General features: G+C 42.9%; 3 protein-coding genes across 13 annotated transcripts; 1 reads left to right on the top strand and 2 right to left on the bottom strand.

The window, feature by feature from the left end:
* Window positions 1-3,357: 3,357 nt before the first annotated feature.
* Window positions 3,358-6,724, bottom strand: C9H3orf80 (chromosome 9 C3orf80 homolog). The gene has a single exon (XM_033959190.1). The coding sequence runs from the start codon at window positions 6,506-6,508 to the stop codon at window positions 6,002-6,004; it is 507 nt and encodes a 168-aa protein (XP_033815081.1). The 5' UTR covers window positions 6,509-6,724; the 3' UTR covers window positions 3,358-6,001.
* A 62,589-nt stretch (window positions 6,725-69,313) lies between these two features.
* CARD8 (caspase recruitment domain family member 8) lies at window positions 69,314-158,618 on the top strand. Of its 4 annotated transcripts, none has more exons than XM_033959578.1 (17): window positions 69,314-69,400; window positions 80,102-80,133; window positions 86,933-86,980; window positions 90,486-90,524; window positions 102,456-102,503; window positions 111,498-111,548; window positions 116,283-116,326; window positions 116,423-116,472; window positions 119,353-119,609; window positions 119,706-119,953; window positions 123,213-123,347; window positions 126,729-126,867; window positions 137,550-137,603; window positions 140,882-140,953; window positions 154,190-154,465; window positions 157,830-157,934; window positions 158,563-158,618. In XM_033959578.1, exons 1-16 carry the CDS (start codon window positions 69,360-69,362, stop codon window positions 157,883-157,885), a joined length of 1,590 nt encoding a protein of 529 aa, XP_033815469.1. In that variant the 5' UTR covers window positions 69,314-69,359; the 3' UTR covers window positions 157,886-157,934; window positions 158,563-158,618. The 4 variants fall into 4 exon arrangements, with proteins under 4 accessions (XP_033815469.1, XP_033815472.1, XP_033815471.1 ...); XM_033959579.1 differs by lacking the exon at window positions 69,314-69,400 and adding an exon at window positions 69,500-69,541; XM_033959581.1 differs by lacking the exon at window positions 90,486-90,524.
* Window positions 158,619-242,410: 83,792 nt separating this feature from the next.
* On the bottom strand, window positions 242,411-1,035,697 carry LOC117366801 (schwannomin-interacting protein 1-like). 8 transcript variants are annotated; one of them, XM_033958698.1, is made up of 11 exons: window positions 1,035,584-1,035,697; window positions 782,595-782,659; window positions 775,477-775,557; window positions 751,915-752,065; window positions 390,378-390,977; window positions 276,438-276,556; window positions 262,466-262,583; window positions 258,092-258,289; window positions 252,608-252,731; window positions 247,090-247,183; window positions 242,411-243,102 (listed from the first exon to the last, which is right to left on the bottom strand). In XM_033958698.1, the coding sequence occupies exons 1-11, from the start codon at window positions 1,035,695-1,035,697 to the stop codon at window positions 243,051-243,053; spliced, it is 1,716 nt and encodes a 571-aa protein (XP_033814589.1). In that variant the 3' UTR covers window positions 242,411-243,050. The 8 variants fall into 8 exon arrangements, with proteins under 8 accessions (XP_033814589.1, XP_033814591.1, XP_033814594.1 ...); XM_033958700.1 differs by lacking the exons at window positions 751,915-752,065; window positions 775,477-775,557; window positions 782,595-782,659; window positions 1,035,584-1,035,697 and adding an exon at window positions 482,057-482,282; XM_033958703.1 differs by lacking the exons at window positions 751,915-752,065; window positions 775,477-775,557; window positions 782,595-782,659; window positions 1,035,584-1,035,697 and adding an exon at window positions 391,833-391,953.
* Between the last annotated feature and the right edge of the window lie 56,158 nt (window positions 1,035,698-1,091,855).

The raw sequence follows: 1,091,855 nt of genomic DNA, 5'->3' as shown, positions 1-1,091,855 counted from the left end.
CCTTAGCCTGTTTCTGTATTTCTTTCTTTCTGTCTTTCTTTTTCCTCGGCTGTCCACCACCACCCCTTGCCTGCTTCCCCTGTCCATTCTAACGGATGCTAGAATATGTGTCTGTCTTTCTTTCTGTCTCTCTCCCTCCCGCTGTCTGTCTTTCTGTCTGTCTCTCTCCCTGGCCCCCTTTGTCTCTCTTCCTGTCCCTGTGTCCTTCCTTTCTTTCTCACTCCCGCTGTCTGTCTGTCTTTCTTTGTATGTGTCTCTCTCCCTGCCCCCTATGCATCAGCAGCATTTATTCCCCCTCACCTCCCTGTGCAGCAGCCACAGCATGTCCTTTCCCCTACCCCCGTTTCCCTTCCCGCGTTCTGGCCTGCACATTTTTTTTTTTAATGCCAGCCTCTACAGCTGAAAATAATCTGGATATTCAGTAGCAGTATTTGATCAGTGGCTGTCCGCTGAATATCTGGATAGTACAGTGAGGTGCCAAAAGCATAGATATTTAGCTGCGATCCTGATAACTTATCTGGACAGGTTTAGGATTAACTTTGTGCTAGACTATGCTATTTTCCTGATAGTCACCTGGATAACTCATGCGGGCATAGATGGCCAGGTCAAAGGCAGGCCTTCCCTTGGTGATCAGGCTCTCAAGCCCATGGCCTTTTTTGTCTGCCCTCCACCGACATCCGCCTCAAGCCGCCGCGGCCTGCCCCACTCCCTCCTCCCCCCCCCGGGGAAGCTTCATGCGTTTCCGCCACGGCTTCGGCAGCCTCCTGTCTGCGGGCCGGCTGCCCATCTGTACGCACACATCTGCGGGAGGTGGAGGAGGCCGGGGTTGCGCGGAGCAGCAACAGCAGCAGCTTGGCCGTGCAGCCAGCGCTAGGCAGAGCCAGGATCGGGCATGGACCTTGCGCCGCCCGGGCTGGCTCCTCACTTCGCTCATAGAGGCAATCGGCGGCTGGCTGCAGTCCCCGGCCCACTTTAAAAGTTCATTTTTTAGATCAAAGCCGACGCCGCAGCTCCTCTCTCGATCCCCGCCTGGTGCAGTTCAAGAGAGGAGCCGCGGTGGCAGCTTGAGCTAAAAAATGAACTTTGTCAGGTAATTGCAAGTGTTGAAGCCCCCTGCGAGAGAGAGATGGTGGTAAGCACGCATGCGCACTCTTGTGGCCACATCCCGACAGATCAGGGCTCAAGGAACATGGGATAAGAGTGCGCATGCGCGCTTAGCATTTTATTATTATAGATAAAGTATAACAAAAGAAAAAATAAGATGAGAAAGAAGAATGTAGTCTGTTCTCACCTAATATTACTATGAGCATAGTCCGTAAATAAGGGGGAAAGAAACCATAACCAATCAAGGGAAGTTAAATTAAGAAATATACAATGGGAAATTACAAAGTTCTATTGGATTAATCAATGTAGCCTGGATAGCGGATGTCACGATTGGGTCTAGGGCTCTTAAGGCAGCCTTGCCTTCCACAAAATACTGCAATTGATCTAGATCATAGAAAATATATCTATTTGCCTGATAGGTAATTCAACATTTACAAGGAAATCAAAGTTGGAAGGTAGCTCCCAAACTTAAAACTGACTGACGATAAGTCAATAATTTTTTTTGTCTGGACTGGGTCCACTTTGAGACATCAGGAAAAATGGCTACTGTATCTTGTGACCATAGAATTCAACATTCTCAGTTTTGTAGAATATACGAAGAACTGCATCTTTCTCTTGCATAAAGACGAAAGTCACTAATAAAGTAGCCCTTGCTGTGATTTCAATTTGTGAAGATTCTAACACTCCGGTGAGATCCAAGTCTCCGGACTGTAATGTTGCTTTATCTTTTTCTTCTTTTAGTCACCTCCACTCCTTGAAACATAAACTTTATTCATACATATTTATCATGAACCTGACAGTAGAGAACCTCTGGTCTGTATTATCCCAGATATCATCTATGACAACTACTTTGTTAACACAAACCTTATATATACAACTAGCCAGTTGTAGAAAGTGGCTGGAGCCCAACTTGATGTCAATTACCAGAAACACCTATTCTAAGCTCCACCACAGCTGCCAGTTTGGGAAGCAATCTGATGATAGCAATAATTGATTACCGTATTTTCACGCATATAACGTGCGCGTTATACACAATTTTACAAACCGTGTACAACCTTGCGCGTTATATGCGTGAGCGCGTTGTATAAATTTTTTTTTACATCGTTCCCTCCCCCCCCGACGTCCGATTCACCCCGCAGGACCGCTCGCACGCACCCGCACCCCCACCCCGAAGGACCGCTCGCACCCCCACAGCCTCCCGACCCCCCCATCATGTAGAAGCCCCTACCGTTGTCCTGCTGCTTCCTCTTCCGGCGGTCCCGGCCCTTCTGTGAGCCCTGCGTCTGCGCTGCTTCCTCTTCCGGCGGTCCCGCCCTTTCTCTGATGTCAGAGAAAGGGCGGGACCGCCGGAAGAGGAAGCAGAAGGACAACGGTAGGAGCTTCTACATAATGGGGGGGGGTCTGGAGGGGGTGGGGGTGTGAGCGAGCGGTCCTTCGGGGTGGGGGTGCGAGTGCGTGCGAGCGGTCCTTCGGGGTGGGGGTGCGAGTGGTCCTGCGTGGGGGGATGAATCGGACGTCGGGGGGGGCATCAGGCTTTCAGGGTGGGGACAGGACTTCAAGGGGGAGAGGAGAGTCGGGGCAGGCGAAAGGAGAGTCGGGCGGCGACGGGAGAGTCGGGGCGGCATGCGTGGTATACGGGTGTGCGCGGTATATAAAAATTTATTTACATAAATTACAGTTTCCCGCGCGCTATACCCGTATGCGCATTTTACACGGGTGCGCGGTATATGAGTGAAAATACGGTATTTGATGTTTGCAGGTTTGGGAAGAAGGGGAGTGCTTCTGTTACATGTCCTCTTCCCTTTTCTTTCTAAACTGCATAAACAAAGATTGAAATTGAGTATCTTGCTTGCAATCTGTTTGTTGTGAATACACCCTAGTTTGTGAGCTGTCGGTTTAGCACGTTCACTGTACATCATTTTGAGTACTAATTGAAAACCGAAAACCATGACATTTAGAAGCTCTCAAATGCAATCAACAAATATAATTATCAATTTAAATTCAATAAAAGTATCAGTGGTTTACTGTTAACATGCAACCAAAACCACCATCACTAGGCTTGACTTATTGCCTTTGTTAAAATTTCATACTTTTTCACATTGGCAAATTGATGCATGTAGCCCTTTCATTAAAAAAACCTTATAGCCTGATGGAGACAGGTGACCTGCAGACAGTAGTTGAACTAACATATATCCAGACTTCTGATTGTCACTTCTCTTAAATGTAACAACATTTTGCTTTGCTGTACCACCTAGACATTAAATACTTACTACATACATTCAAAATATTTGATGTATACAATCAAACTCACAAAATCCAATAAGTAAGCCTCCAGAAATGATTGCACAAGTTCTTTATTTTGATTTTGGAATCTTTGGTCATATTTTCTTGTTCCATGACAGACCATAGATCATTCTGTTCTCTCCAGACAGGCATTATTCACACATAATTACCCTCTGAATAAGCACTTTGCTAGTTTTTTTTATTAAGGATCCATTAAACTTCCTGTTCCTGCACTTTCAGAAATATTTCCTTAGCTAGACTTTTGACTCTAATATAACAGAATAATATTGATCTTTGCAGGGAATCAGGATCTCTAGAGGCTATTCTGCCCCGGTTTTCATCATCACCTTGCCCCAGTACCTTTTGACTACAAAATATTTCCCCTTAATAAGCATATTTAATGTTGAAATTTTCAGGCACTGTGGGATAAAATTTCAATCTACATGATCAAGCAGCTGCATAGAAAAGCAATGTTCAGGGTGTGTTCACATCACAAAACTGAAATACCATACTCCTGGTTCCCTCTTACCTCTCAAATACAGGCTTATATGAGTTGTATTAGTAACTTTGAGCACATCATCTTTAACCCTCTAACTTAAAAATAAATAAATAGCTTATGTAGGGTAAAATATATTGTAACCTAAGCAAGAGTTAAAACATTTTCAACTACCTAATGTGAGGTGAAACTTGGAAGAGGGAGTACCTTACATTGTTTAGGAAATGCAACATCAAGATTCTTGTATAGCTGGTTTTGAAATTAAGGCACTTCGAAAATAACAAGACACTAAAAAATGAGTCTGGACTGAAATTTTTTTTTTCCCTTGTTTTTGATTATCAGTACTAAGGATTTAGATACCTCCAACAGATCTAAATAGTTGGAGTTGGGATTTGAATTTTAGATTTTCTATTCTTCCTTATACCTAGCAAAAGATATTATTTTTTCAACATTATTTTTGAAATTTATGCTAGAGGTAAAATCACCCTACAGTGTCTGCCTCTTTCTTAATCCTGTTTCTTTGGTTTACTGATGATTTGTATTGGATTCAGCATTTTCTAAAGCTTGCTTTTTGAGTGCCTTAGTTTTGGTAGAAAGTGCTGAATGTAAAACATTAACATTAAAAGATAACTATCATTTTCATCTTTCTGAAAATTGACTCTGGGGAAAATGAGCAAGCATGATTTTATTATAAAATATAGTTCAGTATTGCAGACACCGAAGAATATTTAGCCCTCGTCCATTCTTTTGTTTCTCCCTTTGGAAGCATTACTGGGAGCCATACATAAAATGGTACATTTAATTAGTTGCTGATTAAATTTTACTGCGATAAAAACAAATTACTTATCTCTTTACATCTGAACATTAACATTTTTTTTTAATTTCTCAAAAGATTGTGCGTGTTTAAAACGGATAGATATGACTTACTTCCAAAGGCCCCAATTTCCAAAAATATGTAAATAAAATGAGTGTAAATATTCTCCCAACCCTATTTTATCAATATCAAAGGCGTTTCTTTTCCATGCCCCACAACAAGAATTAAGTGATCTGGAAGAACAGTCGGTGTCGAAGTATCAGAAGCTTAAAAACAGATTTGTCCCTATTGCATATAGTGCATCTTGTTCGTTTGTGGCCTCTAGGATCGTTTCGCACAACATTCCTGGAACTGCAAAGGCATTTGCTCTTTACTTCCGACATTCCTTTGCAAATGTATCTTTTTTTTTTCTTCACGTCTAAAATTTATAAAGACACCTTATAGAAGTGTTTCAAGTGATTAGTCTGTGCATTCAAACTAGAGAGTTTATTGTAAAACCGTATATGGTCTAATCCAACTTAGTATGACCTCTGGTATTCATAGGGACATCAGCAGAAAGTCACGTGACCTCCATTTGCAGAAATTTAAAACTCCTGCAAAACTGCTACAGCTCTGCGAGAAAGAACTCGCAATATTAAAAGATAGCATGTAAAGAGCAAATTGGCTCAGGCAGTCTACCTACGCTTGAGAGTCTTCAGTGTTGCCTAGATGAGGAACAGAAATTCCCTTTTAAAGCTAAAGTCAAATTTTCGTTTCCATTCCCCCAAAGCACAGAACAGTTTATGAAGCAGGCACTTGAGATCAGGATCTCCAGTAAAGTTTCACCTGACTTGCAAAAGGTTCCTTGTAAGTTTAAGTTTTCTCATCAACTCAAGTGGAAGTATTGCAGAGCAGCTTTGAGGGGGCACCATGGGGCAAGGGAGGGAGAAGCAGCAGCAGCCGGGGATCCTCTGGGGTCAACCTTTGGAAGTTCAGATTTTCTCATCAACTCAAGTAGAAGTACCATGAAGCAGCCTCGAGGGGGCGCCATTGGGCGAGAGAAGCTGGAGGGAGGAGCAGGAGCAGCCGGGATCATTTAGGCTCAGCCTCTGGAAGTTCAGGTTTTCCCATCAACTCAAATGGAAGTACTGAAGAGCAGCCTCAAGGGGGCGCCATTGGGCAGAGAAGCAGCAGCCCTTGGGAAGTTCAGGTTTGCCAATCAACTCAAGTGGCAGTCCGCGGAGCAGCAGAAGCCGGGAATGCTCCGGGGTCTGTGCATGTGCGGATGGAGAGGGGACCATGCCCTTCCGTGCTCCGCCTCCCCCTCAGCTGGGCGCCGCCGCCCCCTCTGTCCCCGAGTCCCAGGAGGTCGGCGGAGCGGCGCCCAGGGTAGCCCGCAGTCCCACGGACTCCTCGTAGGTGGGCAGGTACTTGACCTCGTCGTAGCTGGGTAGCTGCAGGAGGGGGGCCGGGGCGAGCGCGTGCAGCTCGTGCTCCGAGAAGCGGCCGCCGTCCAGCAGCGAGTCCTGCGAGCTGGCCGTGGTGTTGAGCAGGGCCGGCCCGTCCTGCGGGGGCCGTCGGCGGGGGCCGTAGCCGCGGGGACTGGGGCAGATGATGCGCTGCAGGAAGTAGCCGATGGCGAAGAGGACGAGCAGGATGAGGAGCCCCGAGAGCTTGCGCACGAACCAGCCCACGTTGTCCAGGAAGGTGTGGAAGGGCAGCTTGCAGCAGCGGATCTCCGCGTGCGTGGCGTTGCCCGACACGCAGCAGCCCTCCTTGTCGGCGCACAGCAGCTCCCCGCACGTCCAGCCCGCCGCCCGAGACCCCGGCATCCTCGCGCCCGAGAGGCCGCGGTCTCACGCGCTGCCGCAGCGCTGCCTCGCGCCCCTGGGGCTGCCTCGGCCGTCCATCGGCCGGCACGTGCGCGGGCTGCAGCGAGCCCGCCCTCGCAGGGGTTAACGGCGCCTTGAGCGTTCTTTAATCTACCTGTCCCCCTTTCCTTCATCAACTGGAAGACGGAGCCGCGTGGAGGTTTCTCTGCTTAAGTGATTGGCTTTTGCCAGTGACCGTTATTGAAATCTTCAGTTGGACGCGATTAATTATTCATGAGAAACCATTTAGCTGACGCGATCGGCTTTAATGCAGCTGCTCTTCCATTAGGCACTGATTTACTACTTTCCCAGGGGTGGGCTGGGTTGCTCAAGTCTCTCGGTTCTTCAGGGAACTTCAATGATGAGCTCCAAGTTCCAGCACAGACTTAAATAAAAAGCAATTTTCTTGTTCTTTTCCCAATCGCGAGCAAAAACCAGTTCTTAACGCCTACAAATCTTGATTCAACTCCTTGTTGCTTATACATCACCTGTATTGCTCTAGAAAGATAGTTTAGATTTAATATCTTTACATTAATTTTAATAGGCTTTTGGGTTGTTCTTCTGGTGTTCTAAAATTAAAAAAAAAAAAAATCCCCCAAAAAACATCGTTTGGGGAAATTTATTATGTTAAGGTACAAGCACTGTTGCAGGCAGAATTTTTTCCCACCAAAATTGTGATTTACTCAGCTGTAAAAGTGATACACGGCGCTAACAGAATGTATGAAAAAGCCTGGTAGTGATTTTTGTAAGCTGAGATGATGTTTCTTTAGAGAGATCTTTGCACCCTTGAGGCTCTTTACAAAGAGTGCTTTATATTTGCTGAAGTTTTCTTCCCATGACTTATTTCCAAAATTCCCTCCTCATTCCCAGAGAGAGGAAGTAATTACAGCAGGGTGGAAAACTCTTAATGGCCCGAGACCACCATTTTGCCTGGTTAGATAAAACAATCCAGATAAGTGTCCAGTCAAACAGTCTGACACATCGCTGCTAGTGTGATCCCACATATCCTTAAAAGCAGCGCTTCCCAAACTTTTATCTAAATGACCCCATTTTCACATGACCCCGGATAGTGATGAAGACAAAATGAGATTGCTCTCCTCCTTTACTTATCCAAAGCATGAAATGAAGCAGTGATGCTAACAGTGATTGTACTTTCTCCACCCGCCCAGAGGACACACGTTACCAGCATTCATTCAACAGTCTTGTTAGTTCCCTCACCATGCTCTTTCTGCCCTGCCTGAAGGCTCCGATTCTATATGTCACCTAAAATATCAGCGTTGACTATTATACAGGGTGGTCCACGGAAAAGTAGCCCGCCTCCGACGATAGTATGACAAGATGAACGAGCAAGTGGATTGTTTTTATTCACTTCCCCACAAGTTACAACAGATGGTGAAAGCGATCACCGTTTGCCCTTGCACCTTTTGGCACATCGGATCATGTTGGCTGATATTGCCTGCACCTCTTCAACGGTGATGCTGCCGATAGTGTTCATGATGTTTTCCTTGAGTTCATTCAAGATATGTGGATTTGTTGGCATACACTTTGTGCTTTAAATTTCCCCACAGATAAAAATCGCATGTGGACAAGTCCGGGGAACGTAGTGGTCATAACCCCTTACTCACAGTTCGCTCCTCTATAAACAGTTCATGAACCCGTGCCAATGAGTCGCGTGAGGTGTGGCATGTTGTTACATCTTGCTATAAAAGGCAGTACATTTTTTTTCTTCTGGTGTGGTTTTGTTCCTGGGTATTTCCTCGAAGGACTTTTGCGCATCCTTAATTGATCTGCTTCGCACATAGCCTTCCACAATCACTGTTCCAGGGAGAACGCCATCTTTCTGCCACCGGTATTAGAGGTGGGCTACTTTTCTCTGGCCCACCTTATATAAAAGTTAGATGCAGTGTATAGAATCTTGCTTAGTGCCACCTAAGTGGTGTTTGGCATCACTAGGCATCCTAACTTTTATGTGCCAGGGTTTTCTTGGCTTAAATGTCTGCACCTGTGTTAGGCGCACAGTGGTGCATAAGGCCTAGATTCACTAAACTTACTGATCTGGATTGTTGGGTGATTCTTGGCCGATTTTTGATGATCGACCGATTCACTACAGATTCTACATGCAAATGATCTGATTGGACGCACGCCCTATAGTGATCGAAACACATGTGCAGAGTATCCTTGTTACGCATGTGCTAGCTCTTCGCCCTTGTTACGTAGTTAGTGGTCGGGGTTTATTCCCGTACGTCATTGGCGGCAAGCTCAAAGAAAGGGGGAGGGGTGGCTGCAGTTTACTTATGCTGGCCCGACGAGTTGGACATTTTTAAAAAGGAATGATTTGTGACCAACGCAGTGAATTATTTTGTGTAGCCAGATTATCGAACAGAACATGCTTTAAACCCGCGGGTTAAAACCAAGGGCTTGCAATGCGCTTTTTACTGAATATATAAAAAAGGAATTCTTACGCATATGTAAAAAAATGTTACAGTTTTCATTTTGATGGTTTTATATGGGTTTGTTAACTCGATACTGATATTTCAGGGCAGGAGAGTCGGCAAGGATAGTAAGCGACTGGTCCTCAGCAGTCGCTTCTTTTCAGATCGGCAAACCCAATCTGTGTTTCTTCTTCTGCTTAGTGAATAGAAGGCTTCCTACTTTTGCATGCCATTCTCCTCATTTGCATGGATTGGATCGTCGGGACACGATCGGAAGGTTTAGTGAATCTAACCCCAAGTCAAAAACAGGAGCCTAATTCCAAAACATGCCAACTTTTAGGTAAGCTCTCCTGATAAGGTGCCTAATTTTTAGAGAACCACACCCATCACGTTAGGACCTGTCAATTAATCCCAGTTAGCAATTATGAGGTGCCAATTACTGATCTGCACCGATTAAGCCTATTAATTAAGTTAAGCACATACACTGGCTAGGCACACTGATGTAGCTGTCTAACTTTAGGCAAATTTTATAGAATTTTCCCCTTAGTGTCTCTCTGAAATGCACTACCCAGCTTGTGTTGTCTTCTTTACTGAGTAGACCAGTGGTGTCCAAACTTTTTTCAAAGAGGGCCAGACTTGATGAAGTGAACATGCGCGAGGGCCAACCATTTTGCCTGACATTTAAAATTAAGTACAAATGAACTATTTTATGTAAACTTTATTGCAAACGATTTGAATTACAATTCTAAACAGTAGTAAAATCACTCTGCCTTTCATATTTAAAGGCCAGATGAAAAAACAACAACACAGGATGCTGAAATATATGCCAGGAACAAAGTGATCAAATAAATAAGAATTGCAAGCTGAACACTAAGCTAGGAACATTACTAGAAAAGATACAAAAATAAAAAAAATAAAGTGCAACGCAAAAAAACATGTCTATCACACATCAAATGAATATAGCAGTAAGGCCCAAAAGTCCCTAGAAACAGGATAAGGAAGGACGCACTGTTATCGGAGGTCCCGGTGCCGCCCCTCCCCTTCTACCTCTCGGCGCTGCTTTCTGGACTTTTTTTATTACATTATATACATATATATGGAATTATATGAAGCAACAGGGCTTTATGGATAAAATTGCACTTACTAAAACAGGAAGTAGACCTCCTCGGTCAACTCTACATGGGGCTACAGGTGGCTGCGTGGTGAGAGAAGGAATGCAGATTTCAAATCCTTCTGCATTCCCGCGTCGTAGGCGGCGCCAGGCACATAGAAAAGAGCGGGGGCGGGGATGTGCGATGGCTCAGACACAGAGAAAGACATTGATCAGCCGTGTCTCTGGGGGCCGTATGGAAGTAAAGGACGGGCCGCAACTGGCCCGCGGGCCGGACTTTGGACATTACTGGAGTAGACCGTCTTGTCTTTGATACTTCTTGCTCCTGCTAATTCTCCTGACAATACAATGTGGAGTGGCATTTTAGAAAGAATGTACAAATTGGGACTGAGATGCCCAGGTTGGAGTATCTCAAGGTCCACTAGTGTTTTCGAACAAGATTTGCCGATGTAGAGTCTCTCCTAAAAATACATGGAAAAATGGGTGTTTTTTGCACCAGTTACGTGTACCAAGAGCTTCCACTTTAGAATCATAAATGTGTAAGGCAGGGGTGTCCAATGTCGGTCCTCGAGGGCCACAATCCAGTCGGGTTTTCAGGATTTCCCCAATGAATATGTATGAGATCTATTAGCATACAATGAAAGCAGTGCATGCAAATAGATCTCATGCATATTCATTGGGGAAATTCTGAAAACCCGACTGGATTGCGGCCCTCGAGGACCGACATTGGACACCCCTGGTGTAAGGTGATCATGAGCATGTAAAAACGTTTATATCCTGAAATAGCAACAGAAATGTTTGTGACAGAACTTAAGCATTTATGTTGACTATTTAAAAAACACTGCTACCCAAGACTTAACTGTGGTAGGTGATCCCACTTCCCATATATGATGGTTCTGGCTGGAAACCCTGGGAACAAGGAAAAGAGTGCACTCCCTTCCTCTTCATATTTTTCCTCCCCCGCTTTTCCCAAGTTCTAAACAGTAATTATTCCTTTTCAGTTTTCCACCAGGATATGTTTCTTGTCTATGGCGTAGTAAAGGTGAGCAGTGCCACGCCGCGCGCACCCCCTTCCCTTTTCCGCGCCTTTTTAACTTCTCCAGTGTGAGGGAGAGAGCGCCAACGCAGACAGCAACCTCGTGCCGGGGAAGTAGAAAAAAAGATACGGAGGAAGGCAAGCGATGCATGCAGCAAGGAGAGGAGTGGGGAGGGGAATGGAGAGAAGGAAGAGTCCCGTGCCCTTAGGAAGACTGCACCTGGGGCGGACTGCCCCCCCCCTTTACAAGGCCTCTGTTTCTTGTTATGTATTGATGTGGAATGTCCTATGATCCCCTTCCTCATGTTTTTATTTGCAAACTGATAGATTTTTTTATTTTTATTAATTAAATCTTTATTGATTTTCAATTTAAATGCAAGTATTAACTTGTACAGAAAGCAATAATAGTGAGAACATTAAATATATTTGAAATTATGATTCAAATTCATAATTCAAAGATAACAAAATTAAGGTTCATAGTCAGTGGCGCGCAAGGCACCAGTGCGCCGACAATCCAGCGCTGACAATTCAGCGCAAGAAAGAAGCATGCTGCCGGGGGAACCCCCCACACACACACTTTAATGCATAGTGTTCGCGCTGCAATTGGGGGGGGTTCAACCCCCCACATTGTAGAGAAAACTAAACATTTTCCGATTTTTTTTTTTTAGGAAAAGTTCCATTTTCTTTATAATGTGGGGTTGCACCCCCACACACCCCCAACGGCAGCGCAAACACTATGCATCCGAGCTCTTTATAAATGTTTTTTGGCGGCGCGCTTCTTTCTTGCACTGAATTGTCAGCGCTGGATTGTCGACGCGCGATTATCCCGTCACCCAAAATTAAACTATGCTCAAGTCATCATCTAAACTGATAGATTTTTGTTGTTGTATTTGCAGTATATCAAATAAACTGAACTTGAGCATAAACATTTATTTTTCCTAAGCAGTCCCAGCATCTGATATCTTTTGTCAGTTTCATATTTTAGGGGAACCCTCTCATTGGTCGATTTGACGTCTCTCTTGCCTTTCTTTGGACTGTTTGTACCTCAAGGCGAGTTGGTGTTCTTCTCTATTGTGCCAGATTAAGGGGGTGACCACCCTAATTTCTCCAGTGGAAAGCTGCTTAATAGGAGCACTTTTCTGGATCTTAGGTAGCAGGTGCAAATGTCGATGTCGATCTTTATGGACCGGACATACATTTCCCCTTCTGAAATGAGGAAAACTGTTATTTTTTTTTAGGCTCATACTATGCCCCTGTGCCAGATACACATTTCTCAGTTTCAGGTTTGTATATCCTGACTTTGTAAAATCAGGATTTAGATATTTATGCAATATAAATATCTAAGGGGTTGATATTCAAAGCGATTTAACAGCCAGCTCATGCTGCAGGAATTTCGTACCCATTTGCTTTGCATGTACACAGCATATGAGGTAAACATGCAAAAAATCAAAAACAGGCATGCCCACTCATCCCAGCCCAAGTATTACTCCTCTTCACCCCTGAAAAATTGCACATAAAATATACCGAAGAAAGGAAATAAATACTAAGGTTTTAATACATCATAGCTCCTATATTGATAATCAATTTAGGCCCTCTTATACTAAGCCGCGGTACCGGATTTCTAAATGCTCTGACGCTCTTAAAAATTATATTAGCATCGGAGCAACTTTGGAGTATTTAGTGCTCCGGGCCGCAGTAGAAACCTCTACCACAGCTTAGTAAAAAGGGAGGAGGGGTGGGTGTTAATGTTTTTGTGACAGTTATGTAGGTTTCATTATAATCTACCAGGAGCTTTGGATTGGAAATTAAATGTTCTCTTAGGCTTCTGTGGCTGATGTCTCGCCTTGAGACTCAGACAACAGCAACAAACTATAAATGATTTAAATAAATAAACATCACATTGATTCTTTCCTTTCATAACCTAAAATTACTGTGAACTATTTGTTTTACGCCACACAAGCTTTAGGTGCAGAAACACATAATTTAGGACCTCTTGGATGGAGCCAATTAGTACAGGCTGCTGTAATATGTAACTGCCCCAAAGCCCATAGGGATTTAAAGGGCTTCTGGGCTTTTGTCACATGACAGTCACTAGCGTGACTTCGTAATGGACACTCGAAGTTACAGGGAAATACTTTTAAAACCAATCGGAGGAAATATTTTTTCACTCAGAAAAGTTAAGAGGTTGTGACAAGAGCGGATAGCGTAGCTGGTTTCAAGAAAGGTTTGGACAATTTCCTGGAGGAAAAGGCCATAGTCTGTTACTGAGAAAGACATGGGAGAAGCCACTGCTTGCTGTGGATCAGTAGCATGGAATGTTGCTACTCTTTAGGGTTCTGGAATGTTGCTACTCCTTGGGATTCTAGAATCTTGATACTCTTTGGGGATTCTGCATGGAATGTTGCTAGTATTTGGGATTCCGGAATCTTGCTTACTCTGAGATAATGGAATGTTGCTACTCCTTGGGTTTTGGCCAGGTACTAGAGACCTGGATTGGCCACCATGGGAATGGGCTACTAGGCTTGAAGGACCATTGGTCTGACCCAGTAAGGCTATTCTTATGTTCAGACTGTTAGCTGGCTTCCTGGTTTGCTTTCTGTGCCAATAGGTATGTGAATTAGACAGTACAGTATTAGGAGAAAGCCCATCTAGTCTGCCCATGTGTGGTGTAGACCCTCCCTGACCTCAAACTTTTTTTCTCACATCCTCATATCTTAGCTCTGGCGTTCTTTACTGTGTTTTCAACTGGGATTCCATTTCAAGGACCCAAAACCCTTTTACTCAGTACTGGCACACCACGTGTTCAAATTTGCTATGTAAGCGCTTATCTAACACTGTCACTAAACACCAGTGGAAATGCTAGCAAAAATTTCTGTAAACCTTTTGAATGTAAAAGAAGTTTTAGAAAGTATTTTGCAGTGTTCGTACGGGTAAAAACCTAGAAATAAAACGCCTCCAAATACCCTATACAACCTACCCTAAAACTCCTAGGAGTAACAATAGACAGATGCTGCACAATGCAGGCCCAAATCAACAAGACCACCCAGAAAGCATTTCTAACCATGCACAATTTTAAAAAAGTCAGAAAATTCTTCGACAAAGAGCAATATAGGCTAGTAGTCCAATCCCTAGTACTAGGTCTATTGGACTACTGCAACATACTCTATCTGCCTTGCCCTGCAACAATGATAAAACAACTACAGACAATCCAAAACACTGCACTCAGATTAATCTACTCACTGAGAAAATTTGACCACGTCACCGCGGCCTACCTGGACTCACACTGGTTGCCAATGCAAGCACGAATTCAATTCAAACTATACTGTCTATTATTCAAAGCAATAAATGGCACAGCCCCCAATTACCTAAACAACCGCCTGTACCAAAACGCCACCACTAGGCAAAGAAGAACTAAGACCCCTTTTACCTACCCCCCACTCAAAGGCACCCAGCGCAAGAAGATATTTGACAGTCTGCTGGCGACGCATGCAGCGAAACTGGACCACACTATCTCCAACCTGCTGATAACAACAAACGACTACAAATATTTTCACAAATAAATCAAAACCCACCTATTCAAAAAATTTATACAGATGGCTTAACCCCAACCGGACCCCCCTCAACGCAACTCCCCCCTCTTCCCCCCTTCACCAGTTCCCTTCTCTTTAGCCTCAAGCATGTCAACTGCTTCCCTAACGGTATATATACTGGATCTGCACTATTTCCCATTTGTGCAGCATCTTGTAGCTCTTGAAATATACAGCTCCATTATTCTTGTAACTTCTGGAAATGACCAGAACTCTCTCTGTAATTATCCTGGAAATGTCCAGTTGTCTCTTTTGTAATCCGCCCAGAACTGCAAGGTTGAGGCGGAATAGAAATCATTAATGTAATGTAAAAAAAAAAAAAACAAACCCCAAAACCCTCAAATATCTTCCACAGATAGCAAAAGACAGGTTCAGGAGGGGATTTGTGTGATACTATGAAAGAGCTCAGATTACATTTTACACTTATCCTATGACAGTAGTTTCTAATCTGGCATCTATGAAACCATCACAAGGGCATTCAGAAAACAGCAAACCACTGAGAAAAAGAGAAGGCTGACCCTGGCTTTGAGGAGCCCTGTTCTAAGGCTGCTGCTGCTGCCTGATCCCATGGTGCTCATACCAAGAGAGGAAGTATGCAGCCTCCTTGAGACCACATCTGTGCACAGAAAAGGAGAAACATGTAATTGGCCACTGTTACAGGGATCCTGAAGCTTCTGAGAGGAGGTAGGGAAGAGTGAGGAGGTTGATGGCTGCCATGATGAGCCGAAATGGTCACGGAGAAGAAGCAGGGATGATCACCACCACCATGCGCCTGAACAGCTAATCATTGCCACTAGGAACCTGAAGCTATGCCAAGAAAGATGAGAAAATTGTACTGTAGCCAGTACCATAATTAGCTGTTGCTCTGTATGACCTCTTCAGGATGACACGTTCTCAGGTACTACTGCATGGGCTCTGGTTGCTCTGATGATATGGCAAATAGGGTGAAAAGCTGTCTGCCTGGGGGGGGTTGCTTGGTGGCGGGAGGGAGTGGGCATCCCTCATGCCGATCTTCAATTTGCAGGGGGGGTGCGTTTATTCTGCGCATGTGCCTATCGCCATCACCAGCGATGGGCACATGCAAATTTAGCAAACCTTGGCTACTCTTCGCCGACCTCATTTGCATGCACGGTTTTTGGAGAATGACTTGCCTTTTTGAAATCGCTACAATAATGGCTGCGACAGCGGGCTATCAGTTTTTAATGCAAAGTTTTGAGAATCTAACCCTGAATGAGTATTGTGTTGTTGGAGGGAGGCACAGGATGGAAGAGGCCTTCAAGAGCAACAAAGCAGGATAGAGAGCACTTTATGAGGGACAATGATAGTAAGGTAGAAGAAAGAGAACTGAGCAGCAGGGAGTTGGAAGGTGCTCAGGAACAGGTCGCTGGTGAGGGGAAGCAGCGGGGATAGTACTCCAAAAATGAGCCATGGATGCCAGCACTCACAAAAGGCCTGGGGGAGTGCAGGAGTGACAGGAAAGGAGGGCACATGGAAGGGATATGGCAGTTAAAAGTGGAAGAAACCAAAGGTAGAGGGGAGAAGCAGGGAAAGAGAGCTTGCCCTTGAGAAAGGACCATGAGTCAAGATGAGGAAAGGCACTCGAGAAAGGGCATAGAAGCAGGGCAGGATTAACCAATAGGCCAAGTAGGCACGTGCCTAGGGCCCGAAATGGTCAGGGAGGCCCAATGAAGGAGGGCATCAACATTGTTTTTTCCAAATGGCAATGGGCCCCTCCAGCATCGATCGGCAACGCGGGCCCCCCCAATCAGCAACGCGCCCCCCCCCATCGACGGAAAGTAAGACAAGCAAGCAACGCGGGTAAGAAAGGCAACGGGAACTGTAATTGTGCAAGTGATGCTGCTTGCCCAAAGCTTCCCTCTGATGCAGCTTCCTGTTTCCGCCTGGGCGCATGGTGGGGTAGGGGGCCCAGTGTACTTGTGTGCCTAGGGGCCTTCGATGAATTAATCCTGCCCTGCATATTAGCCAACTTTTCAAAACAGTTTCTCTGGTGTTCACTGCGCACAGAGTCTGACACAGAGTTCAGTTAAATTTTTGTTTACATATTTCTATTTCTAAACTGCACTAATCTGGCTCGCTTAGTTTTTCCAATAGGTGTATTGATGTTCTAGTGGCCACCACAATGTTTGTGGCATTGCATTTTGGACCCTGGGGAGGAGAGGGATAGGGGAATGCAAAGAAAGTAAGTTAGAGTTCATTTTTAATGCCACAGGAGATGTGGGATGCTACAATGTGCCTTCCCCTCTGGCATCTATTTTACAAAAGGCTGCTCCCCATGACACCAAAACCTGGCTACGCCTTTGGTGCTAACATTACAAAATGTTGCAGCCTTCTCTGGATAGTATTGATATTCGTTTGGCCATCTTGTGTATAAAGGTTTCCTGCCCATTCCAGGGACTAGTTTAATGCTGCCTTTACATAAATTCTGGTGTCATTTTCAGGAGGTGCAGTTAATAAAGGGCAGGATCCCTACACAGTCATCCCACCCTTTAAGGATGACCCTGCTATGTGTGTGCTAGCATTTTGTTTGATAGAAAAAAAAAAACCTGTTCCTTCATAAATGATTCTCCAATACTTTACCCAACCTCCAAAATATCCAGCGTTTCCCTCCGTAGAATTACAAATTGTTAAACATAATCTCATATATTTCAAATATAACAAAATGTGGCCTCAGGTACACCTCCTCCATCCTTAGTAGTGTTCAATATCGGTGGGAATACCGGTGTTTTCATTCCTCATTGGCTCACATTCTTTTTTTTTTTTTTTTAATTATTTAAGTAAACTTTTTTTAAACTTTTTTATCCACCGTGCTCTTTTTAGAAATTTCCTTGAGATTATTTTATTTAAAAATGTTCAAATAAGTTATATACTTAGCTTATCATGCTACTAGGTTACATGTATTGGAGAGTTGTGTTATATGATTCCCAACCATAAATGAAACAGATTTAAATAGTGCCATCTTTAGTGTGAGTACTGTACCTCCATAAATGATGGCATGAATTCTGAAACAGCACAGAAGGAGAAGTTGCCACTATAATGAAAAGGCCCGATGCGAAGAATGGATGTCTGTACCACACAAAATCATACCACTTTACAACTTTTAGAAACCTTTTTTGGTCAAATAATGGCATTGCAATTAGTAGACAAGAGGTACTTTGCAGTTATGTTTGTGGTTAAATATATATTATGTCATCACCCCTAGGGAGTGAAGAGAGACAGGAAATGAGAACTGAAATTTATTCAAGAAGTCAAGGCTTGTGCACAGAAACAAACGTACTGAATGCTGAACCTCTGCAGCAGACGGAGTTATCAAGCTGTATTAGGGCCTTATGTCATATTATTTGCCCATTAATGTGTCTTAAAGGGCCCTAATGTAGCTTGTTGTGTCCTACTGCAGTGATATTACAAAGGAATCCAACGAAAACTACAGTATCACCAGCCAAAACAAAAACCAAACTGCAGACTCCTATGTACCAGATACAGGCAATGTTTATAAGAACATAAGAAGTTGCCACCACTGGGTCAGACCAGAGGTCCATCACGCCCAGCGGTCCATTCCCGTGGCGGCCCATCAGGTCTGTGACCTATGAAGTGGTTCCTGACCATTTCTGTAACCTACCTATACATCTATCTGTAACCCTCAATCCCCTCATCCTTTAGGAACCTATCTGACACGGTCCGTGTTTCGGAAAACACTCCTTCCTCAGAGGTCCATGGTTGCTAAGGTATAAAGTAAACCACAATAAAAGGTATAAAACAGCTGTCTGTATGGTATCATTCTCCACTTAGCAACCATGGACCTCTGAGGAAGGAATGTTTTCTGAAACATGGACCGTGTCAGGTCCCTTGATTTGTTATAAGGTGGTATTTTCAACTGCATAAAATATTTGGTATAATAAACATTGCCTGCATCTGGTACATCGGAGTCTGCAGTTTGTTTTTTGTTTTTGCTACTGCAGTGATATGACACTGCAAGATACACAGTAATGAGATGCAAAGCATGCAACTGCATGTAAAGCAGCTCATTACTATGTAGAAAACCATAACCAAGATTTACCTCTCAGGGTCTGGACAAACCCCAGTGCTGAAACAGTCTACATTGGAAGTTTACAGGACATCACATGCTCCAGCAAGGGTCGCTACTTAGTCTCTTCTGCTAGTTTCTGAGGCAGAATGCAGCATAGACAGGATTTTTGAACCCTGTGTTAAGAGTAATTACCCCCTTCTTCCACCCAGAAGTGACTCCACCAGAATAATGGAGCCTAAGTTACTTTGGGAGAAGAAGGCTACAGCTGTGCAAAATGAGGGATCTCCAGTGACAGCATCCTCCACAGTGTCTGAAATAATTTGGAAACCTATGGCCCCAAAATTGTGAATGCTGGCACCCTGGACAAGAGTTTTGTTACACTATTCTGATCATGTTACACCCCTCCTAATAAAATCACTTGGGCTACCAAATACCCATAGCATCACTTACAAAGCTCACATTTAAAATGAAAACTACATTTCCCAGGATTCCATGATAGATTAATTATTCCTTACTGCTCACCCAGAACACTGATCCAGCAATCAATACCTTCTGAATGTTTCCTCTTCTATGACACCACAAGAAAAAAAAAAGATCTCAGTTACTACCCTAAGTCTGTGGAACTCCCTCCCACTGTATCTACGGCAGGGGTGTCAAACTGAGGCCCGCAGGGTAATTAAATTTGGCCAGTGGGTACCATATTTTTCACTCCATAAGACACACTTTTTTCCCCCAAAGTGGGTGGAAATGTCTGTGCATCTTATGGAGCGAATATAACAATTTTTACACCCCCCCCCTCCCCGAGAACTGACGACAGCCATTCAGGGAGCGGTATGGGGCCAGACTGGAGCACGAAAAGCTCACTCCTGCTTTGTGCGCTGCTGGCCGCAAGATACGAGGCAGCCATCCAGCGAGGGAGGTGCAGGAGCGTGGAAAGCTTGCTCCTGCCGATACACCACTGGACCACCAGAATTTAAAAAAAGGTCCATTATGTGATTGAGTGAAAATCATTCTTTAAAATTTCTCAGTGTGAGTCTCTTCACGTAGATTCTACGGGAAGAGACCCACACCAAGAAATTTAAAACAAATCTAAAAACATTCTTATTTAAGGATGCCTACGATCTGTAAGTTCCATTAGAGATAGATAATCAACGAAGGAGGAGCATAACCCCCCTCCCCCACCCTATTGTGCTTGCCTTTATTGTTCTATCCGATTACAAATTGTATTTCAACCCCCTTCTCCACTTGTATATATGTGTTTGATATTGTTTACCTCTTAGTTATGTATACCAATAGATTTTAATATTTTATATTCTGGTTTTGTACAACTTTTTAAGCGGTATATCAAATTTTAAATGAAACTTGAAAAACTTGATATGGAGAAGGAATTTTTGGAGTGGAGGAGCACCCTAACGGTTAGTGCTGTGGCCTGAAAGCCAGGGGAACCAGGTTAATGTGAATGTTAGGAATAGAAATAGAATGTTAGGAATTATCAGGAAAGGAATGGGAAACAAAGATGAAAATGTTATAAAGCCCTTGTATTGCTCTATGGTATGGCCACACCTCAAATGCTGTGGGCAGTTCTGGTCACTATATCACAAAAAAGATATAGCGGAATTAGAAAAGGTACAGAGAAGGGCAATGAAAATGATAAAAGAGATGGGATGACTTCTCTTTGAGGAGAGGCTAAAACAGCTAGGTCTGTTCAGCATGGAGAAGAGACGGCTCAGGGGTGATATGATAGATATCTATAAAATAATGAGTGGAGTGGAAAGGGTAGATGTGAATCGTGTGTTCACTCTTTCCAAAAATACTAGGACTAGGGGGCATGCGATGAAGCTACTAAGTACAGAAGAGTATTGGTTAACAGGGTCTCAGTTAACCAGGACTTTCACACAACCGGCAAAAAGAAATTACCAGTGGAAAACAAATGTCCCCCGAAGCACTATCGGCAGTGTCCTGAGCAGTGGCGTACCAAGGGGGGGGGGGAGGTCCGCCCCGGGTACCAAGCCCTGAGGGGGTGCTCCCGGTCCGGTCCAGTTACCCCCCCCTGCGCCGGGTGTCGCGTCTGGAAACAGCCTGCAGCAAGATCGCGATGCCAGAGATCTTTGCCTGCTTCGACTGTTTCCTCCGCCACGGTCCTGTCCCTCCTCTGATGTCAGAGGAGGGGCGGGACCGCGGCGGAGGAAACAGCCGAAGCAGGCAAAGATCTCTGGCATCGCGCGATCTTGTTGCAGGCTGTTTCCCCAGGGCAGTAGCGTACCAAGGGGGGCGAGGGGGAGGTCCATCCCGGGTGCCGCCTTAGGGGGGGGGTGCACAGCTGGCCCGGTCCCTATCGCGCTCCTACCCTCCCAGCGAAAGCAGCATCGGCGCCATTATCGAAAAAGGTAATGGCGCCAGGCCTTGGAGCACCAAGGCAGACCGCTTCTCCCCCCTCCCAGCCGAAACCCCGCTGACCATCCTATCTCTCCCCCCCCCCAAGTGAACCTTTCCGACTCTCCCAGCGAAAGCAGCAAACCTCCCTCCAGTAGCGTCGGCTTTATCCTCCCTCTGCCGCATCACTGATGACGTCATCAGTAACGCGGCAGAGGGAGGAGAAAGCCGCGAAGGAGGTTTGCTGCTCTCGCTGGGAAGGTCGGAAAGGTTCACGGGGGGGGGGGGGAGATAGGAGGGTCAGCGGGGGTTCGGCTGGGAGGGGGGGGAAGCGGACTGCCTCGGTGCTCCATTACCTTCTTCGGGCAGCAGCAGCGTTTACAATTCGCTGCTGTTGCCGGCTTCAGGCCTTGTTCTCTGCCGGGTCCTGCCTACTTCCAGTTTTCATGAAGACAGGACCCGACAGAGAGGAAGGCCTGAAGCGGGCAACAGCAGTGAATTGTGAATGCTGCTGCTGCCCGATGAAGTTCAGGACATCGGGGAAGGAGCAGGGAGAAATCGGCTGCTGGCTTGGGGGTGAGGGTAGGGAAAGAATCGTGGAAGTGGAGAAATCGGCACGATGGCTTTGTGCAGGCTAGGGGAAGAGAGAAAGAAAGGAAAAAATAAAGAGGGGGGGGCCAGGGGGAGAGAGAAAGAAAGGCAGAAATAAAGAGGGGTCAGGGGGAGAGAGAAAGAAAGGCAGAAAGAAAGAGGGGGACCAAGGGGAGAGAAAGAAAGGCAGAAATAAAGAGGGGGTCAAGGGGGAGAGAAAGAAAGGCAGAAAGAAAGAGGAGGGCCAGGGGGAGAGAGAAAGAAAGGCAGAAAGAAAGAGGGGGACCAAGGGGAGAGAAAGAAAGGCAGAAATAAAGAGGGGGGTCAAGGGGGAGAGAAAGAAAGGCAGAAAGAAAGAGGGGGGCCAGGAGGAGAGAGAAAGAAAGGCAGAAATAAAGAGGGGAGCCAGGGGGAGAGAGAAAGAAGAAGGATCAGAAGAAGGACCAGAGACTCATGAAATCACCAGACAAAAAAGTAGGAAAAATGATTTTATTTTCAACTTAGTGATCAAAATGTGTCCGTTTTGAAAATTTATATCTGCTGTCTATATTTTGCACTATGGCCCCCTTTTACTAAACCGCAATAGAGTTTTTTAGCGCAGGGAGCCTATGAGCGTCGAGAGCAGCGTGGGGCATTCAGCGCAGCTCCCTACGCTAAAAACCGCTATCGCAGTTTAGTAAAAAGGGAGGGGGAATATTTGTCTATTTTTGTATAGTTGTTACTGAGGTGACATTGCATAAAGTCATCTGCCTTGACCTCTTTGAAAACCCGCGGAATATAAATGATAATTAACATTTTCTCTGCGTACAGCGTGCTTTGTGTTTTTAAAATTTTATTGTTGGTAGATCATTTTGACTTGGCCACAAAGGTAAGGGGGAGAGAGGGAGGGGAACTGCTGAAAGACATCTAATAATCCTTGCAGGCTTGACTGCAGGGAATTATTTTTGTAAAATCATGTTTTGTTATGTGACTGGCATTATCTAGACTTTAATTTCTATGAATGAATAGAATGAAAATGATATAAAATTACTTGCTTGTTTTTATGTGCGTGCGCTGAAGGAAAGTGGAGAGAGAGTGGGCTGAGGATGCTGAAGGGAAATGGGGAAGAGAGTGGGGAGAAGACGCTGATTTATAAATTGACAATTGTACAGAATATTGTTTCTTTTTATACTTTAATATAAACAATTCAAGGCTTGTGTGGATGGAATCAGGTGGTTTGCGGGGATGGGGACCGAGCTTACGGGGATTAGTCCAATAAAATTGTATTTTTTTATATCTCATTATTTGTTTTATTTTTATTTGTTAATTTATAAAGTGGTGATTGTTATGTATCAGTTTTTTCAAATTTACATCTACTGTCTTTATATTTTGCACTGTATTAGAGGACATGTGTTACTGTTTTTTGTGGTGTTGCATTGTATCCAGGGTCTGGTTTCTTGGCGGATCAGTTTAACTTTTGTCTACATATTTCTATTTTTAGTTTGTGATTATTCCATTTTGGGCGAGGGTGTATCTCTGTTCTGTGTGTATGAAAAAGACATAGTTTTCAGTTGGCATTGACTACAGGACCAATTGACTGTGCGGGATCTGGCTTGTTTAGTTTTACAATGTATGTGTTGGTGTTCTAGTGCTCACTGCAGTGTTTAAGATGCAGCCTTTTCCTAGGTACACTCTTGTGGTGCGATATGTAGATTGGTACTAAAAATCATATTTTTCATATAGACGGGGGGGGGGTGTCAAAAAATGATGGGCCCTGGGTGCCACATACCCTAGGTACGCCACTGGTCCTGAGCCACAATCCTCCTTTCTTTCCTCAAGCCCAAAAGTGGCAGAAGCAGGTGGCGATCCTGAACCTCGCTCCTTTCTTCTTTACCCTTCCTTACCCGAGCACAGCTGGTCAGCAGGAGGCAGCCTCAAAACAGGCTGCTCACGACCAGCCCCGGTAGGGCTTTTCCTCTGACGTGTCACTTCCGACACAACAGAGGAAACTCCTTGCCAGGGCTGGCTGTGAGCAGCCTGTTTTGAGGCTGCCTCCTGATGACTAGCTTGGGTAAGGAACGGAGAGAAAGAGGGAGCAAGGGAGTTCGCGGCTTAGGACCACAACCTGCTTCTGCCACTTCGGGGCTTGAGGGAGGGAGGAGGGCTTTGCGGCTCAGAACCGCTGCGGTGCTGATGCGTAGGGGTGAAAGGGAGGGGGGGAATTGAGTGTTTGACAAGGTTTCTAACACTCTCAATTAACTGGAAAAACAGTTATCTGGTAGCCACCAATCCCCGTGGGTGCCAGATAACTGAGATTGTACTGTAGTAGATTTAAAACAAACCGGAGAAAATATTTCTTCACATAACATGTAATTAAACTTTGCAATTTTGTTGCTGGAGAATGTGGTGAAATCAGTTAGCTTAGCGGGGTTTCAAAAAGGTTTGGATACTTTCCTAAAAGAGAAGTCCATAGGCCATTATTGAGATGGCTTGGGGAAATCCACTGCTTATTCCTAGAATAAGCAGCAAAAAATCTGTACTTGGGACCTGGGTTGGTCACTGTTGGAAACAGGATACTGGTCTTGATGGACCTTCGGTCTGATCCAGTATGGCAACTCTTATGTTCTTATGTATATCAAATCCCATCCCCTTTTCTTTCACATCGGAAGATGGAGGATATGGAGAATCAGCTGAGGAAGAATAATCTTAGATTCTTTAATTTTCCCATCACTGCTGATTTCTCTTCTGGATTTGGCCTAAAAATATCTAAATGAAACATTGGGACTGGACAATAGTGAGAGTTCGTCAATTGGGAGACAATCAAAAGGCATTGGATTTGGAATAAATTACACAAAGACTGATTTAAATAGTGACTTTTGCACTAGAAGATTAATCACTAGAGGATTGATTTAGCGTAGTACAACCTCTTTTACTAAGGTGTGCTACGCTAACCACTAATGCGTCCATAGGATAACATGCATGTGTTAGCGTTTAGCATGTGTTTAGCGCGCGCTATAGCGCACCTTAGTAAAAGAGGGGGCTAGTGTTACTTTTATATTTCACTTTTTACCGCACTTTGATAACTCCCCCCTACCCCCTACCCCCTCCTGCCAACAATCTTATTTATTTATTTATCAGTTGTAGGCTGTGTTTAGCAAAAATACACTTGGCTGCCACCTAGTGACTGCAGATAACATGTACATGCTAGGATGATGCAAAATAAATAAGACCTCAGCATCCTATACCCACATCACAGATGGGTTAAAATGCTGTTCACATGAAAAAGTTCCTTCACTCATATATAGCTCTTGATTACAAAATCTCTTTTTATTTTGTAATCAGGGTGATTAAAACCTTTTTCTAATGGGCAACCATTATCTGTTTTCTGTCTGATGGCTGATTATAAGTTAGGAGGGGGCCTTTGAAAAGTCCTTAAAGAAGATCCTGAATATATGATTTTCTGTTCTTGAAAAGCACCATGTCTAAATAGTTAATCAGTTGTTATTTGCTTTCTTATGAAAAGAGAGAACAAAAGAGTGAACCCTTGCATAAAAAGAAGATTGCCTGTATGAATTCAACACAAAGAAACATGTTTCAAGAAATCAATTACTGCCTAAGGAATTTCTGCTAGAAAGACAGGCTCACTATTAATTGGTGGGCTGGGTGCAGAGAGTGCAGTCTCGAAATAGACTTCCTTGTGTTAGAACAAAACCTTACACATTAGAGGGCTAATTTGCAATGACTGACAAATTTGAATGCAGACTTAATCTGCATTTCTTTTGAGTAGGTCTGAAACTAAGTGATTGTTTTATGAAATATCTATTGGTGTCCAGACCCACTGAGTTTATAATATATAATTAACTATTTTCTGACTCTTAGATTAAGTTTCAAGTTGATTTTGAGAGACAGAAGCCAAACATTAGCAAGAAGATGTACATGCTTGAATTGTTTTATGAATTATTGAATTCATGTGACTACAAAAGCAGGGCAAGTACGTGTGACGGTTATGGGGGGGTCATTGTGATCGATGGTGGCCAGGTTTCCTCATGCTTAGTGTTGTCTGTGGCTGTGCATGGGATGGTATGTGCCGTTTGGAGGTGGTAAGCAAGTTAGAAAAAACCCAAAATTTCCTCCTCTTTTACAAAGCTGCGCTAGTGTTTTTAGCGTTGGCCGTGGCGATAAGGACTCCAATGCTCATTTATTTATTTAAAACACTTGTAGCCCGCATATTAACCATCTATGCGGATAACAATGATACATATATAATTAAAACAAAACATTACATAATAAAACAGAACATAGCAGATTATTAAAATAACAGCATACAATAAACAACATACACATATACCTTAAAATAAAAAGCCAAGTAATTACAAAGTAACCAAATATGAATTCCTATGAGCATTGGAGGTCTTACTGCCACTGCTGGCGCTAAAAATGCTAGCAGGGCTTTGTAAAGGAGGGGGGTTGTGATCCAAGAAGTATCCTGCTCTTAAAAGAAGAGAGAAGTAGAATGGGTACAAGTGGATCGATTTTTCACTCTGTTAAAATTTACAAAGAGCTTCTTTTATGAAGCTGCGTTAGTGGCTTTATCACACGCACCTTTTAAGCGCGCGCTAACCCCCACACTAGCTGAAAAACTACCGCCTGCTCAAGATGAGGCGGTAGCGACTAGCGTGGCTGGCAAATTAGCGCGCGTTAAACCGCTAACGTGAATTCGTAAAAGGAGCCCAAAGACTAGGGGGACACTCGATTAAATTACAGGGAAATACTTTTAAAACCAATAGGAGGAAATATTTTGTCATTCAGAGAATAGTTAAGCTTTGCAATGCATTGCCAGAGGTTTTGGTAAGAGCAGATAATGTAGCTGGTTTTAAGAAAGGTTTGGACAATTTCCTGGAGGAAAAGTCCATAGTCTGTTATTGAGAAAAACATGGGGGAAGCCACTGCTTGCCCTGGACCGGTAGCATGGAATATTGCTACTCCTTGGGTTTTGGCCAGGTACTAGTGACCTGGATTGGCCACCGTGAGAAGAAGCTGCTGGGCTTGATGGACCATTTGGTCTGACCCAGTAAGCTATTCTTATGTCATTATGTTCTTATGTCTTCTCTCATATCTGGCAACCTCAGGGACCACCGCTGTCTCCAGTTTAAAAAAAATATTTTTTTGTGTGTTCTCTTGATTTTATTTCATTATCAGCAGATAAAACTTGGGTATTTTTCATATGTTGACAATATTTTTATTTTAGTTCCATTATCATCTGGTCTAAATCTTTCTTATTCAATAATAGCCACTTGTATTATTAAACTCAAAAACTGGACCTTTATCTCAGATGATAAAATAGAATGCTAGCTAAATCAAAGTACTTTGGTTCAATAAAATTCATGAGACTTTGCCAGCAACCATTCCAATTAGACATAATGAAAATTTAAATATAGATAAGTCAACCAAAGTACTTGGTATTATTCTAGATTTCACATTATCTTTTGAATTTCGAGTCAATCATCACTTCAAAAACATTTTTTTTTTTCAAATTTAAACAATTAGGTACATTCGCTTATATTTTTATGAAATCATTTTAGCATAGAAACATGATGGCAGATAAAGACCAAATGGCCTATCCAGTCTGTCCTTCCGCAGGCTGCCCATCCGCAGAGATCCCACGTGCCTATCCCAGGCTTTCTTGAACTCGGACATAGTCTCTGTCTCTACCACCTCTTCTGGGAGACTGTTCCACGCATCTACCGCCCTTTCTGTACAAAAAGTATTTCCTTAGATTACTCCAGAACCTATCACTCTTAACTTCATCCGTATGGTTAGACCAGAGTTTAACACCATATCAACTGGATTATTATAATGTCCTTTGTCTTGGTATTTCAGCTAGATCACAGTTCTTCAACTGCCGGTCCGCAGAAAATTTCTGCCGGTCCGCGCAGGGCCGGCGAGATCAAGTCGGCAGTTAAATTTCCTGCCGACTGCGGTTCCTCCCGACTAATGTTCCTCCCAGCCTCAGGCGATCAAGACAGGCTGCCAACGTCGGGGCCTTCCCTCTCTGAGTCTCGCCTGTTCGGAAACAGGAAGTTGAAACAAAATAGGAGGGACTCAGAGAGTGAAGGTCCCAACGTCGGCAGCGTGTCTTGATCGCCACCCCTGCCGAGTTGCTGAAGAGGGCCGCGGGGAAGTTGCGATTAGACCGGAGAGAGCTGCAGATTCAGGTGCAGGTGGAGGGAGATAGTCAGCGTGTGCGAACAAGATCCTGGGGAGCATTCACAGTGACTGTCTCCCCTCCCACCAGCTCTCCAATTTGCCAGGGAAGTGATTTACCGGCAACTTCCTGCAGGCAAGTACCGAGAGCTGCTGGAAGGGGAGGAAGCCACTGTAGGAGGCTGGGAAGGTCTGGAAAAGGGAGAGCTGTTACTGGACTTGAAGGGAGTTAGAAGGAGAGATGCTGCTGGGAGGGGAGGAGGGTAAGGTATGGGAAGAGAGTTAATGTTGGATAGAGGGAGGAGGGAAGAGAGAAGAAGGAGAGATGCTGCTAGGAGGGAGGAGGGAAAGGGATGGGAAGAGTTAATGTTGGATAGAGGGAGGAGGGAAGGGAGAAGGAAAAAAAGGAAGGAGGGTAGGGAGAAAGAAAAAAGGAAGGAAACAGCTGGCAGGGAGATTACAGGAGGGGAAGGGGGTCAGGGTGGAATGGAGAGATCAGATGAGAGAAAGGGGAGAGAGAGGAATGAGAAAGTAGAGAGACATTGATGCTGGAAAGGGGGTCAGCAGAGAAATGAGAGAGGGATAAAGATGCTAGATCTGGTGTAGGAGAGATAAAAATGAAGAAGGCAGTGAAGCTGGAATGAATGATGTAAAAAGGAGAGAGGAGGATGGACAAGGAAGAGGGGCATAGAAAGAAGTCAGATACATATGGAATGGGGAGAGGGCAGACATTGGATGGAACAGGCAGATGCTGGAAGGAAAAGAGTGAAAAGAAGATGAAAGCAGAAACCAGAGACAACAAAAGGTAGAAAAAAATAATTTTATTTCTATTTTGTCATTAGAATATATCAGATTTGAATTATATATCCTGCTAGAGACATAACTGGGGACTGCAGTATTCTGTTAGCATGATATTTCTATGTAGCATTCTATAATAACTTGGCTTGTTCAGTTTTCTTGATAATAGAGGAGATATATGTGAAGGGGAGGGGAGACAGGGGTTTTGTTGGTCCGTGCTCTGTATATTTGTATTTATAAAATCACAATTGTTCAGAATATTGTTTCTTTTTATACTTTAATAAAATACGTTCAATATAAAATCATAATTGCGGCTTGTGCAGATGGGATCAGATGGTTTGCAGGGACCGAGCTCGCGGAGATGGGGCTTAAACGGGATTTTTAAATTTTAGTCCTAGTAGTTTGCCGGTCCACAAAATAATTATTTTATTGCTGCTGATCCACGGGTGTAAAAAGGTTGAAGAACACTGAGCTAGATTACAGAATCATCTTCAATTTTTACAAAATACAGCAGCTTGTCTAATTTTCAAATCAAGTAAATTTGAAACATGAATCACCATGATTGTTAAAATGCTCACATCCTATTTAAATCCTGTTTTTTTTTTTAATATTTGACATCCTGCATGGCTCTATTCCAGTACTGTATATATATTATTCAATTGATTCACATTCTATTGAATGATGAATCGATTGGAACTAGCTTATCCATCATGTAAAGGGATTTGCTTTAAAAGAATATTAGATAATTACTTTAAGAAGAAAGATTACTTATTTTGTAGAGGGAAAATGCAGATGTTTCCTGATATATCTAGAGTTACCCAAGCTAGATGTAGACACTTTTTTCAGCTTAAATCAAGAGTTTTGGCATTGGGAGCTACTTTTTTCTTACAATTTCTCTCCAAATGTTTGATTTCCTTTTCAGACACATATGTCTTCTTTGAACCAGATCAGCTGGAAAGATTGTTATCAGATAGGGAAACTAACTCCCCCTTTTACAAAACCGTAGTGCGGTTTTTAGCACTGGCTGTGGTGGTAACAGCTCCGAATTCTATGAGTGTTAGAGCTGTTACCACCACAGCCGGCATTAAAACCGCACTACAGTTTTGTAAAGGGGGGGGGGGGCGGGGGAGTTAAGTAGTTTAATCAGTAGGTTCGGTTGAAAGATCGCCTTAGGTCAGATCAGATTTTCTTTTAGTATTATTATTACTATGTTATTTCCTTTGATTTTCCTCTGTTCCTCTCAGATGTGGACTGAATGTTTCCTGAGTGCTTTCAAATAAAAGAATATTAGAAAGCTCTTTCCCCCATCAAATGATCTTTTCTGAAATAATTTGCCATTAACTGTTAAACAGTTAGCTCCTTGTGTAAAAGTCTAAAAACTTACCCCCTCCTTTACAGTGCCAGCCGCAGCGATAAAAACTCTGACACTCATAGGAATACTATAAGCGTCAGAGTTCTTACCGCCGCGTCTGGTGCTAAAAATGCTAGCGCGGCTTTATAAAGGAGGGGGTCAGCTAGTCAGTAAATACTTGACCAAACGTTAGCCATGATCAATTTGTATTATTCTGTTAACCTATTGTTTATATTGTGTTGCTATAAAATGCAATGATTGATGCTTTGGAGTCCTTTTTGCGCCTCACTTTGTAATTGTCCACAATAAATTTCATCTTGAATTTGGAAACCCCCCAAAGTAGTCAAACGTGCCAGGAAAAGATCCCGTTGTTGCCAACGAGAGTGGTTGTTCCATCCCCAGGGGCGTAGAGATGAACATGCCACAGTATGTGTACTGCCGTTCTCCAGCTCAAGATCCCATGTCCTGTGTAGAGCATCTCTCTTACTTTTTTGCTACCCTTTAGGTGTTTGGTATCTCCTCTTCCCTTTCCTAACAAACCCCCCCCCTCACACCCTCCAAGTATCCAACATTGTTCTTTCCCTCCCACAAGGATGTAATTCTATAAAGAGATACCTAGTGTTAGATGGCAGGAATACATGTAAATGTCTTCTTATAGAAGAAGTGCATACTTGTCTGACGGGTGTGATAAATGGATGGAGCATGCAGATATGCATGTAAATTATAGTACTCTATAATTTAGATGTGCTTTCGCTGGGCATTAACACTGGCTATAGGGCTGGTGAAAGTTATTGCCCCATAAATACTCATGTATGCATGTTTTCAGCCACTTTCACTAGTATTCTAGAAAGAAAAGTAGACACTTACTTTTCTCTATAGAATAGGCTTGAAATAGATACCTGCTTACATTTTTATCCTAGATGCTCTATCGTAGAATTACCCACCATTCCCCAGATTTGATATAAGTCATCCAAATATGGGCAAAGAGGGCACTAATTTGGACTTGTGGGAGAAATTCCATAAATGGTGCCTAGATTAGGTGATGCCTAACTGAAAAGTAGGGGCAGAGAATAGACGTGGTTGATGTAGGCAAAGCTAGGCGTCTGTGTTAGGCCCTAGTATATTAGACCAGAAAACCCCTGGCCTAATGTAACAGATGCCTAACGCCTAAGCCCACTTAGGGGCTTCTAGGTGGAATTCTATAAACAGCACCGCCAACAGAATCCTACAAGTTAGGTGCTTGTAGGAGCTGTACATCTGCCTAAACACTATTCTATAACATTGTACGCACCAGATGTCTTGGGTGCATCCCAAACGGGGCCATGGCCATGGGGGGGGGGGGGGGGGATGGATGGGGGAGGGGCATTGAAAAAATTTAAGCACAGTGTTAAGAAGTTCTGGGTTGTGCACTCAATTTGCACACCAGGATTTATACCAGGTTTCAGCAGGCTTAAGTTTTCACCCTCAAAATTGGGCTTGAGAATTGGCATTAAGTGCTGTTGGCATTAAGGGCACTTGGCTCTTTTCTTTCCAACTACCAAGTTCAAGTTAAATTTATTTAATATACCGCAAATATTAAATCCAAAGATAAATCTAAGATGTTTACAATAAAAGTTTAAAATAAGTAAATATAAAAATTAAATACGGTAGGGAACAAAAAACTACTTCAGAAAACTTCTTAAAACAGAGTTATTTCTTAATGCATTTTTTTAGAAATTTATTTTCATGTTTGTTCTTATGCTGAGCTTCTTACATGATTATCTGAGGATTATTCGTTCACATTAGTTTGATTTTATTTGTTTTATTGAATTATGTATGTAAAGATATGTAAACCATTTAGGCTTAAATGGTATAGAAATTTTTAAAATTAATAAATAAAATAAGCACAAAACATAAAATGCAGTTAAACAGTTGAACCAACAAAGAAATATGAGGAAAGGAGGGAATTGATAGGTTACAATAAAACAAAAAAGGTGGGGAAATGGAAGGAATGAGCAATATGGTAGGGGAGAAAACTGAAGTTTGTTCTGCCCACATTAGTTGAGATAAAGCCAAAGATGGAACTTTAGAGAAAGGGTACCTAGAAAATTAAGAATAGAAAGCCAGGGAGAAGGAGTATGCCTTTTATTGTGTCTTGAAATTCGCACCCAGCATTGTCCCGATATGCAGACTTGTGTGTCACCTGTGCCTATTGATATTAAAGCTTGCTTATGCACATCTAGTAGACCACGACATCCTCATACAAACCCTAGATGCAATAGGGATTACAGGAAAAGTTCTAACATGGTTTAAAGGATTCCTACAATCCAGAACTTATAGAGTAAAAACAAACAAAGAAAAATCGGATCCCTGGTCCAACCCATGTGGAGTGCCACAAGGATCTCCCCTATCTCCCACACTTTTCAACCCATACATTGCCTCCCTAAGTTCCTACCTAGATAAACTAGGAATTACTTCCTACAGCTACGCAGATGACATCACCCTACTCATCCCCTTCAACCAACTTGAACCATCCATGATAGGCACAATCCACGAAACACTTGAAACAGTAGCAAAATGGATGAAAGAACACAAACTAAAACTCAACCCGGACAAAACAAACTTCATCCTCCTTGAAAACTGCAAAACCCCAATCTTGACAAAGATAGAAATTAACTCATTCTCATACCCCATACTTCCCATGCTAAAACTCCTCGGAGTGCTGATAGATAGAAATTGCACCATGCAACCACAAATCAATAAAATTATAAAAACATCATTCGCCACTATGAGAAATCTCAGACAAGTCAGAAAATTATTCAAAAGAATACAATTTCAACTGGTAGCTCAATCTCTAATCCTAGGCCTAATAAACTACTGCAACATTTTATATCTCCCCTGCCCAACAACAAAGATAAAACAACTCTAAACAGTACAAAATACAGCTCTAAGACTTATCTACTCTCTAAAAAAGTATGACCACATCAAGGAGGCCTACCACGACTCACACTGGCTCCCAATTCAAGACAGAATACAATTCAAATTCCTTTGCCTACTCTTCAAAGCCATAAACGGAAACAGCCCTTCCTACTGGAACAATCGACTAACTCATTCCACCTCAATCAGACACAGGAGAACCCACACAATATTCGCACACCCGCCAACCAAAAAGATCAAACGAAAAAAAATATATGATAACCTACTGGCCACCAGAGCAGCGAACCTGGACCGTCAACTCGCCAAACTGCTGACTTCAACCACAAACTACAAAACTTTCAAAAAAGATACTAAAACCTTACTCTTCAAAAAACACATAAAACCAATTATCATTCTACCAACAAATCTCCAAACTCCACAAACACCTACTTCCTCCGCCTTAGCAAATTAGAAAACCTTTACCATATAAGATCATGTATTAAGATCATAACAATTCTTATGTAATCCGCCTTGAACGGAAAGGTAAAGGCGGAGTAGAAGTCACTAATGTAATGTAAAATAACGATACTCTTAGTGCTTAAACCAAGATTCCTTAAACATAAATTAAACTTTAAGTTCAACAGACATGGTTCCTGGGGGTGAGATGGATTATCACACAGAGGGAACGGGATTGGATATACTCCCTGTCTGCGGTTACAATCCAAGGGGAAGGGGTAAAACTTGGACCTCACGGACCTGACAGACCTCGCGGATCTAAAACCACACGTCCTTAAAAATCTGAGGTCCGTGCCACTTGTAGTTTCTGGCTGACAGACCTCGATGACAATTTAGCTCTGACGGATCCTAATGCTTTTCCCTCCCTATGCTGAGACTAGTGGCAAAACTTTTGCCTTGAGGTCTGTGCCACTTTTAGTCTCAGCATAGGGAGGGTAAAACATTAAAATGTCAGAGCTAAAATGTCATAGAGGTACTTTCCCCTAGCTTGGAATACTTACATATAGACTCCCAGTGAAAGATACCGTACTGAAGGTGGGTAATTACTCCATTAAACTTGCACAAAATTTCATGTTATCTTTGCTTAATACAACGAGCTGATGAGGGCCGTGCACAGCTATGGGTAGTTGAGGTGTGAAGGACTATTAAATGTATATGGGGAGAGAGGCCATAAAAAAAGAACAAAAAAAAAACATTTGGAGCATTGAGATTAAGCAGCAAATTTCTGCATCTCAATGGCCACAAATTTGGTCTTGGAGGATGAGATGTACAGTATCGGCATCTATGAGGCAAACTTGATTCTTTTTGATGCATAGAGCGTTTTGGACCCCTGTTCGTTTACAAAAGTTATATAGCTCTAAGTCTAATAAATGCTGGCATTGTAATCTGGAAGCAGGGACACTTGATCATTTAATTTACCATTGTCCCTGTATAAGATTATTTTGGAATTCAATTTGGACTCAAGTAAATTGTCTATTAGAAAACCATGTTGCATTATCCTATGATACTATTCTGTTTGGCATGTCTATGAGGCAAAAAGTCAAATATCAGCACATAATAACAAACTATTATTAATCTTGACTGGGGTTGCTATTCAGCATATCATCAATAACTGGAAAAATTATACTAATCTTAATTATACATTTTGGTGGAATTTGGAATGCCATATTTTCAAGATGGAAAGAGCAATTGCAATACAGAAAGGGAACTATAATAATTTTATAAAGATCTGGGGGCCATTGGAACGATATTGTAAGGAGTAAACATCATTTTCCTTTGATGAATATATGTACACATTGGGGGGTGGGAGGGAGTTTTTCTGGAAATTTCACTATATTATGTGTTTATATTATATTTATGATATAATTGATTATAATATTTGAAAGAAGGTGGGTGGGACGGGATATAATTTTTATGTTTTTAGAATTAAAAGTGTGATTGTTGGTACTAATGATATATTCCTGCTCGCTTGCTGTAAGTTTTCAAAATGAATAAAGAATATTAAAAAAAAAAAAAAATCCTTTAGCAAATTACAGGGAGGTTTTAAAACCCGCGACCCAGCTTGCTTGCATTTCAATGATGGATTGAGAGGGAGGGAAATGCATTAGGATCCGTCAGTGACTTCATTGCACGGACCTCAGATTTTTAAGGATGTGCGGTTTTAGATCCATGAGGTCCGCGTTTTACCCCTTCCCCAATCCAAGCAGTTTACATATTATTTACTTGTAACTTGTACTTGAAACAATGAAGGAGTGAGTGATTAGCCCAGATTCACAATGAGAATCAAACCATTAGGCTACTCTTCCACTCAACTCGCAGCTTATTGTTAAAACTTGTGATATGGAGCACTGACTAGGGTAGGGTGGCATGGTTGGGGGAGGGGAGATTCAGGGGATTGAATTTGAGAGAGCTATTGTGACCAGGAAAGGGGTGGGGGTGGGAGTGGGGATGCATGATTCTTCCATAGCAGCTGTGAAGGAACTGTACGAGTGGGCATGGATGAGAGAGACAAACGGAGGGTATAATTCTGAGAAATGGGAAGGAAGAAGGATACATAATGTATGGAAAATGCATGTTTAAGTTCTGTGAATACTGATGCTCATAGTTATAGTATGTTAAGCTGTTTGCATTATTGTGGCATAATGCAACAATTTTTAATAATTAAAAATTTAAAAATAGCTCACTCCCATTTTCAGTTATACATGCATTTTGGAAACAAGATGGGTTGGCATCTGTCAAAAGCAACTATCTCATTTTGCAAAAATGTCTGGTCTGAGCAAAGTTTCTCCTGCACTCAAGAAAACGCTTACACATGCTGGCAAATCCTTCCCAGACTAGGGCTTTCCTCAGGCTGCTTAGACTTGGATGATGTCCCAAAATTAAAGCTGTTTTATGTAGCAGATTAAAAGTACATTATACAGTTGGATTCACTAGGGCTTTTCTCCAGTTCTGTGTCTATGGGAAAGATTTTGATGAATCATCCTCTTGATGTGAAATGAAGTTACAAAGACTATCAGACTTCATGAACGATAAACAATTTGACAAACATGCTTTTATTTCAAGTGATCTACATACTCAGAAGTCTCGTCTCATTCTTCCTCTTTCCCCTGTATTTGTCTATAAGCTTCTCGCCTGTTCAAGAAGACCTTCTTCTAGCCAGAGAGGTATAGCTGGATATTGAACTAGAGTGGTTCAGAATTTTAAACTAAACTAAACCTTAAGTTTGTATACCGCATCATCTCCATAAAGATAGAGCTCGACACGGTTTACAGATAATTCAATAAATGAGGGAAGGACATAATAAGAAATTAGAGGTTAAGAAGAGGATAGCTAGCTTTACATTTTGAATAGATAGCTTTACGTTTTGGAGAAAAGCCAGGTTTTCAGATGCTTTCGGAATAATTGGAATGAGCCTAGGTTCTGCAGCGGGGCAGGGAGGTTATTCCAAAGCTCAGTAAATTTGAAGAAAAGGGATTTCCCTAATTTACCTGCATACATGATGCCTTTTAACGAGGGGAAAGATAGTTTGAGTATGTGAGCGGATCTGGTAAACATAGAAACATAGAAACATAGAAATAGACGGCAGATAAGGGCCCACGGCCCATCTAGTCTGCCCACCTTAATGTCCCTCCCCTACCTTTGCCCTGTGAATAGATCCCATGTGCCGATCCCATTTTGCCTTAAAATCAGGCACGCTGCTGGTAGTGTCAGGTCTCAAAGAATTCCAAGATAGTGGGATTAGGGGAGGAAGAATGTCATGTAGGATCTTGAAAATTAGGCAGGTACATTTAAAAGTGAATCCTAGAAATTTTACCAAACTTACACAAGGTAAATACTAAGGTTAACCAATCTCAGACTTCAGAGCTAGTCACTTTATTTATTAGATATGTGGAGAGCCCTTGTGCTCTATCATTGTATTTCAGTGTATTTCATATGTAAACGGAGTATTTTCCAGACATTGAGGTCTTTATGACTCTGGTGAGACCTCATTGTGTACAATTGTGTACAATTCTGGAAGCCGCATCTTCAAAAAGATATAAAAAGGATGGAGTCAGTCCATAGAAAGGCTACTAAAATGGTGTGTGGTCTTTGTCATGAGGTGTATGAGGACAGACTTAAAGATCTCAATCTGTATACTTTGGAGGAAAGGCAGGAGAGATGTTTAAATACATACGTGGCATAAATGCGCTTGCCTCAAGTCTCTTTCATATGAAAGGAAGCTCTGGAATGAGAGGGCATAGGATGAAGTTAAGAGGTGATAGGCTCAGGAATAATCTAAGGAAATACTTTTTTACAGAAAGGGTGGTAGATGTGTGTTAGAGATGGTGGAGACAGAGACTGTGCCTGAATTCAAGAAAGCTTGGATAGGCATATGGGATCTCTTAGAGAGAGAGAGAGAGAGAGGATAATAGTTAATGTGGATGGGCAGACTAGATGGGCCATTTGGTCTTTATCTGTCATCATGTTAGATTCTGTACAAACATAAGGAAATTCTTCTTCACCCAGAGAGTGGTAGAAAACTGGAATGCACTTCCGGAGTCTGTTATAGAGGAAAACACCCTCCAGGGTTTCAAGACAAAGTTGGACAAGTTCATGCTAAACTGGTGAGACTGAACTAATTTGGAGCACTGGTCATGACCTAGGGGCCGCCGCATGAGCAGACTGCTGGGCAGGATGGACCACTAGTCTGACCCAGCAGCGGCAATTCTTATGTTCTTTCTATAATAAATCACCCAAATGATATAAAAAAAAAAATAACCAAAACCAGGGACTAGTTAGATAGGGTTTCCAATTTCATACTGAGAAAAGGCCTCAGTTTCATCCAAGGATACTAATCACCTGGAAAAACTCTATGATTGCTAGACAGCTATCATAAGAATAAACATCCTTGGTCTACAAAAACTCCGTTTTAGCAATTCAAGTTAGTCAGTCCATTTTCAAAACACTTCATAATATAAATAGTGTAAAACAGGAAACCAGCACTTATCTATTAGAAATTTCTCTTTCCACTGGTGTCGGTAAAAAAATCACAGCAGTTGTAAATTCTCCTCACGGTGCTATTATAGTTGTAATGCACAGGAGAAACAATTCAAATTCAGAATTCCCGACAGAGACCTGTTTCGCATAGTCGCTGCATCAGGGGAAATGATTGAAAAAAGGAGCTACCGCTTCACAAATTGTCTTCAAGGAAATGGCGACTCGGCATCTGCAGGTTCTGTGTTTTCTATGAGCTTCCAGCGCAGGTGATCGAGGCCAGCAGCGTGCTGGACTTTAAGAATAAATGGGATACCTATGTGGGATCCCTACGAGGGTCGAACTGGAATATCGGTCGCTAGGTATAGACTTAAGAGGATGGGTCAGTAGGGTGGGCAGACTTGATGGGCTATAGCCCTTTTCTGCCGTCATCTTCTATGTTTCTATATGTTTTTATTTCTGAAATGAATAAATGATGAAGATGGGAAACTCAAGAGTTAGAGCAGGGGTGTCAAAGTCCCTCCTCGAGGGCCATAATCCAGTCGGGTTTTCAGGATTTCCCCAATGAATATGCATTGAAAGCAGTGCATGCACATAGATCTCATGCATATTCATTGGGGAAATCCTGAAAACCCGACTGGATTCCGGCCCTCGAGGACTGACTTTGACCTGTGAGTTAGAGATATTGCTTTGCTATACCATTCTTCTAAGTTCTCTACTGTGCAACTATTTCATGTTGATATTCTTAGCAATAGGAGGAAATATTTTTTCACTCAAAGAATAGTTAGAAGCTCTGGAACGTGTTGCCAGAGAATGTAATAACAGCAGATAACGTAGATCAGGGATCTCAAAGTCCCTCCTTGAGGGCCGCAATCCAGTCGGGTTTTCAGGATTTCCCCAATGAATATGCATGAGATCTATGTGTATGCACTGCTTTCAATGCATATTCATTGGGGAAATCCTGAAAACCTGACTGGATTGCAGCCCTCAAGGAAGGACTTTGAGACCCCTGGCGTAGATGGTTTAAAAAAAAAATGTTTGGACAAGTTCCTGGAGGAAAAGTCCATAGTCTGCTATAGAGACAGACATGGGGAAAGCCAGTGCTTGCTCTGGGATCAGTAGCATGGAATGCTGCTAGTATTTGTGTTTTACCAGGTATTTGTGACCTGGATTGGTCACTGGAAAAGGGATACTGGGCTAGGTGGACCATTGGTCTGACCCACAGGTAGGCAATTCCGATCCTCGACAGCCTCAGGCAGGTCAGGTTTTCAGGATATCCACGATGAATATGTATGAAGTGGATTTGCATGCACTGCCTCTTTGAGATGCAAATCTATCTCATGCATATTTATTGTGGATATCCTGAAAAACTGACCTACTTGGGGCTCTTGAGGACCGGAACTGCCTATCCCTGGTCTGACCCAGTATGGCTATTCTTAGTAAATAGGGGCTTTACTGCTATTTCCTACTCTTAATGCTTGCAGATTGCAAAAGCACTGTAATATCTGACACTGAAAGGCAGCATGACAGCTGGAAAACTTAGCAATAGTTTTGTTGACCTGTTGTAATAAAATAGCCTATAGTTTTACTCCAAACCACAGTATTTGAGTTTAGTGCAGATTTTCTCATGAAGCAATATGACCTCACTCTTTGCTCATGTACATTTTAACCCCCAAATCAGCCTCCTTCTATTATTTATGGCTAAATATAGAAGCATGATTTCTCCTTTTTCTCAATCCTTTTTTTTTTTTTTTTCACTACCCACTCAAACTGTCTGAGTCAGAAACCCTGAGAAAACGAGGTTCCCATGTGGTCAGGCCATTTACTGGCAATGTTACTGTTTCTGCACACACTTCTCAAGGTTATTTGCAACACGAGGAGGTGAAATGATGTCTGTGCATGAAAAATGTTTCCCCTGGAGACCCCAGAAGCCAAAATTGACACATTGTCGATAACCTCCTGTCTTAAGCTACGAGAATGGTAGACTAGATGGATTGCACAGGAGGACAAGGACACATCCATTGGTGAGGAATGTGGTGATGTCAGACACTTCCACAGTGCAACATTGGTTGTTTATGATGTCACTAGAAAACAGCTAGTGAAAAATGTTCTATGCTCTATGGCAGTGATTCCCAACCCTGTCCTGGAGGAACACCAGGCCAATCGGGTTTTCAGGCTAGCCCTAATGAATATGCATGAGAGAGATTTGCATATGATGGAAGTGATAGGCATGCAAATTTGCTTCATGCATATTCATTAGGGCTAGCCTGAAAACCCAATTGGCCTGGTGTTCCTCCAGGACAGGGTTGGGAACCACTGCTCTATGGCAGGAGTAGGGAACTCCGGTCCTCGAGAGCCGTATTCCAGTCGGGTTTTCAGGATTTCCTCAATGAATATGCATGAGATCTATTTGCATGCACTGCTTTCAATGCATATTCAGTGGGGGAAATCCTGAAAACCCGACTGGAATACGGCTCTCGAGGACTGGAGTTCCCTACCCTGCTCTATGGTATTTCAGATATTTTATTTTTGAACAGTAGAAGCATGAAAAAATTCCACGTGGATTGGTTTCCCCAGAATCTGCTATGTCAGTTCAGTTCCAACAGCTGCTGCCGGTGATGCTTTTATTTATTTATATGGACTTATTAACTGCCTTTATGAAGGCATTCATCCAAGACAGTGTACAGTAGGTACGGTTTAACATATAACTTACAATTTTGTTAACAGCATAACAATAATAAAATGACTAAATAAATACAATCAATGAGGTAAACTTTAAAACGGCCTATTGAAATCCAGTAACAGGACTAAGATGAAAGAGTATCAGAATTGTACATATGTAACAGCACCTCTGGAAGAAAGCCCTATTCACTACGAGACTACTAAGACTCATCAGGCCTTACTTTCATCAACACCTTTTTGTCCTAATTGTACAGATGATGATTCTACCCCAACAGGATTACTGTAATTCCATCTACATGGGAATCAACGCCACCCTAATCCACAAAATGCAGCTCATTCAAAACACTGCAATAAGACTCATATTCAAACTGAAAAGATACGACTCGGTCTCCACCTGTCTCAAGCAACTCCACCGGTTAACCATCTCATCCCAGATAAAATTCAAAATTTCCTGCATCATACAGCGCATACTCTAAGGAAACTTGGCCGCTCCACTCATTCACCTATTCACCAAGGCATGGTCCACTTCATGTAGAAATCTTAACAGGTTACAACTCAACCTCCCACAACAAAAAACCTCAAGTACAAACGAATATTCCACTCCATGCTCACCTTCTTGGGCGTGAAAACTTGGAATGACCTCACAGATACTGACGGAATGGAATCTAACTACACCACATTTCGAAAGAAACTGAAAACTCTTTTCTATGACAATTGAACTTCTTATGAAATTAAGACCAACATCCTTGCTGCAATACCCTCCACCATCCACGCCTCAAATCGCCAACCAAAGATCTATGACTAAAGTAATTCTCCCATACTGAGAAATGTCTCCCTACCTTTCAGGAACCTTATTCTTCTATGTTTAGCTTAATCCCATCGGCTTTTCCCTTTAAATTCCCCTCTTCCCCTCCTCGATCCTTTGTGTTGTCTTTGCTTTTACTTTTTTTCCTCTCTTTTTCTCTTTATTCACTGAAAGGTGTTTTTTTTTTTAAATTCTTTATTTATTAATTTTAATACAATAAACTCAATACAGAACATAATTAGTATTGAATATACTTCATAAAGTTACTAAACTAATAAGAATAATACATCTTAGCAATGCTACAATTAGAATATTCCCATTCCCTATCTCACCCCCCCCCCCTCCCAAGAGACCTGGTTCCAAAACCATAGTGATTAGATAGTTCTTTCATAAAGCTTCTTTTTTCAATTCAATATACCGTAACTCTCCCATATGCCATTAAATTTTGGCCATTGGTTAGTTAAAAGGGCCAAGAGTCTATATTTTTCACACATTATTCCTAAACGTTCCCTTACATCTGTCAAAGTAGGTACATTTAACATACTCCATTGCTGAGCTAATGTCAGTCTAGAAGCTATGAATGCCAAGTCCAAAAGTTTAGATCAAGAAAATGTTAAACCTTTTATTCTTACTCCCAGCAATGCCCTTTCAGCATTAAGCTTAAGTGGGGTCTGAATTAGTCTGCTTACATACTCGAAAACTTGCTCCCAAAACTTCTGGACCCTTTGACATTCCCACCACATTTGATGAAATGTACCTCTTTCACCACATCCTTTCTAACAAATAGCATCACTCTACTTGGTACATTTACTAATTAAAACTGGGGTAGTGTACCAACGTACTAGGAGTTTAATAGCATTTTCCACCAAGGTGGCAGCCCTGGCTGAAAAAGATGTGATACAATTACCCCCCACTCATCTATTCCTTCCCCAGATCTTTTTCCCATGCTTTCATATATGATGTTTTGGTTGCTTTATCTTCATTTATAATTTTATATAACCAAGAAACACCCTTTTGCTACTGGTTCTCCTAATCTTTTTTTCAAATTCAGATTTCTTTAGAATTCCATTGCTCTTCGCCTTATATGTTAATATATAATTTATTTATCTGAAGATAAGGGAAAAGATCTCTCATGGTCCTGAATATCTATAAAGGCTTTTACCTCACCTTCTTCAACTAGTTGACTTAAACATGCTAACCCTTTTGCCTCCCACTTCTTAAAAAATTCCCCCCTCCCTACCTGGTGTAAAGTCTTGTGCATATAATATAGGGGAGAAGAAAATGCCTTTTTCTCTGCCTAAAAGTTTTTTCCTAACACTTTTCCAGATTTTTAGGGAACATTTACTGAAAGGATTATTTATATTTGTTAAGTCTTTTTCTCCCAACCATGGGAAGTATTTCAGTTTTCTTATACCATCTTTCCCATCTAACATTGCTTGTTCTACCTTTACCCAAAGCTTAGAAGATGAATGCCATTGAACTATTGCTCTCAATTGTGCTGCTTGATAATACTTCTCCAAAGAAGGTAAACCTAATCCTCCTTCCGCCTTGGACTTAAACATTGATTGTTTTCCGACCCTTGGCCGTTTTCCTCCCCATATAAATTTCAATATTATTTTATTCCATTTTTGAAAAAATTGTTATTCGCTGAAAGTTGCCTTGAGACTGATTAGGTATTGTGTGACACACAAATATCAGATTAGATTAGATCTACACCCCTGTCGCAGGCTTCTTGTTGAAGCCAAAACACGGACCATGTGGGGTCTGAAAGGATATGCAAGATAGACTGATGTTTATTTGTACATATGTTGTATTCAATAAATGATTACACTCAATTCCATCTCAGGTTGATGTGTACAGGGGCATTTTTCTTAAAGCTGTACATAGTTTCAAGTTTCAAGTTTCAAGTTTATTTATTCTTGATGAATCGCCTATATAAATTGCTAGGCGATGTACAATGAAATAACATGTATTAATAAATGAAACAAGTACAATATTAATAGTGACATAAAAACAAATTTGTTGTTAGTTAAAATATAACACACTTTACAAACTGATTGTAAACCTAATTTTAAATTAATGTATGGGTAAAACATACAAGACATGTGTGGTTAAGTGGGGGAGTAGTTACAGTTTTTGATAGATGAGAAGAAAAAACATAAAAGGGAAAAAACAAAAGGTGGGTAATAATGGTTGTTTAAAAAAAAAAAAAAAAAGTAAAAAATATAAAACTCGGTGATGGTTATAAGATTATCATTTTTTTATTAGTCCTAAGCTCCATACGCATCTTTAAAAAGAAAGGTTTTTAGCATTTTTTTAAACTGTGTTAGGTCTTTTAGTTCTCTAATGTGTTGGGGTAAAAGATTCCAAGAATGAGGGGCAATAACTGAGAACATGTCTTGTCTTCTAGTTCCTATCATTTTGATAGAAGGCACTGTAAGGAGATTAGATGAAGATGAACGAAGTGAGCGTGTTGTATTATATGGGATAAGCCATCTGTTAATAAATTGGGGTTCATTAAAATTTAAAGCTTTGAACACCAAAAACAGTAATTTGAAGGTGAAACGATGGCTTATAGGAAGCCAATGGGATTTAATCAGCAGCGGAGTAACGTGGTCGTATTTTTTAGCTTTGTAAATTAGTTTCACAGCGGTATTTTGTATAAGTTGCAGCCTTCTTTTTTCTTTTTGAGTTACATTTATGAGAAGAGAATTACAGTAGTCCAATTTAGTCATGATTAGGGAATGAATGAGAATGTTGATGGATTCTGGTTGTAAGAATTTTGTAAGAGAGCGAATCAATCGAAGTTTATAAAAACATGATTTAACTATATTGTTAAAACATACCGCCGAACTTAAAAGAACTGAGATATATCTTTGATTTAAATACCGTAATACCAAATAGCTTGAATGAAAATGTAGAATGGATGTCAGTGACAGATTAAATATGTTGGTGCTTTTATAGAATGTTAAGATCCTGTCAAGTATATTCCCGGTATATTCGAGAAAAATACCCGCATCAGTTATATGCTGACATTGGTGATGACTTCAAGGGGTTACTTTAAGAGAACACAAATTTGAATGCTACGGCCATTTTATATAGAATGGCGGCAGCTTTCATATTGAGAAGCAGACAGGTTAAACACCGATAGGTAAGAAGAAGCTTCTTCAAATTAAAATAGTGAATGTATAATGATAAATAGGGATGCAAGGACCTCATTTTAATTGATATACTTTTGTTGCAGCATGACCATTAAAATTATATCCCCAACGCAATTGAAACGCATCAGAAGGGGTGTTGCTGTGTGATAAGCTAAGTTAAATTTATTATATTATAAAAAGCAGAAAATAAATAAAATAAATGATAAAGGATTGATGAAGATTGGAGCCATTAGCGAGTTATGCTACTCATATGGTAATCTGAGAATCCTTGTGAGAACAATAAATATATTATGTACTAGTCATTAAGCCCGTTACATTAACGGGTGCTAGAATATATGTCTGTCTGTCTTTCTGTCTCTCTCCCTCCCTGGCCCCCTTTCTCTGTCTTTCTGTCCCTCTCCCTGCCCCTGTGTCTTTCTTCCTTCTTTCTGTCTCCCTCCCTCCTGCTGTCTGTCTGTCATTCTTTCCCTGCATTTCCCTGTGCAGCTGCAACAGCATTTCCCTCCCTCTCCAGGTCCCTGTGCAGCAATAGCAGCATTCCCCCCTTCCCTACTCTTACCACGATTTGGCCTGCTCCTTTTGGCCCCTCCCCTTCCCTTCCCACGGTCTAGCCTACTAAAAGGGCCCCCCCTTCCCTTATTGTTTTCCACGCAGGCAGGCCCAGCTTCTCCCTGCACATTACCTTTTTTTCATTCTGTTGCCCTCCCTCGCGTGGCTGCCTGCCTGGTCCCATTGAGCGGCGAGCAGCTCGAGTCTTTTTTGTTGGCGCTTCCCTGCCCGCCCCGTGGTTTGGCCTGCTCCAGGTGAGTGTCGCGTCGGCTCTTCTCGATCCCGCCAGCGTCGGAAGCCTTCTCCGATGCTGGTGCGGCTCATGAGAGGAGCCGACACCGCGATCTTGTGGAGAGCAGGGAGTCCAGCACTGGCGGCCAGTCCTGCCGGCGAGTGTAGGGTAGGTTCTGGGAAGCAGTAAGGCTGGGGACTCACGCATTCGCACTCCTGCAGCCACGGACCTACATCTCACGGATCAGGGAAAATGGAACATGCAAGTAGGAGTGCGCATGCGCGGCTAGGGTTTTATTATATAGGATTGATGATTGATTGATTAGGTCTGCTTTATCAAATTGTTGAATAGCCATATTGAAGGGTGACTTCTGGTGTTAGCCACACCCAGAGTGATGTAAGGCAGCCTAAAGTGCCTACAGAGGCATGATTCTGGCAGGTACCTTGAAACTCATTTTAAAATGTCATTTCAATGGCATTTTGTACCGAGTTTTGGCACCTACTGGCAGCTATAAAATCAGCACCGGTTAGAGAATCCAAATCTTAGTCCAATGATTTGCCACTTTTTTTCATTTGGTTGGAAAAATATGGAATGAAAAAAGTGGAAAATCGCTGGACTAACCCCCCCCTCCCCCTTTTTACAAAACCGTAGAGTGTTTTTTAGCACCAGCTACAGTGGTAACAGCTCTGATGCTCATGGGAAATCTATGAGCATCGGAGTTGTTACAGCTGTGGCCGGTGTTAAAAACCACACTACGTCTTTGTAAACGGGGAAGGTGGAGGTTAAGTGCATAGCCCTCAACGGACACTGCCCCAGCTTTGTTGGATGGGCTGAGAACTTTTCAGCGGCCCCTCGTATATAACATAAATATAAACTCCAAATAAAAAAATATTTTACTATAGCAGCCATTATTGTAGCATCACATACACTTCTCCCTCCGTATTTGCAGTTTCAGCACTCGTGGTTTTGTGGTTTTTGTTTTGATGGCTTTCCCCCTGCCCTGGTCCCGTGCCCACAGCAATAAACTTACCCCCCTCTTTTACTAACCCCACTCGTCTACGAAACAGCGCTAGCAGTTTCTAGTGTGGGGAGCTGCGCTGAATGGACCGCACTGCTCCCGTTGCTCATAGATTTCTTATGAGTGTCGGGAACAGCGCGGGACATTCAGCGCGGTTCCCCACGCTAGAAACTGCTAGCTCGGTTTCGTAGAAGAGGTGGTAAGGTGTTCTAACCAATTATCACGCACTAAACGCTACTGTGTCCGTAGACTAACATGCACATGTTAGCATTTAGCGTGCGCTAAATTGATTAGCACGCGCTAATCGGTTAGAGCACATTAGTAAAAGAGAGCCTCACTTTTCCCTGGCCTGGCTGTCAGACAGCACGCTGTTCCTCTTGCCTTTGGCTTGCAGAAAGCTCTGATTGTCAAATACCTCTTCTAATTGGCCAGCAGCTGTCCCTGGCACCACACCCTTTGTCATGGTAACCTACTTGATGGACAGATTTCTCCTGTTGCCTCTTTTTCAGTGTAGGAGGGGGAGGGAAACACTCTTGCATCTTGATAGGGTACTCGTGCAGTCAGTCAAGCTATCCCCTCTTTCAATAGGACAAGCCTCTCATCCCTCCCTCTTCCTTCTTGTCGCGGAGTTAGTCCCAGAGTGCTGACATCTTATAGGCTAGGGTGGCTGCCAATTGGTGTCATCACGCCCCTTCCAGCTCTGGCTCTCTGTCTCTGATTGGCTACGTCCAAAGAGCCCGCGTCAGCTCCCCCGCCCTGCCAGCTCCCAGAGTGCAGTGTGCGCACGGTGAGGCAGGTTTCTCCTGGAACAGGGCTGAGGTGCACGCAACAAACAGCGAAGCTTCCTCCCTCCCCCTTTCTCCCCTTCTGCGGCACAAGGGGGAATTAGAAACAGTCCTCGGACTTTTAAACAGCTGCTGGTAGGCACCGCCGAGACGAGAAAAATAGAAAGCGTGGCACGGATCACTGAGGCGGGTAGCAAAGAGTACAAAGCTGAGCAGAGTCTGGGCAAGTACATAGAACTAGTTATTCACAATTTGTCTGTATTCGCGGGCCGGCTCTGCCCCTAAACCCCGTGAATACGGAGGCAAAAATGTATATCGTAATTGAAAAATGTTCATCAGGTAAATGTTACAACTAGCAAATTTGGGGCCCTTTCACTAAAACACAAAATTTAGGTTTAACGTATGGGAAAATCCCACATTAATATGCATTAAGCCAAGATTTTCCATAGCAGTATTTAGGCTTTTTAAATAATGTTTTGTTTTTTTTACAAGTCCCACAGCACACAGGACTTTCTGCTTCCTATTTGCTTTGATCCCCTGATTTCAACCCACTGCTCTAATCATCAGGCTACCCCTCTGCTTTGCTTTGATGTGTCTTTGCAGAAATTGTTTGAAAGTAAATTAAAAAAACCAAAAAGGCACTTGCTAAACCATGCTAAACAGGTTGCAGGTGAAAATCTCAGCCGCTTGATCTCTTTAGGATGGTAAGTAAAAGGCAAGATAATAGGAAGCAGGAGATCTCTGAAACACCAACTAATGCACATCAGCTTAAAGGCAAATCAAAGCTGAAGATTTATCTTCATTGCTTGATGGGAATTAAATCAAGAAATTTTAATAAGAGTTGAATGTCTTGATTTAATTCTCAAAAGATGTCAGTAAGGACTCTATGAGTGTGTCTATCAGCTAATCACTACTAACAGACCAAACCACACAAATACCAAATGTCAATTGAGGAGTAGGGACGCTCTCAGTGTGAGGTTATTAGCGACGGGAGAACAAACTCCAGCGCTTCCACTACAAAGACGGAGGTGAATCACCCCGCCTGCACACCATCATCGGGCGTCCCTAGTGTACAAAGCAGGAGCTTCCCTCCCAGCCGGTTCTGCTCCAGCCTTAAGATCCTGATGAAGGGTTTCACCCGAAACCGGTTGATCCAATGACTATTCTGGTCTCCTGCAATTCTCATTGACTTCATTTGGCTCGCTTTAAAAGCTAAGTTGGCTGTGGTTTCATTTTGTATCTTGGGGATTAGGCTGGGGAGGACTCTATGAGTGGGTTTTCAGTGTGATTCACTCTCTCACTAGTTCACTGTTTGTGACTTATTTATTGTTATTAATTCTGCACAGTTGATTTTGCACACTAGGGACGCCCGATGATGGTGTGCAGGCGGGGTGATTCACCTCCGTCTTTGTAAGTGGAAGCGCTGGAGTTTGTTCTCCCGTCGCTAATAACCTCACACTGAGAGCGTCCCTACTCCTCAATTGACATTTGGTATTTGTGTGGTTTGGTCTGTTAGTAGTGATTAGCTGATAGACACACTCATAGAGTCCTTACTGACATCTTTTGCCTTCTTTTTTGTATCTTTTTAAGCACCTTTTGGCAAACGTATAGGAGTTTATAGTTTAGTTTGATTTAATTCTCAGCAACCAATGAAAATAATCTTTCGGTTTTAATAAAAAACAAGCAAATTTTATTAATAATAATAATAACAACAATAATAAATGTACCACACCCTTTTTACAAAATCACGATAGCGGCCGGCGTGCTGAATACTCTGCACTGCTCCTGACACTCACAGAATTCTATGAGTGTTGGGAACAGCACAGAACATCAGCGCGCTGCTGCTATCGCCATTTTGTAAAGGGGGGGGGTTATTTATATACCGCAATACCTCATGGTTCAGTGCGATTTACTATAAGAGGTAAGAACTATAAAACACAGCAAATTAAGAACATAAGAATTGCCACTGCTAGGTCAGACCAGTGGTCCATCGTGCCCAGCAGTCCGCTCACGCGGCCGCTCTCTGCTCAAAGACCAGCGCCCTAACTGAGACTGGCCCTACCTGCGTACGTTCTGGTTCAGCAGGAACTTGTCTAACTTTGTCTTGAATCCCTGGAGGGTGTTTTCCCCTATGACAGACTCCAGAAGAGCGTTCCAGTTTTCTACCACTCTCTGGGTAAAGAAGAACTTCCTTACGTTCGTATGAAATCTATCACCTTCATTGAAGAATTGTTAACTTATCTAGATTATACATATTTATCAAACATATAAGTTTTTAACAATCTTCTAAAAGCTTGGTAAGAAGAGGATTTTGAAATCAAACTACTAAAACTTTTGTTCCATATCCCTGCCTGGAAAGATAAAGTTCCATTAAAAAATCTTTTGTATACACAGCCTTTTATTAAAGGGAAATAAGGTTGTATTATGTGAAGAACGTCTATTTTCTACTAATTCAAAATGGTCTAGTAGGTAACTTGGTGTAAGACCATATAATGTTTTATAACACATACAGGCAAATTTCAAAATGACTCTCGCCTACCAGAAGCCAATGCAACTTTCGATAATATGGTGTTACGTGTTCAGGAGCAGCACGGAGGATTCAGTGTGGCTCCCTGTGCTAATAACCACTATTGCGGTTTAGGAAAAGGGGGGGGGGGTTCATTAACCTTTAGAATAACTTTTCTGCGTACATCTAAACAATTAATACGTCCTCACACATTTTCCCCAACCTAATCGTTTGGTCCTACCCATATCATACCCCTTTCTTCCCTTGAGGAAACAACAATTTGTAACTTTTATTCCCTAATGTCCTCTCCTAATGTTTCTTAGTTCGTCTGTATTGTCAATCTGTCATAGCCCTTTGAAAATTGTTAATGTAAAATAACTTGTTTTACTGTTTTATACTACTATCCTTTTTACTATGTAATTCGCTTAGATTTAATAGGCGAACCATCAAATTTTATTAAACTTGAAACTTGAAACTTGATTAGGAATACAAAACTCAGGCCAAATGAGAAGGATTAGAGAAATAAAGGAAGGAGAACTCATCTTTGATTTCAGCTAAGATCAAATGCAAGAGCTCAGTTACAAACCAAAGGAAGTCATCTCGTAGCCTTTTAATTATTATTATCGAACAATATAGCAAATTAGTGGTGTTGAGAAGTTAACTCTCTTTTTGTGGAGGGAGACTTTGGGCGGTAGACCAGAGTGTTCTTGCTAGTGTATGGGATATAAGAATTTTATCAATGAAATTTAAGGCCCTCGTGATTTGAACTTTGAATGTTAACAATCCTATCTTAAAGGTCAGGGCTGCCCAAGTCCGGTCCTCGAGATCTACTGGCAGGCCAGGTTTTCAGGATATCCGCAATGAATATGCATGAGAGAGATTTGCCTGTATTGCCTTCTTGGTATGCAAATCTCTCTCATGCATGTTTATTGTGGATATCCTGAAAACCTGGCCTGCCAGTAGATCTCGAGGACCGGACTTGGGCAGCCCTGTTATAGGTTATTCTACGTATGCAATGATTTCTGAGGGAAGAGTACTTTGTAGGCTCTAATAAAAACAATTGGAGTATCGGCAATCTTTTACAGTCGATAATCAAAAGCAGTCACCTTATTTCTTGTGAAATAATTTCTTTTCCTTTTGTTTCTAGTCCTGCAAAGTAACCGCACGCTTAGATTACTGCAATCTACTTCTAATTGGTCTCCCGCTGTGCCATCTTTTCCCCCCCCCCCCGTGCAATCTGTGCAAAACTCTGCTGCACGATTCATCGTCTACCAACCTTGCCACACCCATGTCACGCCTCTCCTTCAATTCAAGTTTCAAGTTTATTGGTGCTTGATATACCTCTTATAACGACCTAAGCGGTTTACATTAAAACATAGTTTTTTAAAAAAATGTATTTACACGGGTGAGGGAAGACAAATTCTTTAAAGATAGAGGGAGAGACTTCACCGGAGGGAAACAGCAAGGGTTACATCGTTTACAAAAAAAAAAAAATGGACGGGGCAGGGAAAAACAAAGTAGGGTACAGATATTCATTTAGTTAACTGGCTCCTTGTCCGTCTTCGGATACAGTTCAAGCTCCTATTGCTGACCTACAAGTGAGTTAATTCTGCTGCCCTTCAATATCTCTCCTCTCTCCTTGTACACCTTCCAGAGAACTCTATTCTTCAGATAAGCCACTCTTAGCTGTACCCTTTTCCTCCACTGCCAATTCTAGACTTTGTTCCCTTCATCTAGCTGCCCCCTATGCCTGGAATAAATTACCTGAGTTTGTCCGTCAAGACTGAAAACTCACCTTTTTGATACAGCCTTCAATCCATATCCCTACTCCCCACTGCCCACCAACCCAGCCAGCGGATTAACTGTTCCCCTTAACTGTATCCATGACATCCTGTTTGTCTTGTCTGTTTAGAATGTAAGTTCTTTCGAGCAAGGACTGTCTTCTTTGTGACTCTGTACAGCGCTGCGTACGTCTGGTGGCGCTATAGAAATAATTCATAGTAATAGTTGTAGTGTGAAGAGTTTCAGTCTTTGGGAAGCAAAGCTGAGATTGTGATGCCATAATGCCTCATTCCACCAATAAGAGCCAACCTCATCAGTGATGTCACAATGGCTTGATTGTCCTGTACTCCCCTCTGCCCTCCAACCCAGCCAGCAGATTAACCTTTTCTCTTAACTGTATCCATGACATCCTGTTTGTCTGTCTTGTCTGTTTAGATTGTAAGCTCTTTCGAGCAGGTACTGTCTTCTTTGTGACTCTGTACAGCGCTGCATGCATCTGGTAGCGCTATAGTTCATAGTAGTAGTAAGTGTGAAGAGTTTCAGTCTTTGGGAAGCAGAGCTGAGATTGTGACATCATAATGCCTCATTCCACCAATGCCTAAGAGCCAACCTCATCAGTGGTGTCACAATGGCTTGATTGTCCTGTACTCCCCTTTGCCCTATCAGCAAATAAGTTTACTGAACTGAAGAGAGAATGCATCCCTATTTTTATCGTGCAGTAACTAGGCATTAAAATATGATTTTAACCAAGAAAACTGAACAGCTATGAACTACTAGAACTCAAAGTGTAGTAATACAGAGGCAATCTAGACCATAGTCACTTGTTTCATCCGAAGTACCACTTCATATCTATTACACGTAAAAAAAACTAGGCCATCAGATTACAAGTCTTTGCTTCTCCTTTAATCTTAGGGAAGAGATACTATTACTACTATTAATTATTTCTATAGCGCTACCAGACACACGCAGTGCTGCACAGTCACAAAGAGTAAGAAAACAGTCCCTGCTCGAAAGAGCTTACATTCTGGGATGCATTCTCTCTTCAGTTCACTAAACTTATTTGCTGATATCAATAATGGGCTGCTCTCTTAGAATTTAATAATATTGGTTAGGAACGAGCTATCTTATATATTTAATTTTCTCTGTGCAGTAATCAAAGCTATTTCAGTCAATTGAGCAGCTTTGAACAACAAAAGCACAGGATAGCAATGTAAGATCTATTATCTAATCAATAAAATTGAATTGCCAGGACACTTCACCATTCACTGCTTAGACTAGTTTTTTATTGTGAAAAGTAGACAGTAGTGCAATCCAGAAAAACGAAGAAGTTTACAGACCCTGCCAGCATTAGCTGCCTGAGTAGAATATTCTGAAGGACTATCACAAAGGTTAGGTAAGCAGAGCAACTGCTTTGCATGGCAAGCTGAGGGAGAATTGCCCAGAAATCCTGAAGAAGGAGAGCAAAAAAAATCCCTCACGAGGAGGAACCCAAGTACTTCAGAGCAGGGATGGGCAAAGGATTTTCCACAAGTAAGAAAGACACTAATGATAGTCTGTTAATTAGTACTACAAATGCAAAACACTAGCACTCAAAAGCATAAAGGCCAAAGGACCTAATAAAGTCCAACAGAGGACAGGAAGGTCCCGACACAGGCAGGATCCGTGTTTCGGCCCAATGCCTGCCTCAGTGGTCACAATTTCTGTTGGATACAATGCTGAGAATGAGTAACTAAATGGATGGGGCTTTTGTTTCCCTCTTATCTATGCTGCCTGCTCAACCAATCAAATTCAGAGCAGTGCCCTCAGGGTCTTCAGGGGGTTGGGTGAATCCCTTGAAGGGCCTGACCGCATCCCACTGAGTCTTATAATAGACTGAGTATAAACCACTGAGTAAAAACCTATGCCAGTTGCTTATGAGGAGGTGCTGAAATGTTCTCAGCCCAGCCAACCAGCTTCCTAAATTCTGAATGCTATTTTGCCACGGTAACTGAAAAGAGTTTTATATTATTTCATTAAGTGCCAATTTGCAGAAACAAAATTCTATGTTTTGACATTGAGATCATTGATTGAACAATATCCTTCTTGGTTGGGCTGAGAACTTTTCAGCACCCCCTTGTAATGCTCTTTAGTAAACACGAACTTCAGTTTGCAGTGCACGTGAAACACTGGAGGGTTAAGTGATGTGCCCACAGTCACTAGGAGCTAAAGGGGAAGGGGTAAAAAGCGGACCTCACAGACCTGACGGACCTCGCGGATCTAAACCCGTACGGCCTTAAAAATCTGAGGTCCATGTCGGTCCGTGTCCGTGGCGCTTGTAGTTTCTTGGACCTGACGGACCTCGTGGATCTAAACCCGTACAGCCTTAAAAATCTGAGGTCCGTGTCGGTCCGTGTCCGTGGCACTTGTAGTTTCTTGGACCTGACGGACCTCGTGGATCTAAACCCGTACAACCTTAAAAATCTGAGGTCCGTGTCGGTCCGTGTCCGTGGCGCTTGTAGTTTCTTGGACCTGACGGACCTCGTGGATCTAAACCCGTACAGCCTTAAAAATCTGAGGTCCGTGTCGGTCCGTGTCCGTGGCGCTTGTAGTTTCTGTCGCTGACAGACCTTGATGAGATTTTAGCGCTGATGGATCTGTCTCAGCATAGGGAGGGAAAAGTGTTAGGATCCGTTAGCGCTAAAATCTCTTTGAGGTCTGTCAGCTACAGAAACTACAAGCGGCACGGACACAGACCGACACGGACCTCATATTTTTAAGGCCGTACGGGTTTAGATCCGCGAGGTTCGTCAGGTCCGCGTTTTACCCCTTCCCGAGCTAAAGTCGGAATAGAATTTGCTTTCTTGGTTCTCAACTTTCTTGTTAAATCATTGGGCTACTTGAGTGAATGATATAACTCAGAAAAATTATTTGCTATCACTTGCTTAGGAGGGCATTAAATGTTGCCAGCCATCAGCGGAAGTTTGTGTGGGTGTGCTGCCTGATTGGATTTTTTGCGACTTTTATATTTATTCAGTTTTCTATACCATTCTCCCAGGAGAGCTCAGAATTTATTCAGGTACTCAATTGGTTTTCCCTGTCTGTCCTAGCAGGCTCAGAATCTATCTAATGTACCTTGGGCAATAGGGGATTAAAGGGGTCTTTTACTGTGGCGCACTAGCCAATTTAGCACATGCTAAATGGTAACGCAACCATTAAATCATTTAGCGCGCCTTAGTAAAAGACCCCTTAAGTGACTTGCCAGGGTCACAAGGAGCAGCGTGGGTTTCAACCCAGAACCTCAGGGTGCTGAGGCTATAGCTTTAACCACTGCACCACACTCTTCCAAGGCAGCCAAGGACCCATTAAGACCCCTAAGGAAGGCATTTTTAATTTTGCCAAAACACAGTTCATGTCGGGTCACTTGTAATTTTATATATTACATGTTTATTTTACTGTGGGTCACTTGTGACTATATATATCCTATGTGGATTGCTTTAGAAGCTTATTAAACTACAACTGGTACCTCTGATCCTGTGCCAGAATTTTTGTTGTTTTTCTGTTTCATTTCTCTTGTGTAACCCTTTGGTGCTTTTTGCATTTTGCATATATAACCATAGAAGGGAAGCATTATTCAGAACTGAGGTGTTTTAAATGGTGTATTGAACTAGCATGTTTTACTTTCCAGCAATTCTCGATCTATAAATATTTTTGTCAATCTTTTATCTTAATTACCTGTTCCTGGAAATATATCTAATGATAACTATACTGAAAATTATTGCTTCCAGTCTTGCAAAATCAGAAATCACTAGGGAAAACAAAGTCAAGCCGATGTTAGAATGCAGTGTGCAACCCCTAAAAGGATCCCAAATGCCTTTTTGTAGCTAAACTTCTGTTTTAGAACACTTATCAATTAGTTTAATATTCTGAGGTTAAGTGAAAGGTGTTGTATGAATACAGAGCTAGATTATCTGTGTTGGATACAGTGTGGGTGTATGTGCAACCACAAGTATTTTGGCTAGACTTCCATGTTAGTTGAAAGAAAATGGGCTACTTAAAGCTACAATAATAAACAAAAGAGTCTATTATGAAAGAAATGGGAATATTGATTCCAACAAGAATATCAGGGATCAGTATATGATTCTTGGTAATGTTAAATGCTGCCCTCATAAAAATAAAACAAAATCCCTTTACATCTCCCTACAAATGAGCTGGGTCCATAAATAATTTATTGGCTATTGACAATGAGGCATTTCACTTGGCTGATGTATTTTAAGAAGCACCAACCGTCGCTATAATTGAGGAAAAGTCCTCCAGATAACGATTTTTTTAGCTAGTTAAAATCAGGAGAAGGCAGAAAGGATAGATTCTATAACATTTTGTGATGACTACCTTTTTTTTCTGTAGCAGATTAATGACAGAAGCGTGTGAAGGTCAGAGCTTCAGAGGTATCAGAATAATTTGGGTAATGTAGACGAGTCATCAACATGATGAAGCCGTCTAACATCTTTCAAGAAATTACTTGAGTTCATTTTGTACAGTACAGTATATATTAAAACCTTATGCAATTTTGAAAGCACTGTGTAAGGTTGTGTTAATGAGGAACTGTCTCCACCTGCTGGACACAGTCAGAAATGGAGAAAGAAAAAAAGCAGGCTCCCCCCCCTCCCACTAGGAACACAATAGGACAACATGACATGTATGAACATAATAGATATTTACAAAAATGTTAAAGATATGATGAAGATAGGAAACTGAACTATAATATATTAGGAAGAGTATAACTAGATTGGGAAGAATAATCCAAATCATAGTTACCGGATGCTAAGGTCCACCTTGGGGGTCAGCGCTCAAGAAAAAGATCTGGGTGTCATTGTGGACAATACGCTGAAATCTTCCACCCAATGTGCAGCAGCAGCCAAGAAAGCAAACAAGATGCTAGGAATTATTAGAAAAGGGATGATAAACAAGACTAAGAATATTATAATGCCTTTGTATCGCTCAATAGTGCAACCTCACCTTGAGTACTGCATTCCATTCTGGTCTCCTTATCTCAAACAAGACAAAGCAGCACTAGAAAAGGTTCAAAGAAGAGCGACCAAGATAATAAAGGGGGTGGAACTCCTCTTGTATGAGGAAAGACTAAAAAAGTTAGGGCTATTCAGTTTGAAAAAGAGATGGCTGAGGGGAGATATGATTGAAGTCCACAAAATCTTGAGTGGTATAGAATGGGTACAAGTGGATCAAGTTTTTAAACTAAACTAAACTAAACCTTAAGTTTATATACCGCATCATCCCCACGGAAGTAGAGCTCGGCACGGTTTACAAGAACTTAAAATGAGAAAGGGTTGGAAAAGGTTTACATAAGTTTGTAAATCGAGTGGAGAAGTAAGGGAAAATAAATTACATGTTAGAGAAGAGCCAGGTTTTTAGTTGCTTGCGGAATAAATGGATGGAGCTCAGGTTCCGCAGCGGATAGTAAGGTTATTCCAGAGACCTGTGATTTTGAAAAGAAGTGATTTTCCTAGTTTACCTGCATGGAGAATACCATGAAGGGAGGGGAAGGATAGTTTTAATTTATGGGCAGTCCTGGTGGAGTGAGGGCACGAGGAGTTAAAAGAAAGTGGGATTAGGGAAGGAAGGATGCCGTGAATAATCTTAAAATCCAGGCAAGAGCATTTGAATTGGACTCTGGAGATCACTGGGAGCCAGTGAAGATTGGCCAGGAGTGGGGAGACGTGGTCAGATTTACGTTTTGCAAAAATCAGCTTGGCTGCCGTGTTCTGAATAAGCTGGAGTCTACTGAGGCTTTTTTTTGTTAAGCAAATGGCATTACAATAGTCAAGTTTGGAGAGGATGATGGATTGGACAAGGATGGCAAAATGTTTTTGGCGGAAGAAGGGTCTAGCTTTCCTTAGCATGTGGAGGCTGAAAAAGCATGATTTTGTCAAGGAGTTGAGGTGGTCTTTGAGAGAGAGAGAGGAATCGATAATGATGCCGAGGACCTTGCTTGAGAACTCAAGGTGTAAGGCAGAGCCTGAGGGCAGTGTGAAGAGGGTGGGCAGGTGTTCTAACTTTGGGCCGAGCCAGAGTAATTTTGTTTTTGATTCATTTAGTTTCATCTGTACCGAGAGGGACCAGGAGTGGAGTCTCCTTATGCAGGATATTATGTTATCGTGGAGGTTGGTGAGGTTCTGGTCTGTTTCAAGAAGGACAAGGATATCATCGGCGTATGTGTATATTGTTTCAAAGGGGGAAAGCTGGAAGAGCTTCAATGAGGACATATAGATATTAAAAAGGATAGGGAAAGGGGTGATCCCTGAGGGACTCCGCAAGAAGGAGACCAAGGGATGGACATGGTGCCATTAGAGTTGACAGTGTAGGAGCGAGAGCGAAGGAAGTTTGAAAACCAGTTAAGAAGGGTGGAATCAATTCCTATCTCGGAAAGTTGATAAAGTAGTATGTCGTGGTGGACGACATCGAAAGCAGCGGAAAGGTCGAATTGTAACAGAACAGCGAATTTGTTTCGAGAGTGTAATTGTTGCACCTTTGATATTAGGGAGACAAGGAGGGACTCGGTGCTGAAGCTGGGTCTAAAGCCATGTTGGTAGGGTAAGAGAATGGAGAATCTCTCTAGATAAGAGGATAGCTGGGTAGCGACTATGGACTCAAGCAGTTTGGTTAGGAGGGGGATGTTTGCTATGGGGCGGTAGTTCGATGGTGAGGAGGGGTCGAGATCAGCTTTTTTCAAAAGAGGGGATAAGGCAATGTGTCCCATTTCTGTAGAGAACAGGCCAGATAGTAGGGCAGTGTTTACAAGATTGGTGAGGGAGGAGATGGCCTGCGCAGGAATGTTATCGTACAGGTATCAAGATTTACAAAGACAAGAGGACATTCAATGACGATACATGAAATACTTTTTTCACTCAGAGAATAGTTACAGTAAGCTCTGGAATGTGTTGCCAGAGGATATGGTGAGAGCGGTTAATGTAGCTGGCTTTAGAAAAGTTCCTGGATGAAAAGTCCAAAGTCTGCTGCTGAGATATGGGGGAAGCCACTTTTTGCCCTGGATAGGTGGCATGGAATGCTGCTACTATTTGGGTTTTTGCCAGGTACTTGTGACTTGGATTGGCCTCCGTGAAGACGGGATACTGGGCTAGATGGACCATTGCTCTGACCCAGTAAGGCTATTCTTATGTTTTAAGAATTATCTAGGATGAGAGTACATAAGGCGAATATAGTACCGTTGCTAGAGCTATTTTAGGATGCATGTAAATACACAATACTAGTTGAAATGGTTAACCTATTTAGGACGATATAAATATAGAATACAGTCAAACCTTGGTTTGCAAGTAATGTGGTTTGCAAAACACTCTTGCATATCTTGCCTCGCAAACCGAGCATTGACTTGATATGCGAGCCCCCGCCCCCGAGAACCAGCATCGCCCTCCCTCCCTGACCGCCAAAACCCACACCTTGAAGGAGGGGTTCTGAGGCTTTTTCCTTCATCCTGGGTTTTTGATATGCCTTTGAACATTGCTTTGCTGGAGACTGGTATATTTAGTACTCTTGTCTTTTTCACCATCTAAGGAGTGTGTTATTTTGATATAAGGGTGTTATTATTTGTATTCATTTTCCTTATGAACTTGAGTTTGTTGGTCTAATGCCTGAATGTAACTCACATTGAACTAGTACTGAAAAAGGTGTGAGCAAAATCTAAATAACTTGTCAATAAGAAAAAACAAGGAAAAAGAGCCATGGTAGACGCACATCCCATGAGTGCTTAATTGAGGAGAAACCAGGAAATATAGAAAGGACAGCTGTTGTCCGGAAAGTAAATGAAAGCTAGTGACTTCGGCTGCGCTCAGCATCCAAAGGAAGAGTAAACTACATGAAATCTGTGAAAGCAAGGACCCAGATAGCAGCTGAGTATCACAGTGGATGGAACTGCACAGCAATTGCCATAAATAAGTAATGGAAATCTCTCCACATTAGGATATTTATCAGTTCAGAAGCAGGAACCTTCTGGGAATCAGATCTTGTGGTGAAGTGATAGTGACACTTTTTTTTTTTTTTTTCTTCTCACTGATCAGATGATTTCCTGATAACTTTGAATAAAATGCACAGCTCATCACAAAGAAAAACCGCAGCAGAGCCCATAAAATGAACCTGATTTTCTTCTTAATTTTACGAGGGGCTGCTGAAAGGATCCCAGCCTAACAAAGTTGAGGCAGTGTGCATGGAGGACTTATACACTTAAACCCTCTTTTACTAAGGTGTGCTATGCTTTTTAGCACACGGAAAATATTAGTACGCACTAAACGCTAACGTGTGCATGTTATCCTATGGATGCATTTGCGGTGAGTGCACACATTGATTTAGCATGTGCTAAAAGTGCGCTAAAACGCTTATCGCACCTTAGTAACAGAGGGCCTTAGTCCAGTGATTTTCTACTTTTTTTGTTCCGTTGGAAAAATATGGAATGAAAAAAGTGGAAAATTACTGGACTAAGTTTATATCTTTATTCATTGTGAAACCAAAAATAAGTGCAACATATTATACAATCATATTGCACTATAATAGCACCTAAATTCAATCAAATTGTAATTTATGACAAATACATATATCACCCCCATTTTCATATTCAAAAATTACACTCAAATTAAAGGTTAAAAATATTTTCCAACCCCCCTTCCCAACCACCCCCACCTTGGATGTGCATGGTCAAGGGGCAAAATCAACAACAATCATTCTTTGCAATATTTTGTCAATGGCTCCCAAATATTCAGAAACTTCTTATAATGTCCCTGTTGTATAGCCATAATACGTTCCATTTTAAAGACGTGACACAGAGACTCCCACCAAAAGGTATAGTTTAATCGATCCCAGTTTTTCCAATTCCTTAAAATAAGCCATATGGCAACCCCTGTCATAAGAGAAGTTTGTTATTGTGAGATGATATTTGACTTTTAGCTCTCATTAAAGTGCCAAATAGCACAGTGTTTTTTGGGGGACTAAGTTTATAAACCTCAATGGAGACTGCCCCAACTTTGTTGGTTGGGCTGACAGTGGTGTATTAAGGGGAGGGGAGAGCGAGGGGGGTGGTCCGCCCCGGGCACCATCTTCCTCAGGGTGCTGGCACCCCTCTTTCTCTCCAACCCCTTTCCCCCTCCTCTCCTGCCCGGCGTGTTGCCCTTCCCCCATACCTTTTTAACTTTGGTGTGAGTTGCCACCGACTTGCTGCCTGCGTCAACTTCGGCACTCTCTCTGATGTCACTTCTGGGACCTGTGCCTAGGGAGTGACATCAGAGAGAGCACCGAAGCCGACGCGGGCAGTAAGTTGGTGGTAGCTCATTCCAAAATTATTATTATTATTATTTTTAAATTCTTTATTAATTTTCAAGCTTTGACAGTGTATTACAATTAATATAACTTTAACAGATTACATAAAATACACCATATTACACACATTTTTAAAGAAAACATCCATTTTCCCCCCTCCTCCCAATTATTAATATAATAAATCATATTATTTATTACAATATTATATTTAAATATTTTTAAACTCTTCCAAATACTTCCCCTCCCTCCCTCCCCCGGATGTGTAAGGAAATCTAAGAAATAAAAGATATATCTCTAGTATTGTATGTTAACAAATACAGTCAACGGGCTCCATACTTTATTAAATGTATTTCTAAGACCCAAGCATTCCGCATTCATTCTTTCATATTACACACACTTTCCCACCAGAATGTGTAGTTAAGTCTGTCATAACATTTCCAGTTCCTTGTGATCATGTGGTTGGTTATTCCTGTCATGATCAATAAAAGATGGTTCTTGTATTTATCCAAAACAGACTTTACCTGTAACAACGTACCACAAATTATGGTTTCATAAGATAAAGGAATAGATGATTCAAGAATAATATTTATCTGTCCCTAAATTGACCTCCAGAAATTAAGTATCAGTGGACAAAAATATAACATTTTTTTAATATAATTTTTTTTTTAGGTATCATTAGGCCTACATTATGCATCAGGGAATGTATTGGATCCTCCGAGCTCATGGAGCATCTCCCAGACTGGCTATATTTGGAATGGAAAATTATGTCCCCTATGCGATTATCCCATGTATTAAGTATCAGATTACCAAAATATGCTTAGAACAATGTAATTCTATTGGATACATGGAAAACAATTAAATTTATTGACAAACTTACAGATGTTTCTATAATTAAAGCTACTTTACAGTCCTTATGGTTAAACTCTAAGATTCAAGTAGGCGGTGCTGGGATCGCTTGGAAGAATTGGATGCAGGCAGGAATTTGGACATTAGATGATGTTATATCTGTTTTTATTATTGTTTTAAGAGTTTTTTTCCCCTCCGGTGTGGTACTCTTCTCCTGTTGCTAAGGAAACCAAGGGGAGAGTCATCAAGCTGTGTTAGAGCTTTAAGTCATGTTATTTGCGTGTCATGCTCAGTTCTCTCGCGCTCAATTGTCTTGCGCGCAAATGTCATTGTGCTCAGTTGTCTTGCATGCAATTGTCATTGCGTTCAATTGTCTTCATGCAATTTTCCATCTTGCGCACATTTGACTATGAACCCTTAACACAACTTAAAATGTCCTAATACAGTTACATAGTAAAGTAATGCAAAACATACAAATCAATATTATGTAAAAACCCTAACACAACTTGTGCACATCACAAGTCATGTGATAGCCCATAAATCAAGGTAAAACATGGGAGCATGGAGAAGGAAGTGACGTCATCGTGGCTGATGGCAGCCTAGAGAGATAGCTCCGCGGACCCCCGTGCTGATTTTGGCTATCTTCGCGCGATTTCGCGTGCCTGCACTGCATATTAACTATAATTCGATTGTGTAGCTGCTTTGCTGTGTTTCGATGACGACGCGAAAAAAACAAACCGACATAAAAGCATTTTCTTCCCCGATCCCGAATGGGCCTCCTAAGCCTAGCTCAAAAATGGCGCCCGATCCGACCGCGGCTGCGGAGGGCTCACATGTCGATGCAACGTTGCCAACTTTACAAATGGAGATGCGTGGCTGGTTTCAGGAATTAAAATCTGAAATCTCTGCAGTTCGAGCTGATATCCACGCTGTTGTTGCTGAGCTAAAACGTGAGGTGGGTGAAATCGGGAATCGAGTGGGAGAGACAGAGACTGCAGTGGAGGCACATGGCTCTGAATTAACACACTTGAGAGGCAGGATTGCAGCGCTAGAGGAAAAGGCTGATGCAAGCACCCTAAAGATGGAAGATCTGGAGAATCGCTCCAGACGGTGCAACCTTCGCTTTCGGGGTGTGCCTGACACTGTTTCTGACTCTCGCTGCATGGAGGTGATTGATCACATATGCATTCAGGCTCTGGAGTCCGCTGGTTTACCTGTGGAGGTGGGGAAACCATTGCTGGATAGGGCTCACCGCATCCCTGGCCCTCGTGATGTGAACCGTCCTCGTGATGTTGTGGCCTGTTTCCATCGCTATATGGATAAAGAACATGTGCTTAGGGCGGTGCGGCGCTCTGGGGGAACTGTTAAATGGGAAGAAGCGGACATTGATGTCTATCCTGATATAGCTCCGGCAACCCTGGCCCGCCGTCGCACATATAGAGACTGTACCCGTATACTGCAGGAACACAGTGTTCGATATAGATGGATTTATCCTATCGGATTGGCTTTTACACATGCAAGCAAGACTTACACTGCAATAACTGTGGCGGATGTTCAGGCTCGACTGGTGGAAGCAGGTTTGATGGCAGCTTCAGAAATGGCTCCACTTCCTCAGAGGTCACCTGTGCTCAAATCAGGAAGAGGGCTGGGATGGCAGAGAGTGGCTAGATCGGCTGCAGCTCGTCGCCCTTTGGAGGCGGCCACACCCTCACCCACTTGAACATTTGTATTTGTGCAATGTGCTTTAGAAATTTTGTGCTGTGTCTGTTTTTTTTCTTCTCTTTGCTGAGCGGCTTTTGTCGCGAAGATTGTTTATAGGGCTTGTTCTGGGGGTCCCTTTGTGAACTGTTTCTCTACACTTCCTGTACCGTGGTTACCAGGTGCTTTGGTGGCTGGACCATGGGGGGTATTGTTGGGGGGTTGGGGGGTGGGGGGGGTGTTGGTGCTGGGAAAAGTAGTGACCGAGTGCTTTCTTGTATGATTGTATGGAAGTGTGTTTGTATAATGTTTCTCTTAAGGTTACGATTGCAGGGGTTGGTTGATTTGGCTGCTTTGGAACTAATGGTTGATTTGGTAATGAAGTGCTTTTTCTTTTCTGGTACAAATGGATAAACTCACTTTGCTATCTTATAATGTACATGGTCTGAATTCTCCACAAAAACGACGCTTGTTATTTAAAGAAATGAGCCGCCTGAATAGTGCGGTTGGATTTATTCAGGAGACCCATTTTCAATCTCATTATGAGAAATTGCTTACACACCATAACTACCCACACGTTTTCCTTTCTTCTAATAAGGTCCGGAAAAAGACCCAGGGGGTGGGCATCTTAATTCATAAACGTGTCCAGGTGGTATTGAGAGAGGTGGTGCGGGATGTTGAGGGCCGCTACATATTGGTCAAGGCTGAGCTGGATGGCACCTTGTATAGTTTGCTGAATGTCTATGCCCCAAACGCTGGTCAGGGGGCCTTCTTTACATTGCTAGAACGTGTGCTGTTGGATCATGTAGAAGGTACTCTCCTTGTGGGTGGAGATTTTAACCTCACTTGCTATCCTCAGGAGGATAATTCAAATTCTTCCATCCGCTACGCTAGAAGCGACAGAAGAGCTTTGCTGCGCTTCCTGCGTAGACATGATTTGATAGATGTGTGGCGTTATTTACATCCAGGCACGCGAGATTACACATTTTATTCATCGAAACATAATTCATATACTAGAATTGATATGTGGATGCTGCCTCGTATTGCTCTGCCTCGAGCCCTGGCCTCCAGTATTGAGCCCCGGGTGTGGTCAGATCATGCTCCTTTGACTCTGGAGTTACAGGTTGGGCAGGTTAGAGGCGGCAGTCGCATGTTGCGTATGAATGACTCTTTGTTGAAAGATCCCAATACCTTGACTCTTTTAGAGACTGATGTCAAGGAATTTTTTGTATTCAACGACATAGCTGGCATTAATGTTGCAATTCTTTGGGAAAGTTTTAAAGCTACCCTTCGGGGTTGTTGTATCTCGAGGGGGTCGTACAGAAATCAATGTCGAGTGGCTCGCAGATTAAAACTAGTGTCCCGCCTTCGACGCCTAGAGAATGCTCACAAGAGAGCCCCGTCGGTGGCTGGGGGGGTAGCGCTGACGGAGTGCCGGAGAGATTTACAAGAACTTGATTTAGAGGGCATGGCTTGGGCCCTGCAGAGGCGGAAACAACGGTTTTTTGAATGGGGTGGTAGGGCAGGTCGCTTGTTAGCTGCACAGATCAAGCAAACTCAAGCACAACATTCCATAACTCGGATTCGTAATGACTCGGGTCAGCTTTGTGTAGATGATGGGGACATCCATCAGGCTTTTTTATCCTTCTATCAGACTCTGTACACTCCGGAAATTGAAACCACGGAGGGGGAGATAGATGCTTTTCTATCTAGCGTCACCTTGCCTTGTTTGGCGGAAGTTGATGCGGAGTGGCTCTCTTCCCCTATTCAACCCGCTGAGGTGGTAGCGGCTATACGCCATTTGGCTGCTTCCAAAGCACCGGGTGTTGATGGCTTTTCCCCCCTGTTTTATAAGAAAATGGAGGCCCATATAGTCAATCCTCTGACTAGATTGTTTAATTCTTTTTTGGAGGGGGATTGTCTGCCGTATTCGTTTCGTCAGGCAGCGGTCTCCCTTCTTCTCAAGCCTGGGAAAGATCCCCTCCTTTGTGGGTCTTACCGCCCTATCTCATTGTTAGGAGTTGATTATAAGCTGTTTACCCGTATTTTGGCAGTCCGGCTGCAACGTTTTCTTCCTTACCTAGTTCATGGAGATCAGTGTGGCTTTATTTCAGGGAGGCAACCTGGTGATAATATCCGAAGAGTGTTAGATCTTATTGGAGTGGCCCATCAAGATTCGGTTCCGGCAGTCCTGTTATCAGTTGACGCTGAAAAAGCCTTTGATAGGGTTTATTGGCCGTTTATGTTAGCGGCCTTGAAGAAGATGGGCATTTCGGGTGCTTTTCTACACTGGGTGACTTTATTATATGCTGCTCCGGAGGCTTGTTTAAGAGTTAATGGAAGATATACTGCTAATTTTATGATTCGTAGAGGAACTAGGCAAGGGTGCCCTCTGTCACCGCTGATTTTCGCGCTAGTCATGGAACCTTTAGCAGCCTCTATACGTGCGAATGCTGATATTCAGGGAATTGTGGTGGGTGGTGAAGAGCATAAGATTTTATTGTATGCTGATGATATTTTGTTTACCTTGACCCACCCGCATCGTTCTTTGACGGAGGCGCTTCGTGTTTTGACTACGTTTGGTGTGGTGGCTGGCTTTAAAATTAACATCGAAAAATCTGAATTGCTTAACGTTTCCCTTCCGGACTTATTGGTAACGGACTTGCGTGCTAGGTTCTCGTTTCGATGGGCGGCTAAATCCATTAAATACCTTGGTGTGCGTATATCTCGAAGACTTACTGACCTTTTTGAATTGAATTACCCTCCGTTGCTAAGAACTGTATTTGCTGATCTAGATCGATGGGAGGGGTTGAGATTGTCTTGGATGGGTAGGATTAGTGCTTTGCGTATGAATGTGTTGCCTCGTTTTTTGTATCTGTTCTCCTGCCTACCTCTCTCAATTCCTAAACGGTTCTTGCTTAGGCTACAAAGGCGGGCCTTTGCTTATATCTGGACACGTAAACCCCCTAGGGTGCGGAGGGAACGTATGTACTGGGACAGGTTACATGGGGGAATGGGTGTCCCTGATTTTTCTACATATTACTATGCATCCCAACTGCAAGGACTGTTTCATTGGGCATATCCCTCCCAGCGCTGGGTCTCACTAGAACAGGCCTTACAACCTACTTACCCTTTGGCAGCAGTGCCCTGGCTGTCTTTTGATATCCTTCGGGATCTGCAGACTGGGACATCTTATGGGATGGAATGTACTTTGCATGCATGGAGCAGGGTTAGACGAGCTTGGTTCCCACGTCAGCGCTATTTTTATGCTACTCCCATTAGATTTGCCCCTGATTTTCTGCCTGCTAAAGATACTGGGATTTTTCGGCGTTGGGAAATGGAGGGTCTTAGGGTCCTAGGTCAGCTGGTAGTGGGTGGACAACTGGTACCCTTTGCTGCCTTGCAATCTATATATGACCTCCCCTCGACTGATTTTTTCGCCTATGTCCAACTTCGAGATTTTATGGTGAAGAGGGTGATCCCGGAGTGGGAAGGGGCAGACTCTGCTTTTTTACAAGTTTTTAGGATGGGATCTGGGGTGGGCCTTATTTCACGTCTCTATAGGGCTCTTTTATACACTAGACCACAGGCCCACACATATGAACATCGTTGGGAACTCTTGCTGGGGAGGGCCTTGGATTATCGACAATGGGACTGTCTTTATGGTACACTGCTGAGAGTCTCCTTGGCATCTCCCTTAGTGGAACAGGGATATAAGATGCTATTTCAGTGGTACCTCACGCCAGAAAAGGTGCACCGTTTCTATCACTGTGGGAACGGGCACTGTTGGCGCAATTGTGGGTGTTTGGGCTCCTTTGGGCATGTGTGGTGGGACTGTATTAAGATTGTACCTTTTTGGAAGATGGTTCAACGACTGCTGATTGATGTGTTACGCTTACCCATCCTATTGCGTATGGAAACATTTTTACTTAACTATCCTTTGGGGAGTTTGGATGTGGATCAGAATCATTTTGTGGCCCTGGTTGCTACGGCAGCCAGACTTTTAGTGGCTACATATTGGAAGCGTGACTCTTTGCCTTCTCGTACTGAACTGTTACATAAGATTGACCAAATTTACTTGATGTCCAAATTGACTGCTTTAAATAATGATTCCTGTGGAACGTTTCATCGACAGTGGTCTCGTTATAGCTCCTGGCGAGGTTTACTTTGAAACTTTTCTTACTTTTCTTTTTCATCTTCCTTTGTTTTAGGCTTATATTGTATCACTCGGTGGGGGGGGGTGGGGGGATTCTGTTGTTTCATATGGGCAATGTACTTTTGCTGTTGGCATACTGCCTGTGTACTGTTTTCATTTTGTTTAATAAAATCTTAAACTTCAAAAAAAAAAAAAAAAAAAAAAAAAAAAAAAAACATGGGAGCATGGACTGAGATATCATAAGTTGCTGACAAAATACTGAGTGGCGTGGAATGAGTACATGTGAATCGCTTGTTTACTCTTTCGAAAAATACTAGGACTAGGGGACAAGTGATGAAGCTACTAAGTAGATAGTGCATAGGAATGGAGGGGAAGAGGAGAGAGAGGGAGGAGATGGTTCACAGCGATGGGTATGGCAGGAAAGAGAGAGAGAGAAGAAATGCTTCTTATGGATAGATGGGAATAGGGGAGAAGAAAGAGGGAGGACATGGTTACACATGGATAGATGGGAAGGGAAGACATGTAAAAGTAGATAGATCTTGAGAAGAAAGCAGAAAAATGGAAGAAAGTTGAATGTTAAGTTGTTTTTTTAAAAAAAAATCTTTATTGATTTTCAAACTTTGACAGTGTAATACAATTAATTGAACATAAAATACTGCATAAAACGCACTATTAAGTACACAAGTAATACATAAAACAATCATTTTCTCCCACCCTCCTCCCAATTATGAATACAATAAAACATATTATGTGACTACAATATTATAATTAAGTAATGTTAAAAGTTAATGCCAAAGATGGATGCAGAATTTACTAAAGAGCAATCAGGGATACGAGTTAATAGACACAAAGCCAGAAAAACTATAATAAATACTGGAGAAAACTGGCCTGTATAGGTAACTAACCTATGAAGGGTGATCAAACAGATTCATAAAAAAGCTCAGAGATACGAAACTCTGAAGGGAAGGTTGTGAGACCTCCCTTGGAAAAAGAGTTTACCTTCCAGTCATAGTCCTTTTAAAAAAATCTTTGATCACTCCTTCAAAGGTATATATGAAAACTCATTTCTAAGAACTTCAAAAAGATTGTGTCCAAACAAGGTACTGCATTTCAAATTGCGAATGTCACTGCACCTGTGGCAACTACTAAGCAATTTACTTAGCTTGTATGCAGGATTCAGGGGGTCCCAACGCGGCCCCGTTTCGATCCCTGCTTCAGGGGACCCGAATATGATTACTCTTAGGTTCCTATATCAAGATCAAGGTCACCACGTCTCAGCAGCGAATCTTCAGCTGCATGTCACACCAGAAATTCGTTTCCACCTTGATCTTGATATAGGAACCTAAGAGTAATCATATTCGGGTCCCCTGAAGCAGGGATCGAAACGGGGCCGCGTTGGGACCCCCTGAATCCTGCATATTGCAATATGCATTTATGACCAATCATACATGCCTTTTGAAATAGAATACATCTATCCTGTCCAAAAACCCCACAAGCTGCTGCTTTACCAAATAACACCAGATTCCACCACTTGACAATTCCATAATGAACCTAAAAATAATAAGATGGCAGGACCAGAAAGATTTAACAAGATCTTTTGGTTTCTTACAAACTCTTTTATCGCTGTTGCTCTTGTTTGTTTTTTGTGAAATGATTTTTATTGATTGATAATGCAGCCATGTTTCCATCTCTGTCTTGGAAGGGGGGAGGGGCGGAGAGCGGCTCTTTCCTACCACCTAATTTCTTTAGAGGACGCCGGCGCTGCGGAAGAGCAATAAAACACTTTCATTTTCTCCTCTTTTCTACTCCCCCCCCCCTCCTACACCTGTATCCCGCTTAGTGTGAGCGAGAACGAAAGCATCACCCGCGGAAGCAGCGGCAGAATGACGAGCAGCGACAGCCCTAAGCGAGAAAAGGCGCTGAGGTGAGGGGGGGGGGGGGGTAATAGAGGGAGCGCTGGGACGGGATGCACACGGCTGGCAAAGTCGCGCAGAAACGATGAGGTGAGCGCGCGAGCGGGGAAGGGGAGGCGCACTTCTGGCAGGATGGAGGGGCGCGTGGCCAGGTATGGCTTCTGTTTGTGCGGGGTCCGCGCGCCGCTCGGAGAGGGATGGATGGATAAGCGCGCGGGCAGCGGCGGCTCTTGGAGGCCACTCGCCGGCCGGGGAGGCGGTGAGGTGAGCGCGCGGGCGGGGAGTTTGGTTTCAGGTGCAGCGCCTGCATCTGGAGGCCGTTCACGGCACTGTAGTGAGAAGAAGCGATGAGACGAGCCCCTGGGCAGGGTTAAGACAAGCTACCGGGTGCTGAAGAGGGGCGCGCGGCTGTAGCTGGAGTCCATGTACTGCCCTGCACGTGCAGGCGAGGAGATGATGCGCGCGGGCACCGAGAGAAGCGCGCGGCCAGGCTGCTTAGATCTGGGATTCACAGAGAGAGCCGATGAGACGAGCGCTAAGGGATGCTAACCCCGTCCTTTGGAGCCAAGTTTTCAAAATTAGGTGCAAAAACCCCACAGAAATGACTCCTCCCCGGACAAGTCGAGTTTATTTAATAATGGGCTCCTAGAGAAGAGCAGATGCAAAACGTGCTGCTCTGAAGTCGTGGTTATCAGTTGTTTGAGTTGGGCAGCTGCCAAGAGCAATGGCTGGCTGCAAGATGCAGCGACTTTGGTTGGAAGCGTTTCCTGTTTGTGAAGGTTAAAAAATACATTTGCTAAATACAGTAGTCATAGAAACATGATTGCAGATAAAGGCCAAATGGCCCATCCAGACTACCCATCCACAGTAACCATTATCTCGTCCTCTCTCTAAGAGATCCCCCGTGCCCAGGCTTTCTTAAATTCAGACACAGTCTGTCTCCACCACCTCTTCTGGAAGACTGTTCCACACATCCACCACTCTTTCTGTAAAAAAAAGTATGTCCTTAGATTACTAGATGGAAAAGCGGAGACTTAGAGGAGACATGATAGAAACCTTCAAAATCATGAAGGGCATAGAGAAGGTAGACAGGGACAAATTCTTCAGGCTGTGGGGAGCCACAAGTACAAGGGGGCACTCGGAGAAATTGAAAAAGGACAGGTTTAGAACAAATGCTAGGAAGTTCTTTTTCACTCAGAGGGTGGTGGACACATGGAACGCGCTCCCGGAGGCTGTGATAGGCCAGAGCACGCTACAGGGGTTCAAGGAGGGTCTAGATAAGTTCCTAAAAGAAAAGGGGATAGAAGTAGAGGTAGGTTATAGGAATAGTCAGAAACCATTTCACAGGTCATGGACCTGATGGGCCGCCGTGGGAGCGGACCGCTGGGCGCGATGGACCTCTGGTCTGACCCAGTGGAGGCAACTTCTTATGTTCTTACTCCTGAGCCTATCACCGCTTAACTTCATCCTATGCCCTCTCATTCCAGAACTTCCTTTCAAATGAAAGAGACTCAACTTATGCGCATTTACATCACATAGGTATTTAATCGTCTCCATCATATCTCCCTTCTCCCGCCTTTCCTCCAAAGTATACAGATTTAGATCTTTATGTCTGTCCCCGTATGCCTTATGACAAAGACCACGCACCATTTTAGTAGCCTTCCTCTGGACCGACTCCATCCTTTTGATATCTTTCTGAGGGTGCATGGCCTCCAGAATTCTACACAAAATTCTAAATGAGTCTCACCAAAGTCTTACCACTCTATGCACCCTAGCATCCTTCTAGCAATCTACCTATGGCAGGTTAGTGATCTTGAAACTATGTCTCTTCCCCTCCCCAGACCTTAGATTTATAAATTATACTCCATGTTATTGGTAGTCCTGAACCTAATTGTATATGAATTCTGGATAGTTTACTGAAGATCATTATCACTGCTTATGTGAAGCATCTTCCAAATTGAGAGAACCCAGTGAATTCCAATAGATACAATTTTATTTGGGGATAGAACTGTGGAATATTCGGGGTCCTTTGCAGCCACTAATATTTTTTTCATTGCTCTTGGTAGCTGATAACCACTTCTAAACGCTCATATTTCTAACGAGAGTAATATGATAATCAAACCAAGCCTTGCTTCTTCAAACATTTGCAAATCACTTGTACACCACATGTCAGTTCCAATTTTAGGAGCCCTTTTACTAAGCTGCCGTAAGCACTAACACGTGCTTACGGCAGGGTAAAAAACACTATTGTGGGGTGCACTAAGGAGAGAATGACACGGGGACAAATTTTTCCCCGTCCCCGCGAGAACTCATTTTCCCGTCCCATCCCCGCAAGTTCTTTTCCTGTCCCTGCCCCATTCCTGCAAGCTATGTGTTCATGTTCACAAACTTCAAAATCATAGGTAGCAACATTCTAGAGCTCAGATTGTGATGTTATAATGCCTCATTCCACCAATGCCTAAGCTTTGTCCTCATCTGCACAAGCCTCAAACACTTTGAAATCCTAAGTAGCAACATTCTAGATCTCAGATTGTGATGTCATAATGCCTCATCCCACCAATGCCTAAGCTCCATCCTCATCTGCACAAGCCTCAAACACTTTAAAATCATAAGTGTCTGAGGCTTGTGCGGTTAAGGCAGAACTTACAGGAATGGGACAGGGAGTCACTTAGGAACTCTATGAGAACCAGGAGCAGTGCGGAGCATTCACCGTGGCTCCCTGTGCTAATAACTGCTTTTGTGGTTTTGTAAAAGGGAGCGTTAATTATTTTAATTCCCCTTATACAAAGGTGATTATCGCGGCAGGTTGCGGTAATTGCTCTGACACCCATAGGGATCAAGTGGGTGTCGGATTGTTTGCTATGAGGCAGTCGCGTGGTAATTGACCGCACCATTAAAGACTAACTCCCTGTTTTACTAAGGTGCGGTAAACGTTTTAGCACGTTTAGCGCACGCTAAATCTACACACATGCTAACCGCTAATGTGTCCATAGACTAACATGCACGTGTTAGCATTTAGCACATGGTTAGAACATGCTAAAAAGCATAGCACACCTTAGTAAAAGGAGCCCTAATTTAAAAAAAAAAGTAGGTACCATGAGATGCATCACTCTACACTTCTTCACAATGAATTTTAGTTGCCAGACATTAAGACCATTTTTCTAACTTTTGCAGATCCTTTCTCATGTTTTCCACTCCCTCCGGGGTGTCCACTCTGTTACAAATCTTGGTATCATCCGCAAAAAGGCTAAGCTTACCATCTAACCCTTCAGCAATGTCGCTCACAAACATATTGAACAGAATAAGTCCCAGCACCAAGCCTTGAGGCACTCCACTACTCACCTGACCCTCCTCCGAGCGAATTCCGTTTACCACCACCCTCTGGCATCTGTCCGGCAAACAGCTTCTAATCCAGTTCACCACCAGAATCATAGAAAGAGAGACAAAGCCCCTAAGTCATTTGGGGGGGGGGGGGGGTAATTTTATAAGTGAGGACACACTTAAGTAGTACACACATACTTTTCTCTTTGTGGGTGCCAGTGAATTTTCAAAACAAAAGTGTGTGCCTACTTCCATTTGAAAACATTACCTCAGGTAAAATATGCAGTTTTACTTTTTGGAATGTACAAATTTTCTGGATTATTTTATTTACATATTTTCAAAAGTATTTGTATAAATGCAAACCCCTCCCTAACTCTGCTTCTGAGAATGTATCTACCTAGGCCAGGTAAAGTTAACGCATGTACAGGTTTTATGCATGTAATGTTTCATAGATCAGATGCAAAATTTTATAAGCACTCATTTCCCACATTAAACATTGTTTTCATGCATTAGTGGCTTTTAAATTTGCCTTCTTTGTTCTTAACATGCTTTCATCATTTAGTATTTGTTAATCTACCAGCACCAGTTACCTGCTTTGAACCTTTGTAGGAATTAAAGCAGGATAAAAATGCATACATAACATAACTCTTAATGGATACATAATCCTCAAATATATAATTTATACATTTTGGCTTGGTGATCTTCAAAAGCCAATTGTATGAAATACTACCTCTATATCTTCATGTTTAAGAGATTCAAAATACATCATCATAAGAACATTGAACAAGGAAATTCAAATTCCCCTTCAGCGATCCATGAAAAGAAGCAAAATAAAGAGCAAAGAAAAACATAACTAATAAGGTTAATGATTAGTCCATAATCTGCCAAAAGATCTCAGTAAAATTAAGAACCAAGAAAAAGATATTTAATTATTGACCATAACCTCTGTCTGATAATGCTCTTATCTCTTTTTTTTCCTGGAAAACACCTAAATTATTGAACCCATAAAAAGAACTTGGCTTTTGTAAAACAATAAATGTATTGTATAACCACATTCAAATCTTGCTCAGATACAAGTGAGACCAACAAAGTGTCTGTGTATTTCCTGTGCTGGCCTTTGCAAAAGGACTATTAATGTAGAGTTAAGCATTTGGGTGACTGGCCATTACCATGTCTACCTCTTGGTAGATAATGATTTTATTTGTGCCATCAGCAGCAGTGTGTAATACATATCCATGAAGTATTTTTTTAATGGATTTCATAATGACATAATCTCCAGTTCGGAAGAGCTTAGGAGGCACACATTCAGATATCTGCATTGATTCTCCTGTTCACGCTCCCACAGATTCTGTATTGGTTACCCAAAGTTGGGCATCCAGATTGGGCATAGATGCTGGATGTGTGCATAAACTAATTAGTCAATTAAGTGCTAATAACCAATTATTGATGCAAATTAGAGTCAATTGGTACTTAATTAGGAGTTAAGTACATATCTGTCCTATGCCCTATCCTATAACATGCACGTTTAAATTTCATAGTGTACAGCTCAAAAGGGGATGTGGCAGTGGGAGGGGTGTAGGTAGGTAAGTACTTGGATTTATAAACCCAACTGCTATCAGTGGAGTGCAAGGATTTGCGCCAGGTTTCAGTTGGATATGGGAAACTATGCTAAGTGCTATAATGACTTCTAGAGAATTAGGGCCAGATTCTACAAATGGCGTCGCTATTGGCGGCCACCTAAGAAAAGCGCAGCCGATGGCATGCCATTCACGTGATAGCACCATTTGCAGAATCATGGCTTGCGTGAAAGGTAGGCGCCAGGAATGCAGGTCAGGATTTTGAAGGCCTATATGTACAGTGCCTACCTTTCACGTGATTCATGTCCAAAGAGGTGCCTAATGGCATTTCTGGCACTGGCCATACCTACTTCAGCTACCTCTCCACACTCAAAATTTCACCTAAAGTCCAAGAAATAGTCTGCCCGTTCGGCTGACATTGCTGCCTGGATGTCCTGCCGTCATCTGAAACTAAATACCATGTTTCCCCGAAAATAAGACACTGTCTTATATTAATTTTGGGCCCAAAAAACACACTAAGGCTTATTTTCTGGGATGTCTTATTTTTCCATGAACAACAATCTACATCTATTCTTGAACAAAAACGTACTTTTATTCAAATACAGTCATGTCACCATCTTCTGAAACATCATCATACTATAACTTTACAAACCGTTTTTCCATGTACAACAATCTACGTTTACCAGTATTCATGAACAAAAATAAACAGTTATTAAAAACATAAGATTTGCCGCTGCTGGGTCAGACCAGTGGTCCATCTTGCCCAGCAGTCCGCTCACGCGGTGGCCAGTGCCCTATTTGAGTCTAGCCTTACTTGCGTATGTTCTGTTCCAGTAGGAACTTATCCAACCTTGTCTTGAATCCCTGGAAGGTGCTTTCCCCTATAACAGCCTCCGGAAGAGCGTTCCAGGTTTCTATCACTCTCTGGGTGAAGAACTTCCTTACGTTTGTACAGAATCTTTTCCCTTCTAACTTTATCGAGTGCCCTCTTGTTCTCTTCACCTCGGAGAGAGTGAACAATCTCTCTTTCTCTACTAAGTCAATTCCCTTCAATATCTTGAATGTTTTGATCGTGTCCCCTCTCAGTCTTCTCTTTTCAAGGGAGAAGAGGCCCAGTCATGTCATCATCTTCTGGAACATCATCAAAACTCTCCAAACAACAAATTACATCATGAATTTCTTGTGACTCCATTTCATTTACAACCATTGGCACCAATCTCTCATGTCTAGCAGTAGAGCTTCCTTTAAATGAACACGTCTTGTCCATGTAGCCTTCAACTGTCAGTGATTTTATCCCATGAATTCTTCACCCAAGTCACAACCTCTTGCAGTTTAGGCTTCACAAAATTTTCACACTGATTTCTCTCCATTCTATTTTCAATGTAGTCATTAATTTCAATGCACAAATGGCCCTTGAATGGCGTGTTTATTGCAATATCAAGAGTCTGGAAATAGCCAGCCATTCCAGCGGGAATCATTATTTGATCTATTCTTCTCTCTTGAAGGAAGTTCGTCATGTCTTTAGCACGGTGTGTGCTGGCTGAATCTCAGACTAGCAGACCTCTTTAGCTGCCTCGCAAAACAAGTGGCAGCATTAAATTGACCCACTTCCTTATAATTGCTTGTGTGCACCAGGCCTTTTTCAGTTTCAAGATCATAAATGCCTGAAACATGTTCAATCTTATCCTTCTTGCCCTTGGCGATGATTAGAGGTGAGGCTTTATTTCCATCCAGACAAATTGCCAAAATACAGGTAACACGTACACTTTCATAACAAGTAGAGGGAATGTAGATTGAGGAGGCACGCCGTTGATCAATAGTCATTTGGGTTCCTTGGCCCATAAACACTGCAGTTTCATCCATAGCAATCATGTTGGAAAGTTGGTATTTTGAAAAGTCAATGCCATTAACAAAGGTCTTGTATTCAAGGGCATGTTTAATAATTTCAGCATCTTCTAGCTTAAATATTTTTGTCGATCTTCTTACAGACAGTTCTTATAGCTGAAGAAAGCCATCCAGCCAGTGTTGTGATGCTTTGAATTGTTCTGAGGATGTTTCTAACGGTGATGCCATTGCAAGGGCAAATGCTTGAATATCAGCCCTGCGGCCAACCAAAGCCCTTGCTCTCCTGTCAGCAACCCATTCACAGATCACGTCTTCCAGCTCAGGAAATAATGGTTGCCAACCTGATCCATGCTTGTGCTTCTTAGCATTTCCGTTGGATGTCTGTTGACTGAGGTTATCGTATTCTGCTTGCCATTTTCGGACCATTCGGATATCCAACTTATTTTTTCACAGACAGCAATAAGATTTTTGCCCTGGGAGTCCTCCATGATTCCTTTCTTGCACTCCACAGAATAGCTCTTTCTTTTTGCACTCATCTTGTCTTGGGGGGGGGGGGGGTCAAAATATTATTTCCGCAGAGTGGTGGGAGCTGTGCTTCAAAGGATGCCTCCCAAGGTTATGAGACACCACTTCAAGTGCTTCAATATAGTGGGGGACTATAGAGCCCATGTCCTCCTGAGGAGTCTTCTTGGGGTGTGTGTGCAGACTTTATTGCTCCCTGGTGCCCTTTACCTGAAAGTGCTACAGTAGAGACGACAGACTGAGAGCAAGTTTAACGCTGCAGAGGCAGCAGATTGAAATGGAGCTGCACTGGCAGTGGATTCTAGGACCCTGAGGCAGCCACCAGAAGTCCCGGTTTCAGGCCGTGCTGCAGCTGCCCTAAGCAGCTGAAAAAATTTCTTGATCCGCTCCCTGTGCAGGAAGCAGGAAAGCACATCACATACTACATCCATCACAATCTGGATTCAGATCCAACCATAGCACAGAAACTCTACTGATATCACTATTAGACATTGCACGACAACACCTCAGCAAAGGAAACAAGCTGCTTCTCATTCAACTCGATCTTTCTGCGGCATTCGACCTAGTTGACCATCACACACTACTCCAGATATTAGACGCAATAGGAATCTCAGGTAATGTTCACAAATGGTTCCAAAGCTTCCTCAAAACACGAACATACAAAGTCAAATCAAAAGAGCACATATCCGAACCATGGTCAAACCCATGTGGAGTACCACAAGGATCACCATTATCTCCCATATTATTTAACCTCTTCATAGCATCCCTAGGCATAACCCTAGATGCCCTAAACACAGTATCATTCAGCTACGCAGATGATATAACTATCCTCCTACCCTTTAATATTCAAGACCCCTTATCCACAAACCACCTGAAAATGATAATGGAAACGGTAGAAAAATGGATGTCAAGTCATAAACTAAAACTGAACTCGGAAAAAACTAAATTCCTACTACTGGAAAGGGAAAAAAAACCTTCTCTCACAGAACTAGAAGTAAATACAATCAAGTACCCAATGCAAAGCACACTCAAGATCCTGGGAATTCAACTAGACAGAAACTGCACAATGCAGTCTCAAATCCACAAAATCATCCAAAGAGCATTCTTCACAATACGTAACCTAAGAAAAATAAGAAAATTCTTCAACAAAGATCAATACAAGATATTAGTACAATCCCTAGTACTGAGTATTGTAGATTACTGTAACAGCCTATACCTATCATGCCCAAATTACATGATAAAACAATTACAGACAGTTCAGAACACAGCCCTCAGAATCATCTACTCACTAGGCAAATATGACCACATCACCAAAGCATACCTAGATTCACACTGGCTACCAATAAAAGCAAGATCCCAGTTCAAATTCTACTGTCTACTATACAAAGTAATACATGGAACAGCACCCAGCTACCTAAACAACAGACTACACCGTAACCTCTCACACAGATTAAGGAGAACTCAGAGCCTATTCACTCACCCCCCTCTCAAAGGAACCCGACGAAAGAAACTATATGACAGCCTTTTAGCGACACAGGCAGCAAAGATCGATACTACCATCACCAATCTACTGACCAAATCAATAGACATTAAAGCATTCCGAAAAGAAATCAAAACTCATCTCTTCAAAAAACACTTCCCATCATCATAACCTCACAAAAGTATTAGAAAATGCTCTCATGACTACCCTAACACCACCACCAGCAACACCCGAATCCGAACAGTATTATCTCTATTCGTCTAAACAGCAGAATCCGGACAATATTATCTCTATTCGTCTAAACAACCTATCACTATCTAATATCTACTACCAATTTATCCTGGAAAAGTCCAGAACAACAATTGTAACTTAACGCATTCTTGATTATATGTACTGCAATGCTACTGGAAATGTCCAGTCTTCTAACTTGTAATCCGCTTAGAACCGCAAGGCACAAGCGGAATAGAAATCACTAATGTAATGTAATGTAATGTAATTTTATTGGGCAGTAAGGTTTAAATTCTGTTGGCGCCCGCCGCCGGCACTGTTCCCTCTAAGCTGAGCAGGAGTCCTCCACCCACAGTCTCACCAATAGAGGGTGCTGTTTTACTGTCACATTTTTCAATTGTGAGGGACAGGCAAGTTCTGCAGGACTCCAGGGAACATACCTGTCCTTAGCGACTGAAAATATTCCACCCCCTAGTGGTAGCAATGCAGCTGGAGGACACCTGCTCAGCTTAGAGGGAACAAGGCAACCAGGACCCGCGCAGGTTGGAGGCACGTGCGGCTGCTGTAATTGCCTTTCCGGCGCCAGAGACAACATCCGGGACCCGCGCAGATTGGGGGCACGTTCAGCAGCCGCAGGGAAACCCGTGCGGCTGCTGTAAGTGATTTTCCGGCTGTTAGCGGTGGAGACAACATCGCAGGTTGGAGGGGGCTGAGTTGCGCTTCTTTCATCACTAGGGCTTATTTTTTAGGGCAGGGCTTATATTAAGACCGTCCCCGAAAATCATGCTAGGGCTTATTTTTGGGGTAGGTCTTATTTTCGGGGAAACACGGTATGACCAAGACTGAGCTGCTCCTCTTTCCTCCTAAACCCTCTCCTCCTCCTCCTCTTTTCTCCATCTCGGTAAATAATACAGTCATTGTTCCAGTCTCCTCTGCTCGCGACCTTAGAGTCGTCTTCGATTCCGACCTCTCATTTTCTACGCGCATCCAACATGCTGCTAAGACCTGTCGCTTCTATCTCTTCAATATCACCAAAATTCGCCCCTTCCTCTCTGAGCACACTACCCGGTCCCTTGTCCACACTCTCGTAATCTCACGCTTATATGCATATATGCAGCTATGTGTACACTTGCACATGTGAATTGCAAAAATGACATAAATGCAAAGGGGTATTCACAGGGTTGGGGCATTAGGGCGGCATGGATGGAACCAGCATTTACATGTGCCACTTACAGAATGCTGTAAGGTTACGTGCTAAAATTCTTCATTTAGGCATGCATATTTATACTTGCTATTGACGTAACATAAGCGGACGCTTCTAAATGTAGTTGCCTACATTTATGTGCATAACAGGTATTTACATCTAATTAATGCCAGTAATTGCTTGTAATTGCCAGTAATAGCTTGTAATTAGCACCATTATTGGTGCTAATTAGTTTGTTAATTAAATTTTGTGTGCAAATCAGTTATTGCAGGTAAATTTGCGTGTGCAATTTTCGGCGACTTTTATAGAATTAGGAGAGTCTGCTTTCATACATTCACTTGTCTCTTGTTTAAGATGTTTGCAATGCTAACTGTTTGAACCTCACATCTATAATTAACAGTAATTGGAGTAATTGTTCTAAGAGCATTATCTCACCCTGGGGTTCATGTTTAAGAAGAATTTCCTGATGAATGCACTAGAGAAAGAAAGCAGAAAGCTCTGAATGTATTCAAAGTCTGGATGTATTGTGTTTCAGTGAAGAAGATGCCAGCTGCTTGGGACAAACAGGTAATTCAGTATTTACTGTGGGGGTGTTTTCTCACTAAGAGTCATGAAATAGGAAACGCTCTACAAGTTCTGTGAACCAACATAGCTTTCTTTTCAATTTTAATATTAATTATGATCTTAGTTTTATTATGACACTGATGCAAGTGTTACCAGTATGCTAATTAAATAATAGCACTCCTAGTGACAAAAATTATGATAAGACAATGCCAACAGCTGCCTAAAGTCAAAGCAAGGAGAGCTGTCTCACAGTGCCACTTGCCAAGATTGTGGTTTCAGGAAGAAGATACTAATTTTAATGTGTTTTCCTAAATGACCAACTATCCTGTGAGTGTTTGCCCTATCTAGATAATGCACTATCCTTGCTCCACCCATGCACTGGCCCGACCCTATCTAGATAATGCACTACCCATGTTCCACCCATGCACTGGCCCGGCCCTATCTAGATAATGCACTACCAATGTTCCACCCATGCACTGGCCCAGTCCTATCCAGATAATGCACTACCCACATTCCATCCATGCACTGGCCCGGTCCTATCCAGATAATGCACTACCCATGTTCCACCCATGCACTGGCCCGGTCCTATCCAGATAATGCTCTACCCATGTTCCACCCATGCACTGGCCCGGCCCTATCTAGATAATGCACTACTCATGCTGCAGCTACACTCTGGCCTGGCCCTATCCAGATAATGTACTTACTACCTGTGCTCCACCCATGCACTGGCCTGGCCTTTAACTAGATAATGTTGACATGATCTATAAGGTCAGAATATCTCCACATAGCTGTGGCCAAGAGAAATATCTGGATAACGGGGAAGTTATTGACTTGATTCAGTTTGTGTTGGACAGTATAGAAAGAATAACTTTTTTAAATTCAGTGGTGGTTTGTCCATTTTAAGTGTCATGAAAGAAACTTAAGCCCTTCCAAGAATAATAAAATGGTCTTGTTAGACGTCATTGTAACAATTTATGTTGTCTTCCTGTTCAGACATGATCAATAATGACACTGGAGAGAATAATACTTACTAATTAAAATCTAAACCTTTATAGTCCATTATCAGCAAGATATCCAATATACATTTAAAAACTGGTCACCTTAGAATACTGAAAAGCAGCTGAATCCATGAAAACCTTGAAGCTCAAATGTTCAATACAATTATAATAACAATGTAAATTAAATATTACAGATTGAGGCCATCTTTTGCGCTGTAGTTGTTTTTCTGAGGCTGGAAGGATTACTTGAGGGCTACTTATTGGAACCTTGTATTATGGGCTCTAAGAGGGGGGTATTATCAAGTCAGGTTATTTTTACCACAAGTCGAGTTATTTTAGCACAGGATCTCATTACATAAAATGGGGCCCTGTGATAATATAACCCAACTTAACAGTAGCCCATGTTGATAACTTCTCAAATTTAGACACCAGGTCTTGCTCTTAGAGGGGTGGGAGGATGAACCTCCCCTTCCCCAAGGTGCTGTGAACCTCTGTAGCATCCCTAGCCCTGGCTCCCTTTGACAGTCATAATTTTGTTTAAATTCATCGGCCTTGTTTTCAAGGTGTTCCGAATGGATGTTTCACAATATCTCACTGACAAATTGGCTGCTCAAGAACATTTAAAATGTCTAAGATCTTCTCAATGGTCTTTGTTGCAGCATTCATCTTTAAAGTTATATAAACTCTCTTCAACTAGAAATTGGGCCTTCAGTATATAGGTCCACTTTTGTGGAACTCCCTATCCGATACGGTCAGAAATCTTAAGGATTATTCTATGTTTTCCAAAAGCCTTGAAAACCTGGTTATCTTCCAGTAGTTTTGGAGCTTTCAGATTGGATATTTTCTCAGTTGAGATGTAATGTTGGCTGAATTATTAAATATTATATTTTTGAATTAGTGGTTTTTTGTTGGTTTTTTTAATTTAATATTGTTGTTTTAGTTATGCATTATATTGTTTATTATATATACTTCATTTTTGAAAACCATCTTAAAACTGCATAAAAAATTATTAAATCAAATCATATCAAATTAAATAGAAACCAGGGACCATCTACAGAGCAGAACCATGCACTCTTATTGAGCAATGGGGCTGGCCCAATGTGGGTACAATCTGAAACTTCATACACCTATCTGGGGTTGTTTGATCCACTGTTAATTTGGCTGCTGTATCCAGGGTGCAATCTGACCATTAGGTTTCAGTCTGCTGGCTCTGCTTCAAAGCCAATTAAGTGATAAAGGGATAAAAATCTTGGCAGCTGAGACTCACAGAGACTTTTCCCCACTTTAAGACAGAAAGTGCTGGGTTAACTTTTGAGATTAATGAGCAGTTAGCACATGCTAAGGCCCTCTTTAACAAAGATGCGCTAAGCGTTTTAGCACGCGTTTAGCGTGCGCTAACCACTAATGCATCCATAGGATAACATGCACACGTTAGCGTTTAGCGCGTGATTAGCGCACGCTAATATTTACCGCACGCTAAAAAGCATAGCACACCTTAGTAAAAGAGGGGGTAAGTGTAGCCACCAAAATAACAGTCAATGGGGATAACAAAGCTAATGTGGAATGGGGTGGAGAAGTAGTTACTGTATGTAAGAGTCAACATGGCAGTTAATATGGCTCAATGCCACACGAACAGGTGTAGCTAACTGCATAAGTGCCTTGATTGTTCAGGATGAGGGCCTAGTCTGCATGGACGCTTGGGTGCTCACATGTTCATACAGAATGCCAGTGTACATTTGAACACCCAATATTAGTGTAGATGTAGGTGGACCTATTTACACTTGCTGTAGACCTGGCCTAAATGGGGTTACTTAAATGTCTGCCCATGCTCTGTCCATGTGAATGCCCAACCTCCTTACAAATTTGTGCTATGCTATTTGACCTTTTTATTTGTAGAATACCACTTAGGAGCCTCAAATATAATTTCTGCAGGTAAGTATACACTTAGGTGCCCAAATGTTAGTATTCTTACATTTAGTTGCATAGTTGACACTTAAATATAAGCAACTTGTTATAGAATTGCCATATTAATGCGTAGTAATCAAATTGTCTAAACCAGTGTCTCTCAAACAGTGTTCCATGGCACAGTGGTGAGCCCCAAAGAGATTCCAGGTGTGCCACGAGAGATTCCAGAATTTTACTTTATTTTTAAAGATTTCCATCATAAGTATACACTAGAACAGATGACATGTATGTCACGTACGCAAGAGTCTGTCAATGTTATGAGTGTCTGTGTGCATAAGGATACCATTGCCCAGGCAAGCATCATTCTTTGACATGATTGATCCTTGAAAACTAACAGCAAGTAATTTTATTTTTACTTTTTTATGCAGTGGTTATCTTAATTTGAGCAACAAAGCAATCTAGGCTTTGTTACCATTTGGATCTTCTTACCTTTGCGAACTTGGATTTTCAGCTCTGTCAGAAATTAAACAAAAAAAAAAAAAAGAAAACAACTGCCGATGGTGAACCTTACTGGGTTAGACCAACGATCCATCAAGCCCAGTAGCCCATTCTCACAGTTGCCAATCCAGGTCACCAGTACCCGGCCATAACCCAAAGAGTAGCAAGTTTCAAGTTTTATTTGAGTTTGATGAATCGCTTATTTAGTTTTACTAAGCGAGGTACAAAATCGATAAAATATAAACATATACCGTATTTTCACATAGATAACGCGCACATGGGTATAGTGCGCGAAAAACACAAATTTATGTACAGAAATTTTTATATACCGTGCACACCCGTATACCGCGCATGCTGCCCGACTCTCCTTTCACCCGCCCCAACTCTCCTCTGGAGACCCCGACTCTCCTTTCCCCCGCCCCGACTCTCCTTTCCCCCTTGAAGTCCTGTCCCTACCCTGAAAGCCTGATGCCCCCCCGACGTCCGATTTACCCCCCCGCAGGACCGCTCGCACCCCCACCCCGAAGGACCGCTCGCACGCACCCGCACCCCCACCCTGAAGGACCGCTCGCACCCCCACCCCGAAGGAGCGCTTGCACTCCCACCCTGAAGAACCGCTCGCACCCCCACCCGAAGGACTGCTCGCACCCCCACAGCCTCCCCCCCTCCCCCATGGAGAAGCTGTCTACCTTGTTTCCGGATGCCAGCGAGCCCAGCTGTTTCCTCTGCCTGCGGTCCCGCCCCTTCTCAGCCCTGCTGTGCTGCTTTTTCTTCCGGCGGTCCCGCCCTTTCTCTGACATCAGAGAAAGGGCGGGACCGCCTGAAGAGGAAGCAGCGCAGCACAGGGCTCTGAGAAGGGGCAGGACCGCCGGCAGAGGAAGCAGCTGGGCTGGCATCCGGAAAAAGGTAGACAGCTTCTCCATGGGGGAGGGGGGAGGCTGTGGGGGTGCGAGCGGTCCTTCGGGTGGGGGTGCGAGCGGTCCTTCGGGGTGGGAGTGCGAGCGCTCCTACCGGGTGATGAATTGGGCGTCGGGGGGGGGGAACTATGTAAAAAAACTTTTGTACAAAGCGCTCACGCGTATAACGCGCAAGGGTATGCGCGGTTTGTAAAAACCACGTATAACGCACGCATTATATGCGAGAAAATACGGTATTTAGACATATAATTTAAAATTTAAAATAATGGGTTAAACAAACAGACTTACAGACCAACTAATACAAAAGGTAAGAGGGAACAGAACTACAATTCAGTATTTTTAAAGTACAGAGGAGACCCATATATGGAAAAAACAATAGGAAGGGAAAAGTGCAATCAAAGAAAGAAACAAATAGAAAGATTAAACATAATTTAAAGGTTAAAAGCGTCTTTAAAAAGAAAACTTTTTAAATTACTTTTAAAATGACTCAAATCGTTTTCCACTCTTAAATGCTGTGGCATGGCGTTGCAAAACTGCGGTGCCATCACGGAAAACATATCGTGTCGTCGTGTCCCAATAACTTTCAAAGAGGGGACGTGAAATGCTATAAGGGATGAGTAATTTATCAATAAATTGAGGTTCATTAGTAGAGAGGGTTTTGAATACTAAAAGTAAAATTTTGAAGGTGATACGATGGTTAATTGGAAGCCATTGAGATTTAGTCAGAAAAGGTGTTACATGATCATATTGTTTACCATTGTGGATGAGTTTAACGGCAATATTCTGAATTATCTAAAGGCGCTTTTTTTTCTTTTTGTATGATACTTATTAATAAAGAATTACAATGGTCGAGTTTTGCAATGATTAAAGAATGGATTAATATATTTAACAATTTTGGCTCCAGAAACTTGGAAATTGAGCGAATCGTTCGTAGCCTATAGAGCAGGATTTAACAATACTACTTATGTGATCGTGGTAGGTAAGTTTATCGTTGATGATGACTCCAAGTATTTTTAATGAAGTTACAAGATCCAAGTGAATATTATCCAGAGTAAAAGAGGCACTCAAGTTTATTCCCTTTTTCCATGTAAAGAGTAGAGCTTTTGTTTTCTGTATGTTTAAGGCTAGCATGTTGGAATTTAGCCATTGTCTAACCCTCTCAAGCTTTTTATTAATCTCAAGTATTTCTTCTTTATTTTCTGGATTTAAAGGGTGTAAAAGTTGGATATCAAACTATGGACTTTTCCTTCAGGAAATTGTCCAAACCCTTCTTAAAACCAGCTACGCTATCCGCTCTTACCACAACCTCTAGCAATGCGTTCCAGAGCTTAACTATTCTCTGAGTGAAAAAAATATTTCCTCCTATTGGTTTTAAAAGTATTTCCCTGTAACTTCATCGAGTGTCCCCTAGTCCATATATAGTCAATATAGGCAGAGAGTTAAATTTTTTAACATTTTCTAATGGTGGTGTGCCTCGTGATTTTTTTCATGAAACAAGTGTGCCTTTGCCCAAAAAAGGTTGAAAAACACTGCCCTAGTCTTTGTAATTTTTGACAGAGTGAAAAATTGATCCACTTAGGTGGATGATGAAATATGTGTTTGCTTGTTGACTATCGAGCTGCATTTTGTGTTAATTTATGCACTCTAAAAGAAGCATATCCATCGCATTGATTAGCAATTCTGTTCCATTTTACTTTCACCGTTGTTACCTATACAGAGCTTAAAGAACTTTAAATAAATAACCCTCTAATTTTTTTGTTGGTTTTGCAATTTTATAATTTCAATTATATTGTGCTTCAAAAAACATTTACTCCGTTTAGTGTGCTGGAGCTAAAAAAGTTTGAAAGACACTGCTCTAAGCCTTAAGTGAATAAGAAACTGCTTGGAACACATGCAACAGAATACATTGAGTTATCATTTATGGGCTTCTTAGCATTTAGCATGCTCTAATTCTGTTAGCACGCTATGCTTTAGTGAAAGGGCCCTTAGCACCCTGAGGTCCTTGTGTCTCTGGGCAAGTCATTTAATCCTGCATTGCCCCAGGTACAAAATAAGTACTTGTATACTGTACATGTGTATACTTGTATACTTTGAATGTGTAACCACAAAAAAGGCAATATACAAGTCCTATCCCATTTCCCTTAATGATTTATTAGTAGTAATATCATTAGATACAAGATAGGACACTTAAAAAGCAAGAATTTGATCTTCATCTTAATTTCATGGGAATTCAGTACAGAATGTAAAACATGCATTTAAAGAGATCTTGTGTCATAAGAGTGCTTATATTTTGCATGCAGTCTAACCCCCTGTTTTATAAAAGCCGGCAGTGTGGGCCGGCGCAATAAATGCACTGTCGCCCATAGGAGCTGAATGGGCGTCGGAGCATTTTCTGGGCGGCTTTGTAAAAGGAAGCCTAAATTAGATATGGAACTCCAGAAAATTCACGTGATTTTATGCTCTCTTCCTGTTTTATCTGTTTAGAAAATAGTTCTTCAGAATCTGAAGATACCAAGGAGGAATGTCAATATGGTAAGTAATGTGGGGGTAATTCTATAAAGAAGGTGCTAAAGTTTAGATGATAAATGTGGTCTAAATGATTAGAATACCAGCAGATAAGTGCATTTAGGTGCACCTGTGTAAATATCAAAAATCTATAAATATGTACATACCTTACATAGTGTGTATTTTACAAGTATGTATGAGCAGAGACTGAGTGGGACTCACTCACACAATTACGCCAGCTTTAAGGCTGGCGTACTGTAAGTGCTAATGCCTAAGGAGGAAATTCTAGAAACGGTTCCTAAATTTGTAGGCGCCCTACCGGTGCCTAAGTTAATGAACAAATGCCATTTAAAACAGCAAAAAAACGACACCATTGAAGCCCTTACCAGCGCCTAAATAATACGTGCCAGAATCACACCTACATAGGCGCTTCAATTTAAATTTATGTGTGCAAATTTAGGCAAGGGATCCACACCTAAATTTTACACTCAGTGCCAAAATGGAGACATGGAAATGGAAGGGTCATGGGCTTTCCTCACATTTAGACGCTGAATTATAGAACAAGGGGCATCCAAGTCTAAGGGTTCCTTTTACGAAGGAGCCGCGTTAGCGGCTTTATCACACGCACATTTTTAGTGCGCGCTAACCCCTGCGCTAGCCGAAAAAGTACCACCTGCTCAAGAGGAGGCGGCAGCGGCTAGCGCGGCCGGTAAATTAGCATGCGCTATTACGCCCGTTAAACCGCTAACGCAGCTTCGTAAAAGGAGCCCTAAGTTTAGGTTTGAGAATTTGCACCACGTTCCCGTTCCATGTTCCCATTATGGGTGTGGCTAATGCTAGAAATGGCATTAGGCTGTCTAGGCGCAATTTATAGTAGGTATTTTATCTGCATTTTAACAAACATTCATCGTCTCATTCATTTCATTTTATATTGTGGGATGAGACCTCAGTGGCTGCTTCTGTACAGAATAAATCTGTTATAGCACAGAACTTCCAACGTAGCTGGCCTCCTCATTGGTCTTGTCCCCTACTCTTTCATCTAGGTAAACTTTTTAGATATTCAGTATTTTCATGAGATAAATTAGTGAATAACTTAGCTTTCTTTGCTTGAGTGCTTAAACGGGACTCCGACATGGAACCACATTTCACTAGGTTGTTTCAAGGAGATGTCCCGATAATCAGACCCGCTGTCAGTCTTGTAAAAGATTTAAGACTGACAGCGGGTCTGATTATCGGGGCATCTCCTTGAAACAGCCTAGCGAAACATTTAAGCGCTCAGGCAAAGAAAGCTAAGTTATTCACTAATTTATCTCATGAAAATACTGAATATCTAAAACGTTTACCTGGATGAAAGAGTAGGGGACAAGACCAATGAGGAGGCCAGCTATGTTGGAAGTTCTGTGCCATAACAGATTTATTCTGTACAGAAGTAGCCACTGAGGTCTCATCTCACAATATATAAATGAAATGAAATGAATGAGACGATGAATGTTTGTTAAAATGCAGATAAAATACCTACTATGAAATATCGAGGTATATTAGATGTTTTCGTAATTCTCTTCATATACAAATAAATGAGGATATTTACACTGATAAATTAATTTATAAAGAACCTCATTTAAATTGGACTTTAAAATCAAATTTTCCATTAAAATTTAGAGGCGCAATTTATCACAGAGATAGGCGTCCGAAGTGCAGGCCCAGAAAACGCTGGCCTACATTTCTGGAGCCTATCTTCCGTAGAGGCACGATTCTCTATAGGTGGCTGCTTTTTAGGCGACTGTCGATATTGATAACCTATAAAGAATCTGGGCCTAACTGCTTACTTACAGTTAGATCTGTCAATTGTGCATGCTAAGTGCATGGTATTTATTGTTTTTGGAGGGGGCATGTTGGGGGTTGATTTATTTATAAAAAATTTTTTTTTTTTTGTAGTTTGTGAACACAGTGTAATACCCATCACAATATTATTGGAGAGAGACAGTTGATTTGATGCTATCCTCTTCTTTATACATTTTTTCTTGATTCATTAGTTGATATTTAGCATACGTGTTCTTTTTTTGTACTTGATACATATAGGACTGAATTCTATACCTTGCGCCTAAAAAATTGGTTATGAAAAAAACTTGCCTAAGTGATGTTTTATAAAACAGCACCTAAAGTTAGACACGGTTTATAGAATAGCGCTTACGCCTGGGAGCTGCGCATAACTTTAGGCATATTTATTCATCCCAGCGGGAACATGGTGCAAATCCTCAAATCTACACTTACCCCCTCTTTTACTAAGGTGCGCTATGCTTTGTAGCATGTTATAAATATTAGCATGCGCTAAACGCTAACACATGAATGTTATCCTATGGATGCATTAGCGGTTAGCGCACACATTGATTTAGCGTGTGCTAAATCCGCGCTAAAACGCTTAGCGCACCTTTGTAAAAGAGGGCCTTTAGACTTGGATGCCCTATATTCTATAATTATGTGTCTAAATGTGAGGAAAGCCCTCAGTCTGCCCCATGACTCTCCCATTTCCATGTCTCCTTTTTGGCACTGAGTGTAACATTTAGGTGTGGATTTACACACATAAATTTAAATCCAATTAACACTGATAATTGCTTGTAAAGCCAATTTTTAGCACTAATTGGCTTGTTGTTTAATTAAGTTGTGCATGCAAATTGGGTGCACATCCAAATTTGCTTGTTCAACTCAAAGTACTATAAATAGAATTTTGGGGATAATGATTTTTCTGTATTTATAGTTTGTGATTCTATATATTTGTGAGCTACCCAAGATCTTTTTCCTTTCTTTTTTTTTAATTTATGAAAATTTTCATTTGAATTAAAACAAGGAAACACATTGAAAAAAATATAAAGGAAAGAAAACATCTTATACATGTTAAAATCTCTTCACTGGCTGCCCTCTAGAGAATAACATGGGGAAGGGTTCCCACGGTAAACTGTGGCAAACCACTGTTAGTCCACAACAATGGGAAAAAATGTGGCCAGTTTACAGTGGGAATGGGAATAAGGCCTTCAACCACCCTGCAGGAGCGGTAAACAGCCTTATTCCCATGGCAAAAAAAAATACACCAGGGTCAGTGCAGCATCTTCTCCACAGCTCCCCTCATGCCTATCTTACCCGAACAAGTAGGCCACGCCATGCTGAAAAATCTTCAGAGGCCTGCTCCGAGGCCTTCCTTCAGCTGATAAGCCCCTCCTTGATGTAACTTCCTGGCATTGGCAAAGAAACAGCTGGCCAGTTCCCAAAGGCAGATGAAACTTTTCCTTTCTTATTGAGTGATAGTCCCAGGTGGAACAGAGACGGAGCCAGGGTGGTCCTAAGTTATCTGAATGTTACGCATATAGTAAAGTGAATATTGCTACTATGTGGATAAGCTCTGGTGCTGACCACCTTATCTGGATATTCAGCACCAGCCACTATTCAGATAGTATACATTTCAATTTGTTTATTAATTGTATGTGTTCTTGCTTTAATGTAATAATGACATATGGAATGTGTTATTTTTTTAAACAAGGAGATAAAAATTCTGGAAGTTCCTCAGAAAGTGAATCAGGTAGGTCTTAATTAGAGAATGACATGATGGGGGGGGGGAATTGCTCACTGCGGGCACGGGGACAAGGCCATCCACCGCCCCATGGAGCGGTGAATGGCCTTGTCCCCGCAATCAACAGAGGGAATGCGTGCAGTCACCAATCGCACATGGCCTCCCTCCCTCCTTCCTACCTACCGAATCTATCTCCCTCCCTACCTCCCCCTTATCTTCACGGCGCGTTAGTAAAGTAAAGTGTGTGTGTCGGTGGAACTTCTGGTTGTGTCAGAGGAGAAGCTTCCGCCCACACACACGCGACTGCAGGCAGGCTCAGCCGACTTCAGAAAGTCACTTTACTAATGCGCTGCGAAGGTAAAGGGGAGGAAGGGAGATTCTCGAGCTGCGCAAAGGGTACTGAAGGGTGGTGAGGTGGCGAGAGGGAAAGGTGGTGGTGAGGAAAAGATGCTGAAGGGAAAAAATGGGAAGACAGAGTGGGCAGAAGATGCTGAAGGGAAATGGGGAAGACAGAGTGGGCAGAAGACGCTGAAGGGGACAGTGGTCATGGGGATGGAGCAGTGACAGGGATGGTGGTCATGGGGACAAATTTTTTCCCCCTGTCATTCTCTAGTCTTAATTACAATATTTTCTGACTTTTCTTCTTTGTGGCATTGCTTTCTATCTCTAAATAAATGCTAGAATAATAATGAATATGCATGAGAGAGATTTGCATATAATGGAAGTGGCAGGCATGCAAATCTGCTCCATGCATATTCATTAGGGCTAACCTGAAAACCCGATTGGCCTGGGGGTCCTCCAGGACAGGGTTGGGAACCACTGTTCAAGATCTAAAGTACTGGGTACAGTGTACAGCAGGGGTCCCCAAAGTCCCTCCTTGAGGGCCAAATCCAGTCGGGTTTTCAGGATTTCCCCAATGAATATGCATGAGATCTATGTGCATGCACTGCTTTCAATGCATAATCATTGGGGAAATCCTGAAAACCTGAATGGATTTGGCCCTCACGAAGGGACTTTGGGGACCCCTGGTGTACAGTTTTATTATTTTTTATATACTGCCTAACTGCTGAGACAATCCCTGCAGTACACATTTAAAATGCAAAAATAAATTAAAATCAGGAAAGAACTCCTTTCAACAAATAGGACAGACCCAAAAAAGAACCCACTCCACAATCTCCTAAGTCAAAATTAAAACAAAATAAAACCTTAACTCCACATCATCCACCATATGCTGACCTGAAGGGACTACAAAAGTTTGACTCAAAAAAATAGGCCTGTTTCTAAAATGGAACTAACATTGTTCTGCTGCTTTTTTAGATGCAGGACAATGATATGTTTATATAAGTATAAATTGATAAATTTACCATATAATGTTACGTTTTTTATTTTGAAGCTTGAGTTGGTACATTCTTACTTACTTACATTTTGTTCTACGTTAATACCGTTCAAATACTTGAAGGGTATTAATGTAGAACAAAATCTTTTCCAGAGAAAGGAAAATGGTAAAACCAGAGGACATAATTTGAGGCTGAGGGGTGGGAGACTCAGGGGCAATGTTAGGAAATTCTACTTTACGGAGAGGGTGGTGGATGCCTGGAATGCGCTCCCGAGAGAGGTGGTGGAGAGGAAAACGGTGACGGAGTTCAAAAAAGCGTGGGATGAACACAGAAAATAATATTAAATATTGAACTAAGGCCAGTACTGGGCAGACTTGCACGGTCTGTGTCTGTATATGGCTGTTTGGTGAGGGATGGGCTGGGGAGGGCTTCAATGGCTGGGAGGATGTAGATGGGCTGGAGTGAGTTTTGACGGAGATTTCGGCAGTTGGAACCCAAGCACAGTACTGGGTAGAGCTTTGGATTCTTGCCCAGAAATAGCTAGGAAGAAAAAAATGTAAAAAATTTTAATTGAATCAGGAAGGGCGGACTGGATGGACCATTTGGGTCTTTATCTGCCGTCATCTACTATGTTACTATGACTCTGACTCCACCCATAACTCCTTCCAACTCCGATTCTACATCCCTGAGCCTAACTTTGAGCAATCTATAAAGAATCCTTCCTCCCCCCACTCCCCCCAGGAATCTAACCTATGAAGGAACCTAAGTGCTTAGGTTCTGTTTTAGAATAGTAGCATAACTGGCTGTCAACGCACCTAAAATGTAGTCATTTGCACTTATGTCAGCTGTAGAATTGGTGTAAGTGTGCGCTCCTGATTGCTGCAGAGACATGTTCAACTTATAGATTCTGTAAGTTACACATGGAAGCAGGAATCCTACCCATGCTCCGTCTCTGTGCACCCTCCGCTTGTAAATTTACACTGCGTTGGATAAATAGATATTTGCAGAATAATCCTTAGGTGGCACATTAGCGTTTACACATACAACCCTAAATACCGGCCACTGATGCAGCTTATTTGCAAAACACGGTACCTTTTACTAAGGTGCGCTAAACGCTAATGCGTCCATAGACTAACATGCGTTAGCATTTCACGCGCGCTAATTGGTTAGCACGGGATGGCTGTTATGATATGCCCCAATGAAATATTAGATATGAAAGACGATCAAGATAAGTCAATTTATGTTCAAATATATTTTATTGAGCTCAAATGGGAACACAAAACAGTGCAAAGAGAACAGCAAACAAGCTCAAGGTATATCAGTAACTTCAACATACAGGTAGTCAACACCCCAAACTAACCCCCCCCCATTCCCTCGGTCCTCCTTCCAAAGAAATACAGTTAATATACAGGAGTAGTACCACAAAAGAGAGAACAATATACAAAAAAGAAATAATTATAACAGTAGAAAAAGCATCAACAATTAAGCAAGCGGCTACGTGCCAAAGGCATCATAGTATTCCCAAAAGGTTCCCAAGTGTATTGAAAAGAGCGTCCTGGGCGAGCGGAGAAGTCAGAAACATCTCGCCGCTCCCATAGCAGCAGAGTAATCATCTGGCACCGCCAAAGAGAGTAATCTGGCGCCTCGCTATCCAGCCATTTGAGCAAGATGCATTTCAATGCAATAAGAATTGTCCATTTAAGGAAAGCTGCAGTCCCCCGTATACAGGGGGAATAGTGGGGATCAGCTCCAAATAATATCAAAAAGTTGTTATTTTTTGTAAAAGTGAGCCCATGAAGATAAGTTTTGGGATTATCTCTTATGATGAAAAAATATACAATGGACTTATGAGGAGCTGAGTGAGTGCTAATAGAAAAATCACTGGATGACACTCACATTCTGATGGGCCACAAAAACAGGATATTTTGGATGTATGTGATTTCTTTTCCTCTTATCTAAAGTGGCTATTAGGCAGAATCATGGTCATGGAAATTAAGCAATGCATACGCTACATGTTACTTGGTAGCTAACTCAGTGTTGCATAATTAAGTTGACTGAAACTTATTTTTGGCTAAGAAGACAATGCAGTCTTTCTTCTTGGGAGGAGAGAGAATCCTTGAATGTTCCCATCCCCCTACTATTAAAATAGCTTTGTCCTGGCAAGTAAGATAATGGTGCCCTATCAATTTGTGTTCAGAAGAACCTCTAGTATTTTCCCCTTTGGAATAATCCCAATCTGGTAAAGATTTTATGAACTTTTTAAAACTGTGTTTCTATTGAAGGCCTACAGTTGAGATTATGTTTTGATGCACTTCTTCAATCTGAAATTGACAAGTCATCCTATTCAACCAAAGGCTAAAATTTATTTACTCAATTTTCTATACTGTTCTCCCAAGGGAGCACAGAACGGTATACATTAATTTATTCAGGTAATCAAACATTTTTCCCTGTCTGTCCCAGTGGGCAATGGGGAGATTAAGTGACTTAAAAAATCTTCTATACAGGAATGAGAAAGAAAATCAAATCCAACTCCTATAACTTTCTCACTGGTATTCAAGAAATAATTTACTTATGCCACTATTTCATTGAAAGTTTCATGCACATCAATTCTTATAATAATAAATAAGGGGAGAGCTTCAGAACCCCGTGTGTAATGATGTCAATTACTGCACTAGAAAGGGAAAATGGTGTCAGAAAAATCAAAACTACTTAGCTTGTAGGTAGAATGTTCAAAGTATAAGTAAATTATTTCTTGAATGCTAGTGAGAAAGTTATAAGAGTTGGAGATTAAGTGACTTACCCAGGGTCACAAGGAGCAGCATGGATTTGAATCCACAACCTCAGGGTGCTGAAGCTGTAGCTTTAACCACTGCGCCACACTCTCCAAAACTTACAAGCAGTATTTCTATATAGCAGATTTGACAGTCTAGCAGCTGAAGTAGTCCTGGTCTTAAAGGTAAGAGGCATACGCTATTAAGATCAAACAAACATCGTTAAAGTATTCCTTTTCATTACTCTCACCTCATTTCCGCATTCTGCATTTCTGGCTACCTAGTGTCTCGCATATTGGGACTTGTCTAGGAACTCTGTTGACAGAGTAAGGGGAAAATGGGACAGTGAAAAATAATTCTTACATAAAAGGCAGAGAACAATCATGTTTTCTAAAACAATTTATAAAGGCAGCCAGTACTCTTTTGGAGCACTAGACATCTATGTGCAAATATTTCAACATAGCAAAAACATTGTAAAGATTGTAAAGCAGCCCTCTGGAGCTAAGGAAGTTTGCCTACCTCCTATCCTTGAATGTAATTTGTTTACAACTACTACTGAACAAGGCCTGAGCTAAATCCAAATAAAAACATTTGTATTAACCATGATAAAATAGCACAATATTTCTTTGGGTCGATATTCAAACCGATTCAACCTGCCAGACTGGCTCCTGGCCCGTTAATTGTCTGTTCAGGGTTAACTGCTCATTTTCAGTAGAACTTTACTGGTTAGCCCTGCTGGAAAAGTCTGGTCACTGCCTAGCACAAAACCGGCTATCGTAGGGGCATTCTGGGAATGGAATCAGCACTTGGCTGATTAAGTACCATGTTTGACACCCCATCCAAGGTCACCACATAAAAAAGGACCGTAGAAGTCAGCATCAGTTTATGCCACGGGGTGGGTGCCTTGGGGAAGAAGGTGATTCTATCTGTCTGGATTGGAGACGCTTTGCCATCCTTTTGGGCTTGGAGGAATCGTTTACATGCTCTGCTGGTGCTGGAAAGGAAGGATGTATATCGTAGCTTGCGAAGAAAGTGACAGTTTCCTCGGATTTGGGATTCTTATCGCCATTCTCTATCGCCAAGTGCTCGAAGTGACATTTTGAATTCCTTTGAACCTCTCCAAGGCCTGAGCTCTCTTTAGCGTTATCACTGGGGCGCCTGGGGTGCGTGGGAGTCCCTGAACCTTTCTTCTGTGGTTTGCTTGTTTTTCAGTATTGGAGTTTTATTCCTAGTCCTCGGCAGTGGGATATAAGAGTCCAAGCCTACTGCTCTAAGGTTTTTCTTTGCTTTTAGATCGAGAGGTTTGGGGTGGGGAAGGTTTGAGTTGGGATTGTTGGATCTGATGCTTTGTATTTGGATTTGTCTAGTGTTTTCTATTTGTTGGTTGGATTTTTGTTGTTTGAAAAATAAAAATTGATTCAACGTAAAAAAAAAGGACCGTAGAAAAGTCAGTCCTATATTTATGTGATGTACCATTTAACTGGCTGTAGTTTTGCCGGCTCTGTAAACCCAGAAATTCAATGATGGAGCCCGGCATTGAAGTTTCAAGCATAACACCGATGGCAGTCAGCAAAATGCTGAGCACCACCTGCTGAATATCAGCCCTCTTATTTCTTTTTAATTTGTTCCAGTGATAATAGTGGTATAATGAGTCACTCATTGCACAGTAATTTTGCAGCTGAAATAATTTATTAAAAGTGTACCCTGCTTTCCTTGTTTTGCTTGACAGCTGTGGGACTGGTGATCCATAGAGTGTCAAGCGAATGCATCTCTCTCTCAAATCTGAAATAGTATCAAGACTTTCTTTTAGATGCTGTTTTAAGATTTGACTACAAAATAACAAAAAGGGAGACCCAATGATCCACAGTAAAAACAATCCAAAGATAAAAACAACAGACTGTGAATGTGGATGTCCTGAAAGATGATTTTTATTCGCTCTTCACAATAAAAATACAAAGTAAAAATTTTTTAAAATTTAAATTGAATCAGGTTGGGCAGACTGGATGGACCATTCGGGTCTTTATCTGCCGTCATCTACTATGTTACTATGTTATAAATCAAAGTCTGAATTAGTAATACACGTATGATTGTCCTGATGGACCCTACACGGTCCGTGTTTCGGCGAGACCGCCTACCTCAGGGGTCTGGATGAGGTAGGGTACAGAGATAAAAATATGAGCAAAACAATGTACGTGCCTTGAGCCTAAAACCTGAAAATGGCTTGAAACAAGCAGAGTGGCGCATAAAATCGCAGTCAGTGAATAAAAATCATTTTTCAGGACATCCACATCCAAAGTCTGTTATTTTTATCTTAAGATTTGACTATCAATCTAGACTAGAAATAGTGTGAAAATTTGCGATATGTGCTTTCATCTGGATGGATAAGTTTTCTCCAGTTTTCTGGGTTTGTAATACTGTCATCTGTGATCACAATTCAGTAGATACGTTACTTTGATGCATATGAAGATAATAGATGTTTGCTGTATTTTGACTCCTTCCTAATTGTGAACTATAACCCCCTCTTTGAATAAGGTGCACTATGCTTTTTAGCGCGGGATAAATATTAGCGCATGCTAATCACACGCTAAACTCTAATGCATGCATATTATCCTATGGACGCATTAGCGTATGCGTTGATTTTGTGTGCGCTAAACTCGCGCTAAAACGTTTTGTAAAAGAGGGCCTAAGTCTTTTTTTATTTTACTTCCCTAAGCTTTACATCTACTAAAATGCAAAACACCCATTCTGTCTTATGGGAAGTGTGTGGTGTAGTGGTTAGAGCTAGAACCTCAGCACCCTGAGGTTGTGGGTTCAAACCCACACTGCTCCTTGTGACCCTGGGCAAGTCACTTAATCCACAAAAATACCTTCCTTATATTCAATTTTCAAATTCTTAATTAGGAACAGTGATGAAGTTTTCTCATATCAGACTTATCCCCATTAATCACACATTTAAAGTTCTTTATAGAGGAGAGGCCTCAGATCTCCGTGCGTTGCCAGTGATTAACTATAAAACAGCACTAGATAGGGAACTAACCTCATCGGCACTCTCCCCCTCCTGCCTAATTTTAAGATGATGTATATCAAAAACTCTCAAAAAAACTGATAATGAACTTAGCTTCAATTAGGCAGGGAGTTCTTATGAGTTCCTATATCTCTCAGTTTCTGTTTTCTTTGCTGTGGTCCGTTCCTGCCGACGTAAAGCTAGCTGGCGTTTCGCTGTATAGCTGCGTCAGGTCAGTGGACTACTGTGAAAATAATGCAAAAAACAGCGCTATTAGAGTAAGACCAATGCCAGAATACTCCTCTCCGTACTTCTGCTTACTTGGCGAATGCATGAATGCTCAAAATGGCAAAGATGGCCGCCGCTTTGAACTGCCCAGTTTTATACTACTAACATATGACATCACATGGGAGGAGCCTGATTGCATCATCCAATAGTCTGAAAGGGCTTGCACCTACTATTCTTTGAATAGGAAACTGATGATCATTGTGTTAAAATGTCATTAGCCATAATGTTGTTCATTTCAAAGTCAAAAAAATATGTGCCACTCTGCTTTAGCATTTAGTCCCTTTGGCCTCTTCGGTGTCCAAACGGAAAATCTATTCCTGTTCTTTCTGCATGAGGATCTATCGCCTAGCTCCTCCTCTGGTTGTAAGTGGCACATGATCCAAGACCATACACTGAAATTCTGTGCAGACATGATTCGCTGACAAATAATGTTGGACCAAAGGTTCCTCAAATCTTCTACATGCCAAACTACTCCGATGTTCCCCAATCCTGGTCCGAAAAGATCGAGTGGTCTGTTCTATGTATAATTTCAAACATGGACAGACTATAACATACGACGTGTGCATGAAGTTCTATGTTTCAAACAGCAACTTACCCCTGTTTGAGGATGGAGAAAGTGACCTGGTACTTCTACTGTTGTCTCACAGGTCTTACATTTACCACATTTTGTATGTCCCCCGTGCACCTCTGTTGAATTGATTCTAATAACAGTGTCAGATGGACATAATATTTCTTTAAGGTTCCGTTGGCGACTGTATGCTACCCTCAAAGTTGTCTCTGCAAAGAGCGCTGTTTTTTTGCATTATTTTCACAGTAGTCCACTGCCCTGAGGCAGCTATACAGCGAAACGCCAGCTAGCTTTACGTCGGCAGGAACGGACCGCAGCAAAGAAAACAGAAGCTGAGAGATATAAGAACTCATAAGAACTCCCTGCCTAATTGAAGCTAAGTTCATTATCAGTTTTTTGAGTTTTTGATATATATCATCTTAAAATTAGGCAGGAGGGGGAGAGTGCCGATGAGGTTAGTTCCCTATCTAGTGCTGTTGTATAGTTAATCACTGGCAACGCACGGGGATCTGAGGCCTCTCCTCTATAAAGAACTTTAAATGTGTGATTAATGGAGATAAGTCTGATATGAGAAAACTTCATCACTGTTTCTAATTAAGAATTTGAAAATTGAATATAAGGGAGGTAGTTTTGTGGATTTAAGATTGATCTCTCTTTATCCTATATACATTGTTTTTGGTTTAAGTCACTTAATCCTCCAATGCCCCAGGTACATTATATAGAGTGTGAGCCCACTGGGTCAGACAAGGAAAAATGCTTGAGTACCTGAATGTAAACAACTTATAAATGGTATTTGTTTTGTTCTATTTCTATCATTTAAATTTCTCCAGAATTCTACTGTTCAACGGCTCCCCCTTCTGCTTCTATTCCTTTCTCTCCTCTCTTCTACCTTCCAAAGTATTTAGATCAATGCTGTCTTGTTAAAATGTTTATTTTCTTTTTATTTTTCCTCTAACTCTACTTTTCACTTCTCTATTACCCTCCAGGTACTTTAGTTAGATTGTGAGCCTTCGGGACAGTAAGGGAATTTTTCAAGTACCTTTCTTATTTCTAATCTTAATGTATATTTTCTGTAAACCGCTTAGAACCTAACGGATGTAGCGGTATATAAGAAATAAATTACATTACATTACATTACATATATAAAAAGCTATAAATGGTATATAAATACTAAAAATAAATAAATAAAATATTCTAACACAATCTATAGTTGTGCTATCAATATTTTATAGTTACAGCTATAAACGATATTTAAAAGTTTATACGGAGGCCCACAAATTTTTCAAGTGACCTTTCAAGTCACGGAGAGGGCTGGAAGAAGTGGAATCCTCCCTGGAGAAGAGCTTGCTGAGTGGAAGGGGAAGGGGAGCATTTTTGGCCCTTTTAATAACTTCAGAGGTATCAGAGGGCATCGTTAGGAAGGATGAGGCTGATAACCTTTCCTCTCACTTCTCCCAGTATCTGCCCTCTGAGGGATGACTTTGTGGGTGGATGGAAAGCGTGTACATTCTTCATGACAACCCCCCTTCAAATGTACGCTTATCTACCTTTTCAGCCCTTTTATTTTTCTCTCTCCTACCTTCTAATATTCTCATTCAATTCTTTTATTTTTTTTAATAAATCTTTATTGATTTTCAAGTAGTAACAGTGCATTACATATGAATCTGAACATATAACAAATCAAGAAAAGCACTTTGAACTTACAAATAAATGAAAGTAATATTTTCCCCCACCCCTTTACTTAATCAATAATAAAATGCAATTATTCTTCCAATAACCCATTCTTATTTAAAATAATACCCCATTCACACCCTCTCCCTCCCACCCTAGGTGTAAGGAAATCAGACAAAAATAAAAAGAGAAATGTCAACTATATAGAAGCAATAAAAGATGCCAATGGGCCCCACACCCAGTTAAATACATTACTATGCCCCAAGATTTCAGCATTCATTTTTTCATATTTGTAGCTGGAGCATAAGTTTGCCCACCAAAAAGGAAAGTTAAGTCGATCATAGTTCTTCCAATTATGTGTTATCATCTGTATGGCTATTCTCATTCAATTCTTACCCCTGTCCTTACTGTTCCTCTCTTTTGTCACATTTTTTTCAATCCCTTTCTTACTTTCATCCCCTCACCCAGTCCTGCACCCACACACATTACTGAGAGGAGAGGGCAACCCCCCTCCACATGCACACATTATAAGTGAGGCACAGCGGACACACACATACCTACCCAGCCCTGAAGCATAAGGAACCAAAAGTGCTTTTGCATATACTAATGCTGCCTGATTCACCGATTTGAATCGATTCACTGATTCACTTCACTGAATTGATTCGTTGTCTGAGAAAATCAGACTCATTGATTCGGTAGCACTCCACCGATCCTCCCGCCGTGAAACCTGACATACCTCTGAGGCCTCTTAAAACAGCGGCAGCGCTCTGAACAGGCTTCTTCGTGGCCTTCCCCGCCGGGGCCTTACCTCTGCTGCATCACTGATGATGTCGGTGATGCGGCAGAAGGAAGACCTAGCGGGGCAGGTTGCAAAGCAGCCCGTTCAGAGCGCTGCTGCTGCTCTAGGAGGCCTCGGAAGTATGTCAGGTTTCACAGTGGGAGGATCGGTGGGGTGCTGTTGCATGGGAGGGGGGATGGGTGGGAGAGGAGGAAAGCCACTAAGAGATCTTATTATTATTCTCAAATTAGTCATTCTGCTAACAGACCGAATACATTTTTTTTTCTGTTTTCCGCAATCTTACAACTTCTGATAAGGTTTCGGCCTCAAGCATTTCTCTTATGTCAGAAAATCTTGCTAACTTTTTAATGTTTATTTAAAATTTGATATACCGCTCCTGCATTTTACTGACCTAAGCAGTTTACAAAGGGCTCCTTTTACGAAGCTGCATTAGTGGTTTAATGCGCATAATAGCGCGCGCTAATTTGCTGGCCGTGCTAGCCGCTACCACCTCCTCTTGAGCAGGCTGTAGCTTTTCAGCTAGCGCAGGGGTTAGCGCACGTTAAAAATGTGCGTGCGATAAAGCTGCTAACGCGGCTTCGTAAAAGGAACCCAAAGTATCAAACTAAAATGAAATTAGGTAATTGAGAAAAACTACCCTATCTGTCCCGAAGGCTCACAATTTAGCTAAAGTACCTGATTAAAAAAAAATATGTAATTCATTTCCAAGATCAAAAATCAAAGAAATAGAAATAATGAAAGAAGATTAAAAAAAAATTAAAGGTAAAACAAATTTAAGAGAGAGAAAAGTCTCTGAAGCGGCCTGATAGCAAACAGTCATATTTTAGGGCAGGTCTTAATAAAACTCCCGGCACAGCCCACTTCACGGATCCGCCACTGGCAGAGCTTGAGAGCATCAAAGAAATGAACATTTCTAAACCATATCCAATAAAACTGTTATATGAAATAAATAAATCCAAATCAACACGAGTCAGTACAAATTAATGCAAATTAAGGCAGATTGCGGTCCCCATTCCATGATTCAATTCTGGAGAGCCATTTGAAAAAAATGTGCTTTTAGATGTCTCTTAAAATTTTGGAAATGGCTCTTCCTTCCTTAACTCTACTGGTAAATTGTTCCACAGGATTGGAACCAAGTCGAAAAATGCACTGTATCTTATTGTAAACATCCTGTATCTGTTCTCTTTGTATTATCCTGTATCCTACTGTTAACACTGTACTCTCTCTAGACACGACTTTCACTGTAAACCGCTTCGAACTTAGGGTATAGCGGTATATAAGAAATAAATTATTATTATTATTATTATTAATAAAGGTATTGAACTCCATGATCAGCAGCTATAAACGTAGCTTCTCCCTCTGTTACACCACACGGTGGCTATCCCTGTCTCTTTTCAGATCACCTCTAACATAATCAGGAGGACTGTTCTTTACATCCAGATTTTAATAACATATTAGGTACCATTGGTTTTAAATAATATATGAAATATTTGTTTTTATAGATGAAGAGTCTGAAGACGCATCAGCTGATAAGTCTTCAATTGCTACAGGTCAGTAAAGCCAAAAGGATCAGATGCAGTAATTAGATGCTGTTATTGAGATGGCTGTATCTGTTTGGAATGATCTTCCACTCCTTTTAAGGAGTTCCGGTTCACTCCAACTTTTTCGTAAATCTTTCAAAACCATTTTATTTGCTAAACACTTTGAAAATTAATTTTCCGAAACTTAGGGGGGGGGGTCCTTTTATCAAGCTGCGGTAGGGGTTTAACGTGCGTAGTACCGCGCAATAAACCGCCTGCCGCCCTAGCCGCTTACACCTGCATTGAGCAGGCGTTAGTTTTTTAGCCGGCCGCGGGGGTTAGCGCGTGATGAAATGTCCGACGCGCTAACCCCGCTAGCGGGGCTTGATAAAAGAACCCCTTAATCTTATTCTTTATGGTTTTTATTTGTTAAGTTAATTGTTGTAAACCGAGTCGAGCTTTCTTGGACTGATGTCTCGGTATATAAAGCCAAGCATTTGAAGCATTAGAATTTATTTATCGCCTTTTTGAAGTCAAACCTAAGCAATAGACAAAAATAAAAGCATTCAAATAAGTACAAAGTATGGCATGATATGCTATATTACAATGACACAATGATATAAACAGGGTATTACAGGCAATATGATTCTCTGACCTCCACACTTAAGAACAGCATATAAGCTTAAATTTAAACTTTTGAATTAAGGAGTCCCCCTCAGCGTGAGTTTGAAAGCTCTTAAGTGCAGCTCAGCAAATCCGCTCTGATGCTTAAAAAAGCAGAGCCGGCAAGCACAGAGCAGGCAATACTACTCCCGCCAGCCACACACCATCATTTAGGTGCTCCCATGTGCTTAATAAGTGCAAATTCAGTGTAAACATGTGGCCAGTAAATATATGGCACACCAGTAAGAAGGCAGGGAATCAACTGTCCTGTAATGCCTCGAATGCCTTAGCCCGCTGACCCAAAGACAGGAAATATAAATCTCAATCACTTGTCCCTCCGGGTACTTAACTGAATATACAATCCTGGAGTCACATAGGCCAAATCTTTTTTTAAGTTCAAGGCCAGAGATAAAGTGCAGTCCTGTTACACCACGGCTCAACCCAGCGGGGTTTCAGGGCCAAATCCCCTTCCTCAGGAACCGAGCAGGAAAAACACAGCTGTAGATCAGAGTAAATCCAGGCAGGCAAGGCAAAGGGGCACTGAATTTGCACTTAATAAGCACACAGGAGCCCTTAAATGACGGTGTGCGGCTGGCGGGAGTAAAATTGCCTGTTCTGTGTTTGCTGGCTCTTAAGCATCAGAGCGGCTCTGCTGCTCTTAAGAGCTTTCAAACTCGCACTGAGGGTGCTCCTTAATTCAAAAATTTAAATTTAAGCTTATATGCTGTTCTTAAGTGTGGAGGTCAGGGAATCTTATTGCCTATAATGCCCTAGGGCAGGGGTAGGCAATTCCGGTCCTCGAGAGCCGGAGCCAGGTTAGGTTTTCAGGATATCCACAATAAATATGCATGAGATAGATTTGCATCTCAAGGAGGCAGTGCATGCAAATCCATCTCATACATATTCATTGTGGATATTGTGAAAACCTGACCTGGCTCTGGCTCTCAAAGACCAGAATTGCCTACCCCTTCCCTAGGGCATACCCTGTTTATATCATTGTGTCTTTCAAGTACCTGATTTTTTCCTTTTGGGACATTTTTGTATGCAATATTACGTCATTACAAAACACGATAAAACATTTTAATGAACTACAAAGGGTATAGGCAAAGAAGAAGCACATAGAAAAGATGGAATAACAGAACTTAGAAAATAAGGGGAGTAATTTGAAGAAAATTTCAAATGAGGTCAGAACGGTGCTCGAAAGTTGTCTCATCTAGGGCAGGAGAGGATAAACATGTCTTGCTATAAGGTTATAGTATGTACAGTCAGTGTCACTCCTTGTGTGTGTGACTAGCAAGTTAATTGCTTCTTCCATTAAAGGCCTGGGTGAAGAGTAAAGCGTTCAACTACTTCCTGATGTAGAGATAGTCTTGTATTAAGTAAAGCCTTTCAGGGAGTGCATTCCAGAGTGTGGGGGCTACTGCAGAGAAGGATCGCTGGCGGGTATCACATTGTGTGATGTCCTTCGGAGAGGGTGGAGTTAAGAATACTTCTTGGGAGAACCTTAGCGACCTTGAAGAAGTAAAAATTGTTTACTACGGTTTGGTTAATAGCTTAAAAACTCACAAATATATAATCATACACATAAAACCGGAATCAATGACGATTGCCCCAGCAAAGGTTATATTACCTGGCTGGTACTCTGAGGATTCCTGAAGATCTACTTATTGCCTCTTAAGCTGTGCAATATAATATAATTACATATTAAAATTTCTCAATTCTTTAGCACTCTCCAGACCAGTAGAGGTTAACTTTACGAATGGGTATATATCTAATCATGACCAGCAGGTGGAGACTGAAAACAAAACTTTGGGACAGTATATCCTAGCCCCTCCTCTCTATTTCCCTCAGTCTTCTTTCAGTCTCCAGCAGGTGTTGATGTGATCTGTACCCATCTCCCTTGGTAGGGCTGTTGGAATTTGTTTATGGGGTTTATTGTCCCTGTTTTTGGCCGGACGGAGCTTGGGCGGACTCTGTTTGGGGGTTCGTCCGACCTCGGGGGTGTCAAACCCGGCGGGTCACGAGCGGGGTCCCTCCCCCCACTTCCTCCACCTCCCCACATTTTTTTAGAGGAGCCTCAGCAGTAAGCCTTGCCCCCTAAATCAAGCAAGGCATATTGCTTCGAGAGCCTGTGGAGTCTGTTCTGTAAAAAAAAAAAAAAAAAAAAATCCTGAGGTAGTGCTGGTCTGAAGGGTTGTTTCCCTTTAAGAAAACTGTATTTTACTGTATTTTTTCATGTAACCGGCACTTTTTTCTAGCTAGGTCGCGTATGGAGCAATTGTGCCCTTCTCCGGGGGAGTAGGACACAAATTTAGTCCAGCCGCGAGGCACTCGCGGCCGGCCTGAACTCGGCGGTTTGGGTCGGTGAGGTGGTGGAGCTCCGTCGGCAGCGGCTGCAGGCGCCCAGAGCTCCCCGCCGATGGTGCCTCGCGAGTCGGCAGGGAACGGTGGGGAAGCCCGGTCTTCTCTGTCCGCCCACGGAGGGAATCCCCGAGCCGCCGACGGTCGGGTTTTAGAGGATTCCCTCTCAGCTGATTTTTTGACAGCTGATGCCGGCTTGCCTGCTTTAGCGGCTGAGACTATTCAGGTTTCTCAGCCGCTTCAGGCTATGGAGGGAGCTTTTTTGGCGGGAAAACCGCCATCTTCTTTGTCTGGCCCCTCCATTTTGTCTTCCACCTCAGGTGACCTTCCCCCTGTTTTGACTATGCAGGGGCAAGGTTCTGCTGGGTCCCCTGCTGTGGCAGGGAGTCCCTTGGGACCCTCGGGGGGTTTTCCCCTGAATTTTTTCTTTTCTTTATGCAGAGCCTATTTTCAGGCGGCTGGGGGTCCCGGTTGCGCCCAGGGGGTTTCGGGGGGTGGGGTTTCCTCCGCGCTCCCTGCGGCTTTGCCTCTCTCGTCTGACGTGACGTCCCCTCCGCCGCCTCCCTTGTCCAAGCGTCCGCGGGTGTAGTGGGACGAGAATTTGTGGTCGGAGGAACGTGTCGGTCTGGAGGAGGACCTGGACCCTTCGGAGGAATTCCAGGACCCTCTGGAGGGGACGGAAGCTGGCGGCGGGTTGTCGGATTTCCCGTTCTCCAGTGACGAGGCATCCGTTGTGCGCCTTTTTCAGAAAGATGAGCTGCCTGACCTTATTCAGCAGGTTTCTTCGGTTTGGCGTTTTGAGGACGCGCCGCCGGGGACTCCGCGTGTGGGGGACCCCCTGTTACGGGGGATCCGTTCCGTTTCCCGCTCTTTTCCTATGCATCAGGATATTCGGGATATTATTCTGGAGCAGTGGAAAAAGCCGGAGACGCCGTTTCGGCTGGCGCGCAGCATGGCTCGCCTGTATCCCATTCCTGAAGGGGATCGGGCTACGTTAGCTTCGCCAGTCGTGGATGCGGTGGTCTCGGCAATTTCCAAGCGGCATACCGTGCCTGTTGAGGGCGGTTCTGCCTTGCGGGACTCTGAGGAGCGCAAATTGGAGAACATCCTTAAGCAAAATTTTCAGGTCTCTGCCTTTGGGGTCCAGGCGGCTATTTGTGGGGGACTGGTCGCTCGCGCCGTGTTTCGGTGGGCGGAGCGGGTCTTGGATCGAGAGTCTGACGACTGGTCTCTGGTGGATCAGGAGGTAGCGAAGATTGAGATGGCGGCCTCATTCCTCTCAGATGCTCTCTATGACTTGGTGCGGATCTCGGCTAAGTCTATGGCTTTTGGCGTGGCCGCAAGGCGTGTGTTGTGGCTGCGCGCTTGGGCGGCGGATGCTGCGTCCTAAACTAAGCTTACTAAATTTCCCTTTCGGGGGTCGTTTTTATTTGGAGAGGACTTGGATAAGTTGATTCAGACTCTGTCGGACTCGAAAGTTCCCCGTCTGCCGGAGGACCGTGCCCGCCCGGCGTCTCGGGGGGGTGCGGCCCGGGGGCGTTTGCGGGAATTTCGCAAGTATCGCCCTGGGCGTGGGGGGCTGCTTCTTTCCAGTCTCCGGGGTTTTCCCGGGGTCGGTTCTTCCAGCGCATGCAGCCCTTTCGGGGGGCCCGTCGGGGGGCAGGGAATCCCTCCGCCGGTTCCCCCGCTTCCCGTCCTGCGCAATGACTCCTTGCCGGCGCCCCCTTTGGTTCCGGTGGGGGGCCCGGCTGCGCAAATTTTTCCCCAAATGGGCCGAGATCACGTCCGATCAGTGGGTCCTTGAGGTGGTGCGGGACGGTTACGCTCTGGAGTTCACCCGCTCTCTGCCGGACCTTTTTCTCGCTTCTCCATGCCAGACTCCATGGAAGACGCAGGCTTTTCGTCAGACCCTTTGTGGTGGCCATAAAGGAGGGGACCTTTCGGCCCATCCTGGATTTGAAAGGGATCAACAGAGCTCTCAAGATTCCGTCTTTCCGCATGGAAACGCTGCGGTCGGTCATTCTGGCGGTTCAGCCGGGGGAGTTTCTTACGTCTCTCGAGCTGACGGAGGCCTACTTGCAGGTTCCAATTCGGGCCTCTCATCAGCGCTTCCTTCGCTTTGCGATCTTGGGGCGGCACTTTCAGTTCTGTGCGCTTCCCTTTGGTCTGGCCACGGCTCCTCGGACGTTCACCAAGGTAATGGTGGTCGTCGCGGCAGCCTTGCGGTCGGTGGGCATCCTGGTTCACCCCTACCTGGACGACTGGTTGATTCGGGCAAAGTCGTTGCAGGAGAGCTCCCGGGTTACGGCTCGGGTGGTGGAGTTTCTCCGGTCGCTGGGCTGGGTGGTCAACCTTTCCAAGAGTCGGTTGGTCCCGGCTCAGCGTCTGGAGTGCCTTGGGGTTATGTTCGACACCTCCTTGGGGTAGGTCTTCCTTCCAGAGGCCCGGGTGAGCAAATTGCAATCTCAGATTCGCCTGCTTTTGGCGTCCCGGGGTCCTCGGGCGCAGGATTTCCTCCAAGTCCTGGGGTCAATGGCGGCGTCCCTGGACGTGGTGAGGTGGGCGCGGGCCCACATGCGTCCTCTTCAGTATGCTCTGCTCCGGAGGTGGTCTCCCTGGAGGCAAGATTTGGATGTTCCGGTTCCCCTGCGAGGCTTGGCGCGCTGCAGTCTGCGCTGGTGGCTCCGGACCCCTCACCTGGTTCAGGGGGTGGGTCTGGATCTCCCGCGGTGGACGGTGCTCCTTACGGATGCGAGTCTCCTCGGTTGGGGGGCTCAGTTTATGGGCCACTCAGCTCGGGGCACCTGGTCCGCGGAGGAGGCCTCCTGGTCGATCAACGTGTTGGAGACCAGAGCGGTCAGGCTGGCGCTGTTAGCTTTCCACTCCCTTTTGCTGGGCAAGTCGGTCAGCGTCCTGTCGGACAATGCCACGGCGGTGGCTTATGTCAATCGTCAGGGGGGCACCAAGAGCACTCCTGTGGCGCAGGAGGCGGCTCGGCTCATGGTTTGGGCGGAGTCCCCTCTGCTGGACCTCTCGGCCTCTCATATAGCCGGAGTAGAAAATGTTCAGGCAGACTTCCTCAGTCGGCACTTTCTAGATCCAGGAGAGTGGTGTCTCGGCGCCGAGGCGTTTCAGTTGATAGTGCAGGCTTGGGGGCAGCCCCTGATGGACCTGATGGCCACGGGTGGCAATGCCAAAGTGCCCCGCTTCTTCAGTCGTCGCGGGGACGGTCTGGCCGAGGGTCTGGATGCTCTGGTCCAGCAGTGGCCAATGGAGGGGCTGTTGTATGTGTTCCCTCCTTGGCCGCTGGTGGGCAGAGTACTTCTTCGCATTGTTCACCATCCGAGTTTGGTGGTGCTGGTGGCGCCGGATTGGCCTCGCCGTCCGTGGTATGCGGATCTGGTGAGGCACCTGGTGACGGATCCTCTTCCTCTGCCTCTCTCGGACGACCTTCTGATGCAGGGTCCCATTCCCATGTTCGACCCGTCTCCCTTCTGTCTTACGGCGTGGCTCTTGAAAGGGGTCGCCTTAGCAAGAAGGGATATTCAGACAAGGTGATCTCTACACTGTTGGGGTCCCGGAGGCTTTCTACCTCTCGGGCTTATGTGCGGGTTTGGCGTCTATTTGAGGAATGGTGTCGGGCGCGGGGAGTGACCTCTTTTCGCGCTTCTCTGCCTATCATTCTAGAGTTCTTGCAGGATGGCCTGGATAGAGGCCTGGCTTGGTCTTCTCTCCGGGTTCACCTTGCGGCCCTGTCGGCCTTTCGAGGGTTGGTGTCAGGTCAGCGTTTATCGGCTCTTCCTGATGTGATTCGATTTTTGCGGGCGGCCAAGTTGCTTAGGCCTCCCCTACGGCCCTCGGTTCCCTCTTGGGATCTTAATCTGGTTCTCTCTGTTTTGGTGCGTCCGCCTTTCGAGCCCTTGGACGTCTGTTCTTTGAAGGACCTTACTTTGAAGGCGGTCTTTTTGGTGGCCATTACGTCTGCTAGGCGTGTTTCTGAGCTACAGGCTTTCTCTTGTAGGGCTCCCTTCTTGGAGTTTTCTAGGGAGCGGGTCGTCTTGCGGCCTGTTCCTTCCTTTCTGCCGAAGGTTGTTTCTCCTTTTCATGTCTATCAATCGGTGGTTCTCCCGGTCTTGGGTGGTCGGGAGGGCTCTTCTGAGCAACGGCAGCTGCGCAAGTTGGATGTCGGTCGGGTCCTTCGCTCTTATGTGCAGCGGACCCAGGAATTCCGGAAGTCCGATCATCTCTTTGTCCTCCTGGCTGGTCCTCGTCGGGGAGCTGGCGCTTCTAAGGCTACTATTGCGCGCTGGATCAAGGAGACGATTGCTTCCGCTTATCTTCTGAAACAGCAGCCTGTTCCGGAGTTTCTCAAGGCTCATTCCACTCGGGGTCAGGCGGCTTCTTGGGCTGAGTCGTCGCTCGTGCCTCCAGTGGATATTTGTAAGGCTGCGGTTTGGTCCTCCTTGCATTCTTTTGTTCGTCATTATCGGGTTGATGTGCAGGCGCGTCGGGACGCGGTGTTCGGTGAGCGTGTACTGGTATCGGCCCTTCGGGGGTCCCGCCCGTGAGAGGGACTGCTTTGGTACGTCCCATTCGTAAAGTTAACCTCTACTGGTCTGGAGAGTGCTAAAGAAGGAGAAATTAGGTTCTTACCTGCTAATTTACTTTCTTTTAGCTTCTCCAGACCAGTAGAGGTCCCCACCCTGTCTGTTGTTGTTGTTGTTGGGGCTGTTGCGCGGGCAGTTTTTGGTTTTTGCTGCGGGTTCTAGTATTTTTCTAGGGCCGGGGAGAATTGAAGAACAGCGGCTGTGGCTCGGCTGGCTTAGCTGGCGAGCTGTGGGGACATTCTTCCTTCGGGAATTTCTCCTCTGCATTTTCCAACAGCATTTTTGGGTATGTTATTTGTTACTCCTTTCGGAGTATTGTGTTTTCTCTCTGTTTTTTGTCCAGTTCTTGGTTCTGCTTGGCTATTCGGCAGACTGAGGGAAATAGAGAGGAGGGGCTAGGATATACTGTCCCAAAGTTTTGTTTTCAGTCTCCACCTGCTGGTCATGATTAGATATATACCCATTCGTAAAGTTAACCTCTACTGGTCTGGAGAAGCTAAAAGAAAGTAAATTAGCAGGTAAGAACCTAATTTCTCCTTATTTTAGTTCCATTTCCTTTGGGCAATTCTGAAGGTAAAGGGCCTTTTTCACAGATTGCTTCTTGTATCACAAAAGCAAGACAGACTCTGTATTGTGACGTCTGAAGCATTATAAATAGAACAAGTTATTCCAGTTGTAAGATTGTAAGTAACACCGGTAGCAGCAACATACACAGAAATCTGAGTAAAACCTCATTAAGGTACTTTGCCTTTGAAAATAAAACAAGATAAAGGTCTAATTCACTTGAACTTTTATTCCACTCATCATTATAACCAAGACTGCATCATGTTTGACTGCCTACATGATTTTGTCACGGTAGAGACTTGCCAACCAGTGGCCTGCACAGAGGGGTGCGTGTGGCCCTGGTCATCCTTTTGGGCAGACTGGACAGATCATGCATGTCTTTATCTTCTGCCATTTACTGTGTGTTATGATCATCTTAATTTATTTGATATGCCTCATATCCCAGTAGAATCTATGTAGTGTACAATAAGCCAAATATTATATACCTATGGGGAAAAAATAAGCTGAGTGGATAAGTTATTTGGATATTCTTACTAATAAAGTGACTGAATATACTGGGTAAAGTTTTCCAGATAGTTTTATACCTTTATCTGGATATTAGAGCAGCACTTTTTCTTTGGACAGATTTGACCACATAACTTTATCTAGCCAGTGCCCAAGTATCAGTGCCATTGATATAAAATTTAACCATACCCTGGAAATGCCTCCTACTCCACCTCTTTTTATTCAGGTACTTATTGTAATTTATAATTTTATGTAATTATATTTTATAGTTATCTTTGTTCATGAATATATTGCTTTTAGCTCATACACAGATTTTTTTTCCTAGCAAGAGAAGAAATTGAGAGTAGAATATTACCGGAACAGGCTTCGGAATCTGGTATGGTATGACCTTTCTCAAGCCATTCAACTTAAAGTCAGAAGTGTTTTGTAACTTTGGGGTCCTTTTACTAAGGTGCACTAGTGTGTCTTAGCGTGCGCTAAATGCTAACGCGTGGCAATACGTCCATAGGATATAATGGATGCATTAGCAAATGTTAGCATTTAGCACGCCTTTGTAAAAGGACTCCTCTGTAACTTTAGTAATCTGTTTTTGAGACAGGCGCTTTTTAACACATTTTTAAGTGATCTAGAAATGGGAACAACTAGTGAGGCGATTATTCAAAGTTGGTAAAACTAGGGGACATAATATGAGGTTGTGGGGTGGTTGATTTAGGAGTAATGTCAGGATGCCTGGAATGCCCTCCCAGTAGAAGTGGAAGAGATAAAAACAGTAACAAGGTTCAAAAATGCATGGGATTGACATAAAAGATCCATAAAGAGAAAGAGGATGGCATTGAAATAAAACTTAATATAGAGCCATTGGGCAAATAGATGATTATCATACAATTAATTCTTACAAATTGTTACTCTATTTAATTGCAATTAATTGCTATGTCATACTATCACACTTAGCACATATTGTATATGACTCCCTCATTCAGGGCTCCTTTTACAAAGGTGCACTAGCATTATTAATGCACGCACCAGATTAGTGTACGCTAGCCGAAAATCTACCGCCTGCTCAAAAGGAGGTGGTAGTGGCTAGCGCACGTCACAATTTAGCGCACGCTATTCTGCGCGTTAAGGCCCTACCGCGGCTTTGTAAAAGGAGCCCTCAATGTCTAGATGACTCTCACTAGACAAAATAAAATCTAGGAGGCCATTGAGAATCAGATCTTAGGACCTCCTATAACGTATGTGTTGTTTCAGGTCTGCATCCTGGGACCGTAGCTTTAATCATATATATGCACCTCCTTCCCTTCCCTTAAACTCACCACAAAACACTGACAATTGTCAATTGTTAAAACTGTTTCTACAGCTCAACAACTACTGATACTTTATTGCATCTTCTAATCTAAACACTAAACATAGGGCTCCTTTTATCAGGGTGCGCTACGGGGTTTAGCGCATCGGACATTTCATCACGCGCTAACCCCTGCGGCAAGCCAAAATACTAACGCCTCGTCAATGGAGGCGTTAGCGACTAGTGCGGCAGGTGGTTTAACGTGCGGTATTCTGCGCGTTAAACCCCTACCGCGCCTTGATAAAAGGACCCTATAGCGTCATTCACAATATGAATTCAGACAATAGAATGCTAATCCGCATGGCTCTCTCTGTATTTATCATGGCGTTATAATTACTCAAAGGATTGCAGCATTCTACCGTGTGTCAACGTAGGCGATGTTCCCCCGAGGAAGATCTATACGATTGAAACGCTCTTGAGAGGGAGTTTACAAATACAGTAAAACCTTGGATTGCAAGTAACTTGGTTTGCAAGTGTTTTGCAAGACAAGCAAAACATTTTATTAAATTTTAGCTTGATATACAAGTAAGGTCTTGCAATACAAGTACATACAGTATACACACATCACAACTGAGCCGATGGTTCTTCTCTCTCTGACGCTGCAAGAGTGTAGTGACTGTTCTAAATGAGCAAAGTCTTGCAATACGAGTACATACAGTATACATGCATCACATCATCACAACTGAGCCGATGGTTATTCTCTCTCTGACGCTACGGGATTGTAGTGACTGTTCTAAACAAGCGAGGTCTTGCAATACGAGTACATATAGTATTTTGTATTAAAGTTTTTGGGTTGTGAGTTTCCATGATTTCTTATGGGGAAATTTATCTTGATATATGGGTGTTTTGGATTACAAGCATGTTTTCGGAACACTATGTTTAGTGCTTGGAAGATGCAACAAAGTATCAGTAGTTGTTGATCAGTAGAAACAGTTTTAACAGTTGACAATTGTCAGTATTTTGTGGTGAGTGTAAGGGAAGGAGGTGCTTATATGATTAAAGCTATGGTCCCAGGATGCGGACCTGAAATAACAAATAGGTTATAGGAGGTCCTATGATCTGATTCTCAATGGCCTTATGATAAACCCAACTCCTAGATTTAATTTTGTCTAGTGAGAGTCGTCCGGACATTGAATGAGGGAGTCATATACTATATGTGCTAAGTGTGGTATTATGACATAGCAATTAATTGCAACTAAATAGAGTAACATTTTGTAAGAAGATCTGATTGCATGTTAATCATCTATTTGCCCAACGGCTCTATATTGAGTTTTTGTATGGGGTGGACAGGATGTTGTTTTGAGACCCTAGTTGCTGGTATTGAAACAAAACTTGACAGATCAACAGGTATGTTTGTTTACGATGTGCAGGAGAAGTGCTTCAATGGATGGAGTTCTGTGGTCTGTGTCCTATATAAGGGCAAGACAGATCAGGATGGACTGGAGTTAGCGCTGAGAACAGCTCCAGCAGTGGGGCAGAGAGGCCAGTGCCTGGACATGGGCTGACAATATATCTGGGGATAAGGCTGGCAGTACCTTAAAAATAAAAACCATTTACCACTGCCAGCTGAATATCTACGCCCTCATTTTTATTTTTATTTATATTCCACCTACAAGCCTGAAAGCTACTGAAGTGGAGTACATTTGGTCACAGTAGTTTTTCTGTCCCTGGAAGGCTCACAATCTGAGTTTGTACCTGAGACAATGGGATATGAAGCAGGCTCCTCTGGTCTAGAGATTGACACGGTGACAAAATTCATCACCGTTCCCGTCCCCACGGATAACCACAGGAAACCATCTTCATGTCATTCTTTAAGGAGAGAGGGAAGAATCAGAGTATAATTGGGCACAACCACTGACCCTCAAGCTTTGCTTTGAAGAATGCTGATGTAGAAGGACTGAGGTTGAAATAGATACTAGAAAATGACATGGGATTATTTCCCGTGGTTATCCGCGGGGACGGGAACGGTGATGAATTTTGTCACCGTGTCATTCTCTACTCTGGTCCTCAGCTTGCTGCTCTAAACATTAGGTTAGCCATCATGATAAAATGGATAGAATGACGCCCCTATGACTAGGGCTCTTCAACTTGGAGAGCTGATGAGAGATATGATCAGTGGCGTAATAAGGGGGGTAGGGGGGAAGTCCACCCTGGGTAACATCTTGGTGGGGGGGCGCCAGCACCCATCCTCCTCTCCGCCCCCTGTCCCTCCACTACTGCTTGTGCGTGCCCCTTCCCTTCCTTTTTAATGTTCCGGGTGCGAGCAAGAACCCCAACCTGCTGCTCGTGCCAGTGTCAGCTCTTCTTCTCACATCACTTCCTGGACCCAAGGCTAGGAAGTGATGTCAGAAGAAGAGCCGACGCTGGTGTGAGCAGCAGGTTGGGGTTGCTACTCGCGCCCGTAATGTTAAAGAGGTACGAGGGAAGGGGCGCATGTGGAGGGGGAGGGGGGATGGGGAAGGAGCGGATGGGGGGTGAGGAGAAAAGGGTGGGAGAAGAAGTTCCTGGAGGAAAAATCAATAAACTGTTATTAATTAGATAGAGTTGGGAAAAGTCGCTCTCCAGCTCTACCCATTAAGTTTCTCCATTCAAAGCATGTGCTTGCATAGCCCCCTCCCCCCATGCTCACTCACAAACTATTACACCTATCATACCCGCAGCTATGCTCTGTACTTTTCCCTGCTACATCTGGAGAGATGAAATAATGGGGGAGGGGGGGAGAGGGGGTCCTTGGTAGGGGGTCCCACAATATATGTTTGCCTAGGGCCCAATATTTAGTGCTAATTTATTAAATTGCATCCGTTGAACAGTTTCCACCCATATTTTTCCGCCTCTATGATTAGGACTGTTTTACAGAGTGTGGTATTATCATGCATAGACTACTGCAATTTAGTGCTTCTAGGTATACTTGCATCAGCATTGAGTGCGCTGCTGGTAGCCCAGAAATCGATTGTTCGAACTCTGTTTTGATTAAGAAAGAGTGATCATGTGACAGAATGCTATATATCTTTGTATTGGTTAAAATTAGAACATCAAATCCTTTATAAATTGCCGGTCATGGTGCATCTTTGTATACACAATAAGGTACTGAAACATTTGATGGATAGCATTCTGCCATACAAACCACAGTGCATGTTATGCTCGGTGACTCATGATGACCAACATATTCCGACAGTGAAACAGCTGCGGACAGCTGTGTCTAGAGCTAGCATATTTTTTGTGTGTGGGTCCTCGGGAGTGGAATAAGCTTCCGGGATATTTTCAACAGCAAACAAGTTTGTGTAGTTTTAAGAAAATGTTGAAGAAACACCTCTTCTGTAAGATGAAATATGGGCCCCGATGTATAGTTTTTTGATGCGAGGCACTGGTAGCCTCTTTGTAATTTTAGGAGGCTTTACATTATCACTGTTATGTTTTATTCGTCTTTGATTTATTGTACTCTATGTGATTCTGTGTGTGTATGTATTCTATTATGACCCACAGTGGTTAAAAGCTACAGCCTCAGCACCCTGGGGTTGTGGGTTCAAACCCATGCTGCTCCCTGTGACCCTGGGCAAGTCATTTAATCCCCCCATTGCCCCAGGTACATTAGATAGATTGTGAGCCCACTGGGACGGATAGAGAAAATGCTTGAGTACCTGAAAAAAAACTCATGTAAACAGTTCTGAGCTCTCCTGAGAGAACGGTATAGAAAATTGAATAAATAAATACCAATGCAAATGCTATGTTTCTCATAAATGAAGAACTGCTCTTCTCCATTGTATTTAGAATTTTATGGTCAGCATCTCTGCGAACACTGCATGGCTAAGAATGTAAGTTTTTTGATCCGTAAATAAAATTAGAATTTTTAAAAAAGTATTGCTGGCGTAATCAGTGAGTTAATATAACTTTTCTTTTTATGTCAACAGAATCAGGTGGAAAAACTGATACCCAGAAACATTTCTAAAGAACAGTTTCTGTAGGTATAATTCCCAGCATTTGAATTCTCCCCCCCCTCTCCCCTTTACTGTATTGCTGATCAAAATTGCACTGTCTAGATTGCTTTGTTTATGGACTTGTGGGCTTGCCTTCAAAAATTTTGGATTTTTCTGCATGCTGTTATGTTGATATCCTTCACAGCTTTTGATTTTGTGAAAAAGGTGAACTTATGTCTGCTTTTCTTTGTTGATGTTCTGTGGTTGATGAATAACAAGCCCCATGAAATATTTACACCTTGAAAAGAGGCAGTACCTGGAGGAAAGAAAAGCATACCTGCCAATTCCATTTTGAAATCCCTAAATATTGTTTCTCTTTGAAAATCAGCTTGCAGGTCGATATGTGCAAAATACCTGCTGGCCTTCAAGTCCCATGGGATGTTCGAAAACTGACCTCATAATGGTTTAGGCCTTTGCCTCCTTAACTGTGATTCCAGTAATACAATCTAGTGAACATGCCTACAATAGATAAAAGAAAAGGTAGATAGGAGGGTTACCAAAAACGCAAGGGAACTGAAAGAGAGGAGAACAATTCTCTGCCTTAGTCTTTTCCTGCATGGGAACCCTCTGTGGTACTTACTAGTAAAATGTTTACCTCAGGAGGCCAATGGACTCATCCTGGGGGATGGGTGTACCGTATTTTAACGCATATAACACGCGCGTTATACGCGTTTTTACCTACTGCGCATACCCCTCGCGCGTTATACGCGTGAGCGCGGTATACAAAATTTTTTTTACATAGTTCCCACCCCGCCCGACGCCCGATTCACCCCCCCCAGCAGGACCGCTCGCACCCCCACCCCGAACGACCGCTCGCACGCGCTCCCACCCGCACCCGCATCCACGATCAGAGCAAGAGGGAGCCCAAGCCCTCAGACCATTGCGCATGCTTACAGAGCTGGGAGCAGGGCAGGGCGGGCGAAAGGAGAGTCGGGACAGCGCACGGAGAGGCGGGGCAGTGCACGGAAAGTCAGGGCGGGTGAACGGAGAGTCGGGACAGCGCACGGAGAGTCGGGGCAGTGCACGGAAAGTCAGGGCGGGTGAACGGAGAGTCGGGACAGCGCACGGAGAGGCGGGGCAGTGCACGGAAAGTCAGGGAGGGTGAACGGAGAGTCAGGACAGCGCACGGAGAGGCGGGGCAGTGCACGGAAAGTCAGGGAGGGTGAACGGATAGTCGGGACAGCGCACGGAGAGTCGGGGAGGGCGAAAGGAGAGTCGGGGTGGCCAGAGGAGAGTCGGGGCGGGCAAAAGGACAGTCGGGCAGCATGCGCGGTATACCCGTGAGCGCGGTATACAAAAGTTTTTGTACATAAAATCGTGGTTTCTGCGCGCTATACCCGTGTGCGCGTTTTACATGGGTGCGCGTTATCTGCGTGAAAATACGGTAAGTCCCTATAACCATCGTGAGATCCCAAGGAGTGAGAAGGAGATGAGGGTCAAGCCTTAAGCCTACCCCCCCCCCTCTTTTACAAAGGTGGGCTATGCTTTTTTAGTACGCGCTAAACACTCGCTGAACGCTAACGCATGCATGTTATCCTGTGGACGCGTTAGTGGTTAGTGCACGTGTTGATTTAGCGTACCTTTGTAAAAGAGGGCCTAAGTTAACTTTGGAAGCCAAGACATGGCCTGACTGCCCCTACAGTGGACATTTGCCTATATTGCTGGTATTCTGAGCTTGTTAAAAACGCATACTATCAGGGTATATAAAATTCCTAAAAAAAAAAAAGGGGGTGTAGATGAATAATCAATAGCTAAAGCACTCTCTCTGTGTTGATAACCAAAATCTGACTTCCCAATTAAACTAATTCTATCCTGTACTGTTAATTTACATATGCTCAGAGACATGAAGCTCTGTGAGGAACCTTGTCCTCATCGAGGAGCTTACCTCCCAATCATTGCATATGACTTATCAGTGCAAGTTCATTGTGATTTTAAATGCTGAATGTCTCTCATGAGAGCCAGGAAATAAATAAAAAAAAAATTAGAAATAAGCCACTTAGCTCCAATTCAGGGGGTCCCGACACGGACCACGCTTCGATGTTTTCAGTGCAAGTTCATTGTGATTTTAAATGCTGAATGTCTCTCATGAGAGCCAGGAAATAAATAAAAAAAAAATTAGAAATAAGCCACTTAGCTCCAATTCAGGGGGTCCCGACACGGACCACGCTTCGATGTTTTCAGTGCAAGTTCATTGTGATTTTAAATGCTGAATGTCTCTCATGAGAGCCAGGAAATAAATAAAAAAAAAATTAGAAATAAGCCACTTAGCTCCAATTCAGGGGGTCCCGACGCGGACCACGCTTCGATGTTTTCAGTGCAAGTTCATTGTGATTTTAAATGCTGAATGTCTCTCATGAGAGCCAGGAAATAAATAAAAAAAAAATTAGAAATAAGCCACTTAGCTCCAATTCAGGGGGTCCCGACGCGGACCACGCTTCGATGTTTTCAGTGCAAGTTCATTGTGATTTTAAATGCTGAATGTCTCTCATGAGAGCCAGGAAATAAATAAAAAAAAAATTAGAAATAAGCCACTTAGCTCCAATTCAGGGGGTCCCGACGCGGACCACGCTTCAATGTTTTCCTCAGGGAACCCGAAAAGGATTCATTACAAACTTACGTATCTTTTTTGTTGTACCATCTATACAGAAAGATATGTTCTTATGTAAAGAGTGCTTTAGCTATTGGGTATTCTGAGCCTGGCATAACATATGCTCATTAGAATTCATAGGCAATGAATTGTTTGAGGAAGCCTGCATGCATAGGGCTAACTTGAAGTATGGCTATTAGTCCTTTCCAGTCACAAGCATTGACATTTCACCAATGATTTGTTTTTTTTTTAAAAGCTGTGTTCTGTTCCTGCGCAGGCTAAGGATAGAAGATGAAGGGACGTACCAATGCTCTGTTACTGGTTTGATTTTTGAAGTGACAAGGAAAGCCCATATCAAATATTCTGTTTTGTCCTGGAGCAAGTTTGCTGTTCATCTTAGAGAACCGTGGACTGTGGGAGGCCCTATATTCGATGTCCACTGTGATTCAGTCATGGGAGGCCCTGCAGCCGATGCCCAGTGTGATTCAGCCGTTCTTAAATCCATTCAGTTTCCACATTCCCTTTGCTTGCATGGTATGTACTTGCAAGATCTTTGCAATTAGGTGCTTCTTGGCTTATCATTGTGAGATGCATGGGTTACTGGAGCTATACTTGTTCATGTCTTTACAGATCACAAATCTGACCTTAAGTTTAAAGTGTTGCACATTAAAGGAATGGGTTCAGAAATAGAACCATCGGTTGACTACTCGCCAACACACGTCAAATGGCTTGTAACATCACTGTCTCCCGTGGGGCCAATCATGCAGAACTCGGAATCAATCTGCCATCACGGAGCCGTACTTCTGTACAAAGTTATTGACAACAATCCGTCATTATTCCGTGTGTACGTCATTATTAATAATAGCTCTTTTATAAAGGTAAGAGATTTTTGCATTGTGTTTTAGAGCAAAAATTTGTCTGTCAACCTACACTGGTTCTTGTATACCACAAGGCCTCATGCTGCAATTGGGAGGCCACCTGCCTATCACGCCAATGACCTTTCTTCAAATCCCACACTAGCATTTCTGTCAGGTAGCTAGCCTCTGGCCAACACAGTCATCCATCTACTTTTGGTTGGTAAATGATTACCTGGCCTTTGCCAGGGGGAAGGAGTTACTGGAGAAGGCATCTTTACCCCACAGCACAAAACGTCTACTAAGAAACCATCACATAAGTGGCAGCTCCCATAAGTCTTTCATAACTTGGTACTTGTGTACAAGGGTCTACCTTTCCCTTTATATCCACATATATGAGGGTACTTCAAAAAATTTTTGCACTTTCATATTTTCACGGGAAATGGTTGGGAGCAGAAGTGGTAAGAGGGCATGTTAGTAGGACACTGAGAAAAATCTATTACAAAACAGGGTGATTATATGGAAAAGTGATGTCATTTGCTTTTGAGATATTTAATAAATAGTGTTTAAAAAAATAAAAGTGCAGAAACTTTTTGAAGATTCCTTGGATATTAGTATAGTTACATAGCATTTGGCAAACCTAATTTGCATATTTTTGACAGGTGGCCATGCTCACTTCCGGTCACCCCAGCAAGTCAGGCGTGAGGATCTGTGCAAGCCACACCCACTCTCCACCGAAGCCACACCTCCAAAATGAAACCAAGTTAAAATGGCTGCTTCACAATTGAATTAATCGGCAGCACTTACATATGTAGATTTGTAAAATGGGGCAGCTACAGGTGGAAGCGACAAAGTCATAGAAGCTGTTAGATTTATGCCATTCATTTTTCAACATATATATTTGTGAAATAGTGTTTAAGACCTAGGCTGACACTCAGCAGTCTTCTATAATGTGAACGCTTAAATCGCATGGGGGGGGGGGAAATTCTACAAATAGCAATGAAAAATGGGTGCTGAAAAAAGTCATTGCTAAGCACTATTTTATAAGGGGCAAGCACCTTTTATAGAAAAGGATGTAGTGTCAATTCCTGTGCCTAACTTCGCCAGATTATGAATATCAGCTTGGATGGCTAAGTCCGCAATGGCTAAAATGAACCCGGAAATTCAATGTTGGTGGGCGGATACGGCTTCGGTATTGAATATATGGGTTCGCTACTGACTGCGGGAGGTAGCTATGCTGTCTCCCTCGGTTTGAATCAGCCCCATAGAAATTAACGAGGACATACATGGAAACCCAGAGACATTTTGACTGCCTGCTGTCAGTGTGAAACCTGAATATTCAGTGGCCAGGCATTGAATATCTGGGGTTTTCAAAGCTGGCCAGTCGATATTCAGATGTAACCGGCCATGGCATAGCGGCCAAAGATAGGCCTTCTTTTTATGAAGCTTTATATGCCCACTAAGCTGTGCCGCTTTTAAGCGGTCATATCCCTAGAACGTCTCACACACCGTAGGCTTGTTTTTTGGGGCTAACGGCATTTTCAGTGACAATAACCAGTTAAATGCCACTGAAAATGCCCAGTTAGCTTTTGAGATGCGAGTTGACTGGTCGGTAGTTGTTCCTAGCCGGGTAACTCGCGTTGAATATCAGCTGGAGTATGTGCAAGACTAACCCACTTGGGAGAAATTGCCACAGACCGACAGATATACAATCCATTTATTAGACACAAACCCCCTCTTTTACTAATGTGTGCTAACCGATTAGTGCGCTCTAATCGAATTAGCGCATGCTAAATGCTAACGCGTCCATAGACTAACATGCACGCGTTAGCATTTAGCGTGCGCTAATTCGATTATTGCGCGTGAATCGGTTAACGCACCTTAGTAAAAGAGGGCCATAGGGCCTGATTCTACAAATGGCACCTAACTGCGTCACCCGCTTGGTGTCCTTTAAAGAATCGCACCTCGCGGTGCCTAGGTGTCCTTAGACGTTGCTAGGTGCCATTGAGGTAGGCGCCAATATACCTGGCCTAACTTGCAGGTTTAGTGATGCCTAAGTTAACCACACCTGCTTTTCAGGTAGGCGTCGTTAGGCATCGGAGGGGCCTCAACTTAGGTGTCGCTAGGCACCATGTGGATATCTGCGTAAAACCTAAATTACTAATAAAAAATTGGGTTTTTTTTATGGCTTGGTCAATTGCAATGCTATTTAACTAATTATAAAACAATTTAGTCGCACACAGATTTTAGTTAGGTGTCGCTAGGCGTCTGTGATTAAGGTGCCCAGCGAGGCCTAACCTAGGTCCCATTTATAGAATCAGACCCATATTTCCCTCTCCTCTTTCTCACACACAGATGCATACGTATGCACAAAGGTCTCTCTTTGACACAGAACAAATGTAACTACCCACAATCACACAAACATCCTCAATTTCATGCGGTTCATAGACAACCCCGCGAAAGACAAAGGCGCGCGCCGACAACTGAGCACAAGACGGAGGCGCGCGCCGAAGAAAATTACAGTTTTTAGGGGATCCGACGGGGGGTTTTGTTGGGGAGCCCCCCCAGTTTACTTAATAGAGATCGCGCCGGCATTATGGGGGGTTTGGGGGGTTGTAACCGTCCACATTTTACTGTAAACTTAACTTTTTCCCTAAAAACAGGGAAAAAGTGAAGTTTTCAGTAAAATGTGGGGGGTTACAACCCCCCAAACCCCCCACAACGCCCCCACAATGCGGCGCGATCTCTATTAAGTAAAGTGGGGGGGGTTCCCCCCCCCGTCGGGAGCCCTAAAAACAGTAATTTTCTGCGGCGCGCACCCCCGCGCTGCGCTCAATTGTCTGGTCTCGCCTTTGTCCCGGCTCGCTTTTCACCTGACACCATTTCATGCACATACCCACACAACAACTCACTGTGACACAAGCTGATGATATCTTCCCTGTTACTAACATATACACACATAGTTTCAAACCATCTCCCAAATACACGCACAAATTAATAGCTTCACACATTCAAACCACCTTCTTCTTGCACACACATAAGCCACAGCCCTTGTCTCTCAAACACCTAGCCCCCATGTTTCTCTCTAAGTCTTTTTCTCATAGACAAGCACACACACACACACACACAAAATGTACTATTTGAAAATTAGTGCTCATTGTAAAGAGCAGCTTTGGAAATTTTGTTTACTTTCGTGAGAACACTATCTGAATCTTGGCTTTCCTAATACGTGTCACATTTAGGACGCAGGGTATTATTTGAAATCAATTTTGTTAAATTGTAGGATGTCAGGAATGCAATCAAGGGTGCTGTCAAGAAATTCATACAAATTGACAAGCCGCCTGCGTGTCAAAAATTATTGAAACACAGGACGAGGTACAGATTCACCAGTGAGCCAGAAGCTGAAATAAACCCCGAGGTACTGATTCACATCTAATTACAATGTCCTTCATGTTCAATATTTCTAAAACTTTACTTCCCAGTAAAGTAGCATTTCTAATACCTGATTATCACTTTTATAACAGTTAAGCCAATATAAACACAATTATTAGCACTGGTGTTTAATTTTTCAGTGTGATAAGTGGAGTACCATACGATTAGTTCCTTTGCTTTTCACCTTGTTATGTGCTACCGATAGAAACACGCGTAAAGTTTAAGTTTGCCTGCTTCTGCATCAAAGCACTATACGGACTTGCCCCTAAATACATAACTGACCTTTTCTCCTTCTCAGCCAACAGACACAAGAGAAGCTCACATTCCAACTTCGTTTTCCCTCCCAATTAGAGGTTGCAAACTGAAAAAACACCATGAACACCTTCTCTCACATCAAGCAGCATTATGGGGCAAAGATCTAGAACAATTGCTTTCACCCGCTATTTATGAGGAATTCAGGAAGCGTCTAAAAACACACCTGTTCCTAAAGTATCTAGACAACTGACCCACTCATCTCTTTCTCCTCAATAATGATTACCTTGTCCTATTAATCACTTTCTCCCCAACACTGGTTTTCTTGTCCTATTAATCACTTTCTTCCACCTCTCTTAAGTTCAATCAATTTGTACCTTCGCTTAATCTTTTGTAAACCGAATAGAACTTCACGGTACTGCGGTATATAAATTGTTGTTATTATTATTATTATTATGAGACCTTCTTACTATTCTGATCTCATATCCACTGTTCCCTCTAAGCCAGTGGTCTCAAACTCAAACCCTTTGCAGGACCACATTTTGGATTTGTAGGTACTTGGAGGGCCTCAGAAAAGATAGTTAATGTCTTATTAAAGAAATGATAATTCTGCATGAGGTAAAACTCTTTATAGTTTATAAATCTTTCCTTTTCACTAAGTCTTGATAATATTGTAATTTATAGCTAAAGAGACATATGAGCAAGAAACTGTTTTATTTTACTTTTGTGATTATGATAAACATGCCGAGAACCTCAAAATAGTACCTGGCGGGCCGCATGTGGCCCCCGGGCCGTGAATTTGAGGCCACTGCTCTAATCTGAGCAGGAGTATTCCACCTACAGTCCTGCCATTAGGGGGTGCTCTTTCACCAACACATTTTCAATAGGGAGGGACAGATAAGCTCTGTAGGACTCCAGGGAACCTGCCTGTAGTGGCTTAGCGAGGGTGCGCACGCGCCCCTTACCCGTACCTGTTTAACGTCTGTGTGAGCAGCAACTAACTTACTACCCGTGTCGGTGTCGGCGCTCTCTCCGATGCTACTTCATAGGCACGGGTCCCCGGAAGTGACGTCGGAGAGAGCGCCGAAGCCAAATCGGGCAGCAAGTTGGCGGCTGCTCATGCCGCAGTTAAAAAGGTACGGGGGAAGGGAAGGGGCGTGCACGTGGCAGGGGGAGCAGTGGGAAGGGAGAGGTGGAGAGGAGGAGGGGTTCCGGTGCCCTGAGCAAGATGGCGCCTCTCGACCCCCTCTTACTACGGCACTGCCTGCCTGACTCTAGTGATTGAACAAACACAAAAGTCTTGAAGAAGAGATGCCGTCAACCAGGATATATTCCGTCGAGCAGAAGTCTTTATTCATCTGGACTTAATACGGCCAGTGTTTCGGCACAAGAGTGTCTTTTTCAAGAGTCTACAAATATAATATTTAAATAATGCATCATAAACAATTAAAATTAAAAGCAAACATACAATATAAAAAATACATAATATGTTATCAGACAAGTACCAGAACAATAAAAGTTAAATAAGCCATATGAGTGATGTATTAGTATTATCATCATCTTCTTTCCTTTCAGTTGTGTAACCTGTTCTTGTATTGCATAATGTTTTTTTTATTTACATTAAATAAAGAAAACTTTTTGAACTTAAAAAAAAAGTTAAATAAATAATCAAATGGCAAAGCCTAATACAATTGAAAGTATAAAAGGTGTAAAAAGAATTCTCAAATTGCAAAATCTAAAAGCATATTCAAATAAAGGGCAAATTAAAAACACATTTTGAAGCATTACCTCCCACTGGCAGCATGCAAAGCTACGGTAGAAGAAAAGAGATTTCAAGGACAGTCTAAAAAGAGATTCTACCCGGTAGGAAATGGACGCCAAGTAAAGCAGAATATAATTTGTTCAGCACATAAAGTATAGTGCTAATCAAGAGTTAGGGGCACAATTGTGTGGAAAGTACGTGGAGGGGTGTGGGAGAGGCATGGGCAGAAGAGGAAAGGTGCTAGTGTCCCGTCAAGGCAGCATCTGGGCAGTTCACCCCCACCTTACTATGCCAGTGGATTTTATGTTGCTACAAGCTCTTTAGGGTTCATGAATTCCTTGTCGTCTCTCCCCATTCCTTCCTTGGACTCTGGAATCCTCCACCTCCCCCCAAGGATCCTTGGGGCCTTTGCTTCTTTAGTTTTAGAGGCTGCCTTCTGATGCAGGCTTCTACTAGTACCAATGTTCTACCTGTGGCCTTTTTTCTTTCTTTTTTTTAAGTTTTATTTAGGAGCAAGTGATAAATCTAGAAAACCCCCATCAAAGTCTACATATAGCCCAAAAATACAATAACAATCCAAAGTGCTACATACACAAAATCCTGTGACCTTTTCTCCATCTCTTCCTCTAATCCTATTCCACTATAACTGATAACTGATCTCTAGCGCTGTTAATAACTAGCTTCTAACCTTGTTAATTCTAATTCATTTGTAACATCTTTTAACCATTGTAAACCGCATAGAACTTCACGGTCCTGCGGTATATAAACTGTTATTATTATTATTATTATCCTGTTTCCTTTTTGTAACCAGCACAGGTCATCGCACCCTCCCTCCCCCACACCATGTGATAAGTACAAATTTTGACATCCAAACAGCATTAACCAGTAACCGTAACCAACCTTTAATGATGGAACAAGGGTAGAGTAAGAAGGTGCTGCTGTTGCCACATTGCATATCACTAGACTGGAAGAAGACCTAGTCCCTTGTCACCTGCCCCCTCCTCTCTTGCACCTTTTCCTCCAATTATCTGTCGTTCCTAGCTGCCTTATTTAAATTCTACAAACTGATTGAATTGGGGCTCCCATCCTGCCCCTCAATCAATTTTAGCCTTCCTTAATTTGACCCTGCCGCCTTCCCCATGCATGGGAAAAAAAGGGAGCCATGATTGGAGTCCCTGGCGGCCATGTTACCCATTGGCTGTCTTGACCTGCTTGTCCTGTTAATTTGAAGAAGCTTCAGTTTCTAAATTAACATTTTATTTATCTTGAGCATTTTTTTTACTGTAAATTTTGTAAATAGGTTTCACAGTTAAGGGCACACGTATTTAAACAGTTTTCTAACTTAATTTTTAGAATATTGAATTTATTGATGACTCTCCTTCAAAACTGAAAAATTATACTGAAGTCTTCTTTGAGCAACCAGAAGAATTCAAGCTATCTTTGACCGAAATGGATTCTGATGAGATTATTTGGAATGCAAAGCTAAGAATGTGTAAGTATTTTGTAGTTGCGGGAGACGACAATTTTATGTCAAAGGATTAATCGTGTTCACTGAAGCTACATATTTCCCCTATTGCACTTATCACTAATCAGGGCAGATGGCATGAAATATCAAGGGTGCTAATGAAAGGCATCTGTAGTACAGTAGTTTCTTTAATATACCTAAGTTCTAGGGGACCAAATTTTGTAAAGACTTCCATGGCTGGTGCTGATGCTGACAGGCCCCGATGCTCAAAAGGTTTCCATGTCGGTAAGACTCATTAAAGCAGTCTTACTGGCACGGGAGCTCTCTTCCCGATGTTGTAAAGGGTTCACCGTGGCTGCTACCAATTCTCATAGTAGCCACCGCGAACCCTATTCAAATGTATTACAAGGAGCTCATTAGTATTCTAATGATGCATGGATATCCCCCCATGTCCATTGAAATTTATCTGACAGCTCTGGAGCTGCAGGTTGCTGTTGTGCATTCACATAGCATAAACACAATAGCTACGCCCTCCCCCCACTAAAAAAATCCCCCCCCCCCCCGCAGTTAAGCAGGCAGCCCCTGCTCTTTCTGCTGGCTCATCTTGATTGTAGCTTCAGAGCTGTGATCAGCTGAGGGGCACGGGAATCCCTGATCAGCTGAGCCAGCAGGACTCCCCAAAGCCGCTGATCAGTGGCTCAGGGGCTTCCCCTGCCACTCAGCTGATCGCTGATCCTGATCAGCTGAGTGGCAGGAGAAGCCCCAAAGTCACCGATTGGTGGCTTCAGGGAGTCCTGCCAGCTTAGCTGATCGGGGATTCCCTTGCTGGCTCAGCTGATTGCAGCTCTGGAGTTGCGATCAAGATGAGCCGGCAGGAGGGAGAGCAGCAGCTGTGGCAGGAAATAAATGGATGGAGCTGACAGGGATGGGGAAGGGAGGAGCTGTGCCTAGCATTGTACTCTCCTGAGCAGGCACCAGGCACAGTTCCTCCCCCTTTTAACGGGGCTGCTCCACACGAATAGCATGCATATGTGTGTGTGGCGCATGAATAGCATGCATATGAGTGTATAGTGCTACAGCCTCAACACCCTGAGGTTGTGGGCTTAAATCCCTCGCTGCGCCTTGTGACATTGGGCAAGTCACTTATTCCCCCCATTGCCCCAGGTATACTAGATAGAGTTTGAGCCTGCTGGGACAGATAGGGAAATATGATGAATGCAAAACCACTTAGTGTTTGGAGGAGGCAGCCAGTGTGATTGGAGGAGGCAGCTGGCAGCCGTCCAGGAAGTATTTAAGGAGGTGATGATGTATAGGCCGCCCCATTGTATAGGCCGATGTAGGTTTTAAAACTAGTAACATGGGATGGCTTATCTAAGAGTTTTTAAACTTACATCGGCATTTCCTGCGGTCTTTATAAAGAGGCGGCCTATACAATGGGGAAATATAATAATGCAAAAACCAAAACCAAGAACAAAGACCAATGTGTCCTACAAAAAACTGAGAAGACAAACAAACAAACGATGTGGGATCAAGAATCTGGATAACATATTTATTCAATATACAATATCAATAGTCCCAAATGGATTCCTTATATTGATTGATTGACTTATTTGTAAATTTCACTGTAGATGTACAGTCTCTTGTCATGTAAACCGCTCTGAACTATTCTGGTACTGCGGTATACAAAAATAAAGTTATTCCGCAAGCAACTGAAAACCCGGCTTTTCACTAAAATGTAATTCTTTAGCACTCTCCAGACCAGTAGAGGTTAACTTTACGAATGGGTATATATCTAATCATGACCAGCAGGTGGAGACTGAAAACAAAACTTTGGGACAGTATATACTATCCTCCCTTCTCTATTTCCCTCAGTCTTCTTTCAGTCTCCAGCAGGTGTTGAGTGATCTGTACCCATCTCTCTTGGTAGGGCTGTTGGAATTTGTTTAGGGGTTTATTGTCCCTGTTTTTGGCCGGACGGAGCTTGGTCGGGCCCTGTTTGGGGGTCCGTCCGACCTCGGGGGTGTCAAACCCGGCGGGTCACGAGCGGGGTCCCTCCCCCCACTTCCTCCACCTCCCCACATTTTTTTAGAGGAGCCTCAGCAGTAAGCCTTGCCCCCTAAGTCAAGCAAGGCATATTGCTTCGAGAGCCTGTGGAGTCTGTTCTGTAAAAAAAAAAAAATAAATAAAAAATCCTGAGGTAGTGCTGGTCTGAAGGGTTGTTTCCCTTTAAGAAAACTGTATTTTACTGTATTTTTTCATGTAACCAGCACTTTTTTATAGCTAGGTCGCGTCTGGAGCAATTGTGCCCTTCTCCGGGGGAGTAGGCCACAATTTTAGTCCAGCCGCGAGGCACTCGCGGCCGGCCTGAACTCGGCGGTTTGGGTCGGTGAGGTGGTGGAGCTCCGTCGGCAGCGGCTGCAGGCGCCCAGAGCTCCCCGCCGATGGTGCCTCGCGAGTCGGCTTGGAGCAGTGGGGAAGCCCGGTCTTCCACAACCGCCCACGGAGGGATTCCCCGAAGGATTCCCTCTCAGCTGATTTTTTGACAGCTGATGCCGACTTGCCTGTCTTAGCGGCTGAGACTGTTCAGTCTTCTCAGCCGCTACAGGCCATGGAGGGAGCATTTTTGGCGGGAACTTCGCCATTTTCTTTGTCTGGCCCCTCCATTTTGTCTGCAACCTCAGGTGACCTTCCCCCTGTATGGCGAACACAGGGGCAGGTTTCAGCATGGACCCCTGCTGGGGCAGGGAGTCCCTGGGGACCCCCAGGGGTTTTTTGCCCCCAATTTATTTTCTTTCTTTGTGCGGACTTTTGGGGGTCCCACGTGCGCCTGGGGGGTTTCGGGGGGGGTTTCCCTCCGCGCCCCCTATGGCTTTGCCTCCCTCTTTTCGTTTGGCGTCCCCTCTTCCTCCTCCCTCATCCAAGCGCCCACGGGGGGGGCTTGGATTGCGAATTGGTGGGCGGAGGAGCGTGTTGGCCTGGTTGAGGACCTGGCTGCTTTGGCGGGCTTCCAGGATCCTCTAGAGGGGACGCCTGTTGGCAGCGGGGCGGCGGGTTTCCCGTCTTCCAGAGCAGATGCGTCCGTGGTGCGCTTTTTTATTCAGAGGGATGAGCTTTTAGACCTGTGTAGCAGGTCTCCTTGGTGCTGCATTTTTGCAGTGGCGCCGCCGGAGACCCCGCGTATGGGGGCCCCTCTGCTTCAGGGGGTCTGTCCTGGTTCCCGCTCTTTTCCTGTGCGTCAGGATTTGCGGGATTTTGTGTTGGCGCAGTGGCCTATGGGCGCAGTTTCGTTTGGTGTGCGCCTTGGCTCTTGGGTATCCCGTCCCGGAGGGAGGTAGGGCTACTTTAATTTCGCCAATGGGGAACGCGGTGGTCTCGGCACTTCCTAAGCGGCATACCGTGCCTGTTATGGACGGTTCTGCTCTTAGGGTCTCGGAGGCGCGTGCGTTAGAGACTCTTCTTAAGTATGATTTTGATGTCTCTGCCTTTGGGGTCCAGGCGGCTGTTTGTGGGGAGCTAGTCGCTCGCGCCGTGTTTCGGTGGGCTGAGCGTGTCCTGGATCGGGAGTCTGATGACTGGTCTCTAGTGGATCAGGAGGTAGCGAAGATTGCGATGGCTGCCTCGTTCCTCTCAGATGCTCTTTATGACTTGGTGCGGATTTCGGCTAAGTCTATGGCATGGCCGCGCGGCGTATTTTGTGGCTGCGCGCTTGGGCGGCGGATTCTGCGTCCAAAGCTAAGTTTACTAAAGTTCCCTTTAGGGGGTCTTTTTGTTTGGAGAGGAATTAGATGAGTTGATTCAGACTCTGACGGACTCGAAGGTGCCCCGTCTGCCTGAGGACCGTGCCCGCCCTGCGTCTAGGTGTGGGGCTGCCCGGGGGCGTTTGCGGGAATTTCGCAAGTATCGCCCGGGGCGTGGGGCTGCTTCTTTCCCGGCTCAGGGTTTTTCCCGGGGTCGGTTCTTCCAGCGCATGCAGCCCTTTCGGGGGGCCCGTCGGGGGGCAGGGAATCCCTCCGCCGGTTCCCCCGCTTCCCGTCCTGCGCAATGACTCCTTGCCGGCGCCCCCTTTGGTTCCGGTGCGCAAATTTTTCCCCAAATGGGCCGAGATCGCGTCCGATCAGTGGGTCCTTGAGGTGGTGCGGGACGGTTACGCTCTGGAGTTTACCCGCTCTCTGCCGGACCTTTTCCTCGCTTCTCCATGTCAGACTCCATGGAAGACGCAGGCTTTTCGTCAGACCCTTCAGCGTTTGCTAGATCTCGAGGCAGTGGTGCCGGTGTCCCCTACGGAGTGGGGCACCGGCAGGTACTCCATTTACTTTGTGGTGGCCATAAAGGAGGGGACCTTTCGGCCCATCCTGGATTTGAAAGGGGTCAACAGAGCTCTCAAGATTCCGTCTTTCCGCATGGAAACGCTGCGGTCGGTCATTCTGGCGGTTCAGCCGGGGGAGTTTCTTACGTCTCTCGATCTGACGGAGGCCTACTTGCAGGTTCCAATTCGGGCCTCTCATCAGCACTTCCTTCGCTTTGCGATCTTGGGGCGGCACTTTCAGTTCTGTGCGCTTCCCTTTGGTCTGGCCACGGCTCCTCGGACGTTCACCACGGTAATGGTGGTCGTCGCGGCAGCTTTGCGGTCGGTGGGCATCCTGGTTCACCCCTACCTGGACGACTGGTTGATTCGGGCAAAGTCGTTGCAGGAGAGCTCCCGGGTTACGGCTCGGGTGGTGGAGTTTCTCCGGTCGCTGGGCTGGGTGGTCAACCTTTCCAAGAGTCGGTTGGTCCCGGCTCAGCGTCTGGAGTGCCTTGGGGTTATGTTCGACATCTCCTTGGGGAAGGTCTTCCTTCCAGAGGCCCGGGTGAGCAAATTGCAATCTCAGATTCGCCTGCTTTTGGCGTCCCGGGGTCCTCGGGCGCGAGATTTCCTCCAAGTCCTGGGGTCAATGGCGGCGTCCCTGGACGTGGTGAGGTGGGCGCGGGCCCACATGCGTCCTCTTCAGTATGCTCTGCTCCGGAGGTGGTCTCCCCGGAGGCAAGATTTGGATGTTCCGGTTCCCCTGCGAGGCTTGGCGCGCTGCAGTCTGCGCTGGTGGCTCCGGACCCCTCACCTGGTTCAGGGGGTGGGTCTGGATCTCCCGCAGTGGACGGTGCTCCTTACGGATGCGAGTCTCCTCGGTTGGGGGGCTCAGTTTATGGGCCACTCAGCTCGGGGCACCTGGTCCGCGGAGGAGGCCTCCTGGTCGATCAACGAGTTGGAGACCAGAGCGGTCAGGCTGGCGCTGTTAGCTTTCCACTCCCTTTTGCTGGGCAAGTCGGTCAGAGTCCTGTCGGACAATGCCACGGCGGTGGCTTATGTCAATCGTCAGGGGGGCACCAAGAGCACTCCTGTGGCGCAGGAGGTGGCTCGGCTCATGGTTTGGGCGGAGTCCCATCTTCTGGACCTCTCGGCTTCTCATATAGCCGGGGTAGAAAATGTTCAGGCAGACTTCCTCAGTCGTCACTTCCTGGATCCAGGAGAGTGGTTTCTCGGCGCCGGAGCGTTTCGGTTGATAGTGCAAGATTGGGGGCAGCCCCTGATGGACCTGATGGCCACGAGTGGCAACGCCAAAGTGCCCCGCTTCTTCAGTCGTCGCAGGGAAGGGCTGGCCGAGGGTCTGGATACTCTGGTCCAGCCGTGGCCAACGGAGGGGCTGTTGTATGTGTTCCCTCCTTGGCCGCTGGTGGGCAGAGTGCTTCTTCGCATTGTTCACCATCCGGGTTTGGTGGTGCTGGTGGCTCCGGATTGGCCTCGACGTCCGTGGTATGCGGATCTGGTGAGGCACCTGGTGGCGGTTCCTCTTCCTCTGCCTCTCTCGGACGACCTTCTGATGCAGGGTCCCATTCCCTTGTTCGACCCGTCTCTCTTCTGTCTTACGGCGTGGCTCTTGAAAGGGGTCGCCTTAGCAAGAAGGGATATTCAGACAAGGTGATCGCTACACTGTTGGGGTCCCGGAGGCTTTCTACCTCTCGGGCTTATGTGCGGGTTTGGCGTCTCTTTGAGGAATGGTGTCGGGCGCGGGAAGTGACCTCTTTTCGCGCTTCTCTGCCTAACATTCTAGAGTTCTTGCAGGATGGCCTGGATAGAGGCCTGGCTTGGTCTTCTCTCCGGGTTCATCTTGCGGCCCTGTCGACCTTTCGAGGGTTGGTGTCAGGTCAGCGTTTATCGGCTCTTCCTGATGTGATTCGGTTTCTGCGGGCGGCCAAGTTGCTTAGGCCTCCCCTACGGCCCTCGGTTCCCTCTTGGGATCTTAATCTGGTTCTCTCTGTTTTGGTGCGCCCGCCTTTCGAGCCCTTGGACGACTGTTCTTTGAAGGACCTTACTTTGAAGGCGGTCTTTTTGGTGGCCATTACTTCTGCTAGGCGTATTTCTGAGCTGCAGGCTTTCTCTTGTAGGGCTCCCTTCTTGGAGTTGTCTAGGGAGCGGGTCGTCTTGCGGCCTGTTCCTTCCTTTCTGCCGAAGGTTGTTTCTCCTTTTCATGTCAATCAATCGGTGGTTCTCCCGGTCTTGGGTGGTCGGGAGGGCTCTTCTGAGCAACGGCAGCTGCGCAAGTTGGATGTCGGTCGGGTCCTTCGCTCTGATGTGCAGCGGACCCAGGAATTCCGGAAGTCCGATCATCTCTTTGTCCTCCTGGCTGGTCCTCGTCGGGGAGCTGGCGCTTCTAAGGCTACTATTGCGCGCTGGATCAAGGAGACGATTGCTTCCGCTTATCTTCTGAAACAGCAGCCTGTTCCGGAGTTTCTCAAGGCTCATTCCACTCGGGGTCAGGCGGCTTCTTGGGCTGAGTCGTCGCTCGTGCCTCCGGTGGATATTTGTAAGGCTGCGGTTTGGTCCTCCTTGTATTCTTTTGTTAGACATTATCGGGTAGATGTTCAGGCGCGTCGGGACGCGGTGTTCGGTGAGCGTGTTCTGGTATCGGCCCTTCGGGGGTCCCGCCCGTGAGAGGGACTGCTTTGGTACGTCCCATTCGTAAAGTTAACCTCTACTGGTCTGGAGAGTGCTAAAGAAGGAGAAATTAGGTTCTTACCTGCTAATTTACTTTCTTTTAGCTTCTCCAGACCAGTAGAGGTCCCCACCCTGTCTGTTGTTGTTGTTGTTGTTGGGGCTGTTTTCGCGGGCAGTTTTTGTTTTTTGCTGCGGGTTCTAGTATTTTTCTAGGGCCGGGGAGAATTAAAGAACAGCGGCTGTGGCTCGGCTGGCTTAGCTGGCGAGCTGTGGGGACATTTTCCTTCGGGTATTTCTCCTCTGCATTTTCCAACAGCATTTGGGTATGTTATTTGTTACTCCTGTTCGGAGTATTGTTTTCTTCCTGTTTTCCAGTTCTTGGTTCTGCTTGGCTATTCGGCAGACTGAGGGAAATAGAGAAGGGAGGATAGTATATACTGTCCCAAAGTTTTGTTTTCAGTCTCCACCTGCTGGTCATGATTAGATATATACCCATTCGTAAAGTTAACCTCTACTGGTCTGGAGAAGCTAAAAGAAAGTAAATTAGCAGGTAAGAACCTAATTTCTCCTTCTATCCCCCCTTACTCTTCTCTTCTATATATAAGTTCATGTAAACCTTTTTTTCCTTCTCTTCCTATATTTTAAGTTCTTGTAAACCGTGCCGAGCTCCACATCCGTGGAGATGATGCGGTATATAAACTTAAGGTTTAGATTAGTTTAGTTTAGTTTAGTTTATTATTATTATTATTGTTATTTATACTCTGTTTGGGACTGTTGCTATGGTTTATTGAATAAATAGATTTTCATCTCGATCCTTACTCCCATCCCATATCGTTTATTTGTCTGAGTATCAACCCCTTTTCATTACTAATAACTCAGTATCAACCCCTTTTCATTACTAATAACTCAGTAATGGAATTTACCCCCTCTACTAACGTGTAGTGCTGGGTTTTAGCGCTGGCAGCAGTGGTAACTGCTCCGACGCTCATAGGAATTCTATGAGCAACGGAGCAGTTACCCCCGCTTCCGGCACTAAAACCCACGCTATGCATTAGTAAAGGAGGGAGGTTAGTTTGGTACACCAGACTCCTCTCATGCACACCATTAGAGTCGCGTACTTTCCGGGCAGCTTCCATTGTTATTATTTTTATAATGATTAGATTCTTTATATACGGCCATTCTGTGGAACGATCAACGCATAATGACCAAAAAGAACCAGAGATGGGTGAATGCGGAATATATAGGAAATATTATTCAGTTTCAGGAGACAATAGCCCTTTGTCTTATTCCCACAATATTTTTTTTATTGCTTTTTCATACAAAGATCTGTGGAAATTCAGACTTCCAGCAAATAAAGTATTTTATTGTAGAAATTCAGAGTTCCAGCAAATAAAGTTTTTATTTGCATGTTTTAATACCAGCTCTGTTGTGATTGATCACATTTCTTAGCTATTCTGAATTGATTGATTAATTGCCGTCAAGTCAACGTTGACTCTTGGTGACCATATAGATTGACTTTCTCCAGAATGTTTTGTGTTCTCTTTGTAAGCGGAGATTTTTTAATGGAGCGTCTATTGTTGTTGTCATTGAGTCAATCCGTCTTATTGCTGGGTTGGCATTTTAAATTAATACATATTTCTTTATCACATTTACACTCATATATGACATTTCCTCATCTTTTGGATCATGCTGTGTTTCATCTCTACATAATTACGCGCTTAGAGGTAAATAATTGTCCAGTCTTCCTCTTCCTTATTAACACTAAATTAACTAACATGCACTAATGTGTTTCTGTATGCTATCACCATTAACACATTGAGGGCCATTTTCGATAGTACGATATTCTAAGTATGATTTGGATGTCCTGAGAAGTGCGAACAAAATTTGGATGCCGATATCATCTATTTTCAAAGCCACTAGATGTCCATCTTTTATTTATTTATTTTTTCTTAAATTGCCTATCTAACCCCCACCTTTTCCAAAACTGCGCTAGTGTATTTAGTGCTGGTCACGGTGGTAACAGCTCTGATGTTCATAGAATTCCTGTGAGCGTCAGAGCTGTTACCACCACAGCTGGCGCTAAAAACCAAGCTACGGTTTAGTAAAAAGGGGGGAGGGGGGGGAGTAAAATGTCTTAGCGACAGGACATCCAACCTTTGGATGTCTAACTTTTTTAGCCATTTTCAACCACAAAAACGTCCAGACCCAAGCCATTTGGACATAGGAGGGGCCACCAGTTGTACTACACTGGCCGCACAGACATGCCAGCAGAGCAGTGGGGCACTTTAGAGGGCACTGCTGTGAACTTCACACAAAGGGTGCCAAGTACACATCTCACCTTAAGCCTCTCTTAATATATAGTATCCCTCCAAAACTCCCCCAAAACCCACTATTCCCACCTATCATCCCAATAGCTCTTATGTCTGCAGGTAGCACCTATATGGCAGTACAGTAGGGTTTTGGTGGGCTTACACTTTCTGCCATAAATGTAGTGGGTAGAGTGGGATGTGGGCCTGGGTTCCCCTCTCTGGTTTACTACACCGTCCACCAGGTTACTCTAGACACCTGCTTGCTGCTCTACTAGGCTTTCCCATACCAGATTCTGCTGTTCTAGAGACAGGTATGTTCTGGGTTTTTTCAGATATTTGGGGGTGGGAGGGGGAGTCACTGTCCACCAGAGGAGTGTGTGTGGGGGGGGGGGTCATGATTTAATCCCTCCAGTGGTCATCTGGTCAGTTTGGGTACCTTTGTGGCACTTAGATGCTTCAAAAACAGGTCTAACTCCGTATGGTCTAAATTGCATCCTGGATGTCTTGGGATGTTCTATTATCACCGCAAGATGTCCAAGTGCTAAGCCCACCTAAAGACTGCCCATAACGTGCCTCCAACACGCCCCCTTGAACTTTGGATGCTCAGCGGGAAAAATGTCTACCAAGACGTCTAGTAAGTTGATTTCGAAAATCAGCACTTGAACGTCTTGGCGAGAAAAATGTCCAAGTGCCGATTCAGACCATTTTTGGGACATCTTTGTGTTTTGAAAATGAGCCCCATGGGGCCTGGTATAGAATAAAGTGTGCTAACAGTGTTAACACATACTAACACAGTGCATAAGACTAGCCAAACTGGGACAGACCTATGGTCCATCTGGCCCAGAATTCTGCGTTCAACGGTGGCCAGTCCAGGTCACAAGTATCTGGTAGAATGCCAAAGAGTAGCAAGATTCCATACTACCAATCAGGACTATCCCAAGCCAGAAATACATCCATGTGGCATGCTCCCTGGAGCTCCTATCCCACCCACTGCATTGCAGCCAAGCAGGGAAGGCAGTGGACAGCATAACTTTGCAGCTACACTGCCCGCACATAGCTCGCTACAGCCCTGCTACCAATCCCAAGGACAGCAGTGGTTTCCCCCATTTCTATCTCAATAGCAGGTTTTGGACTTTTCCTCCAGGAATTTGTCCTTTTTTAAACCCAGATATGTTAATCGCTGTTACCACATCCTCTGGTGATGAGTTCCAGAACGTAACTATTCCTTTAGTGAAAAAATATTTCCTTCTATTCATTTAAAAAAAGTATTACCATGTAACTTCATTGAATGTCCCCTAGTCTCAATAACTCTAGTCATAAAAGCAGCTGGATTGTGAAAATATCGTTGTTAGGCTAATGAACAGAGGACTTTCTGTTGCCTTAGTTTTAAATAATTGCATGCTTCCTCTCAAATTTTATTTTTACAGGTGACTGGGAAACACAGAAGCCTGTTGTGGATGCACCGAAAAACAGCACAAACTGTGAGCATTTTAAATATTTGAAAATCATTAGGCGGACAGTTTTCAAATGGGCTATGTGTACAGTCACCATAGTTTTCTCCGGGAAACCCCAGACCCATGACCCCACACTGTTTCTCCCCCCAGCCCCGCCCAGTTCTGCCTCTAGCCCTGCCCCTGTCCTGCCCAAGCCCCGCCCCCACAAAGCCTCCTCTTCTTCTGGACGAGCTCCAGCCACGTCTGGAGGGTCTGGAGCATGTGCGGATGTGTGTAATGTCATCCGCACGTGCTCAGAGGTCCTCTAGATGTGGCCAGACAAATGCCGGGTTTTGGAAAGTCTGTGCGGGAGCCTGGAAAGACCTCTAAGAAGAGGACTTGTCTGGGTTTTCCTGGATGTCTGGTAATCCTAGCTATTTGTACTTTTAACCTATGGGGCTGTGCATCAGTTTTGAAAGTGAATAAAAAGAAGCAATGAAAAAATGTGGGTGACACCATCCTTTTATCATGCATGAGGCATATACCCTCTCATGCTTCCTTTTATTGTCAAACCAAGCTAACAGTTTGGCTCTTATTTTGTTGTGTGAAGTCTTATATTGTTTAGGAGATCTTAGAAATACCAAGTGGGTTTTTTTTTCACTTTATGGATTTGCATTATATTAATAGGGGCTTCCAGAATGTGTCACATTGGTATGACTTCATGCTCTTAAAGCAGCAGTATACATTTACAACACCAATTTAATTTCTTACTGGTGTCTCAAGATAAGATAGCAGATCTCCTAGATGCTGGAACATCAGAAGAAAGGGTTGAAACCTTGCAATGTTATTGTTTTGCTGAGCAGGGTGGATGGCACTTTTCCCTCTGAGTGGGAGTCCTCCACCTACAGTCCTGCCAGTAGATGGTGCTATTTCACTATCACATTCTCAATACTGAGACACAGGCAAGCTCTGCAAGACTTCAGGGAACCAGAGTACTGAAGCCACCCCACCCCTCCATTGGCAGCAATGCAGTAGGAGGACTCCTGCTCAGCTTAGATGGATGGGGAAAGGGTTACGATTGTAAAATCCGGATCCATGGCCTCTCCCCCCCCAGGCCCGCCCAGTCCTACCCAGCCCCACGCCTAACCTCTATTTATTTATTTAAACATTTATATTCCGCTTTAAACCGAAGTGGTTCTTCTTGTGCTCGTAGCCGCGTCGGGAGGGTGATGCACGGATTCGTGTGATGTCACTGCGTTTCATCTGTTCATGTGCAGTTGTCCCTCCTGACGCAGTCCTGAATGGAAGCTTTTCAAAACTCGGAGAAAGTGCTGGGCTTTGAAATGCCATCCAGACACCTAGGCAGTCCTCTAAAAAGAGGACGTGTCCGGGTAAATCCAGACATTTGGTAGCTCTAGATGGGGAGGAAAAGCAGGATTTAAATCTGGACATTTGTCCATTCTTGGATAGGCAGTCATGATTAGCCTGATGCCACTGGCCAGCTGTGCTTGATTAAACAGGCAGAAAAGTGTTGTCTTAGGCCCTCTTTTATTAAGGTGTGCTAAAAAGCATAGCGCACCTTAGTAAAAGAGGGGGTTAGTGTCTTAACCCTTCCCTGGTTTTATCTTTACTCTTAATTTTTTTTTTTAAATTGTATTTACATTTATTGTTTTTACCCCTTCCCCCCTTACATATAATATTTTATTGGTAATTAATATTATGTTTGTTAGTTTTATAATGGGTTTGTTTGTTTTTTATAATTTTGGAACTTGTGTAATTCGCATTGGATTTGGACTATGCGAGGTAATCAAAATACTAAATAAACTTGAAACTTGAGGAGGATTCTTGGTTATTTTGTTACTGCAGCCTGATCCTAATCCTCGGTACAAAGCGTGTGAGATTTATTGAAACATTAATTGACTGTAAAACACTATTCCTGTTTTGATATATTATTTTTTACATTATTTATTTAGGAATTTCTGAATATACGGTCACCAGGTGTAAATGCATTCCTGTAGCAAGGAGTTCAATAAAATGCAATCTGTTAATTAAAATACAGCAAGTTTTAGGATATGGAGAAGTTCAAAGTCTCTGTGCAATAATCTTCTTACTTTCCAAAGCTATATGTGAACCCTGGGGGATGGGGTTGGGGAAAATAAAGCAGCAACTGGCAAGGTGTGCATGCCGGTGCAAATCAAACTTTTCATGTATTTGCTTTTGTGCAATTAAATGACATCGAAGTGCCGGAATCAATGGTTTACTGTGCAAAAACCCTTGTCCGGGCTCATCTGCTAGCTGGTGAAATGTTCTCTATTCATTTTTGTCTCAATTTAGACTGTGTGAGTTAAGTGCCTGCTCTCCTTTGAACAGAGGTACTCACCTCACCACTGGAGACAGCTGTCTCACAGTCGGGCGGACAGTTATAACAAAAGTGATGTTCCAGTTGCAAGTATGAAAGAATGAACGCGGAATGTTTGGGATATAGTAACGCATTCCAAATGGTGTGGAGCCCATTGACTGCATTTATTGAGTCACAAGAACTGTCATGTACCTTTCCTTTTATTTGACTTCCAGGGTGGGTGGGTGGGGGGGAGGGGAATGCATTATTGTTTGCTATACTTAATTATCTATATTATTGAAATTAAATAGGCACTTCTTCTTCTATTAATTATGGGGAGGAGGGTGGAGAAAATGATTGTTTTTTGAATTATTTGTGTTTTTAAAGTGCGTTCTGTGTAGTGTTTATGTTTAAATTCATTATATCCAAAAAAATAAGGCAAAACACTAGTCTAAGGGTTCTGAGAGTGCTGAGTGCAAAAAGGACACACCTGAACATTTTTGTTTGTGGGAGTTGGCTGGGGAGGGTTCTTTGAGTGCTTTTTGCTTTTTTCACACTGAGTGTTATTATTACCTGATTGTGGTGTAGCACTATTGATTTGATTTATGCACACGTGAAGCTACCAGTGATGGTGTGCAGGCAAAGGTATTGTCCTTTTGCCCTTTTGTGTGAAGCGCTGGGGTTTTTCTCCCTTCACTGATCCTCACACTGAGGTTGCCTCTATCACCTGTATTATTTATATTATTGTTGATTTAGTATTGTTATTCTATTCAGGTGTGTCCTTTTTGCACTCAGCACTCTCAGAACTAGTGTTTTGCCTTATTTTTTGGATCTTTTAAGTACCTGTGGCAAAGTTTATTGAGGAGTTACTTTGTTAAATTCATTGTATGGCACTGTTAACATTTGAAAATTAATAAAGATTTATAAAAAAAAAAAAAAAAAAAAAAGTATAACAAAAGTGAAGACAATTTTGCCATGTGTTTCTTAGGCCGTAGAAGGAGGAGATTGTCCAATTTTACAGAAGAAGAATTCGTCAATAAAAGAGCAAGACTGAATTCAGGTAGTATATCCTTACTATGTTCTACTTCTCAGAATGGTATTGTTCATACTGCTGAGAGGAATTCACTTAACATGGGGTTCCAGAAAACAGACTGGACAGCGGTCTACAATACCCCTGGTGCAGAATTTGTGCAGAATTCCTTACCCCCACCTCAGGACCCATAGAATTCCGCGCCTAGGTTTCAGTTGGCGTGAATCCTTGCGCCTAAAAAGCTAGGCGCTGTTCTATAAATGACGCCCGACTTGTAATGCTGTTTATAGAATAAGGCTTTATGTTCATTTTTTTTCTTGTCGATTTTTCGGCACCATCTATAGCAGTGGTCTCAAACTCCAACCCTTTGCAGGGCCACATTTTGGATTTGTAGGTGCTTGGAGGGCCTCAGAAAAAAAAATAGTTAATGTCTTATTAAAGAGTTTGAGACCACTGAGTTAAGGGGAACGGTTAATCTGCTGGCTGGGTTGGAGGGCAGAGGGGAGAACAAGACAATCAAGCCATTGTGACATCACTGATGAGGTTGGCTCTTATTGGTGGAATGAGGCATTATGACTCAAACCCTTTGCAGGGCCACATTTTGGATTTGTAGGTGCTTGGAGGGCCTCAGAAAAAAAACTAGTTAATGTCTTATTAAAGAAATGTCAATTTTGCATGAGGTCAAACTCATCAAATCTTTTCTTTTAGCTAAGTCTTAATAATATTGTAATTTATAGCTAGAGACATATGATCAAGAAACGGTTTTATTTTACTTTTGTGATTATGATAAACATACCGAGGGCCTCAAAATAGTACCTGGCGGGCCGCGTGTTTGAGACCACTGATCTATATAGCATTTGGTCCTCTTGAGCCTGAATCTGAGTGCTGGTCACTTTTATTTTTTTTTTTTTATCAGTGGTGTCTCTTGGTAGAAGCGTTTGGGAGACAGAGTAGGTTTGGAAGGAGCCAAAGTGACATTTTCATACATCACGCCCCTTCCACAGCACAGCCTCACCCCTGCCTTAAAAAGAAGCTTTTAAAGACACGAGAAGAACAGATCTCAATGGCCTTCAGCGAACCTTGTGTTTTGGACCACAAGCTCTTCAAGGGAGAATTGAGCTCACCTCTCTGACCTTTAATATCAATTCCCTTGGGACAAAGTCTGAATTTCAGAAGACAGCTCCCTAGTTAACATGTCTGACATGCAGGTTTACAAAATATCAAAAAAATAACAGTCTACAAGCAGAATATCAAAAAATATCATATAGCCACCAAAAGATATTCGTAAAGTAAATCCCGTTATCAGAGACTTAATAGAGCAGGTACCAGGATAGTAACGGAGATGATCTCCCATGCTATGCTAAATTGAAAAAAACTGCACTGGGAAGGTGTACTCAACTGCGCAGTGGTGACCTTTCCCGTACCAGAGGATATTGTTAAGATAAGTGCGGGTTTCCTATACTATTTAAAGAATTTTTGAAAATATTTATTTTGGTGAAATATTATTGATTGAACTTTAACGGAGTTTTTCTCTGACCGAGGATGTGTTTTCTATGACAACTTTGTACTTGTCATAGTAGTTTCCTGAGTTTGTTCTCAGGAAACACTGAGGTCTTTTCTCCGTTACTATCCGTGTTAGCGGTTTAACGCTCATAATAGCACGCGCTAAACTGCCGGCCACGCTAGCCTCTACCGCCTCCTCTTGAGCAGGCAGTAGTTTTTTGGCTAGCGCGTGGGTTATCGGGTGATTAAAAGTCACGCGCGCTAAAGCCGCTAACGCGGCTTCGTAAAAGGAGCCCTTAGTCTCTGATAACGGGATTTACTTTATGAATATCTTTTGGTGGCTATATGATTTTTACAAAATATACAATTTTTATACTGTATATATAAGTGATGTCATATATAATGCATAATTTGCAAAATTGTGTCTTTTATACATATACCATAAACACCCTAGTTATGCTTTCTAGTTTTTTAAAAAACATTTTCTTTTATAAAAGGATATTTTTTTGTTGCACATATTGTTTTGGTGTAATGATATATATTTTATAAAAGGCTCAGTTATCACTGGTGGCCTATACAAAGTTATGTTCCCTGTGTTCTGCTGAAAATTTACTTCTTGCCTAGCCAATCTGGGCACCTAACATTCCCCACCTTTTACAAAACCTACTTTTGACGAGAATCATATCTACAGAGGCACCTTAGAATGCCTAAGGTCAATTCTGGTGTTAACCACACCGACTTTGACCTTAGACGTTCTAAGGTACCTTCATAGATGTGATGAAGGTGCTGTTTTTCTAGGCACTAGTGGGCACCTACATTTTTAAAAATGATTTTTAAATGGCTTTACCAATTAAGTTAGATGTCATTTATAGAATATGGGCCTTTGGGCCCCAATTTATTATTTATTAACTTCATTTCATTTTAACATTTCTAGTCCGCTTAAACCCTAATCAGATTACAAATAACATATATAATAAAATCAAACATATATATATATATATACAGTGGTGCCTCACACAACGAACTTAATTGGTTCCAGGAGCAAGTTTGTTATGTGAAACGTTCGTTGTGTGAAACGCGTTTTCCCATAACAATACATGTTAAAAAAAATAATTCGTTCTGTAGCATAAAATATGCTAAGATGACATAAAAAAAGATAAATTTTTGGTTATTATTTTTATTTAGATACATCTAAAAACATAATTGTTTTTTAAAACAACACACATTTTTTAAATTTAAAGACAGACTAAGTAGAGTCTAATTTTACAGTGAGAGGGCAGAGTCTCAGCGGCAAAAACTGGGACTTAACTGTTCATTTTTTTTTTTTTTCTACCGTGTTTCCCCGATGATAAGGCAGGGCCATCAAATAAGACAGCCCCCCCTTTTTAGAAAAAAATGTAAAATAAGGCACCCCCCCGCAAATAAGCCACCCACCGATACCTGCGCTTACCCGAATCGGGTGGTACGGTGGGTGACTCCGTGTAGTCCCTGGCACCCCCGACACGATCGGGGCAAGAGGGAGCTCAAGCCCTCTTGCCCCCCCGACTCCCCGACACGATCGGGGCAAGAGGGAGCTCAAGCCCTCTTGCCCCCCCTGACTCCCCGACACGATCGGGGCAAGAGGGAGCTCAAGCCCTCTTGCCCCCCCGACTCCCCGACACGATCGGGGCAAAAGGGAGCTCAAGCCCTCTTGCCCCCCCGACTCCCCGACACGATCGGGGCAAAAGGGAGCCCAAGCCCTCTTGCCCCGCCGATTCCCCAACTCCCCGACAATATCGGGCCAGGAGGGAGCCCAAGTCCTCCTGGCCACGGCGACCCCCTAACCCCACCCTGCACTACATTACGGGCAGGAGGGATCCCAGGCCCTCCTGCCCTCGACGCAAACCCCCCCTCCCCCCAACGACCGCCCCCCCCCCAAGAACCTCCGACCGCCCCCCCAGCCGACCCGCGACCCCCCTGGCCGACCCCCACGACACCCCCAACCCCCTTCCCCGTACCTTTCTGTAGTTGGCCGGACAGACGGGAGCCAAACCCGCCTGTCCGGCAGGCAGCCATCGACGGAATGAGGCCGGATTGGCCCATCCGTCCCAAAGCTCCGCCTACTGGTGGGGCCTAAGGCGCCTGGGCCAATCAGAATAGGCCCGGGAGCCTTAGGTCCCTCCTGGGGGCAGGGCCTGAGGCACATGGTCGGGTTGGGCCCATGTGCCTCAGGCCCCGCCCCCAGGAGGGACCTAAGGCTCCCGGGCCTATTCTGATTGGCCCAGGCGCCTTAGGCCCCACCAGTAGGCGGAGCTTTGGGACGGATGGGCCAATCCGGCCTCATTCCGTCGATGGCTGCCTGCCGGACAGGCGGGTTTGGCTCCCGTCTGTCTGGCCAACTACAGAAAGGTACGGGGAAGGGGGTTGGGGGTGTCGTGGGGGTCGGCCAGGGGGGTCGCGGGTCGGCTGGGGGGGCGGTCGGAGGTTCTTGGGGGGGGGCGGTCGTTGGGGGGAGGGGGGGTTTGCGTCGAGGGCAGGAGGGCCTGGGATCCCTCCTGCCCGTAATGTAGTGCAGGGTGGGGTTAGGGGGTCGCCGTGGCCAGGAGGACTTGGGCTCCCTCCTGGCCCGATATTGTCGGGGAGTTGGGGAATCGGCGGGGCAAGAGGGCTTGGGCTCCCTTTTGCCCCGATCGTGTCGGGGAGTCGGGGGGGCAAGAGGGCTTGAGCTCCCTTTTGCCCCGATCGTGTCGGGGAGTCGGGGGGGCAAGAGGGCTTGAGCTCCCTCTTGCCCCGATCGTGTCGGGGGGGCAAGAGGGCTTGAGCTCCCTCTTGCCCCGATCGTGTCGGGGAGTCGGGGGGGGGGCAAGAGGGCTTGAGCTCCCTCTTGCCCCGATCGTGTCGGGGAGTCGGGGGGGCAAGAGGGAACCAGGCGGAGAGAGGGCAGTTAAGCGCAGTGCCTGCGCGGAAGGATGCAGCTCGGGCGACTTCGTTGTGTGAAACGAAGTTCGTTGTACGGATCAAGACATAAAGTTCGTTGTGCGCAGTGTTCGCTGTGCGAGGCGTCCGTTATGCGAGGCACCACTGTATTAGCCTTGGTGGCCTGATTACCCACTAGAGGGAAGTATTTCACATTCTATTAAACATTCTGTAGGCAAAGTGGATGTTATTCTACTTGCAGTATATCCTCTCTAGAATGAAACACAGCACTGCTGTAGTGCAGTTTTGTTGGTTCCTGTTTTTCCATAAAAGCATAGTCATGTAAGATATCTTTATCCCAGAAGATCCATTTACTCACTAGTTCTCGAGATCATGATAGCAGCAAATTTTTCTTCATGTGCCCATAATAATAATAATAATAATTTTATTCTTGTATACCGCCATACCCAAAAAGTTCTAGGCGGTTCACATTCATTAATTAAGGTCCGCGGTGATACACGGATTTACAAAATTTTGACAAAATTACAAAATTGTAACAAAAAATTACAGGCAATGAAGAGGGGGGGGGGGCGAGGGGAAAACTATAACTGAGATTTAGCAGGGGTAATGGTAAGACAGAAGGTAGGGTTGGTAAGCGATAGCGAGAGTGAGACCAAGTGTGGAGGGGGGGGGAGGAGAGGGAGCAGAAGGAACGGGGGAGAGTGGGAAAGGGGATAGTAGATGGTGCAGGATAGAAGATTTATTAAATAAACAGAATAAATCACTGACTAATGGTTCAAAATAATTATGATAGAAAAGGCTTTCTAAATAAGAACAGCAAGCCCCATGTCTGGTCTGTCCCTTATTTGAGTGGTGCACACTCGGTACTGGGAAGTGCTCTAGAAATAATTAACCCCCCCCACCCCTTTTACTAAGCTGCGGTAGAGGTTTCTACCATGGCCCGGAGTGCTAAATTCTCCAACGCTCATAGGAATTCTATGCACATTGGAGCAGCGTTGCTCTGGGCCGCGGTAAAAACCTCTTATCGCAGCTTTGAAAAAGGAGGCGTAATAATAATATAGTTACAGTTAACTCTGTTAACCTCAGTGGTGGATTTCCTGTTGATGAGGAGAAGGAGGTCTGAGTCCCAGGGTCTCGAGGAAGGCCGTATCTTGTCTTCACTCAGTACAGAAAACATCCGATTCCTCATAGGGCTCCAACGTAACTATACTGAGAAATTTTTGCAAAAATAATCAATTTTATTTGTTTAGGGGTCCTTTTATTAAGGCGCACTAACCGATTTAGTGCGCGCTAAAGATTAGCACATGCTAAATACTAAGGCATCCATTATATTCTAGCCTTAGCATTTAGCACGCGCTAAATCGGTTAGCGCACCTTAATAAAACGACCCCATAATAAATTTATATTTCACCAAAAACACTCACGACTCTTAAGTGCAATCTATTCCTATTTGCATCCATCCTTGCAAACATAAAAGCAATCCAGTATCGGTGCCAGTGGTCTCTCTTTACTTATACGTTTCAAAACAAACCCCCACCCCCCCCCTTTTTACAAAGGCGCGCTAAGCTCTTTAGCGCATGCAAAACACGCGCTAAACGCTAACGCTTGCATGTTATCCTATGGACGTATTAACGGTTAGCACACATGTTGATTTAGCGCACGCTTAGCGCACCTTTGTAAAAGAGGGCCTAAGCAGTCAAGTACATCCACTTCTACAGAAAGCCAATAGGAAACAATAATCAAAAGAAAGGAATAAATGACTCTTCTAGAAAATTAGGTAATCATCATCAAGCTCCTGCCCACAAAACCAAATAATGCAACACCATGGAGGGCTAAAAGAATAACTTTTTCTATAATGCCAGTGATCCTTTGACTTCTTTTCCCCCCGAGAGCCAGTGTCCCTCTTTGTTTCTTGGGTTTTTCCTGAGCTACCCAGTGAATTCTCTTTTCATACTCATTGGGCTAGATTCCCGAACCTGCCCGATCGGGATGGATCCATGGCCGATCCGGACAGGTCCAATGGATTCTTCAAAGTCCAATATGCAGATGGGGGCGATCAGAGGAACGCCCCCATCTGCCGGCATGGTGTGCGATCCCGACACATGAGTCTAGACCTGTCTGAGCTGCAACTTTTTTTTTTTAACTACTTTTTAGCCCAGCAAGCCCGTGGTTTTAACCCGCTTAAAACCACAGGCTCGCAGTGCAGGGAACGGCAGGAGAGATTCAGGGCAGCAGGCAGGGGAAAACCGGGTGGCAATTCAGAGCAGAGCAGGCAGGAGACATTGGGGCACAGCAGGGTGACGATTCGGGGCAGAGCAGGCAGGAGAGATCCGAGGAAGAGCATCAGAGCGGCAAGGCAGGAGAGATTCGGGGCAGCAGAGAGCAGGGCGTGCAGAGAGCAGGGCTTCTATGGAGCTGGAGAGTCGGAAAGACGTTTTCGACTGGTCCCCAGCGGTCGCTTCTTGGGTCGATCGGCCAGCCCAGTCGGTTTCCAAAATTTCATTGGTGAATTGCGTCCCTGTCTACTTTGCATGCATTTCTCCTCATTTGCATGCACGGATTCGAAGCGTAATGTAGGAGAGGTTAGTGAATGGGGCCCGAGGGAAATCTAGTTGCAAGGGAGTCGCAAACCGATCGGCACACGATCGGTTTGCTTTGTGAATCTAGCCCATTATCCTCTTGCTTGTTCTTGGACTTCACTCCTCAGTTATATTGTGCTTTTCTCTTCTGGGTAAATATTTGAATTGAAACTTCCCTTTATCCCAGGACAAGCAGGCAGCATATTCTTAACTGATGGGTGACGGCACCGACGGAGCCCCGGTACGGACAATTTTAGAGTGATTGCACTCTAAGAACTTAGAAAGTTCTAGTTAGGCTGCACCGCGCATGTGCGAGTGCCTTCCCGCCCGACGGAGGCGTGCGGTCCCCAGTTTCTTAGTTTCCGCGGAGCTAAGAAGATGCGTTTTTTTCAACGGCCGTTGAAAAATTTTTTCTCTTGCCTTCCCGCTCGCGTGTTTTCTTCTTGGAAGCTTATCTTCCTTTTTTTCTTTGTTTCTTTATCAAAAATAAAAAAAATAAAAAATTTCTTTTTTTCTTTTCTTATTTTCAGGTTCGCCCCGGCGAGGCCTGTTGCCACTATAGCAGCCTCCGCTTTCGATTTAGCGGAGGCCGTATTTACCTTCATGCCTCCTCAGCCAGGATTTAAAAAGTGCCAACGGTGTGCACGCCCATCTCCTTGACCAACCCGCACAATTGGTGCCTTCAGTGCTTGGGTCCGGATCATAGGGCTTCCACCTGCACCCGTTGTGCTACTCTTAAGAAGTGTACCTTAAAAAACAGGCAGCTTCAACAAAAACTTCTGTTCGGTGCCGCGATGGCTGATTCTTCGGCATCAACACCGACATTGGCGGCTTCTCAACCGGCACCCACTTCATCGACGCCGCATGACATCTCTCCGGCATCACACCCTTCAGGTAAGCCGGCTAAGAAGCCTTCCTCCTTGGAGCGTCCTCTGGTCGCTGTGGCAGAGAGTCCAGTCCTGCCGACCTCGAGGTGCCCCCGTAAACGCTCCGCCCCTATTGAGGTGAGTGCATCCTCCTCGGCCTCCTCATCCTCTGGGCGTCGAGTGGCACCGCAGGTACCGCAGAAAAAGAAAGCGATACCGGTGCCTTGCTTGGATGACTGTATTGCGGCAGTCCTTCAAGTCCAACTTAAAGAGCAATTACAGCAGCTCCTTCCTGCTCTATTGGCACCGAACCTTCCAGTTCCGGTCCGGTCTAAGCCGCCGGTACCGGCTGTGGAGCAGCCGCTATTGTCGGCTTCCACTCTTTCGGTTCCGGTCCATTCTGCCTCCTCGGCTTCCATGCCAGTATTATCTGTGGAACCGAGAGGCCTCCATCGGGCTGTTCAAACGACCGAACCCCCACTCCTGTCTGATCACTCCCGGCACCGGCAACCTCTTACTTCCCCAGGTACCACCTCTATGCGATCCGGGAAGTCAGTGCGCAAAACCCGGCATGCTGAACCTTCGACACCGGATTCCCGGGGTTGAGGCTCTCAGGTACGGGACCCTGATCTGTGGGATGACTCTGAAGAGCCTTTGCTGTCTGAGGATGAGGTTTCTTCAGCTGAGGAAGACCCCTCTCTGCGGGAACCTTCTTCTAAACTGGAACATTCCTCCTTTACCTCATTTTTAAAGGAGATGTGTGAGTCTCTTTCTATTCCTTTGGAGGCTGAATCTAAAAAATCTAAGGCTTTCCTTGAAGCTTTGGACTTTGATCAGCCTCCAAAGGAATCTCTTAAATTGCTCCTACATGACATTTTGAGGGAGACTTTTTATAAAAATCTCGAGACACCTTTAACCATCCCTAGTGCTCCTTGCAAGTTAGACACTTTGTACAAGGTCATTCCTATTCCAGGCTTTGACAAACCCCAACTCCCACATGAATCCTTGTTGGTTGAGTCCCTCTCAAAAAGTCTGTGGGCACTAGTGTCTATGCTTCTGTCCCTCCTGGCAGAGAAGGGAAGGCCATGGATAAGTTTGGCAAGCGTTTGTATCAGAATGCTATGCTTGCCAATCGATCCGGTAATTACGCATTTCATTTCTCCTTTTACCTAAAGCACCTCATTCAGCAACTGGCTTCCTTTGAAAAGTACTTACCTGACCGGAAACTCCCTTCTTTTCAACAATACACTTCCAGTCTGTTACAGCTCAGGAAATTCATGGTCCGTTCGATTTACAACATCTTTGAACTGACCTCGAGGGCTACTGCGATGGCTGTGGCTATGCGCCGTCTCGCTTGGCTTAGGGTTTCGGAGCTTGATGTCAATCACCAGGACCGCCTTGCCAATGCCCCTTGCCTCGGGGATGAATTATTTGGTGACTCTCTCGATTCCACCACACAAAAATTGTCTGCACATGAGACTCGCTGGGACACTCTGCTGAAAAATAAAAAGAAGCCTCCACCTGCTCGGCCCTTTCACCAACAATCTTCATATCAACGTCGCTACTCTGCTCGTCCCCTACCACCTGCTCCTCAGCAGCCTCGACAGCAGCGTCAACAGCAACGCCAACAGCCTCGTGCTCAACAGCAGCAACCGGTGAAACCTCCTGCCCAACCGAAGTCTACTCAACCCTTTTGACTTCATTCTCCAGGGCCTAGCCAGTCTTCCACCATCGTTCCTTCTGCCTCAACCCATAGGACGACGTCTTTCTACTTTCCTCAGCCGTTGGGAGATCATCACTTCAGATCAGTGGGTTCTCAACATCATTCGCCACGGCTATTCTCTCAACTTTCAGACTCTTCCCACTCAAAGTCCTCCAAAAGAGTCTGCTTTGAACACATCTCAGTCCTCCCTCCTTCTTCAGGAGGTCCAATCCCTTCTTCTTCTGAACGCCATAGAGGAAGTTCCTCTAGATCAGAAGGGGCAGGGATTCTACTCCCGCTATTTTCTGGTTCCCAAGAAAACTGGGGACCTCAGACCCATACTAGATCTCCAGGATCTCAACAAATGCTTAGTCAAAGAAAAGTTCAAAATGCTTTCTCTGGCCACACTTTATCCTCTTCTCACTCAGGGCGACTGGCTATACTCCCTAGATCTCAAGGAGGCCTACACTCACATCCCGGTCAATCTGGCCTCCAGACAGTATCTCCGCTTCATGATCAATCGCTGTCATTACCAGTACAAAGTGTTACCCTTCGGTCTTGCCTCCTCTCCCAGGGTATTCACAAAGTGTCTCATTGTGGTGGCCGCTTTTCTACGCTCTCACCATCTTCAAGTCTTCCCTTACCTGGACGACTGGTTAATCAAGGCTCCTTCATCTCAGGAAGTGCTTCATGCCACCAACCAGACCATCCTATTTCTCCAACTTCTGGGTTTTGAGATCAATCTGCCCAAGTCACATCTCATTCCCACTCAGAGGCTTCAGTTCATCGGAGCGATCTTGGACACTGCTCTCATGAGGGCGTTTCTTCCATCCAACCGCCTTCAGACTCTTCTTCATCTCTGTCAGCAGGTGCTCCCACAGTTTTCCATCTCTGCAAAACAAATGATGATACTCTTGGTCACATGGCCTCGACAGTTCATGTCACCCCCTTTGCACGTCTTCACCTGCGCACTCCTCAATGAACCCTAGCTACCCAGTGGTCCCAGGCGACGGATCCTTGTTCGCGACACATATCTGTGACATCGTCTCTTCGATAGTCTCTGCAATGGTGGTTGAAATCTTACAATCTCTCCAGAGGCCTTCTGTTCCATCTGCCTCATCATCATCTAGTCATCATCACAGACGCATCCCCATATGCCTGGGTAGCTCACTTGAACAATTTCCAAACTCAAGGTCTTTGGACTGCCCAGGAAAAGAAACATCACATCAATTTCCTGGAACTCAGAGTTTTGTTTTATGCCCTCAAGGCTTTTCAGCATCTCCTCTTTCCTCAAGTTCTACTACTTTGCACAGACAATCAAGTAGCAATGTACTACATCAACAAACAGGGTGGGACGGGCTCTCACCTGTTGTGTCAGGAGGCCCAAAAGATTTGGTCTTGGGCGACAGCTCGCCATTTATTCCTGAAAGCTGTCTACATCCAGGGAGAGCAGAATTCCTTAGCGGACAATCTCAGCAGAATTCTCCAACCCCACGAATGGACTCTCGATCCCATAACTCTCCAGTCCATTTTCGTTCAATGGGGCACTCCTCAGGTGGACCTTTTTGCAGCTCCTCACAATCATCAACTGCCCCAATTTTGCTCCAGACTCTACTCCCCTCACCGTCTGGCAGCAGATGCGTTTCTCCTGGATTGGACCAATCTATTCCTTTATGCAGTTCCTCCTCTGCCTCTCATGTTGCGGACCTTGTTCAAGCTCAAGAGAGAACAAGCCACCATGATTCTCATCGCTCCACGGTGGCCCAGGCAACATTGGTTCTCCCTTCTGCTTCAACTCAGTTCCAGGGAGCCCATACTTCTTCCACTGTTTCCTTCTCTGCTTACTCAGCATCAGCAGTCCCTCCTACATCCCAACCTACAGTCTCTGCACCTGACAGTTTGGTATCCCTCGGCTCATTCACTTCTTTCTCAGCCTGTCCGTTCTATTCTTGATGCTTCCAGGAAGCCGGCCACTCTTCAATGCTATCAACAGAAGTGGACCCAGTTTTCTTCCTGGTGCCTTCTGCATCATCATGATCCAACTTTGCTTGCAGTAGAACTCGTGTTGGATTATCTCCTTTCTTTGTCTAACTCTGGTCTCAAATCTTCTATCAGAGTCCACCTCAGTGCCATTACTGCTTTTCATGAACCAGTTCACGGAAAACCTCTTACTGCTCATCTCTTGGTTTCCAGATTCATGCGGGGACTTTTCAATGTGAAACCACCTCTCAAGCCCCCTCCTGTGGTCTGGGATCTTAATGTAGTTCTTTCCGCCTTAATGAAGCCTCCTTTTGAACCATTGGCCACAGCTCATTTCAAATTTCTCACTTGGAAAGTGGTCTTCCTTATTGCTCTCACCGCTGCCAGGAGGGTCAGTGAATTGCATGCACTAGTTGCCGATCCACCTTTCACAGTCTTTCACCATGACAAGGTGGTTCTGCGTACACATCCAAAGTTCATCCCTAAGGTTGTATCTGACTTTCATCTTAACTAGTCTTCTTCCCGAAACCTCATTCTCATCCTGGAGAACAGGCTTTGCATACTTTGGACTGTAAGCGTGCTTTGGCTTACTATGTAGAGCGCACTAAGCCTCACAGATCGTCTCCCCAACTTTTTCTGTCCTTTGATCCAAATAAGTTGGGACATCCTGTTTCTAAACGTACGTTATCCAATTGGCTTGCTGCTTGCATCTCGTTCTGTTATGCTCAGACCGGATTGCCACTGGAAGGTTCTGTCACGGCCCATAAGGTTAGAGCTATGGCAGCGTCTGTAGCTTTCCTCAGATCAACTCCTATTGAGGAAATCTGCAAAGCTGCTATTTGGTCCTCAGTTCATACTTTCACATCTCATTATTGTCTGGATGCATTCTCCAGACGGGATGGACACTTCGGCCAATCTGTTTGACAAAATTTATTTTCCTAATGGCCAACCTTCCCTCCATCCCTCTTTTTGTTAGCTTAGTCAGTTAAGAATATGCTGCCTGCTTGTCCTGGGATAAAGCACAGTTACTTACCGTAACAGGTGTTATCCAGGGACAGCAGGCAAATATTCTTACGTCCCACCCACCTCCCCGGGTTGGCTTCTTAGCTGGCTTATCCTAACTGGGGACCGCGCACCTCCGTCGGGTCGGAAGGCACTCGCGCATGCGCGGTGCGGCCTAACTAGAACTTTCTAAGTTCTTAGAGTGCAATCACTCTAAAATTGTCCGTACCGGGGCTCCGTCGGTGCCGTCACCCATCAGTTAAGAATATCTGCCTGCTGTCCCTGGATAACACCTATTACGGTAAGTAACTGTGTTTTTTGCTCTTCCTTTGTTGGTTACCAGATGGGTAACCAAATCCTGTAGCACTGTACAGATAAAAATAAAATACCACCATAACCATCGCTCACGTTAGGATTGGTGCAGCGATGCTGCCTGTGGCAGGTGCTAAACTTTGGAATGCGTTGCCTGGAATTTTGTGATATTGTGATGGGAGGATGAATTTTAAGAAAATGCTGAAAACTCAATTGTATGTTAGTGCTTTCCTGTGTTTTTTCTTTTTTTAAGACTACTGTCCTGCAATTGTGTTTTATGATTGTAAGCTTTGTAAACCGTATAGTTAATATATGGTATATAAATTTATAAATAAATAACAGGAATGTGTAGGGATAACCATGCCACAGCCAGTTCTGGAACAAACCAATGATTTTATGTTTTTAGATGATGAGACACATTGCACGATCACTGATCAGCAGCTGATGGACCTTGCCAAAAAGCTTGGCAAGGAGTGGCCAGTTCTTGGTGTCTCTTATCTTGGAATAAATATGAATGAGATTGAGCACATCAAGTATAAGAATGAAGAACTTACAATTCAGAAGTTTAAGATGTTGGCCCTGTGGCGTGAAAAAAGCCAAAAAAATGGAACAATAAAAAATTTGCATAACTGTCTGAAGGACCGTGATGATGTTGGATATGAACTCCTTCAAACTTTGGAAGGTACATCTGAGCGTTATACTTGATATATTAATGTTACTCCAAAACAGTCTGCCAGCAATCTGGTTTATTAAGTGAAATGAAAGAGAATATTTTAGAGCAGTGTCTCAAACCTTTTTTTAGCTCTGACACACTAAACGGAGCAAATGTTTTTCACGGTACATTATAATTGAAATTATAAAATTGCAAAACCAACAAAAAATTAAATTTGAGAGTTATTTATTTAAAGTTCTTTAAATGATGTACGAGTAATTGTAACAATGATGAAACTAGAGTAGAAAGAATTGCTAATCAATGCAATGGATGTGCTTGTTTTTGAGTGCAAATTAACTCAAAACGCGGCTCAATAGTCGACATGCAAATATGCATTTCATCATCCATCTGCAGTTATTCTCTCTTTTTCATTTTTAATTTCTGTCAGAGCTGAAAATCCCAGTTTCATAAAGATAAGAAGATTCAAATGGTAACAAAGCCTTTGTCAAAATTACTTGCTGTTAGTTTTCAAAGACCAATCACATCAAAGAATGATGTTTGTCTGGGTGGTTGTATTCTAATGCAAAATAAAAAAAGAAACGTACTGTATAATGGTTTAACAGAACAGCCACACTCACACTTAATCAAAAATCAATAAACACAGAAGCTAATGATAAGAGTGAGTAAAAAAATACAGAGAATAACAGGCCTCATCCATGTTTGGCTGGGACTATACAGTGTGGCTGTTCTGTTAAATCATTATACAGTACGTTTCTTTTTTGATTTTCCATATCCTTACGACTGTACCCATTTTTTAGTAGTTGTATTCTTATGCACACAGACTCTTATAACATTGACAAACTCTTGCGTACACGATGTACATGTCATCTATTCTAGTGTAAACTTAAGTATGGTACCGCTTCCTTTTACATGGCTAATAGCATCGTACAAATATAGTAAAAGATCTCATGCTCTGTTTACTTTTTCACCAGTACAGAGCTGTAAAAGCAAGAAATTTCTTGACCACACTAGCATTTCAAACGGCTTCCCACGATAGGGAATTTCGATCGATATTGCTTGGAGCTTGTCCTTATAAACATTTTAGAACTCAATTGAAAGCTTATCTTTTATCAAAATACTTGGTCAAATAATTTTTCCTGCCATCACTACATTGTCTATTGTTTATAATCTTTTGTAAACCGCGTTGAACTTATGGTTACCGCGGTTAAGAAGTACGATGTTATGTTATTCTGGAATTTCTCATGGCACACCCTGAATCTCTTCGGGGCACATCACTGGCACACAGTTTGAGAGACACTGTTTTAAAGCATTTTCTGAGCACCGTAGCTTCAAGTTTATTTAAAATTTATTTTACCGCCTAATCAAACCTTCTAGGCGGTGTACAAAAATGTTAAAAACCATCTACTAACTAAAATACAGTTTAAAAACACACAACAACACTAGGGCAAATACTAGCTTTTAAGGACTAACAAACTAACAAAAAATTAACAAACAGAGACAAGAAGGAAAGGAGGGCTGGAATTATAATATGAAAAGAAAAAGAAAACATGTAAAGGAGAAGAACAATAGGAAGGGGAACATCTTATTTAAGGATGCCTTTATTTTATAATATGCCTTTGATAGAAGTTTTTTCTTTTTCATTTACTAGTTTCATTCTTTATTCTCCTCCAAACCATTTTAAACCTTAAATGTTTTCTATCCTATAAAGAATGCATTTCTACCCTTTCTTTCCTTTTGTACCAGTTAGTCCGTATAATGATGTATGCTACAGTTTTGTTCATGTGATTTTATTTTCAGGGCACTCAGTTTTAGGGTTCCTTTTACTAAATGCTAACATACCCATAGAATATAATGGGTGCGTTAGCATATATCATGCGCTAAGTCGGTTAGTGCGCCTTAGTAAAAGGATTCCCCTTAATTTTCTACCTTGCTTAGAATCAGTTTTAGGGTTCCTTTTACTAAGGCGCGCTAACTGATTCAGCGCGCACTAAATGCTAACATACCCATAGAATATAATGGGTGCGTTAGCATATATCATGCACTAAGTCGGTTAGTGCGCCTTAGTAAAAGGATTCCCCTTAATTTTCTACCTTGCTTAGAATCAGTTTTAGGGTTCCTTTTACTAAGGCGCGCTAACTGATTCAGCGCGCACTAAATGCTAACATACCCATAGAATATAATGGGTGCGTTAGCATATATCATGCACTAAGTCGGTTAGTGCGCCTTAGTAAAAGGATTCCCCTTAATTTTCTACCTTGCTTAGAATCTTGGATAAGCGATGGAATCAAATTTTAATAAAACTTGAAACTTGACAAACAGAACTGTTTCGTAGCGATTTTTATGACATTTAGGGCTCCTTTCACTAAGGTGCGCTAGCGTTTTTAGCGCACGCAGGATATTACCGTGCGCTACGTGGCTAGAACCAACGCCAGCTCAATGCTGGTGTTAAGGTCTAGCGCACGCGACAGTTCAATGCGCGCTATTCTGCGCATTAATGCCCTAACGTACCTTAGTAAAAGGAGCCCTAATTGTGAATGTCCCCTGAAGAAGGCATGTCACAAATGACGAAACTGGGATCCTAGTCGGGACGTTTGCTTAATGGACTAATCTGATTTCATCTACCAGTTCAGGACTTTACTGCATGTATAGAGATTCTATTGGAGGTTAATTTATTTTATGAACTTTTTATATTAAAATGTAATAACCAGGTGGGTTAGACATCTCACTTGCCTTTACTTTGTTGTACTCAGAAGAAGGCAGCCATGCAGCTAACATGAAGCAATTGTTGTTATTGTATGTTATTGCAATGCGTTCGGCACACATTATTAGCCATGTTTACCGCAAGGCACACTCTTCACCTCTTTCCCTTCTCTGTAAAATGATTTTCTTTTAACACTGCACATTAGCTCCTTTTGGAGCATCACACTGACTGTTAATGCACATTAAAAAAACTCACATTAAACACCAAACACAGCTTAATAAATAAGCCCCTCAGTGCTTCTTGTGTTTTAAGACTAGTATTTCCACTATGCTGTCTTCAATTTTACTTTACAGCCAGCATTCGCATGACGGCGTCTTGATAAATACAGTTTTCTAGAGTGGTCCATACACCAGGTTATTTCATACCCAAAGATCTCTAAGACTCCTGACGCAGGCCGTAGGGCCGAAACATGTACATGTCGGGTCGAGTATTTTTGGAAGAATAAAGGATTACCTGATTATTCAGATGAGTTGAAAGACATCTTTATTCATTGCACCTTTTCTTATTGGACAATTCCACTTGTCCCTATTATTCTATCTGTTGTGGATTTGTTTCCCCTGTGTTTTGCGGTCTTTTTAAGTGACTACATTTTTTTAAAACTTTTTTTTGTAGGATTTTTAAACCAAGCATGTCTAGAAGACAACTGTGAAGGACCTTCATCTGTATAATAATTGGAATTCGTTGCCGGAGAATGTGGTGAAATCAGTTTTATAAAAGGTTTGGATAACTTCCTAAAAGAGAAGTCCATAGGCCATTATTGAGATGGTTTTGGAAAATCCACTGCTGCTTCCTAGAACAGGGGTGTCAAACTCAAATCACATAAGGCAGTGGTTCCCAACCCTGTCCTGGAGGACCCCCAGGCCAATTGGGTTTTCAGGATAGCCCTGACTTGACTTGTAACGAATATGCATGATGGAGCAGATTTGCATGCCTGGCACCTCCATTATATGCAGATCTCTCTCATGCATATTCATTAGGGCTATCCTGAAAACCCGGATGGCCTGGGGTTCCTCCAGGACAGGGTTGGGAACCAATGACATAAGGGGCCGAAATCTAAAACACAGGCTAAGTCGCAGGCCAAATTTTTTTATTAAGATACCCCCTCTTTTACTAATGCTAAGCATGGGCCCCAGCGGCGGCAGCGGCGGCAACTGCTTCGATGCTCACAGGACTTCTATGAGCGTCAAATCAATCACCGCCAGTGGCGGTGCCAAAACCCATGCTACGCGCCAGCAAAGGAGGGGGTTAGTCTTAGTAGAGGTATAGGGATACAACCTCTCCAACCCCACGCCAGCTATGTGTTACATACAAAATAAATAAAAAAGACTTTTCCTCTCTTTTTTAGGTCCTAGTTCAAGCTTGCTGTCTAACACCAGCTCTGACAGGATACACATTTCAAATCTGACATATTATAATCACAAATAGAAAATAAAATTATTTTTTCTACCTTTTATTGTCTGCTCATTTTGGTTTTGGGCCCAGTTTCTCTTTCAGATTTTTTTTCTATCTTCTAATTTTATTTCCAGTGCCTGCTGTTCATTTTTTTTTCTCCTCTTCTCTCTTGCTTCAGTCCGTCTCCAGGCAAACCCCTGTTGACCCTCCATCCTTCCCTCCCCACTGACCGCGAGCGAGCCCTAACTTGATCCGAAGCAGTGTCGGGCAGGCAGCACTCTGAACAGGCTGCTTGGCCTTGTCTGTCGAGGATTTCACTCTGCCGCGTTACTGATGACATCATACTGATGACATCATCAGTAACACGGCGGAACATGTAAAAAAGGCATATAAATCGGCACAAGCACTTTCATTTCACATCCACATTCTTGAAAATGAGTCTTCAATATGGTGGCAGTGTCTTTTTAGCATTCAAGATTGAAGACTCATTTTCAAGAATGTGGATGTGAAATGAAGGTGCTTGTGCCGATTTATATATATATATATATTTTTTTTTTTTTAAATTTAATCAATTTTCTATACCGTTCTCCCAAGGGAGCTCAGAATGGTTTACATTAATTTATTCAGGTTCTCAAGCATTTTTCCCTGTCTGTCCCGGTGGACTCACAATCTATCTAATATACCTGGAGCAATGGGGGGATTAAGTGACTTGCCCAGGGTCACAAGGAGCAGTGTGGGTTTGAACCCACAACCTCAGGGTGCTGAGGCTGTAGCTTTAACCATTGCGCCACACTCTCCCCACTATATATGCCTTTTTTTACATGTTCATTTAATGAACTGGTTGATCAGATGCTTAGTTTTTCTATTTTTCTTTCCTGCAGTTGTGTGGGTTTGATAGACACCTCGACCCTGAGGAAGGAAGTGAAACGTGAATTCAGGTCGGGAGGGGTGATCAATGTTTCTACATCTAAAAGATAAGATGAACAAAAGCAGAACAGAACGAGAAATAAACTTTAAATACTGCACTAAACCAGTAGAACGTATTTGCACCATATAAATATTGAGAAAATTGGTAAAAAATGAACAACGGATCAATGAGGATTTGAGCTGGAATCTTTGTTGCACTTAGGGCTCCTTTTACTAAACTGTGCTAGCGGTTTTAGCGCGCATTCCAATGCCGCGCACGCTACACAAATGTCTCCATTCAGCTGGCATTATTTTTTCCACGTAGCGCGGGGGTTAGCGCACTCTAATCTGCAGCGCGCGTTAAAAAAACGCTACCACAGCGTAGTAAAAGGCGCCCTTAGACCAGGGGTGTCAAAGTCCCTCCTTGAGGGCCGCAATCCAGTCATGTTTTCAGAATTTTCCCAATGAATATGCATGAGATTACATGCATGCACTGCTTTCAATGCATATTCATTGGGGAAATCCTGAAAACCCGACTGGATTGCGGCCCTCAAGGAGGGACTTTGAGATCCCTGACTCAGAGGGACTCTCTTCTCTCTGCAAAGGTCATTCATATTCTTCTAGGGCAGGGGTGTCAAAGTCCCTCCTCGAGGGCCGCAATCCAGTCGGGTTTTCAGAATTTCCCCAATGAATATGCATGAGATCTATGTGCGTGCACTGCTTTCAATGCATATTCATTGGGGAAATCCTGAAACACTGGATTGTGGCCCTCAAGGAGGGACTTTGAGATCCCTGCCTTAGACTGACTGTCTGAAGATCTGTTAGTTGTGACATTGGGATAATTATTAGTGAATGATTTGATATCGATTCCCAAGTGTATACTACAGCCTAGTGGTGGCTGAAAATAGGTGACACCTGCAGGCATAAGGGCTATTGGGGTGTTGGGTGGATATAGTAGGTTTTGGGGGAGTTTTGGAGGGCTGACCATACAATGTGTGGGGGTTATGGTGAAATGTGTACCCGGCACCCTTATTGTGAAGTTCACAGCAGTGCCCCCTGGGGTACCCTACCGCTTTGCCGGCATGTCTGTGTGACCAGTCCATTGAAAATGCTGGCCCCTCCTGTACACAAATTGTTTGAGATGGTTTTAATTTGGAAGTTTTTATTTTTCAACAATAGCAAAAAAATTAGGGGGTCCTTTTACTAAGGCATGCTAACCGATTTAGCGCTAAATGCTAAAGCACCCATAGAATATGAGTATAATGGCCACCTTAGCATTTAGCGTGCCTTAGTAAAAGGAACCCTAGATGTCTAGCTGGACAAAAACATCTGGCTGGGCCATTTTTGAAAGAAAGATAAAATGTCTTCCAGGTTCAAAAATGGACATTTTCTCCACTCGATATTTGGACGTTTTTCTCAAAACGTCCAAAGTCGGACTTAGACGTCCTATTGAAAATGCCTTTCCAAGGAGGAACTTAGCAATCTGGAAGCATTTTTCTAAGTCATACTCAGCAAACACTGAAATAATGTTGTCAGCGTCTTAAGTTTATTAATAAATATTTTTAAATAACTCAGGTTTTTACCAATAAATAGGATTCACTTCACATTTGTCACAACATTGCAATAGTATAAATAAATTACTTATAAATAAATATATAATATGTGAGTGTTTGACATTTGAGAGAACATTTGTCCAGTACAGCTTAGTATAAATTACATTTGTTCTTATAAAGTGGAATAACTTTATACAAAGGTAGTTTTCTCTAAAAAAAAAACAACCAACAAACTTACTTCTACCTCTGCTTATTGCAAAAAACTTCAGTACAAGGGATCAATCTGGTATTTGTTGTATATTACCCTATGGAAAATGTATTTCTACTATAGCACTATTTAATTAACCCTTTTACTAAGCCTCGGAAGAGGTTACTAGTGCTTTGGAGCATTTAGCGCTCTGGGAAGTGTTAGAAACCTCTACCATGGCTTAGTAAAAAAGGGCCTAAGACTTGATTTACTAAGAAAATTTTCTCATGAAGACAGAATAGGAATATAACTGCAAAAGGCAATTCTGTAAGATGCATCTGGGGGAAAATTCTACAAAAGGCGCCTAAAGATAGGCACCTGACTTGGGGGTCCATTTACTAAGGCGATCTAACTGATTTAGCGCACACTAACCGATTTAGCACACGCCTGCATCAACATTAAGAGCAACCTTCATCTTTGAAAGCGCCTGTGTGTGTAATAGGGTTGTCCAGAAAATACTAAAGTTGGAAAAACTTTGCAAATTGATGTTTTTCTCATGAATTTGTCTGAGCTTGATTAGAAACTAATTTTTAAATATTTTTTAAAGCCCATCTTGGGGTTCCTCAAAGCCAGTGATTACATAAAGCTCAGTTTTTCTTAAAATCTGCTATTAGCATTCTGGCTTACCGTATGGGCATCACTCAGCTTCATCAGTGTCCAAAATGTACACAAGCACATGCGTCATTGGGACATATGTTTTGGTTCTGTCCTTATATACTTCAGTTCTGGCTTCGTTTGGGATCTTATATTACTTCTTTATGGGGTCGGCGGTGGACCCCGACCCCTAGAGCGCTATTTGGATTTTATGATATTGCTTCTCCTAAAGGCCTTTCAGCTTTTGTGGCACGAGCCATACTACTTGGCAAGAAGGCTATACTGACACAGTGGCTGACCAGTGATGCTCCAACTTATAGTCAATAGAGATCACTGATGATCATACATGCATCCTTGGAACGTAGACATTTTCACGATATCGACATGGGACTGGACTGCAGATTTACCTTGATTTGGGAGCGCTTTTGGCTGACCCTTACTCCTATGGCCCGGAGTAGACTCTTGAATTCGTAATATGTTTATTCCTTATTTTATTGTGCTCAGGGATTTATGTTTGGCTTTTGTTAGGGGGGAGGGAGGGTTTGTATTGGTGCACCATTGTAAGTATTCTGTTGTATTTTGTTATGGATGTTTTTCATGCACATTGAAAATTAATATATTTAAACATAAAAATCTGCTATTATTTTTGCTTAATGGAGCAAATTTCTTGGTATTATAGCTATACCTTATGTTTTCACACTCGGCAATGATATTATTATAAAGATAATATATTTTACACTTTTAAAGGAATGTCTTGCTTCTCAACCTACAGTTCAAACTCCATTTATGGATCAGTTTATCATTTATCCAACCCACACTTAAATATATGCAAATTCACCAAATAAGGGGTCTAAAGGATAACTTCTAGATGCCTCTATTCAATAATCTTTCTTTTGCACATAAAGTGCTTTAAATTCTCAGTGGTTTAGTTTTTAAATTCATTTATTCTAAACATATAAACTATCACCTAAAACATAGAACTAATCCCCGTAATTAATAATGAGGTTGAAGGATTAGTTCTGTTTTAGGTGATAGCTTATATGTTTAGAATAAATGAATTTAAAAACTAAATCACTGAGAATTTAAAGCACTTTATGTGCAAAAGAAAGATCATTGAATAGAGGCATCTAGAAGTTATCCTTTAGTCCCCCTATTTGGTGAATTCTCATACTACAGTTAGCATGTGCTAAATCGATTAGCGCGCCTTAGTAAAAGGACCCCTTAATTAGCAAATTGGCTTCAGATATGAGCTTTAATAAGCTCATAGCTGAAAATAATAAAAATGAATTGGGTGATAGATGCCTACTACATGGCGCCTAACTCCAAAGTAGGCGTGTTTAGGGGGTGGAGATGGACTTAGGTGCTGCTAGGCACGATTCTCTAAAGCAGTGGTTCCCAACCCTGTCCTGGAGGACCACCAGGCCAGTCGGGTTTTCAGGATAGCCCTAATGAATATGCATGGAGCAGATTTGCATGCCTGGCACCTCCATTCTATGCAGATCTCTCTCATGCATATTCATTAGGGCTATCCTGAAAACCCGACTGACCTGGTGGTCCTCCAGGACAGGGTTGGAGACCACTGCTCTAAAGGACTTAGGTGCCTATAATGTAAGCCTTTAAAACCCTGGCCTACATTACAGGCACCTAAGTTTTAAATTAGGCACAATTCTGTAATAGGCGCTATCTTTTAGGCACTATTTACAGAATTTCCCCTCCTGTTGCTCACCAAAATGTGTAGAATAGTGACGCATATGGGATTGGCACTATTAATTGTTTTATATACGCATAAATGCTTGGCACTATTCTGTAGAGTTGGGGGCGCAACTTGCATGATGCGTAACTGAATGCAGGCCATAGCTATTCCATGTGCAGCACGACACATTTTGGTGAGGCAGCTTATGCCGGCCATTGACCTGGCATAAATGGTTGCACTTAAATTTTAGCACGCCAAAGCCACTCTGTGCATGGAATTTATAACAGGTTAGCGTTAGCTGCACCTCGGTGACCTTACAGAATTGGCACTAAGCACGCATGCCCTATTGTGGTGCCTTAAATTAGGCATCCCTTTATAGAACTGCCCCCTTAGTGAGCCAAGGCCTTAATTTTTCTGTAATTGAACTGTGCAATGAATAATTTTTCATCTGGCTGAAGGAAATTGAAGGAGAGGTAGAAACTTTGGCTTTTCCAGGATGGGCAGGTGTCATTTTGCAGGATGTTTTGTAGCGTTCATGAAGTTAAGCACCCTGGTGATGGTCTCAGCGCGAAGACGAAAGGACAGAGTAACCTCACAGCGCCTTTTCGTGGCACTGAATGACGACGAGGATGTTGGAGGCTTCTTTATCTCATATGGGAAATTCAAAGCCTGGAAATAAACATATGGTCAAATATTTCTGACTCATATCCAATGAAACATATTCATTTTATACAGTATAATTTTCAACTTACCAGTTAATAAATCTTTTTTTTTAACAAAATATCAGTCATTTTACTAAAATGCATTAAAATGCATTTATTCAGGTTATTCTCCAAACGATATTCAGGTTATTCTCCATCGATAATGGTGCCATTTGTAGACTACTTTGTGTACATCGATTTTCTTATGCAATAAGACAGGATTTTCTTATGCAATAAGCTCATATTTAATAAGTCAGTAAAATAAGGCTGTTTTTTTATTTCTAGGTCATGCGCTAATACCATTAGTATGGGGCAATTGCAATTAATGAATGCGAGAGCACTTATCGCCTATTTAAGGGGTGCTCTCATGTTAAGTCTGGGTTATTCAGCATGCACTAATAATGTGCTACCTGAATAACACTTCTAGACCCATTCTTTGCCCAAGGCATGCCCAATCTGAAAAAATATTTTTGAAAAAAATAGCAAATTACTGGAAATAAATGTAACATATTTTGGGGTAAGCATTTTCCCACACACTAAGTAAGCATGGATTAGGACTTAACACCCTTTAGTAAAAGGACCCTTATCTTAAGGCTGGATTCTACAAATGGCACCATTATCGATGGCTGCCTACAAAATGGACGCCGATTGCCTGTCAATCATGTAATGGTGCTGTTTGGAGAATCGTGGGTATGTGAAAGTCAGGTGCCGGAAATGAAGGCCGGGTTTTAAAGGCCTACATTTCTAGTGCCTGCCTTTCATGAGAATCGTATCTACAAAGGTACCTAAGGACACCTAAGGCCTCTTCCGGCATTAACCATGCCTGCAGTGGTCATAGGTGCCTCTTTAGTTGTGACAAAGGTGCTGTTTTTATGGTGCCTCCATTTTTTAAACATTTTAATTGACACAGTTAATTACTGCGCTGATTGAACCAATTAAAATGATTAAGTTAGGTGGCAATAGGGCGCCTACCAACTCCTAATGGCGCCATTTTGAGAATTTGCTTCTTAGTTTCTTGTTTATATTCAATACTATCATGTTTTTTACCATAGGGACCTCCCCAGCGTTACACACACACATATATCATATACATATATATATATACATATTTATATAGAGAGAGAAGTTATAATTGATTTCTCCTGTATAGCTCCTGCCATTTTTAGGATTCTTTTGTCTTTCAATATATTTTGTGTATAGACTCTGCTGTTTTAAATTAAACATTTGCATGTGGCCATCAAATGATTATTGTGTACTTAAATCCTAAGCCCCGAGTTACAGATGGCTGACTTAAGTACGACTCATACTTAAGAACACAGTCGCGGCTTCGTGTGATTTCATTGAGACGTATTTCCAGTGGCCTAGACTTCTACACTTCTCCTGCAGCAGATTCAGGAATGATGCACGGCCACATTAAGAACAGTGTGTGGTTGTGTGTGCTGTACCTTAGAAGGAACACTGGTAGGGACAGTTGGCCCTTTTGCCAGCTGGGAGCAGAGGTAAGCAGCAAGAAGCTTAAAATCTACAAGTTCTGAGTTACATACAAATCCGACTTAAGAACAGCTTTAAAAACATAACTTGTTCTTAACCCAGGGACTGCCTGTAGTTTATTTCCTCCAAAATGAAACCACACTGAAATCACAGCCTCAGTACTTACTGGTGACACACATGTAGGTTTGTAAAATGGAACAGCGGTGGAAGTTGTGTCCCTTTCACATGTAAATGCCAACACCTCCATGTGGAAGATGCTTCTGCTATAAATGCTGGCAAATACATGTGCATTCCTGCAGGTATTTTACAAAAGGCTCTGTGTTAGAGCCCTTCTAAAAATACCCCTAGATCTGAGCATGTCCTGACCTGAATGTCTTAATTCCAGCCTCAAATATGTGACACAAAGTAGTAATATAGGAAAAGGTTTCCAAAACCCACAAGAGAGGAATCCCAGTCTCTACATTCTATGTAAAATGGGACTCCATATGTTTTTGATCAGTATGAAGGATGGAGCACAAGGAATAAGACAATTATATTTTACAACACATAATAAAAAGCTTACCTCTATCATTTTGCCTATATCACTGGAAAGTGATTTATTGATATTGTACATCTCAGCTTTGTAGATGCTCAGGTCTTCCTGGATGGCCTTCAGGCATTTGTTCTGTTAGAAACACAAGTGTTAAATAATTGAGGACTTTTGAAGATGATTTTTTTTCGAAGAGAAGTAGGTTTCTTGTTATATAGTTTAGTGACGTACCTCATCAAAAGGAGCTTTGATTACTTCCAAGCAACCTTCATTCTGCAATGAAAAGTACCAGATGTTGCTTCATTTTTGTTATAATCATTTCACAATATTAAAATTTAATGTGTGCAGAAATCTTCCACACATACGTATTTTAAGTCCTTACTGTGGCTGATCCACTTTGTAGACATTGGTTTATTGTATTCATTTTATTTTTCATAAATTCTTTGAGATCAATCTCTTCATAAGTACAGTTGAATTCATGTGACAAAGTTTCCTGTAAAAAAAAAAATATATATATATATATGTGCAGTGCCATCTTAGGTCAGAAATAGGAATTAAGAAGTAGAAGTCATTGCAGTTCAATTTTCACCTGTATTTTAGAACAGAATCTGCTGACAGAGAACCTGATCTAAAATGTATTTAATAAATTTGTTATACACTTCACCCTTCTGATTTGCGCTTTTAAGACTCGCGACTTCGGTTATTCGCGAGTTTTTTAAAACCCGGAACTACCCCTGCCTCCCGGACCTCTATACAGCTTACCTGGTGGTGTAGCGGTGAAACGGGGCAGCAGCGCTCTTTCCTACGCTCCTGCCCCATGCAGAGCCGTCCACAAAAATGCCTGCTGTGAGTTCCCGTGGTCTCATGAGACTACAGCGGGAACTCACGGTAGCCATTTTTGTGGATGGCTCTGCATGGGGCAGGAGCGTAGGAAGAGCGCTGCTGCCCCGTTTCACCGCCAGTTAAGCTGTATAGAGGTCTGGGAGGCAGGAGGGAAGAGGGAGGCGGGGGTGGGTCAAAATTGGCCCTAAAAGTTATTCGCGTTTTTAAAAAATATTCGTGGGTCGGCTCTGCCCCTAACCCCAGCGAATATTGAGGGGGAAATGTAGTACCCTTCATACCAATTTATCAAAGCAGTTTACAATATAAAAAAATGATCACAATAGAAGAAAAAGACTGAAAACAAAGTACAGAACAAGGAAAACACACAAGGAAGGGAATGCAACTAGCATGACAATAACCATTATACTTTGCTAGGAAATCAGGGACACATTAGTAAAATTGATCATCCTGGGGTACTCCAACAAAAATCATATCAAAATTAGATCATAAAAGAGTTCCAGGTGAGTGCAGCTTAAACATTCATTAAAAAAAAAAAAGCATAAGAGCCAGTATATATGTCATGTATCTGGCTATGTTTCTAAGATCGCAAAGGTATCTGGCTATGTGCCAGGAGGACAGGACCCGGTTGGGGGGGGGGGGAGTTGGGGAAGTTTTTTCTTTTAGGGGTGGGGTTTTATTGTGGGGTGATGGTACTCTGTTGGGGGTTCAGATTGGTGGAGGAATGAGAGGGTGATCAGATCTGTGTGGGAGGGAGTATTGACCTGGTGGGGACGGGAGGATTGGAGCTTGAGGTGGGAGGATAAGATTGGGTGGAACATGCTCATAGGGGTGGGGTGAGCTGCCATGGCTTGCTAGGATTTATTGGCCTGTTACAAGCAATAGCAGATAACATACTAACAACGTAACACAGTAAATGACAGCAGATAAAAACTTGAAGGGTTCATCCAGTGTGTCCAAAAGTCACACGTCTTATAAATTCATGATTAAATTGACTTGTCTTCTTTGATAATTCTGGGACATAGACTGTAGAAGTCCGCCCGGTACTGTCCTTAGGTTCCAACTACTGGAGTTCCTATTGAAGCTCACTCCCACCTATCCAAACCATCTTGTCATTTGCAGGATACAGACCATAAAAGTCTGCCCAGCACTGTCCTAAATTACTGGAGTTTCTGTTGAAGTCCTCAGGCCATCCTAAATTGAATGTGGTGTATTTAGATTTTAGCAAAACCTTTGACAGTGTTACACACAGGTTTCTAATAAACTGAGTGCCCTCGGTATGGGTCTCAAAGTAAGAAACTGATTGAGTGGAAGGCGACAGAGGGTTAACAGAGATTACTTGGAAGAAAGGGATGCTACAACTTATGTGCCTCAAGGTTCAGTTGGGCCTGTTTGTTTTAACATTATTGTAAGCAATATTGCTGAAGGGCTGGCAGATAAGATTTACCTCTGTGGACGATACCAAAAACTGCAATAGAGTTGACACCCTTGATAGTGTGGATAACATGAGGAAATATCTGATCTGAAATTTGGCAGCTAAAATGTAATGCTAAGAAATGCAAGGTCATGCATCTGGGCTGCAAAAACCCGAGGGAACGGTACAGTTTAGGGGGTGAATAAATTTTGTGCACAAAAGAGGAGCAAGACTTGGGTGTGATATGTATGTGATGATCTTAAGATGCCAAACAGATTAAAAAGGGTGCATAGGGAGAGGTATGGCTAGTAGGATAAAGGAAGTATTTATGCCCCTGTATAAGACTCTGGTGAGACCTCATTTAGAATACTGTGTACAATTCTTCAAAAAAGATATAAAAAGGATGGAGATGGTCCAAAGGAAGGCTACTAAAATAGTTGGTGGTCTTCATCATAATGATTTATTATACAAGCTTTCACAAAACCATAAAAATACAAATGTAATAGTCCAACCGGACCCTACACAGTCTGTGTTTCGGCGAATATGCCTTCCTCAGGGGTCCAATTGATGTCAAATACACCAATAAAGAAATGGACTATATGCTTAAAGACAAATGCACTGTTTTATTCCATTTCTTTATTGATGTATTTGACATCAATTGGACCCCTGAGGAAGGCGTGTTCGCCGAAACACAGACTGTGTAGGGTCTAGTTGGACTATTACATTTGCATTTGTATGGTTTTATTGTGAAAGAGTGTATAGTAAATCATTCTCAGAACATCAGCATCCACAGTTCTTTGCTTTTATCGTTGGATTGATTCTTCTGTGGATTATTGGGTCTTCTTTTGTTGTGGTCTTCATAAGGCGTATGGGAACTGACTTAAAGATCTATATGTATATGTTGGAGGAAATGCGGGAGAGGGGGATGTGATAGAGATGTTTAAATACCTATGTAGCATAAATAGGCATGAGGCCAGTCTTCATTTGAAAGGAAACTCCAGAATAGGAGGGCATGGGCTGAAGTTAAGAGGTGATAAGCTCAAGTGTAATCTAAGGAAATACTTTTTTTAACAGAAAGGGCGGTAGATATGTGGAATAGTCACCTGGTAGAGTTGGTGGAGACAAAGACTGTCTGAATTTAAGAAAGAATGGTACAGGCACATGGGATCTCTTAGAGAAAGTAGGAGATAGTAGATGCTACGGATGGGCCATTTGGCCTTTATCTGCCATTCTGTTTCTCTGTTTCTATGAATTTCCATATATGGAACACAAACTGTGCAAGGCTGCCCAGTCTGTGCAGTAATGCAGGCCTTTGCTCTTATTGCACATTAATTTTTGCTGTTAATATGCAGTCAATTTAAACTTAATCAGCAAAAAGGCACTCAATATTGATATAGTATCCAATCCAAATATTCTATAACAATAACAGATTCAAACTTACGAATCCACATAATCAGAATACTATAATGATCCTCAGATGCGCCACTCCACGTTCAAACTTTATCACCACGTTAAGCTTGATGTGCAAAATCTTCCCTGGATCAATATTTATCAATCAAGAAGTCCCTATGCTGACCACATACTCAAGATAAGTTCATTTAATGATAAAAAAATAAATATTTTGTACATTTTAAAAATGATAAAAAGATACAAAAAATTAAAAATTAAATGATTGATAAATATTGATCCAGGGAAGATTTTGCACATCAAGCTTAACATGGTGATAAAGTTTGAACGTGGAGTGGTACATCTGAGGATCATTATAGTATTCTGATTATGTGGATTCGTAAGTTTGAATCTATTATTGTTATAGTCAATTTAAACTTGTCATACTGTAGTAAGAACATCCCATTGTCTTTATTGGGTTTATAATGGGCATTCTTATGCTTTACAACTAGTAAATTTCTAGGATACAATCGTAATAGTCAGCTTTATTTCCAACGGATTGTAAGGAAGGAAAAGGAGACACCTAAAGATGGCATATATCCCCTGAAGTAGCCGGTTTAGGCGAAACAGAAGGTCTTTTCTGTCTGGATTAGGAGCAGAAAGCCTCTCTTGAAATTTCATCTTTTCAGATGAGTGTATTTCATCCTTAATTGCGATTTTTTGCATTTTGTGCCTCTGAATATACTTACACAAATGAAACTGAGCTGTAGCCTTCATTACTAATGTAGTTAAGCTTGGGGTTCTAGTCACGAATTTATTACAGACTCATAGCTGCGATCATATATATTCATAAACAAGTCTTTGAAAAAACGCGACTATGAATGAATGAAAACCTTATTTATTTATATATTCGTACACGGAGTTTTTTTATAAACCCGTGATGATGTGTTGAGGGCTGGGCACTTGTGTAGTCCCAACCTCTCACAATTGAGGTTTATTTTTCTCCGTGTTATCATTATTGTTTTGTTCTTCTATGTGACGTCAATGCTTTTGTTGTATGCAGTTTGAATGAACCCCTGCTAATAACTATATTCAACAATACATACATTCTTATGCTTTAACATCACAATACAACCAGGCTGTAACAATGCAAACATTTCCTGGAAATCAGAACTAATTCTGAATAGCTAAACCGAACCATTAAGCTGTTCACAGCACACACTTTAGATGGAAGATCTTGATGTGTTTTGTTTTGTTTTTTTACCAACCATAATACATATTTACATACTTAGAGGTAAATTTTGTACAGGTTACCAAGATGCTACATTCTAAGCGCAAATTCAATATCGTCAATTATGTACCCAATTGCCATTACAGAATTCTAGCAGAAGTTGGCATTTGCTCACCAACTGGTTAAAAACTCATGTTTTAAAAAAAGTAGGCAACGTAATTGTGTCTAAGCAGGTGCATGTAAATTCTAATTAGTTCCAATTGGTGTCAATAATTGCTAATTGGCAATTATTGGTGCAGGTTGGCTTGTTAACAATAGCACGGGCAAATCAGCAATGCGCACAGATTGCGTGCACAACTTTTGCTGCAGTATATAGAATCCAGGGATAAGCATAAAATTGTGCATGCACTAGATTATAGAATGAGGTGGATATTGCATTTTTATTAACATCAGACTCCAGCGCAGAATATATTACATTGTCTAACCATGCCCGAGTGTCCATACACTGGAAGAATTTAAAAAGAGATTTATAAATGCAAGTTTAAGCCAGTTAATGACAAATGACTGAAAACTGTGATAGTTATTGATGGAGCGAGCGTTCTGATCAATGATCTTTTCCCATGTAATTAAGTAGAAAAGAATCCCATATAACGGTAAGGGATATATTCAGAGCAGTAACCAGAAATAGACTACTACTGATTGCTATACCTATGAAAAAAGAAAATCCAATCTGACCTCATAATAGGGATTAGAACATTTAATGGCTACTATATGCTAGAGAATTCAGCAAATAATAGTAATCTTAAATGAACATTAAAACAACCAATCATTGCTAGAGATCAATAGAAATCGTATTAATAGATATGATTAATCATAATGATGCGTAAATGAGGAATCTGTATTGTAAATAAGGAAGCCCGATGAATTGGTAGCTTCGGGGGCTGTCCTAATGAATGTGTGGCATTGTTGTGTTTCACCCCTGAGCTTGATTTCTGCTCCTGATTGGCAGGGGTGGGGGAAAATATGGATGCAGTGTGTTTCCATGTTCCCCAGCAGTATCAACAGGTATTAGGGAGGGGGGGGGAGCACATGCGAGGTTCCAGAGGGTTATATTATTGCCATGGTGATGACTGGTCTAGACAGGAGAGGCTAAAAGAAGGAAGGCATTTGTACAATGGTTTTCAGCTGAGGTTCCGTCAAAGTTGGCTTTGGGTTTTTTCTGCAGAACAGTCAATTACAGGCCCCCCTCCCTGAGGGGGAGGAGCAGCCACTGCTGTGCAAATCGCTTATTTTGCATCATCAGCTGTGGTTGTGTACTTGAACAAGGGCCAGGTAGGCCAGGTGTGGCCTGGATTTTGTAAGCGGTGCCTGCCAAGGCAAAACAAGCACCTGTCGCATGCCAATCACCGGCAGGTGCTGCTTCTAGAATCGCAGCTGCCAAGGACCCTAAGCGCCGAAAATGTAGGCCGGGGTTTTACAGACCTACATTTCCGGCGCCTAGGGTCCTTCCTGAATCATGGCTAGCATTGGCTACTGACGCTGAAGCTCAGTACTGCCCCCTAAACACGTCCATTTCCAGGCTTTGACATCACGCGCTATGGATCTAGGTGCTGGTCCGGCTGTTTTGATTTTTAATTATTTTTTAATGGCATGACCAATGATTGCATCATTGAGAACCAATTAAAACCCTTAAGTTGGTCACTGGTAGGCGCGATCCAGGTGCCTTACGGTGACTAAACGGCAGCTTTTTGAGAATCTGGGCCTCTGGCTATTGTTCTAATTTGCTTGTGGATCATGCTTAGGCGTTCCTAGGGGCATAGTTTGGGTGGAACACACAGGCAGATTTGCAATGCAGATGCATATATTATATGGATATACACAGGAAATGCCTATAAATTTACACCATCCATGGAGTATGTCCAAATGGGTTTGTGTGAATTTGTGCATCATCAGGACATAGATGTCTTTTAGATTTCTTATATAGATATCTCATTATAAAATTAGCTTCATAAAGACATCATCGTCACCCAGTGATGGGATTTATTTTCTTTTAATTATTTTTTTTGTTGCATTACTATTTCACTTTCCAAGTTAGGCCAGAGTTGCCAAAATTCTGTTTACAGTGTATAAAGCTAATCAAAATTAATTTCCCATTCCAGTGTTCCTCCTTCTGGGTTAGATATATTGGAATTCAGGCCATTATAGCCTCAGCGATAAATTGTTTAGAGCTAATTACCCAGATCTTGTTGGCAAACTCCAGAGCGACTTACTAATTTGGTCAAAATATAATTATACCTTAGCCTAGAAGGATTATTCTGATACAAAACAGATCTATTACTAGGGCTTTATTACTGATTTTATTTTCACAACTGAATTCCTTACTAATTTGCTTAAAAAATCTTTGTAAAAGGATATTGCAGCAGGAGCAGAATCAGACCCAGAGCAGTTAACAGCATCATACAGATTTAATTAGTATTCAATTAAAATAGTCCCTAGTGCCAAGCAACAACTGGATGAAAAATTTTGATTCCTGAAAAGAAAACCATAATGATTTTATAAAATTCCTTTCGTGACCTCTCTTAAATTTTGGGAAATCTAGCAGGAAATATAAATTAATAATAATAATAATAATTTATTTGTGTATACCGCCAAAGCCATAATAGTTCGAGGTGGTTTACAATGAGAAGTACTGGACACTCAGTGAAAAAAAATACAATACAAATAATCAAAAATACATACAAGATAAAAGGATAAAAGATTAAAAACAGTGAATCAGGTTACAAATTGATCAAACAACTGTGCTTTTACTAATTTTCTAAAAGTAAAATAAGATGGAGCATGCATAATATTATTACCCAACCAGTCATTCAATTGCCTGCCCGAAATGCAAGAGTTCTATCCAGAAATCTTTTAAAGCGACAAGCATTTACTGTTGGATAAGCAAACATATGGATTCTGCGTGTAGGCCTGTTAAAACGGTCTAGAAAAAAATGAGAGACCAGGTACTCAGGAGCCATACCAAATATTGATTTAAAACAGATACAGGAAAATTTAAACAAAACTCTTGCCTCCATCGTTAACCAATGCAGTTTCTGATAATAGGGAGTAATATGTTCCCATTTTTTCAAACCAAAAATCAGCCGAACTGCTGAATTTTGAATCACTCGAAGCCTTTTCAGTGTTTTCTTATATGTACCCAAATAAATAATATTGCAATAGTCGAGCATACTTAAGATGGAAGACTGAACTAGCAGACGAAATGATGCTACATCAAAATATTTTTTAATGGTTCGGAGTTTCCATAAGACCGAGAAATATTTTCTGACTAGCAAATCCGTATGTTCTTCTAAAGTGAGATGTCGGTCCAATGTCACTCCCAAAATTTTTATAGAATCGTCTATAGGAAAATCCTGACCATTTAAAGATATCAACGAATCTTTAATTTTGTCATTAGGGCTCGCCAGAAAGAATTTGGTTTTTTCAGAGTTAAGTTTCAATTTAAATTCAGTCATCCACAGTTCAATCTGGTTTAAGATAAAGGATAAGTGATTTTTTATCTCAGGAGTCAGGTTAGTAAGGGGAACAACTATAGTGATGTCATCTGCATAGATATAGAATTTCATTTTTAAACTTTGCAATAAATTCCCCAATGATGCAAGATAAATTAGTCCCGTGGAAGGTATTTTTATAACAGGGTACCCACGTGGAGGGGCATTTTCGATATGATGTCTAAGTCCGAGTTTAGACATTTTAAGAAGCGCATCCAAATATTGTGTAGAGAAAATGGCCATTTTAAAAACTGCAAAAGTCTACCTTTTGTTTCCCCCCCCAAATAATAATAATAATAATTTTGTTTTTCTCTACTGCCAACACCCAAAGAGTTCTAGGCAGTTCACAATTAAGAGAACTGGACAATCAGTGATAAGATACAGATTTGTAAAAAACATAAATACAGTTACTTAATCATCAGTCAGGTAAAAATTTTTTTAAACAAGTAGGTCTTTACTAGTTTCCTAAAGAAACATAGAAACATAGAATATGACGGCAGAAAAGGGTCATCGGCCCAACAAGTCTGCCCACTTTAAGAACCCGCCCCCTAAGCACTTCCTCGAAGTGAACCCACATGCTTATCCCATTTTTTCTTAAAATCGAGCACGTTGCTGGCCTCAATTACCTGAAATGGAAGATTATTCGAACGATTAACCACCCTTTCGGTGAAGAAATACTTCCTAGTGTCACCATGAAATCTCCCACCCTTGATTTTTAATGGATGCCCTCTTGTTGCCGTAGATCCTGTAAGGAAAAAGATGTCTTCTTCCACCTCAATACGACCAGTAACATATTTGAACATCTCTATCATGTCTCCCCTCTCTCTGCGTTCCTTGAGAGAGTATAGTTGCAACTTACCTAGACGTTCTTCATATGGGAGATCCTTGAGGCCTGAGACCATCCTAGTGGCTATTCGCTGAACCAACTCCATTCTCAGCACATCCTTTTGATAATGCGGCCTCCAAAACTGAACACAATATTCCAGATGAGGTCTCATCATGGACCTGTACAATGGCATTATAACTTCGGGCTTCCGGTTGACAAAACTTCTACCGATGCAACCCAGCATTTGTCTAGCCTTGGATGATGCTTTCTCTACTTGATTGGCAGTCTTCATATCTTCGCTGATGATTACTCCTAGGTCCCGTTCTGCAACATTTCTTGCTAAGGTCTCACCATTCAGGGTGTAAGTTCTGCATGGATTTCTGCTGCCAAGGTGCATAATTTTACACTTTTTGGCATTAAAACTCAGTTGCCAAGTTGCGGACCATTGTTCTAGTAAGTGTAGGTCCTGCGTCATAGTGTCTGGCACGGTGTTATTGTCCACTATGTTGCACAGTTTAGCGTCGTCGGCAAATAATGCAATTTTACCTCGAAGTCCCTGAGGCAGGTACCGTACAAAGATGTACAGTATGATGAGGCTTGACGGATCATATCGTCTAACCAAGATTGGACTTTGCCTGCTTGAAAGGCCAAGGTTCTTCTAGACATGTTTGCCTTTAGTTCATCTATCATTTTTGACCATTTTCAAAAAATAAAACGTCTATATGGAAATCACACAAAACAAGCCATTGGGACGTAGGAAGGGCCGACATTTTTAGTAGACTGACCACACAGACATTCCAGCAGAGCAGTAACTTCACATAAAGGGTGCCAGGTACACATCTTACCATAGCCCCCTTACATTGTATATTGAGCCCTCAAAAACTCACCCAAAACATACTGTACCTTACTGTATACCCCCCCCCCCCAATAGCTCTTGTGCCTGCATGTTTCACCTATATATCAGTACAGTAGGGTTTTGGTGGATTCACACTTTCCACTACAAGTGTACTAGTAAGGTGGGATATGGGCCTGGGTTTCCTTTTCTGCAGTCCATTGCACTGACCATCAGGCTACTCCAGACACCTGCTTACTGCTTTAATAGGACTGGCTATAACATCTGCAGCTGTCATACAAGAAGGTATGTACTGTTTCAATCACATCTTTGGGGGATGGGAGGGAGTCAGTGACCACTGGGGGAGTGTGGGGAGGTTTTGCTTTTATCCCTCCAGTGGCCATCCGGTCAGTTTGGGCTCTTTGTTGGCACTTATTCATGATTAACAACAGGTTTAGTCCTAAAATGTTCAAACTGAGCCCTGGGTGTTTTGGAAAATGTTTGATTATTGCTGCAAAACGTACAGATCATAAGCCCGCCCAAGTCCCGCCCAAAACATGCCCCCTTGAAATTTAGACAGACGGCATAGAAAACTGTCCAGAGAGAATAGGTTTCAGAAATGGTGATTTGGACGTTTTGGCTAATAAAATGTCAAAGTGCCACTTTAGGCTGCTTTTGGATGTGTTTGTCTTTTGAAAATGAGCTCCTTAGTCATCTATCTGGGTGCTACGTACGTATTTTATAAAGATGCATAGCTGCCAATGTGTCTTTATAAAATACTGAAATCCAAACACCGTGATCCAAAACGCTCAAGGCTCTGAACCATCCATCAACCAAAGGAAAAGGATAATTAAAAAAAAACCCTAATATGTCTAAATCGCAGAGTGCCGCGTTGAAGCAAGGGGGACGGCAAAAGCTAGAAGGATGCTAGGTTGCATAGAGAGAGTTATGGCCAGTAGGAAAAAGAAGGTATTGATACCTCTGTATAAGACTCTTGTGCGACCTCATTTAGAATATTGTGTACAATTCTGGAGGCCACACCTTCAAAAAGATATAAAAAGGATGGAGTCGGTCCAGAGGAAGGCTACTAAAATGGTATAAGATTGAGATCTTTATCTTTATACTTTGGAGGAAAGGCGGGGAGGGGAGATTATGATAGACATTTAAATACCTACGTAATATAAATGTACATGAGTCAAATCTCTTTCGTTTGAAAGGAAACTCTGCAATGAGAGGGCATAGGATGAAGTAGTAATCTGAGGAAATACTTTTTTACGGAAAGGGTGGTAGACACGTGGAACAGTCTCCCAGAAGAGGTGGAAACAGTGTCTGAATTCAAGAGGGCCTGGGATAGGCACATGGGATCTTTCAGAGAGAGAAAGAGATAATGGTTACTGTGGATGGGCAGACTGGATGGGCCACTTGGCCTTTATCTGCCATCATGTTTCTACGTTTGTCTACCATCCGTTTTCTAATGATTCCTAGCATCTTGTTTACCGCTGCAAAGGTCAGTCAACAGGAATTTCTTTTGGCACTGCAAAATCTTACTCATGAGAATCATTAAAAAAAAAAAAAATCCAGATCTATTATATTCTGGATCATCATCCCTGTGAGGGAATGGATGTGGCAAACTGGTTCCTTACTTTGTATTTAGTTGGTCTTGTCTTCTTACAATATAGATCTGTCAGTGAGTGAAGAATCTAGTTAAACATTTATCTGCCATTGAATTGCCTCTGGATCCAGTAATGTTTTCTAACAGACAGAGAAAAAGGAGAACCAAAAGATGATAATATATCTTTTGGTCCTAGCTATGTGTTCAGTAGCAGCCACTTGAAAATGAGAGCAACCCTCAGGCATTATTAATGAGTGACACTTAGGGCTCCTTTTACGTTGGCGGTTTAACGCGTGTAATAGCGCGTGCTAATTTGCCGGCCGCGCTAGCCGCTACCGCCTCCTCTTGAGCAGGCGGTAGTTTTTCGGCTAGCGCGGGGGTTAGCGTGCGCTAAAAAGTTGTGTGCGATGAAGCCGCTAACGTGGCTTCGTAAAAGGAGCCCTAAATTTGGGATGTTTGGATCATGGAAAAAGCTAATGCGAGCGATTAGGTAGAAAACATGAATATTCCAGAAGTCGGTGCCCTTTTCTCAGAAGCAATTATTTGTTTGCCAGCTGCCAGTGAACACGTAATTGCTCTGTCCGTAGGCATCGACATTTCAAAATTACCGAGGCTTCAGGCACGGGCAAACCAGTCTTATGCCAAGGGCCCAAATGTGCTGATTCGGTGGCTCCCAAGTCAGATTTTTACACTGGTAAGTTAGCTAATGGCTAATAGAGAAATGCGGGAGGGGGTCAACTGGGAACAGTGGTCTAGTAAGGGGGTGGGGTGGGGAGGGGCGGTCACTAACAATTGTCAATTTACACATAGGGGTCTTTTTACTAAGGTGCGCTAACCGATTTAGCACGTACTAAGATTAGCGTGCACTAAATACTAATGCGTCCATAAAATATAATGGGCACCTTAGCATTTAGCATATGCTAAGTTATAACGTACGCTAAATCGTTAAAAAGGACCCCTAACCGCATTTGTTGACTAGTTTCCAGGAGTTAACCCTGTTTTGATTTGAGTTGGCCCTGCAGAGCTGGTCATGATATGCTTTAAATCAGTCCACATAGAAGACGAATCACCTGCGTTCATTTGCTAACCTTTATTTACATGAATTCAAGCGGACAGGCATGGCGTCCGCTCTACTTTCAGAGAAAACAAAAAAAAAAAACCCTCTGTGGAGTGACGATGTTCCTAAATGGACTTTATTTGAAAGTGTCAAAGTTCCAGAGGTACACTGAAATCATCCACATAAAATAATTCCATCCACACAAAAATAAATCATCCACATAAAATAATTCCATCCACACAAAAATAAATCATCCACATAAGAGCCTTAAAGGACCTAGTCCGCTAGGGATACAGGACCCAACGCGGTCAGCGTTTCGACAAAAAGTCTTCTTCAGGGGGTCCCTGGGGGTCCTATAAAGGTGAGTATGTGGGAAACAATTGCAATGACTTTGTGTCGGGTTATTAAGATGTCAAATAGTAAATGGCAGCTTCTAGGAAAGACAGGACCCACCTACCTGTAGTTGATACAAGGTTTCAGCGGCATTGCTTAACAGTGTCTTAGAGAGGGCAAGACATTCGCTTAGCTCTACGTCTCTGCCCATTGGCTTTGCCAGTGTTCTGCCTTTGGCACGTGTGGTCAAATCGGTGATAATCAGTACCACAATTAGCCAAGAACCTAAAAAGAAATTGTAAATAAAGCTCATGTAACCACAGGTTTTAACTTAAAAACCCTCTCTGTAATTTTCTTCAGTACAGTTCTAAGCATTTATATCCTTTTGGGACACAAAAAAAATCACATTTCCTGGACGTGCAAAGGAGCTTACACCAAGAATCTGATCTATTGAAAGTTTTTCTAATAGGCACAATGGAGGAGAATACGCTTGAAAAATTAATGATCCCCCATACTTTAAATATCTGTTCCCACAGCTCAATGGTAAGTCGACAAAAATCAAACAAAAATCAAAGCATAATATGAATCTGTGGAATGATGCTGCAATAAGCATGCAAAAGGATGATCTGTTTATATAATCCTAGCAAAACTCACGCAGGAAACTGATGCTGCCGTACGGCTTGGCCATGATTTCCTGAAGGTCAGTGTGGTGGCTGGACTGCCTTGCAAGGAGTCTGGAAGGGTAGTATACTGCTAGGTAGCAGAATAAAACTTATATATGCTTCTCAGGATAAGAAGGAGGAGTTCCCCAAGCTGTCTCTCTTTCTGTACAACAGATACTCGGTGGTATGTGTCAATGTGAAACCCTGATGATACCGCTTTCAGGCTACTCACATTTGTTTTGGCCACTAAGTGAGGCTAAAAGGAAAGTCATTTCAAAGATCCAGGATTGATCCAGAAAACTCCCATGTAAATTTTGCAGAATACATTTATGAGTCTTTAGTGATTTTTTTTTTTAAAATTATTTATTTAATTATTTGTTACAATTAAATAACAAATATTCATGAATATCAACAGCATTACAGCATATAAAGTACACTAAATAGGCATAAAGAAATTCGTTTCAGGATGTATGGAAACCATTAACAAAGTATTGTAAAGATTAATTTGAAATTGTTTCCCTTATATTTATCAATTTAGGTGCAGGGAGGGGGGGGGGGGAAGTGATTATTACATGTTTTAAATGATAATGGAATATATGGGAGGGGGGATGGGAAAGGGGTGGGATGGGGATAAGAATTTATGAAATGTATCAATGATTGTTTTTAAGTGATGTTTTTATTGTTATTGTGAATGAATATATTTTAACACTTAATGTAATGTTGAAAATGAATAAAGAAGATTAAAAAAAAAAATAAATTAGTCATCAATGATCTAGTCCCCATTATAATGGTCGCCAGTTCCCAGTCCAAAAAAATTAAATCAAAATAATTAATCATTACCATCACGGACTGGCATAATTTGTAGCTTTTACTTGCTATGTCACACAAAAACCTCCTAAACAAACAGATGAAAACTTAGTGCTCCTTTGATGAAGGTGCACTATTGTTTTTAGCGCACGCACCGGATTAGCCAAAAAACTACCGCCTGCTCAAGAGGAGGTGGTAGAGGCTAGCGCGCAGGGCATTTTAGCGTGCATTATTCTGCGCGTTAAGGCCCTAACGTGCCTTTGTAAAAGGAGCCCTTAACCCTTTCAGGACCAAGGGACATATTTGTCCCATAACTTTAAAATCCTATAAATTTTGATTGGGATAGTCTACAGTTCTAAATTTGATATGTACGGATTCCATATGATGCTGCCTTTATGTAAACAAACTGGTTCCGACATTCATTCATTAGCGTCGTTGCCAGATTGACGAGAAGATTCACTTGCCACACTGTCCATAAGCCAGAAGTTTGATTTTTTTTTTTAAAAAATAATGATATTTCACAAAAAAAAAATCAATTTTTTGGCATCTGCAAGCCCTTTTTACCATAAAAATGTCGTCAAAACCACAAAAATTGGCCTACGATCCTTATGGTCCTGAAAGGGTTAAACGTTCAGCGTAGATTTATCCTTAATAAAATCTTCCAACTGGACTGGATCAAAACCCCCCCCACATATTTCTCACTTCCATACGAAATAAGGCACTTACATGGAAATTTTAAAAAGAAGGACACTCCAACCGCCGAGACCTTCGGCTTTAGCAGTAGGAACTGCCTTCTTTTAAGTTGGGTCTGTCTAGAGACATCAGGAAAAAATTATTACCCCCTTGGCCACAAAACAGATCTTGCTTTTTCACAAAATATAGGGCTCCGTTTGCTAAGCTGCGCTAGCGGTTTTAGTGCACACTTAGCGCACGCTACAATGCCATTCAGCTGGCATTGGTTTTTCCCGCGTAGTGCGAGGGTTAGCGTGCTCTAAAAACGCTACTGCAAGTGGAAGACACATAAGGTTGAGGTGTTTCAGGATCTCTCTGCCATTACTTTGCAATGCAGAAGGGAGTTTCATCTGATCGTGTTGGTCCTGAAGCAGAAAAGCCTTAGATATAGAGGCTGTTTCCATTTGGACACCTTATCACTATCAATGGAGTCCACAAGAAAGTGACCACAGTGGCGGAGGCAGGAAAGTTGCTGCGTAAGGAGGGGCTCATCAGTGCAGAGATGGCTCCAGGACAGCAGGGATCGCCGCAGTTGACAAAATTTCGATGGAGGGAGAGCGGGCCCAAGTCTCAGAGACCAGGCACTGGCGGCTGGGATATCGTGGAGCCTACTGGGAGCAACGGAGATGGACCCCCTATCTCATGAGAGGGCGAGCGAGTGGTGGTGGATCCTGATTGGCTGATTTTGGCCATCTTGAGACTGCATTTCATTCTCAAGTAAAAGGAGCCCATAGCTTCAAAAGGTTCATAGTCAAATGCGCGCAAGACAACAGCGCGCGGACAAACGGGCGCAAAGACAACTGAGCGGCAAGACAACTGAACGCCAAGACAACTGAGTGCAAGACATTTGTGCGCAAGACAATTCCGTGCAAATCATTTTCAGTAACAAGCACGAGCGGGACAACTGAGCGCAAGACATCTGAGCGCCGTCAAGTGAGCGCAAGACATCTGAGCTGAATTTTTTGTTGTGCTGAGTTATCCTTGCGCTCAATTGTCTCTCACACTATTATCTTTGCGCGGTATTATCTTTGCGCTGATTTGTCTTCGTGTTTTTGTCCGCGCGCTGTTGTCTTGCGCGCATTTGACTTGTCACCCTTCAAAATAGCCTGTTTCTCTAACTCTGTCTTGAAGGCCACCAGGAGTGTTGCTTATTTATCTATTATGTCTTTAGAAGATTCTAGAAACTGTGATACATTCAAACTATCTAGCAAAACTAATTTATCCATTTCGCCTTCTTCTACCATTTCGTCTTTAGTGATTTTTAAGAGTTTGAACAAGTCTTTCATTTTAACTTGTTGATTGGAGTTCAAACATTTTTTTTTTTTTGGGGGGGGGGGGGGGGAGAATAGCATTTGAAGATATTTTATTTTCACTTCCACAAATGTATAGGAAATACAACAAAATAGTTCATACAAAAATATCAAACTGAAGGTTTGCCCTGGGCACCCAATATCCTTACACCAGTTCTAGTTAGGACAGCAAAAAATATTGTCCTAAGTATAAAAATCACCAATATGTTTATATTTACTAAATCTCTTAATATAACGCTTAGTCTACAAATGAGATCAAAGTGGTTGCAATTTAATCATAAATAATGAAAATAACTCCATTAAAAATAGGAAAGAAAACAAAAAGAGAACCCCCCCCCCCCCACAAGATTAAAAAATCTACTTATGTACTCAATATGAATCGTTAAGCTCTGGAATGCGTTGTCAGAGGATGTGGTAAGAGTGATTAACATAGCTGGTTTTTCAAAAAAAGGTTTGGACAAATTCCTGGAGGAAAAGCCCATAGTCTGCTGTTGACAGACATGGAGGAAGCCACTGCTTGCCCTGGATCGGTGGCATGGAATGCTGCTACTATTTGGTTTTTTGCCAGGTACTTGTGACTTGGATTGGTCTGATCTGGTAAGGATATTCTTGCGTTCTTAATACTTTACAAAGCAATTGCCCAGATAACCACAGGGTAGTCCGGCCATTGTACAGATACAGCGCTGAATATTAGGGTATAAAAATCCTGTGGCATCCGGCATTTAAATCAAACGCTGACCACTGTGGCTGAAGGTTCATAGACAACTCGGCGAAAGACAAAGGCGTGCGCCGACAACTGAGCGCAAGACGGAGGCACGCGCCGAAGAAAATTACAGTTTTTAGGGGCTCCGACGGGGGTTTTTGTTGGGGAGCCCCCCAGTTTACTGAATAGAGATCGCGCTGGCGTTGTGGGGGGTTGTAACCCTCCACATTTTACAGTAAACTTAACTTTTTCCCTAAAAATAGGGAAAAAGTGAAGTTTTCAGTAAAATGTAGGGGGTTACAACCCTCCACACCCCCAACAACGCCCCCACAATGCGGCGCAATCTCTATTAAATAAAGTGGGGGGGTTCCCCCCATGCCCCCCCCGTCAGAGCCGTAAAAACAGTAATTTTCTGCGGCACGCGCCTCCGCGCTGCGCTCAATTGTCTGTGCGCGCCTTTGTCCCGGCGCACTTTTGACCTGACACCGTGGCTGAATATTAGGGGGGGAGGGAGTGTAGGGTATGTTTTTAAGGATGGAAATTACTTTGACGGGTCACCCCAGCTATCAATAAACTACAATACAAAATTTCCAGACATTTTTCTATCTTGTTTCTGCCCTTCACCTCATTTCCCCGCAGCTTCTCTCACTCTCCCAGAGGAATTTGAAATCCAGATTAAATAATTATCTCTATTCTTTTTATACACATACGTTATTTTTTCTTCAAGATTCAGTCCTCATAACTGTCAAAAATGTTTCTCAAAAGGTTTTGCAAGTTCTTTAGAGACCTTTACCCCCCTCCTTTACAAAGCTGCACTAGCGTTTTTAGCGCCAACTGGGGCGGTAACAGCTCAGACGCTCATAGAAATTCTATGAGCGTTGGAGCTGTTACCGCAGCGGCCTGCACTAAAAAATGCTAGTGCGGCTTTGTAAAGGAAGGGGTTAATTTTTGCTATCATCTCTTCGAGATTTCACTATCATCTTTTCTCTGTGGTCATTGATGATTTCTGATTTCTCTAAATTATCTTAATTGCAGATATTAATACAATTCTCCTCCTTTTGTTTAACTGAGTACTCATCTTACGCATAGAATTTTTATGTTCATACCATAGTGCCTCCGATTAATATCACAGTTGTGACCAATGTTCCAAATTGTTACTCTGGATGCTAAAAAGAGCTGTAAAGCTTATAAAATAATTTTTATAGAACAGTTGGACAGATAATAAAATGACAGAGTTATGGAACTTGGAATGTTTTCTTTAGCACCCTCTTTATGTGACCTTGAGCAAGTCTCTTAACCTGTTATATTCAAATTTTCTATCTCTTTGCATGTGACACAAAGAAGAGTTTCTGCATGGTCACTGACCTGAAAGCTTTTTGACCTGACAGACAGTAAGAAGAGGCAGTGTGCCCTTCTCCTAACATCTGACATGGAACCTATTATTTTTTTTTTTAAATCATTCCTGACACCAAAAGTCATATTTCTAGTGATTCAGATTTCTGTATAGAAAAATCCCGTTTACATAATGTCCGGGTACATCCATTAGCTCACTCCCAGCTTAGGTTAGTTCATTTGTTAAAGAAGTGCAATTAAGCTCCTGACAAGATAACTCATGTCCTTGAAAATCCATGTCTCAATGAACTGGTTAATCTATAAGTCTTCTGTCATTTTTAAAGTTTCTAATGTGATGTTAATGACTAGCTTAGCTGCTGAGTTGTTAATTAATTAAAATGGATTTTAAAAAGAAAATCTTTCTGTTCATCTCCTTCTAGCCTAAAAGAACGGTGATACAGCAGTTAAAAAAAATTAAGATAGTGGCACTGCCCTAAAATTGCTCTATCTGGGAGTTGATTCAGGAATGCATAAGGCAGTGGCATAGCGGGGTGCTCTCAGTCCCAGCCCTTCCTTCCCCATATTTCAGCGCCAGTCTGTAGACTTTTGACCATCAGCAGCGTCAGTTGCACATGCTGTCTTGGGTGGACCGGAAGCTTTCCCTCTGCAGGCGTCCAGCCTCTGCGGAGACAGGAAGCTGAAGCAGAGGGGAAACTTCTGGGACTACAGAAGGCAGCGTGTCCAACCGACTGATGCTGCTGGCGGCCCGGGGTTCGAAGGCAAGGACTGGAAGAAAGGAAAAAGGTCCACGTCCTTCGCGGGGTAAATTTTAATAGCCTTTGTGCTCTACTTACTTAGAAGTAAGGCCTTGAGGCTGTTAGCTTTGGCCTCATTAAGAGAAGTCGATTTTCGAACAGACTTAGCCAGCAGATGGCGCTGTGCTGAGCGACTGCTGGTGAGTCTGGAAGATTGGGCATAATTCTCAATATCTTTTCCTTGGGCAGAAAAAGCTAATGCCGAAGCTGCACCTTTTGCTTCCCCTCAGCTGCTGGGGGGAATTCAGTGGCTGCAAACACATAACGCAAGTCACTGAATCCCCCCCATTGCCCCAGGTACATTTCAGACCAGAGCTGGAGAGAAGAGCTGATTGACTGATGTTATTAAATAATTTTAAAGGTAGTTTTACTGCCTAAAAAGCTCTTAAGACCTTCTCTTGTCCTCTACTGACAGGAACCTTCCTGATGTGCAATAATGTTTTTCCACCTGTCTAGGGAAGTTCTTATATTTAAATGAGGCAGTGGGATGTGATTATCATTATCATCATTATTAGTTTAATCTTTCCTTATAAATGTATCTAGGGGTGTTGTTTGATTCCTCCTTCTCCTTTAGGCCCAGGATTAAGGTGTGTTTTTTAAGCTGCGTTTGCTACCGAGATTGCGTGAGTTTCTCTCAGTTGCCAATTTTAGGACCGTTATTACGATGATGATAACCCCGCTGGTTATTTTTGTAATTCTATTTCTCTAGGCCTGCCCAAATGTGTTTTGCGGGCGTTGCAGTTGGCACAGAATGCTGCTGCTGCACGACTCACTGCTTATGCTTCGAAATTTGACCCCATCACACCGATACTTCGTGCTCTTCATTGGCTGCCGATAGGCATGCGGATCGAATTGAAGGTGCCGTGTGTGACGTTCAAGGTGTTACATCATAATTGCCCGCAGAGCGTTCGTTCTTTTCTGCAGTGGCGTTGTTCTGTGTGGGAGTTACGCTCTTCAGATGGTTTACGTTTGGAAGTTCCGTCATTACAGATTGTTAAGGCTTTCTGGACATTGCAAGCCCATGTTTTCTGTGCGGGGTCTGTTGTCTTGGAACGCCCTACCCTTGTCCTTATGCCAATCCTCTACTTCTATGTTCACTCTACACACAGGGAAGGATTATGACAAAAGTCAGTCAAAGTATATATAATAACCAAAATAAGAACTGACTATGCTGAAAACTAGTGCACAGAGAGTAAGAAAGATTTATAAAGTATACTCAGAAAAGTGAAACTCTGAAGAGAGGGTGAAAACTCTCTCTTAGGGTAAGAGTTTACCGTCCAGTCATTGCATAATTGATTCAAAAAATCACTCTCTGAGAACTAGTGGAAATCATAAAGACTTGTTGTTATCTTGATATTTTTAAACTCAGTCCAGATTCAAAGGTTCTGAAATGTAATAAATCTCGCTGGATTTTGGTGCACTTATCTTATAGAGATAAACTTGTCACCCTATAACTTGGGTTATAGGGTGACAACGGGACATGTCCAGATCCCGCTGTTAATAGAATTACAATAATCAACCAGCGGGGTTATCATCATCGTAATAACAGTCCTAAAATTGGCAACTGAGAGAAACTCACGCAATCTCGGTAGCAAACGCAGCTTAAAAAACACACCAGATATCACTATCTTAATCCTGGGCCTAAAGGACAAGGAGGAATCAAACAACACCCCTAGAACAAGTTTATCTCTATAAGATAAGTGCACCAAAATCCAGCGAGATTTATTACATTTCAGAACCTTTGAATCTGGACTGAGTTTAAAAATATCAAGATAACAACAAGTCTTTATGATTTCCACTAGTTCTCGGAGAGTGATTTTTTGAATCAATTATGCAATGACTGGACGGTAAACTCTTACCCTAAGAGAGAATTTTCACCCCCTCTTCAGAGTTTCACTTTTCTGAGCATACTTTATAAATCTTTCTTACTCTCTGTGCACTAGTTTTCAGCATAGTCAGTTCTTATTTTGGTTATTAATCCTCTACGTTCTGGCAATTTAGGAAAGGGTTGAAAACTGTACAGTTTGAGTGCTTTTTGGGTGTGAGTCCTGTGACAGCTTGAGCAAAGGAGGTTTTTTTTCCTTTTTGTTTTGCTTTTATGCCGTTTTATTGTTCTTTCGTATTTTAACTGTATGTTTTATTTATTGTTACTTTGTATGTAAATTTTGTTCCCCACTTAGATTTGTGGATAGGCAGGTTATAAATACAGTCAAACCTCGGTTTGCGAGTAATGCGGTTTTCGAATGTTTTGCAAGACGAGCAAAACATTTTCGCAAACCGTGACTTGCAAACCGAGCATTGACTCGATTTGCGGGTCCCCCTGCCTGCGAACCGACATCACCCCCCGCCCGCAAATGCCTCCCCCCTGCGAACTGCCATCACCCCCCCTTGTGAATGCCCACCCCCCCTGTGTGAACGGGCATCCCCCGCCCGTCCAAACTGAAGGCTTACCTCCTATCTGGCACCGGCACGCAGCACCAACCCACAGGATGTGCCGGTGCCCGAAGATCGTGCTGCTTGCCAGACTGGGCCTTGAGCATTTGCGTATGCTCAAGGCCTTCTGGCTACCGCCTCTCTCCGAGATTCTCAGAGAGAACGAGAGCCAGAAGGCCTTGAGCATGTGCAGATGCTCAAGGCCCAGTCCGGCAAGAGGCAGCATCTTCGGGCACCGGCACCTGCACCTCCTGTGGGTTGGTGCTGCGTGCCAGTGCCAGATTGGGGGGTAAGCCTTCAGTTTGGGTGGGTGAGGGATGCTGATTTGGGGAGGGAGGGGCGGCGTTTGCGGGTGGGGGGCAATGCCGGTTCACGGGGGGGGGGGGGGTGATGTGGAGGTGCACCAGTGGCCTTGGGGGTGAGGGGGTCTTTTGGAGATGTGGTGGGATGGGGTGGAGCAGCACCAGTGGCCGGGAGGTGGAACCAATCAAGCGAGTTTCCCTTACTTCCTATGGGGAAACTTGCTTTGATATACGAGTAATTTGATTTACGAGCATGCTTCTGGAACGAACTATACTCGTAAACCAAGGTTCCACTGTATTTAAAATAAATAAATATAACTATGCTAGTCATGTCTGTGCATATGTGGACACGTGGTGCTTTCTAAGTATATTACTTGGCAGGTAAGTGTACACATAGGTGGGGGTGCACATACTGTATACATGTGCACACTGCACAGATTATAAAATCTTATAGTCTGGGGGAGAGGTTTGCAGCGATCCTACAAAACAGAAAGTGTCAATGGGAGCAAACTTGGGCATTCTGTCTTTCTTGCTTTGAGAAAGACGGGGTACATTTGGATTTGGTTTAAGTATCATAGTCCGCACTAAATCAACAAAAGAAATGAAACAAAATTCACACGCAGCTAAAAAAAACCCAACCTCCTCTCTCTCTAGAAATAAATATAGAGTGGAGGCTATTTTTTGGTTCAGTCAGTGTTTGATTAAAGTTTGCTTGTTGCTCTATCCTCTTTTACAAATTATAAACTGTTGGCTTTTTTTTTTTTTATACACTGCTTTCAGACCTGAAGGTTTTCAAAGTGGTGTGCATTCTGGTGCGGTAAAATGTTTCTGCCCCTGGAAGGCTCAGTCCGAGTTAATAGAGGGGTTAAGTGTTTGCATAAGATTACAAGAAGCTGCTGTGGATTTGAACTGGGCACCCCTGGTTTGTAGCTATTCTTCAGCTCCATACTGGTATAAAATGCTGGAGTACTTTTCATTCACAGCTTTTCTCTTATTCTTCCCCCCCCCCCCTCCCATGTGCTTCTATTTCTGGTTTCTTTTTTGTGTGTGTGTGTTTGGGCTCTCTTCTCTTTTCCTTGAGAGTTGTTTCTTCCCCCAGACAGGAGGTGGGAGAAATCTCCATCTTTTTTCTGTGTGAATCACTACATTGCAGGTTTGCTCCTTCTCTTTCCTCCTCCAGTTTTCTTAAAATCAATTCACGCATACACAGAGCAGTTCAGTTGCCCATTTGGTTTCATGTACAGGACTAATCTGTCAACATTTTTATTGCTAAAGGAGGCAAAAAAAGCCTGAAATGTTGCGAAAAGAATGAAATCTCTTAGTACTTTTTGTTTTCTGTTACACAATTATCCCTGGGGCTAAGATGTCCTGTGCGCTCCAATTTTGAACCAGTAGAGATGACATGATAATAATTTTGTGTTCTGGAATGTTTGATATTTATTTTATTTTATGTTACCATGAGTAGGCTTCTCGTATTATTTGTATTTCTACTTGTGAAATGTGATAAACATTTTGGGCTAAATTCTATCTCCCCCCCCTTTTACTAAACTGTGATATAGGTTATTAGCACAAGGAACTGCGCTGAATGTACCGCGCTGCTCTCAATGCACGTAGGAAATCTGAGCGTTGGGAGCAGCATGGAGCAATCAGCGCAGCTCCCTGCGCTAATAACCGTTATCGCAGTTTAGTAAAGAGGGGTAGGGTTATATATGGTACCCCAAAAATTGGCACTTAAAAGATGCTATTTTTTAAGCTGTGCTTCAAGTTAAGCGTGTTTATAGACTCACACTTATGCATGGAAACCGTAACTAACCCCCTCCCCTTTTACAAAACTGCCAAAGCAGTTTTTAGTGCAGGCTGGCGCGCTGAATGCTCTGCACGGCTCCTGATGTTCATAGAGTTCCTATGAGCGTTGGGAGCAGCGCAAAGCGGTTCATAGACAACCCCGCAAAAGAAAAAGGTGCGCGCCGACAACTGAGCGCAAGACGGAGGCGCGCGCCGAAGAAAATTACAATTTTTAGGGGCTCCGACGGGGGATTTTGTTGGGGAGCCCCCCCAGTTTACTTAATAGAGATCGCGCCGGCGTTGTGGGGGGTTTGGGGGGTTGTAACCCTCTACATTTTACTGTAAACTTAACTTTTTCCCTATAAACCCCCCAAACCCCCCACAACGCCCCCACAACGCGGCACGATCTCTATTAAGTAAAGTGGGGGGGTTCCGCCCCCCCCGTCGGAGCCCTAAAAACAGTAATTTTCTGTGGCACGCGCCTCCGTGCTGCGTTCAATTGTCTGTGCGCACCTTTGTCCCGGCGCGCTTTTGACCTGACACCGCGCAAAGCATTCAGCGTGCCGGTCTGCACTAAAAACCGCTTTTGCAGTTTTGTAAAAGGGGAGGAGGAGATGGTAATTTAAGTGTGGCCGTTTGCACCAATGAAAACATGGTTAAATACCTGCATCTAAATTAGGAGATATGATAGAGATCTTTAATATCTATGTGGCATAAATGTGCATGAGGCGAGTCTCTGTCATTTGAAAGGAAATTCTGGAATGAGGGGATGTAGGATGACAGTCACAACACAGTAGCTCAAATTTTTGTTAAAAACTAAGTTAACTCACCAGCTGTTCTGTGTGCATTACTGAATATGGAACTTAATAAATTAACAACAGGGAATCCTCCACTGAATAAGGGAAATGGAAAGGGGACTTGTATACTGACTTTTTGTGGCGTTGGCATTCAAAGTTGACATTCAAGGTGGTGGGCACTGGAGGATTGAGTGACGTGCCCAGGGTCACAGGGAGCAGCACTGAGATGTGATCTTACAACCTCTGGGTTGCTCTACCAGTGAGCAACACCTTCAGTCTGTCCCAGTATGGCAATTGTTATGTTCTTATGTGAGCTGAGTATAGGCCAATCAAGCCATTGTGACATCACTGATGGTTGGCTCTTAGGCATTGGTGGAATGAGGCATTATGACATCACAATCTGGAATGTTGCTACTCTTTGGCCTTCTGTCAGGTACTTGTGATCTGGGTTGGCCACTATTGGAAACAGGAAACTGGGCTTGATGAAAGGAGACTTGTATAATGCATTTTTGGCATTTCAAAGCTGGCATTCAAAGCGATGGGCATGAGAGGGCTGACTGACTTGCCCTGGGTAACAGGGAGCAGCACTGAGATTTGATCTCGCAACCTCTGGGTGCAGAGGCAGCTGCTCTACCAGTGAGCCACGCTTTCCTCCTGTAAATGTTGTGCCAACCATAGATCCATAAATGGAGGCAAATGTCACATCTTAAACCATTACATGATACATTGTATGTCCATTTTTTATACCAAAGCGGTTGAAAGACCTCAGACAACCAAGCAATATCCTCTATGTGCAAATTGCAACTGTGTAGGACAGTTTATCCTGGGTTGAAAATAAATCTAGTAAAAACCCAAACAAACCCAATACAACAGAACAATGTGTATATCTACAGAACATAGGCTCTCAATGACAAAAATATTTTTATTAGGGATATCTGAGTCATATCTCAAAGGGGACTTGTTCCAGTGGCGACTTCTTCAGGGGATTATCCAATCAGTCATATAGTGCCTGGAAAAGCTCACGTGACCAATAAAGAAAAATCCGACTGTGCACAGAAAACCAAAAGCATTCGGGCAAACTTTGAAGCTCATGAAAAAAAACCACTCACTCGTAAAGGGAAAAAACTCACTGCCCGCAGATCATGCCGTTTAAAACATGGCGCCAGCAGACTCTCAAAATAGACTCTCTGAGATTTTAAAACTATTGAACGTCATCAATGACGTAAAAAAATGACATTGGCCCTGCATTCCACCCCCCACCCCCCCAAGCAAGAGCTACTCAAGTAGCAATGTAAAAAAAACCAAACTGTTCATGAAAAATTCATAAAAGTTATAATGGATAACATCCATGAAAAAAATTCATAAAAAGGAACCTACTCTACAGAACTGTTTAAACTAGAGTGTAACTGGTGGATCCTGCGTTATTCACACTTACAGTTGTTCAGCTGTTTCTCCTCCACGATTGCTAGGAGACACAAGGTCGATAGCAAACCCGGTAAACTTGTCAAACTCATGAATGGCCTCCCTTCAGACAGTGGGCAACAGGTGGAGCAAAACTGCTGAACGACGCTCATTCCATCTGATATGCGAAGGGCGGGCGGTTTTTCCTACATACAGTTTATTGCCCGCACACCACAAAATGTACACCGCAGAATCAGATCTGCAAGAAGTGCTGTGTGTCGGTGTGTCCTGTTTATTGACCACTGGGTTCACCCCAAAAAAAGACAATTCCTCAGTCATATCACATGATTTGCCCTTTCCACGTCTGTAATGTCTGATCTTCTGCAAATCAAATAGTTATATTGGTTGTCTCGGTAACTTTTGAGCGTGAATTAGCTCCTGTGTTGTTTCGACCCTGAAGAAAGTTTCCTCTGGTGAAACATGCATGTCGGGAGAGGAGAAGAATGGACAACGTCACTCTTAAGTTAGAGCTAAGTGATGTTCCATTAATTTTAAAGTATTTAAAATTAGATAAAAAGAAAAAAACCCAAATGTGTTAATAAAAGGTGGACCGACGAAGAGATTTATGGCCAGGGGTATGTACCCTTATGGTGGTCTGAAGGTCCATACATTTGAATAACAAACTACAGTGTATGTCTGTAGAAAAGTTACAGAGACAACCAATATAACTATTTGATTATATTGAAGTCACAACTGAGGCTCTTCTTGTATGATATATGATCTTCTGCAAAGACACAGGGGTAGGTCACAGGAGGAGGTGGTAACAGCCAGTTTCAAGAATTCTTCCAGATTCTTCTCTCTGGTGAAGGCTACACGTAAGTTCGGTCCCCTGACAAACACGGTATGTTTTCATAATCAAAAAAACTCTGTGGAGTGACGATGTTTTCATAATCATCCATTTTTTTTCTGGAAGCTATTTTCAAGCATGTAATAATAATTTTATTTCTTATATACCGCTATACCATAAGTTCAAAGCAGTTTACAACAAGATACATGCAATGAGAGCAAGAGATGTAATGGGAAGAGAAAAGTCCTTTCAGGGATACAAATTACAAATGGAAGAGAACCAAGTTGGTTTGAATCAAAAGGATGTCTGTCAGAGATAGGGGTGCGGGGGAAAACAATTTGGGTGGAATACAATTACAAATGGGAAGAGCATGAGTTAATCTAAAATCAAGAGAATTGGGGAATGGGAGGGATGGCCGAGGGGGATTGGACAAGAATTGGGATTAGAATGTGTTAAAGAGACGGGTCTTCAGTGATTTTCTGAAACAGAAGTCAAAAACGTAGTCCAGCTGATAATTGCCAGAAGGCAGGTTGGATAGCTCTTACATTCAGCACCGACTGGGGATATTCAATGCTGGGCTGTTTATGGTGCCTGGCATTGAATATTGGGGGAGGGGGTTTGGCCACTAAAAAGTTAACTGGCTAAGCCAATAACCAGCACTGACCTGCTATTTATGTGGTCTGATTTGGCTGCTCAGCCCTGAAAATTGCCGGTTATCTTTTAGTCGCTAACTATGAATATTCAGCAGAGATAACCAGCAATTTCAAGCAGAATATTTGCATTTAAGTGTTATTTAACTGGTCAGCTCTATTTCCTGAATCATAGAAGCATAGAAAAATGAAGGCAGATAAAGACCATATGGCCTCTCGTGTCTGCCTAACCATGCAGTTTACCATCCCTGCTTCTCCCTTTGAGATCCAACCTATTTGTCCCAAGCTTTCTTGAATTCAGATATACTTTTTGACTCTACCACCTCCACCAGGAGGCCATTCCATGCATTCACCATCCTTTCTTTGAAAAAGTATTTTCTAAGATTACTTCTGAGTTTATCCTCTTTCTCCTTCATCCTATGCCCCCTCATTCCAGAGTTTACTTTTAATTGAAAGAGAAAAGCCTCACGTGCATTTATGCCGCATAGGTATTTAAACATCTCTATCATATCTCCCCTCTCCTGCCTTTCCTCCACATATTCAGATCTTTAAGTCTGTCATTATATGCTTTATGACAAAGACCACCAACCATTTTAGCAGCCATCCTGACTCCATCCTGTTTTTATATTTTTGAAGGTGCGGTTTCCAGAATCGTATACAATAGTCTAAATAGAAACATGATGGTAGATAAAGGCCAAAAGGCCCATCCAGTATGTCAATCTTCTATCTCCTATTCTTCCACATACCTTTCCCACACTTTCTTGAATTCAGACAGTCTTGTCTCCAGCACCTCTATCGGGAGACTATTCCATGTATCTACCACCCTTTCTGTAAAAAAAATATTTCCTTAGATTACGCCTATCATCTCTTAGCTTCATCCTATGCCCTCTTATTCCAGAGCTTCCTTTCAAATGAGACTTATGTACTTAAAATGTCTCTATCGTATCTCCCCTCTCCTGCCTTTCCTCCAAAGTATACATATTGAGATCTTTAAGTCTGTCCCCCTTAAGTCTTATGATGAAGACCACCGACCATTTTAGTAACCTTCCTCTGGACCGATTTAGAGCACTAGTCTTTGACCTGGGGGCCGCTGCGTGAGCGGACTTTTGGGCACGATGAACCATTGGTCTGACCCAGCAGCGGCAATTCTTATGTTCTTATGATTCCATCCTGTTTATATCTTTTTGAAGGTGTGGCCTCCAGAATTGTACAGAATATTCTAAACGAGATCTCACCAGAGTCTTATACAGTGACATCAATATTTCCTTTTTCCTGCTGGCCGTACCTCTCCCTATGCACCCCTAGCATCCTTCTAGCTTTTGCCATCGCCTTTTCAACCTTAAGATCATCTCATACTATTACACCCAAGCCCGTTTCTCTTTCACGCACAAAAGTTCTTCACCCCATAAACTGTACTGTTCCCTCAGGTTTTTGCAGCCCAGTTGCATGACCTTATCAATTTCCTTTGAAATATAACTCCAAACTTGATTTACAAATCTTAATAAATCATGAGAACCAGAAGGCATCAGATAAGTTCTCGACTCACAACTCACACAAATTCAGCTGTATCATCCTTCACAGCCTTCTCATTACACACGGTTCAGTTCAACAGCCCATAAGCAGGTTTAATTTGCAGCATTTCTCATGAAACCAAACATTTACAGGAAATATTTTTTTAAAAATGCACTTCTTCACAGTTACTGGATTCTAGGGTCCACCTTGGGGATTTGCGCCCAAGAAAAGGATCTTCTGTCCAATGTGTGGCGGCGGCCAAAAAAGCAAATAGGATGATAGGAATTATTTTAAAAGGGATGATTAACAAGACTAAGAATGTTATAATGCCCCTGTATCGCTCCATGGTGCGATCTCATCTGGAGTATTGCGTTCAATTCTGGTCTCCTTATCTCAAGAAAGATATAGTGGCACTAGAAAAGGTTCAAAGAAGAGCGACCAAGATGGTAAAGGGGTATGAGGAAAGACTAAAACGGTTAGGGCTCTTCAGCTTGGAAAAGAGACGGCTGAGGGGAGATAGGATTGAAGTCTACAAAATCCTGAGTGGAGTAGAGCGGGTACAAGTGGATCGAATTTCACTCCATCAAAAATTACAGACTAGCGGACACTCAATGATGTTACAGGGAAGTGCTCTTAAAACCAATAGGAAGAAATTTTTTTCCACTCAGAGAATAGTTAAGCTCTGGAACGCATTGCCAGAGGTTGTGGTAAGAGCGGATAGCGTAGCTGGTTTTAAGAAAGGTTTGGACAAATTCCTGGAAGAAAAGTTCATAATCTGTTATTGAGAAAGACATGGGAGAAGCCACTGCTTGCCCTGGATCAGTAGCGTGAAATGTTGTTACTCTCTGGGATTCCGGAATCTTGCCATTCTTTGAGATTCTGTATGGAATGTTGCTACTCCTTGGGTTTTGGCCAAGGCACTAGTGACCTGGATTGGCCACCGTGAGAATGGGCTACTGGGCTTGATGGACCATTGGGCTGACCCAGTAAGGCTATTCTTATGTTGCACACATACACAAACTCCAGCCCATACCATTTCCTCACCAATTCCTTGTGCTGCCTTAAAAACTCTCTGCTGTCCAGCTCACAATGATAGTCCTGGCGTGTGAACAGCAGGTGAAAGACGCTGCTCACACTGGCAAGCATTTGAAGAGGTAGGCAGGGGGGGCACTGAAGCAATGGAAAGAGTGGGGGATGCATAGTGTGGTGATGCAGGGTATCATCGTCCCAGGCACTAACCTCCCTCGCTTAGGTCACTGATTTGAACATGAAGTTTTTAATTAGATGCTGCTTTGCCACAAAGTCATTGAAAGATTGGCATTTTTATCATCAATGAAGGTTCATATCTGTATATCCAAGGATTCTTTAAAATTTATTTCTCTACGTCATTATTGGGAGCGGGGGCAGACTAGAGAATGACACGGGGAAAAAATCTGTCCCCATCACCGCCCCGTCACCGGCCCACCATCCTCTGCACCGCCCCGTCACCGCCGATCCCTTCACCGCCCCGTCACCGTCACCGCCATCCCTTTCACCGCCCCGTCACCGCCACTGCCATCCCATTCACCGCCCCGTCACCGTCCCCGCTGCATCCATATAAGCCTTTTTCCTTTCACTCCCTCCTTCCAATTTGAGCCGGGAACACTAGCGATCGCACGGTCCCCGCGGCCACTACCTGCCTGCCCGGTCGATCCTGGTGTTTGGCCGGCTCTCTCCCTTTTCCTCACCTTGGTTTGTGGGTTTTCTTTTTCGGCAACCTGCGCGCTTTCCCAGGGAGCCGCACACGCGCGGCTGCTCAGTGTTCGATCTTCTGCTCTGCTGCAACTTCCTGTTTCCGGTTGCGTCAGAGCAGAAGATCGAGGCTGAGCAGCAGCGGGTGTGCGCGGCTCTCTGGTAGCGTGCGGGTCGCCGAGGAGGAGGATCTGCGGACTGGGGTGAGGAGAGGGGAGAGAGCTGGCTGGACACTGGAATCGATTGGGCGGGCGGGTGTGAGCTGCGGGGACCGCGCGATCCTTCATGCCTCACTGCGGGGGACAAGACCATTCACCGCCCCGCGGGCGGTGAATGGCCTTGTCCCCGTCGCCGCAGCGACTGATAGTTTTCTTCCCCGTTTTCGGCGGGTGACCCGCGGCTAAAATGCGGTGGCCGCGGGTAAACCGCCACCGTGTCATTCTCTAGGGCAGACCAACAGTGATTTGGGCCACCGGTCAATAAGATTCATGCGCTCCTAACCATCTATCCAAAGCGATTAAACTAGATGGGAGCTAGGGGAGAGTGGTTCCTTCACTGCTGTGGACCCTCGAGAACTGCCCGACTGTTCCAATGGTCAGTCTACCCCTGCTTGGGATTTATTAACCACCTATATGAAGAGATTCACCCAAGGCACAGTGGTTAAAGCTACAGCCTCATCACCCTGAGGTTGTGGGTTCAAACCCACGCTGCTCCTTGTGACCCTGGGCAAGTCACTTAATCCCCCCATTGCCCCAGGTATATTAGATAGATTGTGAGCCCACCAGGACAGGGAAAAATGCAAACTGTTCTTAGCTCCCCTTGGAGACCTGTATAGAAAATTGAATAAATAAATAGTGTGAAAAGCTTCAGCCTCTGATAACCAGAGCTGGTATTGTGACATCACAATGCCTCATTCCACCAATGCCTAAGAGCCAACCTCCTCAGTGATGTCACAATGGCTTGATTGTCCTATACTTGGCTCACTTTTACTACACTTTGATTTCTAGAGTGGCTTTAACAGCTACAGCCTCAGTACCCTGAAGTTGTGGGTTCAAACCCCGCACTGCTCCTTGTGACCCTGGGCAAGTCACTTAATCCATTAGGTAGATTATGAGCCTGCTGGGACAGAGAAAAATGCTTGAGTACCTGAATAAATTCATGTAAACCGTTCTGAGCTTCCATGGGAGAACGGTATAGAAAATTGAATAAATAAAAGCATAAAACACAGTCAATGAGGTAAACCTGGAAATGTGAAATTGAAACCTAGTAACACATGGACTAACATGAAACAGCATCAGAAATAGATACATTTAACATCACTGTATAATAATCACAGAGTTATCAGACCAGTGTAAATGATAACCATAATAGACAGCATGGAAAAACATTCAAATGACATAATATGATGTCAGTCAGATCTTCACATTACGTTTGTATTTATAGATCGCTATAATGCCCCAGAAGGAGTTCAATGCAATTTACAATTTAGAAGAGCTTGGCCATGTCCAGGATTTACATTTTTTCATTAGGGCTCATGACATAGTTTGTATAGGCATATGATAATGGTATATGGTTTGAAGAGAAGATATTTTGATATATTTGTGAGCCAGATGTTTTCATATTTTAGTACGAGGGGTGGGGGAAGTATATGGGCTATTGAATAATGAAATGTATCAGCTGCTTTTGGAATTTTTTCCTCCTTTTCAGTCTGTATTTTCATGAATTGCAAAATATTTTTCACAATGAAGCTGATGAAGTGTCTTTATAGATATGAATAATATGCTGGATCTCTTTTTGTGGTTTTCAGCATTGGATTAATCATCTTTGAATGGATCAAATGTCAGTGTTTGTTCATTAACATTCACTGAGGCTCTTTTCATGAATGAAAGCCACGTCATGCAGGTTTCATGTTGACAACACAGCAGCTGCTTCCTGCAACTAGCTGCTGGCTGACTGGGAGTTATCTGGGAAGTGGACTTTCACAGAGAAGCACGGTTCGAAGGTTGGAATCGCAACACTGCTTTGCACATTTTTGAAGCTAGGAAAAAGGTCTGAAACTGATGTAGTTTTAGTGATCTTAAAGAAATGTTGCCTTGTGTTAGGCATTCATGCCCAAAACATGGCAGAACTGATACATAAATTCCTCTGGTTTGGGAAGTCTCGGCTTTACCCCCTTTTTGAATGCTTACAACAGCTATTGCTAGAGGATTTATGATTTAAAAAAAAAAATTGAACATGACATAGAAACAGAGAAACATGACCCATCCGGTCTGCCCATCCACAATCTCCTCCTCTCCGTATAGGCTAAGCCTCTTAACACTTGCACTGTGAGGTCATAGAGCTTTATGGTCATAGAAACATAATGGCAGATAAAGGTCAAAGGGCTCATCCAGTCTGTCCATCCACAATCTTCTTCTCTCCCTATAGGCTAAGGCTCTTTACACCTGCATTGTGAAGTCATAGAACTTTATGGTTATAGTAACATTGTAGCATGATGGCAAATAAAGGCCAAATGGCCCACCTAGTCTGCCCATCCACAGCATTCACTATCTCCTCCTCGCCCTATAGGCAAAGGCTCTTGACACTTGCATTATGAGGTTATAGAACTTTATGGGTATTGAAATATGATGACAGATGAAGGCCAAATAGCCCATCCATTCTGTCCATCCACAGCATCCATTATCTCCATCTCTCCCTAAGAGATCACACGCCCCGTCCCATGCTTTCTTGAATTCAGACACAGTATTTGTCTCCGCCACGTCTACCAGGATACTTTTCCACACATCTACCACCCTTTCTGTGAAAAAGAATTTCCTTAGATTACTCCTGAGCCCATCACCTCTTAACTTCATCCTGTCCTTTCATCCAGAGCTTCCTTTCAATTGAAAGAGACTCGCCTCATGCCACATAGGCCGTGCGGGCATTGTATTTAAATGTCTCTCTCATATCTCCCCTCTCCCGTCTTTCTTCCAGAGTATACATATTGAGGTCTATAGGTTTCCTCCCATATTCTTTATGACAAAAACCACTAGCCAATTTTGTAGCGGCCCTTCGGACTGACTCCATCCTATTTATATCTTTTTGAAGGTGCGGTCTCCAGAATTTCACACAGTACACTTCCCCCTCCATATTCGCAAATTCCGTATCTACGGATTCAGTTATTCGCAATTTTTGACCAAAAAATAAATTTTAATTTTTCAGGCTTTTTTTTTTTTTTTTTTTTTTTAGCTCTGTAAGCTCCCCCATTAAGCCTTACCTGATGATCTAGCGGGTTTTCAGGCAGGAGTGATCTTCCCACGCTCCTGCCCCATGCAGATCGCTCACAGGAAATGGCTCGATAGACTACGGGAGCTCAAGGCAGCCATTTCCTGTGAGCGATCTGCACGGGGCTGGAGCATGGGAAGATAGCTCCTGCCTGAAAATCCGCTAGACCACCAGGTAAGGCTTAAGTGGGGGGAGGGGGGGGGGCTTACAGGGCTAAAAAAAACTAGGGGAAGCTGGGGATAAGGGCAGAACCGGTCCAAATATTATTCGCGGTTTTTCCATATTCGTGGGCTGGCTGTGCCCCTAACCCCCGCGAATACGGAGGGGGAAGTGTATTCTAAACAGGGCTTCAGGGGAGACTTTTACAATGGCACTTTCACCTCTTTTTTTTTTGTTTTTTTGCCTTCCGGCCATTCCTCTTGTCTTTTCTTTTTGCACTAGAGGATAATTTTAAGAAGCATGTTCAAGAGTGATCTTTGTGTTCATCTCAACAACGTCTCCTAGCATTTCTTTCTTCTGTCAGATTCGTTTTGATACCATTCATTTTATTTTTAGTGTCGTAGGTCCCACATTAAGAAATAACCTCCTGCTTAATTTGTGCCTAGAACTATTTAAAGGAGGCTTGAAAGCTTACTTTTTCATCGATTCCTAATTCTTAGGCTGCTTAGGTCCGCTGCCACTAAGGTAAAATAAAAGACTCTAGACGCACGGCATGAGCTATCCTAGTGTATCGCAAACTGTGTGCCTCCTGAGATTTCAAGTGTGCCACGGCACACTGGGTAGGAGGAGAGGTGCTGGCTAACTGCCTACAGGATGTGTCTCTCGCGGTGAGATTCACGTCCTGTAGGCAATTAGTGGGTGCCAGCGCCTCTCCTTCTCTCCAGCCTTCTTTCCTGCTGCCACCCCCCACTGGTGTCTAAGGACCCATCTGGAGGGTGTTTGCACATGCGCGGAAATTGATGTCTGCGCACTTCCAGGTGCCTTGAGCCGCAGCCACTAGCTTTAGTGTGCAGCGGCTCCAGAAAGTTTGCGGGACACTGAGCTATCCAGTCAATATTCAGTCCATGGTGGTCATTGTTTTTTTTAAATGCAAGGTAGGCCTGGGGGGGGGCATGGGTGTGGGGGCTCACCAAGCTTGATTCATTTTCAGGGAGATAGAAGGTTTCAAGATTGTGGGGGGCGGGGGGATGACACACCCAGAAGCTCTGATGCTACTACCCAGACTTTACCCGAGCACAGCCAGTGTTCACACCGGGTCTCAGTTACTTTTCCTCCAGAAACTTGTCCAAACCTTTTTTTTAAAACAACTTACATTAACCACTCTTACCTCATCCTCTGCCAACATGTTCCAAAGCTTTACTATTCTCTCAGTGAAAAAGTATTTCCTTCTATTGGTTTTAAAAATATTTCATCGAGTGTCCCCTAGTCTTTGTAATTTGTAATGGAGTAAAAAAAAAAAAAAAATCGATCCACTTGTACCCATTGCTATGCTGTTATCGTAACTTTCCTATTTTATTGTAATTCTTTTTCCTCTTTTATTTTAAATTTTGTATTCATTGCAAACTGCCTGGATGGTGTTTTCTGATAGATGGTGTATCACTTGCTTCCTGCATGGGTATGGACTTTTATAAACTTGCCCACCCAACATGCTGGTAAACTTGGTCATTGCACAGCCTGAATGCAAGTTTACTCTGCCTGCACGGAAGTATTCCTGGGGGCAGGGCTGGAAGGGGTTTGGTGCATAATTATGAAAATTCAGGCATATGTACCCCCCTCCTTTACTAACGCATAGTGCGGATTTTAGCGCCGGCAGTGGCAGTAACTGCTGCGACGCTCATAGGAATTCTATGAGCGTTGGAGCCCTTACCTCCGCTGCCGGCCCTAAAACCCACGCTACGTGTTAATAAAGGTGGGGGTAAGTTAACTCTGGAAATCTGTTCAAAGCAGAACACACAGAGAGAAAAAAAAAATTCATGCATTTTTTACGCATGCATGCAGTTACCAAAAGACCCCTTGATGAATTTGACAAATCCAGGACAGTAAATTATTTGGAGTTCAGTGAAATACTATCTTCTGTTGCAAGACCGAAGCTGTGAAGTCCTAGTAGCTACATTTTGAATTGTTTTGAGGTAGTTTTTCACCTATTGGTTTGCTTTTTTTAAAAAATTTCTTTATTCATTTTAAAGCCATAAGTAAGTGCAAAATAAAATACAATCATATAATTCTCTAAAAGCACTTAAATACAATTACAATTATAATCTATGACAAAAAGATTATCACCCCCCCCATAATTATATCTAACAACTACACTCAAATTGAGAATTGAAAAATACATTCCAACCCGCCCTCCCACCCCCCCCCCACCCTGGACATGTATGACCAAAGGGCATAATCAGCAATCACTCTTTGCTTTTGAAGGACTCTTCGCATCACAGGTTAAAGTTCGATATTGCAGCAAGTGAAGTTCTGTTTTGCTTTGCTTCCTCTTCAGCCTTTCGTAACGCGAGAATCACCTGACTCTTACTGTTTTCAGTGCAAGACATGTTTGAGTCAGAGTGTGCTTATTCAAGCCAGCCTGTTAATTGGGATCACAGACACTTGCACTGAGAGGTTTGGTAAATGATGCACTTTCAAAAATAATGGAGGGATTCTGAACTTGAATTCACTTTCAGGTCCCTATCCTACAGCTGCTCCCCCACCCAAAGATTTCGATAATTAATCATGATCCTCACACGGACATCTAATACTATTTATTATTTCTATAGCGCTGAAAAGGCATACGTAGCGCTATACATTTTAACATACAATAGACAGTCCCTGCTCAGAAGAGCTTACAATCTAATTTAGACAGGACATTACAGGTTTGGGGAGATTAAGGTAGAGGAAATGATACAGTGGGTCTAGGTATCTGACATTTTAACATACAAAGACGGTCCCTGCTCAGAAGAGCTTACAATCTAATTTAGACAAGACATTACAGGTTTGGGGAGATTATGGTAGAGGAAATGATACAGTGGGTCTAGGTATCTGACATTTTAACATACAATAGACGGTCCCTGCTCAGAAGAGCTTACAATCTAATTTAGACAGGACATTACAGGTTTGGGGAGATTATGGTAGAGGAAATGATACAGTGGGTATAGGTATCTGACAGCAGTGGGTGGGAGTTAAGAGTTGAAAGTAGTTTCAAAAAAGTGGGCCTTTAGCTTGGATTTGAACACTGCCAGGGATGGAGCACGACGTATTGATTCAGGCAACCTGTTCCAGGCATACAGTGCCGCAAGAAATAAGGGATGGAGTCTGGAGTTGATAGTGGAAGAGAAGGGTACAGATAAGAGGGGCTTGCCCGATGAGCGGAGATTGGGGTGGGGGTGGGTGGGGGGAGGAGCAGAAGCATAGGAGGAGATAAGTGAGGAGAGATTTCAGGGGGGCTTCTGGTTCCTCGAGTCTGTGTAGGTGTCAGGACATATTGTTTTGCTTTGTCTGCAGCTGCTTTTTGCTGCCTCCCAGAAGCGGCTGCCCTAGGCAACTGCCTAGCCTTGACAAATGGATGGGCATCCTGGGAAGAAGTGGCCTGGTGGTTAGAGCTACAGCCTCAAGCACCCTGAGGTTGTGGGTTCAAATCCCATGCTGCTCCTTGTGACCCTGGGCAAGTCACTCACATCCTCCATTGCCTGAGGTACATTAAATAGATTATGGGACTGTTAGGGAAAATGCTTGAGTACCTGATTATAAACCGCTTAAATAACTTTGATAGGCGGTATATAAATTCCTAAAATAAATATGAATATAAGAAATCTATATTCTACATGCATGGACCACAGGTATGGAACCAATTACCTGAGCAACTGTGAGGGCTCGGTGATGTTAACTGTTTCATTCCAAATCCCTCCCCCCGTCTCATTGCATAAAATGGGACCTGTACCAAAATAGCACAACTTAGTTGTAAAATAATCCACCTTAATGGTAGCCCATGCTGATAACTTTCCCCTCACTATTTCATGAACAGTTTCCCCTAACTGAAATTCCAAAAGGGGAACGATTCGTGTATCTGCTTAATGGAAAATACAAATAAATCCTGCTGTCTTTAGTAGGTGGTACTATTCTCATGGTTCAATAGTTGTGCTTTGAAAATGGCAATATCCATTGGTTGATGGTTGACAGGAAAACAGCCACAAACTTACTGGAACTGTTTCAGTAACGCACTGAGCTGTTCTGGTACTCCGTGACAATTAAGAACCAACACGTGTGCTAATCACTAACACGTCCATAGGATAACACACACGCGTTAGAATTTACCGCGTGCTAAAAAGCATAGCGCACCTTAGTGAAAGAGGGAGAAAGTCTTATATACTGGGTCATTCCCACTAGGGACTCAATCCGGTTCACAAAGTTAATTAGAAAGACAGGAGAACAATGATTGGCCAGAAATTCATCTGTTACAGCCCCTTATTTATCAGTTAAGAATTTCTGGAAAAGATACGTCTTGAAAGTTTTCCTAAACAATGTCAAGGACGGAAGAAGTCTAATTTCTGAGGGGAGATCATTCCAGATTTTTACCATAAAGTAAGAAAGCCTACCCAAGGTTTTAATACTCCTAATGGAAGGGAATACTAATTTAAATTTGTGTATTCCTCTAGAGCAGGGGTGTCAAAGTCCCTCCTCTAGGGCCGCAATCCATTCGGGTTTTCAGGATTTCCATATGCATGAGATCTATTTGCATGCACTGCTTTCATTGTATGCTAATAGATCTCATGCATATTCATTGAGGAAATCCTGAAAACCTGACTGGATTGCGGCCCTCGAGGAGGAACTTTGACACCCCTGCTCTAGAGGAATGGGATTGTTGGGAATTGAAAGAAAAAGTAAGAATTGGGGAAAAAAAATCCCATATAAAATTTTAAATACAACACTGGCACACTTAAATTGAACCCTCCAATAAACCGGAAGCCATTGCAGTGTCCTCAGTAATGGAGTAACGATAATACTATTTGAGGTTTTGGTGACTTTTAAAGACATGTCTGTTTTAGAGGTATTTAGGGGAGAACTTAATTGTTTTGATTCCAAATATTTTTAGGGTATTGCAGAATTATATATATCTAACACCCTCCTTTACAAAGCCGCGCTAACGTTTTTAGCACTGACCGCGGCGGTATCAGCTCAGTCACTCATAAAAATTCTATGAGCGTCGGTGGTGTTACCGCGGCACTGCTTTGTAAAGGAGGGGGTAAATCTTTTTTTAGTTGATTAAAGATGAGAATTTAAGTTCTCCTTTTCTGCTTTAAGGATGATGAATGGTTGACAGAAATGCATTCGACTGTATAATTTAGGGTACTGAAAAATTGATGCACTCTAGGTTTTAATTTTGTTAAAGATAAAATTTTTCCTTCACCAGTTTTATGGATGATGATTGTATGAAGTCTATTTTTGGTGCATTTTATGTAATGTATGATTGTAATTTGCATGAACTGTTATTGTAATCTGCTTTGAACTCACAGGTTAAGTGGAATATCAATGTTCGTGTTAAATTAAATTAAATAGAGCAATACAAGTCTGGGAAAATGAGGCCACTAAGGTTACAACCATCTATAATGAGGAAAACCCTCAGTGAGAATTTTTGAGCCCCAGGTGGTGCTTCTGAGGATCTGGATACTAAGAGGTTGTAACTACAGAGGAAGTGATTCAGTGTATAATGAATTTTAATCACAGATGAATGTGAACAATGTTTCTATAACCATAAAATTCTATGACATCACAATGCATGTTTAAAGAGCCTTAGCCAATAGGGAGAGGAGGAGATAGTGGATGCTGAGGATGGGCAGACTGGATGGGACATTTGGCCTTCATCTGCCATCATGTGTCTATGTTTCTATCTCAAACTGTATGTTTAATTTGATAACAAATGATCATTTTATGTAGCATGTATAATTCTTTGTAATATATTTAACTCTATACAAAATTCTATGTAACAACATGTTGTCTTTAACCCGCCTAGAGCTCTAATTAATGAGGATTCGGTAGGATATATGATTACATATAACATAACATTTTCCTTCTTGCTGTGAATGAGACATGGCTAATTTTATTTCACTGAAGTGCTTTTGTCTAGAACAGCTGATTTTTTTTCTTCTTCTTCTTCTTAAAGATCATATCCAGAATTTCATATTTGTCAACTTTTTATTATTGAAAGACAAAGCCCGGGTCACTTTGCCAGCTAACTTGTCATATTACTAGTGACAGCAGAACAGTCTTCAGACAACAAAGAGGACATAAAGAGCCCGAAAGGTCACTATGCTTGCATGTTTTAAACTGTAATGCTGACAACTTGTGTCAATACAGTGAGAGGTTTAGGGATCCTCTTTCAGACAAGAGTACCACTACGGAGCAACTTAAACTGTCAAGACCAGGAAGGGCCATGAGCCTAGGAGGGAAAATTTCTGAGAATGTCTTCAATTTTTTTAACAGATAGATGAATTAGTCCAAGATTTGAGACAAGCACTAAAATGGTTGACTGTTGAGGCAGACAAAAAGAGATGCTGAGAAGAGAGGCAGGATATTTATTTCAGTTTCTTATATGCTACCTGAAAGTTATACTTGTGTTTTTCCGAAAATAAGACAGTGTCTTATATTAATTTTGGGTCCAAATAATGCACTAGGGCTTATTTTCAAGGATGTCTTATTTATTTCATGTACAACAATTATATCTCCCTTCCTCTCCTCCACCTCAATTTGTCCTCTTTCCTTTATTGCCCCCCCCCATGTGCAGCATCTTCCCTCCCTCTCACCCATTCCCTTGTGCATCTTTTTATCCCTCCCTCCCATCCCCATGTGCAGCAGAACCCCATTGATCCTCTTACCGATCCCCTTGTGCAGCATCTTTCTATCCCTCCCTCTCCCCTTTGTGCAGCAGAACCCCGCCATCCCTCCCACTGTGAGACCGACATATCTCCGCTCTAAGGCCTCCAAAAATAGAGGTGGCGGCAATGCTTTAAACGAGCTGCTTCATGGCCTTCCCTCTGGTGTGTACGCCTTTCAGTGCTATATAAGTGATCATTAGTAGTAGTAACTCAGGGTGAGTTACATTCAGGTGTATTAGGTATAATTGGACTCTCAATCAAATTTTATAACTGGGGCATTCACAAGGAACAGTAGTGAGATTTGAAACCAGCTCCCTTGGATATCAAGCCCAGCCTTCAACCACTAGGCCACTCTGTCCTTCTGTGGTGGTACTAGACCTATGCAGTGCTATGACTAAGAGCAGCAGATGTTTCCTACACCAATTGGATCACATGGTAGAGAAATATCTAATCTAATCTAATCCTTAGGTTTGTATACCGCATCATCTCCATGTTCGTAGAGCTCGACGCGGTTTACAGTAGGAGAAATAGAAAGGAACTACAACAGAGGGTTAGAGGTAGAAGTGTGAAGAAAATTTAGAGGACTTGGGATGCCAAGATATAAGAGTTTCCTTGATTCCTAAGTTGGAGGGAGACTTACATTTTTTGAGAAAAGCCAGGTTTTCAGATGTTTGCGGAAAACTTGGAGAGAGCTCAAGTTCTGAAGAGGGGAGGCAAGGTTGTTCCAGAGCTCAGTGATTTTGAAGTGGAGGGAGGTCCCTAGCTTTCCTGTGTGGGAAATGCCTTTTAGCGAGGGGAAGGATAGTTTTAATTTGTGGGAGGATCTGGTGGTATTAGGGTTTGAGGAATTCCAAGAAAGAGGGATAAAGGGAGGGAGGATACCATATAGGATTTTGAAAGCTAAACAGGCGCTTATCGGAAGCCAGTGGAGCTTGGCCAGGAGTGGGGAGACATGGTCAAATTTACTTTTAGCGAAGATGAGCTTGGCTGCGGCATTCTGAATCCATTGGAGTTTGTGGAGGTTTTTCTTAGTTAGGCTTAAGTAGATAGAGTTGCAATAGTCCAATCTGGAGAGGATGATGGATTGGACAAGGAGGGTAAAATGTTTTTGATGGAAGCAGGATCTAACTTTCCTCAGCATGTGAAGGCTGAAAAAGCATTTTTTTTTACCAAGGATTGGAGGTGGTCATTGAAGGACAATGTGGAATCAATGATGATGCTCAAGACCTTGCTCGAGAACTCAAGGTGCAGAGAGGAGCCAGAGGGTAGTGGGATGGAGGTGGGTAGGTGATCTAGTTTTAGACTGAGCCAAAGAAGTCTTGTTTTGGACTCATTCAATTTCATTTGCACATTGTAGGTTCATTATACAAGAGGATATGTTCTTAGACAGGTCTAAGTGCTCTGGGTCTGTTTTAGTGTACAGTAGAGAATGACACAGTGACAGAATTCATCACCATTCCCTTCCCCATGGATAACCATGGGAAACCAACCTCAGTCCTTCTACACCAGCATTCTTCAATGCAAGGCTTGAGGGTCAGTGGCTGTGCCCATTCATATTCTGATTCTCATGTGAGCCAAGTATAGGATAATGAAGCCATTGTGACATCACTGATGTGATTGGCTCTGAGGCATTGGTGGAATGAGGCATTATGACATCACAATCTCAGCTCTGGAATGTTGCTACTCTTTGGGTTTCTGCCAGGCACATGGGACCTCGGTCCTTCTACACCAGCATTCTTCAATGCAAGGCTTGAGGGTCAGTGGCTGGGCCCATTTATACTCTCTCATTAAAGAATGACATGGGGATCATTTCTCGTGGTTAACAACTGTCCCCATGTCCTCTATGGCAAATCTTCTGTTCTTATGTAAACCAAGTATAGGACAGTCAAGCCATTGTGACATCACTGATGAGTTTGGCTCTTAGGCATTGGTGGAATGAGGCATTATGACATCACAACATGAGCTCTGGAACGTTGCTACTCTTTGGGTTTCTGCGAGGTACTTGTGACCTGCATTGGCCACTGTTAGAAACAGGGTGCTGGGCTTCGGTCTGTCCAGTACAACGGGAAACCATCCCATGTCATTGTTTAGTGTCTATCAAAACCTCAGCCCTTCTACACCAGCATTCTTCAATGCAACACTTGAAGGTCAGTGGCTGTGCCCATTCATACTCTGATTCTTCCCTCTCTCCTTAAAGAATGACCCGGCGATGGTTTCCCATGGTTATCCACGGAGACAGGAACGGTGATGAATTCGGTCACCGTGTCATTCTCTAGTGTACAGTGAAGGAAGCTCAGAGCATGGCTAATAGTAGAGTCACTTCTCCTTTCTGTGGTGAGAACTTCATATCAGTGTCTCATTTTAGTAAACAGGAAAAAGAGGAGGGAATTGTAGACACCTTTGAATGTGTTTAGAAATTAACTCTTTGTTGCCTGCTACTAGAATCCTACTGTAAAAGTTTATATAAACATCTTCAAGATCCACACCTTCTTTTTAGAATACACTACCGTAAATCTGATCTCCTCTCTCATCATCTCTTGCTTAGGTTGCTGCACCCAGCTTCTTCATGTTTCTTCCTTACTATAGATTAGGGATGGACATTCATTTGAAACGATATGGGAAATATCAACGACAAATCCTATGTCGTTGCTTGTTATCAAATGAAAATGAGCAGAAAAAAATGTAAAGGCATTGTTTTCGCATTTGCCAATAATAGTGCACTCTCTTTGAGAGAGTGCACATTATTGGCAAAGAGAATGACCATAAAGGCATATACATATGTATTTGCTTATAAGAACATAAGAACTTACTGGGTCAGACCAATGGTCCATCAAACCCAGTAGCCCATTCTCATGGTGGCCAATCCAGGTCACTAGTACCTGGCCAAAACCCAAAGAGTAGTAACATTCCAGAATTCCAAAGAGTAACAAAGATTCTAGAACCCCAAAGAGTATCAAGATTCCATGTAGAATCTCAAAGAATAGCAAGATTCTGTAACCCCCAAATAGTAGCAACATTCCATGCGGAATCCCCAGAGTAGCAACATTCTGTGCTACCGATCCAGGGCAAGCAGTGGCTTCCCCATGTCTTTCTCAATAACAGACTATGGACTTTCCCTCTAGGAACTTGTCCAAACCTTTCTTAAAACCAGCTACGCTATCTGCTCTTACCACAACCTCTTGCAACACGTTCCAGAGCTTAACTATTCTCTAAGTGAAAAAAGATTTCCTCCTATTGGTTTTAAAACTACAGTGGAACCTTGGTTTACGAGCATAATTCATTCCAGAAGTCTGCTCGTAAACCAAATTGCTCGTATATCAAAGCGAGTTTCCCCATAGGAAGTAAGGGAAACTTGCTTTGATTCGTTCCACCTCCTCCTCCCCCCCCGGGGCTACTGGCGCTGCTCCATTCCCCCTCCCTTGAAGCCACCGACGCTCTCCATACCCCCCCGCGATCCAGCATTCCTCCCTGCGAATCGGCATCCTCCCCCCACTCGCGTCAACCCCCCCCCCCCTGAGCACCGAAATGACATCCCTTACCCCGATTGGGCACCGGCACCAGCACCACTGCAAAGGACATGCCGGTGCCCGAAGATCCTCCCTCTTCTGGGCTGGGCTGGGCTGGACTGGGCCGGGCTGGACTGGGCCTTGAGCATTTGCGCATGCTCAAGGCCTTCTGGTCTCTCTCTCTCCGAGATTCTGAATCTGAGAATCTCGGAGAGAGCGAGACCAGAAGGCTTTGAGCATGCGCAAATGCTCAAAGCCCAGTCCAGCCCATTACAGGCAAGAGGGAGGATCTTCGATGCACCGCCCAGCTAAGCACAGAAGAGGGAGGATCTTCGGGTACTGGCACCGGCATGTCCAGTGCATTGGTGCTGGTGCCGGTGCCCAATCAGGGTAAGGGATGTCGTTTCGGTGCTTGGGGGGGGGGATGTAGGATCGCGGGGGATGGGGGGTAGGATGCCGGATTGCTGTGGGGGATGAAGGATCGTGGGGAGTGGTGCTCGTAAATCGAGTCAAACTCGGTTTCCGAGGCGCCGATTTTGCGAATGTGTTGCTTGTCTTGCAAAACACTCGCAAAACGGTGCACTCGTAAACCGAGGTTTGACTGTATTTTCCTGTAACTTCGAGTGTTCCCCTAGAATTTGTAATTTTTGATGTAGTGAAAAAATCGATCCACTTATACCCATTCTACTCCATTCAGGATTTTGTAGACTTCAATCATATCTCCCCTCAGCCATCTCTATTCCAAGCTGAAGAGCCCTAACTTTTTTAGTCTTTCCTCATACGAGAGGAGTTCCATCCCCTTTATCATCTTAGTCACTCTTCTTTGAACCTTTTATAGTGCCCACTATATCTTTCTTGAGATAAGGAGACCAGAATTGAACGCAATACTCCAGATGAGGTTGCACCATGGAGCGATTCAGGGTGCCTCTACATCTTCGCCAAGAACCTTCAGTAGCTAAGTTTAAATCCAACCTTAAAACATTCCTATTTCAGGATGCCTATAATATATAATTTTAAGAGATTTTAACTTTTTTCCTTTTTTTCTTCCCCCCCCCCCTTAAGACAGTGTTTCTCAACTTGGTCCTGGAGTACCCCCTTGCCAGTCAGGTTTTCAGGATAGCCACATTGAATTTGCAAAAACTTGATTTGCATACACTACCTCCATTATATGCAAATTTCTTTCATGCATATTCATTGTGGATATCTTGAAAACCTTCCACCATTAACACCAGCCATAGACATGGTTGCAATTAAAATTTGGCACGACTTATGCTTTGGTGTGCAACTTTGCCATTATAGAATACTATCTTAGAGCCCAGATTTCTGGCACCTAAATTTTAACAGTCTACATTGAATTTACCTCAAAGTGTATTTTAAATGAGATATTCTGTTAGCAAATCTATAAGAGAAAGTTTGTGATAATCATACTACAAATAATTTTGGCAATATGTTTTGCTTTCTTTAACTGCTCCTTTTAACAAGAAAGAAATGATACCAGATCAAAGATAGCAGAAAACACATTTGATCCATGAAATGGACTGTATAATTTTCATCAATGCATGGTAGAGTGGGACCTGAAATAAGCGTAATACCGTGACTTCTCAGAATTGCATAATGTGAATAGATTCCCCAGTCCTGTCCACATGCGGTAAGACACAGAAGGTGACATCAGGAGGGAAGTGAAATGCTTCAATGAAAAACGTTAGTTCTTTTCTCCTCCTGTCATACTTTCATGGCAAAGCCTGAAAACGATTCTCCTACACTCATTGTTGAGAACCCAATTGAAACCAATGGTATCATCTGGTTAACTAAGCAGTAATTTCAGTGTTTTCCTGAAAGTCTCCAAGTTGCAAATACAAAAGTTGACTCATGTTATTATGTGCAGCAAATAAACTCCTCTGTGCATGGGTTTGTGGTTTTCCCGTCTGTAAAAACAGCACCTTAAACAGAAGGATTTCTGTTTTTTACTTAACATCAATATACTGTGACCAAAGGCTACAATCTAACCCTTATCCCAGCAATGCTGAATTTAAAAAAAGCTGAAATACTATGATTAGTAAATCCTCTGATTTTATGGTTCACAGACCAAAATTTCCAATTTTGTATTAAAACAAAGAAAAAGGAAGATTAAAAAATTAAAAAAATGAAGAACATAAGAATAGCCATATTGGGCTCAGACCAATGGTGCATCTAGCCCAGTCCTGTTGCCAAAAGTGGCTGATCCAGGTTGCAAGTAAGACCTGGCAGAAACTCAGATAGTAGCGAAAGGAGGGCTGGGTGCAAGGCGGGGGGGGCCATCAAGCAATACTCACCCCCCTGACAGTAGTAGCTCTGCAGGAACCCTGCCAGCCCCACTAAGACAAAGTCCTGAAGGTTGAGGTCTGTAAAAACGAAGGATGTCCTTTTTTTTTTTTAAATTGATAAGAAAAATGCCACTATTTTCCATGTCATCTTTAACCTTGAAACAAGGAAAAACGTGAATTTTTTCCTATGTTGTCAATAAATGCAGCCTGTTGTTTCATGGCCTTCACTATTGTATGCCCAATGGGATGCAATTGAACAACAAGCCCAATTAAGCTTTCTAATCAGCACTGATTGAAACATAGGCGCCTATCAAGAAAGTGCGATTCTGTAACAAGGCGCCTCTACAAATTTAGGTGGCCTTCAAAAAAATAGGCGCTATATATGTTAGGCGTGGGCGTGGCTATGCGTTAGACGCCTTCTTACAGAATCACTGCTCTTAAGCACCTAACTTTTAAGTGTGCCTAGAGCTGGCCTATTTAATGGGCGCCTCCAAAATAGGCGCCACTCGGCACCCCAGTTTTACTTGAATCGCGCTGAACAGTGCCTACATAGGCGCCTACCTTTTGGGCGCTTCTTATAGAATTTGCCCTTAAGTGCCAAAAAGTACCCCAACTGACGGGATGAATGCATGACCCTCCCACACACTCTCTTCGTGATCACAAGGCGTAACGAGATCTTTTCTATCTCCAGGCCCCAGCTTTGGAACTCGCTCCTAAATCATCTTAGAGAGGAACCCATACTAGGAAAATCTGAGAGTTTCCTGAAAAACCTTTCTCTCTAAGGATGCGTTTGAAACCTAAATTTACTTACCTCAGCACAGCTAAAGAACTGATCAGTTAATCATTCAATTTCCTCTATTTCCTTAACGATTTTTCCGGTCATGACCCCTTCCCTTTGTCTTCTCCTTTATTGCTAGATTTTCTTGATACTGTTGTAGTTTTTCCCCTCTATTCCTTTTGTTCCTGTATGCTGTCGTCCATTGTTTGTCTTGTATGTTTTTGTACCCTTTTTTTTTTTTTTTTTTTTTTTAAATTATGTACAGCACTTAGAAAGTTTTATAAGCGTTTTAATCAAATTTTAAATAAACTGTAAACTGTAATCACCAAACCCCCCCACCCCCAAAAGATGCGAATAAGACAGTGCATACCTGTCTCTATAAAAGGTGCCACCTGCAGGCATAAGGGCTATTGGAGTGATAGACAGGTGGGTAGAGTAGGTTTGGGGGGAGCTTTAGGGGGCTCACCATACTTTATAAGGGAATTTCACCCTTTATGTGAAGTTCACAGCAGTGTCCTCTAAGGTGGCCCGGTATTCTGCTGGCATGTCTGTGTGGTGTGGTGGTGGAAATGCAGGAAGGAGGGCATGGGATCCCCGCCGGTGGCGGCGCTTAGGCGGAGGAGGGGGGGCAGGAAGGAGGGCATGGGATCCCTGGTGGCGGCAATTAAATAGGAAGGGGGCGGGAGACCCGCGCAGTGCTACGTACCCCCAGCAAGGGGCTCACGTACCCCTAAGGGTACGCACACCGCGTGTTGTGAGATAGTGTTTATATGCCAAGTCTCCAAAGTATGCAAATTCTCTCATGCATATTCATTGCATCAAAGCTGGAAACTCAACTGGCTAGGTATGCTACTGGAAGAAAATTGAGAAACACTGCTACCAAAATTAACAAGGCCTGAACAACCAGCTTCCTAGATCTCTATGGTTTGGCTAGACAGTACCAGACCACCACCAAATGGCTAGTTTTCTGATGAGTTCTAGCCTGCTGGAACCAAACCATCTACGCCAGGGATCTCAAAGTCCCTCCTCGAGGGCCGCAATCCAGTCGGGTTTTCAGGATTTCCCCAATGAATATGCATGAGATCTATGTGCATACAATGAAAGCAGCGCATGCAAATAGATCTCATGCATAATCATTGGGGAAATCCTAAAACCCGACTGGATTGCGGCCCTCGAGCAGGGACTTTGAGACCCTGATCTACGCCATAGTCTGCAATACTATTAGTATGTGCTTTCTTTTGCTGTCTGTAACCTTAACACACTTCCTTTTGTCTCTCCTCTTAAGGGATGGGGGAGGCAGGAGGTTTCCTGGAAATGCATCAGCTTCCCAACCCTGTTCTTAAGAGTAATGAAATAAAAAAGCCCATAAGGTCCATTGGATCGTCCTGGAGACCCCACAGCCATCAATTTCCAAGACATCCATAATGATGTCTTTTTTTAAAATAATGAGCTTTATGCCTCTTATTGGTGCGTCTCATGTAGACTGTGCACTTTACAGAGTGGAGACTGTCTCTATTTTATGTATTGATATATAACAACATAAGAATAGACATACTGGGTCAGACCAATGGTCCATCTAGCCCTGTATCCTGTTTCCATGGTGGCTAATCCAGATCAGAAGCACCTGACAAAAAAACAAATAGTAGCAACATTTCATGCTACCGATCCCAGGGGAAGCATTGGCTTCCTCCATGTCTGTCTCAATAGCAGACTATAGACTTTTCCTCCAGGAATTTTTCCAAACCTTTTTTAAAACTAGCTACATTAACCGCTGTTACCACCTCCTCTGGCCACGTGTTCCAGAGCTCAGCTATTCTCTGAGTGAAAAATTATTTCCTCCTATTGGTTTTAAAAGTATTGCTGCGTAACTTTGAGTGTCCCCTACTCTTTGTAATTTTTGATGGAGTAAAAAATTGATCCACTTGTACCTGTTCTACACCACTCAGGATTTTGTAGACTTTAATCATATTTTCAGCCATCTCTTTTCCAAGCTGAAGAGCCCTAACCTCTTTAGTCTTTCCTCATCATGGCATATTCCTTGTAGCCATATAGAAACATTAAGTACATGACAAATATTATGATGAATTTTACATCATTTCTGAAACACTGATATTCAAAATGGTCTTTCAGATTATATTTTTGAGGTTTCAGATCACAGATGTTCAGTAATGACAATCAAACACCACCTCCCATGTTCAGCAAACACGACAATTGATGGAACAAATCTGGAGAAACAAAAGTGCCAGTCTGAAGTACCGTCACAAGTGGAAACAAGCTAACTTTACTAATGAGTACAGAGCCATGTTGGCAAGCAGCAGAGGAATGGGGTGTGTTTCTGGGCATAGAAACCTGAGGTCATATTGCCACTGTACAGAACCATGGTAAGACCTCACCTGGAGTACTGTGTGCAGTTCTGGAGGCCACATTACCGCAAAGATGTGCTTAGAGTCGAGTCAGTTCAGTGGATGGCCACTAGGAATATTTCGGGGCTCAAGGGTCTCTCGTATGAGGAGAGACTGAACAAACTGCAGCTCTACACTCTGGAGGAACGCAGGGAGAGGGGAGACATGATTGAAACGTTTAAATACATCACGGGTCGTGTCGAGGTAGAAGATGACATCTTTCTACTCAGGGGACCCTCGGCCACAAGAGGGCATCCGCTCAAACTCAGAGGAGGGAAATTTAGGGGTGACATTAGGAAGTATTTCTTCACGGAAAGAGTGGTGGGGCACTGGAATAAGCTTCCGGAGCAGGTGGCCAAGGCCAACAGCGTGCTTGACTTTAAGAATAAATGGGACATCTACGTGGGATCCCTACAGAGGCCTAGTAAGACACTCAGACTTGATAGGGCGGGTCAGTAGAGTGGGCAGACTTGATGGGCTATAGCCCTTTTCTGCCGTCACCTTTCTATGTTTCTATGTTTCTATAGGGTAAATCATTCTAAAGGGCACTAGTCAGTCACTATAGAAACAAGCTCTACACATTGTCATCCAGTTTCTTCCTAGACTTTTGAAAGTCAAATTAGCTTTATTTCACCTGCTAACCTTGTTGCATTTTCTTCAAAGCCTCAGTTGATCTGTAACCTTTTTCTTCCCTTGATTTTTTAACCTTATTACATCTGCCTTTCAGTGGGCCTGCTTCCTACATCCTTCCTCTGACAGTAATTGTTTGCGATAACTCGTTTCCTTTCATGCCCTCATGAGTCCTTTTCATTTGGTTTCAGATTAAGAGAGATATATTTTACTCTCTGTAACTTGTTTTGGTTTTTTTTTTCCATTTACAATGAGTCAGCAGACATTGGGTTCAGAGAGGAAGACTGAAATGCTGTAACAATGGAGATTATGTGATGATACACTATATGGCCCGGGCCCACATTGATTGACTTCACATGTTTAGAATAGATTTCCTGACACAAAATCACAGATATGCCGAAATGCGGGACTTCTTATTTACTTTATAATATGCACATCCTTTCTATTGGCCTGAAATAATTTAGAATTTCATTTCCACCTTTGCAATAAAATAATCAACATACAAACATTATAAACAAAACAATTATAAAAATATATCAATTACCTATTTGCTACAACTAGCACGGCAGCTTTATCTAACTGTATCATCCTGTGGTACAGTGGTTAAATCTACAGCCTCAGCACCCTGAGGTTGTGGGTTCAAACCCACACTGATCTTTGTGACCTTGGGTAAGTCACTTAGAGCTAGATTCACAAAACTTACCGAGTGTATACCGATGGTTTAACAATCATTTCCTGACCCGATTGTTCCCCGACCCGATTGGCTAAACAGCTGTGCGATCAATATCCAATCCGCACATGCAAATGAGGGGAAATGGCATGCATAAGTAGGAAGGCAGCGATTCAGTAAACAGAAGAAGTCACACTGATTGGGATGGCCAATCCAAAAAGAAGTGACTGCTGAGGACCCGTCTCTAACTGTCCCTGCCGACTCTCTCTCTCTCTGCCGTCCTGAAATCTCCCTCTCTGCCGCCATGCCTCTCTGCGAGCCCATGGTTTTAACCCACAGGTTTAAAGCGGGGCTGCACTATGGCGTGTTCTGTTCCGTGTGGTTCCAGTCTGGCTGCAAAGCGTGCTCTGTTCCATTGAAATGATTCCTGAAGTCCACTCGTGGGGCCAGCGAGTGCAGACGCCCCTCCCCCTTTCGTTTTGACCTCAAAGCTTGTGCAGAGCGCATGCGCGGATCGCATCTACAGGCAAAGAGGATGGTCTGCGCGCGCGTCTGGATCGCTCTGCAGCGATCTGTGGGGTCGCTGTGGGGCGTGCATCCGATCACTTCATTTGCTTGAGGTCAGCGAGTTTAGTGAATCTAGGCCCCCCCCCCCATTACCCCAGGTACATTAGCCCACCAGGACAGACGGGGAAAAATGCTTGAGTACCTGAATGTAAACCACTTAGGCTATAAATGATTTATAAATCATCATCCCTGTCAAACCCTTAAAAGCTCAGCTTCCCAAAGATCACTAGATATCAGATGAAAAGCTCTTGAAATTAGCAAACCATTTAATCTGAAGCCTCATCTAACAACATGGCAGAACGGGCGGGGTGCTTTAAAATGAGCTTTGTTAGGAACAAATATATGTTCTAAGCCAGGGATCTCAAAGTCCCTCCTTGAGGGCCGCAATCCAGTCGGGTTTTCAGGATTTCCCCCATGAATATGCATTGAAAGCAGTGCATGCGCATAGATCTCGTGCACATTCATGGGGGAAATCCTGAAAACCTGACTGGATTGCGGCCCTCAAGGAGGGACTTTGAGACCCCTGTTCTAAGCAGTTCTAAGCAGTGGCACCCTTGCCATGCATGCTTCCCTTTCCCTATACCTTTTTAGCTTCTCTGGCATGAGCGGCATGCCCACGTGGGTCTTGGCACGCTCTTTGACATCATTTCCTAGGTGCGGGTCTCGGACGTGACGTCAGAGAGAGCACCGATGCCGACACGGGCAGCAACCTCAAGCCGGTGAAGTAAAAAAGGTATGGCAGGAGGCAAGGAATGCGCACACAGCAAGGAGAAGAGCAGAACGGGAGGGGGGGGGGGCAGAGAGGAGGAGGAGGGTGACCGTGCCCTTAGGAAGACTATGCCGAGGCAAGACCCCACCCCCCCTTACTACGCCACTGGTTTGAAAAAATTGGTGTAGTAGGATAGGTACACTATGAGGGGCCGCTGAAAAGTTCTCAGCCCAGCCAACAAAGTCGGGGCAGCCTTCATCGAGGGCTCTACACTTAGGCCCAAATTCTGTAACTGGCGCCTGTTAGGCACCTATTTTGGAGGCGCTCAACTAGATAGGCGCCTATTTAAATTGAATAACAAGCTCAATTAAGCTTTTTAATGAGCAATAATTGAAAAGTAGGCGCCTATCAAGAAAGAGCGATTCTGTGACAAGGCGCCTCTAAAAATTTAGCTGGCCTTCAAAGGCGCCATGCCTGTGAGGTGTGGGCGTGGCTTTGTGTTAGGTGCCTTGTTACAGAATCTCTGCTCTTAAGTGTGCTTAAGTGCTTACATGGCCGCCTAATTTTTGGTTGTGCCTAGAGCTGGCCTATTTATTGGGCGCCTCCAAAATAGGTCCCGCTCAGCGTGATTCACTAAACACCCAATTTAACTTGAACCACGCTGAACGGTGCCTATGTCGGCGCCTAACTTTTGGGCGCTTCATATAGAATTTGCCCATTAATCCAGCGATTTTCCATTTTTTTTAGCTCCGTCAGAAAAATACGGAATGAAAAAAAGAGGAAAATGTTTATGTTTATTTGTATTTATGGACCCTCCTTCGGTACAACATCCTAGCAGTTGCCATAATATTGCTGGATCACTTTTATAGCCCTCGATGGAGACTGCCTCGACTTTGTTGTTTGGGCTGAAAACTTTTCTGCGCTCCCTTGAATAACGCAGGTCTTCCTCTGATGATCATAACGTTCTATAAATGTTGCTTAAAAAATAGTGCTCAGTGCTATTCTCCAAGTAGGTCTCAAAGTTATGCTCTGTTTATAACGGTTCATAGACAACTCGGCGAAAGACAAAGGCGCGCGCTGACAACTGAGCGCAAGACGGAGGCGCGCGGCGAAGAAAATTACAATTTTTAGGGTCTCCGACGGGGGGTTTTGTTGGGGAGCACCCCAGTTTACTTAATAGAGATCGTGCCGGCGTTGTGGGGGGTTTGGGGGGTTGTAACCCTCCACATTTTACTGTAAACTTAACTTTTTCCCTAAAAACAGGGAAAAAGTGAAGTTTTGAGTAAAATGTGGGGGGTTACAACCAGTGTTCCCGCTAAGGTGCGCTGGCCTGCGCTCGCGCACAAAATATTACATCGCAGCGCAAAGTTTCTCTTCACAGCGCACACACGCGTCGCAAAGGTAAGGGGAGGTAAGGTAAGGGGACGCATTGGGGGGATTGCACTTCCCCACAATTGCCATGCTTCGGTTCCTCTTCTTCCTTCCTTCCTCCCCCCCTCCCCCCACGGGACCCTGCGGCACCATCAACTCTTACTCCCTCTAATGTCGGCCCTGCAGCTCCAGACTTCCTCGCACCTTCTCCCCTCCCCCTTTGGATCGCTATTATTTTAAATGTTATAGCCGCGGAGCTGTATCCATCAGTGGAGATGTCTAACCTCGGCCTGCCCCGGAACTCTTACTGCAACAGTGACTTCCTGTTCCTGCCTAGACGGGCGGCTGCTGCAGTAAGAGTTCCGGGGCAGGCCGAGGTTAGACATCTCCACTGATGGATACAGCTCCGCGACTATAACATTTAAAATAATAGCGATCCAAAGGGGGAGGGGAGAAGGTGCGAGGAAGTCTGGAGCTGCAGGGCCGACATTAGAGGGAGTAAGAGTTGATGGTGCCGCAGGGTCCCGCGGGGGGGGGGGGGGGAGGAAGGAAGGAAGAAGAGGAACCGAAGCATGGCAATTGTGGGGAAGTGCAGAGCTGCAGGGAAGAGTGTTGCGGTACCCAGCTGGAGGGAGAAGGAAGATGAGGGAGGGAATTAAAGGAGATGCCAGGGCTTGGAGCATAGGAGGAAGGTATGCCAGTCTAAGGGAAAAGGAAGGGGGAGATGTGAGAGCATGGAGGGGGAGCGAAAGATGGAAGAAAAGGAAAGGAGAGAGATGCCAGAGAATCAGGGAAGGGGAGATACCAGACTATGAGGAGAGGTGTGGGAGAGGGAAGGCGAGGAGAGAGATGCCAGACCAATGGGGTGAAAGGAGAGATGGAAGGGGGAGGCATACAGTGTCTGGAAGGGGCATAGAAGGAGAGAAGATGCCATATAGGGGAAGAGAGACGGCAGACAGTGAATGGAAGGAAGAGAGTTACAAGAAGATGAGGAAAGGAGAAACCACAGAAGACAAAGGTAGAAAAAAATTTCTATTTATTTATTGCTTTAGGAGACATGTGTCACTGTTTCTGTGAAGCATTGTATGCAGAGTCCAGCTTCTTGCTGGTTCAATTTAACCTTTGTCTATGTATTTTTATTTTATCCCCCCTTTTACAAAACTGTGAAGCGTTTTTAGCACCAGCCTTGGTGGTAGCAGCTCTGATGCTCAGAATTTTATGAGCATCAGAGCTGTTACCTCCGTAGCTAAAATCCACACTACAGTTTTGTAAAAGAGGGAGGGGTTAGTTTGTGATTACATATTCCTTACTAGGCGAAGGTGTTTTCTGTGTTCTGTGTGTTCGAAAGACATGGTTTTCTGTTAGGATTGACGGTGTAGGATTGATCTGTGCTGGTCTGGCTTGTTTAGTTTTACAATGGGTGTATTGATGTACTGCTCACTGCAATATGTAAGATGCTGCCTTTTCCTAGGTACTCATGTGTGACGTGTGGTTTGTTACTAAAAATCATGTTTTTCTTACAGATGGGGGGGGGTGCCAAAAAATGATGGGCCCCGGATGTTACATATGCTAGGTACGCCACTGTATGTAAAGATACCAGAAAGCTGGCGTAGCAAAAACTTCTAAGTTTTGAGTATTTAACCCTCCCACAATCTCACGGGCACTCGTTTCAAGTTTATTGAGATTTTGATTTAAACGCAATATCAAATATTTTCAATGCGTATAACAAAAATAAATTTGGGGAAATAAATAAAACCATTTGAACCAGTGTTCCCGCTAAGCTGCGCTGGCGTGCGCTGGCGCACAAAATATTACATCGCAGCGCACACGTTTCTCGTCACAGCGCACGATCGGAAGAGGCGTACGGCAGATGGCAGGGCGGCGAGAGGAGAATCGGGCGAGTTGGCTCATAACTTGCTGGCGCCCGATATTTTTGGCTCACGGTGAAAAAAGTTTGCTCACAACACCCGCCCGCTTAGAGGGAACACTGGTTACAACCCCCCACACTCCCCACAATGCGCGCGATCTCTATTAAGGAAAGTGGGAGGGATCCCCCCACGCCCCCCCCGTTGGAGCCGTAAAAACAGTAATTTTGTGCGGCGCGCACCTCCACGCTGCGCTCAATTGTCTGCGCGCGCCTTTGTCCCGGCGCGCTTTTGACCTGACACCGTTTATAACATAGCTCTTGGAGCCGGGAACTACACCTACCTTAAGGCGTGGCTATTTACACCAACCGAAACGTGGTGTAAATCCTCATGCCTAAATTGCAGGAATGCCCCCAATCCTCCCATGACCCTCTCATAACCACATTCACTTTTTGGAACCACACATAACATTTACACACAGATCTCGCACCTTAATATACACTCATAAATTTCAATTATCACCAATAATTTCTTGTTAAGATCCCAATTATTGGTGCTAATTGGCTCATTTTTCAATTAAATTGGGTATGCACCATAATTCGGATTCACAATTTTTAATGTTCTTTACAGAATTAGGCTCTTTTACCCCCTTCCCCTTTTTCAAAACCATAGTGTGGTTTTTAGTGCTGGCCATGGTAATAACAGCTCTGACCGTACTACAGTTTTGTAAAAGGGGTTGGGGGCTGGGGGGAGGGGGGTTAAATAGCTAATTCAAGGCTCTGAAAATCAATGGCACTTTCTTAAAATTAATATTAGATTTAGGCCCAGATTCCGATCCGTGTCCGGGGGGCTGATTCACGAATTGCAAATGAGGGCGATGGGAATCATGCCCCCAACTGAGCGACCGGATCGCTCTATAGCGATCCCGATGCATGCGCAGACCATCTGTAGATGATCTGTACATGCTTAAAGAACAGCGACCTTTTTTTTTTTACTCTAACTTATTTTAAAATTTTAGTGAGCCCCGCAAACTTGTGGTTTTAACCCACTTTAAACCCACGGGTTAAAACCACAGGCTCGCACTGCAGGGGAAGGCTGGGGCAGAAGCAGGGCAGCGCTCGGGGCAGAGAGAGCAGGGGAGTCGGAGGCAGAGAACGCAGGAGAGTTGTGGCAGAAGCAGGGCAGCGCTCGGGCAGAGAGAGCAGGAGAGTCGGGGGCAGAGAGCGCAGGAGAGTCGGGGCAGAGAACGCAGGAGAGTTGCGGCAGAAGCAGGGCAGCGCTCGGGGCAGAGAGCAGGAGAGTCGGGGGCAGAAGCAGGGCGGTGCTCGGGTCAGAGAGAGCAGGAGAAGAGAGCTGGAAAGTCAGGGCAGACAGCAGGGAAGTTGGGGCAGAGAGCAGGAGATGGCAGTCGGAAAGCATTGAACGACTGGTCCCCAGGAATTGCTCGTTTGCTGGTCAGTCAGCCCAGCTGGTGTTGCAGTTTTTGGTTAGTGAATCCCTACCAGCCTACATTTAAATGTCGTTCCCCCTCATTTGCATGCACAGATCAGAGGATGAATGGGACAGAGGTTAGTGAATCGGGTTGGAGGGATATCGGGTCGCAAAGGGGTCGCAATCTGATCGGTACATGATCGGTTTGCTTGGTGAATCTAGTCCTTAATCGGCAGTCCAATGTATTTTTTTTTTTTTTTTTAGTTCAATAAAATTTTTTGACTTTTTTAAAATCAGAAAGAACAGAACATCCCCACGTCCACCAAGGCACCAACAAGAGCCAGATTTTATATATTTCTGCTTCATTCTGACAATAAGAATCCAACAAACCCCAGATTTTTAAAAGATATGGCAAACGCTTCCGTTTTATTGCAGCCGCTTCCTTGTACTTTCACGTCAAACAAACAGCATTGCACCAGGTGCAATCTGAACGTCCAGAACTAGGGTTACCAGACATTCGGATTAGAGAATGACACGGTGACAAAATTCAACACAGTTCCCATCCCCGCAGATAACCGCAGTAAACCATCTTCATGTTCATCTCTCTTTAAGGAGAGAGGGAAGAATCAGAGTATGAATGGCCACAACCACTGACCCGCAAGCTTTGCTTGAAGAATGCTGGTGTAGAAGGACTGAGGTTGAGATAGACACTACAGAATGACAGTCTCTGGTATCCAGAGCAGATATTATGATGTCATAATGCCCCATTCCACTAGTGCCTAAGAACCAATCACATAAGTGATATCACAATGGCTTCATTATCCTTGGCTCACATAAGCACAGCCACTGATCCGCAAGCTTTGCTTTGAAGAATGCTGGCGTAGAAGGACTGAGGCTGAAATAGACACTACAAAATGACATGGTATTATTTCCCGCGATTATCCGTGGGGACGGGAACGGTGATGAATTTTGTCACCATGTCATTCTCTAATTCGGATTTCCCCAGACATGGTCTCCTTTATGAGGACATGTCTGGGGGTCTGGACAGCTTTTCAAAACCCAGCACTTGGTCCGGGTCTTGAAAAGCTTCCATCTAGCAGCGACGTCAGGACGGCATTTATGCACGCGCAGATGCGACATGGTGATGTCCCACACATGCGCATGACATCATCATGTTACATCGGCGCATGCGCAGATGCTCTCCCGACAAGTGAACAGGTTGAGGGGGTGGGGCTGGGGCAGAATGGGGCATGGTTGAGGCGGAGCAGGGTGGGGTCGGGTGGGCCTGGGGGCAGGGCCGTGGCTCCAGATTTTCGTTACAGAAAATCAGGTAACCCTATTCGGAACTATTCTAGCAAGTCAAAATTTGCTGACTCGCTAAACCCATTAATGTATCAATCATGTCATTGCTGTGAGCTTTACGTGTTAATTCGTTGTTGGTTCGTTTCCTCCCACTTTAAAAAAAAAATAATTGTTTTCTATATTTTCAATGCTTTTCTATAATATAAATATTTCCCATTTTAAAATACTTTTAAAAACTTAAATCTTAAGCTTAAATAGATTTTAAATGCACTTATCTCAGTGGTCTCTCAATAGGGAGTCATGGCCGACCATTCTCCCATTAAGGTCACCACCATCCTTCTCGACCACTTTATCAAGGAAGCTTGGTCATTAAGTTGATTCTGTGGCAATCAGAGATACCAGAAATGCACTGGCTAAAAGCAAGTTGAGCACAGTGCAGAAGCAAGGAGACTCTGCCTGGGCCAGAGAAGACCGAATGTTGAAAGTAATGGCAACCAACTCTTCAGAAACCTCCTGTATTACATTAGACTTTTTGTTGAGTGCTCTGTCTGCTATGAAATGCATGAAACTAATATCCCAGAATCCAACAATAAATGGGATACCTATGTGGGATCCTTACGAGGGTCGAACTGGAATATCGGTCGCTAGGTATAGACTTAAGAGGATGGGTCAGTAGGGTGGGCAGACTTGATGGGCTACAGCCCTTTTCTGCCGTCATCTTCTATGTTTCTATGTTTCTAATCATAATTGCTCTTTAATGAAGCCAACTGCCTTTCTGTGCTGTATATATATTAAAAAAAAGCAAAAAAAAAAAATCTGTTATGGACAATCAGAAACAGCATGAATTTGAGCACATAACCTTTCTACTTGCAAATGTTGCCTGAAATCCTCGTCAATCCTTAGCTGAACAAATGAAAGTGCACTTGTGCAATGTCATACATTTCTCCATTTTTTAATTCTTCTTCTTATTTCCTCTTTTAAAAGTACTCAAAGATGCATATTAAAGAGTTTTTCCACTTAGCTTTAAAGGAATGGATCTACTGTTGACATGGCCAATGTTTCGGTGACTTCAGGGAAGTGATTCGAGTTCATTAACATTTCTTGTTTCATTCATGAAAATTCCTCAAAACATCATTTTTTTTGGCTGGGTTTTTTTTTGTTTTTTTTTTAAATTGAGTACAACACATGAAGGCAGTTGTCATTAAAAAGCAGTTATGAGTATTGTTGGATGCTGGGTTATTAGTTTTATGCATTTTGCAAACTATTCCCTATCTGCCATGAAGCATCTTTGAGGCTGGACAATGTTTGTTCCATGAGGTCTCCAGAATGAGGATCTGTGTTGAATCTCATGAACAGGAATTGAGGGAGCCTGATTTCAAATTAGTGCATATAGGGGAACAAAGTTGTTAATCTTCAGGCATTTCATCAGAAACTAAGGGGGCCTTTTACTAAGGTGTGCTAGCTGATTTTGCGCTCGCTAAATGCTTGCGCATTAGCACTTAGCGCTCGCTAATTCAGCTAGCGCGCCTTAGACCCCCTAAAAATTTTGGAGAATTATCGCAAAAGATTAAACCTGGGGTTTCTACATTTTCTTCTTATTACTTAGGAAGAAATGCTCAAGAAATACTACAGGAAGAGGTTATTAAGGTTCTAGAATTTTACATTTCCCCCCCCAACTAGAGTTTCTGTCCTCCATTGGGAATCCCTGGCAGAGATGAAGGAAATTCTGGGGAAACGCTGCAGGACTTTCCAAGATATCATCTGGCAGCCTGAATCTGATTGGCCTTTGAGGAATATCCCATGAGGAAATTCCCTCTAGCGATAAATGATCTTTACACTGGAACCTTATATAAATTTGCTCAACGGAGAAGTGTTTTAGATATATGTAAGATGTGAGGGTTTTTGGGTTTTTTTTTTTTGAAGGTTAAAAATATTTCTGAATCCTTGACAATTGTAGAGTATCTTAGAGGAGACATAGATTGTTTTTGGCCAAAAGGCATCATTAGCCTGTGATTTTTTCTATGGTATATGGTGAATGAAAGTAATACATAAGTATTAGTTTCAAGACCCAACAGAGCTTTTCCAAGAGACTTATCTCCAAGAATGATATAATTGGGGTGCAGCTGGAGGGAATGAGAATTCATTGACAACTAGTATAGCCCTGAGTAGTTCTTTGTTGATTTTTCTTATTTGTGATAAAAATATGATTGTTAGTTTATTTATTTTGTGAACCATCCTGAATGATTCTATTCACAGGGGTGGTATAAACTTCTATAAATCAGTCTTCCTTGTTTCTTGGATTTCCTCTATTGTGGTCTAACACAATTTATAATGTAATCGTTAATTTTCCTTGCAGTGCCTTGGATATATTTACATCTACTTTCTAGATAACATAAATGCTTCTCTCTTTTCCTTTTGCTTTCTTTATGAAGAATCAACTTGTATAATTCTAAAATATTATATCCTGAACCCTCTTTCCCAAGGGTTGGTTAATATGATTGATGTAGGTATGTCACCTTCCATTTTCACCATATCTACATAGTGAATATTCCTCTTAGCGTATGAGTGGAGACCTGGCCTAATGGTCAGAGCTGCTGCCCTCAAAATACAAAAAGTAGAAGGACCACAAATCATTCTTTGACGTGATTGGTCCTTGAAAACTAGTGACAAGTAATTTGGGTTTTATTTCTATTTTTTATGCATAGTTATCCTGACTTGAGCAGCAAAGTAATCAAGACTCTGTTACTGTTTAGATCTTCTTATCTTTGCAAACTTGGATTTTCAGCTCTGATAAACTTAAAAAAAAAATAGAATGACTGCAGATGGTGGATGATGAAATGCATGTTTGCTTGTCGATTATCGAGCCGTGTTTTGAGTTAATTTGCACTCGAACACCAGCACATCCTTTGCACTGATTAGCAATTCTATTCTATCTATTGTAGTTTCATCGTTGTTATGATTATCCATACATAGCTTAAAAAACTTTAAATAAATAACTCTCAAATGTAATTTTTTGTTGGCTTTGCAATTTTATAATTTCAATTATAATGTGCCACAGAAAACATTTGCTCCATTTAGTGTGCCAGAGCTAAAACGGTTTGAGAGACGCTGCTGTAGGTGCTGCTTTTCTAGGCATCTACCAAGGTGCCATTTATAGAATCTGGTCCTTGCTGCCTTTTGATATCTTTTGTGTTTTGGGGTAGATTGAATTTTAAAAATATCGATTGCTCTAATTTCACCAGCGTATCATCTCCTCCTCCTCAGTGGTCATTGCACTTCTTTTCCGTGCCACAGATCAACTTAAACTCTCTCTGATATACCCTAACCATCTCGTTCTCTATCTGTATACTGAACATAAACAGAAAAGAATCCCATCACTGCCACCATTATTGGAGCCACAGAATGCACATGACCCCTGTAGTCACAGGCTGATGATTTTTATGTGAACATAACATAAGAATTGCCATAAAGCCCAATATCCTGTTTCCAACAGTGGCCAACCCAGGTCCCAAGTACCTAGCTAGATCCAAAGTAGTAAAACAGATTTTATTCTGCTTCCCCCAAGCCATCTCAATAATGGCCTATGGACTTCTGTTTTAGGAAATTATCCAAATGTTTTTTAAACCCTGCTAAGCTTTTACCACATTCTCCAGCAATGAATTCCAGAGTTTAACTACATGTTGTGTGATGAAATATTTTCTCCGGTTTGTTTTAAATCTTCTACTTAGTAGCTTCATCGCAAATCCCCTAGTCCTAGTATTTTTGGAAAGAGTGAACAAGCAATTCACATCTACCCTTTCCATTCCACTCATTATTTTATAGACCTCTATCATATCATGATTGGCTCTACTATCCCAAAGGCATATCTACTATCCATAACCATATCTAAGAAACTAGAGCTGATGCGGTCTATCCAAAGCAATTTTCTGAATCAGCATCCCAAAAACCTCCAGGAACAGGTTAAAAAAAAAACCCACAAGGCACCAATAATTTGTTGTTGTTGTTGGCTTGTGTTATCTTTAAAAGAAAAGAGAATCCTTAGTTATTTCTGACAGCAGATATGGGATAAAATTTTAAAATATTACATAAAAAATGCATTCAAGGTCACATCTGAAGAATGGACCTCTGAGAGTCTCAGAAGCACAAGCACATCACTACTTGATGCTTTTCACGCTGACGCATTAAAAAGAATCGCAACCCTTATGCAAATAATCCAGTTTTATCCAGCACCAAATTGGCTATTGTAGTTCTACCTTACCTGATTGGCAGTTTGCAATTTTTTTTTTTTAATATATAATATTTCTGTATTGAGCAAACCAGTACACACATAACCTAACAGAGTAAAGGGACATCCATCAATCCAGGAAAAAACGCCCTACTGGTTTTCTACGGTGTATTCTAATGTATGTTATCGTATTGGGGTCTGGGTTTGTTATCGAGGGAGGTTTTTTTTGCCAGTGATACTGAAAACAGCTTGGATTTCTACTTTGTTAGATGCTGTTACGTTAGTATGAGGCTTTTATTGCTCCCTTTTAAAAGTACTTAGCTCCTGGGTTTAGAATGTAACGCACAAGCGAACAACATATATTTGTATGTTTTGAGCTTTGAACCCCCTAGGGTTGGTGTCCGTGTAAATACTTGTGTTTGATAACAGAGTTCTACCTTAGTAAAATCTAGCAGAGTCTGCCTTGACGCAGGGCAGATTATTGAAATGAATTGTTTGGCAGGATGCCCAGTGCTATTTTCAGAGCTATAATAACCTTGAACCATAACACACTTCTGTTTCCTGAGTTAGGAACACGTTAAACCAGGCTTTAAGAGAAATGTTAAGGCTGACTGGAAACCTTAGCCACCGGTGATGAAAATTGCAAGTGTTTCATTTCTCTAAGTGATTCCTGAAGTGATATTAGGAGACATGCAAATATTTGCATACTAATAATGTGGACCATGGAGAGTTTTGGTTAGACGTATCAGCAACATTTCAAACCACAGCGGGGGATTTTTCCCTGTGAGTGCCAGACAGCAATGCACAGTTTACATAACTGTTGAACATTTTTGTCTTCTCAGTTTTGCTTGCTTATCTCAGTTCAGGTACCACCGGTCCTCTCTGAGGTGTGATGAGTTCACCTACAAGGTGCTGATGAAGGCAGAATTGATGGAAAGAGCCGGAGGCAGATGGTGGCAACGGAGCAAAATCATGAGAGCAAATTTGGGCCACCACTTAATACTCTTCCAAAGCTGCTTAGATCCCACCCCCATTTCCAGCACCCCGTAATAGCTCTTAGAATTATTTATTCAATTTTCTTCACCATTCTCTCGGGGGAGCTCAGAACAGTTTACATGAATTTATTCAGGTACTCAAGCATTTTTCCCTGTCTGTCCTGGCAGGCTCACAATCTATCTAATGGACCTGGGGCAATGGGGGGATTAAGTGACTTGCCCAGGGTCATAATGAGCGGTGTGTGTTTGAAACCACAACCTCAGGGTGCTGAGGCTGTAACTTTAATCACAGTGCCACATTCTCCCTTAGATTCAAATTCTATACGTTGGATATATAACATATATACTTTTATGTTGGAACGTAGGTCGAGACAAAGCAGGGAATCGTGAGAAAGAACAAGCTCCGATCCCGCCTAGGGAGGAGCGCGGCCAAATCGGCCAAAGCCGGAGCGATAGGATGGGAGGGGGGAGGGGGAAGGGAGGAGAAGGAAGGGCCAATCAACAAAGAAGTGGGGGGGGGGGGGGTTAGGGGACAAGGGTGAGCGGAAGGGAGGTCGCTCTTTCGACACGGCGATCCCAAGAGAGAGACGCGGCTTCCCTTCCTCCCACCCTCGACTGTCCCTTCACGCGGCACCCGTTCCTCCCCCCTCGACTGTTACTTCACCTTTGCGGCCGCCTCCAGCTCCCGCGGCGATCATCCTTCGCATCCTCACTCCAACGGCTGTACGCCGATATATCGGGGACCGCCGCCCGCGGGGTGCCTGCAGGAAAGAGATGTCAATGAATCCTCTTACACAGTATTGGGACATGAATTGAAGTTCAATTGCAGAAACAAGCACATATGCACATATGTTTGTCTAATTATGTTTTTATAATTTTATGTATGTAAATTATGTAAGCAATCAATGGAGGAATAAATAACTATATTCTGTGATGAGAATCTTCAATAATTTTAAATAATCACAGCTCTAATTTGTAAATAAATTATGACACGAAACCTGGGTCGGGGGGACAGGGACCATAAGTAGAGAAAAACACAGAGTGAAATTTTTTTAAGCTCACATAACACGGTTCTTAAATTTTGTCAACGAGGTTTAACATTACCCACAACCACCTGGCGAAGATAAGTATATTATATACAATAGCAATTCACGTGGAGTGTTTTGTTTATACAATAATGGTGGTTTGGGGACGGTGAAGGCGATGATGGTCCCCTTGTTAACCCCGTTTTAGTGACATCACTAAAAACACTGGTTATAAGGTCTGAGCACTTCACATTTAAATAAGGATATTAATTAAGTCATAATTTATTTACAAATTAGAGCTGTGATTATTTAAAATTATTGTAAATTATGTAAACCATTTAGGCCATCTTTTACTAAGGTGCGCTAATCGATTTAGCACGCGCTAAACGCTAACGCGTGCATGTTAGTCTATGGGCGTGTTGGCATTTAGCGCGCGCTTATTCAATTAGCGCGCCTTGGCAAAAGAGGGGGATAGTTTTAAATGGTATAGAAAATTTAAAAATAAATAAATAAATAAATTTCACTGATGCCCAGAGCAAAGCTAAGGGTCTCGAGCTCTGGGCATCAGTGACATTTATGCAGGCATTTGTGCTTTTTCTAAAACTGAACTTCGATTAATGTCCCAATGCTGTATAAGAGGATTCATATTTAGCGTTTAATAGACTCTTGACGAAGGCATTATGGCTGAAACACTGCCAGGGTCGAGTCTATGCAGTGCTACTGTCAATAAAGTAGGTTTTGAACTCGAGTCCACGGCTGAGCGATTGACATCTCTTCCTCACAACTCCTTGCTTTGTCTCGTTGCTTTTGCTGTTTCTCATCAGGATGTGGGTGGAGCCTCAAAGCCTTTCTATTCAAAGATGCATATGATGTGCTACGGTAGGCTATTCATTCTACAGCCTGAGCATGGAATTGCCTATATTTATTTATTTACCCTGTATAATCTAAGTGGTTTACATTCAGGTATTCAGGCATTTGTCCCTATCTATCCTGGTGGGCTCACACTCTATCTAAAGTACCTAGGACAATGTGGGGGGATTAAGTGACTTGGCCAGGGTCACAAGGAGCAGCATGGGATTTAAACCCACAGGGTGCTGAGGCTGTAGCCACACACTCTCACACCCTTTGCCCTCGTCCCTCATGTTATTTCCCTTTGCTTCCTTTCCCATCAAGACATTGTAGTTCCTCCCCACTTCCCTCTTTCATTTTACCTTACTTTGTCCTTCTTAAGCTTCTCTTTCTACTTTTTTCCTTTCTGTGTTGTTCCCATTGATTTTATATGTCCCCATTACTTTTTAATTGTAAACTGCTCAGACATTTGATGTGCGGTATATCAAGATTAAAATACACTTGAAACTTTATATGTGTTTGAATAACAGAATGCTATCATTTATGAATGTACGTAGGGCATTCAATATTTTATCTACCTGAGTAGGAAAGAAAAGAGTTTAAAAAAAATGTTGTAGCTCCATACACTTCATCCACTTTTCCTGCAATGACTTTAATCCCCTTGAAAATAATTCTTCTGTTTGACATTCAAACCAGGACGTCACAGTTTCCTTGACGTCTTCATCGCTTGAAAAGCACTGTTCACAGAGATTTCTTCAAAACTCGGAACAGGAAATAATCTGAGGGAGCCAGGTTCAGGACTGTAGGGTGGATGGTTCAGCTGCTGAAACCCACGTTCTCGTGACATGTGCACCGGCACATTGTCTTGAAGAAGCAGCATGCCTGCTGTGAGCTTTCCTCGTCTTTTCTCCTTGATTGACTCCCACAAAGTATTCATTGTGTTAGCATAATGCTCTCTGGTTATGGCTGTCTTATAAAAATAATAATAACAGCTTATATACCACAATACCGTGAAGTTCTATGCGGTTTACAAAGATTAAGCAAAGGTACAAATTGATTGACTTTAAGAGGGGAGGAAGAAAGAGGGTTAATAGGACAGGAAATCCATTTTTGAGGAGAGAGTGATCAATAGAACAAGTTAATCGCTATAGAGGGGAGAGAGAAGAGAGGATCAGTTGTCTAGATACTTTAGGAACAGATGTGTTTTCAGATGTTTCCTAAATTCCTCATAAGTAGTGGGCGAAAGCAATTGTTCTAGGTCTTTACCCCATGATGCTGCTTGGTGCGAGAGAAGATATTCATGGTGTTTTTTCCGTTTACAACCTCTCACTTATGTCCTTCATCATCCCAGAAGACAGTTGCCAAGACTTTGCCTGCAGATTTTTCTGTCTTGAACTTTTTTGGGGGTGGGGATGACTTGTGTTTCCACTGCATTGACTCTGTTTTGGACTCAGGATCTCTGTGATAGACCCAAGTTTCATCTCCAGTCACTAAATGAAAAAAAATTCACTTGGTCTTCACAGAGCATCTCCACGCTCTCCTGACAGCACTGGAGCCTTGTGGCCTTCTGACATGGTGTCAGCATTCTTGGAACTCATCTTGCACTAACCTTGGACATGCCCAACTTTTCATGAATTGTTTTCCAAACTGTACCAGCTATTTGGGAAACCTTTATTTATCTGTCTGACAAAATTAAATCCTCGACTTTCTTACACTTTTCTGTGGAAGTTGTTTCCACAGGCCATCCAGTGTGAGGATCCTCTTCAATGGATTCTCTACCCCACTTAAACTGCTTGCTCCAAAATTTACTTTGTAGGATAATAGGGCAGACTCACCATAAACTGCAGTCATGCGTTCATGAATCTCCATTGGCTTTTCCCTTTGTGAGAAATTTTATCACTGAACAGTGCTCCAAATCTAGCAGTTTCTTACTTGATTCATACGAGGACTTTCCTGACATCCTGTCTCTTGGAATGTTAGACTCACACTGAGCCACAACTGTGCATAGTAACCATGAGACATGTCATAACATGCACACACTTGTTTCAACATGCTTGCTACTTTCTTTCATACTTGGGTAGATAAATTATTGAACGTCCCTTGTTATATGCTCATATCTAGCTGTGTGGATTTAATGTATATGTATTTAAAGTAGACGCTTATTGATTTTTTTTTTTAATAGAACAAGCTTAAAATAGATGCCATAACCAGGGTCTATAGTGGGCACCCCGTTATATAAGTATCTCAAAGGGTTTAATTTTATAAAAGGGTACCTATATGATAAGCCTATAAAGATGCCTATTTTATATAGGCAACTATGTGAAGTTATAAAATGGGCTTGTATAATTTGCTTTCTAGTGCACAAATGATTCTGCATAAATTTACATCTGTTCCACACACACTTTGTCCCTGGAATGCCTACAAGCAGATCATGTGAAAATTAACTACAGTCAAACCTTGGATAGCGAGTAACGTGGTTTACGAGTGTTTTGCAAGACGAGCAAAACATTTTCTTACATTTTAGCTCGATAAACGAGCGTTGTCTTGCAGTACGAACACCCATACATATACGCACAATATATGCGCATCACATCATTGATCGCGTCGGAACGTGATACATGCACCCGCAGTTCAAGTAAGCACAACATACGCCCATCTCACGCTGAGCGCGGCTGAACGTAATAAAAGCATCGCGCCCATTTCACCCGCAGTGAAGTGACTGTTCGAAACGAGTGAGATCTTGCAATACAAGTACGTACAGTGCTGTATTTTCTATTAAAGTTTTTGGGATGTGGAACGAATCATCCGAGTTTACATTGTTTCCTATAGGGAAATTTGCTTTGATATACGAGCGCTTTGGGTTATGAGCATGCTTCTGGAACAAATTATGCTCGCAAACCAAGGTACCACTGTCTTTTGGCATGCCTATTTTTTCTGTATGCATACACCCATGCAGTTTTATAAAGAGCTTGGATCTGTATTTAAAGCATGCTTCACTCACAAAAAATGCTTTATTGCCGTGCCTTGAAATTTTCATTCTGAGTCCTCTAGGGCTGCCAACAGGATATTTCTAATGAATATGTATGAGAGAGATTTGCATACAATGGTTGTATACAGTAGGCATCCAAATCTCCTGTGTTTATTTATTTATTTAAAATACTTATATCCTGCATATCACAATATCTATGCGGGTTACAAAATATACATACATAGATTAAAATGAATATCTCATGGTACATTTCCAAAAGCCTCTCTAAACAAGCTTTCGATATCTTACAAAAGGATAAAAACAGTGGAACTAGACGAATACTGTCAGGTAATATATTCCACATTTGTGGACCCACCACACTAAGAACCCTTGAACGAATTGTGGATTTGGCAGTAGCTCTCAAAGAGGGAACTCCCAACAAACACTGCAATTCAGAGTACAATGTATGAGAAGCTAGATACAGTACTATTAAATCCGAAATTGCCTTAAACACCAGCACCAGGATCTTAAACTGAATCCGCCGGGGAACTGGAAGCCAGTTGGTGGCCTTCAAAGACTGGGAGTTAAGGGGCTATGAGTTCCATTGGGCAGTTTGGGAAGCCCTGGCCTGAATTATCCAAGTGCTTCAGTTGGGTGGGAAATACAACTTGAAACTGGAAGAATATGTTAACGTAATAAGCAGAAGCCATGCCCCTATCTCCGTGCCTCATTTGACTGCACTAGTAAGCCGAGGGTTTCATTTTCACCCTTATGATAACATGGAACAGAAACCTGCAGTTGTTCTGTAACAAAAAGCAGAGCAGAGACTTATGTGGGAGTTTAAACTTCTCCTACGTCTCTGCTCTTCAATTTTTTTTGGGGGGGGATGTCCTCTACTCAGTGCGGGCAGCTGATATGGGCCTTCCTTGAAAGAACAGAATTGACATCATCAGGGCCTCTTGCTTCGGCTGTGTACTTTACAGGTTTTTTTTTTTTTCTTTCTTCTGGGTTTTTTTTTTTTTTTTTTTTTTAACTTAGGCATCTCCTGGGGTTTGAGGGATCCACCAGCTGTTCAATTTTTCCTGAAACAGAAACTCTTCCATCACTACAGCTCTGCAGTTTTCCCAGCCGGAATGACTGTGGAGAGGATTAGGGTTGCAAATGCCATTCTGCATAATTTACAAAAACATCAGAAACTGACTTCTTGTTAGAAATAAGGCCTACAGAGAGTGAAATCTCTGTCAAAATCTCTCAGAAGTGCAGCAGCGACGTGAGTGCATGTCACAGAATTAGCTGAATCTTATCGTATTAAGAATTGCCAACATTCAGCATCAGGTCTCCTGAAGCAGATCTTGAAACGGGGCCATGTCGGGACCCCCCCCCAAAAAATTGTCTTAAGATAAGTGCTCATCAAAATTGATTACCTTAGTGACTTTTTTTGCATCTCGTATACTGTCATTAGGAGATAAGCATTTTTCAGTTCCAAATGGATCAACATATTTATTACATCTAGTCTCAGAGAGTGTTCAATGCTATAAGAAGTTGCAATGACAGGCAGGTGAACTCCTTATGCAGGGTATCCTCATCAGTTTATCCGGTTCATAGACAACGGTGCGAAAGACAAAGGCGTGCCCAGACAATTGAGCGCAGTGGAGGCGCGCGCCACTCAAAATTACAGTTTTTAGGGGGTTTTGTTGGGGAACCCCCCCACTTTACTTAATAGACATCGTGCCAGCGTTATGGGGGGTTTGGAGGGTTGTAAAAACAGGGAAAAAGTGAAGTTTTCAGTAAAATGTGGGGGGTTACAACCCCCCAAACCCCCCACAACGCGGCGCGATGTCTATTAAGTAAAGTGGGGGGGGGTTCCCCCCCACATCCCCCCGTCGGAGCCCTAAAAACAGTAATTTTGAGCGGCGCACGCCTCCACACTGCGCTCAATTGTCTGGGCGTGCCTTTGTCCCGGCGCGCTTTTGACCTGACACCGTTTATCCTGTGGGGTTCCATATCTCTGAGCACTCAAATATTTTTGATCACTCTCTGTAGGCCTTATTTCTAACAAGAAGTCAGTTTCTGATGTTTTTGTGATATATGGTTTTCTGACTTTCTTTGATAACATCATCCCTGACCTTACCAAAGGAAACGTATTTGTAATTTAGCATAATTTGGCACAGAAGCCACTTCACTGTGCAGAGGTATAGCCCCTCCAAACAAACGCAGGGCAAGAGAGGAGCACAGCCGCTCTCTGTCTAGTGCACTAACGCTCCGGGAATAAGAAAACGAATCAAAACCGCTTGATTCTCCCTTGGACCAAAATGAGACCTACAACAAGCTTTTCGCTCCTTCCACAGGTTTCTAACTGCTTGACTCTAGAAAATGGTTGCAAAATGATTAGTTTTGAAAATAACCTCCAAATTTCAGTTCCCCCCAAATATGGAATAAAACTGTCCCAATACCTCGGTTTGTAGGAAGACATGCAAATTAATATGGAAAAATCCAAGAGATTATATCATCAATGCATAACTTGCTACCCTGTAAAATGTAAGACTTTGGGCTCCTTTTACGAAGGCACGCTAGCAGGGTTAACGCGTGTGACTTTTCATCCCACGTTAACCCCCCGCGCTGGCCTAAAAACTCCTGCCTGCTCAAGAGGAGGCGATAGCGGCTAACGCAGCTGGTGGTTTAGCGTGCGTTAAACCGCCAGCGCGCCTTTTGTAAAAGGAGCTTTTAAGCAAACCTTCTATCTGACTGGGAGACACTACTGTATCAATTTGAGTTTGTTTTTTTTTGGTATAGAATATAGCCTAACAAAAAATGCTTATAGAGGATGCATTTTCTGTCTTCTCTTCCATTAATTGAGTTTCCCAACACAAACTTCATAAAACAGTAAATTGAAGAACAGTGAAACACTACCTACAACAGAGGTGGGCAAGCTCGGTTCTCAAGGGCTGCAACCCAGTTGGGTATTCAGGATTTCCCCAATGAATATGCAGGAGATCTATTTGTACGCAGTGCCTCCATTCTATGCAAATAGATCTCATGCATATTTATTGTCTAACTCCATAGGGCAGCTATCGTATGCAAGACTAACAGTTAAACATTACAATATTTATATTAAACTATTGGTTTACCGCCTTGTTACAGAACATACTTTCACAATCATTATAAAATGACTTAAATAACCACATACACAAAATTACACAAGAGAGACCAAACATTCACACACTAAACACCCTTCCTTACATCCTCAAACCTGCAGTTGTCCTTATTCATCATATACAGTATCATTAGTTCCTTTTTCCAAAACTGCTAGATATATCGATGTGTTCATTAACTCCAGATCCCATGTTGAGTACAATAGCTTCCCTGTGGAGTTAGATTAGTAATTGAAGCTATAGATGGATATAGGTATCCCATATACTAATGAGGAGTTGATGCATATTTATTGGGGAAATCCTAAAACCCTGTCTGGGATGTGGCTCTTGAGGGCTGAGATTACCTACCCCTGGCCTATAGTCATGTTTTTACTGCCCAGTGCCAAAAATCAAAAAAATGGAATTGTCTAGAGTAGAATGTTTTAATTTTATTTTTAGTTTTCTTTATTGTTAATAAACCTGGGACTTACCAGGGTTGGAGGGGATTTGGTGGACTCACATTTTCTATCATGAATGCAGTGGTTAGAGTGGCTTATGGGCCTGGGTCCTCCTCTCTACTTAAGCCACCTCTGTGCAGCTCTGCTAGGCTTTCCTATGCCAGATGCCGATGTTCTGGAGGCAGGTATGTACATTTTTATTCTGATTTTTATGGTGGGGGTGGGGGAGTCAGTGATCACTGGGATTTACTCCACTTTCCCGGCCTCTTTGATTGCCGGGATTTGTTTGTTGTTTTATTAAATCCAGATGGCATACACCAAATACGATTTCATAGACCACAAGCAAGATCATGAACAAATAAGAGTTATCAACATAAATTCCATGTATAGAATATAGGGTCAGTGGCGTACCAAGAACGGGGTGGGGGAGCAGCCCATTCTGGGTGCAGGGAGCTGGCGTGGTTGCAAGTCTGTTGTGTGGCCGTTGGCTCCACCAGCCCCGCCCCCCTCTCTCAACTTCCTGTTACGGGGCGGGGGCCAGCAGAGCCAATAGCCGTGTGCGTGCAGCCTGCAACCGGTCCACACACCTTCCCACTGCTTGGAAGGGGGGGGAGGTGCTCCAGCCAGAGAAGAGGATGCTCTGCTCAGGTTATTGCTCCACCAGGTATACCATGGTAAAGGGTATAGATTTGTATTGGCTTTGCAGAGTATCTTGTCTGTCCGGTAAGCATTTCTTTAATTGAGTAGAGCCCTCCCTGAAAGAAAGGCTACCCTCGATGAGCTGTAAGCCTGAGGCAATAACCCACACAGGCATCCGCTGAGAGGAAATACTGTGCAACATTTCTATTTCTTCGTAAGCACCACATACTTTAAAAAAAAAAAAACCCTTATGCTGTCAGGAAGCAAAATTTCAACCAGCTTAAAGTGAAGCAACTTATTTCTAAGGTATTAACCTACCATCTTCTATTTGGATCATTCAGAATTTAAGTGAGGGTTAACTCAGAATTATGCACAAACCTTCCATAAAACTTACAACCTAATGAATGAGGTATTTATTATATATTCTGTCTTGCCTAATCATTTATTGCAAGCAGTGTCTCAATTCCGGCTCACAATTGTTTCCCACGTATTCACCTTTATAGGATCCCCAGGGACCCCTGAAGAAGACTTTTTGTCGAAACGCGGATCATGTTGGGTCCCCATGTTATCCCCAGCGGACTAGGTCCTTTAAAGCTTTTATGTGGATGATTTATTTTTATGTGGATGATTTCAGTGTACCTTTGGAACTTTGACATTTCAAATAAAGTCCATTTAGGAACATCGTCACTCCACAGAGTTTTTTTGGTTTTCTCTGGATTTTCTTCTTTGTGGATATTTTCGGGTCAATTCCTTTTGTTTTTCACACCTGTTACATCACAGGCTTTAATCCTAGTAAAGTCTTTTTATTTCTCTCTGTTTCTTTCATATATCACTGTCAATACACTTTTCCAAGAGCTGGCGCCTAGCCTAGTGCATCATAGTGGCTACTAATGCTGCCTTGGGTCCAGTCTGGACATTCACAAAAGTCAAGTACTCTCTGAATACAATTCCTTACAGGTAATCCAATCCTTGGAGACTGAGAATTGAACACAGTTTCCTACCCTGGGAAAACCACTGGGCTCTGGCTACTTATCTTAATACAATTTCTATTAAACTACAATACCATTGTATATACCCTAGTGAGAACAGAATCACTTTCTTCAGGTACTGTAGGCTCAGATGCCACTTCCATGGACCTCTCTTGGCTTGGGGCCTCCTTGATCTGTGCCACCCAGTGGCATAGCCAGTCAGTCAATTTTGGCAAGCCTGAGGCCAAAATGGGCAGGCATCTTTCTCCCTCCTTTCCACCACACCATCCCTCGCAGCCTACAGCCTCTCTCTTTCCCTCCTTCCCCACCCCCAAGCCTGCGCAGCATCTTCAGGTTATTGGCAATGGTTTCTACACACTGCTGGTGGCTGACCCAGAGCTGTCCCTCTGATGCAAAATGCAAATGCATCAGAAGGATGGCTCCGGGTCAGCTGCCGGCAGTATGGAGAAACCGCTGCTGGTGACTTGTAGCTGCTGGGTGGATAGGCCTGAGCCCAAACTGGGTGAGCCAGGCCCACCCAGGCTTGCCCTGTGGCTATGCCCCTGGTTCCAACTCAGGGGCATTTAGCAATCTCTCTACCTGAGTCCCAGCCCAAAGTGTGTTACGTGCAAAAACTTACAGCACTTTAGTGAGAGGCTCCCATAGGATGCTCAGTCTAGGCAAATAAATCACAAGCTTAAATTAGGTGTGTTTTAGCTGTGTAAAGGAGTGGATGGTACATGACCAGGTTCCCACAGGATCATTTCCTCACTGAGACCGAGAATGAACCACCTACTGAGTCAGAGGAGCAGTAAAAATTGGCCTTAGTGTGCCCTTATGAAGCGGGTATTTGTTCCCCTACTTTCTATGGCTTAATCCTCCCCTGTTTTTTTTTAACTTTTAGTTTTTTTTAGAATTGTATTTATGTTAATTGTTGTTTACTGCTTCCCTCCTTATATGTACTATTGTATTAGGAATGAATGGTATGTTTGTTGGTTTTTAATATTTTATATAACTTTGGAACTTATGTAAATTGCATTGGATTTGGACTATGCGAGGTAATAAAGAAACTAAATAAACTTGAAACTTGTCTTTCCTGAGTGCTAAGGCCATTTTTTCTGTGGCTGAAAAATGGTTGATTTTCCTGTTTACCGACACCTATTTTTGTAGGTGGCTAAGAGCTCACATAGCAATTTTGCGCTGACCAGTTAGCAAGCAGTAATGGAGCTGTGCTTATTTGCCCTGTCAAGCCCATTCTCCGTCCCCCAGGCACACCGCCTCTGTAGTAAAATAAAAAATGTTAACACACAGTTTGCACACGCATATTGCCATGCAGGGATTTATGTTCAACTTTGGGTGCAAGGATTTACGCCGACTGAAAACAGGTATAAGTGACAGGACTCAAACAGGGTGCGGATCCACACCATTCTACTGTATAACACTGGGCATCTTAAGGGAACACCCACGACTCACCCATGTACCTCCCATTGTTATGTTCCCCTTGCAGATCTGCATGGAAACAGGCTCTATTCTATAAATGAGCCTGCAAGAGTGTTTTTGCGTGGATCTTCCGTTTCTTCCCTGTTTTGGTACCTTGCATCTGTTAAAACACTGTTCTGTGCCAAATACGAGGGTGAATCAAAAATTAAAGGTAATTGTTAAATTATGCGATAACTGGATTTTTATGTTCTCTTAAGACTAAAAGCTACATGTAACATGCACATTCTGAACAGCCACCAGAACCCCCCCCCCCCCAAGGCATTTCTAGGGTAAAAAAAAACATTCCCAATCCATTAAACTGCTTGGAACTAAACTAAAAAGTTCCATTCAGTTTAAAATTATAAATAGACCAAGAGGATCAATACAGTGTTCTCCCGGTCATTCGTGGTCGGCGGTTCGCGGTCCCAGTCATTCGCGGTATTTTCCAACCGCGACCGCAGACCAGAAGAGGACAGCTGGAGAGGCAGGAGAGAGCAGCCGGAGCACAGGCAAGTGAAGGAAATCATTCACTGTATGCTCCGACCGCCTCTTCCTGCACTAAAGTCGGGCCTTACCAATCAGGAGCTGCGTGTCAAAGCAGCTCCTGATTGGTAAGGCCTGACTTTAGTGCAGGAAAAGGCGGTCAGAGCATACAACGAGTGATTTCCTTCACTCGCCGGTGCTCCGGCTGCTCTCTCCTGCCCTCTCCAGTCTCCCCCATGAATTTCAGGGGAGTACTGTATTGGTAATGCCACCCCAAAACACTCTGCAGCACTCTCCAACAAAAAGACGTATCATATGAAACAAATTTTTAATTTTTATTTTACATATTTTTACATAAAACTTTCAAGATAACTTTCTGGACACACCTGAATGTTAATAGCACATCTAAAAAGTTAATGTCAGATAATCAACATTCACAAAATGTTGAAAACTGATAAAAATAAAATATAGATATTACCGAAAACTATGATGTCACTACGAGGCAGGCATGTAGTTCTTGACTTGTATAGCACCGTCAATTACAGTTTCTGTGTTTAAAACTACAGTGAAGAATAAAAACATAGTCATGGTAAAATACTGTTTCAAATTAAAAGTCTCTAAATAACAAAACAAACAAACAAACAAAAAAAGACATAAAAATAAAAAACTCTCCAATATTTCTGCAGTTAAGCACTGTACATTCTTTTCTGTAGTAACATTTTATTAAAATGCCTGATATTTAGTGGCACAAGTAAAAAGTTAAAATAAATTAAGAAGCGGAGGCCAGTCACTGGACATGAAGCTTTGCACATTATTCAAGGACTAACACTGATTTTTCTTGTGCACCATCTTTAGCATCAGCGTTTGTACAACCACGGAAGCAAAATAAATTCTAGCTTGCTTTCTTAAGTTGATGGCTTTCCTTTATGACTTCTTTTTAAATTTTTTTTTCCTTTACTTTGCTGGCATTTTCTCTGCCATGTGCTTCTGCTGACTTTCAGCATGTCTGAAAAACAAAATTAAAGGACCAGGAAGTCAAAGATTTTGTCATGGTTTTTAAAAAAAAGGGTTAAAACATATTTTTTTTTCAATGTGCATATAGTTAAAATAAGAATGGGCTGGTTGGTGAGACTTTTTCTGTAGATTTATTTAGACCAGTGCAGCCCAAATGCATGACCTTGCATTTCTTAGCATTAAATTCTAGCAGCCAAATTTCAGACCATTCTTCAAGCTTCGCCAGGTCTTTCTTCATGTCATTCACACCATCCGGTGTGTCCGCTCGACTTCAGATTTTGGTATCATCCGCAAAAGAGGCAAATCTTACCCAACAACCCTTCAGCAATGTCATTTATAAAAATATTAAAAAGGACAGAACTTTGAGGTCGACCATCTGATGTGGCAGGTGCCAACCACGTGCCAGTCACAGACAGGCTCCGCTTACAGAATTGCGGCTAGCGAGGACCCTAGGCGCCGGAACTGTAGGCTAGGGTTTTACAGGCCTACATTTCCAACGCCTAGGGTTCGTGTAGAATCATGGCCAGCGGCGCCTAGTGATGTCATAGTCTGGCGTCACCCCTAAACACGTCCACTACCAGACTTCGGTGTCACTGGGCACCAGTCCTGTAGGGCGCCTAATTTCCTTTTCTTTTCAAATGGTTTTTAATGGTGCGACCAATTATTGTGCCACTTAAAACCAGTTAAAACACTTAAGTTAGGTGCCAGTAGGTGTGATCCAGGCACTTGCCTGCACCTAACTTTCAGCGACGTTTGCAGAATCAGGCCCTTAACCTTTTCCTATTGTGTGTTCCGGATGACGGGACATTCCAAAAATGACATAGACAGTGGATAAACAGTCTGGATGGACTAATAAAGAGCCAGGAACACAAAATATTTGAATTTACAGACTTATGACTTATTTACGTTATGTTTGCAAAAGGCGTAAATGATAACGGTGAATAATACAAAACTTTGCTAAACTAATTACGATTGGAACCAGCGTAACGTAAAATTTATTACGATAGGAAAAGGTTAATGCTTGAATTAGTGTGTGGTAACTTACTGTAGTGGCACCGCAGCACGTACTAATTTGTGGGTTAGGGGTTGGGAAAAGGGTTATGGCTAGAGACTAGGTGTGTGCAGTTTGTCTACAGCAAGGCTGCCCAAGTCCGGTCCTCGAGATCTACTGGCAGGCCAGGTTTTCAGGATGTCCACAATGAATATGCATGAGAGAGATTTGCCTGCACTGCCTTCTTGGTATGCAAATCTCTCTCTCATGCATATTCATTGTGGACATCCTGAAAACCTGGCCTGTCAGTAGATCTCGAGGACCGGACTTGGGCAGCCCTGGTATACAGTATTTATGGCATGCTATTACTACTGTTTGATAAATTTATTACATAAATGTTCTTAGCTTCAATTTTACTATGTCTAATATATATATTTCACTGATTGCCCAGTTCTTCTTTTTTGTGAACCGCCCGGATCTTTGTGGGTGGGCGGTATACAAGAATAAAGTTATTATTATTACTACTACCACTGCGCTGTACATTTAACACGTAAGAGAGAGTCCTTGCTTGACAGAGCTTACAATCTAATCAAAACAGACAAACAGGACAGATAAGGCAGTGGTTCTCTGCCCTATCCTAAGGACCCCCAGCCAGTTGGGTTTTCTGGATACCTCTAATGAATATGCATGAGAGAGATTTGCATATAATGGAGGAGACAGGCATGCAAATATGTCTTATGCATATTCATTAGGGATATCTTGAAAACCCAACTGGCTGGGGGGGGGGTCCCCTAGGACAGGGTTGAGATAAGGGATTAGGGAACTGTTTATGGTGGGAATGATTAAAACAGACAAGGGTACTTTACAAGTGAGTAGGAGTTAGGAGTTACAAGCAGCATCAAAAAAAGTGGGCTTTTAGCCTAGATTTGAATGCAGCCAGAGACGGAGTTTGTCATACTGACTCAGGAACTCTATTCCAGGCACACGGTACAGCAAGACAGAAGGAATGGAGTGTGGCAGTAGAAGAGAAGGGTACAGCTAATAGAGACTTACCCGATGAACGGAGTTCCTAAGGAAGGTAGGCAAAGATGAGAAGAGAGATACTGAGGTGTTGCAGAGTAAATGCACTTGTGAGTCAATAAGAAGCGTTTGACTCACAAGCTGCATGCGGAAACGGACGGGAAACCAATGAAGTGACTTGAGGAGAGGGATAATGCGAGTGTAGCCAGCACTGGTAGAATACATGTAATGCAGCAGAATTTTGAAAAGACTGAAAGGGAGAAAAACGGTTTAGTGGAAGAGGTGTGAAGGTGATAAGAGCGTGGATAAGTGTTTTGACAGTGTGCTCAGAAAGGGAGGGTTGAATTTTGGTAATATTATAGAGAAAGAAACGATAGGCTTTAGTGGTCTGTTGGATTTGAGCAGAGAGAGAGAGAGGCATCAAAGATGGACATGTCCGGGGGTCCGGATGGTTTTCAAAAGCCAGTTCTAAATTGCATCGGGCAGGAGGAAATCTGCGCATGCGTGGATGTCACATGATGTCACATGCAAGTGACATCGCCGCGTGACATCCATGCATGCATGGATTTCCTCCTGCCCGACAAGAGTGGGGGGGTGGGACAGGGATGTAACGGGGCGGGGTTGGTATGGGTGGAACTGGGCGGGCCTGGGGGAGCAGGTCTAGGGGTCCGGATTTTACTATAGTAAAAATAAATCTGGCAACCCTAGTCTAGGCCACACTGGCATCATAAACAGAGCAGTCAGCAAAGTGCTACCTTGCTAACCTCACAGAGGCAGTTATATGATGCAATCTGGGAACACAATACCACGGTACTGTTGCTTTTAACCTAAAGAATGTCTTCCCTCCATACTGCTAACTAGCATAATTTATTCGCTAATATCAACTTTATGATTCTATCCCTCCCCCAAAGTGGAAATATGCAACACCTGCAATCACAGCATAAGCTATCTCTCTCTCTGCTAATTTTGGGGCACCGACTGCGTAAGTGTGCCTTGCACTGGTCCTATTGCCCTGGTCCTATTGCCTTGCATCGGTCCTATTGCATAACTACTGGAGTTGCAGTTGAAAGCTCACTCCAGACTCCGACCATATCTTAATGTGTAATTTTAGGGCACAATTCCTGCTGTACAGACTGCAGTATAACGGAGGATGTTGAGAATATCAGGTAACTACTGTGTTTTCCTGAAAATAAGATAGTGTCTTATATTAATTTGGGGTCCAAAAAACACACTAGGGCTTATTTTCAGGGATATCTTATTTTTTTCCATGTACAACAATCATCTCTCCCTTCCTCTCCTCTACCCCAATTCTTCCTCTTTCCTCCCCCCCCCCCTTGTGCAGCAGAACCCCACCGACCCTCCCACCGTGAGACTAATAGACTTCCGCTCCGAGGCCTCCTAAAGTAGCAGAGATGGGAGTTGCTGAATTGACGAGTCTGATTTTTTCAGCAAATCAGGCAGCAATAGTGTCAGGGATGGAGTCAGGGAGTGTCAGGGGACATTTGGGGGGGGGGAGCGCTTCGGGAGTCAATCTTAACTAGGGCTTATTTTTGGAGTAGGGCTTATATTAGGAGCATCTTTAAAAATCATACTAGGGCTTATTTTTGGGATAGGTCTTATTTTCAGGGAAACAGGGTAAGAGGTAAAGAGCTATATCTTTATAACTGAAATCTACCAGCATATATTGCGAATGGATTGCTACTTTAACATCCCTGTCACAATTATACAGTGCTATTTTGAATTTTTGAATGCTGCAGTGGAAATTCAATGCAACTTCTGTGCTGTGTCTCTTTTTAACATTCTTAAATTGTCTCTAGTTTATATTCTTTTGTAAACCGCTTAGAACTTATGGTTAAGCGTGATGCTATGTTATGTTATAATATAATCATAAAAGGCCATGTTTAAGAAGAATGCAATTATAGTTAACAAGAATATACGTATCAATATGTTATTGAAAATACTGCTGACCTGGTCAAGTCTTCAATGTCCACCAGCATCGCATCCTGCTCCATGTGCAATTCATCTCGAATGAGGAGAAGCTGAACTAGTTCTTCATTCAAGCCTGCCAATGAGGAACAAACAAAAATAAGTAGAGAGCCCCAGAGCTGCCCTGATAGCTCTGCCACGTTAAAGACCAATGCCCAAACCCGGCTTCTGCTCGCCAGGCTGGTGATGCTGTGGAGGTGGCATTTGCAGTCGCTTAAGGGGGGTTTCAGTAATCATGCATTAAGAATCCATATTAGCTGTGGTCATTGGCCCCTGGCTACTTTGAGTAGGCCCCCTGCGCAGACTGGTTCTGCCTAGAGTTGAAGGCAAGGAAAAAAAAAAGGATCCAAAGCTGGACTCTGGTAGACTTGAGCAATTAAGGAGTCATGACTAATTTACGCCCTCCCCTTAACAAAGCCATGCTTGTGTTTTTAGCGGCGGCCACCGTGGTAACAGCTCTGACGCACATAGAATTCCTGTGGCTGGCGCTGAACACGCTTTGTAAAGGAGGGGGTTAGTGTTTCCGTATCACTGTAGAAGTGAAGTTTGCAATAAAATAAGAATGATGGGGACGAAGAAGTCCTTTTATTAAACTGTGTTAAACAATTAATATGGAGTTTACCACGCAGTAAATAATAGCACATACTGTATTAAAAAGGAAGCTAATTTTTCTCATTTTCTGGAATAATGTTCCTGTAATTAGTATTTTGAAAAAAATAAAAAAAAGGCAGCTAGCGCAGTAAAATCTTTTATTAGCTGTCTAATATAGGCAAAAGTAGGATCTGGGTGTGCCATGGGTGGGTAGAGGTGTGGCTGTGGTGACAGCTGGCATGCAGGTCAATACCATGCACTAGCTGTCATGCATGCTGATAGCACAGCTAAACTTACCCCCTCTTTTACTAAAGTGCGCTATGCTTTTTAGCGCGCATTAAATATTAGCATGCGCTAAACGCAATATCAGAATTACATTCTTCATTAGGTAACCAGATCTAGAACGTAACAACTCAGTGCTCAGGAGTCTTGTTAGAATCTTTCAAAATACAACAAAAAGTTGAAAAACTTGAAAAAGAAGTAATAGCTCATGGGAAAGAGATGGCAGTATGAGGAGCTCCTCATAAAGGAAAATGGAAATATGAACTTTAAGCTTGAAATGCCTGAGAGAGTTACAAGGCGACAGAACTTAAGGTTAATTAACTTTCCCAAATTAACCACGATTTCAGCTTTGGAACTGTTTAAAAGATATTTAGTAGAAGTTTTGAAGATACCTCAACATCTTTTCCAACTATTTTGAAAATTTACTATCTGCCTTCTGTAAAAGAAAAAAAAATCTGTTGAAGACCAACAAGATCCTGAATTTGATTCACTGGACTTTGACAAATATCTTTGAAAAGTCAGACTCTGAACCAAGGGCTCCTTTTTCTAAGGTGCGCTAGCGTTTTTAGCGCACGCAGGAAATTACCGTGCACTACACAGCGCGCTATGCTTCTAGAACTAATGCCAGCTCAATGCTGGCGTTAAAGTCTAGCGCGCGCTATTCTGGCGTTAAAGACCTAACGCGACTTAGTGAAAGGAGCCCCAGTGTCTTTAGGTACACTGTTTGTACAATTAGCCTTAGATCAGGGGTGTCAAAGTCCCTCCTCGAGGGCCGCAATCCAGTCGGGTTTTCAGGATTTCCCCAATGAATATGCATGAGATCTATTAGCATACAATGAAAGCTGTGCATGCAAATAGATCTCATGCATATTCATTGGGGAAATCCTGAAAACCCGACTGGATTGCGGCCCTTGAGGAAGGACTTTGAGACCCCTGCTTTAGATTCAGATAGGGACTGGTTACTAAAAATGTTTTTTAAACATAAAGATAAACTTTTCCTGAATCAAAATTTGTGTGTGTGGGGGGGGTTATAATATTTGATAAGGGAGAAGGCATGATATATTACCCTCTAAAGACAGCACTTAAGAGACATAACCTCTTACAACTGTGAATTAACAAAAATCTGAATTTTCTTTAGGAGCTAATTCAACAATTTTTCTCAGGATACTATCTTGGTGATAGCCCTTGCTCCCTGAAATCTGATCTACGGTTGCACTGTCAGGGTACAGAATTGATATTTTATTTATGGTAAGTGGCCATAAGTCATACTAACGGATCTTACTGGGGTACAAGAATGCTCCACTTAAAGGTGCAAGATGATATTCCTCATCCTGGAGCAGTAAGGATAAAACCTTTCATAACACAAAAGCCTGTAGTTTCTGGGCTTCCTAATCATGGGGTGTGAGGTGAAGCACAGTTCAACCATTCATAATCAGAAGAGTATAGCACACTCCAGTTTCATACGATTTCCTGAAAAGGGAAGGGTTGCAGCCGACCTAAGGGAGGAGTTCGTTTACTGTACTACAGACAGACAGACACAAAACCTTCAGCAAGCAGCAACCATGAGACTGAAAAAACAAAACCAAACCTGAAAAAGTACTGGCATGGAAATTTCTTAAAATTTTCCAGAGTGCAGTTAAAGTTTTCATTTTAAATCTTTATATTGAAAATTTTATATTATAAAATACAAATATAATAAGATTATACAGAATAAATGTTACAAACAAGGCCATGGGTGCTACCAGGTAGCAACAAACACCCATATATAAGAGAAGGAGGAAAACAGTTACATGAAGCCATAAGGCAGAAACAACAATATGTTCCTATGGAGACCCAGCAATATTATGGTGTTACCATCATCAAGATAAATATATAAGGTTAGCTTACAATGGTAACCAAGGAGTTGGAACGTACCAGACATTAATGGAGAGGATCTATATCGGATGGCGGTATATAAGAATAAAATTATTATTATTATTATAAGGGAGACCACATTTTTTTAGTTTTAAATTCCTTATTTGAGAGAGTATTAGCTTTACATTCAAAGTTATGTATCATCATTACAGTGGCCCGTTAAAGTTTTCTAAAGCATGCACAATTGAAAGTCGAGGATGATTTTAGGCTGTAAATAAGAAACAGTGGCCAATATCGAAAAGGACTTATGCAGCTGGCAATGGTGATGGTTGCATAAACATAGAAACATGACGGCAGATAAAGGCCAAATGGCCCATCCAGTCTACCCGCATCTGCATAATCCACTATCCCCTCCTGTTCCTAAGAGATCCCATGTGCCTGTCCCACGCTGTCTCGAATTCAGACACATTCTTTGTCTCCACCACCTCTGTCGGGAGACTATTCCATGCATCTACCACCCTTTCTGTAAAAAAGTATTTCCTTAAATTACTACTGAGCCTATCATCTCTTAACTTCATCCTATGCCATCTCATTCCGGAGCTTCCTTTCAAATGAAAGAGACTCACCCCATGTGCATTTATGCCACATAGGTATTTAAATGTCTCTATCATTATCATCATCATAATAATTTATTCTTATATACTGCCAAAGCTTCAGTTCAAGGTGGTTCACAGCAAATAAGAGATGAATGAACAATAAATTACCAGCATAAGCATAAAAATGTTCATATCTCCCCCCTCTCCCACATTTCCCCCAAAATATACATATTGAGATCTTTAAGTCTGTCCCCATATGCCTTATGATGAAGACCACTGACTATTTTAGTAGCCTTCCTCTGGACCGACTCCATCCTGTTTATATCTTTTTGAAGGTGTGGTCTCCAGAATTGTACACAATTTTCTAAATGAGGGGCATCAATACCTCATTTTTTCCCATTGGCCATACCTCTCCCTATTCTCTAACTGTGCGTCCCGATTTTAGGCAACAGTAGGCATCCTACCGCAATCTGGCAGCCAATCGGGACACACGTTTTCTAAAAAAACACTCAGGCGAGGAAGGATGCCTAAATTGTAGGCATCTGTCATGTGTCTGTAGTGCCGCGTAGGAATGCTTACGGATGACCAAAGCTTGGCGTGGGTATGGTTTCCTCCGGAAGTGGCCTTGGGTGTCAGTAAGCGTCCCTACGTGTCTCCGTAGGCAAGAGCCAGATGCCTTAAATATAGGCTTGTAAAATGCTGACTTGCATTTAAAGTGTCTGTCAAGAAAACTAATGCGCATTTAACATTTGTTGTTTTTGTTTTTATACATGATTATGTCTATTTAATAATTATTATTTATGAATATAGTTTATAGACTCCTGATGCAGGCCGGGTGGCCGAAACATGATCATGTCGAGACATTGAGTTACTTTGGATGAATGAGTTATTTTGGATGAATAAAGACATTTGGATTTATCAGATGAGTTGAAAGACACTTTTTGTGCACCATTCTGATTGGACATTTCCACTTTTGCTCTTGCTTGTCAAGAAAACTAGCCACGATTCTCCAAATGACGTTTTCTTATACGGCCTCCGAGATCGGCAACCTATAGAGCAGTGGTTCCCAAACCTGTCCTGGGGGACCCCCAGCCAGTCAGGTTTTCCAGATATCCCTAATGAATATGCATGAGAGAGATTTGCATACCTGTCACTTCCATTATATGCAAATCTCTCTCATGCATATTCATTAGGGATATCTGGAAAACCTGACTGGCTGGGGGTCCCCCAGGACAGGTTTGGGAACCACTGCTATAGAGAATCAGGACCTAAGTGTTTCCCCATCTGTTCCGGTGGGCTAATAATCTACCTATGGTACTTGGGGCTATGGAGGGTTAAGTGACTTGCACAGGGTCATAAGGAGCCGCGCTGGGAAACCTACAACCTCAGGTACTGAGGCAGCAACTCTAATCACTAGGCCACTCCGCCACTCTTGGCAGGATACATATGACTTGAGGCATCTAATTTGCACATTCCAAGGTATCTTTATATTGAAAATTTTATATTATAAAATACAAATATAATAAGATTATACAGAATAAATGTTACAAACAAGGCCATGGGTGCTACCAGGTAGCAACAAACACCCATATATAAGAGAAGGAAGAAAACAGTTACATGAAGCCATAGGGCAGAAACAACAATATGTTCCTATGGAGACCCAGCAATATTATTGTCAGCAGGGCTACCTAAACAGATAGCTTCAAATCATATAAATACAGTAGACTCTCTGTTAACCGGAACTCAAGCAACCAGCAAAAAAAAAAAAAAGAAATACTTTAATACTTTAAATAAAAATGAAAATAAAATCAATTTCTGGAGGAAATTTAAGTGTCAACTTGGCATGCAAGTACTCCCACGCTTTACCTACCACATGCCCGGTAGTTTGTCTAGAACAGTTTATGGTATGGCATAATATGGGGTATATTATTAGTCAGCCTATTTTCAATAGCAACTCTCAAGCAACCAGAAACTACAATTATCCGGCATCTATCAATCCCCATGGGTGCCGGTTAACTGAGAGTCTACTTGTATTCAGCGGTACTAAGTCTGATGTTTCAAATTATATGTTCTCAGTATGGCTGAATGTTAGCCTGGCAGTATTCAGAGGTTAATGTATATTCCACACTTGTCAATTTCATTCAAAGACACCTAAAAGTATATATTATTCAACTTACTTTCTATTTGTGAGTGAAGATCATTGACTATTACTTGTAGCTGCCCAATAGTCATATCTCTCAGGTCACTAGGTTTCAAACTCCTTTTCATCAAGCATTCACTTATATGAGGCATATGTGGCAACTGAGGACAAGTTGGAGAAAAGATTACACAAAACGTTAGTTGATAAGAACATAAACATTGTCATATTGGGACAGACCAAAGGTCCTTCAAGCCCAGTATCCTGCTTCTAACAATGGCCAATCTAGGTCACAAGTACCTGGCAAACTCCCAAAACTTTAAAACAGGTTTTATGCTGCTTATCCCAGGAATAAGCAGTGGATTTTCCCGAAGTCCATCTTAATAATGGCTTTAGGAATTTGTTCAAACCTTTTTTTTTTAAACCCTACTAATCTAACTGCTTTTACCACATTCTCTGGCACCACACGTTAAGTGCCAATCAGGCACTAGGGCCCTGATTCTATAAAGTCCGCTTAAAGTTAGGCGCCAATATCAGTGCCCAACTCAATTGATTAATTGGCTCAATCGGTGTTGATATTGGCATTCAACACCTCTCAATCAGCTTTAATTGACTCCATTAAAAATTAGGCACCTAACTCAAAAAAACTCAATTCTATAAATAGTAGGCATCCAGCCCAAAGGGCCTACACTAAAAGCCGGCATGGTTAGGAACAAATCATTGGAGAGTTGATGTCCAAGATGAAGACTTTTATTAAAAATTCGTAATCCACATAAAAAACAAGGACCCAATCCTCTGAGAAGTTTGGACCCCCAACACGGTCCGTGTTTCGACAATAGTGTCTTCCTCAGGGGGTCCAGAACAGTTCTGTTGAAAAAACACGTGGATAATGAACAAGTTCAAATAAGCGTGAATCCTGCAAATAAAGTGCACTGTGAGATAAACTCAATAGCAAGTGATTCACGCTAATTTGAACTTGTTCATTATCCACGTGTTTTTTCAACAGAACCCTTCGGGGTTCATAGATAACGGCGCAAAAGACAAAAGCGCGCGCCGACAATTGAGCGCAGTGCGGAGGTGCGCGCCACACAAAATTACAGTTTTTAGGGGCTCCAACGGGGGGTTTTGTTGGGGAACCCCCCCAGTTTACTTAATAGACATTGCGCCGGCGTTATGGGGGGTTTGTAACCCTTCACATTTTACTGTAAACTGAACTTTTTCCCTAAAAACAGGGAAAAAGTTCAGTTTACAGTAAAATGTGGGGGGTTACAACCCCCCACACCGCGGCGCGATGTCTATTAAGTAAAGTGGGGGGGTTCCCCCCACGCCCCCCCGTCGGAGCCCTAAAAACAGTAATTTAGAGCGGCGTGCGCTTCCGCGCTGCGCTCAATTGTCTGGGCGCGCCTTTGTCGCGGCGCGCTTTTGACCTGACACCCCCTTCGGGACCCCTGAGGAAGACAATATTGTCGAAACACGGACCGTGTTGGGACCAAACTTCCCAGAGGATTGGGTCCTCGTTTTTTTATGTGGATTACGAATTTTTAATAAAAGACTTCATCTTGGATATCAACTTCTCCACAGAGTCTTTGGTTTTTTTTCTGGATTTTTTTCTTCTGTGGAATTGTCAGGGTCAATTTTTTTGTTTCTGCTAGGAACAGATCATTGGCATGTTTTCAAGTTAGGCGTCTCTTTGTGAATTAGGTGCTGTTAGGCTCTGATATCGACGCATAACCTTAGGCAACCAAAAAATCCCCAAACCCTAACATAAACTGGGGACGCCTAAACTTTAGGATGCTGAGCGCTGCCTAAGCATGCTTAGTAGATGCTAAGCTTGATTCTATAATGTACGCCTAAGTTTTAAAGGATTAGTGCAACTATCAGCGCCTAACTTTGGATTGGCTTTATATATAACTAGTCTTTAAGCCCGTTACATTAACGGGTGCTAGAACATATGTGTGTGTGTCTGTTTTTATTTCTTTCTCTCTCTCTCCTTAGCCGCTTTCTTTCTTTCTGCCTTTCTTTTTCCTTGGCTGTCCATCACCACCCCTTGTCTGCTTCCCCTGTCCAACATTAGTCCTCCGTTCCTTTTTCTTCACTCCCCCTGTCCATCAGCATCTCTTTCCTTCTCCCCCTGTCCAGCAGTAGGCATCCCTTTCTTTTTTATCCCCCCATCTCCTTCTTATCCCTTTGATACTCTTACCTTGCTCTGCCCCTGATCAGAGGTTCCCGACAGCCGCCCAGTTGCACCCATTGGAAAAGTTCCCACTGCCGCATCCCACACCCCTCCTGACGCGGCTCCCGCTGTCCTTTCTGTCTGTCTCTGTCCCTGGCCCCCTTTGCCTGTCTGTCTTTCTGTGTATCTCCCTGCCCCTGTGTCTTTCTTCTTTTCTTTCTATCTCCCTTCCTCCCTCTGTCTGTCTGTCCAAAGCAGCATTCCATCCCCCTCCATTTCCCTCCCAACACACCAGTTCCCTGTGCACCTGCCCCTGTGTCTTTCTTATTTTCTTTGTGTTTCCCTTCCTCTCTATGTCTGTCTGTCCAAAGCAGTATTCCCTCCCCCTTCATTTCCCACCCCCCACCAGTTCCCTGTGCAGCAGCATTAGCGTTTCCTCTACCCCCCCTTCCCTTCTCGCGGTCCGGACTACAAACGTGGTGATTCCAGCAGCGCTTGCATCAGTCTCCACACGCTGCTTCGGGTCCTTCCACTGCCCTAATTTACTCTGGCATGTCCCTGATGACATCATCAGAGACGTGGCAGAGCAAATCAGGGCAGTAGAAGGGCCCGAAGTAGTGTGTGAAGACTGATGCACATGCTGCTGGAATCGCCATTTGGGCCCGCGGGAAGAGAAGGGGGTGGGCGGCAAAGGAGGAACGGAGATCGTCGTCTGGCTGCGGTCCGGCTTGTGGAGGCGATCGGCTGGTGACGTATTAGCGTGCATGCGCACTCCTTCGGCCACAGACCTACATGCGCACAGAACACGCAAATAGGAGTGTGCATGCGTGGCTAGCTCTTTATTATATAGATTAGAGCCTAACTTTAAACGCTCAAATGGAAGCTAGGTGCCCAAATAGGAAAAAATAGCAGTTAGGCATGCATGGGATCTGTGCACACACTTACACGTTAAACTTATAGAATACTGTACGTCGTGTGTCTAAGTGACAACATTTAGGTGCTAACATTTACACCAGCGTTTTACATAGGATATATGTGCTAGCACCTAATTCTAACTTAGGGATCCTTTTACTAAGGTGCGCTAGCGTTTTTAATGTGTGCAAACCCCGCGCTAAATGAAAAATACTAACGCAAGCTATATGGAGGCATTAGCGTCTAGCGTGTGTGCTAAAACCGCTAGCGCACCTTAGTAAAAAGAGCCCTTAAATTCTGTTTTTTTGGGTTTTTTTTATAAATCTTTATTCATTTTTAAAACTCACAATAAGTGTAACATAAAGTACAATCATTTTATACTTGAACATCACTTAATATATCATCAAATTTGAACTCTCATCAAATATTTCCCCTCCCTTATACCCAACAATTAATCATAAGCAAAAGAAATCATGAAATATTCCCCCCCCCCACACCCTAGAATCTAGGTGCCCAGATTTTGGGTGCCTGCTTTTTAATACCCTTTTCAGAATTGTTTATTTAAAGTTTGATATCCCGCTTAATTAATGTCTAAGCGATGTACAATGACAAATAAAAGTTTAAAAATCAGGGATATCACATACTAAATCACAGACTAAGACAAAAACATTATTATACATATGATAAGGGGGGGAATACAATAATTAATAGGATAGATTTACACACAGTGAAAGTACATTAGGAGGGGGATGACTTTTTCCCATCTTGCTCTGAAGGCTGGGAGATTCTCCTCACTGAGTATACTAAAACGTTTTATACTCAGCGAAACTTCTATTATAGAGAATAATTATGATCTGCATAGGCTGTGCAGTATAACCAATGAAACGTATAATTTACTGGGCTACAGTTAGCTTAAATTAAACTTGGCAGATGAATTTTTATATTTCAAGAGAATGCTAAAAATTAAATAGTAATTATATGCTTTTGGGCACCAAATGTTCATATTTGCATTTGTCAGTTCAGTTCTGAAATCGTCACGTAGCACTATCCAAAGACGCTGTCATAAGTTTAAATCATTTTCCTGCTAGAGATAATGGTTCTTTAATGAAACAGTGCAGTTTACTAGCAGTCTGAGAATGAATATGCAGATTTAAGCTGATAAAAAAATGATTTGATGCCACATTGTAAATGCTTTCATTTGTGTTTGCTCTTCTATGAATGTTATCTTATTTTTCTCATTTATTTATTTATTTTTGCTTTTCCTTTGGTTTGTGTTAATATACAGTAAAGAAATTTTCACTACAAAATTACAAATGAACACAATTTTCAGAAAATTAAAAGGTGCAGAGTGTAATTTTAAAACAGTGGTACCTTGGTTTGCGAGCATAATTCGTTCTAGAAGCATGCTCGTAATCCAAAGTGCTCATATATCAAAGCAAAGTTCCCCATAGGCCATAATGGCAACTTGAATGATTCGTTCCACTTACTTAGGTACATCTCTCCGACCCGACCCCCGAGCCGACACCCGTCGCAACCTGAACCATATCACTTCTTCTGTCTTCTCCCACTGCTGTCTTCCTCCACTTTGACACCCCATTCCAGGAACCGGCTTTGCTGCTCCCCCGAGGCCACCGGCGCTGCTCCCTCTCTTTCGCGACTGAGATCGCCTCCTCCCCCCCCCCCCCCACTGACCGGCCCTGTCCTTACCTGTGCGCCGGTGCTGAAAGTGCCTGCCACCGGTTCTCTGCTATGGAGGTGCGATTCTGGTGTCAATTTTTTAGGCTCTGGTAGGCGACTTGAAACTCAATTGAAGACGTCATTTAAGCGATGTTTTTTTTTATCGAGGCGGCTAAAAAATCAGCACCGATTAGAGAATTTGAGCCTCAACGCTAAATTCTACAGTGGGCCCTCATCTTTGAATATCCCTTTTAGAATAGCATTGAGTGCCAATTTTGTTCAGTGCCAATTTTTGATCACCACTTACCGAGTCTTGTTCTTTAGGGGAAATTTTATAAGTGGGTGCGTAATCTACAAATGCATCCAAGTGCCTATATTCTATATGGAATCCTAGTGTAAACGAAAGCACTTTGTTACAGAATTGCCTTCACATTTAAAAGAAAGTGATGGCCCAGTAAGTATAATTACTTTGAATATCCGTAAGTTAAATGTGCTTTTCTTGATTTAGATATATGTGTTTTGCACTGTTAACACTTGAAAATCAATAAAGAATTTAAAAAAGTATAATTTTCTTTAGTTAAAAAGCAAAAAAAAAAAAAAAAAAAGAAGCAGCAGCAAAAATAAATAAGCTGGTTTATTTCAACGTCTGCTAGAAAAAAATCTTAATAACACAAAAATCTTTTAATTCATTTCTACAATAGACGACTCTCTCTCATGCTTATTTCTCTATTGTGCAAAAATGCTTTACAGCTAATGACTCACAAGATCAGCTACTGGAGACTTCTTCCTGTTCTGCTTTTCCACCTCGACCTGCATTTTGGCCATTGGTTTTGCCATCGCCAGTGCCATTTTGGCTTCTGCTTGCAGCTTTTTTTGTCGGCTGATAAAATCCATGTCTTCTAAGGATTCAGACTCTTCTTCAGTAGTATCTCTGTCAGAGTAGGAGGAACTTTGCTTGCTCTGTAGAAACAAAAAGCCAACAGTACAATGAATTCTCATGATGCTCCATGAATAATGCTAGTTATTGACGCTCTGTCCTCTATAGTCACTGTATGATAACATCTAATATAATAAAACGCTAGGCCGCGCATGCGCACTCCCATCGCGTGCGTCCGTTTTCTGTGAGCTGTAGGGCACCGCAGATAGGAGTGTGCGTGTGCGCGAAGCTCTCTCTCTCCCTCCCCCCGAGGTGGATGTCGGCTGCGGCGGCTGTTGGCGGCCTGAGGCGTATGTCAGCGCTTGCTCTCTCTCTTCCTCCCCCCCCCAAGGCGGATGTCGGCCGCGGCGGCTGCTGGCCACGGCGGCTGTAGGCCGCAGCAGCCAAACCCGGAAAGCATTTTAACAGAGGTATGGGGGGGGGGGGGGGAGGAAAATACTGCACAGGGAAGTGGGGTGGGAGGGAAATGCTGCAACACACGGAAATGGAGGGGCAGAAAAGGGGTTGATGGACAGGGGAAGAGGTGCTGATGAACAGGGAAGGGGGCAGAAAAATGAAGACAGGCCTACTGCTGGACAGGGGGAGCAGGAAGGAGGTGATGATGGACAGGGGGAGGTAAAACAAAGGGAAAAGGGCTTCTGCTGGATAAGGTGAGCAGTGATGGGGTGGTGGAGGACACAGGGGAGATAAAAGGAAGGGAGAATGGACAGGGGGAGCAGGCAAGGGGTGGTAGTGGACAGCCAAGGAAAAAAAAAAAAAGACAGACAGAAATACAGAAAGCGGCTAAGGAGAGAGAAAAAAAAAATAAAGACAGACACACACACATATATTCTAGCACCCGTTAATGTAACGGGCTATAAGACTAGTTTTTTTTATAAAAGCTCTTTTCCTTTGGGAGCTGGAGGAGTAGCAGTCTAGTGGTTAGCCTGAGAACCCGGGGAAATGGGTTCAGTTTCCACTGCAGTTCCTTGTGACTCTGGGCAAGTTCAATTCTGGTTGCCGTATCACTAAAAAGATATAGAAAAGGTTCAAAGACGAGCAGCCAAGATGATAAAGGGGATGGAACTCCTCTCATACGCTGAAAGACTAAATAAACTAGGGCTCTTCAGCCTGAAAAGCAGATCGCTGAGGGGAGATGTGCTTGAAGTCTACAAAATCCTAACGGGTATAAGTGGATCCATTTTTTTACTCCATCAAAAATTACATAAGACCAGGGGGACACTCGATGAAACTGCAGGGAAATACTTTTAAAACCAATAGGAGGAAATATTTTTTCACTCAGAGAATAGTTAAGCTCCAGAACGCGTTGCCAGAGGATGTGGAAACAGCGGTTAACATAGCTGGTTTTTAAAAAAAAGGTTTGGACAAGTTCCTGGAAGAAAAGCCCATAATCTGCTATTCAGACAGACATGGGGGAAGCTGCTGCTTGCCCTGGAATTGGTAGCATGGAATGCTGCTACAATTTGGGTTTTTGCCAGGTACTTATGACCTGGATTGGCCACTGTCGAAACAGGATACTGGCTGGACCACTAGTCTGGCTACTCTTATATTCTTAGAATGTTGGTGATTGCATGTATTTTCTGTTGGGGTGTCTCAGTAACGGAGTTAAGCTTCCATTGATGCTGAGAATTGAGACTAACCTCTTGGCTTGTGTAAACATCTTAAATGTGTCTTGTTTCCACCTGACTGATTTGGTAAAGTATAGACCGTTCCAACTGATTATAGGGGTTTGGTTGTAGAAATATAGGTATGAGCTAATTGTATTGGGTCCCCCAGTTGCAGTATTTCTGTCCCTTTTTCAATTTTCATGTTAGTTTTATATTACATTTGTTTTCATTGATAAACCACACTGAATGTGTATACAGGAAGATGTTAAATCAACCTTTTGAAAATTAGAAAACGAAATACTGGGGCATTCAGAAAAAGGAATTATTTCCCATCTGTTATCAAGTTGTTTTTCTACTACTACTATTAATTATTTCTATAGCACTACCAGATGTTACATAGCACTGTACAGAGTCACAAAGACTCCTGTCCCTGCTCGAAAGAGCTTACAATCTAAACAGACAAGACAGACAAACAGGATGTCATGGATAAAGTTAAGGGAAACGGTTAATCTGCTGGCTGGGTTGGAGGGCAGAGGGGAGTACAGGACAATCAAGCCATTGTGACATCATTGATGAGGCTGGCTCTTATTGGTGGAATGAGGCATTATGACATCACAGTCTCAGCTCTGCTTCCCAAAGACTGAAACTCTTCACACTACTACTATTATTTCTATAGCGCTACCAGACACACGCAGCGCTATACAGATTCACATAGAAGACAGTACTTGAACGAACTTACAATCTAAACAGACAAGACAGGCAAACAGGATGTCATGGATACAGTTAAGGGGAACGGTTAATAAAAGATGATGAAATGACTGAGTGAGGTAAGTGATAAAACACAATAAACAGCAGCACACCCAGGCATAGGCTGCTTTGTTGTCTCAGTGGTAGAAGGGGAGGGAATGCACAGGAGATTACTCCTGTCAACAAATCCAGTCCTCCTGAGGACATGATGATCACCTGTGCAAGATACAGTTTAATGTACCTATTTATCAAACTTGTTTGCACAGTGCTTTCTGTTGCTGTGTCAAATCCTCAGTGATGACACCTAGCTGTCTATCTAACACTTCTTTTATATCCTGTTACATCAGTGGTCTCAAATTGAAACCCTTTGCAGGGCCACATTTTGGATTTGTAGGTACTTGGAGGGCCTCAGAAAAAAATTGTTAATGTCTTATTAAAGAAATGACAATTTTGCATGAGGTAAAACTTTTAATAGTTTATAAATCTTTCCTTTTGGCTAAGTCTTAATAATAATCTTGTAATTTATAGTTAAAGAGACATATGATCAAGAAACTGTTTTATTTTACTTTTGTGATTATGATAAACATACCGAAGGCCTCAAAATAGTATATGACGGGCCGCATGTGGCCTCCGGTCCGTGAATTTGAGACCACTGTTACATATTATTCAATTTGAAACATCATGCTGTCTTATGAAAAGTGAAAATGAATTGCTTCTCTATCGATATTGAACATATAAGTGGTTTTATTTTTACTACCTGTGTTTCCCTGAAAATAAGATCTAGCATGATTTTTAAAGATGCTCCTAATATAAGCCCTACCCCAAAATAAGCCCTAGTTAAGATCGACCCATGAAGCCCCTCGACTCCAACGCTGACACCAGTGGCAGCACTTTATCCCCCTCTCACCCATCCCCTTGTGCAGCATCTTTCTATCCCTCCCTCCCATCCCCCTGTGCAGCAGAACCCCACTGATCCACCATGAGACTGTTATACTGTACGTCAGAGGCCTCCAAAAACAGCAGTGGTGACAGTGCTCTGAATGGGCTGCTTTGCGGCCTTCCCCACTGTGGCCTTCCCTCTGCCTTATCACTGATGATGTCATCAGTGACACAGCATAGGGAAGGCCCTGGCGGGGAAGGCCACAAAGCAGCCCAATCAGAACATTTCCACCGCTGCTTTTTTTTTGGAGGCATTGGAGGTACAGTATGTCAGTTTCACAGTGGGAGGGTTGATGGGGTTCTGCCGCACAGGGGGGAGGGAGGGATAGAAAGATGCTGCACAAGGGGATGGGTGAGAGGGTCAGGGTTCTGCTGCACGAGGGATGGAAGGAAAGGATAGAAAGATGCTGCAATGGGAGGGGGGGTGGAGAGAAAGGAAAGAGGAAGAATTGGGGTGGAGGAGAGGAAGGGAGACATGATTTGTGTACGTGAAAAAAAATAAGACACCACCCAAAAATAAGCCCTAATGCATTTTTTGGACCCAAAATTAATATGACACTCTTTTATTTTCAAGGAAACATGGTATGTTGATGTATTTAACAGATCTCTGTCGCTGAGAGACCTTCTCTACTAAATTCAGGTCCCCGGATGACAGAGAAATGAACCTGTCATGCTGCGGGGAGAGGCTACACCTCCTTCTTTGAGAAACAAGCCTTTGGAGGTCAGCAGGATGGAATTTCAAAATCTTTAAACTAACCCCTAAGAAAAACAAACAGATTCGAAATGATCTTGGTTTAGGTACACTGTGAGCACTCCCTCCCTTCCCCCCGAAACCGGCCCTTTTAAAAGGACACACTCATTTCAGGTGTAATGCATGCTCATTGAAAGCCTATTTACTAAACCTACCATAGGAGACAGTGGCGTATCCAAGCTGGTCTCAGTCTTGCTATCATCTGCATCACTGTCTTTGTCACTACCACTGTCATTTACAAAACAAATCTGCAAGTTCATCCCACTCTGTAGTCTAGAAGAAAAAAAGAAAGGAAAGAGAACAGCATAATTACCCTCTGTTGCAATGTTTCAGATTTATTGCAAGTATTAAGATGGTTTGGTCTGTGAGCATGTTATATTCAAGTTTATTATTATTCAAGTTTATTAGGTTTAAAAAAATATATCTTTATTCATTTTTAAGCCATACTTAAGTGCAACATATTATACAATCATATTACATTATAAAAGCACTTAAAATCAATCAAATCTTTATGACAAATAAATACATCACCCCCCATATTCATATTCAAAAACTGCACTCAAATTAAAAAATTTAAAAACTATTTTCTAACCCTCCCTCCCACCCACCCTGGACGTGCATGACCAAAGGGCAAAATCAACAATCATTCTTTACAAAATTTTGTCAATGGCTCCCAAATCTTCAGAAACCTTTCGTTAACGTCCCTGTTGTATAGCCATAGCACGTTCCATTTTAAAAACGTGACACAGAGACTCTCACCAAAAGGTATAGTTCAGTCTATCCCAGTTTTTCCAATTCCTTAAAATAAGCTGCATGGCAACCCCTGTCATAATAAAGAGAAGCTTATTATTGTGAGATGATATTTGGCTTTTAGCTCTCATTATAGTGCCAAATAGCACAGTGTCGTATGTTAGTGCCACTGAATTTTCCATTACTTTGTTTACCTGATTCCAAATGGATCTCCAAAACTGAAGTATCAAGGGACAATAAACTTATTAGGTTTAAAAAAAAAAAAAAAAAAAATATACCGCCTATCAAGATTATCTAAGCGGTTTTACAATCAGGTACTCAAGCATTTTCCCTATCTGGCGGGCTCACAATCTAACATATCTGGGACTGAGTGACTTACCCAGGGTCACAAGGAGCAGCGCTAGATTTGAACCCACAACCTCAGAGTGCTGAGGCTGTAGCTCCAACCACTGCACCACAGACTCCTCCACACTCCTCCGTGGATGTGCTCCCAATGCACTGAATGTGTTTATCTACAATGCAAACTAGTTTCATTGCAAGAATGGTAAAGCATTCTTCAGTTGTAAGGGGATTTGGGATCCTGCAAGATACTTGTGACCTGGCCTTGCTACTGTTGGAGATACTAGAGAATTCAGACCTAAAAATATATCTTACCCAATGTAAAACTGTATAGAAAATGGGTAACAAGATGTACAAAGTTAAACTTTGTAACGCAACTTAAAAAAAAAAAAAAAAATTTCATTTTGGATGCTGAAGTCAGCCGCTACATTTTGAACAAATTCTTACTAAACTATCAAGGGCATTTTTGTTTCAATTGTATGGAGTTTCCATCAAAAGATACCACTTGAGACTGGAGGTGAGCATTTCATAACATACTAGATAATCAGATCACAGGACCTCCTACGATCTATATATCATTCTAGGTCCACATCCTGAATTGAGTATTATAATCATTTATGCTCGAATCCTCCCTCCCATCCCCTTAAATCAATTATCCACAAGTGCTAAACTCATTGCAAAAAACTTTTTCTAAATGATTCAATGTATATAAGGCAAACGCAGAACACGCCAAAAAAACATAGTTTTTAAGGAGAAAGGCTTCACTTATCTTAGGTGGAGCCAGCCACCACCAACGCTGGTATGTTAAAACTGCGTTACAAAGTTTAACTTTGAACATCTTTGTTACCCATTTTTCTATACTGGCTACTGTTGGAAGCAGGATACTAGGCTGCATGGACCATCGATCTGAACCAGAATGGCTATTCTTATGTTCTTTTGGATTTTTCCACTTTTCGTTTTGCACCTTCCTTTTTAGTAAAATATGCTAATTTTCTACCTTGTGTGGAGAGAGAAGAAAATCTCAGCTGCTGAACAATGGTAACACCAACTGACTGAACTTGGACCACATGTGTATTGAGTTCTAGAGGGAGCCATGATCTGTGCCCCTTAGCCCAAGGACTGCCACCCGGCTAGGGGGTGGGGGGGGGCTATAAACCTGGGGAACATTCTCAGGTAGCCATAAATGAAACTCGGAGCACTGCAAAGGACTAGTCCTGACAGAACTGGAAATGCAAAAGGAGCAAGAAGAAAACACATGGTCAGTCAAGCGCCTCCCAAAGGCGATCATTCAATGTTAAAGTGCTGAGCTCTCACTGCCATCTGCTGTTGAACTTTAAAATGACCATTTCTGCAATATTTTCCCAGCATCCTGGTTTGTTTCTTTTATACAGGCCTGTTTAACAAGAAGCAGCAGCTAAATGCTCGAATATTTTCAAACTAATTTTATAACTTTGCTACTACAAAGCATGTGTTATGCTTTTGCTTATCCTAAACAACCTTTAAAAAAAAAATTTTTGAAATTGCAAACTGCTGTGACTTTATCTAAGCCTAGTGGAATATCAAGTATGTAACTAAAGTAAACTAAGAAACAAAAGCTTTTAATAAATTATTTAAAAACTCCTTTCTTCCCCAAAATGCCAACATTGTAACTAATATTCCTATGGCTCTGTGATCTACAGTCATCAAATCTATATTTGGCATGAGGAGGGGGAAGATTTTACTCAGCAATTTTTTGCTACTCCTGTGGCAGTGGTTCCCAGACTTGCTCTGGGGGAACTCTAGCCATTTAGATTTTCAGGATATCCGCACTGAATATGCATGAGAGAAATTTGCATGTAGTGGAAGCACTGCATGCAAATCAATCTCATGAATATTTATTGCACATATCCTAAAAACCAGACTGGCTGGAGTTCCCCAAGATGGGTTTAGGACCCCACTTCAAATCAAAGCTGGGGGGATGGGATTTGGCACCATGAGCTTTCATTTACAGCGAGCTAGAGATTTTCCCTACAATCTCCTATCCCCCTCTCAATTCAGGTTAACAGATTTTTGGCATGTACTCTGGTATAGTGCTTCTCAAACTTGTTCTGGGGAATCAGCAGCCAGGATATTACTACAGCAGATCCTCAATATTCGCGGGGGTTAAGGGCAGAGCCGGCCCGGGAATTCTGAAATATCACGAATAACTTTCAGGGCCAGCTCTGACCAACCCCCGCGTCTTGGACCTTCCTCAGACCTTACCTGGTGGTCTAGTGGCGATGCGGGGCAGGACCGATCGTCCTACACTCCTGCCCCGTGCAGAGCCATCATCAAAATGGCTGCCGCGAGTTCCCGTTGTAGTCTCGAGACCACAACGGGAACTCACGGCAGCCATTTTAATGCCGGCTCTGCACGAGGCAGGAGCGTAGGACAATCAATCCTGCCCCGCGTCGCCACTAGACCACCAGGTAAGGTCCGGGACGCAGCATTTCTAAAAAAAAAAAAAAATAAAAAATTGTGAATAACCAAATCCGCGGGTACAGAAACCGCGGATTAGGAGGGGGTACTGTATTACTACTAATAATCATTTTATAGCGCTGTATATCAAAATACAGAAGAGATGGTCCCTGGTCAAAAGAGAAAGACAGACAAACTGGACAAGAAGGTGCATCCATATACTGTGGTCAGGTGGGGGAATTACAGGGGGAACGATAAGACAGATATTGGTGCTTAGAAGGTGGGTTGGAGTTTGGAATCGAAAGCAGCGTCAAAGAAGTGAGCTTTGAGTCTGGATTCGAACACTGCCGGAGACGGAGCCTGACTTATTGCGTCAGCCAGGATATCACTAATGAATATGCACGAGACAGATCTGCATGCCTGTCACCTCCGATCGTTAGGTGCCATCGACTCATGTTCGAGTCCTAGCGACATATCATCATCAAGTTTTCATGGCAGAATACATTAGTAGATTGCCGGGCCTTTCTTCTGCGCGGTATAAATTCGATGTTGTCACCGTAGTTGCATCAGATGTGATCCTCCGCCTCCAACACTGCCCCCACCTGCTGCTGCCCAGATGGGTGGTACATGGTTAGTCTGACATCTCCGCGGAAACCTGTCCGCCTTGGGAGGCCCTGCTGGTGGTGGAACTACCGATGGCATAGCTTTCAGCTTCACATAGGCGCTTTGATCCCAATAGCTTGACAAACCCATGTACCATGACTGGAGCACCTCCAATGAGGTCCTTTAAAACCCTTTGTATAAACTTAACATAACTGGTATTGCTGAGGAGAAAAGGTGGGTACCTGGTGAGAAACCCGAGGGAAGGTTGTAGTAGGGAGAGGAATGACATCATCCAAACAAAAGCACCAAGAATGTTGTGGAAAATCTTATCATTGGGAAAGCGATAGTGGTGGTAAATGCGTTGGAGCTGGAGATAGGCCGTACGGCTTAGGTCAGGGTCCCGCAAACTTTCTGGAGCTGCAGCCACACTAAACGTAGCAGCTGTGGCTCGAGGCATCTGCAAGTGTGTGGACGTCGCCATGATGATGTCACGCACATGCATGATGTCATCACATCGATGTCCACCCAGGCGCGAAGGCCTTCCAGCCGGGCCCTAAGACGCCAGTGGGGGATGCCAGCAGGGAAGAGGGCCAGAGAGGTGCCGGCTGACTGCCTACACGACATACATCTTGCCGCAAGAGGCGCATCCTGTAGGCTGTCAGCCGGCACCTCTCCTCCTCCCCAGTGTGCCGCGGCACACCTGAAATCTCAGGAGACACACTGGGGTGCCGCGGCACACAGTTTGCGAAACACTTGTTTAGGTAATCAGATCCCTTGGGGAGACGAGGAGATAGTGGATGCTGCAGACGGGCAGACTGACGGCCGTTTGGCCTTTATCTGCGGTCATGGTTCTATGTTATTCTTTATTCTTCCAAAAATACTCGACCCGACATGTACATGTTTCGGCCCTACGGCCTGCGTCAGGAGTCTATAGGTAATGTATAAAATATATAAGCGCAAACAAAAACATATCAACACAATAATAATATAATATATACTAATAAGAATATTAAACACATTCAAAATATTAGAAAATATAAAAACATATTAAGAATATTAAAAGAAACAACAATTTTTATATGTTTTTATATTTTCTAATATTTTGAATGTGTTTAATATTCTTATTAGTATATATTATATTATTATTGTGTTCATATGTTTTTGTTTGCGCTTATATATTTTATACATTACCTATAGACTCCTGACGCAGGCCGTAGGGCCGAAACATGTACATGTCGGGTCGAGTATTTTTGGAAGAATAAAGAATAACCTGATTGTCCAGATGAGTTGAAAGACATTTTTATTTGTTGCACCTTTCTTATTGGACAGTTCCACTTGCTTTTATTATTGTTCTATCTTGTGTGGATTTGTTTCCCCTGTGTTTTGCGTCTATGTTACCTGGTACACAGGGGTTTGTAGTGAGGGCTGTTGCGTTCATTTTTGAAAAAGCTGTACTAGCAATAAAAATGTGTCCTCTGTGGTTTGTGAAGTCAAAACAGGAGCAGAATGACAGTGAGGAGCGCTCATCAGCACTATGAGTCTGAGGAGACTTTGATTGACGAGCCATTTGTAGCAAGTGAGCGTCAGAAGATTTTTTTTTTTTTTTTTTCCTTTGCTGGTGGAGATGGCACAGCAGGAGTTGACTGAGTGAGGAGACAGGACTGTGAACTTTACAGACACTGTTTCAGAAGTTGAAGCCAGAATTAGTGCAGCCTTCATAGTTTTTAAACTTTTGGTTGACGAAAGTCAGTTGAACCCTCAAAACTGATTGTTTCTTGATGCTCGAGCCTTTGAATCACTGGGAAGCAGTCTTGAGGCTGCTGAATTGGTGCTGGTTCTCGCCGGGTGTTCTGAGAGCCCGTGGGGAATGGAGTGTGATGAACACTCAAAGCTAAAGAGCCCTCCAGTACCTATGAAAAGTCCTTTGTTTGGCACATTCCGGCCTGAGAGCCATTACTGAAATAATTAATGTGCTTAAAGTGCCTTCCAAACTGTGTGTGCGAGGGAGAGGGCCAACACTTCCAAACAGCAGTGAGGATGAAACAAGACTGGCTATACGGTGAGATGATGTCAGCAAGGCGGGAAGAGAGCAGAGCATCTCATCGGTTTAAAGAATGCAAGCAATCTAGAGCGGGCCATTCCGCATTTCTGGCAAGCACTGAAAATCAGTGCTTAACCTCTTAACGTCTTTTTTTTCTGCCCTAAATCCACCCTTGTTGCCACCCACTTTTTGTGCTCTTAAATTAGCGAAATCTCACGTAAAAAATGTATGTACTCAGCCCTAATAAAATTTCAAAGAGGCCAATTTATGAGTATAACTCAGAGTTAGGAGCAGAAATCCTTTGAATATTGGATCCACCATGTTTTAGCATTTAACTGCCATTTTAAAGACTTGAGACTGGACTCGGGAATTCAAGGTGTGATTCAGAGGAGAAATGGTTTGCTAGGACCAGAAGTCCACGTGCAAAGTTCTCACTGAAGAGGCATGCAATCCTCTCTGCAAAATCTTGTTTCACAAGCATACTGCTACGGGAGTTTGGATGTTTTGCAGAAAACGCACAAAAATCCAGGCCCATTTAACAATACTGCAAAACGTCTATTTTGGTTGTTTTTTTTTTTTTTTTTTTAAATGGCTATTTTTCAGATGTGCGTCCATCTTTATGAACCATTTAAAAAAACAAACAAAACCAACATGTCCAAAAGAAAAAAAATGCACAAAACAAGCCATTGGGATGTAGGAGGGACCAGCATTTGTAGCCAGACTGGCCACACAGACATCCCGGCAGAGCAGTGGGGCACTGCAGTGAACTTCACATAAAAGGTCCCAGGTACACATCTCACTATAACCCCCTTATATTGTATGGTGAACCCTCCAAAACCTACTGGACCCAACGGACCACAACACCAACAGCTCTTATGCCTGCAGAGGGATTTGAGAGGGTTTTTTAGAAGACTTACATGTTCCACCATTAGTGTAGTGGAATATGAGCCTGAGTCCTAGGATAAGCAGCATGAATTCTGGTTTTCTCCTTGGGATTTTGCCAGGTATTTGTGACCTGGTTTGGCCACTGGTGGAAACAGGACACTAGCCTTGATGGACCTTCACTCTGTCCTAGTATGACAACTCTTATGTTCTTATCTCGATGGTTCACTACATCGCCCATTAGGCTTCTCCAGAAACCTGCTTGCTGGTCTACTAGGACTAGCCATAACATCTGAAGCTATCATACAGGCAGGCATATACTGTTTCATTCATATCTTTGAGGTATGGGAGGGGGGTCAGTGACCACTGGGGAATGGGGAATGTGTGTCTGTGTGGGGGGAGTTCATGCCTTCATCCCTCTGGTCGTCATCTGGTTAGCTTGGACATCTTTTTGGCACTTATTCATTGTTAAAACAGGTCTAGCCCCAAACATGCAAGTTGCGCCCTGGACGTTTTCTAAAATGTTCAATTATTACAGAAAAACATCCACCATCAAAATCTATCTACAAAATGGGTTTCAAAAATAGTGAATTGTAAGGGTTTGGCAAGAAAAACATCTATCTGCCTTTATGCCACTTTTTTTGACATTTTTCTTTTTTAAAAAAAGAGCCTCACGGTATGTATAAAACCTTAACTACTATTTCAAAAGGAATCAAACACAAACATGCAGTAAATATAGATTAGAAACCATGGGACAATAGCTGGGATAAAAGCTCTAGAAAAAAAAAATAGAAAACAGAGTATTTGAATAGCATAGGTTCTATTTAATATAATTTTTCCACTGCACATTATTGATCTGTTTCTTTACATGAAGCATTGTAGCTGCATTTTGATATTGATCAATCTTTAATGCACGCATTAAGAAAAGAGAAACTCTTACCATGGCATTATGTACTGGAAAATGCTATGAGTCAGTTTTCAATACATTTGGAGCCCAGGACTTACAATAGATGAAGCCAAGAAAATTGCGCTGCCAAAAACCTGTGAAATATTTTACACCGTACCATAGAGAAGGTTTCGCTATTAATCGACTCTGAACTTCTTTCTGCTTTGGAGTGGGTTGCTTTTCCTCCCTTCTGAGTCAACTTTAGAAGGGGAGTCAACACATTTTGCTCTTTCCATATTTGCCTTATAAATCAAACACGCCCACCAAAATTTTCTTTAGCTGGATTGCTTGACGAATGGGAGTTAATAGTCCTTAATGCTGGAGGAGCATGATTATGAGCTGAGAAAGATCAAGCGTGTCCTATTTACTGGACATAAGATTGCAAAAAAAAAAAAAAAGATTGCCATCAACATTATCAGACTGCAATGGATACTGCTCGTGAGTCAGCTGTATCACATCACTGACCTCTGTCCGTAATTACCAAGTCTGAGGAATAAAAGATCAAGGCAAGCCCCCAGTCACATTTGGCTAAATGAGGCAATGCAAATTTAACTGAAAGCAATATGAAAAATACACATGGCAGCCGGTAAAGTACATGTTGCATCAAGGCAAACCAAATATTTGCATTTCAATCGCATCCTCGTGTGAAAAAGAACACATTTAATGAGCTGCATAATTAAGGAAATGTGCCATTATCCTTCTGAGCAATAACGTTGGCCCTCTTTTACAAAAGGAACGGTAGCGTTTTTAGCGCCGGCAGCGGCAGTATGAACCCTGACGCTCATAGGAATTCTATGAGCGTCGGAGTTCTTGCCGGCGCTAAAAACGCTAGCGCGGTTTTGTAAAGGAGGAGATTATGTCTGTATGTATTTTGTCTTGACTGTCAGCTCTTCGGATGTGTGTCTCTACGGTGGTGTGTGTGTGCCTGGTAATGCTTTAGAAATGAGCAGTATTCATAAACTAGTAGTGTTTAAGGGGTCCTTTTACTAAGCTGCGTTAGGGCATTAACACGCATAATAGCGTGCGCTACAATGCCGTGCGCGCTAGATGCTAACGCCAGCATTGAGCTGGCGTTAGTTCTAGCCGCGTATCACAGGGTTAGCGCGCTAATCTGCTGCGCATCTTAGTAAAAGGAGCCCTAAGGTGCGCTAGCTGTTTTAGTTCGTCATAATATTTAGCACGCCTTAGTACAAGGACCCCTTAGTTTTCTTATATTTATGTTGCTTATGTATATTGGTTTTAGTATTTCTTATATTTTGTACATTTAAATTTTTATTATTCCATTATGCTTTGCGCTATTTTTGCTGTACTCCAGTTGGAGTTAAGGGCTCCTTTTACAAAGGTGCGCTAGCGTTTTTAGCGCACACACTGGATTAGCATGCGCTAGTCAAAAAACTACCGCCTGCTCAAGAGGAGGCGGTAGCGGCTAGCGCGTGCTATTCCATGCGTTAAGGCCCTAACGCGCCTTCGTAAAAGGAACCCTAATTTTCTTGAGAAGGCTGACCTCCATGTGACAAACACCTTAATGACTACTTATTTTGGCCTAGGTATAAATGAGAACACCGCCACTAACCTTTTGCAATGTAGACTCTCAAAATTTCTGCGCAGAATCGTATTTATTTGTTTATTCTATATACAAATTCCCCCCCAGGAAAATATCTTAAAGAAAGTTCTATACACTATGGTGGCAAGCCTATCAAATTATGCCAAAATACGGGCACCCCAAAGTGCTAAACACAGCACCGACTCTATAATGATCTTAGGGTTTGCCTAAATCCAGGGAGCTCAAAGTCCCTCCTTGAGGGCCACAATCCAGTCGGGTTTTCAGGATTTCCCCAATGAATATGCATTGAAAGCAGTGCATGCACATAGATCTCATGCATATTCATTGGGGAAATCCTGAAAACCCGACTGGATTGCGGCCCTCAAGGAGGGACTTTGAGACCCCTGGCCTAACCTGTTATAGAACACTAGTACAAAGTAGCCTTGGCGCATCAATATCTAGGCGTGACTACTTACATCATGTCAATGGTAGGCAATAGTTACTGTGCTTAAACCCTTAACTTACTCTAAGTGCACCTTGTAGTGTGCATGACTCATAGTATTCTATATGTTATGCTTGTTGCTTGGTGGAATGCCCACAACATGCCTATGCTGCGTACATCTGGTAGTACTATTGTAGTATGGCCCACTTGCATTTGCGTGCTATGCAATATGTGTGCCATGTCTACAGAATAGTGCCTAGCACTTACATGTGTATTTGCCAATTAAAGGCACCGATCTCATGTGTAAGTACTAGTATTCTGTAAACACTGGCATGCAAAGGTGCATTCATTTAGGTGTACCTTATAGAATTGCCCTTATGAGGGGATGCTGAAAAGTTCTCAGCCCAACCAACCCACTTCCTAAATTCTGAGCGTTATTTTGCCACTGCAGCTTTATAGAGTGCTATCTTATTCCATTAAGTGCCAATTTGCAGAACGAAATTCTAGGGTTGCAAGGGAATGTTCTCTCGTGGTTCAAAGGGTTCCTTGGATCGAGATTCTATCATGTTAAGTCTAACAATCAGCTTTCCGTAGCTTGGAAAAACCCTTGCGGGGGTCCCTCAGGATTCCCCACTCTCCCCCACATTATTTAATGTATATCTCTGAGGTTTTATTTGAACAAACTGGGCTCTAGACTGTTTAGTTATGCCGATGACATTATGATCATCATTCCTTGTAATACAGCTATATCTCATATTACCCAAATAATTGATGGAATCATGGATGCAAGAATTTAAATTCAAATTAAATCACGATAAAGCCCAAATTCTTTGTTGCGTCTCCACCTGGAATTTTATATGAACCATCAATTACTATAGACTCAACACTCTATTAGATCAATCCAATGATTAAAATATTGGGAGTTGTTATAGATCAACACTTGACCATGAAAAAGTAAGTAGATGCTGTGATGCAAAAGGGTTATTATATATTATAAATCATATTTTGAGTTTCCGGCCTTTAAACTTTTAGTTCAGTCGTTACTTTTAAGTCTTCTCGACTATTGTAACAGTGTCTATTTGACATGTACCAAGAAAGAGGTGGCTAGGCTTAGACTGATTGAAAATACGGGAGTCAAATTAATTTATGGTCTAAAGAAATATGATCATGTGACTCCTTTCTACCTTGAGTTGCATTGGCTTCCAGTGGAGGCGCGTGTTTTGTTTAAGCTGGGTTGTCTTTGTTACAAAGTTGTGTATGGTATTGCTCCAAACTATTTGACCGATAGATTTTTCATAGCATTCCATAAACATAGGAGAGAATTACATGCATTGTTTAATTTTCCGTCTGCTCAAGGTGGTTAAGAGCAAGAAATCATTGGAACATAAACTAGCATTTCAGGCTGCTTTCTATGACAGGGAATTTAGGCCACTGTTGCGTAGTGCTTGCTCTTACAAGCACTTTAGAACTTTTAAAAAAATATTTAGCCAACTAATTTAAATCATCCTTAGGTTATGTTATTTTTAATCTTTTGTTCACCGCATTGGCGGTTTATAAGTACGATGTTAGGTTATGTGAACCATATCCAGGTCATTCTCTTCTTGGTTGGGCTGAGAAATTTTCAACATCCCTTTTATTTATTTTACAATTCTACAAAATTCTGACTACCTAATTTCTAATTTTTGCGAGGGAAGAATTTCTCCATATTTTAGCCTTGGCTCTGCTCTTCCCCGCCCCAGGCCTGACCCCCCCCCCCAGGTTTGACATTCAATCTCACTCTCCAGAATGCACAATCCACAGTTCTCTCTCCCTGCCCCTTCAACTCAGCTTAAAACCCTCCCTAGCAGTTTCAAGGCACACAAGGCAATTTATCTGCCTTCAATTGATGGTGGATACCTCCCAGCTTTTCTTCCTGCTCCCTTGTTTGCTTGTTTTTTCTCCCCTTGCACTCCTCCCCATCTCCCTATTCCCATTTTCCTTCCTTTCTTCTGTCCCCAGATATACAACTCCCCAGCACACATCCACTATTTCTTCCCCCTCTCCCAAGCATACAACACCAGCTCTCTTTCTCCTCCTATCCCATCTCTTACCCCCAACGTTGATCATAGCAAGAAGAAGAGAGCTGATGTGCAATGAGCTGCATATTTCTGCTCTGCTTTCAAGAGTCCAACTGCTGATTGTTGAGCAGGTGTAGATGGTGTGATTACTTTTCTGCAGGATGTTTGTTAATTTTATGTATGCTTTATTTATGTATTTGGTAAACGTATGCTATGAATATGTATGTGCAATGGGTAATCTGCTTAGATATAAGTAAAATATAAATGAATAAACTGTAAACTTAAACCTTATCTGGCTCCATGGTGTCTGGAATGGTTCAAATATCATATATACAGTATACTCAACTATAAATTGAGAAATTTTCCCCTCCCTCTCAAATTTAAAAAAACAATATCAGGGTTATCTTATTTATGAGGCCCTCACAAGAGCCAAAATCTCTCTCCCTCCAACATCTGGGGTCCAAAACTGTTCCCTCTCCTCCCTCTGGCAGCCTGGGGTTCAACTTGTTAATCCCTGCCACCTTTCCTGTGTACCTGCAAAAGTATTTTCCATAGAGCTGCAACAGTGCAGTGATCCTCCTCAGCTGCCTGCTTCCTGCCCTGGAACTCTTTCTTTCAGCCCGCCTCTTTTAATTCAACTTCCTGTTTGGCAGGACGAATCAGAGAGTGCTCCAGGCAGGAAGCAGGCAGCTGAGGAGAATCGCTGCACTGCCACGGCTCTATGTAGGGTTACCAGATTTTAGTTAAATAAAATCTGGACCCATAGCCCCGCCCCGTTATGCCCCTGCCCCACCCCCTCAACCTCGTCAGGTGGAAGGACATCTGCGCATGCGCGGATATCCTCCCAACGCAATCCCATAGAAGCAGCTTTTCAAAACCCGGACAAAGTGCCAGGTTTTAGAAAGCCATCTGGACATGCCCTCTAAAAAGAGTACATGTCTGGGTAAATCCGGACGTCTGGTAACCCCTAGCTCTATGGAAGCTACTTTTGGAGTTACATGGGAGGAGAGTGTGTGTGTGTGAGTATGTGTATGTGTGTGGGGGGAGGGGGTTGGCAGGTTGCTGGAGGGAGTGAGTAAGGGAACAGTTTTGAACCCCAGAGGTGGAAGGGCGGGAGGGAGTGAGGGAAGGGATAGAGGGGTACTTTCCCAGGTGAGGGCTGGAAGGGGGGCCTCAATCTTTGCATGGGTCACAGGATTTTAGACTATTTTTAAAGTCTAAAACTGCCCTTGATCTATGCAAAGGATCGGCCTATAGTTGAGTATATTCGCTAAGCAGTCAGGCCCAGGACAGTAGAGAAGGATAATAATAATAATAATAACTTTATTTTTCTATACCGCCACAATCTTGCGACTTCTAGGCGGTTTACATTCAAGAGAGCTGGACATTCAGCGAGTTACAATATGCAGATAGTCAGAGGAAATACAGAGTATAGAAATTTTAAGAAAGCGAAAAAAAAAATATACAGTTTGCTAAGAAATTTCCAAGTGGACCTGTTTGGAAACGGTCGCGAATTACAAAAACTACGGCGAAAATTACAAAATATACATTTTGTTAAGAATTTTCAGAGGGGACCTGTTAGGAAAAGGTCACGAATTTCAAAAAATACAGCGAAAATTACAATATACATTTTGTTAAGAAATTTTCAGAGGGGACATATTAGATGAAAGGTCCCGAATTACAAAATACAGTTTGATTGGGATTTCAGAGGGGGCATATTGGGAAAACGAAAAAAGAAAAGAGTGTTCGGTGAAGTTTTTGTTTAGGTTCGATATGCAGCTGTTTTTTTTATTTTCTCCTCTTGCTGTGATCAGAGAGAACCGCCAGCCTTCTGGCCCTTCTGCAAAAAACAATGCCGAAGGAGAATTCTCTACAAATTCTTCCAGATGGAGTAAGCACAGTCTAAAATGAAGGGGGGGAGGGGGAGGGGGAAGAGAACTATGAAATGTTTAAAACTATTTGTGATTTTTTTTTGCTTTCTGTATACTAGAGCTCTTACTACTGTATATTGCACCCGTAGCAAAACCATTCAGGGGGGGGAAAAAAAAATAAACTTTCAAAGTCTACTGCTGGTTATTCTTCACTTACCGAGAAGACAGACTTGGCTTTCCACTTTTACTACAGCTGGTATAAATTCCTGGACCATCATCAAAGAAACTTCCAAGAGCCAGCTTCTGCCTGATTGATTCTCTCTCATTTTTCTGGGCCTATAACACAGAAAACAAGCCTGCAATTTACATTCTTGCCATCGTATGAAATATGAAATGAGCAATCTCCCTTATTCTGTATAATCGAGGTAAAACAAACCCTGTTGGAAGTTGCGTCTGCACAGTGCTTCAGGGTCCACTTACACAAGCAACACGTTTAAAATAAATGAAAAATGAATTGTTACAAATGCGCTTTTTTTTTTTTTTTTTTGTACACATTAAAATTACCTGAAATTGCCCATAGGCTGCTCCTGTATCAACGATTCCATAAAGGTGAATACCAATGCACTATCATTTATGTGGCATAGCTGGATTTAATGTGATTAGCTCCCACTTGACCTCTGAATTTGAACTAGAAATGGATGTACTCTTTGGGATCCTGCCAAGTACTTGTGACCCGATTTGATCACTGTTGATGACAGGATTCCATCCTTGATTGACCATTGATCTAACCCTGACTGGCCCATCTTATTTATTCATTTGTTTATTTATCTAGCCCGTCCTCCACAAGAGCCCAGAAGGGGTTACAATAAAATAAATTTAGGTACTTTAGAACTTCCCTATCTGTCCCGAAGGCTCACAATCTAGCTAAAATACCAGAGTAACAATTATTAAACAGTAAAGATATAGCAAAATTCGTATGTTGGCATATTCTAGTGAGAAAGCTCAAGATGATCATATCTGATGGCCGCAAAGCAGCAAAATACCACATAGTAATGACTGTCAAACCCCCCCCCCCCACACACACACACACTAGGATGCTGCCAAAGACCTGCCTATTCAGTGACATGTGTTGCTTGCAAGTGCTATTCATACTGCTGTTATGCCACAGCCCGATTCCCAGGCACTGGTCAATAATGGCTGAACTGTCCCTCCCCAAAGTCCCCTATTATATATATTTCAGTCACAACCGGAACTGAGACTTCCCCAAGAGTGTACTTCTGGGGGAGGGGGGGGGGAGTCCTGGGCACTCCCAGTAGCTTACCTTTGTAATTTGATGCCATCACTGTCAAATATAAGGCACAAGGAATTGGCTGCTGTCCTTGTGCATGGGGATCCAGAGGTCCGACAGCTCCAGTTGGCCAGCATGGCAAAGGGTTCCAGTCAGTCAGTGCTGTACTGGTGCAGTTGCATGGTCTTCCCCCAGCCCCCAAAGAGGTAGAACTGTCTGCCTTGAGTCCAACTTGAACAGGCCTGCCACCTGACAAGACTGCTGTGCCTCAGCTTGCCCTTCTGTTCCCACTCCCCCATCCTGCCTTTTTTTTTTTTTCTTTCTAAACTGTATTTCCTGTCAGGGAAGAAACCGCATCAGTGTCCAATGGTTTGTCAGACCCTGGGGGAGAAGGGGAGTCTTACCCTGTTGATTGGCCCTGGAGGCCCCAACACAGCCTGACATACAGAAAGAAGAACCGTAGGTTGAGAGGAGGAACTAAGAGCCCTCAACCGCTAATCTTCCTGTGGTTCAGATCTGGGAGGGAATGCCCCAGTGAATAGAGCCAAAAGATGAAGTCTAGGGCTTAGGATGTCTCGCCCAAAAGGTAAAGAAATACTGGAATGTTCCCAGCTATACTGATCAGGCCGTTGGAACAAAAGATTTCTCTACTGCAGGTTGATAATTGCCTCTCTCATCTTTTGCACTGCGTTTTAAACAAAGCTTTAAATAACTACTGCTACTGGACCATAACATCTCCAGCTATGGCACGCCCAATAAATTAGTGAAACCGGTAATCTCTCTATGCATTTTATTTTATTTATAATTTTACATTTAAATATCAAGTATAAACTTGTACAGAAAGCAAAATTTAGGCCGAGAACTTGCTACAAAGAAAATGCAACATTTAACAAAGTACTAAAAGAATATGCTTAAATTTCAACTCAAGTCCTCCATTTATCGGATCCAAAATGTAACAAAAAGTGAGATTTAAATAGGTCATATATATAAAACGACTAACAAGACTAATTTAACTGAACTCAGGAATGTCCCATCATTTTCTCCTTTTATCTAGGGCTTAGCTCTTATCCTTTTCCAGTCATGATAACGACAGGAACGTTGTCAGCTGGAAAGGTTCAAAGAACACGTATTTTTGTGAAGAATAATACACAATACATTTGCATGGATGACGCAAGTAAAACGTCGCCCCTGAGGCTAACGCTCCAGGTTTTAACAGTGTAAATTCTCTACGACGCCTCTGGGCGTTTTATAGTTCTGCAATTTAAGGTTTGAAAGATTACTGAAGTTCCCCCATCTCCCTTTTCAGAGTGCCTCAGTAAAATGCACCTCCACACAAAAAAGGGCTAGACGCAGTAAAGGAATCTTCTCTCTGTGTTTCTATGGGGAAAATTTTTTAGTGCATTTGGAATAAAGGGAAACATTTCCACAGCTGATCTACTTTCTTGCAAATAAAAGCCATCTATACTTCTTTAGTTATATTGTCTGTAAAATATATGTTGTAGTATAAAGCAATTTATAAATGTTAGGTTAGATAACTGCTTTAAACAATATATCAATCACAATATTATAGTTTTAAGAACCTGAAATCACATCACCGACATTACTGAATCAGCCACATTTTCTGCTCTAGTTCACTGCCCGTTGCTTTTTACCTTCACCAGACATGGAGCATCTCTGCTCCCCCCGCCACAATATCTGCTTTTGCAGGACAAAACACTGATTCTTCGCCCCTTCTCTTGACTTTTATCTGTATGGCTTGAAAGGCCTTTCATTGATTTCAGGTTTTAGTGCAGAGATAGGTGACGGCAGTACAATTAAAAACATCAAATATTTAATCTGTTTTCCTAGCATCAAGATATTTTACACATTCACTGTGCGAGCTGACAGTTGAACTGATTAATTTCCCAGCAGACTGAAATTTCAGTGCTCCAATATTGCTCATACTTATGTGAAATAATTGGAAAAGAACTGAGACACATTTTGAAAACCACCTCAATTACTGAACCTCTTTGGTGATTAATATAACATTTTACTTCTGACACTTCTTATTACCCAAGAGCTCAAGGTGTGGTATATTTGATAAACATTAAATCCCAATTAATAGTGAACTCTATAAGAAGCTAAAATAAAGGCAGCCATAAACAGAGCAGCCCAAAACCAAAGAGTAAACCAAACACTCCCATGGAGTAACAATAGAACCCTCCCCCCAAAAAAACACAGGTTGGAATGATCAAACAGGAAATCCAGATCTTTATTGATCAAACATCCAGTCCCACAGATGTGCAGAACCTTGATTGAAGACAGACCTATATAAACTTGTATAGAGATAGACATTATATGAGCCATGTTACAACTAAATAACCTTCCACAGGGGTCATTGTATGTTTTTGATGCAAATCCATTTTGGCAGAAAACCAATGACTTCTTTGGCATCACCCATAGATGGGACCTCTGACTTCCATTACAGGAACAACCATGGAGATTGCGACTGACCTGTTCCGGGGCGACCATCTTCATCTGACTACACTGTAAGTCTATTTTGAAGCTTTTCTGGCTATAAATCTACAATTTTGTTCTAAAAATTCATGGAGAGATTTCTGTCGTGTACTGTTGACGAGATGGCCTCTAAAATTGCAAAAAAAAAGATGTGAATGCACTAAACTGGGAGAGGACAAGATGGCGGAGTCAGCACATTGAGCTGCCTCACAATTTACTTAAGCCATGGTGGGTGAGCTAAGAACCCCAGTGGTTCAGGTACTGGGACAGGGGACTGACCAATTGTCTAATCAGATCGACCATTTAGCGAACTTGCTTGCCAAAAATTCAACGCACCGAATTAGAGCAAAGGATCTCGAATGTGGAGGATGATGCACAGGACACAGGAACAGACCAGAAAGCTTTATAAGCATTAGTGCAGACTCGTACAGATAAATTGGAAGACCTATAGGACAGGTCATGAAGGGGCCAACCTTCACTTTATGGGCATACCTGAGACAGTTCCAGATGTGAATTTGTTGGCAGAGCTGGAGCAGTGGTTGGCAGAGGAGCTCCCCGCAAAAGCATCATTGGGTCCCACACATTGAGAATGTGTGAATTGTGTGGGGCCAAGGGCGAATCGAGATCGAAGGCCTTGTGTTGTGATTGTTAAGTTCGCTAATTGCTTACATAAAGTGAACATACTGCGGCAGTATAAAGACAAATATAATACCTTTAAGTGCGATGGGATTCTGGTTTGCATCAGCCAGGATTATTCAGCAGCGTTAATGGAGAGGCGCAGGGAATTTTAGTTTAGCCAGAGATTCTGGATATGCATTTCAATTAATCTCATTTCTGTATTTGCATAATTCTACTACCTTTGCTCTTAAGACTGCAAGTTCTTTCAGATTTCTGAACAGAAGATGAAGCCCCTAGACATAAACTGGTGATCTGCTGATGACACAAAGTTGTTCAAAGTTGTTAAATCACAAGAGGATTGTGAAAAATTGCAAGAGGACCTTGTGAGACTGGAAGACTAGGCATCAAAATGGCAGATGACGTTTAACGTGAGCAAGTGCAAAGTGATGCGTGTGGGAAAGAGGAATCCGAACTATAGCCATGGGATGCTGGATTCTATGTTAGGAGTCACTGCCCAGGAGAAGGATCTAGGTGTCATTGTTGAGGATGCTTTGAAATCCTCTGCTCAATGTGCGACGGAGGCTAAGAAAGCAAATAGAATGTTAGGAATTATCAGGAAAGGAATGGAAAACAAAGATGAAAATGTCATAATGCCCTTGTATCGCTCTATGGTATGGTTGCAACTTGAATATTGTGTGCAATTCTGGTCAAAAAAGATATAGCGGAATTAGAAAAGGTATAGAGAAGAGTGACAAAAATGATAAAAGGCCTGGGATGACTTCCCTATGAGAGGCTAAAGCGGCTAGGGCTCTTCAGCTTGAAGAAGAGATGGTTCAGGGGTGATACAATAGAGATCTATGAAACACAGAGTGGAGTGGAAAGGGCAGATGTGAATTGCTTGTTCACTCTTTCCAAAAATGCTAGGACTAATGGGCATGTGATAAAGCTACTAAGTAGTAGATTTAAAAGAAACTGAAGAAAATATTTCTTCACAAAACGTGTAATAAACTTTGGAATTCATTGCTGGAGAATGTGGTGAAATCACTTAGCTTAGCAGGGTTTAAAAAAAAAAAAAAAGACTTGAATAATTTCCTAAAAGAGAAGTCCATAGGCCATTATTGAGATGGCCAGGAGAAATCCACTGGTTATTCCTAGGATAAGCAGCATAAAATCTGCTTTACTATTTGGGATCTAGCTAGGTACTTGGGACCTAGGTTGGCCCCTGTTGGAAACAGGATACTGGGCTTGATGGACCTTTGGTCTATTTATTGAGAGCCCAAAACAGTTCTCTGCAGGGAATTGGGGAAGAGCATTGGTACACAGAAAACACCATCAATTAAAGCTGAACTAGAAATATGCTGGATAAACTTATAGAGGTATCCTGTAAAGCACAACTGAGAAACAGAATGGTACCCTGTACGTGTAGAATTTGGAAAAAGCAAATGCCAAAGTTTTGAAATGGCCTGAAGTTACAACAAACAGTTGGAAAAGAAGTTTAAAGGACCCCAAGCCGGAAGAGGTCTGGCCCACAAGGAGTAACTGATTTTTGGCTCAAACAATTGATATCACTCCAACAATACCTGGCAGGATGCAAAGATCAATTGGCCATCCATCCAGAGTTAACATCTCAATAGTAAATAACATTTTCAAACTAACTGAGCTCTGGAATGAGTTACCTCTTTCACTTAGAAGTCTAGGCCCCTTCATTTTATTTCGGAAAGCTCTGAAAACTTTCTTGTTTACTAAACACTTTGGAAACTAAGCCATTGTAGATGACATTCTTCTTCTATATTTACGTACTCTACTTACATTATTGTAAACGGAGTCGAGCACCTTTTTGGTTGAAGACCCGGTCTATAAAATTAAGTTTTAGTTTAGTTTAGGAAAAAACATTCTGTCACAGGGAGATCCAAGCAATGTTCCCAAAAATTTAAAGTCTCCTAACTTGCCTACCTACAATCTATATGCTGTTTACTGCAACGGATGCTGATAAAATATGTGATCAGATTGATTCCAAGAACATCATGGCACTTCAGCAGATGGGCATTAACAAGGGAGAACTGAAACAAAGGCCAATTAATGCTGAATAAAGCCATCATTGCCAGTGCCAACAAAAGCAGAAAACTCAATAAAGTACAGATTAACCATAAGAAAAGTATTTGATAGCATTCTGGATAATAAAGTGACTGGGAATGTACAAAATAAACCCTGGATTAAATGAGTTTGAGGGGGTGCTGAAAAGTTCTCTGCCAGACCAAGAAGAGAATGACATGGATATGGTTCAATCAATGATCTGAAAAAGAGAATGACACGGGAACTCATTTTCCCATCCCCACGAGTTCTTTTCCTGTCCCTGCCCCATTCCTGCAAGCTCCACCCTCATCTGCACAAGCCTCAAGCACTTTAAAATCCTAAGTGTCTGAGGCTCGTGTGGTTAAGGCAGAGCTTATAAGAATGGGGCAGGAGCAGCGACAAAACTCATGGGGATGGGGAGATTGAGTTCCTGTGGGGACAGGGACAAATTTGTCCCCTTGTCATTTTCTAATCTGAAACAATGTCATAACAAATTAAAACTTAACCCTGACAAAACAAATTTCATTCTACTTGAAAATGACAAAACTCCAACGTTAACTAATCTTGTAATAAATTCATTTTCATACCCAATACAACTTACTTTAAAATTGCTTGGAATCACGATTGACAGAAGCTGTAACATGCAACCCCAAATTAACAAAATAATAAAGACATCATTCATGACCATGAGAAATCTGAGAAAAATCCGATCATTCTTCGAAAAGAAGCAATTCCTACTACTGGTACAATCTCTAATCCTTGGGATGCTGGACTACTGCAACATACTATACCTACCATGTCTCGCGACCATGATGAAGCAATTGCAGACGGTGCAGAATACAGCCCTGAGACTTGTCTATTCACTAAAAAAATATGACCCTATCACAGAGGCATACCATGACTCGCATTGGCTTCCAATAGAAGCGAGAGTGAACTTCAAATTCTGCTGCTTACTTTACAAGGCTATCAACGGAGAAAGCCCAACTTACTGGAATAACAGACTAAATCAATCCTCCTCAATCAGACACAGAAGAACCCATTCACTATTCTATTACCCACCATCCGAAAATGTCAAACGAAAAAAAACTTTATGACAACCTAATAGCTTCCAAAGCAGCTAAGTTGGACAAACAACTCACCACTCTGTTATCTTCATCCACAGATTACAAAACCTTCAAGAAAGAAATTAAAACCATACTCTTCAAAAAACACGTTAAACCCATCCATCACAACAATCCTAACCCAACACCCAACACTCTATAAACCCTTAGTACTCTCTAATTTTTCTAGTTACCAAACATTATCTAAAACCCATAATTCTCCCTTAAAATTTTATCTCATCGTTTAATCTATCACTTCAAGTTGAAATGTAATTCTTGTTTTAGTTTGGATGTAATGCGCCTTGAACCACAAGGTAATGGCGGAATAGAAATCACTAATGTAATATAATGTAATAACACAGAATTTCGTTTCTGCAGATTGGCACTTAACGAAATAAGATAACACTCTTTTCAGCTACAGTGGCAAAATAATGCTCAGAATTTAGGAATTTGGTTGGTTGTGCTGAGAACATTTCAGCACCCCCTCGTACATCAAGGCCACCATGAAAATGTGGCAAAAAAACATATTCTATCTGAAATATAAAAAGAGACAGTTCGTCATTCCTACATTGTATTGCATGTAATCCACTGAGTACTCTTAACTTCTTGGGCTTTGGATTTAGTCTTCTAAGATGGTAAGAATCCAGAGGTAACATTATATTCACTCCCTCTTTTACTAAGGTCGATTTAGTATTTGCTAAATGCTAACGCATCCATAGAACATAATAGATGTATTAGCATTTAGCACGTGCTAAATTAGCTAGCGTAAAAGGACCCCTTATTGTTTTTATCTGACTTAAAACTGTATAGTTCTAGTGACCCCCCCAATTCTAATCTAATCTAATACAGCATTTGTATTCCACCAACTCCAACTTGAAGTTCAAAGCGGATCACATCTGAATGTACAGCAAAGGCATACCTTAGGACAGGGGTAGGGAACTCTGGTCCTCGAGAGCCGTATTCCAGTCGGGTCTTCAGGATTTCCCCAATAAATATGCATGAGATCTATTTGCATGCACTGCTTTCAATGCATATTCATTGGGGAAATCCTGAAAACCCGACTGGAATACGGCTCTCGAGGATCGGAGTTCCCGACCCCTGCCTTAGGAATTACAAAAAATAAAAAAATGCGTAAATATAAAATTAATCAAAAATTTTATTAAATAAAAAAGTTTTGAGAGAATGATGAAATAAAGAGTACAGTTTTTAAAGATTTTAGTTCGAAGGATAATGAATTCCCTAATTCAATTGCTTGGGAATGATCCTCTTAAATCATACTCCTTTAACTAAAGGAAAAAAAATAAATTAAGAAAGTCTCTTTAGCGAAATAATTTTCTGTAGTGAAAAATTTCTCAGATGACATCAGGATGACTTTTGGTCTGGGTAAAATATTCTAAGGCAACTTTCCTTAGGGGAAAATTGAGCAAAATGAAAACATCTCTCTGACTGGAAGGCATATTATATAAATATCTAGGAGGAGAAGGTACAGGGTATTAGAGGAGTTAAAATAGATATTGAAAAGTGCATTAACATCATGGAATAAGATACAAGCTATTAATCAGCTTGTAATTCCCATACCTTCACTTAGCTTTGGAACTAAAGACTGAACTCCTGAAGATCTTGAAAAACTTGATGTACGAATAAGAAAACTCCATGTCCACAAGAGGCTCCTTTTACCAAGCCACGTTAGGGCTTTAACGCGCGGAATAGCGCGTGTTAAACCTTAACACCAGCATTGAGCTGGCGTTTGTTCTGGAAGTGTAGCGCGCGGTAATTTCCTGTGTGCGCTAAAAACGCTAGCGCACCTTAGTAAAAGGAGCCCAAGGTCTATGTCTGGTGTAATTGGACACATCTAAATGCAGAAAGGGTGTGCACAATTTTATAATATTCTCTAAGCTACCAGTTCTATGGCGGGTGTACCTGCACATGCCTACAATGCAAAGTGCATCAATGCCAAGTTGTATAATGGAATCTGGATGCCCATATGGCATTATAGAATAGCTTCTCACCTTTGTGGCCATCAGGGCACCTAAAAGGAGATACCACTTACAAAATTGCCCCATTAGTGCCAAAATTCTGCTAAGCCTTTTTCTGCAAATACCTATTACTTACCTTGCATTTGTAGAAAGGAAGGGGGAGGAGCTATACTTTCCTACAGAATAAAACTCCTACCAGGTTCCCTGTTATACAATTGCTCTCATAGGCTTCAAAGTCTACCTTCTGTAGGAGGAAAGTTATAAACATGGGCTATTGTTCAGATGTTATTTTACAGTTAATCCCAGTTATTAGTAACTACGTTTCACTGCATAAAATGGGACCTATGCTAAAACAGCATGAGTTGGTGGTAAAATTACATGGTTTACTGGTAACCCACATTGATAATGCCCCTCCTTAATAACTTCAACACAACCACATATGTAACCCACATGGGGTTAACCCATTTACGATCTTAGAAAGCTTACTATAACTTCAATTGACTGTATCTGTAATTCTTTGCAAGCCGCAAAGAATCCTGGTCGATATTTGAGGGATATAAGAAATGGAATGGCATGGTATATGTAAGAGGTACAGAAGTAAAACTCAGAATTCATCTCTTTCGTTAAACTTGCACGAGCATTCCAATAAGCAGAAGGAATAATAGAATTTGCTAAACAAGAGAAAAACTTTTTTTTTTAAAGTAGATCTGCAAACATGGGAAAATAAGTGCAATTGCCCAAATATAGTGGGAAATCCAAAATGTTATTTCAGAAATTTGACAATGGAGTACTGAACTGAAATCAAAGGATATGAGACTGAAATAATCTGAGCCCAGGACAATGAATTACAGACAAGGTGATTTATAGAAAGCCTAAAAAAAAAAAATCCCTAAAAAAAAAAACACAACCCCTGTGAAAGTAGGGTTTACAATCTAATTTTGCCCCCAAGGCACTGGAAGGTTATGTGATTTGTCCAAGTTCATAAAGAGTAGCAGCGGGACTTGAACCTGACTTTTACTCTAACCTCTGTGAGGTGAGGAGTGGCCTAGTGGTAGAGCTGTTGACTCAGCACCATGAGGTTATGGGATCGATCCCAACACTCCTCCCTATGACCCTGGGCAAGCCACTTAGGGGTCCTTTTACTAAGGCGGGCTAACCGATTTAGCACATGCTAAATGCTAACGCATCCATAGAATATAATGGGCACTTCAATCATACCCCCCCCTCAGCTGTTTCTTTTCAAAGCTGAAGAGCCCTCTACCCTTTTTAGTCTTTCCTCATACGAGAGGAGTCACATCCCCTTTAACATCTTGGTTGCTCTTCTTTGAACCTTTTCTAGTGCCGCTATATCTTTCCTGATATAAGGAGGCCAGAACTGAACGCAATACTCCAGGTGAGATCGCACTATGGAGCGATACGGAGGCATTATAACATTCTTAATCTCGTTAACCATCCCTTTTTAAAAACAATTCCTAGCATCTTGTTTGCTTTTTTTTTTTGGCCGCCTCCTATTTTTTTTAAATTTACATTTTATTATAAGTTCTTTAGGTGTGTTGGTAGGTGAAACAATACAATATGACCATTTTCTCTTGAGCTCTGATCAGTTCAAGTCCAGCAATGTGCAAAGTGTTTATGTGATTTACAGTTTTTGTTCCACAAGGTTTCTACGTTGATTGGGTCGGAGGCATTCCCAGAAATCAATAAGAACATAAGCAGTGCCACCGCTGGGTCAGACCACAGGTCCATCCCGCCCAGCAGTCCGCTCCCGCGGCGGCCCAACAGGTCACGACCTGTCTGAATCACCCCTTGGTTTCAGTACCCTACGATCCCTTTGTCCCTCAGGAATCCGTCCAATCCCTGTTTGAATCCCTGTACTGTATTCTGCCTGCCTGAATGTTATAGAATATCTGCATTTGCGCATCTCTGACTGCCATCCGTTACTATGAGCATTTATACCAGCTTTTGGCAGGCTTTAAGCGCTCACACCCAAAGTTAGGTACGAGAAATGCGCAAAGCTAGCATTCTGTAAAGGGTATGGTTCATAACGGTGCTTAATGTGGATCATAGCAGTGCCTTTCTTTGGGTACTATTTACTGAATCTGGCCCTATGTTAATTTGCTGAGTTCTGTTTAATTCAGAGGGAGACAATAATTTAACAAGAATACTGTATTTGATGTCACAGCATGAAAACACTGATTAGGGGCTCCTTTTACTAAGCTGTGAAAGCGTTTTTAGCGCATACGGAATTTTAGCTCGCGCCAAACCCGTGCTACGCGGCTAGAACTAATGCCAGCTCAGTGCTGGCGTTAGCGTCTAGTGCATGCTAAAACCTCTAGCACACGCAGGAAATTACCGCGTGCTACGCTTCTAGAACTAACGCCAGCTCAATGCTGGCGTTAAGATCTAGAGCGCGGGGCAATGTAGCGCGCGCTATTCTGTGCGTTAAAGCCCCTAGAGCACCTTCGTAAAAGGAGCCCTAAGTTTCACTCGGCAGTTGACAGACCCTGGACACCAGGTTGCAAGATTCAGAGGAATGAGTCTGCCTGCAGTGGCAAAAGTGCCAGAATTCTTCAAAATACCGACCTTATATTATTTATGTATTTATTAATAATTTTAAAATGTATCTACCACATCAATACTATGCAGCAGGGCTGTGGAGTCAGTAGATAAATGTTCCAACTCCGACTCCTCAGTTTTTTGTACTTCAGACTCCGACTCCGACTCCAGGTACCCGAAATTTCCTCCGACTCCGACTCCACAGCACTGGTTAATTTTCAGATCGTTAAAATGGAATGTCAAGTTGAGAGAAATGAGCATTTTCGACACCACCTTCTTTTTGCTTTTAATCAAGGTTCTAAGGCCGCAGAAGCTGCTCGCAACATTTGTGCTGTGTATATAGTGGGTGCTATAGCTGAAAGAATCGCTCGTGATTGGTATGCCAAGTTCAAAAATGGAGTCGGTAGATAAATGTTCCGACTCCGACTCCTCAGTTTTTTGTACTTCTGACTCCGACTCCAGGTACCTGAGATTTCCTCCGACTCCGACTCCATAGCCCTGCTATGCAGTTCACAAAATTACATGCATACATATTAAAAATACTACAGCATGTTTCGACAGACCAAACACAATAAAACATTAACAGTATCATTATTAAAACCTTTTTTTGAAATTCATCCAACAAGATGGAAAGACAAAATGCCATAAAAACATTTACAGGACGGCAAGGCTTCCGCAGCAAACAGCATTAGCACATGAAAGCATCAACAAATAATTGTGTCTGCAACATTTTCTTAAAATTCAGTCTCCCATTACAAAACCGTGAAATTGTGCCTTGTACAGCCTGCCTCATAGAGTATGATGATGGTCTTTTAAGTCTCTTTAGATAACATTATAGGCTTCATATTAAAAAAAAAAAAAAATCTATGATCTTATGCAATTTCTGGCAGATTCATTCTCATGTAGGTTTTGTACCCTCTGGGGACAGCAGCCTTTAATTATCACAAAATTACTATATTTAAAGTATAATAAAATAACCAGTGAAGTTTATTTTAAGAAAGACAAACAACCACATACATGCCCAGCCCAGTCTTTAAAATTCTGCAGAGACAGCACAGCTGTCTAGGTTTTAAACCTGTACTAGTTAAAACCTGTACTAGGTTTTAACTGTGCAGTGCAGCGTTTCTCAGCTGTGTCATCTTAAAGAAGCCTGTAAGATATTCAGGTTATGCACATGTCATTAAACAGATAAATGTAAGGAATAAAAAAAAAGGTCTGAAAAGTTTAGTACGTTTGAAAGCTTCAGAGAACGGACAGGACTACGGTTTGAAAGAGAAGGCCTACATAAAATATTTTAATAAAAGGCTAAAATGACTTTCCTGGAGCAAAACCTTAATCTGTTATTTGTTTGTATCGTCTTTCTAGACGTGCTGTAACATGGGGTGTGATGAATGGCATTTGGCAAATCTTTCAACTTGGTTTAAAAAAAATTTTTTTTTTCCTTCCTAGAAAAACACTGCAATTGTGAGCAGTGAAAATAGTTCCTTTTGTTTCTTACCTTTTTATAATTCGCCACCACGTCCAATGTGGATTCTTGCTTGATGTCATCATCCATTTCATCACTGCCCAAACACATTCTTTTAACTCTTTAAATTCCCACCGAATGAATACGAATTACAACAACCCCAATTCACCAGTTAAAGCTTCTAGCAAGGTTTCTTTTAGTGTGGGGGGTTTTCCCCCCCATTGTTTAAGTGAAACAAAGTATCAGATGGAAGATCAAACTCTGCTACTGCCAATCCCTCTTCTGTTGACGCTCAGGAGCACTCTGCACTGTTTATTACCATCTCTGTCTCACTTTGGCCTGAGAACAGCTACCACTCTATGCAATTATAAACTGACTCCTTCCTGACACTTGGGCCTGTCGAAATTCTGCTCTTCCTACCATCAGCTATCACCTTCCTCCGAATAATTCCATCAGAACCCTGGCCAAAGCCTGCTCCTTTTCCCTAATAAAGTAAAATACTGCCTTCACCAGCTGATTATAGTCTTTCACAGAAGGGAAGCAGTTATCTTTCGCTGAACAACTGGAAATGCAGGATAAAAATAGACAGATGTCTGCCTTAGCAGACTTACAGAACAGCCTAGACGTGAAAATTAAAACAATGTGTCCTAAAAAGAGCAAAGGATTCATATGTTAAAGTCATTTAAAGTATTCAAGCTTCTTCCTTCTACCCACCTTCCTATTACACAGAAACTCTACGTGCGTGTTTATACTTAGGATGTTTGACTGTGGTTTAAATGTGTGCTTAGATGTAGGATTGATTGATTATGTATTGAAAACCATCTCAGAAAATGCTAGCTCTGTATTGTAACACCTTTACAGGAGCTCATGTAAACCGCTCTGAACTGACTCCCCAGTCATAAGTAGTGGTATGGAAGTTTTCAATAAACATGAACATATAATAGCTTTGTGTACTGTAATTTAAACATAGAAACAGAGTATGACGGCAGAAAAGGGCCGTCGACCCAACAAGTCTGCCCACTCGAATAACCCACCCCCCTAAACACTTCCTCGAAGTGAACCCACATGTTTATCCCATTTATTCTTAAAATCGAGCACGTTGTTGGCCTCTACTACTTGAAGTGGAAGATCATTCCATTAATCAACCACCCTTTCAGTGAAGAAATACTTCCTAGTGTCACCATGATATCTGCCACCCCTGATTTTTAGCGGATGCCCTCTTGTCGCCGTAGGTCCTGTAAGGAAAAAGATGTCTTCTTCCACCTCAATGTGGCCAGTAATATATTTGAACGTTTCTATCATGTCTCCCCTCTCTCTGCGTTCCTCGAGAGAGTATAGTCGCAACTTACTAGACATTCTTCATATGGGAGATCCTTGAGTCCTGAGACCATCCTGGTGGCCAATCGCTGAACCGACTCTATTCTCAGCACATCCTTTTGATAATGTGGCCTTCAAAATAGAGCACAGTATTCCAGATGTGGTCTCACCATTGGCCTGTGGCATTACCACTTCGGGCTTTCGGCTGACGAAACTTCTCCGGATGCAACCCAGCATTTGTCTAGCTTTGGATGAAGCTTTCTCCACTTGATTGGCTGCCTTCATATCTTCACTAATGATTACTCCCAGGTCCCGTTCTGTAACAGTTCTAGTTAAGGTCTCACCGTCCAGAGTGTAGGTTCTGCATGGATTTCCGCTACCAAGGTGCATAACTTTACACTTCTTGGCATTAAAACTCAGTTGCCAAATAGTAGACCATTGTTCCAGTAAAAGTAGGTCCTGTGTCATAGTGTCGGGCACAGTACCTCCGCCCACTACATTGCATAATTTAGCTTCATCGGCAAATAATGCAATTTTACCCTGAAGTCCCTGAGGCAGATCCCGTACGAAGATATTAAACAGGATTGGACCCAGGACCGATCCCTGCGGTACTCCACTGAACACCTCCGTTCACCACCACCTGAGTTTAAGATGAATTATCTTCAGATATAGTAGCGTTATTATGCCGGTTGGCTAAATAGCACATTATTGGCCAGTAATCAGCGGGAGACTGCTGGCTATCTCCCGCTGAATATCCTGTTCAGTGGATAGCCTAATGACCGGCTATATTGCGCTACATAGCCAGTCACCTCCGATATTCAGCGGCTCATCTTTAGCTGCTAAGACTTAGCTGGCCAGCTGATGAATATCAGCTTAGGGTTAGATTCATGTTTGTGATCGTGTACCGACCCGATTTTCTTCCGACCCGATTCACTAACCTCTCTGCTGATCATCCTCCGATCAGATCATGGCTTAGAGATGTACCTAGCGGTATTCAGTCAATGGAACGAATCATCCGAGTTGCCATTATGGCCTATGGGGAAAGTTGCTTTGATATACGAGCACTTTGGATTGCGAGCATGCTTCTGGAATGAATTACGCTCGCAAACCAAGGTACCACTGTATAGGGAATCTCAGATCATCAGCTTTGAACACCTAGCTATCTTGATTCTCAGATTAAACAATTTTCTCCCCCGATTCTTTATATGGTGCCCGTATTTGGGAACTTCAATTTGAGTGCAATTCCAAAATCCACAACTTAATTTGGCTAATGAGCCGTTAATGAGCAATATATGACCACTATTGATGTTAATTGGAACCAATTAGGATTTGTGCGTGCATTTGGCTGTGCTCTATTCTATAACACTTGGCACCTAAATCCCATAGTGCACAACTCAAAAGGGGATGAGGCCATGGGAGGGACATGGACATGTCGGGGATTTTCAGAAACGTTGTGCACATTGTTACAGAATCACTACTGACTTCCTCAATTCTTGTATAGTACCTCTGGACCTCCAATGATCAGTTTGCTGTGTACTGTATACAGAAGTCTGCCTGTCTTCTGCATTTTTAGTGAGGTAAGACAACATAAGAATAGGTATTACTAAGTCTTTTAATGGGGTATGGGGTCCATTAACTAATTTTATTACATTATAATTAAATTATGATTCTCTTTTGTTTCTGTTGGATTCTTTTACACATCCAGGGAGGGTTGGAGGGTGGGGGTGTTGAATATTTATTGGAAGAGTATAATTATATAGATAGTATAATATATAATATCATATTATTGTTTATAACAAGGATAATAAGGGGCAGAAAATTGCTTAAGGTTATAATTGTGATGATGATAATAATGTATTTTCATATAGTTTTTCTGATTCTTTCAATTGTATACATTATAAAAGTTTGAAATGTCAATAAAGATTTACAAAAAAAAAAAAAAAAAGAATAGCCTTAATGAGTCAGACCAATGGTCCATCTATCCCAGCAGCCTGTCCTCATGGTGGCCAATCCAGGTCACTAGTACCTGGTAAAACCCCAAAAAGTAGCAACAACACATGTTGACATCTAACTGCTTGGAGTACAGGTCAGTAATAAACTATTTAGTGAAAATAATCTGCAAGAATATGATTTTCTCATATTTACGGATGCATAAATAGCAAGCTAAGAACCATTTGAAAGTATCTGCGAGTAACGCGGTTTGCGAGTATTTTGCAAGACAAGCAAAACACTCGAGCAAACTAATTCGCAAACTGAGCATTGACTCGATTTGCGAGCCCCTTACCCGACCCCGGGACCCGGCTTTGTTGCTCCCCCGAGGCCACCGGCATTGCTCCCTCCCCCACACTGACCGGCCCTGTCCTTACCCGTGCACCGTCGATGTTGAAAGTGCCTGCCGCCAGTTCTCCGCTGGGCTGCTGCTCGGCCTTGAGCATCTGCAAATGCTCAAGGCCTTCTGGCTCTCACCCTCTCCGAGATTCTCATGAGATGGCCTCAGGGGAGCAACAAAGCCGGTTCCCTGGGTCAAGTTGGGTCGGGTGTCAGCTCGGTGGTCGGGTCGTATGGAACGAATCATCCGAGTTGCCATTATGGCCTATGGGGAAAGTTGCTTTGATATACGAGCACTTTGGATTGCGAGCATGCTTCTGGAACGAAGATAGGGAATCTCAGATCATCAGCTTTGAACACCTAGCTATCTTGATTCTCAGATTAAACAATTTTCTCCACTGAACATAGTCACTATTAGTCTGCTTCACAAAGGAATTGTGATCTTCTGTGTTAACTGACCTTGTTTCCCAGGCATGCAGCTGACTAAATGTGTCATTTCCCAGTGTTGCTAAAATTAATTTGTATTCCTCCTTAAGAGTGCTGCTTATTAATATTTTTTACACTAGGTTCTTGGTTTTTTTTTGCTTGCTTATATGCCTTTTTAAAAAGAGCACAATGCCTATTCTTACAGCTGCTATGCAAATTAGCGTGCACAACGTATAATTTTTAATGAATACTTCTCACACTCCCTCAACCCCAATCTCCTGACGACAGCACTCCTGCCCCCACCCTAAGACCTAGCCCCGCCCTTTCCAAATCCCACCGGGACATACCAAGGGGCCCAGTCTGTTTGTTTTTTTTGTAAGAATCATGTTATTTTGTTAGTTATTTTGTTAGGGGCCCACCTTCCCAAGGCAGCCATATGTCAGTTTCTGTGGAGTTCAACTATGATCTCTGGGTCAATGTAGCAGGTAATTCTCTCCCTTTGAGTAAGCATAGTAAATGATGGCAGATAAAGACCTGAATAGTCCATCCAGTCTGCCCATTAGTGATATTCATTTTAAAAAAATACATGATTTGATTAATTTGTCTCATCTTAGAAACTTTTGGGCCGTAGACTGTAAAGTCTGGTGTTGTCCTAGGTTCCAAATGCTGAAGTTGCCGTCCAAGCTCACTCCGGCCTATCCAACCATCCCATTGTTTGCAGGACATCTACCGTAAAAGTCTGGCCAGTAACATCCTCCTGTTCCATATTAGTGGAGTTCACATTGATGCCCTCCCCAGCCCATCCTACACCGAATCACCATATATGGGACACAGACTGTGCAGGTCTGTCCAATACCAGCCTTAGTTCTTTAATTTACATCCTTTATTTTCTAATTAGATATCCTCTATTTTTATCCCATGCTTTTTTGAATCCCATCACCGTTTTCCTCTCCACCACTTCCCTCGGGAAGGCATTCCAGGCATCTACCACCCTCTCCATGAAGAAGAATTTCCTAAAATTGCTCCTAAGTCTTCCTTCCCGTAACCTCAAATTATGCCCTCTCGTTTTACCATTTTTTCTTCGCTGGAAAAGATTTGGTTCTATATTAATGCCTTTCAAGTATTTAAACGTCTGTATCATATCTCCCCTGTCCCTCCTCTCCTCCAGAGTATACAAGTTTCAAGTTTTTATTAATATTTGATAAATCGCTTATTCAATTTGCTAAGCGATGTACAATCTTCTAAAAAAAAACAAAAAAACAAACAAAAACACAAACTAAGTTACAAAGAAACTAACAAAATAACATGATTCTTACAAAAAAAAACAAACATGAATCGGGGAGGGAAGGAGGGAAAAGTTACAATTCTTTCTTAGAGGGAATAAACAAAGAAGGAAAAAAACGAGAGGAAGGGGAGAGAATTAAAAAGCCTGAAACATTATATCATGTCCAAAGTTTAAATATTAAAAGCATCTTTAAAAAGATAAGTTTTTAAGGATTTTTTTTAAAGAAGTAAGGTCCTTTTCGTCTTTAATGTATTGAGGTAATGAGTTCCACAATTGAGAACCCATTACGGAAAACATATCGTGTCTTCTGGTGCCTACTATTTTCAGAGAACATAAGAACATAAGAAGTTGCCTCCGCTGAGGCAGACCATAGGTCCATCCTGCTCAGCGGTCCGCTCCCGCGGCGGCCCATCAGGCCCATTGCCTGAGCAATGGTCTATACCTATCTATACCCCCAATCCCTTTTTCTTCTAGGAATCTATCCAAACCTTCTTTGAAACCATTTAATGTTTTCTTGTCTACAACAGCCTCTGGAAGCGCGTTCCATGTGTCCACTACCCTCTGAGTGAAAAAGAACTTCCTAGCGTTTGTTCTAAACCTGTCCCCTTTCAATTTCTCCAAGTGCCCCCTTGTACTTGTGGTGCCCCTTAATTTAAAAAATCTGTCCCTGTCTACTTTTTCTATGCCCTTCAGGATCTTGAAGGTTTCTATCATGTCTCCTCTAAGTCTTCGCTTTTCCAGGGAGAAAAGTCCCAACTGCTTCAATCTGTCAGAATATGGGAGATTTTCCATTCCCTTTATCAGTTTGGTTGCTCTTCTTTGTACTCCCTCAAGTACCGCCATGTCTTTCTTGAGGTATGGCGACCAGTACTGGACACAGTACTCCAGATGCGGCCGTACCATTGCACGATACAGCGGCATGATGACTTCCTTCGTCCTGGTCGTAATACCCTTCTTAATGATACCCAGCATTCTGTTTGCTTTCCTAGAGGCTGTGGCGCATTGCGCCGATGCCTTCAGTGTTGCGTCTACCATCACTCCCAGGTCTCTCTCCAGGTTACTAACCCCTAGTGGTGTTCCCCCCATTTTGTATGTGAACATCGGGTTCTTTTTCCCCACGTGCATGACCTTGCATTTCCCCACGTTGAAGCTCATCTGCCACTTTTCGGCCCACTTTTCCAGCTGCGTTAGATCCTTTTGGAGATCCTCGCAGTCTTCCTTGGTTTGAGCCCTGCTGTATAGTTTGGTGTCATCTGCAAATTTAATGACTTCACACTTAGTTCCCGCCTCTAGGTCATTTATGTAGATATTGAACAAGAGTGGTCCCAGCACCGACCCCTGCGGAGTAACTAAGAGATTCTGGGAGGTCGACCGGAGAGGTCGAGAGGTATTATGAGGGATTAGCATTCTGGTTATGAATTGGCAGATGATGCAGTACTGTTTCCTCCCATCTTTTCACATTTCAGCCGGGAAGGCTGCATTCGGCATGCCTAATCCCTCCTTTGCTGACCTAAGTGGGAGTACAAGGCAGGCTGATTGGCAGTCATCAGAAGCCAATCACAGCCTCTTGCTCCCACTCTGCCTGCAGCCCTCCCTTTTGTTGGGCCCTGCTAATTAACAAAACTGGAGTGATATGTTCAATCTTAGGAGCACCAGTAATCAATCTTGCAGCTGAATTCATTAATAGCTGCTAAGGTCTACACCTCCATTTTGTCAATCCAAGGTAAAGCATGTTACAATAATCAAGTCTAGTTAACAGCAGTGCTTGAACCACAGAGCGAAAATATCCCGGTAGAAGCATTGATTTCAATCTATATAGGACATGCGGCTGTCCTGGTATGCTTGTGGATAGAATTTGAGTATGTACCGTAACTGTCAATTAATGGCATCTTTGATGTGCATAAGTGGTACATACCTCTAGGTGCCAGCTTAAAGAAACAAAATGATAGAAAACAACCTTTTTTATGTTGCAGCCCACTAGAGATGCTATCATCAGTAAGGGACCATTACTGGAAAAATATATCATCATAGTAACTCTTCAGTCAGAAAGTATATACTCCTAATTATTACTAAACGCAGGGAGACTGTGGCACAGTGGTTAAAGCTACAGCCTCAGCACCCTAAGGTTGTGGGTTCAAACACACATTGCTCCTTGTGACCCTGGGCAAATCACTTAATCCCCCCATTGCCCCAGGTACATTAGATAGATTGTGAGCCCACCAGGACAGGGAAAACTGCAAACTGCTCTGAGCTCCCCTAGAAGAATAGTATAGAAAATTGAATAAATAAATAGTGTGAAAAGCTTCAGCCTCTGATAACCAGAGCTGGTATTGTGACATCATAATGCCTCATTCCACCAATGCCTAAGAGCCAACCTCCTCAGTGATGTCACAATGGCTTGATTGTCCTATACTGGGCTCACTTTTACTACACTCTGATTTCTAAAGTGGCGCAGTAGTTAAAGCTACAGCCTCAGCACCCTAAGGTTGTGGATTCAAACCCACACTACTCATTGTGACCCTGGACAAGTCACTTATTTATTTATTTTAAAAATTTCTATACCGTTTTTTCCCAAAACGGTTTACAAGGAGTTACATACATAAAATATTAAAAGTCTATACAAAATTAAACATAAAAACAGACAAGTTCAGTCTTACATAAAATCAATTGCTCAGAGAAATGCATCAACAAATAACTGTGTCTTCAACATTTTTTAATCTAGCCAACAAGGCCATTCCATAGCTTGAATCCTACACAATTGAAAGTCATAACATTTGTTTCCACATATTTAGGGTTAGCCTTTGTTTTCAGCAATGCGGCACTTTCAGAACGCAGGGATCTTTGTGGTTGATAACGAGACATCACATTTTAAAACATTTCAGGCATCGTACCGTATAGAAATTGAAGACATAACATAATTGCTTTGAATTGAATTCGAAATGCAATGCAATTGTTGAAGATATGGAATAATATGTTCATATCTTGATGTTCCAGTTATCCCCCCCCCCCCATTGCTCCAGGTACATTAGATAGATTGTGAGCCCACTGGGATAGACAGGGAAAAATGCTTGAGTACCTGAATAAGTTCATGTAAACTGTTCTGAGCACTCCTGGGAGAATGGTATAGAAAATTGAATAAATAAATATACTCTGTAAGCAAAAGCCCATTGGGTTAATGATTCTGTCGACCGCCATAAATTCACAATGTTCCAATAATAAAGGTGTAAAGATGTACCTTCATATTTGTAATAAAGAGCCCAACTAACTCGCACTGAACTGGTGATAGTATAGTCCAGTGTTCTTCAATCACCGGTCCATGGACCAGTGCCGGTCCACAGGGCCAGCACATGCATCAGGCCCAAAACAGAGTTCTTCAACCGCCGGTCCACGGGGCGATCGATGCGGCGTTATCTTCGAGCCAGCTCCCTCTTCCTCACTGATTCGGTGCACAAAGCCACGGGCCGCGGCTCCTACGGGCGTCCTGCGCCTGAACCGGAAGCCTTCTCTCTGACATTGCAACGTCAGAGGGAAGGCTTCCAGATGAGGCACGGGACGTGCAAGGTGCAATTAGTACTATTATGGGGGCGGGGTCTGGGGTGGAGATTGGGAAGAGATGGGCGGGGTCTGGCCCACGACTTAGCCCAGTGTTCTTCAACCGCCGGTCCACGGGGCGATCGATGTGGCGTTATCTTTGAGCCAGCTCCCTCTTCCTAACTGATTCAGTGCACAAAGCCACGGGCCGTGGCTCCTACGGGCGTCCTGCGCCTGAACCGGAAGCCTTCTCTCTGACGTTGCAACGTCAGAGGGAAGGCTTCCAGATGAGGCACGGGACGTGCAAGGTGCAATTAGTACTATTATGGGGGCGGGGTCTGGGGTGGAGATTGGGTAGAGATGGGCGGGGTCTGGCCCACAACTTAGCCCAGTGTTCTTCAACCGCCGGTCCACAGAATAATTCTTTCATTTCTGCCGGTCCATAGGTGTAAAAAGGTTGAAAAACACTGGTATAGTCTATGCACAGAATAACAGATAATGTACTAAAGTAAATATATACCTCATTGTTTTCTACATTTGTATTAAGCACCGACGTGTTTTGCTATGCTGGCCTGCTACTTTTCATCAGTATGATTTCATGAATAGCCTGAAGGTCTGATGCTTATTCAGCAGTTCCCAGCAACCGTCGCCTTAGCTTAACATAAATCATTTTCAATGGCTTACTGTTAGACCAATGATACACTTTGCCTGGCTATTACAATAACTGACATTTATACAATCTACCAAGCATTTTCTAAATGGGATTAATACATTTAGAACAGATAATAAAAGCAATGTTGAAATAATTTATTACTGTGGTTTACACACTGTTACTCATCGTGGGATGCAGAGCTTGCTGTAGTCAGTAACCATAAAGCACAGTCGTGAATCAACCACCCCTCATAAGGGGGAGCTAATATTTGGTTCTACATAAAAGGTTAAAAGGTAAAATGTTTGGCTCAGTTCATGCAGCAATATTCCTGGGCTATGCTTCCAGTATTTTAGCATAAATTTTTGGCGCGTTGGCCTGGATTCTAAAACTGGCACCATAGGAAGGCACCCATAGGTGCTCTACCGGCGATTAGAAATAAATTAAAAGAAAAGTAGGCGCTGGAATCACATCTACACAGACGCTTAGTGGTACTGAACATCAAAAGAGGTGTGGTTATGAGCGGGGTTGATGCTCAGGGCCGCTAAGTGTGATTCTACATTGAAAGTAAGCCGTGAAATGTAGGCCGGCAATACCCTGGCCTACATTTCCGGTGTCCACCTTCGACGCAGGGCACGAATCTGAAAGTGGCGCCATAATCTGAGGGACACTCAACCGGCACCGTTTTTTCAGGCACCTACCAATTACAACACAACTTTCGGACTCTGGTCTTTCTGTGCCTAGTTTTTGCACACAAGATCAGCAATACATGTTTTACATCATGCAATGAACACCAATTTCAGTGTTGCCATTCTATTGCAGCTTAGTAAATAAATAGACCTATTAATTTGTAAAATTCACTGCATGGTTATTATGATCTGGCAAGTCTGAAAATACTTTTGCAAAGGTTTGCTGCTTTAGCTGAAAGGCTCTAATCTGTTTGTTTTCTGCCTGGAGAACTGTTTACTATAGAGAATGACATGGAGACACATTTTTCCCCGTCCCCGCTAGTTTTGTCACTGTCCCTGCCCCATTCTTGTGAGCTCTGCCTTAATCGCACATGCCTCGAACACTTATGATTTCAAAGTGTTTGAGGCTTGTGCAGATGAGGACAGAGATTAGGCACTGGTGGAATGAGGTATTATGACATCACAATCTGAGCTCTAGAATGTTGCTACTTAGGATTTTAAAGTGTTTGAGGCTTGTGCAGATGAAGACAAAGCTTAGGCATTGGTGGAATGAGGCATTTTGATGTCACAATCTGAGCTCTAGAATGTTGTTACTTATGATTTCAAAGTGTTTGAGGCTTGTGCAGATGAGGACAGAGATTAGGCACTGGTGGAATGAGGCATTATGACATCACAATCTGAGTTCTAGAATGTTGCTACTTAGGATTTTAAAGTGTTTGAGGCTTGTGAAGATGTGGACGGAGCTTGCAGGAATGGGGCAGGGAAAGGAAAAGAACTTGCCGGGACGGGAAAATGAGTTTCCGCAGGAACGAGGAAAAATTTTTCCCTGTGTCATCCTGTACTATGGGCTCCTTTTACTAAGCTGCGTTGGGGCTTGAACAAATGGAATAGCGCACGCTACAATGCCGCAAGCGCTAGACGCTAATGCCAGCATTGAGCTGGTGTTAGTTCTAGCAGCGTAACATGGGGGTTAACATACGCTAATCTGCTGCGTGCGCTATAAATGCTAGTGCACTTTAGTAAAAGGAGCTCTATATGTCTCTTTACAGTGTTTCATACATCTGTGGTGTGTGCTATACCGGTGGTTCAAAACCCAGTTCTTGGACATACCTAGCCAGTCAGGCTTCAAGGATATCCACAATGAACATTATGGTGATTCAGAGGCTGCACCAGCCAGGGCTGGCATTAGGGGAGGGCAAACAGGGCAGCTGCCCTGGGCCCCAAAGCTTCAGGGGACCCCTTGGTCCAGGCATCTTTTCCCCTTGTTGGGCCATCTCCCTTCCTTCCCCTCGCCTTAGCAGGTGCTTTTCAAAATCAGTTTTGGGGGCCATGGTGCGGCAGCCATTCTCACAAGTTTCACGCGGCTGCCCCAAAGTTTCTCCTCTGATGCTATCTGCCCAGGCAGGAACAGGAAATTGTGCCTCAAAAGGGGGCATCTGTTATCATAACAACAGAATTGTGTTGTTGGAAGAGAAGGTCTTGTAGAAACCACTCAAGTATGAAATGAGGCTACAGGGGAAGACCTGGAGGAAGGACAGTGCTCCTTGGCAGATACACCCATATCTGTGACTAAACTAAACTAAACTAAACCTTAAGTTTGTATACCGCATCATCTCCACAGAAGTAGAGCTCAGCACGGTTTACAGGAATTGGTATAGAAAGAAACTACAATGAAAAGTAGAAAGGCTTAGAAAGAGAGGTTTAGAGGGAATTAGTAAATCGATGAGGGAGAGGTCATTGCATTTTGGAGAAGAGCCAAGTTTTCAGATGTTTTCGGAAGAGTTGGAGGGAGGAAAGGCACCGAAGTGGGGTGGTAAAACTGTTCCAGAGTTCGGTGATCCTGAAGGAGAGGGAAGTCCCTAGTTTTCCTGTATGGGATATGCCTTTTAAAGAGGGGAAGGATAGTTTGAATTTTTGAGTGGATCTGGTGGTGTTGGGATTAGAGAAGTTCCAAAATAGTGGAAAAAGGGGAGGCAGGATACCGTGTAGATACTTGAAGGTTAGGCAGGCGCATTTGTAGTGAACCCTAAGGATTACTGGGAGCCAGTGAAGCTTAGACAATATACATGAGAGAGTGAATGCAAATGTATCTCATGCATATTCTTTTTCTTTTTTTTAAATTGTCTTTATTAGCAACTGCAAAGGGACATACAACCAGGATCAAAGTAATCATAAGGCACTGCTTATGTTCTTATGTTCTTATAAAAACATAGCAGGCAGAAAAACAGCACTGGAAAACTATGACAGCAAATGTTGCACGGTACAAGAACCCAATGGGAGGATGCCCAATTGACATTTTGAAATACCAAAGCCCCCCAATCAACACACACAAACCCCAAGCACTCGGCCTCAGACCACAACAATCAGACATATTTCTCGGGCTCAGGGGGCTCCTATGGGCCTCTGGGAGGGAGCAGTTTGTACTAAATGCAATCGTTTCTTGGGTACCCTTACACACCATTTTTTGGAATCTCATGCATATTCATTGTGAACATCTTCAAAACCAGACTGCCTGGGTGTGTCTTGAAGACTGGGTTGAGAACCCTTGTACTCTACAAATCATAAAAACAACAAAATGATTACAGCAACACCAAGTCAAAATTCATAATGTCATTTAAGCAGCTGAAATCAATGCCAAAATGTCCACTTGGATAGAAACTTATCTATGATCCCTGATATTTCTGTTCAGGTTCGGAAATGTTATTTTACACTTTGAAAGCTTTGTACAATCAGACCTTATTTTAACGATAATGCATTTCGATAATTAGGTTCAGTCACTCATACTAGGAATACTGGACTACTGCAATATTGCATATTTGTGACGTCTCCAAAAGAATTTTTATCGACTTAGACTGATACAAAACACCGCAGTTTGTCTAATTTTTAGACTACGAAAGACAGATCAGAAAGTCCTCTATTACAGAGAGTTAGACTGGTTGCCTTTCTGGGCGAGGGTGCTGTTTAAATGTGGATGTCTATGGCATAAGGCAGTGTATGGTATGGCTCCAGCATTTTAATTTCTCTAGTTCTTGACATTCTTTATGAATATTAAAAATATTTGATTTTCCATTGGTTAGGGATGCCATTACAAAAGATTTCACAATCCATATCAGGCAGCCATTTGGAATTCTGTTTTTCGCCGATTATTTTCCACTTCTTATGCAAATTTTAGAAAACTGCTCAAGGCTTATCTATATGATAAATGTTTATAATTGGTAATTTTTTGATTTGTTTAATTATAGCTCACTGTTTGATGTTCCGCTCCTCTTGCTTATTGTGAACCGCAAGGATCCACATGGTTTTGCGGTATACAAGTGACATGTTATGTTATGAACCATCCTGAGCATACAAATCCATTTTACAGAAGGAACATCACACTCTACACAGGTAAGTACCCAAGTGGTCTAATTTTTATACAGTGACTTTCTGTGGGTCCAACATTCAACATTATAAAAAAAATAAAAATGCTGCAATAGCAATAAGATAAAAAAATTCTACAAGAATACTAAAGAAAGAGCAAGTCTGGTTCTTGATAATTTTTTTTTTCTGAGTGAAAATGGATCAAGGCAAAGGATTTAAAACCCAGCATAAAGACAAAAAATAAAAAAAAAGCAGTAAAACTGATGAAAACACATTGCACCCTAAAATTTAGCACATTGCTTAATTTTTTTCACCAACGCAGTGTTATTTACACTTAGACTAGGACGTGCAATCTAAAAGGAGGTGGAAATGCTCACAGCTTTGGCTACGGTGCAGGGCAGAAATATAAAAATGGCATCAACTCATGTGTTATATTGCTGCTGTTAATCCTCCTTAGCCATTGCAATGATCTCAGAATTACTTTACAAGTAATTCTCCATATGAATAAGTATCCTCAAATGATGTAACAACCCATATGCATCACCAATTGGAGTCTTTTGGGCCTTTTAAGAAGTTGTTTATAAAATATACACTTTAGAGGTCCTTTTACTAAATAAATGTTCAAGGCCCAGTTAAACTTCATTAGAACCAGCTAAGGTAAGCCAAGCTTTAACTTTGCCTATACAAGAATCTTGTTTTGGAGGTCTGGTGGGAGCCAGACCTGTGTCTGGGCAACCTTGGAAGTAGCTGTATGTACGGTGGGTTTGAGGGCTGTGCAAAGTTTGCTTCTGAACTTAAAGACACATTATTCAACTAAGGCAAGAAGTTTAATTCTTAATGATTTACATTGAAGCTATGATTATTTATCTAAAATTCCAGTTCTTTACTTTTATTATTTTTTATTTTTGTCAACTTTCATTGGGTTTGGGAAGGGGGTTTAGTATGGTTCTTTTAATAAAGTTATAAACTAAATTTTAGGGGAGGATGGGGGGAGAGGACAATAGAGAAAAGGGAAGGGGGTAGGAATTAGGAGGAGGGTATTGAGAGATGTAATGGGTATTTTGGAAATATATTTTGAAAAAATGAAAGATATTTGATGGAAATTAATTTAATGACTATTTTATTGTAATACTAGTCTTTAAGCCCGTTACATTAACGGGTGCTAGAATAGATGTCTGTCTGTGTTTCTTTATCTCTCTCTCCTTGGCTGCTGTCTGTATCCTTCTGTCTCCCTCCCCCCCCAAGCAAAGCTGTCTGCCACCAGCACACATCTCCCCCCCAAAGCAGCCCCCTTTCCCTCTCCCTAACTATCTCTCCATGGCCCTCTTCTGTCTTCCCCACCGAGCAAAGCTGTCTGTCCCCAGCACACCTCCCCCCAAAGCAGCCCCCTTTCTGTCTCCCTATCTCTCCATGGCCCCTTCTGTCTCCCCCCAGCACACCCCTCCCCCCAAAGCAGCCCCCTTTCCCTCTCCCTGTCTCTCCATGGCCCCTTCTGTCTTCCCCCCCAGAGCAAAGCTGTTTGCCCAAGAACACCCCTCCCCCCAAAGCAGCCCCCTTTCCCTTTCCCTGTCTTTCCAGGGCCCCCCAGAGCAAAGCTGTCTGTCCCCAGCAAACCTCCCTCCCAAAGCAGCCCCCTTTCCCTCTCCCTATCTCTCCATGGCTCCCTTCTGTCTCCTCCCAGAGCAAAGCTGTCTGTACCCAGCACACCTCCCCTCCAAAGCAGCCCCCTTTCCCTCTCCCTGTCTCTCCATGGCCCCTTCTGTCTTCCCCCCAGAGCAAAGCTGTCTGTCCCCAGCACACCTCCCCCCCAAAGCAGCCCCCTTTCCCTCTCCCTATCCATGGCCCCTTCTGTCTCCCCTCAGCACACTCCTCCCCCCAAAGCATCCCCCTTTCCCTCTCCCCCTGGCTCCCGGTATTGATCCCCTTCTTACCCTCCCTCCATCCCGGCGTCTTCTGGCCTGCTCCTCTTCAAAGCAGCCTGCGATCGTGATGGCCGGCTTTAGCGAACCTAGCAGGCCGCTCTCCAACTTGGTAGCACGTTCCCTCTGACGCGATCCCATGCGTCAGAGGGAGCGTGCTACTGAGGTTGGAGAGTGGCCTGCGAGGTTCTTTAAAGCCGGCCACGATCGCAGGCTGCTCTGAAGAGGAGGATCAGCAGTGGTGGCGGCAGCGGCGAGTGATGGCGGGAGGTCTGTTCCCTGCCGAGGACGCGGGCAGGGAGAGAGCACAGTCGCGCGCCTTCAGCCACCGCACGCACCTCCAGCCCCTGCAAGCGCCGTGAGGTGTCAAATAGAATACTGCCACAGAAGCACACCTCACGGCACCAGGAATCACGAATTTTCAAGAGCGCATATTTTATTATTATAGATATTATTGTATATTTACTAATTTCTTCAATAAAAATGTTATAAATTTAAAAAAGACATATTATTCTTTAGTTATTGTGCCTAAGAGATAACAGGGCTCAGCAGTTGTTTATAATAAAGGGCTTTTGTTTCACTTTTTATTCTCGTCTGTTTTATGAAGGCCTCGTTCCCACACCGCACACACATATTACCACATCCCTTTACTTTGTGCTAACTGTGAAAATATTGTGGTTCCTTAAGAAGGTTCTGTGCTAGCAAGTAACACAGAGTACACTGGTTGTTAAGAGCTTAGGGCCTCTTTTACTAAGCTGTCGCAGCAGAGGTTTCTACCGGGTCCCAGAGTGCTATATGCTCCGATGTTCATAGAATTCTATGCGCGTTGGAGCAGTGTCGGAGCATTTAGTTCCCTGGGCAGCGGTAGAAACGTCTACCATGGCTTAATAACAGAGGGGTAGTTTAGTTAAAAGGCCCTTGATTTATCCTAGAAAAAATATTGTGTGAGAGGGAAAATAAAAAAAGGTACAGCAACATTATGAAACAGGAAAATAAATTATTTAACCTCCAGTTTACTATATAAAAAAAAAATAAATAAAAAAATGGAGGTCAGAAGAAAATTCCCATAGTTACTATAAATTATATTAATTGAAAACTCAACTGGCCAAATAGACACTATGAAAAGAAAACCTGTCTAGAGGCATCTCATGACAAAGTAAAATATGAAATCCAATTTCTTATCTGATTCTAGTGAGAATTCAACAAGCAGCTTTTTACCTCTCAGTTTGCAAATTAGAAAAATTACCTGAAATACCAAAATTTAAGTCCCATTAAGCAGATGTACTGATGATCATTTTCTTTGACTAAAATGGGAGATCATAAAGTTTTAGAATTGAGCTGAATTATCATTCAGAATTGACGATGCTTCCCTGGGGCAATTTTGATATAACTCTAACTTTACAAAAACCCCAAACCATACTGGCATAATCAGTTGCCGCTTCTTAGTTCATCAGAGAACTTGCTATATTTTTTAAACTGATAATATTTTGCAAAGGACAGCCAGACCATGATGTTCACACTTCCCTGAGAATTCTACTAAACACTCTGCTGAATGGGAAACTTTTTTGTAAAATACCTATAAGGATGCTCAGCAGTGTGCCCGCATTGGTTGTCACCCAGGGCGGAGCATCTCTTCTCTAGGCAGTACGGGGTGCATGGAGCGGTTATGAGGCTGTAGTCTGGTGGGCAAAGCTGTTGGCTCTGCCAGTCCCCTGTCCCAGAACAGGAAGTTGATATCAGAGAGAGTGGAGCTGGCAGAGTCAACAGCTTTGCACACCAAACCGCGGATCTGCGGCTTCTCCCTGTACCCTTCCTTATTGGCTATACCCGGGGCGACTGCCCAAACCTCCCTGCACTTGGTGCACCACTGAGGATGGTGGCAAATACACATTTTTGCTGGCATGTACAATGGTAGTAACTGATTTTACAGAACTATGCATCCTATGCAGGCCTTTACACCAGTAAATACAGGTGCTAATTTTGAAACATATTTATTTGCTGTCACTTAAAACATAAAAGTGCTGGATTTTACAAGACTGCATTTACATACAAAAAGACAAGAAGAGCCAAGGAAGGAGATGAGTGAAATAATTTTCTTTTTTTATATATACAGGTATATATATATTTATTAAAAAAAAAAAAATTAACCCCCTCTTCTACTAAACCAAGCGAGTGGTTTTAGCACGGGGAGCTGCGCTGAATGGCCCAGGCCGACTGCAGCTTCTTTGTCGTTGAAAGCCGCCGCAGCTTCTCTCTGTCGATCCTGGTCCAGTTCGAGAGAGGAGCCGGGGGTGAGGAAGGCCGCCGCAGCTATGTAAATTTTTTTTTATTTGAAAGCCGCCGCCGGGGCCGCGCATGCGCAATTGTGTTTTCGCGACAGATCAGGGAACACGTTTTTTTTAGTGCGCATGCGCGGCCTATCATTTTATTATATTAGATAAGTTAAATAGCACTGGTCCCAGTGGCACTCCACTGTTTACTCTCCTCCATTGAGAAAAATGACAATTTACCCCTACCCTCTGTTTTCTATCCGATAACCAATTCCTAATCCACAACTGAACTTTGCCACATATCCCATGACTCTTTAATTTTCTATGAGCAGGAACACATATTTTAGGGTGGGAGGGTTATGGGCGGATCTGAGGTACTCCTGTAAAATATTTGTACTTTTATAGAATAAGGGGAACCCATGCCTAATTTAGGCAACAAAGCCATCAGAGTGCGCCAAATCTCTGCCCCAGACCCCGCCTCCATAATAGTACTACTATAACTGTAATACTACTTTTTCCATTCATTTTTCATATATACACACAATATAATCTTATTAACAATACATAATGGTAAAACCACAAAATTAAACTACGCAAAGCACACTGTATGTTTCTCAACATTCATTCCTACCTGAACACCTGGTCATGGTCACACATTTAGAACACAGATAACCGCTATGCAAATACAGGACCAGAAACTAAAGTACTAGTATATACAAACAAAACCCTAAGATGCAAAACTCTGCATGCAGTACAACCCCTAGAGAAATAGAAACAAATGCCTTCCTGAACAGTGCAAAATATAGACAACAGATGTAATTTCTCAAAACTGATACATATCAATCACTAAATTGAAAATAAAATCATTTCCCCTACCTTTGTTGCCTGGTGATTTTGGTTTTCAAACCATCTTACCCAGTCTCTGGCTGCACGTCCTTCTGTCTGTGCTCTTAACTGTGTATCCAGGGCCACCTTATCAATTTGCTGTTTTTCTCTCCTTCAATTTCTGCCATGCATCTGTCTAGAGCAGCGATGGCGAACCTATGGCACGCGTGCCAACTGTGGCACGCGAAGGCCTTGCAGCTGGCACGCGCAGGGCCGCCATCAGGGCAGTACTACCAGGGGGTGCACAGGAGAGAGAGCTGAACGGGGACGATGGGGAACCCGCGGGGTTAAATATAACTCGAGCCGCGAGGCTCGTCTTCTACTCCGACTGCCCTGCCGCTCACACAGCCGATCGGAAATCTTCCCTGACGTCAGCGCTGACGTCGGGGAAGACTTCTGGTCGGCTATGTGTGCGTGGCGGGACAGGCAGGAAATAGAAGACAAGCCTACGCGGCTCGAGCTACATTTTGCTGAGAAAGTTGCTAAGATGGGCTGGGAGACAAACGGGGAACACAAAAGGGGGAGGGAGTGCGTTTTGGACACAAGGCATGAACTTGGGAGAAAGGAAGGGAGGGAAAGAGATGCTGAGGTGGGGGAGGGAATGGGTTTTTGGACACAGAAGGCATGAACTTGGGAGAGAGGAAGGGAGGGAAAGAGATGCTGAGGTGGGGGATGGAATGGGTTTTTGGACACAGAAAGCATGAACTTGGGAGAGAGGAAAGGAAGGAAAGAGATGCTGAGGTGGGGGATGGAATGGGTTTTTGGACACAGAAAGCATGAACTTGGGAGAGAGGAAAGGAAGGAAAGAGATGCTGAGGTGGGGGAGGGAATGGGTTTTTGGACACAGAAGGCATGAACTTGGGAGAGAGGAAGGGAGGGAAAGAGATGCTGAGGTGGGGGAGGGAATGGGTTTTTGGACACAGAAGGCATGGACTTGGGAGAGAGGAAGGGAGGGAAATAGATGCTGAGGTGGGGGAGGGAATGGGTTTTTGGACACAAGGCATGAACTTGGGAGAGAGGAAAGGAGGGAAAGAGATGCTGAGGTGGGGGAGGGAATGGGTTTTTGGACACAGAAAACATGGACTTGGGAGAGAGGAAGGGAGGGAAATAGATGCTGAGGTGGGGGAGGGAATGGGTTTTTGGACACAAGGCATGAACTTGGGAGAGAGGAAGGGAGGGAAAGAGATGCTGAGGTGGGGGAAGGAATGGGTTTTTGGATACAAGGCATGGACTTGGGAGAGAGGAAGGGAGGGAAATAGATGCTGAGGTGGGGGAGGGAATGTGTTTTTGGACACAGAAGGCATGGACTTTTGAGAGAGGAAGGGAGGGAAAGAGATACTGAGGTGGGAGAGGGAATGTGTTTATGGACACAGAAGGCAAGGACTTGGGAGAGAGGAAGGGAGGGAAAGAGATGGTTGTGTACACGGGGAATAGAAGAAAGGAGAATTTTTGGTCATAGGGAGGGAGTGAGGTACAGACAGTGGCATACCAAGGTGGGGGTGGGGGCGGTCTGCCCCGGTTTTACGCCCCAAGGGGGTGCACAGCTGGCCACCCTCCAGTGTTCTCCCTAGGCTGGCAAACTGCGTCTCTTTAGCCACTTGAGTGCCACCGCCGCCATTGGGAACAGGCCAGTGCCAAGTTCTCCCTACTTTTCCCTGTGGGGCCGACCAACTCTCGCCACCCGCGTCAATTCTGATGTCGGAGAGGACGTTCTGGGCCAGCCAATCGCTGCCTGGCTGGCCCAGAACGTCCTCTCCGATGTTAGAATTGACATCGAGTGGCAAGAGTTGGTCGGCCCCTTGGGGAAGAGAAGCAGGGAGAACTCGGCGCCGGCCTGTTCCCGATAGCGGCAGTGGCAGCCTATTCCCCAGTGGCGGTGGCAGCATTTTCCCAATGGTAGTGGCATAGGGGAGGGCAAGGAGAAAGAAAGAAAGGGGGGGACAGGGAGCCAAAAAAAAAAAAAAAAGAAAAAGGGCTGGGTGAAACAAAGAAAAATGGGGCACGGAGAGAGAGAGAAAGACAGACATACAGAATGAAAGGGGGTATGGAGAGAGAGAAAAAGAAAGAAGGGGGCAGGGTGAAACAAAGAAAAAGTTTTGGGAGGGAATGAGGTCTGGAGGAGAGAAAGCATACAGGAGGCTGAAAAAAGGGAAGAAATATTGGATGCACAGTCAGAAGAATAAAGTGCAACCAGAGACTGATGAAATTACCAAAGGTAAGAAAATGATTTTATTTTCAATTTAGTGATCAAAATGTGTCCGTTTTGAGAATTTATATATGCTGTCTATATTTTGCACTATGGCCCCCTTTTACTAAACCGCAATAGCGTTTTTTAGCGCAGGGAGCCTATGAGCTTCAAGAGCAGCGTGGGGCATTCAGCACAGGTCCCTGAGCTAAAAACCGCTATCGCGGTTTAGTAAAAAGGGAGGGGGAATATTTGTCTATTTTTGTGTAGTTGTTACTGAGGTGACATTGCATAAAGTCATCTGCCTTGACCTCTTTGAAAACCCGCGGAATATAAATGATAATTAACATTTTCTCTGCATACAGCGTGCTTTGTGTTTTTAAAATTTTATTGTTGGTAGATCATTTTGACTTGGCCACAAAGGTAAAGGGGAGGGAGGGAGGGGAGCTGCTGAAAGAGTCTACCTTGACGTGGTTGCAGGCTTACAAATCTTTTGGTCAAAGAGTGCGGCGACAGAGAAAAGTATGTGTGTATTCGGCCCATGAAAGAAATCATTAAAACATTATAAATTGCCAATAAATTGAAATGAAAACCAAAGGATTGTGAATCAAATTGATTCTCTGACAATACAAAGATTCCAACCTTTAAAAATGATGTTACATAGTTCAGGCAACTTTATAAAGAGTTTTTAGATACTAAAATCTTGTTATTAAGGTTTAATTGACGTGCTGGCACTTTGAGGAAATTCTTTGGTTTTGTGCGGCAGTTTGGGCACTCGGGCTCAAAAAGGTTAGCCATCACTGGTCTAGAGCATTAACTTTTAACAATCAACTTTCTCCCATTTTTCTGCTTTCTTCTCAAAATCTTCTTTTCCATGCCTTCCCTTCCCATCTATCCATGTGTACCATCTCCTTCCTCTTTCTTCTCCCCTACTTCCATCTATCTATAAGAAGCATTTCTTTTTATCTCTTCCCTGTCGCACCCATCACTATGCACCATCTCCTCCCTCTTTCTCCCCTTCTCTTCCATCCCTATGCACTATCTCATCCCTCTCCCATGGTCAGACATCTCTGTCTTCCCCCCTCATATGGTCTGGCATCTTTCCCCTCTCCTTCCCATAGCCTGGAATCTCTCTCCTCTCCCATAGCTTGGAATCTCTCTCCTCTCCCATAGTCTGGCATCTCTCTCTCCTTCCCTCCCTCTTCCCGAGGTCTAACATCTCTCTCCTCTTCTTTCTGTAGTCTGGCATCTCTCTATCCCCTCCTTCCCTTCCATTCTATGGTCTGGCATCTCTCTCTCTTGCTCTCCTTCCCATTCCAGTGGTCTGACATATCTCCTTTCTTTGAATCATCTCTCCTCCCTCCCAGTGTAACATTTCTCCCTCCCTCCTTTCCCTCACTATTACGTCCAACAATTCTCCCTCTTTCTTCCTTTCCCCATATACATCATCTCTCTTTCCCTTTCACGTCACAAACCTATGTCCAACAATTCTCCGTTCCTTTTCCCTCCCCACCAACAGCATTTATTTCTCTCCCTTCCCACTATTCTACCTGTGCAGCATTTCTCTTTTCCTCCTTTTCCTAAACCCCCCCAGCCCGTGCATTTGTCCTTCCCAACCTTATCCCAGTACATGCAGTATCTGTCTTTCCCAACCCACTGAGCATCTGTCCTCCCTGCCTTCCCAATGCCTTACCCCCTGCACCCAGCATCTCCCTGCCAGGCCCTGCACCCAGCCCCCCTCCCTCCCCATCAGGCACTGCACCCAGTCCTCTTCCCTCTCTTGTAAGACTCTTTACCCAGCCCCTTTCCTTCCCTTTCCTTCTTCCCCTGTCAGACTCTGCACCCAGCTCCCTTCCCTCCTAACTCCTGTCAGGCTCTATAGCCAGCCCCCCTTCTACCTTGCTTCCCTCCCAACCCCTGTCAGACTCTGTACCCAGCTCCCTTCCCTCCAAACTCCTGTCAGACTCTTCATCCAGCCCCCCTCTTACCTTCCTTCCCTCCCAACCCCTGTCAAACTCTGCACCCAGCCCCCCTCCTTCCCAGGCTCTGCAGTGCACCCTGCCCCATCTTCCTACCTCCTCCCAGTCAGTGGTAGCTGATTTCTTCTGCCGCTGAGTGGCAACCAGCAGGAGTGCGCTTTGGCACTGCCTGCTTGGCGCTCAGCGGCTTCTTTTATTGGCTCCTGCTTGCCGCTCAGTGGCAGAAGAAATCAGCTGCCAACGACCAGGTTAGCAGAGAGAAGGAGAGTGAAAAGCTCGCTCCTATCCGCTGCTCCCCTGGACCACCAGGGATCAAATTTTTGGGGAGGCCACGCCCCTGTGCCCCCCCATTCCGGCGCCTATGATTGAGGAAAACATCCAGTACTATCAAAACTTCTACCTGCTCAGTGCTGCATAGCTAATTTATAACTACAGAGTAACACAAAACATAATAATAATAATAATACATAGTTATACAATAATCTATAATACACATAACCACTATATTTTTTTAAATGTTATGAAGCATAGCATTGTTTTCATAAATTGTGTATGCCCAGAAAATTTCTCTGTAATCTTTATATACAGTATGTGTGAGTGTATATATACACACATAAGAGAGAGGTTTGAAAAGTTCAGTAAAAAAACAAGTTAAATATTTTTAAAAATTTCACAAAACTGATTTTTCCGACAGGATGGAAAAACTGGATACTCATTGGACTAAGTATACAGGCTGCGATGGAGACTATGTTGAGAAAGATAACTGGGTTGGGTTGGTTTTTTTTAAAGTATTTTAACTTGTTTTCTTACCAAACTTTTCAAACCACTCTCATACATACATCTATAAATGTACCCATACACACTTATACAGTAGAATTCCTATAAGTTTCAGAGGTCTTACCGCTGTGGCCAGTGCTAAAAACGCTAGCGTGGCTTTGTAAATAAAGGAGGGCCTTAATTAGATGTTAAAAGAAATGCATAAAAGTTTTTGAAAGACCTTTTAATTATGGTGGGCTTTAACACAGGTTGGCTAATGAGCTCTGCATGCGAAATGCCAAGCCACCCATAGGAGTAGAATGGGTGACTCACCAATTAGCATTCATTGCTTGGCAGCACATCTTTGTAAAAGGACCCATATCTCTCTCTCATCCTTACAAATAAAAATACATTTTGATGCTTCTGTTCTGTTTGGCATCAGAAGCTGCCAGTGTATCAAAGCTAACAGCATAAATAATACTAATGTAATCTCAGGTAAATAAATTCATAACACTAAGGGTCTCTTCTATCAAACAGAGAGCTGTGCTGAATGGCCTGCGCTGCTCCCGACGCTCATAGGAACTCTATGAGTGTTGGGAGCAGCACAGGACATTCATCACGGCTCACTGTGCTACAAACTGTTAGCGCAGTTTGACAGAAGAGGCTCTAAGTTTCCAGGTTCTTATAATCGTCTTATCTCCAATTTTAAAACAGGAAAAAAAACCAACAGATTAGTGTGTGCTAAATGCTTAAAAAGCTTTTTTGATCCTGAAAAAGAGAACGCGTGGCTCCACCCCATTACACCCCCACCAAACCAACCCCCATACAAACCTCGTCTCTTCAGGGCCATGTCTGAAGGGCATCTGTGCACCCGTGGATTTGACACGATGATGTCACATGCATGCGACATCACAGTGCACATGCATGCGACATCACAGTGTCGCATCCGTGCATGCGCAGATGCCCTCCAGGTGTAGCCCCCTGATCTCAACGCTTTTCAAAACCCGGACAAAGTGCCGGGGTTTTGAAAAGCCATCTGGACACTTGGAAAGTCCTCTTAAAAGAGGACCTGTCCGGTTAAATCCGGACATCTGGTAATCCTAAAGAAGCGCGTAGGTGGAAAATAGTATTTAGTGCGCTAAGCTTTAGTAAAAGGGCTCCTTAGTACAGGAGCGAATATCAGCAGTAGCTCTCAGAGAAAAAAATATGGAATGTGCGCTAAATAATATGTTTTCTATGTTAAAATTTTGTGCATCTAAACCAGTGGTCTCAAACTCAAACCCTATGCGGGGCCACATTTTGGATTTGTAGGTACTTGGAGGGCCGCAGAAAAAAATAGTCAATGTCTTATTAAAGAAATGACAATTTTGCATGAGGTTAAACTCTTTATAGTTTATAAAACTTTCCTTTAACAGTTTTACCTTATGCAAATTTGTCATTTCTTTAATAAGACATTAACTATTTTTTCTGCGGCCCTCCAAATACTCTATTTTTTCTGCAGCACTCACTCACATTTAAAGTTCAATATCTTTTCTTTCTCAAAACTGGCACATTTCAATCACTAAATTGAAAATAAAATCATTTTCCTACCTTTGTTTGGTAATTTCATCAGTCTCTGGTTGCACTTTATTCTTCTGACTGTGCATCCAATACTTCTTCCCTTCTTTCAGCCTCCTTCCTGTATGCTTCCTCTCCTCCAGACCTCATTCCCTCCCCCAACTTTTTCTTTCTTTCTCTGATTCCGTGCCCCATTTTTTGCTTTGTTTCTGGTTCCCTGTCCCCCCTCCTTCTTTCTTCCTTCCTCCGTGCCCCATTTTTTGCTTTTTTTTCTGGCTCCCTGTCCCCACCCCACCTTCTTTCTTTCTTTCTTCCTTCCTTCCTGCCTGCCCTCCCCCATGCCACCGCCGCCGCGGAATAGGCTGCTGCCACTGCCACTATCGGGAACAGGCAGAGATCTCCCTGCTTCTCTTCTGCACCGGGCTGACCAACTCTCGTGGCCCGACGTCAATTCTAAAGTCGGAAAGGACGTTCCGGGCAGCCAGGCAGCGATTGGCTAGCCAGAACGTCCTCTTGACGTCAGAATTGACGTCGGGGCACGAGAGCTGGTCGGCCCCGCAGGGAAGAGAAGCAGGGAGATCAAAGAACACGGTGCCGGCCTGATCCCCGATGGCAGCAGTGAGAAGGGAAGGGAAGCAGGTTTGGCACCACTACTCTAGACGAGCCGCACTCTAGGGAGAACAGTGGACCGCCCCCCCCTTGGTACGCCACTGGAGCAGCAGCGTGTCTGGCCGGCTGGTTCGTTCAAAGCCGCGGGCGGCGGCTCCTTGCGAGATCCGTGCCTGCGTCTGAAGCCTCTCTGATGTTGTGACATCAGAGAGGCTTCCGATGAAGGAGTGGATAGCGCAAGGAGCCGCCAACCCGTGACTTTGAACGAACGAGCCGGCTGCTGCTCCAAAAGGAAGAGAATGATGCCTCCAGACCGCGGGTCGCAAATAAAACCTGGAGAGCCACATGCGGCCCGTGGGCTGCGTGTTTGAGACTGCTGATCTAAACCAATCTGCTTCTCTATCAGTAGCAATGTAAAAATTCATATTACTGAAATACTGTGCCTAATGCATGAAAAGCATTCAATGATATTATTGACTTCATTAATGGCCATGCCAGAATTGCAAGCTTATTTCAACACAGAATATATAGTTGGCAATTGTCAAAAACCGTCCAGATAGGTCAATAACTAAAGGTTATATTTATTAACGTGCACTAATACTGTTTTCACGCGTTATTACTGACTAGGTTCCACTGTATAAAGCAATATGGCAGGGCATGAAAAGTAACTCCAAAATGTAAGTACATATTTTTAATCGAACAGTACAGTATTACCAGCAAGGAAGATATACTTTTAATAGATGCTCAGCATGGCAGGCTCTGTTTACTGCCTATTTAATGACTGCATCTTCTGCTTTAAGAAGATAATTACCTTTATGGAACTGCGTACGTCATGAAAAAAACACAGCTGTTTGTAGTGCAAACATCGTTCAGATGAAAACAGCCTCAACGTCAGATGGCCTCCACCACAACAGGCATGCAATTGTGAAAAAAATGTAAAGGAAAAAAACCCCCCAAACGGTCATTCGTTACTATTTCAATGAAAAGAGGCAGAAAGACTGCAGCGCTGAAATGTGAAGGCCTTTCTCTCAAAACCAGCAGGGAGGAAAGAGCTCTATATCTTACCTGATATGCACAGCTTTCCTGGTGTACCATCTCAGAGCATCATACAGAGAGCAGAAAGCACAGCTGGGAAAAAAATTACATGAGCTGCAGAGTTGATTTCTTTCTTTTTTTATTTTTTTCCTCCACCCCCCCTCTTTTCACAGCTTTGGAAGGAAAAGCGAACACACTTGCAAGGCAAGAGGCTTTCTGCAGATTAAAATGGATGCTGCCTCTGCTGTTCCAACCTGCGCAATGGCACTGCCTTCACCAGTGAGGAGCAAAGCAGAGCTGGGTCTCCTCTGGGAACCAAGGAAAGCTTAGTAACATCTACTCGGAACTGTGAGGGGGAGGGGACTCGGTACCTCAGTAACACAATCAACCAATTATATTATAGACACAAAGAAAAAGGATCAGACTGAAGCTTGCTTGACCTTCTGGTGCTGTATGAAGGCAGCTAACTGGTGTAGAAATACTCTAGCCCTCATTAAAGAGAAAGGCGCACACACAAAAAAAGCCAAGTCAGGGTCAGATCTTCCAGCTGAGCTTTTAGGACTGCTGGCATCCTTTCCCTTCTTACCTCAGCATACATGATATTGCTTGCAAAATATGCTACTGATATATGTCAGGGCTGCTGAAATTTCACTCAAACCTAGAAGCCACGCCAAATTCTTATTGGACAATCTTGGACCTATATAGGCTAATGGATGTGATTCAGTAGTACAGGACCTATGGGAGATTAGAAAAGCACCCTGTGAAAAATGGCTGACCTCTCCCTTACCCACCCATGTTTCCTCTTCTTTTATCTCTTTCATTTATGTATTCCCTTACTCCTTTCTCAGTCCTATCTCTTGATCTTCATCCTGCTGCACTTATCATTTTTTTTCACCTGTCCATCTACTCTCTCACCCATTTCCCCATGAAATTTTCAATCTGCAACTCCAATAGGAAGGAACAAAACAGCAGAAAGGATTATGGGAGGAAGATGCCATTGTGGGAATTCTTACAAGATTTGGCACTGATCTGCGAAACCAGCAGGTGGTGCTGTACCCTACATGGTACAGATTGACAAACACACAACAAACTAGCAAATGTTAACTCCTAGATCAATAGCCACACAAGAATGCTATGAGATTGTATTGGTTGCACTATTACAAACCTAGAGAGGATTAGTTTCTGTTATTTTGAATTTTTGTCTAAATTCTATCTATTTTATATAACTGTACGTCTTCACAACAAAAATGACATACTATCTTTTTTAAATAGGCTCTGCCCAATGATAAGCTTCAAGAACCAACCTTGTCATCATTACAGGCAAATAACATAGTCCAAAAGTTAATGATAAGGTTCATTTCCTTCATGTTCCAAAAAAAACAAATGGAGAAAGCATGCGAGAATGGTTCATGGGATACTTTCCAAAGTATATGAATGTGTGTCTTTGACAGTGTCCGGTCAAAAGCGCGCCGTGACAAAGGCGCGCCCAGACAATTGAGCGCAGCGCACGCTGCCGCGCCGCTCTAAATTACTGTTTTTAGTGCTCCGACAGGGGGGTGTGTGGTGGGGAACCCCCCACTTTACTTAGTGCTCCGACGGGGGGGGGGCGTGGGGGGGAACCCCCCCACTTTACTTAATAGACATCACGCCGCGTTGTGGGGGGTGTGGGGGGTTGTAACCCCCCACATTTTACTGAAAACTTCACTTTTTCCTTGTTTTTAGGGAAAAAGTTCAGTTTACAGTAAAATGTGGAGGGTTACAACCCCCCAAACCCCCCATAACGCCGTCGCGATGTTTATTAAGTAAACTGGGGGGGTTTCCCCAACAAAACCCCCCGTCAGAGCCCCTAAAAACTGTAATTTACAGCGGCGCGCGCTGCGCTCAATTGTCGGTGCGCGCTTTTGTCTTTCGCGCCGTTGTCTATGAACCGTCTTTGACATGGAGGAGAGAAAAGGATAGTTTGAATGGAGCAGTACCCAAATATTCTGTTAGTTCGGAAAGAATTATAAAATCAAATCAAGTGTCATAATATATCAACTTAAAAACAATTATGGAATTCATTTTCATGCATTCATTTATTGGGACTTATATACTACCTTTTTGAAGAAATTCTCCCAAGACAGTATTCAGCAAGAATAAGTCAAACCACCGTGAGAATGGACTACTGGGCTTGATGGACCATTGGTCTGACCCAGTATGGCTATTCTTATGTTCTAATATTCAAAACAACAGTACTTAGTATGGAAAAATATGTTACTGTACTTACAATGTCAACACAACACATACAAGGGTGTGCTGAAAAGTTCTCAGCCCAAACAACTTCCTACATTCTGAGCATTATTTTGCCACCATAGCTGAAAATGGTGTTATTTTATTTTGCAAAGTGCCGATTTCCAGAAATGTAATGCTAAGTTTTGACATTTTTTCAGATCACTGACTGAAGCATGTCAACGAAAAGTGTAGAATTTTCAAGTGTGGAACTTCAAACTGTCATGAAGTTCCTATTCCTGCAGAAGAAAACTCCAAAGGAAATTCATGAACGTATGATGCAAACATTGAGTGATAACTACCCATCATACTCCACAGTGAAGAAGTGGCATGCAAACTTTCAGCGTGGAGATTTTGAGACTGAAGATGCTGAAAGATCTGGGAGATCTCAAATGGTGCCAACTCCTGAAAATGTTGACCATGTCCGTGACCTTATTTTGGCAGATCAGCCAATATCAGCTAAAACAACAGCTGAGACCACTACAGATATAATCCAAGAGCAGCTGGGTATGCAGAAGCTGTCAGCCAAGTGGGTGCCCAAATGTTTCAAGTTGATTTTGCAGCATTTTCAGTGAGCTGGTGCCATTTTGGAATGACTAGTTATTGCTGATGGAACATGGTTACACCACTATGATCCCGAGACAAACCAACAGTCCATTCAATGGCAGCACTCAGGTCCTTTAAAGCCAAGGAAATTCAAGACCCAAAAGTCAGCAGGGAAGGCCATGGACAGAGTGTTTTGGGATCAGGAAGGTGTTGTAATAGCTGACTATTTTACAAGGGCCCCAACAGAATACTATTGTAACTTACTGTGCCAATTACAGGAAGCATTTAAAGAAAAAAGGAGTTCTCTTTTTGCAAAACAATGCACCTGCTCATAAGGCTGGCAAAACGATAGCTGTTTTGACGCAGTTTGGGTTTCAGTGCATAGACCTTATTCACCAGATCTTGCACCATCTGACTATTTTCTGTTTCCAAACCTTAAAAGGGTTTGAAAGGGTGACAATTTTCAAGTGATTTGGAGGTGACTACAGCAGCATTTCAGTGACAAGGCGTCCCAGAGTATTTTTGGAAGGGTTACAGAAACTTCAGACATGGTGTGCCAAGTGTGTTGAACTTATAATTAAAAAAAATAAATTTTAATTGGGAGATAGGTGCCTAGCTTCTTAGGCATGATTCTACAAAAGACAGGCATCTATCGAAAGGCACTTAGCAGCACCTAACAACAAAATAGGTGTATTCATAGATGGAGAAAGACTTAGGTGCCGATAGGCACAATTCTCTAAAAGACTTAGGCGTCTATATTGTAGGTCTTTAAAACCCTGGCCTACATTAGAGGCACCTAAGTTTACTTTAGCGGTTTAACATGCATAATAGCGCGCGCTAAAATGCCGGCCGCTCTTGAACAGGCGGTAGTTTTCCAGCTAGCGCGGGGGTTTAGTGCGTGATTAGAAGTCGCGCGTGATAAAACTGCTAACGCAGCTTCGTAAAAGGAGCCCTAAGTGTGACTGACATGCAATAGGTGCCTAACTTTAGGCCCCGATTACAGAGTCTGGCCTTAAATGTTTTGACTGTTCTTTGTTCCACTAATAATCTTATTTCACCATCAACTGTGATGAAAGAAAATTGAGTGTATAAGGGAAAACAGCTCAAATATTTTTCTTCAAAACATGAGACACCTCATGTGATTTACAGAGGGGATTGTCTTTCATCGGCAGTGATATATATTATAGTTTGTCCCTGTCAGAAATTGTACATTGGTAAGACAGAGCGCTCCCATAAAGCAGCACTTGAACATCACTCAACTATATGTAGTGTAGACCATCATGCTCTTTAGTTGATCATCGGAAGGAAGTACAACATGATATCAATGATTTAAAATAGACAGTTATTGAACATTTGACTTTAAATCAGGGTAGAGACAGCTCAACATCTGATTCAATGGGAACAAGACTGTATTTATTGATGATGAAGTCAAAAGCCTCAGGGCTTAAACCAAGAAACATAATATTTGAACCATTTTTTCCCTTATATACATAATTTTTTAAAAAAATTTTCAACACAGTTTAAGATTAGTGATATAAGAAAAGACAGTCAACACATATTATACTGTATATATTATTAACTTTTAAAATTTTATTAATAAAAAGTTTTCTTGATTTAATTTTTAATTCTGCTTAGGCCGGGTATTCATTTAAATATAGCTAAGATGTATTTTTAAGATTTACTTATTATATTTCGCAATCTTTTTTGGAGTGATTGAATTAGGTTTGCTCCTTTTTTAAATTTTGGTGATAATATACGGAGAACCATAAGATGTCACTATTACAGATTTCAAAGCATGGCTTTTACAGTTTAACCATAGGCTATCACTGTTTCACAGCATCAGATATTAGTTGGTAGAGCACAAAGCAATAATTAAGAAAGCTATGTGGCTTACTCAATAAGATTCATAGAATAATTTAGAATAAAGAATTGAAACATAACATAAACATTTATTTATATGCTGTAGGAATTCTATGTGGTTTACAAAAAAAAAAAAAAAAATTTAAAACAGTGACAATAAAATAAATGACCTAGAAATTACAAAAATTTCTTAAATAAGTAGGTTTTCAATAATTTCCTGAACTGCTGGTAAGAGACAGAGCTAACTAACAGATTAACTCTTTATCACAAGAAGCTGACTGAAAAGATAGGAGTCATTGAAAATAGCTCTTGTATAAACAACCCTTTACCGATGGAAAAGCAAACAAATTACAATTACATCTTGAGCGTTGTGAATTAATGAATAAAAAATGATCCACAAGTTAATCAGGTGCTAAACCATGTAAGACTTTATAGCATATACAACTAAACTTAAATCTGACTCTGTTTTCGATTGGTAACCAATGTAGTCTTTGGTAATAAGATGTGATATGATCTGATTTTTTCAGATTGAAAATTAATCCAGCTGCCGTGTTTTGTATGATGCAGAGTCTATGAAGATTTTTCTGATAATCCACTAACTGAACTATATTACAGTAATCCAAAATACTTATAATTAATGACTGTACCAACAGTCTAAAAGAAGAAAGATCAAAATATGGTCTAAAGCATCAGTATTTTAATTGATTGTGAGATTTTGATCTAAAATAACCCCTAGAAGCCTTATAATAGGATTAATTGAGTAAAAAATTCCATTCAAACGTATACTCCTCTCTATTTGGGAGCCTGAGACCCCCATGTCGATGGGCGGAATGTAACACGGGGCTGGTAGGGCCCTCGTGTCGCCCATCAGCTGGGGTAGGGGGGGTTAGTGGGGGGGGGGAGGAAAGTAAGTGGGGAAGGACTGGGCAGTGGGCCTGTCAGTATAGGGAATTTTAAAAAGATTGGTGGAAGGGCACGGGGGTGAGGTCATAAAGCCGGGACCCTGGAGGACTCGGCTCCTTCTGAGGTCCTCCAGAGCAGCTTTTCCCACCCGCCTGCCCATTGCTTGGGGACAGATGTTGGTAGCTCAGTGGGCAGATCTCCCGAGCTACTGGGTCATGGGGGCTCATTAGGTGATGAGCGTTGGGATGGCGGGGAGCCATGCCCGGTGGGTCAGGTGACCCAGAAAAGGGGCATGAAGGACATGCCACTCCTCTGACTCTTGCTGTGGTGGCTGGGTCGAGGGAGTTAAACTAATTCATTTGATAGTTCAGGAGGAGCTGTTTATATTATGTTAATAATGTTAATGAAGTTAAGATATGTTTTATGTGTATGGTTAATAAACTGAGCTGTGGCTAATTTTTACCAACCAGAAGACTGTAGTGTGTTTTTTTTGGTAAAGTTGGGGGGAGAGATATGATGGAAAGTGGTGAGTTTGAGTATTTAGGTGGACAGCGGGACCTATCTAGATCCCGCTGTTATTCTTTCTTCTTGCAAGGAGTAGCATAGAATAATTTTTTTTCTGTATTGAGTTTTAACTTAAATCCTGTCATCCATAATTCTACAGCTCTTCACGGATAGAAATATGGTGGGGATATGTGGAGAGGAAAGTGTGTTAAGCATGTCCCGTGGAATTATTTCTAAACCCTCTATGTGTGTGTATGGATATGTATCTGTGATTGGGAGAGTAGAAAGAGGGGAGATGAAATTTTGAAAGAAGAAATTCTCTAAATCAGTGTTTTTCAACCTTTTTACACCTATGGACCGGCAGAAATAAAATAATTATTCTTTGGACCGGCATCGGTCCATGGACCGGCGGTTGAAGAACACTGGGCTAAGTCGTGGGACAGACCCCACCCATCTCTACCCAATCTCCACCTTAGACCCCGCCCCATAATAGTACTAATTGTACCTTGCATGTCCCGTGCCTCATCTGGAAGCCTTCCCTCTGACATTGCAATGTCAGAGAGAAGGCTTCCGGTTCAGGCGCAGGATGCCCGTAGGAGCCGCTGCCCGTGGCTTTGTGTACTGAATCAGTTAGGAAGAGGGAGCTGGCTCGAAGATAACGCCGCATCGATCGCACCATGGACCGGCGGTGGAAGAACACTTTTTTGGGCCTGATGCACTTGCTGGCCCTGTGGACCGGCAGGAAAATTCTGTGGACCGGCACTGTTCCATGGACCGGTGGTTGAAGAACACTGCTCTAAATGCTGTGCTTCAGTGTATTAAAATTTCTATGATGTAGAAACTAGAAAGGCTTCTCCCATGGAAATGCATTAGACTTTATTTGTGGTGGTGGTAGTGGTGGAGGTGGTGGCTTATTTCTCTGGAACCCCTCCTCTGGTCCAGCCCATTTTCAAACTCAATAAGTCTTTTTACCTGTTGTTTTTCTGTATGCACATTCTGTTAAATTTCAGACATAAGAACATAAGACACCTAGCGGAAACAAGACACCTAGCGGAAGTTGAACGAGACTACTACCAGAGGCACTATTTTGAGGAATGTTACTGGAAGAATACTCCTCATTTCAAATATGCTCATTATGACTTCAGATGACAGAAATCCAAGTAGCTATACATACCTGTTTCATGCACTGTAAACGCAGGGAGCAGGTAGTGAATCATTGCTGACTGAAGAGAAATTTACACAGCTCTTTGCAATGTCTGCTTGTTCCTGCCCACAGTTAGTCATGAAATCTGATTCTTTAGCCTTAAGTTACTGTTTTGTGAAACCTGTGCTAACAGTAAAGCATTCTTCACCTACAGAGGATAAGCATGCCCGAACACCACTGCAATTAACTTCAGAATGCTTAAGCTTAAACAAAACAAATCACTAGTCAGAAAGACTTGATTTAAATCATGCCTTTAACATTATGAATGGATTAATGGAATTCATTTACCCCCCAAATTTAAACATTGCATGAATATACAGCCTCATGCGATATAATTAAAAATGAATTCTTATTTTATGATGAATAACTTTTGGACTATAATGTATTTTAAATAGAAAACTATCTATAGATAGATTTTTCCTAAAAACAAACAACATTTTATTTTTAAAAAATCCAATTAATTTTATTTATTTAAAAAAATTTCTACACCGCCCAAGACCTAAGCGGTTATACAAATAAAACATACATAGACAAAACAACATTATCTACTCACGCCTCACAGATGTCTAACTTGCTAGCACATGGCTAATAAGACTTCACTAAAATAGTCAAAATCTGAAACATCACTACCTTGTAAAAAGCTTTCACAAACAAATGTGTTTTTAATTGCTTCTTAAAAGACATCTTATCTTTTACATAGCCTCAAATATCCTGGTAAAGCATTCCATTTCAGAGGACCCGCCACAGAAATGGCTGTTGCTTGTGTATTCTTGTAATGAGTTTCATCAAGCACCTCTATTGATAACCTCATGGCAGATTCAGATCTTAACATTCTAGAGCGGTGGTCTCAAACTCGCGGCCCACCAGGTACTATTTTCAGGCCCTCGGCATGTTTATCATAATCACAAAAGTAAAATAAAACAGTTTTTTGATCACAAGTCTCTTTAGCTATAAATTACAATATTATTAAGACTTAGCGAAAAGGAAGATTTATAAATTATAAAGCGTTTTACCTCATGCAAAATTGTAATTTCTTTAATAAGACATTTCTTTAATAAGACTATTTTTTTCTGAGGCCCTCCAAGTACCTACGGTGTCAGGTCAAAAGTGCGCCGGGACAAAGGCGCGCCCAGACAATTGAGCGCAGCGCGCACTGCCGCGCTACTTTAAATTACTGTTTTTAGTGCTCCGACGGGGGGGCGTGGGGGGGAACCTCCCCACTTTACTTAATAGACATCGTGCCGCGTTGTGGGGGGTGTGGGGGGTTGTAACCCCCCACATTTTACTGAAAACTTCACTTTTTCCCTGTTTTTAGTTACAATCCCCCAAACCCCCCATAACGCGGCGCGATGTCTATTAAGTAAACTGGGGGGGTTCCCCAACAAACCCCCCCGTCGGAGCACTAAAAACTGTAATTTAGAGTGGCGCGGCGGCGTGCGCTGCGCTCAATTGTTGGCGCGCACTTTTGTCTTTCGCGCGTTGTCTATGAACCAGTACCTACATATCCAAAATGTGGCCCTGCAAAGGATTTGAGTTTGAGACCACTGTTCTAGAGGATATATAATGTTTCAATACCTGCTCTAAATACCACGGTGTTAACCCTTAGATCGATTGGTGAGCAATCATCAAAATTTTGTAATCAATTCTACTTTGAATTGGCAACCAATGTAGATTTTTCAATACCTGTGCTATATGCTCATTCCATGCCAGCCCTGTAATCATTCTCGCTGCTGCATTTTGCACAGCTTGGAGTTCCCTGATTTTGGTTTTCGCAATACTAAGCTCTGCACCACAATTTGAAAATCCAACCCGGACATCCTATTTCTCTCTCTTGACAGTATTCGTAGTTGAAAGAATGCTCCTTTAACAATTTGCAAAATATGTGTCTGCATAAAAAGTTGTGCATCCGCAATCACCCCTAATATCTTGATGTGTGATGCCATAGTGAAAACCACATCTCGTAATTTCAACTCCCCCCAACTTTAACAAGGTTTCATAATTTCCAACATAACATCATTTCTGTCTTTTTTTAATATTCAAAACTAGTTTATTATCATGCATCCATGCATTCATGATCCATGAATTTAAATTAAAAAAAAAATCCAATTTAAATTTAAAAAATCTGATTTTTAAAATTTTTTCCACTAATTTTTATTCACCCTGGCAGGCAGAAAGCAGGGACTCCTCACTACAGCGCTGTCCCCGACTTACATAGCTTTCTCTTCAGAAAGTTACATTAGAGGTATGGTTTGAGCTGGCTGGTAAGCAGTGGGTCAGAGTTCCTGCTCAATTCCGGCATATAACTGAAGGGGGGGGGGGAGGAAGGATGCCAGACACCACCTTCCTTTCGCTTCATATGCCATCCTCCTGTACTACATCATTGCATTTACACAGAGCACGGAGAGGATAGGTTGTTCAAGTTTCCAAGTTTATTTGAATTTAATATACCGCACGTCTTAAACCATTTGTGTGGTTTACAATCAATTAAAAATACTTCACTCAATTATGAAAGGAAAGCCATAAATACAAGTACAGAGAGTAGAGAAAATCTAGTTTTGATCTCAGTTCAGTTACCCTAGTATTTCATAAAGGGCTCTGCTTTCGAAGGTAATCCTTCTTCAGATCAGAAAAATCTGATCTGAATAAGGATTACCTTTGAAAGCTAATTAAAAAATATATTTACCCCCTCTTTTACAAAGGTGCGCTAAGCTTTTTTAGTGTGCGCTAAACACGTGCTAAAATGCTTAGCTCGCCTTTGTAAAAAAATAGCCTTTGTGCTTTGTTTTAATTTTTTTTATTACATTATTATTACTCTTACTAGTCTTTAAGCCCATTACATTAACGGGTGCTAGAATAGATGTGTGTATCTGTCTTTCTTTCTCTCTCCTTGGCCGCTTTCTGTCTGTCTGTCTTTCTTTCTTTATGTCTCTCTCTTTCCTCAGCTGTCCACCACCACCCCTTGCCTGCTCCTCCTGCCCAGCAGTAGCCCTTCTCCCTAACTTTTACCTCCCTGTGTCCAGCAGCACTCCTTCCCTGCTCCCCCTGTGCAGCAGCAGCCCTTCTCCCTTCATTTTACTTCCCCACTGTCCAGCAGCACCTCTTCCCTGCTCCCTCTGTCCAGCAGTAAGCCTTCTCCATTCCTTTTACTTCCCCTTCTGTCTAGCAGCATCTCTTCCCTGCTTCCCCTGTCCAGCAGTAGGCCTTCTCCCTTCCTTTTACCTCCCCCCTGCCTAACAGCACCTCTTCCCTGCTTCCCCCGTCCAGCAGCACCCCTTACCTGCTCCCCCTGTCCAGCATCCGGCTTCCTGGTCATTTGCGTCTGCCCTCCTCTTCAAAGCAGTCTGCTGAGGATCGCGGCCGGCTGTAGCGAACCTCGTAGGCCGCTCTGCACCTCGGTAGCATGTTCCCTTAACGGGTGCTAGCAGCCCTTCTTCCTTACTTTTTTCTCCCCCCCTGTCCAGCAACACCCCTCTTCTCTGCTCCCACTATCTAGTAGTAGGCCTTTTCCCTTACTTTTACCTCCCCCCTGTCTAGTAGCCCTCCTTCACTGCTCCCCCTGTTCAGCAGTAGCCCTTCTCCATTGGTTTTACCTCACCCTTGTCCAGCAGCACCTCTTCCATGCTCCCCCTGTCCAGCAATAGCCATTATCCCTTCCTTTTACCTTCCCCCTGTCCAGCAGCACCATTTGTTTCAAATTCCAGCGGTCTCTCCCTATCCTCCCTCTTCCCGGGGTGCCTGCAGCAGCACCTTATGTGGAGCTATCTCCAATGCTCACACTCTCTCTCTCTGTCCTCCTGCTCCAGGGTGCTCGATTCCCCCCCCCCCCCCCGAAGTTGATTGCTCGACTGCATGCGGCGGTCTTTCACTTCCTGCTTGTCTCCATGGGCAGCGTTGGGGTTTTTTTCCGCGTAGGCCGGCTTTCAACCGCCATTGAAACTGCCGTATGTGCTGCAAATAGAATATGGCCACAGAGGCACACATCACGGTGGCAGGGATCATGGCACTGTAAGTGCGCATGCGCGCTTCGGGTTTTATTATAGAGGATAAATCTGGTTGAAATGATTTGTTCTCACCTTTCTTACATTTATTAGCATTATCAAGGACTCCACTTAAAATTAGATGGTTACGAATTATAAATTTAGGTGGTTGTTTTTCGGCTAGCGAGGGGTTACTTGAGGGTACACAGTTCATATTTATCAGTATTTTCACACCATTGCTGTGTACCTTGTCTGCTGGAATCAAATGCTATTATTTTTAGGATTTGGCTCATGCCTTTTTCAGTTGTAACTTAATAGTAGGGATGTTCAATACCCACAGAGTTGGCTCCTATGTTCCTAATAAATCAACTGCATTTCTAATCCTGCTGCCTCCCCAAAACAATCTAGGGCTCCTTTTACGAAGGTGCGCTAGCGTTTTTAGCGTATGCACAAGATTAGCGCGCACTAGCCGAAAAACTACCACCTACTTAAAAGGGGGCGGTAGCAGCTAGCACGTGCTAAAACCGCTAACTCACCTTTGTAAAAGGTGTCCATAGTTTATCAAGGATTGATAGAACCCACACCCCCCCTAATAAAAAAAATCCCAGGTATATGGGGATTGAGGTTTGCTGATTAGAATATATATACAGTATATATATATATGTTGGATGTGTAACATTGAGTTGAATAAATCAAATCAAATCTTCCAAGGTTGGTCATTTGCTGAAGAGAATAGCTGCAAAGCTGAAGATATTTGCATGCAAGCGGAAGGCAGTAGACTTTTATTCTAATGGACAGACTAGGGTTGGTGACAACTTCTCTTAACATTCCACTGTATGTTTCCTGACAAATTAAATCCCAGTGCTTGCTGTGTTTTATTTCGCCTACCTTTTGTTAGAAGTCCTCCAGCTGGAGTGCTTTATTCATTGCAAATTAAATATTTGCAACTTAGCTCTTGTTTGCTGCTGCTGGCACTTTGTACTCTAGAAATACAAGTTGAATGAGATTTTAAACCCTGCTGTCTTTTTTGCTCTTCTCTTCTTGTTAAGGCTAATCCAGCACATAACTGTGCCCTCTTTCTGTCAGAGAAACAAACACTATGGCATTAAATCAAGAAGTCTATTCACTATAATAAATTTTCCATTCAGAATCAGATCCCCTAGCTGAGACATAGAAATGTTGCTTTATGGGGAAGCGTTTGGCTTAGTGATACTCAGCATGGATCCTGAACAAGAAAAAGTGTCTTACAGACCCCCAGATATTCCTATATTAATTCACTGCATTCTATCTGATTATGCTAAATAAAACACAGTCATGTTAAAATACCACCACCAGTCTCTTTGGGGTCCCTGCACGAAGCTGCAGTAAAAAGTGGCCTTAGAATACTCTTACGTGAATCTTTCCTGTGTGCTAAGGCCATTTTTACCGCAGCCCCAAAATGGCTGGTAGTTTTCCATTTGTTAATTGCCATTAGTGTGAGGCCATTTAAAAAAAATAACTTAATTGGCAAAATACCCTTACTAGCCTCAATAATTGGAAAAAAAAAAAATTTAATTGGGTGAGATGCCTATCGCGAGCTGCTTAGAACAGCGCCTAATGCCTAAGTGGGCGTTTCTACAGGCGAAGTGCGACTTAGACAACACTAAGCATGATTCTCCAAGAACCTAGATGCCTGAAATGTAGACCTTTAAAATGCTCACCTACATTTATAGCGACTTAAGTTTTTATATAGGCGCTGCTAAGCATGACTGTATTTTTTTTTTTTTTTTAATTTATTCAATTTTCAATTCCGTTCTCCCAGGGGAGCTCAGAATGGATTACACACCCTAAGAACATATAAAGCCTGCAAGTACCTTTTACATCCCCTCGACTTTCAGGTTAAACATACAACTTTGGCTAAGACCTTCTCTGCATTTAAAGTGATTTAAATGGTCCTCTCTTTTCCAATTAACTGGAATATTGACACCATTTTCTTTTCATGATCTACAATTTACCTTACTTTGGTACACCCAGTCTTACATTTTCCCCTTTAAACAAACTACTGTATTTCCCCATGTATAGGCCGTGCCTGTACATGGGTTTTACAATCTGAAGCCGTGGGTGTGGCTTCCATATATGGGGCGACCTATCTAAAGACATCGTAGATAAGCTGCCCCATTAGTAGAGCAGTCCCCCACAAGTCCCCTGTACCTGGAGCTCCCTTCTGGACAGCTGGTGGTTGCCTCCTGCTGTCATGGTCATGGTGCAGGGCAGGAGTGATGTTTTCAGCATCCAGCCGGTCCTGCGCTGCTTCCTCAATGCCTGCGTCAATTCTTACGAGTCCTAAGAGAACTGATGCAGGCAGCAGCACGGGGCTGGCTGGATGCTGAAAACATTGCTCCTGTCCTGCACCGCGGCCGCGACATGGCAGGAGATCAGCAAGGGAGCTACGGAGGGAGGAAGGAGGGGAGGCTATTCTCCAGCTGCAGTGAGGCCAGTTGTTTCGTGAGCTCCTCCAGCTGGATTGGGGAAATGACTATGCCCGACTTCCCCATAGACGAAGAAGAGGAGACTGCAGCGCAGCCGAGCCAGCCGCCATAGCGAGCAAAGAGCCGAGCGGACTCCAGATGGATAGTGAGCAACAGGCATCGTGTAATATGTGCGTACGCCTGGGAAGGAGACGAGGCTGTACGTATAGAGATGTATAGGCCGCCCCTCATGTGGTTTTAAAACTCTTAGATAAGCCACGGCTAGTAACATGGGGTGGCTTATTACAGATTTAACATTTTAACAATAATACATGTGGCCAGTGCATGAGATTTCAAGTTAGTACACTGGTTACACTTTCTTACTCTTGAGATTACCGTATTTCCCCATGTATAAGTCGCCCCCATGTATAGACCGCAGGAAATGCCAATTTAGGTTTTAAAACTCTTAGTTACTGCATATTCATATTTCTAACATTCGTCAATCATTGATATTGCAATTTTAAACCCCGCCTTTGCTAGAATAATTATTCATCAGCAATCAAGAGGATGTGACAGCCATGCATTTACTTTACCATTTTGCAATGTCAGTCGCATAAATCCTAAAGTTTATGCCAATGTGCTTGCAGGTGCACATCGCTCATCAGTCAGGTTTCATTCAAAATGTATACGTTGAATGAAATGAGAGCTACTCTTTTTCATTGAGAAAGTACACTGGTAAAGCACATCTGCTTTGTTCCACCAATTGTAGCAAGACAAAAAAAAAGCCAACAAAACTGACCCTAGTGTTCATGTCCGGTTCACATGAATACTAGGACCAGTTTTTGGGTATATTTATTACATTTGTTTTATGTATGCTTTATATGTTTTTATGATTTTTATTGAATAAATTCCTGCACCTTGTACATTCTACTGCAGTTTTGTTTTGGGTTTTCCCACCAATTGCAGCCTCAGATGCATTAAAGGATCAATTCAGTAAGGAGTGCCTACATTTAGGTGCCGAGCTAGTTTTCCATAATGACATGTTAATGCACCCATTCTGTCACAGAATACTAGTGTAAGCCATCATTCAAGTACCCAACGTTAGTCACGACCAATTATTTTACATCCATTGCTGGTGTAAATGGGCATGTCTAAATGCTGCAGTTGCAAATGGAAGTATTCTTATAAAGCACGTGCAAAAATAATGGGAACACTCATGACCTGCTAAAGCACATAATTGTTAGGGACAAGCCTAATAGAAAAAACTTCATCACTGTTTCTAATTGAAATTTGAAAACTGTAATTAATTAGAGAGGTATTTTTGTGAGTTTATGATTGATCTCTCTTCATCCTATATATATACTGTTTTTGATTAACACTCATGACCTGCCTATGCCCCTTTCATGGGAATGCCCATTTTGCAGCTACATGCGAGAACACGTATGTGCCCAGTTACAAGAGTAGTGCCTAAGCACCTAAGCTGGGGTTATTTTACGGTGCTGAGAGCATCAAGCCTCAAAGCTGCAGCCCAATGCTCATAGATTGTAGCCTGCAAGGCTGTACTGTCACCTCCAAGTTTCCAAGTTTATTAGGTTTTTATATACCGCCTATCAAGATTATCTAAGCGGTTTTACAATCAGGTACTCAAGTATTTTTCCCTACCTGTCCCGGTGGACTCACAATCTATCTAGCGTGCCTGAGGCTATGGAGGACTGAGTGACTTGCCCAGGGTCACAAGGAGCAGCGCGGGGTTTGAACCCACAACCCCAGGGTGCCGAGGCTGTAGCTTCAACCACTGCGCCACACACACCTCCTCCCTGATTACATCTCAATCACCCCTTTCATTTCTACACACACCTCACTTCCCATGAAAAAGATTGCCATTAGTTTCCCTGCCAATCCAGTAGTCTTTGAATAGGAGCGATCCCCAGTCACTCCTGCTTTAGTCAGGGCCACCTCCCAATGGCACCCCTAGTGGTAGTCTCACACTACTACCACTAAGGATCATGACTCTAAATATTCAACACTAAAAGTTATTACTGCTGAAGAAGGTATCACCAGTTCCTAAATGAAGGGTTCACATCCTTTTTCATACAAGTATACTTATTGTTGAATTTATCTGTTAAATAATCAAAATAACTTATTTTTGTCTTGAATTATGTCAATATGGACTCTCTCTCTTTCTCTTCCTCTCTTATTAGGATCTAATCATGCTTTTAATCATTTATTAAATTGTTCAAAATACAGACCATCCCATGGAGTTCACAAACTTTCCCAGCACTGTATAGCCAGTGATGTGCAATGAAGCAATATTTACATAGAACACCAAGAAGGAAACATTGGGAAATCTGGTTTATTCTTCTTGACCACAGTTCCCTCTAAGTAGAAAATGACACGGGGAAAAATTATGTCCCCGTCACCGCCCCATCCCCGGACCACCATCCTCTGCACCGCCCCGTCCCCGCTGTCCCTTTCACCGCCCCGTCCCCATCTCTGCCGTCCCCTTCACCGCCCCGGCCCCATCCCCGTCTTCAGCGTTTTCTCCTCTCCATCCCCCCACCCTCAGCACCCTTCATGCGGTCCAGCAGCTCCCTCCCACCGGCCAGCCGTGCATTTCCCTCCCTCCCTTCTTTTCCCTTACCTTTTCTTGTTAAAACACGCGTTTTCTATAAGGCTAGAAGCTGTATTACAGCCGGAGCCTTGAAGTCACGTCGGGTTGCCGGCTAGAAAAGTCTCCTCCGATGCAACCGGAAACAGGAAGTTGCGTCAGAGGAGACTTTTTCCAGTGTGCAACGCGACTTGACTTCAAGGCTCTGGCTGTAATACAGCTCCTAGCCTTATAGAAAACGCCCGTTTTAACAAGAAAAGGTAAGGGAAAAGAAGGGAGGGAGGGAGATGTATGGTCGGCCGGCCGGCGGGAGAGAGTGGGCTGCTGCTCGTTCACCACGCGTTCCAGATGGTTCACCGCCCCGTGCTACCATTCACCGCCCCACGGGGCGGTGAATTGCCTTGTTCCCGAACTTGCGGTGACTACTTTTTTTGGTCACTGTTTTGGCGGGTTACCCGTGGCTAAACGCGGCTAGCCGCGGGTAACCGCCACCGTGTCATTCTCTACCTCTAAGCCAGTGGTCTCAAACTTGAGGCCTGGGGGCCACATGCAGACTGCCAGGTACTATTTTGAGGCCCTTGATATGTTACCATTGTTATGGAACATTGCCTGCCAAACTGCTGTAACCTCACGCAAGCGCTTTCCTGCGTCTGTATGCGATTTTGAGGTGGAGTGAAGAGGACGATCGCGTACAGACGCAGGAAATTGCTTGCGTGAGGTTACAGCAGTGAGGTGGGCAACATTCCAGAACGTAAGGTAAACTTTGGAAGCATTGCAGCTTGTGCATGTGTATGTAATCTCGTGAACTCTCGCGAAATTCGGCACCTCTCCTGGCGGTGACTGCTTGATGTAAGATGGCAGTTGTGTCCAGTGCTGGAGGAGATGAGAGCTGAAGGCAGTTGTGGATGCGACCATCGGACACTTAAGACACACGTTTTCCAGGTGCAAGTTGGATATTGATTCTCCCCTCTACAAAAAAAGTCTAGAGGACAACACCAAAATCTTGTCTCTTGCAGTTGATACTTTAGAATCTAAATCGCAATTTTGCATGAGGTAAAACTCTTTATAGTTTATACATCTTTCCTTAATTGCTTCTTATAATTTCAGCTGTACATAGCTGAAAGCAGTGCAACATGCAGAAAGTGAAAAACTATAACGAGTTTTACCTCATGCAAAGTTGTCATTTCTTTAATAAGACATTAACTATTTTTTCGGCGGCCCTCCAAGTACCTACAAATCCAAAATGTGGCCCCGCAAAGGGTTTGAGTTTGAGACCACTGGCTTAACTGTAACCATGACATCCTGTTTGTCTTTGGGAAGCAGAGCTGAGATTGTGATGTCATAATGCCTCATTCCACCAATAAGAGCCAACCTCATCAGTGATGTCACAATGGCTTGATTGTCCTGTTATCCTCTCTGCCCTCCAACCCAGCCAGCAGATTAACCATTCCCCTTAACTCAGTGGTCTCAAACTCTTTAATAAGACATTAACTATTTTTTCGGCGTCCCTCCAAGTACCTACAAATCCAAAATGTGGCCCTGCAAACGGTTTGAGTTTGAGACCGCTGCTCTAAGCTACGCAAAAATCTTCTACCTACAATCTTGCCAATAGAGGGTGCTGTTTCACCATTACATTTTCAATAGTGAGGGACAGGAAAGCTCTGCAGGACTCCAGGGAACCTGCCTAGCAACTGAAAAACACAATATTAACTCCCCCCTACTGACAGTAGTGCAGAGGGAGGACTCCTGCTCATCTTAGAGGGAACAGTGCTCTTGACTCATCAATTTTGCTATTCCAGACTAACACAGCTAGCCCTCTGAAAGTTTTCAAAAAAATGTGCAAGGGCATGAAGATTTTTTTTACAAGGCCCTATGTTTACTCAAGTAATTCCCATTTTTTCTCTATCATAAATATCTGTAAGCATCAAAGCCAATGAGCATCTCCCACAGAGAAATGATTTATGTACAAAAAGGCCAAGTTGGGCAATCTGACGGGCTAGTTTGACACCTGCCAACACATAAATTTATTCTATTTAGGCCATGCACACTGACTTTAGAGGTTTGAACAGAGCTTAAATCAAACTGAGACAGGATTAGTGGGACTAAGCAATTTCATGACAAACCAAGTTATAGCCAGGCTTCAATTATCTATAAATATTTTAAACTTAGAAACAGCATAAAAGGAATGTCAATTCAACACAAATTCATTTGGACCTCCCTAAAGTAAAAAATATAAAATCAGCCATTGATCTTAGTTTTCAAGAATCATTTTCATTTATCCCACTAAACTTTTTAACGTAATCAGAAACATACATTGCAGTTTCCTGTCAAATGAAAGAGGCTCGACTCATGTGCATTTACAGTACCTAGGTATTTAAACGTCTCTATCATATCTCCTCTCTCCCGCCCCCGGGAGGCACAAAGAGGAAGATGGAGGCGGATAGTGGAGGAGGAGGTGGGCATAATAAAATTTCATGACCTCCCAACCACCACCACTTTGGGCTCAAGCCCCCTCCCCCACAATTGAAGGTCTGACTATGCAACTTCACCAGACACCTACATAAAATACATACAAACACAAAGGAAGTGAAAATTCCATGAGACATTCTTGGAATGCTTTCCCTGTTGCTATGTCTTTATCTCTGCAGGGTTGGACTGGTTTATAGTATAGTAATTCAGATGTGTATTTAAATTTTTTACTTGTAAATTCTACAGTGAAACCCACTGAATGGATTGTACAGCTTTCTAATGGATGTCATGTATGGTGATAGCTGGCATCTGAACCATGTAGTTTGCTACTGGTTGCTATGTGTATGACCTAGTGATGGAGAAAGCATGACCATACCCACTGCTCTGGTACACTGACATCATGTGGTTAAAATGTAAGATGAATCCTTTCAAGACTTGACAATGCCATCTAATAAATTCAGGGCTGCCCAAGTCCGGTCCTCGAGATCTACTGGCAGGCCAGGTTTTCAGGATATCCACAATGAATATGCATGAGAGAGAGAGAGATTTGCATACCAAGAAAGCAGTGCAGGCAAATCTCTCTCATGTATATTCATTGTGGATATCCTGAAAACCTGGCCTGCCAGTAGATCTTGAGGACCGGACTTGGGCAGCCCTGAAATAGATATATTATGACACCTTGTTCCATTTTATTACTCCTTCCAAACCAATGGAATATTTAGGAACTATTCCATTCAAACATTTCACCCTTCAGATTAGGGGAAGATATACACAGACACAAAAACACAGACTATACAGATATACACATATACAGATAAACACATATACATAGGCGCGCGCGCACACACACATATTCCACACAAGCCCCACTAATATTTGCAAAGAATTCACTGAATAACATATAGCATACTTCACTCACTTATTAAACTAATTTTACATAGTCAGGTCAGTGGATCTCCCCAAACCACCCGAGAACCACCGACCCCAGCAGAGAAAAAGTAGTGGTTTCTTTAAAGTACTAGGGAGAGAAAGAGTTACTTTGGATTTTTGGTCTGTATTACCTTCAAATAAAAGGAAAACATCAAGTCCTAGAATAGACTTAGGGCTCCTTTAACAAAGGTGCGCTAGCATTTTTAGCGCACGCACCGGATTAGCACATGGGCTACAAAAAAAAACCTACCGCCTGCTCAAGAGGAGGCGGTAGCGGCTAGCACGCGCTATTCCATGAGTTATGGCTCTAATGTACCTTTGCAAAATGAGCCCTTAGTAGATAAAGGTAGGTTGTTCACCCTCTCCAAGGTAGAGAGAATGAGAGGGCTCTCTCTAAAGTTAAAAGGGGATAGATTCCGTACAAACGTATGGAAGTTCTTCTTCACCCAGAAAGTGGTAGAAAACGGGAACGCTCTTCCGGAGGCTGTTATAGGGAAAAACACCCTTCAGGGATTCAAGACAAAGTTAGACAAGTTCCTGCTGAACCAGAACGTACACAGGTAAGGCTAGGCTCGGGGCACTAGTCTTTGACCTAAGGGCCGCCACGTGAGCGGACTGCTGGGCACGATGGACCACTGGTCTGACCCAGCGGCGGCAATTCTTTAAAAAAAAAAAAAAAAAATCTTTATTAAATTTCCAAATTTCAATTGTGCTTACAAATAATTCTTATGTTCAGATGCGGCCTATAATTATTTTGCATTGTACAACGCAGCTCTCAAGACGGCCATGTTCGTAACCAGCCATTACCAAAGAGACAAAGCTGGGATGGAATCTAAGCATTGTCGGTGGTTGAGAGGTGAGAGGTAGCTGGCAGACGCCTGACACATTCTGTACAAATTTATTATAAGAACATCCTTTACCATTCTTCCGCTAGATAGAGAAGCAGCCCTTGGGCTGCCTTGTAGCGGAGCATGAGGATAAAATACAACACTGAAGACCAAAGCCTTTGTGGTACTTGCTTATCACATTCAACATTCTGTTTGGTGGAAGCAGGAGTGAGACACTGAAAATTCAAGAGCAATTGCTGCCGAAGACTGATAAGTGCTGAGCTCTATAAAAGTCTGCATTGGGACCACTATGCACAGAAACTAATGCTTGTTCTTAGGCCTCTAATTACTAGCGCCTAAAGCACAGATTACACAGTCCTTCTGGGGACAGCACATAGTTTAAAAGGGTATACAGTATAAAGAAAGATATGGAATCCTCAGAAGAATTATCCTCTGAAAATGGATATTGGTAGACAGATTTTGGAGATAAATGGGAAACAGGATCTGCAAAAACGTGTCCCAGTACTTGAGCTGAGCTTGGGATTGTTTCTTGTACTCTTCTTGCCTCCCTCCCCCCATTTATATTTATTTTTGGTTTGATTAAAGGAAAAGTCTGGGAAGAATTGGAGGGGTTTTTTTTTTTTTTTTTTTTAAAATGCTTCTACCATGCAGAACACATTGGGGTCTTTTTACTAAGGCGCACTAGCCATTTTAGCGTATGCTAAACGCTAACGTGGCCATTATATTCTATAAATGCGTTAGCGCGCGCTAAACGGCTAGTGCACCTTAGTAAAAGAACCCCATTATTTGCTGAACAACTACTGTATATGACATGGAGGCTTCATTTGTTATACTCTAAATGGACAGCTGTTGGGCATGTTATATTGCGTTTATGCTTCTTTCTGCTCTCTTTTGTTGTGATGTTTTTACACTTAATAAAAAGACCTCTGATGTAACCTCCCTGGGGGGGGCGGTCAAGATGGCGGTGATGTGAGGAGCTGTGAGAGACGCGTTAAGATCTCTCCGCGTTTAGCTTTTGCCTGAGTTTATTTACCTCGTTTTCTTTATGCCTCCGAAGAGAAAAGGGGTGGTCAGGGGACCTTCCTCGCCGGCCCTGGCGTCTACCCCCCGGCAGCAAACGATGGAAAGCTTCTTTTCAGCTCTTCCAGCACCAGCAATATCCGGAGTAGAGAGCCCGGCGTTGGGCGGCGAAGAGAGGGAGTCGCTTGCCCTTTCGGGCATAGAAACATCGCTGTCTCCTCCGGTTTCCCACATTCCTCCGTGTCCAGCAACTGCTGGCGAACGAAGTGGCGAGAGACACCCGATCCCGGAAGTGGAGGCACGGGGTCTCCCGACGAGGGCACAGCGTCTGGAGACAGTTTGCTGATGGAAGCCAACAAGAGAGAGGGGGATTTGTCCTCTCCGACGGAGGTCTCCCTTCAAAGCATCTGGTCTTTACTTCAGCGGATGGAGTCAAAAATGGAAAAATCATCTGAAGAGGTAACAAAAATAGTGGAAAACTTGGATTCTTTGACTAAAACTGTGGAAATAATGAAAAGGGATTCTAGTGCTCAAACTAAGCAGATGCAGGAGGATATATTGCATTTACAACAATTTAAGGTGGCTTCAATTAAAGATAGTTTCCTTATAAATAAGAAATTGGAGCAATTTGAAAATTTTAATAGGCGTTTGAACCTCCGTATTTTAAATTTTCCTCAAATTCCGGGTATAATGCCTTTGGACTTATTAAAAAGATACCCGATTGAAAATTTAAAGATTTCGTCAAACTGTATTCCCCCTATAAATAAAATCTACTATTTACCAAATAAGAAGATACCCGGAAGACAAGAAGGAGAAAACGAGATTGAGAAAGAGATAAGGAGGAAAAATAATGAAGTAGAATTTGCTAATGTGACTGCTCTTCTTGAACAAACAATTACTACTGATACTGTTAGAGCTACGCTCTTAGTATCATTTGTTTTCGAAGAAGATGTGAATATGATTATGAAACTATTCTTTAAAAACTCACAGAAATTATTTGGGGAGCAAAAAGTTTGGATATATCCTGATGTCGCAAAGACTACACAAGAACGGAGGAAAGAATTTCTTTCTATGCGTCAAGATATTATAAAACTGGGAGCAACTTTCCTGTTAGCATATCCCTGTAAATGCTTAGTTAGGTATTTGGGAGTTAAATACACATTTTTTTCTCCTAATCACCTGAAGGAATTCTTGGATGTAAAGAAAATCATCAAGGACTGAGGGGAAAATAGAAATTATAGCTGGTGTTTAGAACATAAAGCCTAATCGTTTAATTTAAATTCCTCGTTAAATTTCTCTCAAAAAGTTTCGATTGACCATCCCCCTATTATGGTGGTCTAAGAAAGGAAAAATTTATTTTTATAAGTATGAATCTGTAATACTTCTGTATTGTTTTTCTTTCCTGTATTTAATGTAACAAGATGTATTCTTGTAAAATTTTGTTGAATAATAAAAATAAAATTTTTTTTAAAAAATGACCTCTAAAAAAAAACCCACCTAAAACCGTACAGCATGGTGAATATCTGTATTAGGAATGTTAATGTTCCTAAAATCCTGTACCATCACCTTTTTAGCACTTTGCTTATGTACAAGGACCCTTTCAACGTTTTCCATAATAAATTACTCTGATTCCACCCAAAATTGCTTAGAAGACATCGCATCCAATCAGAAGAAAGGATCACTGACGAGGACTGCATAAGATTATCAATGGGTCGAACAGAAAAAGAGTGTGTGTGTGTCTGTGTTTACAACATTACAAAAACGCCACAGTACAACAAGTTATGTCAAATAAAACTTATGGGATAATACAAATTGAAGCGATTAAAAATACTGACAAATAATGGTCATCACAAGTGATATCAGCAAAACAAGAGGAGGGAAAGATAAGGGTTAATTTGATCTGCACATTTTTAAAATTGAATATGCATGAGATCTATTAGCATACAATGAAAGCAGTGCACGCAAATAGATCTCATGCATATTCATTGGGGAAATCCTGAAAACCCGACTGGATTGCGGCCCTCGAGGAGGGACTTTGACACCCCTGACCTAGATTCTATCCTATATTTATTTATTCAATTTTCTGCACCATTCTACGAAGGGAGCTCAGAATGGTTTACATGAATTTATTCAGGTACTCAAGCATTTTTCCCTATCTCTTCTGGTTGGCCCACAATCTATCTATTGTACAGGGGCAGTTGGGGGATTAAGTGACTTTCCCAGGGTCACAAGGAGCAGTGTGGGTTTGAACCCCCTCACCTCAGGGTGCTAAGGCTGCAGTTTTAACCACTGCCCTACTCTAGGAATCAAAATGTAGTAAAGTGAGCCATTGTGACATCACTGATGAGGTTGGTTCTTAGGCATTGGTGAAATGAGGCATTATGATGTCACAATACCAGCTCTGGATATCACACTCCCCATGGGCACATGTGTATTTCCATGCCAATCTGCTGTTCCAGCCCCGTTTCGGCACCTTGCATCCATTAAAACACATTTCTGTGACAAACGTTGGGTGTGGAATTAGTGCTTAACTTTAAGCACCATTTATAGATTTTTCCCCTATGAACACATCTAAGTGAAGACAGCCTAAGAACATAAGAATAGCATACTGGGTAAAAACCTCCTTCTCCACTCAAAATTAGACTCATCACAGTGAAATTGGGATGGAAAAGTAAGTCATCATGGGCTACACACCTCGAGTAAGGTGTAAGGTAATTTAGAAATGTGTCAGCTCTTATACATCACAGGGCCAGTCTTAAGGGGATGCAAACAAGGCAATATCCCACTAAGAACATTGGGAAATTGCGGGATCTGAATACAATAAATAAATAAATAAAGGCACAGTCTGCTAGCAGGCTTTGAGGTTCCCTTTCAAATTCTGCCATCAATCCCAGCATGACTAACAGCAGCCCTGTGCATCGATGCAGTGATCTGCTCAAGTGTTCCAAAACCCAAGTGCAAGGGGTTTGCTTTATGATGAATGAGCTGTGCTGTTCATTTTTTGTTTATGCTGTCACCATCTGGGTTTTTCTTTTTTTTCTGAAAGCTCTGACTTTAATATAGCAGTCTTCTCTGCTGCCTTGATTATAACAGGCACAACAAGCTTCTGAGTCTCCAAGTAACGGAGTGGAATGTGTACTGTATTTGATTTTGTAATGGGTGAGCCCTGTGATGGGTAGTAGAGAATGACACAGTGACAAAATTCATCACCGTCCCCGTCCCCACGGATAACCGCGGGAAATAATCCCATGTCATTTTCTAGTGTATATTTCAACCTCGGTCCTTCTACACCAGCATTCTTCAAAGCAAAGCTTGCGGGTCACTGGTTGTGCCCAATTATACTCGGATTCTTCCCTCTCTCCTTAAAGAATGACATGAAGATGGTTTCCCGCGGTTATCCGCGGGGACGGGAACGGTGATGAATTTTGTCACTGTGTCATTCTCTAATGGGTAGAACTACAGGATTGTTTCACCGAATACTTCAAGAGAGTGTTCCAACAATATTTGATTAGGAAGCACGCTATATGATGGCCTCCTAGCCACACAAGCAGCACAACTCGACAACCAAATCTCCAATCTATTAACTATGACCCCAGACTACAAAACATTCAGAAAAGAAATACTCTACTCTTCAAGAAATTCCTGCAAATGACTTAATACCGCTAGCTCCTTCCCATTTCCCAATACCTTCCTGATTCCCCAAAGCAACCTCATCTACTCCTGATCTCCACTAGAAATTTACTCTTTACTTCACTAGTAACAACAATTGTGCTTCCATTGTTACCCCCTTTTAATTCTTTTGTAAGCCGCCTTACCCTTAACAACCCGAGAAATGTTAAAAGATCTACTACTTACCTCTCTAGTTGATCAATAGTTCTCCTATTGTAACCCCCATTTTATTAATCTTTTGTAAGCCGCCTTGAACCGCAAGGTAATGGCGGAATAGAAATCCCTAATGTAATGTAATATTTCCAAATAACTACACTGGAAACAAATATACGAACAAGAGAAGTAAAAATCCTCTCCTTTTAACAAAATGGCTAGAAATCCTGAGAAATGGAAAATAATGTACTTAATGCTTTGTGCATACAAAAGCTTATTTCATTAGTAATGCATATGCTCCACAGAGAATAGAAAGCTTTTAGTGAGCTATTAAAAATTTAGTGATTTCTTTTCATAATGTTTCATTTAATTCAACTTAATATTAAATTCATGAACTTGGAATTTTGAGATTAGGAATTAGGAATAAAAACACAACTTTGTTGGCATGTGATGGGTTTAAATTTTGGGTTGAGTCGAGTTCTTCTTTAGTCACTCTTGTTTACAAAGAATTGAAGCTGTTGAGCGCAGAATCAGGACATTAAAACAAACAAAAGAACAGTTTCTGTTCTTCATGAAGAAGAGAAAGGACTGGATGAAATGCCAATAAGACCTTGAGCATGTAAATGGCAATATTTATCTCTCCCAAGTCATGCTTTTCCCCTGCATGAAACAGGAACAGATATCATATATACTTGAATTTAAAAAAACTGAGATTTGGGGCCAAAAGCCCAAAAATGGGGATTTCAGTTTATATTAGGGTCAGCGCTGATCCATCCCCCTTCCGAACCTGTTGCAGGTCTCTGTTGGTCCAGCGGAGGCCGGGACAGGAGGGATCCCTCCTGCCTCCTGTCCCGGTTTATTTTCGAGATTATACAGTAATTTAAGGGGCCCTTTTATTAAAGTGCATAAAGATTTGCAGTTATTTTGGCTTAATGCATGACTTTACCCTAGTGGCAACTGGTGGGGGTGTTTCTAGCATTTCGTGAATTCAGATTATGAGCTAATGTTACCATTAATGCATAGTATCTGTTGACAGTTAAAATGGAAGCACCTGGTACCTCCTATTTAGGAATTAGTAAGTGGTCTCTCCTCTATAATATTACCAAAATCCGTCCTCTCCTCTCTGAACACACTACCAAAACGCTTATCCACACTCTCACCACCTCATGCTTAGACTACTGCAACGTACTCTCAGGCCTCCCGCGCACCCATCTCTCACCTCTTCAATCCATTCAAAATGCTGCTGCACGACTCATATTCCATGAGAGTCGCTATTCTCACATTATCCCTCTCAAGTCACTTCACTGGCTCCCCATCCTTTTCTGAATACAGTTCAAACTCCTCTTACTGACTTACACGTGCATTCACTCTGAAGCCCCTCCCCCCATATCTCTCTTCACTTATCTCCCCCTATGCTTCTCCCCGCAAACTCTATTCATCGGGCAAGTCCCTCTTATCTGTACAATTCTCTTCCACTGCCAACTCCAGACTCCGTCCCTTCTTTCTTGCAGCACCGTATGCCTGGAACAGGCTGCCTGAATCGATACATCATGCGCCATCCCTAGCAGTATTCAAATCCAAGCTAAAGGCCCACATTTTTTTGAAGCTGCCTTCAACTCTTAACTCCCACTCACTGCTGTCAGATACCTAGACCCACTGTATCATTTCCTCTACCATAATCTCCCCCCAACCCTGAGATGTCCTGTCAGATTAGAGTGTTAGCTCTTCTGAGCAGGGACTGTCTATTGTATGTTAAATGTACAGCACTACTTACGTCTTTCAGTGCCATAGCAATGATAAATAGTAGTAGTAGTCTCACATGAGCCAGTTAGCACACAGTAAGTGCAGTATGTTATCAGGATAATACTTCCACACCCATTCCCCACCCATGCTACTCCCCTGACAAAGAAATTTTGAAAAATTAAGTAACCCACATTTTACTGCAAGGTAATAGAAAAGCTACTGCAAAACCCCTTGATGTGGGTGCATGATAGTCTGTTTACATGCATTAACTAAGCATTAAGGACTAAATTGTATAAATGGCACCTAAAAATTAGTACAGCGTTTAACACCCCCCCCCCTTTTTATGAAGCTGCATTAGGGGTTTTTTTTATTGCTGGCCACAGCAGCAAAAGCTCTGACGCTCACAGATCTCCTATGAATGTTGGAACTTTTACCATCACAGCCGGTGCTAAAAAAATGCTAACGTGACTTCAGAAAAGGGGGCCAAAGTTAGGTGTGGTTTATAGAATAGCCCTGTTAGTAACCTGTCGCTAAAATTGTCTGTAGTATCTGAAGATTGGAGGATGGCCAATGTTAAGCTGATTTTTAAAAAGGGTTCCAGGGGTGACCCGGGAAATTACAGACCGGTAAGCCTGACTTCAGTACCGGGCAAAATGGTGGAAACAATTATATAAAATAAAATTGTGGAATACGTAGACAAACATGATTTAATGTAGAGAATGACATGGTAACAAAATTCATCACCATTCCCGTCCCCACGGATAACCGCGGGAAATCATCTTCATGTCATTCTTTAAGGAGAGAGGGAAGAATCAGAGTATAATTGGGCACAACCACTGACCCGCAAGCTTTGCTTTGAAGAATGCTGGTGTAGAAGGACTGAGGTTGAAATATATACTAGAAAATGACATGGGATTATTTCCCGCGGTTATCCGCGGGGACGGGAACGGTGATGAATTTTGTCACCGTGTCATTCTCTAATTTAATGAGACAGAGTCGGCATGGGCTCAGCCGAGGGAGATCTTGCCTCACCCATTTGCTTGGCTTCTTTCAAGGTGTGAATAAACATGTGGATAAAGGTGACCTGGTTGATGTAGTGTATCTAGATTTTCAGAAAGCTTTTGATAAAGTTCCTCATGAGTGGCTCCTGAGAAAATTAGAGTCATGGGATAGGTGGCAAAGTTCGGTTGTGGATTAGGAATTGGTTATCGGATAGAAAACAAAGGGACCAGTGCTATTTAACTTATTTATAAATGGTCTGGAAATTGGAATGACAAACGAGGTGATTAAATTTGAAGATGACACTAAACTGTTTAAAGTTGTTAGAACACATGCAGATTGTGAAAAATTGCAGGCGGACCTTAGGAAATTGGAAGACTGGGCGTCCCAAGTGGCAGATGCAATTTAATGTGGACAAATGCAAAGTGATGCACACATTGGGAAGAATAACCCAAATCACAGTTACTGGATACTAGGGTCCACCCTGGGGGTTAGCGCCCAAAAAAAGGATCTGGGTGTCATTGTAGACAATACGATGAAACCTTCTGCCCAATTTGTGGCAGCTGCCAAAAAAGCAAACAGGATGCTAGGAATTATTAAAATAGGGATGGTTAACAAGACTAAGAATGTTATAATGCCCCTGTATCACTCCATGGTATGACCTCACCTGGAGTCTGCTCTCCTTATCTCATGAAAGATATAGTTGCACTAGAAAAGGTTCAAAGAAGAACGACCAAGATGATAAAAGAGATGGAACTCCTCTCGTATGGGGAAAGACTAAGAAGGTTAGGGCTCTTCAGCTTGGAAAAGAGACAGCAGGGAGGGAGATATGATTGAAGTCTACAAAATCCTGAGTGGAATAGAAGAGGTACAAGTGGATTGATTTTTTCACTCCATCAAAAATTAGACTAGGGGGACACTTGATGAAGTTACAGGGAAATACTTTTAAAACCAATAGGAGGAAATATTTTTTCCACTCAGAAAATAGTTAAGCTCTGGAACACATTGCCAGAGGTTGTGGTAAGAGCGGATAGCGTGGCTGGTTTTAAGAAGGGTTTGGACAATTTCCTGGAGGAAAGTTCATAGTCTGTTATTGAGAAAGACATGGACTAGCACTGCTTGCCCTGGATTGGTAGCAAGGAGTTTTGCTACTCTTTGAGTTTTGGCCAGGTACTAGTGACCTGAATGGGCTACTGGGCTTGATGGACCTTTGGTCTGACCCAGTAAGGCTATTCTTATATTCTTACCAGGACCTGTGACTAACTTTAGGGATGAACATTTACACCAACTAAAATAATATAAATCCTTGTGCCTAAATTAATTGCAGATCCCACTTATTCTATAACCACATGTATAAATTGCAGGTATGCCCCTGATCCAGGTATGCCCTCTCATATGCTCCTTTTGGCTCTACATGGATCATGCACCTAAATATATGCACATAAATTTCAATTAATTCCAATGAGCACCAATAATTGTTTGTTGATATCTCAATTATCTGTGCTAAATGGTTTGCTATACAATTAATTTGCTCCTTCAAAATGGATGCGCAACTCATAGCACCATATATAGAATTGGGGGGGTAAGTGCTTAATGCATGTTAGTAAAAGGGACCCTAAAATACTATACTGACTAGCAGAAACTACATGTGTGCCTAAAATTAAATGTTCCAAAACATAGGCAGTCTTGTCTTGGTATATTTATAAAAATAAATAAATAAATTGCTGGCTATCAGGCCAAGTCTATCCATTAACTAGGCAACATATGAACATAAGAGTTGTCATACTGGAACAGACCAAAGGTTTATCAAGCCCAGTATCCTGTTTCTAACAGTGGTCAGTCCAGGTCACAAGTAGCTGGTAAAATCCCAATGAGTAAAACAGATTTTGTACTGCTTATCCTAGAAATAAGCAGAGGATTTCCTTAAGTCCATCCTAATAATGGCTTATGAACTTCTCTTTTAGGAAATTATCCAAACCTTTTTTTAAACCCTGCTAAGCTAACCGCTTTCACCATATTCTCTGGCAACGAATTCCAGAGTTTAATTATACGTTAAGTGAAGAAATATTTTTTCCGGTTTGTTTTAAATTTGCTACTTAGTAGCTTCATCACAGTCCCCTACTCCTAGTATTTTTTGAGAAGAGTAAACAAGCGATTCAAATCTACCCATTCCACTCAGTTTTTTATAAACCTCTTATCATATCTCCCCTGAGATGTCTCTTCTCCAGGCTGAAGTGCCCTAGCCGCTTTAGGGAAGTCATCTTAGCCCTTTTATCATTTTCATTACTCTTCTCCATACCTTTTCTAATTCCGCTACATCTTTTTTGAGTAGATGAATGTCTCTAATGAAGCTTCCTCCAATCTTTCTCCTTTTTGCTTTTGCAGCAAGAACATATTTAACCTGACTGATTTCAGCAAAGTCTGTGTTCTTTTGTGTTTGTTAGCAATGGAAGCCTAACATAGAAGCTGCAGAGTGGAGACGAAGACAAATGGATATAACCAGCCTTGTTATTTCAGAGCCCTATACAGCATACTCCTACTGAAATAACTGAATCAAATCTTTACTGAATCAAAGCTTTACAGTTCAAAGGAACAAAACAATCACATTTTCAGAACAACTGTTATTGATACACAATAGTGCTTTTGTGGAGATAGCGAGCAATGCATTATATTCTCTTACATATCACCTATGTCACATGGTATGTGTCAAAGCGTTAAAGCCCCTGTGTTTTAGAGTTCTAGTGGACGTGTCTTCAAGAAATATTCTGATCTTGCTCTATAGCAGTTGTTCTCAACTCTTCTTCTGTTGTGACACACCTGACAAATGGTGTTCATGTGTGCGACACACTGAACTCTACAATGTGAGTTGGTAGAAGGACAGAGAACTCAAAGGGGTAGAGGCATAATCTGGCCATCTCTCCTTTTCCACAGCCAGCAGTGGCAGTACTCATATTCAAAGGGATGGAGCAAGACCCCACATTTCTGGGCCAGGCTGGCAGTACTGGAGAAAGCAGGATGCAGCATTTCCAGCCTAGGTTGATGGAGGCATAAGTAGGTTTAGGATGCAGTTATTGCTTCATGGTGCAATCTCACCTTCAATATCGCACCGTATCTCAAAAAAGATATATACAATAGCAGAATTAGGAAAGGTTCAAAGAATGGTGATCAAAATGATAAAGGGGATGGAACTCCTTTTGTATGAGGAAAGGCTAAAGAGGTTAGGGATCTTCAACTTGAAAAGAGATGGCTGAGGGGGGATGTGATAGAGGTCTACATAATCCTAAGTGGTGTAAAATGGGTAAAAGTGAATCAATCTTTTGCTCTTTCAAAAACGAATAGTTAAACCCTGGAACTTGTTGCCGGAGGATTTTTTTTTTTTACAGAAGTTAGTATGTCTGGATTCAAAAAAGGTTTGGACAAGTTCCTGGAGGAAAAGTCCATAGTCTGCTATTGAGATAGACATGGGTAAATCCACATGCCTCAATTAGACACAAATTCCCCTTATTATATAACAGTGGACGCACATGTACAATTTACACATGGATCCCAATGCCTAAAAATATGCATATAAATTTTAATTGATGCCAATTATTGCCAGTAATTGACTATTAGCACCCAATTATCAGCACTAATTGGCTTGTTATTCAATTAAATTACATGCAAAAATTGGGCATGCTTCTAAATTTCCATGAACAATCTTTATCACCGTTTCTAGAATTAGGATGTATGTGCACATCTCCAGAATCTGCATGCAGGCATTTATACCAGCTCTATGGCTGGCGTTAAATGCATGTACCCGATTCTCACCTATTTTGTTAGTGTTCTATAAAGGAACATAGACATCTACTTTCCTTTATAGAATAGGCTACATTTAGCTATGCATTTATAGAATCACCCCATTACAAATCATGAGCTAAGAACATAAGAATAGCCTTACTGGGTCAGACCAATGGCCAATCAAGCCCAGTAGCCCATTCTCATGGTGGCCAATCCAGATCCCTAGTACCTGGCCAAAAACCAAGGAGTAGCAACATTCCATTATTTCAGAGTAAGCAAGATTCTAGAACCCCAAAGGAGTAGCAACATTCCATGCTACCGATCCAGGGCAAGCAGTGGCTTCCCCCATGTCTTTCACAATAACCGACTATGGATTTTTCCTCCAGGAAATTGTCCCAAACTTTCTGAAAACCAGGTACGCTATCCACTCTTACCACAACCTCTGGCAACGCATTTCACTCCACTGGCATTTTTCAGCAGACCTTACTGATACTATAATAAGCAATAAATGGAGACAGCCCAGCTTATTGGAACAATCGACTAATTCAATCCACCTCAACCAGACATAGGAGAACCCACGCACCATTCACACATCCTCCAAAACGTCAAAAGAAAAGAAACTGTACAACCTCCTATGCACTCGAGCTGCAACACTCGACCTCCAACTCTACAACCTATTGACCTCAACCAAAGACTACAAAACCTTCAAAAAAGAAATTAAAACCCTTCTATTCAAAAAACACATAAAACTAAACTAACTCAATCAGAAATGTCCCAAGCATCACCTGCAACTACTCCATATGTACTTCTAATACCATGACAATTCAGATGAAATCCTTAGCAACTCAAAGAAATGTACAAACTACTCCCTAAATACTTCTAATGTCCTGACAATCCATTTGTAATCCGCCTTGAACCGCAAGGTAATGGCGGAATAGAAATCCCTAATGTAATGTAATACTGCACATGCACAACTCACTTTCTGTGGAAGGGTGGATGAGGGGGGGGGTCATAGAGGAAGTGATTGGAGAAGAAATATGAAAGATGGAAGGGATCAGAAAAGGAGTGTGACAAAAGGAGTGCGGAAGGGAGAGGGGGGCAAAGAATTAAGAGAAGGAACACAAGAAGAAAAAAATAGAGAAGGGTGACGACAGACAGGTGAAAAGAAGACAGGCAGTTTTGGAAGAGGAAGACTGCAGGAAAGGAGATATCAGAAAGAATAAAGAACAAAAAGAAACAAGACAGTAAAATAAAAACCATAAGCATGTAATTTTAAATGGACAAAATGTATGCACTAAATATTGGAAAAGGAAATATTTAAAGGATTTTCTTTCAAAAAAAACGCTGTTTGTATATTATGCCATCATATACATGTGTGTTCCATAAATTGCTGAAAGAATCTCTCCTCCCCATCCCATCCAGAAAGCTTCCTAATCCTTGTAATGGAAAACCCTGAGGACTCACCTACAATTGCAAAAATCTTGCAAGACCTGCTGTTTTTTTTTTCCTGAATGTCAACACAAACATTAAACGTTGCTGGCATCTTTGCTAGCCAACATTCTTCGAAAGTCCCTATCAAGGGATGGAGTTGATGTTTTTGCATTAGTGTTTCCTTAAAGTGACCTTCTCACAAGTGTGTCATGTATCCATAGTAACTATTACAAGGTATACAGGGACCAGTGTCTAGACAAAAATACTTAGACCAATGACGTACCAAGGGCTGTGTGAATGGTGTGACTGTTCAGGGTGCAGAGATTTTTCCCATCTCCTCTCAAAGGTGGTGGCAAAGTGGGCGAGGTGGGGGGAGGGAACGCAGTGGAGTCACACAAGGTGCAACTATAGCTCAGACCTGACTCAGGCAGTGTAGCTCGTTTTTAAATAAGTACAACCACAGACCCGAGAGTACCGGATTTTTTTTCCCCCAGATTTATTCATTACTATTTAAATTTACAATGACCCTCATTTTACAAGCTCTATTTATGTTTGATCCATGCACAGACTGGCATTTAAACATTTACAGTATCTTGCATAAAAATCCAAGTCCCTGCATCAAATCCAAGGGTGTGATCTGGGCGTGTCTGAGGAAAGGCAAGAGCGTGGCAAGTTTATAGATGTTTATTCTCCATTTTAGCAGGGGACATACAGCCTAATTATATATAAGGCACTAAAAATTGCACCTGCAAATCTGGGTGCGCACCCAATTTATGCATGCAAGTTAATTGAATGAGCCAATTAGTGTCAATAATTGGGGATCTTAACAGGTAATTTGCAATTAATTAAAATTTTCATGCATACATTATATATGCTGTTCCAAAAATGGGATGTCACCATGGGAGGGTCAATGGATGAATCGGGAGCATTCTTGAAAGTTACATATGTGGTTATACGTAGAATAAGGGCAGATCTGCACTCATTATGAACATAAGAATTGCCATACTGGGACAGACCAAAGGTTCATCATGCCCAGTATCCTGTTTCCAACCCAAGTCCCAAGTAAACAGATTTTATGCTACTTATCCTAGGAATAAGCAGTGGATTTCCCCAAACCATCTCAATAATGGCCTATGGACTTCTCTTTTAGGAAATTATCCAAACCTTTATAAAACCCCGCTAAGCTAACTGATTTCACCAAATTCTTCGGCAATGAATTCCAGAATTTAATATTTTCTCTGGTATGTTTTAAATCCACAACTTACCCCCTCTTCTATAAAGCTGCGTTAGCAGCTGCTGTGCGGTAACAGCCCCGAAGCCCACAGAGATATAAAGGGCTTCGGGGCCATTACCGTATGGCAGCCGCTAGCGCAGCTTTGTAGAAGAGGGGCTTAGTAGTTTAATCACATGCCCCTAGTCCTAGTATTTTTGGAAAGAGTAAACAAAGTGATTCACCTCTACCCTTTCCACTCCACTCCACTCATTTTATAGACCTCTATCATATCACCCCTGAGCCGTCTCTTCTCCAAGCTGAAGAGCCCTAGCCATTTTTGCCTTTCCTTAAAGGGAAGTCGTCCCATCTCTTTTATCATTTTTGTTGCCCTTCTCTGTACCTTTTCTAACTCCTCTTTATCTTTTTTGAAATACAGCTACCAGAACTGCACACAGCATTCGAGGTGCGGCCATACCATACAGCAAGACAAGCGCTTTATAACATTTTCATCTTTGCTTTCCATTCCTTTCCTGATAATTCCAAGCATTCTATTTTCTTTTGAAAATCCAAAATACGCAACATCAACCAGCTCACCTTTATCCACATGTTCATTCACCCCTTCAAAGAAATGCAGTAGATTGGTGAGGCACAAGGATTAACAGTTGGTATAAACGGCTGCGCCTAAAGTTAGGTGTGGTTTCCGGGGCCAAGCACTATTTATATAATTGCGCTAAGCACTAATTTTTTTACATTGATTTTTTAGGCGCCATTTATAGAATCTAGTCCTATATGTCTATGTCCTAAAACAGAGTTTCTCAACTCGATCCTGGAGTACCCCCTTGCCAGTCAGGTTTTCAGGATATCCACATTGAATTTGCATAAACTTGATTTGCATACACTGCCTACATTATATGCAAATGTTTTTCATGCATATTCATTGTGGATATCTTGAAAAACTGACTGGCAAGGGGGTACTCCAGGACCGAGTTGAGAAACACTGCCCTAAAAGCCCGATATTGGGAGTTATGTCCGTTACCAAGTCATTTAGGATTTGGTTCCAGACAGCATGTGGCCCCTTTAATCCCATAGTGGATTTTGTCACTCCAAATGCCAGCCTTTAAATGTCAATTTCTCCTAATTTTTTTTTTTTTTTTACAATAGATTCTGTTCTGAAATACTATTCAAACTTGAGATACACTGATCTGCACGTCTTAATTCCTACCGCTATGACTTGTCTAAAATGGATCTGGACATAATTTTTATCAATTCCTACCGCTATGACTTGTCTAAAATGGGTCTGGACATAATTTTTATCATAGTAGAGCAAATTTTTTTATTTGAAACTTAAGGTATTAAAACTAAGATTTTCCTATCATTTAAGTATATTCTAATTATATTCCATTCTTTGCAAGCAAAATAATGTATGTTTATTTAAGGACAAGTGATCCTACAAACACCTGATCCCAACCTTAGGACCATGCATTATCCTTCATAAGAAATGGGGTAAAAATGTTCTATTTCTGAAAACAAATATAGTTTCACCCTTACTGAAAAATTATCACCGCCAACAAAAGGTGACGTAGTACGAGGGGTGCTGAAAAGTTTTCAGCCCATCCAACCAAGAAGGGAATAACGTGAAACTTACCAGTTATTCCACATAGTCACTGCTAAGTTCAACACACTTGGCACATCATGTTTGAAGTTTCTGTAACCCTTCCAAAAAAAAAAATACTCTGATATCTGGTCACTGAAACACTGCTCCATTGCTGCAATCACTCCCGAATCACTCCAAAATTGTCACCCTTTAAAACTCATTTAAATGTTTGGAAACAGAAAACAGTCAGATGGAGCAAGATCTGGTGAGTAGGGTGGATGGTCCATGCACTGAAACCCCAGCTGCGTCAAAACATCCATAATTTTACCAGCCTCGTGAGCAGGTGCATTGCATTGCAAAAAGAGAAATCCTTTCTGCCGTTTCCCTCTACATTGTTCTTTCAATGCCTCCTTTAATTAGCATAGCAAGTTTACAGTAGTATTCTGCATTAACTGCATGGCACCTTAGAAGAGAGTCATTACAACACCTTCCTGGTTCAAAAACACTGTGGCCATGACCTTTCCTGCTGATTTTTGGGTCTTGAATTTCCTTGGCCTTGGAAAACCTGAGTGCCGCCACTGCATGGACTATTGTTTTGTCTCAAGATCATAGTGGTATAACCAAGTTTCATCAACAGTAACTAGTCATTCCAAAAGGTTGGCAACAGCTCTCTGAAAATTCTGCAAACTTGGACGTGTTCATTCAAAATCGTTTCTTCTCAGCATTCAAACATTTGGGCACCCACTTGGTGGACAGTTACTGCATACACAACTTCTCATGGATTATACACCCCACACATTCCCTGGATATCTATAGAGTCCCAGCAATTGTTTTAGTTGATAGTCAGCAATCTGCCAAACTCAGATTATGGACATGGTCAACAATTTCAGGAGCTGACACCGTCTTAAGGCCTCCCAAGACCTTGCAGCATCTTTTCTCTCGAAATCTGAGAGTTGAAAGTTTGCACACCACTTCTTCACTATGGAGTATGATTGGCATTTGTCACTCAATGTTTGAAACATACATTCATGGATTTCCTTTGGAGTTTTCTTCTGCAGGAATTGGAACTTCATAACAGCTTGGAGTTCCACACTTGAAAATTCCACACTTTTCGTTGCAATGGTCCAATCAAAGATTTGAAACAATGTCAAAACACAGCATTAAGATTCTGCAAATTGGCATTAACAAAATAAAATAACACTCTCTTCAGCTATGGTTGCAAAATAATGCTCAGAATTTAGGAAATTGGGGAACTTTTCAGCACCACCTCGTAGCTAGTTTTCTTCATCTTTTTTCCTTCAAAGATGGGCTTGCCTAATGGATTCCACTGATCTTGTTCATGGGTCCTATTTCTCTTCTTGCTCCGATTACTTGCATTTTCTCTTTCGGGACTAAATTGCCCTTTTTTATATGACTATGGTTCCCCAACTTTAAAATTCTGCTCCAAACTTACTCCAGCTATATTGTCAGGATGCTGCTACTTCAGGTTATGAGGTAGACCTGTACAGCAATATTATCTGGCTTAGTTTTCAAATTGAGGTAGGGACGACTGATCTGAAAGCCCTTTCAAAAATGCTCAATACATGATCATCTTCTAAAAAATTGCATAAAACTCAAAATGTTTGAGTACCTGAATAAATGAATGTAAACCGTTCTGAGCTCCCTTGGGAGAACCCAAAAAGATAAGACGCAGCCAGATAATTTTGTTTAAGAACAATAAACAATACTTAACAGATTAAAGAGAACATATTATTGCTCTAAAATCATGAAAAGAGCAGCTTTTGTCAGATGTTATTTGCATTCAGGAACCCACCCATAAGCATTTAGCAAGGCTAGGTCGCTGTCATCTTTACACTCTGATCAATATTTAATCACTGTGCAGTTATGGAAGGAAGAAGAAAAAGATTCCACAGTAGGACGAAAACAATCTACACTGATAACTGCTACCATGAAATTTTGTGGAATGCATTTTATATATGTTATATATAGAATTACTCATAAATTATGTACAGTTATTTTTAAAACCTTATATAATAAGACCCCAGCATTTTTATTTAGATTACTTATCCCTTATTCTGCAAAGAGAACCTTACGATCAAGCGAACAAAATCTTTTATCTATTCCCTCCCTAAAAATCATTAATACAAGGAGACAATTTATTTTCTCCTGTACAGCACCGCAGACATGGAACGCCCTCCCTATGTTTTTACGGGAGGAGAAAGAGTTTGTAAAATTTAAAAACGAGTTAAAAACTTCCCTTTTTAGAGATGCATTTGCAGATTAATCTTTTAACTAATTGCTTTGCTTATTTTATTCTCCCTTAATGTCTTATTATCCTTTTGTATTTTCCTTTGATGTCTCCACTTTTCTTTACAAATTGTATTTCATCCCTCCTTACCTTGTGTTTAACATTGTAAATTTTTAGTACAATAAGTTTATTTATTAATTGTATGGACTGTTTTGTTACCCAACATATGTAACTTTTTAAATGTACACCGCTTAGAAACTTGGTTTAAGCGGTTAATCAAGCCATTTAATAAACTTGAAACTTGAAACTATGTGCAAGCACCATTTTCACAGCTGCAAGAGTATATAACTTCAGAAAATTCCAGATAAAAATTGGATTAAACTAAACTAAAGCTTGAATTTATAAACTGTTCATCTTTATGAGAATAAAGCTTGACTCGGTTTACAGTATGAGAATTTAAAGGAAGAGACAATAAAGAGGAAAAATTTACAATTTGTCGAATAGCCAAGTTTTAAAATGTTTACGGAATATTTGAAGAGAGCCTAGTTCTCTCAGGCACAGTTAGTTTAAAGAAAAAAGACTTCCCCAGTTTACTAGTAGAAACTATGCCTTTCAAAGATGGAAAAGGTAATTAAGTTTTTGCATAGTTCTAACCAGTCCATACTTTTTGGAGCTCCAAGACAAAGGAATTTGTAGAGGACAAATGCCAAATAAGATTTTAAAGGCGAGACAAGCACATTTAAAATATATTCTGTGGAATATTGGAAGCCAGTGTAGTTTATAGCGAGGAGAGGCGACAAATGCTTAAATTTACCTTTACCAAAAATCAGCCTAGCTGCAGTATTTTGGATCAGTTGAAATCTATGCAAGCTGTTGTTGGTTAGGTTAGAATTACAATAGTCTAGACGTGAGAGAATGATCGATTGAACGAGGACAGAAAAATGCTGCTGTTGAAAGCAGGACCTGACTTTCCTAAGCATGTGGAGGCTAAAAAAGCACTTTTTTTTTTTTTTTTTTAAACTAGGGAATTAATATGCTCGCTAAATGAGAATGATGAGTCAATAGGAGAACTCAATTTGTAAGGATGTCCCTGATGGCAGAGAAACAGAAGAAGGAAAATGATCCAGCTTAGGCCCGAGCCATAACAATTTAGTTTTGTTTTCACTTAATTTCATTTGCACAGAGACGGCCCAGGCTTGAAGTTTCTGTATACACTGGGTTATGTTTGTCGACAAATTAGAGAGGTTTGAGTCGACCTCGAGAAGGATAAAAATATCATCTGCGTAAGTATAAAAAGATTCAAGAGTGGTTGTTTCAAAAAAATTTCAGAGTCGTCATGAAAATATTAAAAAGAATAGGGGAGAGAGGTGATCCCTGAGGGACGGTTCATAGACAAAATCGCATGAGACAACGGCGCGCAAACAACTGAGCGCAAGGTTGATGGCGCGCTGAAGAAAAGCACTGTTTTAAAGGGTTCTGACGGGGGGGGGGGGTGTTGGTGGGGAACACCCCTATTTTACTTAACAGACATCGCGCTGGCGTTGTGGGGGGTTTGGGGGGTTGTAACCCCCCTTATTATACTTGAAACCGAACTTTTTGCCTGTTTTTTAGGGAAAAAGTTCAGTTTTAAGTATAATGTGGGGGGTTACAACCCCCCCACATCGCCAGCGCAATGTCTGTTAAGTAAAGTGGGGGGGTTCCCCCCCCACACCCCCCGTTGGAACCCTTTAAAATAGTGCTTTTCTTCGGCACGCCGTCAACCTTGCGCTCAGTTGTCTGCACTCAGTTATTGGCGCGCCGTTGTCTCGCCCGACTTAGTCCCATCACCCTGAGGAACTCCACATGAAGGTTTCCAGGGAGAACTTTTTGTATCGTTCATATAAACAAACACTGATCTTGTGAATTCCAGATATGAGGATGTATGAATCCTGCAAGGAAAACAATTGATCCCTAGTGGTATCAGGGGCCTTTTTACTAAGATGTGCTATGATTGGGCTTAGTGTGTCCTAACTTGGGACGTTCCCATGGGTTAAGCCCTTTCTAGCATATCCTTATAATGCTATAGTTTGGGTTCCTCTTTCCCACTTGTTCACATTAAACATCATCTGCCATTTTGCCGCTCGGTCTTCCAGTCTCACAAGGTCCTCTTGCAATTTGTATCTCTGACTCACACACACGTTTTCTACCCAGCTCATTTGCACGGGTAACAATCTCACCTGTGAACGAGGCTGCTAACCTTTGAAAAATCCTGTGGCTTAGCAGAATCACGGAACCGTTTCCTAGCAGAGGTGGAGACGGCAAAACTCTGAACAGAATTCAAGAATGAACCAAACAAACACAAAGCTTTCTTAAGGGCAGGGAGCGAGGGCACACACGGAAATTGATGAAGGTTGGGAAAGAAGAATGGGCAGATAAGAGAGAGTGCATCTGTTTAGGATTTCTTCTGGCAAATTACAGCATTTATTTCAACAGCACTTCCTAATGTTCTCTATAATCCTGCTCTCATGCCCCTCCATTCTTTCAAGCTGCTCTGCCACTCCTTTGGAGACCGGCCATGTCCCCATCCTGTCCATCTTTTTCCTGCCAGATGAAACATGCTGAGTGTTACCAATCCCTTCCTCATAGATTTTATCTGACAAACCACTTGCACGCGGTGTCACTGTTTGTTGCACTTTTCAATCTCTTCAATAGCTCTTCAGAACAGAGAAGACTAGAAGGGAATGAAGTATTTATTCAAGACGAGGCTCTAACCTGAGACCTTCAGTACCTTCGGAAAATAATTCAGCCAGGAGTCACTTCCTTATTAATGCACCACCACATCGTTAGACTTCTTAGACACTGCAAGGAACTGCTCTGTATGCTTCTGAATTTTTGTCATGACATGCAGTAAACTTATCTATCTACAGCAGGGGTGCCCAAATGGTCGATCGCGATCGACCAGTAGATCGCAAAGGCAACGCGAGTCGATGGAGTTGCCTTTGCGATCTTTTTCTCCCTGCTGCTTCCCCAAGCCAGGCCTGGCACGTACAAGTGCCGGACTCACAAAACTTCACCTCCGACATCAATTCTGACATCAGAGAGGAAGTTCTGGGCCAGCCAATCCCTTCTCTGGAAAACATTTTGTTCTACGTTAATACCTTTCAAGTATTTGAACGTCTGAATCATATTTCCCCTGTCTCTCCTTTCCTCTAGGGTATACATATTCAGGGCTTCCAGTCTCTCCTTATATGTCTTTTGGCGCAAACCTCCTATCATTTTCATCGCCCTCCTCTGGACCGCTTCAAGTCTTCTTATAACCTTTGCCAGATACGGCAAATTTTGTTGTGTACATTAGCACACCACCTGAAAAGGAAATATCTGAAAATGCCCTATTTCCTGAGCTAAGTCCAACTTCCTAGCACATTTAATGGACACAACCCTTTGTGAACATGTCTTGACTGATTTATTTTCATTTAGACTCCCATTCCTCTGCCTATTTAAAAATAATTAATTAATTGATTCAAGCCAATATGTCTTAATTATAAAAACATGTCAAACTAATCCCCAGTTTTACTAAGGTGCGCTAAGCGTTTTAGTGCTAAATCTACGTACGCGCTAACCGCTAATGCGTCCATAGACTAACATGCACCCATTAGCGTTTAGCACATGGTTAGCATGCGCTAAAAAGCATAGCGCACCTTACTATAAGGAGCCCTTAATATATGGCAAGTCAGCTATCCATATTGGTGTCAATTCTGAAAAATTCCCGAGATGCACTAAATGGTAATTTATTCATTGGTTAGACTGTGGCCATCTTTGTATCACCGTGCAAAAAAGAAATCTCATGCCAATTTGGGGGAAATCTGCCTCTGTCCTGCAGAGATTTGTTCCTCTGCATTATGTGTGAACACATCCAAAATTTCCAGAATCGGGGCCTATGCTTTTGGCATCACAGCACTCTTCAGCCTGTAACCAGCATTTCACCGGCTCTCGTGCAAAGCTGTAGGAAGCACCAAGGGCCCGATTCTATACAGGTTGCCCCCTCCCCCCAAAAAAAATCATTGCTGACCAGTGTGACGCTAAGTGCAATTCTATAAATGTTAGATGAACTGTACAGAATCACACTTAGTGCCGACTAAGATTTATTAGGCATTGCTAGGTATCCTAACTCTCAGATGCACCATATTTATGCCAGGGATTTCTTGGCCTAAATGCAGGTTCCTAAGTTAGGCGCACAACAGCTCCTAAGTCAAAAACAAGCACCTAACTTCAAAACATACCCATGATCCACCCCCTAACCACACCCACTTTTAGGTAGGCACTTTGGTCAAAGTGCTTGACTCTTAGGGAATCATGCCTTCCATGTTAGACACCAGCCAATTTCAACTGACATCAATTATGAAGAGTTAAGTGCAAGTTATCAGCACCAATTAAGCCTAACTACATCGGCTAGGTATGCTGATGCAGGTGCCTAACTTTAGGTGGACTTTATAGAATTTCCCAGTTAAGTGTATACTCATTCCTACTTCGTTTCCCCCCCCCCCCAGTTAGAGGTTGTAAACTGAAAAAACACCATGAACACCTTATTTCACATCAAGCAGCATTGTGGGGTAAAGACCTAAGATCAACTGCTTTCGCCCACTACTTATGAGGAATTCAGAAAACGTCTAAAAACTCAACTGTTCCTAAAGTATCTAGACAACTGACCCACTCATCTTCTTTCTCCTCCATAGTGATTCCTCTGTCCTATTAATCTCTTTCTCCTCAACAACGCATTTCCGGTCCTATTAACTCTCCTCTTCCCCCCTCTTAAATTCAATCAATTTGTACCTCGCTTAATCTATTGTAAACCGCATAGAACTTAACGGTATTGCAGTATATCAGTGGTTCCCAAACCCTGTCCTGGGGGACCGCCAGCCAGTCGGGTTTTCAAGATATCCCTAATGAATATGCATGAGAGAGATTTGCATATAATGAAAGTGACAGGTATGCAAATCTCTCTCATGCATATTCATTAGGGATATCTTGAAAACCCGAATGGCTGGGGATCCCCCAGGACAGGGTTTGGGAACCACTGCGGTATATAAACTGTTATTATTATTATTATTATTACTCCTCGCAGCTTAAAAACGGAATACCATGGAGCATACTGGTAATTTTTGAATATGTGAGTGATAAAATATATATGAAAAAATATTTTTATGGAGGGGGGGCATGTCTTAGGGCAGGGTTGTCAAAGTCCCTCCTCGAGGGCTGCAATCTAGTCGGGTTTTCAGGATTTTCCCAATGAATATGCATGGGATCTATTTGCATGCACTGCTTTCATTGCATTTGCCGCGCTGGAATTCGCTACCGTAACTTTGTAAAAGGTGTCCTAAACCAGTGTTCTTCAACCTTTTGACACCTATGGACCGGCAGAAATAAAATAATTATTTTGTGGACCGGCACTGGTTCGCAGACCAGCAGTTGAAGAACACTAGGCTAAGTCGTGCCCGTATCCACTCAATCTCTGTCCCAGACCCCGCCCCCATAATAGTACTAATTGTAACACCATTTTTTCCATTCATTTTTCATATATACACACAATATAATTGTATTAACAACACATAATGGTTAACTACAAAATTAAAACACACAAAGCACACTGTATGCTTTTTAACATTCATTCCTACCAGAAAACAGATAATCCCATGCAAATGCAGGACCAAAAACTAAAAGTACTAAAATTTACAAACAAACCCTAAGATGCAAGACTCTGCAAGCAGTACAACTCCAGAGGAAAAGAAACAAATGCATTTCTTCCTGAACAGACAAATCAATCACTAAATAAAAAAAAATAAAAGTATTTCCCCTATTGTTGTTGTCTCTCTCCCTCCATGTGCCTTGCCTTCTTGCCTGCCCCCCGGTGTTATCTTTGGGCCGGTCCACTGTGCGATCAATGCAGCGTCTTCGGGACGGATCCCTGAGTGCTGCATTGCACAAAGCTGTGGGCAGCGCGTCCTGCACCTCATTTGGAAGCCTTCCCTCTGACGTTGCGACATCAGAGAGAAGGCTTCTGGTTCAGGTGCAGGAGCCTTTTCCCACAGCTTTGTGCACTGCAGCACTCAGGGAGCCGGCTGAAGATGCCGTATTGATCACACTGTGGACTGGCGGCTGCAGAACACTGTCTTGGGCCCTGTGGACTGGCAGAAAATTTATGTGGACTGACACCGGTCCACGGACCGGTGGTTGAGGAACACTGTCCTAAACAACTTAAAAAAATTAAAAAATAATTCATTTGCTAGAAATATATATAAATCACAAATGTTACCATGCCTCCAGAATTACAATGTTTGATAATTTAGAACTATATTACTGCTAAACAACATATGAATGATTTCATTTGTGGTCACTTACCCTGCGGTGGTGAAAAAGAGTATTACATCTATACATATCCATCTCTAAAATCAAATATCTTAAAACACCAAATGTAACGACCTGCTCCCTTAGGACGTGCTTTGAGTAAATGATATAAAAATCTGTCACAGACTAAACACCTTGACTGAAAACCAATAGGTGCTTTGATGAAATTTACATTCAGTTTAATATCGTTGTATACAACCTTTGGCCACTTTTTTCTCCGAACAAAGTACACTGCCACATGCAATATACTGTGAATGAATTCCGAGTCATTACCTATCACTTGCCAAACTACAGCTAGAAACCTAACAAAGCAATTAGTGATCTTTTTTCTTTATCTAGGAATGATTGCACATGGGAAGTGACGTAATCAGCATTCACTATCAAGTACTACAAGATTTAAAAATCCCCTTTTGTCACTTATACTTTTTAACCTCCTAAAACTAAGTCCAATGCAATGCACTGCATTTAGAACATGTATGAGGGTTACTGTTCTGATGTTTTTTTTCTACATTTATTTTACATGACAAAATTTATTTTTAAATAATCTAGGGAATTCTACTTATGGCGCCTTGCCAATTTTTTGGCACCATATACTTCAGCCCTGTATGACTAGACTTTTTTTTTTTTTCACGGAATGAGTTTATTTTCCCTATTATCCAGTTCAGCGAACAAACCATATGTAACAAAACCATAAAATGCAAATTAGAATTCCACTATTAATTAACTGCTTGGATTTGTACAAGTCAGAAGGGGTGGGTTGCAGATTTCTCTCTCCCAGAGAGGAAATTTCCACTGAAAGAACTAAGGGTGTTTAAAAAAAAGGTTTCCAAACCTCCCCCCCCCAAAGAAAGTTTTGATGTTCCCCTTGTCTCTCTTTGCTCATTAACCAACATAACTCTCCCAAAGTTAAAATCTGGGCTTCACATGTTTTATTGCCAGAAATTTCCCAGGTGCTAAGCGTAAATTCAACATGGCAGTATTTAGGGCTTTATAAAAAAATTTTTTTTTTTTTTTTTGCAGGTCCCATTAGTGCATGGATATGCAAAAAAAAAAAAAAATTAATGCAGGAGCACTTACCTCCTCCTAAGTGTCCCCACATTAAGGTCTCCTTTTACTAAGGTGCGCTAGCGGTTTTAACTCTTAGCGCGCACTACATTGCCAAGCCTCCATAGAGCTTGCGCTAGTATTTTTTGTTTAGCGCACCTTAGTAAAAGAAGCCCTAAGTCTGAGTTATTCAGTTAGTGTATGCTAACACTTCCATACTTATTCCTCGCACAAGACATGCACCCTCTCCTCCCCACCCACCCCGCCCCACAAAAAATATATAAACAAAGCATGATTAGTGTGTGCAAACTGGCAAATAACCACAAATACTTTGGGAGCTAAGGGTGATAGGAAAATGTGTTATTCAATTCAAAATATTTCTATTCCCGGTTTTGATACTGCCTTTCTCCACGAACAAGGTATCCAAAGCAATTTAAAGTCTTTTTTTATTTTTTTAAGTGTAATCAATAAAATGTATAACTTATGGATCTGGAATGGCCAAGTCGTCGTCCCCTCACCTCTTTCTAACCCATCACCCACCCCATGATTACTAAAACCTCCCTTCACTGTACTCACGCTATTATATCCTCAGCAATAATGTTATTGATAAATAAAACACAGACACTTTATTGATGGTAAAATTCAGGCCGCAGCTTTGTTTATTGGGTCAACCAATAAGCAATGAACAATTGCTTCACCCCGAGCTACAAGACATTGCAATTTTACAGAAATCACAATTGTATTCCCCTGACCCTGCCGTATCAGCAAGAGCCTAGGGGGTGGCATGAATCTCCATGCCCCTCTTCCGTGCCACGGGCCTCAAGACATATTCGCTCACTTGAGCTCCCTTCCCCTTAACCACTCATCCCCAGATGAGCCTAGGGGTGTAGGCATGGACCGCCATGCCCCTCCCCTTACAGGGTCACCTGACCCGCGGCCTCACCACTCATCTGAGCTGACTGCCAAATACCCGCTCATCTTCTGATGAGCGAAGACCTTGTAGCTCGGGTTACCGCCACTGCGACAACCCTAAGCCCCCCAAATAACCCGAGCGAATCCTATATCCTAAGGGGAGGGTGGGCGGGAAAGTTGCCTCCAACGGACAGGGATGCACGCTGTTCCCCGGAGGCATGCAATCCCCTAGCACTCCTCCCATCATGCCCTACTTCCCGTTGCTCCACCCCTCCCTTCGAGGTGGGAAACCAAGTCCCTCCCTCCTACCTCCTATCCTGTTACCTCCCCTCATGCCCTTGCAACTGTCTCCACATGGGCGACTACTTGGGCCATCCAGCCCATTGTTATAGTCGCCCATCGAGACAAGCTCTTGGGCTCTTTTTAACTTATGGATCTGGAATGGCCAAGTCGTCGTCCCCTCACCTCTTTCTAACCCATCACCCACCCCATGATTACTAAAACCTCCCTTCACTGTACTCACGCTATTATATCCTCAGCAATAATGTTATTGATAAATAAAACACAGACACTTTATTGATGGTAAAATTCAGGCCGCAGCTTTGTTTATTGGGTCAACCAATAAGCAATGAACAATTGCTTCACCCCGAGCTACAAGACATTGCAATTTTACAGAAATCACAATTGTATTCCCCTGACCCTGCCGTATCAGCAAGAGCCTAGGGGGTGGCATGAATCTCCATGCCCCTCTTCCGTGCCACGGGCCTCAAGACATATTCGCTCACTTGAGCTCCCTTCCCCTTAACCACTCATCCCCAGATGAGCCTAGGGGTGTAGGCATGGACCGCCATGCCCCTCCCCTTACAGGGTCACCTGACCCGCGGCCTCACCACTCATCTGAGCTGACTGCCAAATACCCGCTCATCTTCTGATGAGCGAAGACCTTGTAGCTCGGGTTACCGCCACAGGCCTGTAACTTACAGGCCCCCCCCACCCAAAAGCAAAGCTGCGACCTCTGGGAATCCCAACAGTACAACTAATCCCCAGCAACCCTGTTAAAGAACAACCCTGGAAGGGAACCCACAGGAAAGAACCAGGTCCCGCAGAACCCCGGAAACAGTACCCGGAAAATTCAACCCCCCCCCCCTCGACACTGTCTTGGCAGCAATAGTCCGGGATGTCATGTCTAACAACGCCCCAGTAACAAGCGAGCTGAAATCGACTAACTAGAGCTTGGGAGGACGGCAAACCCAAACACACCAACATACCAGTGTCAAAACATGCGGCCCTAGACCCTGACATGCTGCAAGAGTCATGGGGAGTGGCGCAGCCAAACACGCCCCTATAACCAGAGTCACCAGAGCACGAGCGTGACTCCCTGCCGCCCCCCCGCTCAGTACCTGCCGAGTCACACGTTCGGGATAACTGCATCCCTAACTTGCCAACAAACCACGACAGAACCTGGGCGCAGCTCCCTGCCAACCATCCCAATCATCACCTAATGCGACACATCAAACAGAGCGTTGGAGAACCGCAAGCCGGGACATAACCGCAACCCAAACGCCCCCACGAACCAACATCCGGCGACCAGTACCCGGAAGAAGCGGCCCCCGACCCCAGTAACTCCTACTACCGGCAAGCTACCAGCGCCACCTGTCCCTGCTCAGCCTGCCCCCGAACCACATCCGTTCCCAAACTGCCCCCACAGAGATCCCCAGAACCCCCCAATCCTACCCCAGCCATGAATACAACAGCACAGCCCCGAACCAGCCCCCCGGATGTCAGCCAAATCCGGACGGTCCTGGCTCCCCCCCTGAAGTGCCCCAACAATCCCCGGGCCTGCCCATCTGGGAGACCCCCGAACTACCCCCCAGTCCAGCCCCAAACCACCCCAGACTTGCCCCCTCAAGGAGACCCCAAAACCACAAAGGTCCAGCCCCCTGGAGAGTCCACAGTACCACCCGGTCCTGCCCTCCCCGGGGAGTCACAGAACTCCCCCCCTGGTCCAGCCCCCGGGGGGTCCACCGAACCACAGAAGGCCAACACCCCCGAGGAGTCAGCAGAACCAAACCTGCCCCCCCCCTCCGGGGAGTCCACAAAACCACCCCGATCCAACCAAATAGCTTAGCCATCAATCCTTCTCTTCCCACCCCCTTAGGTACGCACCATCATGTACTGCTTCTTCAAATTGCAGGACTCCCCCTTGTTCTTACCATTTCCTGTGGCATAATAAAGCAGGTACCCAAGTATGCCCCATCATGAATCATGTATGCCCAATCTCTTCACTTGTTAGTATTCCAGTTATGGTTTAATCTTGGTACAACACTTAGTAGCTTAGGATAAGCATTCAATCAAAACAAAACAGGAATAACTGGAAACCAGAGAAACATGAAACTGGAGACCACAGAATCACCCCGGTCCTGCCCCCCAGGGAGTCCACAGAACCGCCCCAGTCCTGCCCCCCCGGGGAGTCCACAGAACCGTCCCGGTCCTGCCCCCCGGGGAGTCCACAGAACCGCCCCGGTCCTGCCCCCTCGGGGGAGACACCGAACCGCCCCGATCCTGCCCCCCCCGGGGAGTCCACAGAACCGCCCCGGTCCTGCCCCCCCGGGGGAGTCCACAGAACCACCCCAGTCCTGCCCCCCCGGGGAGTCCACAGAACCGTCCCGGTCCTGCCCCCCCCGGGGAGTCCACAGAACTATCCCGGTCCTGCCCCCCCGGGGAGACCACAGAACCATCCCGGTCCTGCCCCCCGGGGAGTCCACAGAACCGCCCCGGTCCTGCCCCCCCCGGGGAGTCCACAGAACCGCCCCGGTCCTGCCCCCCCGGGGGAGTCCACAGAACCACCCCAGTCCTGCCCCCCCAGGGAGTCCACAGAACCGTCCCGGTCCTGCCCCCCCGGGGAGTCCACAGAACTATCCCGGTCCTGCCCCCCCGGGGAGACCACAGAACCGTCCCGGTCCTGCCCCCCCCGGGGAGTCCACAGAACCGCCCCGGTCCTGCCCCCCCCGGGGAGTCCACAGAACCGCCCCCGGTCCTGCCCCCCCAGGGGAGTCCACAGAACCGCCCCGGTCCTGCCCCCCCCGGGGAGTCCACAGAACCACCCCGGTCCTGCCCCCCCGAGGGAGTCCACAGAACCGCCCTGGTCCTGCCCCCCCGGGGAGACCACAGAACCGTCCCAGTCCTGCCCCCCCGGGGAGACCACAGAACCCACCCGGTCCTGCCCCCCCGGGGAGTCCACAGAACCACCCCAGTCCTGCCCCCCCGGGGAGTCCACAGAACCCCCTTGGCACTGCCCCCCCGGGGAGTCCACAGAACCACCTGGACCTGCCCCCCCGGGGGGTCCACAATACCAGACCAGCCCAATCCCCCTGAGGGGAAGCCAGGCCACCAGCCAAGCCACATTTCGCTGCCACAGAACAACGCCATGTCCTGCGGTCAGCTGGCAAAAGGGGCATGCCACCGAAGCAAGGGCGCCCTTGTAGCAACCCCCAGTCTCACAGCAATCCCAGAACCGGAATAATGGCACTAGCCGCAGCTACCGCCGCGGCAGCAGACCACCGCCAGCTCCGGCGTTCCTGACAGCGAAGTAGAGAGGAGCCCCGGAGACGGCCATTCTCGGACTGGAAGCAATAATGGCGCCATTCGCAGCAACCACCATGTCTGCTGGCCCCCGCAGCCGTGTCAACCAGGGTCACCATCATTCACAGCACTGGCATTCCTGGCCAGCGCCCCACCAGAGAAGCAGAGAGGATCAAGCGAGACAGAGTCGCCAATTGCAGCAACCACCAATGCCACCGATCCATGTCGCCCACTGTGCCAGCCAGGGCACGGTCACCAATGGATCTGATACCCTGTCCAATGACCAACAACGAAGAAGAGATGATCCTCTGTGACAGCCACTGCCGGACCTGAAACAAAACCAAAAGAACAGCAGCAACTGGCCAATAGCACCCCATACCCACACCCCAAAGCACCCGCACCCGATGTACCACCCTTCATGGCCGTAGCCCCCCACTGCCAACCCCCCTTCAAGCCATCCCCCACTCCAACTAGAGAGGGCAGACCTAGCAGGTGTCCAAATGCATGCCCAGAGAAAAAGGGGGGAACCATGCCCTAAGGCACCGCGACAAGGGTACTAACTCCCCCAGCCCCAGGGAAGGACCCTGACCCCCTACCTAACGGACCCCAAGCCCGCGAGCAAGACCAGCGCCCACGAGCAAGAGCAGTACAGATCAGCTGGCAGGAGCCACCTGGCAGAAAACTCACTACTGCAGGGGACCTAGACAGCATCTGTGTCCCCGGGGCCCCAATCAGCCGCAGTCCAGCACCGGCTTAGGGAGCAGCAGAAACAGACGGGGGAGAGACCCGACTCAGAAGGGCTCTCACAGGCAAAGGCAGCGGAATGGCTGTGAGGTGAGAAGGACCAGCCTACCAACCTCCAACAGCACCCCAATGTCCGCCAGTGACAACGCAGAAGAGCAGGAGCAAGTGTCCCAATGTCCCCCACACCCGTCTCCCCCCAACCTGTCCCAGGAGAAGGATGAGCAGTATCCGCAACGCATGTTCCTCGGGGTAGAATCCCTAAGACGCAAGGCACCCCCATAGCATGGAACACCGCCCCCCCATCCACTGCACCCCCATAACCACCCTGAATGAGGAGCCGAAAGTCCTGCCATAGCGCCAGTACCAAGGCGTAGAAATGCAGCAGCACCCAAAGCACTCTCCAACACCCGCCTCAAACGCTCAAAAGAAAAACAAACAAACCCAAAACAACATCCGGCACGATATCGGCAGAGAGCAGGGCTGCTGGCACACCCCACGACCGCCCGAAGCAACACCCTTGCGCTAGCCCCTCCCCCCCCAGCACACGCACACCGCACCAGCCACCCCCCCCAAGCATGCCAACACGGCACAACAGTGGGATCGCGCCATGGACCCCCTGTCCTGGCCTACACCACCAGAGGAAGCCGAGCACGTGGCCCCAACGTCCGGCAAACACCGGTGCCGACCCCGTAAAACGAAAATTTCCCCCACCGCGCCCGTAGTCCGAACGCCGCACTACCCCCGAAGCGAGGACCCCCCCCGCCAGCGAAGAGGAAAACCCCGAGCACAACCCACGGCGCCAGACGCACAGCACAGGCCCCGCACACGAGCCAGCATGCTCAGGCACATGGAAAAGAGGCCGACCACGTCCACCATCATCCGGGAGCCCAAGAATGTCGCCACACCGCCCCAACAATGCGCAGACATGGTCCCCAAGCAGGCCCAGCCAAACAAGAAGCCCTGCAGAAGAAAAGGTAAGACTTACAAAGTAAGTTGCCTCCAACGGACAGGGATGCACGCTGTTCCCCGGAGGCATGCAATCCCCTAGCACTCCTCCCATCATGCCCTACTTCCCGTTGCTCCACCCCTCCCTTCGAGGTGGGAAACCAAGTCCCTCCCTCCTACCTCCTATCCTGTTACCTCCCCTCATGCCCTTGCAACTGTCTCCACATGGGCGACTACTTGGGCCATCCAGCCCATTGTTATAGTCGCCCATCGAGACAAGCTCTTGGGCTCTTTTTTAGTCAAAAAAAAAACAACAAAACAAAACAATTCATCAAATACAGTAATATATTAAAAATAAAACAGCTGTACTCAATGGAGCCCTTTCAGTACAATGCGGTACAGTTTTGCATGTATTACACATTAACATTAAAAATGAATGCGCAGTTAAGTGCAAAGCCTGTGCAGTAAATGCAGGTGGTACACCCAACAAATGTTATATATCTGCCCTATGCTGTAAATACACACTGCAAGGGTACCATCCTACCTGCAGTGCCAGAGTTGGTGCCTGCATCATATTCTATAGCAGGCAATGCAGTTCAGGAGCAAACATTAAAAAAAGAAAACAGATTTGCTGTGGTAGCACTCTATCCACACACATCCCCCTTATCTGATCCCCCCTGACATCCAAAGATCATCCCAACACCCCAAATGACTCGTTTTTTTGAAAATGATACAATAGCGGCCGCGACAGTGGCCCGTCGGATTTTACCGTGAATATTAGAGAATCTTTCTCTCAATGTCCAACTGCATCACGCTACGTGGCTTTTACTTCTTGCCAACCCCCCCTTCCAAAATAAACTAAAAACAAAACCTTACATATGGCAGCAGTTATACAGAAGCTAGTTTAGGGTGATGTGGAAATTTCTTAGTAAAGAGGTTAAAAACCAACCCCCCCTCCCCTTTTTACAAAACCGCGGTGGTAACAGCTCCAACTCTCATAGAATTCCTATGAGCGGCGGAGTTGTAACCACCACGGCCGGCACTAAAAAAGGCGCCACAGTTTTGTACAAAAAGGGGGGTGGAGCAAATTTTTTTTAAATTCTGAATGCATAACAGCTATACTGTACAGAACAGAAAATAAAATAGTGGTAGATTAAAGGCATCTTTAATCATATATCTATGCTTATAGCCCCCTGCTTTCCTGAGGCAGACTTCTTTAAATTCTGTGGCAAGAGCCGACAAATTTTACTGCAACCACAGCAAATTTGCATAAAGTTTCACATTGCTCGCTATGCCTCAGGATATAGCACAGTGCACGCAGAAATCTCATGGGGTGGAAGTCTGTTGCCTGAGTGAGAAAAGTATCAGAGTGGGAAGACCCAGTGAGTGCAAAGGTGCCTAGGAGCCGTGATCCAGTTCTGCACCTGATCACCCCCCTCCCTTTTTCCTCTACACCCAGGAGTCCGGCTCACCCTCACTCTCTCCAGCTTCTGTTGGCACGGTTTAGAGATGCTGGACTCCAGCTCAGGAGTGAGGCAGAATGTCTGCTGCATGGATAATCTGAGCTGAGAAGACTTGACAGCTGGCAGAGTCAGTGAGGGATCCTTGTGCCATTCAGGAGAGCCACCCATGGAGGAAAATACACTCTCGATATGAAATGTACGTACGTTTATTTATTTAAAAGTACTTAAGCACTGCAATAAAAACTGAAGCTTTACCGATGTGGTTTACAAAATTATATACATAAAACCACAAAATAAAATATAATTTATAAGGGGCCTCTTATCAAGCTGCGTTAGAGGTTCTTAGCACGAGATGGCGCGGTAAATGCTCCAACGCTCATAGAATTCCTATGAGCGTCGGAGCACTTACCTCGCCGACCTGTGCTAAAAACCTCTAGCGCAGCTTGATGAAAAGTGTGTGTGTGTGTGTGTGTGTGGGGGGGGGGGGGGTTAGAAAGACAGTAGGTTAAAATCCTGCAGGGAAAAACAATCCATCCCCAGTCGAATCAATACAGTGACCCTTTTACTAAGATGTGTTACAATCGGGCTTAACGTGTCCTAACTTGAGACTTTCCCAAAGTTTAAGGCCATTTCTAGCACATCCTTAAAAAGGGCTTCTTCTGTTTTTCAATTTTCAGGTCTGTGCTCATATTGTCGTTAGCATGCTGCAACACAAAACAATTAATGCAGGAGCGGGGTTTACCGGACGTCCGGATTTCCTCGGGCATGTCCTCCTTTCGAGGACATGTCCAGGGGTCCGGACAGCTTTTCAAAACCCGTCACTTTGTCTGGGATTTGAAAGGCACTTCTCAAATCGCGTGAGGCAGGGAGGAAATCCCCTTGTCATATGAGGCGATAATTCGTGGTCCGCTACTTCATGTTAAACCTACTTTGGATAAGCATAAAAGTCAACTTTTCCTGATCTTGACAGGAATAGGGGTTCAACTGGTTACTCATAATTGGAAAAGCCATGATAGGATTAATTTTACTTTTTGGTGGGTGACTGTGTGTACCACGTATACGTATGAAAGGATGATGGCGGAACGTTTGGGGACTAATAAGTATTTTAACGATGTATGGAGTCCATTGACTAATTTTATTGCATTATAATTAGGGTCATTTTTTTATTTTTTTCATTAGTTTCCTTACACATCCAGGGAGGGGGGGGGGCCACAGGGAGGGATTGTATTTTGAGGAGTTAAATTATTTCATTATAATATTGAAATATAGCTACTAATAGGGATAAATTTACTAGTATTCTATGATGAATTAACAATAATCTTTATTAAGTCACAGCTTTTATTTAACTTACAAACTTATACGTTAAAACCTAATAACACACTTTCAGTGACTTTGTATTGATTCTACTTCCAATAACGCTGGAAAAGTTCATACGGCTAGATAACCAGCCACATGTTTTTCTTCATGCTCCTACCACTAAATGGCGGGCAAATATACAAATTTATAGCAGCGTCCTTGGAATACTTGTGCAACTTAAGCAATTTGTGTTAACAACAGTGACTTGTGCAAAAGTGCAAAGGTGATATTAAAGTGCCTTGTGCCCCTCCTGATGAAGAAAACGAAACCTAGGTCGGGGGCCAGGCATTGAAGTTAATATGCACAAGGCACTTTAATATCACCTTTGCACTTTTGCACAAGTCACTGTTGTTTACACGAATTGCTTAAGTTGCACAAGTATTCCATGGACGCTGCTATAAATTTGTATATTTGCCCGCCATTTAGTGGTAGGAGCATGAAGAAAAACATGTGGCTGGTTATCTAGCCGTATGAACTTTTCCAGCGTTATTGGAAGTAGAATCAATACAAAGTCGCTGAAAGTGTGTTATTAGGTTTTAACGTATAAGTTTGTAAGTTAAATAAAAGCTGTGACTTAATAAAGATTATTATAATATTGAAATCATATCATATGTATTATTGATAGATAACTAAAATATGGAGGGGAGAAAATGATTGTTTATTGTATTAACTGTAGTTAAGTGTGTTTTCTGTAATCTTTTTGATTTATCGTTTGTATTTCACTATCAAAGTTTGGAAATCAAAAAAATTTATAAAAAAAGAAAAGCACTCTTCAAAGAGCAGGCAGCGGGGGGGGGGGGGAGGGAGGGAGCAGGGCTGTGGGCAGGATTAAAGCATTACAGGGCGGGGAAGGGTGGAAATGGGCTGGCCTGGGGGCGTGTCTAAGGGGGTATCCGGATTTTCCGATTAGAAAATCTGACAACCCTATGTAGGAGCACTTAACCGCCTCCTATTATGACCAGGAAGTAACACCAGAGGGAGAGCTAAGGCCAGTGCGATCAGTGGGTAGGAGATGCTGCTCACTGCTGGTGAAGATTTGAAGAGGTATGCGAAGATGAGGGGTGGGGGAGCAGCTTGGCATGACGATGCTGAATGCTACCACCCCAGGCACCACCTTCTCTCATTGGTTACTATTACTGTTCAATGTGGGTCAGACATGCTGCCTCTTTAATTCACCTGAGATGCACTGAGAAATGACACACTTTTCAGGTTCCATGCACTGCTACACTGTTACCAAGAAGCAGCCGGAAGTTACATCCGAAGGACGGACTCGGAGGCAAGAAGGTTCCGGTTGGATCAGCCCTGCGTGCAGGAAGCGTCTTAACAGAAGAGAAAGTGCTGTATGCTTTTCACCTACTCAAATAAAAAATAACAAAGGACCTCTTCAATAACGTACACATATATTTCAAGTTATCTATAACCACTACTGTTGAAATAGTCATAAGAACCTAAGAAATTCCAAGCAGTGCCTAGCACCTTGTCTCAAACAATGGGAACCCTTGGAAGTGCTTAGAAAATCACCTCCTCTTTGCTCTTTCAAAGATCTCCCCATGTCTGCCTATCTAATTATGTGTCTGGCTTGCCCAAACCTTTTCTAAACCCAGCAAAGCAATTAACGTTAACCACATCCTTGGCAACAATTCAACAGCTTCACTGTGTGTTGACTGATACAAAAAAAAAAAAACAACAACAACAACAAAAAAACCAACCCTCTCTTGAATTTGTCTTAAATTCAACATTCTTTTAAGGAGCATCCCCTAGTCCAACTAGTATTTGAATGGGTAAATAATCATTCCTTATTATACTCCTGGGGGAATTCTGCACCAAAAAACTTAAAACTTCTGCATACTTGAGAAAGCTGCGTTGCAGTTTAAACATAATTGTGGTCTTTTGGGAATAGTTTAAACTGCAATGCAATATATTTCAGATTTGAAAAGAGTACTTAGAATTTTTTTTTTTTTGGAGCAGAATTACCCTATGAGTAAATATAAAAACTAACAAATACAGCCTTAAAAGTAAAATCATTTTAAAACTAATTCTCCTCTTAAAAGACTTTACTATACTGAAAGACTTCACAATTTTCCAAAGTTATGAGCAGATAGCGCAAATTATTGTTCATTCTCTTTTTGTAATCACCAAGTCGTTTTCCCAATGTTGACCGTTCAGGCTTCTAACAGGCGCGCACAGTACTGACCACATTACGCCAGTGCTATTCAAACCACACTGGCTGCTGATAACCAAACAAATTGAATTTAAGCAGCTTTGTTTAGTCTTCAAAGCCCGACATCTTCATCTTCCAGAATATCCTGGTTGTATGTTCCCTTTCCAATTGCTAATAAAGATAATTAAAAAAAAAGAATATCTGTACAAGAAACTGGCCAGACATCAACCTAATAGAGCTCTAAGATCATCTCAAAGTGACCGATTTGAAATCCCAGGCCTGAGAGATATAAAATTACAATCAACAAGAAAGAGAGCTTTTTCATATACGGGTCCTAATCTATGGAACTCCGGTGACCTGTCAAATGCGCACAGAACAATGGCGCACCAACAATCACGTGCTGGACATTTGTGCGTCAGCGTGCACTGCACTGAGACCCGACCATTTTTTATTTTTGAGGGGGGACCTCCCCCCCACTACACTTAAAACATTCAGGTGCTATCTAGTGTTAGGGTAAGGTTTACATGATGATTATGAGAACCCGTAAAGGGTTCCCGTGATCATCATGTAAACCTTACCCTAACACTAGATAGCACCTGAATGTTTTAAGTATAGTGGTCAGATCTCAGGTCAGATCTCAGCGCGCGCTGGCGCACAGATTTACAGCGCCACTGTCCTGCATGCAATTGTCGGTGTACCATGGAACTCCATACTTCAAGGTTTCATTGAAAAAAATCCCCCCACTTTTCCTTCCGGATACAATTGAAATGAACTCTGTTCCACCAACACTATGGAATCCTATGCGATTACTTGCCATAGTCTGCGTATGTCTGCATAGTCTTATGTTGCCTTTCGTACGCCTATAAGCAGGGGTGTCAAAGTCCCTCCTCGAGGGCCGCAATCCAGCCGGGTTTTCAGAATTTCCCCAATGAATATGCATGAGATCTATTTGCAGGCACTGCTTTCATGGTATGCTAATAGATCTCATGCATATTCATTGGGGAAATCCTGAAAACCCAACTGGATTGCAGCCCTCGAGGAGGGACTTTGACACCCCTGGCCTATAGTATTCACAATACATCTCTTTCTTCTCTTCATATTTCTCTAGCGTGAATTTAAATACTTCTTACACAGACACTAATCTAATCTAATCTAATCCTTAGGTTTGTATACAACCACAAACAATACCCCACCCCCATCAGCTACCCTCCTAGCTGATCACTTCAAGAACAAAATTATCAATGCCAGAGCCACCCTCGATTCTACCCCATCCCTCCTAACAACTCACCCCACAGAAAAAGATTCAACCGCAGCAGACAGATCTTGGTCTCAATTCACCAACATACAATGGCCTGAGTTCAATAACCTCTACAAAAAATACAGCCACGCCTCCTGTGACTACAACCACTGCCCCTCATACCTCCTCACCACCTCCAGTGTAAAATTCCGAACACTACTTCTACAATGGATTCAATCCACGCTCACGGATGGCATTTTCCCCACTGCACTCAGCAAAATCATCATCACTCCAATCCAAAAAGATCCAAAAGGACCACCAGACCAACCCTCCAACTTCAGACCTATTGCCTCAATACCGCTATACGTCAAACTTACAGAAGGCCTAGTGGCCAAACAACTCACTAATTATCTGGATGACCATAACATACTCCACCCCACACAATCTGGCTTCAGATCCAATTTCAGCACAGAAACTCTCCTAGCCTCCCTTATGGACACAATCAGACAACACCTCAGCACAGGGAAAAAAATGCTCCTTATACAATTAGACCTAACCGCAGCCTTTGACCTAGTGGATCACAATATCCTTCTGCAAATTTTGGACGCAATAGGTATCTCTGATAAAGTATACGCTTGGTTTGAAGGCTTCCTAAAATCCAGAACCTACAGCGTAAAATCAAACAACGTAAAATCAGAACCTTGGGCAAACCCCTGCGGAGTACCACAGGGTTCCCCACTATCACCCACCCTCTTCAACCTATACACTGCCTCTCTCGGAACACATCTGAACAATCTAGGTATAATTACCTACAGCTACGCGGACGACATTACCATCCTCACACCTTACGATCAACCTAAACCCACCATGCCAAACATCCTACACAGAATACTTAATACAGTTACGATCTGGATGAAAGATCACAAACTTAAACTCAACCCAGACAAAACCAAACTCATCCTATTCGAAAATGACAAAATCCAAACCTCAAAAAATTTAGAAATCAACTCTATCAACTACCCCATCCAAACCACCATAAAACTACTAGGAATGACCTTAGACAGAAGCTGTACCATGCAACCACAAATAAATAATACAATCCAGAAATCCTTCACAATCATGAGAAATTTGAGACAAGTCCGGAAATTTTTTGAAAGAAATCAATTCCAGCTTATAGTACAATCTCTAATCCTAGGACTGCTAGACTATTGCAACATCCTATTCCTCCCATGCCCTGCTACTATGATCAAACAACTTCAAACAATCCAAAACACAGCCTTGAGACTCATCTTCTCATTAAGAAAATTTGACCACATCACAGAAGCTTACATCAACTCACATTGGCTACCAATCCAAGGAAGAATACAATTCAAATTCTACTGCATGCTATTTAAATCCCTAAACGGAGACAGTCCTTCCTACCTGAATAACCGCCTCAACCAAGCATCCACACTCAGACACAGAAAAACGCACTCCCCATTCATACCCCCCCCGATCAATGAAGTAAGAAGATCAAAACTTCACGATGGCCTCCTAGCCACTCAAGCCGCAAAAATGGATACCCGAATTTCCAAACTACTGATGACCACATCAGACTACAAGACATTCAGAAAAGAAATAAAAACAATACTTTTTAAGAAACTCCTAAATCAGCCCTAACTTCACCTAATTTTACCTCCATGTACACAATTTACTGTAAACTGTAATTATCCTTACCTCGAAACTACCTAACTGCCACTCTAATGTATCTTCAATTCCTACATTGTAACCCCATTTTATAAATCTTTTTGTAAGCCGCCTTGAACCGCAAGGTAATGGCGGAATAGAAATCCCTAATGTAATGTAATGTAATGTATACCGCATTTCAGATGTTTGCGGAAAACTTGGAGAGAGCTCAAGTTCCGAAGAGGGGAGGTAAGGTTGTTCCAGAGCTCAGTGATTTTGAAGTGGAGGGAGGTCCCTAGCTTTCCTGTGTGGGAAATGCCTTTTAGCGAGGGGAAGGATAGTTTTAATTTGTGGGAGGATCTGGTGGCATTAGGGTTTGAGGAATTCCAAGAAAGAGGGATAAAGGGAGGGAGGATACCATATAGGATTTTGAAAGTTAAACAGGCGCATTTATAGTGGACCCTATAATTAGATTGTGGGCCCACTGGGACAGAGAGGGAAATTTTTCTAATGACTTGAAAATGTAACCCTCATTTCTAACGTAAACTGTTTAATACCCATGTACAAGCAGTATCAAATATAATAAATCCAATCCAATAATTTGTAAAGTCTGCCAGTGTAACAATGTTGTTAAGCTGCTGTTCCCCCTCATACTCCCAGCACACCTGGATCCTGTGACATTTTAAAATGTTTTGGTATTGTCAGCTGCAGTGCAATCATGCACGTAATTAAAACTGAGGGAGGCAAAATAGGTAAAGTAATTTCTGAAAATGGAGCCCTTTAATGAAACGGGTATGGAGAGGAGTAGAGAGAAAGGTGTATAGGAAGGATAAGCCAGATCTTTACTTACGTCTCGCTCCCCCCTGCCCCACATTCCCCTGGATCCTACATATGGTCCACAAAATTTAACTGAGTGATGAAACAGCTAGTGCCAATAATTGAGCAGTAATAATCAATTACTGGCACTAATTAGAATTTATGCACACATCTTACTAGGAGCTATTGTATAAAGATGTGCATGCACTTTCCTGTGGATGGATCTGGAAAGAGACCATGGGAAGGTCACGGATGTTCCAATACTTTAGTGCGCAATGTTACAGAACATGCTTGATTGGTGTGGCAATTTACACCAGGCTTGAGCTGGTGTAAATCCTGCACGCAACTTACAGAAGGTGTATCTTTGGCATTTAGATGTGAACGCCTACACTAGCTTTTTGACTGTCATAAGTGCTCCCACTTGACTGCATACATGCATATACTGTATACCAAGTTATGCTAGTATTATATAAAAGTAAAATGGGCACCTATTATCTTTTATAGGTCAGGTGCCTAAGGGGTGGGGGGTGGGAATTCATCAATGGGTGCTAAGCATTTTAGCATATGCTAAATGCTAAGACGCCCTTAGGAATATAATTGGTATTTTAGGTCCTCTTTTACAAAGGCGAGCTAAGCGTTTTAGCGTGGATTTAGTACGCGTTAAACCAACACATGCGCTAACTGCTAATGCGTTCATAGGATAGCATGCATGCGTTAGCATTTAGCGTGCACTAAAAAGCTCAGCGCGCCTTTGTAAAAGAGGGGGGTTAGTGTTTAGCGCCCACTAGCACTTAGCGTGTTTTAAATCGCTTAAACCTGTTGATGAATTCCCCCCCCCCTAAATATAAGCACACTCACAGAATTACCCCCAAGATGTGGAAGAGTGCAAGGGGGACAGGGACGGTTGTACGCCCCAAAAGCTGGACCCGACGGTATAATAAAATATGAGTCAATATATGCATTAAAATTAACACAAATTATTCATGTGTTAAAAATAACATTAACACTGATGCTGTAAGCAAATAATATGCAAAAATATGGGCAATTAATTTAAATATGTACATAGAAATGAGAATAACATGGTGAAGGGTAGAATTGGGGGGCCATGGATGTGGGTTTAGTTTGAAGGGGAGGTTAGTAGGTAGGTGGGTGGAAGGTTCCTTGTAGCCCTGTATTCCTTTTGGTACATTCCAAATAATCTGGACATTGATTCAAAAGTTTGATATGCAATTGTTTCCTTAAAAATTGCCTGTAAATCTATCTTGCCTGTATCTAAATCTAAATTGCCTGTAAATCTAAATTGCCTGTAAATCATCTGTCTATGAGTTCCACCTTTGCATACTCTTGTGCTGTCTATTAAGATGTTTTAATGTGTGTTGTGTTGACACTGGAAGTTGTATGCTATATTATAGTTTGTGCTGTTATTTGAATAATATTTTGTTGGTTTTGATTGCATATTGCTTGTGTCCAAGTTATTCTTGCTGTACACTCCTTCGGTGAATTTCTTCAAAAGGGTGATAAATCAATCAATCAGTAAATAAAGGAAACTTAGGGCTCCTTTCACAAAGGTGCACTAGCGGTTTAACACGCGTAATAGCGCGTGCTAAACCGCCAGACGCGCTAGCCGCTACCACTTCCTCTTGAGCAGGCGGTAGTTTTTGGCCAGCGCGTGATGAAATGTCGCGCGCGTTAACCCCTTAGGGCTCCTTTCACAAAGGTACGCTAGCGTTTTTAGCGCAAGCACCGGATTAGCAAACTACCGCCTGCTCAAGAGGAGGCAGTAGCAGCTAGCGCGAGTGGCATTTTAGCGTGCACTAAAACTGCTAGCGCGCCTTTGTAAAAGGAGCCCTTCGATCCTTAACCAGGTGAGTTACCCGAAAATTTAAATATCGATGGATTGCTCATTGGGCGACTCTCTCCTCACAGGAAGGCTGTTATCCTTTCCAAATAGGCTGGATAGTTCTTATCCCTTTATTGAATGGCGAGATATTAGATGTGGCAAAATAGCAAATATTCCTGTGCTGGCAAAAACAGCTGAAGTGCTGGTGGCAATTCAGTTGCAATTATATCTCAGTAAGAGATACGAGATCCAACCCAGTCAGGACTGCGTAGTTTGCATACCACTGATACTGACTTGCTGACTGAATTTAAGTGTTTTTATTGATGGGGTAATAAAGCCTTTTTAATGGAATAGATTTATCAGCAGCTTTCAACCTAGTGCCTGTCTACTCTCTCACTTAAGGTCTACTGGAATTAATAGGGCATTTTGAACTGGTTTAATGGTTTATTGAAACATAGGAAGGCAAGGCCAATATTTGTCACCTCGGCCAATAGCTCGGGGAGTTGTTCCTCAGGGTTCTCCTTTATCACCTATTCTATTTAATCTATATTTAAGTTCTTTAACCCTTTCAGGACCATAAGGATCGTAGGCCAATTTTTGTGGTTTTGACGACATTTTTATGGTAAAAAGGGCTTGCAGATGCCAAAAAATTGATTTTTTTTTGTGAAATATCATTATTTTTTTTAAAAAAATCACACTTCTGGCTTATGGACAGTGTGGCAAGTGAATCTTCTCGTCAATCTGGCAACGACGCTAATGAATGAATGTCGGAACTAATTTGTTTACATAAAGGCAGTATCATATGGAATCCGTACATATCAAATTTAGAACTGTAGACTATCCCAATCAAAATTTATAGGATTTTAAAGTTATGGGACAAATATGTCCCTTGGTCCTGAAAGGGTTAAGGCCCTATACTGAAATCATTTGTAATTAATTATATTTATGCAGTTAACATTCTGTTGATTTTTCCTATGAAGACTGAGTGGTATGGTGTAGTGGCCATGTTAGTCCGCTTTTCAAGGTAATATGTAGAAATAAAACAAATACATAAGAAATAAGTTAATGCCTTCTTTATTGGACTAACTCAATGCATTTTATGATTAGCTTTGAAAGGTAACCCCCTACTTCTTCAGATCTTCTAGGATGACAACATCACAAGACACATGCTTATATGTCAAAACTTCTGATAACAATGTCGTTGGCTGCAGAAGAAAAATCATCAGCTGTATCCGGAAAAAAGAAAACCCACCTTGGGGACTGGCAGTAAAACATGCAGATTTTTCCTTTAGAGCAGGGATTAATATATCTTTGATCAGAGATGTCAGAATTCCAGGATTAAAATTAGATTCTAGATTTGGAATGGAAGCACACGTGAGACTGTTTGTGAAGAAAATATTTACAACATTGAGGGGGTCCTTTCCTAGATAAAATCTTAGATGGAGGTGAGACATTTTCAAGCAATTATCCAAGTGACTGTATTATCAAACTTAGATTATTGTAACACTGTATTACTGGATTTGCCTGATATTGTAATCTACAATCTTCAGGTTAAGCAGAATATCGAAGCTAAGATCATTTGGGGAGGGTTTAAAGGTAGATCGGGCCAATCCTTTCTTGACTGTTTACATATTTTATTTAAATTTATGTTGATTAGTTTTTTTAATTTTATATAGAATGACCCTTGCTTATTTAAATCATTTTGTACAAGAAGAGATTTACGCTCTTCAGGTGATATTTGGCTTATATTACCAGAAGGTGAAATATTATCGGTCGTGTGACATTACACACATAAATGATTTTCAGCCATGGGCTAATAACCTGAAATTCACTGCCTCCTGATATATGCCAGTTTTATTTATTTGTACAGCATTTGATACAACAGCATTTAAAATCCAACGGATAACACCATGGTGGTTTAGAGGCCTAAGCAGATATTGTACATTTGTAAACATACAGGATTTCACACATGAGAAAGTAAGATGTTAGACAATGATCACTTAGAGGGAGGGAATGGGAATAGCAGGGGCACAGTTTGGTAAAGCTGGCATGGGATCAAAGTGAATGTAGAGCGAGAGGTAGGCCTGCGCAATAAGCTTGATGGCTCAGCATCAGTTCCACCGGAAGAGGGTTGGCATAGTCCAGAGGTCTCAAACTTGCGGCCCGTGGGCCACATGCGGCCCGCCAGGTACTATTTTGAGGCCCCCGGTATGTTTATCATAATCACAAAAGTAAAATAAAACCTTTTCTTGATCATATGTCTCTTTAGCTATAAATGACAATATTATTATTAAGACTTAGCCAAAAGGAAAGATTTAGGAAATATAAAGAGTTTTACCTCATGAAAAATTGTTATTTCTTTAATTAGACATTAACTATTTTTTTTCTGAGGCCCTCCAAGTACCTACAAATCCAAACTCTGGTCCTGCAAAGGGTTGGAGTTTGAGACCACTGGCCTATAGGAAGAGGATATGCAAATGTTAAGAGCCTTAGCCAATAGGGAGAGACGGAGATAGTGGATGCTCTGGATGGGCCATTTGGCCTTTATCTGCCATCATGTTACAATGTTTCTATAATCATAAAGTTCTATGACATCACAATGCAGGTGTAAAGAGCCTTAGCCTAGAGCAGTGTGCTCAAACCTGCGGCCTGCCAGGCACTATTTTGAGGCCCTCGGTATGTTTATCATAATCACAAAATGAAAATAAAACCGTTTCTTGATCATATATTTCTTTAGCTATAAATGACAATATTATTATTAAGACTTAGCCAAAAGGAAAGATTTAGGAAATATAAAGAGTTTTACCTCATGAAAAATTGTTATTTCTTTAATAAGACATTAACTATTTTTTCTGAGGCCCTCCAAGTACTGACAAATCCCAAAATGTGGCCCTGCAAAGGGTTTGAGTTTGAGACCACTGGCATAGTCTGTCTTTTCTGCCCATATATCAATTTAACCACTGTATTTTGAATGAGCTGGAAGTGCTTCAAGTTAGTGAGTGGCACCTCTAAACAGAGAATTACAATAGCCAAGCTTATTAGTGATTAAAGAATGTATCAGTTTCTTCAGAGCTTTTAAACCCCTCACGCCATAATCTTGCATGCAAAATTTTACCCTTAGCTTGCAAAATTGCACACAGCGTTATAGAATATTTAGTTATAGTTGACAAATTAGCTGCTTGTTGGCGTTAACGACCATAATCGTTGAGAACTGAAGTTGACCTGGTAATTGGCACTAATTTCAGTTACACACAACTGAACTTAGTATTTTCAAACCATAGCGATATAGGTGCAAATCTAAAACAGAAAATCACTCAGACAGTACTGCAAGGGGGTGTCAATTTGGGAGGGCAAGGGCAGGTAAGGGGTATACCTATGCACTTAAATGCTAAAATAGAATACTGACAGTTAAGCGCACAACTGTAACATTAAGATTCAGACATTAATACCAGCCATTGACATGATATACCGTATATACTCAAATATAAGTCGATCCGCATATAAGGAGGAAAAAAATAAAAAATAAAAATGGTTGACTCAAATATAAGTCGGGGGCTTAATATTCAAGTGCCATGCCCTGCCAGGATTTGCACCCAGTGTCCCCTCCGTCATGCCCTCCCCTGCAAGGTTCTTCACTCATTCCCCCCTCCCTGCCAAGTTCTGCACCCAGCCCCCTTCCCTCCCTGCCCTGTACTCAGTCCCATTCACTACCAGGCTGTGAACCAAGTCCCATCCCCTGCTAGGCTCTGAATACTGTCCCACCTTCCTTCCCTGTACCCTCTTCCTCCTAAAAAGAGCCAACCTCATCAGTGATGTCACAATGGCTTGATTGTCCGTACTCCCCTCTGCCCTCTAACCCAGCCAGCAGATTAACCATTCTCCTTAACTTAAACCACCTAGTGGTAGGCCGGGACAGGAGGGATCCCTCCCGTTTCCTGCCCCGGCCGACACTAACAATTAACACCCTCCCTCCTTCCCTCCCTCACATACCTGTTGGTTCCCTGGTGGTACAGCATGTATCCCGCACTGAAATCCTCCAGAAAATTGTAAAGGTAAGTAGCCAGCGGCGCACCCAGGCCAGCACGCAGCAGTGAGCTTTTCGTGCTGCCAGCTGGCCCTGCACTGCTTCTTGATAGGCTGCCGCAAGAACCACGAATCTCACGAGAACTTGCGGCAGCCTTATCATGGAGCGGTGCCGGGCTGGCCGGCAGCATGAAAAGCTCGCTGCTGCGTGCCGGCCTGGGTGCGCCACTGGTTACTTACCTTTACAATCTTCTGGAGGATTTCAGCACGGGATACACGCTGGACCACCAGGGAACCAACAAGTACGCGAGGGAGGGAAGGAAGGAAGGAAGGGTGGTAATTGTTAGTGTTGGCTGGGGCAGGAGACAGGAGGGATCCCTCCTGTCCCGGCCTAAGGCAGGCCTGCAGGAAGTCTGGGAGGGTTTCAGGTGGTCACTGGGGGATGACCCGAATATAAACCAGGACCCCCATTTTTGGGCCAATTTTTTGACCCCAAAATCCCGGGTTATATTCGAGTATATACGGTAAGTGGCCACACCTAAATGTTGGAACATAAATGTTGATTTCTGCTAATATTCCAAAACAGCAATTATAAGCATAATTACCAGTACAGAATTTGTGTGTAGCACTCAGATCCCAATGTTTAACTTTACGTGATTTGTACAAAATTTACCTTAAGTGTCTAAGAAAGGGCATAAAGAACACATTTTCCTAAAGGTAAAACAGGAAACCCCACTCTGTGTGGTGCAAATGTTGGCCAAAAGAGAGATGGCAATCAAACCACACTCCCAATGAATGGAGGGTATCCCCCCAAGCCTGCAATAGCGGGTTGATAAGAAGAAGTTTATTCCTAGCGAATCACATGGCTTCAGATATTTTTAAAGGTTCAACTTCAGCTTTGATGAGCTAAGTTATCAGGCAATATGTGATAGGCTGCTTTAAATTTCATATCACGGACTAGAACATCAAAATAAAGATATTAATAAACAGTAGTGACAAAACTGAGTCCAGGGTAGTTGTTAGGCTGAGGAGTAGTTCATGCATGATAGGATTCTGAAGGAGCACTGAGAGACATAAGAATAACCAATTCTAAACTGGACAAGACAGGACTAAGGGTTGTAATCTAGTCAGGAGAATTGAGTGGTTGAGAGTACAGAAAACAGTGTTAAGGTCAAGTTGGATCAAGATGATAATTTTTTCTGCATAAGAACATAAGAATAGCCTTACTGGGTCAGACCAATGGTCCATCAAGCCCGGTAGCCCGTTCTCATGGTGGCCAATCCAGGTCCCTATTACTTGGCAAAAACCCAAGGAGTAGCAACATTCCATGCTACGATCCAGGGCAAGTAGTGGCTTCCCCAAATCTTTCTCAATAAAGACTATGGACTTTTCCTCCAGGAAACTGTCCAAACCTTTCTTAAAACCAGCTACGCTCTCTGCTCTTACTAGAGAATGACACGGTGACGGTTTACCCGCGGCCACCGCATTTAAGCCGCGGGTCACCGCCGAAAACGGGGAAGAAAACTAGCAGTCGCTGCGGTGACGGGGACAAGGCCATTCACCGACCGCGGAAACGGTGAACAGGTTTGTCCCCGCGGGCCAATGTACCCCCTTCTAGGAACCGCTATTTACCGCCCGACGCCCGATTCACCCCCCCAGCAGGACCGCTCGCACCCCCACCCCGAACGACCGCTCGCACGCGCTCCCACCCGCACCCGCGATCGGAGCAAGAGGGAGCCCAAGCCCTCTTGCCCGGCCGACTCCCCGACGTCCGATACATCCCCCCCCCCGGCAGGACCACTCGCCCCCCCACCCCCGAAGGACCGCCGACTTCCCGACAATATCGGGCCAGAAGGGAGCCCAAACCCTCCTGGCCACGGCGACCCCCTAACCCCACCCCGCACTACATTACGGGCAGGAGGGATCCCAGGCCCTCCTGCCCTCGACGCAAACCCCCCTTCCCCCCCAACGACCGCCCCCCCCAAGAACCTCCGACCGCCCCCCCAGCCGACCCGCGACCCCCCTGGCGACCCCCACGACCCCCCCACCCCCCTTCCCCGTACCTTTGGTAGTTGGCCGGACAGACGGGAGCCAAACCCGCCTGTCCGGCAGGCAGCCAACGAAGGAATGAGGCCGGATTGGCCCATCCATCCTAAAGCTCCGCCTACTGGTGGGGCCTAAGGCGCGTGGGCCAATCAGAATAGGCCCTGGAGCCTTAGGTCCCACCTGGGGGCGCGGCCTGAGGCACATGGGCCCAACCCGACCATGTGCCTCAGGCCGCGCCCCCAGGTGGGACCTAAGGCTCCAGGGCCTATTCTGATTGGCCCACGCGCCTTAGGCCCCACCAGTAGGCGGAGCTTTAGGATGGATGGGCCAATCCGGCCTCATTCCTTCGTTGGCTGCCTGCCGGACAGGCGGTTTTGGCTCCCGTCTGTCCGGCCAACTACCAAAGGTACGGGGAAGGGGGGTGGGGGGGTCGCCAGGGGGGTCGCGGGTCGGCTGGGGGGGGCGGTCGTTGGGGGGAGGGGGGTTTGCGTCGAGGGCAGGAGGGCTGCAGTGCAAACATAAGCCTTTCATTAAGACAATCCTGGTTCGCTTTTCCAAGTTAAAACAATTAGAAAAATATTTCTGGAGTGCTGTAATAAATTAAAATTAATAGTGCTCAGAACCCCCAAGGTAACTTCAGGCATCATTTTGAAGCTTTTAGGGAGAAGATTTTGAGATGTCAACAAAGATATTTTATGTTTAAACAATTTTTCCAGTGTTACAAAATATATGTCCAACTTTTTTATATGTCGGTAGATTAAACAACTGACATCTCCATCCAAAAATGTTTACTGGGAAGCTTCAAGGGGGGACAGTGCAGGGAAGTCAGGGAATTTATATTAATTAATTTTTTCTCTGCGTGTTTTGTTTTTGTATAGTTATTAACTAATATTTAACTAAGTTTTAAAGTTTTAAAGAATGTTTCCTTTATACGTAAATAAAGAAAAGTGAATGGGATTGCAGTGGCGGTGACGGGGCGGTGAATGGGGTGGCAGTGGCGGTGACGGGGCGGTGAAGAGGATGGTGAGACGGGGACGGGGCGGTGACGGGGATGGTGAGACGGGGACGGGGCGGTGACGGGGATGGTGAGACGGGGACGGGGCGGTGACGGGGACCAATTTTTTCACCGTGTCATTCTCTAGCTCTTACCACAACCTCTGTTCTAGAAATATGAATTAACTAACTTTGACCCAGGTGTTAATTTCCAGTGTTTTACATAAACAAACATCCCAGTAAGAACCCCAACTTAATATACACCTTCTCCCCAATTAGGGTACAATATCTAATCCTTTCCTTTAAATGGGATTTGCATTGAAGGCATGCTAATTTCAGGACATATTTTTGTGTATTATATGTATTATTAAACTATGAACGAAGTTTAACTCACAAAAATGTGTGCTAGAACAAGCATAGGTGGTCAGTGACTCATATGTTTGGGAAGGCTAAGGCAGGCTGAGACATGGCAAGACATGGTCCAAGATAAAATCCATGGGGTGTGTTGCCCCTGTGTCTCTCTCCCTCCCCCCAATAGTCCTTCTCTCTCTTTCCTCTCATCCCTCACCATTGTCCCGTATCACCTCACCCCATAATTGCCCATATCTTTCACTCCCTCCATCCCCCCCCCCTCTTCACTGACACACTCTGTGGAGCCACTGCATGCCCAAGTCCGTGGCAGGAAGAACAAATAGGAAGGTAATCTTTTCCCTTCTCTGTCGCTGACTCCCTGACTCTAGAGGCTGGAAAGAAAATTAAATCACGGGTGGGGCCAGAGCCCTGCACGTGCTGTTGCTGGCACTGCTCTTCTCCCTATTCTTCCTCCTCCCCCCCCCCACATGATGCAACTTCCATGCATGATTTAATTTTCTTTGCGGCCCCTGGAGTCGGGGCGACAGCGGCAAGAAAAGGAAGAGAAGATGATCATTCCTACTTGTTCTTCCTGCTGCGGGCTCAGGCAGGGAGGGGAAGTTAGTGCGTGGGCCCCCTAATTCTATTATCTGCAATGCAGTTATGTACTGCATGGCACGTAAATTAGCAACTAGTTGCATAAGTGTGCCTTAGGTACTATTAAGGAAGCATGCAACTGCAAGGAGATGTGCATGTGGGCGGGACATGGGCAGATCCTACATTTAATCATGAAGCTTATAGAATACTGTAAGTTATGTATTTGAATGTTGTGTAATAATAAGTTATTTAAATTAACATGGAGTCCATTGACAAATTTTGTTAACGATGATTAGCTGGATTATTCTCCTGATTTCTTATTTGATTTACACATCCAGGGAGGGTGGCTGGGTCGGCGGAGGGGTATTATATTTTGATGTTATCATTGATCAATAAGTTCAATATGATTTTCACTATGGGCTCCTTTTACTAAGCCGCGTTAGGGCTTTAACATGCAGAAAAGCACGCGCTACATCGCTGCGCGTGCTAGACCTTAACGCCAGCATTGAGCTGGCATTAGTTCTAGAAGCGTAGCATGCGGTAATTTCCTGCGTGCGCTAAAAACGCTAGCGCATCTTAGTAAAAGAAGCTCTATATGACTGAAATAATGCATTTTGTTTTTGTTCTTGTATTGGGGTGGGAGGGAGGGGGGAAATGTTTTTGAAGTATTTCTATGATTGATGTAAATGCAATTTTGAAGTTAATTATACGTATGTTTTAATGCATTGTTTTGGAATGAAAAATTAATAAAGATGTATAAAAAAAAAAAAAAGTGTCAACATTTATATGCCATAGACCAAGCTTAAGTGGTCATGCCTAAGGGCTCCCTTTACAAAGGCGCGCTAGCGGGGTTAATGCATGCGACTTTTCATCACGCGTTAACCCCCGCACTGGCTAAAAACTACCGCCTGCTCAAGAGGAGGCGGTAGTGGCTAGCGCGTCCGGCGGTTTAGCGCGCCTTTGTAAAAGGAGCCCTAAATGTTTGCGCATAAGTGCAAACTTACGCTATTATTCTATAACAGAATCTGGGTGTACAGAAGCCATTATAGAATTTGCGGTTGGCATGCTATATTTTGCCACATAACTGTTAGGGTCCTAGTGCCCTTTTGTAGAGCTGCCCGCTAGAGAATGACATGGTGACAAAATTCATCATCGTTCCCGTCCCCGCGGGAAACCATCTTCATGTCATTCTTTAAAGAGAGAGGGAAGAATCAAAGTATGAATGGCCACAACCACTGACCCTCAAGCTTTGCTTTGAAGAATGCTGGTGTAGAAGGACTGAGGTTGAAACAGACACTACAGAATGACAGTCTCTGGTATCCAGAGCAGATATTGTGATGTCATAATGCCTCATTCCACCAGTTCCTAAGAGCCAATCACATCAGTGATGTCACAATGGCTTCATTATCCTTGGCTCCCATAAGAATCAGAGTATGAATGGCCACAACCACTGACCCGCAAGCTTTGCTTTGAAGAATGCTGGTGTAGAAGGACCGAGGTTGAAATAGACACTAAAAAATGACATGGGATTATTTCCCGCGGTTATCCGCGGGGACGGGAACGGTGATGAATTTTGTCACCGTGTCATTCTCTACTGCCTGCTAACTACACTGGCATCTAAATGAGAAAGATATTTTAAAACATCATGAGGCCCATTACATCTAATCTCAGTTTACTTCGAAAAAAATTAAACATTTTTATGTGAAGTTGCACTACCCAAATATTTTAACTGTGCAGTAGGACTCTGGTTCCCAACCCTGTCCTGGAGGACCACCAGGCCAATCGGGTTTTCAGGCTAGCCCTAGTGAATATGCATGGAGCAGATATGCATGCTTGTCACATCCATTATATGCAAATCTCTCTCATGCATATTCATTAGGGCTAGCCTGAAAACCTGATTGGCCTGGTGGTCCTCCAGGACAGGGTTGGGATCCACTGCAGTAGGAAGTAGAATATTCACTTTTTAACTACAAATGCTCTACGCGAAGGGGCTGATTCTATAAAAGGTGCCTAACTTACACCCCCTCCCCCTTTTTACTAAGCCATGGTAGAGGTTTGTACCACAAATCGAAGCACTAAATATTCCGATGCTGCTCCAATGCTCATGGGAATTATATGAGTGTCGGAGCAGCATTGGAGCATTTCGTGTTCTGGGCCATGGTAGAAATCTCTACCACAGCTTAGTAAAAAGGGGGTTTAATTGGCAAAATACCCTTAATAGCCTAAATAATTGCCTATTCGATTCTATAAAAGATAGGCTTCTATTGCATGGCGCTTAGTGGTGCCTTATGCCTAAGTGGGCATTTCTATGGGCAGAGCATCACTTAGGCAACTCTAAGAGCGATTTTCCAAAAACTCAGGTGCCTGAAATGTAGGCCTTTAAAACCCTTGTCTGCATTTCAGCCATCTAAGTATTTACATAGGTGTCACCAGTCGCGATTCTGTAAACGGCACCAAAATGTGACTGACACACGGCTGGCGCCACTGCCGGCCCACGTGGGCATCATTTATAGAATCAGCCCCAAACTGTAAATGAAAAATAAATTCCAGGCACCTCATACACCTATTTCTTCTCATTCCAAAACCAAATAAGATTTGATCCGGGATTTTCCTATTTAAACCCCGAGCTCCTGGTAGTAACGTCATAAGTTAACTGCACACGCTTCCAAGGGCTGGCAGTATGAGCTTCTTGGCTGACTGCGAGCATTTTGCTTTTTTGAAAAGCCTGGCCAGTGGGGCTGTTCCTTTCAGCACACTAACACAAACAGCAACAGAAACGGCATTTGAGGTTCACCGGGCTCTGCCCCTCCTTTGCAAGGATGCAAGCTACTCCCAATAGAAAAGGAATCAGCTAATTCAGCACCAGAGGAAGGAAAAGCAGCACCAGACAGAACCTCTTAGGAATCCCAGACTTCAGCCAGCCTCCTCCTTCCCAAAATGCTTCTTACACCCAGTGGCTGACCACATTATTTGTCATCATAAATTTATTCAGTCTGAGTGCATCTGTTTTTTTCTACCACATCCTCCGGCAGGTCAGTCCACACAGGCTTATCATCGCCAAAATATGTGTTACCATATTTGGTACATGGACTAAAAGGAATCATCCATTCCAGGGAAGGAAAACATGAATCTCATCACAAAGGCACATTTGACACAACTGGGCCATATACTGTACTTTTTGAAATCCCCCATTACTAAACCCCCTCCCAAAAAACCCCCGATACCGAAAGCTACTTACTGAGGTGTAGTTAGTTTTTAACTGGCTCTGGTTCCTTAGCTCCTGTTCCTGGAACTGCAAGCCCGCCAGATGTTTTTCCAGCGCTTCCCAGTCCATAATCGGAAGTTGGGAATCCTCCTTCAGACAAGTCCCCGAGCTCTCCAGGGGGTTCAAGGCCACCCCGGCGGCAGTCAGCCTCCCCCAGACATGCTGCGATTTGGGCAGACCCTTCCTGCCTTTGCCGCCCCTTTTCCTGGCCACTGCGTTCCCGTTGTGCTTGAGCTCCTGGTGCAGGTTGATGTTGGGGGGCGGCGGCGCGCCGCCTTTCACGTCCTCCAGCTCCTCGGCCAAACTCCGGCCGCGCGCAGGCTTGGCACAGCGGTGATGGACCGCGCGGAAGTCCTCATCCTCCTCGTCGTCCTCCTCCTCCACCCCCCAGCCGTTCACCGCCTTCTTATACACCTGGTAGTCCTCATCCTCCTCATAGTCCTCCAGGGTGGCCAGCTCCAGGCTGGGCGAGGATTTGCACTCGGAGCAGGGAGTCACTTTGTTGGAGCTCGATTCGGAGCTGGAGCGGCTGCAGGCATCGCTGCCTAAATCCATCCCATCCTCTCGGTAATCCTGCAAGGGGGAAGAAAAGAGAGAGAGAGAGAGAAAAAAAAGGGCAGGGGTTACTAACAGCAGGCATCAAAAGCACTTCCCTCCCTGCCAGATGTGGGCACCAGCAGCGGTGGAATGATTGACTGTCCCCCCCCCTCCCCTCCCCTCCCCTCCCCCATTCCCCGGACAGAGCAATAACCTGCATCGATTTAGCCCAGCGAAAGAGGCGAGGACGCTGCCGCCCTCCCCATCCTGGCACCGTAACTCGCCCCCCCAACTTCGCCACAGCCCCACCTGCTCGGGCAGCAGCATGCTGGGCGGGAACCGCCGCTCGCTACATGTCACGCCTCATCTTTTTCCCCCGATACCTAAAGCTTGCAACCTGCGTGAGGGAAAGGAGGGGGGGGGGGGGTCGGCTCTTTCTTCCCCTCCCCGTGCCAGGCTTTCCCGCGCCTCACTGGGGCACCGAGCGCCGCTCGCGGGAGAAAACTCTGAGGTAAAGTAACGGGGAGGAGGGGGGGGGGGCTCCGGTGACGTCACAGCCCCTGCGGGAGCCCAGGGCGAAAGTGCAGCGTCCGCCCGCCGCTCCTCATTCACGGCGTTGGGAGCGTCCCGGGGGGGAGGAGACACCACGTAGTTCTGGAACGCGGCCCTGGGAGCGCTCGAGGGGCCAACTGTAGGTGTCGGCTGGGCTCTGTAACGTGAAACCCCAGGAAATCAATCAGACTCTTCCACTCGCCTTGCGCTTTGCATTCCCCGGTGTAGCCTCCTCCTCCCTCCCTCCCCCCCCCCCCTAATGCCTCAGCAGCAGGTCCTTTGTTGCTTTTATCTTAAATCTATAATAGATACTATAGAACTGTCCACCGGGTTTCCTACCCTAAGCTTTTCCTATTGTTTTCGGTTTCCTGAGCCCGTGCAAAGGGTTAAGGCTACAGCAGAAGTAACAGTCCTTCCGGGTAGGGAATTTCTGGCTACTTGACGCTCGCTTTGATCCGGGGGGGGGGGCGACGAACTGCACAATTAAAGGCGCATAAATGGTCACGAAAACGACGGGAGAAAATCGTCTCCGCGCGTGACAGGAAAAAAAAAAGGCTGAGTTAGTGCAACTACTTTTTGGATCAGTTACTAAGTTTCCACTCCACAGGATGGGCCAAAAGTAAGGGAAACAGTATTCGTTACAGTAATTCTTTTTTTATTTCACAAGTGTCACAATAACTCGTGTGAAGTTACATCGTTTCGCTTTTACTTTATTATCCTTCAGTACTGTATTATACCTATTCAATACCTGTGCAATAAAAAATAAATATTGTATACCAGTGGCGTAGTAAGGGGGGGGCAGTCTTGGTGAGGGTGCCGGCACCCACCCTCAAAGCTCTCTCCACTCCTTCACCACTACCGCATGCCCCCTCCCTTCCCCCATACCGTTCCTGGTGTGAGCAGCAACCGCAACCTGCTGCTCGCGCCAGCTCTTCCTCTGACATCACGTCCTGGACCTGCGCCTAGGAAGTAATGTCAGAGGATGTGCTGATGCTGGCGCAAGCCTCAGACTTGGGTTGCTGTTCATGCTGGGAAAATTAAAGAGGTACGGGGAAGGGAAGGGGTACGGCAGAAGAAGGCGGAGGAGGGGCGCCTCTTATCCTCACTACGCCACTGCTATACACTTCCCCCTCCCCATTCGCGGTTTTGACACTCGTGATTTCACATATTCGTGATTTTGGGGGGAAGGGGGACCCCCCCATAGTATAGCACATTCCCGCCTCTCTCCGGCCTTCCCCCCGGCATCCTGGCCTTACCTAGTGGTCTAGCGGGCTTTCAGGGTAGGAGCGATTTTCCTACGCTCCTGCTCCGTATAGATCGCCAATAGGAACTCACGGCAGACATTTCCTATTGGCGATCTGCATGGGGCAGGAGCGTAGGAAGATCGCTCCTGCCCCGAAAGCCCGCTAGACCACCAGGTAAGGCCAGAATGCCCATATAATCGCCTATATAACTCCTAGGAGTACCCATATAACTCCATTGGTTACCTACGCAACAAAGAGTACAGTTTAAGATTGTTGCGATGATACATCAGACATTGTATCATGCTTCCCCAAAGATCTTACAAGAATATTTTTCAGATCTATAAACGAGACGAGAGCTTAGAGATGTAAATAGGATGAAATTAAGTTTGGAAGGTAGAATGTCGACTATGCATGCTAGGATCGGAGCATCAATGATATCTGTAGCTGGCTTAGAACTATGGAATATAGGGAGGGGGTATTTTTCTTATTACATATCTAATATAATAAAATGCTAGGCCGCGCATGTGCACTAAAAAAAACGTGTTCCCTGATCCGTCCCGAAAACACGAGAGCGCATGCGCACATTTTACGTCATCACCTACTCTCCACCTCGCGCCACCTATCACTGTCATCACCTGCTCTCCACCGATCACTGTTCCTCCTGCACCAAGCCACGCCAGGCATGTCCGCAGCCGGCCTCGAGCTCCTAGGGGCCGGCGGCGCTGTGCTGAGGTCCCGCCTCCCGCTTCCGCACTACACGGCGCCACCAGACCCGGCCCTACACTGAGATCCGTGATCGGGTTGCCATGGAAACCCCGCCGCAGCCTCGCAGCTAGGTAGGGGGACAACAATAGCGCTTATGTTCAAGCCGCCGCCACGACTCCCCTCTCGAACCGCACCAGGATCGAGAGAGGAGCTGCGGCGGGGGCTTGAGCATAAGCGCCATTGTTGTCCCCCTACCTAGCCGCGAGGCTGCGGCGGCCTTCCTCACCCGGCTCACATTGAATCCAAGTAAACAACCGGGGCTGCCTAAAGAAACAAAGTTTCACGGTGCTTGGCACGCAAAACAATTCCTGCCGTTGCCGAAATTTGGCCCACAGTTCCTTCCCTTCCTCCATCAGGTACAGTTCACCTCCGCCTATGTTAAAAGGAGCTGCTTTGAAATTGGAGCCCTGCCGCCACCATAACACATTCCCTCTGTCGCGGTCCCATATGTCAGAGAAGGGGCGGGACCAAGGCAGAGGGGAACGTGCTACAGCAGTGGCAGGCCTCCGATTTCGACGCGGCTCCTTTTAACATTGGTGGATTCACTGCACCTGATGGAGGGAGGGAAGGAAAGGTGGTTGTGTGCTGTTGAGCCCCTCTTTGCCCTCAGACCCTCTCCTAACTGCTCCCTCCTGTCTCAGACCACTGGGGGGAGGTGCCTGTCTTCAGCTGCAGGGATGGAGGGAGGGAAGAAGAAAGAAGGGGCCCTGGCAAGCGAGTTATCAAAAGCCAACCATAGCCTGGGACCCCTACATGATATGAATAATGACCAGACAACAAAAGGTAAGAAAAATAATTTTATTTTCTGTTTTGTGATTACAATATGTCAGATTTGAAATGTGTCTTGAGGGAGGCTTCCGCCGCGGCTTTGGACAGAGGGGTACCATTTTCGTGGGAGCCGGCCTTCGGAGAGGCTTGGGACGCCGGGACGGATGCGGGAGGGGCTGCCGCTGCGAAGGGCTTTGGTGGGGGAGCCAGCCAGACCACAAGTGTGGGGACGTTGTAAGCGCGGATTGGTCAAGGAGCCGCCGCTGCTGAAGCTTTGAAATTGCTCTCCCACCGTCACTCCCTCCCGCTCCGGCTCTGCCTCTGCCCCTGCCCAGTTTCAAAAGCAGGAGACATCTAGCACCCGTTAATCTAACGGGCTTAAACACTAGTATTATATAATAATGGAAGATATGGATGGGAGGGATGGGAAAGGGAAAGGGATAAAATTTATATAATGTACCAATGATTGTTTATAAGTGATATATTTATTGTTACTGTGAATGAATATATTTTACACTTAATGTAATTTTGAAAATAAATAAAGAATATTTAAAAAAAAAAAAAAAAGAACTATGGAATGCCTTGCCTGGTATCCTGCGATTTTGTACGGGGAGGATGAATTTTAAGAAAATGCTAAAACTCAATTATTTGCCAATGCCTTCTTATGTTAAGATGTATTTCAGTTGATAATCGCCTTCTAGAATTTTTCTGACATCGAAGTATGATTTAAAGCTTGTTTGTACTTCTGAAATCAAATTTGTGCTCTATCCCTATTATAACAAGGATCAAGTTTCAAGTTTATTTATGGCTTGATATGCCGACCATCACATGTATCTGGGCAGTTTACAATATTAAAAATTAGAAAAATCTAATAAAATTTAAGATTTAGTTGAAATAAAATAAAAGGAAGGTAAAACTAAAACTAAGACAGATTAGGGGGTCCTTTTATCAAGGCGCGGTAGGGGGGGTTTAATGCACAGAATACCGCGTGTTAAACCGTCTGCCGCGCTAGTCGCTAACGCCTCCATTGACGAGGCGTTAGTTTTTTGGCTTGCCGCGGGGGTTCAGCGTGTGATTAAATGTCCGACGCGCTAACCCCGCTAGCGCACCTTGATAAAAGGAGCCCTAAGACTTATTATAGATGAAAGGCGCTAAGGGATAGGGAAGTTGTCTTGATATGTCTGTTATACGTGACAATCGGAGGGAAACAAGATTCTATGTATGTCATTTGGAAACCGCATAGTTGTATGCGGTATATAAATTTTTAAAATATTTTTGCATGTGGGAAGCGCACACCAATCCCTAAACTACTGCAAGATGCCTGAGTGCAGTAGTGGTTTTTAGCCTGTGCTAAGCATGTGCTAGCGCAGGGATGTCCAACCTGTGGCCCGAGGGCCGCATGTGGCCCCAGACGAGGGCAATGCAGTATTTTCCTCTGCTGCCCCCGGGTGTTTACCGTCTTGTCAGCTCCGTCCTGTGTCTTGCTGCAGCGTTTGCACGTTTGTGTGCCCCAGAAACATTTTTTTGTGCCAATGCGGTCCAGTGAAGCCAAAAGGTTGGACACCCCTGTGCTAGCGCTTACTGCAGCTTAGTAAAAGGGCCCCCACATCTGATCATAGCCAAGCAATTTTCATAACATTTCGTATTTATTAAATTTGATATACCACCTACTAGAAATTCCTAAGCAGTTTAGAAATAAAACAATAATCAATAAAATACAATGCATAATTAAAATAATCAAATCATTAGGAAAAAAAAAAACTACGTTATATTCTACTGCATTCTATTGTGTACCAGGCCCAGCAACCAGCAGTCAAGCTCCAGGGTCTGATCCAAAAGCTTTCATAAAAAAGTAAAGTTTATAATCCAACATTAAATTTCTGGAATGACATTTGTTAAATAGAAAAAAAAAAAAAAAATCAAGCAAGCTATTCAAAAGTACAGGAGCTTGTACTGAAAAAAAAAAAAAAAAAAAATAGCCGGATGCAAAAAATCTAAATGAAAAACCTGATAAGAGGGAAGCACAGTGGTGGAATAAGGGGATGGGGTAAGTCCGCCTTGGGCACCATGTTGGTGGGGCACTGGCACCCCTCCTCCTCCTCTCTGCCCTTGCCTCATCCCACTTCTCCTCATGCCATGTGCGTGCCCCCCCCTTCTTTCCCCCTTACCTCTAATTGTTCACCGCTGCAAGCAACAACTTCAACGTGCTCCTCGCGACCGCGTCATCTCTCCTGCTGATGTCACTTCTGGGTGCTGCTCATAGGAAGTGACTTCAGAAGGAGAGCCGACGAGCTCTCAAGGAGCACGTTGAAGTTCTTGTTGCTCGCGGCGGTGAGCAAGTAGCGGTACGGGGGAAGGGAAGGGGCTGCGCGTGTGGCAAGGGGGATCGGGGAAGGAATGAGGGGGCGCCACTGCCCCCAGGCACCTCTCACCCTCACTCCGCCACTGGGGAAGTGAGGGTGTTGGCTAGACTTAATAGGTCAAGCAAGATGTAAGAAAAGAGATGATTAGAACTAAAGCCTCAGCACCCTGAGGTTGTGGGTAGAGAATGACACAGGGAAAAAATCTGTCCCCATCACTGCCCCGTCACCAGACCATTGTCCCCTTCACCGCCCCGTCACAGCCGTCCCCTTCACCGCCCCGTCCTCGAACCCACCATCCTGTCACCATCCCCACCGTCCCCTTCACCGCCCTCTCCTTGCGATATCCACCCTTCCCTCTCGCCACTTCACCACCCTTCAGTGGCCCAAGAATCTCCCTCCCTCCCCCTTACCTTCGCGGCATAAAGAAACTTAAGAGAGGGAAAGCACGCGGTCACTGATCGCACGCGCGGCCCCTTCCCTCCCTCCAGCCAAATCTATCTCCCTCCCTCCCTCCCCCTTACCTTTGCGGCGCTTTAGAAAAGAAACTGATGCCGGCAAAGCCTGCCTGTGCCGCCCTGCAGTCGCGTGTCTGTGGGCGGAAGCTTCTCCTCTGACAATTGTCATTTTATAAACACAAATAAAATAGAGCAAGGTTCAACAAAACCCATCTCCCCTCCCTTTCACAAATATCCCCTTCACTATTGTGAAAACTGAACAAACCATATTACTACAGAATGCTACATGGAAAAATCAGTCAAATACACAAAAATAGGGCCAAAAAATCTCTCTAAATAGTCAAGAGTAGAGTGATTAAAAGTGATATCTGAAAGCAATATGAAATAATCACTCAGGTATTCATAGATACATTCTTTCAACTATGTACATAAGAACATAAGAATTGCCCCTGTCGGGTCAGACCGGAGGTCCATCGTGCCCGGCAGCCCACTCACACGTCGGCCCCTCAGGTCCAGGACCTGATAGTGCTCATACCCTAAAACTGTCATACGCTTTTCGCTTATGTCCTGTAGAGTAACCTATCTATACCCTGTAATCCCCTTCGCTTCCAGGAAGTCATCCAGTCCCATTTTGAAACCCAGAATTGTACTCTGTCCTATTACCTGTTAATGAGATTTATGCTCAGAGATATGGAGGTGATAACAGGGGTGAACCCCAACACTACCACCTCATCGCCCAATCATCGCATATTCTTGATAACCTCCAGTGCTATACCAGATTAACTGAAACAGCACCGAGGGATTTTTGTTCACTGCGCTGCAGTGATCTTGCCCACACCAGAGGATAGAAAGATACCTTTAAAAATAAGTGCAGGTTTTTATGTTAAAAATTGCTGGAAATAGGTTCTGGTGAGAATAATTCAGAACGGAGTTTTTCTTAGACCAAGGATGTGTTTCCTATGACAATTTCATAATTGCCATAGAAGTTCCCTGAGTTTCTCTCTTGGAACACTGAGGTCTTTTCTCCGTATATTTCAGATACCTGCCTAATCAAAGTCTCTGGTAAGTATATGAATATCTTTTTAGTGGCTTTACAATGTTTCTATAACCATAAAGTTCTATGACATCACAATGCAGGTGTGAAGAGCCTTAGCCAATAGGGAGAGGAGGAGATGCTGCAGATGGGCAGACTGGATGGGCCATTTGACCTTTATCTGCCATCATGTTTCTATTTTAGTTCGCTTCCTCTTTGTAATTTATCACCTTTAAGGAAGTTCTAGGGTTGTGAAGAAATAACTATATTATTTTAGCTTCTAGCTCAGACATGGGCAAACTATGGCCCAAGGGCCATATCTAGCCCATTAAGCATTTTAATCCAGTCAGCAGAAAATTTCCTGCTAGTCCATGCAAGGCCGGCGAGATCAGTGCGCATAAATTTCCTGCTGGTCTGTGCTGGGCTGGCGAGATCAACGGGGCCCGATGAGCTCTGATGTTTTGCTTCCCAGCCTCTGACAGTGGCTTCCTTCCCTCCCAGCAGTTCTTAGAACTTGCCTGCAGCAGTGCCAGTAGCATCAGCAAGTGATTCACTTAGGCAGCCTTGGGGCTTTTGGTGAGTTGCAGCCTGCCTCTGATGATGCAACTTCCTCTTTCCTCAGAGGTGGGCCCGACCCAACAAAGGACCCAAGGTTGCCTAAGTGAATCACTATGCTGATGCTACTGGCACTACTGTAGGCAAGTGCTGAGAGCTGCTGGGAGGGGAGGGAAGGGGAGGAAGCCACTGTTGGAGGCTGGGAAGCTGCTGGATAAAGTAAAATAAAGGGAGAGCTGCTACTGGACCTGGAGGGAGGGAGGAGAGATGCTGCTGGGAGGGGAGGAGGAAAAGGGAAGGGAAGAGAGTTACTGTTGGATAGGGGGGAGGAGGGAAGGGAGAAGGGGTACTGCTGGTCAAGGGAGGAGGAAAAAAGAAAGGAAACAGCTGGCAGGTAGATTAGAGGAGGGGAAGGGGTCAGGGTGGAATGGAGAGATCAGATAAGGGAAAGGGGAGAGACAGAGGAATGAGAAATTAGAGAGAGATTGATGCTGGGAAGGGGGTCAGCAGAGAAATAAGGAGAGAGGGACAGAGAGGGACAAAGATGCTAGATCTGGTGTAGGAGAGATAAAATTGAAGCGAGCAGTGAAGCTGGAATGAATCATGTAAAAAGGAGAGAGGGGGGCGCAGGCTGGATGGAAAGGGGAGAGGGGCATAGAAAGAAGACAGATACCATATGGAAGGGGCAGATGCTGGATTGAAGAGACAGAGGGCAAACGCTGGAAGGAAGAGAGTAAAAAGAAGATGAAAGCAAAAATCAGAGTCAACAGTCTGCCCTTTTTGGGGGGGGGGGGTGTCTTTCTTTCTTTCTGCCTTAGCCCTTTCTCTTACCATCATCGTTCTGCGGTGGCTGTGAAATGCTGCTCTTGCGGAAATGTGGGGCACATCAGACACCCCCCTTCCGGTCGCCCGGCCCCTCTGGCAAATTTAAGAAGCAATTGTGGCTCATGAGTCAAAAAGTTTGCCCATCCCTGATCTAGCTGCATGTAGCCTACCAATCTTGCAGACTAAAAGAGCCAGCTGATTTGAAGTACTTCTTGAACACATTTATCTAATTTTTTTTTCCATCCTGTTTTATAAGAATCATCATACCCTGGAGAGAATCCAGTTCTACATGGCTGAATGCATTATTCTTTAACTTCTGTTTCACAGTGTCCTTAAGGGACTTGCGGAAATCATGAAATCTTCTCAAGGAAGGATGTGTGGGGGAAGAGATGGATGGGGATATAGCAAAGCTACCAGATCTTCTTTGGAGGGCAACTTCTACTTGTCAGAGACTTCTACGGAGGGGTGTGAAAGGAGGGAAAGCCAGCTAAAATTGCTGGAGTCAGAGCTGGAAAAGTCACAGAGGAGATATTCACTGGCTACCCCTTAGGTCTCCTGATTTTACGTAGCCTTTATATCACTAGAGTGTAATTCTAAACCAGGTCCCAGCTGGCAATACTGCACTCACCTTGGCCTTCTCCGACAGGCTGAGTGCTGCAAAGATGACCTTCCTGAGGATTCTATTCAATAAACTCTCCAAAATAAGGATAAAGCTCACTTTTCAGTATTAACCCATCAAAGACAATTTTTATATTCTTCAAAAATATGTACAAGAATAATTAACATTAAAGGTAAATGAGTCCTAAGTCCACTGATACCTGACAAAATTATAACATAGTACAGTACAGGTATATCTCATTAACAAAGCTTATAGAGACGTCATCCAAAATTTGACTGCCATCCAACTTTAAACTTTAATTGCAACTCAAGCAAGGTTCCTGAGAATGCATCATTTGAGCCAAGAAGCCAAATAAGAACTTTAAATTACAGCACACAGACAGCAACTAGGCTGCCTGGAGTCCAAAAATAACTTTCTGAAAGTGTTTTTATTTTGGAAAAGAAACCTATCACATGTTCTTCTGGAAATGTCTTTCAAACTGCTTCCTCCTCCATCCCATATGGTTGCATATCCTATTTTAATTTTGAAAACAACACTAAAACCTACATTACCAAATCCAAGATCCAGAAAGGAAGAGTGAATTGTCACAGAACTGATAGTGTAATTAAAAATTATTTCATTTATTTATAACATGCCTTTCTCTTCAATGTATGGAAACTAGAGCAGAACAGCAGATTATAATGTGATCTGATTTGATGTAGTATTATAGCTTGGTTTAAAAATGCCACCATGAAGATGTCTTCACTTGATGTTAAACTTATTACTCAATAAATTTGGGTTAGATAACATCAAACTCTCTCACGACTATTCCCAAGTACCAAATGTTGCTCTTAATACTTATAAATATTTCAACAATATTTTGACTCGATAAGATTGAGGCAGTCGGATGACGAGGGACGATTTGGGGTAGGATCCTTGAGAAAGCAAGATTGCGAAACATGTCGGGTCAAATCTTCCCAGATCGCATTGCTAAAACTCTTTAAAAGATAAGTAACAAAAAAAAACCCTCATTTTACTTAAATATTTAAGTTGGATTTAAGATAGATTGAAAGTAGAAATTAAGAGTTTTAGAAATTGATATAAAGTAATAAAATTTGAAAACCTATTTGAGGTGGACCGGTGAAGATATGACATGTAAAGCTCTGCCGCTGTGAGAGTATTCAAGCGGCGAGTGGTGTCGCAGAAAAATTGGAGAATATATCGTTGAAATATTTACAAGTATTAAGAGCAACATTTGGGACTTGGGAATAGTCATGAGAGAGTATGGGCTCCTTTTATCAAGCCACACTAGCGGTTTAATGCACGTAATAGCGCGCATTAAACTGCCGGCTGCACTAGCCGCTACCGCCTCCTCTTGAGCAGGCGGTAGTTTTCGGCCAGCGCGGGGGTTAGCGCGTGATGAAACGTCACGCGCGTTAACCCTGCTAGCGCGGCTTGATAAAAGGAGTCCTGTATGTTGACATGTGGTGTTTCTCAGCTCTGGGATTTGGTGGGGTAGCTTCATTACTGCTGCTGCTAAGTTTGGATCTGAAATTAAGGGGTCCTATTAGTAAGGCGTGCTAACCGATTTAGCGTATGCCAAATGCTAAGAGGCCCATAGAATATAATGGGCACCTTAGCATTTAGCACGCCTTAATAAATGCAGAACAAGGGGAAAATAGCTTTATTTTCTTAATGAAGAATTATAAAATTTTAGCCTTTTTCCATAGGGTCCAGAGTACTGTGACTGATGGGTAAATGGATGGACTGTTCAGGTCTTTATCTGCCGTCATTTACTATCCCCCCTCCTTTAGAAAGCTGCGCTAGCATCTTTAGCGCCAGCCACCGCAGTAACAGCTCTGATGCTCATAGAATTCCTATATGAGAATCCGGCCGGTGCGAAAAACTGCCTTTATCCCAGGACAAAGTTCTTCCAGTGGGGGCTGGAAGGTGAAAGCACTATTCTTAGGCTCAATAATAATTTGTCCTCCGTCACTCAAAGAAAAAGTCAGACGCCTAAAGTTCCAAAACAGAAATAAGTGTTATCCCAGGACAAGCAGGCAGGTATTCTCACTAGTGGGTGATGTCATCCGACAGAGCCCCGATACGGACATCTTGCAAGCATGTCTTGCTTGAAGAAACTCAGAAGTTTCGAGATGCCCGCACCGCGCATGCGCCAGTGCCTTCCCGCCCGATGTACCGGGCGCGTCTCCTCAGTTCTTTTCTTTCCGCGGAGCTGAGAAGTTCTCTTCAATTCTGCGCTGACTGAAATTTCAGTATTTTGCCTTCTTTCCCCGCGTTTTATTGTTTTACTTACTTTCTTTGACTTTTATTTCTATTTAAAAAAAAAAAAAAAAAAAGTTACAATTATTTCGTCCGGCGGTTCGGCCGGGCCGGCCTCGTGGCTGCGACCTAGCTCCTTCGACCTAGCAACGTCACTTTTCCGGCCTATGTCCCGGCCTATCACCGGTTTTAAAAAGTGCAGCAAGTGCCAGCGTGCGATTTCGTTGACGGACCCACACCGGCGCTGTCTTCAGTGTCTTGGTCCAGAACACGTTCCGAAATCGTGCCGGCCTTGTTCCACGCTCACAGCGCGCTCTTTTAAACGGCGCTGCTTACTTTGGGAGTCCATGTTTAAGATGGAGTCTTCTAAGGAGCCACCTGCTTCGACCTCGACAGATGTTTCACCGGTCTGTTCGAAGCCTGCATCTGCGACTCATGCATCGAGCATCGTGAAGCCAGCATCGTTCACACCGGCTTCTGCATCGAGTTCAGCATCGGTTCCTGCTCCCGTCTCCTCGGTTCAGGTACCCGCCTTCCACTGTTCCTCCCGTGGTCATAAAAGTGCCCAAAGCTACCAAGCAGAAGCACTCGACCACGAAGGAACGCGATGACCGTGCAGGAGGACCCCCTTTCGGTGCGGATCCCTCCATATCGGCATCGCTTAAATCCCTGCTCGAAGCTCAATTTGTTGAGCTCATGCGGACGATGGGACCGAGGCTTATCGCTAATATTCAGGGCGATACTACGGTCCCGGTCCCGGAGAGCGGTCCGCCCCCTCCTCCTCCTCCTCGTCGTTCGATTTCCCTGCTCGACGAGGGGGAGCGGCGGAGGGCGGCGGAACCCACTAGGCGGGCTTCCCTTTCTGACATGCCGCCTTTAGAGCCCATTACACCTCCACGTCACCAGGGTACTACATCGGCCCCTGATAATCGGAGTCCTGGGCATACTGCATCGCAGGAGGAGTTCTTTCGCACTCCATACCAGACTTGGGTGGCACTGCGTGAGTCGGCATCGTTGCCTCCCATGCGCTCCACTGCATCGAGTCCAATCCATTCCTTCGAGGCTTCAAGGGATCGATCGATGCATCGAAGATCACGTTCCCCATCCCGGCATCGGGAGGGGCATCGATCTCGACATTCTTCTAGACACTCCTCGCGTCATTCGGAGGTGTCTCCACAGAAGAAAATGCAGCGTATGGGATACTCATCCTCAGATTTATCCCAGCCAGAGGGACCGGAGTATGAAGAACCATCTACCTCATACTCTCCATGCCGCTCCCAGCTCTCCCTGGAACCGGAGGCTTCCACGTCTTCTAGTCCGTCTCGCCGGCCGGCCTTGGCGGACCAACTTTCCTTTTCATCCTTTCTCAGACAGATGGCGGATGACTTGGATGTGACCTTAGATACTGGGTCGAAGTACTCTAAGGAGTATCTGGACACCATGCATTTACCTCATCCTCCGGCGGAGACACTTCGGCTTCCCCTGCATAAGTTACTTGACCAGACTCTCATGCGGTGTTTGGAGACACCGTATTCCATACCTGCGGTACCTAGCAAGTTGGATGCTCGATACCGCATCGTGCACCACAAGGGGTTTGAGGGAGCTCAACTCTCTCATCAGTCCCTCCTAGTCGAGTCTTCCCTTAAACGTTCGCACCCCTCCCAAGTCTACGCTTCCGTGCCTCCTGGCAGGGAAGGGAGAACGATGGATAAGTTTGGTAGACGTATCTATCAAAATTCAATGATGGCGACTCGAGTGCTCAATTACAATTTTTTCTTCTCGTCCTATTTGGATTTTTTCTTGCCGGTACTCCGCAAGTTCACACCTTTCATCGATGCTGAGGCTCGGTTTGAGTTTGAGGAGGTGGTGGCGACCCTGTCCCAGTTGCGCCTCCAATTGATGCAATCCTCCTATGATGCTTTCGAGCTCTCGGCTCGTGCTGCGGCCTGCTCGGTCGCCATGCGTCGACTGGCTTGGCTTCGCACCATTGATATGGATCCGAATCTCCAAGACAGACTTGCAAATGTGCCTTGTGCGGGAGCGGATCTGTTCGATGAGTCTGTCGAGACTGTTACTAAAAAACTGTCAGACCACGAAAAATCTTTCCAGTCTATCATGAGGCCTAAGCCTAAACCACAACAGTCTCGTCCTTCTAGACCGCCTATAATCTACCAAAGGCGTTATCAACCGAGGCAGGCCCCTCCTGCGAGACAGCCTGCAAAGCGACAGCCGCCTCAGAAGACTCAGCAAAAGCCTCAGATGCCGGCTGCTCCCAAGGCTACTCAGCCTTTTTGACTCTCCTCCAGGGAGCATAACCGATCTCGTTCTGTCTACCCCATATTTTCCCATAGGGGGTCGCCTCCATCATTTTTGTCATCGATGGGAGGCGATCACCACGGACCTCTGGGTCCTCTCCATCGTAAGAGAGGGATACTCTCTTCATTTCCAACGGGTCCCCCCGGACCATCCTCCAAGAGAGTATCCTTCCAACTCCACACAGACCGCTCTTCTTCTCCAGGAAGCTCAGGCTTTGCTCCGGCTTCGGGCCGTCGAGCCGGTACCGGTGGATCAACAAAACCAGGGGTTTTACTCCCGGTACTTCCTGGTCCCGAAGAAGACGGGCGATCTGCGTCCCATTTTGGACCTTCGGGTCCTCAACATGTTTTGGTCAGGGAACGGTTCCGCATGCTGACCCTTGCCTCTCTTTATCCCCTCATCGAGCAGAACGATTGGTTATGCTCTCTGGATCTCAAGGAGGCCTACACTCACATCCCGATTCATCCGGCCTCCCGCAAGTTCCTCAGATTCCGGGTGGGACATCTGCATCTGCAGTATCGAGTGCTTCCCTTCGGCCTATCTTCGTCGCCCAGAGTCTTCACGAAGTGTCTGGTAGTGGTGGCCGCTGCACTCCGGAACATGGGTCTCCAGGTGTTCCCATACCTCGACGACTGGCTCATCAAGGCCCCGTCCGCTCCCAAGGTCATTTCGGCGACCTTGACTACCATTTGTTTTCTGCAGAGCTTGGGCTTCGAGATCAACTTTCCAAAGTCTCATCTTCAGCCCACCCAGTCTCTCCCCTTCATAGGGGCTGTCCTGGATACCATTCAACTTCGAGCATTCCTTCCTCCTCCACGCTTACATGCTCTCCTTCTACTCTGCCAGTCAGTGTCTTCTCGCCAATCCATCTCAGCGAGACACATGATGGTCCTTTTAGGCCACATGGCATCTACAGTTCATGTGACGCCTTTTGCCAGACTACATCTCAGGATCCCTCAATGGACTCTGGCATCTCAGTGGACTCAGGTGTCCGACCCGTTATCTCGTCACATTGTGGTCACTCCTGCTCTACGGCAGTCTCTTCTCTGGTGGATGACCTCTTCGAATCTATCCAGAGGTTTGCTGTTTCATTCTCCTCCCCATCAGAAAGTTCTAACGACCGATTCATCGAACTATGCATGGGGGGCCCATCTGGATGGTCTTCGCACTCAGGGGTTCTGGACCAGTGCGGAACGACTCCATCAAATCAATCTTCTGGAGCTCAGGGCCATCTTCAATGCTCTCCAAGCTTTTCAACATCTGCTTCACGACATGGTGGTCCTTATTTGCACAGACAATCAGGTCGCCATGTATTATGTCAACAAACAAGGGGGCACGGGCTCGGCCCCTCTTTGTCAGGAAGCTCTTCGAGTCTGGGATTGGGCGGTTCGCCACAACACCTTCCTCAGAGCAGTCTACATTCAGGGGAAGGACAACGTCTTGGCAGACAAATTGAGTCGTCTACTTCAGCCTCACGAATGGACGCTCCACTCCGACCCCCTTCATCAGATCTTTGCTCAGTGGGGGACACCTCAGATAGACCTCTTTGCAGCCCCCCACAACTTCAAGCTGCCTCAATTTTGCTCCAGGATCTACACTCCTCATCGCCTAGAGGCAGATGCTTTTCTGCTGGATTGGAGCAAACGTTTCCTATATGCGTTTCCTCCTTTTCCTCTCATTCAAAAGACTCTAGTCAAATTGAGATTAGACCATGCCACCATGATTCTGATTGCTCCTCGGTGGCCCAGACAACCTTGGTTCTCCCTTCTACTTCAACTCAGCAGCAGGGAGCCAGTACTTCTTCCAGTGTTTCCTTCACTTCTCACTCAACATCAAGGTTCACTACTTCATCCCAATCTGCAGTCCCTCCACCTGACAGCTTGGTTCCTTTCAACATAACTCCTCACCAGTTCTCTCAAGCAGTGAGGGAGGTCTTGGAGGCTTCCAGGAAGCCTGCTACTCGACAATGCTATTCCCAAAAATGGACTAGATTCTCTTCCTGGTGTATTTCCAATGCCACGGAACCTCAGCGAGCTTCCCTATCTTCTGTATTGGATTATCTTCTACACCTGTCCCGGTCTGGCCTCAAGTCTACCTCTATACGAGTCCACCTGAGTGCTATTGCGGCTTTCCATCAGCCTCTACAAGGGAAACCTTTGTCTGCTCATCCTGTGGTTTCCAAATTTATGAAAGGGCTTTTTCATGTCAACCCTCCTCTCAAACCTCCTCCTGTGGTTTGGGATCTCAATGTTGTCCTGTCTCATCTTATGAAGCCTCCGTTTGAACCTCTCAACACGGCTCCACTCAAGTATCTCACCTGGAAGGTGGTTTTTCTAGTGGCCCTCACGTCAGCTCGTCGGGTCAGTGAGCTTCAGGCCCTAGTGGCGGATCCACCGTTCACCGTATTCCATCATGACAAGGTGGTTCTCCGTACTCATCCAAAATTCTTACCTAAAGTGGTCTCTGAATTTCACATCAACCAATCCATCGTGCTTCCGGTGTTCTTTCCAAAGCCTCATTCTCATCCTGGGGAATCTGCTTTGCACACTCTGGACTGTAAACGTGCTCTAGCTTTCTACTTGGATCGCACAAAGCCACACAGAACTGCTCCTCAACTTTTCGTCTCCTTTGATCCAAACAAGTTGGGACGACCGGTATCGAAGCGCACCATCTCCAACTGGATGGCGGCTTGTATCTCTTCCTGCTATGCCCAGGCTGGATTATCCCTTCCCTGTAAGGTCACAGCCCATAAGGTCAGAGCAATGGCAGCCTCTGTAGCCTTCCTCAGATCGACACCGATTGAGGAGATTTGTAAGGCTGCCACTTGGTCCTCGGTTCATACATTCACCTCTCATTATTGTCTGGATACTTTCTCCAGACGGGATGGACAGTTTGGCCAAACAGTGTTACAAAATTTGTTCTCTTAAGTTGCCAACTCTCCCACCATCCCATTGGGGTTAGCTTGGAGGTCACCCACTAGTGAGAATACCTGCCTGCTTGTCCTGGGATAAAGCAATGTTACTTACCGTAACAGTTGTTATCCAGGGACAGCAGGCAGCTATTCTCACGTCCCACCCACCTCCCCTGGGTTGGCTTCTCAGGCTAGCTACCTGAACTGAGGAGACGCGCCCGGTACATCGGGCGGGAAGGCACTGGCGCATGCGCGGTGCGGGCATCTCGAAACTTCTGAGTTTCTTCAAGCAAGACATGCTTGCAAGATGTCCGTATCGGGGCTCTGTCGGATGACATCACCCACTAGTGAGAATAGCTGCCTGCTGTCCCTGGATAACAACTGTTACGGTAAGTAACATTGCTTTCTGGCGTAAAAATTAGGGCTGTGCCTTGATTCAAATTTTTAATCACATGATTGATCACAAATGGTCCAACAGACTTGTTTAATAATATTGACGGCATGAAAGGTTAAATCTCCCCTTTGTAATCTATGTAGCGCCTCTCTCTCCCCTCACCATCTAGCATTGCTCCTGTCTCTCCATCATCCAGTATTAACCCATCTTTCTCTCTTTCCCCCTTACCACCCAGCATCATCCCTAGAACATAAGAGTAGAGAATGACACGGGGAAAAAATCTGTCCCCGTCACCGCCCCATCCCTGCCCCACCATCCCCTTCACCGCCCCGTCACCGTCACTACCATCCCCTTCACCGCCCCGTCACCGTCACTACCATCCCCTTCACCTCCCTGTCACCGTCCCCGCAGCTTTCATATAAGCCTCAGTACTGCAATATTTAGCATATTCCTTTCTTATAAATCAAAGTTCTGGCTGCAGAACTAGAGAAAGAGATGTTCAGCTGGCAGGGCTTTGTTTATAAATTTTTATCAACACAACTAATATACTACTTTATCCTAAAGCAAAAAATAAATAAATAAATAGAATTTTTTTTTTCTACCTTTGTTGTCTGGTTTCTGCTTTCCACATCTTCTCATTCAATTCCTTCCATCCACTGTGTGTCTTCTCTCTGCGTCTTCCATTTGCTGTTACTGTGCCTCTCCCTTCACCACCCCCCAATTGGTCTAGCACCCATCTTCCCTCCGCTCCCCCATAGTCTGGCATCTGTCTTCTTCCTTTCCAGCTTCTTCTCCCCACTCTATCTTCCACATTTCCCTTCAGGGTCTGTTCCTCTCTACCCTCTTTCAATGTCTGTTCTATTCCTTTCTACCACCACCTTTCCCTCCCTCCTTCACCATCTGTTCCTTTCTACCACCCTTCAGCTCCTCTCATGTGGCTTATCTACCTACCTCCCTCCCTCTTATTTTCGTGGCACGTTACAAAGTAATTTGTGCAAGCCGTTGGAACCTGCGAGGTCCCTGTCCCATTCCCACAAACCTCACTTCTGTGCAGTGGCGTACCTAGGGGGGGCGGGGGGGCGGGCCGCCCCGGGTACCAGCCCTAAGGGGGTGTTCCCGGCCTTGCCGTTCAGTCCCCTGCCACCCCCAAAGGACCGCTCGCCCCACTGACCTTCCTGCACCACCTGTGAAGCAGCCCGCAGCAGGATCGCGAAGTCAGCGTCAGCATCCCTGCTCTGCTTCCTGCGCCGCGATCCCGCCCCTCCTCTGACGTCAGAGGAGGGGCGGGACCGTGGCGCAGGAAGCAGCGCAGGGATCGCTGACGCTGACTTCGCGATCCTGCTGCGGCTGCTTCATAGGTGGTGCGGGGAGGCCAGGGGGGCGAGCAGTCCTTCGGGGTGGGTCGGGGCATCAGGCCTTCAGGGTGGGGCGGGCGGGCAGGCAAGCAGGCTTTCAAGGGGGAGGGGGTGACAGGCAGGCAGGCAGGCCTTCAAGGGGGGACAGGCCTTCGGGGGGGGGTGCAGACCTTCAAGGGGTGCAGGCCTTCGGGGGGGGTGTAGGCCTTTGGGGGGGTGCAGACCTTCAAGGGGGTGCAGGCCTTCAAGGGGGGGAACAGGCCTTCAAGGGGGGAAAGGCAGGCAGGCCTTCAAGGGGGGGACAGGCCTACAAGGGGGGGGGGACAGGCCTACAAGGGGGGGACAGGCCTACAAGGGGGGGGGACAGGCCTTCAAGGGGGGGACAGGCCTTCGGGGGGGTGCAGACCTTCAAGGGAGTGCAGGCCTTCGGGGGGGGGAAAGGCAGGCAGGCAGGCCTTCAAGGGGGGGACAGGCCTACAAGGGGGGGAGAAGCTACAAGGGGGTGGTACAAGCCTTCAAGTGGGGGACAGGCCTTCGGGGGGGGTGCAGACCTTCAAGGGAGTGCAGGCCTTCGAGGGGGGTGGTGCAGGCCTTCAAGGGGGTGCAGGCCTTCAAGGGGGGAAAGGCAGGCAGGCAGGCCTTCAAGGGGGGACAGGCCTACAAGGGGGGGGGGAGAAGCTACAAGGGGGTGGGACAGGCCTTCAAGTGGGGGACAGGCCTTCGGGGGGGTGCAGGCCTTCGGGGGGTGCAGACCTTCAAGGGGGGGACAGGCAGGCAGGCCTTCAAGGGGGGGACAGGCCTACAAGGGGAAGGGACAGGCCTTCAAGGGGGGTGCAGGCCTTCAAGGTGGGACAGGCAGACCTTTAAGGGGGGACAGGCCTTTGGGGGGGGACCATGATTTAGAAGTACACGGAGGGAAGGGGGTGTTCAAAGAGACATGCATATGCCAAACTTTGGGGGGGGGGAAGAAATAATGGGTCTGAAAATAGAGGAGAGGGAGAGAGATGATGGACCATGGGATTTAGGGAGGGAAGGAACAGAAAGGGAGAGAAATTGGACACAAGGGATGGTGTGGAGGAGGGATAGAGATACTGGATAGGAGGGTAATTAGGAAAAGAAACGGAGAGATGGTGGACTCTGGGATGGTGGGGAAGGAGGGAGAGATGCCGGATGAAAGGGTATTTAAGAAAGGGTGGATCTGTGGAGGGAGATGAAAAAAAGGAAAGATACCAGACTTCCTGGGAAGGGAAGGGAAATGGAAAGGGAGGACAGAGTTGGCAGATGGATGGTTAGCATGCAGAAAGAAGGAGACCCTGGCAAGCAAGTTATCAGAAGAAAACCAGAGCCTTGGACCAACAAGATTTGAAATATAACCAGACAACAAAAGGTAGAAAAATTAATTTTATTTTCTGTTTTGTGATTATAACATGTCAGATTTGAAATGTGTATCCTGCCAGAGCTGGTGTTGGACTGCAAACGTGAGCTAGGATTTAACAGAAAGAGGAAAAGTCCTTTTTGTTTCTTTATTTTATTTACACCACAGCGCCAGTGTGGTTAGGAGAAGCCAAAGGGGGTGAAAAAGCTATAAAACCCACCAGGAGTTTTGAAAAAAATCACCCAACTGGGCAGGAAAATCGAATTGAAAAACCAATTCAATAGGGCTGAATCAAATCAAAATTTTTTTTTCCTGTATCTGGCAGCATTAGTTTGCGCTACTGTCTTAGACTTTAGGACCTGGGATTGGGGAGAGATGGCATCCTCAGTACTTTATAATGCAAGTGAAACGAGGATTTGGTCAGACTTTTGAAGGGTCTGCAGAAAAAAAATATTGTATAGGCCGGGGACATGAGACAGCAGGAAATGGGAACTTTTCTTCCTTCTATTTTTGTGAATGGAAAGGCTGAGGATGTCAGAGAGGTCAGTTAAAATATGTGCTTTATAAGAAAATATAATAATGTGTTTTATAAAGTTTATAGCATAGCTGGCCTACCCAGTGAGGTGTTCCTAGTGGTGATGGTGGCAGCGTGTCAATGTGTTGAGAGGAAGAGGTGGTCTGGGAAATTCTGCTGAGCAAACTCCGGGCCCATTTCCACCCCCCAGTTAGTCCACTCCACTCAACTGATTCACACACTGAGTGGGTCTTTGGGTGTTGTTTTGGGATCTCTTCCAGTGGTTTATCTCCTTCTGGTCCAAGGAAGGAAACTTTGTTATCCTTAGCATTGACCTACAGAATATGTTTGTAACAGCGCTGCTTGTGTGACATTAGGCTATGTAGTGATCGAAAAAAAAAACAGACCTTTGCACATTTTTGCACTATATGGTGGGTGTATGAGGAGATTCACATTTCCTGCACAGCTAAGTCCATGTGAAGTTACCTTGTGCTGTATTTGACATCTAGCAAGGTCTCTGTTTGAAAGGAAAGATCTAAACTTAAAAATGAAGTGGCCAGAAGTTATGGTAAAAGCAGATAGTGTAGCTGGTTTTAAGAAAGATTTGGACAAATTCCTGGAGGAAAAGTCCATAATCTGTTATTAAGACATGGGGGAAGTGTCTGCTTGCCCTGGATCGGTAGCATGGAATGTTGCTACTCTTTGGGTTTTGACCAGGTATTAGTGTCCTGGATTGGCTACCATGAGAATGGGCTACTGGGCATGATGGACCATTGGTCTGACCCAGTTAGGCTATTCTTATGTTATGTTCTCATCTGTAGGGGCCTTTGTTTTCACTTCTTATTTTAATGTATTTTTTTTCTGGGAACTTATCAGTGTTTTTTATAATGGGAACAAAAATGGAAGAGAATTAATGTGTGTGGAATGGGGGGTAACTAATTTCTTCAGCTAAATAATTCAATCCACTTCAAACAGACATAGGAGAACTTGTGCACCATTCACACACCCTCCAACCAAAAACGTCAAAAGAAAAAAACTGTTCGACAACCTCCTAGCCATTCGAGCTGCAACACTCGACCCCCAACTCTACAACCAATTGATATCAACCACAGACTGCAAAACCTTCAAAAAGAAATAAAAACCCTTCTATTCAAAAAACACATAAAACCGAACTAACACAATCAGAACTGTCCCAAGCATCACCTGCAACTACTCCATATGTACTTCTAATGTCATGACAATTTAGACATAATTTATGTTATGTTATGTTTGGAATAATGGTTACATATATGAGGTTCAATAAAAGAAAATTTTCACTGCCTGTTTCTATTCTGACCATTTATTCCATTTCATGGTTATTGCAAAAAAAAAAAAAAAAAATTTTTTTTACATGGGGGGGGGGGGGGGGTGTCAAAAAATGATGGGCCCCGGGTGCCACATACCCTAGGTACGCCACTGCTTCTGTGTTCCTATTTTCCCCATTTCTAATATCTCCCCTATGTATCTGGCATTGCCCCCCCTCCCCCCATGTCCATATACCATCCCCATGGCATGTCCCCTTTATGTCTCTGTCCCTATGCCCCATGCACATAATTTCCACTCTTTCTGTTACCTTCCTGTGTCCAGATTTCCTCTATCTTCCTCTTCCATACCTGTGTGTCTCTTCTTTTCAACCCCATCTAGCTTCTCTCCCTCTTTCTCACCCCCCCCCTGCTTCCAGCATCTGGCTCACCTGCCTGTACTCCCCTTTCTTTCCTGCTGTGGGTTTCTTTCTTTCCCTCTTCATCCCCTTGGCCCAGAATCTTTTTCCCTTTCACTCCCTCCTTCCTAGTGTGAGCCGGGAACATGCACGATCGCGTGGTCCAGCAGCCCCCACCTGCCCGATCGCAGCATTTAGCCAGCAACTTCCCTCCGCCTCACCTTATATGCTGTTTGCCGGCTTTCTTTTTCCCACGCCGCACGCGTTCAAAAAGCCACGCATGCGCGGCTGCGCGAGTTGATCAATCTTCTCCTCTCCTGCAACTTTCTGTTTCCGGTTGCGTCAGAGGAGAAGATTGATCAACTCGCGCAGCCACGCCTTTTTGAACGCGTGCGGCTCGGGAAAAAGAAAGCCGGCAAACAGCATATAAGGTGAGGTGGAGGGAGGGAGCTGGCTAAACGCTGCGATCGGGCGGGTGGGGGCTGCTGGACCGCACGATCCTTGATGCCTCACTGCGGAGACAAGACCATTCACTGCTCCACGGGGCAGTGAATGGCCTTGTCCCCGTCCCCGCAGCGACTACTACTACCAAAAACTCCATTGGCTACCACTAGAAGCAAGAGTGCTATTCAAATTTGCCTGCCTTTGTTTCAAATCTGCCCTTGGCATGGCCCCGCTATACCTGGTCTCCCACTTTAAATTCGACTGTTCCACCAGACCCACACGTAGAATACGTTTGTTCAGCCACCCTTCAATAAAAACCTTCCAATACAAAAGATTCCTAAACAGAACGCTAGCCTTCCAAGCAAGTCAACATAACAACTGGCGAGGCAACTTCATCAAACTCTCCTCATCCTACCATAACTTCAGAAAACTAATAAAAACAAACCTGTTCAACCGATTTGTAACCAAGAACCCTTAAACCCTCTACTGTACTCCTTTTCATATCTTCTTGCTTCCCACATTGTGACTTTATGCAACCAAAATCCTCACTGTTATTTTTTTTTTCTTCTTCGCTTTATCCAAAATCTCCATTTACCCTTCGCTGACTGTCCAGCTCTTCTTGCTGTAAACCGCCTCGAACTACTATGGCTTTGGCGGTATATAAAAATTAAGTTATTATTATTATTACTATTTTTCTTTCCTCGTTTCGGCGGGTTACCCGCGGCTACTCGCGGCTAGCCACGGGTAACAACCACCGTGTCATTCTCTACGTAAGAGTTGCCATAATGGAACAGACCGAAGGTTCATCAAGCCCAGTATTCTGTTACCAGCAGTGGTGAACCCAGGTCACAAGTACTTGGCAAGATCCCAAGAAGTAAAACAGATTTCATGCTAGGCCACACAGACATGCCAGCAGAGTAATGGTGCACTCTAAAGGACACTGCTGTAAACTTCACAGTAAGGGTGTCAGGTATACATCTCACCATAACCCACATACAGTATATTGCAATGGTCTCAAACTCACGGCCCGGGGGCCACATGTGACCCACCAGGTACTATTCTGAGGCCCTTGGTATGTTTATCATAATCACAAAAGTAAAATAAAACAGTTTCTTGATCATATGTCTCTTCAGCTATAAATTACAATATTATTATTAAGACTTAGCCAAAAGCAAAGATTTATAAACTATAACGAGTTTTACCTCATGGAAAATTGTCATTTCTTTAATAAGACATTAACTATTTTTTTCTGCGGCCCTCCAAGTACCTACAAATCCAAAATGTGGCCCTGCAAAGGGTTTGAGTTTGAGACCACTGGTATATTGTAAACCCTCCAAAACTCCCCCCTGTCTACCCTAATAGCCCTTATGCCTGCAGGTGTCACCTATATGGCAGTACAGTGGGGTTTTGGTGGGCTCACTTTCTACCACAAGTGTACTAGTTAGAATGGCATATGGGCCTGGGTCCCCCTTCTCTGCAGTCCACTGCTTTGTCCAACAGGTCACTCCAGAGACTTGCTTGCAGCTCTTTTAGGACTGGCCATAGTATTAGCAGCTGTCATAGAGACAGATATATACTGTTTCATGCAGATATTTAGGGGTGGGAGGGGGGGGGGTCAGTGACCATCGGGGAGTGTTTGGGGGCTATATTTTCATCCTTCCAGTGGTTATCTGTCAGTTTTGGTACCTTTTTGGCCCTTATCCTAACCTATAAAGAAAGCAGTTATGTTTGTCACTGACATGGCCCAATAGGCTATAGGGAAAACAAAGTCTGAAGGATGATGTCTCATAACTTATTGGCCCTGTCTCTTGTACAGCTCATTGACCTGCTAAGGAAAAAAATCTACAGTGTACCTAAGGGGTTCTGAGGGAAAGAGAGGATGAGGAAAGAAATATGGAATGTAAAAGGGAGAACACAGCTGAAGTTAATGCAAGCTGGAGGAGGCATGGAAAGATAGCTGCAGCACATTGGTCAGGCATTCCATAGGAAGCCTAGTCAGCCATTAGGTTACACGGGAAACGAGGATTGAACATTGATTGGTCCTGTCTCCTCTGCAGGTTTTTGGCTGGCTAAGGAAGAAAACCTGCAGTGTAGCTAAGGGGTTGAAAGGCAAAGAGAGGCTGAGAGAAGACATGGAATGTGAAAGAGAGCACGGCTGAAGTTAATGCAAGCTGTGGAAGGCATGGAAGCTGAAACAAAGATAACAGCAGCACATTGGTCAGACATTCCTAAGGAAGCCTAGCCAGCCAATAGGCTGCAAAGAAAACCAGGACTGAATGTTGATCGGACCAATAGGATATTGGTCCGGTCTCTGCAGCTTATTGGCTGGCAAATATAAGAAGATCTGCATTGTAGGTAAGAAGTACTGAGGGAAAGAGGGGCAGAGGGAAAACATATAGGGCTAGATTCACTAAGCAAACCGATTGTGTACCGATCGGTTTGCGCTCACTCTCCGACTCCGGCTCGATTCACTAACCTTCCTCCAGACCACATCCGCACCCGATCCAATCTGCGCATGCAAATGAGTAAAAAGGCATGTAAATTTCTTAACGCATCGATTCATGAAACCATTTTGTCCAAACCGACTGGCCTTTCCTGTCCAAAAAGTTACGACTGCTGAGGACCAGTCGCTTTAAATCCTCGCCGACTATTTCTGCCTAGCAACTGACGCGTGCATGTTAAGAACCCCATTAAAAACATATATCTACCCCTCCAAAAATCCAAAATATATCTAAACTTTTAAATATATGTAAACTTTCATGTACATAAGCGTTAGAAATATTTATTTTATTTTTTTTGGAATACGCCTAGCGAGCGCGGGAGTGAATCTAGGATTTGTAATGTGCATGGCGAGAAAATTGTGGATTAACCCCGTGTTCTCCTTGTGCATTGTACATTTCAAATATCAATGCCAAATTAAAAAAAAAAAAAAAAATCTAAAATCAAATATAACTTTTAAGGGCCAGCTATCCCTCCCCCCTTCCTTCCAGCTAGATTGTCGCATCCTAAAGAGCTAGCGCATGCGTTATGTGCCTCAAAACCAACAAGGATACAGTGCGCACGCGCGTCGATCGATGTTTCAGCGCTAATAGCAGCATGTTTACGATTGGATCATTTGCATGAATCAATTGGCTACAGTGACTCAGAAGTGGATAGGACACGAATCAGATAGATTTCTGGACTTTAGTGAATCCTGCCCATAAAATGTAAAAGTGAGAACACAGCTGAAGTTAATGCAAGCTATGGGAAGCATGGAAAGTGATACAAACATAACTGCAACCCATTGCTAAGACATTCCTAAGGCAGCTTAGCCAGCCAATAGGCTGAAGGGAAAAACAGAGACTGTGTCTGAATTAGAGGTCTGCACGGGAACGGGGATCACAGGAATCCCGCAGGGTTACCACGGGAATCCCCCCTAACCCACAGGACTCCCAAGGGGACCCCCCTCTGGCCCATGGGACTCCCACGGGGACCCCACTCTAACCAACGGGACTCTCACGGGGATGGATGGCTTTGGAAGCAGGGTTCGTCCATATAATATAATGGACACGTCAGCCTTAGTAAAAGAGGGGGTTTATAAGTTAATTACCTGAACAGAAAACAAAAAAAGGGTTCCACCAAAGAGATTCCACAAGGAAAACAGCAACGCAAACACAAAAGAAACTGTGGAATTGATGATCCTGTCAGAAGTAATTTCTGCTTTTTGTGGGGACGGGCGGGGATGGAGGTAATTCCTTGCGGGGATGGTTGGGGATGGAGAGGATCCTGACGGGGATGGGTGGAGATGGAGAGGATCCTGATGGGGACGGGTGGGGATGGAGAGGATCCTGGCGGGGACGGGCGGGGATGGGTGGGATTTGTGTCCCCGTGCAACTCTCTAGTCTGAATTCAAGGGGGCCTGGGTTAGGCATGTGGGATCTCTCGGAGAGAGAGGAGACTTAAATGATCCAGAACACTGCGGTCCGCCTCATATTCGGCCTGAAAAAATGGGAACATGTCACCCCTTTTTACCACAAACTTCATTGGCTACCCTTTGAATCCAGAGTCCTATTCAAATTTGCCTGCTTCTGTTATAAAACAGTATTTGGCCTATCCCCGAGCTACTTAAACCCTCACTTCTACCTGAATCGCATAAACAAGCACTCCCGCAGAATTCAGCTGTTCGCCTTCCCCTCCCTAAAACTATGTCACTCCAAAAGATTCCTTGACAAAACATTCGCCTTCCAGGCTGCCAAACTGAACCCATGGCTAGCCCAAATTGTCCTTGAGGCCCCCACCTACCTTGGGTTTAGAAAATCTCTCAAAACTCACCTATTCCATGGACAAGACACCTAACACCCCTCTCCAATGAACCACAACCTCCTCCTTTCCCCTTCCACCTTTCTACCCAGCCTACCCACCTCAATCCTCCCCCCCCCCTGACCTACACATTCCCTTCTCTCTCTAACCTCAACTACTTCGTTGCTTCTAACTTTCTTCAATTGTTGTGAACCACTTGTAATTTTTTTGATAAACAAATGTGAACCGCCTAGAACGCCTTGGGTATGGCGGTATACAAAAATAAAGTTATTATTATTATTATTATAATGGTTACTGTGGATGGGCAGACTCGATGGACCATTTGGCCTTTATCTGCCGTCATGTTTCTATGTTTCCAGCTACTTCATTTTAAAACAGGTCTAGCCCAAAATGTCCAAATTGTACTGTGGATGTTTTGTAATATGTTTATCACTGTAAAACGTCCAAGTGCTAAGCCCGCCCTAAGCCCGCCCAAAACACGCCTCTAACATGCCCCCTTTAGATTTAGATGCACTGGAGAGAAAACAACCAGAAAGACGCCTAAAAAGTCAGTTTCAAAAATGCTCACTTGGATGTTTTGACTAGTAATACATCCAAGTGCTGTCTTTTGGACATCTATCTTTTTTTTTTAAATGAATCCCATAGTGTTTTAAAAGCCAAAGTTAGGTCATTTCACTATGTTTTACAGATATGGGGATTTACAAGACCCTGTGCAAGATGAATTCAAGTTCTGGTAACCACTTAAAAAATAAATAATTGAAAGAACAGATGTGCTCGCTCAGTACAATTACCAATTTTAAATGATCATTAATTTAACATAGCATTTAAAGCTTTGTTTAGCAATTTATTCTGAGCAGTGATTAAGAATACCCTCTGTGTATTAATCCAACATTACTTTTTGGAAGTAAACTACAGGCATGCAATTACTGCAGATAAGAACATAAGAATAGCCCCACTGGGTCAGACCAAAGGTCCATCAAGCCCAGTAGCCCATTCTCACGGTGGCCAATACAGGTCACTAGTACCTGGCCAAAACCCAAAGAGTAGCAACATTCCAGCACCTCAAAGAATAGCAATGAGAGCAACATTCCAGAACTGAGATTGTGATGCCATAATGTCTCATTCCACAGTGCCTCAGAGCCAACCTCATCAGTGATGTTACAGTGGCTTGATTCTTGACCTATACTTGGCACATGTAAGGGTATAAGAACAGCCATACCGGGTCAGACCAAAGGTCCATCAAGCCCAGTAGCCCGTTCTCACGGTGGCCAATACAGGTCACTAGTACCTGGCCAAAACCCAAAGAGTAACACAACATTCCTTGCTAAGATCCAGGGCAAGCAGTGGCTTCCCCCATGCCTTTCTCAATAACAGATTATGGACTTTTCCTCCAGGAAATTGTCCAAACCCTCGATAAAACCAGCTACGCTCTCCGCTCTTACCACACCCTCTGGCAACGCGTTCCAGAGCTTAACTGTTCTCTGAGTGAAAACATATTTCCTCCCATTGGTTTTAAAAGTATTTCCCTGTAACTTCGAGTGTCCCCTAGTCTTTGTAATTTTTTACGGATGTTGCAGACTTCAATCATATCTCCCCTCAGCCGTCTCTTTTCCAAGTTGAAGAGCCCTAACCTTTTTAGTTTTTCCTCATACGACAGTTCTAAGTACCGGCCTTCTTGGCAGTTCCAAGATTTTTAATGGTGGCAAGTGGGGGAAGTGCTGCCAGAATTATTTGAGCATTCCAGAGCTTCAACTTGGCCAACTCAAACATTCCAAGGTGCTGTCTACATTCAAGCTTTTAGGAATGTAGGTATCCAGTCCTGCCCAATGAACCATTTCTGTTTTTAAAGCAAGACTTACCATAATTGTTTCTCTGAGAATATCTGTTCTGTAACCAAGCATACTTTCAGTCAAGGACACTATACAGTATAGAAGTCTTGTAACTTGATCACTTTTGGTAGCAGTAGTCACCCTGTGCATTAGCCCAAAAGGAGAATTTCTTACCTCCAATTCAAAAATTTTGATTATTTTATATTACAACGTTGTTCGTGATACATCGGACATCCCGGCCCCCTGAGGAAGGAGAGTTTCTCCGAAACACAGACTGTGTTGGGTCCGTACTCCATGTATATGAGAGCCATGTTTCATTCAAAGATATGGGGAGGGGTATGTCGGAGGGGTGTCTGGAGGGGGGATGTTGGGAGGTATAGAGGGGTATCAGGAGTGAGTGGGGTGTCGGGCTCGACAGGAGGGGGGTCTCCTTGGAGGAGGGCTGGAGAGATCAGTGGGTGGGAGGGATAGAGGAATTGGGGATCTCTCTGACGGTTCATCTCATCGCAATAGGGGGAATCCCCACACAGCTGAGCCAGTTGGACTCCCCGAAGCCGCGGGTTTCGGGGAGTCCTACTGGCTCAGCTGATTGGGGGTTTCCCCTGCTGCGATCAGATGATGGAGGAGAGAATAAATATGTAAAAATGAATTAATAAGTAAAGCTAAAAAATATATATAATAATACACAGAAAACAAAACAGAAAAGAAATTGAAGAAGGATTAAGAAAAAAAACATAAGGTCGGAAAATATTTTATTACTCTGCTGATCAGGCTGGAGGGTTGAGGCTGGTGGGAGTGCTGTGAAAGAGTCATTTAGAGAGCATGTTCATAAATAAAGGATGTGGATCAGGAGCGCAATCCTAAAGCATTCAAAGAAGTCTGCTCAAGAAGCTAAGTGTCCAGGGTTAGCCACTGATCAAAAGCGGACCAATAGTTCTGCAATTGGTTCTGATGACGAGCAGTCAATTTCAACATGTGTTGTATATAGGTCATCTTGGCCATTCGGGGGTGGGGGGGGGGGGTGGAGAGGGTGTGGTCTTATTGTGTTTTCTTAGAATGTACCAAAGAATCCGGGTATGTCATGTTATGTTAGGGGAGGCTGTGTTCTGCTTTTTTCAGCTTTTGTATTGTGTTTTAATTGGCTTAATAAAGTTTTAAAAAAAGAGCATGTTCATATATGTATGTGTGAAAGAGAGAGTGTGTGTTGGGAGTGGGAAGAAAATTCCCCTTCCTCTCCACTCCCCTCTCCTCTTCTTTCCTCTCCTCCATTGCACCCAATCTCTATGCCTTGCCTTCAAACGGAGCAAGAAAAATACGCTTATGTTCAAGGGACAGTGATTAAAGAGAAGATGAGCTGAAGTACACTGATCTTAATTGGCAGCCAATCCCATAAGAGTAAACATTATTAAGAGATACCAGCATGTCAACCTAATATTAGTAAGAAACTCGAATCCTATTTAGCACCGATACTATGAAAAATAAACCAAGTCGATTCCTTAGAATGAGCATTAATGTTGGTAGCCTTTGAAAATCCCCTTTATTTAGTTAGGGCAGGGGTGTGAAAGTCGGTCCTCGAGGGCCGCAATCCAGTAAAGTTTTCAGGATCTCCCCAATGAATATGCATGAGATCTATCTGCATGAACTACTTTCATTGTCCAGGTTTTGAAAAGCAGATCGCGTCGGGAGGAGCATGGATGCCCTCCCGAATGAGACAAGCAGGCTGAGGGGGTGGAGCAAGGGGCAGGGCTAGGGGCATGATGTTGGTGTAATGGGGCGGGGATGGGTGGAACTGGGCGGGCCTGGGGGGGCGGGTCTATGGGTCTGGATTTACATACATAAAATCTGGTAACCCTACTTTAGTGCATTTAGTGGGGTTCTGATATCAGGAGGTGGGGCATAATGTTGGGGAAGGAAACAGGAGGGGGGCTTCATGTCAAGGATGACATCAGAGAGTTTATAAATGTCAGAGAGGGGACTGAGAGGAGAGTTTGATGTCTGGCACGAGATGGGGGGAGGTTATAGATGTCAGAGTTGGGGCTTGATATTTGGGATGGGATTGGGAGGTTTATGAGTGCCAAGATCGGGACTTGAAGATGGTGAATGGATCAGGGGAGTTTATAGATGTCAGAGGTGGGGCTTGATATTTGGGGTGGGATTGGGAGGTTTATGAGTGCCAAGATCGGGACTTGAAGATGGTGAATGGATCAGGGGAGTTTATAGATGTCAGAGGTGGAGCTTGATATTTGGGGTGGGACTGGGAGGTTTATGAGTGCCAAGATCGGGACTTGAAGTTGGTGAATGGATCAGGGGAATTTATAGATGACAGGGAATAGATCTTAGAGACTTAAGGATATAGGGGTGAGAGTAGAGCTCGAAGTCAGGGAAGGGATCAGAGAATTCATTGATGTCTGGAATGGGATCAGGGGTTTATGGATGTTAAGGGTTTGGGACTTGACCTCACAGAATGGAATGGGTAGGGTTTTATGGATGTCAGAGAAGGGATCAGGGAGTTCACTGATGTCAAGGAGCAGATCAGACATGCTGGGGGCTGTCCTGCCATCACACTCCACTTTTCAGCATCTGTGCTATCAGAATGAATGAAAGGCACATTCCTACTTTGCACTAATTTTCAAGTATAGGTTCTCTTTAATTTTCAAGTATAGGTTCTCTTAAATCATCTAATCAAAAGTACTTGTACACAATTACACCTGCTAATTTGTGTGGGTAGATTGCCAAACTCCACCCCAGCTCACCTATGATGTCAGTAAAAGTGGACTCTTTTCTTAAATGCTAATTACTGTACATTTAAGATCAATACGTTCACTTGATTACAAGAAAATTAATAAAAATAAAACAAATATAATATTCTCCATGGACTTTTTTCAGGTAGAGCTTATTACATATTGTTATTCCACCAGCATATGTAATTTATCACTTTTTGAAGGCTAAATCACACAGATTATTTTGCAGAGTGATGCAAATCTTCAGATGCATGTGAATTTTTAATGCTAAGGAGCTTTTCTGTCTCAGAATTTGGCCTGAGGCAGCAGAGTAAAGAGTGTGGCACAGTGGTTAAAGCTACAGCCATCAGTACCCTGAAGTTGTGGGTTCAAACCCACACTGCTCCTTGTGACCCTGGGCAAGTCACTTAATCCCCCCATTGCCCCAGGTACATTAGATAAATTGTGCCTGCTGGGACAGACAGCGAAAAATATTTGAATAAATTTATGTAAACCATTCTGAGCTCCCCTGGAAGAACAGGCTAGAAAATTCAATCAATCAAATGCAAGCAAAACCTTCAGGAAATACTTTACTTTAAAAAAAAAAAATCTTTATTAAGTTTTCAAAGCTAACAAAAGTGCAAAACAATATACATACAGATATTAATAATCATAATAAGCACTTATAATCAATCAGTATCAATACAAAAAAAAAAAACCCAAAACCCCTCTCCCATCCAACATTTTCCATTAGGGAATAATACCACACAAAAGATATACCTCCACCCTCTCCTGGTGTAGGTGCTAAAACAATGGAAAATAAATATAAAAGACAACTATAATGAATCCACAACAGATGTCAATGGACCCCAAACTAATTTGAATATCTTAGTATGCCCTAGCATGTCAGCATTCATTTTCTCATACTTATAACATAAGCATAAATTCGCCCACCAAAAAGTAAAACTAAGGAGATCCCAATTTTTCAAATTACGAGTAATCATTTGCATGGCTAAGCCGATATTTATTCCCATTTGCATGGAAAAGCCGACATTTGTCCAATGAGGGTTTAAGATGCAATATCTTCCCACACATGACAACATCATATGTCAATGGAATCGATGACTCCAGTATGGTATTAATCTGTCCCCATATTGACTTCCAAAAGTTGAGTATCAAAGGACAATAGAACAACAAATGATCCAGTGTCCCTATCTCAAGATGATAGTGCCAGCAACTATTAGATTTTGAACTATCTAATTTCTGCAAACGAACAGGGGACCAGAAACTTCTATGTAACAAAAAACCCCCAAAACATGTTTGTCTCATAGATGCTGACACTGTTCATCTCATCCTCCAAGTCCAAATTCGTGGCCATTGAGATGCAGAAATCTGCTGCTTTATCTCAATGCTCTAAATGTCTCTAAGACTAGTTTTTGGTTTCTTATTCATATAACCAGATATTCATTTATACACTGGGCGGCCTGATGCCCTAGGAAATCTGTCTGGAAGCATAGGACCTGCAAGCTATACTGATTGTTTAGATTTCGCCAATCAGGGAACCCCTTCTGAATGGCTTGCTTCAACTGCAATCACTTATAAATTTGAGACTTTGAAATACTGAATGATTGTTGCAGTTGTGAAAAATCAAGCATTTTCCCATTTGATATAACATCATCTAGAACAGTGGTTCCCAACCCTGTCCTGGAGGACCACCAGGCTAATCGGGTTTTCAGGCTAGCCCTAATGAATATGCATGAGAGAGATTGCATATAATGGAAGTGACCGGCATGCAAATCTGTTCCATGCATATTCACTAGTGCTAGCCTGAAAACCCGATTGGCCTGGTGGTCCTCCAGGACAGGGTTGGGAACCACTGATCTAGAGTACGTACACCTGCCTGCATCCAGTGCTTCCAGGCGATCTTAGACTCGCCAATTTGAATCTTGGAGTTTAGCCATAAGGACTGAAACATGGATTTCTCTACTGGAATCTCTGTTAAATTGTTGATAAATTTCAAGGTTTTCCAGGTGTCAAATAAAATACTATTGTCCTTAACATAACTGGGGAACTTGATACTCAACACATGAAACAACCTTAATGGGGACATAAGTTGCCACTCTAAGTACAGCCAATCAGGGAGATGTTCCATGAGCTCAGGAAGGACCCAATACATACCCTGACATAGTATATAGGCCTGATGGTATCTATAAAAGTTTGGGAAATTTACCCCACCCGCCACAACTGGTTTTTGTAGAGATACTAAAGCAATACGAGCAATACCTAGCTAAATAAATTTGGTAAGAATGCTATTCAAATTCTTGTAAAAGGACCCTTGAAAATAAACTGGTAACATACCCATTTGGTAGCAAACCACTGGCAAAATCATCATCTTAACCGTTTGGACTCTTCCCCCACCAAGACAGTTAACACAAATTTTGTTGTTACACAGGTTTTAATGTATTGCTTCTTTGTTGTCACAAATATAGGGTTCCTTTTACAAAGCTGCAATAGACAAATTTATAGGGATTCTACGAGCGCTGGCCCACAGCTTTGTAATATCCAGAGAAAATCATTTTACAATGGCCTCATTTACTGTTGCTCCAGATCTCCCATGTCTCCAACTATAACAAATCTCTTTGTTTGTACCACACAAAGGAGGTATATCAAGTGCATTTCTCTTACCCTTATATTAAAATATAGGGGCTGCTAATCATCTCACTATGGTAAGTGGCTTGTAAGCCGCTACCAGCTATGGGCTGAACTAAATCTGGATATTCAATGTTGGTACACCGGCTTCCGGTATTGAATTTTTAAGTATGCCCACTGACCCAGAAGTTAAGCGGGCACCGGCTGATATTCAGACTGATACTTTTTCCTGCCCTATTGGATCACAGGGTATTTACTGATATCTGCAGGTGTAGTTTTTCTTTTCTTTCCATCCAAAATACTCAAGTACAAAATGATTTTTGCACTTCAAAAATTATTGCATAGTCTACACTGTGAAATAGAGTATCTTTCTTTTGGATTGGCACAAAAAAACAAAAAATCCCCTACAAAATAGCCTTATAGATTTTACTGCAGAGCAGTAGTTCTCACATTATCAGTATGTGTGTGTTTGGGGGGTGGGGGGTGTCACAAGCATGAGTAGGGTTATCATATGGCTCCAGGAAAAGGAGGATGGATTGAGACATCGGGGTTTTACTTCCATCGAAAGATGTCTCAATCCATCCTCCTTTTTCTGGAGCCATCTGGTAACCCTAAGTATGAGGCTTCTTCATCTCCATCACAGCCTGTACTGACCTATACTCAAGGCAGGATGTACAAAAATCCAACACCACAGTATAAAATACCGTGGTGGGAGCGATTTTTTTTTTTTTTACTGGCGATGCTCAGGACAATAGCATGCTATTGTATGGAAAATGACCAGTAAAAAGGAGGGAGTTCGGGGAGGAACTGTGCCTGGTGCTTTCTCAGAAGAGCAATCGCTAGGCACAGCTTCTCCCTCCTGTCAGGCTGAAGCTACTCTCCCTGCACCAATCAACTGAACCATACGACTCCCTGAAGCCACCGGCTCAGCCACTATCAGCTGAGCAGGCAGGGGAAAGCCCTGAAGCTTTGGGGAGTGTTGCCGGCTCAGCTGCTGGGCCGGCGGGGAGAGCAGCAGGAAAAAAAAATCTCCCCCTTCCACTGATACCCCCTCCCTCATTCAGCTGTCGCTGCCCGGAACCCCTCCTCCCCCTCATACCTTGTAGGGAAGACCGGCAGGAGGAAATCTTAAAGCACAGATTTGCATGTTAGACACATCCAAGGTGGGGGGAGAGGGGGGTACCTTTTGTTTCCTTATGACTAATGATAGTTATTGGGTAGGGAGGGTAGGGATATTTGATCTGAATTAGTTTTTGTTAGTATATTGAGTGATGTTAAAGTGTAAATGATTTTATCTTGTATTGCACTTATTGAGAGTTTTAAAAATGAGTAACGAATTGAAAAAACCAAAACAACAAAACTTGCATGTTAGACATGCTTCATGCAAGAACAAAGGGGAAATTTTCCCAGAACTCTGCAAAGCTATTTAACATAATGATAGCAGATAAAGAGCCACTTGGCCCATCCAATCTGCCCAGTTATTTTATCCACACTGCAATTGCGATTGCCCGATAGATTTATTTTCTTATCCACGATGGTGTTTGACTTCCTTGTTTGCATGCCACCTTTGTTGTTTAAAGTTATATCATGCCTCTTATAATATATTTGAACCACACGTGGGGAATCTCAGAACGCCACCTGTCTGCTGTGGTTCATAGACAACGGCACGAAAGACAAAGGCACGCCCAGACAATTGAGCGCAGCGCGGAGGTGCGCGCCGCTCAAAATTACTGTTTTTAGGGGCTCCGACTGGGGGTTTTGTTGGGGAACCCCCCCACTTTACTTAATAGACATCACGCCGGCATTATGGGGGGTTTGGGGGGTTGTAACCCTCCACATTTTACTGTAAACAACTTTTTCCCTAAAAACAGGGAAAAAGTGAAGTTTTCAGTAAAATGTGGGGGGTTACAACCCCCCACACCCCCCACAACGCCCCCACAACGCGGCACGATGTCTATTAAGTAAAGTGGGGGGGTTCCCCCCCACACATCCCCGTCGGAGCCCTAAAAACAGTAATTTTGAGTGGCACGCGCCTCTGCGCTGCACTCAATTGTCTGGGCGCGCCTTTGTCCCAGCGCGCTTTTGACCTGACACCGTCTGCTGTAGTGTCATGCAGTACAGTGTGGCAGCACTCGTCACTGGCTCACCCAATGGTTTATTTTTTTTAACCTGTATTTTTTTTAATTTTTTCAGAGTTTTATATTATCATCTTTTCTTAATATTTCTGCTCTTTATGCGATTTCATGTACTACTTCATAAATAAATAATCTAATAGTTCATATCAAAATCTTTTCAAGGGTTTCAATTCATCATAAATTATCTTTTCCATATAGTTCATTGTCATTTCATTCATTTCAATGGATTTCATTATTTTTTTTCATTCCCCTAATTTGTTCAATGTCGCTGTTACACTATGCCCCACCAACGCGTTTCGTAACTTCATCAGGACGGGTGAAGTGCCTTAACAACTACATTTCAATCATTCAAGAGTATAAGAGGCATGATATAACTTTAAACAGCATTTGGAGATCTTTAGATATAGGTTAGAGCAGGGGTCTCAAAGTCCCTCCTTGAGGGCCGCAATCCAGTCAGGTTTTCAGGATTTCCCCAATGAATATGCATGAGATCTATGCGCATGCACTGCTTTCAATGCATATTCATTGGGGAAATCCTGAAAACCCGACTGGATTACGGCCCTCAAGGAGGGACTTTGAGATCCCTGGGTTAGAGTGTTTAACTGCTTAGAGTGCCTAAAGGATTGTGACTTTTGTAGAAAAGGATTACTGTGGCTTCGCAAAGTAACGTTGAAACATGACGGCAGATAAAGGCCAAATGACCCATCTAGTCTACCCATCCGCCGTAACCATTATCTCTTTCTCTCTCTGAGAGATCCCACGTGCCTATCCCAGGCCCTCTTGAATTCACACACAGTTTCGGTTTCCACCACCTCTTCCAGGAGACTGTTCCATGCATCTACCCTTTCTGTAAAAAAAGTATTTCCTCAGATTACTCCGGAGCCTATCACCTCTTAACTTCATCCTATGCCCTCTCATTGCAGAGCTTCCTTTCAAATGAAAGAGACTCGACTCATGCACATTTATATTACGTAGGTATTTAAACATCTCTATCATATCTCCCCTCTACTGCATTTCCTCCAAAATATACAGATTGAGATCTTTAAGTCTGTCCCCATACACCGTATGACGAAGACTATGCACCATTTTAGTAGCCTTTCTCTGGACCGACTCCATCCTTTTTATATCTTTTTGAAGGTGCGGCCTTCAGAATTGTACACAATATTCTAAATGAGGTCTCATCAGAGTCTTATACAGAGTCCTGAGGATCCCCTAGCTAGGTAATTTTTTTTAGGATATCCACAGTGGGGTCAATATTCAGTATGATTTGCTGGCCAGAAACACCTCCTGGATGGTTAAAGGGCTCATTTTCAAAATATAGAAACATTCAAAAAGCAACATAAAGTGACATTTGGATGTATTAATCACCAAAATGTCCAACTTGCCAGTTTTGAAATCTACTTCCTAGACATTTTTCCAACATACAGTAAAACCTTGCTTTACGAGCATAATTAGTTCCAGAAGCATGCTTGTAATCCAAAACACTCATATATCAAAGCAGATTTCCCCATAAGAAATAATGGAAACTCAGACGATTCATTCCACAACCCCAAAACTTTAAAACAAAATACTATACGTACTTGTATTGCAAGACCTTACTCATTTAGAACAGTCACTATACTCCTGCAGCGTAAGTCAGAGAGAGAAGAACCATCGGCTCAGTTGTGATGATGTGATGCGTTTATACAGTATGTACTCATATTGCCAGACTTTGCTTGTTTAGAACAGTCACTACACTGTTGCAGTGTCAGAAAGAGAAGAACCATTGGCTCAGTTGTGATGTATGTATACTGTATGTACTTGTATTGCAAGACATTGCTTGTATATCAAGTTAAAATGTAATAAAATGTTTTGCTTGTCTTGCAAAACACTTGCAATTCAAGGTTTTACTGTATTTGTCTGTACTGCAGTGCTTCTAAATCTCAAGGGGCCATGTTGGGGGCGTGTTTTTGGTGGGATTAGGGCAGGATTAGGATGTTTTGCAGCGATAATCGAGCATTTCACAAAACATCCAGGGCACCCTATTTAAGACATTTAGGGCTAGACTAGTTTTAAGAATGAATAAGGGCCCAAAAGGTGCCTAAACTGACCAGTGACCACTGGAGGGATGAAGGCATAACTCTCCACACTACACCAGTGGTCATTGACCCCCTCCTACCCCCGAGAGAGTACATATTTGTCTGTCTGAAAGGTGTAGATATAATGGCCATTCCTATTACAGCAGCAAACAAGCATCTGGAGTAGCCTGGTGATCAGTACAATGAACTCCAGAGAAGGTTACCCAGGTCCATATGACACCCTAACGTGTACACTTGGGATGGAACGTGTGAGCCAACCAAAACCTACTGTACTGACATATAGGTGACACATGCAGGCATAAGGGCTATTGGGGTGGTAGACAGTTGGGTACAGTTGTTTTTCGGTGAGTTTTGGAGGGTTCCCCATAAAATGTAAGGGGGCTATGATGTGATGTGTAAATGGGACCTTTTATGTGACGTTCACTGCAGTTTCTCTTTGGGTGCCCCACTGCTCTGCTGACATGTCTGTTTGGCTAGTCTACAAAAATGCTGTCCCCTCCTACCTTCAAATGGCTTCTTTTGTATGTTTTTCATGTGGACATTTTGTTTTTTTCAAAAATGGCCAAAAGAGATAGATGCGCTAAGGGGGGGAACATGTCTAGAAAGGTCATTTAAATACACACACACACACACATATATATAAATATATATATATATATATATATATATATATATATACACAGTGGTACCTCGGAATCCGAATGCCCCAGAACTCGAACGTTTTGGAATCCGAACTTTGTTTTTGAGTAAATGTTGTCTCGGAATCCAAACAAACGGCCGCCAGTCTCCCCTCCCCAAAACCCCCCCCTGTCCTGCTGGACCCCCCCGATGGCCCTCTTAAGATCACCAGCAGGAGGGTGCCCAACCCCTCCTGCTGGACCCCCCTCCAACATACCTCCCACCCCGGAAACCCTCTTGAGCTTACCTTCCAATTGGCCGGACGGCTCCTCGCACCGTATGGCCAGCAGGCTCGCCTCCGTCCAAATGAGGCGGGCCAGCCCCTCCACTGCCCAACCCACAGGATCCTAGGGCCTGATTGGCCCAAGTGCCTAAGGCCACTCCTGCTACTTGAAGTACGTACTTACAAGTGCGTACTTATATGTACGTACTTAGAAGTGCATACTTAGAAGTTGTAAGCACTTGTAAGTAAACACTTACAAGTGTGTACTTACAAGTGTGTACTTAGAAGTTGTATGCACTTGTAAGTATGTACTTGTAAGTACGCACTTGTAATCAGTCCCTAGGATCCTGTGGGTTGGGCAGTGGAGGGGAAGGCCCGCCTCATTTGGATGGAGGTGGGCTTGCTGGCTGGACAGTGTGAGGAGCTGTCCGGTTAATTGGAAGGTAAGCTCAAGGGGGGGTTCCGAAGTGGGGGTTTCGTTGGGGGATCCGGCAGGAGGGGTTGGGCACCCTCCTGCCGGTGATCTTAAGGGGGCCGTTGGGGGTGGGTGGGTCCGGCAGGAGGGGGTTGGGCACCCTCCTGCCGACGATCTTCGGGGTGGCCCAGGAACAGATTAATGCCGTTTCTATTGTTTTCAATGGGAAAAAGTGTCTTGGAACTCAAACATTTTGGAATACGAACGGGATTCTGGAACGGATTAAGTTCGGATTCCAAGGTACCACGGTATAGGTGTCTTGCGATTTTGAAAATGGACATTTTCTCTACCTGATTTTTGGACATGCTTCACAAAATGTCCAAAGTTGGATTTAGATATCGTATCAGAAATAGCCCTCTGCATCACCAGTTCGGAGCTAACTGGTCATTTTATTGTAAACTGCCTTGATGCAGTTACACCAAGTGTTACAAAATAAATAAATAAATAAACTTTCAACATCATGTGATGAGTTAGTGCAATTGAAAATAAACGGATAGCGCCAAACTAGAAACTGGCTCTTTTGGGAGTCAGCACTTGGCCAGTTAAGTTATGTTATTCAGGTGATATTCAGTGATGACCATATATAAGTCAGTCCTTAGTGCTGAATATTATACTTAACTGGTTATGGGTTAGCCAGCTCTGCAAACCTGAAAATTCAGCGCTGGTGCCCGCCCAAATGTAGCACTGGTGGTGGTCAACAAAAGAGTGATCACTGCTAGCTGAATACCATGTCCAATGAATATGTATGAAATGAATGCATAGATTAGAGTCAAGTTAAAAGAAGAGACATACGCAGTGGCATAGCTAGGGTAGAAGGCGTCCCTCTGAACCTTCTTCTCAGCCCACCCCCGCTCCTTCCTTACCTACCAAAGCCACACTTGCATCCTGCCTTTCTACCCCCACTTCTTTAAATCTTCGCCAGCATGAACGGGCTCGTGAAAAAAAAAGTAAAAAGCTCTGCCGGCACGGAGGGCCAGCGCATGCGCAGCCCATCTACAGATGGGCTTTTCATGACCAAGGAATTTATTTGGGCCTTAAAGGAAAGAGAGGAATCATAAAGGACTCCTAATATCTTAGCAGAGAACTGAATTGGTAAGGAGGCCCCAGATACCAGAGCTACAGTAGGAGGAAGACAATCCAATCTTGGACCTAACCACAAAAGCTTAGTTTTAGTTGTATTAAGCTTCATTTGGACAGATAAAGCCCAGGCTTGAGGTTTGGAAATGCAAAGATTTACTTTGGAAACTAGATTGGTAATATCCAGATCAATCTCAATCAATATGTATGTTAATGAAGTTTTACTGCGCCTATCTGAAATCCTTAAATTGAAGAACGCTGGTATAATTGCATGATATGTGGTACAGTCTCTTCAGAAAGAGAGCATACTGTCAGGGAAGTTTAGGCACTCTTCACAATCATGCTATCACGCTCAGTCTCTCAGAACAGGGCGTAGCACTACCGATATCATTCGCAAACTGAAAACCTACTGCACACCTGTAGCTCGATGTTCCAGTTCCTACCCCAGCTCTAGTCCTACTTCTAGCTTGAACTATAGGATTACTTGAGGGCAATATTTATTTGTTCTCCCGACTTTCAAGTGTTGTCGTTATAAGAGATTCTTCGATAAATTGCTCGGTTTTCAGGCAGGTAAAATGAACTTATGGTTAAGTACTATTATCTTTCAGGCTCACTCATACATGTCTTTTAAGAAATTACTAAAAACTGATTTATTTGATAAATTTATAAACTGATGTTTTAGTATTCTGATTGATAAATTGCACATTGTTTTTATAGTTGTATATTTTAGTGGATCTTAATTTACTTTTAATTGATTGTAAAATTTTTAATTTATGTGAACCGCTTAGAACTATGTGGTAGAGCGGTATATAAAAATAAAATAATAATTATTATTATAGTTCTGTGAAAAGCAAAAACAGGAAGACCCAATGTGCCACAGAAAAAGGAGCAGTCCAACCAGAAAACAAACTGTGGACGAAACACAATGCTCTTGACCTTCCTTTATTTCTTCAATTAATGTTAAGAAAAATATCCACATCAACCGTATTAAAAACTAATGGACCCAACACGGGCCGTGTTTCGGCTAACAAAGGCCTTTCTCAAGGGTCTGGTCGTTAAATAATACACAGGTACTGTGGAATTGGTTTCAAAATGGCAAACGCCATGTGCAGAAAGAAGCTGGGAAACTCCTCTCAACTTATTATGGTCACCCTTTGGGTACTGAATAACTCGGGAGACCACCTGAGTTCAAATACAATTAATTTTGAACTCAGATGGTCTTGAGTTGTTCATCATTTCCTCCCCTTGGTTATCACTGCTGTTTTCCTTCGTTTATCTTTCTGCAGGGGTATTACCATCTTTCCTTTTCACCCTTTGCGTATCAGCGTCATTCAGGAACCTGACAGAAAATAAATGACATGACAGGAGATGCTGGGCAGGGTACAGGAGTGAGAGAAAGGCATGCTAGGCGAGGGGGAGACACTGGAAGAAGAAAATGTGAATTCGGGAGGGGGGTTAGAAAAGAGGGTTCAAAAAACAGATGGGTATACTAGATATGGGAGCTTGTAACTTCTAAAACTCAGCCCTGACATATTGAAATTTGCTTCCCCAATTCAGCGTAGCTTTTTTTTTTTTTTTTTTACACATTGAAACGAGCGCAGAGGAGTTTTCCAAAGAGAAATATGAAAGCGAGATTGGGTATGCAAAGAATGTTAATACAAGCTTTAGCTCTCTCCCCTGCACAACAGCTGCAGAAAAGCAGGCTAATCCTGCATGATTTATCCAACCTGAAAAGCAGGGAACAAACCCTACAAAAATTAAATCTTTCTATTCCAGGCTACTGAATTATTCCTTAGATGGTTTCAGTATGAACATTACAAGACATAAGTGCTTAGCTTAGTTAGAAACAAAAAAATTATACATTACATATAGAATTATAGTTCAGGTTTTTCTTAAAATACAGTCTTGCCTGTGATCTTAAGTTGTAATTTACTCCTCTGCTGCCAGCTTGCCCGGTCTTGCCCACATCATAAATTTGCTACATATTTTTTTAATGGCTCTTTTATTCCCTAGAAAACTGTTCTCTCATCATTGCAAAGAGGAAAAACTTGTTAATGTTGAAACTTCAGGAGCAGTTTGCAGAAATATATGACAATTGTAATACCTGCCTTCTGACAAGAGGTAAATCAATGTGTTTACCAAATTTACTTAAATCCTTCTGCCTTTTAAATGTGATTTTCCTCTGTGCATGAGGTGGACTGGCTTGGATAAAGTAGCAGGTGCTGCTTGCTCAGCTTCTTGTAGGCAGAGGGAGAGGGAGAACAGTGGGTCATGTCCACTGCTGCAGCAGATGCTTGGCTTGGTCAGGAACATTTATCATTAAACCACACACAGTATGCAAGATTAGGGTATCAATTCAATAGGGTGACGGGACTAAATCGCGCGAGACAACGGCGCACCGACAACTGAGCGCAAGGTTGACGGCGCGCCGAAGAAAAGCACTATTTTAAAGGGCTCCGACGGGGGGTGGGGGGGGAACCCCCCACTTTACTTAACAGACATCGCGCTGGCGTTGTGGGGGGGGGGGTTTGGGGGGTTGTAACCCCCCACATTATACTTAAAACTGAACTTTTTCCCTAAAAAACAGGCACAAAGTTCGGTTTCAAGTATAATGAGGGGGGGTTACGACCCCCCAAACCCCCCCACAACGCCAGCGCGATGTCTGTTAAGTAAAATAGGGGGGTTCCCCACCAACACCCCCCGTCGGAACCCTTTAAAATAGTGCTTTTCTTCGGCGCGCCGTCAACCTTGCGCTCAGTTGTCGGCGCGATTTTGTCTATGAACCATTCAATAGTATATGACAAAATGTAACAATATTATAATACTGCTTTCCTTCTTATACATAGAGGGGGAATTAGAACATAAGAATTGCCATACTGGGTCAGACCCGAAGGTCCATCAAGCCCAGCATCCTGTTTCCAACAGTGGCCAACCCATGTTCCAAGTTCCTAGCTAGATCCCAAGGAGTAAAACAGATTTTATTCTGCTTATCCTAGGCATAAGCAGTGGATTTCCCCACACCATCGTAATAATGACCTATGGACATCTCTTTTAGGAAATTATTCAAACCTTTTTTAAATCTTGCTAAGCTAATTCCACCACATTCTCCGGCAACAAATTCCAGAGTTTAATTCTATAAATGCTGCTCAAAATTCGGCAAGGAAAAATTGGCATTTAGGGGGGGGGAATTCATCAAGAGGCGCTAACAAATTTAGTGCACGCTAAATGCTAAGGCACCCATAGGAATATAATGGATGTCTTAGCATTTGGTATGTGCTAAATCCATTAGCGTTTGATGAGTTCTCCCCAAGTGTGATTTGACTTTAGGTGCCAGACTTATGCCTGTGGAAACCAAGTGTAAATGCTGGCACCCCCCCCCCCTTACTACACCACTACTTGGGTGCCACCATTTACAGTGCCTCTCCTCCACTCTGCCCTCCCCTCCATGTACCTCTTTGAAAATTTGCTGGTGCGAGCAACATCTTCCACTTGCTGCTAGCCCTGGCCTCAGCTCCCCTCTGACATCACTTCCTGGTTGCAGGACCAGGACATGATGTCAGACAGGTGCCAATGCCAGTGCAAGTAGTGAGTGGAAGATGCTCATGCCAGCAAGGTATGTGTGTGTATGTGTGTGGGAGGGAGGTGCTCGGCATGACAATGTAGGGTGTCACCATCGGTACACTGACAAATACGTGCAGGACAATTGTGCCCCGTCAAATGCGCGCACCGACAAGTGCATGCAGGACAATGGTGTGCCGTCAATTGCGCTAGCGTTAGGGTAAGTTTTAGATGAGGATTATGGGAACCCTAACACTAGATAGCAAGTGAATATTTTAAGTGTAGTGGGGAGGGGTTCCCCCCTCAAAAAGACAAAAAGTATCCGCTGTATGGAGCACCATTGTCGCGCGTGCACTTGACGGGGCGCAATTGTCCTACGTGCATTTGTCGGGTCATGGCCACCACCCCAGCCGCCAACCTCCCTCGCTATGCCACTGCACCCAAGTCAGGTGCATTGAGATAGTATTCTGTAACAATGTGCTTAATGTTTTGGAATGCCCCTAACATGCCCATGCCCCCTCCAGTTGTCGTGCTCCCTTTTGAGTTCTATGCCTTAGGCGCCATGTTTTATAGAATACTGCACAGCCAGATGTGTGCACACATTTTAACGAATGCCAATTAATGTCAATAATAATAATTTTATAATAATAGTAACTTTATTCTTCTATACCGCCACAATCTTGCGACTTCTAGGCGGTTTACATTCAAGAGAGCTGGACATTCAGCGAGTTACAATATGCAGATAGTCAGAGGAGATACAGAGTACAGAAACTTTAAGAAAGCGAAAAATAAAATATACAGTTTGCTAAGAAATTTCCGAGAGGACATGTTTGGAAAAAGGTCGCGGATTACAAAGGGGACATATTAGATCAGGGGTGCCCAACGCGTCGATCGCGATCGACCAGTAGCTCAGGAAGGCAACTCGAGTCGATCGCACTCGTGTTGCCGTCCTGATCTACGGGCCGATCAGCCTTCCTCTCCAGTGTTCTCCCTAGGGCCTTTTAGCTGGGCGGTCCGCCCAGCTGTCATCTGCCGCTGCTGAACATTAAAAAAACCCCAAAAAACCGGCTTGGAGATTTCAGCCCGTAGCGAACTTATGCTCCGGGCTCTAACGTGTGCGTGCCGGCTTCTCTTCTCTTCCTTCCGAAACCGGAAGTTATGTCCGGGGGGGGAGGGGAGAAGGGAAGCCGGCACGCACATGTTGAGAGCCCTGAAGCAAGCGTTCGCTACGGGCTAATGCGGGAGACAGGTTAGTGAAGCATTTGTTCTTGTTCCTGCCGGGTCCTGCCTACTTTCTGTTTCCGCAAAGGCAGGACCCGGCAGCATTTCCCCCAATAGGTTGATCACGATCTTGGGCTGATCAGCCTTCCTCTTCCCGACGGCTGAATTGACGTCGGGGAGAGGAATGCTGGTTGGCCGAAGCAGGGAGAGCTTGGGGCCTGTTATTGGTGGCGTTTGGGTCCTGGTCCCCGATGGTAATGGCAGTGGCAGTGGCTTGGGGGAGGGCAGGGAGAAAGAAAGAAAAAGGGCAGGCAGGGAGACAGAAGGAAAGAAGAGAAACAGAAAAAAAAGAAAGGGAGGCAGAGAGAAAGAAAGGGCAGGGAAGAGGAAGGAAAAGTTGGGGGAAGGAATGAGGTCTGGAGGAGAGGAAGCATACAGGCTAAAAGAAGGGAAGAAAGATTGGATGCACAGTCAGAAGAAGAAAGTGCAACCAGAGACTCATGAAATCACCAGACAAGGTAGGGAAAATGATTTTATTTTAAATTTAGTGATCAAAATGTGTCTGAATTTATATCTGCTGTCTATATTTTACACTAAGGTCCACTTTTACTAAACCGCAATAGAGGTTTTTAGCGCAGGGAGCATATGAGTGTCGAGAGCAGCGCTGGGCATTCAGCGCAGCTCCCTGCGCTAAAAACTGCTATCGTGGTTTAGTAAAAAGGGAGGGGGTATATTTGTCTATTTTTGTATGGTTGTTACTGAGGTGATAGTGCTTAGAGTCATCTGCTTTGACCTCTTTGAAAAACCCTGGAATAGGAATGATGATTAACATTTTCTATGCATACAGTGTGCTTTGTGTTTTTTTTTAATTTTATTGTTGGTAGATCATTTTGACTTGGTCATTTAAAAAGTAGCTCGCAAGCCCAAAAAGTGTGGGCACCCCTGTATTAGATGAAAGGTCCCGAATTAGATGAAAGGTTGTTAGCACCCAAGTTTAGAGTTTATTGACTTATATCCTGCTTTATGCAAAGCAGGTTACACAATTAAAAACAACTTTACATACAGCACAAACAGATCAGACAATCAAAACCTATCAGCGACCAGCGCTTGCAATTATCATAAGAACTTAATTCCCATATTTCATCTTGCAAAATAGGAACTTCTTCAATAATTTTTTAAAATTAAACAAATTTCCCTGCTCATGTATGTATTTAGGGATATAGGAAAACATGCTTGCCCTAGATACTTTCAACTGCAATGGTTTAACTGGGAAGATAAACAGGTCAGCATGCTCCATAGAACGCAGTTTCAGGAGAGGAACAAATGACAGAATACTACCCACTAGGTACCTTGGCGCTAACCCATGTACACAAGAAATTTTTGCATCGAACAATTGCATATCAGGCTGCTAGTTGGGATTTGGAACTCGCATTTTGTTTGCGTCTTCGATTTCCAAAAACTACACTGCACAACAAAGTTTTTGCTTCCTGAACACTGCTGGGTGTTTCTTATAGAATTTTGGGTGCTGATCATGAATATTACATCAAAAATTACCCATCACGTACCATTTCAGAGAAATCTTCAATTTTGTCGTGATTTTTTCTTATATTTGGATGCAAACAATTTTTTCTCCCATAAGTGTCTTATCAACCAGGTATAACTGGAATATCTGTGGAGACCTCAAAGTCGTTGCTCTGTTACTAGGACTGCAGCTTGGCTATACAAAGTACTGCTGTTTCATCTGCGAATGGGACAGCCGAGACAGAGAGTCGCACTATTCTAGAAAGAACTGGCCACTCCGTAAAAAGTTAGTTCCAGGACAGAAAAATGTAGCACATGAATCGCTTGTTGACCCGACAAAGATATTTTTGCCTCCTCTTCACATTAAACTGGGACTCATGAAGAATTTTGTGAAAGCAATGAACAAGGAAGGGGAAGGTTTTCGTTATTTAAGACAGATGTTCCCAAGAATAACTGATGCCAAGATCAAAGAGGGTATTTTTGTTGGCCCCCAGATCAGACATGTTATGAGTGACAAGCGATTTGAAGATCTGTTAGTTGGGCCGGAAAAAATTGGCTGGAAAGCCTTGAAAGACGTTGTTGACAATTTTCTGGGCAATTACAGAGCCCCAAACTACATTCAGCTGGTAGACAAACTTCTCAAAGCATACAAGAGAATGAAGTGCAATATGTCACTCAAGATTCATTTCCTCCATTCACACTTGGACTTCTTCCCCGCAAATCTCGGTGCTGTGAGTGACGAGCACGGTGAAAGGTTTCATCAAGACATAGCTACGATGGAGAAACGATACCAGGGCAATTGGAATCCGTCAATGCTTGCCGACTATTGTTGGATGCTACAACGTGATGCACCAGACACTGAATATAAAAGAAACTCGGGAGCAAAACACTTTTAATTCTGTTTCATTTAGTCGCTTGTGCGAAACGTAAACTTGACTATATATTTTATTGTCAGTAAACATAAAAATGTCTATTTCTCATAGTTCTTACGTGATGCAGTAAAACCAAAACCATATTTGAGCATACCAAGTTGGTACCTGTCATAATCACCAAAAACTTTTCAGGAATCAAGACTTAACCAAAAAATTGTTGTGCAGTGCTATTAAAGACATCTCTTTTTGTAAAATTCTTAGGAAAGTAAGGAAGATTATATTTCTCTTGTATCTCGCTGTGATGTACAGTCCATCGATCTGGAAGGTATTGTGGTCTAGAAATGTATTTTAATGTAATGTAATACCATTACCAACAATTTGAAATGTATCTGGTATTCCAATTTCAACCAGTACAATTTAATGTAGTATTCTGACACATGTTCATTAATTGTTATGTTACAGCAATTAATTTGCATGCGCAACTCTAGAGCACACCCAAATTTTTGGTGTGCAAATCTAGCCATCATATATAGAATCCAGGGGGGGAGGGGAGAGGGCATTTATGAAAGTAAATGCATAAGATAAATACATTAAGTATATTTTACACTATAAGTATGATAGTGTGCCATTATAAACTGGCATTGGCTCGTGTACTTATTATACCTGTGTAACTTGTCATACCTATGTTATTGTTTAATAATATAAAATAATAAAAATATTGAACAACAACAAAGAAAAAGTATATTTTACACTGCAGTATTCTGCAGGTAACTGAGGGCTGCAGGGAAAGGGAGAGAAGGGGCTTTGCAATAGAGAATGACACGGTGAGTGATCCCCGTGGGGAGCCGCGGTCTGCTGCGGTTTGCCCGCGGGCTATGGAGACTTTCCAGCCGAATCGCCGCAGACACGGGAACAAAACTTTTCACCGCCCGCAAAGAACGGTGAAAAGATTTGTCCCCGCAGGCAAATTTACCCCCTTCATTGTGACCCACGAAACCGCGATTTACCATGCCTGATCCTTTGTTTCCTCCGGCGGCCAGGCTGTCTCCTCCATTCCAGCTCTCCATCGCCGCGTTGCCGCATTGACTCCGCCCCCCCCCTTTTAATGTGCTGGCTCCTGATTAGTCACCTCTTCCTGTTCAAGCAGTGAGGGGACCAATCGCTACTGCCACACATGATTTGAAAACCCCATTTAATGGGTTGTAGTGGCGCAGCAGTAGCGATTGGGATTTTGGAAAGGAGCTGCGAGGACTGGAGTCACTGGAGTTGCTGCTGCCTGCTTGGACTGGAGTCGCTGCTGCCTGCTTGGACCGGAGTCACTGTGGACTTTGAGCTGAAACTTGGTTTTAGAACTCGTTGTAAGAGGTAAGGTCTTTCTGCTTGCCTGCCCAGGGTTCCCGAGGGGAGGGGAGGGGAGGGGGGGGGGGTTCGGATTGGTTCGGTTGAGCTGCTCTTGGAGCACGGAGCTGGTTCTTTTTTTTATTTTTTTTTAAAATCTGCTAGTTTAAATCTGCTAGTACAGGTTGTGTTTTGTTTTTGTATAGTTAAGTAAGTTGTAAAGAATGTTTCCTTTATACGCTAATAAACATAAGTATATAAAATCATACCTGCTTGAGGCTTTTATGGATGCTGCGGTGACGGTGAAGGGGCGGTGAATGGGATGGCAGTGGTGGTGACGGAGCGGTGAATGGGATGGCAGTGATGGTGACGGGGCGGTGAAAGGGGTGGCGGTGACAGTGACGGGGCAGTGAAGGGAACGGCGGTGACGGGGCGGTGCAGAGGATGGTGGGCCAGGGACGGTGCAGTGACGGGGAAATAATTTTTCCCCGTGTCATTCTCTACTTTGCAACCCTATCAAATAAATGCTGTCATGGCTTCAGAATTGCTGTAGAATTCTTGCTCTGGTGGAATTGTCCCAATCAGAATGGTGCACAAAAAAGTGTCTTTCAAGTCATCTGATAAATCCAAATGCCTTTATTCATCCAAAATTCATAAAATGACTCTACGACTCGACATGCGCATGTTTCGGCCCAAACGGTCTGCCTCAGGAGTCTTATGAGTCTTCAGCTTTCTTTTGCAGCAACGTCGCAGCGTTTGTCACCCTGATTCGTCATTGCAAAGCAACATTTAGTGAGGTTGTGCACCTTTTTATTTATTTTATTTTATTTTATTTATTTATTCGATTTTTAGCCCGTCCTGATTAGCTTTTTTGACTGGGTTACCAGACAACTGGACGCCGGAGAGTCACTGGACGTGGTATACTTGGACTTCAGTAAAGCATTTGATAGCGTCCCTCATCGAAGATTACTGAACAAGCTGAAATCGATGGGATTAGGAGACATTCTAACTACATGGGTTGGGGATTGGCTGAGCGGTAGACTTCAGAAGGTGGTGGTAAACGGTACCCCATCCAAAGCATCGGACGTGATCAGTGGAGTGCCGCAGGGATCGGTCCTGGGTCCGATCCTATTCAATTTATTCATAAGAGATATGACGAAAGGACTTAGAGGAAGGGTATCACTGTTCGCCGACGATGCCAAACTTTGTAACATAGTAGGCAGATGCTTATTACCTGATAATATGACACACGACCTACTGCTGCTGGAACAATGGTCAAAAACTTGGCAGCTAGGCTTCAATGCTAAAAAATGCAAGATAATGCACTTGGGCAGGAGAAACCCCCGTAGAACTTATGTACTAAATGGTGAGACCTTGGTTAGAACTACGGCGGAACGAGATCTAGGAGTGATCATTAGCGAGGATATGAAGGTTGCCAATCAAGTGGAGAAGGCTTCCTCCAGGGCAAGACAAATGATGGGGTGTATCCGTAGAGGTTTCGTCAGCAGGAGACCTGAGGTTATGATGCCGTTGTACAGAGCCATGGTGAGGCCTCACTTAGAGTACTGTGTTCAGTTTTGGAGCCCACACTACCGAAAGGACGTGCTGAGGATCGAGTCAGTTCAGCGAACGGCCACCAGGATGGTCATGGGGCTCAAGGATCTCACGTATGAAGAAAGACTAAAGAAGTTGCGGCTGTACTCACTTGAGGAAAGAAGAGAACGGGGAGATATGATTGAAACGTATAAGTACATCACGGGACGCATCGAGTCAGAAGATGATATCTTCTGGCTCATGGGACCCTCAACCACCAGAGGGCATCCGCTGAAAATCAGGGGAGGGAAGTTTCATGGCGATCCCAGGAAGTACTTCTTCACCGAAAGAGTGGTGGATCATTGGAACAGACTCCCACCCCAGGTGATAAAGGCCAGTAGCGTAACGGATTTTAAGAAAAAATGGGATACTCACGTGGGATCTTTAAGGGAGTAAATTCAGGGGGGGGATACTTGGGAATGGGCAGACTTGGTGGGCTATAGCCCTTTTCTGCCGCTTTTTCTATGTTTCTATGTTTCTATGTCCTCCCAAAAGAGCCCAGAACGGGTTACAAAGTACATCCATAATAATCCAGACAGAGCAGAGATGACATTTTACATAAATTACAATATAGATGACAGTTTACATAAATTACAATATAGACATAACAATAAAACATATGTACTAAGTAGCATCTGGTGAAATTAAGTGACAAAGGTGAGTTGACTGGGTGGCATTTCAGGGTGAATGACTTCAAGGCGCTGGGTTAGTAAAGAGGAAGGTTTTCACAGCCTTCCTGAAGTTCCAGAGTCCATCTAGTGATCTGACAGATGGAGGGATTGTGTGCCAAAGTTTGGGTATGAAATGTGAGTAGAAGCGTTTGCGGGCAGTTTCAGTTTTGAGGGAGCGGCCAGAAGATATGGTCAGTCGTTTTTCTCCTTGGGACCTCTGGGCTCTTTTGGGAGGACGGGCTAAAAATCGAATAAATAAATAAAATAAAATAAATAAAAAGGTGCACAACCTCACTAAATGTTGCTGGTGTCAGGTCAAAAGCGCGCCGGGACAAAGGCGCACCCAGACAATTGAGCGCAGCGCGCGCCGCTGCGCTGCTCTAAATTACTGTTTTTAGCACTCCGATGGGGGGGCGTGGGACTTTACTTAGTAGACATCGCGCCGCGTTGTGGGGGGTGTGGGGGGTTGTAACCCCCCCCATTTTACTGAAAACTTCACTTTTTCCCTGTTTTTAGGGAAAAAGTTCAGTTTACAGTAAAATGTGGAGGGTTACAACCCCCCAAACCCCCCATAACGCCGACGCAATGTCTATTAAGTAAACTGGGGGGGTTCCCCAACAAAACCCCCCATCGGAGCCCCTAAAAACTGTAATTTAGAGCGGCGCGGCGGTGCGCGCTGCGCTCAATTGTCGGCGCGCGCTTTTGTCTTTCGTGCCATTGTCTATGAACCAATGTTGCTTTGCAAAGACGTATCACGGTGACAAACGCTGCGACGTTGCGGCAAAAGAAAGCTGAAGACTCATAAGACTCCTGAGGCAGGCCGTTTGGGCCGAAACATGCGCATTTGGATTTATCAGATGAGTTGAAAGACACTTTTTTTGTGCACCATTCTGATTGGGACAATTCCACCTTTGTTCTGTGCTTTTGAGGTTGTGGTTTTGCTTCCCCTGTTTTATCCTTGAATTCTTGCTCTGTGCATGCCCATTGCAAAGAAGAAATTCCTATATTGGAAAAATGATAAACTGACTAATTACATTGGCTAGTTTGACCTTTTCTGGTGAGTAATTCCTCTTGCTTCAGGTGTTATGAGCCAGGGAAAGAAAACGATTCAGGCTCCAGATGAGCAAGTTAATGAATGACAAAATTAATAGCTATTTTTTTTTTTTTTGGTCTGAATGAATCCCTGAGTAGGGTCTACCCAGTATTTATTGCTGTGTGTTAAGTTGACTAATTATTGTGTTTGTCCTTAAATTATAGGCTGTGAATTCAGTTCCATGTAATTTTTTTTTTTTGCAGAGGGGAAGAAGAAGGGAGGAATCTTCTATACAAATGAGCATTTCAAATTATAGGCCTTTCACTTAAGAATGTAATTGTGTTAAGCAATGAATGGGGTTTTATTTTAGCACTTCATAATCTCATTTAGCCTTATCAGTGCTGAGCTCCATTCTTTTGTAATTGCCTTTCTGGTAATATTTAGTGCCCCAATACTTTCTTGGGATAAAGAATCCAGCTTTGTTCTATATACATAGGACCCACTGGAAATGTTGATCGCTGGCCCTATTGTCCACACAGAGGGAGTTTATGTGACATGAAAGCCTTATTTGGCAGATCTGACTGGCCAGTTCATCATTTTATAGGTAACAAATCCCGGTTTTATGTGCCTGACCCGTGCCAGCTGGCACAGTGCCAGTGAACTTCCTCAAAAGTGCGCGAGTTGGTAACCAAGTTAACTAAGTAATCATTTCAAATTGCAATTAAAGGGAACACGCTGCACTGCCAATAAGTATTTTGATTATGAAGCGTCATTCTATTTTATGCTTGGTTTACCTCCCAAGCAACTCTGGGGCTGTGCTGGGTTTGACGCAAAAAATGATTCTCTGATAGTGCCAACTAATTACTTAAATTACTCCAGCATGACCCTTTCTCAGACTTGCTCTTTCTGAAATATAGTTTTGTTTTAGTCCTACAGTACTTTGAGAAGTGTTAATATTCTGATGCACAAAACACTTTAAAAGCAAACCATGCAGAAAGATTCTTTTTACCAGTTATATGATTACAGTAAGCTTGCGAAGAATAGGTTGGCTCTGCGGTACAGTGACAGAGCGATGTACTGCCAAGTAAGAGATTGGACTTTTGATTCTAGTGCTGGGCTGGATTTGGGGTGAGAGTAGATAGGGGGGTGTTGAATAGATCAATTGCCTGAGGGCCCCAGTGCCCCTAAACCACTCCCTTAGCAAAGGTGAGTGGGGTCAGTGAGGCAGAACTGCAAGTGCTAGGCAGTGAATGACTAGTGTAACCATATGGCTCCAGAAAAAAGGGGACGGATTGAGACATCCGGGTTTTACTTCCATTGCTTTCAATGGAAGTAAAACCCGGATGTCTCAATCCGTCCCCTTTTTTCTGGAGCCATATGGTCACACTATGAATGACTCTGCATCTTCGTTTCTACCAAGGACCTCAAAGTGTCTAACACTGGCTCTGTTCCAGAGCCCTGTTGGCTCTCTTTTGCAAGTGGTAGGGATACCAGACGTCCGGATTTCCCCAGACATCAAGTTTCAAGTTTCAAGTTTCAAGTTTATTAGGATTTTATATACCGCCTATCAAGGTTGTCTAAGCGGTTTTTACAATCAGGTACTCAAGCATTTTCCCTCTCTGTCCCGGTGGGCTCACAATCTATCTAACGTACCTGGGGCTATGGAGGATTAAGTGACTTGCCCAGGGTCATAAGGAGCAGCACAGGGTTTGAACCCACAACCCCAGGGTGCTGAGGCTGTAGATCCAACCACTGCGCCACACACTCCTCCTTTTGAGGACCAAGTCCAGGGGTCTGGATGGCTTTTCAAAATCCAACACTTTGTCCGGGTTTTGAAAAGCCTCCTGACAAAATCGTGTCGGGAAGGGACGTCTGCACATGTACAGATGCTGTCTGGGGGCAGGGCTGGGGGCGTGACAGAGGTGGAACTGGACGGTCCTGGGGGGGCGTAGCCATGGGTCCGGATTTTCCCGAAGGAAAATCTGGTAACCCTAGCAAGTGGTAATGACTGGCATGAGGCAGGAACATATGACAGGCTACTCTGCAGCTCAGTCCTTATGTCCCAGCCTCTGCTGGACACTGAAAGCTACAGAGGCTTTGACTGGGCTGACACTTCTAGTGGACCTGCCTACCAAAACTCTCTCCCGCCTCTAATAATAATAATAATAATAATAACAACTTTATTTTTGTATACCGCCATACCATGAAGAATTCTAGGCGGTTCACATTAGTTAGACAGAGATTACAAGTGGTTACATATCAAATTGATCATAGAGTTGCGAACAGCAAGGAGAGAAGAAGGGGGGAGGGAGGGAGACGGGGGAGGGGAGTGGGTCAAAAGGGGGGGAGGAGGAGGATAGAAAAGGGCATTAAGGTCTTAGTCTCGAAATAGGTGAGTTTTGAGTAGTTTTCTAAAGTCGAGGTAGTTGTAGACCTTGAGGACCATTTGGGCTAGCCAAGGGTGCAAAATGCTGCAATCCACCTCCTGAAAAACCTAGGCATCCGTGACCACGTTACCCCTGCACTAACTTCCATGCACTGGCTGCCCATTCAAAAACGTTGCAACTTCAAGGCCCTGGTCCTCGCTTTCAAAACCTTCCATGAAACGATTCCGCACTACATGAAAGCTAAACTACAAATCTACTTCCCAAAGCGACCACTGAGGTCCCAAGGAGAAAAAAAGGCTAACCATACCTCCTGGTCGCTCCCTCAAAACTGAAACAGCCTGCAAACGCTCCTACTCACATTTCATACCCAGACTATGGCACACCATCCCCTCATCTGTTAGAACACTAGATGGACTTTGGAGCTTCAGGAAGGCTCTTCACAAACCCAGCGCCCAGAAATGCCATCAGAGTCAACGCACCTACTCCACCTACTCTCAGCAGATGCTGCTTAGTGCAGTGGTTCCCAACCCTGTCCTGGAGGACCACCAGGCCAATCGGGTTTTGGGGATAGCCCTAATGAATATGCATGGGGCAGATTTGCATGCCTGTCACTTCCATTATATGCAAATCTCTCTCATGCATAGTCATTAGGGCTATCCCAAAAACCCGCCTGGCCTGGTGGTCCTCCAGGACAGGGTTGGGAACCATTGGCTTAGTGTATATGTGTTATTGTCATGTCTATATTGTAAATTATGTCATCTCTGTTCTGTCTCGATTATATTGTGGATGTACTTTGTAACCCGTTCTGGGTTCCTTTGGGAGGACGAGCTAAATAATTGACTAAAACAAATAAATAAATAAATAAAACAATCAAGAACCTCCAAGGCAGGGTCATGATACTCAATGGAATGTACAAGTCCACTATCTAATGGGCAGCCATCAGGGTGATGTGTCCTAGATATGATGCAATATGTTGCAGCTATCGGAATTTTGCCCCTCCAAGAATGTTGCTAACTAACAGGTCAATAAGACTCATGGGGAAATGCAGCTAAGGTTGCTGTTGAGATTCCATTCACAGAACCTAGAAGGTAAGAAGGTCTGAGCCATCACAGAAGACAACACGCATTCAGCAGACTCAGAGCGTACGCAGACCAAATTTAAAAAAAGCATATATAGCTTGTGGCCCCTGGCCGGGGCCTGTTGCTGCAATGACTAGGGCTAAACAGAAGAAAAGTAAAATTGGGAAAAATCTATATAGGTTTGAAAGATCATGTTCCTTGTGAATGGCAAGATTAATAAAGCTGGCAGCCCAGAAGTGCAGGAAAACACTGCTGTGCCAAACCCTCCCCAAGTTACAGGGAAACCTATCCTGGAATTAGCAGGTTTCCCAGTTAGCTTTTATCTATTTAAGGTACTTGAAACTGTGACAGTAACTCTAGGTGGTTTTATAGCAAGTTTAAATTAAAACACCACCTTTTGAGTTTTGTGAAATTTCTTTCACAATCAAGGTGGTGTTTTCCAGTCCCAGTGGATGTGTTAAATATTACACAAATGAACCTGATAATGAAATGGTATTGCAGTTTATCTCACCATTTAGTAGAACATAAGAACATAAAATTTACCGCTGCTGGGTCAGAGCAGTGGTCCACTGTACCAACAGCAGTCCACTCACGCGGTGGCCCTTAGGTCAAAGACCAGTGCCCCATTTGAGTCTAGCCTTACCTACTTTATCTGTTCCAGTAGGAACTTATCCAACCTTGTCTTGAATCCCTGAAGGGCGCTTTTCACTAACAGCCTCCGGAAGAGCGTTCCAGATTTCAACCACTCTCTGGGTGAAGAAGAACTTCCTTAAGTTTGTACGGAATCTTTTCCCTTCTAACTTTAGCGAGTGCCCTCTCATTCTCTTCACCTTGGGCAGGCGAGCAGGAGGCGGGTAATATTGTTTATAGTCAGAGCTGGATTAAGGCAAAGGCAAACTAGGCTCATGCCTTGGGCCCAAACGTTTAGGATTTATTTTTTTTTTTAGGATTCTACAAACTTGTAATTTACCAGATTTGAAGTTAGAATGATGGCTACAGTATCTGGATATTTTTCACAATTTAGCCCTTCTATAGCTCTTTAATCCTCCCTGCCTCTGCCACTTCAAGTGCAGAGACTATGGTAGTGTGCAGCTAATGGGGAGGCTTCTAGTCACAGGAAGGTGGGGTTGAGCTGCAAGGGCTGGAGAATGGGTAGAGGTAGAGCCCTGTATGGGGTTTTGGAGAGAGCTGTAGGGCTAGAGAGTATTCTGGGGGAATGGGATTGTTGAAAGGGAGTAGGAATTTAAGAATGAGAGAAAGTGTGAAAGGTCTGCTGTAGGCTGAGGGAAAGAACTGGTTGCAAATGCAAGGGCTTTGCATAGAAACATAGAAGATGACGGCAGATAAGGGCCATAGCCCATCAGGTCTGCCCACCCCCAAGTCTACTATCCTAGGGATCCCACTCCTGGCGCCAGGTTCCCTTGGCTTAACCCTCTAAGGGATCCCACATGGGCATCCCATTTGCTCTTAAATTCTTGCACGCTGTTTGCCTCGATCACCTGCACCGGGAGCTCGTTCCAAGGATCAACCACTCTCTCGGTGAAGAAATATTTCCTGGTGTCGCCATGATGGTATGGAGGTGAGAACACTTAGGGTTACTAGACATCTGGGAAAAACTAGACATGTCCTGTTTTTAGAGAACTGTCCGGGTTCCCAGACAGACTTTCCCAACCCCGGCAGTTTGTCCGGGTTTTGGAAAGCCCCAACAAGCTCCGGTCACATCTGGAGGGCCTCTTAGCATATGCGGTTGACATCACACACATCTACGCATGCTCCAGGCCCTCCAGACGCGGCCATAGATCATCGGGGATGATGAGAGGAGGCTTTGTGTGGGCAGGGCTGGGGGGGCAGAATGGGGCAGAACAGGGCGGGGTCACGTGTCTGGGGTTTTACAGCTCAAAATATGGTAACCCTAAGAACACTACCTGAGAGACTGCATGAACTTGTGTATGTTTCTATGTCCTATAAATAGAGCTTCCTTTTGAAAATATTCCTTTTGAAAGTCCACTGCTACCAATGTACCTGCTTGCCTACTCAATGGGGGAAGGTTTTTAGTCTAGGGCAGTGGTCTTCATTGCAAGGTCCGCGAGCCAATGGCAGCCCTCCAAGATCTCTGAGGCGGCCCACTGAGCTTGTCCAGAATTTTAGCCGCCCCCACCACCCCCTTCCTGGTGGGATCCTGCATTTTCTTTTTTTTGTAGCACTGCACTCTTCAGTGTGAGTGGAGTAAACACGCTGCCTTTGGTGGCCCCGGAAGCTTTCCCTTTATTACAACTTCCTACCACGGGGACAAGAAGCTGTAGCGAAGGGAAAGCTTCTGGGGCCGCTGAAGGCAAGGTGTTTACTTCATTCTTACTGCCCCCTTACACTGATGGGTTCAGATTGGTGCCCATGACATTTAGTGGTAGTCTTGCTGTACTACGAGTAAAACTAGGGGTTAGGCTGCCATGCAAAAGGAAGGTGTTGAATGATGCCATTTTTGAAGAGGCAGATGTTAGGTCAGGAGCAAGTGGGATCCTCTTCCAATCACCTCATGAACCCACTGGGGGTGAGTTGGGGTCCTGGATAAGGCGGGAGCTGGGAACTACCCTCAGACTGACTGCAGTAAGTAGCGAGATTAATATATTTCTTTGCCCTACATTGGGTAGGGAAGGCCAAGAGGGGAACCATTTTGGCCCACTAGCCACCAAGGATCAGAGAGTCCCTCAGTGAAGAGGGGTCTGGGGAGCCTCTCTGTTTGCTGGGAGATATAAGGAAACAGTTTGTTTGTTATTAGATTTAAAATATTTTTTTTTTTAAGTAATAATATCCATGATATACTGTATATTCTATTCTATTCCACGTGGATTACAGTTAAGAAATCAGTTTTGCTTAATTGAGAAATACAAAACAGTAAAACAAATATTTAAATAGTCAGATCAACCACGCTTTTGAAAATAAAAATGTTTTTAAAGCTTCCTGAAGAGGAGCATAGCATGGCATTAATCTAATCTGTAACAGTATATTATTCCACGCATGTTTCCATACTGATTAGAGTCTACAGAAGCAAAACCAAACCCCAGAGTCAGCTGGGCACCATTTTTCATGAAATTTGTTTGACCCTTTGAGTTTTTCCAGCTACAATGTCTTCAGTTATAAATGTACTAGATAAGTACTCCACCACCAGTGCTAATCCATTCATTTTCCATTTCCCACTTATTCAAAATCATTTTAATAACTAACGACAGCAAAATGTCCGACAGCTTTTTAATCTACTGGGAAAGCTTCCATTTAATGCTGCCAGCTGGAGTGTCCCTAGCAGTGAGGTTAAGATTCTTCCAAATCTAAGCATAATCAAGTTTACTGATGTTGAGAGAGTCCCCCAAGACCTATCCCAAACCACAGGATAAGTTGCAGCTGGATAAGTTGCAGCTGTACTCACTCGAGGAACGCAGAGAGAGGGGTGACATGATCGAGACATTCAAGTATCTCACGGGCCGCATCGAGGTGAAAGAAGATATCTTCTTTTTCAAGGGTCCCACGGCAACAAGGGAAATCAGGGGCGGAAAACTGCACGGGGACACCAGGAAATTCTTTTTCACTGAAAGGGTGGTTGATCGCTGGAATAGTCTTCCACTTCAGGTTATTGAGGCCAGCAGCGTGCCTGATTTTAAGGCCAAATGGGATAGACACGTGGGATCTATTCACAGAGAAAGGTAGGGGAGGGTCATTGGGGTGGGCAGACTAGATGGGCCGTGGCCCTTATCTGCCGTCTATTTCTATGTTTCTATGATTGTTGGAAAAATATACTTTTCTATACCTATGGGAAATAGTTCTTGAAAGGTTGCCTAAAGTTAGGTTCCAGGATGGGATAATTCTGTATCAGTAATTTCACTCACATTTTCCGATATAGAATACTAACATAGGTCCACATTAGGATGCTTATCAGGCGCAAGCACTTATACAGTAGTAGCTGAGGCCAGAATTCTATATATTGTGCCTACATCAGTGCTGAAAAAAGTGCTTTTCCTTAAACTGCGCATAAGTAAAGCATAGTTTACAGAATAGTGCTTATGCCTGGGAAACATGTCTAAATTTAAGCATGTTTAAGTTTAAAAAAATATATATATATCTATAAAAGTATAAAAATATGACCTAAACCTATGAGGACTTAACACCAAGATTTCCCCGCCGATAAGAATATATATATGGCGGTGGAATGGTGTATCTGAGGTTTTGCAAGTTATTGAATGAACTTACTCAACTGAATTGAAGTTAATAGGCAATGAAATACAATTGAATTAAAGAAAATTATTTATCTTAGAGTTTGGAATACTCTATGGCTAAATTTAAGCAAGGCCATTTGCAGCAACGAAAATGTGTTGCAAATGTCTGCCTAAATTTAGGCATGGATGTCCCCTACTTTAAGTTACATGCATAATTTATAAAATAAGGCCCCCTATCTACCCAGGACCCGCCTATTTCTGCACCCCCCCCTTTTTTTTTGACTCACACATAAAATGTAGGCATGATCCTAATTAGCACCAGTAATTACTTGTTAAAATGCAAATTATTGGTGCTAAGTAGCTTGCTATTCAAATAAATTGCACGCACAATTTGTATAGAATTAGGGGGTGAATGCTGGTGTAAGAGCTAGATTGTATAAATGGTGCATAGAAGCACCTGAATTGTGGGTGCCATTCTGTGCAGTTGTCAATCAATGCTAGTCGCTGTTTATAGAATCCCGCCTAGCGGTGCCTAAGCGTGCTTAGGTGTTGCTAGGCATCCTGGAGGCATATTTTACCAAGTCTAATTTACCGGAGTCTTACTCGAATGCCTAGAGATGCCTAAGTCAATCACACCTATTCTCTGCCCCTAACCTTGCCTACTTTTCAGGTAAGCATCAGAAGGCACCTCCTCTTTGGCATCGCTAGGTGTTGCGGTCAATTACCATATCATTTAAGCTAATTGAATTGATTTAGACTAGGCGCAGATTTTAGTTAGGCATTGCTAGCAGCGCCTAACTAGGGCACTATTTATAGAATCAGGCCCTAAAAGGGAAATTATAGAAATGGTGTCTAAAAAGATAGATGCCTATTTCTTGTCAATCACACTTAGGTGCCTATTACAGAATCATGCCTAACTTAAAACTTAGGCATAAGAACATAAGAACAGCCTTACTGGGTCAGACCAATGGTCCATCAAGCCCAGTAGCCTGTTCTCACGATGGCCAATCCAGGTCCCTAGTACCTGGCCAAAAACCAAGGAGTAGCAACATTCCATGTTACCGATCCAGGTCAAGCAGTGGCTTCTCCATGTTTTTCTCAGTTCAAGTTTCAAGTTTAATTAAAATTTCTTATATCACCTCATCAGCCTTCTAGGCGGTGTATAAAATCATTAAAAAATCAATAGTTAAAATACAAATTTAAAAAGACAGGAGGCGACAAAGACTTTTGGAGATATAAAACCATAACAGATGGAAACAAGAGGATAATAGGCAAGAACTACAATTTCAAAGATAAAAGATAACAATTTAAGGCATGGGTGTCCAACCTGCGACCCGAAGGCCGCATGCGGCCCCGTGAAGTATTTTGTGCGGCCCCGGTAGAGGGCAATGCAGTGTTTTCCTCTGCTGCCCCCGGGTGTTTACTGTCTTGCTGGCTCCTTCCTCTGTCTTGCTGTAGCGTTTGCGCGGCCCATAAAATTTTTTTCGGCCAATGTGGCCCAGGGAAGCCAAAAGATTGGACACCCCTGATTTAAGGGAAAAACAGTAGGAGGGTAAATAAAAAATAAAATCATTCTAAGTCGCTCTTAAAAGGGCAGGTAAATCTCAAGGAGTAGCAACATTCCATGCTACCAATCCAGGGCAAGCAGTGGCTTCCCTCATGTCTTTCTCAATAACAAACTATGGACTTTTCCTCCAGGAAATTGTCCAAACCTTTCTTAAAACCAGCAATGCTACCCGTTCTTACCACAACTTCTGGCAGTGTGTTCAAGAGCTTAACTATTCTCTGAGTGAAAAAATATTTCCTCCCAGGGCAGGATTAATTCATCAAGGGCCCCTAGGCACACAAGTACACTGGGCCCCCTGCCCCGCCTCACCCCACCATGCGCCCAGGCAGAAACAGGAAGCTGCGTCAGAGGGAAGCTTTGGGCAAGCAGCACCGCTTGCGAAATTACAGTTCCCGTAGCCTTTTTTACCCGCGTTGCTTGCTTGTCTTACGTTCCGTCGATGGGGGAGGGCCAAGTTGCTGATTGGGGGGGGGGGGGGGAGCGTGCTGCCAATCGATGCTGGAGGGGCCCATCGCCGTTTGGAAAAAACAATGTTGATGCCCTCCTTCATCGGCCCCCCCCCCCTGACCATTTTGGGCCCTAGGCACGTGCCTACTTGGCCTATTGGTTAATCCTGCCCTGTTTCCTCCTATTGGTTTTAAAAGTATTTCCCTGTAACTTCACTGAGTGTCCTCTAGCCTTTGTAATTTTTGACGGAGTGAAAAAAAATGGATCCACTTGTCCCCGTTCTACTCCATTCAGGATTTTGTAGACTTCCATCCTATCTCCCCTCAGCCGTCTCTTTTCCAAGCTGAAGAGCCCTAACCTTTTTAGTCTTTCCTCATACGAGAGGAATTCCACCCCCTTTACAGGCCTACATTGTAGGCATCTAAGTCCTTTAGAGAATTGCACCTAGCAGCGCCTAAGTCCTTCTCTGAGCCTAAACACACCCACTTGGGAGTTCGGCATCACCAAGCATCATACACGCCTATCTTTAGGTGCCTCTTTTAGAATTTCCCTCTAAATGCCCGACTGTAGGCAGTTAGGCACGTAAGAACTACGAGCATTTTATAAATTACTCAGGTTACTGCTAGGCACTTCCAGGTCCTTGCCCCTTCTTGGAGCTGAGCATGAAAGATTTTGTGCATGCAATTTGTAGAATACTAATGGCACTTATGCAGATAACTGGTAATTAGTGCCAAACACCTATTATCGCCAGCAACTGGTTATTAATGTCCACCACAGCCCATGGAATGTGCTTCCAGAGGCTGTGGTGGACAGGAGCTCTGTACAGGGCTTCAAAGAAGGTTTGGATAGGTTCCTAGAGGAAAAAGGGATTGAGGGGTATAGATAGGTGTAGAGATGGGTTATAGGGATAGGAGTAGAGATAGGTTATAGAGCTAGACAGGGACCACTGCTCAGGCAATGGGCCTGATGGGCCGCCGTGGGAGCGGACCGCTGGGCGAGATGGACCTCTGGTCTGCCTCAGCGGAGGCAACTTCTTATGTTCTTATGTTCTTAACAGCTAATTATTCAATTAAGTTAGATGCACAACTGACACTGTTCTATAACTTGTGTGCAACTTGGCACGCGTAAAGCTGGGTATGCAGGTTTACAGAATTAGGGGGGATGGTGTCCAAGTGCGTTCTGTTCAAAGTCAAGATTGTGGCATCATTGAGTTTAAGTTTTCCTCTGGTCTAGCCACCAATAGGGGACTGACTTTTTCACGGTAGTGATGAGCTGTTATACCCGATGAGATAAAATAGTGTGTTTTCCAAGCCAATCCCCTTGAATGCAAGGTGATACTTTGTACTACACTAGTTAACACATTTCTTTTCAAGTTTGCAAGAATTCATACTTTTGGACCTGGGGAAGGTAGTGTTGGCAGCCAAAAGATAGTCAGGCAGAGGACAATATTAAAAGCCACTTTTTCCTGTCAAGCATTTAAAGAATTATTTCAGATGGACTTGGGGAAATCCACTGCTTATTCCTCAGATAAGCAGCATAAAATCTGTTTTACTCCTTGTGATCTTGCCAGGTACCACCTTAAGTATAGTGGTAGAGAGTTCCAAAGAGTGAGAGCCATTATTGAGAAGCTAGTGTCCCGATTTATATCAAGAAACATCTCTCTAAAAGAGGGTACAGGTAGCAGATGTTGATTAGAAAAGCAAAGGTCTCTATTAGGGGAATAGAGGGTCAGAAAAGACAGAAATGATGGAAGTCCGGAGCACTGAATCTGGAAAGTAAGTACATAGTACTTGAATGGTATTCTATAAGATATCGGAAACATATGTTCAGATTTAATAAAGGAGTAATGTGGTCATATTTTGAATGGCAGTAAAGAAGACGAAGAGCTGTGTTTTGAACTAGCTGAAGGTGATGGGGTTGATGTTGGGGTAGTCCAACTAAAAAGGAGTTACAATAGTCCAGCTTGGAGAAAACCATGGAGAATCCTGAGAGAGTTACGATTTAGGAGAGACCGAACAGTTTGTGCAATTCCTCATGGCTAAAAGTTAGGCGTTATTCTACGAATGGTGCTCAACTCAGAGCAGCAGAAACAAGGGAGGTCAAAGTACCACAAAAATACACACAAAGAAGCAACGTGGAAGAGAACCACGGAGTACAAGGATGCCACATGGATAACAAAAATATGTTTAAAATATTTATTAAAAATATAAAAAAAGCAGAAAAAGAAGTAGCAAATCACAGTTGTGGTGGTATACAGCAGGATTCAACATGGTCTGTGTTTCTGCAAACAAGGCCTTCATCAGGAGTCCATATATCACCTCTTCGCAACTTAGTTTCTTGACACTTAGTTTACTTGTCATCTGTGAATGAACGCTCAGCAAAATCCATCAAACTAACGATCTGCAGTGTCGTTTTTAACATAGTTTTGTTAGTCCTGTGTCATCAGTGCCATTTATAGAACAGTGTTTAACGCAGTGCCATATATAGAATGTGGTCCTTTATGTGTGTATATATGATGTCCAAATCTGAGTTTGGATGTTTTGCGGAACACACAAAAAAAATCCAGTACCATACTTGCTCACTTTCAAAACTGCAAAACATCCATTTTGTTTTCTCGAAAATGGACCATTTTTTTTTCAAATGTGTGCCTATTTTTATTGAACCATTAAATAATTTTTTTAAAAAATGCTCAAAAGAAAAAATGCGCATAAAAAGCCATTGGGTTGTAGGAGGAGGCAGCATTTTTAGTAGACTGGCCAAACAGACATCCTAGCAGAACCGTGGGGGAACCTTAGGGGGCACTGCACTGAACTTTACATAAAAAGGCCTAGGTACACATCTCACCATAACCCAGTGTATGGCGAGCTCTCCAAAACCCACCCAAAGCCTATTGGACCCAACTGTACACCACACCAATAGCCCATATGCCTGCAGATGTCACCTAAATGTAAAGTGGAATTTGGGTGGGATTTGGAAGGCTCACATATTCTGCCATTAGTAGTTGGAGTGGGATATGGGCCTGAGCCCCCATCTCTCTGGTTGCCTACACTGTTCACTAGCCTACGCCAAGAATGTGCTTGCTGCTCTCCTAGCTATCATACAGGCAGGTATATACCATTCCATTCACATATTTGGGGGTGGGAGGGAGTTAGTGACCACTGGGGGAGTGTAGGAGGTCATGTTTTCATCCCTCCAGTGGTCCTCTGGTCAATTAGGGCGCCTTTTTGGCACTTGTTTGTTATTGAAGCAGGTCTAGCCCCAAACACCCAAATTGTGCCCTGGAAGTATTCTTAAATGTTTGATTATGGCAGAAAAATGTCCAAGTCAGAAGCCTGCCCTAACCATGCCTCTAACACACCCCCCTCTCCCCCCCTTGAGACGTAGATGAACTAGTGATCAACAGCAGAGATATTTGTCTAGAAAACAGAATTTGAAAACTGCGAATTGGAAGGGTTTGGCAAAGAAAAAAATGTCCATCCACCCTTTTATGCCACTTTTTGGATGTTTTTCTCTTTTGAAATTGAGCCCCATAGTCTGGAAGCCTTTATTTCTATTTCTGATATGAAGGGAAACATAAAAGGTAAAAACATAAACAGCAATTGTAGACTTTGCAATATCACAGCAGTTTTTCTGTATTCGGAATACCTAACAGACAGCCTTGAGGTTTTCCATCATAAAGCCATCTGCATATTTCTATATTACTATGGTTTTTCTTCCAAAGTAAGAAGCTTTCAATGTGCAGTATGTCATTAGGGACTTTATTCTTCTAGTGCTAATTAATTATTGTCTCTTCACAAGACCAGCTGCACCTTGGCTGGATGCAGGAGTGAGAATTTGGCATAGACCCTCTTTTCTTGCAATTAATTCAGAAACAGATAAATATTTTCTCTTAGAGATTAATCTTCTCTTGAAGGCACAGGACAAGAAAATTTGTGGAGCAGTAATTTTCATCAAATATTGTTGAAGGTGGAAATGTCATTGTAAAGTAGCTCAGTGAAAAGGAAAGCATGCCACTGCATCGGTAGTTCAAGTGCACCATGCAGATGACGCTTACTGCGGTTTAGCTGCAAGGAAAGTTACTTTGACAACCAATTCAGCAGTGTCAGAGTAATTAATGTGAAAACATGACATTTCATTTTAGGAGATTCAAAAATAACCCACATAGAGTGAAATGTTATTTGTGAACAACAGGGGTGTTTACTTAAAGAAGGTTTAAAACATATTAATGTCTGAATTTCACGATTTGATCCACATCAGAATATTTGTTCCTTCAGTACTGTTGAGTCAACACTTTTTTGGGGAGTCTATTAATAAGTTGTGAATGTGTGCAGTGACTTCCTGGTGACCTCAGGGCCAAGGCTATCATTCAGGTACCATAAATTACTGCCTGGGGTGACATATCATCTGGAGTAACCTTTGCTGAAGGCCTTTTGGTCTCAACTCTCTCCATCATAGGCCTTTCAAAATGGTGCCTCTGTTATAGGCTGTTAAAAGTGAACTCAATTTGGAGCCTATCAGTAAGTTCTATGTGCTGGCAGTGATTTTCTGGTGGCCTGAGAGCCAAGGCTACCATACAGGTAAGTTATTGCCTGGGTGACATGTCATCCGAGGGTAAACTCTGCTGAAGGCCTCTTGACCTCAACTCTCTCTATCAGAGGTCTTCAAACTGCTATCTTCATCCTCTCTACACAGTTATTTTTCAAATAGCACCTCTGTTATAGGGCACATTAACCACTCATGGGGTCCTAGAAAAGCTTCTGAACATGGACAGTCCCGGGTCCAGCCCCCACCCCAAAGTCCAGCAGCAAACTCTTTCTCCACTCTCTCACCCCTGTTCTCCCAGTTCAGCACCATAGTTTACCTTACTTCCTGGGAATAAAAAGTGGCACAAAGGTGCAGAGTTGCTGTTAGCCCACATCACTTCTGGCTCTATTGGTTCTGCATATCAGAAACAGGAAGTGACATCAGAATGGGTGGGACAGGCAGAGCTATCAGTGACATGGACCATCAGCAGCTTTTATATGCTGCTTTTTTTTGCCTGAAATGCAGCTTCACTGGGGAGGGGAAGGGAAGAGAGGGAAGGAAAATGCTGCACTGGAATGGACCCTGTTCTTAGGGCTGCTTTAACTTATTGGTGCCCTATTAAGCTGGGCTAGGGCCCTGGAAACCCCCAGTGACTGTGACAGCTGTAACCAGTCAGGGTCCGTGCCTGCCAAGGTCCCTGTGGTTTACCTATTGTCCACCAGGGGAGCAAGAGAGAAGCAGGACCTGAAAACAAGTCAAGGTCTTATTATCTAGGTCACCACCGGGGGAGTCAGCGAGAGGAGCAGATCCCTGCCGACTCAGAACAGGGCATGTCCCTCCCCTAGAAAGGCCAGCAGTCCTGAAGGCTCTCTCCCACGAGGACCTCCCTGGCTCAAGCAGGAGTAATGGCTGTGCACCCATGGAGGTGGAGGAAACTGGAACCTCTCCAGAAGTATCAGTAGCTGATGAAGAAACTCCCATCGAACTACAAGGAGAGCGAGGAGCTGTGTGTGTCTCCAGAACCAATGGAGGTGGGAGTAGTGATCAGCTCAGACTGAACACAGACTGAGTGTTTTGTTCCTATTTTTGTGTTTGAGTTCCTTAAAATCCTGCAGGGTGACTCCAGTCTGAGTCACACGCTGGTGTACTTGTTGGTGGCCACTGAAGGCGCTGCTGAGTCCCGGCCTAGGGCTCTAGTGCTGGCTACACAGCTCATGCTCAGAGTCCACTTGATGACATCTTTCCTGCCTCCACGACATTACAACGGTTTCTAATATTTCACAACGTACCCCATGAGTTCAGTGTGGATTACATACAATAAGACAACCAGGCAGTCCCTGGGAGCTCACATAGCATCTAAAATATATCTGAAATTATTCAATTCTAAAATTATTCTCCCTGCATAAATTTGCCAAACAAAAAAGTCTAACAGAAATCTAAAAGTCTGCCCCATTTGCTTTATGATGAAGACCACCAAAAATTTCAGTAGCTGTCTTCTGGACCCAGTGGCGTGGCGAGGGTGGGAAGTGCCACCCTTCTCTCTACCCCTGCTCCTTTTGCATCCCCATGTCACACTCTCGCCCTCCCTTCCCCTATCCCTCTTTAGATCTTCACCAGCATGAGAAGCTTCTCCGGCCTGCTGCCTGCACTGGCGTTGGCTTTCCCTCTGACATCATTTCCTGGCCCTGTGGCCAGGAAGTGATATCATAGGGGAACCAGGCTGGAACGAGCAGCAGAACAGAGAAGTTGCTCACACTGGTGAAGATTCAAAGAGGTATGAGGTATGAGGGGAAGGAAGTGTGGAGAGGTGCCAGTGTGGAGAGGCGTCAGTGCTCCCACCAAGATGGCACCCAGGCGGTCTGAACCCCCCTTACTACATTACTGTCTGGACCAGCTCCATCCTGTTTACATCTTTTTGAAGTTGCAGTTTCCAAACTTGTACACAATATTCTAAATGGGGCATCACCAGAGTTTTATACAGGGGCTACTGGGCGTTAGTCGGATACTTCAGAAGTGCTTATTTTGTCATTTTTAATCATTGGCGTTAAGATTATATTATCTCTATCTTTTGCGAATTTATCAATAAAAATAATCAACAGTAGTAATGGAAAGAGCTACTGTTGGGTTGAGGAAGAGAGAATGAAAGCCTAGACTGGTGGGGGGAGGAGGGGCACCAAAATCTAGCACTGGCCCTGTCCAGCCTCAAGAAAAAATAAAATCCTAAAATTCTTACTAAATTTAAATAATTCTTTTCTTTTCTAGGTGGCTAGTGCTGTATTTTAGTACCAAACCCATAAGCAGCATTTGAGTTTAGCAGATATATTGATCGGGTAGGTAGAAATGCCTGCTAAAGTCTGCTGCCAGAAGCATTATTGTAAAATCCATAGCGGAAATATTTTGGAGCATGGACCAGATGCCTTGCAAGTATAAAGTTGAAAACACCCTCACACTGAGATATGTGGAGAATTTAGGGCATGCATCTTCTCTCCATGCTCATACCTCTTGATCTGATCTTCCTTTCTCATCTCAGAGACACAAAATTTCATAAAAAGCAATGCTTTACCAGCCCCACCGTACTCTCAACTGTTTACTCTTCTAGAAATGCCACATGATGTAACCAAAAGGAACGAGGATAATAAATGAGCAAACAGAACTGGAAAGTGCCATTTCTCCATTTTGCAGGACACCTAGATTCCAGACAAATAGCATCCACACACTGGACCCAAGAATATACACTTGGAGCCACATTCTATATACGGCGTCCAAAAAAAATCATCTCTTACTGGAATAGCACTTAGTATGATTCTATGAAAGGTATGCTCACCTTTTAGAATTGCGCTAAGTGCCAGTGCATGGCATAATTTTCAGGTGCACCCATTTAAGGGCAAGGAAAAACAGGACTAAGCAAACCGATTGTGTACCGATCGGTTTGTGAGCCCTTTGTGACCCGATTTCCCTCCGACCCGATTCACTAACCTGTGTACCGATCTGATCCTGATCTGTGCATGTAAATGAGGTGAATCGGCATACAAAGCAGGAAGGACGCGATTCATTAAACTTTCTTCTGGCACACCGACTGGCTGGCCGATCAAAAAACTAGCGACTGGTGAGGACCAGTCGCTTGTGCTAAAACCCTGCTCTCTGCCTCGATTCTCCTTCCTTTTGTCACCATGCTCAGCCCTGATTCTCCTGTCTTTTGCCGCCCCTATACTCACCTGCTCTGCCTCCCTTCCCCTGCAGTGTGAACCCATGGTTTTAACGCACTTTAAACCCATGGGTTAAAACCATGGGCTTGTGAGTAAAAAAGTTTAAAAAAAAAAAAAAAGCACGGACTGCGAACACATGCGCAGACCATCTACAGGCAAAGTAGATGGTCTGCGCATGCGCCGGGATCGCTCTTCAGCGATCCGTGTGGTCGGTTGGGGGCGTGCCTCCGATTGGCCTGCTTCGCATTCAGGCGCGTTCTGAATCGGTTGCCCGGCCTCGGATCTCCCACGGATCGGATCGGATCCATGGGCTTAGTGAATCTAGCCCTAAATACCTACGCCTAATTCGTGCATGCATCGGGCGTATTCTATAACAGTGTGCAAAAATGTTAGGAACACATGGGATCTATTCACTAGGCAAAGGTAGGGGAGGGTCATTAGGGTGGGCAGACTAGATGGGCCGTGGCCCTTATCTGCCGTCTATTTCTATGTTTCTATGTTCTATGTTTCACACATGCTCTGCCCCTGGCCATACCCCCTTTTCAGAATCATGCACTAGAAATGACGCAGGGCACTTTTAAAGAATGTATCAAGTTAAATACATAATTTCTAATTAGCGCCGATTGGCGTCAATTATGAGGTGTTAATTGCCAATTATTGGTGCTGATTAGGCTTGTTAGACAATTAAGTTGTGCACCCAAATTGGCTGTACGCACCGATTTGCGTGCATAACTTAAGGCGCCATATACAGAATTAGGGGGGGGGGGTAGGTGGGTAATTAGAAATGGCAGAATAATAAACCCTGCTTCTAATTCAGGCGTTTATCTTTGGGAGGGATTTGCCGGATCACCACCCCTCCCCCCTTTCCAATAATTCAAGCTTGATGAATTGGGGAAAAATTAATTTACGCTTCAGTAATTCATAGTCTGCGGTTACAAAGGCCAGGCCACTAGTACTACAGGAAATTGCTCTGATTCACAGGGTGTCTGGTACTGAAGGCACTGCCGTCGTGTTTCATATCACGGTGATTTGTTTGGCAGGTGCCGTTAATCTTAGACTATTTGCTCATCTAAGAAAAAAAATCTTTAGCTTAATGCTGTGCAATAAAAGAAAATTCATCATTGCTTAAGATTAATTAAGATTCAAAAGAAATAGCAATTTTTTTTTTATTGCTGTAAATTACCGTAAGTGTTAGAAGCTTGTGGTGAAACAGAAACTGCTTGTTCACAGCCTGCTATTTCACTGACTTCTGTACTATAAAATGGTATAGGGTAAGGCCTTTATTAATATAGATTTTTCCACCGTCGTAAAGTAAGTGAATGACGTTCATGAAAAGAGCCTTGGATTTATAATATCATTGCTTTAAGATGTCTCATTAAAATAGGAGGGACCTATAAAGAGAATGACGACGCTGCTCCACCGGGGATGTGGCAAGACATGCTTTAGCTAGAACTTTCTAATTGGGAGGAGGAGATAACAATAAACAAGCTACCAGAGGGGTAATAATAATAATAATAACAGCTTATATACCGCAATACCGTGAAGTTCTATGCGGTTTACAAAAGATTAAGTAAAGGTACAAATTGACTGACTTCAAGAGGGGAAGAAGAAAGAGAAGTAATTAGACAGGAAATTCATTGTTGAGGAGAAAAGTGATCAAAAGGACAGTAGGTCGCTATTGAGAGGAAAGAGATAAGTGGATCAGTTGTCAAGATGTTTTAGGAACAGGTGTGTTTTTAGACATTTCCTAAATTCCTCATAAGTAGTGGGCGAAAGCAATTGTTCTAGGTCTTTACCCCATGATGCTGCTTGGTGTGAGAGAAGGAATTCATGGTGTTTTTTCAGTTTGCAACCTCTCACTGGGGGGGAAACGAAGTTGGAATGTGAACTTCTCTTGTGTCTGTTGGCTGAGAAGGAGAAAAGGTCAGTATTTGGGGGCAAGTCCGTGTAATGCTTTAAAGCAGAAACAGGCAAATTTGAACTTTACGCGTGCCTCCATCGGCAGCCAATGTAGCTGCCGGTAGTAGGGTGTCACGTGGTCAAATTTCTTTAGTCCAAAGATTAGTCTAACTGCCGCATTTTGCAACAGTTGTAGGCGTCGCATATTTTTTTGTACTGAACTCTCCATGAAGGAAGACTTTTAAGAAGCAGATTAGATAAACAAGTCTGGCATAATTTAAGTACAGAGATCCTTGCTTTAGAGTAGGGAAACTATCTGACCTCTTGAGATCTGTTTCAGTGCCATCTTGCCGATGATTCATTCAGCTCCACTCTCATGATTTACATCGCAAAAAGAACTATTTTAAAAACATTAGGTTTTTCCATCAACATGTACACTTCTTTATTACTATTCTTACTACACCTTTGTCTCCTTAGGGCATTCAGAACCTAGGAGAATACCAGTTGGACTTTACAGTCTATGACCCAGAATTATCAAAAAAGAGACAAGTTAATGTAATCATGTATTTTTAATGAGTATAACTAATGGGCAGATTGGATGGACTGGCAGAAATCCAAAGAGTAGCAACATTCAAGAGCTTAGATTGTGATGTCATAATGCCTCATTCCACCAATGCCTAAGAGCCAACCTCAGCAGTGATGTCACAATGGCTTGATTAGATGGCAACTTCAGCAGTTGGAACCTAGGACTTTATAGCCTATGACCCAGAAATATCAAAGAAGAGACAAGTTAAATTAATCATGTATTTTGAATGGGTATAACTAATGGGCAAACTATGATTCCCAGTTGACATTTGTGGGGTACAAGAAACAATATGGTATGCAGTGGCATAGTAAGGTTGAGTTGCACCCCTCACCGCCCTCTTCCCTGCCCACGCCCCCTTCCTGCTCTCCATACCTTTTTAACTTTTCCGACGTGAACAGCTTGCCAAAGTCAGTGTCGGCTCGCTCTTTGACGTCACTTCCTAGGCATGGGTCCCGGAATTGATGTCAGAGAGAGCACCAATGCGGGCAGTAACCTCGCACCAGGTAAGTAAAAAAGGGTATGGAGGAAGGCAAGGGGCATGCGGCAAGGAGAGGAGCAAGGGGGGCAGAGAGGAGGAGGGGTGCCGCGCTCTTAGCAAGGCGGCACCTGGGGCGGACCGCCTCTTACCACGCCACTGATGGTATGCTATTAATTGGTAATTGTGCTTCACATTTGCAACGATTACAGGTTGTTCAGAATATGATGGTTAAATTGTTGTTAAATTCTGAACCATAATATACCTTTGCTTAAATTTGAACATCACCTTCCAGTATCTCATAGAATTATCTATAAAATTCTAATGATTGTTCATGACGTGCCATATTCAGGTAATCCTCTTTATCTTGTTTTATCATTCCGTATATTCCCAATAGATCGCCTCAAACTTCTCAACATAACACTTTAGCACAGTGTTCTTCAACCACCGGTCCATTGTTCAGTGCCGATGCACAAAAATTTCCTGCCGGTCCACAGGGCCAGCACGTGCATCAGTGTTCTTCAACCGCCGGTCCACGGTGCGATCGATGCGGCGTTATCTTCAAGCTAGCTCCCTCTTCCTAACTGATTCAGTGCACAAAGCCACGGGCAGTGGCTCCTACGGGCATCCTGCGCTTGAACCTGAAGCCTTCTCTCTGACGTTGCAACATCAGAGGGAAGGCTTCCAGATGAGGCACAGGACGTGCAAGGTGCAATTAGTACTATTAAGGAGGCGGGGTCTGGGGTGGAGATGGGCGGGGTCTGGGGTGGAGATGGGCGGGGTCCGGCCCACGACTTAGCCCAGTGTTCTTCAACCGCCGGTGCACGGTGCGATCGATGCGGCATTATCTTCAAGCCAGCTCCCTCTTCCTAACTGATTCAGTGCACAAAGCCACGGGCAGTGGCTCCTACGGGCATCCTGTGCCTGAACCGGAAGCCTTCTCGCGGACGTTGCAACGTCAGAGGGAAGGCTTCCAGATGAGGCACGGGACGTGCAAGGTGCAATTAGTACTATTATGGGGGCGGGGTCTGGGGTGGAGATTGGGTAGAGATGGGCGGGGTCTGGCCCACGACTTAGCCCCGTGTTCTTCAACCGCCGGTCCACGGACCGATGCCGGTCCACAGAATAATTCTTTTATTTCTGTCGGTCCATAGGTGTAAAAAGGTTGAAAAACACTGCTTTATATTATCTTTTAGGATCATGTGACTACATGCACAAATTTTTAACGTTAGAGGTCTGACACATTGAAATGCTGTACTTTATTTAAAGAAAGTTTGGAGACATTTTTATTTAGGGATGCATTTGATTCTGGGGGTAGCTAGCGTTTTCTCTGGTGGCTTTTTCAGGTAACGGCGTGGGGCATCGAAGCAATGAGCAGTCACTCTGTTTCGCTTTAACTATACTTTGTGCTTAACTATGGGCTCCTTTTTCTAAGGTGCGCTAGCGTTTTTAGCTGCATTGCCGCACACGCTAACCACACACGATGCGCCAAGAACTAATGCCAGCTCAATGCTGGCATTAGCGTCTAGCACGCGGGGCAATGCAGCGCACGCTAAAACCGCTAGTGCAGCTTAGTAAAAGGAGCCCTATATTTTCTCATTCCCATTAAAATGGATTACCTTTCTTGCTGATTTTATATTGTTTTATTAAATAAATAAGCGGTATATAAAACACTGATTAAGCTCGGAACACACCCATGCCCATGAACTTATTCCAGGGCAAGGAGTGAAATGGGCAAAGTATCCATTGAAATACCAAAAGAATCCGAGGGCAATTTTCAAAGCTGTTTGCCTGAGTAAATATTTATTTTGGTAAACTGGCCTGGCTGAAAATGCAGTCCTCTATTTGGCTAAATGTATGTGCGGTGAGGATGGGCACCCACAAAATATTTTCAATTCATTGCTTTTTTCCCCCCAGTTTGGGGGTGCTTTTTTCATTTCACTTTAGGCATTTGTTTTAGTGCATTTTTTAAAAACACGCTAATTCATTTTCTCCCATTTTATCAAGCTGCGTTAGGGTTTTTTTTTTAATCGCAGGCCACAATGGTAAAAGCTTCGACACACATAGAATTCCTATGAGCGGTGGAGCTTTTACAGATGTAGCCTGCAAGAAAAAAACCCTAATGCAGCTTGATAAAGGGGGGGGGGGGTTATTTGTTTTAATTCATACAGTAATGTACATGAAATCAGTTTTGTATGCATTGAATTTTTATAACATGATAACAAACAATACATGTTAACAAATGCATATTCCTAATGTGCCTATTTCCATAAAGTGTGTACTTTTAGCTGGTTTACAGAGGGAATCTTGGAGTTTATGTTCCAGTCAGGAGGGAAAAAAAAGAGGACGAGGTTGCCACTTTAGAGGCTCCATGTAAGACATGGTATGGATTCTTAGATAGGGGAAGAGATTCTCTACTTCAAGGCCCAAGGTGTACTATTTCTGTATCCTACCTCTTTTACTTGTATTTTTCTCACCTAGGTAGATATATTAACTGGAAAAAAATTTTTTAAATAAGAAAAGAAAATGTGTAAATCCTCTTAACACATCTGCTCATTTCTTATATAATCATGAAGGGAACATCTTTTCTTATCACGGCTGTAAATTATCGAGCTATTTCTGAAACGAGCTGACGCAGCAGCCACCCAATCTGGCAGTCCTAAAATATCCCAGACAGCTGGATCCCAAAGATGTCTGCCCCCATCAGGATCCCTAACCAGTGAAGAGGAGATCTGCTGCCGAGTCAACAGCCAGCAGAGTCAATCAGCATGAATGAGCAATTGTTCAATGTCACTGAAGGTCATAAGGATATTTTTTTTACAAGTGCACGTTAGAGCAACACCTCAGTGTATTTAATTCACCAGTCTAAAATTTACGTAACCAGAAAATCATAGGATTATGAGTGCGATACACATGGTTTCTCCACATTTGTATTCAGGTTCAGAGTGCTCATCTCTGCTGCACATTATGGATAGTAAAATCTGATAGATCACTGAAAAGCAACTGAGCCTGAATATTTTTAGCATATGCATTTGAAATTGTTTTTCTTCATTTTATTTTCTACAACATAGGCCTATGACTATTTACACGTAGCAACAAGCTGAATTTAATGCAGGTGTGTAGAACTCCCAATCCACTTGTCAATCCCATTTGGCCCACCACCAGACTCCCCAAACAGCTGTTCATAGCGGAAACTCTTATTCTGCTCCTGTCTAATCTCTACCTCTCCCTGCATTGCCCCTCTCCCTCCCAAATCAAAGGCGAGAGTACTGTAGAGCAGGAGCTCCTGCTGCATCTGAACTAGAGAATGACACGAAGACAAATTTTTCCACGTCCCCGCGGAAACTCATTTTTCCATCCATCGAGTTATTTTCCTGTCCCTGCCCCATTCCTGCAAGCTCTGTCCTCATCTGCACAAGCCTCAAATACTTTAAAATCCTAAGTGTTTGAGGCTTGTGTGGTTAATTCTGAGATTACAGGAATGGGACAGGGACATCGACAAAACTCATGGGGATGGGACGGAGAAATTGAGTTCCTGTGGGGACGGGGACACATTTGTCCCTGTGTCATTCCCTAGGCTGGAGGTGGGAAGAAACTGAGGGCTCCTTTTACTAAACGGTGGTAGAGGTTTCTGCCATGGAACAGTGAGGCAAATACTCCAATGCTCATAGGAATTCTATGAGTGTCGAAGCATTTAACTCGCCACGAACGGTAGAAACCTCTACCGCCGTATAGTAAAACCCAGCGTGAATGACTTAAATATCTATAGTCAAGATGGTGAAGGAGTCAAAGTACAAAACAACCATAAGAACATAAGCATTGCCTCTGCCGGGTCAGACCAGGGGGTCCATCGTGCCCGCCAGTCCGCTCCCGCAGCGGCCCTCCAGGTCCATGACCTGAAAGTGTTCCCTACCTAACCTAAAATGTCCCTACCCTATTTGCTCAGTGTCCTGTAAGGTAAACCTCTATCTGTACCCTGTTATTCCCTTCGCTTCCAGGAAGCACAAAAAAAGAAGCACAAGGGGCCTTCAAGTTCTGAGCAGTCAAACATCCATTTATTGAAGGACCCGACACGATCCGTGTTTTGGCGTATCTGACCATGTCAGGGGTCATTCAATGCATTAGCTGTTAATACGTAGGTGTAACTTCACTCTTGCTAAACCTTGAATACTGATTGTTGAGAGAGTCAATATTTGGTGTTATCTGTTTGGCTATCTTTCTGTGGTTCTTTGTATAGATTACATTGAATGACCCCTGATGCAGGTGGATACGCCGAAACACGAACTGTGTCGGGTCCTTCCATAAATGGAAGTTTCATTGCTCAGAACTTGAAGGGTCCTCGTGCTTCTTTTTTTGTGTTTCTTACATCTCTATAGTCCAGAGTAGAGGAAAGAGAAAAGGGGGTACGACAAAAGCATTCAAATACCTCAAAAACATAAATGCCACCAAAGGAGCAAACATTTCTTCAAAGAAAAGAATTCTCTAGAACACGACGTCATGATATGAAGCTCCAAGGAAGAAGATTTGAGAGCAACATCAGAAAATGTTACTTCATGGAAAGGTTGGCAGGTCCATGGGGTGGCCTCCCATGGGAGATAGTGCAGGCATTAACTGAGTTCAAGAGAGTTTGGGACAAGCACAGATGCAAAAATGTAAAGAAGCCATCAATTAATTGGACACTAGGCCAGGATGAAACTGGGTAAAGTGGGCCTTATATACAGTAGAAATGATAGTAGATAAGAAATACACCTTCCCTTTTACAAAACTATAGCGTTGTTTTTAATGCCAGCCGTGGCGGTATTAGTACCGACGCTCATAGAACCGTGCTATGGTTTAGTAAAACAGGGGGGGGGGGGGGAAATAATAAATAACAATAAAAATCCACATTTAAAATAGTAAATATGAAATTTTACCTGCTTAATGAAATATAGCAATTTAAAATGCTCCTTATTTTAAAAAAAATCTAATCATTTGAAAACTATTTTCCCTAATTTTTAAAAGCTTTAACTAGCATCTAACTTACTTTCTTTCTTTCTTTTTTCTACAAAATACATTTCTACCACTGCAATCAGTTTGTTTACATGGGAATGAATATAGACAGGGACAATATCTTAATATGACCCCTGAATCTTCAGTTCTTTAAACGTGCTCTAAAGCCACAAAAACTCCCCAATTAACAGGTACAAGGGGCCGCTGAAAAGTTCTCAGCCCATTCAAGAAGAGAACGATGTGGAGCCATGAAACTTACAAGTTATTCCACACTTTTCTTGATACTTTTCATTTCAATGAGGCAAATGCATCTAGCAAAGGGGCACAAGTATAGGGAAACCAAGCCATTGTGACATCATGGATGAGGGTGGCTCTTAGGCATTGGTGAAATGAGGCATTATGACATCACAATACAAGGGGGTGGCTCTTAGTCATTGGTGAAATGAGGCATTATGACATCACAATACAAGGGTCCACTGAAAAGGTCTCAGCCCAACCAAGAAGAGAACGATGTGGAGCCATGAAACTTACAAGTTATTCCACACTTTTCTTGATAATTTTCATTTCAATGAGGCAAATGCATCTAGCAAAGGGGCACAAGTATAGGGAAACCAAGCCATTGTGACATCACGGATGAGGTTGGCTTTTAGGCATTGGTGGAATGAGGCATTATGACATCATAATACAAGAGTCCACTGAAAAGTTCTCAGCCCAACCAAGAAGAGAACGATGTGGAGCCATGAAACTTACAAGTTTTTCTTGACACAGTTTCATTTCAATGATATGGAATGAAATGAAAAGAGATTGGGTGGAATTAGTGGAAGCAATGGTTGTTGGCAGTAGCAGAGGGAAGTACTTGCTATAGCAGTGTCCCACAAACTTTCTCGAGCCACGGCACACTAAAGGTAGTGGTCGTGGTTCGAGGCACCTGGACGTGCGCGAATATCACTGTGATGACATCACGTGCATGTGTGACATCATCATGTTGATGTCCGCATGTGTGTGAAGGCCCTCTAGGCAGGCCCTGAGATGCCAGTGGGGGGGGGGGGGGGGTACCAGAAGGGAAGAGGGCCAGAAAGAAGGATAGGTGCTGGCGCCCACTGATTGCCTACAGGATGTGCCTCTCACCATGAGAGGCAAGTCCTGTAGGCAGCCAGCTGGCCCCGGCGCCTCTCCTCCTCCCCAGTGTACTGCGACACACCTGAAATCTCAGGAGGCACACAGTTTGAGATACACTGTGCTATAGTGATCCCTCACCTTTAAGAAAACACAAGAGGATTCATACTTGAGAGAAACCAGAATGTGGTAAAAACTTAAATGGAAATCACATTTAAAGAGATACAAGAAGATTCATACAGGAGATACAGAAAGAAAGTATATATGAACGTCCAGGAGTGGCAGAAGGAACAACTATGAAGCAGACATACCTGAGAGAAAATACTGGGAAAGAATATTATTGAAAATTAAAACTGATACTGTAGAGTGCGTTAATATTACAGAATTAATCAACTGGCATTTCCTGCACCCTTATATAGCTTTGGTATTTTTTGACTGTATTGTATAACTTTCAGTATGTGCCTAGACAGTATATCTTAGATCTGAAGATGAGATGAGCCTTCATAGAAATAGATTATGGACAATGCTCACTGTCCCCGGCTGAATATTGACCTATTGAACAATTATTTTTTTTTTTTTAAATATTTTATTATTTTATTTAGTTACAATAGTGTAATACATTTGATTGAAAGTAACAATATATTACAAAGAATACACTATCTCAAACAATAATATTACAGAACCATAGCTATACCCCACCCCTTTCCATCAATTATTAATATTGACAATATTAAACATTTTAAATATGAAGAATTAATATCCATATATATCTTTATCATTCCCTACCCCACCCTATTGAACAATTAATATGAATAGAAATAAAACTAATTATGTATAAAAACTGATTATTTTAATAATGCATAAAATAAGCCATACAGGAGAGAAACATTCTCTATCGCTTGAGTACCTGAATAAATTCCCCTGGGAGAATGGTATTGAAAATTGAATAAATTTAAAAAAAAAAAAAAAAAAAATTTTGCATGGCGCCATTCCCCAGTGATATTACACCTGCCAACAGACCAAGTCATGATCTCCGTAGCTACTGCATTCCTCAGGCCACTTGAACAGGTCCACACAGCAAAACTCCCTAGACTCCCGCGGGTCGCCGGACTGGATGGACCTAGGGTCTGATCCGGCGAAGCCATTTCTTATGTTCTTATGACTCGCTATGCCTAACTGAAACTTGGCTCGAAGCTTATCTTTCCTATGCTTGCCCATCTGGATATTCTTTTTACTATAATCATCGACCTCAAAAACGTAGAGGCGGGTTAGCAATTATTTTTCGTGAACCCTTATCAGTAGTCACTGAACACTCACCAGCTAATTCTCCTATTGAATTCTTACAATTTTCCTTAAATGTTAGACCAAAAATAGAGGTCCTTCTTCTTTATCTGCCTCCTCCAATCACCCGAGATAACATCACTCAGTGAGAAGCTTTTCTTTACGACTTTGGTTCCTCCACTATTAATCCTTTGATCCTTGGAGATTTCAACATCCATTTTGATGATGTGAACAACCACAAAACAACAGAAATACTTTCCTACATTAATCATTTGGATCTATATCCTTTTCTTACATCTCCCACCCATCAAGCAGGTCACACATTAGACATACCGTATTTTCTCGCATATAACGCGCGCGTTATACGTGGTTTTTACATAACGCGCATACCCTTGCACGTTATACGCGTGAGCGCGTTGTACAAAATTTTTTTTACATAGTTCCCCCCGACATCCGATTCACCCCCCCCGCAGGACCACTTGCACCCCCACCCTGAAGGACCGCTCGCACGCACCCGCACCTCCACCCCGAAGGACCGCTCGCACCCCCACAGCCTCCCGACCCCCTCCATCATGTAGAAACTCCTACCGGTGTCCTGCTGCTTCCTCTTGGTGGTCCCAACACCTGACACGATTGGGGCAAGAGGGAACTCAAGCCCTCTTGCCCCAGCCAACCGCGGCACCCCCGACATGATCGGGGCAAGAGGGAGCTCAAGCCCTCTTGCCCACCCGACTCCCCGACATGATCGGGGCAAAAGGGAGCCCAAGCCCTCTTGCCCCGCCGACTCCCCAACTCCCCGACAATATCGGGCCAGGAGGGAGCCCAAGTCCTCCTGGCCCTGGCGACCCCCCCCCCCCCCGCTAGTTGTTCGGGCCAGGAGGGAGCCCAAACCCTCCTGGCCACGGCGACCCCCTACCTCCACCTCGCACTACATTATGGGCAGGAGGGATCCCAGGCCCTCCTGCCCTCGACGCAAACCCCCCTCCCCCCAACGACCGCCCCCCCAAGAACCTCCGACCGCCCCCCCAGCTGACCCTCGACCCCCCTGGCCGACCACCACGACACCCCCACCCCCCTTCTCCGTACCTTAGTGTAGTTGGCCGGACAGACGGGAGCCAAACTCGCCTGTCCGGCAGGCAGCCAACGACGGAATGAGGCCGGATTGGCCCATCCGTCCCAAAGCTCCGCCTACTGGTGGGGCCTAAGGTGCCTGGGCCAATCAGAATAGGACCGGGAGCCTTAGGTCCCTCCTGTCTGTCCGGCCAACTACACTAAGGTACGGGGAAGGGGGGTGGGGGTGTTGTGGGGGTCGGCCAGGGGGGTCGCGGGTCGGCTGGGGGGGTGGTCGGAGGTTCTTGGGGGGGGCGGTCGTTGGGGGGAGGGGGGTTTGCGTCGAGGGCAGGAGGGCCTGGGATCCCTCCTGCCCGTAATGTAGTGCGGGGTGGGGGCAGGGGGTCGCCGTGGCCAGGAGGGTTTGGGCTCCCTCCTGGCCTGAGCAACTAGCGGGGGGGGGGGGGTCGCCAGGGCCAGGAGGACTTGGGCTCCCTCCTGACCCGATATTGTCAGAGAGTTGGGGAGTCGGCGGGGCAAGAGGGCTTGGGCTCCCTTTTGCCCCGATCGTGTCGGGGAATCGGGGGGGCAAGAGGGCTTGAGCTCCCTCTTGCCCCGATCGTGTCAGGGGTGCCGCGGTTGGCTGGGGCAAGAGGGCTTGAGCTCTCTCTTGCCCCGATCGTGTCGGGGGTGCCGCAGTTGACTGGGGCAAGAGGACTTGAGCTCCCTCTTGCCCCGATTGTGTCGGGGAGTCGGGACCGCCAAGAGGAAGCAGCAGGACACCGGTAGGAGCTTCTACATGATGGGGGGGTCGGGAGGCTGTGGGGGTGCGAGCGGTCCTTTAGGGTGGGGGTGCGGGTGGGAGTGCGTGCGAGCGGTTCTTTGGGGTGGGGGTGCGGGTGCGTGCGAGCGGTCCTTCGGGGTGGGGGTGCGAGCGGTCCTGCGGGGGGGGGGAATCGGACATCGGGGGGGCATCAGGCTTTCAGGGTGGGGACAGGACTTCAATGGGGAGAGGAGAGTCGGGGCGGGTGAAAGGAGAGTCGGGGCGGGCGAAAGGAGAGTCGGGTAGCATGCGCGGTATACGGGTGTGCGCGGTATATAAAAATTTCTGTACATAAATTTGTGTTTTTCGCGTGTTATACCCGTGTGCGCGTTTTACACGGGTGCTCGTTATCTATGTGAAAATACGGTAGTTTTAATTCCAAAAACTGCCACTATTAATTACTCACTTGGTTCCAATTTCTCAGTCCCATGGTTGGATCATCATTTTGTTTCATTAATCCACACAAGTTCTCATTTTGTGGTTCCCTCAGTCCATAAAACTATTTCAACAAGAGATCTGATCAAACTTTCTTCCGAATTGATCTCCTCCGCTTTCAATCTAGATCTCTCTGATATTAAGACAGGTTCCTTAGAAGAATCCCTTACACTATGGAATTCAGTTACCACAACTCTATTAGACGAAATAGCGCCTCTCCAGCTTAGATCTCTCTCTGCTCGAAAAAGGCAAAATCCCTGGTTTTCAGCAGAACTGAACATTCTAAAAAAACAACTTCGCTCTTTGGAGCGCAGGTGGAGACATAAAAAAACTACTGTTAACCTAGAAAAATTTAAAGAGCACTCAAAATTTTATAAAGCAAAAATTAATCAAGCAAAAATGGAATACTTTTCAAAACTAATCGATAAAGCAAGAAACCCCTCCGCTCTTTATTCCATCCTAAAAGCAATAAATCCTAATACCAAATGGTAGGATCATACAAATAGCAATCTGCCAACCGCCCAAGAACTTGCAAACTATTTTATAGACAAAATCAACTCCATCAGGAAAAATCTCCTTTTACAACCAAATCCAAATCCTGCTTCTGAAATGTTCTCAATTCAATCTTCCCTGTCTAGGGGAGATAGAATCCCTTATGAAGTCTATTAATATCAAGGGCTCTCAAACAGAAACTATTCCACCTTTCATTCTTAAACAATATTTCTCTATCTTTGGTCCATTCATTCTTGCACTAATTACTAAAATCCTTCAATACAGTACTATGCCCATAGCCATGAAGAAATCCATTATTCATCCCATCATTAAAGATCATAACATTAGCCCCGAGGTTAATTCAAACTATAGTCCAATCGCCAATCTCCCCTTCCTAGCGAAGCTAACTGAGAAGGTGGTCTTTAATCAACTATCTGAATTTATTGAAAAAACTAATATTTTGCACCCAAATCAAACTGGCTTTAGGCAGCATCATTCTACTGAACATTCTCTAATAGGCATGTCTACTTCAATACTTTATTTTTTAGATCATCATAAATCTGTTCTTCTTATTTCTCTTGACCTCTCATCAGCTTTCGATACAATTGACCACAGCCTTCTTTTAGAAAGACTACAGTCCATTTGTATCACTGACCAAGTTCTCTCTTGGTTTAGATCAGTGGTTCCCAAACCTGTCCTGGAGGACCCCCAGGCCAGTTGGGTTTTCAAGATAGTCCTAATGAATATGCATGGAGCAGATCTGCATTCCTGGCATCTCCATTTTATGCAAATCTCTGTTATGCATATTCATTAGGGCTATCTTGAAAACCCGACTGGCCAGGACAGGTTTGGGAACCACTGGTTTAGATCCTACTTTACCAATTGTTCATCAACCATAGCCTTTAATAATAGCATATCAGAACAATTTTCAGTCACATATGGCATCCCCCAAGGGTCTATTCTCTCTCCGTTGCTGTTTAACTTTTTTTTAGCTCCACTGATGACCCTTTGCCAATCCATTGACTTCAATGTTTTTGCATATGCTGATGATATTCAACTTATATACCAACTAGACTCCAATAATTCTTCTGAAATAACAGCTATTAACAAGAAACTAGAACTGATTCACCAATGGCTCGAGACTAATCAGTTAGCCTTGAACGTTAACAAATCTAGTCATGTTTTTCCCTTGGAAAGATGATCACAAGCTTTCATTTCCTATTACTATTAAAGGTTCTACCTTGCAATCAACTAGTACCATTAAGATCCTTGGGGTTACTTTCGATAGCAAGCTTACCTTCCACGAACATATTAGTAGTATTGTTAGATCCACATTCTATAGATTACGGCAAATTCGCTCTGTTTCCAAATTCCTTTACCCAAAATCTCTAAATATACTAATTCACTTGCTGGTGATTTCAAAATTAGATTACTGTAATGCGTTATTCAAAGGAATTGCTCTAAAAGAAATTAGTCGTCTACAGATCATACAAAATGCCTCAATTAAACTCATAAAGAACACAAAAAAATTTGATCACGTGACTCCGTTACTTAAGGAAGCGCATTGGCTTCCAGTTGCTCACCGAATAATGTACAAACTAAGTCTACTAACTTTTAAATCTCTTCTATACAAATCACCTTCTTTTATTTATAGAATATTGATTCCCTATACTCCCTCTAGATCATTTAGATTTATTGACCAGCATCTTTTGACAGTTCCTTCTCTTAAATCTATAAATACACAGCAACATTCTATTTTTTCTGTTACAGCCCCTCAAACGTGGAATCTACTTCCAATTTATATACGAGAAGAATCAGGTTTGGAGAGATTTAACAGCAAACTAAAATGCTTTCTTTTTAAAGATGCATTTGATAGCTAATATAACTAGAATGTAGGACTAGATTAGGGTTTTCTACTAAGCCCTATGCTTTAAACTTTCTGTTTTTTATTTCTTCCCCCTCCCTAAAGTTGTTTTGCCCTTATATGTTTCCTTTACTATTTTTTAAAATTGTATTTCTTTACCTACTGCCTTCCTTCTGTATCATTAATTTGTCTTGTCAGTCATATTTACATTGTCTGTTTCCCTTCAACTATTGTAATTTAATATTTTATACTTTGTACATTGCTTAGAATGTTAATAAGCGATTAATCAAATATTTAATAAACTTGGAAACTTGGCATATTCAGACCATTTCCCAATCCGATAACTATCCTTTCCCAATGCTTCTGCCAAGGCTTATCCCTTGCTATAGTTTCACTGTAGCCAGTGGCGTAGTAAGGGTAAGCAGTGCCCAGGATGGTGGCACCCCTCCCCCACCCTTTTCCCAATTCCCCCGCAGCAAGCACGCCCCCTTCCCTTTCCCCCTATCTTTTAAACTTCTCCGGCTTGAGCAGCCTGCTGCCCATGATATCACTTCCTAGGCATGGGTCACAGAAGTGACATCATAGAGAGCGCCAAAAAGATATGGGGGAAGGCACGGGTTGTGTGCAGCAAGGAGGGGAGTGAGGGAGCGAGCAGGTGGGCAGATGGGTGAGCGAGTAAGGTGAGTGAGTGGGAGGGGGGTGGAGAGGAGAAGGGGTGCCACTATGCCCTTAGGAAATCCGCACATGGGGGCGGGTCGCTTCCCCTGCACACTCCTTACTATTCCACTATCTATAGCAGTGGTCCTCATCCAGTCCTCTGTACTCAATGAGAGATACCTGCACACTGAGAAGGCAGTGCATGCTAATTCTGAACAGTACTCCCCCAAAATTCATGGGGGTTCCGTTCCAGGAACCCCCGTGAATTTTGAAAAACTGCGAATGCGGTTTTTCCCCAGTCAAAAGGCAGGGGAGGACATCTGGAGAGGCAGGAGAGGGCAGCTGGAGCGCCGGCGGGTGAAGAAAATCACTTGTGATCTGCTCCGACTGCTTCTTCCTATAGTAAAGTCAGGCTACACCAATCAGGAGCTACTTTGATAAGCAGCTCCTGATTGGTGTAGCCTGACTTTTCTACAGGAAAAAGCGGTTGGAGCAGACTGCGAATGATTGAGTCCGTGAACCGTGAATTTGCGGGGAAACACTGTATATCTCAGGCATCATCATTGTGGATATCCTGAAAATTTGGCTGGCCAAGCAATATCTGAGGATTGAACCATGAACCACTGCTATAAGTATCCAGTTTTTTCTTCAGCTGCAGAGGTGGGCAACATGAGTCCTCAAGGGATGCAATGGTTTTCAGGATTTCTACAATATGCGTCGGCAGCCAAAAAAGCAAATAAGATGATAGGAATTATTTAAAAAGGGATGGTTAACAAGACTATTACTACTATTTATCACTTATATAGACGGTCCCTGCTTGAAAGAGCTTACATAAGAATTGTCACTGCTGGGTCAGACCAGTGGTCCATCGTGCCCATCAGTCCGCTCACGTGGCGGTCCTTAGGTCAAAGACCAGTGCCCTTTATGAGTCTAGCCTTACTTGCATATGTTCTGTTCCAGTAGGAACTTATCCAACCTTGTCTTGAATCCCTGAAGGGTGCTTACCAGAGCGTTCCAGATTTCTACCACTCTCTGGGTGAAGAAGAACTTCCTTACGTTTGTACGGAATCTTTTCCCTTCTAACTTTAGCAAGTGCCCTCTCGTTCTCTTCACCTTAGAGAGGGTGAACAGTCTTTCTTTCTCTGCTAAGTCAATTCCCTTCAATATCTTGAATGTTTCGATCATATCCCCTCTCAGTCTTCTCTTCTCAAGGGAGAAGAGGCCCAGTTTCTCTAGCCTCTCGTTGTACGGCAACTCTCCCTGTCCCTTAACCATTTTTGTCACTCTTCTTTCAAGTCGTAATATGCCCTTTTTCATGTACGACGACCAGTGTTGGATGCAGTATTCCAGGTCAGGGTTTACCATGGCCCAGTATAACGGCATGATAACCTTTTCAGATCTGTTTGTGATCCTCTTCTTAATCATTCCTAGCATTCTGTTTGTCCTTTTTGCCACTGCCGCACATTGACTTGTTTACAAGTACTCCCAAGTCTCTTTCCTGGGGGCTCTCTCCGAGTATAGCTCCAGATATCCTGCATTCATACATATGATTTTTGTTACCAACATGCATCACCTTGCACTTATCTACATTGAACCTCATTTTAAATTTTGCGGCCTATTCTTTGAGCGTATTTATGTCTCTTTGTAGGTCTTCGCAATCCTTCTGTGTCCTCACTACTCTGAATAACTTGCCAATTTCTAGGTCGTTTATAAATATGTTGAAGAGCACAGGCCCGAGCGGCACTCCACTTGTGACCCTTTTCCACTCCGAGTATGGTCCATTCACCCCAACTCTGTTTCCTATCTGCCAACCAGTTTTTAATCCATGTGAGTATATCACCCTCGATTCCACAGCTCGCAATTATCGAAGTAGGCATTCATTCGGAACCTTGTCGAACGCCTTCTGAAAATCTAGATATACAATGTCGACCGGACAGATACACATGGCATATAGGGTTGGGGATGCAGAACCCAAGGTGAGAGGAGTTAGAATGTTATAATGCCTCTGTATCACTCCATGGTGCGACCTCACCTGGAGTATTGCATTCAATTCTGGTCGCCTTATCTCAAGAAAGATATAACGGCACTAGAAATGGCTTAAAGAAGAGCAACCAAAATGATAAAGGGGGTAGAACTCCTCTTGTATGAGGAAAGACTAAAAAAGGTAGGGCTCTTCAGCTTGGAAAAGAGACGGCTGAGTAGAGATATGAATGAAGTCTACAAAATCCTGAATGGTGTAGAATGGGTAGAAGTGGATCAATTTTTTACTCCATCAAAAATTATAAAGACTAGGGGACACTCGATGAAGTTACAGGGAAATAATTTTAAAACCAATAGGAGAAAATATTTTTCACTCAGAGAATAGTTAATCTTTAGAATGCTTTGCCAGAGGTTGTAGTAAGAGCAGTTAACATAGCTAATTTTAAGAAAGATTTGGGCAATTTCCTGGAGGAAAAGTCCATAATCTGTTATTGAGACAGACCGGAGGGGTGTGGGGGGGCACTGCTTGCCCTGGATCGGTAGCATGGAATGTTGCTAATCTTTAGGGTTCTAGAACAGTGGTTCCCAACTCTGTCCTGTAGAACCACCAGGCCAGTCGGGTTTTCAGAATAGCCCTAATGAATATGCATGGAGTAGATTTGCATGCCTGACACCTTCATTATATGCAGATCTCTCTCATGCATATTCATTAGGGCTATCCTGAAAACCCCACTGGCCTGGTGGTCCTCCAGGACAGGGTTGGGAACCACTGTTCTAGAATGTTGCTACTCTTTGAGATTCTGGAATGTTGCTATTTGGGGTTTTTTTTCCAGATACTAGTGACTTGGATTGGTCACCGGGCTAGATGACCATTGGTCTGACCAGTAAGGTTATTCTTATGTTCTTAAATATGCATGAGATGTATTTACATGCACTGCCTCCATTGTAGACAAATAGATCTCATGAAGGCAGTGCATGTAAAATAGATCTCATGCCCATCCCTGGTCTACTGGCCTCATCTGAAAACAGTGTGTGCGTAAGCGCGGAAGAAGTTTTGCCTTCAATTCATAAATTTTAATTATTTTATATATATATCATAGAGAACCAGTGTAAATACTGCTATTACCCAGCCATACACTTCTAAATATAAGCCCAGACAGCTAGAAGGGCTCGGGTCTCAGAAACGGAGCCTACGCGCAGCAGTGACAATCACAAACTGAGGAAAATCAGCGTAGTACAATCGCTCCAACTCCAATCATTGACCCACATACAGATTTTTTTAAAGCAATTTTTCAAAAAGCAATTAAAACAGCTAACCCACAACCGGGTTGCAGAAAAGAAGTGCAAGCCAGAAACTAAAAAATAAGCAACCAAACTACTTAGCTTTTATGGCTGACTTTGCTGACTTTGCTGATTTGTCTTTTTAGAAGAGTGCAGTCACTAGTGTAGATTTGCCCACGCGGCCAGCGTTTCGCGGAAATAATTAATCAAAAGCATCCGCTGCGTCAGGGCCACCAGGACGTACAAAAAGTCAAGGCTTCACTTGGCGGGCGCCTTTCCAAAGGCGCAGTTTCCTTTTCCAGCGGAGCCTCGCGCAGCTGGGGTATACTGCTGGGGTATTTTGTTGTAAATTATTTTATATAACCATGTTGTTCTCCATACGGCTCTCCATTTGTGATACATAGGATATCTCGGACCCCTGAGGAAGGAGTGTTTCTCCGAAACACGGACTGTGTTGGGTCCGCACTCCATGTATATGGGAGCCACTCCTTTAGATTACAATTTAGATTACTTTTAATAAACATTCCTGCACTTTGTACATTCCATTCTGCAGTCTTTTTTTTTTTTTGTTTGCTTTTGGTGTTCACTTTTTAGTTCAGACCCGTTGGATTTCTTTTTGTTTTGCCTTGCTCATCTGAAAACTCACCACATTTCACCTCCTCTCTCTCTGGTCTGTACTGTATATATTTTATTCTTACATCTGCATTCATTTTTCCCATCTCAGAAGGCTGTGCCAATCTTATCGGAATCTGAATTTGGACACCTCAAAGTCTTTTGAAATCTGGCTTATTTCAGTTTGGATCTGTTGCTCAAATTTCTTCTACAGTATATGCCTCCGATATCCTGTAGACTTATTAAGAAAGACTGCAACATAATCGTCCATTTTCCCCCCCTGAAATCCGAAGCCCTTTTTCAAATAGGAAAAGTGAGACTGCAACTACCACAATGCTTTGGGAAGGAATGAAACGGCCAGATGGAGCTGAAAGTGAGCTGAAGTTAGAGCAGTTAGCGGATCTGTGTGGAAACAATTGCACACGGCTAAAATACTTGGTTACTGCAAAACAGTACAGCAACAGCATAACTTTGTACTCCCCCTTTTTTCCCATGGGCTTCTTGTCTTTCTGTAGAAGAAACAAAGTGCCCTTTATGCCTAGTAATAATATTATAATCTGGTAGTTTTGAAGTTTGTGGGAATGTGTCCATGAAAAGATATCACCGTGCATCCTCACATACAGTCTTCTCATAAGCTACCCGACCCCAGAACTTGGTGCAGGGCGGGATGTGCCCTAAGACTGGTAGGGAATAGTTTTGTCACTAGTCTGCTCTGCCTTTGTATCTGATTTCTTTTAGTCCGGGACTGTTTCCGAAAATAAGCTATGATAAATGACAAATGGCCGTGATGTGAGCTATTATCGACCCAGCATTAAGCGATGACGGTGAGATTCATCTCTTTCCTGGCTCACGTTTCTACAGACGCTCCAGCTTTTCAGTCCCAGACATCAAAGATCAAGAAAAGAAGCCTTTTAATGAGGAAAAATGAGAACCCGGTTTACAGCTACCGATACAATATAAGGTGCATTTCCAAAAGCCTAGGTATGCATTTTCTGTATATGTGGAATGCACATAAAGATGCCATAATCCAAAATGATCGGGGTGACAAACACAATATAAATGACCCCTCCCTGGATACCTGAGGGGGGGAGGTGTTCCCTACCCACTACCATCCACAGAGCTGACTCCTATGCATGAAATCCCTAAAAGGAGCCCCAAGACTTCATTTGTATCTATAGCTTGGAAGAATATATGTGATTCCACTCAGATTCAGGTTTTTCTTCTTCTTTTTTTTTTAAACTTAATCTTACATAAATTCTTGTCATCAGAATAGGATTTTTAATTTTCCAAGCAGTGCCTCCATCAAGATAAATAGCAGCTACTCATCCATGGAACACTAATATCTCTTCATTTCCCTCCGACAGTTGTAATACCACTAGTCTGAATGTAAAATTTCCCTTCTTTTCTGATGCACAGTAGCACATTAATGGAAACAAGTACATTTACACAAGGGTACCGCAGATTATTTAAAGAATTGTATCCAGAGCACCGAATTCAGCACGTCTCAAGCCCAAATGATTTCAAGGCAAAAAAACCCACAAAACTTTCTACGTTTCAGCTTTAGAGACCAAAACGCTCAGTTAAGAAATCTTTGAGCTGTTTCGGTTATTTCATTTGCAATGACTTCACCCCCTTATGCATCCTATGAACAGTTAACCCCCACCCCCCCTGAATACCGTAAATATTAAAGGGAAATAAGTTCCTAAAGGCTTTTTAAAAAATCTCTTCTTGGAATACTTACATTCATCTTGTCTATCTTCTCTTTCAAGTCATATTTATCATCAGCAAAGTCCCACCGGAAGCATGGTTAAAAGAAAACCAGGGTGCGTCTGCGGATACCGGTCGCTGCTTCTCTTTCCCTTCCGAAACCACGCGGCCGAGACTTTGGCTCGGCTGAGTTCAGAAATAGATCCTCTCACCTCGCGCGTTCATCGGAGACTCTTGCTAGCAGCTGTCAAACTCCAGCGGAACTGAATGGGGGGAGGGGGGGAGGGAGCGCAAAATACCCTGCAATACCATCATCCCTCAAAACGACCCGTCGGGGGTTTTGTGTTTGCTACAAATCGCTTCAGTCCTCTAACTGCATGACAGTCTCCGAGGCATCCTGCGAAAACAGGAGCCGGGCACTCCAAAAGCCTCCCCCCCCCCCTCTTTTTCATTCATCGACCTTGGGAGAGGGAAAAAAAGTGAATCTCATTTGAATTATTCATAGCCCTGGCTTTACTGCTCTTTACACACTAAAATACCTCGACTTTCTTTTTACACAGTCACACTGCACTTGCGTTACACTTTGCATCAACTCTTGGGAAGAGGACTGCGATCATACCTCATCTGCCTTCCATTTTTAGGGATATTACTGTATATTCTGTCTGCATTACTGGTCTTTACAGCAAATTATCAGTAGAAACTGTCTGGCTTCGCTGTCAGACTTTAAGAAAGTAGATCCAGAAAGATGTTGGTTCAAATGTAAGATTTTAGCCCATTAACCCAGTGATTTCTAAGTGCAGGGTGATTGTTTAGTTATAGTATATGTGCATTAATCTAGTTATAGTATTTGTGCATTAATCTAGTTATCCCAAATCCTACCACTCATTTCCCGAGTGATTCAAAACAACAGTAGAAAATATCCTGTTATTGCTGAATTTAAAATATAGGGGCATTGATATCTGTTGAGAAAACCATAGTGCTTTGAAGGCTGGTGCTGAAAAATCAATACCTGCTGTAACTGCTTTTGCAAGGTATCTTTAATCCGAGTGAGTTCTAGTTAGGGCTTCAGGGCTCACACAACGCTCGCGCCAGTGACGAGACAGTGAGCCCAAATGGAACGACCCGAAGGATGACATCATGGTCCCAGGCTGCTGGAGCCCAGCCTCTGCCTCCAAGAGAATAAAAATGATCACCATAGTAACTGCATAATACACATGCATTTGCTACCCAAGCCCTTTTAGCTTCTTCTCTTATATAGATGGCACTTATTAATTTAACATCAGATCCAACAATTAGCTTGTGCACAGGAAGCTAATGCCTTCTTGAGTCCCTGCTGTTTCTTCTTATGACTAAACGATACAAGATCTCTGTTGTTTTCTAACGTGCTAAACAGAATTTTAAGCAGCAGTAAATTCATGTAAAATAAAATTAAGAACTGGCAACGTCTGGCTGTAACTTAGTTGCTAAATATTGGGCGTGATCTTGTTTATGAATCTAGATGGATCAACACTGGTCACTGGTCACTGAGGAGGGTATTCAGAGACACTATCTGATGTTCTTACAGATTGCATTACCACTATCGAGAGAGAGCCGGGGCAGTCCTGAAACTTAACATGGACTGGATAGAGGTGTTTTACTGTACAGGTAGATAACTTAGGACAGAAAAAGCCTATCCTAAGTTAAGTTATCTAGACCAGTGTTCTTCAACCACCGGTCCATGGACCGGTGCCAGTCCACAGAAATTTCCTGCCGGTCCATAGGGCCGGCATGTGCATCAGGCCAAAACTGTGTTCTTTAACTGCCGGACTGCGGTGCGATCGATGCGCTGTTTATAAGATTATATTGTGTGTATATATGAATGGAAAAAATACTGTTACAATTAGGACTATGGGGGCAGGGTCTGGGGTGGAGATTAGGTAGAGATGGGCAGGGTCTGGCCCACGACTTAGCCCAGTGTTCTTCAACCGCTTGTCTGTGGACCGATGCCGGTCCACAAAATAATTATTTTATATAAAAAGGTTGAAGAACACTGATCTAGACAGACCCCAATATAGCTACTACCCCCCCCCCCCCGATTTTATAAATGGCACCAATTTGCATGCAATCCTGACTTTTGCATGCAAATAAATTAGATAATGAGACGCTAATGATCAATAATTGGCTGTTAACAAGAAATTGATGTTAATTGGTGGTAATGCGCCCAAATTTCCCCCTTTTATTAAGCCATGTTAGGCGCTTTTTTTTTTTTTCCATCAGCCACAGTGGTAAAAACTCTGACGCTTGTAGAATTCCTATGAACATCAGAGTTTTTACTGCTGTGGCCGGCGATAAAAAAAAGCCTAACATGACTCCATAAAAGAGGGCCTTCATGCACAACCCATAAGGGGGCTTGGCCATGGGAGGAGCATTCACAAAAGATGCACGCAGTGTTGCAAAATTCCAGGGTTCTGGATCCAACGTTCATGCTGGGATTTGCACCAGGTTTCAGTTGCCCCCCACAGCTGGGCATGCAAATCCCCTCTAGAAGCTATTTTATAAAGGCCACTCATCTCAAGAGTGCCCTTTATAGAATACCATTGAGCACTGGTTTTTTTCCAGTAACCTATTTTCTTAGCACCATTTCCTGAATCTGGCCCCGTCTGGATGAGTTTCACTGCTAGCTGCACTGGGGCAATTCTGTAATGGGTTACCTCCGTGTGGTTCATAGACAGTGGAGTGCAAGACGTCAGCGCGCTGACAATCCAGCGCCGGCAATTCGGCGCAAGACAGAAGCGCGTGGGGGAAAAAGTAATTTTTAAAGAGTTCTGACGGGGGGGGGTTTGGGGTGGCAACCCCCCCACTATATTGGTTAGTGTTCGCGCTGCTGTTAGAGTGGGGTTCAGGGGGTTGGAAATCTCCATTATAGCGAAAACGGAACTTTTTCTGATTTTTTTCGGGAATAGTTCCATTTTCTCTATAATGGGGGGGTTTTCACCCCCCCCCCGCAACGGCAGCGCAAACACTAACCAATAAAGTGGGGGGGGGTTGCCACCCCAAACCCCCAGTCGGAGCTCTTTAAAAATTATTTTTTCCCCCTCGTGCTTCTGTCTTCCACCAAATTGTCGGCGCGCTGGCATCTGGAGCGCGATTATCCCGTCACCCCTCTGTGTAGGTGTCTCAGTAATGCAAAGCCAGTTTACCATGTTGTTGTGAGGTGCCATCGATTCGTGTTCGAGTCCTAGTGACTTGATGAACTGCAGATCTAAAAAGAAATCGGTTTTGTGCTAGTCTGGAAAGGTCCTCCAGTGTCATCCCCATGGCTGTTTTCAACATGTCAAGCCATCTTCGCCTGGTTCCTTCGATCTTCCCAAACATGATGTCATTCTCCAGTGACCTCTCTCTTTTGCTGGTGTGACCAAAATAAGACAGTTGTAACATCATCGTTTGGGCTTCGAGTGACGTTGCCGGTTTGATCTCTTTCAGAATCGATTTGCTAGTTCTTCTGGAAGTCCACGGCACACCTAAAATCCTTCTCTAGCACCAAAGCTCAAATGAGTCAATCTTCTTTCTGTCTTGTTTCCATAGTGTCCAGCTTTCGCATTTGTAACTGACTACTGAGAAAATGAGTGCGTGGTCAAATCTGATCTTTGTTTGGAGTGTTACCTCCTTGCCTTTGTCGAGAGTCTTCATTGAAGAGTGATCAAGTGCTATTCTATGGAGAATTTCCTCTCCGCTAATTACTTCTTTGTTTACAAAAGTGCCCAGGTGATTGAAATCCTTTACAACTTCTATTCACCTTCAAGCTCAAAATCTTCATCATTTTCCATGTTCACGATCTTCATCTTGTTTATGTTCAGTTCTAATCCCATGTTATGTTACCATATTACCAGTTTACCACATTAGGGAGCTATTCCATCCTTGATCCCTCCTGTTAAGGGCTGGCCCAAACTAGCAGTATTTGAAAAACCTATACCAGCCAGGAATCAACTGTTACCTCTACTTTGATATTTTGGGGCCTACTCATGCTTTTCTGAAATGGGAAATACGCTTGTAGATTTTGGTCCTTTCCAAGCACTACCAAAACACCCCCCCTCTCGTGGAATTACCATCTAATGCAGATGTAAGCATGTACAGATCGACTTTTGAAATAAAATTTTACACATGTATGTAGTGTTCATTGCTGGCATTTGCAAGTGTAAACTGTGAACAGGGCATCTAGGTAGAACACCTGTGCCCTACCCCAGTACTATCCAGATAGTGCTAGGCCATTTAGAGAGATTTTCTGTGCCACTATTCATATGATGTCACTGAAAATCCATGGATAGGGAACTGTATTTGTGGCAGTGGTTGCTAAATATATGAGAAAGTCCATTTGAAAATTAACTCATCAACCTATTACTGGTTACCGATCGAGGCCAGAATCATCTTCAAACTCGGCTGCATATGCTACAAGACATTTTTCGGCACAGCCCCCATCTACCTCTTGAGTCGCTTCACCTTACAAGATAAGCCCCGCCTATCCTGCAAAATGAGGTTTCAAATGTGATTTCAGAACAGGAGCCCTAACCCGGAACGGATGGAGGAGAGACATGGAAAATTCAAAATTTTCAGCTCGCAGAAATCTCTTCGGACGAGTGGATCGCGAAGAGTTAAAGAAGGAGTTCGAGCAGCTTAGTAGCATAAGGCACGTCAATATTTGCCATAGCAATCAGTGAACGTATGAACTATACTTTGGTGCAATCTAGTATATACAAATGAACAGACCCAATGAGCCAAACGCATTGATCTTAACCGATACATTTTTATGTTTGTTTATTAGTCATATGCGTAGAATTTCTCCTTATTTTCGGTTCAGTGTTTTAGTGTTCACTGTTTTTAGAATAGTGTAATTTTAATTTTGCTAACAATTTGAATGTAGGCCCCTCTTGATCTTGAGGCCCTAGGCTGAAGCCTAGTTAGCCTATAGGAAAATCCGGCCCTGGCCTTAGGTATCTGAGCAAATCAGGGTCTTAGGCCCCTCCCCTGTGCATCCCAGAATGTACCGGGAAGAGAAGGCCCGCCATCTAAAGGGTGCCTACTTGGAAGTTTCTGTGTTTGAAAATGGGAATAAAGCTAGATGTCCTGGTGGCCTAAACGTTTTTGGATGCCAAAAGACATCTAAGTAGAAGATTAAAAAAAAAATAAAAAAATGGATGTCCTGTTTGAAAATGACCATTTCTACACCTCCAGCTTTGGATGTTTTGCGGGAAATGTCCAAGGTCAGATTTAGACATCCTTTTGAAAATGGCCCTCCACATCTTCACATGATATCGATTACTCATAAGCAGCCGCTATTTTATCTATCTATCTAATTATCTATGTATATACACAACCATATTTCTTGTAGCTCTGGCAGCAGTGATGAACTAAAGTAACCTGTTGACATGCTGGGTTCTGATCCTTTTTCATTTCTCAAAACTTAACACCTGGAATGCGCTTCCAGAGGGCGTGATAGGACAGAGTAAGGTATTAGGGTTCAAGAAGGAATTGGACAGTTTTCTGAAGGAAAAGGGAATAGAGGGGTATAGATAGAGGACTACTACACAGGTCCTGGAACTATTGGGCCGCCATGCGAGCGGACTGCTGGGCACGATGGACCTCTGGTCTGACCCAGCAGAGGCACTTTTTATGTTCTTATTAGTTGATGAATAATTCAGCTATCATAATGAACTCATCTGAGAGTTCAAAATTCTCTTATATTCAAAACCAAATCCAAAATCATTCAGTTAATTTCTGATCAGACTGCTGGGATAGTCTTTCTACTATAGTACGGTATTCTGTAAGGTAGACAAACAATATACCACAAAGTATGAATCTCTGCAGAGGTTCTTGAGGATCAAATTTAATATCACTGAGAATAATATATCTGTTTCTTCTTGCAATGTGTAAAATCCCAAGAGACTGACGTAAAACCAGTTTATAAGATTGCATTGAATATTCAGCAAACTTCTGACCATTTCTCGTTCATCATACCAACTTTTTAAAGAATACTTAAAATAAAATAACATATATGAGATTGTTTCATTCTTTTTGATGCAAAACCAGCATTTATTTTCTCTGAGCTCTAAGTTTTGTCATAATGCTTGGGATCCATACTGCCTTGAGCAACATGAAGAATGCACTTATTTCAGGTTCTATGCTGTTACAAATTATTCTGACTTTCTCCTACAAATGTTACTTGGGTTGTATAGGCACTGAGAGAATGTGGTAGGAAAAGATTGATATTTCCTGGGAAAATACTGTACAATATGATAACTGGGTTCATTTGAGGTTACGCAACAATTTCATTTTCATTTCCATATTTATAGCCCACCAATCTGAAAAGTTTGCTCACAGCAAGTACAGAATTAATTCACCAGTGGATCAAGAAGTCCCTAGTATACTATGAGCAGCATAATAAAAAACAACAACCCATCTAAGTCTGTTTTGGGCCAAGGGCGCTAATCATCCAAAGTTGGCAGCGTCTAAAGTCCATTCTTGAAAAATACATCCAAAATATTTTTTTTTGAGAATAGTCTAATTATACGTCCAGCCGTTTGATCATCCAGACTGCCAAATCATCTATCTTTATACCATATTCTCATCCCAAAAAATCATCCAAGTTCAAAATGCCTAGAACAAGACCTTTTGGATGTGGGAAGGGTCAGCAAAGTGATGGACTGGCCACCCAGACATGGCAACAGAGTAGTGGGGCACCTTATAGGGCATTGCTGTGAACTTCAGAAAAAGGGTGCCACATAAACATCTCACCATAACTCCTTTGCAGGTCATGGTGAGCCCCCCCCCCCCGAAAACCTACTATACCCACCTGTATACCACCCCAATAGCCCTTATGGCTGCAGATGGCACCTATATGGCAGTACAGTAGGGTTTGGTTTTTTCTGGGTGGGCTCACATTTTCCACCATGAATGCAGTGGTTAGAGTGGCTTATGGGCCTGGGTCCTCCTTTCTATGGTTTACTAGCCCACCCCTCAGACTACTTAATCCACCTCTGTGCAGCTCTATTAGGCTTTCCTATAACAGGTACTGATGTTCTAGAGGCAGGTATGTATGTTTTTATTCTGATTTTTATGCTGATGTGTGTGTGTAAGGGTGTGTTGTGTGTGTGGGGTGGTCAGTGATCACTAAGGGAGTGTGTGGGGTCTGTATTTTTTCCCTACAGTGGTTATCTGGTCACTTTGGATACCTTCTGGGCACTTAGACCTGTTATTGGATCGCCTAAGTCACAACGTATAAGTTCCGTCTAGGCAGTCTCGTCAAACTTTAGATTATCGCTGCAGGAAGACTAAGTTTGGTTGACCCACATTCGGCCCACCTCCCGTCCTAATCACTCCTTGAAAACATCCTTTTTCGCTCTGGATGCACAGCGGCAGTCAAGAGGCCTAAGATGCCTCTAGATACGTCTAAAAACCCGTTTTGGCTTTCAAAAATGGATGTTTCTATGCTTCTGACTTTAGATGTTTTGCAGGAAACGTCCCAAGTCGAATTTAGACGTCGTTTTCAAAAACGGCCTTCCACGCATCTTATTGGGAGGCCTTGAAGTATAATATTGGACATATATTGACAGTATCCAATGCTTTTTTAGAATTGAGAAATCAGTTGTACAGCACATTGATCTGTTATGTTTGTATTTGAGAACTGTCAATCAATGGATGAAGGTCAACTATCTACAGCTGAATATGGCCAGAATTCAGGTGATGTTTCTTTGAGGCTATCCTGTTACTGATGTCCCTACAGCCTATTTATCCCCTCCTTTACAAAACCGTGCTAGCATTTTTAGCACCGGCCACAGCAGTAACAGCTTGGACGCTCATAGGAATTCTAAGAGCGTCAGAGCCGTTACCGCAGGAGCCGGCGCTAAAAACGCTAGCAAAGCTTCGTAAAGGAGGAGGTTATTGATGACATTGACATTTAAATTATTGACAAGATGCCAACGTTAACAGCAATGTTGGACTTTGCATTGACTATGTACTAATAACACACACTAATATACCCCCTCTTTTACTAAGGTGCGCTATGCTTTATAGTGCGCGATAAATATTAGCACGTGCTAATCACACGCTAAACGCTAATGCATGCATGTTATCCTATGGACACATTAGCAGTTAGCGCATGCGTTGATTTAGCATGCGCTAAAATGCTTAGCGCACCTTAGTAAAAGAAGGCCACAGTAGAACACATTTGTAAATCTAGCTCTAGAGGGGTAGTTACTAATATGCATTTAGGGAATAAATCACTTTTTTTTTTTTTTTTTTTGCCAAATACCATGTGTTAAATGACACTTAAAACATGTCCTGGAAGCAAATAATAAAATTATCATAAAGATTGAACAAGTTGTGTTATTCATGGAAAGAAAATGCCAGCTTTGAATGCATTTGCATGCTTTGCATATCATCATGATTCAGTTTTAAGCACCATGGTAGTCTAATTCACTTTTTTTCTCTGGGGGAAAAAAAATCTTGCTTGCTAGAGTGGTTAGAGCAGTTGGGTGAGAAGCCAGGGTTCAAATTTCATGTCTTTCACTGATGCTTATTGTGATGCAACACAAGTCAATTGATCCTCTATTGCAGAGCCAGCTTAAAGGGCCAGCCAGTGAAGCATTGGCTCAGGGTGCCCAAGGTTAAGGTGTTGAGAGCCTGCTTCACCCCTTACAGCAGAAGCAGCTTGCATTTTTGGTTTGCATCTTTGTGCTGGTAATTTGGTAATTTCCACATTACACTATTGCAATTCTCTCTGTCAGGGTATTACTCAAAAGGAGATCAGGAGATTACAACTTATCCAAAACACAAAAATAAAAAAAAAACATTAAAAATGATCTTTAATGCAAAGAAGTTTGACCATGTTAGTCCACTCTTGAAAAAGGCCCATTGGTTAACCAGGGGTGGACAACTCCGGTCCTCGAGGGCCTGAATCCAGTTGGGTTTTCAGGATTTCCCCAATGAATATGCATTGAAAGCAGTGCATGCAAATAGATCTCATGCATATTCATTGAGGAAATCCGGCGCTTGAGGACCGGAGTTGCCCACCCCTGGGTTAACCTATCACTCATAGAGTTACATGTAAAATTCTCTTTCTTGCATTCAAAGTTCAGTCTAATCACACCCCATGTACATTCACCATCGTTTTTTTACAGCAGTTCAGAGATGTTTTTTTGGATGGCACCGGTTGAGCTTCTGAGCACGCCCCTGAGGAAGGACACGAAATGGGGGTCTCTTTAGGGCATTCAGCTAAGGCACCCTTTTCCCATATTACATGGACAGCTGCGATCATCTCCAGATAAGTTAATGCATCCTTTAATTTGTGGTTGCAGTTATTGAAACTGGTTTCTCCTTTTTGGTGGGAAATAAAGTGACACATATATTGAATGTTTAAAAGTTTTTGTATTTCACATAGCACCTTTTGATAATTTATACGTTTAAAAAATAAAAAATGATGGTGAATGTACATGTTTTGGGGTCATACCCGCAGTGCGCTCTCTGGAATATGCCCGGGTGAAAACCTAGCAAGTGATTGAACAGGTTGTTCCCCAGAAACTGATAAATTCACCTTCTTTTGTTTTTGAATACAATTAAAGAAAAATTTTGGACGTATTTGTGAGTAATACTGAAACTTAGGAGCAGGTCTCTTGTGGTGGACCTTCTATTTTTGACCCTCCCTCTAAACATTTTTTAGAGGCTTTTTGCTAATTTGATAACCAGGGCCAGCAGGTTAATTTAGGATGGCTTTTGAGCTGACCTAAATCCACCAGCTTAGCTATGTGGGTGCTCACATTTGCATAATCTCTGGCTCCTCCCCAATGCTATGCCTATACTAGAGAATGACACGGTGACAAAATTCATCACCGTTCCCGTCCCTGCAGATAATCGTGGGAAACCATCTTCATGTCATTCTTTAAGGAGAGAGGGAAGAATCAGAGTATGAATGGCCACAACCACTGACCCGCAAGCTTTGCTTTGAAGAATGCTGGTGTAGAAGGACTGAGGTTGAAACAGATACTACAGAATGACAGTCTCTGGTATCCAGAGCAGATATTGTGATGTCATAATGCCTCATTCCACCAGTGCCTAAGAGCCAATCACATCAGTGATATCACAATGGCTTCATTATCCTTGGCTCACATAAGCACAGCCACTGACCGGCAAGCTTTGCTTTGAAGAATGCTGGTGTAGAAGGACTGAGGTTGAGAATGACAGTCTCTGGTATCCAGAGCAGATATTGTGACATCATAATGCCTCATTCCACCAGTGCCTAAGAACCAATCACATCAGTGATATCACAATGGCTTCATTATCCTTGGCTCACATAAGCACAGCCACTGACCCGCAAGCTTTGCTTTGAAGAATGCTGGTGTAGAAGGACTGAGGTTGAAATAGACACTAGAAAATGACATGGGATTATTTCCCGCAGTTATCTGCGGGGACGGGAACGGTGATGAATTTTGTCACCGTGTCATTCTCTAACCTATACCACCCCGACCTACCCACTTTTTCTGGGACTAGCCAGAGGCTATTTTCAGCAGCACTGCCTAGTTTAATGCAACTGAATATCTAGAGTTAGATGGTCCCAGGTGATTAAAATGGGCAAGAGCTTCTCCTGCCTGCTTAAATGGTTTTGAATATTGGCCGGCAGGTCTTCAGTGATATCATCCCTCTTCTCGTTCAATTTTTCTGTCCATCCCCGTTTTTTGTATGACCATCCCGATACTAAAGCATTTTTGACAGATCAAAAATGCTTTAGTATCGGGATGGTCATACAAAAAAGAAAAGGGGGACAAAATCTTGAAAAAGCCGAGGAGGCGAAACATGTCGATTTGACAGGTCCCTGGTCCGAATGTACTAAAGAAACAACGTCTTTTTAAGATAAGTTATTTTCACTTCAATATTTAAGAATATAAGCAACAGCACTTTATTATAAAATTGAAAAAAGAAGAAAAAAATACAAAAAACTAGAATAATTGATGTTAATGGGCGAATGAAGAGGCCACAGCCAGAGTCATAGCCATAAACACTTTTTATATCGCCAGAATTGAGGCGAATAAAAATGGCATGTCTGACGCCCTAGAAAGGTAACAAAAGATTGAATATATATATAAAAAAAACATTGACGAAAGGATATGTGTTATTAATGAGACACACTAGGCGCTTGCTCAGTAGAGGTCCAGTATGCTTTCAGAGTATTTCAGGGATTTCAGTCAATCATTTCACTCATGTGTGGTGCAGTGGTTAGAGCTACAGCTTCTGCACCCTGAGGCTGTGGGTTCAAATCCCTCGCTGCTCCTTGTGACCCTGGGCAAGTCACTTAGTCCCCTCATTCCCCAGGTACACTAGATAGAGTTTGAGCCCACCAGGACAGATAGGGAAATATGATAAAGAACCTGAATGTAAAACCACTTAGGATATAAGTGGTATCTAATATAATAAAATGCTAGGCCGCGCATGTGCACTCAAAAGTCATGTTCCCTGATCCGTCGCGACGGCACGAGTGCGCATGCGCGCCAGACAAGCTTCCCTGCTCTCCACCTCACAATACGGAAGTTTCTTTGCACGCTGACGATCGCCTCCACAAGCCGGGACTGGGGTCAAAGAGCGCCTCCTCCCCCCCCCAGGACGAACCGAAAAACTGACCCCCGCCGCCTGGGACCCGAGTCCTTTGCCACCCCACCTTTCCCTTCCCGCGGACCCGACTATGAACCTTGCGATTTCAGCGTGTGCAGCAGTCTTCACACGCTGCTTCGGGCCCTTCTACTGCCCTGATTTGCTCTGCCGCATCTCTGATGATGTCATCAGGGACGTGCCAGAGGAAATCAGGGCAGTAGAAGAGCCCGAAGCAGCGTATGTTCAGACTGCTGCACACGCTGCTGGAATCACCAGCTTTGTAGTCGGGACCGCGGGAAGGGAAAGGGGGTAGAGGAAACGCTAATGCTGCTGCACAGGGCACCCATTAATGTAACGGGCTTGCTTTCGGGAGGGGGTAGGGAGTCAGAAGGTAATACAGATAAATACAGATAAATACAGGTAGGCAGGGGGCCAGGGAGAAAGACAGAGAGACATACAGAAAGAAAGACAGGGGGCCAGGGAGACAGATAGAATAAACACAGACAGACAGCAGAGAAAGAGAGAAAGAAACCTCCCCCTCCCCAGACAAACACTAGCCAAGGATAGAGAGAGAGAAAGAATGACAGACAGGGGGCCAGAGAGACAGACAGAAAGAAAGACAGACAGACATCTATTCTAGCACCTGTTAATTTAACGGGCTTAAAGACTAGTATAAAATAATATTCTATTATTATTTTTTTTAAAATATGTTTATTAAAGAAACATTGCACAGAAGAAAAGTACAAAATCCCAACAAAAAGAAGCAATGGGAAATACAATTAAACAACAGCAATTCTATTAACATAAGAACGTAAGAATTGCCGCTGCTGGGTCAGACCAGTGGTCCATCATGCCCAGCAGTCCACTCACACGGCGGCCCTCTGGTCAAAGACCAGTGCCCTAACTGAGACTAGCCCTACCAGCACACGTGCCCTTGTTCTGGGGAGTGAAGGAGTAGCCTAAAGGCTAGTGCTGTGGACTTTGATCCTAGGGAGCTGGGTTCAATTCCCACTGCAGTGCCCTGTGACCCTGGGCAAGTCACCCATTGCTCCATTGCTCCAGGTACAAAAACAGATTGTGAACCACTTGGAACAGAGAAAGGGGCTGATTCTCAAACTGCGCATCCCAATTTTAGGCAGTGGTTAAGCATCCTACAACCCTCCGGCAGCCAATCGGGATGCACGTATTTAGAAAACACGCTGCTGAGGAAGGACGCTTCTACAGAGACGCGCAGGTACGCTTAAGCACGCCCATGGTGGGGGCGTGGTTTCATCCGGGAGTGGCCTTGGGTGGGCTTAAGCATCGGTAGGTGTCTGTCCAGGAGTGCAGACCTGGTTCTGTATTGGACACCGCTGTGTGATTGACACTTGATCGGCTCAAAGTACCTGCATATGATGTGTATAGCTCTATATATGTCTAGTAGCACTATAGGAATAATTAACAGTAAACAGTAAACAGTAAGTGAGCGGACACGACCCTCTTAATGGCTCAGAGACTAGAGCAAAGTTCTTCATTGCAAGGTATAGGGGCCCAGTGGTTGCCCCTATCAATCCTAAGTATGAAAGCTGGACTCTTTCCATGGTATACCATCTCATCCAACCTTTTAGACATCTCAATATACAGTATATGATCGAAATTTCACAAGTTCGCAATGGCTTAGCTCTTTAGGTGAGTCTGCTCTGATGCTATTTAAGGATCATGATTTGGTATTAGCTCTGATGGTACTTGGGAAGGGGAGGAAGATAGCGATGAAGAAATAACTAATGACCCTTCTATTAGCTACTTCTTTTGGAATGGATTTTGTCTGGGTTGGGATCATTTAATCTGTTTGGAAAAGAGCTGAGGTTAAGATGATCAGTTTCATTGATTATGAATTGCCTCGTTTATTTTTTTTAATCTTGTAAAAGTAGAGATAAGGATAATTAAAATAAATACATAAATAAAGGTAAATATAGAAAATCTAAATTGCTCCTGAAGGACTCCGGGGAAGCAGTGCACTTGTGCTAGTTTTCCAGGCCAGACTGGACAAGGAACAATGATCTTTGGGTCTTAAGACTGTAGAAGGTGAATTAAAAGTGTGTGGAATGTAGTTGGATGAATTTGGTATTTCTAGGCATCTGTGACATTTCCCTTTCCTGTACGCTCTGTCATTATTTTTATTTTTTTTTCAAGCCATGATTAATTCCTTTTTTGTATTCCACAAATATCTCTAAGCTTTTATGATAGTTATTATATAGCAGGGGTAGGGAACTCTGGTCCTCGAGAGCCGTATTCCAGTCGGGTTTTCAGGATGTCCCCAATGAATATGCATTGAAAGCAGTGCATGCAAATAGATCTCATGCATATTCATTGAGGAAATCCTGAAAACCCGACTGGAATACGGCTCTCGAGGACCAGAGTTCCCTAACCCTGTTATATAGGATTTTGGATGTTCAATCTTCCGAGGCCAAATATAATTTTAGGTCTCTCAACTCCAATGCCATCATATTCCACCACTTGACCTTTCTGACTAAAACTGGGTTCAATTCCCACTGCAGTATTTTGAATTTTTTTTTTTGTAAAGAAACATTGTTTTTTAAAATGGCATACAACTTCTCTGCTTCCATTTATCAAGTGCCGCATTTGGAAACATATGATATACTGTATAATTACTAGCACAACAGCAAAGGAATAAATCTTGCCTTGTAGCTCTGATCTTAATTTCTTTTCTATAGAGTGGCATGTTCAGGGTTTTATTTTTTGGCTGCAGATGAGGCCCGAGACAATGTAAATAGTAACATTGTAACATAATAAATGACAGCAGATAAAGACCTGAATCAGTGGTCTCAAACTCAAACCCTTTGCAGGGCCACATTTTGGATTTGTAGGTACTTGGAGGGCCTCAGAAAAAAAATAGTTAATGTCTTATTAAAGAGTTTGAGACCACTGAGTTAAGGGGAATGGTTAATCTGCTGGCTGGGTTGGAGGGCAGAGGGGAGAACAGGACAATCAAGCCATTGTGACATCACTGATGAGGTTGGCTCTTATTGGTGGAACGAGGCATTATGACATCACAATCTTAGCTCTGCTTCCCAAAGACAAACCGGATGTCATGGTTACAGTTAATTATATAATATTGTAATCAAAGCTATAGTCTCTTATTAATAATGTTGCTTTCTTTAATTTATTTTAAATATTATTGTGAAGTGCTCAGACCAAGTAATCCAAAATATAAAGTCACTACAATGAGGTTAACAAGGGGACCACCATCGCCTTCACCTGTCCCCTGCCCTCCCTACATGACCACGGACTAATACAGATCAACTAGATGTACTTATCTGAATAGGGGGGTAGTTGGTTTTGTTAATTCTCATTGGTGACTGTATACCAATAAAATTTATGTGCTCCGTTAAAATCCTAGAACTGTTTGTTCATTCTTCCAATCCCGTCCCCCCGACTCGAGTTTCACCTCTTCATCAGGGAGGGACACTGGTGAAGGCTCACTGAGATCAGGCTCACTCAAAGCAGATGGGCAGATGGTTACAGTTAAGCCAGTGGTCTCAAACTCCAACCCTTTGCAGGGCCACATTTTGGATTTGTAGGTACTTGGAGGGCCTCAGAAAAACAGTACCGTAAATGTCTTATTAAAGAAATGACAATTTTGCATGAGGTAAAACTCTTTATAGTTTATAAATCTTTCCTTTAACTGTTGAAGGAAAGATTTATAAACTATAAAGAGTTTTACCTCATGCAAAACTGTCATTTCTTTAATAAGACATTTACTGTTTTTTTCTGCGGCCCTCCAAGTACTCTATTTTTTCTGCAGCCCTCACAGTTAAAGTTTGACACCTTTCCTTTTCCTTTGAATTAACAAAAGATTATAACAGTTATAACCGGTGTCTGCAGCCGCCTTCAGCTCTCACCTCCTCCAGCAACCGGACATACGCACAAGCTGCACTGCCTCCAACCATTGCTCCAATGGTTACCTTACGTTCTGGAACGTTGCCCGCCTCACTGCTGTAACCTCCCGCAAGCACTTTCCTGAGTCTGCATGCAATTGGACTCCGCCTCACAATCGCGTGCAGACGCAGGAAAGCGCTTGCGTAAGGTTACAGTGACCGCTGGACGTGACCTCCGGACATGACCGCTGGACACTTGTGGAGTGGACAATCGCGTACAGACCGAGGGCCTCAAAATAGTACCTGGTGGGACGCATGCGGACCATAGGCTGGGAATTTGAGACCGCTGACCTGAATGGTCTATCCAGTCTGCCCAATAGGTACACACATTATAAATCCTTGATTAAATTAATCTTTTTTCTTTGATATTTCTGGACCATAGACGTCTTAGGTTTCAGCTACCAGAGTTGCCGTCAAAGCTCACTCCAGCCTATCTAAACCATCCCAAATTTATTTATTTGGTTAGTTTTATATCCCACCCTCCCCAAAGAGCTCAGAACGGGTAACAAAGTTGACATACATAATGCATAGACAGATTATGAATTTAAAAGTATACAGTAATGTTAGATATACAAAGAGTCAATTTTAGCATTCAATTTGGTCATTTTAAGTTAACATACAGTTATTCCCATCTTCAGTTAAACTTCCCACTAGAAAATCAAATGTGGAGAATATGATAAATAAATAAGTACGGGATCTAGAATTATCAGACCTGTGCAAATCTAGGACAACGATAGAGAAAGAATTACCGGAGTTCCCGTCAAAGCGAGGCCCGGGTTCTAAAAACGGTGCCGTTATTGGTGTCCACCTTCAAAAATGGTCGCTGATTACATGCTCATCACGTGATGAAACTGTTTATAATTCACAGCTTTGGAAAAGATGGGCACTGGAAATGTAGGCCAGGGTTTTCAAGGCCTACATACCAGCCCCCCATGACAGCGATGCATCCAGAGAGAAAGGAGAGATGCCTCAGCAACCAGGTTGTGCATCCGGGCCACCTGGACCCCTTTGACAATTCCCCCCCCCCCACTCTTCCCACGGCACTCCCCACACTCTCCCAGGATGCACTGGAAAGTTGGCCTAAGGCCCTGATTGGCCCAGATACCTAGGGCCCCTCCCATAGAAGGATGCATCGGGAAGGGGAAGGCCCACTATTGTGAAGAGGCGGGCCTGCTGGCAAGAGGGAGCAGACATCCCTCTTGCAGGCTTCTACAATGAGGTATGGTGAGGGGTTGCTTGAGCTGGGGGGATTCTGAGCTGAGCCCCACCCCAGCCCACCATACCACCAGGCTGTCTTTTGGGGTCTTGTTGGTGGGGTGGTAGGAGGGGGGATCTTCATGTAGGGTGGGGGGTGTCGGGGGGATGACGGAAGAGTGTCATGGGGAGTGTTGGGGGTGTCGAGAGTCCATGTGGCCTGGATGCACAACCAGGTTGCTGCGGCAGGAGGGAGTGGGCATGGGGACGAAAGAGAGGCCAGATGATCTGTGATAATTCAGGTGTAGAACAAAGAGCAGGCCAAACGAGAATAGGAAGCAAAAAGTAATTTAATGTCACATGTGCCCTTAAATTATTTTCTGCTCCATATACTCGTTTGGCCTGCTCTTTGTCCTACACCCTAAACATGGTTTTTCGTGATCCCATTGGGAAACCCTGATCTAAGGCAAGAGTGGCTATTTAATGAAAAAGAAATCTAATGAGCTCTGAGCAGTTCATTTTATTTGGTAGAATAATTGGTAGAAATTCTGCAAAGTGGCAGCGTTCACAGGCTACCAGAAAAGTATGAGTAATAAAAATAGCAAGAATATCACCGGAAGCTTGTTTCGGGATGTGTTATGAACAACTAAAATCCTATACTCTCTTATTTATTGATCTACTGTAAATGAGATAATCTTCTTTAGCTGTTCAGTGGCTAATAGTCCATATCACAAAACAGTCATACATTCCCTTGGGAGAAGATGTTGATTGAGTAAGGTTGATAGCAGCAGAGAAATCTATATTCTGTAGCACAAAAAGTTATTCACAGCCAATCTGAAAGGAAGTTTCTACTTTCCTGGTATTCATCTCGAGGAAATGCAAACCGCCAATTCCCCTCCCCCATCCTCCTTTTGAGATACAAAATATATCTCACTAAGAGGCAGTTAATATTGGCATCTTAAATATGTTATCACGTGTGGCATAACAATAATAGAATTTGCAGGGTAGACGCAATATGTTGCAAGTGATGTGTCTAACAAGATGCATCATGGTAGATGTAGTTCAAGAGACTGCCTGTGAAATTAGAAAACACCTTAAACTTCAAAAAAGTGAAGTCCCATTAAGACTACTATCCTCACTGCAGCAGTCCCAAGAAATTTCCAAGATGATAAAGGGGATGGAGCTCCTATCGTATGAGGAAAGACTAAAAAGGTTAGGGCTCTTCAGCTTGGAAAAGAGACAGCTGAGGGGAGATATGATCGAAGTCTACAAAATCCTGAGTGGAGTAGAACGGGTACAAGAGGATCAATTTTTCACTCCGTCAAAAATTACAAAGACTAGGGGACACTCGATGAAGTTTCAGGGAAATACTTTTAAAACCAATAGGAGGCCATTTTTTTTCACTCAGAGAATAGTTAAGCTCTGGAATGCATTGCCAGAGGATGTGGTAAGAGCAGATAGCGTAGCTGGTTTTAAGAAAGGTTTGGACAATTTCTTGGAGGAAAAGTCCATAGTCTTTCTTGAGAAAGACATGGGGCAAGCCACTGCTTGCTTTGGGTCGGTAGCATGGAAAGTTGCTACTGTTTGGGTTTTTACCAGGTACTAGTGACCTGGACTGGGTACCGTGAGGATGGGTTACTGGGTTAGATGGACCATTGGTCTGACCCATTAAGGCTATTCTTATGTTCTTATATTCAGTTAAGCACAGAGGAGCTGATGTAGAAATAAACCATAGGCAAAAGCGTGTGGCTATTGGGAGGTCTTCATGCAAGTTTCTTGGTGCTGGATGCAGCAAAAAGTGAAGCAAAACTTTACTTTAGGTGCCAGTGCTCATCAAAATGAAAGTTGATGATAATGAGGCTATTAGCTGTTTCAGCCTGATGCAGAAAACTGCTAAAGACAACTGAGTATAAGGGAGGAACCACAATGCCAGGTCTGTACGTCTGGTAGCGCTCTAGAAATAATTAACAGTAGAAGGAGGAGGAGGAGGTGCAGAAAGGTTAGCTCATCCTTCTGCAGCAGTTGCATTGGAGCAGATATGTTAATAGCCCTCTTGTGCCCCTCAGACCCCTGAACCTCCACCCTTCTCTTGAGGTAACCTCTAATCCTCTGACCAACTGATCCCTCCTGAACCCCCCCCCATTAGAAAACCAGCCCTGAGGTCTAGTGGACCCCCAACGGATCATTAACCGGATAAGGAAGATTTTCCTAGCCCCTCTTCTGACATTACTCAATCTATCGGATTCACTCCATTTGCTTATGCTGATGACATTCAACTCCACCCATTCAACCCGGCCAACATCAATGTTATTCAAGAAATCAATCTCAAACTTGACAAAATCAGCTCTTGGCTCCGAATTAACAGACTATCACTAAACGTAGCTAAATCATGAGGGATTCTCTTCCCTTATAAAAATAAAGATTCTTTAAGACCATAAGAACATCATGCCCAGCAGTCCGCCCAAATTCAAATTACTAGGAGTTATCTTCGATAAAGATCTTACTTATCATGATCAAATCAGTTCCGTGACCAAAAATTGCTTCTACAAACTTCGTTTAATTCATTCCATAACCTCTATTCTTGAACCCTCTTCAGTCCAAATTCTAATTCACTCTCTAATCATTTCGTATATAGACTACTGCAACTCTCTTTACCATGGCATAACTCAAAAAGAAATCCGTAGATTACAACTGATCCAAAATACCACAATCAAACTCATTTTTAAGGCCAAAAAATATGATCATGTTGCCCCACTTTTTCGAGAGTTACACTGGTTACCAGTCTCTCACCAAACTACATATAAAATTCTCCTTCTAACTTTTAAAATCAAGACCTCTCACGTCCCTGTCTTTCTAGATAAACATCTCATTCCACATACCCCTCCTAGGGTCCTTAGATCTACGAATCAATCTATTGACAATACCTTCAATCAAGGACCTATACTATACTAGAAATTCCATTTTCTCAGTAGTTGCTCCCTTGCTCTGGAATGCGATGCCATCTTATCTTTGCAATGAAAATTCCTTAAGTAAATTTAAAACAAATCTCAAAACATTTCTCTTTAAAGATGCCTATCAATAAGTGTGTGTGGGGGCGGGGAGAAGCTTTTAAGAAGCAACATCCCTGTTTCCCTCTCTTTACTTCCCATTCTCCTACCCTTCCTTTTATTTTTGTTTATCATTGTAATTAAAACTTCCCCATCCCCCAAACCTCTCATTTCTAATCAGCCCTAATTCTTCATCGCTTTAGGTTTACCCTCTTTTTATTTTAGCCCACCTAAAAATTATATTAGAACTTTCTAAATTTTAATATTGTAAACCGCCCAGATACATGTGATGGTCGGTATATCAAGCCATGAATAAACTTGAAACTTGAAATATAGTAAAGTCGGATTAACTGGAACCATCCACAAATACAAATTGTCCCACTTTTAGAGTGTCAAATATAAGAAAGGAGGGTAAAGGTCTCAGAAACACACTTGATTGAACACATAAATGTGTGATATCAAGACTAAATGGGTTAGAGTCTTAATCATTGACCCTTATTCTCCACCTCCTCCCCAGTATTTTACTTAAATCTTACTGTGATTAATTTATTGTGTAATCAACTTTTTTATCTAAGAAATCTTAACAGTATTAGCACCTATCTTTAGTGTGCAGAGACACTAGCCTGCCCCAACGGGTCCCATCAGGGCAAGCTGGTGACTCTGCACACTAAAGATAAATGCTAATACTTACTGTTAAGGTGTCTAATGGACCCCCATCACCCCCAATTTGCCCCTGATCCCCCCCCAAATAGTCCTGATATCTATTCCATGTGACTCCCCAGTTCCTCCAGACTCCCCTACCTCCAACATACCTTCAACAAGAGGCAGAAGTGATGCCCACGTGCCCCTGCCTCCATGCTGCCATCTTCAAAAATGGCAGAATCAGTCTGCTAAGCTGCTGCTGAAACCCAGATGTTTGATGCTGGGTCACGTCCGGGCACTGGCATTGAATGGCTGGCTTCTCAGTGAATCCAGAAATATGGATGCTGGTCGGTAGTCAATGCCAGTACCTGCATATCTAATTGGACTGCTCTTTGTGAGGTCCTAACTTTATGGCTAAGTATGCAAGCACAGAATATCCCCAGAACTCATATCTTCTGGGTTTGCCCTGACTCCGTCCACGAACCACCCCAGCACTGAACAGACAGCGCATGGCAGTCAGAGGGGTTTTTCAGAGACATTGCCCAGTTAAGTTCTACTAAATATCCCCTTCCGGCCTTTTATTCTATCCTAAGAACATAAGAATAGCCTTACTGGGTCGGACCAATGGTCCATCAAGCCCAGTAGCCCGTTCTCACAGTGGCCAATCCAGGTCACCAGCACCTGGCCAAAAACCAAATAGGGTTCTTCTGTATACTGTATAAGGTTACCACACGGCTTCAGAAAAAAAAAAGAGGATGGATTGAGATATCTAGATTTTACTTCCTTTGCTTTGAATGGAAGTAAAACCCAGATGTCTCTATCTGTCCTCCTTACTTCCATTGCTTTCAGTGGAAGTAAAACATGTATGTCTCAATCTGTCCTCCTTTTTCTGGAGCCATATGGTAACCCTATCTGTATAGAGCAGTGTGTCACAAACTTTTTTAAGCTGCTGACACACTAATTTCAGGGCTGTGCCTGGAGGGCACCTAGAAACATGTGGACGTCAACACGATGACGTCATGCCCATGTCATCAACATCTGTGCATTCCCAGATGTCCCTCCAGCCGTGGCCCTGAGCCTCCTATTACCACTGGTGGAGGGGGAGGGGTGCTGCAGAAGGAGAGATGAGTAGAAGGAGCAGAGGCACAGGCGCCGGCCGACTGACTACAGGACGTGCCTCTCGGGGCACACCTGGAATCCTCTGGGGCAAACAGTTTGCAATACACTGGTACAGAGTCATCAAGAGCACCCCCATTTCACACAAAAAAAATAATCTCAGTAAAGTTCTATAAACAAACAACAGGATCGGCACCGACGTTCTCAAGATGAACCAAAGAATAGCAGCGGTGCCACAAATGCAAACTGTCTACTGTATCCGTAGAAGTTTCGTCAGCCGTAAGCCCGAGGTCATAATGCCGTTGTACAGATCCATGGTGAGACCCCATCTGGAATACTGTGTACAATTCTGGAGGCCGCATTATCAAAAAGACGTGCGGAGAGTTGAGTTGGTTCAGCGAAAGGCCACCGGGATGGTCTCAGGACTCAAGGATCTCCCATGTGAGGAACGACTGGGTAAGTTGCAGCTGTACTCACTCGAGGAACGCAGAGAGAGGGGAGACATGATCGAGACGTTCAAATATGTCACAGGCCGTATCGAGGTGGAAGAGGATCTCTTTTTCCTTAAAGGACCCATGGCAACAAGAGGGCATCCGTTGAAAATCAGGGGTGGGAAATTTCATGGCGACACCAGAAAATATTTCTTCACCGAAAGGGTGGTTGATCGCTGGAATAATCTTCCACAACAGGTAATTGAGGCCAGCAGCGTGCCAGATTTTAAGAAAAAATAGGATTGGCATGTGGGATCTCTTCATGGAGATAGTTAGGGGGTGGGCCATTAGTGTGGGCAGACTGGATGGGCCATGGCCCTTTTCTGCCGTCATGTTCTATGTTTCTATGTTTAAACAAAAAGCTTCACAAAACCTATGAACCAATTAGAGGCCCTCCTTTACAAAGCCACGCCAACCACGGCGGGAAGAACTGACGCTCATAGGAATTCCAAGAGTGTACGAGTTCTTACCGCCGTGGCCGGCGTTAAAAACGCAAGCGCGGCTTGGTGAAGGGGGGGAGGGGACGTAGCAACGAGAGCTTCAAAAACCAATACAAATATTTGTAGCGCTTCAATCCTTAACAACTGCCAGAGATATCACAGCCCTAATGACCAGTGCAATCCTCTGCTCAGATCCAGTACAATTTTTGGAATTTGTCACTTCAGTTTGGGGGTCCTTTCATTAAGATGCGTTAACCGATTTAGCGTGCGCTAAAGATTGGCACATGCTAAATGCTAAGGTGCCTATTTAATATAATGGATACCTTAGCATTTAGAAACATAGAAACATAGAAAAAGACGGCAGAAAAGGGCTATAGCCCACCAAGTCTGCCCATTCCAAATACCCGCCCCCTGGTTTCACTCCCTTAGGGATCCCATGTGAATATCCCATTTTCTCTTAAAATCTGACACGTTGTTGGCCTCAATCACCTGCAGTGGGAGTCTGTTCTAATGATCCACCACTCTTTCGGTGAAGAAGTATTTTCTGGAGTCGCCATGGAACTTCCCTCCCCTGATTTTCAGCGGATGCCCCCTGGTGGTCAAGGGGCCCATGAGGTAGAAGATATCTTCTTCCAACTCGATACGGCCCGTGATGTACTTAAACGTTTCAATCATGTCTCCCCTCTCTCTTCGTTCCTCAAGTGAGTACAGCCTCAGTTTATTCAGTCTTTCTTCATATGTGAGATCCTTTAGCCCCAAGACCATCCTAGTGGCCATGCGTTGAACCGACTCGATTCTCAGCACATCCTTCCGGTAGTGTGGTCTCCAGAATTGAACACAATATTCCAAGTGAGGCCTCACCATGGACCTGTATAGCGGCATCATGACTTCAGGTCTCCTGCTGACAAAACCTCTACGGATACAACCCATCATTTGCCTTGCCTTGCCCTGGAGGCCTTAACAAAAGGACCCCTTTGTCTTCCTGCTGTCCACTTCTTATCTTCATTTTCCCTTGTTCGCCTCGACTCCCTGTGCTCAAGTATTGTACCTCCTTGTGTACCGTGTTTCCACGAAAATAAGAAAGTGTCTTATATTAATTTTGGGTCCAAAAAACGCATTATTTTCAAAGTATGTCTTATTTTTTTTTCATGTACAGAAATCATCTCTCCCTTCCTCTCCTCCACTCCAATTCTTCCTCTTTCCTTTCTCTCCCCCTCCCCCATGTGCAGCATCTTTCCTCCCCCGTCACCCATCCCCTTGTGCAGCATCTTTCTATCCCTCCCTCCCATCCCCCTGTGCAGTAGAATCCCACCGACCCTCCCACTGTGAGACTGACATACCTCCACTCCGAGGCCTCCAAAAACAGCAGCAACGGCAGCTGTTTTTGGAGGACTCAGAGCGGGGGTATGTCAAGACTCACCGGGGTGGGGATCGCTGAATTGACGAGTCCGATTTATTTTGGGCGAATCAGGCAGCATTAGTGTCAGGGATGGAGTTGGGAGTGTTGGGGACATTCGGGGGTGGGGGCTTCGGGGGTTGATCTTAACTAGGGCTTTTTTTGGGGTAGGGCTTATATCAAGAGCATCTTTAAAAATCATGCTAGGGCTTATTTCCAGGATAGGTCTTATTTTCAGGGGAACAGGGTATTTTAAACTGCACATTTTTTGAGCTTCCCCGTTCCTCCAGTCTGTGAAACAACTTACAGAACATATGCAAGCAAAATTACCAAAAGCTACACATTTTAAAAGCGTAGTGTTTTGGAGAGGTAAAAAAAAAAAAATAAAAAATTAACGTGCGTCTGCTTCATGCTTCATCTTTTCCTACATGGAAAAATTGTATCAAGACTTCTGCAGGAAAAGGAGGAGGAAGTGGAGCAAGAAAACAGCAGAGCTCAGTTAAAAATAGCCGCGTGCAATTTTTTTTTTTTTCCCCTGAAAGACTGATTGCAAATGGTAATAAGGGCAGAACAGAAGAGGTGATGTCTTCTGCTTGCAAAAGGTCAGTATGCCTGTTCTACATACAGTAAAGGGTAAAGAAGAAGCAACAGTGACAAGCAACTTTAAAACTTTCAAAAGGCAGCAGAAGTGAACGCAGAATCAGAAACACTAGAAACATGAAAACCTGACGCCAGATAAAGACCATCTGGCCTATCGCAACTCTGTGAAAGAGGAAAGGAATGGATCTTCACCTTGCAAAGCAGGGGGTGTCAAAAGTCCCTCTTCGAGGGCCGCAATCCAGTCGGGTTTTCAGGATTTCCCCCAATGAATATGCAGGAGATCTGTTAATATACAATGAAAGCAGTGCATGCCAGCAAATCTCATGCTTATTCATTGGGGAAATCCTGAAAACCCGACTGGATTGTGGCCCTGGAGGAGGGACTTTGACACTCCTGTTGCAAAGAAGATCCCCCTCTTTTACTAAGGCGCGCTAGCCGGTTTAGGGCGCGCTAAGGGACTAGTAAGGGGGCTATTCCATAGGCAGTGGAACGCTACTTTGTTTTTTTGGGGGGAGGGCAGGAAGTCTAGCGCATGACCTCTCAGCAGCCCCCAGGTCCCCCACCCACCTCCTCCCAGCGCTATAGTTATACATTTTCAGGCAGCTGCCGTGCAGCGTTCACGAGCAGGTCTGCTTTGGGCAGTAGAATGAAGGGTTCCGGGGCAGACCTGCTGTTTGATGCTGCGCAGTGGCTGTCCAAATATTTACCTCCTCTTTCACTAAGGCAGTGGTTCCCAACCCTGTCCTGGAGGAACACCAGGCCAATCGGGTTTTCAGGCTAGCCCTAATGAATATGCATGAAGCAAATTTGCATGCCTATCACTTCCATCATATGCAAATCTCTCTCATGCATATTCATTAGGGCTAGCCTGAAAACCCGATTGGCCTGGTGTTCCTCCAGGACAGGGTTGGGAATCACTGCACTAAGGTACGCTAGCCGTTTTAGGGCTTGCTAAATATTAGCAGGCGCTAAATGCTAATTTTCATTTCATTTTAAAAAATATTTTTATTGAGTTTTAACATAAGAAATGTGCATAAATAAATTAAAAACAAGGAGATTTTACAATTAAAATGTTACTTACATACTAACATAGTAACATAGTAGATGACGGCAGATAAAGACCCGAATGGTCCATCCAGTCTGCCCAACCTGATTCAATTTAAATTTTTTTAAAAAAATCTTTCTTCTTAGCTATTTCTGGGCAAGAATCCAAAGCTCTAGCCGGTACTGTGCTTGGGTTCCAACTGCCGAAATATCCGTTAAAACCTACTCCAGCCCATCTACACCCTCCCAGCCATTGAAGCCCTCCCCAGCCCATCCTCCAACAAACGGCCATATACAGACACAGACCGTGCAAGTCTGCCCAGTACTGGCCTTAGTTCAATTATTAATATTATTTTCTGATTCTAGATCCTCTGTGTTCATCCCTCGCTTCTTTGAACTCAGTCACCGTTTTCCTCTTCACCACCTCTCTCAGGAGCGCATTCCAGGCATCCACCACCCTCTCCGTAAAGTAGAATTTCTTAACATTGCCTTTGAATCTACCACCCTTCAACCTCAAATTATGTCCTCTGGTTTTACCATTTTCCTTTCTCTGGAAAAGATTTTGTTCTACGTTAATACCCTTCAAGTATTTGAACGTCTGAATCATATCTCCCCTGTCTCTCCTTTCCTCTAGGGCAGAGATCTCAAAGTCCCTCCTTGAGGGCCACAATCCAGTCGCGTTTTCAGGATTTCCCCAATGAATATGCATTGAAAGCAGTGCATGCACATAGATCTCAAGCAGATTCATTGGGGAAATCCTGAAAACCCGACTGGATTGCGGCCCTCAAGGAGGGACTTTGAGATCCCTGCTCTAGGGTATACAAATTATAGATGCAATGAGGATTAAAAGCATCTATGCTATCTAACCAAAGTACATATGAAGTCATTTATTCAAAGACAGATATAAATACTCCCATTTAGACCAGAAACTAAAATTTGATTTTAAAAATCCATTAAAATTACAATTATATATTATACTCAATAATACCAGTTGGATAGTATCTATAATTAGGATGAAGAAGAAATATTTGCTATTGGTGACCAAATCCATTATATTCTAAGGACGCGTTAACATTTAGCATGCGCTAACATGGCTAGCACCTTAGTAAAAGGACCTCTTGAAATTATAATCCTGGGAGACGGGAGGTAGGGCGGAAAACAAATGATGACCGAAAATTTGGAGGGAAGCCATGGCCCTCCCTGTGGCCTCCCCCGTTCCGACACCTATAGGCTATTCTAAATATTGGTGGCTCAATCTAAGTGCTCCAACGCCATGCTCTTAGCACTAATTTAATAATGGTATCTTGGTACCAAGATGCTGTAATAGAACACTAGTGTAAGGTCGGCATTGGCATGCCCATGTTTAGGCGCTCGCTCTTATACCATGTAAATAATAATAATAATAGCAGTTTATATACCGCAGGACTGTGAAGTTCTATGCGGTTTACAGTGATTAAAAAATGGCAAGCCATAAGTTGACATACTTAGGTGTGCCGAATGACATGGATAGTCTGTTGTAATCTATAGACCCTGCATATAAATTGAAGCCATATTTATGGTCAACCCATGCCCCGCCCACACGTATGCCCTCTTGCTGTTAGGTGCATTTAGGAGCTACCTTATAGAAGAGCATTTAGGACTGAATTTGCCCAGAAAATTGGTGCCGAAATCCCCCCACTTAAGTGCTATTCTATAAATGATGCCTAAAATTGCATTGGGGTTGCATTGGTGCTTACTCCTGGGCAGTGGCGTAATAAGGGGGGGTGCAGGGGGTGCGGTCCACCCCGGGCGCTGTCTTCCTCGGGGTGCTGGTACCCCTCCTGCTCTCCTCCCCTCTTTCCACTCCTCCTCCTGCTGCGTGAGCACCCCTTCCCTATCTCCTCCATACCTTTTTGACTTCAGCACAAGCAGCCACGAACTGGCTGCTCGCATCGACTTCGGCGCTCTCTCCGACGTCTCTTCTGGGACCCGCGCCTAGGAAATGATGTCAGAGAGAGCGCCAAAGCCGACGTGAGCAACACGTTCGTGGCTGATCACGCCGAAGATAAAAAAAAAGTACGGGGAAGGGGTATATAGCGGGGGTGGGTGGGTGGGTAAGAAGGCAGGAGAGGGGTGCCACTGCCACGCTACGCCACTGCTCCTTGGAGTTACGCCTAACTTTGGAAATATTGTGCAAAGCCTCACGTGTAAAGTTAAGCATGGATGCCCCTTATTCATAGTTTCATAGTTTATTTCAGTTTTGATTAAACGCTTATCCAAAAATACAAAGCGTTGTACAAAGTATTTAAAAATAGCTAGGGGACAACCGATTTTAAATTATTAGGCAATCATGAACTGATTATTAGACATAAAAAAAATTATGTGCATAAACGTGAGGACTGATCTGCCTTTTGGTTCTACATTATGGAGTGGGATCACGACCCCTGTAAAGTGGACATCTAAATTGTGGCTCCCAGTTAAAGAACTGGCCTCTTAACATGTAAGCCAGTGCAGGCTAAGTGTGAAGCCAGCAAGATAACAATTAGAATGGCTGTGTTCTAACGCTATGCTCCAATTCACACCCCCTAATCTTGTCGGGCACGCATCTGAGTTTCACTACCAGCAGGGCCTCCCAAAGCAGGCAGGTTTCAGCGGAGATGTCGGACTAACAATGTACCACCCATCTGGGCAGCAGCAGATGGGCAGTGTTGGTGGCGGAGGATCATGTTTGATGCGATAACGGCTACAACATCAAATATATACTGCACAGAAGAAAGGCCTGGCAATCTACTTCTATATTCTGCCATGAAACTCGATGATGTTCATCAAGTCACTAGGAATCACACACGAGTCGATAGCACCTAACAAAAACAATCTTCATATATCCAATTACATAAGAACATAAAATAGCCTTACTGGGTCAGACCAATGGTCCATGAAGCCCAGTAGCTCATTCTCACGGTGGACAATCCAGGTCCCTAATACTTGGCCAAAACCCAAAGAGTAGCAACATTCCAGAAATCTTAGAACCCCAATGAAAGCAACATTCCAGAGCTGAGATGGTGATGTCATAATGCCTCATTCCACAATGCCTCAGAGCCAATCTCATTAGTGATGTTACAATGGCTTAAATGTCCTATACTTGGCTCACATAAGAACAGCCTTACTGGGTACATCAAGCTGAGTAGCCCATTCTCATGGTGGCCAATCCAGGTCCCTAGTACCTGGCCAGAACCCAAGGAGTAGCAACATTCCAGAAATCTTAGAGTAGCAAGATTCCAGAACCCCAATGTAAGCAACATTCCAGAGCTGAGATTGTGATGTCATAATGCCTCATTCCACAATGCCTCAGAGCCAATCTCATGAGTGATGTTACAATGGTTTAAATGTCCTATACTTGGCTCACATAAGAACAGCCTTACTGGGTAGCCCATTCTCATCATGGCCAATCCAGGTCCCTAGTACCTGGCCTGAACCCAAGGAGTAGCAACATTCCAGAAATCTTAGAGTAGCAACATTCCAGAAATCTTAGAGTAGCAACATTCCAGAACCCCAATGTAAGCAACATTCCAGAGCTGAGATTGTGATGTCATAATGCCTCATTCCACAATGCCTCAGAGCCAATCTCATGAGTGATGTTACAATGGCTTAAATGTCCTATACTTGGCTCACATAAGAACAGCCTTACTGGGTAGCCCATTCTCATGGTGGCCAATCCAGGTCCCTAGTACCTGGCCAGAACCCAAGGAGTAGCAACATTCCATGCTACCGATCCGGGGCAAGCAGTAGCTTCCTCTGTGTCTTTCTCAATAACAGACTATGGACTTTTCCTCCAGGAAATTGCTCAAACCTTTCTTATCATCAATGTGTCAATTTGCATAGACTGCATTAAGAACAAAGAAGCGATAATTTAAAATTTGCCAGGATTTCCATAACCATGGAAGCTTGCTTCCCTACATATTCATTTTGTCATAGGTATTGTCACTGGTCTAGTATTATTTCTTAAGTAAGAGACTATGAAGTAGCACCAATTAGAATCCAGCTGTGGCCATTGTACCTAAAGCTAATGATAACCAGTAGCAAGGGGGAAGGTGTGGCTCACTGGTAGAGCTGCTGTCTCTGCACTCAGAGTTAGTGAGATCAAATCCCAGTGCTGCTCCTTATGACCCTGGGCAAGCCACTTAATCCTCCAGTGTTCACCACTTTGAATGTCACAAAAAGGCAGTATACATGTCCCCGTTCCCTTTCATCAAGCCCAGTATCCGGTTTCCAACAGTGGCCAACCCAGGTCACGAGTACCTGGCAGAAACCCAGAGTAGCAACATTCCAGTGCTGGAGATTGTGATGCCACAATGCCTCATTCCACCAATGCCTAAGAGCCATCCTCATCAGTGATGTCACAATGGGTTGATTGTCCTATACTCAGCTCACATAAGAATTAGCATACTGGGACAGACTGAAGGTGTGGCTCACTGGAAGAGTTGTTGCCTCTGAACCCAGAGGCTGTGAGATCGGTGTCAGGTCAAAAGCGCGCCAGGACAAAGGCGCGCGCAGACAAATGAGCGCAGCGTGGGGGCGCGCGCCACAGAAAATTACTGTTTTTAGGGCTCCGACGGGGGGTGTGTGGGGAGGGAATCTCCCCACTTTACTTAATAGACATCGTGCCGCGTTGTGGGGGCGTTTGGGGGGTTGTAACCCCCCACATTTTTCTGAAAACTTAACTTTTTCCCTGTTTTTAGGGAAAAAGTTAAGTTTACAGTAATATGTCAAGGGTTACAACCTCCCAAGCCCCCCCCAACGCCGGCGCGATCTCTATTAAGTAAACTGGGGGGGCTCCCCAACAAAACCCCCCGTCGGAGTCCCTAAAAACTGTAATTTTCTTCGGCGCGCGCCTCCGTCTTGCACTCAGTTGTCGGCGCGCGCCTTTGTCTTTCGCGGGGTTGTCTATGAACCATGAGATCACATCCCAGTGCTGCTCCTTATGACCCTTAATCCTCCAGTGTCTACCACTTTGAATGTCTGTTTATTTCCCTTGTTTGCCCATTGCTTTTATTTTTTGTAAACCGCTTTGATTTGACTTTATTTTTTGTTAAAAATGACAGCATATCAAATAAAAAAACTGTAACTCTAACTGTAAAAGGCATTACACAAGTCCCCCATTCCCTACCCTAATCCTAAACATCCAGCTTCACTCTGGGAATATAATTCAATTGTTTTTACTCAGTTATTTGTATAGCCGTAAATTATGTACATTATTTGAGACAATATTGTATGTTAGCTTTACTATGAATTTGATCTGTCAAATCAATTTATTGTGATGTGATTCAATTACATTAGTGGTTACAGTTCAAAAGAAAATATTGCTTTAATTTGTTAGGGCTTCCCTTGTTGTGTTTTTCTTTTTTTTTAATATGGAGTCCCTTGATGCATTTCTCTCATGCTTACTTCTGTTCACAATTATTTCTAAAGAGAGGCGGTTGTTTATTGACAGACTATCGACAGACCAGAGCAATTTCTACAGCTCCAGAATGCATCTTAAGGACTGTAAACTTATTTATAATTCAGGTGAGAAATTATTGTACATTTGTTCTGTTAATATGAAATGACATGTTGAGTGCTTTGTGCATTATTGAAATTCATGTAAGCGTGTCTGTGTGAGTTCAAGCATCTTGGAAAAACAAGCAGTGCGTGCATTCTGGTTTCGCTAGTTCTTCTAATAAACAGCCTAAGTACCAGCAGAAGGATGCAAGATGCCATAAACTAACTTCAAAAATATCATGTATTGCTTTGAAGTTTTCCAATATTTTTTCATTTAATTTTTTTAAACTTTTCTACTGCTTCTGCCAGTCAGTATACAGAAAACCTGCTACTGTGTTTCCCCGAAAATAAGCCCTAGCATGATTTGGGGGGTAGGTTCTAATATAAGCCCTAGTTGGATCGACCCCTGAAGCCCCTCCTGAATTTCACACTGATGATGTCATCAATGACGTGGCACAGGGAAGCCTGTTCAGTACTGCCGCTGTTTGGAACGGAGGTATGCTGGCCTCGCCGTGGGAGGGTTGTTGGGTTTCTGCTGCATGGGGGGATGCGAGGGAGAGATGGAAAGATGCTGCGCAGGGGGATGGGTTGGCAGAGTCGTCGGGGGTTCTGCTGCATGGGAGGGGAATGGCTTCGTATTATCTGTTCCACAAAGATCTCAAGATTTTTTTTTTTCAGAAAGGTTATGGCAACTGAAATTCACTTTGTTTAAGGATGATCTGTAAGTTGTTTGCTTGTTAACCATTTAAAGCTCTATTTTATAGGGAAGATGTGGCATACAACAACAATGTTTAGATTAGATTAGATCTAACCTAACACAATGAAATTGCTTTTGGGGTTCTACTGCACGGGAGGGATGGGAGAGAGATGATCATTGTTCACACACAAAAAATAAGACTTCCTTATAAATAAGACACTGTCTTGTATTAAATTTGGGTCCAAAAAACACACTAGGGCTTATTTTCATGGAAACATGATAGTAAGGCCATCCTAGGCAGGACTACCATAGAGTTTATAGTTTATAATTTCTATTCTTTTATCCAAAGCAGATTCCAAATCTTACACACATCATAAAACACTAAACAAATTCACAACATACAAATATCTCATTAATAAGACAATCAAAACTTATCATTTAGCAAAACACTGTAGGGACAATCCTATAAAGCAGCGGTCTCAAACACGCGGCCCATGGGCCGCACGTGGCTCTCCAGATTTTATTTGCGGCCCGCGATCTGCACTGGATCATTATCTTCCTTTTGGAGCAGCAGCATGTCTGGCCGGTTCGTTCCGTTCAAAGCCGCGGGTTGGCGGCTCCTTGCGCTATCCACGGAAGAACCAGCCAGACACGCTGCTGCTCCAGTGGCGTACCAAGGGGTGGGGGGTGGTCCACTGTTCTCCCTAGAGTGCGGCTCGTCTAGAGCAGTGGTGCCCAACCTGCTTCCCTTCCCTTCTCAGGCCGGCACCGTGTTCTTTGATCTCCCTGCTTCTCTTCTCTTCGAGGCCGACCAACTCTCGCCGCCTGACGCCAATTCTGACATTGAGAGGACGTTCTGGCTAGCCAATCGCTGCCTTGCTGCCCGGAACGTCCTTTCCGACGTTAGAATTGACGTCAGGTGGTGAGAGTTGGTCGGCCCCATGGAGAAGAGAAGGATGGAGATCTCGGCCTGTTCCCGATGGCGGCAGCGGCAGTAGCCTATTCCCCGATGGCGGTGGCATGGGGGAGGGCAGGAAGGAAGGAAGAAAGAAAGAAAGAAGGGGGGGGACAGGGAGCCAGAAACAAAGCAAAAAATGGGACACGGAATCAGAGAAAGACAGACATAGAGAAAGAAAGAAAAAGTTGGGGGAGGGAATGAGGTCTGGAGGAGAGGAAGCATACAGGAGGGTGAAAGAACAGAAGAAATATTGGATGCACAGTCAGAAGAATAAAGTGCAACCAGAGACTGATGAAATTACCAAACAAAGGTAGGAAAATTATTTTATTTTAAATTTAGTGATTGAAATGTGCCAGTTTTGCGAAAGAAAAGATATTAAACTTTAAATGTGAGGGCTGCAGAAAAAATAGAGTACTTGGAGGGCCGCAGAAAAAATAGTTAATATCTTATTAAAGAAATAACAATTTTGCATGAGGTAAAACTCTTTATAGTTTATATATCTTTCCTTTTAACTGTTAAAGGAAAGTTTTATAAACTATAAAGAGTTTAACCTCATGCAAAATTGTCATTTCTTTAATAAGACATTAACTATTTTTTTCTGCGGCCCTCCAAGTACCTACAAATCCAAAATGTGGCCCCGCAAAGGGTTTGTGTTTGAGACCACTGCTATAAAAGATGCTAAAAATTAGGCACCCAAAATCTGTGCACTTAGATAGTATTCTATATTGGCATCAAAGCTCCCAGATTCCATGATAGAAAAGAGCAGTGCATCGCAAACTGTGGCGAAAGGCACGCCCTGTAGGCAGTCAGCTGGCGCCGGAACCTCTCCTCCTCCCACCGGCGCATTAATAGCAGGCTCAGGGCCCCATCTGGAGGGCCTCCACAAATGCATGGATATTGATGTGATGACCTCACACATGCACGTAACATCATCATGTCGACTTCTGTGCATTGCTGGACGCCCTCCAGCTGCGGCCCCGAGTTTACTGTGCCGTGGCTTCAAAAAGTTTGCAAGACAGTGGAATAGAACCTAAGTTGGCACCGACACTTCATCTTGTAAAAGGCAGGTGTAAACATTGGCACCTAGGTGTGAAACTCACAGTATTGTATGTTTGGCGCCTAAGTGCGTGACTCGCACATGCTCCACCCCCATGCATATCCCCTATGCAATTGCAAAGCACTTAGGAGGAAATTCTGCTAGGAGTAATTGTAGTCTGTAATAGAGAGTTGCACAGGGACATAAATCCCACCCATCCCCGCCAGGATCCTCTCCGTCCCCACCCGTCCCCGTCAGGATCCTCTCTTGTCCCCGCCCATCCCCATAAAAAGCAGCATTTACTTCTGACAGGATCATCAATTGCACAGTTTCTTTTGTGTTTGCGCTGCTGTTTTCCTTGTGGAATCTCTTTGGTGGAACTCTTTTTTTGTTTTCTGTTCAGGTAATTAACTTATAAACCCCCTCTTTTACTAAGGCTGACATGTCCATTATATTATATGGACGAACCCTGCTTCCAAAGTCTTCCATTCCCATGGGAGTCCCGTTGGCTAGAGGAGGATCCCCGTGGGAGTCCCGTGGGCCAGAGGGGGGTCCCCGTGGGAGTCCCGTGGGTTAGGAGGATTCCTACGGGACCCGCGGGATTCCCACGATCCCCGTTCAGACCTCTAGTCTGAAATACAGCTTCAGGTCACACAGACAGCTTAGCAGAGCAGAGGAGCACTCTGGTGGCTACTGCTATGAACGTCAAATTAAAAAGTCCCAGGAACACATCTCACCATACACTGCTTATATTGTATGGGGAGCCCTCCAAAAACCATCCAAAACCTACTTACATACATAAAGATGACACCTGCAGGACTATGTTCTCTCAAGATTCAGTAGCCAAAATTTAAGATATGGCAAAACACATTTGCCTCATTGATCAAAGGCTGCAAAAAGTGGTTTCTCTATCCGTTATGGTTTTGGGACGCTAGAGAATTCACCGAGAGCCAAGAATCTTAGAATTTTGAATTTCCCACAAACAAAATCAATGTCATCAGATATATTGCTCTTTAATACTAATACTAAGCCACCTAGATTATTGCAACATCACCCATCTGACAATCCCCCAGAAGCAAATGCAAAGACTACAACTGATACAAAACGCAGCAGTCAGGATGATTCTCGGGTTGAAGAAGTCCGACCATATAACCCCTTCCTACAGACTCCTACACTGGCTGCCGATGAAGGCACGCACGAAGTTCAAGCTAGGATGTCTCTGCTTCAAGGTATTAAACGGTCTAGCCCCTAAATATATTACAGACCTCTTCTCATTCCCAACCAACAGACACAAAAGAAAAACACACCTGAAATTTGTCTCCCCTCTGGCTAGAGGGTGTAAATATAAGAGATACCATCAACAACTGCTATCGTACCAGGCAGCCACATGGGGTAAAGACTTAGAAAAACTAATTGCACACACAAACAACTATGGCGAATTCAGGAAACACCTAAAAACCTACCTGTTCTTGAAATACCTAGGTAACGAACCAGAACATCAGCCCCCCTCATAATACCACCACATACCCGACCCTGTAAATTGTAAACCCCAACCCTAATCACTAACCATGAACACACCATTCAATTCATGGAACATTTCTAAATTTTGTGTTAGCAGCATGGCACTTCCTGGTCTTGCAGCACACAAACTGTTGTTAATATTATTAATGTTGGAATTACCAGATGTACAATGCTATACCCGTTAATTCGCTGTATGTACAGTTTCTCTTTATTGTATTTACAGTTTCTCTTGATTGTAAACCGCCTAGAAGTCGCAAGATTGTTGGCGGTATATAAGAATAAAGTTATTATTATTTAAATATTTTAAGGTGGTGCTTATTAAAGAAGATGTGAAGATTTCTCAGTCTTATTATTTGCCTCAGAAGTCTTGTAGGGTGAATGAACAGAAGGGAGGCTCTCGACTCCCTGGAGGGGAGTAATTTTAATTTATCTGAATTTCTGGAATCTTCCACAGATCAAATTGCCTCAAGAGCTGTGCTCCTAGTTACATTCACCACAGAGATGGATAAAATTAAGGTGTTAAAATCCTATTTTAAGGAAAAAAAAAAAAAGCCTCCCCCCCTTTTAACGAAGCTTCTTATTCTATGAACATTGGAGCTACTACCACTGTGGCCATCGTTAAAAAAGCAGGGGGGGGAGAATATTTGTTTTATGGTCAAAGGAGTCAAATGTCTCCTGATGTGGCTCAGTCCACTCAGACTAGAAGGAAGTTATTTCTACAATTTAAGGAGAGTGTATTGGAAATAGGGGGGTTCCTTCTTTTTAAGGTTCCCTTTTAAATGTTTGGTTTCCTGGCAAGGGAACAATATATTTTCTTTGACCCTTTTTTTTAATTAGAAAATTTCTTGAAGGACAAGGTTTCTCAGTAGGTATTTGTTAACATGGGAGTCAGTCTAGAGCAGGGGTCTCAAAGTACCTCCTTGAGGTCCACAATCCAGTCGGGTTTTCAGGATTTCCCCAATGAATATGCATGAGATCTATGTGCATGCACTGCTTTCAATGCAGATTCATTGGGGAAATCCCGACTGGATTGCGGCCCTCAAGGAGGGACTTTGAGACCCCCTGTTCTAGAGAATGCCAAAGGTTTATACCAGCAGGACGGTAGAATTCTACTTTCATTTTTAAGAGTGAGCTCTCGAAGTGGGATTTGAAGGACACTGGTTAAGAGTGTGGGAAAACAAGCCGCACGCTCTGTCAGTTCTACAGAGTGCTTCAGATGTTTCTGCTGTCAGCGCCTCAGTTTTCATAAGCAGCAGGGAAAGAAAAAAAAAAATGGCAGAGTTCCAGCGTGCGGAAGAAAGGTTAAGACTGTCAAGCATGCACTACTGCAGTAAAACCCAGAGAAAGGATGACAGCTATTGGCACCCAAAGTGAGGTCTCATCTTTATTCATGTAACATAAGCAAAGCAAGGTGATATATGTGATAGTCAGTGCCAAATTTTGCAATATTAAAAAAATTATAGATTGATCCCTGCAGGACCTATAAATGGTCCCCAAATTTCAGCACAAAAAAATGTGGACTAAGTGCCATTTATAGAACAACACCTTGTGCTAGAATTTATGTCCAATTATAGGCACAAGGATTTACACTAACTAAAACCCGGTATAAATCCTCACGCCTAAATTAGGCACGGATCTGACTTATTCTATAACACGGATGCAACACAGAGAGGTGATGATCTGCAAGCAGTCGCTCAGGCAGACCAGAAGTACCAGGAAAGTTGCCCTTTATTATAGAATCAAAACCCAATGCGCCCGTGTTTCATCTTTCAGGCTGTGTCGGGGGCGGATGCTAGCAGGGGATAAACACAAACTCCCCCTTTACAAGCAAAGTTTGAATCACACGTTTACACTGAGAGAGGACAGTGTTTGAATGCTGCCTTAACTGTGAAGTTGCACATGCCCATTTGGTCAAGTGCAACTTAATGATTTAATGAGCCAAACGGCACCATTAACTGGCCGCTAGCAAACAATTATTGCACTAATTAGAATTTGTGCCCACAACCTTCTAAGAATATTCTATACAATGGTGCATATGAATTCTAAGGTGTGGATCTAGAAAGGGGGCGTGGCCATGGGAGGGAAATGGGCGGGCTGTGGGCGTTCCTATAGATTATGCACTCTGTTCGAGAATATACCCGATCCATGCTGAAATTAGGCATGGGCATTTATACCACGTTTTCATAGGTGCAAATGGTCGTGCCTACATTTTAGCTGCAGGGCAGGCCATTATGCGTATTCTGTAAAACACACCTACGTGCATTTTATTCCTGTGCCAATTTTTCAGGTGCTGTATATCGAATCTGGCTCCATCTGCTGATATGTAGATTACGCATAGAAGTAATGATATGGCCTTGATCCATGGACTACAAAGAATTGTACATTGGTAACTGAACCAGTCTGTGTCACGTAAGGATAACTACACCTAATATGTGCAAACTAGGATGAAAACTTGCATTGTAATCTTGTACTGATATTATGTATGTTTAATCTGTAACCCATTCTGCGCTTTTTGGGATAGAACACGAATTAAATAAATAAATAAAGATATATCACTCCCTCCGCATATAACATATACATATCCTTGTACAATTAGTAACTATATGGGTATATTCAGCAGTGCTGGTTATAAAAATAGCATCTTTGAATATACAAGTAATCTGTAATGTCTAGAAAATTCTGCAAATGTAGAACAGAAACACATGAATAAAAACATGTATAAAAAGTCCTTTAAATACATAAATCTCTGTTCTTCCTTATGCATAGAGCACACTGGACTCCAATTAAGGTAGCTAAGATTTCAAATGGACTCTCTACCATATGTTGGTCTTGTAACTCACTATGACTGTTCATATCTGTCAGTCTATTGGAGCAAAGTCTGGGAAACCATTTCTACAGTCTTGAATATACAAGAGCCCTTAAGTTTGCGCATTATTATACTTGGTCATTTATTTAGATTTTTATCCCGTCCTCCCAGTAGCTCAGAACGGTTTATAAGTAAACATTCACAATGGAGTGAATTGGACATACAAGATTATACAGTAGATTTAAATACTTGGACATAAGAGACTGTGCAGAAGTGTAAATATATGGACTATACAGCAAATTAAGAACAGTAGTTTAAATATAAGTAGTTTAGTTTAGATACAAGTTATTTGAGTATAGGCTGAGAGTGGACTATACAGAAATTTAGGCAGAAGATTAGAATGGAGAAAGAAGGGTAGAGGTGGGGTTTAAGGGGGTTGGGTGTAGACTGAGGGTGACCTTTAGTTGAAGAGGAGGGTCTTTACCATTTTCCGGAATATCATTAGTGAATTCTGTAGTCTGAGTTGAGGGGGGAGTTGGTTCCAGAGTTGGGGAATGAAGTGGCTGTAGGAGCGTTTGCGGGCCGTTTCTGAGAGGAGGGACCTTCCGGGGGGAATGCATAGGCGTATCTCCGTTTCTGAGCGGAGGGTGCAGGTGGGGATGTAGAAGGGTAGCTTGGATTTTATGTAGGAGGGGGTGGTGGCATCCTGGCCTACTGCACACGCTGCCCGATCATAATGTGAGGCTGCTTAAAATCTTGCTATTTTTGGCCCTTAAAAATATCTTACATTGTTGGAAAGACCTATCTAAGGTGAATTATATTAATTGGTGGAATACGTGATGCCTTACAGTAAAATATGAAAGTGTCATAGCGGAAAGGCACAAGTCTATGAGCTCATTTATCAAAATCTGCAGTCCGGTCAACTCTTATTGCAATACAGATTGATGGCATTCAGTTATTGTGCTAGGACAGGGGTAGGGAACTCCAGTCCTCGAGAGCCGTATTCCAGTCGGGTTTTCAGGATTTCCCCAATGAATATGCATTGAAAGCAGTGCATGCAAATAGATCTCATGCATATTCATTGGGGAAATCCTGAAAACCCGACTGGAATACGGCTCTCGAGGACAGAAGTTCCCTACCCCTGTGCTAGGATATAGATATCTACAACAGAACTTATGCATTATATCATGGCTCGCTCTCCATTTTTATACGGGAGTAGAACTCCGGTGTTCCTCTGTGCTTTTGATATTGTATATGGTTATGGCTGCGGGTTGTGCCGACACTTTCTTTTTAGATAGGCAGGGTTCAGCTTGTTGTATTGCATAGATAATATTTTATGATTCTTTGCTTTATACAACTTGTATGTATCTTGCCTTGTTAACATTTATTGTATTTTTGTATTTTATTAAAATCAATAAAAATCTTTGAACTGAAAAAAAAGTCCTATAAATGTTGTGTCCTTTATGTTCCCTGTTGCTTGGACCAACAAACACACCCCTGAGGCAGGCCTCCATCTGGGGGTCGAAACACAGACTGTGTTGGGCCATCAACTGGCTCCTTTCAACACAAGGACACTAGATTTTTAGGACTTTATATACATGTTTTTATTCATGTGTTCCTGTATTTATTTTGAGTTTATAGAAACAAGAGATTGTTCATCTCAAGGCTGACGTGTTCTATCCCACTCCCCACTTGCTCTTTCTCTGTTAGATAATTCTGCAGACACCCTGCTCAGTATTGGGCTCTCTTTTGTATTCTTCCGCTGCTCACTTCATGCAAGTAAATGATGGTTTCCTGGGAAACAATTTTTTGTATTGCATTTTCCTTTCTTCCTTTCCTTCTCTAATTGAAAGTGTTAGCTGACCTTGCATGAGTTGATGGTAGTAGAACTTGTTCTGGAAAAATGTGCATACCTGTGTTAGAAAAAGTCACCTTTAAAACTGCTGAAACTGCCATGCTTAAGATGTATTAAAAAGGTATACCAAAAAAACCCCTCACTTCAGGTAGTAGCCCTGATGAAAGGAATTTCTCATGAAACGCTAGCCAACGTCAGCACACTTATAATCGGGAAGATTTCCCGCTTTCATTTTGACCTGCACAAAGACGGTGTGGAGGAAGTGGAGAGACCTAAAGCATGCCGCATACGATCTAAGATAAGATAAATAACTATTAGCTTGCTTTTTCATATATGCTGTGGAATGTGCCAGTGCTTGAAGATCTAAATGGAAAACAATTTAAATAAAAAAGATATTTAAGAGTAAGTTTATAAAGAAAAAAGGTAAAATATAAAGAAAAAAAGTATGAGAGAGGGGTATTATGGCCAATGATAGAAGTTTGGAGGGGGGGGGGGCTGCTGAGGTTTCTTGGCTCCCATCCAAAGCTCTGGTGCAACGTTTGGCTCGTGGCTTCTGAGGCCTACCCCGACTCTTTAGAATAACCTGGCAGAAAAGGGTAGAGACGTCAAGGCAGTTATACCCAGCTAAATAAATTTACTGGAGTGATTGAATATTTTGTGTATTAAAAAAGTATGCAGTTTAAACCTAGAGCAAGCTTGAATGTGAAATTACAAGTTCATATTGGATTGGATTTATTATTCGATATCCCGCTATTGACATAAGTATTTAGCGGTGTGCAACATATGAACCTATGAATTGCCATACTGGGACAGACCAATATGTGCATACCAGTACGTCTGATCTTGCTGGTGCATGTACCTACCTGCAAATTCAGCCATGCAGTTTTATAAAACTTTTTCTCCACATGTAAATTAGGTTTTGCACATGGAAAATCATTTTATAAAATTATCTTCTTAGGACTGTTCACCCTTGAAAAGAGGAGACTGCGAGGGGACATGATAGAGATTTTTAAAATATTAAAAGGATTTGATAAAATAGACCAAGAAACATCATTATTCACTTTCTCGAATGTGACACGGACAAGAGGTCATGGACAGAAACTGAGGGGCAGCAGGTCCAGGACAAATGTCAGGAAGTTCTGCTTCGCACAGAGAGTGGTGGATGCTTGGAATGCTCTCCCAGAGGAGGTTGTGACGGAGACTACCATTCTGGGATTCAAGCGCAAGTTGAATGCGCGCCTTCTTGCAAATCACATTGAGGGATACGGAAATTAAGGTCTCCAACAGGGAGCACCAAGCTTGGCCTCCGCTTGTGCGGGTCGCCGGACTAGATGGACCTAGGGTCTGATCCGGTGAAGACGTTTCTTATGTTCTTATGTGTGTATTGCTGTTGAATGATGTTTTGAACTCCTTATAGATAAGAAATGGCTTCCTGCGTGACCATGCTGTATGCACTGTGTGTGCACTACCTCAGCTGTTATTAGTTTTAAGGAACCAACTTTCTGGTTTTATTTTCACTTTTGTATAACTTGCCTCACAGAATACCAAACAGAATCATCTATAGATGATACATGCATGCCATACTGATTTTGTCTGAACATTAAGATTTATAATCATATCAAATCTTTATCAGTAATATTTGTTAGCAGTTGGCCTCTTCCTTGGGATGATCTATTATCTGGGTAATAAATCTTTGAGAGCAAAATTTCCTCAGGATGCCTGTTGCTTTAATGTCCTTTAACTGAGATAGGTTCTAGATAAACTAATCTAGACTTCTTCTTTTTTTCCAAAAGGACTCTGATTCTGAAAACAAAACTCTTTTCAGAAAGTCTGCAGACTGTACAATCTGGGCATAGTGCATGTTGTACATTGGGACACCAGTAAATGAGGGAAGGTAGGGATCCCATCTCCGCTGCTCCAGTACCTGTGACACTCACAATCAATATTCATGGCTATTCAAGCTAGCGAAGAGAAAACGGATCTTAATTTAAACAATGTCAAACCAATTGTTGGGCCTTTAGAATCTATTACAGTAAGCCCTCAATTTGATGGACAGCTTGAGTGTGGGGGGGGGGGAGTGGGGTCCATTAAACATGAGTGTCTGGAAAATCCAAATGTCCCTAAAATGGTTGTAAAATAGGCGCATTTTTGGTTTACACTGAATTAAGAAAGTGAAATACTGTAAAAAAGCACAATAACAATAATAATAATAATAATAATAATAATTTTATTCTTATATACCGCCATACCCAACGAGTTCTAGGCGGTTTACATCAATTAGGTTAGGATCCGCATTGACATACAGATTTACAACAATATATCAGGTTTACAACATAATTAGCCAAGTTTGGCAGATGAAGAAGGAGGAGGGTAGGGGGGAAAGAAGTGATCAAGAAGGAGGAGCTGAGCCGGGCAAAGGTCAGGCGATTACCGGGAGGGGGCGGTTAGGGGTCTTGTTTGCTGAATAGGCGGGTTTTGATTAGTTTTCTAAAGCCGAGGTAAGTGGGGGCCTCCAGTATCATTTGGGCTAGCCATGGGTTCAGCTTGGCTGCTTGGAAGGCGAAGGTTTTGTCTAGGAATCTTTTGAGGTGACACAGCTTTAGCGAAGGGAAGGCGAACAGCTGAATTCTGCGGGATTTCTTGTAGGAGAAGTAGAGGTTAAAGTGGGGATTGATGTATCTTGGTGAATAGCCATTTACCGATTTGTAATAGAAGCATGCGAACTTGAAGAGCACTCTGGATTCGAAAGGCAGCCAGTGGAGTTGGTGGTAAAACGGGGTGATATGTTCCCATTTCTTTAGGCCATAGATGAGGCAAACGGCGGTGTTCTGGATCATTTTTAGTCTCCTGGTAATTTTCTTCGTGGAGTTCAGGTAGATAATATTGCAGTAGTCTAGGATGCTTAGAATGGAGGCTTGCACTAGAAGGCGGAACGAGGTGTCATCAAAGTTTTTTTTTATAGTGCGGAGTTTCCAGAGTGCCGAGAAGCATTTCTTGACTATGAGGTCGGTGTGATATTCTAGCCAATACATATAAGAACATAAGAACATAAGAAGTTGCCTCCGCTGGGTCAGACCAGAGGTCCATCCCGCCCAGCGGGCCATCAGGCCTATCACCTGTGTAGTGGTCCCTGACTATTCCTATAACCTACCTCCACTCCTATCTGTACCCCTCAATTCCCTTATCCTCTAGGTAAAAGTATTGTATGGTAAAAAGTATGGTATAGTAAAAGTAAAATTTATTAATAAACACATCATAATATTTGGTCTGTTAAATCCGAAGTTCGGATAAACAAAGTCCGGATAATCAAGGGTTCACTGTACTTCATTGTGTGCCCCCAGGTGATGGTGTGTGTTCTATACATGGCCAGAGGTGGTGCTATGGGTGCTATGGGTGGTGGTGCTATGGGTGAGAAAAGCCAGAGATGTCTCCCAGGGTAAACAATTTTGCAGGCCTAAAAGGTCAGGTGGGGACAGCATCGAATTTGTGAAGTGTTAGCTAGGCAGAGACTCCCAGCAGGGAAAGGGGAAAAAGGATTGGGACTTGTATACCGCCTTTTTGCAGTTACACAACCACACTATAAAGCATTACAGGTGTGCTGTCATATAGGTAGAGAGAGACAGAGGAGAAAGGAAGGACTGACAAGAAAATAAACAGCTTACACAGAGAAGGTGCTAAATATTTATTTGTGAACTGTGAAGGGTTTTTTTTTTTCCCTCTTCAGCTGCAAGCAGCAGTGGGAGGCAGAAGGTAGGGATCCCATCTCTGCTGCTCCAGTACCTGTGACACTCACAATCAATATTCATGGCTATACAAGCTAGCGAAGAGAAAACGGATCTTAATTTAAACAATGTCAAACCAATTGTTGGGCCTTTAAAATCTATTACAGTAAGCCCTCAATTTGATGGACAGCTTGAGTGTGGGGGGGGGGGAGTGGGGTCCGTTAAACATGAGTGTCTGGAAAATCCAAATGTCCCTAAAATGGTTGTAAAATAGGCGCATTTTTGGTTTACACTGAATTAAGAAAGTGAAATACTGTAAAAAAGCACAATAACAATAATAATAATAATAATAATTTTATTCTTATATACCGCCATACCCAACGAGTTCTAGGCGGTTTACATCAATTAGGTTAGGATCCGCATTGACATACAGATTTACAACAATATATCAGGTTTACAACATAATTAGCCGAGTTTGGCAGATGAAGAAGGAGGAGGGTAGGGGGGAAAGAAGTGATCAAGAAGGAGGAGCTGAGCCGGGCAAAGGTCAGGCGATTACCGGGAGGGGGCGGTTAGGGGTCTTGTTTGCTGAATAGGCGGGTTTTGATTAGTTTTCTAAAGCCGAGGTAAGTGGGGGCCTCCAGTATCATTTGGGCTAGCCATGGGTTCAGCTTGGCTGCTTGGAAGGCGAAGGTTTTGTCTAGGAATCTTTTGAGGTGACACCGCTTTAGCGAAGGGAAGGCGAACAGCTGAATTCTGCGGGATTTCTTGTAGGAGAAGTAGAGGTTAAAGTGGGGATTGATGTATCTTGGTGAATAGCCATTTACTGATTTGTAATAGAAGCATGCGAACTTGAAGAGCACCCTGGATTCGAAAGGCAGCCAGTGGAGTTGGTGGTAAAACGGGGTGATATGTTCCCATTTCTTTAGGCCATAGATGAGGCAAACGGCGGTGTTCTGGATCATTTTTAGTCTCCTGGTAATTTTCTTCGTGGAGTTCAGGTAGATAATATTGCAGTAGTCTAGGATGCTTAGAATGGAGGTTTGCACTAGAAGGCGGAACGAGGTGTCATCGAAGTTTTTTTTTATAGTGCGGAGTTTCCAGAGTGCCGAGAAGCATTTCTTGACTATGAGGTCGGTGTGATATTCTAGCCAATACATATAAGAACATAAGAACATAAGAAGTTGCCTCCGCTGGGTCAGACCAGAGGTCCATCCCGCCCAGCGGGCCATCAGGCCTATCACCTGTGTAGTGGTCCCTGACTATTCCTATAACCTACCTCCACTCCTATCTGTACCCCTCAATTCCCTTATCCTTTAGGTAAAAGTATTGTATGGTAAAAAGTATGGTATAGTAAAGGTAAAATTTATTAATAAACACATCATAATATTTGGTCTGTTAAATCCGAAGTTCGGATAAACAAAGTCCGGATAATCAAGGGTTCACTGTACTTCATTGTGTGCCCCCAGGTGATGGTGTGTGTTCTATACATGGCCAGAGGTGGTGCTATGGGTGCTATGGGTGAGAAAAGCCAGAGATGTCTCCCAGGGTAAACAATTTTGCAGGCCTAAAAGGTCAGGTGGGGACAGCATCGAATTTGTGAAGTGTTAGCTAGGCAGAGACTCCCAGCAGGGAAAGGGGAAAAAGGATTGGGACTTGTATACCGCCTTTTTGCAGTTACACAACCACACTATAAAGCATTACAGGTGTGCTGTCATATAGGTAGAGAGAGACAGAGGAGAAAGGAAGCGACTGACAAGAAAATAAACAGCTTACACAGAGAAGGTGCTAAATATTTATTTGTGAACTGTGAAGGGTTTTTTTTTTCCCTCTTCAGCTGCAAGCAGCAGTGGGAGGCAGAAAGCTGCAAAGAGACATTAGTTTGGGAGCTTGAGCAAAGGGTTATTTTGCCAAACCTTGGCAGGCAGGAACTAGAGGGCCGCAGAGACATCTATCTTTAGGCTGGGGGGGGAAGGGTGAGTACATGTCTGTAGCTGACTGTAATCTGAAGGGAAAACACTATTTCGGCTTTAGTATTGCTTATACCTGGAATGGAGGTTGTTTCCCATAACTAACAGGTCTTCAGAAACCCTTCTGAACTGTTGTTTTAAGACGTATAAGCAGAATGAAGGAGATATAAAGCTATTGAATCAGACTCATCCTCTGAGGAGAAAAATCAGAAGGGATCCAGAGGTTGTTAGATTAGTATCCAGGATAAGTTTCCTTAACAACCGTAATGATTATATGGCTTACTCTGGCCCCTACTTGCACACTGGGATTTATTAAAATAAAATGAAAAATGCAGTGTCTAAATTAGGTTGTTAAATTTTAGACATTTAAATTTAGAGAGATTATCAGCCAAATAATTGGCTTAAATTTTTGGCTGAAAATTCAGATAGATCTAGCGCATTACATTTCAACTTGCAATTCGTTTGCTTAGATTAAAAGTCAAAGGGACCTTTTACTAAATTGCAAAACTGCAATTGGAATGCAGCAAATGTGAAGCTTGGGACTTTCACCCCCTTTTATGAAGCCCGATGCAAATTTTAAAGAAGCTTTTCAAAACCTGGACAAAGTGCCGGGTTTTGAAAAGCCGTCCAGGGTAATCTGAACATCTGGTAACCTCACACTGGGCCCTACTGGTGGCGGGGGTAGGCATGAGTGGACACTGAGTGATGCTCCTGTGAGAACTTGCTTGCAGTTGAGAGAAGGCAACAGAAAAGGAGGGCCCATGTGTAGAATGTACATAGGCTTCCAGCACAGTTCTTGGACATGACAGAGAAGCAGTGCATGCATAAGTTCAGGTTCAAAAGAGACTAAACTGTACATGTGCAATTTGCTTGCTAGAGGAGACGGAGAGGTGGATGGGCTCCAGCAGCCTCTGCTTTATCCTCCTCTTCCAGCTCTGCCCTTTCCTCTACTTCAGGGGTGTCAAAGACCCTCCTCGAAGGCTGTAATCCAGTTGGGTTTTCAGGATTTCCCCAATGGATATGCATGAGATCTATTTGCATGCACTGCTTTCATTGTATGCTAAGAGATCTCATGCATATTCATTGGGGAAATCCTGAAAACCCGACTGGATTGCGGCCCTCAAGGAGGGACTTTGACACCCCTGCTCTACTTCCATGGCTTCTGGGGCAGGGACCAAGCCTGTGCCCGCTTCTCCAGAGAGTTTGCCAGCTTGATAGTCAGTTGTAGAAATGAACAAGAACATCTGCTGTTAGATCCCTGAACCTAGTGGGCAATACATTCAAAATGGCATTATTGTCTCGCCGATTTAGGGTTGCTATTCAGCTGGCAGCAGCCCAACAGGGGATATGTGCATTTCACAGACCTGAAGGTCTGCTGTGTTTTGAGCACCCTCTGGATAGAAATGCTCAGGACACTCAGGTTGCTTTCAGTGTTGTTCCTGGAGAGGCTTTAAGGGAAAGAGGATGGATATGGTGCATTTGCTAGCCTATCCCATAGATATGGTGAGTCTTGGGGGCAATTTTGAGCATAACAGGAATGAATCTCACTCCTAAGCCAGTGTATGTGGCATATCTCTGTTTCTAAAATCTCATTCTCTCAAGTTAATTGCTAACGCTCAGTGTACTGTAGTACTTGCATTGTGCCAAAGAGAGCTTTCTTCTGGCATTCATAAGATATAATATATAGACAATTTATCCAGGTGCACTTAGAAGTTCTTTTTAATCAAGCCTATGGCACCCAAAACAAAGGGAACTATTTCTGTATCTTTCTGCCACTGATCAGCAGATGGCTTTTCCGCAATATTTGCCAGGTAGCGGCAGTGTTGGTTTGGAAATGAAGGCCTGACATGGAATGGGGTTGGATACAACGGCCATGGCTCTCTCAGAATATTGGCAAACATGTCTGTAGAGACAGCAGTCCTTTGGAGCAGGGCAGGGCATTGCATATCATCGTCATTCATCATGAAATCTGGCATTCTTTGTCTTCCCTCTGGTCAGAGGGTGCATATTTAAGACATTTCAGGCTAGATTGCTTTCTTACCAGGCAACAAGCTGGGAATCAGAAATTCATGCTTTTTTTAAAAAAAAAAAATTAAATTCTACATATTATCTCCAGTTTAGAAAACTGCTTAAAACCTACTTGTTTAAGACATTTTTAGATGTATAGCATTTAAATATTCATTTATGATTTTCAATCTGCAGCTCATACAAAACACAGCAACAAGATTTATATTCAAGCTGAAAAAAATACGATTCGTTCTCTACCCACTGCAAACAACTACACTGGCTACCTACATTTCAAAATCTCCTGCATAATGTTCCACCACTTATTCACTTATTCTCCTTGGCATGGTCCTCTTCGCCCAGAAATCTTGGCAAGCTCCAGCTGAACCTCCCTTCAACAAAAAACATCAAGTACCCATGTATATTTAATACCATGTTCATATACGAGTATATTGGTGCAAAAGCATGGAACAATCATCAGATCTGAACCAAACTACCTTGCGATTCATAAGAAGCTAAAGCCCTCCTCTTCAACTCCACATACTCTGCCGATAATTAACTCATGGACCCAACTTGGTGCCCTCTATCTCAGAAGTACCTATACTACACAACCAACCAGCTCAAGTTTATTAACTACTTCTGTACTCAATAACTGTGGTGGGAGGGTATGTGTGTGGGCAGTGGTTAGAGCTGGTTAAACGTCTTTTGTTACTTCACTGTAGTTATCTTTGGTTTTTGTTTGTTTCCGCACACATCCAGGGAAAGGGGGATACTTCTATCTTAATTTGGGTCCTTTGAGAATATACATCCAGGGTGGGATTAAATTACTACATATTTGAGTGATTGAGAGGATGGGGGGGGGGGGAATGGTTGGTCATGTATATTTATAAGACAAATGTGCTTTTCTTGATATATTATATGTTGTTATATTTGTATTTTGCACTGTTAATATGTGGAAAATCAATAAAGAAAAAAAAAAATAAAGAGCTGCAACCTCAGCACCCTGAGGTTGTGGGCTTAAATCCCACACTGCACCTTGTGAACCTGGGCAAGTCACTTAATCCCCTATTGCTCCAGGTACATTAGGTAGATGCGTCCACCAGGACAGATAGGGAAAATGTTTGAATACCTGAACTTAAACCACTTAGGCTATAAGTGGTATATAAATACTGATATAAATAAATTGTAAATTTGGACATAATGCAACTCCGAAATTCCAGATTAGATTTATTAATTGTGTGAGTTATACGTGTAATTCGCTGTATAGGAACAGTTTCGTTTATTGTTCATTACCCGCATTGAACTACAAGGTCTTGTGATATAGAAATAAAATTATATGTTATGTTATATTGTACATTTGTCATATTTCTGTTCCATGATGTTCTACAGTGATGTCAAATGTGTATATTTCCGATTCTGTTTCATTTTAGTCCTATTACTAGGTTTAATTTGTTGTTTTCAAATTTACCTCATTGGCTTTTGTTTGGTCATTTTACTTTTGTTATGCTGTTAACAGCGTTGCCGATTTTATGTTAAATTGTACCTGCCCTACACTGCTTTGGGTGAATCTCTTCAGAAAGGCAGTTAATAAATCCCAATAAAAATCAATCTATACGTGTCTAGTCTAGAGGTCTGCACGGAAACGCGGATCGCGGGAATCCCGTGGGTCCTGCGTGATTTCCCCCCTAACCCACTCGACTCCCACGGAGACCCCCCTCTGGCCCATGGGACTCCCACGGGGACTCCCCTCTAACCAACGGGACTCCCACGGGGATGGAAGACTTTAGAAGCAGGGTTCGTCCATATAATATAAAGGACACGTCAGCCTTAGTAAAAAAAGGGGTTTATAAGTTAATTACCTGAACAGAAAACAAAAAAAGGGTTCCACCAAAGAGATTCCACAAGGAAAACAGCAGCGCAAACACAAAAGAAACTGTGGAATTGATGATCCTGTCAGAAGTAATTGCTGCTTTTTATGGGGACGGGCAGGAATGGGTGGGGATGGAGAGGATCCTGTTGGGGGACAGGTGGGGATGAAGAGGATCCTGGCGGGGATGGGTGGGATTTCTGTCTCCGCGCAACTCTCTAGTCTAGTCTGTGAGAACAGAACACTTGGATTGGCAGTGAGTTTGCAGAATGAGTTTTGCTGCTATGGCATCAGCAGTAATGCATTGAAATCTTTGCAGTCGACATACACACTCTCTCTCTCTCTTGAGTCTGGTGAATGTCAGAGAACAACTTTCAGAGGTTTGCCCTCCATGCTCAATGTTTCATCAGGCCAGCACCACGGAAGGACCTAAACACCGAGCTGGCAGTTAAATAGCCCTGCCGTGCCACCGTGTTTTCTGCATCAGAATTTAAGAGATCTCCAGTCCCGGTCAGGCTGGTCTCTTAGTTATGGCTCTTTGCCTTTGTCGTTTTTCATATTTATTTAATGATCGATTTTTATGTTTATTCGTGTCTTCGATAGAGCTGGGTGACAGGCTCTTAATTGCAGATGAAAGACCAAGTTGAGGGGAGGGGAAGCAGGAGCCCTCAGCTCGTAGCTCAACTCTGCACTTGGATCCCAATTAAAAAGAGATCAAGAGTGATACTTTAATTAGTCTGAAGAGAAACCAATAGAAAACAAATCCTAACCCTAGCATCCTCTTCACTTTCTCTGCCCAGTACCTAACAACTATTTTACCAACAAGTGTACTTATCGTACATAGGAGGTAGCAGGATCACCACTAATGGCCATTCTCTAACACTCATTAAATAAATACGTGCCACACTCTGATCTATTTATTTAATGATTGATGAATTAGCCGTCACTCAGAATTTATATTAAAGCCATTTATTTAAGTTCATTCTTTAACAGGGCATAGCCTCAACATTGCTTGTTAAAGCTGATATTTGGCCCCCAAATCGGTAAAGCACGGTTTTTAGTTCCGGCTGCAGTGAGAACAGCTCCAACGCTTATAGAATTCCTATCAGTGTTGGAGCTGTTACTGCCATGGCTGGCGCTAAAAACTGCTACAGTTTTGTAAAATGGTGGTGTGGTGGGAAATTAGGATAAGAACATAAGAATTGCCATCCTGGGACAGACCAGCAACCTGTTTCCAACAGTAGCCAACCCATGAGAACTGGCGGCAGCCATTCAGGGAGTGGCAGAAGCACATAAGCTCGCTCATGCCCAGTACACTGGGCTGCGAAAACTCGAGCTGGCCATTCGGGGAGGGGTAGGGTTACCAGATTTTCCTGAAGGAAAATCCTGACCCATGGCCATGCCCCCAGGCCCACCTCTCTTAACCTGCTCATGCATTGGGACGGCATCCGCGCATGCTTGGATGCAACATGATGATGTTGCATTCATGCAATGCGATGACATTGCACGTGTGCATGTGATGTCACCGCGTTGCATCCGCGTGTTCACAGATGCTGCTCTAACGTCGGAAGCTTTCCAAAACTCAGACAAAGTGAGAGGGAGATAAAGCGAGTAGGAGGTAAAATAAATTGACAGAGTTGGCTGGGACAGGAGGGATCCCTCCTGTTCCGGCTCACCAGGTCAAACAGTAGACCCGGTGGAGGCCTGCAGGACATTGGGAGAGAGGGGGGAGAGGGTACAGGGCAGGGAGGTGGGCTGGGTGCAGAGCCTGGTAGGGGAAGGAGTGAGGGAGGGGGGCAGGGTACAGATCCTGGCAGGGCACATATTAACCGCCCTCCTCCCGTCTTATATTCAAGACAACCTTTTTTCCTCCTCATCTTATACTCGGATCGACTTATATTCGAGTATATACGATACCACATGGGCTGGATATTACTTCCAATATTTGTACAGGAATAAATTCACTTGCTCAACATTACCACTGTGGGCTTGTAAGAAACAATTGCCAAACAAGCAAAAAATTATTTTCTTTTTTCTAGTACAGAAATATAAAACTCCCAGAACCTGTCAAGTGTCAGAGGATCCATGCAGTGACACGTTGTCATATCATTACAAAAAAAAAAAAATGTCCAGAAGATAGCCCATTAATCTCACTGCCCCTCACTTGTAAGGACTGGTGGAGACTGACACTGATGTGCCAAGTTATGACCAAAGGGAACAGCATCAAATCAGAAAAACTGAGCTACTTCTTTTGCCGACTAAAATTCTTCACCATATTACAGGGATATGTTCATTTTTGCTAGCTAACTAACAATGTAAAAGTCTTAGAAAAACCAAGGACGTCACAAAGGTTATTTGATGATTGTTATATGCTTATTATTGTTTGTTTGTATTTTATTATTGTGTATGTTTTTATTGTACTGCCAACTATTGGATAATGTGGGTAATAGATATGTTTACCGTATTTTCACACATATAACGCGTGCGTTATACACGATTTTACAAACCGAGTATAACCATCCGCGTTATATGCGTGAGCGCGTTGTACAAATTTTTTTTACATAGTTTCCCTCCCCCCGACGTCCGATTCATCACCCCGAAGGACCTCTCGCACCCCCAATCTGAAGGACCGCTCGCACCCCCACCCCGAAGGACCGCTCGCACCCCCCCAGCCCCCCCCGCACGGAGAAGCTGCCTACCGTTGTTTCCCGATGCCAGTGAGCCCTGCTGCTTCCTCTGCCGGCAGTCCCACCCCTTCTCTGAGCCCTGCGCTGCACTGCTTCCTCTGCCGGCAGTCCCGCCCTTTCTCTGACATCAGAGAAGGGGCGGGACCATGGCAGAAGAAGCAGCGCAGCGCAGTGCTCAGAGAAGGGGCGGGACCGCCGGCAGAGGAAGCAGCAGGGCTCACTGGCATCGGGAAACAATGGTAGGCAGCTTCTCCGTGCGGGGGGGGGGCTGGGGGGGTGCGAGCAGTCCTTCGGGGTGGGGGTGCGAGCGGTCCTTCGGGGTGATGAATCGGACGTCAGGGGGGCATCAGGCTTTCAGGGTGGGGACAGGACTTCAAGGGGGGACAGGACTTCAAGGGGGGATAGGCAGACCTTCAAGGGGGGTGAAAGGAGAGTCGGGACCGGAGGAGACTCGGGGCAGAGGGCAGGGCGGCGAAAGGAGAGTCGGGACCAGAGGAGACTCGGGGCAGGGCAGTGAAAGGAGAGTCGGGACCAGAGGAGACTCGGGGCAGAGGGCAGGGCGGCGAGAGGAGAGTCGGGACGGCAGAAGGTGATTTAAATTCATGGAGCAGCATGCGCGGTATACGCGGTATACGCGTGTGCGCGCTATATAAAAATTTGTTTACATATATTTAGGTTTCCCACTCGCTATACCCATGTGCGCATTTTACACGGGTGCGCGGTATATGCGTGAAAATACGGTAAATAAATAAAAGGTGTTTAGAAAACTTCTGTCTCCATTAAAATTTTAAGGGCCCAATATTCAGACTGCAGGAGGCAGCCCACTTAAGTCCTGTGGTCGACAGTGAGCCCAAATATTTAATGCCATGCTGTTTCCAGTAACCGACATTTGAATATGTTTGTTTTTTTGATCAGCTATAACTTAAACAGTTAAGTTATAATACGAGTAGGCAATGATAGGATTGCTATTTAGGTGATCTGATTTGTCCCCAAAACGTAGCTGGTCAACACTGAAAATTGCTGGTTATCATGCAATATACAGGTATTCGTCGACTTACGACCTATGCAAGTTACGACTGTTTGACTTTACGATGCGATTACGACAGTTTCCCCCGCCAGCTGTTAGCAGCACCAGTCTCCCGCACTCCCAAGTCTTGCAGCAGTAATAATATAAAGAGGACCTGGCGCCGCAACGAATGTTCACCACAAAGGGATTGACAGAAGGTTTATCTCTACTGAATAAACTCCTCGCCCATTTTGAAAAAATGGACCCAAACACTTAACGATTTGCGAGGATTGAAACTGATGGCACGTGACACATTTCGTCCTTATTGCGAAATTTATGAAGAGAAAAAAAAAGCAAACAATTCAGACGAAGCTCACTATGTTTATGAAAAGAGCAACTCCTCCCATCACCCCGTCCGCAGCCTTGCCTGATAAAGGCGATATCGACAACCCGCAGCCAGTATTCTTACCTTAATCTAACACAGGCCGACTTACGTCCCAACCAACTTACGACCTGTCAGTCGGAACCAATTGCAGTCGTAAGTCGACAAGTACCTGTAGCTGGTTAGCTTTTAGCCACTAACTGTGAATATTTGGCCTGAGATAACTCATATCGTGCACTGAATATTCGTGGTAAGCTGGTTAAACGCTATTTAACCGATCAGTAGCTGTTTCTGGCCAGTTAAATAGCTTTAAATATTGGGGGGGTAATTTTACAATTTGGAGAATAGCCAAGTTTTTAAATATTTATGAAAAGTTTGAAGAGAATCCAGTATATCAGAGGGATATCATTCCATAATTCAGTTGTTTTGAATGAAAAAGATTTCCCCAATTTACCAGTAGAGGCTATGAGGGGCATAAGTCCGTTTTCGTCCAAGTCGCAAGTTGGCCAAAGTAAAAAATAACTTAGGACAAGACACATTTTCAAAAAATACGTCCAAATTTTTTTTTCATTTCGAAAATCATCTAACTATACGTCCTGCTGATCTGATTGACAAGCCGCTAAATCGTCCATCTTTATACCACATTTTCGTCCAACTTTTCATCCAAGTCAAAAACGCCTAGAACAAGCCCTGTTGGATGTGGGAGGGGTCTGCAAAGTGATGGACTGAACACCCAGACATGGCACCAAAATAGTGGGGTACCTTACAGAGCACTGCTGTGAACTTCACAAAAAGGGTGCCATGTCACTTATAGGTCATAGTGAACCCCCCCAAACCACCTCCAGAATCCCCTAGACCCACTTATCTACCACCCCAATAGGCCTTATGGCTGCAAGAGCCGCTTATATGCCAGTACAAAAGGGTTTTGGGGGGTGTAGAGGGGAGTTCACCTGTTTCAATATCAATGCAGTGATTACAGGGGTTTATGGGCATGAGTCCTCCTCTCCATGGGTCCCTAACCCACCCCCAAGACGGCTTAAGATGCCTCTGTGCAGCATGACTAGGCTTTCCTATGCCAGGCTGCCAGGTGATGATGTTCTGGAGGCACAATTTTCAAGTTGTGATTAATATTTTTGTGATCACTGGGGTAGTGTGTGTGGGTCTGTATTATGTGTTTGCAGTGCTTATCTGGTCACTTTAGGTGGGTTTTTGTGACTTAGACCATGTTTTAAATGGTCTAAGTCACAATGCCCAAGTTCCGTTGATCCTGTGCGGTATAACTTTTGGTTATACATGCAGTACAACTAAGTCTAAGCCTGCCCACGTCCCACCCAAATCCTGCCCGCGACACTCCTCCTGAAACGCCCCGTTTAACTATGGTCGTTCAGCGGCACGATGAAGGCCTAGGTCGTTTAGAAATACATCCAAAACCCGTTTTTATTATCGGCACTTGGTCGTATTTTGGCAATGTTCGTCCAAGTGCCGACTTAGGCCGTTTTTTGGACATTTTTCTCTTTCGATTATGAGCCCCTATGCCTTTTAAAGAAGGGAAAGGCAGTTTAAGTTTTGGCATAGTTCTAACCAGACCTGGTCTTTTTGAGTTCCAACACATAGCAATTAGTAAAGTTTATCCTGGAGAGTATCGGGAGCCGGTGAAGTTTAGCCAGTAGTGGAGATACATGCTCAAATTTGCCTTTTACCAAAAATCAACCTAGCCATGTGGTTTTGTAAAAGTGGTGGTGCTGGTGGTGGTGGTGGTGGTGGTGGAGTTTTTTCTTCAAAATAATGCTCAGAAAGTTCTTTCTGAGCAAAATTGTAGAGCAGTTAAAAGAACAGGTTGCCTTCTTGCAAATGACACTGTGATGTGTAGCAGAGTAGACACCCCTGAGGGAGCAGACAGAATGAAACGTGATTTCACAAAGCTTAAGGAGCGTCGATGTATTTGGAAGTTAAGATTTCACGGAAAGCAGTACAGAATTCCAATGGAGCTGCATTTGATGAAGAGAGGAGGGGTAACACCGAAGGATGAGATGGAGCCCCCTTCCCAAGGTACCCCCTCAAAACTCTGGTCTGGGAGCAGGGTAGGAGGTTCCTTCACTCAGAACACTGGTCAGGTAGTTCCTCAAAAATTTTTTTTAAAAACCCAAAACACACCTTATATTCATAAGCTATATGGTAAAAAAAAAAAAAAAAAAGTCCGATTCTAGTTTCATCTCGGTCATAGCAATATAAAAACCCTTCTAGGATACCAGACATACAGCATTGTAAAGTAATATTAAAAGTAACTCAGCACCTATATAAGTTTATCAATTCCACAACAGAACCACCATCAGTAGGAAAAGACAACACCTTAAATATTGTAATGAACCGTAGACAGTCAATACAATTACTGGGAATATTGAACAAGCTTAAAAGTCTGGTTTTCAGGATACCTGTAATAAATATGCATAAAATGGAGACAGTGCATGGAAATAAATCTTATGAATATTCATTAGAGACCCTCCAGAGGAGAAAGTGGTAGGACCTTGAGCCAGCCAGGGTGGGGGTGGGGGGGGGGGTTGCAGAGCTGAAGATTTGCCTAGGATGCCCGATACTCTAGGGTAGTGTTTCTCAACTCGGTCCTGGAGTGCCCCCCCTTGCCAGTTGTGTTTTCAAAATATCCACAATGAATATGCATGAAAGAAATTTGCATATAATGGAGGCAGTGTATGCAAATTAAGTTTATGCAACTTCAATGCAAATATCCCAAAAACCTGACTGACAAGGGGGTGCTCCAGGACCGAGTTGAGAAACACTGCGCTAAGGCTGTCTCTGTCCGTAGCGTGTACTAATAGGACAATATTCAGCCAACATTAAACATTGACCATGATATGATATATTCAGGATCACTATCTAGACCAGGGATCTCAAAGTCCCTCCTTGAGGGCCGCAATCCAGTCGGGCTTTCAGGATTTCCCCAATGAATATGCATGAGATCTTTGTGCATGCACTGCTTTCAATGCATATTCATTGGGGAAATCCTGAAAGCCCGACTGGATTGCGGCCCTCAAGGAGGGACTTTGAGATCCCTGGTCTAGATAGTGATCCTGAATATATCATATCATGGTCAATGTTTAATGTTGGCTGAATATTGTCCTATTAGTACACGCTACGGACAGAGACAGCCTTAGCGCAGTGTTTCTCAACTCGGTCCTGGAGCACCCCCTTGTCAGTCAGGTTTTTGGGATATTTGCATTGAAGTTGCATAAACTTAATTTGCATACACTGCCTCCATTATATGCAAATTTCTTTCATGCATATTCATTGTGGATATTTTGAAAACACAACTGGCAAGGGGGGGCACTCCAGGACCGAGTTGAGAAACACTACCCTAGAGTATCGGGCATCCTAGGCAAATCTTCAGCTCTGCAACCCCCCCCCCCACCCCCACCCTGGCTGGCTCAAGGTCCTACCACTTTCTCCTCTGGAGGGTCTCTAATGAATAGACAGAGGTCAGCACTGAATATCCAGATAATGTAGTCAGTCCTAGAACCCATCCAGATCGTGACAATATTCAGTCTGATAGCTGGATAATTTAGGACAGCCCCGTTATGTGTTCTAAATGATCAAGATAGCGCACAAAATATTGCTGCTATCCAGATAAGTTTCAGGACCACCCAGGCTTCACCACTCTCTGCCCTGGCAGTGCCTATGTGGTGCCAAGGCAGTCTGTAAAGATAGCGCCATTATCTGAATAGTACGACTGAATATCCTAGTCAGCTGTCTGGATAAGTGCTCTTGACTACTGTCTTGCAAGTTCCCATCAACGATGTCACCTATTACAAATGACTTTCCCTGCATGTGGAGTGCTGTACTTTATCATTGTACGCACTGGGGCTACTTCTGACTCAGACAAGTTGAAGTGCTTCTTCAATGTGACTCCACCTGATTATTGATTAGGTAAATAAGCTTTGGGGTTATTTAACCAGCGTCTCGCACAGAAAAATGTAGGACACTAAATCAGTTCAAGTATAGACAATGATGGCAACCTTCTCATCAAAATTCTACTAGGCAACGGTTTGTACATGTTTCAGAACATAATCTTCTTTCAAACTTTATTTCTATTTGGCAGTTTTAGCCCCCCCTGTATTTTAATAGTAAAACTGCAAATGACTACAGGAATGGGTTATTCAATCAGCATGAAAAGAATGGAAGGGGCAGAATTATGTTCGAACCCGTTAGGAAATCATCTTATGTGGGTTTGGCTACTTTCATGTTTTGTTGGATCTATTCAAATGCAAAAGCGGGATTCTAAACTTAACACTCCCCCCCCCCCCGCCCGTGTTTTTCCATTGTTCCTATATTCTAGATAGGAAAGGGAAATCTGTTTCTAGCAGCAGCTATAGACAGCTTAGCAGCAAGTTTCAAGTTTTATTAGGTTTTTATATACCGCCTATCAAGGTTATCTAAGCGGTTTAACAATCAGGTACTCAAGCATTTTCCCTCTCTGTCCCAGTGGGCTCAAAAATCTATCTAACGTACCTGGGGCTATGGAGGACTAAGTGACTTGCCCAGGGTCACAAGGAGCAGCGCGGGGTTTGAACCCACAACCCCAGAGTGCTGAGGCTGTAGATCCAACCACTGCGCCACACACTCCTCCCGGTAAGAAATATACTATTGTCCAGTAAACGTTTTTGTAGCCCAGGGCAAATAGTAAGCACTGGTAAGGAGTTCAGGGGTGCATCTATTTCCCAGGTTCCGATATTCTAAACTAGCCATTAAAATCCTGCGGCCTGTAAATAATGCATAAGAGTCAAATACAGAGGATAAACATATACTGCCAAAATATATAGGAATGTTCAGTCAACCATAAAAAGGGTTTTAAAGAAACCCCATAAGCAACCAGACATAAATATATGATATCAACGATCAGAAAAACGTTGATCCAATTTCAAGATCATAAGCTAAGTCCTCATTATATTTATTGATTTATTTTGCAAATTTATGTGGAGGAGGTGGTGGACCAATGATCGAATAGACAAACCCCTTGAATAAAATGGCATTTGCTGTCCTATTGTGAATAGGGTAAGGGTGTCCGAGGTCTTTCCACCTTTGGCCATATCAACATGGGAAATTGAAACATAACATAACCAATTCACTTATACACCGCAGTAACCTCTCAGTTCAACGCGGTTAACAACAATCAAGAAACTGTACAAGCCCAGTGTATTATAATCACATTCAGAAGAGTTTGTTAAATAAGTAGGGTCTTTAGCATTTTTCTTTTTTTTTTTAAATATTTTTTATTGGTTTTCAAACCTTCAACAATGCAATACAACAAATGCAACAAACAGTGATACAATAACAGCACATTCAACTTTCACATGTACATAATCAACCATTTTTCCCATCCACCCACCCACCCGCCCACCCAATAATCATTCAATAAAACACCAAAACATATATTACCATAAAAACCTTACCCTATTCTCAATAATGATATCTCCCCGCCCATCCCAAATGTAAATGTTCAAAAATCAATTTATGACATAAATACCCCCCTCCCATCCTTCCCTGGATATGTACCACAATAAACAAAAACTAACTCATAGTCAACACTCAATTATTATCAACTAGTCTTTAAGCCCGTTACATTAACGGGTGCTAGAACATATGTGTGTGTGTCTGTCTTTATTTCATTCTTTCTCTCTCTCCTTAGCCGCTTTTTTTCTTTTTCCTTGGCTGTCCATCACCACCCCTTGCCTGCTCCCCCCTGTCCATTTTCCCTTCCTTTTACCTCCCCTGTGTCCACCACCACCCCTTCACTGCTCTCCTTATGCAGCAGCAGCCCTTCTCCCTTTGTTTTACCTCCCCCCTATCCAGCAGCACCTCTTTCCTTCTCCCCCTGTCCAACATTAGTCCTCCGTTCCTTTTCTTCAACCCCCTGTCCATCAGCATCTCTTTCGTTCTCCCCCTGTGCAACGGGTGCTAGAGTAGACTGTTTATTTTTTTCTTTTCTCTCTCTGTGCTTGGATGCTGTCTGTCTGTCATTCTTTCTGTCTGTGTCTCTGTCTTGCGCCCTGCCTGCCTGTATTTCTCCATTGCGCCATGCCTGCCTATCTCTCTGTGGCCCCTTTTTCTTCCCCGGCATGATTGGTGTGTGCCCCCAGCACACCCTTCCCCCCAAAGCAGCCCCGTTTCCCAATGCCCCTGCCCCCTTTTGTGGTATGCCTGCCTGCTCCGTGGCCCCCTTCTGTTTCCCCCCTATGATTGCTGTCTGGCCCAGCAAACCCCTCACCCCAAAGCATCCCCTTTCCCTCTCCCCTTGTTGAGCCATGGCTGCCTGCTCTGTGATCCCCTGCCCATGATTGCTGTGTACCCCCAGCACACCCCTACCCCCAAAACAGCCCCTTTCCCTCTCCCCCTGCTTGCCTGCCATGCCTGCCTGCTCCCTGTGCATCAGCATCAGCATTTCCCTCCCCCTCACCTGTTCCTTCGTAGCAGCATGGAGATAAAATGGCTCCCTTAGTTCTTTGCTGGATTTTTTTTTTAAAGTTTAAAGATGGCGACGCGGCTCCTCTCACGATCCGGCCTGCGTCGGAAGCCTTCTCTGACACAGGCCGGGATCGTGAGAGGAGCCACGGCGTCAGTTTTAAACTTAAAAAAAAAAATGCAGCGAAGAACTAAGGGAGCCGTTTTGAAAGCCGCCGCCGCGGCTCCTCTCATGAGCTGCACTTATATTATGTCGGAAGATGAGAGAGGAGCCGTGGCGGCGGCAGATTTGAAATGAAAATAATTTATGCGGCCAGCCGGCTCCCTCGAAACCCTCCTCCCCTCCCCCTCCCCCCTTTCCCTTCCCGCGGTCCGTCTGGCTGCGTTGTCTCTCCCTCATTCTCAAACCGTCCGTGCCAGTTCAGGCCTTGAGGATCATGGCAGGGAGAAAGGCATTGTTTGGCGGCCGCTGGATGTTGGGGGGAGTGATGAGTCAGCGGTGCATCTGGATTGTGAGCAGCCCTGCCTTCGGTCCTGTCTCGGTCCCACTAAACCGGCTGGCAATAACGAAGCCAGACATCACGGGGGCTTCCCCTCTTGCTAAATCGCTATAGGCTCTGCCGGTCTCGATCCCGCCCCTCAGGATCGAGACCGGCAGAGCCTTTAGTAATTTGGCAAAAGGGAAGAATCCATGGCATCTGACTTTGTTATTGCCAGCCGGTTTAACAGGGACAGGAACGAAGGCAGGACTGCTCACAATCCGGATGTGCCACAGGGCTCGGCGTTCACTCGCTCTGTGACGGTTCATCTTCTTGCAGTGACGTACTAAGCGCGCATGCGCAGTCGTGCGGCCACACCACTACAGAAAAGGGAACAGGGAACACGTTTCGCTACTGCGCATGCGCGGGCTAGCATTTTATTATTTAAGATTATAATGACTTATGACTGGGATAGCCATCCAGCTGATCTCTCGAAATTGGAAGAACTGTGATCGTTTAACTTTTAGTTCTGATGGGCAAGTCTTTGCTCTAGTTATTGTCTTGAAAGAATAAATTCTGAGAATTTGGGGCAAGATAATATACATAAATTGATATGAGGCCCATTGGCATGTTATGTTACCTCATTATAATTGGTCTTTAGCATTTTTCTAAAGGAAAGATAGGAGTTAGAGTTTGTTATCAGGACAGAAAAGGGTTTATCCCATGATCAAGCTTGAAAAGAGAAAATTCTATGGAAAAATTATTTTGTATATACACCTTTTACAGTAGGAAATGATCTAAAATGCCGAGAAAAACATTTTCTGTCAGAAAATTTAAAGTAGTCAATAATATAATCAGGTATAAGGCCATACGATGTCTTGTAACAGGTACAACCTAACGAATAATATTCTTGCTTCAACCCTTGAAAAAGCCCCGTTCTGTGCAAAATGTTATCGGGGACACTCTCTGCCTCTCTTTTTTTTTAATGTTGTTACTTCAAGCTTGTGCAGTGATGGAGTTCCCTTGTTTTTGTGGAGGTGGGGGAGCGAGGTGTTTGCCCGACTCTGGCTTTGTCAAATGTGAGAAGAAGCTTTTTCATTTTGAGCTTGAAAGAACAGAAGCTGAAATGTTAGCGCCACTGTTGTTTCTGGCATGCTTAGAGAGATTGACTCTATTTGCGTACCTACTGGTGTCATATCTCAGCTGTTCCTGGTAAATTTTAACAAGGCGTGCAGCTATGTGGCTACACAAATAGAAAGCATTTGGCCCCCTGTGAATAGACACTTGGGAGATTTAGGATCTAAGCTAATCGCTAGACTTGGTGTTTCAAAGAAATTGTTTTCATGGCTGCAAAACTGGGTTTGTTGTAAATTGTGTAGCTAAGGACAGGTTGTTCACCCTCTCCAAGGTAGGGAGAATGAGAGGGCACTCTCTAAAATTGAAAGGGGATAGATTCCGTACGAACGTAAGGTAGAAAACTGGAACGCTCTTCCGGAGTCTGTCATAGAGGAAAACACCCTCCAGGGATTCAAGACAAAGTTAGACAAGTTTCTGCTGAACCGGAACGTACGCAGGTAGGGCTAGTCTCAGTTAGGGTGCTGGTCTTTGACCAGCAGCGGCAATTCTTATGTTCTTATGTTGTAAGCCCAGCTGGACACAGTGGATCTCTTCTTTATAAGCAACATAACAAACCATAAACTGCACGACTCATCTTCTACCAACCTCGCTATGCTCATGTCACCCCTCTCCTGATGCCACTTCACTGGCTCTCTATCTGCCATCGCCCCTCAATCTCTCTCACATCTTCTCTCTCCTTATACACCTCCCAGAGAACTCCGTTCCTCAGATAAGCTGCTCTTAGCTTTACCCTTCTTCTCCAATGCCAATTCCAGACTTCGTTCCTTTCATCTAGCTGCCCCCTTTGCCTGGAATAAATTATCTGAGTTTGCCCATCAAGCTCCGTCCCTTGTTTAAAAGCAGACTGAAAACCTACCTTTTTGATATAGCTTTCAATCCTTAACCCCACTCCTCTGCCCTCCAACCCAGCCTGCTGATGAACCATTCCCCTTAACTGTATCCATGACATCCTGTTTGTCTGTCTTGTCTGTTTGGATTGTAAGCTCTTTAGAGAAGGGACTATCTTTTTTGTGACTCTGTACAGAGCTGCATGCGTCTGGTAGCACTACAGAAATAATCCATAGTAGTAGTAATGTGAAGAGTTTTAGTCTTTGGGAAGCAGAGCTGAGATCGTGATGTCATAATGCCTCATTCCACCAGTGCCTACAAGCCATCCTCATCAGTGATGTCACAATGGCTTGATTTTCCCCTCTGCCCTCCAACCCAACCAGCAGATTAACCGTTCCCCTTAGTTGATTGATAGCATCTAATTATTTATGTTAAGTGGCTTGCTAGCCAATTAACTCGCGTGGGCATCTCGGGGCTGTGCCCAAATTTTGGCATGCATATCTAGACGTCCTATATAGAATCTGGGGGCAATTATACACATAAATGCTCGGAATAATGCCATTTATGCGTGTATCTGTGCACATTCACATATAACTGCCAAAATTCTGCCCAAGCTGTGTTTTGTAAATACCTGTTTTAACTCGCCACACATTTGCTAGGGGACGGGGGTGCATATGCATGGAGGAGCTCACATGTTTTTCATAACTTATATAATTTTATGAGTTATGCATCTATCTTCAGTATTTAGGAAATAGCATGCAGTGGCATATCAAGGGAAGCTGACACCTGGGGCAGAAGGAAGTTGGTGCCCCATATCCCTCCCCTCAGCAATGGGGGAGGGGAATCTGTTACTGTACTCCTTCTCCCCATACCTCTTAAATCCTGCTGTTCTTCACTGGCAGGGAGTTGGATAAATATTCAGCATCATTTATTTGATTATTTATTTATTTGACAATTTATATACCGTGTAAAACTATGCGATTTACACATTGGTTACATACATATTATCCTAGTCGCTAAACATATGATACAAAATTTCCCATCCCCCCAGGGAAAAATAATACAATATCAAAAACAAGCATTATCAAATCATAATATCAGCATTATTCACAATCTTTCTGGGTGAACTTAACTTGCCTCCTGAAAAAACTGATGGTATTTATGCAATTAAATTCATGTCTTTTTCAAATTCTGTTACGATGCATCTCACACCCATAATTCCAACACATTCTATGAGTCACTCATTGGACCTAATTGCATTTTCTTTTAGCGTGAGCGATGGAGATGCAACTATCCAATCTTACTGGAGTCCTGTTCCATGGTCAGATCATTTTTTGACTAACTTTAATTTGAATATATCTATCTATATCCTAGTCTTTAAACCCGTTACATTAATGGGTGCTAGAATAGACATGTCTGTCTTTCTTTCTGTCTCTCTCTCCTCGGCTGTCCACCACCACCCCTTGCCTACTCCCCCTGTCCAGCAATAGCCTTTTCTTTCTGTCTCTCTCTCCTTGGCTGTTGTCTGTCTTGTCTTTGTTTCTTTCATTCTTCCTGTCTCTCTTTTTCCTTGGCCCCTGTTTCTGTCTGTCTTTCTTTCTTTCTGTCTCTCTCCTTGGCCACTGTCTGTCTGTCTTTCTTTCTTTCTGTCTCTCTCTCTCCTTGGCCGCTGTCTTTCTTTCTTTCTGTCTCTCTCTCTCCTTGGCCGTTGTCTTTCTTTCTTTCTGTCTGTCTCTCCCTCCTAGGCCGCTTTCTGTCTGTCTGTCTTTCTGTCTCTCTCTCTCTCTCCTTGGCCGCTTTCTGTCTATCTTTATTTCTTTCTATCTCTCTTCCTCCCAGTGTCTGTTTGTCTTTCTTTCTCTCCCTGACCCCCTTTGTCTGTGTCTTTCTTTCTTTCTGTCTGTCTCTCTCTCTCTCTCTGGCCCCATCTGTCTGTCTGTCTCCCCCCTCCCCCCCCCCACTTCCCTGTGCAGCAGCAGCATTTTCCTGCTCCTTCACTTCCTTGTATTTACATTCTGTAATTCTTACCAGCATGGGAGGACTCATTCATTTGACTAAACACCTCTTCTGACAGCCGAACGCCTTGCAGTACTTGCACCCTGTCCGCTTTGTCCAGGCTGAAGGACACCCTCCTGCTGTTGCTCTCGCCGCCACCTATCACCGCCACCACACCGCAGGAGACAAACTGCCGCGTTAAGCGCCACACGTGCTGCAAACCGCTGCACGCACCGCAAATCAAACACGGCCACGGAGGCACAAATCACAGAGGCAGGGATCATGTCGTTGTAATTTCTATGAGCATCAGTGCATTTAGCGCCCTGGGTCACGATAGAAACTTCTACTGTGGCTCGGTAAAAGAGGGTCTAAGCGCCATATTTCATATAACATGGAGATTAGATTTGAGATGTACAGGTTGAGACCTTAACAATTCCGGTGGCATTTTAGATAGGGCTCTTCTGATGTTGAACCTCTGACTTCTACAATATATGCAAGAGTGCAGGTGTATTTGTTAGCAGGTGCAGTGGGAATAGCCATTTTACAAATACTTATAGAAAAAGCACAGGACTGATCCGGTAGTTTCTATGTGAAGGTGTCAGCCCTTACCTGTGGAAGTGGCAATTTTCCACCTTCCACATGCAGGTGTCTCCATTAAGTGCCAGGTTGCAATTGTAATCTGATTTTATTTTGGAAGTGGAGGTGGGATTAAGAGCACCCTTAATCTCACGTGTCAAAACCTGGCCAAAATGAGTACTATGAGCAAGTGCAAAGTGATGCATGTGGGGGAAGAGGAACCTGAACTATAGCTATATGATGCTGGGTTCTATGTCCCGATTTCTTTTAGCCCAACTTTAGATTTGTGACTTTTTTTTAAACCCCCTCCTTTTGTTATTTCCCCTAATTGTCTCATTTACTTTCAATTACTGTAGTTCTGTCATGTCTCTGGCCTTTGTATTATACCCTTGTTATAAATTATTTTAGCATTGTACATCGCCTTGAATTTATGATTAGGCGATTAATAATCAAATTTTTAAATAAACTTGAAACTTGAAAAGGATCTAGGTGTCTTTGTTGAGGATACGTTGAAACCCTCAGCTTAGTGTATGGCGGCGGCAGCTAAGAAAGCAAATAGAATGTTAGGAATTATCAGGAAAGGAATGGAAAACAAAGATAAAAATGTTATACCCTTCTCCCTCCGTATTTGTGGGGGTTAGGAGCAGAGCTGGCCCGCGAATATGGAAAATTACGATTAACTTTTAGGGCCGACTGACCCACCCCCGCCTCCCTCCAACCTCCCATCTGAGTCCCAAACCTCTCCAGACCTTACCTGGTGGTCTGGTGGTGAAGCGGGGCAGGAGCGATCTTCCTAAGCTCCTACCCCATGCAGAGCTGTCAACAAAAGTGGCTGCCACGAGTTCCCGTTGTCTTGTGAGACTACAACAGGAACTCACGGCAGCCATTTTTGTTGGCAGTTCTGCATGGGGCAGGCACATAGGAAGATTGCTGCTTCAACGCTAGACCACCAGGTAAGGTCTGAAGAGGTCTGGGATGCAGGAGGGAGGCAGGGGTGGATCAGAGTTAGTCTTTATAACTTGCAATCGTACGGGAGGCAAAAACTTGTGAATAACCAAAGTCACGAGTCCTAAACCTGTGGATTGGTACGGCCGCAACTTGAATACGGTGTGCAGTTTTGGTCGCCATATCTCAAAAAAGATACAATGGAATTAGAATAGGTACAGAGAAGGGTGACAAAAGTGATAAGAGTTTGGGATGATTTCCTTATGAGGAGAGGCTAAAGTAGCTAGGGCTCTTCATCTTGGAGAAGAGACAGCTCAGGGGTGATGTGATAGAGCTCTATAAAATGCTGAGTGGAGTGGAAAGGGTAGATGCGAATCGCTTGTTCACTCTTTCCAAAAACACTAGGACTAGGGGGCATGTGATGAAGCTACTAAAGTAGTAGATTTAAAACAAACCGGAGAAAATATTTCTTCACACTCTGGAATTTGTTGCCGGAGAATGTGGTGAAATCAGCTTAGCGGGGTTTAAAAAAAGGCTTGGATCAATTCCTGAAAGAGAAGGCCATAGGCCATTATCGAGATGGCTTGGGGAAATCCACTCCTTATTCTTAGGATAAGCAGCATAAAATCTGTTTCACTGCTTGGGTCTAGCTAGGTACTTGGGACCTGGGCCGGCCACTGTTGGAAACAGGATACTGGGGCTTGATGGACCTTAGATATGTTCCAGTATGGCAATTCTTATGTTCAATGAGCAGATGTAAAAGCTGACATAGAATTTTCCCTACACACATGTGTAATGCCTTTGTGAAATGGGACATGAACATCTAGATTTTAGCCCCCACATAAGCGCCACTCAAACCATAGAAAAATGGATGATGGATCACAAACTAAAACTAAATTCTGAAAAAACAAAATTCCTTTTGCTCGAAAAAAGCCCAAACTCCTACCATCACTGAACTGAAAATCAAAAATACCAAATACCCAATACAACCCGAACTAAAACTCCTAGGAGTTACGATAGACAGATGTTGCACAATGCAGCCCCAGATCAACAAAACAACCCAGAAAGCTTTTCTAACCATGAGAAATCTCCGTAAAATCAGAAAATTCTTTGACCAAGCACAATTTAGACTGATCGTCCAATCCCTAGTCTTAGGTCTGCTGGATTATTGCAACTCCCTATAACTTCCTTGTCCAGCCACTATGATCAAACAACTCCAGACCATACAAAACACCGCCCTCAGATTGATCTACTCACTCAAAAAATATGATCACATAACAACTGCCATCTTAGACTCTCACTGGCTACCCATACAAGCACGAATCCAATTCAAATTCCACTGCCTGATATTCAAAGCATTACACGGCTCTTCCCCCTCCTATCTAAACAACCGCTTAAACCAAATCTCCACCTCAAGACACAGAAGAACCTCGAACCCTTTCGCCTTCCCCCCACTCAAAGGCACACAACGCAAGAAAATGTTTGACAACCTTCTGGCAACACAAGCAGCAAAAATCAACCATTCCATCTCCAATCTTATGACAATATCAGACAACCTCAAAACATTCAGAAAAGAAATCAAAACCCTGCTTTTCAAAAAATTCATCCAAATATCTTAACCCCTCCTCTTTACCTCCAGAAGATTCACCCGCCTTCAGATAACCTTCCCCCAAATTACCCACCTTAACACCTTCCAATTAAACAAATACCATAAATAGATTGTAACCGACCTTCTCTAACTGCATTCCATATGTATTTTTCATACAGTTCTTCACTGTCAGTTTAATTTCCATCCTATAAGTTCACATAGAATTTTTCTTTTTTCAACCATCTTTATTTTCTCTTCTTTATTAATTTCCAGGTACTTTAGTTAGATTGTGAGCCTTCGGGACAGTAAGGGAATTTTTTAAGTACCTTCTTACTTCTCATTTATAATCTTAATTTATACTTTCTTCAAACCGCTTAGAACCTAACGGATGTAGCGGTATATAAGAAATAAATTACATTACATTACATATCTCCTTTACCTCTATGTAGCGTGGATTTCCATGTATAAATAGTGACTTTCTGAAATTGTTTTTTTACATGGGTATGTAATGCATATATGCAAATGCTGGTATTTCCATGAATACAGCTGGTAAAATAACCCCCATTATTTTTAAGTAATTGAGAGTGAATGATGATTTATACAACATATTTGTTCATAAAGGGCATTGTGTAAAAGCATTTTATATTAGGTTTCTAATTAAAATACAGCGGTAGCCGAAGGCAATATCTATTCTCGGAAGAAATGCAAATTACTATACAAAAAAAAAAAAAAAGATGCAAATTAGTTACCTTCAGATTTCTTCTTTCCTACATCCAATTGTATGGCCAGAAGCTAATTTTATAAGTTGTATCACTGCCAGATTGCAATAAACCAGCTGGAGTAATTTGCTATAGCTATGAATTTATGTCATGGCAATGCATTGTGTGCCAATGATATTTGCAAAGTCTAGCCACAACTTTATTGACATAATTCTCAACACCAATGGCTCCCCATCCTATTCTCGGGGACCCCTAATGGTCATATTTTTAAGACTTTCATAAGGAATATATATGATACATGTTTGCATACAATGGGAGGAAGTGTATTCAAACATCACATGTATTTTCAATGTGAATATCCTGAAAATCCAACTGACAGGAATCCTCCAGGACAAATTTGGAAAATCACTGCTCTATGTGGCTAATAATAATAATATAATCCACCATTTTCAATTAGTGATACAATGAAGTTGTAGAGATATTCCTTGACTGGAATGAGATTCTTTATCCTAAACAAATTGGTTTGATATGCATCATGACACTGAGATGGTGCTTTTGGGCTGGGGAGGGGACGGACTGGGACTTGTATAATGCCTTTTTGTAGATTTACAAACACACTCAAAGTGGTTTACATACAGGTACTTCAAGCATTTTCCCTATCTGTCCCGGTGGGCTCACAATCTATGTAATGTACCTGGGCAGAGGAGGATTTAATAACTTGCTCAGGGTCACAAGGAGCGGTATAGGGTTTGAACCCACAACCTCAGGGGGTGTCAGGTCAAAAGCGCGCCGGGACAAAGGCGCGCCTAGACAATTGAGCGTAGCGCGCGCCGCTCTAAATTACTGTTTTTAGGGCTCCGACGGGGTGCGTGGGGGGGAACCCCCCCACTTTACTTAATAGACATCGCGCCGCATTGTGGGGGTGTTGTGGGGGTTGTAACCCCCCACATTTTACTGAAAACTTCACTTTTTCCCTATTTTTAGGGAAAAAGTTCAGTTTACAGTAAAATGTGGAGGGTTACAACCCCCCAAACCCCCCATAATACCGGCGCGATGTCTATTAAGTAAACTGGGGGGTTCCCCAACAAAACCCCCCGTCGGAGCCCCTAAAAACTGTAATTTAGAGCGGTGTGGCGGCGCGCGCTGCGCTCAATTGTCAGCGCACGCTTTTGTCTTTCGCGCCATTGTCTATGAACCACCTCAGGGTGCTGAGGCTGTAGTTCTAACCACTGCGCCACACTCTCCTCCAACGCAATTTCAGAAGTGAGCCAAGTATAGAACAATGAAGCCATTGTGACATCACTGATGAGGCTGGCTCTTAGGCTTTGGTGGAATGAGGCATTATGACATCACAATATGAGCTCTGGAATGTTGCTAGTATTTGGGTTTCTGCCAGGCATTATGATATCAGAGAAAGGGACTGGGACTTGTATGCTGCCTTTTTGTCGTTTTAGAACCACACTCAAAGCCATTTACATACAGGTACTTCAAGCATTTTCCCTATCTGTCCCGGTGGGCTCACAGTCTATTTAATGTACCTGGGGCAGTGGAGAACTAAGTGACTTGCCCAGGGTCACAGGGAGCAGTGCAGGATTTGAACCCACAACCTCAGGATGCTGAGGCTGTAGCTCTAATCACCGTGCCACACTCTCCTACCAATATTTGAGCTGCGCTATGTGAAGGTAAGACTGAGACTTACTTCTGTCTTTTAGATCTCTCAGCAGTGTTCGATTTAGTGGATCACCAACGTCTTCTGGACAGACCGTGTAGCACTGGAATTTCAGGTATAGCGCTTGATTAGTTTCAGTCCTACTTAAACACAAGGACACGATAGTGTTTTGAGGAAATCTGCATACTTCTGCGTATTCTCCCTCCCTAATGGAGTCCCTCAGTATTCCCTTATGCTGTCCATTATATTTAATCTTTTTTTTTTTTTTTTTTTGCAGTGCTTAGAGGGCCCGATCAGCTCCCTGGACAGTTAAATTGCTGTTGGGAGACAAACAGTATGACCATGTTGAGGAGAGTACAGTGTAATGGTTAGCGCCAAAGCCTCAGCCTGAGGTGGTGGGCTCAAACCCTGCACTGCTCCCTGTGACCCTGGGTAACTCACTTAATCCTCCACTGTCCTAGATACTGCCACAGCGAGCTAGACCAATGGTCCATCTAGTCTAGAAGCCTGCTTCCCTAGTAGCTAAATAGGTGTTGATAAGTGTTCCCCAGCTAATGGCCATACGCTAATGGGGAAATTAGCACTTGGACATTACTACTACTACTATTTATAATTTCTATAGCACTGAAAGGTGTTCACAACACTGTACATTTAACATTCAATACACAGCCCCTGCTCAGAACATAGTAACATAGTAGATGACGGCAGATAAAGACCCGAATGGTCCATCCAGTCTGCCCAACCTGATTCAATTTAAATTTTTTTATTTTTTCTTCTTAGCTATTTCTGGGTAAGAATCCAAAGCTCTACCCGGTTCTGTGCTTGGGTTCCAACTGCTGAAGTGTCCGTCAAAGCTCACTCCAGCCCATCTACACCCTCCCAGCCATTGAAGCCCTCCCCAGCCCCTTCCTCCACCAAATGGCCATATACAGACACAGACCATGCAAGTCTGCCCAGTACTGGCCTTAGTTCAATTTTTAATATTATTTTCTGATTCTAGATCCTCTGTGTTCATCCCACGCTTCTTTGAACTCAGTCACCATTTTCCTCTCTACCACCTCTCTCTCTCTTTGTCTTTCTCTATCTCTCTTTCTTTCTCTTGCTCTCTCTTTCTTTGTCTTTCTATCTCTCTTTCTCTTTCTCTTTCTCTCTCTCTTTCTTTTTCTCTTTCTTTCTCTCTCTCTCTTTTTCTCTCTTTCTTTGTCTTTCTCTCTCTCTCTCTCTCTCTTGCTCTCTGTCTTTCTTTCTCTCTCTTTTTCTTTCTTTCTCTCTCTCATAGTATCATATAGTAGATGACGTCAGATAAAGATCCAAATGGTCCATCCAGTCTGCCTAACCTGATTCAATTTAAATTTTGTAAATTTTTTCTTCTTAGCTATTTCTGGGCAAGAATCCAAAGATCTACCGAGTTCTGTGCTTGGGTTCCAACTGCCGAAATCTCCGTCAAAACCCACTCCAGCCCTCCCAGCCATTGAAGTCCTCCCCAGCCCATCCCCCATCAAACGGCCATATACAGACACAGACCGTGCAAGTCTGCCCAGTACTGGCCTTAGTTCAATTTTTAATATTATTTTCCAATTCTAGATCCTCTGTGTTCATCCCACGCTTCTTTGGGTTCATCCCAGAGCTTAATTTGGGTAGACATAAAGGACATCTCAGGATTGGGGAGTTTCTGGTAGAAGGAATGGTACAATGGGTAATGGGAGTTCAGAGTTGAAAGTACCTTCAATCCCCCCTACTCCATTTACTTTGATTTGCTGTATTGCATATTCCTTTCCACCTCTTATGAGCATAACTTTTTCTTTTGTGATTTGATATACCAGATGAGTGTCTATTTTTTCTCAGTTTGTTTTATGCTTCTTGGAAGCATTTACTACATTGTATTGTATTGCGGTTTGTATAACCATAAAATCAATAAAGTTGTGAACTTAAAAAAAAAAAAGTGGACTTTTAGCTTGGATTTGAATACTGCTAGAGACGAAGCTTGACGTATTGACTCTGGCAGCTTGTTTCGGGCATACAGCGTAGCAAGAAAGAAGGGACGGGGTCTGGTGTTGGCGGTGGAGAAGGGTTCAGATAAGAGGGACTTATCCAATGAGCAGAGTTCACAGAGAAGGAGCATAGAGGGAGATAAGTGAGGAGAGATATTGAGGGGCTACAGAGTGAACGCACTTGTAAGTCAGTAAGAGGAGTTTGAACCGTATTCGGAAACGGATGGGGAGCCAATTAAGTGACTTGAGGAGAGGACATCAATAGAGGAAATCAGTCATTTTACAGCCACACTAAAATTGGCCCCAGTGCTTGGGGAAAGCCCCCAGTTTAGTAAAAGGGACCCTTTATTTGTTGGAAGATTGTTAAGCCCTGGTTGTATTCCAAAGTCTTTAGGAAATATTGTTCTTAATCCTATCCCCAAAGAAAAAAGGTATGAATTTAAATCTATTTTAATTTCAGACCAATTAATAATAATAATAACTTTATTCTTGTATACCGCATTACCATGGAAGTTCTATGGGGTTAACAGATGAAGAGACTGTACAGTTACAGCGAAGTTACATTTTCAGCGAAGCTACATTTACAGTGAAGTTATTATTACAGCAAAGTTACATTTGAAATGAAGATACATTTGCTGTGAGTTACATACAGCGGTGATACATAAGGCAGTGTTACATATGGCGATGTTGCATACAGCGATGTTCAATAAGGTAGAGCAGAGGCATTTAGAATGAGGAGTAACGAAGACGGGAAGGTTAGCTGGATCGAGTGATCCGTTTTGCTAAGCCATTTAGTGGCTAAAAAGATAGGGGGAGTCGGAGAGACTGGGGTAAGTTGGGGTTAGAGGAGGTGGCAGGGAAGAGGGGGGAGAAGTTAGAGGAATTTGTCAAAAAGGTAAGTTTTGATTGACTTCCTGAACATTAGATAGGTGGGGGAATTGGAGATGAGGGTTGTAAGACATTTGTTCCATTTGCCCGCTTGGAATGCTAGGGATCTATCGAGGAATTTCTTGTAGAGGCAGCCCTTCAGGGAAGGAAAGGAAAACAGGTAAGTGTTTCGTGTACAAGAGGGGCCTGCAATTTCGAGACGCTCAGATAGGTAGATTGGTGAAGAGCCTGCTAGGGTTTTGAAGCAGAGACAGGGAATTACAAGAATACATCTACTGGCAAAGTTATCAGAAGCAGTTGTTGCCAAGTAATTACCAAATAATTTATTTGAGTCCAACTGTCTCCATCAATCTCATTTTGAATGTAGAAGTTTGCATAGCACACAATACTTACTTATCATGCCGGATACAGAGGCAAAGAACCTACTTTCCAAGGGCAAAGTAGTGATACTATTGCAATGTGCCTTGACCATAGTATTTGTCACAATAGATTATAACTTATTATTACGCTTAGTGCTGTGGATATTTCAAATAGGGAAGAACAGAATTCCTCACTATGCAGCACGGCAAAGGAAATAGTGGAGATGATAAAAAATCCTACACGTCTAATGGTACGCAAATGTCCTTTAATAAAATATCTTTTAAATGATTCAATACAGGCCGTGTTTCGGCTCAAAGGCCTGCCTCAGGAATCTAAACAGATAAAAATAAAAACTTAGGCATATATATAATTGCATAAAATAAATATTGTAAATACATAAATAAAAATACTTATATAAAAAAAAAATCTACTCGTAAACATCATAGATCACAGCTTATTCTTAATTAACCTTAGTAGTCTGGGAATTTCAATTAGAGGCTTTAATTTTTATGCCATTGAGTATTATTTGGTAAAAATGGAAATCCAAGATTCTCTCACCTATTTTATATTATTATTATATACGATATATATCTAAGTTCTTTCAGAGTCATTTAGAAGGGTTAAATATGCAGATGATAATTGATTGCTTGTGACCTCCACAAAACAGTATGTAAGATAACTTAAGAACATAAGAATTGCCGCTGCTGGGTCAGACCAGTGGTCCATCATACCCAGCAGTCTACTCACGCGGAGGCCCTTTGGTCAAAGACCAGTGCCCTGACTGAGACTATCCCTATCAGGGTACGTCCTTGTTCAGCAGGAACTTGTCTAACTGTCTTGAATCCCTGGAGGGTGTTTTCCCCTATGACTGACTCCGGAAGAGCGTTCCAGTTTTCCACCACTCTCTAGATGAAGAAGAACTTCCTTACGTTTGTTCGGAATCTATCCCCTTTCAACTTTAAAGAGTGCCCTCTCGTTCTCCCCACCTTGGAGAGGGTGAACAACCTGTCTTTATCTACTAAGTCTATCCCCTTCAGTACCTTGAATGTTTTGATCATGTCCCCTCTCAGTCTCCTCTGTTCGAGGGAGAAGAGGCCCAGTTTCTCTAATCTTTCGCTGTACGGCAGCTCCTCCAAACCCTTAACCATCTTAGAACTTCCTTACGTTTGTTTGGAATCTATCCCCTTTCAACTTTAAAGAGTGCCCTCTCGTTCTCCCCACCTTGGAGAGGGTGAACAACCTGTCTTTATCTGCTAAGTCTGTTCCCTTCAGTATTTTGAATGTTTCGATCATGTCCCCTCTCGGTGGAGTGGGATATACAGTTTGAAATTAAATAAGGAAAGGTCCAGTCTACTCTGGATGACTTATACCTCAACGTCCAAACTGGACCAAACAATTAAAGTACTGGGAATTTCAAAGACTCCAAGCTTATGCTAAGACTTCAAATTAATTATAGTGTCAATGTGGTGTTTTTTAAAAAAAATGGTCTTAAAGCAATTACGGCTCAAATTACAGATGTTACCGAACACAGCTGCCAAGCTGCTATTTCGCCTGCATAGAAATGCTGTACGGCGTCTTCTTTTTAGATTCACTTGCACAGCTCCAATTGCATTCAAACTTGCATCTTTAATTTATAAAAGGTTTGTGGGCTCTGTCCCTGAATGAATAGCTCATTTGTTCTTTTCTCGAAACCTCTCAGAACTTTGAAGATTAAGACCAATCTAATCCTATATTTCTCTTCTACTTTTGGAGTTCACTATAAAAGTTTGCTGGAGAACTTGGGACCCCTTTTACAAAGCTGTGTTAACGACTCCTAGCATGGCAAATGCAACATAGGCCATTGGAATTGAATGGGCTGCATCACATTTGCCACGTAGGAATCGCTACCGTGGCTTTGTAAAAGGGGCCCTTGTTTGGCTAATGGGTTGTGTTAATTTGAAATAGATAGTTATTAGATATAAAACATCATAGTTATTACCATTCCTTTTATCAATCTTTAAAGACTTTTTTTATTTAACGGATTCTTATTGTACTGGTTTCATACCTTGAATACTGTGTGCAGTTCTGGTCGCCATATCTCAAAAAAGATATAGCGGAATTTGAAAAGGTACAGAAAAGGGTGACAAAAATGGTAAAAGGGATGGGACAATTTCTCTATGAGGGAAGGCTAAAGCAGTTAGGGCTCTTTAACTTGGAGAAGAGATGGCTCAGGGGCAATATCATAGAAGTCTATAAAATAATGAGTGGAATAGAAAAGGTAGATGTGAATCGTTTGTTCACTCTTTCCAAAAATACTAGGACTAGGGGGCATGTGATGAAGCTACTACGTAGTAGATTTAAAACAAACCAGAGGAAATATTTCTTCACACAATGTGTAATTAAACTTTGGAATTCGTTGCCGGAGAATGTGGTGAAATCAGTTAGCTTAGCGGGGTTTAAAAAAGGTTTGCATAATTTTCTAAAAGAGAAGTCCATAGGCCATTATTGAGGTGGCTTGGGGAAATCCACTGCTTATTCCTAGGATAAGTAGCATAAAATCTATTTTACTACTTGGGATCTAGCTAGGTGCTGTGTTGGCCACTGTTGGAAACAGGATACTGGGCTTGATCGACCTTTGGTCTGTCCCAGCAATTCTTTTGTTCTTATCATAACGTATACTTTTATTGATTCTGGTTAGCGTATGACGGCGGGAAGGTGGTAGGTGAGGGAGTTAGAAAAGCCATGCTTCCGACTGACAATTTTTGGGGAGGCCATGGCCCCTGTGCCCCCCCCCCCCCCCCACAATGCCTATGCATGTGTAAATATACCAGTTCCGGGCTGATAGAAACTTTATTGTGTGCTTTCTGCATGTACACAAGTAAATTAAGGAATTTTATAATCCACATTCATAAGTGTGGACTTGCCCACAGTGAAAGTGCACATCACAAAATCCACATGAGTAGTTTCAGGATAGTTGATCATTTACAAGCGTAAGAGACTAAAATACTAGCATTTACATGCCTTCCTAATGCCTAAAACTAGTCTTATAAAATTATCTCTTTATAACTTACAAGACTGAATAGAAAATAACAGATTAAAAATCTGCTTCTCGATATTCAAAATTGTTTACAAAGCCACGCTAGGTTTTTTTTTATTGCTGGCCAGGGCGGTATTAGCTCCGATGCTCATAGGAACTCTATGAGCGTTGAAGCTAATACTGCCACAGCTAGCGATAAAAAAAAAAGCTTAACACAACTTCATAAAAACGGAGAGGCAGGGTAAATTGCTTATTCATGGCTCTCCACTAATTTTCAGAAGCACTTAACTGGTTATCGCAGTTGAAAATTAGTTGCTAGCTCCTAAGTGAATGCAGGCTATTTTGGAGGCGTTCCAGGGGTAGATTTAGCAGTCAGCTGGTTAAGGGCCAATATTCAGCCGTTAACTGGCCAAGGTAAAGACATGAACGGGATTGTATAAGTCACAGTCCTATTTTTATGCACTTCTAAATATCGACTTAACCGGCTACGCATAAACCGGATATTGAATGCCGAAGCCCAGGCGTGGTCCGGCATTACAAATCCAGGAATCGTTCTAGTGGCCATCAGCAAAGCATTTACCACCGAGGGCTGAATATTAACCCCTTAAAAAATACGCAAATAGAAACCAGACAAGATGAATACAGCATGAACAAGAAGTATGATAGTGGAATATAATTAGTACAAGAAAAAAAAGGTTAATGAGAAGTTTATGGTATATATAGAACCATGGTTTGTTTTTTTTTCTAGAGTAAACTATTTTTATTGGATGAATATAAGAAAGATTTTATTGAAAGCTTAACTTAATCATTATCCATGACCTCTAAGTAATGGCTCATGACAAATGCATCCATTTTGGCATCCATGTTGAAAGTTAATTCTAGCACAATCGCGTGGGGATTTCATATTTGGCAAAAAAAAAAAAACAGGTAATGAAATATGAATTAGACTCGCAATCAGCCGGAATTAAGCATGGTCCAAGACACCTGAGCATCACAATAGCGTGCGATTTTCTCGTAATGATGCAGCATTTTCATTGGAAGGAATTAGTGAAGCACACACAGCAGATCATAATCATTCTACTTCGACAATCATAATCATTCTACTTTGTCTCTCAGGCAGGCAGCAGAGACTCCAATCAGGCGGGGAACTGAGCATTCCTCCATTCCTTTAGATGATGGGGTAGGGAGGAGCACGTTCCCTGCCTCTGCACAGCCTCCTTACTGGCATTGTGAGTTAAAGAACCACATGCTATGTTAGTGGTCAATACATTGATATCGTAGAGGAAAACACCCACCGGGGATTCAAGACGAAGTTAGACAAGTTCCTGCTGAACCAGAACGTACACAGGTAGGGCGCTGGTCTTTGACCAGAGGGCCGCCGCGTGAGCAGACTGCTGGGCACGATGGACCACTGGTCTGACCCAGTAGCGGCAATTCTTATGTACTTATTCTACTGTAGGCTCGTACTATGATCAACATATTTATAAAAGTTAAGAGGTCTGAGTGCTGGTGAAACTGAAGGCAGCACAGTGTATAGCAGCAAGCTTTACCTCTTGGTCTATAATAGGTCACTTTTAAGTTTGGTGCCAATTGTGTGCGTAAGTTCTAGAATACTCGCGCTAATGCCTGTTATTGTTACAATTCCATGAGTAAGTATTAGTTGTGTGCTCAATGGCATTCTATATCATTGGTGTGCAAGACACTTACCCTGGATTCGATCTTGTGACCAGTCAGACACAGTGCCTGCCTTGGTCCCAGCTAAAGCTCCTACGAGGACCCCTAGTAAAACCCGGAAGGGAGTGTGTAAAGGCTGTCCTAGGGTGGATTTGACTGATTCTCAGGTTGACCACCAGGGGGAGCCTGAATTCTCCAAGGACCTCCTGGATGAACAGTATCTAGGCCACCACAGGAGGAGCCCTAGAGCTAAGTTGTTCCCTGCTGAGTCAGCCAGGTTAGGGTGTGTCCCTAGAATAGATAAACCAGCAGTGGGGAACAAGGGAGGAGGCAGGCTAGGGAGAAGGTTGAGACCTTTCCTCCCTGAGAGTCTCCTCGGGCCAAACAGGAGTGAACCAGCCTCACCTATGGAGGTGCAGGAGGCGGGAGACATGCTGGAGAGATCAGTATCTGAGCTTGAACTCCCGATGGAAACTGACAACATTCCAGAGGAAATGAGCCTTGGCGAGGAAGCCATGGAAGTTGGTTTTTCCACCAGCTGCAACTGCTAACTGGAAGAAACAGTGAGTGTATTTTTCAGCTTGCTTTGTTTGAGAGACTGTTTTGATTGAAGCTGAACCTTTGAGGATCTTTTGGTTTTTCTTTACTGTTTTGCATTTTTGCTTTTATGAAGCTGATAGCGTCTGTTAGATTGGGAGAGGTTTGCTATTACCTGGGAGGGAATTTTGTAGGTTATATAATAGCTAAAATTAAAGCAAACCTGAGGCACTCTCCTGTGCCTGGCAGTTTAGTGCATGACTGCCAGAGGCTTCATTTTAGTAGCACTGAATATAGGGTGAGCCAGTGCCTTGAACTCTATTTTTGTTTCTAAACTGAATAATCTGCTTGGGAGCAGGCTGTATTTAGCTCTGAGGTGAGCCCAAACCTCAAGGGTGAAGAATTAAGAAGAAAAGCAATGTGGACTTTATATTGCACTGTTTGTTGCTCTTTTCTTTTGAGTTTGGACTGTTTAAGTTTGTGGTCTACTTACCTGTTTGCTTGGACCTATAATTACCTAACTTTTGGGTGCTTTACCAAGGAATAAAAGTGAAGCATCTTTCATTTATCTCCTTTTGAGAGAATTGTTTTTTTTTATTATTGGTGTCAGTCCATGCCTGCAGGGTGACTCCAGTCCGGGTCACACGCAGGTGTTATTATTTGTGTAACCACTGTGAGGTGCTGTGGAGTCCCGGACGGACCACAGTCTCAGTTACAATCTATGATGCCCAGATTTGTGCATCCAAAATTCTGTTCGCAGATTAATTGACCAGGACGGAACCTAACTACACCATATTCCGGAAGAAACTGAAAACTCATCTATTTGACACTTAATCACCTGTATCCTCTCCTCCCCCCTCCACCCCCCTCCCTATCCCCTCCTACCCTCCTCTTCTCCCACCCTCCTCCCCCTTCTCCTTCCTCACCCCCTCTTTAAGTTGCCTTGAGCCTACCTAGGTATGAGCGACGCAGAAATAGATTAGATTAGATTCCTTAACAATTGCTTATTGTTTATTAAAAAGCTTGATATCCTGCAATAAATAATAGGTCAATGTGGCTTACAAATAAAATCCAAAAATAAGAATAAAAAAATTAACAACCAAAGGTTACAAAAACCATAAAACTGCAAATGTAAGACTGGAAAAATATATCAATGATCTTATGTAGAAGGAGGAAGGCCTCAGATCATGTGTCCATTTTCACATGCCAGCCCACTGGCCATTCAGCTGATGTGGACAGCAATTTCAATCGCTGGTCATCCCCCACCACCCTTAATTAATTTGCAAAAATCATGCTGTGCAAACTTGCTTTAATAATATATGAATAATATCAAAAGTGTAAAAATATCTTAATACCGTCAGGCAACTTGTTTTAAGAACTCATTCTGATTCTGACGAGCTCGTTTCGCAGTATCTTCCTCAGAGAATCAGAGAAACCATAAATTCTCTTAGGACAAGCAAGATGAGTCAGCCACATATGGGTGTGGTCCCAACAGCTCCCAATTTGCGGATAAGCTCTCCAATAGCTTAGAGAGATTTTTTTTTTCTTCTCTCTCTGAGCACGTGCAGTGCCCGGGCCCCACTGGGCATGCCCGAGCCCTACCCATTTCCCCCTGCTTCCCCCTAATCCCCAGTCGGATTTTCTACAGCTCTCCATTACAACTTTTCTAGTATTTGCAGTAACAAAGCTGTGTCCCAACAGCTCACACAGCCCATGTCACCTCTCTGCTTGCAAGTGGAGCCTGTTTTGCTGATAAATGTCTCATGTGCTGTCCCCCCTTTCTCTCGGTTCAGGGTTCTCATTTTACCTACAGTTGCAGGTCTAGCTAGAGCTCTGATTGGCTGAGCCTTGATCAGCCTGCTTGCCTTGGCTAATGTTTTCCCCATGGTATTATCAGGTGAAGCTACTTCCAACCTACCCTCAATCTGTGCTTTTTTCTCACCAGGGCTAGTGGGCTTTGGAATTATCCTATATTTCACAGGCCTCTCCCTTAAGGACAAATAAGCTTTGTGCTTAACCTGTGTAGTATTGCTACTGGGCTTTCCTGCAGTGACAGGGCTTGGCTTAGCCTGCAGCTTGGGTATTTTACTGTTTTTGCACTTTTCCCTGTCACAATAGCAAAGGGATATTGGGGCCTTGAACATAGCCCAAACTCACTGAATGGAAAGGGAGCGTCGATGGCAGGGTAAGGGCAGTGTTTGGAGACAGGTGAATCAGTTTGGGCCATAAAATTACACTCGAGAAGAAAGGTACATTCTTTGCATGCAGTCCTTCCACGGTCTTTATTGTACCTACTGCATATTATTCTGGAAATATAGTAATTAGAAAGCATATTTTAACGTTGATAAAGATTACCAGTTGAAACATCCTCCCTCGCTTCAATCCGCGGGTCCAACTTTCTGTCGAGGGTTTACTCTACAGAGCACCTCATCTGAACATGGCGATTGCATATTCTGCTTCAAATACCAGTCTGTTATACTAATGAGTTCCTAGGCAGTACTTTATCAAAGCAATGTGTCAAAGTCTTTCTGTTATTGCTGCTTATTTTGATGCATTTGTGTTCGTTATTAAAGAAGCAGATACATTTTTTTTCCCCTGACAGGGAATGTTGAGTGTTATCAGTAATAGCAGCTAGAATAGAAACAGCTGGTGCTGGTTTAATGATGCAGGGTTGCATTGTTAACTTAAAACTGTTACATGCCTTGGTAAACACATAATAGGCCTCAAGAAATTAAGAGAGAATTAAAATGGAAATGGGTACACATTCCATATTCCTATTCCTCGGCAAAGCTGCTCAGGCTTTCACCTTATCCCAGTGGTCTCAAACCTGCGGCCCGGGGGCCACGTGCGGCCCGCCAGGTACTATTTTGAGGCCCTCGTTATGTTTATCATAATCACAAAGGTAAAATAAAAGTTTCTTGATCATATGTCTCTTTAGCTATAAATACAATATTATTATTAAGACTTAGCCAAAAAGAAAGATTTACCTCGTGCAAAATTGTCATTTCTTTAATAAGACATTACTGTAACTATTTTTTTCTGAGGCCCTCCAAGTACCTATAAATCCAAAATGTGGCCCTGCAAAGGGTCTGAGTTTGAGACCACTGCCTTATCCCCTTTCCCTCAACTTACATGTAAGGCGCAAGAGCTACACAAACAGAAAATTTCCATCTTGGTGAACCGATGTTGCTCTCTCTCTGTCAGGATCGTAATTAAATATCGAAGAGCCCCATTCCATCAAAGGCTTTTCCCATAAGCACCAAATGGGCAAAATGTTCTATTTTTTATTTTTATTTTTTGCATTAAAGCCCATAAACATTCTGTGAAAGTAAACTCTTTACAAAAGAAGATTAATATACAATAGCTAGAAACGTAATGTACAAAATCATTGGCTGTGACTTTTCTGCGGGAAGAATGATTGTAATTTTTCTGGTTGTTAAATCCAACTGTTTAACCGAATCCTAGGGGGGGAAGATCTAGCAAAAGCGAGACGGTAGAGCAGGCCCCGGAGAGGGGTCCCTAGGCACAGTATTTACATGCCTGCTATTTTTTTGTTTCTACCATTAAGCATATCTAACAAGTGAAGAAATAAATGGATAATGCTACGGCCATCCCCAGGCGGGGCACCCAATGGCTTGCTTGGGGATTTTGATAGTACCACAGTTCATACGCACAGCAATCAGTTTCCTTAGCAAGAAAATTACTGTTTTTAGGGGCTCCGATGGGGGGGCATGGGGGGGAATCCCCCACTTTACTTAATAGAGATCGTGCCGCGTTGTGGGGGTGTTGTGGGGGGTGTGGGGGGTTGTAACCCCCCACATTTTACTGAAAACTTCATTTTTTCCCTGTTTTTAGGGAAAAAGTTAAGTTTACAGTAAAATGTGGAGGGTTACAACCCCCCAAATCCCCCACAACGCCGGCACGATCTCTATTAAGTAAACTGGGGGGCTCCCCAACAAACCCTCCCGTCGGAGCCCCTAAAAACTGTAATTTTCTTCGGCGCGTGCCTCCATCTTGCGCTCAGTTGTCGGCGCGCACCTTTGACTTTCGCGGGGTTGTCTATGAACCGACTTGAGGAGAGGGGTAACATGAGCATAATGACCCTGGTGGAATACAAGGCACACACCAGAATTCTGAATAGATTGAAGGGGAGAGAGATGGGTTAGCAGGAGACCCACGAGAAGCACGTTGCAGTAAGCCAGGTGAGAGGTGACGTAGGCATGGATAATGGTCTTGGCAGCATGCGCAGAAAGGAAACTCCAGACTTTAGCGAGGCCATATAGAAAAGCGCGACAAGATTTGTTGTGAATTGTCGGGCCTGCTGGAATTGGCCACGGATCGGCCACGGAAGTCAGGTTAGTGAATCTAGCCCTAAGTCATATGAAAAAAAATATTAGCCATCATAATTCATTTTACAAAAAAAAATGATGCTTTAACAATTTCTTAAAACAACACAGATCTTTTTGTTGCCCGATATATACTGGGAGCTTATTCCACTCTACAGGTCCTACCCATGAAAAAGTGCTAGATCTCACAGCTTCTAAGTGCAATTTCTTATGAGTAGGGACGACCAAATCAGATCGTGCAGCATTCTCATTTATAATCTTAATGTATATTTTCTTCAAACCGCTTAGAACCTAACGGATGTAGCGGTATATAAGAAATAAATTACATTACATTACATTACAGAACGCAGTGGTCACAAGGGCACATAGGACGTCATACAATCTTGTAAATATTTTGGTGACAACAGATGCACACTTAAATAAATCAATGATATAACACTCTTTTCAGCTACAGCGGCAAAATAACGCTCAGAATTTAGGAGGTGGGTTGGTCGGGCTGAGAACTTTTCAGCACCCGCTCATATGTAATAAAAGTGAGCCAAGTATAGAACAATCAAGTCATTGTTACATCACTGATAAGGATGGCTCTTATTGGTGGAATGAGGCATTATGACATCACAATCTCAGCTCTGGTTACCAGAGGCTGAAAGTCTTCACGCCACGAAGGGGTGCTGAGAAGTTCTCAGCGCAATGAAGAAGAGAATGACGTGGATATGGTTCAATCACTGATCTGAAACAATGCCGAAACACAGAATTTCGTTCCTGCAACTTGGCACTTAATGAAATATGATAACACTCTCTTCAGCCACAGTGACAAAATAACGCGCAGAGTTAAGGAGGTTGGTAGGTTGGGCTGAGAACTTTTCAGCACCCCCCTCGTAACTATGGTTTGATAGCTACAAATTTGAACACCAAGATCTTCCATTGGAAAATAGATTGCAATGTTATTGAGTACTGCAGTGGATAATGAAACCTTACAATGGCGTATTATTTTGCTTGTTATTGTATATAATAGCACATCTGAGACAGATTGTGCCATGATTGTCAACCTCTGTTCAGTCACCAGGTATTGACAAGCACTCTGGAAGGAACGATCATATCTGTTTAACAGTCCAACTCGCTATTACAAGAATCTTTCTTATCATTAGTCACTGCAGAACTGGCCATTAGTATAATACATTCCATTGATGCCTTATATTTAATCAATACATGATTCTCAAATTAACATTTGCATTAGAGAACCTGATACCCCAATGGAAAGAGTGATGAGCAGATAGAGCTTTGTGCCAAGCTGGAAGCTCTTCAAATTAGCAAGTATACTCTGCTGACTGCTGAATCTTACTGGCTGTAATCTTTAGCTTTGCAAAGGTTTACCTGTTTGTGTGTGTGTATGGGGTTATTATTTCAGATATAAGATATTGCAAAAGTCCAATTTTTACAATGAAAGAAATAACTCATATAAAAGAAATAAATTTCTCATCAAAATTCAAGCCTAAAATTATTAATATAGTACATCCTTGTCGACCACAATTTCTTTTTCTTTTGGTTTTTATCCAGGGACAGAAAGTACAGGCAATCTTATTTTCAATTTCATATACGCTATTGTGTCTACAATGGCCATCTTAATATCTGTAAAATTTGTAGCCAAATATTTTTACTGTTTGAAATATTTCTCTAGACCACAGGTGTCAAACTCAAGGCCCGTGGGCCGAATCTGGCCCGCTTGGCCGTTTTATGCAGCCTGTGGTCCAATGCCCCCGGTGTTATCTTGTGGCCGGCTCCCTCCTCCTCACAGCCGCAGTGTGCACAAAGCCGCGCGCAGCTGCTCCTCGCGCATCCCGCGCCTCGACGTTGCGATGCAAGAGACAAGGCTTCCAGTTCAGGTGCAGAACGAGCGAGGAGCCGCTGCACTCGGCTTCGTGCACACTGCGGCTGTGAGGAAGAGGAAGCTGGCCACAAGATAACACCGGGGGCATCGGACCGCGGGCCGCATAAAACAGCCAGAAGGTAAGACACCTGCTGGAGGGAGGCACGACATGGAAGGAGGGAGACAACAAAGGTAGGGGGAATGATTAGTGCTTGAATTGTGTCAATTTTGAGCATTTTAATCTGCTGTCTATCTTTTGCACTGCTCAGGAAGAAATACTGTACATTAGTTTCTATTTCTCTGGGGGTTGTACTGCATGCAGAGTCTTGAATCTTAGGGTTTCTTTTTTATATAATAGTACTTTTAGTTTTTGGTCCTGTATTTGCATAGGGGTTCTGTGTTCTGGTAGGAATGAATGTTGAGAAGCATACAGTGTGCTTTGTGTAGTTTAATTTTGTGGTTCACCATTATGTGTTAATAAGATTATATTGTGTGTGTATATGTGAAAAATGAATGGAAAAAGTTGTATATAATTACAGTGAGTCTTCTGAATGCGCAGTTTCAGTATCCGCAGATTCGGTTATTCTCGAGAGACTACGGGAACTCATGGCAGCCATTTGCTATGAGTGTTTTGCAGGGGGCAGGAGCGTAGATCGCTCCTGCCCCGAAAGCCCACTAGATCAGTGGTTCACAACCCTGTCCTGGAGAACCACCAGGCCAGTCGGGTTTTCAGGATAGCCCTAATGAATATTCATAGAGTAGATTTGCATGCCTAGCACCTCCATTATATGCAGATTTCTCTCATGCATATTCATTAGGGCTAACCTGAAAACCCGACTGTCCTGATGGTCCTCCAGGACAGGGTTGGGAACCACTGCACTAGACCTCCAGGTAAGGTCTGGGATGCCAGGAAGGAGGCGGGGGTGGATCAGAGCCGGCCCAAAAGTTATTCGCGAATATTCAATATTCGCGGGCCGGCTCTGCCCCCTAGCCCCCATGAATACGGAAGGGGCGTGGTCTAGGGCGAAGATTGGGCGGGGTCTGGCCCGCAACTTAGCCTGTATTTTGGATTTCGGACCCTTAATGTGATTGAGTTTGACACCCCTGCTCTAGACTATTACCCGTGGCTGCTGCGTGGCAAAGGATCCGATACCCTTTAAATCCCTTTGGACGCTGGAGCAATTACTGCAGTAGCAGCTTTGTAAAAAGAGCCCTTAGTTTCTCTATCTGAACGTTGTCGTAATCACAGAACACTCTGACCCCTTTGACCTTTATTTTTTTTTTTTTGCACTGTAAATGCGAAACCATAAAACCACTAGCAATCATTTTAGTATACATTTTTTAACGTGATTTGTTTTTCTCTTGCTCTTCTCCCCCTCTCCTCCCCCCCCCTTTTTTTTTTTTTTTTTGCTTATGTTAGATCTGAATTAATCTCTGCTATGTTTCTTTGCTTCTGCCTGTAAATCAAATGGTTTATGGTCTTTCTTCCAAGACAGAAGAATTGCTTTCTCAGCTACTTTTTTCCCTTCCTAATCTGGACTGCAGGGTTTATATAATTTCTTAAAGCTTCTGTAAAAAGATACAGCTGCCTTTCAGGTACAATAGGGCTGGATGTTCCAAAGCCTTCTAGCTGTGCTTTCTTTGTTGGTATAAGCTCTTGGGATGTGATGTAGCAGACTGCTGAATGTCGTAAGGAAGGGCACAAGCTTTCTTATTGAAGGAACTTGTGCCTCTGGCCCCCATGGGGCAGAGAGTTGCGTTATAGATTCTTATACAGCAGAGCAGACCCTCAATATTCACAGGGGTTAGAGGCAGAGCCGGTCCGCGAATACTGAAAAATCGCGGATAATTTTTAGGGCCTGCTCTGACCCACCACCTTCCTGTGTCCCGGACCTTCCCCTGACCTCATCTGGTGGTCTAGCGGCGACACGGGGCGGGGTCTGTCATCTTACACTCCTGCCCTGTGCAGAGCCGTCATCAAAACAGCAGCCATTTTGATGACGGCTCTGCACAGGACGGGAGCCTAGGACGATCGATCCAGCCCGGCGTCGCCCACTAGACCACCAGGTAAGGTCTGGGGAAGGTCCAATGCAGAGATGTTTTCTTAAAACAACTTGCGAATAACCGAATCCGTGGGTACTGAAACCGCAGATTCGGAGGGGTTACTGTACATATACTACGTACTAAAGTATAGCTGGCTTTGTAGAAATGTACCATGAGAGATTTGGGGTGGTTGTTTTTTTTGTTTTTTGTTTTTTAGTAGTAGCTCATTTTCACAATATGAAAGTGGATAAACTGGGATTGATTAGGTTTTTATGGCGGGAGGGGGAGGTCTGTGCAAAACCACAGACTGTATTTATTTATTTAATTCAATTCTATCCCGTTCTCCCCCAAGAGCTCAGAACGAGTTATAGGTTGACATACATAATATACAGTTAACAGTTTTATCCTAATTCGACATGTACCGTATATACTCAAATATAAACCGAGAGTTTTGGGCCCAAAAACCTCCACTACAAGCGAATTTTCCACTCTATGCTAACTTATCTGGGTGTAAAAACCTGGAATGACTTGCCAGAAGTTATCAGGACAGAGACAAGCTACACTACATTCAGAAAAAACCTGAAGACCCACCTCTTTGACAATTAACAGTCTTCATTTCTGTATAACTGCCCCTTCTTCTGTGTCCCCTATCTTATCTTCTCCTTACCCCCTCCCTCCTTGATCTGTCGCCTTGAGCCTGTATAGGTATGTGCGACACACAAATGGAAGATTAGATTAGATTAGATCAGATATTCGGGTCAGCGCTGACCTGTCCCCCTCCAGAACCTGTTGTAGGCCTCTGCTGGGCCTACCCTAAGACCTGGTGGTCCAGCGGGGGGCCGGGACAAGAGGGATCCCTCCCATCTCCTGCCCCAGCCAACTTTAACAATTTTTATATCCTTCCTGCCACTCCCCCTACATTGCCTACCTTTTAAATTCCTGGTGGTCCAGCGGTGGGCCGGGACAGGAGGGATCCTTTCCATCTCCAGCCAACTTTAAACAATTATTATCTCCCTCCCGCCCTCCCTCCCTTGCATACTTGTTAAAATCCCTGGTGGTCCAGCGATGGGACAAGAGGGATCCCTCCTGCCTCCTGTCCCAGCTGACTCCAGGGAGGGGGATGGATGCAGAGCCTGGTAGGGCAGGGAGGGAGGAGAGCTGGGGGCAGGGCACTGCACTTTAATATTAACAAACTCCCCCTCTCCCAGTTTAAATTCGAGTCAACCTCTTTTCCTCCTTTTTTTGGGGTAAAAAAGGTTACCTCAGGTTAATATTTGGATTGGTTTGTATTTGAGTATATATGGTACTAGGGATCTAATACCAATATACATAATATGTAGTTTGGATAAATTTGACATAATTACAGTGCAAGATTTATCAATATAAGTTTATCTTAATGAGGATCTACTGTGTTTCCCCCAAAATAAGTGTCTTATATTAATTTTGGGTCCCAAAAACGCATTTGGGCTTATTTTTTTGGGGAGGCCTTATTTTTTCATGTACAACAATCCCTTCATGTCCATCACCCTAATTCTTCTTTTTTCCTTTCTCCCTCCCACCATGTGCAGCATCTTTCCTCCCCTCTTACCCATCCCCCTGTGCAGCAGAACCCTACCAACCCTCCCACCATGAGACTGACATACCGCACCTCCGAGGCCTCCTAAAACAGCAGGAGTGGGGGTTGCTGAAATGACGAGTCTGATTTTATTCAGCAAATCAGGCAGCACTAGAGCCATGCAGAAGATCTTAACTAGGGCTGATTTTTGGGGTAGGACTTATATTAGGAGCATCTTTAAAAATTATGCTAGGGCTTATTTTTGGGGAAACAGGGTAGTACCAATATGCATCAATATTTCTTTGTAATCTATTGGCTTTAGGCAGGGGTGTTAGGTGAAGAGGTATCACAGAAAAAACATATTTACAACATGGGGATCCTTTTATAAGTTGTGGTAAAAAGCAGCCTTTGTGTGCCTTTACACGTGTCTCTCTCGCATGCTAAGGCCATTTTTTTCCTGCACCTGGATAATGGCCAGTTTTCCATTTTCCCAATAAGTGGCCATGAGTTAATGTTCAATCCAGACACTATGGAGTATATTAATTAAACTTCCCTGTGATTATAACTCAATCCAATTCTTACTTTATACACAGGCTCTATATATTCAACCTTGTAACAAATGAATATAGAACTTTACTTCCAACAATCAAACAATGTTTAGTGATACGAGTGCAGTGCTCAGATCCGCAAACCTCAGTGCTTTAATAAAATGATAACTATTTAGCTAAATCCCAATACAGCAGCCCAAATTCCCTGAGAGCATACTCCCTCCTGATGATGAGTCAAGGGTCCGAGTTTTGGTCACTTTCGGGCGTTACACTTGATATCTCACAATTAAGCAGTCGGAAGCTGCATGGAGAAAACCGCCTCGTCTTCAGATAAGTCATAAATTTATCTGTTTTTACCAATAAATAGATGTAGACCAATAGACCTTGCTCCGTTATGTTCAAAAAGATTATATGGCTCAGTGAATTGGTCCCATACTCTTTTGTACGCTCAGAGAAATGAAACTCTAATGGGGAGTCGTAACCCCCCTTACGGAGTTCGCCATCCAGTCATCGCGTGTTGATCATACAATCAATCTCTGAGGCATAATAATAACTTTTTGTTACTTTTTTTTCTCTTTTATAATTAAGTTTTTTCTTTTTTCAGTTACATTCAAGACGCAATCGCGCAATTACTGATCAACACAGCAACAAAATGTTTGCAGAATCACAACGGGTGATGGGCACCTGGAACGCGCTTCCAGAGGGAGTGATAGGACAGGGTACGGTATTGGAGTTCAAGAAGGGATTGGACAATTTTCTGAAGGAAAAGGCGATAGAAGGGTATAGACAGAGGGCTAGTATAAAGGTCCTGGACCTGACGGGCCGCCGCGTGAGTGGACGGTATTGGATTTCAAGAAGGGATTGGACAATTTTCTGAAGGAAAAGGGGATAGAAGGGTAAAGACAGAGGTCTAGTATAAAGGTCCAGGACCTGATGGGCCGCCGCATGAGTGGACGGTATTGGATTTCAAGAAGGGATTGGACAATTTTCTGAAGGAAAAGGGGATAGAAGGGTAAAGACAGAGGTCTAGTATAAAGGTCCAGGACCTGATGGGCCGCCACGTGAGTGGACGGTATTGCATTTCAAGAAGGGATTGGACAATTTTCTGAAGGAAAAGGGGATAGAAGGGTATAGACAGAGGGCTAGTATAAAGGTCCAGGACCTGATGGGCCGCCGCGTGAGCGGACGGTATTGGATTTCAAGAAGGGATTGGACAATTTTCTGAAGAAAAAGGGGATAGAAGGGTATAGATAGAGGGCTAGAATACAGGTCCTGGACCTGATGGGCCGCTGCGTGAGCGGACTGCTGGGCATGATGGACCTCAGGTCTGACCCAGCAGAGGCACGGCTTATGTTCTTATGTTCATTGAATGAGTCACACACCTTAATTGAAAAAGTTGGAAGTTCCTATTCGGGTCTGCTGAAGCAGATTTCGAAACGGGGCCACGTTGAGACCTCTGGAGGGCATTCTGAGCTAAGTGAAGGCTCTTTTTGATTTGTGACTGTTTGCTGTCTGAATTTTGCAATCAGTTTTTAAGTGAGATAACAGAAAAAAGAAAAAAAAACTTAATTATAAAAAAGAAAAAAGTAACAAAAAGTTATTATTATGCCTCAGAGATTGATTGTATGATCAAAACGCGATGGCTGGATGGCGGACTCCGTAAGGGGGGTTACCACTCCCCATTAGAGTTTCATTTTTCTGAGCGTACAAAAGAGTATGAGGCATATAATCTTTTAACATAACAGAGCAAAGTCTATTGTAATTCAGTATACATTATAGTATACTTTTCCTATCTCCTTACTTAAGCCAGAGCACCCTGTTTACTACAGTTGAATAAATAGACATAGGTACACTGGGACTGCTTTGCTGCCACGATGGTCCAAGCCAGCAACCGCGGCTTGTAATTTTATTAAAGCACTGAGGTTTGCGGATCTGAGCACTGCACTGTTGGAAGTAAAGTTCTATATACATTTGTTACAAGGATGAATATATAGAGCCTATGTATAAAGTAAGAATTGACATGAGTTAATGTTGCCATTACTGCACAGCCATTAAGAAAAATTAGCGTGCAAACCCTTGCAGGCGGTAAGGGCTCACGTGCTTGTCCCACCCTAATCAGTTAGTGTGCATTAATGTAGCTGTGCTGATTCATGCCGTCACGCCCACTGTCCACCCGCAGGCACCCTCCCCCTCTGAAAAATTTGGGAAATTTCTTTCGCATGTGGTCGGTGCGCACACATTGCGATTTAACCGTAGGACACCTCAGCCCATCGCACAGTAAGCCCTTTCAAGCTGCCATAGGAATGCGCCAGCGCTTACCACAGCCTTAATAAAAAGGACTCCACAGTGAGTTAGGTTTCGTAGAAAATTGCCACGTCGTGCTATTTTCCACGCACAATTTTGCTGTACCAAACTCACTGATGAGCTGATATGCATGATTCCTGGTTGGTAGTGATTTTCCACAGAACGAAGGTGGAATTGTCCCAATCAGAATGGTGCACAAAAAAGTGTCTTTCAACTCATCTGATAAATCCAAATGCCTTTATTCATCCAAAATTCATAAAATGTCTCTATGACTCGACATGCGCATGTTTCGGCCCAAACGGCCTGCCTCAGGAGTCTTATGAGTCTTCAGCTTTGTAAAAAGGTGCACAACCTCACTAAATGTTGCTTTGCAAAGACGTATCATGGTGACAAACGCTGCGACGTTGCTGCAAAAGAAAGCTGAAGACTCATAAGACTCCTGAGGCAGACCGTTTGGGCCGAAACATGCGCATGTCGAGTCGTAGAGACATTTTATGAATTTTGGATGAATAAAGGCATTTGGATTTATCAGATGAGTTGAAAGACACTTTTTTGTGCACCATTCTGATTGGGACAATTCCACCTTCGTTCTGTGCTTTTGAGGGTGTGGTTTTGTTTACCCTGTTTTATCCTTGTGGTAGTGATTTTCCACCATTGTGCAAGTAGATTCATAAATGCGAAACAGTGCACAAAAATAATAAACGGAATGTATGACATGCATGTTTCAAGTGCATTTGAACTTTGACACGGCACTATGAGTATGAAAACTGCTTTCTACTTTTCTGAGAAGTGCTGAGAGCAGAGGAAACCCCTCTGCACAAGGATCGCTGTGTATGCATTGAGCATGATGGATATTTTAAACCCATATGCAGCTCAGTCCAAATGTAGCCCCAACCGATCTGTTTTAAAAACAGCTCAGCATTACTCGAATCCGTTTTGCATGTGAGGCAAAAAACTGTATTTCTGGGGCACTTGGAAGTGTCTCTAAATAACTTCATTTTTGAGACTGTTAAAAGTGCTGCTTTAGAACTGGAAAGTAATTACCCAGTAGACCATCTGTGGTCAAACAGATGCCACTGCTGCTGCAGAGTTAACCACTTTCATGATAGTCATCGACATCACAGAGGCACTCTGCCTAACAAACAAAGAAAAAGCAGTCTGCTGCGTTAGGAGTTGAATAACTTTTTAAATAAAATGTCACTTGTGTATGCCATAAATAGAACCAAGAGGAAAAGGAGTCCAACCTTGTCTGCAGTGAAAAAACCAACCAGGAACAAACAAACCAAAACTGCAGAAATGTACAACGATGTAGGCAAAATTTATTGTGACAACCAAAATATATTAAAAACCTTTTTACCAAACAAGGGACCCAACACGGTCCGTGTTTCGGACAACCTTCATCAGGGGTCCATGGTAAAAAAGAGAAAAAACATATGTCACAAAAAAATGTTGAAAAATACAGTAGAAAGTCACGCCGAGAGTCACTGAACCTTTTAAAATCTGGCTAGATTTTACAAGGTTCAGTGACTCTCGGCGTGACAAATCATCCGTTTGTTTCTACTGTATTTTTCAACATTTTTTTGTGACATATGTTTTTTCTCTTTTTTACCATGGACCCCTGATGAAGGTTGTCCGAAACACGGACCCTGTTAGGTCCCTTGTTTGGTAAAAAGGTTTTTAATATATTTTGGTTGTCACAATAAATTTTGCCTACATCGTTGTACATTTCTGCAGTTTTGGTTTGTTTGTTCCTGCCATAAATAGAACGCATGAAGCTTGCTCATTACATGAAAGCCTTATTCATACTTTGAGGAAGGAAGAATTTCCATGATTAATAAATGACTTTACCACTTGCAAGTTCTCTGGACCTCTCCCATCCTCTCCCCCCCCCACCCGGATCAGTGGAAATAAAACCTTCATCAAACTGATGGTCATAAAAGTAATATTTGTGTAATAACTATTGAAGTTACCATTGGCTAGGTTTACTAAAGGACTTTTATATCACCTTCCCAGCCCCAGAGAGGTTGTCCAAACCAGTAAAGGGGCTCTATGGCAACTAAAATGTGTTGTGTGTGCTAGTACACATAAGAATAGCCATACTGGGTCAGACCAATGGTCCATCTAGCCCAGTGTTCTGTTTACACAGTGGTCAATCCAGGTCACAAGTAAACCCAAATTGTAGCAACATTCCGGAACTCCCAAAGCGTATCAAGATTCCATGCAGAATTTCAATGAGTAGCAAGATTCCGGAATCCCAGGGCTAGATTCCATGCTACCAATCCCAGGGCAAGCATTGGCTTCTCTCATGCTTGTCTCAATAGCAGACTATAGACTTTTCCTCCAGGAAGTTGTCCAAACCTTTCTTAAAACCAGCTACATTAACCGCTCTTACCATATCCTCTGGCGTTCCAGAGCTTAACTATTCTCCGAGTGAAAAACTATTTCCTCCTATTGGTTTTCAAAGTATTTCCCTGTAATTTCATCGAGTGTCCCCTAGTTTTTGTCATTTTTGACGGAGTGAAAAATCGATCCACTTGTACCCATTCTACACCACTCGGTAACACAGTAGTAGAGAATGACACAGTGACAAAATTCATCACTGTTCTCGTCCCTGTGGATAACAGTGGGAAATAATCCCATGTCATTTTCTAGTGTCTATTTCAACCTCAGTCCTTCTACACCCGCATTCTTCAAAGCAAAGCTTGCGGGTCAGTGGTTGTGGCCATTCATACTCTGATTCTTATGTGAGCCAAGGATAATGAAGCCATTGTGACATCACTGATGTGATTGGTTCTTAGGCACTGGTGGAATGAAGCATTATGACATCACAATATCTGCTCTGGATACCAGAGACTGTCATTCTCAACCTCAGTCCTTCTACACCAGCATTCTTCAAAGCAAAGCTTGCGGGTCAGTGGTTGTGGCCATTCATACTCTGATTCTTCCCTCTCTCCTTAAAGAATGACATGAAAATGGTTTCCCGCGGTTATCCGCGGGGATGGGAACGGTGATGAATTTTGTCACCATGTCATTCTCTACACAGTAGCACACATGAAGGTCAACCCTATAATACAGGTGCCCACATTTTTTGTAGCCATTGTGCGTAGAAATGTCTCCAATAGTACCTTTGGCTTGTATGAACTTACCTGTATAAATGCTAGCAGGGTGTATTTGTATTCATTTATTTACACCCCGCCTTTCCCAAGGCGGGTCACAATAGAGTACATACATAAATAGAATCACATACATTACAACAAATAGAACATCAATAAAACATAACAATGATAATGTAAAACCTTCTATAATTATATAAAAAGAACTATAGATTGAGTCCCATATTTCATCTTACAGAAGAAGTGTTTCTTCAACATTTTCTTAAAACTACTCAAACCTGTTTGCTGTCGTAAATATCCCAGAACCTTATTCCACTCCTGAGGACCCACACACCAAGTGCTATTCTACAAATACCCTGCTCAACTTATATAGCTCGTATTCGCAAGTAGGAGGGGTTTATACAGGGGCTGTGGAGGAGCAGGACATGGGTGGGGCTTCCACTTACTGTGAAGTGAGTCCCTGCTACATTTAGTCACTCGTACTCACATCAAATCTATGGCTGGTGTAACTGTGGTTGCCTACATATTAGGCGCAGCAGTACCAGGGTACATTAGAAATCTATAACCCAATTCTATACTGGAATAGGCTACTGGGGCCCAATTCTATATATACTTCCCCCTCCGCATTTGCAGTGATAGGGGAACGGCAAGGCAGCGAATAGAGAAAAACCACGAATAACTTTTTGTATGTTATTCGCAGTTTTTCTGTAAAAACAAAACAAAACAAAAAAAGACACACAAAACTGCGAATAACCTGACCTGTTCCAACGAAAAAAAGTGCAGCTGGAAGCAGCAAATTTCTCTGTGCAACGCCGGGAGCAGTGATTTCCTGTGATGTAAATTTGGGGGCGGGACCTTTGACCAAAAAAACGTGAATAACCGAAACCGCGGACCACGAATACGGAGGGGGAAGTGTAGTTTGCCTAAAAAATCGGGCCCGGATTCTCTAAACCAGGGATCTCAAAGTCCCTCCTTGAGGACTGCAATCCATTTGGGTTTTCAGGATTTCCCCAAAGAATATAAATGCACTTTCAATGCATATTCATTGGGGAAATCCTGAAAACCCGACTGGATTGTGGCCCTCAAGGAGGGACTTTGAGATCCCTGCTCTAAACGGTGACTTTTGTAGGCACCGATAGGCATCCAAGCTCAGTATAAAAACGCCATCGATATGATATTTTTAACGGAGTTTCAAGGTTCCTACCAGCCAGTGGTGCCTGGGGCAGTTGCGCCCCTCCCCTGCCATCTTCTCCTTCCCTTCCCTTTATCACTGTGCTCTTACTTTTGACAGATTACATCAGGGCAAGGGAACTCCGGTCCTCGAGAGCCATATTCCAGTCGGGTTTTCAGGATTTCCCCAATGAATACGCATTGAAAGCAGTGCATGCAAATAGATCTCATGCATATTCATTGGGGAAATCCTGAAAACCCGACTCGACTACGGCTCTCGAGGACCGGAGTTCCCTATCCCTGGATTACATTATGGAAGTGATCAGAGAATTGGGGGGAAGGGGAGCAAAACATGAGTTACAGGCGGTACCGTAATACTGCAAATGTAGCTCATCACTTTGAACTAATGGCATTCATTTGAGTCTTCTCGTTCTTTCCACAGTTTGCGAAAAGCCCGAACGCTTTTGGAATTCACTCTGCATGTTTGTCACATTTATTTTGAACTGCATACTGTACTTGCTATATCTGTAAGTCACAATTTGCTACTAAGGGGTTTTGTGAAATGACATCATATTACATTAGTTCTTACCACAAATCTGGACATGTAGAGGCTAATTTTATGACAGGGAGCCTAGGTTAAGTGAGCAGGAATTAAACATGACCAAGACTGAAGGCCTTATCTTTCTTCCTAAACACGTCTCTACCCTTCCTCTGTTCTCTTTTTCAGCGGATAACATTGTCATCTTGCAATCTCGGGGTCATTTTTGACTCATCTCTCTCCTCTTCGCATAGCCAACAGATTGCCCAAACCTGTCTTTTCTTTCTCTACAAGGTTGCTAAAATCCAGCCTCTCCTGCCAAGACTCTCATCACCTCTCACCTGACTACTGCAACTTGCTTCTCACAGACCTTCTCCTAAGCCCTCTCTCTCCCCTTCAATCTGTTCAGAATTCTGCTGCACACCTCATATTCTGCCAGTTGTCATTATGCTCACGTTACCCCTCTCCTCAAGTCACTTCACTGACTCCCTGTCCATTTCCGCGTGCATTTCAAACTCCTCTTATTCACTCTGGAACTCCTCAGTATCTCTCCTCTCTTATCTCTCCCTATACTCCACCCTGGGAACTCCATTCATGGGTAAGTTTCTTTTGGCTGTACTCTTCGCCTCTACTGGCAACTCCCAAATCCGTCCTTTCTACTTTGTTACGCTGAATGCCTGGAACAACCTGCTTGACTTCGTACATTGAGCACCATCTCTAGCGTCATTGAAATCCAGGCTGAAAGCCTACTTTTTTGAAGCTGCATTTAAGTCCTAACCCAACCAACTTGGAACACACCCATATCTGTTTGTTGTTCCCTTTATAATCCCATACCCTATCCACCTCATCATTCCCCTTGTACCTCCCTACTTGAGCAATGTGTATAGATTTACTGCAAACAAGATGGTTGGATAGGCTGGAGAGAACTTGGATGGCAACTTCAGCATTTGGAACCTAGGACAATACCAGGTGGACTTTACTGTCTATGACCCAGAAATATCAAAGAAGACATAAGCTAATTTAATCATGAATTTTTAATGGCTATAACTAATGGGCAGACTAGATGGACCGTTCAGATCTTTATCTGCCGTCATTTACTATATTACTCTTTTTGTCCTATGTGTCTGTCATAATTAGATTATAAGCTCTTTCAAGCAGGGACTGTCTCTTGCTTGTTTAATATATAGTGCTGCTGTAGTGCTATAGAAAGAATAAATAGTAGTAAAGTGTCTATTTTGGTGATATTTTATGAAGACATAAAGGTGCATATGAGGTCCTTTTACTAAGGTGCACTAACTGAATTAACATGTACTAACAATTAGTGCTTTTCTTCCATGAAAAGTTTGCTTTAGGTCTTGCCTCAGCATTTCAGTAGGGTTCGAGTTGGAACTTTGACTTGGACAATCCAAAAAGGATTTCCACGAATGCTTAGGGTCATTATTTTGCTACATGACCCATTTTCAGCTCAGCTTCAGCTGACATTTCTGTCCTGAATTTTCTCATTTAAGCAGAATTCATGGTTTCATCGCTTATAGCAAATCATCCAACTCCTGAGGCAGTAAAGCAGTCCCACCCCAAGATAGATAACTTCGCCACTACACACCACTCAAAGAGATGCTGTAGGCTTCTCATCTGCCCGTCTTTCTTGCCCCTCACTCAGCTTTCCTACATTTCTGATTTTATAATATAGACTAGTAATTTCCTGCTGATTTACTAATTAAACTCCAGCTATTAACATATTTAACTTTCACAGTGGCTGGTTTTTTTTCTTTTCCTACAGGCTCATTAGAGGCCTACTTTACTCAGTCTTTCTTTAATGAATCTCACCTATAACCAACTATGGTCTTGCTGTCTTAGCTCAAAGCATTTTATTTGTTTTCAAAGCATGTAGAATGGAGGCAGTCTTCAACTATTGCAACTGCTACACATAAAATTTGCATTTGCACTCTCAGGTAACACCCAAACCCCCCTCCCCCCCCCAATACCCACACCCAACATAATCTAGAATCATGAAAAAGGGGTTATATGCCTAAAACCATGCAGAGACAAAATGGTGACAAACCACTCCCCTCATAAGAATTACATAGCACTGAAGACAAGTGAAGGATCACAGAATGAGATTTCCACAGGATATTTCAGAAACTCCTCTCATATGAGGAAGGACTAAAAAGGTTAGGGATTTTCAGCTTGGAAAGGAGATGGCTGAGGGGAGATATAATTGAAGTCTACAAAATCCTGAGTGGAGTAGAATGGGTACAAGAGGATCAATTTTTCACTCCGTCAAAAATTACGACAACTAGGGGACACTCAATGAAGTTACAGGGAAATACTTTTAAAACCAATAAGAGGAATTTTTTTTTTCACTCAGAGAATAGTTAAGCTCTGGCATGCACTGTCAGAGGTTGTGGTAAGAGCAGATAGCATAACTAGTTTTAAAAAAGGTTCGGAAAAGTTCCTGGAGGAAAAGTCCATAGTCTGTTATTGAGAACGATAGAAACATAGAATATGACGGCAGAAAAGGGCTATAGCCCATCAAGTCTGCCCACTCTAATGACCCACCACCCTGATTTTACTCCCTTAGAGATCTCACGTGAATGTCCCATTTTCTCTTAAAATCTGACACGCTGCTGGCCTCAATCACCTGCAGAGGTAGACTGTTCCAATGATCGACCACCCTTTCTGTGAAGAAGTATTTCCTGGAATCACCATGAAATTTCCCTCCCCTGATTTTCAGCGGATGCCCTCTGGTGATCGAAGGACCTATAGGACAGAAGATATCATCTTCCACCTTGATACGGCCCGTAACATATTTGAACGTCTCAATCATGTCCCCCCCTCTCTCTTCATTCCTCTAGTGAGTACAGCTGCAATTTATTTAGCCTTTCTTCATACGTGAGATCCCTGAGCCCCGAGACCATTCTGGTGGCCATTCGCTGAACTGACTCAATTTGCCACACATCTTTCCGGTAGTGTGGTCTCTAGAATTGAACACAATACTCCACTGCTTGCCCTGGATCGGTAGCATGGAATGTTGCTACTCTTTGGGTTTTTGCCAGGTACTAGTGACCTGGATTGGCCACAGTGAGAACAGGCTTGATGGACCATTGCTCTGACCCAGTAAGGCTATTCTTATGTTCTTAAACATCGGACTATATTTCTTTATAGAAATGTTCATAACAAAAGACTGGAATTTAAGAAAGCAAAGGAGAACCATAGAGTGCTCCTAGCTGGGGGAAGAAAAGCCAGAGATCAAATATTCTATGGAATTGCATTTTACCAGAGGTGAAATTGGGCAGACTAGATGGCTCTCTTGGTCCTCATTTACTCTCATATTCCGTCTTTCTGGATATCTAACACTGAGCAACAGAGATCAAAAGAATTACAAAAAAAAATCCATTTTTATCAAGGCATACAACTCCATAGGAGGTATCTTTTAGCAAAAAAAAAAAAAAATAAATAAAAAATGTCTAGAGCTGGAATAATGTAAGGTTGTAAAAATAGGAAGACATATATGTTTTATAACACTGTTACGAATTGAATTTATGTTTTTAAAGTAGGAGTAAATGTGCTTTTTTGCAGTGTTTAAAGGTGCCATTAAGATCTTCACAGCTAAAATTCCTTTAGAAAAGCACCAGGTCAGTATGTGTGTTTTATATGAGCAAAAAACTCTTTAAACAACTAACCCCCCCCCCCCCACACACACACACACACACACTTTTTGCAAAACCGTAGTGTGGTTTTTAGCACTGGCCACATTGGTAACGACTCCGACGCTCATAGAATTCGTATGAGTGTACGGCCGGTACTAAAAACCATGCTACGGTTTTGTATAAAGGGAGGGGGGGGGTTTAAGTAAAAGAAATAAAGAATTAATGTCCTATTTTCCAGTTAGATATGATACTTGCCCCCTTTTTTACTAAGGTGCGCTATGCTTTTTAGCGCACGCCAAACACACGCTAAATGCTAATGCGTGCATGTTATCCTATGGACACATTAGTGGTTAGCGCGCGTGTTGATTTAGCGCACACCAAACGCGCACTAAAACGCTTAGCGCACCTTAATAAAAGAGGGCCTTAGTTTTCCCCTTAAAAATAATAGCAATGAAGAAAAGAAGCGAAAATGCTGGTCCGGCTTAGAGCAGTCACTGTACGTTAACGGAATTCATGGTTTAGAGGACTCAGATTACCTATAGAAAAGCGTCTGAAGATTTGTTGATGTCTCCTCAGACATTTAAATGAAAAACAAAGACAAGTTCAGTGATTGCATTTTCTGCTGGTGAAGGATTTCATTTCTGAGGATCACCGGAGGATGAATGATGGTTGGAAGAGAAATCACAAAGTTATTCTTGAACTGACAAGTAAATTATGGCGGTTTTTGAAATTAGGTGGCAAAGTCACATTGGTTTCAAACACTTATGAAAAACAATCGGGGAAGGTGCACGCTAGAGGTGGCACAGAACTTGGCTGCATTTATTCGTCTTTTTCCTCTCTCCCCTTTCAAGGGTCCCTGGTTCCTGATCTGCGTACCATAATGCAATTTCTGCTCAGCAAGTTACATAAGAACATAAGAAGTTGCCTCCGCTGAGTCAGACCAGAGGTCCATTGCGCCCAGCAGTCCGTTCCCACGGCGGCCCATCAGGTCAATGACTTGTAAGGTGATCCTTTGTCTAAAACCCTTCAATCCCCTTTATCCTTCTATCTATACCCTTTCATAATCCTACCTCTACCTCTACCTATATCCCTCAATCCCCGCATCCATCAGGAATTTATCCAATCCTTCTTTGAAACCCCGTAATGTACTTTGTCCTATCACAACCTCCGGAAGCGCATTCCAGGTGCCCACTACCCTCTGAGTGAAAAATAATTTCCTAGCATTGGTTCTAAACCTGTCCCCTTTCAATTTCTCAGAGTGTCCCCTTGTTCTTGTGATTCCAAATAGGCTGAAGAATCTGTCCCTCTCCACCTTCTCTATGCCCTTCATGATCTTGTAAGTCTCTATCATGTCTCCTCTGAGTCTCCGCTTCTCCAAGGAAAAGAGCCCCAGCCTTTCTAACCTGTCTGCGTATGAAAGGTTTTCCATACCTTTTATCATTTTTGTCGCTCTTCTCTGAACCCTCTTAAATATCGCCATGTCCTTCTTAAGGTACGGTGACCAATTATTGGACACAGTACTCCAGATGCGGGCGCACCATCGACGATACAGCGGCATGATGACTTCCTTCGTTCTGGTTGTAATACCCTTCTTAATAATACCCAACAATCTGTTTGCTTTCTTTGAGGCCGCTACGCATTGTGCCGTTGACTTCATTGTTGTATCCACCAGCACACCCAAGACTTTTTCAAGGTAACTTTCCCCTAGTACTCAAAGGAATTCCATGAGCATCGGAGCAGTTACTGCCGCTGCCAGCGTGTTAGTAAAGGAGGAGAATAGTAACACTTGCATATAATAAAAGTTTAACATATGAAAATCAATTTTAAAAAACTCACAAAAATATTAATTAATATATAACTCCACCTAAAATATCAATATCGCAAACACCTACCCTCTCTCCAGGAAATCTTATATTCTCGCCTGCTTCATCTCCTTCCTTAAAACAAGATTCTTATAAAGAGTATATAACATTACTCACATTCATACCGACTTTACAATATGTGTCTGATTCATTCCTAAACACATGAATAAACAAATGACTTAACAGTTGTTAAAATGTTGCTTTGTCTACAGTTGATCTTACTGTATTTGCTATGGAAGCTGATTTCCACATCAATGGACCTATGATTAAGAACGTTTCTTCAACGTGCACTTTTTTCTTAATCCTAGAACGGTTAAAATGAAATATTCCTTCCGATTTAGTTGTTCGAGGGAACTGGGCGCTCTCCACATTCCTTCCGAGATACTGGCCTGTTCGTGGATTCCTTCCAGCAGTGTGACTTGGATTTTGCCCCCTCCACTGGTGACCCCAGACTATTTACTAGGCCGAAGAAAATGTTACCGTCGAGAAGCTTCACTGTTCCAGAGAAACCAACACTATCCCAGTTGAACTTGGCTTGAAATATGAGCATCTGCATCAGAGCCTCAGAGCCCCTAACATCTGAACTGTGATTACTGAAAGAAGCTGTATTGATCCCCTGCCACCCTCAGTAGGGGGAATAAGCATATTTGGAGTTGGATTTTCTCTGCACCAAGGACTTAAGGGAATCCAGCATCAGAGATGTTGTAAATAACTGTGCTCACCATTTGTTGTCTTTGCCTTGTACCTGCCTCTGCCACATTTTGATTTGTAACATAATGGCATAATAAATAAAGGCAGATAAAAATCTGCGTGATCCATCCAGTCTGCCCAGAAGTCTCACACTCATCATGTAGTAATTATTCATTTTACTTGCTAAGTTCCTCTATAAGATAAGCTCCCCTCCCCCCCCTACAATAAGCAAGACCTGCACTCAGATGATATGAATGTGGTATAAAATACGCATACCTGCTCCTGATCTGTCTTGCCATATACAGGACAGAGACCATAGAAGTCCATCTGACATTGGCCACATTGCCCCAGTACTGGAGTTGCCATCATAGTTAGATCAAAATGGGCTGGAGTTATCTTGCCATATACAGTACAAAGACCGTGGAAGTCCATCCGGCATCAGCTCCACTTCCCCACTGCTGAGGCTGCATTTAAGCATCATTCCCGTGCATCATAAATGAAATTATAGTTGGTGATCTGATGATCTGTTGAGCTTTGTTTCGATACTATCCCCTTTCCATTTAGGGAACCTTTGGGTCTATCTCACACATTTTTGAACCCTGTTTTTGCCTCCACCACCTGCATAGGGAGGGCATTCCAGGCGTCAAGAGACTTATTTCCAGTAAATTGTTGGTTCGGAACAACAACCTTGGAATTACCTAAGTTATTCATAGAACGGAAAGTGTGGACTGTGTGTGAAGCTGTTTATAGCCTACCAGAGAATTCCAGTTGGGGCCTGGTCTTAACCTAGACAAGAAACAAATGACAAAAAATGGCACTACACTTGTTGAAAACAAACCACAAAAGTGGAGAAAATTTTTAAAAAATATCAACATCTAATGTCATTGATGTCAAAATCTCGATGTCAAAATGACAATATCAAAATGTCAATAGTGACGTCAGAGGGAGAGCCGACACCGACGCGGGCAGCAAATTCATAATGTTGCTGGCGCTGGGAAAATTAAAGAGGTATGGGGGAAGAGAAGGGGTGGTGAGGGGGGGCGGGAAAGAGTGGAGGCAGAAGAGAGGTGCCACCATCCCGGATGCCACTGACCTTTGCTGTGCCTCTGATCTTAGGCGTTGGTGTATTAAGCCAGGGCTTTCTTGGCCTAATAAATCTGCACCCAAGGTATCCCCCCCCATGCCTAATTCAATCCACACCCAAACTCTACAGAGAGTATACTCATATAGTCACAAGTGACCCACAGGATAGAAAGCAAATAATATATACAATAAAAATGACCCAACACGGGCTGTGTTTCGGCAAAATAAAAATGCCTTCTTCAGGGGTCTGATAGGGTCCTCGGCTGTCTTAAATATAAAAACATAAGTAACAAAAAATCTCAAGTAGTTAAGAGGCTACAAACAAGACAGCTTGAAGCCTCGGGGTCATCTTTGACTCATCTCTCTCCTTCTCTTCACATATCCAATGGGCCACCGAAACCTGTTGTTTCTTTCTCTGCAACATTGCTAAAATCTGACCTTTCCTTTCTGAGCACAATGCTAAGACTCTCATCCACACTCCCATCACCTCTCGCCAGTGGCGTACCTAGCATATGTGATACCCGGGGCCCATCATTTTTTGACCCCCCCCATCTATATGAAAAATATGATTTTTAGTAACAATCTACATATCGCACAACAAGAGTGTACCTAGGAAAAGGCAGCATCTTAAACACTGCAGTGAGCACTAGAACACCAACACATACATTCTAAAACTAAACAAACCAGATCCTGCACAGTCAATTGATCCAGTACAGTCGATGCTATCAGAAAGTCATGTCCCTTTCATACACACAGATAGATACACCTTTGCCCAATATGGAATAATCACAAACTAAAAATAGAAATATGTAGACAAAAGTTAAACTGGACTGCCAAGAAACCAGACTCTGCATACAATGCAACACCACAAAAACAGTAATACATGTCCTCTAATACTGCGCAAAATATAAAGACAGTATATGTAAATTAAAAAAAACTGATACATAACAATCACCACTTTGCAAATTAACAAATAAAAATAAAACAAATAATGAGAAATATGAAAATACCATTTTATTGGACTAATCCCCGTAAGATCAGTCCTCATCCCCACAAACCACCTGATTCCATCCACACAAGCCTTGAATTGTTTTATATTGAACTTATTATATTAAAGTATAAAAAGAAACAATATTCTGTACAATTGTCAATTTATAAATCAGCATCTTCTTCCCACTCTCTCTTCCCCATTTCCCTTCAGCGTCCTCAGCCCACTCTCTCTCCACTTTCCTTCAGCGTACGCACATAAAAACAAGCAAGTAATTTTATATCATTTTCATTCTATTCATTCATAGAATTCCAGTCACATAACAAAACATGATTTTACAAAAATAATTCCCTGCAGTCAAGCCTGCAAAGATTACTAGATGTCTTTCAGCAGCTCCCCTCCCTCCCTCCCTGTTACCTTCGTGGCCAAGTCAAAATGATCTACCAACAATAAAATTTTAAAAACACAAAGCACATTGTACGCAGAGAAAATGTTAATTATCATTTATATTCCGTGGGTTTTCAAAGAGGTCAAGGCAGATGACTTTATGCAATGTCACCTCAGTAACAACTATACAAAAATAGACAAATATACCCCCCCCTTTCTTAAACCGCAATAGTGTTTTTTAGCGCAGGGAGCAGCGCTGAATGCTCCACGCTGCTCTCGACGCTCCCTGCGCTAAAAACTGCTATTGCAGTTTAGTAAAAGGGGCCCATAGTGCAAAATATAGACACCATATATAAATTCTCAAAATGGACACATTTTGATCACTAAATTGAAAATAAAATCATTTTTCCTACCTTTGTTTGGTAATTTCATCAGTCTCTGGTTGCACTTTATTCTTCTGACTGTGCATCCAATATTTCTTCCCTTCTTTCAGCCTCCTGTATGCTTCCTCTCCTCCAGACTTCATTCCCTCCCCCAACTTTTTCTTTGTTTCATCCTGTCCCCTTCTTTCTTTCTCTCTCCATGCCCACTTTCTTTCTGTATGTCTTTCTCTCTCTCTCCGTGCCCCATTTCTTTCTTTCACCCTGCCCCCTTCTTTCTTTCTCTCTCCATGCCCCTTTCTTTCTCTGTCTTTCTCTCTCTTTCCCCATGCCCCATTTTTTTTCTTTCTTTCACCCTGCCCCCTTTCTTTCTTTCTGGATCCCTGTCCCCCACCTTGCTTTCTTTCTGGTTCCCTGGCTCCGCACCCTTTCTTTTTTTCTCCCTTCCCTCCCCCATGCCATCGCTGCTATCACCACCATGCTGCCACCACCGCCGGGGAAAGGCTGCCACTGGCCATCGGAAACAGGCCAGCGCCGAATTCGCCCTCCTTCTTTTTCCGCGGGCCGACCAACTCTGGCTGCCCGACGTCAATTCTAATGTCAGAGAGGACGTTCCGGGCCAGCCAGGCAGCGATTGGCTGGCCCAGAACGTCCTCTCCGACGTCAGAATTGACGTCGGACGGCTAGAGTTGCTCGGCTCGGGGAAGAGAAGCAGCAGGGGGGGAGAGTTCGGCGCCGGTTTCTTTCTGATGACGGCAATGGCAGCCTTTCCCCGGCGGCAGCCTATTCCCCTGTAAGTGGCCAGCTGTACACCCCCTTGGGCCTTGCACCCGGGGCGGACAGCCCCCCCCCCCTGCCCCCACCATGGTATGCCACTGCCTCTCGCCTAGACCACTGCAACTCAAATCTTACAGGTCTTCCGCTACACCACCTCTCTCTCTCTCAATCTGTTCTGAATTCGGCTGTACACCTCATATTCCACCAATGCCGTTATGCTCACATTACCCCTCTCCTTAAGTTACATCTATGGCTCACAATCCTTTTCTGTATACAGTTCAAAATTCTCTTATTGACCTACAAAGTGTATCACTCTGCAGCTCCTCAGTATCTCTCCTTTCCTGTCTCTCCCTCTACTCCTCCCCGAGAACTCCACTCATCGGGTAAGTCTCTCTTATCTGTACCCTTCTCCTCTACTGCCTACTCCCAGCTCTGTCCCTTCTACTGTGCTGCACCATATGCCCGGAACAAACTGCCTGACTCGGTATAGCAGGCTCCATCTGGCAGTTTTCAAATCCATGTAAAAGCCCTTTTTGTTGTTTTTTTAAAAAAAGGCCGCTTTTAAGTCCTAACTCTATCTCCACTTGTAAAGAACCCATATCTGTTTGTCATTCCCGCTATAGTTCCCTACTCTATCTGCGTTATCATTCCTTCTGTAATTCCCTACCTGGGCAGCATGCTTAGATTCCCTCTTTTTGTCCTGTTTGTCACAATTAGATTGTAAGCTCTCTCAAACAGGGACTGTCTTTCTGTGTTAATGTACAGCACTGGTAGTACTATAGAAATGATAAGTAGGAGCATAAATCTTTTGAAAACTGGGCTCATTGTTTACATAAAGGGATTGATCTGATTCTGGAAATATACCAGGCAACTGCCTACTGACTGTAAAACCAGCCTCTCCAACTACTACTTTTTATCACTTATATAGCTCTGAAAGGTGTGCACAGCGCTATACATTTTGACATTTAATGGACGGTCCCTGCTTGGAAGAGTTTACAATCTAATTTGGACAGACATGACATATACGGTTAAGGATGCAGAACACAATGTGGGAGGAGTTAGGAGTTGAACATACTCTCAAAGAGGTGGGCTTTTAACTTGGACTTGAACCCTGCCAGTGATGGAGCACGCCATAGGGATTCGGGCAGTTTGTTCCAAGCATATGATGCAGCAAAATAGAAGGGACGGAATCTGGTGTTGGCAGAGGAGGAAAAGGGCGTAGATAGGAGGGACTTAGCTGAGGGAGGGGGGTGGGCTGGACAAACATAGGGGGAGATAAGTGAAGAGAAATAGTGAGGGTCAACTGAGTGAATACATTTGTAGGTGATTACACAGTTAACGTATTAAGTGGATTAATAAATAGGCCCAGAAAGGGAGAAAAGATGAGTAAATCAGGCTCTAAATATTGATAGTTTCCCTTGCTTAGTAGCAAAGGATATTATAATAAAGTGCTGTGTCTGTAGAGATCTCACTAGAGGATCAGTATTTACTGTCTGCTGCTATGCTGCCACCTTTTCTTGTAAGTAGCAGATTAAGGAAGTATGGTAATAGGTGACGTTTTTATGGACATTGACACACTATCATGCCTGCAGACAGTGAATGATTCAATAAGTTCTTGAAAAATGAGTTGTAAGTGAGCTGAGAAAGAAATTTCTCTTTATGCCATGTACAAACCCAGAATGAGCCTGGTGGAAATGATTTGACCTCCGAGTCCTTTTGTTAACACGACTATAATTGCAAAAAGAAGCTTCACTTTTCAAACAGTGAACATAAAGTGAAAAAGGGATTGTATTAATATTACAAAGGAAATTTGGTGGGTTTTTTTTTAATACATCTCAAGAGTATTTTGCAGTTTATTAGATTTAATTACAGGCTCTTCTACTGGCTTATAAAATGAGGTTTTATTTTTTAGGTCTAGACCTGATTATTCATAAAAAGCTTTCTGAAAAATCCATGCACAGAGACAATGTGTGACATGAATGATGGAAGTGCTGAATTAAATAGCATTAAATGAATGTACTGGACACCAATCATTCATCCTGTACTGCACATATCTTACTGGGATATAAGCATAATAACAATATGGAATTCTTTGTTCTCTGCTATAGATACCATTGCTGCTGAAAACCCTCAGCTCAATGTGCGACGGCTGCAAATAAAAGGCTAAGAATTATCGGGAAAGGAATGGAAAACAGAGATGAAAATGTTATAAAGCCCTTGTATCGCTCTATGGAACGGCCGCACCTCCAATACTGTGTGTAGTTCTGGTCACCGTATCTCAAAAAAGATATAGCGGAATTAGGAAAGGTACAGAGAAGGGCGACAAAAATGATAAAAGGGATGGGATGACTTCCCTTTGAGGAAAGGCTAAAATGGCTAGGGCTCTTCAGCTTGGAGAAGAGACGGCTCAGGGGCGAAACGATAGAGGTCTATAAAGTAATGAGTGGAGTGGAAAGGATAGATGTGAATCACTTGTTCACTCTTTCCACTAGGACTAGGGGACATGCGATGAAGCTACTAAGTAGTAGATTTAAAACAAACCGGAGAAAATATTTATTTTATTACACGCCCCCCTGTCGGAGCCCTAAAACCAGTAATTTTCTGCGGCGCACGCCCCCGCACTGCGCTCAATTGTCTGGGCGCGCCTTTGTCCCGGCGTGCTTTTGACCTGACACCGGCAGATTAGTTGACAAATCATAACTAACTATACCCTCCTTTGCTAACGCATAGAGTGGGTTTTAGTACCGGTAGCGGCAGCAACTTCTCCGATGCTCATAGAATTCCTATGAACGTCGGAGCAGTTACCTCCGCTGCCAGCGCTAAAAACCGCGTTGGTAAAAAGAGGGAGGTGTATGCTCAGTAATTTGTTCTCTATAGTTTTCTACCATTTTGCCTGACACTGGTGTCAAGTTCATCGGTTTGTAGTTTTCTCAACCATATCTGGAACTTTCGTTAAAAACTGGCATTCAATGATCGTTTAAGGATCAACATGGGATCTGGAGTTAATGAACACATCGATATATCTAGCAGTTTTGGAAAAAGGAACTCAAGATACAATATATGATGAATAAGGACAACTGCAGGTTTGAGGATGTAATGAAGGGTGTTTAGTGTGTGAATGTTTGCTCTCTCTTGTGTAATTTTGTGTATATGGTCATTTAAGTAATTTTATAATGATTGCACAAGTATTTTCTGTAATAAGGTGGTAATCCAATAGTGTAAGAAAATATTTGAATGTTAAACTGTTAGTCTTGAGTATAATAGCTTCCCTGTGGAGTTAGAGAATATGCATGAGAGAGAGTTGCATATAATGGAGGAGACAGGCATGCAAATGTCTCATGCATATTCATTACTTGACCACCAATGCACAATGCCTATTGGGACTTATCAGTACCTTTCAATAGCTTCCTATTTATATATAAATATTTTAAAACATGAAAAGCTAATTTAACAATATCATATATATTACTCCTGAAAAACCGCAAATACGGTTTTTAGGCAGGGGAGACAGGAGAGGGCAGCCGGAGTGCTGGCGAGTGAAGGAAATCACTCGCTGTATGCTCCAACCGCCTCTTCCTGAAGTGAAGTCGGGCCTCAATAATCAGGAGCTGCTTTGACGTCGGTGAGGAAGTTCTGGGCCAGCCAATCACTGCCTGGCTGGCCCAGAACTTCCTCCCCGATGTTAGAATTGACATCGGAGGTGAAGTCTTATGAGCCTGGCGCTTGTACGTGCGAGGCCTAGCTTGGGAAAGCAGCAGGTAGAAATCGCGTTGGTGGAGAAATCGGCACGATGGCTTGGCGGAGCAGGGGGAGAGAGAAAGAAAGGCAGAAAGAAAGAGGGGGCAGGGGAGAGAGAAAGAAAGGCAGGAGATCGGGGCTGAGACAGGGCAGGAGATCAGGGCAGAGAAGCAGGGCGGCAGAAGGCAGAGCAGTTGGAAAGGACCTCAGCGATTGGTCATGAGCAGTCGCTTCTTGTGTTGAACGGCCAGCCAGTCGGTTTGCAAGATTTCTGTAGTGAATCGCATCCCTGCCTACTTTGCATGCCGTTCCCTCATTTGCATGCACGGATCGGAGGCGAGGTAACTGAATTGGGCCGGAGTAAATTCAGGTTGCAAAGGGGTCGCACACCGATCAGTACACGATCGGTTTGCTTAGTGAATCTAGCCCAAAGTGGTTTTTCTGAAGATCGCTAAACTCTTGAAGGGTGTTATATGTGAAAGGCATTATCCCCAAATTATTGATTTAATTGAATAACTCCCATTATCACCTATTATAAGAGTGCTGTTTATATGAAACCTTTTTGGGTTGGGCATTCTGGAATTTAGGTGTCCGGCACTATAAAACCGCATGCAGACAGATTCACACACAGATCCTAATTGGTGCTAATTAACAACTTGTTAACCAATTAAGGGAGGAATTCATCAATGGGCACTAATGTGTCAGCATGCGCTACTTGCTAAAGATGCTCATGGGAATATAATGAGCAATTTTAGTGTTTAACATACGCTAATCGTTAACGCGCACTAATGTAATTAGCGTGCTCTAAAGCAGTTAGGCCAGGATTCTCATTAGGATAAGCACATAAGCATTGCCTCTGCCGAGTGAGACCATAGGTCCATCACGCCCAGCAGTCCGCTCCCGCAGCGGCCCCCCAGGTCAATGACCTGTAGTGATCTATTACTCTACTACTCTATTACTTTACAGCCTTCTGTACTGTATAGTAACCCTCTAATTGTACCCCTGGATCCCCTTTCCCTTCAGGAACTCGTCCAATCCCCTTTTGAACCCCAAAGTCGTACTCTGCTCTACCACCTCCTCTGGAAGCGCATTCCAGGTGTCCACCACCCTCTGTGTGAAGAAGAACTTCCTAGCATTTGTTCTGAACCTATCTCCCTTCAATTTTTTTGAGTCCCCTCTAGTTTTTGTTGCCCCCGCCAGTCTGAAGAATCTGGCCCTCTCTACCTTCACTATACCCTTCATGATCTTATAAGTTTCTATCATATCCCCTCTAAGTCGCTTTTCCAGGGAAAAGAGCCCCAGGTTCTCCAGCCTCTCAGCATATGAGAGGTTTTCCATGCCCTTTATCATTTTTGTCGCTCTCCTCTGGACCCTCGGTATTTCGTTGCTTGCTTGACGTTCTTAGTGTCTTCCCAGCACTTTTCCCACCCAGCAACCGCGTGGAGGGAGGCTGAGCACGCGGCGGCTGAAAGCAGCAGGAGAGCTGGGCGAGAGCGGGTGAGAGGAAGGAGGAAGCAAGCGGAGGAAGCAGGGGACGGTGGTAGCAAGGAGCGGGCAGCGGCGAGAGTTAGCTCCGCCCACCCGCACCGCGTCACCACCGGCGTCAGCGTCCGGACTCCCCCTTAATAGGATGCCGCAGGTTAGGCAGCGGTAGGCGTCCTACTGCCTAATTTAATTGTTTTAATTGGTGCTAAATGACACAGTAATTGACCACATTATTTAAAAACAATTCAAAAGTAATTACAGAAAAAAAGGTGCCGCTAGGTGACCTCCAGGACTGGCGCCCAGGTCCCTGGCAACTAGCGGCGCATAGTGACGCCGACGCCTGGAAATGGGCATGGTTAGGGGGTGGCATTAGACTTCGTTGACACTATGTGCCCTGGCCGCGATTCAGATGGGACTCTAGGTGCTGTGAAACCCTGGCCTACATTCCCGGTGCCTAGGGTCCCATCATACCGCAGTTCTAGAATGACGCCTGTCGGTGACGGACACGCGGCAGGTTCCCGTTTTATAGGTGACTGCCGCAGCAGGCGCTGCTTAAAGAATCAGCCCCCTAACGCCTGTTGATGAATTCTTCCCTAAGTTGTGTGTGAATCTCAGAAGAATGCCCAAATGTGGGGGCCATGTAAAAATCGGTGGGGGGGGGGGGAATCTGCACCAATTTTCTACAGAAAATGATTTGGAAATACACTCCTCCCTCCGTATTCATGGTGATTAGGGGCAGAACATGACCGCAAATACGGAAAAACCACAAATAACTTTTTATATGTTGTTCGCATTTTTTGGGTAACAGCCATCTTTTAATATTACAATGAAGCTATGGTTGTCTGAATTGCATTCCAGATCTTGTTGGGTTTTTTTTGTCACCTTTCATGCGGGGAGGGGGAAGGGAAAATGGGTTGGAAAGAGGGGGATGGGGAGGGAGGGAGAAGGGAAGGGGAGAGAGGGGGTGATGAGGGATTATGGTTTATAATATAAAATGATAATAATATTATTTGATAATATGAATTATATGGAATGGAATTTTTAAATATGTGAATTTATTTGTAAAGAATATTTTTCTATATTATCTGAATGTATTTTCTTTTGTTCCTTCAATAAAAATGTTTAAATATAAAATCGCGAATAATAGCAGCAATTGTGAAAGCTGGGAAGCAGCGATTTTCAGGGTGAAAGCTGGTAAGCGCCAATCCTTTTTTCGGTACAGTACTTTACTCATGACGTAATTTGGGGAAGAGAAGTCAGCATAAGAAAAATCACGAATAAGCGAAACCCTGAGTGCTGAAACTGTGAATACAGAGGGAGAAGTGTAACCAGTGGTGTAGTATGGGTGAGCGGCGCCCGGGGCAGTGGCACTCAGCCGCTGCCGTGCGCAAGCACCCTTCCCTTTTTAACTTCTCTAGCATGAGCAGCATGCCCACTGACGTCACTTCTTAGGCATGGGTCCTGGAAGTGATGGCAGAGAGAGCACAGATGCCAATGTGGGCAGCAACCTCACGCTGGGGAAGTAAACCAGGTACGGAGGAAGGCATGGGGTGCCGCGCCCTTAGCAAGATGGCACTCAGGGTGGACTGCTTCCCCCACCCTACTGCCCATTACTATTCTTAGAATAGTTTGCCAGGTTTTAAGCTGAAAATTTCCTTCATCAGCCGAGAATCACCTCTGTTATTTACAGACGAAAAGTCTAAACGAAGCCCACAGCTATAGCAAGAGAGTTACCCTGAGGAGTGGCTGCAAATGTTCAGATTGAGAGATAACATTATACAGTAATTCTCTCTTTTGGATTCTCTCTGTTCTTTCTCTCCAGGCTGAGCCATTTTACTAATGATTGCTATAAGTCCATTAGGATGCTTGAGTGATTTTGTTTTATAAATAGCACTGTAGTACATTTGTTATTAAAATTAATAGCTGTAATAAAACTGCAGGAGGCAAAGTAGCAAAGGGTTCGGGAATTTGTGATTTTGTTTTACTTTGCAGGAAGAGCTTTGGAATTTCTTTTCTTTTTTTTTCCACAATTCTATTAAGGTTTCAAAGGTGACTTCATTGGTGTTATGGCACGGCTACTCAGTTCCGGTCCAGGTTTTCAGAATATCCACAATGACTAGACATGACAGAGATTGGCAAATCTCTCTCATGCCTAATTATTGTGGGTATCCTTAAAACCTGGTCTGCTTGTGGACTAGAGAGTTGCACGGGGACAGAAATCCCGCCCATCCCCGCCAGGATCCTCTCCGTCCCCACACGTCCCCATCAGGACCCTCTCCGTCCCCACTCATCCCCGTCAGGATCCTCTCCGTCCCCACCCATCCCCGCAAGGAATTACCTCCATTCCCGCCCGTCCCCATAAAAAGCAGCAATTACTTCTTACAGGATCATCAATTCCACAGTTTCTTTTGTGTTTGTGCTGCTGTTTTCCTTGTGGAAACTCTTTGGTGGAACCCTTTTTTTGTTTTCTGTTCAGGTAATTAACTTATAAACCCCCTCTTTTACTAAGGCTGACGTGTCCATTATATTATATGGACGAACCCTGCTTCCTAAGCCTTCCATCCCCGTGGGTTAGGGGGGATTCCTGCGGGAACCCCACGGGACCTGCGGGATTCCTGCGATCCCCGTTCCTGTGCAGACCTCTACTGTGGACTTCAAGGACTGGATTTGAATAGTCCTGGTGTAAGGAATCGGGGAGCAGAGATTTCCCTGCATCTTTGTTAGCCCATATTCAGTCGTTTGCTGTCCAGGCTAACCATAGCACTCGGGCATCCCTCCTTCATTTTTCTGCAGCCTGTGACTTCACTCCTACTGGTGCTGCACTGGCATAACTTCAAAGCTTTAATCTGAGATGACAGTGAATCCTGATTCCTGCAATTGTGATCAGCTGCAGTACGGTTACCATATTTTTATGGGAAAAAAAGAGGGCATGTGCCCCAGCCCCACCCCCAAACAGACCTCATCTCTTCTTCTTCTGGGAGCTCGGGGCCATGTCTGGAAGGCCTCTGAGCATGTGTGGATGTCACGCAGTGGCATCACATGCATGCGTGAATGCATGCGATGCCATCGCATTACATCTGTGCAAGCTCAGAAGCACTCCAGATGTGACCCTGAGCTAAGGTTGCCAGATTTTCCTGAAGGAAAATCTGAATCCATGGCCACGCCTCCCCAATCCTATCCGCCCTGTTCCGCCTGCGTCACACCCCGCTGCCAGACGGCACACTGCGGGATCTTGGTTTGGAGATCTCATCCATTTTAGCTGCCTTTAGAGATGTTGGTATGATGAACTAACGGGAGTGGAGCCGTGACCAGTCAAGCTCCTGAGGACGCCGTTGTGGCGAAACACGGAAGTGTGTAGAGCGAGATTTCTGTTCATGATTTCCTACTACTGGTGATATTGTGGAACGAGTTGGGTGAAAAATTTGGTTCACTGAAGAACATCTACAATAAGAACTCTTAAGTACAATTTTTGCTGCTAACATATGGACATAAAGGGTGAACATTTCAATGAACTATAACAGGGGTGCCCACACTTTTTTGGCTTGCGAGCTACTTTTAAAATGACCAAGTCAAAATGATCTACCAACAATAAAATTTAAAAAAATACAAAGCACACTGTACACAGAGAAAATGTTAATTATCATTTGTATTTGGGATTTTTATCAGAGGTCAAGGCAGATGACTTTAAAATATGCAACGTCACCTCAGTAACAACTATACAAAAATAGACAAATATACCCCCTCCTCTTTTACTAAATCGTGATAGCGGTTTGTAGCGCATGAAGCTGCGCTGAATGCCCTGCGCTGCTCTCGACGCTCATAAGCTCCCTGCGCTGAAAACCCGCTATTGTGGTTTAGTAAAAGGGGGCCATAGTGCAAAATATAGACAGCAGATCTAAATTCTCAAAATTGACACATCATAGTCTGTGTGTGTTATTTCATTTTTCCAGTACTCTCCAATGTTCCAACCAGCATATATTGATTCTTAGACAAAGCTGTTATAGTCTTGACTGTTTGTTTTTTATTTTTTCACTTTCTTTTTTAGTTTATGATATTTTATTTTTTAATCTCACTTATTGTTTTACCACTTATTTTGTTTTATTTTATCATTCAAATTTCATTTAAATTTCCCCAGAATTCTATTGCTTCAACGGTTCTCCCTCTGCATCTATTCTTTTCTTCCCTCTTTTTTCAACCTTTCAAAGTCCTTTAGACCACTGTAGTCTTATGAGAATGTTTATTTTCTTATTTTTTCTCATCTATCTCTCTTTTAATTTTTTCATTACTCTACTAATTGTCATTTTTCTAGGTACGTTAGTTAGATTGTGAGCCTTCGGGACAGTAAGGGAATATCTAAGTACCAATTTTACTTATAATTTTAATGCACCCTATTGTCTGTTTTTTTCTGTAAACCGCTTAGAATCCTAACAGAGTTTAGCGGTATATAAGAAATAAATTACATTACATTACATTACATTACATAATGCCTTGTCACTCCAATTCAGACTGTGTCCATCCAGCCCGACGTAGCACCACGTTTCGGTATTACAATGTCTTCAGGAGAGGAAACTGTGGCAGGTTTTCAACTTCTTTACTGCTTCATTTCATTATAGACTAGCTGATTACCCGGCGTTGCCCGGATATTTATTTATCCCAAAATGTCCAACCCCCTACATGTCCCACCCCCCTATGTTCCACATGTCCCACCCCCCACGTTACCCCCCCCCCACATGTCCCATATGCCTCACCCCCATGTCCCAACCCCCTACCCTCCACATGTCCCAAAGGAATGTCCCTCTCTATGGGGCTGAACTTAGACTTAAACGGCATCGGGAGTGTCGGTATTCATCTCTGCGAGCCCGAAAAGTATGGGTTGGACATTAATATCTGTCGCTTTTGATAATTTTAACATATCACCCCCTTCCCACCCCCACAGTATTTTACCCCGTCCCACCTGCACAATATTTTTCCCCAGATAGTAAGTCATATGTGTACCAAGTTTGGTTGAAATATCTCCATGCGTTTCAGAGTTATGCTGAGTATTCATCTGTGAGCCCGAAAATACTATGGGGTAGATACTAAAATCTGTCATTTTCAATCATTTTTACATATCCCCCCCCCCCCTTCCCACCCCCACAGTGTTTGTCCTCAGATAGTAAGTAATGTGTATGTCAAGTTTGGTTGAAATCTGTCCATGCATTGAAGAGTTATGCTGGAACATACATACATACACACACACACATATATTCAAATTATAAAGTGAAATATTTGACAAAATGAATACAATACAACTAACGCAAAACTTGATTATAAACAACATTTTTAGTTTCACCTCCAGGAGCAAGAACATATAAATTCTTGGGTGAACCCACCCTTGAGCAAGCAACATAGAGTTGTGGGCCGCGAGACCCCCAGAACATATCACCCCAGGTAGTGAGGGATCTGCATACCAAGTTTCGTTCAAATCGGTCAAGCCGTTTTTGAATTACTGTGAGAATGGCAGCTTTTTACATTTTTTCCATTGACATGAATGGGTGAAATCTGATTTTCTGTTTGTAGCTCCGCCCACGTGTGCAGGTGGGACCCGAGACCCCCAGAACATATCACCCCAGGTAGTGAGGGATCTGCATACCAAGTTTCGTTCAAATCGGTCAAGCCGTTTTTGAATTACTGTGAGAATGGCAGCTTTTTACATTTTTTCCATTGACATGAATGGGTGACATCTGATTTTCTGTTTGTAGCTCCGCCCACGTGTGCAGGTGGGCCGCGAGACCCCCAGAACATATCACCCCAGGTAGTGAGGGATATGCATACCAAGTTTCGTTCAAATCGGTCAAGCCGTTTTTGAATTACTGTGAGAATGGCAGCTTTTTACATTTTTTCCATTGACATGAATGGGTGACATCTGATTTTATGTTTGTAGCTCCGCCCACGTGTGCAGGTGGGCCGCGAGACCCCCAGAACATATCATCCCAGGTAGTGAGGGATCTGCATACCAAGTTTCGTTCAAATCGGTCAAGCCGTTTTTGCGTGATCGCGGCACATACACACACACATACATACATACACACATACATACCTCCGATTTTATATATATAGATAGATTAGCAAGTGCACGGGTACACAAGCCCACTTTCCCCTCAGTTAGGATACAAACAGAAAAGGCTTGTGAATGGACTGAGTACAAGCTCCAGGTTTTCTTCCACTGTATTGTGGGATAATACAGATTTTAGTAACTGGAAGTGCAATATGGATACATTTATGTTTAATGTGTAATATAGTGTTAAGATTTGTGTTATTTAAAAAAATAAAAAAATAGTTTCAAGTTTATTTTTGACTTGTTGAATCGCTTAATTTAATTTGCTAGGCTATTTACAGATAAAAAATAGATACAACAGATTAATTATAAAAGGATACATAAATTTAACACATTATCATACAGAATAATAAAGTCATACAAACTAACAGACACATGAGGAAAGAAAGGGTAGAACTACAATCGTATATATTAAAGAAAACATAAATGGTAAAAATACAACAGGTAAGGGAAATCACGGGGATATAAAAAAGTAAAAAAGAAATTTTTTTAATAATAATCCTTAATTAAGCTCACACATTAAACGCATCTTTAAAAAGGAAGCTCTTTAAGCTGCTTTTAAACTGTTTCAGATCATTATCTACTCTGAGATACTGGGGCAAACTGTTCCAAAATTGTGGGTCTATTACAGAAAAGATGTCAGTGCGACGAGTTCCAATGACTTTTAGTGATGGAGCTGTTAGAAGTTTTTGATCAGTGGATCTTAAAGAGCGTCATGTACTATATGGAATGAGTAATCTATTGATGAATTGGGGTTCATTTGTAGTCAATGTTTTAAAAACTAAAAGTAAGATTTTAAAAGTAATGCGATGGGTAATAGGGAGCCAATGTGATTCGATCAAGAGCGGTGTAACGTGGTCAAATTTTTTGCGGTTGTGTACTAATTTGATTGCCGTATTTTGAACTATCTGAAGATGTTTTTTTCTCTTTTTGGGTGACATTTATTAATAAAGAGTTACAGTAATCAAGTTTTGAAATAATAAATGAGTGAATCAGTATGTTTAGTGATTTTGGCGCTAAAAATTTGGCAATTGATCGGATCATACGCAATTTGAAGAAACATGTTCTGACAGTATTAGCAATGTGTTCATGGAAGGATAACCTATCATCTATTGTAACTCCTAATATTTTTAGGGATCTTACTGAATTTAATTGAACGTTATCTAGAGTAAACGGAGCATTTAAGTTTATATCTTTTTTCCAAGGGAAAAATAGTGTTTTGGATTTTTGTACGTTTAGGGCTAACATGTTTGAGTTAAGCCATTGTTTAATGTCTCCTAGTTTTCTATTTATTTCAATTATTTCATTTTTATTATCTGGATTCAGTGGATGAAGCAGTTGAACATCGTCGGCATAGGTGAAAGTAGTAAAGCCAATTGATTGACCTAGGCAAAGCAATGGAGAGAGAAAAATATTAAATAAAAGTGGTGATAATATTGATCCTTGAGGAATACCGTAACTAGAGGAATAAGGTTTCGAGACTGTGTCTTTAAAGATAACCGTAGATGAGCAATCGGAAAGGAAAGAATGAAACCAGTATATTTAAATTAAAAAAAAACCTGTCTAGTTTTATTATATGTATTAAAAACTTTTTGAGATAGGTAATTTGGTTAATTGTACCCGGCTTTGTAGTCTTTATAGAACAATTCTTTTTGCCGTTTCTGAGCGTGACTGTAGCTTCCACAGCCACGATAGGGTAATTCTACAACAGTTTCAAGTTTTATTTTTTCAAGTTTATTTATGCCTCTTTTTACGAAACTGTGATAGCAGTTTCTAGCACGGGGAACCGCGCTGTTCCCGACGCTCATTGAGTTCCTATGAGCATCGGGAGCAGCACGGGCCACTCAGCGCTAGAAACTGCGGTCGCAGTTTCATAAAAGAGGGGGTTAGTTTTTTATATACCGTCTATCAGAATTGTCTAAGCGGTTTACAGTAACAACAGGGCATATATAAAGATAAAAACAGTGACAATTACAGAGAACGCAATAATCAACCAACTCGAAACAGGAGGGATAATGGGAAAGAAATACAATGTAATCAAAAGGAAAGTGGAGTTATTTTTCTCATGCATTTTATGCATCTTTGAACAGGAATTATTTAAGGTTTGATTTGAACTTTGTTATAGAATTTTCCTGTTTAAGATAAGACGCTGTATTCCGTAAAGAGGGGGCTGTAACAGAAAAAAATGGATTTATGTGTAGTGTCATAAACAATCTGATGCATCGAGGAGATGGAGAGGAGATTTTGATTGGAACGAAGTGTTCTGGGAGTACTGTAAGGAATAAGTATTCTATCAATGAAAGCCGGAGAATGTTCTAGTCTAGATTTAAGAGTGAGAAGTAAAATGTTGAATTTTGTACGGTGAGAGATGAGCAGCCAGTGAGTGTCTATGAGAAGAGGGGTTACGTGATCAGATGTTTTTGTCCAAGTTAGATTGGAAGCTCTTCTGGGCAGGGACCATTTATTAAATGTCAAAACATGGCGTTGCGTATGCCTTTCAGCACTATATAAGTGATAAATAGTAGTAGTAGCATACCTATAATTAGGTGCCTATTTTATAAAAAGAAAAGTAGGTGCTGGATATATATATGCTAAGGGATGAATTCTCCAAATGGCACCATTATCGGTTGTTGCCTTAAAAGCAGCTGCCAATCACGTGTCAATCAATCGCCATTTAGAGAATCAGACTTCTGGCAAAGGTAGGAGCTGGAAATATAGGTCAGGGTTTTCCAGGCCTACATTTCTGGGGCCTATCTTTGACGTGAATCGCATCTACATAGGTGCTTTATGGCGCCTTATGCCACTTCCAGCATTGGGCGCCTACTCAAAAGCAGTAGGCACCTATTGAATTAGGTGCCCGTCACCTAATTCATTTTAATTTTTAACAGTCATGAGCTCATTATTGCTCATTAACAGTGCTGATTAAGCTAATTAAAAAATTAACCCCCCCTCTTTTTTTACAAAACCACGATAGTGGTTGTTAGCACAGGCCAGCTCGCTGAATGCTCTGCGCTGCTCCTGACGCTCATAGGAACCCTGAGTGTCGGGAGCAGCGGAGAGCATTCAGTGTGCCAGCCTGAGCTAAAAACCGCTATCTTGGTTTTGTAAAACGAGGTATAAGCTAGGCGCCATGAGCACAGAGCAATTCTTTTAGATGTTTAAGTGCCACAGCGCCATCTACTGGATTGATACCTTCACCCCTGAGACAGGCTTCTTATCTGAGGCCAAAATACGGACCGTGTCGGGTCAAGAAACAAAGGAAAAGGACTTTGTATTTATATACATGTTGGTTTCTATGCATAAGTATGTTTAAAAAACATTATTGTTTCTAAGGCTGATGTGCACAGTCCCTTCCCCCACTTGTTGGGCTATTTAATGTGGGATTGTTTACCTTGTTTTTGTGGATTATATTGTGAGAGAGACATAGAGACTCTACTTAAAAGAACTAAGCCTGTGATCTAACAGAGCCTTTTTTATATACATCAATAAAGCACTTTTGACCATTTCTATGAAGTTCTGCAGCCATCCGCTCTCCAAGTTGCCACACTCCTGTTCTTTTGTACTTTCAGCTCAATGGGAACCAAGGTTGCAATCTAGAACAATTAGAAATACTGTGCTTTGTTTTGAATGGGTAGGTTTGTGAAGTTGATATTCCCATTGCATCTGCTGGCAAATTCACGTGTACTTCCTGGTATCCTTATATGTATTTTACTATAAACCTCTGCTTCCAGCAGTGCCTTTTGTAAAATAGTTTCCTCCTATTCCTTTGTAGTTCCTGCTCAATGGCAACCAAGGTTGGTATCTAGGACAATGAGAAATGCTGCTCTTTATTAAAATGGGTAGGTTTGTGAAATTGATGCTCCCGCTGTATCCAATCCAATCCTTGGTCTTATATACCAATTCATTCCAACAATGGGGCTCGATTTGGTTTACAGAAGATTAAATAATAGGACAGGAAAGGATAATAGAGGAATCCCATATACTCGTAGAATTTTGAATTTTATACAGGCATATTTGAATTGGATTCTCCAATAAACTGGAAGCCAGTGCAAGGCTTTCAGCAAAGAAGCAACATGATCATATTTCCTGTATCTGATGGCAAATACACATGCACCTTGGCAGCAGAAACCCATGCAGAACTTACACCCTAAACGGTGAGACCTTAGCAATGACTGCAGCAGAACGACACTTGGGAGTGATCATTAGTGAAGACATGAAGGCTGCCAATCAAGTGGAGAAAGCTTCATCCAAGGCTAGACAAATCAAGGGTTGTATCCGTAGAAGTTTCGTCAGCCAAAAGCCCGAAGTCATAATACCGTTGTACAGATCCATGGTGAGACCTCATCTGGAATATTGTGTACAATTCTGGAGGCCACATTACCAAAAAGATGTGCTGAGAGTTGAGTTGGTTCAGCGAATGGCCTCCAGGATGGTCTCAGGACTCAAGGATCTTCCATATGAGGAACGACTGGGTAAGTTGCAGCTATACTCACTCGAGGAACGCAGAGAGAGGGGAGACATGATTGAGACGTTCAAATATGTCACGGGTCGTATCAAGGTGGAAGAAGATATCTTTTCTCTTATAGGACCCAGGGCAACAAGAGGGCATCCGTTGAAAATCAGGGGTGGGAAATTTCATGGCGACACCAGGAAGTACTTCTTCACCGAAAGGGTGGTTGATCACTGGAATGATCTTCCACTACAGGTAATTGAGGCCAGAAGCGTGCCAGATTTTAAGAAAAAATGGGATAGACATGTGGGATCTCTTCATGGAGGAAGTTAGGGGGGTGGGTCATTAGAGTGGGCAGACTTGATGGCAGTGGCCCTTTTCTGCCGTCATTTTATATGTTTCTGGCATCCTAATATATATTTTACAAAAACCTTTGCTTTCAGCAGAGCCTTTTGTAAAACTGTTGGAGAGCTGTGAATGTCCCAGTCAGGTCATCCTAATTCCTACCTAGACGTCTGATACAAAATGGGGCTTATTTTCTATGTGGTTGGCTGTTCAGACAACCAAACGATTCCTAGCATTGCCATCAAGCTTTTCAATTTTTTTTAGTCAATATATTGAATTGTTTCCTTTCAACAGCATCTGAATATCTAATTATGGAATGATTAATATAAAATATGGGTTGAAGTTTTATATGGCATCATAAAAATGTAATCAGAATTATAGCTGGCTGTTTATTGCTGTATACAGAGGAGGAAGAGCAATTAAAAGCTTTCCATTAGCTCAACAACTGCGAATCTGGATGGTAAGCAAGGACGGAAAGGGACCTATGGGATACATTGCTCGGCCTGGAATTGCCTTTTTTATTTGAAGATGGAGCTCCGCCATCCTGGGAAGTCTAGGCACAGTACTGCAGACTGCACAGTCAGGCAAATTACTTTTGCTGGGGCTGGACTTATTTAAAAATAAATTAGGAAAGCCTCCGAGCAGTGCTTATTTGCTGGTCCTGTAATGCAGAATGCTGTTTCTTCACTAGCGTTAGGTACAATTGTCTGTTTTATTTGTAAAGAGACAGTATAGATGGAAAACAAATGCCATCACAGTAACACAGTAAATGACTGCAGATAAAGACCTGTGTGGTCCATCCAGTCTGTCCAGCAGTCTCACATTCGTCATCTAGTAATTATTCATTTTATTTACTAACCCCCTCCTTTACTGACGCGTTGCACGGGTTTTAGCGCCGGCAGTGGCGGTAACACCACCGACGCTCATAGAATTCCTATGAGCATCGGAGCAGTTACCACTGCTGCCGGCGCTAAAACCCATGCTACGCGACAGTAAAGGAGGGGGTAAGTTTCTCTATAAGATGTCCTCCCCTTCCCCCCACCCCCCTGCAATAAGCAAGACCTGCTCTTGGACAATATGAATGTGGTACAAAATATGCATACTTGCTCCTGATCTGTCTTGCCACATACAGGGCACAGACCGTAGAAGTCCACCCAACATGGGCCGCATTGTCCCAGTGTCAAGAGTCGCCGTGAAAACTAACTCCAACCCATCCCGGTCTGTCTTGCCCTGTATGAAACAAAGACCGTCGGTCAGTTGATGGCATCAGCTTCCTTTCCCTGCTGCTGGGGCTGCATTTAAGCGACACTCCTGCACATGATAAAATTATATTGCGCATGTTTCGAGATCTGAGCAGATTACCCCGGTCTTGAGGGAACTGCACCGGCTGCCTCTCAGTGTGTACATTGAATTTAAAGTGCTCTGTGTAATTTTTAGACTGTTGAATGATGATTGGCCTACGGAGTTGGGATCACTGCTACACTCTTATCAGCCTAAACGGAACCTATAATCTAAAGAGAAACTGTGTTTGGATGAGTCTTTGAGTGTATGAAGTTGTCTGGACATCATAAAACTATGTTATCAGTACAGGGGCTGATTTGTTGGGAAAATGCTACTTTTGGAATGAAGGCAAGCTCCAAGTGTGTTACAGTTTAAGAAGGGGTTAACTGTTTTGTTTGCACGAACCTTTGCGACATGAGTAGTTTAGCGAGACTTTTATTTGCTGGAAGACTTATTCTTTATGATCCTTTATGTAGCTTAGGGAGTTAAGTTTTGTTTTTATATTTTTTAGTGGTTCTGGTGTTTTTCATTAGTGAGAGAGAATGTTTTTAGTTTCAGTGCTTTGAATTGTTTTGTTGTATTGATTTGTCCAATTGTATGTTTTATGTTTATGGTTGCGATTTTATTATGTTGTTATTTTATTATGATGTTATCCGCATAGAATTGTTGGATATACTTTTACGAAGGTGCACTAGCGTTTTTAGCGCACGCACCGGATTAGTGCGTGCTACCCGAAAAACCACTGCCTGCTCAAGAGGAGGCAGTAGCGGCTAGCGTGTTGTGACAGGGAAGTGCCTGTCAGCGGTTTAAACCCGGTTTTAAACCCTGCCTTGCAAAGAGCTGTCCCTATTCCTAAGCCCAGGAAACTGTCTAGTATCCCTGTGCCTATCACTAAGAGCCAACAGGCAGGGCAAGGCAGAGAGGCAAGGACAGAAACCATAACGTCTAGTTTGGGGCACTATAATTCCTTTTATGATTCCTTGGGCAAAGATCTGACAAAACCTATGAGAAAGAAAACCAGCACAGGCATGGTTAATGAGGGGTGTGTGGCTAGCAAGCAGGACGAACCCAGAGGGAGAGTGAGATTAGGCTTGCAGCATAAAATGAGCCCAGGTGGAAACAATAGGGGGAGGGCTGAGGAGATTACGAACACTGTGGAGAATACTGGAGAGAAGACTGGAAGGAGGAATGGAGGGAAGAGCCAGGCTGCACTAAGCAGGAGAGAGCCTGCCAAGAGGTCTCTGTCCCAGACCTTAGCTAAGGCACAGCTGGTCTTACAACCCTCCCGAGTAACCAGACTTCTAACTCCTCAACAGCAGTGCAGGGAAGTAGCCAGACTTCCAGGACAGGGCTGTCCGTTAGCTGGCCCTGAAGGGAGTTCTTACCCTAGCTCAGAGAATGGTGATTCCCTAATGGAAGTAGAAAGGGCGTTATCTGAAAGTAGTGACATGGAATGCAATCTCGCAGCATGGGAGCTCCAGGAGAGTCCCAGATAACGAGGTATGAATGGGGGAGGGGAATGAAAGTGAATGTTTGGAAGTAGCGTTCTTTCTCCCTTAGTCTAACTGTGAACTAGCATGAATAAATTACTTAGAGCCCGAGAGGAAAGCCTGTGAAGATAAGGAAGGGGGTGAGAGTCTGTAATTAACCTCCTCAGAAAGCTTGCACGGAACTTAGAGTCCCGATATAGTTTAACCCTGAAGCAGGAACTTTGGGAGGGGACTAACAGCAGTCTGAAACGGTTGGGTTATAAAGTTCCCTAGCCCTACCCTGAGAGCTTGGGGTAGTGGGGGCATTGGGCTTCAGGTGGGACAGTGCTAAAGCTTCCTAACGATTTTTCAAACAGAAAAAGCAAAATCAGGAGAAAACGTTTTTGGTTTTATTTTTGGCTTTTCTGCCTGGACATCAGGCTGGACTGTATGAAAATATGTTTTGTTTAAGTCTCCTCAACACAGAGGGACTGCTTGAACCCTAGTGCTGTAAACTGAGGGAAATAAACGAAAAGCTGAACTTTACCACTAACGCAGCCTCCATTAATTATTCCACTGTTTCCCAGCGGAAGTCCTCCTGGGAGCGCGTGGTCCTTACGCCTGGGGCGGGAGCTGGGTTGCTGGCGCTAGTCTTACCCCCGGCCCTGCCACAGTGTGCAGCATTTTAGCGCGCTATTCCGCACGTTAAGGTCCCAAAACCCTTTTGTAAAAGGAGCCCTATATATTTTTAAATAATTAAATAAATATTGTTGATCTGGTGATCGTATGAGTTCTGCTCCTTGTGACCTTGGGCAAGTTACTTCCAAATTACCAACTTTTATTTAAAATCTGATTAAATGCCTATCCGAAATTCTAGGTGTTACTTAATCTTCCAGTGCCCACCACTTGAATGTCAGCTTTGAAATGCCAAAGCCATAAAATGGCTGTATACAAGTCCCCTGTCCCTTTCTATTTAGGGATCCTTTGTGCCTTTTCTCACACATTTTTTGAACTCAGTCACTGTTTTTGCCTCAACCGGCTATTCCAGGCATCTACCACCTTCTCCATGAAAAAGTATTTCCTAGCACTACTCCTAAGTCTTCCACCCCACAACCTCTTATCATGTCCTCTTGTTTTACCACTTCTCCATCTCTGGAAAAGATTTGTAGATTAATACCATTCAAATATTTAAGCGTCTGTATCATATATCCTCTATCCTTTCTTTCCTCTGTACATATTCAATTATTTGACCCTCTTCTCATACAGCTCTCGGTGCATTCCCAATAATATTTTCATTGTCTTCCCCTGGACTGCTTCAGGTTTTCTCATATCCATAGCAAGATGCAGCCTCTAGAAAAGAATATAATATTCCAAGCAGCAAGACAGAATAGATTTTTATTGGTACTAAACAAACCCTAGACACTTGAGGAGTGGAGGAAAATAACATATAACAAAAGTATACACTTCTCCCTCCAAATTTGTGGGTTTAATACTCGTGAATTCGGTTATTCATGATTTTTTTCCTCCTCCTGATGTTTTTAAGGCTGCCCGGGTCTCCCCAGACCTTACCTGGTGGTCTAGTGGCGATGCAGGGCAGGAGCAGTCTTCCTACGCTCCTGCCCCGTGCAGAGCCATCATAAAAAATGGCTGCCGTGAGTTCCCGTGGTTTCACAAGACTACAACAGGAATTCACAGCAGCCATTTTTTATGACGGCTCTGCACGGGGTAGGAATGTAGGAAGATCGCTCCTGCCCCTCGTCACCACTACACCACCAGGTAAGGTCCGGGGAGATCCGGGACGCAGGAAGGAGGCAGGAGGGAAGTGGGAGTGGGTCAGAGTTGGGCCAAAAAGTTATTCTCAAATTTTCCATATTCGCGGGCCGGCTCTGCCCCTAACCCTTGCGAATTCGGAGGGAAAAGTGTATATTACTCTCCACTGAAGACGCTGAAATCTTCCTATTGATGAAAAAAAAAAAGCCTCAGGTTAAAGGTGAGCATACAAAAAGCCCAACCACCACCATCCACATCATCGGCATAAAAAAAGTTTTGTCAGGAAGACAAGTGCTTAGCTCTGTAATAGAGAATGACACGGTGACAAAATTCATCACCGTTCCCATCCCGCAGATAACCGCGGTAAACCATCTTCATGTCATTCTTTAAGGAGAGAGGGAAGAATCAGAGTATGAATGGCCACAACCACTGACCCGCAAGCTTTGCTTTGAAGAATGCTGGTGTAGAAGGACTGAGGTTGAAACAGACACTACAGAATGACAGTCTCTGGTATCCAGAGCAGATATTGTGATGTCATAATGCCTCATTCCACCAGTGCCTAAGAGCCAATCACATCAGTGATGTCACAATGGCTTCATTATCCTTGGCTCACATAAGAATCAGAGTATGAATGGCCACAACCACTGACCCGCAAGCTTTGCTTTGAAGAATGCTGGTGTAGAAGGACTGAGGCTGAAATAGACACTAAAAAATGACATGGGATTATTTCCCACGGTTATCCGCGGGGGCGGGGACGGTGATGAATTTTGTCACCGTGTCATTCTCTACTCTGTAGAACATACTCAAATAGATACACAGAAAAATATGCTCTCAGCAATCTACTCTGAAAATATCTGAGGATATCCCGAGGAGGTAGTTCACAGGGCACTATATGCCAATTGGGATTTGATATTGACAGAGGAATGGAGGAAGAGGGAAGATGAAGCCATCACATACGTTCTAAAGTTTGATTCAAGATCTCACCAGCTTTATAGAATTATACAGCGACATTGGTCTTTAGTAACCATGATGCCTGCTTTTACTGGACAATTATTACGATTTGCCTACAGAAGGGGAAGTAATTTAAAAAGAAGTCCTAAGCCCTGCTGTCGTGAAAAAAAGAACTGATGGCCATAGATCAGTTGGGAGTCACACACCCTGTGGGCAGTGTCTGAACTGTACTATAATGTTATCAGTATCTGAATTCACAAATCTGGCGACTCATAAAAAAGTACGCATTAAGACCTGTGACATCTTATGATTCAGACTTTGTTGTATATTGTATCAAATTATACATTGGGCAAACATCAAGAAAACTATGCTTGTGTTTAAATGAACACCATAGTGCCTTAATGAGGAGCCATTTACAGGCACCCATAGTACAAGATTTTATTGAACATACCCATGATTTTTTTCTATTAAAATGTTTTGTGATAGATCAGATTCAGCCTGGAATTAGAGGTGGTAACAGACGCCTATGTCTACAACGGAGGGAACAATTTTGGATACATGAAGTAAACACAGTGAGTCCAAGAGGTCTGAATTCAAACATTGACAGGTTTTACATTTATTGAGGGTTGGGCTCAAAACTTTTTCAATTTTGTTTTCCTCATTACTGATTTTTCAGCCCCATGAAGTATGAACAATTCAAACTTTGCCGCGACTTGGTCCCAGGGGTAATTTGAGACTGGCCAATCCTTTCGCTCTAAAGCGACGTAGTTGAAGCTGATTGGCAGTCTGATATAAATTGCTGAAAACGCCAAGCTGGAAATGAGACGTTGACAGAGAGAAAAATACACCACAGTGAGTAAAGCAAACAGTTTTTGATTAAATGGGATGTTAGCACAAAAGTTGTGGTAGCTGATACTAAGAATTTTAACATTTCACAGGTCTGGTTTGTGCTATAAGAGAAGCCTGTATTTCCCTGAAGAAGTGGTCCGTGAAACATTGGCTTGGGACACAGGGATTTTGATCTTTAAAAGCACAACAGAAGTGGTTTTTTTCAGAGTAGGTTGCTGAGAGCATATTTTTTTGTACTGTAAATCCGAGTACGTTCTAAACAGCCAAGCGCTTGTCGCCCTGATGAAAGTTTGTTATGCCGATGATGTGGATGGTGGTGGTTGAGCTTTTTGTATGCTCACTTTTAACATGAGGCTTTTTCTTTCATCAATAGGGAGATTTCAGCATTTTCAGTGGAAAGTAGTATATCTTTTTGTAATGAGTTCTTATAGGTACTATCACTGCATCTCCTATAGCCTTAAGCACATAACACCATTGAATTTATACTACAGTATACTGTGCCAAGGTTCTTTAGAAATTGTGGGATACTGAAAACCAGTGCTACCAGTATTCAAGCTACTGGTTTTTGTTTTAGAATATTACTGCCACTTTTTTATACACTGTGAACCGAACCCCCCCCCCCCCCCCCACCACCACCAAAATGTTTTTATGTCGTAGCTTTCATAGAACTCGGCCGATTCTTATGAAATTTAATGCGTCATGTCCTGAATGAAGTTGAAGGAAAATGTACCAAACGCCCATTTTTTAAAACTGCGAATCATCTATCTTGTTTGCACAGAAATGGCCATTTTTCAGATATGCCGCTATCTTTTTGAACCATTTTCAGAAAAAAATCATGTCCAAAAGAAAAAAATGCACAAAACAAATCACTGGGATGTAGGAGGAGCCAGCATTTTTAGTAGACTAGCCACATAGACATCTCAGCAGAGAAGTGAGGCATCAAGGGGGCACTGCAAAGAACTTCACATAAAAGGTCCCACGCCTCTAACACACCCCTTTGAGATTTATACAAACTGTGGATGAACAGCGTAGCTATCCGTCTTGAAAATAAGTTTCAAAAATAATGAATTGGAAGGGTTTAGTGAGAAAAACATCCATCTGCCACTATATGCCACTTTTTGGATGTTTTTCTTTTTTGAAAATGAGCCCCATAGTGAAATTAGAAAGCTTCAAAGAAGAGTGAACAAAATGACAAAGGGGTGGAATTCCTCTTGAGGTTAGGGCTCTTCAGCTTGGAAAAGAGACCGATGAGGGGAGATATATTTGAGGTCTACAAAATTCCAAGTGGTGTAGAATGGGTAAAAGTGAATTAATATTTTACTAGGGGGCACTCTGTGAAGATCCCTATGGCACTCCACTATTCACCCTTCTCCATTGAAAAAAAATGGCCATTTAACCCTGCCCTCTGACCAGAACCATACAAATTTTGAACTTTGATTTCCTTATTCTAAAACCTAATCGTGATGCTTTTGGTCCAGAACAGTTTAAGTACAACATCACGTTCCTGGATCTACAATAAACATTGCCATCTCTGGAGAGGGTATTTGACTTGATTTTTGTGCCTCTCAATACATTCCTATTGTGTTTGAAAACTGTTTAATGCAAGTTGTCATATGTTGTCCATGTAAATCCAATAATTTAAACATGAATGTGTACATTATGGGTTAAATTCGGGTGATGAAAAAAATGAGCGCTAAGCGCTAGTAGTTGTGCGCAAATTATAGAATAGCGCCTAGTACTGGAATCTGCATCCAGTTTTGGGCACAAGGAGTTCCACCAATTGAAACCTGGGGTAAATCCTTTCACCTAAATTAAGTGCAGATCTGCTGTAACGCAAATTGTAGGAACTTCCCTGACTATCCCATGCCCCTCATATGGCCCCGCCCCTTTTCAGATCCACGCTTAAATATTTACATGTGCATCTTTATAGTATAATGAGTAGGAATTTGAAATTTGTGGAGAGCTCTTTTGTCTGTGAACCTTTTCCAAGTCCAGGAAGAGACTGAGCCACCTTTGGTTCCCTGATGCAGGATCGAAACGGGCCACGTCAGAACCTTTGAAAAGATAAGTGTTTTGCTTATCGTGTATATGTAAAATAAGAGTAAGTTGACTGTGTGATGCAGGAAAGAAAATTGTTTTTTCAACCCTACTTAAGCATATGCCAGGGGTAGGGAACTCCTGTCCTTGAGAGCTGTATTCCAGTCGGGTTTTCAGGATTTCCCCAATGAATATGCATGAGATCTATTTGCATGCACTGGGGAAATCCTGAAAACCCGATTAGAATACGGCTCTCGAGGACCGGAGTTCCCTACCCCTGGCATATGCAATGACTGGATGATGAGGCGATATTCTTGGGGTTCGCCCCCTTGTTTTTGCCTTCAAGTCTCTGAGCATATCCTTTTTTGATATACACTTTTGATTGTAAAGAGCGATTATATAATCATCTTTATGAAAATATTTGATATTTTTACAAGGGAGTGACTTTCCTATTGTAGTACATTGATATTTTATTTCACCCTCTTTGGAAACTTTGCCAACTATTTGGTTTCCCCATTTATTGACTGACTGAATAATTGATTAATAGTTGGTCGGCACTAATTAGCTAATTAATGCCTAAATTTGTGTGCACAATTTAATTATTTCTATAGCGCTACTAGACATACGCAGTGCTGTACACACTCTTTGAAGGTACTTCTTCTGTCCTTGATGGGCTCAAAATCTAAGTTTTGTACCCGGGGCCACGGAGGGTGGGTGACTTGCCCAAGGTCACAAGGATCCGTGGCGGAAACTGAACTTAGTTCACCAGCCCACGTGCATAAGTCTGACTGCCATTTTTTTTTTTGAATGATACGTGGTGGCATGCAAACTGTGCAATGCTATGAAGACCACAGGAAGTATTGCGGATAGAACAGGAGAAATGGAATATCTTTCTTGATGCACAAAATATCTATATTAAAGAAAACTGAAGCACAAGGTTGCTTGTAGGTTTCAGTCCCTAAGGAAACTAAAATATGCACCTCAGCAAATTAAGTGAATTTTATGGAGACCCCTTTCTCTTCAATTAAAAATGCATAATTAGTTGCTATAGCAACCACTCCATTCTCACAGTATGGCTGTAGGCTGTATTCTGTGTATTCTGCCAGGCCATTGAATCTAATTAGCTTACTCTTAAAGGGCTCTATCCTCAGTCATTTTTCCCCCATCTCTGAAGTGAGCAACAGGGTGTGAACTATATGACAAAATGAAGAGGAGAGCTGGTAAACCAAAGATAAAGTATTAGTTTAAGTGGCCTCGTGGTAGAGCTGCTGCCTCAACACCCTGAGGTTGTAGGATTGAATCCCAGAGCTGCTCTTTCTGATGCTGAGCAAGTCACCTAATCCTCCATTGCCCCAGGCACAAAATAAGTACCTGTATATATGTAAACCGTTTGGAATGTGTACCCACAAAAAAAACCTGTATACTGTACTAATCCTATTCCCCATAATTTTAACCCTCATATGGAATCCTGAGAATGACACAGGGACAAATTTGGCCCCGTCCCCACAATGTCTCAATGGCCTGTCCCCATGAGCTCTGCCAGTGGTGTAGTAAGGGGAGCAGTGTGTGTGTGTGTGTGTGTGGGGGGGGGGAAATGTACAGACTGCCCCAGGTACTGCTTTTGTAGGGGCACCAGTACCTCTCCACTCCTCCGCCACGCGTGCGCCTTCTCTTCCCGGCCCCCCCGTACCTCTTTAAATCTTTGCCAGTGCAAGCAATTATTCTGGCCTGCTGCTCACGTGGGCCTGGCTCCCTCTGAAATCACTTCCGGGCCATGGGGCCAGGAAGTGATATAAGAGGGAAAGCCAACGCCTTTGTGAGCAATTGGCTGGAGAAGCTGCTCCCGTTGGCAAAGAATTAAAGAGGTACAGGGGTTGGAAGGGAGGGCACAAGTGTGGCGTGGGGTGCGCAGAAGGAGAAGAGGATTGGGTGCCTACCCTTGCTTCGCCACTGGTCCCTGCCCCATTCCTGCAAGCTCCGTCCTCATCTGCACAAGCCTCAAACACTTTAAAATCATAAGTAGCAACATTCTAGAGCTCAGATTGTGATGTCATAATGCCTCATTCCACCAATGCCTAAGCTCCGTCCTCATCTGCACAAGCCTCAAAACACTTTAAAATCCTAAGTAGCAACATTCTAGAGCTCAGATTGTGATGTCATAATGCCTCATTCCACCAATGCCTAAGCTCCGTCCTCATCTGCACAAGCCTCAAACACTTTAAAATCATAAGCGTTTGAGGCTTGCGAGGTTAAGTCAGAGTTGCAGGAATGGGACAGGAACAGAACTCGAGGAGATGGGATGGGGATATTGCGATCCCATGGTGATGGGGACACATTTGTCCCTGTGTCATTCTCTAACTAGGGTAACTAGTTTCCAAAGTGTACCCGTCTAAAAATGTGAACATTTAGGACACTGTCACCGTTACTACTAAGCAGAATTTCTCAAATATTCAGCCAGTAAATCTGTTGGGGTAACAAGCTAAGTCTACAGTATACGTCAGGCAGTATAAAAAAAAGGTAAAGTATAAATAAAGTTACACCAGCACAGATAGCTTCATGTCTTGTCAAACTTCTTGAACCATAATTCCAAGGTTATGCTTCTATAATGTCTTTTGCACACATTGGGTCAGATTCTATATACAGCGCCGAAAAAACTGGTACGGAAAAACGTACTTAGCACTATTCTAACTGCGCAGTTAGGCGCAGTTTATAGAATACACGTAGTGGTCGGCTCCATAACTAAACTTAGGTTTGGGATGTTTCACATCCAGAGATTCGGTATCATATCAACTTTGTTTCACAAATGTAAAAAGGAAACCCAGAGGGACCCAACATAGCCAGTCCAACACATAAAAGAAGAGAGGGAAAGATGCTTCCACTCCAGGGCTTCCTTTTTACCTTTGACGCATCTTTCCCTACCTTCTTTTTTGGGTTGTATTGGACTTTCCATTGAGACTGTTTCCTGATTTTTTTTTTTTCTGTGCATTCCTAAAATTTAGGTGTAACCATTTGCGCCAACTAAAACCTTAGTGTAAATGTCCACGCTGAAATTCAGCGCCGATTGGGCGTATTCTGTTAACGGTGTGCACAATTGTTAGAAATGCCGATGGCCTGCCCATGCCCTCCCCCTGGCCACACCCTCTTTTTAGATCCGCCCATTAGAATTTACACATACCACTTTATAGAATACGCTTAGAAAGTTACGTGCGTAGATGCTAATTAATGCTAATTAGTGCCAATAATTGCTTATTAGTGGATCAGTGCCGATTGGCTCATTAAACAATTATGTTTCGTGCACAATTTGGCAGTATGACTAAATTTGTGTTCATGTAGGCATATGATTATGGCATATGGTTTCGAGAGTAAGATTGGCTATATCTGGTGTTGTAGTCTTGATAGGACGGGTTCTGATATGGGTATCACTTTCCTGGTTTGTAAGGAGCTTGGTCATCTATCACGATAAGAGAGGCGATTTGTGTCTTGTTTGGTTTCTGTGGTCATAGCCTGTTTGTGCTGGTGGTAGTAGTGGAGGGCAGGAGTAAAGTATTTTCCAAATAGGTTTTTAGGCCTTAATGAAAGTTTTGGTAGGAGAGGGTGTTCCTTAATTGTGCTGGTAAAGAATTCCACCATGTTGATGCCAGGTATGGGAAGGTTGTAGAGGGAATAGTTTTGTATTTGATTCCTCTTGGATTTGGGAATCTTATTCTCATATGGTTACTGATCAGGTTGTAGTTGTCCTTTGCAAGATATTTTGTACAAACATTAAAAAAATGATAGCAGATAAAGGACATACAACCTTTCAGTCTGCCCATCTATGCCAGCTACTCAGCTCTACAATCCTGTCTCCATTAAGAAGCCTCTCTGTACTTGTCCTATGCCTTCTGGCATTCATATACTATACTCATTTTCACTGGAAGGCTCTTTCACACATCCATCACTCTTTTCATAGACAAATGTTTCCTTAGGCTACACTTCAGTTTACCCTATTTCACATTTATCCTGTGAGCCTTCATTCTAGAGCTTCTTCTCAATTTAAAAAGATCTATTTCCTGTGCCTTTATGCTATGGAGAAATTTAAATGTCTGTGTCATATCAATCCTTAGCTGGATTGTTTCCAAAGTATGCATGTAAATTGAAATCTTTAAGTCTGTTATCATGTAGTATACTTTATGATGAAGATTAGTAACCATTTTTATACTCCGTCCTCTTTAAATCCTTTTGAATGTCTGGTCTGCACCATGGAGCCATGAAACTTACAAGTTTTTCCACACTTTTGATACTTTTTTGTTGTTTCATTTCAAATCACTGAAACAAAAAGTGTCTTAACAAGAAGACTGTGGAATAACATGTAAGTTTCATGGCTCCACATCATTCTCTGAAAGTGTCAAAGTTCCAAAGGTACACTGAAATCATCCACATAAAATAATTCCATCCACATAAAAATAAATCATCCACATAAGAGCCTTAAAGGACCTAGTCCGCTAGGGATACAGGACCCAACACGGTCCGCGTTTCGACAAAAAGTCTTCTTCAGGGGTCCCTGGGGGTCCTATAAAGGTGAATACGTGGGAAACAATTGTGTGGTGAGCCGGAAGTGAGACACTGCTTTTTGTCAAAATGCGGACCGTGTTGGGTCCTATATCCCTAGCGGACTAGGTCCTTTAAGGCTCTTATGTGGATGATTTATTTTTATGTGGATGGAATTATTTTATGTGGATGATTTCAGTGTACCTTTGGAACTTTGACACTTTCAAATAAAGTCCATTTAGGAACATCGTCACTCCACAGAGTTTTTGTTTTTTTTTTGTTTTCTCTGGATTTTCTTCTTTGTGGATATTTTGGGGTCAATTACTTTTGTTTTTTCCACATCATTCTCTTCATGCTTGGGCTGAGAACTTTTCAGTGGCCCCTCATACTCCAAAAGGGGTCTCGTTAGACACTTAAACAAAAGCACTAACACCTCCTTTTTCTATTAGCAAATTCCTCTCCTTGAGCAGAAGGCCACCAAGATTTTAGCAAAATAGCAAACCTTCTAAGATTGTACTACACATCTCTGTATACACAACACCTCCTATGGCCTCATTTACACTTTTTCCTTCACATCCGGAGGCCAGGGCTTTCACGGCCTCACCATTCTATCAAGAGAAAGATTGCAGCTTTTGCCTATTATAGCACCCTTGTAGTAAGGTGTACAAAATCTCCCCCTCACCAATACATGTGGAGGCAGTCAAAATAACAGAAAAAAAGGTCAAAGGCTAAACAAAAAAATACAAATGGAAAAAAAGAGTAAAAAAAAAAAAAAATAGAATGGACATAAAAATCTTGTGTAATTTATTATCCCTTGAAAAATAATAACATTAAATCTTCTTCTTATCCCTTTACTTCTCTGATACAATCCTCTCATTTGATTCAGTCTGTCGATAGAAAGAAAAAGCAGGAAGCAATAAAGAGAAGAACTAGAGTGGAGACATCATGGGGCCAAATAGCAAGTGTAATAAAAGCAGATGTTCAGGGTATATTCAACAGCAGCAAAATTCATTTATCACTGCCTGAAAAAGGATATTTAGAATAAGGGTGAGGAGTCCTACAACAGATGCGCTCTTTTTGCTTATACGCATGCCCATGTATTCCCATTCACTCAGGTATTTGATGAGCGGTATATCAGCTATTAAATACTTTTAAATGTAAAACTTGCCTTCCTATTTTATTCAGTTGGTTTTAAACAATTGCGCAAATGATACATGGGATATCAAAGAAACTGAAACTTGATCTGTAGCTTTCGCTAACTCTTAGGACTGGGGTATTGTTATATTTTGAGATGGGCATTAATTTGCAAGGATATAGGAGAGGTCAATGACATATCCCATGTTGTTGCATGCTATTATCAAATGAAAATGAACAGAAAAATACATAAAAATGTGTGTTTTATTGTTTGCCAATAATAGTGTGTACACTTTAGAGAGCGTGCACACTTAATGGCGTAGCAAGAGGGTGGGGGTGTGGGGGGAGAGCACTCCGGGTGTCAACTTGGCAGGGATGCAGGTGCCTCTCCTCTTCCAGGCCCCTGGTGATGGGATGGGTCTCTGAAGGGCACTCCACCACCACCACCACCACTACCTCTTCAAATCTTTGCCAGCAGTGAGCAGGTTGTCCTGTGTGCTGCTTGTACTGGCCTTATCCCTCACTCTGATGTCACTTCCTGTTCATAGGGCCAGGAAGTGATGCGAGAAAGAAGGCTCAGCCAACATGAACCACCAGCGAAGGTGTGAATAGGGATGAGGGGGAGAAGCAGCAATGTTGGGTCGACGAGGAAGAGTGCATTGGAGGTGCATGGGGCGGCGATACTGGACGCCTCCTCCCCGCATGCCAGCTTCCCCCGCTATGCCACTGTGCCCACTGTTCGCAATGATGGTGCCCATTGTGCATGTACAAGCTATCACAAGTTTAAGGCACTGTACATGAGCACATAGTACGCATTCTTTCAGAAAGCGCAATCCTCTTTGCACGTAGTGAGCCCTCATTCTAAAGAGGGCTCGCTGAACAACTTTGCTCCTTTAATGAAAAAATGGCTAAGCAAAAACGAATAAAGTAAATATTCTCAGAAATGACATGAAGCAAACGTTTTCTGGCTGCCCATCTCTAGTCATAATGATCTCCTAGGGATGTGATTTTTATCTTTAGCCATGTGGAGGGCAATGATATAGAGAAGCGCCTATATTTAGGCTTATTAGGAGCTATTAGGCCTATTCTACAAAGAATAGCGAGGCGTAGCGAAGGTGAGAGGCGCCTGGGGCAGTGGCAGCCCCTCCCCCGCCCTCTTCTGTACCCCACTCCTTCCCTGCCCCCCTGCCGCGTTCCCCTTCCCTCCCTCTTTTAACATCCTCGGCATGAACAGCATCACCAACTTGCTGCTAGTGTCGGTGTTGGCTCTCCCTCCGACATCACTTCCTAGGTGCGGGATCCTGGAAGTGACGTCAAAGGCAGAGCCGATGCTGACACGAGTAGAAGGTTGGAGTTGCTGCTTGCGCCAGCAAAGAGACAGAGGAGTGGGAAGAAGCGGGGGCAGAGAGGAGAAGGGGTGCAACAAAGAAGTAGAAAGGGGTTAGAGAGAGAAATCCTGCATTTAGTGGAGGGGAGGGATAAATGCATGAAGAAGAGAGAAGGATAAATGTTGGATATAGGATGGAGGGCAGGGAGAAATGTTGCATGGAGGGGAATAGAGAGGTTTTACCCCGAGTACAAGGCAGGGAGCAAGAAAGGGAGAGAGATGATAGACAGTGGGAAAAAAACAGAAATGTTGGATATGGCAGTTGAAGGGAAGGTACAGAGATGGAAGATGGATGGTAACCATGGAGAAAGAAGAGAATGTCAAATGGGCAGGAGACCCTGGTGAACGAATAAACAGAAGACAAACAGAAACCAGAGCCTGGGACTAACATGATTTGAATAATAAAATAACCAGACAACAAAAGGTAGCAAAAAAATAATTTTATTTTCTATTTTTTTATTACAATATGTCAGATTTGAAATGTGTATCCTGCCAGAGCTGGTGTTAGACAGCAAGCGTGAGCTAGGACTTAACAGAGAGAGGAAAAGTATTTCTTGTTTATTTTGTTTACATCACAGAGCCGGCATGGGGTTGGAGAGGTTGTAGCCCTATGTAAGATTATATTCTCACACTATGAATGTTAAACTGTAACACAGGGGTGTCAAAGTCCCTCCTCGAGGGCCGCAATCCAGTCAGGTTTCAGGATTTCCCCAGTGAATATGCATGAGATCTATGTGCATGCACCGCTTTCAATGCATATTCATTAGGGAAATCCTGAAAACCCAACTGGATTGCGGCCCTCGACGAGGGACTTTGATACCCCTGCTCTAATCCATTCTGAGATCTCTGGGGAAGATGGGATATAAAACTAACTAAATAAAATTACTAAAAATATTGTTTATATTTGGGGGAGGGGGGTGTTAAAAAATGATCAGCCCCCAGTGTCACATACCCTAAGTACGCCACTGTTTTTAGCAATTTTTAAGAAAGACTAAGAACAGTCTTCCCTAATCTACAACATATACATCATCTCTACTGTTGGCGGCGCCTGTCCAGTGATTGGTGTCATGGTGGTCTTCATTGGCATTGTTCCTGGTCCTGCTTCTTTGGTGGCGGCCGGTTGACCTTGCTCTGCAGACTAAACTTACTATCAAGCCACCTCAGAGCCTTTTCTATCTCTTAAAGTTGTTTATTTTATTTTTTATCTTCTTTCATTCCTTTGATTTTTGATCTTGGAAATGTATTACATATTTTTATTTTAATCAGGTACTTTAGCTAGATTCTGAGCCTTCGGGACAGATAGGGGAGTTTTTCTCAAGTACCTAATCTCATTATAGTTTGATACTTTGTAAACCGCTTAGGTCAGTAAAATGCAGTAGCCGTATATCAAATTTTAAATAAACATAAACATCTCTCCTTATTCTGAGCCTTGATTCCCCTCATAGTCTCATATGTATGCCTGTTTGCTCTCGTGCACTCACGTTTGCACTACACACATGTGTGGACAGTTTTTACACATACATGCATCTCTCTTCATTTTAGCCAGAAAACATCCATGCATTGGACTTGTATTGCCAGTCCTGTAGGACTAGCAGAGGATGCAAAGCATAACGATCCCCTTGAGGAGAAGGATCAATGACAAATGAGGGATGGGTGGAAGATGCACTCACTCATTTGTCATGGCCCTCTTTCCTCGACGGGATAACTCTGCCTCTGTTATGCCTAATCTTTCTTTATACCGATTCTTTTCTGATGCAAATTTGACTGAGGGCTACATATGTTTAGCACATTTTATATTAGAGTTCTCTATGTCTTCATTTTGTGCCGTTGAAAACTGGTGGATGTAGTTAGCCGGTTGGCAACAAATTTTGAATAGTTTTGAGTATTTTTGAGACACCACCCTAGAAAAACTTTTGTGAACACACTAATTGGTTCCCTGACACAGGATCAAAACGGGCCACGTCGGAACCTTTCATTTGAGATAAGTTTGTTACTTTTTCGCCTGTAGCAGCATAAAAATACATTAGACTGTGTTTTGCAGCCAAAAGGAAATGTTTTAATATTTATTGAACAATAGTGATGTGCGATGACTGGGTGGTGAGGCGATATTCTTGGGGTTCGTCCCTTGTTTTTGCCTCCGTGTCTCTGTAACATAGTAACATAGTAGATGATGGCAGATAAAGACCCAAATGGTCCATCCAGTCTGCCCAACCTGATTCAATTTAAATTTTTTTTTAATTTTTTTAAATTTTTTCTTCTTAGCTATTTCTGGGCAAGAATCCAAAGCTCTACCCGGTACTGTGCTTGGGTTCCAACTGCCGAAATCTCTGTTAAGACTTACTCCAGCCCATCTACACCCTCCCAGCCATTGAAGCCCTCCCATGCCCATCCTCCACCAAACGGCCATACACAGACACAGATCGTGCAAGTCTGCCCAGTACTGGCCTAGTTCAATATTTAATATTATTTTCTGATTCTAAATCTTCTGTGTTCATCCCACGCTTCTTTGAACTCAGTCACAGTTTTACTCTCCACCACCTCTCTCGGGAGCGCATTCCAGGCATCCACTACCCTCTCCGTAAAGTAGAATTTCCTAACATTGCTCCTGAATCTACCACCCCTCAACCTCAAATTATGTCCTCTGGTTTTACCATTTTCCTTTCTCTGGAAAATATTTTGTTCTACGTTAATACCCTTCAAGTATTTGAATGTCTGAATCATATCTCCCCTGTCTCTCTTTTCCTCTAGGGCAGGGGTGTCCAATGTCGGTCCTCGAGGGCCGCAATCCAGTCGGGTTTTCAGGATTTCCCCAATGAATATGCATGAGATCTATTAGCATACAATGAAAGCAGTGCATGCAAATAGACCTCATGTATATTCATTGGGGAAATCCTGAAAATCTGACTGGACTGCGGCCCTCGAGGACCGACATTGGACACCCCTGCTCTAGGGTATACATATTTAGGGCTTCCAGTCTCTCCTCATACGTCTTCTGAGCATATGCTTCATTACAAGCTGGTATAACGTCTTAAAAGAAGTAAAATTTAAGTACTAGAGGAGTGATTTTATTTCAGATTTGCCATATTCTCTTCAATCACTCATATAGAACACAGTACCAAGTCTGTGGTCCCCCATGTCTATCTTTGACTTGTTCATATCTGGGACCAGTGAGTAGGAAGACAAAAGGAGCTGCAGTTATCATCGGTGAAAGCAGCAGGGCTTGTGAGGGTCCCCCAGGTTCTGTCAACAAAAGCCATGAAGGTAAACCAAGTGGCTGGCAGGGATCCCCAGGATCACCAACCAAAGGCACAGAGGAGTCAGCGGCAGTCATGCAGATGTGTCCTTTCCATTGCCCTTGTCAAACGCACTGATATCTCCTCTCCACAGAGGCATGAGGGAAGTATATATAGAAGGGGGAGAAAAAGGACATGAGGAGAAGGGGTAGATGTAGGATTAGCAGATTTCCTCTTTAAAAAAAAAAAGAGGAAACAGCTCTGCCCAGTTTTGACCCCCCCCCAGCCCTGTCCCATTACACCCGCAGCCCCGCCCCTTGTGTCCAAGTTTCCAAGTTTATTATTTTCTTGATATACCGTCCATCAAGATATATCTAGACCAGGGGTGTCGAAGTCCCTCCTCGAGGGCCGCAATCCAGTCAGGTTTTCAGGATTTCCCAAATGAATATGCATGAGATACATTAGCATACAATGAAAGCAGTGCATGAAAATAGATCTCATGCATATTCATTGGGGAAATCCTGAAAACCCGACTGGATTGCACCCCTCGAGGAGTGAATTTGACACCGCTGATCAAGACGGTTTACAGTCATTAAAATAAATTTAAAAGCAAATGTTAAAAAAGAAAAATTAAAATTTAGTGAAGGGGGGAGTTGGTTTCATGACTTAAGACTGATATTACAGGGAAGGAAGGTACAAGAGGTGGCAAAAAATACATCGAGATAAATAAATAAATGAAGGAGAGGGGTGGGTAGGACATTAGGGGATAGTTCGCCTCTAGAGAGGCGTTTGGAATTGAGAACCTGAAGTGAATATTATTTCAGGAAAAGCAGATGGGATCCTGGATTAGATATCGTAGGCGTCTTTGAATAAGAAAGTTTTGAGTTTTGTCTTGAATAGTGTGAGGACTCTTGCTTTATATGTAGGGGAAGAGTGTACCAAAGTGAGGGCACCATGACTGCAAAGATGGAATTTCTGATGGTGTCATAGAAGATTTCTCGGTTGGAGGGGACAACAAGAAGATTTTGATAATTTGAACAGAGTATACGAGTGGAGGCGTATGGGATTAGATATTTTCCTATAAAGACAGAGGTATGGTGGTGTTTGATTATATAGACGAGTAACAGAATTTTGAATGTAATGTGATAGGGGAGCCAGTGGGCATCACGTAGAAGAGGGGTGCCGGGATCAAATTTTTTTGTGTAGATATGTGTAACAGCAGCATTTTGTAAGATTTGAAGTCTGCATATCTCTTTTTGGTTTATACCCTGATACAGGGTATTACAGTAGTCTCCTTCCCCCAAGCTCGAGGACCTCTGTGCATGCGCAGAGGCCTTCCAGATTTGGCCCCAAGCTCGAGGCCTTCCAAAACCTGGACAAACTGCTAGGTTTTGAAAATCCCTCCAGGCACCTGGACAGTCATCTACAAAGAGGACATGTCCGTGTTTTCCCGGATGTCTGGTAACCCTAGGTAGATGGGGAAGGGAGATATCGCTGGTAGCTGGAGTCAAGAGGGAGGACTGGAGGAGTAGATAATGTACTGTAACCTCCTCACATGCAAACGCATAAAATATATGGCATGTACACTCCTCAACCATACTCTCCACATATATACAAAGCCTAATCTATATGCCCCCACGCACACACTTCCTACCCACACCCATAACATGCACACAGTTCAAACACCCATTCCGAAACATCACACAAACATATTGCATCCTATCACTCACTCCTACAGTCTACTCAACCACTCTCAACCTCCTTCCCATGAGCCCCTGGAAAACACACTTGGAGCAAAGTCATTTGAGATTAGCAAAATGACTTTATGCTGTGCAGGAGTTAAAATATGGAACTCCCTTGTAGGCCAAATACAAAACTGTAGTGAAAAGGGCATGTTTAGAGAATAAGTCAAGACACAATTATTTGTAGATGCCTTTTTTAGCCAATAATTTTCCTCTCTGTACAGTTCATGAATTATTCATGATTTTCATTATATAAGCTATGGTATTAGTTTGTAGATATGATTTCTGCTGATTGTGTGTCTGTTTTTATTATGTTTTTACAAAATTATGTACGTAAATTATGCAAACCATTTAGTTTTAAACGGTATAGAAATTTTTAAAATAAATAAATATGGGCTTAGTTTGATTGTTTCATCTGGGGTGTGGCTCATTAGCATACATACATCTCATACATGTTCATTGTGGTTATTCCCCCCTCCCAAATAAAAAGGAGAAAACCAAACTGAATAGGAAGCCAGCGTATCAAAACAGTGAAGATAGATAGATATATGTTTTTTTTATACTGAAAATTAGCCAACAATGGGACATTTCTTTCATTATCCCCTCTCACATTTATATGAGCTAGCAAAGGAAGAGCATACTCATTCCCTTTGGAAACCCATCTTTCTCCTCTCATATCCCTCCCCAATATCCCCATCCCTTTTCAATGCCTTTCAATCAGGTCCCAATCTTTCCCTGCGTCATCCCCATTTTCTTACCCCTCACTTCACACACTCATTCTCCCAACCAATTAACATACCCCCCACCTCATACCCACCAATTGCCAAACACTCACTTTTCGCTTGAAATTCTTACTCCGTGTCTCCCATGTATAATTCCCTGCTCTGTTCCTCAACAAATCCCAGTTATCTTTTGCCCTGTTCTCCTACTCCCCCTATCCCTAATCCCATCCATTTTCTGATTGGTTCCCCTTCTTTCACCAACAGTCCCATCCATCTTCTAATTTGTTTCTCTTCGCCCAGTCCCATCCATCTTCTAATTTGTTTCTCTTCGCCCAGTCCCATTCGTCTGCTCTGTTCCCCTTCTTTCTCCTCCCAGTCCCATTCATCGTCTGCTCTGTTCCCCTTCTTTCTCCTCCCAGTCCCATTCATGTTCTTCTTTCTCCCTTCTCCCCCCCCCTTCACATCCCCACTGTTCTTTCCAGGGTCTCCTGCTCATTTAGTATTTCTTCTCTCTCCATGTCCACAGTCATTCCATGTTCCTATCTGTCCTCTCTGTGTCCCTGTTCCCCCCCCTGTCCAGGCTTCTCCCTTTCTCTTGTACCCTCACCCTGGGGTCAGCATTTCTCCATTTCTCTCCCCTGTTCCCCTCCCCATGGTATAGCATCTCCTTCTCTCTGAAAACTTTTGGTTGTACCACAGAATGGCTGTGTATCATATCCATGACCCTCTACCCTCTCTCTCCCTCTCTTCCCGGGCCTTAGTATCATGTAACTATAATTTGGATTATTCTTCACAATGTGCATGACGTTGCACTTGGCCACATAAATTTTATTTGCCATTTGGATGCCCACTCTTCCAGCATCCCAAGGCCCTCCTGGAATTTCACATTTGAATAGTTTCATGTCATCTGGACTTATTTCAGCCATAGAATCTGGCATTTAAAAATACTCTGTCAACCTTTGCAGAGTATTGACCCATAGTAATATAGAAAATTTAATGACGGGTTTTCCAGCTGATGCACCTGGAACAAATATATTCTAAAATTAAATCTGAATGTGAAATTGTTTGAAAACCATTACCATAGCATTCATCTTAGTAGGTCTCTCTGGGATTTCTACTGTAGTATAAAAAAATCAGTTATAAAGCAAAGAATCATGGAAAAGAAAAGAGATCAGATACTTACTTTGTATTTGCCCATTCCAGTGCCTCTTACTTTTTTTTATTACAGCATATTATAGTATGGAAATCCTATGCCTTGTACATATATTTTCATGACTTATTAAGTCTATAAGAATGTTTTTGAAAACCTCAAAGCTCTTCAGGAAGTAGTGAGATAAGCAGAGCTCGGGGAGAGTGTGGTGCAGTGGTTAGAGCTACAGCTTCAGCTCCCTGCGGTTGTGAGTTCAAACCCACACTGCACCTTGTGACCCTGGGCAAGTCACTTAATCCCCCCATTACCCCGGGTACATTAGATAGATTATGAGTCTACTGGGACAGACAGGGAAAAATATTTGAGTACCTGAATAAATTCATGTAAACTGTTCTGAGCTCCCCTGGGAGAAAGTATAGAAAAATGAATAAACAGTGTGAAAAGCTTCAGCCTCTGATAACCAGAGCTGGTATTGTGACATCATAATGCCTCATTCCACCAATGCCTAAAGAGCCAACCTCCTCAGTGATGTCGCAATGGCTTGATTGTCCTCTACTTAGCTCACTTTTACTACACTCTGATTTCTAGAGTGGCACAGTGGTTAAAGCTACAGCCTCAGCACCCTGAGGTTATAGGTTCAAAGATCCACAACAGAAAATATCCTCACTCATCAGGGTTAAATCATCCAAAAAAGATTGCTTAGATAGATTTCTTCCAGATCCATATACATAGTCAACAGCCAATGGATTCTTATTTACTTATCCTTTATTGTTGTAAAGTGTTTCACTTGCCCCAACAATTGAATGCCCGACGGGACCCGTTTCGCCTAGACAGGCTTTTTCAAGGGTTCCAACAGGGAGCACTTAATTTTAGCATCCTCTCGTTCACGGGGCAGGAATGGAACAGGAATGGAAAATGAGCAGAATGAATGGGCTTGGTAGTCTCTGTCTGCTGCCATGGTCTATGCTTCCATTCTACTGGCCCATATCAAGAGTTTAATATTAAAGCTGGAGGGGGGTCAAAGCTAAATTTACCACACACTCTTAGGCTATATACTGGAATTGAAAAGTCTAATTTAAAAAACAGCTTATTTTACTTCTCAAATGTGTCTACCCCTCCCCTCTAATCAAACACACGAGATACTCCAAGCCCATCAGAATTAGTCACGGGGCACCACTACCTCTTTGCTATCTAGAAAGCACTGCTTCATCCATGCAATAGATTTTTTTTTAATGAATCGGGCTATTACATAGTGCCCACGTAGAGAGCTTTTATCAGTAAAACTCAAAGCGCTATTGATCCCTGAAGGTCTATGCACAGAAAGAGGAAATCCCTTGCAAAATCGTTGAGATCAAGAACTAGACTAGCATCAATTGCCTCTTCAACCGGCTCTGCTTTAACAGTGGACAATCTCTCTGAGCCAGCTCTAAATTGAGCCACAGTCACAGTCAGAAAAGATAAGTTTAATGTTCAGGCAGGGTGAATAGATACAGGCTGGACAATTTTTTTTTTATTTTTTTTTATGTTGCCAGCAGAGGAAATATCTTTGCATACCCTTCTTTCATATTCAGATACAAACTAACCTCAGTACTTAGTTGGTACAGAAATATTTTTTAATTTTATTATTTATAGCCCAATCTTCAGGGAAGCTGCTAGGAGTTATTAGTTAAGGAATGGGCAATACAGTGGAGACTGCCTCTCACTCCACATCTCAAAGACTAGTGTAAGTAGAAAAAGAACAGAGAAAGGTGATTAAAATGATAAAGCGGAATGATTGACTTCCCTATGAGGTTAGGCCTCTTCAACTTGGAAAAGAGACAGTTGAGAAGTTATAATGAAGGTCTATAAAATCATGAGTGGAATGAAACAGGTAAGATGGATTGGTTGTTTACCCTTTTAAAAGTACACAAACTAGGGACATGTCAAAAAGTTATAAGTAGAACATTAAAAAACAACAACAACAAAAAAAAAAATCTGGAGAAAATATTTTTCTACTCGCAGTACAAAAATCAATTAAGTTCTGGATTCAGTTATGCGGATGACTTTACAATCATTATCCCGTTTATCACGTCTCCCTCTGAAATCACCCCCACAGCAACAGAAGCGCTAAACCTGATGCAACAATGGACCACAGAATTCAGACTGAAGCTCAATTCAGATAAAACTAAATTCTTTATAGCCTCGCCACACCCACATACCACGACAAAATCAATACACATTAACAATCTTAACTACCCCATTCAACCAACAATGAAGGTTCTGGGGGTATTACTGGACCAAGGTCTAACTAAGAAAGACCATGTGGACTCCCTAGTCAGAACAGGGTTTTTTACTCTCTGGAAACTTAGGTCCATTAGAGCATACTTCGACGCTTCAGCATTCAGAATTCTAGTACAATCCCTAATGCTAAGCCACCTTGACTATTGCAACATTACCCATCTGGCCATCTCCAGGAAGCAAATGCAGAGACTTCAACTGATACAAAATGCAGCAGTCAGGTTGATTTTCGGGCTGCAGAAGTCCGATCACATAACCCCTTCCTACCGACTCCTGCACTGGCTGCCAATGGAGGCACGTACGAAGTTCAAGCTGGGATGTCTCTGCTTCAAGGTATTATCTGGCCTAGCCCCTAAATACATAACAGACCTCTTCTCATTCTCAACCAACAGACATGAGAGAAGAACACACCCGAAATTCATTTCCCCACCGGCTAGAGGATGCAAATATAAGAGATACCATCAACAACTTCTATCGTATCAAGCAGCCTTATGGGGCAAAGACTTAGAAAAACTAATTACACACACAAACAACTATGGTGAATTTAGGAAACACCTAAAAACATACCTGTTCTCGAAATACCTAGGTAACGATTCAGGACAATAGCCCCCTTCGTAATCCCACCCAGATCTGATCTTGAAAACTGTTAACCTCTAATCTCTAACTATGATTGCTCCACTCAATTTATGGAATTTTTCTAATTCATTGTAAATCGCACGGAACTTCACGGTCCTGCAGTATATAAACTGTTGCTATTATTATCACTGTTGTTACTATCAGATGTTCTCAGCTATACTCTGTAAGTCGCTGTCTGTACAGTTTCTCTTCGTTGTAAACCGCCTAGAAGTCGCAAGATTGTTGGCGGTATATAAGAATAAAGTTATTATTATTATTAAACTTCAAACTTGGACTATGTCTGTCCAGATGAAGCTAAATGCTGCTAAAACTAAACTTCTGTGGTTAGGCCCAAAATTGGATCATCTTCCTTCCACTGTACTTTTGGATTCTGGAGCCTCCCTAAAAATTGAGTTCTCTTCTAAGATTTTGGGAATACTTTTTGATTCTTTTCTTACTTTTAAAGATAAAATAAACTCTCTGGCTAAGAAATGTTTTTTCAGCTTATGAATGTTTAGGAAGGTCAGATCTCTTTTCCATCAACGCCATTTTTCTGTTTTGGCCCAATCTATTATATTATAAAGATACTTGGAGCAATCCTCGATTGAAATCTTACTATGAAAAATCAGGTTGACTCAATAGTCCGAAAGGGCTTCTATGTGTTGTGGAAACTAAGAACCATTCGCAGGGGTGTCCAACCTGCTGCCTGAGGGCCGCATGCGGCCCCGTGAAGTATTTTGTGTGGCCCTGTTTGAGGGCGATGCAGTGTTTTCCTCTGCTGCCCCAGGTGTTTACTGTCTTGCCAGCTCCCTCCTCTTTCTTGCTGCAGCGTTTGTGCAGCCCCAGAAACATTTTTTTCGGCCAGTGTGGCCCAGGGAAGCCAAAAGGTTGGACACCCCTGCATTAGAGCATACTTCAATACAAATTCCTTTTGACTATTAGTACAATCATTGGTTCTTAGCCAACTCTATTGCAATATTGTTCTTGCTGGAGTCCCCAAAAATCTCCAGAGACTGCGTATAATACAGAATGTAGCGGTTAGATTGATTTATGACTTGAAGAAATATGATCATGTTACCTTTTTCTATCATCAATTGCATTGGTTGCCGGTCAAGGTGCGGATTAAGTTTAAGTTTAGATGTATTTGCTTTAAGGCATTACCAGGTCTCATCCCAGAATATCTTATGGAATCTTTTATCATCACTAATTCCAAACATTCTAGTTAATCTCATGCGCTATTCTCCTTTCCATCTGCAATGGGTTGTAAATTTAAAAAATTCCAGGCACGTCTGTTGTCTTTTCAAGCGGCTTTATGTGCTAAGGACCTGAATTATGTATTTACATTTTCCAATTCCTATCAACAGTTTCGACGGGCTTTAAAAACGCATCTTTTTATAGAATCTTTTGGAAGTTAGATCTTTGTTGCAGTATTCACCTGTATTCTTTATCTTTTGTGAACCACATAGAACTTAGCGGCATTTGCGGAATAGAAGTGAGTTTTGTTATGTTCTTAAGGCTTTGCAACTTGCTCAAAATGCTGCTGCACACATTATTGCACATGTTTCGAGGTCTGAGCATATTACACCAATTTTGAGAGAACTGCATTGGTTACCCATTAACATACATAATGAATTTAAGGTTCTCTGTTTAATTTTCTAATGATGATGGTCCTATGGCTGTTACATTTTTATCAGCCATCTCCCGGATCACCTCAGTGCAGGGGATGCCAACCTTGCTTGTAGGACTTCTGCCCTTACTAGGGTTACCAGATTTTCCCAAAGGAAAATCCGGACCCATGGCCACGCCCCCATGCATGCCCAGTTCTGCCCACAACACCTCACGCCCCGTCCTGCCACCAGCCCCACCCCCTTAATCTGTTCTTGTGTCGGGACAGCACCTCCGCATTCGTGGAGGCCATGCAATGACATCGCGCATATGCTTGTGACATCACCGCATTGAATCCACGCATTCACAGGCAAAGTACTGGGTTTTGAAAAGCCAGATATGTCCAGAGAAATCCAGACATCTGGTAACCCTAGCTCTCTCACCCCCCCTCTCTCTTTTCAAAGTTCATAACATTTTTTTTTCCCCAGTCCTTCAGCCAGGCTTTGACACTGGCTTCAGCCCATTAGCCAGACTAGTATATTCTTTCAAGGAGTGGCAGGCAAATCCATCAGTACAATCATCTGCCACTAACTCTCTTCTCAACTGCTTTAGTAAGCAATCTCAAACCCCCCTGAGCCTTTTGCAAGTAAGCCTAGGGTGCAAGGTTCTTCCACCCAAAAGATTTGATGTAGTGATCCCACTCAAACAAACCCCACCTGCAAAATCCTAATTTATTTTATTTTTTTCTTTATTTCTTTATATTTGTTGCATACATAACAAAATTTAGGTACATAAAAAAATATAGAAGAATATACATTTGAAATAAAACTATCACTGATCTAGTCCACATCAATGAGGCTGACTAGCGCCTAAATCATGAGGAAATAATAAAAAAAGAAAATATCAAAGAAAAACCAAAAAATAGTCTAAGGGACATTTGGAGCAGTGAGATTAAACAGTATATTTCTGTGTCTCGTTGGCCACAAATTTGGACTTAGAGGATGAAATGTACAGCATCACCATCTATGAGACAAATTTGGTTTTTCTTGTTGCATAGGATTTTCTGGACCCCAGTGCATTTGCTAAAGTTAGACAGTTCTAAGTCTAATAGATGCTGGCATTGTCATATTGATATAGGAACTTTGGATCATCTGTTGTTCTATTGCCCATTGATTAACTTAATTTTTGAAAGTCTATATGGGGCCAAATTAATGTTGTACTTGGATCATCAATTCCGTTGATTTATGAAGCCATAACTTGTGGTACTCTACTACATGTTAAACCTTCTTTGGATCGTTACAAAAGCCGGCTTTTCTTAATGACGGAAATAGCCATGCAAATGATAACACGTAATCGGAAGAGTTATGATCGACTTAATTATACTTTCTGGTGGGCGAACTTAAGTTCCAGTTACAAGTATGAAAGAATGAACGCTGAATTTTTGGGATATAGTAATGCATTTAAAATGGTGTTGAGCCCATTGACATCATTTATTCCGTCACATTAGCTGTCATGTACCTTTTCTTTTTAGTTGATTTCCTTATGCATCCAGGGTGGGAGGGAGGGAGGGGGGAAATTATATAGGTGTTTCTACTTGAAATTATATAGGTGTTTCTATTTTTATTGGTGAAAAGGGGGAGGGGGGAGAAAATGATTGTTTTCAAAATGTTTGTATATTTAAAGTGCTTTTCCTGATTTGTTTATGTTTAAATTCTTTGTAATGCACTGTTAATATTTGAAAAATAATAAAGATTTAAAAAAAAGAAAAGAAAAAGGAATTACCGTATTCAAAGAACAGGATCGCAAACAGGCATATAAAGGCCAGATCTTAAATAACATTTATTTTCCTCAACCTCTATATTAGTTTTTAAAACCTTATCAGGGAAAGATTTATCTTTTAGAAAATTCTCTAATTGAGATAGATCCACAAATATATATTTATTATTTCCATAAGATTTCAAACATTTATATGGGAATTTAAGGATGAAGTCCTATTGCCAAACCTAAACTAAACTAAACTAAACCTTAGGTTTGTATACCGCGCCATCTCCATGGTCATAGAGCTTGGCACGGTTTACAGGGATTGTAATGAGAAAGGAACTCCAGGGAAAGGGTTAGATGAAGATCGGAGGAAAGAGGAATGTTAAAGAGCTAGAATGTCAGATTAGGAGGGAGTGATTAAATTTTTGAGAAAAGCCAGGTTTTAAGATGTTTACGGAAGGGTTGGAGAGCACTCAGGTTCCGAAGAGGAGAGGTAAGGTTGTTCCAGAGCTTGGTGAATCTGAAGAGGAGGGAAGCCCCCAGTTTTCCTGGGTGGGAAATGCCTTTTAATGAGGGGAAGGATAGTTTCGATTTTTGGGTAGGTCTGGAATTCCAGGACAGTGGGATTAATGGAGGAAGGATGCCGTGGAGGATCTTGAAAGTTAGGAGATGCATTTGAAGTGGACTCTGGAAATTATCGGAAGCCAGTGAAGCTTGGAAAGGAGTGGTGAGACGTGATCGAATTTACTTTTTGCAAAGATAAGCTGGGCCGCGGCATTTTGAATCCGTTGGAGTCTGTGGAGGTTTTTCTTCGTTAGGCATATGAAGATGGAATTCCTTAAACCTGGGGTTTAAGGCATAGGAACTGCTTCCTCCGAAACTGCATCTGTCTAGAGACATCGGGAATTATTCTCAGTTGCTGGCCCCAACACAGAGCTTGCTTTTTATCGAAATACAATTTAATAGCAGCTTATTTTTTCAAGTTCTGCCTTAAAAGTGACCAACAAGGTAGCATGTTTAGTTATTATATCTTTAGAAGATTCCAAGAATTGAGAAATATTTAAGTCAAATCCTAATTTGCTGCTATTAAGGGAATAAGCCTTTCCCTCCATGAAACAGTCAGTCATATTTCTAGGCTTTCTCTTTTGAGAGTTCCTTTAACCTTACAGCTGGCAAAACACAGCTGCAACCTTAGCTGCCTGCTCTCCATGGCAGAGGTTGTAACTTTACAAACAGTTCATAACTTTTCTCCCAGAAGCAGTGCTTTATGTCCTTCAAACATTTCTTCTGGCAGAGCACTTTTATTTTAACACTTTAGCCGTTCCTAATTTGAATTAGCTTTCCATAGGAATACATTCGGAGTAACTTCCATTCCATTCCATTGACTCTACCTCATCTTCAGTCAAATCCTTCTCTGAGGAAACGGACATGTGGTCATCCTAGTACTCTGGTTCAGGATGGACTGTTTTATGCTTTATAGGGTACCTGAATTGTTTGTCTTCCTCAGCTTTATTCTTGGCTTAAGTCCAGCGACAGTTCGCTTGTTCCTTCCAACTCCTGCTTTGCTCTGACCTTCCCTGGCTTACTCTACTGGAGTAATTAAGACTAGCTCCAGGTGAGACATTCCCTCTGATTGCAAATTGGAGACTTCTAGGAAATATTAAATCTGTTAGATCCTGCTTTCTGGCTAGGGAATGGATTAGCTTTAAAATCAGGAACTCCCTGCTTATCTTTCGTGGTCATGACTGAATCTTGCTGTACATAAGGACAGGTTGTTCACCCTCTCCAAGGTAGGGAGAACGAGAGGGCACTCTCTAAAGTTGAAAGGGGATAGATTCCGTACAAGCGTAAGGAAGTTCTTCTTCACCCAGAGAGTGGTAGAAAGCTGGAACGCTCTTCCAGAGGCTGTTATAGGGGAAAACACCCTCCAAGGATTCAAGACAAAGTTAGACAAGTTTCTGCTGAACAAGAACTTGCGCTGGTAGGGCTAGTCTCAGTTAGGGTGCTGGTCTTAGACCAGAGGGCCGCCACGTGAGCAGACTGCTGGGCATGATGGACCACTGGTCTGACTCAGCAGTGGCAATTCCTATGTTCTTATTTATCTTACTAGATGCCTTCCTAGAAGAAGATAAATAGGTATTAGCAGGGTTCTGCTTCTTTCCTGGCCAGTATCTGGGCTTAGGTGTGGGTTTATTGGTGACAGCGTTTAACACTTCTGGGTTTAAGCTGGGGCTCATAGGGATTTCCCTGTGAAAATATGTCTAGATGAGTGATTAAATAAAGCAAATATTGCTACACTAGAACCTATGTAATACAGAGTCCTTCAATTCAAAATCCCCTGCTGTGAAAAATTTTATAGTTTTAAAATTACCATATTGATAAGATTTCTGATTTTGATGTCAAAGAGAAAGGAGTCTTTATGGATTGAGGCTGAAATATAAAATGCAATAACATTTGTGTGCAATAATAATGCCTCTCTGTTTTATCTCTTAGTTAACTCTTTAAGACGGGCGCTGTATGACGCCTGCTTCATTTAGTAATGGGTTCCAGTATCATTGCTATAAAGCAGGGGTTATCAACCAAGCCCTTGGGTCATACCTAGTCGGTCAGGTTTGCAAGATATCCACAATGAATAAACATGAGATAAATGTCTATGCAGTACTTCCATTATGGCCACAGCAAAAATCGGGGATGGAACTATACACATCAACCGTGAATGAGTACACTGGAATAAAATTGAAGTGTAATAAAAGTCTTTTATATTTTTAAAAAAGGACCCAACACAGTCCTTGTTTCAGTCTAAAAGACCTGCATCAGGGGTACATATATTGTAGGTATTTATGTACCCCCTATCAAAGTTATTTAAGCAGTTTATAATCAGGTACAACCAGGCCAGTGGGCTCACACTCTCTCTAATGTACCTGGGGCAATGGGGGGATTGAGTGACTTGCCCAGATCACAACCCACAACCCCAGGGTGCTGAGGCTGTAGCTTTAACCACTGCACCACTCTAGAAGTCAAAATGTAGCAAAAGTGAGTCAAGTATAGGACAATCGAGGCATTGTGACATCACTGATGAAGTTGGCTCTTATTGGTGGGATGAGGCATTATGACATCACAATCTCAGCTCTGGTTATCAGAGGCTGAAGCTTTTCACACTAATTATTTATTCAATTTTCTATACACTATTTATTTATTCAATTTTCTATACCATTCTCCCAGGAGAGCTCATAACGGTTTACATGAGTTTATTAAGGTACTCAAGCATTTTTCCAAATCTGTTCCGGTGGCCTCACAATCTATGTAATGTACCTGGAGGATTGAGTGACTTGCCTAGGGTCAGCTCTGGATTTGAACCCACAACCTCAGGATGCTGAGGCTGTAGCTCTAACCATTAGCTTAAGAACCTATCAGAAATCAGAGCATTTTCTTCAGGGCTGACCCAAGGGGATCTAATGCCCTAGGTGAGCTTTCAGACATGTGCATGTCACACCACGCCACACCACTCTAGCCCAGGGCAACTCAAGGCCTTACCCCTCTCCCTCATAGTCCAGCATCTTCTTTTCCCTTCCCCTCCCTACTTTCCCCATTTGGCCAGCATCTCCTCTTCCTTGTCCCCTCCCCCGCGTCCACCCTCCTGCTTCTCTATTTTCCTTTTTTCTTTTGGCTAGATCTGTGCTGCCGCTGCTGCTGCCACCAACCTCCCTATTTCAAGGCTACAGAGAAAAGGGGATTCAACACCCGTGAAGGGTCTTAAACTGCAGGCTCGTCTTTGAGCACCAACACATGCCACTCTTCCAACAAAGGATTTCCTGTCAGGGGACGGTGGGGGAAGTGCCACCGCAGCAGTATTCAAGTGCAAACCTATGGTTAACAACTCCATGCCATCACTGTAAGGACTGCCCCTTGAGCCCGCAAAGGAGGGCTTTGGCAGCGGCTGGAGAAAGGGAAAAGCTGGTAGAAGAAATGTCGCGTTCCTTTTTTGCCGCCGCCATCCCTCAATTACTGCCGCCCTAAGCATACACCTTTAGTTTTTTCAAGGCAAATACAAGGTCGCACACGGAGCGATACATGGGCATTATAACATTCTTGGGCCCTCTTTTATAAAGGTGCGCTAAGCATTTTAGCGAGCGTTTATCGCACGCTAAATCAACACGCATGCTAAATGCTAACACGTCCATAGGATAACATGCACGCATTAGCGTTTAGCGTGCGCTAAAAAGCATAGCGCACCTTAGTAAAAGAGGGGGGGGGGGTAAGTCTTGTTAACCATCCCGTTTTTGAAGGAAACGCTAGATTTACATTTGCAGGAAAGTTTACTTTTTAAGTTTTCTTCAGCAGGCTCTCATTTTATATTCTGGAAGCTGACAGCGCTGATGACTTCTGCTAACTTCTCTGTGCTATCGCGGCTTGAGACAAATAATCCATATCTTGTTTTATATGTATCGGACACTGAGCACGGTGGTGATTGACAGATCCATTAATATTATTCATAAGCCTTCAGTCACAATGTATTTGAGATCACTTTCCCCCTTTCTATTCCTTGCTAAAACATTGGCACATTATTGCAGCCATTTGCATGCAGAGTAGCTGCATCATTTCCGACTGTGTCTAAAAGTCTAATCGGCATTACGTGGGCAACACCACAGAAAGAAGAAGCTTGGGTAAAAATTGATAAAGCCCAATCTACAAGTGTGGCGCAGTGGTTGAAGCTACAGCCTCAGCACCCTGGGGTGGTGGGTTCAAACCCCGCGCTGCTCCTTGTGACCCTGGGCAAGTCACTTAATCCTCCATAGCCCCAGGTACGTTAGATAGATTGTGAGCCCACCGGGACAGAGAGGGAAAAATGCTTGAGTACCTGATTGTAAAAACCGCTTAGATAACCTTGATAGGCGGTATATAAAATCCGAATAAACTTGAAACTTGATACTACTATACTTATCACAAGCTAAAGTGTTTCAAGTTTTAATAAAATTTTGATTAATCGCTTTATCTGGATTCAAAGTGATGTACATCATGATAAAATTACATTATTAAAATTATTTCTACAATAGATAAAACAAACTCAACTTTAGACAGATGCAACGAACTGGAAACATAAGGAATTAAGGGGAGAATTTACATTGTATTAAAAGTCTGGAGAGACATATAGGGAATGGACATGAGGAAGGGTAGGGTGATTGAAGAAAGAGAAAAAAAATGATTTCTGATTTTTTTTTTTTTTTTTAAATTAATTTATAAATGCATCATTGAAAAGAAAAGTTTTCAATTTACTTTTGAATTTTTCTATATTAGTTTCTTCTCTTAGATAAATAGGGAAGGAATTCCAATTTTGGGATTTTAATAATAATAACAACTTTATTTTTCTATACCGCCATAATCTTACGACTTCTAGGCGGTTCACAGTAAAGAGAGCTGTACAATCAGCGAATTACAATCTTAAAGATCAATGAATTACAATCTTAACAATCAGTGAACTATAATATAGTATTAACATTTTATTTATTTATTTAGATTTTTATCCCGTCCTCCCAATAGCTCAGAACGGTTTACAAATGAACATACACAGTGGGGAGTAACTAGACATATAAGTAGTACAACAGGTTTAGTGATTGGATTTATAGTTTTTGGAGAGAATTAAATACAGGGAGAGTAAGCAGAAAGAGAGAAGGGGGAAATACAGTAGTTTAGTTTAAGGAAAGTTAAAGCGTTTAGGTACAATTTGTTAGTGGATAGAGTAAGAGAGGGTCATACTGGAATTTCGGGAAGGTGATAGGAGAGTGGGGCCTAAGGGGGGGAGAAGACAGAGGAGATCTTTAGTTGAAGAGGAGGGTCTTTACCAATTTACGGAATGTTAATAATGAGTTCTGTTGTCTAAGTTGGGGGGGGAGTTGGTTCCAGAGGTGTGGAATGAAGTGGCTGTAGGATCGTTTGTGGGCAGTTTCTGTGAGCAGGGATCTTCCGGGGGGGGGGGGGTGCATAGGCGTATCATGTTACAGTGAAGGGGCTGGATGGCCAGCGAAATACAGAATACAAATGGAGAGGAAGACACTGAACAGACAGAGAGTACAGGATACAATTGGTGAGGGAGCGTAGTATCAGCATGAAGAGTAATAGTTTTAGAAGGAGAGAGTATTTTGACTAGGAAATAAATCTATTGAACAGAGCAGTCTTAATTGTTTTCCGAAAGACGCCATAAGTCAATCTGGCTCTGTCAATGAAGTTGCCTAGCCAGGTTTGCTGTCTGCTAGCTTGAAACTTAAATGTTCTTTCCAGAAAGGTTCTGTATTTGCAATCTGTGATCTTCGGGTAGGCAAAAAGATTGCGATTTCTGGTTGTCCTTGTGGGAGTGTATAGTTCATACATAGTACATACTATTAGCAAAGGTATGCACGTTGGCCCTGATTCTATAAATCTAGATCGGCGCGCCTAGATCGGCGCACTTATTGAGTTAGGCGCCCAACTTAATTTTTTTTAAATTGGCTTAGTTAATGTGGTAATTGAAAGTGCATTAAAAGCTGATTAAAAATTTTTTTTTTTAAACATTAATTTTTGGATAGGCGCCCAACTTGGTAAGCGCCATGTAAGCATCTACACTGAGGTGCTTACCAGTGCCTACCTGAAAATTGGGCATGGTTAGGGGATGGAGTTTGGGCATGGATTCCCTTAGGTGCCAGTAAATTAGACCAAGAAAACCCTGGCCTGACACCTAACATTAGGAGGGTCTAGATAGGTTCCTAAAAGAAAAGGGGATTGAGGGGTACAGATAGAAGTAGAGGTAAGTTATAGGATTAGTCAGAAACCACTTCACAGGTCATGGACCTGATGGGTTGCCGCGGGAGCGGACCGCTGGGCACGATGGACCTCTGGTCTGACCCAGTGGAGGCAACTTCTTATGTTCTTATGTTCTTACATCCACCAGTGATTAAGGGCCTCTTCTACTAAACTGCACTAGCAGTTTTTAGCGCGATGTGCCGCGCTGAATGGCCCACACTGCTCCCGATACTCATAGAGTTCCTATGAGCGTCGGGAGCAGTGCGGGCCATTCAGCACGGCTCTCTGCGCTACAAACTAATAGCGCAGTTTAATAAAAGAGGGCGTAAGTCGCTGCTAGGCGCAATTTCACAAACGGCAGCTAAATTTAATTGATGTGGTAGGCACTAATTTCTAGGTGCCTACTGATTTTGACATTCAAGTTTCAAGTTTATTTAAGAATTATATAAACTGCCCAATCGGTCTTCTGGGAGGTAAACATTATGCTAAAGACATATATAGAGTAACTATACATCCATTAAAACAATAATCATTGTTAAAAATATTTAAAAACAATACAAAAACAAACAGGAACAAAAAAGGAAAGAAGGGTAGAACTACAGTTTATCAAGTAAAAAAGAGAACGAGATTGCAGATGAAGTTCAACGTTGAGAAATGTAAAGTACTGCATCTGGGAAGCAGAAACCCGAGGTACAACTATACAATGGGAGAGATGTTAGTGAACGAGAGTACCCAGGAAAGGGACTTGGGGGTAATGGTGGACATGACAATGAAGCCGACGGCACAGTGCGCAGCGGCCGCTAAGAGAGCGAATAGAATGCTAGGTATAATCAAGAAGGGTATTACAAACAGGACGAAAGAAGTTATCCTGCCGCTGTATCGGGCGATGGTGCGCCCGCATCTGGAATACTGCATCCAATATTGGTCGCCGTACCTTAAGAAGGATATGGCGTTACTCGAGAGGGTTCAGAGTAGAGCGACACGTCTGATAAAAGGGATGGAAATCCTTTCATATGCTGAGAGATTGGAGAAACTGGGTCTCTTTTCCCTGGAGAAGAGGAGACATAGAGGGGATATGATAGAGACTTACAAGATCATGAAGGGCATAGAGAGAGTAGAGAGGGACAGATTCTTCAAACTTTCGAAAAATAAAAAAACAAGAGGGCACTTGGAAAAGCTGATAGGGGACAGATTCAAAACGAATACTAGGAAGTTCTATTTTTACCCAACGTATGGTGGACACCTGGAATGCGCTTCCAGAGGATGTAATAGGGCAGAGTACAGTACTGGGGTTTAAGAAAGGATTGGACAATTTTCTGCTGGAAAGGGGGATAGAAGGGTATAAATAGAGGATCACTGCACAGGTCCTGGACCTGTTGGGGCCGACGCGTGAGCGGGCTGCTGGGCACGATGGACCTCAGGTCTGACCCAGCAGAGGCATTGCTTATGTTCTTATACGGAAAGAACAAAAAGGGAGGGTATCAAAAAGTAGATTAAAACTACGTAGCCCTAAAAAGGGCATTTAGGTCTCAAATGCATCAAGAAAAAGAAATGCTTTTAAATTTTTCTTAAAATGGTGAAGAGTTGATTCTTCCCATAAGTGAACCGAAATATTATTCCAAAGAGATGGAGCGCTGACAGAGAAAATGGTAGACCTCACTGTGTTGATAAACTTTAAAGATGGAACAGATAACAGAGTTTTAGAAGAAGATCTTAGAGTCTTAGAAGAACTATAGGGAATAAGAAGGTTATTGATAAATTCTGGTTGACTATTTTGTCTAGTTTTAAAAGTTAGTAAAAGAATTTTGTATGTGATTCTATGTTCTACCGGCAACCAATGAGCTTTATAAAGGAGGGGGGGATAACATGGTCTAACTTCTTTGCGTTAATCATACCTATTGTGAAAAAGCGGTTCATACACAACTCGGCGAAAGACAAAGGCGCGTGCCGACAACTGAGCGCAAGACGGAGACGCGCGCTGAAGAAAATTACAGTTTTTAGGGGCTCCAACGGGGGGTTTTGTTCGGGAGCCCCCCCAGTTTACTTAATAGAGATCGCGCCGGCGTTGTGGGGGGTTTGGGGGGTTGTAACCCTCCACATTTTACTGTAAACTTAACTTTTTCCCTAAAAACAGGGAAAAAGTGAAATTTTCAGTAAAATGGGGGGGTTACAACCCCCCACACCACCCACAACGCATCCACAACGTGGCGCGATCTCTATTAAGTAAAGTGGGGGGGGTTCCCCCCACGCCCCCCCCCCCGTCGGAGCCATAAAAACAGTAATTTTCTGCGGCACGCACCTCCGCGCTGCGCTCAATTGTCTGCGCACGCCTTTGTCCCGCCGCACTTTTGACCTGACACTAAAAAAGCAGTGTGTATTGAAAAAATGCGCCTACAGCCTGGCCGCACTGAGTAGGCCTGTTCTTACTATTGGAATCTAAGCAGGGTCAGGACTGGCCTGGGAATACCAGGTGCTATAGGCTTAGGGGACATGATCTATCCATTGTAAAAATAAAGAGCAAACACAGAAAACAAAGAGTGAAATAAAACGTACAAGATAGATAGAAAATCAAAATGAATTATGGTATATGAAGTGCTCAGTATTCATAAGAACAGAAGAATAGCCTTACTGGGTCAGACCAACAGTCCATCAAGTCCAGTAGCCCATTCTCATGGTGGCCAACCCAGGTCACTAGTACCTGGTCAGAACCCAAAGAGTAGCAACATTCTATGCTACCAATCCAAGGCAAGCAGTGGCTTCCCCAATACTGGACTATGGACTTTTCCTCCAGAAAACTGTCCAAACCCTTCTTAAAACAAGCTACACTATCTGCTCTTGCCACAACATCTAGCAATGCGTTCCAGAGCTTAACTATTCTCTGAGAGAAAAAATATTTCCTCCTATTGGTTTTAAAAGTATTTCCCTGCAATTTCATCGAGTGTCCACTAGTCTTTCTAATCGATCCACTTGTACCCGTTCTACTCCATTCAGGATTTTGTAGACTTCAATCATATCTCCCCTCAGCCATCTCTTTTCCAAGCTGAAGAGCCCTAACCGTTTTAGTCTTTTCTTATACATGAGGAGCTCCATCCCCGTTATCATCTTGGTTGCTCTTCTTTGAACCTTTTCTAGCACCACTATATCTTTCTTGAGATAAGCAGACCAGAATTGAATGCAATACTCCAGATGATATCGCACCAAGGAGCGATACAGAGGTATTATAACATTCTTAGTCTTGTTAACCTACCCTTTTTAATAATTCCTAGCATCTTATTTGCTGTTTTAGCCTCTGCCACACGTTGGGCAGAAGGTTTCATCATATTGTCTACAATGACAAACAGATCCTTTTCTTGGGCATTAACTCTCAAGGTGGACCCTAGCATCCGGTAACTGTGATTTGGGTAATTTTTCCCAATGTGTATCACTTTGCATTTGTCCACATTAAATTTCATCTGCCACTTGGACTCCCAGTCTTCCAATTTCCTAAGGTCTGCCTGCAATTTTTCACAATCTGCATGCGTTTTAACAACTTTGAACAGTGTAGTGTCTTCTGCAAATTTAATCACCTCACTCATCGTTCCAATTTCCAGATCATTTATAAATAAATAGCACCGGTCCCAATACAGATCCCTGCAGCATTCCACTATTTACTCTTCTCCATTGAGAAAAATGACCCCTTAACCCTACCCTCTGTTTTCTATTAGATAACCAATTCCTAATCCATAACTGAACTTTGCCACCTATCCCATGACTATTTCATTTTTTTAAGGAGCCTCTCATGAGGAACTTTGTCAAAAGCTTTCTGAAAATCTAGATACACTACATCATCCGTCTCACCTTTATCCACATGTTTATTCATTCCTTCAAAGAAGTCAAGCAAATTGGTGAGGCAAGATCTCCCTTGCCTGAACCTATACTGACTCTGTCTCATTAAATCATGTTTGTCTATGTGTTCCACAATTTTATTTTTTATAATTGTTTCCACCATTTTGCCCGGCACTGAAGTCAGGCTTACAAGTCTGTAATTTCCTGGATCTCCCCTGGAACCCTCTTTAAAAATCAGCATAACATTTGCCACAATCCAATCTTCAGGTGATACAGCAGTTTCATGTTTGAGTTCTTTTAGTACCCTGGGATGTATACCATCTGGTCCAGGTGATTTATCACTTTTTTAATTTGTCAATTTGGCTTTAGTATATCTTCCAGATTCACTGCGATTTCTTTCAGTTCTTCTGCATCATCACCCTTGAAAACCATTTCCGGTTCAGGTAGATCTCTTACATTCATTCAGTCTTTCCTCAATGGCCTTATCCTCCCTGATTGCCCCTTTTGCTCCTTGATCATTTAATGGTCCCATGGATTCCCTCAGAGGTTTTCTACTTCTGATGTACCTAAAAAAAGATTTATTTTGCCTTTTTTGCAACTTTCTCTTCATATTCCTTCTTAGCTTTCTTTATCAATGCTTTGTATCTAACTTGCCAGTGCTTGTGTCTCTTATTTTCTTAATTTAGATCCTTTTTCCATTCTTTAAAGGATTTTTTTTTTTGCTCTAATTGCCTTTTTCACTTCACCTTTTAACCATACCGACTCTCCTTTCCTCTTCTTTCCACCTTTGCTGATACTTGGAAATTATCTGGTCTGGGCTTCCACGATGGTATTTTAAAATAACATCCATGCCTGATTTACAGTCCTAACCTCTGCAACTAATACTTTTAGCTTCTTTTTAACTATTTTCCTCATTTTATCATAGTCACCCTTTCGAAAATTAAATGCCTCTAGAGTAGATTTCTTTTGCGACGTCTCTCCCGGTATAAGCTCAGTGGCACTTAACTGGGTAGGAGGTGCTGCTATCCAGATATCTGTCTTTGACTAGGACCAGAACAGCAAAATAGAGCAGTGTAGAATGTCTGTATTCAAAGTTTATTCAGCAATGAAAGGGAAACCCAATGGGTCTGCAGTCAAAAGTGGTGAAACCAAATACAACAAAAAAGAAGAACTGTGGAGAAGATGCGCAATCCACATCAGTTTTAAAGGGAGTAGGGACTCAACACGGTCTATGTTTCAATTAAAATATCTTCCTCAGGGGTCCAGAGGAATCTGTAATCAAAAATGAAAGCCAAAAGTAGACTCAAAAATAGACTCAAAAATAAGGATGATGCCTGATTAAGTCGAAGTCGATTATTTATCATGAAATGCCTTCCAGTGCAAAGCTGTGGACAAGTTTATTCACCACAAACACACTTTTAAAAAGATAAAACACTCAAAAAGCCAAACACAGACATGATTCACCTTCATATAGGCTGTGTAAGGGGCAGAACAAAAACCATTGATTAGATACATAAAAGAATGAAAATATAAATCATAATACATACAACCAACCACAACCCGCCAAACTCATTCATTAAAATATATATTCTCAAATCATTTAAAAAAAATTACCAAATCATGACATAAAAATAACCCAACTTAATTCAAAATCATATAGAATCTGAAAGCACATTAAAAATGTAAAGGTGAAATAAAAGCTTATACACTTCCCCCTCCGTATTCGCAGTTTCAGCAATTACGGTTTCGATTATTCACGGTTTTTAGCTTGCTGGCTCCTCCCCCCCCCCCCCAAATTACATCAGCTTGCTTAGAGAAATCACTGATTCCAAGTGTTTACAGAGAAAATCGCTGATTCCCAGCACTTTCTTCACCGTGTTTTGCCTCTCCTTCAGGAACAGGCCAGGTCTCCCACCATGTTATTCGTGGTTTCACCATATTCACGATGGTTTTTAATAGAAAACAGCGAATAACATATGAAAAAGTTTTTCTGTATTTGCAGTTCTGTTAATCCCCTATCACAGCGAATATGGAGGGAGAAGTGTACACCCAGCAGGCGTAATTCCAAACTCTCACCTGTCTGGTCAAGGATAAATAAAATAAATTTTTTAAAAAATCCTTTGATTGTACCAAATAGTTAAATAAAGATCGCCACAACTTCCATTCTATAAAACTCTCTAGCTAAGTGGAATAAATGCTACTAAAAGTCATATAGAACTCACCAATTCTTTATTTTTTTAGCCTTTATACCAACAGAGCAAAATAAAATATTGGTAAATCCCATAGTTAACATTTTATTTTTGATGTGTACCCATGCTTCCTTTTCCTCCCTGGGCTGATCCAGCTCTCTTCTGTCTCCATGACTACTGCTATTTGATGGGGAGACATATATCCTGCAGTGTTAGCTGCACTGTTGAGTAGGATTTGTCCGAAAAGCCAGGTTAGTTAGCCGAGTCCTCAGCCCACATAGCCAGGTTACAGTGGGGGTAATTCTATACAGAGTGCCAATGTTAGGCACCCAAATTATAGGCACTCAGATTCTGTTACAGAACAGAGCCTAATTTGGCATTTACCCCTAAATGTGACAAGTATGTCACATAACCAAATTATACATGCAATTTAACTGAAAAAAAACCCCAAACAATCGAAGTAGTGATAATAATTGGATTTTTAACGGTGCTAATTACAGTAATAATTGGCTTTATAACAAGCAATCATTGGTGCCAATTACATTAAAATCACTTACAAGTTATGCATGTAAAATTAGTTGCAGGATCTGCACCTAAATTTTACATGTGACTCAAAAAAAGGGGGCAGGGAAATGGGTGGGTAGGATTGTTACTTTAAGTTGCATGTATAATTATAGAATAAGTGCACTTCTTTAATTCAATCAGTGACCCAGTAGACATTATATATCTAGATTTCCAAAAAGCCTTTGACAAGGTGCCCCATGAACGATTACTGAAGAAACTGTGGAGTCACGGGGTGGAAGGGGACGTGTACAGATGGACCAAAAATTGGCTGGCGGACAGGAAACAGAGGGTAGGAGTAAAGGGGCACTACTCTGACTGGATAGGGGTCACAAGTGGTGTTCCGCAAGGGTCAGTGCTGGGACCATTGCTGTTCAATATATTTATTAATGATCTAGAAACGGGGACAAAGTGCGAAGTTATCAAGTTCGCGGATGACACAAAACTCTCCAGCAGGGCCAGAACTGTTGAGGAATGCAAAGAATTGCAAAGCGACCTGAACAAGCTGAGTGAGTGGGCAAAAAAATGGCAGATGAGCTTCAATGTGGAGAAATGTAAGGTCTTGCACATAGGGAAGGGGAACTCCATGTACAGCTATACGATGGGAGGGAGGGTACTCGGGAAAGGCAGCCAGGAAAAAGATCTGGGGGTATTGGTAGATAACACAATGAAGCCGGCGGCACAATGTGCAGCGGCCTCAAAAAAAGCGAACAGAATGTTGGGCATTATCAAAAAAGGTATCACTACCAGAACAAAAGAAGTTATCCTGCCACTGTATCGAGCAATGGTGTGCCCACATCTGGAATACTGCGTCCAATACTGGTCGCCATACCTCAAGAAGGACATGGCAATACTCAAAAGGGTCCAGAGGAGGGCAACGAGGATGATAAAGGGTATGGAGAACCTTTCATATGCCGAACGGTTAGACAGGCTGGGGCTCTTTACCCTGGAGAAGCGGAGACTGAGAGGGGACATGATAGAAACTTATAAAATCATGAAAGGCATAGAGAAGGTGGAGAGGGACAGATTCTTTAGACTAGCAGGGACAACTAAAACAAGAGGTCATTCAGAAAAACTGAGAGGAGACAGATTCATAACGAATGCAAGGAGGTTCTTCTTCACTCAGAGGGTGGTGGACACCTGGAACGCGCTTCCCGGAGAGGTAATAAGACAGAGTACAATTCTGGGGTTCAAAAAGGGACTGGATGACTTCCTGGAAGCGAAGGGGATAACAGGGTACAGATAGAGGTTTACCGTACAGGACATTGAGCGAATAGGGTATGGATATTTCAGGTTAGGTAGGGAACACTTTCAGGTCATGGACCTGGGGGGCCGCCGCGGGAGCGGACTGCCGGGCACGATGGACCCCTGGTCTGACCCGGCAGAGGCAACGCTTATGTTCTTATGTTCTTATGTTCTATATAATAAAACCCTAAGTGCGCATGCACACTTAGGGTTTTGTGATCCCTGCCGCCGTGTTTTCTGTTCCATGGCCGAATTCTATTTTAGAACACGGCAGCAGGGAACATTCTGGTGACTCTCCTTCTCCCGCCCTCACTCACCAACCGCTGCTGCTGGAGGAAGCGCAGGCAAGCTCTCTCCCAGTGGTGCCAGAGCTGCGTCGTTGTGGCCAGACTGCCGGCCACGGTGGCCGCCGCTGCTGTGAAACTGCCCAGTACCACTGCCGACGCCGCTCTTCAAAGGAGCCTGGTGAGGATAGCGGCTAGCTGTAGCAAACTTCGCAGGCTGCTCAGCACCTCAGTAGCACGTTTCCTCTGACGTACGCGATCGTGTCAGATGGAACTTGCTACTGAGGTGCATAGCAACCTGCGAGGTTCGCTACAGCCGGCCACTATCCTCACTAGGCTGCAATCGAACATGAGGGACAGGGGGAGCACAAAAGAGGTGCTGATGGACCGGGGAGCAGGTAAGAGGGACAGGGGGAGCACGGAAGAGGTGCTGATGGACCGGGGGAGCAGGTAAGAGGGATAGGGGGAGCACGGAAGAGGTGCTGATGGACCGGGGAGCAGGGAAGAGGGACAGGGGGAGCACGGAAGAGGTGCTGATAGACCGGGGAGCAGGGAAGAGGGACAGGGGGAGCACGGAAGAGGTGCTGATGGACCGGGGAGCAGGTAAGAGGGACAGAGGGAGCACGGAAGAGGTGCTGATGGACCGGGGAGCAGTTAAGAGGGACAGGGGGAGCATGGAAGAGGTGCTGATGGACCGGGGAGCAGGGAAGAGGGACAGGGAGAGCACGGAAGAGGTGCTGATGGAAACAGGGGAAATAAAAGGAAGGGAAAGTGCTACTTCTGGACAGGGGGAGCTGGCAATGGGTGGTGGTGGACAGCGGAGGAAAAAGAGACAGAAATAAAGAAAGACAGACAGAAAGCGGCCAAGGAGAGAAAGAAAGACAGACACACACATCTAGTCTAGCACCCGTTAATGTAACGGGCTTAAAGACTAGTTAGAAATAAAGTTTTTTTCATTCAACTAATGGAGCTTCAGTGACACCATATACCGCTCAAACCAATTTCATAGTGGTATGCTTTTTTTTATATATAACTTTATTCAAGAGACAAAATACATGCATAAAGCAGATATAACATTTTCAATATACAGCAAGTAAAAAACAACCAACAAATAGAACTATGAAAACATGTGGAGTCCAGGCTTGTGTTCTTATAGCCTGGACCCAGCCATACCTCACCCCAAAAGAGCCCCACCCTATCCCAACCCTAGCACCCGCCCACCAACTGCCACCCTCCCCCCAAAAAAACCCACTGGCAAGAAAGGAACCACTGGTTTCCGCAATCTGTTGACCACTTGGCTTTTGATCATAGGGGGTAAAGTATCCAAATAAGAGGCCCAAACGGACAAGAAAAGCTTACTCCTGGAACGAGAATTGTGTCTTCTCGTCACTGGCTCATGAACTCTTACAAATAGTGGGATTTTAAGTAATAGATCACTACCTCCCCCTTTTTTTTTTTTTTTTTACAAAACCGTGATATATTTTTTTAACAAAGGCTGGCACGCTGAATGCTCTGCGCTGCTCCCGACGCTCATAGCTAAAAACACTATCGCAGTTTTGTAAAAAGGGGGGGGGGGGAGAGGGTAAGTTATATAAAATAACAGTTCATGAGCCAGTGACGAGAAGACACAAAGCGTACCGCCATGAAATTGGTTTGAGTGGTATTAACTCTATTAGTTGATTGAAAATGCCTTTATTTCTAATATTTTGAACTTGGGTGATTGAATTGAAGAAGTGCAGCTATTGAAAAACCTTGAGTATATGCTTTTGAAGAAATTGCATTAACTATAGAATAAGGGCATCTGGGCCTAAATTTGGTGCAGACATTTGCAGCACATTTACCTTAATGCAAATGGCCGTGCCTAAATTTAATCATGGTTCTCAAGTGTAAGGGCTATTCTATAAACTGTGCCTAACTAAGTGCAGCTTATAGATTAATGCTTTCTTCGGTGATGATGTTTTGGGCGCCATATTTAGAATTTAGTCCTTAGGCATCTAACTTTAGAAGTAATTTTCGGTGTCCACATTCAGGTACCAACACTTAGACCAGGGGTAGGGAACTCCGGTCCTCGAGAGCCGTATTCCAGTCGGGTTTTTAGGATTTCCCCAATGAATATGCATGAGATCTATTTGCATGCACTGCTTTCAATGCATATTCTTTGGGGAAATCCTGAAAATCCGACTGGAATCCGACTCTTGAGGACCGGAGTTCCCTACCCCTGATTTAGACCATGTCAAAGGCAGATGTAAGTATTGTAAGTTATAGAGATGTAGAAACATTGTAACATGATGGCCCATCCAGTCTGCCCATCTGCAGCAACCACTATCTCCTTCTCTCCCTATAGGCTAGGGCTCTTTGCAACTGCATTGTGAGGTCCTAGAGCTTTATGGTTATAGAAACAATTACCAAAAAGAACATCAAACTTAGACCTGAAACGAACTGTAAAACATCATCTGTAATTTATGCCATTATTTGTCCTTGCAGTCAGTGGTATATTGGCAAAACAAAAAGGATGATTAAAACAAGAATCGTAGAGCACAGAAGCTGCATCAGCTGTGGTATTGACTCGGCCCCACTAGCACAACACTGGCAAGAAAAGAACCATGTACTAGCAGACTTCCGAGTCTCCACAATAAACATATTGAACACCACAGGTCGCTTGCTCTGTTTTCTTTTTGTATAGAAACAATGAGACATGATGGCAGATAAAGGCCAAATGGCCCATCTGCAGCATTCACTTTCTTCTCCTCTCCCTATAGGCTAAGGCTCTTTATACCTGCATTGTGAGGTCATAGAACTTTATGATTATAGGCTAAGGCTCTTAACAATTGCATTGTGAGGTCATAGAGCTTTATGGTTATAGAAACATAGAAACATGAGGGCAGATAAAGACCAAATGGCCCATCTAGTCTGCCCATCCGCAGTAACCATTGTCTCTTTCTCTCTCCGAGAGATCCCATGTGCCCATCCGCAGTAACCATTGTCTCTTTCTCTCTCCGAGAGATCCCAGGCCCTCTTGAATTCAGACACTGTCTCTGTCTCCACCACCTCTTCCGGGAGACTGTTCCACACATCTACCACCCTTTCCCTAGGCATGAAGCTTACAGAAGTCTATAAGTTCGACATATAAGTGTGTGACCCACCCACGCCCCAACCACATGCACGCCCCTTTTACATTTGCACACTAAAGCACTTACGCTCAAATTGTCTAAATGCCACCGTTGTCGGCAGCCACCTTAAAAGCGGCCGATCAAGCGTCAATCACGCGATGGCACCATTTCGAGGACTGCGCCTCCGGCAAAGGTAGGTGCCAGAAGTCTAGGCCAGGGTTTTCAAGGTCTACATTTCCGGCGCCTACCTTTGATGAGAATCGCGCTTCTGGAGGCACCCACGCCGCATGTGGCATTAGCCATACTTACAGTGATGTTAGGTGCTGATAGGCACCTCTAGAGGCTTGATTCTGGTGCTGTTTGTTTAAACGGTAGGCATTTTGAAATTTTATTTAAGCACCATTTGAAATGGTGTTTCCCTCTTAACTTAGGCACCAGTAGGGCACCTACCAACACCTAAGTTAAGGTGCCATTTATTGAATTTAGCGCTAATTTATAGAATGTTGCCTAAGTGCAGTTAGGCATCTAAATATTACTACAACTGCTATTAGTTATCATTTCTATAGCACCGAAAGCATACACAGTGCTGTACATGTACATTTAGTAGAGACGGAAGAGATGTATCAACTGGGCCTTTATTGCATTCCAAGAATAACGATAAGCTGACTCAACACGGCCAATGTTTCGACACCTACCGGTAACTGTCTTCCTCAGGAGTCATAAAACTGCTGCTCAAGTATGATTTTTAAATAGAAGCAGATCACATGTTCCAAAATACCGCCGTACTGAACCTTTAAAACCCACTTTGCACTTAAGTAAAATATATATTGTGAATCATAGTAATGCATATATTCAAAATGATATGATTCAATGAGGAAGCTTAAAAAAAAAAAGATTTAAGGACTAGACCTTATAAATATGCATGAGCATTAAAAAAAAAAAAATCCTCCTGAAAGGCAAACTTCTTAAAAACCAAAACTAAATAGCAAAAGGGAATGAGGCGTACAGGGAACAGCAGTTTTATGTCTCCTGAGGAAGACACTTAGGTGTCGAAACACTGACTGTGTTTAATCAGCTTATTGTTATTCTTGGAATGCAATAAAGTCCCAGTTGATAATCTCTTCCCAGTGGTGTAGCGAGGCTGAGGTGCGCCCCTCCCCTGCCCTCATCTCCACCCCTGCTCCTTCCCTGATCCCACCTACCGCACAAGCCCCTTCCCTTGTACTTCTAATTGTTGCTCACAGCAGTCAACGTGTTCCTCGTGACCCCGTCAGCTCTCCCTCTGATGTCACTTCCTATGTGTGGCACCCGGAAGTGACATCATCAGGAGGGCTGATGGGGGTTGCGAAGAGAATGTTGACTGCCGCGAACAACTTCAACTAGAGGGATGGGGGAAGGAAAGGGGGCGTGCAAATGGAGGGCAGGAATGAGAAGAGGCAGGGACGGAGATGAGGAGGGGTGCTGGTGCCCTCATCAACATGGTGCCCAGGGTGGACCACCTCCCTCTCACCCCCCCTTACTACACCACTGTCTCTTTCATCTCTACTAGTGGGTTTTCCTTTTGGTATTCCATAGAGATGTCGGCTCTGTTTCCTTTATTTTTCTGTACATGTACATTTAACATGTATTATACAGTCCCTGATCAAAAGAGCTTACAATCTAATTTAGACAGACAGACAGGACATATAGGCATTGGCGAGTTTCTTGCAGAGAGAATGGTAGGATGGACAGAGGTATCTTACAGTCAGTGGGAGTTAAGAGTTGAAAGCCATCTAACTACCTTAATAAGACCTGTTTATCTTGACTGTTATCTGCTTATCTTGACTGTTATCTGTTTATCTTGACTGTTATCTGCTTAAAACAATAAATGATGACATTCGGTAGACAATTGATGCCTAATTAGGGGGAGTGTGAGCAAGTGTTTGGATGGGATCAGGATTTGGTCTACAGCAAGAGTAACCATCATCTGGAATGCAAGGGATAGGCAAAAGAACAAAGGCAGAGTTGATGATGAACTATGTGTTGAGAAAATGAAAGGGGAAGAAATAAACTGAAAAGAACAGAGGTATGGGAAAAGTGAATAAATTACACAGGCCAAAAAAAAAATTATTGATGTCTTGGGTTTTTGACCTCTTCCTGGGGTTATTTGGGGCACTGATTCAGAAAATTGCATTGGATAGATCACATCAGCTCTAGTTTCTTAGATATGGTAGCTACACAAAGTATCCTTGCTTTTTATGCCTTTGGGTGGAGAGGCCATGATGAGACACGGAGTTTCTATGGAAGATTAACCACCTTCACATCCTGAGGCAGCTAATGATTGGCGCAACGCTGGCCATTGTCGGTGTGCTTCCAGCCCCTGATAAGTACTTCTCCATTAATGTCATAAGAAAATGATTGTTTTGAAAAATTTCATGGTGGCTTTATTCAGTACTCAGTAGGTTTCCATTGCATAAGACTTTTTCCTAGTAAAATATAAAATCAAAGAGGGTTTTTATGCCTATGATTTAACTTTACCCCGTGATAGACTCTTTTTCTATAGCCATATTGTTGGCTGGTAGAGGAGGGGCTCTGAGGCTTTTTCCTACCTCGAGGTGAATTTTTCAAGGGAAAGCTGATAGATGTGCTGGACCTTGGTATCCTAAATAACCCCATGAAAGTTAGTTGTGGTTTTTTAGGAGCTCTACACGTGTTATCTGGAATATATGTTTGCTGTTCCGTAAGATTTTGAGTGTGTTGGTACTTATTTAGGATATTAAAGCCAAACATGACCATTGGGCAAAATTAATTTGGCCTCTGAGGAATATATGGTGGTTGGAGGTCAAAATGTAATCAATGAACCTTTGGTATCATGACGTCACTTCTGTGCCCTGGGCCTAGGAAGTTATGTCATAGGGATAGCCGATACGACTCGGGTAGCAAGTTCATGAGGTTGCTCACGCCTAGAAAATTAAAAAGGCATGGAGGAAGGGAAGGGGGCGCGTGCATGCATGGCGGGAGGAGGGGGTCAGGAAGGAGCAGGAGGCGAAGGGCAGGGGAGGGAGCATCACCACCCCAGGCGCCACTCACCTCACTATGCCACTGTCTGTATATACTTAAGTGTGTTTTACCCCAATTCCCTCAATCTTATTTAATGTTTTGATGTCTACTTTAAATGGCTGATTTGATAGTACAGATTTGATAGTACAGATAACAAGATCCTTGATCCGAAATGCTTGGGACCAGAGACATTTCAGGTTTCAGATGTTTTTGCTTTTTGGAATAGCATGTCGTTGGTGGCCGTTGCAATTTGAGTTTGTCGCCTGTTGCGGCCCTGCAGCCTTTTCTCTCTGTCACCTCCTGCCTTGCTGACATCACTTCCTCTTTCCTTCCTGGCTGGACAAGGCAGAGGGAGGTGTGTGGGGCTCCAGCGGGCAACGAGTGTGAGTCACTTTGGCCACCAGCAACACCTCAGAGGCATACCAGTGTGAGGTAAGATGAGAGGAACTGCTATCAGTGTGGAGTGAAGTCTTTGAAGTGATTTGGGGGCCAGGTTTCACTTCTGATGTTGAAGGTAGGCTTTTTTGTACAGATTAGTAATGCAACAACGCTATTTAAAAAAATTCATTTTTTTGGGAGCTTTTCAGTTTTTAGAATTTCAGATAAAGGATCTTATACCTGTACTGGAAACATCTGTACACATATGCTGATGACATAACACTGCTTTTCCCTTTTCTCCTTTATTGCCTGCTATCGTACCAACAATTCACTATTTCCTGAAAGCGGAGAGTTGGGCTAAGCAATATCAGGAATGCAGAAAAGATTAAATTGCTATGGCTAAGATCACCGACTAATGCTTTACACTGTGATAAGCTTTTGATTCAAGATAAAATCACTCTGGAATCCTCTTTGAGGGTTCTGGGAGTTGCATTGAATCCTCACTTGACAATGTCATCATGGATTAAGAGCATTTGTTAAATTGCACCAGCTCCAATGCATTGTTTCTCAAGATTATTTTTGTCTGGTTATTCAGGTGGTTATATTAGCTCAATTATTGTTACTTCCTTTACTTAGGCTGTACAGGTGCTTCAATGAAGGAACTGCAATTGGTCCAGAATGTGGCAGCAAAGAAGATCTTTGGAGTTCATAAATTCGATGCTCTCCCTTTACTGGCAAGATTGCACTGGCTCCCTGTGGACATATGGTACCATTTTAAAATATGTACTTGCACATTTAGGATTCTATGCTGGCCTAGTGGTTACTATAGCTTTAAATGTATACAATCTGGATAGAATAATGCTTTTCACTCTATATACGTATTTTTAAAGGACACCTCAGCCCCACCACTCCACCGCTGTAATGATTTGCTACCGCGGTGCTACTGCGGTGCTATTATGTATGGTGAGTTTACCATACATAATATAGATTGAATGATTAAGACATCTTTTAAGAAATTCGGGAAGGGGCTAGGACAGTAATATATGTTATAGCTTCCTTTCTTTATCCTGCAGGGAGACCCTTGATACAGCACTTTTTTAGTGCGAAGCATGTCGGGTCTGACTCCCAGGTTTGGCTGAGATAAGTACTATTTATATATTTTTACACAATTGGGATATTTATTATAAAAAAACTTTGCAATTGAAGAAACATTTGAATACTTTTGAAATATGCTATAAAATATAATAAATTATAATAAAATGGACAGCCAATGATGAGGCACCACATAATTCTTTCCGCGGTAGCAAATCATTACAGCGGTGGAGTGGTGGGGCTGAGGTGTCCTTTAAAAATATGTATATAGAGTGAAAAGCATTATTCTATCCAGATTGTATACATTTAAAGCTATATTGACTCTAATACTGGATATAATTATCAAGCGATTAACAATGCCAGTTCTATGAGGCCTAGTGGTTAAAGCAGCTGCCTCAGCACCCAGAGGCTATGTGAGTTTGATTACAACTGTGGTTCTGGGCAAGTCACTTAACACTTCATTGCCCTTGGTACAAAGAAGTACCTGTCTAAAATATGCAAACTGCTTTGATTGTAACCACACAGAAAAAGCAATATATAAAGTCCTTTACAGGGTCAAGCACCAAGGTATCTGATATGGCAAATTGAGCTTCCTCAAACAATTTATTCTTTGCGCTCTCAGGACACACAACTCATTTATATCCTTCGGTGAAGAGTTTTAAAAGTATCATAATGCTACATTTGCCTTCCAAGCAGCAAAGTGTTGGAATGGCCTCCACCCTTTTATTAGACCAGAGACTTGCTATTTAAAGTTTAGAAGACTGCTGGCAACTTTTGGGTTTGGTAGATTTTTAATTTGCTGGAATCGGCTAGCATTTTCCCTCTTGTTGTTATCTGCGCAGAGCCTCTCAGTTTGCAGTGGAATACAAATATTGTATTGTACTACTATGAATTGTAGAATTGTGAGGCTAATGGGGGGGTGGAGGGGGGGTGGAAAGGCTCTGGAATGTTGGCAAGCACTCCGTTCCAAAAGTTTACACCCCTTGAACAGCTCATCCAAGAGCAAAGCTGAGGCAAGTATCCTAATGTGCTATGTTTGTGCAGTAGTATAAATTCAAACTATAGCAAGCAAGGAAGATCAGACCACATACATAGTCACAGATATAAAAAACATAAACAATCGTAAGTCTTCGAAGTGTGTCCAGGAGGATCCCCATCCAGTTGGCTTTTCAAGACATCCCTAATGAATATGTATTAATCTAAAGCCTAAGCTTTGGGGGGTTTTTCAGTTAATTAAATAGCTGCCTATTGGATAACTCAGATTCTTAAAATCAGCTATTAAATATTTAATATAAACAAGTATTATCAGCATCAATTCCATTTTAATCTTATCTCCCACAGTTCATTTACTTTTACAACTTACCAATACTTAATTTATTAATAAATATCAGAATAATTTAGTCAGTGAACCTAATCCCCACCACTCATACTCACTTCCCAACTTTCACACACATACTACAGTCATTGTGATTATTTTTATCCACAACTGGGTTTAAGAACCACAGGTGTAAAAAGAATGGAGGGAAGGGTGACTGTTCTGAACCCATATGCATGGAGGCAAGTTGCTTGTTGTCTTTAGCATTGCCTGTGCCTTTAAAAACTGAGATTGTGCCCTGGAACTACAAATTTATACCATACCATACATAGTAACATAGCAACATAGTATATGACAGCAGATAAAGACCCAAATGGTCCATCCAGTCTGCCCAACCATACACTCTGTATAAATTAATGATTTAATTTAAATTGTTCTTTTTCATACCATAACATATCAACACTTGTATCCCGCAAATGTCAGCTAGGAATCATTGCGGCTTACATAATATTAGAATTGCTACAGAGACATAGATATTACAAAGAAATTGCATCCTGTAGTTCTTTGCAATAGGTCCCTTCAGAGCACAAGTTTCAGCTCTCTAAAGTTTATGGGACTCTTCCTATTAGTTGCTTGCTCTTCAAGCATGCTGGGCTAGTAGCCCCCTCTTCTCTTTTCCATCAGAGCTGTAATAGAAGCAGCTCCCTGATGTAGCAGTGCATGCCTTCAGACCACTTTAATTCCATCAGTTTTTTCACTCAATCTAGGGTTACCCAGTGGCATAGTAAGGGGAGGGTGGGCACTGAGTCAGTGGGGGTGCTGGCTCCACTCTGTCACGCCACGCCATGCCACGCTCGCGCCATTCCTCCTGCCACCCTGTACCTTTGTATTATCTTTGCTAGAGCGAGCAGCTTCTGCCTCTTGCTTGCATCAGCCTGGCTCCCCTCTGAGTCACTTCCGGGTCATGGGGCCAGGAAGTAACATCAGAGGGAAATCCAATGGCGGCACAAGCAGCATGCTGCCAAAGCCAATCGCGCTGGTGAATACTTAGAGGTACGTGGGGGTGGGGAGAGAGAACACGTGTGAAATGGGGAGCAGGAAGGAACAGGGGGGAGCAGAAGGAGTGGGGGAGGGGCACCACCACCCCAGGTGCCTCCTACCCGTACTATGACACTTTATAGATTGAGTTAGGGTTACCAGATTTCCTCTTTAAAAAAAAAAAAGAGGACATCTAGCCCCGCCTCATTCTACCCACACCCCCGCCCCCACTTGAACCTTGCATCTCCTACCCCGAGCTCAGGTCTGCATCTAGAGGGCCTCTGCATTTGCGTGGATGTCGATGTGATGACATCACACACATGCATGTGACTTCATCACGTTGGCATTCTTGAATGTGCAGAGGCCCTCTAGAAGTGGCCTCTACCTTGGGGCCTTCCAAAACCCAGACAAACTGTCAGGGATTTTGGAAATCCCTCTGGGCACCCAGTCTTGTAAAAAGAGGACCTGTCTGGGCTTTTCTAGACATCTGTGAACCCTATAGTACTGTACCTACCTAACAATTTATTATAAACCACAGCATTACCACTTGGCATGTGCTGAAATACTTCCCCAGTCCCCAAAGTCTAGGGAGCACTGATTGAGAGTGGACTCTATAGCAAAAGCTACAATTCTTTCCAAGCAACTGAACTGTAAATCATTTTCTCCTTGTTTGAATTACAACATTAAAGAAGATTTGGTTAAGAACTGAGAGTCTGTTCTGGTGATGGGTTTAAACTGCCCGATAATCCCCAGGGACAGATCAAAACAGTGACTGCATGTGCATCTGTAGTGGGCTTTCTATTTATGTGTCTGTGTATAGAAGCTAATGCTTATCACTGGGGATCTGTGTTAGAGTTATGTAAGTGTGAAGGGGTGTCAGGTCAAAAGCGCGCCGGGACAAAGGCGCGCGCAGACAATTGAGCGCAGCACGGAGGTGCGCGCCACAGAAAATTACTGTTTTTACGGCTCCGATGGGAGGGGCGTGGGGGGAGAACCTCCCCCCACTTTACTTAATAGAGATCGTGCCGTGTTGTGGGGGCATTGTGGGGGTGTGGGGGTTGTAACCCCCCACATTTTACTGAAAACTTCACTTTTTCCCTGTTTTTAGGGAAAAAGTTAAGTTTACAGTAAAATGTGGAGGGTTACAACCCCCCAAACCCCCCACAACGCCGGCGCGATCTCTATTAAGTAAACTGGGGGAGCTCCCCAACAAAACCCCCCATCGGAGCCCCTAAAAACTGTAATTTTCTTCGGCGCGCACCTCCATCTTGCGCTCAGTTGTCGGCGCGCGCCTTTGTCTTTCGCCGAGTTGTCTATGAACCATGTGGAGGTGTTTGTGGTAGAAGCAGGTTTGAATTTCAGCTGAGTGTGGTGGGCTGCGTGGGTCTATCTTTTAGAATATGATTGGGGAAGGGACACAAAGTCAAACAGTATGTCTGATAGGCTTTGAGAGCAGTTCTTTTTTGATTAGTTGTAGTCTGGCGCCTTCTACTGGGATTCCATTTGATACTACCCCTGAGGAAGGCTAGACCAGCCGAAACACGGACCGTGTTGGGGGTAACATAGTAACATAGTAGATGACGGCAGATAAAGACCCGAATGGTCCATCCAGTCTGCCCAACCTGATTCAATTTAAATTTTTTTATTTTTTTTATTCTTATTTTTTTAATTTTTCTTCTTAGCTATTTCTGGTCAAGAATCCAAACCTTTACCCGGTACTGTGCTTGGGTTCCAACTGCCAAAATCTCTGTTAAGACTTACTCCAGCCCATCTACACCCTCCCAGCCATTGAAGCCCTCCCCTGCCCATCCTCCACCAAACGGCCATACACAGACACAGACCGTGCAAGTCTGCCCAGTAACTGGCCTAGTTCAATCTTTAATATTTTCTGATTCTAAATCTTCTGTGTTCATCCCACGCTTCTTTGAACTCAGTCACAGTTTTCCTCTCCACCACCTCTCTCGGGAGCGCATTCCAGGCATCCACCACCCTCTCCGTAAAGTAGAATTTCCTAAAATTGCCCCTGAATCTACCACCCCTCAACCTCAAATTATGTCCTCTGGTTTTACCATTTTCCTTTCTCTGGAAAAGATTTTGTTCTACGTTAATACCCTTTAAGTATTTGAACGTCTGAATCATATCTCCCCTGTCTCTCCTTTCCTCTAGGGTATACATATTCAGGGCTTCCAGTCTCTCCTCATACGTCTTCTGGCGCAAGCCTCCTATCATTTTCGTCGCCCTCCTCTGGACCGCCTCAAGTCTTCTTACGTCTTTCGCCAGATACGGTCTCCAAAACTGAACACAATACTCCAAGTGGGGCCTCACCAATGACCTGTACAGGGGCATCAACACCTTCTTCCTTCTACTGACTACGCCTCTCTTTATACAGCCAGTCTATACATTTATGTTTTTATGCCTGCTAAGATTTTATTATACCTACTGTATTTTATGTACATGAGACATATATATGTTTTGAATATATGATGTTTTAACCAATTGATTGAACTCACAGCGGTTTGACTGTGTCCCTTCCCCATTCCTTTTTTGTCATTATATCCTGCAAGTGGGGTTGTTTTTTCCTTTGTATTGTGTGATACATTGTTTAGAATATGATTGTACATACAAAGGTATGTGATTTTGTGCTTTAGTTTGAGAGCATTGTCTTTTGTAGTGTGTAGGGGTAGGATTTGGTTTTGTTTATGGGGTTTATTTTCAAAAGAGAAAATAACATTAAAAAATGGCATAAAATGGCATTTGGATGTTATATTTGCTAAAACGTCCAAATTGCCATTTTCGAAATACATTTTTTAGATGGTTTTTAGGTGACCAAACTGATTAGATGACCACTGGAGGCATGAAGGCATGGCCCCCTTAATTCCCCATAGTTACTGACCCCCTCCCACTTCCCAAAAATATGAATAAAACAGTACATACTAGCCTGTATGAGAGCTTCTGATGTTATGGCCATTCCTAGTAGAGCAAGCAGGTCTTTGGAGTAGCCTGGTAGTCAGTGCAGTGGACTGCAGAGAAAGAGGCCCAGGCCCATAAGAACATAAGAATTGCTGCCGCTGGGTCAGACTGGAGATCTGCACGGGAACAGGGATCGCGGGAATCCCGCGGGTCCTGCGGGGATCCCGCGGGAATTCTTCCCTAACCCACAGGACTCCCACAGGGACCCCTCTCTGGCTCACGGGACTCCCACGGGGATCCCCCTCTAGCCAACGGGACTCCCACGGGGATGGAAGGCTTTGGAAGCAGGGTTCGTCCATATAATATAATGGACACGTCAGCCTTAGTAAAAGAGGGGGGTTTATAAGTTAATTACCTGAACAGAAAACAAAAAAGGGTCCCACCAAAGAGAATCCACAAGGAAAACAGCAGTGCAAACACAAAAGAAACTGTGGAATTGATGATCCTGTCAGAAGAAATTGTTGCTTTTTATGGGGACGGGCGGGGATGGAAGTAATTCCTTGCGGGGATGGGTGGGGATGGAGAGGATTCTGACGGGGACGGAGAGGATCCTGGCGGGGATGGGTGGGATTTCTGTCCCCGCGCAACTCTCTAGGTCAGACCAGTGGTCCATCATGCCCAGCAGTCCACTCACGCGGCAGCCTTCTGATCAAAGATCAGTGCCCTGAGACTAGTCCTACCTGAGCACGTTCCGGTTCAGCAGGAACTTGTCTAACTTTGTCTTGAATCCATATTCTACTCTAACTAGTATACTTGTGGTGGAAAGTGTGAGCCCACCAAACACCTACTGTACCAACATATAGGTGACTCCTGTAGGCATAAGGGCTATTGTTGTAATGTACAGTTGGGTACAGTAGGTTGTGGGTGAATTTTGGAGGGCTACCCATTTAACATAAGGGGGTTATGGTGAGATGTGTACCTGGGACTTTTTATGTGAAGTTCACAGCAGTGCCCCCTAGAGTGCACCACTGCTCTATTGGGATATCCGTGTGACCGGTCTGCTAAGACTGCTGGCTCCTCCTACTTCCCAATGGCTGGTTTTTGTACATTTTTCATTTGGACGGGTTTTTGTGTTCAAAAAGATAGACGCATTGAGGGCAAACACGTCTAGGAAATGGTCATTAAAAAATAAATGGTTTTCTAGTTTGAAAAAAGGTCAGTTCCACTATTGGATTTTTGGACATTTTTTTCCAAAACATCTAGACTCGCATTTAGATGCCATTTTGAAAATGCCCCTCTATGTGAGTGCAGCATGGGTTTCTATTGTGGGTGTGTGTAAGGGTTTGGCATGTAGGTGTGGGGTATTTATTGATTTTGACATATGGGGGTTGTTTATGGCTTTCTGAGTATAGTATATCAGAGGATGTGGGAGTGGATGGCTATTGGTGTGACTGGGAATGGTTTTTTGAACCAGTGAGGGTTTGATGATGGCATATATGTGTTTGAGAGGCATGCTGATTGTGTGTTGTGGTGGGGGGTATGTGTGAGAAATGTCTCATTCTTCACCAACTGGTTCAGCTATTTTCCCTGTCTCTCTCTTCCTTTTCTCCTCTGGACAGAGCCGCTGAGGGTAGGGGGGGAAATTTTCTGGGAGTTCCCCCCCCCCCCCCAACACTGTAGACACATTCACACTTGATGTTTTTCTGTCCATTGTTTGGAGAACTATTTTGCCTCTAGATGGGCAGACAGATGGGCAGACAGACACCTTTTACATATTCCAATTATTTCCAATGGGACATATGTTGGAAGCATAAAAAACGATTCACTCATTCAATTAATATATAACCTGTGGGCAGCTGCATCAGTAGAGTGTGAAATGCTATTAACAGAACAAGTGTAAATTCTGTCTTCTGTTCACAAGAAATACAGCACAGGAATTTGGATAAACAGTAGTCTTCAATGTGATTCGGGACAGCCTTACTTGTTAAATCCCACAATAACATGATAAAGGCATCTACGCCGAAATTTAGATGCAGGTATTTGTCTGAACGATGACGCAATACATATGATAATTTTGCACAGGCAGAGCTGCCGCGATAATTTTTTAAATTTAGCACACTCCTTTTCAGTGGCAGATATGAAAGTGTCGCATTAGCAGATAAGAATCTTCGTTGATTATCAGTTGAGAGGCGAATTAAGTTTTGATCAGCTTGCATAGTTTATCGTATATTATAGACTGACTCTTCAGACAATCTGATTTTGCTTTTTTCGCGTTTGCATTATTCTTTCACCAGATTATGTGGTACTTTATTACTACATTTTCCACAGATTAGAGGAGTAGGTATAAAAGACAGCTTACTCCGCCATTACAATTTGGAATAGTCTACCTGTCCACATTAGGACTGATATCGATTACTTAAGGTTTCGTAAAAATTTGAAAACCTTTATTCATGATATGATGATATTTTAATTATTGATTGTTTTTGTATTCTCCTGTAGCTTTTATGGCTTCTTTGGATGTAAATTGCCTTGAACCTTTTCGGTATAGTGCGATTAATAAATCGTGTATTAAATTAGATAAAATTGGTATTTCCCTAATCCCCCCCCTCCCCGAGCAAAATATCCATAAAAGGTCCACTAGCCCTTCTTAGGGTCACACATTTTTATTGCAAGAACCATAATCCATTTCAGCAATGAGATGAGATGCTGATGAGATGCTAGACAAATGAGAGGCTGATGAGAGGCTAGACAAATCATAGGGTGTATACGTAGGAGTTTCGTCAGCCGTAAGCCTGAAGTCATTATGCCATTGTATAGATCCATGGTGAGACCCCATCTGTAATACTGTGTACAATTCTGGAGGCCTCATTACCGCAAAGATGTGCTGAGACTGGAGTCGGTCCAGCGAATGGCCACCCAGATGGTCTCGGGACTCAAGGACCTCCCGTACGAGGAACTGCTGGATAAGTTTCGGCTATATTCACTCGAGGAACGCAGAGAGAGGGGAGACATGATCGAGACGTTCAAATATCTCACGGGCCGTATCGAGGTGGAAGAAGATATCTTCTTTTTCAAAGGTCCCACGGCTACAAGAGGGCATCCGTGGAAAATCAGGGGAGGGAAGCTGCACGGTGACACCAGGAAGTATTTTTTCACCGAGAGAATGGTTGATCGCTGGAATAGTCTTCCACTTCAGGTGATCGAAGCCAGCAGCATGCCTGATTTTAAGACAAAATGGGATCATCACGTGCGATCTCTTCACAGAGAAAGGTAGGGGAGGGTCATTAAGATGGGCAGACTGGATGGGCCGTGGCCCTTATCTGCCGTCTATTTCTATGTTTCTAATATGCATATTTTCAAATTCAAATTTCAAGCCCGCTTATAACTAACTGGGCTACAATAAGAACATCCATAACTGAGCAACAATACTCAGCATTTACAGACATAGAAATATACCTTAAAATCCCTATTTAACTTTGACTAATATTTACCATAGTTTAACATACTATAATCATATGGTTTGATATCACCCTTGGAGGAAGGTGGGATTTAATGTATGAGATCCCCAAAATTTGGAGATCAAGGAGAGGAGTGGAGAATGGTTGTACTGCCATACTAGCATCCCTCTGAAGAAGCACATGCATCCGCATGGTCCTAAAATAAGTGAGAACAGGCTCCTTTTCAGCCCCACAGATCCGATGCCTTTAGGTGCCTCTCGGTGTTTATGCATAAATCCAGGTCTGTACTGTTTGAGCAGGGAAAAGGCAGGGGAACAGAGCCTCAGCTGTTGCACAATGGTGGCATCTAGTGGTCAGACACAAGCTGCGCAAGACAATATTCTATCACAGCATGTCTGGTAGGAGTCTATTCTATAGGAATGTGGACACTTGTGTCTCTTTATAAAATAATTGTGCACCTGAGTATATATGCACCTAAAAGTAAAGCATAGGCACTTATTCTAGCAATAGAGCTGGTGCAAATGCCCTTGCCTAATGGTCATTGATATGCATGTAATCTGTAGTGTTCTGTAAGTTACGCATGTAAATATGGGTCTTGATTAAGCTCCACTCATGCGGATAACCCCCCCTTCCCCCCTTCCCCCCCATTGAAAATACACACCAAGTAAGTTAAATGGGTATTTGAAGAATAGCACTTAGGACTAATTTTGGCATTTACATGCATGTGTGCACATACACATGTGCACAAAAGCCAGCTTTCTAAATATTTATACATGTAGTGGGCATGTAAATGTTAGCACCTCTGTTATAGAATAGCCTTGATAAGGTTCCAGAAGGTTCTCTGATCCTCAGCTAAGGATTAGTTCCACAATGACTAGGCTGGTAATGGGGCTGGGGTTTTAAAAAAAACAAAAACAACACAACAAACTGAGAAGAAAATTAACCAGGATACAGTATGATACAATAATGCAATGCAAATATCCTATGCTATTAGTGATTGTACTGTAATTGAAAGTACGGTATGTCGTAATTGTACTATCTCTGAATGTTTCATTTGTTAACCGCTTAGTTATATAGGCGGTCTAGAAATTTAGGAAATAAATAAATAGAAGTTCTATGTGGATTACACTTAAGTTTCAAGTTGAATAAAAATTTGATATACCGCTATCAGTCTTCTAAGCGGTTTGTACATAATAAAATAGGGTAACATATATTAAAACATACAGGACCTACTGGAACGATAGGATTAAGGTAACAAAGTACATTATAAAATAGGAAAGAGCCATATAGGGGAAATGCAAAAGGAAGGGGGATCCCATCTGACAACCAAAGCAGAAATGAAGATAATGTTTCATGAGGGAAGTGCGTTAGAGGCTGAACGCATCTTTCAAAAGAAACGTTTTTCGTTTTCCTTTGAAACGATCTAGCATGGGTTCATCCCGTAGCTCCGGGGGTAATGAGTTCCAATGAAATGGAGCTGCGATGGAGACGTTTGTTGTTCGTGTAGTGCTAATAATATGGAGAGATGGTCGCTTACAAGAGACCAGACAATCATTGGAAATTCCAATCCATTTTGCCATGCAATAAACATTACATGAAAAAGAGTTATAGTCAGAAATTTCCTAAACAGAATTAAAGGGTGAAAAACCTGGTGGGAGAACACCGCTCTCAGGCTCTCCCTCTAGCATGTGCTTAGCAAATATGGCCACTGCTCTCCGCAAACTCCGCAAACTCCGCATGCTCTGTGGAAGCAGCCCAGTCCACTGGAAAACAAAGCCCTCTGGGTAGTTGAGTCCACAGAGCACCCATAACTACTACACATGTACACAAACATTAACTGAGCAAATGCCCACATAACATGGGGGCATACCACCCCCTCTTTTGCTAAGGTGCGCTAGCCATTTTAGCACGCGCTAAACGCTAATGCATCCATTATATTCTGTGGACGCATTAGCATTTAGCGCAAGCTAATATTTAGCGCGTCTTAGTAAAAAAAGGGATGTAGATATGTTATATCTTTAATTTTAACATTTTTCTTCTAAAAATGCGTTTTATTGTAAACCGTTTAGATACCTGTTCGATAAATGGTATATCAAAGATAAAGCAACTTGAAACTTGAGTAACACAAATGCTCGTACATAATTCATGATGCTAACACCATGAACGGATGCATTTCCATATCTAAAATATTTTGTGTGTGTGACCAGGCTTACTGCAAGCACAAAATCTCACTTTTTCCACAGCTATGAAACATTGCTGTGCAAATATAAAATGTTTTAAACTTTAATCCATAAATGAACTTTAAATTGTCTCAATAAGTCATTCCTGAGCTATAACCCCAAATGGTGCCAATTAAATCAATGAGGCTTGATAGAGGCATTATAAAATCATTGATGCGGAATGGGTACTGAGTATTCATGGCAATAACATTACCATGCGGCTGAAACACTCAAGGTGGTGGTAAGATTGTCAGGGAAATAAATAATACTCTTGTAAAATAATACACTTTCGTCAAACTCGGGCACCCTTTGATAATTTCTGTAACCGCTTTTGAGTTTTTTGGCCTTTTTGTATAGTTTGCAGCTTGACCGCATATTTAAGTAACTATCTATGTAACATATATTGCATGTAAATATGTTTATGTGCTTCTATTGTTAACCTTAAAAATGCAATAAAATCTATGAAAAAAGATTGTCAGGGAAAAGTAAACACGATGGTAAACATTTAGAATCAGAAAATAACATTAAATATTGAACTAGGCCAGTTACTGGGCAGACTTGCATGGTCTGTGTCTGTGTATGGCCGTTTGGTGGAGGATGGGCAGGGGAGGGCTTCAATGGCTGGGGGGGTGTAGATGGGCTGGAGTAAGTCTTAACAGATTTCGGCAGCTGGAACCCAAGCACAGTACCGGGTAAAGCTTTGGATTCTTGCCCAGAAATAGCTAAGAAGAAAAAAAAAAAATTTAAATTGAATCAGGTTGGGCAGACTGGATGGACCATTCGGGTCTTTATCTGCCGTCATCTACTATGTTACTTTGTTACTATGATGGAATGTCTCCTCTGCAAAAACTATTCAAAATTCCTGCTCATGAAAGAAGTAAGCTGGTGTTCTCCTTGCAATTTTGGGAGGCCTTTGTATTTAAAATGTGAAAACTTCTGCAAATGGGGGCCATGAACTCTCAAACACTTGTAAACCAATTCTGGAGGCTTCACGCGTTTCAGATCATGCAACATATTACACCGTATTACAGGAAATGACATTGGCTACTGGTGGAAGCCAGAATAATATTCAAATTTGGTTGCTTGCGTTATAAAACACTCTTTGGTATTGCTCCTATTTATCTTATGAAACAGTAAATCTTATGAAACAGTAAATCAAAAATAAAGAAACTTGAAACTTTTAAAGGATGCCAGCTTTGGCGGTATATAAGAATAAAATTATTATTATTATTTTTTAAGAGATACATTGATAAAACATTATCTTTTCAGGCAGGTGTCTGGAGCAAAACCTTTAGTGAATTACTTCAGATTTCATTCTCTTACCAAACATTTAGAAGATCATCGAAGACTCATTTATTCAACAAGTTTGTTTAAATTCTTACCAGTTTGATAAATGATAATTGCTGTGTATGCTGATGTATTTTCATCCTGTGTATTTTGAAGTATTCTCACTGCATATTATGCATTTTATATCTATGTAAACTGCTTAGAACTGTAAGGTATGTAGGAATATAAATAAAGTTATTATTATATTTACAGCGTTTTTCACATACCATGTTTCCCTGAAAATAGGTCCTAGTTGAAGCACTGGATTTCCTGGTAGCAGCACTTCCCCCGCTGACCCTTCCATCTCTCCCTCCCATCCGAACCCCGCCAACCGTGAGACCAAAATACCTTCTTGCAAACAGCAGCGTCGGCAGCAATCTAGACAGGCTGCTTCACGGCCTTCTCCTGCCGGGGCATTCCTCTCCCGCATCACTAATGATGTCATCATCAACGCGGCACATGGAATGCCCCAGCAGGAGAAGGCCGCAAAGCAGCCTGTCTAGATTGCTGCCAACTCTGCCGTTTGCAAGAAGGTATTTTGGTCTCGTGGTCGGTGGGGTTCGGATGGGAGGGAGAGATAGAAGGGTCAGCAGGGGGGGGTGCATGGTGGGGGGATGGGAGGGAGGGATAAAAGCTGTGCAATGGAAGATTTTCAAAGAAAAGAAACTGAAGCAGCAGTACTGATATCATCGAGACATGCAGGCAGTACAGTAGCCTTGTAACAAGAAGCTGTGGCCTACCCCCATCTGACCACCCCAACTGTTCCAGGTTTGCAAACCAAAAATCTGCAGTTACTTACCGTGTTTCCCCGAAAATAAGACCTAGTGCATTTATGGGGCCCAAAATTAATATAAGACAGTGTCTTATTTTCGGGGAAACACGGTATTTATCCTCCACAATAGTAAACATCTGAGTACAATCCTCTACAACTAATCATATATAAAATTAAAGAGCTGCACAGATGCAAAAGTATAAAAATGAGGTATACGCGTAACCATCTTTTTTCTTGGCTGGACCCAGTGGCAAAACTTTCCTTGAAATTTTACTATCCAGCTTCTTTGCATCGGTAGCAAAAACGTGTGTGAAGGAAGCCACTAAGTCAAGTGCGTTAGTGAGTTCAAGGTCAAGTGGGTTAGTGAGTTAGTCTGTTATTGAGATAGACATGGGGTTGGCCATTGTTTGCTCTGGGATTGGTAGTATGGAATGTTGTTACTCTTTGAGATTCCAGAATCTTGCTACTATTTGGGATTCTGCCAGGTACTTATGACGTGGATTGGCCACTGTGGAAGCAGAATAGGAAGGGGTGCTAAAAAGTTCTCAACCCATCCAACCAACTTCCAAGTTTATTCAAATCTTACTATCCAGCACCATGGGTTAAAAAAAAAAAACCAACCTTCTGAGAAGCTTACAACCTAAAATTATATTAACAAAATAATATCATAAAATCACAACAAAAGATTAGGGTTTAAAAGAAAGAACTGCAATATTTAAAAATAGAAAGGATGGTAAGGATATTAGGTTAGGCCTTCTTGTGTCTAGCAGGAGTTTCTATAGTGCCAATTGCCACCGTTTATTTTGATAAGCATCTGAAAAAAGAACAGGTTTTAATTCAGCTATGAATGAATCGATTCAAAGTGTTAATGGCATAAAATTCCAGAGGTGTGGATCTCTTATGGGAAAAGTAGCAGCCCTAATAAGGCGTTTTTGATTCTCCGATTTAATGGCTCCTTTTACTAAGGTGCGCTAGCGTTTTTAGCGCGCACACGAAAATACCGCACGCTACACCAGCTCAATGCTGGCGTTAAGGTCTAGCGCGCGCGCTATTCCGGGCGTTAAGGCCCTAACGCACCTTAGCAAAAGGAGCCCTAAGTGTTCTCGATGGTGTATACAGATTCAGAAAATGTGACAAAGTTGTTCATCCATTATTAAGCACCTCCTTTACCAACGCGTAACGCGGGTTTTAAGCGCCGGCAGCGGCGGTGGCTGCTCTGACGCTCACAGGAATTCTACGAGCATCGGAGCAGTTACTGGCGCTGCTGGCGCTAAAACCCGTGCTTGCACGTTAGCAAAGGAGGGAGTAAGACTTTAAAAGTCAATAAAAGTATTTTAAAAGTAATATGGTGATTAATAGGAGGCCAATGTGCTGTTTTTAAATAAGGAGTAATACGGTCAAATTTACAGATATTACATATTAACCGAATAGCTATATTTTGTATATTCTGAAGTCTTCGAATATCCTAAATTCTGAACGTTATTTGGCTACTGCAGCTGAAGAGTGTTTTCTTTTATCGTAAAGGGCCAATTTGCTGAAACAAAATTCTGTGTTTTGACATTGTTTCAGATCATTGATTGAACCATATCCACGTCATTCTCTTCTTGGTTGGGCTGAGAACTTTTCAGCACCCCCTCGCAGTGTGAAGAGTTTCAGTGTCTGGTACCCAGAGCTGAGATCTGTGATGTCATAATGCCTCATTCAACCAATAAGAGCCAACCTCATCAGTGATGTCACAATGGCTTGATTGTCCTATACTTGGCTCACTTTTCTTGCTTATGAGGGGGTGCTGAAAAGTCTCAGCCCAACTAAGAAGAGAATGAGGTGGATACCAGAACCAAGGAAGTTATCCTCCCGCTGTATAGGGCGATGGTGCGACCGCATCTGGAGTACTGCGTTCAGTACTGGTCGCCGTACCTTAAGAAGGATATGGCGATTCTCGAGAGGGTCCAGAGGAGCGCGACAAAAATGATAAAGGGCATGGAAAACCTCTCATATGCTGAGAGGCTGGAGAAGCTGGGGCTCTTTTCCCTGGAAAAGCGGAGACTTAGAGGGGATATGATAGAAACTCATAAGATCATGAAGGGTATAGTGAAGGTAGAGAGGGACAGATTCTTCAGACTAGCAGGGGCAACAAAAACTAAAGGGCACTCAAAAAAATTGAAGGGAGATAGGTTCAGAACAAATGCTAGGAAGTTCTTCTTCACGCAGAGGGTGGTGAACACCTGGAATACGCTTCCAGAGGAGGTGGTAGAGCAGAGTACGACTTTGGGGTTCAAAAGGGGATTGGATGAGTTCATGAAGGAAAATGGGATCCAGGGGTACAATTAGAGGGTTACTATACAGTACAAAAGGCTGTAAAGTAATAGAGTAGTAGAGTAATAGATCACTACAGGTCATTGACCTGGGGGGCCACTGCGGGAGCAGACTGCTGGGCGTGATGGACCTATGGTCTGACTCAGCAGAGGCAATGCTTATGTGCTTATGTCACTGTAGTTATTTTGTTAAGTGCCAATTTGCAGAACAAAATTCTTTGTTTTGACATTGTTTCAGATCACTGATTGAACCATATCCACGTCATTCTCTTCTTGGTTGGGCTGAGAACTTCTCAGCAGCCCCTCGTAGATGGACCATTGGTCTGACACAGTATGGCTATTCTTATGTTCTTATTAACTTCCAAATCTGGGGGGGGGGGGGGAAATGCAGCTACATTTTCATATTTAGAGACATTTTATCTTTCAAGATCATGGAAATATAGTCAGTTATACTGTGTAACCGAAAATAATCAAAAAATTCAGCAAATGTTTTTCTGTAGCGCTGCACTTTGAAATTGCTCATTTTAAGTTGCATCTTAGCAGGTACTATTTTGTGTTAATACTTTACAAATTACATAGTGAAACTTGATAACTAATGAAGTACAATTTTACGTTCTTAAGTATATTCTACTCAAACTGCAAAATTCCATTTCAATGGTTGCATTGATTCTAATTGTAGGGAGGATGGGACTTGTATAGTGCCTTTTTGTGATTACACATTCAAAGTGGTTTACATACAGTATACTGTATACAGGTACTTATTTTGTACCTGGGGCAATGAAGGATTAAATGACTTGCCTATCCACATGCATGTGTATGTGCCTACTTGCCATGGGCGCCTAGTTTCCTTTATAGAATAGATATTCCACAGGTACCCTCTGGACATTTATATATTGAGTTGAAAAGAAGATATAAAATTTCTAGATAGACATAAATGAAGGTCCATGGTAAGCTAACTCTAGAGAAAGCAATTCTGTAATAATAATAATAATAATAACTTTATTTTTCTATACCGCCATAGTCAGGCGACTTCTAGGCGGTTTACATTGTAAGAAGGCTGGACATTCAGCGAATAACAAAAGGTCTTAATACAATACAATGAGTCTAAATACAATACAATACAATACAATACAATACAATACAATGAGTCTAAATACAATACAATAGTCTAAATGGGAAACTTACGTACTAATTGGAGTTCTATGGGTAATGAATACCTGAATATTTTAGTACCCATAGAACTCCAATTAATATGTAAGTACTAAAATATTCAGGTATTCATTACCCATAGAACTCCAATTAGTACGTAAGTTTCCCATTTAGACTATTGTATTGTATGTAGACTTATTGTATTGTATTAAGACCTTTTGTTATTCGCTGACTGTCCAGCCTTCTTACAATGTAAATCGCCTAGAAGTCGCCTGACTATGGCGGTATAGAAAAATAAAGTTATTATTATTATTATTACAGAATTGCTTTCTCTAGAGTTAGCTTACCATGGACCTTCATTTATGTCTATCTAGAAATTTTATATCTTCTTTTCAACTCAATTAACCTTGGCCAGAAAACCATAAACCATGTTTTTTTATCTAGAAACTGCAATCTTGGAACCTAGGTCAAGCTGTCATTCCATGAATCGGAATCCTTCCCTCAGAACTGTAAGAGCTTTGGTGCTCCAGTTCCATCCTGGGGAGCAGGCCTGGGAATTAAACTCGGTGTGAAGTCCTATCAGTGAGCCACCAGGCCGGCTCATTTTGAAGCAGACGTCTGATACAATGCCTCTCGATGTTATTGCACACACTTAACGCTTAACCATTGTCAGATAAATTATTCCTAGAGATTTTGAAACCAGCCAGAAGCAGCTGGAAACATTAGGCTATAAACATATGAACTAAGAGAAAGACAATCATTTGCATTTATATAGAGCAAGTCATCGGTATGCTGTACGCAAACCTACTTCGCAAATACATTGGAAACATTGGGATAAAAGTCTGCCTTCCGGATGTAATGTCTTCATTGCATGACAGTGTTCAGATGGGAGAGGGAAGAAAAAAAAAATAATAATAATAATTATTGCTCAATGAAAGTTGAGTAAATGGAATCACAAGGGTGTAAAATCATTTGCCAAGTTCACATAGAACCAGCGAGACAAAGAGGATTTGAATTCCTAAATTTCTGGAACCCCACTGGCCTGTCACTGGTTGTTCTAGCCCCTAGGACATATCTCTTCCGTTCAGATACTTACTGTCACTCTTGAAAGACCTGATGTGAATTTAAAGCTGAGGGCGTTGGGCTTGTGGAAAGAATAGAATAGTTGGGTCTCAGAATATTGTTGATCAGAATATTAAATTCTAATAAACGTAATTACTACAGAAAATTAAAAGATCCTATTGAGAAGAGCTGAACATCTAGCTAAATATTCTCAGGATGAAAAGAGTATTATAAATTAATCATCTCATTTGTTGTATTCACATCTTCATATTCTTAAAAGGTACCTGCACATTAAAAAAAAAAAAAAGAGCTCCTTTTACAAAGACGCAGTGGAGGTTTCTACTGTGAGTCACTGAGGTAAATGCTCCGAGGCTCATACATTTCCTATTAGAGTCGGAGCATTTATCTATAATCTAATCTGAGGTTTGTGGATCACTCCTTGGAAGTTTATCGTTCATGTATTTTAGCGGCAAATTATCATAACAGCTTACCGTGGTCTTTTCTGAGCTTCCTAGCAGTCGCCGACTCTGCCATGCAAATGTATTAAAGCAAGGTCATTAATATTTAAACAAGCACTCTGAGGGATTCTCTATTATCACTGGGTGATTCCCTAACCTCACTGTCCTACATTTGTGAGCAAAATTTTCCGGCCGGTCTGAGCTGTCATAGCCTTGCTTTCTAATCAGTACCTGAGCTCTGATTTGCTCAGGAAATGACAGGAAGGTAAGGCTTGACAGCTCAGACCTGCCAGAAAATTTTGCTGCCGCCAAGCAACCCCCCCCCTCCATCAGCGAGAGGGATGGCCACTCCCTCCTGCTGCCAAGCAACACCCCCGACACACTCCCCCGGTAGTGGGAAGAATGTCCTCTCCCTCCCATTGCAAAGCACCAGCCCCCTGGACCGCTGACAACACCCCACCCCCCGTTCCTTGTTTACAAAGGCCAGTCAGCAGGATGTCTACTCTCTCTGGCCAGCAAGCCCACCTCTTCAAAATGGTGGGCCTTCCCCTCACTGGTGCATCCTGGAATGTGCCAGGATGGGGGCCTAAGGCTCTGATTGGCCCAGATTGCTTAAGGTCCCTCCTATGGGAGGGGCCTTAGCCATCTGGGCTAATCAGAGCCTTAGGCTCCTCCCCAGATGTGCTGGCACCTAACTGCCAAACAACCCCCAACTCAGTGCCTAAAGATTTGGCACCCTATATAGAATTAGGGGTATGAGCACAAACCAGATACTATGGGCTCCTTTTATCCAGGCGCACTACGGGGATTAGCACGTCAGACATTTCATCACGAACTAACCCCCATGGCAAACCTAAAAACTAACGCATTGTCAATGGAGGTGTTAGTGACTAGCGCGGCAAACGGTTGAACGCACGGTATTCCGCGTGTTAACCACCTACCGCACCTTGATAAAAGGAGCCCTATATGTGAAACCCAAAGTTGTGTGCTGAAATTTGGGTGCATGCCCGTTTCATACAGAGCTTGATTAACAAGAACTTAATTTGCAAAAATTGTGCACTAAGAACCAATTATTGCAGCTAATTGGCATCAATTAGGATTTGTGTATGCAAATGCTGCATGCCTTTGTATAAGGTTCAGCGCCTAACTCTTTTAGCACGTATCTGAAAAGAGGGCATGGTCAGAGGAATGTCATGGATCTTCCGAAAAAGTTACACACAAAATTACAGAATGTTTAATTTATGGTAAAACAAACAAACCAACAAAAAACCCGTTAATAGTTTATACCAAAATGTCCAAAAACAACTTCAGGAGAGCAGAAGCCTTTGTTCAGAAAATACATTATTAACCATCGTTCTGCTATCATATGAGCCCTAGAGAAAAATAGATTCCTTAATTCACACTTCTGACATGGGCAGGCTAAGGGCAGGATTCCCAGTTAAGACACATAACTCTAATCCTATATTTAGTGCTCCAAATTGTGCTTGTAATTTAATTGCTTAATGCAGTGGTCTTCCTTAATTTTTTAAGTCAGGGCCACATTGAATCCAAATGAGCTGAAGGGGAGCTGCAAAATATCATCCCTCGTTAGGCCGTAATACTGTTGACTAGCAAGTGACAGCAATATCCATCTCTTCAAGCTCACTTTTAAAGTTTTTATTGCGTCTTTTCACCGAATATGGGGTGCCTATGGTACATGGAGGGGCCTTGCATAGCGGACTGGCCTTGACCGTGGGTAGCCGTTTCCTACATGTTTTGAGTAGGCACACTTGGTTGGGGTGGGAGGGTGGGGGGAGGGCTTGTTTCTGTAGGGGAATGTTTCACTGTTTTTGCAGTTGGCATTCAGCCTGTATATGCTTATTGTTTTTGCTTAATAAAATATTTTGAAAATAAAAAAAAATAAATAAATAAAAAGTTTTTATTGCGGATATCCTCAAAGAGGTAGGCATGCCCAAATGAACTCTTTTCTTCTCTTGAAAAAGCCTTCTTCAAGTATGCAGCCCTTCCCCCCATGCACTTCTTGCTTTCTGTCACAAGCTTGGGAAGTCTATCAGTCAGGAAAAAGGAGGTATTGATGCCCCTGTATAAGACTTTGGTGAGACCTCATTTAGAATGTTGTGTACAATTCTGGAGGCCGCACCTTCAAAAAGATATAAAAAGGATGGGCTTGGTCCAGAGGTAGGCTACTAAAATGGTGCATGGTATTCGTCATAAGGTGTATGGAGACAGACTTAAAGATCTCAACTTTGGAGAAAAGGCAGGAGAGGGAAGATATGAAAGAGATGTTTAAATACCTACGTAATGTAAATGCACATGAGTCGAGTTTCTTTCATTTGAAAGGTAACTCTGCAATGAGAAGGCATGGGATGAAGTTAAGAGGTGATAGGCTCTGGAGTAATCTAAGGAAATACTTTTTACAGAAAGGGTGGCAGATGCATGGAACAGTCTCCCGGAAGAGGTGGTGGAGACAGAGACTGTGTCTGAATTGAAGAGGGCCTGTTTTCAGCATATTTGCAACCTATCCCTGAAAACAGGTGTGATCCCGGAGGATTGGAAGATGGTCAACGTTACGCCCATCTTTAAAAAGGGATCAAGAGGTGACCCGGGAAACTACAGACCGGTTAGTCTGACCTCGGTTCCGGGGAAAATGGCAGAAGCACTGATAAAAGAAAACATCGATGAACATTTTGAAAGAAACGACCTTCTGATAACCAGCCAACATGGTTTCTGCTAGGGGAGATCGTGCCTAACTAACTTATTACACTTCTTCGAAGGAATTAACAAATGGATGGACAGATGAGACCTCATAGACATCATATACCTAGATTTCCAAAAAACCTTTGACAAGGTGCCTCATGAACATCTACTCCGGAAGCTGAAGAGCCATGGGGTAGAAGGAGACGTACACAGATGGATCAGAAACTGGTTGGCGGATAGGAAACAGAGGGTAGAAGGGCCACTACTCGGACTGCTATTTAATATATTCATAAATGATCTAAAAGCAGGGACGAAGAGTGAGATAATAAAATTTACGGACGACACCAAACTATTTAGTGGAGCTCGGACTAAAGAGGACTGCGAAGAATTGCAAAGGGACTTGAACAAACTAGAGGAATGGCGACAAGATAGCAGATGAAGTTCAACGTTGAGAAATGTAAAGTATTACATGTGGGAAGCAGAAACCCAAGGCACAACTACACGATGGGAGAGATCTTATTGAATGAGATTACCCAAGAAAGGGACTTGGGGGTAATGGTGGACATGACAATGAAGCCGACGGCGCAGTGCACAGCGGCCGCTAAGAGAGCGAATAAAATGCTAGGCATAATCAAGAAGGGTATTACAACCAGAACAAAAGAAGTTATCCTGCTGTTGTATCGGGCGATGGTGCGCCCGAATCTGGAGTACTGCGTCCAGTACTGGTCACCGTATCTTAAGAAGGATATGGCGTTACTCTCGAGGGCTCAGAGGAGAGCGACACGTCTGATAAAAGGGATGGGAAACCTTTCATACGCTGAGAGATTGGAGAAACTGGGTCTCTTTTCCCTGGAGAAGAGGAGACTTAGAGGGGATATGATAGAGACTTACAAGATCATGAAGGGCATAGAGAGAGAAGAGAGGGACAGATTCTTCAAACTTTCGAACAATAAAAGAACAAAAGGGCATTGGAAAAGTTGAAAGGGGACAGATTCAAAACAAATGCCAGGAAGTTCTTCTTTACCCAACGTGTGGTGGACGCCTGGAATGCGCTTCCAGAGGACGTAATAGGGCAGAGTACGATACTGGGGTTTAAGAAAGGATTGGATAATTTCCTGCTGGAAAAGGGGATAGAGGAGTATAGATAGAAGATTAATGCACAGGTCCTAAACCTGTTGAGCCGCCGCGTGAGCGGACTGTTGGGCACGATGGACCTCAGGTCTGACCCAGCGGAGGCTTTGCTTATGTTCTTATGGGATAGGCACGTGGCCTTTATCTGCCATCATGTTTCTATGTTTCTAGATAGTGAAAAAATAAACAAAATGATGACTGAGGCCACCTCGGATGTCTCAAGGGGCCCCCATTGGCCCCCTGGCCTTGCACTGGCTTAAGAAGCCATTTAGCGCCGATAATTGGGCGCTAGTGATTAATTATCAGTACTGCCTATTTCTGCATATCTGAAAGCAACCGCATTGTTCCCGTTTTTTGGATTATTTTTACACTGATCCAAGAAAGCATAACCCAACCTAATGAAAGAATGTTGCTGAGTTGCTAAATGTTCTGAAAGTAATATTCCTCAACCATTTTGCATTGTACAAAGCTCAGCTAAAAACAGAAAATGATAAATCAGGAGAAGGAGAAGAGCAGAACAGATGTTTCAGCATAGCAGTGCTAATCCTTGTTAGTGCTACAGCACTGTTGCAAGAATCAGTCATGGCTATTTACTTTGTCATTTTAGATTAAACTAAGCAGACAGGTCAATTAGAAAGTTATGAACTGGACTTTAATTGAGCTTCATTGAAAATTAGATTGCACAGCTTGTAGCATATTAGTCTTGATGAAATTAAATCAATACCTTTTTCTTCTGGTTAGATGATTTCTGAATTGATATTCTCACTCTTCTTTCAAGCACAAACTGATATATGAAACCTTTAATGTCGGCAGATCAGCGAGATTACTGTAATAAATAAAGCTGAGAGATGGCAGGGCAGTAACAATTGAAAATGTTTGTAATAATCGGCTTCCTTTATAATGAACAAAGTGGTGCGGTTGCTATGTTAGTCCTCTTAAATGCTGAGAAATAAAGCTCAATAAACATGCAAAGATACAATCATTATTTTGGCCCTGATGAAGGCAGCAGATCTGAAAGCCAATCCAAAATTGTGTAAATGCATTGCAATAGTCCAACAGTATTTTTTTGGTTTCTTATTTATTGAGGTATCCTTTTACTAAGCTGGACAGAGATATGGCCTTAGCAAGCCCTTATGAGGGTCTTTCCCACGTTCTAAGGCTATTTTTTTCTTTTTTTAGCACAGTCAGAAAATGGCTGATTTTCCATTTCCTGAATTAATGTCTACGGGCTAATGTTCACTTATGGATCAGTCTCAACCTTGGGTTAAAAACATCCTACCCTAATGCTCCCCAATAAATAGTGTAGAATCGGAGCTCTGCCACCTATGCTTACCGAGGCTGCATTCAGATGTCATAAGCACATTATGAGCTGGAACCCCTGAAAAACTATGGGTTAAACAGGTTCCATAGAGATCAGTGTTCCGAGACAATTATTGGTGACATGGTCAAGATAAGTGTTGCTAACATCAATCTTATGATCTGTTCTCAGTGTTTAAATATTTTTCAAAGTGCCTAATGATTTAGGTGCACTATTTATTGGGGAACAATAGGGTAGGAGGCTTTTGGCCCATGATCAAGACTGTTCCATATTTAGGCGTTATTACTGTTTGATAAGAAACACAAAGGTGGACCCACGGATCTCTGAGGATTTTTTCTCCTTTTATTCAATTACCTATTGTTTGTTGTATGTAGAAACATTGAAACACGATGGCAGCTAAAGGTCAAATGGCCCATCCGCAGTACTTGGTATTGCTTTAGGGTTTGGGGAGGTTTATGAAGTGTGGAAACTATCAATATCAGAAAACATAAATAGTGCTGGCTGTAAAGATTTATCTAAAGGAGGAAAAAAAGACCTCAGATTCCCCTCAATGGCAAATCAAACGATGAATGCTTATTGAGTAGGGTAATGTTAAATCTTAATGCAAATGTCTTGATTGTGTGTGTATATTTATTTATTTTAAAATTTTCTAAACCATTTAAACCTAAACGGTTTACATAATTTTACATACATAATTGTATAAAACACACAATCAAGACTTTTGCATTAAGATTTAAGATTGCATGAAAGTTTTTTGGTCTGGCCAATAATTGATGTTACTCTACTCACTAGGCATCATATGATTTGCCATTGAGAGGAATCTGAGGTCTTTTTTTCCTCCTTTAGATAAATCTTTACAGTCAGCACTATTTCTGATATTGATAGTTTCTCCATTTTTGTTGTTGGGTTTTCAACTAGTGTGTGTTTGTGATGGGTTTTCTTTTGTCTTTTTTTTTTTCTTTGCCATTAGCGCAGAGGCATTAATAAAAATTAGCACAAGAGCACTTACCGACATTTATTTTGTAGGTGGTAAGGACTCATACACTAATACTATGCTAATCTATTAACATGCAGTAATACAGATGTGCTGATCAGCACAGGAATGCCCATTCTCTGCCCCAAACATGCCCCCTCATTGGAAAAATTATTTAGCTTTGCGCACATGCATTTCAAAATTACTATAGGGTACCTCAGTGCATCCCATGATAAGCCCTTTTCAGCTGCGGTATGCATCACTAGTGCTTTCCGCAGCTTAGTAAAAGGAGCCCTGCCACCTATGTGCATTTTTTTGACAAACTCAACTAGCATTGGGTGATAAAAATTAAACAGGCTAATGAAAATGGTATGTTTCCTTATTTTACTGCCGAAGTACAATCACACAATTAAAAGCACAAATACTAAACTTTTATGTTGCATGCAATGTGAATGGGTCCCTGTGTTAATTAAGAAATGATTATCAAGACCCCATGACTTTTTGAAGATGATTCTTCCCACAGAAAGATGACGCCTTGGGCCATTAACTTCAGGCCAGCATTAGTTCCTGAAAAAAATGGTCTGGGCTTTGGTTGTTAATATTGCTCATTAATTCTTTCTGGATAGTAAAATGAGATCATTTATATTTTCTTTCAGAGTTGTGAAATTATGTATTAGGATAATGCATTGCTGATTGGCTCTGTTAGTTCTTTAAAGATTGAAAACGTGTGTCCCTGTATCATATTAAAAGACCTATTTTAGATAGAACGTGAAAATCAGAATCAATACGTCTAGATCAGGATGAGTCCCTGCATTCCTTCACTAAATTTTAGTAAAGCCTTTGACAGTGTTCCACACAGATGTCTAATAAATAAACTAAGTGCCCTCGGAATGGGCCCTAAAGTGACAGACTGGGTCAAGAACTGGTTGAATGGAAGACAACAGAGGGTAGTGGTCAATGGAAATCGCTCTGAGGAAAGGGATGTTCTTTTTAACATTTTTGTAAGCAATATTGCTGAAAGGTTGTTGGGTAATATTTGCCTCTTTGCAGATGATACCAACATCTGCAATCGAGTAGACACCCCAGATGGTGTGACTAACATGAAGAGAGACCTAGCGAAACTTGTAGAATTGCCTGAAATTTGGCAGCTAAAATTTGGGCTGCAAAACCCCATAGGAATGGTACAGTTTAGGGGTGAAGAACTTATGTGCACGACAGAAGAGCGGGACTTGGGTGTGATTGTATGTGATGATCTTAAGGTGGCCAAACAGATTGAAAAGCTGATGGCAAAAACTAGAAAGATGCTAGGAAGAGGTATGACCAGTAGGAAAAGGGAGGTATTGATGCCTCTGTATAACACTCTGGTGAGACTAAATTTAGATTATTGTGTGCAATTCTGGACACCGTGCCTTCAAAAATATATAAAAAGGATGGAGTCGGTCCAGAGGAAGGCTACTAAAATGGTGTGTGGTCTTTGTCATAAGGCATTCGGGGACAGACATAAAGATCTAAATCTGTATACTTTGAAAGAAAGGCGGGAGAAGGGAGATATGATAGAGACATTTAAATAACTGCATGGTATAAATGCGCATGAATCGAGTCTCATTTGAAAGGAAGCTCTAGAATGAGAGGGCATAGGATGAAGTTAAGAGGTGATAGGCTCAGGAGTAATCTAAGGAAATACTTCTTTACAGAAAGGGTGGTAGATGCATGGAACAGTCTCCCAGACGAAGTGGTGGAGACAGAGACTGTGTCTGAATTCAAGAAAGCGTGGGGTAGGCACGTGGGATCTCTTAGAGAGGGGAAGAGATAATGGTTACTGTGGATGGGTAGACTACATACATGGGCCATCTGAAAATTGTCTTCTACCCTATAGATAAAAGTATGTACATTGGTTTCAAATCACATGCGCTTGCAGTAAAGGGTTAAAGTACAGGACAAGAGGAAGTAGTAGGTAGGAAGCCGTGCTCAGATTTCCTGGACCACTTGGTTTACTTTTCTAAGGTTTCCCTCTCATGAAAGCAGTGATCATGGTCAGTGCACTGATACTGAAAGCTGAAGAGTGAGAAATAAGGCTCAAGAGTATGAGAGACTTGCTATCTCTGCAATCTTGCATTGGCTATGATGTGCTTATGTAGGGAAGAGCTCTGCCTCAGGCCAGGCATCCCCTGCTGATAGTAATGAGAAGCTACTCATACTGTCTAAAGACACTGGATGATTTGTAGCCAATCTGGTAGGGGGTAAAGATGTAGCTGTCTATTGCCTGGCTCTTGCAGAAGCTCATACAGGCTACAGAGTACAGGCAATCCTCGAGTTACAGACACCTGACTTAAGTACAACTCGGACTTAAGAACGCGGTTGCGGCTTCATTTGATTTCACCGAGCAGTATTTCCAGTGGCCTAGACTTCTACACTTCTCCTGCAGCAGATTCAGGAATGATGCATGGCCACATTAAGAACAGTGTGTGGTTGTGTGTGCTGTACCGTAGAGGGAACACTGGTAGGGACAGTTGGCCCTTTTGTCAGCTGGGAGCAGAGGAAAGCAGCAAGAATCTTAAAATCTACAAGTTCTGAGTTACATACAAATCCAACTTAACAGCTTTAAAAACATAACTTGTTCTTAACCCAGGGACTGCCTGTGTAGGAATAATCAAGCTATTGTGACATCACTGATGAAGTTGGCTCTTAGGCACCGGTGGAATGAGGCATTATGACATCACAATATGAGCTCTGGAATGTTGCGGCTTCATTTGATTTCACTGAGCAGTATTTTCAGTGGCACAGACTCCTACACTTCTCCTGCAGCAGATTCAGGAATGATGCCTGGCTACTTTAAGAACAGTGTGCGGTTGTGCATGCTGTGCCTTAAAGGGATGAAAGGATTGAAACGGGGCTCACGTTGGATGAGGTGGTTCTGCAAGATAAGTTTATTGTTTCTTCAGGGCAGGGGGGGCAGGCCTGTGCAGAGGGAGGAGGAGGAAGGAGTAAGAGAGGGAAGGAGAGATGCCAGACCTGGGGTGAAGGGAAGAGAGAGACCAAACAAAAAAGAGGGGGAGGAAAGCAAAGGAGAGGTGCTGGACTAAAGGAGAGAGGAAGAAGAAATGCCAGACCACAAGGGGAAGGGTACATAAGGGACAGATACTTCTCCAAAGTAGGTGGGCAGGGTGTAGGATGGCAGGAGAGATAGTAGGAGAAAGCCTGTACCTGGGGAAGGGGATAGAAGAGAGAACGAAGAAGCTGGATATGGGGAGAGATAAGATGCTGGGCATGGAGGGAGCATAGGAATGGGGACAGTACTGGAGAGGAGAATAGGGACAGGGACACAGAAGAGAGATGCTGGATGAAAGGGTAGTTGAGAAAAGGAGAGATGGTGGATCTGGGGATGGTGGGGTCCATCGTTGCAGCTGCGGGGGGATGGAGATGAAAAAAAAGAAAGATGCCAGACCTCCGGGGGAGGAAAGGGAACAGAAGGGGAGGACAGAGATGGAAGATGGATGGTTAGCACAGAGAAAGAAGAAAGAAGGAGAGCCTGATCAGAAGACAACCAGACCAACATGGGACCAACATGATTTGAAAAATAATTTTATTTTCTGCTTTGTGATTACAGTATGTCAGATTTGAAATGTGTATCCTTCCAGAGCTGGTGTTGGACCACGAACGTGAGCTAGGATTTAACAGAGAGAGGAAAAGTATTTTTGTTTGTTTATTTTGTTTACACCACAGGATCAGTGTGGGTAGGAGAGGGCAAAGGGGGTGAAGAGGCTATAAAATAAACCCACCAGGATGTTTGGAAAAAACCACCCAATTGGGCAGGAAAATCGAATCGAATCGAAAAATTGATTCAATAGGCTGAATCGAATCGAAATCTTTTTTCCTGAATTGGTTCAATGAGAATACTCAGCATAATAGAAAAAAAATGGAGGGTGAACAACGGAAGTGGCGAACGAGGTAAGCAGAATGAGAGAGAAGACAAAAAAATAATAAATGCCGAAAGAGAGAAGACAAAAAAACCATAATAAACGCAGTATTTTATATCTGTGCAATAACAACTTTAAAAACAAGGTGGTATTAATTAAGCAGACTGTTATAATTGCACAATAATCTTTTATTGGAAATGCAAAAGCTGAGACATAGCCAAGACAGCAGGAGACCAATATCCTGCCAAAGTTCACAGTGCCCTAGCCATTATTTTGATCATGCAAAAATTATTCCAAACAGAAATGAAGCCACACTTTGGAAAATAAGACAGCCAAGCAAAAACCAGAACACTGGGACACACAACACTACTACACAGTAAAGCTAGCAGAAATACCTTCCGATTTCCTCTAAGCACACCCTGCTGGGTCTTTAGGCAACCAGATTCCTACATGAGCATAACATATTCCTTCAGTCATAGGGAAGCTGGGCCATACTTAAGACTGAGACAATGATCTGTGCAAATATGGTACATAAAGCCAAGCTTCATTGGACAATTTTGAAGTAGCGCATCTTTCCCTGTAATGTGGTAGAAAAAAAAAAAACCTGTTGCAGGAAATTGGTCCCAGGTGCCCAGTTCACCAAGCCTTTCTCCCAATCTGTATCTAAGGAAAGGAAATTTGATGATAAATTAGATCCTAAAAGCCCAATTTTCATATTCGTTTACTCGTTTAAATGGCTGCTTACCTAAGAGAAAGGTCTGTTTGAACATTGCCTACCCATGTGCAGGTAAAAGAATGTAGCACTGTATACACTTTGGATAGGGTTACTAGACGTCCGGATTTCCTGGACATGTCCTCATTTTGATGACATGTCTGGGGGGTCCGGACGGCTTTTCAAAACCTGGCACTTTGTCCGGGTTTTGAAAAGCTTTCCTTCGCGCAGTAGGGCATCCGCGCATGTGCAGATACCCTGCCCAACGAGAGTAGGGGGCTGGGCTGGGCGGGACCAGGGTATGACAGGGCAGGGACGGGTGGAACTGGGCAGGTCTAGGAGTCCGGATTTTCCAGACGGAAAATCTGGTAACCCTAACTTTGGAGATACTTCTAAAAAACAAACAAACCCTACCTGCATATAGTGTATGTGAGCTGCTTTGACACAGAAAGGAGGTATATCAAGTCCATGACCGTTTACCCTTCTATAAGTGGGTGCCTCCTTTGAGGCACTCTGATGCCATGAGGTGAGAGGCTATTCCATATCGACCTCTGGGCACTTAGATGCTGTTATAGCTTAACCCAGTGGGGGGGGGGGTAAAATCTAGGCATCTGCAGTTACATCAGTCATAAGTGGTGGAGGAAAGACTGTCTGAATTCAAGAAAGCACTGGACAGGAACGTGGGATCTCTTAGGGACAGGAGGGGATAGTGGATGATGCGGGTGGGCAGGCTGAATGGGCCATTTGGCCTTTATCAGCCATCATGTTACTATGTTTCCATAATAGCGGGTACCTACATGCGGCAAATGAATGCATAACTTACAGTATTCTATAAGTGACAGCGCTACCCTGTCTTAGGCCCTCTCCTCTTCTCCATATATGCCTGCTCTCCTGGTACACTGATTTCCTCCCACGATTTTCAATATCACCTCTATGCTGATGACCCCCAAAATCTGCCTCTCCACACCAAATATCTCTACAGGAATTCAGGCCCAAATCTCAGCCTGCCTGTCTGACACTGCCGCTTGGATGTCTCACCATCTAAAACTGAATATGGCTAAAACCAAACTCCTTATCTTTCCGCCTAAACCCCCCCTCTCCCCCTGTCGTTCTCTGTTTCTATGAATAACACTCTCCTCCCTCCCTGTCTTGTCAGCTCGCAACCTCAGGGTAATCTTTGACTCCTCTTTCTCCTTCTGCACTCAGATCCAACAAACCGCTAAAACCTGTCACTTCCTCCTCTAAAATATTACTAATATTTGACCTCTCCTCTCTGAGACCTCTTCCACGCTCTCATCACCTCTTGCTTAGACTACTGCAACGTACTTCTCGCAGGTCTTCCGTGCAACCATCTCTCTCCCCTTCAATCTGCTCGACTCATATTCTGCAAGAGCCAACAAGCTCACATTACCCCTCTCCTCATGTCACTTCATTGGCTCCCCATCAGTTTCCGAATATAGTTCAAACTCCTCTTACCGATTTACAAGTGCATTCACTCTTTAGCCCCTCAGTTTCTTTCTTCACTTGTCTCCCCCTATGCCCCTATGCTCCCCCTCGTGAACTCCGTTCATCGGGTAAGTGCCTCTTATCTGTACCGTTATCCTCCACCGCCAACTCCAGACTCCGTCCCTTATTTCATGCCGCATCGTATGCCTGGAACAGGCAGCCAGAGTCAATACAACATGCTCCGTCCCTAGCAGTATTCAAATATAAGCTGAGCCCACTTTTTTGAAGCTGCTTCCAACTCTGAACTCTTACTCACCATCAGATACCTAAACCCATTGTATCATTCCTTCTCTTAGAAACTTCCTAACCCCGAGATGTCCTGTCTGCTTGTCCAAATTAGATTGTTAGCTCTTTAGAGCAGGGACCGGAATTGAATGCTAAATGTACAGTGCTGCATACTTCTTTCAGCGCAACAAAAATGATAAATAGCAGTAGTAGAAAGGTCTAATACATGTATAAAGTCGATGAATAAGACATTTATTCTGGAAAGGAGTGACTGGCTGTCAAAGCCCTTAGGGCACAGGTGTCAAAGTCCCTCCCACAATCCAGTCAGGTTTTCAGGATTTCCTCCATGAATATGCATGAGATCTATTTGCATGCACTGCTTTCATTGTATGCTAATAGATTTCATGCATATTCATTGAGGAAATCCTAAAAACCCGACTGGATTGCAGCCCTCGAGGAGAGACTTTGACACCCCTGCCTTAGAGGGAGGAGTGGTTCTCCCTGCAGATGTCAACCTTCTTGCATATAATGATTGTTGCTCAACCAAACACTCAGGGGAAGAAGAAAACAAATTATCTTTGCTCTCTCATAAAAAGCTGCATTTAAAAGGCTTGCGCTCACAGCTGAATGCCTTCGGGCTGTAAATTCTTGTAAACTATGCAAAATATGATCTGTTCAAGTACTGTAAGTTTGATTTCCATTCCTTTCACCTGCTGTAAATTACTTTGCTATTTTGCACAGGTGAGGTGACAAAAAGCATCTTCTGAAACAGTGATGTCTAAAGTCACATCCTTGAGACCCTCTGACCCATCTGATTTCCAAGACATCTACGAATGCATTAGTCTCAGAATGAAATTTTATATGGCTAAAGGGTGATATATCAAATTTAAATAAACTAAACTAATTTGCATGCACAGTACTTATTTACTCTGAGCATCAGGTCAATTGTGGGGACTGGAATAGGGAATCCTTGTTTTCATCGTCAAAGAACGGATGCAAAGAGAATGTTCTAGTTCATTTTTATAAATCCAGCTCATTGAGAACAAGTTAATATTGCTCTGAAGAAATAGTGGAGCCATTAACCTCAGTGTGTGCTAATGGAATCAACATGCACTAAATTCTAAGAAGCCCGTAGATATAAAATAAGCTTTATAGCGAGCTAAGTCTGTTAGTGTATACTAAGCTTTAGTAAAAGGGCCCCAGTATAAATTCTATTTCACATGAACATAGACTTTGCTGGAACTTATATCAGTAAGCACAAGAGGTTTTTGTGACTGTATTGCCTTTAGGGCAGTGTTTCTCAACTCGGTCCTGGAGTACCCCCCTTGCCAGTCAGGTTTTTAGGATATCCACAATGACTATGCTTGACAGAAATGTACATATAATGGAGGCAGTGTATGCAAATCAAGTTTATGCATATTCATTGTGGGTATCCTGAAAACCTGACTTACAAGGGGGTACTCCTGGACTGAGTTGAGAGACACTTCTTTAGAGTAAAGGTTTATTAATAGATTTGACAGTAACCCTTTAGAGAATCCCTGACATTTTAATTAAGGTTATTCAATTGTCTTGGCTTACTTTGTACTTGGTGTAGTTTGCTAGGATCCTTCTAGTGCATTCTGGCTATAACTGCACCTTGTGAATTGATACTGAAGATGCAAGAGTAACTCAAGAGTTGAATCTGGTTCATCCATCCTTCTAGGGGTATCAAATTCCCTCCTCGAGGGGTGCAATCCAGTCGGGTTTTCAGGATTTCCCTAATGAATATGCATGAGATCTATTTGCATTACTCCTCAAACAGAACATTGCGGTCAAACGAACAACATTTATTGACAATTCCTTCTCTCAAGATCATTAACACTAGACGACAATTTATCTTTTCCGTTACTGCCCCACAAATCTGGAATTCTCTTCCAATTTATTTAAGAGAAGAACATAATATAGATAAATTTAAGACTAATTTAAAAACATTTCTTTTCAAAGATGCTTTTGAGCAATAATTCTTAATCTTGAATTTATTAATAATGTTGTATTTGACCATGCATCTTAAATTCCTAACCGTGTGTTTTTACCTGACCATCTTTTCTATAATAATTTGTAGTTCAAATCCCCTTCGCCTTTTGTTCTTGTTTGTTAAGTTTGTATATAGTCTAGTTTATTTTAAAGTTTATGTTTAAATAATGTATTACTTTTAATATTGTAATTTTTAATTGGTTTTTTTTATGTATGTTCATCGCTTTGAAGTATGATTAAGCGATTAATCAAAAATTTTAATAAACTTGAAAACTTGAAACTTGCATGCACTGCTTTCATTGCATGCTAATAGATCTCATGCATATTCATTGGGGAAATCCTAAAAGCCCAACTGGTCTAGGTAACAGAAGACTCTGTTTTCAACCGAGTCCTTTTTGTTGTTGTTGATGCTGTAGTTCAAGTTGGGAGTACATACTTTGAGGTATTGCACATAATGGCCCGGATTCTATAAATGGCGCCTTAAGTGTCATTACATTAGTGATTTGAAGAACGGACAGTAAAGAGGAACCTTCTTGGTCGAAGCAAGAAGTGGTGGGTTCTCTGAAGCAGCCCATGAGGGCGAAACGTGTCAGAACCCGATACTACCATCAGAGCAAACCTTCTTAGTTTCACCAAGATTGGGGCAGAGTTTTAATGTTTTTTGAAACATGCACGTATGGAGCACTTAGCACTTTAAAAATGATCAGAGAAACTTAAAATTTAAATTAACAAATCAACTTAAAAAGATTCCCCACGATCGGGTGAAGTGCTATGATAGACCAAAGGGGGTGGGGGTCCATATTTTGGGACGTGTCCCTGTTTGCGGGTCCTCTACCCTCCATCTAAGGCAGGGGTCTCAAAGTCCCTCCTCGAGGGCCGCAATCTAGTCAGGTTTTCAGGATTTCCCCCATGAATATGCATGATATCTATTTACATGCACTGCTTTCATTGTATGCTAATAGATCTTATGCATATTTATGGGGAAAATCCTAAAAACCCAACTGGATTGCGGCCCTCGAGGAGGGACTTTGACACCCCTGATCTAAGGGTTCTGAGCACTTTTAATTTAGTTTAAAGTTAAAATATTGATTTAAACATAGGAGGGGGGGGGAAAATCGGTAATATATTTATTATCATTTACCATTGGATCCACTATATATTTATATTTATTCACCTGAGTTTGTTTATTGAGACCTTAAGTTAAGTGTCATAGGCGCTCTACCGGTGTCTAAGTTAAGTTGAAAATGCTGTTAATTTTTTTTAAAAAGCTCATAAAAGAAAAAAAAAAAAATGTAAGCGCCTATCAGTGCCTAAAAAAATGGCACCGGAATCGCGCCTACAGAGGCGTTTTATGAAGCCTAATGCCACTCTAGCTGTGGCTAATGCCGGAAGTGGCATTAGGTGTCATAAAAGTGCCTCCGTAGGCGCGATTTATGTGAAAGGTAGGCACCGGAAACGTAGGCCTTGAAAACCTTGGCCCACATTTCTGGCACCTACTTTACACATGGCCGCGATTCTGTCATCGGCGCCGGTATACGTTTGACACGCGACCGGTGCTGGTTTTGGAAGCGCTGGCCGATCCCAGCACCGGTTGCAGAATCCGGGCCAATTTGCCCACAGGTTTTTAAAAACAAACAAATGGCTTTGTAAGCTCAAGAAAACCACATAGAGGACTAGATTCAGTAAATGGTGCCCAAATGTGTGTGTGGGGGAGGGGGAGGGGGGGCTGGGAAATATCGGCACTCAGCATTATTCTCTAGTATGAGCACCCTTTAGAGCAGTGTGCCGCAAACATTTTGAAGCCGCGGCACACTAAACTTGGGGCTGCGGTTGGAGGGGCTCCAGACATACATGGATGTCGACGTGATGTGCACGTGTGGTGTCATCACATCGACGTCAGCGGAAGTGCAGAGGCCCTTCAGACAGGGCTCTGAGCTTGCTAACAAAACATTACATTACATTAGTGATTTCTATTCCGCCTGTGCCTTGCGGTTCTAAGTGGATTACAAAATTAGAAGAAATCTGGACATTTCCAGGAAGTTTACATATCAAGTTTACATATGAAGTACATATCAAGTTTACATATCAGGTAAGAATAGCAATACATTCAGGTTATAGAAGATTATTACATAACGTTGAGAGAAGAAATATTCTGGTTACAGATGGAGGTTGCTTGTTTAGGTTTCAGAATATAATTTTGGGGATATGGTTTGAAAAATTGGCTAGGAGATACTATAGGGGTGGTATTCATGAAGGAGTATGCGTGTGCGAGTAGGATGGAGGTTAGAGTGATAGGTGGTGTTTTTTGAATAGAAGAGTTTTGATTTCTTTTCGGAACACTTTAATGTCTGTTGTTTTGGAGACGGTTGGGTCAATTTTCGCAGCCTGTGTCGCCAGAAGGTTGTCGTAAAGTTTCTTGCGTCGAGTACCATTGAGAGGTGGGTAGGTGAATAGGCTTTGAGTTTTCCTTATTCTGTGTGTGAGGTTGCGGTATAGGCGGTTGTTTAGGTAACTTGGTGCAGCTCCATGGGTTACTTTAAATAGTAGACAGTAGAATTTGAATTGTGTTCTTGCTTTTATCGGTAGCCAGTGAGAGTTTAAGTATGTATTGGTGATGTGGTCAAATTTGCTAAGCGAGTAGATGAGTCTGAGGGCTGTGTTCTGAACGGTCTGTAGTTGTTTTATCATGTTGTTTGGGCATGGTAGGTAGAGGCTGTTGCAGTAGTCTACAGTACTAAGCACAAGGGATTGGACAATGATTCTGTATTGATCTTTGTTAAAGAATTTTCTTATTTTTCTTAAGTTTCGCATCTCTTGGGAGAAGAGATGCGGAGAGGAGGAGAGGGTGCCGGCGCCGGACGATTACCTACAGGACGCGCCTCTCGCCATGAGAGGCATGTTCTGTAGGTAGTCAGCCGGTGCCTCTCCTCATCGCCAGCATCTCGCAGCACACCCTGAATCCCGCCGCGGCACACACAGTTTGCGATACACTGCTTTATAGAATAGTCCGTAGTGCCGATTCCTGTGACTATATAAGGTGCCAGGATTTACACCTCCTGAAACCAAGTGTAAATCCTGGTGCTCATGTTGGGTGCCGGGATGCCACCAATTGCGTAACTTTTGGGAATGCCCGTGACCCACACATGCCCCTCCCGTGGCCATGTCCCCTTTTTGGGTTGCATGCAAAATAATTTAGGCACGGTTCTTTATAGAATCTCCCATAGGCAGCTGCACACCCAACTGCAAAGTAGTGCCAATTAAGGCCACTAATTGATTGTTTACAGCCAATTATTGTGAGCGGCTCATTAACTAATTCCCTCCCCTTTTACAAAACCCCAATAGGCTTTTTTATCGCTGGCCTCAGCGGTATTAGCTCTGGGAAGTCCTGTCGGCTCAGCTGATCGGGGATTCCTCTGCCGTGATCAGCTGATGGCAAGCTGTGGACTATTTAGGGGATTCTTTCCCCCACCCCCAGCAAAGATTGGAGCCAGAAACATAGACCAGGGTTTTACAGACCTAAATTTCTGGTGCCTATCATTGCGTGAATCGGACCTACGTAGGCGCTTGAGGCACATAAGAACATAAGAACATAAGAAATGCCTCTGCTGGGTCAGACCCGAGGTCCATCGTGCCCAGCAGTCCGCTCACGCGGCGGCCCAACAGGTCCAGGACCTGTGCAGTAATCTTCTATCTATACCCCTCTATCCCCATTTCCAGTAGAAATTTGTCCAATCCTTTCTTGAACCCCATTACCGTACTCTGCCTTATAACGTCCTCTGGAAGCGCATTCCAGGTGTCCACCACACGTTGGGTAAAGAAGAACTTCCTAGCATTTGTTTTGAATCTGTCCCCTTTCAACTTTTCCGAATGCCCTCTTGTTCTCTTATTTTTCGAAAGTTCGAAGAATCTGTCCCTCTCTACTCTCTCTATGCCCTTCATGATCTTATAAGTCTCTATCATATCCCCTCTAAGTCTCCTCTTCTCCAGGGAAAAGAGACCCAGCTTCTCCAATCTCTCAGAATATGACAGGTTTTCCATACCTATTATCAGACGTGTTGCTCTCCTTTGAACCCTCTCGACTAATGCCATATCCTTCTTAAGATACGGCGACCAATATTGGACGCAGTACTCCAAATGCGGGCGCACCATCGCCCGATACAACGGCAGGATAACTTCTTTCGTTCTGGCTGTAATACCCTTTTTGATTATACCAAGCATTCTATTCGCTCTCTTAGCAGCCGCTGCACACTGTACCGACGGCTTCATTGTCATGTCCACCATTACCCCCAAGTCCCTTTCCTGGGTACTCTTATTCAATAACATCCCTCCCATTGTATAGTTGTACCTCGAGTTTCTGCTCCCCACATGTAATACTTTACATTTTTCAATGTTGAACTTCATCTGCCATTTCGCCGCCCATTCTTCTAATTTGTTCAAGTCCCTTTGCAACTTTTCGCAGTCCTCTGTAGTCCGAGCTCCATTAAATAGTTTGGTGTCGTCCGCAAATTTTATTATCTCGCACTTCGTTCCTGTTTCTAGATCATTTATGAAGATATTAAATAGCAGCGGCCCGAGCACCGAGCCCTGCGGGACACCACTCGTGACCCTCCTCCAGTCGGAGTAGTGACCCTTCACTCCTACCCTTTGTTTTCTACCCTCCAACCAGTTTCTGATCCATCTATGTACGTCTCCTTCCACCCCATGGTTCTTCAGTTTCCGGAGTAGACGTTCATGGGGCACCTTGTCAAAGGCTTTTTGGAAATCTAGATATATGATGTCTATGGGGTCTCCTTTGTCCATCCGTTTGTTGATCCCTTCGAAGAAGTGCAATAAATTCGTTAGGCACGATCTTCCCTTGCAGAAACCATGCTGGCTGGTTATCAGAAGTTCATTTTTTTCAAAATGTTGATCGATGTTTTCTTTTATTCTGTTATGTGATCGACACACGATCGGTGGCCGCTTTTAAGCCGCCGATTTGGGCACGGTTAGAGAATCTGGGCGCTACTAATTTAAGCACCGTGTATAGAATCAGGCCCTTTGGGCAAAACACCCAAAATCTCCTGTAGAGAAAAATGGCCTTTTTCAATCCAGAAAAAAAAAACGTTTTGTTTTGAGACTGGCCATTTGCTGGATGTTTTTCAGCTCAGCGCATCTATCTTTTAGGACCATTTTTTAAAAATATTCAAAGGAAAAATGCACAAAAACAAGTCATTAGGATGTATGGGGGGGGGTGCAGCATTCTTAGTGAACTAGTCATATAGATATCCCAGCAGAGCAGTGGGGCACCCTAGGAGGTCACTGCAGTGGACTTCACATAAAATATCCCAGATACACATCTCATCATTACTCCCATGCATTGAAAAGCCCTCCAAAAGCCCTCAAAACTTACTGTACTCAACTGTACACCACAATAGTCCTTAGGCCTGCAGGTGTCACCTATAGGCACTATAGGCTCATACATTCCACCACAACTCTACTAGTTAGGGTAGGGTACGGACCTGGGTCCCCTTCTCTCAGTCCACTGCACCAACCACAAGTCTACTCCAGGGACCTGCTTGATCCTCTCATAGGGTTGGCCATAACATCTGCAGCTGTCATACAGAATAGTATGTATTGTTTCTGATCCATTCATTAACATATACTATAAAATTTATCATCACAAAAGAAAAGAACAATTTACTTTACTTCCTCTCTGACTTTTCTGTCTTGTCACAAATAATCTCCATCATACAGATAATATTTTTAAATTCCAGATGACAGGCATACAGAAAGTCTTTCTAAATGCACTTTCATATGGGCCAACTTTTTTTCCTGTATTATTTATGGAAGGAATAATTTTAGAGCTTTCACTAGTGTCAGATTTTCCTAATATATTATCAGTCTACCAAGTTTTCTCTCTTATAAAAATGCAAGTTCCTCGGTAGAACTATTTTATCCAATTATACATTATAAAGTGAGCAAACTTTGACTGTGATCTTGAAAACGACTCTAAGGATTTTGATGAAATTGAGTCAATGTACGGTATTCGGTGTGAGAAAGCAATTTAGCTAGGTCTGGAGTTTGGCAAAAAAAAGCAAACAAGATGCTAGGAATTATTTAAAAAGGGATGGTTAACAAGACTAACCCCCTCTTTTACGAATGCATAGCATGGGTTTTAGTGCCGGCAGCGCCAGTAATTGCTCCGACGCTCTTATGAGCATCAGAGCAGTTACCGGTGCTGCCAGCACTAAAATCTATGCTATTTCATTTATAAAAGAGGGGGTAAGAAAGTTATAATGCCTCTGTATTGCTCCATGGTGTGACCTCACCTGGAGTATTGTGTTCAATTTTGGTCTCCTTATCTCAAGAAAGATATAGCGGAACTGGAAAAGATTTAAAGAAGTGCGACCAAGATGATAAAGGGGATGGAACTCCTCTTGTATGAAGAAAGATTAAAAAGATTAGGGTTCTTCAGCTTGGAAAAGAGACAGCTGGGGGGGGGGGGGGGAGAGATATGATTGAAGCCTACAAAATCCTTAGTGTTTGTCAAATGGATAGAAGTGGATCAATGTTTTGCTCCATCAAAAATTATAAAGACTAGGGGCTACTCAATGAAGTTGCAGGGAAATACTTTGAAAACCAATAGGAGGAAATATTTCTTTCACTCAGAGAATAGTTAAGCTCTGGAACGCATTGCCAGAGGTTGTGGTAAGAGCGGATAACGTAGCTGGTTTTAAGAGGGGTTTGGACAATTTCCTGGAGGAAAAGTCCATAGTCTGTTATTGAGAAAAACATGGGGAAGCTACTGCTTGCCCTGGATCGGTAGCATGGAATGTTGCTACTCTTTAGGATTCTGGAATGTTTCTACTCTTTGGGTTTTGGCCAGGTACTAGCGACCTGCACTGGCCACTGTGAGAATGGGCTACTGGGCTTGATGGACCTTTGGTCTGACCCAGTAAGGCTATTCTTATGTCCTTATGTTTATAAATGTGAGACTCTAGGGCCATATTTACAAAAGTCTAGTGTGTCTTAAGTGCTGTTGACCTACAGGAATAAAATGGGCTGCACAACTTTGAACTAAACATGGTCCCTGGGGTCTACAAGATCACTGAAGATTGACTTTATTTCCTCCTTGCAGTTTCCTTGCACTCTTTCCACCGAAGTGTTTGATGCTTGGCCTCCTTGTTATCCAGCTGGGCTGGGACTCATTCTACTCTCTTATTTGTTCTCTCCACTCTGCTGTAATATAATATTAGCTGTTTTCTTCTTTTCTATTTCCTTCTTTCTTTAATTTATTCTGGATTTTTTTTTGTACATGGCTGTGGTGTTTAGTGAATGTTGATCTATTAAGTTCTGCAATAAACCTACATATGAACAGTAAACAACCACTTGAGAGCAAATTCCTCCATATGCCTCTCAGTTATGAGCAAGAAATTACAGGCCAATATGTTGCCTTTTTTTATGAAACCTGTGCGTGAATAAGCCAGTTGGAATTATTCTTTCATTCGACAATACTGGTTTGAAGCCAGCCTGGCTGTTTAGTGGCGGCGCTATGTACAGCTGCATGAGAAACCTTAATTTAATTCCCAGATCTAGCTCCTGTGCTTTGAGTTGGCAAAGACCTTGAGAATAGCTTTTAGGAGATAGCTCCATTCATTGCACAACATTGCTCATGCTGTCGTTTATTTAAAAGTCTATTCTCTGTTTTCATGTTTTTTCTTTATATCCCAGCCTCTCCCAAATTGCTCAGCTCTTGTAGTGAAATTATTTTGGCCAGGAACTATTACATAGTAACATAGTAACATAGTAGATGACGGCAGATAAAGACCCGAATGGTCCATCCAGTCTGCCCAACCTGATTCAATTTAAATTTTTTTTTTTTTTTTTTTTTTTTTCTTCTTAGCTATTTCTGGGCGAGAATCCAAAGCTCTACCCGGTACTGTGCCTGAGTTCCAACTGCCAAAATCTCCGTCAAGACCCACTCCAGCCCATCTACACCCTCCCAGCCATTGAAGCCCTCCCCAGCCCATCCTCCACCAAACGGCCATACACAGACACAGACCGTGCAAGTCTGCCCAGTAACTGGCCTAGTTCAATATTTAATATTATTTTCTGATTCTAAATCCTCTGTGTTCATCCCAAGCTTCTTTGAACTCAGTCACAGTTTTACTCTCCACCACCTCTCTCGGGAGCGCATTCCAGGCATCCACCACCCTCTCCGTAAAGTAGAATTTCCTAACATTGCCCCTGAATCTACCACCCCTCAACCTCAAATTATGTCCTCTGGTTTTACCATTTTCCTTTCTCTGGAAAAGATTTTGTTCTACGTTAATACCCTTTAAGTATTTGAACGTCTGAATCATATCTCCCCTGTCTCTCCTTTCCTCTAGGGTATACATATTCAGGTCTTCCAGTCTCTCCTCATACGTCTTCTGGCGCAAGCCTCCTATCATTTTCGTCGCCCTCCTCTGGACCACAGATCCTTTAGTTTTAAGCCAGAAGGCTATCACCACAATAGGCGATGAAATGGGGAGGATATACATTTAGAGCAAATCCCTGAAATCAGATGAACTTAAAAAAAAAAAAAAATTAGAACAAGGAACCATCCAATAAAATTTAGAGTAAACAATACATGTTTTCTAGGCATCTAATGGTAGGCACATTTTATAGAATCAGGGCCAAAGTGTCTTGTATAAAACTCAAGGCCATGCCATGTGTGTCCCAAAAATTTAGGCGCAAGGTTAAAGAATACTAGGGTTGTGAACCCAACTTGCACTCCTTGCTATCAACTCCTTCCTCTGACCTTGGGTTCTGCATCCCCTACCCTAGGGTTGCCAGATTTTCCAATCAAAAAATCCAGACCCCCTAGACCTTCCCCCCAGGCCTGCCCAGTTCCGCCCATCCCCGCCCCCACTGCCTTTTCTTGTCTGACAGGGAGGAAGTCTGCGTGTGCACGTGACATCATCGCGTTGCATCCACATATGCATGGACTTCCTCCCTGCCCGACACGGATTTGAGGAGGCTTTTTAAAACCCAGACAAAGTGCCGGGTTTTGAAAAGCCGTCCAGCCCCAAGGACATGTATCCTCAAAAGGAGGACATAGCCGGGGAAATCCAGACGTCTGGTGACCCTACCCAACTCTATATGTTATGTCTGTCTGTCCAAGTTAGATTGTAAGTTCTTCACAGCAGAGACCATCTATTAAATGTCAAATGTACAGCACTGCATTCGCCTTTTAGTGCTATTTAAGTGATAAATAGTACACTTCTCCCTCGTTATTTGCGGGGGATAGGGGCAGAGCCAGACCGCGAATGGTGAAAAACCGCAAATATTCGTTTCTGACCCACCCCCGCCTCCCTTCCGCCTTCCCCTGGCATCCCGGCCTTACCTGGTAGTCTAGCTGGTTTTTGGGGCAGGAGCGATCTTCCTACGCTCCTGCCTCGTGCAGATAGCCATTAAGAAATGGCTGTGGGGAGTTCCCGTAGTCTCTCGAGAGACTACAGGAAGTCCCCACAGCCATTTCCTAATGGCTATCTGCACGGGGCAGGAGTGTAGGAAGATCGCTCCTGCCCCGAAAACCAGCTAGACCACTGGGTAAGGCCAGGATGCCGGGGGGGAAGACAAAAATATGGGTTGTTTTTTTTCTTCCTCCCCCCCTAAAAAAATTGCGATTATGTGAAATCACGAGTAGGGAAACCGCGAATGGGGAGGGGGAAGTGTAGTAGTAATAGCAGGATCTGCTCTAACTTAGTATGGTCCTGAATGCAGGAGCATCTTAGGCTACCGAGGGTCCTGAGGTTCCTTATAGTCTTAAAGAAAATCAGCATACAGTTCCAAAAGCACACTTCAATGTCATCTTTCTGCAGTTACCAAAATAAGTAGCAAGTTGCTATTGAACAAGTACCCATCGCATACATATTTATCAGTTCTTGTGGGTAATTATGTTTGACAGCTAACTTTATATTTAAAATGGTAACAAAAGAAGACTGTCTGCTCTACCCAGAGTAATAATCCTTCAAACTTTAAATACTGTGAGACGTTTGGAAAACAGAGAAAGCAGGTCTGGAGTCCATTACATTAGTGGCATAATAATTGATAGGTTTGACTAATCTGAGCACAAACAAGGTAATTTCCAAATGAGTAGTCAGCCACAAAAGTTTCAGAAGAACTGCCATAGAGGATTGATATCTCACGATCTGTGACAACCTAATTACTTCTTGTATTATCATGAATATGTTTTGGCCTGGCTCAGAGATCAGATGTGACTAACTTCAAAATTAAAATATTCATTTGGAGATGGATTATAGAAAGGACGTACAAATTTGGAATTAAGACATCCAGGTCAGGATATCTCAAGTTCTGTTGGAATATGTGCCGACTAAGCATCCATTTTATAACCACAAACACCTAGAATATCAGTGCTGTCAACATGGTGGGGGAGAGGGTGGCGCAGTGGTTAAAGCTACAGCCTCAGCACCCTGAAGTTATGGGTTCAAACCCACGCTGCTCCTTGTGACCCTGGGCAAGTCATTTAATCCCCCCATTACCCCAGGTACATTAGATAGATTGTGAGCCCACCAGGACAAACAGGGAAGATGTTTGAGTACCTGAATAAATTCATGTAAACCACTCTGAACTCCCATGGGAGAACAGTAAAGAAAATTGGATAAATAAATAAATAGTGTGAAAAGCTTCAGTATCTGATAACCAGAGCTGGTAATATGACATCATAATGGCTCATTGTACCAATGCCTAAGAGTCAACCTCATCAGTGATGTCACAATGCCTTGATTGTCCTATACTTGGCTCACTTCTACTACATTTTGATTTCTAGAGTGGTGCAGTGGTTAAAGCTACAGCCTCAGCACCCTGAGGTTGTGGGTTCAAACCCACACTGCTCCTTGTAACCCTGGACGTCACTTAATCCCCCCATTACCCTAGGACCATTAGATAGATTATGAGCCCACCAAGACAAACAGGGAAAAATGCTTTAGTACCTGAATAAATTCATGTAAACCACTCTGAGTTCCCTTGGGAGAACAGTATAGAAAACTGAATAAATAAATAGCTAGTTAGCACAGACTATACATGTCTATATTTTCTGAAGCAGACACAGAGGCTGAATTTTTCAGAGGAAGGGGTGGAACACTGGGGGGGGGGGTAAGGAATAGGTCATCCCTAATCCCTCCAGTGGAGTGCTATACAAACAAGCAACTTTCTCTAACTTAGATGTCACAGGAAGGAGGGAGGGAAGGGGGAATGCTGGACACTATGGGGGTGGGAGGGAGTTTGGTAGGTCTTGAATATAAACAGAGATAACTTTTTTAATGTCTTTTTTGTCAAAACAATCTTATGTACATTTGAGTATGGTAGGTGCATTACTAACCACTTCTAATATTCTATAAGAACATATGAATGGTTCATAGACAACAACGCGGAAGACAAAGGCGCACGCCGACAACTGAGCGCAAGACGGAGGTGCGCGCCGAAGAAAATTACTGTTTTTAGGGGCTCCGACGGGGGGTTTTGTTGGGGAGCACCCCCAGTTTACTTACTACAAATCGCGCCGGCGTTGTGGGGGGTTTGGGGGGTTGTAACCCCCCACATTTTACTGTAAACTTAACTTTTTCCCTAAAAACAGGGAAAAAGTGAAGTTTTCAGTAAAATTTGGGGGGTTACAACCCCCCAAACCCCCCACAACGCACCCACAACGCGGCACGATTTGTATTAAGTAAAGTGGGGGGGTTCCCCCCCCCTCCCCCCCTCGTCGAAGCCCTAAAAACAGTAATTTTCTTCAGCGCGCGCCTCCGCGCTGCGCTCAATTGTCTGCTCGCGCCTTTGTCCCGGCGCGCTTTTGACCTGACACCCATAAGAATAGCTTTACTGGGTCAGACCAATGGTCTATCTAGCGAGCCCGTCCTCATGGTGGCCAATCCAGGTTACCAGTACCTGGCAAAAACCCAAAGAGTAGCAACATTCCATGCTACTGATCCAGGACAAGCAGTAGGTGCCTGCTCAGAATCTAAATCCAGGTGCCCTGTTATAAACTCCCAGATTCTATAAAGGTCACTGAAATTTGGGCAACCAAATTCGGGTGCAGCACACAAAATGTTTAGTTAAAGGGCTCCATTGATTTAAGTATTAAAGCACACAAGCACTTAATTAGCACTAATTGTGATGGACACTTATTTGGCTACAAGCTATAATGGGCACTTAAATTGGATTGCGCACAACTCCCAAGGGGGCGTGTCACCGAAGGGGCGTGGGTGGCTCAGGGGCATTCACAAGAGGTGCATGCAGTGTTACAGAGTAACGAGGATCTGCATCCAATTTTTCCGCCAGGATTTCTACAAGGGTCCAGCTGGCATAAGTCCTCATGCCCAAAGTTGAGCACCCCAGCACTTAATTCAGCACTCAGTTCTCGTCTATAAAGAATAGTTATCCTAAAGCACCCTTTGTAGAACAGCATTGAGCGCCAAATCTTAACGGCATCAAATTTCCGGTGCCATTTACAGAATCTGACCCCCCAAATGACTCACTATAAGGCATTCCTGGGACGGGGAATGGGTAGATTGGCACATGCACATCAACATTACGCCTTTCTTGAGATGGCGCATATGTTGACTTGGTAGAATAGGCATTGCACACATGTATTTCGGTCTCCTATCCTGTCCTTCCATATAATGCTCAGCATAATGGGCAATAATAAACACCAAACATCACCAAGAAACAAAACAAAGGCGTTTAGAGCACTAGCACTGCAGAAAACCTTACGAGCTTAAACTAAAACACCCTACAATATTGAGGACCCTCTTTATTTTGAGGTCTAAAATGATCATCTATAACTGGAAAGGAAAAACACTGATATGAACATCGGTTCAACCGAAGGCCAAGACGTCAAGAACCATTACACCACATTTGTCACCACACTACCTCCTTTATCTAGGTTCAAAAGCACTTATGAGGGCCTTATGCAAAAAAAAAAAAAAAATCAATAGATATACCGAAAAATGGAGAGGAAAAACAGGGAACTTTGTAATGCTTGACTGAGAAAACACTTCTGCATCTACACTGAAGTTAAAAAGGTTCTTCTGTAGAAAGCTGAGAAGGAAAAGGGGTTATCAGAGCATACATAATCCTTTAAAAACATTACACTGTTTTAAAAGTTTGATTGCAGAAAGAGAGCCTGTCCACTATAATAGAACAATTTAAATGCATTACTTTTAGAACACAAACTCTTTAAACTAGTTCCAGCATGTCCTATCAGTCATCATTTCAACGAGAAAAGCATCAGTTTTAATAGAGTACCAGGGAACAGGGAAAGATATGTTTACTGGAAATAAAAAAATATGCAGCCGGTAAGTATCGAGGGAACAAATTTGTACGATCGGGCGTGTAAGGGATTGCTAGGGACCAAAGACAGGATGGAGTGCCTAAGTGTAGGGATTTAAGAGCACTTTAAACCAAAGATGATCTTTCACAGGAAACCAATGCAACCGTTTTAAAAATGGGGTCATAGAAACATAGAAATAGACGGCAGATAAGGGCCACGGCCCATCAAGTCTGCCCACTCCAATGACCCTCCCTATCTATCTTTGCGGATAGATCCCACATGTCTGTCCCATCTGGCCTTAAAATCTGGCACGCTGCTGGCCTCAATAACCTGAAGTGGAAGACTATTCCAGCGATCAACCACCCTTTCGGTGAAGAAGAACTTCCTAGTGTCACCGTGCAGTTTCCCGCCCCTGATTTTCCACTGATGCCGCCTTGTTGCCGCAGGACCCTTGAAAAAGAAGATATCCTCTTCCACCTCGATGCGACCCGTGAGGTACTTGAATGTCTCGATCATATCTCCCCTCTCTCTACGTTCCTCGAGTGAGTAGAGCTGCAACTTCCCTAACCGCTCCTCATATGGGAGCTCCTTGAGTCCCGAGACCATCCTGGTGGCCATTCTCTGGACCGATTCCAGTCTCAGCACATCCTTGCGGTAATGTGGCCTCCAGAATTGCACACAGTACTCCAGGTGCGGTCTCACCATGGATCTATACAGTGGCATAATGACTTCAGGTTTACGGCTGACGAAACTCCTGCGTATGCAACCTATGATTTGCCTTGCTTTGGATGAAGCTTGCTCTACTTGATTTGCAGACTTCATGTCTTCCCTGACAATCACCCCTAAGCCTCTTTCTGCTTCAGTTCTTGTCAAGATCTCGCCATTTAGGGTGTAAATCCTGCATGGATTTCGGCTTCCCAGGTGCATGACTTTGCATTTTTTGGCATTGAAACTGAGTTGCATTTTTTGGCATTGAAACTGTTTTAAAAGCGGGGTAGCATTCATACATATATTTTATACAATGTCTATGCACATCATACTTCTTTCCCTACTCTACCCAAACTGCACACACCAAAGGTACATGTATTTGTCAGAATTTACAGTATACTTAAATGCATGTAGAAAGCCGTGTAACTTTACAAAAGCCCTTTTCTTTTTGCAAAAACATGATTTTCCTTTTATTCTTTTGTATTATATGTATAGTCCAAGGGAAAATAAAAACCCATAAATTTGCCCTAACTAGAAACACACAAAGCAAAAAAAATCATAGGAAAACTGAGAATATTGTTGTACCTGACTGATATAAAATAAATTGAAGATAGAACATTTAAGAGATGTCTGTATTCTCTATGCACAGCCTCCATATAAACAATTCCTTCTAGTAAAAGCATCTGGTTTAATATATACATTCTGCAAAGCGATGCCCCTCTGTCAGAATTTCCAAAGAACAATAATGCTTGTAGTAATAGCAGAAGTAGGACGCATTTAGTTAATGTAACTGAAAACCTCTTATGCTATTGCTTTTGATGGAATGGCAATAGACCTCCTACAGCTGTGCTCTCTTGCAAGCGCTTTGGACTACCTTTATTCAGCTTGTTACTTTGTTATTAGCACGACTCGCTGTCTTATTTTGAGATGACTCAATTACAGCATGCCCTTATTCCAGAGGAATGGAAATAAGAAAAAAAAGCTGAGTTACAAGCTGACTCAAAACGGGCCAATTTAGGAGATGGGAAAACCAGCATTTGAACAGCCACCGAACCTGCCGACCCAACAGCCCCCACTCCCTCTCTCCACCCAACCACCGAACCTGAGCTCAACCCCCTGGCAATGGAGTGAGCGTAGGAGTCTCCACACTCACTCCTGCATAGGGATGGTTTCAGCAGAAATGGCTGACCAGACTGCTACGGAAAGACTTGGCAGAAATTTTGAGATTGGAACTAGCACGGCTTTGAGGCTGCTGTAGGTAATCTCAACAGCCATTTCTACAGATCAGGGGCGCCGGGCAGGAATAATTGAGGTTTGTTCCTTTCCCCCAAAGAGGCCACAAGACCATCAAGGCTTCTTAAGGTAGGCCCAGGGAGGACCTGTGGGTGGTCTGGCAGGATAGGGGATGGAGAGTGATCGCGGTGAGGAGAGAGCCGAAAATGATCATGGGGATATGTGGAACGTTTCAGCTGACAAAGCACTGGCATTCTCAGCTGAAACCCAAACCTGGATTTTGGGCAGGTTTTGGTGATGAATCAAAAACTGAAAATGAAATTCGGTTGGCCTCTAGTTACACTAGCATTCTATAAAAAGAACCTAGGTGCTTAAGTTCCATTATAGAACAGACTTTTATCATTCCCCCCTCCCCCCCCCCCCCCCCCCCCGGGAGCCTAAATCAAGGTGCCACATTATAGAATTGTCCCCTGTATATGTTCAAAAGTGTACACAGTGATTCGTGTGTTGATAAGTTTTTGAACAGAGTGTTCGGGGGTGCAGGCAATGTCTTCATTTACATGGATATATTATAAAAAATATATGCATGTACCTTACATGTCAACATTTGCACATCCTCCAAAACAGGAGTAAATGCCCCTAGCTTCAATTTAGCCATGATTTCTACCAGTTATCCCTAGCATTTCAAAAAGACAAAGGTGCCTATGTGTCTTCATATATATATATAACCTGTTAAGAAAACGACCTCCACGTTGAATTTCCAATGAATGCAAGTTCATTGTAGATATCCGGAAAGCCAGGCTGGACATGTTTAGGAAAGCAATCATGGAGTGCTTATTTGATATGCCGCTTTTTTCAATCAAAGCAGTTATCAGCAAAAAGTGACTAATCAGAAGCAGAAAGGAACTACAAAGATAAGACAGAAGAAACGAGAGAAGGAAACTGACCAGCCACCAAAAGGCCACTTCCTTGTCACACTCCCGCCTCCCTCCTGACTGGATCAAATTACTGGAGTTCCCATCAAAGCCTTCCTAAATTTCTCTGTAGCCGCGATTCTGAAAACAGCGCCTATACGTGATTGACACATGGATGGCACTGGGTTTGTAGCTGCCGCCTGACGGAGGCGCTGTTTACACAATCTGGCCCTAAGTGGTTACATTTCTGCTCTGCCCTAACTCCACTCTCAGACCACCCACAAACTAGCTGGTTTTGTCATGGGCGGTTAGAGGGGATATTAAATGGCACTCTCCAGGTACAGGACCGATGAATATCCCCAGATAGTCCCACGCAAGTGATTTAAATTAGTGGTTCCCAACCCTGTCCTGGAGAACACCAGCCAGTCGGGTTTTCAGGATATCCCTAATGAATTTGCTTGAGAGAGATTTGCATATAATGGAAGTGATAGGTATGCAAATCTGTCTCATGCATATTCATTAGGGATATCCTGATGAACCTCTGCCGGCCATTTAACTCATTTTGAATATCTGCCCTTTAGCGAACCGGGCTCTGCGTATTAATCTAGCTTTAAGCAGTCTTTGGAAATGCATTGAAATAATAAAAAGTTGCGTTGACTTGTTAAACATTGGAAGATATTAAAGCTAGCTATATCAAGTAACTGAGGATTTCCTTGACAGCCATTTCTTTTGCCATAAGCATATGTTGACAGTTCAAAGACAGAAGGGCCTATAAAAAAAATCATAGGATAATGAAAAGAATGTCTTAATGGCATCTACTTATTGTTTCTGCTATCAGTGAAGACCACAACCACCATTATAAAATGTATAAACAGTATCAGTGAAGGCTTTATGTTTTTTTATTACTATTCTCCATTGTCTGTTGTCAACTATGGAGCTTCGTTGTATTCATTGTACTGTGTAATTAAAATCCTTTTGCTGGGAAGTAATTTATGGATGGGATGAAAAGCATGTAGTGCAGCAATTATACAAACTATTGCTCACAATTTAGACATGATAGATGCATCATTGCAATAGCTGAAACTACGGTGAGCAACCCCAGAGTTCAAATATTTATTATGTGCCAAATTGCTAAACTGCTGGGAAAATCCAATTTATGAAAGAAAAAAAAAAAGAGTTCAAATAACACCCAGATTGTTTCACTCGGCAGCCCCTCATTATCTTTCTTCACTTATTCCCCTCCTATGCCCCCCCCCCCATGAGCTCCGCTCAGTCAGTAGGTCCCTCCTATCTGTGCCCTTCTCCTCTACTGCCGACTACAGACTCCGCCCCTTCTGTCTTGCTGAGCCATATGCCTGGAATGAATTGCCCAAATCCCTACAGTGGGCTCCGTCTCTGGCAGTGTTCAAGACCAAGTTAAAAGCCCACCTCTTCGAGACTGCTTTCAACTCTTCTCACCTTGGGTTCTGCATTCCCAACCCTATACGTCATGTCTGTCCATGTTAGACTACAAGCTCTTCTGAGCAGCGGCTGTCTATATTAGGCCCAAATTCTGTAACCAGCGCCTAAAGTTAGGCACCTATTTCGGAGGCGCCCAACTAGATAGGCGCCTATCTAAACTGAATAACAAGCTCAATTAAGCTTTTTAATCAGCACTGATTGAAACATAGGCGCCTATCAAGAAAAGCACGATTCTGTAACAAGGCGCCTCTAAAAATTTAGGCGGCCTTCAAAAAAATAGGCGCTATAGATGTTAGGGGTGGGCATGGCTACATGTTAGACGCCTTGTTGCACAATCACTGCTCTTAAGTGTGCTAATGCGCTCAGCTAGGCACCTAATTTTTAGTTGTGCCTAGAGCTGGCCTATTTCTTAGGGGCCTCCAAAATAGGCTCCGCTCAGCGTGATTCATTAAACAGCACCCAATTGTACTTGAATCGCGCTGAACAGTGCCTAAGTAGGCACCTAACTTTTGGGCGCTTCTTATAGAATTTGCCCTTAAATGTCAAAACGTACAGCACAGCGTTCGCCTTTTAGCGCTACAGAAGTGATAAATAGTAGTAGTATTAATGTGTAAGGCATGCAATTCTGTAGCTCCCGTTAAAGGCTATTCACATAGAAAACCACTGAAATTTCTCCTTCTTTTTTGCTGCTGCCAGGCACCTGCTTCCATTATTGAGACAAATATCAACCAAGGCTCATGTCTGGCTTCACCCATTTGGAAATAATTTTATAAAGCTTTCTTTGAATGTAAAATGTGTTTAGAATGCAGAAAAATAATCTTATAAAAATGCAATTGATGACTTGCATAGATATAGGACCATGCAAGCTCATACTGCCCTGAATGTTGGCATTCCCAAGGGCATACTTTGGATGGAATGAGCATCCATGCATAAAATACCCCCCCCCCCCCAAAATTAAACCTTCTTTAGAGCAGATGTAAAATTGTATGAGAGGATACACCTAGAACAGTTGGATAAAAAAATTTGTAATTTGGTGTTATCAATTAATATTTTTGTAAATTAATTGAAATGTTATTTATGTATATTTATGAATGCGTTGATGCGCTTCGCCTTGTATAAGGCGGATTATAAATAAACCAAAGCAAACCAAATTGGCTGCTTTATTCTTCTCTGGCGCTTATTTGAATTGCCCCGAGGCTAGCGCTCTTAGTTATAATCCTCATGCCTGAACTACCCCAGCTCTTATTTATGAATACCAGTATGATGTAATATTGACAGCTGTTCTCTGTTATTTACGGCAGTATGAACTTAGTATGGTTGTTATGTAGGAGGAATGTCGCCAATGGTAGTGCGGGGATGGAAGTGATGTCAAGGGGATTCTTTCTTAAATTTTTTAAGTACAAATGCCGCAGCCATCTTAAGCTGTGCCATAGTCTAAACCAGTGATTCCCAACCCTGTCCTGGAGGAACACCAGGCCAATCGGGTTTTCAGGCTAGCCCTAATGAATATGCATGAGAGAGATTTGCATATGATGGAAGTGATAGGCATGCAAATTTGCTTCATGCATATTCATTAGGGCTAGCCTGAAAACCCAATTGGCCTGGTGTTCCTCCAGGACAGGGTTGGGAACCACTGGTCTAAACACAAAGCCAAAAGGAAGCTCTATTTGTTAGGTACGATTGATACATATAAAAAACATAGAAGTATATTTAGGGGAAGGAATGATTGAGATATTAACGCTGTTTGTTCATTGCAGCATGAGCATTTAATCGCACCTCATCTCTGATGAAAGCACCAAAACATATAAGAACATAAGAACATAAGACTTGCCTCTATCGGGTCAGAGCGGAGGTCCATCGTGCCCGGCAGTCCGCTCACGCGGCGGCCCCTCAGGTCCAGGACCTGATAGTGCTCCTACCCTAAAACTCACATACACTTTTCGATTTTGTCCTGTAGAGTAACCTTCTATCTATACCCTGCAATCCCCTTCGCTTCCAGGAAGTCATCCAGTCCCTTTTTAAAACCCAGTATTGTACTCTGTCCTATTACCTCCTTTGGAAGCGCGTTCCAGGTGTCCACCACCCTCTGAGTGAAGAAAAACTTCCTTGCATTCGTTTTGAATCCGTCCCCTCTCAGTTTTTCCGAGTGACCTCTTGTTTTTGCTGTCCCTGCTAGTCTGAAGAATCTGTCCCTCTCCACCCTCTCTATGCCTCTCATGATTTTATATGTCTGTATCATGTCTCCTCTCAGTCTCCGCTTTTCCAGGGTAAAGAGCCCCAGTTTGTCTAACCTTTCGGCATATGAAAGGTTCTCCATTCCTTTTATCATCCTAGTTGCTCTCCTCTGAACCCTCTCAAGTATCGCCATGTCTTTTTTAAGGTACAGTGACCAGTATTGGACACAGTATTCCAGATGTGGTCGCACCATTGCTCGATACAATGGCAGGATAACCTCCTTCGTTCTGGTAGTGATACCTTTTTTGATAATGCCCAGCATTCTGTTCGCTTTCTTTGAGGCCGCTGCACATTGCGCCGCTGGCTTCATTGTTGTATCCACCAAAACCCCCAGGTCTTTTTCCAGGGTGCCTTTCCCCATCACCCTCCCTCCCATCGTATAGCTGTACATGGGGTTCCCTTTCCCCATGTGCAAGACCTTACATTTCTCCACATTAAAGCTCATCTGCCATCTTTTTGCCCACTCACATAGTTTGTTCAGGTCGCTCTGCAGTTCTTTGCATTCCTCAACAGTTTTGACCCTGTTGGAGAGTTTTGTATCATCCGCGAACTTGATAACTTCGCACTTCGTGCCCGTTTCCAGATCGTTAATGAATATATTGAACAGCAGCGGTCCCAGCACTGACCCCTGCGGGACACCACTCGTGACCCCTTTCCAGTCAGAGTAGTGTCCTTTTACTACTACCCTCTGCTTCCTATCCGCCAGCCAATTTTGGATCCATCTGTGGACGTCCCCTTCCACCCCGTGGTTCCACAGTTTCTTCAGTAGGCGCTCATGGGGTACCTTGTCGAAGGCTTTTTGGAAATCCAGATAAACTATGTCAATGGGGTTACCTTGGTCCAAATGTTTGCTTATCCCCTCAAAGAAATGTAGTAGATTCGTTTGGCACGATCGTCCTTTGTAGAAACCGTGCTGGCTTGTTCTCATCAGTTTATTTTTTTTCTATATGCTCATTGACACCTTCCCTGATCAGTAATTCGACCATCTTCCCGGGAACTGAGGTCAAGCTCACCTGTCTATAGTTCCCTGGATCACCTCTCGATCCTTTTTTGAAGATTGGTGTAACATTTGCTATCCTCCAATCTTCCGGGATTATCCCTGTTCTCAAGGATAGGTTGCAAATATGCCTGAGTAACTCCGCTATTTCGTCTCTGAGCTCTTTCAGTATTCTCGGGTGAATCCCATCTGGGCCAGGAGATTTGTCAATTTTTAATCTATCTATCTGCCTTAGAACGTCTTCGAGGCTTACCTCCATGCATGATAATATACCCTCCTGATCCCCCTTGAAGATTTTTTCCGGTTCCGGCACGCTGGATGTGTCTTCTTTTGTAAAGACCGACGCAAAGAACTTGTTTAGTCTATCAGCCACCTCTTTTTCTTCCTTCACCACTCCTTTCTTGTCTCCCTCATCCAGAGGTCCCACCTCCTCCCTCGCTGGCTGTTTCCCTTTTACATATCTGAAAAATGGTTTAAAATTTTGTGCTTCCTTGGCTAGTCTCTCCTCGTATTCTTTCTTGGCTTTTCTGACCACTCGGTGACATTCTTTCTGATGCTTCCTGTGCTCTTTCCAATTTCCTTCAGTTTTGTCCTTCTTCCACTTCCGAAATGATGTTTTCTTGTCTCATATTACTGTCTTTACTTCATTGTTTATCCATGCTGGGTCTTTAGTCTGATTCTTTTTGCATCCTTTCCTAAATTTGGGCACATATAGGTTTTGTGCCTCGCTTACCGTGTCCTTGAATAGGGACCAGGCTTGCTCCACAGACAGAGCTTTCTTGGAGCTGCTTCTGAGCTTCTTCCTCACCATTTGTCTCATGGCATCATAGTTCCCTTTCCTGAAGTTAAACGCTGTTCCCTTTGATCTCTTCCCCTTTGGTAATCCTACTTCCACTTGGAACAGAATCATGTTGTGGTCACTGTTTCCTAGCGGTCCCATTACTTCCACTCCCTTTGAAGGTCCTTTAAGCCCGTTGTGGATCTGATCCAGGATCGCTGCCCCTCTTGTTGGAGTCTGGACAAGTTGTTCCATGAAACAGTCTTGGACGGTTTCCAGGAACTCCGTTTCCTTCGTACATTTTGAATTTCCAAGATGCCAGTCTATCCCGGGATAGTTGAAATCTCCCATAACTATAGTGTTAGCGTTCTTGCATTCCCTCCTCAGCTCAGCTACCATTTCTGTTTCCACTGCTTCAGACTGCCCAGGTGGACGGTAGATCAGTCCCATCTTTATCTCAGATCCGTTTTTTCCTGGTATTTTAACCCACAATGACTCTAGTTGTTCATTTGCTGCTGCTGTATCCACACTGGTTGAGTAGATGGTTTCCCTTATGTACAGTGCTATTCCTCCTCCTTTTTGATAAGTCCTATCTTTTCGGTAGAGTTTATACCCTGGCAGTACTATGTCCCATTTGTTTTCCTCGTTCCACCATGTTTCCGTGATCCCTATGATGTCTAGGTTCTCATTTTTGGCCATGACTTCCAATTCCCCCATTTTGTTTCTTAGACACCTTGCATTAGTGTACATGCAGTTCAAGTCCTGGCATTTAGTCTTCCCGGCTGTTTCCCCATGTGCTTCAGTCTTCTTTCTATTCTCTTCCTGGCCAGCCAACTTCTGCATTTTATCTCCTTTGTCCTCCCTTTGTGGTATGTTTCTATTGCCTTGCCCATGTGGCATATTTGTATTTTCTTCTTCCTGTGCCTTCCCATCTTCCCGTTCCTTTTTGACTTCCCCTTGTAGTATGTTTATGATGTCCTCCTCTCTCTTCTTTTGTCTCCCTTGTTTTTCCATAACCTGTTGCTGTCCACATGTGTCTGCCCAGCATTTTTCCCCCTCAGTACCTTCACTGGGTACTGTCTCCCGAACCGTCGATATCAGGTCGACTGTCGGCTTTCCCCTTCTGTTTAGTTTAAAGCTTGTTCTATCGCTCTTCTGATGTTATTTGCTAGTTGTCTAGTTCCTGCTGTGCTCAGGTGTAGACCATCCTTCTTGTAGAGCTTGTTCTTTCCCCAGAACGCTGTCCAGTTCCTCACGAAGAGAAATCCCTCTTCCTCACACCATCTCCTCATCCACGCATTTATTGATTGTAGTTCCGTCTGCCTCTTCGTTTCTGCCCTCGGTACTGGCAGGATCTCTGAGAAGGCTATCCTCTGGGTCCTCATCTTCAGTTTCCTTCCTAGGATCTTGAACTGCTCAGTCAGTGCATTCTTGCTGTAATCTCTCCTGGTGACATCGTTCGTCCCGACGTGGACTATCACTGCTGTCTCTTCCATCTCTGCTCCCTCCAGGATTCTTTCAATTTTGTCGACGATGTCCGTCGTTCTTGCTCCTGGGAGACATGTCACTAGCCAATCCTCTCTCCCTCCTGCTAAGTGACTGTCTACTTGCCTTAGGATTGAGTCTCCCACCAGGATTGCAGATTTCCCCTTTTTCAGCCTCCGTTGCGGTCGCAGGTCTGTGTCCCTGGTGTTCCTCATTTCTTCTTGCTCTAGACACTGAGGGTGCCTCTCCTCTTCCATCAGTAAACTTGCGTCGGAAGAGGGGGTGCTGCAAGATAAGTTCATAAACTATAAGTTCATACTACTATAGTTCATTTCATAGTGAAATTTTAAGGTGGAAAGAAGATACAGGGCTCCTTTTACTAAGGTGCGTTAGGGCCTTAACGCACGGAATAGCGCACGCTAAATTGCCGCATGCACTAGACCTTAACGCCAGCATTGAGCTGGCGTTATTCTAGAAGCGTACCATGCGGTTTAGCGCGTGGTAATTTTGTGCGTGCGCTAAAAACGCTAGCGCACCTTAGTAAAAGGAGCCCACAGTATATAAATATCAAAAGATAAAGAGATAAGAAGGAAGTATAAAATATCTCAGTAGAATCAATTGCAATTGCAACCAGTTTGGGTTATGCTACTTGATTGGCAATCTGACGATCCTTCAGGAGAAGAAATAATATACAGTAAAACCTTGGTTTACGAGCATAATTCGTTCCAAAAACATGCTTGGAATGCAAAACACTCGTATATCAAAGCGAATTTCCCCATAAGAAATAAAGTGTCTGTGTATGGCCGTTTGGAGGAGGATGGGCAGGGGAGGGCTTCAATGGCTGGGAGGGTGTAGATGGGCTGGAGTAAGTCTTAACAGAGATTTCGGCAGTTGGAACCCAAGCACAGTACCGGGTAAAGCTTTGGATTCTCGCCCAGAAATAGCTAAGAAGAAAAAAAAAAAAAAAAAAATTTTTAAATTGAATCAGGTTGGGCAGACTGGATGGACCATTCGGGTCTTTATCTGCCGTCATCTACTATGTTACTATGTTACTATGGAAACTCCTTAACCCATAAGAAATAATGGAAACGTCACAACCCAAAAACTTGCTTGTACATCAAGTTAAAATTTAACAAAATGTTTTGTCTTGCGAAACACTTGCATACCAAGTTACTTGCAATCCAAGGTTTTACTGTACAAGCATTTGATATGAAAGCACTGCGCTTAACTGCCCTCTCTCCACCTGGCTCCCTGTGCAGTGGCGGACCGTCGGCTCGCAGGGGCCCGGCACCTACTGCTGATGCATTGGGGGGGCGGAGCTACTCTCGCCGCTTCCCCGATGCTAGAAAAAAAAAAAATGAACAGTTAAGTCCCAGTTTTTGCCGCTGAGACTCTGCCCTCTCTCACTGTAAAATTAGACTCTACTTAGTCTGTCTTTAAATTTAAAAAATGTGTGTTGTTTTAAAAAACAATTATGTTTTTAGATGTATCTAAATAAAAATAATAACAAAAAATTTATCCTTTTTTATGTCATCTTAGCATATTTTATGCTACAGAACGAATTATTTTTTTTAACATGTATTGTTATGGGAAAACGCATTTCACATAACGAACTTTTCGCATAACAAACTTGCTCCTGGAACCAATTAAGTTCGTTGTGTGAGGCACCACTGTATTAGGTTTAATATTTTTCCCTGCTAGTAAAATGTGAGGCCCCATCTTATATGCAAATCACACCCTGGGTACACTAGGTATGTCCTTGTCCCCAGAGAGCTTATAATTTAATTTTTGAGGGTTAAGTGACTTGCTCATGGTCACAAGGAGCAGTAGCAGAATTTGAACCTGACTTTGCTGGTTGTCAGTCTAGTGCTCTAACCACTGAGGGGATCAGTCCCCGAATGAGTTATTATCTATGCCTATTTCCGGCCTAAGGAGGGGATTTAGCTTAGTCCCATAAAATGATATAAAATTTCTTTTTAATTGGGGGGGGGGAATATTTATTAATCTTTATTTCTGTGCATTCTAGTGGACAAACGCAGCAACACCAGTTCTCATACATTACTGTTTCTGCTTGTTCTGCTCCTGGTTGTTTGTTCCTTTGCAATTGTTAATAAAGATAATTGAAAAAAAAAAAAAAATCCTTGTTAATATATTCTAGAGACAACACAGAAAGTAAAGTTGGTATTCTAATACACCGCTTCTGTTAATGGGAAAACACTTAGATGCTACAAAGATACATTCAGCTAACTAAATTCTGCCTTATCTAAGTTTGAACCAGTGATGTTCTAAACCTTTATAATGAGGTCTGTGCTGAAAAGTAAGAAAAGGTACTTAAAAGACAAGATGCATGTCTTAATTAGCTGTCACAGAAATATATACATGCCAGAAGTATCATTAAAGGAGGGTCTTATCTGCAAGACACTGTTTTCTCCAAATGTGATTTTGTCACCTAAGTAGTAAGCTGGAAAAAGATTTATGCCTAGAAGGTTCCGATGTCTCCTAGTTGTCCTAAAATAACCTACACTGTTCTGGAATATTCCAGAGCGCAGTAAATTCTACATTCTTTTTTTTTTTTTTTTGTCAGCTGAGTCTTAGAAGCAGATTATTTTTAAGGAACATTTTGCCATTCATAGAGGAAAACCTGCTCTACAGACTGCACATTCCAGCTTTATCCTTAGGGGATGTTACATTAAAGCAGAAGTGGATATTTGAGTTTCAACCGAGCTATACTTTAAACATACGCTAGGAAATCTCTGTTTTGTATAGGATCAGAAAGCCGTTGTACTTCTGGATGGAGTGTTCAGCCCGATTATCATGTTGAACCCATTGCATCATGCTCTGTGCGCCAAGTTGTGTAAGGTCAACTTCTGTAGCACTCTTTCAACTACGGAATGCTACAACAGTGTGATTCAAAATATTGACAAAACAGAAGGAGAAGGCAGAATAATAGATGAGGAGCATGAGAACCTTGAAGGTACATTAGAACTCTGCTTCCCAGCCATAGATATTATATAAGGTGCTAACATTTCAAGGACAAGACCCTGCTTCCACTTATCAGGTCCTTAGTTAATGTAGCATTTTCAGCTAGATGTACTGAAGGGCCTTCTCCATTTGACATTAGCAAGGGACGTGCTTAGCACCTTTGACCTTTATATGTGTAAGTACATAAGTATATAGACATTGCCTTAAGAATTGCCATATTGGGACAGACCGAAGATCCATCAAGTCCAGTATCCTGTTTCCAACAATGGCCAACCCAGGTCCCAAGTGCCTGGCAGAACCAGAGTAGCAACATTCCAGAGCTTAGATTTTGATATTATAATGACTCATTCCACCAGTGCCTAAGAGCCAAACTCATCAGTGATGTTGTCACAATGGCTTGATTATCCTGTACTTGGCTCACATAAGAACATGTCATACTGGGACAGACTGAAGGTCCCTCAGGCCCAGTATCCTGTTTCCAACAGTGGCCAACCCAAGTCCCAAGCACCTAGCTAGATCTCAAATAGTAAAACATATTTTAATCTGCTTATCCTAGGAATAAGCAGTGGATTTCCCCAAGTCATCCAAGCCTTTTTTTAAACCCCACTAAGCTAACTGATTTCATCACATTCTCTGGCAACTGAAGGTCCATTGTAAAAAGGAGTTGAATATCAAAACAAAATCCAAAGCAGTATGGTAACAATCACTTTCATTCATGAAAGCCTGACATTTCCACGTTTCGACATGCCTACTTCAGAGGCATAAAAAAAATCATCTGAATTCTGATGCAGATGTAATGCAAAAAGTGTCTACATTACATTACATTAGAGATTTCTATTCCGCCATTACCTTGCAGTTCAAGGCGGATTACAAAAGAGTTATAGAAGATGTGTTACAAAAGAAGATCTCTGGACATTGCCAGAGCAAACTGGCTTTCTAAAATAAAACAGTTAGCATGCTCCTTTGAAGTTTGTTTTAATATTTGACTTCTTTCTACATTTCTCCTCCCAACTCAAGTTTGTCTTGTTGTTAAATATTTATCATTTGTTTTTTTGTTAAATATGTGTCATTCGATCTGTCTTTATTTGTATTTGTATTTTTAATTTATGATTTTGTATATCGCTTAGCAAATCGATTAAGCGATTAATCAAATATTAATAAACTTGAACTTGGCTAATTCAGGTCACCCTTTTATATGCCTTAACAAGGGTTTGCCCTATTATTGAGTAACTATGTTTTTCACACATGGCTCTGCTTTTCAGCTCATAACTAAGTTAAGCATATAAGGCCTGGAGTGAGTTTTTGTACATAGCTCCACATCTTGCCTCTTCCATGGGAAAGATAAATATACTCTATTGCTACATTAGACCACAAGTCACAGAAGTACTGTTTTCTGCTTTGAATAGTAATCGCAGATGGACAGAGCATTTACTGGCAGTGAAATACCTGAATTTTAGTATCAATTAAGCAAGACAAACCCAGAGGGGCTTTTAACCTAAACACAACATTAACTTCCAGTAAATGTCTTGTCTAGAAGGATTATTGTTATTAACTAAAATGCGTTCCCTTTATCATTTGGGGATTTCGCTTTAAAATTTGGAATAGGTATTGAGGTATAAAACCTTCTGAACAGTGAAATTTGTAAAACAAGATGTTTCTAGTGAATGCACACCCCATGTCCCAATTTTCTGAGTGCCTGAAATAAAATATAACATTCTGTTTAGTTTACAATGAAAAATATCAAATTTATTGCAAATAAACTTCCTACAAATAAAAAATAGATTTATTAAATTTTAATTGGTTGCAACAAATCCAGGGGTCCTTTTACTAAGCTGCACTACAAAGTGGCCTTACGTTAGTCTTTCCCATGTACTAAGGACATTTGGGGCTGATTTTCCATTTTCCAAATTAATGGCTAAGCATTAATTTTAATAATAAAAACTATCTCCACAAGTTTACTTCTATGATTTAATCTAAATAAAGAAATAAAACTCCAAAAATCATAAATAAAGGGAGGCCAGCTTTAAATAGAACATGGGGGTTGTTTAGAGCGTTCACACTATAATGAACTGAATGAATTGATTTCAACGATGTACCAATGCTATCAATGTGCCTCCAGTCTTGAGTATCTTCTGTTTTAATCAGATAAGTAATGAAAGTATTTTATAACAATACATTGCAGTATATTTATTGTTTTCTAGAAGGCAGTAAGAGGGACTCTGTAGTGCAATGATGGTCCCTCAATACAACCAGTGCTGGTACATTTGATGGTACTTCTGCACTTTTTGGTTGGTGACTGAGCACTTTATGATATTTTTATGGCACTTTGAAAGCACTGTGTGCACTTTATTTAGGATTTTTGTAGTTTTATTTATTTATTTATTTAGATTGTCATAGAAATAAACTTAGAGATAGTTTTTATTATTTTTGATCTAACACAAGTAATTATAGTTGCTGCTCCTTGAGTTCTTTAAGCATTAATTTTGCCATTAGCGCATGGCCATTAAAAAAAATTAGCACATGAGCCTTTACCACCACCTACTTTGAAGGCAGTAAACCCCAAATTCTATAAAGTGTCCCTATAGTTAGGCGCCTATATCATGGCACCTAGCCAATATTGGCACCTATCAACTAATATGCAAAATTGGTGCCAATAATCAGCAGAAAAGCCCAGATTCCATTCAAGGCTCAGATATTATTTAAATTTGGGACCCTCTATCATAAATTCTTATATGGGTAGGTATCTGAGTATTTATCGGAATTATTTATGTTTTTTTTAAAGTGGATTGCCCATTACGTATCAAATCTATGTTCGTTTTCCCTCTTGTTCGAGGTTGCACTTATAAGAAGCTTGTACAACGTTTGCTCGCCTTTCAGGTGGCTAGCTGGGACAGGGATTTACGTACTCTGTTTGCGAGGTCGCGCTCATACATACATTTCAGAAAGCTATTAAAATTGACTTTGTTTGTAAGATTTCTAGAAAATTAAATAAGGCTAATGATTATTGTGTAGGTCGTTGGGGTGGTCCAGTCTCTTATTTTTGTGAACCGCATCGATCCGAGTGGTTTTGCGGTCTAGAAATGTCTAACGGCATCTAAGTTAAGGAGCCATTTATAGAATATGGGGCTCATAATCAAAACTTAAACACATTTAAAAACCCGCCCAAGTCGGCACTTGGACAACCTAAAAGACAGGTCATCTAAGTGCCAATAATCAAACCGGTTTTCTGGACGTATCCAGAGACTTTTTAGGCCTCTGAAGCCGCTGTGCACCCAGAACTAGCAATTCTATAATTGAAGATCGTGCTCCCCCTGTGATCCTGCTGGTACTGATCTATGGGCTAAAGGTCTCAGACCTCAGCTGTTGAAACTCAGTCCCGGAAACCAGTGACACACCGAGGCAGTTTCCCACATTCATCACCGCCATGACATGAGGTTCACACTGGAGCAATTGGCGGCATGGCAGATAACTCAAGCCAAGGATGCAACTGAGCAATGGCAAGGGGACACAGTTCTTGCATAAGGACTGTAGATGGTATCCAAGACCAAGCTCACAATGAATAAAATAAAATAAATGTTATTGCTTGGTATGTGTCTTATTTTGTTCATTTTTCTTTACAGAAATCTGATGAATTATTATGATACTTTTTATGCATGGCTATGAGACTATACAAATTCTGAGATTACTATTTAAAATATGAGGCATGCTAGAAGACCATAAAGCAATACAGTTCAGCACTGACACAAATACTGCACAAAATGTGTGGAAGCTAATATTACCCAGGTGTTATCTTGAATTGTTAAGTCCTGGCATTCTAATTTCCACCCCAATCTACTGTAGTCTGGCAGCCAACTATGCAAAAATTGTGTTCATTTCTGGAGAAAATGTGCTGTAAGTTTGGCCCTAATTGACCTGTTCAAAGACACGTATACTGATTGTAGTCTACATTTTTTTTATCTGAGATTTTTATACCAACTGGACCCCCGAGGAATGCATGTTCACCGAAACACGGGCCGTGTAGGGTCCAGTGTAGGGTCCAGTAGGACAAATAGATGTGGATTATCAACTTGCATCTGTATTTGCTTTTATTGTAAAGAGGGATAAATAAATCACCTTTCAGAACATCCTCATCCACAGTTTTTGGGGTTTTTTTTGTTGTTTTCATCAAATCTAGCAATGAGCCAGCTTCCTGTGATGAAAAATAGTAGGCATAGGTTTGTGGTATTGTGAGCTCATTTGTCCAGCGCTGGCCCAGACCCATAAAACCAAGGAGAACTTTCTAAGGACATGAGCCATTTGAAAGCAGTAATGTGTGTGCGATTACATATATATTTTTTTTTGTTTGGAATCCAAACCAAAGAGTTTATGCTTCACATTTTCACTTTACTAGGACATATTTATGCAAATAGTCAGTGTAGGAAGTAGAAATGCAATAATTGAGCAATCTTCTCTGGCATTTTTGACACAGTGTACGGTATTAAATGAGCATATGCAACTGCTTTGCATGGAAATACATAGTTTAAAGATATTTTGCAAGGCAAATTTGAAAGATTTTAACACTTCGGGAACCTTATCAATGGGCATTACTGAATATAGGATGTGAAGGCCAGATATGGAAATGATAGAAACAGACTATCATAGCTGCCATATTTTAGTTAAAATAATGACTCTCACTTATCCAGCCTTTGTGTAGCTATCTTTAATGTATTTACATGCCTATTTCTCTAGTAAGATTGATGCTATGCATTGGCGGTCCTTCTGCTAATACTTTCCTGTCAAAATTGTAACACAAAACAATAATTTTCAGAGAGAAACTGAAATGCATAATAAAGAGATAAAAAGCCACCTTGCCTGAGGTTGAGGACTTTACAGTTACATAAGAATATAAAAATAGCCTTACTGGGTCAGACCATCAAGCCAAGTAGCCTGTTCTCACGGTGGCCAATCCAGGTCCATAGTACCTTGCCAAAACACAAAGAGTAGCAACATTCCAGCATCTCAAAGAATAGCAAGATTCCGGAACCCCAATGAGAGCAACATTCCAGAGCTGAGATTGTGATGCCATAATGCCTCATTCCACGGTGCCTCAGAGCCAGCCTCATCAGTGATCGTACAATGGCTTAATTGTCCTATACTTGGCTCACGTAAGTACATAAGAATAGCCTTACTGGGTCAGACCAATGGTCCATCAAGCCCAGTAGCCCATTTTCACAGTGGCCAATCCAGTTCACTAGTACCTGGCCAAAACCCAAGGTGTAGCAATATTCCATGCCACATGTGGAGGAAATGTTGCAAGATAGGATTTCCTTAGATATAATTAGAACATAGGCAGGACCTGGCAGGTTACTCAAGAATACAACTCAGGTGCCTGGTCAATTACTCATTTTTAGAAGCCAAACTATAGCAATTCCATAAGGTGGCAATTCTATAACAAGGTGCCTCCATTTAGACACCCCAATACTGTGTAAACCTGCATTGTTGATATGTTCTCCTAGGCTTTCGCGGCTGGCATCATGATTGTAGCAGGTTTCCAGGTCTCACCGTGTCTGCGTAGAAAGAACCAATGTTTCAGCCATCACGCTGTGGCTTTCTTCAGGGTCTGAAGTGTGTCTTTATATATAGTGGGTTCACAAACTTGATTGAGTACAGGGCAATCTGTGGATCAAGAAATTTGAATTTTTTGGCAGGAAAGTTTGTTGGACTGACCTGATTAAGAACAGGGAAGTTTGATTTCCTCCTTGCCCGACAAGAGCAGGCAGCAGGGGGCGGGGCTAGTGTGGGACTGGGGGCGGGATTAGGGCATTACAGGGTAGGGATGGGTGGAACTGGGTGGGCCTGCCTAGGATACCCCCACTGACCTATCAGGAATATAAATAGGCCTAGTAGGGGGACCTGTTCTTCGAGGGTCTCAGGGGTGATATACATAGGTAAAGGCTGATCTTAGGTGGAGGTTTGGGGATGGTGATCAGAACTGGCAGGGTATTTTAGAGGAGGGTGTCTCAATATGCAAGGATGACAGGGTGACGATGGGGAGGGAGAGAGAAACTGATGGAGACACTTATGTAGTCCCAGCTGATCGTAAAAAAAAAAAAAAAAAAGTTCAACAAAGGAATGACCCACGAAAAAGCCAGCTGACGAAAGGAAATGGAATTGGACAAAGGACCGCCTGCGAAGAGCCAGGAGAACAGATGAAACAGTCAGTTTATTATGTGAAGTCCACAAAAGTTCAAAGTTCAAAAGTTCACTTCAGACCTGACAAGGTACCATGTTTTGGCATCACACATGGCTGCCTCAGGGGTCACATATGCTCAAGCTCATGTGTATGTGACCCCTGAGGCAGGCATGTGCAATGCCAAAACATGGTGCCGTGTTGGGCCTGAACTTTTGAGCTAGGACTTTTGTGGACTTCACATAACAAACTGATTGTTTTCTCTCTTCTTTGGCCAGCTGATAGTCAGCCAGGGAATGCATAAGAGCAAGCAGCAGTCTGATCAGACCCAGATAGTTAATGCTGGCACCCAGACAGAGCCTGGCATTCAATATCCAGATCTAACTTAGGTGGCAACAGTCACCATTAAAAAACACACTGAGCTCCACAGGCTACACGTTCACCAGCCATATTTACTTTACTGCTGCAGCTGTCATTTAAAAAAAATAAATAAATAAAAACCCACCCCCTCCAGCAACCAAATAGTAGGAAAGACAGAGAGGCATAAGCTTTTACAAATTTTGTTGAAAACATATACTGTAATATGAATTATTAGAACGTCAGTTCCGGTGACAGATGATGAAGAACTAAAAATCAATTCTCTCTACTGCCTGAGAAAATATTGTAAGCATGCCTGAGAATTCCTGCATCTAATTTTTTAAATCTTATTTGTAACGTGGGGTCTACTGCACTGAGCTGCTGTCCAAAACAGCAGATTTAAGAAGCTGATTGAGTATGGCAGATACCCCCGTGCCATACACTATAATTTTATACAGTCTGTCCATAAAAACCCTAGAGGAAGGTGGATTGCCCATGAAAAATGACTCACCATTAGTGAATTCTATATACAATAGAAGAATTGTAAACACTTTGGACCTGATTTACTGAGGCTTCCCCCCACCTCCCACCCCACCATACACACACACACATCACGTGTCTATGGCACAGGTGTCAAAGTCGGTCCTCGAGGGCCGGAATCCAGTCGGGTTTTCAGGATTTCCCCAATGAATATGCATGAGATCTATGTGCATGCATTGCTTTCAATGCATATTCATTGGGGAAATCCTGAAAACCCGACTGGATTACGGCCCTCGAGGAGGGACTTTGACACCCCTGGTCTATGGGAATAGAAGCTCAGTAAATCAAGACCTTTGGATCATTGTGAGGCGGGGCAGCAGTATTTTAGCATTCAATGAGAAAATGTAATGTCAATTAAAAATATACACAATAAGGCATTGCAAATTGAACTGCAAGGTTTTATTGGTTTACAAAAGCACCTAAAATGGAAAATAATGAAGAAGCTCGGAGACAACACAAGATGCAAAGAAAGCGCAGCGCAGTAAATGTCAAATACAACATAAAACAGCAATAATCTTTACGTTGACAAAGCCTCTTTTATTTCTTATCCTCCAGTACCTCCTGCCATTAACTCTTCATTTCCTGTCACATTTAGGGCTCCTTTTACTATGCTGCGCTAGCGTTTTTTTTTAGCGCAGGCAGCATTTTAGCACGCTCTAAACCCGCGCTACGCGGCTAGAACTAACGCCAGCTCAATGCTGGTGTTAGCGCCTAGCGCACGGAGCAATTTAGTGCGTGCTATTCCGCGCGTTAATGCCCTAACGCGGCTTAGTAAAAGGAGCCCTTACTCGCCTCAGCCATTGTCATAGTCAGAGGAACAGTTGCATCCTTTTGCTCACAGTGTTTCCACCAAGCAGGCATGGAAAGGCTGTCACAAGCCTGTAGCACATCAGGAACTACAGAATATTTCTGCCCTAATGGCTTGCAATCTGAATTGTCCACTTGCTATTGGTTTTCTTATCCTTTCCCAACACAATATGGTGAAAAAGGCACCAAGGGCCTCAATGAATAGGGGTTTGTCTGTATTGACCCAACACGAGCCTTGTTTCGGCGTACAATGCCTGCATCAGGGGTTGGACAAATACGATTACCAAACTTCGGGGATCAGAACCAGTCCTAAGGCCCAAACACAGAGAACAATCTGATTCTTAGGATTTATTCTGATCCCCGAAGTTTGGCACAGTGGTTAGAACTACCACCTCAGCACCCTGAGGTAATGGGTTCAAATCCCATGCTGCTCCTTGTGACCCTGGGCAAGTCACTTTATTTATTATTTATTTATAAGATTTATCAACTGCCTATTCCTAAGCTGGCATTACAGAAGTAACATACATAACATAAAACAAACAAGACTTATGCACATATCTTAAAGTACAAGTGAATAATTACATCTTAAAACCAAGATTTCATAAATTCTCATAGAATCATTCTTTTTAAAACCAGCATTAAACAACGTATCATTTATTTAAAAAGCTTCTAGAAATAGAGTAGTTTTAAGTATTTTTTTTAACTTCTGGATATCAGAAGTTATCAGAGCCCTTAATGGTCCAGTTAATTTGTTCCACAGCGTTACTCCCATGATGGAAATAGCAAAAGTTCTTGTGCTCTCATAATGCATTTTTGAGAAGTCCGTCAATGACAAACGTATTGCACCCAGGTACATTAGGTAGAGTGTGAGCCCTCCAGGACAGATAGGGAAAAATGCTTAAGCGCCTGAATGTAAAAGCCACTTAAGGCTCCTTTTACGAAGCCGCTTTAACGCACACGATTTTTAATCACGCGCTAGCCGAAAACTACCGCCTGCTCAAGAGGAGGTGGTAGCGGCTAGCGCGTCTGGCGGTTTAGCACACGCTATTACGCGCGCTAAACCGCTACCGCGGCTTCGTAAAAGGAGCCCTTAAGCTAAGTGGTATATAAATACTAAAAATAAATAAATTTTAATCATAGTTTGCTTGTTGGCCGACCCCTGATGCAGGCACTGTACGCCAAAACACAGCTTGTGTTGGGTCAATAAAAATAAGTCCTTCTCATTGAGGCCCTTTGTGCTTTCTTCACCGTATTTCTTATCCTTTCTGCCAGAATTATTTTTTTGTAAGGTAAGGTAAGGGTCAGGATTTGATAAATACATACCATTCACACATTTGTCACCTGTCACAAAAAGAATGGATCTAATTCGTAATAGTTAATAGGTTTACTCATATATAACATCTCGATCCTTAGATTTAAAATACCAGGGTTAAAAGCAATAGCATTGTGGTATTATATGCCAAGATTGCATCATATAATTAGCATATAAGGTCTGAAGCCACCTGCCCTATACAACTGCTTCTTTTCAATAGACAGTGTTCAATGATCGATTCCTTTCGCTATCTTAGGGTGATTCTTGATTCCAAACCATCATTCTTGATTCTTGATTCCAAACCATCATTTTTTTACATTTTTAAGATGGGCTTCTTAGCGTTGCATAAAATTTGTTCTCCCAGAATCTTCTGAACTTTTCCATATTACACACTTTTAGTTCAGGCCTTTTAGTAGTCACAAACATATTTCTGCAACTCAGTGGCGGCATCAGTAAACTTCATTTGAAAAGATACAAACATTGCAAAACTTGGTAGCTCACCTGTTATGTATACCTCCCAAATTCAACTACATTGGCTACCTATTCAATATTGGACTTGGCTCAAAATTCTATGTCTCACTCATACAGCACTTGTCACTCTGGCCAAACCTGTTATCTCGCTAGCCTGATTATTCCTTCTACCCTGCCATGCACCATTTTGAATATCGGCTGGTTAATTATACCATCAATTCCTCTTCTTCTGACATTTCTTCTCTCCAAATATGCTTCCAGGCTATTGGTAAGTAGCTTCACGATCAGAATCTCTTCCTTAACATTTCAAAATTTGAGGTCATCCATGTTCTCTGACTTCCACTTCCTCCCCCATGATTGATGGGATGTCATCAGCCATCTGGAAGACTGGGTTTTAGGCACCATTATTGATGTTTCCCTTTTCTATAAATCTCAGTTCAATTCTGTGGCATGCTCTTCCTTTAAATCCTTGTTCCATTTTGGTTCTCTTAGATCTTTTCTTCTGTTTGACCAAATCAAAATCCTGAAACTATATTTGATAATTGATTATTTCAATGTTCTTGTTACGGGGTATACATTTTATCACAAAGGACCATTAGATCTGCAACCCTCAGGGAAGGACATGTTAAGACCAGCTGGGTTTGAGCGGGACCCATAAGGCAAAGAAGAGAATCCTAAATTGCATGTCATTATAAAACAAGGGAAAGATGTCACTGGAGAAGAGAAACTTATACAGACTCAAGCCTTAGCCCAGAGAAGGAAGGAAGGGGTCCTTGAATATATCCCTGCCAGGAGAAGATCTACCAGAGTAATCTCACTCTAAGCCACTTGGGAATCCTTTCACAAGACCTCCAGACTAAGGAAGAACAGAAGAGGAATTCTTGGCAAGAAGGACTTCTATGGACGATCCTTGGGAGGATGCATGCTGGCATCTGCCCAATGCCCAGTAAGCCCTAACCTTACCATTGTAGCTAGAGCATGGCCAAGGGCACAAACCTTTCCATTGCGACCAGAGGTGACTGGAGACTAGAAGTGACCAGAGACCAGAAATAGGAAGTAACCATAGAGTGATCAAAGGTGGCCAGAGACCAGAGGTGACTGAAGACCAGAAGGGCCCCGGGATAAACTCAAAGCAATGGGAAGAGTCACCCAAAAAGGAAATGACCAATTGACAGTCCACAGCTTTCTATAATGATCTCTCTTCTCTCTCAAACAACTCCAACTAATCTAATCTAATCTAATCTTCTCAGAGCTTGATACAATGATCAGGTCTCCCTCACAGTATTGTCTCCTGGCTACTGCTAGAAGCACATTTAAATTCTCAACATTGGTTCACTGAGTCCTGCACTCCAATTACATAGTAGCATAATATAGTAGATGACGGCGGATAAAGACCCGAATGGTCCATCTAGTCTGCCCAACCTGATTCAATCTAAAAATTTATTGGTTTGTTTTTTTTCTTCTTCTTCTCCTTAGCTATTTCTAGGCAAGGATCTAAAGCTCTGCCCGGTACTATTCTTAGGTTCCAACTACTTACTTTCATGTTGACTCCATACACTCTCTTTAATGCTTTCTGCTCATCATGGTCCCCTTAGCTGTCTTTCCCCCCTCCCTTCTCCCTGGTTCCACTTAAATGTTTCTCACACTTCGGTCTTCTCCTACTTAGATCCTCCTAACTGGAATTCTCTCCCTATCTATGTATGTCAGAAACCTTCATTTTCCAAATGTATAAAAGTCATTAAAACCCATGGCTGTTTGAATTTTCTTTCACCTAAGTTTATTTATTTAAAAATTTTTATCAACCGCCTATATCTAGGCAGCATTACAATGATAACGTGCACAGAATATAATAATCAAGAATTTTACAAACATCTTGGGTTTCAGATGAATAATTGCATCTTAAATAGATCTTCACAGTACAATTCATCTTAAAACCAGCATTCAACGTTTCAACTTTATTGAAATGCTTCTAAAAATAGTGTGGTTTTAAGGATTTTTTTTGAACTTCGAAATATCCGATAACACTCTTAGCGGTCCAGTTAATTAGATCCACCGTGTTACTCCCATGATAGAAATGGCAGATGTTCTTGTGTTCTCATAGTGTATTTTTGAGAAATCTGTCAAAGCCAATTGCATTGCACCCTCGGATCGCAGAGTTCTGAGCGGTCGGTAAATTGCCATAGCTTGTGATAGATACCAAGGAATCCCATGGTAAATGACTCTAAATATCAAAGTTAATGTTTTGAAAATGATGCGTAATCGCACAGGTAACCAGTGCAATTTCTTCAACCAAGTTGCTGGCATTGTGGGGTAATGCAGCCTACTTCATTTTTTGTTTATCACCTGTGTTCTGTACTCGTTTCGTTTTTTCCTACTTACCCCAGCTGTGCTTTCCTTACTGCCTTCTTTTATTCTTTTCTTTTAATCTTCTTTTAATTATGAACTGTTCTGCTACATCCAGTGCCCAAAGGACAATATAACAAATGTACAGACAAAAATAATCAGGTCGATATTCAGCCCATGGTGGTGAGCGACTAACGAGCCACTTCCAGTCAAGGACTGACTTAATTAACCCTGGATATTCAATGCTGAGATAGACGCTAACTAGCTAAGTTGCGTGCAGGACAAATGCGCGCTGCCCCCAATGCCTTCCTGTTTGTGCTCTGAGGGGGGTTTGGGGTAGAACCCCCCAACACACACGCGCTCTCATTGAGAACGGTATGGGGAGGACCCCCCCACTACATTTACAACTTGCGCTCTCCTCCCAAAGCCTTCCCGTTTCTGCTCTTCCGTTCTGAGGGGTGTTGGGGGCCCCCCACTATAATCGTGCTCTCCTTCAGGGGGATGTCGATGCGCTCTCAATTTGAACATTGCTGCAACCCTCCCACCTCCACCCCACTACACTTACAATTGTGCCCCCAAAATCCCACTCCCTTCATGCACACACTTGTCGGTGTGCACATTTGACGGAGCAGAATTGTCGGGGCGAAATTGTCCCGTGCGCTATCGATGCTGTACCCTCTGCCCCAGATCACCCACAAGGTAATTGGTTTTGGCATGGGCAGTTGTGGTATTTAGCCACAGCCCCTCACAAGTGATTAAGTGGCTCATTTTCAAAGCGCTTAGAAACACAAAAGTGTGTCTATGTGCTTTAAAAACGAGCCCCTTAATCTCTTTAAATATTAAGCCCAGTATTTTTTGTGATCATATGACACCTGTAGAGTAAAATATTTATTCAATCAAGCATCTATGCATCAAGCTCTATGCCAGCACAATAGAAATTTACCCAATCTTCAAAGCCTACAGTTTTCTTCGGGACTCTTATTTTATCAGAATTATGCTTCAGCAAGGCAATAATTCTGTCGTAGAAGGCTCCTAGACAACATGATAACAGAGGGAAAGGCAAAATCTGTGTTACATACAGAACCAAAATGTGAGCAATGATCTTCAAGGAAAGTCTTGGACAGATGGAAAAGCTTAGACACACTAGAAACCCTGGGGGCTTGATTCAAATGTTTCATGCAGCTCTGTGCTGGGACTTTTCGAAACTAAGAAGAGCCTTCATCAGCCTGTCTAGTCAGATGATTCGGGCTTTTCCATGGATTCAACTTCTGGCATATGTTCCCATATTGGCCCGTGTAAAAGAGTTAAATCTGGACTCAGATCTATAATTTACTAAAAAGGATGTGTGGGAAATCAAGTTAGCAATAACATCACACAGTATTAATCTGGAAATGTTAAAAAGAATCCAAGTTAGCAATAGAACAATTCCCCTTAGAATATATGAGAACACAAATTGAAATGTTAAACTAGACTGCTTTGATATATGTTGTAATTAGTTCTTCTCTGCAGAATAGTAATGAGGATGAACAGGCAGAAGGCCTCCACGGACACGATCATGAAGAAAGTACATTAAACAGAATAATGCTGTACCGTATAAGGAAATACATTTTATTGCCCTGCATAAAGTATTTACAAGTAGTGTACCGTGTGGGAAAATCTGAAGTTTACAACCGAAAATCACAAGAATAATTAACATTCTAAGAAGTGATCACAGCGGTTCACTACCCTGAATCCCAAACAAATTGCTGCACGTCTTAAGAGTAGAAACTGCTAAATGGTAACTAGCATCCATGGCAAGGTCACAGAGTCCCCCTCTGAGGACACAAGGTGAAAGTAATCGCCCATGTTACAGAGTAACATTTGTAGATGGGGTTACTACTAATTAATGTAATAAACAAAATCTGTTGGATCACAATGGTGTTCAAAAAAAAGAACAGATTTTCTAATTTTCATTTGGTTACTCAAAGTCTGATTTTTCCACATTTTGACTATTGCAATTCCTTGATAAGCGGTGTTCCTAAAAATCTTGGAGAGCTTTACAGGTTGCTCAAAACTCTGTGGCAAGGTTAATTACTGGAACTGCTAGATTCGAACACATCACTCCTGTTCTTAATAAATTGCCAATTGAGTATCGCATTCGTTATAAATTATTGCTACTTGTTTTTAAAACATTGGCTGGCAGGACATCTCCACTTTTGCTAGATTCCTTTTGCATTTATCAACCAACGTGGAACTTACGTTCCTTGAACAGTAATGCCCTGGTGGTCCCATCTGTTTGGGAAATTCACCGCTTGCTGATGTTGACTGTTTCGAGATTCTGTTGAAAAGGTTTTTGTTTAGGGAGGTATATCGATGCCGATTTTCTAGATTTTTTTTTGAAGTGTTTTGAAGTTTATTAAGTAATTGCTGTTTTAATATATTTGTTTGTTATAAATTATGTACGTTTGTTGGAATCCGCCTAGACATGTTGATAGAGCGGAATATAATTTTTGTTAATAAATAAATACATAGCAGCTGTGACATACATCTAACGACATGTTCAGACTTCTTCCTGTAATATAGGGCGATGTAAAATCATCTTTCACAGGGGTCCATAGTCTAACACAGTGGTCTCAAACTCAAACCCTTTGCAGGGCCACATTTTGGATTTGTAGGTACTTGGAGGGCCTCAGAAAAAAATAGTTAATGTCTTATTAAAGAGTTTGAGACCAATGAGTTAAGGGGAATGGTTAATCTGCTGGCTGGGTTGGAGGGCAGAGGGGAGAACAGGACAATCAAGCCATTGTGACATCACTAATGAGGTTGGCTCTTATTGGTGGAATGAGGCATTATGACATCACAAGCTCAGCTCTGCTTCCCAAAGACAAACAGGATGTCATGGTTACAGTTAAGCCAGTGATCTCAAACTCCAACCCTTTGCAGGGCCACATTTTGGATTTGTAGGTACTTGGAGGGCCTCAGAAAAAATAGTCAATGTCTTATTAAAGAAATGACAATTTTGTATGAGGTAAAACTCTTTATAGTTTATAAATCTTTCCTTTTGGATAAGTCTTAATAATAATATGGTAACTTATAGCTAAAGAGACATATGATCAAGAAACTGTTTTGTTTTACTTTTGTGATTATGAGAAACATACAGAGGGCCTCAAAAAAGTACTTGGCGGGCCGCATGTGGCCCCCGGGCCGCGAGTTTGAGACTACTGGTCTAACACAACTTGTCAGAGAGATTTAGGGGTCCTTTTATTAAGGCACGCTAGCTGTTTTAGTGCATGCTAAACGCTAATGCGTCCATTATAGTCTATGGACATGTTAGTGTTTAGCGCATGCTAATATTTAGCGTGCATTAAAAATGACTAGCACGCCTTAATAAAGGACCCTTTAGAGAGGGACTTCTTCCCCATAACTTGAGTCCACATGAAAGTGAGAATTTTAGCTCTGTTTTGTGGCTTCAGATCCTCAGCGAAACTCAGACCTCTGAAGGGAAAAGACGTCTGCAACCAAGAGCTACAAAGCATGAAGCAGGCACTTCATTGGAAAAGCAGGTGAAGTTTGCTGAAAATCAAAATGGAAATTGACAAGGGAGGATGAGAACAAGACTATTTGTTTGAAGCAGACCATTGGTGGTTACATTGTGTGCTGCTTTACAGCGGTTCAGTTGGATTCTTACTCCTCCTGAAGAAGCCACGTTTGGTGAAACTCAGGACTGAGTTGAGGAGAACAAAGAGAAAAGACTATAAAGTAACACTGTTTTACAGTTCACATAGTGGAGGATTCCTGCGGAGCCGAAGTAGAGCACAAAGTGCAGGGCTTGAATAAAAGAAAACATTATTCATGAGATAAGTGTCTTCCCAATCTAGTATAAATCAGTTTGACGAAAGAAGTGTCATCGTTCAAAACGGATTAGTGATATCTTTAATAACATATGTTTGGATGTATTTTATCTGTATTGTATGTATTAGTTTTATTTATTGTGAACCGCCTAGAACCTTTTCGGTATGGCGGTATATAAGAATAAAATTATTATTATTATTATTATAATTTAAAAATGTAATGATGGTCCCTTATGTTCTTCGTGCGGCTCCAATGCGGGAGAATAGGTACACTGAGAGGAAGGAAAAAGGGAGTTTTCAGTGTACTTAGGGGGGGGTCCCCCCACACACCCCCAACGGGAGCGCGAGGACTTCTACATGTACCATACCCTCTCACAGTGCTACCAGTAAGGCTTTAAAGCGGCGGGTGCCTTTGTCGGAGCGCTTTTGTCCTGCGCTCAGTTGTTACGGTACTCTACAGCATGGGGGAGGGGTCAAGGGAGAAGGAAAACCAAGTCAGATGTTGCTAATATTCACACAGTAGCCCAGGATTCATGTTCTAGCAGATGGCGAATATCCTGGATGGACCACTCGCTGTATCAGCATAGAAAATGGTGACCTGTCATCCTCACATTGGGTGTTTATTTCTGCGACTGACTTTTTCCACATTGTCTTAGTATGATTCATCATATCTTGGATCCCTGAGGAAGGCGCGTTCAGCCGAAACACGGCCCATGTCAGGTCCTCTTTAGATATATGTGGATCAAGTTTCTACTGTTTCTATTACTTTCATGAAGAAAATTCTGAATAAACTACAACCAAGGTCTGAGAACATTGTGTTTCCACAGCCTCGTTTGTTTGACATGTCATCCTCTAACACAGGGGTGTCCAATGTCGGTCCTCGAGGGCCGCAATCCAGTCGGGTTTTCAGGATTTCCCCAATGAATATGCATGAGATCTATTTGCATGCACTGCTTTCAATGCATAATCATTGAGGAAATCCTGAAAACCCGACTGGATTGCGGCCCTCGAGGACCGACATTGGACACCCCTGCTCTAACAGAATCCATTCCACTGACCTGCACCATAGAGATTTCAGTGTGGTTATATGATAATAAGAAACACAATGACAGCACATGAAGACCAAAATGACCCATCCATGTTAGACCGATGCGAGTATAAATTCTCATCCATGATCCAATGGCAACTCCTGTTCCCCCCCCCCCCCCCCCCCCCAAGGAAAGAATTTGCCCAGCTGTGCAGTGACATCTGAATAGAAGGAGCATCTCACAGCTTTTTCGCCATTGCAACTGCAGCTGAAAATCACATTTGAATGCCTTCCATGTGATCCGCCACATGTCTTAAGAAAGGAATGTATCCATTTAGTCACTAACAAACTGTGAACAGTTGCTCATTGTTGAAGATGTCTTGCACTTTTATTCAGCTAGCGAAATAACTAACCATTATAACATAAATCATACCCAGCCAACCTACTAAACTCACCAGGCATCAGCGAGTATGGCAGAATCTTGATGCATGACAGGTGATGGGTAGATTGTGTTGCACTTTAGACATTCAAATGAAAGCAGGCTTTTAAGACACTGATCAGAAACTGGCTGAGCACAGATATTTCAGATAACATCTAGTTCATGTGACAAGTCAGGCATGAAAAATAGTGTCAAAAGCCTTTACCGTTGAAGATTGAGACCCTGCCCTGGAAATTTGTCATCTAGCAAAATGAGGGAGAGCAACAGCCGAGATTCAAGAAAGGTGATGAGAAGCTGAGGAAGACATGTGCATGGAATAAGAGCCTAATCAAATGCAAATGAACTGGATAACAGAAGGGAAAGGGGCGGGGGAGGGGGACCTCAGCTCACTGGAGCAGTTCATAATGGTTGCTGAGACTTGATTGCGAGATCCTTTCAGATCCATAGTGCGCTCGCATTTTCAGTGTACTGAACTATTTTTTTCATGGCGGATAAGATTAAAGAGCAATTAAATATCTGGAACCCTAAATAATGCTTTCCGTTTCGTACATGCACTTCAGACGTAACTTCAAGGCACTGGTTATGTTCAGCCTTTGGATAACTCTGTTAACCTCATCGAACTGCTAGGTGTATAGTGGTATAAATAAAATTTTATGTCGTTATCTTTTCATGCGCTTTTTTAGCAGCCTCTAAAAAATTGCAATCATCTGTAAAACGTTTTAGAAATGCTGAAGAGGGAAATTTGAGGGAATGTAGACATCAAGCAGCATTGTGGGGTAAAGACCTAGATCAACTGCTTTCGCCCACTACTTATGAGGAATTCAGAAAACGTCTAAAAACTCAATTGTTCCTAAAGTATCGAGACAACTGACCCACTCATCTTCTTTCTCCTCCATAGTGATTCCTCTGTCCTATTAATCTCTTTCTCCTCAACAACGCATTTCCGGTCCTATTAACTCTCCTCTTCCCCCCTCTTAAATTCAATCAATTTGTACCTCGCTTAATCTATTGTAAACCGCATAGAACTTAACGGTATTGTGGTATATAAACTGTTATTATTATTATTATTATAAGAATAGTCTTACTGGGTCAGACCAATGATCCATCAGCTCACGGTGGCCAATCCAGGTCACTAGTACCTGGCCAAAACTCAAAGAGTAGCAACATTCCAGGATCTCAAAGAATAACAAGGTTCCGGAACCCCAATGAGAGCAACATTCCAGAGCTGAGATTGTGATGTCATAATGCCTCATTCCACAGAGCCTCAGAGCCAACCTCAGCAGTGATGTTACAATGGCTTCATTTTCCTATACTTGGCACAGATAAGAACATAATAACTCAACTGTTCCTAAAGTATCTAGACAACTGACCCACTCATCTTCTTTCTCCTCCATAGTGATTCCTCTGTCCTATTAATCTCTTTCTCCTCAACAACGCATTTCCGGTCCTATTAACTCTCCTCTTCCCCCCTCTTAAATTCAATCAATTTGTACCTCGCTTAATCTATTGTAAACCGCATAGAACTTAATGGTATTGTGGTATATAAACTGTTATTATTATTATTATTATAAGAATAGTCTTACTGGGTCAGACCAATGATCCATCAGCTCACGGTGGCCAATCCAGGTCCACTAGTACCTGGCCAAAACTCAAAGAGTAGCAACATTCCAGGATCTCAAAGAATAACAAGATTCCGGAACCCCAATGAGAGCAACATTCCAGAGCTGAGATTGTGATGTCATAATGCCTCATTCCACAGAGCCTCAGAGCCAACCTCAGCAGTGATGTTACAATGGCTTCATTTTCCTATACTTGGCACAGATAAGAACATAAGAACTCAACTGTTCCTAAAGTATCTAGACAACTGACCCACTCATCTTCTTTCTCCTCCATAGTGATTCCTCTGTCCTATTAATCTCTTTCTCCTCAACAACGCATTTCCGGTCCTATTAACTCTCCTCTTCCCCCCTCTTAAATTCAATCAATTTGTACCTCGCTTAGTCTATTGTAAACCGCATAGAACTTAACGGTATTGCGGTATATAAACTGTTATTATTATTATTATTTTGCTCAATAAGACCTAATTACTAATTGGCGTTCAGAGTAAACAAACACATCTTAACAGTAGGTCATGTTGATAACTTTCCCCCTAAAATTCTCAGTGGGAGGGCTGTGAATCATATCTATGACCAACCCTTCTGTAGTTTTTACCTTATTTATTAAGATGTATTAATCACCTTTATGAAGCAATTCACCCAAGGGAGTAAACTTTTTTTTTTTTTTTTTTTGCAAAACGGCCTTTGCATGAAAGTTTACTTGTGTGAAGTCTACTTTTGTGAAATGCACGATTCCAATTGTTTCACTATTTTTCACGCGAAGTGCATTTTTGTGAAGTCACTTTACACTTTAGTAATTGAGGGCAACAGTGCCCCTTTCATTATGCAAGCAGCCCAACACAACTCAGATTTCCTTACAGATACGGGCCGATATATGTACGAGTGAGCATTAAAAGCACATTAACAAGATGGAATCTAATTACACTGTGCCCGCAATGCTTTCCATGCTCATCAATTATCTTGAAAAGAGTTTTAAAAGCAAAACTATGCTAATGAGGTAATGAAGTGCAAAACTATGCAAACCTTCTCATTATCTGTAAGCCCATCAAAAAAGTGCATGTGCTAATTGGATTACAGATGCATTAATGCAGAAAAATGAACTATACCTTAACGAGGAAGTATATGTAGGTAACGTTTACCATCTTACTCGTTTGGTACGGTATGTTGTTAACATCAGCCATTAGTATGCACGGCAAATACCAAGTTAATGCTTTCCATGCCAGCCTAAAAAAGCAAATGGCCCCAAACGATGCTAAACAGATGACGGTAAAGAGCTATTATGCAACAGAGTCTACTGTAAACACTCTTATCTTAACTTTTTTTTTTTTTTAAATTATGCTGAGTCACACTTTAAGCACATAAGATCATAAGAATAGTCATACTGGGTGAAGCCACAGTACGGTCAATGGTCCATCTAGGCCAGTATCCTGTTTCCAGCAGTGGCCAATCTAGGTCACAAGCACCTGACAAAATCCCAAATAGTAGTTTGGAAGGAAGCTGTGATATGAGAGGCCGCTGAAAAGTTCTCAGACCAATCAACAAAGTTGGGGCAGTCTCTATCGAGGGCTATACACTTAAAGACAGATTCTGTAGAGGACGCTGGTCTCAGCACTGGCCTAAGAAGCGGCTGAGAATCGCACACCAGTGTCCTGTATAGAATTGCATTTGTCTGTAAAAACAGATGTTTTACCGCCCACAATTCTGTAACCGGCACCTATGTCACCCATGCCAGTTATAGAATCACGCCTGCCTGATCCCTTTCTATCAGCTGATCATAGCAAGGGACTCCACAATCAGCTAAGTCAGCAGACTTCCCCGATGCTGAAGCTTTGGGGCAGCCTGCCGGCTCAGCTGATTGGGGGAAAATACCCCTACTGCAATCAGCTGAGCTGGCTGTGGTAGAGGACTCCATAACAAGTACCCCAAAATTGGCAGGAGGGATGCCTACTCCCTCCTGCCACCGACCCCTCCCAATCGCGATTGGCAGGATACTTCCCTCCTGGAGGGGCCTTAGGCTTCTGAGCCAATCAGGGCCTTAGGCTTCTCCCCAGTGCATCCCAAGATGCACTGGGAAGAGGAAAGCCCACCATTTTGAAGAGGTGTGCCTGCCAGCTGGAGGGAGTAGAACAAAAACAAAGTCACCACTGATTCATCAATGCACTTAGAAAAATTATTTTTTGTTTAGAACTCTGCTCAGAGACATGAAGGCTGATTACTCGGCCTCACCTACCAATCATTGCAGTGTTCAAAAAGGATTTTTTAATTTAAAGCACCTATTCATGCGCTAGCTAAAAAGCTATGCTGAAAATATCACTGTTTTCATAAATTTTATAGTTATAGAAAACTTAACTTTGAATAGTGACTGGTTCCAGTCACTATTCAAAGTTAAGTTTTCTATAACTATAAAATTTATGAAAACAGTGATATTTTCAGCATAGCTTTTTAGCTAGCGCATGAATAGGTGCTTTAAATTAAAAAATCCTTTTTGAACACTGCAATGATTGGTAGGTGAGGCCGAGTAATCAGCCTTCATGTCTCTGAGCAGAGTTCTAAACAAAAAATAATTTTTCTAAGTGCATTGATGAATCAGTGGTGACTTTGTTTTTGTTCTATTGACCTCTTTAGTCACTCGATAATAATTTTGATTTGAAAGAGTTACCCCTGCATATCTTTTTTGACTTAGCTGGAGGGAGTAAGCATCCCTCCAGCTGGACTTTCTTACAAAAGGTACAGGGGTTGTCGGGATGGGAGCCTTGAAGTTTGGGGGCGGGGTGCAGGGGTAGGTGCCTTGATCTTCAGGTTCTGGAGCAGGGGCCTTGATGTTTGGGGGGTTTCAGGAGGGCTTTTGATGTTCAGGGTATGCCGGTGGTTGCAGCAGAGAGGTTGCAGCAGGATGGAATGGAAATATCTTTTGCCAGTCTTCAACAGTGGGGGGGGGGGGGTTTCAAGGGTTACAGGGGGTGTCATCATTTTGGGGGGGTCGGCAGGAGGGAGTGGCCATCCCTCCTGATTTTGGAGTACTTGTCAGGGGGTCCCCTGCCTCACACCTACTTTAGGGGGGGAAGTAGCCTAGGTAACATAGCCTAGGGGACATAGCCCCTAGTCTTCATGTATCTCAGCACCTTCTCTGTAAATTGCCACTGTCCAAGCTTCAGTTTTCTTTGCAATCAACTTTTCTTCTTCAGTAGGACTTCTTTGTTGTACCTGTATAACTTTTCTTGAGCATATATTGTGTCTGTACCATCATTAATCTAGAGAAGGTTTGCTCCTTCCAGTGCTACAAGAATTATCTGTACTAAAAATATATATATATATATATAATCCATGGTGTCAAAGTGACTGTCCACTGGGAACCAAAAAGCAGAAGGAGGCTGACCTGGGACCAGGGAACAGTAAACAACTTCATTCACTAAGCCTGCCCCTCAACAGTATAGGCAAAAAAAAAAATCAGTAACTCACTTAGAACATATGGGACATATATTATCTATATGTCCTAGATGCTTACATCCTTCACTCTGATGTAGACAATTTGGTCATTATTTTAGAAATATCCATATTTAAATACAGATTTCAGAAAGCTGTTTTATACATGTGGATGCCAACAAGGGGGAGGGGACTAGGTGGTTTGAGTATTAAGGTTCTTGATATGCCACCTTTATATATTGCTTACAGGTATTTTGTGTTCTATAACTTACACACATAATTAGCATCTATCTTCAGGCAACCTGTTATAGAGTTAGGGGGATCACACCTTAGAAACTCCAGACAAAGGCTCAGACACAAGGCAAATATTGAGATGAGCACAAGCAGTAAATGGGGAGAGTGTGGTGCAGTGGTTAAAGCTACAGCCTCAGCACCCTGAGGTTGTGGGTTCAAACACATGCTGATCCTTGTGACCCTCAGCAAGTCACTTAATCCCCCATTGCCCCAGGTACATTAGAAAGATTCTGAGCCCACCAGGACAAACAGGGAAAAATGCTTGAGTACCTGAATAAATCCATGTAAACCATTCTGAGCTCCCCTGGGAGAACAGAATAGAAAACTGAAACATTCCCTACATAATATAGCATAGAAGTAAAGTTATTCTTGTCATGGAATGTGCAAAACTATCTCACTTGGAGACATTAACCTGGATCTGGAGAGTTCTCATGACATTTTAACAGAATCGATTAAATGCTGTTTCCGAGGTAAGAAGACACAGATATTTTTAACCTTTACAGTAATCAGAAATCCTGGCAGGGTTTGTCTGGCAAGGTTGTGATCTGCCTATAGCTGTCCATGGTACTGAAAATATATTGACCAAATAGAAATCTAGAAAGGAAAAAACAGGGCCATTAAATAGATTTGAGATACCATGTTTCCCTGAAAATAAGCCCTAGCATGATTTTCGGGGTAGATCTTAATATAAGCCCACCCCCCCCCCTCCCCCTGCCACGTAGTCATACCCCCACTGACTCATCTCTCCCTCCCATCCTAACCCTTCTGACTGCAACACCAACATACCTTCTTCTTCCAAATGGTAGCATCGGCAGCAATCTAAACAGGCTGCTTCAAGGCCTTCTCCTGCTGGAGCATTCCTCTGCTGCATCACTGATGATGTCATCAGCAACATGGCACATGGAACACCCCGGCAGGAGAAGGTCGTGAAGCAGCCTGTTTAGATTGCTGCCGATGCTACAGTTTGGAAGAAAGCATGTCGGTCTCGCGGTCGGTGGGGTTCGGACGGGAGGGGGAGATGGAAGGGTCAGTGGGGGTTCAGCTGCGCAGCGGGGGGATGGGAGGGAGAGATAGAAAGATGCTGCATGGGGAGATGGGAGGTAGGAAGGGACAGAAGCTGTGCAAGTGTTCTGCTGCACAAAGGGAGGGAGGGAAGGATACAAATATGCTGCAGAGGGAAGGCACAAGGGGATGGGTGAGAGGGGAAAAAAGATGCTACACATGTGGGGAAGAGAAAGGAAAGAGGAAGAGTTGGGGTGGAGGAGAGGAAGGGAGAGATGATCATTGTACATGAAAAAAATAAGACCTACCCTGAAAATAAGACCTAGGGCATTTTTTGGGCCCAAAATTAATATAAGACAGTGTCTTATTTTGGGGGAAACATGGTATCTTGTTCCGAGGTATGCAATTATAATAATGCCCTTAGGTTAGTGTGCACTAATGATCAGTGTGTGCATCTTTAGCATATATCACACCCTACCGTGGTTAGCGCTTATCGATGAATTCCTCATTAAGTACAGGTAAATTTTGGTAATGTCTAAAACATGATGTCTGGTTGGCAATGGTAGTAGTTCACTTTATTTGAATGTGCCTGCAACTTTTCCTTCCAGTTAGTAGCCCAGCTGCATCTATTCTAACTCCCCTGCTATACGTTATTAAACTGTCTCGGTATGTCTGTTAAGGTGCTTTCATGTGTATTAGGTTGATATATTATGCCTCTGTTATACAAATACTTTAATGTATTTGGGGCAAATCTATGCAGTGTAATGATTTATGCATCACGTCTTGATTCTTGTTAGATGTCATTCGTTTTGATATTAAAGTTCCTATTCCATGCCAGATTTATTGTTTACTTAATGGAGGGGTGGGTGGGATAAAGACATTGTGTGCATATATTTATAAGATAAAATGCATTTTGAGCTTTATTCTTTAATTGTTAAAATGTATATTGCATTGTCAAGTTTTTTGGAAAATTAATAAAATATTTATTAAAAAAACAAACCAACAAAAAAAAATCCACCAAAATGCAATCCGATAGGCCAAGTTTACAAAATAAAAACTCTTTCAGCTTTTTCCTAAACCTTAAGTAATGGTTAAGATCTTACTGCGAAAGATGGTGCCTTCCAGATATCAGCCATCAGGTATGGAATGGATAATGAATATGGCTTACTCGATTTTCATTTGTTTGTCACTAGAGACTGTGATAGATATTGGTTGTGAGAGTTTTCTATCTTGTATTAGGGTAATGGAATAATGTTATTAAATCTATAATATATGCAGGATCTTCCCCAGCTAATATTTTGCAAACAAAAGTGCAAAGTTTTTAACTGTACCCTAGCATTAACAAGGAACCAATGTATGTTCTTCTTAGGCTTCCGCGGCTAGCGTCATGATTGTTGCAGTTGTCCGGGATGTCGTTGCCTCTGGGTAGGTAGAACCGACGTTTCGGCCATCATGCTGGGGCTGAAAGAAAGCCACATCATGATGGCTGAAATGTCAGTTCTACCTACTCAAACGCAGCATCAATCAGGTAACCAATGTGGTTCTGAATAGTAGTTCATAGAGTCGAGAGGAGGAGATAAAAAGCTGTTCTAGTAAGCTGAGAACAGTCCTGATCTCTGAACTACAGTCATTATACCGTAAGGGATTAAGGGCTAGATTCACTAAGCAAACCAGTCGTGTACCAATCGGTTTGCAACCCCTTTGCAACCAGATTTCCCTCCGGCCCGATTCACTAACCTCTCCTGCGATCCGTTTCCAATCCGTGCATGCAAATGAGGGGAAACGCATGCAAAGTAGACAGGGACGCCAATGAAATTTTGGAAACCGATTGGGCTGGCCGATCAACCCAAGAAGTGACTGCTGGGGACCAGTCAAAAATGTCTTTCTGACTCTCCAGCTCCATTGAAGCCCTGCTCTCTGCCCTGCTCTCTGCACGCCCTGCTCTCTCCTGCCTGCCGCCCCTATGCTCTTCCCTGGATTTCTCCTGCCTGCTCTGCCCCGAATCACTACCCTGCTCTGCCCCGATCTCTCCTGTCTGCTCTGCCCCAAATCGCCGCCCTGCTCGTCCCCGGATTTCTCATGCCTGCCACCCCAAATTTATTTATTTCAATTTCTATCCCGTCCTCCCAGTAGCTCAGAATGGGTTACAAGCCAACATTCATAATGGAAAACATTTTGGACAGTACAAGACTATACAGCAACTTAAATACAGGAGAGTGCAGAAAGAAGGGGGAATATAAGGGGGGTCAAGGGGTAGTTTGCAGTTACAATTTCAGTTTACTGCTTTCCAGAAGGTCATCAGAGAGTTCTGTAGTCTGATTTGTGGGGGAAGTTGGTTCCAGAGATGGCTGTAGGAGTGTTTGTGGGCGGTTTCTGACAGGAGAGACCTTCCTGGGGGGATACATAGGCGTTTCTCCGTTTCAGGCGGGAGGGGGTGTACAGGGTTAGCTTGGATCCTATGTATGCTGGGGTGGTGCCCTTCCCCGCACTGGTGGGCTCGCTGGGCTACAAAAAGTAAAAATAAAATTAAAAAAGTCGCAGCTCAGAAGGGGTCTTCGACACATGCGCGGACCATCTACAGATGGTTTGCGTATGCGCGGAATCGCACACTAGTGATCAATGTCGGCAGATGAAGGGCGTTCCTCTGATTGCCCTCATTTGAATTTTTTCCATTTGTGAATTCATCGGGCCTGCTGGGATCGGCCACGGATTGCCCACGGAAGACAGGTTAGTGAATCCAGCACTAAATGGTGAAATTGAGTATTTCAGTATCTTTAGTCCAGCCTTCAATCTTCATTCCAAAATTTTAATCATTACTGAGCACACTGGAATTGGGATCCTCAATGTACTACTAAAATGAGTTGGGGTGTTTTTGGGGGGCTTTTTTTCAAGAACGCAGCAAATTAAGGATGAGATCTGGGCTTGCAATTATCTGGTTGCTCTGCAATATTTTCTTTGATATTCTTTTTTTTTTTTTAAACTTTTGGATCCCAGAGATCAATTTATCTTCCTTGGATTTAACAAGTCAACTGGAATGTATACTGTAGAAGGTTTCTCATTTATTTGATTTATGACATTGCAAGAGTGCGATTTTTATCAGGCAGCATTTGAGCTTTCAGTGAACTCTCCCTTTTGTTGTTTGAATAATAAAACTTTTTTGATTGTACAATGTCATCACCTTGCTTTGTGGAAGTGTGTTTCATTTTGAGCAAATTCACATAAATTTGAAGCAGACGTGGGGATTTCAAAGCAGGTACATTGAAATGACGTGAGAAGTAGAACGGTTATATGTTAATTGCGTTGTCTCTTCAGATGAATGTGAGAAATAACTCCTGAAACAGTCATGTCACGTAACCTATGAAAATCAGGTCAGGGTTGTGAGAAGAGAATCTTTTTAAGCATCAGCAGTGGAGATAAATATTTTATGATATTGCTATGATTTGGGCATTAATATATGAGAAATAAGATGTACAGTGATACCTCGGAATCTGAACGTATTCCGTTCCAGAATTCCGTTCGAGTTCCAAAGCGTTCGAGTTCCAAGACAATTTTTCCCATTGAAAATAATAGAAACTTACAACTTCTGGTGGAACTCTTTATGCCATATATATAAAATGGAAAGGTTTATTGCAGTACAGCGGGGTTATCTTAAAAAGTTTCAGGATGTGTGGAAACCATTAACGAAATATTGTAAAGATTAATTTAAAATTGGTTCCCTTATATTATTTGTTAATTTAAGGTTCAGGGAGGGGGGTATTTTATTATCACATGTTTTATATGATAATGGAATATATGGGAGGGAGGGTTGGGATAGGGATGGGGATAAGAATTTGTGAGATGTGTCAATGATTATTTCTAAGTGATGTATTTATCGTTTATGTGATTGAATATATTTTAACACTTAATGTAATCTTGAAAATGAATAAAAAATATTTAAAAAAAAAAAAAAAAAGAAAATAATAGAAACTGGATTAATCCGTTCCTGGGTCCCACAAACTCAAATTTTAATAGGAAATACACTGGATTTTAAGGTAAAATATTAACAAATATTCTAAAGCAGCATTCAGATTCTGGGGCAGAAACACACACACACACAAAATGTGCACGGTATTCGGATTCCAAGACAAAATTTATTACCCAAAAAAAGTTCAGATTCCAAGTCGTTCGAGTTCTGGGGCGTTCGGGTTCCGAGGTACCACTGTATTTGAATTTAAAAATATAAAAATAACATTGTGTATTTCCCTTGCATTCCGTACACTAGTGTCCAAAATTTGGGGATGCTGCTGAGATGAGTGTATAAATTAAATTGGCTAATGAGCCCTTAGCCATCAATAATTGGGTGACAGCAAGGTAGTGCCAGTGCTAAGATTCCGCCCAGCTCCGTCCCGACTCATCCTTGGCACCACTGTCTAGTTAAGAATATCTGCTCTAAGGTAGGTCAGTATGATTTAACTGGACTGGAGTCTCTCCTGCCTAGTTAATCATTTTCAGTATTGACCTCTATTTTTTCAGCACTCATATTGATGTTTTCTTAAGTCTACAGATGTGGAGAGGCATTTTATATATGACGTCTAAATCAGAGTTTAGATGATTTGCGAGCATGCACAAAAATCCAGTACAAAACATAACATTCTACTTATATACCGCAGGACTGTGAAGCTCTATGCAGTTTACAAAAGAGAAAGTTGGTACAATTGAATAGAATGACTTATGGGTCCTTGTACTAAGGCGTGCTAAATGCTAATGCATCCATTATATAATATGGACACGTTAGCACGCATTATCATTGAGCGTGCACTAAGACGCACTAGCATGCCTTAGTAAAAGGGCCCATTAGTTTCCTAGGTATTTGGTGGACAGATATGTTTTCAGATGCCTTCTAAAATCTAAATAGGCACTAGAAGTCATGATTAAAAGATGCAAGTCTTAGTCCCAGGACGCTGCCTGATAGGATAAGAGACGTTGGTGGAATTTTATCTCGTATGGCTGAACGCCACTTGTTTTTAAACAGCGAAACGTGTATCTTGGGGTTTTGTGTTTTTTTTAATGGATGTGTTTGTGCTCAGTACATTTATCTTTCTGAATCATTTTTGGGAAAAAAAAAATATATCCCAAAGAAACACACATAGAACAAGACATTGGGATGTAGGAGGGGTCAGCATTCTTAGTAGACTGGCCACACAGACATCCCAGCAGGGCAGTGGAGCACCCTAGGGGGTACACTGATGCTGACTTACTCTACAATTCTAGAATTCTATAATGGAATAGTATAGTATTGGGATACCTAAACCAAGGTGCCAATTTATAGAATTGCCACTATAGATTTAAACATAAGAACATAAGCAATGCCTCTGCTGGGTCAGACCTGAGGTCCATCGTGCCCATCAGTCCGCTCACGCAGCGGCCCAACAGGTCCAAGACCTGTGCAGTAATCCTCTATCTGTACCCCTCTATCTCCTTTTCCAGCAGGAAATTGTCCAATCCTTTCTTGAACCCCAGTACCGTACTCTGCCCTATTACACCCTCTGGAAGCACATTCCAGGTGTCCACCACACGTTGGGTAAAGAAGAACATCATAGCATTCGTTTTAGATCTGTCCCCTTTCAACTTTTCCGAGTGCCCTCTTGTTCTTTTATTTTTTGAAAGTTTGAAGAATCTGTCCCTCTCTACTCTCTCTATGCCCTTCATGATCTTGTAAGTCTCTATCATATCCCCTCTTAAGTCTCCTCTTCTCCAGGGAAAAGAGACCCAGTTTCTCCAATCTCTCAGCGTATGAAAGGTTTTCCATCCCCTTTATCAGACGCGTCGCTCTCCTCTGAACCCTCTCGAGTAACGCCATGTCCTTCTTAAGGTACGGCGACCAATATTGGACGCAGTACTCCAGATGAGGACACACCATCGCCCGATACAATGGCAGGATAACTTCTTTCATTCTGGTTGTAATACCCTTCTTGATTATGCCTAGCATTCTATTTGCCTTTTAGCGGCCGCTGCGCACTGTGCCGTCGGATTCATTGTCATGTCCACCATTACCCCCAAGTCCCTTTCTTGGGTACTCTCATTTAATAACATCCCTCCCATCGTATAGTTGTACCTCGGGTTTCTGTTTCCCACATGTAATACTTTACATTTCTCAACGTTGAACTTCATCTGCCATCTCGTCGCCCATTCCCCTAGTTTGTTCAAGTCCCTTTGCAATTCATCGCAATCCTCTTTAGTCCGAGCTCCACTAAATAGTTTGGTGTCATCTGCAAATTTTATTATTTCGCACTTCGTCCCTGTTTCTAGATCATTTATGAATATATTAAATAGCAGCGGCCCGAGCACCGAGCCCTGCGGGACCCCCCTCCAGTTCGAGTAGTGGCCCTTCACTCCTACCCTCTGTTTCCTACCCTGCAATCTAGGCAAATATTTTAACAGTCCATGCAAGAGCATCTACACCAGCTCTATGACTGGTGTAAGTGATCATACCTAAAATATAGGCATGTTTTGACCTGTTATTCTACTGCTTTTATAGATTAGGCTCCAAATAGGCACATTCTTGGCACCTACCATGTTTCCCCGAAAATAAGACAGTGTCTTGTATTAATTTTGGGTTGAAAAAACGCACTAGGGCTTATTTTCGGGGCTGTCTTATTTTTTTCATGTACAATAATTATCTCTCCCTTCCTCTCCTCTACACTAGGTGCTGAGGGGAGATATGATTGAAGTCTACAAAATCCCGAGTGGAGTAGAACGAGTACAAGTGGATCGATTTTTCATTCCGTCAAAAATTACAAAGACTAGGGGACACTCGATGAAGTTACAAGGAAATACTTTTAAAGCCAATAGGAGGAAATATTTTTTCACTCAGAGAATAGTTACGCTCTGAAACGCATTGCCAGAGGTTGTGGTAAGAGCGGATAGCGTAGTTGTTTTTTAGAAAGGTTTGGACAAGTTCCTGGAGAGAAAGTCCATAGTCTGCTTGCCCTGGATTGGTAGCATGGAATATTGCTACTCCTTGGGTTTTGGCCAGATACTAGTGACCTGGAATGGCTACTGTGAAAACGGGCTACTGCTGATTCTTAAAAAGATGGACCATTGGTCTGACCCAGTAAGGATATTTTTATGTTCACTCATTTAAGCCAAGCATACCTTGGCCTAAATGGCAATATGCTTAAGGATTCAATGCCTATTGGCTCTTAAGAAAGCTTAGGCATTATTAAGCATGATACTAGAAGCAGTAACTGCGGTTGATTGACAACTGTGCCAAAAAGCACCTAGGAACTACGCGCCTTTTATAGAATTGGGGTCTAAAAGTATGATAGTGATAAAGTTTTATTTTCTATTGCTTATAGAGCTCAACTTGTGAATAATCCTTATCTTCATCCTAAAGTTGCATATTTCCCCTCTCTTTCCCATATTTTTTTTTGTCTCTGATCCCTCATTGCTGAATTTTCATATGTTGGGATGTTGTATTATGATTAGCTGATTTCTTGCTATGAGTTTTATAATATTAAGTAGGTTCAAAAATCTTGCAGTAATTTTATATTTAATACTCATTGAATAGATGCCACTTCATAAGGACATAAAAGGCCCGTATTCTGAAAGCGGTGCCGTAATTAACAGGAGTCTGAAAAAAACTGCACCGGTTGCATGTCACTCAGATTATGGCACTGTTTTCAGAATTTTGGCCTGCATCGAAGGTAAGCTCAGGAAATATAGGCCAGGGTTTTACAGGCCTACTTTTCTGGCACCTACTTTCAACATAGAACCATGCTTAGTGATGCCGAACGACAACCCTGCCCATATCCCCGCCTCTTTTGATGTTTGACACCACTAAGCATCTGTGTAGACACGATTCCAGTGCCCCGGTTGCCTACTTTTCAAAATTGTGTAACAGCACAGTCATTTACCATGCTGTTAATAGCCTTCCTAATGGTGCTGCTTTTAGAATCTAAGCCAGGGGTGGGCAAAATCTGGTCCTCAAGGGCCAGAATCCAGTCGGGTTTTCAGGATTTCCCCAATGAATATACATTGAAAGTAGTGCATGCGAATAGATCTCATGCAGATTCATTGGGGAAATCCTGAACACCAGACTGGATTCCGGCCCTCGAGGATCGGAGTTGCCCATCCCAGATCTAGGCCAAAATGTGTTCTCATATGTGACACTCATACAATAAATATCTGATCTACCGTATATAGCTAAAGGTCTTCTTTTCTCATGTTTTTTGTGAACAAAGTTTAATAAATGAAGCTTCATAAACTTTTAGAATCTACTTCAGTTTTGGTACAACCTCATTTAATAACCTGAATATCTACAAGCAAATACTTTTCTGAGTAAATTACTCTAACTGCAGATAAAAGACAGGCTGAACATTATGAATCTATGAATCTATGAATCTATAAATATCGCACTCATGCAATATTTACTGTTAACTCATAAACTCATTTTATTCTTTCACATTATCTGCTCCAACTTTACACCTTAGAAAGAAACCAACCAAGAGGCAGATGGATCACACGGTTCAAAGAGTGGCAACTTAATAACCAAACCAGCTGTGTGCACACGCTAAAGAGCGTGAATAATTTAAGATATAAAGAAATTTAGTGTTGGGGTACCCTCAGTGTGACAGAGCATAAATTGTTTAATATAACCAGCATAAATTGTTTAATATAACACTTCATAAAAATGAAAATTTCTCAATGAAAGTCAACCAACTTAAATAAAGATTTGTTTGAAGTCGTACATGTTTTGTGATAATCATGGTCTGATAATAAAGCTTTCACTAACCCAAAACTCTGAAGTAATATTTAGCTTACAGTATGGCAGAGATAAGAGTATTTCTTCAAAAGTATATTATCCATTTCCCTGGACTTCTTCCAGGAGTGACAGCTAAAGATAAGCTGTGTGGACACCAGGATACTTTCAAGTCAGTTCTATAAAATATAACATCACATCATTTGTATCCTGCGAAACCTTGCAGATCTAACAATTAAAGAGTAGCTGAACAGAAAAAGTGAATTTCCAAAGAACTAACAAATTAATCTTTACAAAATATCTTTCATGCTAGGTTTCATAAGAACTTGCCAAATCGCTGATTGATAAGCAAGAAGTGTCTTTTATAATGGCAACCTCTTACGGAAGGAAAGTCAAACACGGTTGAAATCCATGATAAAGGTCTTGAGATAGGAAAACTTTGAAACAAACAGCCTAGTTTAAAAAACACTCTGGCATCCACTGGAAGCCAATGCAAAATCCTATAAAAAGGAGTGACATGTTCTGATTTGCTCAGTCTGAAGATCAGACAAACTACTATATTTTGCACTAAACATAGACGGTCAGCATTTTTACGTAAACCTCCTAAATGAACAATGTTGCAATAGTCCAAAATACCCAATACCAATGATTGGACCAATAATCTAAGCATTATTGTTGAAAAATGATCCGATTTCCCGGAGTTTCCATCATGTGAAGAAACATTTCCGAATTAGAATGTCAACCTGTTTTGTCATCAAAAGTTTGAATCTAAGTGGACTCTCAATATTTTAATAGTCAAAACAATGGGATAAGGGGTTCCATTTAAAGTAAAGATTTCCTCGTTTTTAAATGGAGAACAAAGACAGAATCTAGTTTTCTCTGTGTTTAACTTCAATCTAAACTCTTTCATCCATTGTTCTACTATAGAAACGACTTTTTTTTTGTGCTGAAATATTCAGTTACCAGCATTTGCTCAAGTTGGAGGTTTTTCAGCCGATGAGGTGGTTTCCCTCTCTAATATGCTTTTTCAGTCTTGTAGCCGTCTCTTCTCCTAGCCACTTTAGCCTTTCCTCATAGGAAAATCATCCCATCCCTTTTATCATTTTTGTCGCCCTTCTCTGTACCTTTTCTAATTCCACTATATCCTTTTTGAGATATGGTGACCAGAATTGCACACAGTAATCAAGGGATGGCCATAGCATAGAGCAGTGGTCTCAAATTCAAACCCTCTGCGGGGCCACATTTGGGATTTGTAGGTACTTGGAAGGCCGCAGAAAAAAAGTTAATGTCTTATTATAGAAATGACAATTTTGCATGAGGTAAAACTCTTTATTGTTTATAAATCTTCCCTCCCCAAAGGCCTGCATGTTCCCCCCTTCTTTGCAGCATCCTCCAGCTTCTCCCCTGGCCTCCCGGTCTTAGTTTCAGCTAATTACCATGCCTGCAGAAAGGATCGCTGGTGCTGTCACATTCCTTGCAGGCTGCCATCGGCCTAAGCAGCACATTCCCTCTGCCGCGGTCCCGCCCCTCCTCTGATGTCAGGGGTAGGATCGCGACAGAAGGAACTTGATGCTGAGGATGACGGCAGCCTACAAGAATCGCTACAGCACTGGCAATCCTCTCTGCATGCTGCTGTAATTATCTGAAGGTAAGAGTTGGAGGCCAGGGGGAAGCTGCAAAGAGCGGGCAGCATTAGTACAGACTGCGGGCCGCAAAATAGTACCTGGCGGACCGCATGTGGTCCCCGGACCGCGAGTTTGAGACCACTGGCATAGAGCGATACAAGGGCATTATAACATTTTCATCTTTGTTTTCCATTCCTTTCCTGATAATTCCTAACATTCTATTTGCTTTCTTGGCAGCCGCCGCACATTGAGCTGAGGATTTCAACGTATCCTCAACAATGACACCTAGATCCTTTTCCTGGGCAGTGACTCCTAACACAGAACCCAGCATCACATAGCTATAGTTTGGGTTAGAGAGGACTGATCATGTAACTGATTTTCACGTGACGTTATACTGGTTAAAATTGGAAGATCGCATACACTATAGACTGTTAGGGATGACCCCGGAAAGTTTGATGAGTTCTACTATTCTGCCTTATATCCCATTACCAAAACTATGTTCTGTCAATCACACAGAGCTGTATATTCCTCTGGTTATATACCTGAGGCCGGTGAGTTCTAGAACTAGCATGTTCTCTTGAATAGGTCCTCAGGAATGGAATCGAACACCAATTTTTTTTATAGGGAAATTTGCGTGACTTCCAAGAAATTACTGAAGGGACATTTGTTTTGCAGTATGAAATATGGGCACTGAGTTTTAAGAGTGATGATGTAAGCGCTGGTCACTGAATTGTTGATGCAGATTTGTACTATGTATGTTGATGTCTTTAACTATTGCGAGTATTTTATTGTGAGCCGCTCTGTTAAAAGCGGGTTATAAATGAATAAAAAATTTTTTTTTTAAAAACCAATATGTAAACTGCTTTCACTGTGCCACAGAAAAGCAGAATCTAATATAATAAAACGGTAAGCCGCGCATGCGCACTTCCTATGCATGCATCCGTTTTCCGTGAGCTGTAGCTAGGAAGTGCGCATGCGCGGCTTACAGTCTGGCCTAGCTCAGCCTCTTCAGACAACGCCGCTCCTCCTCTTCGGGCAGCAGGCTCCTCTCACGTGCCCAGCGCCGCCGCTCGGAGGCCGCCGGGACAGAGCTGCGGCGCCGATCGCCTCCACCAGTCGGGCAGCCAGCCGCCGATCTCCAGCGGGCGGGGTATCGGAGGAGAGGGACCGCGGCCGCTCAGCGCCCCCACCGAGGAGCCCAGCAACTTTCTGCCCGGGCTCTTTAACTGACCCCGCCGCCCGGTGGCGATTCCAGCAGCGTGTGCAACAGTCTTCACACGCTGTTTCGGGCCCTTCTACTGCCCTAATTTGCTCTGCCGCGTCTCTGATGATGTCATCAGAGATGCGGCAGAGCAAATAAGGGCAGTAGAAGGACCCGAAGCAGCGTGTGAAGACTGTTGCACACGCTGCTGGAATCACCAGGTTTGTAGTTGGCCCCGCGGGAAGGGAAAGTGGGGTAGAGAAAATCGGAGAGGAGAAGAGAAGCAGAGAGAGAGAGAGGACAAAGAGGAGGGGATGGTGAAGGAGGAAGAGAACAGAAAAGAAAAGGAAAGCATAGGAGGAGCATTAGAGAGGAAGAGGAGAGGACAGTTTGCCAGCCTGAGAAACTCCCTAACCCCTTATGCTGCTGCACAGGGAAATGGGGAAAAAATTACAGACAGACAGCGGAAGGGAGGGAGACAGAAAGAAAGAAAGACACAGGGGCAGGGTGAGGGACAGAAAGACAGACAGAGAAAGGGGGCCAATGAGAGAATCAGTGGGAGAAGGAAAGGGGGCTGCTTTGGGGGGAAGACAGAAGGGGCCATGGAGAGACAGGGAGAGGGATATGGGGCTGCTTTGGTGGGAGGGGTATGCTGGGGGGGAGACAGAAGGGGCCATGGAGAGATAGGGAAAGGGGGCTGCTTTGGGGGGAGGTGGGTGCTGGGTGCTTTGCTCTGGGGGGGAAGACAGAAGAGGGCCATGCAGAGACATTTGGGGGGGAAGTGGGTGCTGGGGGCAGACAGCTTTGCTCGGGGGGGAGGGGGAGACAGAAAGATACAGACAGCGGCCAAGGAGAGAGAGATAAAGAAACACAGACAGACAGACACATCTATTCTAGCACCCGTTAATGTAACGGGCTTAAAGATTAGTGTCAAATAATCTAATACCGTCAGTTGTGCACATTGCAAGACACACAAATTACACTAGCCATTGACCTGGCATAAGTGCTCACATCAGTGCACCAAATCAGATTCGCTCTAGCATTCTCTAACACAGGGGTAGGAAACTCCGGTCCTCGAGAGCCATATTCCAGTCGGGTTTTCAGGATTTCCCCAATGAATATGCATTGAAAGCAGTGCATGCACATAGATCTCATGCATATTCATTGAGGGAAATCCTGAAAACCTGACTGGAATACGGCTCTTGAGGACCAGAGTTCCCTACCCCTTTTGCGGTTTCTTAATTTAGGTGCCAAATTTCTTTTCACCTGGGTTTCCTACGAGTAGGTTATTTCTCATTGCCTATTTGAAAGGAACACTTGGAAACACATTCATCCCACCCATTCATTAACATGTTGGTGTGAGTGGCCATCTTATTTTGCTGTTTTACATCACATCCAATCAGTAAAATGTACATGATGGCCACAGGGTGGGCCAAAAAAATATTGAGGAGCAGGTCCCACTTGCAACATCCACTATAAATGTCACTTCCAAATTCATGCCCACAAGGACTTCGCATAGGAACAAAGACCAAGTAAGATATTTACACTCAATGGCGTAGCAAGGGTGAGAGGCAGTGGTACCCCTCCTACGCCCTCTTCGCCACCCCACCCCTACTCATTCCCCTCCCCCCACCACATGCCTCTTCCCTTCCCTTGTACCTCTTTAACTGGCAATGGGACTAAAGCGCGACGGACAATTTCACGCGGACATAAATGCTAAGACAAATGGGCGCAGGACGCCAGATTAAAAGGTAACTTTAAAACACTTAGAAGTGTTACCGCTGCCGTTGGGGAGGGAGTGGGGGGACCCGCCCCCACACTTACAGAAGAATCTAATTTTTCACTACAACACTGGGAAAAATTACACTTTCCTCTCTAATGGGGGAGGGGGTTTCCTCCCCCAAACTCCCCAACAGCAGCACCAACACTTCTAAGTAAAATTGGGGGGGGTCCCCCATACACACACTCCCCTCGGAGCGCGTTAAAGTTTCCTTTTAATCCGGCATGCTGACGTCCTGCGTGCATTTGTCTTCACGTTTTTGTCCTTGCGCGATTGTCCCCTGCGCTTTCGTCTACGAACCCTTTAATTTTCTGTGCGTGAGTAGCATCACCAACTTGCTGCCCGCATCGACGTCAGCTCTCCCTCCGACATCACTTCCTAGGCGTGGGACCCAGAAGTGACATCAGAGGGAGAGCTGACGTTGGCGCGAGCAGCAGGTCGGAGTTGCTGCTTGCACCAGCGAAGAGCTAGAGGTACGGTGGAGGGAGGGGATAGTGAAGGCGCATGCATGGTGGGGAGAGGAGTGGGAAGGAACAGGGGGCAGAGAGGAGGAGGGATGCCGGTGCACCCATCAAAATGGTGCCTGGTGCAGGCCACAGATCCGCTCACCCCCCCCACCCCTCTTACTACGCCACTGTTCACACTGTCTTGATGTTGACATTTACATTACTTCCTAACTGAAAATTGCTTTTTCGAAACCCAAACTGAAAAGCAAAACCGTATCTAGCATTTATAAAATGTATGAATTCACCATTCCAAATTAAAGGATCTTAGTACAAAATATATCCAACCTAAACTCTAATTACAATACATGAAATAATCTTGTTCCTACTCTATGGTATCAAAGAGACCTCTAGTGGTGATCAAATAAAAGAGCATGATTAAGAAGCTAGCTTGAAAGAATGCATCAATAATCAAAATGAAATTCATTTTGTTATGTTCAAATTATTTGGGTTTGTTGAATAGCCACAACCACAGCGCAACCGTAAAAGCTGTCATAAACTTTGTTGTGAAAGAAGTCAAGGAGAGAATCTCATGTACACGTAAAGAAACAGAAACACACACAAATGAAAAGATATGCCACTTCCCTTTCAATTAGTATCATTTGAATTCTCACCAAAGTGCCAATACTTTGCCATTTTGCTATAAAATCCACAGAGCTTTGTTACTGCACTCTGACCGCCAACAAGAAAAAAATCAGTTTACGAAGCTCTTTTTTTTTGGTCATGTTTTCCTACAGACAGATCAGCAGAAATATATATATATATTAGGTATTAGTGACCCAGAAATTCATCTGTGAATGAATTACCAAGTCTCAGATTTTCTCTAATATGTAGTAGGATTTGTTTGGTAATTTAATGCACTCTTGAGAGTTCTGACTTACTCTTTAACAAGTTCAAAATTCCTAGATAATTATGGTCAGAGGTAAAGACAGAGGGCCTCCGTACTTACGGGTGTGCTGCCGTCAGAGAACGTGTTCATGCTGATAGAGCTGCTCATCTTTCCCGAGGAGAGGGATGGAGGGGATGGGCTGCGCTTTTCCAGGCAATTTTGCTGCAGGGAGTCCTGTCGCTGAAGGTACTCGCGCCATGCTCTCTGAATGCTAAAAGACAAGGCACAGGAACAGTGGTTTGTATAGGTTTTTCAATCCGGTGGCCGCCCTGTAAAAGATCCGTGACAAGTTCATTTCAGAATGAGACAAAGGAACGCCAGTATCGTTCTCTCCCACAACCCCTATCCTATTCTCGTAGCATCTTGTTGAAGATAATCAATACTTTAAACCGGTGTCTCGCAAACTTTCTCGAGCCGCGGCACACTACATGTGGTGGCTGCAGCTCGAGGCATCCGGAAGTGCGCAGACCTCCAGGCGATGATGTCACATGCATGTGTGACATCATCACGTCGATGTCCACGCATGTGCGAAGGCCCTCTAGAAGGGCCCTGAGCTGCCAGTGGGGGGATGGGGGGCGCTACCAGCAGAGAAAATGCACGGAGAGAAGGAGAGGCACATCCTGTAGGCAGTCAGACAGTGCCAGCGCCTCTCCTCCTCCTCAGCGTCTCATGGCACACCTGAAATATCAGGAGGTACACAGTTTGCGATACACTGCTTTAAACACTTCAAGGGTACCAGTGATAGTATCATCTGAACTGTGCAAAATTATATACTGCCAAACACTGGTCCTCCAAATTAAAAGTACTGCCACAGGATTAATTTGTGCCTGACTGAGGAATGGATTATACGGCACAGTCAAAAGAAGTTACACCTAAACAATAACACCCACATGGGAAGAAATGTCGGGAGAAATACTAAACGCTTGACGGGGAGCACTGTGGACCTGCAGTGTAGCTAAGGACTTGCAACTCTTTATCGAGCCCTCATGAGAAAGAAATACCTTTTCAGAAACAACCACTCATTAATAAAATAAAACCCTGCTCAAACAAAACAAATGCACTTCTCCCTCCGTATCTGCAGTTTCAGCAATCGCAATTTCGATTATTTGCATCTTTTAGCTTGCTTGCTTGCTTTCTTGCTGCCTCCCCCTCTCCCCAAATTACATCAGCTTGCGTAGAGAAATCGCCGATTCCAAGCGTTTACAGAGAAAATCGCCGATTCCCAGCACTTTCTTCGCCATGTTTTGCCTCTCCTTCAGGAACAGGCCAGGTCTCCCACCATGTTATTCGCGGTTTCACCATATTCACGATGGTTTTTAATAGAAAACTGCGACTAACATATGAAAAAGTTATTCATGGTTGTTCTGAATTCGCAGGTCTGTTAATCCTCTATCACAGCGAATACGGAGGGAGAAGTGTAGCTCTAACAAGGGTTGCTTTAATTGATGATGGCAAATTGACATAGTGATGAATAAAATGTTCCACTCTGCCATCACACCTGACCCAGTGTCATAGTAAGGGGGGCTGTCTTAGTGGGGATTCCAGCAGTTCTCCACCCCTCCATACCATGCTCACGCCCTCTCTTCCCTGCCCGCCCCCCTACCCCCGGTACCTCTTTAAAATCTTTGTCAGCACGAGCAACTACTCCAGCCTGCCGCTCATGCTGGCCTGGCTCCCTCTGAAATCACTTCCGGGTCGCAGGGTCTCAGTGTTCTAGAATACACCTGAGCCATGTAGTATTTAGGTGTGAGCAGCTACACTAGGTTTTAGTTGGCATAAATGGTCACACCTAAATTTTAGACATACGGACAGCCACTAAGCGAAGTCTATAAACCACACCTAACTTTAGGTACAGTTTATAAATAGCGCTAATTGTGTTTTTATTCTGTACCAATTTTTCTGACACCAGTTATAGAATTTAGTGCTATAAGTGGCATCAGCATTGCCCAAACTATGCCCCTCAGCAACGCCACATATACTGAACGGCACCAAAGTAGTTTAACCCACAAAACAACCAGATTAGAGCACTGAAATCTTCGTAGTAGCAGATCACAGTACATTAGGTCACTCTATCAAGAATCCTCAGAACGCCACCAGAGCAACCTAGCTCAATGTGGCAACCGTCTTCGTCGATCCTAGTGGCCACTTAATTTTCTATATATCTTATAAATGTTAAATTCTTGATTTTCTTTTGCTTTATTGCTTTACTAAATGCTTATTCATAATCTGAATAAATGAATGAACTTAGCTTTGATAGTTGCTGTTCCACCCCTCGCTGACGCATTTCATATACTTCTTCAGGGTCGGGGATGATGCCGGAGCATGGTTAAAAGCTCACCTGCTCAGCCGTTCAAAAGGACAACGTCAACACGCAGATCACACAAAACTATACGGTGACCATTTTATAAAGTCACGTCAAAAAATAAGTCACCACAAAGGGGAAACATAGCGCCAATTCTATAACGATATTAGGGAGTGTCTAACCTATTATATAATGCTAGTGTAAAGTGACCCTGGAGTACAGATATCTAGGTGCGTCTCCTTATGCCATGCCGTTGGTAGGCATAAGTTGATATGTGTAACTGCAGAGTGTGGCGCAGTGGTTAAAGCTACAGCCTTAGCACCCTGAGGTTGTGGGTTCAAACCCACGCTGTTCCCGGGCAAGTCGATTAATCCCCCCCATTGCCCCAGGTATGTACATTAGACAGATTGTGAGTCCAAAAAATGCTTGAGTACCTAAATAAATTCATGTAAACAGTTCTGAGCTCCCTGGGGAGAACGGTATAGAAAATTGAAGGACTGAATAAATAAACTAAACCCAGCAACGAGCACAACCCAAGGTTTTCTATAGGGCAGTGTCTTTCAAACTGTGTGCCATGGCACAGTGGCGTGCCACAAGAGATTCCAGAATTTTACTTTATTTTTAAAAAAATTTCTTTCATAAATATACACTACAAAGAGCTGTAGTGGGATTTGAACAGTGCTTTCCCGATCTGCAACCCACTGCTCTAGCCAACAGATTATTTTATGCATTGGAGGAAATCACTCTTCGAATCCACCTTCGAGTTTCAAGGCCCCCACTTTTTGGAACTGCCTCCTGACCTGCTTACATCAGACCTCCTCCTATCTTCAGTTTAGGAACGTGCTAAAAAATGCATCTGTTTTCATTATATTCTTGCTATGATTCATAATTTCTATGTTGCTAACCTTAGTAATCTTATGTAAGCCGCAATGATTCCCAATTGACATTTGCGGGGTATAAGAAACAATATGGTATGGTATAGGATTCTTCCAGGACGTGGAGAGAGGAATTAAAACATCTAGGTCAAGATATAGAAAATTCCCATTGTATTTTATAAAGACTTTACCCTTCTATAGTAACCTGACCTCTAGTGGTAGTACCACCAAAATAGGGTCACAGGTACCATTTTGAACCCAGGAAGCTGATGGAGCAGAAGTAAACCTTATCCACACTCTCATCACCTCTCGCCTAGATTACTGCAACCATCTCTTTCCCCTTCAATCTGTTTGAAATTCTGCTGCACAACTTATATTCCGCCAGACGCAATACCTCCTCTCCTCAGATCACTTCATTGGCTCCCATCCATTTCAAAATACAGTTCAAACTCCGCTTACTGACTTACAAGTGCATTAACTCTGCAATCCTTCAATATCTTTCCTCACTTATCTCCCCCTATGCTCCCCCTCTGTGAACTCTGTTCATCGAGTAAGTTCCTCTTATCCGTACCCTTCTCTTCCACTGCCATGCCAGACTCCGTCTTGCTGCACTATATGCCTGGAGTCAATAGGTCAAGTTCCATCTCTAGCAGTATTGAAATCCAAGCTAAAAGCTCATTTTTTGAGGCTGCTTTCAGCTCCTACCTATCATTCTCTCTGCAAGAAATTCCATACCACTATCTGTCCCATTTGTTCTGGCTGGCTGTCCTAATTAAATTGTAAGCTCTTCGGAGCAGGGATTGTCCATTACATGTTGAATGTACAGTGCTGAGTATGCTTTTCAGCACTATAGGAATGATAAATAAAAGTAGTAGTAGTAATAACTAGGAGTAATAGTAGTAGTAGGAGGAGGAGGAGTAACTAGGAGTAGTAGTAATAGTAGTAGTAGTAACTAGGAGTTCTTATTCCTATCAGAAACCAGGGATCGCCAATAAGAGCCGGGGATGGGATTAGAGAGTAGGGAGACTTGGAGGAGTATTGAAAAAGGGATTATTGCTGTCTTTAGGGGCTTCTGCTGTCTTTGTGAGGGGGGTTTTGCTATCTTCTGTGGGGAGACCAGAAGGAAAGTTAATGTGGTCTTGAAGATTCTGAAGGGGAACCTTGCTGTCAAGGATGGGGTGTGGTTTGGCCTCAGACTTTACCTCTGCCTTTCCAGCAGGAGCAATGCCACATGTAGAACATTTTATTTCCACTTGTGTTCTCGACAGGAGGACTTTTACCGACTGTTTCCAGAGGTTTTTTTGTCCAATTGCTGTTATCAATATGGTTTTTGCATATAAATCCATTGAACATCATGGACCAATGAGGAAGAAGTGTTTTTCGAAACACGGACCGTATCGGGTCCAAACTATTCAATGGCAAGGACTAATTTTGGATACAAAACTTATTATTGATTTGAATAAAAATTCCTGTACCTTGTACATTTCCTGCAGTTCTTTTTTGGTTTTGCCCCTTCTAAAATGGGGAATCTATATCAATAGATTAAGCCCCCTCAAACCAATCCCTCTCTTTAACCTAACCATGCCCCTTTACAATCTTTGTGTGGAGTGAATCACCACGTGTAGATACTGTACATCTAAAATCAGTATTTGCACATGCAGTAAGAACATAAGAAGTTGCCTCCGCTGGGTCAGACCAGAGGTCCATCGTGCCCAGCAGTCCGCCCCCGCGGCGGCCCATCAGGTCCATGACCTGTTAGGTGGTCCCTGACTTTTCCTATAACCTATCTCTACTTCTATCTGTACCCCTCAATCCCCTTATCCTTCAGGAATTTATCTAAACCTTCCTTGAACCCCCGTAGCGTGCTCTGCCCTATCACAACCTCCGGGAATGCGTTCCATGTGTCCACCACCCTCTGAGTAAAGAAGAACTTCCTAGCATTTGTTCTAAACCTATCCCCTTTCAATTTCTCCGAGTGCCCCCTTGTACTTGTGGTTCCCCAAAGTCTGAATAACCCCCCCCCCCAAAAAAAAAAAACAACAATAACCCCACTGCTATTTACTTGTAGGGATGCTTCTAAAATAAGGACCCTGGGCTGAGTACTTGGATTTGGATTTTAAAGTTAATTGCTCACCTTTTCCAGATCCAAATGAGTTACAAACAGGAACATATTATATCCCCTGTTTAATGGACTTACTATCTAATTACAATATTTATTGGAATTTGGTCTTGTACAGAGAACAATTTTTCTCAATAATGATAGAAAATGAGATTTTAATACTTTAACTAATAAACTACATCGCTACATTCATTCTTATCTGATGATTATTCCATTTTATAAAATATTAGGATGGCAGGAATGGTTAAAGAAGAGACAGCTAATTACACAGACGTCTGAATGGTGATATTTAGCATACTGAAAGCTATAATTAAGGCGAAGATCAGAAAACAACCCTAATAGTAAATGAATGCTTTTTATAGCGGGAAAAATAAAGAGAGCCTTGGAACACTGGCAACCCACAATTTAAATATTGCTGGAAACCAAATAATATAATTGTTACTTGAAATTAGTAAACCCAACTACATCAACTATCAAATTACAAGGGAAATGAAAGTTGCAAGACTTAAGAAAAATAAAGACAGGAATATAGCACAAACTAACCGCATTAGCACACGTTAACAATTAGTGTGTTAAATGCTAATTTATGCATTATATTCCTATGGGTATCTTAGCATTTAGCACACGCTAATATGGTTAGCATGCACTAAGTCGCTTAGTGCCTATTGATGAATCACCCCCCTTAATGTCTTTCTACAAAAACTGCAGAAAAAAACCCCAATTTAACTGTACCAATTAACAGAATAGGTACAACTTTAAGCGCAAATGATGTCATTAATTAACATTTCTGCATTGTGATGGGAACATTGAGTTCCAGGTCAGAGGCAGGGAAGAGGGAAGCCCTTCTTCACCAAAACTCCTAGAGTACATAGGAGAGCCAGGGTGGAATAGCTAGACTAGATGGAATAAAACCCCAGGTCAAGGAACAAGGCCATAAAGTCCATGGAAGATGGGGAAAGATGAGGGAGGTTTTGCACCCAGGAGGAGGAACAGAAGGAGAAGCAACTGTCAGCTCATACCAATGATAAGAAGCTGGGAGTTCCCAAGAAAGTCAGGAAATGGCAGCTCAAAATCCTCCTACCCAATGAGAAAGTACTAGAATGAGAGAACCAATCACATGGAACTAAGCAAGAGGGTAGGGATTTTAACTGTCTTTCCCAGAGTGAAGGGGGAAGGGGAAAAGGATCGAGACTTGTATACTACCTTTTTGTAGTTATACAACCACGTGCAAAGTGGTTTTACGTACAGGTACTACAAGCATTTTCCCTATCTGTCCCGATGGCCTCACAATCTGTCTAATGTACCTGGGGAAGTGGAGGATTAAGTGACTTGCCCAGAGTGCGGTTTGAACCCATATCAGGGTGCTGAGGCTATAGCTCTAACCACTGCGCCACACTACCCTTTCCATGTGGATGAAGTTCAGCTGGTGGATGTAATAATCTGGATCAGGGGTGCCCAACAGGTCGATCGCAATGGCAACGCGAGTCAGTCGCAGAGCCCATCCTGGGCTCTGCGGTAGACTCAAGTTGCCTTTGCGATCTGTTCTGTCTGCTTCCCTGCTAACAGACCAGGCGTGTATAAGCGCCAGGCCCACAAGCCTCCCCCCCTCCCCCCGACGTCAATTCTGACATTGGAGAGGAAATTCTGGACTTCCTCTCCAATGTCAGAATTGACATCGGGGGGAGGGAGGGAGGCTTGTGAGCCCGGCGCTTGTACACGCCGGGCCTGGTGTCAGGAAAACAGGGAGAAATCAGCGGCGGTGGCTTGGGGGGCAGGGAGAGAGAAAGAAAGACAGACAAAGAAAGAGGGCAGGGAGAGAGAGAAAGAAAGAAAGGGGGCAGGAAGAGAGAGAGACAGAAAAAGAAAGAAAGGAGAGGGGGCAAGGAGAGAGGAAGAAAAAGTTGGACTCGTGGAGGGACAGACAGATGTTGGTTGAGGAATTGAATGAGGTCTGGAGGAGAGGAAGCATGCAGGAGGCAGAAAGAAAGAGAGAGAGGCAAAAAGAAAGAAATTTTGGATTTACAGTCAGAAGAAGGAAGTGCAACTAGAGACTCATGAAATCACCAGACAGCAAAGGTAGGAAAAATGATTTTATTTTAAATTTAGCTATCAAAATGTGTCCATTTTGAGAATTTATATCTGCTGTCTATATTTTGTATTATGGCCCCTTTTATTAAACTGCGATAGTGGTTTTTAGCGCAGGAAGCCTATAAGCATCAGGAGCAGTGCAGGACATTCAGCGCAGCTGCCTGTGTGAAAAACTGTTATCGTGGTTTAGTAAAAGGGGAGGGGTATATTTGTCTATTTTTATATAGTTGTTACTGAGGTGACATTGCATATTTAAGTCATCTGCCTTGACTCTTTGAAAATAAACCCAAATAATTAACATTTTCTCTGCATACAGTGTGCTTTGTGTTTTTAAAAATTTTATTGTTGGTAGATCATTTTGACTTGGTCATTTTAAAAGTAGCTCGCAAGCCAAAAAAGTGTGGGCACCCCTGCTCTAGATGTTCAGAAAGCTTCCAACAAAGTCCTCATGAGAGATGCTGTGGATTGGGAATTGGTTATTGGACAGAAAACAAAGGGTACTGTTAAATGACCATTTTTCTCAATGGAAGTGTCGCAGGGATCTGTACTAGGAACGGTGATATTTAACATATTTATAAATGATCTGGAAATTGGAACGACAAGTGAGGTGATTCAATTTGCAGATGACACTAAATTCAGTAGTCTTCTTTAATCTCTACCTTCTTCCGTTATGTAGACTTCTGGGAAAGCTTATTGTTTCATATACATTGTACGCTGAAGATATTCAATTTTTTCCCCCTATTGAAGGTTCATTACTGACTGCAATGCAGAGACTGAATGATGTAATGAGCAATATGAAGAACTGGATGGAGGCGAATAAATTAAACTTTGAATATCTCTAGAACAAAGATTATGCTTTTTTTGAGAGATCTTGATCCCGATTCTAAAGTTGCATTTGAACATAGTTATGCATTTTTCCCTGGAGGTTCATCATTTGGGTCTGATTTTGGATCCCCAATTAACATTTACGTTACATCTACAGAATGCGATTAAAAAGATTTATTTTAGGTTGCGGATGTTGAGTAAACTTCGAATACTGTATATTTATCAGGCTGTGATTGTCAACTAATTCTTCAATCTGTTGTGCTAGCTGGTTTGGACTACTGCAACATCGTGTATTTAGGAATGACATCTTGCGACATGCGTGCATTAAAAGTTGTTCAAAATTCTATTAATCAAACTTTGTTTGGGATTGGGAAGTATTACTTCATATTTCATATTATAAAACACCTAAAAGATATTCATATACTCAATCCCCTTACCAGAGGCTTCAATTAAGCAGGTTTCTCAATTATACGGAGAAAAGACCTCAGTGTTCCAAAAGGAAAACTCAGGGAACTTCTATGGCAATTACAAAATTGTCATAGGAAACACATCCTTGGTCTATGAAAAACTCAGTTCAATAAATTATCACAAAAACATACTTCCAAAAATCTTTCAAATATAAGACCTGCACTTATCTTTTAATGGTATCTTTCTGTCCTCTGGTGTGGGCAAGATCACTGCAGTGCAGTGAAAGAAGTCACTCAATGCTGTTTCACCTAATGTAGCATAGCACTGGAGATAATCAAAAAATTCCCAACAGGCCCTGTTTAGCAACCATGCTGCAAGAGGAAAATTTTTTTCAGTTAATGTCCATAGGCTGTGCCTGACCCTCAGTAATGGAGCCAGCTTCTTGCACCTCCATTCCTTCCAACAACTCTGGGAAAAGACAAGTAGATGTGGGAAGGCTTTCTTCTACCTCCTGCATGGGCCAATCTGGGACATCAACCACTGCTTCCTTGTCCCAAGGCTCTCACACAGCTCTGAGCTGCTGGAGTGACTCACCCTCGTCACTCTCTCCTCCTCAGCTTGTGTGGAATTATTGTTCTTCATATTTCATGTCAATGTATTGGCTGACCATGGAGTACAGAGTGAAGTATAAGTTTTTACTGTTGGTTTATCTAATTGTACATTGCAGAGGATATACACAGGAAAGCTAAGGACTTCCCTTCACTTCAAAATCACTGAGCTCTGGAACAACCTTACCTCCCCTCTTCGGAACTTGAGCTCTCTCCAAGTTTTCCGCAAACATCTGAAAACCTGTCTTTTCTCAAAAAATGTAAGTCTCCCTCCAACTTAGGAATCAAGGAAACTCTTATATCTTGGCATCCCAAGTCCTCTAAATTTTCTTCACACTTCTACCTCTAACCCTCTGTTGTAGTTCCTTCCTATTTCTCCTACTGTAAACCGCGTCGAGCTCTACGAACGTAGAGATGATGCGGTATACAAACCTAAGGATTAGATTAGATTAGATTAGATATGGTAACAGTTGTTAAGTGTGTCTGGAGGAAAGGTCCATGGTCTTCTACTGATATAATACCATACAGCTCCAAATGGAGCTCACCTACTTCATTCATAAATCATTAACTCTTCTTATAAATAAATAATGTTAGCCATCAATAGAGCAAAACAGAGAGTAGGAAAAGCCTCAGATTTTATATGAGAATCATATAGAGAAATTCTCCAAAGTCCCTTTCTCAGTCACGGGCATAAAAACCTACCCTCTAGTGCTCAGTCTTCAAATTAAAGCAGTAATGAATATAAAGCCATTCTTTACTTATCGAGCAAAATCTCAAAGTATTTAGTAAGGCAATTATATCGCCAATTTTGAAGTTCCCAGATATGCTTGCTACATTAATTTCTAAAACACTTGGGCCCAAATTCTGTAACCAGCACCGGTACCGATCATAGATAAGTTGAAAGTTTTTTTTCATCTATCAATTGCATAGACAGCCCTGCTTATAGTTCATTCAATAGGGAGTGCAATGGAGGTTTTCTGCCAATGAGGTTACCACCCAACCACCTTTATCCACCATTGTGGTGGTGGGAGGGCATTTGTCTGAGGCTTTTTCCTCCGTTTTTTGAAATATACACCCCTTTAAACTGAAGCAGCACTGCCTACACTTATTTGTGACATCATTATCTTTTGTGAAAGTGTGGCACATTATATTATTGATATTTCACATATCCAAGTTTCTGGACTAGACAGACATGACATGTAGGTGAGAGGACTTAAGAGTTGAAAGCAGTCTTGAAGAGGTGGGCTTTGAACCGGGTCTTGAGCACCGCCAGAGAAGGAGCCCGCCATATGGATTTGGGCAGCTTGTTCCAAGCATATGGCATAGCAAGATAGAAGGGACAGAGTCTGGAGTTGGCAGAAGAAGAGAAGGGCACAGATAGGAGGGAACTTGTGAGGGGGAGATAAGTGAAAAGGAACAGCTGAGTGAGTGCATTTGATGGTCAGTATGAGGAGTTTGAATTGTATTCGGAAACGGAAGGGAAACCAATGAAGTGACTTTAGGAGAGGGGTAACATGAATATAGCGGCTCTCCTGGAATATGAGTCATGCAGCCAAATTCTGGATGGATTGGAGGGGAGCGAGATGGCTAAACAGAAGGCATGAGAGTAGAGCGTTGCAGTAATCTAAGCGCAAAATGATGAGGGTGTGGATAAGGGTTTTGGTAGTGTGCTCAGGGAGGAAGGGTCTGATTTGGGTAATATTATAGGAGGAAGAAGCAGCAGGTTCTAGCGATATGTTGTATCTGGGCAGTGGAGAAGAAAGAAGTCAAAAATAACCCCGAGATTACAAGCAGACAAAACAGGAAGTTGTTTCTGTTTCATCTATTCTGTTTAGCATTATCTGTTTGGTTTTTTTAAAGTGCTTGATTTCTGAATATATTTTTAAGGGCCTCACTACTGCATTTTACATATAATAGCTGTAGTCTAGTCTGTGTTCATAGGAATGGTATAAAAACATAACTGCAAGTGCCACATTATGGCCACTAGGTGGCAGTGTAATATTTGCTACTGGGCAAGTGAAAAAGAAAAATGAACCCAAGAATAAAAGTTTTTTAGAGATCAGTAGTTTTGATACAAGGCTAAATAAAACAGAATTTACTGGTAGTTATTTGGACTTATGTAAATTTCTAATGCTTTGTAGTAGTAAATACTTGCACTGTCACATGACCTGACATCGCATGTAGAACTTTAAGAGGAATCAGAATAACCATGAACAAAGCAGAAAAAAATGTTACCCCACCTTTTAAAAAACTGTGAAAGCGGTTTTTAGCGCAGGCTAGCGCGCTGAATGTTCTGCGCTGCTCCCCACACTCATAGACCTCCTCCTTTACAAAGCCGTGCCAACGTTTTTTTAGCGCCGGCCACAGCAGTGACAGCCCAGACGATCATAGGAATTCCATGAGCGTCAGAGCTGTTACCACAGCGTCTGGCACTATTAATGGTAGTGCGGCTTTGTAAAGGAGGGGGTGAGTTCCTATGAGAGTCGGGAGCAGCGCAGAGCATTCAATGTGCCAGCCTGCACTAAAAACCGCTTTTGCGGTTTTGTAAAAGGTTGTTTTTTTTTTAAAGTAATTTAACGGTTTTATGGTGTTTTTAGATATATTTTGTATAAGTAACTTTAAAATGTATTCACTAAACCTTCTAATTCTATTTCTTGGATTAATCAAGGGAAAAAAAGTTCTAGTGTTCAGAATAACTGAAATATGTAAATTGGCCCAGTTCTTACCATAAATATTTGCAAATATTTTTTCCAGGAAAGTTTACTACAAATATCTAGAAAACCAGAATAATTTATATACCTTAAAAAGAATTTTGGCCTTCTCCTATTTCTTTTCGTTCTCTTCCTCTGTTGCACTTTTCCAAGTTAGCCATTTTCACTACTATTACTAGTTCAGTAAAACCTTGGATTGCAAGTAACTTTGTTTGCAAGTGTTTTGCAAGACAAGCAAAACATTTGATTCAATTTTAACTTGATATAAAAGCAAGGTCTTGCAATACGAGTACATACAGTATACATGCGTCACATCATCACAACTGAGCCGATGGTTCTTCTCTCTCTGACGCTGCGGGAGTGTAGTGACTGTTCTAAACGAGCAAAGTCTTGTGATACGAGCACATGCAGTATACACACATCACATGACGGAAGAGCAGGACTTGGGTGTGATTATATGTGATGATCTTAAGGTGGCCAAACAGGTTGAAAAGGTGATGGCGAAAGCTAGAAGGATGCTAGGTTGCATAGGGAGAGGTTTGGCCAGTAGGAAAAAGGAGGTATTGATGCCCCTGTATAAGACTTTGGTGAGACCTCATTTAGAATACAAAAAGATATAAAAAGGATGGAGTCAGTCCAGAGGAAGGCTACTAAAATGGATTTTTTGAAGCTGGTTTTAAGTCCTAACTCCAACCCACTTGTAAAGCACTCATATTTATTTGTCATTCCCTCTATATTCCCCCCCCCCCCCATCTGCCTTATCGTTTCCTCTGTAATTCCCTATCTGAGCACTGTACATAAATTAATCCAATTTGTTCTGTTTGTCTGTCACAATTAGACTATAAGCTCTTTTGAGCAGGGACAGTCTCTTCCATATTAATGTACAGACTGCACACATTTGGATGTGCTATAGAAATTCTAAGTACAGTAAAACCTTGGTTTGTGAGCATAATTCGGTCCAGAAACATGCTTGTAATCCAAAGCACTCGTATTATTTCAAAGCGAATTTCCCTATAGGAAATAATGGAAACTTAAGACGATTTGTTCCACAACCCAAAAACTTTAATACAAAATACTGTACGTACTTGTATTGTATGACCTCGCTCGTTTAGAACAATCACTACGCTCTTGCAGCGTCAGAGAGAGAAGAACCATCGGCTCAGTTGTGATGATGATTACGCTGGAGCCTATCACCTCTTAACTTCATCCTATGCTCTCTCATTTCAGAGTTTCCTTTCAAATGAAAGAGACTCGTCTCATGCACATTTATATTATGTAGGTATTTAAACGTCTTTATCATATCTCCCCTCTCCTCCAAAGTATACAGATTGAGATCTTTAAGTCTGTCCCCATATCCCCATTTTAGTAGCCTTCCTCTGGACCGACTCCATCCTTTTTATATCTTTCTGAAGGTGCGGCCTCTAGAATTGTACACAATATTCTAAATGAGGTCTCACCAGAGTCTTATACAGAGGCATCAATGCATCCTTTTTCCTACTGGCCATACCTCTTCCTATGCACCCTAGCGTCCTTCTAGCTTTCACCGTCACCTTTTCAACTTGTCTGTCTACCTTAAGATCATCACACAATCACACCAGCCAAGATCATCATACTATCATACCGAAGTCCCGCCTCCTAAACTGTACCATTCCCTTGGGTTTTTGCAGCCCAAATGTATGGCCTTGCATTTCTTAGCATATTCTTCAAGCTTCACCAGGACCTTTCTCATGTTATTCACACCATCAGGAGTATCTACCCTATTGCAGATTTGGATATTATCCCCAAAGAAGCAAATCGTACCTGACAGCCCTTCAGTAATAACAAAACACACAATATACTTGTATACTTCAGCTATCTTTCAGTTCTGTGCAGTTAACAGAATAGATACTGGACATCAACAGTGAATCACAATCCCATTAGTTGAAAAATTTACCAAATAAATATGTTTTTTAACAATTTTCTGAAAGCCAGATAGGTGTTGGAAGTTAATATAAAATTATCAAGATGTTTATCCCATATGTCTGCCTGATAGGATAGAATTCTACTAAAGAATCCTTTATAAACACATTCTTTTGTAAAATTCTATCCTATTAGGCCTATGGGATAAACATCTTGATCATTTTATATTAACTTCCAACACCTATCTGGCTTTCAGAAAATTGTTAAAAAACATATTTATTTGGTAAATTTTTCAACTAATGGGATTGTGATTCACTGTTGATGTCCAGGATCTATTCTGTTAACTGCACAGAACTGAAAGATAGCTGAAGTATATTGTGTGTTTTGTTATTACTGAAGGGCTGTCAGGTACGATTTGCTTCTTTGGGGATAATACCCAAATCTGCAATAGGGTAGATACTCCTGATGGTGTGAATAACATGAGAAAGGTCCTGGTGAAGCTTGAAGAATATGCTAAGAAATGCAAGGCCATAAATTTGGGCTGCAAAAACCCTAAGAACCAAATCTTGAGGCACACCACTGATAACATCTCTTTCTCAGAGCGATCTCCATTAATCACTACCTTCTATCACACACATTCCACGCAACCAGTTCCTGACCCAGTCCGTCACTTTGGGGCCCATCTCCATGTTTGCCTCATTGATTGCTTTTTTTTGCTTATTCTGCATTTGGTTATTTTACTATAATTAACAAAACTGTAAGTTTTATGTCAAGCTGTACCTGCTGTACATGCCTGGGTGAATCACTTCATAATGGCAGTTAACAGATCCCAGTACATAAATATATAATATTTTTCCCCGGCAGCCATGTTTTGCAATAGCGCTGCTCCTTTCAACGACTTCTGTGTGTATTTAGCAGCTCAGAAATACTATTCATGGCTTCTGTTAAATATTCTGTAAAGGAATATTCCCAGAGCCACAAGGAATGCATACAGCAGTAATTTCTTGTCAACCTAGCCTTAGCATGACTTGTTTCTTTAATTTTTCTTCAGAATTTATGGTTAATATAAACAGGGAGCACTGATTTTGAGGCAGTTTGGAATATAATATTACCAGGGAGTTTTGGTCGAATCAACCTCACATTTTAGTATCATACTGGTGTGCATATGATGTGGTAATGTACTGTGACTATAGGCCCCTTTACAAAGTCGCGGTAGCAATTTCTCCCGTGGCAAATGCACCGAAGCCCATGGTAACTGAATGGGTTTCGGTGTATTTGCTGCGGGAGAATCGCTACCATGGCTTTGAAAAAGGGGCGCTGTAAGATTTTAAAACTGTTCTTCACAAACAATCAGGAATGTGTGTGGCATAATGGTTAGAGCTAGAGCCTCAGCACCCTGAGATTGTGGGTTCAAATCCCAAGCTGCTCCTTGTGACTCAGGGCAAGTCCCTTAATCCCCCATTGTCCCAGGTATATTAGATAGAGTGTGAGCCCACTGGAACCTTACACGGTCAAGCGCCTGTGTACCTGTTAGAATTATTCACTTTATTCACATCAAACTGACCACTAGGTAATACTACTTTATTTGTTTTTCCCCCATTTTGAGGTTGGGTTTATAAGAAGTTCCAACAACGCCTATTAGCTTTTCAGGCAGCTACCTGGGATAAGAAGTTATGCTCTCTATTAGGCCTTATTCTTAAATACATTACAGAAAGTTACTGAAGTCATTCTTGTTTGTAAAATTTTTAGCGCAAGGTTTTACGGTCTAGAAATGTAACGTAACGTAATGTAATGCTTACGGTAGGTACCTGAATGTAAACCACTTAGACTATATGTGGTATATAACTACAAAAAAAATAAATATTCCAATAGGATCATCCCATTCTGAATATCCTATTCTATTTTAACAAAAAGTAGGCACCTATTTGTCCTTATAGAATACTAGTGTATGATTCAAAATGTCCCAGGGGTCTCACGAAGGACACAGGAAAGGTATAAGAAATTTCTAGCAAAGCATCAACAGGTTGTGAAGCTGGGGGCTCATTTCCAAGCAAATACTTTATGCGTTAGAGGCAGGACATAATCATTTCTTTGATCCGATACAATTTACATCAGGGATCTCAAAGTCCCTCCTTAAGGGCCGCAATCCAGTCGGGTTTTCAGGATTTCCCCAATGAATATGCATTGAAAGCAGTGCATGCACATAGATCTCATGCATATTCATTGGGGAGATCCTGAAAACCCGACTGGATTGCGGCCCTCAAGGAGGGACTTTGAGACCCCTGATTTACAGAGTTTCTTTAATTTTCAGGGTTCTCCTGGTGCTGCCAAGACTTGAGTTTATCTTTCTGCTTACGAAGGACGTTATTACTATAGTGGAGAATTTATAGACCTAGGGGGGAATTCATCAGAGTGCGCAAAGCACGTTAGCAAACGCAACCACATTAGCGCACGCTGATCACTAAAGATGCCCATAGGATGATAATGAGCATCTTTAGCAGTTAGCGGGGCTAACACAGTTGTGCAGTCTAATGCGCTTAGCATCCTTTGATAAATTCCCCCCCCCCCAAAAAAAAAAATCTCTTTATTTTTAGTTTCTTAGGAATTCTTTTACTAAGTTCCAGTAAAGCATCAATGCATACTTACCACGGTGTCCCGTCAAAAGCACGCCGGACATTGGCGTGCCGATAATTCCACCCCGACATTTGCGTGCAGGACAAATGTGCGCTGCCGCTGTCACCGCTTTCAGGCCTCTTTCCCTTTGCGCTCTGAGAGGGGTGTGGGGGAGAACCCCCTCCCCCCACTTCACTTACAACTCTTCGCGCTCCTGCTGAGCTATGTGTCTTCCACCTATTAGTCCTTACTCTTTTTCTCTATTGTCTGGCTATTTTAGGCCCATTTTATCAAACTGCGTTAGGGTTTTTTATCGCCGACCACTGCAGTAAAAGCTCTGACCGGGAGGGGCTTAGTGAACATCTAACAGCTCCATTTGGAACCTGGAATATGTACCTTCCTAAAACCTATCTGTAGGTGTCACTGTTGTGCAGTAGGTAGGACACCCCTTCCTCAGCCAGATGTCAATGAATTCTGCTTCTGTTGCATCCCCAGAAATAAAAAGAGAAGTTTGTCCTTTTAAAAAAAAATAATAATAAATAAAAATATGACTTCTTTCTTCTTGCATAGTTTGTAAAAGTACTGGCGTATAACCAAACATTCACTAAACAAAATGTTTAAAGAACATAGTTGGGTCTGCCCATAGAATTTATAACGCAGCGAGATTTTCCAGCGTTGGCATTTACAGGTTGTAAGCACTAATTAGGAGCTCACTTTTATTGCAGATCAACAATCCTTCGGCTCCTAAGGATTTTCCTTCCCTGTAATTCCAGAATTAAAACCCTTGTCTGATTTGTAAAGACTACCCAGAGGAGTCTTAAAACAGCAGGCCACCTCCTAGTCGAAATGCTTTAGTTTTGCCAATCCATCATGCTGTGGGCATACAGGCTTCCTACTGGTTTAAAGTACCAATTTAGCAGCGATGCACTTCCATGCCGTAGAACAACCAACAACATTCTAATATGGCTAAGCTGGTCATTTGCGTTGCTAAAGCGTGCCGTGCATCATTTGAGAGCAAAACAATTTTCAGAAGCATTAAGGGGTCTCTTTTTCAGAGCCAGCGACAGGAAGGGCGGAACACTTAGATTTTTGAAGAGCAGGACACGTTCTGAACTGTGAAATAAATGTTCTAACAAATTTAGGGGAAATTAAAATACCACATAGTCCAGTCCGTAGGCACTCATTCCACCAGATTCTATAAAAGCCACCCAAATTTGGGTACAGATCCCAGATCCACGTGCAATCTAATTAGTTAATGGATCATTAACATTCAATTACTGATGATAGGTTGCACTAATTCGGACTGATGCAGGAATCTGCCTATGTGCTATTTCATAATATTGAATGTCTAAATTGTCTCGTATGATACTCTAAAGGGGGTTTGACTAAGAGAAGGGCTTGGGCAGATCAGGGGTGTACCCAAAATCGGTTTCATACCAGCATTCATACCAAGTTTCAGCAGGTGTAAATTCTCATAAGAACATAAGAATTGCCATACTGGGACAGAGCAAAGGTCCATTAATCCCAGTATCCTTTTTGCAACAGTGGCCAACAAGTACCTATCAAGACCCCAAGTAGTATAATAGATTTTATGCTGCTTATCCTAGGAATAAGCAGTGGATTCCCCTAAGTCATCTCAATAATGGCCTATGGACTTATTTTTTAGGAAATTAGCCAAACCTTTTTTTTAAACCCTGCTAAGCTAACTGATTTCATCATATCCTCCAGCAATGAATTCCATAGTCTAATTACGCATTATGGGGCAAATTCTATAAACGACGTCCTGATTGTAGGCAGTGGTAGGTGTCTACCTCTGTCCAACCAGCCAATCGGGACGCACGTTTTCTAAACAAAAAATGGAGGCAGGCCAACTACACTGTAGGCATCTGTCACAGTTGAAGGAAGGTGCCTAGGGACGCTTAAGCTCACCCAAGGCTGAGTGTGGGCCTGGTTTTGCCTGCAAGTAGCCTTGGGTGAGCGTAAGTGGCCCTACGTATCTCCCTAGGGCTGTGATAAGCGGCTGAAATGTAGGCCATTGAATTGCTGGCCAACATTTCAAATATCAGTGTCAGAAATAGAGTTCAAAAATTATTTCTTCTATTAATGCACCCAGAGAGATCACAATAATAATTCACTGGGCTATCATATCAAGAGGATAAAAGACCTCAGACTTTTTTGTCATTACAAACCAGCCAAATGGCTGTTCAGATGAACAAGCCAATACTGTAATCATAGGTCATAAACAACCCTCTTGTATGTTTAAATTATGTAATTACTGATACATTGTAAAAAAAAAATTTTCACATTAACTTAACGTTTGGATTCCTGGTTAAAACGCACACATTTATAACACTATTAATGAATTATTATTGTGATCTCTCTGGGTACATTAATAGAAGAATTAATAATTTTTGAACTCTACTTATGGCATTGATCTTAGGATTTGTGATTGTAGAGCGTTACGTCTGATTTTTGTATAGTGTGTGTTATCAACATTTCAAATAGACATGACTGCTACACTGATTGCGGCAAGGAAATCTCTCTGCCGTGATCACCTGAGCAGCTGCGGCAGGGAAACCCCATCCCCGTAAACATCCCCGGCAGGAGGGATACCCAATCCCTCCAACCGGCACTCCCCCCAACATCCCCGGCAGGAGGGATGCTCACTCCCTCCTGCCGGCAACCCCTTGAACACATGATCCCCAACACCCCCCAAACCACCTCCAAAGCTTACCCAGATCCCCCCAAACCTGCCATCCCAATCGCAAGATATGGCTACGAGACATGGACATGGTCGGACACGACAATGGGTAGTAGCAGTAAGCACTTTTTGGGGGAGGCATCCAAATTTGGGTGCATTTACCAAATTTAGCCCATGGTGTTTATAGCATTCCGTGGCGGCACTGGGTGCATATCAGGGGAAGAAACCTGAAGTACTGTTCTCAAAAGCAGTTATATGTGATGCACACAGCACTGCATCTAAGAATATCCTTTTTTGAAATCTAAAATACAGCTGAAAAGGCTGAGCCCAGTTCTGCAAATTCTTCATTTTCCATTCTATTTTCTCCCCCCTCCCCCCATGAACAAGCACCAAGCAGCTACCACACACATAAGTCTGTTTTATGGTTCCCTAACTTTGCTCTGGAGGGACACTATGGTACATTTATTTTAGAGCTCTGCTCAGCAGCACTTTAGCCCTGTTCTATGGCCCTGTGTCTAATATTTTCTGTGGGGAAATATTGGAAGAAAAGGCCCATAAAAGCCCCGCTGAATGGGAGCCCATTACTGCAGTTTTACAGCGTCGTTTTCTAATCCGCTTCTCTAAAGGATTTCTTTTGGCTCACCTGTCATATTTTTAGAGCTGAAATTTGTGGCTTGCTACCGTCGACTTCCCCATTTCATGGTCTTTCCTTTATCTGAAAAACATTCTACGCGAACTTCAAGCGTATCCAAATTAATATGTTTGAAGCACAATGGAATGCACTTGAAATCCATCTGAGAACTGTTACCCGTCATATGCATGCAGGAGAAATGCGCCCCGACAACTGCGCCCCGACATTTACGTGCACGACAAATGTGCGCATGGAGGTCTGCCCCGACGGGATACTTTTTTTGTCTTTTTGAGGGTTACAAAGTAACCCTCTTTTATGAGGGGGGGAACCCTCCCCAACTACACTTAAAAAATTCACTTCCTATCTAGTGTTAGGGTTGGATATCTGGAAAGCCCTGATTTGCTGAGAGTCCTCAGGCCCTGTCCCTTGGGAGGGGTTTGAGGCGCCTCAAGCCCCTCCCAAGGGACGGGGCCTGAGGAGTCTTAGCAAATCAGGGCCTTCCAGATATTCTTCACGAGCCACAATTGTTCTAAGCGCACTTGTCGGGGTGCATTTTTCAGAGCGGAATTGTCCTGTGTCGATTTGTCGGTGTACTGTATCTGCCATTGTCCTGGTTCATTTTACTACAGTTTGAGACATGACCTTTTCTTTGACTGTGGTTGTCTGACGCAGTTCAAGTCAGTTTGGTTATATGCTTGTGGCTGGCAAAGTTACACGGATAACATAAGAACATAAGGAACAAAGCTTTTTCTTGTTGGACTGAAACAGTGTTCCAAGGTAGCATACATAAACTATTTTTAAATGTCTATGCGTACGTTTCTTCTGTACATGAGTGATAATGGGCATGCTAAGGCCTTTGTATTATGCATCTCCCCATAGACACATGAGAAAACTCTGTTAATGTATCAGCCACACCAAGCATAAGGATGTGTGTTCCAGCCAGGCATATAATTGATAACATGCTGGTTGGAAGATGGCCATTTTCCTGATCACCCAAAACACAAGTAATCCATTAGCCAACAAGAAGGGAAGGGAGGGAAAGTTGGATTTAGCTTTCCCTTTTCAGCAGTAGATCAGTGTGAGTTACATTCAGGTACAGCGATCATTTCTTTCTCCTCCTAAGGGTTTGCAATCTTATTTTGCTCTTGAGGACACAGAGGGTTAAATGACTTACCTAAGATCACATCGATGAGATTTAAACCCTAGCTTCCTTAGTTATCTGCAATTGCACTAAGAACTGGGCTACTCTTCCCTAAAGATTCTCTCACCCTAGCGTGCTCATGGGAGCATAAGAGAATGTCAAGAGAGGACTATAACATAGCAATACAATGCTGCCTCTGCTGGTTGCATCTAGTATGAAGATCGTCAGTCCACTGATGCCAACCTAACTGCAATTATTTGGAAGATTCCTCTATATCAGTGTTTCTCAACACGCGGTACGTGTACCCTTGGGGGTACACGAGCCACTTGTTGGGGGGTACGCGGCACTGGTCACCACCGAGAATATTGCCTGCCCATCTGCCAAAGCCCGCTGCTGGGGGGGGGGGGGGTAAAGATAACTAGGGAAGGCAATAGCAAAACCACCCCACTACTAGACCATCAAGAATTCATCATACAAGTAGCAGCCCCCATAAGTCATTCAAAACTTGCATACAAGGGACTGCATTTACCTATATCCAGAATCTTTAAATGACGATAAGGAGAGTGTTGTTGCTACATCACTATAATGACAATATCTCCTCTCTATTTTACAAAAATAGGGTTTCTTTGGGGTCTGAGACCCCGTTCTGTGCTCATTAATAAATGGACTCTGAATCTGAAGCTTGAACTAGATCAGGAGGTTTGGGGGAAGGGAGCTTTGGAAGACGGTGCTCAAGATATCTATACACTCATATGCATGGAAGAAAGAGTAGAAGCTGAAAATAACATAACATAACAATTCACTTGTATACCGCAAATACCATTAAGTTCACAGAGATTAGCAAAACAAATGAATTAACCTCCAGTAACTAACTTCCAAAAGATTATATAAAAAGATGCATCTTTAAAGCACGTCAAAATTGTTGATACAAGTTTGAAAGTGTGAATATGTGAGCCAGATCCCTAATCCATGAGGTTGCCTGGAAGGAGAGCAGTCGTTCAAGGAACTTCTTATATTTACATCCCTTTGCAGAAGGAAACGAGAATGGTGAATGAGATTTTCTAGAGGGTTTAGAATTTGTAATGATGAAAGATTCCATAAAATAGTCTAGGATTAGACCTGTTAGTGCCTTGAAACAAATACAGCCGAACTTAAATTTAACCCATGCTTCAACCGGAAGCCAATGCAGTTGACGATAAAAATCGGTGAAGTGATCGTACTTCTTTAGATCAAAAATCAATCTAACAGCTGCATTCTGTATTATATACGCAGTCTTTGAAGATTTTTTTTGAGCTCCAGCAAGATGAACAATGTTACAATAATCCAGTCTGGTATGTGGAATTTGGAAGTTCAAGCCCTGAGTGTTAGCATGGATGTCGGCTGGAAGGAGAAGTCTTGGATAAGTGCTGGCAATGTTGATTTGTGCAAGGCTTTTGGCAATTGGCTGAATGTAAGAAAGTTGCTATTATAGTTAGAAACATAGAAACATAGAAATAGATGGCAGATAAGGGCCACGGCCCATCCAGTCTGCCCACCATAATGACCCTCCCCTAGCTTTCCTTCTGTGAATAGATCCCACATGTTGATCCCATTTGGCCTTAAAATCAGGCACGCTGCTGGCCTCAATCACCTGAAGTGGAAGATTATTCCAGCGATCAACCACCCTCTCAGTGAAAAAGAATTTCCTGGTGTCACCGCGCAGTTTCCCGCCCCTGATTTTCCACAGATGCCCCCTTGTTGCCGTGGAACCCTTGTAAAAGAAGATATCTTCCTCCGCCTCGATACGGCCCGTGAGATACTTGAACGTCTCGATCATGTCTCCCCTCTCTCTGCGCTCCTCGAGCAAGTATAGCTGTAATTTATCTAGCCGTTCTTCGTACGGGAGATCCTTGAGTCACGAGACCATCCGGGTGGCCATTCTCTGGACCGACTCCAGTCTCAGCACATCCTTGCGATAATGCGGCCTCCAGAATTGCACACAGTATTCCAGGTGGGGCCTCACCATGGATCTATACAATGGCATAATGACTTCGGGCTTACGGCTGACGAAACCCCTGCGTATGCAACCCATAATTTGTCTTGCCTTGGATGAAGCATGCTCCACTTGCTTGGCAACCTTCATATTCTCACCGACGATCATCCCTAGTTGTGTTGATTGAACTGACTGTTGGGGAGATGGAAGTGGCTTCATTTTCCAGCCTCCACCAAGAAAAGTTTAGTGTGTCTGGTGAACGCAGTTGGACTTACCATAGCATATACATTAAGCTCAGCACTGGCCATTGGCGGCAGAGGTGGCCGTTGGTGGCGGAGGTGGCCATCTTGTAACAGATTACTACCAATCTGAGAGGACAAGCAGACAAGTTCCAGAAAGGTTTGGACTGGTACTGTATTGGACATGAGAAGCTAGCAGAGTCAAGGGATTGAGAAGGACAGATACTTGATTTGGAAGGAAATCCAGGATGTTGTCTATGATTGAGACAGTTTTCCTGCTTTACAGAAAGGATGATTTGTTAATGTGTGCCAGAGTTTGGAAAAAATCTCAGACCTCAGAAATAACTGAAAGCAAAATCCCAGTGTTAAATGTGGATGACGAGTACTGTTTGCACTGTAAATCTACATCACATGACTTCCCTCTTCCCCCACCTGCCAATCCAATATGTCATCCCCCTATTTATGTAAAACAACTTTCTTGATTACTTACATTTTCACCTTGGATTCAAGGGGTAGTAAATTCATCTGATGTTTTTCAATATTATTTTCTTCATCCGTGGTGAGTTGGTGGCTATTAAAAAAAAGATTAGTTTAGCCTCACTTTGCAATTACTTTTCTTTTCTTTTTTTTTTTAAGTTCAATAAAATTTATTGAGTATTTTTGTAACATAGTAAAAAAACAAGACAAAATAGAACTTCAATCGCAAGGATCAAGGAATAATACATCCATCATCTGTAGCAAAGTGGAAATGAGAAAAGGCAGATCCTGTATATAAAATTTACATTACATTCATGTGAAAAGCAGTATGTTCATCTCTAATTTAGAAACTTACTTTTCTTCAGAGACCTAACATTTGGGGTTCCTTTTACGAAGGCGCGCTAGCGTTTTTTAATGGCGCGCACCGGATTAGCGTGCACTAGCCAAAAAACTACCACCTGTTCAAGAGGAGGCGGTTGCGGCTAGCGCGTGCTATTCCGCGCCTTACGGCCCTAACGCGTCTTCATAAAAGGAGCCCTTGGTTTTAATTTAAACTGCTCACGGAACCTTTTTTTTTTTTTTTTTTTTTAAATACTATTATGCATTCTCTCTAAATTTTATGTGGGCGACGCTAGTTGGAATATTTACGGCCTCTTTTACAAATCTGCGCTAGCGGCTGCGCTGCGCTAACGGCCCTGCGCTAAAGGGCTTCGGGGCTGTTGCTGCGCTGCTTTGTAAAAGAGGCCGTTATTTTCTGTCCCTGTTCTGTCGCTTTTCTTCACAACACAACAGTAACATCAGAGACAATCGCAAGTTGCCATACTGACAATATTAAATAGACAAAAGTTGATTCTAGAGTTGATTATATTCTGTGTTCTTTTCCTGGTACTGTTTTCCTTATTTGGCTTTAAGTGCAGGACTGCCTTAACCCATTAAGGGACCCTTTTTTCTATACAGGTCTCCCTCCGTATTCGTGGTGATAGGAGATTAACTTTTTCATCTGTTATTTGCAGGTTTCTTTTTCATATGTTATTCGCATTTGGTGAAACCGCCAATAATCTCGCATTCCGGTAGCTCACCCTTATTAGAACATAAGAAGTTGCCTCTGCCGGGTTAGATCAGGGGTCCATCGCGCCCAGCAGTCCGCTCCCGTGGCGGCCCATCAGGTCCATGACCTGTAAGTGATCTTTTGTCTATAACCCTTTAATCCCCATTTTTCTTCTATCTAAACCCTTTCATGATCCTATCTCTACCTCTATCTATATCCCTCAATCCCCGTATCCTATATCCCTTTAAATCTCATTTTTCGTCTATCTATACCCTTCCATGATCATATCTCTATCTCTATCCTAATCCTATCTCTATCTCTGTCTATATCCCTCAATCCCCGTATCCTTCAGGAACTTGTCCAATCCCTTTTTGAATCCCCTTAATGTACTCTGTCCTATCACATCCTCCGGTAGCGCATTCCAGATGTCCACCACCCACTGAGTGAAAAAAAATTTCCTAGCATTGGTTCTAAACCTATCCCCTTTCAATTTCTCTGAGTGCCCCCTTGTTCTTGGGATCTTTTCCAGATAAGCCCCGCCAAAAAGTTAACCCCCGCCAACCAAAAAAAATTATAAAAAAGAGGCGCGATCTGTAGAAAGTAAAGTGGGGGGGGGGGTTCCCCCCCCCCACACCCCCGTCGGAGCCTTTAAAAAAATGGTCGACAGCTTATCCTATTTTTTTATAATGTTAAGTTTCATATCCTCTTTTTTATAATCTTTTTTGGATGCTCCGACGGGGGCACTTTACTTTATACACATCGCGCCGCGTTGTGGGGCCGTTGTGCTGAGAACTTCACTGGTTAAGGTTGCGTGCGCTGGCAAAAGGTGGCAAAAGGTTATCTGGAAAAGATCCTGTTCTTGTAGCTCCCAATAGGCTGAAGAATCTGTCCCTTTCTACCTTCTCTATGCCCTTTATGATCTTATAAGTCTCTATCATGTCTCCTCTGAGTCTTCTCTTCTCCAGGGTAAAAAGCCCCAGCCTTTCTAGCCTCTCCAACCTTACTTCATCCCCGCTCCCCACATTCAAACCTATCTTTGATGTCACCCATTAACAATAAACCTACAACTAACCCTGGAGCTTTCCCTTTCCCGCCCCCCCTCAGACGCAATAACTTTCCCTGCGCAGCATCCTGCCTCCCCTCTTGACTCAATTTCCTGTTTCCGGCGGGACACGATGAAGGGAAAGCTCTGGGGCCGCCACAGGCAACCCCATGTACAGTACCGCTGCTGCCGACAACCTCAGAGACAAGTTTGAAGGTAGAACCAGTGGGGTTTGAGAATGAACGAGAGATGCCAGACTTCGGTCGCGGTAGGAGCGTGGAGGGAAAGATACGGGAGGAGGGGGGGAGGCATGCTGACTGGGGAGAGAGGAAGATGTCAGGCTATGAGAAATAGGTGAGGGGGATCCCTGGTCCTTGAGTGCATATGAACGAGGGGTGCGCTGCATGTGAGAGTAGTCAAATGCGTGTGACTTGGTCCCTTTTGACCGATTCTTGAAAAGTGGCTGGGAATCTGCAATTTCCTCTGTGCACACTGGTAATCGGTGCTTGGAAAAACGCAGCAAAATTTTCCTCTGCAACCATAGATGATGTAATTCGGGTGGGAGGAGCCAGAAATTTAAAAACCACAAATAATTCAAATCCCAAGTGCAGAAACCACAAATATGGAGGTAGAAGTGTACTGTGGTAAGCACAAATAAGAACATAAGAATAGCCTTACTGGGTCAGACCAAAGGTCCATCAAGCCCAATAGCCCGTTCTCACGGTGGCCAATCCAGGTCACTAGCACCTGGCAAAACCCCAAATCGCAAAGAGTAGCAAGATTCCAGAACCCCAATGAGAGCAATATTCCAGAGCTGAGATTGTGATGTCATAATGCCTCATTCCACAATGTCTCAGAGCCAACCTCATCAGTGATGTTACATTACAATGGCTTAATTGTGCTATACTTGGCTCACGTAAGAACATCGATACTGGGTCAGACCAGTAGCCCATCCTCATGGTGGCCAATCCAGGTCACTAGTACCTGGCCAAAACCCAAAGAGTAGCAACATTCCATGCTACCAATCCAGGGCAAGCAGTGGTTTCCCATATGTCTTTCTCAATAATAGACGATGTGCTTACCGCAGGTTAAAATGTAATACTGTGAGTGTACACTAAGAATTCTCACAGAAGCTTTTACATGTGTGCACACTACCCACATGCTAACAAAAATACAATTTAATTTTTAGCATTGTGAATATATTTGGGAGCTAAGAATGGGCATGGCTATGCTAATTAATTAGAGGGTGGGCATTGCTGTGTGCTAAAAGCCTACAAAATATGTGTTGGTAAGTGCTCATGCGGTAATGACCACTTGCTAATGGGAAAATTACAAAGCCACGCTAGGGTTTTTAGCGCTGGCCACCACGATAACAGCTCCAATGCTCATAGAATTCCTATGAGCGTCCAAGCAGTTAACCACCGGGGCTGGCACTAATAATGCTAGCGCAGCTTTGTAAAGGAGGGGGTTAGTAAAAGGGCCCCTAAGTGGACTAGGAAAGCAGTATCTGTGGAGCAAAAAAGAAAAATTGCAGTTGAGGCTAAAATATTGGAATTTCTTTACCACCTTTTTGAAGATATTCACTCAAGCTGGTAAATGGTATAAATAAGTCAAACATAAGAAAATTTCCCGTCTCGTCCCCGCAAGTTATTTTCCTGTCTCTGTCCCAGTCCTGCAAGCTCTGTCCTCATCTGCACAAGCCTCAAACACTAAAATCATAAGTAGCAACATTCTAGAGCTCAGATTGTGATGTCATAATGCCTCATTCCACCAATGCCGAAGCTCCGTCCTCATCTGCACAAGACTCTAACACTTTAAAATCCTAAGTGTTCAAGGCTTGTGCGGTTAAGGCAGAGTTTACAGGAATGGGGCAGGTACAGGGACAGCGACAAACTTGCAGGGACGGGATGGGGAAATTGAGTTCCTGCAAATTTGTCCCCGTGTCATTTCTACTGAAAGCCCCACATACAGAAAGAACCATGAGCATAAATTTTAGCCCACTGCGAAGGTTGGACATTTTCCAGAAGTCCATTTACCTGGATAAATGGAGTTTGGAAACTATCCTCATTGTTTCCCCTTTTACAAAATCATAGTGCAGTTTTTAGCGCTGGCCGCGGCGGTAACAGCTCTGACACTCCATCGGAGCTGTTACCACCGCGGCCAGCGCTAAAAGCCACACTATGGTTTTGTAAAAGGGGGGATATGTAAATATATACCTAAAAAAAAGCATAATCTCGGTTTCTTGTAGGATTATTCCGTGAAAGATGATGTTGGGGTAATCAGGTTTGTTGAGTTTAATTAACAAAATCCCTGGGGGAGATGAGCCAGGAATTGACAGTTAAGGTTTGCTTCAGACTCCTAATACTTTTGCAACATCCCTGTTTAAATGCTAATAATGATTCTTTAACATTCACACTGAAAATAATTTACCCTCCCCCCCCCCTACACACACTTACAAAACCATAGCATGGATTTTTGTGCAGGCCACAGCAGTAACAGCTCCAACACTCATAGAGCTGTTACCACCACGGCCAGCGTTAAAAACCGCGCTACGGTTTTGTAAAAGGGAGGTTTAGGTATTAAATATTTTGGGCTGATAGTCAGGCAGGCAGGAAAAGGGGAAGACCGGAGTCAAGGGAGGATGAATACTGTGCCCACCCACCATAGGCTCAGGCCCACCCAAAATCATCCGTCTGGCTAAATCCCTGGTCTAGGAGACCCTCCCTTATTCATATACAGTTTGCTCCATGTAGAGTCTGATGTGGAGGTTTGGGGGCACTAAACATCAGGGAGTAGAGGCCCCATGGGGGTATTTCTGGGGGGCCAATGGTTTGAGTCAGTGGGCTCTTTGATTGATAGCCAGCACCACATGAAGAGGAGAACTATTAAAATAAAAATTCCCATGAGTTGCCACAGTCAGCAAAGAGAAAGTTTTCAGCTCTGGCAATGAGTGAGAAATTTCTCGCAGAGTGCAGTTATGGGATGTAAATGAGCCAAAGGTCTATTTATTTAAATTATTTATAACCCGCCTTTCTACATATCTAGGCGGGGAACAATACCCTTCACCCTCCCGATTCCCGCATTTAAAAAACTCGCGACTTCGGTTATTCACGAGTTTTTTTTTTAAAACATGGAAGCACCCCTACCTCCCTGCCTCCCAGATCTCTATACAGCTTACCTGGTGGTCTAGTGGTGAAGCAGGACAACAACGCTTTCCTACGTTCCTTCCCCGTGCAGAGCCGTCCACATAAAATGACTGCTGTGAATTCTCGTGGTCTCACAACACTTCAGCGGGAACTCACGGCAGCCATTTTTGTGGACATTTTTGTGGAGGCGGGAGGCAGGGATGGGTCAGAGTTGTCCCTAAAAGTTATTTGCGAGCCGGCTCGACCCCTAACCCCTCTGAATATTGAGGGGAGGTGTACACACATGCAAAATCAGTAGAAACGACAAACAATACAATGCAATAAAAACAAAGAATAAAATACAATAAAAACAAAATTAAAAGAACCTGCACATCCATACGCTGTCACATAACAAACACCCCAAAAAACAATTCAACAACAGTACAACCCTTGGCCTGAAGAGGAAACAACTTCATATGCTTATACTATCTCATGACTTGCACTAAAAGCGCGCTCAAACGATGCAGTTTACTCCTTTTCTGAATTGCCAAAGCAAAGTCAGTTGACGCAATGACAGCGGTAAGGCATTCCACAGTGCCGGACCCTCAACAGACAGCGATAGATTTGCGGTTTCCAGTAAACTTCACATTACCAAAGACGGAATTTCCAACATCGGGCTGTCTGCAGACCATAGCTCGCGTGAAGGAGAATGCCACCGAAAAAGGGAACGAATAACTGAAGGACAGTTGCTTTGGAACACCTTAAACAAACTCAGAACCTTATATTCTACCCGCACACCGATGGGCAGCCAATGAAGCGCAATATTTGCATCTCATGGATATTTTCACAGATTAGCACATCGGCCCTAATATTAAATTCGATTCAGGCCCGTCAGAGAGCAATATCGCTATTTGTGGACCCTCGTATGTCACAAGCTATGAGCCAGGTCTATGGTAGCTGCTGGTTGTCAAAGAATTCCAAGTTCAGAGATAATCCTGAGTTCTCTAAATTATGTCATATTGAAATAATATGTGGTTAGAAACAGCTAAAATCCCTCCACAGCAGCATTATTAGTTTTAGGTCAATTAACACTGAAGGACTTGTGTTTCTTGGCTTCCAGGAGCTATTTTAAAGAAAGCATGAGCACTTTATAATGCTGTGCTGCCTGTCACGTGACCATCCTGTGTGACATTACCACCAGAAAATATAAGTTTTTAAAGATATTAGTCACTGGAGTGCTTGGAGGGGTGGGGGGTGGGGTTCTGGGGGGTTTTTGGGGGGTGGGTTGTCCTTGGATTCTTGGTGATTGTCTTTTGTCTCCGCGCAGACACCATGCGGTAGACCCTTTTATCTCGTGTTTTGGTTCGTTTCTGGTTGTTTTTGTATCCGGATTGTGGTATATTTCTTTGTATTCTCATTTTTTAATAAAGCTTTGGGGAAAAAAAAAAAAAGCAAAAAAAGCAAATGCCTTCCTGAAACACTGTAAAACCTTGAAATAAGAGCAAAATAAAATTAGCTAACCAAAAAAAAAAAAAGATATTAGTCACAAGATTGCTTTATTATAACATATGGTGGTATAAGACATAAAATGGTGCTATGATGGTCTGATGGCAGCCGGTGTTTTGTTTCATACACTTAAACACTGAAGGTTGTGGGTCTGAGCACTATTTAAAAGAATATTTTAATGAAAGATATAAAATTTATAATATTGTGACATATTTGTAGTTATTTAGTATATTATCACAATTATAGAATATCATTGTCTCCTAGTAGTAGAAAAAAATATTAAATGTGAATGCCATAATAGTTCAACACATAATGGAATCTATGAGTAAGTTTCCAGAGCTATAACCCTTGCGATAACAAAGGCAGCTTCTTTTCTGTTGACTTAATACCAAAACACTTTAGGCACTCACTTTTGAAGCAGACACTTCCCATCACTAACTTGTTCCAGAGTATGTTGCAGCCTTTTCACTTCCTCCTGGAAAAAAAAAGAAGAACGTCAGTTAAAATTATCGCTATCAAACAAATTTCTATGTGTAGTTTTTTCTCCGAAATCTACCACATAGGTGGTGAGGAGGGGCTTCTGGTAGGTCCAGTGATTTTCAATGACATAGGGGAAGTGCAAATCAGTACATTTTGATCATGAGCTTTTAATTATGTATCTATCGTTGCTATCCGTATAGATCAGGGGTGTCAAAATCGGTCCTCGAAGGCCACAATCCCGTCGGGTTTTCAGGATTTCCCCAATGAATATTCATGAGATCTATTTGCATGCACTGCTTTCATTGTGCTGATAGATCTCATGCATATTCATTGGGGAAATCCTGAAAACCCGGCTGGATTGCGGCCCTCGAGGTCCGACTTTGACACTTGGAGTTGATATGCGGCCTACAAGTGTTTTAAATAAATAAATAAGCACCAACCGCCCAATTAATTGTTAATTTTTCTAACTATGAGCTTGTTAAAGGGCTCATAATTGAAGCCAATTTACTAATTGAAATAGGTGCCTATTTATTTAAGTGCACAACTTTAGCTGTCTCATATATAACTTGCCCCTGTAAGTCATCCATATTTTGGGTAGTGGCCAATCTATAACCTTAATAAATAATAGGCATCCAGATGGTCAGGGGAGTGAAGGAGAGTATTATGTAACGTATAAATATACAGTACTAGCTGATGCCCCGGCGTTGCACGGGTATTTAATTATAGCAATAACACTGTAAATGGATTCAAATAAAGATACTTTATAGTGGTGAATGAAATTATTTTTTTACAGCTTTATAAAAAGTACAATATTCAAATTATAATGTAAAATATTTGACAAAATGAATACAATACAACTAACACAAAACTTGATTATAAACAACATTTTTAGTTTCACCTCCAGGAGCAAGAACATATAAATTCTTGGGTGAAGAGACCCCCAGAACATATCACCCCAGGTAGTGAGGGATCTGCATACCAAGTTTTGTTCAAATCGGTCAAGCCGTTTTTGCGTGATCGCGGCACATACACACATACCTCCGATTTTATATATATAGAAGATGTATGATATCATTAGTAGACTAACCTATGCACTTGTAATAATGAATCTATTTTTATGCATTTTTTTGCTCTTTTGTGTTCAAGATGTCAAATTCCTTGTATAAGGGAATGGCCTCTAAACAGAATTTAGATCATGTGTTGTCTATACTTTAGACTGGTATGTTCTCACATATCGATATTTTATTATTTATTGAAAGCTTCTACAGTATACCGCTACTAATGACTGGGGAGTCAGTTCAGAGCAGTTTACATGAGCTTCTGTAATGATGTTACAATACAGCGTTAGTGTATATTTATTTCCTCTCACTTTTGTTGAGCTTTCCTCCACTGTACCTTGAGGCTCTTCCTATTTCCCTTTCACCACCCCCACTTCCTGCACATGTACCTGTTCTTTGTAACGTCAATGGGCCTCTCTCTTTCACCTGGGCCTTTCCCTTCTGTGCCTGTTCCAGCTCCGACGGTCTACTCCTTGGTTTTGGTCATTTACCATTTTGTTCATGTTATGAACCAACAGTCTTGTCCTAATTTCATACAGCAATTTACCTTTTTCTAAATTAGCAAACAGCATTACTGGTATGGTGCATACTGTATTACTGGTATGGTACATACAAGACACCATGCAACCGAGTTTGCAACATTTAATTAGTGCACTTCTTGTTATATTTCAGTCCACGTAGAACAGTAGTTCATTTGCTTCAAATGACTTATTTTGCTGCCTACATAATTGGAAATTACATTGTGCATTATAAATGAGCAGTGGTTAACAAAGTGGGCTTTAAAAAGTTAAAACTTTAAACCCATGAATCCAGGCAGGTTTAATAGACCGATGCGACGCTTGAAAGACAGATTCACTGTACTTTTGTAAGCTTTTGCAAGAAAACGTCATGCTCATTTTTCCCACCATCATAGTTTGCAGAAGGAACGATGTCCAAAACATATTGCATATAACGTTATGACACAGAAGCATATGAGCAAAACAGCTTGTGATTAATTAACCACAATATTACAGCAAATTTTATAATCGGGTACATGAACCCTGAGTGTATAGTCGTAAGCTAAATGAGCCCAGTAGCTGAAACGGTTACAGCTCTACTGATTTCTAAATGCTTAGACTTTGCCCGGGATTATTTCAGCCCCATGATACACACCATCATAGGCGTACACTTTGTTGGCAGTTAACTATGCTTAATCTCAGTCTTCTCGGTATGTTTTATACATGCATGTGCGTGACATCATCATGTTGACATCCGCGCATGCTCAGAGGCCGTGTAGATAATAATAACTTTATTCTTTTATACCGCCATAACCTAAAGTTCTAGGCGGTTTACACTAAAAAGAGCTGGACAATCAGCGAAATACAATAATACAGTAAAGAATACAAATATTTGTAAAATAGAATTTCAATAATAAAACTCACTAAGTAATAAACTTATCGAACATAGTGGTCTTAATTAATTTCCAAAAACTGCAATAGGATAACATAGCTTGCTGAATACATTTACCGACACAAAACACACTCCGGGAAAACTGCCACAACCTAAACTAGATACAACAAAAAGGCAGAAATAGTCAAAAGGGTTCAAAAAAGGGGGGGGGGGTTCAAAAAAGGGGGCGCTCAGGATCAGAACTGTGCACACCACGCAAGCCGCGTAAGAACTAGCATGGATAATACCATAATTAAAGGGTGCTCTCAGTGTGAGCGAGCAGCGACGGGAGACAAGCTCCAGCGCTTCACAGATCAGGTAGAGGTAATATGCCCCCACCCGCACACCATCACTGAGCACCCAGAGTGTGCAGTAAATCAAGGTGAAAAAATTCACAAATCAAAAGGAATAAATGGTGTCAGGTCAAAAGCGCGCCGGGACAAAGGCGCGCCCAGACAATTGAGCGCAGCGCGGAGGCTCGCGCTGCTCTAAATTACTGTTTTTAGGGCTCCGATGGGGGGTGTGGGGGGGGAACCCCCCCACTTTACTTAATAGACATCGCGCCACGTTGTGGGGGCGTTGTGGGGTGTTGTAACCCCCCACGTTTTACTGAAAACTTAACTTTTTCCCTGTTTTTAGGGAAAAAGTTCAGTTTACAGTAAAATGTGGAGTGTTACAATCACCCAAACCCCCCATAACGCCGGCACGATGTCTATTAAGTAAACTGGGGGGGTTCCCCAACAAAAACCCCCGTCGGAGCCCCTAAAAACTGTAATTTTGTGCGGTGCGCACCTCCGCGCTGCGCTCAATTGTCGGCGCGCGCCTTTGTCTTTCGCGCCGTTGTCTATGAACCGGAATAAATCAACTAAGGTGAATAACAGGTGAAACCTGAGCGGCCCCTAAATGAACCCTGCCAGCCAACACCCCAGCAAAAAGTCAAAAAATGGTAAACTTAGCTGAAAAGTGAGAAAGAAAGAACATCTCTGAGGCACAAGATTACAAACGCCTCAGGATCCCAGGTTCAACCAGGCTGGTTTCGGGGACGAACCCTTCTTCAGGAACCCATAATCACAGCTGTAGGAGATAGAGTCGGCTGGAGAATTTAATTAAAGACCACTTTGTTCGATAAGTTTATTACTTAGTGAGTTTTATTATTGAAATTCTATTTAAGAAATATTTGTATTCTTTACTGTATTATTGTATTTCGCTGATTGTCCAGCTCTTTTTAGATGCAGCCCAGACAAACTGCCAGATTTTGGAAATCCCTCCATCGCTGGGGGGGGGGGAACAGAAAGGAGGAGAAGCGCTGGCACCAGTACCGGCAGTAACCGACTCGTCTCTTTTGTGGCACACCTAGAAACTCTTAGCGGCACACAGTTTGTGATACACTGTGCTACAGCATTCATTAGGTGCAGTCAGGAGGAAAATACCATAAATTGTATAGATACCACTGATATTCAGTACAGATGCCCGCACAGCTAACTGGGCAAGATAGACCACACAAAAGGCAGCACTGAACATTCAGGTCTAAATTAGTCAGTAGCAGTCAGAATTAGAGAATGACACGGTGACAAAATTTATCACCGTTCCCATCCCCGCGGGAAACCATCTTCATGTCATTCTTTAAGGAGAGAGGGAAGAATCAGAGTATGAATGGCCACAACCACTGACCCGCAAGCTTTGCTTTGAAGAATGCTGGTGTAGAAGGACTGAGGTTGAAACAGACACTACAGAATGACAGTCTCTGGTATCCAGAGCAGATATTGTGATGTCATAATGCCTCATTCCACCAGTGCCTAAGAGCCAATCACATCAGTGATGTCACAATGGCTTCATTATCCTTGGCTCACATAAGAATCAGAGTATGAATGGCCACAACCACTGACCCTCAAGCTTTGCTTTGAAGAATGCTGGTGTAGAAGGACTGAGGTTGAGAATGACAGTCTCTGGTATCCAGAGCAGATATTGTGATGTCATAATGCCTCATTCCACCAGTGCCTAAGAACCAATCACATCAGTGATATCACAATGGCTTCATTATCCTTGGCTCACATAAGCACAGCCACTGACCTGCAAGCTTTGCTTTGAAGAATGCTGGTGTAGAAGGACTAAGGTTGAAACAGACACTAGAAAATGACATGGGATTACTTCCCGCGGTTATCCACGGGGATGGGAACGGTGATGAATTTTGTCACCGTGTCATTCTCTAGTCAGCATTTCTTGTTTTTCTTTGCCACCTGACAACCAGGTATAAATCAGGTGACCGGAATGATAAAAGGGATGGAACTCTTCTCATATGAGGAAAGACTGAAGCAGTTAGGGCTCTTCAACTTGGAAAAAAAGATGGCTGAGGGAAGATATGAGTGAAGATTACAAAATTCTGAGTGGTGTAGAACAGTAAAAGTGGATCGTTGGTTGTTTGTTTTTTGTTTTTTTACTCCATTGAAAATTGCAAAGACTAGGGGACACTCAATGAAGATACAGGGAAATACTTTTAAACCAATAGGAGGGAATATTTTTTCACTCGGAGAATAGTTAAACTCTGGAATGTACTGCCAGAGAATGTGGTAACAACAGGCCCCCTGCTGTCCTCCCTCCTCTTCAATCTGTATATCAGGCCAGTCATAGACATCGCGCACAAATACAACATTAAGATTCATTCCTATGCCGATGACCTTCAACTACTGCTCCCACTAGATGACGATCGACCAACTCAACTCACTAACCTTCTACACTGCCTCTCTGACATGAAAAACAGGATGACTGCCCATAAACTCCAGTTGAATGCCTCAAAGACTGAACTACTCTGGATCAGGAAAAAGAACACTACTTTTACCTGTCCGATCTTATCCTGGGAATCCACCCCCCTAATAGCAAAAGACCAGGTATAAAGTCTCGGAATAATACTGGATGGCCACCTGTCCCTTTTTGCCCATGTTTCACAGGTAGTTTCCACATCTTTTTACTACCTACGCCAACTGCGAAGGATCAAACCCTTCCTCCAAGAAATAGACTTAGCCCAGCTGCTCTATGCCTACGTACTCTCTAGGCTAGACTACTGCAACTCCCTATTCAATGGAATCACTGCAAGAGACCTAAAACGCCTTCAAAAAGTCCAGAATCCAGCAATTTGGCACCTATACAATCTCAGCTTCCGTGGCTCCATTACTCCAGCGCTCCATGCAGCCCACTGGTTACCAGTCAAAAAGCGATGCATCTTCAAAGCCCTGGTTATAACCCACAAGAGATTCCACCAAAAAAAACAACCTGCCTATATAGCATCCAAGCTGCGCCTATACACCCCTAACCGCCCCCTCTGCTCCAAAGCAGAACAAAGACTCAGCATTCCCTCAGGGAGATCCCTCCAGGCGAGAACAGCACGTAAACGCTCCTATAGCCATTCCCTCCCTCAGCTATGGAACCAGCTACCCACACAGATAAGGTCAATAGACTCGCTAATGTCCTTTTGTAGAGCAATAAACACCTTCCTCTTCCAACAATAGGGCCTCAACTGAACAGCTTCCTCAATTTACTCTCCAATTATTCTTTGCTATGACTAGGCTAGACTCTCGAATAGTTCTGTAATTGTCTAAATGTAACCTAATTGTTGTCATGATTATTCTGCTCTTAAATTGAATGTCAAATTGTAACCCGTTTTGAGCTTCTGGAAAAACGAGGTAAAAATTGAAATAAATAAATAGAATTAGCATATATGAGTTTACAAAAGGTTTGGACAGGAGGGCTAGATGGACTGACCCAGAATGGCTATTCTTATGTTCTTATGTCTTATATGTGATGCAAAGACCTTCACTAAAAATGCTTTCTCAAATCACTACAAAGCAAACACCAACTAAACCACCATTCAGATTTCCAGTGAAGCCCTTCCATCTTACGGAGGACCCTCAACACTTTTCAAGCATGGATAAGATTATTTTTTAAAAAGCACAAGGGAATCAAATGTTACTTCTCAAATCCACTGCCCTGTAGGACACACTTCCAGAGGATGATGCTTACCTGATAGATTTCTTGCTTTCTCTCGCTCTTAAGCTCCTACTAAGCAACTGGAAAGACCTTACTAAGGTGTCACATACTCAATGGTGGAATTCAGTCTGTCTTACATATCACACTGAAGCTTACTTAGCTAAAGCCACCAATAGATTCTCTCGTTTTCAAACCAGATGGAACTCACTAAGAATCTTCCTCAGTATTCCTATTTCTTGATCTTTCTGGCTCTGTCATACCTTCTACTTTTCCCTTTTCTTTCTCCTTTTCATTTCTTCTTTATTCATGCTGTTGAGTTGTATTTTCACTTGTTCTAAGTGTATGAGTTATACAACTACTGTTTATTCCAGGTTATAATGAGATCGCTCTGTTCAGATATTGGTTTTGTACATGCACACTATATTACGTACTTTGTATAACTCTTGTTTTTCATTCTTTGGATGTTTACCTTTGAAAAATGTTTCAATAATAAAAAAAAAACCTTGACTTTAAAAAAAAAAAAAGCACAAGGGAGTTCGATTTCTTGTTGAACTGAGCACTTACGGGGTATAATTGGCACTATTACATCTCAGTCCGTAGACTCCTGCCAAGATGATTTGAGTGTCATTTAACCAGAGTGTTTTCTCTTATTGGTTCACATCACTGATGGGTCAAGCAAGAATGTCTGATGAACTTTGCACATTTACATCAGCAGTTTTCCAGCCTAACATAAACAAGGGGACATCAATGCGTGAATTAAATATAACATCAAAGGAGCAACAAGACATCTTATTTGTTGACTCCTCTTGAGATACATATTTATTACTTTCACTGCATTTTTTTTATTTTGATTAAAACACTGTCTAGTATTTCTTTCTTGATCCTTTTTTTTTCAGCTTAGGAAGTTGAATCCTTTCTAGGTCGCACAGGTGATTCAAGGAATTGAAACAGCTGCTTCTGAGATCGCCTCTGTACAACGTAAAATACAGCAGGGAGAAGAAAAGGTCAGGTTGAAGAAAGGTTGCACAGTAAATTTCCTCTTCTGCGTAGAGGAGATGTTCCCTCAAGGTCAGGGTTGAGAGATAATTACAAAGACAAAATGTGCAGATTTGCATCATACCCCTTTGTGCCTTAGCAGGCCGGCGAATAAATTAAAGATTTATGGGTTCAGAATTGCATTTGCCTTGATCTTTTTGAGAACAATGATTTCTTCCTCCCGGGTCACCCCTAATAATCTCCACATTACAGGTTCAAAATAATTTGTGACACAAGTTTTAAATCTTCGAGGGGGAGGAGGTGGGGGTGCTGAAAAGTTCTCAGCCCAACCAAAAAGAGAATGAGGTAGTTCAATTGACGATCTGAAACAATGTCAAAAACATAGAATTTAATTTCTGCAGACTGGCACTTAATGAAATAAGAAAACATTCTTTTCAGCTACAGTGGCAAAATAACGCTCAGAATTTAGGAAGTTGGTCGGTTGGGCTGAGAACATTTCAGCACCCCCTCGTAACATGCTACAGCAGTGCTTTTGACGTGGCTACTAAAATCTTTACCTCAAGATGGGTAGGTGATCACGATCATTTTTTGCTAACACATCTGCAGCTGGTTTTAGCTAAATCAAGCACCGGGTGCAACTTAACCAGCATGCGGGCTCGATCCTGGCACATCCTTTCTCGTCTGCCATTGCCATCCTGTATAAGCAGAATACCAGCTTCCCCCTCCCCCGTTTACTTCTCAAGCGCCACACTTGAAACTCAAATGCCCCAAAAACAGACATCAGACCTTTTAGCACGCAAAAAAAAAAGACCAAAAAAAAAAAAAACATCTCTTCACGGTCCACTTTATTTTCAACATCGCCCAAGGCAACCTCAAGCAATTTAAAATGGGGGGAAGCACTTTACCACTGACTGTACGTAGCTGCGGGTAACACAGATAGTGAAACTTTTACATAAATCACGCAAACGTGTTTCACTTCATTTTAGATTAACCTAAGGGTGAAGACTAACAAAAGGCGGCAGACAAAAGAAATTGTTGTGACATTTCTGACTCAGTCATTCAATTAAATATCGCTGGACGTTCTTTATGGAAGCTGCGATAAGGCCTGCAACAACCCCCCAAAAAAACCCAGAGCTAGTAAACGCTTGCATAATTTAGAAGAGCAGAGGACACAAAATCTATACTAATTTTAGTTTTGCATCATTAAACATGAAGTATTGATTATTGCTCTTTGCAACAAAATTTATGAAGCTGGCTACATTTGCTGTGTCCACATAAAGTGATTCTGATGCTCTGCCCTCGGACCCCCAAGTGCAGTAAATGATGCCTCCCAGTGACAGCTGGGATGCCGCGGTTCCAATTCGCAGCCTTAGGAGATACATTTTGCAGATTAGACCAAGGGTGACCCAGCTGCAAACTCCAACTTCAGGAAATTAAATTGGAGGGGATCCAAACCCTTGTTGGTATACAACACTGTGTGAGCTACGGTCCTTGTTACAATGTAAATGTACTGTAAAATTTATTGCCGTTTTATTTTTCCTTATCATTAAATTATGGACATTAATAGCAAGCCGCTGTAAAATAAGAAACACAAGCTATAATACATGGCCGGCTTCTGTGTTCTTTGAAGCAGAAACTGAAATCATATCTACAATGAGATTTTATAGTTTGCTTATTAAAATATTTAATGCTGGTTTTTGTAATGTTTGTTGGCTTAAAAATACAATAAAAGAAAAAGATCTGATAGCATTAAAAAGAATCCCTCGCAATATTAAATTTGACAGAAAATAGGATGATAAATTGCAGGCCTGTATCATACTGAATATTATACTACTAATATTTTAGCCCGTTACATTAACGGGTGCTAGAATATATGTCTGTCTGTCTTTATTTCTGTGTCTCTCTCTGTCCCGCTGTCTTTCTTTCTGTCTGTCTCTCTCCCTGGCCCCCTTTGTCTATCTGTCTTTCTGTGTCTCTCCCTGTCCCTTTCTTCTTTTCTTTCTGTCTCCCTTCCTCCCGCTGGTGCTAGAATATATGTCTGTCTTTCTTTCTGTTTCTCTCCCTACCCCTGTCTTTTTCTTTCTGTCTCTCTTCCTCCTGCTGTCTTTCTTTCTGTCTCTCTCCCTCCCTGCCCCTTTTTCTGTCTGTCTGTCTTTCTGTCTCTCTCCCTGCCCCTGTCCCTGTGTCTTTCTTCCTATCTCCTTCCCTACTTCCCTGTGCAGCAGCCGCAACATTCCCTCTCCCTCCATTTCCCTGTGCAACTATTAATCTGGTGTCCTATTTTAAAGCTGGATATAATTGCTCCAGCTGAAATCCATGAACATCTTTCATCTTCTTTTCATAATTGTGGATGGTCTCCAGTAGTTTAATTGACTGTCTTGGTACTATTTCTGTTCTGTCTCAGTCCTCCGGTTTTCATTTTGTCAGGGGTTTCTCGGGCTGACCGCCACCCGCTGCTGGTGGCTCCGTGCTCCGTGCTCGGCCGCCGCGGTCTGCAGCCGCCGCCAGCTGCCGCAGCCTGCAGTTGCCATCAGCCGTCAGCCACCACGGCCTGCAGCCGCCGACAGCCACCGCGGTCTGCAGCTGCCGACAGCTGCCGCGGCCGACATCCGCCAGGGGGGGAAGAGAGAAAGAGAGAGATTCGAGCACATGCGCACTCCTACCTGTGGTGCCCTACAGCTCACAGAAAACGGGAGCACGCAGGTGGGAGTGCGCATGCGCAGCTTAGGGTTTTATTATATTAGATTCACAAACTGTGCCATCTAGCAGGAAATTTAGGGTACCAAAATCCAAAAGAGCTCTATGCTAGGTGTGAGGAAAAGTTGATGAGCCCAGATCTTCAGAGAGACATCAGGGTGAAAGTGTCCGATTATCTCAATGCAATAGAACAGGGGTAAGCAATTCCGGTCTTCGAGAGCCGGAGCCAGGTCAAGTTTTCAGGATCTCCACCATGAATATGAGTGAGATGGATTTGCATGCACTGCCTCCTTGAGATGCAAATCCATCTCATGCATATTTATTGTGGCTATCCTGAAAACCTGGCCTAGCTCCGGTTCTTGAGGACCGGAATTGTCTACCCCTGCAATAGCGCTGGAATCCTATGGGATAGATAAGTGCAGTTTCACACGCCTTTATTGCGATTGGCATTTTAGTATTTAAATGACATGTTTTAGACGTAATTAATTTAAAAGAAACGTACAAAAAATAAAAATGTAGAAATAGGGAGGTTGTGGAGGGGAGGAAGAAATGATTAAAGTGCTGGGATCGGTGAAGTGGGTTCTGGAATAGCTGTGCGCTATAGGAGGCCCCATGATCCCTTTTCCATGTAAAGTTTTTCTGATGTTCCTCTCCTTAGTTAACTTTAGAACTGAGAATTGTCCAGAACGCTGCAGTCCATCACATCTTTGGCCTCAAGAAAATCGGATCATGTAAGCTCATATTACAAAACACTACACTGGCTGCCTGTGGAAGCCAGGGTCATCTTTGAGTTTACGTTAGAGAGCTGCGCGGGGACAGAAATCCCACCCTCCCTCCGACGTCAGCGCTGACATCGGGAAGGCTTCCTGTCGACTGTGTGCTGCGGCAGGGCAGGTAGGGAAAGGCAGTGGTGTACCAAGGGTGGGGTGGGGAGGACGGTCCGCCCCGGGTGCAGCCTTAGGGGGGGTGCGCACAGCCGGCCAGGTCCCCTTACCTTTGTGGCGCTGACATCGTCCCCGTTCAGCTCTCTAGTTTACTTGCCTTTGCTTTAAAACAATAACAGGTTCATCCCCAATCTACCTGTCTCACCATTTCGAATGTCCAGGCACAACCTGTACACGTAGCGCTTACTTGTTCGCCTTTCCATCCTTGAAGGGCTGTACCTACAAGAGATTCCTTGATCGAACACTATCATTCCAAGCAGGCAAATGGAACTAATGTTTAACCAACTTTATTTCAAACACACTTTCTTATCAAACTTTCAGGAATTTCTCTGACTCCACCTCAGCCTTGATGCATTCCTAAATCACTCCAAGATAAACTCGATTAAACTTAACATGCTAATGTAATTTTGAAAGTTTTTTGTACTATCGCTGTCTGTATACAGTCTCTTCCTCTGTAAACCACTCTCAACTATTTGTGGCACTGCGATATATAAAAATAAAGTAATTATTATTATTTTATTGTAAAAAAAATAAAACAAAACCAAATTTTCTAGGGGATATTGAACAGTAGTTGTGAACATGGAATCCCTGCAACCACTTTGGGTGTAATTCAGAAATTTAAGAGATTCTTGTACGAACAATTAGAGTGTTTATCATCTATTCTGAAAATGAGAAGTGCATAATCACTACCCTGATGTTTCTTTCCTTTTACCGATACGTAAGTTGTGGGGTAGATGCAGAATAGTTTGCTCTTTATGAATCTCCTATTTAAATTTTATAGAACAATGTGATGATAACAGGTGGCCAAAGACAGAAAGATGCTCGGCTGCTTCTGGATAGGTCTGTAGCGAGGCATCATCTATTTTATTTATCCTGTTGTCCCCAAAGAGCTCAGAATGGGTTACAAGTTGTTGTTGTAACCACACCAATGGAATAATATCGAATGATCCAGAAAGAAAGAGATAGAGAAAATATACGGAAAATTTACACAAACAAGGCAATGAGGATAACGTTGGGGGAAATTGAACTGGAAACTGAAGCCGAAGAAGAAGAACCACCATATATTTTAAAAGAAAAAGTCATAGCAGCGATTAAAGCTTTATTGAAAAACAAGTCACCTGGTATTGATTATTCCAACTGAATTAATAAAAGGCTCAAAAGGTGCTATCATGGCCCTCACTCGACTGTGTCAACAGATTTGGAGGGAAAAAAACATGGCCAAATGAGTGGAGACGATCACTGTTCATACCTATACTGAAGAAAGGCCACGCTAAGGACAGTAACAACTGGGTGACATCAGAAAAAGCGCCGAAGCTGATGCGGGCAGCAAGTTCGTCACTGCTCGCACCGAAGTTAAAAAGGTACAAGGAAGGGACGCAGGCACGTGCGTGTGGCAGGGGGAGGAGTGGGTAGAAGGGCAAAGAGGAGGAGGGGTGCTGGTGAGCAAGACCACACCCAGGGCGGATCGCGTCTCCCTTACTACGCGACTGTGTACCGTATTTCCCCGTTTATAGGCCGCGGCCTCTACATGGGTTTTACAAACTCGTGTATGGGGCGCGGCCTAGTTACATGGGGCGGCCTATATAAAAAATTTTAATCATCCCTCCCACTCCCAGTACTTTTCTTGTAAGCCCCCTTGCTGGCATGTGGCTCGGGTCTCCAGCGGTGCAGGGCAGCCACGATCTCTTCGGCATCTGGTCTGTCCCCGCACCTCTTGCTGAGTAGCTGAGGTCAGTTCTTGCAAGCCCCGTGAAAGCTGACGTCAGCCATTCAGCGGGCGGTGCGGAGGCAGGCTGGATGCTGAAGAGATCGCAACTGCCCTGCACTGCTGGAGACCCGAGCCACACAACGAAAAAGGTACCGGGGGTGGGGGGAGGAATGGAAAAGGCAGGGGAGGTACCGGAAGATAAGCCGCGGCTAATACCATGGGGCAGCTTATCTTCCGGTACCATGGGTGCGACCTATGAAGAGAGGCGGCCTATATGTGGGGAAATACGGTACACAGGGTTTTAGCTGGTATAAATCCTCTTGTCTAGAGTTTGGCACAGAAATCAGCTCTAAGCATTATACTACAAGTGACGCACAATGTGGAGTCACACACACTACACTAAGAGGAAAAAAAAGAAAAACAATCCAAAAAATTCCAGACTCAACTGGAATTGGTAGGTTGCTTAAGTAGAGAAAGTATGCCCTGCACCTTGGAATAACTAAGACGAGACACAAGGCATTCCAAGCAGTACAAAATGCAGCGGCCAGATTGATAACGGGAACATCAAAATATGTTCACATCACACCTTACCTTTAACAATTACACCGGCTGTAAGTTGCTTTTAGAGTCCAGTACAAAGCAGTGATGATTTGTCATCAATTCCTGTTCGGTACGATCCCTGAACTCTTCAAGCGTAAGATGGCTAATTACCAACCGAAAAGATCATTGCGTTCTGAAAATTCAGCACTGTTAAAGGCAAATGTCTACCCAAAACATGTAGAAACCAGCGCAATGACCTTCTGCTGTGCAGGGGTAAAATTGTGGAACTCACGTGTGGGGTGGATACAGAAATGTGGTAATAGAGGTACATTTAGGAAACTACTCAAAACACAATTGTTTGTGAAAAGCCTTTTTCTAGGCATTGATTTTTCCCGATTGCTGATTTTTTGACGATCTGATTATTTATGTTTATTTCGGTTTTTTTATTTTGTTAACATTTTGTAAAAACCGTTTAGGCTTTAGACCAGTGGTTCCCAACCCTGTCCTGGAGGACCACCAGACCAATCGGGTTTACAGGCTAGCCCTAATGAATATGCATGAGAGAGATTTGCATATAATGGAAATGACAGGCTTGCAAATCTGCTCCATGCATATTCATTAGGGCTAGCCTGAAAACCCGATTGGCCTGGTGGTCCTCCAGGACCGGGTTGGGAACCACTGCTTTAGAAGATAAAGACATTTTTAAAATAAATAGATAAAACAAAAAAAGTGGAGAAAAAAAGCCTCAAAACCTTACGACAGCACATTACTGCAAGGTAAATAAAGCTGTCTCTTCACATCATCGGTATATAAAAACCCCTCCACTATTCTTTCGCATACTTTTTCTTGAACTTGAAAACACAAATCCTCCTTGTGCATGCATGGAAAACTTCATCTCCAGCTCCGGTCACGTCCCACTTTGTGGCTTAATCCGCTATTTACCACATATCGCCAAATAAATGTTGTTCATATATATCCCAACAGGGTACCTTGTTTCGCTGAATACATTGGCTGCATTGGGGGAAATCCCCCCCCCCCAAAAAAAAAAAAAAATCGAATGGGCACGGACCTACTCACAATAGTGTCTCAGAACAGCAGGACTCCAAATATTGGCTTAGTTAAAACAGTCGAGTTTGGAATTTTTTTGCACAACTTGGAGAGACATTTATGGAATGGCACTGCCTGCATATTTTTTCTGCACCATTTACTGAATCTACCATATTTTCTCGCATATAACGTGCGCGTTATATGTGGTTTTTACAAACCGCGCATACCCTTGCGCGTTATACGCGTGAGCGCGTTGTACAAAATTTTTTTTACATAGTTTCCCCCCCCGACGCCTGATTCATCACCTGGAAGGAGCGCTCGCACTCCCACCCCGAAGGACCGCTCGCACCCCCACCCGAAGGACCGCTCGCACCCCCACAGCCTCCCCCCCTCCCCCATGGAGAAGCTGTCTACCTTGTTTCCGGATGCCAGCCCAGCTGCTTCCTCTGCCGGCGGTCCTGCCCCTTCTCAGAGCCCTGTGCTGCGCTGCTTCCTCTTCAGGCGGTCCCGCCCTTTCTCTGATGTCAGAGAAAGGGCGGGACTGCCGGAAGAAAAAGCAGCACAGCAGGGCTCAGAGAAGGGGTGGGACCGCCGGCAGAGGAAACAGCTGGGCTCGCTGGCATCCGGAAACAAGGTAGACAGCTTCTCCATGGGGGAGGGGGGTGAGGCTGTGGGGGTGCGAGCGGTTCTTCGGGTGGGGGTGCGAGCGGTCCTTCGGGATGGGAGTGCGAGCGGTCCTTCGGGGTGGGAGTGCGGGTGCGTGCGAGCGGTCCTTCGGGGTGGGGGTGCGAGCGGTCCTGCGGGGGGGTGAATTGGACATCGGGGGGGGCATCAGGCTTTCAGGGTAGGGACAAGACTTCAAGGAGGAAAGGAGAGTCGGGGTGGGCGAAAACAGAGTCAGGGTCTCCAGAGGAGAGTCGGGGCGGGCGAAAGGAGAGTCGGGCAGCATGCGCGGTATACGGGTGTGCGCGGTATATAAAAATTTATGTACATAAATATGTGTTTTTTGCGCGCTATACCCGTGTGCGCGTTTTACACGGGTGCGCGTTATCTATGTGAAAATACGGTAATCCTATATGTGGTTGTCTGGGCAACAGAGGGCTGTGATTCTAATAACATCTATTGATAACTGCTGGCCTAATTGAGAAACTGGAGGTTTGGCTGGATAGGGATCTCAGGGGTCCTTTTACCAAGGCGCGCTAGCTGTTTTAGCGCATGCTAAAATGGCTAACACGCCTTAGTAAAAGGACCTCTCAGTTTTTTTAAAGAACAGGTGATCTCTGTCATTCATAATGCTTTGCTAGTCTATGGCTGTTTTGCAGGCTATGGCGATTATTAGATTTTTTAAAATGCTATCCATTTTGCTACATGCTTTAGTCATTTAAAGATTAAACTATTGCAATATGTTTTATTGTGGCCTCCCAAGAATCTAGCTAGAAATATTGCAATTAGTGCAAAATACTTCTGCTCATCTTTTGTTGACTATAAAGGCACACGATTCTATTACTCCCATTTTTGCCATTGCATTGTTTACTATCTGAACAGCAAGTTTTTTTCAGACTACTTGGTCTTAGTCATCAATGCATTACGCTTGGAAGGTAGGGAGAGGGGAGACATGATCGAAACATTTAAGTACCTCACAGGACGTGTCGAAGTGGAAGATGATATTTTCTTTCTCAAGGGACCCTCGGCCACAAGAGGGCACCCGCTCAAACTCAGGGGCGGAAAATTTCATGGCGACACCAGAAAGTATTTCTTCACAGAGAGAGTGGTTGATCATTGGAACAAGCTTCCAGTGCAGGTGATCGAGGCAGACAGCGTGCCAGACTTTAAGAATAAATGGGATACCCATGTGGGATCCCTACGAGGGTCAAGATAAGAAAATTGGGTCATTAGGGCATAGACAGGGGGTGGGTAAGCAGAGTGGGCAGACTTGATGGGCTGTAGCCCTTTTCTGCTGTCATCTTCTATGTTTCTACCAGAACATCTGGCCTTGATCACACATGCAGAACATAGATAACTTCTATGCAAATATAGGACCACAAACTAAAAATACAAATATATACAAACAAAACCCTAAAATGCCAGACTACATTCAATACAATACCAGATACCGGTAAACAGAAAAAAATTAATTTTTTCCTGAAAAGTGCAAAATATAGACAACTGGTATAAATTCTCAAAACTGACACATTTCAATCACTAAATTGAAAATAAAATCATATTCCCTATCTTTGTTGCCTGGTGATTTTATTTTTCTAATTATTTTTTCTCATTTTTTGGTTGCACTCCCTTCTGTCTGTGCTCTTAATTGTGTTTCCAGGGCCTTATCCATTTGATGTTTTTCTTTCCTTCACTTTCTGCCAAACATCCATCTTTGGATTAACTTTTTAAAAATTAAACTTTCTTCCATGTTTCTGCTTTCTTCTCAAAATCTATCTCCTTTTTCCATGTCTTCCCTACCCTTCCCATTTATCCATGCATACTATCTCCTCCCTCTTTCTTTTCCCCTATTTTTTTCTATCCATAAGAAACATTTCGTCTCTCTTTCCTGCCATACCTATTGCTGTGCACTGTCTCCTCCCTCTCTCGCTCCTTACCCTCCATCCCTGTATACTGTCTCCTCCCTCCCTCTCCCATGGTCTGACATGTCTGTCTTTCCCCTTTCCCCCTCCTGTAGTCTGACATCTTTCTCCTCTCCTTCCTACAGCCTAACATCTCTCTCCTGACCCATAGTCTGGTGTCTCTCACTCCTTCCCTCCCACTTCCTATAATCTAACATATCTCTCCTTCTCTTTCTCCCTTCCTGCGGGCTGTTATCTCCCTCCTCTCCTACCTGCGGTCTGGCATCTTTCTCCTTTCCACAGTCTGGCATCTCTCTCTCTCCCCTCCTTCCCTTCCATTCCTGTGTCTGGCATCTTTCTATATATATTTCCCCTTCCAGTGGTCTGACATCTATCTCTCTCTCCTTCCTTCCATCACCCTTCTCCAAAACCAATGCTAGGAAGTTCTTCACCCAGAGGGTGGTGGACACCTGGAATGCGCTTCCAGAGGGCGAGATAGGACAGAGTACGGTTTTGGGGTTCAAGAAGGGATTGGATGATTTCCTGAAGGAAAAGGGGATAGAAGGGTATAGATAGAGGATTACTTTATAGGTCCTGGACCTGATGGGCCGCGCATGAGCGGACTGCTGGTCATGATGGACCTCTGGTCTGACCCAGCAGAGGCATTACTTATGTTCTTATGTTCATCCAAAATTTCAAAGAAGCTATGATCCTTTCAATGAGGCCTTCTCATGGTTCCAAATGTAATTTTTTTGCCCTGGATGCTTTGTATGAGGGATGATTGAAAAGTAATGAGATTGCCTCTGTTTTTCTTTCCAAGAAGTAGACGTGGCAATGCTGTGTTGGTTCTTGCGAAGCTCGTACACTGACTTTTCTGAACCTGCAAGTGGACTGCTGTAGTCTTCATTGGACACCAAGAGGAAGAACTTTATACGTTTTGTCTTGGCAGATGACGAAGACATGTCTATGAGAGTACGGCAGAGATGTTCTTATGTGCGACTGAATTTTGTGTTAAACTTGAAAGAGCAGTAATGAAACTCTCGAAATGTTATGGCAAGCATATACTGGTGAAACACTTAGCCACGGTGCATACTTTCACAGACACGTCTTCCTTATCTGCCATGATGTTCTTCCTCTTGCTGTGACCCAACAATGAAGATTACGGCAGTCCAACTGCAGGTTCAGAAATGTCGATGTAGGAGCTTCACAAGAACCATCACAGCATTGCCACATCTACATTTCTTGGAAAGATAAACAGAGGCAGTCTCAGTACTTTTCAATCAGCCCTTGTACAATATTCCATTATTCCGGAGAAATATCCGACTCACAAGCCCACCCTGGTCCCACCCAAACCATGCTCCCAATACACTCACTGAGATTTAGACGAACTACATAGAGACCCACTTAATAATTCAGACTATATTCTGCAAGTTCACACCAAACTCCACCAAGACAACGGCAATCTTTGCATTCTGCCTCAAGCATACATAACTACTCTTCAGTCCATACAGTTATTGTTTTCTTAGCATTCTTTGCATATAAAGACAGGGCTAATTGTTATAATACTTAACGTCTCTTGCCATAAACATCAGTACTTACGCCAACATTTCTCAAATATGATCCTACATGGAACTGTGTTTCGCATGATCATATTCACAGCAACATAAACTGAGCTCTGCACTGCCTGATGCTCCTACTGGACTAGGGGAGGATAAGCTGGCTCAGTCAGTACCACTTTCGCTTCCACATGCCATGTGCTGCTACCACCTGGCACAAGAGCGCAGTTCACATAGTGGTTCATGTTAACCCTGAGAGGTATCATTCAGATCGTGGAGAAAGGAATTCATCCCTAATCTCTATCACTCCACATATCTCCATTGAGTCAGAATTGTTGTGCCCAAGTGAGAGTCAAGCTGCTAGAACAGTTATATATTGCTATTTCCATCTTTTGTGAGAAGATAACTGTCTTTCATTCTTTGAAAACTCTCCGTCATTAGTTTATCTACTGTAAATAAGCTAGCCTTTGTGTCAGTTTCAGTCTGACCTTTTTGGATTAAAGAGACATTGCCAGCAGAGATACCAAAGACTGTCAGCCTTCTGCATGATAAATCCCTCAGTCTAAGCTTTACAGAGAAGCCCTACCAATCCTCAGAGGGATTTCATTAGCCCTGAAAAGTGATTGTTGTACCTTTGGGAGCCGTGTAATACATCATTCACTCAACAACTGACTATAGCAGACTCCAGAAACCAAGGTATGCATTGGAACTCAACTACCCCCCTGGAAGGAGGGAGGCATTGATGATATGAGGTTGACTGCTGTTGGATGAGGTGTGGAACAATTATTGGTGCTAGGAAAGTGTTGTGTTTGTTGTAGAAGTCCCCTTGCTACTGACCTATGGATTACAAAAGATGTATATTGGTACTAAATCCCTGGTACGTGTCACGTTAGGATAAAAACTTGAATTGAAATTCTTCCATGATAACTATGGAAAATTTAACCTGTAAATTGTACATTATGTATATTGGTATTGGATCCCTAGTGTGTGTCAAGTTAGAATAATAACCCTTCATTGCTCTAGGTACAAAATAAGAACCTATATATAACATCTAAACTGCTTTGTTTATAACTAGAAAATGACAGGGGATGGATTTTTCCCCGTCCCCACGGGAAGTCATTTTCTCAACCCATTCTCGCAAGTTCTTTTCCTGTCCCTATTCCTGCAAGTTCCATCCTCATCTGCACAAGCCTCAAACACTTTACAATCATAAGTGTTTGAGGATTCTGCGGTTAAAGCAGAGATTACAGGAATAGGGCAGGGGCAGAGACAGTGCTAAAACTCACGGGGACGGGTAAATTGAGTTCCTGCAGGGACGGGGATAAATTTATCCCCGTGTCATTCTCTACACTGCATCACTCTAGAAATCAAAATACAGTAAAAGTGAGCCAAGTAAAAGACAATCAAGCCATTGTGACATCACTGATGAGGTTGGCTCTTATTGGCGGGATAAGGCATAACGACATCACAGTCAGGTCTGGTTATCAGAGGCTGAAGCTTGTCACGCTATTTATTTATTCAATTTTCTATATTGATCTCCCAAGTAGAGAATGACACGGGGACAAATTTTTCCCCGTCCCCGCGGGAAGTCATTTTCCCAACCCATTCAGTGAGTTCTTTTCTGGCCCTGCCACATTCCTGCAAGCTTCGTCCTCATCTTCACAAGCCTCAAACACTTTAAAATCATAAACATTTGAGGCTTGTGTGGTTAAGGCAGAGCTTACAGAAATGGGGCAGGGGCAGCAAGAAAACACAGAGGTATGGGGGTGGGAAATTGAGTTCCTGCGGGAACGGGGACAAATTTGTCCCCGTGTCATTCTCTAATTATAACCATACTCTCATCCTTATTTTAGGCTTATACTGAGAAAGAAAAATCTTTTTTTTTCCCTTCAGCTAAGTCCAATTTTTCCCAGTTGTATCCTAAACTTCTCTTCCAAATGAAATGCTGATTAAATGTAGTTCAGATGAGAAATCAGCAGCGCAGTTTCCAAGTCAGAACATACTTCTGGCTGCTCTGGTAGCTGCCAATGCTTTTGCAGACAGAATAATAATATTCAGCATACAGTCTGTTATGAATCTCACTAATACATTAAATATAGATACAATTGGTAATAAGGACGGAGAACCAGGAGCGGCTGATTCAATTTCCTGTTCTAGGTTTTGAATCTATCTAGTCATTACTCTGGATGCGTAAGCAGTTAGATAGCGCAGACTGCACAGATAAACTATTCATTTTTTTTTTTTTATATCCTCTTTAACTAAGAATCCATTTTATGATCAATCTTTTTAAGCCAGCAGTTTCCACAGAGAATCTGGTGCTTTTCACAGACTGGCAATAACTGAATCTACACCGTGGAAATTGAACAGATTGGAAGCTGTATATTTTTGAGGTCTAAAAGATTTAGGGCTTTTGAAATCTATCCTTTAAATTTTAGAATTTTGCATTTGCTTTTCATCATTCTGAAACCTGCCTGCAGGTGTTTGCCTGCTTTTAGTTGTGCACACAGCAAGGAACCTGGAATAGAAGCACCCTTTTGATATCATATTTTAAGCTGAGAATTAGTGCTGTGGCTTTGATTTTTAAAATGTGTATTAAAATGTGCTATAAAATCTTGTCTGGACTTCTTCCCAATTATCTCACGGATTCATTCGCTTTTGCTACCAATATACATACCAGACGCTCACATGTCAATTTTATCTTTCCATCTGTGAGAGGATGCAAATTGAAAAGGTATCACCATCGCCTTCTGTCCTACCAGACAGCGTCCTGGGACAAAGATTTAAACATCTTTAATTACGACTTCAACCACCTACTTGGATTTTAGGAGGCATCTTAAAACTTATGGGGCTCATAATCGAAAGAGAAAAACGTCCAAAAACCGGCCTAAGTCGGCACTTGGACGAACATTTCTCAAAAACGTCCAAGTGCCGATAATAAAACCGGGTTTTAGACGTATTTCTAAACGACCTAGGCCTTCATAGTGCCGCTCAACGTCCAAAGCTAAATGGGGCGTTTCGGGAGGCGTGTCGAGGGTGGGAGTTGGGCGGGACGTGGGCCGGCTTAGACTTAGTCGTACAGCATGTAAAACCGAAAGTTTAACAACAGAGCCTAGATGGAACTTGGACGTTGTGACTTAAACCATGTAAAACATGGTCTAAGTCACAAAAACCCACCTAAATTCACCAGATAAGCACAGAAAACACATAACACGGACCCCCACACACTACCCCAGTGATCACCAACCCCCCCATAAATATTTTATTCACAACTTTAAATTTCAGCCTCCAGACCATCACCTGGCCGCCTGGCATAGGAAAGCCTAGTCATCCAGCCCAGAGGCAGCTTAAGTCATCTTGGAGGTGGGTTAGGGATCCATAGAGAAGAGGACCCATGGCCATAAGCCCCTGTAATCACTGCATTGAAACTTAAACATTGACACTGCCCTATGTACCCCCAAAACCCTTTTTTACTGGCATACAAGTGGCTCCTGAAGCCATAAGGGCTATTGGGGTGGTAGATAAGTGGGTCTAGGGGATTCTGGAGGTGGTTTGGGAGGCTCACCATGACCTATAAGGAGCTGTAGGGAGGAGAAGCCATGGCACCCTTTTTGTGAAGTTCACAGCAGTGCCCTGTAGGGTACCCCACTATTTAGGTGCCATGTCTGGGTGTTCAATCCATCACTTTGCAGACCCCTCCCATGTCCAACAGGGCTTGTTCTAGGCATTTTGGACTTGGACGGAAAGTTGGATGGAAATGAGATATAAAGATGGACGATTTAGCGGCTTGAACGATCAGATCGGCAGGACGTATAATTAGACGATTTTCGAAAATAATAAAAAGTTGGACGTCTCTTTCGAAAATGTGTCTTAGGCTCTTTTTAACTTTGGACGACTTGTGAGATGGACATAAACGGACTTAGACGTCCCTTTCGATTATGCCCCTCCACTTGTTTACCAAATATTTAGGTAATTCAAGTTAATTCCTCTCATTGTCCAATTTTGTAAACCCCATAGAACTTCACAGTCCTGCGGTATATAAGTAAACCGTAATGTAATGTAATACCGTTTAAAAGTCCAAGATTACTAGCTGACATCTGGTGAAATTCAATGCATGGCAAAAAAAAGGAAAAGATGCCTCTATGAAAAAATTGCAGATAATAAAGTGGAGCTAGAACTTTACACACCAGCCAGGGATACACAAATGGATGAATATTTGTTAAAAAATAAATGTTTATTAAAAGTCAATAAAACAGTTTATGACTCAAATATTAACCGCAGAACTGACACGGTCCATGTTTCAACTTGTGAAAGCCTGCCTCAGGGGTACAGAAACATCTGCCCAGCAGATGGCAGATGTGTGCTGTCAGTGCTTAGGTGAAAATTGACTTGTCTAATGCTCAGGTGCAAATGATTTTTAAAAGCCCTGAATTCACGTTTGGTCCCAGCGGGGCTCTTTTCATCATTTGCACCCAAGCATTGGATATGTCGTTTTACACCTAAACGCTGACAGCACACATCTGCCATCTGCTGGGCAGATGTTTCTGTACCCCTGAGGCAGGCTTTCACAAGCTGAAACATGGACCATGTTGGGTCTGCAATCAATATTTGAGTCAAAGACTGTTTTATTGACTTTTAATAAACATTTATCTTTTAACAAATATTCATCCACTTGTGTATCCCTGGCTGATATGTACAGTTCCAACCCTACTTCTTTATTATCTGGTGAAATTCACCTGAGGAACCTGCTCATTCCCCTTGCCCCTGCTAATTCACCTCTCCCCAGCCTCAGTCTACCAACAATTTATTATTTCTATAGTTTACCAGGCGCATGCAACGCTGCACATTGTCCGTGTAAGAGACGGTCCCTGCTCAGAAGAGCTTACATTCTAATTATGACAGACACATAGGACAAAAGGGGAGTCGGAACAAGTGCTCATGTAGGGCATTAGATGGAGGGAGGCTGATGAGGTGGAATCACATAGGACAAAGGGGAGTATGAACTTAGTGCTCAAGCAGGGAACTGGAGGGGGCTGAAGAGGTGGTAGGGGACCACTGAGGGATGACAGACAGATATGTTGGTAGGGTTAGGATTTAAATGCCAGAGACGGAGCCTGGCGTAACAAGCCAGGCAGGTTGGTCTAGGCATGCGGCGTAGCAAGGTAGAAGTGACAGAGACGGGAGCTGGCAGTAGAGGAGAAGGGTACTGACTCCTAGTCTGCTGAACGGAGTATTAGATCCTTTCTCTACCCTTTCATCCCAACCACTAATGGATTTAGGGAGGGGAGGCAGGAAGGACATTTGCTCCCCCCACCCCCATGGATTTCTTAGCCTCTGGCTGCTGTCGCTGAGTTACCTTATGATTACTTCCTGCTCTATAGAAAGCCCTGTTGGGTAATGCAAAAACTTAGTTTGCATTCCTTTTGAGAAATTCCTCTTTTTACTACTGACCGCCCACTCCTAATCTCAACCCAAGCACAAACATTAACCCAGCAGTTTTTCCTCTCAATTCCCACTCCCTGTCTTTACCAGTCACAGCCTCTCAGGCAACCCCCTACCCCTTTCCTGTTATATTTCTCAGCTTGACTAGAGTCAACACATGAATCAGGAATAGACATGGCTTAAACAAGGAACTTTTTATTAGCAGTAATGGAAAAAGCAAATGCACAGTCTGCTTCTCTTCAGCTGGTCCAGTGAGAACTAGGCCTAGGAAAATACATTTTTTGATTTCTGCACTAAGGTGGCATCCTTGTTGGAAATTTATCCCGGTTTTGGGGTTTTCTTAACGAGGACATTACACTCCTCCTCAAAATTCTCTAAAGCTCTTTGCCCCAGACTAGTCTGCGTCAAAGTTACTGTCCAGATAATGATATGGGGGTTGTGTGGCGTGCTGTCCTGAAGTTGCTGTAGAGGTCCTAGAAGGTCAGCTGCTTCTTGGGCCTGAGAGGCTGGATGTCAAGGAATGTGCTGGAGAAGATAAGTTCTTTTTTTGCTGTCTTTGTAGCCTGAGATGAATTTTTGGTTGGGCCCAGGGGTGGACAGTAGGTTTATGCATTTTCTTCCCAATCCCACCCCCCTACTGCAGCATTAAAAATATCATGGTTGGAAGAGATCCTCCAACCCTTCCAGTTGAATACCAGGGCTGTGGAGTCAGAGTCGAGGAGTCGGAGTTGGAGGAAATTTCGGGTACCTGTAGTCGGAGTCGGAGTCAGAAGTACAAAAAACTGAGGAGTCGGAACATTTATCTACCGACTCCATTTTTGAACTTGGCATACCAATCACGAGCGATTCTTTCAGCTATAGCACCCACTATATACACAGCACAAATGTTGCGAGCAGCTTCTGCAGCCTTAGAACCTTGATTAAAAGCAAAAAGGTGGTGGTGTCGAAAATGCTCATTTCTCTCAACTTGACATTCCATTTTAACGATCTGAAAATTAACCAGTGCTGTGGAGTCGGAGTCGGAGTTGAGGAGTCGGAGTCGGAAGAAATTTCGGGTACTGGAGTCGGAGTCGGAGTCTGAAGTACAAAAAACTGAGGAGTCGGAACATTTATCTACCGACTCCACAGCCCTGTTGAATACATCCTCCACCAGAACACCACCCTGGAGCATGTGAACACTGGGGAAGTCGGTGATAGGCTTCCATTCATCAGTGCCTGCACCGCCATCCCCATGCCTACTCGGTTCATTCACCTGGATGGGATATATTTCCCAGGTTCAAATCAGAATTATATCGCATCAGTCTATGGTCAGTACTTGTCAAAGTACAGGAGAAAGATTGTTAAGGTAATGTGACCTAAGTATCTAGCTTTCTACTGTATTAAGTTTATAGGGTTACCAGACATCCAGAAAACGCAGACAGCTCCTCATTCAAGAGGACCCTCTGGGTGCCCGGAGGGATTTGGAAAGCCCAACAGTTTGTCTGCGTTTTAGAAGTCCCCAAGCTCGAGGCTGCATCTGGATGCCCTCTTTGCATACATGGGCATCGATGAGATGATATCATACACATGCACGAATGCACGTGACATCATTGTCCGGGAAGGATGCAGGAAATTTGGCTGGGGCTGGGAGTGGAATGGGACGAAGCTGGAGACGGAATGGGGCAGGGACTGGCGGTGAAACAGGGCAGGCCAGGTGTATCAAGTTATAGTATATATGGAAAATAACAACTCTAAAGTCCAGGAAGATAAAGGTTGCATGGGCTGAGGGTGAATCTATTAATGTACCTATTAATTCAGATGAAAGCATACAAAATCCCATGGCCATACAGACAATAGCCCAAGTTTATTAGAAAGATACTTGGGTGCGAATGTATGTGAAGATCTTAAGGAGGCTAAACAGGTTGAAAAGGTGATGGCGAAAGCTAGAAGGATGCTAGGTTGCATAGGAAGAGGTATGGCCAGTAGGAAAAAGGAGGTATTGATGCCTCTGTATAAGACTCTGGTGAAACCTCATTTAAAATACTGTGTACAATTCTGGAGGCCACTCCTTCAAAAAGATTTTAAAAGGATGGAGTCGGTCCAGAGGAAGGCTACTAAAATGGTGTGTGGTCTTCGTGAAAAGGCGTATGGGGACAGACTTAAAGATCTCAATCTCTATACTTTGGAGGAAAGGCAGGAGAGGGGAGATATGATAGAGACATTTAAAGACATGGTTCATAGACAACAACGCGGAAGACAAAGGCGCGCGCCGACAACTGAGCGCAAGACAGAGGCATGCGCCGAAGAAAATTACTGTTTTTAGGGGCTCCGACGGAGGGTTTTGTTGGGGAGCACCCCCAGTTTACTTAATACAAATCGCGCCGGCGTTGTAGGGGGTTTGGGGGGTTGTAACCTCCCACATTTTACTGTAAACTTAACTTTTTCCCTAGAAACAGGGAAAAAGTGAAGTTTTCAGTAAAATGTGGGGGATTACAACCCCCCAAACCCCCCACAACGCCCCCACAATGCGGCGCGATCTGTATTAAGTAAAGTGGGGGGGTTCCCCCCTACGCCCCCCCCTGTCGGAGCCCTAAAAACAGTAATTTTCTTCAGCGCACGCCTCCGCACTGCGCTCAATTGTCTGCTTGCGCCTTTGTTCCGGCGCGCTTTTGACCTGACACCTAAAGACATACATAATATAAATGTGCATGAGTTGAGTCTTTCATTTGAAAGGAAACTCTGCAACGAGAGGGCATAGGATGAAGTTAAGAGGTGATAGGCTCTGGAGTAATCTGAGGAAATACTTTTTTATGGAAAGGGTAGTGGATATTTGGAACAATCTCCCGGAAGAGGTGGTGGAAACAGACACTGTCTGAATTCAAGAGGGCCTGGGATAGGCACGTGGGATCTCTCAGAAAACTCCGTTTCTCAGATAAGTTACTTTTAACGTTACCCTTCTCCCTCCTCTGCCAATTCTAGACTTTGTTCCTTTCATCTAGCTGCCCCCTATGCCTGGAATAAATTACCCCTTCCCATCCCGTGTTTAAAAGCAGACTGAAAACCCACCTTTTTTATATACCTTTCAATCCTTAACCCTACTCCTCTGCCCTCCAACCCAGCCAGCTGATTAACTGTTCCCCTTAACTGTATCCATGACAACCTGTTTGTCTGTCTTGCCTGTTTAGAATGTAAGCTCTTTGGAGCAGGGACTGTTTTCTTACTCTTTGTGACTCTGTACAGCGCTGCGTGCGTCTGGTAGTGCTATAGAAATAATTAATAGTAGTAGAAAGAGATAATGGTTACTGGGATGGGCCATTTGGCCTTTATCTGCCGTTATGTTTCTATACCGTTTCTTGACGGAAGCTCAAAGTTTTATTAGGTAAGTTTGGGGGGGTTTACACATTGTGATTTTATCAATGTTACACTATGACCCTCTTTTATTAAGGTGGGCTAAATCAACACGTGCGCTAAACGCTAACATGTCCATAGGATAATATTCGCGCTAATATATAGCGCATGCTAAAAAGCATAGCGCACCTTAGTAAAAGAGGGGGGGGTATGTGTTTTTTGAATTGTGATTCCGCAGTAAAGTGCACAGTCTAGTCTTGGCCCTACTATGGGGTGACACGGCATACTGCTCCGGCTTTTTTCCATCACACTGGCAGCCATTACTAGAAAGCCTGCCAGGTTGGCTGGGATACTTTCTGTAATTAAAATAAGAGCAATAAATGACACACTGCAATGGCATGCACATTTGGGGAGCCTCTGCTGTTGTTGCACTGTGCATTAAAATGTCCTAAGCACGGCAATTGTTAATGTTGCGACATGCGCTACAGTTTGTCACCTGGGAGGCAATGCCTGCTGTCATTATTCAGTGTTTTTGAATTTGCCTTGAAAGAATTAGCTGGTTAAATAACTAACCCTGGAAAAACATACAGATCTTAGGGGTGATTGTCAGGGAAGACATGAAGTCTGCAAACCAAGTGGAGCAAGCTTCATCCAAAGCAAGGCAAATCATAGGTTGCATACGCAGGAGTTTCGTCATCCGTAAACCTGAAGTCATTATGCCACTGTATAGATCCATGGTGAGACCGCACCTGGAGTACTGTGTGCAATTCTGGAGGCCGCATTACCGCAAGGATGTGCTGAGACTGGAATCGGTCCAGAGAATGGCCACCAGGATGGTCTCGGGACTCAAGGAGCTCCCGTACAAGGAGCGGTTGGGGAAACTGCAGCTCTACTCACTCGAGGAACGTCGAGAGAGGGGAGATATGATCGAGCCATTCAAATATCTCACAGGCCGCATCGAGGTGGAAGAAGACTTCTTCTTCTTCAAGGGTCCCGCGGCAACAAGGGGGCATTCGTGGAAAATCAGGGGCGGGAAACTGCACAGTGACACTAGGAAGTTCTTCTTCACTGAAAGGGTGGTTGATCATTGGAATAGTCTTCCACTTCAGGTTATTGAGGCCAGCAGTGTGCCGGATTTTAAGGCCAGATGGGATAGACATGTGGGATCTATCCGCAAAGATAGATAGGGAGGGTCACTGGAGTGGGCAGACTTGATGGGCCGTGACACTTATCTGCCGTCTATTTCTATGTTTCTATGATCTAATGTTCAAAAAAAGTATTTCAGCCCTATGGAAGCTCTGCACCATCAGAAAAATTCTTCGATGAATCATCCTTCCGATTACTTGTACAATCATCCATCTTGAGTACGCTGGACTACTGCAACATCATATATCTGAGAGCTTATAAAAAAGACACTTCACAAGCTACGATTAATCCAAAACACTGCAGTCCGACTCATCTTTGGATTAAAAAAAAATGGGAACATATCACCCCATACTTCCAAATACTCCACTGGTTGCCGGTGGAAATCCAGAATACTCTTCAAGCTCGCCTGCATCAGCTACAAAGCGGTCTTTGGGATGCTACCAACTTACCTCGCCTCCCAATTCTTCATCAACTGCCCGAATAAGAGCTCTCGCAGAATAAACCTCTTTAATTACCCATCTCTGAAACCATGTCACTACAAGAAGTTCCTGGACAGAATGCTATCATTCCAGGCAGCTAAACTGAACACATGGCTCGCAAAACCCATACTCGAGGCCGCGTCATACGCTGACTTCAGAAAATCACTGAAGACTCGTCTCTTTAATGCAATTTGAGTTCCCTTCCTCTGGCAATTTTGTATCCCTGAAAGTCCTTTCTCTTCTCATTACTCCTCTTACCCCTATTGCATGTATATTGCTGTAAATTCTCTCTTATTCTCATTGCATGTATCTTCTTGTAAACCGCTTCAAACTCATGTATTCTGTTGTAAACCGCTCTGTACTTCTGTATCCTGTTTCAAACATTTGTTTCTTGTTGCATACCTCTTGTATTCTCATTGCACGTATCTTCTTGCAAACCGCTCTGAACTTATGTATCTTGTTGTAAACGTATGTTTCTTGTTGTAAACATCGCATACTCTCATTGCATGAATCTTGTTGTAAACCGCTTTGAACTTATGGTATAGCGGTATATAAGAAATAAAATTATTATTATTATTATTAAACTAAACCTTAAGTTTGTATAGCGCATCATCTCCATGAAGATGGAGCTCGGCACAGTTTACAGGTAAATTCAATAAATGAGGGAAGGACATAAGAAATTAGAGGTTATGAAGAGGATAGCTAGCTTTACATTTTCAATAGATAGCTTTACGTTTTGGAGAAAATAATTGGAATGAGCCTAGGTTCCGCAGCAGGGCAGGGAGGTTATTCCAAAGCTCAGTGAATTTGAAGAAAAGGGATTTCCCTCATTTCCCTGCATACATGACGCCTTTTAATGAGAATGAGAAAGAGAGAAAAAAAGAGAGGAAGAGAGAGAAAAAAAACAAGCTCCGAGCCACATAGGGAGGAGCGAAGACAAATCGGCCGAAGCCTTGGGGCCAATCGGCTAAGGGTAGGGGGGGGAGGGGGAGGAGGGCAGGATAGATTAGGGGTGAGCGGAGGGGAGGTCGCCCCTCTCGATCCAGCATCACATGAGGCAGACACGGCTTCCCATCCGCTCCCCACTACAGCAATTTGTTTGCCTCTCACCTTACTGGAGCGCTCCCGCGGAGCTAGAAGCTGGCAGGGCGTCCTTAGGGCGCCTCCGGCTCCAGTATCCTGGGAGCGAGTGTGGGCTGGGATGTGGGGCCGCTGCACACGCGGCCAGGAGCAGTCCCCGACCCATAGGGAGCGGAAGGGAGATCGCGGGAGACCATGGCAACATGTCTCCTAATTGGCAGGTTTGTCTCCCACTTACATCGCCGGCTCACTCTGCTCCCGGCGTGCACTCACTCCTACGGAGTCACGCGCAGCGTGAGTCGCGTCGCACACCCCGACTCTCCCTTTTTGTATCGTGGCCTGCCAGAGCCCGGAGAAAAAAAGAGAGGAAGAGAGAGAGAGAAGAAAGGAAGAGTGAGAAAATAAGAGAGGAAGAGGGAGAAAAGAAAAGAGAGGAAGAGAAAGAGAAAGAAAATAAAAGAGAGGAAGAGAAACTAAACCTTAAGTTTGTATACCGCATCATCTCCATAAAGATAGAGCTCGGCATGGTTTACAGGTAAATTCAATAAATGAGGGAAGGATATAATAAGAAATTAGAGGTTATGAAGAGGATAGCTAGCTTTACATTTTCAATAGATAGTTTTACGTTTTGGAGAAAAGCCAGGTTTTCAGATGCTTTCGGAATAATTGGGAATGAGCCTAGGTTCCGCAGTGGGGCAGGGAGGTTATTCCAAAGCTCAGTGAATTTGAAGAAAAGGGATTTCCCTCATTTCCCTGCATAAATGACGCCTTTTAACGTTTCTGAGCTAACACCCTAATTCTATAAATGGCGGGCACACACAAGTTTCAAGTTTATTACAAATCTGATATATACCACCTGTCATCCTTCTAGGCAGTTTTACATTGTAAAATAATTTAATCAGGTAAATCGCTAAAAAGGAGGTTAACAAATATGAAACTAACAAGACTAACTGGAACCAGAGGGCTGAAGGTAAGAAATCCATCTTAAAAAGGAAAGTAATCGAAAGATGGGAAAATACGAGAGGGAGGGGTAATCTCATCTGAAAAACGGAGCAAGGAGGAATCAGGATGCTGGAGCAGGAAAGATTTAGGGCTCCTTTTACTAAGGTGCGCTAGTGTTTTTAGCGCACGCAGGAAACTACCGCACGCTACGCCTCTAGAACTAACGCCAGCTCAATAACAGCGTTAAGGTCTAGCGTGCACAGCAATGTGGCACGTGCTATTCTGCGCGTTAAAGCCCCAACGCGGCTTCGTAAAAGGAGCCCTTAAAGATTAAAGGCATCCCTAAAGAGGAATGTTTTCTGTTTTCCTTTTTGTTTTTCAAGAGAGATATCATTGCGTAGTTCGATAGGTAATGAGTTCCAAACGGTCGGTGCGGTGACTGCAAAATTTGTTGAACGGGCGATGCTCAAAATTCGAAGAGATGGAATGGTCAGAAGACGTTGTGACTGGGATCTGAGGATTCTGGACGGGGTATAGGGAATTAAAATATTGTTAAGGAAAGCAGGTTGGTTGTTTTGACTCACTTTTGAAAGTTAAAAGCGCAATTTTATAGATTATTGTGTGAGGTATGGGGAGCCAGTGGGCTTTTATTAAGAGTGGCGTGACGTGATCATATTTTTTTGGCATTTTCGATCGTCTGATCTCCTTCTGTGTTATTCCTTTATATAATGAGTTCCAATAGTCCAGACAAGAAATTTCCAGGGAAAGAATGAGTATGTTCAAGGTGGAGGGGTGCACATTTTAATTGATTGACAAGCCAATTAGTGCTAATAATTGGGTGATATCAATTATTGGTGCTCATTGACTAATTACAATTTACACAGGCATTTTTAAGTGCCAGATTCCACATAAAGTTTACATGTGTGTGCCAATAAGAGGATGTGGACATGGGAGGGTCCAGTGGTGTAATAAGGAAGGGTGAGGGGAGCACACCATCTCCGGTGCCATCTTCATGGGGGGGGGGGGTGCCGGCACTGGCACCTCTCCACCTCCTCCTGCATACCTCTCGAAATGTTCACCAGCTTGAGCGGCATCTTCTACTTGCGCTGGCGTCTGATCCCTTAAGACGTTACCTTCCTGGTCACAGGACCAGAACGTGACATCAGAAGGCAGCAGATGCCAGCGTGAGCGGCAGGTGGAAGACGCTGCTTGCACCAATGAACATTTCAAGAGGTACGCGGGGGGGGGGCACTCAAGTGGCGGGGAAGAGTAGGAGGTGCCCAAGCAGCGGGGAAGGGAGGGGGGATGTGGGAAAGAGTGGGAGGGGGCACGCGGCACAGCATTGCCGGGCACCATCATACCGGGCGCCAACTTCCCTCACTGCGTCAATGGGAGGGTCTTGGGTGGATCGAGACATTCCCCCAATTTATGTGTGCTGTTATAGAACAGGGGTGATCCATGCCTAATTTAGGAGTGAGGATTTACACTGAGGTTTAGTTGGTGCAAATGCTCAGGCCTAAAGGTAGTCGCAGATTCTAGTCCTAAGCGCCATTCTATAAACAGCGTCTAACTTTGAATGCCATTTATACAATAACTCAAAGTGCAATTTTCTTTCAGCACCAATCTTTCAGGCCGTTTACAGAACTTGGTCCGAAATGTATTGAGGAGCTCATAAGATTTACACTTCATAAATAGACCCAACAGAATGACACATATTACACCCATTGTGAAGCAATTACATTGGATATCAGTTGTATTTCAGGTGCAACATAAAGTTGTTTCTGTAGACCATTGGGTTCATAGACAACTCGGCGAAAGACAAAGGCGTGCGCCGACAACTGAGCGCAAGACGGAGGTGTGAGCCAAAGAAAATTACAGTTTTTAGGGGCTCCGATGGGGGGTTTTGTTGGGGAGCCCCCCCACTTTACTGAATAGAGATGCACCGGCGTTGTGGGGGGTTTGGGGGGTTGTAACCCTCCACATTTTACTGTAAACTTAACTTTTTCCCTAAAAACAGGGAAAAAGTGAAGTTTTCAGTAAAATGTGGGGGGTTAGAACCCCTCACACCCCCCACAACGCCCCCACAACGCGGCGCGATCTCTATTAAGTAAAGTGGGGGGGTTCCCCCCATGCCCCCCCCCGTCGGAGCCATAAAAAGAGTAATTATCTGCGGCGCGCACCTCCGTGCTGCGCTCAATTTTCTGTGCGCGCCTTTGTCCCAGTGCACTTTTGACCTGACACCGTCCATTGGACTATTTACCATCAAGCACCAGGGTATTCGACAGGTTGTGGCAATCTATAAGCCTAACAGATCTTTACGATCTGAAAAATCAAAAGCTATTAATTCCGAGAGTGCCGGGAGATTATGCAGATACTAGAGCAATGACTTTCTGTATTGCTGGCGTTAAAATGTGGAATGCTCTGGCGGGCCAATTGCGACTGTGTGAAAACCAGTTTCAATTTAAGAAACAGTTTAAAAAACTCAGCTGTTTGTCATTGCATTTTGGGGATTTAGTAATTGGTATTTGAGAAAAGAATCTGGCTTGAACATGTTTGCTATTGTATTCTTGCAATGTATCAGTTGACATTTGCTTTCCCAAACTGAAACAAACTGGCTGTAGGACCTTCCCACATATATCCACAGCTGCCAGCTTTGCCCCGGAAAAAGATGTGATGTCAGAGATGACGGGCCAACAACTGCGGGTATGAATGGGAAGGTCTAGCTTCGGGAAAACAGTAACAGCAGCACAAAATGGAGGAGTGGTTCCGGAGGGCTGCTGATCCCAAATCCTGTGGCTGAATGGTAGGGCTGAACGACTGCGCGGCCTCCTGTTAAAAGTTGCGCAGCCATGCAGCTCAGAGGGAACGTTGCCAGAGATATAATGATACGACAAATTCCAGTGTCAATAAACTAAACCAGCAATATCGACTACTTTTGCTAGACTGACTCATGCTGTAATGCTGTGTTAGAGACATTATGAAGGTGGTTTGACATTGCTGTTTCATTCTGAAATAACTTTGCGTTTGACGCTAGGATTTGCTATATCTATGTGCCCTGATACAGCCCAAGGGCAAAATGTGTCCACATCAGGTTTGTAATAAAAGATTATGTTTTTCAAGGACCCTTTTATTCTGCGGTAATAGTGTCCTTTGTCTAATGGAATTCTGTATTACCAAGCCTCTGTGGCTTCCATATTTCATCTAATGCCTACCTCTGGGGTAAAAGTGTAAAAATCTATAAAGTCCTCAAAAATATTTTCTTTTTCGTATTTGAGAAAAAAAAAAATCGCAACAAACTAATCTCCTGCAAACTTATATCGTATATTGTTTTCCATAGCCTCTCAGTATAGAGAAGAAAAAGACCTGAGATCTTAAAACCCTATAAATATAAATTCAAAAGGCAATCACTTTCATTCATTGGCCTGAAAAAAACTCATTTCTCTCCCCTTCCATCAGTATCTCCCTCTGTCTCTTTCCTCTTATATACAGTCTGCCCTTTTGCTTCCCTCTTCCACCATCTCTCCCCTCTTCCATCTAGGCTTCAGTCTCCTTCCTTCTATACAACTTATTTCCCCCTCCCCTTTCCATCCAGCTCTCCCCTCTCTTCCATCATTATTTCCATCCTCTTTGTATCCACCCCCCTCTTCTATACATTGTCTACTGTATAATTTTAAAACAAATAGTAATTCAAAGTCCATTCCATGTGAAATGCTTTGTTATAACAAGAAATCCTTATCTTTGCAATGTTGCCTACTGATTGCCATTATTTTGCAATTGAATCATGTTGCATTGGGGCAATCCTCTTTCTTTCTTTTTTTAATCTTTATTAATTTTCCATATATCAACAGTGCAATACAGAAGTATATAAACATATAATAAATCAAAAAAGCACAATCATCTTACAGACATACATGAGCATTTAAACCCACCCACCCACCCATCCAATAACTAGTCAATAAAAACACAAATACATAGATTCATTCAATAATCTTTCCCTATTTAAAGTAGTAATATAATCCGACCCTCCTCCCACCCACCCTGGATGTATGTACTTAAAGGGATAGATACAGAGAGATAGCTTGACACGGTTGCCAATCAATCGCTAGGCACCATTATAGAATTACGCCTAGCAGCACGTAAGCAAACTTAGGTGCCTCTCCGTTAGACCAGCTTTTCACTTGCCTAATTTGGTGGCACCTATGTCAGACACCTAACTCAACCACACCTATTCACATCTAACCACACCTACTTTTTCAGATAGGCATCCTGAGGAATGGGAGGGTGCCCCCACTTAGATGTAGAAATATGTTTCGCCATAGCTTGTTCAAGGATGTTACCCTACAAACAAGTATCCAATTATGATACACACTTCAAACATACTTTACATTTTTTATGTCTATAGATGTATTAATAATAATAATAATAATAACTTTATTTTTTGTATACCGAAATACCCCGAAGAGTTCTAGGCGGTTCACATTAGTTAAACAGAGATTACAAGTGGTTACATATCAAATTGATCATAGAGTTGCAAACAGCAAGGCGAGAGTAGTTACAAGTGGTTACATGTCAAATTGATCATAGAGATGCGAACAGCAAGGACAGAAGTAGGGGGGAGAGGAGGGAGATGGGGGAGGGAAGTAGATCAGAACAGGGGGAGGAGGAGGATTGAAAAGGGGCATTAAGGGTCTTGGTCTCGGAATAGGTGAGTTTTGAGTAATTTTCTAAAGTTGAGGTAGTTGTAGGCCTGGAGGACCATTTGGGCTAGCCAAGGGTTTAGTTAGCAAATTTAAAGTAGCAAATTTTCTAAAGGCATTTAATGTACCTTATTTCTCCACATCTACCATTCCCATGTTCAGACGTTTAACTGCAGAAACATGGCCGCAGCATTTACTTCCGGTATTTGTACATCCCTTCTACATACCTGTTTTAATTAACCAATCGCTATCCCTCCATTTCACCTAATTCTTTGGTTTCCAAAGGTGGTTAGTACATATTAAAGTCAATTTATTTTGACACCTTTAAATTATTTAATTAAGGAGCCTACCTTCATATTTAGCTCATATCATTGTCATCCAATCTAACTCCATATTTAATCCGTTTGGAATCACTGAATTCAAAAGAAAGATCCATTTTTGTTCCTTGAAATTCAATTTGGATTCAAGATTTCCACCCTTTCACCCAGCTTTAACCTGATCTATAATTCTCCATTTTAGATCTAAAAAAGTATGCTTTTTGTCAAACCAATGCTGTACCAATGAAGCCTACAGGTTACCTGAATTAATGTGAGATATATGTTCATTCAGTCTCAGTTTTATCTGTCTACTAGATCTAGCCACATAGATCGCAAATGTATACATTTGAGCCACTTTTATTGTAAGGGAACATCCTTGAGAAAGCTAAGGCGAAACCTAGTTCTTTGTCGGAACGAGACTCCCCTAGCCGCTTTCTGCTTCTTTAAAGATGACTACTGAAAAACTATTTAAATTGAATTTATAATATACAGGTCAAAACGTCTTGAATTCAGAGTAAGAGTTTGAGAATGTTGGATGAATTACGTTAAATTACTCTGAATGAATGAGTTGAAGTGAGAATGTATGTATAGATTTGTACTTTTTCAGATAGGCATCCTTAGGTGTGGGAGAGCGCCCCCACTTAGGCGTCACTAGCAGGGCAGGATTAACCAATAGGCCAAATAGGCACGTGCCTAGGGCCCGAAATGGTCAGGGGGGCCCGATGAAGGAGGGCATCAACATTGTTTTTTCCAAACGGCGATGGGCCCCTCCAGCAACGATCGGCAACGCGGGCCCCACCCCGATCGGCAACGCAGCCCTCCCCCATCGACAGAAAGTAAGACGAGCAAGCAATGCGGGTCAGAAAGGCAACGGGAACTGTAATTGTGCAAGCGGTGCTGCTTGCCCAAAGCTTCCCTCTGATGCAGCTTCCTGTTTCCGCCTGGGAGCATGGTGGGGTGGGGTGGGGGGACGGGGGCCCAGTGTACTTGTGTGCCTAGGGGGCCCTTGACGAATTAATCCTGCCCTGGTCACTAGGCCTCCTAAGAGTTCAGCGCTGAACTCTTGGTTAACTGGAGTTATTTTTATTGGTTAAAAACTGCTGTGGACTAAGTCAATTATAAGAAATTTGCATGGGTCCCAAACTTTGGCCCTAACTTCCTGACGGATTTGGGATTTCACTGTATTCCAAGCCAACTGATTGGAGCATTGCTTTGTTATAGTGACTTCCATCCACTCTGACAGCAGCATAAATGCTTTGGAATATTGACCTCAACATGAACACTACAAAAGCACATCCAGAAAGCTAATAGTAGCAATTAATGGAACTGTAATGAAAATCTTACTTTCAACTTAATTAACAAAAAAGATTTATGGCCCGTTTGTTTTAAAAATGCAATTTGTGAAGAGTTCACGTTGTAACCTGCATAGAGCTACAGGTGCTTTTTCTGAACAGCAGTGATATAATTGCTTTGTACCTCTCAGAGGGGTCTTTTTATTAAGGCGTGCTAACCGATTTAGCACATGCTACAGATTAGCGCGCGCTAAATGCTAAGGCATCCTTTATATTCTTAGCATTTAGCGTAGTTTAATAAAAGGACCCCAGAAGGTTAGGGACCTGTATGGAGGGCCTCCAATTACATAAATCTAGGCTTAAAAGAACACAGGGAAAGGGACTGGACTTAGTTCATGCCTTTCCAACACTGGTCTCTGAACTATCGATTTTCCCTTGTTAGTTCAGGTTCTCATACGTTCCAAGATTGATTACTGTAATATTATCTACACGAGCTGTTCAAAATCACATTTCAAAAGGATTCAAACACTTCAAGATACTGCTGTTCAGCCGATATATGCAGTTCTAGAATTTGAGATTTTTTCTTTCTTTTTATATTAAATTACACTGGCTACCTACTACAGACTAAACTTACCCTCCCCCCTTTGGTTTTTGTTTTGTTTTTTTTTTGCAAAACTGCCTATAGTGCTGGCCAGCTCACTGAATGCTCAGCGCTGCTCTGACACTCAAAGGAACTCTATGACCGTAACAGGCGCTAAAATTCTCTTGTGTGGTTTTGTAAAAAGGGGGGGGGGGGGTTCACTTAAACCTTCTATATTTATAAAATATTGTATGGCCTTACGCCCCTATAATGCCTTGTCTTCACTTCAATGCCAGAAATGTGACTGTACAAAGATCGTTGCATGTTTGGATCGCAGTCCTGGCTTACATTAACAGCTGTGAAGATAAGTGTAACCTTCCTGAAGGTTCTTTTTCCTGTTCCCTGTGCAAAGATAACATTTAGAGAAGTAGTGGAGTTTTTTTCGCCTACGATACAGATTAAGAACGGCTAAAAAACTCATTGGGTTGCCATCTGCACATAAAACTAGTTGAGGCTTTTTTCTCTACTTTACTTAAATGGTTTTTCAAAGGATATTTCCACCACTTGGCTTATAACATTTTTTGCTGCAGTTATTTATTTATCTTTTTAATGATCTCCCATTGTGCAGAAATGTTTATTCTCTTTCTGCGCAATATTCATCGCTATTTAACTGGCCAAGAATGGCACCTGGTCAGTTAAATAGTACTTAGCTGGCCAAGCGCTAATATTCAGCGCAAGATGGCCGCCGAATATTGTCGTTTAGTGGTTAGCCCAGTCATTGGCTATGTCGTATGATGTAGCCTGTTAACACCAATATTCATTGGCTGACTGGCTAAGCTTAGCAGCCAGGTGGACCTGCATACATAGCAGGTTAATCTTTGGCCTCTGTAACTTACCCCCTCTTCTATTAAACTGCGCTAACAGTTTGTAGCGCAGAGGGCCGCGCTGAATGGCCCACGCAGCTCCCGATGCTCAAAGGAAGTCTATGAGCATAGGGAGCAGTGTGGACCATTTAGCGCGGCTCATCGCACTAAAAACCGCTAGCGCAGTTTAATAGAAGAGGCCCTTAGTCAGCCAATGAATATCGGCTTGTCTGACAACGTTTCTGGCGGCCAATAAAACCTTGGAAATTCAATGCCGACTGCGGGTACAGCCCGCCATTGGATTTCTGGGTTCGCCGCCAACTGCGGGAGATAGCTGAGCTGCCTTCTTCAGTCTTAATATCGGGTCCCCTGAAGCCAGTTTTAGTTTCACTTTCCTAATGTGAAGACTGTTGAGTATTAAGGCAATGGTTGTCCTCTCTATCTCATCGAGTCCCATTTGTTTGGGATTCTCTGCCTATTTCTGTCTGGACGACAAAGGATTATAGGCAATTTAGGAAAGGTTTAAAGACTTTATATTTTAAGGAAGTTTCTTTCAGAATAATTTAAATTGTTGAACTGTACCTAATATAACACACTGCAGCTCTTCGGTTATATCCTAAATTTCTTTTAATGTTCTCCGCAGTTAATTTTTAGAGGTATCTGTGAAATGCAAGCACTTAGGGCCTGATTTTACGAGTATAAATGGTACCTAGGTGCCACTGAGCGCGATTGTCAATCATTCTGCTAGGTGCCGTTTATAGAAGCCTGCTGAATGGTGCCTGGGTTGTCGGTTCAAACCCCGCACTGCTCCTTGTGACCCTGGGCAAGTCACTTAATCCTCCATAGCCCCAGGTACGTTAGATAGATTGTGAGCCCACCGGGACAGAGAGGGAAAATGCTTGAGTACCTGATTGTAAAAACCGCTTAGATAACCTTGATAGGCGGTATATAAAATCCTAATAAACTTGAAACTTGCCTAAGCGGTCTTTAATCGAATTAGCACATGCTAAACGCTAACGTGTCCATAGACCAGGGGTGTCCAATGTCGGTCCTCGAGGGCCGCAATCCAGTCGGGTTTTCAGGATTTCCCCAATGAATATGTATGAGATCTATTAGCATACAATGAAAGCAGCGCATGCAAATAGATCTCATGCATATTCATTGGGGAAATCCTGAAAACCCGACTGGATTGCGGCCCTCGAGGACCGACATTGGACACCCCTGCCATAGACTAACATGCACGCTTTAACGTTTAGTGCGCGCTAATCGGTTAACGCACCTTAGTAAAAGAAGGCCTTAGTGTATAAATGCGTGTGGGCATTCACTGAGGAAGGACATGGTAGATATTTATGCAAGCTACTTACAAATTCTATAAGTTACACTCAACTGCTGTGTTGAGGCCTAGCTAACGATTGTTACCAATACTGTTTATTTTGATAATTTATATTCCGCATAGCCTACAATTCTTTGCAGATTACAAATTATTCAGGTACTCGAGCATTGTTCCTTAACTGTCCCGGTGGGCTCCCACTCTCTCTAATGTACCCGGAGCACTGGGGGATTGAAGTCACTAGTCAATCAAAAATTATATAGGATACAGAGAGATCAATCTATAATCTCACAAAAATACCTCTCTATTTAAACTCTTAAGTGCTTTAAAGATAGAAACAGTGATAAGTAGTCTTCTATTAGACTTATCTCAGACAATCTTAAATTTAAGATTGTCTGAGATGTCTAATAGAAGAGTACTTATCACTGCTGTTTTTGTGGGATTAAGTGACTTGCCCAGGGTCACAAGGAGCAGTGCAGGATTTGAACCCACAACCTCAGGGAGCCAAGGCTGTAGCTCTAACCACTGCATCACACACTCACACACACACACAGTCATCTGGGAAGCAAGGTTGTGGGCCTTGTTAGTGGCAGGTCCAGTCGTCTGGAAGAAAATGCCTTTTGGATATTAGTTATGGTTTCAATTTAAGTTAAACATGAAATTAAACTCTTGACTTTTTCCTATGATGAGATGAGGTCGGGACACTGGAATGCCTAGGAGGGTCAGTTATGGAAAGCTCCTACTGCCGATTCCTGGGAAGGCAAAAGCGCTGCTTTCATCTGACCTGTACATTTGGGTCTCTGTCTGCTAAATGCTTGTCCTGGAATTTGTCTGCATGATTCCATCTCTGTCCCATTGCTAACAGTGCCAATGATGTCATTAGCAAACGCTGAAGCCCCAAATGAAGCCAAAGCAGAGGGAGGCCGCCTTCACATCTTTTACCAGTGTTTATGCAATTTAAAGGCAAAGGCACTGATTTAATTTAATCCAGAGGTTCAGGTCCCACAGCCTTCTAGATTCCTCTTCTGGACTCGTTCTAATTATTAATGATATTAGTGATGCCATCAACAAGCACTGAAGCCATAGATATAATGTCCAAACTGAAATCAGATTTCCCACTTGGCTGTCTCATCTAAATAGCTCCTTAACACGCCTCCTGAATGGATACATGAATACAACTGGTATTTTTATAGACAGTTATTTCAAACCTTCTAGAAACAATCAGGGGCTTTTAGCGAGTGCTTTCTACTGAGTATTCCTAGACATAATTCTCCTTTTAAGCCTAATTTATAACCTGTTAGTACCTTGGGTGTTAGGCCCTTTCAATGCGCATTTTCTGAAGAATAAGTTCTTTATTGTTTATGACTTGCTGACAGTTGACAACGTAGATTTAGTTTTTATTGCATAGACTTGGTTGACTGAGTCAGACATTCCTGCTATGAATCTAATCTGTCCACCAGGTTTCCTCTATATTGTTTGCTCTAAAATAAAATACCCTATGTAAAAACAAGTTCATAACCCACGGGAAGTGAATGCCTTTTTAAACTTTTTATTTATTATCACAATTTTCAATACAGCATACAGAATAATATATATTCTTTATTGGAGTTTTAACCAGGTTGAATAATACTGATTTGGTGATATGACGAGCTGACAAAGGTGGAGCTATTGTGTTACAGGCCAAACAAGCAGACATAAATGGGCATTCCCCTTCTGAAATCCAAAAAAGGGACTAAGTCATAGAAACTGAGTTATTCAGCTGGCTAAGTAATCAAGAAGATGCTGATTCAAATGCAAGAAGCCACATCTTTTTATCATTTCATTTGCCAGAGATATACCATTTCAATTAACATTATAATTCAACTTATAAATAGAACCCAACTGACATTGTTGCCTCGTTTCTAAAGACTTGGTACCTTTTCTTAGATTGTGACACACACAGTATGTATCTTTTTGCTCTGTCCTAGCTCCCCTTCCCATATGTAAATTTTTGAGTTTTAGATGCATGTTTCTCAGCTTTCTAAAAACAGGATTTAGATTTGCACGCAATATACATGTCCAAAATGCTGGTTTATGCACATCAAAAAGACAAATAATGCATCTACAATAAAAACTTTAACATATGCATGCTGAGTAGGATATGGAGTGGTAAAAGAAGGTGTGTGTGGGGGGGGGGGGGAGATCAAGTAAAAGATTTGGCGTTGGATTCCATGTGGGAACTCATATGTTTATCCAAGAGCACAAATCTTAACTGGATCACCATCACTTACTAAGTTACTGTTATACTTCAGCTTTTTATTATTATTGAATTGTTTAAAAATCCACAATTGAATGTTTTACCTGTTGGTATACTTTGGGGGGGCGTAAAAAAAAAAGTGGCAATAAATGCATTCTGGATCGGCCAGAATAAATAACTCCAGCATGATTTTAAGAGCCAGATTCGTATTTCCTGAGATGCATCTTCTAGACTTTGCATCCATTTGATCAAAAAAAAGAATCCATGAAACTATGGAATCTCACCTGTAGACTAGAACAGTGTTTCTCAACTCAGTCCTGGAGTACCCCCTTGCCAGTCAGGTTTTCAGGATATCCACATTGAATTTCCATAAACTTGATTCGCATACACTGCCTCTATCATATGCAAATTTCTTTCATGCATATTCATTATGGATATCTTGAAAACCTGACTGGCAAGGGGGGTACATCAGGACCGAGTTGAGAAATGTTGGACTAGAAGGCTAGTTATGCATCTGATCATCTAAGACTTCTGCTACTAATGATACAACTAGTCAACAAAAATATCTTTTTCCACAATCCACACAAAAAAAAACGTCCCCGTAGGCAACAACATTGCTTAAGCTGCATCGGGGATTAAAGTAGAGTCACTCAACCTAGCGATATATTTTATATAGACCATTTTCATTTATTATAATTAAAATAATAACACATTTGTGCTTATAAAGATCTCCTAAGGTCTTTTATGTTAAACCGTAATGAGAAAGAGATAAATATTTAATAACCCTTACAGCAAAGCACCATATTAGTATTTCATTATGAATTCTGCATAGAAATAAGCTACTTACAATCTTCCTGTTCAAGCTATCGGGCTAAGATTTCAGATGATAAACCTGTGATGCATGCTTGAAGAGCATCCCCTTCCCCCTCCCCATGTTGTACTAATAGCCAGTTCACTACAGTTTTAGCCAACCTGAGGGAACTTCTCTCTCCATCAGTAGAGAAGAGGGTACCTAAGAAATGATTGCCTTATGGAAGAGGAATGTACTTCAGCTCAGAAGAATCTCTCTCTCTCTCTCTGAATATTATATTGTCCTCATTTGCTGCCGTCAACAGCTTGGCAATTTTCTCCAGCCCAATCAGAACCAGCTTCTGCTGGGTTACAGCACAAGATACTTTAATTTACTATTTATTTAGATTTCTATCCCGTCCTCCCGCAAGCTCAGAACGGGTTACAAAAGCACGTGCACAGTAGATTACAGTAGGCGCAAAACAGTCAGTTATATTAGACATTAGGGGCTCCTTTTACTAAGCTGTGTTAGGGCATTAACGCGAGGAATAGCGCACGTTGAATTGCCTCGCGCGCTAGACCTTAATGCCATCATTGAGCTGGCGTTAGTTCTAGCTGCGTACTGCACAGGAATATCCTGCTTGCGCTAAAAACGCTAGCGCACCTTAGTAAAAGGAGCCCTAGGTCTTCGTGGGGGGATGGGTTCCCTGCCGCCGCGGCTAAACTGTTCGTGGCAGAGAAATTCAGCTCAGCGGCAACCCAATTCTCTAACCGGCACCTGTGACATGGACGCCGGTTAGAGAATCATGGTGTTAGGCCGGCTTAGGCGTCTATCTGTGAGAACAGACACAATTCTATATAGGACGCCTGTGTTTGATTCTCCAAAGCTGCTTAGGCGGCTTCCGACACTGGGACTTCTCTCTCTCTTTTGATTTTGTGGTGTTCTCTAGAACGTCTATGCGGTTGGCTGCATTTCCTTTGTTAATGTCAGTTCTGATGTGGTCTACTTTTGCTTTGAAAAAGGTTGCCAGTTCAGCTGCTGTTGGGGTATTTGTTGATTTGGTTGTCAATTCATTTGGGTTAGTTAGGAAATGCTTTTTTATTTCAAATAAAAAAAATTTCAAATCTAACATAAGAACATAAGATTTGCCGCTGCTGAGTCAGACCAGTGGTCATGCCCAGCAGTCCGCTCACACGGCGGCCCTCTGTTCTAAGACCAGCACCCTAACTGAGACTAGCCCTACCAGCGCACATTCTTGTTCAGCAAAAAACTTGTCTAACTTTGTCTTGAATCCCTGGAGGGTGTTTTCCCCTACGACAGCCTCCGGAAGAGCGTTCCAATTTTCTACCACTCTCTGGGTGAAGAAGAACTTCCTTACGTTTGTACGGAATCTATCCCTTTTCAACTTTAGAGAGTGCCCTCTCGTTCTCCCCACCTTGGAGAGGTTGAACAACTTGTCCTTATCTACTAAGTCTATCCCCTTCAGTATCTTGAATGTTTCGATCATGTCCCCTCTCAATCTCCTCTCTTCGAGGGAGAAGAGGCCCAGTTTCTCTAATCTTTGTTTGGAATAATAATTATCTTGGCTAGTTTTGTTTGAGTTTTGTAGCGGTTGATCTTTTTTTTTCTCCGTGAAATGTTGTCTTTTTCAGTTTGCTGGTTATTCCATGTTTCTTCTAGGACCCTGCATTCCCATTTCAGAGGTTAATCCAGAATTTCTCTGCATATAGGTAATTGACTTGGACTGATATGAAAAACATTGATCATTTATGACCTAGTTCAGATCCTTTGAGTCACAACTGAAATAGTTTCCCAAATCTAAGTTGGATAAGAATAAAACATTTCGCGCTTTAAATTAATTTGCCTCTCAAGAAAGTTTAATCATTTTCCAGATCCGAGTGTCAGATTTTGTTCAACGGGCTATCAATTGTGATTACATTTCTAACAATGTGAACCAAAGCAAATGTCTCCTGGTCCAGAGGTTCTCAGTGTAATTCAGCCCAGTTTGGGAGTTACTAATATAGGTCATGACATGTATTCAATTAAGAGAAAGCTCTACAATTTCAGATTGCTAAATGCTCATTCTCAAGCAAGTCGGGAATACTTTTGCTCTCAAGAGAGCAGATAGAGATCTCACAGAAATAGATTAGATTATCATTCTGCATAAAATTTGTGATTTGAGATGAAAATACAAATGTAGTCAGTATTTTAAGAGACATTGTAGAGGGCATATTTGGTTTAAGAAAGCAAGCAGGAGTCTGCTTACTGTAATAATAATAATAATTTATTTTTATATACCGCATAACCAGCAGTACAAAAGGTACTCAGCATACAATATAATAATAACATCATACATAATAAAATTCTAAGTAACTAATACAAGCATTAAAACGAATAAAAAAAACCCAAACGCAATATAAACTAAAATAAGTATAGAGAAAAGTTCAGGATGGGTTACAGGTTAACATACGTGATATACAGTTAATAGGTTACAATTTGCCATAGTTACAAGTAGCTGGTTTTCTGGTACAAGTTTTTTATCCTAACTCAACAAATACTAGGGATCTAATACCAATATCTGTAATATACAGTTTACCGGTTAACCTTTCCCCGCCCCCTTTTACAAAACCGTAGTACGGTTTTTAGTGCCATCCACGGTGGTAACAGCTCCGACGCTCATAGAATTCCTATGAGCGTCTTTGCAATCTATCGGTCGTGGGAGTTAGGTGAACAGGTCTGTTTTTATTGCTTTCCTAAAGTTGAGGAGTCCCTTCAAGGGATCTTATCTGCGGGGGCTGTCGATTCCAGAGGGTCGGTATGAAGTGGAACGTCATTTGACAGTTTGCAGTTGAAGGGCCCGGCCAGGGGGGGCGTTTTGAGGCGTATTTCATCCTGGGAGCGGAGGAAGCTTGGCTGTCACGTAGCCCGGTGCCATGTTGTGCAAGGATTTGAACGCTAGCATCAGGCCCTTGAAGAGACAACGTTTGGCTGAGGGCAGCCAGTGAGCTGACCTTAAAGCCTGAGAGCCGGGGTCGCTCACATGAGAAAAAATTTTCATAAGAATTGTAGCTGCTGGGTCAGACCAGTGGTCCATCGCGCCCAGCAGTCCACTCGCGCGGCGGCCCTTAGGTCAAAGACCAGTGCCCTAACTGAGTCTAGCCTTACCTGCGTATATTCTGATTTAGCAGGAACTTGTCTAACTTCGTCTTGAATCCCTGGAGGGTGTTTTCCCCTATGACAGACTCCGGAAGAGCATTCCAGTTTTCCACCACTCTCTGAGTGAAGAAGAACATATGAACATAAGAATTGCCGCTGCTGGGTCAGACCAGTGGTCCATCATGCTCACACGGCAGCCCTCTGGTCAAAGACCAGTGCCCTGACAGACTATCCCTATCAGGGTACGTCCTTGTTCAGCAGGAACTTCTCTAACTTTGTCTTGAATCCCTGGAGGGTGTTTTCCCCTATGACAGACTCCGGAAGAGCGTTCCAGTTTTCCACCACTCTCTGGGTGAAGAAGAACTTCCTTACGTTTGTACGAAATCTATCCCCTTTCAACTTCAGAGAGTGCCCTTTCTTTCTCCCTACCTTGGAGAGGATGAACAACCTGTCCTTATCTACTAAGTCAATTCCCTTCAATATCTTGAATGTTTCGATCATGTCCCCTCTGTCTCCTCTTTTCAACAGAGAAGAGGCCCAGTTTCTCCAATCTCTCACTTTATGGCAACCACTCCAGCCCCTTAACCATTTTAGTTGCTCTTCTCTGAACCCTTTCGAGCATGAACTTGACCAAACTACTACTACTATTTATTATTTCTGTAGCACTTCCAAATATGCGCAGCATTGTGTATGCAAGAGATGGTCCCTGCTCAAAAGAGCTTACATTCTAATGACGACAGACACACTGGACAAAAAATGATGAATCAGTATATCCTCATGTAGGGAAATACAAAGGGTTGCAGAGGTGGAGAGGATAGAAGGCTACAGCGGGAATAATAAGTAAATGGAGTGGTTTACAAGTTAGAAGGGTTAGGCCTTAGATGCAGCATTGATGGAGGACTGATTTATTTTTACCAGATGTTTTAAATCATCTAGGACAGGGGTGTCCAATGTCGGTCCTCGAGGGCCGCAATCCAGTCGGGTTTTCAGGATTTCCCCAATGAATATGCATTGAAAGCAGTGCATGCAAATAGATCTCATGCATATTCATTGGGGAAATCCTGAAAACCCGACTGGATTGCGGCCCTCGAGGACCGACATTGGACACCCCTGATCTAGGACCACAAGCAACTGAACCCTGATCAATAGGAAATGCCAAGATAATAAGCTGGATTTTAGCACAATTCTATGTGGCTAATATTAGTATTAGTGCGTGTATGTGTTTGCGTAGCTCTGCTAAAAAAGAAAAAAAAATAAAATAAAGTTGTTACCAGTAAATCAGGGGTTGGCAATTCCAGTCCTCGAGAGCCAGAGCCAGGTCAGGTTTTCAGGATATCCACAATTGATGGATTTGCATGCACTGCCTCCTTGAGATGCAAATCTATTTCATGCATATTTATTGTGGATATCCTGAAAACCTGTCCTGGCTCTGGCTCTCAAGGACCGGAATTGCCTATCCCTGCAGTAAATGAATAAACAAAAACATTGTTTTATTTTAGCAGCATAAATAATTCAGACAATAATCTCCAAAAATACTACAACAGCAGGCTTATTGCTCTGCAAATGGCTTCACCTTTCTGAAAATAAGTTTTTGTTTCTGTCCCGTTCCCCGAGAAGTGAGACACTTTGGCATCCTTGTGCCAAATCATTAAGTTGCCTCTACCCTGACCTTGTCTCCATTTATTTTACAGCCGTCTGCATCCATCTCACTAAATTACCTGGTGGCTGCATCAGTCTCACATTAAGAAAATCAATTGAAGAACTAAATATTCTCCTTGGCTTTGTTTTCCCCATTTCTCTATCCCCCCTTATGTGCTTTCCACTATCTATTTCTTCCACTTCCTGACAGGTTTCACACACCCTCTGCCCTAATAATAAAAAGAAAAATTCAGCATCACCTTCACAAGGGATTTTTGCCTTTATTAAAAGCAGAGAGAATGATTTTTTTTTTTTTTTTTAATCAGTGCATGAGATCAGGTTCTTTTGCTTTTCCTTATAGTATTATTTTAAAATCTGAACCAAAACTATAATTTGTTTTAAGGTCTTTTTCTCTTCGACTGTACTAAATTATAAGTTCCTTGCAACGTTGGATCAATATTCTTGCAAGAGTGCTCCCACCACTGATAAGAGACAGATAGAAATCATACAGAAGAATAAGAATCAAGGGATGTGTGAACAGTTCATGATGTCTAATTTCCTTCTTTTGACAGAAATTTCCTCATAATAATGGTAACATTCGTTACGAGATCAATATTCAGACTGACGCAGGGAAATTAGCTTTTACCAGCATCAGTGCTATGCTTTAGAACAGGGGTGTCTTAAGTCCCTCCTCGAGAGCCACAATCCAGTCGGGTTTTCAGGATTTCCTCAATGAATATGCATGAAATCTATGAGCATACAATGAAAGCAGTGCATGCAAATAGATCGCATGCATATTGATTGGGGAAATCCTGAAAACCCGACTGGATTGTGGCCCTCGAGGAGGGACTTTGACACCCCTGCTTTAGAACTATCCCTACTTTGTACAGGTAGCTTTTTCCACCACAGTCATTTTGGCCTGAATTTTTCATGCGGAATTTTTCGATGCCGGAAGACAGTGGCGTAGCGAGGGTGAGTGGTGCCCAGGACGATGGTTCCCCTCTCCTGCCCTCTTCCCTCCCCCCTGCCGCACGCGCATGCACCCCTTCCCTGTACTTTTTTAAGTTTGGCGCGAGCAGCCACCAATTGGCCGCCTGCATTGCGCTTCCTCCGACGTCACTTTCTAGGCGTGGGTCTCAAAAGTGACGTCGCTGGTGGCTGCTCGAGCCAAAGTTAAAAAGGCACGGTGGAAGGGAAAGGGTGCGCGGGCGGCAGGGGAGGAAAGGGGGCAGAGAGGAGGGGTGCCCTTGCCCCGATCAAGACCATGCCCGCAGTGGACCGCCCCCTCCCCATCCCGCCTTACTATGTCACTGCCAGTAGGTGGCCCAAGCTCAGTACAATAAATGCCATGTAAATGACGTTTTTAACTGTTTCAAGATACCTACAGTGCCTACAAAATCACGCCTCCATGGGCACTTTGGGAATATAATGGGTGTCCTACCATTTCGTGCATGCTAATCATTAGCGTGTGCAAAATTGGTTAGTGCCCCCTTGATGAATTCCCCCTTTATTCAGTGAACTGACAATTACCCCCCTCCCTTTTATACAACCATATCGGAAGCAGCGCAGAGCATTCAGCGTGCCGGCCTGCGCTGAAAAAACACTATTGCAGTTTAGTAAAAAGGGAGGGGGAGTTTTTCTATTTATTTATTTATTTAAAAAATTTATAGTGGATTGCATAACTACCCACATAATTCAATTACAATACAATACATAAAACTTCAAGAAAATAAACTAATCACTGATTATTCCTTAATAGATATTTCTACATGTTTATCCTTTCTTCTTGTAGCTCAACCTCATGGCCAATTCCTTCACAGACCTCACTTGTTACCCTTTATTTATTTATGCAACATATTCTACACCGGCTGTTTCTTGCTTCTGCTTTTATATTTACTTCCTGGGGGAGAGTGTGGCGCAGTGGTTAAAGCTACAGCCTCAACACCCTGAGGTTGTGGGTTCAAACCCACGCTGCTCCTTGTGACCCTGGGCAAGTCACTTAACCCTCCCATTGCCCCAGTTATATTAGATAGATTGTGAGTCCACTGGGACAGACAGGGGAAAAATGCTTGAGTAGCTGAATAAATTCATGTAAACTGTTCTGAGCTCCCCTGGGAGAATGGTATAGAAAATTGAATAAATAAATAGTGTGAGAAGCTTCAGCCTCTGATAACCAGAGCTGGTATTGTGACATCATAATGCCTCATTCCACCAATGCCTAAGAGCCAACCTCCTCAGTGATGTCACAATGGCTTGATTGTCCTATCCTTGGCTCATTTTTACTGCATTCTGATTTCTAGAGTGGCGCAGTGGTTAAAGCTTGAGCCGCAGCATCCTGAGTTTGTGGGTTCAAACCCACACTGCTGCTTGTGACCCTGGGCAAGTCACTTAATCCCCCCATTGCCCCAGTTACATTCGATAGATTGTGAGTCCACTGGGATAGAGAGGGAAAAATGCTTGAGTTCCTGAATAAATTCACATAAACCATTCTGAGCTCCCCTGGGAGAATGGTATAGAAAATTAAATAAATAAAATGTATTTTTTGGATAATTAGTGAAATTGTGTAATACCAGATAACATCTTTTTAACGTATATATATATATATATATATATTTTTTTTTTTTAAATAAAAGGACATAGCTAGAGGTATGGCAAGGGCAGGAGTGGCCTAGTGGTTAGAGCAGTGGTCTCAAACTCGCGGCCCACCAGGTACTATTTTGAGGCCCTTAGACTGTACGCGATTGTCCACTCCACAAGTGCCCGGTGGTCGTATACGGCAGTCGCTGTAACCTCACACAAGCGCTTTCCTGCGTCTATACGCGATTGTGAGGTGGAGTCCAATCGCGTGCAGACGCAGCAAAGCGCTTGTGCTACGATGGTCCGACTGGGCAACCTAGGCTTTGTTCACTTCACAATGAACACTAATAGGCTGTGGGTCTGAGCACTATATATTAAATTAAGCATGGGTTTTTTCATCTCCACATCCTATTCCTGGATCGCCGTCGGGAAAGGGGCAACCTCCCTTCCGCTTCCCCTTCTTCTACAAACACCCCCCCCTCCCCCCGGCTTCCCTCGCTGATTGGTGTTTCCTTCTCCTCCTCCCTTCCCCCTCCCCCTCCTCGCTCCGGCTTCGGCTGATTTGGCCTCGCTCCTCCCTATATGGGAATCGGAGCTTGTTCTAGCTACCCCCTAACCTAATGTTTGCCAATGTATGTCTAACAATGTATGTCTGTCCTTATGAATCATATGAAAAACCCTAATTTTATATTTTTTAACCTTGAACACTGCTTAGAAATTTAGATAAGCGAGATAAAAAATGATAAATAAACTTGAAACTTGATAGGCAATACAGGATCTCCAAACTCTCAGATGCTGCCAGACAGAGAACCCCCTCCCCCCCCATGAGTTTGGAGGTCCTGTATTGCCTATGGCAGGGATCTCAAAGTCCCTCCTTGAGGGCCGCAATCCAGTCGGGTTTTCAGGATTTCCCCAATGAATATGCTTTGAAAGCAGTGCATGCACAAAGATCTCATGCATATTCATTGGGGAAATCCTGAAAACCCGACTGGATTGCGGCCCTCAAGGAGGGACTTTGAGACCCCTGGCCTATGGTGAAGTGAAAGTTGACATCATAAGGTAATGTTTTTCCCCTGAAGTATGGGGACTTTGTAGTTATCATATGTTAATTTTTATTGTTAAGCAACATCTTACTACATTTTAGTAAACAGGCTCCAAAGTGTTGCTATACAATTTATATACAAATAATGATAATCAACCAAGCACTTATAATCAATCAGTATCTATACAAAAGATAAAAATTCCCTCCCCCATCCATCATTACCATCCGGAATAATACCAAAACAAAAGATATACCCCCCTCTTGCTCCCACCCACCCCTGGATGTGTGGGTAAAAAACAACTGAAAATAAAGATAAAGGACCACTATAGCAAATCTACAAAAAGACATCAATGGACCCCAAACTAATTTGAATATCTTATTATGTCCCAGCATGTCAGCATTCATTTTCTCAAATTTATAAGTTAAACATAAGCTCACCCAACAAAAAGGAAAACTAAGGTGATCCCAATTCTTCCAATTATGAGTAATCATTTGCATGTCTATCCCGGTCATAATCTAATCTAATCCTTAGGTTTGTATACCGCATCATCTCCACGTTCGTAGAGCTCGACGCGGTTTACAGTAGGAGAAATAGGAAGGAACTACAACAGAGGGTTAGAGGTAGAAGTGTGAAGAAAATTTAGAGGACTTGGGATGCCAAGATATAAGAGTTTCCTTGATTCCTAAGTGGGAGGGAGACTTACATTTTTTGAGAAAAGCCAGGTTTTCAGATGTTTGCGGAAAACTTGGAGAGAGCTCAAGTTCCGAAGAGGGGAGGTAAGGTTGTTCCAGAGCTCAGTGATTTTGAAGTGGAGGGAGGTCCCTAGCTTTCCTGTGTGGGAAATGCCTTTTAGCGAGGGGAAGGATAGTTTTAATTTGTGGGAGCATCTGGTGGTATTAGGGTTTGAGGAATTCCAAGAAAGAGGGATAAAGGGAGGGAGGATACCATATAGGATTTTGAAAGCTAAACAGGCGCATTTATAGTGGACCCTGGCGATTATCGGAAGCCAGTGGAGCTTGGCCAGGAGCGGGGAGACATGGTCAAATTTACTTTTAGCGAAGATGAGTTTGGCTGCAGCATTCTGAATCCGTTGGAGTCTGTGGAGGTTTTTCTGAGTTAGGCTTAAGTAGATAGAGTTGCAATAGTCCAATCTGGAGAGGATGATGGATTGGACAAGGAGGGTAAAATGTTTTTGATGGAAGCAGGATCTAACGTTCCTCAGCATGTGAAGGCTGAAAAAGCATTTTTTTTACCAAGGATTGGAGGTGGTCATTGAAGGACAATTTATATACAAATAATGATAATAAGGGAATAATAATGACAAATAAATAATAAGGGAAAGCCAGCATTTATAGTGGTCCATATATAGAACATATATTTTAATCCTATACAAAATTTTGCCTATTTCATATTTGTGAAATTTTGCTTATTTCATATTTATATAATTTTTTTAAAATCACGTCATTAATACCAACATGAAGAAAGAAAGGAGTGGAGAAGGCACCTAATGGCCAGAGCAGTGGGTTAAGTGCTGCTCTTTGGGATCTTGGCCAAGACACTCAACCATCCATTGCCTCAGCAGCAGGGGGCCACCCAGTGGTAGGAGGGAGCGAGCATCCCTCCTGCCTCTCTATTTTTTCAGGCGGCAATATGTTAAACCTGTCAGTTTTTTCAGGTCGCTTAAAATAATCGCTAATTTTTATGCATAACGAAGCGATGTTAGGGCATCGATCGGTGGGCTGTTTTTTTAATATTAATGACCTCATTTTAATGCTAATGAGGTCATTTGCATGGCAGAGTCAGACAATGAATGAATGCACGGAAAATCACGCAGTGGGCCATTGTGTACATTGGGTCAGTAAATTAGGTGGTTGGAGAGTTTTGAAAATTACTAAAAACACTATTTGATAAATTTGTAACTTAAGTGTTCTAATGTTAATGCTTTTAATCTATAGGCATTATGTATCTTCTAGAAATAGCTTTTCTTGTATTGTAAATCAGCTGGATGTTCAGCCTTATCTTGCTGTGAACCGCCAAGAACCATTTGCAGGGAACCATACTTCTGCAAAGAACAAGAATGGACTGCACTGTAGTTTACCCAAATCAGGGGTTCTCAACCGAGTCCTTTTCCACACACCCAGCCAATCCGGTTTTCAAGATGCATGCAATCCGGACACTATTCAGTTCTATTTAACCAGTCAGAAAGAGCATCGATAGAAAGTTCTAAGTCTAATAGATGCTGGCATTGTCATACTGGTATAGGGACTTTGGATCATCTGTTGTATTTTTGTCCGTTTATATTAATATATTGGAAGTCAATTTGGGGACAAATAAATTTAGTACTAGATTCAAATGTTCCAATGTCATATGAGGCTATAATTTGTGGAACAATTTTACATGTGAAACCCACTCTAGATAAATATAAGAGTCGTCTATTTATGATCCTAACAGGTATAACCATTCAATTGATTACAAGTAATTGGAAAAACCATAATAGAATTAATTATACATTTTGGTGGGTGAATGTGTGTACTACATACAGATAGAAACGAATTAACGCAGAATGTAGGGGTTTTAGTGAGGTATTTAATAAAATTTGGAGCCCATTGACTAAATTTATAAAAACATAATAATGTATTTTCATCATCTCTCTTCTTTACTTTGGTTTATTTATCTTTACACATCCAGGGGGATGGGGAGGTTGGAGGGAGGGGAATAAATATTGATAGTGATATTTGGGTAACTTTATTCTTTATTTGTATTATATATTAAGATATATTATTATACTAGTCTTTAAACCCGTTACATTAACGGGTGCTAGAATAGATGTGTGTGTCTGTCTTTCTTTCTTTCTCTCTCTCCCCTTGGCCGCTATCTGTCTGTCTATGTTTATTTGTTTTTCTCTCCTTGGACACTGGCTGTCTCTCCTTGGACGCTGCCTGAATGTCTTCCTTTCTGTCTGTCTCAATGGCCCCCTGTGTGTCATTCTTTGTGTCTGTGTCCTTGTGTCATTCCACTGCCCCCCCCCCCCAGAGCTAAGCTGTCTGCTTCCAGCATACCCTTCCCCCCCAAAGCAGCCCCCTTTCCCTCTCCCTGACCCCCTTGTGTCTTCCCCCTCCCCCCCCCCCGAGCAAAGCTGTCTACCCCCCAGCACACCTCTCCAACAAAAGCATCCCCCTGTACCTGCAGTACTGGCACGACACCCTTTAGCCAATCGTGAGTGCTCAGAGCGCAACAGGGAGTGGGGCCTGCAGCTTCTTTGGCGTCGGTAAGGAAGGAGAGGTTGGCCCAACTCTCCGCTATCTGCACTCAGCATCAGAACAGACCCCTTTCCTACCTGCTCCATGGCCCTTCTTTTTCCTCTTCCCCTCCCGTTCTTCCCCTTCCTCCAGTCACCGCTGCCATTCCTATTTAAAACGGCCTGCTGAGGTTCGCGACCGGCTGTAGCGAATCTCGCAGGCCGCTGTTCACCTCAGTAGCATGTTCCCTCTGACGCAATCGCGTCAGAGGGAACGTGCTACCACGTGGAGAGCGGCCTGCGAGGTTCGCTACAGCCGGCCGCGAACCTCAGCAGGCCGTTTTAAATAGGAATGGCAGCGGTGACTGGAGGGAGGGGAAGAACAGGAGCGGTAGCGGTTGTTGCGGGAGGGGGTGAGTCGGCGAAGTGCAGGCCGCTGTGAACAGGAGCGGCAGCGGCGGAAGAACCATGAGCGCTCCTCCCGCCATCCGCTGCCAGAGCCGCTCCTGTCGCCCAATGCAGCTAACTGGCGCATACACCTCAAGCCGCGGCCAAGGCTGGGGACTCGCGCATGCGCACTCCTGCGGCCACAGACCTACACCGCACAGAACACGCAAATAGGAGTGCGCATGCGCGGCTAGCTCTTTATTATATAGGATTATTATATGCAGGAAAATGAAATTATTGAATGATATTAATGTTACCTGTATAGATAATAGTGGAATATGTGGATATGTGGAATATCTTTTGTTCTTTCATTTGTATGACACTGTTTTTGATTAAAAATCAATAAAGAATAATAAAAAAAAGAGCATCCACTGCTTAAATAGTGCTCAACCAGTTAAATGCAAATATGCAGCACAAGATAACCAGTTATATATGCCAATATTCACAGTTCGCAAGTAAAAGTTAACCAGCTATGGTTATGTGATAATTGGCAATATTCCGCACCAAGCTGCAAAGTGTAGCAGCCAAATCAGACCACCCAATTAGTGGTCCTATCCTTGTCCGCTATAAACTTAACTGGTCAGCATTGAATATTGACATAGCCAGTTAACTTTTATATCCCCCCCATAAAATGGATATTCAATGCCGGTCACCAGGAATGGACTGGCATGGAATATACGTGGCTGAATATTGGGCCCGACGAATGTAAGAGTATCTGATGCATATTCGCTGGGAGTATCCTGAAAACCTGACTGTCTGGGTGAGTCCTGAGGACAGGATTAGGAACATCTGATCAGGATACTACATTTTCTTGCTGCTGGTCCTACAACTTAGTAAGGTTTCAGCTTGCATCATTATATAGAAGATCTTATTGACCAGAATCACGGCATAACATAACGCCAGATTTCAAGACTGCATAACCGTTTGTTCTATACGGTTTACAAAAGCTTATTAAAAAGATACATTAAGGATTATTGGATCAGAAATTGTGAAAAAGAGGAGTTAAATACATGTCATTGTTTCATGACGGGGTGCTGAAAAGTTCTCAGCCCAACCAATTAACCTTCTAAATTCTGAGCCTTATTTTGCCACTGTAGCTGAAAAGAGTGTTATCTTATTTTGTTAAGTGCCAATTTGCAGAAATGAAATTCTATGTTTTGACACTATTTCAGATCATTGATTGAACCATATCCATATCTTTCGCCTCTTGGTTGAGCTGAGAACCTTTCAGCATCCCCTGGAGGCCGGCCTGCTTCCCCCTGTGGCCGTCGGCCAAGCTGATCGCTCGTGCGCCACGTGGCCGATGGTGACCTGCCTCCCCCGCTTCCCGGTCGGCACATGCTCACCTGTTATACAGGCAAGCTCGGCAGGGGAACAGGAGCGCTCCAGCGCTTCCCTGCCGGCGCCTCTGCAGGCCGGAGGAACATGGGGCAGTATAGGATGCAGCAGCAAGGCTGCCCCCAGGACGTCAGCATCGGGACTGGGCTGTCCCACGTGGGGCGCACATGTAGGCAGCAACAGGAGAGCCGCTCCAGCCGCCGGAAGAACCCAAAGCCGGAAAGGAAAAATTGGTAAGGAGAAAATTGGTGAGCAGAAGGGAAGCCGCGTCCGCCTCGTGTGATGCTGGATCGAGAGGGGCGACCTCCCCTCCGCTCACCCCTAATCTATCCTACCCTCCTCCCCCTCCCCCTCCACCCCCTTCTACCCCTAGCCGATTGGCCCCAAGGCTTCGGCCGATTTGTCTTCGCTCCTCCCTAAGTGGCTCGGAGCTTGTTTTGACTTTCAATTTCTGGTAACCAGAGCTGAGGTTGTGATGTCACAATGGCTCATTCCACCAATAAGAACCAACTTCCTCAGTGATGTCACAACGGCTTGATTGTCCTCACTTTTATTGCATACGAGGGGGTGCTGAAAAGTTCTCAGCCCAACCAATTAACCTTCTAAATTCTGAGCATTATATAGCCACTGTAGCCTGTAGCCGAAAAGAGTGTTATCTTATTTTGTTAAGTGACAATTTGCAGAAACAAAATTCTCGGGGAGGGGGAGGGGGTTAATAGGTTTTATTGCATTTTTAAAGCTAACAATAGAAGCACATAAATATATTTAAATACAAGCAATATATGATAGATCTATATATAGATAGTTACTTAAATATTCGGTCAAGCTGCAAACTATGCAAAAAGGCAAAAAATTCAAAAGCGGTTACAGAAATTATCAAAGGGTGCCCAAGTTTTACGAAAGTGTGATATTTTACAAGATTTTAAAGCGACAATACTTTCATATTGTCATGTACAGCACACAACTCCACCACTCACTAAAATTAAGCTTAGTATTATCTTTCCAGTTACAGATTATAAGATGAGCGGCGGCAGCGAGGAGAACGTTAAAAAAGTTTCTTTTGATTATTAGGAATGATAATATTAGGGTTAGAGGAATGGAGAATAAGAGTGTCATAAGGAAAGGGTAAAAAAAAATTAACACCGTTCAATATTTTTCTGATTCTGCACCATATTCGATAGGGCCAATACGTTAAAATATGAGAAAGAGGACCAGGTTTTGACATTGTATCGGATCATCGATTGAACCATATCCACATCGTTGTCTTCTTGACTGGGCTGAGAACTTTTAAGCATGTCCCTTATGGATGAAGATTCATTATTCCTTGCACCACGAAATATGAAAACTCTGATGCAAGTAAAATACTCCCCATCCATTTGAGTCGTAGAATGAGGGTGGAAGAGGCAGACTTGGGAATAATCTAAGGAAATATTTCTATACAGGAGGTAAGGATTGTATTTGAATTCAAGAAAGCTTAAGACGAGCACTGAGAATCTGAGGGAGAGAAGGGATCGCAGAATTTAGCAGTTGGTGTGGATGGGCACACTGAATAGCCATATGATTTTTTCTCTGCAATTATTTTCTCCGTTTCTTTGTTTCTATGTCTTTGAATGCTCATGTATCTAAATGGACCGTTTCCCTATGCCAATTGTTAACTTTATGCAAATTCGAAGGCATGACAATATGCACATCAATCCCCCTATCTCTCCATCTTGAAAAAGACCGCATGGCTTCCTCATGGTCTTGTTCACGCAAGATAAGGCTGTGAAGACAGACTCTGCATGGAATTAATCCACTGCCAGTAGTGACAATAAAGTACAGGCAATATTAGAGATTTTGTACTCCCTACAGCAAAATGGGAACTCGAAACGTTTGATGCTCTCGCAGAGTGCTAACCACCAGGGGCTCCGTTTCCAGAAATGAACAAACTGTGTGTTTTCTTTCTTGAAAAATGAACACGGTGCCAAATGTGCATGAAAAATGGCCACTTCTAAAAGTGAACGGAAGCAGACAATTCAATCAATTGCATTCTCTGGTTAAATCCTATTGTGTGCTTTTCTCGACGCACAATCTGAATTTAGAAATGTTTCTAAAACAGCAGCTAAATCATTTTTCTGCCCTAAAAATTTAAATCACTTTTTCTTTTTTCATATTTCTACATTTTTAGAATTGCTGTACGTTAAGGTCCTTTTTCTGATTTTATCTTAGTTTTTTCTTTTAATTTAATGCCAGATATTCAGCCGAAGGTGATCAGGATTTTGCAGGGTTAAACCCAGAAATTCAATGCCAGATCCTAGACACCGCCATTGAATTTCTAAGCTTCTGTAGCCAGCTAACATGTAGCCAGTTAAGTGCAAAATTAAAAACTTAAGGCCCAGAATCTCTAACTGGCGCTGTTATCAGTGGTCATCTTTCATACTATTATATAAGATATACTAGTCTTTTAGCCCGTTACATTAACGGGTGGTAGAATATATGTCTGTCTGTCTGTCTGTCTTTCTTTCTTTCTGTCTCTCTCTCTCTGTCTTTCTCTCTCCCTGGCCCCCTTTCTTTGTCTGTCTTTGTGTGTGTTTCTCTGCCCCCTGTGCAGCAGCAGCATTTCCCCCCACCCCCACCCCTTCTCTTCCTGCAGTCTGGCCTTCGGCCCCCCCCCCTTCCCTCCCCGCAGTCTGGCTTTCTCCATTATTGTCTTGTTCCTCCCCTTCCTCCTGCCTCCTCCTGACCCCCCACCCATCTTTTGTAGTCTACACATCTCTCTCTCCTCCCCTCCACTGGATCAGCATTTCTTCCTTCTGCAACTGCACCCCCCCCCCCAATCTAGCATCTTCCCCCTCTCTTAACTCTCCCCTTAAGCTCCAGGTTTCTCTCTCTTTCCCTTCCCTCAGCTCCCACAACCCTAGGCCCAGCATTTCTCCCCCACTCCTGGGTCCAGTGTGTCTCTCCACCCTCCCCCTCCTTGTGCCTGGGTCCAGTATTTGTTGTGCCCCCTTTCCAGGTCTCCAAATGCTGTGTTGGATCTCAGTAGAGACAGAGCTGAAAGCTGCATACTTCATACCTGCGCCCAACTTTTTGATTATTATAAAGGATCATTGCTCTGCAGCATCTGTCCAGAGAGGAGCCGGCGATACTGTCCCTTTAAGAAAGTTTTCTCAGCTCCCGCGACCGCTGCCACTGCTTCACTCCATCTCCTTCTCCCTCAGTCCGTCGGGTCCCTCCGGGGGGAGGGGCGGGGAAACCGAGGTCCGCACGCCGGCGAGCCACTGGGAGAAACGGAACTGAATCCAGGGGTGGGGAGGAGGTGGGGGGGACGGGACGGTTGCACGTGAGCTCCCACCTCCTCCTCCTCCCCCACCCCTTCCCAGGTCACCGTCAGTCAATGAAGGGCTGCTGTGCCTTGGGGGCCGAGCGCATGCGACGGGGCCGCGGCATGAGCTGTTTTAATTGTCAGTTTGCGCGGGCAGCCGTCCTCGCGCTTGGTCCACCGTGCACGCGGGATGCCTCTGCCCTCAGGGTGGCGATGCCTTCTCCCTCAGCGCTGGTCCCTCTCCTCTGACCCCCCCCCCCCAGCATTCTCCGGGAGCTCCCTTGGCGATCTTCCAGTAATGGGCTTGTGGAGGCAATCGGCGGCTGTCTGCGGTCCCGGCTTGTGGAGTGGATCCTGGTGACGTATTAAGCGCGCATGCACACTCTCGCCTAGCGCAACAGATCAGATCTCAGAGAACACGTGGTGAGAGTGCGCATGTGCGGCTATCATTTTATTATTATAGATTGGTACTACCTAATCATTTACTGTTCACAGTCATAAGAACATAAGAATTGCCGCTGCTGGGTCAGACCAGTGGTCCATCGTGCCCAGCAGTCCGCTCCCGCAGTGGCCCCCAGGTCAAAGACCAGCGCCCTAACCGAGACCAGCCCCACCTGCGCATGCTCTAGTTCCGGTAGGAATTTGTCTAACTTTGTCTTGAATCCCTGGAGGGTGTTTTCCCCTACGACAGCCTCCGGAAGAACGTTCCAGTTTTCCACCACTCTCTGGGTGAAGAAGAACTTCCTTACGTTTGTACGGAATCTATCCCCTTTCAACTTTAGAGAGTGCCTTCTCATTCTCCCTACCTTGGAGAGTGTGAACAGTCTGTCTTTATCTACTAAGTTTATTCCCTTCATTATCTTGAATGTTTCAATCATGTCCCCTCTCAGTCTCCTCTTTTCAAGGGAGAAGAGGCCCAGTTTCTCTAATCTCTCACTGTATGACAACTCCTCCAGCCCCTTAACCATTTTAGTCGCTCTTCTCTGGACCCTTTTGGAGTAGTACCGTGTCTTTCTTCATGTACGGTGACCAGTGCTAGACGCAGTATTCCAGGTGAGGGCATACCATGGCCCGGTACAGCAGCATGATAACTTTCTCCGATGTGTTTGTGATCCCCTTCTTAATCATTCCAAGCATTTTGTTTGCCCTTTTCGCCGCTGCCGCACATTGAGCGGACAGTTTCATCGACTTGTCGACCAGTACTCCCAAGATTGTTTCTTGAGGTGTCTCTCCGAGTACTACACCAGACATCCTGTATTTGTGTACAAGATTTTTGTTACCAACATGCATCGCCTTACACTTGTCCACGTTAAACTTCACTTGCCACTCACGACTGATTTGAGCATTAGTTTAAAAAGTTTGTTGCTGCTATAATTTTTGTTTTTCCTCAACTTCTGTACATTCACCTGTATGCTTACCATTGCTGTATTCTATGTGTGATGACATCCGTGCATGCTCAGAGGCCCTCCATATGCGGCCGGAGTTTTGCGGGATTTCCAAAACCTGGACAAATGCTGGGTTTTGAAAAGCCCATCTGGGAGCCCGGACAGTCCTCTAAAAAGAGGACATGTCTGAGTTTTCCCGGATGTCTAGTAACCTCACTACATATGTCTCTACAATCTATGTATTAACTGCTTCCGCTATAGTCATATAGGTCAAGTTTAACTTTGCAATGTGGTATCTTTGTTCCAGCGAGTGGCAGGCCGGCTCCACTGAACTGCTAACAATTGTACTAGTAACACTGGGGAGCCAGACCAGAGCCCGGCGGCATATGTTGAATGCTGTGGCCCTGCAGGAGTAGACCACAGAAAGATACTCTTGTATGAAAGGATTTATTTTTATGTTCACTTTACTTCCTTACCTGTGAACTGAACAGGATCCCTGCCAGATACCTTCAATAAAATATTTTTTGGTTCACCTTAATCCATTGTATGGTTCCAGTTTATCCTGGTTCCAGGGCCTGCCCTCATTCCCGTTACCACAGGGGGGAAGTTAATCCACGTGAGCTACCATTAAGATGTGTTATTCTGATAGTCCCAGTTGTTAGCATCAAGGTCTCATTGTATAAATGAGCTAAATAACACAAGTTGGTGGGAAAATGACATAAAATCATAAGAATTGCTATACTGGGACAGACCTAAGGTCCATCAAGCCCAGAATCCTGTTTCCAACCATGGCCAACCCAGATCATAGGTACCTGGCAAGATCACAGAGAGAAAAACAGATTTTATGCTGCTTATCCTAGGAATAAGCAGTGGATTTTCCAAAGTCATCTCAATAATGGCCTATGGACTTCTCTTTTAGGAAATTATCTAAACCTTGCCGATGTCATCACATTTCTGGCAATGAATTCCAGAGTTTAATTACAAATTGAGTAAAGAAATATTTTCTCTGGTTTGTTTGAAATCTACAACTCACCAACTGGGAGATAGTCCCTGCTGATAACTACAATGTAGGTCAAAGCATGCACAAATGTAGAGCAATACACATAGCTATATTAACAGGGAGGATGGACAAACGCTTAGGCCCTCTTTTACTAAGGTGCGCTTATCAATTTAGCGTGCGCTAAACACCAATACATGCATGCTAGTCTATGGACACGTTAGCATTTAGCACGCACTAATCAGTTAGTGCACCTTAGTAAAAGAAGGGGTTATTTTTGACTGGAGGCGGAGTCTAATGGTTAGAGCAGGACGCTGAGAACCAGAGAAGCCAGCTTCAAATCTCACTAAAGCTCCTTGGGATCGTGATTACAATTGCCTCAGGTACAAACAGATTATTACCCCTCCAGGGTACCTGAATGTACATGGTTTCAAAAGCTTTCAGGCAACAGGTCAGAAATTTAAGCAAATAAGTATTTAGGTTTTTTCTGGAATCAGTAAATTTCATATTTGGGCAAGAGAAGCAATACTACAAACCATTATTACACCCCCCCCCCCCCCACATACACACACACACTCTTAATAAACCAGTGTTTCTCAACTCGGTCCTGGAGTACCCCCTTGCCAGTCAGGTTTTCAGGATATCCACAATGAATATGCTTGAAAGAAGTTTGCATATAATGGAGGCAGTGTATGCAAATCAAGTTTATGCCTATTCATTGTGGGTATCCTGAAAACCTGACTGGCAAGGGGGTACTCCAGGACCGAATTGAAAAATACTGTACTAAACCGTAGCGCGGCTGTTGGTGCCAGCTGGTTACAGCTCTGACAGTCACTGAGCATCACAGCTGTTCTGTGGCTGGCACTAAAATACGTGCCACGATTTAGTAAAAGAGGGAAAGTGACTTGAGATATACTATATATATATTTTTTCTGTCTTGAAAATTCAATTCAAAATCTAATTTCCTTTTCAGATGTCATTGTGAACTTTTCTTCCAAATACAAGATGCAAATGCCCCATGTAGTAAAGGCTCATAGAATTCAAACAAAAGGACCAAGCTTATGAGTTGTCATGACATTATTATTGCACTGTCGGAAGGTAACATTTCAAAGGAGCATCAGTGTTTCGAGACAGACAGTGCGGTCTTCATAAATTTTACTGCTTCGCCCTCTCTTCCAGGTCATTTCTTTGGTATATGAAATATTAGTGTCTCACCAAAAATACAAGCTATAAATACGTTACATTTGGCGAGAGGATCTTGCATCCTATAAAACTTAAATTGGAACAAAGAAGCGGCCCGTGAATCTTGATGATTGAGTGTGAATGGATTCTCTCGCTCTGAAAGCAGAAAGCTACTGTTTATAATGAATTATTCAGTAACAGCCACAGACAAATGAGCCCAGGTCTTTATAGAAATGGAAAAAAAAAACCTCTTGAATCTACAGCTCTTTCTACTTTAGCTCTCCTCTTACTGTGCACCATTTTTTTTTCCCCCGTGGAGTTCTTCCTTTTCTAAATAAGCAATCTCTAAACTAAGATGCACACGTAAAATGCTGAAGAGGAATATTTCAATCTTGTTTTAATTTTTATGAGCTGTAAGTTATTCATTAACAAGGCCCCTATAGTGGGCTTAGAATTAAACTTCAGCAAATTAGTATGTTTGCAATAATTGATTAGGGACAGATTCAGGTCTATAGAGAGGTGAATTTACTGCTTTCTTAGAGGCATAACCAGAGAGATGAGGGCAACTGAAGGTATAGAGCCATGTGGGTGTTCCAATGCCTGAATTTCTTTTCAGGCTGACTTGTAGAGAGGGTAAGTAGAAATATTCCCTGAGTTTTACATTACATTACATTGATGTCTTCTATCCCGCCAAAACTTTTCAGTTCTAGGCGGTTTGCAACAAGAAATTAGCCTGAGCATTCCCAGGGAGATTACAAGGTTGATAGCTATAGTATGTGTCGGGATCTGGGAATGGTCAATACGGTTTGGTTAGAACCATTAGATCATTTGGCAAATTTCTTGAATAGTATGGTTTTCAGTTCTTTCCTGAATATTTTGTAGTTGGGCGTCGTGGTCAGCAGATTTGAGCGGTGGTGGTCTATTTTTGCTGCTCTAGTGGCTAGTAGACCGTCATATATTTTTTTGCTTTGCATGCCTTTGATTGGGGGGGTAAAGTGTGCTTGAGTTCTCCTTGATCTGGACATGTTTTTCCTGATTAGGCGGTTGTTCAGATAGTTTGGTCCATTTCCATTTAGGGCTTTGAATAGGGTGCAGTAGAATTTGTTTTGTATGCGTGCTTGTACTGGGAGCCAGTGTGAGTCTTGGAAAGCCGAGGTAATGTGCATTTTTAATGACTTTCAGCCCACCTATCTGAGCCCAACTCTTACAACTACAGCAATTTATTATTTCTATAGTGATACCAGATGCATGCGGCACTGCACATTAGACACGCAAGAGACAGTCCCTGCCCGATAGAGCTTACAATCTAATTATGACTCTTACCAGAAAATGTTTTCCAGTCGAAACTGACATCCTTAGGACTAAACTAAACCTTAAGTTTATATACCGCATCCGCTCCATGAATATAGAGCTCGGCACGGTTTACAAGAGCTTAATAAAGGAAAAGAATAACACATTGAGTTTGGTGGATTGAGTATAGGGAGGAAGGAAAGTGTTACGTTTTTGTGAAAAGACTAGTTTTCAGGTGCTTACGGAATACAGTAGTTGGAAGGAGACCTGATTCCACAGAGAGGTAGTAAGATTATTCCACAGCCCTGTGATTCTGAAGAAGAGGGATTTTCCTAATTTTCCCACATAGAGGATACCTTTTAGTGAGGGGAAGGATTGTTTAAGTTTTTGGGTGGGCCTGGTGTTGTCGGGATTCGGGGAGTTCCAAGATAGAGGGATTAGAGGAGGGAAGATGCCGTGTAGGATTTTAAAAGCTAGACAGGAACATTTAAAATGAACCCTGATGATTATTGGGAGCCAGTGGAGTTTGGACAAAAGTGGGGAAACGTGGTCAAATTTACGTTTTGCAAAGATCAACTTGGCCGCAGTGTTCTGAATTTAAGTCTATGAAGACTCTTTTTGATTAGACTTAGGTAGATGGAATTACAGTAATCTAGTTTGGAAAGGATGATGGATTGAACAAGGACGGCAAAATGTTGTTGGCGGAAGCAGGATCTCACTTTCCTCAGCATGTGGAGGTTGAAAAAGCATGATTTTGCCAGGGAGTTGAGCTGGTCATTGAAGGAAAGAGAAGAGTCGATGATGATGCCTAGAACTTTGCTTGAGAACTCAAGCAGCAGCGTGGCGCCAGAGGGCAGTGCGAAGAGAGTGGGCAACTATTCTAGTTTTGGACTGAGCCAGATCACAAGTAACTAGATTTTGGTATAAGAGGAACACATATGTAAAGTATTCAAACTGAAACATCACCAGGTCATGCAATATGGGACTGATTCTATATAGGATGCGTTCATAAAGCACTTTTAGGCACTCTAATTGCTGATGCTTACCATCACCTAAGTTCAGGATCCGCACTGAACTTTTTTTTCAAACTCGTGTACTAATTTTCATAAATCTCTCAAAACTTACTTACCCCTCTTTTTACAAAACCGCAAAAGTGGTTTTTAGCGATGGCTGGGGTGTCGAATGCTCTGCTCCCGACACGCATAGAGTTCCTATGAGCGTTGGGAGCAGCATAGAGCATTCAGCACGCTGGCCTGCACTGAAAAGGGGGGGGGGGGGAGATTATTTAGAAAACATCTTCTAATTTAGGCCCCCTTATATGAAGCCACATTAGCCTTTTTTTATCACTGGCCACTTCGGTATTAGCTCCGACGCTCATAGCAATTCTATGAGCGTCGGAGCTTTTACTGCCAAAGCAATTTAAAAAAATCCTGACACATTTAAATTAAATCGCTAACTGCTTGTAAGCGCCATGAGTTGTGAGAAATCTGGGTAAGTAGTTTCAGCAGGACGTGCGCCTGAGTTTGCCACTGATGAAGGAAACGAAACAGGATAATCTATAGGGCAATCAGCTCTGGCACGCCTTAAAAGATGACGATCATCAGCTCATGCACGTTTGAAAAGATAAGAAAAAGACTTTAATATTGATATTTATAATTGAAGTCAGATTTTTCTAGTGCTTTGGATAGTGGGACCTTTTAGTGATGAATATTTCACTTTTCTATTTAAAGACTCCTTAAAGACTCTATTTAAAGACTCCTGTTCAATATATTTATTAATGACCTGGAGGCGGGAACAAAATGTGAGGTCATCAAATTTGTGGATGACACCAAACTATACAGCAGGGTTAAAACCACGGAATACTGCGAAGATCTCCAAAAGGATCTGACGACACTGGAAGAGTGGGCCAAAAAGTGGCAAATGAGGTTCAACATAGGGAAATGCAAGGTCATAGGGAAAAAGAACCCGATGTTCACTTACAAAATGGGGGGATCACTGCTAGGGGTAAGTAACCTTGAAAGAGACCTGGGAGTGATGGTAGACACAACATTGAAGGCGTCGGCACAGTGTGCCACAGCCTCAAGGAAAGCAAACAAAATGCTAGGTATCATTAAAAAGGGCTTCACGACCAGGACGAAGGAAGTCATCCTGCCACTGTATCGTGCAATGGTGCGCCCGCATCTGGAGTACTGTGTCCAGTACTGGTCGCCGTACCTCAAGAAGGACATGGCAGTACTTGAGGGAGTCCAGAGATGAGCAACTAAGCTGATAAAGGGTATGAAAAACCTCTCATATACTGACAGACTTAAAAAGCTGGGGCTGTTCTCCCTGGAGAAGCGGAGACTTAGAGGAGACATGATAGAAACCTTCAAGATGCTGAAGGGCATAGAAAAAGTAGACAGGGACAGATTTTTCAAATTATGGGGGAGCCACAAGTACAAGGGGGCACTCGGAGAAATTGAAAGGGGATAGGTTTAAAACAAACGCTAGGAAGTACTTTTTCACCCAGAGGGTGGTGGATACATGGAACACGCTTCCGGAGGCTGTGATAAGCAGGAGCACGCTACAGGGCTTCAAAGAAGGTTTGGATAGGTTCCTAGAGGACAAAGGGATTGAGGGGTACAGATAAGAGTTGACGTAGTTTATAGGGATAGGAGTAGAGATAGGTTATAGAAATAGTCAGGGACCACTGCTCAGGCAATGGGCCTGATGGGCCGCCACGGGAGCGGACCGCTGGGTGAGATGGACCTCTGGTCTGCCTCAGCGGAGGCAACTTCTTATGTTCTTATGTATATTCAAAATGTATATTCCAATTTGGGTTTGGGAACATGCACTCACCCAGTGGATATAAAATGATGTGAGGGGTATTACCCACAGTGCATCTATTTCGGTTTACGATCTGTGGGACAAACCCTGGTGGACTCTCACTAATCACAGTAAAAGATTCCCCATTAACTGACTTTATCCACGTGGTGGGAAAATAATATAGTATACAATATAGTGTTTCACTTTTGTAGCATTTTTGTGCATGAACTAAAGAATTTTCAAACCCAGCGAGGAGAAAACTTTTAAAAGTCATTAGAGGAGACAAAGAGCGGGTTTTTCTTGGACACATATTGCTATAACCTCCTCTTGTATATATATTTTTCTGAGGGTTTAGTTTTATGAATACAAAAATCCTAACACAGCTTCATTAAAGGTGGGGGGGTTAATAACATTTGTAAAGTGATACTTTTTTTTTTTCTCTTTATATTGTGATCTGCTTTGAACCTTTCAGTAAGGGAGTTGATGGAATACAACCATCTTATAACATCTCATCCTGCCTTTTGAGAGTGTGTGGTGCAGGGGTTAGAGCAGTGGTCTCAAATTCGCGGCCCGGGGGCCACATGCGGCCCGCCAGGTACTATTTTGAGGCCCTCAGTATGTTTATCATAATCACAAAAGTAAAATAAAACAGTTTCTTGATCATATGTCTCTTTAGCTATAAATTATCATATTATTATTAAGACTTAGCCAAAAGGAAAGATTTATAAACTATAAAGAGTTTTACCTCATACAAAATTGTCATTTCTTTAATAAGACATTAACTCTTTTTTTTCTGAGGCCCTCCAAGTACCTACAAATCCAAAATGTGGCCCTGCAAAGGGTTGGAGTTTGAGACCACTGGCTTAACTGTAACCATGACATCCTGTTTGTCTTTGGGAAGCAGAGCTGAGCTTGTGATGTCATAATGCCTCATTCCACCAATAAGAGCCAACCTCATCAGTGATGTCACAATGGCTTGATTGTCCTGTTCTCCCTTCTGCCCTCCAACCCAGCCAGCAGATTAACCATTCCCCTTAACTCAGTGGTCTCAAACTCTTTAATAAGACATTAACTATTTTTTTTCTGTGGCCCTCCAAGTACCTACAAATCCAAAATGTGGCCCTGCAAAGGGTTTGAGTTTGAGACCACTGGGTTAGAGCTACAGCCTCTGCACCCTGAGGTTTTGGGTTCAAATCCCTCACTGCTCCTTGTGACCCTGGGCAAGTCACTTAGGCCCAAATTCTGTAACCGGCACCTAATGTTAGGCACCTATTTCGGAAGCTCCTATCTAAATTGATTAAGAAGCTCAATTAATTAAGCTTTTTATTCAGCAAAAATTGAAACATAGGCGCCTATCAGGAAAGAGCGATTCTGCAATAAGGCGCTGTAAAAATTTAGGTGGCCTTCAAAAAAAATAGGCGCTATACACGTTAGGCGTGGGCGTGGCTACGTGTTAGGTGCCTTGCTGCAGAATCGCTGCTCTTGAGCGTGCTTGAGCGCTCAGCTAGGTGCCTAACTTTTAGTTGTGCCTAGAGCTGGCCTATTTATTGGGCGCCTCCACAATGGGTGTCGCTCAGCGCGATTCATTAAACAGCACCCAATTTTACTTGAATTGCGCTGAACAGTGCCTAATTCAGCGCCTAACTGTGTGCAATTCTGGAGGCCACATTACAGTAAAGATATGCGCAGAATTGAATCGGTTCAGCGGACGGCCACCAGGATGATCTCGGGGCTCAAGGGTCTCTCGTACGAAGAGAGACTGAACAAATTGCAGCTCTACACTCTCAAGGAACGTAGGGAGAGGGGAGACATGATCGAAACATTTAAGTACCTCTCGGGACGTGTCGAAGTGGAAGATGATATTTTCTTTCTCAAGGGACCCTCGGCCACAAGAGGGCACCCGCTCAAACTCAGGGGCGGAAAATTTCATGGCGACACCAGAAAGTATTTCTTCACAGAGAGAGTGGTTGATCATTGGATCGAGGCAGACAGCGTGCCAGACTTTAAGAATAAATGGGATACCCATGTGGGATCCCTACGAGGGTCAAGATAAGAAAATTGGGTCATTAGGGCATAGACAGGGGGTGGGTAAGCAGAGTGGGCAGACTTGATGGGCTGTAGCCCTTTTCTGCCGTCATCTTCTATGTTTCTATGTTTCTATGATGGGTCATTTGGCCTTTATCTGCCATCATGTTTCTATGTTTCTATAATCAGAAAGTTCTATGACATCACAATGCAGGTGTAAAGAGCCTTAGCCTATAGGAAGAGGAGATGCAAATGTTAAGAGCCTTAGCCAATAGGGAGAGGAGGAGAGAGTGTTGATCATTGGAACAAGCTTCCAGAGCAGGTGATCGAGGCAGACAGCATGCCAGACTTTAAGAATAAATGGGATACCCATGTGGGATCCCTACGAGGGTCAAGATAAGGAAATTGGGTCATTAGGGCATAGACAGGGGATGGGTAAGCAGAGTGGGCAGACTTGATGGGCTGTAGCCCTTTTCTGCCGTCATCTTCTATGTTTCTATGTTTCTTATAGAATTTGCCCTTTAATCCCCCTCATTGCCCCAGGTACACTAGACAGAGTTTGAGCCCACCGGGACAGATAGGGAAATATGATAAAGTAGCTGAATGTTAACCACTTAGGATATAAGTGGTATATAAATACTTAAATAAAATCATGTCTGCAGTGTTGTACAATTACCCATCTCCCTCTTTCCCTATTCTTATACGATGTACTTCTGTTATACACTTAGGGCTCCTTTTACGAAGGTGCGTTAGGGCCTTAACACGCAGAATAGCACACACTAAAATGCCACACACACTAGCCGCTGCCATCTCCTCTTGAGCAGGCAGTAGTTTTTTTGGCTATAGCATGCGCTAAAAACGCTAGCGCACCTTTGTAAAAGGAGCCCTTAGTGTCGAGATTTTTTATTTGCAAACTGCTATATACTGCCACTCTGCTCCGATGCAGACCGCAAACCACCCTGATGTAATTCTTTTTGCGAAGGGCCGTATATCAAATCAGACAAATAATCTCCTCTGGGCTCACACTGACTACATTTGCTACCGTGCGACTGCTGCCTCATCAAGCAATTTCTAGGCCGTTGGAAATGCTGATTACATCGGAAGATTTAAAACACGGGGTTCTGTTCAAACAACAACTGATATTAGAATGAAGGCATCAAGGAGGAAAAAGAAAACAAGATTGCTGGATTCTTAAAATAAACCAATAGCTTTCAACAGCTCTCCTAAAACAGTCAAAAACTCCTTCATACTGTATAATCTTTTAGCTCACTGAAGTTCCAGCATACTAAGGTACTTTGGTGATTCATTCTCAGCTTGCTTAATGTGAACATGGAATCATCTTTCGCCGTGCATGAAGATACTCTGTTTTTTCACATTTAACTCACCATTAGCACAAGCAGGGGACAAAGTTAAGGCGGGCGCCATTTTCTCGCCACCTGGGTTTTCACGTGGATTATTGTAGAGTGGAGTGTGCTCTGTACTACGTTAACCCATTACCAGGGTAAAGTATGAGCGTTCAGAAGGAGGACAAGTGACTAAAACAAATCTATAGAATCCCCTTTACCTTTCCAGCACTGCAGATTTTGACAACGTTGCCACAGTAACCCACTGCTATTCAATTAACTTCAGTGGAGGATGGTGCTTACTGTAGGGGCAACCGCTGGTATATTCTCTTGACTCTGGGGACTGCCAGAATATTAAAGCGATAGGCACCAGATTTATTTCCTTAGCCACTGGCTTGCAAAACATACTATCTAAATTGGCTTAACATACTTAAAATACTTTTAAAACCAATAGGAAGAATTTTTTTTTCACTCAAAGAATAATTAAGCTCTGGAACGCATTGCCAAAGGTTGTGGTAAGATTGGATAGCGTAGCTGGTTTTAAGAAAGGTTTGGACAAGTTCCTGGAGGGAAAGTCCATAGTCTGTTATTGAGAAAGACATGGGGGAAGCCTCTGCTTGCCCTGGATCGGTAGCATGGAATGTTGCTACTCTTTAGGGTTCTAGAATGTTGATACTCTTTGAGATTCTGGAATGTCGCTATTCCTTGGGTTTTGGCCAGGTATTAGTGACCTGGATTGGCCACCGTGAGAACTGCACTTGATGGACCATTGGTCTGACCCAGTAAGGCTATTCTTATGTTCTTATGAAGAGTGATAAAGTGATGCAAGCCGCCATGAGATAATTGGCAGGCTAGCTGACTGCCTAGCTTGGAAAAGAAAACCCACTTCAAATTGAAATTATGATATATAAAACTTCAGCTTTCTATACCAATGGTTTTCAAACTCTTCTGGGAGTGCACTAGCCAGTCAGGTTTTCCAGAATATCTACAGCGAATATTGCATATGAAAAATCATGAAGGCAAGTGATATGAAAATCTGTCTGCTGCAGAATTATTGTGAATCTTTTAAAAACCTGGCTGAGTGGTTCTATTCCAGGACAAGTTGGATTGGATTGAATTTATTACAGTAGTTTTGATTTACCGCTATTGACAATAAGTATTATGTGGTGTACAATGATATGTTATGTGCTTACAATGTAAAACAGTACAATACAGAGTTTAAAGATAAATTATAAACCAGTTTATAAATTCATATCTTTATGAATTGCTCATAGATCTATAATATTGTTGGAATAAAACTGTTTTAAGTAATTTCCTAAAAGCAGAATAAGACAGACCATCACAAAAGGAATCAAACAATGAGTTCCAGAGAACAGGGCTAATGCTCTGGGTCAAGTTGAAACACGTTTAGCCTGGTTAGACCTGGAAAATGAAACTGATCCCTTTGAGAAGAACATAAGGGTCTCCAAGAAGAATACCTAGTTTAAGACAATTTGTTTAACAAATATAACGGAGATTTTAGATGCCATGCCTTGAATACTAAACACAACAGCTTGAAGTGTACCGTATACTGTTGAGAGACTGACATGTTTCCATGTTTCTTTATTTTTGATATACTGTTTATCATACAAGTGTCTAAACTGTTAACAATAAAATAGTTTAAAATTAAAATCATGTCTAAGCTAAAAAGGAGGGAAGCATTGACGCACTGACGTACATGAAACGTGAAGGAAGTGGGGAGAGGGAATTACATTTTGGGAGGGCGGGCTCGCTTAAAAAAAAAAAAAGCATTTTGATTTCCGAAAAAGTTCTGCAAAAATAAATGATTTGTCATGGGGACCAATGATTAAAGAGAATAAGCATCTTTAACAGGAAGCATTTAGAGTTTGATTTTAAATTTATCTAATGGAGTTTTCTAATCAGAGATCGGTGGGAAGGGCGTTCCATAAAGTAATAACAATAACAGTTTATATACTGCAGGACCGTGAAGTTCTATGCGGTTTACAATGGTTAAAAGATGTTACAAATTAAGTAGAATTAACAAAGTTAGAAGCTAGTTATTAACTGCGCTAGAGATCAGTTATTGTGGAGTAGGATTGTACAGGTTAGTTGGCTAAATACTTCAGGAACAGGTATGTTTTTAGGTGTTTCCTAAATTCCCCATAAGTAGTAGGCGTGAGCAATTGTTCCAGATCTTTGCCCCATAATGCCGCTTGATGGGAGAGAAGATGTTGATGGTGTTTTTAGGAGTAGGAGCTGTAATGGAAAAAAATGGATTTGCGGGTAGTGTCAAAGAGTTCTCGTATCGGAGGAATAGTGAGCAAGTGTAGGCTATATAATACAGTACAGGAGTAACGTGATCCATCTTTTTTGAGACAGTTAAAAGTTTAGCAGCAGGGCTTTGTAAATGGTGTAAACGAGCTTTCCTCATGCGGCAGCGACTGGCAGCAGCTGTTTATTTTATAGTGCAGATTTCAGCTTGTAATATACAGTATACCATCTACGCACAAGAATTGATGGCATCTGGTTGGAGTAACGTGGGGTGAGGGGTGCAACTCCGTCCCCTGCCTTTTGGCCTTTGGACCAATTCCCTGATGAAGCATTGGGCGAAATGGGCCCGTCGGAATCAGGGCTTTGAATTAAATGATTTTCCAACCAAAAGCTAACGTCATTTTGATATATGCAATTTTGAAATGCACCATTAATAATTTAACACAAATATGCAAGAGGGTTGTTTATGACCTATGATTACAGTATTGTCTTGTTCAACTGAACAGCCTTTTATTACATTACATTACATTACGTTAGGGATTTCTATTCCGCCATTACCTTGCGGTTCAAGGCGGCTTACAAAAGATTTATAAACGGGGGTTACAATGGGAGAATTATTGATTTTCTAGAGTGGTAAAATGCAGGTCTTTTGATATTTCTCTGGTAGTTAAGAATAAGGCGTCTTACAACGATTTATAAACTGGGGTTTCAGTGGGAGCACAATTGTCCTTGCTATGATAGTAAAGAGTAGATCCTTTGTCAATTTTAGCGTTGTTAAGAGTACGTGAAGTTAGGGCTGTTTCAGGAATTTCTTGAAAAGTATAGTTTTTATTTCTTTTCTGAATGTCTTGTAGTCTGGGGTGGTCATCAGAAGGTTGGAGATCTGGTTGTCCAGTCTTGCTGCTTGAGTGGCCAGGAGGCTGTCATGTAGTTTTGATCGTTTTACTTCTTTGATCGGGGAATGCGTTTTTCTGTGTCTGGTTGTGGATGCTGGGATGAGGCGGTTGTTCAGGTAGAACGGGCTGTCTCCGTTTAGGGCTTTAAATAACATGCAGTAGAATTTAAATTGTATTCTTTCTTGGATTGGTAGCCAATGTGAGTTGATGTAGGCTTCTATGATATGGTTTGAAATGACAAAAATGATCCAAGATCTTTTTCCCCTCTTGATAGGATAGCCCAGATATGATCTACAGTTAAGATTTATATGATTGTAATACCATTATTAAATGTAGGTTCTCTCTCTGGGTGCATTTATAAAATAATTTTTTTTTTTTTACTCTACTCCTGATATTTATCATGGGATTTGCGATTGTAAGAGTTTTTTTGTCTAGTTTTTTGTTAGAAGTAATCTAAGCAAGATGTTATAAAAGTGTGCACTAATTTAGTTAAGTTTCCAGTTATCAAAATAGGTTTCAATTGCCACAACATGTGCATTGTGGTTTAGAAGACCATTCACGTCATTGGAAATGTAGTGACAGGGTGCTGGTGATTTTCTGTGCTATTTATATATATATATATATATATATATATATATATATATATATATATATATATATATATATATATATATATATATCTTAGAATTAGTAATAATAATAATAACTTTATTCTTCTATACCGCCACAATCTTGCGACTTCTAGGCGGTTTACAATCAAGAGAGCTGGACATTCAGTGAAACACAATATGCAGATATACATATGAAATACAGATAGCATAGACTTTAAGAAAGTAAGAGTATAGAAATACAATTTGCTTAGCAAGAGTATAAGATGTACATTTTGGTAGCAGAATAGTAAGGAATTGTCCCACGTTGATCCATTCCCAGCCATAATCAGAGATCCAAGAAGTAATGGCAAGGCACTAACCATCCTATTACTTGCTCATTCTCAACAAGAAACTACTGGTAAAGAGTATGGGACCAGTTTCATTTACTTTTCTGTCTACCACAGTCTGGAAGCAATGGTCAAGTAATACAGAACTAGATTTATATGTCCCTAGCCATCACCAGATTCAGAAAGTCACTTTGTTTATACCAGTGGTCTCAAACTCACTGCCCATGGGCCGCATGCGGCCTGCCAGGTACTTTTTTGAGGACCTTGGTCTAAGTGTCCGGCAGTCGCGTCCACAACCACCTTCAGCTCTCACCTCCTCCAGCACCGGACACACGCTCAAGCTGCACTGCCTCCAATGGTTACCTTACGTTCTGGAACGTTGCCCGCCTCACTGCTGTAACCTCAAGCAAGCGCTTTCCTGCGTCTGTACGCGATTGTGAGGTGGAGTGGAGAGGACAATCATGTCATTTCTTTAATAAGACATTAACTATTTTTTCTGCGGCCCTCCAAGTACTTACAAATCCAAAATGTGGCCCTGCAAAGGATTTGAGTTTGTCCCCTCCTATCAGACATATAGAAACATAGAAAATGAATAAAGACTACATGGCCTATGAACTCTGCCCATCCAGTCTGTCTACTATCTATTCCTTTCCCTTAGAGATCCTATGTACTTGTCCAATTCTTTTTTGAATTCAAAGAGTTTTTGTCTCCAGTACCTCTGTTCTATGCGCCCACATTACATTTCATTACAGTTTCTTTTGTATTCTGCAGATACAGAAAAGTTATATGTGGAGTCCAAAAAAGAGAAGAGTAGGAAAATGATGAAGATTTTGAGCTTGAAGGTGTTAGAATAGAAGTTATAAAGGATTTCAATCTCCTGGGCTCTTTTGTAAACAAAGAAGCAACTAGTAGAGAGTAAATACTCCGCAGAATTGCACTTGGTCTTTCTTCAATGATGGCTCACGACAAAGTATTCAAAGGCAAGGAGGTAACACGTCAAAGATCAGACTTGACCACGCACTCATTTTCTCAGTAGTCAGTTACGGATACAAAAGCTGGAAACTACAGAAACAAGACAGAAAGAAGAATGACTCATTTGAGCTTTGGTGCTGGAGAAGGATTTAAGGCATGCCATGGACCACCAGAAGAACTAACAAGTCGATTCTGGAAGAGATCAAACCGGCTATGTCACTAGAAGCCCAAAAGATGAAGTTATGACTGTCTTATTTTGGTCACACCATCAGAAGAGAGAGATCACTGGAGAAGGACATCGTGTTTGGGAAGATCGAAGGAACCAGGCGAAGAGGACGACCTGTAATCACGTAGCTGGACACATTGAAAACAACCATGGGGATGACGCTGGAGGACCTTTCCGGACTAGCACAAAACTGATTTCTTTTTAGATCCACTATTAATCAAATCACTAGAATTCTAACACGGTGTCAGGTCAAAGGCGTGCGCAGACAATTGAGCGCAGCGCGGAAGTGCGTGCCACAGAAAATTACAGTTTTTATGGCTCCGACGGGGGGGGGCGGGGGGAACCCCCCCCACTTTACTTAATAGAGATTGCGCCGCGTTGTGGGGGTGTTGTGTGGGGGGTTGTAACCCCCCACATTTTACTGAAAACTTCACTTTTTCCCAGTTTTTAGGGAAAAAGTGAAGTTTACAGTAAAATGTGGAGGGTTACAACCCCCCCCAAACCCCCCACAACGCCGGCGCGATTTCTATTAAATAAACTGGGGGGGCTCTCTAACAAAACCCCCCATCGGAGCCCCTAAAAACTGTAAATTTTCTTTGGCGCGCGCCTCCGTCTTGTGCTCAGTTGTCGGCGCGCGCCTTTGTCTTTCGCGGGGTTGTCTATGAACCCTCTAACACAAGTCAATGGCACCTATCAACAACAACAGGCATATCCTAGGACTTGATTTCTTAGCAATAACACTAACTTCAGCAGTACATCTCTAGGAGATTTATTTTTTAAAAATGAAAAATTTTTTTAAGGCTTTCCAGAATATCAAATACTGTTTTATCACCATAATTTGATGAGGAGGAGTATTCTAGTTAACAGCTGCTTGGTAAGCTAAGCCTTATACAAAAATCTACTTCGAATGCAAGCTCCTAGGATCTAGAAACAATAACAATACAGTAAAGTATTTTGGAATGTCTCGGTTCTATTGCCTTTTGGAAGACATACCATATGTAATAGATATCGAAGAGCCTACCATTTATTAGTTTAAATTGTACTCTCACCCCAATAGGCAACCAGTGGAGCTTTATAAACAATGGTAATAATTTAGAAACAAATGTTTTTCAGAGAAGGGAAAATGGTAAAATACAGAACATGAATTGAGGTTGCAGGGTGGTAGACTTAGGAGTAATGCCAGGAAATTATTTTTTCATGGCGAGGGTAGTTGATGCCTTCTATGTGTGTAAGCAAGGACTGAGGAGAGACAGAAGCTGGGTAAATGTGTATGCGAATAAAATCTGTGCCAAAGACTGCAAATCCACTCCATTTCTTCATTACAAGTACCATGCAGTACACGCTTATAACGTCGAGAGCTAAAAATATAATGATTTCCTTTTGCATTAATTTGCACTTATAGCTTTAAATTACGCCAACATGTCACTAAACAGAATTCTCAGTTGCTCATGTCAGTATGTGAGACATGTTCACAGTTCTGTAGTTTAATTTTTCGTCCATACATAATTAAAACATGCTTAGAAATTGCAACATTCCAACTATTACAAGCAAGCTAGAAGCATTTTCACTCTACCTACAAAGCAAATAAGCAGGCATAGTAGGCTTAGCATGCCATAGTCAGAAAGCAAATCATATTATTTAATGATTAATGAAATGTAAATTATGGATTTGATACGAGGATTGCATCTGAAGGGGGAACAATGTAGGCTAAAACACTTATGAGATACAGATTTTTGTTTCTCCCAGAAAAACTGCCACAGTGTACAAAGATTCCTCCTCATTCTCTGGACTGTTCCTAATCTTAGCCCTCTTAACTTTACAAATGATAAAAAGGGAAGTTCTCTGCATAGGGGGAGATGATTCCAGTTCTAAGAATCATCAGAAAGTAAATTGAAAGCCAGTGCAAAATAATAGGCCTTTAATTGAGACTTGTTATAAGATTGCTGCCTGAATTATTATCCATTCCTGCACTCTATATAGCATGGCGCAAATCCAAAGACTCCCAAGCAACACTTATCCATTTGCACTTAGATCACTGTGATCTGCATACTTTGTACTCTTTTATTCATGTATGCACATTTTTTTTTAATGCCCTGCAACATGAGGGTCTATTGTACAGTTTTTTGTCTTTCATAACACGTTCTAATGCTGTCGTTTGTTCACCCTCTCGTTCATTGCCTGCATCATTATATCCACAATTAATATAGTATAGTGCTTTTCCAAGGTTCATACACATCACTCCTTGTTCACAAATATCACATTGATTTGTATATTATCCATATCATCATTGGGTCCATCAATTCTGCTTTGTCTCCTATCACCACAACCACCTCATTGCACCATTTCTGTCTTCACACACAGAGCATTACTTACACCAAACAGTAATTCTTAAATGGTATTCTTTTATTTACCAATAGGACCCCTGAGAAAGATTTCTTAAATCGAAACATGGCCTGTGTTGGGTCCCAGTTTCTCTAAGGAAAAAATGGATTGATTTATTATACCAACTTATGACTGAATAATAAAAGCTTACCTGCGCATGCGCATTGAAAACATCATGATCCCTGCCGCTGTGATGTGTGAACCGTGACCGTGTTCCATTTTAGAACCCGGCGGCAGGGAACATTCTGGCCACTCCCCTCCTCCCGCCCTCACTCACCAACCGCTGGAGGAAGCCGGCCATATTCGGCGCCTTGAGGAGGCGGTGCGGAGCGGTGCTGGCGGCGGCTGCCGGGAGGAGGGCTTTGTGCAGCAGCGCTGGCAGCGGCTGCCGGGAGGAGGGCTTTTTGCAACGGTGCTGGCGGCAGCTGCCGGGAGGAGGGCTTCGGTCTACACCCTCCCAGCCATTGAAGCCCTCCCCTGCCCATCCTCCTCCAAACGGCCATACACAGACACAGACCGTACAAGTCTGCCCAGTAACTGGGAAAGAGGGAAAGAGAGAGAGAAATACTCATAAAACCATCAACAGCAGTAAATACATTTCTGAAAATCATTTAAGGCTGGTATTGAACTGTGGACTGGTATCGCATTCTTTTTCTTGTTTTGCATTTCACACTACATATTTTGGTCATACAAGTCTGGGCATGTTGTGACATGTCTAAGGGTTACTCATGCACAGTTGCAGCTCAGTGTGAGTCTAACATTACAAGAGACAGGATGTCAGGAGAATCCTCATGTGAATCCTATATAATAAAACCCTAGCCGCGCATGTGCACTCTTACCTGCGTGTTCCATTTTCCCTGTTCCGTGAGATGTAGGTCCATGGTGGCAGGAGTGCGCATGCGCGGGACCCCAGCCTTACAGCACCTAACTACACTCGCCGGCAGGACTGGCCGCCAGCGCTGGACTCCCTGCTCTGGTAAAAGTAAGTTCTTCGCCTTGCCGCCCCCCCCCCCCTCCCTTCCCACGGTCCCAATTCCAAACCTGACGACTCCAGCAGCGTCTGCATCACTCTACACATGCTGCTTCGGGGCCGTAGAAGGGCTAAAATACTAGTCAAGTAAGAAACTGCTAGATTTGGAGCACCGTTCAGTGATAAAATTTCTCACAAAACAAGGGAAAAAGCCAAAGGAGATCCATGAACACACAGTTTATAGTGAGTCTGCCCCATCATCTTACAAAGTAAAATTTAGAGAAAGCAGTTTAAGTGGAGTAGAGAGTCCATTGAAGATGACCCTCACACTGGATGTACAAGTTGATTTAATTTTGTCAGACAGACAAATTAATGTTTCCTAAATAACTGAAGAAATGGACATCTCAGCAGGTACAGTTTGGAAAATATTTCATGAAAAGTTGGGCATGTCCAAGGTTAGTGCAAGGTGGGTTCCAAGAATGCCGACGCCATGTCAGAAGGTCATGAGGCTCCAGTGCCATCAGGAGAGTTTGGAGATGCTCCGTGAAGACCAAGCAAATTTTTCATTGCTTGCTGACTGGAGATGAGGCTTGGGTCTATCACAGAGATCCTGATTCCAAAATGGAGTCAATGTAGTGGAAGCAAAAGTCATCTGCCCCCACCCCCCCTAAAAAAGTTCAAGACAGAAAAATCTGCAGGCAATGTCATGCCAACTGTCTTCTGGGATGATGAAGGACTTTTGCTTCTGGAGTTCATGCCACACAAGACAACCATAACTGGGGAAAGTTACGCCAACACAATCGAGGAGAAAAAAAACAACAAGGAAAACTCACAGCAGGCATGCTGCTTCTTCACAACAATGCACCGGTACATATTTTATGTCACAACAGTCACAGACTGTCTTCCAAAAATGTGGGTTTCAGCACCTAAACTATCCACCCTATAGTCCTGATCTGGCTCCCTCAGATTTTTCCTTGTTCCGAGTTTTCAAGTGATGAAGACGTCAAGGAAGATCTCAAGGAGGCAGTGCATACAAATCCATCTCATACATATTCATTGTGGATATCCTGAAGACCTGACCTACCTGTGGCTCTCGAGGACCGGAATATCCTACCCCTGATCTAGACGCCTAACTTAATTATTTAACAAGCTTAATTGGTGCTGATAAGAAATTAGCACTTTATAATTAGCTTAAATTAAAATTGGGTGGTAGGCGCCTGACTCGGTAGGTGTCTATCACTTTCAGGTAGGTGCCTACCAGAAAGTGGGCATGGTTAGGGGCAGATCTTGGGCAAGATTTGCATGTAGGTGCTTAAAGTGTACTCAAATGCTGGTATTTAGGCTAAGAAAACCCTGGCATAAATAGGGGGCAGCTAAGGTTCAGGTGCCCACTGGTGCCTGTCCATTTTAGACACGCTAGGCACAATTCTATAAAAAGTGCCTAACTGATGACTGACAGGTACTATGAGTCGCATTCCTTGGCGACTATGTCTTAGGCACCATTTATAGAATCAGGGCCAGAGTGCATATTTTGTTTTTTTTAATATTTTTTTCTGTTGGGTCATATTGTTTATTAGTGCCTTTCTTATAGGTGCTTTTTTTTGGATGTTCCATATAGGTACCGTCCTATGAAATTACCACCCACATCTAGAATCCAATACCACAAACTTAAATTCAGCTTTTTTTTAATGTCTTTGTTGGCCAAGTCTCTATAGTAACATGTCAACTGTAAATCAATTCAGCTACTCTTGTCTGGATGTGGCTGCCTTCTAAAGAGGGCAGGTTTAACAGAAAGTAAGATACAGAGCTCCTGTGGGGCATTTTTTTCCATAAGAGAGCAACTGAAAAGAGCAAGTCTAGATCAGTATAGACTACCAGCCTTGTCAAATAAATTTGCTTTCCAAGTCTGAAGTAGCCCTCTTGGGCTAACATATTTCAAAGAGATGAGTTTCTTTTCAGACATTCATTTACAATGAATTCTCTTATCAGTTATTAATATTAATAGGAAACAGACAATGCTGAAATTCTTTCTGATGCAGAAACTTCATTTTTGGGTATGACACAACTGAAGTCTTTCTCAGAGGAGGGGAGATGAGCAGAGGACATATTTCTCTCTGAGAGGAAAGGAGAGGACATATATTTCAGAGAGGAAAGGAGAAAGGATCTTTCTCTGGGTAAGTATACATTATTTTGCTCTGAACTTTGTTAATTTGGGGGATAAAAACTAAACTATGGCTTTGTAAACCGGCCAGGTGCACATAGATGGTCGGTATATTAAAATTTAAATAAACTTGAACCTTCCTTTATAAAGATAGTTTTAGATCTTAAAACAGCAAGCTTTACTTAGCTAGTTTCCATAGAGCATAAGCCTGCTATAGTTTTTTTAAACTTGAGCTTTCTGCTAGAGATAGTCTCTAGCAGGCTGTGTCTGGCTTAGTCTGCATTCCCTCCCATCCACCCCATCTCCATCCATCCCATTTCTTTTACTTATAGGGTGATGAGGCAGAGGAATTGAAAGAAATCTTGGTGAACCTGGAAGATGTACTAAGCCAAATTGACAAGTTAAAGAGTAATAAATCACCTGGACCTGATGGTATACATCCCAGGGTACTGAAAGAACTCAAACATGAAATTGCTGATCTATTGTTAGTGATCTGTAACCTGTTGATAAAATCATCTGTAGTACCTGAAAATTGGAGGTTGGAGTTCTAGGAAGAAGTAAAACTTAATGGTGAGAATGTGATATTCTTGATGTTATACGAGACTTCATTACCCAAAGTTTGAGGTGGTGTAGCAGAGCAATGTCCGGTTCCCTGAAGCAGAACTGAAACGTGTCACGTCGGAACCAGTGAATTTTGAAAGCTAAGTTTTTCATTCTTAAAGCCATCAATATAAGATGTTAAGCTTATAGCTTGTTTGGTTTTTATAAATTCAATAATGACTATTGCTATCATTCTGACACTGTATTGAACAATGCGATGATTGGGTGGTGAGGCGGCACATTCGCCTTCATGTCTCTGAGCATAAGTTTCAATAACAGCTAAATAAGATTTGTTGGAATTTTTCTGTAAAGGTACATAAAGTGACTATTCATAATAGTTGCCATATTCTTTTTTAGGCACTTTGGTTGAGTTATTTGCCCTTTTCTTTATTTTTGACTATCCCTTGAATTGGCAGATGGTAAAAACGGCTGCTTTACGTAACTTGATATTGAACGAGAACAACTGTGCCAAGTAACAGGCGTTTGGAAATGCAGATCTCCCATACGAGCCACAGGAAACACATGTTGCTTCTGAGCAACAATACCAAACGGCTATACATCACTGAGACCTGAAAAGCCTTTCCATACACCTATTTTGCCTATTTTTGCACGTTTGATGGTTTTTTTCCCGCACGTTTTGATGCAATACTTGTCAACCTCCTCCTGAAGGTGCACCAAGCCAGTCAGGTTTGCAGGACTACTACAATGAATACATATATAAGAGATCTCAATAAAAGAATACCTTTGTTAGATGCAGATTTATTCATGCATATTCATTGGGGATATCCTGAAAACTGGACTGGCTCGGGTTTTCAGGATTTCCCCAATGAATATGCATTGAAAGCAGTGCATGCAAATAGATCTCATGCATATTCATTGGGGATATCCTGAAAACTGGACTGGCTCGGGTTTTCAGGATTTCCCCAATGAATATGCATTGAAAGCAGTGCATGCAAATAGATCTCATGCATATTCATTGGGGAAATCCTGAAAAACCGATTGAATTCCGGCCCTTGAGGACCAGAGTTGCCCATGTCTGCGCTAAGGCCAGGATTCTCTAAATGGCGCCAGCTTTAAAGGTGCAGGTAGGTGCCCAAGCTCAGTGAAAAATGCTGTTTAAATGAAGTTATAAACTGATTTTCAAGGCCTTAAAAAACTGGTGCCAGAATCGCACCTCCATCTTTTCGGCACCTAACGCGCGTTTCATGTCACAGGTAGGCACTGGAAATGTAGGCCTGGAAAACTCTGGCCCTATATTTTTGGCACCTACCTTTGCCGGAGGCGCAATTCTCTAAACTGGCGCCATCACGTGATTGACATATCATCAGTGGCCACCGACAACGCCGCCGGTTAGAGAATTCGGGCCCAAGTGCTTCCACATTAACTGGGAGCAGGTACCATGTGTTAAACTGCTCCATGTAAAAAGACAGAGAAGCAAAGTGCACTGCTAGATGGAATTCCCTATCCACTAAGTCCAACGATCTTAGGGATTACACTAGACCAAGATTTATCAATGCAAGAACACACTAACCAGCTGGTTTGGAAATGGTTTTGTACACTTTGGAAGTTACGTACGACACCAGGAAGTATTTCTTCACGGAGCGAGTGATTGATCAATGGAACAAGCTTCCAGTACAGGTAATCGAGGCCAGCAGCGTGCCAGATTTTAAGAATAAATGGGACGCCCATGTGGGATCCCTAAGTGGATCAGGGTAGAACATTGGCTAATATTAAGGGGAGGGTCTATAGAGTGGGCAGACTTGATGGGCCTTGGCCCTTTTCTGCCGTCATCTTTCTATGTTTCTATGTTTCTATGTTTCTACTTTGACTATTCTGCCTTTAGCTTATTAACGCAGTCTCCGGATACTCAGTTCCCTCAATTACTGTAACTTCATTTACTATGCCGACCTTAAGAATAATCTGCATAGATTACAATTGATTCAGAATCCGGCCATAAGATTAATTTTCAACTTTAAAAAAAAAAAAAAAAATCAGATTGTTACTCCTTTTTATCGTAGGCTGCACTGGTTCCCCATGGAGGCCGGTGTCATTTTCAAATTTGGACCTGTACTGTGTTATAAAGTGTTTGGCCTTGCATCTGCTTATCTAATAGAACATTTTGTATTGGCTGTACCTAAATGCTCTCAGCGTATTTTGACACACTTTACTTTCCCTTCTGTCAAGGAATGTTGATATAAAAGATATTTTGACAGGTTACTTTCTTTTTCAGGCAGCAGTCAGAGATATGGAACTTAGTCAGTTAATAGTTAGTGCAGTATCCTATAAACACTTTCGAAAACTCCTGAAAACACATTTATTTGATATATTTTTATAAAATAAGACCTGGAGCTAATAATTTGTCAATTTTTTCGTTCCTGAGATTGTCTCGGTTTTCTTTAAGCTGTAAACCGCATAGAATTGGAAGGTGATGTGGTATACAAATAGTAATATAATAAAAAATTTTTTTAAAAAGTGGGAACCTCCTTTCTTAATAGAGCATTAATTTTGTGCTTGTCATGTGTTATCATTCTGTGTTTTAGTGCATTAAGCTCAAAATTTAACACTCTTTAGTAGAATACAGGATGTCCGGTGCAGTACTCTTAGAAGCTGTCTGCACAATGCGCAGCGGCGGTGAAAATGGCGAACAGAATGCTAGAAATGATTAAGAAGGGGATCACAAACAGATCAGAGAAGGTTATCATGCCGCTGTACCGGGCCATGGTACGCTCTCACCTGGAATACTGCATCCAGCACTGGTCGCCGTACATGAAGAAGGACATTGTACTACTCGAAAGGGTCCAGAGAAGAGCGACTAAAATGGTTAAGGGACTGGAGGAGTTGCCGTAAAGTGAGGCTAGAGAAACTGGGCCTCTTCTTCCTTGAAAAGAGGAGACTGAGAGGGGACATGATCAAAACATTCAAGATAATGAAGGAAATAAACTTAGTAGATAAAGACAGGTTGTTCACCCTCTCCAAGGTAGGGAGAACGAGAGGGCACTCTCTAAAGTTAAAAGGGGATAGATTCTGTACAAACGTAAGGAAGTTCTTCTTCACCCAGAGTGTGGTAGAAATTTGGAACGCTCTTCTGGAGGCTGTTATAGGAGAAAGCACCCTCCAGGGATTCAAGACAAGGTTAGACAAGTTCCTGCTGAACTGGAACGTACGCAGGTAGGTAAGGCTAGACTCAATCAGGGCAATGGTCTTTGACCTGGGGACCACCGCGGGAGCGGACTGCTGGGCACAATGGACCACTGGTCTGACCCAGCAGCAGCAATTCTTATTTTCTTATATTCTTAACACAGCCTTGGTAATGCTTCTGCATTCTACATGTGTATGTGTGCCTGTCAAATAACATGGTTATGGAAGATATGCAAGTATTTAGAGAATAGATTTTCAGCATTTACACTTATAGGTGCATACATAGGTGATTATCCCCATATTGCAAGTATCTACAAGTGTAATTGGCACTTAAGTGTTAACATCTACTTCATAGTTAGCCCCTGAGCCCAGTTGAAATGCCAAAATTAAAACTGAGAGATAACTAATATTAGCATGCTGATTTTAAATGTACTTGTACACGAATACCTTACTGGAGATGTACGCTCCAATTCATGGCCTCTGGTTACATCTCTGCCTATTCACTTATGTTTATTATACCCCATTGGTCCATTAGACAACTTGTGATCTTCAGATATGGATACACCCAGATCCATCTCTTAGCTGGTGCTTGTCAATATCTTACCCCTATTATATACTCTGTCTCTTGGCTTTTTTACCCAACATCCATGATTGAATTTATGACATTAATTTTAACTGCTCCTCTCTTGATTATTCTCTCTTAAAGCTCGCTCTACTTTTTTCATTGCTGGAGTAGCAAGTTGCAGAGGCCTGGGGGATGATGGCAACAAAGTTCAAAGATGTTAGGATGGACAGAATCGGAGTCTTCTTAAAGGTACACTACCAGACTAAGACCTAGACTTAGGTCTGCCTGGGCATCAGGCACATTGAGCATGAAATGTTTTCCATCACATTCAATCAGACACAATAGGTTCCATATCTTCCAATTTGGTGCCAAGATACTAAAGGTCTTCTTTGGTGTTCTCATAGGCTTCTATGACTGGCGACATGATTGTTGCAGTTGTCTGGGTCTCGCCGAGTCTGAGTAGGTAATAATAATAAATAATAAACTTTATTCTTGTATACCAATATTTCAGCCATTGTGCTGTGGTTTTTCTTCAGGGTGTGCACACCCTCAAACTTTTTTGTAGTTGATGAAATTTATTGATAGTAGCTTTTGAAACTCAAGGTTTTGCTCAATGATGTAAAGTTTTGCTCATTGCTTGATCGCCTACCTCCTTGTTCTTCACACAAGATGATATCAGCAGCATGTTGCAGTTTATTAAGCAGTCCAGTACAAAAGAACTTGCCAAGGACTGACAGGTGTCATGATATATGAACATTTTTTTTTTTTTGGTTCTAGCTTTAAGAATTCTTCTGTTTTATATTTTGTATGCAATGTGGTTTTGTGTTCGTTTTTAGCACATTGTGTATGTTATTTTGTTACTCACGGATAGTCGGGTTATAAATAATTTAAAATAAATCTCCAGTTGACACACTTCAAGATGTCCGCCTTCATAGGTAACTTGATAATCACCCCTCAGTTCCATTCTTCTGGGTCACGTTCTACATGCTAATATAAAGTTCAGTAGTCTTGTTAGCCTTTTTACTATCTCAGTGCCACAATTCTTCATTATTCCCACTGGAATCTTTCTATACTGGTGGCCTTGTTGCTTTTCAATGCATTTATTGCCATATCATCATTATCATTTATAGCTTCCACTTGATTTACACACACACACACCGCCCCGAGTAACAGCACCAAGTTCAAAATATGCCATAAAGGTTTGGTCGAGTCAACATTTCTCTACCTCACATGTATTCTGTTTTTCTTGTGTTAGCAAAACCTTTGCATTTGTATCTTTGTTTGGAATACTTCTTGCTCTTGTGAAGTCTCTTGAAATTTGATAATATCATTTTGGTTCATTTCTTCTTATGCCTCTTCTCCTTTTCTCCCCAACCAGATTCTCTTGTCAGCTTGGCAACTCCTCTTAATTTGGTGACCTACGGTAGTCATGGGTATTTGGCTGCAGCTGTTTCCCATTCTTGTGGCGTCCTTGCTTGCTCCTGATGACTTCTGGCAGTCTTCGTATCATCTATCAGTTGCCACGTTCTATCTTGTATCCAACATTCCCTTTGTGTCCCCTTTCTGCCCCCAATTTCCTTCTCTGCAATTTCATTCACTTCCACTTGGAATAGATCCTAGAGAAAGCCATGGTCTGTGCTTCTCATTTACTGAGCCATTCTGTAAAGATTGGGTTAGATAGAAGGAAAACAAGGTAATAAAATTACTGGGGTAGCTGTGAATGAAAGCTAATGACTCTATAAGAACAGGTAAGTCAGGTTCTGCTTCAGCTAGTATCCAGTAGGAAATAGAAGATGCTGCTGGCAAACCAGAGAAAAACACAAAATAATGGATTCCCCTTGACTAGAATTATGAAAACCTGTACAAAGATCTGTGATAAAATATAAGCGTTGTGAAGTTTTTGCAGCAAGTTTTTATTACTTGCGTAGGTGCGCAATTGCATTTCGATGATGAAGTAAAATAGGGTATAGTTTCATGGTACTTCTATCATTTCTATAATAATAGAACTTTCTACAATAAAAATCTTATACAAGAACTATAACAGCAGAGATGATAAATAGGTTTTGCCGATACCCTTTATGTGGAAACAAGGTCAGAGGAGAGTAATAAGGGAGAAGATTCATGACTACTAAAATCAAAGAGATGAAAATTACTCCAGTGATTTGTGCTTTGCTTTACAGAAATACAGTGTCATGCTATTACTACTTTATTATATCCTATATATATATATTAATGAGAAAATTCAATTGAATACAAACAAAGCCACATTGAAGGATGAATCTCTGTGCTTAATTTCCTATCATTAAAGAAGGCTTGTAGGGAGCAGCTGGTGCTTTATGGAGAAGCTTACTGTGACTTAGTCTTCTGAGCGAAAAAAAAGTCTTGTACCTAGGGCCACCCCTGTGTTATATGGGACCATTGGGCCCAGATGGTCTGCTTGAAAACCCCCAGAAGACTGGACCCAGGACCACTCCTCTGCTGATGCTATCACATAACTCCAGGCCCTTTAAAGATTGGTTCCTAACGTGGCACACAAACCCCGGGTGCACAATGAAAGGGGTGTGACCAAAGGGGAACACTCATTTGATGTCCCTTCAGTGCCACTATGTTGCAAATGAGGTGTAGAAAGCCTACCTTTGGGGTGGGGGGGGAACAGGAAGAACAAGAATTGCTTGTCTGTTTCTGGTGCATATGATACAGGAATCAAGATGTTCTGGTACTACAGGATGAGATTCAGGCCCAAATCAGAATGTTGTGGCTTCTGAGCCCTGTGGTTAGGACTGTTACTCCGATGCCTAGTCATAGTGTGGCAGAAACCCCAGACTTGGTGGGGGTGTCCTCCAGTGGGGGCAGCCATCCAAATCTGTCTCAAGAAGTGCCACCTGCTTGAGTCCCTCTGCCTAGGATCATTTCATCCTCTGCTGAGGGAAAAAGCTCCAGCTAAGCAGTACCGGTATGTCTTCCTTCCATGGAAATGCCTTCCTGATTGACATCTAGAGATGTACTTTACCAAGAGAATTCCTGGTTAAAAGTTATACCTCTTAATTGGCCGATTTCTCAAGTGGCAGAGTTTGAGGATCATCTGGAACTTCTGTTGCTAAAATTGAGACATAGCTTGAGACTGCAGAGTCTGCTACCATTGCTAGCAACTATAAGCATGCCCAAAGACCACCCAGAACACACCTCCAAAACACATGCCTATTTTGTTTTGGATGCACTTTGGCTAGTACACCTCGCAAGACATCAAGAAAGGCGATTTTGAAAAATGGTACTTGGATGTTTTGGCGAGAAAAATATCCAAGTGCCGATTTGTGCCATTTTTTTTTTAGATGTCTTAGTGATTTGAAAATGCCCTTGTGCTAGACCCCTACTTTTTGTTGTATTATTAGCAATTCAGCAACATGAGTGCAATTTGCTCTGGGGTAGACAGCACCTTTTTGCTTTCTGGGCAGGATAGCAGTTTCCAAGGCAGAGCTATTGTTAGTCATTTGTAATTTCTCTTTAAAAACCAGCATATTATAATGAGTGTCTCTCCCCTTTCCCAATGTGTTATTTACCTTAATCGTTTCTTTTTGAATTAAATTGTATTTCTTCTCTAAACTTTCCCTATGTCTGACCTTGTATGCAATTATTGAATTTTAATATGTTTAGTAATAGCTTTGTTAGTCTTGTCTGTTTCCCTCGACTCTGTAATTTTTAACTGTACATCGCTTAGAATTTGGAATAGGCGATTAATCAAATTTTATAATAAACTTGGAAACTTGGATAGTACCGGAAGATTGGAAGGTGGCCAACATGACACCAATTTTTTAAAACAGATCCAGAGGTGATCTGGGAAATTATAGACTGGTGAGTGACGTTGGTACTGGGCAAATGGTAGAGACTATTATAAAAAAACAAAATGGCCGAACATATACGTAAGCATGGATTAATGAGAGAAAGCCACCATGGCTTTAGTCAAGAGAAACCTTGTCTCACCAATCTACTGCATTTCTTTGAAGGGGTGAATAAACATGTGGATAAAGGTGAACCGGTTGATAGTGTGTATTTGGATTTTCAAAAGGCATTTGACAAAGTACCTCATGAAAGACTCCTGTGGAAATGAGAAAAGTCATGGGATATGAGATAATGTCCTTTTATGGATTAAGAACTGGTTGAAAACAGAAACAGAGAGTGGGTTTAAGTGGTCAATATTCTCAAACGAGAAGGGTAAATAGTGGGGTTTTTAGAGTTAATGAGGGTTTAGATATCCTCATAGTAACACAATAGTGAGGTATACATTGAAGAGTGGAACAACTCTGCAGCAATGACAAGTAGTAGTCAGCTGTTGGCAATTGAAAGCAAACATCAGACGCCACAACGTCATGATGTGGATAAATAGGAGCAGTTCAAGGCTGTTGCCATCTTTGCCGTATTGAGCGCGATTAGAAGTTTGGACACAGGGAGAGATGTCCCTTTACTATCCTTATTCTGACATTGCTATTTGTGTGTGTTTTTTCTGCATAGGAGTCCACCACCCTGACGCAGCTATACAGCGAAACACCAGCTAGCTTCACGTTGGCGGGAGCGGACCAGCAAAGACAGCAAGAAAGAACTTTAACAAATGAATAATCATCCCTGCCAGAGCTAAGTTTCCATATATTTTTTTGGATTACAGACTCAACGTACGCTAGGCAGGAGGAGGAGATAGGCCAATGAGGTTGTTTCCCTTTCTAGTGCGGCTGTTTAGTTAACTAGCTGACAGCGCACGGGGATCTGAGGCCACTCCCCTTGTGAAGCAGACAGTGTGAAGTTTTAAAATAGATAACTGTTGGAGATAAGTTTAGATGGAAGAATACTTCTCACTTGTCTCTATTTGAAAGTACTAAAAATAAGTGCAGAGGGGTATTATTGATTGTAAATAGTGGGGTTCCCCAGGGGCCTGTGCTGGAACCGCTGCTTTTTAACATATTTATTAATGATCTAGAGATGGGAATAGCTAGTGAGATAATTAAATTTGCTGATGACACAAAGTTGTTTGAAGTTGTTAAATTGCAAGAGGACCTTGTGAGACTGGAAGACTGGACATCAAAATGGAAGATGACGTTTAATGTGAGCAAGTGCAAAGTGATGCATATGGGAAAGAGGAGCTCAAACTATAGCTATGTGAGGGTGGGTTCTGTGTTAGGAGTCACTGCCCAGGGAAAGGATCTAGTTGTCATTGTTGAGGATAAGTTGAAACCCTAAGTTCAATGTGCAGCGGCTGCTAAGAAAGCAAATAGAATGTTAGGAATTATCCGGAAAAGGATGGAAAACAAAGATGAAAATGTTATAATGCCCTTGTATCACTCTATGGTACATCCACACCTTGAATACCGTGTGCAGTTCTGGTCGCAGTTTCTTAAAAAAGATATCGGAATTAGAAAAGGTACAGAGAAGGGCAACAAAAATGATAAAAGGGATGGGTCAACTTCCCTATGAGGAGAGGCTAAAGCAGCTAGGGCTCTTCAGCTTGGAGAAGAGACAGCTCAGGGGTGATATGATAGAGGTCTATAGAATAATGAGACAAGTAGAAAGGATAGCTGTGAATCGCTTGTTCACTCTTTCCAAAAATACTAGGACTAGGGGACGTGCGATGAAGTTACTAAGTAGTAGATTTAAAACAAACCGGAGAAAATATTTCTTCACACATGTAATTATTTATTTTAAAATGCCAGAGAATGTGGTGAAATCAGTTAGCTTAGCGGGGTTTAAAAAAGGGTTGGCTAATTTCCTGAAAGAGAAGTTCATAGGCCATTATTGAGATGGCTTGGGGAAATCCACTGCTTATTCCTAGAATAAGCAGTATAGAATCTGTTTTGCTATTTGGGATCTAGCCAGGTACTTGAGACCTGGGGTTGGCCACTGTTGGAAACAGGATACTGGGCTTGATGGACCTTCAGTCTGTCCCAGTATGGCAAGTCTTATGTTCTTATCCATTTACAGATGGATAAACTGTGGCACAAAGAAATATAAAAGAGCTTTCCCAAAGACACACAAAACCAATAGCAGACTTAATTGGAACTCCCATCCTGGGATTTCTCCTCACCGGTTGACAGTTTGATGCTGTGTCTGCCAGAAAACAGTTCCTCCCACAAATCACATTCCTCCCAGGCTTGAAGAGGAATCTTCACTATAACACCACTGCTAAGAACTCATCCATTACCTTTTTTTCTAATATCTTTTCTAATATCTTTATTAGGAGCCAACAGGGTACCAAATACAAAGCCCTGCATTAATATAAAACAGATCTGCCCAAACAAATATCTACATTATTCAATAACAATTATAAATTACCCTCAACATTAGAAGCCAAATAGGGCTCAAAGATGTCACTTAGCTTTAAGACCAGCACAATGTGATTAAAAAGCACAGAAAAAGAAAGGAAAAAACCATGAACAACAAATTTTTCTTATATATTATCCCTAACCGTACCGTAGTGCCACAGTCTTAAGGGAAACACACAGTTAAGTCAACTCATACAAAAGCAGCTGCTGTTCATTATTTATGAAAGATAAGATTTAGAATGCTGTGGACTCTGCTTTGCATCTTGAAAATACCACAAAAATACCTTATCATGTGACAGAAGCCAGTCAGCACAAAGTTTATGAGAGATGACAGAATGTACCATTTTGCAGATTAGGAAGCCAATAAGGAATATACAAACCCTTTGATGCAGCTCACCATGCATGTTTCGAGTAATTAGAAATTCAGCATGATTGCATTATGCTTTTTTTTTTTTTAATGGACTGTAGTAATAGGTAGTGAGATTAAGATTCAGTGACAATAGTTTATCATGTTAAGTACCTAAGAGTTACAGTACATTGGGGACTAAAAGAGAGCCATTTATTACACCTTCTGCATTGCAGTAGAAGTTATATCCTATATATCAGTGTTCTTCAACCACTGGTCAACAGAAATTTCCTGCCGGTCCACAGGGCCAGCACGTGCATCAGGCCCAAAACAGTGTTCTTCAACCGCCGGTGCACGGTGTGATCGATGCGGCATTATGTTCGAGCCAGCTCCCTCTTCCTAACTGATTCGGTGCACAAAGCCATGGGCAGTGGCTCCTACGGGCATCCTGCGCCTGAACTGGAAGCCTTCTCTCTCACGCTGCAACGTCAGAGGGAAGGCTTCCAGATGAGACATGGGACGTGCAAGGTGCAATTAGTACTATTATGGGGGCGGTGTCTGGAGTGGAGATTGGGTAGAGATGGGCGGGGTCTGGCCCACAACTTAGCCCAGTGTTCTTCAACCGCTGGTCCACGGACCGATGCCAGTCCACAGAATAATTCTTTTATTTCTGCCGGTCCATTCTGATTGGCCCAGGCGCCTTAGGCCCCACCTGTGGGCGGGGCTTTGGGATGGCTGGGCCAATTCAGCCCCATTCTGGCGTCGGCTGCCTGCCGGACTGGCGGGTTTGGCACCCGTCTGTCCGGCCAACTTTAAAAAAGGTACGGGGAAAGGGGAGTGGGGGTGGGGGGGTCGTGGGGCAGCCGGGGGGGTCGTGGGTCGGCTGGGGGGGGCGATCGAAGGTTCTGGGGGGGGCGGTCATTGGGGGGAGGAGGTTGCGTTGAGGGCAGGAGGCCTGGGATCCCTACTGCCCGTATTGTAGTGGGGAGTGGGGGGTAGGGGGTCGCCGGGGCCAGGGGGGCTTGGGCTCCCTCCTGGCCCAATCCAATCAGGGGTCGCCGGGGCCAGGAGAGCTTGGGCTCTCTCCTGGCCCGATGTTAATTTCAAGGGGGGTGATGGATCGCGGCAGGAGAGATGCCTCATCTTCCCTACCACGATGCCATCACTTCTCTACCGGAACTGCCACCCGCGGCAGGAGAGATAGGGCATATCTCCTGCTGCGGGTCGCGGCAGTTCGGGTAGAGGAGTGATGGCATCGCGGTAGGGAAGATGAGGCATCTCTCCTGCCGTGATTTTTGCGATGGGTACGCTGCCGGGCCGCTGAATTGATGGCGCCAGCGGCCATCAGCTCAACGGCCCCATTTTCGGCACTTAGACCTGGTTTGACTACGTCTAAGTCAAAAAGGTCTAAGTGCCAACTAGGCAACCTGTAAATGTTTTGGTTATACCTGTTGTACGCCTAGGTGTAGGTCGGCCCACCTCCCGCCCACTGCCCGCCCTTTCCCCTCCTCTAAACACACCTCTTTTCTCTCTGTGCATCTAGAGGCAGGGGAAAGGCCTAAGCTGTTTTTAGATACGTCTAAAAATCAGCTTTGGTTATGGGTACTTGGACGATCAGGCTTTTTGATTGTCCAAGTAGGAGAAACAAACAAAACTGCAGACTGTGTACAAGATGCAGGCAAAAATTTATTGTACCAAAATTAAAATGCAAATAAGTAAAATAAAACCCTTTTACCAATCAAGGGACCCGACACGGTCCGTGTTTCGGACAAACCTTCGTCAGGGGTCCATGGTGAAAAAGGTTGGGACATACCATAAAAAATGAAGATAAGTAACAAAGTGCCTGTATATTGCGTTTGCCAAGGATTGCTGCAAAAAGTAAAGCATCCCAACCTTTTTCACCATGGACCTCTGATGAAGGTTTGTCCGAAACACAGACCATGTCGGGTCCCTTGATTGGTAAAAGGTTTTATTTTATTTTACTTATTTGCATTTTAATTTTGGTACAATAAATTTTTGCCTGCATCTTGTACACGGTCTGCAGTTTTGTTTGTTTCTCCTGCTTGTTTTTTTCTGCAGACAAAGTTGGAATTTCTCCTTTGTTTTGTTGCCCTGTGATCGTCCAAGTAGCCATTTAGGACACTTTAGACGTTTTTTTTTTTTTTTTTTTTATTATGCCCCTCCATGTAACCTTAGGCTGTTGGTCTAAATCCTCTACTGCTCCTTGCAACCGGAACAAAAAAAAAATATGATAAAGAAGCCAAATGTACATACCACACAGGATATAAGTAGTAGATAAATAAATAAAATATAATAGTGGTTCATGGGTGTGTTTTGCATATAGTCACCTGTTATAGAGTTAGGCACTGGTATTTAAGCCAAGAAAACTCCGGCATAAATAGGGTGTGCCTAAGATTAGGGTGCCTACTAGCACCTAAATCCACTTGGTGCAACACTAGGCATGCACTAGCGCCTATCTTAAGACAGACATGTGCTATGCACTGTGTTCTTCAGCACCTGTGTTTTAGGTGTCGTTTATGTGCACACATGCCCTTCTAAGTATTAGCAGAGTGCCTAGGTGCTATTCTGCAAATACCCCCTTACATTATATAGTGTATATTTACAAGGGTGGCATACAGAGATGTGGGGTGGCATATAGAGATGCAGATCCTGGGCAGGCAACTTACCCTACCATGTTTATGCACCTGCTCTGTGACTAGTGTAACTGTGGATGCCCAACTGATAGACACTTATAATAATAATAATTTATTTTCTTATATACCGCCCAACCAGCAGTTTTGGGCAGTTCACAACAGGAGAATACTGAGACATTTCAGTACATGGTACAGTTTCATAGAACACACTATCTACGTACAATCTAAAATTATATAATAAAAGTAATACAATTGTTAAAAACATTCAAGTATAATATTAAAATTATTTAAAAAATTAAAACATACTATGACAATAACCTCATTAAAATATATCAAAATTAATATTCTTATTTGTCAAATAAATAGGTCTTTAATAATTTCCTAAATGTGAAATAAAAATTAGATTGAACAATCATTGGACTTAGCCAAGAGTTCATCTTCCCAGCTTGATACTCCAAAGTCCTGTCTAAAAAGGTCTTAAAACGAAAGGCCTTTGGAGTAGGGAAGATGAACTTTCCAGAATTTCTAGTTCCTTTTGTTGAGTAAGAAAGTTTCAGATAGGGGGACAAATATGAGGGAGATAATCCAAAAAGCACCTTATATCATGTTACGCTAGCATTCTATAAAGGAACTTATATTCTGTTAAACAAGAGACTTCTACTGCCCACCCTTGGGGCACCTAAACGGAGGCACTCAGTTATAGAATTGTTCCAGTTTGACACAGTTTTTCTTTTGCGTCCTAACCTTAGTCACACCCTATTTATACCCGGGTTTTCTTGGCCTAAGTCCAAAACAGGTGTCTATATGCCAAACGCGCCCACAATCCACTCCTAATCACGCCTGTTTTCTGGTAGGAGCCTACTTGAAAGGGGTAGGTGCCTACCGAGTTAGATGCTTACTATCTAATTAATTTTAATTTAAGCCAATTATGATAATTGCATATCAGCACCAATTAAGCTTTTTAAATAATTAAGTGCCAGATCAGCTAGGTGCCTAACTTTAGATTTCTTTTATAGAATCTGAGTCTATGTGCCTAGCTCAGACATGGGCAACTACGGTCCTTGAGGGCCGGAATCCAATCGGGTTTTCAGGATTTCCCCAATGAATATGCATGAGATCTATTTGCATGCACTGCTTTCAATGCATATTCATTGGGGAAATCCTGAAAACCCAATTAGATTCCAGCCCTTGAGGACCGGAATTGCCCAATTCTGGCCTAGCTTTTCTCCCAGGCCTTTAATACATAGGGTGACTAACCATGCACTCATTCTGCACCTGGACAAGCTTGCTACACATATTGTAACTTAGACCAGTTCCTTATCTTGTTTAACTGTACAAAGAACTTGCCTTGAGTCTAGCCACCCAAACTACATACACGGATCAATTCATAGATTATCCAACCCACACTTGAATGTATACAAACTAACCAGATGGGGGTCTAAAGGATAATTTATAATACCTTTATTCAACAATTTTACTTTTGCACATATGGTGCTTTAAATTATAAATAAATTTGATTTATTAACCCACTTATCTTAAACATATAAACATTAACCAAATTTGCAGATAGAACTCATCCCCAAAATCTATAATGAGGTTGAAGTATCATAAATATGCATAATTCTCAGTAAAGAGACCTCTTATAACTTAGATGTTATTTCAAGTCTTCGTTCTGAATACATGTGATGTAATCATTTACTTCACAACCTCCTTCCTACCCACCAATTTAATTATTTACTTATCAATTTATTGAAATATTTATAACAAAATAGTTAAAAAACTGACTATCTGGGGAGTGCAATTTTTTAAAATTTTGACTTCATCACTTGTATCATTCTAAATGTATACTTTTACACAACAGCAACAACACTTATCTTAATGGCTTTCCAGCCAGAGCCAACGTTGGGGGCACCATATGTGCAAAAGTAAAATTGTTGAATAAAGATATTATAAATTATCCTTTAGACCCCCATCTGGTTAGTTTGAGTCTAGCCACCTGCAGGATCTGTACTGGGACCGGTGCTATTTAATTTATTTATAAAATAATCTTGAAATTGGAATGAAGAATGAGGTGATTAAATTTGGAGATAACACTAAACTATTCAAAGTTGTTAAAACGCATGCAGATTGTGAAAAATTGCAGGAAATTGGAAGACTGGGTGTCTAAATGGTAAATGAAATTTAATGTGGACAAATGCAAAGTAATGCGCATTGGGAAGAATAAACCAAATCATAGTTACAGTATGCCGAGGTCCATCTTGGGGGTTAGCACCCATGAAAAAGATCTGGGTGTCATTGTAAACAATGCAATGAAACCCTCTGCCCAATATGTGGCGGCGGCCAAAAAAGCAAACAAAATCTTAGGAATTATTAAAAAAGGGATGGTTAACAAGACTAAGAATGTTATAATGCCTCTATCATTTCATGGTGTTACCTCACCTGGAATACTGCATTCAATTCTGGTCTCCTTATCTCAAGAAAGATATAGCAGCACTAGAAAAAGTTCAAAGAAGAGTGACCAAGATGATAAAGGGGCTGGAACTCCTATTGTATGAGGAAAGACTAAAAAGGTTAGGGCTCTTCAGCTTGGAAAAGAGATGGCTGAGGGGAGATGTGATTGAAAATCCCGAGTGGTATAGAACAGATACAAGTGGATCACATTTTTGCTCCATCCAAAATTATAAAGACTAGGAAACACTCAATGAATTTACAGGGAAATATTTTTCAAACCTATGAGAGGAAATTTTTTTTCACTCAAAGAATAGTTAAGCTCTGGAACGCGTTGCCAGAGGTTACGGTGAGAATGGTTAACTTAGTTGGTTTTAAGAAAAGTTTGGACAAGTTCCCGGAGAAAAAGTCCATAGTCTGTTATTGAGACAAGACATGGGGGGAAACCACTGCTTGCCCTGGATCGGTAGCATGGAATGTTGCTATTATTTGGGTTTTTGCCAGGTACTAGGGACCTGGATTGGTCACCCTGAAGATGGGCTACTGGGCTAAATGGACCTTTTGTCTGACCTAGTAAGGCTATTCTTATTTATCCCAACAGACTCTGTACCACCCATCTTTTTCCCATCTATATATCAGCACTTGGCCCCTGGCTTATATGGTTAACTGCACCGGAGAAAAACATGAGCGTCACATCTTTTATCGGAATGTTCTTTTTTTTTCCATGAAATTTTATTGAAAATTTTGTCAAAATACAGAAAGAAAAAACAAATCAATATCAGCATTATATCTTAATAATAATTCTAGTAGAGAAATTTCCATTACTACATAGTAGGGTCAAATAGAAATAAGATAATTTCTCTTAGGTTGTGTTACAACCAAGTAAAACAGGAGGAAAGATTATAAAAAAGGGGAGGAGGAGAGAAAAGAAAAAAAAAAAAAGGGAGGGGGTGGGAGGAAGAGGAAAGTCCTATAGCAAGGGAGGGAAAAGGAGGCCAAAGAGAAGGAAAGAAGAGAGCTGAGAGATAAGTAAGCAGTACTATGTGTCGAACTAGATAAACTATAGAGAGAATCCAAATAATCCTTAAAGATGGCCCATTTCGTGTTGACTTTGGTGGTCAGAGGCATAGTGGTAGAAATCAACATTTCACATTTATGCTGTAATAATACAGATTGAAACCAAAAATGTACATTAAGCTGAATGTTCTAATGTGTGCTTATTAAACATAGAAACATAGAAATAGACGGCAGATAAGGGCCCACGGCCCATCTAGGTGTCTCAAATATTATGGCGACGTCATATCACTGTTATTTGAATTTCAATGCTGTTAAATTCGTGTAAGTTCTATTATAAGGTTTCAATTTGCCGTTTCCTACTTTGCCTCATTGATTTATTTTTTATTTTTATTATTTTAAATTTATTTCTAATTTTACATTAAACTTCACAAGAATATATCTTGCACCATTAAACACAGGGAGGAAAATCAAATCAAGGCATTGAAAATCAAACTGACAATATCAATCATAGTACCTTTCTTAGACCACAATAATGGGGACAGTGGTCAAAACATACAAGAGGTAAAAAAGGAAAATCAGTTAAAGTTAAAAGGCTTAGGGCTCCCTTTACAAAGGTACGCTAGCGTTTTTAGCGCACGCACCAGATAAGCGTGCGCTATAGCGCGCTCAAGCTGAAAAACTACCGCTTGCTCGAGAGGAGGCGGTAGCGGCTAGCGCGTGGCATTTTACTGCACACTATTCCGCGCGTTAAGGCCTTAACGCGCCTTTGTAAAAGGAGCCCTTAATGTATCTGATCAACTGCATTACTTTCCAAAACCCCTCTAAAGTCACTCCTTGACGATCTTCTTAACATCTACAAAGTCCTTCAGATGGTCTGGAAAAAAAAAAAGGTATCCTTGACTCCTAAGAAGAAATGTTGCTTCTAATTTAATTGTTTCTTGACGCAAAGAGATAAATTCTTTCCTCCGTTCTTGAGTGGTCTTAGCAACATCAGGTTATATCCATATTTTCTGTTCCCCCAAATAGTTTTTGAGAATTTTTGAAATACAATTTCAGAATCATGTTAACATCCTGATCAAATACAAATGACACCAAGGCCCTGATTCTGTTTAGGACGCCCAGGAGAGGTGTCCTATACAGAATTGGTCCTACACTAAACATCGATTCTGTAACCGGCGTCCATGGTACAGATGCCGGTTAGAGAATCTGGTTAAATTAGACGCGGCCGCTATACTTATGGCAGCATGGGATCTCCCTGCTGCAATAAGTAAAGCGGCCGCGGCCACGGCCGCCTGACCCATCGCCATCAGGAGGATGCCCAATCCTCCTGCCGGAACCCCCCTGGAACCCCCCTCCCCCCAAACTGGTAATCGCCGGCAGGAGGATGCCCAATCCTCCTGCCGGAATCCCCCTGGAACCCCCCTTCCCCCAAACTGGTAATCGCCGGCAGGAGGATGCCCAATCCTCCTGCTGGAAAGCCCGATGACCCGACGACCCCCCCCCCCCCAAACTAACCTCCCTCCCCAACTAACCTTTAAATGTTGGTCGGCTGGACGGGTCTTGCTGCCGTCCAGCCGACAGGCCCGCCTCGTGGAAATGAGACGGACCCGCCCCTTCCCGGCCCATCCCTGCTAAATGTAAGGCCTGATTGGCCCAGGCTCTCGAAGCCTGGACCAATCAGGCCTTAGGCATAGCGGGCCGCCCATCCCCACTAATCCTAAGGCCTGATTGGCCCAGGCTAGGCATTTTGCTGGCCTACATTTTAAGCGTCTCTTCCTCTACTAGGGAGACGCGTAGGGCCGCCTAGGTTCGCCTTCAATAGGCGGCCTGCCTGGGGAGCATTTTTTTTAAAAGCGTGCATCCCGATTGGCTGATTAGACAGCTGTAGGATGCCTACAGCTGCCTAAAATCGGGACACACTTTGTAGAATCAGGGCCCAAGAGCATGGCTCTACCAGTGTCAGCTGTTATTGTTTGTTCAAGAAGAGCAGTCACATTACCAAAATCTCTCATTATTCTTTTTTCCTTTTTCTTCTTCTTCTCTTCCGGGAATCTTTTTATTAGGCAAATAATAAATCTTATTTATTGGAGGAATACAATTTGAGGAAATTCTTAAATTTTCAGTCAGATACCTTTTTAGTAAATCCAGGGGTAACAGAACCAAAATTAGTGGAAATTTTAGGAAACGAAGATTTAAACGTCTATTAAAATTCTCAAATTGTTCCAATTTCCTATGTATTGAGGTATTACCTTAATTGATGCTATCTTAAACTGCTGTAAAATTGTGTATTTCATCCTGCATTTGCTTGGCTTGGCCTATAAAATCCATTTTCATTAATTCAACAATTTTAGTTAAGGAGTCATGTTTGTCTGTTATTTTGATTTAGTCATTTTGTTCTCCATACGCTGAGGGAGAAGCCAGATGTTACTCAAGGACGCCTCCATGGGAAGAGGATGAAAACTCCTCTCTCTTGCTCGCAACCATCAGCTGTTCTGCCGTGGGCGTCGTGCCCTCGCTGGGAGACTCCCGTGTCTCCACTTCTAGGATCGCGTGTCTCCTGCCTCAGTGCCCCGGCAGTCGCTGGACACGGAGGATTGAGGGAACCCAGAGGAGAAAGCGATGTTTCAGTGCTTGAAAGAACGAAAAATTCTCTCATCTCTGCTTAATGCCGGTCTCTCCACTCTGGACTGCACAGTTGCTGGGAGAGCCGAGAAGAAGCAATCCATTGTCTGCTGGAACGGGGTGGATGCCAGGGCCGTCGAGAAAATGGCCCTAATCACCCCCTTTCCTCTTCGTATGGGGCATCGAGGAAAAACAAGCTACAATGTATTTTAATGAGGAAAGCAGAGGCAGTTAGCTCTTTACTGCATCTTACTCGGCTCCTTACACCGCGGCCATCTTGCCACGCCTCCCCAGCTCATTGATTATTTATATTTGACCATTTTATTATCGTTCCGCTGTTAACTAATTTTTAAGTTTTATGTTAAACTGTACCTGCTGTACATCGCCTTGGGTGATTCTTCAATAAAGGCAGTTAATAAATCCTAGTACATAAATACATTTTTAGCTATTTGCTTCACTCTAGGATTAGCATGCTTATTAATATAAATGTGTGCAAATGACTGAAAATTAATGAGTGACTTGTCTAAGTGCACGGATATTTATTTTGGTCTTTTTTTGAAAATAGATACCTTCCCAATTCTATTCAATTGACTTTCCGCTTCTGGCATACATAATTCAATTAAAATGCAAATGATGAATGTTCCAAATGAACCATTTCTAATATGAAACCAGGAAGAAAATATGCTGGAGAAAATTTTTCATTGGGCCATTAGATAAACTGCTTTGGGTGATATTGTGACATTATCCTCCCAGACAAGTTAATGTTATGTTCATTAGAAGAATAAATGTTCATGTGCTCAATAAAAAATAAATTTGATTATTAGAAAATATAAGTACTCATGCCACGGACATCTGAATCATAAGATAAAAAGTTGCTGTGAATTTTGCAGCCTTGAATAGTTACTGAATGATACAACATGAAAATATTCTATTGAAAGTAATTCATATTATCCACTTTTATGGATACTACTGGGAACCATTTTTTTAATGTAGATATTCAACTAAACTACGTCAGTAAGCCTTATCTTGGTAGTGGGAAAAGTCTCAGAGACATTGCTGAAGGAAAGGATAGTGAACTTTCTAGAATCCAATGGGCAAGATCAAAGTACAGTAAAACCTTGGTTTGCGAGCATAATTCGTACCGGAAGCATGCTCGTAATCCAAAGTACTCATATATCAACTCGAATTTCCTCATAGGAAATAATGGAAATTCGGACGATTCGTTCCACAACCCAAAAACTTTAATACAAAATACTGTATTCTGTGAGTACTTGAGCTATGGGTAAATTGGGTGTGACACTTCTATTACGTTCAGCCGTGCTTGGCGTCGATTGTCTTCCAGTTCGTGAATCGTCTTCCATCGATTCACGGCCACTATTGAAGAGTGAATACCATTCAAAACACCTTCCATGACACGTTTCTCATAAGTCACTTTCAACATTTCATAAGTTTCTGTAGTGGTGTTACCCAATTTAAAACAGGTTGCACATGATGAAAAAGTCGATCACGAAAACACACTTTCACAAAAACTGCTGTAGCTTGGAGATAAAACCAGATATCAACAAACGGATAAAAGGAAGTTACTCATGAGCTTTCAAGCTACTCAATGCCACCCAGTGTGTCTCAAAAGAACTTCCCACAATTCAAACTGTCCTGGAACTTGTATCTTGTACAGTATGGGCTAGATTCGGTAAATGATGCCCAAAGATTGGTCAAACAAAAAGGTTAAAACATACTGTAACGCCCAAAGATCGGTGCCACAATGATGCATCCCAAGTTTCTCTGCTCAGAGTGGACTGCTGCGTACTAACTTAGTACGCGTTTACCTATAAAAATCAGCGCTGAAAAATAATTTGCATTTAGTGCTGTTCTATAAACTGTCTCCAGAGTTAGGCATAGTTTATAGAATCATATGTAGCGCCTAATATTTACATGGAGCCATTTATGTCAATGAAAACAAGGCCAAAATGCCTGTACCTAAGTTATGGGCAGATCAGGAGCATTCTAATAAAGTGTGTCTAACTTTTAGGAATGTTCATGCTCCTCTTCTGGTCAAACCCCCTTTGGAGATCTGTACAATAAAATATACACGTATCACTTTATAGAATATGCTTAGAAAGCTGTGTGCACAAAAACGTAGACGACAATTCCTGCTCCTTACAATGATGGGAGGTCTTTTTTTATTACGATATCCCTGTAAATGTATTGTTAAATATAGATCCAATGCATATGTATTCTTTGACCCTTCTCAACTAACAGGGTTCCTCTCAACGAAACGCCTGGAAGGGGTAAATGAAATAACACCAATAGTAAAGTAATTAGGTAGACTCCTCTACTGCAGTCAGATGTTTTGCTTTTCTTGCTAATAATATGACTTAATTTCATTAGCACTCACTGGAATTCTTGGATCCATATTATGGGATTAATAGTATTGATTAAGAATGTTATTGCCTAATTGAGATTCTGTTTTCTTCAAAATATGTTATTTTTCTTATTTTCAATATTCTGTACAAGAGGTTTCTTGGAAAAATTTTAAAAGTAATAAATAAATAATTAAAAAAAAAAAAAAAGAAAAGAAATCCGTGTGCGTTATTCTAGGTTCACAGCCATAAGCGCGTAAGACAAACGCTCGCCGACATTTGAGAGCGGACAATTGAGTGCAAGACTTCAGCGCACTGCTTTAAAAGCTTATTTTAAAGGGCTCCGACGGGGTGTGTGTGGGGGAATCCCCCCACACACTTTACTTAGTGTTGGCGCTGCCGTTGGGGGTGGTTTTGGGGGGTTGTAACCCTCTCCCCCCCTCCCCCATTATACAGAAAACTTAACTTTTCCCCGAAAAAATAGGTAAAAAGTTAAGTTTTCTGTATAATGTGACATTAGGTGCCATAAAGTGCGCCACATAAGTGCGATTCACGACAAAGATAGGCACCAGAAATGTGGGGCCTACATTTCCGGTGCCTATCTTGTCCGGAGACACGATTCTCTATATGGCTCCATTGCACGATTAAAAACACAGATATAATGATCTCTAAGAGAAAGTGTCACTGTAAATAATCAATGCTAATAAAGATGGTATACATACACTCAGAAATGTGTAATCTTGCCAAGGACCGAAGTCCCTATAGCCAGACCCACCGTCCAGTCATTGTGTATGAGAAAATAATAATGGAATTCTCAAAAACATTTCATTTGTATAGTGCTCGTGCCTTCTATAACATACAAAATAGATTTTAACCCAAAAATAAACTTAGCTTTCTGGGTTATGAGGGTCCCGACGCGGACCACATTTTAAAAATCTGTCTCAAGAAACCTGTAGAGAAAAGAAACTTTAAGGTTCCCAATGCGATGAACTGGTGAAGGGTTTCAAAAGTAATTTTCAAATCTGCCGTGGTAAAAGGAAAAATACTTAGAATAGATATCCTCAAAACCATGCTTGTGCTTTCTAAACAGAGCAAAACTTATTGTAGCTTACTGTGGGAGAGTACCTGTCAAGTTGAGGTCTCAAATGTAAAATTGATGTGAAATAACGAACAAGAGAAGCCAGCTGAAAATTTAAACCTGAGCGGACGTCATCACGTTGAAAGTTTCAAGTTTCAAGTTTATTAAATGGCTTGATTAACCGCTTAAACCAAGTTTCTAAGCGGTGTACATTTTAAAAGTTACATATGTTGGGTAACAAAACAGTCCATACAATTAATAAATAAACTTATTGTACTAAAAATTTACAATGTTAAACACAAGGTAAGGAGGGATGAAATACAATTTGTAAAGAAAAGTGGAGACATCAAAGGAAAATACAAAAGGATAATAAGACATTAAGGGGGAATAAAATAAGCAAAGCAATTAGTTAAAAGATTAATCTGCAAATGCATCTCTAAAAAGGAAAGTTTTTAACTCATTTTTAAATTTTACAAACTCTTTCTCCTCCCGTAAAAACATAGGGAGGGCGTTCCATGTCTGCGGTGCTGTACAGGAGAAAATAAATTGTCTCCTTGTATTAATGATTTTTAGGGAGGGAATAGATAAAAGATTTTGTTCGCTTGATCGTAAGGTTCTCTTTGCAGAATAAGGGATAAGTAATCTAAATAAAAATGCTGGGGTCTTATTATATAAGGTTTTAAAAATAACTGTACATAATTTATGAGTAATTCTATATATAACAGGAAGCCAATGAGCCTTTTTAAGGAGCCTTTTTAAGTGCGTGATGACGGCCTGTCAAATGTATCCAATCAAAATGTACTACAAACGTGCAATGTTTTTGAGAATTCCATTGTTATTTTCTCATACACAATGACTGGACGGTGGGTCTGGCTATAGGGACTTCGGTCCTTGCAAAGATTACACATTTCTGAGTGTATGTATAACATAATAATAATAATTTTATTTTTTATATACCACCTAACCAGGAATGGTTCTAGGCAGTTTCCAACAAATAAAAACTGATCATACAGCGAAGAATACAATTTAAAATGGAAATACATCAGTTAATACAGATCATTGGTGCCTAATTATAGATCGTTGGTGCCTAATTAGCTAATTCGTTTATGTGCAGAACTGCAATCTGCACCCAAATTTACATACCCAAATGTTGGCATCCAACACAGAATCCTGCAGTATATGCATACTTTTTGATGTGTACTAAGGGCCAGTGTCAATGTTATACAAATTAGAGAATGACATGGAGACAAATTTGTCCCCATCCCTGCAGGAATTCAATTTCCATGTCCCGTCCCGTCCCTGTGAGTTTTGTCACTGTCCTCGTCCCTGCTCCATTCCTGTAAGCTCTGCCTTAACCACACAAGTCTTGAACATTTATGATTTTAAAGTGTTTGAAGCTTGCGCAGATGAGGACAGAGCTTTCAGGAATGGGGCAAGGACAGGAAAAGAACTCATAGGGATGGGATGGGAAAATGAGTTCCTGCAGAGAAGGGGAAAAATTTGTCCCCATGTCATTCTCTGCTTGGGAGAACAGTATAGAAAATTGAATAAATAGTGTGAAAAGCTTCAACCTCTGTTAACCAGAGCTGATTGTGATGTCATAATGGCTCATCCCACCAATAAGAGCCAACCTCATCAGAGATGTCACAATGGCTTGATTGTCCTTTACTTGGTCACTTTTACTACATTTTGATTTCTAGAGTGGTACAGTGTAGAGAATGACAAGGACAAATTTTTCCCCTATCCGTTCCTGTGAGTTATGTTGCTGTCCCTGTCCCATTCCTGTACTGGCTTTTTTTAATCTTTATTAAATTTCCAAACTACCATAGTGCAAACAAACAATTTCAAAATGCATAAGTTTACACAAAATGTACATTAACTTACAGACATTAATGTACAACCATTTCCTCCCACCCCCACCCCCATCAAATAATCAGAAAAAGTACAAAATGGGAGGATCACTGCTAGGGGTAAGTAACCTTGAAAGAGACCTGGGAGTGATGGTGGACATGTCTTTGAAGGCGTCGGCACAGTGCGCCACAGCCTCAAGAAAAGCAAACAAAATGTTGGGTATCATTAAGAAGGGTATCACGACCAGGACAAAGGAGGTCATCCTGCCACTGTATCGTGCAATGGTGCGACCGCATCTGGAGTACTGTGTCCAATATTGGTCGCCGTACCTCAAAAAGGACATGGCGGTACTTGAGGGAGTCCAGAGAAGAGCAACTAAACTGATAAGAGGTATGGAAAACCTCTCATATACTGACAGACTGAAAAAGCTGGGGCTGTTCTCCCTGGAAAAGCGGAGACTTAGAGGAGACATGATAGAAACCTTCAAGATCCTGAAGGGTATAGAAAAAGTAGACAGGGACAGATTTTTCAGATTACGGGGAACCACAAGTACAAGGGGGCACTCGGAAAAATTAAAAGGAGACAGGTTTAAAACAAATGCCAGAAAGTTCTTTTTCACCCAGAGGGTGGTGGACACATGGAACGCGCTTCCGGAGGCTGTGATAGGCCGGAGCACGTTACAAGGCTTCAAAGAAGGTTTGGATAGGTTCCTAGAGGATAAAGGAATTGAGGGGTACAGATAAGAGTAGCGGTAAGTTATAGGGATAGTCTGGGACCATTGCTCAGGCAATGGGCCTGATGGGCCGCCGCGGGAGCGGACCGCTGGGCGAGATGGACCTCTGGTCTGCCTCAGCGGAGGCAACTTCTTATGTTCTTATGTACATACCTACAGGAAACCTCCCCCTTCCCACCCACCCTGGATGTGTATGCTTAAGGGTCGATAAAATAAAATCAATTATCATTCCTTACAGAACTTAGTCAATGGTTCCCAAACATCCATAAATTTTTTATACCGTCCCTATTGCACAGCCATTGAATGTTCCATTTTAAAAGTATAACAGAGATTTTCCCACCAGAAAGTGTAATTTAATCTATCCCAGTTCTTCCAATTCCTTAAAATGAGTTGTATGGCAAACACTGTCATTATATAGAGAAGTTTGTTATTTCTGGCAGATATTTGGCTTTTAGCCCTCATTAACGTTCCAAATAGGATAGAAACATAGAAAGATGACGGCAGAAAAGGGCTACAGCCCATCAAGTCTGCTCACTCTACTGACTCACCCCATTAAGTCTGAGTGCTAATGTCCTAGTTCCTTATCTCGACCCTCGTAGGGATCCCACATGGATGTCCCATTTATTCTTAAAGTCAAACACGCTGGTGGCCTTGATCAACTGCACTGGAAGCTTGTTCCAGTGATCTACTACTCTTTCTGTGAAGAAATACTTCCTGGTGTCACCATTAAATTTCCCTCCTCTGAGTTTGAGCGGGTGTCCCCTTGTGACCGAGGGTCCTTTGAGAAAGAAGATGTCGTCTTCCCCCTCGACACGTCCTGTGATGTATTTAAATGTCTCAATCATGTCCCCCCTTTCCCTGCGTTCCTCTAGAGTGTAGAGCTGCAATTTGTTTAGTCTTTCTTCATACGAGAGACCCTTGAGCCCAGAGATCATCCTAGTGGCCATCCGCTGAACCGACTCAACTCTAAGCACGTCTTTACGGTAATGTGGCCTCCAGAATTGCACACAGTATTCCAGATGAGGTCTCACCACGGTTCTGTACAGTGGCATTATGACTTCAGGTTTGTGGCTGACGAAGCTTCTATTGATACATCCCATGGTATCGTACGTCAATGCCACTGGATATTCTAATATTTTGTTCCTGTAAGCTCTGCCTTAACCGCACAAGCCTCGAACACTTATGATTTTAAAGTGTTTGAGGTTTGTGCAGATGAGGACAGAGCTTGCAGGAATGGGGCAGGGGCAGGAATAGATCTCACAGGGACAGGGAGGACGGGGAAAAATTTGTCCCCATGTCATTCTCTACTACAAATGTTGCAGACAACAAACAAGTTGCACCCATTAAATACTAATGTTAGCACACAATTAATACACTGGTTCTCAAGTAAGCCAAAGGAAACTACGAATGTTCAACTATACATTACAAAATGGTTTTATTTTTAGCCTTTAGCCAGACCCAGATAGTGATCATAGGAGCATTACAGAGCTAGGTTAGGCATAATAATCTTTGCATCCATTGTTTTATTTAGGGAATTGACAATGCCACAGAAAGCCATAATGAAACTAATATTTAAAAATCCACTTAGGAATATTCATATCCTTCCTTCTGACAGAAGCTGTCACAAAGGCCAGCATTCTAATTGCTTTTTTTTTCCCCTTGAATATGCTCTCTCTCTCTCGATGATAAATCAGCAGTCTACCGAGTCCGCAAGAAACATTCGGTGAGCGATTTCTGTTTGCTAGCTCGGCGGGTCATATTTATCATCCTCCTGTCTCTGTTTTACTTTTAATTACAACACTTCATTCAAGAACCCGACTTCGGTTCATGAGCTTAGGAATAAATCTGGTTTTTAATTCACGGAACAGCAGTTAAATACTCTGCCTCATTGCCAATTACTGCTATGAAGTTAGTAATGAAACAACAGAAAAACGCCAGTGAACCATGAACCGTGTGCCTCTGCTCTCCTACACTGAGTTGCATCCAGCAATCGGAGGTGCTATTTTAAGATATTGGCTGTTGCATTCCCATTGATTTACAGGATGGCAAGCATTAGATTGTGCCTGCGGTGTATCAGAAATGTCCCGGATTATACGACCCTTCAGCTCAGCTTCTATCATTTCATCTCCGAGACATGGATTTCTGTTATGTCCTATCTGCATCATCATTCATAGGGTAAGCTCTCATTAGCCTAACAGATTCCATTTTTAGGAGACCCAAGGGATTAATTTTCCAACACCATCAGAGTTTTCTCTCTCGTACCGATTCAGTTGCGCAACACGCGGGGGTGGGGGGGGGGATCCTTTCACATTAAGCACGGTCTTCAAGAAGGGCATGTCTTCTTGCCAATATTATTAAGGTGCAAATTGAACACGGCCGAGTATTTTGCTTGCAAAGCACAAAACATATTTCAAACTGCAGGAGAGATATCTACTGGGATATCATCCTAATTGGAGGGGCATGTTTCCCAGTTAACATCTGCAGTGATACAAATGTATTTGGAAGCGGGTCAGTGCAGTAGCTGTAGCCGATCCTCATTGCTTTCTACTCTAGCAGTCAGAATACGGTGGGCGATTTTGGAGACCGCACCTTCGAAAAGAGATAAATAGGATGGAGTTGGCTCAGAAGGCTGCTACCAAATTGGTTAGTGGTCTTTGCTATAAACCGTATGGGAACCAGTGGCGTAGTAACGGGGGTGGGGTGGGGGTGGTCTGCTCCAGGCGCCATCTTGGTGGGGGTGCTGGCACCCGTCCTCCACTCTGCCCCCTCACTCCTTCCTGACCCCCTGCCGCATGTGAACGCCTCTTCCCTTCCATTGTACTTCTTCCGTTTTCCCAGCGCGACCAGCATTACGAACTTGCTGCCCATGTCGGTGTCGGCTCTCTCTCTCCGATGTCACTTCCGGGTCCCGTGTCTAGGGAGTGACGTCAGAGGGAGAGCCGACAACGCGGGCAGCATGTTCATAATGCTGCTTGCGCTGGGAAAATTAAAGAGGTTAACGGGAAGGGAAGGAGGCGCACACATGTTGGGGGGGGGGGGAGGGGGAGAAGAGATCAGGGGAAGGGTGCCACCACCCCTGGCTATGCCACGGATGGGGACAGACTTGTAGACCTTAATTTGCAAACGCTGGAAGAAAGATGGGAGAGAGGGGATATGATAGAAACATTTAAATATCTCCTTGGTGTTAATGTACAGGAGGTAAGTCTTTTCCAAATGAAGGAAAGCTCTGGAATGAGAGGGCTTAGGATGAAGTGGAGAGGCGATAGGCTCAGGACTAATCTAAGGAAACATTTTGTTACAGAAAGGGTGGTAGATGCATGGAATAGTCTCCTTGTAGAGGTGGTGGAGATAATGACTATATCTCAGTGGTCTCAAACCCACAGCCCGGGGGGGGCCACATGCGGCCCGCCAGGTACTATTTTGAGGCCCTCGGTAATGTTAATCATAATCACAAAAGTAAAATAAAACAGTTTCTTGATCATATGTCTCTTTAGCTATAAATGACAACAAAAGGAAAGATTTATAAACTCTAAAGAATTCTACCTCATGCAAAATTGTCATTTCTTTAATAAGACATTAACTGTTTGTTCTGAGACCCTCCAAGAACCTACAAATCCAAAAGGTGTGGTAAGAGCGGATAGCGTAGCTGGTTTTAAGAAAGGTTTGGACAAGTTCCTGGAGGAAAAGTCCATAGTCTGTTATTGAGAAAGACATGGGGGAAGCCACTGCTTGCCCTGGATTGGTAGCATGGAATGTTGCTACTCCTTGGGTTTTGGCCAGGTACTAGTGACCTGGATTGGCCACCGTGAGAACGGGCTACTGGGTTTGATGGACCACTGGTCTGACCCAGTAAGGCTATTCTTATGTTTTTAGCCCCTCGTGGTTATTAATGAACCAATACACTCGTGAGTGGAACATCAGCTATTAAGCTGCAGAAATATAGTGAACTGTGTAATCAGAAATCTGAAGGCAAACCATTTTTTTTCTATTATTTTGTCCCAAAATGGCACATTAGACACTGTCAGGGCTTGGTGGTTTCAGTGAGCCTTTGGCTTCAACCTTGGGGCTTAAAGGTGATGTGTCTGCCTGATTCTATGTTTCACACAGAGGTGCCACTTACAGAATCGCAGCTAACAAGGACACTAGTCGTGCCAGAAATGCAGGTCAGGGTTTTGCCTACATTTCTGCCACCTACGGTCCTTGTAGAATCACAGCCAGCAGCGCACGGCCATTTTGACTAGATGGACATTTTTCTTCACGTAAAGCAGCCTTCTGGTTGGAAGAGAGATAGAGCGATATTAGCTCAGGTTTTGCCTTTCTTCAACAAAGGCCTAACAACTACTTTCTTTTATTCTAAAGACAATTTTACCAGCTCGAAAGAATTATTTGCAGGGTGGATTAGGAAAGCCACTACTTTCTCATACAGCAATTTCAGGCTATTGCTTTAATAGATTTTATAGTTGTTTTTTTTCTACTTCCAAAGATATGACCAGCCTAAAAGCATGAAAGCCATTCCATCTTAGGAATGTAATAATGAAGTCTTTACATCTAGGGCCCCTTCTGTCTTTTTCTCTCTCCCTACATTTCTTTCTAGGTGTGTTTCACTCAAGCAATAGCATCTTTAGGGGTGACTCCATCCATTTCTCTGTCTTTCTGTATGTATTTATAGACAAAGACAATCATTGATATATACAAGCGAAGACACATGCACATAAAGAAACACATACACTTGCTTCATACACCTATAGTCTCCCTAATGAGATATGCAAATGGAGAAACTGTACCATGTACCTGTTTGTCTGTCTTGCCTGTTTAGATTGGAAGCTCTTTCAAGCAAGGACTGTCTTCTTTGTGACTCTATACAGCACTGCGTACATCTGGTAGTGCTATAGAAATAATTCATAGTAGTAGTAGTAGTGTGAAGAGTTTCAGTCTTTGGGAAGCAGAGCTGAGATTGTGACATCATAATGCCTCATTCCACCAATAAGAGCCAACCTCATCAGTGATGTCACAATGGCTTGATTGTTCTGTCCTCCCTTCTGCCCTCCAACTCAGCCAGCTGATTGACCGTTCCCCTTAACTGTATCCATGACATCCTGTTTGTCTATTTTGCCTGTTTAGATTGTAAGCTCTTTCGAGCAGGGACTGTTCTTATTCTTTGCGACTCTGTACAGCGCTGGTGGCACTATAGAAATAATTAACAGTAGTAGGAGAAAGGGGAATGCACCATTTTGTCATCCTATAAATGTGTGCTTTTCAACTTTTTATTTGTATTTTAAATCATTACTATATAAAACATTATTTGATAAACAGGAAGAAACAATTCTAATTATCCACAGGAAAAAAAGAACACAATCATGACTTCCAAAAGAGACCGCCAAATAGTGTACGATACAACATGTAAAATGATGGGGGGGGGGGTTTCTAACCCACAATGGAAAAAAAAACAACCTTTCTTATCAAAGAAATACAAAATATCAGAGCTGATTAAGGCTGGAAGCAAATACCTTGTAACTTATAGCTATCAGACTTCAAAAAATGGTGTCAACTTAAATATAACAATTTAAATGTAACAAGTTTAAAGAATACAATCAGAGTTAAGAGGAGGAAAAGACTTCAAGAGCTCAGTGAGACGGCACTTTAAAGCGTAATAAATAACATTTATGTACTGCTCACATATATCGAGCCATCATTCGTCAGAAAAACCTCCTCATATACTTTTTGGAACTGGTATTGATAAACTGGTATTGAAGTTCATTATCTTTATTTTCTTTATATATATATATATTTTTCCAAGTTTCTCTTTACTCAGGGGGTCTTTTACTAAAGCGTGCGCTAAATGCTAACGCGTCCATTATATTCTATGGATGCGTTAGCATTTAGCGCACACTAAATCGGCTAGCGCGCCTTAGTAAAAGACCCCATCAATTACTTATTTGTCCATTGAATGTCCTCTTGCTTCCACTTATTTCACAGACAGGCAATACAGTCCATATATTCAATATGACTAAAGTTTCCAAAACGCAAACACTAAGGGCTCCTTTTATCAAGCTGCGGTAGGCTGTTAACGCGCGGAATACCACGCATTCAACTGCCGGCCGCGCTAGTCGCTAACGCCTCCATTGACGAGGCGTTAGTTTTTTGGTGTGCCGCGGGGGTTAGCGCGTGATGAAATGTCCGATGGGCACCTTGATAAAAGGAGCCCTAAGGAGTGGAAAAGTCCAAAGAAGACTGGTGAACTGAATGTGTTTCACGAACACCCTTTATTTCTTCAATGCAAGTTTCAAGTTTTATTAAAATTTTAATGTAAGTACATAAGTACATAAGTAGTCGCCTCCGCCGGGGCAGACCAGAGGTCCATCCAGCCCAGCGGTCCGCTCACGCGGCGGCCCATCAGGCATATTGCCTGATCAGCGGTCCCTGACTAATTTTATGCCTACCTCTACACTTATCTCTAAACCTTCCACTGCTCTTATCTGTACCCCTCAATCCCTTTGTCTTCCAGGAACCTATCCAGGTCATCCTTGAAACCCTGTACTGTGCTATTTCTTATCACGGCCTCCGGAAGGGTGTTCGAACTTCCTTGCGTTTGTTTTAAACCTGTCCCCCTTCAATTTCATCGAGTGATCCCTTGTTCTTGTGGTTTCTTTCAAATTGAAAAATCTGTCTTTGTCAACCTTTTCGATGCCCCTCAGGATCTTGAAGGTCTCTATCATATCTCCTCTGAGTCTCCGCTTTTCCAGGGAGAAATATCGCAATATCATTAATTCAAAGCGATTTACAATTAAAACAGGGTCTTAATTAGTAACTAAAACCAACACAGACGGACATGACGTACCAATACATAAGGGAAGAAGGGAGAACTACTATAAATATAGTAAAGGATACCTAAAAGGAAAATACAAACGGAGGGTAAGAAATTTTAAAAGTATTGATAAAAATATAATAGAAAATTAAGAACTTTTTTTTAAAATTTTTAATTCAATTTCTCAGAGCCTAAGACAGAGGACAAGTGAGTTTAAGCAACGAATGGGATCAATAGAGACTCCTTGATGGGATGTTTGTGTTTGGAATTACTATTTCAAAAAGTCTCGGCAGTTTCTGAGGGAGTTTTTAGTGCAAGAATGAATGAATTTTCTTATGAGGACTCTTTACTCCTTATACAAGATTTGTGAGACTCCTGAGGCAGGCCCTTTTGGCCGAAACATAGACATGTCGAGTCGTTGAATGTTGTACTGAAGAAATAAAGGGTGTTCATGAAACACATTCAGTTCACCAGTCTTGTTTGGACTTTTCCACTCCTTAGCGTTTGCGTTTTGTGTTTGTGAATTTGACTCTCCTGTGCTATACCACCCTAAAGTTTCCAAAAGCCATTTGAAAAACAAAAAAAAAAAACCAACCTCCCACATAGCTTAATGTTAATCCGGGAGACTCTAAAACTGGAGAAGCAGTTCAGTAAACAGAGTGATGTAATTCACTTGACACTCTACAGAGCTTCTCCGTTTCTCTGTCATGGCTCCCCAATTATGGAATGTTATGCCTCAAGACCTCAGGCTAGAACCTTCTCTGATAAACTTTAAAACTAAACTCAAAAGCTTCTTATTCAAAGATGCATTCTATACGGGAGAATTATCCTCAATTCTTTCCCCTTCCCCGCTTCCTTTTTAATATTTATCTCGATGTGATTATATGTTCTCCCTTTTCCTCCTGGTGTTATGTTAAGTTACTTATGTATTGTTTATGAATCCCTTTTAATATTTCATTTTTATATGCTGTTTTTATTTATATATACCATTTTATTGTGAACCGTTTTAGATATTACATGTGCCTATGTCAACATCAGAGCTCTAGGACCCAAAACAGAAAACATAAAAAATTGGATAAAAACAGAAAAACTTGACTGCCTGTTCCTCACTGAAACCTGGTTAACCTCAGACACAGACCCAAGAATAAAAGAAGTATGCCCGCCGGGATACAAAATAACAGTAACCTGCAGAGAAAAAAAAAGAGGAGGAGGACTAGCAATAATAATCAAGAATTCCCTAACTCTAAACATACTTGAAAAAACATCCACCCCGCAAATGGATCTCCTAGCATGTCATCTCACAAACCCAACACTAAAAAACTCACTAAACTGCTTGCTCTGCTACATAACACCAGGAAACTGGACCACAGTGAGACCTGAATTTGAAAACTTCATCTACCAAAACTCATTAACAGCAGAATATAACCTCATCCTAGGAGACCTAAACCTACACCTAGAAGACACAACCTCCACACCAGCAAATAACTGTCTATCCTTCCTCAAAGCCTTATCCTTCCAGATCCTAAACCCACAAACCACCCATGAAAAAGGTCATCAACTGGACATTGCTGCATTCATGACTCACCAACCATCCAATCCAGCAATCCAAACTCCTAACGGAACATGGTCCCCATCCCTATGGTCAGACCACTACACATACAACTTCAACATCAACTGGACCATGACCAAACACACACCCCAATCAAAAAAAACCACATATACCACACGCAAACATATCGACCCAACCATCTTTTGGTCAAATGTAGACGAAACTATACAAGACTGCGACCCAAAAAACTTCATCTCCCACTGGAAAAATGTGTCCACCAACATCCTTGATGATCTGGCCCCCCTACAAACCAAAACCAGAACCAGCAGGAAATCAGACCAATGGTTTGATAAAGAATTACTCCAACTCAAAAGACAGTGTAGAAGATTAGAAAGAAAATGGAGAAAAAAGAACCAAGATCAAACAAAAGCCGAATGGAAAAAAATCAACAAACAATACAAAAATCAACTAAGGGATAAGAGGAAAAGCTACTATACTAACCTCATAGGCACGGAAACCCAAGATTCCAAAAAAATATTCCAAATCCTGAAAGAATTAACAGACACCAAACCATACACAACCACCACGAATACTCCTCCACCATCACCCACCCTCTTAGCAGAACACTTCAAAAACAAAATTACCAACACCAGAGCCACTCTCATCCTTAACCCATCCCATCAAAACCCAATCACAATCCACCCTCCAGGAAAAGAGGCAACCGCAGCAGACAGAATCTGGACTCAATTCCCCAACATACAATGGTCAGAATTCAACAAATTCTACAAAAAATACAGCCATGCCTCCTGTGACCTCAACCATTGCCCCTCATATCTCCTTACTACCTCTAGTGTAAAATTCCGCACCACAATTCTTCAATGGATTCAATTCACGCTCACAGAAGGCACATTCCCTGCTGACCTCAGCGAAATCGTCATCACCCCAATCCAAAAAGACCCAAAAGCACCACAAAACCACCCATCTAACTTTAGACCTATAGCCTCAATTCCGCTATATGTCAAAATTATAGAAGGCCTAGTAGCCAAACTCCTCACCAATTACATAGAGGACCACAACCTACTCCACCCCATGCAATCAGGCTTCAGAACAAACTTCAGTACAGAGACACTACTAGGCTCCCTTATGGATACCGTCAGACAACACCTTAGCACAGGGAAAAAAATGCTTCTCATACAACTGGACTTAACTGCGGCATTCGACTTAGTGGATCACAACATCCTTCTACAGATCTTAGACGCAATAGGCATCTCAGATAAAGTATACTCTTGGTTTGAAGGATTCCTAAAACTCAGAACCTACAAAGTAAAATCAAACAAAGAAAAGTCAGAATCCTGGTCAAACCCCTGCGGCGTACCACAAGGATCTCCACTATCCCCCACCCTCTTCAATCTCTACACTGCTTCTCTAGGAACGCATCTGGACAATATGGGCATAACCACCTATAGTTATGCTGATGACATCACCATCCTCATCCCATACGATCACTCTAAACCTACCATGACAGACAAACTTCACCAAACACTTGAAACAGTCACAACCTGGATGAAAAATCACAAACTTAAACTCAACCAAGACAAAACCAAATTCATCCTTCTCGAAAATGACAAGATCCAAACCACAACCAACTTAGACATAAACACAATCAAATATCCCATCCAAACCACCATAAAACTACTTGGCATGACCATAGACAGATGCTGCACTATGCAACCGCAAATAAATAAAACAATTCAGAAATCATTCGCAATCATGAGAAATCTGAGACAAGTCCGAAAATTCTTTGAAAGAACACAATTCCAACTTATAGTACAATCCCTAATACTAGGGATATTGGACTACTGCAACATCCTCTTCCTTCCTTGCCCTGCAACTACGATTAGACAACTCCAAACGATCCAAAATACAGCTTTGAGACTCATCTACTCATTGAAAAAACATGACCACATCACTGAAGCCTTCATCAACTCACATTGGCTTCCAATCCAAGAAAGAATCCAATTCAAATTCTACTGCATACTATTCAAAACACTACACGGAGACAGTCCATCATACTTGAACAATCGCCTCATACAAGCACCCACTACAAGACAAAGAAAAACGCACGCCCCATTCATACCCCCCCCCAATCAAGGAAGTAAAAAGAACAAAACTACACGACGGCCTCCTAGCCACCCAAGCCGCAAGGCTGGACAACCAGATCTCCAACCTCTTGATGACCACCCCAGACTATAGGACGTTCAGAAAAGAAATAAAAACCACACTTTTCAAGAAATTCCTGAAGCAGCAATAACATCACGACCGCTTATTAACTCTAAAACTGACACTTGATCTACCCACTACTGCACTAATAATAACAAAAGAACTCCCACTATGACCACCTATTAACTCTTTTACAAACCACCTCACCCTCAACAACCTGCTAAATGTTTATAAGATCTACAACTTACCTCTCTAACTAATCATTGTAACTCTGTTTTTTTTAAACTAACCTTTTGTAATCCGCCTTGAACCGCAAGGTAATGGCGGAATAGAAATCCCTAATGTAATGTAATGTAATGTAATATATTTGATAAACCAAGAAACCAATAAACTTGAAACCGCAATATAACTGTAGGTGGAAAATCCAGAACAATGGGTGCTGAAATACCAATACAAATAAGAAAATAATTATAACTTAGGGCCTGTTTTACGAAGCCACGCTAGTGGCTGTGCTGCGATAATGGTCCCTATGCCCATAGAGATTTAAAGGACTTTGGGGCCGTTGTTGTGCGGCTTCGTAAAACAGGGGGTTAATTTTAAACAGAATGTAGAAATCAGAAATGAGATCCAGGTAGGAATGTGTCCAGTTTGGAGAGTATTTTAGAAGTGAATCTGCTAATGGAGAGCCTTTTTCTAAAATACAATATGGCCAAAATTCTACTTATGGTGAAGAAAAACTGCTGTCGATAAACCTTTGCACTAAGGGCTCCTTTTACGAAGGAGCGCTAGCGGTTTTAGCGCGTGCAACACGCCAACACCTCCATAGAGCTTGCGTTAGTAGTTTCTGTGTAGTGCGGGGGTTAGCACGCGCTTAAAACGCTAGCACACCTTCGTAAAAGGAGCCCTAAGTGCTGTTCTATAAATGACGCTCAGAATTGGGCACTCTTTCTAGACTAGTGTTTGTCAACAAGGATTTATTCCAAGTAAAACCTGGTGCAAATTCTTGCACCAATGAATTACACACAGATCTCCTTTATTCCATAAAAGTGCACATAAATCCCAGGAATGCCTCCAATATTCCCATGGCCATGCCCGCTTTTCGGAGCCACACATAAAATTTATGCGTGCATCCCAACACCTAACAATGTGCGCGCGAGTGTTATTAATGCCAATTACCAATGATTATTAGTGCCCAGTCATCAGTGCTTTTTACCCAGTTATACTGCATGCAGAAATTGGGTGCACACCCAAATTTCTGCATGCAATTTTGAGCGCCATATATAGTGTCACTCCAGTCATGGTACATGGGCTTATTTCACTCGGAGAATAGTTAAGCTCTGGAACGCAATGCCAGAGGATGTGGTAAGAGTGGACAGCATAGCTGGTTTTAAGAAAGGTTTGGACAATTTCCTGGATGAAAAGTCCGTAGTCTGTTATTGAGAAAGACATGGGGGAAGCATGGATCGGTAGCATGGAATGTTGCTACTCCTTGGGTTTTGGCCAGGTACTAGGGACCTGGATTGGCCACCTTGAGAACAGGCTACTGGGCTCGATGGACCATTGGTCTGACCCAGGAAGGCTATTCTTATGTTCTCATGTTCTTAATAATCCATAGGTTATCAAGAGTCATAACAAAACGTAAACAAAATGGAGACATTCAGCAAGCCCACAACCACTGCACTAACCTCCAGAGATGGATTGGTTCCAGACCTCACTGCTCAAGGCAGGGCTCAGAATTCACAGAAGTTCCAGATCTACAGCCCAGGACTACACCTGTCTCAATGCTACTCAAAATCTGTTCCAGTTCACTCAGAATCTCACTTCTCGTTGGAGGGAGTATGTGACGAGTCGCATCTTACATGCCTAGAGAAGAGTGTCCCAGCCTGCACTGGAGGGTCCAACTGACCATTGGGGAGGGGACACCTTCACAGGACTATCAAGGCTGAGCAAAAACCTTAGTTTCCAGCTGTACAACCTTTCCCAAGCCGGCAGCAGTGGATCCCTACAGTATCACAGAAGAAAAAGCAGGTCGTTGCTCAGTGATCGTCATCTGTTGCAAAGGAAATGGCTTCAATTCCAAGGTCATGAGTTTCACTGTTCTTTTTCATTTCCCTATCCCATGGCAATTTAACAACGCAAAAAGAGAATATTTCCCCAGCATTTCTCAAAATAAAATATGGAAATCACTCCACTGTATGGAGAAAAGGGCTGTTAACCTGAATTGATGATGCAAACTCAATATGATGTTTCCAATTTTTATGAATATGTTATGTATGGCTTTTTAAGTTCAAACAATTTTTATTGATGCAAACAACAAGAACACAGTAGCAAGGTACCCCGAAGGTGCACAATACCAAACAAATATGCATCATATAAATAGTATAACATACAAGGACAAAACAAGAGGAATATCAACAAACTCCTTCCCCCCCCCCCGCACACACCACTGAGAGCGTGCAGTGGAAGGAGAGCGGAAAGGCACCCCGAGGCCCTGGACTCTGATGAGCCCCGAGTAAACCACACCACTCCCCCCCCCCCGAATCCCCTGTACCCTGTCCATAGCAAAAGCCCAGAACCTACCCATACCCCTCAATCCCACCCCAGCCCCCATAATCTCCCAAAGGTACTCCTCACCAATACTCATCAGTACTCTCCCAGCCCAACTTTCCGAGCATCCACTTTAGGACACTCATCTCAATACCGCGCTACGGCCCTTTGGATGCAAATCTTGCAAATATGGTTCCCAAATATTCAGAAACAACAACTTATGCTTCCTGGCTTTTTTTTTTTTTTTTTTTTTTAATTGCAACCCGTGTAGAACTTATGCGGGCTAGAAATTTTAAAATAAATAAATGTCACGTTCATTGAAATGTTGGTTACTTAGCAACACTAACATTTTGTTCTTTATGCCCATTGGTGGAAAGACTGCCCAAAATATCTGGTTTTATTCTTATATGAAATAACAAAATCATCAATATAAAAAGACATAAGGCCTTTGTCACCGCTTCATAGGTTGAGTTTCTGCCAATTCCAGTTGTGTTTATACGTACTCTTTCTTTAAATTCAATGAGTTCTACATTGGCTCCTGTTTGATACAGCTAGCTCCCCCTGTCTTAAGTTCTATGTACTACTGTATGTGTGTGAGTTGAAGTGAGGGCATTAATGCAAGTTTTAAATACACAATGTTAACTACACCTCTCAAGAAAGGGTTAAGATTTTGTTATTAAAATGTGCATTGTTTCTCACTGCGCTAATAGGTAGTGATTTATTTTGCATGATTTTGCATCCCATTACCCAATTAGCATAGATCTCGCATTAAGACTATCACAGGCTGACTAGAGCTGTTAATATGCATAAAATACTTGGTTAGATCACCAGGTGTTTAATGTGCATTAACACTAGATCTCAGCCTCTCAAAGTTCATATACTTCACTTCTAATAGGAGCTTTACAGGGCTTGCTGATGCAGAGAAGGAGGAGGACAGGGTGAGATTGGGGGGTATAATTATGACTCCTTGGTGTGGAGGAGAGACCTAATGGTTAGAGGACGAGAAAAGCCTGGCTCCAATCCCGCTGTAGCTTTTGTGATCTTAGGCAAATCACTTCACCCTCCTTTCCCTAAGGTATAAATTTAGAATGCAATCTCTAAGGATAGGACAGTGGTGCAGCGAGGGGGGTTGCGGACCACTCCAGGCGCAGTCTTGGTGGGGGGCATCGGCACCTCTCCTCCTCTCAAGCCTCCCACCTCTTCAAAATCTTTGCTGGCAGCATGCAGCATCTTCAAGCCGCTGCTCGCACCAGCCTCAGCTTTCCCTGTGACATCACCTCCTGATTGTTGGACCAGGCGGTGACATCAGAGAGAGAGCTGAAGCTGGCACGAGCAGCAGCTAGGAGACACCGCTCAATGCTAGTGAAGATTTTGAAAAGGTACGTGGGGAGAGCACGCATGGCATGGAAGAGTGCTGGGGAGGGTACAAGGCATGGCAGTGCCAGGTGCCACCACCCTGGGTGCCTCCCTCCCTCGCTTCACCACTGGGACAGGAAAGTACCTGGGATGATGTTCATTTTAGAAGTGTCATTTGCATTTTAGATATGCATAATCATGTATTTATTTTATTTTATTTTTTTTAATTTATATTCCGCATATCCTGCAATACCGCATATCCTGCAATCAAACATCCCCCCCAAAAAAACCCCCAACAATTACAACCTTCTTATAAGACACATTTCGATAAGACAACAAAACCACATCGTACACTGAACATAATGCCATACAAACATAACAATACATAGTAGCATAGTAACATAGAAGATGACGGCAGATAAAGACCCGAATGGTCCATCCAGTCTCCCCAACCTGATTCAATTTAAATTTTTTTTAATTTTTTCTTCTTAGCTATTTCTGGGCAAGAATCCAAAGCTCTACCCGGTACTGTGCTTGGGTTCCTACTGCCGAAATTTCCGATAAAACCTACTCCATCCCATCTACACCCTCCCAGCCACTGAAGTCCTCCCCAGCCCATCCTCCACCAAATGGCCATATACAGAACAGACCGTGCAAGTCTGCCCAGTACTGGCCTTAGTTCTATTTTTAATATTATTTTCTGATTCTAGATCCTCTGTGTTCATCGCACGCTTCTTTGAACTCAGTCACAGTTTTCCTCTCCACCACCTCTCTCGGGAGCGCATTCCAGGCATCCACCACCCTCTCCGTAAAGTAGAATTTCCTAACATTGCCTTTGAATCTACCACCCCTCAACCTCAAATTATGTCCTCTGGTTTTACCATTTTCCTTTCTCTGGAAAAGATTATGTTCTACATTAATACCCTTCAAGTATCTGAACGTCTGAATCATATCTCCCCTGTCTCTCCTTTCCTCTAGGGTATACATATTCAGGGCTTCCAGTCTCTCCTCATAAGTCTTCTGGCGCAAGCCTCCTATCGTTTTCGTCACCAACAATGAACAGCCACAAACAAAGCAACCCAAATGCTGCTATTTAACCGAGACTTGGCTGCTGGTTCATTACCCTCTGCTACTGGTAGAAAAAGCAAGAACAAAAACGTTTTTCAGCTTTTTTTTCTAAACTGTAAAACTGAAGCGGCTTTGCCTAAGATCCATAGAAAGCCAATTCCAACAGATCCAACCCTGGACTGAAAACATCGCTTTCCGGTAACTCAAAAGTTTAACCACAGAAAGGGAGGGCACATCAAGACAAAGCTGATCTCTAGCGCGTAAACTTTGCTACGGAACATAAAAGTGCGTCAAGGATCGCAACAGCTCCGGACCACCATCGTTCAAAAGTTTAACAATTAAACACATGAGTCTTAAACCCGATACGAATCCCGATAGGCAGCCTACACAGATCTTTTCAAAACTGGCGTAATATGCACAAACCGAGAAAATATGAGCCACTAAACGGGCTGCGGTGTTTTGGGCGAGTTGCGTGGACCTAAGGACACATTTGGGCGAGTTGCATGGACCTAAGGACACATTGCGTGGACCTAAGGACAAGGCATTGCAATAATCCAGCACAGGATTAATCATCAGCACTACAGTAGTTTTAAAATTAGCCTCTGACAGATAATCTGTTCATAGACAACGGCGCGAAAGACAAAGGCGCGCGCCGACAACTGAGCGCAAGATGGAGGCGCGTGCCGAAGAAAATTACAGTTTTTAGGGGCTCTGACAGGGGGTTTTGTTGGGGAACCCCCCCCCCCACTTTACTTAATAGACATTGCGCCGGTGTTATGGGGGGTTTGGAGGGTTGTATCCCTCCACATTTTACTGTAAACTTAACTTTTTCCCTAAAAACAGGGAAAAAGTTAAGTTTTCAGTAAAATGTGGGGGGTTACAACCTCCCACACCCCCCACAATGCCCCCACAACGCGGCACGATGTCTATTAAGTAAAGTGGGGGTGTTCCCCCCCCACGCCCCACCGTCGGAGCCCTAAAAACAGTAATTTTGAGCGGCACACACCTCCGCACTGCGCCCAATTGTCTGGGCGCGCCTTTGTCCCGGCGCGCTTTTGACCTGCCACCCAGATAATCTCTTAATCTATGTAAAACACGTAACCAATAGAAACCCCCCACCCCAAACTACTGCTTTTACTTGTGCCTTGAAAGGCAATGCAGAGTCCAGTATGACCCCCAAATATTTGCATTGCCGCAAGACGAGTACAGTAGCATTATCTAATATGACTTAAAAGGTTTATCTTGCAAAAATATGTAAATACCAAGGGGAGGTGGACTGGAAATGTTTAGGGCCAAGATTCCAAAAAAAAAAAAAAATTTTTATTTATTCAATTTTCTATACCGTTCTCCCAGGGGAGCTCAGAACAGTTTACATGAATTTATTCAGGTACTCAAGCATTTTTCACTCTCTCTCCCAGTGGGCTCACAATCTATCTAATATGGGGCAATGGGGGGATTAAGTGACTTGCCCAGGGTCACAAAGAGCAGGGTGGATTTGAACCCACAACCTCAGGATGCAGCGGCTCAAGCTTTAACCACTGCGCCACTCTAGAAATCAGAGTGCAGTAAAAATGAGCCAAGGACAGGACAATCAAGCCATTGTGACATCACTGAGGAGGTTGGCTTTTAGGCATTGGTGGAATGAGGCATTATGATGTCACAATACCAGCTCTGGTTATCAGAGGCTGAAGCTTTTCACACTATTTATTTATTCAATTTTCTATACCGTTCTCCCAGGGGAGCTCAGAACAGTTTACATGAATTTATTCAGGTACTCAAGCATTTTTCACTCTCTCTCCCAGTGGGCTCACAATCTATCTAATATGGGGCAATGGGGGGATTAAGTGACTTGCCCAGGGTCACAAAGAGCAGGGTGGATTTGAACCCACAACCTCAGGATGCTGTGGCTCAAGCTTTAAACACTTTGCCACACTCTCCCCTTCTGGATGTTTAGTCCCCATTTAAGAAGGAGAATGAATGTTTATGTCCTAATAGACTGAAATTGGGATCTATATCTGCTACCGAGTACATCTAGATTTCAGTAAAGTGCTCCTGTTGAGCAGTGCTCCACTACAGGGATAAGGGGAGGTTACCCTCTTTATCTCCTCAATGTTTGATGGCCCCTCTCTCCAGAAGCCAAAATGGCAAGAGATTTGGAGCTCTGTGACAACTTCAGGAAAAATAAACGTGTATGTTTCTAAAATAGATAAATGTTTTATGTTCCAGCACATAAACTTTTATGTTGCTATTCCAGTTAATGTGCCAACACAAACTTTTATGTGTCTGCTTTGACCCACTGACATTTAATTTTCTAAAATGGATGTTCGTGGCACAAATAACCAGCACATAAACACCCATTTCTCCATGTATTTTAGAACAGTCGTGTTTCTGTAAAAACACAGTTGGTTCATAATTTTCTGTCTTATTTAGATCAAAGCATTATGCATTGATGATATCCCAATTAGATTACTGTAATGCACAGTCGGATGGTCTGCCACTAAAAGACTGGCACAAATCACAACTAGTTTAGAATTTGGAAGCATGGATCATTTGGCGGATATCACACAGAGAGCTACTCTACAGCTAAAGAATTTGCAGTGCTTACTGCTGTCTGCTCACATTATATTCAAGTTATGGATACTAATTTTTTCAGGCCTTGAGCTGTAGCAAGCTGGCTTACCTAGCCAATAGGTTGAGAAGAATGGGCCTATAGTTTGGGAGATAAATAAAGTCTCAAATAAGAAACAAGTTCTCAGTAAAAGCATCAACTTTATGGAATATTGTACCAAAGGGATAAAACTACTAATAACATATTAGGTGTTTAAAAAAAAACATAGCAATTTTTGGAGGACTGCTGGAAGTGTCTGTTGTTGTGGCTGTAGGCACCGAGTTGGACTCTCATCCTGATGTGACATCATTGCAAGGCCCTTCTTACCATCTACTCAACAGTGTCTCTGCCACAGGATGTGGCTGTGGGTGCATGCCCAAAGGGATGTGAATAAAAGGGTGCCCCTTTGGCCATATCTCTTCAGTGCAACAGAGAAGCATGGATTATGGCGCTCTGCTCCACTCCTATGGGAAAGAGAAAGACTGGGAAAAGGAAGACATTGGTCCCAACGGTGGTTAGGGGACCCAAGGATGATCATCTTCAGGCTATGATCTTCTATCTACAACTGTGAGTACTTCCTTGTCTCCTGACTTTTCTCTTTCATTGGGGATAGGACCCCCTCCCACACACACAGACAACCTGTCTTACCAGTTGAGAGAGCTGATGCTCCTAATCAAATGAGTGTCATGAGTTTCAAGGTTACAACCTCAAGCCAAGGCTCATTTCCCAGAACTACTGAGTTAGTTGCTAAAAACTTTTCAAGTGACCTTACCAGTGCCAATTACATTTCAAACAGATGACTCAAGGGTCTCCCCAGTGTCTTTAACTGCATGTGATAGGGTAGAGTTGCTAACACCCCAATCACCACTGAGAGAAAGCTGCATGGGAAAACCCTATGCTAAAACCTGCTGGATGAAGGCTTTTCCCAGCAGGCCAAGTGAAACAAGCTTATTTGCATGCTGAGTCATGTTGGAGCAGATCTCACCCTAAGAGAAACAGAAGCTTGCATGCTGAGTCAAGTTAGAGCAGATCTCACCCTAAGAGAAACAGAAGCTTGCAGACAAGGCCTGGAGCCCAGAAAGACAAATGAGGGAAAGTTCCTGGCAACAGGAACTCCTAAGAGTGACCCGGGGGGGATGCATGCTGGTACCCAGCATACAGGTGACCAGTGGGTTCATGGGGTCCAAGGTACCAGGAGAGCTGAACTGAACAGTGACCAGAGGGTTCGTGGGGTCCAAGGTACCAGGAGAGCTGAGTGACCAGAAGTGACTGGTGATGACTGAAGACACCCCTGAGTGACCAGAAGTGACCAGTGGTGACTGGAGGAGACCTGAAGTGACTGGTGATGACCAGAAGAGACCCAAATGACCAGAGAGAAAGAGAGAGAACCGTCGGCAGTTTCTGTCCAAAGCAATGAAGTGACCACTCGACACTGCAGCAGAGGATGTCTCCTTAAAAGACATCTTCAAGGCTGTAGTTTGAATGGATAAAACTTTTTTGTATAATTTTATATTATTTATAAATTTATTGGGGAGACTGATGCAAAACTTGTTCAACAATATACTGAGTTAGCTGCTGTTGAAAAAAAGACTGGAGAAGAATAATATTCAAATTGCAGTCTATAGTGACAGCAAATGCTTTAACTAAGGATAGTTTGGCACTCCATTTACAAATGGAAGTATAAGAGAATGCCTCCCTGGCAAACAATTTGAGGTTATTAAGTTTTCCAATAATGTATTTTTTTATCCCCTTTGGAATTGTTAAAGATGTATCTTAAGATATTCTTTTGTTAAAGTTGATTCTTCTGATTTTAAACATTTTTATTATCTTCCTAGAAGCGTTAAAAGTAATTTATCAAGAAGAATAATATAATGAACTGATTTCTCCAAATAGCTAAAATTTTACATAGTTTTTTTAAATTTTTCCAAATTAAAACTTCACTGGGGAATCAAATTCAACAATTATCCTTGCGCTGTACTACTGTTCTTTCAGAAAATTTGGAACTCAGAAATAAAGCATCAAGTCTGGAGAATAAAACGTGTGACATTGAGACTAAAATAAAAATGTTGGAAGTACAAGCTGTGACATGGGTCAAAGACAGTGATAGTTTGCACTTTAAACAGGAAATGTTGGAAAACTCTGTTAGGAGATGTAAACTCCGGATTATTAATTTTCCGAAAGTCCAACCTATAACTGCTCTAGCTATGTTTAAAAGATATTTGTCTGAAATTTTGAAGGTACCAGAAATCTCGTACCCACCTCTCTCAAAAATATATTACCTTCCAACGAGAGTTAAATCTCAAAATCCAAATCCAAATCAGCAGAATTTATCTGTTGATAGTTTGGATTTGACACAATTTCTAGAGAGGTCTGATACTGAGACTCAGGTCCCTGCTACATTAATAGTACAGTTTGCAATTGATTCGGATAGGGATTGGATGCTTAAGATGTTTTTTAAACAAATATAATAAAAATTTAATAAGAATGTACCCTGATGTATCTCGTTCAACCCAGAGAAGAAGAAAACAGTTTCTTTTTTTTTTTTTTTTTTTAATCTTTATTCATTTCAAATCTTAAATCAAGTACAATATTGACATTTATCAATTAAGCATTCAAATACACTTGAAATCCTATAATTGATCATCATAATATAAAATATTATCCCCCTCCCTTATCTATTTATGAAAATGATTTGTTTCAATTATAATCAAAAATACCCACCCCCCTCCCCCCCTTAATGTCTTAAAATTTTATACAGGGAAGAATATTTTTAATCTTTACAATAATCTATTAATGGCCTCCACACATCTTGAAATTTGTTATAATTTACTTTTTGGACAGCTAGTGTCCTTTCCATTTTATATATATGGCATACAGAGTTCCACCAAAAACAATAATTAAGTCTATTCCAATTCTTCCAATTGTAAGTGATCTGTTGAAAGGCAATTCCAGTTAAAATTAGCAATAACTTGTTATTATTAGATGAGATTTGTTTCTTAGCCCTCATTTCTATACCAAATAAAACTGTGTCATATGATAATGCCACATGATTTTCTAATAGGGAATTAATTTGATTCCAGATTGATTTCCAAAATTCTAATATATATGGACAATAGAATAACAAATGATCTAAAGTTTCTTATATTGAGACCTCAGGCTGTAAAGTTAAGGGCAACTTTTGTTCTAAGATATCCCTGTAAGTGTGTTATGACATTTGGAGGGAATAGATTTGTGTTTTATGATCCACAGCAGTTATCTAAGTTTATTTCTGATAGAGAGTCTTCATGAGTTTCTCAGATCTCAAATTAGCTCTAAAAGAATTGTTCATGAGCATTAGATCACCTTTTTTAGTTTGCCTGTTACTTAGTTTCTTGGTTGCCTTATTTCAGTTTTTTCTTCAGCTTTGTCTCCAAAATTGTGGACTAACCATACGTTGTATAGGTTGATTTCCTTTAAGCAATTTTGAATTTTGAATTTAACATTGTATGTTTTCATTTATTGACTTGTAATTAATGTCACTTGTTAAAATTATAAATAAATAAATAAATAATAAAAATTTTACATAGTTTTTGAGTCTTCTTAGAAGAATATAATTAAGTGGGCTACCTTGTTAGTTTGTTTAGGATCATTGGATTAAAGGATGCATATTTTGAAAGGTATGTTTTCCAAAGAAAGCTTCACTTTTTTTTTGGGCAGAAAATAATGATGTTTCCAGATGTGGTCAGACTGACACAACTAAGACATAACACCTTCCTGCAGTTGAAGCCAGTGGCATACCTAGAATATGTGACACCCGGGGCCCATCATTTTTTGACACCCCCCCCCCATCTATATGAAAAATATAATTTTTAGTAACAATCCACATATCGCACAACAAGAGTATACCTAGGAAAAGGCAGCATCTTAAGCACTAGAACACCAACACATACATTGTAAAAATAAACAAGACAGATCCTGCATAGTCTAATCTAATCTAATCCTTAGGTTTGTATACCGCATCATCTCCACGTTCGTAGAGCTCGACACGGTTTGATTCTGTACAGTCGATGCTATCAGAAAGCCATGTCCCTTTCTTATGCACAGACAGATACACCCTCACCCAATATGGAATAATCACAAACTAAAAATAGAAATATGTAGACAAAAGTTAAACTGAACCGCCAAGAAACCAGACTCTGTATACAATGCAACACTACAACACCACAAAAACAGTAATGCATGTCCTCTAATACTGTGCAAAATATAAAGACAGTAGATGTAAATTTGAAAAAACTGATACATAACAATCAACACTTTACAAATTAACAAATAAAAATAAAACAAATAATGAGAAATAAGAAAATACCATTTTATTGGACTAATCCCCATAAGCTCGGTCCCCATCCCCGCAAACCACCTGATTCCATCCACACAAGCCTTGAATTGTTTTATATTGAACTTATTATATTAAAGTATAAAAAGAAACAATATTCTGTACAATTGTCAATTTATAAATCAGCGTCTTCTCCCCACTCTCTTTCCCATTTCCCTTCTGTGTCTCAGCCCATTCTCTCTTCCCCATTTCCCTTCAGCGTCCTCAGCCCACTCTCTCTCCACTTTCCTTCAGCGCACGCACATAAAAACAAGCAAGTAATTTTATATCATTTTCATTCTATTCATTCATAGAAATTAAAGTCTAAATAATGCCAGTCACATAACAAAATATGATTTTACAAAAATAATTCCCTGCACAGTCAAGCCTGCAAGGATTACTAGATGTCTTTCAGCAGCTCCCCTCCCTCCCTCCCCCTTACCTTTGTGGCCAAGTCAAAATGATCTACCAACAATAAAATTTTAAAAACACTGTACGCAGAGAAAATGTTAATTATCATTTATATTCCGTGGGTTTTCAAAGAGGTCAAGGCAGATGACTTTATGCAATGTCACCTCAGTAACAACTATACAAAAATAGACAAATATACCCCCTCCCTTTTTACTAAACCGCGATAGCGTTTTTTAGCGCAGGGAGCTACACTGAATGCCCCACGCTGCTCTCGACGCTCATAGGCTCCCTGTGCTAAAAACTGCTATTGCGGTTTAGTAAAAGGGGGCCATAGTGCAAAATATAGATAGCATATATAAATTCTCAAAACGGACACATTTTGATCACTAAATTGAAAATAAAATCATTTTTCCTACCTGTGTTTGGTAATTTCTTCAGTCTCTGGTTTCACTTTATTCTTCTGGTTGTGCATCCAATATTTATTCTCTTCTTACAGCCTCCTGTATGCTTCCTCTCCTCCAGATCTCATTCCCTCCTCCAACTTTTTCTTTGTTTCATCCTGCCCCCTTCTTTCTTTCTCTCTCTATGCCCCCTTTCTTTCTGTATGTATGTCTTTCTCTCTCTCCGTGCCCCATTTCTTTCTTTCTTTCATCCTCCCCCTTCTTTCTTTCTCTCTTCATGCCCCCTTTATGTCTGTTTCTGTCTCTCCATGCCCCATTTCTTTCTTTCTTTCACCCTGCCCCCTTCTTTCTTTCTTTCTGCCCATGCCCCTTTCTTTCTCTGTTTGTCTTTCTCTCTCTCTCTCTCTCCATGCCCCATTTCTTTCTTTCACCCTGCCCTTTCTTTCTTTCTCTCTCTCTCTCCCCATGCCCCCTTTCTTTCTCTGTTTGTCTTTCTCTCTCTCTCTCCGTGCCCTGTTTCTTTCTTTCACCCTGCCTCCTTCTTTCTCTGTCTGTCTTTATCTCTGTCTCTGTGTCCCATTTATTTATTTCTTTCACCATGCCCCCTTTCTTTCTTTCTCTCTCCATGCCCCCTTTTTTTCTCTATGTCTGTCTTTCTCTCTCTCTCTCCCCATGCCCCATTTCTTTCTTTCACCCTGCCCCCTATTTTCAAAAGGCACAGAAAAGTTCAGTATGAATGATTTCATTCACACTTTAATGTTCTTGAGAAATGAGTCGGTGCAAAGTATTTTCCCACAGGAATGTTCAACAGCTAATTTGCAAGATTTTTGTTCAACACTACTGCAGTCCGCCTATATGAATAAAATAACGCCAATCTTTAATTTTGGTTAAATAAGAGGACAATTTCCAAAGCCATTTACCCAGTTAAATAGTGAATTGTCTGTAAACTGACCTTCTTGGAGCAGCTCAAAAGGTATGCACAGGATTCACAATTTACTTATTTTAGTTGCGTTCAAAAAGAGGCAATTTTGGGAACATGTTTTAGATGTCAAATATGTATTTTATTTATTTATTTCTAAAATTTCTAGATCAGCTATAGCCTATAACAATTAGAGCATTCACAGTGGTTCAATGACAGTACAATTCTGTTATCACAGTTCAGGTTTCTTATTAAATATACCTACTAGCAAAGTTTCCACATATAGTTGCATCTTCAACGGTTTTCTAAACTGTAAATGGTCAGAACAGGTCCTCAGAATGCCAGGGAGGGAATTCCATAATTTTACTCCCGCCACGGACAACATTTCCGTTCTAGATTTAGCATACCGAACAGTTTCCTCCTTCATAGAAATCAATCTCATAGAACCCTCAGACCTCAGATTCCTCCTCGGCCGGTACTCCTCCCACAGAGTTTGGAAAATTGAATGGAACAGATCCATACAGACACTGCTGTACTACTGATAACGTCTTAAAACAAACCCTCGTAATGGCATTTTCAAGTATGTAAGTGCAAACTCCACTGGGACTTCTGGACCCGTGCGACTGCATGGGTAAATTCTCAAAGAAAAACCATGCGCAGGGCAGACGGCACATACAATATATATTCATGGACTTTGTACCTAAGCGAGCCACAAAAACTTACCTTCTAAATAGCATCTCTCATTTCTCCCATCAAGGACACAGCCCCAGTAACATGAAAAAGGACATAGTACTACTCGAAAGGGTCCAGAGAAGAGTGACAAAAATGATTAAGGGACTGGAGGAGTTGCCATAAAGTGAGGCGAGAGAAACTGGGCCTCTTCTTCCTTGAAAAGAGGAGACTGAGAGGGGACGTGATCGAAACATTCAAGATAAAGAAGGGAATAGACTTAGCAGAGAAAGAGCGATTGTTCACCCTTTCCGAGAGAACGAGAGGGCGCACTCTAAAGTTAAAAGGGGATAGATTCCGTACCAACGTAAGGAAGTTCTTCTTCACCCAGAGAATGGTAAAAATCTGGAACGCTCTTCCGGAGGCTGTCATAGGGGAAAACACCCTCCAGGGATTCAAGACAAAGTTAGACAAGTTCCTGCTGAACCAGAACATACGCAGGTAAGCCTAGACTCAGTTAGGGCACTGGTCTTTGACCTATGGGCCGCCGCGGGAGCGGACTGCTGGGCACGATGGACCACTGGTCTGACCCAGCAGCAGCAATTCTTATGTTCTTATGTAAAAATACCAGCATGTGGATCACAATCATACAAAATATGCCAAATAAATAACTAAGGCCCTCTTTTACTAAGCTGCGGTAGAGGTTTCTACTGCGGCTCGGAGCGCTACATGTTCCAACGCTGCTCCGACGCTCATAGGAATTCTATGAGCATCAGAGCACTTAGTGTTCTGAGCCACGGTAGAAACCTACAGCAGCTTAGTAAAAATAGAGGGGGGGGAGGGGAAATAAATAAATGCATGGAGTGAAAAAAGAATTTATCTCAGGCCTTTCCTTACACTTTCACCGATTGTTTATTCAGGAGTAAAACTTAATTGAAATTTATTGGCAGAAAACGTAATTACTATCTGAGTTTTGATCAAGACTAACTGCCACCTTCAAATATTGCTCGTGCCAAGCATTATCTGCGCTCAGGTGCAACCCAGTCTGTGTCTCAATCTGTCACCCTCTGATCGCTCAAACTCTCCCCCTGCCTCTACCCTTAGGATTGACATTGAAATGCTATTTACAATCTACTTCTGCTTTGCTCGTTCTGTTCGGAGCTGCGAAAGCAAATGTCAATTCCCAACAGCTAGTCAAGATATGTACTAAGCTGGTCCAATAAAAATAAGTGTCAATTTATGTGTTTTTTTTGTTCTGCTAATCTTTATGTCGGTGACAGATCAAAAGCGTGCGACGACCGAGCGCGGACAACTGAGCGCAGGGCTTCATCGCGCCAAAGAAAACCTGTATTTTATAGGGCTCTGACGGGGGTGTGTGGGGGGGAACCCCCCACTCTACTTAATAGGGATCGTGCTGCCATGTTGGGGAGGTGTAACCCCCCCACATTATACTGAAAACTTAACTTTTTCCCTAAAAAACAGGGAAAAAGTTGTTTCCAGTATAATGAAGGGGGTTACAACCTCCCAAACTCCCCACAACGCCAGCGCGATCTCTATTAAGTAAAGTGGGGGGGGTTCCCCACCAACACCCCCCGTCGGAGCCCTTTAAAATACGTTTTTTCTTCAGCGCGATGAAGTCCTGCGCTCAGTTGTCGGCGCGCCTTTGTCCTCGCGCGCTTTAGACTATTTCTGTATTTCAGGCTTTAATCTAGACTTGAACAGGCTAATTGTCTAATGTGACCTTTCAACCTGTCAAGTCCCTCCAACAGATTCCCTTCAACTGTCTTCAACTATGCCTTTATTAGGTGTTCTTTTACTAAGCTGTGGGGAAAAAAAAAAAAAGTGGCCTTAGCATGGCCTTAAGTGGGTTTTCCCCATACACTAAGACTATTTTCACCACAGCAGGAAAATGGCCGATTCTCTATGCTTCCTATTCATAGCCATGAATTAATGTTGCCATTAGTGTGAAGCCATTAAAAAGAATTACTGCAGGAGCACTTACCAACACCTATTTTGTAGGCGGTAAAGGCTCTTGCGGTAATCCCACGCTAACCGGTTAGCGCGAGGTAATATAGCTGCACCATGGAGCACAGAAATGTCCAGTCTCCACTCCCAAATGTACATTTTCAAAAATGTGTGTTTCACGAGTTTTTAACTAAACAATATTTGGAGCCTATGAAGAGTTAGGTGAATCACAGTCAGTGTGGCTCGGGTGAAACTAGCCAGCAGCGAGGCTTCTGAAGATTATATCCTGCATGAAGATTGTAGCTGTGCCGTTTGTAAAGGTGTAGCTGTGCTGTTCATAATTACACATTGAGCATCGAGCACATGTACAAGGTCTGGAAGTCATTGCTCCTGCCAGTAATAAAAATTTTTTTAACCTAACCAACTTAATTCAATCTCAACTCCCAAACACCTCCAATAAAAATTGTTAATTTTTTTTTTTTTTTTTGCATACTGTTAATGTAAGCAGATTTGGAAATTACTGCAGGACACCTGAACGCATCCCACGATAAACCATTTTAAGCTGCAATAAGCATATGCTTAAAATGGCTTATCGTGGAATGCGTTCAGGTGTCCAGCAGTAATTTCCAAATCTGCTTACATTAACAGTACGCAAAAAAAAAAAAAAAAATTAACAATTTTTATTGGAGGTGTTTGGGAGTAAAAGGGCTCCATAGCTTGCTGGCTTGATGCCCTTTTACTATAAAGGGTGTTAAGCCCTAATGCATGCAAAACAGGCTATCACTAAATATATTAAAGCGTTTTATGGTATTCTACCTGTTGGCAAGTGCTAACACGTGCGTTAGGTTTTATAAAAAAATATTTTTTTGAGGGCGTTTGGCATGTTCAGATAACCCCTTGCTAACTGGCTAACACAGAGTTAATATGAGAGCTCTTAGGGCCTCATTCTCTATTAGATGCAGATTTTGACAGACACCTAAGAGGCAGCCGCCAATCGAATCAATCGTGCATTGGCATCGTATAAAGCAGTGGTTCCCAAACCTGTCCTGGAGGACCCCCAGGCCAGTCGGGTTTTCAAGATAGCCCTAATGAATATGCATGACAGAGATTTTCATATAATGGAGATGCCAGGAATGCAGATCTGCTCCATGCATATTCATTAGGGCTATCTTGAAAACCCGACTGGCCTGGGGGGTCCTCTAGGACAGTGATTCCCAACCCTGTCCTGGAGGAACACCAGGCCAATCGGGTTTTCAGGCTAGCCCTAATGAATATGCATGAGAGAGATTTGCATATGATGGAAGTGATAGGCATGCAAATTTGCTTCATGCATATTCATTAGGGCTAGCCTGAAAACCCAATTGGCCTGGTGTTCCTCCAGGACAGGGTTGGGAACCACTGCTCTAGGACAGGTTTGGGAACCACTGGTATAAAGAATCGCGTCTCCATCGCTGAATAGATGCCTTATATGTAGGCCACGATTCACCAATACTTCACGCACTAGCGCTCAGTCAAAATGCGCCCAATCACTCTTTCTAGGATACTCGGAACGCCACCCAAGCAGCAAGCTCAGAGAGGCAGCACTCATCGATCCTTAGAGATAAGTGATTCGTTCGTCTTTTTTTCTCTCTTTCAACGTCATCAAAATCATTATCTTATTTATTTCTAACACATTGTAAAATGACTTAGCTTCGAAATGCGGTTGCACCAGCCCCCGCCCAACGCCTTTCGTTATTTCCTCAGGGTCGGGAATACTGCCGGAGCAAAGAATTGGCTAGATACCGCCAATGTTTGAAAGGCTAAGTTATCTAGCTTTCATTCTTTGCTCCGGCAGTATCCCCCGACCCTGAGCACGTCTAAATTGGCGATAGGCGTCGGAGGACGCAATTAGATAATTCAAATCCTTGTCCCAAGAAGCTGCTTGAAAGGGCAAAAGACGCTGATGAAATCTCTTAGATTTATAACCCTTCACAGACAGAAACGCAAATATCGCATGCGATTTCCTAGAATGTTTTGAGGGAGTAAATACAAATAGATTCAAAAGATATTCAGGTATTAAACCAGCAAATGCCTTAAAACAGATATATCCAAACTTAAACTTGACCCGAGCCTCCACTGGTAACCAATACAACTGTCTGTAAAAAGGTATGACATGGTCATACTGCCTTAGATTGCAGATTAAACGAACAGCTGCATTCTGTACGATACGCAATCTTTGGAGATTTTTCTGAGTTCCAGCGAGATAAGACATATACATACTTGATCTTTATTTTGTGCAAGCCACTTTCAGAGCACAGATCATGGAAGTCTGCCTGGCTCTAGCCTTGTTCTCCACTGCTTAAGCTGTGGTTAAAGCCCGACTCCAGTCCTTCCAAATCTCTATAGCCACAAACGGGGCACAGACCATAGAAGTCAGCCTGACACTGGCTTATCTGTCCAGCTACGATCAGGGCACATTAATAGGTATATTAATATTTTTCAAATATTTGAATGTCTGTATCATAAAACTCTTGTCTCTCTGTTCATCCAGGGCGTACCATCTTCAAGTCTTCAAGTCTCTCCTCATACTTCTTGTAGCACAAACCCTATACAATTTTCATCATTCTCTTTTTTCAATATATTTATTGAAAAAAAGTGATATGTCTTAATACCAAAAGAGTGCTGCTTTTTTTTTCTAAATTTGTTTTGCAGCTTTTTATAACTGGTTAATTCGGTGAAAAGCCCAAGAAGCAGGACTGACACTGCAGGTAGTAACCTAAGACCACAATGAAAAATTAAGAGCACAATTAATACATGTGTTTCTGCTGTGGAATTCAGTGTTATGTAACAACAATAATACAATAATTTTTTTTTTAAAGGCAAATGTCCCTGGAGTCAGTCCAAATATCTTTTTACAGCATGAGAAAAAAAAAAAAGCATCATAATAAATACCTGAAGATAGGAGATCAGTAAATATATACAGTAGAGGACCTTAAGCACAAACTAAATAGTACTGATTTACTGTAAATGAGATGGAAGCATCTATGATGGCAGACAAGACAATCAAGGTTTTTATGCTGAAAACAAATAGCCAAGTAACGTAAGGGGTATTAACAGAACACGAAAAACTGAGAAGCAAATGTCTGGTTGCAAAGACAAGAGTGGAAGACACATGAGCGCAGTTCTGTTCACTGAGAACGGTTTCAATAATTAACTGTAAGCGTCTGTCACCAGTTGCACTGAAATTTTTCTGCACCATTTGTTTCTGCGAGGTTACACCGAGGATATGTAACTAGAGAATTTTTGAAAACAAAAACTGTATAATAGATTCACGGAGCAATAGGTGCAATAACATTTTCCAGGGAATAAAACCAATTCATCTTCCGCCACTTCGGCATAGGAAAAAGTCTTGCTGTCATGTCTCACATGGTGTGAGGTTTTACAGCGTTTTCTGCTTGCTGACAGAAGGAAAAGAAAGACCAGGATATGCTTTATTTTATTTGTCATTTAATTTTCAGTGCAATCGGACTATAATATTTTCTAGGCACAAAGGTTAGATTTTTTAAATAACCAATGTGCTCAGTGTATGTGTAGTGCCAAGTGTGTGTGCGCATGCAATATGCTAATGGCTGTGCGTAATAGGACTAAGCCATGGAAGACTTTTTCTCATCTACACAGTGGCATAGCAGAGGTAGGAGGCATCCGGGTCGGTGGTGCCCCCCCATCCCCGCACCTTCCTCTCTGCCCTCTTTCCGCCTCAGACTCGAGCCCTCCCTCCCCGCCTCCATACCTTTTTAAATCTTCATCAGAGCGAGCGGCACCTCCAGCCTGCTACTCACGCTGGCCTTCCCTCTGATGTCACTTTCTGACACCCCCCCCCCCCCCCGCGACCCGGAAGTGATTTCAGAGGGAGCCAGGCTTGTGCAAGCAGCCAGCTAGAGTAGTTGCTCACGCTGGCAAAGATTTTAAACAGGTACAAGGGGCGGGGGGAAGGGAAGGCACGCGTGTGGCATGCGGCAGCGGAGAGGTGGTAGTGCCCCCACCAAGGCAGTGCCCAGGGTGGACCACCCCCCCCCCACCCACCCCTTACTATGGACACTGCAGCTATCTCTAGATCAGGGCTGCCCAAGTCTGGTCCTCAAGATCTACTGGAAGGCCAGGTTTTCTGGATATCCACAGTAGAGAATGACACGGTGACAAAATTCATCACCGTTCCCGTCCCCGCGGATAACCGCGGGAAACCATCTTCATGTCATTCTTTAAGGAAAGAGGGAAGAATCAGAGTATGAATGGCCACAACCACTGACCCTCAAGCTTTGCTTTGAAGAATGCTGGTGTAGAAGGACAGAGGATGAAATAGACACTAGACAATGACATGGGATTATTTCCCGCAGTTATCCGCGGGGACGGGAACGGTGATGAATTTTGTCACCGTGTCATTCTCTAATCCACAGTGAACATGCATGAGAGAGATTTGCATACCAAGAAGGCAGTGCAGGCAAATCTCTCTCATGCATATTCATTGTGGATATCCAGAAAACCTGGCCTGCCAGTAGATCTCAAGGACAAGACTTGGGCAGCCCTGCTCTAGATTCTATATATGCTGCTCAAAATTGTGTGCACAATTTAACTGAGTAATGGGCCAATTTATGTCAATTTTGGGGTGCAATCGATCAATAGACCGCTCTGAAATCTGAATTGACTCCCCAGACATCAGTAGCAGTATACACTTCCCTCTCCGTGTTTGTGGAGATAGGGGGATCAGCATGGCCACGAATATAAAAAAACTGCAAATAACTTTACGTATGTTATTCATGGTTTTTCTGTAAAAAGCCGGAAAAAAGACAAACCGCGAATAACCTTACCTGCTCCTATGAAGAAAATGCCACGATTTTCTCTCTACAATGCTGAGGATCGATTCTCTGTGCATCGCTGGGAGCAGCAACTTCCTGTAATGTAAATTTGGGGGCGGAGCCTGCACATGAAAAACCGCGAATAACCCAAACCGCAGACACTGAAACCGCGAATACGGAGGGGGAAGGGTAGAAACTTTCAATAGACAATAAACCATAATAATTATTGGCATGAATGGGGAATAATGTGGATTTCCGCATGCATCTTGCTAAGCACTATTCTATAAAGATGAGTGCATGACTTTTTTAGTGCACAACTGAAAAGGGGGTATGGTGTGCAGTATTATAGAATCTGGGGGTACATGTGTAAATCTTGATGTCCAAAGCTGGGCTTGGATCCTGGTGCTACAGCACCCAACTCAGAGTGCCTTTTCTAGAAGCAGTTTACATATTTTAGACAGGTACTTATTTTGTACCTGAGGCAGTGAAGTGTTAAACAACTTGTCCAGAGTCACAAGGAGCCCCTCCAAATAGCCAGAACATTGACATTTATACATAAATGTGTTCATATATGCACCTCCATGCTGATTTTCTGGTCGTTAAAGGCATTCTTAGTGCCTAAATGTTGATGCCCCCATATAGAATTAGCTACTTGGCACCCCATGATACTTGTCTCTTGGCATCCCATGAGTTTGTCTTTTTGCATTTATTGATTATATACAGAGGTTTATTTAAGAAGGTGAAGGAGCCCGAAAAATGTATTAAAAATAAATAAATAAATAAATTTATATACAGCAAATCTACAAATCTAAGCAGTTTACAATATACATATATAAAACATTAACAAATTATCCCCCCCCCTTTTTTTTTTTTAGTGCCGGCCGCTGCGTCAACAGCTCCGACGCTCAAATAATTCCTACGAGTGTTGGAGTTGTTACCACCACGGCCAGCACTAAAAACCGTGCTACAGTTTTATAAAAGGGTATGTGTGTATAGCAGGGGTGTCCAATGTCGGTCCTCGAGGGCCGCAATCCAGTTGGGTTTTCAGGATTTCCCCAATGAATATGCATTGAAAGCAGTGCATGCAAATAGATCTCATGCATATTCATTGGGGAAATCCTGAAAACCCAACTGGAAAACGGCTCTCGAGGACCGGAGTTCCCTACCCCTGTGTTAAGATATGCTGTGAACATGTTTACAGTTGAAAAATTCCAGCCATATATGATTACTTTGTTAGAAATAACAGAAACAGCGTTTGTAAGTGATGAAAACGGAACACTACCTCAAAATTCTGACAATCAATAAAGCAACTATATTTAATTCAAACGTGAAAGCAGACACCTCAAACATAATTGCATCATTTTATCCTTTGACTGTTGTTACTAGGCATTACAAATTAAAAGAGTAAGAAAGACAGAGGTGAATTTGCTGCATTAAAAAACCCGATGCCTGTTTTTTTTCTTAAATGTAGAAACTGAAATGTCAACAATCTGTTTATTTGTTCTAGGGCAAGGGTAGGCAGTTCCGGTCCTCGAGAGTCGGAGCCAGGTCAGGTTTTCAGGATATCCACAATAAATATGCATGAGATAGATTTGCATCTCAAGGAGGCAGTGCATGCAAAATCATCTCATACATATTCATGGTGGATACCCTGAAAACCTGACCTGGCTCTGGCTCTCGAGGACCGGAATTGCCTACCCCTGTTCTAGGGCATATAAAAACCAAACAGCTGCTTCTGTTCTTTTTATTTTTAACAATTTTAAACATACAATATCAAGAATTAATCTTGTACAGAAAAGAAAATATTAGCTGAGAGTGAGTAATACATAATCTATATCAAAATATTTTATTTCAGAAGGCATGCACAATTGGTCATAAGTGTATTCTACAATATTGGTTACAGAAAGATCCTCCTAGTTTTTGGCACTGGAGGAACCAATTGCATCGGTTAATTTTATTTGAGGTCTGGGAGGTTCGTAAATTTCCTAGAAAAACTAGATATTTCTTGAAAATTTGGAATCCATATATTCAAAATCTTTCCCATAGAGCTCGTAGTATGATTCTTAATGTTTTATATTGAGGAATAAGAAACTTTCATTACTTCTTAACACTTTGTAATATGTGTTATCTTTCATTATGGGGGTAGGGAGGGAATTTGTTTGATGATAATAAAAGTTGGAATTTCTTGAATTGTATATTTATATAATTAATTTATTACATTGTTATATTTTAAAAATTTGGGGGATGTGAAGGGGAGGGAAAGGGGGTTGGGAAAGGTATAGGGGATATATATGGTATTATGAATAGGTAATATGGAAATTATATTTTGGAGAAATGATAAAATTATTTATGTAATATTTGAGCTTTGAATTTAATTGTAATGAACATATATTATATTATTGTATATTTGATTGATTTCTTCAATAAAATGTTTCAACATCAAAAGATAATACTTAAGCTAATCCAATGGTTCCCAACCCTGTACTGGAGGACCACCTGGCCAATCGGGTTTTCAGGCTAGCCCTAATGAATATGCACAAGAGAGATTTGCATATAATGGAAGTGGCAGGCATGCAAATCTGCTCCATGCATATTCATTAGGGCTATCCTGAAAACCTGATTGGCCTGGTGGTCCTCCAGAACAGGGTTGGGAACCACTGAGCTAATCCATCTCAAGTCCGCATAACGGTTGAAATCCTTGATTACTAGAACGAAGAAAACAAAGCATATAATAATCTAGGAAAACTAAGTTCCAATATCTGAACCAGAATCTAATTTTTAAGAATTCAAAAACTTCAAGCCCCTTCGAGGCGCTTTAAAGACAGAAATGCAGTTAAATGTGAGGGTTCCAGGGATTTATATTTAACTACACATTTACAAGGGCATCCAGGTTTTAATATCAAGAATTGTCTTCTTCGCTTTAGAGTCTCAGCTGCTTCTGTTCTAATAAGGAAGCGACTGGCTACCTTGCTTTAGAACATCCATAGTGGGTTGGGTTGGTCTTAGGAATCGAGGGGCATTTTGGCAAAAAAAATAAGGAGCAATATAATAATAATAATAACTTTATTTTTGTATACCGCCATACCCGGAAGAGTTCTAGGCGGTTCACATCAATTAAACAAGGTTACAAGTGGTTTACATCAATTGAGCGGGGTTACAAGCGGTTCAATATCAAATTGATCAAAAGTTGCCGGGGGGGGTGAGGGAAGGATGTAGAGGGGAGAGGGGTTATTTAGTTAGGAAGGGGCGTTAGGATCCTGGTCTTGGAAGAGGTGGGTTTTGAGTAGTTTTCTAAAGTCAAGGTAGTTGGGGGCCTTGAGGGCCATTTGGGATAACCATGGGTTTAGCTTAGTGGCTTGGAAGCAATGACACGCCAAAGAATTAATGCTCATAGATTTGCCAATGCCAGTCACTTGTTCCCTGCCTACTGACAAGTTCAAAACTCGTTGTTCCAAGGATGGCATCCATCCACATAGCACATGTCCTCTGCAATTTGGTGAACAGTTAAGTCCCAAAAAATGTCAGAAATGCCAGAGTATCGTGTTCCTAAATATACAGCATACTCGGTAGCAAATCTGATCCCCCAAGGACAGGATCAACCTGATCTATGACCTGTTGCTACATTCACGGAGTTCTATCCTTTGTGATTGGATGGAAAGAATTATTTTTAAAAAGTCATGAAGATAGTTACTGAATTGTAATTGGATTCGTTGTGCCATCCCTAATGTGTCTAGAGCAAAAATATACGGATGCTGTTTTTCCCTCCTTGTAAGACAAGCAAATGATTATGTGTCATGAGCATAAAACATTTGTCATTTTTGGGAGTTATCAATGTGGATTGTCGTTAAGATGCTGGGCAGTATAAAGAGAGGCGTAACCAGTAGAAAAAAAGGTGTTGATGCCCCTGTACAGGTCATTGGTGAGGCCCCACTTGGAGTATTGTGTTTAGTTTTGGAGACCGTATCTGGCAAAGCGGTCTAGGCAGGGGTGTCCAATGTCGGTCCTCGAGGGCCGCAATCCAGTCGGGTTTCCAGGATTTCCCCAATGAATATGCATGAGATCTATTTGCATGCACTGCTTTCAATGCATATTCATTGGGGAAATCCTGAAAACCCGACTGGATTGTGGCCCTCGAGGACCGACATTGGACACCCCTGCCCTAGAGGAAAGGAGAGACAGGGGAGATATGATTCAGACGTTCAAATACTTGAAGGGTATTAACGTAGAACAAAATATTTTTCAGAGAAAGGAAAATGGTAAAACCAGAGGACATAATTTGAGGTTGAGGGGTGGTAGATTCAAGAGCAATGTAAGGAAATTCTTCTTTACAGAGAGGGTGGTGGATGCCTGGAATGCGCTCCCGAGAGAGGTGGTGGAGAGGAAAACGGCGAAGAGTTCAAAAAAGCGTGGGATGAACACAGAGGATCTAGAATCATAAAATAATAGTAAATATTGAAGAACTAAGGCCGGTAACTGGGCAGACTTGCATGGTTTGTGTCTGTATATGGTCGTTTGTTAGAAGATGGGCTGGGGAGGGATTAAATGGCTAGGAGGGTGTAGACGGACTGGAGTGAGATTTGTTGGAGACTTCAGTGGTTGGAACCTAAGAACAGTACCAGGCAGAGCTTTGGATTCTTGCCCAGAAATAGCTAAGAAGAAAAAAATATATATTAAATTGAATCAGGTTGGGCAGACTGGATGGACCATTCGGATCTTTATCTGCCGTCATCTACTATGTTACTATGTTATTTTACTGTTAATCCCAGTTATTAGTATCGAGATATAATTCCATAAAATGGAGGCTGCTGCTATAATAGCAGAAATTAATTGTGTAACAACATGTAAATTTTTTGAATTGATAACTAAGCCCCTTTATTTTTTTATTTTTCAAATTTAAAAGTCATATTTGTTTGAGAGCCTATCTTTCAAAATGTGTTCTAAATATATTTCCTGTGTCTTGGAAAGGTATTCTTCAGAGGTAGAATGTGACTTTTTGGCCACCGAGCAATAATTCAATAAATTTCTTGCATATGAAGATTCATTGACTTTTAAAATAGCCTTTTAATTGGACCGTAAAATACTCTCTACACATCACTAACAGATTCACAAAACACATGGTCTGTAATTGGTATACATTAATACTTTCTCTTCATACAGAGTTGGGGTTTGGTTTTGTTTGGGTTGTTTTTTTTTTTTTTTAACTAATGAGCTTCAATTTAATGGTAACAGTTGCTCTTTGGAGCCAAGCATTTCATCTGCCGTAATGAGCGACATGATATAAATATGTGACATAATACCCGAAGGGTGATCTGTCATGCTGAAGAGTTTCATGAAGAGGAAATTAAAGAATATTTGAGAAATAATACAAACTAAGACTTCTGTTCACCAACAGTCGTACTACTCATTCATCCACCCCCACTACCCACCCCTGTTATTGGTTTCTATGTCTGCATTCTCTTTACCACTTTCAATAAAAATAATATATATAAAAAGAGACTTGTGTTCACGAGGGATCAGTATTTGTAAGCCATGTAACTGCCTGCATGAAGTCAATCAGTGTTTTGAGGATGATTTCTAGGAGTGAACGTAGACAAAATTTCATTCTGGGCCCCGTTTTGCATAGAACATAAGAGCTCAGACTTGAGAGGACCAGATCAGGATTGCTCTGTTCCAGCAGTATTTTAGAAAATTATCAGCCAGCGCAGAGTCTTTTCTAAAATGTTTGCGGAAGTGCACAGGATTTGCCATCGGGTGCAGTGGAAGCAGCAATTTTAACAAAAGATGCGCCTTGAAAAAAATGAACTGCTAAGATCCAACAGCTTCCTTGTGGCGCGGTCAGTACTTACACGTGGAGGTGGCAATGTCGCAACGTCAACCTGGAAGTGACACCGTGTCCACATATCCAGGGGAACCGGGTCCGATTCCCACTTCAGCTCCTTGTGACCCCGGGCAAGTCACTTAGGGGCCCTTTTACTCTACAGCACTAAACAATGGCCTGCGTTATCCTCGTCGCAGGTCTTTCCCATGCACCAAGGCCACTTTTCGCGCTGCTGGGAAATGGCCAATTTTTATATTTCTACAATAATGGCCATGCGCTAATTTTCCCATTAGTGCATGGCCATTACTGTGTGAGCATTAGCCGACACCTATTTTGTAGGTGATAAGGGCTCACCCGCTAACCACATGCTAATCAGTTAGCATGTGGCAGTGTGGCTGTGCTAACAATTAACGTAGAACATGCAAACTCTGTCCCCAAACCCCTGCCCAGCACTAAAAGGTAAATGGTCTACGCATGCGCTGATCCTCCAAGCCTGGCAGAGAAATTTTTTTTTTTTAACTGTTTTTAACTCTTTTGCGAGCCCGTGGTTTTAACATGCTTTAAGCCTGCAGGTTAAAACCAAGGGCTTGCACTGTGGGGAAGAGCAGGAGTCGGAGCGGCAGGAGAGAATCGGGGCGAGAGCAGGGCGGACAGTCGGGTGCGGCAGGAGAGATTCGGGGCAAGAGCAGGAGATTCGGGGCAGGCAGGAGAGAGCAGGAGATTCGGGGCAGGCAGACAGATTGGGGCTGAGAGCAGAGAAGCAGGGCAAAGAGCAGGGCGGCAGAAGGCAGGGGAGTCGGAAAGGACCTCAGCGACTGGTCCTCAGCAGTCACTTATTTTGGGATCGGCCAGCTCAGTAGGTGTTTTTTTTAATTTTAGTGAATCGCTTCCTGCCTACATTTGAATGCCGTTCCCCCTCATTTGCATGCGCGGATCGGAGGATGATCGGGACAGAGGTTAGTGAATCGGGTCAGAGGGAAATCGGGACATAAAGGGGGTCACTAAGTGGTCGGAAGTTGATCGTTGGGTTTAGTGAATCTAGCCCAAAGTGCCATTTATAACAGCACTGTGTACGTCTAATAGCGCTTTAGAAATGATAAGTAGTGGTATTATTAACATGTGATGGCCCCATTTTATGAGACTACTTGTGGAAGTGCCGCCAATTGTGATGCAAGGCTAAAATTTTAACTTGATTTAATTTTGGAGGTAGACGTAAAATGCGTGAGATAAAGGAGAATGAGTCCCTTACCCCCTCTTCTACGAAACTGTGCTTCCAGTTTCTAGTGCGGGGAGCCACGCTGAATGGCCCGTGCTGCTCCCGACACTCATAGGAACTCAATGAGCATCGGGAGTAGCGCGGGCCATTCAGCATGGCTGTCTGCGCTAAAAAATGCTAGCGTGGTTTCGTAGAAGAGGGGGCTAATCCCTCATGCAATGTCTTGGCTCAAACAAGCTCTTATGAGAAACCTAAATGTATAAATCCCAACGAGGAAATTTTTCTTCCAAACACACATATTCCCTTTGCAAAATGGGGCGTGCATGTGTAAATTTTAGTCTCACCCAAGACATGTCCAAACTACACCAGCGAGAAGGAACCTGATCGAACCTGATCAGTGGTATGTCAAAATTAAATAAACTTGAAACTTGGAATCCGTACATGGTATGGATCTCTACGTGTAAATATCAGCTTTCTGAAGTTTGTATTTGCAGGTGTATGTAATAGATAAATGCTGCTCTGTATCATTGTGTGGTTTGGTTTTGGATTTAAATAATATAGATGTAAAATAAAATGTTTTGGTGCACTATTTAATGTTTTTATAATACCTTGTTTAAAAGCAGACTGAAAACCCACCTTTTTTATATAGCCTTCAATCCATAACCCTACTCCCCAAATGCCCTCTGCTCATCACTCTAGTCAGTAGATTAATCGTCCCCCCCTAACTGTATCTCCCACCCTGGCATCCTGTTTGTCTGTTTAGTGTAAGCTCTTTCGAGCAGGGACTATCTCCTTCGTGACACTGTACAGCGCTGTGTATATCTGGTAGCACTCTGAGCACCGCCAATATTGACCATCTCTGACTGTAACCAGGGAGGAGGGAGTTTCTCTTGGGTTTAGCACCCCCAATTTTGAAACATTGGCTCCTATGACTATAATCTCAACTATAGTCCAGGGGGGAAGATTTTGGAATGGAAGTTCCATTGCATTGAATCCCAAGTTTGTAAAAGTCCCATTAGGGGACCAATAATCAGCTACACAGAAGGCCAATTTAGAATGACTAGTGAGCCAAACACTGATATCTTCTCTAATATTTCTGTAAAACCTATCTAGCTTGTTATGGGATTCCTATGAATAGTCATCTGGAAGTGACCATATTGGATTCCAAAGCTCTGCCATCAAGCAGTAGCTTCAGAAGTGAGGAAGATGATAAAATGCAAAGTGATTGTAGATTCCAACTGTGATTGGTCACCTCTGATCATTCTTATCCCTAAGTTGGATGGAAGTCTCCAAACTTGAAGCCTATCTAATGCCTTGGGGGTTGACAAACTTGGAGACAGACTTGGAGATAGCATAGTTTCTCTACAATGTACCTAGGGAAAGGTTTTGGCTAATACTCCTCACTCCATCAGCAACAGCAAAGACAACTTTTGTGACTACTGAAAGATTTTCAGTTTTCTGGGTTGTTACTTGAACTTCACAGAGCTCTGGGTACATTCCAGCATCTGGTAGACCACCTCCCGAGACCCCATGACAGCTATACAATAGCTTCCCTTTAGAATACTGTAATCTACAGTGCTGACTGCGAGACCATTTAAGACAAGTCATGCTGTCCTTGCAAGTTAATGAAAGGCCAGCATGACCACAAATCTGAAGAAATGCTTCCCAGCTCAACATGAAGCCCAGTTCCTGGGTTATTCTGCAGGGAATGGGCAAGTTCATCTACAAAATCAGAAAGTTTATATAGGTAAACGGTCAAAGGGGTAAAGGATCAAGAATTTGATAAACCACCTTTCTATATATGCAGGTACTTTTCTCTGTCCCTAGTGGGCTCACAAGTTAAGTTATCTACTTGGGTCAATGGAGAGTTAAGTGACTTGCCCAGGGTTACAAGGTAACTATTGCACAGACAAAGAAACAGGAGAGGGAGATTTTTTGAAGCTATTTGGTTACTACTGAGCAGGGCCATTAATCCGACTGCAATGGAAGAGAGAGCATTAGAGAAGAATTCCTGGTCTGAAGAGCTAGAGGAATCGTTCCAAGGATTAAAAGGGGCTCTGTGCTTAGAATCATCTCTGATAAGCCCCGACTTCAATCTTTCCTGCACTGTACAGACAGATGCCTCCAAGGCAGGCTTGGGAGTAATTCTGGCTCGGGAAAACGATAACCAAAGACATCTGGCTGCTTTTATACGCTGGAAACTACTCTCTCAGGAGAAAGCATATGCAGCAATCAAGAAAGAAGTGCCGGAGATAAAATGGGCATTAGAAGCATTCCACTACTACCTGATGGGAGGCAGTTTCACCCTCGTAATGGATCAAGCAAATAGCACTACTAGACATACTCAGCGCTGTACACATTATATGCAGGTACTTTGCCCCTAGTGGACTCACGGTCTATGAAAGGGTTCTTAAGTCTTCAGTCAACAGGCAAGATCAAAAAACAGAAGAAATCCAACAGTGTCTGCAGTATAACAACAGCAAGCAAAAAACAAAGGAAAAACTGCAGACAATATGTACAATGTTAATTGCGGTAACTAATATCACCTTTTTACAAACCAAAAGACCCAACACGCCTTCTTCAGGGGTCCTAAGAAAATAAATAACAAACCTAAGAAATACAATAAATACATTTCAAAAGTATATGGTGTGCATAAGTGATCATAACGGTTCAATGGTATAATCCTTGAAGGAGTATGAGTGCTCAAAGTCTTGCAAATTACATCATATAGATTTATGATGAAAGTGACGTGAAATACACGAATCAAAGAAAATGAAAATCAAAAAATCAAAAAAAAGATCAAAAAATCAAAATAATAATAATATGAATCAAAATAATAACAATGAAAATAGTGCAGAGATACAGAACTAAAAAAATTAACATGAAACGATAAATAGACAAAAAATTAAAGAAATATAACAAGATGAAAAGATGGACAGTGTTAAGAAAAAGACCAATGCGCTTAAATATCAATCAAAGTGCAAATCAACACATATACAATTCATGTGAATAAAGTGCAGGATGCTGTGCAGGAATCACATATGTAAACCACCTACCATGATAAGTAAGATAAACAACAAACCACAATTAAAATGGATAAAGAACTAAAAGCAAAGATAAAAGCAAAGATGAAGATAAAACAGAAGTATTCATAAAAACAGTTATAAGAGTATGCATTAACAGTTAAAAATTCAAAATTTAAAAATTCAGGCAAGAGCCATCAAAATGCCGATTTTCTTTCGTGGGAGGGAGTCCTGGGAGGAGCAGATGCTCAGTTTGGAATAGTCAAGAGAGAGGGTGTATAGAGGATATATATATATATATATATAAAAAAAAAATCCCTGGCCCTCCTTAAGTTCAGTCCAACTTAACAAGTTTATAGAATACAATTTATCCCGTTTAGGACCTCAGCGGTGCTAACTGTGAGAAAGTTTCATTCACAGATATATAAGCACAGAAGTCTTCATCGGTCACGATTTTTTATATATTTTTTCATATAAGTTTAAATTGTAGTACTTCATTTACGCAATAAATTTTTTTTTAAAAGTACTCATCTCTTTTAAAGAAGCATAGCAGGGGCTCTTCACCAACATAGGCTATGTTTCGCCCAGGGGGCTTTATCAAGGTATTTCCCCTTTGTGGCAGTAGACAAAGGGGAAATACCTTGATAAAGCCCCCTGGGCGAAACATAGCCTATGTTTGTGAAGAGCCCCTGCTATGCTTCTTTAAAAGAGATGAGTACTTTTTTTCAAAAATTTATTGCGTAAATGAAGTACTACAATTTAAACTTATATGAAAAAATATATAAAAAATCGTGACCGATGAAGACTTCTGTGCTTATATATCTGTGAATGAAACTTTCTCACAGTTAGCACCGCTGAGGTCCTAAACGGGATAAATTGTATTTATATCTAAGGTTGTCTATATTTGATTTTTGAAATTAACCTTAGAAAAACAAATCTTTATTGCCTATAAATTTGTACTTTGACAAGATGTTCAATGCCATATCCAATCTGGGCACTGGCATTGACTGTCCAGATGTTGACCAACAACTGGAAGTTATAGAGGAACTGGTCAATATTGATACTGGTTACCAAATAACTGGCTAGATAAAGTTAGGACAGTCTCTCTTAACTTTATCTGGTGAATTATTTAGTTGTTATTTTTTTTTTTTACTTTTATCCCACATATCACACCAATCTATGCAGGTTACAATATACACCCAAATAAATTAACAAACAGATACATATCAAAACTAGACAATAAAAACTAGGATAAAACAGTGGCAAAACAGTATTGACAAATTAAAATAAATCATAATGCACAAATTATTAGCCCTCACCCCTTCTTAGGTAGTACTAAAAGCCTTCTGAAAAAGATGCGCTTTTAAAGTCTTATGAAAAGTTAGATACACTGGGCTCTGACAAACAATATCAGGCAGGGAATTCCACATTTGCAGCCCTATCAGACTAAAACCCTAGAACGAATAGTCACTTTGGTAACTGACTGCAAAGAGGGCACCTCCAGCAACTGCCGCGATTCTGACCGCAATGACCGAGTAGGCTGACACGGTGTAATAAAATCTAGCATCGCTTTCGGCAGTACATACTGAAGGCTCTTAAACACCAATGCCAAGATCTTGAACTGGACTCTCCATGAAATTGGGAGCCAATGTAACTCAACCAATAAAGGAGTGGCATGTTCATACCAAGGAATACCTCCAATCACTCTTGCAGCTGCATTCTGTGCTATCTGTAGCGCCTTCAACACTTTTTAAGGAAGTCCACAAAAAAGGGCTTTGCAATAATCCAAATGAGGTAAAACAAAACGTTGCATTACATGTCAAAAATTTTCTGTAGATAAAAGCTTATGCAGTCACAATACTACCTAAAAAATTTTTTTTAAAACTCCATCATCCTTACTACTGAGAGAATATGCCCTCAGAAAGACAAAGAAGCATCCAATAATACCCCCAAAATTATCCAATTAGCAGTTTAAAAGTCACCACTAACTGGGGAAAACCCCCTTCTATCCAGACTCTGGGTTTGACAGTAACTGGATAGAACTGCAGTGATTTCCCTAAAACCTAAGCATGTACCTTAACTTTTGTGGCACCAGATCAACCTTTCGAATGAATATATTTCTTTTCCACCAGTTTTGGCAAAGTTTTTCATTGTGATTTCAGTATTTTGATCTTTTATATAGGTGGAGATGCCAAAATACGTTCCAGGTCGGATCTATCATTAAAGTAGGATTACCTGGAACTTGAAGGCCCTTTGAGCTTTTCATGTGTTCCTTTGTGGTTTATGCTCTAAATCCCTCTTCTCTTCTATGTTTTATTCACAAAAGTAGGACACTAAAAATGTAAATGCCCCATAAACCTTCCAAAATGATCTCCTCCGCATATTTTTTTTTTTTATCAGGCCAACTTATCTAATATCTAAAGTTGCGCAAGGTGTATACTTCAGTTTCAGCAGGGCAAACCTCAAGTTCAGCTTGGATTTTGAGCCAACAAATCACACGACCTACCCCCAAATTCTGTATAAGGTGTCATAAGTTGCGCATGAAAATCAGTGCGCACAACTTAATTGTTTAACAAGAGCAATCAGTACCGACATTTGGCGATTAACATTGCTTAACTGACACTAATTGGAACCAATTAAAAGTTATGCACACAACTTGGAAAACACGATTCTATATAAGGGGCGGGCCAGATCTAGTGTGAGAATCTGAAAAGTAGTCATGGCCAAGGATGGCGCAGGGGCAGATCATGGATGTTCCTAGACTTTATGCGCACCGTTCTATTATATGCCTGATGCGTACACAAGTTATGCGCAAGCTTTTAAGCCTGGTGCTCCCTGATCTAAAATGGGTGCACCTAAAGATTATGCATAAACAGATTTCCTTATTTTTATAAATTATTTTTCTTTTGTTCTTTCTTTACTGTTCTTTTACTGTCCTATATATGGCGTTCCTTTCTTTTTCCGTTTTTATATTTTGTACACCGCGCTGTTGGCAAACCGAAGTGCGGTTAAAACTTTTAATAAACGTAAACACGCAACACACTGGGGTCCTTTTACTAAGGTGCGCTAGCCATTTTAGTGTACGCTAAATGCCAACGCATCCATTATATTCTATGGACGCGTTAGCGCTAACATTTAACGCACGCTGAAATGGCTAATGCTTCTTAGTAAAAGGGGGGGGGGACTGTGCTCAGCATGATTCTATAAGTCGCACGTAACTTTTAAAGAATCGCGCTTAGCCCTTTCAGGACCATAAGGATCGTAGGCCAATTTTTGTGGTTTTGACGACATTTTTATGGTAAAAAGGGCTTGCAGATGCCAAAAAATTGATTTTTTTTGTGAAATATCATTTTTTTTAAAAAAAAAATCACACTTCTGGCTTATGGACAGTGTGGCAAGTGAATCTTCTCGTCAATCTGGCAACGACGCTAATGAATGAATGTCGGAACCAGTTTGTTTACATAAAGGCAGTATCATATGGAATCCGTACATATCAAATTTAGAACTGTAGACTATCCCAATCAAAATTTATAGGATTTTAAAGTTATGGGACAAATATGTCCCTTGGTCCTGAAAGGGTAAAGCCATTCTACTCCAAGATGATTTTTCATAGCGCGATAAGTCTTTATTCTAAGTGGCATGACACAGTTAACAAGAAGCAGAGCTCCCTAGCCATTCGATGTAGTCTACGACAGATAGCTAGTCACCAGAATATGTGTGTACACAACAGACTTAAAATTCATTGTGCCTTATTCAAAAGAAATTTTTCTCTTTTCTATAGAAAATCATTTCAATGAACGAGGCCTATTGGATGCTATAGAAAGAAATGGTACAAAGCTAATTATCTCTCTGAAACTTTGCCCTTCTTCAATGCAGCTAAAAGTCTGAGGGGGCTGATATTCAGCTGGTGGGATTTTCCAGTGTGTGCCATTGAATATACGGGAGGTGAGAGAGGGAGGTTGGGGGGGTTGGATGGCGCTAGCTTAAAGGGCTACACAAATATTCAGCATTGGCCAGTTATGTTAATAACGTGACCCGTCAAATGCGCTCAGGACAATTGAGCCCCATCAATTGCGCCCTGTCAAAAGCGTGCACTGACAAATGTGCACAGGACAATGGTGCTTTTGACTTTTTGAGGGTTATGAAGTAACTCTCTTTTTTGAGAGGGGGTGGAGGGGACCCCCCCCCCACACACACACTATTAGTATCTAATGTTGAGGGTTCCTGTAATACTCATCTAAACCTTACCCTAACACTAGCGTGATTGATGGGGCACCATTGTCCTGTGCGCAGTTGTCAGTGTACCGTTAATAAAGGGCAAAGTTTATGGATTTGATATATTGCCTTTCTGTGGGTACAATCAAGGTAGTTTACATGGTGACACGTCAAAACCGCAGAAGACAACGGCGCACTGACAATCCCACGCTGACATTTGCACGCCGCCGCTTTGAGGCCTTCCCTTTTGTGCTCTAAGGGAGGGTGGGGGGAGGTAAAACAAAGGGAGAAGGGCTGCTGCTGGATAAGGGGAGCAGTGAAGGGGTGGTGGTGGACACAGGGGAGGTAAAAATAAGGGAGAATGGACAGGAAAAAGCGGCTAAGGAGACAGAGAGAGAAAGAAATAAGGACAGACACACATATATTCTAGCACCCGTTAATGTAACGGGCTATAAAGCTAGTTTAAAATAAGCAATTACTTCCATGAAATTAAGCCATAGCATGTATACTTTTAGCTAGATGAAAGAGGCATCCTTGTGGATATGCTTAGGTCAAGGGGAGTAAAACAGCATGCTCACACAGGTGAAATTCAACTCCATATGCATTTTCTCCACCATTTGGCCACCTGCCCAGAAATCAAGTGTAAAGGACATGGATTCTTCTAATGCATGTACTTTGTGGTTTGTGCAAAGTTTTGAATTATGCAAAACAAATACTAGCTGAACAGTAAAAATTAAATGTTTTCATACTGATGTATCATTGAGAGGTCAATTTTCAAAGCTATTACAATAGGGTCTCTGAAAATTTTCCATAGCGAGCCTACTTCCAACCAGATTGTGAAGAGGTTTTTTTTTCAAATGGGCATGTTTTGAGCAAGGTCAGAAAATACCATAAGTAGACTGGATTTTCCAAATCTGTCTTTAATCGTCATTAAAATGTCAGTACAGAAAGAAAGTGCAGTTACTACAGGTGCTTTGTACAAAGGAATCCTGTATGGAAGGCACAAAACCAAGCAAGCTTAGCTGTGTTTAGATGGCGACTCTAGGGATTGGAAAGCAAAGTCAGGGCCAGGCAGACTTCTGATTGTCATTGCAGACACTATGCTGAAATCTTCGGCCGTGTGTGTGGCTGTGGCCGAAAAAGCAAACAGGATTCTAGGAATTAATAGGGGAGGGTTGGCAAATAAGACCATAGTGCATCCTCATCTCGAGTACTGCACACAATTCTGGTCACCGTATCTCAAAAAAGATTATCGCGGAATTAGAAAAGCTTCATTGAAGAGCAACCAAAATGATAAAGGGGATGGAACTCCTCTCGTATAAGGAAAGACTAAACAAGTTAGGGCTCTTCAGCTTGGAAAAGAGACAGCTATGATCAAGGTCTACAAAACCCTGAGTGGTGTAGAATGGGTAAGAGTGAATTGATTTTTTTGCCCTTTCAAGAAAGTACAAAAACCAGGGGGACACTCAATGAAATTACATGGAAATATTTTTTAAAACCAATAGGAGAAAATATTTTTTCACTCAGAGAATAGTTAAGCTCTAGAATTCATTGCCAGAGGATGTGGTTTCAGTGGTTAACGTAGCTAGGTTTAAGAAAGGTTTGGACAAGTTCCTGGAGGAAAAGTCCACAGTTCGCTATTGAGAAAGACATAGGGAAAGTCGCTGCTTGCCCTGAAACGGTAGCATGGAATGTTGCTACTATCTGGATTTCTGACATTCTTGTGACCTGGAAACTGGGCTAGATGGACCATGTGTCTGACACAGTATGGCTAGTCTTGTGCCCTGATAATTGCCAGACAGATTTGAATGGGCTAGGGTGGGGATTTTATGACAACATCAGTAGTTGAAAAACAAGGCCAGTGCTGGGCAGACCTCTATGGTCTGTGCCCTGAAAATGGCAAGGATAAATCAAAAATCATGTATAGTATTGCATTATACCTTATACTGTGAGATTAACTTATTAGGCAGACTGGCTGGACCATACAGATTGTTATGTGCCTTCTGCTACTTTTTTACTATGTTACTATCTTACACGCAGAAATCCACAGGTACCTTTGGAAGAGGAAAAGTACACCAGTACTTTTCCCTTTGAAAATTGCGTAGAAGATACTATGGAATTTGCACCTAGACAAATATTTTTGAAAATCTCCCTCTTGACAATTCAGGTCCTCTTTGAAAAACTATTTTCTATGTTTGGTAACCAACACACAAGAGGGGGCTTTTTATAACTTCCAGCATTAGTGAAAAGTCTTTGCACACCATGGACTTTGCAGGATTTTCGAACTAACAGTATACAGTACATTATTTTGAAAATTGCTCCAGGAAAAATACCTGAAAACATTATAGGGCTCCTTTTGCTACGCAGCATAAGAGCATTTTACCGTGGGCCGATGAGGTAAATGCTCCGACGCTCACTAAATTCCTAGGAACATCTGAGCATTTACCTCACCGGCCCGTGATAAAATGCTCTTACGCTTCTTAGTAAAACCCAGCAATAGTTTCTATTGATAACTTAATTCTGGAGTAAAAATAGATGCACAATTCCAAGTCATACACTAGCCCCAACTCCAGTAGCACCCAAAAATGGAATTCGATGGTAAGGCAGTTAAGAAAATGTGCCAATAGCGTTAACTTTAAGAAAACTCCTTAACGCACAATTAACGCTTTCTTATAGGGTCTGATTTGTTCTGTTCGAGGATCAACTGTAATGTAGGTTTTGATGATTTTTTTCCCTCTTTTGTACTGTTTTAAAGTATTATGTATGTGGTTATATTGTAAACTGCCTAGGAATTAGACGGTATAGAAATTAAAAATAAATAAATAAATAAATGGTATTTTTCCTGCATATAAAGGCACTTTTATGAAAACTTATTTCCTTGGGTGAAACGCTGTTTTGCATAAGGAAAGGTTTTCAAAATTACTCTTCCTTGTTACGACAGTCATTCTAGAGACAAACGGTGCAAATAAAGGCTTTGAAGACTATGTGGAGGGTGATTTGTTGAGCCATTTCTCTGAGTTAAATCGAAGGGTTGTTTTAAAATAGAGTACATGTATAGCATAAGATGTCCTCACTACAAATGCTTTCCTTCAAAGACATGAAATACAAAAGCACCAGGGCAAGAATGTTCTCAGTGATGGTGAAATGCCCTACCGAAGGAATTTCAGTTAGAAAAGAACACCGGAAAATTCAAGAAAGGGATAAAGACTATCCTTTTCTCAAACTACTTCAACTGAAACTATGAAGTTGACGGAGAGAGGAAACCAGAACTTTCAGGGATGCATGTAAATAGATTATAGTTAGTTGAAATGACCAACCTCCTTATGAGGGATGTAAAAAAAATGTGTATGGTATATTTAGCTGCAATAGTAAACCTAGTATTACATGTGTACATACATAGGACAACTGATTTAATATAAACATATGCATATAAGTAGGATGATGGATTATGGCATAATAATGCCGGTAATTAACTCTAACACCACCACAGAGCCCCATGTATTTCAGTATAGAGCCCATGCATTGTAACACCTCACACAATTCCTTAAGATAACATCTCTACAGAAGCTCATGTATTGTAGCACCTTTGCAGAAGCTCATGTATTGTAGCACCTTTGCAGAAGCTCATGTATTGCAGCATCTTTACAGAAGCTCATGTATTGTAGCACTTTTGCAGAAGCTCATGTATTGTAGCACCTTTGCAGAAGCTCATGTATTGCAGCACTTTTGCAGAAGCTCATGTATTGTAGCACCTTTGCAGAAGCTCATGTATTGTAGCACCTTTGCAGAAGCTCATGTATTGTAGCGCCTTTGCAGAAGCTCATGTATTGCAGCATCTTTACAGAAGCTCATGTATTGTAGCACTTTTGCAGAAGCTCATGTATTGTAGCACCTTTGCAGAAGCTCATGTATTGCAGCACTTTTGCAGAAGCTCATGTATTGTAGCACCTTTGCAGAAGCTCATGTATTGTAGCACCTTTGCAGAAGCTCATGTATTGTAGCGCCTTTGCAGAAGCTCATGCATTGTAGCACCTTTGCAGAAGCTCATGTATTGTAGCACCTTTGCAGAAGCTCATGTATTGTAGCACCTTTGCAGAAGCTCATGTATTGTAGCACCTTTGCAGAAGCTCATGTATTGTAGCGCCTTTGCAGAAGCTCATGCATTGTAGCACCTTTGCAGAAGCTCATGTATTGTAGCGCCTTTGCAGAAGCTCATGTATTGTAGCATCTTTGCAGAAGCTCATGTATTGTAGCGCCTTTGCAGAAGCTCATGTATTGTAGCACCTTTGCAGAGGCTCACGTAGACCGCTCTGAATTGACTCCCCAGTCATTAGTAGTGGTATAGAAACTCGCAATAATCATAATATGCATAGTAAGCCTTTAAAATGTATACAAGTAACTACCCTAATTTTTTTTTTTTTTGTACCTGTTCGAATCTGTAATGCTCAGTTGAACACCTTCCTATTTTCAAAGGATTTCTCACATTCACAGCCTATGTCAAAACTCTTCTGAAACAGGGTCTCATTGTTCCCCTCTGCAGTTTCCGCTTGCCACCTGCTTTACAATACTGCATGATATATTAACCGAACGATATTTGAAATCCGCAATAGTTAGTTCTTTTATGTGAACTGTAATTTATTACGATATAACCATGGGGGGGGGGGGGGGGGGGGGAACTGTGAGGTTATGCAACCATAAAACGAGAACTACAATGGGCATGCAGATGCTCCAGTCAAGGGGAGGCAGACGGCACTGGAAGAGTTCTCAATCTGTGGGACACGTTAGCGCTCATGACTGCAGTCTTGAAAACTGTTGATCCAGTCGATTGGGAATGTTCCCTCCATATGTCACTAAACTTGCTGAAAGTATGTTAGGAGACGCACAAGCTAGATTTTCACAATAACCCTATGTGTGTAATAAATTTATAAGATGTTGTTATAGTGGGAGAAGCATATATATACTCATAGAAATACCTATAGATACAGACGATAGAGAGACCCACAGGCATGCATATAGCTTCCTTGAGCAATGTATACTGAACTGTTCTTTAAAATAACCCAAGTATCTGCTGAACACTGCAGTTCAGCAGTCTTACAGAATAACCGAGACAGAACCACATCTCTTCGCAGTAATGGCTAGGAAAGGAAAAAAAAAAAAAAAAGCAGCTAGCCTCCTACAGAAATTCTCCATCTATTGTTATAACAGCAGAATCGCTAATCTCAGCATTTACAATATACTGGCTGGATGTGCAGGGCTTTTCAAATCCAGTCCTGGATCCAAGTTAAGGAAACGCAACCATATTATCCCTGTATGCACACAGCTCTGTAGCTAATACCAAAGCATCTTGCATGTCAGCGTATCTTAAACATCGCCCATGCTCCTAATTTATAGACCTCATAAACCTCATAAGCTCATCAGAATATGCAAAAAAGGCTTTTAAAAAAAATTTAAACAAAAAAAAAAAAAATCACACCGCTTCAGTTCAGATCCCCTTAGGAAATCAGTCGATTTATCTTTCTCTGACAACTAAAACAAACAAGCATCAGGGTCCCAGAACGCACCATGTCATCTTTAGATTCAATTAGTTGTAAAGGCAAGACTAGAAAGACACAGAAAAGCCTCTTAAGAAAAAAAAAAAAAACCACAAAAGTATCTCATTTAGAAAATTAAACACATTACCAGGCGCATCTTGAAGTTTCTCGATCACCTGCAGATATAGAAGGCTATGGAAATCCAAGGCTGTATTCCTTGGTGTGACAGAGCCGGCTGTGACTGCTCCTGAAATCAAGCGAGTCTAAGACTGGAAAACCTTTGAGTTGAGCTCACTCGAGGCATCAGAAAGCCTCAAAGAAAAAGCAGCCCACAGACAGCTAGATGAGGAAGTTCTGGCACCTCTCCAGCTCAGCAATGAATTCCTTCTGATTCGGTGCTGTACAGTTATGGAAATGAAGGGAAACTTGAATGCACAGAAGGGTAGGGTCATGCTTTACTGGCTTGCAGAAATGTGCAGGGTGCAGATCACAGCTCATGTTAAAATACCGAATAAGACTGCAAAAAAAAAAATAAGCAGAATGCAAAACATCTGAGCAAATCTGTCTATTTATCTGGATGAAAATATGTTTGTTTGTTTTTGAAAATATGATTTGTTGTTCTTTGACCTGGCAATTTTTGCCTGCCCCTTTAGGTTTCCAGTTCAATTAGAACTGGCCTCTATTGGGCTATATAAACCATTATTCACAGGTGCCCTGGGTTTTGTCCCATTATATAACCCCACCTCCATTCACCCAACATAGTGGTGTCAGTCAATAACCAGGAACCACAGACTGCAGGTCTTTCTGCACCTTGGTACTTATGCCTCTAGGGGGCACTGTTTTGCAATGACAGCAATTCCCACTTCACAGATGATTGTGAACACTGCCAACAAAGCATCCCTTGCCCCAAGAAATACAGGGTGCCCGAAAAAAACACTCCTTGATTTTAAATGGTTACAAAACCAAAATTTTTTGGGAATATTCTTTTACCTTTGAGGCTACAGTTTCATCAGCTCATAAAGTTTCATATGGTGTCTGTTGATTACATACACTTGATGTGGGCCCCACCTGTTACTGATAATCGAGCTTGGACCAGACTCTCCAAAGCATATCCGGTGTGATCGCGTTTATAGCTTCAGTGATGCATTCCTGCAGATTATCCATAGTTGCGGGCAGTGGAGGTACGTACCCCCCAAGGAAAAAGTCAAACGGTAATGTCTGGTGATCTCGGGGGCCACTTGAGGAACACCTGGTCATTTTGTCACGTTGCATTGTCTGAAGATTATAACTTCTGCACCAATTGTAGCGTATAAGGGTAAAAGTGCAAGTGATTGTGTAAGATCTGGCTAACCATGCTTTTATGAGACTTGTATTTGCTGTCATCTTATTTATAAACATATTCCAATAAATTTTAATTTTGTAACTATTTAAAATCAAGGAGTGTTTTTGTGGGCACCCTGTATACGAGAACTGATTGAAAAGTAATGAGACACTGAATATCTGGGCTGAATGCCGGCGGCTGGCAGTTAAAGTTCTGCCCACTGAATATTAAGTTTCATTTAAAATTTGATGCGCACGCTTATCAAATATTTCCAAGCAATTACAATCCTAAAATGGGGGGACAATAACATACATGGACAAGTTTAAACAGATGTACAATACTGGACTGGTACAAGATGGTAAAAGGGAAGATAACTACAATGGTAATAGTGCAAGAAGAGCATATGGGATTATAACAACAAGGAGGGGAAGAATAAAAATAGAAGTGTGGATAAAGGCCCAATGTTTATAGTGTAGCATCTAAGTGCAGATATGCGAGTAAGTACAAACTGCCAATTAACTTCAGTTAATGCCTCTTAAAAGCTGTTATTGGTACGATTTTTACATTTGAATAATGATTGACAATCGCATTGCATTTGCGTAGTCTATGATCTTCGCAAAAACAACTGTTGGATATTCTCTCTTTTAGACAAGTTAGATCGTTTATCTATAGAGTCAATGCTTTGGATCGAGGGGGTGAGGAGGTGGAACGAACTTCCTTTGGAGTTACGTGCTTCTGTAAGTTTATTTCATTTTCGTAGGCAGCTAAAAACCTTATTGTTCATTCAAGTTTATTGCAACTAAGTATTAGGTATATTAGTGTTTTGTTATTGCATTGCTGCATGTTATTAATGATTAGCTCAAGTGTCAAGTTTATTTTGATGATATACTGCTTAAAAATGTACAGCCTAAGCGGTTTACATAAAATTTAGCTAAAATATAAAGGGACATTAACACAGACTATTTTTTTAAAAATGAGGAAGACTACACCAGATACAAAAGGAAGACAGTAAGGGTCACATTATATAAAAATTAAAAAAAGCGGTCAGGGAAGAGGTTAAAAAAAACAAAAAGACTAGGGGGACACTCCGTGAAGTTACAGGGAAATACTTTTAAAACCAATAGGAGGAAATTTTTTTTCACTCAGAGAATAGTTAAGCTCTGGAACATGTTGCCAGAGGTTGTGGTAAGAGCGGATAGTGTAGCTGGTTTTAAGAAAGATTTGGACAAGTTCCTGGAGGAAACATCCATAGTCAGTTATTGTGAAAGACATGGGGGAAGCCACTGCTTGCCCTGGATCAGTAGCATGGAATGTTGCTACTCTTTGGGGTTCTAGAATCTTGCTACTCTTTGAGGATTCTGAATGGAATGTTGCTACTATTTAGGGTTCCGGAATCTTACTTACTCTGAGATAATGGAATGTTGCTACTCCTTGGGTTTGGGACAGGTACTAGTGGCTTGGATTGGCCACTGTTGAGAACGGGCTACTGGACTTGATGGACCATTGGTCTGACCCAGTAAGGCTTTTCTTATGTTGGGATGATATGATGCTGAAATCAGAATCTGAACCTATGGTGTTAAGGCTTGATTTAAATTTCAAGGCAAGTTTCTAAAGCAGTACGTAATTTTTGGATGATTTTTCTGTGTGTTTTGTCTTATGTGCTGTTTTATTGTGCATGCATTAATCATTTGTGCCCCACTTAGAACTGCGGGACAATGCAAGCTATACATATTTTAAATAAATAAACTGAAAAATGTGTACACAAGCCAGAAATTTGGGCACCCAACATTTTAGAATTGGGGAGGGGGCATCCACCAATTGCTACAACAGTAAAAAGACCGAGAGCTGCTAGTGTAAAGGCAGACGCCCACCTCCGAGGCAGTTCTGTTTTCCACATGAGCCAGTCTGACTCTTGAGTCTTTGAGCAGGTTATCTCCAGTGGACCGTAGCAATATGATAAGATAAAGTGCATCTGTCAGTCACCAGAGCAGACAACATCATTTTGACTGGGGGCTCAGCTCTTGATCTTAAAAATACAGAAAATAGCAGTCCTAGCAGATAGCACTAGTCAAGGGGACATGGGAAAACTGTGAAAATAGCATTTAAACCGATAATGGTTTTGTGTACCTCAAGAGAACGTTCTGTCGTAGGTCAGAAAGAGTTCAGTGATAAATAAAAAATGCTGGTGTATTGAGAGCATAGCACCCATCTAACTGAAAATAATAATAATAATAATATTATAATAACTTTATTCTTTTATACTGCCATAACCAAGAGTTCTAGGCGGTTTACACTAAAAGGAGCTGGACATTCAGCGAATCACAGTGAAGCAGTAGGAATGCAAACATTTCATAAAATAAAGTTTCAATAATAAAACTCTCATTAAGTAATATACATATCGAACAAAGTGGTCTTAATTTATTTTTGAAAAGAACAATAAGATAGCATGGCATGAAGTAACTTTACAAAATACTAATGAAGTATTAATTTCCACTCCTCAAGGTCACTAGAAAGTCATGATACAAAGCTATAAAGATCAATATTCAACTGTGCAGTGAACGTATAATTTGAAACATCTAATCTGGATGTTTGCAAATTCTAGCTGTAGATTCTCTCCGAACATTATAACTATGTATAAACCGATTTGGCAAATTTTCACATAATGGGATAAATCGGGGGGAGGGGGGGGAACAGCAGTCTTACAATTAAACAAATTTGCAAATCCATCAGATCTACATAACTACCCATTTCAAAAGGCATTACATCAACAACAAATGCTTCAGAACACATTATACGAGGCTTAAAAAAAAAAAAGTTTCCTCCGCATTTGCAGGTATAATTGTGCACAGGTACTTAAGCAATTTCCAAAATAAAAGCGTATTTCACACTTTCACTTTTTAAAATCAATGCAAAGCCCTGGCTTAAAGACATACCTGAGCACTTTCTGGACTGTCTTAAAATGGGTACAGGACAATGCGCTAGTGTTAGGGTAAAGAGCTGCTTTTACGGGCCAGACAGCATGTCAAAGCAGCTCCTGATTGGTGTAGCCTGATTTTAGTTCCCGGAAGAGGCAGTCAGAAAACACCATGAATAACTGACCAATGGAAAAGCAAATTTCATTTTGAAGGTAGGAGATTTAGTCAGGATGTTACCGGCTCTGGAGAGTCCGGGATTTACCCTCAGGAAGATCCTGTCTTGCTTCCCGCAGGACATCAGCCTAGCTTACGGATTGCGTCCTAGGGGTAGAGAACTGTTCATCTTTTTTTTTTTTTTTTTCACCAGCACCTGCCACCGCCCCTGCAGCCCTCTCCCAGCTCCAATCTGCTCCTAAACCGCATCCAATATTCACGGTTTTTCGAAGTTTGCGGGTGCTCCTGGAACAGAATCCCCGCGAATTTTGGTGAAGTCCTGTATCACATAATGGTCAGGATTGATAAGACATGCAATTCCACCCACCCAGAGGCATAGTAAGGAGGGGTGGGGGCAGTCCGCCCTGGGCACCATCTTGGTGAGGGCACAGGCACCCATCTTCCCATCCAAACCCCACCCCCGCACGTGCACACCGCTTCCTTTCCCCCGTACCTCTGTAATGTTCCTGGCGCGAGCAGCAATCCCCCCAAACCTGCTGTCGTGCCTGCTTCAGCTCTTCCTCCGATGTCACTTCCTGGACCCATGCCTAGGAAATGACATCAGAAGAAGAGTCCATGCTGGCATGACAGGAGGTTGGGGATTATTGATCGCGCCAGGAACATTGCAGAGATGTAAAAAGCTTAGAATGTATGATTAGCGTTTCATCAAGTTTTAATAAAACTTGGAAACTCGGAAATGGTACACGCGCAGCAAGAGAGGGCGGGGATGGAGCGTACGGAGGTGAGGGAGACAGAAAATAGGGCAGAGGAGGGCGCCACCACCCCTGGCGCCTTTCACCCTCGTTACGCCACTGCACCCACTTCCTGAACTTTGAAACCAACTGCATAGTTGAGAAGAGTGCTGCATAGGGGAAGGGCTGTACCTGCTTAGAATGCTTCACTAAGTTCCGAGTTCTGAAAGAACAGCTCCTTCCTGACATCGGATGGTATCGCCCACTGGTGTGCCTTACCAATCCTGCTGTCTGCAGTAAACACCTGCCACAGGTGAGCAATATTGGTTTTATGCATGACTTGAACTGGGTGAAAACAATAATATAAGTTTTTTCCCAGGTAAATGTGTTTTTACAATTCCAAAGTAAGGAATACACATTCTTTGAAGGCCTGTTTTTGGGTTTGTTTGTTTTTTTTGCTTCTTTTCGTGCGACTCCTTTAAAATGAACATCTGTACATTATTTCTGGGTTATTTAAGATCTTCCAGCTAAAATTGAATACATTTTCCATTAATGAAACCTTCATTAATATAAATGTTAATAATGTACAACTTTTTTTTTGCTGCATTCACACTGTTTCTTATGACCCACTTAAGCAGAAAATTGCATTGAATTTACAGTAGAATGCTCTGGAAATGCTTTCTGTTAGAAACATCTTTTTTTAGGCCAGCCAAAAGATGGTTGTGGTAATCATAGTCCATTTATAAAAGACGCTGTCCAGACTGAGTCATGTGGGATGTCTTGTGCACATTTGGTCCCAAATCATCCACATCGGTTTGCCTTAGTGGCATAGAGGGCCATTTTCGATATGACATCTAAATCAGAGTTTAAATGATTTGCAGAAAATATCCAAAAATCCAGTAGGGAAAAATGACTATATTCCGATTATATTTTTGTTTTGAAAGTGGCAATTTCCTAGATATGTTTGTCCTCAGTGCGTCTATCTATTTGAGCCAATTTGGGGGGGGGAACCCAAATGAAAAATGCACAAAAAGCAGCTATTGAGAGGTAGGAGGGGCCAGCATTCTCAGTAGACTGGCCCCACACAAACATCCCAAATAAGCACCCTAAGAGGCAATGCAGTGAACTTTATATAAAAGGTCCCAGGTACACATCTCACCATAACCCCTTTACATTGTATGGTGAGCCCTTCAAAACGCACTCCAAACCTACTGTACCCAGAGAGACCAGGATGATAAAGGGGATGGAACTCCTCTCTTATGAAGAAAGACTAAAAAGGTTAAGGCTCTTCAGCTTGGAAAAGAGACGGCTGGGGGGATATATGATTGAAGTTTACAAAATCCTGAGTAGAGTAGAATGGGTACAAGTGGATCGATTTTTCACTCTGTCAAATATTACAAAGACTCAGGGACATTCAAAGTTACAGGGAAATATTTTTAAAACCAATAGGAGGAAATGTTTTTTCACTCAGAGAATAGTTAAGCTCTAGAACGCATTGCCAGAGGTTGTGGTAAGAGCGGATAGCGTGGCTGGTTTTAAGAAAGGTTTGGACAAGTTCCTGGAGGAAAAGCCCATAGTCTGTTATTGAGAAAGACATGGGGAAGCCACTGCTTGCCCTGGATCGGTAGCATGGAATGTTGCTACTCTTTGGGTTTTGGCCAGGTTCTAGTGACCTGGATTGGCCACCGTGAGAACGGGCTACGGGGCTTGGACCATTAGGCTGACCCAGTAAGGCTATTCTTATGTATATCACCCCAAGAACCCTATGCCTTCAGGTGTCACCTATATGTCAGTACAGTAAGTTTTTGGTGGGTTCACACTTTCCACAACAATTGTACTGGTTAGAATGGGATATGGATCTGGGTCTTCTTCTCTACAGTCCACTGCACCAACCACCAAACCACTCCAAAGACCTGCTTACTGCTCTAACAGGACTGGCCATATCATTTGAAGTTGTCAGAGGCTGGTAGGAGCTGTTTCATTCACATCATTGGGGGATGAGAGAGTGTCAGTGTTCCCCGGGGTTCTATGTCCATCTGGTCAGTACGACCACCTTTTTGGCACTTGTTATTAAAACAGGTCTACCCTCAAATGAGGGGATTAGTATTAGAGGGAAGTAACCTTGAAAGAGATTTGGGTGTACTGGTGGATACAACAATGAAGTCAACGGCGCAATGCGCAGCAGCCGCGAAGAAGGCAAACAGAATGTTGGGTATTATTAAAAATGGTATTACGACCAGAACAAAAGAAGTCATCCTGCCGTTGTATCGGGCAATGGTGCGCCCGCACCTGGAGTACTGTGTTCAGTATTGGTCACCGTACCTTAAGAAGGATATGGCAATACTTGAGAGGGTCCAGAGGAGAGCGACACGAATGATTAAGGGCATGGAAAACCTTTCATACACTGAAAGATTGGAGAGGCTGGAGCTCTTCTCCCTGGAAAAGCGGAGACTCAGAGGAGACATGATAGAGACCTACAAGATCATGAAGGGCATAGAGAGAGTAGAGAGGGACAGATTCTTAAAACTTTCAAAACATAAAAGAACAAGAGGGCATTCGGAAAAGTTGGAAGGGGACAGATTCAAAACAAATGCTAGGAAGTTTTTCTTTACTCAGCGGGTGGTGGACACCTGGAATGCGCTTCCAGAGGACGTAATAGGGCAGAGTACGGTGCTGGGGTTCAAGAAAGGCTTGGACAATTTCCTGTTGGAAAAGGGGATAGAGGGGTATAGATAGAGGATTACTGCACAGGTCCTGGACCTGTTGGGCCGCCGTGTGAGCGGGCTGCTGGGCGCGATGGATCACTGGTCTGACCCAGCGGAGGCATTGCTTATGTTCTTATGTAAACGTCCATGTTTTGCCCTGAATAATTTTTGCAATAATCTAATATCGCAGAAAAATATCCAAATCATAAATCCACCCTAATCCTGCACAAAATATTCCCCCGTTGAGATGCAGACAAACAGCACAGAAAGCCATTTTTTAAAAAAAAAAATGTGTTTCTAAAATGGCAATTTGGACGTTTTAGCAAACAAAACGTCCATATGCCACTTTTTGGATTTTTTTTTTTCTTTTGAAAATGAGCCCGATAGTATCTGAAGCCGAGATTGGTGCCCATGAATACACACACAAAAACGGAATACTGCACATCTGGTTTTACTTCATGCATTTAAGAAAACCTGGATGTAAAATATTAAAATGATTTAGAGTTAGTGACTGATTTTATAAAAGATTTTTGAATTAACGAAGACAAGACTGCATTTTTTTCTGAGAGGTAAAAACCTGGACAATGACCTTGTGTAAGTTGCTGACTCATGCTTAAAAATGCCATAATATTACGGTCTCTATCAAGACTTGTGGAAGCATTCAAGCTTAATTATAGGTCCATAGCTAATGAGAAATGGCATATATTTCCTCTTATGCTGATGGAGAGAATTTTACTAAGAAAGAAAGTGCCGGCAAAGTTACTATATATTGTTTCAATAATATTCTGATACACCTCACTAACCCCCTCCTTTACAAAGCCGTGCTAGCGTTCTTAGCACCGGCTGCCGTGGTAACAGCTCCCACGCCTCATCTATATAATAAAATGCTAGCCCGCGCATGCGCACTCGCGACAAGCGTGTTTCCCTGTCTGTCCCAGTGGGCTCCCACTCTTATCTAATGTACATGGTTAAATGAGGATTAAGTGACTTGCCCTTGGTCACAAGGAGTAGTATGGGATTCGAACCCACAACCTCAGGGTGCCAAGGCTGTAGCTCTAATCACCGCACCACAGTGAATGCAGTTCCCCACTACTGTGTACATCTGTCGGGATGTGGCCGCACGAGTGCACATGCGCGCGTATTACCTCACAACAGCCTCCCTACTCTCCACCAAGGCGGCGAGCTCTGACACCAACAGCAGCGCCACTGCGATCGGGAAAGCACAGCACAGCCGGCGACTCCCCCCTCCCGCCCTCACTCACTGTCAAAACCACCACCTCCTCCTTCTCGCCGGCTCACCCACTTTTAAATGAAGAGAACGCTGGCTTTGCTGTCTTCTGTCCACTGCGGGCCGCCCTCTCTGACTACTTCCTCTTTCCGCTAGGGTTGGCCGCAGTGGATAGAAGACGCCAAAGCCAGCGGCTGTAACCGCCGATATCCGTTCCTCCAGCGGAGGGGGGGGGTGTCTGGGAGGAGAGGGATCGCGGCCACTCAGCGCCCCCGCTGACGAGCCCAGCAACTTTCCGCTGCCTGGGATCGGACTCATTTGCCGCCCCCCCCCCTCTTCCCTTACCGCGGGCCCGACTGGCGATTTAAGCAGCGTGTCCAGCAGTCTTCACACGCTGCTTCGGGCCCTTCTACTGCCCTGATTTGCTCCGGATGTGCCAGAGTAAATCAGGCCAGAAGAAGGACCCGAAGCAACGTGTGAAGACTGCTGGACACGCAGCTTGAATCGCCATGTGTAGTCGGGCCTGCGGGAAGGGAAAGGGGGTAGAGGAAACGCTAATGCAGGCACAGGGAACTGGTGTGGGGGGAGGGAAATGGAAGGGGGAGGGAATGCTGCTTTGGACAGACAGACAGAGGGAGGAAGGGAGACAGAAAGAAAAGAAGAAAGACACAGGGGCAGGTGCACAGGGAACTGGTGTGGGGGGAGGGAAATGGAGGGGGAGGGAATGCTGCTTCGGACAGACAGAGGGAGGAAGGGAGACAGAAAGAAAAGAAGAAAGACACAGGGGCAGGGAGATATACAGAAAGACAAACAGACAAAGGGGGCCAGGGACAGAGACAGACAGAAAGAAAGACAGCGGGAGTCATGTCAGGAGGGGTGCGGGATGCGGCAGAAGGAACTTTTCCAATGGGTGCAACTGGGCGACTGTCGGGAACCTCTGATCAGGGGCAGAGCAAGGTAAGTGTATCATAGGGATAAGAAGGAGGAGGGTGGGAGAAAAAGGAAGGGACGCCTACTGCTGGACAGGGGGAGAAGAAAAGAGGTGCTGATGGACAGGGGGGAGGTAAAACAAAGGGAGAAGGGCTGATGCTGCATAAGGAGAGCAGTGAAGGGGTGGTGGTGGACACAGGGGAGGTAAAAGGAAGGGAGAATGGACAGGGGGAGCAGGCAAGGGGTGGTGATGGACAGCCAAGGAAAAAGAAAGACAGAAAGAAAGAAAGCGGCTAAGGAGAGAGAGAGAAAGAAATAAAGAGAGACACACACACATATATTCTAGAACCCGTTAATGTAACAGGCTATAAGACTAGTCCATTATAATACACAATTCCAAAGCCAACAAAACTACTCAAGCAAGGCTGAGACGACCAGAAAAATGAGCTAGATAAAATATTTAAAATATTTTTTTAAAAAAACCTTTAGGCCCTCCTTTACAAAGCCACGCTAGTGTTTTTAGCACCAGCTGCCACGGTAACAGCTCCGGATTGCTAAGTTGCTTGTACCATTGATCTGCCGCGTTCTGTTTGTCGATGTACATCATGTTTTCTTTTAATTATGTACGTATTGTTGTTTTCATGCCAGTATACTCCAGTTATATGTTTTCTGGGTGTAATGCCAACTGTGACCTAATCACTGCTGCCAGTGGTGGTTCTTATCCACATAGATTTCTGATATGCAGGCTATAAGTGTAATAAACCAATATTTTTGCGCTCTACCAAAAACGTTCTTTTCTGATGGCATTAAGAAGTTAGTAGGATGCTGTGAAAAAAATGCATCACAAAACAGGGACTTTTATGTGGAAAAGTGATGCAACTTGCTTTTGAGGCATTTAATAGTGTTTAAAAAAAGATAAGAGTGTGGAAACCTTTTGAAGATCCCTTGTAGAATAGCACAAGTTAAAAAATATAAGCTCTTCCCCATTCCTGGTTAATATAATTATTTCTAGTTACTTCACTAGAAAAGTAAGAGCTCAGGAATGTATGTTTGAGAGAGAAAATTCTTACTTATAGTTTGCAAAGGAATATGTGACATTTGGGACCAAGAAATTGTATTTTTATCCCTTGGAAGACTATTATCACATTTTTGTTTCAGTTAAAATAAGAAGAAACATTTAAAGAAATTGTATTGTCAATGTGATTTCTTTTATGCAGTGCTCGGTGATATATGTGAGCAGAGATTCTTGATAAGCCAGAGATAATTTCCCATCACCTGAATGCCATGAAGACATCAGACTCTGTCCAGAGTAGAGAGCTGCACGGGAACGGGGATCCCGCGGGACCTGCGGGGATCCCGCGGGACCCGCGGGGATCCCGCGGGTTCCCCCTTTGGGTCACGGGGATCCCGTGGGGACGCCCCCTAGGGTCGCGGGGATCCCATGGGGACGCCCCCTAGGGTCGCGGGGATCCCGTGGGGACGCCTCCGAGGGTCGCGGGGTTCCTGCGGGGTTGGATCGCAGTGCACTGCATTCGAGCCGCGAGGGTAGTCTTCTCCTCCTTACCTGCACTGTCGCAGCACACAGCCGACCGGAAGTCTTCCCGATGTCAGCGCTGACGTCGGAGGGAGGGCTTAAGCAAAGCCCTCCCTTCCTCCGACGTCAGCGCTGACATCAGGAAGACTTCCGGTCGGCTGTGTGCGGCAGGGCAGGTAGGAAGAAGGCAATGGCGAACGAAAGAGGGGGGAGGGGGCGGTCCGCCCCGAAGAATGTGCACAGCTGGTCAGGTCCCCCGATCGACCGACAACAGGCCCGGCCGACAAACCTCCCTGCCCTGTAGCCGCGAATCTAAATTACCTCTTACAGCAGCTTCACTACTCCAGCTGCTGTAAGAAGGTAAATTAGATTCGCGGCTACAGGACAGAGAGATTTGTCCGACCGGGCCTGTTCTGTTGTCGGTCCGGTGCAAAAGCGCCACAAAGGTGGAGGCAGGGAGGGAGGAAAGGTGGAGTGGAGAAGAAAAGACGCTTAAGGGGGGAGAAGGCCGCTGAAAGCACTGGGGAAGACAAAGGGGTGGAAAAGAGCGCTGAAAGGACATGGGGTAAACGGGAGGAAGGGGGGGGGGGGAAGGACCCTGAAAGCACTGGGGAAGACAAAGGGGTGGAGAATGCCACTGAAAGGACATGGGGAAGACAGAGGGGGGAGAAGGCCGCTGAAAGGACATGGGGAAGACAGAGGGGGGAGAAGGCCGCTGAAAGGACATGGGGAAGGCAGAGGTGGGAGACAGGACATGGGGAAGACAGAGGGGGGAGAAGGATGCTGAAAGCACATGTGGAAGACAGAGGGGGGTGAAGGACCCTGAAAGCACTGGGGAAGACAAAGGGGGGTGAAGGACCCTGAAAGCACTGGGGAAAACAGGGGTGGAGAAGGCCACTGAAAGGAAATGGGGAAAACAGGGGTGGAGAAGGCCACTGAAAGGAAATGGGGAAAACAGGGGGGGAGAAGGCTGCTGAAAGGAAATGGGGAAAACAGGGGGGGGAGAAGGCTGCTGAAAGGATATGGGGAAGACAGAGGGGGGAGAAGGCCGCTGAAAGGACATGGGGAAGACAGAGGGGGGAGAAGGACGCTGAAAGGACATGGGAAAGGCAGAGGGGGGAGAAGGATGCTGCCTGACAGGACATAGGGAAGATGGTGGGGGAGAAGGACACTGGAAGGAAATGGTGAAGAGGGAATGGGGAGAAGACCCTGGCAGGGAAGAAGACAGAGGTGCCAGACTATGGGGGGAGTGGAAGGAAAAAGATGGGTGCCAGACCAATTTGGGATGGGGGAAAAAGGGAGAGGCACAGTAACAGAGCAAATGGAAGACACAGAGAGAAGAGAGGCAGTGGATGGAAGGAATTGAATGAGAATATGAAGAAAGCAGAAACCAGGCAACAAAGGTAGGAAAAAAATTCTTTTTTTTTTTTGCTTAAGGATAAAGTAGTATATTAGTTGTGTTGATAAAAATTTATAAACATTAGAGGCTCTGGTAGAAACCCATTTACAAAGTATGTATTCTTCCCAATTAATATTTCCAAATTAATAAAGTCTTTTTGCTTATTTTTAAATGGGTTTCTACCAGAGCCTTTAATTCAGTAGCATAATTAAATGAAATAACTATTTCTGTAGTTTATAGGGACGGGCGGGGACGTAGGGGATTCCTCACGGGGACGTAGGGGATTCCTCGCGGGGACGGGTGGGGACGGAGGGATTCCTCGCGGGGACGGGTGGGGACGGAGGGATTCCTCGCGGGGACGGGTGGGGACGGGTGGGGACGGGTGGGACTTTGGCGGGGACGGGTGGGGACGGGTGGGATTTCTGTCCCCGCGCAACTCTCTAGTCCAGAGTCTCTCCTGTGCCATGTAATTCCAATTGTATTTATAATCCTGTATTGGAAACTCAAGTTAATGTCACTGGATGTAAATGTTTTTATGTAAGTGTACAAACTAGACAAATGGTTCACAGAGGTTTCATGCAATTACATCTGGGTATTTTTATCCAGCATGAAATGCAATTAATAACAGAGTGGAATAAATCTGGAAGAAAAACAAAAAGGTAGCAGCAAAAAGCAGGCAGAACTAATCAGCAGCACTTACAGTCATACAGTGGTATCTAGACAGAAATATTTGGTGTGGCAACAGGGGCACATATGTGGGGGAGGGGGTAGACCAATTTCAGAATTTTTTTACACATCATACATACCCCATTAAACCAGGTCAGGACAGTATACTGCTGTTCTGATATCCTCTGCTGACCTGAGGAAGTAAGTGTTGGTCTCTGAAAGCTTCCATCCAGCGTCCCCTCCGTTTCTCTTCCTATCCTTCCATCCAGCATCTCCTCTGTTTCTCTTCCTATCCTTCCATCCAGCATCTCCTCTGTTTCTCTTCCTATCCTTCCATCCATCGTCCCCTCCGTTTCTCTTCCTATCCTTCCATCCAGCGTCCTCTCCGTTTCTCTTCCTATCCTTCCATCCAGCTTCCCCTCCGTTTCTCTTCCTATCCTTCCATCCAGCTTCCCCTCCGTTTCTCTTCCTATCCTTCCATCCAGCGTCCCCTCTGTTTCTCTCTCCTCACATCCAGTGTCTCCCCTTCTTGCATCCCCATCAACATCTTTCCTGCCCTTTTCCATCCATCATGCCTCCTCATCTTCCATCTATTTATTAACGACCTGGAGGCGGGAACAAAATGTGAGGTCATCAAATTTGCGGGTGACACCAAACTATACAGCAGGGTTAAAACCACGGAAGACTGCGAAGATCTCCAAAAAGATCTGACGACACTGGAAGAGTGGGCCAAAAAGTGGCAAATGAGCTTCAACATAGGGAAATGCAAGGTCATGCATGTAGGGAAAAAGAATCCGATATTCACTTACAAAATGGGGGGATCACTGCTAGGGGTTAAGTAACCTTGAAAGAGACCTGGAAGTGATGGTAGATACAACATTGAAGGCGTCGGCACAGTGCGCCACAGCCTCAAGGAAAGCAAACAAAATGCTAGGTATCATTAAAAAGGGCATCACGACCAGGACAAAGGAAGTCATCCTGCCACTCGCCGTACCTCAAGAGGGACATGGCAGTACTTGAGGGAGTCCAGAGAAGAGCAACTAAGCTGATAAAGGGTATGGAAAACCTCTCATATACTGACAGACTAAAAAAGCTGGGGCTGTTCTCCCTGGAGAAGCGGAGACTTAGAGGAGACATGATAGAAACCTTCAAGATCCTGAAGGGCATAGAAAAAGTAGACAGGGACAGATTTTTCAAATTATGGGGAACCACAAGTACAAGGGGGTACTCGGAGAAATTAAAAGGGGATAGGTTTAAAACAAACGCTAGGAAGTACTTTTTCACCTAGAGGGTGGTGGATACATGGAACACGCTTCCGGAGGCTGTGATAAGCAGGAGCACACAACAGGGCTTCAAAGAAGGTTTGGATAGGTTCCTAGAGGACAAAGGGATTGAGGGGTAGAGATAAGAGTTGACATAGTTTATAGGGATAGGAGTAGAGATAGGTTATAGAAATAGTCAGGGACCACTGCTCAGGCAATGGGCCTGATGGACCGCCGCGGGGGGCGGACCGCTGGGCGAGATGGACCTCTGGTCTGCCTCAGCGGAGGCAACTTCTTATGTTCTTATGTTCTTAGCATCTCCCCCCTCTTATGCATCCTTTTCACCTCCCCTCTCCTCCCCTTCATTTGGTGTCTTCTGTTTTCTGCTGCTGCTTCTCCCAATGAGTAACAATAAAAAGTAAGCCTGGGCCACAGGCTTCAAGCATGCACCATAAGCTCTGCCAAACCCGTGCCCCCTGCCCCCACCACATCAACTCGTTGCTCTGGGGCAGGGTACCAGCAAAGCCGATGGCACATGCTTGAAGCCTGCCACTGGAAGCTTCCCTTGTTTTTTGATCACTGCTGCGGCAAGTAGAGGACTTTGGATTAGTGCTTAGCCGGTTAACTGCCACTATTTGGAGCTTAACCAGTTAGTAAAGCCACATATACAGGACCATATAAAAGGCAGTTCTATCTTTAGACAAGTTTCTCATAGCCTTATTTGGCCTTTTACCTGATTATATTATCGATCACTTTATATTTACTGACAGAAAACATTTTTCTCGGCATTTTAGATTATTTACATTTCCTACTGTAAAAGGTTATTACTAATAAATTATAAATTAGTGGACATGGGTAAATAAATAACATACATACAGAACTACTCCACTTATCAATCTGAGAGTCTTAAGCCTCAGGTTTATTCTGGTAGAGTATAAATGCTCAAACCACCACCATCCACATCATTGGCTTGAAAAGACTCTCTTTTCAAGCTAGATCATAGGATAAACCCTTTTCTGTCCTGATAAATTCCAACTCCTATCTTTCCTTTAGGAAAATGCTATTTGACAAATTCTTCTGAATGTGATTATAATACAGTCTCTTGTACAGTCTCTTGCTTATTGTTAACCGCGTTGAACTGAGAGGTTATGTTATGTGATTGTATCTGATGATCGTAAAGTGGCCAAACAGGTTGAAAAGGTGACGGCGAAAGCTAGAAGGATGCTAGGGTACATAGGGAGAGGTATGGCCAGTAGGAAAAAGGAGGTATTGATGCCCCTGTACGTATAAGACTCTGGTGAGACCTCATTTAGAATATTGAATACCATTCTAGAGACCGCACATACTGGCCATCAACCTCCCATCCAATCCAATCCGCCCATGCAAATGAGGGGAAATGACATGCAAAGAAGGAAGTCCAGTTATCAAGACCCAGGCTGAAGTCACATTCACAAATTCTTTAAACTTGCTTATAGGGAAGCCTCAGCCCCACCACTCCACCGCTAAATTAATGTTTCATTGCGGGAAGAATTATATGAGAACTCATCATTGGCTGCCTGTAGCGTTTTTTATCAAAAGAGTTTTCCATCCAAAATGTATTTTTAATAATAAATATATAGTATTATAAAGAAACTTATTTAGCTTGTACTTAGCTTGTTTAATCAGCCAAAGTCCGGGAGTGAAACCTGACATGCATGTTTCGCACTATAAAAGTGCTGTATCAAGGGTCTCCCTGCAATATATGAGAGAAAGGGGCCGTTAAAAATAAAACATAACCCCCTCTCCCCCCTTATTGTAACATTCATACCATATAAATAACAAGTTCGATACCCACCAAGAACGCCCGTGTCATCCGACTCCACCAATTTTAAGTGAGAAAGATGGCCGCGGCGTTTCAGCTACGAGTTTAAATAACCCTCCCTACATGGTAAAAAAGGTTACCACCCCCTGAATCCTATTGGTCCGGTCTCATCCAATGAGTGAGACCCACTCGATTTCTCCGTTTAAACCCCGTGGCTCTACTGTATCCAGCATAAAAATATGCCTCTGTTCACATTCATTAAGTTTAACAGGATCTTTTTCCCCGTCCCTCCCAACGACCCTATAAATGACTCGCCAACGGATCTGATCTATTGTATGATGACACGCTAACCAATGTGCCACTAGGGGGGCTTGAATAACAGAGTTGATAATACGGGACTTATGTTCGGTAAGCCTAACCCGAATCGCTCTGCTTGTTCTACCGATATAAATCAGCTCACAGGGACAGACAATAGCGTACACCACATCTTGTGTCGCACAATTTGTGTCCGATCTCGAAACTAAAGTAATGTCCCTCCCTGGAACCTTCCAACTCCCCCCTTCAATGATTGAAGTGCACCATTGGCACCTGCCACATTTTCTATGATCACCCTCCTGGATGCAAAGAAGGAAGGCAGCGATTCACTAAACAGAAAAAGGAACACCGATTGGGCTGGCCGATCCAAAAAGAAGTGACTGCCGAGGACCAGTCACTGCCGCCTCTCCTGCTCTCTACCGCCCTGTCCCTGCAGTGCGAGCCCATGATTTTAACCCATGCTTTTAACCCACGGGTTAAAAGCATGTTCTATTCTCTGGCTGCAGCGTGTTCTATCATATCTGTCCATTCAAACAATGGCAGCCACCCCCCCCCTTTGTTTTGACCTTGCTTGTGCGGTCTGCACGTGCGTCTGGATCGCTCTGCAGTGATACGTGGGGGTCGCTGTGGGGCGTAACTCATATTAGATGACAGCAGATAAAGACCCGAATGGTCCATCCAGTCTGCCCAACCTGATTCAATTTAAATTTTTTAATTTTTTTTCTTAGCTATTTCTGGGCAAGAATCCAAAGCTCTACCCGGTACTCTGCTTGGTTTTCTACTGCCGAAATCTCTGTTAAAACCTACTCCAGCCCATCTACACCCTCCCAGCCACTGAAGCCTTCTCCAGCCCGTCCTCCCCCAAATGGCCATATACAGACATAGACCGTGCAAGTCTGCCCAGTACTGGCCTTAGTTCAATATTTAATATTATTTTCTGATTCTAGATCCTCTGTGTTCATCCCACACTTCTTTGAACTCAGTCACCGTTTTCCTCTCCACCACCTCTCTCGGGAGCGCATTCCAGGCATCCACCCCCCTCTGCGTAAAGTAGAATTTCCTAACATTGCCTTTGAATCTACCACCCCTCAACCTCAAATTATGTCCTCTGGTTTTACCATTTTCCTTTCTCTGGAAAAGATTTTCCCCACGTTTCAAACCGCCTTCTTCGATCTAACACCCAAGAGCTACTCATGGTCCCTTCATTAAAAATAATAGGAACTAGACGCCACGATATTTTTTCAGTCAAAGCGCCGTTTATTTGGAATACTCTCCCTTTATATATTAGAAACATCAAAGACCTCACTTTATTTAAAACTAATCTAAAAACATTTCTCTTCAAAGCTTCTTTTAATCTTTAAAAAGGAATTTTTTTTCCTCGATAATTTAAAATAATAAAAGTAAAAAGTCTTTACTCTTTTTATACCCCATCCCTAGTGTTTTTTCCTATCCTTCATAGTTTTCCTCTCTTCCCAGTGGGGAATCAACAATTTTGTAACTTTTATTCCCTTATGTTCTTTCCCAATTATTCCAGTTTTGTCTGTATTGTTAGTCTGTATTGACCCTGTTTCTTTTTGATTTTTATTTATTTAATTGTTCTATCCCAATTTAACTGTTATGTAATTCGCTTAGAATTTATTAAGCGAACCATTAAATCTAAATAAACTTGAAACTTGAAACTTCTACGTCAATACCCTTCAAGTATCTGAACGTCTGAATCGTATCTCCCCTGTCCCTCCTTTCCTCTAGGGCAGGGGTCTCCAAAGTCCCTCCTTGAGGGCCGAATCCAGTCGGGTTTTCAGGATTTCCCCAATGAATATACATGAGATCAATGTGTATGCACTGCTTTCACTGCATATTCATTGGGGAAATCCTGAAAACCCGACTGGATTTGGCTCTCAAGGAGGGACTTTGGAGACCCCTGCTCCAGGGTATACATATTCAGAGCTTCCAGTCTCTCCTCATACGTCTTCTGGCGCAAGCCTCCTATCATTTTCGTCGCCCTCCTCTGGACCGCTTCCAGTCTTCTTCCGTCCTTCGCCAGATTCGGTCTCCAATACTGAACACAATACTCCGATCACATTAATTTGCATGAGGACTCGTAGTGAATTGGTCGCCTGGCAAGACTCGGCCATGGATCACCCAACAAAAGGTGAGCTTAGTGAATCTAGCCCTAAGAGCTTGTTAACACCAACTGTTGATTGTTAGCAATTTAATTAGCTAATTAGTTTATGCACAGATTTGGGATCCATGCCCAACTATGGGTGACCTTTACTGAATTCCCCCCCTTACCCACAAATTCTGTATATGGCATCTTAAGTTGTGCACGCAAATCAGTGCGCACAGCCGATTTGTGTGCCCAACTTAATTGTTTAACTAGCCTAATTGGCAATAAGCCCCAGTAGATGGCAGTATTATTTCTTGGATGAAATGCTTCTTTCAGTAATTTGCACACAATAGCAAAAGGAATTTTTTTTTTTAAACCCTGAGGAAGGCTTTAATGCCGAAACACAGACCATGTCGGGTCTGCAACACTGATTGAAATCAATACTTAATAGAGACTCTTTTTATGAGCTTTTCAATAAATACTCATTTATTTTATCCCTGGTTGATGTGTACAAGTTCCATCCCAACTCCTTTATTGCTTGGTTAAGTGAATTCAAGTCATCTGTGATGAAATGCTTTTTCTCTGCCTTAATTATATGGGAAATACTGACCCCCCCCAACAGGTAACACAGAAGTGCTGCAGTCACCCATTCTCTGAGGATGCACGAGGGATCTTCAAAACGTTTCCGCACTTTTATTTTTTAAACACTATTTATTAAATCTCTCAAAAGCAAATGACATCACTTTCCCACATAATCACTCTGTTTTGCCTGACTGACTAATCACATGACATTCTATGACCCACCCTCTTACCACTTCTGTCCCAACCATTTCTCACGAAAATATAGAAGTGCAGAAATTTTCTAAAAAACCCTTGTATTTTTGCAGCTGATGCGTGGCAACTGCAAATTTTTTACCACACTTTAGAAAAAGGGCCACAGTGTAAAGCTTTTGGATAGTCATAAACCATCCAATATTCAGCACTATTTAACTGGACAGAAATGGCTCCCAGCCAGTTAACAACAACAATTTATTATTTCTATAGCACACAGTGCTACAGAAATGCAACATGCAACAGACAGTCCCTGCTCAGAAGAGCTTACAATCTAATTATGACAGACACACAGAAGGGACTAAAAGGCGATAGGGAACTATTAAAGGAATGACAGCCAGATATGGTGGTTGGGTCAGTGTTTAAAAAACACAGCTTCAAATAAGTGGGGTTTTAGTCTGACTTTGAATACCGCCAGAGATGGAGCTTGACGTAGTGAGCCAGGCAGATTGTTCCAAGCATGCAGTGCAGCAAGGTAGAAGGGATGTAGACGGGAGTTGGCGGTAGAGAAGAGTGAAAAGAGCAGGGACTTGTCTGATGAGCGGAGTTCTTGAAGGGGTGTATAGAGAGTAATAAGCAAGGAGAGATACTGAGGAGCTCCAGAGTGAGTACACTTGAACGTCTAAGCTAAAGGGCTAAGCGCTAATATTTAGAGCAAGATGGCCGCTGAATAATAGCACTTAGCAACTAGCCCAGTCACCAGCTGTGTCATACAAAATAGCTAGTTAGCACCAATATTCATTGACTGACTGGTTAAATATAGTAGCCATATAGAACCACATAAATGGCAGATCTATCTTTGACCACTAGAACTTAGGTGGTCAGCCAGTGAATATAGGATTTAACTGGTTATGTTTTTAGCTGCCCAAAAAAATAGAAATTCAATGCCAGGCACCAATACGGCTCGACGTTGAATTTCAAGGTCAGTAGGAGATACAGTAGCTGGGCTGTTTCCCATGGTCTGAATATCGAGCCCAAGGTCTTAATTTACACTGTGTTCCAATGGACTGGATTATAAATGAAATCGTTTTAAAAGACTGTAACAGCAATACCATAATTAAAAATAAATTTTAAAATTAGTTTCAGGAAACATGCTGTTCAAAAGCTGCAGGCTAGAAATACATGAATGCAAGGAATATCTAGATGAATAGTAATATATATTCTTTTCAATTATATTCAATTGGGGTCAAGGAGCGTGTAGCAGAATAATTCCGACTTGTGGTGTGCTATGTAAGTGAGATTATTTTATGATTTCTAATTTCCCTGTGTGTTACAGAGGTTGCATGTGGTAATCATTACCAATCAATGGCAGAGAAAGTGGATAAACAACATATTGAATGCTATTTCTCATTATTAACTCAGCCTAGAGGCTTCTTTCTATACAGCATCGCTAAAATCCAGACCTTCCCGGATTAATTGGGTGAGAATCTCAGACTGGCACTCAAAATGATTAGTAAATGGGCTCCATTGATTATTAGTTAACAAACCCTTAATTGACACTGTGGGCTCCTTTTACTAAGGTACGCTAGCGTTTTTAGCGCACGCAGGAAAATTACCGCACGCTACATTTCTAGAATTGACGCCAGCTCAATAGCACGCGCTATTCCATGCAGTAAAGCCCTAACGCGGCTTAGTAAAAGGAGCCCTGGGATTTGGGCACCGATCTGGCTGTGCACTGTTCTGAATTGGATTGTGTGACCATTTGATGGTCAGGGGCATTTCCAAAAATGCAGGCAGTTTTACACAGTAGTGGGGAACTGCATTCACTGTGGTGCGGTGATTAGAGCTACAGCCTTGGCACCCTGAGGTTGTGGGTTCGAATCCCATACTACTCCTTGTGACCATGGGCAAGTCACTTAATCCTCATTTAACCATGTACATTAGATAAGAGTGGGAGCCCACTGGGACAGACAGGGAAAAATGCTAGAGTACCTGAATCCTATATAATAAAACGTTAGCGGCGCATGCGCTTTTAAAAAAGCGTGATCCCTGCCGCTGTGGTGTGTGATCCGTGGCCGTGTTCCACTTTAGAACCCGGCAAGGGATCACTCTGGCCACTCCCCTCCTCCCACCCTCACTCACCAACCCGAAGCAAGCTCGAACACACCTCCCGCCCCCACCTCACCAACCCGAAACAAGCTCGAACACACCTCCCGCCAACGCTCACCACTGCTGCCGCTGCCACTGATCCTCCTCTTCAGGGCAGCCTGCGATCGTGGCCGGCTTTGGCGGGCCTCGCGGGCCGCTTTCCAGCCTCGGTGGCACGTTCCCTCTGACGCACGGGATCGTGTCAGGGGGAGCGTGCTTCCGGGTTGGGGAGCGGCCTGCGAGGTTCGCTGAGGCCGGCCACCACGATCGCGGACTACTTTGAAGAGGAGCAGGCCAGAAGATGCCGGGATGGAGGGAATGTAAGCAGGGGGGATCAATACAGGGGGCCAGAGGGAAAGGGGGATGCTTTGAGGGGAGGGGTGTACTGAGGGGAGACAGAAGGGGCCATGGAGAGATAGAGAGAGGGAAAGGGGGCTGCTTTGGGGGGGAGGTGTGCTGGGGACAGACAGTTTTGCTTTGGGGGGAAGACAGAAGGGGCCATGGAGAGATAGGGAGAGGGAAAGGGGGCTGCTTTGGGGGGAGGTGTGCTGGGGGAGACAGAAGGGGCCATGGAGAGATAGGGAGAGGGAAAGGGGGCTGCTTTGGGGGGAGGTGTGCTGGGGGAGACAGAAGGGGCCATGGAAAGAAAAGGAGAGGGAAAGGGGGCTGCTTTGGGGGAGGGGTGTGCTGGGGGAGACAGAAGGGGCCATGGATAAATAGGGAGAGGGAAAGGGGGCTGCTTTGGGGGGAGGTGTGCTGGGGACAGACAGTTTTGCTCTGGGGGAAGACAGAAGGGGCCATGGAGAGACAGAGAGGAGGAAAGGGGGCTGCTTTGGGGGAGGGATGTGCTGGGGGGAGACAGAAGGGGCCATGGAGAGATAGGGAGAGGGAAAGGGGGCTGCTTTGGGGGGAGGTGTGCTGGGGACAGACAGTTTTGCTCTGGGGGAAGACAGAAGGGGCCATGGAGAGACAGGGAGGAGGAAAGGGGGCTGCTTTGGGGGAGGGGTGTGTTGGGGGGAGACAGAAAGGGCCATGGAGAGAAAAGGAGAGGGAAAGGGGGCTACTTTGGGGGAGGGGTGTGTTGGGGGGAGACAGAAGGGGCCATGGAGAGATAGGGAGAGGGAAAGGGGGCTGCTTTGGGTGGGAGGTGTGTTGGGAACAGATAGCTTTGCTCTGGGGGGAAGACAGGAGGGGCCATGGAGAGACAGGGAGAGGGAAAGGGGGCTGCTTTGGAGGGAGGGGTGTGCTTAGAGCAAACAGCTTTGCTCTGGAGGGGAAGACAGAAGAGGGCCATGGAGAGACAGTTAGGGAGAGGGAAAGGGGGCTGCTTTGGGGGGAGGTGTGTGCTGGGGGCAGACAGCTTTTTAAAATTTTATTATTGGTAGATCATTTTGACTTGGTCATTTTAAAAGTAGCTCGCAAGCCCAAAAAGTATGGGAACCTCTGTACTAGAGGCATTGGACTAAGGGTTACAGAGGTATATTCGCAACCAAACTGGGCACATTAGACTAATGGAACCATGATAGGAGTTGGAGCAATACACCACACGTAGTAAATTGCAGTTACAGTCTGGCCATTAGGGTCTTAAGGCAGGTATGTGATGGTTTGAGAATGACATGGGGTTTTTACTGCTTTCTGGAAAGGTAACAAGCTATCTATAGTTCGGATGTCTGGGGGAAGTTGGTTCCACAGTTTTACCACGCTGTACGAAAAGTATCATTAAAGAGGGTTTCCAGTTGGAGCTGGTGAGCCGGTAGTCAGCATAGTCAGCGTTCCAGCTGGAATTGAGTAGTCTGGTTAGGTGGTAGATGGGGAGCTTTTCCACCATGGAAACATTTAAAGGCGATAGTTGCTTGAAAATGGTCCACTTCCTTACAGGTAGCCAGTGTACTTCATTCAATGTTGGGGTAATGGAATCAAAAGGACTGAGGTTTCTTAATAGCCTAACCATGGCATTCTGGACTCTTTGTAGTTGGATGTTGTTCCTTTGTAGGAAGGCCAGCATACAAGCAGTTACAGTAGTCCAGGCAAGACAGCACAAAGATATATAGCAGTTGAGTGAAGTCTGTGTTAGAGAAGTATCACCGAAGATGTTTTAGTTGACATAGATAATAGAAGGATGAGGACCCCACCTTGGAGATCTGGGCTGATAATGTCAAGCTGGCATCTAGGATGATGTCTAGATTGCATAATTGATCCTTGGATTTGAGAATGGTGTTGTCCCAGGTGAGGGAGGGCCGAGAGGCTTGACAGGGCTCTCTATATGTCCATAATAGCTCAGTTTTGGATAGGTTAAAATATGGAGTTTGTTGGATGTCATCCATGATTTGATCTCATCAAGGCAGATCTCTAAAACAGTACTACACGTGTTTGCTTTGCCATATACATAACAAGCTTGTACAGCACTTTTCTGAACAACTCTGGTAAATTTTAATATAATCTCAGTATTTAATTATACAAGAGGATGTAGATTCCAGCTGAAGTTGGTTTTACAGTATATTACTGATATAAGTTCAACCCTAGATAACAACCTAATTGTAACTTTGTATGTGTAAAGGCCTAAACATGCTAAAAGAATATCTTTCATGAGCTGAAATGATGAGAAATAAACTATAAAGGCCCTTGTTTACTAAAACAAAGTAAGGTTTTGGAGTCACCATATGATAATTACCCAAAGTAATGCATAGTAACTGTAAAACCTCTGTATGAATTACTGGGAGCATTCCCAGCATTTTGGGGAGGCTGGCAGGTCATGCACAATACATTTCAATCACCTCTGTGGGTGGCATTAATTGCTCCGCTTTTCTGTTGTGTTAACGATTAATCTACAATAATGACCTTCATGTTAGCTATATGTATGTATGGTCCCATGGACTGCATTATAAATGAAAGAGTTTTAAAAGACTGTTATGTACATCCAATTTTATATATAGAGAGCGAGATTAGGGTATTGATGTATGTTCCAGCAACACTCTGAAACACATGGACAGATTTCAGCCATACTTGGTACACACATGACTTAATATTTGGGGGGAAATACTGTGGGGGTCGGAAGGGGGTGACATGTAAAAATGATCAAAAACAACAGATTTTAGTGTCTACCCTATAGTGTTTTCGGGCTCGCTCTTGACGCTCCCAATGCCATTTAAGTCCACGTTCAGCCCCATAGAGAGGGATGTGTGGGGGGTGGGACAGGGACATACCAGGATAAATAAATATCCAGGCAATGCCGGGTAATCTGCTAGTTAAAAATAAAATTTGAAATATGCTTTTCAAAAACTGCAGACTAGAAATACATTAGCTCTAATATTCAGACCACAGGAGGCAGCGGTGAGCCTGGATATTAAATGCTGGGCTGTTTCCAGACTGACCAACATTTGAATATCTGAGGTGGGGTGGGGAGCAGTTTAACTGGCTATAACTTAACCGATTAAAAGTCGATATTCAAAGCTGGTTAACTTTTAGCTGCTGCCCAAGACAATTCAGTGGAGATAACCTGTTCTCTTATGCTGAATATTCACAGTTAGCTGAATAAATGTTATTTAACCAGTCACAGTCGTTTCTGGCCAGTTAAATAGCTATGAATACTGGAGGGGAAGGGATTGTGTTTTACCTATTAGCTATGTAATGCAGGAATTAGCACACAATGTTAGCTCATGGTAATTATCACTCAAAACAGCTAGCTCAGCATAGTAAATAGATTCCCAAATAGATAGCCATGCATACTAAACAGGAGAGAAGCATTAGGGTGTTTGTCCATCAGGGGAATAAAGGTCTTCTGGTTGATGGGAAAATATACGAGTATTTCAAGTTCCCCCACAAGTAAAATGCCACACAAGTGCTTGAGATTTGTAAATATTTTTTTTTTTTAGCTCCTAGGGATAGCTACATGCTGTTATTTATAGCAGAGAGTCTATTTATATCCATCCACTAAAAGCTAGTTGAAATTATCCGTCCTTAAAAATCATTTCAGATCTGTTTTGCATGAGCTGGATTGTCTTTCAGTGAACCGCCGCTCACAATTTCGGGGGAGCGTGTGGCTCAGTGGTTAAAAGCTACAGCCTCAGCACCCTGGGGTTGTGGGTTCAAACCCACGCTGCTCCTTGACAAGTCACTTAATCCCCCCCATTGCCCCAGGTACATTAGATAAATTGTGAGGACAGACAGGGAAAAATGCTTGAGTACCTGAATAAATTAATGTAAAACCTTTCTGAGCTCCCCTGGGAGAACAGTATAGAAAATTGAATAAATTAAAAAAATAAAATATTTACAAGATTCCGATATACCGCTTGCCAATTAAAAAGAAGCTTATCAAAGCAGTATTACAATTTCCCCATTTTCGGAATTTAGATTTAGCTCACACCTTTTCAAGTAAGTCGCTACAGATTAGTTATATTCAGGTGCTGGAGAAAAGTGATAAAGACTCTAGTATATTAACTCTTTGGGGTCCCTTTACTAAGGCGCACTAACTGATTAACGTGCACTAATCGATTTAGCACGCGCTAAATGCTAAGGCATCCATTATATTCTATGGGCGCCTTAGCATTTAGTCCATGCTAATCTTTATTTTATGTTTTAATGCACTGTTTTCCCGGGAGAGCTCAGAACAGTTTACATGAATTTATTCAGATACTCAAGCATGGTTCACAATCTGTCTAACGTACCTGGAGCCATGAGGGGATTAAGTGACTTGCCCAGGGTCACAAGGAACAGCGTGGGTTTGAACCCACAACCTCAGGGTGCCGAAGCTGTAGCTTTAACCACTGCACCACTCTGGAAATCAAAATGTATTAGAGGTGAGCCAAGTAAAGGACAATCAAGCCATTGTGACATCACTGATGAGGTTGGCTCTTATTGGAGGAATGAGGCATTGTGACATCACAGTATCAGCTCTGGACGGTTACCAGAAACTTTTCATACTATTTATTCAGTTTTCTATACCGGTCTCCCAGGGGAGCTCAGAACGGTTTACATGAATTTATTCAGATACTCAAGCATTTTTCCCCGTCTGTCCTGGTGGGTTCACAATCCATCTAATGTACCTGGGGCAAAGGGGGGATTAAGTGACTTGCCCAGGGTCACAAGGAACAGCGTGGGTTTGAACCCACAACCTCAGGGTGCCGAGGCTGTAGCTTTAACCACAGCGCCACACGCTCCCCTTTATTTGATATTGTTACTCAGAAGCAATATGTGTCTTCTATGGCTCTTATGGGAGACTCTGCATCTCTACATGCCTGTTACTTGGCACCGTTGCTCTCGTTCAACATCAAGTTACATAAAACAGCCATTTCACCATCTTTAAAGGGTTAAAGGCTACTTAGATAATTGTAAAACCCATTTCCAAATTGTCTAATGCAACTCCTAGGTCAAAACAAAGAATCAACGCTGACCTACCTGTACTTGGAACTATATATTTGAAACCAACAACAAAGAGAAAACACCCAAAGGTCCACAGAAACCAAGACCTAACTGTATTAATAGGTGTACTGATCTACCTGTACTAGCAACCCGACTGAATGCCCACATCAATCTGTCCACTGTAACTTCCTGGGCAACTGACCCAACCTCTTGTCTGACCTTGAACTGAATAGGTAAAGGTGGAATAGAAAAATCTGATTAACATAACATTTACCTGTTCCTTCAAGGTTTACAAGTTAAGGAGTAATATTTAATCAGTGGAAGTCAGTGTGGGATTTTTATATATGAATATTTTATACCAGGTTATATCCATGTCCTGGGAGTGTGTGGTGTGGTGCAGTGTTTCTCAACCCTTGGGAGTACGCGGGCTGCCTATTGGGAGTACGCGGCCTGGCCGCTGCTAGGGATTCCTCCATGCCTCCCACCGCCACTGGGGATGCCTCCTTGCCTCCCTGTCTTCCTGTCCATTGCATCCCACCCCCGAAAGCCAACCCGGAGCAGACATGCTCCATCCTCCCCCCCCCCCCCCAAGCAGCAACTCGCACAGGGATGGGCCATGGCGCATGCAGCGACTCACACACTGCACACAGCCGGCCTACTAGCCTTCCCCCCTCCCCCCAACATCAATTCTGCCATCTGAGAGAAGGTTCCAGGCCATCCAATCGCTGCATTGAGGTTGTTTGTAATAATTTTTATGCGTATATATCAATTATTAATGTCTAATTTATTATTCATGTATGTTTTATCGATGTTAAAATGTTATGAAAATTTAGTTGTATTTTCTGATTTTGTATTGTAATATAATCATAGCTCTACTAATTATTATCCATTCAGATATATTCTAGTTTTATTTGCATTGTTCAAAGTTTATCAAAGGAACAGTGATTAATAAATATGAATACACAAACACATAAATATTAGCATGCTTTGTATTTTAAGTTCAGGAAAAAGAAGAATGATACTAAGACAAGTAGAGTCCAGTGACGGATTTTGATAACAGATGTGATAACAGCATGTTGAAAGCAGCAGGAACAGTTGCACCGGAAAGTGATAGACTGAGGGTACAACAGATGGAAGAAATGACAGAAAGAGAAAATGAGCTGAGAACAGAGAGCTCTGAAGAAAAAACTGATAGACTTTGAGAAGAGAGACCCCCCCTAGAGAGTAAAAGGGACTTAACAGGTAGCCTTATTAAAGAGAGTTTATGAGGAGAACTAATGGTAAAAATAAATTTATTTATTATATATATATCTATATATATAAAATCGGAGGTATGTATGTGTGTATGTGTGTGTGTATGTGTGTGTGTATGTGCCGCGATCACGCAAAAACGGCTTGACCGATTTGAACGAAACTTGGTATGCAGATCCCTCACTACCTGGGATGATATGTTCTGGGGGTCTCGCGGCCCACCTGCACACGTGGGCGGAGCTACAAACAGAAAATCAGATTTCACCCATTCATGTCAATGGAAAAAATGTAAAAAGCTGCCATTCTCACAGTAATTCAAAAACGGCTTGACCGATTTGAACAAAACTTGGTATGCAGATCCCTCACTACCTGGGGTGATATGTTCTGTGGGTCTCGCGGCCCACCTGCACACGTGGGCGGAGCTACAAACAGAAAATCAGATTTCACCCATTCATGTCAATGGAAAAAATGTAAAAAGCTGCCATTCTCACAGTAATTCAAAAACAGCTTGACCGATTTGAACGAAACTTGGTATGCAGATCCCTCACTACCTGGGGTGATATGTTCTGGGGGTCTCGCGGCCCACCTGCACATGTGGGCGGAGCTACAAACAGATAATCAGATTTCACCCATTCATGTCAATGGAAAAAATGTAAAAAGCTGCCATTCTCACTGTAATTCAAAAACGGCTTGACCGATTTGAACGAAACTTGGTATGCAGATCCCTCACTACCTGGGGTGATATGTTCTGGGGGTCTCGCGGCCCACCTGCACACATGGGCGGAGCTACAAACAGATAATCAGATTTCACCCATTCATGTCAATGGAAAAAATGTAAAAAGCTGCCATTCTCACTGTAATTCAAAAACGGCTTGACCGATTTGAACGAAACTTGGTATGCAGATCCCTCACTACCTGGGGTGATATGTTCTGGGGGTCTCTTCACCCAAGAATTTATATGTTCTTGCTCCAGGAGGTGAAACTAAAATTGTTGTTTATAATCACGTTTTGCGTTAGTTGTATTGTATTCATTTTGTCAAATATTTCACATTATAATTTGAATATTGTACTTTTTATTAAGCTGTAATAAAATAATTTCATTCACCACTATAAAGTATTTTTATTTGAATCCATTTACAGTGTTATTGCTATAATTCAATACCCGTGCAGCGCCGGGGCATCAGCTAGTATATATATATATATATATACACACACACACCTCACCGTTCAGTGCAGTTTACAATAAGAAGTAAGAACTCTAAAAACACTGAATTTATACCCCTCTTTTCCTAAGGTGCACTATGTTTTTTAATGCTCGATAAATATTAGCGCGCGCTAAACACTAACGCGTGCAAGTTATCCTATGGATTCATTAGCGGTTAGCACGTAGTAAATCCACACTAAAACACGTTAGCGCGCCTTTGTAAAAAAAGAGGGTCTATATATAAAATATAACATTTAGAGATTATTAACTTATCTAGATTATACATATTTATCAAACAGATACGTATGTTTTTAATGATCTTTTAAAGGCCTGGTAAGAAGAACTTAAGATCAAACCACTCAAACTTTTGTTCCAAAGATCTGCATAGAGGATAGGGTTCTATTAAGAAATCTTTTGTATAAACAAACTTTTATTGAGGGGGGGAAAAATAAGGTTGTGTTTAGTGAAGAACGTCTGTTTTCTACTAGTTCAAAATAATCTGAAATGTAACTTGGTATAAGACCATATACTGTTTTATAACAAATACAGGCAAACTATTTTTTTCTGTACCTCTGCCTGTATTTGATTGATGAAGCCCTGTCCCGTTTTTTGGGTTTTTATGACGACGTTTCCTTTCATCTTGCTGACCTTCAAAATAAAACTCTCACACCAGCCTCTATATCTTGATAAGGTTCTCATTCCTCAATGTTCCTCACGTACTCTGAGGTCAACAGATCAAAAACTCTTACGAATCCCTTCCGTAAAAGATTTCTATTACACCCGGAAAATAAATTTTGCAGTAGTCGCCCCAACGCTGTGGAATACTCTGCCACAACAACTCCGAGAAGAACAACATCTAGATAAATTCAAGATTAACTTGAAGACTTTCTTATTCCGTGACGCTTTTGCCTGTGCTTAGAGCTACCTTCTTTCTTTCTTCTCTATTTCCCTCTCCTTCTCTTCTCTCTCCTTTACTCTTCTGTTTCTCATTTATTTAACCAACCGCTTTAAAAAAGCGACCCCACCCAATATGTTTTATCCCACTCCCACTTTCTCCCTCTCTTCTCAAAACATGTAACTTTTCCCCTCCTTTCCCTTTTACCCTCACTTTCATGTCTGTCCAGTTATGTTTTTGGTGTCCACCCATTATCTTTAAATATTTATGACTCTTTTCTCTTTCTTATAATTTTATTGTAAACCGGCCAGATACCTGTTGATGGTCGGTATATTAAAAAGATAATAAACTTGAAACTTGATAAACTTGAAACGTTTCCTTTCACTTCTTCCAAAGCATTCTCTCCAATGTGCCTTATTAGCAAAAATTTTTACAACCTCACCATTATTTATCTCTCTTCTAGTTGTTGTTCATATTACCCACTACATTTTTTTTTTAACCTTATGCCTTATCGTCATCATTTTCTAAATGCTTGTGGTTTTCTTTTCTTTTAAATAACAGAGGGCTTCTTTTACAAAGCCACGGTAGAGATTTCTACCGCTGGCCAGAGAGGTAAATGCGCCAACGCTTTTACCACAACATCTGGCAACATGTTCCAGAGCTTAACTATTCTCTGAGCGAAAAAAAAAAATAGTTCCTCCTACTGGTTTTCAAAGTATTTCCCTGTAACTTCATTGAGTGTCCCCTAGTCTTTGTCATTTTTGATGGAGTGAAAAATCAATTCACATGTACCCCATTCTACACCACTCAGGATTTTGTAGACTTCAATCATATCTCCCCTCAGCCATCTCTTTTCCAAGCTGAAGAGTCCTAACCTTTTCGAGAGGAGTTCCACCCCCTTTATCATCTTGGTCACTCTTCTTCAAGCCTATTCTAGCTCCGCTATATCTTTTTTAAGATAAGGCGACCAGAATTGAACACAATACCTAATGTTACCTATTGAAGCAATGTTAAATCTTCCGGTTTATCTGCTAAGGCCACTTTTTGCTACCACTCAGTAAAAGGACCCCTTGCTGACATGAGACAGTCTGTTTCTGTTATACAGCAATAGAATCAAAATCAAATTTATAAATCACATAAGTCCAGCATTATTTAAAAAAAAAAAAAAAAAAAAGGACAGTACATTTAATTCAAGCTTTAAAGCAAAATGCTTTTGAAGAAAAATCAGGGCTCATCTTTATTAACAAAAGACATGCATTAATACTAGAAAATCATTTGAGATTCATAGCATGATACTCATTGAATTGCTTGGTGTGGAAAGCTCTTTTCAGTAAACAACCTAATAAACAATCTGCTTTATTATCAAGCTTTGGCTTAAAAAGCATTCAAAACAGGAAAGAACCCAAGGTGTCAGTGGCATTGAGGATGGTCTCCTATTTAAATAGAGTATTAATCTTTTATGAGCATCGGCTTTTTGATTTTAAACAATGCCCTTCTTGAATGCCAGTGGGGGAGAGGGGCAAAGCTCTCTCTGCCTCTTCAAAGCCGAAGACAGAACAAAATCTCTCACCTCTTGGGAGCCAATTAGTGGAGAAAGACTTGCTAAAAAAAGAAAGAGAAAAAAAAGAAAACCCCCTGAAATCTCCTAATCCTTTGTATGTTAAAGTTTCAAACCTATCAGAATAAAAGCTACCAGAAATGCTTGGAAAGTGTGTTGTGTCTACATTGCTGAAAAACCTGTGTACTGTATTTTTAAAAACATTGTGAATTATTTAGACATTGCTGCTACCTTGTTTACATTCCTTACGAGTCTTTTCACTTAATAAGTTAGCAATGTCGACAGTAGCCCGTCTGCCGGAGAATAGTATTTTTTTTTTTTTTTTTAACTTCTATGAAAATGAATCCGAGTTCTGGCCTTTTTGTTGTACCAAGTAGGCCTTTTACTACCATGAGGTAAAAGTTCTCTCATTACCACACGGGTAACTGCCCAAATTATTGTGGAGTAACTGCAAACTTTTATTTTAGTTTTTATGTTATTAGGTATTCATGTACTGCCTATCAAGGTTATCTGAGCGGTTTATAATTAGGTGCTTGAGAATTTCCCCTGTCTGTCCCGGTGGGCTCACAATCTATCTAACGTACCTGGGGCAATTTCGGGGTTATCCAAGCGTCTGCCAAGACAAGATGAACTGCAATGTTAGCTGCACAGCAGATAATCGCACGTGTTACCTGTTGAAGTGGTGCTAAAGCTTTAGAACGCGTCGGACCTCTTCATTTGCAATTATGGCCCCCCCACAATATGGAACTCTTTGCCACCTCATATTAGGGCTGAACAAAACTTGGATAAATTTAAGGGAAATCTAAAATGCTGCCTCTTCCTTTGACTTTGAGGGATAGAATTGCATTGTTCAAAATGGTTTTGTTTCCTAAATGGCTTTATGCAATGCAAACTTTTCCTATGTATGTGACCAATAGGGATCTCGGTCTCTATCATAAAGCCTTGCGCAAATTTCTTCGGAACAATAAGAAACCCTGAATAACTCTTGCGCAGCTCTCCTTGCCAGTGGGGAGAGGTGGCCTGGCTTTGCCGGATTTGTGAAGATATAATATAGCTTGTCTTCTTTGACACTTGGTTGATTGGATAAAGTATACTCAGTATTACACACCAGTGTCTTTGGAACAACAGCTGATGGCACCAACGCACTTGTTATACTATCTTCAAGCAAAAAAGACCTCATCGGATCTTCCCTACTTGCTCCCATCCTCTGTTGAAATCTATGAGACAGTGTTGGCAATGGTTGTGCAAACACATGCATTTGCCTTTTACATCCACTATTTTATTACCCTTATGGGGGAATCGCGATTTGGACCGGACACATCCAAGTTATATTTTATCCACTGGGCTGACCAGGGCATATGTTATGTGTGGGATGTGGTAAATGAGTATGGACTTCCTCTTTCTTTTCAAGATCTCCAAGCTTGAGGTGCTTTGTTGGCCAGAGATTGGTTGTCTTATGGCCAAATTTCTCATTATCTTCATTCCCTGGACTCCAACACTTCAAATGAAGACATGGCGGATATGGTCTGGGAAACTTTCACATTATCTAGACAACCTAGGACCAGCCTTTCCTTTCACCAAGTTAGTTTGGGTAGTTTTAGTGTGCCCTGGGACCATGATGCTGTGGCGGTTGTGTGGATCCAAGATCTTGCCACTTCATAAGAACATAAAAATTGCCGCTGCTGAGTCAGACCAGTTGTCCATTGTGCCCAGCAGTCCGCTCACGCGGCAGCCCTTAGGTCAAAGTCCTGCACCCTGAGACTAGCCCTACCTGCGTACATTCCAGTTCAGCAGGAACTTGTCGAGCTTGGGCTTAAATCCCTGGAGGGTGTTTTCCCCTACGACAGACTCCGGAAGAGCGTTCCAGTTTTCTACCACTCTCTGGGTGAAGAAGAACTTCCTTACGTTTGTACGGAATCTATCCCCTTTCAACTTTAGAGAGTGCCCCCTTGTTCTCCCTACCTTGGAGAGAGTGAACAATCTATCCTTTTCCACCAAATCTATTCTCTTCAGTACCTTGAATGTTTCGATCATGTCCCCTCTCAATCTTCTCTGTTCGAGGGAGAAAAGGCCGAGTTTCTCTATTCTTTCACTGTACGGCAACTTTTCCAGCCCCCAGAACAGATAACTTGTTATGGTTTACGTCTTCTAATGAAACATCTCCCGCAATTGGATCATTCAATTGTTTTGCAGGAACAACATTATAAGGTTTTATTACGGCTCTATATTTCCCCTTATACGGCATACCTGGCAGGATTTGCTTCTCACACCTGTTGCCCAAAGTGCCAGTCGACACCAGCTGGTTTGTTCCATATGTTCTGGTCCTGTGACCGAGTGCAAACCTTTTGGTCCTTTGTCTGTTTCTATCTGCAGATGATATTACGGCGCAGACTTCCTCTGCAGGCGGATGTTATGCTTTTTTCACAATTTTCTTCTTTGGGACTGTCTAGAGCAGTGGTTCCCAACCCTGTCCTGGAGGACCACCAGGCCAATCGGGTTTTCAGGCTAGCCCTAATGAATATGCATGGAGCAGATTTGCCTGTCACTTCCATTATATGCAAATCTCTCTCATGCATATTCATTAGGGCTAGCCTGAAAATCCGATTGGCCTGGTGGTCCTCCAGGTTAGGGTTGGGAACCACTGGTCTAGGGGTCATTCTCAACTGTTACAAAAAGCTTCCCTGATAGCTAGGAAATATATTCTGTTATTGTGGAGACAAGCTGAAGTACCTACTGTTACCATGTGGAGAAATGAGGTGTTTCTTTTGTTAAAATATGAATATTTAGATGTTAAACATGGGGGTCCTGGGTGTTGGAGGAGATTTCAGGCCATTTGGGCGCCTGTTTGGACTATTTATACCATAGAGCCTGAAGTGCTCTCCTGAACTTTTGACACTGGAGTGCTGGGGGTGGGTAGTGGGTTGGGAGAGGTGGGGAGTAGTTACAGTCTGTTTTGAGTCTTTATGGTCTGCGCGAAGAACACAATAGACTTTATCATCATTTGTGTTTTCTACTTGGGATCTATTTCTGAATGTTATGGTTTTGTTTTCAATCATTTCTAAATAAAAAAATTTTTTTTTTAAAATTAAACCTTACATTTCCTTCCCTTAGGGATATAAAGAGAACTTTCAAGAGATTTAGCCACTTCTTCATTTTCAAACTAACTGAGTTCTGGAATGAGTTATCACTTTCACTTAGAAGTCTAGGCTCCATCACTCTATTCCGGAAAGCTCTGAAAACTCTTGTTTACTAAACACTTTGGAAACTAAGCCATTCTAGATTAGATTCTTCTTCTATATTTATGTACTATACTTATATTATTGTAAACCTAGACGAACACCTTTTGGTTGAAGACCCAATCTATAAAATTATGTTTTAGTTTAGTAAATACTAAAAATACACTAAGATGCTTAGGTTATCTTTCAATTCTTCCACTTTCTTTCTTTCATCACACATATATACTCTGTTAAGCCAAAGACCTCAGAAACACCACTCCCCCATCTCATTACAGGTGTTATTTTCCAGGGAGAACATTGTATTAGATCCTCACTGGACAAGGCTCACAGTTTTATGGGTTGGATGACAGTGGCTATAAGCGAATCCCTGATGAAGCTAAGTCGAAACATGTCGGGTCCAACCGCTAAGTCTACTGAATTATGAATAAGGTCGACTATTATCAAGATAAGTAAAATTATATATAAAAAATTTTTTAAAATGAAGATTTAAAGTTACATTACATTACATTAGTGATTTCTATTCCGCCATTACCTTGCGGTTCAAGGCGGATTACATCCAAACTAAAACAAGAATTACATTCAAAATTTGAAGGAATAGAATAAGCGATGAGATAAAATTTTAAGGTAATAACAATGTCGGGTAAAAATAGTTATCAACGGGAAGTAGAAGTTTTTAGGAGATAGGAATAGGGTGAATTAAGGGTTTTAGATAACGTTTGGTAAATAGAAGAGTATTAGAGAGTATTAAGGGTATGGAGAGTGTTAGATGTTGGATTGGGATTGGTCGTGCTGGATAGGGGTTTTATGTATTTTGTGAAGAGTATGGTTTTGGTATCTCTCTTGAAGGTTTTGAAGTTTGTAGTTGAAGATAACAGAGTGGTGATTTGTCTGTCCAGTTTAGCTGCTTTGGAGGCTATAAGGTTGTCATAAATTTTTTTTCGTTTGACATTTTTGGATCATGGGTGGGAGAATAGTGAGTGGGTTCTTCTGTGTCTGGTTGAGGAGGATTGATTTAGTCAGTTATTCCAGTAAGTTGGGCTTTCTCCGTTGATAGACTTGTAAAGTAAGCAGTAGAATTTGAAGTGCACTCTCGCTTCTATTGGAAGCCAGTGCGAGTCATGGTATGCCTCTGTGATATGGTCATATTTTTTTAGTGAATAGACAAGTCTTAGGGCTGTATTCTGTACTGTCTGCAATTGCTTCATCATGGTCGCGGGACATGGTAGGTATAGTATGTTGCAGTAGTCTAACTTCCCAAGAATAAGAGATTGTACCAATTGCTTCTTTTCGAAGAATGTTCGGATTTTTCTTAGATTTCTCAAGGTCATGAACGATGCCTTTATTATTTTGTTAATTTGGGGTTGCATGGTACAGCCTCTGTCAATTGTGATTCCAAGCAATTTTAGTGTAGGTCGTATTGGGTATGAAAACAAATTTATAACGAGATTAATTAATGTTGGAGTTTTGTTGTTTTCTAATAGGATGAAATTTGTTTTGCCAGTGTTAAGTTTTAATTTGTGCTCTGTCATCCAAATCGCAACTGATTCGAGGGTTTTGTGTATTGTGCTTGTCATGATGGATTCTGGTTGGTCGAAAGTTAGGAGAATAGTGATGTCATCTGCATAGCTGTATGAAATTATGCCAAGATTATCCAGGTAGTAGCTGAGGGAAGCTATGTATATATTAAATAGTGTAGGTGATAGGGGTGATCCTTGGGGAACTCCGCAGGGGTTGGACCATGGTTCCGATTTTTCTTGTATTGTTTTGACTCTGTAAGTTCTTGATTGTAGGAATCCTTTGAACCATGTAAGCACTTTGCCTGCGATTCCTATTGAGTCGAGAGTTTGTAGAAGCATGTCGTGGTCTACCAAGTCGAAGGCTGCAGAAAAGTCTAGTTGTATCAGCAGGATTTTCTTGCCTGTACTGAGGTGTTGTCTTGCAGTGTCCATTAGTGTACCTAGAAGTGTCTCCGTGCTGTATTTGGTTCTGAATCCTGATTGTATGGGGTGGAGTATGTTGTGATTCTCTAGGTAAGAGGTTAATGTTTTTGCTACAAGACCTTTCATCAATTTAATGTACAATGGGATTGAGGCAATGGATCTGTAATTGGATGGTTGGTCTGTTGCTCCTTTAGGGTCTTTTAATATCGGAGTTATTATGATTTCGCTGAGTTCTTGTGGAAAATATCCCTCTAGTAGTGATGAGTATATCCATTGAAGAAGCAGGGAGCGGAATAATGTGCTTGAAGTTTTCAGTAGGTATGGGGGGCAATGGTTGAGGTCACAGGCTGTATGGCTGTATTTATTGTAAAGATTGTTGAACTCTGCCCATTCTATAGTTGAGAAATGGGACCAGGTTCTATCTGTTGCGACTGATTCTTGTTCTGTTGGTGGAAATGATGTCTCTATGTGTGAGGGTGTACTATTAAAAGAGGCTCTGATATTTGCGATTTTGTTTTTGAAGTAGGTAGCTAAAAGGGTGGCTGTAGGTGGGGGCTTATTGTTGTTCTCTATGTATGGTGTTGTGTTTGTGAGAACTTTTAGTAGCTGGAATAGCTTTTTTGAGTCTTGGGGTCCATCTCCGATTTGCTTCGAGTAGTATGTCCTTCTTTTTTCTTTCAATTTTTGTTTGTACTTTCGGTTAGTTGCTATCCATGCTGTTTTTTGGATTCTTGGTCGCTTTTTCTCCATTTTCTTTCCAGTTGTCTACATTGTCTTTTGAGTTGGAGTAGTTCATTGTCAAACCATTTGTCTGATTTTCTGGGGATTTTGGTTTTAGGTTTTTCTGGGGCTAGTTCGTTTAGGGTGGCCTTACTTAGCAAGTTCCATTTTGAGATGAAGTCTTTAGGTGTGTAGTGTTGGATTATGGTGTCTGTTTTTTTCCAGAATACTGTGGGATCTATATGTTTGCGTGAGAGGAAGGTGGTCTGTTGAGTAGTCGGAGTGTATTTGTTATTGGGCCAATTGATTTCGAAGTAATAGGTGTAGTGATCAGACCAAAGGGAACGGTTCCATTTTCCGTTTAAGGTTTGAATATTTGGGTGTGAGGTCTATTGGGACATATATGCTACGATATCCAGCTGGTGATCTTTTTGATGTGTAGCTTGAGGATCTAAGATTTTATATGTTAGGGTTTCTAGGTTTGCTAGTACGGTTTCAGCATTTTTGCAGGATTGGTTTTCAAGGTGAAGGTTGAGGTCTCCTAGGAGGAGGTTGTTGGTAGTTGCTAGGGAGTTTCGATAGATAAATTCTTCAAATAAATTCTTCAAATAAAGTTAATATAAAATTGATAAAACTGTGAGCCTTGACCAGTGAGGATCTAGCACAATATTCTCCCCAGAAAATAACTCCTGTAATGGGACAGAGGAGTGGTATTTCTGAGGTCTTTGGCTAAACAGCGTATTTATGTGTGATGAAAGAAAAAAGGTGGAAGAATTGAAAGATAAAAAACTTAAGCACCTTAAGAGTATTTGTAGTATTTATTGTTGGAAACTCTAAATGAAAATAAGAGCCATTGATATTTGCTATTGAACAGTTAGTTTAGTTTAGTGGCACTGAGCCCAGGCCACATCAATAAGACCCCTTTCACATGCCAGTTTGATCACATTATCCCTCTTCTACCTCGACACCATTGGCTCCCCATTTCCTATTGAATCCAACATAAGATCTTGATATTAACTCATAAGGTTCTCTGTGTTTAAAGATCATCTCCATGTTCCTGAGCAACTCTCATTTCTGTTTATCTTCTACATTTCTGCCTGCAACCTTTGTTCTCTCAATCAGATTTACTTACCCCCTCCATTCTTCCCCTCAACGTCACTCATGAATCTACAATCAGCTACGCAGGACCCAAATTATGGAACCCCTTTCCATCCCAGCTGACTGGAATTTTCCTACACCACTTTTAAAAGTGCCTTCAAAACATACTTTTTTTTACCATTATCTTCTCTAAGTCGTGATCCTTATTTATATCTCCCTCTTTAGTCTCCTCCCTTCTCCATTTATGCCTTTTAAATTATGCATTTTTAGAAGGACATGGGGAAAGCCACTGCTTTCCCTGGATTGGTAGAATGGAATGTTGCTACTCTTTCTGTTTTTGCCAGAAACTAGTGACCTGGATTGGCTACCATGAGTATGGCTACTGGGCTAGATGGACCATTGGTCTGACCCAGTATGGTTATTCTTATGTTCTTACATGAGCTAAGTATAGGGCAATTAAGCCATTGTAACATCACTGATGAGGCTGGCTCTGAGGCACTGTGGAATGAGGCATTGTGACATCACAATCTCAGCTCTGGAATGTTGCTCTCATTGGGGTTCCAGAATCTTGCTATTCTTTGAGATTCTGGAATGTTGCTACTCTTTGGGTTCTAGCCAGGTACTAGGGACCTGGATTGGCCACTGTGAGAATGGGCTAATGGGATTGATGGACCATTGGTCTGACCCAGTAAGGCTATTCTTATGTTCTGTTGAAACCATGTAGTTCTTTACAATCAAAGCATAAAGTATGGGGAAAGTAATGTACTGTAATATGTACGATAAAATATTTATATTCCGCTAAATCCTTTAGATGGATCAAAGCAGGTTACACAAAAATAGCAGTTTCCAAAATAAACCAAAAAGATTACATTAAAAACTTTTTAAGCAGAAATGTCTTTAAATGTTTGCAAAAGGAGAAATAAGAGCTTAGAGTTCAACTCCTTGGGTAAAGAGCACCAAACTTGAATAGACTTAATAGGCAGAATTTTCCATAATTCATTTGCTCTTAACGATCTCAGGTTATTTGGAAAATAAATCAAACCTATTAAATATTCCAGCCTAGTACCAAATTGTAAACTGCTTTGATTCTTGTTTGAAAGGTGGTACATCAAGCATTCAATAAACAAATATAAATCGACATCATTTTAAACCTTTCAGCATAGAGGATGTTTTAGTGTTTATTGATTAAAACCTAAAATCAGAAGCCTTAATTATACCTTTAAAATCATTAATTGTGATTTCAGTTTAATATTCCAAGATCAAAGGACACAACAGAATTGCCAATACGAGGGGCCACTGAAAAGTTCTCAGCCCAGCCAAGAAGAGAATGATGCGGAGTGATGACACAAGGTATTCCACACTTCTTTGACACTTTTTGTTTCAATGATATGAAAGGAAATGAAGTGTCAAGAAAAGCGTGGAATAACTTGTAAGTTTCATAGCTCCGCATCATTCTCTTCTTGGTTGGGTTCAGAACTTTTCAACGGCCCCTCATATTGTGATGTCACAATGTCTCATTCCACCAGTGCCTAAGACCCAAACTCATTGGTGATGTCACAATGGCTTGGTTTCCCTATACTTGTGCCCATTTACTAGATGCATTTGCCTCATTGAAACAAAAAGTGTCAAGAAAGTATGGAATAATTTGTAAGTGTCATGGCTCTATATCATTCTCTTCTTGGTTGACCTGGAGAAGGTTTCAGCGGCCCTTCGTATATGTACATGCTTAGATTTCAGATATAAGGTTGATGTACAAAGCATCCACAAATGTTCACCAACAGACCTCTGCTGGTGTTTTTGAATGGCTTAACCCAACCCTTTTTGCAAAAAAAAAAAAAAAAAAAAGAAAATTTGAATGTTTAAAATTTTACATATAGGTGAATGTATACAAAAGTTTATGTAAGTCATGTTTAGTTCATGTGATGTAAAAATCATACACAGCAATTCATTATTGTCATGCAATAAAGCTTTCAAGGGCCTCTTTTCACAAAAAAAATGATTTCAATAGGATGTAACTATATTTTAAAGAGTCTCATGGGGCAGGATTTTGCACAGTAATGGTAAATTTGTAGAAGCTACTATCCATGTGTCAGAGGCTCCCCTGGGGATCTCAAATCCCGAATGGCTAGTGACTCCAGCACTCACAGTCCAAATTTTTTTAAAAATGGGTTCGTCAATAAGCACAGTCTCTTTCTTGGAAGGCCCATCCTCTAGATCAGGGGTGTCAAATCTGGCCCACAGTGTAATTATATTTGGCCCGCGAGAAAATACCAAATGTCTACTAGAGCTGGCCTACCAGTAGACAGTTTTTTGACCCAATTGACTCACATCCCAATTAGGCATGTCATCACGTTTGACTTTTTTCCAAGTTCCCGCAGTGATCTACGGCTCCCTTCAGTCTCACACTAGACACTTCAGTAGCACTGGACACTTCAATTGCTTTTTTGGTAAGTATTGATTTTTTCTTCTTTTTAATCCCTTGATCACGTTCTAATTTTGGCATTTTGTTTTCTGGTACTCATTCTTTTCCAGTGATAGTGTTTTTCCGTATTCCTATTCATTTTCTCTGCTTCACGCAATGGTTTTTATTATGATTATATTTTTATGCTTTTTCAAACATATGTTGCTAATTCACATGGTATTTTATTTTGTCCCTTTTTGGTTTTAATCCCTTTGTAGTTTTTCTTTTTTAAGTTTGACTCAGATATTTTATATCAATCATGGACTAATTGTACCTTGTGTCATTGTTTCCTTTTGGAGTTGTACAATTTGGTTTATCTTATTATTTCTTATTAAAAGTTTGGTTGTCATATGATACTGTGCTATTTGGTATGGCAATGAGAGCAAAAAGTCAGATTTCTACAAATAATAACAAATTATTGCTCATAATGACTGGTGTTGCCATTCAACAAATAACGTATAATTGGAAAAGCTGGAGTAGATTAAATTATAATTTTTGGTGGAATTCCTTGTGTCATGTTTATAAAATGGAAAGAGTTATTGCAATACAGCGGGGATGTTTCAGGAAATTTCAAGAAGTGTGGGAGCCATTAACAAAGTATTGTACTGAGTAGATGACATTGTTTCCCTTAAATTTATGAGTTCAATGGTATGGGGGTAATTTTATAATCACATATTGTACATGATATTTGACTACAGGATAGAAATGGGTGGGAAGGATGGGTGATAAAGGCGTGGAGGGGCATAATCAAAAAAAGCGTCTAAGTCCCCTTTTGGCCTAAGTCTCTAAACGTTCAACCCAGAAACAGGGAAAGTGTTCATAACTAAAACAAACGTCCATGTTTTGATTATGGCCTTCCTCTGCCTGAACGCCCAGTTCGCGGCAGTTCGGGTAGAAGAGTGATGGCATCGCGGTAGGGGAGATGAGGCATCTCTCCTGCCGCGATGGTTAGGTTGCCGGGCTGCTGAACTGATGGCGCCAGCAGCCATCAGCTCAGCGGCCCCTTTTTCGGCACTTAGACCTGGTTTTCTTTTGTCTAAGTCAACCAGGTCTAAGTGCCGATTAAACTGTTTTGGTTATAGGTGTTGTACGCCTAGGTGTAGGTTGGCCCACCTCCCGCCCACTGCCCACCCTTTCCCCTCCTCTAAACACACCTCTTTTCTCTCTGTGCGTTTAGAGGCAGGGGAAAGGCCTAAGCTGTTTTTAGATACGTCTAAAAACCAGCTTTGGTTATGGGTACTTGGACGATCAGGCTTTTTGATCGTCCAAGTAGCCATTCAGGACACTTTTTAGACGTTTTTTTTATTATTATTACCCCCATATTATTTATATCATTGATGATTATTAAGTGATATATTTATTGTTAATTTGTTTGAATATATTATCACAATTATTGTAAGTCTGAAAATGAATAAAGATTTAAAAAAAAAAAAAGTTTGCATTTATTATCTTTCAAGATTTGTTGCCCGTTGTTGATGCCCAGGTTCTCAACGTGTGTGTTTCCCCACACACTTTGGAATGTACCATTTCCTTTTTTGTCCCCTACCTCTTTTTCCCTCTCATCATATTGAGTGTGGTCTACATTCATCACTTGTACCCTATTCATCGTTATCTGATGAGAAGGAAAAACTCTCTCAATTGTAGACATTTTTTTCAATAAATATCAAGGTTGGCCCGCGACTTTGTCCATGTTTTTAATTTTGACCTACTGTTTATTTGAATTTGACACACCCCTGCTCTAGAACATAAGAACATAATAACCATACTGGGTCAGACCAATGGTCCATCTAACACAGCATCCTGTTTCCACAGTGGCCAATCCAGGTCACAAGTACCTGGCAGAAACTCAAATAGTAGCAACATTCAATGCTACCAATCCCAGGGCAAGCAGTGGCTTCCCCATGCCTGTCTCAATAGCAGACTATGGATTTTCCTCCAGGAACTTGTCCAAACCTTTTTTTAAACTCATCTATGTTAGCTTCTCTTATCACATCCTCTGGCAACATGTTCCAGAGCTTAACTATTCTTTGAGTGAAGAAATATTTCCTCTTATTGGTTTAAAAAGTATTTTTCTGTAACTTCATTGACTGTCCCCTAGTCTTTATAATTTTGGATAGAGTAAACAAAAAACTGATTCACTTGTGCCCATTCTACATCACTCAGAATTTTTCAAACCTCATTTCATCTCTCTCCTCAGCTGTCTCTTTTCCAGCTGAAGAGTGCTAACCTCTCTTCCCCATAATTTTTGGCGCACAATCCATATGAGCAAAGTTAACTGAACATCAGCATTTGCTTTTAACCACTCCTGTTCTATATTTATGATTTGGAGTCAAAGAGTAGGACATAGTTTCCGTATACCTCTAGGCAGTAAACTAATAATCCAATTTAGTTATAATTGAAAAATAAAACTGTTTATTTACTGGAAGAGGCAAATGACTTGCAAAATGAGAATTTAGTTTCCAGAACTGAATAACTGATCCTCAGTTTATTGTTTTACAAAAAAAGAAAGAACAGAGCCTTTTTTTTCCCCCAGAGCAATAACATGGATTAGTCAAGAGATGAGGGGGGGGGGGCAGTGGCATTGTTTAACTGAATGCTTAGGATTCTTACACAGCCACTGGTACTGCAATGGTGTTTTTAAATGGAATGTGAAAAGCGTCTCGAGGTTTATTGGTTGCTACTAATTTGGTTATGGTTGCGTTTCTTGTAACTTTCCTTGCTTTTGCACTGAAAAAATGCAAAATGATATTACAGTTGCTGTCTGACGTACCATGGAGGACATTTTCGAAGCAACCACAGATGTAAAATAGCTCTTCTATGTAGATGCTTGTGATGTAGAGATTTCAAATCCAAGCTAAAAGCCCACTTTTTTTGAAACTGCTTTCAACTCGTAACTCTTCCCACCGTATCATTCCTTCTGCTGGAAGCACCCAAACCCCGAGGTGTCCTGTCTGTCCAAATTAGAATATAAGCTGTTCTAAACAGGGACCGTCTATTGAATGGTAAATGTACAGCGCTGCGTACGCCTTTCAGCGCTATAGGAATTCAAAAGGTAGATGTGACCCTGGGCAAGTCACTTAATTCCCCCAGGTACATTAGATAGATTGTGAGCCCACCAGGACTGACAGGGAAAAATGCTCGAGTACCTAAATAAATTCATTTAAACTGTTCCGAGCTCCCCTGGGAGAACAGTATAGAAAATTGAACAAATAGTGTGAAAAGTTTCAACCTCTGATAACCAGAGCTGGTATTGTGACATCACAATGCCTCATTCCACCAATGCCTAAGAGCCAATCTCATCAGTGATGTCACAATGGCTCACTATACTACCTTTTGAGTTCTAGAGTGATGCAGTGGTTAAAGCTACAGCCTCAGCACCTTGGGGTAGTGAGTTCAAACCCACACTGCTCCTTGCGACCCTGGGCAAGTCACTTAATTCCCCCAGGTACATTAGATAGATTGTGAGCTGGTTGGGACAGACAGGAAAGAATGCTTAAGTTCCTGAATAAATTCATGTAAACTGTTGGAGCTCTCCTGGGAGAATAGTATAGAAAACTGAATGAATGAATAGAAATAAATAGTAGCAGATTTCAAAAGGACATATTGTGGGCATAAGAGCAGGTCAAAATATAATACATATAGGAAATGCACCTATATTAAAAAAAATTTCCCTATTTGTTTTTACAGCGCCTCCATAGAAAGTGCAAGTTTTATTTTTAAAAAATGTTTATCTTAGCCAGGGCTTAATACAATGGATTCAGAGGGGAAGGGGTTGACCTTCTAATTATTATTTGTAATCCTTGACCAGCTTCCTTGCTTAATTCGTTCCATATAATTTTCAGAGATAGGTCTGCTAAATTTATTTATTTATTTTTTATTTATTTAGATTTTTATCCCGTCCTCCCAGTAGCTCAGAACGGTTTACAAATGAACATACACAGTGGGGAGTAACTAGACATATAAGTAGTACAACAGGTTTAGTGATTGGATTTATAGTTTTTGGAGAGAATTAAATACAGGGAGAGTAAGCAGAAAGAGAGAAGGGGGAAATACAGTAGTTTAGTTTAAGGAAAGTTATATGCGTTTAGGTACAGTTTGTTAGTGGATGGAGTAAGAGAGGGTCATACTGGAATTTCGGGAAGGTGATAGGAGAGTGGAGGGTGGGGCCTAAGGGGGGGGGGAAGGCAGAGGAGATCTTTAGTTGAAGAGGAGGGTCTTTACCGATTTACGGAATGTTAATAATGAGTTCTGTTGTCTAATTTGGGGGGGGGGAGTTGGTTCCAGAGGTGTGGAATGAAGTGGCTGTAGGATCGTTTGTGGGCAGTTTCTGTGAGCAGGGATCTTCCGGGGGGGGGGGGGGTGCTTAGGCGTAGCGAAAGCCAAAGAGGATTGACCCCAAAGTATCCACAGAGAAGAAAATCCAGAAGAAACCAAAAGAAACTCTGTGGAATGACGATGCTCCTTAAATGGACTTTATTTGAAAAATGTCAAAGTTCCAAAGGTACAATAAATCATCCACATAAAATAAAATCATCCACATAAAAGTAAAATAATCCACATGAAAAACCTTAAAGGACCTAGTCCATTAGGGACGCACGACTAGGTCCTTTAAGGTTTTTCATGTGGATTATTTTACTTTTATGTGGGTGATTTATTGTACCTTTGGAACTTTGACATTTTTCAAATAAAGTCCATTTAAGGAACATCGTCATTCCACAGAGTTTCTTTTGGTTTCTTCTGCTAAACATAGCAACACTGGCACGCGTATATGGAAGCCGACTGGCCATGCTGTTCTTTTAAGTCTACATCTAGTTTTATAAACTGATGCTCGCACCATACATCTTTATATAGAAACATGACGGCAAATAAAGGCTAAATGACCCATCCAGTCTGCCCATCAGGACCCTAGGGTCTCTATGTGTGGGAACCCTAGGGGCCTGCTTTAAATGTACCCACAGCAACAGCTAGAGGCCATACTTTTTCACCTTGCAGTTTAAAAAAAAAATAGCAGCTTTACCCTGCCCATTATTACCATAAGAAGCGTGAATACATTTTGTAAGGAAGTTACCAAGGGTACAAAACCACATCCAATTTTTATTTTTGCCTTCTGCCTTCCCGGCCAATGACCTGTGAGGAAACAACCCATCCAGTCCAAAGGCCCCCAAGGACAAAAAAAACCACATCTAGTCTTTCATTTTGGCTTCTGCCTTCCCAACCACTGACCTGTGAGGGGAAAGCCCGTCCAGCCCAAAGGCCCCAGTCAACTACCTACAGCCTAAGAACGTTTATGTTTATTAATATTTATATAATGCCCTTCATTAAAACATCAGTGCGATTTACAACAGTACAGAAGAGAGTTCTGGCTACCCTAGTTAGAACATCTAGGGGTCCTTTTACTAAGGTGCACTAATCGATTAGCATGTGCTGAATGCTAAAGGCGCCCATAGTGGGATCACAGTTTATCTAATATACCTGGAGCAGTGGAGGATTAGATGGCTTGCCCAGGATCACAAGGAGCAGCATGGGATTTGAGCCCACAACTTCAGAGTGCCGAGGCTGTAGCTCTAATCACTGCACCACATAGCTTGCTATAACTGCGTGTTCTAGCAGGGTACCCAGAACTACCTATCATCTGTATAGAATCCTGGAACAACTCCAGAGACTGAAAACAAGAACCACTTATGGCTAAAAGTCTCCTGGGGACCATCTCACATCCAGCCAGGAGCTACCTGAAGTACTGCTTTGGAGCCTCAGAATCCCCGAGTCTCTCAGCATCTCAAAGTGCTACTTTTTGAAACTACATATACCTTCCACTACATCCCTAGCAGTAAAAGTGAAGGAGAGAGAGAGAGAGAACAATATAAAAAAGGAGAAAGGTTAAGGAGGAGTTAAAAAGATTTTGTAAATATTGTTTTCATACAGCCATGGAGGGGTTTTCCTCAGTGACTGAAAGGAGTGTGCAATGAATGTGATTAAACTCCCAGTTTCTGCCAGCCCAGGCCCTGGTCCACTATCAATAAATTATTTATGTAAGTGGTCCCTTGTATAGTCTGAGCATATACCTTACATACATATTTTGCAAAAGGTTCCATATTTAATACATCCTTTTGTTAAATGATAGGAAAAATTAAACTGAACATCCTCAACTAAACATCCCACTTTCCATACTGTGCTCTTTGCAAAACGTAGCTTCGTGATAGCTGACATGTCCACCCCAGTGGTTCAACAACAAAGTTCTGTAGATTTCCGAGAAAAGAAACTCAGTAGCAAGTTAATGATTATTGCACTTAAAAGAATTTTAAGAGCTTTCCTGAAGAACCAGCATTAACAACAAAAAATAAATAAACTGGAAGGCACTGGCGAATCCAGTTTTGACAACAAATCAAATCGGGAAATGTCAGCATCATAGCAATAAGGGAGTGGACTCCAATGTCTGGCCCCTCGGCTGCATGTGGCTTCCAAAACCCTCCATTCTGGCCCTCAAACAGATGGCTGAAATGCTCTTAAAGTTCTGCAAATGTGTTAATTTCAATCTTGCCCACTCAAGAGAGTGCATTAAATGTCTTAAAAAAGGACTGCTAAAAGCCGGGTGTATAGAGTACAGTATATAAGTTGGTGTAGGGTATAGAATTTGCTGCCGTCGACAAGTCAAAATAAAGCAAGTTTTTAAAATATAACCCCGGTGTTTGTTTATTTCTCACCCGCCCTTATCCAGGGCGAGTTACAAATTAACATACAAAATAAAAAGATTTACATTTATTGTACAACACACTTCAGAGACACACTATAACAAATGACATACTTACATATCAAATGAAATTACATATAACATACACGTCGCATCAACGACGAATTTCAACCTAAGGCCAAAACTGGCCAAACCCACACATGCATCAAAATATAAATTTCCATAAGTCATACAAGATGCCTCAATAACAGACATCAATAAACCAAATAAAACAAGGATCAATATTAGTCAGTGGCATAGTAGGGAGGGGGAAGGGTGGCAGTCCACCCTGGATGCCCTGTTGGTGGGGGCGTCAGCACCCCTCCGCCTCTCCTCCCCCTCCGCCTCTTCCCACTCCTCCCCTTGCCACACACACTCCTTTCCCTTCTCCCATATCACATCCCCAGTGGGCTCACAATCTAAGGTGGTTTTTTTTGTACTTGGGGCAATGGAGGGGTAGCCCTTTCAGGACCAAGGGACATATTTGTCCCATAACTTTAAAATCCTATAAATTTTGATTGGGATAGTCTACAGTTCTAAATTTGATATGTACGGATTCCATATGATACTGCCTTTATGTAAACAAACTGGTTCCGACATTCATTCATTAGCGTCGTTGCTAGATTGACGAGAAGATTCACTTGCCACACTGTCCATAAGCCAGAAGTGTAATTTTTTTAAATAAAAATAATGATATTTCACAAAAAAAATCAATTTTTTGGCATCTGCAAGCCCTTTTTACCATAAAAATGTCGTCAAAACCACAAAAATTGGCCTACGATCCTTATGGTCCTGAAAGGGTTAAGTGACTTGCCCAGGAACTGCAGTGGGAATCAAACCCAGTTCCTCAGGATCTCAGCTCAGTGAGCTGAGAGGACAAGTTTCTAATTACATAGTTAAATGTACAAGAGAAGAAACATGTTTCAGATGCAAGCCAATAAATATGTGCATATTGAGTTAGATGGCTAGCTTTAACTCTGGTTCCTCTATCAAACAACTTCTAATTATCTAATGTAACAGCCTGTATCTACATAACAAATATAGCTCATTTTTTTCATGTTTCCAGTGTTTGCATTAAGAATAAAAATAGATGCACATTGCAACAGCTTGGTAATGTATTAATCTGTGCTGAGGCTGTGTGAATAAAGATACTGCAGTATCCTAATGGTTAAAGCAACAGGTTGAGAATGAGGGAAGCCCAGTTCAAATACCACTGTGATTTTTTGTGACCTTGGGCAAACCACTTAACCTTCCCTTGCCCCAGGTACAGACATAAACCGTAAGTCCTCCAGGGAGATGGAAATATTTACTGTACCTGAATATAACTTGCCTTGAGTTACAACTGAAAAAGGTGTGAGCCAAATCCAAACATTCACCCTCAGTTCTGCAGTTGTAGGAAGGAAGCAAAATTTGCTCCTTTCCATGGGATTGCACAGTTCCCACAGAATTGCCATAGGAACCAGGGCAAGAATCCAAGGCTGGTTGACATTCTATTTAACTCCCTCCCTACCATACAACCAATTTTTTCCCTCCGATGCTGATCTGAGCCAGAGGTAGAGGAGATCAGTAATAGTTAGGTCACCTCCTCTTCTTCTGCCACCAGTGCCTAGCTTCTGCTCTGAACTGCATAGTGTAGGCATTCCACATGGGTAAAAGCACCTGCTACCCCCCTCCCCCGAGTGATGATCCAAGGATGAAGAAGGTAAGTGGCAGCATAACAGACCATGTGAAGCAGAACTTTGAGCCACTGAATGGCCAAGAACAAACAGCATTTCTGAGGCTATGAACTTCCCAGCGTTTCTGAAGACATAAACTTACGTAGGGGCCAATATTCAGACCACAGGAGGCAGCCCGGCTACCTCTTGCCGTCAGCACCGGACCGAGATATTCAATACTGGGGGCCGTATCTGGCCGCCATCATTGAATTTGCAGGTTAAATGCAGCCACCAAAGACTTAAATCAGCCAAGCTGATATTCATCAACTGGCCAACTAAGGCTGCTTTTTAGGCGAGTCTATCTGGCTGCTAGACTTAGCCAGTCAGCCAATGAATATTGGGGGATAGCCAACTATCTCCCGCTAAATATCTATAGTCATCAACTAAGGCTGCTTTTTAGGCGAGTCTATCTGGCTGATAGACTTAGCCAGTCAGCCAATGAATATTGGGGGATAGCCAACTATCTCCCACTAAATATCGGCAGTCAGCCAGCTTAGTGGTATTTAGCCGGCAGCCAATACTGTTCAGCTAAATACCACTGAATATCGGGCAGATAAATAACACATATACATATATTAAGTTAAACGTCTGTGACATGAAATTTATTGTGTAAACTGCTAGAGGTGGGGAGGAGAGCCTACAGCCACTTATTGTCTTCTTTAGGAAACCACAGCAAAAGCATTTTCCCCAGAAGAATATTTGGTACCGAGATGTTGGGATAAAAAAAAAAGTTGCTATGGTAACTTCCTGTATCATGTCAGTGATGTTGCTAGGAATGGTCAGGATGACAGAGCACTCCATTGTTTTACTATGACTTCATACTTGCTCTTGTCTTCATAATCTGAGCTGCCCAACATTTCCCCACTCTTTCCTATTCCCTTCCTTCTTTCACATTCATTCAGGCTACAGCTTTATTCGTCCAGTTTATCCCCTTCCAAATGAATACCACAAGGTGAAAGAGGCAAAATAATCAGGAAGACGTACATTAACGCAGCGGTTCCCAACCCTGTCCTGGAGGACCATCAGGCCAACCGGGTTTTCAGGCTAGCCCTAATGAATATGCATGGAGCAGATTTGCGTGCCTGTCACTTCCATTATATGCAAATCTCTCTCGTGCATATTCATTAGGGCTAACCTGAAAACCCGATTGGCCCGGTGGTCCTCCAGGAGAGGGTTGGGAACCACTGCATTAACAAACCCAGTAGCCTGCCCTCATTCCAGTTGATAATTCACACTCGAGTTCAAATTAGCAGTGAGAGAGTCTGGGGTCTACAATGCGGCAGAGAGTATGTTAGCTATTGTATTTGTCCCAGTCAGCGCAGTAGTTAGGAGAACCAGTAGTGTTACATTTTTGTGGCACTTATATTCACCATTTGGAGGCAAAAGACATGGGGAAGCCACTGCTTGCCAGCATAGAATATTGCTGCACCTTGGGTTTTGACCAGGTACTAGTGACCTGGATTGGCCACCATGAGAACAGGCTACTGGGCTTGATAGACCATTGGTCTGACCCAGTAAGGTTATTCTTATGTTCTTATGTATCGACACAGATGCTTATGCTATCCGAACTAAACTACTGTAACTCTCCTTTTGCTGGCATTAACTCTACCCTCATGCACAAACTATAACCGATACAAAATACAGTAATAAGTAATATTCAAACTAAAAAACATGATTTCATCTCACCTTACTACAGTAGACTGCACTGGCTACCTATTAACGATTGCATTACCTTCAAACTACCATGTGTAATGTTCCATACCTATATGCAACTCCACAGAGCCACTTATAAACCTATCCTGGTCAAATATCAGCCAGAAAACTTAACATTTCCAATTGATCCTTCCCTCTTCCAAAGGTGTAAAATACAAGTGCATATTTAACGTACTTCTCGTCTACCTCAGCACCAAGACCTGGAACAATCTTCCAATAGTTATCAAAATAGAATCTAACTACCCCAGATTTTGAAAAACTGAAGACTCCTTTTTGAGAACAAATATTCCATCAACCTACACAGCATTTCACCCTTCCAGAAACCACAAGCACTCTCTCCCCAAACTCTACATAACATAATTGCACCAATCTACTTGCATCTAACTCAACTGTATTGTACTTCAAACTGATATACTGTAATTCTAATGACAGCTCAATGTTCACCTTATCCCGACAGATGACCAACACAGGTCATCCAGCCCATTGTTAAAGTCGCACATCAAGGCCAGCTCTCAGGCTCAGTATTGCAAGTACCTCCATAGCTCTATCTACTGTCACCTGAACTCTCGTACTGATTGGAGGAATTTTCTTTCTAGCCATGGTGTATTTTCTCGGGCAATGAAGGCACACAAGGTCTCTGTTCTTCCAAAACACAAACGAGTCAAGGTCCCAGAAGATTACATATTAGATTTATAATGTCTGACAAGGCAAAAACAACTTCTAAAGGACAACGCTGCTCAAAATGCATAGTGCATATGCAGGCTTCTGAGGCTGGTAATTTATGTCTTCTTTGTGAGGAAACAGCTGTGCAGAAATGAACCACTAACCAGGAGGAAGTCTGTAATTAGGTAGGACCTGAAGACTGGCACTGCTCAGCAAGCAATGGGGATTTCTCCTGTTTCCAGTTAGACCCATAATCTTGGCTCAGTTAAATAAAAAGAAAATTTATGGAAAGTCAGCAGACCTCTCAGATGCTGGCTCAAGTTGTCATACCAAATAAAAGAGAAAATGAAAATACAACAGATTTTCACTGGAGTAGAAACTTAGCTCAGGGAAAAATATTGCAACAAACCAAAAAAAACAAATAATAGTGTCAAATTTAATTCCACAAGTGCCAGTTAAAGAGACAGATTTTCTGCATATTTAGACAACGTCCATTCTAGACCCTATAGGATATGATTGCAGAAGGGCTTCCAGTAAAATTTCAAGCTACATAAAAAGTATTTTTCCATGCACTTGCGAGGGCGAAACATTTGTGCTCTCATGAGTTACAAGAGAATACTACAATTGACAGTAATTGATTAAACTGGCATCAGCCAGAAATGTAAGACATTGTTCTACAACCATGTCAAGAAAATGTACATAGACCCGATTCAAATTTGATTAATGTGTTTTAAAGACCATGAGGAACTATTCATTTATCTTTGATATCAAAATTAATAAGCAAATCTGTGAAATCCCACTCTCCAGAATTTGAGGGGAAGGAAGAGAGCATTCTAGTAACTTGAATGGACTAGAAACACAACCACACACACAGGGCCAATGTTAGACATGAGGGGGCCCAGGGCCGTTGCTAGGGAGGGGGCCCCAAAGCTTGCTTGCAGTCTGTCCCTTTTCCAACTTCAGGCAAGTTTAGGGCCCCCCGTGAGAGGGGGGCCCAAGGGAATGGCCCTATTTGCCCACCCTGCTCATACAGTACAATGCAGCAATAGAAATCGGTTGAGTGGAAGGCAAAAAAAGAGAAGTAGCAATCGGAGTTTATGCTGAGGAAAGGGCTGTTGTCAGCGGTATACCAGAGGGAGTGATCCTTGGTCAGGCTCTCTGGTGGTGCAGAAGGCCTGTCTGAAATGATTCCCAAAGAGGCAAATCTTGCCAATCTGCAAGAGTAGAAACCCCTTGTAGGGCTACAACAGACTCACACCGCTTCCTTTTTTTTTTTTTTTTTTAATCTTTATTAACAATTGCAAAGGAACATACAACCATGAGTAGAACAAGCAGAAAACAAAGCATCCAGAAACAGGACGAAAGTCAGTGACACCAAAGGTGCGCAATACAAAACCCCCATGGGTGAATGCCCATCACAATTGACATTTTGAGATATCAAACTCCTCCAAACAGACACACCCAACCTCCAAACCCGCATCACAGACCACAACAAACACACCGCACTCGAATCATCAGACATCCACACCCCCAAAAATCACTCCCGCACACACACTGATGCAGCTACCCAGGAAAACTAAACCAGAAGGACAAAGGGACAAAAGAAGCAAAATAGAGAGCAACCTCCCCCACCCAGAAGAAAAAAATAAAAGGAAAAACTCAAGGGTAGGCGGCCGTACCCACTGTCTCCATGCTGGAACAGACCGTCAACGCCCGCTGCCACAGGTCTCGATAGCAGCGGTGGGTCAAAGTCCCAGAGCTAGGGACAAGTTGCAGCTCATACCGCCCCCACCTCCTCCAAACGAGCCTTCCATTGTGGAAAAGATGCCACAGAATCATCCACCCAATCGCTTCCTAACTCATTTATTGAGCAATTAATTTAGTCATTCATATCAATGATAACAAAACACAAAAGGCAGAGTGTCTAAACAGGCACCATCTGTCTTCAGCAGTGCGAGTCAAAATTCTTAGTGTGGGGGGATTCCAAATGAAGGGGCCTTTTGGACTTACTACAGAATAAATTGCCTTGATAAATGGTAAACATGGCAAAGGTTCTCGCAGAAAGAGTACATTCTATAATGGACGTTGAGCAGTTGATCGACAACCGAGTGGACCAGTGCCTGCCTAAAAAGTTAAGCACCATTTATAGAATCTGGCCCCTGAGTGCTAAAATGACAATAAGGGGAGTGACACTATCAAATTAAGGTTCAACCACTCTTTGGCCCCTATTTACCAACACTTTTCACACCCCCCCCCTTTTTTTTTTTTTTTTTTTTACAAAACTGCCAGGCATGGTGGGTAACAGCTCCAATGCTCATAGAATTCTTCAAGTGTCAGAGCTGTTACCGCTGATGCCAGCGCTAAAAACGCTAGCACAGTTTTGTAAAAGAGGAGCTTTGCATTACATATAGCACGCTAATGCCAAGTGTTAGTAAATAGAAGCCTTTATATTTTTATCTGCATAAGTGATATATTTCATGTGGGAAGTGAAAGAAAGTTTTATCTTCTATATCATGGTAAAATGGTTTACACAATATTTTTTTTTTTAATAATTTATTCTTTATTAAATTTAAAATTTTTTATGATCACAAATCATATTGAAAAATAACAGTATTACTGGAAATAAGTTCTTGATAAAGTACAAAGGAAAATATAGGATGTTTCTACCGTACATTAGTCCACAATACTTGGGCCCTCTTTTACAAAGGTGTGCTAAGTGTTTTCATGTGGATTTAGCACACGCTAAATTAACATGTATGCTAACCCCTAACGTGTCCGTAGGATAACATGCACGCGCTAGCATTTAGCGTGTGCTAAAAAGCTTAGTGCACCTTTGTAAAAGAGAGGGTTGGAGAAGGCGTTTGCAAATAGTAGGATATTGTTACTTCATCATAATTAAAGAATCAAAGAAAAAACAAAAAACAAAACAGGAGACAGCCTGAAGTGGACCCAAAAATTCCTAGTTACAAGCGTTGTATTTGTCTATTGATAGAGGTGCTCGCTGTCACAACTGCATTATCTACAATAAATTTAGGTAACTGTGTGGAATCAAAGAAAATATATCTAACTAGTCTTTAAGCCCGTTACATTAACGGGTTCTAGAATATGTCTGTCTGTCTTTCTTTCTTTCTGTCTCTCTCCCTCCCGCAGTCTGTCTTTCTATCTGTGTCTCTCCCTGCCCCCTATGCAGCAGCATTTCTCTCCCCCCCCCCCCACTTCCCTGTGCAGTGGCCAAGCAAAATTTGATAGAATATGGTTGCCAGTTATGATCCGGCCTGGTCAGTCTGGTCACTCCAGTCCACTGTCACCCATTATCTCTCTTCCCATTCGTGGGTCCTGTATTTATCTAGCCCCTTCCCTTCAGGCCCGTTATCCTCCTTCCAAATGGCAAAGTCTCCCTTCCCTTCCGTAGCTGGTGTATCACCTCTCTAGCCCCTCCCCCACGGGCCCATTATCTCACCAGCTTCCTATTCCCTCCCGCTCCCGCATCGCTTACATTGTGTCCGTCCACCCGTGCCGGGTGCGAGTCGGTGGCGCCCAGTCCGCGCGGAAATAGGAAGTTGTGAAGGCAGGCCCTGACGTGACTGAAGGAAGGCCCCACGGCAAGTCTGGAGGGCGGGAAAGAGCCGGAGCTGTGGCGGCACCGAGCGCACGTGCGAGAGTCGAATGGGGGGAGGGGGTTGGGTTGCGGCGTGTGATCTTCTTAGCAGCTCTGATGGACGGACCCTCGCTTTCTCGTACTTCGCTCGTGGAGGCGATCGGCAGCTGGCTGCGGTCCCGGCTGGAGTCCTGGAGACGTAGTAAGCACGCATGCGCACTCTTGCCGGCACAGATCAGGGATCAGGGAAGCACGGGCTAAGAGTGCGCATGCGCGCTTAGCGTTTTATTATATTATATTCCTTTAAAATTAACCAAACATTTGCATGGAAATCTTAATACAAAAGTTGCTCTCAATTTTAAGAAATGGGGTCTCAAAAAGCAAAAATTGATTCCTTTTTTTTGTGCTATTCTGGAGATATCTGGGTACATTCTAATTTTTAAGAACTAATTGATCCTAAAACTAATTCTTCATTTCACATTAATGAAAAAGTCATTCTACCAACATACTAAGAATGAAAACAGAAAGACTTACGGCCTCTTTTACAAAGCTGCATAAGCGACTGTCGCTCGGCAACAGCCCCGAAGCCCTTTAAATCTCTATGGGCTTCGGGGGCCGTTAGCACAGCATAGCTGCTAGCGCGGCTTTTTAAAAGAGGCCGTTAATTGTGTGAATGTTAAAAAAAAAAAGCATAAGAAATTCATTTGTAAAGAAAAATTAGAACAGCGGTTTATATGGGTCTGGCAAAAGGGGCATCCCTTTCTCACTGTTGTAATCAAGTATGCGAGGGATAAGACATTTTGTTGATCTATGGTTTTTCTCTCCCTTTTTGGAGGGAAATGGTTGATCAGACATGGTACATGTAGGTAAAAAGCACTTAAAAAGCAAGCATGACCAGCACTTAATCAAGAGTTTGGAATAGCTGCCATTTAAGAAGGTCTGAGGGAGAGAATGCAGTCATGTATTAACCGATGACGAATGGATGTGATTGTGAATCTTTAAAAATACACTGTAGGAAATAATTCTATCAGTGCAAATGCACAGGAGAATGCTTGTAATCATGTTTACAGATGCCATTAGACTCCTATTGAACCAAGCAAGATGGAAATTAGAGATTATACTGGTGGAATTGTGGTGGTAGAAGATCTTTTTATCATATGGTACATGGTGATAATGCTTGAGCTAAATTTTCTGGACAGAAGTTTAGTCAAGGATTCAGGAGGCCGTGAACCAATTCCTATGAGCAGAACCTGTAGTAGAGTTTGGTTCGCGAGAAGAAAATGTTTTGTTTTTGATCTAAAAAATGGCATTGGTGGGGAAGAATATCCTCATGGCTACAGCATTAGGCTGATGGCCAAGGAAGCCTGGTTCAAGTCCCCCTGCTGTTCCCTGTGATCTTGGGGAAAGCATTTAACCCTTCACTGCCTCAAATACTAAAGCTTAGCACATGCTAAATGTGCATGTCCTATTTTATACCTGTGGACCACATGGCACTTAGCACACACTAATATCCGTTAGTAAAAAGGTTCCCTTTGGTTGTAAGCCCTCTGGGGACAGGGAAATACTTACTGTACCCGACTGAAATTCACCTTGGATCTACTACTTTGCGCTTGTCACTAATGACTTCAGTGGATCCAGAACATTGCGGCTAGGTTGATCTTCGCAAAAAGCAAATTCGATCATGTTTCCCCGCTTCTGTCAAAACTTCACTGGCTTCCGGTGATTTCTAGGATTCACTTTAAATGTACCTGCCTAATTTTCAAGATCCTACACGACTTTCTTCCTCCCCTAATCCCACTATCCTGGAATTCTTTGAGACCTGACACTACCAGATCCGCCCACATACTCAAATTATCTTTCCCCTCGTTAAAAGGCGTCATGTATGCAGGGAAATGAGGGAAATCCCTTTTCTTCAAATTCACTGAGCTTTGGAATAACCTCCCTGCCTCGCTGCGGAACCTAGGCTCATTCCAATTATTCCGAAAGCATCTGAAAACCTGGTTTTTCTCCAAAACGTAAAGCTATCTATTTAAAATGTAAAGCTAGCTATCCTCTTCATAACCTCTAATTTCTTATTATGTCTTTCCCTCATTTATTGAATTTACCTGTAAACCGTGCCAAGCTCTATCTTTATGGAGATGATGCGCTATACAAACTTAAGGTTTAGTTTAGTTTCTCTTCCTCTCTTTTTTTTTCTCTCTCTCTTCCTCTTTTCTCTCTCTTCTCTTTTTTTCTCTCTCTCTTCCTCTCTTCTTTTTTTCTCTGTTTTTCTTTCTCATTCTCATTAAAAGGCATCATGTATGCAGGTAAATTAGGGAAATCCCTTTTCTTCAAATTCACTGCCTCATTCCAATTATTCCGAAAGCATCTGAAAACCTGGCTTTTCTCCAAAACGTAAAGCTATCTATTGAAAATGTAAAGCTAGCTATCCTCTTCATAACCTCTAATTTCTTATTATGTCCTTCCCTCATTTATTGAATTACCTGTAAACCATATTGAGCTCTATCTTTATGGAGATGATGCGGTATAAAAACTTAAGGTTTAGTTTAGTTTAATTTATTTTCCTCTCTCTCTTTTTTCTCTCTGTCTCTCTTCCTCTCTCTCTCTCTTCTTTTTTTTTTTTCTCTCTCTCTCTTTTTCTCTCTCTCTCTCTTCCTCTCCCTCTCTCCTTTTTTTTCTCTCTTCCTCTCTTTTTTCTCTCTCTCTTCCTCTCTCTCTCTCTCTTTTTCTTTCTCTCTTCCTCTCTTTTTTTCTCTCTCTTCCTCTCTTTTATCTCTCTCTTCCTCTCTTTCTCATTAAAAGGCGTCATGTATGCAGGTAAATTAGGGAAATCCCTTTTCTTCAAATTCACTGAGCTTTGGAATAACCTCCCTGCCCCGCTGCGGAACCTAGGCTCATTCCAATTATTCCGAAAGCATCTGAAAACCTGGTTTTTCTCCAAAACGTAAAGCTATCTATTTAAAATGTAAAGCTAGCTATCCTCTTCATAACCTCTAATTTCTTATTATGTCTTTCCCTCATTTATTGAATTTACCTGTAAACCGTGCCAAGCTCTATCTTTATGGAGATGATGCGCTATACAAACTTAAGGTTTAGTTTAGTTTCACTTCCTCTCTTCTCTCTCTCCCCCTCTCCCTCTCTTTTTTTCTCTCTCTTCCTCTCTTTCTCATTCGCATTAAAAGGCGTCATGTATGCAGGGAAATGAGGGAAATCCCTTTTCTTCAAATTCACTGAGCTTTGGAATAACCTCCCTGCCTCGCTGCGGAACCTAGGCTCATTACAATTATTCCGAAAGCATATGAAAACCTGGTTTTTCTCCAAAACGTAAAGCTATCTTTTGAAAATGTAAAGCTAGCTATCCTCTTCATAACCTCTAATTTCTTATTATGTCCTTCCCTCATTTATTGAATTACCTGTAAACCGTGCCGAGCTCTATCTTTATGCAGGTGATGTGCTATACAAACGTAAAGTTTGGTTTAATGATATTCTTTAAAAAGCGTGTGCTAGAATGGTTGAAGCACCCATGACACGCCCACGCCCACGCCCTTTGCAGCTGCACACTAGAAAATTTGCACACACACTTTATAGAATAGGATCATAACTCATGCCTATAACTGCAACTTAGTGCCTGTTCCAAGCATTATTTTGCCACTGTAACTGAAGTGTTATCATATTTCATCACATGCCAATTTACAGAAACTAAATTCTCTGTTTTGACATTGATTGAACCATGTCCACGTCATCATCATCATAGTTGGGCTGAGAACTTTTTAAGCACCCCTCATATTTTTCCCATTTTATTCCATTTTGTTTGCAGTTACATTGTATGCTATTATACTATAATTTGTTGGTAAAGCATGGAAACAGTAATAAAAAATATTATCTCTTAAGCATTCACAATCCTATTACTTTTAGAACAAAAATACTTGTAAATAGTTAACACAAGAATAGCTTTACTGGGTCAGACCAAAGGTCCATCAAGCCCAGTAGACCGTTCTCACGGTGGCCAATCCAGGTCCCTAGTACCTGGCCAAACTCAAAGAGTAGCGAGTTTCCAGAACACCAATGAGAGCAACATTCCAGAGCCGAGATTGTGATGTCATTAATGCCCCTTTTCTACAGTGCCTCAGAGCCAACCTTACCAGTGATGTTACAATGGCTTGATTGTCCTATACTTGGCACACATAAGAGCATAAGAACAGCCATACTGGGTCAGACCAATGGTCCATCAATCCCAGTAGCACGTTCTCACAGTGGCCAATCCAGGTCACTAGTACCTGGCCAAAACCCAAGGAGTAGCAATATTCCATGGTACCGATCCAGGACAAGCAGTGGTGCCACGGACAAGAGGACATAAACTGAAGCTGAGGGGGGGGGGGAACAGGTCCAGGACGAATATCAGAAAGTTCTGTTTCACGCAGCGAGTGGTGGACACCTGGAATGCTCTCCCAGAGGAAGTAATTTCAGAATCCACCATCCTAGGATTTAAGGGTAAACTAGATGCACATCTCCTTAAGAGTGGCTTAGAGTGATACGGGTAAGGGTAAATTAGATGCACATCTTCCTTGAGAAGCATACGGTGATATGGGTACACCTAGTGGGGCCTCCGCGTGTACGGATCACCAGACTTGATGGACCCAGGGTCTGGTCCTGAGATGGCAATTCTTATGTTCTTATGTCTTTGATAATGGGCTGAATATGAATTACTAGGAAAAATATCCGTTTTTTTATGGGAGCAATACCGTAATAATGGTTGAAATTTTTACACTGGATCAAGCTCCCTGTCCAAGGCACAGTACTGGGAATTCATGTCTATGATACTCAATTATATATTTTTTAATTCAATGGTTTTCTGCTAATAGATGAAGAAAGTAGCATGACAGCTCACTGAGTCGCACCCTTTTTTGTGTACAAGGCCATTTGCTTTAATGACAGCATATAAAATAAGGCATTTTCTGCCATGTTATGAAACTTCATGCTACACTGCACAGTAACTGGCAACACACAGGTGACATAATTCATTCTACTGCTCTACCCAGACTGTCAAAAAAACAACCCCCCCCCAAAAAAAAAAAAAAAAAAAAAAACCCTCTCCTCTCAGGTTTATGAATGACTGGAATGTAGCAATGCAGTCTGCAACTTTACCCCACGAGTCAAGCATTATATTTTCATGTTGAGCGTCATTCCTACCAGTCCTACCAGCTCCTTATTGCAGATTTCCCGCAGGATCCAGCCTTATGTTGTTCCAATACCAAAGAACCAGGTGCATTAATTTTATAGTCCCCAGGTCTAAGAAACCACAATCACAAAAATGCAATCTATTGAATTGATATACTATTGTTTAAATTAGCTTAGCTGAAAGAGGCTTAACGAGCTCCTTGTGATAAAGGACACCTAGCACTATATAAATATAAATGATCCAATTTAAAGATCCTGTCTTTCATTTGAAACTGATGCAGTGACTACTCCAGCAATTCCCAGAGGTGAGACCAAGAATATAATGCACTGACTGATATATAATAGCTGTCTCGCATGAGAAGAGTAAAGAGGCTTTTATGAAATTTGTAGCGGAGAAGACAAGTAACGTGTCTATTAAAGAAAAGAATGTGAACTCTGGGTCTCTCATCAGGGACTCATTAAAAGGCAATTTTGCTAAATTAGCAGCAGAAAAAAAAAAAAAAGAAAAGAGAGTTAAAACAGCCTAGGAGTAAATTTAGATAAAATTGCATATTTTTATTATAGTATTTCTTGCTGCTGGGCTGGAATACTAAAGCCAAAAAAAACTGGTAGAAAGAACATGAATTGCCAGCCCTAGACAGCAAGAGAAAATGTTTTCTCCGCTGCCTATTGCATTTGCTTTAAGAATAAAAATGCCATATATTCTTTTATACTTCACTACAGCAATTCGGGGATATGGTAGGCTATCAAATCTTCATTATTTAAGAGAAAATGTTGTTTTAACTGAGAGCACAGCATAAATATGGATTTTGAAATTTTTTTTTTTTAAGTCGCAGGCAATTATCACTATATCATAATTTCAAGCCCTTTACGTACATAGCTTGTTTCACTAATGTTATCTCATGCTGTGTAATACAATAAAATATATATATATATTCTCCTTTTAAGACATATTTGGTTTGCTTATCTAATAAGGCTGCCCATTAAACAATACTATTAGTAGAGATCCCTTTGCCAATCATTCTATCAAATGAACACTTCCAAAATCAATTATATCTAATAAATGTCTAAGAAGGGGCATTTTCTGCAGATACAGTATGCACAGCTCCCATTATGAGCATGTAATCTTTCCTCATTGCGATGAAAATTACAGCTTTCGGCAAAAAAAGGGAGCAAAAATGAATGCGCGTCAAACTGGTAGACATTAATGGCCAGAGGGAAACACTGAAGCCATAAGTCAAGCTGAAGCTCTCACCCTTTTACTACATTGAAGATTTTTCTGTACATCTTTAATGGAACCATGCAGGCTCTTTAAACCGAGAGAGTGTTGTCCAATAGATGCATTACAACCTGCAACTTGCAAATCAAGGGGCCGACAAGGTTTGTAACAAAACAAGTTGGAAACTCAACTCACCCCTGGATTATAGATTCATATGCAAATTAATTAACAAGCCATTAACTAGCAATGCATCGATTTCAACCATCAAATATTGCAGTTAATTGGCATGAAGTAGAATTTCCATGTACATCTTCCTGCGGGCAATTCTATAACCCCCGAGTGCCTCAAATGCAACTGGAAAGGGCTGTAGCCATGACCATGGTAGGAGCATTTCAACAATTTGCATACAGAGTTATATAATGTCACTATTCCCGTGCCCAAATGCCAAGAGTTGGGCACTAGCATTTACATTAAAATTTTAGACGGCATAAATACTGGCACCCAGATTTTGGGCATAGGAACACACTCTATACACTATTCTATAAAGAGTGCTCAACTTGGAGCGCTCTACGCCAACTTTCTCTGGCGTCCAAACTTGGGCACCATTTACCGAATCCAGTCTCTACAGTGTGGCACAGTGGTGCATTTCTCCTTCCTCCGTTGGCATATGCAGGATGTCTGCTTTAATAGTCCTTCAACCACTTCCTGAAGGAGCATCACAGCAGGAGTACTGCTGCTGTATTTTTGCACCAATGAGAAATGTATTTTTTATGTTTGTATGCTTTGGATTCTTTGAGAAACTCCCAGCATATACGGTTCCTTCCAATTATTAATCCCCAAATGCATTACTCTACATTTCTTTGCATTTAATTTTAGTTGCCAGGCATTAGACCATTCCTATAGCTTTTGCAGATCCTTTTTCATATTTTCCACTCCCTCTTCGGTGTCTACTCTGTTACAAATCTTGGTATCATCTGCAAAAAGGCACACCTTTCCTTCTAACCCTTCAGTAATGTCACTCAAACATGTCACTCCCGTCTCCAGAGATTTGTTGCACAAGTCTTTAATAGGACTCGCCAGAACCTCTCTGAGCTCCCTTAGTATCCTGGGATGGATCCCGTCTGGTCCCATCGCTTTGTCCACCTTCAGTTTTTCAAGTTGCTCATAAACACTCTCCTCCGTGAATGGCACAGAATCTACTCCATTTTCCCATGTAACTTTGCCAGACAATCTCGGTCCTTCTCCAGGATTTTCTTCTGTGAACACAGAACAGAAGTATTTGTTTAGCACATTTGCTTTTTCCTCATCATTCTCCACATATCGGTTCACAGCATCTTTTAGTTTAGCAATTACATTTTTCATCTTCCTCCTTTCACTAATATATCAGAAAAAAATTTTGTCTCCCTTTTTTACATTTTTAGCCATTTGTTTTTCCGCCTGTGCTTTCGCCAGACGTATCACTCTCTTGGCTTCTTTCAGTTTCACCCTGTAGTCCTTTCTGCTCTCCTCTTATTGTTTTTTTTAATATTTCACGAACGCCAACTCTTTCTCCTTTTTCTCCACCACTAGTTTGGAGAACCATATCGGCTTCCTTTTTCTCTTTGTTTTTATTTTCTTCACATAAACTTCCGTAGCCATTTTTATCGCTCCTTTCAGCTTAGACCACTGTCTTTCCACTTCTCTTATGTCCTCCCATCCTAACAGCTCTTTCTTCAGGTACTCTTCCATTGCATTAAAGTCCGTACGTTTGAAATCTAGGACTTTAAGTATCGTGCGGCCGCTCTCCACTTTAGCCGTTATATCAAACCAAACCGTTTGATGATCGCTACTTCCCAGGTGAGCACCCACTCGAACATTAGAGATACTCTCTCCATTTGTGAGGACCAGATCCAATATCGCTTTTTCCCTCGTGGGTTCCATCACCATTTGTCTGAGCAGAGCCTCTTGAAAGGCATCCACAATCTTCCTACTTCTTTCCGATTCCGCAGACGGAACATTCCAGTCCACAACTGGCAGGTTGAAATCTCCCAACAGCAGCATTTCCTCTTTCCTTCCAAACTTTTGGATATCCACAGTCAGATCCTTATCAATTTGCTGCGATTGAGTCGGAGGTCTGTAGACTACACCAACGTAGATATAAGTTCCATCTTCTCTTTTCAGAGTGATCCAATTCGCTTCTTCCTCTCCCCAGGTCCCTTGCATTTCGGTCGCTTGGATATTGATCTTTACATAGAGAGCTACTCCTCCACCTTTTTGACCATCTCTGTCCTTCCTAAAAATATTATATCCCGGTATGTTTGCATCCCATCCATGTGATTCACTGAACCATGTCTCTGTGATAGCGACAATATCTAGATCTGCCTCTAACATCAGGGCTTGCAGATCATGAACTTTGTTGCTTAGACTGCGAGCATTTGTGGTCATCGCTTTCCAGCTATTTTTCAGCAGTAATCTCCTTTTTCGTATGGATTTTTATTTCATTTCACTTTCTGTTGCAATACTAAGAAATGAGTTGCTGATATTGCTTATGTTGCAGTCTTTACTACTATCACATCTTTTCTTTTGCCAGGGGTGGTCTCTATAATTGTCCTTCGTACATACACCACCCCCACTTTCTAGTTTAAATGCCTAGAAAAATATTGTCTAAATTTCTCTGCAAGGTTTATTTTTCCTGCTGTAGTAATATGTAGCCCATCAGTGCAATATAGCTTCTTGTCCTTCCATGTATTTCTCCATCCTCCTATGTGCCTGAAGCCTTCTTGATGACACCAGGCTTTGAGCCATCTATTAAAGTCCTCTGTGTTTTTCACTCTTTGCTCTCCCTTTCCATATGCAGGCAGTATTTCAGAAAAAGCTAAAGTCTTTACAAAAGGTTTCACGCCCTCACCAAGCTCCCGAAAAGCTTTCTGTGCTGCAAGTGTGGAGTTGTTGGCCAGGTCATTTGTTCCCAGATGGATAACAACATCAGTGTTAAAATCCTTAGTTTCTTCCTTAATTATAGTCTGTATTTGCCTGGAACTCCTGGTAGCTGAGGATCCTGGAAGACATTTCACTATTTTGGTCTCCTTGCCTTGTGTTCCAAGGTTAATGCCTCTGATGATGGAATCCCCCAAAAGTAATAGTTTTCTGTTTTTGGCTTTTTTTATTTGTACTTAGGGTGTGCTTGTTCTCTTGAGTTACCTTCATTGGTTCCATTCCCTCCTCCCTTCTGTTTTCTTGAGTATGGCAGTGCACTAGTGGAGCGAAGGAATTCTGTAGAGGTAATATTTGTGAAGGTGGATGTTTCTGTGTTACATGTCGCAGTCTTCCTGAGCCTACTGTGACCCATTTATTCCTGGGCTGTTTATTCTTTGAGGTAGAGGTGGTAAGTTGGTATGATTTTGTGGAGTGATTGAAGCTGCTTTAATTGTATTCAATTCCTGTTTAAGCTTGCAGAGCTCCTCCTTAATACTAGAAAGTTGAATACAGATGGGGCAAGCCTTAAGCCTCCAAATAGTGTGTCTTGGAATTAAAGCACCACGGTGATTGCATAGAATAAAGGTTATCTTGATTGGTTGTGAAGTGACTTGATTTGAGTAGTCCTGATTATATGGGTCTCTATATATGAAAAGTGGTCCCTGGGGTGGGTGGGACTATAAGTCTTACCCTTATTCCTATGAAGAGGAAGAGGAAATAAGATTTAACAAAGGAAAGAGAAGAGTTTATTTTTTTGTGTGTTTTTTTGTTTTTTTAAGTAAGAAAAAGGGAGGAGGAGAAGAGAAATTAAGCAGATATAATGCTGAAAAACAGTGAAAAGAGCAGAATATGAAATGCTGAGTAACTTAGCTTTTAGAAGTTCACAGGGCAGACTTGTTCACAGTTCATATCATCTGTAACCCACCTAGAACTTCGATCTGCGAGGATTTGGTGGGATATAAGACTACATATAAAATAATATAAGACAGTAGCATGGAATGTTGCTACTTTTTGGGATTCCAGAATCTTGATACTCTGAGATTCTGTATGGAATCTTGATACTTTTTGGGGTTCCAGAATGTTGCTACTATTTGGGTTTCTGCCAGGTAGCTGTGACCCGGATTGGCCACTGTGGAAACAGAATACTAGGCTGGATGGACCATTGGTCTGACCCTGTATGGCTGTTCTTATGTTCTTAATATCTTAATTCAAGAATGCACGAGGCAAGCACAGAGAATCTCTGAAACAGAGGAAGGGGCACAGAACTTGGTAAATATGTTGTTGTTTTTCTGCCATCTTGTTCTGTGTCTCTTTTTGCCGTTCTATGTACTCCTCCAACATCTCTCCCCCATTTTGATTTTGCCCCCTAGCCTATGTCTCTTCTCTATAGCATTACACCAGGGGTCTCAAAGTCCCTCCTTGAGGGCCGCAATCCAGTCGGGTTTTCAGGATTTCCCCAATGACTATGCATGAGATCTATGTGCATGCGCTGCTTTCAATGCATATTCATGGGGGAAATCCTGAAAACCCGACTGGATTGCGGCCCTCAAGGAGGGACTTTGAGATCCCTGCATTACACATATATCCACATCTTGATATACTGTCAAAAATAAATTACATACACTCCTACAACCTTCAAGTACAAAAACAAGAGTACTTTTACGCCCACTGATCACAGTAAATTTATCTTTTCTGCAGGTAGTCGCTCCATTTTTTTTCACAACAAATTAGGTGGCTGTAATTAATATTAATTGCTTTTTCTACTTTTGGTAATAAACCTCACTAAATTTTATTAAAAGGATAGCTCTTGTATCACACATCATCTGAACACTGTCATTTTAATGATGTACAACACTTGAAGCCAAGAATCAATCTAAGTATCTTAAAGTGGTGCTTATTTTTGAGCTAAAAATACATCAGAGAAAACAACACTTATTATATCATCCAAAAAGATAGAACATAAACTTTCCATAATTAATGTACTAGCACGCCATATCTAGGCACCTAAATTGTGATGCCTAGTTTTAAAATTGCCCCTATATTTCAACATAACAAAAATCTGCACAATGGCATAGCTACAGGGTGCATTGGGGGCCTAGACCCCCCTTACCTTCAGTTTCTGCCCCTGCCTCTGCTTTAATGGAAAAAAAAGGAGAAAATGCAAAACCAATTTGTATGTGTTTACATTTTGTTGAATTGTTTTGGCATACATTCATTTTAGGAAAATGTTTTACCTTATACTACATGGAAGTGAATGGAGGGAAAAGCTAGAAAACAGCTGCTGGTTTGTCTTTTCTTTTTTAACAAAAGAATCTGAAAAGAAAATCTGTTTTAAGTTAGAATCACAACCCTTTCTAAGCATTATTGAAACCCTGTTCTTACAGGACGGAAAAAAAAAAAAGGGATAAATCAAGGCAGTGGAAGCAATGAAAAAGAGCAAGAAATAAATTCTTTTTACAAGAAAAGTGAGAATGCAATTGGATAAAAATCACAGAGAAACCCAAAATACAAGTATGCCAAAGAATGTTTGATGTAGGTTAGAGCATTCCAGTAAGTAACACTACTCCGCATCGGCCTTTAAAACGGGATAAACAAGATGCTTCTGGTTGGGATCTTTATGAACTGATTTGTGTTGATGTGGGGGCTTCTTCCATTCTTTGGTCATAAGAATAGCCTTACTGGGCCAGACCAATGGTCCATGAAGCCCAGTAGCCCGTTCTCACAGTAGCCAATCCAGGTCCTTAGTACATGGCCAAAGCCCAAGAGTAGCAACATTCCATGCAGAATCCCCAAAGAATAGCAAGATTCTAGAACCCCAAAAGAGTAGCAAGATTCCATGCTACCGATCCAGGGCAAGCAGTAGCATCCCCAGGTCCTTAGTACCTGGCCAAAACCCAAGGAGTAGCAACATTCCATTTAGAATCCTAAAAAACAGCAAGATTCTAGAACCCCAAGGAGTAGCAACATTCCATTCAGAATCCTAAAAAAACAGCAAGATTCTAGAACCCCAAAAGAGTAGCAAGATTCCATGCTACTGATCCAGGGCAAGCAGTAGCATCCCCAGGTCCTTAGTACCTGGCCAAAACCCAAGGAGTAGCAACATTCCATTCAGAATCCTAAAAAAACAGCAAGATTCTAGAACCCCAAAAGAGTAGCAAGATTCCATGCTACTGATCCAGGGCAAGCAGTAGCATCCCCAGGTCCTTAGTACCTGGCCAAAACCCAAGGAGTAGCAACATTCCATTCAGAATCCTAAAAAAACAGCAAGATTCTAGAACCCCAAAGAGTAGCAACATTCCATTCTACCAATCCAGGGCAAGCAGTGGCTTCCCCCATGTCTTTCTCAGTAACAAACTATGGACTTTCCTCCAGGAAATTGTCCAAATTTTTCTTAAAACCAGCTACACTGTCCTTGGTGTTTGGTGATCACACTACCCTGCATGCCACATCAAAGCCTTTGATTATGCTCTACGGCTGTTGTCTCCAATACACGGCCCCCAAAGTCCTCCACTGCGGCCCTCAAACAGTTGCCTGAAAAATGTTCTTCAAATCCTGTAAGTGCATTAATTTCTAATTTCAATCTTCCCAATTTGATATAGTAACTGAAAGTAATCTCTCAGGTGTCTCATTTATGGAATTTGCTACTGTTGACAAGTCAAAATAAAATGAGGCTTTAAAATATATCCTTGAAGTGTTGTACAATCAATATTAGTATTAATTTTTAATGTTTAGAGCCCAGTCTGAACAAGCAGGTCAAGGAGGTTTACAAAATGAGTAGTATGTGAAAGCTTGAAATCTTTTAGTGAGCCTCAGAGCTTTCTTGTATTCACACTGCAGTCCTTTACATGAAAGAGTGTGGAGACCGCTGTTCTATGGTAAAAAAAATATAGTTGTAACAGCAGAAAGCAATACATGGTGAATGGATCGTTTCCCTATCCATAGATTTTTTTCAGCTTTTAAATCTGAACAATCTGTATAGCAAAGGCGCAAAGGGAGGATGGAGGGAGGACAGGTCTCAGAATTTTCCAGCTGCCACGTACACATGCAACTTACAGAATATCAGTGGCACAGCTAGGACTGAGTGGGTCCCGGGCAGAAGAGCTGAAAATGGGCAAATCTATATAGGGAGCATAGTCATGGGTGGAGGTCATTGACATTCCAAGAATTTGTGCACAGTGTTACATTATACAGAACCATGGTGAGGCCTCATTTGGAATACTGTGTGCAATTCTGGAGGCCACACTACTGAAAAGATGTTCTGAGAGTAGAGTCGGTGCAACGGATGCCCACCAGGATGGTCTCGGGGCTCAAGGACCTATCGTACGAGGAAAGGCTGAAAAATTTGAGGCTATACTCACTCAAGGAACGTAGGGAGAGAGGAGACATGATCGAGATGTTTAAGTATATTACCGGCCGTATCGAGATGGAAGAAGAGATTCTCTTTCTCAAAGGACCCTCAGCCACAAGAGGGCATCCACTCAAACTCAGGGGCGGGAAATTTCATGGCGACACCAGGAAATATTTCTTCACCGAGAGAGTGGTTGATAACGAGCTCCCGGTGCAGGTGATCGAGGCAAACAGCATGCAAGAATTTAAGAGCAAATAGGATGCCCATGTGGGATCCCTTAGAGGGTTAAGCCAAGGGAACCTGTCACCAGGAGTGGGATCCCTAGGATAGTAGACTTGGGGGTGGGTCAGTAGAGTGGGCAGAGCTGATGGGCTAGGGCCCTTAACTGCCGTCATCTTCTATGTTTCTATGTTAATGTGGCAGATTCGCTCCTAATTCATGCACGGGGATTTACACTAGGTTTCAGTTGATATAAATTTCTTGCACCTAAAAAGTTAGGCGCAGATCTCAGCACTAGGCACCATTCTATAAATGTGTTCAACTCAGAGCACTTATAGAATAGCGCTTAAGAGTTCATTTTTATGGTGCTGATTTTTCAGTGCTATACAGAATTTGGTCCTTGGCGTGCAACGTTTCAGATGCAATTTATAGGATAGTGTTAAAATGTATGCAGATTGTGAAAAATGGCAGGCATCCAAATGGCAGATGAAATTTAATGTGGACAAATGCAAAGTGAGGCACATCAGGAAGAATAATCTGAATCATAGTTACCAGACGCTGGGTCTACTTTGGGGTTTAGCACCCAGGAAAAAGAATAAGAACATTATAGCCTTTATTGGGTCAGACCAGTGGTCCATAAAGCCCAGTAGCCTGTTCTCACAGTAGCCAATCTAGGTCCCTAGTACCTGGCCAAAACCCAAGGAGTAGCAACATTCCATGCTACTGATCCAGGGCAAGTAGTGGCTTCCCCCATCTCTTTCATCCAGTTGGCTCCATTTGTTTCAGGAAGTTTTCACACCATGCAAACAAATTAAACTCATCCCTTTCCAGGATTTTCCACCGCCAACTGCTCTTTTCCCCCCATAATCCAGTCACTGAAAGATAATCTCTTCCAATGTCTTTCCTTAAACTGCTATTTGTGCATTAGAGTATTCACCAAGATTTAATAACTTCTCAGCTGAGTTATGCTCATCCCTTCAGTGCATTACTGAAATACTCGGCATCCTGTTGCCAGACATGCATGGCTGTGTTTTTGTGATGACTTTTTCTCTTTATATATCCTTATATAGTGTAAAGTTATATGTAGCCAAGATCCATGGTCTATTCTAATTCCCAGGTGGACACCTGGAATACGCTTCCAGAGAGCATGATATGATAGAGTACGGTATTGGGGTTCAAGAAGGGATTGGACAAGTTTCTGTTGGAAAAAGGGATAGAGAGGTATAGATAGAGGATTACTGCACAGGTCTTGGACCTGTTGGGCCGCCGCGTGAGTGGACTGTTGGGCAGGATGGACCTCAGAGGTCTGATCCAGTGGAGGCACTTCGTATGTTCATGGCCAATGAAAGGGAGGTGAAATCATTCCCCATGGAATCACTGCAGGAGACCGTGACTCTCCAAGCCACTTAGGGCTAGATTCACTTAGCAAACCAATCGGTTTGCGATCCGATTTAGTAATCTCTGTACCGATCCGATTTGTATATGCAAATGAAGGGAAATGGCATGCAAAATAGGCAGGGATGCGATTCACTAAAAAATAAAAAAAGAGGGACACCAACTGGGCTGGCCGATCCAAAAACAAGCGACTGCTGAGGACCAGTCGCTTATGCAAAAACCCTGCTCTCAGCCTCGAATCACCTGCCTTTTGCCGCCCCAATACTCTCCTGCTCTGCCTCCCTTCCCTGCAGCGCGAGCCCATGGTTTTAACCCGCTTTAAACCCGTGGGTTAAAACCACAGGCTCATGAGTAAAGTAAAAAGTAAAAAATAAAAAAAGCACAGACTGCAAACGCATGCACAGACCATCTGCAGGCAAAGTAGATGGTCTGCGCATGCGCCGGGATCGCTCTTCAGCAATCCGTGCGGTCGGTTGGGGGGGGCGTGTCTCCGATCGGCCTGCAGGCACGTTCAGAATCGGTCGCCAGGCCTCGGATCGGATCCGTGGGCTTAGTGAATCTAGCCCAGGGGTGGGCAACTCCGGTCCGAGGGCCGGAATCCAGTCAGGTTTTCAGGATTTCTCCAATTAATATGCATTGAAAGCAGTGCATGCAAATAGATCTCATGCATATTCATTGGGGAAATCCTGAAAACCTGACTGGATTCTGGCCCTCGAGGACCGGAGTTGCCCACCACTGATCTAGCCCTATCTTCTATTGCCCCAGGTACAAAATAAGTACCTGTTTATATATGATTGTGTAACTACACAAAGGTGGTATACAAGTTCCAATCCCTCTCCCCCAGTTCAATCTCAAATTCTTCTGAGCACAGTAGCAATACTGGACTTCAAGTTACATCCTTCCCCTCTTCTTATTTATTTATTACCCAGCTTATATACTGCTCTATCTTGTATTCTAGGTAGTGTACAGGAAACATTTGCAATGAGCACAAGTAAAACTAAAAAAATTTTTTAAAAAAATCTAATTCCTATGTCGCTCTGCTTACTACAGCAAACAAAGCAATTATATGCATGGAACTTATAATTTATAGAATTCTGGTGTAAATGCCTCTGTGGTAACAGCATACTGGTCCCAGCATTAATGGCAACTTTAACATATGGCCTAAATGTGAAAATGTTGGGAACGCCCCTTTTTTTCTGCCATGTTAGTTTTGGGCTTGCTGTACATCGATATTCTGCTTTATAGTGAATTAAACTCAAAATTGACACACTTTGGTAAAATGAGCCCTTTGAATAAATGTTCCCGAAAGAGTTTACTTACTGTAAGCAGTCGTGGAATCCATCAGATGACAGCATCCTAAACACAGAGAGAAGAAATTTAAAGAATTTTGTCGGAAGAGTTTATGTCTTTTATGAAGAGGATTTTTTGTGTATTTTGACATAGTAGAGAAGTCTTGAAAATGTATGGATTTTGTGGACAGCTTCCATTGCATAGGCCCTAGAGGTACATGGTCTAAGTACAGTATAGAGAAATATTTTGTGATTCCTGTGATGTGTATCTTATAATAATGTCTTATAGGGAAAGAAGAAGATTCATGTGTTTGGGGAATCCAGTCCAGAACTCATTACTAAACAAAAAGAGAGAGTGTCTTCAAGAAATGTAGTAGGAGTAGTGGCATGCAGTCAGGGCCTTCAGGGGATTCACTCCCGAGGGCACTGCTCTGAATTAGAGAATGACACGGTGAAAAAATTGGTCCCCGTCACCGCCCCGTCCCCGTCTCACCATCCCCGTCACCGCCCCGTCCCCGTCTCACCATCCTCTTCACCGCCCCGTCACCGCCACTGCCACCCCATTCACCGCCCCGTCACCGCCACTGCAATCCCATTCACTTTTCTTTATTTACGGCCGCTGTACCTAATCGCGGCAAAGATCTCCCTGCCGTGATTAGCATAGTGACCGCGGCTACGGCTGCAAGTCTCCCCTCCCCCCAGCGATCACGGCAGGAGGGCACCCAACCCCTCCTGTAGACCCCCCCAACGGCCCTCCCGACAATCGCAGCAGAAGGGTACCCAACCCCTCCTGCCGGTCCTCCCAATGGCCTCCCCTAAGATCGCCGGCAGGAGGGTACCCAACCCCTCCTGCTGGACCCCCCCCCAACGAACCCTCCCACCCCGGAACCCCCTTAGTCTTACTTTCCAAGTTGGACCGGACAGCTCCTCGCTCGTCTGGCCAGCAGGCCTGCCTCCGTCCAAATGAGGCGGGCCCGCCCCTCCCCTCCCCTGCCTCCCAATGGCCTCCCCTAAGATCGCCGGCAGGAGGGTACCCAACCCCTCCTGCTGGACCCCCCCACAACGAACCCTCCCACCCCGGAACCCCCTTAGTCTTACTTTCCAAGTTGGACCGGACGGCTCCTCACACGTATGGCCAGCAGGCTTGCCTCCGTCCAAATGAGGCGGGCCCGCCCCTACCCTGCCCAACCCACAGGATCCTAGGGCCTGATTGGTCTAGGCACCTAAAGCCACTCCCGCTATAGGAGGGGCCTTAGGTGCTTGGGCCAATCAGGCCCTAGGATCCTGTGGGTTAGGCAGGGGAGGGGAGGGACGGGCCCGCCTCATTTGGACGGAGGCAGGCCTGCTGGCCAGACGAGCGAGGAGCTGTCCGGTCCAACTTGGAAAGTAAGACTAAGGGGGTTCCGGGGTGGGAGGGTTCGTTGGGGGGGGTCCAGCAGGAGGGGTTGGGTACCCTCCTGCCGGCGATCTTAGGGGAGGCCATTGGGAGGACCGGCAGGAGGGGTTGGGTACCCTTCTGCTGCGATTGGCAGGAAGGGTTGATCTGACAAATGAGGAGCACGGTGAAATAGCGGTTCCTAGAAGGGGGCACATTGGCCCGAGGGGACAAACCTGTTCACCGTTTCCGCGGTCGGTGAATGGCCTTGTCCCCGTCACCGCAGCGACTGCTAGTTTTCTTCCCCGTTTTCGGCGGTGACCCGCGGCTTAAATGCGGTGGCCGCGGGTAAACCGTCACCGTGTCATTCTCTACTCTGAATCCAATTGGTTGAGGAGACAGCAGGCAGAAGCTGCTCAACCAATCAAATTCCAATCAGTACTGTCAGGGCCTTCAGGGAGTTGGGTGAATCCCGTGAAAGGCCTGACTGGATGCCACTGCCTGCTAACAAATTAAAATGCATCAAGCAAAAAGTATTACAAAAAAAAAAAAGCAAGGCTGTAGAGCTGGGGGATTCACTGAATCCCTTAAAAGCCCTGACCACACACCACCGAGTAAGAGACCAGGAAAGTGACCCATAAAGAGAAGCATAAGAATGGGACTGCATCTATTGACTGAGGGAATGGTACAGTTTAGGGGGTGAAGAATTTTTGTGCACAAGAGCAGGACTTGGGTGAGATAGTATGTGATTATCTATGTGATGATCTTAAGATGGCCAAACAGGTTGAAAAGAGATGGCGAAAGCTAGAAGGATGCTTGGGTGCATAGGGAGAGGAATGGCCAGTAGGAAAAAAGGAGGTATTGATGCCTCTGTATAAGACTCTGGTAAGACCTCATTTAGAATATTGTATACAATTCTGGAGGCCGCACCTTCAAAAAGATATAAACAGGATGGAGATGATCCAGAAAAATGGTCTACGTCATAAGGCATATGGAACTAGATTTAAAGATCTCAATATGTATACTTTGGAGAAAAGGCAGGAGAAGGGAGATATGACAGAGACATTTAAAAACCTATGTGGCATAAAAACAAGAGGCCAGTCTCTTTCAATCGAAAGGAAACTCCAGGGTAAGAGGGCATGGGATGAAGAAGGTGAAATCAGGAAATACGTTTTTACAGAAAGGGTAGTAGATGCGTGGAATAGTCTCCTACTAGAGGCGGTAGAGTGTCTGAAGCATGAGAAAGGCATGCGAGATATCTTAGGGAGAGAAAGATAGTAGATGCTGCGGATTGCCAGACTGGTTGGGCCATTTGGCCTTTTATCTACCATTATTTTTCTATGTGTAAATTTTTTTTTTTTTGCTGTTCTGTAAATAACTTATCCTCCCATCCCCCCTTCTTTTTATCAAGCTGTGCTAGAGATTTTTAGTGCAGGCCAGCACAGTAAATGCTCTGAAGCTCTGAGTGTCAGAGCACTTACCTTGCCGGCCCACGCTAAAAATCTTTCACAGCTTGATAAAAAGGGGGTTAGTTTTAGGAATCTCTAATAAAAGGGTTTGTTGGGTTTTTAGTTTGTCTTTTTTTTTTTTTTTTTTTTTACATAAAATGTCCCCTGGAATGGATTTGAGGTTACCCAAAAGTACATAAAGGTGGCTTGGGAGTTTCCTTAAGCATCAGTCAATCAGGTCTTGCAGCCCTGCCCCCCCATCACTACTTCCACCAGAACCCCTATTTTCAATTTTTTTCTTATATTTTTGTATCCTCCAGGGCAACCCTCACCAGTGTTCCCGCTAAGGTGCGCTGGTGTGCGCTTGCGCACAAAATATTACCTGGCAGCGCACAAGTTTCTCGTCACAGCGCACACATTGTAGAGCACAGTTCTTCAACCGCCGGTCCGCAAACAAAATCTTGCCGGTCCGCGAAGGATTCGGTCCCCGCCGCAACGAAAGGCCGGCGTCAGCTGACTTGCAACTTCCTGTTGCAGTCGCTGTGCCGGGACTCCTGCCTTCGCCGGGACTCCTGCCTTCCACCGCGTTTGCCTCCTGCCTTGTCTCCGCACCTCCAGACCAGCAGCGGCAGCTCTGTATGTTTTTAACTTCGGCACAGAGCTGCCCCTAATCAATAGTTTAGCGCGGTTTCATAAGGCAGCCTCGGGGCCTTTGCTAGGCCGGCCCACATCGCATCATCGAAGCGGGCCGGCTATCAAAGGCCCCGAGGCTGCCTCATGAAACCGCGCTAAACTATTGATTAGGGGCAGCTCTGTGCCGAAGTTAAAAGCATACAGAGCTGCCGCTGCTGGTCTGAACTCTTGGGCCGCTGAAGGAGGGCAAAAAGCAGCTATCCTGGAGGTTTCCCTTCCTCTCGCCTTACAGGTTCCTTTTTTCCACCTTTTTTTTTTTCCTTCAAACGGCAACGGGCCCCAGCATCGACATCAATCAAGTAAGTTCCACTGTCAATCAAGCGGTTCTGCTCGGCCAAAGCTTCCCCTGTGACATGAGCCACCCTCAGGGGAAAGAAAGTGACCCACAAAGGTGAGGGGAAGGGGGGCAGATGATGGAAGTTGGGGGGGGGAGAGAGAGAAGGGGCAGATGATGGAATGGAGGAGATGAGAGAGAGAGAGAAGGGGACAGATGATGGAAGTGAGAAGAAGGGAGAGAGAGCAGAAGGCAGATGGATGTCAGTTGAGAGGGGAGAGCAGATGCTGAATGGAAGTGGGGAAAGAACACATACTGGATGGAAGGAGGAGATAAATAAAGGGGGAAGAAAATAGTAAGATAATGGAGGGGTGAGGGAAAGGGGTGACAAGCTGTGTGTAGACACAGTGAAAAGAGGGAAACGGGACTAAATAGTAAGAAAGAATTTAATTTAGATGGAGGCAGAAAATAGAGAAGGAAGACCAGAGAAGAAAAGGGAAGAGAGCAGAGAATGATCAGATCTGAGTGGAGGAAATGAGAAGAGAGATATGCTAAAAACCACAGGGGGGAGGGAAGGATAGAGATGCCAGACCATGAGGGGAACAGAAGGAAGATGATGGATGCTAGACCAAATTGGAGGGTGGGGGGGGGGCAGGAGGAGAGATGGCAGGGAAAGACAGACAGTGAATGGAAGGGGCAGATGCTGGACTGAAGAGACAGAGAAGGTTATCATGCTGCTGTACCGGGCCATGGTACGCCCTCACCTGGAGTACTGCGTCCAGCACTGGTACTTTAAGAAGGACACGGTACTACTCGAAAGGATCCAGAGAAGAGCAACTAAAATGGTTAAGGGGCTGGAGGAGTTGCCGTACAGCGAAAGATTAGAGAAACTGGGCCTCTTCTCCCTTGAGCAGAGGAGATTGAGAGGGGACATGATAGAAACATTCAAGGTACTGAAGGGAATAGACTTAGTAGCTAAGGCAGGGAGAACGAGAGGGCACTCTCTAAAGTTGAAAGGGGATAGATTCCATACAAACGTAAGGAAGTTCTGTGGTAGAAAGCAACATATTTATTTGGCTCATAACTTGCTGGCGCCCGATATTTTTAGCTCACAGTGAAAAAAGTTTGCTCACAACACCCGCCCGCTTAGAGGGAACACTGACCCTCACCCTATCATATGGAGGGGACTGCACATTGTTTTATTTTACGCATTTCAAACCCCTTTTTCCATTTCCCTCACTGATCGCCAAAATACCTTTTCCCCCCAAAATAGGAGCAAATAAATGAATTGAACAGACAAGAAATGTAAGAAAATTACTTTTTTATGACGTTAAAAAAAAAAAACCATAAGGACCCCTTCTGCTAAACTGCACTAGTAGGACTTTCCCTCGCAATAAGTCCATTTCTAGAGTGGTCATATAATAGCTATTTATTTGCTTTCTAGCCGTTTACTAATGTTATCATTAGCTAGGGTTACCAGATGTCCGGATTTCCTCCTTCTGAGGACGTGTCCAGGGGTCCGGACAGCTTTTCAAAACCTGGCACTTTATCTGTGTTTTGAAAAGCCCACAAGAAATCACCGTTGGGCAGGATGGCTTCCGTGCATGTGCATGTGCCTCCCAATGAGAGCAGGCAGCGGGAGGGTGGGGCTGGGGGCGGGTCTATGAGTTGTCAGGAGCAGCGCAGAGCATTCAGCATGCCAGTCTGCACTAAAAACCGCCATCACGGTTTTGTAAAAGGGAGGGAAAAAGGACAGCAAAAAAGCCTGTCCTAACTTTATCTACCAAGCTAACCAGGCACTGGATAGAATTTCAGCCAGTGTCCTATTAACTTCTGGGTGACCCAGATGTGCAATGCCAGAGCCCAGACATGGCTCAGTATTGAATATCCAGGCTTAATTCAGCCCCTGCTTGTCAGCGGCTTAAAATCCACTGACCGCCAGAGGCTGAACAGAGGCCCTAAGTGACCAGAAAAAAAAAAAAATCTAAATTATCTATTTTCTGTTAAAAGCTGACTGTTGAAGTTCCTAGTGTCTCAGTTCTTTTCTGGGAGTATCATTTCTTGATAACTTACATTGAGTGTTTCCTTTCTTAACATCTCTTGCTAATAAAAAAACACCACCTTTAATTTGCAATCTCCACTAAACAGTGCTTGCATACTAATTTGCTAAATGCAGCCAGGTTGATCCATCCAAAGGCAATGCAGACATCAGGAGATCTGAAACTAGAACACTGGAACAATCATTTCATGTTTTATCCTAGACTTGGATACAAAAACATATGACCTGCTATACAGCTAATTAGTACTTCAGTTTGGTAAATGCTTCACATTTCTGCATATTACATTAAAATCATGTCTTTTATTAACTTCTCTCTCAGCACGAGGTAAAATTGTGTTGAATGATAGGGTACATGAGTTTACAATTAGGAAGTCATTCATCTAATATAATAAAGCCCTAAGCGCGCATGCGCACTCCCACCTGCATGTTCCCGTTTTCCGTGCGCTGTAGGGCACCGCAGGTAGAAGTGCGCATGCGCGAGAATCCCCCGAGGCGGCTGTCGGCCGCCGCGGCTGCAGGCCGCGGCGGAAGATGGCTGAAGCCTGGCTTTCCAAATGCAAGAGGACACGTCTTGCTTCTGTAAGAAGAACAGCATTTATAGCTGCAACTGTCATAGAGCCTGGAATGTACTATCACGTTTGCCTCTTAGGTGGGGTGGGAGAGGAGTAAGTCACCATTGAGGGTTCAAGGAGGGGGGGGTCATGTCTTTATCCCTACAGCAGTTTGGCCATTATCACAAATTAAAAGCCTGCCCTGAAACACTCTTGACATGTCCCCTTGAGATTTAGATGAACTGCAGTTTTGCCCAAAAAACATCTGCCTGCCACTTTATGCCATTTTAGAAACTGAGCCCCTTAACAACCAGTCCTTAGGAAAAAATAGTTGGGTTTTCCATTCTCAGACTAGCCATATTGCTCAATTATCTATAAGTGTAGTGTTCTAGAGAATAATGTAATCACATCATATGTCATATTGTATTAATAATTGGGAGGAGGGTAGGAGAAAATGAGTGTTTTATGTATTATTTGTGTAGTTAATAGTGCGTTTTATACAGTATTTTATGTTCAATTAATTGTATTGCACTGTCAAAGTTTGGAAAAAGGTGGAAATAGGGAAGGTAAAAGGGGAAATGGGAGCCTGAATATGGGTAGGTAAAAGGAAAGGAGAGGGGGGGAGGTAAAAGGGAGGGAGAAGGGCTACTGCTGGACAGGGGGAGCAGGGAAGGGGTACTGCTGGACATGGGAGGTAAAAGGAATGGAGAAGAAACAGAAAGACAGACAGACAGAAAGAAAGAAAGAAAGGGGGCAGGGAGAAAGAAAGACAGACAGAAAGAAATGCCTCAGCGCCCCATTGTGCTAAAAGTCTACACATCTATTCTAGAACCCGTTAATGTAATGACCTTGAACACTAGTTCTAAATATTTTAGTCCCAAGATTAGTCCCAAGATTTAGTCCCAAGATTTAGTCCCAAGGTTGAGCTACAGATTATTGCATTCAATAGTGACCTAGGGCAGAAACTCTAGAAAAGGCATTCAGGAGTCCCCTCTGAGACAATGTCTCTGTAGCCTCAGTAGTGAATGGACAGTCTGCAAAATGCTATAAGAATTAGTTTGTTTGGGTCCTTTTTCTCCGATATCGGCAAACTCATCTAAAACACCAGCCAACGCGTGAACGCAATTTGTAACACCCGCGTTAACGTATCTTGTTTTAAGCACGGAACCCAGCTATAATAATCACCTAGCACAGGGTTAAGGCAATTCCGGTCCTCGAGAGCCAGAGCCAGGTTAGGTTTTCAGGATATTCATAATGAATATGTATGAGATGGATTTGCATGCACTGCCTCCTTGAGATGCAAATCTATCTCATGCATATTTATTGTGGCTATCCTGAAAACCTGACCTGGCTCCGGCTCTTGAGGCCTTAAAAAAACCAAAAATATATTATTACCAATAATACGATAAATTCAAATCACAAAAATTGGTAAACAGATATTAATCTCCTCAACTGGACATCCTACAGTGGAAAGATCATTGCACCATCAGCTATGTTCCACAAAATAGGAAATAATAAAGAAAGGCAATCAGTACAGGCTGTTTTCCCTTCGTGATGACCAATAGCCTCAGGCAGATATTCATGAAGTGACAAGCACTAAGACTACCGTCTCAATAAATTCTGCCCCGTACATCATAATGCCATAATATTTAATAAATAGGCAGATAAAAATCAGGTGCAAGCATCTATCTAAAGTAAAAAGACCAGGGGAAAACAATATAAGAATAAGGGAGTGAAAAAAGTACCTTGCAAGTCAGAAAAACAAAAAATGAATCAAAACTACTGCCAAAAATAAAAAAGACAGTAAAAGAAGTCAAACATGTCCCAATCCTCATTCAAAAACTCAAACACCCATAATAAAGTCCAAGTCCACATAACAATCCTGTGCCTAATGCTAGTGCAAGTAAAAATCCTTGGAGAAATCCTTAATCATTAATCAAGTGATGGCAGCACGCCGTGAAAAAAGTAGCTATCAAAAATATAAAAAATAGTACACATATCAGTTCTAAATAGCAAAACATAAAAAACGATATAATTAGAAAATGTGAACACGAAGAAAACCAGCTGGAGAACTTTTTCAGTGTTCCCGCTAAGCTGCGCTGGGGTGCGCTCACGCACAAAATATTACCTCGCAGCGCACAAGTTTCTCGTCACAGCGCACACAGTGTAGAGCACAGTTCTTCAACCGCCGGTCCGCAAACAAAATCTTGCCGGTTCGCGAAGGATTCGGTCCCCGCCGCAACGAAAGGCCGGCGTCAGCTGACTTGCAACTTCCTGTTGCAGTCGCTGTGCCGGGACTCCTGCCTTCGCCGGGACTCCTGCCTTCCACCGCGTTTGCCTCCTGCCTTGTCTCCGCACCTCCAGACCAGCAGCGGCAGCTGTGTATGCTTTTAACTTCGGCACAGAGCTGCCCCTAATCAATAGTTTAGCGCGGTTTCATAAGGCAGCCTCGGGGCCTTTGCTAGGCCGGCCCACATCGCATCATCGAAGCGGGCCGGCTATCAAAGGCCCCGAGGCTGCCTCATGAAACCGCGCTAAACTATTGATTAGGGGCAGCTCTGTGCCGAAGTTAAAAGCATACAGAGCTGCCGCTGCTGGTCTGAACTCTTGGGCCGCTGAAGGAGGGCAAAAAGCAGCTGTCCTGGAGGTTTCCCTTCCTCTCGCCTTTACAGGTTCCTTTTTTCCACCTTTTTTTTTTTCCTTCAAACGGCAACGGGCCCCAGCATCGACATCAATCAAGTAAGTTCCACTGTCAATCAAGCGGTTCTGCTCGGCCAAAGCTTCCCCTGTGACATGAGCCACCCTCAGGGGAAAGAAAGTGACCCACAAAGGTGAGGGGAAGGGGGGCAGATGATGGAAGTTGGGGGGGGGGAGAGAGAGAGAGAGAGAGAAGGGGCAGATGATGGAAAGGAGGAGATGAGAGAGAGAGAAGGGGACAGATGATGGAAGTGAGAAGAAGGGAGAGAGAGCAGAAGGCAGATGGATGTCAGTTGAGAAGGGAGAGCAGATGCTGAATGGAAGTGGGGAAAGAACACATACTGGATGGAAGGAGGAGATAAATAAAGGGGGAAGAAAATAGTAAGATAATGGAGGGGTGAGGGAAAGGGGTGACAAGCTGTGTGTAGACACAGTGAAAAGAGGGAAACGGGACTAAATAGTAAGAAAGAATTTAATTTAGATGGAGGCAGAAAATAGAGAAGGAAGACCAGAGAAGAAAAGGGAAGAGAGAGCAGAGAATGATCAGATCTGAGTGGAGGAAATGAGAAGAGAGATATGCTAAAAACCACAGGGGGGAGGGAAGGATAGAGATGCCAGACCATGAGGGGAACAGAAGGAAGATGATGGATGCTAGACCAAATTGGGGGGCGGGGGGGGGGGGCAGGAGGAGAGATGGCAGGGAAAGACAGACAGTGAATGGAAGGGGCAGATGCTGGACTGAAGAGACAGAGAAGGTTATCATGCTGCTGTACCGGGCCATGGTACGCCCTCACCTGGAGTACTGCGTCCAGCACTGGTACTTTAAGAAGGACACGGTACTACTCGAAAGGATCCAGAGAAGAGCAACTAAAATGGTTAAGGGGCTGGAGGAGTTGCCGTACAGCGAAAGATTAGAGAAACTGGGCCTCTTCTCCCTTGAGCAGAGGAGATTGAGAGGGGACATGATAGAAACATTCAAGGTACTGAAGGGAATAGACTTAGTAGCTAAGGCAGGGAGAACGAGAGGGCACTCTCTAAAGTTGAAAGGGGATAGATTCCATACAAACGTAAGGAAGTTCTGTGGTAGAAAGCAACATATTTATTTGGCTCATAACTTGCTGGCGCCCGATATTTTTAGCTCACAGTGAAAAAAGTTTGCTCACAACACCCGCCCGCTTAGAGGGAACACTGGTTAGGAGTCCCGCCCGCAGCAATAACTGGGAGGGAACTCACAGTGCTCATGTTAAGTCAAATAAACCACTTAGCTCAGACAGCCGGTAGTTTGCTGAACATAACCTCCACGCTCGACAGGTCCTGTTTCAATATCCTCATCAGGAGGGAGGAAGTTCAATCATAAAGTCGATATTTTTTAAGGGGAGAACTGGATTCAAAGGTTCAAACCACCAAACTGACAACGAATCAATCACGTTATCGATGCGATCACGCTGATACTAGCCGGCTCTTGAGGACCAGAATTGCCTACCCCTGACCTAGCATGTCATTCCCCGATCTCAGCTACATGGAGAGCATATCCAGGTCTTCCTGTCTACTATACTTCACTAGATACCCTGCTGGAAGTATCTTATTCACACTTACAGTCCAACAACATCTCATGGACTACAGTATCCACACTAGCTGGTTCTTCCTTTTTTTTGTCAAACTTCTAAGCTGGGGTAATCCCCACATTAGCTTCATTCTCCAAAATATTTTTGATCATCAGGTCATCAAATTATAGACTCACATTCACTCAAGTTATTAAACCTACTTTAAACAATCCTTCAACCTCACTTGCATAGAAACATAGAAATATGGTGGCAGACAAAGGCCAAATGGCCCATCCACAGCATGAAATGACCCTTTTCAGCGTGGTCTTTACGATTGCTTTCTTCACAGAAATAAGGGTAGGATATCACCTCCTCCAAAACCAATAATGGTGCACAGGATTTAAAATTTCATTGATTTTTTTATGTAAAATATTTGTTATCCTAGGCAGCTCACAATAAACCATCCACAATCACCAACTGACATTTTAAAAAAACCAAAAAAAAAACCCCATCATTTACATCATTAAATGTAATAGAAAAATCTTTGATTAATCTGATCTACGTCTTGAGTCCCAGATAGTCTGCATTCGTACACATCAAGGAGAGTCAGCCCAGGGTCTCTGACACCTAGGCAAACCTTCAGCCATGCACCCCCTCCCCAGGGGTGGTTAAAACGCTACCCACTCCCCAAAGTTTAGTATCTCTCCTTCTCTGCCCTTACCTTTCCTACCATCCCAGGTGGCTACAAACTTTTTCTCCACTATACCCACCTCCCCCCAAGGTGATGAGCACATTCTTTCCATCTAACCCCCAGGAGACCAACATCTCCCCTTCATCTCTCTCCCCTCCCTATCATAAAGTGGGTGGCACCTTTTCTTCCCCTCAAGAAAATGAGCATTTTCCATTCCCCTCTCTACCTTCCCCTCCTGAAGAGGGCCAGCATTTTTCACTGACAAGGTAGATGACCCTAAAACAAAGGTGTAATTATTGGCGTGGATATTTTTTATTTATGTAAGCCTTTACCTCAAGCTTATTTCCAAGGCAAGGTACATCCATGTTCAGTAGCTAATCATGTCCTCCCCCTATTCAAGATGTAATTCATTGCTGCTATTTATCTTTCCTAAATGTACACAGGGCTGTACACTAAATATGTAAGAGCCAGTCCCTACTCTACATAGCTTACAATCTATTCAAAATATTGCGGGAATAATTAATACAAACATGGGTACTGAACAGGTGACTAGGGAGTTAAAAGTTAAAAGCAGCCTCAAAAAGATGAGTGCACGGCATTTTGTCCTTCAGTAAGCTGGGAAGGACTGGACCGAGGGGCCCCCATCTGCCTAGATCAGGGGTAGGCAATTCCAGTCCTTGAGAGCCGGAGCCAGGTCAGGTTTTCAGGATATCCACAATAAATATGCATGAGACAGATTTGCATCTCAAGGAGGCAGTATATGCAAATCCATCTCGTACATATTCATTGTGGATATACTGAAAACCTGACCTGGCTCTGGCTCTCGAGGACCAGAATTGCCTACCCCTGGACTAAATGAATACCGACCTAAAAGAAACTCTAGAACAGTGGTTCCCAACCCTGTCCTGGAGGACCACTAGGCCAGTCGGGTTTTCAGCATAGCCCTAATGAATATGCATGAGAGAGATCTGCATATAATGGAGGTGCCAAGCATGCAAATCTGCTCCATGCATATTCATTAGGGCTATCCTGAAAACCCGACTTGCCTGGTGGTCTTCCAGGACAGGGTTGGGAACCACTGCTCTAGAACAGGCAATTCAGGACTCCTCTCTACCACCACCAGGCCCAACCTCGAGTAAAGGAATTTGGCTCTTGCCTTCCTAAATAGTTTGAGGCGAGTTGCTTTCAGATGCAGTAGTCCCTCCTTGAGGGCCGCAATCCAGTCGGGTTTTCAGGATTTCCCCAATGAATATGCATGAGATCTATGTGCATTCACTGCTTTCAATGCATATTCATTGGGGAAATCCTGAAAACCCGACTGGATTGCGGACCTCAAGGAGGGACTTTGAGATCCCTGCATAGGCGATCCGTGACTCACAATCTATGTTCGTTCATATCTGAGGGAAGAGAGGGTTAAGTGATTTGCACAAGATCACAAGAGCTTGAAGAAGTCTGGCTTCCCTGTTTCTCAGCTTACTGCTCTAACCATTAGGCTATTCCTCCACTTTAAGTAGGTCTCTTATCTTGCTGCGTCTTCAAGACTCCATTGAAAGCAAGTCATTTGTCTTAATCAGGCTTTCCCAGACAATAAAATTCTTCTACTGTATACACAGCTACAATGTTTTCAAAAGGACAGTTATCAGAAACTATTAAAAATAAAAGGTGGCAGATAGCTGTACCCTATTTACCATATTTATTCACAATAATAATACTTCCTGCAATGTATCTTGTGCTCTCTGGTTTACTAGATTTCTTTTAAGGGAGGGGGAGGGAAAAGGAGAGTAATTGTTAGTTTCAGTTTAAGCTCTTCCATTTTGATCCACTTTCCATGGGGAAAAGCATCTATATACTAGACTTTATAACCTCAATTTTATCTTTTTCACTTTTGATAGTCTTAATACATGCATCAGCTCTCTAGAGCTTTCTCTTCTGATATTTTTTTATCAAATGCCCTGTACACTCTGCAAACAGAAAACACTTCAGTAACCAGGTTGTAAACATCAGCAGGTTCCTCTTCAAATGCATAGTCCAACATTTCCTGTACGCTACTGGACATTGCATTGAGAACATTCTACATTTTGGTCATTTTTTTAATTTAAATTTTAAAAAGTGATGCAACAAGGATTAAATTCTATATATGATGCCAGAAAAATCAGCGTAGAATAAAAACGTGCTTGCTGCTATTCTATAAACTGCGCCTAAAACTTGGCGCAGTCTATAGAATGCTTACAGCGGCCAGCCGCATGACTAAAATTTAGGTGCAACCATTTACGCCAACTGAAACCTGGTGTATATGCCTGCGCCTAAATTCTACAACAGTGTGCAAAAATTTTAGGAATGCCCATGCCCCACCCATGGCCACACCCCCTTTTGAGAACCTGGCATTGGGATTTATGCATACCACTTTATATAATAAACTTTTGAAAGTTGTACATGTAGATTCTATATAGTGGCAATTATTGCTTTTAAGTGGCCAAATATCAGCACCGGTTCATAGACAACGGCACGAAAGACAAAGGCGCGCCCGGACAATTGAGCGCAGCGCGGGGGCGCACGCCGCTCAAAATTACTGTTTTTAGGGGCTCCAACGGGCGGTTTTGTTGGGGAACCCCCCCACTTTACTTAATAGACATCGCGCCGGCGTTATGGGGGGTTATAACCCTCCACATTTTACTGTAAACTTAACTTTTTCCCTAAAAACAGGGAAAAAGTGAAGTTTTCAGTAAAATGGGGGAGGGTTACAACCCCCCCAACCCCCCACAACGCCCCCACAACGCGGCGCAATGTCTATTAAGTAAAGTGGGGGGGTTCCCCCCCAAGCCCCCCCATCGGAGCCCTAAAAACAGTAATTTTGAGCGGCGCGCACCTCTGCGCTGCGCTCAATTGTCTGGGCGCGCCTTTGTCCCGGCGCGCTTTTGACCTGACACCATCGGCACCGATTGGCTTGCTAAACAATAAAGTTGCACATGCAATTTGGCCAAGTTTGTGCATGCAACTTTAGTTGCCATATATAGAATCTGGGGGTCTTCACCGTAATACTAAATATGAAAATAGCAGAAAACTATAATAAGATTTTCAAAAACCACAACTTGACATTTTTTGTCAGCAAAGAAGAGCTACCTGTCTTAACTAGTATTCCAGTTAAGAACATAAGAGCTGCCATACTGGGACAGACCGAAGGTCCATAAAGCCCAGTATCCTATTTCCAACAGTGGCCAACCCAGGTCCCAAGTACCTGGCAGAAACCCAAAGAGTAGCAACATTCCAGAGCTGAGATTGTGATGTCATAATGCCTCATTCCACCAAGGCCTAAGAGCCAAACTCATCAGTGATGTCACAATGGCATGATTAGCCTATACTTGGCTCACATAAGAACATAAGAACTGAAATACTGGGACAGACAAAGTCCCATCAAGCCCAGTATCCTATTTCCAACAGTGGCCAACCCAGGTCCCAAGCACCTAGCTAGATCCCAAGTAGCAAAACAAATTCTATGCTGCTTATCCTAGGAATAAGCAGTGGATTTCCCCCAAGCCATCTCAATTATGACCTATAGACGTCTCTTAGGAAATTATCCAAACCTCTTTTAAACCCCGCTAAGCTAACTGATTTCACCACATTCTCTGGCAACAAATTCCAGAGTTTAATTACACGTTGTGTGAAGAAATTTCTTCTCCAGTTTGTTTTAAATCTACTACTTAGTAGCTTCATTGCGTGGCCCCTAGTCCTAGCATTTTTTTTAAAAAGAGTGAACAAACGATTCACATCTACCCTTTCCACTCCACTCATTATTTTATAGACCTCTATCATATCACCCCCTGAGCCGTCTCTTCTCCAAGCTGAAGACCCTGTCAATTTATTCATACTAGGCCCTGTTTTATATTTTTTTCTACTACTAATAATAATCATCACTTATTTAGCACTGAAAGGCATATGCAGCGCTGTTCATTTTGTCATTTAATAAAATGATCCCTGCTCTGAAGAGCTTACAATCTAACTTGGACAGTCAGACATGACATATAGGGTTAAGGATGGAGAACCCAAGGTGAGAGAAGTTAAGAGCTAAAAGCAGTCTCAAAAAGGTGGACTTTTAACTGGGTCTTGAACACTGCCAGAGACGGAACCTGTCGTAGGGATTAGAGCAGCTTGTTCCAAGCATACGGCACAAGATAGAAGGGATAGAATCTGGAGTTGGCAGAGGAAGAGAAGGACACAGATAGGAGGGATTTACCAGTTTAGCGGAGCTCACAGGGTGGGGAAGGGGGGAACATAGGGGAAAAAGTGAAAAGAGATAGTGAGGGGTAGCAGAGTGAGTGCATTTGAAGGTCAGTAAGAGGCATTTGAATTGTATTCAGAAACAGATGGGAAGCCAATGAAGTGACTAAGAGAAGGGTAACGTGAGTATAGCGGCTTTCACAGAATATACTAGTTGTGCAGCTGAATTCTGGATAGAGGGGAGCAAGATGGCAAAGTGGAAGGCCCGAGAGTAGCAAGATGCAGTAGTCTAAGCTTGAGGTGGTGAGGGCGTGGATAAGGGTTTTGGTAGTGTGCTCAGAGGAAGGATCAGATTTTGGTAAGAGGAAGAAGCGGCAGGTTTTAGCAATGTGCTGAATTTGGGCAGTGAAGGAGAGAGAGAGGAGTTAAAGATATATCTCTTAATTTCATTGCAAAATAGTAAAGGATGGCAAGCAAAGACCAAGTGGCCTATCTAGCCTACCCAGGCATCTGGTCTTTTAGTGACATAAGCTCAAATTCTGGGTCCCCAAGCAAAACCTTTGCAGACAGCCCCAGAATATCACCAATTGTCCCTCTCTGATCCAAAAGAAGGAGAGAAGATATGGTAGGTAGATGAGGGAGTAAAGGAAGTGGCTGGGGTATTGTAGGTGGGTAGGTTTTGTAGGTAACATAGTAAATTACGGTAGATAAAGACCTTAATGGTCCATCCAGTCTATCCATTAGTTATTCTCATTAAAAATACATTAAATTAACTTGTCTCTTCTTTGATATTTCTGGGTCATAGACTAAAGTCCACCTGGTATTGGCCTAGGTTCCAACTGCTGAAGTTGCCAAATCATCAGCCTGAGATCCATTCTATTGGTCTCCACAACCAATCATTCAAACTACCCAGTTGCTCAATACAAAGACGAACCTAGGAGAGACATGCCTTGGAATAATTTTACCTATCCCTACCTGGCAACAATTCTGCAAATGTTATTCGAAATATGCTGATTCTTACTGCAAATTAGACTGTTGCCCACCAAATATTATGAAAGTCACTCCAGTCGCCTTCAAAGCCAAGTTGCATAATTGGCTTTCCTCTCTACTACTGTCGGGTACTTTTCCCAAGGACTTAGGTCAGATTCTGATCACACCCAAGGAATCTATTAAGTTGACATCGAATTACAGACCTATTGCGAGCATTCCCTTATTTGTAAAGCTGATGGAAGGTTTGGTAAACCAGGATTTAGTAACTTATCTGGATAAATTCAGCATACTACATGATAACCAGTCAGGTTTTCGTTCCGGGTTTAGCACTGAAAACAGTTATTGCCTCATTGCTAGATTCCCTCCATAGTTTATTCAGTCAGGGTACAAGTCCTACAATTTGATTTAAGTAATGCCTTCGATTTAGTCGATCATGTTATCCTAATTGATTGTTTGAAGTTAATTGGACTTTCTGATAATGTGTTAAAATAGTTTCAGGGTTTTTTGAGTAAACGATCGTACCAAGTCTATAGTGACAATAAACAATCCTTCAGTTGGGTAAACTCATGTGGAGTCCCTAACATTTACCTAGCTTCATTGGGGAATCTACTGCAAAGTTTAAAAGTCAAATTTTATATCTATGCTGACGACATCACTATAGTTTTTCCCCTAACAAACCTGACTTAAGAGACGAAGAATCATCTGGCATCTATTTTAAAGCAAATTGAATTATGGATGGCCGAATTCAAATTGAAACTCAACTCAGAAAAAACCAAATTCTTTCTGGCGAGTACGAATGATAAAATCAAAGATTTATCAATTTCTTTGAATGGACAAGACTTTCCTATTGACGATTCCATAAAAATTCTAGGAGTGACTCTGGACCTTACTCTAGATGCACACACAGAGTTATTGGTCAGAAAAAGCTTCTCGACATTATGGAAATTAAGAACCATCAGAAAGTACTTTGATACAGCATCATTCCATTTATTGGTGTAATCTTCCATTTTAAGCATGCTCGATGCTAGGCAGTATAGAGAGAGGCATGACCAGAAGAAAGAAGGTGTTGATGCCCTTGTACAGGTCATTGGTGAGGCCCCACTTGGAGTTTTATGTTCAGTTTTGGAGACTGTATCTGGAAAGGACATAAGAAGACTTGAAGCGGTCCAGAGGACGGCAACGAAAATGGTAGGAGGTTTGCACCAAAAGATGTATGAGGACAGACTGGAAGCCCTGAATATATATACCCTAGAGGAAAGGAGGGACTGGGGAGATACGATTCAGATGTTCAAATATTTGAACAGTATAAACGTAGAACAAAATTTTTTCCAGAGGAAGGAAAATGGTAAAACCAGATGGCGTAATTTGAGGTTGAGGAGTGGTAGACGCAAGAGTAATGTTAGGAAATTCTTCTTTACGGAGAAGGTGGTTGATGCCTGGAATGCGCTCCCAAGGGAGGTGGTGGAGAGGAAAATGGAGACAGAGTTTAAAAAAAAAAGCATGGGATAAACACAGAGAATCTCAAATCAGAAAATAATGGTATACATTGTAGAACTAAGGCCAGTACTGGGTAGACTTGCATGGTCTGTGTCCCATATATGGCCATTCGGTTGAGAATGGGCTGGAGTGAGTTTTGATGGAGGAGACTTCAGTAGATAGAACCTAAGCACAGTACCGGGCAGAGCTCTGGGTTTCTGGCCCAGAAATATCTAGGTAAAAGGACAATTTAAATTAAATCAGTAATTTAAAGGGAGGGTATAGTTGGGAAGACTGGATGGACCAATTGGGTCTTTATCTGCCATCATTTACTATATTAACCCCTGAAATGTTGACTTCCAGCAGCATGTGCAGCAGCCAGTGACATAGTAAGGGGGGCGGTTAACCCTAGGTACCATGTTAGTGGGGGCGCTGGCACCCCTCCTCCTCTCTGCCCCCCATCTCTTTCCACTCCTCCCATCACCATAAGTATGCCCCCTTCCCTTCCCCTGTACCTCTAGTTGTTCACCGTTGCAGCTTGTGACCACGTCATCTCTCCCGCCAACGTCGCTGCTGGGTGCCACACATAGGATGCGACATCAGCGGAAGAGACAATGAGCAACTAGAGGTACAAGGGAAGGGGCACAGATGAGGGTGTGGGAGGATTGCCACCTCTCACCTTCACTACGCCACTGGCAGCAGACACTCTTTCAGGCACCAGAGCAAACATGGGCAACTCCGGTCCTCGAGAGCCGGAATCCAATCGGGTTTTCAGGATTTCCCCAATGAATATGCATTGAAAGCAGTGCATGCAAATAAATCTCATTCATATTCATTGGGGAAATCCTGAAAACTCAACTGGATTCCGGCCAAAGACCGGAGTTGCCCATGTCTGCACCAGAGCAAAGTGGAATTAGCTGTAAGGCAGGGGTGTCAAAGTCCCTCTTCTAGGACCACAATCCAGTCAGGTTTTCAGGATTTCCCCAATGAATATGCATGAGATTTATTTGCATGCACTGCTTTCATTGTATGCTAATATATCTCATGCATATTCATTGGGGAAATCCTGAAAATCCGACTGGATTGTGGCCCTCGAGGAGAGATTTTGACACCCCTGCTGTAAGGTGTAGCCACCCTGTCCAGCTTTGCCCTGAGAGCAAATCTAGCAAAATCCAGGCAATGCCCAATATGATTTGCTCTAGCGGAGTCTGCGATCTCTCTCTTTCCTGCCGAAGAACCTACGCCACTGATCTTTGCAGCCACTACTGTCTTTCAGGGGAAGATGTAGCTCGCTGGTAGAGACGCTGCCTCCGCACCCAGAGGTTGCAAGATCAAATCCCTGTGCTGTTCCCTGTGACCTTGGGCAAGTCGCCTAATTCTCCAGCACACCCACTGCCTTGAAAGCCAAAGGCAGTATACAAGTCCCCCCACATTCCCTCCTGCGTAGCAGGTCTAGAATAGTGGACTGCCAGCCCCCTTTTTGCCCGAGCTTCCACTCAAATTAGGGACTACATGGGCAGAATGTACATCACTAATGCCACTTGCAGGATATCGCTCTGTATCCAAGATAGGGTTGTTGTTTTTTAAAAAAATTTCTCTTTGGTTCACCGTCATCCTGGATAGATGAATATACCACCGAGCTTCGCAATTGGCTGAACAGCTACAAAATGCCGTGCGCCTGTGAGCTAAACACAATTGAAGCTGCTGCCTGAACATCTGTCTCTTTCAATCTCCGTGGCTTGTTTACTTATTAAAATTTGATATACCACCTTTTGAGTAATTACAAGGTGGTTTACATGAAACTCGAGACAAGACAAAGATTAATGACATCAAACAATAAACAAGAGGAGCTTTGCTATTACACGGTGTAAGTTATCTCTCCAGCACAATATGGTAGTGCCACGCCGCTTTGCTGAATGGGACCCAGGCACCAACATCAGCCTGATTGGCAGTTGTAGCCTGCTGGCTCCATCCCATGCAATGCTTCCTTTGTCTGCCTCCTATTTTCTCTTCATCACCTCTGCCTCTTCCCTTGCATCTGCTCTCAGCACATTCCAAACTCTCCTCTAGGTCTGTGCCAGGTACACTTGGATTCCGTCACAACACTGGCTTCTCTTTGTAGGCTATTCCAGCCATCCACCACCCCCTTGTTAAAAAAACTGTGTGGTTTTTTTTTTTAATATGGATATGCATTCATTGGAAACAGTTACATTTGGTTTGGTTTGGGGGTTTTTTTGGGGGGGGAAAATATAAGCCCTGCCGCAGCTACAAAAACAAAGAAGCCCCCTAGGCCCTCTCCCCCTATCCTGGAACTCCCCAGCCTTTCACAAAGGTACAAAACGTAGGTGGTCATTTTATTAAGGTGCGCTAACTGATTTAGCGCACGCCGATTGCTAAGGCGCGTACTGTGACCGGGTAGGTCCTGGACTAGCCAGAGCCCTGACCCGAGTTATCCAAACCTTAGCTGAACGAGGTATGGAGGGTAGGGGGGTGTAAAAAAAAAAAAAAAAATCAAATCAAGGGAAAAGCGTTCAGTGTGAATTATTTCTTCTCTATATTATGGTGCAATGCAAACAAACACAAACTCTCATTGGTGGCTAACCAGCCTGTTAGTCCACCATGCTTCATCAGCTTTACAGTTCAAAACAATCTGGCAATTTTCAGAAGCTTGCCTCTGAAGCAATTCTCAGGGTACAATTAGCTTTATCACCCCGAGCAAGGGATTCTTCCTACCCTTATTAGATCTGGGTTGTCTAGATCCCCTGCCCAATCAATCCCAACAATTGATGGCAAATAAAAAAAAAACTCCACAAAAAAGGTGCTTTCACCAAGCTATGCTCTGCCAGGCTTTAAATCACAAAAGAAAAACTTTTCAGTTTTTAAATCCTGGAACCTGCTTGCACTGCTCAGCCAGGTTCTCCCATAGGACTCCTGTGATTATGCAAATTTAGAAGCAGTAAGTCCAACTCTTCCTTTACCTTAACTCAGTCAGAAGCAGCAGCTCTTAACTCTTCTGTTATCATGGTTTTTTTGTGAGGCAACACCACCTTATCAGAAACGGCATTTTTATTTTCCCCATGCTCTCAAACAAGCATGATTCCTCAGGCTACGTTTCAACATCATCTGTAAAACATTTCTTCTGGCATTTCTATATCAAATATAATAATAATAATTTATTTTTTTGTATACCGCCTCACCAACAGTTCTAGGTGGTTCACAACAGAAGAACTGAAACATTCCAGGCAAAAAATACAGTTTCAAAAAACACAATTGTTATAACTACTACATTCATTAAATACAACATCAGATAAAAAGTACCTTCTTAAATATCAAATTCAGAAGAATAATTAGAGGTTTCAGCCTTGAAGTTTTCTCCATGCTTTCTGTGGGGAAAGCCATGCTTTCTGGCTTCTGAATCCTGGTCTGCCTCATTCCAAAGATTCAGGTAGGCTAAAAGTTTGTGGCTGCCTCCAGTACCTAGAGACCCCACCCTTTTCTCCGACTTTGGGCTAATTTATCTCTAGGTTCAGCTGAGTTTCTGTGGCTCTTTGCTGCTGATCCTTAGTAGCTTCCCTGCTGATTAGCCCTGCCCCCCATCTGGGCTGACTGCAGGAGCTAATCCATTTTGAAGTTTTCCTACCACCTGCTTAGTGCCTGATGGGACTTGTAGTTCCTTGCCCTTAGCAGTTCCTAAACTAGAGCTAGGCAAGTACAATCGGGTCAAGGCAGTGCTTTAAACTTCGGGTTTATTCTGCAGGGCTGTTTCCCTAACCTTTTTGCTTCTAGGAGCAGTTTTAGGTGCAGGATTTCTTCCGACGTGACAGGGCTCTCCCTGTCGGTGACACGTCAATTCCGCGCAAGACAATCGCGCGCAGACAAAAACGCGCGGACAACTCAGCGCAAAGACAGTACCACGCAAACACAATTTTGCGCAACACAATTCAGCGCAATATCTCCGCGCAAGACAATTGAGCGCTACGACAACTGAGCGCGAGACAATTAAGCGCAAAGATAACTGAGCGCAATGACAATTCAGCGCGCCCCTAGATGGCGCCTGGAGAACAAAGGACACGCGCACGTCCAGCACGTTAACGCATGGTCACGTCAACGCATTTTCAGTATGGTTGTCCCGCTCGTGCACATTACGGAAAATAATTTGCGCTCAATTGTCTTGCGCTCAAATGTCTTACTCTAGGTTGTCTTCGCGCTCAATTGTCTTGCGCTCAATTGTCCGCGCGCGATTGTCTTGCATGCAATTGTCTATGAACCCTCCCTGTCACAGGGCTAAATCGGTTAGCGCACCTTAATAAAAGGACCCCTTATTTATTTTAAAAACTGATATACTATCTACAATTAGGCAGTTTACACCTTGCAAACATAAGAACTTTGGAATAAACATCATAAAGCAAAATCTTAAAAACAGCTACTCTTAAAATAACCCACTGTGCCACTGAAAACCCACCAAAGCGTTCCATAGCTTAATACCTGCAATGCAAAAAAAGCAGCAGCTCCGCGTTTCAGCATATCTTCCTCGCATTATCAGTTCCAACAACTTTTGATTTTCACACCTCAAAGATCTATTATTTTATTTTATTTATTTAATTTTCTATACCGGTCTCCAAAGGGAGCTCAGAACGATTTACATGCATTTATTCAGGTACTCAAGCAGGCTGATAAGGTAGTAAAGTGAGACCGAAAAAGTGCCTGCATACATAACGTGACCATTTATTTTTTTCCTGAAAACAGGAAAGGCCCCCCCCCTCCCCCGGCTCCCTACTTACTAATATTATGTCAGCTAAAATATCATTGGGCCGCAGCTTCTGATCCATCCCCCTTTAGCAGCTAGAAAGCTTGGGTGTAGGGCCAGAGTATGGTCTCGTTGTTCATTACCTGGGCACATGCAAAGCTAGGGTCGTACGTCGAAAAACAGCCCAGTTGCAAAGCCCTAAGAAGAAATGCTTTGCTGCATGCCTGGCCATCCATGCACACATCTGTAAAAGTACTCCAGAGTCAGGAGAATGTTGCATTTGTCACAGACAGCCGCAGTTCTTGTAGTAAAAGCTTCATGACCCCCCCCCCCCCCCAATCTATCCAGACCTATCCAATCCCCCACCCCCCTTAAACCCTGTTGAGTAATTCGTCACCCTACACACACTAAGTCTAATGGATAGAAGAGCGGGTTAGAAGATACAAAGTTAAACTTTAAAAGTTTCAGGCAGGCTCATATTGATGGAAAGTGTGGAGAAGACCGAAGTGACACTTTACTCCTCTCCCCCCTCCCCTTACCGCCAGAGAAGAAAGGCACTTCAAAAGGGAGAGATTTTTCTCTTTTTTCTACCTTGCTGCACAAAGTCTTGTATGAAGAGACACATCTTCTCCCGTCGCTGGGCCCTCAGAAAATCGTCCTTCTCTAAACCCTGGCTACCAGCCACATCCTGCTCCCGACTTCCCCCTCTCTTCCTGCCCACACGGGACATAGTGTCTGCTCCGATGGGACCCACCACACCTCCTCCACGTCCGCTCACGGGGCTCCTTTTATGCCTACCCTCAGGGCCGGTACTCGGAGCGCAAGAGCCAATCCACGTACTCACTCCCACCCAGCCTGGTGCTCAGTCACTGGGCCCCCTTTTACAAAGCCTTGGAGAGGTTTCTACCGCGATTGACTCGCGTTACCATTAGATCGCCTGTCCCGCTGTCCCCACGCACAGCTTCGGGACACCGAAATGTTCCGTTTTCAAAAAGAGCATCCCGAAGATGTGCATGGGGACAGCGAGACAGGCGATCTAAAAACAGGACAGTCCCGTTTAAAATGGGACATATTGTCACTTTATGCATACAACATATGTAAACCACTTTGGTTTTTTCCCACAGAAAGGTAGTATATCACATCCATTATCCTTTACCTTTTTACCCTTCACTACATCCATGGATGGCAATGGATTTGCTTTGAATGCTTGATGCCTTTAGTGCACATTAACATGTTTTAGTGTGCACTATTAGAAAACAGCACGCAATGAAAGCAAAGCAAAACACTGGATGGAAACAAACAAAACCCAAGGAAATCCCCACCGAGGAAGCAGAAAAATCCCTGCACACCCTTAGGGATCCTTTTACTAAGCTGCAGTAAGAAATAGGCTTAGCATGCAGTGGCATAGTAAGGGGGAGCGGTCTGCCCCGGGCACAGGCACCCATCCTCCTCTCTGCCACCCCGCTCCTTCCCTGCGCACCCCCTTCCCCCCACGGCCGCACGTGTGCACCGCTTCCCTTCTCCAGAACCTCTGTAACGTTCCTGGCATGAGCAGCAACCCCCAAGCTGCTGTCACGCCAGCGTCAGCTCTTCCTATGATGTCATTTCCAGGACCTAGGAAGTGATGTCAGAGAAAAGCCAATGCTGGGGGTTGCTGCTTGCTCAGGAACGTTACAGAGATACGGGGGAGGGAAGCGGCACGTGTGTGGCGGGAGGGGGTGGGGAAAGAGTGTTTGGAGGTGGGGGGCAGAGGACAGGGAAGGGACACCACCACCCCGGGTGCCTCTCACCCTCGCCGCGCCACTGTCAGTGCGGCTGGCAAAAATGACTTTTTTCAATTTGTTTCGCTAATGCCCATGCGCTAACGTTAGCATTAGCATGTGAAGATTAAGAAGAAAAAGTAATCACGGGAGCACTTAGGCCCGGATTCTTGGTGCGCCAAAAGTTAGGCGGCGGTAGGTGGGCGACTGCCACCTAACTTAATTGTTTTAATTGGTGCTAAATGATGTGGTAATGGACCGTGTATTTTAAAACCAATTAAAATATAATTTTTTTTTTTTTTTTAAACTTGTGCCGCTGTGCAGAATCCAGAACCAGTACCTAGGTCCCTGGTGGCTAGTAATGCATAGTGACCATGCCCAGAAGTGGGCGTGGTTAGGGGCAGCGCCAGACTTCGGAGTCACTATGTGCCACTGGCCGCGATTCTGATGGGATCCTGGGTGCCAGAAATATAGGCTGGTGAAACCCTGGCCTACATTTATGGTGCCTATGGTCCCATCAAGCTGTGATTCTGGAAGCTGTGGCTGTCAGTGATTGACACGCGACAGATGCCCATTTTGTAAGCGCCTGCCACGACAGGCGCAACTTTCAGAATTAGCTCTTTGCCGCATGGGGCATTCCTGTGATACAAAGAAATGCATATTGGTACTATATCCTCGGTATATGTTACATTAGGATAAAAACTGATATTGAGCTACACTTCTCCCTCCTTATTCGCTGTGATAGGGGATTAACAGACCCGCGGATACAGAAAAACCGCAAATAATTTTTTCATACGTTATTCATGGTTTTCTATTAAAAAACATCGTGAATATGTTGAAACTGCAAATAACATGTTCCTGAAGGAGAGGCAAAACACGGTGAAGAAAAGTGCTGGAAATCAGCGATTTTCCCTGTAAACACTTGGAATCAGCGATTTCTCTATGCAAGCTGATGTAATTTGGAGGGAGGAGCCAGCAAGCTAAAGATCGCAAATAATCGAAACCACGATTGCCGAAACCGCTAATACAGAGGGAGAAGTGTATGGCAAATTTAACCTGTAAACTGTATATACAAAATATATATATATATATATATATATATATATATATTTTGTATTGAGCTGATTCTGAAAGTTGCGCCTCTCGTGGCAGGCGCTTACAGAATGGGCATCTGTCGCGTGTCAATCACTGACAGCCACAGCTTCCAGAATCACAGCTTGATGGGACCATAGGGCACCATAAATGTAGGCCAGGGTTTCACCAGCCTATATTTCTGGCACCCAGGATCCCATCAGAATCGCGGCCAGTGGCACATAGTGACTCCGAAGTCTGGCGCTGCCCCTAACCACGCCCACTTCTGGGCATGGTCACTATGCATTGCTAGCCACCAGGTAGAGAATGACACGGTGAAAAAATTGGTCCCCGTCACCGCCCCGTCCCCGTCTCACCATTCCCGTCACCGCCCCGTCTCCGTCTCACCATCCCCGTCACCGCCCCGTCCCCGTCTCACCATCCTCTTCACCGCCCCGTCACCGCCACTGCCACCCCATTCACCGCCCCGTCACCGCCACTGCAATCCCATTCACTTTTCTTTATTTACGTATAAAGGAAACATTCTTTAAAACTTTAAAACTTAGTTAAATATTAGTTAATAACTATACAAAAACAAAACACGCAGAGAAAAAATTAATTAATATAAATTCCCTGACTTCCCTGCACTGTCCCCCCTTGAAGGTCTGTCCCCATCCTGAAAGCCTGATGCCCCCCCCCCCCCGACGTCCGATACATCCCTCCCCCCGAAGGACCGCCGACTCCCCAACAATATCGGGCCAGGAGGGAGCCCAAATCCTCCTGGCCACGGCGACCCCCTAACCCCACCCCGCACTACATTACGGGCAGGAGGGATCCCAGGCCCTCCTGCCCTCGACGCAAACCCCCCTCCCCCCAACGACCGCCCCCCCCCAGCTTCAAAATGATGCCTGAAGTTACCTTGGGGGTTCTGAGCACTATTAATTTTAATTTATTACAGCACTCCAGAAATATTTTTCTAATTGTTTTAACTTGGAAAAGCGAACCAGGATTGTCTTAATGAAAGGCTTATGTTCTGCACTGCAGCCCTCCTGCCCTCGACGCAAACCCCCCTCCCCCCAACGACCGCCCCCCCCAGCCGACCCGCGACCCCCCTGGCGACCCCCACGACCCCCCCACCCCCCTTCCCCGTACCTTTGGTAGTTGGCCGGACAGACGGGAGCCAAAACCGCCTGTCCGGCAGGCAGCCAACGAAGGAATGAGGCCGGATTGGCCCATCCATCCTAAAGCTCCGCCTACTGGTGGGGCCTAAGGCGCGTGGGCCAATCAGAATAGGCCCTGGAGCCTTAGGTCCCACCTGGGGGCGCGGCCTGAGGCACATGGTGGGCCCATGTGCCTCAGGCCGCGCCCCCAGGTGGGACCTAAGGCTCCAGGGCCTATTCTGATTGGCCCACGCGCCTTAGGCCCCACCAGTAGGCGGAGCTTTAGGATGGATGGGCCAATCCGGCCTCATTCCTTCGTTGGCTGCCTGCCGGACAGGCGGGTTTGGCTCCCGTCTGTCCGGCCAACTACCAAAGGTAGGGGTCGGAGGTTCTTGGGGGGGGCGGTCGTTGGGGGGGAGGGGGGTTTGCGTCGAGGGCAGGAGGGCCTGGGATCCCTCCTGCCCGTAATGTAGTGCGGGGTGGGGTTAGGGGGTCGCCGTGGCCAGGAGGGTTTGGGCTCCCTTCTGGCCCGATATTGTCGGGAAGTCGGCGGTCCTTCGGGGTGGGGGTGCGAGTGGTCCTGCCGGGGGGGGATGTATCGGACGTCGGGGAGTCGGCCGGGCAAGAGGGCTTGGGCTCCCTCTTGCTCCGATCGCGGGTGCGGGTGGGAGCGCGTGCGAGCGGTCGTTCGGGGTGGGGGTGCGAGCGGTCCTGCTGGAGGGGTGAATCGGGCGTCGGGCGGTAAATAGCGGTTCCTAGAAGGGGGTACATTGGCCCGCGGGGACAAACCTGTTCACCGTTTCCGCGGTCGGTGAATGGCCTTGTCCCCGTCACCGCAGCGACTGCTAGTTTTCTTCCCCGTTTTCGGCGGTGACCCGCGGCTTAAATGCGGTGGCCGCGGGTAAACCGTCACCGTGTCATTCTCTACCACCAGGGACCTAGGTACTGGTTCTGGATTCTGCACAGCGGCACAAGTTTAAAAAAAAAAATAAATTATATTTTAATTGGTTTTAAAATATATATATATATACACAGTAAAACCTTGGATTGCATGTAACTTGGTATGCAAGTGTTTTGCAAGACAAGCAAAACATTTTATTGAATTTTATTTTGATATACAAGCAAGGTCTTGCAATACAAGTACATATAGTATTTTATATTAAAGTTTTGGGGTTGTGGAACAAATCATCTGAGTTTCCATTATTTCTTATGTGGAAATTCGCTTTGATATACAAGTGTTTTGGATTACAAGCATGTTTTCGGAACTATGTGTCGAGTTAGGATAAAAACTTGTATTGAAAAAACTAGTACTGCAACTATGATAAATTCTAACCTGTTAACTGTATATTATTTATGTTACCCTATAATGAGTTCTGAGCTCATTGGGGAGAACAGGATAGAAAATGAATTAACCTCCCCTTTTATAAAACCGTAGTGCGGTTTTTAGCGCCGGCTACAGCAGTAACAGCTCCGACACTCATAGGAATTCTATGAGTTTCGGAGCTATTACCACCGTGGCTGGCGCTATAAACCGCGCTATGGTTTTGTAAAAAGGGGGGGGGGGAATAAATAAATGAAATATCTGGTTGGCACAGAAATGCCCACTCTCTGCCCCCGACACGCCTCCTCAAAAATAATTACCACGCAGATAGCACGTGCATATGCCAAAACTAATGCACCTCCCATTTTTGCTGTGTTAAGGGAGTGTTAGCGCTTAGGAAAAGGGCCCCCTAGTATTTTCTCATTTTGACTCTAAACCCTACTCCCTCCAACTTCATATCGTGACTGTTTGCCTAGGAGCCAGCTCTGTGGGTGTTATAGCGCTCCCAATATTGAACAAATTCCTTGACTGTGTTCAGGAAGAGGTCGTTTCCATTGGATTTAGCACCCCCAATAATTAAAAAAAAGTTAAATTATACGTTTTGGTGAACAAGTGCATGTAATACGTATAAATTTGAAAGAATGCATGCTGAATGTTTGGGACACAGTGTTTTTTTAAAATAAAATACGGGGTCCATTGGCTTTATTTGTTGATTCTCAATAAGAAATTTCCTCATTTTGTGATTTTTTCACTACACATCAGGGAGGGTGGGAGGGTGGGAGATATTTATAAAATATACTTGTATATCAAATTATTATTTTATTTGAATAAGGATATTTAACTTTTAATATTATTTCATACACATGAATTGATTTATTTTTCTAATAATTGTTTATATTACATATATTACACTATTCTAATTTATGTATTAATAAGTTATTAAATATTATTATTATTTGATAAATAGGGTGGGTGGGTAAAACAATATTTTTTATAATTTCTTGTATGAATTGATGTATTTTATGAAAATAGGTCTGTAATACTCTTTCTGTAACAAATGTAATACACTGTTGTAGTCTTCTAAAATAATAAAATTTAAAATAAAATAAAAAACTTGGCTCCTATAACTGTTTGGTCCTGGTATTTTATTTCCATGGACAACCTCACCTTTCAATAATTTATTGGAGTCTGTCAAGTGCTTGAATAGTTCCATCATATCCTTCCCTTGGGCTTTGTACAGTGCCTGTGTGGTTACTAGCACCTCTGATGGTAGGCTATTTCACATATCCAGCCCATTCTCCATAAGAAATGCGGTCCTCAGATTTCTCTTGAACCGCCCTCTTTCTAGCCCTGTCAGACAAACGTGAAGTTATTGGCACACGGCAAGGAATTCATTGTAGTAACTGATCCATTAGCAAACTGTCATACTCTGCGATCATTCGTTCTACAATAGATTTCAGGTTTGCTCAACCTGATGGCGGGGAGCAGAGGGCTGCGAAAATACCACTTAAAAATCAGATGTAAAGGCAAAGGGGCCTGAATAGAGGACGGCAGACGGAAGCTTAGGATTGGGATAAGAATGAAGTGATGCTATCCATTCCAAATTGCATCCTTCAAGCTCTTCGAGACAGATGTAACACTTCGAGACAGATGTAAGAGACTCTCTTGAGTAGAGGCATAAAGATGTAAAGTTTCCTTGATTAGCAAAATGCACATGTTGTTCTGAATATTGTATGAGATTATCATTTTAATCCTCTATCAGAAGGTTAATTCAAAATTATTGATTTTGCCCTAACTATATAAACATGTGGATGGTAATTTTACATCAGAGAACCTACAGAAATGTCAAAAAATGTGCTTGTTTTACAAAGGCACCAGACTTGTGTAAAGTAGCATAATTAATTACCCAAGTTTGTCCACCAATCCCCTTCCCTTACCTTGTTTAAAACCCACCTTTTTTGATATAGCCTTCAATCCATAACCCTACTATCCACCAATCCAGCCAGCAGATTAACCATTCCCATTAACTGTATCCATGACATCCTGCTTGTCTATTTAGATTGTAAGCTCTTTCGAGCAGGGACTGTCTTCTTTGTGACTGTATAGCAACTAATATTGTACGTCTTGTAGCACTATAAAAATAATAAATAGCAGTAGTAGTAGTAGATAAAGACCCAAATGGTACATCCAACCGTACACGCTCTGTAAATGAATTATTTCATTTAAATTGTCCTTTTTCTTAGATATTTCTGGGCCAGAAACCCAGAGCTCTGCCTGGTACTGTGCGTAGGTTCCATCTATTGGAGTTTCCGTCAAAGCTCACTCCAGCCCATCTAAACCATCAAAGCCCTCCCCAGTCCATCCTCAACTGAATGCCTATACAAGGGACACAGACTGTGCAAGTCGCGACGAGAGGCGCGTCCTATAGGCTGTCAGCCGGTGCCGACGACTCTCCTCCTTGCCGGTGACTCTCCTCCTCTCCCCCACCAGCAAAGGGACAGGTTCAGGGTCCGGCTAGAGGGCCTCCGTGCATGTGACGATGTCACGCATACGAGTGACTTATCCTGTCGACGTCTGAATGACGAAGAGATCAGAAGGCAACGATCTAAACTGCCTGGATGATTTTGAAAGTCTGTTTTGCCCTGAGGAAGCGGTCACAAGACCGTGAAACGCTGGCTTGACGAAAAGGACTGTATGAGACTGAATGGCAAGAGACAGCTTTGAGATATTTAGGGCCTGTTTTACAAAACTGCGCTAGTGGCTGCAGCGCGGTAACGGCCCCGAAGCTCACAGAGATTTAAAGGGCAGCCGCTAGCACGGCTTTGTAAAACAGGCCCTAAGTTTTATTGTGCAGAGAATCTGGGTTCCTTCTAACAGTTTTGTTTTGGCTAGTAGTCACTTTTGACAAAAGTTTTTTATGCCGATGATATGGGTGGTGGTGGCTCGCCAGTGACCTGAGGCTTTTTCTTTTGTCTTATAGTGACTCTTGGCAAAATAGTGGAGAGTTTGAGATTTAAGAACATAAGAAGTTGCCTCCGCTGGGGCAGACCAGAGGTCCATCCTGCCCAGCGGTCCGCTCCCGCGGCGGCCCATCAGGCCCACTGCCTGAACAGTGGTCTCTGACTAATTTTGTAATTTACCTCTAATCCTGTCCCTATAACCTTACCTCTACTCCTATCTGTACCCCTCAATCCCTTTGTCCTCCAGGTACCTGTCCAGACCTTCTTTGAAGCCCTGTAGCGTACTTCTGCCTATCACGGCAGCGCGTTCCATGTATCCACCACCCTCTGGGTGAAAAAGAACTTCCTGGCGTTTTGCATTTCCTCTACTTCACTCTCTGTTGAAATTTTGGTTTAGTAATCTGCAAGAATGCGCCAAGATAACCCAAATGGATCCTACGGAGCCTACAGAATAATATAGAATGAAACCACAGGCAGAGAGCTAAGTCATTTAAAACAGTTTTTATATCCGTACATAAATATTTTATATTACACATTAAAAACTGATTCTCTTGTTAAATACTGTCAAAATGTTGATATTGGTTGGTTAATGGGTTTAGACAAAGCCATTTGCAATAAAACCTGTTTATAGCTCCTGTAATGCAGAGAAGCAGAAAAACTAGGTTCAGTGCTTCTGCGTCTTGGGCTGCTCATTGCTCCTTAATGGAACTTTAACCCATTAAGGGGGTAATTCTTTAAGGAACCAGCTAGGTTTAGGTGGCAAGAATGCCTCTTACATGCATGTGACCTGTCATAGAATACAGACTTGAGAACGAGTGCACACCATGTTTTGATAGCGTGTACTTGGGAAGGGGTAAAACGCGGACCTCACGGACCTGACGGACCTCGCGGATCTAAACCCGTACGGCCTTAAAAATCTGAGGTCCGTGTCGGTCCTTGTCCGTGGCGTTTGTAATTGCTGTCGCTGACAGACCTTGATGAGATTTTTGCACTGACGGATCCGTCTCAGCATAGGGAGGGAAAAGTGTTAGGATCCGTCAGCGCTAAAAATCTCTTCCAGGTCTGTCAGAGCCAGAAACTCGTGCTGGAGTTTGGAGACTTCTTTTCCATAACGCACGTCCGAAACCGATGTCCCCGCTCTCTTGGCTTCTGCTCTGCCGCTCCAGCACTCGTCTCTGGCTCTGACAGACCTGGAAGAGATTTTTAGCGCTGACGGATCCTAACACTTTTCCCTCCCTATGCTGAGACGGATCCGTCAGTGCAAAAATCTCATCAAGGTCTGTCAGAGCCAGAGACTCGTGCTGGAGTTTGGAGACTTCTTTTCCATAACGCACGTCCGAAACCGATGTCCCCGCTCTCTTGGCTTCTGCTCTGCCGCTCCAGCACTCGTCTCTGGCTCTGACAGACCTCGAAGATATTTTTAGTGCTGACGGATCCTAACACTTTTCCCTCCCTATGCTGAGACGGATCCGTCAGCGCTGAAATCTCATCAAGGTCTGTCAGCGACAGAAACTACAAGCGGCAGGGACACGGACCGACACGGACCTCAGATTTTTAAGGCCGTACGGGTTTAGATCCGCGAGGTCCGTCAGGTCCGTGAGGTCCGCGTTTTACCCCTTCCCCGTGTACTTTGCCAGTGAGTGAGCACAGATTCAACATACATTTATAATATTCTATCATTTACATGTGTTCTGGCTAAAACTGGGGTTCTCAACCCAATCCTCAGGTCACACCTAGTCAGTTTTTTAGGATATCCATAAGGAATACCTTGGAGAGGGTAAACAACCTGTCTTTATCTACTAAGTCTATTCCCTTCATTATCTTCAATGTTTCGATCATGTCCCCTCTCAGTCTCCTCTTTTCAAGGGAGAAGAGGCCCAGTTTTCTCCAATCTCTCCTCCAGCCCCTTAACCATTTTAGTTGCTCTCCACATGCTGCTTTTTATTTTGTAATATTTGTCTCCTGATTTCTTGAGCGGAGATTGACTGGAAGAGGCTCTCTGGATAAGTTTCCTGTGTTTTGAATAATCCTTGGCTGTTTAGTTTCTCTTCTGTCTCTTACCTAGCTGCTTAGCTTTGATCTATTTCTTCCATTTTCTAAACTGCTCTCCCAGGGGAGCTCAGGACAGGTTACATGAATTTATTCAGGCACTTGAACATTTTTCCCTGTCTGTACCAGTGGGCTCACAATCTATCTAATGTACCTGGGGCAATGGGAGGGGATTAGGTGGCTTGCCTAGGGACGCATGAAGCAGCGTGGATTTGAACCCACAACCTCAGGGTGCTGAGGCTGAGGCTGTAGCTTTAACCACTGCATCACACTCTCTCCTGTTGTATTGACTGTTACACAACCAAGCTGCCCTAGGCCCCCATAGCTCCAGGGGTCCATGCGGTCAGGACATCTCTTCCCTTTGTCGAGGCATCTCCCTCCCTTCCCACCTTCACGGATGATTTTCCAAACCAAAGTTTTTCTCTAAGAGGGGCCCTGACTTGGCTGCCCCAAAGCTTCTCCTCTGACGCAATCCAGCGGAAACAGGAAGTTGCATCAGAAGAGAAGCTTCGGAGTAGCCGCAAGCAACTAGTGAGAACGGCTGCCGCAATGGGAGGTGGGGATACCGTTTGGAAGGGTGCAGAGAGGAGAGGGAATCAGGGGCCCCCTTTCTTAATTTCTGCTCTGGGCCCCAGCATGTCTAAAACTGGCCTTGCTCACGCCCTCCCTTCCCAACCCGCTACCTCTTTAAATCTTCGCCAACGAGAGCAGCGTCTCCAGCCTGTTGCTCACTCTGGCATTCGCTTTCCCTCTGATGTCACTTCATGGCCCCGTGACCCGGAAGTGATTTCAAAGGGAGCCAGACTTGCGCGAGCTGCAGGCTAGAGTAGTTCCTCACGCTGGTGAAGATTTTAAAGAGGGAAGGGAGCAGGGAAGGATGGGCGTGAGCATGGCATGGGGGCGGTGAGGTGCCAGGTGCAATCTGCCCCTCCCCCTTACTACTCCACTGAAATAAGGTTCTTTTTTTCTGGCTTTTTATTTTTTTAACATCAGGTGCTCTGCCTGGTTTATTTTTTTAACTACTTTTTGGTTCTTGCAATTTTATATTTCAATGTAAATTGTTGGATTACTTTCTATACCTTTTTGTAGAAGGGGATTCATTTATATCTCTTGTTTTAGGAAGCCTGTGGTTGACTTGCCATAGGGTTTTCATTTTACCTCCATAGGGGAGGCAAGCTAATTATACTCTTTAGATAGACTGTATATAGATCCACTCATCACTCAGTGTAATTGAAATTGATAGAAGTGTTTGCTATTGGTTGGTAGGGAAATCAAGGATGTCAGTGTCACATTTTATTATCTGTTAAAGAAGAACCATTAATTATATTTCTGAGGGCTTGCAAATCTTAACTCTTTCAGCAGAGGAGCAGCTAATGGTTAGCTGCAGCAGCCTGAGAACCAGAAGAACCAAGTTCAATTCCTTATGACCCAGAGCAAGTTACTTAACCCTTCATTGCCCCTGGTACAAAAACTTAAGATTGGGAACCCACTCAGGACACCGAAGGTGCCTGCAAAGAATATGTATAGCATTGCCTATGTCTAGTAACACTATAGAAATGATAAGTAGAGATATTCTTAAACTATATTTTATGAATAAAAATGCCTGGTTCTGTGGTCAACAGATAAATATTTTTCCAGATGTCTCTAAGCAGACGCATCACAGGAGGAAGCAATTCCTATAACTCAAGGCTAGAGTCTTGGGTGTGGGGGCTTCGTTTTTCCTTAAATTCCCATGCAAGTGCTTGGTGACATATCAGAATACTAGATATATTTTTCTCGATCCAGCTCACTTAGAAAATTTTCTTCACGATAAACCAAAATTAGATATATTACCAGTAACTTTTGCAGAGCCTGAGATAGAATGAATATGGATAATTAATTGCCTCATTCTAGAGTGTACTAGTATATTTTTTATTTATTTATTTTTTTTTTTTATTTATAATTTTATAAATATACATTCATACAGTATGTATATAAGAAAGAGAGATTTAAACATATTAAATAAAAAGAAAAAATCTAACCAAATTCCATTAATTAAAATTAATCATCTCTCAAATAAAGTCCACAGTATAGGAGAAGCAATTCACATTGGTAGGGCCTTATTATACAGAAATTTAATAAACCATAATTAATGCAGTGTTACTTCTTTCAATAAGTAAAAATTGGACCTTATTCCACTGTGGAAGCCCTGGACAGAGTTACTCCTTTAGCCTCAAGAAAAAATCGTAGCTGTGGGGGATCAAAAAAAATATATGAATGTTGATCAAAAAAGATCAAACATTTACAGGGATATCTACGTTGAAACTTAGCCCCCAAAGATAGTACAGATTGTCTCATTTCCAGGAACTCTTTCCTTCGGGATTGAGTTAATTTAGATACATCCGGAAACATGGAAATCTTAGAGTCCATAAAGGTCACCTCTTTAAGCCTGAAAAACAGCCTAAAAAGTGCCTCTATCTTGCTGAAAAACAAATGTCACCAAAAGTGTAGAGTATGAAGTAACTTCATCCTCTGAGGTTTCCAAGATTTTCGTAACATTCATAGGACTTAATGAATTAGTTAAAGTCTTAGTTTTAGAAGCCTTCTTTGAAACTGGAAGGTAATAAACTTTATGTAAAGGAGGGAAACCAGTCTCAGGGTATTTGAATGACTCTTTCAGGAATTTATAAAATAAATCTTTAGGCGTCATTGCTAATGTTTTAGGAAAGTTGAGTAATCTCAAGTTCAACATTTTAGTATAATTTTCCAAGTTCTCTACTTTCCTTACTAATAGCAATTTATCCTTCATTAAAATAGTCTGTGTTAATTGAATACCTTGGACCTGTTGGTCCAGGAAATCTACCTTTTCCCCCTGTGACTTTATTTCCTCCTTCATTGATTCAATTCTCATATTCTGTGCATTTACCAAAGGAAGAGTTCCTGCACATAATTTATATAAGGAGTCCAAAGCAGTCCAGATGGATTCCAGAGTGAACTCAGTTGGCCTTACCAGTGGAGGGACCGATAGCACTTGTCCTCTAACCTCTGTCACCAACTTTGCCTTCTCCAACGATGGAAACTCTGCCTGGGAGACTTGGGATACCGGTAAGCCCTCCAGCTCTCTCAGGACGGATCCTTCCTGTCCCTTCAGAGCCGCCGTAGTTTCCTTCTCTTGCGGCTGTTGGGGCGGCTCAGGTCCTGCGGGGCTGAGTGAAATATCACTCCCGATAGCCGGGACTTCCCTTTGCCTCGGCGTTGCCAGTTCGCCCCAAGGTGAAGAAGTAAAGAAGCTCTGAATCATCTCCTGCCTTCCCGGGGTAAGTTCAGCCTGCCGGGCTGTAGCAGCCGCTCTCCCCCTTCTTTTAGGCATAACGAGTTATAAAAATAACCCGACTATCAAAAGGAAATGCTTCCAGCAGGAGAACAGATAATGAGCGTCCTCACTGCACTGCGGCCATCTTGCTTCCCCATATTTTTTATTTTATTTCTTGTATTAAGTTTGAGACTACGGTAGAGAAAATCAGTTCTCTATAATGTGGACTTGATAATATTTGTATTTTCAGTTTGAATTATTTCCTTTATATCTTATTATATATTATATTATATATAATATATTATATTATATTATATATTATATCCTTTATATGTTATTAAATGAGAGTACCCAAGAAAGGGACTTGGGGATAATGGTGGACATGACAATGAAGCCGACGGCACAGTGCGCAGCGGCTGCTAAGAAGGCAAACAGAAAGCTAGGCATAATCAAGAAGGGTATTACAACCAGAACGAAAGAAGTTATCCTGCCATTGTATCAGACAATGGTGCGTCCGCATCTGGAGTACTACGTCCAGTATTGGTCGCCGTACCTTAAGAAGGACATGGCGTTACTCGAGAGGGTTCAGAGGAGAGCGACGTTTCTGATAAAGGGGATGGAAAACCTTTCATACGCTGAGAGATTGGAGAAACTGGGTCTCTTTTCCCTGGAGAAGAGGAGACTTAGAGGGGATATGATAGAGACTTACAAGATCATGAAGGGCATAGAGAGAGTAGAGAGGGACAGATTCTTCAAACTTTCGAATAATAAAAGAACAAGAGGGCATTCAGAAAAAGTTGAAAGGGGACAGATTCAAAATGAATGCTAGGAAGTTCTTCTTTACCCAACGTGTGGTGGACACCTGGAATGCGCTTCCAGAGAGCGTAATAGGGCAGAGTACGGTACTGGGATTCAAGAAAGGATTGGACAATTTCCTGCTGGAAAAGGGGATAGAGGGGTATAGATAGAGGATTAGTATACATGTCCTGGATCTGTTGGGCCGCTGCGTGAGCAGACTGCTAGGCACGATGGACCTCAGGTCTGACCCAGCAGAGGCATTGCTTATGTTCTTATCTGCTTGTATTACCTTAATCTGTTATAAGTTGTAACAAATTTATAAATTTATAAAAAAAAAAAAATAAGTAGTATTAGTAGATCAGCCCACAAAAGAAACATGCTATATTTCACACATCAGATACATAAGTTTGAATAGATAGGATAAACCACTGTATGCTCCAATAATAGGAGGAAGCAAGCATAGGGTTACCAGATTTTGCTACTGTAAAATCCGGACCCATGGCCCCGCCCAGTTCTACTCTACCCCATTCCGCCCAAGTCACGCCCTGTTCCGTCCCAGCCTCGCCTCTCAGCCTTGGCCCCCCCAACCTGCTCTCATGCTCAGAGCCGCATTGAGAGGAATCTGCGCCTACCCAGGTGTGACATGATGATGTCACACACAAGTGCACATGCGCGTGACACCAGCGCATTGCATCTGTGAATGCGCAGATGTAGGGTTGCCAGATTTTCCTTTCGTAAAATCTGGATCCCCCCTAGCTCTGCCCCAGGCCTGCCTAGTTACACCCGCCCCTGCCCCCAAGCCCACCCTAGCCCCCCCCCCCCACTGCCTGCTCTTGTCTGCCACACAGGCAGAGACTTCCTCCCTGTCCGACACAGCTTTTCAAAACCTGGACAAAGTACAAAGGTCATCGTTTTTATTTAACCGCCTAGAAGTCGCAAGATTATGGCGGTATAGAAAAAAATAAAGTTATTATTATTATTAATCCGCAAGCCTGTTTATAGGACCTATAGGGACCCCTGAGGAAGACAATAGTGTCAAAACACGGACTGTGTTGGGTCCATATGTTTCCAGTGGTTCAGGCCCTAGACATTTTGGCCCTGATTCTCCAAAGTGCATCCCGATTTAAGGCGTCCTACAGCTGTCTAATCAGCCAATCGGGATGCATGTTTTTAAAAAAAAAATGCTCCCCAGGCAAGCCTGAAGGCGCCTCCGGGAGCCTAGGGAGACCCGCAAGATGCCTAAGCTTGTCTAAGGGCCTTAGGCGGGCCTTAGGCTGAACCTAGGCGGCCCTACGCGTCTCCCTAGTAGAGGAGAAGCTTAAAATGTAGGCCAGCAAAATGCTGGCCTACATTGTAAGTAGACGCAGCCGCTATACTTATCGCGGCAAGGGATCTCTCTGCCGCTATAAGTATAGCGGGCCGCGGCCCCCTGACCAGGAGGGTGCCCAAACCCTCTGCCCGAAGACGCACCCCCCCCCCCGACACTACCGACCCCCCCCCACATTACCGATCTCCCCCCCCCCCGACAATATCGATAGCTGGCAGGAGGGTGCCCAATCCCTCCTACCCGAAGACGCACCCCCCCGGCGCTAACAACCCCCAAACCTCCACTCCACCAAACCTGTTCTTAGATGGGTCTTGCACGTCTTGAGCCGGCAGGCACGCCTCGTCGAAATGAAGCGGGCCCGCCCCTTCCCGGCCCATCCCGCCGAAGCCTAAGGCCTGATTGTCCCAGGCTCTAGAAGACATACCCACCAACTACCTTGTCTGATCACAGCAGAGGAATCCCCATCAACTGAGCCAGTTTTGGGAATTCCTCTGCAGCTCAGCTGATGAGGATTCCCCCTGCAGAGCCCTACACCCCTACCCCTGACTTCCCCAGACCTTCCCAACATCCTTGACGTCCCCAACATTCCCTAATATCCCAGACTTCCCCTGACATCTCTGGTTCCCTACATCCCCCCAACATTCCTGGGCCCCCCTCCCATATACAGAGACACCCCCCCCTGTACCTTTGGATGAGAAAACAGCAGGAGGGAAGCCCACTCCCTCCTGTCTACAGGGCCATGTGCTAGAAATGATGAAGCTTCCCCCTCCCAAAGCATCTTGGGATGCAGTGGGAGGGGCCATAGGCCCTGACTGGCTCAAAATCACCATATTAAGACAAAACGACCAGAAAAATGTTTAGAAAGTCAGTTTCAAAAATGGCCTCTTGGACATTTTGACTAATAAGATGTCCAAGTGCTGGTTTATGCCATCTTTTGGATGTCTATCTTTTTTGAAGATGAGCCCCATGATGTTTATTGGCAATGGCAGTAAATTTAAGAACTTAAACTTTGCCAGGGAAGCTAAGTAGTGACTGAAACCTCTACAGTACATAAAATTTTATTTAGAGAAAAAAAAAAAATTACTTTGTCTACATGAAGGAACAAAAAGCCTACAGATCTCAGGTTGATACCTTGATTGTTTCATGAAATTTAGAAATTCAATTGCAAATGAAATTTAGTTGACTCTCTTTAAAGAATTCAGCATTGATGATTTTGTTCCAGCCGGTTAATGTTTGACATAGTCTGGCAATTGAGTTTGAATTTGTGACTTGTCTCCACTCTCTTCTGGAGGAGGAGGGTGGCAAGGCGAATTTGTCCTCATGACATTCATTTTAAATGAATGGCTGCTACTAGGTCATAGCAAACTGCAAGTCTTTCCCTCCCACCCCAGAAACCACCCTGAGGGCTTTAATAATGTTCTGCAAAGCACAACATACCGACCAAAAGAAATTACAGCCAGTCCCTCTTTATGGCTACCACATATATCTTTTCAATCTCTAATGCTTAGGATCACTTTATTTCAACTGTGATGAATACTCGTAGCGCTAGGTGCTAGATAATTTAAAAAGTTATGTTTGCTGTCAGGCCATCAAGCAGGTCTTACAATGTAAAAGATAACGTCACCCAGCAGACTGCTGTCCTGCAGACTTTATGGTACTGTTTTTCCTATGCCTTGCACAAATTTCAATATTGGATCTGCTTCTGAGTAGCTAAACTAAACTGTGCGAGAGGTTTTTAGTGCCAGCCAGCATGCTAGAAAATGACACGGGGACAAATTTGTCCCCGTCCCATTCCTGTAAGCTCTGCCTTAACCGCACAAGCCTCGAACAAGATTTTAAAGTGCTTGAGGCTTGTGCAAATGAGGACAGAGCTTGCAGGAATGGGGCAGGGACAGGAAAAGACCTCTCCGGGACGGGATGGGAAAATAAGTTCCCGCATGGATGGGAAAAAAAATTTGTCCTCATGTCATTCTCTTTTTGGGAGATCAGTATAGAAAATTGAATGAATATATAAATAGTGTGAAAAGCTTCAGCCTCTCATAACCAGAGCAGACTGTGATGTCATAATGCCACATCCCACCAATAAGAGCCAACCTCATCAATGATGTCACAATGGCTTGATTGTCCTTTACTTGGCTCACTTTTACTACATTTTGATTTCTAGAGCGGTGCAGTGTAGAGACTGACACGGGGACAAATTTTTTCCCGACCCATTCCTGTGAGTTTTGTCGCTGCCCCTCTCCCATTCCTGTAAGCTCTGCCTTAAGTACACAAGCCTTGAACACTTTTGCCTTTAAAATGTTTCAGGCTTGTGCAGATGAGGATGGAGCTTGCAGGAATGGGGCAGGGACAGGTAAAGTACTCACAGGGATGGGACGGAGAAATGTGCTCCCATGGGGACGGGGAGAAATTTGTACCCATGTCATTCTCTACACTGCACTGCTCCAATGATCTTAGAGTTCCTAAGAGCGTCGGAGCAGCGCAGAACATTCAGCATGCCGACCAGTGCTAAAAATCTCTTGCATGGTCTTGTAAAAAGGAAGGGGGGTAATTTAGAGCCTGATATTCAAAGCTACTAATCCGGGTACAGTCACCGACTACACAGATAAGAAGCATTGACTGGCATCCTCCATGCATTTTCAACACCATTATCTGGATAATGCTGCTGAAAATCACTACAGACCACCCAGCACCATCTGAGGAGCAGAGCCAGTATTTATCCAGAAGCAGGCAACACTCAAGCCAATAGCTGGATAGTTATCAGGATAACCTTCCAGCTGCAGCAATGTGAAAAAGAGGCAGCCTTCAACCAGCCCCTGGGCGTTTCCTCAGCTAGTGTCCTGTCCACAAGAAATTGCATTAGAGGAGATGGGCTCTACAGAGGAAAACCCCAAAAGCAGGTCAGAGGCTGCCTCTTTTTCCTATTGCTGCTGCCGGCAGGTTTACAATATCATGGGGGTAGGGGGGACAAGGGAGTAATACCGAACAACAAGGACAGGAGCACCAATGTGGGTAAAAGGGAGTGGGATGCTGATGAATGGGAGCAGGATGCCAATGCGGGTAGAAAAGGAGGATTGCTAGGCAGGACAGAGGCAGGCACTAAAGAAAGTTGGCTCAGGGTGCCCCAATCCTTTGAGCCTACCCTCAATGGCACGAATATTGCATTATCTGGATATTTGTGGAAGTCAGTGGCATATGTGGATGTTCAGCCAGTGATAAATATCCAAATATAACTTTAAACATTGTCACCAGCTTTTCAAGAAATGCTGAGGGGGCAATTATATAAGTGGGTGCCCCTATCTAGGTGTCCCGATGCAGTGCAATGAGACTCTAATCTATAGTTTCATCTGCATGCCCAGATTCCATTATAGAATATTAATGTAACCAGTGTGCCTTAGATTTAAGCACCCGCAGTTACAGGAGCCAAAGACCTGGTGTTACCACAGCCACGTAAATGCGACAGGGATGCTGTAAGTTGATGAGCAATTCACGTTGAGTTTATGTCTGTTTTAAATTGATTTTATTGGTTTGAACTGATTTTGTTCATTTTATGCTGCTTGTAATGGGTGTTACATTGTAAACTGCCCAGTACCATGGACAGTGCCGTATACAAACTGTGGAAATAAGATAAATGACTTAAAAGTATTTTGTAACTAATGTGCCTAAGTGAGAGGCCTGTCTATACTCCGCCCATGTGTATGTTCCCCGCTGTATTTATATGCTACGCCACTTACGCACGCAGTTACAGAATAGCACTTAGGCTCCCTGCTGGCATTCTCACAGTTAAGTAAACATTTACGCACGTTAAGTTCTATTTTCTATACTGAGGGAGATGTCCTTTGGAACACTTTGCCAAAAGCACTACAAAACAATCAGTTCTATTGCGCAGTTTAGAAAGTGATTAAAAAAGTTTGTTTGTTTAATTATTTAATAAATTTCTAACCCGTCTAGACCTAAGCGGCTTGCAAAAATGCAATCATCATATAACCTACATACATACCGCCAAGTAAACAAACGTATCTAAAACATCATCGATCAAGATCCTAGGTCAATCAAAAGCATGCCTCCACAAACAAGTTTGAGAAATGGGCATCGACATGGCAAATGAGGTTCAACATGGATAAGTGTAAAGTGATGCATGTCGGTAACAAAAATCTCATGCATGAATACAGGATGTCCGGGGCAGTACTTGGAGAGACCGCCCTGGAAAGAGACTTGGGAGTTCTGATTGGCAAGTCGATGAAGCCGTCCACACAATGCGCGGCAGTGGCAAAAAGGGCAAACAGAAATGCTAGGAATGATAAAGAAGGGGATCACGAACAGATCAGAGAAGGTTATCATGCCATTGTATTGGGCCATGGTGCGCCCTCACCTGGAGTACTGCGTCCAGCACTGGTCGCCGTTCATGAAGAAGGACACAGTACTACTCAAAAGGGTCCAGAGAAGAGCGACTAAAATGGTTAAGGGACTGGAGGAGTTGCCATACAATGAGATATTAGAAAAACTGGGCCTCTTCTCCCTTGAAAAGAGGAGACTGAGAGGTGACATGATCAAAACATTCAAGATAATGAAGGAAATAGACTTAGTAGATAAAGACAGATTGTTCACCCTCTCCAAGGTAGAGAGAACAAGAGGGTACTCTCTAAAGTTAAAAGGGGATAGATTCCGTACAAAAATAAGGAAGTTCTTCTTCATCCAGAGAGTGGTAGAAATCTGGAACGCTCTTCCGGAGGCTATTATAGGGGAAAACAAGTTCCTGCTGAACCAGAACGTACGCAGGTAAGGCTAGACTCAATTAGGGCACTGGTCTTTGACCTAAGGGCCGCCACGGGAGTGGACTGCTGGGCACGATAGACCAGCAGCAATTCTTATATTCTTATGTTTTCGATAGTTTCAATCAGCTTACCCCTTGCTTTTGCTGATATTTATGGTAGGTCTACATTTTTATTTACTGCAACTGCTGTAGATGTTTTTGACTGCTGTTTGTTTATTTTATGGCTTGTTTTACTTTTATATTTTCTTTTGCAAAGTTATTGTTTATTGAAACCTTCTATACCGCTACTAATGACCGCTACTAATCGGAGCCCACCATGATAGGCACAATACACAAAACACTTGAAACAGTAGCAACATGGATGACAGAGCACAAACTAAAACTTAACCCGGACAAAACAAACTTCATCCTCCTTGAAAAAAGCAAAACCCCAACCTTAACAAACATAGTAATAAACTCAATCTCATACCCCATTCATCCCATGCTAAAACTCCTTGGAATTCTAATTGACAGAGGCTGTACCATGCAACCACAAATCAACAAAATAATAAAAACATCATTCGCAACTATGAGAGAACTAAGACAAGTCCGAAAATTCTTCGACAGAAAACAATTCCAACTTTTGGTACAATCTCTAATCCTAGGCTTAATATACTACTGCAATATACTATATCTCCCTTGCCCAGCAACCATGATAAAACAATTACAAACAATACAAAACACAGCCCTAAGACTCATCTACTCGCTGAAAATATACGATCACATCACAGAAGCATACCATGAAGCACACTGGCTCCCAATACAAGCAAAAGCACACTTCAAATTCCATTGCCTTCTATTTCAAGCTATAAACGGAGACAGCCCAACCTACTGGAACAACCGACTAACTCAAACTACCTCAACCAGAAACAGGAGAACCCACACACTATTCACACACCCACCTACTAAGAATGTACGATAACCTACTAGCCACCAGAGCAGCAAAACTGGACAGACAACTCATAAATCTGCTATCCTTGACAACAGACTACAAAACCTTCAAAAAAGAAACAAAAACCCTACTCTTCAAAAAGTACATTAAACCTTTATAACAGAACCAGACCCCCCCCCCAAACTTCACCCAAAACACCATTTGCATAGCAAATCAAAAATATTCAAATCACTCATTAGACATTTACTAGTATCTTGACAATTCTCTTGTAATCCACCAAATATATTTCGTAACATCATGACAATTCTTGTGTAATCCACCTTGAACCGTAAAGTAACGGCGGAATAGAAATTACTAATGTAATGTAATGTAATGACATGACTGGGGAGTCAATTCAGAGCGGTTTTCATGAGCTTCTGTAATGGTGTTGCAATACACGGGCTTCTGTAAAGGTGTTATAATACAGAGTTAGCATTTTCTGAGATAATTTTCAATACAGACACATTTAAATCATAATCAATCATCCTATGTAAATGTACAGATTTATACCATAGTCCAGTGTTTTTCAACCTTTTTTGGGCAAAGGCACACTTGTTTCATGAAAAAAATCACGAGGCACACCACCATTAGAAAATGTTAAAAAATTTAACTCTCTGCCTATATTGACTATATATAAAGTAATTCTCTTGAATAGGAATCAAATAAACACAAAGAAAGTATTTTATAATTACTTTATTATGAAATAAAAATTATAAAATACTTTATTCAGTGCAAAACCTGGGCCTGTTTGGCTGAACACAAAGCTGATATTCTGGCTGGAATGGAAGAAAGACACACACGTAGCTCTTCGTCAACAGCTCTCAGTCTCTCTCTGTATTTGGTTTTTATAGCATACAAAAATAGACAAATATACCCTCCATCCTTTTTATTAAACCACAATAGCAGTTTTTAGCGCAGGGAGCTGCGCTGAATGCCCAGCGCTGCTCTTGACGCTCATAGGCTCCCTGCGCTAAAAACCACTATTGCGGTTTAGTAAAAGGTGACCATATTGTAAAATATAGACAGCAGATATAAATTCAGAACTGTGCATAGTAAGTGAAGGGAAGTTTTCATCTCTGGGAATTTACCCAGTTAACTATTAAGTTATTTGGGCAAATTCCTTTGAAAACTGTGGTAATACTGCCTCCACTTTGCTAAATTTAAAATAAAATCATTTTTCCTACCTTGTCTGGTGATTTCTGGTTGCACTTTCTTCTTCTGACTGTGCATCCAATCTTTCTTCCCTTCTATCAGCCTGTATGCTTTCTCTCCTCCACACCTCATTCCCTCCCCCAACTTTTTCTTCCTCTCTTCCTGACCTTTCTTTCTTTTTTTCTGTTTTTCTTCTTTCCTTCTGTTTCCCTGCCTGCCCCCTTTCTTTCTTTCTTTCTCCCTGCCGTTCCCCAAGCCACTGCCACTGCCGCTGCCATCGGGGAACAGGCCCCACCAATGGATAACAGGCCCCAAAGCCAACGCCGACGCATGCTCTCCCTGACGTCAATTCTACAATCGGAGAGGAAGTTCCGCCCAGCCAGGCAGCGATTGGCTGGCCCGAACTTCCTCTCCGACTGCAGAATTGACGTCGGGCAGAGGAAGACTGATTGGCCCGATAGATTAGATCGCCAAGACAAAGTGAGTCCTGGGTGATCGACTCACTTTGCCTTGGCGAGCTACTGGCGCCCCTGCCTCGGGCCCCCTGTCAGTTCCGGGCCCGGCGGCCCTGCGGCACACCAAGCAACATCTCGTGGCACACTAGTGTGCCGCGGAACAGCGGTTGAAAAACACTGCCATAGTCAATCATCCTACATATACAGTATACTCATATAATACTAGTATTGTAAACTATGTTCATACTAAGGCCCTCTTGTACAAAGGCACGCTTAGCGTTTTAGCATGGATTTAGCACGTGCTAAATCAATGCATGCGCTAACCGCAAACGCGTTAGCATTTAGCGCGTGCTAAAAAGCTTAGTGCACCTTTGTAAAAGAGGGGGAAATCCTACTTATATGCACATATACCTGCATTGTGTTCTATGTTGTGTTCCTAATGGGGACTAGCCAACAAATCCCCTTTATGTCGCTTTATTATTTAAAGTAGTCTGTGAAGAGGATGGTCTTTATCCCTTTCTTGAACTTTCCAGTGTCCCTTTCTAGTTTTAATTCCTTCGGAAGGAAGTTCTACCATCACTGGGAACATTCTTGTCCTAATACTTTTGTATTTGATGTCTCTTATGTTTTTATTGTACAGTGTTCCCCTGCGAATTCGCAGTTCACGGTTTCAATCATTCGCGGTATTCTCAGACCGCCTCTTCCTGAACTAAAGTCGGGCTACACCAATCAGGAGCTGTGTGTCAAAGCTGATTGGTGTAGCCTGACTTTAGTACAGGAAGAGGCGGTAGGAGCATACCGCGAGTAATTTCCTTCACTCGCTGGCGCTCCAGCTGCCCTCTCCTGCCTCTCCAGCTGCCCTCATCTGCCTCCCCAAGCAAAACACCGTATTTGTGGTTTTTCAATATTCGCGGGGGTTTCCTGGAATGGAACCCCCCGCGAATATCGGGGGAGTACTGTATATGTCATTTTGAAAACCACCTAGAATTACAAGATAGAGCAGTCTATGTATTTTTTTTTTTATATATATATAAATAAGGCCCTCTTATATCAAACCACGTTAGGGGTTATTTTTAATCACCAGCCGCTGCAGTAAAAGCTCCAACGCTCATAGAATTCCTATGAGCATCGGAGCTTTTACTGCAGTGACTTGTGTTTAAAAAAACCCCCATCACGGCTTCATAAAAGGGAGCCTAAATGTGGACACCTCGATATACAATTACCCCTCAATCATGGAGGGGTAATTAATCCATTAGTTTCCGCCATTAGGAAAATGCATGGCAAGATTAAGTAAAAGTTCCATAGTTGAATCAGCTGCATCATTGTGGTGAGGAGAATGAAGAAGAGCCCAAAGTGGGGCAACATTTTTCTTGATCTCACAGTCAGGGTCCCAGAGAAGGAGCCTGGCAGTAGGAGCCTGCACGAGGAGAGAGCATATCATAAAGGAAGCCCGCTTTCAGACACCGAGGCATGTAACAGCTGACAGGCCAACTGGGAATCGTGATGTGGATTCTAAGACATGAAATTGAATTTCATTGCTGGAAATCTCCCCCAGCAGCCTATACAACTGCAATGCTGTTTTCTTAGGTCTGGCAACCGTAAACACCCTCTCCTGCTCCCACTAATGTTACCGACATAATGTCAAACAATAGACATCATTTTGTGTACAGGGCCACAATTCTATTAAGAACTTTCACATATTCAATATACAGCAAATACTGAAACCCTACCAAAGACATTCTTGAAATGAAGACAGCCCTGCCTATATCTTTACCTTTATTGGTAGCTTCTATAATGCTACTAATGACTGGGAAGTCATTTCTGAGCAGTTTTCAAAGACATCTGTAATGGATTTTAAATACAGATTCAGATGGATTCCACTGTGATTGTTGTAGGCCTCCTAGCTGCTTGCCATGTTGTATTTGCATTATTACACTATTATATATGTATGCTGTATTTACCGTACACAAGATTTACACAAGATTGCAGTTAACCATTTTAACTAAGTATGCTATATTTACACCCTCCTAAACAGGTTAACCGCTACAACTAAGTAATCTATATTCACATGCATCCTAAATGTGTACTAGTGTTTCCCCGAAAATAAGACCTACCCCGAAAATAAGCCCTAGCATCATTTTCAGGAAAGGTCTTAATATAAACCCTATCCCAAAAATAAGCCCTTGTCCCGGGATTCACCGGCAACTGTTCAACATGCCCCCCCCCCCCCCCCGCCCCGCTGCCACAGAGTGAAATCCCTAATGGAAAAGGCCAAGCAGCCTGTTTAGAGTGCTGCCGGCCCAACGCTACGTCGGTTGAATGTAGGGCTCACTCGCGATTGGCAGGGAGGGAAGAATAGAGGGTCAGTAGGGGTTCGGCTGCATGGGGAGGGGGTGCTCAAGGGTTCTGCTGCACAAGGGATGGGAGGGAAGGATTGAAGCTGGGAAAGGGTTATGCTGCACGAGGGATGGGAGGGAGGGAATAATAGAAACTAGGCAATCTTCTACTGCACAGGGGAATGGGAGGGAGGGAGGGGAGGAAAGATGCCGCACATGTGGGGGAGAGAAAGGAAAGAAGAAGAATTGGGGTGAAGGAGAGGAAGGGAGAGATGGTCATGTGCATACCCCGAAAATAAGACCTAGTGTCTTTTTTGGACTCCCAAATGAATATAAGACACTGTCTTATTTTGGGGGAAACACGGTATATTTGTCCTCTTTATGTTCATCCTAGATAATTCTAGTTACACACATCCTAATTTATTTTAGTTCCGTTTACTATATTCAACATATCTTCAACATTTCTGGGAAGATCTACTATGTGCATACATGTCATGTCCTGTCCTATCATGTTCCAAGTGTGTGTGTGTGTGGAGGGGGGATCCTGCTATTTTCCTCTATGTTGCTTCCTCCCTCTGTTGGCTCACAGTTTCAGTTGAAGTAGTCTGAGAAAAGGACAGTCTTTATAAGCTTCTTGAATTTTCCGGTGTCCTTTTTAAATGCCTAACTTTAATTCCTTCGGTAGGGTGTTCCACCACGTTGGAGCCATTACAGAGAACATTCTTGCCCTTGTGCTTTTGCATTTGATGTCTTTGATGTCTTTGAAGAAGGATATTTGTAGCAGTGACTCCTGGCTCGAGCGTAGGGTGTGAGGTGGAGTATGATTATGTAGTCTGGCCGCAAGATATTGTGGTTCTGAGAGATGAATGGTTTTGTGTGTCAGCAATAAGATCTTGAATTTCACCCTGCTTTCAATCAGGAGCCAGTGTAACTCTTTCAGGAGCAGGTTGGCACTCATCTGTCTTGATTTTCCTAGCAAAATCTTTGCTGCAGCATTTTGTACTGTTTGGATCTGTCTGATTATGTATTCGGTAAACCCAGCAAGGTTGCATCGCAGTAGTCGAAGATTGTGAGTACCAGGGATATTACTAGGTTGGACATTGCTTGGTGGGAGAGGTAGGTTTTCAGTCCTCTAACCCAGTAAAGTTTGCCATAAGCATTTTTGACGATGCCTATATCCCTGCCTGCATATTCCACCTGGCTGCCTTCTGAGGAATAATACCCACAATTGTATCCTCTGGTCATCCTGCAACTAGGGGAAATCCTTACTACCCCAGTTTCATATAAATGTTCGTTTTCTGAGGATCCCAACTAGTAATTTGATCCCACTGGCCAGGCAATAATATACATCCCCCACCACCTGTAGCTTTTCATATCTTCCATTAGAAGAAGAGTTTCCCTCTTTGTAGTTATACCATCTAGCCCATCTTTCCTCTAATCCCTCTTCCCCCCTCCCCCCACTAAGCTAAAAAAAAAAAAATGTTCTTTAATATTTCTTATTGACTCAAATACCCACCATAGACAAGGTTCAGTGGCTTCCATTTTCTCTTTGCATCCCAAAAAATAAGCCACCAAATTCTATATAGGTCATCCAAAGCCAAGTGCTCAAATTTGGGCATGCAGGGCAGATGTACAAGATGTTAACAATTAATTACACTGGCTAACACTCATTTTGGTGCCTCAAATGTCGTGTCTGGAGGGCCTGGAGCATGCGCGGATGTGTGTGATGTCATCTGCGCATGCTCAGAGGCCTTCCATATGTGGCCGGAGTCCGGCAGGACTTTCCAAAACCTGGACAAATGCTGGGTTTTGAAAAGCCTGTCCGGGAACCCAGACTGTCTTCTAAAGAGAGGACCATGTCCAGGTTTCCCTGGATGTCTGGTAACCCTATATTGAAGGTTTTACAAGATTAAAGGGTAAACTTTGGAAGTTTTTTTGAAGACTGCTGATTGAAATTTATGCCTTTTTACATAGATCTCAAAGAAACAGATTCCATTTACTGTATGGCTCCTTTGTTGCTTTCCCAGCATTTATATGAATTGGTCTGGTTAACTGGTGACCCGTCAAAAGCGCGCAGGACATTGGCGAGCCGACAATTTCGCCCCGACATTTGTGTATAGGACATTGGCGCGCTACCTTATTTCCTTCCGTTTGGCCTTCCTGGTTACAATATACTCCCGCTCTCAAACAACCCCCTCCCCCCCCAACTACACGTTAAACTCCCGGTCTCCTCGCCCGAACTACAAACTTTACATTTTCCGCTCTGAGGGGCGGGGGGAGGAACCCACTACAATGAGAGGGATGCCGATGCGCACCATTGACTCAAACACCCCCCCCCCAACTACACGTTAAACTCCCGGTCTCCTCGCCCGAACTACAAACTTTACATTTTCCGCTCTGAGGGGCGGGGGGAGGAACCCACTACAATGAGAGGGATGCCGATGCGCACCATTGACTCAAACACCCCCCCCCCCAACTCCACTTACAGTTTGGCCCAGAACCAAAGGAAATAGGGTGGCGCACCAATGTCCTGCAAAAGTCGGGGCAGGATTGTCAGTGCGCCAACGTCCTCCACGCTTCTGACGGCGTACCAGTTAACTTGTACGCTGGCTACCTGGTGTAGTTTTTCCTATACAGATATATCCTTTCTACTTTTGTCTTAAGGGTCATTTGGTTTACATCGCCTCACCCTTTTCCAACTTAACAAGGTTAGCATCCACTGGGTTGTTTTTTTTTTTGGTGGGGGTTTACTGGCTAAATCCCCAGCCCCAATATTGAAAACAATGCCAATCAAAAGCAATTCTCTGGAGGTGGTTGACATATTAATGACCAATTTACTGTGTTGTTCCATTTTAAAATTTCACACATCTGACAAATGCTATTCCATTTCTTTTCAATTTCATGCCGCTGCCACCAATCGGTGCAGGCTGGTTGGAGCTGGGTAGAAGTGTGAAATTGATAAGGAGCAGCCGGGACCTTGACTGCTGTGTTCAGCTGACAGGAAGCAACAAGGCAGTCAGCAGTGGAAGGAGACAGAAAAACCCTCAGACTTCTGCATGTTTTTTGCCAACAAATGCTTAACTAGGTCAGTGTCCAAAAATTCTCATTAGCCCTTTTCAAATAACTTTTTGTTATTACATTTTCATTGTGTTAAATTTAAAAAAGTGGATTCAGGTTGTCTCTAAAATTAATGTTTCAAAGAGACACAATAATAATGGGTAACCGGACGCTAATCCATTGAACTCAGGGTAACATGAACAATTTTTAATTTTAAGAACATAAGAAGAGCCTTACTGGGCCAGACAAATGGTCCATCAAGCCCAGTAGCCTGTTCTCATGGTGGCCAATACAGGTCCCTAGTACTTGGCTAAAACCCAAGGAGTAGCAACATTCCATTATCTCAGAGTAAGCAAGATTCTAGAATCCCAAAGAGTAGCAACATTCCATGCGGAATCCTCAAAGAGGAGCAACATTCCAGAACCCCAAAGAGTAGCAACATTCCATGCTACCGATCCAGGGCAAGCAGTGGCTTCCCCCGTGTCTTTCTCAATAACAGACTATGGACTTGGTGTAATTCTAGATCATACCCTTACAATGAAAAATTAGGTTGATTCGTTGGTTCGAAGGGGTTTCTATACTTTATGGAAACTGAGAACTGTTAGAGCATATTTTGATATTAATTCCTTTCGTTTGCTGGTTCAATCACTTGTCCTTAGCCAATTGGACTATTGTAACATTGTTCATCTTGCTGGTACTCAGAAAAACCTTTACAGACTGTACATAATTCAGAATGCTGCAGTCAGATTGATTTTCAACTTGAGGAAGTATGATCATATCACTGATTTTTATCGCCGATTGCACTGGCTTCCAGTTGAGGCATGGTTTAAATTTAAACTCGGCTTGTGACCAAGCAGACTCCACGCCTGCCAGGGTCCCTGTGAGTGCTGGGAGGAAAGGGGGTAGGAACCCAAAAAGAGTAGTGCCCAGAGCCCTGCCGCAGCCCTATTTGAAGTTCCCTGAGCCGGCTAGTCATTCAGGGCTGGGGGTTGGGAAAACTTGCCACAAACCTCGGGAACACAGTAAAGCTAGAACACAGCAGGGTAAAGCTAGAACTGAGAGCCCTCAGAGAAACCAGTATCTAGGTTACCACCGGGGGAGCCCAAGAGAGGAGCAGAGCTATGCTGACTCAGTAAGATCAGGGCGTGTCCCCCACCTAGAAAGGCCTGCAGTCCTTCACAAACTATTAGGCAGGACAGGAAGGAAGCTGAGGTCTCCCTCTCAGGAAAACCTGCCTGGTTCAAGCAGGAGTAATGGCTGTACACCCATAGAGGTTGATGATCCTGGAACCTCTCCAGATTTAACAGCAGCTGATGAGAAGACTTCCACTGTATAAGTAAATCTCTCCACGCTGCTTTTTTGCACCCCACCCCCAACTGATACACTAGGCAACTGCCTAATCAATGCTTAATTTCTTGACTGGCAATACCTGGCCTTTGCCAATTCTCATATGATTGTCATTTCATGTTAATGCATGCAAGTTTTGTTGAAGAGTCTGGTGCTGTGGACAAGAGTTATATAAAATGCGGTCATAATTATAATGATGAAAACAATTTCCAGAGAAGTCATGACTTACACAATGCCCAAAACAACAAAAACACTAAGGGGCAAATTGTATAAGAAGTGGGCAAAAGTTAGGCACCAAAATAGGCACCATGCAGTGCGATTCAAGTACAATTGGCTGCTGTTTAGCGAATCATGCTGAGCGGCACCTATTTTGGAGGCGCCCAATAAATAGGCCAGCTCTAGGCACAACTAAAATTTAGGCAGCCATGCGAGCACTTAAGCACGCTTAAGCGCAGCGATTCTGTAATAAGGCGCCTTACACGAAGCCACGCCCACGCCTAACATGCATAGCGTCTATTTTTTTGAAGGCCGCCTAAATTTTTTTAGAGGCACCTTGTTACAGAATTGCTCTTTCTCGATAGGTGCCCAAGTTTCAATTATTGCTGATTAAAAAGCTTAATTGGGCTTGTTATTCAATTTAGACGCTTATCTAGTTGGGCTCCTCCAAGAAAGGTGCCTTACATTAAGCGCCGGTTACAGAATTTGGGCCTAAATGCTTCCACAGGAAAAAGGGAAAAGCCAAAAAGAAACAAACAAATAAAACTTATTGAAAGAAACAAAAGAGAACAAAGAAAAATTACTGAAGCGTCCCTTGTTCTGCATTATGAAGTGCATGAGCTGAATTGGGGGAGGTGGCAGAGCTACTTTCTTACTGTGACTAATGTTGCAAAGAAAGACTGATGTTTGGATAATATTGTCGTTGTTCTCTTTTATTTTATTTTGTTTTTATGATTGTGTAGAGTTTGTGTTTTTTTTATTGTATGATGCTTGTCATGTTTGTTCATTATATTGTGTATGTTATGCTGTACTTCACTTTGTAAAAAGCGGATTATAAATAAACAATCTGTGGCAAAGATGTTCTTGATTGAAAGCTTGTAATAAATGTTCTTCACAAATAAAAGCGATGCAGTCAACAAAAACAATCCAAATGGTACGCCACAAAAAACAGTGGCGCGGACCTGACATGGTCTGTGTTTCCTTTCTGAAAACCCTAATTCTGGGGGCCAATGGAAATACATCACAAAGGCCCTTTTTTACTAAGGTACGCTAATCGATTTAGTGTGCACTAAACGCTAACACGTGCATGTTAGTCTATGGATGCGTTAGCGTTTAGCACACGCAAATCGGTTAGCGCACCTTAGTAAAAGAGGGGGGGAAATGTAGGTATGCGTTGAAACATCCAAATGTGTGTAAAACTTGTGGTGGATAGGTGGCGAGGGCACAGTCCAGCGGCAGGAGCAGCAGGTGACGAACTCGCCATGACGGGCACCTGCTTCAGACAATGAGCCTGCTTACGCAATGAACACCGCAATGAACACTCTTTCCTACTCCTTCTAAACTCAACTACTTTGTTGCCTGCAACTCTGATCAATTGATACTGTACCGTTTGTAATTCTGTTTTAATTGTTGTGAACCGCCTAGAACTCCCTGGGTATGGCGGTATACAAAAATAAAGTTATTATTATTATTAAGTTATTATTATTATTAATTGGAAATAAAATGCGGTAGGAGCTTGCAAAAGAGGAGGACATGTTTGTTTGTTTTGCTTTATTTTATTTATAACCCGCCTTTCCCAAGGCGGCTCACAATTTAAACATACACAATACGTATAAAAAATACATAAAATACGTATAAAACACAAATAAGTGACCAGCGCTTCCACAATTGCAAATGCCTTAATACTCATTTTTCATGTTACAAAATAGTTGTCTCTTCAATAACTTCTTAAAAGCATCAAAATTGCATTGCTTTCTAATGTACAAAGGTAGCCGATTCCATTCCTGGGGGACCCTGCGGAAAAAACATGCTTACACGTGAGGTATTCGGTCTCAATTGCCTTACGGGCGGCACAAACAAGTCGCCTTGATGGACAGAACGTAACTCGGATAGCGGGACATAAGCCTGAATAATACCCAAACTTGCAGAAGCCAAACCGTGCATACACAAATGAACCATCACGAGCAGTCTAAAGCAGGGATCTCAAAGTCCCTCCTTGAGGGCCGCAATCCAGTCGGGTTTTCAGGATTTCCCCAATGAATCTGCATTGAAAGCAGTGCATGCACATAGATCTCATGCATATTCATTGGGGAAATCCTGAAAACCAGACTGGATTGCAGCCCTTAAGGAGGGACTTTGAGACCCCTGGTCTAAAGTATATACGTTCTTCTAACTTCAACCAGTATAGCTTCATGTAATATTCTGTTACATGTTCAGTCCTTTCCAAGCGAAAATGTGCCATGAAGCACCACCACCACCCCCTCCCCCTTGATGACTTCGCTTAAAGTCAGAAAAGTGCTCTAGGAATGAATTAAATGTAAATAATATAGTGGATTCCAAATTCTGGCCTGCACTTCCCTTATAAATGGATGTGAAGTTTGTCATTAGTTAGGAGAACCATTATTGTTAGTCTCGCACAGAACGTTTAGATAAAATTGTTTCATTAGTAAGAAGTTAAGGAAACGATAGCCTGGATGTTTTATGGAACGTGGGTCATAATCACAGTAATGTAATTTCATGCTAGGTCATTGTAAGTGCGGCTGTCCTTCAGTTTTCTTTCTCGAGTACATTTAAGCTTCAATTTGCTGCCACGCTATCGTAACTCAAGCTGCCGCAGTGACACTGCCCAGACAGACTCTGGTAACGTTGAGTTCTTAAATGAGCTTAAGAAAGAAAACCCACCACAGAACGATACCATTGTCATTGGTGTTTAATATTTATTAAAGAAGGGGAAACCGAGGGTTGGGGATTGCAACAGTTGACATCACTTCAAATCTGGAATTTGGTCAAAGCACACAATTGAGAGCTGCATCATCCCCCAAATCAGGATAGAATTCTACAATACTGCTTTATTTAAGCCAAACACCTGCCCTTAATAGGCAGTTGCATGAGAAAATCCGAGCATAAAAGGCAAGCTTTAATTTCTTTAAAACAAGTCACAAAACGCCAACTTAAAAAATGTTTATCTGGTTAAACCTCTGGATATATCTCATTTCAGACATTTGATGCACCAAAGAAAATACATCCCGGCCACCCCGGGAGAATGAGAAGCAGTAAAGCAATTCGGGTTGATTTATAGCTATTCAATTCTATTTGAGAAGGCTACAGAACACTTTCTAATGTATCTGCCTTTTCATAGCAAGGCTTAATGTGTTGATAGAGCTGTAGATTGTGATACAACAGCATAAAGTGTTATCAAAAAGAAAATATAACCTAACAATCTTGATTGGTAATCACTGCTACGATGTAATGAGTTTCAGAGGCTTGGTAAAATTACTTTATACAATTGCATATAAATTATTGTCTGTGTAAAGGCAGCGCAGTGATATTATTGCCTATTTCACAGGATTGTACAGCTTACATTAAGGATATTTTGAACAAGAGTCTGCTCTCATTTATAATGGTGCTTGGTGATTGAGAGTCTAAAGCAAAATTCAGTAATGTGGAAGGGAGAGCAAAGATCATATATCAAGGGCTCTGGGTGCACTTATTTCTACAGCGGATTCAATATGTAGAGAATGGAAAAGAGGAGAGCTGGATAATTCGGGGGGGCTGACACAGTGCAACTGTGCAGATGTCAAACAAACTCTGACACAGGGCTCCTTTTATGAAGCCGCATTAGCGGTTTTAGCGCATACAGATTTTTAGCGCACGCTAAACCCGGGCTATGTGGCTAGAACCAACGCCAGCTCAATGCTGGCGTTAGCGTCTAGCGCGGCCGGCAGTTTAGCGCGCGCTAGTACACGCGTTAAACTGCTAATGCGGCTTCGTAAAAGGAGCCCACAATTATAAAAACAGAGCCACAAAAGCAGTTCTAAGAAATGTTACCTTGATTTTTTTTTTTTTTTTTAAACCTCCACACGGGCCAATATTTAAAGAAAGATATGCGTCATTGGCCACAGCAACAAATGCATAACTTTCTTATGTAAAGCCTTTGGACTATTAAACAGCCAGATTTTATCCATTTAATTAAGGATCGGGTAAGGGAAGAAATGAAGGTGGTATCACGAATTATCCATTTAGCAGGGAAATTCAACTGCTCCTCTACCTATACTAGGGGGAATTTTTTTTGCAGATCAGCCCAGATTAAACCTTGAATTATTACTAAAGGCGTGGAGAGGCGTAATTAAAAAAAAAAAAATGTCTAAGTCCGTTTTGGCCCTAGAAAAGTTGGGCTGAAAAGTTCTCAGCCCAACCAACCAACTCCCTAAATTCCTAAATGTCTTCCAAACTTCCTAAATGTCTAAGTCTGTTTTGGCCCTAGAAAAGTTGGGCTGGAAAGTTCTCAGCCCAACCAACCAACTCCCTAAATTCCTAAATGTCTTCCAAACTTCCTAAATGTCTAAGTCCGTTTTGGCCCTAGAAAAGTTGGGCTGAAAAGTTCTCAGCCCAACCAACCAACTCCCTAAATTCCTAAATGTCTTCCAAACTTCCTAAATGTCTAAGTCTGTTTTGGCCCTAGAAAAGTTGGGCTGGAAAGTTCTCAGCCCAACCAACCAACTCCCTAAATTCCTAAATGTCTTCCAAACTTCCTAAATGTCTAAGTCCGTTTTGGCCCTAGAAAAGTTGGGCTGGAAAGTTCTCAGCCCAACCAACCAACTCCCTAAATTCCTAAATGTCTTCCAAACTTCCTAAATGTCTAAGTCCGTTTTGGCCCTAGAAAAGTTGGGCTGAAAAGTTCTCAGCCCAACCAACCAACTCCCTAAATTCCTAAATGTCTTCCAAACTTCCTAAATGTCTAAGTCTGTTTTGGCCCTAGAAAAGTTGGGCTGGAAAGTTCTCAGCCCAACCAACCAACTTCCTGAATTCTGAGCGTAATTTTGCCCCCTGTAGCTTAAAAGAGTGTTATCTTATTTCGTTAATGCCAATTTGCAGAAATAAAATTCTGCGTTTTGACATCGTTTCAATCATGGATTAAACCATATCCACGACATTCTCCTCTTGGTTGGGCTGAGATCTTTTCAGCACCCCATCGTGTGAAGAAAAGGGCTGAATATATGTTTATTAAAAATTTGTTGTACACGCAATTAGAATGACATGGTGGTTGTTACCCGTGACTAACCATGGCTATACATATATACAGTATACATACTTAGTGGACAGAAAAGGGGAAATTAGTGCCAAATGCTTTAACGTGTTTTGCAACAAACATTTTCTCGCACATTAGGGCTTAAAGCCCTTTAGTAAAAGGGCCCCTCCATGGTTTTTGTTTGTGTGCTTGCTTTGAAAATTGATTCTTGAATGAATACAATGAGCAGAATGACACATTCTGGAGCAGCATTTGCTTCAGATAGAATAAATTTCCTTTGAAACAGATCAGGGTTTGTTTGTTTTTTACCATTCTTTCACTTTGTGCTTAGGGTAAAGTGACTATTGGATTGGACCTGAAATTTTACTAATTTGGAGGGGAAAAATTCACTGAAAAAAAACAAACCCAAAAAAAAGTCACAGCATGAATCAAACCATAGGCCTTTCCTACAAGGTTGCCATGACGATTATGTACATTCACAAAAAAAAACCTCCACGCAGTGGGGATCTTTTACTAAAGATCAGTGTCAATTATCTGCCACAAGACCTATTTTATTCCTAAAGGCCCTGCTTCAGGAATCAAGCACTAATTTTTATTGAAAGACCCTCGGTCTTTGAGGCAGCCCTACTTGTAAACCAGCCCAACGTGTGCAGTTCACATAAATCTGCTGAACAGCCTGTTTAATAAGCAACAGCATGGACTGTGAAGAAAATTCAAACACAATTTCTAAGCACTGTAGCCACCCAAATGATTTGTGGCCTCTGGAGGGTGAATAACTTAAAAAAAAAATAAAAAAACAAATCCAAATAGCAATGGCCCTAAAAGCCAACATTTAGGTGATACACATCAAGAAAGAAAATACATTTCATGGCCCAGAGAAAGATATTTGGATGCATGCAGGATACCCTCATTAGTGTTCTCCATTCAACCCACAAATACAGCCTTAAATCTCAATCTCTGTGTCAGTCCATCCTTGGTATCTCTGACTTCTACCAGGGGTAATAGAGAGTTCCGGCTCCATAGCCGCCAAGTTATCCAGTTCCAGGAGGGAGACTTTTGCCCAGTCCTGTTTTTGACCTTACATCACAACTCCGTGTTCTGTTTATTGTCCCTGATACCATCAGCACTTTTGGCCTAAGTCCTTAAACGTTTAAAGCAGAAGCAGGGAAAGTGTCCATAACCAAAACAAACGTCCTTGTTTTGATTATGGCCTGCCTTACTAAACGCCCAGATCACCACTACGTCTACAAGTACACCCCCACGACGTCTACACTTTTTGCCCATAATAAACCAAAAAAACGCCTAAGCCCCAAACGTCCAACAGAAGGGCTTTTAGGCAAAGGAGGAGCCAGTCCTTCGCCTAAAAGCTGGATTCTGTAACCGGTGTCTGTCAAAAACAACACCGGTTACAGAATTCCCCCCCCCCTCAACGATCCAGGCAGGAGGGTGCCCAAGACCTCCTGCCCTGTCGAACCGCAACCCCCCCCCCCCCACCCCCTGTCAACATCGGGGCAAGAGGGAGCCTAAGCCCTCTTGCCCTGTCGAACTGCGACTCCCCCGATGGCATCGGGGCAAGAGGGAGCTCAAGCCCTCTTGCCCCGGCGATCATGCCCCCCCCACCCGACTCGATATGGCCAGGAGGGAGCCCAAGCCCTCCTGGCCCCGGCAACCCCATCTCCGACACGAACGGGCCAGGAGAGAGCCCAAGCTCTCCTGGCCCCGGCGACCCCCCCTTGACACAACGGGCCAGGAGAGAGCCCAAGCTCTCCTGGCCCCGGCGACCCCCCCCCCCCCGACTGGATTAGGCCAGGAGGGAGCCCAAGCCTTCCTGGCCCCGGCGACCCCTTACCCCTCACCCCCCACTACAATACGGGCAGGAGGGATCCCAGGCCCTCCTGCCCTCGACACAATCCCCCTCCCCCCAACAACTGCCCCCCCAGAACCCCCATTCGGACCCCCCCACCGACCTGCAACCCTCCCGGCCGCCCCACGACCCCCCCACCCCCAACCCTTCCCTGTACCTTTAACGTTGGCTAGACGGACGGGTGCCAAGCCCGCCTGTCCGGCAGGCCAGCTGGGTCCAGAATGGGGCCGGATTGTCCCAGGTGGCAGAAACCCCACCCACAGGTGGGGCCTGAGGCGCCTGGGCCAATCAGAATAGGCCTGGGATCCTTAGGCCCCTCCTGTGGGCGGGGCCTTAAGCACATGGGCCGGGTTAAACTTAACTTGACTGGAATAAAGGAGAAAGGAAGTTGTTTCACTCCAGCGGGTCCTGACGCGTTTCGCCAGTGGCTGTAATCAAAGAGTAAAACTTCTTCCTAACAAAAGAAGAAAGAAAGCTATTGATGATGTAAAACATACAAAAAGTTTCACACAAACTCACGTCGCTGCTGGTGGATGCCTTACTCTGCTCCCAAAATTGCATCACTCCCTATTAGTGCCACTTCCTGCTAATTGCCCGGTAAAAATACTGCTACAGATGTCAATCTCAGTGTAGAAACGCCCACCATTCCACCTCTCGATTCAAACCTGCTGGAGTCACTGTTTGCCAATGGAAAATCCACGATTGTTCCTTTTTCCATTTCAGCGACAAGAGGCACAGCTGTAGGCAATCAGCTGGCGCCAGCTCCTCTCCTTCTCTCCGTGCGTCTTCCCTGCTGGCACCCCCCACTTTCAGCTCAGGGCCCGTCTGGAGGGCCTTTGTGCATGCACGGATGTTGACGTTATGATGTCACACATGCACATGACATCATCACATTGACAGCTGCACACTTCAGAATGCCTCAAACCGCAGCAACTCCATTTAGTGTGCCAGGGTTCAACATAGTTTGCGGAACACAGCTCTAGGGTATATATATTCAGGGCTTCCAGTCTTTCCTCAAACGTCTTTTGGCGCAAACCTCCTACCATTTTCATCGCCTTCCTCTGGACTGCTTCAAGTCTTCTAATATCCTTTGCCAGATACGGTCTCCAAAACTGAACATAATGCTCCAAGTGGGGCCTCACCATAAACCTGTACAGGGGCATCAACACCTTCTTTCTTCTACTGGTCACGCCTCTCTCTATACAGACTAGCATCCTTCTGGCAACAGCCACCGCCTTTTCACACTGTTGCTTCAGAGACTATCAACCCAAGGTCCCTCTCCCCATCCATGCATATCAGCCTCTCACCTCCCAGCACATACGGCTCCTTCTGATTTCTAATCCTCAAATGCATTACTCTGCACTTCTTTCCATTGAATTGTAGTTGCCAGATATTAGACCATTCCTCTAGCTTTTGCAGATCCTTTTACATATTTTCCACTCCCATTAGTAATGGAGAACAAAATACTGAGAATTTTATAATGCCTTTGTATCACTCCATAATACGACCACAACTCAAAAATTATGTTTAATTCTGGACACATCTCAAAAAAGATGTGGAGGGGCATTTTCAACATTACGTCTAAGTCCGACTTTGGACTTTTCCTGCAAGACATCAAAAATTCGGGATGGGGAAAAGTCCATTTTTGAAATTGCTAGACATCCACTTTTTTTTTTATTTTTTTGGAAAATGACTTATTTAGGCATCTTTGATCTTAGAACATCTAACATTCTGGGCCATTTTCAAATACAAAAATGTCCAAATTCAAAATGTCCAAATCAAGCCCGTTTGGATGTGGGAGGGGCCAGCATCTTTTTTTATATATACATATTTTATTTATTGAAATTTCAAACATAGTACATTCAAAAATATAAAACAATACTAATGAACATTATACCTAGACAAATTACAGAATATATATATTATAACATTCTCATTGTATGTTATTTGGGGATCTTGTCAAGTGCTTGTGACCTGGAAACATGATACTGGGTTTGACGGACCTTGGATTTATCCCAGTATGGCAATGCTTATGTTCGTATGTCAGAAATCCAAGACTGACCCAGAATTTTCCTCCTGGAACTGGATAACTTGGCAGTTCTCTAGCATTTTTATAGTAACATAAAGCTGCAGTTCACATGTTTCTGTTTGAATCCAGTCCTACAGTCCAAACGCCAAGGCATCACATTTCCAGATCTGTTTGCCGTAAAAGATATGCAGAAGAAATGCTACTGCAAAGTCAACAGAAGGTTTCGGGATATTGAAGCATTAAATCATTCCCACTGGAGCAGAGGTCGATAGCGGAGGGCTTGAACAAACTAGTACTTCACACAAAAGCAGTCTTTTGTTTCTCCTTAGCTACATAAGCAACAACTATCCACAGCTTTCAAAGTTATCAGCTACATAAGCAACAACTATCCACTAGTCAAAGCTATCAGATGAAGACAGCCTCAGGAAAAACTGACAAATTTCAAACTTTATTGACTATACAACTGTCGTTTCAAGTAATCATAAAGATTCTAGCTCTCTTGTCTATTTCTTTGTTTCTGATGCTACAACATGGAAACAGGTGAGAATTTTAAGGCCCATCCAATCGACCTGTTTACTCTCTCCTGGAAATTCCTTTGCAATATCACAGGTAATGATCTTCTGTACTTAGCTGCCATGAAGTCCAATACTATTTACCTCCATCATTCTGTTCATATAAATCAATGAGCAGCCTTCTCAGATCCCAAATCTTTTTTTTTTTCCAAAGAAACACGACCACATTACTGAAGCATTCATGATCTCACACTGGCTCCCAATCCAGGAAAGAATACTATTCAAATTTTACTGCACGCTATTTAAAACCATAAACAGAGACAGTCCAACCTACCTGAACAACCGACTCATCCATAATACCTCAACCAGACAAAAAAACTCACACCCGCCAATCAAAGAAGTTAAACGAAAAAAACTTTACGACGGCCTCCTAGCCACCCAAGCAGTGGAACTGGATAACCAAATCTCCAATCTGCTGATAACAACCACGGACTACAGGTTATTCAGAAAAGAAATAAAAACCATACTCTTCAAGAAATCCCTGATTAAGTCTTAACATCGCGATTACCTCATTCCTCCTATCTTCTTCTTAACTCCCTGAAAATACCCGCCCTATTCTCTACCTTTCCTAGTCATGACCACTGATCTCTTTTGTAACAGACCAACCATAAATTTTTTGTAATCCGCCTTGAACCGCAAGGTAATGGCGGAATAGAAATCTCTAATGTAATGTAATGTAATCTTAGGAGACTCGGGTTTTTGAATCCTGACAAGCACTAATTGCCAGCAACTCCAAAGAACATTGAGGACATTTTCCTAGTTATTCCTTCGAAAAGGGGTACATGCATACTGAAACACTAGTTTTGGCCATGGTAATTTTAGATCAATGGTCTCAAACTCAAACCCTTTGCAGGGCCACATTTTGGATTTGTAGGTACTTGGAGGGCCGCAGAAAAAAAAAATAGTTAATGTCTTATTAAAGAAATGACAACTTTGAATGAGGTAAAATTCGTTATAGTTTATAAATCTTTCCTTAATTGCTTCTGATCATTTCAGCTATACACAGCTGAAAGCAGTGCAACATGCAGAAAGTGGAAAAACTATCTAAACTTTCTGCATGTTGCACTGCTTTCACTGTAAAATTGTGATTTAGATTCTAAAGTATCAACTGCAAGAGACAACATTTTGGTGTAGTCCTCTAGGCTTTTTTGTAGAGGAGAGAATCAATATCTGACTTGTGCCTAGAAAACTTGTACCTTAAGTGTTCGGTGGTCGCATCCACAACGGCCTTCAGCTCTCACCTCCTCCCGTACCGTAAACTGACTGTCCTCTCCACGTCACCTCACAATCGCTTACAGACGCAGAAAAGCGCTTGTGTGAGGTTACAGCAGTGAGGCGGACAATATTCCAGAACAATGGTAACATACCGAGGGCCTCAAAATAGTACCTGGCGGGCCACGAGTTTGAGACCAGTGTTTTAGATGAAGAAAGGAAGATGGTAAGGAGAGCAGCATATAAAGCTTAGAATTATATTCTCCATTTACCTTTATTTTAAAGTGTAATTTGCACAAAACTAGGAAAGAAATACAATGAACTGACATTTTTGCAAGACCTTTGCTTTCTAAGCAGCATGTTGTCAGCATATAAAAAAGATCCCTACAGAGTACATGAGCTTAATTACCATTTGAAGAAAACAAATCTTGGTTTGATACAGCATTCCTATTCTGAAACAAAAAATGAACCTCAGCTGGAACTTTTTTTTTTTTTTTAAAGAAAACTGTCTATATTTATTCTATAGCTTCAAATACAGGGAACCATCAGAATTCCTGCTAAGCACAACGCAGATGTACTTAATCTTTTCATTTTGTGCCTGCTTTAATGAGTTTGTCTCCTTCTGCCCCTCTTTTGATTGTGGGCCTGTACTTAAATGTAACTTGGGTTCAAAGATATCTACTTGGCCTCCCAGATGTAGAAGTGGATCTTAGGTGTTCTCCTCTTGTCTTTCAAGGCCCTGGTGATAGCAGATAAAAGAATCTACGCCACCACCCCAGCATACAAAGGATCCAAGCTAACCCTGTACACCCCCACCCTCCTCCTCCGCTCTGAAAAGGAGAAGCGCCTATGCATTCCCCCAGGAAGTTCTCTCCTGTCAGAAACCGCCCGCAAACACTCCTACAGACACTTCATCCTCCATCTCTGGAACCAACTCCCCCCACAAATCAGACTACAGAACTCTCTGATGACCTTCCAGAGAGCAGTAAAGACCCTCCTCTTCAACTGAAATTCTAATTGCAAACTACCCCTTGACCTTATATTCCCCCTCTTTCCTGCACTCTCCTGTACTTAAGTTGCTGTATAGTCTTTGAACCGTCCAAAATGTACTTAAGTTGTTGTATATTCTTGTACTGTCCAAAATTGAGAGCAATAACTTTAACATCAAAAAGTTATTCCATCTAATGCGCACCACAATTTCACTCCCGGTCCTAGTTCAATCAGACATTTACTCCCAACCTAATGCACAGACCTTAGAAGACTTCTTCCAAAACAAGATTTTAAAAATAAAATCAGAAGTCAAAAGAGCTCTCGCCACTGCCCCTATATCCCTCCAACCAAATCATATACCTCCAAAATCGAACTTAACAAACTGAATCTGGAGCACCTTCCAGCCTTTATCCCAAACAACCACTGCTACTCTCCTAAAAATACTATCCACTTACAATGATAAACTCGACCAATGCCCCAACCGTCTACTTGCAGAAGCCCCTGATCACATCATAGACTGGCTGACAAATCTCTTAAACAATCTTCATCAAGGCCAACTACCATCCCAAATGGGGCTAATTGCTCTCATACCGATCCCTAAAGCCCAGAATGTACTGTACATCTAACCCCTTAAATTAGAATCCTGATACTAACCAAACTTCTTGAAACGCACATTAGCAAATAGTTCTCCGCCTTTGTTGACGAACATTCTTGCCTCCATCCTACTCAATTTGGATTCTGCTCAAATCACAGAACAGAGATCCTTTATTGACATTAACCACCAAAATCAAGTAATACTAGAACATTGGTCACCAAGCAATCCTCTTCCAATTTGACATGTCCACTGCCTTCAATTCAGTAGACCATCAAGTATTACTAGCCAAACCCAACAAAATAGGCATCGTAGGAACGATCCTGAACTGCTTCAAGGACTTCCTTCAAAACAGACAATATCTTGTATACAAAGATGAAGTGTTTTCAAAAAACTGGCAAGCGTTCTGTGGCGTACCACAAGGATCACCATTATCACTGATCCTTTACAACCTGTTCATGAGCTCACTAGGGAGTATCAAATTCAACAACAAGGATTTTGAAGTATTTGTAAAGAAAACCAATTGCCTAGATGTGCACCAATATGGGTTTAGGAAAGGGCATTATGTGGAGACCTTACTGTTGTCAACTTTTGATGTTCTCTGGAGAGGTATGGATAGGAGTAAAACATATTGTGTTGTCTCCTTAGACATCTCTTCAGCTTTTGATGCAATTGATCCATTGATTTTATTGAACAAATTGCATAGAGGTGGTATTGGAGGTACAGTACTGAAATGGTTTAAATCATTACTACTTGATTGTAGGTTTATAGTAAAAAGTGATGACTGTATGTCGGTAATCTTTCCTTCAGAAAGGGGTGTACCACAAGGATCAGCTCTCTCAGCTTTATTGTTCAATGTGTATTGCCATTGGAAAAGGTTATGAGATAACTGGAGATTCAATATAGAATCTATACAGATGATATTTGTTTCTTTTTTCCATTTGAAACAGGAATTGATTGTGTGCAAAAAACCGACAGCGTGCATGGACAGAATTAAAGAGTGGATGGAGGAAAATGTGCTGAAATTAAATATAGAGAAAACAGAATTGGTGTTTGTTGGGAATGATGAGTGTTTATTACACATGAAGGAAGTTGAATTACAAAATGTAAAATTGGTTGTTACTTCTTGTATGAGATTACTAGGTGCTTATTTAGATAGTCACCTATCTATGGAAAATCATATTCTGTATATAATTATAACAGTATTCATGCAGATGAGGGTTCTGTCGAGAGTTAGATCAATGTTATCAACTATAGATTTCCAAATTGTTGTGCAAAGTCGTTATCAGTAAAATAGATTTTTGTAATGCACTGTTTTTGGGCATTACTAAAGCAAGGATTCGTGCCCTGCTGGTGATACAGAATACAACTGTGAGATTAATCAATGGAGTGTCACGATATGATCATATAACTCCAGTCTTAAAAAATTTACATTGGTTGCCCTTTGAATTCTGAATTGAATTCAAAATTCTGCCCATTATACATCATGTACTGTATGGGAATGCACCATGGTATTTGACTCAGGTTTTGAGACACTATAGGGGAAATTCTATAACTAGCCCCTACATTTAGGCATCGGTAGGTGCCCTGCCGATACCTAAGTAATTGAAAAATACAGTCAGAAATGGCAATGTTGAAGTGCCTACTGATGTCTAAATAAAAGGTGACTGAAACGGCCACTGGAATCGCGGCTAGGTGACCGCTTTAGGCCACGGAATGCCAAAGTAGGCATGGCCAATGCCGGAAGTGGTGTTAGGTGGGCTAAAGCAGCTCAGCCGTAAATTACGCCAAAATAGGCGGCTGAAATGTAGGCCTGGAAAACCCTGGCCTACATTTTAGCCACCTATCTTTGCTGCTAGACCGCAGCAGCCGATTGTGGCAGGGGAATTCCCCCTCCCCATCAGCTGAGTGGCAGGGACTCCCCAAAGCCAAGATTCTATAACCGGCACCCAAGTCAGATTGCCTGTCGATCATTCTAGGGTGCCAGTTACAGAATTGCTGCTTTGGTAAGACCCACTCAGCTGATGGAGAAGGGGGGAATTCCCCTGCCACAATCGACTGAGCAGCCATGACAGGGAGCCCCCAAACCCCACCACAAGTTGGCCGGGGAAGGGATGCCCACTCCTTCCTACCAGCACCCCCACACACACACACATACACACACACTAACATCCCTGGCAGGAGGGTTGCCAAATCCTTCCTGCCAGAACCCACTCCCCACTAACATCCACAAAAGGAGGGATGCCCATTTCCTCCTGCTGCCACCCCCACAACATCCCTGGTAGGAGGGATGCCCAATCCCTCCTACTTCCACCCCCACTAACATCCCTGCCAGGAGGGATGCCCAATCCCTCCTGCCACCACCCCCACTAACATCTCAGGCATAAGAGATGCCCAATCTCTCCTACTACTCCCACCCCCAAACACCTCCACCCCCCCTGAAGCCCATCCGGACCTCCCCGTATCTTTTTCTGGTTGGCAGGCCCACTCATCAGAATGGCAGGCCTTCCCCTTCTCGGTGCATCCTAGGATGCAGCGGGGAGAGACCAAAGACCCTGATTGGCCCAGGTGCCTAAGGCCCCTCCCATAGGTGGGCCTTTTGCCATCTGGGCCAACTAGAGCCTTAAGCCTCATTCCCAGTGTATTATGGGATGCACTGGGAGTGGCCTGATTGGCCAGATCCCTAAGGCCCTTCCCACTGATGTCCTGTCTCCAAAACATGCCTGACTAGAGCAGTATTGCATTCTGCATAACTTAGGAGACATATACCAGTCTGACCCATCAAACTAGAACAGGTGCTACATATACGGGTAGTCCCCGGGTTAAGAACGAGTTATGTTTTTAAAGCTGTTCTTAATTCGGATTTGTATGTTACTCAGAACTTGTAGTTTTTAAGATTCTTGCTGCTAACCTCTGCTCCCAGCTGACTAAAGGGCCAACTGTCCCTACCAGTGTTCCCTCTATGGTATAGCACACACAACCACACACTGTTCTTAATGTAGCCAGGCATCATTCCTGAATCTGCTGCAGGAGAAGTGTAGGAGTCTATGCCACTAGAAATACTGCTCAGTGAAATCAAATGAAGCTGCAACTGAGTCATACTTAAGTCTTGCCTGTAGTACCTTTAGTAGCAGCAGAATGCAGAAATCAAAGTCAAGATGTTCAGGTCAGGACACGTACAAATCCAATAGAATTTTAGAACAAGTTATGATGCCATAGAGCCTGTTCTAGAATACATGCATGAGAGGATAGGCAGAAGCGTCTATTTTTACAAAGATGAATGTGGAGAGCATCAATGGCATAAACCCAGTTACATACATGTCTATGGTTAGGCACTTACATGGGTATTTAGGTGTTTCAGAACCTAGACATGTATGTGCTAACACATAAATCTCTCCAAAACTTCATATATATTTCATCTCAACAAAGATTGTCTTTTGTGATAATTGATGAGGGAAGGGGTAAAATGCGGACCTCACGGACCTGGCAGATCTAAACCCGCACAGCCTTAAAAATCTGAGGTCCGTGTCCGTGCCACTTGTAGTTTCCGTCTCTGACAGACCTCGATGAGATTTTAGCGCTGACAGATCCGTCTCAGCATAGGGAGGGAAAAGTATTAGGATCCATCAGCGCTAAAATCTCATCGAGGTCTGTCAGAGCCAGAGACTAGTGCTGGAGTTTGGAGACTTCTTTTCTATAACACATGTCCGAAACCTATGTCCCTGCTCTCTTGGCTCTGCCGCTCCAGCACTAGTCTCTGGCTCTGACAGACCTCGATGAGATTTTAGCGCTGACGGATCCTAATACTTTTCCCTCCCTATGCTGAGGCCGTGCGGGTTTAGATCCGCGAGGTCCGTCAGGTCCGTGTTTTACCCCTTCCCACCTTCTGAGGAATAGCCTTCAAGTAATGTGGTCAAACAGCAACCACTAAACACTCAAAGGATTTCCATCATCTTCATTAGGTCATTAGATTCTTAAATATTCTGTAGATATAAATTCATAAATAAATATTTAATAAAGAACTTATCCTTGTGTTTCATATCATCTTCTTATAGAGAATCAAATTGTATATATTGGAGACAGGGTTTTCCCAGACATGAATTCATGTTTCGCCAACAGGCTGAGTCATAGGGGTCTCCGTTAGATACAAATGCAGAAGAGACAGAGCATTTATATCTAACAGAGACACCCATGGCTCAGCCTATTGGTGAAACATGAATTCAAGTCGGGGAAAACCCAATATACAATTTGATTCTCTATAAGAAGATGATATGAAACATAAAATAGATAAGTTCTTCATTAAATATTTATTTATGAATTTATATCTATAGAACATTTAAGATCTAACGACGATGATGGAAATCCTTTGAGTGTTTAGTGGTTGCTGTTTGACCACATTACCTTGAAGGCTATACCTCAGATCAATCATCAACAAAAGACAATTGTTGAGATGAAATATATATGAATTTTTGGAGAGATTTATCATTTGTTTTTCATATATATTAAACAGTTCTGGGCATATAGAAGTCAGTGTGCTATTTTGGAAACATATATTTCTCTATGCTGCCAAGTAAGGAGAGAGCCCTCAAACACTGAGCACAACTGATTTGGGAGGACATCAAAAAAACTAGTGGATATGGGGGTGATCTCCCCAAATACCTTCTGTGGAGCACTGCCAAGAACATGCATTTTCTGAAACCTGAATGTCCTAGGGAGAAGCTGTGAATCCTGGTGCTGACCTCTTTCTGCATAGGTGTGTGTGTTCTCTTTTAAAATGGGAAACATTCACAGGTGTCTTTTGGTCTCACCCTACCACCAGACCATAGCCCCTTGATATATATGTTTTGTGGGTTTGGAAGTTTACTGTATAACCTAGCTTTCTAAAATTGGGATTTAGATATGTATGTGATATATATGTCTAAATGCCAACCTAAGCACATCCAAGTCACAAACTGGGCTTCTTTAAAATAAGGGCACAGTATTAGCTAGTCCAGGGATGGGCAACTCCGGTCCTCGAGGGCCGGAATCCAGTCAGGTTTTCAGGATTTCCCCAATGCAGTGCATGCAAATAGATCTCTTGCATATTCATTGGGGAAATCCTGAAAACCCGACTGGATTCCGGCCCTCGAGGACCGGAGTTGCCCACCCCTGAGCTAGTCAGTTTAAGCTGAAAGACAAGTCGAAGTTAACAGAGTCCAGCCTTCAGCTGCTGTACAGTTCCTTAACTGGAACAAGTAACACTAAAATTTGTTTTCAGAGCCAAAATGTAAAAAGAAAACAGGCAGCATAAATACCTTGCAGAAAGCAGAGATTGCAATATCTTTCTAACTGAAAGTCTGGACCACAGACTTACAGTGCATTAATAAATAGTCACGTGCTCATTTGAATCTGGAGGCTTTCATATTTTGGAAGCGGTGGGAGAATAGACTAGGGCAGACAATCCTTGACTTTTCTTGTGTATACAGGTTACACTTCAGGGAACCGCTGGAAATCCTGCTAAGCACCAAGCAGACTTACTTAATCTTTTCATTCTGTGCCTGCTTTAATGAGTTTATCTCTTGCCCCTCTTTTGATAGGCATGTATTTAAATGTAACCTGGATTCAACAATATCTACCTGGCCTCGCAGATGTAGATCAAGTTTATTAAATTTTACTATACCGACTATCAACAAGTATCTAGCCGGTTTACAAGTTAAAATAAGATAAAAGATAAAATTAATACAATATATAAGATAATTAAAAAGAAAAAGAAAAGGGGATTGTGAACATTTAGACTTTAACTAGACATACTGGAACGTGATGGCAGGGAATAAAGAAATGGAAGGGGGAAAAAAAATTACATTGTTCAAAAAAAAAATAAAAAATAAAAGGAAATGGAAAAGGGAAGGATGAGACATAAGGAATGGGATCGCTTCCTAAAAGCGGTTGAATTATTGAAGAATAGATTATATTTGGGAGCAGGAAAACGCGTCTTGGGTTTTCTCGTCTTGTCTGTCATTTGAACCAGTCTCCTTGAGGAAAATGTCTCCTCTAGTGTACAAACCGACACTAATAAAGTTTTTTTTCTCTTCTGCATGGAGGCTCTTTCAACAGGTAGAAACATCAATATTTTAAGTGTTTTGAGGAACAAGTAAAAGGCTGCTGTCAAGGTATTTTTGCCAAAAATCTTTTGTGGGAAAGGAGAAACGAGAGGTTGGTCTACTAATTGGACCTATTTGTGTCAGCAATCTGAAATTGTTTGTTTTAACATTTCATGGTAGATAAACAGCTTGCAAAAGACAATTAGACAGATGTTTTGACTAATAACCAGTGTTTGGACAACATGAATAATGGCAAAATCGTTTTAACATCTGTGGCTAGCACATAAAGAGAAAATGCAAACAAAGCTGTACACTAATCAGCAAGGCCTATCTGATACAGTCTGCCTTTATGGGCGTTAAATTTGCATTAACAAACCATTTATGTTTTCATTCCATAATTATAACTGAGTCCAGCCTAAAGGTCAGAGAGGAATTCGAAATCCTTAGTAAGATTGCTCCTGAACAGTATTTCCTCAGATTACTCCGGAGCCTATCACCTCTTAACTTCATCCTATGCCCTCTCATTGCAGAGTTTCCTTTGAAATGAAAGAGACTCGACTTACATTACATTACGCATTTACATTACGTAGGTATTTAAACGTTCAAAATTTGGTGACAAAAAAAAAAATCTGGGCCGTAAGGTGTTCTGGGATCAGTGCCCTTTATGGAATAGTACATATCACTGGCATCCATACCCAGGGGCGTAGCAAGGGAGGAAGGCACATGGGACAGTGGCACCCAGAATTCACCTCAACGTGCACCCCTACTTTTCCCTGCTGCTCAAGTGCCCCCCCCCCATGTTCCTCTTGAAATGTCCGCTGGTGCAAGCAACATCTTCCATCTCTGCTTGCACCAGCCTCAGCTCCCTTTTGACATCATGTCCTGGTCCTGCATCCGGGAAGTGTTGTCAAAAGGGAGCTGAGGTGAGCATGAACAGGAGATGGAAGAGGCTGCTTGCGCTGGTGAACATTTTAAGAGGTATGCAGGGGGTGGAGAGGAAGAGAAGCGCCAGTGCCCCCGCCAAGACAGTGCCCACGGCAGTCCATACCCCCCACCCACCTTTACTATACCATTATCCATATCCAACTTTGGGCGCAAGGAGTTGCACCAACAGAAACCAAGTGTGAGTACAAGTTGGGCACGGGTCTGCACAGTTCTATAATACTGAATGCATTTTAAGGGAACTCCCCTGACCTGCCTATGCTCCTCCCATGACCACACCCCCTTTACAGAGTCACACGGAAACCCTTAGGCACTGTTCTATAAATGTGTTTTTCAACGGATCTGCCATTTCTGCTCCATTACGGCGTCTTGCATCTGTTAGAACGCTTTCAGCACTTTTTTTTTTTAAACTTTCTAGTTTGTATGAACCTATGCGGGTCACAGCATAACATACATAAGCTTATTCACAACATCAAAGTAAGACCATACACAGTGCTCCTAAACATCCACAATGCAGCTGCTACCGTGAATCCCTCATCAGCGAGGTCATCAGAACGCAAATGTGTTTTCAAAAATTTCAAAAATCAACTTTGTTGGACAGTCGCAAACTTCCAGAAGAGGCATCTAATGTTTGGAGCCATATATAGAATTCTCCCAATGAAGTAGAAACCTGTGCAGAGTGCCAGATACAACTCCGAACACCTTGTTGGGCAAACTGGATGGACTTTGCATGTCTTTGATGGTATTTACTATGGTACTCTGTAAATACATGCATGTGAATTGCTAAGTTTCCTCCAAAGAGGGTATGAAGTTTGCTAATGTCGCATGAGATGATTAATTTTGCTGAATCTAACAATTATAAAAATATTGGCTGAACTAAAATGTATTTCATAACTTGACCTCTGAAAAACTCTAGCTAGTACTGTTGCAAGCCTGAAACAAGAGAAGCTAAGTACCCATTCAGTGGATAACAAAGGATGGCAGGGTGTTGCAGCAGTATCTCCTCAGACCTTTAGTTTCCAAGATATGTACCACGATCAATGAAGCACTGTTCATGCAGACTCCTAGTCTACATTAACAATACTCCCCGCCCTACCACCTGTTCAGGAAGTCACTAAAAACCTACCTCTTCGACAAATTCCGCTAACGCTGCCTTCCCTCCTTCCCTGCACCCTCCTGACCTCGACATGCCTCCATTCCCTCTGACTACGCCCCCCTCCCAAGCCACTATGGCCTCTCTTTCTCAATCTCTGTTTTATCTAATTGCCCTGACTTTTCATTGCCTCCATTTACCACCGCTATAACATGTAACATCGCTATATACGTACTGTCTCTTCCTTAGTATATGCCTTTTTATTACTGCTATTTATGTAACTTCGCTGTAAATGTAACAACACTGTAATATGTATCATCGCTGTAAATGTACAGTCTCTTCTATTGTTAACTGCATTGAACTTCCATGGTATTGCGGTATACAAGAATAAAGTTATTATTATTACTTAGTAATCAGAAATTGGGATGTGACAAAAGAGATATCAGCTACCTGAAACTCCATGACAATGACTCTCTTCAAACCTTATCAGAACTTAGCAATCAGAGCTTGAGATAAGACAAAAGCCACTGGACATTTCCAGACAATAACCATCTTAAAATCTAATCAAGGATCTGCCTAGCTAGGAAGCAAATCAGATGACATCACCCACCCAGAACAGAAACCAGTTTGAACTGAATTCCTGACTTCTGATTGGACCTGACTTCAAGCTGCTGTGGTCCATAAAGAGAGGAGATTCACCTAAACTTCTTCTCTTTGAATCACCACTGGACATCTGCAACACACCTTGCTGGAATCTTTCCTTTACATCTAAGACTTCATGTGCTCTCAGCTATTCTACACCTGAAGAACTTTTCTTCCAGCAAAGGACCATCATCTCAGCCACCCACTGAAAACAGACTTCCTTCACCCTTCTAACCAGAAGCAACAATAAGAAGAAAGAATACTTTTTAGACTTTTATCAGAGTGAGTTACTTTTAATCCAGCTTAACAATGTTTTATCTTGTGGCACATTTCCCTTGTATAAAAATTCCTAAATTGTAACTAAAATTACTGCATTGCCTGCATAGTCTTGTAAATAAATATAATAAAACCCTAGAGCGTGCATGCGCTCTTGAAATTCTTCATGTTATACTAAGCAGCTTTTAGATTTCCCCCATACAAACAGCTATTTCTTTTCACTTACAATAATTTTATTTCATAATAAATGTTTGCTCCTAACAAGCACAGAATTTTATAAATGTTTGAGAGGGCCGGACTTGGGCCGGGAGAGCAATTAGGGCAACTGCCCTGGGCCCCACAGCTCCAGGAGGCCCCTGTGGGCTGGGATGTCCTTCCCGTCTCTCCACCAAGATCCAAAGCCCCCCTCACCTGTAAAAATGCAAGGAGATCACAGGCACAGCAGTGATTCTCCAACACTGCCCATGGCCTCCTCAGTGTTGTTGCTTTGTTGCAGTCTGCCCACTCTGCCATAACTTCCTGTTTCCACTTAGGCAGACTGAGGCAGAGGAACAGTTCTGAGGAGGTAATGGGTAGGGTTACCAGATTTTACGATTGTAAAATCCGGACATGTGGCTCCACCCCCCAGGCCCGCCCAGTTCTACCCAAATCATGCCCCATTCTGTCCCAGCCCCACCCCCCCCTAAACCTCCTCCTCAAGCTCAAAGCCACATTTGGAGGGCCTCCGAGCATGTGCAGGTATGAAGAGATGACATCCCACGCGTGTGCGCATGCATGTGACATCCCCACGTTGCATCTACACACACTTAGATGCCCTCTAGACGTGGCCCCGAGCTCGCTTTTCAAATCCCAGACAAAGTGCTGGGTTTTGTAAAGCCATCAGGATGCCTGGACAGTCCTCTAATAAGAGAAAATGTCTGTGTAAATCCAGATGTCTGGTAACCCTAGTCATGGGCAGCATTAGAGATTGCTGCTGCACCGGTGAAGGGGGCTTGAGAACCAGGTGGGGAGAAGGGAAGGACATCGCAGCCCATGGGGGCCCCCTGGAGCAGTTGATTTTAAAATGAAGGGAGGAATGCTGGATGGGAGGGCGTTTGGTGGGTGGGAAAATCAGGAGAGGGGAAAGGGAGGAAAGGAATCGGGAGGGGTCCCCTCCTTAATTTCTGCCCTGGGCCTCAGCGTGTCTAATGTCTGATGTTTGAATTCTTCACTGGAGTTTCCATGAGCTAAAGCTAGCCTTCTTTCTGACAAACAGGTTTCTTGTACTTTGTCATGTTATAAAGAACTAGTCTTATAGCCTGTTACATTAACAGGTGCTAGAATATATGTGTGTGTGTGTGTCTGTCTTTATTTTTTTTTTCTCTCTCCTTAGCTGCTTTCTGTATTTCTGTCTGTCTTTTTTTTTTTTTTCCCTTGGCTGTCCACTACCACCCCTTGCCTACTCCCCCTATCCATTCTCCCTTCCTTTTACCTCCCCTGTATCCTCCACCACCCCATCACTGCTCACCTTATCCAGCAGAAGCCTTTCTCCCTTTGTTTTACCTCCCCCTGTCCATCATCACCTCCTTCCTGCTCCCCCTGTCCAGCAGTAGGCCTGTCTTCATTTTTCTGCCCCCTCCCTGTTCATCAGCATCTCTTCCCCTGTCCATCAACCCCTTTTCTGCCCCTCCATTTCCGTGTGTTGCAGCATTTCCCTCCCACCCCACTTCCCTGTGCAGTATTTTCCTCCCCCCATACCTTCCTCCTGAACTCCATGTTAAAATGCTTTCCGGGTTTGGCTGCCGCGGCCTGCAGCTGCCGCGGCCGACATCCGACTCGGGCCGCCGCAGTCAACATCCACCTGGGGGGGAGGAAGAGAGAGAGCGGAGAGAGTACGGTGCGCAAGGGAACGACGGCGGCGGGGACGGCCAACTTACAGGAAGGGAGCTGCGTCTTTCAACAGGGAGCAGGCCAGACCGTAAGCCGCGCATGCGCACTTCCTATGGGTCGCTACAGCTCACGGAAAACCGGCGCACGCATAGGAAGTGCGCATGCGCGGCCTAGCGTTTTATTATATTAGATAGTAACAAATAATGTACCAAAAAAAAAAAAAAAACACCCCACCATTATGAAACAGCATGAACCAATGATAGCTGAGCTTATGGTTAACAAACAGTTTGAGGTGAAAGACTCTTCTGAAAGGACCTGATGGAGGAAAATTTGCTGTCTCAGCACCTAACACCTCCCATTAATCCCTTTGTTAAAATACTTTTGAGTAAAGAGGTGGCGAAAAGTCATGGGATTCTGTTTGATGGACATTTTGCATTACCTTCAGACTCACTGAGGAAATTCACTAAAGCTTCCCTAGAAAATTTATTGTACACATTTATTTACTAAGATTTATTAACTGCCAAGGCAAAATAAAGCAGGTATAACTTGTCATAAACATAGTAGTAATAGAAAACCAATAATACAGTGACAAAACGTATAAGACGTAGCTGGAACAGTGAGGTAAACTTGGAAGTAGAAAAAATTAAATCTTAGTAATAGCAATAATGTACACATTAGAACACGATACTATAATGTCAACAGATCAGAGAAGATTATCATGCCGCTGTATCGGGCCATGGTGTGCCCTCACCTGGAGTACTGCATCCAGCACTGGTAGGTGCTACCCGATTCACGATTCGAATCGGTTCACCGATTCACTTCAGGCGAATCGATTCAAATCGATTCAAATTTTTAAAAAATCGGATTCCTGATTCAGATCCTCCCCCCTCACCCCCTAAAGCAGGAGCGGAAAAAAGAAGGTTTTTCTTCGGCGCGATGAAGTCCTGCGTTGAATTGTCAGTGCGTGTCTGTCTCGCGCGCTTAAGACTATGAACCCAGATCAAGACATCTGGGTTTTACTTCCATTGAAAGCAATAGAAGTAAGGAGGACAGACTGAGACATCTACCACTACTACTACTTATTATTTCTATAGCACTGAAAGGTGTACGCAGTGCTGTGCATTTTAACATACAATAAACAGTCCCTGCTCAGAAGAGCTTACAATCTAATTTAGACAGGACATTTCAGAGTTGGGGAGGTTATAGTGGGTATAGGTATCTGACAGCAGCGAGGGGGAGTTAAGGGTTGAAAGCAGTTTCCAAAAAGTGGGCCTTTAGCTTGGATTTGAACACTGCCAGGGATGGAGCACGATGTATTGATTCAGGCAACCTGTTCCAGGCATACAGCGCCGCAAGAAAGGGACGGAGTCTGAAGTTGGCAGTGGAAAAGAAGGGTACAGATAAGAGGGGCTTCCATTGAAAGCAATAGAACAGTGGTAGGTAATTCCAGTCCTCGAGAGTCGGAGCCAGGTCAGGTTTTCAGGATATCCACAATAAATATTGTATCGTGGCCATTTTCACCAGGCGATTTCCGGGGCTCCTAACTGGCACAAGGCCGGAAGGGGAGTCGGGCTTGTGACAATATGCATGAGATAGATTTGCAACTCA

The sequence above is a fragment of the Geotrypetes seraphini genome, chromosome 9 (assembly GCF_902459505.1).
Source record: "Geotrypetes seraphini chromosome 9, aGeoSer1.1, whole genome shotgun sequence".
Classification (NCBI taxonomy): domain Eukaryota; kingdom Metazoa; phylum Chordata; class Amphibia; order Gymnophiona; family Dermophiidae; genus Geotrypetes; species Geotrypetes seraphini.
The sequence above is the reverse complement of the archived record's forward strand: the minus strand, read 5'-3'. Positions and strand labels throughout refer to the sequence as shown.

Bases quoted from the DNA above. Each gene is read 5' to 3' on its own strand.
- LOC117366801 (XM_033958698.1), bottom strand. From the start codon at position 1,035,697: ATGAGGCAGACCAGGATTCAGAAGCCAGAAAGCATGGCTTTCCCCACA. The intron at 775,558-782,594 runs GTGAGTGCCTAA...TTTTTTTAATAG, and splicing joins GGGAAGTGTCTGCTTCAAAA to CCACCAACTCACCACGGATG. The intron at 247,184-252,607 runs GTAAGTTGAATA...CCTCATTGGCAG, and splicing joins TCTTCACTCACAAATAGAAA to GCTTGAATGAAGAACTAGTT.
- CARD8 (XM_033959578.1), top strand. From the start codon at position 69,360: ATGACGAGCAGCGACAGCCCTAAGCGAGAAAAGGCGCTGAG. The intron at 119,610-119,705 runs GTATGTACTTGC...ATGTCTTTACAG, and splicing joins ACATTCCCTTTGCTTGCATG to ATCACAAATCTGACCTTAAG. The intron at 123,348-126,728 runs GTACTGATTCAC...CTTAATTTTTAG, and splicing joins AAGCTGAAATAAACCCCGAG to AATATTGAATTTATTGATGA.
- C9H3orf80 (XM_033959190.1), bottom strand. From the start codon at position 6,508: ATGCCGGGGTCTCGGGCGGCGGGCTGGACGTGCGGGGAGCTGCTGTGC.